Source organism: Equus caballus, chromosome 16 (genome assembly GCF_041296265.1).
Source record: "Equus caballus isolate H_3958 breed thoroughbred chromosome 16, TB-T2T, whole genome shotgun sequence".
Classification (NCBI taxonomy): domain Eukaryota; kingdom Metazoa; phylum Chordata; class Mammalia; order Perissodactyla; family Equidae; genus Equus; species Equus caballus.
This window is the reverse complement of record NC_091699.1, coordinates 24077370-25230802: the sequence shown is the minus strand read 5'-3', so window position 1 is coordinate 25230802 and position 1153433 is coordinate 24077370. Positions and strand designations below refer to the sequence as shown.

The window sequence follows — 1153433 nt, the reverse complement described above, 5'->3', positions numbered from 1 at the left end:
GTGTTGACTGACAAGTTGTTTATTCTTAAAGCAGTTATGTCTCTTAGTCTTGTTCTTAATGGCTTTGCATTGATGCCATCCTTAGAAAGACTTTCCTAGTAACCAATATTATAACAGTGTTCACCTGTATTTCCTTCTATTACTTGTATGAGTTCCTTGTTTAACCCATATAATATCCACTTTGAAATAAAGTGTGGGATACGGATTTAATTTTGTTTCTTTACAAATAATTTGCCAGTTGTCCAACAATGCTGTACTTATCTACTCTTTCTCTGTCTGGTTTAAAATGCCATATTTTATCTGTTTGGTTTTTTATTTACAATCATTTTTTGTCAACTTTCTATGCACTGAGCTGTGTTGCTTATGGTGACATAATTACTGGAATGTTTGGTTATTGCATCATCATAATACATTCTATTATCTGATATGGCAAAATCTCCTTACCTCACCCTTTTAAAAAAAAAAAACCCTGTCTACTCTAAAAATTTTTTTCCGGGTGAACTTTATAGCCATTTTGGCCTAGGGTCAACCATTAGCTTTTCAGATGGAGAATTGCTTGTTTGGTACCCTAGAGTGGATCCATTTTGCATAATTCTGCATCAGCCAAGACTATGATACTGACCAAATGTCATTTTGTTAATTTTGAATAAAAATTTACAGTCATTGAATACCCACCATCCTTTGATCAGCAGATTCTCTTTCTATTGTAATTCAATTATTTTCAATGAGAAATTCTCATCTCAATTACTCAAGCTCCATTAACCTCATCTTCTGCTTTTAAATAGTCCTACATGAGAACGTAAATCACAATTGAAAAATTGCCTAGTGAGCAGAGAATCAAAAGATGATATACGTAAATAAAATGTTTAATTGCATCAGAGTTGCCCTGATGCATCCATTACACAATAGAGATGGTTTGGCAGTAGAATGAGATTACTTGGGGTGTTTGGAACAGTGTTCACTGGGCAGTAGACAGGGCTTGGCTGGGTACTAGTGGTGTGAGTTGCAGTAACTTGTTCTTTTAAATCTATGCTTCTTTGCCTGACAAGTCTTGTTCTGATGGACTTATTCACCAGACAGCCCAGTCTTGCTATCCTCACGACTTTTTTGTCTCTTATTACGGCTTTGCTCGCATAAGACCTAGTCCCTTGCTACTCAAACATGATCCAGCATGCTACTCAAACATGACAAGCAGCATCAGTGTTACTTAGGGGCTTCTTACGAACACAAGCTCCCAGGCCCCATCCTGGTCATACTGAATCCAAATCTACATCCCCTCTAGTGATTCGTGTACACGTTAAAGTTTGAGAAACACTCACTAGTTCAGAATGAATTTATCTTATAACTTGACCTTCAAAACAATAATCACAGAACCCTAGTTACAGCTTCATAGGAGCAACTTACTGTGGCTTCCATGTTATAACAATGCTAAAACCCATATTATGTGGGCTAGTAATGAATTATAAATGAAAGTACCTCTCATTAAAGAGTCAAAATGCAAACCAGCTATCTGTACCCAGCAATGGGTCATAACACTAGTTACACTTACAATTAATGGTATAAAGACACTGTCTTTGTTGAGAAAATGATGATAACACACTCATACTTGTTTTATGTTTGTAAACATCTTTTTTCTATTTCTCTAAAAATAGTTTAAGAAGGATCTTTCATTTTGCATTTCTTGTCAAGCTTCTGAAGTTGTCGTATTCCATCATACAGCTTTCCTAAGCTTGGCGTGACTAATCCAACATGTGTGACAACACTGGCTTCAGTTTAATAAGTTCTTAAGTTCTTAAAAAGGAAAAAAAAAGAATAGCTAAAGAAAGCAAGTCTTCTAGGAGGGAAAAGACATGATTCTTAAACAAGGTCTTGCTACAGTAACCTCTATGTTATTTAGTGGATCTGAGACTCTGAAATTCTACCAAAGAATTCTACATATCTTTAATTCACTTGGTTGGCTTTCAGAAATGCTAACAACTATTGACTAGACTTTCACAGTACGTCAATCTCTTCAAATGAGGAAAATGGAGGGAAAGTGGGCTGAACGTGTTTTTTGCCTAGGGAGGACTGTAGAATGCTTATTGACCATTTATGTCGTTAATCACTTTTTATTTCAAGTGAATAAGTTCTTCCATGGTGTATGAATTAAAAGCCAAGGTTACTTCAGAGCATCCAGGGAGGAGAAAAAAGCAAAAATGCCTAGAGGTGGTCTGCAGCTAAATCTATTTCTATACTTGCAAAGTAAAGCATATTATTTCAAAATGTTCAGGGAATACAGGCACTGTGGATCTTTTTAAAAAACATGGGTCCAGAAATTGGAGACTTTTGCAAACTCTACACTTTGAACTACCAAAGCAGAAATAGCCACACAGAAACATACTTGTCTTTTTGTTATTGCCAGGGAATCCAGCCTTGAAGAGAAAACGGAAGGTAATTCCAAGGGTTTATCTGTGACAACACATCAGGGCTTTGGAGTAGAAAGTAGATAGTGTCCCTGTGGACACAACATCCCTATTTAAGTTCCTTCCTATCAGGAAGCATATCTAACCCATCTTTGTTAAATTCCATTGTACCTAGTGCAGTAAATTGTACATAATAAATTTTTAAGGAATAATACGTTGCAGGAAGGAAAAAAAGGAAAGATAGAAAGGAATGAGGAAGGAAGGCAGTTAAAATGTGTTATTAAACCAATGTGAGTGTTCCAATAAAGTGAGAGTGTCATTTCTGCTTCCCATAGCCACCCCCTGTTACAGACATCATAGACCTTCTCAGTTGTTCACAGTTAATGCAGAGACTATCTACAGAGACCAGACTGGCTTGCAGAATTATAGAAAAACTTACTGATATCATGAAGCTCATTGACCTCATTTTCAAGAACAACAAATGAAATATCTCAGATCTGCTCAAAGGAGGAAAGCTATAAAAAGATTTGCATAGAGATGAAGATCATGCTCTCAGCATGTTGCACAGTCTCTTTCAAGTTCTGCAATATGACCCTCCACTTCGTCCTTCCCCCATCAGTCAGAGCATGATCATTGGATACAGAATGATCCTGGCTACAAATGCGAACTTTGCCCTGAGTTCAGGGATGTTTGTTCTGAAGGTCTCCCTGATAGTCTCATCTTCTTTTGATGTATTCTTGGCATTTTTGTATCTCACCCAACATTGCTATTAAGGCTGTCAAAGTCCCCAGAGGAATTTGAGAACTCTCATTTCTTAGAACTTAGAAGAGTTACATTGTGTTCTCCTCCATACCCAGGATGAATAGTTGAGTAAATTTGAAAACTACATGAGTGAATCCTATGTTTAGAATAACTGGAAAATAAAAGAAAAATATAGCTCTGTGTAACTCTAATCATGAAAGAAGACATTTTAAATGTTGTAAGGCTAAAGGAATTTATCAGCAGCAAGCAAATTAATCAGCAACAGATACTAACCCAAGGTCGATGAAAAGGAAAAGAAAAAAGATACATTAAGTGCAGAGTCTTGACCATTGGATATCTAATACATCCAACATCCTTTTTGTAGAAGTGATCTTAATCAATATATTATATACAACTATTCAGTGGCTCACTGTTTCCTCAAAAATGTACTGATGACCAAAGTCATTACAACTCCATTTCTCCTACTTCATCTCACCAAAATTGGAAAGATTTAAGCTGTGCATGAAGGAATAACGTCTATACTACTGAAGTTGATTAATCATATTTCAACTCTTAGTACCTTTCCTATAGAATGCCCAATACAGTCTAATATAACGTTCTTCACAGAGCAACAGTCAGACACACACACATGCCATGACCTTCATAACCTCCAGGTGTTTTTACACACCTGTGTGTGGTAGACAATACTAGTTCTCACCAATATTTTCAGTTCTACTACATTGAAAGTGCATTCCCCAGCTGTCTTGCAGTGCCTAGTTCTGGAAAATATTCTGGGAATTGCCAATATGTATAAATGCCAATATGTGTCTCTCCAGGATGTCTTCTCCTGCCACAGCAGAATGGGAGAGCCTGATGCAAAATGGACATGCCACAAGCCTGGAATTCTCAGTACCACACGGAAGAGAGCTGCCCTGGAAAGTCACTCAGACCCACAGCAGACACTGAGATTTTGGTTGTGTGAAGCCACCGAGATTTTGGTGTTTATTACCCCAGAGCAACTTGGATTTTCCCAACTAAAACATAGTAGTATTAATCTTTTCCTATCCTACACTATCTTCTCATATCTAACCCCATAATGACAGAATTCTGCAAGTAATTAGCCAGGATTTTGAGAATAGTCTCCCTTGATAGAACATAATTTTCCTCATACGTTTGGCAAACTCTTTAATCCTTGACCTCTTTTCTAGGTTCTCATCAATTGAATTAACCTGCCCAAATTGGAAGATTATTACATTCAGAAGAGGAAAAACATAGCTAAGTCCTAACCTATGGCTTGTGAAAATGCTGGCCATATTAGGATATTTCAATTAACAGACTTTCATGAGGTTTTTTTTTTCCTTTTGTCCAAATAGGATTTTTGAATTCAACATTTCACCGATATTGTTCTAACATAACTTGCACTGCCTACTTGTGCTCTGATGCAAAAATAGGTCACTCCCTAGGAACTCTAAGTTGGACCCTTTTTATAGCTTTTGATGTTAGCAATTGGCTAGTTCCTGCTCCTGTGACAGTATGACAGGTTTATTCAGGGTGATAAATTGATTGAGTTTACTCATATTTCACACACAAATCCCCTAAATGTAAAGGGTAGCAATTCATTTTTTGAATAGACGGTGACTTGGAGAGAATGCATTTGTGTGTTTTTAAGGGTGTCTGGTTTTTAGATTCCCTCAGAGGACTTTCTGAACTGGATATCAGTGTTTACTAGGTGAATTCTTTGGGTGTTTTTTCTTATTATTTTTAATCTTGGCTTAAAAGAAGTGGGATTCAAGTAAATCCTATTAGCAATCTCCAGGGACAACCTTCTTTCTCCTTCTTTCCAAAGCTAAACATATAGTTTTTATATATATGTATATATATTATTTGTGGTATTGGTATGCAGGGGTGAATACTGGAAAAGGTGTTATTTGAAAAAGAATATGACGCTTATTATTGATCTGAACCAGGTAAAATTATCCATAGAATCTTGCTCCCTCTAAACTCTGAAAGGCCGTTTATTCCCAAGAAAGATCAGTTGAAACAGACTTTTATCGCTCCAGGAGAAGCTGGCCTCACAACCTAAAGGGAGAATTGTGCAGGATCTGGAAAGATGAGACCCATGGTGTCTTTGTGCCTCTCTGTCCCAGCTTCTAACATAGCTGGCACCTCACAGGGACGAATAGAAAAGAAGACCTGATCTAGCTCAAGTTAAGGGAAATATTTTCACAATTGTGAGATGAGAAAGATGGACAGAATTGAAAACACATCTCTTTAATGTTTAGAAAATCATCTTACTCTAAGGTTGGCTTTTACAACATTCTCTGTATTTATCATCTAGTCTTGTGCTTGATCTCAGTCTGTATTTACCAGGTTCCAACCTTTATACACTGAGGTAGGCAGAAAATGGCTCCCCAAAGATGTTCACGTCTTTATGCCAAGAAGCTGTGAATATGTTCTGCTACATGGTAAAAAGGACTTTGCAGATATGATTAAATTAAGGACCTTGATGTAAGAAGACTACCCAGGATTATCCACTTGGGCTGAATATAATCACATGGGCCCTTAAAATCCCAGAAACTTTCCCAGCTGTGGTCAGAGGGAGATGTGACTACGAAAAAATGGTCAGAGATGCAAAACATTGCTAGCTCTGAATATGGAGATTGAGGACCATGAGACAAGGAATGTGCAAAAGGCAGATTCTCTTATAGAGCTCCAGAAAGGAACCAACCATGTGACATCTTGATTTTAACCCAATGAGATCTATGTCAGACATCTAACCTACGGAACTATAATATAATAAAATTGTGCTATTTTCAGTCATAACCATGTCTAATTTGTTACATAAGCAATAGAAAACAAATACATACGCCAAAGTATGGCAAGCAAGCTCTAAGAGTTGTGGTCATTCTACCCTGAAGGTGTGGTTCTTTGGGTTATCTTTTCTGGCCAGTTTTCATTTATAGGAGATGAGATTCCAGTTTGTCAGATTCCAAAGCCCATGTTTGTTTATCTTTTTCTGTTTTTGTTTTGTTTTCCCTACTTCTCCATGCTGTGTCCGACATAGTACACAAAATTAAGCATGAGTTGGTTCCAAGAAATTATGCATCATCATTCAGATATTACACATTTGTTTAGATAGTGAAGCAACATAATGCTCGCTCAAAGAGCAGTAATTTTTGAATGTGGCAGACTTCTCTGGAATCCTGGCTCTGCCAGTTACTATGTGTATGTCACTTAGCCAGTCACTCAACTTCTCTAAACTTTATTTCCCTCATCTGTATACTGAAAATAATGTAAGTAGTGCTTCATAAGATTAGTGTGAGAGTTAATGCATTCATAAATGCATTTTAGAATTCTTAGCATAGCACTCAATAATGGGTAACCGTTTTTATGATAACAGTTATTGTCAGATGATTCGAGTTATGGGTGGTCATCTCCCACACATAAGCAGATGAAGGAAAGATCTTTGATTAATCACAGCTTTACAACCTCAACACAGATTCTCTTTCCCAAGAACTTTTATTCTTGTATATTGTCTGACCTCTGTTTCATGAATCTTCAGGTCATCCCACTTACATATTCACATTTTATTTTATGTTCATCAGCCTCCCTTCCCATCACATACTTCCAGATCCTGACTTCTGAAAAATATTCCATGCTTTACCCTAGATATATGATAAATGCTTAGCCAAAAAGTGCTACTCCTTGGTGAATCTCCACCCACACAGGCAAGCCTAGGATCCTCCAATAACACAAAGTTTACGATGTCTTTCTTCTATTATTTTACAATTATCTAGACCAGAACCAATCATCATGGCCCTGGCAACATTACAACGAATGCATTTATCCAGCCAACCTGTGGGCAAAATGCCTGATTTCTCTCAGGGGCAGATAAATCCCAGACTCAGGACAACTCTGCTTACTTTCATCAGGATGGAGGGTTTTTATAATGGAAAAGTCAAATATCATTTCCGTGAAGAGTTAGAGACTCTCTAGACCTAACTTCTGTTTTAAAATTATATTAACAGACTCTTTCGACAGACAGCCTCAGAATGGGATCCACATATTATAAATTTGTATCACTGTGGAGGGCAATTATTAGCAAAGTTCTTCATAGCTAACAGGAGATAAAGATATCAGTCTAATGGCAAATGTAGAGAACTGTGAACTCACTCTCCTCTTTCTTGTAGCAGGGCCAGATGCTGTCTCTTCCTTCCCCTACAATTTAATTATATCTATCTAATACCAGTTTTGCCTCTTAGGCTGCAGAACAACTATACTTTTGTTGGTTAGGCCAAGTTGCATTTTGTGAAAATAAGTACAAAATGTAATAGGGTGATTTACATCTACAATAGAAAACTGAACTTTAGTAAGCACAGCACAAGAAAGACAGAAGAGAACAGGTAGCCTTCTGAGCAAATCTCATTTTTTATAAAAACAGATCTGCTGGTAACTTTCCTTCCAGTTTGACTTCTATGTATGGGAACAGGTTTCTAAGCGAGAGTAGGAATGGTAGAAGAATATATCGGTACATTGAATTTATTTATTAATGCAATAAACCAGAGCTCTTGTAAAAATGAAAATATTTGGCATGCTGGCCTGAAGTTCTTGAGTTTGAATTCTGACACCACTTAGAAACTGTGTGATCTGGAAAACTTAAATAACTTTTATGAACTTCAATAGCATCATCTACAAATAGAGAAAATACTACCTGCTTTACTCAACCACAAGGAGTGATTGGGAGGATAAAATAACACAATGACCATGGAAGAACTTTACTAAACATAAGGAAGTCATTTAATTTGAGGTTTTGTTATTTCATGTAGAAATGGATATCTTACTTCTGGAATGACAAGACACAACTTTAGTTCGTCTAAACTTAACCTTTAATTCTACAATAAGAAATGATGTAAGTCAACCAGGTTTACAGAACAAGTCAGTAGCAGGATGACAGAAGCACATCTACATTTATTGCAAAGAGGCACAATCTCTGCTGCTCACTGAAAGGAGAAGTAACACTTCTCGAACCATTTGATGAGATCACCTCAATAATTACCTCAAAAATACCTCATTACCTCAATAGCAAAAACAGACTTAAAAGATATTACAAGAAAACTATAGGCTAATATCTTTATTGAATATAGACACAAAAATCCTGAGCAGAATATTAGCAAAACAAACCTAGCAATACATAAAAAGGATAATAATACCAAATGGGGTTCATCCAAGTAATGTCAGATTGGCTCAAAATTTATGTCAATCAATATAATTCATCATATTAACAGACTGAAAAACATATGATCATGCCATTACATGTAGTAAAAGAATTCGACAAAACTCAAACCCATTCATGACAAAAACTCTCAAAAAAACTAGAACTAGAAGTTGTGATTATTAACTTTATGTGTGAACTTGGCTGGGCAATGGGGTCCAGATATTTAGTCAAATATTATTCTGGATGTTTCTGTGAGGCTGTTTCTTAGATGAGATTAACATTTAAAGTGGTAGACTTTGAGTAAAGCAAGTTGCTCTCCATAATCTGGGTGAGGCTCATCTAATTAGTTAAAGCCCTCAATAAAACAAAGACTGACATTCCCTGGGTAAGAAGGAATTCTGCCAGCAGAAGACCTTCAGACCTGAACAGCAACATCAGCTCTTCACTGGGTCTCCAGCCTACCAGCCTATCCTGCAGATTTTGGAATTTACAACCTCCATAATCCCATGAGTAAATCTTTAAAATCTCTCTCTCTGTCTCTCTCAATATATAAAAATACATACATGCACACACGTGCTATTTGTCCTGTTTCTCTGGAGAACCCTGACTAATACAGAAAGGAATTTTTTTAACTAATAAAATCTATATATTAAAAACTGACAACTAACATCATACATAATGGAGAAAGAATGAACACTTTTCCAGCAACTTGGGAACAAAGCAACTACGTCCTCACTTGCAAGTCTTATTCAAACTCATAGTAGAAGTCCTAGCTAGTACAATAAGACAAGAAAAATAAACAGAAGTAACACAGATTGGGAAAGAAGAAAGATAACTTTCTATATTTGCAGATGGCATTATTGTCTATGTAGAAAAATTTATATGGAAAGGCAAAGAACCTAGAGTAGTCAAAAATACTAAAGATGGGCAACAAAATTGAAAGTTTCGTTTTACCTGATTTCATAAATTATAAAGCTACAGTAATAATGACAGTTTGATATTGGTGAAAGAATAGACACACAGATAAATAGACCAAAATAGACCGGAAATAGACCCATATAAATATAGTCAACTGATCTTTGACAAAGACACAAAGGCAATTTAATAGAGAAGGGATATTCTTTTCAACAAATGTTGCTGGGATAATTGTATGTCTATACACACACACACAAAAAAAAGAACCTATCCATAAACCACAGATCTTAATCAAAAATTAACTCAAAATGGATCATAGATTTAAATGTAAAATGCAAAATTATAAAAATTCAAGAGCATAGAGGGAAAATCTCCTTGACTTTGGGTTTGGTGGTGAGTTTTAGATACAATACCAAAATCATAATCCATACAAGAAACAATTGATAAACTGTACTTTATTAAAATTTAAAAAATTTGCTCCATGAAAGACACTGTTAAGAAAATGAAAGACAATGTGAGGAAATATTCACAAATCATATATCTGATAAAGACCTTGCATCCAAAATATACAAATAACTCTGAAAACTCAATAGTAAGAAAAGAAATAATCTAATTTAAAAAATAGGTAAAAGATATGATCAAAACACCTCACCAAAAAAAAAAATAAAGATGGCAAATAAACTTATTAACAGATACTTAACACCAAGAATGAACCCTAATGCAAACTACGGACTTTGAGTGCCTCTTAGTCGGCTGGTACTGCTATAACAAAATACCACAGACCACATGACATAAACAACAGAAATTTGTCTCTCATAGTTCTGGCAGCTGGCAAGTCCAAGATCAAGATGTGTTCGGATTCTGTGTGTGGTAAGAGCCCTTTTCCTTATTTGCAGATGGCCATCTTCTTGCTGTGTGCTGGCATTGGGGAAAGAGAGAGAGCTCCAGTCTCTTCTCCTTGTTATAGGGATACTAATCCCATCATGGGGGCTCCACTCTGATGACCTCTTCTTAATCTAATTACCTCCCAAATGCCCCATCTCCTAATACTATCACTTGGCAGGTAGGGTTTCAATATATGAATTTAGGGGGGATGGGGTGACACAACATTCAGTCCATAACGGAGTGATAATGAGATGTCAGTATAGGTTCATCAATTGCAATAAATGTATCAACTCTGGTGCAAGATGTTGATAGTGAGGGAGGCTATGCTTATGTCAGGGCAAGGGGTATACAGGAACTCTGTACTTTCTGCTCAGTTTTACCGTGAACCTAAAACTGCTGTTAACTGCCTGGGGCTCAGGACTTTATATGCAAATTCCCTGTCACAGTGCATGGCACGTCACATCGTAGACGTTAACAATCTTTAGTTCTTTTTCTTCTTCCCCATGTGTAATACAATACATTTCAAAAGATATCTATTTCTCCTTTATTTTAAAGAAAATCTATTTTCTCAACAAGAATATTTAATATTGTGGATTCAAAATTAAAAACAGCTTTTGGAGAATTCTAGAATATCACAATAACAGCAGTGATTGCAGGGATCAAATGCAATCTGTCCCTACCTTAGGAGAACTTTTCTATAACATAATATAGACTGTTCATTGAATAACTCACATTACAACTTATCAAATTAGGCCACCAACATTAAGCCTGTGATCAATTCCCTTATTTGGGGACTGGAGCAGTAAAATTTGGAGACCTATTTGGAGTTGAGTGAAGCTAAGAAAGATAAGTAAGAATTACATAAGGACCAAAAACTTACAGAGAGAAATTCAATCAGAGAAAAACATAAAATATGCAAAGATGCAATTTTAAGCATTACCTGGAAAATTCCAGGCTATACAACCACAGAACATTGTTTCAGCAAAGGGAACAGCAACATAATTGAGTTAAATAATAGAGTATTTTAATTATCTAGAAAGAATTTCAAACTGCCTAAGGTAATATTGCAAGAAGTTCATAATAAGGCAGAAATAATTCAATTTTTAAAAAGTAACCATTAAGTTTGCGTGAGGAAAATCCAAGATTGAAAAAATTGCCTGGTTTTAATGCTATTTTTTTCCTAGCACCTTCTGTAACTAATCCTTTCCAAATGAAGACTGTATATATTTTATAAATGACTATCATGAATGTTGGAAAAGGAAAAATACTTGTAAACTGACATGTAACTTATATTTGAGAGTACTTAGTCTTTAAAATACATCCATACATGTCATCTAAGTTTCTTGTCAACAACCACATTTTGAGTCATATTTGGCCCCGTTCCTATTTTATGGACAAATAAAGCTGAGAACAGTTAGGAGTCACTAAATGTTGTTCCATAAACATTTATTGTGAAACTACTACGTGCCATGCACTGTGCTAGGAGCCAGGTATGCATTGCTAAATAATCCTCATATGGTCCCCTCTACTGTGGAGTTTATGGCCCCCTGAGGTTCAAGATGAAGATTACACAGAAGGTTAGTGGCTTGTCTGAGAAGGAAAACTCAACTCTAGGGGTCTTTAGTTTTATCACTTTTGTAAACCACTCTGGCAGATCATTACCTGCCATGTTAGTGGCAGCTGCACTTCTGATGTGGTTTCCAGCACAGGAATCTACTTCCAAAGTCTTGGACGTGTCAGAGTTTGCCCTTCTAAAGTGTGTCTGGCAAACTGATGACTGTGCCCCAGAAAATGTCATCTCATGCTTTTCCTCCCCCTTAATGTTTCTTCTCTCATCCATGGCATCCCGGCAGTGAGGTCAATGGTTTAGGTTTATTATCTACAAAAGACTAACTTGACCAATGTGTACAGAAGCCTGAGAGTGCAATTGAAAGTGGTGCTATAATCATTCCCTTTAACCCTAAGAGGAGAAAGAATAAATGTATTTATTTATAGAAATACATTTTTTATAATGATGTTTCAAAGCTCACATTTTTTTCATTTTGAAGCATATATTAAAATTGTAGCAATTCATTTGATCTTTAAAATAAACATTTCTGGACAATAGAGTTACACTTGATAAAGAGTTGACCTTTGTAAAACATGTCTATATTCACAAAAGAATCGAAAGATATTGACAGATGGCAGGTATTTTAGACAATCATTTAGCCTGTCCATTATTCCAAATAACGAGTTTGATTTATTTCATTTATATGTGGCTGAGCAATTCAATCAAAATGGTTGAACTATTCCTGTCGTGCAAGCAAGAAATGGTGTCATTGACTTATTCAGGTTCACGAGTGTATGGTAAACAACTGAAAATGGGCTTCATGGCCCTTTCACAAACTAGAGAATTAAGAGTTCACATGGGAGAAGTGGTTTGAAAATCAAAGCACAGCCAAGCAAAAAATGTGTTTTGATTTTTAAGTGCAAAGTCCAAATTTGATTTTAGTTTGTCTCCAAACCTCTTTCAGAGTTTTCCTCTTAAAACCCTACTTCCCCTGTGGGATTATACAGAACAATGTTTTGACATCTTAGTCATTTCCATAACAACAGATTACAGAAACAAGACAAGCAGTCAAACAAGTAAAATGGTTGGAATTTAGAAACCATTCTGGATCACTATAAAGAGTGACATGGAATTGTATCCTGCTTGTGGAGAGAAAAACTATGGATCTTTTTTTCTGTAGATAATCTGTTGAAGGAAAAACCACTACGAGTTTTAAATGTAATCTTGGCATGTTTTTTAAAAATGTTATGTTGTTCCTTATATGTTGATACATTTTAAAATTCCTTTCCCACCCATCCCTTCTTCCTGCCATTCCATCCCCTTGTGGTGCCTGCTAAATTTGTCAGTTGGGATGTGAATGTTAAATTATCAGTATTGACGTGTCAATATTACTAAAAGAAAAAGGTGCCAGTACTTCATCCTAGCAGTCATCACCCCATAAAGAAATAGACTGTATTGAAAACCACTGTTTTATTATTGCAAAAACTCCACTAAGATAAATGGCTATTTGCATTTTTTAAATAAATTCAGTATAGCAAAAGCATTAAGGAAAGTAAACATTTAGTTGAATTTATTGAAGAACAGTCAGTTTCTTCACAATGGTTGACCCCACTTGAGTATCTAAACAGCCTCAACGATTTATTCAACTTGGGAAGAGCCTGGGTTCTAGAGTGTAATAGACTGGGATTCAAACCCCAGCCTGAAATTTACATTCTGACTATACTGACTATAAGCAAGATGTTTCACCTCTTTGAGCCTTAATTATTTCATTGATAAAATAGAAATAATAATATCTACTTCCAAAGGATGCAATGTATGCTGTTAAACCAAAAATTTGAAAATCCCTGATTTGTAGCATTTGTCAATTGCCATGGTGTAATACTCTCACCATGGCCAATTTCAAGTTACCACTGTAACATCAAGGAATGAGGACTTGGGAAGAGATGAGTGGAATCAGCAATCAAGAGCCAGTATGAACCAGTTCCTACACATCAGGTTCTTAGAACTAATAAAACGGGATACTAAATTTTAAACACCTTCCATAATAGTAGGCACTCAATAAATAGCTCTTCTTGTTAATGTATTAGCCAAATGCACAGAATAAGTAGTCTATCTAGGTATCCCTGATCCAAAAACAGAATGAAGAGTCTTGAGAATAACTCAAGTTCTATATCATACCTACATATGAGATAGTACTGACCTTGGGTTACTTTGCCACCCTAAGCCCAAAGTTATATTCCTTCCTCCTTTGAACACAGCAGAGGAGCTAAGTTAGGTGGGTCTCCGATTCTCTCAGCTGATATTGCCAAAGTAATGGTCCTGGATTATCAAGACCTATTGAGTTGAATAATTGTGAGTGATGGAGCCAAAGCCATCAGAATATTGAAGATATGATTCAATGGTTGATAGCTCACTTACTCATATCACTGATAGTGTGGCAGGCTATATATACATATAGAATCATTCTTACATATAGAATCAGCATGGTGTCAAAGTACATTGGCTAACCCAGGTTTATACACAAGTTATCATAAAGCCTAGCTTTATTATGGGAACAAATTAATATCCAAACTGTATATAGCTAAAGTGTTTTTCCTCCCCTTTATAGTGTACTTGATAAATCATTTATTATGCCAGCAAAGATAAAGTAAAATTTATGTATCCCACAAGTGTTGTTTTCTGTAGTAAATAATGCTGATTGAACTATGCATCAAAAAACTCAAGGTTTATAACCTCTTGGAATATATGCAACTTTCTCTGAATGAGAAATGGAAGGTTGTAAATCATAGATAACCACATTGTGCAATAAAACATGAGACCTCCTTTACATTGGATGGAATTCTGTCCTATTTATTTCCTTGATTGTATTTTGGCAACTGTAATCTTTATGGAGTAGCTGGTAAGGCCTTTCATGAGGTACTCAGCTCCAAAAGATATATTAAGGATTTATTTTAGTCACCTCTAAGTCTTTTCTACTTGGGGTGAAGAACTCGTAAATATGGACCTACCATATTTTGAATTGCTTAGTGCTTTAAGCTGAGAAAAGGAAAAGCCAGCTCACATACCATTAAATTCCATAAAGTCTATTAAATTAGAGTAAAGAAGATGACATTAAGAAATGAGTTGAAGGTAGCACTGATTTTTTGCTTTTGATCTCCATTGAGGAGAAAAATATGAATGCAAGGGTTAGTTTTGCTGAAAAAGTCTCCATGTTCATTAAACATGTGGAAGAACACGTTCATTGTAACGAACATATTTTAATCTTTTAATCCTGCTTCTTGATTTTAACAGGCGTGACCAGAGTGCTTAGACAATAGGCACTCATTAGGAGATATTTGTCAGATACTCACATTGTATAAAAAACACATAGACCTCTGTTGAGTATATGCAAGGTAAGACGGTACGTAAGACATAATCCCAGATCTCACAGAGGGTACAATCGGGTAAGGAAATAGGGGAATGTATCTAACACAAGACAGAAGACAAGTTTTACAAAAGAGCTACTGACAGTGCTGTATAAACAGTAGGTACAACTATCAGATGTGCTGTGGAATCTGGTTAGGCTTTTGAAAGAGTTGACTGCTGCTGGGCCATGAAAAATGAGAGAGAATTTTAACAAATGACAATACAGTAGGAGAAGATCATTAATGGTGGAGAAAAGAAAACTCCTAAATGGGGGACATGAAGGGATTTTTTTTTAAGTTGTAAGCGGCAATTTTAATGATTTTTTTCCTTTGGCGCTCTCTTGTTTCAGCACTTTTATCTATGACGCAATTCTCTATAGAGGGAGAGCTTGTCAAATCTGCACATGATATACAGCACGGAAGAATACCAAACTCCTGATTAGTAGATGCAGAATCTGAAAAGATCTATGCAGGTTACAATAATTGGCCTCAATATTTGAAGATAAAATCCAACGGAACAAGCGCAGAATCCTGTGCTTTGATTTAAAAATTCTGTTGCCGGGGCACTGAACAAGGCAGTGTGGTTTGTGAGACCCATGGGTACCTCTCAAGGCTCAGTTCCAGAGTTCCTTTTACTGGATCCTGTGTCCCCAGCTTTCCTTGCAGCTGCTTCCAGACCCGAAGCCTGGTTTGTTTTCCTTTGATAGCTGCCTCTGTCCACTGCATTCCTTGGGCTTGTCACCTATCCTTACCTGGCTTTGGTCATGATCTCCCTAGTTGCTTCCTCATTGACACTGTTCTGAAGATAAGCACTATGGCCCTTCGTGTTTTTGTAAATATAAATGTAATATAAGCAAATTATGAAGGGATTTGTTGCAGAATAAGAAATTACCCAATGAGAGCGAACTCCAGACTAGATCAGATCCAAAGTCTGGTGCAATGTCTTGAAGGACAGGTTAATGAATCAATAAATAATTAACTTAAAGAGTAAGAAACCAGTGAGACAAGGTATGAATGGTACAGCTAAAAAGAAAGCCTCCCTGACAGCCTCCTATCCCTCTTGGGCTTTCACAAGTCTTTCTTGATCCTTGTTGTCTAATAAGTGGGTCAAGCGATTAAGATGCCTTAAAGAATGTAAGCAGGTTCATTGTTCACTTAAGTGAAACTCTGGCATACAGTGTCTGTGGGAAGTAATGAGAACCTACTTCCCCAATTATCATTTTTCTCCCCGTGTGAAAAAGCTTTCTTCCTCCTTGCCCAGAGCCTACACTTCTGATAGAGTTTCCAACAGTGTCAAACAGCAAGGCATAATTCCATTACTCCTGGAACTATTCTTACGTATTTATCCCTGCTGATATTTGTGATCTGGAAAAGGTAGTTTGAATATTGATGAGGCTATATGATATGAGGGTTTTCCTTGTTTTGTGTTGTTTGACCAAATTAATTTCCAACTGAAATAACAAAACTCCATTATAAAGTATCATAGTCAACCACAGATTTGGTCTAGTTATAATGTAATTCAGATTATTTTGCTCATAAGTACATATAAACTGCTAATTATCTCATGCCTTCCTAACACCCTGGCTTGTTAGTAAGATAAGATGCATAGGAATTTTGTTAACTGTAAAATTCCTCATCAATATTAGCCTTGATAGAGCAAGTTTTCCTAGGTTTGCAGATTCAGTGGCGTCTATTTTTTGTGTTAATATGATATAGTCAGTGTGAAAATCCCAGATGAAGAGAAATGTAAAATTTTTATTTTCTGTGTGCATATGATTTCAAGAGTTTGTCCACATAAATAAAAGTACATTTGAACCTTGCCCAGGTTCACACGACTAATTACGTACAGACTTTTCTTTCCAGTAAATAGTTGGGCTTTTCTTCCTACCATAAAAATCTTACCTGATTGAGAGTAGAAAACACTATTCTCCCCGCTTCATCTGCATTCAAGTTCCATTGTGCCAGGTACCAAGACACCATATTAATGAGGTCATCTAGAAAATGGCCATTATTTAAGACTGCAGAATTTCACAACTCATTTCAAATACTGGGTACTGATTTAATCTTGCAATTAATATGTGCCCTTCTGTTTGTAGTTCATAGCATTTCATTTTTCCTCTGAGTATTTATAGGACTTTACGCATCTGTATAAAACTTCCATCTTCGAGAGTGCAGTACTTTTAAGGAAAGATGATATTACTGGATGAAATTCAATTGTGCACATTTCATTTGATGTTACCAAAACGCCAACCTCACACTCAAAGTCATATGAATCTTGTTATTTTTAATATTATTCAGAGGAAAATTCCATTGTTTGTTTTTTTGCAATACTACTTTTAATAATAAAAATAACAAAATTCCCTTTTGGAGTATACCTCAAGTGGTTATTTCCTTAGTTCCACTTGACTACTTGTACTATGCTTGTGTACCACTTCCAACTTTTATCTTTAAGATATAGATGATTAAGATATAAATGAAAGCGAATAAACCAACAGGAAGGATGAACATTTTTCTTTATTAAAATATGAAATCTATATCAAATAATCTGATCAGGTTGGAAAATCATGCATAAACATGAGATAATGATTTTCTAATATAGTGGCATTTCACAATGCTTATGAAAAATATTTGTTGGGATGACTAGAAATATGTAAATAGAAATGAATAGATAATTAGATAAACAGATAAAAAGAGAAAAAAGAGAAAAATCTAAAATCATATTTAATGGAAGAAATATACATGCAAAACAAGAGAAAAATTACCTATGAATCCACAGTTTGCCCATTTTTCTATTGCTTTGTCTATTTCTCAGCAATCTGCAGAAGTCCTTGATATATTCTGAGTATGATTCTTTTGTGTTGGGAGTGTCTCCAGCTCTGTGGTTTCTATTTCACTCTCCTAATGGTATGTTTGATGAACAGTTCTCAGTTTGATGAAGTGTAATTTATCAGTCGTGTTTTGCTCGTGATTTTGGCACCCTGTTTAAGAAATATTTCCTACCCTATCCCATGTATTTGTCTAGAATGGTGTTGTCCACAAGTCACATGTGACTGTTGAGCACTTGAACAAGGCTAGTCCGAATTGAGATGTTGCTACATGTAAAATACACACTGGATTTTGAAGACTTAGTACAAAATAACGATGTTAAATATCTCACATGATTTTTATATTCATTAAGTGTGAAAATAATATTTTGACTATCTTGAGTTAAATTTAATATATTGTTAAAACTAATTTTACCTGTTTCATCTGATTTTTTAATAGCACTGCTAGAAAATTTTAACTTACTTAACGTTGCTTACATTTGTGACTCACAATAGATTTCTATTGCCCAATGCTGTTCTAGAAGTTATTACATTTTAGGTTTTATATTTGGGTCTATCATACATTTAGAATTTATTTTTGTATATGTGTGAGATATGTTTCAACATACATTTGAATTCATACACATATCTAAATACATCAGCACCATTTATTGTAAAATCCATGTTTTCCCTCAGTGAATTGCATGACACCCCTGATATGAATTAAATAATCACAATTGGGTATGATTCTGGACTCTGTTCTGCTCGAATAAACGTTGTTTTGATTATTGTAAATTTATACTTTATCTTAAAATCTGGTAGATTAAGCCTTTCAACTTTGTTCTTCTTATTCAAAATTGTCTTGGCTATGGCAAATCATTACATATTTTATATAAATTATAGAATTGTGTTGTTAATTTCCCTCCAGAAATGCTGCTGGGATTTTGATTGGTTACAGTGAAGCTATAGATCAAGTTTATCGTGTCATTTGGATATTGAACCTTCTGATACTTGTAGTTTGCATATTTTAATTTCACCTAATAATAGGTTGTATTTTCCAACACAGGTGTTTTACACACATTTGTAAAATTTTTCCTTGGTATTTGATGTTTTTAGTTCCTATTGTGGATGATATTTTAAATTTTATTTTTTTTAAATTAAGGTATTTGCAATATATAACATTATATTAGCTTCAGTTGTAATGATTTGATATTTGTATACATTGCAAAATGATCACCACAATAAGTCTAGTTAACATCTGTCACCTTATATAGTTACAAAACAAATATTTTTCTTGTTTTTTTTTTTGAGGAAGATTAGCCCTGAGCTAACTGCTGCCAATCCTCCTCTTTTTGCTGAGGAAGGCTGGCCCTGAGATAACATCCGTGCCCATCTTCCTCTGTTTTATATGTGAGATGCCTACATGGTTTGATGAGCAGTGCCATGTCTGCACCCGGGATCTGAACCAGCAAACCCCGGGCCACTGAAGCGGAACATGCGCATTTAACTGCTGTGCCACTGGGCCAGCCCCCCCAAAATTTTTTATCATGATGAGAATTTTTAAGATCTACTCTCTTAGCAACTTTCAAACATGCAGTATTTGATACTGCATATTACTAATAATGCTGTTATAGTTAATATAGTATTATTAACTATAGTCACCATGCTGTACATTACATCCCCGTGACATTTATTTTATAACTGGAAGTTTGTACCTTTTGACTCCCTTCACCCATTTCTTCCACCACCCACCCCTACCTTTGACAACCATCAATCTGTTCTCTGAGTCGATGAGCTCGTTTTTTTATTTTATATTTTTGTTTTTGTTATTTAGATTTCACATATAAGTGAGATCATACAGTATTTATCTTTCTCTGACTTATTTCACTTAGCATAATGCACTTGGGATTCAACCATGTTGTCACAAATGGCAAAATTTCATTCATTGATAGACACTTAGCTTACTTCCATGTCTTGGCTACTGTAAATAATGCTGCAATGAACGTGAGGGTTCATATATCCTTTCCAGTTAGTGTGTTTTTTTCTTACGATAAATGCCCAGAAGTGGAATTGCTGGATCATGTGGTAGTTCTATTTTTAATTTTTTGAGGAACCTCCATACTATTTTCCATAGTGGCTGCACCAATTTACATTCCCACCAACAGTGCACAAGGGTTCCCTTTTTTCCACATCTTTGCCAATACTTATGTCTTTTTGATAATAACCATTCTAATACGAGTGAGAGGATATCTCATTGCGGTTTTGATTTGCATTTCCTTGATGATTAATGATACTGAGTATCTTTTCATGTACCTGTTAGCCATCTGTCTGTCATCTTTGGAAAAATGTCTATTCAGATCTTCTGCCTATTTTTTTATTGAATTGTTTAGTTTTTTGCTGTTGAGTTGGATGAGTTCTTTATATATTTTGAATAATAACCCCTTATCAGATATATGATTTGAAAATATTTTCCCCCATTCGGTAGGCTGCCTTTTCATTTTGTTGATGGTTTCCTTTGCTGTGCAGAAGCTTTTTAGTTTAATGCAGTCCCATTTTTTTAGTTTTGTTGCTTTTCCTTTTGCTGTCAGATTGAAATTTTCATTTTCCAATTGTGTCTGTTGGTATATCAATTAACAATTGTGTATACAATTATTTCAATTGACATTGTATCCAACAAAATGGCAGAATTCTAACATTAATTTTAATAATTAGTGGAGTGTTTAAAAATTTTTTATTTTCTACACATATAATCACATCATCTCTGAAAAATAACAATCTTGCTTCTGTTCCAATCTCTTGGAACATGTAGGAAATTCAATATGATGCCAAATAGAAGTGGTGAAAGTGGACATCCTTGTCTTGTTCCTGACCTCAGGAGGAAATCATTCACTGTTTCACTGTTATGTGTGATGTTAAATGTAGCATTATTATAGCTACTATTTGTCAGAGGAAGCTGTTCCCGTACTTACCTTTATGTTTTCCTTTATTCTCTTGATGTAGTGAATTATACTGGTGGGTTTTTACATCAGTCTTGCTTTATATAGCTGTATATTCCTAAAATAAACCTCAATATACTTGTTATATAATACTGCATACAATCTGATTGTCTTGTTTATGATTTTTCCATCTATATTCAAGAGAGACTAGCTTATAATTTTCCTCTCTTTAAATTGCTATGTATTATGTTGGCCTCATAATATCAGTTGGGAAGTTTTCCCCATTCCTCATTTTTTAAAGAATATATTTAATATGGGCATTATTTCTTCTCTAATATGCGAAAGAAATAGACCTGAATCTGGCATTTTCTTTATGCTATGATTTTAATTATGGATTAATTTATTTCAATCTAGATGGAATTATACAGTTTTTTCTTTCTTTTTGTGCCAGTTTTGCAAAGTTTGGTTTTCAGAAATTTATCTCCTTCATTTGATTTGTGAAATGTATTGACATAAAGTAATTCATAATATCTTCTTTGCATTTCTGTTTTTATCTGTGGAATTTGTAATGATACTCTCCTTTCATTCTTGATATGGGTAATGTATTTTGCTAAGAGTTTATCATGTTTCTTTTCCACAAGCCAGTTTTTGTCTTTGTTGATTTTCTTTAGTCTATATATACATTCTATTTGATAGATTTCTGCACTTATCATTGATATGTGTTTTCTTCCATTCTCCAAGTGTTTAATATCATGCATTTTCCTAGCTCTTTTTGGAAGCTTAAGTCATTTATTTTCAACCTTTCTTTTCTCTGATATGTTATTTAAAGCTATAAATTTCCGTCTAAATAATGCTTTAGCTGAATCCCTCAATTTTGATATGTCAAATTTTCATCATTTACCTCAAAATATTTTGAAATTTCTATTGTAGTTTATTCTCTGATCCATGAGTTATTTAGAATTATGCTGTTTAAAACTTTGAAATATTGGAGATTTCCCAGTTGTTTTTCTGTTATTAATTTCTAATTTAATTCCACCAAGGTGAAAAAAAATACTCTATGTTATATTAAGCCATGATGGAGGGGAAATATTTATATATATTCAAGTGGGTAATCATATCGATCATGTGTTCCATATTCTTATTGATTTTGACTGCTTGTTCTACTAGTAATGATGGTTAACTGGTAACAAAGTCTCTTAATTTTTATCTTACCTATTGCATCTTCACTGTGATGGATAATTATTTTGAAGGCATACAATTTTTAGTTGGCTCTTTTTTCTTTTTTTTTCAGCATTATAAATATACCATTATGCTGCATTCTGGCTTCTGTAATTTCTCTTGAAAAGTCATCTTTTAGGTTTATTGTTGTGACTTTGAAAATAGTGTCTCTTTTTTCCTCTGGAAACTTTTAGTGTCTCCTCTTCATCTGCTTTAACATAAGATATGGTTATATGTTAGTTTTCTAATATTTTTTCTGTTTCTGGGTGAGTGAGCCTCTTAGATCTATGAGTTGGGTTGATATAGTTCAGCAGATTTGTAAAATTCTAAATGCCGTCTCTTTATGTATTTCTTCTACTCTAGTCTCTTTCCTTTACATCTAGAACTCCAATTCCACATATATTAGACTTTTTTTATCTTCTACATGTCTCTTCTGTTTCATTCCCTTCTTTGTTTTTCCGTGTACTACAATTTGGATAAATTCTACTAACATGCCTCAGTCCACCAATCCATTTTTCTCTTATGTCCAGTATACTATTAAATTCAGTTAATGAGCTCTTACTTTCAGATGTTGCATTTTTCACTTCTAGAATTATTTGTATAGATTACAGTTCTGTGTCTAAATTCCCCGTCCTTTCACTTTGCCCATCTTTTCTGCGCTTTTATTTGCCATATTAATTGTAGTTTTGTAAATTCCATGGCTTCTAACTCCAATATCAGTTGCATTTGTGGGCATATTTCCATAGTTTATGTTATTTATTGATTATCAGTCACCTTTACCTCCCTCTTTTCATGTCGAGTATTTTTAAAATTTTATGTCGCATGTTATGCATAAATGAATCACAGAAGCTTTATAAGTTATCTTCCGCCAGCTAATATTAGCCCTTTCCTCTCTTGAGCAGATAAGAGTGGGGATGGTCCCTTTAATCCATCAAGGACTGAGTTGGGTCGGAGCTGGGTTGCCATTTTACCAAGACGTAGTCCACCACTGTTATGTCTCTGTCCTTCAGGCTAGTGGCCCTTTTGACTGAGAATCTGGCTGTCTCCGTCTCCTCGACTCTAAAAAGACAAGGTTTCTTTAGAGATTGGAGCTTAGCTCTTTATCTCCTACCCAATGCAGCCTCAAAATATGTGAACACTTCATTTGTGGAAAACCTCTGCCCTCTACAGGAACTTTGTCTCTTAAGTACCATGAAACAGCAGTAAATTTTACTCTGCCGTTCTTTCCATAGGCCCAGACTCTGAGGGCTCAGCAACGGTCTTCCAGAGATAACTGGTCTGGGGTTTGGGGCTCTTTTAGTTTCTAATTTATCAAGTCAGTCTCTTGCTTCTTTTTCTTCTCCATAGTAGACCTCCTCTTCGTGGACCAAGACTTGTCCTTAGCCCAAGCTCAGAATCAGCAAATGCCCAAAGGTAAAAGTAACTGATGATTCTCTATATATGAATGCCTTCTCTCGTTGAAACTTGTGATAGGCAGAATATCAGGAAGGCCTCCAAATTTCCCACCCCTGGGATATCTGCTATGCAGAGCTCTGGGCCCCTGAATATGATGGATTTTACTACCAGGACTAGGTTATGTTACATGGCATGGTCAACTTGGAGGAAGGGAAACTATCCAAGTGGGCCTAATCTAATCACAGGAGCCTGTTAAAAGCACAGAATTTTTCCTGGCTGCTTGCAGAAGGGGAAGTCAGAGATAAGCAGTCTGCCTGACTTGAAGAAGACAAACATTCATGTTGTGCAGTTGCCAATGGAGAGGTGGTCTCCTACAGGAGCTGAGAGTGGTCCCCAGGCAAGAGCTATGGGGAAATTGGGATCTCATTTCTACAACCATAAGAAAATAAATTCTTCCAATAACCAGTGAGGTTTGGAAAGTATTCTGAGCCCCAGATGAGAACTATAGCCCCAGCTGTCAACCTGATTTCAGTCTTTTAAGACCCTATGCAAAAAACTTTCCCATGCTAGGCACAGACTTCTGAACTATAGAACTATGAGCTAATAAATGGGTGCTGTTTTAAACCACTAATTTTAAGATAGTAATTTGTTACACAACAATAGTAAACTAATAGAGAAGTTTATTTAGTCTTCCTTATTTATTCACCTCCTTAATACCTTTAAGAATATATATTTTTTTCAATCTAACCTGATTTTTATCTAGTCATTGTAGCAGTAATGTTGGCCTTCTGCTATTTAATACATTTTATCCAATAGCAGAAATATCTCCACTGCTTGTTTTTAAAGCATATAAATAAGAAGTTGAAGATAATTGCTCACTCATACCCAACCCAGCAAATATCCTACCTATAAACAAACTATAAAAAATGGAGAATTATGCAAAATTCTTAGCATATTTCTTAAAGATTTTTTCCATGCTTATATAAATGAAGATTGGTAGATGAATAAATGGTGGAAAAATTGATTGATAGGAAAGTTAATAGAAAGAAAGTGAAAAATTTGGGAACTGACCATATGGATGAATCAGGATGTTTAAATTACAAATTATTATAATAGATACAAACCAAATGATGAATTAATGTCCTAAGTTGACCATGTCAAGGTAAGTGGCTGTGTTATATGGAAATTTCAAATCAGGAATAGAAATCTTGCTCATTCAATGAGTAAGTATAAAACTACTGTATATAACTATTTTTGGAATTGAGGTTTAAAAGAAATAAAATAAGGTTTCTGAGGTTATCTTGAGATGATATAAATAGCAGTGTTATCACAAAATTGAGCCTTCTGAATTCTTACCATTAATACCACATTGATGTAAGATAGACACCAAGTAGTACTAAAAGTCATTGCCGCAATGTATTGCTCTGTCAAGAAAATTTTGACTGCTTGAGTGAAAATGACATAAAATCCTTAACAAATTGATTTTTTAAAGTTGTACTTCAAAGAATAGTTGTTATGATTATATTAAAAATAACTATGCCTGTTATATATTATTCACTGCATGAACTTGGGCAGATTTTGTGTTGTCGTTGGCATGTTAAAAATGACACACCTAACCTGTGTGTCCAAGACTTGAGACAATGAGAGAGGGGGCAGGCATTAGCTTTTTATTAAAGGGAATATTTTGTGTAAACAACTCTTAGACTTGCCTAGCCCAGAAAAGTGGTCCACTGGTCAACAGTATCTGTTGAGTTCTTACTGTGTGGCAAGCTATTACTAGTGCTGGGCTTTACAACTTGAAAGGCGTTCACGCAGTCCTTGGCTTTGAGGAGGTTTCAGGGTGTGATTTGAAGTAGGCAACACATTATTACAAATGGCAATTATAGATAAAAGAAATGTTGTAAAGGAGAAGTCCAGGGTGTAATGAAAACCTATAACAAAGTAACATAACTGAGTCTGAGGGTTCAGGAAAGGGTTTCTTGAAGAAGTAAAGTTTACACTGGAATTTAAAGGATAAAATATTATCAAGGCAAAGAGCGGTGCTACAGCCATACGATCCAGAGGGAGCAACATGCTAAACTCTTGGTGGTCTTGATGTGGAGAGTGATGATGACACCTTCAAAGAACAGTGAGAAGGCCGGCATTGAGAGTAAGCAGGAGCCAAGTCCTACGGAGTCTTGTAATCCTGTTAAGTACCATACTAGGTGATCCCCTAGTCCAGTGCACCTCAAAGTGTGGTCCATAGAATGGTGCTGATCTCTGAAATGTGAATAACCAATCTACAATGAAATAAGTACACTAATGGGGAGGATGGTTTTAGGAACTTGTACAGTAACATGACATATTAATTTTACGTCTGTTGAATTTAATGACGACTAATTGAAATGCACATATTGCAGATCTTTTTCTTTTACATAATTTTCCAGTAATTTTTTGATATTTATAAAATTAGTCCACAATGGATAAATTTCTTTTTTTTTAAAGATTAGCACTTGAGCTAACATCTATTGCCAATCTTCTTTTTATTTTTCTTCTTCTTCTTCTTCTTCTCCCCAAAAATCCCCACTATATAGTTGTATGTTCTAGTTGTGAATGCCTCTGGTTGTGCCATGTGGGATGCCACCTCAGCATGGCTTGATGAGCAGTGCCCTGTCCCGTGCACAGGGTCTGAACCGATAAAACCCTGGGCCGCCAAAGTGGAGCGCACAAACTTAACCATTCAGCCACCAGGCTGGTCCCACAATTTTTTTTTAAATGATCCTTTATCACAAACTATTTGAGAAACATTGCCTAAAGTAATTCTAATTGTACCTAGGTGATGTTGACACTTGAATTAAGCTGGTCAAATGAGTTATAGTGAGTGAGAATTAAAATTCTTATCTATAAGGTACTTTACAATTTACAAGAGACTCTCCAGTTTATAAAATACAAATATATTTTTTTGATGCTCATACAAACCTTGTGAGGTTGGCAGGATATGCATGTGATTAAGTCCACTCAGCTAGTAAATGACAGGCTCAACCATCTCGACTTTCTTGATGACTAACCACAGGGATTTATGTAGGAGATCTGTGTAGTCTGCTCGCAATCACATGGTTCTTCTTCATTTTCTGAATTTTTCTTCATCCATCTAACCTCTTTAAGAGCCGCTAGCAAGCCGAAAAATTAAGTAGCTAGAGGTACATCCTTCTTTCAGAATGCTAAAGATCTCAAATGTGCTATGGGGCTTCACACTAGGAAAGCGAGAGAGAGAACTAAATAATCAGCACCCCGATAACTGAGAATTGACGGTACAGATTTGTCTTCTACTCCCTCTGGAGCAAAAATCTTGCAGTCTTTGATTTATAGACAAAAACCATGTCCTTGATCAGCAACCAAGATATCTAATTGCTAGCTATTTTAATGTGGTGCTCCAATTATATTTATGTCTCCACGGATGTGAAATTGGGGAACTTTCGTTGTTCATCTGTGCAGAAGCCCTGATGTAAATTCTTTACACATTACTTGATTAACAACCACAGAAGTATATTTTGTCTAGGAAATCCCTGCAACACTTGAACTTCATCCCACAATTAGTACTACATCCCCCTGGCATCTTGTTAAAGAGAATGAAAGAAAACAAGCCAATTTAGTAACATAGAAAAATGACAAGCCATGCATGTGAGAAAACAAGTAGAATAGGATACTCCTGAGCTTTCATTCCAATTCACTGCTCTTTAGGGTGCAAACCTAGAGTCCCAATCCAATCATCTCTCCAGTTAGAAGGACCTGCTTTTGAAAAAACTGCACAACACCTAGATGATAGTATAGTTGCTAAGAGGTCACTCTGCAGAGTCTGATAGAGCTAGCTTCGTCTCTGGGATCTCACTGGCTAGACGTGCAACCTTGGAAAATTTGCTATTTTTTTCTAAGCCTTCACTTTACCTTCATAAAATAGGAATAATTGCATCAACCTCATGGTATAAATGAAGTCATACATGGAAGGCACTTATTATAATACCTAGCACACAGTAAAAGTGATAGTAGTATTAGCATTGTTGATGTGGTTGTCATTATCTATTACTTCAATAATTTGTCAATTCTAAGACCTGTTTTTAATATTTCTTGTATCTCTGAAAGCAGGATACATCTCACAGTCAATGGCATGTCATAGTTTAATTGGCAACTTTTTATTTTCTTAGTGCTACATAAAATGACATTATAATCCCTGGTATTACTATTTTTATTCTTAGTTTTTCATTGTTGTTATTATTATTATCATTATTTGGAAACCACATTAATCCTTCGGGGCCTTGAGAGTATTAACTAGAATTTTAAGCAATAAAGTTACTAACTTATTAAATAGTATGTTAGTTGCTTAAAATTTCAAAGCAATGTGTCTTTAAATTTATAGCTCATGTTTTATGCATTAACTTTTACCATGTGTTGAGAAGACTAGGGTCTATTTTCTTACCATGAATTAAGTCAAGTTTGACGAGTATTTGATGAGTCTTATTGCTGGATGCCATGAGGAATACAAAAATAGGACAGGGTTTCTGCCCCTAAGGAACACCTTCAAAAAAGCATATGTCGGGGCTGGCCCCGTGGCCGAGTGGTTAAGTTTGAGCACTCCGCTGCAGGCAGCCCAGTGTTTCACTGGTTCGAGTCCTGGGCGCGGACATGGCACTGCTCATCGGGCCACGCTGAGGCAGCGTCCCACATACCACAACTAGAAGGACCCACAACGAAGAATATACAACTATGTGCTGGGGGGCTTTGGACAGAAAAAGGAAAAAAGTAAAATCTTAAAAAAAAAAAAGGCATTTGTCTACATATGACATGTAGGCTAAAATAGTTTCATAATCACAATAGGCACCAAATCAACATTTTTCAAAAATATCCAAAGGGGCAAAATGAAATTACATACATGGGTAAGCGACTTTGAAAAACTTTGAACAGCGGCTCTGTATGTTATTAGAATCACATAGTTTTAACGCTGGAAGTGATACTAGAAACCAGCTGTTGCATGAAAGTAATTTCAAAGTCATCTGGTCTAGTCACCACGCTTTCAGATGAGGACCCTGAGGCCAAGAGAACTGAGTGAGATTCACAATGCCATCCAATTTGGAATTGATGGACCCAAAGAGCAAACTCCCATCTTCAGACTCTGGATCCAGAATAAACATGTGATCTCCTGAGCAACTGAGCAGAGCACAAAAGACACTGATGTTGTCTGTGGTATGCTGGATGCCGTGCTAGAGGAGGTAGAAGGAAAACCGGTTTCTAGCTGTATAGGCTTGTCTAACTAAAATTAAAGAGAGTTCTATCACTAAAAGGAAGAATAAAAAGAGAATGGATAAAGGGGGAAATGAGGAGTCAGCTACAGGGCCTTTGGGTTTCTGGTTCAAATTGGAGAAAGGAAGTGTCATTAGGTAAACGCACGTGAAATTACCGATTTTTGTATATTAAAAAAATGGCTGAATATGGATGATTTTACATTGTGGATCCTAGAATAAGGTTGGAGACAGAAATGAGTCAAAAAAACAGATTGGATTTATTAGCACCCAGACCCTCATCTGACCTCATTTTGCTTTTGTGTTTGTTTGGGATCTCTATAAACTCAGGCTAGTTAGAGGCAGAACCTGAAGGAGGTTCATGACTCCATGAATGACTATGTGAATCACAGAAGAGAGTAGAGCCCGGAGTGTCAGCCCCAGGTGACAACATGGGCTACAGAACAGGGGAAAGGAGCAGTCTTCCTAATTCTGCATGGGACCAACATTGGGAGGGAGCTCTTAGCTGTGTCTCATGTTGGGCTGAATCACTAGTGGCAGCAGCACCAAATGGCTTTGAACAGAGAATATTTAAAACTGGGAAGCTGAGGGGCCAGCCCGGTGGTGCAGCAGTTAATTTCTCACCTTCCACTTCAGTGGCCTGGGGTTCGCCAGTTCGGATCCCAGGTGCGGCCCTATGTACTGCTTGGCAAGCCATGCTGTGGTAGGCAACCCAAATATAAATTAGAGGAAGACAGGCACGGATGTTAGCTCAGGGCCAGTCTTCCTCAGCAAAAAGAGGAGGATTGACAGCAGATGTTAGCTCAAGGCTAATCTTCCAAAAATAAAAAACAAACTGGGAAGCTGAAACAGTAGAAGAATCAAAGCAAATGCTAGGAGTTCCAAAAACACTTAGTGGGGACTCTGCAACAAATGGAGTGTCCTTCAAGAGCATGAAGGAGCAGAAGTCATTGCATTTGGATTTGGATTATTACTATCGTTGACAACATCCTCATCTACGTATTGGAATATACTCAAATTCTCTTCACACACACACACACACACACACACACACACACAGAGCCCTCTACCTACATAAAACAGGAAGGACATATACCCAAATGTTGCCAAAGGTTATTTTCGAGTGGTGGGATTGCAGGTTTCCATTCTTTTGATTGCCAATATTTTCTATATTTTATATAGTGAATATATGGTACTTTTCATCTTAAACTATACGTATCAAAACTTCAAAAGAGTTGTACCCACCATTACAAGATTTTTTTAACTCTATTTTTAAAAATACAAAAGTCATATAACAAAGACTATCCTAACATCTAAGTTTCTGTTCAGATTTGAATGCACTATATCTTGATAGCATTGAACACAGTTAGAATATTACACCTGCCTAGTGCATTTACAATTTTATTGTTGGTATACATTCTCCATGCTAACCTGCGGGAAACATTACTACCACTGTATTTTATAAATAATGCTGTTATTTGCTGCAATGTTGAACTGAAATGTAAAAACTTGGAAAATACTTAAATTTTTTAATTTTTTAATTTTTATCCTCCTTAAATGCTGCTTTTGGTGCTTTATAAAGATCTCAGTTACATTTTATTTTAGCATTCACTGCACACAAACTTGGAAAAGTTCAAGAAAGCCAATTAGATATTCTCTGTTCTATTTACAGAGTGCTTGAAGCTATAGCGTACATGCTATAGCAACATCTTGGTCAGGAAAATCATGAAGGTTTATGCGTTCATTCAACAAATATATATTGTGAGCACCTACTATGAGCAAGCAATAATCACCTTTATTAGAAAAGAAGATTCATATTTAAATGGAATTCTAGCTGTCTAGAACAATGAGAAGCAGCATAGCATGCTGCTTAAGAGCACAGAACTTGAGTCAGTCTACTTAGTTCCAAATATTAGCTTCGTCATCTAAAGGTTATGTGTGAATTTGTGCATATTATTTAACCTCTATCTGTCTCAGTTTGCTTATCTGTAAAATAAGGATGATAATTTTATCTACAGTGGTTAGGTCGTTGTGGGGAACAAATGAGGTAAATTATGTATCTCACATATAATAAAAGCTGTCTTGTCATAGTTTTGTTTCCTTGATAGACTTAAATTTTGGTTGAATTTCTATAGAGACCTACCTTACTACCCAGAAGAAATATTGGGGATTGGAGAAATGAATTTAAGGAGTCATGATTTTGAAAGCTAGAAGAGAGCATATTGGTTACTTAACCAAACCCCATCAATGTACAAGTGAGGACACAAGAGCACAGAGATACAAAGTCAAATAATTATAAGTTTCTAAGTGTGATTAAACCCGTTTTATGACTTCTTAATCACTGTCTTCCAGTAAATGCCAATTGTATGTCCATTTATTGACTCTACAAAAGTTCATTAAACAATACTTCCTCTATGCCAAGAACTCTGCTAAACACGGGTGACACTAGGACAAGTAAGATAAGTTACCTACCCTCTAAATGCCTACAGTGTAATAGAGTAGAACATGTGAATGCAGTAGAGTATTATGTGTGCTCTGATAAAATATGTATTGGTGCAAGGGGTAGTATAACAGAGACAGTAAACAATTCTACCTAGAAATTGTAGGAAGGCTTTACACAAGATAAGTCTCTGGAATCTGAATGCTAAATAAAGGTCAGAAATCAGGTCTATGTGTCTAAAGCGTTAGGTATGAAGAGGAAAGGATTCAGTGATCAAATGGTAAAAGACCTTGTATTCCATGATGTATAGTTTTGACTTTTTTCTAGAGTAATCAGAAGGGAATAAATTGAATGGAAAAGAAACGACTATTCAAACATAGAAGTAATAACATATAAAGAAGAAAGAACTGGAGTTCAGATTAAAAGGACTCACTGTATGTAAGGCAAAATGAATGAATACAAAGGAAATCAGAAAAAAACCTTCATAAAATTATTTTATTTCAAGGATTTAAAAAGTGCTCTAGGGGCCAGCCCCATAGCATAGTGGTTAAGTCCGGCATGCTCTGCTTCAGTGGCCTGGATTTGCAGGTTCGGATCCTGGGTGTAGACCTACACCACTCCTCAGTCATGCTGTGGCAGTGACTCAGTTATAAAGTGGAGTAAGATTGGCACAGATGTTAGCTCAGGGCTAATCTTCCTCAGGAAAAGAAAAATGTGCTCCAAAGGCATCAGAGCAAAACAAAACAGGTAAGATTACTGAAAAAAGAATGGGTTATCACTTCTGCAACAATAAGGCTACAAAACAAGAAGCAAGGTCTTCAGAGTGTTAGGTGTGAAAGGTTGTGATCAACAAATACTATATTTAAATATATTATTATTAAAATATGAAGGCAAAACAAAGCAAGACAAAGTCTTATATATATACAAATGGAAGAAATAAACTAAGTGGCACTCCTGAAAAAAAATTACCCAGGGGCAAATTTCAAGTAATCCAAAAATTAATCAAAATAAATAACCCACAAATAAAAAAGTAATAGTGAAATAAAGGAGAAAAGGTTGAAGAAGAGAATTAAAGCAAGTTAAATACAAAATTAAGCGCAAATGAGTTCTGTAATTATGGATATGTGATAAATCTTGTCTTAAAGAAATAAGGAAAACATAATATTTGAATAAGTAAGGTAATCAAATAAATATATAATATAAACCCTAAACCATACCCCAAAAAACTGCTGGTTCAACAACACTAGAGTGGAGAGTAGGAGGGAGGAGGGAATTTGTTCTGACACTGACAGAGAATGGTGACCGTCGGTAGAATTAGTAGAAAATGAACTTATGCTATTAAAGGATGACATCACCACCACTGAGTAGCTAAAAATTATTAAAGCTGAATTTATTGCTTATTATAGTAAAAAAGAGTGTTTATGATCACACACAGACTCTCCAAGCAGAGCAGACTGCCAATCATACACGGAATTTTTAGAAAGCATGGAGTTGAGAGATTGGTGGACTTTCAGAGGTGCACATGGCTTGACTTCACTAGTAAAAGCATGATTGCTTGGGTGAGATTGCTTTTCATTGCTTGGCACTCAGCAGCATGTATATTGGAGTGATTCTGTTTATGATTGGCTGACTTTTGGTAGCAAGGGACCATCGTTTTTGATAGGTTGGATTGTAATATGTTGTTGAACAATTGAACAGCCTTAAAACTGATTCTGATGCTACTTGTACCATGAAAACAAAACAATCCATCTTTTCCTAAGTTTTTGAGAACTTTTTATTTTGAATATCTACCAAGTTATTAAAGGGAAAAAAATTGGATTGAAAATCTTGAACATATCGACAAAGTGTATAAAACAGACAACATGAAATAAGATAGTTCAAATATTTTTGTTACTTTCATTTTATTTCATTTTATTAAAATAAAACTATTCTGATGACTAGGGGAGCTCCAATTCTGGAAATGGCAGAAAAGGTTGTGTCATATTACTCTTGCGACCATTAACATGTGTAAATTCTGTGCAAAATAAACGACCTAAAGCTACAATGAGCACATAAAAACAGGCAGAAACTGCAGAGGACACAATTCTTGAGGGAAAGCATGGTGTATTTAAACAACTTTTTCCTTAAAAGTATTTTCTAGGTTTCTACCACACAATGAGATTAGAGTTCAAACAGAAAAGGGCTGAAGAGACAAAAGTCAAAGCATGGTGCTATCAGAGTAGCTAGAAATTTGGGGAAACTCCTGGAAAGGAAGAAGCCACAGAGGGGAAACCCCAAACTTTGCATATAACTCCTTCAAATTCTTGGACAACATTAAAAAGTATGTACGCAGAGGTAGGATTCAAGAAGCCTAGAAAAAAGCAGAAGGTGGGAGGCAGAGATTTCAGAAGTTACCTGGTTGTAGGAAGAGTTTCCAAATCAAGTTCCATCAAGTTAGTATAGCCTATTGAACACTCTGGAATTTCCCTTAACACCTGAGTAGGGCCATGTCTTAAAAGTTAGCCCAGGACTATGAACCCTATGCCTTATAAGGAAGAATAAAATCAAAATATACCTATCATAACTAGGCCTAAAACCAAGCTTCTATAGGATCAAAGTTATCTACCAGTAATTTAACTCCTGCAAGTATAAAACTCTGTATGTTTCAGAGGCAGATAAGTCCAGCAGTTTTACAATGTATTTATTGATAATGACAATAATACAATAAAAAATTACTACACATAAGAAGCATGAGAAAAATATGGCAAGCGATCTGGAGGAAAAAAAGCAGTCAATAGAAGAAGATCAACGATGTTCTCGATGTAGAATTTAGTAACTATTATAACCATGTTTAAAAATTTACAAGAGGAGAGGACAGAGTTAATAAAATGATGAGAAACCACATTAAAGCAATGATAGTATCAAAAATCCAAATGAATATACTAGAATTAAAAAAATTTTGAAAAAAAATTATTGGATAGACTTAACAGAAAACTGGTCAAATCAGAAAAAAGAATCAAGGAACTTGTAGAGAGGTGATCAGAAATTAAACACAGAAAATAAAGATTGAAAGAAAATAAACAGAACCTCAGTGACATGTAGGACAACATCAAAAATCTAATTTATCTGTAACTGAAATCACAGAAGGATAGAAAAAATAGGTAGAAAAAATATTTGAAGACATAATGGCTGAACATTTTCCATATTCAATGAAAAATATAAATTTACAGATTTAAAATGTTCAGCAAACCCCAAGTAGTAGAAATACAAATGAAAGCACATCAAAAGTGAAAATGCCAAAAACCAAGATAAAGAGAAAATGTTAAAAGCAGCCAGCATTAAAGAAACATACTTCTTTTGTTCATATTGGAACACGGATAAGAATAATAGTTGACTTTTCATCAGAAACAAAAGAGTCCAGAAGATAGCGCAATAACATCTTTAAAGTGCTGACAGAAATAAAAAAGAAAATTCTGTCAACCTAGAATTTGATATGCAGCAAAAAATAACCATCAGGAAAAGGTGAAATGAATATATTATAAGATAAATGAAAGGTGGGAGAATTTTTGCCAGCATAAAAGAAATGCAGTAAGAGAAATGCTAAATAAAAATTTTTAAGCTGAAAAATTAATGACATCAGATGGAAAATTATACCTATAGGAAGGAATTAATTGTGCCAGAAATAAACAAATACACAAACTTAAATGACTACTTCTTATTTTGAAAAAGATTATAATAATATATTCTGAGATTTTGTAATATGTAGAAATAATATATATGACAACAATAGCATAAAGGATAAAGGAGAAATAAAAGGAATAATCTAATTATATGTGAAGAAATATAATCTTAATTCATGATAGTCTGTAACAAGCTAAGGGTGAGTTAAGCCATATACCCCAAAATAGAAAGGATAGTTAAAAGATCATTTGAATAAATAAAATAAAACCATTAAAAAATACTCAATTCATCCAAAGAAGGCAAGAAATGAAGAAGAAAGAACAAAGGGGACAAAAAGAAAAGCATACTATTCCTTAAAAATTGCATTTAATATAAATGGACAAAACATTCTTGTCAAAAGGCAATGATTGTCGGACTCAATATGAAATATCAGGAACCATCTCAAAGCTATTTACAAGATACACAATTTAAATACATAGACACAAAAAAGCTGGAAGTAAAAGAACAAAAAAGCACATACCATGAAAACATTAAGAAAGTTGATGTACTTTTATTCATAGCAGACAAAATCAACTTCAAGGCAAGAAATATTGTGAGATAAATCGAATTTTTTCATAATGATAAAAAAGGTCAATTCAACAAGAAGGAATAACAATTTTAAAGGTGTGTACAATTCAGAATGGAAATTCTAAATGAATTAAGCAAACTGACAGAACTAGGGGGAGACAGAAATAAACCCACAATTACATATGGAGGCTTTCACCCTTCTCTCTTCATTGTTGTTAAAACAAGTAGACAAAAAAAAAAATTAGAAAGCATAGAGAAGATTTAAACAACATTTTCACCAAATTAACCTAATTAATATTTATATACGTCATAGATAGGACATGACATTTTAAGATCTTGGGTGTGAGACTTACAAGATATATGAGGAAGAAAGGGTACTCAGAAGTATGGGTTTTGGGATTGGAAAGGAAAGAAGCGTGAATGAAACAGCACATTCAAGAAACAGCCTCAAATACACAGTTAACAAAACTGGAGATAAATCTAGAAAAGTAGGTGAAGATCTCTGTAGAATTTGGCACTGGAGTGTCATTGGCAATTTTTAAGGAAGAGTGAGTCATGATCACACTTCTTCTAAGAAAGTATGGAGGAATAATTGAAGGAAGGAGAGCTGGGACCAAAAAGAAAGAAAAAAATATACAATACTCACTCTTTTATTAAAGTGAAAATGAAACATTTACCTAGATAGACTATATCCAGGGCCATAAAATGAGTTTCCACAAATTTCATTTGATGAAATTATATAGAGTATGTTCTCTGATAACAACATGTATAAATTACAAATCAGTAACAACAACAAATATATATATATATTTGGAAATTAAGCAACACACTTTTAATGTCGATTAGGTGAAAGAAAATATTACAAGGAATTAGAAAAAATACATTTTTTTAAAAGACATAGGAATTAACCAATAAGCTACCCAACATCACTTGTCGTCAAGGTAAGGCACATTAAAACCACAATGAGGTACAATTCCCCAGATACTACAATGACAAAATTAAAAAGCTTGACAACAAATGATATCAAGGATGTAGAGCAGTGCTTCTCAAACTTTGTAGTCTCAGAATTACTTTACACTCTTAGAAACTGTTGAAAACCCCAAAGACCTTTCCATAATGTGGATTTGTCTATCACAATTAACCATATTAGAAACTAAAACAAAATTTTAAAAACTAGGGGCCAGCCCACTGGCCTAGGTAAGTTTGTACACTCTGTTTCAGTGGCCCAGTGTTTGCAGGTTCGGATCCTGGGGACAGACCTTCATATCACTCATCAAACCGTGCTGTGGTGGCATCCCACACAGAAAATAGAGGAAGATTGGCACAGATGTTAGCTCAGGGTCAACTTTCCTCACACACACACACACACAAAAAAAATTAAACTATATCTATCTATCAATGCATTTAAAATTACAATAATGAATGCAGTTAAAGTTAAAATAAAACATTTTTTGAAAAATTAGCATATTTTCCAAAATAAAAAATATTTGGTGACAAGCATTACATAGTTTTGCATTTTTGTAAATCTTTTAATATATGGCTTAATAGAAGCTGTCTTCTCATGTTTGTTTCTTCATTAAATCTCTTGTGACAAGTTGTGTTGGCTGATGTAGCTGAAGAAAATTCAACCTCAAACAGAAATGTAGTTGGAAAAGGAAGGAGTATTTTTAAATGCCTTTCAAGCTAAGGTAGATACTCTTTTATACTATACCAAAACTCAAAATGTGGTAATACTTTAAATGTTAGTTACAATATGGACTATAAAACTATATGGTGTGGGCCTAATGATGTCCCCCCAAAAGATATATCCATGTCATAATCCCTGGAACCTATGAACATTACTTTCTATGACAAAAAATGTGATTAAGCTAAGGATCTTGAGAGGAGGAGTTTATCCCTGATTGTCTAGGTGGACCCTAAATGCAATTGCCTGTATCCTTATAAGAAAGGGCAAGAGGGAGATTTGAGAGAGAAGAGAGGAGTTAATGTGGCCGTGGAGGTCGAAGATTGGAGAGATGTGGCCAGAAACTGAAGAACACCTGGGGCCACCAGAAGCTGGAAGAGGCAAGGAACAGATTCTGTCTTAAAGTCTTCAGAGGGAGTATGGCTCTGCCAGCACCCTAGTTTTGGATTTTGGCCTCTAAAAGGTGTGAGAGAATCACTTTCTGTTGTTTCAATGCCACCAAGTTTTTGAAGCCCTAGGAAACTAAAATACATATCAATAAACTTTTCACATTCTGTTGCATGAAAATCCGTTGTCTATCTTGAACTTTGAATACATCTTTCGCTCAAGCATGATTTCGTAACATCATACATTATTTGGAAAATATTGGTTTACTGAGTCATGCAGATCTTCTAAATGTTGGCACATTTCATTACATAATACCAAAAGCCGCATTCATTAATACCACCACCAGTCTTATCAGATACATCTTTAAATATAGAAAGCTGGTGCATATAACTTTTTTAGAATTCAAATTTTTGCTTAAAAGCTCAATTTTTATCACCAGTAATGTATACAGTCAGTTGTTTTCCTTGAAGTGACAGACATGCTTAGTTAATTTTTGAAAACTGTCTAACAAATATCCAGTCTGAATAATCATAGACTGTCAGTCATTCTTTTTAAGAAAATAGGTGTTCTATGAAGAAAGCAGCCAACTTCCTTCACAATTAAAGTACCTTTTGTCAAGATAACCATGGTACCTCACAATGCAACAGTAGCGATTAATGTATACTTATTTTGTCACAAAGAGTATTAAAATTAAGTGCATTCAAGTCACAATTTAGCAAAATTAGCAATTTTTACTGCTTCGTGAAGGACATTCTTATGCAATACTGACAAATGTATTTGTTTTTTTGTTTTGGGGTTTTTTTTTGAACTGTCAGTGCATGGCAGTGAAGAAAACAATGACTATCTGTACAGTTCCGGGCAACTGCTCTGATTACACTAAAATGAACAACAGATTATTTTAATCCCTCTCCCTATTGCTTTTCTTCCAACAATACAAATGTCAACATGGTGGAAAAGACAAATAACATCTTAGTATTATTACGAAAGGGGTTCCAACCTTTCAAGTCCTCCTAAAAGGGTCTCAGGGACCCCACCCCCAGGAGTACACATACCCCCCTTCAATAACTGCTGATGAAAAACAACTGGTTCCATTACAAGTAGGATTAAAAATGGTATAACCACTTTGGGAAATTGTGTGACTGTTTTAAAAGCTTTAAATAGGTACCCTATGACTAAGCAATTCCACTCTGAGTAGTATACCCAAGAGAATGAGTGCATATGTCCACTAAAGACCTGTTCAAGAATATTCTTAGCAGACTCTTATACATGATAAGGGAACACTGGAAATAACCTAAATGTCCATCAAAAGGAGAATAGGTTTAAAAATTATGGTCTACCTATACAATGCAATGCTTCTCAAAAATGGGTAAAATGAATTACTGTAAGAAGCAACAAAATAGATGAATCTTGAAAAAACACAATTTGGAGTGAAAAAAGCTGGACCACAAATGGATATATTAGGTATGGTTACTTTTTTACAAAGGTTGATGACAGGAAAATTGACCTGTGGGTATAAAAATCAGAAGAGTGTTTCTTCTGAGAAGTGAGTTGACCAGAAAGGGACATGAGAGGAAAGTTTCCGTGATAATGAAAATATTTTCTCTCTTGAATGGCGTATTTGTTATGCATCAAGCTCATCAAATTATATATTTAAGAAATGAATGTTTCACTGTATGAAAATTATACTTCCATGAAAGTGCTTAATTTTAAAAATGATTCTTGGATATAGCCTAAAATAAATAAGTATACACACATATATATACACATAAACTATATACTTTCAACAAGATACATGGATAAAACAAAGCAGACTAGAAAGAGTAGAAGAAAAAAATAAGTAAACATTTACTATACAAGTGCAATAAAAATAAAGCAAGGATTCCAATAATAATATGGAAATGGGGTCAAGATAAGCTTTTAAGTAAAGATGCTCTTTGTTAGGAAACATACAATCCACAACAAGTATAAAACTGTGATGACACTTTAAGAAGTGATAACCAGTTATTTAAATACATAAAATAAATACTTAGACATACAAGGAGAAATAGAAACATAGTCACAGGCTTTTTGAATATAACCTGTCAGCCTTTGATAGATGAAATAAACAAAAAAAGAATAGAATTAATATACGAACATAGTAATATTTATAGTTCACATATGCATACTAAAACACAAGCCATAGTATGTAGAAAGTAGAAATAGTAGTAAACCTTTAAGTATTTAACCTAGGATTTAAATACTTAAAACACATTTAGATATATAAAGAGAAATAGCCAGAAACAGAAATTTAAGTGAAAATTTCATACATAGTCTTTGATAGAGCAAGTAAACAAAAAACAGGTCTGAGAAATATATTAACAGGATATATTTTATGTATAACTGCATTTCTAACCCTAAATCCTATATAAGTACTGCTCCTTCTTTTCAAGAGCCAATGGAACATTTAAAATGATTGCTCATATATCAAGCCATAAAGAAAACACCAATAAATCCCTAAAAGTGGAAATAAATCCAGCCACACTCACTGCAATTTACTATTATACAACTACAAACTAATAGAAAAAGTTATATCTTAACTTGATTTATTTTAAGATATACACTTTCAAGTCAATTTTCAAAATAAAGAACATGCTCCTGCTCCTGTATATTGCAGTTACTACACATCAAAAAGTATGAATTTTGAAAATATACTAAGAACTGAAAGGACTCAATTCAAGAAGGGAAAATAGGCATTTATCATTGGTATTAAAATGATATCTCTTATTTTCTCTACGCGGACTCTTTGCTTTGCCCAACAGTTGATTTTACTGCAGTATTAATGCAAACTTATTTTTTGCAGATAAAAATAATGAGAGAACCTAGTTAGAATAAATAGGCTACCTTATTCTGATGAATCCTCTACCAACTTTCAACTAAAGTACTTTAAGATGTTGAAAATAATACTCAATTTTTAAAATTCTAAGACAGGAAGTCAATTTATTGCCAAGACCTGAAAGTTTTGTTTAGATGCAAATTCTAGTTCCAAAAGTTTGATAGGTCTAGGATGGGGGATAAAATTATAATCGTTTATGACCCACTGATTCCATGATAGCCTAGGAGTAATGAAGAAGACCCTTTACCTTTCTTTATTACTTGGGACTCCATAGTTAAAAAAAAAAAAAAGATCGGGGCCAGCCCAGTGCCTTAGTGCTTAAGTTTGTGTGTTCTGCTTTGGCAGCCTGGGGTTCACGGTTTTGGATCCTGGGTGTGGACCTACACACTGCCCACTAAGCCATGCTGTGGTGGGAACCCACATACAAAATAGAGGAAGATGGGCACAGATGTTAGCTCAGGGCCACTCTTCCTCAGGAAAAAGAGGAAGATTGGCAATGGATGTTAGATCATGGCCAATCTTCCTCACCAAAAAAAAAAAAAAAACCTTCTATACCAACAGGCAAACAGGACTAAGTTGTTGTCTCTCTAATGCACAGCCAGTGATCTGGAGCATCTACAAGCATTCAGTGACTAAACACCAAAAGTAAAGAAATACTGTGCAGGAAGAGGGAATCTGTGAAAGCATTTTGAATACTCAGAAGTTCAATCTTATGAGTAGAGTGCTGGGCAGCCTGCAGGGAGAGTTAGAAAGTCCTCCCCATATAAAAAATATGTCAGGGGGGCTGGCCCCATGGCATAGTGGTTAAGTTTGCATGCTCAGCTTCAGCAGCCCTTGCTTTGCAGGTTCAGATTCCTGTGCAGACCTACACACTGCTCTTGGGTGCGGACCTACCCACAACTTACCAAGCCATGCTGTGGCAAGCGTCTCACATATAAATAGAGGAAGATGGGTACAGATGTTAGCTCAGAGCCAGTCTTCCTCAGCAAAAAAAAAAAAAAAGGAGGATTGGCGACAGATGTTAGCTCAGGGCTAATCTTCCTCCAAAAAACAAACATGTCAAGGAGCCAGACTAGGGGGAAGAGGAAGCTCTCATCTCAGTCTAATATAGAAGCATTAGAATGATTAAGAAGACTTAGACAAGACTTCTATTAGCAAATGCAGACTGGCTTGCTCTCCCATACTCTTTGCATGAGTCAGCAGTAAAATAGTCCAGCATGGTGCCTATGAAAATAAAATTCCTCAGTATACAAGAAAAAAAAGTATTATCTGAAAACTTACAGAAGGGAAGACTCCTGATAATGATTTACTGAAGAGCTTTAGATAAAACCGGCATCTTTTGGCTGCAGGTAGAAACAAACTGTAGCACAGAATAGCATCACAATTTTTAGACAATATGTTGAGCTGAAATGTAAAATGATAGGGGAAAGGCTTCTGCTGAAGGATCTATGCAATAGTCGAATTTGAATGGAAGGCTGAACAAAATAAAACTGACTGTGGAAATAAAGTCAGTGATTTGGAGAAGCATCTTGAAAAGAGCCACTAGAATGCAGAGTTAGGACAGAGAAGTTAAAAATAAATATTCATTAAAAATAAAAGAGACAGATACTAAATATGTAGGACAGTGAATGGTATTAAAAATCTAAGAATTATACTTGTTTCCACAGTGGAAAAAAAGAACAAGGACATTTGGAAAAGGACATTAGTAAATGATATCTCTGAAGAAAACCTGCACGTTCTGAGGGAAGGCCCTAAATTAGAGATTAAGGTGAATCCATTTTTAAAGAGAATCTCTCCTAAGTAAACAGCAGAAAAATATTTGAATTAGATTACTTCTGGTTTTTTTTTTTAACTTTTCATTTTGAACAAAATTTTAAACCTTAAAAATCACAAGAATAACACAATTAATACCCACGTATTCTTTGGCAATTGTTACCTTTTACAAATTTGTCATATGCTTCTCTCTCTCTTTCTTTCATTCTCTCTCTTTAAGAACAAGGTCCTTCAATAAGTTATATAACCAAAGCAAAATAAATGATCAAATTCAGGAAATTTAACATTGACAGTTCTAATAATAAAGTCCTTATTCAATTTCACCATTATCCTTATAGGACTTTTTCACTCACTTATGAACTAATCTAGGATGATGCATGGTATTTAGTTGTCATGATTCTTTATCAGTTAATCTGGAATAGTTTCTCATTCTTTTGTATTTCATGACATTGACATTTGAAGAGTACAGGTCAGTCATTTTGTCGAATGGTCCTCAATTTGAGTTTGTGTGATGGAATGCTGTGTAAGTGATGCTGTGTCCTTCTCCGTGAATCACACGAAGAAGGGAATGTTATGTTTGTCCATTACTAGCGATGTTAACTTTGATCTCTTGGTTAAAGGTAGAGTCTGCCAGATGCCTTCACTTTAAGGTGGCCATTATCCCTTTATGATTTGTGAATAACCTGGGCATAGATATTTGAGACCGCATAAATATCCCCTTCTTATTTAAAATTCATCAAATGTTTTAGCACCTATTGACAAGTCTTGCCTGCAACAATTATTCCTATGATGGCTACAAAATGATGATGCGCAATTTTATCATTGCTTCTGCATTTATTGGTCATTCTGCTGTAAAACAGGTTATCACTCCCATTTACTTTACTTATTTACTTATGTGTTTATCAGTAGTTTCATGGATTGTTTTCATTTAAAGGGTTATAACTCATTAATTTTAAGGTACCCATTATCCCATGTTAGGCCAATGGGAGCCCATTCAGGCTACCTCTTTGCTATTTCACTATCTACTTACACTTTATAAGTTTTATGAATGTTCTCAAGCCAAAGTTTTGAGACTTTTTTTAATGAGAACAAGTTTTTAGTTTTGAGGAAATCTAATTTATCAGTTTTTTCTTTTATGGTTTTGATTTTCGTGTTCTAGGAAATTTTGCCTACATCCGAGTCACAAAGATTTTATCCCATATTTTTCTGTAACAGCTTTATAGTTTTTGTGTTTATATTTGTCTATGACACATCTCAAATTAATACTTGTGTTTAACGTGAGGTAGGGGTCTAGGTATTGCATTTCCTAGGGATCTCCAGTTTTTCTAGGAGCATTTATTGACTATTCTTTCTCCCACTGGATTGTTCTCACGTTTGTCAAAAAAAATCAAATAGACATATAAGTATATATCCATTTCTTGGCTCTCTATTTGATTAATTTAATCCATTTTTGATCCTTGTGCTAGTAAAATAATTATTTGATCAAGCAATAGTTAATCTGAAGGTTATGAAACATGTCTTCCAACTTTGTTCACCCTTCCCAAGTTTGCTTGATATTCCAGATCCCTAACGTTTCCATAGGAATTTTAGAATCAGTTCTGCTGGGGTTTCAATAGAGAGTACGTGGAACATACAGGTCAATTCGAGGTAAAATTGGTATCCTAATATTCTGTCTTCTAAACCGTTATCATGAGTATATTTCTCCATTTCTTTAGGTCTTTTTAATTCCTTTTAGTAGATGACTAAACTGAGCACTATGTCTTTTGTTGAATCTGTTTCCCTATTGGTGGCATCTAAAATAATTCATTTCCTTCATCCTTAGCTGAGCTGCTGGCAGTGTACTCTGTACATGCACACTTCAGGGTCCAGCCTGGGACGTCAGTGCAGTTAATATATAGACTTGGGCGCTCTCCTTTCTGAGTATCTCCTTTGCAGAATTACCTTCTGCCATTTGAGGGGAAGTGGTTACCCCAAACTCTAACCTGAAAGACAGTGGGTTTTCTTTTGCAGTTTTAACTCCCTGTATGATACTAGGACTTACCCTCAGACTGAAAACTGTAACCTCCAGAAACTCACTTTGTGCTCTTTCCTTTTGCCAAGTGTCAGTTCCTCTCTAGAATGTCATTGCTTTTGCTCACTCCTCAGTGTGTATGTGTAGTTGTTTATATTTTGTGTAGACATGAGCCTACTTGGCCCTTCCACTTGGATTTTGTTTTTGAATTATGACCCTGTAAACTCATAGCAGGGAAATGTAAGAGGTTACCTAACTACAAATGAAAACCAAGCCCAGTGTCTTCAGGCTTCTCTTCTACAAAAAAGAAATGCCAGAAAATAATGGATTTCCCAGAGAATTTTCGGAGAATAACGCATAAACATAAAATTGCATATCTGGTCATGATGTCTTCCCTGGATGTCAGCAATTAAGTGCTCTTAGATACACATGGATTTTGAAATGTATCTACCACTGACACATTTAGGAAAAAATTACTGGCATCTTCCTAGCAAAGAGTGGGGTAAGAATCAGCAGCATCAATGGCTTTTGTTAGGATGCAGAATCCCAAGCCCCATCCCAGACCCAGTGAATCAGAATTTCAATTTTAAAAATATCTCCAAATACTTCACACACACTTTAAACTTGATAAGCGCTACCTTACCCATATGATATTTTAAATTCTGGGATGTGAACTTCATTTTTTAAATATTGCCATTAGTTTGCCCAATTTAGAAGTCAACTCAAAATAATCTGAAATATAAAAATTATACATAAAGATATTCCTTGATACAATGTTTGTCATAAAAATTGAGAAGAATGAGTCCAGGATTGGGAGAAATTCTCTCAATTAGGAGAAATTAAAATTTTACTTATGAAAATTATGATGATGTGGTAAAATATTTATTATGTCATATTGAAATGTAAAGCAGGAAACATAAGAGTTCATGCAATAATATCTCAACCCCCAAAACAAATAATAATCACAGAAAAAATACTGGATGAAAATATTGGTTGTCACTGGGTAGTGATATTTCCCTCTAATTTCTTCATATATTTTTGTGCTTTCTAAATATTCATGTATTTTGAAATAAGAGAAAATACATTTGAGTTACTGAGGAAATATTATCAATGGAGAATTGCAGAGGGTAGACAGGGTGAACATATTTCATTAAGCCATTCACTTCATGCAGATTATATCATTCTGCTTTAGATGCTACTTTCTTCCTTTCTAGCCCGAGGACATAGTACACAAGTGATTCAATTTTACACATAATAATCAGTAAGAGCTAGTGACTAAAGCATTCTATGCATTTCTCAATTGCTTTGTGACAAAGAGTGAATTCCACAACCACTCTGTGTGGCGTTTCTCATGTTTGGGTAATAATAAAGTTTGATATGTACAACATAGACACATTACAAAAAGTAATGAGTCTAGGACTCATGAGACCTTTAGAGCCTGAGAGTGGAAAAGAACTGTGTGAACGAATGCAGCAAAATTGTGGCTCAAGTCCCAGTGTTGTAGAAATTTTCCTGTTTAAAATTATTTTTAAAACCTCTCCAAAGTAAGAGTAAGTCTATGCTGTCCCGTAGGGAGCGTCCAATGTCGTATTCCTTATCCCTGGGAGTTTATTATCTTAGACAGATATTAAGGATTATACTTATAAGTTTTGTGGTTTATGCCCAATTTTCTAACCCTATTTTCTAATTAACATATTGTTGCTAATTTTTGTTATGCTCACAAACACAGTTAATCCTTTTCCCTCTGTCTTCTACACCCTTCTCCTTTGGAACCGTGAACATCAATTACAGCCTAGCCCATTGCCGATTCAATTATTGCTTGCTGCTCTTTAAGTACAAAACATCTTTGTTGTTGTTAGTACCATCAAGTCCATTCCGACTCCTAGCAACCCTGTATACACCAAACTGGAACACTGCCCAGTCTTTTTGCGCCATCCCCTTACCTTCTGGTGCTGTATCAGACAATGTTCTACTGCTGTTCATAGGATTTTCATGGCCAGTTTTTTCAGAAGTGAGTGGTCAGGTCCTTCTTCCTAGTTTGTCTAGTCTGGAAGCTCCACTGAAACCTGTCCACCATGAGTGACACTGTTGTGATCTGAAATACTGGTTGTGTAGCTTTCAGCATCACAGCAGCATGCAGCCACCACAGCATGACAGCTGACAGATGGGAGGTGTCCTTCCCTGACCAGGAAATGAACCTGGGCTGTGGAGGTGAGAGCGCTGAATCTTAACCCCTAGACCACTAGGGCTGGTTACAAAAGATCTAATTGTTATCAGCTTGCAGTTCCAATTACCTGGCCGTATCTTTGCTTTAAAACTTCATCTCACTGGCAACTATGAAGTTGGCAGGAAGGGAGGGTTTTACAGGATTTCTCTCAATGTAAATATGAAAGGATGGATGATTGACACTGGATCATACTGTTGCAGTATTCCCAAGTGTTTAATAGTTCAAGTCATTAGCTGTTTTCATGATATAAACAAAACCATACAACTTTTTATCCTAAGAAGCTTTCTAGTGGGTTTTATGGATGTTGGTATAACTACCAAGCTCATTTCTAAGGGAAGCCATATTGCTTAGTGTTTAAAAGAACCAGCTTTGGAATCAGACAAACCTGGGTTGCATTTAGCACTTCCATATACTAGCTGTGTGGCATAAGAAAAAGTAGTTAAACCATCTGTGCCTCAATTTCTTCACTCTTTCTGCTCTCCCACAATGCCAAAGTTCTTTCAGGCCCCAGGGACTTTTAATCACTTGTTCTCTCCAGGACTGTTCCCTCTCATTATTCAGATCTCGAATCAAGTGTTTTCTGCTCAGAGAGATCTTCCTCAAGAATTCCCTCAAATGTAGCTTCTCTTCTCCTCCCACTCCACCCTCATCATGCTCTATTCCATTGTCCTCTTCCTTTTCTTCAGAGAGATCTTACCATCTTTAGTAAGAGTGATGAGACATGTCACTATCTCAAAGGATATTATGAATTTATCCGTTTATTTTCTGTCTTCAGCACTCACTTCTCATATTAGTGCCGTGAGAGCAGAGACCTCGCATATCCTTCCTTTGATATCATCACACATTCTATTGAATGTTGTCAGAGATACAGTACGTGCTCAATAAATATTTGGACTGAACATTATATAATGGAGTGACAACTGTATCTACTTCATAGCGTTGCTGTATTTTATTAGTATTTTAAACTTCTTGTTGGAATACCTGGTACACGTTAAGTACTTGCAAAAATGTCAACATGCCACACACATGTACCTCAAACATTTACGAGAATATTTATGTATTTTTTCTGATTAGTAGAATACACACATGAGGTTTCTAGATACTGAACAATAGAGGACCAGGTTACTGTTCTAGTTCCTCAGATATAACTCTTTTCCTACCAATTTCTGGCTAAACAATATAGATTCTTAACAATGCTTACAGGCTTTTAACCACTTATACACTGTTAAGAAAGAGAGAAACACTGTATTGTCTTTTCTGGTTATGTTATGGATTGGCATATCTATCCTGAGAAGTAAGAAAACTTAGAGACATTTTCCCCAATTGTGTTTGTGTGTGTGTGTTTGTGTAAGCCGCAGACACACTCTTCAAGTGTTAAGCTTAATATTTAAAATAAATTAATTTTGTTCTTGATTTAGAAATGAGAGGTACTAAGCCTGGCCACTGCACACTTTCTCCAGTTCATCCATTCTCAAAAATATCCTCAGAGTCAGCACAGTTCATAAATCATTGATTTAATCTAATCCTTCCACTTTGCAGACAAAGAACCTGAGAAGGTTATGACTTGCCAAAGTCACTCATGATTAGTAAATAGATAAGGATTATACCGAGAATACCTCAGTTTCATACTATGACACTTCCCATTATCTCTAGGAAGAAGAAGCCTTGTATTTGTGGGTCTATATAATTTGTAGTCATTCATTCAACAATTATTTGTTGAATATTCGCTATGCACCATGCACTCTGCTTGGCTAAGGTACAGAGTGGTGAACAGGAAGCTATAATCCTTCCTCTCAAAGTGCTTTCAATCTTTTGGGAAGTGAGTCTTTAAAAATATAATCACACGTAAAATAATTTAATTAAATTTACGAGAAGGAAAGCAGCAGGAGATTCAAGGTCAATCGCAGTCTGAAGTTAACTTCTGAATCCACCTTCCTCTCACAATCATTAAACAACAAAAAATAGCCTGAACTCCTCCTGTTGGGACCTCTAGGCAACTTTAACGCAGGTGACATGTCAAATTCTATTGTTTGAAGTGCCACAGGGAGCACTAGGTAGTTAAAGCCCAAAAAACTTGTTTTTGTTTTGTTGAACGAAAGTCCATACATGTCTCTGTCTCTGCTGATTTATTGACTATTACACATTCAGAAAGTACTTGTGCCCACCACGGGCAAAAAAAGCCTGCAATTCCAGTGCTGTGAAGAGGCTATGGGAAAATTAGTTAAGTTTTCTAAGTCCTTCAACATTTCCATTGGAAAGCACAGGAGAACTCATTCTACTGTTCCCTGTTGATTCTGGAGATGTGGGAAACTTTGTGAGGGGTGCAGGGCTCGTTGTCCTAGAGACATAGCATAGAATCATTTCTGCTCTGTGACACCTTGGGAATGAAAGAAACTTAGAATATTCATGCTACCACAGCATTTGCTTGGGAATTTCTCTGCATACTCCACGTCTATCTGATGTTTCTTTCATCTCTTACCATCACCGACCCCCACCCTCACCAAGAAGAGAGCTAAGAGAAATTGGGGTGCAGAGGCCCTTTTCTCAGGACACACCACTAAACGACCTTCACTTCATATCTAATTCTACTCTCATTCCAGCCCCTGGAATATACATGATGTAATGATGGGAGGAGGATATAGAAGAAAACCGAGGTTCATACTGATGATTTATTGTTTCAGATTTTTTCATTGTGCCTTCTCTTCCCTCTGGGTCTAAGCTAAATCTTTGATTCTGCTGTTTGTAGAATTTGCTTGATCATCCCTTCTCTGAGTCATCCCTTCTCTTGGGCAATGAATGTGGAACACATTAGCTACCTTGATAGTGAAGAACAAATGGGCTAAAAATTCTTAGGGTTATGTACTGAAATTTTTTTCCCACTCATGGTATTTGAAAAACATAGGAAGAAAAAGTGTGATTCTGCCAAGAGTTTGTCCCACTGTAAACAAGTAGATATGTTAAAAAAACAAACTTTTTTTTCCAGTAATTTTATTGAGATCATAGTGGTTTATAACATTGTGTGATTTAAGTATACATTATCATTTATCAACTTCTGTTTACCACCAATAGTCTAATTTTTGTCCATCACCATACGTATGTGCCCCTTTATCCCTTTTCCCACCCCCAATCCCCTTCCCCTCTGGTAACCACTAATCTGTTCACTTTATCCATGTGTTTGTCATCTTCCATATATGAATGAAATCATGTAGTATTTGTCTTTCTCTGTCTGGCTTGTTTCACTTAACATCATACCATCAAGGTCCATCTGTGCTGTTGCAAATGGGACAATTTTGTCTTTTTGATGGTTGAGTAGTATTCCATTATATATATATACCACATCTTCGTTATCCATTCATCTGTAGAAGGGCACTTGGGTTGCTTCTACATCTTGGCTATTGTGAATAATGCTGCAATGAACATAGGGGTGTATAAATTTCTTTGGATCATTGATTTCAAATTCTCCTGATAGATACCCAGTAGAGGGATAGCTGGATTGTATGGTATTTATATTTTTTATTTTTTGAGAAATCTTCATACTGTTTTCCACAGTTGCTGCACCAGCTTACATTCCCACCAATAGTGTATGAGGGTTCCTTTTTCTCCACCTCCTCTCCTACATTTGTTTTTTCTTGTCTTGGTAATTATAGCTATTCTGACTAGTGTAAGGTGATATCGCATTGCAGTTTTGATTTGCATTTCCCTACTAATTAGTGATGTTGAACATTGTTTCATGTGTCTGTTGCCCATCTGTATATCTTCTTTGGAACAATGTCTGTTCATATCCTCTGCCCATTTTTGATCAGATGGTTTGTTTTTTTGTTGTTGAGTTGTATGGGTTCTTTATATATTTTGGAGATCAACTTCTTGTCAGATAAATGATTTGCAAATATTTTCTCCCAGTTGGTGGGTTGTCGTTTTGTTTTGTTCATGGTTTCCTTTGCTTTGCAAAGCTTTTTAGTCTGATAACTTGCATTTTCCCCCCTCAAGTCTGATAGTAGTCCCATAAAAACATTTTTTAATAGGAGAAGCTTGGTATCATGAAATCTAGCTATTAATTCTTAAAATAACATCAAGTAATTAAAAGATTGTGGTGATAGTGAAGAGAAGCAAAAATAGAAAAGAAGGATAGAAAAATAGACCAGATGAATCAAATAGAGAGCCAAGAAGAATGTGCTGAACATATGGGAATTTGGAAGAGGACAAATCTGACATTTAAAAAAACAGTTGTGAAAGAACAAATGATGCTGGGACAATGGCTATTCATATGGAAAAGAGAAAAAACTCTCTCTCTCTGTTACACAATACGCAAATATAAATTCTGGACAGATTAAAGGCCTAAATGTCAAAAAGGAAAGCTTGGAAACTTTCCAAAGAGAATATAAAAAACAATTACAACAGGCAAAAGAAGAGAAAATAATGAAAAAGATGAGAAATCTGACTACATTAAAATTAAAATTAAAGATAACATAAACATAGTAAGTATAGGCTACATACTAGAGGAGATATTTCTAATGTAAATAACCAAGAAATAATTCATATCAAGAATAAACATTAAAAAAAATTTTTAACCAAATGATCCAATAGAAAGATAAGCAGAGAATATTTCATGAAACAATAAAGACAAATCACCTGTCAACATATAAAAAGATACATACTGTCAATAATGTTCTTGGAAGCCAAACTAAAATTATAATGAGATACCATTTCATGCCCAGATAGGCAAAAACTCAAATGTCAGACCACCCCAGTTGTTAGTGACTATGCAGGAAGGAGGGAAACTGTCAAGCTTTGTCAGTGAGAGTATGAACTGATATGGCTAATTTAGAGAATAATTTGATAATACCTAATGAATTTGAAGATGCGTTTATACTGCAACCAGAAAGTGTATGTTTAGGTCTTTACCCTAAAGCAACTCTTGCATGTGAACTTGAGGCAACATGAACAAGGATGTTCATTTTAGCCTCCTTTGTAATGTTAGAGTAATTTACACAACCCAAAAGTCTGTCTGCAAAGGATAAGTGAATAAAATATCACTTAGTCTTCTATTGAAAAGTATGCATCAATTAAAATCAATACCCAAGATTACATGAGTTAAAATACATAGATCTCAAAAACATAATGGGGGGAGAAATGCAAGTTATAAAACTATGTGTTCAATATGATGCCACTTTTGTGAATTTAAAAAATACACAAAACAATAGCATATACTGATAATGGATTTGAACATACATAGGAAAGTTACCAAAACATATGTGAGGATTCCTCACACCAAGCATCAGATTCTAAGATTTCTGCCAATCCTTATTCCCATGAACAGGTCTATCCTGAGATGTTCCAGAGGAAGAGACTTTGCAGGGGAGGTGGGGGAGGGGGGAAGACGAGGGAGGAGGGAAAGTACGGAGAGATGGGGCAGAAGCTATGGGCCTGAAGTTTTAGCGAATTTATAATATTTTATTTCTCTTCAAGCACAAAGCAATCTGATGCATATATAGAAAAATATTAACACATGTCAATTCTGAACAATAAATACTTGCCTTATATTTTTATTTTAACAAAAGTTTAATGGTACTCACTATATGCCAGGCACTGATTTGGGCACTTAACGTATATTAACTCAATTAATCATTATGAAATGTTTCTGTATGTTTGAAATATTCCATATTTTAAAATTTTGTTAATTTTTTAAAATTTAGAAGCATATACTTAACATGATTTCCAAAAATGAGAAGGAATTTGAGGGTGGGAAGAAAAGATTGTTATTTTTGTTTTCTATTCCTCTATACTTTTTGGTTTATTACAATTAGCTTACGTTTCTTTGTACTTTAAAAATAGCAAATATATATATAATGTAATTATAGTTGTGATGAGTTTTATTGAATGTGTGAGCATTAAAATAGGAGTTGGGAGCACATTTTGTAAGAAAACAAAAAAAAAAAGAGGGTGTGGTCAGACCCTATTGTTCAAAGGAAAGTATGGAATTGCAAGACTAATACAGAAAAGCAGAGAGATGATCCAAGGACCCCATAGGGGGATGTGAAATATGGGTATGTCCACATTTCATAAAAGGTTGACTTGTCATTTGAATTGTACTCATGATCAAAAAGAAATGAGTCTTTAAGCAGAATATCTGTTTGACGAGAAATGGAGTTTCTAAGTTTCTAGAGGGCAAGTAGGGTAGAAGTAAGTTAATGGAGCAATCTTTTATATTTTGCCAAACAACTTGAAATAGGTCCAGTGGGACTGCAGCATGGGACTCCCACCACACTAGAAACCTAGATTGTCTTGCCCTCTGGAGTTCCTCCTAAATGACATGTTCATCAAGGAAAAGAATTGACAAAATCTTATTCCCAGCCCTGTCATGATGATGCTTGGACTCCCACTGAGCCAACGTGAAGTGAAAACTCTGAGAAGGAAATCTGTTAGCATCAATTAAGCAGTAAAGAAGTTAAACTTAATAATAATGTGTGTGAGCATGTTTAACACATTCCATCTTAATGAGGCGATCTTAGTTAATGGATTAATTATTCCTTTTAGGTTGTGTGTTGTAATGGTAACAATATCCCCCACAGAAATGCTTCCTCTTGGTCTGTGTAGGACTGATGTTTCTCCGATAAAAGCAAAAACAATCAAAGCCATCTTCTTATACCATCAAGAGATAGACATTATTTAAGTCATTTTAATTCAAGTGATATTTTCCAAGGTCTTTTCACTGATTTGGATTAGTCATCAAAGATGAATTTTAGGCTTAATTGTCAGCCACTGTGGTGAACCCTGTCATTAATCTGTCCAGTATCCATTCTCCTTTCCTCCATGCTAACAAAGCCCACTTTTATTCAGGTATTTTTATCTCTTACCCATGTGGCCCCGGGTGCTTCAGGGCAACTGATACCTGCTAGAGTCCTACCCCCAACCACACCACCCTCCTCAGCTTTATGTGTGGGACTGTTGGTCTAAGGGCATGCTAATTATTTGTCTGTAGGCGCTTGTAGCCCCACAGTCATTCTTTTATAGGCACCAGCAAGGGGAGAGAAGCCTGCAGATGACATTTCTTAGACTATCTTGTTAGGTGAGTGTTGCCAGTGAGAGCCATTGGATGGGAAATAAGAAATGGGAAGAGAAAAGCTATTGTCTTTCTGCTTCTGGTTCTGGCAAAGGAATCAGTGGCAAAAGGAACGTGCAGGTAACTGTGGGTTCTAGCAGGGTGAGTGGGACAGAGATCTCCTGGCTTGTTCTTACCAGTGACAGAGAGACAATTTCATCTGGAACAGCACTGGGGTACGCTACCTTCCCCCTTTTGCTTCTCTAAGTATAGGGGCAATAGTGGCTTCTTGTAGTTACTGATCTCTGACTCCATTGCTCATTCTGTCCTTGTAACAGTTTCATTACCAATAATCTATATTTCTTTTTCCTTCCAGGGCACTGATTGATTCTTGGAGTAATCCTACCCCACTGCCAGTGATATTTTCAAGCATGGGCATCTTGTTCAATTTGTGCCGATAAGAACACAGCACACATTTGTGGTGAAGTCTGGGATAACTTTCCTTCTATTTTCTGGAACAGTTTCTTTCCAGTAGCTTTTTTCTCTTTCATTCTTTCTCTAAACACTGTCATGTGCTCAATTCCTGTAGTCATTTCATCACCCTTCTGAGAATTGAGTCTACACACAGAGGAAAGCAGAGGCCAAAGAATGCTAGAGAAAGGATACACGAGCAAGTAGATTTTGTCATCCCCACTATGCACCTTCCTTCCGGATTCCCAATTATGGGAAGTCATAGATGTCCTTATTTTTTAGGTCAATATTAGATGGAATTTTTGTTGCTTTCTGCTAGCTGATATAGTCATAATCTGCTAGAAGGAATGTCAATGAAGAAATTTCTAAATCTAGGTGGCTCAGAAAATTATGTTAAATTGTTCTACAATTCTTTTAGGAAAGACACAAGAATTGTCTGTGTGCTCCTTCTCATGGTACTTAGAGCCTACAGTGAATTTGGGGGCTTCTTTAGGAGTTCCCTTGAATTCTAAAGATGTTTCTTATATAATAGACCTTGGGAGAACCTAACTGACTATGTTTGAAGGCTAAGGATAGCTGGTGTGAGATAGTTCATCTTTTAGGTAAAGAAGACTCCTCTGGAATATCAGACTCAGTGGCTCAGGAAAAGCCTCAGACATTCAATAGAACACCTAAGAAATTTGAGGACAAACTTTTTTTTTTCTTGTTCTATTCTGGGGGACTTTTAGGAATTTAAAACCCAAGTTTTTCTGCTTCTCACTCTGCAATACTTATCGCGTTAATGGCTAGACTTTCTTCCTAGGTACCCTTCAAATTCCAAGGCCACTCTTCTAGTCTGTTCCTCTCTCTGAAGCATCTCTTGATCCTATCAGTTATTAATACTTTGGATTTCACTTTCTAAATCTCCTTCCTTTCAATCCCTTCATCCCAGCCACCGGCCTTGTGCTGTGAACTTCATCTCACCTTGGAACTAGCCCCCTTCCTAATTGATCTTTGGCTTGATCATTCTCTTTCTACCAACATAGATCAGGTCTTATGTTCATCTCATCCCCCACTGACAGCATCAAAGTCAAGTCCAAACCCCCCTATAATCAGACTCCAACTTGCCTTTCCACTCTTATCTATCCGTTTTCCTGACCTCTCCACCTTGTATAATCCTTACACTCTACATTGAACTGAGGGGAATACTCATTTATCCTTAAGCAACACATTTACATTCATACCTCTGTGCCATGTCTAATGCTGTTCTGTTTTTCTGTAAAGCTGGCTTTATTACATCTAATGAAATCTTGCTCATGTATACATTCAAAATACATTTATTGAACACCTTCGATGTGCTGAACACAGGTCACGGCACTGGGCATCAAAATGTTAACCGTTCGTGTGTAACTCCATTGGGAATATATAAATGTATACAATTAAATAAAATATAGTCCTAAGTGCATATTATACTAGAGTTGTGTTTGACTCTCTATGGAAGCATGGATGAGACGGAAAATTTTCTTTTAAAATTAAATCTAAATATTACCACATCCTTTGAAGTATGTAGTCCAAACCTCAGACAGAATTAATCACTCCCGTTTCTGTCTTCCCTTAGCATTTGCCACACTGAGCTATACTTTTTTAGGAGTAAATACCAAACTCTAAGCATCAGTTTCTTCATCTGAAAATGAAGATTAGAATAGTATATACCTGATAGAGGTGTTGTGAGGATAAAATAAAACAATTTATCAAAAGTGCTTTAAATAGCAGTCAGTATATTACTAAGTATTCAATCCATCTTAGGTGGTATGATATGATCTCTCAGTCTACATCATAAACTCCTCAAGGGTAGGGGGTGTATCATACTCATTCTGTTTCCCCCATCCTTATCCCGGAACCCACAGAAAGTAATTTGAAAAAAGATTAAGTGAATGAATAAGTGAATGAATGAATGACTCACTTTGTAATGGACACGGAGCAAGCTTTTTAAAACTGGTCTGGCTACACTATTCTGTGTCTGAACTATTGACATTTTATTTTCGTATGAGAGATCTTTTCCCATTAATCAACTCTTACAGTAGAAAATGACTCTGACTTCAGAGACTGCTTGCGGGGAAGAATGCTAACAGACCTTTCAGTAGCTGCAGTTTCCTTGTTGCCCACTGATGGATCAAGAGCTAATTCCCAAACTATTTTCAAGCTAACCTGGTAAGTACATAATATTTACTCAAGCGACACTAAGCCTTTTGGCATGATTTCAACAGAAAGAAAAAGGGGCACTTTGAGGAAGAACTTGTGGTATAAATAGAGTTTGTTCTTAATGGTATGGGTAACGCTTCTGTACATCTCCTGATGGAGAGGCCAAGAAATAGTTCTTTAGAACTAGCTCTGTTTAATATTTTGCTTATTCTTTCTGCTATTCTTATTGCAGATCTGAATGACAGCATAATTAGAAAGAACTAAAGTATAATCCCAGCCGCGAAGGGCAGAGGCAACAATGCTCTATAGATAAAGCAAATGAATTCTAGTTCATCCAAGAAAAAAATGTTCCGGCTGCAAGACGATGACCACTTTTTTGTCAAGCAAGTGGAGGGTTTATCAATGACAACTGCTTGCTTAGATTTATTTTCTGAATCCATTTTCCTGTATTCATAAAGGAGAAATATTGACAATGGAGTTCTTATATTCTATTCATAATGGCTGTCAGATTATTCCATCTTCTAAAATCCATCCCTTTGGTTGGTGGAAAACCTTCACCTCCCACGGCACCTGAGCAAGACAGCAGTTTTCTTTTTCATGCTGTGGGAACAGAGAAATGGTTTTAAATTATAGCTTTCTTAATTTCAAAAGGACACTCAGAGAACTTGTTTTAAAAGAGGGTAAAGGCCTTAATTGTATTTGTTTATGGGTTACACTATACTCATTCCTCTAGTACAGCTAACCAGTGAAAGGATGCTTGTCTAAAACTGCCACTGTATAGAAACCCAAAGAATTGGAGTAGGGGCCTTGAAGTGGGAAGTGGCGTGATCTGGCCCCAACTCAAAGAAATGGAGATGGGAACAAAAAGCCTGGGAGCAGGCCATGTAAGGTATGATAAGGCGGATTATGTTGTATGTTTACTCCAATCACATAGTTAGAGCTTATAAACATTTATGACAAGCCAATATAAATGATGGCTAACTTCTTAAGGCTCTCAAATGAGAAGCAGCCTTAGTACAGTAATCATTAAATTATTTGAGAGCTGCCTAATCATGGACACAGTCCTTACTTTCACATTTTATTTTATTTTATTTTATTTTTTGTTCTCATTCTATTTATACATATTTCAGGATGTATCTCTAAAAGACAAGACACTAAAACTTAGCCATATTGGTATTATCAAACTTAAATGAGGTGACAATATTTCATTAATAACTTCAAATAGTTAGTCAGTGTTCATATTTTCCCAATTGTCTAATAATTTTCTACATATGTGCTTGAATCAGGATCCCAATAATGTCCTAGCTATTATGACTGGTTAATGTGTCTTTGTCATGTTTTTTAATCTATGAGTTAAGCCTTCAACTCTTTTTGCTTCTTTGCAAAAGATCCTGACTGTTGCTCCTGAACTGAAGCACATTCCCTGCTCATAGGAAAGATTAGTAAATGTTTGCAGAATGAAGGATAAAGAACTCAGAAAAAAATCTCCTTCACTGCCCTAACTAGCGTTTGGAATATAATTCTTTCCAGAAGGAACACATTTGTGTTTTCCCCTTTCACTTTCCTGTAGCCTCTCATTCAGCTCTTTTATTCTGTTCTCTGTGCCCAAAAGGCAAAGGAGGCCCCTTCGTGCCTGCTTACCGACCTGACAAATGTGAATCCCTTCTCTGTGCTTCTTTCAAGACTCTCAACCTCTCAGAATTCACTGAATATACCACTTTGGGTTTTCCTCCCCAAATGAGGACAGTGTGAGCAACTTGAAGGAAATAACCATTCTTAATTGATCTCCTTATCTCCAGCTCATAAACCACTTTCCATCACTGAGCATGCATTCAATGAATGTTTATTATTGCTGATTAAAATCATAACTAATGGCAATCCTTGTGGACAGATTTAAAGATTAAGGAAAAAAGGCCACAGAAAAAATTGACCAAGGCTAGCAATTTTTCTCACATGTAGATTCTAGTTTTCACCAAATAAGCATTGCCTGTTTGAACCACCATGTGCTTTCAGTTAAAGGCTATGGTTCCTTTTGAACCTATGTGCATGCAGCAGGTTTCTAGTGCTTTTTAATTAATTAAGTCCAATTTTACCCTTTGCACAAAGGATAGTACTACGGAAAGTGGAGCATAATATGTTCCCAGAGTGGGTGTCAGCACCAGTGCCTCAGAGGAGAGAACCAAGCTGTGACTGCAATTCTAAATTGGAGTTTGCTACAGGACTGTGCAAGAGTGAAAATAAATTTGCGATCTGAGAAGAAATACTAGGATTCCATGTCTGATCAATAGTGAAGAGCCCTGCCAAAGCGTGGCTAGGAAGTCGAGTTACTGTTTTTAAACATTCTTTCTCTCCAGTCACTGCTCTTCCTGGGAGGCTGGTGCCAGAGATACAGTGGTGCAAAATAGGGCATATTTTAAAGTGACAGGGCAATCTACCATGGACCTCCCTTACTCCAGCTGTAAGCTCCCATCGCAGTTAAAGTAGGATCAATTGTAAAACTCCAAATAGCACTTTAACTTTCTCCTCTGAGCATCTGAGCTATGCACATCTAGCCCAATTAATATTTAGATTTCACTAAAACTAAAGCTTCAAGGCACAACTTTTCTTTATTGTCAGTTGGCCTAAAATAAAAACAGACATAGATTAATCTTCCAGATGACAAAAAATGGGATAATGATGCAGCTTCTAGCTAGCAAAGAGCAAAACATTTAGGTGCTTGAGCTGCTCAGAGATGGCTGGCGTAAAATGAATTGAGATTCAGCCTAACAAAATAAATACTTATGGACTCGAATAAGAAGGGTCAGGAAAAACCAAGTATTTAGTGCTAAGAGGTTAATGGAAAAGGGGATGACCTAAAAACCACTTTGTATGCTAATTGAGTTATGAACCACTTGTTGATCTTTCTTCTGTTTTTTCTTTCAAATATCTCTTATTTTGTTTCTCATTTCTGATTTTCAGAATTAAATTTTAGCCTATAATGTAGGAATATTCATAGTCATATTGAATATAAGTATTAACTCATCACTTACACAGTTCTTCAAACACCATTTATAAGACAAAATGCAAAAGGAATAGAATTAGACTCTTGCTTATCCAATCTAGTTATAGGATAGATAGCTTGGTTAATAGATGTACCATTTATACTATATTGGGATGAATAAGTTGTCTAGAATTGGAATGGAATAAACAGTAAAACACCTCTGGGAAAAAAATCACGTATCACTGGCCATTTAAAAGCCATTTAAAATCAATTCTTTAGTCTTTAAAACAATGGTTGGAGCAGATGCTCTCAGGTCATCTTTCATCCCCTTTGCCTATGCTGGAGGTCAAGACTAACCTTCACTTCCTACACCCCTGAATGTTTCCTGTATCTCTCTGCCTGAGCTCACTTGGTTCCCTCAAGGCAGGACAAAAATTCCAGGGGACAAATAGCCATAGGAGTGACCATCAACCAGCGATAGATGGGAAGTTGTGGATAATACCCCAGCTTCCTTGCCCTTTGGTGGGACGATTCTGTAGTGTGTTCTACACATCTATCATAGTGTCCCCTGTGTGTTTGAGCTGGAATTGCCCACAACCCTGATGCACACTGATTGGCTTTACCCACTTCCATGTCTCTTCCATACTCTCTCACTGCTCTCTCTGGAATCACCTCCAAATAAACTGCCAGAATCCAAATCCTTGTCTCAGGGTCTGCTTTGGGGAGAATTCAAACTTAAATAATGGTTCTCCACTGTTTTTATTGAGTCTCATCAGAAATGGTAATTTACTAAGGCTAAAATAGTGCTTCTCTGAGTTCATTTGTTCACAAAAAAAATAATTTTCTTACCAGCATTAGCATTTGTACTATGATTGACTCAGTAACTTTCCAGTTCAGTTTAAAATTGATTCACTTTTTATTCAGTGTCTACCATAGTAAAATTATTCATAAAATCACGTAATATGATAGCAATACATTTTTCCTAATATGTATTTAAAATTGTATATTTTTTTAATGTTTGTTCATGTATCATCTAAAATGATGCTGTACACTAAGCTTTGCAAAACGATGGGCTACAGTGTAGATAAGAAATATGCATGCTTTTTCTTTCACTGGCCAATGACATCACAGTTGAGAATTGTTCAGGTAAAATCGGTAGAATTGTTACTAGACGCTTCCCTTGAGGTGCTTGAGAACCCTGCATTTCTTGTTGGGTGATTTTTTGCAGATTGCAAGTGTCCATTAGAGTTATAAGCTCCTACCCAGCAGGGACCTTTTCTAGCATTCTTTCAGATTAGCGCTCAGTACAATACCACCAAAAGGGAGAGAGAAATGGAGTGATAATAGCAGTAATTGGACTCATTTCATGTCCATGGAATTTCCTTAAGAATATATAGTATACAGAAAAGCAGAGAATGCAGATATTTTGGGTTCATAGTCAAAGGACAAACATTTTCTTCTGTTGTTGTCTAGCAAAAGTCTTTTGTTTGTTTTTTTTTTTTTGGAGGGAGCGTTTTATACTTGAAAAGATATTGGTCCTCAGAATACAACTCAGGACCCAAAGCTCATATAACCACTTTTTAAAAGAGAATTAGTATCTCATTTTTTTTCCTAAAGAAGCACTCCAAATTTCTTTTAAGTGGCAAAATTTGTTTCTCAGGGATTTAATTGTCATTACTAATTTGTGAACCACATGTTGCTTATTACCAACAAATCTATTCCATGAAAGACTCTAGGCTCTATTCCTGGAGACTCATGTGTGTGTGTGTGTGTGTGTGTGAGAGAGAGAGAGAGAGAGAAAGAGAGAGAGAGAGAGAGAGAGAGAGATCTAATAGAGTGATCATCCATTGAAGTCACTGTGTGCAGATCTACAGAGATACGTGCAGACAGGATATGAAATTGTATAGATTATGAACATCTCTAGTTGATTAAATGGAATTGAAATACATTTTCTCTTTCATATTGGAAGAGGCTTAACACTAAAAAACTAATCTTTTCTGAGATAAAGTTCATTAACACAATGATTATTCATTTGGCTTTTATAATGATATTGCTGCTTAATCACCAGAACATTGCTTCCTGTGCTCGGTGGGAACAAGCAGGAAACATTTGAAGAGCGAGTCTTGCTGTTAATGCGACGGGAGAGGGAATGTATTCTCACTGCTCTTTATTTCAAAAGTACACCACGTTCCTGCTCAGAAGTCTAAAACCGCTTGTCCGACAGCATGAGCTTTAAACCCTGCATTAAACACAGACTAAAGTTACATAACCCTGAAGGCTAAATCTTTGCCTCAGGTCTGCTGTTTCTCATTGGATTACACATAAAGTTTCTCTAGGGGCATATTTTCATTATACACCAAGATTTGAGGTGTTTTAATCTTGGTAGTTGCGGATACTGTGCTTCTGAATTTGATATCTCATTTGACTGTTTAGCTCAGTAAACAAAGACATGAACAAGATAGAACTGATGTGGATTAAGGCTGCCCCAGCTAGAGAAGCCCAAGGTGACCTGGCCTACATGCCAAACTATATGACCCAGTGGATTTTTTTATGGTATGAATTAGGGCTGCCCCAGGGAGAGAAGCCCAGGGCATCCTCACCTACATGCCGATCTATATGGCCAGATTCGTATCTAAAAGTTATATGACCGCACAATAACCAGGCCCCATCTGCACTGAAATCATTTAATGACTTTTTACATCATCTTTTCTTTTTCCAGTAAAAATAAGTCACATACCCATGCCTTATAAAATTAGCCCTAACCCTCAACTCAGGGCAGCAGCAGGAGCTCTGACTGCCATGGGTCCTGTCCCCATGCGGCAGCAGCAGGAGCTCTGACTGCCCGTGGGTCCTGTCCCCATGCAGCGGCAGCAGCAGGAGCTCTGACTGCCCGTGGGTCCTGTCCCCATGCAGCGGCAGCAGCAGGAGCTCTGACTGCCCGTGGGTCCTGTCCCCATGCAGCGGCAGCAGCAGGAGCTCTGACTGCCCGTGGGTCCTGTCCCCATGCAGCGGCAGCAGCAGGAGCTCTGACTGCCCGTGGGTCCTGTCCCCATGCAGCGGCAGCAGCAGGAGCTCTGACTGCCCATGGGTCCTGTCCCCATGCTACTCCACACTATTCTCTAAATAAAAGAGTGCCACTGCCAGACCTTGAGAGTCCAAGAAATCTTTCTTTTGACTCCTTGGCTCACTGACCCCACATCAGAACCACACCATAAATCTTTACAACTATATCCTTCTGGATGTAAGTTTAACCCACAGTGCACCACTGAATCTAAAGACTGCTATCTTTGCAAGGGAATCAAAATGAAAATAACCATAGGATGTCATAAAGACAACTGTTGTAATTTTTTTTTATTCACTAAAGATTCTCTTTAATGTAGGAATTAATAAACTTCCTGTAGGGAGCTAAATTATCAACAAGGTGTAAAAACGCATAATTATCTAGTAATATGTTTTGCACAGTGTAGTAATAGTAGTTCAGGCTGTAAATTGCAAGCAATAGAAACCAGCTTTGGATGATTTAAGCAGACAATGAATATATTGGAAGGATATTAGCTAATTCACAAAATTGTCCAGTGAATCCATTTCAAAAGCTAGGCAGGAACAAGGAACATTGGTAGTGGGTAGGGCCAGCACCAACATCACACCCTGGAACCATTTAAATGAGGACAGTGTTTTCATTGAAGACTGGACTTTCCAGCTTGCACTGGATGCCCATCTAAAACCACCCTAGAAATCTGACATGACTACCATCAAGGCTGTCACTAGCCACCAAAATGGGTTCTTTACTGCCTCTGCTTCTTCAATGCAAAAGCTGGTAAGTCCAGTTCTAGAATAAGTGCATCTACCTGGGTGGTATGGTATGGTTCCATAGTGGAATACACTCAGGTCCTTGCAGCAGAGACCAAGAGCTCTCTGGCTTTGCCAAGACTCCCAAGAAGGTGAATTTTCCTAAGATATAGAGTTAGTTCTGATCTTGGTCAGCCAAAATGTGACATATCTCTATTACTACCATCAGGTAAGTCTGATAAAACTACATATTAATAACAAGGAGATGCTTAGAGTACATATTTACATGATTGAGGACCTACTACTAAGTCAATTGGATTATTCAAAGCCTGGTTTACAACCTCTCAAGCAGTAGAACTTGCTGGCCCAGAACCCAGCCAGATGCTGAAGAATGTCCCTTAACTAACCACATAACTCTTTTGGCCTCCTCTAATTTGCCCACAACCTTTGAGATAAGCAGTCAGAATTGTAAAAAGAAAGAAAAAAGAGGAGAACAAGCATAGGTAGCATAGGAGATTGTGAAAGGACATTTCCAAGGCCTTAGTTTTGCCTTTACAATCTTAACTCACATTTAAAGAGAAGGGACATTTTAGAAAGAGGGCATTTAGAAAGGAGTAGGGGTCTATGAGTGTGCTGATCCCCATTTGATCATATCCAAGGCACTTCCTAGTCTCAGTCACTGAACCTAAATGATTTTGGAATTCATAAAGAAACCTGACACGAGGGACGTGCACTTTCATTACGGTGTTCCATTTCATTATTTTGCAAAACCCAGGTGAATATATCTGATTCCCACAGAGATCAGATCTGAAAAACTCACACAGAGATGAGAGGATCTAGGCTGAAAATCAGACAGAGGTCACTGGTAGAATGTGAGAAGCTATGTTTTGACATTTGTCAAATGTTAACAAAAACAATCCATGTTAATCTCACATCTATGGATAATAAAAGATAGCAGCAGGAGCAAATGAGGCATGGATAATCTAAAGCATGAGCTAACGTAAAATTAATTTATATTTGATTAGTGGAGACATTATGTAATTTCTGCAACATCTATTTGTTCTTATGTTTTCTTCTGCTTATGTTATAATTGGGTTCAACTCCCTGAGCACACCCTAGTTGAGTGATGTGCAATTAAACATTTTCAGTGAATAATAGTTAAAACCTTTTTCATAAGTAGCAGAAATCTTATCCAGGTACAAATATGTCAGCGTATATACTATTTGAAATCATAGAAAGACTTTTGACTAAGAAAATCTTTTGAGCAGGGACATATTTGAAATAAACAGCCAGCCGTGTTGGAAAAGCATGTATATTAGAAGACTTGGGAACACAGTGTTTGGTGAGAAGGAATCATTAAATTTAAAAGGAATTTTGATGAGAATTTTAGCTGAGAAACAGAATGTCATTTTGTTGGGACACAGCCTCCAAGCTAGTCTGAGGCATACATGGAAGACAGAAATTGCAGCCCTGGCCCTTGGGCCAGACTGAAAGAGGCTGCAGTGCAGAGCGCCTACTTCAGCACCACGTGTACAGTGGACGCTCAATAACTGTGGAAGATGATGAGGTTCCATATTGATTTTTCAGTCATACCCAGATCCCCAGATAATAAGAAATGGAGCGGTCTTGTCGCCTGACTTTAAAGGACAAATTAGAACTGACTATTGCAGGATTTGCATGTTACTTCTGTTTTCCCCTTTACATGGAGTCTCCCTTTGCAAATGGTATCCACAGTAAATTTTCCACCCATGATTTCAGATTGGCTAAAACTTCAACATGACTTAGATGTGCACTTTGTAATAAGGAACATAGCTCCACATTACGCTCCTCTCATGGAATACTTATATGACCCCGGGTCAATCGCTTAATCTTTCATGGCCTCAATTACTTCATTTGCTTAATGAATGTTGGGTGGGAGACAATGTAATCTGAAATCCCCTTCAGCCATATGAACTGGAGCAGAAATACTCTGTCATCTCATACAATATGAATTCCTCATTTAGAATGTGATATTTTGGACTAGAGCTCTCACAAGTTTTAAATCAGACCAAAAGAAGGACACATTTTTAAAAAGCATCTAAAAGCATATAACTAAAGTGAGGCTTTTCAGGCAAATCACAGAATCACCAACTTAAAATATTACATGCATATAATTCTCTATCTTAAAAAGCAGGTAACTAAATGAACCAGATGAACTTCTGAGATCCCAACCAGATCTTGATATCTCAGTGTTGCTTTTCTTTCTAGAAAAGGAGCTGTTTATCTGCTCTGACTTCTGCATTTAAAATTATCTGTGGCTAATATCCTTCCATTGCTATTGTGAACCATTAGAAAAAAATTTTGCTTTTAAATTATACATGTGGAATAGTTCAATGAAAATTATTGACATTGAAGAAAGATTGATAATAGATATGGACAAGCTCACATATTTAATGGATTGACTACTCAATGGATCATCAGAACCATACAAACTCTGCATATCTAAAGCATCATCATGCCCCTCACACCTTTTGTGTCATGGTGGTGAAGCAGGAGAAATGCAATATGGCAAATCTTGTGTCTTAGGAAGGCAGGTGTTTCTGGTAATAACACAAAAGTTGCTTCATTCTCAGCTAACAGATAAACATCTCCTGAAGAACTTAAAGACTATAATTATGTATACTCTCTAAGATCAATTAGGAAAATTCAATTTTCACTTTTTCTACAAACCAAAAAGTGATAACATGTATACACTGTGGGAGACTTGGAAAGTAATTCATAAATATCAGATGCATTAGGCCATGTTGCACAGAAAATTTATCCTATGTTACAGAAGCATTCCATCTGGGAGGTTAAAATCTCAGATCTCAGACATCAGGATTGTTCCTGCTATGTGCAAAATGCTATGCTAGGAAAGACGCTGGTTCGGCATCCAAGACATAGACAGGTGGGAGAAGCTTAGAATCTAGTAGAAAAGAATAATAGAAATTCAAGTCAAGATTTCCTGAGATCTTTTCCATCAGACCCTGATATGATCCTGCCTCCTTTGGATTCCTAACACATGAGGCTGTCACATAGATTTTTGTTGTTTTATTCTTTCTAAATTATCAAGTCATTTGCAGTGGAAGGCCCTTCAGGCCCTTCTCACAGTCATCTGATTAAAGAGGCCTTCTCTGACCACCCTGTGTAAATTAGCAAAACTCATTATTTGCCTAGCCCTGCTTTCTCCCCAAGGCTCTTATCATCATCAGTCAAACTATGAATTTGCTTGTTGATTTTTTTTTTCTTTCCTGTCTCCTCACTCCAGAATATAAATCCTACAGGTCCATGGGCTTTTCTGTTGTATTCATTATCTTCAATGACTAGAATAGTGGCCAATGTCCAGAAATTGCATTACAAGTATTTGTTGAAGAAATGTATGTATGAATGAATGAATGAATGAATGAATACACTTGTGTTTATTGGCATGGATGAAATGTACTAAAATATTCTAAGTAGATTTTGATGTAAGATTCCAAGTTTGTTTTATTTTCTTTTCAACTCTTTTGTACTTTTATAGCAAGCTCACTTCATTTCTACTATCAAAAATTTTTTGTGTTTCTCTTAAAAAAATAATCACCCCTTGTCTTGAAATAAAATGACACAGATACCCACAGAGAGATCCACACATGTCCTATTTCTGATCACTTTCAGAGAAAATTCCAATTTCTCCACCAAAGTAACCTATTCCAGCATTCAATCTTCTTGTTACAAGGAAATCCTCTTTTAGCTCATGTGAATTTTCTGTTTTATTTTCCATATAGTCTGCCCTTTTGGTATTTGATAATAGAGATAATCCCATCACAAGAAAAGTCTCCAACCATTAATTCCAAAAACAAAGTTGACAGAATGTGAAATATGTATACATTAAAACGACTCAACGGTCCATAATATGAAAGGTGTGTTTAATGGGAAAAAAAGAGTTTTAATTTGAATGAAAGTCTCATGCATATGCTAGGCAAAATAATTTTATTTAAATTGTGTGAAATTCAGCAAGAGATTGTTGGATTTTCTCAGAAGTCTAAGAACTGCTCATATTTTAAGAGGTAAAACTTTTCATACAAGTTATTTAACAATAAACACTTGTGCATGTTAATAAAATAAAAAGTATACTGGTTGTATCTTTGCTTCTACCTCAAAAACAATAATAGTGGTTATTCACGGTGCTATTTTATTTCAAGCAGAATGGGAATATTAGCTAATTATACAATTACCATGTTTCCACCACTTACTTTTCTAAAATAGTGACAGCTTAGAGTTTGAATTGTACATATACTCAAATCAAAACAAAGCATTGCTCAAAGAAATTACATCCTTTTTTCCTTCCTTAATAGAAGAATTTCATTTTAACTGGTATATTCCTCATGGAATGCTAAACTGCTAAGGTAGGAAGGATGAATACACATCTGTGAGTGTACGTATGTGGAGAGAGAGAGTAGATTCTTATATCTTGTAAAAAGAAATGGCCTAATGGTTGAGCGCTTTATAGATAGATAGATAGATTTATTGCTGTATAGGGATATCTGCATGGATATATCTATATACCCATATAGATATATAAAATCCATATTAGATTTCTAAGAAGAAAACAAATTTTGAGTAACAGGATTGTAGTAATATTAGCTTCTATATATTAATCAAATAGCAAAAAATATTTCAAGCTCAATCATTAAAATAGATAGTGAATTAATACTAGAAAGAAGACATAGGGAATTATATGATTATATGTAAATGGTTGATATAGCTAAATTCTAAAGCAAATTATTTCACACTGTGCTATGCCTAGCCATCTAAGCACATAAATAACTGAAATTCTACAGCAGATTCAAATGCAAATTATCCATGATGCTTTTTGATTTTGTATTAAAAAGTGAGAACTACATGAGTCCAACTTTCAAATTAGCAAAATTTTTCTCATCAAATATTCAGACATAATAGCCAAAATTATTCAACTATCTTGTAAATTATTTACATACGAAAAAATTATTCTAAAAATCTATTCCTACCAAATGGGTGCTTATCATTTTTTTATCTTTTTTTTTCTGACAGGTTTTACAAACCGGAATTGATTGGATGACAAATAAATATTTCCTGCCAAATTTTTAGAATTAAGATTTGCAAGTGACTCTCAAAAACGTTGACTATGCGTAGTTCTCACTGACCAAAACCACTTATAACACAGTCTTCTTCCCAAATATAGTATTTTCTACTTCTAACACTAAAACTTGCCCCTGTGAATGTAGATTTTCATGTGTAACAACTGAGTACAAAATGTACGTATGAATATTGAATCATTATTCCAACTATTCATTGTATTGTAGTCAGAAATGTTGGGTTTGCGTCCTCACTCACCCCCTATTAATTAGCTGTGTTACCATTGGCAATTTATTCTCTTTCTCTAAAGCTAGATCCGTATCTTATGAATGGGAGACAGCCAATAAGATTAACCTTAAGAGTTGCTGTGAGAATTAAATAAAATAGCATATGTAAATCATCTAGTATAGTGCTTGCAAGTAGCAGTCATTCAAAAATTTTTAATCTTTTTCTCTTTCAAGTCCTCTCCTCTAACCATACTTGTGAGTAGTGTGGATCTTGGCCAAATTACTCAAATATTTTTTGAGTCTCAGTTTATTCATTGGTAAAATGAGGATCATTTTATATGCCTTTCTATGTGATATAATGATCCAACAAGAAAGAATATATACATATACACTTTCATATGTGTGTATGTATGTGTATGTGTGTGTGTGTGTGTGTGTGTGTCTTTGCACAAATGCTCTGAATAGTATAATAACAGACTATGGAACTGTTTGCATTATTGAATGAGATGATTTTTTGAGGTCCTTTAAATTTAAATTCTCTAATTCTATAAAATTTATATTACTATTATAAAGCTTTTCTTGGAAATTTATTTTTAAACAGATTAACTATTTTGTGTAACTTTACATTTACCTGGGGCTATTAGTTTGTGCTTTATAAATGACTCCACCTTAGTATGTCATCTTTGGGACATTTAGGTATCTTGTCAACCGTATTAGAACTTCATGGCCATGAGGCTAACACTGATATCTTGATAGACCATTCCTTCTGTGGTTTCTCCCACACTCTCAGCGAATATGCATTACTCCAGTCAGATGACCTGAAAAGGTATATACCACACGGATTCATCAGCATAAATCTGTTTAACTTCTAGAAATGCAGTGCAATTCTGTAAATACATGGGTGTGTATGTGTTCATATAAATATATGAACATATTGTAAAAATGTGTGTTCGTATGTGTCAATACATTATTTCATTGATTTATTCAGCCCACATTTATTGTGCTGGTGTGTTAAGACCCAGACATTACGGGTTCAAATCCTAGTTCTGTTACCAGTTGTGTAACCTTAGGAAAATGCCTAACCTCTCTGTTCCTCAGTTTTGTTATCTGCAAGTGGGGATAATAATAGTACATGTTTAGTCCTTTCCAGCTGCTATAACAAAATACCATAGGCTGGGTGGCTTATAAACAAAAAACATTTATTTCTGCCGGTACTGGAGGCCAGGAAGTCCAAGTCCAAGATCAACGTGCCAGCAGATTCGATATCTCGTGAGGACCCACTTCCTCAAAGATGGCTGTCTTGTCACTGTAACCTCACATTGCAAAAGAGGAAAGCTAGCTCTCTGGGGTTATTCCCACACAAAATTGGGGTTCTCTTGCTTAATGCACATTAAAAAAGCCAATTATTGTGGCATCAGCTTTTGGGAAAAAAATCAGCTTTATTGCTAGATCAATCTCTAATGAGACAGGGGCATATGCTCTCTGATATGTGTCTCCAGTCCAGGGCGTGGGACACAATTTATGGGATGAAGGCCAGGGTGGTCTGAATTATGGAGAGAGATGATTGGAGGTAAGGAGAAGAGAGGGAGTTGATGATCTGTGTAAACATAGTCAAGCTTCATGGCTCTTCATAGGACTCATGTTCACAAAATGGTGGTATTAGTATCATGTGAGGGTGGAGATCTTAGCTCCTTGACCTCAAAAAGGTCACTTATTGAGCATTTGCAAAGGCCCAGTTGATGGGTTGATGGTATCAGCTTGCCTGAACTGGACAAGGCGGGACACTCAGTTCCCGAACGACAACTCTTAATTATTCTGTTGGTAAGATGGGATCAGTTGAACTGGTCCTGGAGAGCCCAAGGTTGCAGGGTCTCTTTTATAAGGCACCATCCCAATCATGAAGTCTCCACTCTCATGACCTAATCACCTCCCAAAGATCCTACCTCCTAATCCCATCACCTCAAGGGTTTAGATTTCAACATATGAATCTGAGGGGGACACAAACATTCAGTCCATAGCAATACGAAACTCACAGGGTTGTTGCGAGGAATAAATATATTAATACCTACGAGGCACTAAGATCAATGCGTGCCTGGCTTACGGGTCCAGTCAGTATTCGTTGTTATAATTATAAAGCACCTAATTTTTGCCAGGAGCTCTCTTCCACACAAACAAACAGACAAACTCTCTGCTCTTAGGGAGCTTACAGTCCAGTGGCCAGGGCAGAAGGATACATTAAAAACTAAACACTAAACAAATACAATAATTTCAGATGGTAATAAGTGCTGTGAAGGAGAAATAAAAGTCATATAATAATAATGAAGGCCTACTCTAGCTAGCATAGTCAGCAAAGGCTTCTCTGAGGAGATGACACTTGAATTGAATTTTGCATGACAAAAACGAGCCAGTCATGCAACAGTCTGGCAGAGAAGCAATCCAGGGAAAGGAAAAAGCATATTGAAAGGTCCTAGGGGCGAGCCCAGTGTTGTCATGGTTATATTTGCACACTCTGCTTCAGCAGCACCAGGGTTCACAGGTTCTGATCCCAGGTGCAGACCTACACACCACTTATCAGGCCATGCTGTGGTAGAATCCCACATACAAAATAGAGGAAGATTGGCACAGATGATAGCTCAGTGACAATCTTCCTCACCAAAAAAAAAAAAAACAGTCCTAAAGCAAGCATAAGTCCCAGAGTTAATGAATCAGAAAGGAGGCTATTGTAGCTGAATCAGGCAATCAACAGATAAACCAACATAAGAAGACTGGATCATCCTGAGACACAGAAGCCAGGGTTAGATGTTTAAATTATATTCTAAGTGGAATCATTTATGTATTTGCATCTGAATATTTGTAAATACTTTTTCTTGTAATGGGAAAACTTGTATTAAGTAATATCCAACATAGCTCTGTTATATATCTAGAAGTGACAGTGACCCTGTTCCAATGAAATTCCCGTGTAGTATTGTTTTCCCATTGTTTCTAGGCTGTGGCATGTCTTGCAGCGAGTCATCTGGGGAAGCTGACAATGGTTCTTTGCATGTAAAACTGAATCTCTTGCAGCAAATTCTCCCAGCGTCTTAAAACACTATAGTCTGAATGTGATTTAAATCATTTTTTCAAACCTATAGGTCAACGGTCATCATTTTCACCTCCTCAGGGTTCAGCCCATTTGCCAAAATGACAATAGCATTAAACTTATCACTATTATTGGTATTAATAGTTCTAATAATATCTGCCTGATGACTTCAGTGCTGAAATACCTCAGGGCTAGTGAGAAGTAATGAGCTAAAAGGATCATAAAGCCCTTTTCAAATACCTCAGGTAATGGTAAATTATTAAAAATGGAAGAGCAGATGTTGCACATTTCCTGTGCAACACCCGGTGTCAACCAGATAAGAAAAAAGCAACATTAGCTTTGAAAGTGACATTGGAGATCCAGGGACTCAGATCTTCCCTGAAGTTTATTTTCAAAATCAAGTGTTACTAGCTCCACTTTCAAAAATGAAATGGGAACCATTTCTCTGGGGATAAGAGAGTAAGAAGATGTTGCCATTCCAAACCTGAATAACGCCTTATTAGGTTTCTCTGGCTACTCTTACTGTCTTCAGCAATTCTTCTCACCTGACAAACAGTATGGCCGAGGTGTCATCACCAAATGTTTTCAAATAGGTCCATTACTAACAGCTCAGCAGACCCCTAGCTGCTAAAGGTGAAGCATAATAGTGCCTGGTTTAAAGACAGTAACAGAAAGCTCTTTGCCTGCTAGATATGGGGATAAAACAAATAAGCTGCCAGAGATTGGGGCAATGGAAATCCGGAGACTGGATCTCAGCAAAACCAGTTCCTGGCTGTGGGAACGCGCTAAAGCTCTCTAATAAACGGAACTAGTCCCTTCAGTTCTGATGCAAATCAAAAGAGGTAATGTATGTAAAGCCGTGTAAGGAATAACTCACCGTTTCTCTGTACTCTCACACTCACACTACTTCTGACTCCAGATGTGTGGCTTTTCCACATCAAGCAATTCTGACATTAACTGCTTAGAATTAGTGCAGACCCCACAGGTTAGGGGCTCAGTCCCACAAGACTGCCCCTCACTCCAGACACCAATCGTTAAGTAGTGGGTCCCCAGGTTACCCATGATTTTGACCAACTTGGTTACAAATCAGAGGTTCCCATGACCCCTCCTCAAGTTCAATCATTTGCTATAACAGCACAAAGAACTCAGGGAAACATGTATTTACATTTACTCGTTCATTATGTAATAAATAATATGATAAAGGGTACAGATGAACAGCCAGATGAAGAGATATATAAGACAAGGTCTGGAAGGGTCCCAAGTGCAGCAGCTTCTGTCCCTGTGGAGTTGGGGTGCATCATCCTCCAGGTATGTGGATGTGTTCACCCACCTGGAAGCTCTCCAAACCCTGAACGCTAGGGATTTTTATGGAGCCTCCCTCACGCAGGCACGCTCGACTATTAACTCATTTTCCAGCCTCTCTCCCCTCTCTGGAGAATGGGAGGAGAGGTGAGGCTGAAAGTTCCAAGCTTCTAATCATGGTTTGGTCTTTCTGGTGACCAGACTCCATCCAGGAGCCCAGCAAGAGTCGTCTCATTAGAACAAAAGACACTGCTCTCACCCTTGAAATTCCAAGGGATCTGGGAGCTCTGTGTCAGACACTCCTATCACTCACGAAATTACAAAGGTTTTAGGATCTTATGTCAGGAACCAGGACCAAATATTAGCAGGAACTGGGAACAGAGACAGACAGACAGACAGATAGATAGATACATAGATACATAGATAGATATGTATGTACTTATAAGTTTTATTATTTTAAAAAACCTTGCACAATTAGTAAATTGCCAAGTACTTTTCAATGCGAATTGTTTATATGGAATGCAGCATTTGAGAGTATGGTTTCAGGAGTCATGCAGTCCTTGGTTCCAGTGTCAGCTCTCCTTTGGATTAGCTCTGAGACACTGGACAGGTCACACAACTTCTCTCGGTGTCAGTCTTCTCAGCTGTAAAAGAGAAAAAAAAAAAATGGGTACATGGGCCATAGCATTGTAAGAATTCAGTGGAATATATGGCACCTAGTACATATGGATCTGGCCTATAATATGCAATGGAAAAAATGTGACAGCTTGTTGGTGTTGTTTTAATCTGGAGTCTTAAGGCAGAGAAGCACAGCATCATGGTAGCTGCCTTCAGCTATTCACAAAATGCATTATTAATAATATGTATCAACTTTTAGTGCAGGGAAGCTCAAATTTGAGTATGTATTAAAAATGCAAAAACGTTCTCAGAAATCATGATTCATTTGTCTGGAGCAGCCTAAGAATCTTGACTTTTAACACATACTACAGGTGATTCTGGTGTTTAAGAAGGAATGTCTTGTAGTAAATGCCAAACTTCCCTTCCTACATCCTTCCTAAAGCTTTCAAAGCAGTCTCCTTACCATCAGAATGTATTTTAGAGAAAGGGCTTGGCAACTAGTTCTGAGTGTGAATGGCATCCTCACTATTAACTCCAGAAACTTCATCTAGAGCTTGTTTCTGCAATTCGTACACATTTTCAGCTTGTGGCAATCATGACTGAAGTACAAAACCGACCAACTTAAAAGCCCCTTGAATTTCTCTGAAGACAAGGCCTCTGATTCATTAGAAGGTAAAAACTGATGGCTCTTTGACAAAAGGGGACTAGGAGAGAGGCCAAGAGGGACATATATTTGTGTGGAGTTTTGTTTAAAGAAAAATAGAAAGAGACCAAAAATAATGAGTTTCAGCATCATATGTTCTTCACCCCCACAGCTCAGAGCCATGCTTTGTTTACTGGTAACAGGAATGCCTGAGACCAGGAAAGAACTGCACAGAGAAACCTACTTGGCATGAATGCAATAAGGTTTTACCCTGGCACAAAGCAGTCAAGCTTCCAATTTTACTTTGTATAGACAACGACTAGGGGTAGTGGACTCTCAATTTCCTGCAGTCTTTCTCTTTCCCATGCCACAATGGACTGAAATGAACACTGTATGAGTGTTTCCATAAAATTAAAATATGTTAGTGGCATCTAGTGTTCAAATAAAAAGTTTTTCTTCTGTTTTTTGTTTTACCACAGCTAATATTTATTTGTCACTTAATAATCTTCTCCTGATACGTTTATTTTTGGGTTTCCATCAGTCACTTTTATGTGCTCATGAAACTTAACTGAGCATGCTCACTAGCCAGTAGTCAGCCTGTGACTATCCCCTTGTACTAAAGACAAGCACCGAGCCTCGGCCATTCCTAGGCTGTGCCTTGCCCCAGTCCACTGCTGTATCTGCTATGAGGCACTCCCAAGTCCATGGCTCCATCTCCTGAAATTATTAAGGTGGCAAGCTAGCATCAAGCTGCCTTCAGTGTTGGACAGAACCGGGTCAGCTTCCTGAATCTGCCTCTTGCTAGCTATATGACCAAGAGCAAGGCATGAACTTCTCCCAGGCTCAGTTTGCTCACACATAAATTGTAAACAGTACCTAATTCATAGGGTTTTGGTAAGGATTAAATGATATAATAACAAGTACCTTTTCGATATTACTAGTAATGTCTGTTAGTGACTATTAGAAATGCTAACAGTGCTAAGCATCTAGAAGTGCTTATTAAAAGTGCATCTTCCTGAGCCCCATCCAGACAAAAGGATCAGGACCTCTATGAATGATTTCTCTGCACACTGTAGTTTGAGGTCATGATTTCTGTGCTCACCAGAGTTTGAGGTCATGGTATCTACGAACACTATAGTATGAGATCATAATTTATATGCACACTATGGTGTGAGATCATGATTTCTATGCACACCAGAGTTTGAGGTCATGATTTTTATACTCAGTATAGTTTGAGGCCACATGTGTTTTAATATTTTATTCACTTACATATCCCTTGTACCTAGAACAGTGTTTGGCACATAGTAGGCACCCAACAAATAACGGATAAAAATAAACAAGTGGATTAATGACTAAACATTAGCATTAGTATTTCCCTTCCCTTCTTGTTTGTGATTGCCCCATTACAATTTCCTAGACCACAAGAATTCAGATATCCTCTGTGTGTGTGTGTGTGTGTGTGTGTGTGTGTGTGTGATGTATATTACACACATCTTAAAACCAGCAGGGGTGAACTCTTCCGTGTTCTTCCTACTCATTCACTGCGGTCATATTTATCCCCCTTACAACCACTCAGAGTCCTAAGAGGTTGGTGCTCTCATCATCCCATTTCACATATAGACGTAAAGACACCAAGGTTTGGAAGAGAACTTATCTTGTCTAGGCTCACACATCATTGAAATTCAACCAAGATTTTAACCCAGGCAGCCTCTCTTCAGATCTGTGTTCTTAACCACTATGCAAACCACAATGCAATATTACCTCCCTTCAGGAGGGCAACCATAGAATGGAGATTGCTTTTTGCTGCCAAAATGAGAAGAAAACACTCTAAATACAGATTCTACCTACTATCAAATAAATTATTCTTTCAGCATTTCATGAGGAAGTACTATTTATCTCAGCACTCACAGATTTAAGTTGAACAGATATTTATTGGGCCCAGCTAGAAGTTTACAAGATATACAGAGTTTCTGTCTTCACAGACCTTATACTCTAGTAGGCAGCATGGTGGCATTGGTCAGTACTCATTTATTAGTAACCTTTTTGTATATAAAAGACAGTGTCATAATGATAATACTATGCTAACATTTTTTACCTTCATTTTGAAAAAGCAATATCAAATTTTCAGAGAATTTCCAGGAATTGTACAAATAACTCCCCTGTAACCTTCGCTCACAGAATGCATTCACGTTTCATCACCCTGGTGATGCCCTTTATTGTAAGACTCCGATCCCAGATCACAAGTTGCACCCATTTGTCATATCTCTATAGTTTCCTTTAATCTGGAACATTCCTCAGTTTTGACCTGTTTTGAATGTGACATTTGTGAAGATTAAAGGCCAGTCATTTTGGAGAATGTGTCTCAATTTGGGTTAATTCAATGATTCCACATCATCAGATCCAGGTTATGCATTTTGGCTGGAATATCACAGAATTAATGCCAAGTTCTTCTCTTTGATTCTTGAGTGGTACAGAGATATTGATTTGTCCCCTTAGTGATAGCATTAACTTTGATCACTTGATTAAGATGATGTCTGCCAGGCTTCCCCACTTCCCCACAAATTACCCCTTCTCTGTAGAGAATAAGTATTTTTATGGGAAGAAATTTTGAGATTATGTAAAAACCCATTCCTGATACCACTTTTACCCACTGGCTTTAGCATCTATTGACAATTTTTTCCTGAACTAATTTTTATTATGATAGTTGTCACATGGTGATTTCCAATTTTGTCATTTCTTCTAGATTTGTTAATTGGCATTCTACCCAAAGGAAGAACTTTCTCTCAACCTTCTGTATTTACTTTTTTTTATTTATATCATGTAGAGCCATTTATTCAATAGATTTTAATCTGTCACTTTCATGATTTTATTGTTGTGATTTTTCTTGCTCAAATTGTCCAAGATTTGGCTGGTGGTAACACTTTCAATTGGTTTCTGTGTCCTTTGACATGTCCCCATCATCTTTGAACATGTCCCTACTTTCTGGTACAATAAAATTCTACGGGTCATTTTATCCTTTCCATGCTGCAGCCCTGGAATCAGCCATTTTCCAAGGATCTCTAATTCCTTTTAGTGGATAGTAGTTTTTATTTATTTATTTATTTATTTATTTATTTATTTATTTGAGGAAGATTAGCCCTGAGCTAACTACTGCCCGTCTTCCTCTTTTTTGCTGAGGAAGATTGGCCCTGAGCTAACATCCGTGCCCATCTTCCTCTACTTTATATGTGGGATGCCTGCCACAGCATGGCGTACCAAGCAGTGCCGTGTCCGCACCCGGAATCTGAACTGGCGAACCCCGGGCCGCCAAGAAGCGGAACATGCGAACTTAACCGCTGTGCCACTGGGCCAGCCCCTGGATAGTAGTTTTTAAAAACCAAGATATGGGTGCTAGGTAGGCTCATTGCTACTGGAGTGTTGGTGTACCCCGTTCCTCCACGTGGACAAAAACATTTATATCTGTATTTATTTTTCTATCTATATGTATTGAAAACAAGAATTCACAACAATACTTCTCACTCCAATACAATAAAAGAAGGTTCATTCTAATTTTTTCCATTTCCATATTTATATCTTCTTTCTCCCACAGTGAGAAAACTAGCCTCCATTATCTTTCAATATCTGTATTTATGTGCTCAATTCCCTGAATAAAGTCAACCTCCTGACCCCCCTAGGCTGCTGCAAGGTGGGGACACCCTCTTCATGTGGGCCTTGACACCAGCTGGCTGCAGCCCCAACCTGATACCCATCTCACCTGTGCCCAAACCTGATTCCCTGGGAGGAAGGGAAGAAGATGAGTGAGAAGGGAGCAATAGAACAATATTACTGTTTATAAAAACAAATTAATACTATTATTTCCAGTTATGCAGACAAACATAAAACAGAGGGGCAAAACTTCTATGACAGCTCATCTGGCCCAGCACAGACATTTCCTAGTAAAGGATTAGAGGTCAGTAATCCATTTTTTGCCTTGTAGTTTCTGTAAGGAGCTTTCCGTGGGATGACAAATGTGAAAACAGAGCTCATCATTGTCCCAAGAATTCCCCCACTGCTTAAAAGCTCAGATGGTGGAGGAGGGGAAATTGTAACTCAAATTCATTATGATCTGACAAATCATCTGACTTGAATCTACTGATTATGTGAAAGTCAATTTGTTGCAATAATTTTCAATAAAGCCTTTAAACGACAGGGGGAAGAGAATACAAGGGTTTGGCTTTAGAGGTATAATTGAGTGGCTATAATTAACTATACACCACATAAAAGGCCCCTTCATTACATAATTATGTTTGCAATTATTCCTCTTGCTCTTTAATTTTAAAAGTGAGAAAGTACAAGTGTTGGAAAGCAAAGTGGTAAACATGAAAGTTAGGCTTGGAAAATGAGTTTGGGATTTATAACGTTTGGGGAGGAAGTAGTTAGGTAGAGAATATTTTTTTCTAGGCAAAGAACCTGAGACTCCCCTGGTCAACTAATTGGCACAAATTAAAAGAAAACCTGCTTAAGTTGTGTGTCTGCTTACAAACCATCTTGTTTTCCCTGTTTCTTATTTTTTAAATGAAACAACTAGCTCACATTTAAAATGAACCAGACGGCTCCCAGGTGCAATTGCCTCCTGAGAGAAGAGAAACGAAATTCTTCAAGAAAATGAAAATGTTTCATGCCTCCCTTTCATCTTCTGAAAGGTTACTTTTAAAAGTTAACTCCTGAAGAGAAACAGATGTGTCCAGAAATTAAGTATTCAAAGCCAGGCCAGGAGAAAGTCTCTGTGCCTGGTATAGAAACGGAAGAGGTGGCTTTAGTTCCTGCAACAAGCTCTGAGAATTATTCTTAAGAAGGGAGCAGGGAGCCGGGGGAGGGAGGGTTGGGGCTAGGGCAGAGCACTTCAGCGAGGCTTTGTTTTCAGTCACGGTGACTCTGACAGGTTGCTCCATGTGTTAGAACAAAACACCTGCTTCCTCTTGTTGATATTCCTGTCATGACACACTCTGATGAATGTATAGAACAAATGTGGTTTCTTTCTGGGTTGTTTTTTTTTTCACCTTGAGCAAATGAGGTTTATTGCAAATATATTTTCTTTTTATTCCAGAGATATTTAATTTTTTACCCAATGTACCCTGGAAACTAGACAGTAATTTTCACTGGAAAATTGGGTCACTTTCAGATGAGATATTTTGAAAGCTAATTTAAAAGTGTACATGTATGACAAAATAATCAGAAAAATATAGGGATCAAGAAACTTAATGATTATGCATGACGCTTTTCTAACTACATCTTAACAAAAACAGCCAAATGTATTCTACTTCATCATGTATGACATGTCATGTAAGAAGGAAAGCAATAATTCCCCCAACGACATTTTTAAAGATCTTCTTTCGCCTATCTCTTTTCATGTAGGCATTCCCAAAGGTCCAGATTCTCTCTACGTCCTCGAGTCTTTGCTGCATTCTGCCTCTCTTGTTCCACACGTGAACTCACACCTGTTTATCGGCTTTCAACTGCACACTGGTTATTTCCGTATTGTGGTGACCTCTCACCCTAGTCCAAACATACCTAGTGTAAGCCCCTCCAGAAAAACACATCTTCTCCTGTATTCACCAAGAATGTAAACTTCCAGCTCAGGTTGGATTTTCTTTGCATGTCCTGTCAATTTCTATAAAATTTTTCAAAACTTTCTTCAGCTTTTTCAGATTATTCCCACTGATATCATACTAGTTATAACCCTAATCATCTCAAAGATACTTACTATCTTATCTTCTCCATCTTATTGCTACTTATTAACAATGTGATTTAGCGCAAGTTATACAAACTCTCTGTGCCATAATTTTCTTCTCTGTAAAAATGGACTTCATAGTAGCCCTCTATATTATTTAGGAATGCAGCCAGCTATAAGAAAACCATTTGCTTAAACAAGTATAGAGGTTATTGTTCCCACAGCTCATCTCTCAGCTGCTAAATTCTCACATTTGCTGCCAGAGATTTGTTTGTCTTTTCCCTAAAAGGTAAATGTAGTATTTTCCTCAACTACTGAAAGAATTCTAATTTTATACTAAAGTAAGACCATGCTTTTTAACTTTCTTAGAGTATAATCTAGTACATCTTTCCAGACATTTCACAGTTCAGCTTCAACAAACAACTAACACTTGCTGAGCATTAGCTCAGCATCCCTTGTTCAATCTAGAAGGCATTTCATTCCTATTCCTACTCTGTTGACATCTATTTGTGCATAATGTATCCTTCAACCTCCAGCTCAAAAGATAATGCCTCCATAAGAACTTTTTCTACTCCCAAGCATAGTTGAGCACTCACTTTTCTGCATTTTCACAATGCATTGATTATATCTTTATTTAAATCTTCCTAATACCAAAATCAAATAGAATCTAATGTTATATAAAAATAAAACATGCAGTTTTAATATAACATAATATAAGATATGTTATCTTGTAACTTGGTTCTAAGCTTCGTCAGGGAAGAAATCCTGTCTAATTCATCTAGCTGTTATCCACAAGATTTCACACATAAAGGCAGTCAGTAAATATTTGTTGAATCTTCAATGCTTTACATCCTACCAAGGTAATAATATGCATCTTCAAATATGGTATTATAACTGTAACCATCCTGTGTTTCCAAGAGTAAGGGAAATTTGAAATGAAGATATCTTCAAGTTAATTATTTTTTTAAGTGTGCTTTTTTGGTGAGGGAGATTGGCCCTGAGCTAACATCTGTTGTCAATCTTCCTCTTTTTTTTTCCTTTTCTCCCTAAAGCCCCAGTACATAGTTGTATATCCTAGTTGTAGGTCATTCTAGTTCTTCCATGTGAGATGCCACCACAGCATGGCTTGATGAGCAGTGTGTAGGTCAGCACCTAGGAGCCAAACTGGCCAACCCCACGTGGCCGGAGCAGAATGCACAAACTTAACCAGTCAGCCACAGGGCAGGACCCCTAATTAATTTCTTAAACTTACATAAATTGAGTCAATTGACTGATAGCAAATAACCGATATGGGGGAGGGGGGTGTGTACATGCTCATTGGAGGTGGTGGTATTTTTCACCTGAATCTTGGCATTAAATGGACATAACCTTGAGATGTTCCTGTTATAAGTCAATGAAAGATTTTCTTACAAATGAGCTCCAGCAGAAGACTTTGTTTAACCTACAGACAGCTAGGTTGATTTGCTTGAAGACTGCACAGTATTCTCATGATTGTCATTGTTATGTTAGTAACAACAGCTAATATTTATTGAATGCTTTACACATGCCAGGCACTCACTAAGTGCTTTTCATGGATCATATCATTAAAATAAGAACCATAGTTCAACAAGCAAGAAGTAAATAAAAACTGTCTAAATCTTTACCACAATCTCTCCAAAATAAATGCCAAAGGGAAAGCATAATTGCGATAAAAAGCAAAACTTCTGAAAAACCTTGTTTTCACATAGTATCACTCTCAGTATCTCACACAATGCCTAGAGAAGCTCTTCAAACACTTTTCTGCCCCATCGCAAGCTCTAAAATCCATCTCTCCAAGTCAGCCCAGACAAGATCCCTCATCAGTCTTTTCTCCACTTTCTACCTGTGTGATTTTGGGCAAGTTATTTAAACTCACTGTGACACAATTTTCTCATCTGTAGAGTGAGGATGACTACCAGTAGTATTTAGCAATGGACTCAGCTGCGAGAAAAGGTAATCCATTCATTATTCAAACCTGGTTATCTATTTCTCATACAACAAGAAGTCTGGTTGTAACAGGTGTTTGGTTTTGGTTTGAAAACTCAACAATGTCAGAACCTATGCTCTGTAATTTTCTAGGCTGTTCTCTCATTTTCAAAAGATAGCTGCTGCAGCTTCAGCCACCACATCCATATTTAAGGCAAGGTAATGGAAGAAGGAAGGAAGGCGTTGCACTGGTATCTAATGTAAAAACTTCCCCCAAAGTCCGGACTGATGTCCACTTCGTTGTCCAGAACTGCTACCAGGGAAGCTTGTAAGGTGAGTACTTTTCTCTGGAACATTGACTCCAAACAAAACTGAAGTGTTCTTAAGGAGAAAGAATGCGAGACAGGATATTGGGTAGATAAGTAACAGTGTCTCCCATACCATCTTCAGGGCTGTCATGAAAGCAGATGAACTAAGACCTGTATAGTATTTACAAGAATGCCTGGCAATAGTATTGCCTGGCACTCAATAAATGTCAGCTGTTTTTAATAAGATCCTGTCTCTTCCTCCTTTCCCCTACCCTCAGTTTTCTGTCACAGGCACTCTTTTACTCTTCCAAATGTGAATTACACCCCGCATCTGTTTCCCTTGTTCACCCCACATTCTCCACCAGTGTGCACAGTAAAGCCTAGAATGCACAGGATATGGTACCGAGAATCCTACAAGTAATCCTTTACTAGGAAGGGCAAAGGAGTTTTTGAAAACACTTATTTTTTTGGTTCCTGTCACACACTCAAAGAAAAAAATGACCTAGGAACCATTCGTTTAAAATGCTCATTTATTTAATACCTTTAGCTAGCAGATCACACTTCAAATTTGTTCTTCCCCAGTGGCAAGGTGAGGTAAAGATGTGCATAATAAGACATATTAAGGTCACCAGCAGTGCTTCTAAACTTTGAAAATAAAAGCTTTTAGAAGTCTATAATTAATAAGCACTATGTTAATTAGGGCACTTCCATCTTAGAGATTCCCTTTCTTTACTTGAGTGATTCTTTGATGTTGAAGATCAGGGGAATTCTCCTTGACTGCTTTTTATTGTAAATTCCAGTTAAGCAAAACGGTTGTCTGTCACTACACGATCAGCTTATTATTCAAATCTCTCTCTTTTAATAAACTCAGACTACTTGGTGGCGTCAACTAAAAACAAATCTGTAATTTTTCACGGCCGTGCCTGCTTCATCATTCAGAACTGAGGACACTTGATCCTGACCTGTGGAAACAATGCCATGCCAGGCCTTAGGCTCAATCTTGCACTTACATGGAATTTAAGAACCTCCAGCTAAATACATGAATGACCCACAATCAATTGTAACATGCTGATAACACAGCATGTTCATATTCAGAAAATTAGGTTTTGATCTTATTCCTGAAACCAAAGCCCTACCCCATCATAGAGCTCCAAAAACTGGGTCATTTTTGATGTTTCTCCCATTCATGAGTTTTGCTAACCTACTTAGAAATAAACATTTGTGTGTTGTTTTTTTCTGATACAGTGTCCAGTCCTTGTACTTACCAGTTAAGCCAAGGACTAGAGTCCTTTCATTCAACCCCAGCCCTGCTACCTGCTGGTGAGCATCTCAGAGACCAAGATCTAGCTTGTCGACTTTCTGTCTGACTTTGAAAGAGTAGCTGATTCAAACTCATCACCCCATTGTAAGCAAAATTAAAAACTGGAAACATAGATAGAATGACTGTTTGTAGGCATTAGACAGCCAGCAGTGTAAGGTTATAAGTTCTTGTTTAAAAAAAATAACTAGAGGCTGCCCCAGTGGCGTAGTGGTTAAGTTCGCATACTCCACTTCAGCAGCGCAGAGTTCACAGGTTCAGATCCTGGGCACGCACATACACACTGCTCACCAAGCCATGCTGTGGCAGTGTCCCACATACAAAATAGAGAAAGATTGGTGCAGATGTTAGCTCAGGGCCAATCTTCCTTACCAAAAACAAAATTGCAATAAATAAAAATAAAAACAAAAAAATAATGAATTTATCTGACCAGAACTCATATCTCCTTATACCACAATTGTTGTGGCAATGTCATGATAACTTGTTGGGAAACCTGTTTTGATTCTCATTGACTTCCTGGTATTGCAGATGTGCCTGCCTTGATTATCTGTACTCTGTGTGCTGTGCCCTTCATGATTTATTGAACAATTTCCTATTACCTGTACCTGGATTTACCCCCAAGCCCGGGCTACCTTGAGCAGTCCTTCCTAGCTTGCCAGGTGATAAGAATCCTTAAGGGGTACATATTAAATATGTAGCTTACCCCTAGTAATTCATATTCAGTAGGTCTCAGTCACAGACAGTAATTTTTTTTTCTATCAAATGCTCCAGGTGATTCTTATCTTTAGCCAAATTGGAAGCAGTGCCCTAGGTGGTATGATTAATTACTGGTATGATTAATTACCATACCCCAACTTGTCCCACTTCTTCATCTCCCTTTCTGACTAAGTCTACCAGGTATCCTACTTATTTTCAAGGCTGAAGGTTTAAAAAAGAGGTCAGAGAAAACATTCAAGATAATTTCAGTGATATTACAAGTTAAAGGAAATAGTTTTATTAAAGAATTGATGTAGTTTTTCACCTCCAATAGAGTAAGAACCTTGATATGAAGAAGTAGACCTCTTTGATGAGTTTGGTGTTAAGAAAGAAAATTAATACACAGCCACTTTATTGACTGAGAATGTTATCAAGCATTTAATGTGTGCATTTTTTCAGATTTGGAGGCCGCAACATTACCACCGTTGTGCCTACATCTATGTAATGATATTATGTGTTAGTGCAGGTCTGTGATGTTCTCAAGACTTTGCAACTATCTGATTTTTCTTCTCTCTATTTTCATGTAGAAGTGAAGATTGAAAAGGAAAAATGTAGGTAAAAATGAACCATGTTGGTAATATTTTGTTAAGGACATACGTTATTCATTCACTGGACAAATTTATTGAATGCATGTTATGTGCAAGGCACTGTACAGGCAATGGTGTCACAGCATAAGAAACCATAAGATAAAACAGAATTACTTCCTTACTAGAATCCCTACTAGAATTTACATTCTCATATGAAAGACTTTTTTGGCTACTTAAATTTTTTATATCAATATGGTAAGTTATATTAAGAAGTTCAAGATAGAATGATGAGAAATTTAATGGAGAGAAGTGAGGTAGTTTAGGAGTTAAGTTCCTAAGAGATAGCTGGAACATATATTTTACCTCTGATTTTTATTCTTTTTTTCCTCAAATAAATGAGTGGATTCTATTTTGTCAAAAAGGGAATTAAAAAAAAGAGAGAGAGATTTGCAGTGACATATTATAATTTGATTTTCTCAAGGACAGGTCAGTTAACGCACAAGAACAACTTCCAAAACCAAAATACTTTGCGTGTCACTATGATTCTGCTACAACTGTAGCAAAGCCATCTCTTCTCTGCCTTCTGTTTTGAAACAAGTGCCCAACTGCAGTTAGCTTCTATGCAGATAGACAATAGAAATAGATAGGAAAACTTTAAAAATAGAGAATGAGTATATCTAGGTAGGTGTATGTGTGATTTTTTTTCACTTTTATTGGCTCCATTCCAGATACATGACTCTAGAGAACGTCAGAAATAGCATAGTCGATCAGACAGTACCATTTCAGCTTCTACGTGAACCCAGGGAGATAGTTACTTTTTTTACATTTCCAACTAGACACAGTGCTTCTATAAAAGCTTATGTCTATAAATAATATTCAGGAAAACATAAAGGGTTGTTCGTATTTTCCCATGTGTGATGGCCACTAGTTCCATTTTATCAGGCTGTTTTGGACTAAGTCATATATCACAACCAAGATAAATGCATGATTTTGATAACTATTAAGATTGGTCAGGATTTTATTGTTTAACTACCACCTCCATCAAAAGAAACCTATACCCAAACACAGTTCTTTTGGGGAAGCAGAAATGTATACTCTTTTTACTGAATTTAATTTCCAAAGGCCAAACTCTAAGATGACTTAGAATGTGAGCATGAACTTGGAAGCTTGTGATAGCCATCCTGACAAGTTCAAGCTCAAACTTGCACAGCTACTATCTATCAAAGGCAGAGGACAGTGACTTGACAACTCCTTTCCTGTCCTGCAAGAGGATAGAGTAATTCCAAGTGCATACATACCGTGGCTGTTATGTTACTGCAACAATTTAGCTAGTCAATTTAGCCACCAATTGAAGGCTGCTCTGTTTCAGGCACTGTTCTAGGAAATGTGAACACAATTGAGAATAAAACAAATTCAAGTCTGTGCCGTGATAACACATTTTTGTCAGCGAGACGGATACTACTACATTAAACTAAGAAATACATATATTATAAGAATTTGGGTGCACATTATAGAGGAAACAAAGGCAATTCAGTATAGACATGATTGGGAAAGTTTGGAAGGGTCACATAGAAAGGAAGATAAGGGAAGGAAAGGAAAGTTCTTTCATACACAGTGATATTTAAGTAAATATTTGAAAAGAGAGAAGAGAAACCAGCTTTGTGAATAACAGGAGGAAAGTATCACAGCCATTTGTCAATATCATGAGACAGAAGAGAGTGCCATGGGTTTGAGACCCATTAGGAGATCAGAGTGTTTGGACTTGAGGGTAAGAGTGAAAGATAGTAGAAGTTCAAGTTTAAGTTCAAGTAGTGAAGTAGCCCAGAGGCAGATCATTAAATGCCTCTTGACTTTATACAATGCACTGAAAATAAACTGTGTAAAATCTTCTTAGCTGTTAAGGATATGTAGAAAATAAAGTAAGAAAAGATTGTAGAGGTGTGGGCTTATAAATAGCTAAGAAACGTAGTACAAGGTGTTATCTGTTGGGCTTCAATCAAAGAAGTAGCACCACTATGATGCTATGGAAAGAGGGAGTTACTATACAAATCAGACCTTGGGCAATTATGGGAACTGGTTAAGAGAGCTATGCAATGTTGTCACCTTTGTATCTGGCATTGAGCTTGAAGTGAAAGAGAGCAAGGACAAACCGGAGCTTCTCACTCTGGTCCTACACTGACTCCCCATTTGATAATGTGGGTGATCTCCCAGGTGAGTGATCTTCACCACAGAGGTGCATGCATATCTGGCACAGAACTGAGAAAAGTGAAAGGAGAAGCAGCAGCAGGAGCTGGGGAAGCTGCAAGTCTGAGCGCTGCCACACACCAACAAGCTGAGCTAGTAAGGCAGCAACCATATCCATGGGCTGCCCCAGTGGCTAGCATCCTACACTGACCTTCAGATCGTAAAAATGGCAGATGCTCCACTTCCACTTCCTAAGTCTCCCTTAAGTTTTTCTTGTTCCTATCTAGAGCCACACAAGGAAGGGAATTTGGGGAATGTAGCCACAGTTCAGCTAAACCGACAGAGAACAAATTCATGGCACTGAAGGTATCAAAAGCTGATATGGAAATGGCTTACAGGGATAGGGCTAAACTTGTGGTGGTGATGTTGGTGGTGGTGACTGTGCATGAGTGTGTGTGTTTGAGGGAGCTTGTTTTTTGGGTTTTTTTTTTTACATTTTTCCCCCATATGAATGGACAGATGGTGATAAAGGAGAAACCTTTTTATTTATTCATGTTTTTATTTTATTTTTTTGAGGAAGATTAGCTGTAAGTTAACATCTGCCACCAATCCTCCCGTTTTTGCTGAGGAAGATTGGCCCAGAGCTAACATCTGTGCTCATCTTCCTCTACTTTATATGTGGTACGCCTGCCACAGCATATGGCTTGATAAGTGGTTGGTAGGTCCACACCCAAGATCTGAACCAGCGGACTCAGGGCAGGCGAAGCGGAGCACACAAACTTAACCACTACGCCACCAGGCCCATGGGGGAGCTTGTTTTGATAAAAAGAGATGTAATTCTCACCTGGTCTTTGTTCTCTCCTCATATTTTATTAGAAGACAAACTCTCATATCCATATAAACTTTTGTTTTGATAATCCATGGTGCCGTTAATAACCTAAAAACGGACTTTTCTAACAACTTCACTTTGAGCTACATACAGCTCCAAGAAATCGAAGTTAAAATTAAAAATGCAGCTTGCAGAAGACTGTGTGTGTGATCATAATTGCATGATATTCAAGAACACACAGAATTAGATCTCGAAGACTCTCAGAGCTGGAGGAATCTATAGACCCAGTAGTTTTCAAATAATGTTTGTCATCATAGATGAAAGGACTCCTTTATGCATAAAAATAAGGAGAGAGAAAAAGGCTAACAATGGCTTTGATTGAAGCAAAGGTAGGAGATTGAGTGGCGCCTATCTTTTCCCCTCCTGTAGCCCCTCAAAGGGCGCTTAGGGAATAAATCGAATGCAAACATGAGACTTCTCGAGGCTGCCTCTGTCTCATTCTCTCCCCATTTGAAGCAAGACTCAGCACCTCTATTGTAGCCCCAAGAGACTACACAGCACATAAATGGGAAATGGAAGTTTCCACGGAAGATTTGGAGTAGAGACAGGGAAGATCATTAGCCCTACACTCCAAATGGCAACAGTGCATTAAAATACTCTCTAAATAAACATTTTTCCCCCAAAGTTTGTCTCTGCCAAATACCAGTTTCATCCCTCCCAACATATCACTTCTCAAAATTTCTTCTACTGTCCTGAATAACAACTATTATTCTTAACAACTTAGTGAAATATACATTTCTGCTTAGTTTAAGCTATCCTCCTAAATAACAGTAGCAATCATTTACTAAGTGCTTAGTATATTCCAGGCACCGTGCTAATTGCTTTATGTGAATTACCCCTTTGTAGCCTCAAAACAGATCCATTAAGTAGTTACTATTATTATCTCCTGTTTTACAGATAGGGAAACTGAGGCAAAGAAAGATTAAGTGATTTGTTCAAGGTCATTCAGGTAATAAGTGGTAGAGGAAGGATGCAAATCTCAGGCCAACTGCTCCCTAAGAAAGACAATTACCAAGAGATGCATTGTTATCAATCAGAGTTTTTGGAGACCCTATGCCCCACCAACCCAAGATGATGCTTAAAGTATTCGCCACACAAAACCAGTCACCTGCTGTGGGGTGGAGAAGAAGGGAATCATAACGTCTCTTGAAGAAAAACATTCCCTATGATGTTTTGGCTGTTTGAAAACCACTAGCTCTTCTGATCCTCATTTTTAAAAGTCAAAACTTTTATTCAGTAAGTCATCAGTAACCACTTATTAAACTGAAGTGTAGTATGGAAGACTATATTATATATATATATACGGTATGGTAGACTATATATTCCAAAGATGTTCACAACAACATTGCCCATCCCACAAACTCTTACAATGCAACCTTGACATTCCTTCCATCAAGAGATGGGTTCATCTTCCCTCCTCTTGAATCGAGGTGGGTATATGTGACTATGGTAAAAGCAATGCTATGTGTTTTTCAAGGCTAGCTTCCACCTGACTCTTTTGGGACGCTCACTCTTGGAACCCAGCTATTATTCTGTGAAGAAACCCGAACTAGCCCACTCTTTTGCGTGTTCTGAGACCCAATTTTCAAAATGGGGGGTTCCCAAACCAAAAACAATTGTCAGACACCAGCAGGGTGCATAAGAATTCAACTAGGGCGAGCCCTATGGCCAAGTGATTAAGTTTGTATGCTCTGTTTTGGCAGCCCAGGGTTTTGCCAATTCGGATCCTGGACACAGACTTAGCACTGCTCGTCAGGCCATGTTGGGGCAGCATCCCACATGCCACATCTAGAAGGCCGCACAACTAAAATATACAACTATGTACTGGGGGGCTTTGGGGAGAAGAAGGAAAAAATAATCTTTAAAAAAAAAGAAGAATTCAACTCAATTCTGACACTATCTACCAGGAGATAGCATCAGATTTCATAGGTTAAGGTTTCAGTACTACAAGACTGTCCCTTGACCCCCACTTTAGAGGCTAGTCACAAGCCCAGGCTGTTTTTTCACTTCTGACTGACTGGCTACAGACTGCAGGTTCTAACAACCCTTTCCTTGGACTTCAGACTCCAGTCATAAGTCCAGGTTGTTGCCTGTACTTCTGACCAACAGGCTATAAATCAGAGGTTCCCACAACCTCCTCCTGGGGTTTGATTAATTTGCTAGAGTGGCTCACAAAACTCAGGGAAACATTTCACTAACTAGATCACCGGTTCATTATAAAAGGATTTAACTCAGGAATAGCCAGATGGAAGAGATGCACATGGCAAGGTATGGGGAAGGGCCGTGGAGCCTCCTTGCCCTCTCTAGGTGAGCCACTCTCCCAGAACCTCCATGTGTTCAGCAAGAAGTAAGCCCTTCGAACCCCATCCTTTTGGGTTTTTATGGAGGCTTCATTACATAAGCATGATTGATTAAATCATTGGCCATTGGCAAGTGAAGTCAACCTCCAGCCCTTCTCCCCTCCTCAGAGGTCAAGGGGTGGGACTGAAAGTTTCAATCCTCTAATCACATTGTTGACTCCACTGGCAGCCAGTCCCCATCCTTAGATGCTTTCCAAAAGACGCCTCATTAACATAACAGAAGACATGTGTATGGCTCTCATCACAGGGAATTCCAAGGGTTTTGGAAACTGTGAGCCAGGAACTCTGAATGAATATCAAGTATACATGAGAAATATATTTGGGTCATCTGAATAACCAAGTATATATATTTGTTATAGATCACAATATCCTACCCACACAGAGAGACCATGTGGACAGGCCATATATAGGTGTTCTGGCCCACAATCCAGCTGTCAGCCCAATCAACAGCAGGTATCAACAACCAGACACCTGAGTCAAGATGTCACCAGATGATTCCTGTCCTGAGTGTTCAAGTCACCCCCAGCCTTTGAGACCACTCAGCTAAGGCCCCAGACATTGTGGTACAGAGACAAGCAATATGGGCTATGTCCTGTCCAAACTCCTGACCCACATCTGTGAGCAGGATACCATAGGTGTGTGATGCCACCAAGTTTTGGGGTGGCTTGATACACAGCAATAGTAACTGGAACCTACAGTGAGGAAACAGGTTCAAGGAAGAAGTGAGCTCTCATAGGTCCTACAACACATACTCAGTATGATCGCCAAAATGTTCATTGATTTTAACTGCAGCATAGCAACAAAGCCAGTATAACAATCTCAGTAGCATGCTGTCTGCTACACCACAGTACTTTCTCCAATTAAGCTCAAAGTAATGAAAAATAAAGAAGAAAATTTTGCTGTACCGACTATTAAAATCCATGGTAACCAGGACTTTTAAAAATATATAATATATGCCAAAGTTCTTGAAAATAGTTGGTTCTCATGAATAAGTTAAATACTCTTCCAAATATTTAATTTATACACTCACTGTGTTTCTTGACTTTTTGTTCCTACTCTACATGCCTCCTGCACTGATTTCTCACTCTATATTCTACATATTCCCTCTCTCCCAGTCAAGAAGTTCTATCCCGCTTTCCCTTCTGCCTTATGTAAGAAATAGGTATAATAAATATACTTTTTCAAACCTGGCATGCTTCTGGGTAACAGATTCTGCTATAGCTCCCTATCCCCAATGAGAATCACTACTTTATGGCACTGCTTCAGGAATCATTTTTATACTTGTAAAAAGTTAAATACTAAGTTACTCTCTATCCAAATGATGATGATATTCTAATTAGTTGGGTCCAAATTAGCCCTCTCTTATTCTCTCCCAGATTCCCTGCCATACTCTATTATTTCTGAACAAACATCAGTTGTGCCAATGTCTTGAGTAGTGTCGATCTAAATTGAAGTGGTTCCAGCTTCCTTAATATCATCACCAACTGTCTTATTAATTAATTAATGATACTGTGAATAATAAAGTACTAGTGTTGTTAAACCAGGCAAAAAGAGGTAGGCGGGCAGCAGCAGCAATTGCTCAGGCTCACCAGAGTATCTGTCAACTAGCTAGGAGGAGGAGGTGAACATCCTCCACCAGGCATTAGAATAAAGCAAGCGGGAAAATGAAAGAATAATTCATCACAATTTGGGGCAACATCCCTGACTGAATTCTTTGGAGGCAAGATGTTCCTCAGGTTGCTAAAGTGGACTTTCCTCATGTGAAGCCCAAGGCTTCTGCCCCACTGGTGATCCAATGAGGAAAATGCTGGCTCACCTTGTGCTTGTTGAGAGCATCTTTCAGAACTTGGAAACAAATGTAATTCATTGGACAGGCCACACAATGAATAGGTTTCACAGTCTGCTCTGTCAGCTTTATGAGGCTGAAAGTAAAGGTAGAACAAGAAGAGTGAGTATTTGGTAGAAAATAGAGTGAGTAATCAGAGAACAACAAAGCCATCCCTGTTGAAAAGAGTTTTTACACAAGATTATTGAACAGCAGACTTACGTTTTTCACTCCACTGGTCCAGGTGAACACAGTCTGAAAAGACAGTCATTGCTCAAAATGATTGATGTTCTTTCTTAGAGTTTGTCACCCTCACCACAAGTATGATCTGGATTACTTTGTTTGCTCGGCTGTCCCTGGCCCTGCTCCTCTTGCCTCAAACCAAGGAAAATGAGGGGGGCACGGATCACAGGATCCGTCAACTGCCTGACGTAGCCCCACATGCAGGCCTCTCCCTTCCTCCACTCATCAGTCTCCACTGTCCTGGCAAGAAGGTAACATCTGCGACCGTACAGGCCACTCTCCAGCTGCACAACACAGCAGTGCTTTCTGAGGGTGCTAGCTTACTGTGATTAAAGATCTCTTTGTTCATTCAGGGAAAGGGGTGAGGGAGGATTAGGAAGTGTAGCTGGCATTTTTTAGTATCTGCCTGTGAAAGGCACAATGCCAGCTCTTAACATGTATTATTATCCTATTTAAACCTTGCAATAATTCTATGAAGTAGGTACCATTTTTCCATTTCACAGATAAAGAAACTGAGTCTCAGAGATAATAAATAATTTGCCAAAGGCTAACTGGTTCTTAGTAATTGAACTTTAAGCTCCAAGAATATAGGCATCTTGCCAGTCTTTGCTCACCATTCTGCACCCAGTGTCTAGCAGGTACCTGGCACAGGTTAGGCTCTCAATACTCAGGGCTCTGATCCCAAAGCTCAGGATAGATCCATGAGACTGAAAAGCAAAGCAAAAGAAACAACGTAAATTATGTTATTAACATACAAGTGAGGAAAAAAGAGAAACAGAATTCATTATGGATTGACCCCATTTGATGAACTTTTTGAGTTTTATATCTTTTTGATGTGCGGAGTAAGTATGTGACTCACGAGTTGTTTTTTATCTTTTGCGTTGTTATTGTTTTTCTGCATGTGGTGCTATGGCTTGATATTAGACATGTGGGCAGAAGAGTTGAGCTAATGTTGTAAGTAAAACACTTAAATTAAAACTTCAAATATCTCCTCAACTTATAATTAAATGTACCATATGGTTCTATTTTACTGAAAGTCAGGGCCTAATTTAATGTTTTCCTTTTTCAGCAACAAATTTTATTGGCTTGTCCTCAATCATTTTTATGTCAAGAAAACAATTACATCTAAGGCAATATTTTGAGATTATTAGACAGAAACAATTTCTTACCTGGGGATAAAAATATTGTTTTTTGTGTGGATATATCATTATTTAAGCTCATCTGGGAATAAAAAATAGTTGCTTAGCTTAACAATTGTTATGTCATTGTAGGAAAGGTTCACACTTTTCTCCAGTTTTCATCATCTGACTTTCTATTTAATTTGGGTACAATCTGAGACAAAATGCTGAATTTTTGCACATTTTAAGAGATACGGTTGAGCATCATTGGGGTGTCTTAAAAATGTTGAGTAAGCAAATTACAAATACAAGGCCAACTTTTATCATCTGTAAAAGTGCATATCTTCTTGTCAGCTTTCCAAAATGAGGACAGTGGGATGTGGAGAGTGTTAATTAATATTTAAAGAGAATAGTGTTTTAAAGAGGCAATTGCAATTTCTGTCCACCCTTTTCTAGATCTGTGGATATGTTCAATGACTGTAGTCGACTGAACAATTCTAAGCCATTTGCTTAAAAAAATAATAATAAGTCATAGTTTGTAATCTTTCCCCACAAGTATATTTTATGTACAACTGTTCCTCCAGACGTTAGTCAGCAACTGTGTAGGTATATGTCAATATGCTTTATTGTGTAAACTCAGCAGTTATTCATTTTTAAATGTTTGTTAGGCTTGCTCTGTTCCAAGCACTGTTATAGCTTTTCTATCATAGAAGTGAGTAGCACAATCTGTACCCTTCAGAAACCTGTAATCTAAGGCAGACACTTTTAAGGGTCTAATAACCCCTAGAGAGGGAATGTGAATGAGAGGCAAAATGACTGTCTTGTCAGATCCAATAAGTCATTGTGCACAGAGAAGGATTCATTTAAAGGACATGGACTTCTAAATAAAAACTAGGGTTTAGAGTGGTTAAATAATTTGTCTTAAACCCACATCATAGAATCCTATGCATATATGTGAAAAATAAAAATGAGGTGGACCCAAACCAAATCTAGGTGCTGACATGGGGTAATCACCAAGACATATTAAATTGAAAGAGCAAGTTATACCTGCCCAACAAATAGTAAGGAGCGCTATGTACCAAGCACTCTTTTTGACTTCCGGATCTATCAAAGAGCCAACAAAGGCTCTGCTCTCATGGAACTCACATTCTGCTATAACCTGATTTATGTAAAAAGTTAAATTAAATTAAAACATAAAAAGATTTATGTACATGTACGAAATCTATTCCTGTAATGGAGTAAGGGCCCTGGAAGGACACACGGCTTATAGCTAAGTGGTTGCCTCTGGAGAGCAAAGTAGGAGTGAGGATGCGGTAATGGGAACTTTGATGTTGTTTTTCTATTGATGTATTGTTTAAATGTTTTAAAGTAAGAATGTGCTCATGTTTTATTTGTGCTTGTTTTACTTGTAAAACAGTAAAGAGAAAAGTAAGAGGGGGCCCGCCCCGTGGCCGAGTGGTTAAGTTCCTGAGCTCCGCCTCAGCAGCCCAGGGTTTCGCAGGTTCCAATCCTGGGTGCGGACATGGCACCGCTTGTCAGGCCATGCTGAGGCAGCGTCCCACATGCCACAACTAGAAGGGCCCACAGCTAAAACATACAGCTATGTACTGGGGGAACAGGGGAGAAAAAGCAGGAAAAAAAAAACAAGATTGGCGACAGTTGTTAGCTCAGGTGCCAATCTTTAAAAAAAGAAAACAAAAGAAAGATACAGAGAGGAGGCATCTCATACATAGAGAACAATTTGAACAAGAGTTGAAGATGGAAATGAGTGCTAGCAGCTTGTCAAAGTTTACAAGGAATATGTCCAGAGAATTCCTGTAATCCCCAAATTTGCCCACATAGTTAAGTTTCTCCTGAATCAAGGATCCGTAGAGAGTCACATGTGTTATCCACAGTATGTAACAGCATATCCCTAGTCTGCTGCCATTTCAGTTTTCATTGTTTTATATCTCACTTGACGGACCTTAAAAAAAGAGGAAAGAAAGAAAAACTATCATCTTGAGAGGGTGACAACACAGGCAGTGAGAAAGGCAACCAACTTTCCTGAATTGAGACCTGTTATTCGGTTGTTGGCCATTTTCACTCTTGGATAAATGACTGACTTTGGACATTAGCCTTGTAAGGAGTGATAATAATAATTCAGATTTGTACCTCAACAAAATGACAAGTTATTAAACGTCAGAGATCACTCAGGAATAGCTGAAATTATAAATGTTGAATCTGCCAAGTCGTATGTCCACGCTTTAAAAAAAAGGAAGAAAGAAAAAAAAGAAGGCAGATAGTGTCTGAAAGTGCATCACTTCTGATTCTCATGGGCTTCTGAAAGGCTCTTGCAGGGCCTGCAGTAGGGCGGAAGTACGCAGATACAACCCAATAAATAGCCCAGTGCAAAAGCAAGTTAAAATGTGAAAAACCATGTCAGTCATCCAGATAATATGACTAAATCATGCTATGTGTGAAAACACCTGCATGTCACTGTTAGAAAGGAAAATGTGTGGATTTCTGGTTTATGATGTTCTCTTTTGACCTTTCGTTTTGACATTATTGAAGAGAAGCATAGGATAAAAGATTAGATGGCAGTGATAAGCTTCCTACGTACTTGATTAATACAGAATTCTTGCAGCAGGCGGGTGGTCTATATCTGGAACTTGCTGCCACAGTGTGAGGGGTGGAAGAATGTCCATAGTTAGGAAGGTCTGTCTCAGGGCTCATTCCACAGGGCTTTGAATGCCGGAGCATTGACCAGCCCTGGTGGAAAGTTGTCTAGTTAATGAGGCCGACTCAGAACACAGAGCACTATGATCTACTCAGTGAGTGAAGTTTCAGTTCACTGCTACTCTTTGTGTGGGGTGAGCCTTATATAAATACTCAAAATACAACATGTTCCTAGTTGTCTTGTGTCAAAACAAAGGTATTTGAACAGTTTCCTAAAACTCAAAGTTACCATTTAGACACTTTGCAAATTTGCATTTATGGGGGTCAAGGGTTTATGTTTATTTCCTCTCTTAAACTGTTATAAAAGATGCATTTTAAATGTTTCATAATTTTTGAGAGGATGCTTTTGAACTGTGGGATAAGGTTAACTTCCTTTTTTCAATTGATTTTACACTAGTTTCCCAAATACAGTATATCAACAATTAGAAAACTGAAAAGAAAATACTTGAAAGGCTTTTGGAGATGTTGGAAAAATGACAATAAATGGCAGTTTAAATACTCATTCAATGTATTATGAAAACTTTACTTTATGAAAGGCACAGAAATTTTAAAACATTATTTATTTCCTCATTTAGTCTTTTCAGTTGCTCTGTACTATTCTCAGAATATAAAGTAATTCTTTACCTATAATGTGTTATTGAATATGCAACTGTCTCCTAATATTTTTGATTCACGTTATCAGCTCCAGCAATTTGATTCCTCACCAGCCACACATAAGCAGATGAGAAAAGAGAATCGGAAGATCCAGTAGGTGCTTTGTTCGTATGTGAAGAACAGATGTATAGGTCCATGATCAAAATAGACTGGAACACCACAGTAGGACAGCATTGTGAAAACTTCGGATAGCCCATTAAAATACTTTTTGCGTCTCAGTCATCCTATTTGCCGTCTCCTTCCAGATCATATTGCAGATCATTTATATATAAATACCCTTGACACAGCACCCTTTCTTCTGGCCACAGGAAATATTACTTACCTTATACATTTTCTTACAACAATAATTTTTCCACAAAAATCTCCACAGTAATTTTTCAAACAGTTTGAATCATTTTGCTGTTGTCTTGGTCAAGAAAAAGTTGTATAGCATGTGAAAAATAACAAGTTGATGAAATTATTAAAAGGCCTTTAATATTTGATGGTTCAAGATTTCAAGAAAAACATCTCTTCAATATTATAATGTAAACTATCAGGACTATACTAACTGAGAAACTAACATAAATATTGAATGTTTCTTTCTAAGATGTAACAGAATATTAATAGGATATTTCATTTGTTTAAAAAATCAGAATATTAAACAATAGAATTTCCTCTTTAAAATGTTTCAACAGCAATGATGATATTATTGATCTTAATGTAAAGTGGAATTTTGAAACACTTTTATCTTTGTATTTATACAAGATAATATGCCCACTAATGAACAAAGTGACACAGACAACGAAACCCATTACGTTTTCTTGATTTGACTAGGTTACTGAGAGCAATAATAAATATTTGTTACAAATCATAAAATAGATTGTCTTTGTTAAAAACTTCTCATGAACTGGTAGTGAATTAACCTAAGTATCTGCATGTTGAATCAAGCTGAGAGATCAGCTAATTTCCTCAAAACCTAGGGCCCCTGCTAAAATGAGAATATTCGCTTCGGGCATTCACTGATTAAAATTGCCAGACAATCTTTCACAACTGCTATTTCAGTTAGTCCATAAAAACAAATGTAACTATACAAAATAAAATAAAATAAGCATGTCAGGAGCCTTGACAAGTGACCTGTGCTGAGCTATTTTCTTTTTCCATAAGGTCTTCTGGTTTAATTTAATCATTGGAAAATAATTTTGTTTGTCAAGGGAAGTTTGTGCATAATTAAGTTTAAGTATCAGATAGTTTCCCCTTTAGAGACACACAAAGTTTATTTAATAATATATTTCCATACTTAAAATGGATTAGTGTGTCAAAAGGGCAGGCTTGCTATACAAAAATGCCATTTTTTTCAATTAAACAGTCAGGTATTATAAGCACTTATTGTGTGCAGCAAACACACTATGGTAATATGGGAAGAAGGAAGGAACAGCTATAAAGATGAATAAGACCCAGCACTGGTCCCAAAATAAGGACTGTTTTAAAAGTTGGATAGATCTAAGAAGAACCGCAATGGTTGCAAACTCAATTCTTCTCATGAAATAGAATTTCAAAATGTAAATTCAATTTCCTTTAAGCTGTATGTATGCCTAACAATTTGTGAAAAACCCTGCTAGCTCTGTAGCTTGTTAGCTAACTTTCCTGAAATGAAGACTTTGTAGAAGAAACACATCTGTGCTGTCTCTTTAGTCTCTGCATTGCTTCTCGTGATATACGGAGTAAAAGCATCAATACAGAAGCGGTGCTGATTGAGCAGTTCAACACATATTTATTGAGCACCTACTGTGTTCCAGGAATATGATGTGCAGTTTTCAATTAAGTCATCTGCAACCTGGAATCTTTCTACATCTCATTACCTGCTTGAAATTTCAAATAAACCAGCGCACACAAGATTTCCTGTTGTTGCTAGTTTCAGTCTCTTCAAATTAATGAATATTTGAATACAGCTAGTTATCATTCAGATAATAAATTCCAGTTCTTATGCTGTTACAAATTACATAATTTGATAAAGAAATCATCAAGGGGGGATGTGAATTGGATTAAGTTGAGGAATGCATCTGTTTGCAGTAGGAGGATCAAGATTATTTGAATACATTATTGATATCGTTTCCGATCACATAATTGTGATGATTACACTGGGCAGTTGGAATTGTTCCAATGCTGTTATCTAATAAAGTTCACTGTCTCAAAATCTAGTTACTCTCCACTATTTTCTTTAATATACTATAATGTGTCTTTTCGTCTTTTTTCAGCAGCTATGTTTTGTCCCAGTGTGAATATGATCTAAGGATCAATTTTGCTAATCTAGCCCCTTTCCCATTTTAACTGCTTAATTAAATCACCACACAGTGCAGTGTTTTCCTGGGAGAATAAGATCCATTTCCTTAGCCTTTCTCTTCAACATACTAAATCTCTGAAATAGTCACCTTCATAGTATTTCCTAAATTGTATATTTTCAAATCCATTTTCTTTTCCTTAAGGAATTCCATAATGACCAATCCAATACTTCCTCTAGGTGAGGTCAAATTGGTAACAATGCCCTGAATTTGATTTATTATCTATTTTCCAAGAAACACAATCAAGAATCTCTTTCTTTTATTCAGTGGCACCTCATTGCGTTGCATGCTTTGGAAATTTCCCCACAAGTCAGTTTTAGGTTACCTTTTTTTTTGGCATATGCTAACTTTCCAGTTGAATCTCTTGCTCTCAGCCTGTTTACACTGTTAGAAATATGCTTGTTGCTTCCTGGTCCAGTAACCAAGTGATACAAATCTGTGGTTCCCCTGAAGCCACCATTTCTCATTAAGACAAAAGAATAACCTAAACAAAATTAGATGACAGTATAGAAACCAAGGCTTAATTTTATTTCTGAAGGAATGACAGGGTCTTTTTCTTTATTTTAGACTCTTTATTTCTTAGGCTTTCTTTTCATAGCCCTAATCACTGAGTCCATTTAAAAACAAACAAACAACAACAAAACCAAATTAGCCACATCAGGGAGAAAACTGGAACAGACCAATAATTAAATTATGTGTAAATACAGCACAGTCTTTTTGTGTCCTATATCAATTGACTTAACATTTTTCATTTATATGATCTAGAGCAATGCCATCCAACAGAAATTTCTTCAATGTGGTAACTACTGGCCACATGTGGCTATCGAGTGCTTGAAATGTGGCTAGTGTGCATGAAGAACTCAATGTTTTATTTTATTTAGTTTTAATTAATTGAAATTTAAACAGGTACATGTGGTTAGCGGCTACTGTATTGGACAGCATTGGTCTAGACTATGAATGCAATGTGTAATTCCTAAATCATTATTCAAATTATAATTTTGAGGGGAATTTTATTTGTCTTTTAACGAGGAATTCTCTTAATCATTTTTAATATAATCACAATTACCCCTTTATTCTAAGCATTCCTATATTTCTTAAAAAGGATGAATATTTAAATATTTATAATATCGGAGTTTAACTATATCATTAAATTCCTACAACAACCTTCTAAGGTAAGTATTGCTTTAAACCTATTTTAAAGACAATGAGACCAAGGCTTAGGAAAGTATTTTTCCCTAAAGTTACGCAACTTTAACATAGCAGGACTTATTTGGAATCCATATAGTTCTGTTTCCAAGTTGTAAGATCTTAACCACTTTAAGGTGTATTTTTAACTGCCTGCTGTGTTCCAGACTTTGCTGTGTAGACAATCAACAGAATAGAAATAAAATTTTAAAATTTCCACTGACACTAAGGTGAGGTAATATCTAAATGCTAGCTACAGCTCAGTTATGGAAGCCCATCCAAAGGTCTAAAGCTAAACACAGAAACTCAAAGTCTACACACATACACCTATACACAAAGCCCAAAAACATTAAGCATCTTTTAGAATTTAGTTTCTTAAAAACCTTCTTAGTAGAAAACACTTAAACCTGCTCAATATCAAAAGATTGTGAAACATCTTTTAAGTGCATGCGTGAGCTGGCAAGAAAGTAGGGAAAATCTCCCACTGCTCAAATACACAAAACAGCAAATTGCAGAGGCTGGCGAGCATGAAGCGGGGCAGCTGTGCTCGTCATACATGCCAATCCCTAGTGGTCCAGAGCTTTACTACTCGAAGTGTGGTCTACCCAGCAGCAGCATTCACATCAACTGGCAGCTTGTTAGAAATAAACAATCTCAGATGCTACTGGAGACCTACAGCATCAGAACCTGCATTTTCACTAGAGCTCCAAGGGATTTGACAGGCGTTAGGGTTTGGGACATACCCTTGTAGAATGATTGCTTTTAAAATGCCTCAAAGTGGGTACTGGAAATAAAGCGCAGAGTCCCATGCAAGGTGCAATGTCACGCCAAGTATTCAAGCTGGAAACTGGAAACCCCAAAAGGCCAGACCCACTGTGAAAGGGTGAACCAGGAAAAGCCCACGATTGAAAGAGAGATGTTAGGAAAATGTGCTAATGTTAGCCTTGGGTAAGGTCCTAGAGGATGGAGAGTCTTTTCCTAAAATTTCACAACCAAAATAAAGCCCTGATGAGTTTTAGGGCCAGAATTCATACCACCCCTAAGCAGAGAATTCAGACTAAAGTGTCTACAGGTTGTTGGTGCCTAGAAGCAACTGGCATCATGGAGCAAAGCACTTTAAATGCAGGCCTCAAACATCTCTCACATATAAAGTCCCATTGAATATAAACTAATAATTTTTTAAAAATTAAAAACAACAGTCACACCATCAAGAATCAGCAAAAACAATAACAACAGAATAAGACCTACTCACACTACAGGCATTGAATTATTAGACACATAATGTAAGAAACTTATTAAAGATGTCTAAAAAAAGAAAAAAATACTATTAAAATTTCAGTTACAATAGCAACAACAACAAAAAGCTACTCAGCCTACTAAAGTTTTTTAAATTCCCAGAAATTTTAAGGAGAAAATTATGAAAAACTTTCTGTAAAGATGAACTAATAAAAATTGAGACATAACTTCTTCACTGATCATAATATTCAATTTCCTTAAATTAAACTATATATCAAGGCAATATCAATTAAAATCACAATGAATTTTTCATGAAAAAGTTGGTAAAAATATAAAAGAGTAAAGGACCAAAAATAGACAAGTAAATCTTGAAAAAACATACAAGTTGAAGAGACTTGCCAATGAAATCAAGACATCATAAAGCTACAATAGTTAAGACATATGGTATTCATGCAGGGAAAGACAAATTGACCAAATGAGCAAAATAAAGACTCCAGAATGAGACCCATGCATATTTGGAAACTTGACAAAATGACAGGGATGGTATTGCAGATCAATGAGAATGATGATACTAAGTAAAAAAAGAGTGGCTGGGAGGGAGATTGTATTCCTACCCCACTAATACACAAAATCAATTTCAGATAATTTACATGTCTTAGAAATAAAAGACTGACTATGAAATAGGAAGAAAAAAATGGAAAATAATTTATGACTTTGGGCTAGGGAAACAATTCTTGAGTGGTACAAAAAGCACTAAATATTATGGATGAATTTGAAAATATTTTATTTCATTAAAATTAAGAACTTCTATTCATAGAAAAAAATGCCATATATTAAAAAACTTGGAGAAGATATTTGCAACACACCTACGAAACAAAGGGTTGATATCCAGGAAATATAAAGAACTCTTGCAAGTCAGTAAGGAAAATACAACCCAATAGAAAAACAGACAAATGCTACAAGCAGAAGTAGAAAACACAGAGGGGGATAAAAATGATGAGAGAACATATGAAAGCATGCCTAATCTCACTCATAATCATGGAAATGCAAATTTATCCCACAATGAGATATCACTTTATACTCTCTATTGACAGGGATGAAGAAGTTTGCCAATAGAAAGTTTAGGCAAAGATATTAATCAATAGCAATTCTATTGCAGGAGGGAGTGTAAATTAGTACAACCCCACTGTAGAAGAATTTGGCCTTATATTGTGATATTGAACCTTAACATTCCTCTCAGCAACCCTACTCATAGCTATAGACCCAAGAGAAATTTGTGCCCATGTGTACCAGGAGACTGCTCATACCATTCAATATTTCACTGGAGATTATTAGGGGAATTCTGAGAAGAATTTATTGAACCATAGGTGAAAAAAGTATCAAACGTTTTGTCTTGGATGACAATCTCTAAGAAAGCCAAAATTTTTTGGTACATTTAAGTAAACTGATGAGTTTGGGAAAATATTTTAGTCTATTGCACAGATAAGGGGCGTGTTTAGTCACTCTCCACCATAGGACACTATATCCGGCTACTAGATAAACATAAAGCTAAGCTTTCTGGAGTTGTCAACCTAGTATCTTTTCAATTCAACTTTTGCATGTCAACCCAGAAGATGCACATGCCAAGGGGAGGGAGTGGGTTAAGACACTAGGAGAAAAAAAGGAAATTATAAGTTTTGTGATGTTGGCAGTGACTCCAGAGACCCTAGAGCAGCCAATGAACAGGCCAACGAATGCTTAATTTTACTTCTTAGGACAAGAGGATGATTATCACAGGAACAGAGAGGTGAAGAAAGAGGAAAGTAGATGGAGAACAGTGCCTGCTACAAGTATTTCTTGAAATGAGGAGATGTGAGGAAGAGAGTGCAAACACTATGCATCGTTCCCAAACCACCTGAACACAATGGAGCCACATGCCTGTGGTTTTTTCCTGCCTCTCACCCTAACTTTATATAAGAAAACCAAAATACTCTTTTGGTTAAGCAGCTTGAAACCTGTAGTTTCACTATACTAAGAAGAAGTTCTAAGAGATGATGACAGGTCCCTTGTTAATTCAAAACATTGTGATCTAACTAACCTCAGAATATAATTTTACTAACTTGAATGTAAAATTATTTGTAGCTGAAGTGTATACAAGCACGCATAAGAAAAATACCACTTTTAAGTTAGGGTTACCTCTGAGGATTCTGGGAAATGGGGTGGTAGAACTCTAACATTTAGGATACATACATACATGCATACATATATACAAAGGAAAGGAAGAAAGAAGGAAGGGAAGGGAAGGAAGAAGGGAGATGGAGGGAGGCAGGGAGGGAGGAAGGGAGGAAGGTAGAAAGGAAAGAAGGAAGGGAGGGAGGGAGGAGGGGAGAGAGAGGGAAAGAAAGAAAGGAAGGGAGGAAAGAAGGAAGGAAGGAAGAAAGGAAGAGAGAGAAGGGAGGGGGAGGGAGATATCAGAAGAGGAAGAAAACAAAAATGGTAAGATATCTACTGCAAGAAAATAAAAGTTCAAGTGAAGGCTGAAGGATATTTCATAGTGACCCAACTCTAGAAATCATAATCGCTTTCAATTATAGTTATGTTTCTTGGTTTCCTAATAATTAACCCTAATGAAACTTCAGTGAGTTTTTGTAATCAATGTAATATAAAGATTAATGAAAGGCAGTCTCATCTGGAGGACTGAATGGCATAAACATTTATCCATCTCTTCTCTAAAATTCCCCCAATATCTTTCCCTCTTCTCTAAATAATACAACAATATTTGCTTATTTTTCAGCATAAAGAGTTTATTGCCTTTGTCAATCCAGTAATGTGTCCCGCTCTTAAAAACATATTGATATACTCAAATTGGGCAACCTTGAGAAAACTTTCCCACCATCATAGGAACATAGGAGAATTTTTCAATAGTAGGATCCAAAATCATTGAAAATATTTTGCTTGTTTCTAGAAAAAATGCCATGTAGCTTTGTAATTTGAAGTTCTCCCCTGTAAATATAGGTATACTTGTAATGAGTATATCTTTCTCTATATTTTTCAATTTTGAAGATAATCAAATAATTTAAAAGTAGTGATTGGATATTAGTTGACCTTCGCATGTTGATTCATAATATTTACCCACCAGGTTTCTTCCTTCCTCCTTTACCTTCCAGATGCTTCATACAATTCAAGGCCTATTTCAAGCCTCCATATCTCAGACTGAAGTGACCTTTCTGTGATCTGAACTCTTATTAATATGCATTATATCTATCCCCATTTGGTCTTATGCCCGTACTACATAGAGGCATCCTTTCTACTGTCATTTTTATTATGGAATTCTGGTGAGTTTTAATTTTAGTGTTCATGTCATCTCTCTCAATAGACAGGGTTCTAAAATGCACAGTCCTCTTAATGGGCTCTGAACCGAAGCAAAAGATTTGAGTCCTTCCCTGAGTTCTTAAAACAGTATGATGTATAATTCCATTGACTTTCACTCCTGACAGTAGAACTAAGAGGTTCTCACCAGTAACCTACTAAATGTGCTATTAAATGTAACTAAGATGTGACATTCTTAAAGTGAAATCAGCATACTGCTGGAGCTTACTGAAGACTAATTAAGCATTCTGTTAAGAACTTAGGCTGCTACATGGCATTTGGCAACATTTTGAACAAGAAAAGTTGGAATTCTAGCACTTCTGAAGTATGCTTTGCTGTCATTATACTATTAATTTTCCTTTGACTTAGTCAATGTTTTCATTTTCTTCTATTCTTGATTCTCCATTATTTATCAAACTATAAATACATCATTATCAATTTGGTTTTGTATGACTTTTTTTGATTAATCCTACAATTAGTTGTTTAACATATTACCATTAACAGGACTTCTAGTATACTAATAACTATACTTAAGACATGGAATACATTGCAGTTCAAAACAGAAATTACTGGTACACGGTTTCTGGAACAGATGTACATGTAATGTCATCTCACCAAATTTTATTGGGTGGAGATAATTCCTTGTATAACCTGTGAATTTATGCTATTTTAATATCTTCCAATATACCATCAAAGTAAGCACAGTAAAAATACTGGGCTATGTTTAGCTTTATAAGCTTAATTTATATTCAAAATATATATAAGCACACATTCTTCTCTCATTGTAATATAAAAGACGATTCCTATACATGATTAGCAACAAATTTAAAACAATTTATTTTGTTCTTCTCCAGTTCTTGGTCATCCATGAGCCTATATTTCACTGGAAAACTCCCAAGATTGTTTTGCTCTCTCTAAGGGGGAAAGGATCAGAATTCTTTGAGAGCCCTGTATATCAGCTTATCAGAAGGGATTATACTGCAGGACAAGGACTAACCTCAAGCTGCTTTCTTTTTTCTGTTTTTTTAAGATTGGCACCTGGGCTAACAACTGTTGCCAATCTTTTTTTTTTTTTTTCCTACTTTATTTCCCCCAAACCCCCCTGTACACAGTTGTATATCTCAGTTGCAGGTCCTTCTAGTTGTGGGATATGGGACGCCGCCTCAACGTGGCCTGATGAGCGGTGCCATGTCCGCGCCCAGGATCCAAACCCTGGGCTGCCCCACCGGGGCGCGGGAACTTAACCACTCAGCCACGGAGCCGGCCCCACAAGCCGCTTTCTTTACAGTATCTAACACCATACCTTGACATGTTAGGTCCTCCATAAATTAGCGCTGATGATTCAATTTGATCCCAAGCATAGGAACAGTACTTGTCCATATATTATCATTATTACTAAATTAATTCTGTATTTGAAGAACTTAGAATCAAACATATTTTTTAGTTATCAAATACGCTTGTACAATAAAGTCATAGATTTTGATAAATTTCTTTGATTAGGTCGGATGTGGCAAATGAATGTAGTGGCTTATTTTTCTCCACAAAAATGAGAAATAATAATTGAAATCATCCTCATTTACCTTGTATAGATTATTGATATATTATAAACTTGTACCATATGTATATTGCAAGGGATTTAAGATTGAATCTTTTACAAAAAAGAAAAAAGCTTTGTATTCAAAACATGATAAAAATCCCTGGTTTTATGCCTGTCAGAGCCACAGATCTACTTAGGCATTGCAGTAAAAGAGAAGTGATTCACATGCTCATTCAATCACAAAATGGGTGTCAGAAACAATTTATGTATTGCAGGTTAGTCCCAATCTTCAACTGAAAATGAGAGAAAGTAAAGGTGTGGCATTCCAGGGAGAAATGTATTTTTACCCTAACGTGATTTACCAATTAATGCTAATTAGCTTTATTAAACCATTGCAGGGCTCCTCAAACTCTGGCATGCTTAAGAATCACTTGGACAGCTTGTTAATACAGATCCCTGATCCCAACCCCAGAAATTCAGAGCTTCAGAAGGTGTTGGATGGAGCCCCAAATTTACACTTATGAGGTTTTTTGGAGGTTGGGGGTTGTTTGGGTGTTTTTTTTTTTTTTTTGCTGAGGAAGATTAACCCTGAACTAATATTCATGCCCATCTTCCTCTATTTTACATGTGGATGTCTGCCAAAGCATGACTTGATAAGCAGTGCGTATGTCCACTCTGGGGATCTGAACAGGTGAACTCCAGGCCACCAAAGCACTGGAACTTAACCACTATGCCACTAGGCCAGGCCCAAATTTACATTTCTAACAAGTTCCCAGGTGATGCTGATGCTGCCAGTCATAGGACCACCACATGAGTAACATTTAAAGTCCGCTGACAGGCAAGATGTCATAAATTTTACATGTTATGTAAGAAACACTTGGCCATGCAGAACATGAAGATTGGACAATTATTTATTAACAGTGATTGCTGTTATCAAATTTATTATTCTTGTGTAACTCAAAAGCAAGAGATGGCCATTTATGGGTACATAAAATAGTAAGGAACAGAAAGAAAATAGTCCAGTTTTCATTTTAGAATACAGTGTTACCGAAATTAAGTTTTCTATCCACATGCTCTCAACGTATGTTATTAAGTATTTAATAACTGTAATAACTATTTGGAGGTGGAACATGTCAGATATTTTCTCTGATGGTATAAACTAGAGAGAAAGAGACAAGTAATTTTGGTTAGATTTTAGAGACAATATGGTAAATGTGCTGCTTTCTTAAGGGAAAAGAAAAAGGAAAAACTCTGAGCATCTATTTCACATTTTCCTGGAAAAATGGCACCAGTAGCAGCTTCGCCAATATTACATTAGGGCTTTGTTTTAAGATTTGTAGATGGAAGGAAAGAGTGCCACCTACTGAATAAGCTGTATGCTTATTCCAACATAGTGTATACATTTTAGCTGCCCTCACTTAACCTTAACCTTAAGAAAAAAATTGGTGCAAATCCGTCCATAAGACATTAAGAACAAAATGCCCAGAAGTAATAGCCATTTGGATTTAGACCAAAGGAAACTAAAGGACCCTCAGTTGCTAATTTGTTTAAATCATTGTGGAGTAGTTATGCATTATACTTACACAGGGGTAATGGGATACTCCACCAGTTGAATCCAAGGTCAGACGAGAGATGAAAATTTTGACCATATTCTCTTGAATATGCACGAGAAACTTAGGAGAAAGCACCCCAACCAAAATAAATCTTGCTTAATTTTTATTCGAAATTGCAAAATCACCTCATCTCCCCAGCTAGGGGAGAGTTTGTAGTATTCTATTCAAATTTAAACCTATTCAATCTCTCAGGTCCTCCAAACCTACTCTTAGTTCAATTAATTAATGGGATTTAGTGAAAACACGATTCTTTACCTAAAAATCTGAGGCAACAGATATTGAAGGCAGTATAAAATAGCTTTCAAGAGCACAGATTCTGGAAACATTGCATGGATTCAAATCCAAGATCTGTCATTTACCAGCTATGTGGTCTTGCACACTTATTTGTACCTCAGTTTGATAATGTTTGCTCGTGCAGATTGCAATCTCAGAGTTATTATGAGAGAAATCAGATAACAAACTAAGTGCAAGTACCTTGAGTCAGCACTCAATAAATAGAAGTTGCCACTAACGTCTATTGGAAATGTCTTAAAAGCTATATAACCCTGAGGAAATCCACACGGGCTCAGAGCTAAATAGCAGCACAACTAAAAGTGGAATTCAAGGATAATTCGATTTTGAAAATAAAGTAAAATTTTAAATGCTTTTCTCCACATTACATACAAAGTTACTAACACTAAATTCATTAGTCTTTTCATAAAAGCTTTGCAAATACATTGTCAATCAAATTGGAGAAGCCATTAATCATTTAATATATTTACTTTCGAGGGTCAAAAATTAATATTATTTAATAAGAAGCTTCACTGTTTGTCCCCCAAATATTTCTGGCACAGGGGAGCACTTTCCTTTCAAACACTGAAGTCAAACTGGGTGACCTAAATAGTACTTTCTGAGAAAATTTTTATATTTGCTTAGTTTATGGAGGTTTTTATTTCAATTTTAATTAAATTATGCTATATAATATTCTACTTTGTTAAATAGATTAGAGTTCAGCTGAAAATTCATTACATAAATTATAGGAATTACTTTACTATTTTATAAACAATCATATTCAGCAACTGGGGGATAATTTTAAAATGAAAGTTTTAGGCTTTAATATAAATAATTGCTGGCTGCCAACAATCCAGGTGCTTTCCAAAAAGCAAGATGAAGAAATAGCTATGACAGCAATTAAAATATTTATTAAATTTCAGGCTATTTGTCGTAATGGATAATGCTGACATGTGAATCAGCATGCCTTCTGATTGGGTTATTCTTTGTCATCTGTAACTTAGTTTAACATATGTTAGCATAGAGTGTGTGTGTGTGTGTGTGTGTGTGTGTGTGTGTCTGTATGTGTGATTATGTTTTCATCTATACCTAGAGATAATTACCCAAATGACATATACAGTCTCCAGGTGGTGAGCTGACATTGAGAAGTCTCCTGCCAATCAAAAGTCACATACTAAAGGTAGTTACAATAAGTAGTATTTTATGTCCAATTATCATGTAATTAACATCAAGGGTGTTAGTGGTGGCCTTTCACTGGTTACATTGGTAGAGTTCAACAAAGGTGGACTCTCTGGAAATATTGTAGAGATGTTCCCATCCTTGTAGGAACACAGTATAAGAACCTAGAAGGATTAGTGTTCTGAACAATGTCCTAAGCATGATGCATAAATGCTGATTATGAGAGTTTTTGTATCTCTGCTCTGAAGAGATAATCAAATCACCGCTGCCATTAGAAGATTGTAATGAGCATGATGCCATGCAAGGTATAGTTGGAACACCTAAAGGGATAGAGAACTAGGACTTCACTGACCTTACAGGAAAAATGCGTTGGCTATTTTTGTATCTATTTGCTATAATCACTTGAACATGCTCACTCTGAGGCTTCCTTTCTGACCTGGGAGGGAGGTTGAAGGGAAGAGACCCTTATAGCCCTCTACCTATCTCTGATAGTGGGAAAATACAGATTTTTACCCACCAGAACCTAGTATGCATGCATTTCCAAACTTGATTAGGTCAATTAGCAACAGTTTATTACACTCTCCAATGTGCAACTATCCAAGAATTAGGTTCTTGGAGGAATTTCAATAATCTGAATTTTTTCATAATTAAATGCCTACTTATTAAACAGAACTGTCAGTCTGATAGGCAGTTTTAGTACTGAAAGCTGTAAGTCAAATTTGACAGTTTGGAGAGAAGAGAGGTTTGTTTTTATCACATGTTCTTTGAATTGGCTTGACTTAGTTCACTAATAATATCTTTGAGTTTTAATCTATTCTTGATTTTATTTCCAATTTTAAGAGTTTTACTTTCTAAAAGGTTAAATGCTTCAACTTTAGGTTTGCTCCTCAGTAAGAACATCTTTCCAAAGTATCTTAACTGATGGTTCTTTCAGCTATCTTCTACAGTTATTTGGTCATTATTTTCCTTTGACGTAAGAGAGAAAGAGGAAGGAAGGGAAGGAGGGAGAAATAGATTGAGAGAGAGGTTAGATATAGATAAACATGTCTAGGGCAAGGTAATTACGGATCATAGGGATAATTTGGGGGTGGATATTCGTGAGAGAAACAAACTGAAAACAAGAAAGAATAGTTGCTCCCCAACTCCCCCACCACAGGCCTGTATAGATTTGTTAGAAGTTACAGATACTGGTGCCTGTGTTTTTTGGATCTATATAATAATGATCTTCTTATATCTGTCTTATAATTTGAAAAGTACTTTTTTCTGCATGATCCTACTTGGTTTTCATGGTCATACAATAAGGACAGTCAAAAGGTAATTACTGTTTCTAATTTCCGTAAGAGGAAACAAAGTTACTGTGTGACTTGCCTACATGGCAGAACTAGGCTTTTATCGAAGTTTTTTGAATCTGTCCCAGGATTCTAGATCCATCGTGTGTGAACTGGTGTTGAAATATCTTCAGGATCTTTATGCATCTATTGCTGTTGGGCCAGTCATAATTCCAGCTTGATGTATTCATTAAAGAAATAAATTATCATGCCTTATTTCAATTCAGGATTCTATTCTGAGTAGACTTGAAGATTTTCTGGTTTAATAACATTACTTCTGTGTAAAATTTATCTATATTGTAGAGTTTACTACTTTGAAATAGTCACTAAGAATACAATAAGTCAAATCTCTGTACATACAAAATTATATCTATTCTTTTATGTATAGCTTGCATCAGAAACTGTCATTTGATGAGTGCATGGTTTTCAGCTGCAGAAAAATGACGACTACTGATGAAAAAAATCATTCTTTCGATGTCTTTATCAGATTAAACTTTGTTAGGTCTAGAAGTGTTCATTTTTACTTAGGGTTCTCAGTATGTCTGCTGACGTACAGCTTTTTGCTAAGGTCATGAGGAATAATATAACAATGAAATGTCTAAAACACCATGACTTGTGCTAATTCCATTCAGGGCCCATAGAAGTCTTCATTATAATGTATCAAAATGTTGGCTTCCCTGTTTGAAGAAATTGTTATATCTAGTATTTCAATCTCAGAGGTTCTTAACCATTTTCACATGATTATGAAGTCTCTTAGAAGTCTGATTACACAGAATAAGTTCCCCCTGAACTCCGCTGTTCAATTGAAACATTTTTGTTGTTCTTGTTTCAAAATCATGGTAGGAACCTGAGTAAGTTCTCAGCTTATCCTTTTCCTACATTTTCTAACTGCCTTCCAATCAGAAACAGGAAAGTGTTTTATTTAAAAATTTTGAGACAGTTAATATTGTCTTCTAGTTCCTTGAAGCATTCTGCTAAATATAGCAAATTACTTCATCTTTCAGAGCCCAGATTTCCTGATTTCCTCATGGTAGTTGGATCTGAATCTCATTCATCTTCATAATTGGATTCTTTTTCTCTCTTTTTCCTTGGGCAAGCTGTCATGGGGGAAAAAAAAATGGGCGTATAGTTTCTAATCAAGGCCATATGAGGGCAGCCTTCTGTGTCCCTACACAGGCATTTTGTCCCAAATTGAAGATTGCTGACACACAGAAAGCCCAGACTAATGGATGTGGATGGCCTGGATTTAAATTCCTTCTCCACCACTTACCATTTGTGTGACCTTGGGCCAATTATTTTAAATTTTCTCTTCTTCTATTTTCTCATCTATACCAAAGGTATACTAACATTTATTTCATAGAAATGTTTCTAGAATAATTTTTTTTTAACAACTAGTCAGGTAAAGTGCTTAGAATAAATATCTGGCACAAAGTAAGTGTTTAATTAATGTTAGCTAATGTTACTAACATTGTCACTTTTCCACTGCTGAATTCTCTTTATCTACTAGAGTATTTTCTAAACCATCCATGATACAGCCTATTTTGGCACCCTTGGGAGTGCTGCCATCTTCTCAAATAGAAAGCAATTGAGAACAATTCAGAATAAATTAGACCTCTGAAGATATGTCAACACCTTCACTGGAGACTCATTTTCAAAACGTCTGCTACCTCTAGGGCACTGCTGCCACAGAAGGAGGCATTCTTTGAAAATCTATTGTTTTCGTATTTCTTATTTTATCTATTCAATATTAAAAATTTTGTTCAAACACATTAAATCCACCTTTGATTTAATGGATCAAGCCCATTACAAGGTGGAAAGTCCTTCAACTGCTGGAGTAGCATGAATTCCTCCACCTGGTTTTTGACAAGGCAGCATGGCATAATGACTGAGTAGAGAGCAAAAGCTTTGGAATCCTGCTGCCTGGGTTCAAACCTTGGCTTAGCCGCTTTCCAACTGGGCCACCTCAGTTTCCTCATCTCAAAAATGGAGATAATAATAGCAGTTACCTGTCTTCAGGATTATCGTGAAGAGATGAAGCAGGAAAAGCACTTAACAGAGCCGGGAACACAGCAAGATGTCAATGTTTGGTGGCTGCTGTTATGTCAAGGATGATTTATGCTGTACTGCATCTCAGTGAGGACTAATGATTCACAATTAGTTGAATATGCCAATCAGGCCATTATACTTAGACATGAGAAAGCTCGAGACATTCTGTCATAAAATTCGTTTACAGGTTGAAAAGAAAAAAGAAGTCCTAAGAACTGAGATGAGTGGCCCAAGGATTATAGTACCTCTAGTTTAATCACAAGTAAAGTTTTTTCACCTATTCCTCTGCACTGTTATCTGTATGTGTAATACAACCTTATCTGATTTATGTCAGGCTGCCTTAGGCTGCCAGGCAGGGCCTAGGTTACAAGTAAACAATAAATCTTAGACAAAAACCAATCTGAGGACAGAAGGGGAGAGATATCTGAACATCCAACATAGTTGTTTTTCCAATTTTAAAAATCAAGGAACTCTTCCCAAAATTTTCTGTATATTCTTTTATAAGATGATTTTCAAGAAATTTCAAGAATCAAAATATGGTTGTCGTATATGAATGGTTGGTGGGAAGTTCCAAGATATAGTAACTAGATATTAATGACACAAAAATGTGGATTGTCTACACTGCCTTTCATTTTTTAAAAAACAGGTTAAAAGAACTCTTTAGATCTGTGCTACGCACTATGGTAGCCACTAGCCACATGCACTTGCTTATATTTAACTTTAAATCAATTAAATTTTAAAAAATTAAAAATTCAGTTCCTCAGTAGCCCTAGCCACATTCCAAGTGCTCAGTACCTGCATGTGGCTAGTGGCTAACATATTGGACAGTTCAGATGTGGACATATCTACCATCACAGAAGGGTCTATTGGATGGTTCTGCTCTAGAGCATCTGAGAATCACTTATAATTGTAGTTAGTAGAGTAGGTTGAACAATGGTCAGAAGTACCACAGAGAAGTGTTTCCACAAAATGCAAAAATGGGCTTCACAGATGATTAAAAAAAATAAGTCCAAACTCCTTAGAGAATTTAGTCAAATCCAGCATTCGCTATGCAATGAAGAGTCGATAATTTGTGACAGAGATGGATCTCCAAGAAGGAAAAAAGAACTTGCAGACTCTAACAGGGGAAAAAAGGCAAACTTTGGGGCTGGCCTGGTGGTGTAGTGGTTAAGTTCGCATGTTCCACTTCAGGGGCCCGGGGTTTGCAGGTTCGCATCCCGGGCGTGGACCCAGCATCACTCATCAAGCCACGCTGAGGCAGCATTCCACATACAAAATAGAGGAAGATTGGCATGGATGTTAGCTCAGGGACAATCTTCCTCAAGCAAAAAGAGGAAGATTGGCAACAAATGTTAGCTCAGCAACAATCTTCCTAACACACACACACAAAAAAGCAAACATTAAACTAATTCTGATGGAAGCTCAGCTGATTTTCTAATTTATTTGTAAGCATCTTTGAAGTGTTTTCAACTTTCAGAGTCACAACAGGGGCTTTTCCAATCAATATTTATGTTGCTTACATTACATTTGGAAAGCAAGTAACACTTTCAAATACTGATGTATGTGGAAGAAGATCATGCTGGTTCAAGACTGAGTCTATCCATAGAAAATGTCCATGTTGATATAATTCCACATTCACCACAATGAATTTCTAAACAGAAGAAACATTTTTATCTGCTTGGATTTTATTTTGGCAGTAAAATACCTAATGATTATTCAATTTGGTCTGAAGTATAAAATATCACTAGGAGTTCTGCATAAGTGCTTTGAAATTCAGTCTTAACTCTGCCTATTACTCTTTACTGTGGATTGAACTAATTAATAATGGCAGTTTCCAGCCTTGAAGTCAGGAAGGAGGAATTGGCACTTTACCCTCACAATTCTGACCTTTGACAATAGCAATAATCTTTATATTGAAGTTGTGCTTTAGAGTTTGCAAAATGCTTTCAGGCAAAGTGTTTTTACATAAAATAGCTCGCTTTGTCCTGAAATAGTCTCTTGAAACAGATAAGGGAGATTTTAGCATTCGTAACTTAGAAACGGGGAAATTGCTGTGTACAGAATTAAGTCATCCGTCCAAAAGACTCATAGATATGAGCAGAACCTAAGGGTTATTTCTGCTATGCTATGCTGCCTTTCTAAGCATCTCAAAAACTGCATCAGTTGCTACCACCAAATTTTGGCCCAGACTTGGAAGAAGAGCAAAGAGGAATGGCAAAGAGAAGGAAGAGAGGAAATGGGCAAAAGTGAAAGACAAGAGATAACAATTTATGCCCTTATAAATAATTGGCATAAGGAGTCATGGCTACAAAATGCAATGTGACGCCCTGGGTGGGATCCTGAAACAGAGAAAGGGCAGTAGGTGAAAACTAGGAAAATCTGAATAAAGTACGTACTTCAGTTAATAATAACATATTAATATTGGTTCATTAATTGTAACCAACGAAACATAATAACGTAAGATGTTAATAATAGAGAAAACTGGATGTAGGATATATTGGAATTCTCTGTACTACTTTTGCAACATTTATGTCAATCTAAACTTTTCTAAAGCAAAAAGCTTATTAAAAAAAGTAATTGATAGGAGAATATATCTAAGTCCCCTCCAGGTTTCCAGTGCTGTATGGAGGCCGTGTTGCACTTGGCTCACTTTGTTGAATAAGGGAAGTAGATTCCATCCCAATTTATGATGTTTTATTAGATGATGTTATAGAATAGATTTGTCAAACGATGACCTGTGGGCCAAATTCAGCCCATTTCCTCTTTTTGTACCTAAAACTTTATTGTAACACAGCCATGCTCCTAAATTTACTTATTATCCCTACCTGCTTTTGCGCTTCCACTGACAGGGGTGAATAGTTACGAGAGACCACATGGCACACAAAACCTAAAGTATTTCCTATCCAGCCCTTTACAGAAAAAGTTTGCCAAACACTGATATAGAACATCAAATTCTGTTTTTCATCGACAGCTATTTATTGAGGGCCTGCCAAGTGCCAGGCGTTCTTCTATGTAGTAGTGACACAATGGTAATCAAAACGAAGTCTCTACCTTATATGGTACTTACCTTCCAGAATAATGAGATAATAACATAAATAAGTAAATAAACAGCACCAACCACAAGTTATGCAAGATTACTTCCAATAGCTCTAAGTCCTATAAAGATGATAAAATGTACATAGTCGATATAGAGAGCGTTGTTGGGAGTGAAGCAGCTACTTTAGATTGGGTAGTCAAGGAAGTCCTCTGAGATGAAACCTGAATAATGAGAAGGAACCAGCTATGGAAAGAAAAAGGGAGCAGCATTCCAACTAGAGGACTAGAAGTGAAAAAGTCAGAAGTCAGAAGGAGCAAGCTTAAAGTTTAGAGCAAGGAAATTTTAAGACTTTTCTAGACCTCAACCACTTCCAAAATTAAATAGAACAAAATTAAAATAAATCCACATCTCGTTATTTCTTTTTCTTTCTTTTTTGCTGTACATTTTTTAAAGGATTTTTTCAATGGGAAAAACTAAGATTTTTGTATTCCAAGAGGACCTTACTAGTGACATTAATGATTATTTTAAGAACATTTTCCATGAGAAAAGAGCAGCACTAAATTTTACTTATCACAAGATTATTTAGCATGTTACAATTTTCTGTTAATCCTTAAAAAAATTTGTCCTCTTTATTCATGCTAAGGAAAGGAAGCTTCAAAAGTTTAACTACTATAATATCAACTTCAAATATGGATCTGTTCCCTTTCTCTGTTGGACGTGGAGAGGAAGGAGCTGGAATGTTTCACAAAGGATGATTCATGGGACTATAGTTCTGAATGGATGATATTAGGTAAACATCTAATTACCTAATAATATCAAGTATTTTCCTATCCTGGAAAAATTAAGCAATCTTGGTCAAATAAAATTTCTTTACTATAGGACCTTTTAGTGTACTTATTAAACTAACATTTGTTGTGAATCTACAGCTGAAGGTTTAAAGACAGAAAACATCTAATTGTCAAGGACTCTAGAGAATGCTCTTAAAGTTTGTACCCTCTGACCAACATTACACCATTTCTCCCACCTCCCAGCTCCTGCTAATCACCATTCTGCTCTCTGTTTCTATGAGTACAGCTTTTTGAGATTTCTCATATAAGTGATATCATACAATATTTGTCTTTCTGTGTCTGACATTTCAATTTCAATTAGCATAATGCCCTCAAGGTCCATCCATGTTGTTACAAATGGCAAGATTTCCTCCCTCCTCATGGCCGAATAATATTCCATTGTATGTATATACCACATCTTCTTTATCCATTCATCCATTGACAGATACTTACACTGTTTTCATATCTTGACTATTGTGAATAATGCTGCAATGAACATGCAAGCAACACGTCCTGTTCTCATTTCCATTGGGTATGTATCCAGAAGTGGGACTGCTGGATCATATGGTAGTTATATTTTTAATTTTTTGAGGAACCTCCATACTATTTTCCATAGTGGCTGTACCAGTTTGCATTCCTACGAGTAGTGCACAAGAGTTCCATTTTCTCCACATCCTCTCCAACATCTTTTATCTTTTGTCTTTTTGATGATAGCTATTCTAACAGGTCTGAGGTGATATCTCACTGTGGTTTTGATTTGTATTTTCCTGATGATTAGTGATGTTGAGCACTTTTTCATGTACCTGTTGGTCATTTGTATGTCTTCTTTGGAAAAATGTCTATTCAGTTCCTCTGTCTATTTTTCAATCAGATTGTTTGCTTTTTTACCAGGAGAGATTTTTAAAACACTGATTGCTGAACCCTACTCCCAGAGTTTCTGATTCATAGGTGTGAGTGGAGGCTGAGAATCTGTGTTTCTAACAAATTCCCATGCACTTCTGCTGCTGGTCTGGAAATCACACTTCAAGAACCATTGATCTAGATACCATTTCAATTTTTAGGGTCGTAGTAATATACACAATTTAGGGGACCTGGAATCCTTAGGAGTTGTGATGTATCAGCAATTTTAGCATCTCCTTTAGTACAAGTTTTATTTTTACCTTGTAAAAAGTTAATTATCAGAATGCATGTTACTTGTTATAAATCAACCATATAAGAGGTAGTGTGAAAGATATTAAAAAAATTGAGATGGCCTGTGACACTATGAGGTCACCACCCTCACTTTTGGTGTACAGTCTCGCTCATTTTTTCTCTTTATACATCCTCAGTTATGGTGCAATGAGGCCATCAGTGTTACTATGTTGAAGGTGATATCAAATCCCCTTCCGGTACTTTCCTCTCTAGAATATGCATTGCGTTGTTGAAGTGTAGAGTTTGGAGATGCAAATGACCATCCCTCCACCCCAACGACAGCCAACAGTAATATTCTACATTCAGACTCCTATTTTCACTTGTTGTGTTTTCTCTGCTGTGTACCATTTGCTCCTATCCAAATTACTATATGTGCATGTGTGTGTATGTTCCTAATGTTAATGAACAATTCATGCGTATTATTTGAGAATATTTCTAAAATACAGAAAAGTATAAACAAAACAAACTTATAGCAAAAACCCACAAATTAAAATCATCCATAATCCCAAGACCCAGAGAGAACCACAAGTAGTATTTTGGTAAATTCCTTTTAATTGCTTTTTTATGTAAAATATATACTAAATTGAAATGTTTTTATGTTTATTGGCCATTTCTATTCCTTCTAGAAATTCACTGTCATTATCCTTCACCTGTTTTTCTATTAGGGTTTTACTGTATTTATATTAATGTATAGATTTCTACAAGCCAATCAAGGATATTCAACTTTATATTTTCACGTCGTTTAAACTTTCTCCCAATTTAATTATAGGTTGCCGATATTTGGCCATGTTGACCCACAAAAATAGTAATACTATATGGTTCACTAATTTTTAGCTTTTAATTTTGTCATGTTTGTGATGTTCAGAAATCTTAACTTCTCTCATAGTTCAAAGTTTCCCTTTGTGATTTCTTCCCAATGTTTTAATAATTAGTTCTAACCATCCACAGTCAGCTAAATATTCATTTTTATTTTCTTTGGTCTTTTATTACATCATTTTTCTATCTAACCAAATATATCCATCCAGGGAACACCAACTTAATATTTTTATCGAAGATGTATTTTTTCCTTCATACCATTCATTGAATATTCTATATCTTTCCAGTCAGTTTGTTAGATTTCTTTTAGGATATCATATTATGAATTAAAGTTCTTACATGGTATATTAAGGTATTATCATACAAACATTTATTTCAAGGCTATATGTGCTGTCCCATTTCTGTTTTCATATTTTGTGCCTAGCATAATCCTATTTTAATTATGAAAGCTTCATAATACTGTAATTCATCAATTTTAATTTTCACAATTTTTCAGATGTAAACATTTCTGAAATGAGGATAACTCTTACAGGATGACATAGGAAATTATTTTTTCTTTTTAGTAGTACATAAAACAATGGTGTATATTACAATCAATGATCTTTATATTCATTGTAATACAGAATGTTTTAATATATGGTAGGACAAGTTTTCTCTCATTACTCCTTGTCAAATTACATCTGTGTTCATATATATTTTTATTCATTTGCCTTTGGTATAGATTCTCCAGAAGTTTATATTATTATGAAAAGAACTTTTTAGTCTCTTATAAGACTTTTGCTTTCTACTTTACCTGAAATACTTTCCCATTGCCTTATTTTAGTGTGCGTTTGCTGGGTAAATTATTATCATTCCTCTTCAATATTTTAGTGTAATTTTATCTTTATTATTTTCTCTTGTGTGCGACTCATATAGTTATATATTGGATTGTCAGCCAAATCCAATTGTCTTTATTTTCTCATAGAAGAGTTTAATTCTTTCATACTTATTTTCATAAGTGAATCTTGTTTTATGCTTTCTGGAATTTGCCTGTTTTCTATCTTTTTCTATCGAAAAATAGTTTTTTTGCTCATCTTCTTCAGGGATTTGGAAGCAATTCCTCCAGTTTTAAATTCCTTACATGTTTGCGTATGGTTTTCGTGATAACCTCCATTAATCAATCTTTCTCTGTTGTTTCATGAAATTATCCCATTTTATTGTTTTATTACTTGTTCACAAAAGATGAGAAATTTAAGAGGCTTGTACTTCTCTGCCTTTTTAAAATTGACTCCTATTCATTTGAGAAAATTTGGTTTTAGACCCAAATTATTCATATTCAATTATTATATTAAACATCTCATTTCATCAACTATTTTTGACTTCACAACATTTTAAATAATTATTTAAATGTTTTTTAAATTTATTAAACCTCTTAGATTGTAATCTTCCTCATTCTTCAGTTTAAAATTTAATCCTTTCTCAATCAGCTGAAATATGTACTTAAAACTATTTTAAAGAAATATATATGTATATATCCGTGTGTATATATAATATAATTTTAAGTATTTCCATATCTGAGAATGTCCTCTTGTTGCCTTAATATATGGAGGAATATTTGGTTTACATTTTTAGGCCTCAAATTTACCACATCAAAATTCTGAGGTCTTTATGCAATAAATATTGTCTTTATCCAATATTTATGCCTTTATGCAATAACTATTGCAGTGGAGAATTCTGATACCAATTCAAGTTATTCCTCTATGGATAAGCTGCATAACTGTCTGGACTTGAAAACACAAATGCATAAAGATACATGCACCCCTATGTTCATTGCAGCATTATTCACAACAGCCAAGACTTGGAAGCAACATAGGTGCCCATCAAGGAACAAGTGGATAAAGAAGGTGTGGTATATATACACAATGGAGTACTACTCAGCCATAAGAAATGATGAAATCCGGCCATTTGTGACAACATGGATGGATCTTGAGGGTATTATGCTAAGTGAAATAAGTCAGAAGGAGAAAGTTAAATACCATATGGTCTCACTCATGAGCAGAAGATAAAAACAATGACAAACACATAGCAACAGAGATTGGATTGGTGGTTACCATAGGGGAAGGGGAGAGGGGGGAGGGCAAAAGGGGGATTAGGCACTTGTGTGGTGATGGACTATAATTAGTTTTTGGGTGGTGAACATGATGTAATCTACACAGAATTCGAAATATATTACGATGTACATCTGAAAGCTATATAAGGTTATAATCCAATGTTACTGTAATAAAAAAAACAGGACACGTAAAAACATTTTGATACAAAAAAAGAGTATTTATCTTAATTATTCTAATTAGAAGTTTTGTTTTGGGGTGGGTCCTTTTTATTTCCCTTCTTTGGAATATTATGGAGCATTTTTATTAGAAAGTTCATAATCTATCAGCTGTGGAAATTTTCATCATTTCTTTTCCTTTAATGATGGCTTCTATTCCAGTTGTTCTGCTTTCTTCTTTGAGAAAAACCCAAATACTTTTTCTAGATTTCCATTCTCTAACTTACATATGCTCCACATCTTATTTAATGATTTTTTTATCCCTTGGTCTTTCTGCTTTGTTTCCGGGAATGAATCTCAATTACATGCCTCACATGAATGGTTTTATTTGCTGCAATAGTAGTTCTTACCTTACCGTCTCAGATGCAAATTTTAATTATGCTTTTGCAATTTTATTTACTATACTTTATTTTGATCAGCTCCTTAACGTCTCAGCCTTTGGTCTATGTGTCTCATTTTGTTTTATTTCAGCCCATCCCCCTTTTGTTTCATATCTGATTCCATTTACTCTCAGTACTTGCTCCTCGTGTATACATAAACACTGTTTTGTCTTGCAGGTTGGGGTTTACTTCAAGCTGAAATATTTTAGCATTTTCTTCTGGTTTCTTTGATAAATCACTTTTTAACATGTTCCTCAAATAAGCCTTTATAATGATATTTTATATTCCCCTTCTCTGGATGGCAATTAGATTTTAATAGGACACATGTTGTTTTGTTTCCCTTCTTGTATGAATAGAGATCTATCCTATTTACAGTGTTTACCAATTAGCAGGATGCCCTTGGCTCCAGCTACTGTCCATTTGATTATAAATCTAATCATCTTCTCAGATCTATATATGAAAAGTAAATTGATGTGCACAGTTCTTGGCCCAATTCTCAGGGTCTTGTCTATTGAAATTTAGAGGGGTATGTTTCATCCTACACCCTGGAGTTCTTACTTCTAAATTAAAGCCACACACAAAAATCTGCTACATCTATTTTTCCCACAGCTTGTCCACTCTCCACTTCAAACCACACTGCTCTATTTCTAAGAGCCACACTACTTAGGTTGCAAGCACCTCTGTTTAAAAGGTCCCAGACTCCCTCTTCCTACTCTGTTGTGTTCTTGCTACAGGAAAGGAGACACAAACGTTATTCAGATTGCCTGTAAAAGCAATAACTATATAGAAAAAGGAAGAGTGGCTGTCTAAAACCCTAGGACTGAGATACAGGGAGCAGACTGAAAGAAAGAAAGAAAGGAGACTTAAGGAAAACAAAGTATCTTCCTATCTGTTTTAGTAGTGTGAAGCAATTCTCTTTCGTGAAGCCGCCATTTTTTTTTTTTTCAATCCAATTCCATTGGCTTTATAGTTAGTGGAAATTCTTCCCATTTTCTAGTAATAGGTTGTCTGTCAGTCTTAATTTTTTGCGATCTTGTGAGTTTTCCTGTGTCTTAATAGGTATTTTAGAGAGAAGCTGGGAGAAACTGCCTCAGGGACAACTAGCCAGATGCCATTTTAAACGGAAGGCTATGGTTTAGTTATAAACACAGACAAGACAATTGCCCATTCCAGAAGATACCATCATTGTTGATTTTTCCCATTCAGGCTGCTGTTTGTTTTCAGGGTTAAATATTAAACAAAAGTAATTATGCTAACTCCTGATAGAGCCCTGAAAATCAAATTTTGCATTGATTTAAGTTTATTTTGTATGTTAGACAGCCTAGAATACTGTTGGCTCAAATTTGGTATTTTTGTATACTTATTTACGATGGTAGTAAAAGTACATATTACTATTAGATTTTGAATTTTTTCCTTATCCCATTATGATGTCAAAACACTTGATTTCATTCCAATTTTAAATCATCTTCCACATATTTAAAGATTCACCAAGGCTGTGGTTCTAAAACTATATTGTGCATAACTTTACAGGAGGATCCCCTAAAAACATTCAGATTGCCAGGCATTGCCTCCATGGATACAGAGTGAGTAGGATGACAGAGTCTTTATCTGTAATGAGCACACTCAAATGATGTGAATGCTTGGTCCATTCATACTTTGAAGAATGTTGATGAGGATCAAGGAAGGGGTAAAGATGAGATTTGTCTCTTCTTATTTGCCTTGATACACTATAGCTTCAGAAATGAGTAACTATATATTTCCTACATTGAAGACTTTCTGCCCTTAGACTAGATTTTTACGTAAAAAACAATATGATTATCACTCTAAGAATTTGTGAAAGCATAGTTTGGTCTTCTCAAGTTGGCTAAGGGATTTAATTCAATTTGTTCTTACAGGAAAAAAAAAATCTTTTCATAATATTGCTCAGATGAGTATTATTTAACTGCATATAAAAATACTAATTATCTGATAATTAGTGGACACAAGAGTCAGAATAACTAAATTAAGATCCATCTATGTGATCTCAAGCCCATCACCTAAGTCTCAATTTCTTCATCTGTCAAATAAGACTAATCCCACCTGCTTTACTCACTCGACAGGTTTTAGAAGAGTCAAATAATACATGTATGTGAAAATGCAAAATATTTTGTGAACAGTAAACACTGAACACATGAAAAATGCTGTGTCACATGAAAATTACTTTATCAGATCACCTATACAGCATCAACAGAAGTTTCAGCAATTTTGTTATTTCATTGAAAACCAAATAATCAAGATGGATTTACTGAGGATTATACCAGGAATACAAACTAGGTATCTAGCATGTAATAAATAAATGACCTGTTTGCTTTTCTACTTTTCAATTAAATATGCTGGTATTTCATAGGATAGTATATTATGAAAGTATATTATGAGCTTTTCTACAACTATTAAAATTGCACACTGCTCTTTCCTAGATAGGATAAAGTCATTAGTCTAATAGAATACTAGTGATAACAGTGAGCCCTTGGTAATTTTTTCCACTAATATCCATGCTCCATTCTTCACTCTTTCAATACTACTTTAAAGACTTGTAGACTTTTACTCAGGTACTTCCTAACTAAACGTATTTGTAATAGTTGTAGTTTTTATTATCAAATCATTCTTAATTTAGACTTTAGGCTGATGGTTGTTTCTTAATTGCTCAGATTTTTTTTTTATTTAATTAGCTTTAGATGGCAGAACAGATGGTCTCTGAATCCATTGGTGCTATATCTATGTGATAATATATTTTGGTTCTGTCTAATGGGATGACTCTTCTTTTCTAAATTTTCTCATTAAACAGAAATCTTAGTTTCTCATTTTCTTTTTTTTTTTCATTCTGTGTCAAGAGTAAGATGATGTAAATATAAATTTTTCAAATTGTAGTCTTGGCCAAACAGAATCAAATATGACAGCTTTAGATTTAAGTATATTTAAGGTTATGCACACCCAATCATATTAAATCAATATAAGAGAAATCTTCCCTCAACCCATATGATACAATCAAATAATTTCCTAACAAATATTGGTAAGCACTTAATGGGTGCTTGACTCTAGGGATAAATCATGAATCAAAATAAATAATACTCTGCTCCTCTGCTCTGAAAGAGTATACAATCTATGGGGGGGTGGGGGGGGGGTGCGGTGAAAGTTTATTAAACTAATTATCAATTACTGATCATATAATTACAAACTGTAACAAGGGCCTGAAGAAAAGAAATATAATCCTATAAGTGTATGTATTAAAGAATCCTAAGCAATAATAGAGGGTCAGAGAAGACTTCTTCAAGGAAGCGGTATCTAATCTGAGCTCTGGACAATGAGTATCTATAAACTTGGTTATTCAAGAGGGTAAGAAAAAGTGTTCCAGACACAGGAGGTACAGCATATGCAAAAATATAATATGAGAGCACATGGTGCATTTAGAGAAATGAAAGAAGGCCAGAGTGGCTGAAGCAGAGAAAGAAAGGGGAAGAATTTTGTGAAATAAGTTTTGAGAGATTGAAATAGCAAGACGTTTCAGGTTAGAATAAGCATATAGCAAAGTTATTAGAGTGTTTTAAAAGAAGGGTAATATTACCATAATCGCTTCTGAAAAGATAGCTTGGCTAATTTCAACATGCAAATTGAGCTGAGCTGGTATATCTACCACTACATACATATAAAAATGTTGGGTAAGTATACTATAAACTTCTAAAAAGGAAAATTAAAAAAAGGAAATCTCAAAGAGCCAGAAAAGATTTCCTCATAAAATTATAAGAGGAAGAGTAGCCTAGCAAAGAACCGTAGCAAAATATGTACCACAGAACAGAAGATTGTCCTTAAGCCTAGGTGAGCCAAGGGGCTGGAATTTTTATATTTGTAGAAAGCAGGGACATTGGAAGCCCTGCCTTTCATGTAAAAGGGCGTAGAAAAATTCTAACACCTAGCCAAAGAAGCTACACAAAAAATTAACGTAAAACCACTTATCAGAGAAACTTCCACAAGTACCGTGACACACTGGACTTCCATCATAAAAGATACAATCCCAACTTATAAGGAATTTAAATTTTTTTAAAAAAAGGTAAATAATCTCTCATGAGGAACTAATGCAACAAATTGGATGACAAGAACTTAAATAACAGAATTATTTGGAAAAGATAGCAAAATGAGAAGGTTTAAACTTAAAAATTGTAAAAATAAAAAATCATGACAAAATACTATAGAAAATAACACATGTATTTGAAAATTAATGGAATGTAACTTCTAGAAAGGAAAAACTTCTAGAAAATTTAAATATTAAATTTAAAACTTTTTAAAAATCTTTAAACAGCAGATTACATATTGCAGAAGATAGAAATTTGAACTACAAGATAGATCAGAAGATCTATATGGATCAAAGAGAGAGTATGAAGTGGAAAATATGACAAAGACAAAGAGAATAGAGTAAGTAGAGATTCCAAGTAGAAAATAGAGAATGGAGAAGAAAATACTTGAAGAGATGATTGCTGTGGATTCTCTACAATATTCAAAAAACAAAACCTTAATGAAGAACGCCAAAGCCAGATTAAAACAAATGAAAATCAATAATTAACCAGAATATAGAAGTGAACCTGAGGAACAATACAGACAAAAGATGATCCCCTGGGTTTTGGCTTGCTCAATGTGATAGATGGTAGAATCATTCAATGAGACAGAGAAGATTAGGGCTGTAAAGTCAGTCTTAAACTTATTCAGTTTTATATGCCTGAAAGCCAGTCATGTGGTGAAGCCTAGTAGGCAATTGAATACAAGTATGGATCTGAAAAGAGAAATCTGAGATAAAGATATTTAGTTCTTACACGAGCACATGTTAAATGGAGTTATTTGTGTGGGTCCGGCTGCCTAGGAAAAGGACTAAGATAGGGTCCAGGACCTTCTGGAACTACATATAATGATTGATAGAAGTAGACACATCTGCAAAAGAATCATGAAAGGATTGTCAGAATGGAAGAAGAAAAGCCAAGGGGATATATTCCCACAAAAGAGAAAGCAAAATACTGAGAAGATATTCTTCTTTATTCTCCAATATTTGCAGTATCTAAGACCACCTCTATGTATAACAACATCATACTAGTCTGACATTCTTCTCCTAGTATTAAGTGTTAAAAGGAGCACCGCTTTTTAAATATATTACCACATGTAGACATCTGGGATCCTTCAGAAATAATGGGTATTGCATATGTTCACTTTATTTCCCTAGACATTTTAGTAATTATAATCCTCTAAACCAGGCATCTGCAAACTTTTTTAAAGGACCAGACAGTAAATATTTTAGGTGTTGGGCTCCACATATTTCTGTTACAGCTACTCAGCTCTGCCATTGTAGCATGAAAGCAGACGCAGACAATACATAAATATTGAGAATAGCTATATTCCAATAAAACTATTTACAAAGACAGCCTCGATTCAGAGACTTGAAACATATGAGAGTATTAGGATTTGCTGTAGGACAGACCCTGAACTGTTTTAATATTTTAACTATATATAACATTTTCACATACAGCATTTATTTTTGTTTTCTATGTTTTTCTTAGGTCAAAAAAATGCTTTGATTTTACCAGAATACATGAGACAAAATACTACTAGATGCAAACAATGTGGTAGGAAAAGATAAACTTAATTAGAAAATATCTAACTGCAAACTATATAAAGAGTAACAAGAGAATATAAATAGCATTTTTTCAATTGAGTATGCCTTATACATGCCAAAGGGGAAATGACATAAAAAATCAATCTGATAAGAGAGGAGAAACTGTAAAAGAATTCATGATCCATGAAATAAAACTAAAGTGTCAACTTTTTTGGAAGTATCAAGACATTCACAATTCTATGTGAACAATTCTATGGAGGAAGAATAATAATAACAAAAGAGATACACCCCAGAATAAAAATGCATGTGCACACCCACACAAGCACACATACACACACACTACCATAGTTTGGAGCTGTATAGAGACTTAAGAAATCTCTGCAGGACAATACACTTAAAACTAAAAATCAATGATTATATCATTCCTTTTGAAATACATTTTCAAATATATATACATAAGAAACGGCTAAATATATTAATATATCCTGTTTTGTCTCTCTGCTGCAACTAGAGTGATTAGTTTTTTTTCTAAGAAATTGATTTCCAGGAAAAAGAAATAGACATATATGTCTCTATTCCTCCCGCTATGTATAATTAATACCCTGCTAATTATATGTAAAACATGTAACAGGAGACTCTCATGGGTGGAGAGAAGGCAGACTGGTTACGGACCTCAGGACCCAAGGGACAACATGAGGGTGAGTTTTCTGGGTTTTCTTTTTGCTGCATGTAGCCCGGACTTCAGGCCGAGGAAGCCGCCACCTGGAAATGACAAGAAGCGTAGACACAAACAAACCAAAATAAAAGCTCCTCAAAAGTTGAAGGACCAGAAAAGGGGCAGCCTAGCAAGACAGAGAACTTTCAGACAATAACTTCTCTACTCCAGGCAAACACCACAGAAAAAACTGTGGCCCCATGCACACCCACACTGACAAAGGTGGGGTGGGTCTTCCATGTTCACCACACGGTAACACAGCACTCCAACACCCGTCCCCACCCCCACCAGGGTGGTGTCAGAGAAGACTGACAATTTTATTCCCATCAGGTGTTAAGGAGGCCTACTGCTCTCTAACCACTGCAATATCAGTAGAGACCACATGGGGAGGCTAGACTTCCACCCTGACCCAAAAATAATGAGACACCCCTGCCTCATTGGCTTGAGTGGCATCAGAAGAGGCCTGCTGGACAGTCAGTATTAAGATACCATCTCTGTGTGGTTTCAGTGGAGGCTACATGGTGAGCATTAACATGGCACCCCTACCCCTCCCAGCCAGGGAGGTATCAGTGGATGCCAGGGGGGAGCTGGTACCCTCACCCCCACCCAATAGTGAAGATGCTGTCACTCCCTTGGTTATCAACAGAGACCAAGGAGGAACCTACACTTCTACTCCTCTTGGCTGAAATAAGGAAGCGCCATCCCTTTTCCTGCCAGCAGTGTCAGCGGAAACCAGCTAAAATAGAAGGTTTCAATAAGATCCTGTCTTAAAACATAATAAAAATGTGTCAAGGTTTCAGCTGAGTATCACTCAAGACACCAAGAACCAGAAAGATCCCAAACTGAGTGAAGAAAGACAATCAATAGATGTCAATATTTACATGACAGAGTTGTTAGAATTACCTGACAAAAATTTAAAGAAACCATAATAAAAATGTTCCATTGAGCAATTAGGATCTCACTTAAAACAAATGAAAAATAGAAAGTCCCAACAAAGAAATAGAAAGTCTAAGTAAAAAAAATAGTAGATATAAAGAAGATACAATAACTGAAATAAAAACTCAGTAGATAGGTTCAACACCAGGATAGAAAAGACAGAGAAAATAATCAATGAACTGAAAGATAGAACAATGGATATTGGCCCATTTAAAAACAAAGAGAAAATAGACTAGAAAAAAAATGAATGGGGCTGAGGGAAAAAGGCCAAGTCCAAAATGTTACTTACTTTGATTCCATTTATACAACATTCTTAAGATGATAATCTTGCAGAAATGAAGAAAAAATTAGCGATTGCCAGAGGTCAGGGATGAGGCCAGAGGAGGAGAGGAGGTAGAAAGATTTGACATAAAAGGGTGACAGTGGCCTTGTGTATGTCATTTGTAACACTTGTCACGGTTGCAATTTTTAAAATATATTTGTGATCACATAATGAATATTTGTCCTCTTTCACAAGATTACCATGAAGGCAAAAACCAAGCCAGTTTATATTTATCACCGAATCCCAAAACTAGCACCATAGTGACATGTAATTCATAATAAATGTTAGTAGAGTGAATGAATACTGTTTTTATACAATGATCCGCCCCAAGAAATCATGTGCCACACTCAAGAATCCAAAGAAGTCAGATAAGCTATTGTTTGATGCATGAGTAGATAACTTCAAACTGCACATTGATAACAGAGTCAGCATTTAACATCCCATTGAACCACTGTCTAGATCAGTTATAGTTCTGCATTATAGATCTCACTTTGCAATTTCAACAAATACATTCTAAATATAATGTAGACCATACCTTCTATATGGATCTTCCCTTTACTACAATGTACCTGAGCAAAACAGATTTTTTCATATTACATTATGTAAAAATTGTGTAGAAACAGTTTTGATCCTGAATCTAAAATTGGAGTGGGATGATTAATACTATGTTTGATATTAAGTGAGCTAGTGCTATATATGTATATTTTGTATGTCATTCTTATTCTTATAGTATTATCTCTTGATCTTTAAAAAGTGAAAAAATAGGCCTGGCCCGGTTGCATAGTGGTTAAGTTCATGCTCTCCTCTCCATCCGCCAGGGTTCACAGGATTGGATCCCCCGCATGGACCTAGCACCACTCGTCAAGCCGTGCTGTGACAGCATCCCACGTAAAATGAGGAAGACTGGCAACAGATGTTAGCTCAGGGCCAATCTTCCTCACAAAGAAATAATAAAAATAAATCAAAAAATAAAAAATAAATATTGCACTCATTGAAGAAGTGCGTAGTCAAATATTAAGTTTTGGTAATGGCATTCCAAACCCCTAAGTAAAGAACATGATCTCTTGTTCACTACTTAATCTTCAGAACCCAGAACAATGCCTGTAACTTGTGGGCAGTTGGCAAATAAATGCTAAATGAATGAATGGAAAACCAAAATCTCACTCTTATATAATCCTTAATTTTTTTACTTGATAGTGAATATTAAAAGTACATCATTAAAACATTTCAAGATAATTCTTTTCTAGTCACAAAGGCATGAAGCTCTAAGATTCTTTCTTGTTTATCCCAAATGATCTCCAAATTATGGCATCTTCAGGAATCACTTTTCTCAAGTCATTTCAGGGAAAAGTATATTTTCCCCCAAGCTCTTTCATTGGTCTACCGAAAAAACCCTCCAGTATCTGCTCTTTGTTAATAGGAATTCTCAGTAAAACTGTCAAGTAGAGGCAACCTACAGATTACACTTGAGCTTCATGAAAAATACAGAAATCAACCACCAATAATTAGCAGCCTCACATAAGCTTTGTAGCATCCGCTTTGAGTCTCATCTAACTGTATCTAATCCCACATCAGTAGGCTTCCCAAGCCTTTGCCTAATGGAAGATTTTATCGTAAGTCCATCAAAATGGACTATGAGAGAGTTATTTTTTCTTCCTCATCCCTTCAAGGCATTTTAATCCTTTCCTTTTTTAAGAATTGACATTTTGCTTTGTTCTTCTTTGATATTTGTCAAAGTGATGACCGTTAGCCAAACTAGACAATACCAGGAGCTAAGAACGAAACTAAATGCTCAGTAAATATACCAAGTGATATACTTATTTATTGTAGTCTTAGTTATTCTGCACCTAACTACTGCTTTTCTCTTCCACGTTTTCCAGGTTATAGAACCTTTAAAATAGTAATGTCTATGGATGAAATGATTTCATTTAAGTGTGACATAGTGAAAATCTGGTAATGTTCTTATACTTATATTTTAATATTTTTAAAATTTTAATAACTTTACATTTTATATTTTTAATAAATACCTAATGAACTCTAGCATAGGGTAAATGGACATACTCTGGTCTAAAATGCGGGAAAACTCATTTAGGAATATCATGTAATTTAGGAAACTGGTTATAATCCAATTTCCAGATAGTGATCTTTAATCTTATAATTATTTTTCTTTCAATTATTGCTTAAAGATTTGCTACTATTGTGGGATATTGAGACCATAACAGTAATTCAGAAAACAACTTAAGGGTTATAGGGAATTCTTTGTTACTCCATAGTGAATATTAAAAGTACGGAAACAAAACCAAGATACAATAAAACACAAATTGCCATATTACTTACTTTGTTATGCCAATAAATTAGGATATCAAGAACTAAGGTTTCAGAGGTACAATGGTAATATGTCTAAATATCTGAAATTTTAAAATTTTATTATATAACAGATGGATTCCATTTTTTTTTAAATTGCAGATAAATTTGTTTTGTTTCTCCCAGTGGAGATTTTTGAGTATTTAATTAAAGGCCTCATTGCCCCATCATTAAATTCAAAGGAGCATATCTAATGTGAACACTTAAATGTAATGTCACTCATTAGTCTTTAATGAAGAGAAACTTATTCTTTCTCTAAAGAACAGCTATAAAAATAGTATCTGTCACCTACAAAATTATATATTCCCAAGATTATTAATGTGCATTTAATGACTTTGAAATATGTCTTTGTAACAGTTATTATGCATGTTTCTTTCTTTTTGGCTTCATCTATAAAAGAGGTTAATTGAAGTCAGAAAGCCTGGAATTCTCACATGCCCCAGGACACCCGTCTGAAGCAGAAATTGAGTTTTTCCACATACCTGTAACAGATTTGGCATGAGGCTGTTTGACTTTCTATACCACACATTCTCTTATTGGTCTTGTGCCTTGATAGCAGATTTCATAATGCCTCAGTCATAAAATCTGTCATTAGACAGTTAAAATTCATCTGGAGCTCTCTTTCCTAGGATCTAGTCAACAAGAAAATTGATTTTAATGTCCATGCCATTACCTGACTCTGCAAGATGGAACTCAGAATAAAGTAAGGTGGATTGCTGTTGATTGACTAGTGTCATATCACCATCATCACCATTACCATTATCATCACCATCATCGTCACAATCACCACTAACTCTGCCATTCTTGAAAAGCGTATTTAGATCTATTATATACTGAATTCCTACATTCTATGTATTTGACCACTGGGCCATGTTAGCACTCTAAATCTTTCTCTTTTTCTTTTTTCCTTTTAAAGACAAAGCGGTAATTGGTTCTGCTGACACTCAGCAAAACATCTAGACAAATCTTTTTCAAAGTCAATCAATTATCCATGCCTATTCAAGTATCCTTATGTCTGACTTTGGTAAACTAAGCATCTGTATTTTTCATTGAACTTTTTAGAGTTCATCTAGGAGACTTAGTAGCATGTAGGTACTATGTTATGTTGTATTTTTTCAAGTATATTACTACCTTGTTAAAACACAATTCATCATAAAGCAAAATTCAATATTAAGTGCCTCCTCAAAGTGCATCCAACATGCTTTAATTACAGAAGCAACTAAAGTATTTCAAGGCAGACATATTTGCATACGTACTGGTTGCATGGCATAACTCCAAGAATGAAAAAGTAGCTTTATCCTATTTATTTATTCATTCAACAAATATTTATTTAGTCTCTCCTGTGCCACAGTGCTATGTTCTAGAGGTACAATAGTATAGACTCTCATATTTGTGTATATAAATACATATATTTCACAAGTCTAATTTTGTGTTTTTCCCTATATTGGGAAAATATTGTTCTTTATACTCTAAACACTTCATACTTTTTTCTTACAACAGAATATGAACTACAATAATATAAGTAAGTGTGTTACTTCTGGAACTATTACCAACACTCAACAAAAAGAGTTAAACCTTATGTCTTACACGACTTTCATAATCCAACTACTCCACCACATTGCACAAGATTATATGCAGAGGGTATTCAAAAATATTCATTGTTTATTTGTCTGAATAAAGGGAGTAAGACAAAGTGTCTTTATTTTCAAGGTAATTTGGATGTTTAAATTTTCCTTAGAGCCACTTTGACACATCGAGTTTTCAAAAAACAATGTAAAAGTTTTACAGCTACTCTACTTAATTTATCTATGTTATTAAATATTTTTGAAATATGTGCTCTATGTAAGGCTGATCTTCCTGAAAGCCTTTCCTCTGGCACCATTCTCCACCTTCCCCACCTTCTTAGCCCCAAGCCATCCACATCAAAGAACTTAATATCTGGAAAATATACTCATGTTTTAAGGCTCTGCTAAAAATTTACTTTCCCTGTTAAACTTCCCCCTGATACTTCCCCTTGTACAATTGAGCACCCCTTATTTTGTTTCCCCACTGTATCTTGTTTTAGTTTTATGTCACAATAATGCAATCTTTTCATTGTATTATTTGTTTACAAGTATTTGTTGGTAGTGCCATTGAGTCAGTTCTAACTCCTAGCGACCCTGTGGACAGCAGAGAGGAACTCTGCCTGATCTTTTTGCACCATCCTCTCACCTTCCAGTGCTGTGTCAGACAATGCTTCACTGCTCTTCATAGGGTTTTCATGATCAATTTTTTCAGCTGTTTACAAGGATAACCTATATAAAGCCAGGTAGCCTCACTGTGCTGCCTCAAATATAGCTGTATTCAGAATATAATTCTACACTAAAAGATCATTAAAAATAAATTACTTTTATACTCAGTCTCCTGGGGGCAATGTCAAAAGGAAAATTGCATTTCTAAAACATATAGAATTTTTTAAAAATCTGTTGCTCTGATCTTTTGTAATATTCAGTGTCTTATTTACAGGACTGACAATGTCAAAGAACTGTTTTTGTCAAAAGTCAAATAAGTAAGACATTCTAAGTTGCTAGAGATGATGAGAACATAGTTGCAATGACTGATCATGGGGCTGAAAAATAGAAAGGTGGTTGATAGGAAGAATACAATGAGTTTATGTGGTTTGGAAACCTGGATCTGTACTGTCACTTATTCGTCAAGATTCTTTGTTGACATACGACATAAATTTAATTCAGACTGCCTTGGCTGTGTTACTGTTAAGTCTAAGTACAGTCTTCAGCCATGGTTGGATCCAGATGCTCACATAATGTTATCAAGAATTATGTGCTGGGGCCGGCCCCGTGGCTGAGTGGTTAAGTTCATGCACTCTGCTTCCACAGCCCAGGGTTCGCCATTTTGGATCCTGGTGTGGACCTAGCACTGCTCATCAAGCCATGCTGAGGCAGCATCCCACATAGAAGAACTAGAAGGACCTACAACTAGAATACACAATTATGTACTGGGGGGCCTTGGGGAGGAAAAAAAAGAAGTATGTGCTGATTTCATTCTTAGCAGGGCTTTTTTCCTACAGCAGCACCTAGAACTTGAGGTCTACATTCAACCAGCTTAACAACTCTTGTGGAAAGAAATCTCTTTCCCAAAAGTCCCACAAGAGTTACAGCGTTAAACCTTATTCCCAAGCTTGGGACACCTAAATTAGGACTATGACTAGCTAAGAGCGGGTCCCATCAGTATCCCAGGAGGTGGAGATTTGATCAGCCCCATCTGAACTGCAGGACTGAGAGTAAAGGTGGAAACCAACAAGGTGTCAGCAAAAGAAGGGAGAGATGGAGGCTGATCAGGCAAAACAACAAATGTGCACTCACCTCACATCAAACAAAATATGCTGTAGATGGATAGTCTTGTTTTACAAAGGTTTTCATGCTAAAAGACCAAATGGAGCCCGTAAGATAAAAGGACACATCATCAATCATCTTCAGAAACTTTTCACATTTCAAATTTTCAGAAATTCACTTTCCTTTCAATTACATTTTCATATCAACAGTATGAATTATATCTTCTGAAACCTTTGTTGCCCTGCTCTATTGACTAAAAAGAGCAAATAACTCACAAGAAATAGCCTTCCTCTCTCCCCACCTTTCTGTAGTCTATATCTCTACATGCATATAGATCATATATATGGTGCATTTCAATTCTTCTCAGAGTTCCCATTAAGGAGAGTGAGTATATATGGTATCACTTCAAAGAGCTCAGTGAATTTATTGCACTTTTCACTTGGCCTAATTTGCTTTCCATCTCCTGCTTCCTCAGTGCTCTTCCAAGAATGGATGTGTGTGCACAGAGTCTCTGCATGTGTAAACATTTCCCTCTGACACCTCTTATGTGTAGAAATTGCTTTACATTTGAAAGCTTTTTCTCCTTCCCTGCTCTCCTCCCTCATTTATGTCCAATTTCTCTCTCCTGGCACTCCGCTCTACAATCTCAAAGACATTCTTAAGACTTCACCATTTGTAAGTGGACCCCAATTCAGCCCTGCTTCTTCAAACACTCACCATTTTCTTTTTCTTATACTCAATACCATCAAAATTCTTTAGAAACAGTCTGCTCTCAGTTTGTCTGTTACCTCCAACCCCATTCATTTTTAAAATCTATCTCACAGCCTGACTTGTTGGCCCATCCGTTGCACCGAGGCTGCAGTGTTGTTCACACTGATGACCAATAGCTCAGGTGTAAGGCCTTCATGTCCATTTTCTGTTAAGACTCACTTTCCAACCAGCTCCCTGGTTCTACCATTCTAAAGAGGTTATAGTCTCATAAATTATCAGTGACAAAAAATCACCAAGTACAATGCTTATTTTCTGTCCCAATATGCCTGCTTTTTAAATAACAATAGCAATGTAAAATTGTATCTATTAGGGAAGACTAATGATCTTTATTACATGTCTCCTTCCCTTAAGATCATGACACTTGGAGCACAGGGATCATTTATTTGTTCCACACTTTTGTATATCCAGCCCCAAGCACAATGTCTTCCACGTAGTAACCTCTCAATCACAATTCGCTAAAGGAATAAAGTGAACAAACATTTTGTCTAGCACATAATACAGCAGGGTCGGCTGTCCATACAAGGAGTTAGATATCTGTAAAGACTTTCCAGTCTTAGCACTAATTCTAGTTCTTCCACTCACCTTCTACAGAAGCAACATGGCAATTTCTTCATCAGATACACATGTAACTAGTGGGGCAATGTTTGTTCTACATATGAGGCAACTTTTAAAAACAGATAATACAAACCTTGTGGTATCCTTCCACCAGCATTCTGCTAAGATTAAAATGACATTTTGGGAAACCCTAGAAAGAAAATGATACAGAATTAAATAAGAAGGGGACATATTTTCCTTAGCAACTACTGTACTTTAAAAATGACACAGGGGCCGGCCCCATGGCCAAGTGGTTAAGTTCACACGCTCCACTTTGGCGGCCCCGGGTTTTGCCAGTTTGGATCCTGGGCACGGACATGGCACCACTCATCAGGCCATGCTGAGGTGGCGTCCCACATAGTACAACCAGAGGCACTCACAACTCGAACATACAACTATGTACTAGGGGGGCTTTGGGGAGAAGAAGGAAAAAAAAAATATTGGCAACAGATGTTATCGCAGGTGCCAATCTTTAAAAAAAAAAAAAAGAATGATAGTTCACAATCTCTTGAGTAACTAACATCAGTAAGAGTTGGAGTATGCTATAAGACAAAGTAATTTTGTTCATGTCAGAAATGTGACTTATTACTCTAGAAGTACCTGTTGCATCGTTCTCTCTTACTCACTGATTTACTGTACAAGTTCATCCGTTACACTTAGGAGCTTGATCTTTCTTTCTACTTAACACACACAGCAAGTCTTAACACTCAGAGGAAAGAACCCTGCAATTTGAGCTGCCACGCTTTCCATTAAACCAGTTACCTGATCTTGCTTAGATTCATAAGTCAAATGGAAGTCAAGAATGGAAGAGAAAGGAAAGGAATCAGAAACAGTTTCTCATCAAACTAATTCCTAAGATACTCTGTATTTTTTGTGGAGTGTTGAAGTTGCTGTAATACAGTCACATCTCTTTTTGCCAGACCAAGGCCTTATTGAGCTGAACATTCTTGATGGCCACTGGTTCCATTTTTGTGTTACCATATTGATATGCCCCGTTATGCTCCAGATACCTGCATTATTAAAATTCATATTTGCTTCTACTTAAAAAGAAAAAAGCAGTAAGAAAAGGAACTTTGAGTTTTGCTGCAAAACTATGGCTGAATCTCAATTGTGTGCTATCATTCATGATTAAATCATTTGTATGCAGTTTAACTGAAGTGTATCTTTACGCTAAATGTACAAAGTCCATTTGGGGGCCAGCCCTCAATATTGAGGTAAAAACAAGAGAAATCAATTCATGCATGCACTGCTGAATAAACAAACACTTGTTTCTAAATTATTCCTAAACAGCTTCTACTTCCGGTTCTCACTGTCACCTTCTCCAGTAGTAATGTGACCCATTTGCTAAGTGTTGACAGATGTGTAGCCCATGTGATGATGCTTGTAATTCTAATGTATCATCTAGCCTCTGCAATGCCAGGCATGATGCAAGAAATTTATAGTCTCTTGTTAAGGGGTTGCCTAGACACTGTACTTTGTAAATTTCAAACTTAGCAGTTCTTGAAAAGATAACAGTATTCCCTAACTTGCTAAGTTAAATTTTTCTTTGCCATAACTTTGCTGTGATGCTCTGGTGTTCTCAGCTGTAGATGACATGGGACATAGGTGTACAGAGTTGGCACAGTTTTTCTCGATGTGTCACTCAGAACACCAGAATTACACATCTTTCAATCCATCAGCAAAATACTAAGCACACTGCTCTATGATAGGGGAACATACTGCAAAGATCCTCCTTGCCCTCGGATGGAACAGAAATTTTGTATGGAAGATGCACAATACACATACAAAAAACAAACCCAGTAACAGCACTAGGCCATAGATTAAGTGCTAAGAAGTGATAGGGAGAGCAAGTGCTAATGGACTTCATAGGAGAAAGATCCGTTTTTGAACATGTATTGACCAGAAACAGGGCTAAAGTGATGTTTGAAATCAGATGGTGACTAATTAAAAGGAACAGAAAGTCATAGGTACATGAAATAGTGTGAACAAAGAAAAAAAATGGAAGCAGCAATTCTAACAGCTAACTTTTGAGTATTGACTCTGTGCCAGGTGCAGTACTAAATGTTTTCTGTGGAAACTCATAAGAGAGAAATTAAAGATGCACTTTAATAAGCTTTAAATAATCAATAAGGTGACCCAGATTTAATTCCTGGTTCTGCCAGCATGTGATCTTCTACCATGCTAAGATCTTTCCCTCATTTTTTCATTTGGCCAAGGAATGGTCCGCACTAGGCATTCTTGAAGGCTCTTCCTGCTCCAAATTATATGTGAAAAGGTCAACATAGAAAAAATGATTAATATCATAATAAAAATGGACAGAAAATGATTGTTAGACCATTGGGGTTTTAGCACAAAGACACTAGGATCATTTAGTTGTTATATACCATGTTCAAGGCATTTTAACAAGTCACCTCATTTTCTTTACACTTGAATTTTGTAAAAACTAAGGTCCTGACCAACACCTATTTATGACTTTACATAAAGGTAAGCCATTCATATACCTATAAGAAAGAGGTAGGTAATGTAAACGAATAAATAATATTGCATAGTGACTATGGTAATCTGGAGAGCAAGTGCTTTGTCTAAACAGAGAAGTCCTTGCAATCATTAGTTCTGTGGGAATGGTGTTGTGGCCTCTGCTTTGCAGTAATTAAGGGAGGACTCAGAAGGATGAAAACAATCATCGTGATTAAGCTGTTCCTGTTTTCTAGGTTCTCTTCCAAGCCCTTTTCTTACACCATCATATGACTGAATGCTGGAAATATCTCTCTTATTTCTTATTTTAGGTAAGAGGGACTTGAAGCTCCGAGAAGTTATGTAATTCACCCAAATATTTTACTAACATGAAGAAAGGGAGGTGATGTTGAGTTTCAGACTCAGGATAATCTAGCTGTAAAGCCTGTTTTTCTCACTAATATCCAGTGCTGCTTGGTGAGACTAGAAAGCAGTGAAAAGACAATGAAATATAGTAAGATTGGCCATATTTCTCTTCTTGTATTAAATTCTTGAATTAAATCTGGCCGTCTAGGTTCATGTCAAAGAAATGGAAATAATCTAAAAATATATCACATTAAAGCTGAGAAGTAGCAATGGGAATGAATAAAACACAGTTCTGGGGTTCCTTGGGTGGGAAAACTGACATTCATGGGGATTGTGCAGTTCAGTCTATGATCAGAATCTAGCTCATCTACTTCCAATTGCTGTTTCTACTTATGTGCAATCACTTATTTGTTCTTTCCTCCGTGTTATTCAGGGTGGTTCATTCTTTTCTATGTGAAACATCTGCTTGGATCAGAACAGAGTTCGTCTCAAGGTTACCTTTTTGCTGGTGTTTAGTACCGATTTCTCTGCTTTATAATAATTGCATATTCCCTAATCTTTGTGTTATTTATCTGGCTTCCTTCCCATCCAGTCCTTGGTCACTGCAAACCCTCCCACCAAGCCAGGACTCCTGCTCAATTTCATCCATGGCCACTGACATGCCACTTTCTATCTAATTACTATGAAATCGAAAGGGAATCCCACCTCCAGGGGGCTCCCAAGTGTCCATAGCTTATATCAAAGACTTCAATGAGAAAAAGGTTTGTATTTTCAAGACATACTGGAAGCAGTCTCCAAAGGGTGAATGGAGGTAATTCATCATTAAAATAATGAATTCTTTTTTCTCATCCTCAGTATAGTTAAGAGCATTACAGCATCTAAACCCAGCCCACCTGTTACACATCTTCAGCAGTCAGCTCCTGGGAGCTGATTTTTAGGACTGTAACAATTTTATAATTTGAGCAACTTTAATCAAGATTCTTACCTTGGCAGATGCCATCTTTTTGCCTCAATTTCCTACTAGGCCCTTCTGACAGTCTGTTTGTTGAGTTTTTGCCCTTTATTTTATCCCCAAAGATTTCTTGTTTCTTGTGTGCCTCTATATTAATATCTAACAGCTGTTTGTCTGTCATGTGAATCTCTTATATAATTAAGACTTTACCCCTCTGCACCATTTATTTTCAAACCTGGGCTATGTTAACATGTTCTGCAGTTTGGAGAAAGTTTCTTCACTGTCATTTCTTATGCATGCTCTAAAATAAAGATCTACTTAATGGACAATGATATCCCATGGCCCATAAATATTAATATGAGTGCCATTAGTTAGAGTGGAATGCATTCATTTGTGAATGTTTTCAAAGAATATAAACGCTAATTCATTTTTACATTAGAGGACGTATTCTTAGCATTTGAAATCATTTTTGCTTAATTGGTATCAGCTACTCTCACATAAATAAGTGAAAAAATGAATTTCTCTCCCCCAGTGACACAAGAGAAGCTGTCTTCTGGTGCCTTCCTAGAACTTGTCACTGATTACTACACTCACAGCTATCCAATTAATGAGAACTGTTTCAGCCAGCACAACATTGAGGTAGAAGTATAGACAGATTGCATGAAGTTTGCTTGTTCTAGAAATCATCTCATTAGATATAATTAAGGTATACAAAAAGGGGGTTCTCAAATTCTATAGCTTCTTGCCAACCAAATATCTCAACCATTCACAAATAAATCTCAGTGGCTACATCACCACTTTAAAGCAATTGGGATCATATTAGAATTAGCAGCTTCGAGTTGATACGCTTTCTCCCACTGAAAGCTTCTGAGATGAAACTAAAATAAAAACAAATAAGAAGTAATAACTCTAACTTCTTTAGAAAGTAGTGTATCGAAGGATATCTAGTTAATTATTTGACAAAAAATAAATTTAATTGTCATTTCGTGAAGTTTGATGGTTAATGTTAAAACAGAGAAAGTTTAAAGCATTGACAAGTATATATTTTGGCTTAGGATTCTGTTTGGCTCTAGCACAGGAAATTAGTCTGTTTAGATCTTGTGGGCTGCCTCTCAAACACAATAGTAAACATTATCAAAAGTACTACCCAAATGTCATTCATTCATTCAATTATATAACTGAGAAAACTTTATTGCCAGGCATGAGTTAACTGCTTTGAGGATATGAAGAGGTTGTGAGATATAGTCCTTAACTTTGGATGTTCAGGGAATTAATGAGTTTCTTTGTGGAGTCCCCTTTCTGATTCTTCACTTATTTCAGTATTATGTCTCTCACTACAAATGCATAGGGTACAAACTTGTGGATAGTCCACCAACAACAACCATTGCCAACTATATGCCATAACTAGTGAATTGACACCGATCATATCATAAGGAACTCTAAGGAAATAGAATAAATTCGTTTCTTGGCTTTTCTTCTTTAAAATATCCATGCATTATTGAGTATGTACTACGTGCCAAACACTGTGCTATGCACATATCATTCCATTTACTCCTTATGTTAGCTCAGGAAGCTACCCTCTTATTAGCATCATCACTCCCGTTTCACAGGTGTGGAAACTCGGTCTCAGAGAGATTATACCACATGCCCGTGAAGCAGCCAGCAGGTAATAGAGACAGGTTTTGAATCTAAGTAGTTTCTCTCCAGAGCTTAAGATCTTAACACTATTCCATTCAAATTCTGCATATTAGTATAAGTATACAGATTGATTTGAATTAGACTGCTAAGATAAATTAATGGCTGATTGCTTTGCTCAAAGTACGGAAATAAACTCACTAAATTCCATGTATCCTTTCATTTTTTAATATTTCACCAGGAGAAAATAGCTTCCAAGGCTAACCCCAGGTGATATGCAAAACCAGTTTCTTTCCTTTAAAAAATATTTGCATTTTAGCATGAAACCCCAGACTTTTTCAGGGTAGTTTTTGCGGAATATTTAGTTATTCCATGTCCTCCCCAATACTTCCCAGCCTTCCTTGCAATTATGTTGGAACAAGATAGCTAGTTTGGCCAATGGATGATGACAGGAAATGACCTATTTTATTTCTGTACCGAGACAGTTCATCCACTTTTGTCTTTCTCTGCAGTGTCCTTAGAAGCTGTGTATTCAGAAGACAGAGCTACAAAGTGTAGAAGAGCTGCCCAATATGTACCGGAGTTAGAGTTTATGTGAAACTCATTCTATTATGAGACACGTATAATGAGCTTTGGAGGTCATCATAGCCTAACCTAATCTGACTAGTACTAAATTTTAATTGCCTATGGGTGAAAAATGGAGGCACCTACTCATCCATGCATGTCTTTTCTCTCACCTCAGAGAAATCCTTCCTTGGAAGAAAGAATTTGTTTTATGTGTTAGCCCCTAGCAGGATACCCAGTACCAGCCATTATCCAGTGCCAGCTTACAGAATTGACAGCCCTCTAGGTTCTCAGTACATAGAAATTGGAGATGATGATGCATGTCTGATTAGGGAATGCGCTCATTGTTGCCTGTAGCCTTCAGTAGGTGGGTGGGCAGAAGTCTCTGTGCCTACCCATAATGAAAGGGGTGTGTAAATTTTCCATGGTGGTCACCATTGTCCCTGTGTGCTGAGGCAAATCATGAAAAGCTGCACTGTCCTTTGGCAGAAGTCCAGGAAAACCACAGACTCTTTGGCAAGGATGACTTTATGTCAAAATTTTGCCATATAAATATGTCAAATGAAAGGCAAGGTAAGGTGATGCTGCCATCTTTTGTCCCCATTTTTAGGGAAATATGTCTCCTTTTAAATATATGGTATTCTAGATCTTGTCACTTTCAACAATGAAGCTACTATTTAAATAAAACTCTATGCTATCTGATTTCCTGCAACGTACTGCATCAGAATCAAATGTTTAGCTATTTAAGGAGGGAAGTTTAAAATATATCTCCTGGGTTTTCTATGTTATAACCTGGGAATTTATTAGAAGAATTTGGCAAAGCCTCCCCCAATTTTTATAGACACAAAATTATGTCTCACAATTACCAAAAAAACCCACACATTTAAAGATCTCAGTTCAGATGATTTCTGAACATTTCAGATTTTCTCACCACAGATAAATTCTGTCTCCTACAAAGAGTACATAAACGTAAAGGAAATATTAACTGCCAAATAACAATGGCATCAGCCAATCTGAGATCCTCTATTCTGAGAATTTATCATTATGCCCTTCAAATTATCTCCAAATCCCACCTGCTTTCGGATCCTCGGAAGCTGGCTTTCTGTTTTGCTATCATTGCTCAATAGAACATAAACAGATGGGGCTGAAAAAAATCCAGAAATACAAATGGGGTAGAAACTGCCTCAGGCTTTTGAGCAGCATCAAAGTAAGGTGCTTTTTTTTTCCTGTTTGACAAACAAATCTCCTGGAACACAAAGCTCAATATGGTTTCACTCTCAACCACCCTCAAATATGTTTTATTTTGTTTTGTTTCTCCTGAAATCCAAAACTAATTTTAGAGTTTTCTTTTTTTTAATTCTGATGAGTGAATGATCAATGACTGGCATTTGGAAAGTATATTAAACTGGGGATGGGAGGGAGGAGGAAGTCTATGCAAGACATTAGGGTATATGGATTCCTTTATTTCAGCAGTGAAGAACTTCAGGGGCGCTAATCTCATTAATTAAATTGCTTTCAAATAAAGGCCAGGTCCACTGACACCTGACAAAGATAAATTATGTCCAGGATAGATTTCAGTTTTCCTGCATATGCTTGCCCTTTATGTGTTGACTTCCACATATGGGAATCTAAGTTAAACAAATTTTTTTTTTCCAATACCATTTTCTACCTGCTTTTTTGTTTGTACAACTTTATCAAATAACTTCAAGTATAGGATTTTGAAGAGAAAACCGAAGGGCAGAGATATTAAATGCTCCAGCCCTACAGGGGTGCAGGGTACAGTTGCACAGCTTGCATCCTGAACAAGGTACCAGGCCAAGTGCATAAATCAGGACATAAATCCAACCTGAGTTCTGTTCTCCAAGCCCAAAACCTGGTGGTGCTACATCAGTCTGAACTAAGAAGTGTTCAAAGTAGTCCACCCCCGGTGGGATTCAGTTGGATGACCCAGAGGAGGTACCTTTTTCTGACTCACACAAAGGCACCATATGGTCCTTGCAATGGCCTGGTTGCTCTGAATGAAAGGAGTGAAAGCTGCTTTTGTGATTCTCTCCACTTGCAAGATGAGCAGTCATGGTACCGTTTCAGTTAGTTCAGCCACACAAGCAGGAGGGCCTGACCAAGTGGGGTTAAATTAGGTGGTCTGGAAATTCCAGATCCACTGTGAGAGTCTACCAAAAATAGAGGAATGAAGACCAACATGTTGACAAAATGCTACATCTATGGCAAACTTTAGCATGGCCCTAAAAGACAATAAAAAGCAGTAGTTAAAGCTGCAGGATTTGAGTTTGGCCAAGCTATGCTCAAGTCCCAGTTCTTTTCATCTACCAACTGTGTATATGTAACTATTTACCACATACTCTTTATGACCCATTTCTTTACAGGTAGAATTAGCAAAAAAGTGCCCACCTCATAGAGCTATTCTTTGAAGATTTATAATGTCTTAGCACATTTAAGCAACTCGTTAAGAGTGGTCATTATGCCAGCCTCATCGACATCCCAGTCATCACTGCAGGTCTGAGTCTTAAATTTCACATATGTATGTTTTAAAAAGAATGTATATTTTCAAGCCTCATTCTTGATTGACTTACTCAGAATAGATGGACTTGGGATCTGGAAGTCTGCATTTTTAACACAGATCATATAATTCTAATGGAACTTTAAGTATGAGAACTTCACAGACATAGAAGTTCTGCCTCAGAGACAGATCATCTGAATCAACCCCTTGTTTTAATAGATGAAGAAACATACCCATGTTGGTTTAGGGACTTTCCAAAGGTCGCACAGTTAGTTTTCCTACTCCCATTCTAAGTATCTTCCAGCATTTTGATGGGCTTCATCATTTAAAAGATCATAGCAGCTTTTTTTCCACCCATCATAGGAAAATGAATCAGAGACTAGGTTAAGTGTGTTCCAGAGAGATGAAAAAGCTGGTGAATTTTCTTGTTAGAATACAACCATGTTGAAACTTTCTATGCTCCTACTCACTTCTAAACTCTACATTAATGTTGTATCAAATCTAAACTGTAAGCCAGAAAACTATTGTAGGTAGAACAGTGCCTTCCTCAAGGACCTCCTCCTCAATGACACTTAATGTACAATAGGCCATGATGGTAGGTAACTCTGGAAATATACAGGTAAAATTGGTCTGTTGCCTCTAAATCTGGTTGTCTTAATGATTGATGTCAGGCTCTTCCAAATCTAAAGAACAAGATCACTTTCCCATTGATTGACTAACAGCCCAAGAGGCACTATGTTGTGAAATTTTGTCAGGCCACATTCTAAGGAGCTGTCTGGTATAGAACCAGTATTAAACTATTGTAGATATGGCTCTGAAGATTTGAGATTTGTTAGTCAGACTTACAAACACACCAGAATGATAACAAACTGAACATTATTCTACCAATTCTACCAGTTGGAAAAACAAAATCTAAAAACTGGAAGAAGCCCTTAGAAATCATCTGACAAATTCTTTAATTTTATAGGGAGAGAAACAAAGGCCCTGCAAATTCAAATAATATCATATGGAGTCACATGGCAAGACGGTGGCAGATCTGGGATAATAATAATAATAATGCCAACTTTAATTCAGGCACTATTCTAGATACTTTATATTCCATTAACTCATTAAACTTCAGCATTTCATTAGCAATGAGGAAAATGAAGCTCAGAGTGGTTAAGTAACTTGCATAAGATCACATATCTGGTATACAGAGAAGCTAAGATCTGAACCGTCATATCAGACTTCATACTATGACGCTTAGACCCAGTTCTAACTTTTCCTATACGTTGCTGTTCTCATTTCCCGAATTTCCAGTCTACTGGGTTAGTGCCCTTTCTTCAAACAAACTCTTGAAATTGAGTTGATTTTGTATCCCAAATCTGGGTTCATCAAGGCTTCAAGGAACACTTTATTGCCAAGCTGTAAGATGTCAATAAATAAAAATTGTAAGATGGGTTTATAAAGCCAGTTGAAGAGGATTCTGTACTCCCAAATGTCACTGCTGTCATTTAGATGATTAGCTGACACTCAGAGTAACTGGAAGTGTGGAACCAACTTGGAGCATTACTTCTCTAAGGAATAAAAGGGGGAAATGAAATGAGGATGTCTCCTAAATAGCTGTTTTTATAGCAAATATTTTTGATAATAAGATAAATGGAAACAAGTGGAAACACACACATATACACACATGCATACATGTCTAGAGAGAGAGAGAGAGAAGCACTAGCTAAACGGAAGAGAAGGCCAGAAGACCAGTGTAAGAAACCAACAAAGCTGCTGGGAAATGCACACATAAACTCGCAATGGGGAATACAAGGGAAACTCATTTACTTCCTTGTACACCAAAAAGCCAGCTGCAGTGCAATCTGCTGCTTCCGTAGAAGGAATAGCAGTTAAGAGGAGAATAAAATGCATAGAGGACCTGCTGCAAGACGCCTGTTGACAAACAACCATTCTGTGGCTGACATATCTCTGTAGGAAAAATGACACCAGCAATACATTCTAAAGAAAGCTGTTGAGGTCCCAGCCTAGTGAACACAGGTGAAGTTGAACTACGATTCTTCTACTGATTAGAATTATTGTTGCTGTTGTTGTTACTTATTTATTTACTTTATTATTATTATTATTATGTTACGCATTTTAAATGTTAAAAATATTTGGGGCTTCAGGACAAATATAAAATTTGCATAGATTTCATTAATGGAATCTATTACTGTAGATACGCTATGGTTAAACATAAAACTGCGTATGTAAAGACCTTATATTCATGTCAATAGTCATCTGACAGCCATGGGAAGATGATCAGTGAAGAGAGAATTCCCTTAATAAATGGATGAAGTTGCAATAAGTTGAAGGAATAAGATGCAAAAGTCCTGGAGGCAGGAAAATGAAGGGTATGAGTAAGGAGATGAAAGCAATTTGGAGTAGAAGGTGACACACGAAAGGAGTTTCCAAGAGAGAAGACTATAGCTAAGATAAGGTTGTGGCACTCTTGTAGAGGCTTCAGCACAGGGGAGCCTGCAGTCTATTCCCTAAGAGACAGGTGACTTATTGACAGTTTTGATTCAGTGTGTTGGTAGGCAGGAAGCATCAAATTAGCCCCCAACTGCTGATCTAAATATTTGCAAATAAAGAGATAGGAAGTTTTCTAAGAACTAAAATCTGATGCAAAGCAGAAGGGATTTTCCCTATCTTGTGTAGTAATAAGGCCATATAGCATAACAAAAAGTTGGGCAAAGATTTCCAAAGTCCTCTTTCTAGAAATGAGTAACTTTCACCTACTAGAAAGCTAATCATCACTATATACCTTCCTTTTTTCTCTCTTCCTAACTCTCTGAATTAAATACATTTTTAGCAATTAAGGCTACTCTACTACTCCATCTCTCACCTCAATACCTCTTCTTGTATCTGTTCACCTACCAGGAATACCAAATGGTAGAGGGAGTGGAAGACAGGTGTGGTGGTGTTCACTGCATTCTAGAATGAGGAGCTGGTAGCAGGAAGGGAGCGAAATAGGAATGACCAAAGAATACTGAATCTGGGGAAGCTTTAGTTTTTCTTTCATTCTTCTACCAAAAGAAAAACTAAGCAAGTCTTCAAATTCACAAGGAATAAAATTACTTCTAAGTTGTCATATGGTCAGGTGACATCAGACATAGCCTCCTCAAGAAAGCATAATCCTATTAGATACACGATGACTAGAAACCTGCTCAACTAGCATGTAGAGGCCTTTTTTGGACATTGGAAAAAGGTAACAATGCCATGCTAAGGCACAGAATGTCACATATGGGATCTTAGTCCACGATCACCCTTTTGGTCAGATGTTCTTGTACAGGACACAACATGCTCAACTGTATGTGACGGCCTTCTTCTTATAACTCTTTTTCCTTGTTCTCCTTTCCCTTTGTAGAATTCTAACTACACTGCTGATTATATAGTGATATAATTTAATAATCATAATATTTTAAATGATAGAGTTATTTCTGATTCTTAGAGTTAAGCTATATGCAAAGCATTGAGGACTTAATTATAGTTACAAAACAAAACATTTTTTTTAAGATTGGCACTTGAACTAACATCTGTTGCCAATCTTCTTTTCCTTCTTATTCTTCTCCCCGAAGCCCCTCAGCACATAGCTGTATATTCTAGTTGTAGGTCCTTCTGGTTGTGCTACGCTGGATGCCACCGCAGCGTGGCTTGATGAGCGGTGCTAGGTCTGTGCCCAGGATCCAAACAAGCAAAACTCTGGCCACCGAAGCAAAGCGCGCAAACTTAACCACTCAGCCACAGGGCTGGCCACCTAGAACGAAACTTAGAACAAAATTTAAATCACATTAGCCTTGGGGCCAGCCCAGTGGAGCAGTGATTAAGTTAGCAAGTTCCACTTCGGCGGCCTGGGGTTTGCCAGTTGGGATCCTGGGTGCTGACATAGCACCACTTGGCAAGCCATGCTGTGGGAGCCATCCCACATATACAGTAGAGGAAGATGAGCACAGATGTTAGCTCAGGGCCCGTCTTCCTCAGCAAAAAGAAGAGGATTGGCAGCAGATGTTAGCTCAGGGCTAATATTCCTCAAAATAAATAAATAAATAAATAAATCACTTTAGCCTTTAAAACATGAAAAAGAAGACAATAACGAAACTAACAAAAATTAAGAAGTAGGTAGAAGAAGTATACCAACTTATTCACGTTTCATAATAGGAAGTCAATAGACATTGTGCTAAATGTTAGTACATTTAGGAAAAAAGTTACAATATAACTATATTACATGAAGTTATACTGGTAACCACCAGGAAAATAAAAATCTGCAACTAAAAGAACAAACAGCAGTTGCTTCTGGGAAGTAAAACTTGGGTGCGGGGGAGGAGTAGGATTTCTACTTTTCCTTTAGTGCTGTTTTGCACTGTTTATTTTTTAACCATGCATTACCTCTATAATGAAACAAACTAAATGCATATATCCAGTTCTGATATTTATTAAGAAACGGAAAGAAAAGAAAGGAGATTGGATCTTTTGACTTTTAAGCCCTCTTTTATCTTGAGAGTCTGCGATTCTGTGATCAGAGATGCAATTTAAGAAGGTTAATCTTGCAGCAGTGCATAAAATGGATTGGAATGGGGAGAAATGGAAGTGGAGAAGCCAATTACTGGATTATTATAGTACAGAAGGTAGGAAAGTAATGAGGATCTGAACTGTGGTGTAGGCAGCAGGAATAGAAGGAATGTTAAACATGTGAAAGCCTTTGTGGAGGTAAAATGTATGTAATTTTGAAATTGATTGGATGGATGTACAGGGTTAGGGAGAGGGAGGTATTAAACTGACTATAGGATTTCAAGTCAGGGTGATTATAAGACTAGTGGTATCATTAGCTGAAATAAGAGAGTCAGAAGTAGAGGGACTATTCCAACGACTAGGCCAAGCTAAGTGAGGAAAGATTGTAATTGTGAGAAGCACATTAATCATTAGCAGATGGGGAGCTGGGACAGCATGGTGGTAGTCAAAAGGAATTCAGGCACCTAAATCTGTTCAAGAGATTAGCTCCAGCTCTCTAGCTTGGGAGGAGTGGAGATCATTCCTGAGTGGTTGGAATTTATGTGTAGCTTGATCTGAGTCGAGGAAAATAAAAAAACAAAAAAGAACATTCTCTTATTAGAAGAAACAACACTTTTTGTAACTAACGTAAAGCAAAATAATAAGAAGTAAATTATGTACAGTAATATAATAAGTAAATACCTAATTGAGAGAGCTCTTCAGCATTATTCTATAGGTTTGGCCATGTCATGTATAGCTTAAAAAATAAATAATAGGGGCTGGCCTGGTGGCATAGTGGTTAAGTTCATGTGCTCCACTTCAGTGGCCCAGGGTTTGCAAGTCCATATCCCAAGTGTGGACCTACACATTGTTCATCAAGCCATGCTGTGGTGGCGTCCCACATACAAAAAAATAGAGGAAGATTGGCACAGATATTAGCTCAGCAACAATCTTCCTCAAGCAAAAAGAGGAAGATTGGCAACAGATATTAGTTCAGGGCCAATCTTCCTCAACAAAAATAAAATAAAATAAAAATAAATAAATAAATAATAGTATCTCACTTAGAAAAGTCTTTCAGACTCTGCATAAGTTATAAAAGTAACTGTTCCTATAGTATATCTGATAGTATCAGAAATATACTTCTTAGGCAAATAGATGATTATCAAAACATTCAGATATATTTGCAATAGTTACCCTTTCTTGTATTAAGTCAGCAAAATTGCAAGGACTGAATTTTCTAATTTCATGGAAGTAAATTAGACTATCTCCTGGGTTTCATGAATTCACAGCCATCCACTTTATTTGGATGTTTTATTATATTTACACCTGCCTCTTTCCACTGAACACATTTATGGTAGCTTACACCCAAGATTTTTAAAATATACCATTAAAACTTGTAGTTAATTCAAAATAAGGAAATGGAGCAAGATAAAGCCAGCTCCTATTATAAATGAAAACTGAAATCTCAATGGCTTACTAAAATAGAAGTTTGTTTCTCTCTCAGGTAAAAGTCATTTGGAGCAGGAGTGGGGATCTACTCTCAGCAGTTATTCACTGATGTAGGCTGACAGAGCTTTACCTTCTTCAACACATTCCTTGCAAGTTCTCACAAGTTCTCCCAGAGTGTTAACTTCCTATCAGTAGATACGAGAAGAGAGATGGGATTGCACAGGAAGTTTATATGAGCCAGACCTGGAAGTGATGCACATCACTTCTACTAACATTCCTTTGGCACAAACTCAGTCATATGTCATGACTAACTGCAATGGATGCTGGGAAATAAAGTCTAACACTATGCCCCAGAGGAAAAGAAAATGAAATTGGTTTGGTAAATAGCTAGGCAGTTTTTGCCACAGTTCACTCTGCTGATCACAGAATACCTGGTTTACTCTTTGTCCCACACATAGAAAACATCCATCTCCTTCCCAAGTCTCACCCAGTCTCTGCAGGTAGCTCAATTTCTGAAATCTCTGGGTGAAGCACATACACCTCCATAAGGACCTGCTATGGCTCCACATAGATCAGCCACCTATGATTGAAAGGGCAAAGCATCATCTGCACCCACCTCAGCACAGATGCTCACAGACACACACACACACACACACACACACACAGTATTAAATGGAGAAGCAGCAAAAAGATTATCTCAATAAAGTCCTTTAAGAAAAGGGAAGAACAGGGGACACATAGGAGTCACTGGTCTATGTGAATTACAAAGAGAATTACATATGTCTATAACACTAGGCACTTCTGCCCTGGCAGTGGGATCATTTCTTAATTAGATCCTGATTTTGCTTTCTTGGAAGCTAGGAGGGTTACCACTGTTTTTTATATCCTCTAACTCTGCTCCTACTTGGTTTTTCCGTATTTACTGTTGTACTTGGCCATGTCTGAAGTGGGTGATGAGGATACCCTTCTCAGAGGCTACTCAAGTTCCACTATGTGCTTTCTTCCCATCTTAAGCCTAAAAAGACAAGCTTATTTTTTTAGGCTAGGCTTGTGGGTTTTTTGAAAATACAATACCTTCGAGTGACATCAGCATCATGGTGGAGTGAACTTGCCCAGGACTCTCTCCCCTCCAACATACAACAAAAGGGAGCAACCATATTCCAACAGAAAATACCATAACAGCACAAAAATCCTCGGAGAGAGATGCAGCCACACAACAGAGGGTGGACAGGCTGAAGCCCCCCTCAGAGGAGGTAGAACAGGGTAAGAGAGAGTTTTACTCCCTCCCCTAAAGACTGCAATCGCTGCCATGGGAGGCTCCATGAGGGAAGGAGTGGGGAAGGGGTTGCACAACTGTGGGATCACGCAGGACTCCCTAGGGCCCTTGCAGCCTAGAGGGAAGCCCTCTAATGGAGTGAAAGCTCTAGCGTGGGGTGACCTCATCAAGCTAATACGCCAGGAGACCAGATAGTGAGAGCTGATGGGGAAACCAGGGCCTGCACACAGGAGAAAGCACCCCTCCCCCAACCCACGCTGTGCCATCTCCTCTGAAGTCGGAGGGCTCAGAATACGCAACTCTCAACCTCCACCCAGTGCGACAGGCTGTAAGTGCAACCAAATAATATCAGAATGAGAAAGACCCGACCTTCTAACATCAAGCCCTACAACAAATCTCCAGACAAGAGGAAAATGACAAGTACCCAGAAGTCAGTCCTGAGGACACAGAAATATGTAAACTAAATGACAATGAATTCAAAATAGCTATCATCAAAAAACTCAATGAGGTAAAACAGAATATAGGGAAACAATTCAATGACTTCAGGAGCTACTTCACAAAAGAGATTGAAACTATAAAGAAGAATCAGTAAGAAATATTAGAGATGAAAGACAAAATGGGACGGATAAAACAAAATACAGATTCCCCGAATACTCATGTGGACATCATAGAGGAGCAAATCAGCATAATTGAAGATAGATATGTTGAAATGCTCCAGACAGAGGAGGAGAGAGAACTAAGACTAAAAAGAAATGAAGAAAGTCTCCAAGAAATATCTGACTCAATGAGGAAATGCAACGTAAGAATTATGGTCTTACAGAAGGTGAAGAGAAGGAGAATGGAGTGGAATGCATGTTCAAAGAAATAATAGCAGAGAACTCCCCAAATCTAGGGAAAGAGAGGGAAATATGTTTGGAGGAAGCTTCCAGATCTCCTAGATTTGTCAGTTTAAAAAGACCTACTGCAAGGCATATAGTAGTAAAACTGGCAAAAATGAATGACAAAGAAAGAATACTCAGGGCAGCAATGCAGAAGAAAATAACCTACAAAGGAACCCCTATCAGACTTTCAGCAGATTTCTCTGCAGAAACCTTACAAGCTAGGAGAGAATGGAATGACATATTCAAAACTTTAAAAGATAAAAATCTTCAGCAAAGAATACTCTATCCAGCAAAAATATCCTTCAGATATGAGGGAGAAATTAAATGTTTCCCAGACAAACCAAAGCTAGGGGACTTCGTAGCCACGAGACCCCCACTGCAATAAATCCTCAAGAAGGCCCTCATACCTGAAAAAAGTAAAAAAGGGAGAAAGGGGTCACAAAACACAGAGTAAGGAGATAAATAGGTAGACAGACTCAGAATAGGATAGCAAATACTCAACGATAGCATTAGGCTAAAGGGAAGGAAAACACCAAAAACAAAGATAATCTTGTCACTTTAACCACAAACTTTCAACACAAGTTGGAATAAGAGATGAGAAAAATAACAGGAGGGGAGGAGGAAAAGGACTGAATCAGTTTTGACTGAGGAAACAAGAGGCCATCAGAAAATAGACTATGTTATACATGAGATTCTGAATACAAACTTCAGGGTAGCCACTAAACTAAAAAGCAGAACAGAGACACAAAACATAAATAAGGAAAAAACAAAGAAACACATCATAAAAACCTGCATAATTCAATGGGGTGACCAAATCACACAGGATGAGAAACAAAGGAAATGCAGGAAAACCAGAAAATGAGTGTTATAATGACAGAATTAAGCCCTCATACATCAATAATCACTCTCAATGTAAAGGGACTGAATTCTCCAATAAAAAGACACAGATTGGCAAGACGGATTAAAGAACAAGATCCAACAATTTGTTGCCTCCAGGAGACACACCTCAGCTCCAAGATCAAACACAGGCTCAGAGTGAAGGGGTGGAAGACGATACTCCAAGCTAATGGCAAACAAAAGAAAGGAGGTGTTGCAATATTTATATCAGACAAAGTAGACTTCAAGATAAGGCAGGTAAAGAGAGACAAAGAAGGGCAATATATAATGACCAAAGAGACACTCCATCAATAAGAAATAATGCTTATAAATATCTATGCACCCAACGCAGGAGCACCAAAGTTCATAAAGCAACTATTAACAAACCTAAAATAAGATATTAAAAATAACACAATAATAGTAGGGGACCTCAATGCCCCACTCACGTCATTGGACAGATCATCCAGACAGAAAATCAACAAGGAAACAGTGGAATTAAATGAAAAGCTAAACCAGTTGGGCTTAACAGACATATATACAACACTCCATCTAAAAACAGCAGAATACACATTCTTAAGTGTGCACAGAACATTCTCAAGGATAGACAGTATGTTGGGAATCCAGGCAAGCCTCTATAAATTTTAAAAAATTGAAATAATAACAAACATCCTCTCCAATCATAATGCCATAAAGCTAGAAATTAATTACAAGAAAAAAACTGAGAAAGGGACAAATATGTGGAAACTAAACAATACGCTATTGAGCAAACAATGGATCGTTGAAGAAATTAAAGGAGAAATCAAAAAATATCTGGAGACAAATGAAAATGATAATATGCCATACCAACTTATATGGGATATAGCAAAAACTGTATTAAGAGGGAAATTCATCAAAATACAGGCACACCTTTACAAACAAGAAAAATCCCAAATAAGCAATCTCGAATTACACCTAACTGAATTAGCAAAAGAAGAACAAACAAAGCCCAAAGTCAGCAGACGGAGAGAAATAATAAAAATCAGAGCAGAAATAAAGCTATTGAAACAAAAAAGGCAGTAGAAAGTATCAATGAAACAAAGAGCTGGTGCCTTGAGATGATAAATAAAATTGACAAACTAGCCAGACTTACAAAGAAAAAAGAGATAAAGCTCAAATAAACAAAATCAGAAATAAAAGAGGAGAAATAACAAGAGACTCCACAGAAATAAAACAGAATATAAGAGAATACCATGAAAAACTATATGCCAACAAAATGGGTAACCTAGAGGAAATGGGTAAATTCTTAGACTCTTACAACCTCCCAAAGCTGAGTCAAGAAAGAACAGACAATCTGAATAGACCAATCACAAGGAAAGAGCTTGAGACAGCAATCAAAAGCATCCCAAAGAATAAAACCCCAGGACCAGATGGCTTTCCTGGGGAATTCTACCAAACTTTCAGAGAGGATTTAATACCTATCCTTCTCAAGCTATTCCAAAAAATTAGGGAGGATGGAACACTTCCTAACACATTCTACAAGGCCAACATCACTCTGGTACCAAAGCCTGACAAGGACAGCACAAAAAAGGAGAACTGCAGGCCAATAAGGCTGATGAACATAGATACAAAAATTCTCAACAAAATTTTGGGAACCCAAATTCAGCAATACATCAAAAGGATCATATGTAACGATTAAGTGGGATTCATACCAGGGACACAGGGATGGTTCAACATCCACAAATCAATCAATGTGATAGACCACACCAACAAATAGAGGAATAAAAACCACACAATTATTTCAATAGATGCAGAGAAAGCATTTGACAAGATCCAACAGCTATTTATGATAAAAACTCTTAACAAAATGGGAGTAGAAGGAAATTACCTCAACATAGTAAAGGCCATATATGACAAACTCACAGCCAACATCATACTCAATGAGCAAAAACTGAGCGCCATCCCCCTGAGAACAGGAACAAGATAAGGATGCCCACTATCACCTCTCTTATTCAACATAGCACTGGATATTTTGGCCGGAGCAATTAGACAAGAAAAAGGAAGAAAAGGAATCCAATTAGGGAGTGAAAAAGTGAATCTATTCTGTTTGCAGATGACATGATCTTATATATAGAAAACCCCAAAAAATCCATGGGAAAACTAATATAAATAATTAACAACTACAGTAAAGTTGTAGGATAAAGAATCGACTTACAAAAGTCAGTTGCTTTTCTATACTCCAATAACAAACTTACAGAAAGAGAACTCAAGAATATAATTCCATTTGCAATCGCAACTAAAAGAATAAAGTACCTAGGAATACATTTAACCAAGGAGGTGAAGGACTTATACAATGAAAACTATAAGACATTACTGAGAGAAATTAATAGTGACTTAAAGAGATGGAAAGAGATTCCTTGCTCATGGATTGGAAGAATAAATAGTTAAAATGTCCATACTACCCAAAGCAATCTACAGATTCAATGCAATCCCTGTCAGAATCCCAATGACATTCTCCACGGAAATAGAGCAAAGAATACTAAAATTCATATGGGACAATCAAAGACCCCAAATTGCTAAGGCAATCCTGAGAATAAAGAACAACCTGGGGGTATCACAATCCCTGACTTCAAAATGTACTACAAAGCCATAGTGACCAAAATGGCATGGTACTGGTACAAAAACAGGCACACACAGATCAATGGAATAGGACTGAAAGCCCAGAAATAAAACCACACATATTCAGTCAGCTAATCTTTGACAAAGGTCCCAAGAGGATACAACGGAGAAAAGATAGTCTCTTCAATAAATTGTGTTGGGAAAACTGGACAGCCACATGCAAAAGAATGAAGGTAGACCACTGTCTCACACCATACACAAAAATAAACTCAAAATGGATCAAAGACTTGATGATACGTTCTGAAACTATAAAACTCCTGGAAGATAATATTGGTAGTACACTCTTTGACATTGAATTAAAAAAGATCTTTTCAAATGCCATGTCCTCTCAGACATGGGAAACAAAAGAAAAAAGAAACAAGTGGGAATTCATCAGACCAAGGAGCTTCTGCAACTCAAAAGAAACTAGGATCAAAACAAAGAGACAACCCACCAGTTGGGAGAAAATATTTGCAAATCATATACCCGACAAGGGGTTAATCTCCATAATATATAAGGAACTCATACAGCTGAACAATAAGAAAGCAAACACCCCAATCAGAAAGTGGGCAGAGGAGATGAACAGACATTTCTCCAAGGAAGATATACAGATGACCAATAAACACATGAAAAGATGTTCAACATCACTAATCATCAGGGAAATGCAAATCAAAACTACACTAAGATACCACCTGTTAAAATGGCTATAATCACTAAGACTAAAAATAACAAATGTTGGAGAGAGTGTGGAGAGAAGGGAACCCTCATACGCTGCTGGTGGGAATGCAAACTTGCAACCACTATGGAAAACAGTATGGAGATTCCTCAAAAAACTAAAAATAGAACTACCATATGACCCAGCTATCCCACTACTGGGTATACTCAAACAATTTGAAATCAACAATCCAAAGTAACATATGCACCCCTATGTTCATTGCAGCACTATTCACAATACCCAAGACATAGATGCAACCCAAGTGCCCATTGACCGATGACAGGATAAAGAAGATGTGGTATATATACATATATACGATGGAGTACTACTCAGCCAGAAAAAAATACAAATTCATCCCCTTTGCAATAACATGGAAGAACCTAGAGGGAATTATATTTAGCAAAATAAGCCAGTCTGAGAAAGACAAACACCAGATGATTTCACTCATATGTGGAATATAAACAAGTACTTGGACCAGGAAAACAGTTCAGTGGTTACCAGGGGAAGGAGAGGGGCACCGGGGGTGAAGGGGAGCACTTATGTAATGACAGTCAAGAGATAATGTACAACGGAAATCTCACGTTGATGTAAACTATTCTGAACTCAATTTTAAAAAAAGTAAAACTAAGATAAAAAAAGAAAATACAATACCTTCAAAATCTTACTAAGCATCTGATTTATTTGCATCCAGTCAATTCCATGTTCTGATAGCCAAACAAAATTTTTTTCTGAGACATAGTTTTCAAGTGAGATTTTGTTTGTTTCTTCATCTACATGCTTCTCTTGCAAATAAATATTGGCTATATTGAGACCTTCTGATTTGAGTGGGAGGCTCCATATCAATTGGATTTTTGCTGCAAGGTTGAGTCTAAATGAATTTTTGTCATTCAGAGACTTTTTTGATCTTACTTCCTGTTTGGCTTCTACTTTTCCAATCAACTTTTCCAAATCTTGCAGGACCTCAAATTTCTGGATACTTTCTATTCTCTTTTATTTCTCTGTGAAAAACAGCTAATTGTCGTTCAATCTAATCTCCTTCCTCTAATACTATGGTTTGCTCAGCCAGTGGCAAGCAATACTCACCAATGATACATTTTTCAAAACTTTTTCCTATAGCCAAAGGCTTAGTATATATATATTATCTGTCTCCAAGTTATCACAAACAAATGCTTTGCTACTGAATAACTTGCACTTCCCTCTTTCTTGCCTCTGACATCAGTTTTTTCCTGTTACCCACTAATTAACTACTAAACAAAGAACAACCTTGCAAGGGATATTTTGAAGATGGCAGAGCCTCTGTCAACCTGGGATCCTGAATGTCTCCGTGAAGTAGAACTCACTCTGCTATAATTTTTGTTACACAAACACCCAACATCTTACCTCAAAAAAGCTTAAAAAAATGAAAAGAAAAGAAAAAAACACCCAACATCTGTTATCAATTTCTTTAGTAATTAATATGATAGTAGCCACTGTAACTGATATACTCTGAAGCCTTGGTGGTTTCATGCTTTAGAAATTTATTTATTGCCCATGTAAGGTATAACTGTTGACAAGGAGGTGGGAGAGTGGGGTTGAAAGAGGCTCTGCTTTCTTCAGTCCATACCTTCCAAGATGACCATAGGCATTGTGAATCAGCAAGCAGTTAGAGGAAGAGAGAGAAGATCAGCACTGGGTGACCAGGTCTGAATATGACACACGTCACTTTTACCTATATTTCATTGATTCAAATTAGTTATCTACCTGCAAGTGATGCTGGAAAATATGGTCTAGCTGTGTTCTCAGGAAAAAAAGGAAAAATAAGAAAAGCACAAATCGACTAGTACAGATACTAAATGATTGCTTTGATAGAGCATTCAGATTGGGTCTGAGCTTCCCAACTTCCAGGGTAAAAATGAGCATGTTACTAAGACAAGGCATACCGTTCCTTAGGGGAGAAGAAGGATTTCCTGGAAATAAATCCCACAAAAAGACTTTCTTTCTAACGTGGGAATTTGCAGAGGGACTATGAAATGATATAGCAGGCAATACTTTTGACAAGGTACTTAAAAAAAATATAACACTGCTTTTCATATAATTCACATGATGTTAAGTAGCAATTTGAGAATAGCTTTTCCCTCATTAGTGGGAGCCAAGATCCCCTTTTTGAGAAGGATATGCAGTATTTTATGGTGGCTCTGTAGGCATTGGAGAATAGCTTTCCCCTCTAATTGTTCTTCTCTAATCTCTTCTGTAAAGAGAATGAAATGCTCTAATGCTTTTTACTTGAAAGTGAAAAACAAATGAATTTCCTTGAGCCTCATTTGGTCAGATTTATCATAGCCACCATTCTGAAACCAACGATTTCCAACCATGCAATTAATAACTCTGTTAGCATGAAGAGACATTCTTTCCTAAACCTGACTCAAACAATTGGGTGTGAAGACACAATGACACAATTGCTCAAAAGCTGCAGCTGAAGTGGCAAAGTAGGCAGAGGGAGCATCATAGTACCACGAAGGAAAGTTATACTTTAGAATCACACAGCTATGAGCTCAAAACTGAGCTCTGTCCCAAGTGAGTGGTGTGATTTTCGCAGCCTGCTTCACTATTTTAAGCACCAAGTTTCTAGTCTGTAAACTGAGGATATCAATAATACACCCTCCTCATAGGCCATAAAGACCAAATGAGTTCATTTATGTGAACCACTCAGAACAAGTCCTGGTAAAGAGAAGAGAACTCAGTAAAGACTAGATATCACTTTTATTATTAGTTATTAACTGTGTAAAACATGTTAGAGTTTATAAGAGTAATCAGAACATTATACCTACCAAACAAATGTTAACCTTTGATGCTGTTCCTTCCCTCAGCTGGCCGCATGTGACCAAAACTATCTGTTTCCATGATATATCTTTGTACATAAAAAAGTATATCTCCAAATCCTACCAAATGGGTTTTGAATTTAGAATATAAAAAACAAATAGAAGAGTGAATTTTATCTAAAGTGTCAATTTGAAATAATGAATTGAGGTGTCTGAATTCCTGCAAACAGAAACAAACATTGTGGTTCTTGAGTACAGTCCATGGAAGAAGATGGAGGAAGATTGTATTACTACACAAATGAATATTATCAATGGTCACAATAAAAGCACTTTCCAGAATTACTCGATGTATATTTTTTTTTCAGAAATCCATGCTAATTTTGGAGACTACACATTAGTACAATAAAATCAGTATTCTTGGTGTAACATACAATTTTATTTGCCCATGACTGTCTGCAAAGCTAATATAATCATAGTCTATTCTTTTCTTATCAGAGTCTTTGAATTAATCCTACTGTTCTTGTAGTTCTTTGAAAAGCCATAAATAAGAGCACAAATATGACAAATATTTACCATATGCAATACCCGATTATTAAGCCATATGCTGTGTTCTAGTAGTACATTACATATTTCAGTTACGGCTATGGATGATTTACCTATTGTTCCATTTTACAATTTTAATTACATTAGAATATTTATTGCTGATTTATTTTGCTATTTCAGTAACATGAGACTTTCTTACTCACTTTCTGATGCACTTCCCAAAAATACAGTGAAAAAATATTTTAACCAAAACTGGTGGATTTCTAATTTTTCTGATGTCTATATAAAAGTACCAAAGTAAGATTTTCTTTCTTAATTTTTACAATATTTTTAAACACATATCCAAGACCGGCATTTACTCCTTCTACTTCAAACAGTATTTGTATGTTTATCAAAAAGATCCAAAGTTTATTTTGAAACATTTATTTAAATTTTATTTCAAATAATTTCTCTGCGATAAAAGTGTCTGAGTAATTTGAATATTAATTTCCCAAACTTACGGGACAAAACAGTAGAAAGTTTTTTTTCCTGAAGTGAAAGAAAAACCTAAATGAAAGAATTCATTTCTCATCATATGAGAAGGTCATTAAAGTAAGAATTATAAAAATATCCCTTTTGTAAGCCTATTGTGATTCACTAATACATGGTAATAAATCATCAAAATATTAATAAAGATCCTAAATCAAACACACTTGGGATGAATACGGAGTATCCTACTGAACAGCTACATGATCTAATAGTAGTTTACCTAATGTCTCTGAGCTTCAGTTCCCTCAGAGGTAAAAAAGGGAAAATCACTGTCTATGGCAGATATGCTGATTACTCACCTAATATCCATGTGCTGCCCCATAATCTCTGCCCGCTGAAGTTAGGCAGGGTCATGTGATAGTTCTGGCTAGGGGGCTCTCCTGGGTGACTTCTGGGCTAAAGATTTTGAGACCAGATCTCTCTTCTCCAGATTTAGGGACCAAGGAGGCATGTATTGAAGTAGTGGCTTCACAAAATTAAAACAATGTGGATCCTTGAGTCACAGCATCCCAGAAAGCTTCTCTGAAGTTTCACCTGATTCTACGTCACAATTCTTTGTGTAAAGCCACTGGGATTTGCAGGTTTACGTGTTGATTCAGCACAGAAATAAACTACCTTGTGGGTTGGTTTGAGGATTGAATGACATGATATAAAGCAGTGTCACAACTTCTGACACATAGCATGAATTCAATAAACGATGTTACGTAGTAGTAGTAGTCATTGTGTAATTGGCCTCACAACGACCCTTTGAAATAATCAGAAGTAGAGATTATTGCCATCACACTTAATAAGAGATGAATCTGAGGCTTCTAAGGGCCTTATATATAAGCCTGTAGTAGACTGGAGTTCTAAGCCAGTGACTTTGTCTCCTGAGCATTGCTTTCCCCACTACCATAATGATAATAGAGTTCTCTGTATTATTATCACAATGCATCAAAAATTAACTCCCGGCATATCTGGCTTTAACTGTCTTTCAATAAATAACAGCACGTACTCACGTTTACTATCTCAGCTGACCAAAAAGTCTGAGCAAATAAAATACTTTGCATAGGAAACAGCCCTTTTGTGGTGTTTCAGAGAGGCATCTAATTAATAAACTGGTTAACATTGTTAAATCATGCAAGGTATTGTTTCAGCCATATTTGCCATCCAAAGATTTCTTTAAAAAATATTTTGTGTTATATTCCAAAAGTTGTCCTGGGGAATAGACAATCTGTTTACTGTTTTTTCCCCCTCTGGCAATTGACTGAAAGCTCAGGAAACTTTTTCTTGGAGTGCTTCCCCTAGCTAGCATGTCTGGGTCAGAACAATTACAATGGTTAATTGCAAATGAAGAGCCTCTTAGGCATCTGAATGGATTTTGAGAAATAAGTATTCGCTAGGTGGATGGGGTTCCAGTATGCTAAAACTGCAGCTTGCATTGTTCCAGGCTGTTATTTTTGGTCCACTGAATAACAGCTGCTGCATATGGTAGTTGTTGAGTTTTCTGCTAAAGATCCACTTACTGGCACAAATAGTAAATGTTTGCATGTGCTATTTTGATACATCTCCTGTGAGGCTCCATTTCCTCATTCAAATATGGATCACATATGGTGAATTGAAATATCTTTTTGTATGTAAAGCATATGTCCAAGGAGTAAACCCAAGAGACATCATCTATGGCACTGTCATGTTCCATATGCCTTCTATATGAGCTAAAATTTAATGAAAAATAATATAACCAGAACCACATAAGAAAAAGTTCAGTTTCATAGTTATAACACTAGTGATTGGCAACATGGCGAATAGACATATATAATGTATAATAAATACTATTGGTCAAAATTTAATTAATATAAAGTCTTTATAAAATTACAAAACAGAAGTAATAAAGATAAAATATATCATTAAAATACTGCAGTAAATTCCTATATACTTGAATACATAACAGCTAGAAAATTCAGAAACACAACAGCCCCTCTGAATCCACAACTTAATTTTTATGAAAAATAAAATAGTTAATATAAATAAATATAAGTTAATATATATAAGTTAATATAAATATAAATAAAATAAAATAGTCAATAGATGCTTTAGATATCGATTCTGTATTCAGGGAACTTACAATCTGGTAGGATCAATATGCCTTGTAGACAAATCATTATAAGAAGGAAGAAAGAGAAATATGTCCTGAAAGAGAGTCTGATAAAGTACTATGTGAGTTTACTGACCAGGAATCAGGAGACTTGAGGCCAAGCTGAGTTCTGCCAATAACTATGCCTGAGTCTAGGCTAGTAAATTTGTTCCCTCTCTGGGCTAAAGTTTTCCACTTTGTAAAGTTAGTGGGTCCTATAGCCTGAACTGTCTCCCCAAAATTCATAGATTGAAGCTCTAATCCCCAATGTGATGGTATTTGGAGGTGAGACCTTTGAAAGTAATTAAGTTTAGATGAGGTCATGAGGGTGGGACTATTACTGGCACATTGAATTCTTACTGTCCCCGAGGATGGAAATCAAGAGAGACAACAAATGGGAGAAAAAAGTAAAAGTTTATTAGCTTATGCACAGGAGAGGCACAAGGGAGCTCGGGCAGAAAGGAAAGGGGCAGGTGACCGGCTCATTAGTGAACAGGATTGTGGGGCTTTTATTAGGCAAAGGTTAGGGAGGAGTGCCTTGTCATGGCATGTAGAGGTGGGGTTGTGCTTGCACCTGCACTGTCACGTGGCACGCTACTACATGTGATGCATGTATCATTAGCATGCTAGCTCTCCACCCCTGGGTGTGATTTTTACTATGCTAATGGGGCTAGGGTCGCCTTCAATGGACTCCAGGGTGCTAGGGTGCATGCGTAAGCCCGGGAAGTCTAGAGGCTGTGGAATGGGGATCTTGGTGGCCTCTATCTGATTCTCCTGGATTGCCATTTGGTTAGGGGCCTTATGTTGTAAGGCCAGGGGCCTTACAGATGGCTCTGTCTCTTCAGGCTGGTTCCCGTCTCAGGATGCCCTCCCCCCTTAATGAGACTATCGTCCTTATAAGAAGAGGACGAGAGACCAGAGCACTCTCTCTTTCTCTTTTTCTCTCTCTACCCTGTGAAGACACAGTGAGAAGGTAGTCATCTGCAAGCCAGGAAGAGAGCCCTCACTAGGAAACCAAGTTGGCGCCTGCATCTTATATTAGGCTTTCTAGCCTCCAAAACAGTGAGAAATAAATCCATGTTGTTTAAACCTATGGTAGTCTACGGTGTTCTGTTATAGCAGTCCTAGCCAATTAATACAGTAGGTAAATTCAAGGAAGCCTAATGGTGTTCGGTTTATGTGCCATACCTCTCTGGTTGGTTTCTTACAGTTTTTGTCCATGACTCTGAAACACTGCAAGATTCTAAAAATAAATCAAAACTAAGGTATGTTCTAGTCCAATTTTTGTTTTCACTGCATTTCATTTTTTTTCTCAAGTACTTTAAAGTTGAAACCATGTATGGCTTATGTGATAACTCTGAGTAAAATGGAATATTTAATTAAACAGAACCCCTTATTCTCCAAGCATTAGGGGATTTACTTGTAATTCAGTTATATAAAGCTTACTGATATCTCACAGCAATCCTATGAAGTAAGAACATCTTAATATCATTCTTTCTAGAATTCAAAATAATGAAACAATGACTAGCTAAGGTTATATCTTCTTTGCCCACAAAATTTTCAAGCTGAAGTAGATATTTCAAATAGATTGGTACATTTAAAATTAAGACTCTAATGCAGGATATATTTGAATGAAGATTTATTTAAACAGAGCATCCTAATACTACTCAGCCATAAGAAATGATGAAATCTGGCCATTTGTGACAACATGGAGGGAACTTGATGGTATTATGCTAAGTGAAATAAGTCAGAGGGAGAAAGTCAAATACTGTATGATCTCACTCATAAGTAGAAGATAAATACAACGACAAATAAACACATAGAAGCAGATTGGATTGGTGGTTACCAAAGGGAAAGAGGGGAGGATGACAGGGGTGATTTGGCACATGAGTGTGGTGCTGGATAGTAAGTAGTCTTTGAATGGTGAACATGATGTAATCTACACAGAAAACGAAATATATAACAATGTACACCTGAAATTTATATAATTTTATAAACTAATGTTACTGCAATTAAAAAAGAAACTGCAAAATAAATAAATAAATAAAAAATAAATAAACAGAGCATCTTAAACATGGTAAAAAGTTTACATGTGAATTTTCTGTCTATTCCATTATAAAATAGTCAACCATTTACCTTATAGGGAACACCAAGGATAAGTTAAATACTATAAAAACTTGTCTCCAAACTTTCACATTCTCATTATAACCTGCCAAATCATCTTAATTAAATTTTAATAAAGTCCCTCAAAATGCGAATTCCTGAGCATCTATTTTTGACAGTTGAATACTATTCCTTCACATGGATGTACCACAATTCCTTTTCACAAATCCCTGTTCACAGCCATCTGGATTTCTTCCAGCTTTTTACCATAAAATGAAGAGCTACAATTAACATTCTTGTACACAAATCTTTGCTTATTTATGTGAGCATGTATTTCTCTTGGATAAATTCCTCAATGGAGATTTCCCTGGTCAAGTCAACATGCAGTGTTGTTGAAATTTATAAAGAAAATACTGGTCAGAAAAATATGTAATTTTATATTTCAGTTACTGAACTCAGCATAATTCATGAGTTCCCATTTCAATGGATTACTGAAAATAATTACAATTGTTAATTCAAAGTGTATGGGTCATCTGTTATTTAAAACTCAGTCACTCTTGGGTAAGTATTCAGTTAAATATAAAATTCTCCCCCTTCCTCTCCACTCTCTTACTTTGCCATGATAACCTGAGCCCTCAGTGTGGAGCAGGAGAATACCGCATCATCCTGGCTTCTATTCCACGTACTGCCTTTGATCCTTGCTGCCTCTGTAGAGGTGTCTATTCATGCCTAGTCTTCAGGTGCCAGCCCCAGTCTTTCCTGCTTCTCATCAACAAATCCCATGCCCTTTACACCCTGTCTAAACTTGAGGTCTCTTTTTGTCCAGTGGTCCTCTCGCCATTTCTTTCTTTATTTTTTAAAGATTGGCACCTGAGCTAACACCAGTTGCCAGTCTTTTTTTTCTTCTTCTTCTCCTCAAAGCCCCCCAGTACACAGCTGTACATTATAGTTATAGGTCCTCCTGGTTGTGCTACTTGGGGCACCATCTCAGCATGGCTTGATGGGTGGTGCCATGTCCGCACTCAGGATCCAAACAGGAGAAACCCTGGGCCTCCGAAGAGAAGCACGCAAACTTAACGACTCGGCCACACGGCTGGCCCCCACTTCTCATCATTTCTGTACTGATCCTATACTGTAGCTCAGGGACTCGCATGGGCTTTCTCCACACTGACTGAGACTTGAGTCTCTGGTTACTTTGGAAAGTGAGCATTGCCATAACAAAAGACCTTACCATTTTGTATTTACTTAAGAGCTAGTTTATTATTCAATTTATAGATATTATAGATAATTTCAGAGTCTAGTTATGAAAGGGTCATCAATGAAGAAAATCATTGCTAGAGCCTACATGACATTTTTATTCTTGGACTTAGTAGATACGTTTTTCCCATCACTGGAAGAAGAAATAAGGGAGGGCTTTACACTGATATAACCAAGTTGAAGGAAATAAAGAGTTGTAAATTTCTCTGGGTCTAAGTAATTTCATGTAAAATACACTACCAATGTGTAAAAGAATCACATTGTCCTCTCTGGAAATTTCCTATTTATAGAAAATGGGTAATTCCTATTTATTAGTTTTTAAAAGTCCTCATTATCAGGGAATTTATCTGAGCCCAAGCCTTGTAATTACCATGTAAGACTAATACGATCATTACACAATATTCACTAATGAACTGACCATTTGTAAAATTAACCCCCACTCAAACATTCCTCTCAACTTTTTACTGTGTATCTGTGACTATCATCAAAGTCTGTGTAGGTAAGCCTGTTAACATGCAATAAACAATTACGAGTCTTTTACAAGACGCAGGATATCATGAAGTCATTGAAGATAATTATAGAGAACTAATCAATTACAGGAAAATCTATTGATGATATGGCAGAGTTAGACCAGTTGAAAATGAAGAGAAAATCAATGTGGACAGAGACACAACAGACAACTCAAATACGAATACTTTCAGGCAATTCAAATAAGAATCTTTGGGAACCAAAAGGTTAAGAGGAGCTTTTGAGGAAATTTATGAAAATCTTGGGATGCCTCCAAATTATTTTTCAAAACTGACCCTCATTATGATTTTCCTGAGATAGTTAACAGGGAAGTAAAGAATAGAATGCTGTGTTACTAATATTGCTGTTGGAAAATTTATATGAAGAAAAAAGAAACCAACATTTGATACGGATTTTGTCCTCCCTAAAAAATTAACACATAATTAAAATTAGAACCTACATTTTTTTCCCTTTTTTTGTGAGGAAGATTAGCCCTGAGCTAACATCTGCTGCCAATCCTCCTCTTTTTGCTGAGGAAGACTGTCCCTGAGTTAACATCAATGCCCAGCTTCCTCTACGTTATGTGGGATGCCTGCCACAGCATGGCTTGACAAGCAGTGTGTATGTCCACACCTGGGATCTGAATCCAAGCGGAACGTGCAAACTTAACCACTGCACCACAGGGCCAACCTCAAATTAGAAGCTATATTGTATTAAATGAGATAAAATTTCTTTATTTTCATAAATTTTAGGTTTCTTTTTCAAGATAAATTCTCAATCACACTTTTCACCCCTAAAATCCAAGGAAGTATTCATCTGCATTTTAAATAGATTTCTTTCCATGTCTTTTCTGTAATACCAGCTATGGTAGCTTATACTGTGCCAATGAGGCTAAGCTCAAACTATTTTTCCAGAATTCCCTTCCCTTTATGTCTCCAGAATATTACTGGGCACAAGAAACATTTTACACAAGATTTGGAAGGAGAAAGTGAAGTAGCAGCTATATATTTTTTTTTATGTTTCGGTGGTAATTGCTGAGCTCCAGGTACTATGGCTGCTCACACGTGTTGTCATTGATCTCTTAGCTCACCTTGGTGTAGAGCAGCACCCAGATCCATAGCTCCCCTAGCTCCTTTGGTTTCTAACCCGATGCCAATTGTGTCCATAGCTTCCTCACAATGATGCCAGCTTCTCTTGCAAGTCCCCAAAGCCATCAAAGTTGGAGATGATAACAGACATGGATTCCAATGTGTCCTCAGATTCCAGCTGTCCTTCTGGGTTCAAACTCTACCTGTGGGTCCCAGCTTGTTCTTGCTCTCATCCGCACATGGCTTTGCTTCCTGACTGTCAGTCCGGCAGACCTGTATTATGACTTAAGTCTGGGTGGTAGATAAAGAGGCTTCAGCCTACACAGCCTGCCCAACAAATTTCCATGATTACAGTGAATTTAACTATAACATATCCCTTATCACTCCTGGCAGTTCTGCTTCTCTGATAGAAATATGACTGATATACTATGGTATTCTTAAATAGTGAGAATCTTCTATATAAAAGCAAATAGAATGTTCACCATGCCAACGTCTGTTTTTCTTTGACCCTCATTATTAGTCAGTAGTATATAATTAGAAGAAAATGATTGTCTTAAATTTTAGTGTTATAAGAAGTTGTCAATGACAATAAATTCAGACATAGAGTCAGAAGATTTATGTTCAAATCCCCACCCTAACACTTAACCTTGGGTAATACTGCTCTGAATCTTCCAAAACATTAACCCTATTATTCATCTAGCCATTTATTGCACAAATATTCACTCATTCCAGAGCAGAGTAATCGGTAACAGTTTGGGTGGCTTGGAGCCTTGACCCCTACTATCCTCCTTTCTTTGGAGAGGGCAGGTAGTGAGCTGAATGAAGGGCAAAGATGAGGGGGTGGGGGACAAAGGGTAGTTATAATGCCTAGATAAAAGTAAATTGCCGCCAGCTAGGTAAGAGTTGTATGAAAATGTGTCAAGGCCTTCATGTGTGTACTCTACACATCAGTGGAAAGACACACACACACATTCCAAAATGCTTGTAGGACTAAAACTATCTTAGTATATTTTCCATAGAATACTTACTACTTTAAAATTTCATATACCTAGCTGGCGGCAATTTATTTTTATCTAGGCATTATAACTACCCTTTGTCATTCATCCCCTCATCTTTGCCTTTCATTCAGCTCACTACCTGCCCTCTCCAAAGAAAGGAGGATAGTAGGGGTCAAGGCTCCAAGCCACCCAAACTGTTACTGATTACTTTGCTCTGGAATGAGTGAATATTTGTGCAATAAATGGCTAGATGAATAACAGGGTTAATTTTTCCTTAGTCTTTATCTCAATCAACACAAATAATTGAAAATTGACTAATGAAAAAGCAAGGTATAGAGTGAAGCTAGATCCTTAATAGAACCAAGATTTGGCTTTCAGTTGTTAAATTGTGGGGTAATCATGAGTAGAGAATTATAGTCATATGGATCAGATTTCATGTCATGTCATTTTATGGTGTGAAATTAGTTTATCTGTCATTCCTGTTAACTAGAACTCCCATTCATAGAAGACAAATAATTGTGAACCTGCTTGAGAGACAAGGGGGATGAAAACTACTTTGTATATATGAATTTTTTAAAAAACGCAATTTTTATTTTCTCTAACTACAATAGTAGGAGAAAGGAATAGGTACCCACTGTGAAAACTAACCACATTGTCATGAAAGTTCATAAGGTAGGAACCATGTTGTTTTTATCCAATTTCTATTGTTATTAATAAGCATAATAACAGCATCAGAAATCATGTAATGTTCATTTCTTATGCGCCAAACACTATGCTAAGAGATTCATCTGGATTATATAATATAATCCCAACAAAGCATATGCAGTAATAGAATCATCATCTGGTTTTTAGACAGATAAAGAAACAGTAATTAAAGGAGGGTTTCTGGCTTGCCCCATGTTACAAAACTATAGAGTCATCAGATAAAATATAAGACACCCAGTTCAACTGGAATTTCAGATAAATGACAAATAGCTTTTTAGTATAAGTATGCATAAAAGAAAAATTGCACTAGAACAGTTAAACAGGTAAGAAAGACTTTATTCAAGATGATTTCAATGAGGAGAGAGACTATTGCAATGGGGTAGAGAGATTGAACTCAACTCCATTGAAACAAAAGGCAGGAAAGTTTTTTAGTGCAGGGTGAGCTAGTGGAAAAATACCAAAGGACACTGAGGGGAGGGAGGTTGGTCAATATGAATAGGTCATCTGTGTTTGCTTATGGAAGTTAGGCTTCTATCATCCCATAGAGACAGGAAGATAAAGGCCTATCTTTCTTGATGATTATATATCAAAGGGAAGGCTCCCAGGTCCTACTGAAAGACATTCCTGGGTTGTACAAGATTTATACCTCAAAGGGGCAGAGAAATAATTTACAGTTGTAAGTTTTCTACAGTAAGTCTTCTAAGAAAAGGGAGGTCAAGGGTCTAGAGTCAGAAAGAAATTTGTCTAAAGATTACTGAAGCTGAGGAGACCATTAAGGCTATCTTGGTTACATGTCCCAAATATTGTGTGGGACATAACTATACAAAAAAATTATTTGTTGTTATTTGAAATTCAAATTTGGCTGAGAATGCTATATTCTTATCTCCTAAATTGAGCAACCCTATCCAGTTGGCAAGTTGTCACAGCTCCTTCAAGGATTATACAGGGAAGAAATGTCTTTGCTATGTATATTTACACAGCTTTACTGTGCTACCTTAACAACGATTTCAATCTTTTAATTGGTTAAGACTTGTTTTAACAACATGTGATCTATCCTGGAGAATTTTCCATGTGTGCTTGAGAAGAATGTGCATTCTTCTGCTGTTGGGTGGAAAGTTTGTTTGTCTCTAAGGGATTGTTCGAGTCAACTATGTCTTTTTTGATTTTTTATCTAGATGTCCTATCCATTGTTGTAAGTGGCGTATTGAAGTCCCGTACTATTGCCATATTGCTGTCAATTTCTGCATTTAAATTTGTTAATATTTACTTTATATATTTAGGTGCTCTGATGTTGTCGGCATTTATGTTTATAATTGCTATACTTCCTGTTGAATTAACATTTTCATCATTATGTAATGACCTTCTTTGTCTCTAGAAACAGTTTTAGACTTAGGGTATATGTCTGATGTAAGTATAGCCACCTCTACTTTCTTTTGGTTACCATTTGCATGAAATATCTTTTTCCATTCTTTTACTTTCAGGCTATGTATGTCTTTAAATCCAAAGTAAATCTCTTGTAGACAGCATATTCCTTGATCTTGATGTTTTATCCATTCAACCAATCCACACCTTTTGATTGATGAGTTTAATCTATTTACATTTAAAGTAATTATTGATAGGGGACTTACTATTGCCATTTCGTGAATCGTTTTCTCTCCATTATGCAGTTGTTTTGTTCCTCTCCTCCTTTTTTGCTATGTTCCTTTGTTATTTGATGAATCTTTGTAGTGATTTGCTTGAATTATTTTCTTTTTGTCTTTTGTGTCTCTATTTTAGGTTTTTCTTTGTGGTTAGCTAGAGGCTTGTGTAAAATGTCTTATAGTAGTAACTATCTGTTATATATTGATAACAACTTAACTTCAATTGCACACAGAAACCCAAACCTTGACTTGCTCCCTCACATACACACACTTTGTGTCCTTGTAGTCAGAGTTTGCTTCTGTTTCTATTGTATATGCATTAAAATTTTTTATCTTTTAACTTTTATACTAAAGTTAAAAGTAATTTACACACCACCATTACAGTATTACCTTAATCTGTATATTTACCTTCACCAATGAGATTTATGTTTTCTTAAGCTTTCACCTTGCTGTTAGTGTATTTTCATTTCTGTTTAAAGAATTCCCTTAAGCATTTCTTGTAAGGCAGGTCTAGCAATGAAGAACTCCCTCAGTTTTTTTGTCTGGGAAAGTCTTTGTCTCTCTTTCATTTCTAAAGGATAATTTTGCCACTAGGTCTAGTGTTCTAGGTTGGCAGTTTATTCCTTTCAGTACTTTGAATATATCATCCTGCTCTCTCCTGGCCTGCAAGTTTTCTACTGAGAAATTCACTGATAGTCTTATGAGGGTTCCCTTATATGTGATAAGTCATTTTTCCCTGGCTGATTTCAAAATTCTTTTCTTGTCCTTGACTTTTGGCAGTTCAATTATAGTGTGTCTGAATGTAGTCTTATTCAAGTTGATCTTGTTTAGGGACCTTTTAAGTTTATGAATCTGAATGTCCATTTCCCTGGTAAGATTTTAGAAATTTTCAGCCATTATTTCTTTAAATAAGTTTTCTACCTTTGTCTCTCTCTTCTCTTTCTGGGACTCCTATGATGCATACATTGATTCATCTTATGATATTCCATAAATCCCTTAGACTTTTGTCACTATTTTTCATTCTTTTTTTTTTTCCTCCTCTGACTGGATAAGGTATAATGTATATTCAACTTCACAGATTCCTTTTTCTACTTGCTCAAGTTTGAAGCTGAAGCTCTCTATTGCATTTTTCATTTCATTCATTGTATTCTTCAAATCTAGAATTTCTATCTGACTCTTTTTTATAATTTGCATCTCTTTTTGAGCTTATTTTGTTCATGTATCATTTTCCTGATTTTGTTGAATTATCTGTGTTCTTTTTTGGGGGGAAGATAAATGTCTGCTTATTTCCAATGTCTTAAACGTAAAGCTTTCAAAACACAAGGAATATATCATTGAAATAAGTAAACTAATATGTATTTGTGTAATTGCAAATAGAAACTATTGGTTGGATAAATAATATTGTGGAATATCAGTGTTTTCCATTTGGAGGGAAAGGTAAGGTTATTAAAAATTAATCTGTGGAAATACTTCTGGGAAAATTATTTGTGATAATAGTCACAGAACATAATTACTTGTCTTCCAGTTTTAAAGATACTAAGTTATAGTGGGCCTTCTACACATAATCATTTTACTTAACATAAAGGATATGTAATTTTGTAATTTTTAAAATGTTAATCTACAGGATAGTGTATTTTGTTTTTGTTTTAATGTGTGAACAGGTAAACAAAAATAGAACAGTCATTGTTATGTTATTCACAAAGATTTCTAATATCAAGAAAGGGCTACATCTCACAATTTTACATCTTTTACTTCACAGTGTAGTCTGTCACGTATAGTAATTTCATCTCATTGATAATCCTGTATCAAGTGAATATTTACTGGATATTTTTTATAGTACTAATTGGTAAAAAGTTCATTTTTTTACCTTTCTCATAAAATTATAGTAAATGTTTACAAAGGTTCTTGTATTACTTGCATTCCAGTAAAGACTCCCGCCAGATCCTTGCACAGTGAGAATATGACATTCTAATAATGATACAGAATGCTTTGCTTTTATTTTACATCATGGTGGGAGTGGGCCACAGAGGTTCAGCTGACTTCAGGAGCATGCAGTGCTTGGCTTGCCTCTGCCCAAGTACGAGTGATCTTCAGAGTCTCCTAGTGAATCAAGTGTGTTTATGGTTTACTGAGTGTTAAAATAGCACCTTGTATTGATAAGATTATAAAAGACTAAGACTAGGTACATTCACCTGTCCCCTCTATGTCACCATTAACAAAAACAGTGCCTGCACTTGTGTTCAAGATACTCATGGGCTCCATAAAGAAATGGAGCTTATACTCTGCTCAGGAGAATGACAAATATGCCAATGAATCTAAAAAGCTGAAATCCTCAAGTGAGAACTTTATAATAACAATTGTAATATCTTTAGAGTTACATCCATTTCCATGGACCCTTGATAGTCTAATCTTGCTCTTTAATTTTTAAAATATATTTAAACTGAAAACAAAACCAATTTACCCATTTCTCCCACTCCTCACCTCCCACCTCTGGCAACCACCAATCTATTTTCTGTATCTGTGACCTTGGATTTTTTTTAATTAATTTAATTTTTAGATTCCATATGTAAAAGAGATCCAATAGTATTTGGCTTTCTCTGTCTGATTTATTTCACTTAGCAGTATGCCCTTGAGGTCCATTCATGTTGTCTCAAATAGTAAAATTTCCTTCTTTTTATGGCTTAAGAATATTCAATTGTGCGTTTATATAACAAATTCTTTATCCATTCATCCATCGATGAACGCATGGATATGGATATGTTTCCATATCGTGGATATTGTAAACAATGCTGAAATGAACACAAGAGTGCATATATCTTTTCAATTTAATGTTTTCATTTTCTTTGTATAAATACCCAGAAGTAGAATTGCTGGGTCATATGATAGTGCTATTTTTTATTTAACCTCCATAATGTTTTCCATAGTCGTTATGCAAATTTACATTCCCACCAATAGTGCACAATCATTCCATTTTCTCCGCATTATGCCAACACTTGTTATTTCTAGTCTTTTTAATAATATCCATTCTAACAGGTAAGAGGTGATATCTCATGGTGGTTTTGATTTGCATTTCCAAGATGACTAATGATATTGATCATCTTTTCCTGTATCTGTTGGCCATCTGTGTGTCTTCTTTGGAAAAATATCTATTTAAATCTTCTGCCCATTTTTAAATCAGATTGCTTTTATTGTTATTGAGTTGTATGAGTTCTTTATATATTTTGGATATTAGCCCTTTATCAGATATACAATTTACACATATTTCTCCCATTTAGTTGGTTGCCTTTTCATTTTGTTCATGATTTCTTTTGCTGTGCAGAAGTTTTTACTTTGAGGTAGTCACACTTGTTTATTTTTGCTTTTGTTGCTTTTGCTTTGGGTGTTATGTTCAAAAAATTATCACCAAAATCTGTGTCAAGCTTACTGATACGTTTTCTTCTAAGTTTTATGGTTTCAGTCTTTTTGTTCATGTCTTTAATTCATTTTGAATTAATTTTAGTACATGGTGTAAGATAGTGGTCCAGTTTATTCTTTTGCATTTGATTATCCAATTTTCCCAGCACAATTTATTGAACTGATTGTCATTTTCCCATTGTATATTCTTAGCTCCTTTGTCATAAATTAATTGATCATATTTCCATGGGTTTATTTCAGTGCTCTCTATTCTGTTCCGTTGATCTGTATGTCTGTTATAATGCCAATACCATACATATATCTTTGTAATATAGTTGAAATAGGGGAGCATGATGCCTCCAGCTTTGTTCTTCTTTCTCAAGATTGTTTTGACTATTTGCGTTCTTTGATGATTTCATACAAATTTTAGGATTGTTTGTTCTATGTCTGTGAAAAATGCCATTGGAATTTTGATAGTGATTGCATTGAATCTGTATATTGTTTTAGGTGGTATGGACATTTTAACAATATCTATTCTTCCAATCCATGAACACAGAATATATTTTTATTTATTTGTGTCTTCTTCAGTTTCTTTCATTGATATCTTATAGTTTTAAATATACACGTCTTTCACTTCTCTGGTTAAATTTATTCCTAGGAATTTTATTCTTTTTGGTACAATTGGCCATAGGATTGTTTTCTTAATTTCTCTTTCTGAGAGTTCATTATTAGTGTAGAGAAACACAACAGATTTTTGGATATTGGTTTTGTGTCCTTCAATTTTACTGAATTTATTAGTTCTAACAGTTTTTTGATGGAATCTTTAGGATATTTTTATATATAACATCATGTCATCTGCAAATAGTGACAGTTTTACCTCTTCCTTTCCAATTTGTATTTCTTTCTTTTTCCTAATCTCTTTTTCTTTCTTTTTCTTTCCTATTTGTTCTGGCTAGGACTTCCAATACCACGTTAAATAAAAGTGGTGAGAGTGAGCATCCTTGTCTTGTTCCTGATCTTAGAGGAAAAGATTTCAGCTTTTCACCATTGATTATGCTGTTAAGTGTGGGCTTGTCTTATATGGCCTTTATTATATTGAGGTATATTCCCTTTATACCCATTTTGTTGAGAATTTTGATCATAAACAGATGTTGGCTTTTGTCCAATGCTTTTTCTGCGTCTATTGAGATGATTATATGATTTTTATCTTCCATTTTGTTAATGGAGTGTATCACATTGACTGATTTGCAGATGTTGAACCATCCTCGCATCCCTAGAATAAGTCCCTCTTGATCATTGTGTATGATTCTTTTAACATATTGTTGAACTCACTTTGCTAATATTTTCTTGAGGATGTTTACATCTATGTTCATTAGTGATATTGGCCTGTAATTTTCTTTTCTTTGGCATCCTTCTCTGGTTTTGGTATCAGGGTAATACCGGCCTCATAAAATGAGTATGGAAGCATTCACCCTCTCCAAATTTTCATGAGTTTGAGAAAGATTGGTATTAATTCTTTTTTGAGTGTTTAGTAGAATACAGCAGTGAGGCCATCTAGTCCTGGATTTTTACCTATTGGGAGGTTTTTGATTACCAATTCAATCTCCTTACTAATAATTAGTATGTTCAGATTTTCTAGGTCATCATAATTCACTCTTAGTAGGTTGTATGTTTCTAGGAATTTTTTCATTCTTTCTAGGTTGTCCAATTTGCTGGTTCATAGTAGTCTCTTACGATCCTTTGTATTCCCATGGTAGTAGTTGTAACATCTCTTCTTTCACTTCTGATGTTATTTATTTGAGTCCTCTCTTTTTTCCTTGGTGAGTTTAGCTAAAGATAATCAATGTTGTTTATCTTTTTGAAGAACTACCTCTTAGTTTCCTTTACCTTTTCTATTGTCTTTTTTATCCTTATTTAATTTACTTATGCTCTGATCTTTGTTATTTCCTTCCTTCTACTAACTTTAGTCGTTGTTTGTTCTTTTCTTCCTAGTTATTTTTGGTGTAAAGCTAGGTTGTTTGAGATTTTTCTAGTTTCTTGAGGGAGGCACTTATTGCTATGAACTTCCCCTTTAGAACTGAGTTGTCTGTGTTCTCTTGTAGCTTGATGAGCTTTAAAACAATTATTTTAAATTCATTGTTGGGAAATTCATAGATCTCCATTTCTTTGGGGTCAGTTCTGGAAAACTATTCTGTTCCTTTGGATATGTTATACTTCCTTGACTTTTCATGTTCCTTGTATCCTTGTGTTGATGTCTGTGCATTTGAAGAAGCATTCACTTCTTTCAGACCTTATGGACTGGCTTTGGTAGGGGAAAATCTTCACATACAAGGAAGTGTGAAGGTTACCTGGTTGGGGATTAATGTCTCCAGCTTCAGGGGACAATGGATGCAGTGATATAGACTCCAGATAGCTCCATCAGCTAAGGTCAGCATTGGGGAATAAAGTGGGGATCCTTGATGACCAAAGCTACTGGTGTGCATGGCAGCAGGTGCTGGGGTTCTCAGTGGCCAGTGCTAACTTTACCCACAGTAGAAAGTCAGAGGTGAAGGGATACCTTTTGGTGCTGGAATCTGGGGTATGGATGCATGCATGGCAGAAGTGCCAATTTCCAAGATATGGGGTTCTATGGAGTGGTGGTGCCAGGGACCAGGACAAGGGCATGTATGTGGCAGCTCTAGGATCCAGGATATGAGTGTGTGTGTGGCAGCAACAGCATCGAGGATCGAGGCTGCAGACTCAAGTGGAGGAGTGGCAGTGCTGGAATTGGGGTATGGGCATGCTCAGGGCGGTGGTGGTACCAGTGTCTGGGGTATGGTCATGCATAGAACTGTAACAGCACTGAAGTCCATGGTGTGCGCACTGTGGCACCAGGCCTAGGGGCATGGCAGGGGTGGCAGCTCCAGCCTGGGAAGGAAGGCAGTGACAGCTTCTCCTCCAGGGTAGTGCAGCAGTGTGAACTGCAGGCAGCTCTATCAGCTGGGGTGAGTGTTGATGAAGACTGCAGGGCTCCTCATTGGCAAAAGCTGCAGGTGTCCACAGCAATGGCAAGGGTTGCTGGGGCCCTCCTGCTCTCATTTTACACCACCGTGTGGTGGCAGGGGTTGGGGAGTTGTCGTAGCTGGATGGCTCCTTATTGGCACTGAGCTGCACTAGACTGGGGGATGTGAGAACATGGATAAAATGCCCTACACTTTTCCACGTGCCATTCTCCATTTTTGTGCTCCACTGGGATACTGCAGCTTCTTCATTATATTCTGGAGCTCTCCTCAAGCTCTTTTTGTTGGTGGTGAGCTGTTTAATCATTGTTTTTGTGAAAGGATGAACGCTGGGAACTTCTAGTCTGTCATCTTGCTGACTTCACTCCTCTCTCTCCTTTTTCTTGATTAAACTATTTAATAGTTTACTTATTTACTTGTTTTCCTCCTAAAATGTTTTAATTTGCATATTGTATTGTTTTGAAGTTTTCAAAACTTATTAATGAATTTATCTTTATTATAAATTTCCTACTTACACTTTCCTTCACTTTTTGTTATATTTTTCTAACCTTTTTGCATCTATTGCTTAATTTATCTGTCCTCATCTTTTCTTTTTTAAAAAAGTCACTGTAAGTTCCAAGGTTATGAATTTCCCTCTGAATGTTGTGTCCCTTAGATTCTGGTAGGTATCATGTACTTTCACTAATTCTTTAAATACTCTTCATTTCTGTGTTTTCCTCTTTGAACTAAGATTTGTTCAAGACAGTATTTAAATTCCTAAGTGAAAGAATATTTTTTGGACTGATTTTAATATACATTCATTGTCTTCCTGCATCGTGATCAAGAAGTATTGTCTGTATTAATTCTACTTTTATAAACTTACTGAAGTTTGCTTTATGGCCCAATGCTTGGATAATTTTTATGAACGTTTCACTTGCTCTTAAAAAGAAGGATTTTTTTCTCCTCTGTAGCAAACTTAAACTTGTCTATATATTGTCAGTCACATCAACTTTCTTAGCTTTGTATTTTTTTTGTTGAGGTAACATTGGTTTATAATATTATATAAATTTCAATTATACATTATTATGTTTTGATTTCTGTGTAGACTACATCATGTTCACCACCCAAAGACTAATTACCAACCATCACCACAAACATGTGCCCAGTCAGCCCTCTCAACCTCCTCCCTCCGCTCTTCCCTCCTGGTCACCACCAACCTAATCTCTGTATCTGTGTGTTTGCTTGTTGTTGTTGTTTGCTTCTATTTATGAATGAGATCATACAGTATTTGACTTTCTGTGTCAGACTTATTTCACTTAACATGATAATCTCCAAGTCCATCCATGTTGGTTCAAATGGTAAGATTTCATCCTTTTTTTATAACTGAGTAGTATTCCACGGTGTGTATATGCCAAGTCTTCTTTATCCATCCATCCCTTGAGGGCCACTTAGGATGTTTCCAAGTCTTGGCTATTGTGAATAATGCTGCAATGAACATAGGGGAGCATATATCTTTATGCATTCATGTTTTCATGTTCTTTAGGTAAATACCCAGAAGTGGAGTAGCTGGATAATATGGTAGTTCTATTCTTAATTTTTTAATCTCCATACTGCTTTCCATAATGGCTGCACTATTTTGCATTCCCACCAGGAGTATATGAGAGTTCCCTTTTTTCCACATTCTCTCCAACATTCGTTATTTCTTGTCTTGTTAATTATAGCCATTCTGATGGGTGTGAGGTGATATTTCATTGTAGTTTTGATTTGCATTTCCCTAATAATTAGTGATGCTGAACATCTTTTCATGTGCCTGTTGACCATCTCTACATCTTCTGTGGAAAAATGTCTATTCAGATCTTTTGCTCATTTTTAATTGGGTTGTTTGTTTTTTTGTTGTTGAGATGTATGAGTTATTTATATATGTTGGATATTAACCCCTTATCAGATATACGGTTTGTTAATATCTTCTCCCAATTGTTAGGTTGTCTTTTCATCTTGCCAATGGTTTCCTTTCTGGTGCAGAAGTTTTTAGTTTGATGCAGTCCCATTTGTTTATTTTTTCTTTTGTTTCCCTTGTCTGGTCAGACGTGGTATTTGAAAATATGCTACTAAGACTGATATCAAAGAGCATACTGCCTATGTTTTATTCTAGAAGTTTTGTGGTTTCAGGACTTACATTTAAGTCTTTAATCTATTTTGAGTTAATTTTTGTGTACGGTATAAGATAATGGTCTATTTTCATTCTTTTGCATGTGGCTGTCCAATTTTTCAAACACCATTTACTGAAGAGACTTTCCTTTCTCCGTTGTATGTCCTTGGCTCCCTTGTCAAAAATTAGCTGTCTATAGATGTGCGGGTTTATTTCAGGGCTCTCGATTTTGTTCCATTGATCTGTATGTCTGTTTTTGTGCAAGTACCATGATGTTTTGATTACTATACCATTGCAGTATATTTTGAAATCAGGGAGTGTCATACCTCCAACTTTATTCTTTTATCTCAGGATTCCTTTGGCTATTTGGGGTCTTTTCATGTTCCATTCTTTGTTCTATTTCTGTGAAAAATGTTGGAACTTTGATAAGGATTGCATTGAATCTGTAGATTGCTTTAGGAAGCATGGAAATTTTAACTATGTTAATTCTTCCAATCCAAGAGCGTGGAATATGTTTCCATTTCTTTGTGTCTTCTTCAATTTTTTTCAAAAATGTTTTATAGTTTTAACTGTACAGGTCTTTCACTTCTTTGGTTGAATTTATTCCTAGGTATTTTAGCTTTTTGTTGCAACTGTAAATGGGCTTGTATTCTTAATTTCTCTTCTGCTATTTCATTGTCAGTATATAGAAATGCAACTGGTTTTTATAAGTTGATTTATCCTGCAAATTTACTGTATTCATTTATTATTTCTAAATCTTTGTTGGTGGATTCTTTAGGGTTTTCTATATTTAAAATCATGTTATCTACAAATAGTGACAGTTTCACTTCTTCCTTTCCAATTTGGATCCCTTTTATTTCTTTTTCTTTCCTGATTGCTCTGGCTAAGACTTCCAATGTTGACTAACAGCAGTGAAAGTGGGCATCCTTGTCTTATTCCTGTTCTTAAAGAGATAGCTTTCAGTTTTTTCTGTTGAATATGATATTAGCTGTGGAGTTGTCATATATGGCCTTTATTATGTTGAGGTACTTTCCTTCTATACTCATTTTATTCAGAGTTTTTATCATAAAGGGATGCTGTATCTTGTCAAATGTTTTCTCTGCATCTATTGAGATGATCATGTGATTTTTATTTTTCATTTTGTTAATGTGGTGTATCACATTGATTGATTTGCAGGTGTTGAACCATCCTTGCATCCCTGGAATAAATCCTACTTGATCATGGTGCATGATCTTTATAATATATTGTTGTATTCAGTTTGCTAGTATTTTGTAGAGGATTTTTGCATCAACATTCATCAGTGATATTGGCCTGTAATTTTTTTGTGTGTCTTGCCCTTGTCTGGTTTTGGTATCAGGGTAATATTGGCCTCATAGAATGAGTTAGGAAGCTTCCTCTCCTCTTTAATTTATTGGAAGAGTTAGAGAGGGATAGTTATTAAGTCTTTGAATGTTTGGTAGAATTCATTATGGAAGCCGTTGGTCCTGGACTTTTATTTGTGGGGAGGTTTTAGATTAATATTTCAATCTCCTTACTGGTGATTGGTCTATTCAAATTCTCTATTTCTTCTTGATTCAGTTTTGGAAGGTTGTATGATTCTAAGACTTTATTTATTTCCTCCAGATTATCTAATTTGTTGGCATATAGCTTTTCATAACATTCTCTTATAATCTTTTGTATTTCTGAGGTGTCCATTGTAATTGCTCCTGTTTTGTTTTTGATTTTATTTCTTTGAGCCCTCACTCTTTTTTTCTTGGTGAGTATAGCTAAAAGTTTGTCAATTTTGTTTTTCTTTTCAAAGAATCAGCTCTTAGTTTCATTGATTTTTTCTTTTTTTTTTTAGTCTTTTATTTGATTTATTTCTCCTCTGATTTTTATTATTTCCTTCATTCTACTGATTTTGGGTTTTGTTGGTTCTTCTTTTTCTAGTTCCTTTAGATGCACCGTTAGATTATCTGAGATTTTTCTTGTTTGTTGAAGTAGACCTGTATTGCTATAAACTTCCCTTTTAGAACCGCTTTTGCTGTATCCCATAAATTTTGACATGTTGTATTTTCATTTTAATTTGTCTCCAGGAATTTTTTTTATTTCTCCTTTGATTTCTTCATTGACACAATCGCTGTTCAGCATTATTTTGTTTAATCTCAACATATTTGTAGCTTTTCTGATTTTCTTCCTCTAGTTGATTTCTAGTTTCATACTGCTGTGTTCAGAAAAAATGCTTGGTATTATTTCAATCTTCTTAAATTCATTGAGACTTGTTTTGTGGCCTAATGTGTAATCTATCCTAGAGAATGTTCCATATGCATTTGAAAAGAATGTGTATTCTGTGGTTTTTAGATGGAATAGTCTGAATATATCTACTAAGTCCATCTGGTCTAATGTGTCATTTAAGACCAATGTTTCCTTATTGATCTTCTGTTTGTATGTTCTATCCATGGTGTAAGCAGAGTGTTGAAGTCCCCTACTATTATTCTGTTACTGTCTATTTTTCCTTTTATGTCTGTTAATAACTACTTTACATATTTAGGTGCTCCTATGATGGGTGCATAGATATTTGCAAGTGTTATATCGTCGTGTTGGATTGTTCCCTTTATCAATATATAGTGCCCTACTTTGTCTCTTGTTACAGTCTTTGTTTTAAAGTCTATTTTGTCTGATATACGTATTGCTACCCCAGCTTTCTTTTCAATGCCATTTGTATGGAATATCTTTTCCCATCCTTTCTCTTTCAGCTTGTGAGTGTCTTCAGGTGTGAAGTATGTCTCTTGTATGCAGCCTATATATGGGTCTTCATTTTTTTATCCAGTCAGCCATCCTATGTCTTTTGATTGGAGCATTTAGTTCATTGACATTTAAAGTAGCTGTTAATAAGTATGTACTTTTTGCCATTTTGTTACTTTTTTCTGAGTATTTTAGTTGTTCTTCTCTGTTCCTTTGTTCTTCTCTTGTCCTCTTCCCTTATGGTTTGATGGCTTTCTTTAGTATTAAGTTTGGGTTCCTTTCCCTTAATTTTTTGTGTATTAATCATGGGTTTCTGGCTTGTGACTACCATGAGGTTCATATATAATAATCTACATATATAACAATCTATATTAAGTTGACGATCTCTTAAGTTTTACCTCTTGCTAAGAGCTCTACTCTTTTACTCCCCTCCTTCCACATTTTATGTTTTTAATATTATATTTAACCTCTTTTGTGTGTGTGTGTATTCATTACCCTCTTATCATGGATATAGATTATTTTAGTACTTTTGTCATTTGACCTTCATATTAGCTTCATAGTTGGTTGATCTGCTACTTTTACTGTGTATTTGCCTTTACCAGTGATTTTATTTATTTATCTTTTGATAATTGTCTTATTCCTATTTGTGTTCTTTTCCACTTTAAAAAGTCAGTTTAATATTTCTTGTAAGGCTGGTTTATTAGTGACAAACTCCTTTAGTTCTTGTTTGTCTGGAAAACCCTTTATCTCACCTTCCATTCTGATGATAACCCTGCTGGGTAAAGTAGTCTTCACTGCCTTTCAGCACTTTGAATATATGGTGCCAATCCCTTCTATCCTGTAACATTTCTGCTGAGAAGTCAGGTGATAGCCTTATGGGGTTTCATTTTATGTCACTTGTTGCCTTTCTCTTGCAGGTTTTAGGATTCTCTCTTTATCTTTAATTCTTGACATTTTAATTATAATGTTTCTCAGTGTGAGCCTCTTTGGGTTCATCTTATTTGGTGCTCTGTGTACTTCTTGTACCTAGATATCTATTTCCTTCCTTAGGTTAGGAAAGTTTTAGGCTATTATTTCTTCACATATATTCTCTGCCCCCTTGTCTCTCTATTCTCCTTCTGGGACACTGATAATATGGATGGTAGCGCACTTGATGTTGTCCCAGAGATCCCTTAGACTTAATTCTTTTTTCTTTTTTTTATTCAGCTTCAATAATTTCCTCTAGTCTTTCATCCAGCTCACTAATCCATTCTTCTGTATCATCTACTCTGCTATTGATTCCCTCTAGTGAATTTTTCATTTCCAGTATTTTATTCTTCATTTATGGATTGGTTCTTTTTATATTTTCCAATTCTTTGTTGAAGTTCTCACTCTCCTCATGTATTCTTCTCCCAAGATCTGTCAGAATCCGTATGACTATTAGTTCTTACTCTATCGGGTAGATTGTCCCTGTTTCATTTAGTTCCTTTTCTGAGGATTTGTCCTGTTCTCTTATTTGGAACATATTCCTCTGTCTCCTCATTTTGCATATTTCCCTATACTTATATCTAGGTATTAGGTAAATCAGTTACATCTCCTAATCTTGGAGAAGTGGCTTTATGTAAGTGATGCCTTATGGGTCCCAGTAATGTGTTTCCCTCTTGTCACAAATTGCAAATGTTCCGGGAGTGTCCCTTGTGTTGGTTACATTTGTCCTTCTGTTGTGGTGGAGTTTTTCTTGCTGCAAATGCATGGGGAGGCTAGGCTGCCCCCATGGCTGGCTGGTTGTAAGGCTCAGCTGCATGCAGCTGCTACGTTTGGTCCCTTCAGTCTCTTTATTGGGCAGGGGGAGTCCCAACACAGTTGGCTTCAAGGTCTAATAGCACATTCCTATTGCACTTTTTTTCCATTAAGTGAGTAGGCTCCCAGTGTGGCTGGTTGCTAGGTTCAGGGGTTCACAATTGCTGTAAGCCTCTGGCCTACAAGGCTGTTGTCAGCTCTCTCAGTACTGCAGCTAGGTGGGGCCAACCTCAGGCGTGACGGCATACAATTGTTTCAGGTGTTGGAAGATGGGGTAGATCCCCCATGTGGCTGTTTCAGAAGCACAAGTCTGCTGCAGCTGACTAGCCCCACCACCCACAGGACAACACACCTCATCAACACAGTCTTGCCCAATGCCCGTGCCCCACCTCACTGAAGAGGACCCACTCACCCTGCTGCAGAGGCCCCACACACTCCAATGATGCAGGCCCACCCCTCATACAAGCCCTGACCAGCAGAGGTAGACCCACTCACCCCACTGCAGATGTCCCACATATGTCACCTATGGGGGCCCAAACATCACTCAAGGACTTGCTGGTGGGTGGGGCCAGTCCCTAGGGCAGACTGCCTGCCCTTGCTGAGCTGGATTAAATTGGTGCCCTGGGGGGTGGGGGGGGGGAGCGTTGCCAAAGCCCTGTGCTAACAGGCCAAGAAATGAACTCCAAGGGCATCTGCCATGTCTGTGTCAACATGCCTGTACTAGGTCACAATAATTGCTGCCACCAATGTGTCAGTCCCTTGGGAGGTGGTCTCAACAGGGTTTTGCCTCCCTGAAATGCACCCAGAGCCTATAAAGTGAGTCTCTTTTCACCAAAGCATGGTACCTTTCTTTCTGGTGATTTTGTGTCACTTTCCAAAATGGGTGAATTTGTGTGAAAAGTCTTTAAGAGAAGGCTTTTCTTTCTCTTATGTTCAATAGCTTTTGTGGGGGCATCTCCTGTTGTAATTAATAGCTAGCAAAGCCAGATATTATGATGTTTGTCCAAGTTGTGCTGAGTTCAAAGACTGCTTATTGTGGCAGACCTTTTACACTCAGATCCTCCACTCCTCCAGGAAAAGCTTCATACCTTAAGATTGCTCCCAGCAATGAAGTACTGTGGCTAGATTGTGGCTTTCTCTTCTCCAGAAAGGTATTTCTGCCTCAGTAAGTGCTGTCCCTTGTTGTGGGGGTTCTTTTTGTCCAGTTTCCAGTTCTCTTTTGGGGGTAATTCTTCCAAGAATAGTTGTAAATTTTTCATGTCCATGGGAGGAGGTGAGTTCAGGGTCCTCCTATGCTGCCGTCTTCCCAGCAATCTCCATTAGTTATGTTTTTTAGGTTACCAACATGTATAGTTTGTCAACTTGACTTGTCTTCAGTTGGGTAAGTTAGTAATCTATTACTAGTGTGTTTCTATTTCTCTTTGTATTTCTACTAATTTTGTCTAGGGCAACATTGAGTTTATGAACCTATAGCAAATTTACATTCATAAGGTATACGCACAGATGCATCCACATGTTTATGTTATGTGCAACATTTATGATAAGGCGTAAAGTTTACAAATTTAATTTTGTTTTGTTCAAATTGTGGTGTATATATAATAAGATAGAGAAACTGAGTAGAGCAAAACCATGTCATTCCTGGCACTCTACCAATTCTTTGACAGTCAGCAAAACTTATCTGCCCTAGCATATTCAAAAAATCCTACCAGGACCTTTTAAATATTTCTATTCAGCTTGGAGTGATTTCCAAAGGAACTGAACTTTCTTCTAGCATTACTTTTCAGGATCATTGGCTTTTACATGAGTAATTTAGGTACTAAGCCTTGCCATATTTTAATGTTTTCCTAGTGTGCAAAAGTAGGCTAACACTCCTCACGTGATTTCCACAGAGAAGGAAGCAGAGAAACTAATGTCTTTCCTGACAATGAAAAATGAAGTAGCCACTGGACTGTAGATTCAAATTGTTCTGAAGAATTCAATACATCCTCACTATATTTTACCTTGTCCATCTCCAAATGAAAACTGTATAAGCAGAGTTTTCTCAATTCTTATTATTCTCTACCTGCTACTCTTTCCTAAAAATCACACTAACCTGCTTCCTAAATCTGTAATTATCTGTTCCTTCTGCAGAGCCTCCAGCCACTCTCTATTACTTCCCTTTTCCAAGATTTTTTTTCATTTTTTTTCTAAGTGATCCTATCTCAATAAGTCTTTCTTTATGTCTTCAGATTTTACTTTGATAAATCAGGAGAAATATCAACAAGTTTTATATGCTATTCTTTCCCCCCATGACTGTGTTTCCTTCTTATATGATTTTTCCTCATATGTAGACATTGCCTCATAAATGTAATGCTCCTTGAAGGAAAGGAACATGCATTGCTGCATTATAATTAGAACACTTTTTTTATCCCAATAGAAATGGAAAGGAAAAATATGTTGTTTTTATAATTACAATTATGTGTATCAGCTATTATTATTATAATCACAGATTTTTCAAACTAGAAGAGACACATCATTGAGTCCAATCCATTTACTTTAAAGTTGGCAAAACTGATTCCCAGAGTGGAAGTGATTTTCTTAATATCTAAATATTCTGCATCATTGTTTAATAGCTGACTTCACCAAGAAAAGAAAATATTTTTACTTATCATTTATATTATCTTTTCATAAGGATAGCTTCCCAGCTTTGTCCTCATTTCTTTAGTAGTTTGAGCTACAGATCCAGAGAAAAACAGCTGCATTTTTTGAAGACCACCGGGCTTCCCTTGAATGAGGAGTGGCTTGGGTGGCCTGAGAAAGGAGCTGCATTTGTATAAATAATGTGCTCTAATGGTGTACTAAGAAAAGTATGGAGTAAGTAATGGAGCTAAGAAAATGCTCCTGCTTTCAAATTGTGCTGCCTGGAGAGCACAGGTGGGATTTGTGGATTAGCTGTTTAAATATTCATGAAGCTATTTAGACATATTTTATTTATTAGAAAAATGTTTATACTATAATTATTTTCAAAAATTAAGCTTTCACATGCTATCAGTGGCTAAAACTAAAATCTAATTCTTCTCAATCACATCCTTCAAATGCCAGGTCATGTGCAAGTGGAATAAGGTGAGAAAAGTTCTTCAGTGGGTATTTGTTGCCATAAACTTGTCAATCTATCAGTTAATCAATAAACTCATATTTTAAAATCATCCTCTATGTGAAAATAGTTGGATAGATGCCTTGGCTATTCCAATATAGACTTATAATAATAGTAAACATATTTACCCACTTACAAAGGTCCAGAAGCTGGTATACATTAACTCATTTAAGACCCAAAATAACTTTTCAGTTAAGTCCTCTTATCATTCCCATTAGACAGATGAGGAAACTTTCACTAAATTCTATAAGTGTAAGGTGAACTTGAAGGCATAAATTATTCCCATAAGTGTAACCAACAACTTTTGGTAAATGTCAAAGGATTGACAATCAGTTCAAGAGAAATTAATGGGAATTGAAAGAACAGTTACACAGCGGAGTGATTAAAATATAAAGAAATCCAACATCAGTAAAGTAGTGACCTGTGGACCATATTCAGCCCTCAATTATATATTGTGTATCCCACGTTTCTAAAAATTCAATTAACTCCCAACATTATATAATCAATTATGTGAAGTAATCATGATGTAAAGTCTTTCCAGATTCCTGGCTTCTGTTGCAAGAACAAAAACCCAAAAAATGAGAAGTTCTAGAAACCGTTGCTTCCCATTCTCATTGGCCACAACCAGCTGGGTCTATATACCAGCTACCCTCTTGCGATCAGTCTTTGCTCTCTAATTTATCATAATCCCCTCTGCTCTGTAAATGCCCTTAGGGCCACCCTGCCTGCCTCAGATATTTAACCCTCTTGCTTATGTAGTCAAATGTGCTAAATGTGCATTGTTTCCTCATCATTTGTTTGTTATGTCAACATTATTTACTGGATGGGAATAAGTTCAGCCAGATGATTTTTGTTATCAGATGTTTGAAATAGATATCCTATCATTTTCCTTGTCCAGAGAGTTAGAGTTGCATTTGATGAAGAATTAACAGGAAAAGCTCAGAGGAGGCTTCCAGTTATCTTTCTCTTTCATTTTCCTCCAAGTATATTCTAAATTCTTTTCTTTTAATTTTAAGCATTCTATTTGATTACAGTGTTATTTCTTTTTTCTTTTCTTTCTTTTTTTTTTTTTTTTTAGCAGCAGGAGGTGGGACACTATCTAGTCAATTTTAAAGTAAATAAGTTAAAAAAAAATAATAGCTTCAGGGCCAGCCCCATGGCCTAGCAGTTAGGTTTGGCGTGCTCCACTTCCACAGCCCAGGTCTGGTTTCTGGGTGTGGACTTACACCGCTCACTGGAAGCCGCTCTGTGGCAGCAACCCTCATACCAAATAGAGGAAGACTGGCACAGATGTCAGCTCAGGGTGAATCTCCCTCAGCAAAAAATAATAATAATAATAATAGCTTCTACTATATTCATTTTTTAGAAATAAAATACTCTTCCAATTCCCTTCTTTGATAATTTTCTTTTTTTTCTTTTCTTCCAGTCACCAAAGAGAAACACAATTCTGGGCACTGATAATAAGTATAACCAAACCTCAAGCCCAGTAAGATGACATGCTTGTTGCTCTGACATGCATGTAAATCAGAGATCACAGGTAGATACAGTCCTTTCTCCATGTGGACCACTAGACAGAAAGGTTTGGGAATTTTAAATTTCAAGTTTTACAACCTCAGGAAGTTCGTACTGTACATCTCAGTCACATATACCTGCTGAATACCCTTCTGTTCCTCAATCTATTGAGGAAATTCTCTCTGTGCACCAGCCCTCAAAATTTCTCATTTTGTTCTTCTGGTGTGGTGGCTTGCTGACTGCTCATTGAGTTGGATTATAAAGCTAAAGAGAATACAGGAAGGAGCTCTTTATCAGGGATTTCTGTGGTCTTACTTCTAAGCTTTCAGGCCTTGTTTTCTCTTCCTAACTTTTGATTTCTTCCTTGGCATTTATGTTTTGCACCATAAAAGGCAGCAAACATGCCTTTAAAAGATACAATTGCAGGTGAAACTTTTAGGAGGGAAAAGGCACATGAGGAAAGGGTGACATGGCTTATTTTGAAAGTGAGAGTCTCACACTGGAACCATTATACCACCAAACAAACCATGGAAATACACCTTTGGAGGTGAAAATATGATTTTCAGGAATGTGATAATAGTACACAGAAAATATCACTGAAAATTTGCTACTTCTTTTATTTCTCACCACAAACATTAGAAAATGCAAACTAAGACCCTGTCATAGAAAATAAAATTGATACCAACCTTTATGTTTTTTGTCAAATTAAACCTCAGAATTCTCCTGGAAAAGATCACTCTACTACTGTGATCACTTCCTAGTTAAGTATCATAAGTTAAGTGACCTTGCCATGGGAAGGAAGTTGATGGAGCTCTCCACCGATGTGAAGGAACTGGAGCAGTGGTTCTCAGGCTAGGCTGGATAGTGAATTCACATGGGAGCTTAAGAAACACTGATGTCTGGGTCCCAACCACACACATACCCAGTGCAGTTGATTTGGAGGCTAGATTGGGCGTCAGAATATTTTAAAGCTCCCATGATTCAAATTTTAACCAAAGTTGTGAACCACCGAGAAAAAGAAATTATTACAATTATAAAAAGAGAAGAACAAAGGGTAAAGAAATGACAGAAGGGAAGACATCAAAGTTCCTCTTTTCTTCCTACAATTCATCCATACATATAAAAAAGAGGGAAAAAGTAAGATTGTCCTCCGTAGAAGGGATAAACACTAAAAAGCATTTATACTTTGCACTAATTAATTCCTCGATACAGAAGAAAAATGGCAATTTCATATTGTTCAACCTACTCAATAGTTGTCCAACAAATATAGATATATTAAAAAATGGTAAATGTATAGCAGTATAAAGGAGACTGTATTAAATATCAGATTTACTAACATACATAAAATATATAATTGTGTATCTTAAAGGTTTATGGTCCTTTACAGTTTACTAAATGCTTTCATATGTAGTGTCTTATTTAATTATCCCTATAACTCTATGTGGGAGAGTGAAAAGTTGTCCTCATTTTACAGATGAAGATACCAAAGCCAGGGAAGTTAAGTGATGTGTCAAAGGTCATCCATGCTTGAGACTGGGCCCAGAGAGACAGTCCAGTGCCCCTGTGAATAAGCCTCAATTATTTAAACCAGCTATTTCTTATCTTTTAGGGCCGCTGGCCTTTTGGATAAAATTTGCTCCTGGACTTAGGGGCAATATGTGTTCTAGTAACAACTCTCTTGAAAGCTTTCTGAGAACGTGTTGAAGATGTTATGCTGAATATGTAGAAAAGATAGCTGTCCTCTGTGAAACCAAGGTAGTACCACTTACATGACCTTTTGGGAATAGAAAAAAAAATAATAACTTCATCAAAGAAGAAAATACAATGAGAGTCATAATACGATCTCCTTTCTTCCAGATTCTGTGCTTGGTACTTCAAAGCCATTTAATATCTGATTTAATCTCCTGATTAAGCTTATCCCCATTTAACAGAAGGAGAAACTGAGACTCCTATTTGTCTAGCTTGAGATTCCATACTCTTTCTATAATTCTGAAGGCATAGCAAAAAAAGAACTTTGTTGAAAGTAAAGAGTCTTGAGTTCTAATCTTGGCTCTGTCACCAACTTGTTCATGAGCCTTGATAAAGACCTTCTACTTCTCAGAAGGTTCAATCTCTAAGGTCTCGTCTAATTCTAAAATTGTATTAGTATGTGACTTGTAGTTCAAATTACAACTCTAAAGTGCTTAGAATTTGTCTTTTGCTTGTTGAATGCAGTGGGCATTTGCCTCCATCTCTGGCCTTCAGAGTAGACATGTGACTTCAGCCTGGCTAATCATATATTCTACAACAGTAATTATTTCATAGATGGGAAGTAACCTAGTTATGGTCAAAGAGATCAGGGATAAGACTTATTTTTCCAAATTAGTCAAAGAGAATCTTGTTTTCTTCCCTGCTAAACTTGGAAGGAAAATGACATAGGCCTGGAGCTGCTGATGGCCATCTGGCCATGTGGTGGAGACTGAGAATTAAACTAATGGGAATGCAGAGCCAATGGAGGTAAAGTATGACCTGCCAATATTATTTGAATCTCTAAATCAAACTTCTCCTAAGATTTTCAGTGATATGAGTAATAAACTTTCCTTGTTTGTTTAAGTTAATTTGGTTTTATTTTCTGTCAATTGGAAGTAAAAAAGTTCTAACCAACATTTATATCCTAAAGGCATGCTTTATTAGCAAACACAGAGAAAGGTGGGTGATTTACAAGATAGAATACCAGATGATAGAAAAGAAACTCTTGGGAGAATGTTATGGGTTTAGACCATGTATACTTATCTAACAAAGGACTCAATTTAATCTGAGTACCAGCAAAGCAGATGAAACATTAGGAAGCTATTGATTATAAATGAAAGAATATCTCGTTCAAATAAGATTAAACAATAGAGGTAGTTAATGATACAAGTAACTGTGAGAACTAAAAAGTCATCAGGATCAAGCTGGCCAATAACATTACAAACATCTAATTTATTTCTATGTATTTACTTCATCCTTTGATGTGGATGTTTCATTTTAATCCTGTCACAAAATGGCCCCCAGCAGCTGCAGATTTCTCTGTTCTCTTCCTGCAAGTCAAGAGAACATTTTTCCCTATAGCTCTCTTAAAAGTGCAAGGGAGCTTCTTCCTCAGAAGTCCTCGTTAAATGTCTGCTCATAACTAATTGGTCCTCCTTGATTTCCATGCCTTCAAACTTACCTGTGGTGCTGGGAATTGATGTGCTAATCAGCTTTAGTTGGAGGTGGGTTCAGCTTCACCTGAAGCACAAAGGCTGAACCCACCCCTCAATTTAAGCCCATTAGCACATCCAATTCCCAGGGCCACACGTTAAGTTTCAGGTCATGGGAACCAAGCTTTTTCCAGGAATGATTTCTGTGATACTGAGCATTTTGGTTTAACACAAATATATGCAGTTTAGTGTCCACATTAACCACAAGTCATGGGATTCATTTCCAGAAACCATGCAAAATAGTATGAGGTTGCACTATAGTTTAATATTTGCAGTTTTCCTTGTAATTTATGTATCCATTCAGCAAATATTTATTAGTCCTACTGTATGCCAGGAACCATGCTATTCACTATGTAATAGCTGCAGGTCCATGAACCAAACTCTACATTAAATGTCCTATGAAATTATCTCATTTAATTTTTACCAAAGCTCTTTCAGAATACATGTTTGTGTTATTCAGCATTCTCATTACACAACCAGACTCTGGATGAATCAAGCAGAAAAGAATTAATCAAACAGATATTAGGGAGATAACAATTGATAGGATCTAGAGAAACTGGTTTGGAGAAGGAAGCAAGATATCTCCAATGGCATAGGCTGTAAGAATCTCAACAGTTTCCTGGAATCAATGACTACTGAGTACACCATCAGTGCTCCTTGCAACAAATGCTTTACACCATTGCAAATATTTGCATCACTTACTCACATGAGCAAGCATCTGATTGGCCAAGTCAAAGTCATGTGGTGGGGAAGAGAGACGAAAGATCTGGCCCCTTCAAATTCTGTAATAGGATGCACATGATTTTCTATCAAAAACTCATGCAATCAAGTATTCCTCCAAAGTAAGCTAGGGGTACTAGTTGTAAGCAGGTTTGCATACAGGACAGAGTCCAATAAATGTCCCTGCCACAATTATTATCTCCATTTTACAGATGAAGAAACAGAGGTTTAGACAAGATGAGTAATAAATTCCTTTATTCTCATACACTCTAAGAGTTATCAAATCAGCCACTGAATTATGCTGTGAGACTGGTTTATGATGTTTCTGAATTCTTGAGGTACAAGATTTATTTCTGTTTGGTATCCTGCTTATTTTGACTTAGTTTCTAACTTCTGTAATTTGAATTCATATTGTAAAGATTTCATTGGACTCATAAAGAAAATGTCATTGGTAGGTTAACCTTAAATTCATATTTCAATGTAACTTTGCTTTATAAGGTTCTTCTAAAAGCTATGAGTCATTAATCAATAGGATTATCAAATATTTAGCATATTTAAATCTCAGTAGATCAATAGGCATGAATTAAGAATCAATATGGATACCTTCTTGTGAGATATTTAATTTTCAGTCCTGTTCCAAAAATATTTATTTATTCATTCTTTATTTAAGAATTATTTGAGTGTGTGTGGCACTGGACTTGATGCTATAAATACAGTGGATTATTAGTTAGAAAAGTGGTTGCAGGACAAAGTAGCTCAATTCATACTAGCTTAAGCAAAATAAACAAAAACATAATTTTTTGACTCATTCACCCTGCTATATAAGGGGTAGAAACAGAGCCAGCCTTGGGATATCTTAATCCAGGGACTCTAACACCTCAAACCTCTCTCTCTCCCTTTCATTCTCTTGCGTTCTTCTTTATGTTCTATCTTATCCCTTATTATGCATATTGATGTCATTAGCTCAGGTTAGCTGCTGCCAGGAGCATGAATCCAGGGCATTAGACAATTCTTGGATTGCATCCTACCAAACAGGAGGAAAAGTGGTATCTTCCTCACCCCCTTCAGTTGATCAGCTCCACCATGGGTCATATACCATTCCCCAGAGCAATCACATGGGTACGAAGATTCATTTGTTAAGCCTGGGTCACACGGCCAAGGCTAGTATGATTTCCAAAAGAAATGTAGAAGAAATAATCAAAACAGATATGGACCTGTCCTTGTCAAGCTCTCAGTACAGTATGCAAGACAAAATTTTAAAAAAATATAAATTACTAATTGGTTACAATTGAGATGAGTGCTACTCAGAACTACAAGGGTATGAAAAAGCATTCAGTATAAATAGTCAAAAAGGGATTCTTCAAGAGAGTGGTACCTAAAATGACATACAAAAGCATATAGGAATTGACTAGATGAAGGTGTAAGAGATTCCCAGGCAGAGGAGACAAGGTGAAAAATGCAAAATATAATTAAAGCCCAAAAATATACCCTAGAGAGTCAAAATTACAACATTAAGAAATCCAAAGAGATCTTGCATAACCCTCAATAAGATTTTTTTCCAAAACTCTTAGGGTATGTGATACTCATGTTTTATTCCCCTTATTCAGATAATTTCTTAATCTAATTACAGTTGTAGAGCTAACACTAGCCTAGGATCAGAAGACTTACTTCTGACACTTCAAGTACAGGACGACGTTGGGTAAACCATTTCCCCTCTCAGGATCTCTATTTACTCTGGTTATATGAAGGTGGTTGGACTATAGCAAGAAGTGTTCCTCAGTAATCTGTGTCTCTTGCAAATAGTGGAAGGTTTGAGGCCAGTGGGGAGATTAATTTAGGGTAAGGGCAGAATGGGATTAGGGGTTAGCCTTCAGGAGTGCCATTTGATAAAGGACCCTGAAACTTCACCATGGTAATACAAAATTATCAGGAAATAGAATAAGATGGAGAAAAAATTTACCAGAGTCCTTGTGAGGAAAGGTTCATGTGAAAAAAGCACTTTGATGAGACAACAGGGATGGCGAGGTGCTCATAGAAACAAAACCTCCAAGACGTCTTCGAAATAATGTCAATCTGATTAATTGGGGAGTCTTGATTTTCTGATTGGGGTCTGCTGGTTTGTCACCAAAGGTGAATTGTTCAGGAAAATAAAATAGAGGCTGAAAGCTGCTAACAGCCATGGTCTCTCGTCTCCATCGGTTTCCTATCCATATCTCAGACTATCTTCTAAATGAATATTGAAGAAATATTTACTTCATGTTGGTTTGAAGGGTTGCCAAAGGATTAGGCTATCCAGAAAACATCCAGGCTTGGTACAGTTCCTGGTGAGGAAGAATACCTTTTAGATTACTGAGCATCGTGCTCCCGCGCTTTACTTAAGGTAGGAGACCGAGGTGAGGCAAGCCTCGAGGCTCTTCAAATCTTTGCAACGTAGTTTCACATCAGATCTCGACATATGTGCACAAATTTGTGAGTTATCTGGTAAAGTGTGGCATCCTCCCCCAGGGAAGAGAACATTGAGAAAGAACCTGATTCTGACAGTGCAGAAGAGGGAAGGATGTGAGTCGGGCGCTGGTGATCAAAGGCACTGCCTGTGCCCCACGGAATGAAATTTCACAACTCGATGCAGTAATATATAACCAGGAAAGTGAGAGGGCTGAAGGTATGACTACATGTTTCTGGGACACTAGTAGACATGGAAGTGAAATGTCAACGTTAGCCTTTGCTAAAAGTTGTTGTAAATATCATTTGTTCTATTATATGCTTTCTAGAAAGGAACACATACAGACTAATTTGGTTGTTCATTGCAATGAAAGGAGCCATCAGGATGCATTTCTAATCCAAACAAATCTTTTGTGAAATTATTTCCTGGAGGCATAGTCTAATGACCCAAACTAAAACAGATTCTATAGCTAATTTTAGAATCATAGAGAACACTGAGATTTCAGACCTCTTTACTTAGTGCCACTTTCCTATATAACAATCAGAGAAAAGCAAGGTTGTAGTTTGGTGGTTTTTGTTTGCCTGTTTTGTTTTTATCTTTGAAGGAAAGATTGAAATCTATTTCAGATGATGTGTATATTCTCATTGGTCCACAAAAGAACTTTATTTTCAGTTGTTTTCAGAAAATTCTCTCTCAATTATTAAAATATTCCAATCCTTCCCTCCAGAAGAGAATAATCCGCTAGGGAACATTCTAGGCTATTAGCAGAACTAGGTTTGTTCTTTTGATGCTGGTGTTTCCTGGGTAAGCTACTTTTACTTCTCTTAGGCCTAGATTTTCCTTTTGTAGAATGGAGATAGCACCCTTTCTAATTCACTGCAATCATATGGAAAATTGAGATAAGAAATTTTCAAGTCATCTACACATTTACTAGGAAAAAAGCAGAATTTCTCATTGTCTTTAAGATCAGAGGATGGATTTTGCATCTATCAATTCTTTATGCAGTGCTTTGTATTGTGTAAACAATAAATAAATCCTTGATGAAGATAATGATGATGAAGAAGAAGGTGATGGCAATGATCATGATTATCAAAATAAAAATAAGTTAATGTATGGATAATCATTTTCCAAACTGTAAAGCTCTGTAAAAATAAAAGCTGCAATGTTGAAATGGATCTGAATAGTCATTAGTAATCACAGATTACTATATTAGTGATGTTAATATTATTCACATGTGTATGCAACAATCTAACTTTCATCACCTCATTTTGCAAGTATTTCAAGATATATGTGTGCCATCCTGAGTTCTTTAGAACAAAAGAGAGTCAGTAGCAGTTTACTGACCTCAGTGTTATTAAAGTTGTTAAAGCAATCAAATACAAACTTTAAAGCAACTAAATCTGCCATACAGTATTTGCAAGCCTAAAATGTTGCCTTTAAAAACTGCATATATAATGTTGGTTTTATTTCCAAAGGTCAAAAGTGGGACAGATTTTTCCCCTGAATGTCATTATTAACAGTTTGGAGAGTAAAACAGCTAGAATATGTAACATACATAAGCCTCAGTAATTTGAATGTGTATTCTGTATGTTAGCATCATTAACATACTCACACTGTGTGATGTTTGCCAAGGAATTATAAATTGGGCTCTCAAAAAATTAGCCAAGAGTGCTCCACAGAAAAGCAACGCAGAGGTGGAGAGGAGACCTAAAAGGTCAAAATAAAATATTTCTACCAAATGGAGCCAGAGTGTCTCAAAGCACTAGATTTGTAGCCAGATAATCTGAGTTAAATACTTGAAAATGAATGCAGATGGAAGGACTGTGAATGTTGCCAGGGTCAGGAGGTTTCCAACTATAATACTCTCACATTACTGTCATTGATGCTCAAAAAGTTAAAGTGCTGTTGGCACAGATCCATACATACTCCCTTAACATACACGACTCCTCAGTCCCATAGAGAATGTCTGTTGCTAAAATAAGAGTACCACATGCACACATACCCTAATAAGTTTACGTAGATATCTGGGTTAATGGAAGTTGATGAACCTCTTCAGATTTCTAGCTAGGAATTCTGCTAGGAATTCCAGAACGTCTAGAAATCTCAACCACTGGGACACTTTTCTCATCAACAAGTATATGAAAACTCAGTGGAGATCTCATGGTTTGGTAATGGTTGCCATTAAGACAAAAGATTGTTGAGTTTGGGGTCTCAGCTAAGAACTGCAACGTGTGCAATATCTATCTATACTTGTAAGTGTAAGCCTACCATCTATATTGAGAGGCAGTAATAATGAAGACTGCTGACCCCCGGGCAGATTAACAAATAATTAGAATTGGTACTAAATAGATCAAAAATATTGTTAACGAATTTTCTAATACCTCCACACAGCACATTAGGGCCTCTCATTTCAATAATGTTGCTGTTGAGGCTACCGAGTAGTGTTTGTTGTCAGGGTTCTCAAGACTGGTATAATTTTACACCTATTTTTGGTTGGTAACAGACTCTAGTGAAAACAACTATCATCAACAAATGAACCATTGATTTGATCATAGACGTCAAGACAGTTACAGTCACATGCAAACATGAGAAGCATATATATTATCCCTAGATACTCACACAGGTTCATTCAGACTTCTCAGAGGTCAAGAGAGACCCAGAACATTTCCATTTTCTGACAACCCTGGCATATTAAAAATTAGGAAATGCCAAACAGGGTGACAAAAATTATGAAATGTTTCAAATGTTTACGTTTAACAAACAAATGTCTGATGAAAGTCTTTTTTTCAATTCTGTCAATATCTCTGGAACTACATGTAATGCCTTATTTGAAGACGACATAAAAAATCTAAATTTAAGCCACTGCCTGATTGTGATTGCCAGGTTTCCCCTGTGATATGGGATTTGATTTGCAAATATGAGTGTAGGGGGAAGAATAATAGACAAATACTTAATGCAAATATCATTATATAGGGAAGAATAATAGACAAATAGAAAATATTGTTTGAAAGTCAAAAAAAGGCCAATGGTGGAGAAAAGGAATTAATATTTAAAGTATTGAAAGCATAATATTTGAAAGTGACTTCTCATTTTTAATGATTCTCTAACAGAGAATCTTATACTGTAGTCACTGGAATACATGCCCTGCAGCTAGGAGACAAGGACAGTGTGGTAAGCACATCAAACAAGTAAGTATTCAGTTCAAAGGCAAAGCAGACATCACCCATACCAGTGTGATAGCAGTGCCTAGTAGGTTGTCAGTGCACAAACAGATATTCTTATATAAATAAATGAATGCATTAACGAATGCTAGCCTGATTGCAATATTAGGTGACGAGGTCATTTTGGTTATTGTATCTTGTAGCCCACCACACCCTTCCCTTTTCTTGATTAAGTTGGAGAATCCCCAATCCAGGCTGAGTCTCTAATGCTTTATCTCTTAACAGACTTTGTTTCTGCTGAAGAGGTAGTTCTTGGTTTGTTGGCCTGAAGTAAGAGAAGCTTTTCAGTAGTAGTCTGAGACTGCAGTTTTCATGAGGTATGGAATCAATCTTGCATCAAACGTGCGAACTCTTTCTAAAGGCGTGTACTGCTTGAACCCTTTTCTTGAATCTAGTGCTTTGCGAACTCTATGCAGCTTCAAGAAACAGTGAGCCAAGACCACATCTTTGCAGTCCTTCACTGCCTTCAGTGATGACCCAGCTATTATTCAGGGGTGGGTCTAATGGTCCCTAAAGATGTATTCCCCTAATGCTTGACATGTTTAAGATGACTAGCAGTAAATGCATAAAACCCCAGGGAATTCAGTCAAGATGAAAGTCAGTTTCCTTTTCTGCTTCTATGTCACAATGGTCTATGAAAAAATATATTCCAACAGCAACCCTGACATCCAACATCCACATATCTAATCTTTTGACAGATGTGAATAGCTAACACCAAATAACATCTCATTGTTTGATTGAATTAGACCTTTTCTTTTCTTTCCTCTGTACAAAGTAGATACTAATATCTCTGGTCCTTCATACCTTAGGACCAAGACAACTAGATACTTAATTATTTGGGCTTTCATGTTTAACTATATTCATAGTAATAAAATAACCAGAAAAATTGAAGTCTGTTTTATATTTTCTCTATGAAAAGCCCTTACATTTTGAGAGAAATGTAGTCAACTAAACAGTGATCTCTGTCACAATAGGGTCCTCAACACAGAAATGTATGTATATACTTTTTTTAATCACTTTGTGATCTACTGCAAGAACAAAGAGAGACTAATGTTGCAAAATCCTGTACATACCAAGAACTAGTCTTTGAGCAATCTTTCTAAGACTGATTTCAGTGGGCTTGGAGATTTCTCTTAGAACAGCAGTAAATGAAATTAGTCACATAGACCACAGTAGAATATGCTTGTTTAGCATAAAACAGTAAGAAAGGGGGTGGTGATGATTCACCTTGACTACAGGGAATGATTTTGGAAAGAATAGAAATGATAAGTAAAGAAGTTTTATTTGAAAGCATTTAATAGGCAATTATAGACAACGAAGACTAAAAAGAAATAAAGGATAAAGTAGTAAGTACTTGAAAGCTTATGAATAACAAATAAGGCTTATTCAGTTAATAATAGGTTGCAGCAAAGTTGCTGGAGTACAGTATTCTGTCAATATTAAGTAGAAGGACAAATACATTCATGCTTAGCTATTCGAGTAATAAATCCACATCCTCCAAAAGAATAGAAGGGTGCACTTAGTAAGCAAGTTAGGGTTTTACGGTCCTAATCAGGGTCAAATTTTTAACAATAAGTCAAATGCTAACGTGCACAAAAGGACCCTGCACAGCAATAATATTAGTTAAAAATGTGAAATTTTCCTGAGCTGGTACAATTTCCCAACAAGCACATTATGCTTAAATTGTATTCAGAACTTAAATTACCAAGACTGAGCATCAAATGCTTCTTGTTAGGGCTGTTTCATATCTTGGGCTGTAAATTTCTCAGAAAGAAGGTTTCTAATATGCTTGGGGTTTTTTTGCAAAAGAGAGTGTACCCTTTCTCAATGACCCAAAAGAGGGACAACACTATCCTTCAATAATTACCTTAAAACTAGCTAAGGAAATGTGCTGCTCTTCACTTATAGATCTAGAGTAGCCTTCGTATAAGTGATTTTAGGACATTCAATTAAAAACTTGAAAGTATATTTTTTCGCAACTCAGTGTCATAACATATAACCTGTTATGCTATGTTATATGTTGTAGTGTTACTTCCCTAATGTTTCAATTATAAGAACATCTTTTGGCTGAAGAGTTCAGGTTGTATTTGTATGCACTTTGGTTCGCTTTCCGTAAATTTTTGTAAGATACATGATAAGAGTGATCTATGCAGAGGTGGTGAGTCCAGAGTTTCAAATATTTTCTCTAAGCACAGCTTAGTTTTGTTTTCTTTTGCTTTTTAATGTTTAAGATCCTGTTATTGAAGAACAAGTTGAAAATCATTTAGGAATTGTTTTCACTTCCATACTAAACTGTTTCCTAATTTATGTAGCTCTGTTCTATATCACCATTCATAATTCTAACCCTGAGACACAGTCCATGGAAGCTAGTTCTGTCTTACTCATTGTGTAACAACCACACCGTAATTCCTGAAATAGACTAAGCTCATAATAAAAGTTATGAGCCCAAAGAGACTGGAGAGAACACTAATTACTGTGTTTTCACATTGTACCCTCTTGAACTTCTGCAGAAAGGAGCAAGTCAAAGGAGAAGCCCAGAGCTGTGATGTCAAGACCCCCTTCTTCAAAGGTATTATCAAACATTAAAAGTCATCCATATTACACAGTAAATAAAAATTGCAAAATAATTTTATAACTATGCTTTCAAAATTGTGTGGCTGTGATAAACTCATTTAATTTATTGCCTATGATTTCTCAGCAATCATAATGCATATTCAGGAATTCTTGCAAAGTGAGAACAGTCTATTCCACACGATGTTCTCAGAAGTGATGAAATTTTTATGGATAGTGAAGTTAACAAAACATGTTTTGTGGATTTCAATCAAATATTTATTAATTTATATTTTGAAGGTTTCTTTTTTGGTTTTTTTTTGGAAACTGTTCATTTTTTTCAATTCTCAAATCTTCTGAAGGTGCTAACAACTTGTAGGCCCTAGGTCTGTTTTGCCTAAAGGATAAAATGGCTCTACTCTCACTCCTACTTTAACTAGCGCAGATCAAATTTGAACTATCTCACACATTGGACTAAAAAGCAATTTACTATAAAGCAATATTTGAAGTGGGCAAACCACCGATACAGGATTTTTTAGCCTGCCAAATGTGGAAACATAATAACATAAGCCCCCATTTTGAGACAAGAATTCAGGAAATCAGAAATAAGGGACTTTTTAAGGAAAAAGAGCTTATTTTTAGGGAAAATTATAAAGCTATCACCTGTACATTTCATTTATTTATATTTAATGCAGTAAACTGCCTTTGCTTCATAATATGTAAATTATCTATGGGATTTGAATGCTGGCTAGCTAAATTACTTGGGCTATTTTTAAAAAATCCAATTCAGACTTATTCTGCTGCACTATGTTCTTTCTCGTGAGGTTTCAGCTCCCGGAGTCTCCTGCCAGCTACAGTCTGAGAAGGTATGAGTGCTCTAAGATGAGCATGAGGCATATTTTTAGCTCTATGAGAGTATAAATTCTAATGCCATATTTTGTAGATAATAAGTGCTGTGAAATGTATTTTCAATAACTTCAAGAAGTCTTAAAACATATCTTGTGCAGGATGTAGGAGGAGTTTATAAAATGAACCCCTGTTGATAATCATATAAGATCCAAATGAGGTGCCAATGAGCTCTTTCTTTCTTCTTTCTCATGTGGAGTTAAGATCTTTGCCTAACACCCCTTTTAAATTCTGTGTGAAAACCTGAAATATGTCTTTGGAATATCTCAATCCCTGACTGTATTAAACTAATATGCCTGTGCTTTAAATATTCCTAGAAGAAAATTAAATACTTTCTAGAATAAATTAAGATCATCCAGAAACTACAATTTTTCATACACTATGTCCAGTGCTCACAATTACCAGGCATGTTGGGAAAGAAAACCAACTGACCAAATACCAAGAGGAAAAAAAACAAAAACAAACTATAGAAACAGATCTAGCGTGGTTGACATAATTGGGGTTGTTAGATAGGGATTTTATAATACCTATAATTGGGAAGGGAGGAATTCTGCATCCATAAAGGATAGAGGATCTTATATCAGTTTAATTTCCCTTCAGATTACAATTATAGGTCTATGAAAAAAGGGAATCACAGTAGGTGAACTCCATATTTACCTGAACTTTCCCAGAACTCTTCCCAGTTCACTATGACAAACAGGGAGAAAAGTCAAGCATAAAGAGGCAGGGCTGAGGAGACAGATATTAGAGTTCAGGACTGCCAGAGTGGCTGGAAACTGAAGGAAAAATCCCCCGAAGGACTCAACCACAAATGGATAAATCCCAAATATGAGTGCAGATTTACCTCATATCCTCGACTGAGTCCTAAACTATAAATGTGCAGGGTAAAATGTTTTTTAAATCATAACGCAGCATCTGGGTGGCTAAAGAGCTAAACAGAGATTCAGCAGTTGCCCAATGCTAGGGAGATAGAGTTTTGAGTTAAAATGTTGTCAACTTAAAGGTGCTTGATAAACACATTAAGCTTTCCTTTGAAATGCCAAAAGGCTCATTGCTTAAGAAGAAGGAACATGTCCAAGGACAAACAACATTGCCCTAGAACTAATAGCAAACTGAAATAAATCCATCTTTACAAGTCTAAAATTGAACCTTAGTATGATTAAAGTGAACTGTCAATAAATTGACTTCCTTTCAAAATAAAACTCAACACTCTTTAAAGGAAAATACCAAAATAAAAAAAGTGTCCAAAATCCACAAAGTACAGTACAGAATAAAAATTGCTAGACTTGCAAAGAAGTAGAGAACTATGATCCATAATCAATAGAAAAAGGAGCCAATAGAGACATACGCACAGATGATCCAGATGTTAGAATTTGTAGACAAGTCCTTCAAAACAATTATTACAAATAGGTTAAAGAATACAGAGAGATGGATGAGTAAAACGAGGGAAGACATGGAGACTTTCAAGACAAAATGCAAGGTTTAAAGAATATATAGAAATTCTAGATTTGAAAAATACAGTATCAAAAATGCAAATTCCTTGGATGTGTTTAACAGAACATTGGATGCAGAGAGAAAAAAGATCAGTGAACTCAAAGACAGACAATAGAAATTACGCAAATTTAATTACAGAGGAAAAAATTTAATAAAATAGCTTTTCAACAAATGGTACTGGTGGACAAAAGCCAAAAAAAAGAAACTAAACACTGACTTTAAACTTTTCACAAAAATTAACTCAAAATGGATCATAGCACTATATATAAAATGCAAAACTATAAAACTCCCAGACAATATCATGGGAGAAAAATTAGGTGACCTTGAGTTTGTCAACAACACTTTAGATACAAGACCAAAAGCATAATCCATGAAAGAAAAACTTGATAAGTTGGAATTCATTAAAGTTAAAAATGTCTTCTCTGCAAAAGACACTGTTAAGAGAATGAAAAGACAACCAGACTGGGAGAAAAGCTTTGCAAAATACATATCTGATAAAGGAGTGATTTGCAAAATACACAAAGAATTCTTAAAGCTCAATAATAAGAAAACAAACAGTCTAATGGGCTAAACACCTTAACAGACAACTCACCAATGACGATATGCCGATGGCAAATAAGCATATAAAAATACACTCCACATAATATACCATCATGGAAATGGATATTAAAACAATAATGAGATACAACTACACATCTATTAGAATGTCGAAAATCCAGAACACTGACAACACCAGATGCTGGTGAGGATGTGGAGCAACAGGAACTGTAATTTACTGATGCTGGGAATGCAAGATGGTGCAGCCACTTTGGGTACAGTTTGGTGATTTCTTACATAATTACATAAACTCCTACCGTATGGTTCAGCTGTTGTGCTCCTTGGTATTTACCCAAAGGAGTTGAAAACTTCTGTCCACACAAAAACCTGTACACAGATGTTTATGGCAGCTTTATTCATAATTGCCAAAACTTGGAAGCAATCAAGATGAATTGATAAATAAACTGTGGTACATCTAGACAATGGAATTTTATTCAGCACTAAAAAAAATGAGCTATCAAGACATAAAAAGACATGGAGGAACCTTAAATGCCTATTACTGATTGAAAGAAGCCAATCTGAAAAGGCCACCTAGTGTATAATTCCAACTATCGGGCATCTGGAAAAGATAAAATTCTAGAGATAATAAAAAGATCAGTGGTTTCCAGGCATTGCGACTGGGGGAAGGGATAAATAGGTAAAGCACAGGGGATTTTTAGAGCAATGAAAATACTCTGTATGATGCTATTATGATGGATACGTGTCATTATACGTTTTTCCAAGTCTATAGAATGCACAGTACCAAGAGTGAATCCTAAAGTAAGCTATGGACTTTAGTAAGCTATGGGTGATTACGATGTGTCAATGTAGGTTCATTAGTAGTAACAAATGTACCACTCTGGTGGGGGATGTTGATAATGGGGAAGGCTATGCATTTGTGGGGGCAGGAGTATATGCAAAATCTCTGTACCTTCCTTGTAATTTTGCTGTTAGCCCAAAACTGCTCTAAAAAAATAAAATCTTTAAAAGAAATTTTTTTAAATATGCACAGGCAAACTCTAAAAATAATTAAAATTTTAAAAAATTTGAAGCTAAACATTTTTTTAGCTTAAACAGACATTTTTATATTTGCTTTACAGAAAAAAAAGCTTTTTTATTTATTCATCTTACACCACTTGTTTAGGTTAGATTTTTTAAAGCTTTTTATGACCTGCTTATATAATAGAGATACTCCTATTTTTTTCTGTTATGCTTACTGTAGCTATTTACTTTAATCTGTCCTTTAAATATAAATTTTAGTTTGGATATGTTTTTCACACAAGAAAATGTTATTTTTTATTTGGAAGAATTACCAGTTATACTTCTTGAATTCTCCCATTGTTTTTATGTTTATAAAGTTTGTTCACATTTGAAGACTGCAAGTATTTCCACAATTTTTTAAATTAGTTTTTCACTTTCATAGTTAACCATTATATATCTCAAAAGTATTTAGTTCTGGAGGAAAACAATCTTTATGTTTTTTCTAAATAACCAATCAATTGCTTTACCAACTAATTGAACAATAATTTTTATCTGCTAAATTTTACTATTAAATTTATATTATTTCCAAAAACAGCCAGCCAACAAAAAGAAAACCACTTTTTAGAAACAATAAAACTAGAAGACAAAGAATGACTCTTTTTTTTTTTTAAGGAAGATTAGCCCTGAGCTAACATTTGCTGCCAATCCTCTTCTTTTTGCTGAGGAAGACTGGCCCTGAGCAAACATCTGTGCCCGTCTTCCTCTATTTTTATACATGGGATGCCTACCACAGCATGGCTTGCCAAGCTGGTGCCATGCCCACACCGGGGATCCAAACCAGCGAACCCCAGGCCACCAAATTGGACCATGCGAACTTAACCGCTGCGCCACGGGGCAGGCCCCAGGAATGACTCTTAAAGTGTGAAAGAGTCAACCTAGAAGTCATCCTAGATATCTAAATCTAGAAGAAAAAATCATCAATGGAAGCATATAAATAAATATCTAGAGTAACAGATTTGATAGAATTTGTTTCTAAGAGACCCACACCAAAATGAGATTTTTTTTTCAGGCTAAAGTGAAATAATCCAAAATATCTTCAAGAAGACAATATGTGACTAAATATTAGTCTTTAAAAGTAATATTTAGAAGATATCGGTTTAAACAAATATAAAAAATATATTGTGGGATTAAAAACACGTAGAAGTGAAATATATGACAAAAAGAACACAGCTAAGAAGCCAATGGAGGAGATAAAATAAAATATTAAGAAAACATAGTTAATCTAAAATGAAGCAGCAAAAAAGGAACAAACGAATACAGAAACGATGGATCAAACAGAAAACAAACAGCAAGATAGTATATTTAAGTTAACCAGATATATAATTACACAAAATGTAAGTGGAATTAACTTCAGTTTAAAGACAGAAATTGTGCAACTGAATTTTAAAAAAGAAAAAGATTTGACATTTACATGAAATACAATTTAAAAAACAAAGATGAAAGTGTAAAGATAGGAAAAGATGTGTCATTATGGAAGGAGGAGGATCGGGAGGAGGGGGAAGAGGAGACAAAGAGGAGGAAGAGGAGGATAAATGGAGGAGGAGGAAGAAGAAGAAGAAAGCAACAAGCGTTATCAGAGAAGAGGGTATAATTTTATAACAATAAAAGAATCAATTAAGCAGGGGATAGAAATCTCAAATATATATGCATCTCATAATAGAGCTTCAAAATACATTAAAAAATATGACAGGACAGAATAAATTTTTTAAAATTTACAATCACAATGATTAAGGATAGGGAAAATTTGTACAACACTATTAATCATCTTGACCTTATTTATATTTATATCCAACAATGATATATCCAACAATGATAAAACTATAAAATTATTTTCCAGTGCACATGGATCATTCATCAAGATAGATCATACACTGGGATTTACGTTTTTAAGTCTTACAAAACAAATTCAACTAGATTAAAATCTTAGTCTCTTCACAGATCAAAATAGAATTAAATTAGAAATGAAAAATAAAAAATCCAAAAAACTCTAAAAATATGATTATCAAGACACACACTTCTAAACAGCCATGGGTCAAAGAAGAAACCAAAATGAAAACTAAAATTATTTTGAACTAAGTGATAATGAAAATACAACATATCAAAATTTGTAGATGCAACTCAAGATACGTTTTTCAGGGAAATCTACAAACTTAACCACATACGTTAAAAAGAAAAGTTTAAAATGAGCAATCTAAGCATCCAACTCAAGACATTAAGAACACATGAAGTAAAATCAAAGAAAGTAAAAGGCATAAAATTACAAATACTTACAAAAGCAATGAAATAGAAAGTAGACCAGTAATAGAAAGAAATCATTAAAGAAAAAGTTGGAGTTTTGAAACGATTAATAAAATCAGTACACATCTATGAAGACTGATCAAGAACAAAATAGGGAAAACAGAAATAAATCACAAATGTCAGGATTAAAAGAGGGGACATGACAATAGCTCCAACAGACACTAAAAGTGTAGTAAGGAAGAAAGCATTGAGTTACCCCCACCAGAATAATGAAAAAAAGCTGGACAAGTTACCAAATCATAACTTTTTCTGAGCACATTAGAGACCTAAATTGCATGCAACTAACTAAACTGAATTCCTGAAGTGCCAGGTCCTTCCAAGAAGAGACTGGACAGAATGAATAGTTTTGCCTTTGGTGGAGCAAGAGGGGAAGACGTGACTGTCATTAAGGTGGCTTGGAAGGAAACGGCTAAAATTTTAGCCTACAAGACAGGTGTGGGTTATTCCTAAAGGACAGGTTTAAGAAAGTTCAGATTAATTTCGATCCCCAATCTTAATGGTAGCCTGCTCTCTGCAAGCTCTTTTCCTTAGGTCTCTCCTGAGTGCTCATAAGAAAGACTGTGGGCAAAACAGAAGATTAGACAGGGAACTTTTAGTGACACACGGCAAGGAAACCCAACCCACATCCCCAGACGCTTTCCTTTACCAAGTAAAAAAGCTGTAATCAGCTGTGGCAGGAGTATGAAATCCTCCAGCTCCCAGGACCTCAGCAAAGAATGGACTGTTTCAGGGAGAATGGATAGAAGCAAAAGTCAACCCTACAGGGGGAAGAGCAGGAAACCCTCTTACACACAGAATCTTGTAGCGAAGAAAGCAAGGGTATGAAACCACTGTGGGGTGGTAGGAAATTCTTCTCTGCCCAAAGCAACCACAGATATGAGGCTGAGTTTTGTTACCACAGGGATGCTGGGGAGGAACACTGAGAAAGCCCTAAAATAAGCCCTGTGCTCACATGATCTGCCTAATAAATGAATATTCAATGATGATGATATTTCATGTCCTTTAATCAATGGGCAAAAGTTTGTTATAGATTTACCAGAAAATTTAGAGTGCTAATATAGTCTGAGTTTCACGAATCTTCCTGAAACACTGTTTTTTTAAAAGTATGAAACTTTTTTTCTGTTTATGTAAGACATTTTGAACAAGTTTTAATAAGGCATTTAAACATCTCTTCGCTTTGTTGAAATGCATATCTCTTTAATAATTGGAAAGAAACCGTTACTTTTTTTAACCACAATTTCAAGTTCAGAGCTAGATAATGAAGTTAAACAAGTACATTATTCCTTTAAGATTTCTAAGTAAATGACTTCTTAAAATCTAAATTTCGATTGAAATTTCTTTGCATCCTTTCAATGGAAAAGCTTTAGGGGCTTACAATTAAAATGATTGCAACTACATTTGTGGGTTATATTTAAAAATCTACAAAGTACATTTTTCCTTTAATAAGAAATATGCACTAGTCTTCTTTAGAAGCATTTAGAAATCATCACTATGAGATGTTTAAACAAATAGCTTATTTAAATTTTTTACAAAAAACTTGAATATTACATATTTTACATGAGAGATAACATTGGGTGACTTATTATTATCAAATTCTAGTTTCTCTAAATTATTTTCCTAAAATTATCTCTAGTTTGGAATACACCAAAAAGAGGGAAGGAGCATAGTGAAATGGACATTGCTTTATTGGAGGTCGCTTGTTCTGTCTTCCTTTCCTGAGCCGGTCATTAACCAGCTGGGTGACTTTGTCTCAGCTTTTCCTCTGTGCAGTGGTGTTTGAGTTATATTATCTCTCTGATTTCTTTCACATCTGAAACTCCTTATGAGTGCCAGAGTTCTTCTATTTCTGCCTATTCAGGTGCCCTACATTTAACCTCTCTGTGCTGTCTTTAGGGAGTGTCCAGCTCTATAATCAGAGGCACTCACACTTACATTTGCATGAGAATTGCCTGCAGTTATTTATTTTTAAAAAATTCCTGGCTCCACTCCCATAACTAAAATTTAATAAGTATGAGGTAGGGCCAAGGTATATGAATTTTTAACCATCACGCCAGGTGGTTCTGATTCAGTGGTCACATATACAAGAGTCTTAAAGCTGTGAGAGTGGTTTATTTGTTTGTCTTTGATGCTGGCCCTGATATCAGTTCCCCGCCATTAAACCCAGCGTACATGGGGTTAAAACCAAAGCACTCTTTCCCTGCTTACTCTCTGGTTCCCTGGCTCCAGAATACACTACCTGCCATGGAGACAAATAGCCAAGGACAGCCTCCTGGATTCCTTATCATCTCTTCCTCCTTGCCGCAAGCAGTGTCCCAAGGCTGAATGCAGACTGGTGGGAAAGCTCCGACCAGCCAGGCCACTGACTCCCCCCCACCTCTATACAAGCAGTCACATTCCTCACAAACCTCTAAAACCCCTCACCTCCCCTCTTTCAGGGAGATGAGATGAAACAAAACAAGTTTGAGGGCTCACTCTCATCTCCCAGCTGATATCATCTGAAATAAAAACCTTTCCTTGCCATAAGCCTGGTGTTCCAGTTTTTACTTGGCCCCTCTTGTGTGGTGGGTAGGGAACAGATGTTTGCAGGCGGTAACATTTTCAGTAAGCTCTAACTACTATCCAGCCAAGAGAAGTCTAGAGCCAGTATTATGTCAGTGGGCATGGAAAGAATTGAATTGATTTGGGACATATTGATGAAATCTACTGAACCAAACTTTTAATTTCATCAAAATATTGAATTAAGTAATGGAGAAGAGAGAGGAGTCAAGGATAAAGATCACGTTTTTGGTTGAGACAACTCGATAGACAATAAAACCTTTCACTATGAGGACAACAGAAGGAGCATAAATAAATGAGGAGTGAGTTAGGAGAATAGTCAAGAAAATTGGTTAGTTTTGGACATTAAAGCCTATAGAACATCCATATGAATTTGTTTGAAAGGCAAATGGACATATACATCCAGTTCTTAGGATAAAAGTTTAAAGATAGAGATTTGATATTTATCTGAATATGGATGATAACTGAAGTCCTGAGAAAGAGTGAAATGTCCAAGAAGAAATGAACAAGTTATAAGAGTTCTTTGTAAGAGACTTAAGGAATACCTACACATTTAAGGTAGCAGATAGCCATAATTAATATGCATGAAAATCGTCTGGGTGCTTTCCCAAATTTGGAGAGTCACTGAATTATAGGCTCAGGAAGCAGATGTTTTCCATTACACAGATAGATGAATGAATAGATATGTTTGGACATAAGTCTGTTTATTCTATAGAATTGGAATTTGATCCAAAATAATTACTCTTACATGTCGTAGACTAAATAGAAATAATGACTATTTATGTATTATAGTAACTTTTTCTAGTCACTCGATTGAGAACTGAAAGAGGTTCTATTCATGCTGTTTGTGTCTATATCATTGTTCCCTACTGCTGTATTGGGTGCTTAGCACATAATAAATGCTTAATAAATATTAATTGAACGGAATTGTAATAATAAAGTTCTTGGCAGATGTTGCTTTTTTCTTTTTTATGAATATCTATAATAGCAAAGTAATTCAGTATTACTGAATTGGAAAGCCTGGTACTGTAAACATGTTAATTTCCTTCAATCTTTCATTTATTAGATGTGTGAAAATTATTACGTTTCTAATCAGTAAAGCAAGATAATAATAGAAATGACGGGGATGTCCACTTTTGGTAAGGGCAGACTAGGTAATTCAGACCACCATTTCCACTGATAGAAAATTGAATAAATTCTTTTTAAAAAATCTGCTTGCAGGCATCAGAAAACTAACAAGGCAGTAAAGATCTTTAAGAAGGAGGAAAGCAGAGAAGGTAAGCATGAACTTGGGAGCTCTTGTTCCTCAAAGGTCACTCCTGATCTGAAAGAGGGACTGAAATAGAAAATGATCAGCACTTTTAACAGTCTCATGGAATATGGGGAGTCTAGTCTCCCAAAAACTGTACCTTGGTAAATCTTTCATGCTGTGGGTTAGAATCATGTAGGGCTACCCTCTAGGAATAGTGATGACCTAGAATCCCTATGGTAGGATTAAGCTAAACTAGAACTGTGATTGGCTCTAGCCACCTGCCAAAATCAAGCATAAATACTCTCTGGAGAAGCCTATATTATTCTAGGCCTCAAATTGTTTCCACAGCCTTTCATATAAAATGTCTCATACTGATATGGAACCTGAAGTGAGTTCACTCACCCATTGCGCAGCAAGCCAATCTCTGACACCGAGGGTAACGGAAGAAAGTAGGAATTTTATTATTGCACAGCACTGAGCAAGGAGAAAGGGCAGCTAACGCTGAAATCCCAAACTCCCCAAAAAGCTAAAAGGAAGGGTTTTTATTTGGGGTTTTAGGTAGGGGAGAGGGAGCATATGGCCATGCTGGTCGGAGCTTTCCCACCAGCCTGCCTTTGGCCTTGAGACTACTTGCAGAGAGGAGGGAGCCCATGACCTTGCTGGTCAGCAGCTTTCCCACCAGCTTGCATCTCCCTGTGGGGAGGAGATAACGAGTCCAGGTGCTTGTCCTTGTCTGAGTCTGTCTCCATGGGGGATAGTGGATTCTGGAGCCAGGAAGCCAGGGAGTAAGCAGGGAAAGAGTGTTTTGGTTTTGAGCCCATGTATGCAAGGTTCAATGCAGGGAAACTGATATCAGGGCCGGTATCAATACTGAATCAAAAATAACCAGTCACACGAGGAGAAAAGACCATATGAAAGGAAAACAAGACAGCAGGCCATAGAAATAGAAACTGATTCATAAAAGTTCTGGATAATGGAGCTATTAAAAGCAGACTTTAAAATAATTAAGGTTATTACATTCATGGAAGACAAGGTTGGGAACTTTGTTAAAGTACCAACTAGAATTGAAAATGCAACAGAGTTACAAAACTCATTGGACGCATTTGAAAGTAGATTAGATATAACTAGGGAGAGAAACAGTAAATTGAATTGTAAATCAGAAGAAAATATCCAGACTGAATATAAAGAGCCAGCAAAAAAAGAGAAAAAAAGAGGAAGAAGAAAAATGCAGAGGGGAGGGTAGTAAGTATAGGAAATAAAGTAAGAAGGTCTAACATATAAGTAACTGGAGTTCAAAGGGAAGTATCAAAAGACTCTGGCAGAAGCAATATTTGGAGATACGATGCCTGACATTTAAAAGACATTAAGTCACAGATTCGAGAAGATTGGGAAAAAAGAAAAGGCCAGTAATTCTTCCCATCCTTGAATGGAAGTTATTTTGCAGTATGACCCTCTTGCTGCTTCTATTAGGAAGTATATTTGTACTGACCTTATCATTTGTTTTGCCTAGTAAGAACATGGAAGAAATTTTGATGTGGGATTTCTGAGCATAAGCCTCAAGAGTCTTTGGAACTTTGGCTGCCACTCTCTTGCTGCCTACAGACTGCCATGTGAAGAAGCTGGGGCTACCTCCTTTAGGATGAGAGACCATATGAAGAGAGAGACCCAATAGCCAATACCAACTATTTAGACATATGACTATTCATTCCCAGTTGAGCAATCAGGTGATTGCAGCTGCATAAGTCACACCAGGGGGAAGAAGCACCCAGCTAAATCCAGCCCAAATTGCAGACCCACAGAATCATGAGCAAACAAATTGTTGTTTTAAGGCACTTTGGAGATAGTTTATTAAGCAGCAACAGATAACTAATATAGAAATTGATACTAAAAGTAAAGTGGTGCTATAATAAGAAAATAAAACATGTGCCAATAGCTTTTGAACTTGGTATTGAGGGAAGGCTGGAAAATTGAGGAGGCAATTCATTGTGTAACTTGGAAAGGAAATAAGGAAACATCTATAAGAGGCTAAAAAAGGGGTGACCTATGTTATTCAGTGGCAAGTGAAACTGTAACCTGGAGCGATTTGGAAAACATACTTAATGAATCTGTGTCTCTACCTAAGACAATCTGTCACAGAATGTTGAAAGTCAGTTTGCAAGCAGAATATAGAGGAAATATAGAGGACCCAGGACTCTCCAGGTTGGAAAAGAAAATTGTTTCTCATCCCCTATCCTTCAAGCTAGCAAAATATTCTCAAAGTGAGAATTAGCCTCAGAATAAAAATCAAATCGTAACTGTGGCTCCAAGATCCTATAGTAAGATCTCAGACAGTTTTAAGAAGGTGGCTAGTGGACCCTCTCAGCATGACAGAAGAACATTAAGACTTCTGCCTCACAGCTGCCTGACATGACCAAAGTAGAGAGAGGTCTGTCTTGAAAATGCTGTGCATATGGGTTTGGGGATTTGGAATGTCATCCAAAAAGATTTAAAGGAAACAGAAATTTTTTAAGAGAGTTGTATTAAAAAAAAAAACACTCCAAGCTTGAACTAAAATGGACTGAGACTATTCAAGCTATTGGATATAAAAGGTAGCTTCTGAGCCTGTAACTTTCCATGCGGAGAATGATTAGATATAATTTTAGCTGCACAAGGAAGCATTTCATATAGAAAAGGAATGATTATTCAGAGGATGGAGTCAAGAGCCTCAGACAGTAATGAACCAACGAATTACTTATTGGGTCTGGCCCCATGTCCGAGTGGTTAAAGTTTCACATGCTCCACTTTGGCGGCCTGGGTTCACAGGTTTGGATCCCGGGCATGGACCTACTCTATTTGTTGGCCATGCTGTGGAGGCATCCCACATGCAAAGTAGAGGAGGCTTGGCATGAATGTTAGGATTGGCAGCAGATGTTAGCTCAGGGCGAATCTTCCTCACCAAAAAAAATAAAAAAAGAATTATTTACAGGTAGCAGAAATGGGGCAGAATCAAGAAACATTCTCTGCTCCTGGAGGAGGAGAAACAAACAATATGTGTATAGCTATATTTCAATATTTCTACAAAGCAATGGTTGCTATGTGCTCCCATTCTTCCCCTTTTTGACCAGGAGTTTCTATTATAGTTATCTTAACCCTGTATCCTATCCCTGTCTCACCATTGTCAGCTGGGTATATGGCAGCATATAACATGTCTTTTTGTTCTGAAGTCTCTTTTTAGTTCAGTAGAGATGTCACACAAAAGGAGCTATACTCTGGGAGCTTCTTCAGCATCTATACTGGATGCAGATCACTAGATCCAAAACTGTGAGCCTGATGATGTAATTGAATAAGAGCTTTGGGAGGCCTGAGATACATATGAGCACATTTTACATGTGAGACGATTGTGGATAATTTGTGACCAGATGGTATATTGTGGTAAATTACCAAAATTAGCTACCAATTCATCCTGTTCATATATGCACAACGTTGTGCAATGTAACTTCCCATTCCTTTCATCAAGAGATGGTGCTCATTTCTCCACCACTTTGAAAAAGGGCTTGCTTGTTTTGACAGAAAAACGTAGCAGAAGTGATATTTTGGGAGTTCCAAGCAAGGCCTTAGGAAGGCTTGCAGCTTCACTGCACAAGACTGAGTGAGGAAGCCAAGGCTAGGCTCCTTGAGAGTGAGAAAGCACATGAAGAATGCCCAGCCAATGTATCTTGTGTAACACCAGACCTGAGAAGGAAGGCATCTTAAAACAGCCCTCCCCAGTCAAGCTTCCAGATGACTTCAATCACGCAGTAATCTGGGCAGGATCAAGAGAAGAATCAATCCACATTGCTGGCACTCAGAATCCTAGCCAATTAAAAGTGTTGTTTTAACCCTTTAGTTTTGGAATTTTTTTTGTTTATAGAGCAAGAAGTAACTGATACAACCCCGAGTGTGGCCAATATATTTTTTATAAGTAAAGGAAAAACAGAGAAATTTTCAGACAAGCAATATATGAGAGGACTCATTACCAGCAAATCCCCAATATAGGAAATTCTAAATGAATCCAGATAAAAGATAAGAGATACGGGAAAGATAAGAGAGAAAGGATAAATATGTGGGTAAAAATCAATGAGTAATAGCTGCATATAACAGTAGTTATAGTGACTTAGTAAATTAGATAGATATATAGGGAAATACGGAAGTAGTATTTAGGTAGATAGAGTCAGGAGAGAATTAAAAATCACAATACTACTAGTAATAAGTTTGGAGGGGGATAAATGGAGTTCAAACGTTCCAAAGTTCATGAAACTGAAAAAATGGTAAAAGTTCCAAGGAACATTAAACTTAATAAATCAAGGATGCACGTGTAGTCTCTAGGGTAACTTCCAAAAGAAGACAGAAAGAGTGAGTAAATGTCAAACTAACAGAGGAGGAAATTGATTGATAAAAACAATTAACCCAAATGAAGGCAAGACAGGAGAGAAAAAGAACCTACAGCAGGCAGGACAAATAATAATGTGAATTTAAGCACAAATATATCAGTAATTACATTTAATTTAAAAGGAAAAATCATTCCAGATTATCAAATTGAAATTTAAAAAACAAAATAAAACCCAACTAGGTAGTAATTGTAAGAAACACACTTTAAATATGACAATACATAATTATTGTTAGCAGTCAGGAGAGTGGTTATCTTTTGGTAGGAGGGAGGGATAGTAGTTGGAAGGGGGTATTGGGAGCTTTTGGGGTGTTGGCGATATTTTACTTCTTGATATATTTACTGGTTGCACAGATGTCCACTTTGTAAAAATTTATTAATCTCTATGTTTATGTTTATACATTTTTCTGTATGTGTTTATTCACAGTTTAAAAAGTTTAAAAAACCACACTACCTATCTGATAGAGGTCTTACAAGATTATTTGATATAGGACATGTAAAGATTAAGCTTATTTTCTCACAAATCAAATGCAGTTAATAAATGTGTGTAGGTATTATTATCATTTTGTCATAATTTACACAATCCAAATAAAAATATCAGTAATAATTGTTAATCTGAGAAAATCACTTTAACATATATCCAGAAGACTCAACTAACAAAATGGCCAAAACATACAGTGAAAGAAGAATCAAAATGATTACTGTCTTAACAAATATTAAAATATATCATATACAAAAGTTAATAAGAATAATACTTCTAATTAGTGAGAACAATATCTCCCAGAATATAATGAATAAATGACACATATATATATTTGATTAAATATGTCATATTTTACCAAAAGTAAAATAAATTAGCTTTTCAGATTTGTTGAAAAATAGATTTTTCAGAAAAATAGAATATGCATGACTTTGTGTTTTCATTTCAGCAGCAAATGCCTTATTACCTGATTCTCCAACCCCTCTATTGCCCCTGCTATTTCATCATTTTGCTTTCGTGATACTCTCATGAAAGTAATTATGCTCTCAACTTGAGTAGATTCTTCTTTTCCAAGGGTTAGTTACCCTTTTATTTCATACTTATTCTTTCTTAAAGCAATATATTTGAATAAAATGTTTCCAACCAGGTGCAATATCTTGAAGTTCTTTTCTCTTCTTTGTTTTCTTTTTGGTGTGGAAGATTGGCCCTGAGCTAAAATTTGTTGCCAATCTTCTTCTTCTTGCTTGAGGAAGATTGTTGAAGAGCTAACATCTGTGGCAATCTTCCTCTATTTTGTATATGGGATGCCACCACAGCATGGCTTGATGAGTGGTGTGTAGGTCCGTGCCCAGGATCCTAACCCGTGAACCCTGGGCTGCCAAAGCAGAGTGCATGAACTTAACCATTATGTCACCAGACCAGCCCCTTGAAGATATTTTCTTTAGTATCTTAATTGTGTTCTTTTTAATTAGCATTTTTTCCCTCAAAATTCCAAAAACAACCTTATTTCTTTGGCAAAACTAGAATTTATAACATTATAGCTGAAGTGCCATGTACAATATTGGGACAACTGGCTAATTAGTAAACAAAAACAATAGTTTAAAAAATTAAAATGCACCCATAAACTAAAATTAGTGCTAGATGAATTAAAAACAAAATTTTTTTAATAAGAGCATAAATATGATAGGACAAAATGTAGGTGGGTTTTTATGTTCCCTTGAGAATAGAGGCGTTTTTTTCAGTAACAGCTTTATTGAGATACAATTCGGATACCATACACTTGGTTTTTAGTATATTCACATAGTTTTGCAAACATCCCTAAAATCTGTTTTAGAACATTTTCATCAGTCCAAAAAGAAACCCTGCCCTCTTTAAGCATGAGTCCCTTATTCCCCTCTCCCCACCCCCAATCTCAAGCCCTAAGCAATCACTACTTTACTTTCTTTCTCTGTAGATTTCCCTGTTCTGAACATTTCATATGAATGGAATCATATAGTATTTTTGTGTGTGTGACTAGGTTCATTAATTTAGGATGTTTTCAAGGTTCACTCATGTTGTATCATATATCATTACTTCATTTCTTTTTATGGCCAAGTAATATTCAATTATATGGATATAGCACATTTTGTTTACTTCTTCATTATTTGATGAACGTTTGAGTTGTTTCCACTTTTTGGCTGTTATAAATAATACTGCTCTGAACATTCACGTACAGATTTCATTTCGGTTGTTGTATTTTTCAACTCCAGAAATTCCCTTTGATTCTTTTTTATAACTTCTGTCTCTTTATTGATCTTCTCTATTTGGTGTAACATTGTCATCATGACTTCCTTTACTTCTTTAATTGTGCTTTCCTTTAGTTCCTTGAGCATGGTTTAATGGCGACTTGGAAGTCTTTTTCTGTTAAATCTGACATCCGGTCCCTCTTATCATCAGTCTCTGGTGCCTGCTTTTTTTTTTCTGTTGTATAGGTCACATTTTTCTGATTCTTTGTGTGTCTTACAATGTTTTTCTTGAAAACTTGATATTTTAAATATATATTGTAACAACTCTGGAGGGTCCCCTTTTGCCTTAGGTGTTTTTAATTACTGTTTTCTTGTTTATCTGTTTAGTCATTCATTGGACTATTATAATGAAGTCCATTTCTCTCACCGTGTGAGAGAAGACTGTTTTGTTTCTCAGAGGGTACAGGCCTGCCATGCACACTCCTTGAAGGGCTCTCTTCAGATTCTTTTTTTCCCTGATCATATCCAGCTTTCAAGGTCTACTGATTACCAGCTGACTGTTCTATTGGGGGTTTTTTTCTTTTTTTTTTCCCCGAGGAAGATTAGCTCTGAGATAACATCTGCCAATCCCCCTCTTTTTGTTGAGGAAGACTGGCCCTGAGCTAACATCCATGCCCATCTTCCTCTACTTTATATGTGGGACACCTACCACAGCATGGCTTGCCACACGTTGCCACGTCTGCATCAGGGATCTGAACCAGGGAACCCGGGACCGCCAAGTGGAACATGCACACTTAACTGCTGCACCACTGGGACTGCCCGTGTTCTATTGTTTTTAGCAATACACTGGGGCGTAATTGCTCCCTAGATTGAGACTGATCCAATTAAATTTCGGTTCCTGTATAGGGATATATTTTTTGTTTTCCTGAGGAAGATTTGCCCTTAGCTAACATCTCTGCTAATCTTCCTCTATCTCATGTGTGGGTTGCCACCACATCTTGGCCACTGATGAGTGGTGTAGGTCTGCACTGGGGAACTGAACCCAGGCCACCAAAGTGGAGCATGAAAAATTTAACCACTAGGCCATGAGGTCAGCCCTTTATTGTAATTTTTGAGGTCAATTGTTTGAGGTTTGTTCTGACCCAAAGAAGGCTATTCTTAGCTGTCCTTCTCTGGTACACTTACTGGCCTATGATTTATATAATATCCCTCATGAAGCTAACAGCCTCCTCTTAAGTGCTTTCTACCAAAACCTGCATTGTTTTTGAGAGCACTCTTATAATTAAACTTCCTCACTCTTTCAAATAAACTCAATGTTGTTTTTTTTTCCAGAGAGCATAGGAGCTCTCTGTTCTTATGGCTTATTTCTCTCCCTGAGCCATGGGTTTGGAACTGGTTGTGGGGACACTGGTATGATTCTCTCTGAGTGGCCCCCTAGATTTAGGAGGGTTCAGGGTTGGAGCAATAGGCTCTGGTATTCTAGACTTACCTCTCTTGACATGGAACCTCCACCCTACAACTGAGCTGGGATGAGGGCGTTTGGAGCCCCAGTATCCTTAGCCTGTTGTGCCTGAGGAAGAGCCACTGCTCTATGAGTGAGGGCTGCATAGAAGAAGGTAGCCCTGACCCCACTCACACTCGCCTGTTATTTAGCCTCTGTAATAGGTAGTTGTGGGGAAGACAAGAAATGCTAAAAGCCTATGCCTCCCAGAAAGATACCATATGCTTCCACCGGGAGCTGGTGAGGAGAAGGAAGGAGTCCTGTGTTCTTGGCTCCACCTGGAGTGGAGTTTCTGTAGTGCTGAGTTAGGGGTAGGGAGTCATGATTCAAATGCCATAGATCCTTGCTGTTCTTGCTGAGTTTTACTAGATTTTCTTGAATAAATGTTTCTTCATTTAATGCATCCCCTGGAAACCACTTCTAGAGACTTTAAGTGTGTGTGTATGTTTTAAAAATAATATTCATCTCCTTCTATGCCTGTTTTTCTGGATAGTGTAAAAGTGTGACATCAAAGATAGAAATTTAAAGAGTGATATCACCAAGGTGGTGAAGTAAGAGAACTTAGCCTGCGTGGCCCCATAAAGATTAAGAATTAGACAGCAATCCATGAACAAACATAGCTCTGAGAGGTCTTAGGAGTCCACATAAGAAGTTTCAGCAACACAATGGAATAAAAAACCTGAGAATAACTTCACAAAAAGGGTCGGAAGAACAGCTTCATTGCCTACATCATCCTATCCCCTAGGCCAGCACTGCTTGGCACCAAGAAGGAACTCCCAAGCTTGAAAGAGTTCCCCTCACCAGGAATGGGAGAGTGGAGTGAACAAATAGCTTCCCCAACTTTTCAGGGCAACTCATGAAGGAGCTGTTTTGGTTTCATCCTATCCAGACATGTGCAAAGCTGACATGTCTACAAGTAAGGAAGAAGGGCAGGGATATCAATATCATCCATGCAGTAGAAGCAACCATGGTTCCCAGCTATTTGCTCCTTAGAGGACCCCAACAGCTTTTGCCACGGAAGAAACCAACAGCCAGCAAAGCCACCATATACCCCCTGCAGATTTTGCCACTGAGGTTTTCACCCCACATATTCTTGCATTCACCAATTCCAGTCATCTGAGTCCCTCCATGCACCTTCCCCCATTCCCTGCCAAAGCCTGAGATCCACACCCGCAGCAAGCCCCAGCCTCTGCTACTATGCATGCAAGACACCAGCCTAGAGCACCCCCATAACTGACCCCCAACCCTGTGTGTTGGCTCCTAGCTAGCCCCTGCAGCTGTGCACATGCATGCTGCTGACTGAACTCCCATCACGGGCCTCCACTGCTATGCACATGCTGGTGGCGAGACCCTGCAGCCATAGGAATGCATAGTGACAGTCAGGATGCCTGCAGCTGCTAGTGCTTTCATAGTTAACCCCGTCCCCTGCTGCTCTTCCCAGCCCTCTCCACTACCTGTATGTTTGTAGCTGGTCCCTGCCACTCTACAGGCACCTGCAGGTGACCCCCACAGTCAAGCGTGTGTATGTCATTGGCTCCAGTAACCACAGCTGCTTGCCCTGGTCCCTAGGCACTAGACCTGCATGCCACTCAGGACCAAAACAGTCCTTGCAACTGCTGAAGATGCCCATTGCACTTGCCAAGGATTATGCAGTTGTTGATGTCATGGACCTGAAGGCCTGAGCCAATGAGACATTATACTCCCCCGATACCTGCAGTCACCACACACCCCTGCTCTTGGCACCCAGCACCACTAGAACTAGGGTCACTGCATGATCCAATGTGGCCCCACCTATAGGTGAAGGTCTTTCCTTACCAAAGTCAGTCCATAATGTCTGGAAGAAGTGACTGTTCCTTCAAATGTGCAGACACATATGCAAAACTACAGGAATCAGGAAGAATCGGGGAAACATGATATTAGCAAAGGAATGTAAAGTAAACTTCTGGTAACTGACTGCAAAGAAATGGGCGTACACAAATTGCATGATAAAAAAATACAAAATCATTGTTCTAGAGATGCACAGAATGCTACAAGAGAACACAGATAAACAACTTAAATAAATCAGAAGAAAAAAACAAAAACAAAGTGAGAAATTCAATAAATAAATAGAAAACATAATAACAGAACCCAACAGAAATTTTGGAGTTGAAAAATAAAATTATTGATGGAAAGAATTCAATAGAGAGCTTCAAGAGTAGTGACCCACAGGAAGAATCAGTGAGCTCAAAGACGTCATTTGAAATTATTCAGTAAGAGGAACAACAACAACAAAAAAGAAAAGAAATGAAGAAAGCTTATGGGACACCATTTAAAAAAATAATTTATGCATTATTGGAATTATAGAAGGAGAAGAGAATGAGAAAGGGGCAAAAAACTTATTTAAAGAGATAATGGCTGAGAACATCCCCAATCTGGGGGAAGATTTTGACATAGAAGTTCATGAAGCTCCTAGATCCCCAAAGAAATTCAGAGTTATCTTATCCAAAACACATAATAAAACTGTCAAAAATCAAAGAAAACTTACATGAGACCACTAAAAGGCTATCAGCAGATTTCTCAGTAGAAACCTTGCAGGCCAAGAGAGAGTGGGATGATACATTTAAACTGCTTAAAGAAAAAGACTGCCAACCAAGAATACTTTATCTGGCAAAATTGTCCTTCAGAAATGAAGAAGAAATAAAGCCCTTCCCAGATGAACAAAAGCTGAAGGAGTTCATCATCACTAGACCTGCCTTAACAGACATGCTAAAAGGAGCTGCTCAAGCTGAAATGAAAGAATGTTAATTAGTAACATGAAAACATATGAAAATAGTAAACACATTGGCAAAGATAATCATATAGTGAAATTCGGAATACTCCAATGCTGTGATATGGTGCTGTATTAATCCCTTAACCTTAATATAAACATTAAAGGACATAAGTATTAAAAATAGCTATACCTATAATAATCTTTAATAGATACACAATATAAAATGATGTAAATTGTGACAACAAAAACATGAAACGTGGTGATGAGGAGTAAAAGGGTAGGGTTTTTTTATGTGATGGAAATTGTTATCAGCTTAAAATGGACTTTTTATCTATGTTTTATGTAAGAATCAGGACAACCACAAAGCAAAACCCTATGGTATATACACACAAGATAAAGAGAACCAAATCAAAGCTATGAAATATTACCAAATCACAAAGGAAGACAGCAAGAGAGGAACAAAGGAACAAAGAAACTACAAACAGCCAGAAAACAATTAACGAGACAGCAGTAGTGTCTTTATCAATCAATAATTACTTTAAATGTAAATGGAATAAATTCTCTAATGAAAAGGTATAGAGTGGCTGAATGGATTTAAAAAATAAGATCAACTGTATTCTGCCTACAAAAGATTCACTTCAGATTAAGTATACACATAAGCTAAAAGTGTAGAGATGGCAAAAGATATTCTGTGCAAAAGGAAATCAAAAGATAACAATGGTAGCTATACTTACATCAAATAAAATAGACTTTAAGTAAAAAATGGTAACAAGAGAAAAAGTAGTCATTATGTAATGATAAAGGAGTCAATTCATTAAGAAAACATAATAATTATAAATATATATGAACTCAACATCAAGCACCTAAATATATTAAGCAAATACGAACAGATCTGAAGGGAGAAATAGAAAAATATAATAATAGTGGGCAGAGGTCCCGAACAGATATTTTTCCACAGAAGACATGCAAATGGCCAACAGGTACATGAGAAGGTGTTCAATGTCACTAATTATCAGGGAAATGCAAATCAAAACCTCAGTGAGATATCACCTCACACCTCTTAGAATGGCTTTTATCAAAAAGACAAGTGATAACAAATGCTGGTGAGGATGTGGAGAAAAGGGAACGCTTGTCACTATTGATAGGAATGTAAATTGGTACAGCCACTGTGGAAAACAGTGTGGAGCTTCCCCTAAAAATTAAAGATAGAACTACTAGATGATTCAGCAATCACACTTCTGGGTATTTATCCAAAGGAAATGAAGTCAGGATCTTGAAGAGAGAGCTGCACTCCCATGTTCATTGCAGCATTATTGCCAATAATCAAGACATGGAAACAACCTAAATATCCATGGATGGTTGAATGGATAAAAAAAAGTGTATATGTGTGTGTGTGTGTGAGAGAGAGAGAGGGAGAGATAAGATAATGGAATATCATTCAGTCGTAAAAAAGAAGGAAATCTTTCCATTTCTAACAACATGGATGAAACTTGAAGGCATTAAGCTAAGTGAAATGAGTCCAACAGAGAAAGACAAATACCATATAATCTCACTTATATATAGAATATAAAGAAGCCAAACTCATAGAAACAGAAGTAAATTGTTGGTTGCCAGGGGCAGGAGTGGGTGGGGGAAAGAGCAGATGTTGCTCAACGGGTACAAAGTTCTCGTTATAAGAGGAATAAGTTCTGGGGATCTAATACAGAGCATGCTGAGTATAGTTAACAATACTGTATTGTATATTTGAAAGTTCTTAAGGGACTAGATCTTAAATGTTCTCAGCATAACAATAACAAAAAAACCCCCATAATTACATGAAGCGAAGGATGTGTTAACCTTACTGTGGTAAACTTTTCATAATATATGCATCTATCAAGTCATCACATTGTATACTTTAAACTTACACCACGTTATATGTTAATTATATCTTAATAAAACTGGAAAAAAGAAGTGTAAGGAAAAAGTAATAAATTTGATTTTAAAAGAATGTAAAATATATGTATATTTCCAAAGTTAAAAAGCAAACAGAAAGAAATATTTGCAACAGATAAAATTTTATCTTAAATATGCTGAAAACTTTGATGTATCTCCAGGATAAAGATGAGCATTCAAATAAGTAAATGAGCAAAGAACACAAACTGGCATTTTGTAAGATGCATATAATAAGCATATGTAAAAAGTTTAACCTCACTAATAATAAAGAAAAGAAAAATAAGAAGCACTTTATGTCCACAAATTAGAAAAGGTACAAATAAAATTGTATTATTCAGTTACCAAGTACGCAAGGAACTGGGAAAATACTACTGACAACAGAGTAAACTGACACAAACTTTGGCAAAATGAATAAACATCATATTAAAAATGTGCAAAACTTTGCCATATTTTATTCAATTTATTTAAAAAATGTTACCATAGCGTGATGTATGGCTGATGGCTCCGTGTGTGTGTGTGTGTGTGTGTGTGTGTGTGTGTGTGTGTGTGTGTGTCTTGGTTTTAATCTACCCTTTTGCTGCTGTTGTTTAACAATTGCAGTTCCCTAATCAGGCATACATATTCCAAAAGTAAGTAGTTAGCATCTGTAAGCCTCTTATCAGAAACCCATATAAGATTCAATTGACTTTATCTAAGATCAATGATAAAAGCTTTGTTAATTGGCATAATTGAAGGCAGCAATGATTATTCACTGGTGAAATGAGTGGTGCTCAAGTTATGGGTTTGACTGAAAATATTGTAGTTAGTTTTGCTTTTAGAACACAGTATGAGAATCTGGTGAGTTTTATAGCCTATATTCATAGGAATAGTGCCCTGTACTTATGATTGCAATCTTTTCTATGTTGAGGACTTCGCAGAGGATTTTGTTGCCTGACTCCAACAAAACTGTTAACTGAATCTTGCCCTTGAAATACTGTTGCATTTGCCTCTAGTGAATTTTTCATTCAAAGGACTATTGGAGAGCCTGTAGGACAGAGTTGAGACTTTGTTGAGCTTATAGTTTGAATAATTTTTCTTTTTAATTTTTATTCTTTTGGATGTACATCGTATTTCAAATTCTGTATACGTTACATCATGTTCACCACCCGAACACTAATTATAGTGCATCCCCTCACATGTGACCCTAATCACCCCTTTTGCCCTCCCCCTCCCCCCTTCCCCAATGGAAACCACCAGTCCAATCTCCAATGCTATGTGTTTGGGTTTTTTTGTCTTTTTATCTTCTACTTATGAGTGAGATCATATGGTATTTGACTTTCTCCCTCTGACTTATTTCGCTCACCATAATACCCTCAAGGTCCATCCATGTTGTCACTAATGGCTGGATTTCATCATTTCTTATGGCTGAGTAGTAGTCCATCGTGTATGTATACCACATCTTCTTTATCCATTCGTCACTTGATGGGCACCTAGGTTGCTTCTAAGTCTTGGCTATTGTGTATAATGCCCCAATGAACATAGGGGTGCAAGTATCTTTATGCCTTTGTGTTTTCAAGTTCTTTCATGTGCAGAATTTTATTTTCTTTTGTTATAATTTACTTATTTTTTACTTTATTATAACTTACTATGTTATTTTGAGGGTTTTTTTTTTTTTGAGGAATATTAACATCTGCTGCTAATCCTCCTCTTTTTGCTGAGGAAGACTGGCCCTGAGCTAACATCTGTGCCCATCTTCCTCTACTTTACATGTGGGACACCTACCAAAGCATGGGTTGACAAGCGGTGCCATGTCTGCACTCGGGATCTGAACCAGCGAAGCCCGGGCCGCCGAAGCAGAATGTTCAATCCTAACCACTGTGCCACTGGGCTGGCCCATTTTCAGGGTTTTCAGAATAAGACCTAGAGCTCTCATCTGCCTTTAATTGTTGGAGATCATGGATGTCAATTAAGAATGAGAAAAATCACAATAGTTTTCCACCTAGTAGTTCAAATTCTAGGAATTCATTCTAAGAAAATAATTAATAATGTGTGTAAAATTTAACTTCAATGTTTATCAGAGAGTTGTTTATCATGATAGAATATATACAACTTAGGTGTTCAACAACTGATTGTGAATTGATTAATTTGTAGTATATTTTAAAGTGCAATATTAAGCCGCTTTCAAAAATTAAGGCATAGAAAAGTATTTAGTGATATGAAAAAAAATTCAGGACACATTTTCAGTGAAGAAAATGATATTAAAACAATAGGTATGACATGAAAATACTTTAGAAAATATAGAATTATGCTTTTGTGAATATAGTATTGTTACTGGACACAAAGACAGGTTCATTTTACCCACTACACAAGAGAGACCAAAAATAAAAACTAGAATGTCAGGTTTCAAGGAAAGAAGCTTTTATTATTACCAAAAGACAAGGAGATGGGAACTAAAACTCAAATCCACCTCCTTGAAGGGAAAAAGCTAGGGGTTTTTATTTGGGGTTTTAGGTAGGGGACGGGGAGCATGTGGCCTTGCAGGTGAATGCCTTTTTATCAGCCTGCATAGGGCCTTGTGAGGCTGTTTGTGGAGAGAGGAATGGCAAGATACAGGAATCTGCAGGTGGATGTCCTTGCTTGTCTGCCTCTGTGATGGGTGGTGGATTCCAGAGCCAGGAAGCCAAGGAGTTGGGACCTGAGAAGCTTCAGTTTCTTGATATTCTCTGGACATCAGTTTCCCTATAATAAACTTCAAGGATTGGTAATTAGCCAAAACTTTGGTGTGAGGCCATCTGGGCTTTTAACAATTTGTAGCTTCTATTTGCCTTGTGAATCTCAGGGATACAAAGGTTAAAGAAACCTATATTTACATACAAATGTATCTAAAGAAGCAGGGAAAGGGGATGGGTGCTTTTTGTTTTAACCCCATATATGCTGGGTTTAATGTAAGAGAACAGACACCAGGGCCAGTATCAGTATCAATTGTTTAGAAAAAAATGAAAAAAGTATGATTTGATGAACTCTCTAATTTCTTTGTAACTCTTTCATCTCCAAATACCAGGGTTTACAAAAGAGTTGTCTATGAACCACATGCATCAGAATCACTTGGTTTGTTTGTAAAATGCACATATTTAAGCCTCATCCCAAACTTGTCAAATCAGAGCATCTTGGGAGTATGTTAGCTATCTATTGCTATGTAACAAATTACAACAAAACATAAGGGCTTAAACTAACTAACAATAAATATTCAATGTTTTTATTAGTCTGGAATCTAGGTACCTCTTAGTGGGGGTGTTTCTGGCTTAGGGTCTTTCATGAAGTCAAAATCAAGCTATTGACCAGTGATTCACACATTTCAAGACTTTACTGGGACTGGAGAATCTACTTACGAGCTCACTCACATGCTATTGATAAGCCTCAGTAGATCCAATTTAAAATCATTCCTATCAACGCTGGCAGGCCTTGGTTATTTGCCATGTGGATCTTTCCATAGACTAAGTCTCTTCACAACATGGAACCTGACAATCTGAAAGAGAGAGAGTATCCAAGATAGAAGACACAGTCTTTGTGTAACCTAATCTTGAAAGTGACATCCTTCATATCACTGAATCAATAATAGTGAATCAATAAGTCTAGCCAACAGTTAAAAGGAAAAGAAGTAAATAAGAGCATGAATACCAGAAAGGATGAATTATTGGGGGACATCTTATAAAACTTCCTAACAGGGGTTGAGACCTCAAATCTGAATTTTTAACAATATTCTTAAAGGATTCATATATAAACCATTTACTTCCTAAACTCTTTTAATAAAACAAAAGAATTGATAGGTAGAATATGACTGACTCATTTCAACCCATGGACTGGTTTCCTCTGCATGTAGCTTTCTGTATAGATAATTGCCAGTCTTATGACTCATTGGTTACATTGTTCTTGGGCCAAGACCAGAACTCCAGTTTTCTCAATTCCTAAAAAGACACACTTACTTTTTTTTAAGATTGGCACCTGAGCTAACATCTGTTGCCAATGTTCTTTTTTTCTTTTTTTCTTCTTCTTCTCTCCAAAGCCCTCCAGTACATAGTTATATATTCTAGTTGTAGGTCCTTCTGGTTGTGGCATGTGGGACACTGCCTCAGCATGACTTAATGAGCGGTGCCATGTCCCTGCCCAGGATCAGAAACACTGGGCTGCTGAAGTGGAGTGTGTGAACTTCACCACTTTACCCTGGGATGGGTCTCAAGACACACTTTCCATTTCACTAAGCTTCCTCTTTCTCTACTCTTAGCTTTACCTTAATTCTTGAAAGTATCCTACTTTGTGAACTGCATGAACTGTAGTGTTGAACAATAAAAACAAAAATATCAAAATCCACTTCAGAAATAAATGCAAAGAGACAGAAAACTCCTATGTGATTATAAAATATAATTTATTTGAAGAAGCTAGCAAAACACAGCCTTTGATATTACAAAATATACCTTTTTCTTCACACTAACATGTTCCTAAAAGGATTGAGTGTAAACTGAGTATCTGTAAATTGAATCATATACCATATGGACTAATACGGTTAGCCATTTAAAGGGGATGTTTTGCACAGTCATCTTCATTATTCACAGACTCCATATTTGCAAATTTTCCTACTTGCTAAAATTTATTTGTAACCCCAAAGTCAATACTTGTGGCACTTTTGTGGTCATTTGTGAACACAAACAGAGCAGTGAAAATTGAGTCGCCCACTTTCCTACTTGAAGTCCAGAAAGGTGACACTGCCTTCCTGTTTTAGCTCTCATCTAGTAAAGAAGTCTCCTTTTTGCAGTTTATTTGGTACCACGTTTTGAATTTTTGTGCATTTTATTGGTATTCTTGTCATTGAAAAAGGCCCCAAGTGTAGTGCTGGAGTGTTGTTTAGTGTTCCCAAGGGCAAGAAGGCTGTGCACTGTGTCTTACAGAGAAAATACATGTGGGTAGATAGGCTTTGCTCAGGCATGAGTTATAGTGCTGCTGGCTATTAGTTCAATATTAATGAATCAACAATATATATTAAGGTCTCTTTAAGCAGAAACGCACATAAAATGAGGTTTTTGTATTGATTGGTTAATGAAAATCTTCTCAATTGAGGCTCATAGGAACCTAACTCTTTATTTCTCCTAGGAGCAATGGTTTTAGTACTCACTAATTCAGTGTTCACAGAGACTGCACAGAACATAACTACTGCGAACACGAAAATCAACTGTAATTACTTTTGCAAAGTAGAGACCTATGGAAATTATATTTTTGTATTTTGCATAAAGAATCTAATAAAATCTGAAAAAAGTGTGGAGGGGAGCACAGCTGATTGATTCCTAATTCCGCCTCATTATGCTTAAACTCAGTGGGAGTATCACAGCTATGTTTATAAAGCAGTCTTGGCTGGGATGTCAAGCTTCTAGTTTACTTTGACTCTATCTGTCAGTCTGTGTTACAACCTTCATGGCAATTAACTGCGCTTTTGTGTGCTAATGATCACTATCCCACTATGCGGCCATTAGTATTCTGATGTCCTTAGTTTGAAGCTCAAGCATCAATCAGTCACCTAAAACAACTGCATAGGAGGAAGCTTACGAAGGCTGGTCCGAAAGTCCTCACCTGAGCTGCTTTATTATACTCCAACACTGAACACAAAGCTCTTCACCACACATTTCTTTTAAAAATTCTGCTTTATCCACTTGATTAAAGTGAATTTAAAGCTGATTTTTAAAATGGGGATAGGATACAAGTGGTGCATTATACCTGAAGATTTATCCAGGCACCAGATACATCAAAAATAGACGATTACTTATAAAACTAAGGTATATTTTATCTGATTGAGGCACCACTGCCATCGGATGGCCTTATTCAAGTTATTTAGAACAAAGAGGGTGGTGTTTGTGCATTTGTTTAAATCCCACTGGATGCAAAGTATATGGAGAAAATTGAATCAAATCAGATGTGGTCAGACGAGACATTTCTTTTCCTGTGATGCTTTTCCTCTTTTCTTCTCTTGTATTAAAGTCACTCCCACCAAATCCCCAGGATGTGTGGTGAAGGAAGAACAGAGGGGACAGAGAGATGCCCTTTCTGGAGTTTTCAGAACTGTTGCACTCTGAGTCTAACCTGATGATGCATTCTGCTCATGTTTCCAAAAAGTCAAAAGCATTTTCAGCGTTGATTTCCCTTAAGAGTTATCAGACCTTGTTCATATTGGTTTAATGAGCGTAAGAGGTGACCTTGTGTCCACATAGATACTCCTATAATAAAAGACCTGGAAGTACAACTTCACATATGTGCGTAAATAATTATTTTGGGGAATGTAGAGGGGGCTAAATGCAAATCCCTACTTAGATGCTACCTAAGCTAAATGGGAAGGAGAAAATTTCCACTGCTTTATAATGATAATTATTTGCAAATTACATGAGCACCAGTAATTCATTCATGCACTGATACAGAGCAGGGAACTCAATGCAGGGGTATTGAACTTGCTGCTGGCAGTGTTAATTGATTCCTTTGGAACATTTCTCCCCAGAGAATCCCAAAGACAGCTTCCCTGGGCAAGAAACTGACTCCCAGCCAGGGTCCCGGATATGCGGGGATGCACGTGTGAGGATGTTGTCGTCAAAATAAACCATTCTCGTCTTCTGGCAGAGGCTGGATCTCCAAGGAACACTCTCCAATCCTGGGAGCTTCAGTGAGAGGCTTGCTTTCTTGGCAGAGGCGGCAGTTGAGCTTCATATCTTCCCTGTGGGATGGAAAAAAGGGACTGGATTGTTGGTTGCATTTTAAACTAGCTGACTGTTCTGCTTGGGGAAATGTTGAGGAGGTGCTGATTAAGCTTAGCATTTGATCCGTGTGGCTCTGTTGGTGAAAAGGAAGAATGCCTCTCATCATAATGTTTAACTGACATCCGCTCAACACGACCCAAATCTGTCTCTCCTGATACATAATGTCTGTTTTCCCAACTACATATTGAACTGTGGAGCAGATTCTAAGTTTTGGTCATTTTCAGTTTCCCAGCATCTACTAGAATACAATGCCTAGCATATAATAGACGCAGAAGAGTGGTTAAAAGAAAGAATGAAAACAAAATATTAAAATTTGAAATCTTGAAACAATGTTAAGAGACTTTGCCTGAAATCTTCCTAACACTTTGAAAATTGCTTCAGCTTATTGTCTTCTTGGTAGAATGTGACAGCCTACTTTATTCTTTTTTGTTTGAAATTTTGTTTCGAATCTAAAATAACCACTTTTTCCCTGAACATCTTAAGAGTATGCATGTATAAGTAGCAATATTTTCAGGAGAATTTCTGGCCATTTTCGGTTATATTTTTACTGAAAATCATATATATTTTTATCTTTAATTGACTAGGTGCAGAAAAGCACAATCTAAAAAAACACTGCATTGTAAGTCATGGTTATAGCAGGAACACAAAAGTCTCTAAAGTGAGTAGAAACAACTTATCTTAACTAGTTATTGACCATGGAAAATACTTGCATTACCAACATTCCAGTTTTGCAAAAGTGTCTTTATTAGAGAACCACACCACACAAGGAGAGGGAAAACCTTAAATTCTCTCTCCAAGTTTAAGCAATCAAAAAATCTGGGGTAAACAACAACAAAAACTCCCTTCCCTAGCATTAGTCTCAGCAACAAGCAAAGCCATGGCATTTCAAGTGGTGAAAATTTTGACCACAACAATACCCACCACCACGTCTAAATTGGCCCACTTTCCGAATAGGAAAAACAAAAATCACTGTGTGAACTAATAAGGCAGCTGCATACATTTGTAGGAGTTGGGTGTTTGTTTGCTTACTATAGTAGTTTAAAAATAGTTTTCCAGTTAACATCTTTTCCACATAATGGAGATGTCAGGGTAGGTTTACATGATTGTGTAAATGGTCAGAAGCTGTTTATGTAGCTCTGAACTGCTGAGCGATGCGCAGGAAGACGGGTTTCTGCAAAGCCCCTGGGGCTTTTTCCCTGCGAGACGAACCCGGGCTCCTCTTGGGGTTGCTGGAAATGCATTCCAGATGAGCTCGACCCGGCTGGCTTTCCTCTGCCTGTCAGACTCGCTTTGCACAGGATTGGTGAGGAGCTGGGGCATTGCTGCCAATCTCTACGATTACCCTGAGGTTTGGAGTTGGAGTGAAAAGAGCCATTTCTGCAACAAAACAGTAGATTCATAGTATAGAATGACCATGCTAACGTCATTGTCCAAAGCACATGCTTGTGAATAACAAAGCTTTCAATATGCCCACACATGCCGCAAATTGATCCTTATATCTATTTCATCACAACCGTTTCCTCTCCCACAAACACATCCCAGCTTGAAAGCATGTTGTTTGGGTGAGACTCCAGGTCGGTAACGCTGCTTGTCTGGCTGATGTCCTCCGCCTAAGGACAGGCAGGTAAAACCTTCCAAAAGCCCCCTCTTCCGGCTTCTCAAGTTGTGTCGTCCCCTCACCCCATAACCCCCTGGACTCCGCAATTCAAGGCCCCAAAGCACACGAGTTTGTTTCCCTAGCCAGGGCGCCTTAAAAATCGCTGGAATTCCACGTCTCCCAGAGGCCAGAGGTTTGGGGACCGGGCAGGTCGCGCCTCCTTGTGCTCTGATACCTGGGTCGCAAAGGAAGGCAGCATCACCGCGGTCTATTCTCCATCACTAAGCAGCACATCCCCTATATCCTTGCACGGGAACCGGGTTGATCGTCTTTGGGCGCTTGGCGTTCAGACCAGGCACCGTTGTTCAGTTTTGCGCACGGGAACTAGGGGCCTCCTTCCCCGGGCAGGGCCGGGCAGGTGCTGCGCCCGGGCGCGCGCCTCCTCCGGCCGCGCACTGAGCATGCTCAGCCCGGCCGCTCACTGGCACCCGCCCTCCCCGCGCCTCTCCTCTTCTGAGCGCGGGTCCCCCTCCTCGAGGCTGACGAGCCGGCAGACTGAAGTCCGCCGCGCCAGGTTTTTTGAGCTGCCGCGAGCGCGAGGAGGGAGGAGAGCGCGGCAGCAGACAGAGCACCAGGTTCAACACCAGGATTGGTCGCAAGTAGGAAGCTTTTGCCACTAAACTGGGACCCTCGGACTGTGCCGGCGCCTCACCCGAGGCTGTAGCGGGCGCCGCGCTTAGGTGCTGAGGTAAGTGGGGCGCGGGCTGCCGGGGTCTGCTCCGCGGGCTGCCTCGGGCGCCCCGGCTCTTGGATTTGGGGGAAACGCATGGTCCTCGGGGGTGGCCCGGTGGAGCGGGGCTCCCGGGACTCCACTCCTGCAGGGCTGGACAGGGGCTCTGGGCCGCGCTGCCCTCAGCCGGGCAGCCCTGCGGGTCAGGGCAGCAGCTGGCTCTGAGCGCCCTGAACCTGGGAGGAGGCAGGGCCCCGACGACGCCACCGTCACCCCGCGGCGACCCTTCTTCTTTTGAGTCAGAAAATAAGTTTGTTGCGCGACGAGGCAGCCGCCAAACAAGGAGCCCAGAGTCCGAAATGCTTCGGGAACCCTTAAATCGGCTGCTGCAACTGTTTCAGGCTATTGCCACCTCTCCGTGCGCTCTCCCGCCAGCGCACGGTTGGGGCGAGAGTTTCCTTCCACTGTCGGTACCCGCCGCTGCGATTGCCCAGCTGAAGCCCGTAGTGGAGGAAGGCGAACTTGGGCTGGGGTTTGTAGGGACTTGGGACTAAGGGAACAGGAGCCCGTAGATGTGGTGGAAGGAGCCGTGTTGGAACAGATACTGATTTTGGGGGCTCCCACTGTGTGCCAGGCTCAATGCTAAGCGCTGGGGGTACAGCGGCGAGCCACATCGACCAGGTCCCCGCTCTAGCGGCACGGACCTGGTATACCCAGGCTCTGGCGAGGGAGCTTGTAGGGGTGGCATTCACTTCCATGAACTTCAGGTGGATTTGCTCTTTCATTTGAGAGGCAAAGGAACCGCCTGGTCTCCCTCCCGGACCCAGACATCCGCGAGATGTGCGCCAAGCGCCCCGCTGACTTCTACCCGCTCGCTCTCCTTCTGGAACGGAGGGCTCAAAACCTGCTTGCATTTCCTCTCTTTGTGCTTCGTGTGTACGTTTTATTATTGATGAAAGGTGTGGAGGTGAGGGTAGGAGGACGTGGGTTCCTGAGTCTCTGAACCAGTCTGGGAGTCTGATGCATAAAAACATTTTGCAGCACGGCGGAGCCCCTGCAAGGAGGTGGCTTCACGCAACGGGGAGCTAAAGGAGGTTGGTTCTGGCCGGGGTCTCCAGATTTGGAGCGAAAAGGCTTACAGAGCTGGTGTGGGGCGAATCACTGTGACTGATCACCTTGGGTGGGTGGTCAGCGTGGAGGGGGTGGGGGATCTTGGTGTGTGTTGGAGGTGTGTTTGTAAGGAGGAGCTCCTGGGAGGAATGCTTGTGGAACTTTTTCTAGTTTTCCTACTGAAATCAACATAGGGGCGGGGACATATTGTCAGAATAACAGTGTCTTTTAATTGCATGGGAAGCTCCTGCAGTTTATTGTGATGGGAACTGGTTATTTCAAGGAATAACTCCATATAACGGATGTTTTTTGGACACTTAGAATAATAACTTGGAAGGTGCTTTAATTTTTGTATTTAGAGGTTTATGGTTTATGTCCTTTAGGGAGTAGGGTAGGAGCGTAAAGACTGTAGATTTCCATGCAGGCAGGTCCGTGTAGGAGCATTTGCAGTCCGGCTGATTAGCAAGTTTGTTATCTCTGTTTCTACCCAAGTGGGTGAAAAAAGAACATTGTGTCATGGAGGCAGACACTTTGAGGTGATTTTCCTGGCATTCATGAGAAAATTCACATTTCACCCATAACTTTATTCTTGCTATCTTCATCTTGGTTTCATTCAAGACTTGTGAATCTCCACAGTATGTCTTGGGAGTATCAGACTGCTAAGGATCAAAAACACATGCCATGGCAATATTCTTTTTGCCACCTTATAAAATGCTATTGATTTTGTTTGTTTGTTTGTTTAAACTGACTTCAGCTGCCCCGGATTGATGAGGAGGGGTCATGATGATAAACCTCATTGTTTTTCACACTGGACCCTGCCAGGTTGCTGGCAAGCACGGAAAACCTGACCTTTTTAAATTAGAGGCTAAGACGATAAGAGAAGTGACCTGTTGTTTAAGGGTGCAGGTCAAAGCCATGTGGAAATTTCACCAGAGGAAGATTTTATTTGTAGGCTTTGCAAAAACACTTTAAAGTGCCTTTAACTTGGGGGACTTTGTCTCCTTGAGTCAGTTCAGCACCTCTTTCCATAGTCATTTCATATTGCTGGGTCATTAAGAGTGAATAGAGAACATATCTTTCAAATAGTGTTGGACTTTTTATCATTCACTTGTTTTACCTAGTTCTCTCCCTCCTTTATATTCGGAAGTAGCTCTTCTAATTTTTTCCCCTCCAAGCACTAAATCTTTTAGCTAGAATTTTTCTTCTGAAAGGAGCACAGGACATTTGTTACATCAATTTAGGTCTTTAAAAAAGGTAACCTGGATAATTAAGCTTCTCGGAAGAAAATGCCCCTTACAGTTCTGACTTTTCTGCTAAGTTTGTCTGATAATTGTTTTAACTTGTTGGATTCTTCTTTGTTATATTTGAAGACATAAACGTAATATACATAAGTTTCGATCTCTTTTTATCTAAAGATTTTAATCTTTTGTGAAAACATGCTTTTATGTGATTTTAATTGAATTACTCTATTTCATATGGTAAGCAGGGTCATGTCCGTAAACACAGATGTGGAGAGTTTTTTGTTTTCATTTTCTGTAACACAGTGTTTTAAGTCTAGTGAAGGAGACCAGATTTACTACCTAGATGTATTGGTCTTCATATTTTTTCGATTATATACTCTTGGAAGGAAATTTGACCATACATTGCTAAAATTTATTTTATAAATTATACACATATACTTTATGTTGATATACTGCTTACATTTTAAAATATACACAGAAAGAACCTAAAGGATAAATAAGCAAAAATTTTGAAACAGAAGTTCTAATATTGTTTTTTTTTTTTTTTTTTTGTATTTCAGTGGATTGTTTTGCACATCCCCCAAGGTGTAGACCCCACTTTGGAGATCACTGATGGTTTGGGATTTTTTACCTTTCTGTCCTTGTCTCTGGCTCTGCCATTCGTCATTTCTGATGCTGTAGCCAGTTGCAAAATGGCTGGAAATCTGTGTCTCCTGTAACAGATGTGTTAAGAGCGCTTGTTTCCCTGTCATGGACTCATATGTGTTTGGAATGAGGCATAAGAGATGAATGTGATCCAGGGGTCATCTTGATCTCCCAAATTGGATATATGGGTAAAAGGAAATGAAGTTTAAATTTAAAGACTAAAGTTCCAGTGGTCAGAAATTGAGGAAACCAAGGAGTAAATGAGTGAGGAAAGGAATGACACTTTCCGTGTTGCAGTCTTGTGTGGAGGGTAAAGATCATATTACTCTGGAACAGATCAACCTGGACCCAAATGTGGCCCTACCACTTATTTCATTCAAGATATTGGACAAGATAGTTCCACAGCTTCTGTGAGCCTTAGTTTCCTTAGCTATCTGATTGGGATAGAGTCTATTCCAAGGCATCATGTTAGGGATTAAACATAAGAGTACACATATAGAGCTTAGCTGTAATTAGATTGGGTAGGTTAACAGTTTTAACAAATGAATCCAAAAAGTGTACTTCCTCAAATGTGAAATAAATTTATTTCTCATTCATGTAAAGTCCCCAAATGTATGATCCTGGTAGCACTCCTCCAAGGTGTGATTCAAAGACCCAACCTTCATCCGTTCTGTGCCCCTGCTGTGCTCAGAGGCATGCTCAGCAAGGTCAGTATGCTCATCTGCATCAAGCCATTGGGAAGATAATGACTTGCAGGATGTTATTTGCCCAGACTTGGAGGTCACACATATCTCTTCTGCTTTTATTCCATTGGCCAGAACTCAGTTATATGTCGGTGTATCTTACCCTAAGAGAGGCTGGGAAATATCCTCTAGCTGTGTTTCCAGGAAGGTGAAGGAACTCTTCGGGGAACAGCCAACTTTCTCTGACATTCTATTACTATGTGTGAGATTTCCTCCATGTTCAATAAACATTACTTCCCTTTCCTTCCCCCAACCCCTGGTTTTACTAGCAGAAAAACTGAGACAGATATAAGGAAAAAAAAAATAGAAGCAGCTAATACATACATAGTGCTTACTATTTTTGAGATACTTCTCTAAGCACTTTCCCCTCTTAGATAGGTATTATGATTATCTCTGTTGTATACGTGAAGAAAACTAGGTGTAAAGAAATTAAGTCGTTTGTTCAACATAGCCAGTAAGTGGCAGAGGTTGCATTTGAACCAAGTTCTCTGGTTCTAGAATTGATTTTCTTAGCAGCTTCACTATACAGTACTACTTTTTTGTTCTTGCCTCAATAGTTTTCTTATTGTAGCCATTGGACTACCTTTTCTTTTTGTCTATATAAAAAAGTTGGAGGAGAATTAAAAATCCTAAAGAAGAAAAAAGATTTAATTTAATCTAAAATATACTAGAGTAGACTTAGATATGATTTAGTTTTATCTTGAATACCTACCAGGATTAGGAGCAGACATTTAAAGTAAAATCCCCTCTACGATGCTGTTTCACTTCTGATAAACAAATTGTCAGGGTCTGTGCCCTCAGTTATAACCTTTCTCTTAAGCTTTCTTTGTGGGAATACTGGGCTACCATTTTTGTGCTGCAGTATTTGAAGACAAATTCCTGTTCACTTCTCAGCCTAACCAAATATCCTTTCTGGTAAGTTCACAGCTAACATATTCTCTCCTAACCTTCCTTTTGATCAAAGGCATTGCTCTTCATCAACATCCCCAACTCCCCAGAGAGAAAACTCTCCTCTTGTTCTCTTAGCTTTGCAAAACTTTTTCAGTATTTCCTGCATGACTAAAGGGACCTCTGTCTATAATGCTAGCACCCTCTAAAAGAAAATGATCTCTCTTTTTGTTCTCCTTCTGTTGTCTTGTTCTACTTGTATTAGAGAATCTACCTCATCTCATCTTTCCTATGTATTTGTCTTTTACAAAATGCCTATTGCAGTTTTGGTTCCCAGTGGCCTCAGTGGAAATGTGAGGTGGTCAATAGTGAGAGTGTGCTTTTTGCCAAGACAATTTGTGTTACAACATTATAGAGTCATTTTTATTCTTTTTCGGTATGTATTTGTGGCATCTTCACAGTTAATTAATGACACATATCTTCTCACCATGTAGGTAGGCAGATATACTGTATACTTATCAGTCACCTCTTTCTCAAAACCCTGTGTTCATTTCCTCGTCACTTTCTCTGAACCACCTGTACTAAGAAATCTGCTTTATCTTTTTCTAAATTCTCCTCCCTTCCAATTTTCCTCAAATCCGTGTGATTTATGTATGTGTATCCGTGTGTGTGTGTGTTTTAAAGCCCCTTCTTATGATTTAATGGGGTTAGAAGGATAGAGAGGTTTAAACTTGCTTACTTTCATGTTTTCAGACTCCCAGTGGCCTGAGTCCCACAGGGCCTTGTGAAAAGCTAACTCTGGCTGCTGTAACAAATAAACTCTAAATTTTCAGTGATTTAAAATAACTTTATACTTCTTGCTCACATGGAGTAGTTCCATGCTCACAGCATAGTTCCTAGTTGAGTGGCTTTCCATGGGGTCAGTCGAGGAATCAGGTTTCTTATCCTCTTGTGGCTTTGTCCTCTCCTAAATCTCCAGAATTCTCCTTGTTCAGGCAAGTTATATGGAGTGTGAGGAGAGAAATGTCCTGACAGGTTTCAAGGAGGTTGTTATAGGTCCAGTCTGGGAGGTTGTCATGGCTTCCACCCATGTTCCATTGGGCAGAACTCGCTCACTTGGTCATTTCTCTCTGCAAGGGAAGCTGAGAAATGGAGTCACGCTGAGTTTCCATGAGGAAAGGAAAACAGATTTGATGAATAACTAGCCAGTCTCTGTCACAGATTTCCAATGAATAAATCTGAGATTACCAACTAGTTCGTCCATTTCCCTCTCTCTAGGTATGCAAAAAGGAGAGTATATATATATTGGTTATTTGCCTGATAAACATAGGTATGCTTTCTTTCTTTTACCATTGGCCTCTGTTACTATCCCTTTCATTTTTGTTCGTTTTAAGACTTTATTTTTTTACAACAGTTTTAGGTTTAAAACAAAATTGAGAGGGAGGTACAGAGATTTCCCGTATACAGCCAGCCCTGACACGTATAGCCTCCCCCATTATCAACATCAGTCACCAGAGTGGTACATTTTTTACCAAGGATGAACCTTCATTGACGCATCATAGTCACCCAAAGTCCATAGTTTACCTTAGGGATCACTCTTGGGTTGTCCGTTCTATGAGTTTGGACAAATGTATAATGACATATATCTATCACTATAATATCATACAGACTATTTTCACTGCTCTAAAAATCCTCTGTGCTCTGCCTATTGATGTCTCCCTCCCTTCTTCCACCCCTGGAAAACACTGATCTTTTCATTGTGTCCATAGTTTTGCCTTTTTGAGAATGTCATACGGTTGGAATCATATGGTATGTAGCCTTTTCAGATAGGCCTCTTTCACTTAGTAGTATACATTTAACATCCTCCAAGTCTTTTCATGGCTTGATAGCTCATTTATTATTTTTTTAATTGGGGTAACATTGGTTTATAATATTATATAAATTTCAAGTGTACATCATTATATTTTGACTTCTGTATAGACTACATTGTATTTACCACCAAAAGTCTGGTTTACGTCCGTCACTATACAAATGTTCCTCTTTACCCCTTTCCCCACCATCTCCCCCCTTCTCCTCTAGGAACCACCAATCTGTTCTCTGTATGTGTGTGTGGTTTTTTTTTTGTTTTGTTTTTCTATCTTCCACATATGAATGATATCATATGGTATTTGTCTTTCTCTGCCTGACTTATTTCACTTAGCATAATCCTCTCAAGGTCTATTCGTGTTGTTGCAAATGGCAAGATTTCACCTTTTTTATGACTGAGTAGTATTCCATTGTATGCATATACCACATTTTCTTTATCCATTCATTTGTTGGTGGGCACTTAGGTTGTTTCTATGTTTGGGTATTTGGGTATTGTAAATAATGGTGCAATGAATAGAGGGGCACATATATCTTTTCAAATTAGTGTTTTCGTATTCTTTGAATAAATACCCAGAAGTGGAATAGTTAGATCATATGGTAGTTCTGTTTTTAATATTTTGAAAAATCTCCATACTGTTTTCCATAGTGGCTGCACCAATTTACATTCCCACCAGTAGTATTTGAGGGTTCCATTTTCTCCACATCCTCTCTAACACTTGTTATTTCTTGTCTTTTTAATGATAGGGTGTGAGGGGATATCTCATTGTGGTTTTGATTTGTATTTCCGTAATAATTAGTGATATTGAACATTTTTCACATGCCTATTGGCCATCTGTATGTCTTTTTTGGAAAAATGTCTGTTCAGATCCTCTGTCCATTTTTTAATTGGGTTGTTGATCTTTTTGTTGTTGAGTTGTATGAGTTCTTTATATATTTTGGATATTAACCCCTTATGGGATATATGATTTGCAAATATCTTCTCCCAGTCGGTAGGTTATCTTTTCATTTTGTTGATGGTTTCCTTTCTTAAGCAGAAAGTTTTTAGTTTGATGTAGTCCAATTTATTTATTTTTTCTTTTGTCTTTCTTACCTGAGGAGACATATCCAAAACAATATCACTAAGACTAATGTCAAATAGCATACTGCCTTTGTTTTCTTCAAGAGGTTTATGGTTTTAGGTCTTACATTCAAGTCTTTAACTCATCTTGAGCTAATTTTTCTGTGTAGTGTAAGCCAGTGGTCTGCTTTCATTCTTTTGCATGTGGCTGTCCAGTTTTCCCAGAACCATTTAGTGAAGAGACTTTCCTTTTTCCCTTGTATGTTCTTGACTCTTTTGTCAAAAATTAGCTGTCCATAAATGTGTGAGTTTATTTCTGGGCTCTCAATTCTGTTCCATTGATCTGTGTATTGTTTTGCGCCAGTACTATGCTATTGTGATTACTATAGTTTGTAGAATGCTTTGAAATTGGAGGGTGTGATTCCTCGCGTTTTTTTTTCCCCTCAGAATTGCTTTGTCTGTTCAAGGTCTTTTGTTGTTACATATAAGTTTTAGGATTCTTTATTTCCGTGTAAAACTTCATTGGGATTTTGACAGGGATTCCATTGAATCTGTAGATTGTTTTAGGTAAGATGGACATTTTAACTATGTTAATTCTTCCAATCCATGAGCATGGAATATCTTTCCATTTCTTCGTGTATTCTTTGATTTCTTTCAACAATGTCTTATAGTTTTCAATGTACAGGTCTTTCACCTCCTTGGTTAAATTTATTCCTTGATATTTTATTCTTTTTGGTGCAGTTGTAAATAGTATTGTTTTCTTAATTTCTCTTTCTGATGGTTTGTTGTTAGGATATAGAAACACAACTTATTTTTGTATGTTGATTTTGTACCCTGCAACTTTACTATATTGTTTATTATTTCTAATAGTTTTTTTGTGGATTCCTGAGGGTTTTCTATATATAAAATCATGTAATCCATGAATAGTGACACTTTTATTTCTTCCTTTCCAATTTGGATCCCTTTTATTTCCTTTTCTTGCCTAATTGCTCTAGCAAGGACTTCCAATGCTGTGTTGACTAAGAATGGTGAGAGTGGACATTCTTGTCTTGTTCCTGTTCTTAGAAGGTTAGCTTTCAGTTTTTCACCATTGAATATGATGTTAGCTGTGGGTTTGTCATATATGGCCTTTATTTTGTTGAGGTACTTTCCTTCTATACCCATTTTATTGAAGGTTTTTATCATAAATGGATGCTGAATCTTGTCAAATGCTGTCTCTGCATCTATTGAGATGATAATATGATTTTTATTCTTCATTTTGTCAATGTAGTATATCATGTTGATTAATTTGTGGATGTTGAACCATCCCTGCATCCCTAGAATAAATCCCATTTGATCATGGTGGATGATCTTTTTAATGTATTGTTGTTTTTGGTTTGCTAATATTTTGTTGAGGATTTTTTGTATATGTTCATCAGTGATATTTGCCTATAATCTTTTTTTGTATTGTCCTTGTCTGGTTTTGATATCGGGATGATATTGGCCTCTTAAAATAAGTTAGGAAGCTTTCCCTCCTCTTCAGTTTTTGGAAGAGTTTGAGAAGGATAGGGATTAAATCTTCTTTGAATGTTTGGAAGAATTTGCCAGAGAAGCCATCTGGTCCTGGAGTTTTGCTTTTTGGGAGGTTTTTGATTATTATTTCTATCTCCTTACTGGTGATTGGTCTATTCAAATTCTCTATTTCTTCTTGATTCAGTTTTGGGAGCTTGTATAATTCTAAGAACTTATCCATTTCTTCTAGGTTATCCAATTTGTTGGCTTATAGCTTTTTATAGTATTCTCTTATAATCTTTTGTATTTCTATTGTATCTGTTGTAATTTCTTCTCTTTCACTCTGGTTTTACTTATTTTAGCCTTCTCTTTCTCTTAGTGAGTCTAGCTAAGATTTGTGCATTTTGTTTATCTTTTCAAAGAAGCAGCTCTTAGTTTCATTGATCTTTTCTGTTGTTTTTTTAGTCTCTATTTCATTTATTTCTGCTCTGATTTTATTATTTCCCTACTTCTACTGACTTTGGGCTTTGTTTGTTGTTTTTTTCTAGTTCTTTATGTGTAAGGTTAGATTATTTAAGATTTTTCTTGTTTCTTGACATAGGCCTGTATGGCTATTAACTTCCTCCTTAGTACCACTTTTGCTGCATCCTATGGATTCTGGTATGTGTGTTTTCATTTTCACTTGTTTCCAGGTGTTTTTTGATTTCTCTTTTGATTTCTTCATTGATCCCATAGTTGTTCAGTATCATGTTGTTTCATTTCCGCATATTTGTGACTTTTACAGCATTCTTCTTGTAGTTGATTTTTAGTTTCATACTGTTGTGATTAGAAAAGATGCTTGATATGATTTCAGTCTTCTTAAATTTATTGAGACTTGTTTTGTTTCCCAACATATGGTCTACCCTTTAGTATGTTCCATGTGTACTTGATAAGAATGTGTATTCTGCTGCTTTTGGGTAGAACGTTCTATATATATTTATTAAGTCCATCTGGTTTAATGTTTCATTTAAGGCCAATCTTTCCATGTTGATTTTCTGCCTGGATGATTTATCCATTGATGTTAGTGGGGTATTGAAGTCCACTACTATTATTGTGTTGCTGTCAATATCTTCCTTTAAGACTGCTAATAGTTGCTTTTTATTTTTTTCTTATTTTAGTGCATATAAATTAATAAATGCTATGTTTTCTTGATGGATTTTCACCTATATCGTTATATAATGTACATTTTTGTCTCCTGTTCTTTTTTGGCTTGAAGTCTATTTTGTCTGATGTAAGTATGGCTATACCTATTTTCTTTTGGTTGCCATTTACTTGGAGTATCATTTTCCATCCCTTCTCTCTGAGCCGATGTTTGTCTTTAGAACTGAGATGGGTCTCCTGGAGGCAGCATATTGTTGGGTCTTTTTTTTTTTAAAGCTATCTAGCCACTCTGTGTCTTTTGATTGGTGAATTCAATCCGTTTACATTTAGAGTGATTATTGATATATGAGGGCTTAATACTGCCATTTTATCTTTTGGTTTCTGGTTGCTCTATATTTCCATTGTTTCTTTTTATGTGTGTGTTTCTGTGTGCCATTTTAGTTTGGTGGTTTTCTGTGATATTTTTCTCAGTCTCCTCTTTTTTTTTTTTTTTTTGAGGAAGATTAGCCCTGAGCTAACATCTGCTGCCAATCCTCCTCTTTTTGGGTGAGGAAGACCGGCCCTGATCTAACATCCATGTCCATTTTCCTCTACTTTATATGTGGGACGCCTGCCACAGCATGGCTTGACAAGTGGTGCCATGTCTGCACCTGGGATTCAAACTGGCGAACCCCAGGCCGCCAAAGCAGAATGTGCAAACTTAACTGCTGCACCACCAGGCTGGCCCCAAGTCTCCTCTTTTTTTATGTTTTGTGTTTCCTCTGCATTTTTGTTTTTTGGTTACCATGAGGTTTGTATAAAATGTCTCATAGATAAGGTAGTCCTTTTTCTGCTGATAGCATCTTATCTTCATTTGCTTATGCAGGTTCTGTCTTTATTCTCTTCTCCTTCTATATTCTTGTTATCACAAATTATCCTTTTTGCTATTGTGAGTTTGTTACCAAATTGAAGTAGTTATAGTTATTTTTGATGCTTCCTTTTTCTTTAACCTTTGTGTTATGAGAAATCTGCTGATTAACCAATGGGGTTTCCCTTGCAGGTTATTTCCACCCTCCTCCCCTACCAGCTACCTTTAACGTTCTTCTTTGTCATTGCTTTTGACAGTTTTATTATCACGTGACTTTGAGAAGGTTTTTTTGCATTGAGATAATTACGTGTTGTCTTATCCTTAAGGATTTGTGTATCCAATTCCTTCTCCAGGTTTGGGAAGTTCTCAGCTATTATTTCTTTAAATAAGTTCTCTTCTCTCTTCTCTCCCTTCTCCTTCTGGGATCCCCATTATCCTTATGTTGCCCTTTCTGATCGAATCAGATAATTCTCGTAGAATTTTTACATTTAAAAAAAAATCTTAGTTCTCTCTTCTCTTCTACCTTTGTCATTTCTAGGTTTCTAACTTCAAGCTCACTGATTCTCTCTTCTATCTGGTTTCCTCTATTTCCAGTGCTTTATAATGCTTTTTTCATCTCATTTATTGAGTTCTTCAGCTCTATAACTCACTTGGTTCTTTTTTAGAGTGTCAATCTCTTTGGTAATGTATTCCTTCTATTCAGTGATTTTACTCCTGAGCTTATTGAACTGCTTTTATAAGTTTTCTTGTAGCTTGTTGAGTTTCTTCATGTCAGCTATTTTGAATTCTTAGACAATTAAATCACAGACAATTAAATCATAACTTGACATTTGGTATCTGAGAATTGTTATTTTCTTTTTGTGATTCATATTACTGTGGGTTTTCGTGGAGCTTGCTGAGTTATTCCTCTGCTGGCACATTTGTGTTGGTGAACACTTTTCTTATTTAGGTATTGCTTTGTTTGTTTTGATTCAAACTTTTCAACTGATAGTAGATTAGAGGCCTTTCTTTTGTTTCTCTGTAGGTAGTGCTATAGCACTAGTTTTTGGTTTCTCTTACCTGAGCTGCCTCTGACTATATTTGAAAATCAGTTCTTTCCACCCTCCACTGCCTCTACTAGGGGTGTCATCAGTACTCTTGTCATCACTTCTTGCATCCCTGGTGGTTACTGATGTTTTGTTGTTGCCAATGTCACTGTGGTTGCTGGCTTTGCCTCTGGGGTTACAGGGATGGCTGATGCCTCTGCTGTGTCCAGGATTACCTGGTAGAAGCTCTGCTGCTCTGGTGGGTGGTGGGGGAGGGTATAGAGGGAGCTGGGGTCATGGGGCTCCATCTCCACTACTGCTTTGCTCCCTGTGGCCACAGGTGTCATTACAGCTGGGAAGCTGGAGTCACCTGCACACCTCTGCTGCTGCCCAGCAGTTTCTCTGGGGATGGGATAGCTGGCTCGGCCACTGCTGCCAGTGGAGAGGGGCCAGGAGCCTGGATACCACCTCTGTTCTCCCACTAGTTGGGCTCCTCTATGTGCTTCAATCCACCAACCTTCATATGTACTGATCTGTGGATCTCTGTGGTGTCCTGATCTGTTGGGCAATGTAGCTTTTGTTGGGTTATGGATGTTTTATTTGATGTAGATTGAAGGGGAGAGACAAAGGGATCCTCTCATGCTGCCATGATGATGACGTCTTGTAGCTCATTTCTTTTTAGTGCTGAATAATATTTCATTGTCTGGTACTATCCCATTTTTAGTGCACATGATCTGGTGGAGCTTCATTTCCATTTTAAGGATTGGAACATTCTCTTCTACTTAAGGAAGAGCAGTGGTTTTCCCTGTCCATAGTAATTGCTTCCAGAATAGGCATGGGGCCCAATGAGAACCATTGCAAAGGAGTGAGGTGTTTTGCTACTTCTCCGTGGCTCCAGGCGGGCTCCATGCATGCCTGTGAACCAATTCCTGTGAACAAGGAGACAAGAACCAGGAGGATGTCGGTCTACCACTGCTCCAGCTGTCTTGCCACCAGAGAAGAGAGCCTGGATCTACTGGGGGTCACCACAGGTTGCTTGAGAATGAAAGCCAGAGGTGAGATGGAGAAAAACCTGGTTCTCTGACATTGCTGGAGCCCATTCATCCAGCTATGCCTAAAGTGAGTTTACCTCTAGATAGTTCAGCTCTTTGAATTTGTAAATTACCCTTTGACTTAAGCTGATTTGGGTTGAATCTCTATCACTTGCAGTCAATACGGATTTATTCCATCAAGGAGACAAGGGGCAAAAAATTCAGGACAAGGATGGTGGAGACATCTAGTTTGTGTTGATTTTTTCTTGAACTCATCTGATGTATAACTTTGATTGTATGCCTAACAACAATTCCACTCCCTTGTAATAAGTCAGACTTCCAGTAAAGAATCATTTAGCATCCCCCTACCCAGGCACGTATATTTGTCACTAAATCATAAAGCCAAAGCTCTCATTTCTTCAAAGCCTCTCTCTCTTTGTAGAGCTGTGAAGGGAAGTGCAAGTAAAACCACATCCTCATGCTTAATTCCCTCTTATGAGATTTACTCTGATCCCTCCTAGATGATGTTTTCCTTTCCAATCACACTTCCCCATTGCTTTTCCCTTTTCAGGCTTGGAGCTCCGGCTGTGTCAGTCTAGTCACCTGTCCTGGAACTGATCATGTGATATTTTTTCCACGCTTTTATTTATATTTCCTCTCTTGTCTACTCTTTCCATCTTTTCCAACCATGTTTATTACAGTTTGCACAATGCTGAACTCAAATGTCTCTCTGGTAAGTCTCTTTCAATGCTATTGAGGCATAAAGAATGGCTCCCTTCTCTGTACGTAACTCCATTGTATTCATTTTCCATGCCACATGCTGCTGATATAACTAACACCTATCCTGAGGGTGATCAACCCTCCTAGTTTTCCTAAGACTGAGGGGTTCCCAGGATGCTGGGCATTCAGTGTTAAAACTGGGAAAGTCCTGGGCAAATTGGGGCAATTTCGTTCCCCTGTCTTTGTAGTAATTATTTCACATGTTGCTCAGTACCATGTGAGTTATTTGAGACAGTGCATGTTAAGAGCTTGAAATTTGGAGTCAGACAGATTTCTTACCAGTCCTAAATCTATTTTGTACTAGCTGTGTGAGTGTGTGTGATAATAATTTACCTACCTTTTCTAGGTTTCAGTTTCATCAGCTGTATAATGGGGTAATATGCATTTTGTAGGGTTGTTCAGATAACTAAAAGACATAATAAATCACTTAGTTTATTGATGTGCACATCTATAAAATTGGGTAGCACCTAAAGGCACAAGAATTTTGTGAAGATTATGTAGAACACTGCATGCAGAGTTCTTAGTACAGTGCCTAAATCCTAGTAAGTTTCCAATAAACAGTTTATTTTTTGACTGCTGTTATTCATGTTTGAGTGTCCATTGCCTAAAACATGGTAGGCACCAAAAATACAATGAAACTCAGAAAATACATGTTCATGAAGCATTAATGATATTACTGGGAGTTTGTGATAAGTGGAGCAAATATGTCAGAGTGATTAGGAAATATTTGAGATAGATTTTTAGCATTTGAAACTTGAAAAAGCAGGATTTGGCTGCAAGATTTGTACCTTTTTAGACAAGGTTTTATTTTTCCTGCTTATTTAAAGCCAGAGTCACTGATTTTCACGATCTGGAAAGAAAATATTTTCCACATTTGAGCAGGGTCAATTTAAGCTCTCAACCCTTCAGATACATATTTTTCACTATTAATTAAATAAAGGTGGTGCATTTCTGGGAAGGGAGTTTGGTTCATGAGAAAGTGAGGGTTAGGATAGCAGAAGCACTGCTGATTCCATAATGACCTTGAGGTTTGACAAAATGTGTACAAGTCTCCTTTGTTCTTACCAAAGTAATATATCCTCTCTACTCTTGGGCTAAACTTTTGTGGATGACAATATTTTTGTACCCTGCAAAATTGTACTGATATAAACCTTGATAATTCATGATGCCTATGCCTTTTAGGTTCTCCACGGAAATTTCCAGTGAGGACAGGTGGTATAAGTGTGTTTATGGTGAGGTGGGTCCAGTTTGGAGAAGAAAATCAAACAAAAAAATGAAATGACTCAAGTTCCCCAATATGTTTTATAAGGCTTGATTCTAGGCACATTACCATCATTTTGAATTGTACAAATTTGTATTGTCATGGATATTATGACTGGTCTTCAACTATCAAATATAAATATGAATATTTTGTCTTTAGCGACTCATTTGATTAGCTACTGACTAGCTATTGATTCTATACTCCTTGCAGATTAGTGAATTAATCAGGAGTCCAAGCATTACTGTAACTGTATCTAATTAGGTGAATGCCATCCTTAAAGAGATAATGTTTACTTATGTCACATTTCTAATTCCTTGTAAAAGTTATGCGACAAATATGCTTATCTAGAATTCTTGGAACTAAGTAATTGTAAATAGAGGTTTGTCTTTAATTTAACAGTAGTTTTTTTAAAAATGGAAATCCTTGTAAAATATATTACTTTCCCCTTTAAACAAGTGGCTTATGATTTACTTCTGATGAGACCGGATCGCCATGATGAACATAGGATAGTGGTTTAGACTAGAACATGGGCCTTTGATTCAGATAAACTTGGATTTCTTCTGCCACTTACCAGTTGTGTGATCTTGAACATTGTTCTTAACACTTTCCATGGCAGTTTTTAAAATCTATAAAGTGAAGTCGATTGTGCCTACCAGGCACAATGATAAGTATTTAAGACTAATACAATGTGCGTGGCATATTCTAAGCATAAAGCAATTTAGCCCTGTACTATAATCTTTGCAATTTATACAGAACATAGTACATATAGATGCTTTATGTATTTGTTGAAACAATTAATATTATACTGGACTGTGTAACAGCATCTCATCAAGTACAGTGGAGAGGTCGGTACCTGAGTGACTGCTGTCTGCATTCTGCTGCCTTTCAGATGGTCATATATGATTCCTTGCTTTGGTAAACTAGCCATTTCTGTTTGTTTCTTACTATTTGTGGACCAGAAAAATAAAATATGCAAGCCAATCAAACTATATTTAATACTTTCAATAGATTCCGAATGAAGTTCTGAAGGGCTTTCCCCACTTTATGTGAGAGAATAATAGAATGGGTGTTTCACATCCATTTTCACCAATCTCAGCTTCGCCTTCCCCTACTTCCTGCCTGAGGTACTGAGAGGTAAGGTGTTATCATAGTATGGTAGAAACAGAAAATAACCTGCTTTGATAAGATTGTCACGTGTAGTTGTGATATGCTTTGCAGCAGAATTACCTTTGTGAAGACTCTTCTGTTACAGATGTGGAATGTTGGCTATTTTACTTGTAGTACAATAATCTTCATTCAAAAGTCTGCACACTGAGTACATGGTCTTTACTGTATAAAGAAGTTCCTTTTTATTTTCTTTAGCACATTTCAAGGTCTCATTCACCAGTTAGTGGATTTTAGCTTAAAATTCCTAGTATTTTCCTGCAATTTTCTATTTTGAAACTAATGGTCAGAATTTGAGACAGTGCAACAATTCTAGATACTGTTAAGGTGGTGATAAGGTGTGGATATGCACTGTGTAACATAGGGTTATTGTGAATTCATAGTTCCATTAACTCTACTCAGTGCTTTTATTAGTAGCAATTTACCAGTATCTTGTAGTTTATATTATGTGTTGTAAGTGAAATGAGTGCTTTTTTAAAACATTACTATTATTCAAAGCAGCAGTCTTCTATTCTTCTGAATTAATGAGCTTTTACAAATTTTAGTAGTTTTCTTATAATGTAGCTACTTAAATCACTATATTAAGGTTAACTCTTAAGATAGTGTACTCTCCAAAATAATTAATTCTATGTTTTAGGTTGGGATTCAGTCTCCACAGATGGAAAACACTATTTTATGTGATGTAAAAGAAAGGCTGTAGGTGGACTTGGTGATTCAGAATGATTTGATGATTCAAATTCTGGCTCTACCACTTATATATTTGTAAGATTTGACCAAGTTATGTAACCTCTCTCAGCTTCATTTTTCTCATCCATATAATGGGAATATTGTTGTAGAGTTGTGAAGACTCAAATGAGATAATTATATATACACATAGCTGAGTGCCGGGCATATAATTAGACCATCCCTAAAAAATGCTGAGTTTATCATTATAATCTTATTCTTTTGATACATTTATTCAATATGATACCTATGTTGTTGATGAACTATGTGAAAGTTATGATTTACAAAGTCGAAATGTTGTTCTTTTAAAATACTCAAGCTGATTTATGTTTGCTCTTTTGTCTTTATCTGTGGGTCGACAGTGTGATCTCCCTCGACTGTATGGAAACAGAGGGAGGCAGCATTTTTCCATAGTGCATTGTTTTATGGTTGACTATTACAGAGAACCACCATATCAGAACTGAGATCCGATTAGCACTATTTGAGATTTCATTTTGGAGAAATGGTTTTGGCTATGGTCAAGAGCTTACCTTATTAAAAAAGAATGAATTACTGAATAAACTCTCATCTGTATTCTTTCTACTTCAGCTATAGCCCATCTTGCCATGCTACAAAAGGAAATACTGGCATGTGACAGAGTAGAAATATAAAAATGTTTCAAGTTGCTTTCAGTCAAATGTGATTGAAATTTTTTAAAAGATTTACGCAATTTTCTTTTTACTTGTGATACTGACAGTACTGGGAAATGAATTTCTGTTTGCTCTGGAGAATAGCAGTCTCTTTATGGATGCTTTGAATTTCAAAACTTAGCAAGCATAATAGTAATGACTGGTGTATTATTAATATGCATGCAATGAAGGAGTTTTACATATTTAAAGAGAAACAAGTTAATGTTATTTTATTTCCGATGTGTTTATATAACCTTTAAGGAATGAAGTATTGTTACTAAGTTTGTCTTTTTCTGTTTCCTTCTTGTATGTAGATTTACTGTGTAGTTTATGGAATTCAAATAATACTTACATCACATTCTGTTTTTTTTTTTACAGTTCATTTAAGCTCGTTACTTACTTACATGTCTTAATTACTGTTGTATGTTTCTACATTTCTAACACATACAATAAGAACTTATTCACTATTTTCCATTGTGATTTACATTTTTTCCCTTCATACCTACTCAGCTAACTCACATCAGAATCTTAATTTGTTGACAGACCTCCATCCATTTCCTTATATCTTTAGAATCTAACTTGTGGTTTTGTTATGGAAATTAGCCTGAACACAGGCTTCTAATCATTAATGTCCTGGTATTCTCTGCCATTAGATTATTCCCAAGATGCACAGTGTGCTACAGTTTCTAAGTGATTCTTCTGAGCACCAGACCATGTATTTGTGAAAATCCTGAAGCATGCACTTTCAATGGAAAGGATGGTAGAAATCTCACCATTTCTGCCTTTTTAGGCTTTTAGATGTTAGAAAGAACTACAGAAACATAATTACACTGATGGATTTTACCACCCCCAATTACCAGAATTACCTGGGTTGAATAACTGAAGGGGGTGAAGGGCTGTTTCCCTTATATCTGAAAGGGAATATAATGAATTATCCATCAATAGGGATTATTTGAGTTTGCTATTGATCCTAGATGTTTTATACCCTAATTCTCATTGACTAAGAACATCCATTCTAGTGGACCCTAGGTATACAGTCTAAGTATACAATTTGAATGATGGGTTGGGAGTGGTATGTGGAGTGCTATCCATAACCTATCTAAGCTTTCTGATATATGCCTGACCTATGATTAGTTCTTATTTCCTGTTCTGGTTCATGTTAATTATGTACAATAACAGTAAATTGGGTACAAAAGTGCATTTGCATTTTATTTGTGTAAAATATTTATACTGGTTAATGTATTTCATATTTAAATCCAACATGCATAGGGATTAATAAGTAATTTGGAGCTTAAATTAGAAAACTAAGAAAAAGAGCAAACAACAAAGGTTCTTATGCATATAATGAATAAAACAGCAAGGTGATTAAGTGCTTTTATATTGTAGTATGAGAAGAATTGTCTCATGGCTTTAGGTTTCCACATGGACAATTTCTTTTTTATTATTATTATTTAAAAACATTTTATTTGAAATGTCAGAAGTTTAAATGGCAAGATATCTAGTGCCCATCAGCTATCACCATATTTTCTGGCTATATTCCATATCTTTCTCCTGTGAATGAGGTGCATTCCTTTGCTAGTAACATTTGCTGTCCTTAGGTATTATTAAAGAGAAACTAATGTTGTTTGACGACATTTCAAGTAGTAGCCATTGATACTGTAGAGGACATCTTTCCTTTTAATTTACAGGAAGAAGTTCGCTTTCCCAACAGCAACTTGAAAGTAGAAGAAGGGGGCATGTTTATGAGACTGAATATAAACTCCCTGGGGTAATTGCTACAAAATATGTTCCTCAGAAAACTCTGGACACTTTAGAAGAAAATAAAGATTCACAGCCCCACTTTAGAGGTACTGAATCAGAGTCTCTGGGGATGAGGTTTAGGAAACTATATTTTGAATACACTCCCCATGTGCTTCTGATGTTCAGCCAGGTTTGGGAACTAAAGCATGTTCTGAAGAACACTAATTCTTCAAGATATAAATAGAAGTCCTTTAAAAAAATTCTTAGCAGTAATGAGCTTAGGGAATTCTAGATCTTAAACAAGTTTTCCTACATTAGGATTTCTCAGAATCTTTATGTACATTGTGAAATACATGTTTCTGAAATTTATTTGACTAATGTCTCTTAGTCCGTTTGGGCCACTATAACAGAATACCATAGACTGAGTGGCTTATAAACAACAGAAATTTATTTCTTATAGTTCTGAAGGCTGGGAAGTCCAAGATCAAAGTGCTGGCAGATTCAGTGTCTGGTGAGAGCCCATTTCCTGGTTCATAGATGGCCATCTTCTCACTGTAACCTCACGTAGGGGAAGGGGTGTGGGATCTCTCTGGGGTCTTTTTTTTTATAAAGACTATAATCCCATTTGTGAGGGCTCCACTTTCATGACCTAATCACTTCCCAGAGGTCCATTTCCATTTACCATTACATTAGGATTAGGTTTCAACGTATGAATTTTGGAGGACACAAACATTCAGTCTTCAGCAACTAAAGAACAATCCCCACTCCCCCCAGTGCAAGGACTGTCTACTAAACATCTAGTACCTGTGGCTCTCAGCCCTGGCAGCTCATTAGAATCATTTGATTTAGTTGGTTTGGGTGAGGGTGGGTTCTGGGTAATGGAATTTTTTAAAAAGCTTCCCAGATGATTTTATTAAGTGCAGCAGGGTTTAAGACCATGGATATAGTGGAATAGTCTTTGAAATGTATTTTGGGAAATTTAGTCCTAGTGTGTATTCACCCAGTTTTTCATTGTTTTAAATCTTTCAGATGGTTTTACTCAATTTCTATGTCTCATGTCATATTTTTCAGTGCAGGTTTTCAAATATATTTCTTTTTTTTTCTGATTAAATAGAAACTTCTTTTTAGAAAGAAATACTCCCAGTCATGGGAGACACTCCATGAGAAAAAAAAATATAGGTTGTCTACGTAAATTTTAACTATCCCGAGTAACATTAATCAAACACTGACAATGTACCAGGCAAGTTGATAAATGCTTTTATCACATTTAAACCTATAATCATCCTATAAGCTTGGTACTATGATGACCCATAGGTCGTAGATGAGAAAACTGAGAATCAGAGAGATTAAATAACTTAACTCAGGTCACGCAGCTAGTAAATGGTGATACTGATGTCATCCCCCATACGTCTGCCTGTGAGCTAAAGCTGTAACCAGTTTGGAGTCCTGGGTAAGGTAGAGATTTTTGTGTTTGTTGATCAGTGTCTGATTAAAAGGCCTCAGCATGTACACATTGCCTTCAGAACTATATTTTATTGCAAGGATGATAACTCTTCATAAATTATAAGAGTTTGGGAAGGCATTCCAAATGTTAAGAACTATTTCAAAATAGCAACATTTTCAAACAAACCTTGATATATGAATGTTAACAGCATTTTTGTAGTTATAGTAGATTTGTAACTTGTGTATGTAAATTATGTAAGTTATAGTTATTATTCTAAATGTATTTGAATACTCAAAATTCACTGTTTAATTATATTTTTCATACAAATAAGCTTCCAAGTATTGCTAAGCTTCTATAAAATATTGAGTTTGATAGGTTTTTGTTACTGTGGCTGCAAATTTAAACAAAGGGAAAAAATGATTTTGACTACCGGCAATAAAACTCAATGAAGGGGATATATGTATGGGTCCAAATGCATGCTTATTAGTCACTCAGAACATGATGCTTCATTTTAAAGTACATGCCTTTGCATCTTGTTATGAGATGTAGAAAAAGTTTTCAGTTGCATGTCTTTCATTTCAACAGAGAAGATAAATTGAGTAATACGTAAATAACAATACAAGCATATCTCGTTTTATTGTACTTCACTTTATTCCATTACACAGATATTGCGTTTTTTACAAGACCCGCCACCAGCAAAAAGATTACAACTCAGAGAAGGCTCAGATGACGGTTAGCATTTTTTAGCAATAAAGTATTTTTAATGAAAGTATGTACGTTGGTATTTTAGACATAATGCTATTACACACTTAATAGATTGCAGTATAGTGTAGACATAACTCTTATATGAACTGGGAAACCAAAAAGTTTGTGTGACTCACTTTCTTGTGGTATTCACTTTATTGTAGTGGTCTGGAACCAAACTCACAATATCTCTGAGGTATGCCTGTACAGGGTCTTTTATTGTGTGTGAGGAAGAGTGTCGCTGAGCTAACATCTGTTGCCAATCTTCCTCCTTTTGCTTGAGGAAGATTGTTGCTGAGCTAACATCTGTGCCAATTTTCCTCTATTTTATGTGGGACGCCACCACAGTGTGGCTTGATGAGCGGTGCTAGATCTGCACCCAGGATCCAAACCTGCGAAGCCCGGGCTGCCAAAGCGGAGCACACAAACTTAATCACTATATCACTGGGCCAGCCCCTACAGCATCTTTTTAACCAAGTAAAATGGTTAATATGTGTCAAGTTGGCTAGACGAAAGTCCAGATATTTGGTTGATCTCATCTGGATGATGCTATGAAGGTATTTTTTAGATGAGATTAACATTTAAATAAGGAGACTTTGAATAAAGCAGATCCATAATGCAGATGGGCCACATCCAATCAGTTGAAAGCCTTAAGGAAAAGACTGACCTCCCCTGAGGAAGAGGGGATTCTACCAGCACACTACCTGCAGACTTAAACTGCAACAACAGCTCTGCCCTGGGTCTCCTCCCAACAGATCTCCTGTCTACTCTGCAGATTTTGTACTTGCCACCCTCCACAATTGCGTGAGCCAATTCCTTAAAATAAATTTATCTCACTCAATATCTCTCTTTCTTTCTCATCTATGTATGTGTGTGTGTACATATATATATGCATATATATATGCATAGTGTGTATGTGTACACACACATATATTCTATTGATCTGTTTTTTGGGAGAAAATTGACTACTACAACAAGATTCCTTATTCTTCCTGTTTAAAGAAGGATCTCTTATTGTTTTCCAAAGAATTTTACTTGGATGTCCTTGTCCACACAGTTGCCATCACACCAGTGATATTTCCCTATGAATTGGGCAATTTCACAAATACCATATAGAGTAAATGGGAGCACAGAAAGTTCAAAATAGAATTTGTTGCTCCTACAATTTGTGGTATTACAGATTTTCAGGTGTGGCTTTCATCTTCTAGTCAAAGTGCAATAATTTTGAAAAATGTGAATGGAGTATCCTTCTAGAATTCACTTTATTCATCTATTTAATTAGTACTACTAAGTACTAGGGCGAAGTTAGGTCCTGTAGTTAGAAAACAAAACAAGTCAGACATGGACTCTGCCCTCATGGAGCTTAGAGTCTGGTAGGGGAGATAAATAAAATATAGGGGCTGGCCCGGTGGCATAGTGGCTAGGTTTGCATGCTCCGCTTTGGCAGCCAGGGGTTTGTGGGTTCGGATCCTGGGTGCGGACCTACGCACCACTCAGCAAGCCATGCTGTGGTGGCATCGCACATACAAAATAGAAGGAGATTGGTGCAGATGTTAGCTCAGGGCCAATCTTCCTCACCAAAAAAAAGTAAAATAAATAAATAAACTGAAATACATGCTCTGAAGGAGAGAAGAAGGGTGCTAAGATGGAGAATAATGTAAGATCTACTTTAGATAGCATAGTGAAGCAATGCTTCTTGGTGAATGTGAATTTTGAGACCCAAAACTTAAGAAGAAGCTAGCTGTGCAAATAACCAGGGAAGAAAGTTCCAGGCAAAAGAAATAGCATCTAAAGGGAGAGTAGGCAAGGAGGAGCTTGATTCATAACTTAAGTTTTTATATGTAAATGATCAAGTTGTCATTGGTCAAGAAAGCCTTAGTCAAAGCTGAGTGAAGGAGGATGTTGGGAGTGAAGGCTATGAATAGAATGATGTAGGGAAATGATAATACTGGGAACATGAAGTTAGTTTAGCTGGATTCAAGTTTGAGAGTGTATTAAAGGGGAAATATTAATTTCACTCTTTACCAGTATTTAAATATGTTTAACTTCCATATTATTTAAACCATACATGAAGCATTTAGGTAATAGTTAAATAATATTTTTTAGTGTGAGTATGGCCATCACGAACCTGGATTACACTCAAAGGCTAACTCACAGATACTTGCTTAGAGATCTTAAATCTTAGGATGTCATATTGTTGGTTTGGAAGGTTCTCCATGAGAGGCTATCTTGATATCTCAAGTCACTTGAAACTCTAGGCTTACTATTCCTTCGCCCCCTTCCCCCACCTCCCCACTCCCTCATCCTCTCTCTCCTTTTGTTTCTTTTTTAATTCTCAAGTCCTTATCAATGGCTGAGAAGTCAGTACAGCACTGGCTATGTTGAATATATCATTTCAACTATAAGAAGTTATATGCCTGGAGATCTGTGTCCTCCAGGCCTGTAGAATTGTAAAATAGGTTACTATAGAACTTGTGCTGTATGAGAAACCTGTCGCTGAAGAATTTAAGCAAATGTCACACTTGTAATTTGGCAGTTTCCATTTCATAGCTTGAAGAATTCCCACGTACAACCTCTAGTTACATTGTTGAAATGAAGAGTTAAGGTAATTATCCGTATTATTTCAAAGAAAAAAATTGTAGTACTGATACTGGGTCTGGGACCTTCATTGATTTGGACTGGCTATTAATGTTGTTTAATTTCCCTGGATAATGTCTGAACTTTCCATTTCAGTTTGCCTTTATAACCCTTTGTATTTTTTAATTATTTTTCTGTAAAGGTTATATGTCTGTGAGTGTGCATTTTAATAGTTTAAAAGGATATCTGGTCAAAACTAAACTTCCTTTTCATCATCTTCTGCCAGCTCTTTCTCCTAGAGGCAGTGTTGCTATTATTTGTTTATCTTACCCGAGATATTTATTGTATATGAGCACATGTATTTTAAGATACTTCTTCAGTTAAAAAAGAAATCTGAACATCTACTATAAAAACAATAACATGGAATATCCTTTCTTCACTTAAAGATGAATCTTAGATATCAGTCCACACATAGCTATCTCTTGCTTGCCAGTGACTACTCAGAATATTTATTCCTTTGTACTAAGGCCATAATACTAGACCCCTGCTCATCATGAGTTATGTTCTTTACAGGCCTTTGCAACTGTAAACATTATTTTTGTAAACATATGTGAGTGTATCTGTAGAATAAATTCCTGAAAGAGGACTTGGAATTTATCAGTCAAAAAGTAGTGCATTCTGCATTTTTAACTTTTGTAGTTATTTCCAGATTGCCCTCCAAAGAAATTATCACAGTTTACGTTCTCCAAACAATGTCTTCATAACTTGAATTGATTTAGTAGTGCCTTAGTGATTAGCAGTTCATTCTATAATCTGTCAACGTTAGCGATTTTCACAAAGCCTTGCAAGTGATCATATATCCAGGCAGAACAGCTTATATTAGGCATTCTTGTGCAAGGTCATGGTTGACTGTTGTTGCTATCCAGCTGTAAGAGCTCATTAAGGGCTCTCAGTTACAAGGTTGCCATGTTATATTATGAGGTATTATGTACTATACGTAAGTCCATGGCATACTGATCTTTGAATTTGTGCTGCAGATAGAAGGAGCCAAAAATATATGTTCTTAGCTTATGGCAGCTTCAGGACTTGGTACCAAAGTAGTAACCTAGGTGATCTTTTGGGAACCTGCAAGCAGGTATAGTAAGTTAACAGTGAGTAATAGCTCAAATTTGTTGAGCATTAACAGTATGTCTTGAACCTTTGCATACATTATTTCTAATCTTTACAATAATCCTCCAAGGTGGGTGTTGTTATCTGTACTTCACAGTTGTGGAAATTTGCATTCAGAGAGGCTAAGTGCCTCTCAAAGTCTAATAATTGGCAGAGCAGGAATTTAAATAAAGAATCTAATAACTAATAATTGGCAGAGCAGGTCTTTCAAATCTAATGTCTCTGTTCTCTCCTCTGCAGAGCACCAATATTTGTGATACAGCTCTATCTGCTTCCAGAGGTCTTTTCCCTTTTGTTTTTTGTCATTGCAGTTGACCATCAGAATCACTTTGCTTTGCTAATCTTTAGGCATTAAAGAGGTCCTTGATTGGGGCCGGCCTGGTGGCGCAGTGGTTAAGTTCCCACGTTCTGCTTCTCCATGGCCTGGGGTTGGCCGGTTTGGATCCCAGGTGCAGACATAGCACCGCTTGGCACGCCATGCTGTGGTAGGCATCCCACATATAAAGTAGAGGAAAATGGGCACGGATGTTAGCTCAGGGCCAGGCTTCCTCAGCAAAAAAGAGGAGGACTGGCAGTAGTTAGCTCAAGGCTAATCTTCCTCAAAGAAAAAAAAGACGTCCTTGCTGATCAATATCCAGGCAATTTTAACAATGCGTTGTCTAAAGTGTCCCTTTCTTGGGTTGGTCCAGCTTTGGTACCAGTGCTGCTTAGAAGGATGCTCAGATATTTCTGCTAGTCCTGAATCCAGCAGTGCCATGTCCCCTCACACCACCCACAACGTAATGTTTCTGAACTGACGTGTCTAGCACAATACTTACTGTAATTAGTCTCTGACATGTGATGATTTATTGTTGGAGATTTCCTTAGAAATTTACTCTGTGTTTTGGGGCTAAGAAATGAGTGTTAGAATGTTACATTTACAGCTCTTGTCCTGCACCACTTAACACATCAAAACTACATTTGGGATCACCAGACAGCTTGACGTCATGCACAGGTTATCCCGACTCTCTATCTCTAAGTGAAACTGAAATATGTGGCAATTAAGAGCACTGAAGAAGGTACATGGCCAAATTAATTCTTCTTGATTAGGCCCTGGTGAATTTTTAAATATATAAACAGATTAAAAGAATTTAAGATGTGGGCTAGTCAAAGCCCAGAATCCAGGAAAACTTTTAACGATTCCACAAAGACAGAGAAGCCAGAAGACAAAAACCTACACTGTCAAAGCATGAAGAGAAAGTAAGAGGAATCTCCCTGTGGCAAGGCCTGCACATAGAATGAAGAATAGGGAAAAAATCACTTACAGTAGGTTGGCAACATATCATGTCTAAGAGTGTGGCAGAAGAAGTCAGGTAAAATTTCCAACCCACTAGCAGATTTTGGAGAGGGGAGGCACTACGGGAGGGGGAAGGGATTATCCAAAAAGTATGAATAGGGTAGTAGTGACAGAGAAGATATCCGAATCAGCTCTCACTTATTTTCTCATCCCCATTAACCAGGCCAGTAAGATCAACTTGTTATGTTGTTAAAATGGGGCAGTTTTAGGTAATGATTACTTTCTTGGTGAAGAGAGGATTCTTTTCTCTTTGAAGTCATGCATTTTTTAAAGCACTGTCTGCATGGATTTCTATTAAATTTTTTATTTGTGTGTATGGGGGTGTTTTAATTTTAAAGATCTCTTCATACTTATGATTTCCCTCCTGATGGGTATGTTTGCCATTGATTGTGACTCTGTTCTATCAGAAGCTCTTTCTACACTGTATCTTATTACAAGCATCCCTTGACTATGGAGTCCTGAATAGAGCTGTTTGAATGTCTGAGTGTTAAGCAGTTGACTGTCTTTATGGAGTATCCACCAATGAACATGTTTTTTCCTAGGAGCTCACTGATCTCTATCTACTTAAAGCCTGCAGGCTCTTATGTGATAGAATGGAAAATGAATAATACATCTCTCCTGTGTGTTATGATGTTTTCTTGTCCATATTTCCCATTAGAATGTGAGATAATTGACTGTGTGTTTTCCTTGTCTGTGTTCCCAATGCATAGCACATTTCAGTGCGTCACACAGTTCCTAGTATTAAAGTGCTCAGTAAATGTATGAATGAATTCTAGTTTTGGTTCCTTTATCTGACACCTTTTCTTATACTTCCTGGGCAATAAAAAATAGAGATCTGGGTTTCTAGTAGATTTATGCCCTATAATTAAGAAATATTGATTTAATAATTTTTTTGTGCTGTGTACTTTATTTAATCATTAACTAATAAAATTTATTGAGCATCTTGCAATTCTGTAGCCCTATAGTTGATAGTTTTAGCTCCTTAGCACATAATTGTTTTGAATGGAATGATAATTTAGATTAATTTGGTATACAAAACTAAGTGCTATGTATGGAAAGGTTGAGAGGAGGAGGGGAGATGGTAACTTTAAACATAGTTGAAAACTCACCAAGTAATAGCTTTCTTTCTGTTAAATGTACTTTGGCAACCTTTGGTGGCAAGCAGTGGAAACTTATTTAGGTTCTGTTAACTAATGGGGATTTATCAGAAGGTGAAATACAGACATAAAGAAGAGAGAAACATCTTTCACATGGAGGGTTCTGATGGGCATTCTGGGAAAGCTATACAAACTGTGGTACACCTGGACCTTGTCAAGACAGAGAAGTTCAGAGCTAAAAGGTTATGTGGGATCATTTTTGATACTTACTTGATTAGGAATGTTAGCAGTTTATGGATCTCTGTAGGGAAGCAGAATTTGCTATCCCAAAATGTGTCTCTTGGGCTTGATTAGTTTTAAGAACAAAAGACTCAGGAAGAAACTTTGACCCCCCTCCCTAACAGCCTTAAAGAATTTACGATGGGAAGCCTGTTCCAGGAAGGAGCTAATTCCGTAGATAACTATATATAATATGAACTAGGTGTGATAGACAGGGAGAAACCTAGCAAGACCCATTTGATCAAAGTCCTCTCCGTGTCGCATTGTCTCTGCAAGGCATGGCAAACATTTGTTTACCAAATATTTTCTTTTCCACCTCCTTGTGAATTGCTTTCCTCTCCTTTGAATTCTAAAACCACTACCCCAACATCCTCCTTTGTCTTTAGCTGAAGATGGTATTTAAGGTGGTGGCTTCAGTCGTTTTTGTGATTTACTCACTTTTCCTGGGTTTCTCTCACGTATACATGTTATTAAACTTTGATTTTCTCCTGTTATTGCATCATGCCACTTTAACTCTTAGACCAGCCAGAAGAACCTAGAAGGTAGAGGAATATTTCTTTCTCCTCTATATCCCTATTTCACTGTTGCACAGTTAATATGATTTGAAGACACTCCCTGTCTTTCTCATCTTTGTGGTCTGTGTGCGTGTATGTTTTTTTCCCCAATGAATTGCTTGCTCTTTTTTCATGAGAAGACTAGATTGGTTAAGTCACAATCTCCCCAGTTTTGGGGGCAGTGCACTGGCTAGGGGCCATGTGGTAGACTGCTGACTGCCTTGTGATCCTCTGCTCTTTACCAGGTGTCCACCACATCCCCAGTATGCATGGCTGAGGGGCTGGCTTCATGTTCTGACATAACAAGTACATCAGAGAACTCTCAGAAGTACCTTTCTTTGAATCATCCTTCAGAACCTAGTGGATGCCTTTTCTTTCTTTCCTTTTCTTTTAATTTAGGAAAGACCTCAATATTTGATTAAAGTAAGCAGTGTGAGGGAGAGAGGTGTAACATGATCCTAATTTGGTGGGAAATTCAGGCTAGTTTAGTTATGTGATGCTCCATATCCTTTGAGAACAAGAACAATGATTGAAACTGGTTTGTTTCCTCTATTCCATTTTATAAATTGATTTCTAGAAATCAAGAACATTCCTAAAATATCAGAGATTACATGAGAGATAATTTGAGCCGCTTCACTTTTTATACTCCTGCCAAGAGTGCTCCACAACCCCACCTAATATGGAAGGATCAGAATCCATATTGGAAATACATGCCTATTCAGCTGCTCAGTGCCAAGAATTCTTCCATCTATAAGATGCTAGAGGTTTGGGCTAGATGGAGCCACATTCATCATTGTTGTAGAACTCTGCCAGTGTTTAAAAGGTGCTACAGGGAACTATAAGTCATGCACTGAATTAAAAGATTGCAAGCTCCACCGGTGTAGCCAAAAGCAAGCTCAAAGTGGAGTGACATCAAACCAGGAGTAGAAAGTAACTTGACACTGAATTTTGTTCTGCCTCTGAATGCCACTCTTTCAAGCAGAGCAGGGAAAAGTTGAAGTCTGTGTTGTTAAAAGATATTTATTTCCACACCCCCATTTCTTGTTCAGATTGAATGTTTTAGCAGTGTGTGTTTCGCTGAAAGCCTTAAAAGAAAGTGACATGTTACTACATGGGAAGACAAAGATAGAGTCTGTTCAGTAATGATTATGCAGTCAGGGCTTTATCTGCTTGCCGATAATTTGTGGCTTATTTTTAATCCTCTGCCAGTTTCTTTCCTCATTGTTCCATTTACTTGCTGATTACAACCTTGAGCCAGTCAGTCACTGTTGAGTACCTGGTGAATTCTACTTTTGTAAATTGGCTAAAAGAAAACACATATTTCCAAAATGGACATACTGATACTAGCTAATATTTATCGAACACTTATTATGTGGCAGATTCAATATGTTAAAATTAATGTTCACAAAAACCTCATGATGGCAAAAACTATTGTTATTACTGTTTTACTAATAAGTAGAGTGGGGCTCAGAAAAGATAGCTTACTTGCAGCATGGCAGAGCCAGGGCTTGGACCCTGGGGAAACTGGGTCAGTATTAATCCTGCACTGACATGATCACACCCTGAGGACTGTGATCTACGCTACTTCATTTATCTCCAAACAAGCATGTGTCATGAGGAGAACAGTTGGGATAATGATGGCATCCCAAACTATGAAGAATTTAGGATGTTTAGCTTGTAGTGGTGGAAATTCAGTGCAAGGGATTGGAGTGGATGTCTTCACATGTGCGAAAGACTTTCAAGTGGAAGATGATCTGTTTTGCATTTGCACAGAAGTAAGAACGAAGACTTATTAAAGGAAACCATAGGGAGGCTACTAAGTAGAATGGTCCAAAAATGAATAGACTGTCTCAACATGTGGTAAATCCCCCATTACCAAACTAATTAAAAAATAGACTAGATTTTGGTTCTATAGGAATCTTAGGTCAATGGATTGATTATGATATATTATGGAGAATCATTATCCAAAGTATACTTTGTGGAACATCAAGGAAGTTCAAACCATAATTTTCTGTGGAAGTATTTGGGAAATGCCTTTTTTGTCAATTCGTAATATATATTAAGATGTTAAAGGCCCAAGAAATTATTTAGGAAAACAAACAAAATTGCTCAAACTGTTTATTTTTATTTTTGCTGAGGAAGATTCACCCTGAGCTAACATCTGTTGCCAATCTTCCTCTTTTTGCTTAAGGAAGAGTTGCCCTGAGCTAACATCTGTGCTAGTCTTTCTCTGTTTTGTATGTGGGTTGCCACCATAGCATAGCTGCCACGGAGTGGTAGGTCTGTGCCTGGGAACTGCAGCTAGGCCGCTAAAGTGGAGTGTGCTGAACTTAACCAGTAGAGTCCATGACCGGCCCCTCAAACTGTTTATTTAACCCTGAATTTTCCAAGATTTTAAATTTATTTTATTATTATTTTAAAATACCACAAAACTTCTTTTCTTATGGCACCAAATAAGTGCTCCTAGAACATTGTTTGCAAATGCTGTTCTAAACCTACAAAAAATAGCATTGTATGCAGCGACCTTCCACGGGCATAGGATGCAGCTATTTCTAATGAGAAACAAAAGAACTTTTGGCTTTCCTTGGTGGACTTGTGAGAAACCAGTAGTTTGCATGGCTCAGGGATGGATAAAGAAGGTTCTTTTAGATATGCTGTTTTGCATTCTCTTCTATTCTCACAAATAATCAAGTGTAGATGGCATTAAATTTCCTTTAGCACACATGTAAAGAAGAAGAGCTTTTTTTCTGGACTTTGATTTTAATTTCTTGTAACAGGCCTTATTTTCCCTGGGTATGTTTCTACTTACTTGAAAACAGATGCTCTCTGAAAAATTCATGAAAACTGAAAATATGCTGGAGACTTTGGAGAGAAGATCTTCACCCTGTTATTAAAGTTAGATTGTTTTTAACGAATGGTCTTTTGCATCATCTGCTTGGCAGTTAACTTCATGACCTTGAACAAACTTCCTGGCTTTTATATAACTCGGTTTCTTCATTTACCTACTTACTTAACCAGATTGTACATAAAATGACATATCACATAGAATGTTTATGTGAACAGATAGATCCTTTCAAACAAATTTATATTGGTTATTTCATGGATGAATCTTTCAGTTTTGACAGATAGACATGTTTTCTAAAATGAAGGTTTTTCAAAACTGGCATTATATGTAAGTTTTATATATTATCATTCGCATGCCCCAAAAAACTATTTACACTGTGAATTAGAATACATCTTAAGGAAGAGTTTTAAAAAGGGATCTTAAGAACAACAGTGGAAAAGTGTTAAGAGTACATCATAACTTTATTCATTATCAGAAGTAATAAGGCTCTCCAAATGTTCTGGTTTGAGTTATAATTTTCATTTTTGTCATATGGTGATTTGTACATGCTTATCTTCAACTTCCCATTTTAATTTAAAAAACAGAGCCTCAGAATCTTTCTTCTGAGGGTAAAATTTAACCCTAGAGAAAAAGATGCTGCGGTGGTTTAGTCTGTTTTTTTTTCTGGAGCTCTGAACCATTGAGAGCCAGATCTGACAGTATAAGCAAAAGCAACGATCCCACGAAGGGATTATAATTCAAACCTCTGATTATATGTAAGGGGATACAATATGAGTGAACAGCAAGCCTGTGAGAAACCTGCAAGTCTGGAACCAATGGTATTTAATTCAGGTAATAAAATATAATTCTTAAACACACACTCAATTAAAAAGCCAGAAGATGCAGTTCTAATTACATGCCTTAACTAGAAGTACGATATTTGTAGAGTAGCTTATCCAATTATATGTAAATTTGTTCCTTTGGCACAATTTGCCTATACAAGCAAGTGTTAGTTCAGTATAAAATGTTTGTTTGTTATTGAAATTGGCTAGTATAATTTCTGGGTTTTGATAAATAGTTCCGTTTTTGTAGGATCCCCCACAGTTCTTGGTAGCCACTATTCTTGGTGTGTGCGGTTTTTATTATAATTTTCTTGAATAATAATAACTTACAGGTCTACAGTCTTATCTGAAACCTTTGGGGTCAAAGGCATTTTAGAATTTTACCTTTTAGAAAGGTAGTAGGCTACCTATGCTATATGTTGTGTGACATACCCACAGGTTCTTGGACAGCACCCAAGCATATTGACATTTCTGCAGTGAAACATAAGAATGGCGACTCGAATAAGATAAAGATCACAAGGAGCTCCATTTTACCTCAGGTCAGGTTTTGCTGACAACGGGTTTGGTTTTCAGAGGTTTTTGGATAGTAGTATTTCAGATAAGGCATTAGGACCTGTAATATTAACCATAACAGCTAACAATTAGTGAGTTTACTATGAACCAGACATTGTGCTTCACTTGTATTACCTCATTTAATCTTTGCAATTCTTTGAAGAAGATATTATTCGTTTTGTTTTACAGATGAGGAACAGCTTCAGAGAAGTTAACTAATTTGCCTAAAGATGCACACACCTAGTAAGGAGGTGGCAGAATCTTATTTAAACTGAGTTGAATTAGACCTCAAAGCTGGTCTGTATAACCACGACAGTATCCTTCCTCTCCAACCACAACATCAGCACAAATGGAATTTGTGGGAAAGCCATCAGGTGGCCAGAGTACCAGGCCTAGGGGATAAGTAGGGGAGGGGATGGGTCTCATAGCAACAACTATTTGACTGTCTCTCCAGGACATTGCCACTAGAATAAATGTGCTTCAAACACGGCAGTCCTTCTGCCACTGTGTTTAAGATTCAGATCCCAGAGAGAGCGAGAGAATACTTGAGCACATGCTGCCCTTAGCTAAGGTAGAGCAGGGTATGATGAGTCCAGTGTGGGTGGAGCAGTGTTGCTAGAGGAAAACTGATGGCTATTAGCAAAAGAAGATGTCATTAACGTGGGACAGCAGACTACCCTGAAATGTCCACTCTGGACAATTACTTAATTGTAGGTGAAATTAACATTTGGGCAAAAACTTCATTTAGCTTTTTAAGTGTAATTCATTTTTTTTTGAGGTTATGATAGTTTACAGCATTGTGAAATTTCAGTTGTACATTATTATTTGTCAGTCACCTTATAGGTGTGCCCCTTCACCCTTTGTGTCCACCTCCCACCCATCTTCCGTCTGGTAACCACTAATCTGATCTCTTTGTCCATGTGTTTGTTTATCTTCCACAAATGAGTGGAATCATAGTGTAATCCATTTTGACATTTCAGCCTGCCTGGTATCGGCTGAACATTGAACTTAGAATCTGAATACTCCCCGTTTGCCTAGCAGGCATTGTGATAGCTAAGATGGCCCAAAGAGCCTCTGGAAGTTCCTAGCTTGTGTGGTCCATCTCCCACACTGAATTTGGGCTGGCCCTGTGCAATTAGTAGATGCAGTGGAGGTGAGGCTGCATGACTTCTGTGACTAAGTCTTATGGCGCCTTGCAGTGTCCTCCTTATTTTCATGGTATGTTCACTCTGGAGGAAGCCACTGCCATGTTAGAACCAATACTGACCAATACTCTATTGGGAAGCCCAAGCTAGCCACATGGAGAAAGAGTGACTCCTGACCAGCCAACTGCTGTTGCAGCTCTCTCAACTGACATGCCAGGCATGAGAATTACCTGGAGAAGGCCCACCCAGCTGAGTCATCAGATAATTTGAATCTTAAGTGCCGCCTGTCTACAGTTCCATGAGAGAGCCCAAGGGACAGCTGCCTAGCTGAGCCTATCCACAGAAATGTGAGAAATAATAATCCATCATAAGAACTCATGACATTTCCTGGTGGTTTGCTATCCAGCAGTAGATAGCCAAAAACAGGTTTGTTGAGAATAAGAAGGGAGATAATGTGTTAAATTCCTCTGATGGAGGTGAGCAGCTGTTTTATTATGATTGTTTTTACGATCCCAAAACCAAGGCCTTTTTCTCTAATATCCTCAGAGATTTCATTATAATTTGCCATTGTGATGAGGATAGTGATCATTCTGTATTCCCTGGACAAGTACACAGAGTGAGTTTTTGTGGTTGGCTGGCAGCCAAGATGGTCATCCTTCTTCCTTACTGCAGGAGTTTAAAAAATTCTGCCCTTTTTTCACTCATATTTATTTTTTCGTAATGAATGGGGTTTTCTACAATAACAGACCTTTATTGTTATGACAGCAACAATATTTAGAACTTCTGATGGATCCTCATTCTGGATGATAGGGCTTGTTTCTCTGTTTTTTATAGACTCTTTGTCTGTCTGGAAACTGTAGGGGAAATAAGATGTGGATTTTGAAAGAGTGTCAGTAAGAGTTGAAAAACAGTTGGCTGAGCAGCTTCTCAACAATTGGGGAAGGCTGCCAGAGTGACTGTCAAAGAGAAATTGGTTCTTTGGTGGTGCTACAAGCAAGCAGATAATGAAACAAAAAAAGAAGAAAGAAGTAGGAGGGGCATAGACCGGAAGAAATGAGAGATTTGATACTGGAACACGAGAGCTATCTGTAGTAGGTTGAATGGGAGTGGTAGGGGAAGAGAAAAAGAAGCAACTAAGGGTTGGTTAGGACATCATCACCTAATGAGTTCACTCCCTTCCATGTGTAATTAACTCTAGCTTTAGTTTTTTCTTTCTAGAGAAAGGAGAAACAGGTGACTTGTATTGTTTGCTTCATATTGTAGTTGTTTGGAATCAAAGGGCATTTTTTGTGAAGGCAGTTTTTCCATGTAATTCTTCAGATTTCTTAAGTGTCATTGTTGCATCAAGTTTAGTCTCCATGCATTTTTTCTTTTTTGAGGAAGATTAGCCCTGAGCTAACATGTGCTGCCAATCCTCCTCTTATTGCTGAGGAAGACGGGCCCTGAACTAACATCCATGCCCATCTTCCTCTACTTTATACGTGGGACGCCTAACACAGCATGGCTTGCCAGGTGGTGCCATGTCTGCACCCAGGATCTGAACTGGCGAACCCCGGGCCACCGAAGCGGACTGTAAGAACTTAACTGCTGCACCACCGGGCTGGCCACAACCATGCATTTTTTGACTTTAATGATTTTATGACTTTTAGTGGAGGGGACTAGAAGAAGATAACGGTATTTTGCAGAGTAATAAAGAGCAAATTACACATTCCAATGTTGATCTATTCTCAAAAGACAGTAACTAGAAAGTTTCTCTGCAGCATTTTAAAAAGTCTCTGATTTCTGTATTTTTCCTAGGTGCACATAGATTTTATTTCGAGGAAAATTTTAGGTAGTTACATTATCCTTAATATTTACTGATTTTCTGTAGAGTTAAAATGGACAAATGAAAGCCATTGAGGATGAGAAATTTATATTCTAATGTAGCAAAGTAAAAATATGTGTCCTGTAGCTTGAATTGTTGTTAGAGAATTTTAGGAAATTACTTGTGTGCCTGAGTTCATGAGTTATTCAATTTAGGGTTCCTTTTTAAATTTACCACTGGCTAGATCCCTTAACAATCTTTTGATTTATTAAAAGTCACTTTCCAGAATTAGATTTAAAGACTTACTGTTTTCATATGATTTTCTTATGAAAATTAAGTATGTGTCTTATAAAGCCTGTATTTCTTTCTTTTTCTTTTTTTTGAGGAAGATTAGCCCTGCGCTAACTGCTCCCAATCCTCCTCTTTTTTCTGAGGAAGGCTGGCCCTGAGCTAACATCCATGCCCATCTTCCTCTATTTTACATGTGGGACGTCTACCACAGCATAGCTTGCCAAGCGGCGCCATGTCCGCACCCAGGATCTGAACTGGCAAACTGTGGACCGCCGAAGTGGAACATGCAAACCCAATCCCTGTGCCGCCGGGCCAGCCCCTAAAGCCTGTATTTCTCTTCTGTGACCTTGCCTATTCCTCTGTTATAAAAGATACTCCTTTTAGAACTGATAGAATTAAAAAATTTGCCCTTATCTGAAAAACTAACCCATAGAAGTAAAAAGACTTTTCATGATCTTTCTTCACTTATTGGGAAGGCAATTGAGTTGAGGGATGACCATTCTGACTTTCATTAGGAGGCAGAATATTTGCTTGTGTCTAAAGGTGTGTGGTCTCCTGGGTGTCATTTGCCTGTCAATCCTTGTTGCAATTTTAGGGAAATTGTGCTTCTACTGGCTGTGTATCAGAATCACCTACAAAACTTTTTATTAATGGAGATTCCCTGGCCCACAACCAGGTTTATTAAATCAAAATCTCCAGGGCATTGGTGTGTTGAGCGAGCCTCACAGGTTGTTTGAATTCATAATGAGTCTGGGTCTGAGAACCAATACTTTACAGACAGGGCAACAGGTTGATGGATGATAGGATCTAGTCTGAACCATAGAAAAGCTGTAAGAAGAGAGCACGGAGGCATCCCTAATTCAGGAAACACTAGGATATTGTGAATGATAGGGAAGTCACTGCTAAAAATTTGTGATATTTCTGAGACATTTTTGTGTCCCCAGGTGTCCTGATGGTATCGTCAGTTAACATCTAGTGCCATGGTTCTCAACTAGGGACAGTTTTTTACCAGAGGATAGTGGCAATGTCTGGGGACATTTTGGTTGTCACAACTAGGGGGACACTACTGACATCTAATGGATAGAGGCCAGGGATGCTGCTAAACAACCTTAAATCCATGGGGGAGCTCCTGTATTAGACAAGGTGATCCAGAGAAACAGAACCAATAGGAGATATATCCTTATCTCTCTCTATATATACAAAGAGATTTATTATAAGGAAATGGCTGAAGTGATCATGGAGGCTGAGAAGTCCCAAAATCTGCGGTAGGCAAGCTGGAAACTCAGGAGAGCTAATGGTATAAGTTCCTGTCGGAGAATTCCCTCTCACTCAGCCTTTTTGTTCCATTCAGACCTTCAGTTGATTGGATACGGGCCACTCACCTTAGGGAGGGCAATCTGCTTTACCCAGTCTTGCAGTTCAAATGTTAATCTCATCCAAAACACCCTGACAGACAAACTGAGAATAATATTTGATCAAATATCTTGAAGTCCTGGGGCCCAGGGAAGTTGACAAAAAATTACTCATCACAGCCCCCCACAACAAAGCATTATCTGTCCCCAAATATCAATAGTGACAAAGTTGAAAAACTGCTCTAATGAAGTGCAATGAAATCCTTCATTCTGAGAAAATATTCTGAAAGTTGTCATTGAAAAGGGTGTGACAGGCCAGGCAGGAGAGCACTGGGGATGGCCTCTGTGGACCTTGAGGAAGCCAGATGAAATTAGGCAGAGAACACATGAACATAGGCTGAAGGCCTGGGACAGGAGGAGTCTGAGTTCTAATGAACATCAGGAGCTTGGAAAGAGGTGTGTTCATTGGAATATTAGTTTTCCTGAAAGTGTAATATAAAATACAAGTACAGTATATCTTCTAGTCTGAAAAAACAGGGCAAACTGAATATCAGCTTTAAGATAGTGAATCTCCTCTATTCTATCAGAACTAGTAGTTCTTGAGCCTTGAAAACTGGAAACACAAGACAATGGTAGTGTAAGTGAGCGAGAGAGAATTTGATGGTAAATTGGTATTTTGGGATTGTTGTCACCAGGAGGAAGCATCAGAGAAAGAGTGGGGTAACTGGCCCACACTCGTTGCCTCTCCAGGGCTAGTAATGGGGCCATAGTATGGGCAGAGCTTTTTGTTTGGGGCTGGTCAATGAAGATGAAGGGGTATTATGGGAACTGTGTGATTTAAAATACATTGTTTATTGTCTTCATAAGTGTATCTCTAATTACCTGATCTGCGTGCAGGTTTGTTGTTCAGAATGAATGTGGTTATCATAAGTATAGAAAATGGTTCCTGGCCTCTTGCAGCTTATATCTAATTGGAGAAAAGAGGCCTAATTTTCTCTCAGGGAGACCCTTTCCTCATGTTTGGTTTGTTTGCTGTGAGAGGTGTTGGCTTTATCCCTGGCCCTAGGATAGAGTTTGTGGCATAGGCATAGTGTCTCAGAAGCAATTGGCCATAAGTCTCATTCAGGTATGGACCCATGACCTCAGGTGACCCATTCAGGTACATTGCTGTTAATTCTAAGACTCTTTTCCTCCTTCACTTCTGAATTTGGAGATGTGAAGATGTAATCTCAAGTTCTTGGTAGTCATCTTACCATCCTGAAGGGAGGCATTGACTAAAAATTGTGTTCAGTTCAAAGGAGAACAAAACTGAGAGCCATGATGTCATTTGTGCTCCTGGATGAAGCTGTATCTGAAGCCAGTGTAGTCCCAGAAATCAGTTATGTAAACCATTAAATTTTCGTTTTGGTTACACCAGTTTGTGTTGCATTTTCTTTCACTGATGACTGAAAAAATTACTAAAAGATACCCTGAATTATTAGGAGAAACTGTACAATTAGAGAGGGAGTGTTGGAGCCAAATAATAACTAATGGATTAGTCTTTCATATTCCATTATTTAGTCTTTGTGAATATATTCATAGTATTCTTCCATTTTTCTGTTTGTGTTTTTGCAAGTTTAACAAAACGCACAGGCTGTCTTTGTTAATGCTTTATTTAAGGCGTTTTTCTTGTTATAGAGAATTGTATTTGAGAAGTTATATGATAATAATTTGTGAGAGTATAATTCTTAGAAAATTAAATCGTAACATTGCTTCCTTGGTAAAAAAAAAAAAAAAAAAATCCTAGAGTGTTGCAGATGTGTAAACAAGGGCAATACACTTTATGGTATTTGTAATTACTCAACACAATTGACTGTTTGCTTTTTTATTAGTCTACTGTAGGAATTAGTTAATTCTAAAGTCTATTTTTATCCAATAACATCAATGAGTAAGATAGAAATATGTGGATTATAGTTTGAAGGACTAGTTGCATGTCATCCTGCTTTATATGAATGCTGAAATGCAAAAAAACATTCTTAAATAGGACATGTGTGACATAACAAATTAGAATCTGGGAGAGGAAAAATATTTCCACAGTGTCTAAAGCTATTGAATCAAAATAATCGTGTAGATCATACTTGAGTTCAGATATAACCTAGATAAATTCTCTAGCTGTGGCACCCATCTGTCAAAAAATAAAACTCTGGCTCTCACTTAAAATGGCTCTTTTAGACTAAGGTCATCTAGCTGTATCTAAAATGGACATGAAATGTCAATTTCATACATTATAGTGGCACATTTCATATTGCTCTACTTAAGGCTGTGTCAGCCTTACCCATAAAAAGCAAGTGATTTAGGTCTTATTCTAAATGAACTAAGCAGAGATATCAGCAATGGGACTGACTTGCCACTCTAGACAAAGGGAATGTGCATAGGGCCAACAGGATTGCTTCTCCAGTGTCCTGACTCTGGAACTGTGCAGTGTTCCAAGTCAGGATGTCTTCTCTGTATTTTTCCACATTCTCATTCCCTGTACATGATAATTTGTGGGGAGGGGCTTGGGAAAGATTCTTGACTCAAAATGAGTTTTGTTGCCTTCGAGCCATTCACTTGCATAAGTTCTATTTGTGTGTTATTTTATGTAACTTTATCATGTTGAGAGGTTTATGAACATTCTGTGGAAAGAAGATTGCATTTGGAGAGCTATGCTCATCATGGCTTTACTCACAAGTGACAGAAAGGTACTGCAGATGATTTAGGCAGGAAGACAAATTTTTTGAAAGATATTAAAGTCCAGCAAGGAGATTGGAGAGTCAGTCTTAGAGGATGATGAAGTCCAAGGAGGCAGGCAAACCCACAGCTACAACCTTCCAGGGAAGTTGTGTTGTCAACACCCACGGTTGCTGCTCAGCTGTGGTGCTGCACTGGGCATTGGACATTACTGCTATTACCATTGCCCCTGCTGCCCTTGAGATTGAACGTTGCTGCCTCTGTTGCCTCTGTGTTCCCACTGCTCCATATTCTTCACTTCCCTGGATCCCATTCGAAGTCCCAGGAGCAGTGCATCTTGTTGGCTGAGCATGTATCAGGATTTGTTCCCAAGCTGCAGGGAGGCTGGGAAAGTGAGTAGCCTGCTATTTTGACTTCTATAATGGGAATCGTATTGCCTGCCAATATGTCTTCTTATGGTGGGGACTTCCCGAAAGAGGAAGAGGCTTCAAATACTTGGCAGCCAAAGAAGAGATAACTGTGTGTGGTTTTATGGGGAGAGGAGAGGACTTTTCTGGAAAATAGGAGAGAGAGAGATTTTTCTAGGAGACTTAGGTACTGCATCTTTTCTTCTCTAACAGATGAAGATGTGGCCTTCTGGGTGCTGGGATTTGTTAATGAAACAGGAGAGCCAATATTTGTAAACATTCCCTTAAATGGAAGAGCATAGATCCAAGGTTCCCAAACATTCTAGGTTTATCGTGCCCTTAGTGTCTCAGTAATGTTTTTCATAGCACCCTTAGCCCTGAAGAAGTGCTAAACAGTTTCCTTTATTAAGTAGTTAGCTTGAAACAAATTAATAAGTATTTCTGTCCTAACATAATTTGGAAAAAATTATAATATTTGAAAAACCACACAAATTGAAAGAAAAATATTTTTATTCCAGTCTTAACCATAATTACTTATGAATAGGTTATGTCTCTGTGTTGGGCACTGAGTGACTTCTCAAACATTGGAATTAGATTGAACACCTCCACGCTATTTTCTGTCCACATTGATCTTCATGCAGCACAGTTTTGTCAGAGCAGTGATATGAACCCAGCTTTGCAAAGATGTGACGTTGTCAAAAGGAACGTAGAATCTGCTGTTGAAACCGTGAACTACCTCGAACTACCCTAAAAGTTTAACACAACTAGGGAACCATGGAAATAAATTGTCGGTGAAGTTCTAAAGGGATGATGATGGAAATTGGAGTTTAAGGGCACTCTTGCAAGACAACTTGGTTAGAGATTGTTACAGTAGCTGGGTGGTTCCAGAACCAAGGGCTGGGGAAAAGCTGTGCCAGGGTGCATAGTAAACCCTCCACTTCAGCGTAGCCACTCTGCTTCTGTTCTGTATTTTCTTTTCTAAATCGGTCAGGCACTTATCACACATGTGTGCAATCTTTTCCTTTCAATCCACAAAAGTCACCTAAAAACTACAGCTTTTTAGCTCTTTATTTATTGACTCATGAGAAAACACATCTTTCTTCTTATATAATTAGCAGAAAAATGAGTGCTTCTCCTGCCCAGATCAGGCCAATAAAGAATTAGGTATGTCTGAAAGCAAGGTTTCCTTTTTTTGATATTGTGTATATTAGCACAAAGCTGGAGTCTGCCTTAGAATTTATATTTTGAGTTTGGAAGAATACTTCCTCTTCTTTTTTTCTAAGCTGCTTGTTCATGCCCAGGTTCCAAGCTACTTGTATATGCCCAGGTCTGTTATATATATGAATTGACTATTTCATTGTGACAAGAGTACCCTTGGATTTTTGTTTTAAAGATTTTTTTTATTTTTCCTTCTTCTCTCCAAAGTCCCCCAGTACATAGTTGTATATTTTAGTTGTGGGTCCTTCTACTTGTGGCATGTGGGCTGCCACCTCAGCATGGCCTGATGAGCTGTGCCATGTCCGTGCCCAGGATCTGAACCAGCAAAACCCTGGGCCACTGAAGCAGAGCACTTGAACTTAACCACCTGGCCATGGGGCCGGCCCCTCTGATTTTCTTAAGAATAGAAGCTCCTTTTCCTTTAAAGTCCCCAAATTTTATAGTCTACCAGCCAGACCAAACTGAGTTTATAGTCTACAAAGTAAGGATTGTGTGGATCCTTCAAATTAGGTATTTCTTATCCCTCTTCTTCAGCTAGAATACTAGTTGTTGGGAGAGTTGGGAGAAATTCCTAAAATGTGGAGCACTTTAGCATTTTAAATGCTTTTCCTCCATGACAACAGGCAGCTTTCTACAAAGTTGCCATCCCCACCAAAAATGTCCACACCCTAATCCCTGGGAAGAGGGAGGCAGGAGAGTTAGAGTTAGAGAAGGAGAGGTGACAAAGGGAACAGAAGTCGGAGTGATGCAATGGCTGGCTCTGAAGATGGATGAGGACCATGAGCCAAGGAATGAGAGCCTCCTCTAGAAACTGAAAAAGGCAAGAAAATGGAATCTCTTCTAGACCTCAGCTGTCAACATTTGATGTTAGCCCAGGAGACCCATTTAGGACTTCTGATTTCCAGAACTGTGAGATAATGAATTCATATTGTTTTAAATCACTGCATTTGTAGTAATTTGGCAAATCAGCAATAGGAAATGAATACAGATATGAAGTTGAAGAAACCCTAGAATGTTCACTGAACCTTTTGAAATTAATCTTTAATTTATACTCTAGAATGATTTGGCTGTCAGACTCTCAAACTGATGAGTACATAGTCACACCTTCACTGTTCTCAGGTTTACCACAAGCAGAATAATACCATGCTTGTGTTCAGGCAGATGTACCCTAACTATGAAATACTTTTCACATGGAGTTCTGGTGATTGCCTCCAAAAAGCTTAAAGCCTGTGGCAGATGCATCCATTTTATGAATCTAGCTTCAATAAAGCAAAGATTGAGAGCTGGGCTGGTGGCAGAGTGGTTAAGTTTGTGTGCTCTGCTTCAGCAGCCCAGGGTACATGGGTTTGGATACCCGGTATGGACCTACACACCACTCATCAAGCCATGCTGTGGCGGTGGGCCACATACAAAATAGAGAAAGATTGGCACAGATGTTACTTCAGGGCCAATGTTTCTCATCAAAAGAAAGAAAGAAAAGATTGAAATGCTGTAAATTACTGTTAGTGGCTTAGTCAGGAACTGAGGGGGGCCTCCAAGTCTAAAGCTGATGGACATGTGACCTTGCTACCATCAGTACATATTTCTTCATCCTGATACATCTCACATTCATTTTATGACACTAATTATTTCTGTTATCTGCACATTAACTGTTTACACATAAAACTGTAGGACACGGTTTTGCTTTTTCATGGGGCTGTTGTGACTGGTCATACAGCCAAAGATGGAAGCAGCGGATGTACAGTGTGGGTGCACACAACTTTTTCCAGTATTTGTGGAAGCATCCATCTCTATGTATGATTACCGTGAATAATATCTTTTCATAAAAATATTTCTTAATTTCTCCAAAATATTCTAGCCTTCTATGCTGTTTTTAGGGCTTGGGCCTTTGCATTCCTCCCTTTTGAATATTCTTTCCTTTCTTGCTCCAGTTTTTTCAATCATCCCTCCTTACCAATTCAGAAACTAGTATGCTTGCCTTTGCAATGGAGGAGGAGGAGGAAGAGAAGGAAGGGGAGGAGGGAGGGGGATGGGGAAGGGTTAGGTAGGGGGAGAGGGAAGGAGAAAGGGAAGAAGCAGCACTTCATAGAAATTAAGATTTGATTTCAGGCATATAATGCAAGATCTTAAGAGAGAATGGGAAAAGGAGTTTGCACATGGCTTTCCAATTTTGTGAATGAGCTGCCTCTATTTTCTGTGATTGTCAGGCAGTGAAATGTACTTCTGATCTCTGAAGAAACAAAATTAGTACTCTGTGGCTTTAACCTCTTTTCTTTCTTAACTACATTCAAATATATGTCCTGCTTTGCCTTCATTACATAAGTGATTTATCTCAAGGTCACTTAAAGCATGGTGCTTACTCCCTACTCCCTCTGGGTTGTTCACTGTACTACAATACAGCCACAGATTTTCTGACCATCTCATGATTTGTGGTACATCTTCATTTCATCATTTAATTAAATTAAATTAATTAAGTAATTAATTTATTTTTTTGGAGGACGATTAACCCTGAGCTGACATCCGCCACCAATCCTCCTCTCTTTTTGCAGCGGAAGGTTGGCCCTGAGCTAACATCTGTACCATCTTCCTCTACTTTATATGTGGTATGTCTGCCACAGCATGGCTTGATGAGTGGTGCATAGGTCTGTGGCCGGGATCTGAACCGGCGAACCCCAGGCTGCCAAAGCAGAGCATGTGAACTTAACCGCTACGCCACTGGGCCAGCCCCTTCCTTTCTTCATTTTAGAGACTAAAGGTTTTTTTTTAAGATTTCCCATTTTCTTTATAACTTGGAATGAACCATGGCCACATTAATTAATAAAATAGGTCTATTTGGATATATGTTTTCTTCTTCATTTGTGGATTGGGTTCACAGTTACCTTCACAGATGTTTTGTTTGCTAATGAGGTTAAACCAAAGAGTGTCAGTTCTGATTTTGCATAAACTGTGTGTCAAAACTATATTAGGTTCAATAGTGTTTGTTTTTTTGTTTAGTCTTCACAACAACTTTTAGGAGGAGGTGAAAATATTCCCACTTTAGAGATGAAGAATCTGAGGCTCAAAGAGTCATCAGCAGAATGAAATTTTGAGCCCAGATCATCACTCTAAATTTTTACTCCTTCTGTGATATCACTCTGCCAATTTTATTAGTAACTAGTATTTGTTAAATGCATGCTATGTGCTAGGAGGGCATTGCACTCACTCTTTTATTTACATTTACCCATCTATTCCATAAACCTGTGAGCTATTATTATCTCTGATTTGTATGAGGGGAAAGTGAGTTTTTGGTTAAGCAATTGCCCAAGGTTCTGTTGTTAGTAAGTACAGATTCAGAAACCAAATGGATTTGCTGTGTCCTCCAGAGTCTGAGCTCTTGCATTGTGATGAGCCGTTAAAGGTAAAGGTACTAATTAAAGACAGCCATGACTAATTTTAATGGGTAATATAATTTGATTTATATCATAATACTTTGGCTACTTTTTAGACCTTCTGATGTATGCATATTTGAACTGTAGCAGCGAATGGCATGAGGGGGAAATAGGGTTTCTGAGCCCCTTTTTTGAATTACGGTGGTGATTGAGACTAGGATAAATTAGAAATGAGAGCAAAGCACAGTCCTTTTCTTCATTTCTTTGGCCACAGCTCACATACTAAACCCTGGGATTCTTCTGGACACAGGAGGTTCTAGCCTCCAGCCTTAGAATTATTCTCCTGCTCCTGGTTTGATAAAACACAAGTTCCTTTTACCTGAGAGTTTTCCTGTAGACCATTCCCATGATAATTCACTCAAACTAGTGGCATCTCAGTTTGTCTGTGTCTACCTTATGGGTTTTCATAGAGGTTCTAAAAGAGAAAGACAAGTACTTGCCTGAAGAATGTTCTCACTGTAGAAAGTTCATCAGCTTTGGATGGGCACATAGATCAAGGAGTCCAGGGCAGGGAGATAGAGGGTGACTGTGAGGAGTTATGTGTGGCACTTGCCTGCCTGTCATAGTTGATTCAGCTTTGCCCACATTTGACATGGACTGTTTAGACTCTGGGTCATATTGTATTCATCTCTCTGGGCCCCAGCTCCTAATATTAATGCTTATTCTTAAACCTAGAATTGGGGACCTGAAGACAAGGCAATTCCTGGCTGGCATGGTATCCTCTTGCTAAGACAGAGAAATCTGCCCAGGATTTCTCTGGAGTCACTCTGTTCACACCAGATTTATTTTACTTACATAAATAGGAATATATATGCAAGGAAGATAAGCTACTACTGTAATGCTTTTGCACCATGATTTACATCCTCCTTCCTCCCCTAGGAAACCACTGCTGATTAAGACAATTTTGGGAGGAGTCTCATGAGAGTAGATGTGTAGGTGGAAGTTGTCTCTGATTCTCTGGGGTTTATTTTTCATAATTTTCTCCAGAAAGAGAGTGGTTTTCAACCTCACATTTCCTTTGCTCATTTGGAAACACGATAACAGAAAGGTGAAGAGTCTGTGACCCACAACTAAGATCTGCGTTCTCTTGTCACTTTGTCAAATTAGTTCTGGTGGCTTTTTGTTTTCCTCCAGAAATAAATCACTGTTAAGTGATTCTTTATAAAGCAGTCCACACATTTATCATACCACAGCGATCTGAACCCATTTAGGGAATTTTAAGGTACACTTGGTCATGTTGCTGGCCTAGCAACTCTGGCCTTGTCACATTACATCTCTCTCCAACCCTGGGCTACTTCAGAATGGAGGCTGGAGCCTTTGCCACTCGAGTGCTTGGAAATAATCACATAAAACACAATAGTGTGACAAGGGGAGATTGAGCTTTTAATTTTTCCAAGTTAACCAAGAGTGAGAAGACTGATATAGGAAAGGGCAGATGACTTAGGGGAAAATCAGGAATAATAATAAAATATCCTGAAAACTTGAGCTTTTAGCTTTAGTGATTTATTTGTCTCATACTCAGTTTGTTTTGAAATTTCCTGAAAGCAACAATTGGCTTTTTGCATAAATTAATCATGCCAACCATTAAATGTGAAATGCAATTTCAGTCATATTTGCTGCGCATTTTCTAAGAACTTGGCATTCTTGCTCTGCACTTTACATGCAGTTTCTTGTTATCTTCCTTACAAATCTATATGGCAAGTAGTATTATCATTCTCCCTTTCAATGCAAGGATATTTGGGCATTAGAAAGCTAAAGTAATTTGACAAAGGTCATATAGCCTAGTATAGTAGGCTGGAACACAAACCCAGGATGCTCTAATTACTATACTAGAATAATTCTTACTTTTAAAAAAGGAAGTCTTGGGAAAGGAAGAGTTTTTTTTCTTGTTGTTTATAATACTTTTATTTGAGAGTTGATAATTAACCATTTTGTTATTGCACAAAATTGGGATTTTCTGCCCAATGCACATAAAAAAAAGCCAATTAATTACAGCCTCAGCCTTTGGGAAAAGAGATCAGCTTTATTCTGTGAGATCGATCTGCAGGGAGAACAGGGGTAATATGCTCTCAGATCTGTCTCCCCATTTCAGGATTTGGGACAACATTTAAGAGGTTAGGAAGAACAAGCTGGCATGTGGAAACGCTGGTAGGACAGGTTTTCATTGGTGGGCTTCAAGCATTTGTGGTGAGGTTTTAAATGTTTATGATGGGGTTCTAAACATTTATGATGAGGTTCTAAACTTTTATGATGGGGTTCTAAACATTTTCGATGAGGTGGGGAAGGAATTTTAACACCAGATCTTCCTGAATGAGAGATCCCTTGCTTCTGCTCAGAGTCCAACTTTCAAGGTACAGTGCTGTCCTTGTCCTTGGGTTCCGTGGGAAGGACGATCTTTGGTTCCATGGTCACTTCATGTCATGATTTCTTCTTTTGCACGTGCCCTGGCTACATGTCTTTGCAGTTTTTTTGGAAGGCAATCCTTAATCACTTTGATAAGAGATGAGATCTGTTTGAACTGGCTTTAAATGGGTCCATGGTTACAATTTTAAGAAAGTGGTTGTATAAATTTAAAAATCATCTGGAAACAGGTAAACTTGCTACATTATTAAATTATGATATTTATTTTATTTTAAAAATAGTAATTTATGTTTTCATCTGGAGGTGTCTTGGAATCCAGGGCTTTACCACATATTAGCATTAATTATTGATTTTTTTACTGTGATTTTGGAGAATAATTTAGTAGACTAAAGTATTATTTCAGGCATCAGATGCAAAACTTAGAATAATTCGGTTAGAATTTTAGATTAGAGTAAAAATTTATTTATTCTCCAAAGTAAGCTGAGTAATATCTATTTGCGTGTGTGTGTGTGTGTGTGTGTGAGAGAGGAAGATTGGCCCTGAGCTAACATTTGTTGCTAATCTTCCTCTTTGCTTGAGGAAGATTGTCGCTGAGCTAACATCTGTGCCAGCCTTCCTCTACTACACGTGGGCTGCCACTACAGTGTGGCCTGACAGGTGGTGCTAGGTCCATGCCCAGGATCTGAACTGGCAACCCCCCCACCCCCAGCCACCGAAGCAGAGCATGCAAACTTGACGACTACGCCACTGGGCTGGCCCCTCTATGTTTTGTTGGAGGATCTTGTAGTGAGTGCAGTAACTTTCAAACTTACTTTGCTATGATACCAAATAAATCCTGTCCCTAAATACACACATACAAATACATATATATGAAAAATATTTCATAAAATATTGCTTACCCTTATTATAGTCAGTGCTCAATGATATTTTATATTTTATTCCATTTCAAAATATATGCTTGTCCTGACCCACAGTATCAATTTCGTAACTCCCTCCAGTTGTAACCTGCAGTTTGTAGTTTGTTCAGGTATAATGTGGTAGATAACAAATGAAATGGTTTTTCAGTCACATAAAACTGGGTTTGGTCCCTACCTGGTATATATTAGTTATATGTCACCTTAACAGAAAAATGGTGATAATCAATACTTCCCCAGTAGAGTGTGAGGCCAGTACTTACTCAGTAGATGTCCATTTCTTTTGTCTTTAGAGTTCACACTTCAGCAGTTAATTATTGCTCCGTAATATGCTAGAAAGTGTCTAGTTCTTTGGGCATTTCAGCACTCTGTTGGATTTTTATACTTTTTTGTGATTTTAACTGTGTCTGTTCATCTCTCAGGCTAAAAAATAAAAAGCAATAAAAACAAACAAACCACAGCAAAAAAAAAAAATCTTGTAGTAATTTTAATAGGCCAACTTTAAGTATTTCAGAAACCAGAACAGAATCTAGGGGCTCGTTAATTTTTATGTATCATGAGTGAAAATGACTACTTGTTTTTGTTAATTATTTTTTATGAACACCTGTTGTAAGACTTCCTAAGACATTTGTTTTCTGACGTCCGCTCTTTAACCTTCCTGGCCCATTTTTTGTAGAGGTGCCAACAAGATCTTTCTCAGTCGAAGCTTTAATCAAGTTATTTCTCACCTCAACAGCCTTCACTGGCTCCCTGTTATCTTCAAATTAGTCACAGGCTCCTCGGCCTGCATCAAAGGCCTTCATGCTACAGTTCTAGCCTACCTTTGGAGCTTTATTTCCTTTTAGTCTCCAATCTCTTCTTTATACTAACTCCTCATCAAACAGGATGACCTGTCTTTAAACAGATCTCCCAATTCCAGTCTCTGTGCCTTTCCTTGCTTTCTACCCAGAGGATCATCTCCTAGTGCAGCTCTACCCATTAAAAACTCTGCCCCTGTTTTCAAGTCCCATATCAGAGCTGCCTGTTTCATTGTGATTCTTGTGATTGATTCCCCCTTCACCCTCACATTACTTGTATTAATGCTTTTTTCTGAAGTTCCCTCCAAGGGCCTTCTTTCTTTTTTTTTTTTTAGTCTTTTAATCTCAACTTTATCTTTAGATGTGTCCATTTTGTTGTTCATAATATCATCTCCACACTATGCAAGCACATTTGAAATAAATGAAATGAAAAAATTCCTAGGGAAATATAATCTACCAGTTATTTTTAATTTTCTTTCCAGCTTTATTGAGATATAGTTAACATATAACATTGTATAAGTTTAAAATGTATAATGTGTTGATTTGTCACACATATATTTCACTGTGGTTGCTATTGTAGCTTTAGCTAACACCTCCATCATGTCACATAATTACCATTTCTTTTTTGTGGTGAGAAAATTTAAAATTTACTCTTAGCGACTTTCAAGTATATAATACAGTCTTGTTAACTGTAATCACAATGCTGTGCATTAGATCCCCAGAACTTATTCATTTTCTAACTGGAGGGTTTTGACAACATCTCTCCATTTCCCCACCCCTGCCCCTGGTAACCACCATTCTAGTCTGTTTCTGTGAGTTTGTCTTTTTTAGATTCCATGTGTGAGTGATATATAGTGTTTGTCTTCCTCTGTCTGACTTATTTCACTTAGCATAATGCCTAGGGTCTTCTTTCTTCCTATCTCAAGGCATGTACAGTTTGTCTCAAGTTGAAAATATTTCATGGCTTTCATACAGCTGATTGGGGGTGGGAATTTATCCCTAAAGAAAATTCAGAAAAACAGTAGTAGGACTAATTGCAATTCTGCAACTTTGGATTTAAATATACACTATTTCTTGGGCTATGGCAGTAAGGTAGAATTATCCGGTTTGTATAAATCTTGTGAGACTTGATAAATGCACTTAATAATTATCAGATGACAATGAAATTAAGTAAGTTGGTGAATGTTAATGTCTCTCCTTCCATATAACTAGATGCCTCGGGACAGTTCCAATATGTGGCATTTATATTGTATTATGATATGTTAATAACGTGGATCAGAGAGAAGCAAAAGTCAAGGACAAATGTAACTTTCTGTGAAATGCATATTTAATACATTGTAAGATTTAACTGATTACCTTTGGATGCCAGTTAAACATTACACCCCCTCCTCCAGTGATTTTTTTTCTCTTATGTGTCTTTTGAATGAATCTATTAATTCTCTTATTGCAGTCTCGAATACTGAAGTATTGTAGATTTTCATTAATTGTATTGAGTTCGGTATAGTTTATTGATTCTGCTCTAATTTGAGAGATTTGTTTCTGTAATTTAGAGCAAATCAGGCAGATTTCACATTATGTTAAGCTTTTGGGTCAACAATTAGATTATTGTATTGTTTCAGAAATTTCCATCTGCCTTATGGTGGCCTTCAAGTTCGATCAAGTGGTGAAGTAGTGCACAGTATTAATATTGTAAAAATTGTAAAAGGACAGTAGATAGTGGTTTTGTTTTGTTTTGAGGAGTGCGTGACTTCCATTTGGTTGTTTTTATGCAGAGCACAGAACTCCTGTGAGGGCAAGTTAAATGGGAACCTCTAGTCTGTAGTGGGATACGTTGAGAAGTGTTACTTGACCATAAATTATCAACTTCAGATTAATGCATACTTCAGAGGACCCCCTGGCTCACAAGCATTACTGTACCCTAATAGCACCTTCGGGTTTATATGCTGGAGAAGACCTTCATAGTTAGAAAATACCATTGTCCTAGACCGTAGGAAACGTTGCTTGAAATTCTGTAACTCTATTTGATGTCTTTAAAACAGCATGCTATACAGATGCTACTCCAGGTCATATGTATTTTTTATCTATACTTGTAAATGCAATTAAGCTTGCAGTTTTTAAGAATAGTAATGCTTACATTTATATAAGTTGTTGCAGTGAATTTTCCCTGTAGTATAAAATTATTCTAGTGTTTAGTAAAATGGCAAGAACCAGCTGCCTTGTAGGTTACATGGTTGACTTACATGTTTTCACTTGATCATACTGATAAAATAACCATGGGCCTGGCCCATGCTAGTTGGTTAACTAAAAAGGATTTCCACAAGGTTGTCTGGCAAACCTTTGAGTTTCAGTGTAAATTTAATAGGAAATGGAGAGAAGATAGCCTTTTGTTTAGTTTTTATATTGTAAAGTAGGTGGACTATGCAGGATTAAAATGAAGAGAATAATGATTAAGTTGATTCATATACACATAAGCTGTTAGCTACAAAATGCTTAGCTGCATACTTGACTCATTATAAGCACTCGATAAACTGACCTTACTCTTTAAGAAGCATTTATCACAGGGGTTTAGAGCATGTGCTCTGGAGCAAAACTCTCGGTTTAAGCTAGGTGACTTCAGGCAAGTTGCTTGAACTATCTGTGCCTCTGTTTTCTCATATTCAAAATAGAGATAAAAGTACTTACTTCATAGGGTGGTTGTGGGGAAAAAAAGGTGTTAAGTGCATAGAAAGCATTTATAACAGTGTTTTTAATTTGCAAGAAAATAATAATAAAAATGTCAGCTAAATGTTAGTTGTTTTTTGTAATCTGAAACTTATTTGTAACATAACTACTTCTTAATATTCTTGGAAAATTACTATCTCTTCATTTTCTTTCCTTCTTTGGGAAATTGAAACTGCAAGTGGCTCTACCCAGATGTAGGACATACATTTTTCCATTATTTTTCCCTTGTTGGAGGAATCTATTTCCAAGGGATGATCTGGCTATTTGTCTGCAGCTCCTCCTCTGGGGATTGTGTAGCAGCTTCTTCAAAGCTATCCCGGCTTGCACTTAATCATATGAAACATCAAATAACTTGCTTGTACATTTCATGCATGTTTTCTTATTGAGGAAATTAGTTAACCTAAAATGGGTACCAGAAGCTGCTTTTTCTTGGTTTTCCTCTTAAAGTTCTCAAGCATGTTTATCTTGGAAGAGTAGGGCACTCTCCTACAGCTTTTAAGGATGACTGAACTTGGGAACATTCTGTTTAACCACAAAACTCATGTTCCCTCTGTTGAATTTCTTAAAGCTTGCCCTCCCATCAATGCAAGTACCATTTTTCTTCACATTAGGTGGACAAGACTTGTTTTTCCTCCTCTTTGAGGGAGGACCTTTATTTATTAAGCAAATATTTTTTGAGTTCTTACTGGCCCACCAGGCACTGTTCTAGGTGAGTTGAGGAGACAGCAATTACTAAGATAAACCAAGTCTCTGTTCTCAGGGAGCTTTCACCTCTGTGCAAGAAGACACAATAAGAAACAAATGAGTAGATGTTTTTGAAAATGTGAAAGTATGGTAAAGAAAATGAAGCAGGAAAATGGGGCAAAGAGGCAAGAAGAAGGAATGTACTTTGAAAGGGTGACTGCAGGAGGTCCCTATGAGGAAGTGATGTGTGGGCAGAGATTTGAATGATGAGAGGGAAACTATCTGGGCAGAGAAGGTTCCAGGCAGAAGGAACAAGTCTTAGGGCCCCGAGGCAAGAAGGAGCTTCATCTGGGTGAAAATGGGAAAAAAAAGACTGAATTCTAGGTTCCTGGTCCTAATCAAGGTGCTTGGGATATACACCAGTGAATAAAATAAACATTTTTTTTCCCTTATGGCACTTACATTGTCCTGCTGGGGAGTTGAATGGTTTTGGGGGGGCAGACAATAAGCATAATAAATAAGTTAATTATGTAAAATATTAGCTGATCAGTGATACAAAAAAATAATGTGGGAGGGTTAGGAGTGTAGGGGTGGGTGAGCTGCAATTTAAAATAGTGAGATCAAGGCAGATGTCATTTAAGTAAAATACTGAAGGAGCTAGGGAAGTTAGCCATGTGGGTATCTAGGGGAAGAAATTGCCAGGCATAGATAAGAGCTAAGGCAAAGCCATAGGTAGCATTAAGCCTGGCTTGTTGGGAAAGTCTCAAGGAAAGCCTCTGTGACCAGAATAGAATGAGACAGAGAGAGAGTGGTGGGAGATGGGTTTGGAGAGATAATAAAAGTTGGTATCAGGTAGGGCCTTTAAATCACTGTTAGGATTTCATTTTGACTCTAAATGAAATGAGATGCCGTCTGTGTGTGTGTGTGTGTGTGTGAGAGAGAGAGAGAGAGAAAGGGTAAGTTAAGGGGCATGGACTGTGCTCAGGGAGGGGGGTTTTGGGGGGGGGTGGCTAGAAGCAGGGAGACCTACTAGCAGAATAATGAAGTAAGCCAGGGGACACATTCTGGTGGCTCATACAAGGAAGTGGTAGAGATGGTGAGACTTTGTCAGATTCTGAACATATTTTGAAGGCTTCTGGAAGTGGAATGAGAGAGAGGAGTCCAGGATGACTCCAAGTGTTTGGTCTTGAACAAATGGAAGATTAAGATGAGAAAAGATTAAGTTGTAGCAGGTTCAGAGGGGGTGAGGTTTGGATATGTAAAATGGGAGACATCTACTACACACAGTGGTTACTGTTCCTTGTGTCCACGGGCACAGTATATCTCCTCTCCTGTTTTAGGCTTGGCAGTGTGACTGGCTTTGGCCAGTGCGTCGTTAGAGGTGGGATGAAATAGAGGCTTGAAATGTGCTCACAGGGTTGGGCTCAGCCTCTTGCTCTTCTTTCTTCATCATGAGAAGAGCTTCCCCTGGATAGCTGTTGACCTCTGACCTGGTCCCCAAGTGAGTACAAGAGAAGCAGAGATATGCCACTTAAGTGCAACTAGACGCTCAGATCGAAGCAGGGCTGAGCCCGCCTTAAATCATCAGACCCTCACTGACTTACAAATCAATGAGAATCAATAGCTGCTGTTGTAAGTCACTGAGTTTTGGGGCAATCTGTTATGCAGGAGTTTTATGGCAGTAACTCACCAATACAGCATCGAAACAGTGAAGTAAAATAGAGGATTGGATGTAAGAGTCTGAAGTTCAGAAGAAGTCTAGGCTGGAGAAAGAAGTTGGTATATGGATTGTATTTAAAACCTCAAGAGGAAATGAGGTCACCATGGAATGAATGTAGTAGAGAAGTTGACTGAGGATTGCATTGCTACCTCGTTTCAATATCCAGAAGAAGAGAAGCACTCAGCAGAGGAAATTGAGAAGGAGCAACTGGTGAAATAAAAGGAAAGTAGATTGCCCTGAAAAGAAAGTGAACGAAAACAATATGGAGGAAGAGGAAGTGATCAACTGGGTCAAAGGTGACTACTCATAATTTGTTACTGGATTTGGTAACCTGGGAGGTCATTGCTGACTTTCATAAATGCAGTTTCAGAGGCATAGCAGAGGTGCAAGCCTAATTACAGTGAGTTTAAACATGAATGTAGGAGGAGAGTAATTGGAGAGAGAGTGAGTGAAGTAACTTTTTGAGGAGTATTATAGGAAGGAGCTAGAAGTGACATGAAACAGTAGCCCCATCACAAAGGGAATGGTAAACCATGGTAAAGGTGTTAGATTATATTCTGAGTGAGGTGGGAGGTAGTTGAAGTGTTTAAATAGAGATCTGTTTGTCTTTTAAATATCGTCTGGCTGCTGAGTAGAGAAGGGTCTGGAGTGAAAGTGGGGAGAACAGTTCAGAGGCTATTTCTGTTTCCTAGGTGAAAGATTATGTTGGCTTCAGCTAGAGTTGTAGCACTGGAGATGTGGAAAGTCATGCATAAATTTTACAAAGTGGTAATGCTATTAGAAAGAAAGTAGTGTGGGATCTTCAGCTTAAAGAATTTAAAAAAGTTTTTGTGATTGAATGAAAGTCACGAATGCACATGAGAATTATTTTTTATAATTTATTTCCAGCTGTACTTTATCTTATGTGAATTGCCTATTGGAAGCAATATATTATATTGGTTAAGTTATTTAAAATTTACATTCTGCCATTTTTCAATATGATAATTTCTGTTGTCTGTGTGAAAATGGATACAGTCATTTTTCTCTTCTTCAAATTCCATTCCACTCAGAACCATTCCAGTGATACTGGCCTATTTTGCTCAAGTGACATTAGAGGCAGTTTCAGATATAATATCCTTGGCCGAGTTTGTGTGCAAAATAACTTTTCTTTGAATGGAAAAAGTTCCATGATGTTTACTTGGGATGAGATTAAGCAACAACAAAACAGACTTTTTGCTTCCTTAGACCTTGGATTTATATGTACTAGAGAATTGCTCCTACAGAAATGGTGAATAAAATATTTTGCCAAGTATGCTTTCAGTAGAGACTCAAATGATTGTGATCTGTTTTGCTCTTATACCACGTCCAGAGGTTCCCATGGGAACCACCCCCAATTCGTGAGAAGAGTCAAATTTAACAAACAATACAGAAAAGCCATTTAATCATCCTTGTGTGATCCATGAAATGGCCAGAAATGCGGAGGAAATGAAATCACTTGACTCTCTATCTATGTGGGACTGTCCAGAGAAAAACATCCTGCTTGTGGTATGATAGATTGCAAAAACCCTAATGTCCTAAATCTAACAATAACGAAATCTCTCCTATCATCTGTCTCTTTCTTGGTTCAAATACCTTTTCATAATTTGTTATGTTTTGATGTCTGAGACTTTGGCATTCTGCCAGTCATTTTCATTTAATTATTTTTCCCCTGAAAGATTTGTTTCCAGAAAAAGCTTGAGATTGTAATACAGTGAGCCTTATACATAATCTTCTCATTATGTTCAGAAAGCTAATTTTAAACCTGAATTCTCCATCTCTCTCTCTCTCTCTCTCTATGCCAATGCTTACCTGCCAGCATTAATTAATTCCTGTACAGCAATGGAGATTTGCCTCAGATATCTGACCCCTCAGCTTCTAAATGCAGAGGCTCTGTGTCTTTTATGAAGTGGGGTACCCTGAACTGCAGGAGATGTGAACACAGATGATCTTTACCTGAGAGCTAACTTTTGTGAGAGCTGAGACATTGGGGTCCCCCAGGATCAGCTACTCAAAAAGACTAGAGATAAGAACACAGGACACCCCCACAATCTCTGTATTACAGGACCCAGTTCTTTCTCTTTTCCCTGACTTGACTGAAAAGTATTTTTAAATGAATTTGTTTCTGCTAGGTTGCCAGTAGTCATTGGGTCCTAAAGTTGGTAATCCAAAAGGGTCATAGAGACCACATAGTCCGAGGCTTCACTTGATTTGGACCTGTCCTTCCTCTCCAGGTTCACCCTATTCTCTCCTTGTTTTCTACCGTGAAACCACATTGGCCTTTTGTTTATTTCCTCAAGCACACCCAGCTCTTGTCTCCCCAGAGTCCTTGCATATATGGTGTATTTTTCCTGAAATACCCCTCAGTAATTCCTATTCATCTTTAAGATATTGGATTATATGTCATTTCCTCAGAAAGCACCTCCTTGACCCTCCAATCTACATTAGGTTTCCCTGTATTGTTTCCTCATTGCACCTTTACTTTTCCCTCAAAACATTTAACGTGCTTCGTAATTACATTTTGTAGGTGAGGTCCTATGTGGGGGGTGTTTGTCTTGGGTCTGCTTTTGCTCTTCTCCAGTGACAAAGGTTCCTGAATCACTCCCCTTAGAAGCATATATGTGAGCTTCCTGCTAAGGGCAGGCCAGTAGCATGGCTACCTCAAAAGGAGTACAGTCAGGCCTAAAAGCAAAAATGCTTGGAATCTTTGAGGGAAAACAGATGGAATTTTGGAGAGATGGTAGATGCCAGAGCCATACTGTCCAGTGCTTCCCATGATTAGCTGGGGACTTGGGAGGTAGCTATTTGTGGAAATTTAAAAATCTGAGCCATGAGAATCTTGGAAGCCCCAGAACTGGCATCTTCGATGTACTTAACATTCAGGAGGTGAAATTGTCCCCCATAGGCCATGTGGAACCTGTAGCAGGATTTATATTAGCAGGAGCCCATTGCAGCAATGGCTCAGCTTCCTCCACAGCATCCTAAACAGTGCCACCGTGTGGCATCACTGAGCAATGACAGTGATCAGGTCTCTACTCCCTGGTATGGATAGCCCAGGAGGACTTCCTGCCCATTATGCATGTGGGACATGAAGAGATAAATTGGAAGAATAAGATGTACAACTGCATGTGAAGCCTGATTTGGAGAAGCATTTGTTTCCATTGGTTTTGTAAGAGTCATTGTAGACCCTCAATAGTTTTATAAATGAGGAGATGGAGGCTGAGAGAAATCAAATAGTTTATCACAGGATCACAACATTAAGTGGTGGTAGAGTTAGGATAAGACTGTGAATCTTCTGACCCCAGTTTTGGTGGTTCTTCGGTTGAATGATATCATGAGGAAGGCTGGACGAATTTCCGTAATGTGTGTTAAGAGGTCACAATCCATTCCCTTCTTATGAGAGTACTAAAAATTATAGATTGCCAGATATCCCTGGTTATTTCGGAATAGGTAAGTCTGTCTACAAGGTGCTTCTTTTATAAGTCTGTCCATCATTTTGGGATCATTAAAATTTCTCATCTGTGTATCTGTACCTCTTCTTGCCACTTTTCCTAATAACCTCTCTCTTTTTCTTTTTACTTACCTCCTTGAGACATTTTTCTTTTGTTACTTTCTAAATAGATTTCTAGAGAAAGAGAAGTTTTGCTTTCTGATCTGAAATTACTGTCTTAACACATGGAAGAAAATGGAAAAATGGAAGAAAATATTTTAAAAGTGAAGTAAGCAAAGTAAGCATATACTAATATAATAAGGTAGATTACATAAGGCCTGGTGGGTAATAAAATGGGAATGGGGTGGGATTGATGTGTGATGGCTTCTTACAGGAAGACAGTTTTAATATATGAATCCAATATAATAATATAAGGAGAAGACATGCATTCCAGGGAGAAGTGAGACAGGTGGAGAAGAACAATGTGATGTGTATATTGGGGTTGGGAGAAGAGACTTGGTAAGCCTCAGCGGGATCACAGAACCGGCGGAGGAAAGGATGGCCTGAGGAAGGAGTTCCTGGAGTCAATGGAACCTTAAGTTGCTGAATGACTGGTGCATGAAGATCGTTAGAGGAGCTCATAAAAATACAGACTCTTAATGGGCTACAACTAATGGGAAAGAAATCTTCATAGGTTTTGCATGTCTAAATTGGGGATTACCTCTGCAAAGTAAAAATAATAAATGAAAAATCTCTGGCATAATTTCCGGTTTCAATTATGACCTTATTGCTTACTACCTGGATAAATTTGGATAAGCTTTTTAAGATCTATTTTCTCCTCTATAAGAATTTCCTCATCTAAAAAAAATCTATAAAAATTCTTCATCTATAAAAATGTGACGATAAAAGGAAATATCCATTGAGATGTCCTAAGACAACGCTGGCTGAGAGGAGGTGTCCAATAAATGTTAGTTTCATATATTAAAATATATTCATTCCAAATTGTGATAACTGACATAGTATTGAATGAATGTGTTCAGTTTACTTTGAATTATTTAGTTTTTGACTTATAAACTTTTCCCTTTGGATTTTCTCAGAAATTAATAGTCTTTCTTAAGTAGGTGCAGAATAAATCATTGTTTTCATTCAAGAAACATGGCTGAGTAAGCACACATTTGCATAAAATCACTCCCAGGAATCTATCAAAATGAATGAAAAGAACCCAAAATTAGGGAGGATGATTTCATTTATAGTGAAATTAGAGGGGAGCCTCAACCTCATACCCTAAATTACAAAGACTAGTGTTTGGATTCAATTTAGTAGAAGTTGCCAGGATTTAATTCACATATTCTTTAATCTTGGACATGCTACACTGCATTTGAAGGGCTTTTTAACAACCCTGGTAAATAGGACAGAGTGGCAAAGTTACACATTAAATTTTATGTCCCAGAAAATGCAGCTTACAACAAAAAGACTGACAAAAGGGGATATTGTTTTCTAATAATATTAATGTAAGAAGTTTAGATATGTTTCCAAAAGTCGACTGTCCTTCATTATTTGTTCATTAATATTTCAGTACATACATACTCAGTGTTTTTCAAAATGCATTTCATAAATAATAGAGAAATAAAAGCTTTTATTTAACAGTTTCTTACCATACAAATGTGGTTGTGGTCTCAACAACTGCTAAAAGAATTATGAAGGACAAGCTAAGCTGTTGCACCAAAGACAACCACCATAAATGCTTGCTTTTTAGATGAAAATGGCTGGGCAGATTATCCTCATCTTCCTTCCTGTTCCACATTTGAAAAGAACCTAGACCCTCAATGGAGAGAATCATCGCTATGCAGGGACATGAAAATGTCCCTGCCAGCAGGGACCACAGAGAGCAGCAGTAACCTAAATATGAGAATCAAACGAGTTATAGAATATATGAGTGGCTGAGTCTGCAGAGAAGGCTGGAGATGCTGTGGAGAAGGAATGTGCTGCTGGTCTTTGTGAACTGAGCCCATTGTTTCCAGATCTTCAATTTTTCAAGAAAAGCAAGTCATTTATTGGTTTTATTTGTCCGTTTTCGCTTTTTGGAGGGGTTAAATTCCCAGATTTATAAATGATGGAAAGCAATCCAACATTCTTTTTAAAGCATAAGTTGCTGTAGGCAGCACTATGTGGGCTAGACAGGACATATGTGTGAGCCAAATTTGGCCTTTGGGCTTTCATTTCCCAACCTCTGAGGACTAATGTCTGATGTGGGACTCCTGAGAGGCAGAGAGAAGGATAGGGGTGAAGTCTCAGATTACAGTAATACTTGTGACATCAAGCCTACAACATTTTCCTGGACTGTTGATTGACTGTCTTAGCCCAAGACAAGATCTGATCAGGGAGATGGATGTGTAAGATTATCACTCCAGAATTGATACTTTTAATCATGATCTTTCCACTAAGACTTTTGCTCCTCGGGTATGAACACACTGCTCCTCATGAGTTTGAACATTTTTTTGAGCATTAAAAGAAAACAGTATTTTTCAACATATCCCCAGAGCTTGCCATATGTATGCCCCTAACTCTTCCTTATTAGCTTTCTTAATATTTTGAAAATTAAAAATCAAAACAGAATACAAAATTGTTAGGCATACTTTATCTTCTCTTGTCCTGACCTATCTCAGGTTCTTTTATTTAAAGAGTTTTTAGTTTTCCTTTTTCTTCCCAAAGCCCCTGGGAATATAGTTGTATATTTTTAGTTGTGGGTCCTTCTGCCTGTGGCATGTGGGATACTACCTCAGCATGGCCTGACGAGTGGTGCCATGTCTGCACCCAGGATCTGAACCAGTGAAGCCCTGGGCCTCTGAAGCCCAGCATGCAAACTTAACCACTTGGCCAAGGGGCCAGCCCCTATCTCAGGTTCTTCATCAAGCTTTTCATATGGTGATACAAGGCAGTTTTTACCTGAGCATTGGGAAAAAATTGCAGGGGCCTCAGAGCACTGGGAAATGATACAAAAGGCTTCAGAACATTTGTTTTGAGACCATTCTCCTGAAAGGTATCCCATTTCCCTGCCCTATGGATTTCATATTAAATGGATTATCTATCTGCCAGGCATTTGGAGCCTTCCTCCTTCACTGACTTTCTCTGGGACTATTGAAAAATTCTGTTGTGTGATGTGAGCCATTTTTTGCAAAAATATGAGATCTGTAAGCAGCCATTAACAATACCCTATTTTATTTTTAAAGCAGTGTTTAAATGGATTGTGTTTGTCCCACTGTGATCTTTTCTTATCTGAACAATAATAAGGTCAGTTTGACACAGCCTGACTTTTTTTAAAGATTTAGTTTAATCCTTTGACAAACCTTGTCCACATTTGTGTTTAACCTTGGACTTTCTGCCTTGGCTGGTTATGTGATTTGCAAATTAGGAAATACCTATTTCCTTTTCCTTGTTATTGAACTCAAAAGATCACTCAGACCCTTCTTTTTCTTTGCTTTACTTTCCCTTCTATCTCTCTAATTTCTTATGCTCATATTAATAAAATTGCTTGAAAAATAATAGACTAGTCAAATGCACAGTTATGAAATTTGTTTACAGAAAAGCTAAAGTAGGATGGGAAGGACATGTTACTAAATTGTAATTTAAAATTTTTTATCATTGAATGTCAGTCTTATGGTTTTCCTTCTATGATTCATAAATATGCATTGTGTTGATTGTTAGAGGTGGAAGACAATTTGGCAGTCACTTGGTCTAAAACCATCATTTTGCTGAAAAGGCCATCATGAAGTGAGTAGCAGAGGCATCTTAGGCAAGGTCAAACAAATGCTGGTGCTGAAATCAAGAGATAGCATTGCACAATGTTTAAGAGCTTAGGATCAGAAGTCAGACAAAAGTGAGTTTGTGACCTGGCTGGCTGATCACTTATTAATCATCTTACTATGAATTCAGGCAAGCCAAATAACTTTTGTGAGCCCCAGTTTTGACAGTTTTACAATGGAGATAATAATGGTATTCACTTCAAGGGATTGTGATGAGGAATAAGTGATGGAATCCATGCTAACTGCATAACACAGTGTCTAGCACATACTAAGTTCTCAGTAAGTTGTTGCTATTATTGTTGTTACTATCATAATCAATATCCTGATTACCAGCCTAGCTTTATTTTATCACACAGCTCTAGCAATATTTCCACACTATCTAAAGGCTTTCTTGAGGTCTTTCAAACTTCCTCAAGAGGGGCTCAGTATATGTTGTCATTTGTTGAGGGTGTCTCATGTGGTTCAGCAGTGTATATGGGTGTGTATTATTAAGTTTTAACCCCATTCCCCTTTATTTCTATTCTCCATATTTGATTCCTAAATTCAGTAAGTGTGTATTGAGCACCTTCCTTCTGTGTACACAGTTCTGTGCTAGACCCTGAGCATACAGTTGTGAACAAGAGGACACAACTTCTCTCCTCATGGAGCTTATGTTCTGGGTTGGGGGAATAGTTGCTAAACAACTAATCATACTTTTGTATATTTTTGGCTGTCGCAAGTGATAAGAATGAAGACCAAGTGCTATGAGTGCGTGAAAGAGGGGGATCAGTGATTGGAGGTCTGTGGAGTGAGTAAGTTTTAGGTAGGCAAATAGGGCAGGAAGTTTTGTGTTTGGAAGAGATGGTATGTGCAGAGGTGCAAGAAGGGAAAAACATTGTAATTCTAGGAATGGATAGAAAGTCATTGTGCCTGAAGCAAGTGGATGCTGGAGGGTGAGACTGGAGAGGAACGCGGGGCCTAGATCATGAATTTTTAGGTTATGTTAAGTTTTCTGGGCTTTATTGTGAGAAACTAGAAGGTTATTGGAAGATTAGAAACAGAAAAAGCCATGGCCAGATCTTTAAAAAAAATCATTTTAGCACTCTATGAAGAATGGGTAGAAGAAAGAAAATCAGAAACAGATGGAGCTGTTCAGGATAAAGGATGGCTTGTCATAGGGCGGGGAGAGTGGAGGTGGAGAGAGATCTTAGAGATACACAGGAAGTACAATGAAGGAGCCTGGTGTGTGATTGGTGTATCAACAGAGGCAGACACGGGTGTCAGGAATAACTCCCTTGTGTCTTGAGCTTCAGATATCATGAATGATGGAGTAAGATTGATAATATGATCAGAAATTTTCCAGATGCAACGAAAGCACAAAGGAGTTCTGGGTTCTGGCAAAAGACTGATTGAAATGATGGGCCACACAAAAGAGAGTGTGTAGGAAAACACACTCCTCCTGTATGTTTCTCCTTTACTTTCACACTCACAATACTTCTGACACCAAATTTATGGGTATTTTTTCCCCATGTGAAGCAATTCTCTGTGACACTAGCTAATTTTCTACAATTCAGGTATTTCTGGCACTAACCAGAGTCAGTGCATACCTTACAGGTTCCGGGCTCAGTCCTACAAGACTGCCCCCTAATATCAGATGCCAATAGCAAGTACCAGGTCCCCAGGTTATCTACAACTTCTGTCTGACTTGACTGTAAATCAGAGCTTCCCATGACCCCCGTCCTTGGATTCGATCATTTGCTAGAACAGGTCACTGAACTCAGCGAAACACTTATATTTTCCAGTTTATTATATAATAAAGGATACAGATGAGCAACCAGATGAAGAGATATGTGGGGCAAGGTCTGGGAGGGTGCTGAGCACAGGAGCTTCTGTTCCCGTGAAGTTGGGGTGTGTCACTCTCCCAGTATGTGGATGTGTTCATTAACAGGGAAGCTCTCCAAACCCTGTACTTTTGAAATTTTTATGGAAGCTTCATCATATAGGCACCATCAATTGTTCACTCAGTCTTCAGCCCCTCTCCCCTTCCCAGAGGATGGGAGTGAGTGGGATTGAATGTTCCATAGTTCTAATCATGGCTTGGACTTTCTGGTGACCAGCCCCCATTCAGAAGCTATTTAAGAGCCCACCAAGAATTGCCTCATTAGAACAAAGACATGTCTATCACCCAGGAAATCCCAAGGGATTTAGGAGCTCTGTGTCAGGAGCCCAGGTCCAAGACCATATCTTAGGACAAAAGATCCTCCTAGTGGTCTTATCACTTAGGGAATTACAAGGGTTTTGGGAGCACTGTACCAGGAACCATGGACTAAGACCAAATATGTATTTCTTATTATAAATCACAATATCACACAGAGGGAAGTGAAAAGAGAACTCTGTGTCATTAGGATGGAAGACATTCATACTTCAGGTATGTTAAGTAATAAGGCAGTCAAATACCAGGAGTCAAGATAGTTATGAATTGTGAGGTTTGTGTATGTTAATCAGAACTGAGGAATTCTTGTTTCTTGTTGTTTTGATGGGCATAGTGTTCTTCAGTGACAGTAATCAGAAAAACTACTTAGGTCATTTAAATTCATCACTTTTTAATAGAAATTTGGGATAGTGTGTCTCAGTTCTTTGGTGTAAGTTGATTGGTTAGAGTATTTGCATCCAAAATTAACTTAAAACTGCTGCCATTTGTACACAAGATATTCATCTTGCATCTTTTCTGTCTTAAATATTATATTCTTTGTTCAGTTTTACTCTTTTTCAATGAGAACCTAAGCTTAAGACTAAATGTTAGGTGTGAATGAGGATAACATAAAATATCACATAATTTAGTGTAGTTTTCTTATGTGCATTTTATTCATTTCAACATATTATGATTTTAGCTTGATTTGCACTTGAATTACTCACTTTTGTTCATTGACATGACGTTCATATCTGATTGAAAATTAAGTATTTTATGTTCAGAGTTCTGTTCATTGTATTGAAAAATATTCCTTTTGAATGTTCCCATATTGTACAAATCGATATATGTTTGGATTGTTTACAAATTTAGAAGAATCTTTTCAGTGTAAATCAATTTTGGGGAAGACCATGATGGCAATTTAAGTATGTTTATTTTATTTGTTTTATTTTGTATCTTTTTTTGTTCCCAACTTCCTACAACATAATGTGAAAGGAAAAAATTATGCCCCACAACTGGAAAATCCGTGAGTGTCCACATCTGTGTACTTGAAATCTTGAGGGATGTCTGAGGCCACTGTTCATGCAAAGACAGATGTCGGTGAATGGTTGTGACCTGTTTATTGACTCAGTAGTGTTTGTCAAACTTACAGAATGGAGAAAGATGCTCTTACTCTCTGCTGGCCTGTCAAAGCTTATAACCACAACTATTTAGAGAAAGTTTAAAGTTGTGTTATTGGAGAGGACTATAATGATAATACTAATTGAAGTTTTCAGTTAGACACAAGGGGATGTTGCATTTATCAAACCAAAGCAACCATGAACAAAAGAGAAAAACTGAAAATTAAAGGAAAAAAGGAGATTGCTGGGGAAAAACACAAAGTATACATTTTAGTAGAGATGATAAATATCAGAAAGGATGCTAGTGGAAACCCAATTAATTAACTGGAAGGCTAGCAAAATGAGTCTAACTACAAGTAAAAAGACAGTTTATAAAGGAGATAGGTCCTGAGGCTTATCTCATAGCTAATAGGAGTTTTAGAAATAGACAACAGATGCGAGGAAGGAAGAAAAATAATAGATTACCATTTCCCCTAAGCTAAACTATTTCTTAAAGTCTTCAGATTAAATGAACTCACTACAGGGTGGTGAAGATTAATGGAAATAAAATATCATGGTGAAAATTTTGAATTCTAAGGATAAAGAAAAAATTCATACAAAAACTGACACACAAAAACAGGTTACTTACAAAGAAATGAGCATTTGACTGTTACCTAATTTCTCATCTACAACACAAAATGCTTGAGGACAGTGCAACATTCTTTTCAGAACTCTTGAGTCAAAACAAAGAATACCCTGGTGTTCTTTAACCAGACACATTTTGCTCATGTATGAAGGGAAAGAGTACATTTTGATACGTGAAAAGACTCAGAGTATTTACAAATGTATTGTTCCTGAAAAGAAGGAGAAGGAGGAGGGGAGGAGGAACGGGGGCGGGGTGGGCGTTGGGGAGAGAATCATAATCAAGCAATGAAGCACTGTAGCCAAACTGAAAATGAATCCAAATAGATCACAAATGGGGAGGACATGATAACAGGGCTCACACAAATGCTCCAAGACTGCGCCTGGGCTGACTGCATTCAGATCACCCAGGGAGACTTTAAATGCTGATTCTTAGAGTCCAAAGTTAGAGATGGAGTATGTACAACTAAGATAGGGCCAGCTGTGTGTGTTTTTAATAAGTTCTCCAAGTGTTCTGACACCCAGCCACATTTGGTAACCTGTGAGTAATGAGTCCAATAAAATATATAATTAAATTATTGTTGATAATGTTGTTGTGAATGTTAATGTAATGGTTTAAAAAGGATCTTCAGCTGGAAGGAACATAATGTACATAATTTTTTTTCCGAAACTAAAATCCTAGCTTTTATCGAAAGAACTTAGGTGATGTCTACATGTTGTAATGAAAAGGCTGTGCAATGTGAGGGGATCAATGAAGACACAGAAGTGTGTAAGTGCCTAGCCTTGTTCTTGAAGGGGGAGTTCTTAGACATGGTTTAATTATTGAGGTAGATGGAAAAATATAATTTACATATACTTATACATTGCAAGATAACTAACAGTACAATGGAAATAAGGTGAAGTTCTCCATAATGGCTAGAGAAGAGAAAATAATAAACAAGGAGAAAAAGCTTCAGTAGTAGAGTAGAAATTTGGGATAAGGAACCAACAAGAAAATAGAAACAAACAAAAAACTAAAATAAAATGATAGAATATATCCAAGTTATAACTAAAGTTGGTAAATTCAATCTTAAGTACCAAACAGTTATTCTTACATTAGATAAAAAGGATAACCCATTTACATACTGTTTAAAAGAAGACACATTTAAAGAAAATGGCACAAAATGACCAGAAGGTTATTTACAGTTCTATCAGCAGCACTTGGCATGGTTGAACATATGGTTCAAAAATGTTTGTCAACTCATGAAATGAATAGATTTGCAAAGATATAACAGACCCTTTCATCACCCTCACCAAAAAAATAAATAAATTCAGGATTAATTATATGAATATTAAAGTACACTTCAAAATAATGAATTATTAGATGACATACAGGACTATTTCGATTGATAAAAATTCAGCATTAAACAAGATATAGTAGCGTTAAACCTTCATGTACTGAAAAACATGCATTAAAGTATGATGAATTAGAAACTTAAAAATCCAAGGGAGCGTTAAACAACTGTTACCAGACTGGGGAATTTTAATATCTCTCTTAGAGTTGGACTAGTCAGAGAACTCCAAAATAAATGACGTAGTAGTGTTTTCTACGATTTTAAGCTCAAACCTCTTTGATAATACTAACCTCTACCATCTTCTTAAATATCACTCCAATTTTAAAATAAAGCCAAATTGGTCATTAAAAATAAACTAAAGCATTAGAATAAAATGCTTCTTTTTTACCCGCCCCATTTTGATATGACCTTTTAGGTTATTGTAGTATGTGCTGTTTCTCTTTGCTAATTTGAGAATCACTGATTTGAATATTTGTTGTTAGTGTCTTCAAGTCGATTCTGACTCCTAGTGACCCTGTGTATAGCAGAGCAGAACCCTGCCCGGTCTTTTTATGCCATCCTCTCACATTCCAACACTGTATCAGACAGTGCTGCTTTGCTATTCCTAGGGTTTTCATGGCCATCATTTTCGGAAGTAGGTGGCCAGGTCCTTCTTCCTACTCTGTCTTAGTCTGGAAGCTCTGCTGAAAGCTGTTCACCATGGGTGACCTTGCTGGTATTTGAAATACCAGCGGCATAGCTTTCAGCATCACAGCAACATACAGACAACAGACAGATGGGTGGTGTGGTTCCCTGACCAGGACATGAACTGGGCCTCGGCAGTGACAGTGCTGCATCTTACCCATTAGATCACCAGAGCTGGCTGATTTGAATATTGCAATTCAATTAAGATTCATTTCAAAGATATAGTTAGAAAGTTATACCCTACAAACGTAGACTATACATTCTTTAAAAAGTGTGGAATATTTATGAAAACTGATCATGTAATAGATTTAAAGGAAGTTTCAAAATTAAAAAAAAAAGTTAGAGGTTACATTCTCTAATTAGAGAGCAATAACACCATAAATTAACCAGTAGCAAAAGTAGTACTACTTGGAAATCAAATGAAGAAAAGACAACTTCTCAATGGCTTTTAGGTCGAAGAGGAAATCCTAACTAAATTTTCTACTACCTTAAAAAAAGTTCCAAAAATACTTATTTAATATTGTGATGTATGGTCAAATGTTTACTCAGAGAGACTTTTTACAAACATTGATGCTTCCTTTTTGAAGTATGAAAGATTGAAATTAAGTAAACTAAACATTTAACTTGAGGCTAGAAAACAAACATTAGAAACCAAAGGAAATTAGTACAGAGTAATTAGTAATTTAAAAAGCAGAAATTAGTGAATTGTTCACATAGAGAATATATAGTATTAAAAATAGCCTATGTTTTGAAAAGACTGGTAAAATCAACACAGTTTTGTCATGTTTGATTCAGAAAAATGAGAAGTCCACAAATATATAATATTAAAGTATAAAGGGGATAGAACCATAGATATGTAATAAATTTTTTAAATGTTAGTGATTTTTTGGATATATACATGCAAATAGCAGTGGTGATTTTGTTGGAAAAAAGAGTACCAGTATTTCTTTCAGGAAAAGAAAAATTCCCAACTAAATGAATTACCAGGGAAAAAAATGAAAAATAAGGTCTTGCATTTACCTTCAGTTCTGCAAAATGCACAGATTCAGATAACTTTATAGTTAAGTGTTAGAAGCAGTTCAATAAACAAATCATTACCAAGTGATTTAAAATGTTTCAGAATTTTCAAACTAAAAGTGATAGGGAACACTTTTATGTTATTTATAGTTCATGTTTTGAGAGGCTAAGATAATGTATTGTCAAATTTGGGGAAAGCTGCACCAAATAACAGTAAGAAAAATTGTAGATCAGTTTTCTTATGATTGCTAATGTAAATATGAGTCCATCAGTCATCATTACATTAAAAGAATGATATGAACTTGTCAAATACATTTATTCTAAAAACAGAAGAGTCTAGCATTCAGAGATATGTTAATATAATTCATTGCGATACGTTAAAAAGATAAAGAAGAAATTCCATATTATTTTGATAGAATTTAGTCTTTTGATAAAATTGAATAGCCATTCCCCAATAAAACTTCTTAGCAAATTAGAAAAAAGTAAAAGAAAATTTCTTAGCATCATTACAATTGAGGATATTTATGAAAAATAGTAGTAAACATAACAATTCATAGAAAACGTTAAAAGCATTCCTATTCAAAATCAGAAAGAGGACAAAAATGCCCCTTATCAATGCCCTTAGCCAAAAATGCTCTGGAGGTTGTAGAAGGTAAAATGGAAACAAAATTAAGAATAAAAAAATGGAGGACACAATATTACTATTTTCAGATTATATTCGAGTTCTTCAATAAAAGTTTTACAATTACTTAAAAACTTTTAGAACTAATGAGTTTAGTAACATAGCTAGATATAAGGTAAAACCAGTAGCTTTACTTATAAGGTGAATAAAATACTGTTATATTCACAGGAGAAACAAATACAAAAAAAATTTGAAGTAAACCTAACAGGAAATGCTTAGGACCTCCTTAAGAAAAATATTACCATGTATTAAATAATATAAAACAAATTCTTGATTGAAAAGTAAAGTACACCCTCCTCCTAAATGGGAAGACCTGTCATTTTAGGGGTGTCAGTTGTCACAAATCAATATATGTCTATTGGAGTTTGAATAAAAATCTTAACAGATTTATTTTTGTGCCTAGAATTGGCAGAACTGAAACAATGAAGCTAAATTTGATCTGGAGAAAGTGTGGCTAGGAAAGTCTAGGGAATTTAGAAACAGAACTTTGTGGAAGAGGGGATGGGGGACATTGTTAGATATAAAAGTGAGTTAAAAAGCCAACATTTAAGAAAATACTGTATGGTAAAAAGTTGTGCAGATATAGATAGCTCAATAGAAACAGAAGAAATTATATCTGGAATTGAAGTGTATATTAAATATGTTATATAAGATGAACAGTAGTATGGATTGATAACAAGAATGCTACAAGAAAGCATACTTATTTTAATAGATCAATACTTGAAATAAAAAATTTACATTAGCATGAAATTTAAATATAATCACACACTACTAGATAAAAATATATATAGACTATTTTTAACTTTCAGAGGAGAACCTTCTTAGCATGACCTAAATCCAGGTAATATAAGAGAAAGATAAGTTGGGTTTCATTAAAAATTTAAATTCTATAGGACAGAAATTCTCAATAAACATAATGGTATATGTAAATGAATGTTCATTGTAATGAATGAATGAATGTTCAATGAATGTATTTTGATGTAATCAAAAATACATGAAAAATAGACACCTAACTGTCCACCAGAAAGTGAATAGTTAAATAACAGTACACTTTTACAAAAGAATGTTTAAACAGCTCTAAATAATGATGAGGTAGGTCTACATGTATTTACTTGGAAAATGTTCATTCCATTTTAAGAGGAAAAACAGTTATAAAACAGGATGTAATCTGTGATCTCATTTTTCTAATCCTATGTCTTTGTGTTTGTCCTTTGTGTATAGAAAAAAACAAGATGCAAAAATAAATACTAGTGTCTAGCCCCAAGGCCAAGTTGTTAAGTTCGCACTCTTTGGTTCGCACTCTTTGCTTTGGTGGCCCACGGTTTTGTTGGTTGGGATCCTGGGCGCAGACATGGCACCACTCATCAAGCCATGCTGAGGCAGTGTCCCACATAGCACAACCAGAAGCACTCACAATTAGAATATACAACTATGTACTGGGGGGCTCTGGGGAGAAGAAGAAGAAGAAAAAAAGAAGATTGGCAACAGATATCAGCTCAGGTGCCAATGTTTAAAAATAAAACAAAACCAACCTGTCAAGAAGCCAGAGGGTGAAATGACAGAGTAGAGATTTTTAACTTTGTTTTTATACATTTCTGAATTATTTGAATGTTTATGGTGAGCATTCACTACTTTAATGATTGGAAAAAGTAGGGCTATTTCCATTTTAGGTAAAAAAGTCAGTGGGAAGTCATAGTCTATAGTCCACTTGTGTATTAAGTAAAATCCTAAGCCACACTCTAATACTTGGAGGTGTTCTAAATGACACATCCCAAAGCACAGTAATCATACTCACTGTTAGTGTCTTTTCACACTTATGAGGGAAACGTGGTCTACAGCCACACCAAAAACCATAAAGGACAGAAGAGATTATTTATATAATGTGTTTACTTGAGTTACTGTATTATATGCAACACATTCTTGATGTGTTTGGTATTACTATTGTCTGAGATACTCTAATCTAGATAAGTAGTTTTCAAACAGTGGTCCCTGGACCAGCAGCACCTAGGCACTTGTTAGAAATGCAGATTCTCAAACTCCACTCCAGACTCCTGGTCAGAAACTGCTGCATCCTACCCCAGAATCTGTTTTAACAAGCACTCCAGGTGATTCTGATGGGTACTAAAGTTAGAGAACCACTGCTCTAGTACATCCAGGGGAAAGCTGTTTTCTAAGTCACTTTATTATAAGTTGATCTTTCCCCTTAGCGAGTATCAGAGAAGTCATTGAGAATGATTGGAAAGTTGATTGCTCATAGGCCAACCCATGAGAGCTCTTGAATACTTGGCAAAGTAAGTTGGAGTTTTTTTGGTAGATGGTAGGAAACTTTAAATGTTTGTGAGTATTAGGAGGACAGGAATAGTGATGTCACTCAGGACTCTTCCAGCAACAGTGTGTAGCACATTGTAGGGAACTGACACTGGAGATATAGAGACAAATTAGGAGGCTATAAAATAGATCAAGCAAGAAATAATAAAAACCTGAATTGAACTGGAGGAAATAAAATTGGAAAAGAAGAGGCAAATGAGAAAGGTTGTGAATGTGAAACCAACACTTGGTTACTGTTTGCATGTAGGGGCCAAAAGGGAGAAAAAAAGGCAAAGATGATTGAAATTTTAAGCTTATGTGACAGATATCACTGGCACTGCAGATCAGAATGACTATCAGTGATCTGTAAATGGGTAGATTGAGCTGATATCGTCATCATGAAAATGGTTTGTTTGAATGTCTAAACTGGGGCTTTCAATTCATCAGAAGGATGGTTAAAATTCTCAATGATTAGCATTAGAACAAAAGAGAACACAAATACAGTTGAGTACTTTACCAGACTCATCAAATATGATTTTGATGGTCTAAGAACTGCTAATGAGGACACACGATCAACTGAGCGACAGACCATTTGGCTTGAACGGAGATGTCAACATAGGCATAATGTACTAACTTGCTGATTAGGGATGGTACTAGCTGGTGGATGGACCCTAGCCAAAATGTGAATGGTGGGAAACCAGTGTACTAGAGCCTCTGGGAATCTGAATGGTCAGTTATTTTTCATCCTGTAACCTAATTTACCTGTATTAGAGTTTATGTACAGAATTAAACGCTTCTTCCTCAGAGTTTCCACAGTACTTTATTGAGGTTTTTATTACAATGATGGTTCATTTATCTTTAGCAGAGCTTTTTGTGGGATATAGAACCGTTAATGATTATTGAAGGGTAGATTGAATATTCTTAGGAGGTGGATCAGTGAGAACAAAGGTTTGAACTTGGGTATACCATGTCAGATAGATGTAGGAATGGAGTAAAAAATCTTTCGAAGTTTGAAGCCCAATTCAGCTACTTACCTCCTGAGAGAATTTAGTATGACTTAAACTCTCTGGTTCTTCATCTGTTAAATAGCAATAATAATAGCAGTTTATATCATAGGGTTATTATAAGAATTAAATGAAAAAAATTAAATGAGATTATACATACGCACATTTAACACAGAGTCTGGAGAAATAATTTCTCAAAAAGGGTAGCTGTTGTTGCTGTTATTGTTATTTTCTTTTTTTGTTAACTAGGCTTTGAGAGTCAACTAGAAGTTTGCAGATCTTGAGGTGAGAGATTTCTGCATCCCTCTGATACATTTCACTAGCTTTGTCAGCTATAAGCTAAGCAAGTGTCACTGAGCCTGAACCTGTTTGGTGAGGAGTGGGTAAGAGACTGATCAAGTCTACATTCATGTGTTTTTACCTTTAAGGTGGAAGGATATAGTGACTTGATTATTCCAGATTATACCATGGCTGTCCTTTCTCTGGAAAGGGAGGCTTCAGTTGTTCATTTAGATTGAACAATGGATGATAAAACTATAATAATCCTTGATGGAAGTGAATAAGAAAACTAGACCATTTTTTCACCTGTAAATATGTATATATCTATATATGTATATGTTTGTTTAATTTATCAAAATAAGATCTATACTGGATGGATCATACAAGGTACCTTCCAGAAGTACTGTCCTGTTTTAAGGAAACTCAGAATGTCCGTCAATCTCCTAAACTCCTGCTGATGCCTTACTTTCTCTGTGGCCTTGAATTTTTTGTGAGATTCCCTGCTTAGGATATCCTAACTTGACATTTCTTTCTTTTTTTTTTAATTTTTATTTTTTTTGGATGTACATCATATTTCAAATTCAGGATACATTACATCATGTTCACCACCCGAACACTAATTATAGTGCATCCCCTCCCCTCACATGTGACCCTAATCACCCCTTTTGCCCTCCCCCCTCCCCCCTTCCCCAATGGTAACCACCAGTCCAATCTCCAATGCTGTGTGTGTTATTTATTTTTTTTGTCATTTTTATCTTCTACTTATGAGTGAGATCATATCGCATTTGAATTTCTCCCTCTGACTTATTTCACTCAGCATAATACCCTCAAGGTCCATCCATGTTGTCATAAATGGCTGGATTTCGTCGTTTCTTATGGCTGAGTAGTAGTCCATCGTGTATAAATACCACATCTTCTTTATCCATTCGTCCCTTGATGGGCACCTAGGTTGCTTCCAAGTCTTGGCTATTGTGTATAATGCCGCAGTGAACATAGGGGTGCAAGTATCTTTATGCCTTTGTGTTTTCAAGTTCTTTGGATAAATACCCAGCAGTAGAATAGCTGGGTCATATGGTAGATCTATCCTTAATTTTCTGAGGATACTCCAAACTGCTTTCCATAGTGGCTGCACCAGTTTGCACTGCCACCAGCAGTGGACAAGGGTTCCCTTCTCTCCACACCCTCTCCAACATTGTTGTTTCCTGTCTTATTAATTACAGCCATTCTGATTGGAGTGAGGTGATACCTCATTGTAGTTTTGATTTGCATTTCCCTGATAGCTAATGATGTTGAGCATCTTTTCATATGCCTGTTGGCCATCTGTATTTCTTCTTTGGAGAAATCTCTGTTCAGATCTTTTGCCCATTTTCTAATTGAATTGTTGGTTTTTTTGTTGTTGAGCTGCATGAGTTCTTTGTATATTTTGGATATTAACCCCTTATCTGGTATGTGGTTTGCAAATATCTTCTCCCAATTGTTAGGTTGTCTTTTCGTTTTGTTGATGGTTTCCTTTGCTGTGCAGAAACTTTTTAGTTTGATGTAGCTTGACATTTCTAAATGTGGAAATCACTAATCCTTCAAGACCCAGCTGACAGTCCTCCTCCTTAGCAAAGTAATTTCCCTTCACTTCAATGAGGAATGAGGTCTGCAAATTCTGTAGCACTTTGGACCACTACTATGACATGCATTTCAGACGGTGTGGTACTATATATGTTCATATATCTTTTTTATCTTAACTTGGTAAACTCCTTAAGAGAAAGGTAGGAAAATCAATGTAAGAATATAGAGAAGAGTTTGAAGCAGAGGCTCCCTAAATGCCATACTGGGGATTCAGCTTGAGTAATAGTGCTTGCTACTAGATGACTTATCCCACTAAGCAGTGTTTAATGAACGAAGATGACTCCCTGCTCCCAAAGGATGGTGATCTCTAATAGGTAGCTTGGCAAGAGCTCTGGCTAACAGGTGTGCTCAATACTTCATGGTAACACTGACCCAATCAGATCATACAGAGGGAATGAGCAGAGAGTGAATGGACTGAAGCTGAAAGGCACAGGGAGAGGGTAGAAATCAGAAGTGATCAGATATCATGGGCAAGCAGATAGCAAGGCATAAAGTCAATGTAAAGAAAGTGGTTGCTAGAGGCAAGAGATTATCGATCCTCTTTACTAACCTCTTTATCTTTACAGTAACTCTCATTAACTGAAGTGACCTGAAAATGTAGCTTATTCCTTGTATCTAAAAAAAAAAAAAAAGCTTAATGGATGCAGGATCATATTGTAATCTCTGTGATAGAAATGACTCTCTTTATATGTTGAGTATAAATATACCTCCCTGTAGCTTCCATGCATAAGAACTTGCCATGCTTCCTGCAATCACATGGAAGATGCACTAACTCTCTGGCCAGCGACAGGCCTCCTGGGATGGACAGATCTTTCAGCAGTAGGGGGCTGTTGTCTTTTATAGGAAACAAGTATCTGTAAGGATTTCACGTGGCACACCTTCTAGAACTGTCCCAGTAAGGAATAATAGACTATAACTAAAGGATCCATTATTTACTCATTTGTAGTGCTCTGCGGAGTAAATATCCATTCCACTTAGTTATACTATGTTTGTTTTTGGTGGCATACTTAAGATTAACTTTTGTTTTAATAGATATGTATCTACTATAGTGTGTATTAGGAAAATATAATTAGCATGGCAAGTCTATGATTTCCTAGATTCTCTTGGTTAGGACAAGTGTAAAATAGGTATTTAAATTTAAAATATGAATGAAAAACTACTAAGTAAACAGTTTTGGTGGTGTGTACATATGGTCAAAATAATGTAGGATATTTGCTAATGATTATAATTAGTATAAGACTTCTTTAAAGAAAAAGTATTACCAGATTAGCATGGTATGCCACAGGCAAGCTGGATGAAGGTTATCACCTTTATTTTTGCTTTCTAAATTAGGTGGGTATATTTTAAGATGTTTTATATATTTTGGGAGATATATCACTTTGAAAGTCAGCTTAAATGTAAAATAAAGAAAATAATCTCTGTACTAGCACTAGTAATGCAAAACATAAACATTACTGCCAGGTCAACATCCTGAAATTGAACCCCTCTCTGAAATTTAAGGATGTATTCGGAAATAACTTTTTGTGTTAAACAGAAGACAATAGAAAATCAACAAAGAGTTACCTTTGTAGCAAGCACCCAGGAATACCTGCAGACACGTATTGAAGCATCTGAAAATATGAAATTAAGAAAATCACTTTCAGGAGTCAGAGGGAAAAAACTTTTGTTCATAAACATTATTGGATGTCCATTTCCATGTTGCATGTCAGGTCAGGTAGTTAAAAAAAAATGCAGATAAAAGCAGAGATATGGTGGTGAGCAATTCTAGGGCTTGTATCCATTAAGGAATCATGAAAAAAGAAGGTTTAAAGCAAGAGTAGCCAAAACTGAATTTCTCAAAAGAGCTCTTAAGTCAAATGGGGAGGTGAGAAGTTATGATTTCATCACCAGATCGTTTTATTACAGGAAGGAATTCAACGTTATCAGTGTGATTTTTCACAGATTTTATTGAGTTGGGAAGGGTAACTTTAAATGTTGATAGTAACCTTCTATTTGGTTTCTCTATATCTAGTATCTTTTCTCTCTTTAATCCATCAGGATTGCTACTGACACATTTGTCTCCCTAAAGCACCTCTTGGCTTGTTTTGCTCCTCTACTCACTCATCTTCAGTGGCTTCTGCATAAATTCGTCCTCACATCTGAATTCTTCCTGCCTTTTCTATCTGTGCCAAATCTCCTTTTCAAGAGTTTCCCTGTATTCTTGTATTTGTTTACTTTTATCTTAGCATGCTGTATCAAAGTTCTCCAGAGAAACTAATAGGATTGTTGTATGTGTGTGTGTGCACATTTATGTGTGTGGTAAGGAATATATACATATTATATATTATATATATATATATATATATATATATATATATATATATCTCAAGGAATTGCATCATACAATTGTGGAGGCTGTCTAGTCTGAAATTTATAGGGCAGACTAGCAGGCTGTAAACTCAGGCAAGAGTCGATGTTGAAATTTGTAGAGCAGGCTGGCAGGCCAAAGACTCAGATAGGATTTGCTATTATAGTCTGGAGTATGAAATCTGTAGGGCAGCATGGCTGACTAGAAACAGGCAGAATTTCTGTTACAGTCTTAAGTCAGAATTCCTTCTTCTCCAGGAAATCTCAGTTTTTGCTGTAAGACCTTCAGCTGATTGGATGAAGCCCATACACATTATGAATGGTAATCTTTACATAAATTCAATTAATTGTAGAGGTTAATCACATCTACAAAATACTTTCACAGCAGTGAAAAGACTAATGTTTGACTAAACAACTGGGCACCAAAGCCTAGCTGAGTTGATGCATAAAATTTAACCATCATGCATGCCTTGCTTTTTTTTTCTATCAAACTGATTTTTTTCTTTTTTTGCATTCTCTGCCTCATAAGTCCCCACTCAACATTCCTAAATTTGAATACCCTTCAAGCCCCGGCTCATTTTCTCCCTCCATTGCAAGGTCATTACTGTTTACGTCAGCCAGGAATGATATAGCTAGGACTTGTGAAATTCTGTAGCAGGATCTACCACTTTCATAGCATGCATTTCATGCTGCCTTGTATTGAATGTATTTGTTTAAGGCTTTTATACTGTATGAGAGCTTTGAACTTCTCAAGGGCCAGGGAGGTAACACATACATTTTTGCATTGAGTTAGTATATAATACATCGCTTTGCACAAAGGTGCTTATAATTTTTTGTTTTCTGAAGTGTAGAGTGCTATTCTAAGTCATTCTTAACCTTAAAGAATTATAGACACATTCTAGCACACAGTGGGAGTATGATATAGCATAGTGTCTCACAAAGTGTGCTAGGCATTCTAACACAGAAAGAAGTATTTATATTAATAGATACGTGTTAATTTTAGTGAAATTTAGAAAAAAATGTAATTGACATCCAACTAATACATTCTCAGGTATTAATGTTTAGGATGAGATTAAAATGGAGACCTATGTTAGGTTTGAATCAATTGTTAAATAAGTAATATAGGGTCAATACGTAAGTATAGCAACATTGTGAAATAGTATATGAAGGAATTAGATTTGTGAAACATTAGTATAATATATTCTTAGACTAGAAATGAGGAAATCTGAAATTATTTAGCTCTCTCATTGTGTGATCCTGACATTTTACCTCTCTCATCATCTGTATCCCTTTTTTGTATAAGTACTCCGTTAATTTATCTTCCAACTCTAAAAGTGTAATTTGTTACTTAGATGCCTTTAATTACACAACACAGACCACAACACAGATGGAATATACGTGAAAAAAATCTCTGCTTGGTAGATTAACCCCAAATAGCATATATATTGAATGAAATAGGACCAAAAAATTTGCTAACAGCAGGCAGAGAGCATCCTTTAGCTTGAAACCAAGACAAGTAGATTTATGATCTAATCTTACTTATTCTATGACATTCCCGTTAAATGAATGTCCCTGATCCTCCTGCCATCCTACTCACATTTCTAATGTGCTCATATACTCCAAGGTAATCATGATCATTTGCAGTTATAAATGTCCTGTTATCAATTAATTTGTAGTTCACCAGTAACCATCTGATTATCTCTAACAAAGTTGCACTGGCATGGTAATTATATTGAGAGTAATTACCATGTAATTGCACATAATTATTTGTACTTTATTAAGTGCTCACATGATTAAAATATTTCTGGTCAAATAAAAATTATCCATAGGACTAAATTTTTTTTGGAAAACTAAGAAAGATTGCTTCCTAGTCTTCTCTTTTGTGGATAAAGTAGAGCTGTCAAGCTGACACTTTCATAATACCCCAGATAGGATAAGTTGGTAAGGAGAGGAGAAATTTAGATTTCATTAATAGAATTCCTTGTACATCCAATGAAGTTGAGATAATAAACTTCAACTTTCAGCATGGATGAATGCTTTCCCTTGTAGTAGCTATAACAAAAAATATTACCCTATTAAGAGTATTCGCTATGAATGTCACCGAGGACAATGTGTTTTTCATGTCCCTCACCACCATTAGCACTTTTACATTGAACTTTTATTTTTCTCACACTGTTCTCTCTTGAAAACTTTTAATGTTCATCTGCTCATGCTTAGCGTATATTTTAATTTTCAAAGGCTTTGTTTAGAGTGCAGCAGGCTACATGTATGAATCTGAAAGCATCTCCCAAATTTGTTTATTCAGATATCCATTAAAGAACAGCTATATATACCAGCACTATCCTTTGGAAATATTGTGTGAGCTACATATCCAATTTAAATTTTTCTGGTAGCTACATAAAAAAATAACAAGAAGGAGGAAAAATTAATTTTAGTGATATATTTTATTTAAAACATTAATTCAAAGCTACTCAATATAAAAATTATTAATGAATTATATTACATTATTTTTGGGCTAAGTCTTTGAAATATGGTGTGCCTTTTACTTATAGCTCATCTCAGTTCAGATTAGCCACATTTTGGAAATGATGGAGTATGCCTTCCATGACTAGGTCATTAAAGGCATTGCAACTTTTGCCCTGTTCTCTCTTGGATCACTTGCTCTGGGGGAAGCCAGTGGCCATGCGGAGCCCTAAGGAGAATCAATCAGCCCTATCAAGATGTCCACATGACAAAAATCTTAAGACATCCTGCCAAAAGCGAGCATCAACATGCTGATCATTTGAGTGAAGCGTCTTGGAAGTGGATCCTCCAGTCTCAGTCAGGCCTTCAGATGCATCCCTGAATGACATCTTGACTGCAACATATAAAGCCACCCAGCTAACCCACACCAAAATTCATAACCCTCCAAAATTGTGTGAAATAATAAATGACTGTTGTTGTTGTAAGCCTCCCCCTAAATTTAGCCATATTTCAAGTGCTCCATAGCCTCATCTAGCTTGTGGCTACTGAATTAATGTTGTAGGTATATTGATTATATTGATCATATCTATGGGATAGAAATATAAGAGTCTTAATGAATGTATAGTTTGCTTTTTAATTTATAGAATTTCTATCAGTTTATATTTAATAATCTGGTAAAAAAAGAACATGTCCAACCTTAAAAAATCCCTGTTTTTTTACATTAACAAGTTTTCTAGAAGGATAGGAGTGGAATTAACATTTATGTACTGCCCTACTAGGTCACATTGGTTGCTAAGTACTTTTACATTTATTATTTAATTTAATCCTCCCATAGCCCAGAAAGATAAGTTGTGTATCCTCACTTTACAAATTAGAAAAGTGAGCCTCAGAAAGTTTCACCTTATCAAAGTTACATAGTAAATAGCGAACTGGGGTCCAGACTTAACTCTCTTTAACGACAAATTTGGTCTCATGCTTTTCAAATACGAAACACTTATTTTGGGTTCACTTGCTCATTGATGGTCCTAGCAAGAGGATCTTGAATGACCCATACTTCCCTAAATTTTCTTTAACAGGTTGGATTGGAAGAAAGTTGCTGGTTGATTTGATTCTTAGAGTTACTTTTGACTTTGCTTATCCATCGAATTAAGTTCCCCAATTCAATTCTTTGAATTGGGTTCTCCTGATAGCTACCTCTGACAAACTTATCTCAAATACAGCATAAATTGTCTTTCAGTGGCATGTTAACTGAAAGTTTGTTGACTATCACACACACTGGTAGAAAGCCTACCTTTGAGAATAACTCAGTGATTGACAGTGATGCCTTAGCAACTATCTGATTGTAGTTACAGAGGAAATTTACCTTGAGTTGAAGAATCACATGCCATTGTGATTGACAGAGTCTGTAAGACAATCAAGGTCAAACCCAGAGTGAATTGAATATGTGGCTATGAGCATTGACAGATAAGTCATGTGTCAAATATTGCCTAGCCATCTGGTTACTGCTCATGATTAGGCTGGACTCATTGTGTTTAACATCTTATTGAGGCCAACTACATGGGAAACTTGTTTGTTTTTAGCTTCTCAGTGAAATGTGCTTTATCTGCTAACACAAAATGATTCTGCTTAAAGTGAACTTGAAACCAGCAGCTATAATAACTCCTATATGACCTTCAAAGAAGCTTTATTTGGGAGATTGTCATAACTATGTTGTAAAATATTTTCTTATTTTAAAGTGATTGATGCATTATTGAAAAAAATATATTAGATGCTGAAAATGGCACTCATGAATTGGTACATATTTCCTTAAACAGTAATGAGAAAACAAACTTAGTTGCTTCCAGGGGTTTAGAAGCCCTCAAATGTTTAAAGACTATTAGCCAATCTGTACACCAGATGTGTAGGTAGTAAGAGATGATGGAGTGTCACTGATAAGCCATGCATAAAGGGACTGGTGACTTGTGTGAAATTCTGAAAATTCATATTGAGCAGAATGTGTCAAATACCAGGAGTCGTCTGAGTGAAACTCCATTGCAAATATTGGGTTTATTTTTGAGGAAAAAATGAAAACATAGGGAGATGAAGTCAATTGTCCTTTGTCATATTTTACTTAGAATAGAGCTCCCAGTCACCTGACTGTTAATCCAGTGTTATTTCCTTCTTATAACTTTGCTGTCTTTGTAAATGATTCAATTTTAAATATAATAACTGGTTGGTTTATCAATTAATGTTAAAAAAAGCCAATGTTTCTTTTTATCACTGATATATTAGTAAGTTTTATTCTGTTTTAAACTACCATATTGTCCTTCTAACTGGACTGTTAAGAAAGATTGTCCTGTTGATCAGAAGTGGGATGAACATGTGGGGGCTGACTAATAAATTCCCAGAGAAAATAGCAATAGCCCCAGCTTTGGAGGTATGATAGTTAAATTTTCATATACAAAATAAACACTACATAAGCAAATAATATGAACCAATTTTAGTTGGTAGTCCGTGTGTTATGGCTGGTTCCCTTTCAAGATTAGGTATTGAATTCCTGTAGGCATTTACAGTAACCATAGAAAATCCATTCCAACAATGATGGATTCTTGAGAAAACAATATAATAGAACCAATAGGTTCAGGTAAAGTGTAATTTTGTCATCAATTACATGATGTTCCACCATGTTAACACTTATGCTTCAGCATGTTTTGGGCAGTACTCCTGAGGTAGGAATTTTTAGCAAGTACACTAGGGGGTGCCTGTTTCAGGATGCAGCCAGTGATAGTCATTTGTAAGTGGAAAATTAGTTATCAACTGTACTTTTTTTTATTTATTGATATTTGTCTATCTATTCATCTATCTGTCATCTACCTACCTGTCTACCTACCTACCATAAATAAATTCACCATACATACCATAGGCATCTACCTATCTACCTACCTACCTACCTACCTATTGTAAATAAATTCACAATAACATTAACTGAATAGAGATGGTATAAAGTTGTTAATTGTCTTTAATAAAGTCTGGAGATGTAATGTTAGTTGTATCTTGTTTATGCCTTTATCACTAAATAGGAGATCCCAAGTTATGTCACTTCATCTTTTTATTAATAAGCAGCCAATATGTCATATCTACCATCTATATGCGTTGTGAACTGTCTGAACTAGTATTTAAAATTATGGGGTGGCCAGCCAAAAAAGCTACTGAATATGCAGCTCATTGTATTTGTTATGAATTATCTGAGTTAGTGTTTAAAATTATGGGTCAATCAGCCTAAAAGCTATTGAATATGTAGCTCATTATAACATTAATAGAACCAAATATATCTTCCTATTATCCAGTTATTGGTAATTTGAGAGTTTTTTCCAAGAAAAATTTCCCCATAAGTTTGATTTTGTCTTGCTTAAGAGCTGGCACTTTTGAGATAAAGCCACTAACCCAGCATGTGTATTTTTTTTTCTTCTGAATGAAAGTGACTGTTCCTAACAGCAGGTGCTCTCTTCTTTGTTTTGAATTATACTGAATATATTTTTGCTATTCATAAATACTGAAAAATCAACTATAAAAATACTGGATAAAAAAGAGCTATATACAACTGGAAGAAAGATAAAATTTTAGGTCTAATTCATATCTTCTCTAAAGAAGGTTTTTCAGTAAGTTCAGTATATATATATATATACATCATATATTCAATCTTTCAGGAAATCCTTGGATCTAGTTTCAAAATGTATCCAGAAAGAAGAAGCAGTTATGACATCTAACTGGTTCACTCATATGAGTAAAACACAATCTTTAACACTTGTCAAATTTATATCTGTATGAAAATCATGATTTTAACCTTTTTTAATTGATTATATTTTACAAGTTTTGAAGATCTTCCACTGAGCTATCCAATGGATTCAATTGACAGAGCCAGGTAAATTTTGTCACAAGTTTGCTTCATGGAATATTTAAGCCTATTTATGTCTTTTCTTGGCTTCCAGAGGAGAATCCAAAGAAACAATAGAATTTTACTTATATTGTTTTTCTCATTTTAATTTTCTTCTCTACTAATTTCGTGTTTTGTTGTTGATTTGGGTTCATTTTTGGCCTGATAAGTTATTCCTAATTAGTAGCAAGAATGATTGAGAATTTATTTTTATGGTCTGGACATTTGGTGATCTCTGTAAGTGCATTAATGGTTATAGAGATTTGTTCTTGGTCGGGCGAGAGACAATAGAGAATCTGTTTTAGTAGTCTTTATCTGTTTGTGTACTTGTCAATTTTGAGCTTGAATCAATTAAGAATTTTGTGCTCACTGGGAAGGAGTACAGTTCTTTGATATCTGGACTGTGTATAATTAGAAATAATGGCTGTGCAACCAAAGCCTTGCATGGAATGTCATATGTGAGAATGGTGCTCACTTAATCAGCCTGAGCTACTGAGAATCTATAAACCTTAACTGAAAATGCACAGAGATAGAAGATGCTGCTCTCTTATTAGAAGAAACAAGTATAATTAGAGAAAAATGTTTTTGGATAGGAGAAAGAGACTGTCCTCCTCAAGAACATTCTACTGAAATATATTTGTCCACATGGAGTGAAAATTTTCATTGAAAGTTATTTCCCTTCTATGAGGGAATGGAGGAAGACTTTAAGGCACACTAGAAATGATTCCCTAAAAGACAGAGCCCAGAGCAGGGGGCAAGGGTGAGCTGTGGTATCTTGCATGCTGGACACCTGCTGGTGGGGCCAGAATGAGGACACAGGCTCCTTGGGAGGCATGGAAAGAGGATGCCTCAGACGCTATTGACTTCCTCAATGTTTCTAGGATATCCACCCCTGTTGCTTTCTTTTTTGGTGAGTAGGATTGGCCCTGAGCTAACATCTGTTACCAAGCCTCCCTTTTTTGCTTGAGGAAGATTGTCCGTGAGCTAACATCCGTGCTGATCTTCCTCTATTTTGTGTGTGGGATGCCTCCACAGCATGGCTGGATGAGCAGTGTGTAGGTCCATGCCTGAGATCTGAACCTGTGAACCCTGGACTGCCAAAGTGGAGCATGCAAACTTAACCACTATGCCGTCGGGCCAGCTCCCAATCCTTGTTTCTGAACTGCCTGCTCCTGGTCAAAAAAATCAGGCCCTCAGAATCTGTTTGAAGACTGCAGGATGTGGCACTTGTCACTTTGATTTGCTTAAGGAAAGAAGAAGGTCTGTAATAGTAGGATTGTTCAGCCATGGGCTCTCCACGAGCCTGGAGTTCTTCTATGTGTTGGCCGTGCTCTTGCCCAAAATTTATGCCTTAGACACAATTACCTCTCTTTGATCAGCCTCATGACTGATGTGTGCTCTTGGCATTCAGTGTCCAAACTAGCCAAAAGCCAACTCTGATTTGAACAGGGCCTGGGCTCTGCTCGGAGGCTGACATTGACTTGGCGTTCTGTAGAGGAAAAGAAATAACTCATTCTTTTTCTGAATTTAGCTTTTAGAGGAGCCTGTCTCCTTTGGGCTAGGAACTGGGATATCTTGCTCAGCAGAGTCTTTGCTGTTCCTCTGTCCTTTACAGGGTGTCTCTCTCCCACTGGTGTAGAAGGTCCACAACCCCATATCCACTTCTGGGTTCTTTACTGATTGGGGGCTGCTTCTAGTTTTCTTCATTTGGGTCTAAATTAGTATCCTAAATCTTTCCTTGTGTTTAAACTTAGGCGATCCATGCTTCTGCCACCCCAGGGCGCTTGCCCACCCCTCTGGGTGGATATATAAAACCTGAGTAGGCGCCATATCCCCACTGTGCATGGTATGGGGATGGGGCTTTGAGCCATTACCAGCCAAACAGTCTGAGTCAGGGGGCACTTCAGTGGCACAGTTATGGGCCTTGCTCTGAGGCTGTACCTTGTTTTGAGCTTTAACCAACTAGAAAGATGGTGTCTAAAGGAAAATTTCCCTAGATTTTGGACTCCCCTCCATCATGGCATGGGGCATGATTTAGTTATAAGAGCTCTTAGATTACTCAGATTGCCAGTTAGTATTTGAGAGCTTTTGAACCCAATGACTTTCAGAATGTATCTTCTTTTTTTTTTAAATTTTTTATTTTGAGGCACTGTGGACTCCACAGCCCCAACTGTACTATCGCCTTGGAACTCATTGGCCCTGGAAGGCACCTCTAACTTCATCTTCCACAGCTCAACTCTCTGAAGCGTGTCTATGCTATGGCTGGAGTCTCCTGGGGCATGATTCCCATTCTTATCGTTGGGTTCATGGTCTACTGTTTCTCAACTTATAGTAGCTCTGGATCACCTTACTGGCCCCAAGTTAAGTCATTCTCTGCCAGGTTTTCTCTTAGTTGCAGGGGGTGAGGGTTGAAATGTATTTGCTCTCTCTGCTAGCTTGATAAGTCAATGCAAGACTATCACAAATATCAAAGCAGGACCACTTCATGCCTCTGGCCTTGCTCACACACCAGGGTAGGTGCTGTATTTTTTTCTAATTACCCCTTTTCCCTAGCTCAGCTATTGAATGAGTTTGCCCCTGAAACATGGGTGTCTGAGTATGGAAAGATGGCATGACAAAAAGGTCAGGATTGAGCCTCTGTCATCTTGTACTATAGTTTTATAAATTCAAGGACCTTCAGAAGTAAGCCCCACTTTTGCCACTCATGAAAGCGGATGGATTGGGCTTGTTCCACCTGTTCAGTGCATGAATCAAGGAAGGAAAGCTCCCAAGAAGTATTCATATTGATTCTTCTGACTCACTGAGGGTTTCTCTGGCCCTTCCATACAGAGGGCTATGAGAGTCCTTGCTGGCACTTCGTCTGAGAGATTCCTGGTAATATACCTTTTGACTGCATTGGTGCTAGAGTCTCTCAGATGCTGTGGGCTGACCCCTCTTTTCTTCTGTGAGACTATTTTGAAGGTAATGTACAAGTTGTTTCCACATTTTCTTGCTCAAATTCTTCAGGAAGGATAGAGACTAACCTATAGGATTGTCCTGTGAAAGCTAGGCTTCCTGAGATCTTTGGACCGTGGAGGGTAAATTAAGACCACAAATTTTATAGTTGCTTCTGCCACAAGGGCCGTTTCAGGTAAGAATTTCAGGTAGGCTGAGAGGCTGCTCCTGTTTCTGGCTTCTAGGGAGGGATACTAATCTGAGTGGGAGAGAGGTTTGAAAGTGCCTGGAGCTTAGTTTGAGCAGATGTAAGGGCTGCAACTGGGGCTGAGTTCTAGGCAGGCACTGGATCTGGGCCTCACAGTAGGGTAGAGGCTGCAGCTAGGGAAGCAGTAGGGATTCTTGAGCCCACATTAGGCTTTGGGTAGCAATAGATTTTACATTGAATAAACAACGGGAGACTCTTCCGGAGAACAGCTACCACAGACGTGGGCTGTAGCCAGAAAAGCCAAGAGACTGTGGAAGGGCTGACTTCATTTATGCTGAAAATCATCCCCAGGTTACTGGGATTTGGGAGATGCTGTTTCTGTGCAGCTGCTCTGGTTTCCCTTCAGGGCTCTAGAAGAGTTGGGGGTACTGTTTATTATTAAGTAATTCTATGAAATTCAGAGAATTCAGCTCATAGCATTGACTGAGTTGCTTTAGAAATGACTCCTCCTTCTTTTTCCCAAATCTGAAAATACATTCTCTCTATTACTCTGTATCTTCAAATGCTCATTGACACCTAGGCTAAGGAGGAAGAAGTTACCAGCCTCCACTTGCAGGGTGCACCCAGAGAAAAGTCTGTAATAGGTGGGGAGAAAGGTGCACTTGGCATAGAACACAGTATGAGGAGGTGGGGCAGAACAAGTCCTTTGCAGATGCCTGCCACCAGGAGAAATCATACATGGGAGGTGTGGTCCATGCCTGGGAATGTTAGAACAGAAGAGGGCAACTAGCTGAGAAACTCTGCAGGTGAGCTCTCTGGGATGATAATCAGTGGAATGCGAAGCACATCAGATTGATTTAAAGTGGTATATGGTGGTCCTGCAGTAGAGACGGTTGGTGTTGTAGGACGGCAGGTAAATGAAGCTGTTGTATCTATGGAGAGGGTGGAGATTTGTGAGAGATTGACATCCTGAGAGTGAGGAGTCAGGTGAGACCATTCTCTTCTTGACTCTACAGTGTCCCTGAAAAGCAGGAAAAGATAGAGGGGCTGAGGCCCTATTGTCACTCTCTTTAGGCTGGCTGAGGATCTTCATTATTCATGAAAAATATGACTTTCTACCTTGAATTGGTAGAGCTATGTGTTGCTTCATTTTTAAAGTGGATAAAAATATTTTCCAATGTTCCTTCTTTGTAAAACTCAAATAATGAACTTTCAGTAAGTGACCCTCAGGTGAGTATCTAGTCAGTCGTCTTCTACTGAGGATGGGTGCAGCATCTTAGACCTATAGTGACCATAGCTAAGTTTTTACCATCTAATCAGAGGCTTTTAGAGGCTCAGCACTGCTCTCTAAACCAGCCCCAACATGAAGACTTGGAGCAGCGTCACCTCCTATGGGAAGGTGATGATGAACAGTGCTCTGGGACTCTACTCTCCTGCAGGTATCCTGTACTTTCTTAATAGTCCAATTCAAGGGCACGGAATCTGTCTGAGATTCTACCCTGTAGTCCTCTGTGAGTTTATGTGTGAGCTTTGACTAGAAGCCCTATACCCTACTCTGACCTTTGCCCTGCTCAGCCTGTTCCACTGGAAGGGTAATGGTCTGATTTTTCTTGAGAAGTCTCATCTCATTGAGTTAGTAAAATGCCAGAATGAACAGAAAAAACAAGAGTTAATCTAAGCTGGTGGGTGGATCTAGGACTCTCTTATTTGATTTTTCTCTCTGTTTCTTTTTTCTTTTCTTAAATAATTGTAAAAATGAATCCAAAAATGGAAGGAGGAGAGTCCCACACTACATGGGAGGAAGAAAATAGATAAAATACCCCACGAAGTTGAGCTGGAGCTCAGACATGGGCATAAAGGCTCTTCAGGAAATAGAGATAATTCTTCATATTCTGGGGCACATGGCTTCCTCAGGAACTGTGTATTGAAGGTGAATATTCTAGCCTACAATTCTGGCCCACATCTCAGAGCTATGGGACAATCACAAAGGGGTCTTTTGGTGGGGAAGGAGACAGAAAAGGAGATGAATCTACAGACCCTCTCCGTCACCATTTTTTCTAGCAGATCCCACCACCCATCTTGACTGTTACATCCCTACAGACTTCTCTGGTCCTCCCTATTTTCCACCTTTAACTTTTCAGCATATTGTATATATCAGTATGCATGTTGGGGTCAGGACTTGGAACACTAAACATACATAGACACACAAACAACACACACATATACACATAATTCATGTACATACATATACATATTTACTAAATACACATACATATTTGTGGTACACATACTCACACCTTAGTAAAATTTTCTATATGTTCCACTTATATCTAGATATTCGCTAGGTTGATCTTTACTCCTTGGAGTTTGTGGTTTTAACTTCACCAATAGCCTTGAAAATATGGAGTTTTCCCAAGAATTTTTACTAATTCCCAGCACTTTCCTCTCTCAGAATCTGCTCTGTCTTCATCTCAGGCTTCCTGGCATAATGTGTTTTTTTCTTGCATTAACACAGACTTAGAACTTAACTCCCACTCCCCCTCTAAGTTTACCCAAAATAATCTATTTTCACACACACACAAATCAGTGAGCAGTGTACTCCTGTATTAAAGATACTGTAAGAGTGATAAAGCTGGAGAAAGGTGTGAGTACATCCCATACAAATAATTTAAAAACATTTCTTAGTCGTAGTTTGTCATTCTTGTCCTTTTGGGCTGCTTTGCTCTGAGGCTTCTCAAATCCCCCCTTTCTACCCACGTCTTGCCTCATTAGGCTGGTCTCTCCCTCTCAAGATACCTCTATCCCTTCAGTGTTTTCAATTTTTTATCATGTAGTTATACCGAGCAATTCAAGGCTTCTAAGTCCTGACCCCAAACTGCATACATAAATGCATCCTGATTTGGGGAGTGGACAAGGCCATCTCTTTAGCAAATTCAACCTCTTAGGAGAGGAGTTGGAGTTATGTAGAGCAATATGTTTGGTTGATTTGAATTACACCTATGGCTACTTTCTCTGTGAGCGATTTATTGATTTTTCTTTTCTACTTTCTATCTTTTCATCAAAACACTATTGGCTTCCCAATATTTAATAAAATAAGTAACGAGGTCAAATATTTGGCGGTGTGTGTGTGTGTGTGTGTGTTTGCGCGCGTGTGTTTTGTCATGTTACCCAGGCATATAACATATTCAACTTATTTATAACTTCATTATTAAGGTTACAAACTGTTGAAGTGAAGCACTGTGTCATGTACTTGTTCCTATGAGTCTTTATTAGAGTTGACTATCCTTTCTTTGTCCATTTTCTTCTGCAACAAATGTTTCTCCAGAGTTCACATCCCACAAAATACTTAGACTTCCAGCTGTACCCCTAATCTGTTCTGCCTTCACTGTAGGGTTTCTCTCTGTGTGGAGAATTCCCTCCACATATCTTAGCATCTCTGGCATTGTCATTTGTAGGCTGATCTGGCCCTGACTGGCCTAAAGCCTTAGGACACCCCTAGATAAAAACAGCCTTTGAAGTTTGAAGAAATGTAAACTCTAGAAAGATAAAATGAAGGTGATAGAAGGGACTATAAAAATGACCCATCAACTTTACTCTTCAGAAATATCAATATCATAAAAGAAAAAGGCTGAGGAATGTATATATTAAAAAATACTAAAAATGTGTGCTGACTAAATAGACTATAGCCTGGATCTGGAGGTGTAAGAAATACAACATTATAAGGCATATTATTAAGTGAATTAGCAAAATTTAAATACAACCGATTAAAGTTCTGTTTAAATATTCAGTTCAATGAAGTTAGTAACTGTACTGTGAGTATAAAAGGGGAAATATCACTTTTTTAGGAAATGCTGAAATATCTAAGTATAAGGTCTATGATACCTGTCTGAAATGTTCAGAAAAAAGAATAATAAGAATATGTATAAAATAAGTAATTAGGGCAAAATGTTATAACTAGTTGTTATGGGTTGTGAATTATGTCTCCCCTAAAAAAGATAATGTTGAAGTCCTAACCCCTTATGCCTCAGAATGTGACGTTTTAGAAAGAGAGTCATTGCAGATGTAATTGGTTAAGATGAGGCCATATTAGAGTAGGATGGGCCCCTAATTCAGTATGACTGGTGTCCTTATAAGAAGAGGGCGATGTGAACACAGAGGCAGAGATTGAAGTGATGCAGCTTCAAACCAAGGAACACCAAAGATTGCCAGCAAACCACCAGAAGCTAGGAGGAGACAAGCCCTGCTGACACCTTCATTTCAGACCTGTAGCCTCCCAAAGTGTGAGACAATAAATTTCTATTGTTGTAAGCCGCCAGTTTGTGGTACTTTGTTACAGCAGCCATAGGAAACTAATGTAATAGGTGAATCTAGGTAAAGGCTGTTCTTTACTGTTCTTGTAACTTTCAGTATGTTTGAAATTACTTCAAGATAAAAAAAGATTTTTAAAATGGAAATACACACACACATACACCCCTACTCAGAAATGGATAGCTTTCTACTACCTTCACTTCCATCACCCTGGTCTGAGTCACCCCACGTCTCTCCTAGACTACTCTACTACATTCTAATAGTTCTCCTTGCATTTACATTTGTCACATGCCCCAATCACTGTAGTCTAGTTTCAGCAACATGTGATCTATTTACATTTTATGTCAAATCGTGACACTTCTCTGCTCACAGTCCTATAGTGGCCCCCTGTTTCACTTTGAGTATAAGCCACAGTCCTTAAAATGACCTACACATTTTTTTACATGATGTGGCCCCATAATTTCTTCTTCTGCTACTCTTTCCCTTACTCATTTTGCCACAGCCACAAAGACCTTGAACATGCTAGGCACAGACCTGTGTTTTAACTTTTGTATTCTCTTAATCCTCTGGCTGACTAACTGACTCCTTTACTGCTTTAAATCCTTCAAGTCTTTGTTCAGATTACATCCCATTGCATCCATGTGGACACCCCCATTTAATATTGCGTCTTCTCCTTCCCCAGGAATCCCTCCAATAGTCCCAATCCCCTTTACCGTGATATGTTACCTTCTATCATACAGTTTATGTTGCTTATTTACTCTCATGTATTATAATCTGACTGCCCCCACATAACATAAGCTCCTCAAGAACAAAGACCTTTTTTTGTTGTGTTTTGTTGTGCCTCCAGTGCCTAGCACACAGTGGGCGCTCAGTAAAAACCTGTTGAATGAATGGCATTTTAAATGCGATTGACTTAAATCCTACTACATATGTTGGTAAGAAATTTTTAAAGTGAATATAAATTTAGGAATCTTTTCCTTTCCTAGTTATCTGTGAAATAATCTGCCATTTTGTTTAAAAATATATAGGTATACTAATGACTGTTTGCAATCATGGATTATTGGCCAGTAGCCTAATTACTTAAAGTAGAATTTTTTAAAATGCAATAAATACGAAATTCTTATTGCATTCTGTAGAAAGCAGTGTGGATCTTCCATAATCCTTCCAATCCTGTGTTACCATAAAATAAAATGTCTTTTAAGAGGAGCTACTTCTTTAGCCCACTCACACGTGTTCCGCTTCCTCTCCCTGACCAGTCATTTCTTTCTCTGACGTTCCATGATATGGTAATATTATGAGGAACCTTTTGACTGCCAGTAAAAGTAATCCCTAACCCACCAGGCTTAAAAGATGAAAGAAGTTCTGGGATAGGCAGGCTCCAAGGTTGGTTAATTTGATAATTCAATGACTTCATCAAGGGACCAAGTTCGTTATTTTCACTCAAATTTCTTCAACGTAGAGTTTTTCTCCCATTAAGAAAGCAAAGAAACAAGCAAAAAATAGACTGCCCAAATTTTCGCTACATATCAACACTGAAAAGAAGAAGAGGGGTTATTTCTTTATATGTTTTTCTCTTGATCAGCAAGGGAATTTTTCCCAGAAGTTCTTCACAGACTTTTCCATGTATCTTATTGGCTAGGACTGTGTTATATGCATTTATTCAAACAAGTCACTGGTAGTGTAATGGGATGATCAGGATTGGTATATACCAGGGAATGGCAAACTTTTTCTGTAAAGGGCAAGATACTGAATACTTTAGGCTTTGTAGGCAATACAGTCTTTGATGCAATTAGTCAGTTTTGCCAATGTAGCACAGAAGCAACCAGAGATAAATGGAAAAGAATGGTATGGCTTTGTTTATTTATAAAACTTTATTTATACAACAGAGGCCACTTTGCTTTGCTCAGTGGATTAGACTAATCTAAGTTTATCCCTTTGTCATGTTCTCAAATTTTAAAAGAGAGTTGAACTACCAGACAAAACCTGTGCTTTTCCTCCAAGTAAGAAAAAGATAATTGGCATTGGATAGGCAACTAACTGTGTGCCCTACACAGAGCCCCTCATATTGAGTTTGAGATTTTCTTGCTATTAAAATAGAGATATGTAAAAAGTATTTTAAAAAGAAGTTAATAGGGCTGGCCCTGTGGCTGAGTGGTTAAAGTTCCTTGTACTTGGTTTCGGTGGTCTGGGTTCGGATCCTGGGTACGGACCTACCCCACTCATCACCCATGCTGTGGAGCCATCCCACATACAAAAGTAGAGGAAGATTGGCACAGATGTTAGCTCAGGGCGAATTTTCCTCACCAAAAAAAAGAAAAAAAGTTAAAAAATCTGTGGTCACCTCTGAGAACTAGGATATGGTAGTTTCCTGTCCTATTTAGTTTAGTTAGTGATGAATACATGCTCAAGGAAGTGGTTATCAAGTTTCACTCCTTTTAATTTTTCTTTCCAGAATATGTGTGTACCTTTATAATCAACTCTAAATTTCTCATTACGTTAAATCAGGAGTCATAAGAGGAAGAGATTCTATTTTAGTAACTCTAGAGCCATTGGTTCTTTTGTTTAATGGATCTGAAGACGTGGTAAAACTAATGAATCCAAATTGCTAAGATGAGACAAATTTAAAGTTTACCACTGAAAACAAGTCACAGAGAACATGAGGAAAGATATATGTGAAGAAATGTTTGGCAGATTCTCTTTGTATTTTCTTGAGTATCATCTTTTTCATTCATGATGCTATGAGAGTAATTGTATGTGCATTGTAATAAAATATCTGATTTTTCAGGAATTTGACTTTCAAAAAATTATTTTATTGTTATGTATTAACATTTGGAAATGTGTTATTCTGGTGCAACATGTAATGTTACAGACTAAAGAAAAAATATGGTAGGAAAATTAGCATGTAGTTTTTAAGTGTTAGGTACTTTAATTCAGGACAGAAAGTAAATGACACCTTTTAGATGTTTAACACAGTTCTGGATCTGTGATATACCATGCCCTCCACTGACAGATGTCACTCTATATCACTCTAGGATGAGTGGCTGTCCCACCTGTGGAGAGAAACAAGGGTGTGTAGTTTCTCAATATTTCAAGATAATAGTTAGAATGACAATCACCTAGCCTGGAGCTTCTTGTGAACTGACTTATTTCTGGAGATAAAATGACGTTCTTGGAGACATATTCTTTAATTGGCAGGAATAAAATAAGTCTGCTTTCTCAGGGATTTGTAGGTAAAGGATTGTGGCATTACTTGATGTGTTACTAAGCTTTTAGTAAGTACTTGTGTGTTTGTTTGATTCTCTTGTTTTTTTTTTGTTTTTTTTTTTTTTTAAAGATTTTATTTTTTTTCCTTTTTCTCCCCAAAGCCCCCCGGTACATAGTTGTATGTTCTTCGTTGTGGGTCCTTCTAGTTGTGGCATGTGGGACGCTGCCTCAGCATGGCTTGATGATCAGTGCCAGGTCCGCGCCCAGGATTCAAACCAACGAAACACTGGGCCACCTGCAGTGGAGCGCGCGCACTTAACCACTCGGCCACGGGGCCAGCCCCTGTTTGATCCTCTTTTGAGTATAAACTTCTGCCAAAAATCTAGAGATGGCATGGGAAGAAGGTAGTTTCTGCAGGCCCTGTAATCAGTGGTATCTGTATCTGATCCAATTTCAGAAGATACTAATTTGTACAGAGGTATGCCATCTGTAAGTTCTACTCTGTAAATAGAACAGACTGGAATTAGCACCTCTTTGCTATTTTTCAGGTACTAGCTGCTATGCCTTACTTGGAAAGAGGTAGTTTGAGGTGTGTGTGTGAGGACTCGGGCTGGAGAGAACAAAAATGGTGCCAGAGTGTTTTGTGACATGCCCAACTTGATATTCTTGCTTTCCTGTGAACCCTAACATGAATTCTGGCTTGTACCGTGGGCTTTGAGTTCTTTCATTGACAGGATATTCGAAGAACATATTTGTTCTTTTATTTGTTGGTTGCTTGGTAGACTCAAAGGAACCTTTAATGATGTTGTTCATTCCTTCAATCATTGTGTCATTTGTTCATCACTTCATTCATTTGTTCAATACAGAAAATCTTTATTGACTATAGTGTTATTCACTTGATCTCTGATTTCTTTTTCACTATTTTTGTTGGTATCATTTGACAAATATTTAGTGCTTACTGTATGTTGGGCATAAAGGGAGGGAAACAAGAATATCCTTCATGTCAGGCTCTTGGCTTAGTTGACGGTCGTGTCTTCTCTGTGAATCACTTCTACCTTCTCTGTACTCTGAGCAGTAAGCCACCCCTGACCTGTGAAAGATGCTTGCATGTGGACCTCTTCCATTAGTAAATTGAAGCACAGGCTTTCCTGAAGTTGTAGCAACTTTTAAGGAATCTTCACAATTTAGCATCACTTCCCTAGTTCTTCCCTCTTCAAACTGGCCTCCAGGCCACTGAGACTCTTTATAGATTTCCATGGATGCTCTACCTGGATTCATCCTGTATAGGTAGTGGAGGGTGATGGTCCATTTTTAAATTTAAAATATTGTCTTTCCCTTTTCAGTCCTTCCTGGTTTAGCCAGCTTGAATTAATTGATTTTTTTTTATGAAAGAAGAATCAGGAAAGAGTACATCTGAATTATTTTACATTTAACGTTTATTTTGTGCATATCATGTGCCAGGATGGTGGTTCTGCATCTTAATATGCTACATTTCCAGTAATCCTCAAAATAATGCTGTGGTGTAGAAGTTACTTTCTTCATTTCACAGATGAGAAGCCTGAGATTTAGAGGTTTTGTCAATGTCTCATGTTAGTATAATCTCATCGATGGTCAAATCTGGATTTGAACTCAAGGATTTCTGCCATAAATTTTGTTCTTTTAATGCTATCCTAAGTAAACAGTATCAGTCTTGTAAAAAGATGAAAGCTGATAGGTACATACTTTTTAAAATAGAGTATTTTTAATAATGTGTGGAATCTCTTGAGGGGACATTGTGACAGACATTTTGGTTTCACCACATGGGGTTCTTGATTAGTGACAAATTCATGCTGAATCATAGATCTGTAATACTGTCATATAAGGAGGAAGATGTATTTCTCTTCCTAGTAATGCTATTTTTAGTTTTGGAAAATTTTAGGTTTTTCCTATTAACTTGATTGCTCTCAATTTTATTACCATTTGAAATATATAGCTTCTCCTATCATAGCAAAAGAATGCCTTTGGAAGATCATTTTGAATGTTTGAACAGAATAACACATAGAATTCAAACTCGTGTCAGTTTTAAAGTTTGTATTATGCTGTTTGTTTATTCGGTACATTCAGAATATGAAAGTATTTGTATCATGATTTTTACTAACTCCACAATAATTTAACTTATGGTTGTGAAATCATACAGGGATATATCATATCAGAATCACAAAGTGCTTGTTAATTAAATCCTAGAAAATTTTCATCTCCAAATATCCAAATTTATAAATAACTTTGTACCTCTGAATTGACATGGAATCAGTCAATAAGAAAAAGAGGACAGTCAAAGAAATCAAATGCTCATCCTTCTCCCCTCAACCCCTGCAGTCATCAGAGACTCACATAGAATGTACTTGAGACTTAATTTGCTTCTTTTGAGTTTCATTTTCAAAGCTATTTCTTTTTCAGGCTTCCCATTACACTTTATTTGAAAACCAGCTCCTATCATTTTAGTCATTATTGTCAGAGATTCCAAGTTCTTAAATTATGCTGATCACAAAAAATACTAGTTTTATGTTCTCAACTCATTCAGTGGCTATTCCAATATCCCAGGTGAGGGCCACACTGGTGACATTCAGCAGAGATGACGGCTTTTGTTCTGAGCAAGCACACAAAGAAATGACTGGGGAAGCTGAATCACCATTTCACTCAGGCAAGAAAGTAGTTTCTCTCTGGGTCATGCAGCCCATGGCCAACAGATGTCAGAATACCTACAGCAAACATGTAAACAGTTTAATTAGCTTGCAGTCTCTAGCTGGTAGTTCCCCCTCACTTGGCATTATTAATCCAGACCTTCTAAGGCCAAAGTGTTGACAGCCTGGAGTTTGCTGAAATACATATTGACCTATGCTTTCTTCAAGATGCAGCTTAAGCTAACCTCTAAATGCAGGCTTCTACGATCCCACCCTCTGTTTCTTTCTTTCCCAGTGTTTCACATCCCTGCTACTGTTTTTGCATTTCTTACATGTGCTTTTAAAAAAAAATTGTGTTTGTGGTGTATCTGTGTGTCTGTGACTGTCCCATAGATTGTGAGTTTTTCCACTGCAGAGACTCCACCTTACTCACCGTCTATCCTCCCATCCCTACCATATTTGTATTATAAACATTTTTATGAATTAATAGCTTTGAAATTATTGTTTTTTAATAATATAATGGGAAGAGTCATCTGGATTCTGACTCCATGATTTATTTGTTGTTAAGTAATACTTTTAATCAGCATCCTTAATTGAGTGCCTACTATGTGCCAGATTGTTCCAGCTGCTGGGAACATAGCAGTGAACAAAACCGTCATGATATAGACAGGATATCTCTGCTATCCTGGAGTTTGCACTCTATGGAGAAAACAGATGATAAATAACATAGCATGTAACTAATCAAGACAAACATCAAATAAATAATATGTGGAGAATTAAAATAGGAAATGTGGAAATTGTTACTTTAGATTGCGTAGCGAATTTAGCTGAAATCTGAAAGAACCAACTGTCAAGGTAAGGGAAAGGGCATTTATGGCAGAGGAAACAGTTTGTGCAGAGACTCCAAGGTAGCAACTAACTTGTCATAATCTAAGCATATGAAGGAGATCATTGTGACCAGTGTGCTGGATGGGAGTGAGGTACCAGAGAGATAAGCAAGATGAGTAGTTTGGATTGTATTTTTAATGCATTGGGACATCACTTGAGATTTCAAACTGCATAGCGTTATTATTTGATGTGTTTTAAAAATATTACTCTTACAATATGCAGAGAATGGATTTGAGAGGGGAAGAGGGATTGTCAGGATCCTAGATAGGAAATTATTGCACTAGCCCAAGCAATAGATGGTTCATTGGTCTAGATAGTAGTAGTAGAGATGGATATGGGTAGATAGATTTTGGGATATGTTTGAGGTACAGTTAAAGATTTGCTGATGGTTTGTGGAGGTTAAGTAAAGAGAGGAATCAAAGTCTTTGTGAACTTAGTTAAGTCGCTTAAATGTTTCTAGTGACAGGTCCCTCATAAAATCAGAATTATAGATATATCAGCGGTTTCCAACTGGGGGTGATTTTGCCATCATCCTCCTCCCCAAAACCAGGGGACATTTGGTAATATCTGGAGAAAGTTTTAATTATGACTATTATGTATGGAGTTGATGCTACTGGCATCTAGTGAGTAGAGACAAGGGATGATGCTAAACATCCTGCATTGTAAACAACAACTGCCTCAACCAAGAATCATCTATCTTCAAATCTTCAAATGTCAATAATGCCAAGGCTGAGAAACCCTGAAATACATTTATCCATCTCACAAGGTGGCTGTGAGGATTTGCTGAAATAATGCATTGTAAAGCAAGATGGAAGTTTTAAATTCTATGCAGAGACAAAATATTATTGAGGCCTCAGTTTTACAATGTCTGCTGGGATAAGGACAATAAATTCCCACAGATGAATAATCAAAAAGATCTTTTCTTTCCTAGTCCTGAATGAATGTGGTGTATTTTGAATGTAATACTTTGGGCAGTAGCCCCATCATGCTTCAGCGGAGTAACAGAGAAGAATTGAAAAATTTTGCTTCAAGATTTCTTTTGACTCTATTACAGCCACAATTTTAAATTGTGTTGCAGAAAGACAGATTATCAAACAAAGTAAATGTTTATTTTTAAGAGAAAGTGACGAGTGGACATGAGACTTTAAAGGTATTGTGCCACCTTTTCCCCCTGAGAAATGCCAAGGGAATTAATTAAAGAAGCTCGAGAGAGAGCCAAGGCATGAACAGAATAGCCAATTCTCCATTCCTTCTGTTTCTACCCACCCCATGTGATGCTCTGAACCAAGCTCTTGTTAGTAACCTCTCACTGGACAGGGCACCGTCCTTCAGGAATTTATGTCTCAAAATGAGGAGAACAAGTAAACCTTACCTGTAATTAGCTTCAAGAATACTCCCTACAATGAAAAAGAGATTAAAAAACCTGCCTCAATGAGTTCTTAATTGGGTACAAGATAATGTTGGTAGAAGTTTAAAATATTTAACCAGCAGTAAATATGCAAGGCAGTCATTTGAAGTAATCAATGGCTAGGTGAGTGCATACATTAGCTGGCAGAGAATCACTTAATCAACAGTTCAGATAAACAAGAGGGAAATTAAAAATGCAGAACTGAAAATACAGAGAATTAGCAAAGTTGCTAATTACATCCAGGTACTTTCTTCCTTCAGTCATTGACTATTTAAACATTTGTCAAAGCATTGCTAAAAATAACTAGTTGTCGAAAGATTCATTTCTTTTCAGAAGACCTGGTTTGTTTAGATTGATGGCCAATCCAGCAGGCAGCGAGAAGTACCCAAGAATGAAGTGCTAGGAGGTGACCTCAGAATGTAAAGCCTGAAAATTCTTCAGCTGGCATATGCTGCTGGCAAGAAAAAGAGAGTTTTTTCATTTTTAGTCTTTATCACTTAAAAGTTTCAGACTTTTCTCTCTGCATCCAGACATTGTATGAGAGAATCTATCAGATAGATAGTGAGCCACATTCATGATAATAAGTGCTGAAACTGACATAATATATGATTTTCTCATGTAAAAAATTCTTAGTTATCTTCCTTTCCCAATCCTTCTCAACCTCCTCTACATCTTCCTATATATAAAATAAAATTATTAAAGTGATTTAAGTCTTATGGGGAAGCGATTTTTAGAATCTCCAACTAGAAAAACAAAGTTCTTAAGCCATGTTGTGGAGTCACTTCTTAGAAGGAGACTTTCCTATAGGCATTTTTCTTTTGTGTTTTGAGGGAAATATGACTTTATTTTTTCCCTTCTAAGAGCAGCTTCTGTTTCTTCATCTAGCTTCAATAGCCATCAAGTGATTATTCATCTTGAAGAATACATACAGTTCCCAAGACATTTTCTGGTTGGAGAAAAACAGTGTGTATTTCCAAAGCACCCTGAATTCAATGCTTCTAGCTGTGTTGAAAGTAGCAGGATAATCAGCTTAATGTATTTTTGCTAATACTTTCCTTGGAAAAATCATGGGGATGGGAGTTAGAAGTATTTGTTCTAATTTCAGTATTATTACGAAGTACCTCTGTTACCTTGGGTAAATCATTTACCTTGAGCTTCAGCTTAAATGCAGGGATGTTAAAGTAGAAAGGGTCAATGTTTTAAGTGAATTTGAAACCTGATGGAATATAAGAACCCTACCCAAGTAGATTTGAAACCTGATGGAGTGTTAGAACTAACTGAGTTTGGGTTTTCCAAAGTCCTAGGTAATGATTGTTTTACAGCCAGTCTCCAAGTGTTTGTGCATCACTGATAAATTCATTGTCTTCATTTTACAGACTATAGAAACTTAAGGTTCAGAGAAGCTAAGTAATTTACTAAAGGTCACATAACTAGCTAATGGTGGAGCTTGGACTTTAAATGTAATCTGCTGACCTGCAAAACTAATCATTTGCCAATTTTTTTAGTTCTTTATTTAATCTCGGAATGGCCATATATTTTTTTGGTAATAATCACAATTTAATATTAAAATATGTATGTATTTTATGATATACGTATGTACTCTCCACAAATTGGGTATGGAGGGAATGTATCTAACAAAATAAAGGCCATATATGACAAGTCCACAGCTGACATCATACTCAGTGGTGAAAGTTGAAAGCTTTTCTTCTAAGATCAGGAACAAGACAAGGATGCTCACTCTCACCAATTTTATTCCACATAGTGTTGGAAGTCCTAGCCAGAGCAATTAGGCAAGAAAAAGAAAAAACTGTCATTCAGTTTGGAACAGAAGAAGTAAAAGTGTTTCTATTTGCAGATGATGTGATATTATGTATAAAAAGCCCTAAAGACTCCACCAAAAAGCTGTTAGAACAAATAAACGAATTCAGTAAAGTTGCAGCATACAAAATCCACCATAAAAAAATCAGTTGTTTATATATACTAATAATGAACTATCAGAAAGATAAATTAAGAAAATAATCCCATTTACAACTGGATCAAAAAGAATTAACTATCTAAGAACAAATTTTATCAAGGAAGTGAAAGACCTATACATTGAGAACAATAAGACATTGATGAAAGAAATTTAAAAACACACAAATAAATGGTGAGGCATTCTGTGCTCATGGATTGGAAGAATTAATATTGTTAAAATGTCCATACTGCTCAAAATAATCTACAGGTTCAATGCAATTGCTATCAAAATTCCTATAGCATTTTTCACAGAAATGGAAAAAACAATTCTAAAATCTGTATGGAACAATGAAAGACCCAAAAAGGCCAAAGCAATCTTAAGAAAGAAGAACAAAGCCGGAAGCATCACACTTCCCAAATTATACAAAGCTGTAGTGATCAAAACAGTAGGATATTGGCATAAAAACAAACACATAGATCAATGGAACAGAATAGGGATCCCAGAAATAAAACCATGCATACATAGTTAATTAATTTATGACAGACGATCCAAGAACATACAATGGGGAAAGGATAGTCTCTTTAATAAATGGTGTTGGGACAACTAGACAGCCACATGCAAAAGAATGAAACTGGACTCCTATCTTACACCATACCCAAAAATCAACTCAAAATGGATTAGACTCAAATGTAAGATCTGAAACCATAAAAATTCTTGAAGAAAACATAGGGGGAAACTCGACATCAGTTTTGGCAGTGATCTTTTGGATTTGACACCAAAAGCAAAGGCAACAAAAGCAAAAATAAACAAGAGGGACTGCATCAAACTAAAAAGCTTCTGCACAGCAAAGGAAGCTATCAACAAAATGAAAAGGCAACCTACAGAATGGGAGAGAATGTTTGAAAATCATGTATCTGATAAGGGGTTAATATCTACAATATATAAAGCACTCATAAATCTCAATAGCAAAAGACTGAACAATTGAATTAAAAGATGGGGTGAGGAACTAAATAGACATTTTTTCAAAGAAGACATACAAATGACCAAGAAGTATATGAAAAGGTGCTCAACATCACTAATCATCGGGGAAACACAAATCAAAACCAGGAGATATCAGCTCGTACTGAAGAATGGCTATCCTCAAAAAGACAAGAGATAAAAAGTATTAGTTGGGGGCTGGCTCCGTGGCTGACTGGTTAAGTTCGCGTGCTCCTCTGTGGTGGCCCAGGGTTCGGATCCTGGGCGCGGACATGGCACCACTCGTCAGGCCACGTTGAGGCGGCGTCCCACATCCCACAACTAGAAGGACCTGCAACTAAGATATACAACTGTGTACAGGGGGGTTTGGGGAGATAAAGCAGAAAAAAAAAAAAAGAAAGATTAGCAACAGTTGTTAGCCCAGGTGCCAATCTTTTAAAAAAAAAAAAAGTATTAGGATGTGGAGAAAAGGGAATCCTTGTGCACTGTTGATGGGAATGTAAATTGATACAGCCACTATGGAAAAAACAGTATGGAGGGGGCGGGCCCCGTGGCCGAGTGGTTAAGTTCGCGCGTTCCGCTGCAGGCAGCCCAGTGTTTCGTCAGTTCGAATCCTGGGCGCGGACATGGCACTGCTCATCAAGCCACGCTGAGGCGGCGTCCCACATGCCACAACTAGAAGGACCCACAATTAAGAATATACAACTATGTACCAGGGGGACTTTGGGGAGAAAAAGGAAAAAATAAAATCTTTAAAAAAAAACAAGAAAAAAAAACAGCATGGAGGTTCCTCAGAAATTTAAAAATAGAACTACTACATGATCCATCAATTTCATTTCTGGGTATATATCCAAGGGAAATGAAAATAAGATTTTGAAGAGATATCTGCATTTCCATGTTCATTGCAGCATTATCCACAATAGCCAAGACACGGAAACAACCTAAGTGCCTAAGTGTCCATCAATGGATGAATGGATAAAGAAGATGTGGTTATATACAGTGGAATATTATTCAGCCATGAGAAAGAAGGACATCCTGCCATTTGAGACAACATGGATGGACCTGGAGGGTATTATGCTAAGTGAAATAAACCACAGAAAGACAAATACTGCATGGTATCATTTATATGTAGAAGCTAAAAAATAAAAAAGTCAAACTCATAGAAACAGAAAGTAGAAAAGTGGTTATTAGGGGCTAAAGTGTGGGGGAAATAGGGAGAGGTTGGTAAAAGGGCACAAACTTTCAGCTATAAGATGAATAAGTTCTGAGAATCTAATGTAAAACACAGTGACTTTAGTTAAATGTGTGTATATATATGTGTATTCTTATATATATACGTTGGCTTTTACATAATTGATTAGGGCAGGTTACCTACTAATTATTCAACCGCAGACAAGGTACTTAATTTATGTCATCTTAGTTCATTTTCCCCCTAACTCAGAAGCCGTTATGAGGATCTCAGGTGTAACTAGGGAGAGTCCCTTAAAATGGTTCATATAAAAATAAAAATTTTCATTATTATATTTTATTGGTATCTTTGTGGGGCCATAATACTTATCATTTTAACCACTAAAATTAATCGTAATGCCTTTATTTTACCTCAGTAACATAAGTGTACCACTGGTTAATGCCTTCCTATCTAGGACTCAGGAGTGTGTTCATTTATTGTGTCCTTGTATTTTACATTTTCCAATGTATGAAATGAAAGGATTAGGGTAAATGATTACAAAAGGACTATTTGGTTCTTGCTTTCTTGAGAGAATATATATTCCTACATACCATTGCACATTGGGTACAAGATATCATGCTAGGTGTTATAGTTAGGCTCTAAGAAATAGCGTGCTGTCATTATGGTGGCAGTGTGGCTATGCGTGTGAATAATATCCATACTCTGTCCAAGATATCTCTCCTTCTCATCATATTTCTGAGAGAAATAGATGCATAAGGAAAGGAAAAGAAAGAAAAATAGAACACCTTATGTTAGCCTGGGACTTGGGGGAATGTAGAACTGAAGTGTAATATTATGCACTATGTGAAAGGATTCATTTTCTCTAAGCTAATTAGTCTATACTTGGCCTTGATTAGCCTACTTAGGTCCATTCCTGAATAGGTGCATCCCTCTGCCTACATAGAGGGATCAGGTACTGAGTCAGCTCATCACCCCAGACAGTCACATTGAGAGAGAGAGACAAGAGAAAAAGTCAGAGCATATCTAGGTATACTGACCTTCTTGGCTCCTTGAAAGCTCTGCCCATAGAGATGTGTCGCAATCAATGCTCTAGAATTGTCTAATTCAAATCAGTATCACTCCTTTTCTTAGCCAATAAATAGGATACTGGGCATAACCTCTATATATACATAGGAAAACTAACAAATAAACTCAAATTACAAGCCCAGAGTTGCTTATCTACTAAGGACAGATTCAGGATGTGGACCTAGATATATACTTCATATATAACACAAGATCTCTCCAAATTTCTTTGCTTTTCTCTAGCAGTTTCTTCATATTTATGTATGTGAGTGGTAAATGTGTATTTTAAATCTATATATTCAAAAGTTTATCATGTAAATGTAACAAACATTTGTAATTTTTTAGTTATTAAATTTCATAGTAAATTGTATTTCATAACTTATATCTGAGGTTTTGTATTCATTCATTGTTATATCCCATGAGGAGCACTTGTGAATACTTGGAAATGCAGAGAAGTGGTTAACTTTCAAGATCTTTGACGTACCCATTTTAATTAAATGCGTTCAGTAAAATTCATATTTCTTGACATATTCATTACTCAGCAAAAAATTGCATACATATTTTTAATTATTCCCAAACTTCCAATGCCTTCAAATTTTTTTTAAAATTGAGATTCATAATAGTTTACATCATTGTGAAATTTCAGTTGTACATTATTTCTTGTTTGTCACCACACAAGTGCTCCCCTTCACCCCCTGAGCCCACCCTCCACCCCTGTTCCCATGGTAACTGCTGAACTGTTTTCTTTGTCTATGTGTTTGTTTGTATTCTGCATGTAAGTGAAATCATATGGTGTTTGTGTTTCTCAGTCTGGCTTATTTCACTTAGCATAATACCCTCCAGGTCCATCCATGTTGTTGCAAATGGGATGATTTTGTCTTTTATTATGGCTGAGTAGTATTCCATTATATATATATATATATATATATATATATATATATATATATATATGACATCTTCTTTATCCAATCATCAGTCGATGGGCACTTGGATTGTCTCCATGTCTTGGCTATTGTGAATAGTGCTGCAGTGAACATAGGGGTACATATGTGACTTTGGATTTTTGATTTCAAGTTGTTTGCATAGGTACCTAGTAGTGGGATAACTGGGTCATATGATATTTCCATTTTTAGTTTTTTGAGGAATCTCCATAATGTTTTCCAGAGTGGCTGCACCAGTTTGCATTCCCACCAGCAGTGCATCCCTTGTCTTCACACCCCCTCTCCAACATTTGTTGTTTTTGGTCTTTGTAGTTACAGCCATTCTGACTGGTGTAAGTTGATATCTCATTGTAGTTTTGATTTGCATTTCTCCAATGATTAGTGATTTGAGCATCTTTTCATGTGCCTGTTGGCCATCTGTATATACTGCTTTGAAAAATATTTGTTCATATCCTCTGCCCATTTTTTGATCGTGGTTTTTTTTTTTTTTTTGAGTTCTTTATATACTTTGGATATCAATCCCTTGTCTGATACATGATTTGCAAATATTTTCTCCCAGTTGGTGAGTTGTCTTTCCATTTTGTTGATGGTTTCTTTTGCTTTGTAGAAGCTTTTTAGTCTGATGTAGTCCCATTTGCTAACTTTTACTTTTGTTTCCCTTACCTGAGTAGACATGGTATTCAAAAAAATGTGGCTAAGACCAATGTCAAAGAGTGTATTGCCTATATTTTCTTCTATAAGATTTTTATGGTTTAAATTCTTACATTAAAATCTTTCATCTATTTGGAGTTAATTTTTGTGTATGGAATGAGGTAATGGTCTACTTTCATTCTTTTGCATGTGGCTGTCCAGTTTTCCCAACACCATTTATTGAAGAGACTTTCCTTTCTCCATTGTATGTTCTTGGCTCCTTTGTCAAAGATTAACTGTTCATAGATGTGTGGTTTTATTTCTGGGCTTTCCATTCTGATCCATTGATCTGTGTGCCTGTTTTTGTGCCAGTACCATGCTGTTTTGATTACTATAGCTTTGTAGTATGTTTTGAAGTCAGGAATTGTGATGCCTCCAGCTTTGTTCTTTTTTCGCAGGATTGCTTTGGTTATTCGGGGTCTTTTGTTGTTCCATATAAACTTTTGGATTCTTTGTTCTATTTCTGTGAAGAATGTTATTGGGATTGCATTGAATCTGTAGAGTGCTTTAGGCAGTATGGACATTTTGACTATGTTTATTCTTCCAACCCGTGAACATGGAATATCTTTCCATTTCTTTATGTCTTCCTCAGTTTCTTTCAATAGACTTACAGTTTTCAGTCTACAGGTCTTTCACCTATTTGGTTCAGTTTATTCCTAGGTATTTTATTATTTTTGTTGCAATTGTAAATGGCATTGTATTCTTGATTTATTTTTCTGCTAGTTCATTGTTAGTGTATAGGAATGCAACTGATTTTTTAAAATTGATTTTGTACCCTGCAACTTTGCTGTAGTTGTTGATTATTTCTAGTAGTTTTCTGGTGGATTCTTTAGGGTTTTCTATATATAGAATCATATCATCTAAAAATAGTGAAAGTTTCACTTCTTCCTTTCCAATTTGGATTCCTTTTACTTCTTTTTCCTGCCTAATTGCTCTGGCCAATACCTCCAGTACTGTGTTGAATAGGAGTGGTGAGAGTGGGCACCCTTGTCTTGTTCCTGTTCTCAGAGGGATGGCTTTCTGTTATTCACCATTAAGTATGTTGTTGGTTGTAGGTTTGTCACACATGGCCTTTATTATGTTGAGGTACTTTCCTTCAATACCCATTTTATTGAGAGTTTTTATCATAAATGGATGTTGGATCTTGTTAAATGCTTTCTCTGGATCTATTGAGATGATCATGTGATTTTTCTTCCTCAGTTTGTTAATGTGGTGTATCACATTGATTGATTTGCAGATGTTGAACCATCCCTGCATCCCTGGAATGAATTCCACTTGATCGTGGTGTACAGTTCTTTTAATGTATTACTGTATTTGGTTTGCCAATATTTTGTTGAGGGTTTTTGCATCCAGGTTTATCAGTGATATTGGTCTGTAGTTTTCCTTTTTCGTGTTGTCCTTGTCTGGTTTTGGTATCAGGGTCATGTTGGCCTCACAGAATGTGTTAGGAAGTGTTCCATCTTCTTCAATTTTTTGGAATATTTTGAGGACAGGTACTAACTCTTCTTTGAATGTTTGGTAGAATTCTCCAGAGAGCCATCTGGTCCTGGCCTTTTGTTTTTTGGGAGGTTTTTGATTACTGTTTCAATCTCTGTACTTGTGATTCCAGTGCCTTCAAATCTTAACAATGAATTAATTCTTTTGATGTTATTATGTTCATTTAATGAAATAATGTGCAACTATACAGAAAAATGATATAAGCCTCTCTTTTGATCTTAAAAATAGGTAATTAAACTGTTTCTTTTGCAATTGTAGAATTTGTTCACAGATTCTTCTTGAAGTTTTGCATTTTTGTGTGTTTCTACTTGCTGTTTTATTGGTTAAGCAAAGTAAGACTTCTGGATGGTTTTTAAAACTGTACACATCCTTTAAAATTAATGAACACAGTGTTTAAATAAATAATGTTACACTAAGAAGAATCAATTACTTGTTTTTGGAGGAAGATTACCCCTGAGCTAACATCTGCTGCCAATCCTTCTCTTTTTGCTGAGGAAGCCTGGCCCGGAGCTAACATCCGTGCCCATCTTCCTCTCCTGTATATGAGGGATGCCTGCCACAGCATGGTTTGCCAAGTGGTGCCATGTCCGCACCTGGAATCCAAACTGAGGAACGCTGGGCTGCTGAAGCAGAACATGCGAATTTAACTGCTCTGCCACCGGGCCAGCCCCGAAAACCATTTACTTTTAAACCTTTTTCTTCCTTTCAGATTTGGGGCACAAAAGGAAAAGGCTCATGTGTTAATTTTTCTTTTAGGATTCTCAGAGGATGCAAGGCACCATGTCAGAAAAAGTCAACCTGGTCAGAGGAACAGCAACCTATCAGCTCTTAAAGAACCACTGGGAGTTTGAAAGAGTAATTTACTAAGTGGATAATTGAGAAAGCTGAGTTAGGACAGGATTTTCGGTCCTAATAACATACGAATGACTTATAATTGTCAATATAAAACCTTGTGAAATCTGTTTACTTTGAAACTCACTGGAGATATTATTTCATTAACATTTAAGTTTTTATTTTTATGAAGTAGGTAGATGCAGGTTGAGATATACTTAGGTTTAGCTTAATAGTCACTGCATTTTCCCCCAAATTGTGAATTCTTTTTTATCTTTTTGGTGAGAAAAGATCATTTAAAAGTGAATTATCTTTAGCAAGATTTTAGTATTGTCTCTTCCTATGAACTGTTGAGTTTGAAACCGCTTTTACCCTTCTCACCTTACTTTTTAATATGCGGATGCTTTTCTGTCATATCTAAGATATTATTTAATAACAAAAAGTTTTTTAAAAATTTCTAAATATCACTATTTTTGTATTTTTTCTGATTGTGAAAGAATACTATGAAAAAGAAGAAAAGTATCATCACTGGTGTAAGTGGGATTCTCCAACCTAATTTTACATTTCCTTGACCATTTTAGGAGCCATGTGTTTTTCTCCAACTGAAACTTCTTTCAAGGACTCCAGGGACTTCTGTATTCTTGGAACCAGTTTGGGCCTCAAAGGCAACCTGGTCAAGTTCTTATTTGATTATAAGCTCCCAAAGGGCAGAGATTGTATCTGTCTTGTTCTCAAGAGGCTGACACAGTGTCAGGCACATAGCAGCCATTCAGTAACAAATGACAAGTATGCTTATGCAAGTTTAAAACACAGTCCCTTAGTTCTTCTACCTGGAAGTCCAAATACTAATATTAGAAATCTAGAATGAAACAGGAATAATATTTGTCCCAGAAAACTGACATGTGTACAGTTCTCAGAAAACTGGCTGTTTCTTCCTTTTCAGAAGGATACGATTATTAAATAAACTTCTGTAACGAGTGGATAGATGGTATATCCTATGCAAATAACCAGAGAAACACTTAATCAGCAATTCTGAGAGATGAAAGTCTCATTTTGAGGAAATGCAAAACAATTCAATACATTTCATTACTTTGCATTTAAAGTGGGGAGGTGCTGAATACTCAGAAGAGTGTTCCAGCTATTCCAGTTCTATTTCTTAATAGGCAGTTATTTTTACTTACAGGTGAGAACATTTCACCTGTATTTGTTTTATATATATAAGCTCTTATGTTGTATTTTTTCTTTCCCTGGGCCCTCTCCCATTCTCCTTCTTCCCATGTAAGTTATTGAAATAGGACAATTTTGAGATAAAATGAGGAAGAAGAGAAGTAATATCTCTCTTCTTTCTCTTACTAAACAATAGGGGAAGATCAAAATTAGGGTCAGAACTAATATCATCAGCTTATAAAAGAGTCTGGTCATCATGCCTAAGTTTCTTTGACAGTATCGACAAAGCCTTCTGTATCTAAGGGTGATTTTATTGTCAATATGCAATCGGGCAGGTCAATGTTCATTTCATTTGTGAAGAAAACCACATCAAGCAAATTTCATTATAAAACCTAAAAATCAATATACATTTGTGCCAGTGTTCTCTAAATAATGAATGTGAGTACTTTTTTACCCTGAAATAACATTTTTAAGGATTGAGTTTTTACTGAAAGAAGTAAGAAGCCATATTTAGTTTTTCCTTGGACAACATTTATATTTGATATTAACACAATGATGTTAAAAAGGACTTTTGGAGTCTATTTTGTTTTAAATGCTTTTGTTGGTCAGTTATGGTGCCTACACAAGTAGATTTTGACTAGAGTTAAAATATATTTGGATGTGTTGAATGGTAAATATCATAATAATGATAATCATAGTTAGTAGTTGTTTAGTATGCAATATTTATGGACACTGATAAAAATTTTCATTTCATTTTTGCATTTAATCTTTATAACTACCCTAGTATAGGAGTAAAATAGTGTGTGTAGGCTAATCCTATAAGCAACAACCTTCACAATAGATGTTTTTATTTCACTTAACAATTTAATACAGTTGTGTCCTCCCAGTTGTGGTGCACCATTTCACAGAGCTTCTGAGTCTTACTGGATTCTCTCTTCCATCTGACACAATAGAAGAGAGAGAAGGTAAGGATAGCAAAGATGGTTTTACATGAGCCAGGTCTGGAAGTGGCATCTTTCATTTTATCCACATTCCATTCACAAGAACTCAGTCACGTGGCTACACTTGCAAGGGATCCTGGGAAATGCAGTCCAACCATGTGTGCAGTGGGGAAAGAAAATAAGTTTGGTAAACAAGTAACCAGTCTCTCCCACAAGGGGGTGTTTTCTCCTTTTATAGATAAGAAACTAAGGCTTAAAGTTCACATAATGTTTGATATCATCTAGGTGGATAATGCTTATAGCAGATGTACCTAAAGGCCCATGTTTATTTTTGTTTGTTTGTTTCTTTTGGCTGAGGAAGATTAGTCCTGAGCTATCATCTTTTGCCAGTCTTCCTCTCTTTTCTTGCTTAAGGAAGATTAGCCCTGAGCTAACATCTGTGCCAGTCTTCCTCCACTTTATATGTGGGTTGCTGCCACAACATGGCTGACAAATGGTGTAGGTCCACACCCGGGATCCACATCCGTGAACCCAGGCTGCCAAAGTGGAGTGTGCTGAACTGAACCACTACGCCATGGGTAATCCCCTCAAAGTTCATATTTTTAAACACTGCCTTCTCCTTCAACATTGGGCTTGGTAGTGTGCCACCTTATTGTGGTTTACCCTGGAAACACATAGTATCTTCCCAATGAAAAGAGTAGCCAAGGAGATGCATGGCTGAGATTTTGACTTTATGCTCTATGCAGGGGCCTCCACTAGACCTTGCTGTAGCTCTATCAATGCTGAAATCCTGAAGCACAATTATTAAGTACACCTTGTGGAGAAAAGTTTTAAGAATCAGCTGGCAGTTCCTGTGCTCGCTCATCCTCCTATCATGACAACAGGCAGTGCTGCCATTGGAGCTGTTTTGTCAGCTTGGGTTCCTATTGAAGTTGATGAGTAGGGCCCCTCTGTGGGCCCATGTTAGATGTGTAGTATGACTGACAAAGGAAATTATGTAAAGCCACTGAGTTTTATTTTTATTTTATTTTGTAGTGTTATTGAAGCATAACCTGACCTTTCCTGACTGATACACACGTAAGCCCAAAATCTCTACTTTCAGTGTCTGTCTTATAGGACTATTTACAAGGTACATAAAGATATCTGTGTACCTGTGTCCATCTATCTATCCAATGATATTCACTGGAGTCTTGGTTTAATAAGTTATGATTGAAAAAATTATGCTGTAACCATATAACAGAATATGTAGAGTTGATAAAAAGGATATAATAAGCCCATATGTACCTACATGAAAAGTTGTCCATGATCTATGATTATGTGGAAAATGCATAAAATTATATATACAGTAGTTCCATGTCATTAAAAACATTATTCACGTTTTTGTAGGGAAATGGACTTCCCAGGAAGAGAGCTGAGGAAGTGATGGCATCTGGCATTATCCCTTATGTAGTCCCAGCCACCACCATCTTTTGCCTAAATCACCAAATTAGCTTTCTTAATGGTCTTCCTACCCCCAGTTTTGGCCCCCTCTAATCCATTTTCCACATAATAGCCAATATGATATTTGTAATAGATCTTTTAAGTAGATTTTTATCCTATTAAAAAATTGAAAATTAACCCCATTGTTACCATGAAAAACTCCATGTCTTACCTTGGGTTGCTAAAAAACAAAGCCTAAGACATTGTATTAAAACTTTGCTAAGATAAGATATGAGGTGCAATCCTATAGCAGTGAGGGTGAGGAAAAAGGGAGATAAGGAGGACAAGGAAAACAGGCAATAGAAGGGTGCTGTGTTAGCAGGGTGGCCACTTCATTATGATCTGCTTAAAATCAAGAGTGCTTGTTTGGCAGGTACAGTGGCTGGACCATGTGAGATGTTTACGATGTGTGTCTACAAGAAAACCACATCTTAAGAAAAACACACCTCATCAGAAGGAGGAAGTGAGAGAGAATTCACCTGCCAGCTCCCTCTGGTTTTTCATTGGTAAACTCTCCCGTGCTTCTGAGTTGCATCATGAGGCGCTATGGAACTGCTTAGGAAGCCAGATTCCACATGAGCTGTGTGATTCATCTGAATATGACATTAACAGGGAGTAGCAGAGATTTTTGGGCATGTAGCATTTGGCCCTCAGGAGGCAAAATCTAGTGGGCTTACATGAAGTTGGACAGCAACCACACAGGCTGAGGTGGGGCAAGATGGGAGAGGGTCCCATAATGGGGGAGGCAAAACTATGTGTATGTTTTCCTACATGGATTACAATCAACACTTGTTTTTAATTCCTACATTAAAGGCATTCCAAAACCTATTTGATAAAAAAAATTCCCATATTTAAAGCATTCTGAAATCTGTTTGCTAACACAGTTTTGTCTGTAACAACTACCACTCATGAGTTTAAAAGAACAGGTTAGCCAGTTCTTCATGTTGAACTTAAATTTTATTTTTTCTTGGTTGTTAGTTAAAAAACATTGAGACACATTTGAGATACTGTTATTTATAAAACAAAAATATATTTTGTCATTCAGATGTCCAAAATATATTTCTCATATATATTTGGTCTTCATCCAGGGTTCCTGACTCACAGCACCCAAAACTCTTGGAATTTCCTGTGTTGAGAGTGAACAAATTGTCTCTTGTTATGTTAATGAGGTGACTTTTGGACCCATCTCAGAAAGGGGGGGGGGGGTTGCCAGGAGAACCAACCATGTGATTAGAGGGTTGGAACTTTCAGTCTCACCCACTGACCTCTGGGAGGAGGGAGAGTCTGGAGGTTGAATCAATCACTAACATCCAATGATTTAATCAATCATAGCTCTGTAATGAAGCCTCCATAAAAACACCAAGAGAACAGGGTTCAGAGAGTTTCCAGGTTGGTGAACACTTGGAGTTGCTGGAAGAGTGGTGTATCTGGAGGGCATGGAAGCTTGGCACCCTTTCCCCACGGCTTGTCCTATGCATCCCTTCCATTGGGCTGTTCCTGAATTATAATCTAGTAAGTAAAATGTTTCCCTGAGTTCTGTGAGCCACGCTAGAAAATTAATTTAACCCAAAGAAGGAGGAGGTGGTGGGAACTTCTAATTTATAGCCAGTCTGTCAGAAGCACAGATAACAGCCTGGGTTTGAGATTGGTCTCTGAAGTGGGGTGGGGGGTGGAGGGTGGGGGCAGTGTTGTAGGATTGACCCTTTAACCTGTGGAACCTGATGTATTTCTGAGTAGGTAAGTGTCAGAATTGAGTTGAACTGTAGGACATCCAGAATTGAGTTGAGCTGTAGGACACCCACTCCAATTAAGTTAAATTGCAGATCCCAAGAATTGCTTGATGGTGTGAGGAACCTTCTCACAAATTAGATTCTCATTTGCAATCTATAATATTCTTCCATATATGTCAATCATGAAATTAGCTTACGTACTCATTCAGTCAGTGGAGTACCCACTTTGAGCAGACTTATGGATAGACTAAGGCCAGCTCGTTGACAAAGTATGCTTAATAATATATTTTTAAAAATTTCCCCACATTAATAATTTCTGTTGCCATTTTTACATCATAGATTTAGCTCATTATAGGTGTTCTAATGCTTTAAAATGTTTCTTTTTCATATTGAAGCTCTTCTTGAATGCCCTTGAAGTGCCCCCCCCCCAATTTTTCATTAATATTAATGTAGTTTAAAACAGTGGAATTGACTGGGGACTTTAAAAATGGCAATGACAGAGCCCCATCCTCAGGGATTCTGATTTAATTGATCTGAGGTGGGAGCCAAGGCATAGGTATTTTTTAAATTCACCCCATGGGATTCCTACATGTAACTTGGGTTGAGGAATTTTGATTGAGAAGAAAGTTTCCCAAAGTGTGATTCACAGATAGTTGGGGATTTTTATGAATGCTTTGAGATCATCAAAGCTCTTATAATATTAATATAGATTTTGTTGTTGATATGAAATAATGAATTTTTAAATTTCAAACCTTCTACGTGTGTGCCAATATTGGCATCAATTTCATAAGTGATATGTTTTTGTTTGGTGTTGGTTAGCAAGTTGAAAACCTGACTTACTGACTGAAATTACTGTCTTAAAGTAGCTGAAAGTCAGGGGGCACTTAGAATGTTGGAGTTGAAAGCTTTAGTTGTCTGTAGTCAAACTCACTCGTTTTATGGATAAGGAAATTGAGGCCCAGAGGGATGAGATGTATTGCACAACTTCATATAGCTGGTCAGGTGAGAAACAGGGACTACGAACTTGGGGCTCCTAGCTCATAGTTTGGTGTTCTTTCTGTTTTGCTCGGCCTCTCAAGAGCCTTGTGAAATATCAGAGGACGTCAGACTTTGCTTGTTCCTACAGAGCCAGATCCTAAAAATTCCACCATTTGTTATTTAAGCCCCAGTGCTAAGTTCTAATTACCATTCAGTAATTAATTTACAGTGAGCAGATGTGTGTTATTTTCTAGGAGAAAAAAAGCTGGCATGTGATCTACACCTGTACCTTCAGCAGTGTTTCTCTACTGAGAAGTAGCAATCAGCATTAACACATAAGCTCCAGTTGCCAAGGTCTCAAATTTAGCTGATGCTCATGCAGAGTGCAGTGTAAGGGTTTCTGTTGCCAACAGATCAAACGTTCTCCAGGCTCCCATAAGCTTTCCCAATGGACAGTCACCAAAAGTTTGCTTTCCCCCAAAAAAGCAGGTTTTGTTTTTGTGCAGTTAAGTGGTACATTGGTGAAATGCGAGAGTGCCGTTCTCATAGGAAATGATTTCCCTGGGAACATAAAGTATCAAAGTGAATCAGTTGAAGATGTGTTTCTGTTATTTTCTTATATTGTACACAGCTAAGATTACAGAAGTTGGGATGAAGTTAGCAACAAACTACATCAATGGACTTTTTTTTTTTCTTCTTGTGGAATGGGCTTAGTGGCATGACATAGCCCTTATCGTGTTCAGAAATGAGGGTAGAAAATGCTAGTAGGCTTATTTCATGCTAGGATTCATTACATCATGTCATGTGGTGGAGTATTATGTTTGTTTCACTCTAATTTCATAGTTATAAATTTTGTACTCTTTCAACCTGGGCTTAACGTAGGTGGTATCCGTGATTGAAAGGTAGGACTGATTTTTTAAATGTATATTTGCTCAAGGTTTGCTCCTAGAGATAAGGTGGGTAACGCAGTTTAAATACATTAGCTTCTGGAGTGTGGAAATCTGGTTCGCTGTAGCTTAAGGGAATATAAGTACAAATATTTCAGTTGAAGTCTGCATATTTCTACATCTCCAAACAGTGCAACACTTCAGATCAGTTGGTGTTTGTTTCTCAATTTGAACAGCTGATGGGTAGATTGTAGCGGTGAGTCTTAAGTGGTGTCTTCATGGTAGTCAACCATTATCAGACAATTGATCAGATTTAAATTTGTTTAATATTGAGCTTTTATAAATGTCTGTCATTTTTTCCTTGAGAGGGATAATGCCAACCCCTCCCCTATCTTGTATTCTCCTTTCAAAAATTAATAATGGTAGTAAAACAGACAGTGTCTCAGATGGAATGAGAGAGAAATTATGCATGACCGGATTTTGACATTACAAGTTGACATTACAGTAGAAGTCTTCCTAAAGTGAAAATTGACAACATAAAATTTTTCACAAAGCCAGGAAAAAAGCATAGAGCCCATGAAAACATTCACGTGAGATCAATCACAACGATCATGTGAAAACCATCAAAACCTTAGGTAGGATAAGGAGCTACGCTGCATTCCAAAAGGTACCTAATAAATAAATCTCAGTGTGTATACTCTTCAATTCTGATAAATGCAATCTGAGATTCTTATTTAATAATAATTTAAAATATTGGTGGTCAGTTGAAAAGAGGTAGTTCTGCAAAAAAATATATTTTAGCATTTTAATTCTTAAAAAATGTTATAAATATTCTGAATATTTAATAATACAGAAGATAATATTAATCCATATCCATGTATTCCTAATTTCCTTGGAAAAAACGTTAATATTTTACTGTGTTTACTTTAGATCCATTTTAATTAAAGATAGAATCGAACCCTGAAATTACAGATACAAATGAAGCCTCCTGTTTTCCTCCTTCCTACCTCTTCAAAGCTATTACATGTCCTCAAGTAACTGGGTTTCCTTTCCTTTAATACACTTTTATACAGATTCGTTTAACCCAAGATATATAGTATTATTTTGTGTTGTTAAAATTTATATACATAACATGATACAAAACATATCCTTTGGCTTTCTGCTTTCTTTCTTCCCTATATTTTATATGATCAATATGGGTACTAGTTCATTTATTTTAAATGCAATGTAATCATGATAGTTGTCTGTTCTCATATGACTGGTTATTTAAGTTTCAAAAGTTTAATTTTAGCAAACTATGGCAATGAATTTCCTGGTACATACATCCTCCTGATGTAAATTTTCTCTAGGGCATATCCCCACAGATGTTGAATCACTCGGTTGTAGGATATGTGTGTCAACGTTACTAGATATTGCTGAATTGTTTTCTGAAGTGATTGTTCCAATTTACATTCACACAAACAGTGTTTAAGAGTTCCCTTATTTTGCGTATAGTTGATATTATGCCTTGCCTGGTTCCGGTCCACATATCCCTCCTCACCCCATAGCTATGAACTTTTGAAATGCCTTGTAGTCTCAGCCTCACCTACTGTTCTTGAACAGATCTTGCCCTTTCACAGCAGGTTTGATGGAGCTATAACCCAGTGCAGATCCCTCTCGACTTACGATGGGGTTACATCCCAATAAACCGTTCCTAAGTTGAAATATAAGTCAAAAATACATTTAAAATACCTAGCTTACTGAACATCATAGCTTAGCCTAGCCTACTTTAAACGTGCTCAGAGCACTTACATTAGCCTCCAGTTGAGCAAAATATCTAACACAAAGCCTATTTTATAGTAAAGTGTTGAATATCTCCTGTGATTTGTTGAGTACTTTATTGAAAGTGAACAACAGAATGGTTATATGGGTACAGAATGGTTGTAAGTGTATTGGTTGTTTCCATCCTTGATTGTGTGGGTGACTGGGAACTGCGATTTGCTGCCCCTGCCCAGCATCAAGAGAGAGGTCGGACCACATATCGCTAGCCCGGGAAAAGGTAATTCAAAATTTGAAGCATGGTTTCTACTGAATGTGTATTGCTTTCACACCATAGTAAAGTTGAAAAATCATTAAGTCAAACCATCGTAAGTTGGGCGCTGTATTCCTTAGCTCATGGATGGATTATGCTTGCTGCTAGTCTGGCTTTTACTTTTCCTTTTACTTTTAGTTCAAATAACTAGACTTTTCTTTTATATTAAAGGCACTTAGACCCACCTGCTGAAATGTGGATCTTTCCCTTTGTCTCAGAGCCTATTCCTTTAGGATCCTACAGTAACTATAGGATTAAACTTCATCTAACTTCATAAAGTTTCTCTTCCAAGGATTGAAGTTTAACTCTTAAAATTTATTCTGCTTCTTGGGACTTCGATTGATGCTACTGGGCTTTTTTTGTGACATGATTCTTCATCCCAATACTTCACCAACCCTCTCTTATCTTCTTTTGGACTTCTTTCCTGTCTATATTATGAGAAAGTTACCCTTTATTTGTTACCATACTTGCAGGCAGTATATTTTCTGACTGGGCTCCTTCTCTTGTCACATTCTTGTCCTTGAGGGCTAGTCAAGTTCCATACAAGTTAATCTTATTCCACTATGGACTCTGCCGTTGATACTGTTTAAGAAAAAAATTGATTACTATCACCTTTGGAAGTGATTCCATGCTGTTTGATCTAATCTTTTGTAAACTCTGTCAATTTTTTAACTCTTCTCTTTCCTCTTTGAGTAAGCTTTGAAGGTCATAATCACTTTCAGAACCTCCAGATATTTCAATATCTTCTTTGCTGATGTGACCATCTCCATAGATAGGACCAATACCTACATTCTGATGACCAAGCAGCAAATTACTACCTTTGTCTCAAATATCTGAAGTATAACCAAAGGCCTAAGCAAAGCATTATAAAGAGAAATAAACCCTTAAAAAAGGGAATTTTTTTTCTTGCTTTCACAATATATGTTCATTTTAGAAAATTTGGAAAATATAGCAACACATAAAGGAAAAAATAGGTTATCATGGAACCACTATTAACTTTTTGTACTGATCCAGATGTAAAGATACACATGAACATGTTAATTGAATAAATATTTAGTGTGTACTAGATATTGAGTACAGAAAGAGAGTGGTAAATAAATCAAATGTAGATCTTCCACTCATGGAGCTGAAAGTCTATACGGGTAGACAGGTAACAGAAAAATAACAAATATGTGGAAACAAATTGAGAAAAATGGTGTGAAGGTAATAAAGAGGTATGGTGAGAGTAATGTTATGATTAAACGGGGAGAAAGAGTGGGTTATAAGGGCTGTAGTTCTGGGTAGAAACTAATTAGTATGATGGGGAAGGCCAGTATTTTTTAGAAGAAAACATTTCAGTTGAGTTTCGCATGATGGGAAAAGCAAATGTGAAAATCAAGGAGGAGGAGATTACAGGGAGATGGAATTGCTTGTGTAGAATGTGTACAGACTTGAAAGAGGTTGGCATGTGGCTAAAGTTAGGAAGAGACTATCAATTTAATCACAGCTTTCTATGGAGGAATCAAGTGGTGATAAGAATACAAGAATTAAAATGTTCAAGCAATTTTATGATATAACCGGTATCAGATAAGTTGAAACTTTATGAAAGTGCATGTTAGAATCAAATAGTATGATATGTTTATATCTTTTAAAGAAACTGGGAACATAACGCTGTTTTATAGCTTTCTTTTAAAACATAAATCTAATACCTGTTTTTCAACACATATTCAAGCCTGGATATGTAGAAATTAACTAATTTGTAAATTGGCTTATATATTTGGTGGCATATAACTGTAAAAATTCCATATCAATAACTCTTTGCCTTATCTATCATTCTGATAACACGTTTGCAGTATTAAACCAGAAGAATCCTTTCCTTTGATATAAACACAGAGAAATGTTTACATACAACAAAGGACTGGTCTCAGTCTACCATTCTCCTCCACAAAATTCTACTATCATGAATGAGGTCCTTCCATTTCTCATCTTGCTAGGAGTGGCTTATCAGATTGTCCTATAGCAATTCCAATTTTGCTTATCTGTTGGGACCAAAATGTGTCATCCTGTTTTCTTTTAGGGATTGTAGGAAGCTGTGCTATGACATGTGAGATTTGAGAAGCATCTGTTAAAGAGAATGCTAGCATTGAAGGTGTTAAATGTTTAAAGAAATGATAAAGCTTTGGGCCCAACTTTCCCCTAGGTTTACACAGGGTTTGCAGATACTAGAGAGCTAATTCGCAGTGCATTTCTATGAGGCAGATTTTGTCTTCCATAAATGCCTAGACGCATAGACATGGGGTGAGTTGGCACAGTGCTAATCTTTATTTGTCTAGCTTGATGTTAACAGTAACTCTGAAGGAGAGAGTTGGTGATTTATATTTTAACCAGTTCCTAATTTGGGACAATCATCTATCTTGGCTACAGCTTAATACCTTCTGTAGAGCTCCAAAAATACATATATATGTCTAAGATAGTTTTGAATTTTCATATCCCAGTGACACAGAAAATTTCTTGAAATGTGCATGAACCAGTCAGATATTCTCTCCGTGAATTGAACTTAGTTCTTTTATTTAAATTTTCTTTCTTCTTGTATGCTTTTATCATCTGTTACTGAAAATTGTTATTTGGCTTGACTTTGCCAGAATCTACTATTCAGGTTCTCTTGGATCTTACATCCCATTGCATTCCTTTTCTCTTCATTATTTAGAGTCCTCCAGTTACTACTGAAGTGTCTATTAAACTACTTTTCCTAGAGCTTTGGAGTTCTCTCTCCCTGTATTTTAAAGCACAATTCTCTCGAAATAGTCTTTAATTAGGGCTCATATTAACAATAAAAGATAATAAAAAGATGGTTTTGTTTTGTTTTAATTATGGCAAAGTAATTTATAACAGCTTTGTTTATTTACTTAGAATTCATAATCATTATTCATATTTCAGACTGATTTAAGCATTATTTTTTATGGTTGTTTTGAGCTGGATCTTAAGCTATCAAATATTCCTTAATAAAAGATGACATTTTTCAGAAATATAGACATTAAAGTTAATGGAATTTGGTTTGCCAAATTCATACCATGCTCCTACTTATTTCCCTATGATAACTTTCTTCTTACAATCCATTTGTTTCAGATTCTCTTTCCACTTCCTTTCCATCTACCAATAGAATATTGTTTTCACCCTGTTGAGGACACAAGTTTAAGTGAATTGATCAATATTTCACTACTTGTTTTTGGACAAATACAAGTACTTATTTCTTTTTCTGCGCTGTCTCTCATAATGTTTCTTCCATCTGTTATGTTATTGTTTTAGCTCAGGCTGCCACAATAAAATGCCGTAGACTGGGTGGCTTCAACAACAGACATTTATTTCTCTCAGTTATGGAGGCTAGGAAGTCTAAGGTTAAGGTGCCAGCAAATTAGGTTCCTGGTGAGGGTCCTCTTCTTGGCTTGCAGATAGCCACCTTTTCCTTGTGTCCTCACGTGTTGAAAATAGAGAGCTCTGGTCCCCCTTTCTCTTCTTATAAGGACACTAATCTTATCATAGGTGCCGTACCCACATGACTTCATCTAAATCTGATTACCTCCCAAAGGCCTCACCTGCAAATACCATGACATTAGGGGTTAGTGCTTCACTATATGAATTTGGGGGGGAGGGAAGAGGGATACAAACATTCAGTCTATAAAAGCTATCTTCCTCTCTTGTCATGTTCCTTTACTCCCACTCAAATCCTCCTCCAAGTAAAGTAGAGCTCAAATCACACCTTCTTGGGTTACCCCAGATCTTCTCATTTGGAATTACTGTAAAAACTCACCACCACCTGCCATGTGTTGTGTGTAGGTGAGGATGTTTTTGTTTTCCTACTATGATAATGACTACTAGAGGGCATATCATTTTTATAACCCACAGAGCATCTACCTTCTCCTTGAATACATATAATTAGGAAGTTTCTTAGCCAAACCATTGATCCCCTTGAATTTACTAGGCCTTCAAATATTTGTATCTGCCAATAACAAGTATTGACAAAGAAGCAGAAAAATTAGAACCTTCATACATTGCTGATAGGATTGTAAACTAATGCAGCCTGTTTAGAAAAAGCTTGGTAGTCCCTCAAAATGTTAAACATAGAGTTACCATCTGACCCAGCAATTCTACTTGTAGGTATATACCCAAGAAAAATGAAATCATACTGCCATACTAAAACCTGTGCATGAAAGTTCATAGCAGCATTATTTATGAGTCAAAAAGAGAGTCAGTCCAACTGTCTGCCAACTGATGAGTAGGTAAACAAATGTGGTATGTCCACACAATGGAACATTATTCAGCGATAAAAAGAAACAAAGTACTGATACATGCTACATCATGGATGAACTTTGAAAACACTATGCTAAGTAAAAGAAACCAATCATAGAAGGGCACATAATGTCTGATTCCATTTATATGAAATTTTAAGAATAGGCAAATTCATAAAGACAGAAAGATTAGTGGTTGCCAGGGGCTAGGAGGAGGGCAAAATGGGCAATGATTCAGAATGGAAATGTGAGAGTAAAATTTGTATAGTTTTTTTGGGAGGAGAGGATGAACATGTTCTGAAATTAGATGGTGGTGATAGTTACACAACACTTGGAAAATGTTAATGTTAAAAACAACTGAACTGTATATTTTAACAGGGTGATTTTGTGTTATATCTCAGTAAAGCTTTTATACACAAATAAAAGACTTATCTATCTATATATATCTTCCCCAGGGTATTGAACAGAAACCTGACTGAGCCAGAGTCAGGCTTTCTGCAAAACTTTATGTATTAACCATTGCTGAGTTTAAACAAATATGCTTCCTGTAAAGAATGCTGAGGTACATGGAATTTTTAAGACAGGTTTTTACTCTATCATTTTCTTCTATACCAAACAAAAAATTGGAATTACCAATGTCATGTTGGTCTACATTGCTTATTTCTTTGCTTAGTCCTGGAAAGCTTTTATGGATTTGTAATCCGTTATAAAGGAATCTGACAGAAGCCCGCCATGATGACTCAGGTATGCTGTGAGGAGTCACACTGTCTGAGATCTACTACAGACGGTATTTACATCTTTATGCCCCATCTTGCATTCTCTGGATGCAAATTTTGGCTCCCACCCTCCCTGCAAAATCAGATTGCATTCTGCCTTAGGGTTCTTGCTTTCTATCCTAACATTTCTTTAATGTCTGGAGTTAATAGCTACTGAGGACTTTGACCAATGGGGGTGGAAAGCCTGTAAATAAATACTCTTCTTTTTAGTATTTTGAGTGGACAACTTTGAAGTTCATTTCACACTGTACCATAGTGGGATTGACCCTCACTAGCCCATGGTGGTAACCAATTTAATAACAGACTCTTGGATTATCTTTCCATCCTTCCTAGCCATCCTTCTGCCCACCCCAACCCCTTCTGGTTCCTAGGATCCCTCCTAAACCTAAGCCACTTGCATGTAAGTGCTTGTCTCAACATCTGTTTTTAGGAGCTGTCAAGATAAGACACATTGTCTAACACTGAGAACTTCTAGGATCCTAGATGAGTTACTTAATGTTTCTGTGCCTCAGTTATTTCTCTACATGAAATAATAATAATAACTGCTTCCTGTGCAGGAAAGAGTTAATGTCGCAGGCCTGAGACTGCTCTCCTAAGAGATGTGCTGTGAGATTGGCCCTTGGCTGGCATCTGAGATCTTGGCTGGTACTGATATAAAATTGCTCATAATTGATGAAAAGAGTTGTTCACTATGCCTAGACTGTTTGTACAAATAATGTGGTATATGCTGAACACCTACTTTCTTCTGGTAATCTGGAATTTTGGTAATTCTAGGCAGAGCTACCTTGTGACCAGCCGTCCTACATACAAACAAACTGACAAACCCTGGGCACTGAGTCCCTAATGGTCCTCTCTGGACAAAAATATTGCACATGTATTGATGCATTTTCATTGCTGGGAGAAGAGTGTACTTTGTATGACTACCTCATGGGAGGTAGGGAGCATAAGGAAGCTTGCATATGGATTCCTCTAGACTCTGCCGGTGTCTTTTTTTTCCTCCTATCCAACTGTGTATCTCTACTGCACTGTTGTAATAAATCTTAACCATAAATACAACTTAGATGCTGAGTCCTGTGAGTCTTTCTAGCAAGTCTTTGAATGCAGGAGTGGTCTTGGGGACCCCTGACACACCTTCTGTGGCTATTTTGAAGATTAAATGAGGTAAAGAATATAAAAGATTTTAGCACAATGCTTCTAACATATAAGTGTGCAATAAATCTTAAGATTTACTAACATGCTTTCTGTCAGTTCAATATAGGGTAGCAGTTGGTTTGGGGATCCCAAGTTAATCAGATTGACTGAGTCCGTTGGTCTTATCAGAGTCTCAAGAGGTATAAAGGGATAGATTGGCATTTGAGGTGCTAGAGTTGAAATTTAGCTTGGTAATGCTCAGTGCAATTGCTTCGAAAGCCCAGGCCTCCTCCCTCATCTTTTGCACAGCCAATAGGAAATGAAGAATACTAGCTAATGACTTTTCTATTCTTTTCAACACAGGCCTCTTTCCAAACACTCCGTTCAAAGCCATTGACCTGAACTTGTTCTTTCCCTTTCTAAGCTGACACCATTTCCCATTTGCAGTGACCTTTTTCTCCCATCATCTTGCTCTCTTCTGACCACTCATCGTGAACTGGCTCACATCCTCTGTCTGGGAAGTTATCACAGAGTACTTGAGTCCTATGGGTCTCTCCTTTCCGGGAAAAGAGTGCTGTAGTTTTAAAATTATGGATGTAAGTATGAAGATCTGGATTCTGTGCTATGGCTTTGCCTCTAACTTTAAGACCTTGAACAAATTATTTAGATTTCCTGAGGCTCTGTTTGGTAATCTGTAATACCAAGATAATAGCTTATTTGCTGAGGATTATTTGCTGGGCTAGGGTGGGATGAAGGCACAAATAGAGTTAATATACTGGTGACAACAATGTATAGACATTAAAGCGCTGCACCCATGTTTGCTTTTTTAGTACTTCCTTGCTGTAGAGTTTTATGTTGCCATTATCTTCTTACATTTTTATGTTGTTGCACTTTGTTTCCCTAAATAGATTGTAAGCTCCTTGAAGGTTTGGGCTGCCTTTTCTCCATCTCTGCATTCCCTCTGGCTGCCTCTTCTCCATCTTGGCATTCCCTCTACCAGTTAGCAAAGTGGTGTGCTGTTATATGGGGCTTGGATAAGAATCTTGTCAAGTTCATTGATGTGGACCTGGGAATTTGGAAACAGCAGATCATAGGGATATTTGGAAGAGAAGAAAGCACTGGATTGAGTTTACATACAGAGCAGGAGCAAATGAAGTGGCAGATTTTCAGGGTCATTATGAGGGAGTCAAATCTTCTACACTGCTGGTTAAAGGCTCCATTATTATCTGCTTTAGAAATAAGTGCTCTATTGCCCTGTAATTTTGTTTCATTAATTATGTCAGATGTTGGTGGTATTTGAGGCAAACAACCCTTAGATTTCCATTTCACCATTTTTGTTGGCAAATATTTATCATGGATAGGGCTATTAAGTACTTTAGATTTTTTTCTCATGCAGATCTAAAAAGAGCTATATGGTAGTGACCTATGAAAATGCAAATATTATAAAGAAACAGAATTATAGACTATTATTCAGTAATAAATAGTTATTTTAGCCGTTGCCTTAACAAATGTTTACATAGTTCTTACTTTGTACCACATTACAAAAATTTCTACATATTAATCTTTCTAACACTTTGTGGTAGCTATGATCATTATTTCTATTTTACAAAGAAACTCAGACATAGAATGATAAGTGAATTATCTAAGATCATGCAGATATCTATAAATGACTGAGCTTACAAAACCAGTCAGTTTGCCTCTGTAGTATGTACTCTTAATCCCTATTCTATGCTGCCTTTCATTATTATCTCTGTACTTAACTATCTGTGGATATATACATCCCTGGTGATGTTGATATCGTTTTAACTGTTTGGGGGCCAATGTGATGTCATGACCCAAACAAATTAAAACCTGTTTTGTGGTTTTGCAAACTTCTATGACTTACTTATCTTTGCATGCTTGTATTTTCACTTTTTGTTGTCATTTGGTTTAAGAAGGTAGATAAGTTGGTGGATGATAAAATATGGATAGATTAGGAGTTCTTGGTAATATCTCCAAATTCTTTAAGTTAATGTCATGAGAACAACTAATGTGAACCTCAACAGCACATCCTTTAGTGCCTTTGTCCATCAGCTTGATAGTCTCAGCATAGCTGACCTGATATTCACTGTCTTTGTTCATTTTACATATAATCCAACATTAAAAGCATAAAATATAAAAGGATGAAAAGATTATGCCCCGCGTTACTTATTCAACTAAATTGTTGTGCTTTGACCTTTTGACCAAATCAAATTCATCTTCTCTTTTCCTGCACTGCTACCCATTTTAATACTGCAGCACAGATTTAATGGATTGGGAATCTGTGAGTAACTAATAAGAACACGGAGAAGAGTGGCCAACGTGATTAAGATTTTATTTGTAGTGTAATTCCATTATAATTAACATTATGTAACTGGAGAAATATGGTGTTCGCACCTCTTCCTGGCAGATGGTTTTAAGTCAGTGGCAGAAAGGAGATTAAATAGTAAATGAAGACCTATTTGTTGAAATTGTTTTTGTATCTTGTATTGTTGGATCCATTTGTTTGTTTCGCAAACTGCAGTTAATTTCGTAAGGAAAATAAGCAATATGTTTAACAAGCACTCTAAATAAATTTGTTTGTAGTGCTTTGAAGTACCAAAGTTGAACTTACATTAGAGATAAAATAATACTAAAAGATCTGCAAAATGGAAGGTGTTTAAATAGTGAGAACAGAATATTTGTTTTTCTCCAGAATGTTCAACAAAATTAAAGTAAATGAAAATTACATGGCTTTGTATATAGAGAAAAGCATTTTGAATTTTTTGCAAGTGATGTTTTTTCAAAAACTGATTGGCCATTAATTATATAATTAATTTGCACAAATTTAGCTCAGACCCTTCTAGGCAAAGTGTTGTCAGTCTGTGTCCTATTGGTCAAATCTGGTTCTCCAGTTCCTTACATGCTGCCCACAAATCGAGTGGTTTTTGTATTTTTAGATGGCTGAAAAAAATCAAAAGAATAATAATATTTCATGACACATGAAAATTATATTACATTCAAATTTCAGTGTCTGCAAATAAAGTTTTATTGGCACACAGCCACACTCCTCTGTTTGTATATTGTCCATGACTGTTTTCATGTTACAACAGCAGAGTTGAGCAGTTCTCATACAGATTTTCTGCCTACAAGGCTGAAAATATTTATCGTCTGGCCCTTTACAAAAGTGTTTGTAGACCCCTGCTCTAGCCAGTAAAGAAAATATAACATCAATAGTAATAATAAGGCTGTGATAGGTGCTTTCCGTACATTATTTCTAATATTTCTAATATGACTGAAATACAGATATAATTATCTCCATTTTACAGGTGAGGATGCTGAGGCTCTGATGATTAAATAATTTACTTAATTAGAGCTGGGTTTTGAAGACAGTCTGTAAACGATAACAACTTGAAATATGTACAAATGACTAGAATTTAGACCTACTTAAAGGCAGCATTATGTCTTTTGAAAATGGGGTTGTGTTTTCTATTATCATCCAATTAATAGTTGTTAACTAGGATTGATTTGATTGATTTGAAAGCAGTCATTCCCGCATATGGATCTTTTGACATACTGACATACTATAATTTATAGCCATCTACAAAAGGGAAGTGGGTATTCCATTTTGGTGTAGATAGCTGAATCTCTTTTCTCTGTCCATATGGATTCTGTTTTCCTCTGCTATATATAAAAATGATTACAAATTGGTACAATTTTTATTTTGAGAACTTGCAGAATTGGCCTCTAGGGCCTTTCTGTGGAAATCCTTGCTGCTCACTCATTTATTGTAGAACAAAATAAATTGGCAAAGATAATGGCTGTTTATGGTAAGAGCTTATTGAGCCAGGTTTGTGGAAGGAAGCAAGAAGTTATTGATTTTTTTTTTTTATCATTTATCTCTCACATTCCTTGCTGAACTAGAGGATCATGGTAAATGATTGTTGCATTAGGATGTGATGATGATGGCTTTTGTGTGTTATTAAAAAATAGTTTAAGGGGGCTGGCCTGGTGGCATAGTGGTTAAGTTCATGTGCTCCACTTTGGCAGCCCTGGGTTTGTGGGTTCAGATCCCAGATGCAGACCTAGACACTACTCCTCAAGCCATGCTGTGGCAGCATCTCATATACAAAATAGAGGAAGATTGGCCCTGAGGTAACAGCTGTGCAAAAAGAGGAAGATTGGCAACAGATGTTAGCTCAGGGCCAATCTTCCTCACTAGAAAAAAAAAAGTTTAAGAGAAAGTCCATTTAACAGAGTACTTAAGCTAACTTTAAGTCTGGTAGAAGAGGGAACTACTGTTTCCTGAAGAGCTTCCTGAAATCCAGTATTAAAAGATTGAATAAATGAAACATGTTAGGTAAACTGCATTTTAATTTGCAAAAATCCTTAGATTTCTAGAATAGACTCCTCTGATGATCAAGACTGTAATTACACAGTGCTAAATATCAGGATAACAGCCTGTGATTTATCCAGTTACTTGGATACTTGAAAATATCTACTTTATTTTTTTTTTTTTTTAAAGATTTTATTTTTTCCTTTTTCTCCCCAAAGCCCCCCGGTACATAGTTGTGTATTCTTCGTTGTGGGTTCCTCTAGTTGTGGCATGTGGGACGCTGCCTCAGCGTGGTCTGACGAGCAGTGCCATGTCCGCGCCCAGGATTCGAACCGACGAAACACTGGGCCGCCTGCAGCGGAGCGCGCGAACTTAACCACTCGGCCACGGGGACAGCCCCGAAAATATCTACTTTTTTAGACTTCCTTAGATATAGCTGATAGATGATAATCTAGATAATGCCTTGAGGGCAGAGCCTGTGTCATAGTATCTTTAGTGTCTAGAACAATAACTAAACAATAGTAAATATTGTAGTTTAGCTAACATTTATTGAATGCCATGTGCCAGGAATTGTGCTAATTTTTATAATTAATGCATCATTTAATTGTCCAAAAACCTTACTGGTGTTAATAATTTATTCCAATATTACAGGGTTCACAGAGCCATATAAAACACTCAAAGTTGCTGAAATTAACACTCAGGTATGTCTAACTCCAAAGCTTGAGATATTTTCCACTCTGCTGTGTTGTAGAGCATGCTCCAAATATTCAATGAGTGAATGCATGAATGTAAGAGACATGCAAGAGACAGTCAGTTGTTATCAGGAAAACATCATCATGCAATTTGAATATTTTTAATTTAAAGTTTCTTTACTCTTAATTCTAGTACTCTGATCATCATTATTATGCTTTTTTCAGAGATCCGTGCTCTATTTACTTGCTTTGAAAAAGAATCATTATGGAACAATCCAAATTATGACTTAGGATTGAACAAATCAGCTGCTGTCCTACACAGCAGTGTGATTGGCAGCACAGGTGTGGTATTTCTGCTCCAATTTAGATGCATTACAAAGGATCAGTTGTTCCAAATGCCATTTGTGAGATAAAACTAAATATTAATACCACCTCAAGTGCCGTAGTGTGTACGAATCGAAGAGTTCTCATATATACCTTAAATGATTGTCACAGCAATGCTGTTTGGTCAGGTAGACAGGCATTTTAGAGTTAAGAAAAGGGGCTAAAAGGCTTAAGTGACTTGTCCAGGTAATGCAGCTGGAAACTCAAACATTCAACACCATGCTGGTAGTACCTTTTTTGAGGGGGAAGATCTGGACCCATATAATGGGAATCAACCAATCTTCCTGTGTCTTGTGAAGATAGGACTGTACAGATATATGGGTTCTTCCCATTTAGAGAGGACTGAGTTACTGGAACCATCAAAATACACACAGGTGCGCACAAAGGAACGTATAAGTCATAGATAATAACGTTCTAGTTCTGCACTGTCCAATGGAAAAACCAAGTGAGCCAATAGTATCATTTCAATTTTCTAGTCCCAGTAAAAAGTACAATGAAACAGGTGAAATTTTATCTAATACAATGTGTTCAAAATATTACAGTAACATGGACCAATGTTAAAACAATTATGAATGAGATATTTTATATGCATTTTTTGGACTACATCTTCAATTCTTACTAGCTACCTTAGAAGTACTCAATAGTCATGTCTGGCTATTCAACGGCACAGCTCTAAACAATAGGATAGTAAGATCCAGGTTTCCTGCTTAGGTATAGAAGCTCTGAGAGGAAGAGGAAGGGAAGAAGTTTTCCTAATTCATTCCTCTGTACCCTCCATATTTTGTCATTCAGATGATCTCCTTTATGTTTAAATTTAAATGTCTTTTCATATTTTTAACCTAACCGGCTAGTCATCTCACTGTTTGATATTCAGTCATCTGATAAAGAGTTTCTATTCTCAAGAGTGCTCTGAGGAAGCAGTGTATCTTTGCAAGGAAATACATAAACATGACTCCAGTGATTGGAACAAAATTAGAAGATTCCTGAGGAAAATTTGCTGCTATAATTTAACAAATGCACCTCTGCAATATCCTAGGCTCATGAGAAGTAAATTGGTTATTTTGGGTTAATGTCAAATGAATGTGCTTTTACTTCACTTTTTTTCCCTCTTTTTGTCATTCAGCTAAAATGAATGGTTGATAATGTTTAGAATGTCATTTAACTGTAGAAAGAGAAGAAAAAGCCAGAAAATATTTAAACTATTCTTTAATTCATTCAATCATGTCCTAATAAAATTATGATAATTTTGATCCAGATTAAAAGGATTTTTGTATTATTTCCTAGTCTTTTAGACATTTATCAATTCAATATAAAACGTTCCTAAGAAATTAACAGATATGATATATATAAATTATACATTTCTATAAAGATATTTCCCCAATTGTCAAGACTTACCAAAGAGCATTTAAATATCATGTTCTAGATATAGATATTTATAGTGCACACCTATGCTTTTTTTTACCTTAATGAATATAAGACTCTACTTGTCCAAAATTTTGTAGTATTTCCTAAAATGACTTGATCACATCATCATCTAACAACAATGATATGAGCAACTACTGAGGTTTATCAGTGCTTAATGTTAATGTCAGTACAATGTAATGTGAGTTTTGTTCTATACACTTCACAGGCATCATTTCATTTAATCCTCAGGACAACCTTATTTAGGTAGCTATTAGAACCAGTACCAGGTGCCCCAATGACTATATATTCCTAGACTATCTATTTCTAGAGGAGCCATTTCCGAGTCAAAAAAAATTGCTTTTTTATTTATTATAGATATTGATAAGTAACCCTCAATAGAATTTGTACTAATGGATCCACCCACCAAAAAGGTATGTGAATATCTGGTATCCCACACAGTTATCACACAATGATAAAACTTTTGATCTCTGCCAGTTTAATAGATGGAAAACATGGAGTGTGAAAATATTTTTGTTTTCATTTGTGTTTTCTATTACAATTGAGATCAAGCCCTTTCGATAGCTCTTATCACCCTCCACATGTCAAAACAGCCCTCCCCGGGGATTAGCAGGTTTTAAATGAGATGACTTTGTGGGTGGAAAGTCATAAGAAAAATTGAGCTGAGGAATAGAGGTAAGAGCTTTTTGACCTTGGCAGATAGCTTCTACTTTTATGAAATGCCCTATTCAAGCCTTTCTTAGGTGGTTTGAGCACTTTTGATGGAAATCTGGTTGCACGCTAAGAACTTGGTTAATGGGGCACCAAGCATGGCTAGCAACCCTGGCCACTATCATTGTATTTTTAAACTAAATGTGTCAGACTGAATTGTTTTGAGATATGATGGTTGTTAAACATATACACACAGATACTCCGAAGGGATGCTGAGAATCGATGGGCTTTTATTTTTACATACCAAATTCTTACCTGATCCAGGACCGAAATCTGCTGTTGACTCTTCACTCAATATAATCATATGAATATTGAGTATTTTATTGTCAGTAGATGGCATTCTTGACTAGAAACATACTTCATAACTTCACCTCGTGGCCTCTACATAACCTCTTAAGTGGTCAATTGAAAAGCTTTTACCTCCTTTTGTTTTTTTTTAGTCTTATGATATATTCTGCATTGTCCCTCAGGGCTATATGCATTGACTATCATATAGACAGCTTTTCCGAACTAGGCGTATACAATTCAGCATGTAGTGCTTGACATTGGAATAATACTACTTAAGGATTATCTCCAGTGATTGAGGAGGTGCATAGATGGTGTGGGAAATGAAATCTGTTGAAAATCTTCAGACTGTTTTCTGGGTGCTTATTTCAGTGCTCTCCCTAATAACCTTTTAGCAGAGCAGCAGCATGATAGAATCATTCTAGAAATCATAGTTATTATCTCTTGCAGATACCTGAAGGTCATCTAGCCCGCCCCTCTGATTTTGTAGATGAAGATGCTCCTTAGAGAAATGACTTTTCCAAGAAAGTTACTGGAAAAGTCAAGACTCCCTGAGTGAGCCCAGTGAGTTCCTTCTCAAATTTGTACATGCCCTGTCCACCCAAGAAGTGAAATACACAGCAAAAGTAGAAGAGAAGCAAACAAAGACAATCACCTGGAAAATCTACCTTAGATAATCAGTATTGGCATTGTTTCCTCACCATTCCAGCTATTCCATACGATTCCTTGCTCTGTTAGGTATCTAATAGGTTTTCCTTCTTTTCAGATGGAAATTTGCCAGGTAGCTTTTAGATTCTGAAATGGCAACCCACCATCTGGCAAGAAAACCGGTAGTAATAGATATGTATTAAAAGGTCTTTATTGCATCTAGCTAAGACTCACACTTCATCAGCTTGTGGAGTTTCTGTACTTAGCACATTTATATACAAAACTACTTACAGATATGCCTTTTTTCCAGACACTGGACCAACAGATCTTTGACCGAGATTTATGCTGATCTATTTGCTATGAAAATTCATTAATTGCCCTTTTATGGAGCTTATAAAACTGGGTACAATACCTAGAGTTAGGAAGAAGTAGAATTATTTTCTTTAGAGGGAGACAGATGCACTGATTGCCTTTGTCATGATGAAATTTTGTTTTAATTTTCATCAGTGGCTCCAAAAGAAGCTTGATCGTTTTATTAGTGTGGTCCTCACAAAGAGCATATTTCCCTTGTCTTTTTTTTTCTCTTCTCTTTTTCTCTTGCTTAGTCAGTAGTGCCCATCTCTCCACCAGAGAAGCATGTGACTGCATTTTCAGTATTACTTCAGTCACAAAAGATTCAAGTTTATGCTAAATGGAGACCAGATACTTGTCTTTCATGTGGCTTGAAGCTTTGACAAAATCTATTCACTTGCTTTGAACGGTATTGCTCTGAGCTTACTTTTGCTTGAGAAAAAAGGCCATAGTTATTTGGAAAAACTGAGTTCTCATTTATCTTGGCTTATCTGTAGTATTGATAAGATCTACTGTCTTAGAATTCACTCGGAACTAACAAAAGAACGAAATGGCTGAGAAGACCCATAAGTCTATACATTCCAGAAACAAAAAGGATTTACTTTTTCCTGTTCTACTTGCCTTTTGAGTAGAGTTTGAATTGAATGATTATTGTGAATAGCATGAGATTTAACGATGCTAACATTATCAATTTGTAACTTATCCAGGTGTGAAGGATTATGCACATGAGGGTAACCTGAAAGCTATTTAGATTAAGCAGCTTATTAATATAGAAGCTAACTTTGATGCAGTCACAAATACAGAACTCCAGATGTTTATCTAGGAGGGAAATATCTCAGCCTGTTTTTCAACATGCTATAGTAAATATTCAATATAAATCTGTCAAAATTTTGAAGAAATTAAAACTATTCTGTATTGTTTTATTTTTCTCACTTTAAAAATTAATTTCTATCTTTGTTTTTATAAGTTTTTTAACGCTTCTATATGTTTAAAATTACATATCTTCCCAACACAAATTGCATAATCTCTTGTCAGTCAGAGGAGCTTTGCTATCCTATATGATAACCACGTGATGCATTAATGGTTACGATGCTGACTAGAGAACTAGAGTTCGGTAAAATGCTCTCACTAGATTTTAAATTTTGATGATTTGGAAGTGACAGGAGCATCTAGGACTGTGCATGTTCTTGGGCTAATTCCTTTAGTTACTATCACATCCATCCATCCACTCAATACCCAGGTGTATCAGTGACCACTGTGACAGAGGCCTTTGCACTAGGTGCTGGAATACAAATAGTGGATTCTGTTTCAAGGCACATATAGTTTAGTTAAAGGAGATGTATCAGTAAATCAGTCTAAAATTTAGTGCAGGAAATATTGTGATAGGAGATGCAGAGGTGAGCCATCTTAATTCAGTGGAGAAGGACTCGGGAAGGTGAGGTTGGTGGAGTTTTGAGGGATGTTAAGTAAATGCATCCTTAGGTATAAGGTAGTATGAATAGCTCACAGTATTGTGAAAATCCTGTGTAGGAGCAACATAATCATCATGAAGTTACAAGATGGTCTCATTAGGAGAAATTGTTAGGTTTACATCATTCGGATCACTGCCAAGGCTCTGTAATTTAGCAGGAAGTACAGAGGAGTTGCAGATAGGAGATCTCATTCTGCTGCTTATTAGCAATGCAACTACAGGCCAAACACTGATCCTTTCTTACCCTACTTCCTTTCTGTCAGCTGGAGATAATACCAGTAGGTACTCAATAAGTGTTAGACTTAATACTCAAAGGAGATTGTGTATCTGGAAGCATATTGCAAATGGTAAAGCTCTATAAAATGACTTCTTTTATTCTCTACATATTTATTCCACATCTCCTATGTTTCATTTATTGAATTACATGTGGGGAGTAAATAATTTCATTTTGTTTTAGTCATCAAAAAGCAGTTAGCATTTTATAAGAGTCATTATTGGACCTTATACCTTTTGTTTGGGGGCTCAGAAATAATTTTAAGTATTTTCCTAAGGAATACAACATGCTTTCATACCATGCATTCATACCAACACGCTTTGGTATGAATGGAATATAAAAAAGATATGCCCCAAACTGTCATTTTCATTCATTTATCCATTTTAATCCCACCTACTAGTATATATTGGATGTCAGGCTCTATGCTAGGCACTGAGGATATACAACATAGATGCTACCTTCCTTTAGTTTACAGCTCAGTGAGGGCTACAGTCATAAATCACATAATCCCATAGATGATCTGTGATAAATGCTTTGAAAAAGCAAAATGCTGTCCTGTGAGAGTATAGTACATTATGAGGACTTGACTTAGGGTGTCAGAGGAGGCTTCTCTTAGAAAGTAAAGTTTAAGTGGGGATCTCCAGAATGAATAGGTGGAAGTGGGAAGTGGGTGGAAGAAGAAATAGTATGTATAAAAGCCCTGAAATGGGAAGGAACGTGGCAAATTTCAAGAACTGAAAACACTTCAGTATATCTAGAGTGCAGAGAACAAGGTGGAGGATGGTGGAAGATGATATGTTGGAAATATTTGGCTAAGGTTAGATGATGCAGGGATTTGTAGGCCAATTAAAGAACTTGGGTCTTTTTTCTATGACTAATGGGAAGACACTGAAGCATCTTGAGATAGTTGGGGTGGGGAGGGGTGATTATACTAGCTAATAGATAGGGAAAGGATAGGTGGGGTCAGGAAGGAATGCAATGAGAATGCTCTTGCTGCTATTGCAGGTGAGAGATATGGTAGGTTGGGGGTGGGGCAGAGTTGATGGCAGAGATGGAGAGATGTGGATGAAGTAAAATGGTCTAGACTAAGTGGTGGATTGGCTACTTATAAGAGGTGAGAGAGAGAGGAAGTTGTGTGTGACTCCTGTCTTTCTTGCTTCTGAAATTGGGTGAATTATGGTGGTGCCGTTTACTGCCAGTGCTGGGAAGTGGACCTTTGGGGTGGGAGGGGGATTGGTGTTTGTATTCAGAGGTGTTTAGTTTGACGTCCCTTTAGATTACCCAAATAGAGATGTCAGATAGCCAATTGGCTGCATGGATATGGACCTCAGAAAAAAGAGTCTGAAGACAAAATATAGAAGTCATAGAAAGGTAAATATATGTTTGCATTAAGTCTAAACTATCATCAGTATCACCTGGAGTTTAAATTTAGAAAACTTTAGTGGAAAATTTTTGAGGGTAAGAAAAGTGGAGGATTTGTAAAACTTGAATAGCCCTCATACCGTTTAAATTTTTTGTAATTGTTACACAATTTATCTAATCTTTAAAAGTTGGATTTCAACTTAATTCTTATCTAAAAATTTGGCAATGATTTTAAATAAATGATAATAAAGGAGGATTTTTCATGTACTTTATAGGGAATGAATATTAATCGTTGCTCTTTATGATCTTATGAAATTTATCCCTTAATTTGAAATGAGACAGTTTTGACTTTCATATGAAATCAGATAGTTAATTTTGCTTATTTGAACATACTACTGTATTCGTATCTCTTTTTCATCTCAGATTTTTAGATATAGATCAGCCTGTAAGCCTTTTTCATAGATTTACTGTGACAATTTTCTTGCTTATCAGGGTAACTTACTACACAGATTAAGGAATTTCATGATAAAGCAGGTCCTCTATATTTCATTGAGAAGAACTTCTTCTAACATGATTTCGCATTGAGACTGTTTTCTCTAAAACCAGTGATACCATTGGAATGCAACTAACTACTTTTAAAAAGTCTAGGTTTATGTTTTGTTCTAAAATCCATTTCTTTATTTGTAGGTGATGTGCAGTTGAATCTGAAATGAGTAACATATTTGGGGGTATGTACCATTTTATGTAACTAAATAAATATGTCTGTGTACTACATAAGTACATATTATATTTAGGAATTGTACAAAATATTAATTGGAACTGCTTTTCCTTATGCGTTATGAAATTAATCTATAGCTCTGTCTTATGTAAATAATATATACAGAAAGCAGTAGCAATGGATTTTATATTAAACTATAAGATCATCGGTGATTTTAAATATAATTTGTGTCCCGCTAAATTCATCTGCAAATAAAATTTTATTGTTAAATCTCATTTTTCCAATGTATTTTAAAATTGTGCATTCTTCAAAGAAGGAAAGTTAACTATCTTATGTTTATTATTTGAATAACTAAATATAATACGTAATGCATTTATTAGTTTTCCCTCAGATATTTATCTGGCTATAAATCTTTGGTATTTTTCATAAAATTTATACTTTTGCTATGTTAAATGCTAATATTACCAAAATGTGCATTTTGGAACCTAACTTCCCCCTGTAAACATTATTTTATATTTCGTCATTTTTAGTGATCAGTTGGCTCTGTTTTCAGTACAAAAATTCTCAATAATCGTTTTTTTGATTATTCAACCTAATGCTTTTATATTTTGTACAAAGTTCTTGGTCTTTACTCGTTCTGGTTTAGTGCATACATCATATGCTGGAGAATTACTAGTTTGCTTGTTTTAACAATTTATACTTTGGTAATTCTGTGATAATAATGTATTTTGTATTTGGTTACCCAATTGCAGATAATCTTGTGGCATTACAGAGTTTAATTTATGGGGAAGATCTTTAGACTTAAAAAGGATTACTGACCATTTAAGAATGATTAATTAATCAGTATAAAATTGAGTCTTAACTGTATTAATGCCTGTCTAAGCTACACACAGATACATGCACAGACACATGTACCACCCAATCCTATAGCAAAAATGATCAAGTTACAACATAGGGGATGGTCCTGCAGTGTTGGCCTAGAACAGTAGTGAGCCAGGGGTTCTGGAGTTGCCTTTTGAGACTGATCTTGCTCTCAGGAGCTGTGGATCTTCAGCAATTCAGTTTCCCTAAAGTTCACTTTCCTCATTTGTATGGTTAGTGGGCTAAATCATATGATTTCTTAGCTTCCTTCTTCCCTAACATATTTTTGTTTCATTTCATACTTCAAAAAGCTAAAGTTTAGAGGTGAATAATTTTGTATTGGTAAAACTGATATTAAGAGGTTACAGGGTAAGGAAAATTCATTTATCGGGGTCAGACATTAGAAGGGTACAAGTAATTCTTTGTTTAGTCAGTAATGTTCTTGTTTTCTTGCTGAATTTTGGGATGAGAGTTGATCTAGGAAGGCAGGCTTCCCCTCTATGCCCTTTTGTCCTACCTGACATGGAGACTCAGGATTGACTCATTTTGAAAGAATCCCTCATAACCTTGTTAGTTCAAGGTTATCTTTTATCTGATTTCTCTCTTCCTGGATAGGTTGCAGGCTGAGGAGCATTAAAATATCTATTTTCTTAGAGGTTTCCTTTTCTAGATTTGAATAATTCACTTGATTCTTCCAAGGTACTTAGGTGAAAGAGAGTTATCTAGGAATGCTAATTTTAGTTCTTTTTGTTTGGAATTAGAGAAATAAATGCATTATATTTTTAGTCTAGGTAGTAAATTCTTCACATTCTTTAATCTGGTCATTTAAAAACTCTAAATGATGTTCTACTACCTTTTATGTTGTTTGGTTAGATATTTGCTTGAGGTATGTGTCTTTTTTCCTTTCGTTAATTTAAAAGAGAAATATTTATCTGAAGTGGGTGAATATGAAGAATGATTCAGATCTGTTTGAGTATTGGGTTTATTCTGCTTTGAGTACTCCTTTTTGTTCCCATTCATGTATTATTTTAAGCTCCTTATTTCCGACATTCCAACAGCAGATATCAAATGACTGCTATTTTATACTATAGGGGATTTTTATGAAAAGGCCAAAGAATCCACTATATGTCTCTGACCGTTTTTCCAACTCTGAGATTCTGTGATTCTGTGATTTTAATCTGTTACCTTAAATCTAAAATATTGTCATTTTTGTAGGTGAAACTGATAAGTTAGTGTCCATTTTATATGGATCAGCCTACACGTGAAAGATTAGTTATTCAGTATTTAGAGAAAAATATATAACTCATCTACAAAAATGGTAATGACAAACAGCAAAGCTTATTAAGATATTAACTGCATTTAAAAAGACTTAGTTATCATGGAGTGCCAGATATTAAAAAGTATATTTTAAACATTTGTAAATCAAATGGGAATAAAATATTCTTTACATATTTTTTATCTTATTATAGGGAATTCTTTTTCTGGGTTTTGTGAGACACATCACAGGCATTACAGTTTGAAATCAGTTTCATTGTTTTCTTTGCAATTGCTACATAGCTGCTGAATATTTGCAGTAAGTTTTAATGACTACTGAGGAACATGCTTGATTATATGCCATTAGTAAAAATATCTTTTTATGGCAAAGGGTCGTTTTCAGGATGTCCTTGACAAAGGCAATAGATAAATGTGTTATTACCCTTCAAAAGAATGCAAATCAGTATAAGCAAATTTTAGGGGAAATATTTAAAAATAAACAATTAAAATAATGGATATTCTTTGTGTGTTGCTTATTGAAATTATATGAATGTATAAAAAGAGCATGTAGGTGTACTTATTTTCAGAGGCCAGTTTAATACTAATTAGAAGAGTTGTAAATATCATAATTATTCTGTATAGTAATTCCATTTTCATTACCCACATTTTATTGCTAAGTATACCAGATACTGGGTAGATAGTTGTAATGCTGGCACTGAGAATATCCCCAAGATGACTTTTCAGTTTTTCTAACCATCATCTCATGTTCCTGATGCTCCTGCTACTTATCATTTGCTATTTCACCCAGTATTTGATCCTACCTCTCTGCCTTCTTTTATTCAGTTTCCTTTGTCAGAGACCTCCCTTTCTTCCTGTCCTTACCTGTCAAAATTTTACTTATCTTTCATGCTACCACAGCATGGCTGACAAGTGTTGTAGGTTCATACCTGGGATCTGAACCTGGGAACCTGGGCTACCAAAGTGGAGTGTGCCAAACTTAACCACTATGTCATGGGGCTTACCCCCAAGAGATTCTTTTTTTTTGGTGAGGAAGAATGACACTGAGCTAACTTCTATGCCAGTCTTCCTCTGTTTTGTATGTGGAACACCACCACAGCATGCCTTGACAAGCAGTGTGTAAGTCCTTGTGCAGGATCTGAACCTGCGAACCCCGGGCTGCCCAAGTAGAGTGCTCAGACTTAACTACTACACCACTGGGCACCCACCCCCCTGAACAGAGATTCTTATTTTTTGTGTATGTGTGAAGAAGATTTTCCCTGAGCTAACATCTGTGCCAATCTTCCTGTATTTTGTATGTGGGATGCCTCCACAGCATGGCTGATGAGTGGGTTACATCCATATCCAGGATCTGAGCCTGCAAACCTGGGCCACCAAAGCAGAACTTTAACCATTTGGCCATGGGGCTGGCTTCAGAGATTCTTTTTAAGCAACTCTCCAATAAGTTTAAGGCAGATTGTAGGTTCAAAATACATATCCATGCACCATCGCATGTATCATTTAAACCTGTAGAGGTAAAAAACCACTGTCCTTGAATACTAGATTAAATCTTCCTGTACTCTATTATGGATACAAGGTATGGGTAAAGAGAGACCTGGTTGTATCACCCATTCTTCTGTAGTAAGCATTGTGAGAGTAAAAACTGTAAGGAGAATAATTATATAGGGCATCATAAATTCACTTGCTGCTTTGTTCAGGCCATCATCATCTCACCAGTAGCAGAGGAGCTTAAAAATGCTAACCACATATGCAGTTCAGTCCAGATCTACTCACATGGACATTTCCATATATGGCAGTAATTTGGAAACAAAAGATGGAAAATTTGAAGGCTCTGATCTGTAGCATTTCCTCTTAAAATATTTCAACCAAATTATTTGGTTTGGTATGCAAGACCCTGTGCAAGGTAGCTGCCATCTACCTTTTGCCTCGTCACCTCAATCCTCTAAATTTCTCTATTTTTTTTACTTCTACACCTCAGCAAATGCTATTCTCTCTCTTTGCGTGTGTTATTCTCCTCTATCCACTGTCCTCCTAAGCTTGGTGAAGTCATTCTTTTAGGACCTACCTCTGTTAGAGCTTACTGCTATGAAGCTTTCTCTCACTATCCAAGACAAAGTTGACCTTACTTTGTAACTATTTGTATCCCTTTCTTATGTCAGCAACCACTACTCTGAATTATTATTGTTATTATATTTTTCTCTCTGGAATGAGGCAAGGGGCTCTGTTGGAGCAGGAATCCTTGTATCCGTCTTATATGACCAGTTTCTAGGTCCATGCATAGAGAATATTGAGGTTTTAATGGTGGTTACTGAATGAATAAATGAACAAAATGGGATGGATGAGACACATAGAGTAGTTCAGTGTGGACAAGTAAAAGATAAAGCTTTTCTCAAAAATAAAGGCAAAATAAATGTTCTGAGATTTCTCAGTGCATTATTCTTAAAACCTTTAGGATTTCACATGTGAGGTCATTGTTCAAACTCTCATTTGATAAAGAATCATTGTCACGTGCATTCCTTAAGATGTATGTTCAAAAAGGCTATGCAATCTGGGGCCAGCCCCATGGTGTAGTGGTTGAGTCTGGCGTGCTCAGCTTTGGCAGCCTAGGTTTGGATCTGGGCACGGACCTATACCACTCAGCAGCTATGTTGTGGCAGCAACCCACATACAAAGTAGAGGAAGATTGGCACAGATGTTAGCTCAGGGCTAATCTTCCTCAGGGGAGAAAAGAAAAGACTACACATTAAAAAGACTAATTAGTTGCCTGCAGGAAAATATTGGAAACAAAGCTGAAAGCATTGTAATTCATGATATTTAATGTTTAAAGTATGAAAAAGTTTGACCAACCCACTACAATATTGTAATTAAAATGTATTCCGAAGTCAAATAAATTGAGAAGTACTATGTATATTTTATCTATCTTTGATAATATACACAATGTATGTTTCCATATTAAATACGCTGAGAAGTCCTGCAGCTAAAAATCTATTACTATTTCAAGTAGCAGTGCTCACATAGTCTGAGATAGAACCCACTTACCCTACTCCTTTGATACCCAGGACATATTTTGGGAGTCACTGACCTAACAGAAGATAAACCCATGATAGTTTATTAAGGAGGAAATTGAGGCTGAGAGATTCCCTTGTTTGTTTGTGGTTTTAAGCTGCCATTTTCAGAAACTGAACCTTGGGCAAAATGGACACATTGATGTAGTATTTAGCACAGCTTAACAAACACTTTGTAGCCGTTACTTTGTGCCAGATCATCTGGCAATATGAAGATGAATAAGATAAACAGGTTGGGGAATATAACAATAGTTAGGTTCCCAGGTGATGGTTCTCAGATTTCCAGAAAAGGAAATTGACAGTGTATACACTGACTCTGAGCGTGATTCCCCTGCTATAATTAATTCCCAAAAGCTCATATTGCATTGAAACTCTTCTAGCTATTCTTTAGAAGTACAGACTTTGAAGTCAGCAAAAGAAAATAGTTATGAACACTGACTTTTAGAAAAGTACCATGTACGTATTTTTAAACTCTTAGCATTTTAGTTTAAAACAATAAAACTGGGTGCACATATTTTTCTCTTAGAGAAATAAATGATTGTGTGGTGAAAAGTTCTAAATTTAACTTAATATTTCCTTTTATTGACTCTCATTGGTCCTGTGTCATGAAAAATGATATACCTCTCAGCTACCTTTAACTAGGTATTCTATCATTAATCTTAAACTGTCTAGCTATGCTAAAATTTTCTTGGTTTTTATGAATCAATACTTATATCCCAGTAGTAAATAGAGTTGCTTTTTGAGAATTATCCTTTGCCTCCCACCCCTACTCCAACTTCACTAGCACCAGGCAGACAGATAGGTACGTGTGTTTGTGTGAGTGTGCATACTCTCACTCACGCTCTCACACTCTTACTGTCACATTCTCTTGGGTGAACACTTTTCTGGATGTTAGTTTTTCAGAATATCAATGATCCTAATTATTTTTCTCAGGTGCAGATAGGATTTTTAACCTCATACTTTCCGTTAGGATTCTGCTGAACAACAGCAATGATCTGTTTTCTTTCAGTTTACTGTAGTTCAACTTGTACTCTGCTTATCTTGGACTTTCTTGTCCTGCAACCGTCTTCCCCCCCAGAATTTTTGGCATTCTTCGTCTGAGATATAGTAAAGTGCACATAATCAAGCAATCATTTACTTATTCATTCAACAAATTGTCATGAAGGCAGTGTGCTAGCAGTTGTGGGAATCATGAGGAAAGGATTTCACAATACTTCTTATGCTGAAAGGAAACTTTTAATGGGGATATTTTTTGCCATTACTTGTGTAAAATTTCTTTTGAATAATAGAACTGATGTTTTTGATGTTTGCTTTAAGTAGCTTCCATAAATAGGTATTTTGATTCTGGCCCTTAGCTATGCTGGGAATGATGGAAGACACATTTTTAACTGAGGATATTGGTTTGAAGATGCAGCATAATTAGTATGTGTAGTATTTGTTAACTCACCACATATCTTTGTAACAGTGTACTATGTGAAGACTATTTTAGTAAATAAAAAGATACACTGCTATTATAATTGCCCACAAATAATTTTATTCATCATAAAATTATGAAATGGGATGATGGATACAATAAATGACTCTAATACAAGGTAGAATACAAGATGAGTTCCTAAAAGAGGTATAGAGAAAGTTAGTGGGCAATTCAGAAGAGGCAAAAATTACGTCTCTCTGGGGTTCCAGGAAGAATTTTATGGAAGGGGTTGGCATTGAATTTTTGCTCAGTGACTATGGTTGGTATATGAATTTATAGAGATAGTGGGGATGGTCACTGTAGGCTGAGTAAGTAGTGTGAGTATAAACGCAGAGATATGAAAAGTCTTGGGGCATGAATGTGACCAGCAAGTGGAGGGGATCAGTTAAGTGCAAGCATAGAATGGGGAAAGGAATGTGCCTGTCATGCAAAACATAAATACATTGTGTTCCTCCATGTGTTTAGGCAAGTGTTTTCTAGGCAAGTGTTATGTAAGTGTTTCTGTGGAAAGTAGATTTGCCTTTCTACCTGGCCATCATACAAAGTCAATTCTGTTGATAAGTTCTTTGCTGATATGACTGCAATAATCTTTGAGTTATGTAGTCTTCACCAGCCCTGATAGAGTGTTGAATGTTCAAAAGAAAAATCCAAAGATCTATTATATCATCAAATGCCATTGCATGTTTATGAAATCAGATGAAAACCAATTCCTACATTAGAGCAAATCTGCTTTTCGGTACTTGGTTGGGGTTGTAAGGAGAGATTACTTTGCTTCCCTAAGAAGGTTAAGCTGTCATCTAGCTAAATATGGACTTAAAATAATGCTGCCAAAAGCAGCTGCTGCTTGTGATTGATGATGATGATGACAGATGATGATAGTTTAAAATCAGTTTTGCAAGGGAAATTGCTATTTTTCTGCTTTGGCTGATGTTGTAGTCTGGATTAGAGATTTCTTGTCATATTAGGTATCTTTTTTGATCAAAAGGGAAATTGCTAAGGACTGTATTCTCTATGATAAAATGGCTCTATAACTGAGCTATGGGGCAAATGATTCTAAGTGGCTCCATATATATTAGTTGAGTGACAGCAGTTATTCTGGGCTTTAAAGTGTCATCTCATGGTGAGTTATGTTTTGGGGAACAAATAATGACCCATGTCTAGTTAGGGAAGTGGCAGAAAGTGTGATACTTAGAATATATGATAATAACAGTGCCTTACTAAAGTCTTCAAAGAATGTTTGCACACATGAATATTCAAAGTTCTCTTCAAGTCTCCCAGGGCATATGCACTTGTTGCCTTCCTTGGGCTGCTCTTCTCCTAGATGCCTGCATGGCATGGTCCCTTCCTGCTTTGGATCTCTGCTCAGATGTCTCATCCGAGAGATCTTCGTTGATTGTCATCTCTAGAAGAGTATCTATACCTCCTCTGCTCTTTCTCATTTCTATATGGGATTTTTCACCACCTGATGTGTTATATGTTTATTTATTTATTGTCTATCACCCTGGTAGGATGTAAGCTACATGAGAGCAGAACCTGATTTGTTTAGTGCTATAGATTAAGAACCTATAAAAGTTCCTGGCCCATAATAGGTATGCAATTAGTAATTGTTGAATGGTTAGCTGAATGAATTAGACTTTATTTTATACACAGAGGACTAAATAATGGACTCAAGATGTTTTTAAAAAGCTAATTAATGTTTGGCTCCAGAGCCAAACTCAAGCTTTTTGGTTTATTAACCCAAACGGATTTTGTTTGCAGATACACAGATAATACAGACAACAGCTCTTGAAAACGAAGTGGAACATTGAGGGCTTACTCTCAGGTGGGCCATTTTTATACCTCATCACATTCTAGAAAAAAGGCATCAATTTTGTTTATACAAAATTACTGATAACTACTATTCCATCCCATTCCATTTTGGAAGCCTGAGCAGATGCTGTTCTGAAAAAGCCATTTTCAGAAAGGGAAAGAAAACAAAGCATAAACTCCCCCAAATATTTTTTAAAGGCCAGTAACATTTGTATCCATTGGGTAAACATGATCAATCAAAGCTTTGCAAGCTTTATATGGGCTGCTTCCTTAACAAATGTGTTTTTTGCTTCGGTCATTCATCATATCTGGAAGTTTGGGTGATAAGCATGAGCACTCTCTTAGGTTAATACTGAAAATAGCCACTTGGTGGGTTTGTAAAGGGAAAAGCCCATTAAAGTGGCAGAACAAACATGTATTCTCCTGGTGACATAAAATAGCATGTTGTATCCTGTTTATATTGGTCTTGTCTTCATGTGCTGAAATTCAGCTGAACTTTAGGAGGAGGATTTTTTTTTTAAAGATTTTTTATGGGGCCGGCCCGGTGGCGCAGCGGTTAAGTTCGCACGTTCTGCTTCTCGGCGGCCCGGGGTTCGCTGGTTCGGATCCCGGGTGCGGACATGGCACTGCTTGGCAGCCATGCTGTGGTAGGCGTCCCACGTATAAACTAGAGGAAGATGGGCACGGATGTTAGCTCAGAGCCAGGCTTCCTCAGCAAAAAGAGGAGGACTGGCAGTAGTTAGCTGAGGGCTAATCTTCCTCCAAAAAAAAAAACAAAAAACAAAAAACAAAACAAACAAACAAAAAAAAATAAAAAATAAAGATTTTTTATTTTTTCCTTTTTCTCCCCAAAGCCCCCCGGTACATAGTTGTATATTCTTTGTTGTGGGTCCTTCTAGTTGTGGCATGTGGGACGCTGCCTTAGCGTGGTTTGATGAGCAGTGCCATGTCCGCGCCCAGGATTCAAACCAACGAAACACTGGGCCGCCTGCAGCGGAGCGCGCGAACTTAACCGCTCGGCCACGGGGCCAGCCCCTAGGAGGAGGATTTTTTATAAAGGGGAAATTAGGTTGTGAATGGAAAGAACGAAGGTACAGATGTTGAAGATATTCTCTTGGATCCTCCAAATGCATAGGGAGTTTTCTAATGGGACTAAAAATATTAGCTACTGAAAGCAGAGTCATCTGCTGTGTTGAATAAAACACCTTAAAAAAATTTTAGAGGGCCTTAAATAACCAAGATATAGGTAGCTGCTCTCACCAGCACTATTTAGAGGAATTGATGAACTGTTTTGTGAGGGAGAGGGGAAGGAGTACACGCATGGACCGAAATGGAACATTGAGGAATCTAATGCAGTCAGCATGATTACAATCATGCCAAGACCTCTGAAATGAGATAAGACACCAATTATATGTCATCTCACCACTACAAAGGTTATTTGTTTCCCAGGCAAGTTAAGTGCTTATGAGAGAGAACAGATGACAGGTGAAGATAGACTCATTTATTTTTTGTTGAAGAACTGGTTGGGCTTGGGCAAAAGGATCTAGCTCACAGGGTCAAGCTTAGACATTTGTTGAGGTTTACAAGAGGCACAAATGAGAAGAGCAGTTGAAACAGCATAGATGGGGCAAAGAATTGAATGGAGGGAGAAGAAGGGGGTCATGGAACATGCCAATGAGATCCAGTGAGCTGGAAAGAAATCAACCAAACAAAACTTTGAGACCCTGACAGTCATATAGTGGAAAAAGTTTGCCCACCACACTGTGGTTATGGTTTCCCCTCACAGACCCAGAGATAGACCTTTGCCATAGACATTTTCTTAAGAAGAACCCAGGAACATACTTATCCACTACATAATGAGCTTTTTTTTTTTTTTTTGGAGGAAGATTAGCCCTGAGCTAACATCTGCTGCCAGTCCTCCTCTTTTTGCTGAGGAAGACTGGCCCTGAGCTAATCATCCGTGCCCATCTTCCTCTACTTTATATGTGGGACCCCTACCACAGCATGGCTTGCCAAGCAGTGCCATGTTCACACCTGGGATCTGAACTGGTGAACCCCGGGCCGCCAAGAAGCGGAACGTGCGCACTTAACCACTGCGCCACTGGGCCAGCCCCCATAATGAGCATTTTTATTGAGTCCTGCTTTTAGATATTTTATTCTTTTCAAGCTCCCTGCAGAGGGATTTTGAATAATTTTCAATTCCTGCTTTAGCTGGGATATGTGCCAGAAACGGATTTTAAAGTAAGCCATCTCTTCGTATCTCCTAGTCCCTTTCCAGGGATTTGTGCACTGCACAAGAATGTTGTTTTCTTTTCTTTTCTTTTTAAAGATTCTATTTTTCCTTTTTCTCCCCAAAGCCCCCCGGTACATAGTTGTATATTTTCAGTTGTGGGTTCTTCTAGTTGTGGCATGTTGGATGCTGCCTCAGCATGGCCTGATGAGCGGTGCCATGTCCGCGCCCAGGATCTGAACCAGTGAAATCCTGGGCCACTGAAGTGGAGCACGCGAACTTAATCACTCGGCCATGGGGCCAGCCCCTAGAATGTTGTTTGCAACATGGGTTTTGGGTCTCATAGAGAGAAGGTGGCTCATTTGACAAAATAAGGCATCTTATCACCGGCCTTTGTAGTTTAACTTTTCTACATAAAACTATATTCCTATGTGGTCAATTAAAAGTAGAAGGATTTAATTTCATGAGAGAACGTTAGATTTGAAAAGACTTAAGAGGATATACTACCCTTCAACTAATAGACAAGGCTAGGGAGGCGGAGGGAGAGTCAGTGTTTTCCTTTAAGTGGCACAGCTAATTTGCAGCAAAGTGAGATTTGAACTCAGATTGTAGAATCATGACTTCAGTATTCTTGCTCTCAGGGAGAACAGAACAGAGTGTTTAAGAGCATAGTCTCTACAGTTAAAATCAGATTAAAATTTCAGCTATCATCCATATTAGTTGTGTGGATTTAAGCAAGTTGTTTACTCTGTGATCTTTTACTTTTTCATCTATCAAATGGGGTTATGGCATTTATCTTAAAATTTGTTTTGAGGATTAAATGGGATAATAATTATAAAACTTAGCACAATGCCTGGCAAAGTCTTACAAAATATTCGATACATGATAGTACATCTGTATTAGATTTTTATTGCTATGTAATAAATTACCACAGATACAGAAGCTTAAAATAACCCGCAGTTATTATCTTTAGTTCCACGGACCAGGAGTCCAGCATGTTTTATCTGGATTACCTGCTCAGGGTTTCCTAATGCTAAGATTGAAGTGTCGGCTGGCTGTGTCCTCATCTGGAGCCTCAATTAGGGAAATATGTGTTTCCAATCTCCCTCAGATTGCTAGCAACATTCATTTCCTTGCAGTTGTGGGACTGAGATCTCGGCCTCTTGCCTTGCTAGCTGTCAGCTAGGACTGTTCTCAGCACCCAGAAGCTGCCCTCAGGTCCTTGCCACGTGGTGCCCTCCAGAAGCACCTTACAATACAGCAGCTTACTTCTTCATAACAGCAGGACAGTTTCTCCATTTCAAATCTCTCCCTTTATAAAGAGAGCCAGTCTCTTTTAAATGCTTACTTGATTAGGTCAAGACCACCCAAGAGAATCTCCCTTTCAAATAACTCAAAGCCAACTGATGTGGGACCTTAATCCCAAATGCCTTAGTCATATAAGGTAGTCTAATCATGGGAATGAAATCCATCATAGTCATTGTCACACCCTCATCAATAGGGAAGGGATTGTACTGGATAGGTACACCAAGGGCAGGAATCTTGGGGTCTATCTCAGAATTCTGCTTCTTCAGAGACTATTATTATTGTTAATTATCATTAATTACTGTTCTTATCATTATATACTTCTGAGGTTATGATGGTTGAGAGCTCTAAAATTAAAGGTGATTCTATGATAATAGTGGGAAATCAAAGTAACCAAACTATTTTGGAAACTTTACTTGTGAAGAAATTTACATTGTGTCACTCTATTTGCATGTTCATTTGGTTTTGGACTGTGTAACCATTTTTAAAACATACTAAATGTTATCCCCCAAAGGGTATAACTGTTGTAACTCTTATAATCTTACCAGGTCCTGAATGGGGACAAAAGTAGACAGTGATCATGGAAACCCAGAACATGATATTCAATCATCAGTATAATGCTTAGTAATTTAGGATGGAACCTTTCGTTGATTTTGTTCTAATTCTGGTTAGTGGAGGAAGAGAAGAGATTATTTTAAAAGCATAATTAGTAAAGGCACTTGAAAACTTTACACGTAAATCTGAGGAAGAGAAATTCTGCTTATAATACTAGTGTTGTGTTGTCACCAGTTTACACAGTGTCATTATCTAAATATTCTCAGAATTCCAAATGGGCATGTCTTTCCTTACCATAGTAAAGAAACTAATGAAACAATGATCCTCCTGACAAGTTATTAAAATCTATTTTATGTCCTCTGAGCTTTGTCATTAATTTCCTGATACACCTTGAATATGCCACAAGCAATTTGTAATAGCATCAGTTAACATTTGGGAAGTTGCGCATGGCCATCTGGGATACTAAATATTTGCTCCAGGAATGCTAATAAAATCCATTCACATTATATCCCTAAAGTAGTTTTTTAAAATAAGAGCAAAGTTAAGGGGTACCAAATATATGAAAGAATATCTATTCAGATCTATTTTCCTCAATTCTTCGAATTTTTGTGTTCTTATTTGATTCTGAACACTATTACTCATGTTTGGAGGTCAAAATTTGGAAACAGGACTCTCAGGGCTACATCACTAATGGTCCCTTAGGAAATATGTCTTTGCGTAATCAAAGTCATTGCGGAGACTTGGGTAATAATGTGAAAAGAAAGAATGAATTTGCCTTTCCCTCCACTTCCTCGTAGGGCTGTTGTCATTTCTGCATTTGGGTATTCTTGGATAGCAAGGAAATGAATTATTTAATTTAGCCCTAGTTATAAAATATTATGTAGGCTCTTCTAGTAGGATGACGTACATTGGCAAAAAAGAAATTGTCCTATTTTTGAAAGTTGAATTAGTACTAGTTATTTTTCTTAATACACAATATATTATGTAGGCAGGTTCCATATATTTCTGTACATTAGACACCATAGATTCCATTGAAAAATAAAGTTGGTGTTGTTTCATTGAAGCAATTCTGTACAGCATAAATATTAAAAAGAAAGGCTGTTTTGCCATTTTAATCAGTTGTCTAGTTAATATATTACTTTTCCATACAATTTATTTTGTATAATAAAAACAACTGTTAGGAGAGTGAGTACATCAAACTCAGTTTCATTGATTTAATTTTATTTGTTTTATTTTGGCCTAACCTAATTCAAATCAGCACTGTATGTATGGCAGTGCAACCTGTGATGATTTCTATTATACTCTACATTCATGTTTATAGGAATTGGAATATTGTTTTGCATATAATAGGTGCTAGATACGTATTGACTTAATGAATGACGGGATTATAGATATTAAAACTGATAATCTCTAATGAAATGACAGAATTTATTTTTCATTCCAACATAGTTGAGTGGTAAAAATACTCTTGATAAAGTTTTTGATTATAACTTAATGTATTAAGTCCCATTGGAAATAAAATGGACTTCATTTACAAATGGATCTTCAGCAAAACATTTAAGTCTTTAAGTCACTTTTATTACATTTTTATATATCTCTTTTGGGACCTTATATTGCTTTATTAAATGATATTACTTGAAATTTCCTAAAATATTTCCAGAATTTCCCAGGAATTATATATCAATAAAAGTAAAAATTACTTTCTTCCTTTCCCTTACTTTTCTTTCATTTTCATTAATTATGTTCCATACATGTGAACAAGAAAAAGGATAAAAAAAATTGGAAGACATCCATTGAAAGTGAGAGGATTTTGCTTGCAATAATGGTGAAATCATGGACCATTACTTTGATTTTACCACTTCTCTCTTCCTCTTTTTCTGGGTTAAACTATAGACTTAAGGTGGTTGATGATTAAAAGCCCATCCACTAGGAAACTTAACTCACACACTTACGTAAAGTGGTATAAATGCTGAATCCTTTTAAGTATGTATAGGCTTGATAACATATTTGATGATCCAGTGCTTTGTTTTTGCAAGTATTATAGAATATTTGGTTCTTTCTGAAGTCATCAATACTGTTATTATCTAAAGACTTCAGAAAAGAAGATTGTCTTGAAAACTATTTATTATTTCTTTGCTTGCCAGGGTGTTTGTTTTGTCTTCTCATTTAGTCTTTAACCTTTTATGCCACTTAAGCTAAATTTCTTTTTTTTTGTCTTTTAGAGACTATTATATTCATGAAAGAATAGCAAGTAATATATGCAAAGCACAAAGAAAAAAAAACGGAGGTTTAGTAGTTGCATGATTGCTTTCAGTAATGTAAATGGCCATTGCAAATAGTAACTTAAGATCCAAAGAGCATTCCTAGAGTCTAGAATTACTAGTTTGTCTTCCTTTTAATTAAAGTTGATCAAGATGACGAGATAATTCTAGATCTCCAGTGTACTTTGTGCTATGTAATTGTTCTAAGCATATTGCAAAATTTGGTCCATTTGTCAGTGTTTTTAAAAGTGTTTAAACTACTTCCATCCCTGCTGCCTTATTTTTCTCTCCATTAGGATGAACAGTAACTTTATTGCAGATAGAAGTAGCTTATTTCCATTTAAAAAAATTATTTTTGATAGGCATTGATGTTATGGTATTTATGAGAAGTGAGATCAGAAATTAAAAAGTGATGATGTAATGTTTTAGTCAACAAAACAAAGCAAAACAATAAATATTCTGCCACATGATATATACCATAATTCTAGAATTTCTTTTATCTATCCTTTGATAAATTCACTGCTAAAGAGCTCTGCTCACTAATTTTTATTTAATTAGATTATTTCCTTGAAACAGAATGCAACTTCCTACTATTAATCTCCTCTTTAATGGAATCAGTTTGATCATAATGTGCCAAGATTTTTTATTAATTTAACATTTCAATTATATCTGCATAGTTGATGTATGTCTTATTAATGTTGGCTATTCTGATTTAAGAAGTTTCATTGAGTTTTACCAAAGATTGTCTTATTTTTTCTGCCTCAAAAAGTATTTAGAACTTTGCTTCCTAATTTGTAAGAAGTAGGCCTAAATAGTTGTTGGATGAAATACTTTATTTTAGGATGAAATATTGCTTAAGAAAACAACTGGAGAGCGTTTCCCTACCTTTTAATCAGCTGCTCCTGCTGGATGCATTTTATTTGCTCATGTTTGTGAACCCACCACCCATACTATAATTGGCTGTAGATTTCCTGAATTCCTTTGAACTTTGAACACAAATCCTGTATTTAATAATTCCATTCACACAGCCTATTTTTCAAATCATTTCTGGAATCTCTAATCTTTTGCTTCACAGATACTTTGAACTACCACCTCATGTCTAAAGCCTGAGTTCCTGACCTTTTAAAATTTTTATTTTCCGTTATTTATGTTATTCATATATTGATTTGCTCATTTCCCCCATTTAAATGTGAGGTTTATGAGGGCAGTCCTCTTCCATCTCATACACCACTATTTCCCAGGCCTTCAGGGCATTGCTTGACATAAGAATTCTCAGAAAAATATATATATTGTGTTATGGATGTTATTAATATCATGGCAGGTATTTATTGTGTACTCTGATGCTGTTCTTTTTCGTTTATTATTTCATTTAGTTTTCACAGCCTTATGAGGCACAGGTATTATTATCCAAATGAGGAAGTGGAGGCAGGTTGAATACACCCAAAGCTCTCTTGCCCTCATAAGCTGATTATTTAGTTTCTCTAAATTTCAGACTTTTAGACTTCAGGCCTACTGCTTTTAACTAGTTTTCTGCATACATCCCCCTTTCCCCACGTCTTTATGGGATCTGGCCATATGTTTGCTTTTTCACATAAGCCGAGTTTTTTTAGGCAGTCTGTGAACACAAGTTAGGAGTTCAGTAACCAAATGATAAGGGAGAAGAAAGAGGTCAGTGAAAGTTTTCTCTAATGTTAATAATATATAACATTTGGACAGTGCCTTATGTTTTATAAAGAGCTGTTCATGTGAATTCTCATTTAGTTGTAATCATATTACAAGTTGGGCAAACTAGGCTCAGAGTTAAAAATGTTAAGTGCTGTGCCCAATGTCTGCAGCTGTTGAGTGAGTGGCAGACCTGGGATTCAAATCTTGGTGTCTTTGATTTTCTTCCCCTTGGTTGCAGTGTGGTACTTGCAGATAATTCCTTTCTTGCCACACTTGATTTTTCTTTTTTGTTTGTCTCAGTGTTTCTGGGCACTTCACTCTTATTATGTTCAAGCTTTTTTGTTTTGGTCACTGAGCTTTTTCCCACATTTTCTGCGTATTGTTTTATGAACCATACACTGAAGGAAGATATGTGGCCGTAGTTACAATTTGTTATATACTTTAGAGAGGGTTTGAGTCTCCGTTTCGTGTCCCAAAATGGAGCAGTTCTTTTCCTTTCATCTGATAATGTAGCTATAGGATTAAATCAAGATTTCTCAACCTCAGCATATAGACATTTTGGGCCAAGGAATTCTTTGTTGTAGGAGGTTGTCCTGTGCTTTGTAGGTTTAGCAGCATCCCTGGCCTCCACCCAGTAGTACTTTCCTAGTTATCACAACCAAAAGTGTCTTTAGACATTGCCAAGTTTTTGTCTCCCAGGGGAAGCAAAATTTAAACCTTTGGATTAAATTAAGATAATGAATGTGAAAATGTTTTGTAAGTTTCAAAACACTCTTTAAATTCAAGGTATTATTAGGATGAGCTTTAAGAACACTAAAAATTCACTGTGGTGTATGAGGCAAGCAGGCAGAAGAAAAAACAGTGCATAGACATTAGGGACTATAGTTGTCCTCCTACTGTTACTGCATTGTGAAAGTTCACTCATCTCGATTCCTGCTATAAATTTCTTGCTTTTGCATTGTTCTAAGCAAATATTTAATATAATGTTGCTTGTTAATAGGACTTTCCATTACAGATTTAAGTTTTCATTTCTTTATGAAATATTCTGCAGCATATTCACTACCATATGATGAATAATTAAAACTAAATTGCACTTGTCAAAATAAATGAACACACCACATTTGGAGATAGAAAAATCCTTAATTTTTTCCTGCATGGTTTATTGCATGTTGTTCTTATTTGTGGTATTTGGTGCTAATAGTGACTCGAAGTTATTATTTAGAGTTAGAGCATTTATACTATATTTCTTTTGTTGAATTGAGATTGTAGAGGGTGCCAATTAAATTTAAAAGCCTACGTGTTGGTTTGTCTGCTACTCACTGAGTAAAAATCTAAAAATCCTCTGAGGCTGTCTTATCTTTATGGTATGAGCATGTTATTGCTCCTGCTGTTATTATCAAGTCTGCTGATATTCATATATGAGATTTTATTAAAATGACATTTACACATTATTTATGTTATGAACTTTGGTGATGGGGCTTTCAGAAAGCTCTCCAGGAGAAGAATATGAGCCTTTTCTCTGTCAAGAATTTTCTACTGTTTTATTTTAATGTAACTTGCAACATTTACCATCTGGGATAGAAGCTTGAGCATCAACACCACCTCTTCTAGGCTCCAGAGATTCAATGTGAAATAGTTCAAAAATTATATGGAATAGAGCAAATAGTGTAAGACTGGCTCGCCTCATTGCTCTTTCCTTTCAGTGGAGTGTTGCTCAGATGTAAAAGTTAGTTGTTTAATTTTCAGACAGTATTGTGTACCTTGAGAATAGCTGGACATCTTTCATTTATACTACTTTTTATTATTGTCAGAACTGATTAAATAAATCTGCCTGAGTGTCTCTGTGTGTGGGATGCATGTTGAAAGTGATTATATTTTTGCCCAATAAGTCCCAAACATGCTGTCGTCTTCATTTTATTTTTCTTCTCCCATCTTAGAGTGCCTTTTGCAACTTTCCTCACAAATCACCTTGTCTCTGCTTATTACTCAGGCCTTTCTCCAGCTGGTAAAATGCAATTTTATTCCTCAGCAAGATTCAGAGTTTTCTCTTTTCTTATTCCCTGTATGTTTTCCTTCACTTTTAATGTGAAAATTGCAAATATATTTCTAACCCCTTCTGTATGACGCTTTCCATTTATTGAAAACTCACGCTATATAAAGTAATGTAGGAGAGATATCTAAAATGCTTCATCTGTTTTCTGCTGTGTATCCCCAACTGGACCAATTTTTCCAGATAATTTTCTCTTTCTTTCCAATTTCATCTGCATCATATAATTCAGGAAACTAAAAGCATTTTTTTTTTTCAGATTATTTTGTGCTACAGACTTTCCTGACTTACAAAACAAATGCCGGAGCCCACGTAGACTTTTTAGCAATTTTATGTAAAGGAATAAACATCCTCATGCTGGAGTAAGGCAAGCAATTTCTTTAGGTACTGAGTGAAAAGAAGGGTAGGTTTTATAAGCTTGGACTTGTCTTATAACCTCTCTGCGCCATGTTCTTTTATGTAAAATGAGAATTTTATCATGTGTCCTTCTCCTTCCCAGAAGATTTTTGAGGTTCTCAAATGTGGGGTGTACAAAGATGTGAAATATTTTTGTAGTTTCGTATTTATTTTATTTTGCAGGTGTATTTTTTTTCAGGACTTTTCCTGACAACTATTCCTTTAGACCCATTGGAACTTTAAATAAATAACCTTTCTTTTTCATACTATATTAGGTAGAGTTAAACTTGGCTGCAAGAGAAAGAAGACTCATAATAGCGAGATTTAAATGAGATAAAAGTTGATTTTTCTCTTTAAAGTAAAAGTCAAGGTAGGCAATGCAAAGTGGCTATGGTGTTAAAGGTGTTAGAGATGCAGGCTTTGTCATACATCATCTTTGCCTTTGTAATTGCAGGTGGAGCTTTGGTGTCATAGGCACATTCCAAGTGACATAATGGAGAAAAGGAACAATTATTTTCTTTTAAGAAAATTTCCCTGTAGTTTCCACACAGCTGCTCTGGTTAATCTCATGGACTAGCACTTAGTCATATGGCCAAATGTGGCTGCAAGGAAGACTAGAAGATACTGTTCTTTTTTTTCTTTTCTTTTCTTTGTGAGGAAGATTGGCCCTGAGCTAACATCTGTTGCCAATCTTCCTCTATTTTGTATGTGGGATGCAGCCACAGCATGGCCTGATGAGCAGTGTGTAGGTCCATGCCAGGGATCCAAATTGGTGAACCCTGGGCCGCCAAAGCAGAGCATGTGAACTTAACCACTACGCCACTGGGCCAGCCCTGATATAGTTCTTATTCTTGTGGCCATGTGCCCAGATAAAATTTCTGTCTTATGGAAGAAAAGAAGACTAGCAGTATTTTCCTCATAAACATTAATTTTAATATATCCTACATTTAAAAATATAATATTGCTGAGTAGATTGTGAACCACATGTGGGCAGGGACTAGTATAATAAAATAATTTTATGTTATCAGTCTTAACTTACTGGCAACACTAAAGCAATAAATAAATATTCGTTGAAAATGTACATGGAGAGAGAGTATTTTTTTTTTTGAGGAACATTAGCCCTGAACTAACATCCACCGCCAATCCTCCTCTTTTTGCTGAGGAAGATTGGCCCTGAGCTAACATCTGTGCCCATCTTTCCTCATTTTATATGTGGGGTGCCTGCCATAGCATGCCTTGACAAGTGTTGCCTAGGGCTGTGCCCAGGATCTGAACCGGTGAACCCTGGGCTGCTGAAGTAGAGTGTGTGAACTTAACTGCTGAACCACTGGGCCAGCCCCAGTATTTTTTTAAATGTGAAATACGACTGAAAATGAGACTGATTTTTTAAAATTTAAAACAATTATACCCAACCATTCCTTTATTCATTCAATAACCATTGAATATCTTGTGTACTAACTATGGTAGTCAGATTAATATAGTTTTTCTTATGTTGGCAACTGTGATAAAACCATTTATCAAGGCATGGTTTGGATTCCTCTTTGGAAATGACTTTCAGACTTAGGTTTCAAAACACATAAGGGAATAATTCTCTTCGCTGCTGATTTTTCTCTTTAAATCTACTTTTTTCATATTTTGCTCTGACAGCTTTCTGACTCTTCCTAAAAAAACCGAATCTATCCTCAAAGGACGGAGATTTGGTCCCCTTGGAGGATTTTCAAATGAGGACTGTTAGTTGTGATTGAGGCTGTCATGCTTCTGAGACAAGGAGACTTAATGTCCTGGGATCAAATTAATTAAATGTTTCATTTAGTGGGCACTGTCACTGAAGAATTTATAATGCCTTCTGTGCAAAATGATTCATTGGTAAAGAACAGCATTGCCAATTTGAATGTTTTAGAGTTGTCACAATATTGGAGGCTTCTTGGAAGGATTGCTGAAGAGCTCTCAGAAGGAGAAGGGCATTGGTGTAGCAACAACTGCCACCACACTCAGGTAGTTTGCTTGGCTTGAGGTTTTTAGATATCAAGAGTATGGGCTCGCTGGTACTAGAACTAAAGATGAAATTGCCAAAGTTATTTTTATGGCTCTTCAAATATAGGCAAGCAGTTGTGTGATCCACTTCATTATAGAATTTTAAAGGGAATCCAATTAAGAATTAAATGCATTTGTTGGCATGAATCTGTCTTGTCTCAAAGAAACAAAGATGGTGCCAGGGGAATTTCCCTTTCAAGAGTGTAAAGAGCTTCTGACAAGTGAACTTTGCCTGTGTCTGAAAGATAGCATTTACCTCCTTTCCTGGCTCCTGTGCCAAACATGACTGTGGGGTGTATATATTTAGCATAACAGCTACTGCAAGAACCATTTCCTGATGTGTTACTGCCTTTTACTTAAGGAATATGTAGGTTTCCTTTGAATTGACCTGTATGTGATTGTAAAAGAAGCATAAATATCTCCTCTTCTCATAGGAAGAGGACTATTTCCAAGAGCCATTTTCTTTCCTTACAAAGAAATTCATACTGGAGACAAATCAGCAATTTCACAGCTGGTTTGTGAAATCCTGAAATGATATATACAAATCACAGCAGGAGAGATTCATGTGGAATGAAAGGAATATTTTAATTACATCCCAATTTCTAATAGGATATTGTTTCACGGTTCTACAATATTATAAACATGCCATGTGTGTTATATGTGACAATTCTATCTCATCTGTGACTCATGAACTTTATGAGAACGTGACAATTTGAAAGCATAGAATTGCAGGATTGGATGGAACTGTATCTTCTAATCCATCTCCTTTCCCTACTTTCCCACTCTTACTTGACCATGCTGACCCTCTTCTAAAACATTCCTTAACAACTATGTGAAAACACCCATTGCTTCCTAAGGTAGCTCTTTACATTGTTGGAGAATATGGGATTGTCTTACGTACATTGAAAAAAATACCACTTTATTGGTTTTGATACTCCCGTGAGGAGCCACATGGGACCAATGCTTTCCATTTCATACCTAACAGTCCTTAATTATTTCTATATTGTAATCGTGTCCTCTGGAACCTATTGACTCTTGGGCTAGAGTCATAGCAATGGAAGTGATCACATTCTGGCTATGTAGCAGCAGTAGTTTGAAGATATAGTCCACAGGAATTGTTCGTGGAATGGATGTGGGCTGTGAGGGAAAGAGGAGTCACTGTTTTTGGCCTGAACACATTTTATTATGTGCTCAATATACTGTTTGGTATTAAAGCGCAGTCAAACAGTTGTTCCATGATACACATAGAGATGTTCTGTAAGTCTAAAAGAATGTTAGCCAGCCCTCTTTTATGGCCAAACAGGCTTCCCTTTCTTTCCACCTTCATGCTATGAATTAACAGAGCAATTCTATATATTCGTTATGGATCAAGACTAGAGATTTAACACTCAGTTTTGTTTTAAGTCTAAAAATTTACTTTTGAATATCCAGTATTTACATGAACGTGATTCCACAGGACTTATAATGAGACAGTCTTTGAGAAAATACCAGGGGGGACGTTTTCAGTCTAGACATATTATACCCACGGCCACTAAATTTTAAGCTACTTGAGAGCAGGAATTTGATTCTTATATATAGTACCTGTTGTATAATAGGAACTCAGTAAATGCAGACAGAACTGCTGTTAAACTACAACCTCAGTCTCTGTAAGTGGATTTGTTGTGTGAATTAGATTCTAGTTAATGTGTAGTCTTTCTAGATCTATATATCTATATCTATATCTGTATCTATCTGGGAGGAAAATAAAGAACTGGTCTTGAAAAATGTCAGTCTTTTATAATATATTTTGTAAGTCCCTTATCATCTTTATCAGTCAAGTGCGTGCAAATAACTTTATGCCCGAAGTTAAAATGTATAGGATATAGGAGACAGGAGTCTGGTATATTTCAACCTTTAACTCTTATCTCTAGGGTAAGGAGCAGTTGCTTCCCTCCTGTTTATACATGCAGAGAGTAAATTAGGTGACTAATTATCTTGTGATAAACAGGTTTCTCCACCTATCCACAAGGTGGTAGGGAAATCTTAGTGCCACCGTGACAGATTAACTAAATAGCACCTCTTTAAATGTCTGATGCATTAGTTGGCCTGCTTATAATAGATCTGGGCTGCCTTAAGAAATATACCCAGACTGAATTCCAAATGTGAATGTGTCCCCCAAACTAGCAAAATGTTCAGAGGTGTGCCCTTCAAACAAGAGCAGAAATAAACTGCACATTAAAGCAATTAGCACTCTGGGGCCTTTGTTTAATCAATGGTTAGTTTGGTGGTGATTGCACAAATTCACTACATTAAATTTAATCAGGGATGTTTCTGACATGTGGGTGGCAAGGCTACTGATTAATTCATTTATATTCTGGAAATAAGATAGATTCTCCTGGATGAATTTACACAGTTTGGCAATTTCACAGTATGCATTTCAGCATTTCTAAGCAGCTGTTTTGTTCACTGTCTCAGAGCCAAAGACATCCTGGATGCTGTGTGCTGATTAGCTCACCAGACTAAGAATGGCAAACAGGAAATGGCACCATTTTAGTTCATCTCTGGGAAGAACACCAAAGGAACAATTTCAGTGGCTGTAAATACTTTGGGTTTTTTTATATCAACCATTTGAATTGCCTTAAGAAACCAGTTAGGAGAGTTAGGGGGATGATGATAAAATGAGGTCCTTAAAAAATTTACATCTTCTCCAGTGGGGTTCTGAAATTAGTAAAGTATAACTGTGTCTACAATGTAATAGCTTATATTAAAACTATAATTTTTGGAGTGAAAAAGAAACTGGATATTTCAAAAATAATGACATGGAGACCCTGACAAGTTAAGTGACAGTTTTTTAGATGTAAAGATAGTTTGTGGTAGGACTTTGAACCCAGGACTTTTAGTTTACTTACTGATCCTCTCTTATAGCCAGTTTAAAGAGTGTGTTTGTGATGGTGGTGTGAGGCTATTTCCTACATGTTTGGAGACAGAGAGAAGTAAACGCTTATGGGATCACCCTGTGTAAACACATCATTTAGCTTTAAGCGTGGAGGACAGGGGTACCCATTTTCAAAGATATTTCACAGATGGCTCTGAGGAGGATTGCTGGTAGGGTCTCTTCATGTGCATTGTGTCTATGCTCAGACACCATGTCAAGGAGGAGAAAGAATATGGTTCTTTGTGGTCATTTTCTAGCATTAACTATGTAATTTGCTTGAGGACAACTGAAGTGTACCATGACAGAAAATGAACCTTAGAACTCCACAGGATAATTACATTCCTTTGGAGGGTCCTAGAAGGGCTCAGTTCCTTCTGTTGTACTCATTTCTCATAGTCTAGCTTCCTCCTGAAGTACAACTGTTTATATGCAAATCAGCATTATTACATATGTCAAGTATTAGGTCTGTAGGCTGAGGTGTCTGTTCTCTTCTAAAGAATTATCTCTAAGGTTGACATCTCTGTTTTTCTTTTTAGAAATCTGAATGCTAATTAGGCCACTTCTTATGAAGGTCTTAATGCATTTGCTTTTGGTGATATATTGTAACAAAAAGAATGTAGATGGTAGAAAAAAATTATGCCATTTCTGTAAACTGTTTTGTTTATGTCTGTATATAATCAACCTGTTTAGACTTAACTTGCAGTCACCGGAAACATGGACAAGTAAGTGTGTCTTTCTTCCCCTTCCCCTTTAATTAAAAGACAAAATAATCTTATTTATCCAGATAATTTTGTTGTTGCTGGGAGAGAGGAGAGTGTGAATGGAAAGAACACCTGTATATACCTGAGTTCTAATCTTAGCCCTCCTAGTAAATAAGAATTTGTTCTTGAATGAGCCTCATATTTTGTGGATGTGCTCGTAATTTTGAAGACGACTGCATGGATTTTGTAGCCAGTGTGCTGAGTTTAATTTCTGTCTCTGCATTTACTCGCTGAGTTATTTTTCTCTAGTTGTGTAACCTCTCTTTGCCTCGACTTCTTCAGTTGTTAAATAGGGATAATAATAGCACCTACATCAAAGATTGATTATGAAGATGAAATGAGTTGATATTTGTAATGCGCTATGTAATTATTCACCATTATTATTTTACTAAGAAAATCATCATTTAGATTATCTTATTAAGGAAAAGAATAGTGTGATTATAGGTAGATAGCCAATTTAGGCTTTTTCTTCCTAGATTATTGTGTTCATATGAGTGCTTCTTAGCATGGGCATCAGATCATCCACAGCAGAATCACTTGGTGAGTTCCCTCCTCCAGCAAGGGCTTATTGGAGTCTAAGTATTATAAAGTGTATCTTTAGCTTGAAAATCTCACCTTATATCACTTTGTGAGCTTTATTCTTCAGTAAACAACTTTTGAAATTCAGAATCGTGTCATGTAATTACTTTCTACATCAAAAACCTAAATAATAGTGGGGCTGGCCCCGTGGCCTAGCGGTTAAGTTTGCGCACTCCGCTGCAGGCGGCACAGTGTTTCGTCGGTTCGAATCCTGGGCGCGGACATGGCACTGCTCGTCAGACCACGCTGAGGCAGCGTCCCACATGCCACAACTAGAAGAACCCACAACGAAGAATACACAACTATGTACCGGGGGGGCTTTGGGGAGAAAAAGGAAAAAATAAAATCTTAAAAAAAAAAAAAACCTAAATAATAGTTAAAAAACTAGTATATTACTCAATGAATACTAAAAAGTTACTAGAAACCATATTTTTGAAGAATATTTGAAAATACGAGAACATTTCCAAAAGATGTTAAGCAGAAAAAACAGGTGAACAGGTTGCAAAACAGTATTTCAGTGTGGTTCTAAGTTTGCTATCATCAAAGAATTTTTTAATCATGAAAAATGTTATTAAAATATTATAATCCTATGATAAATTTTAATGAATACTTTCTTGATTTGGTCTTAACATTTTCCAAAATGAAAATTACTTTACCGGTTTCTTTTTTCTTACTGTAAAAGTAATAAAGCTCACTGTAGATATTTCAAGCAAAACAGAAAAAAGCACAAAGATTGTTAAAATCAACCTCAATCTCACTTCCTCTAAATGACCCTTATTAACCTTTTTAAAAAACTTTCCTCCAGGTGGAAATTCCATATGAATTTCTACATGCACCACTTCTTTCGTTTTCTTCAAATGGAGTTTGTATTATCTACTTATTTCCACTCAACTATGTGTCATGCATACCTTTCCATTAGCAAAATATACTAACCTTCGTTATCATCCTAATGGTCCAGTCCACTAAATAGATGTATGACAATCTCTTACTGATAGACGTATATATATAATTTGTTTGTCTTTTACAATTAGTGCACTTAAACTACATTCTGGTAAACATCCTTGTGCATACCAATTCATACTACCAAAAAAGGTATAGGAAAATAGTTCCAGTCTGGTTTAAAAAAAAAAAAAATCTCATTATTGTTTTAATCTACGCTTCTTTAAATGTTAATGAGGTTGAATATCTTTTCATAGGTGTATTTGAGGCCCTCAACTAGACAAAATTATTCACAGTATAATTATGATCACTCATTTATTGGAAGGAGTATTTTAAAAGTATCAGAATCACTTAGAGCATTTTTTTTTTTTTAACCACACTCCCACCCTGGTGATTCTGGCTCCTTCCCATGAGGATGAGGTGGTGACTGAACTCTCGGTCATTGCTTTTGTAATATCTCATGGTCCAATCAAAGGAAACCACTGAGATTACAGTTCCACCAGTTATGAAGGAGGGAGCTGAGATGCATGTCAGGGGACTGATGGAGCCCTATCAGAGTGCACTGATATGTCCTGTTATGTCTCTTTAAACTGTGGTATATCTGACACCAGATACCTCTCTGCATCCTGAGGCAGAAATGGGAATTATTTTTTTAAAATTCTAGTAGTAGTAGAGGCTATAAAGTCCTCTCTTAGATAGCTAAACTGGAAGGAAAAATAAAAATAAAGTTAACCTAAAAATTTTCGTAGTGGTCCAATTTTTCTGTCATATCCCAATGCTGGAAGTCAGATACCTGATTTTGAGGTGACTTACAAAAGCTGAAAATTTGTTAAGGATCTTTAAAAAAATTTTTAGTAATAACAGTAAACCATGGTCGTCTTGAATTGTCTACAAATTTCTTCAATGACAATTTAAAAAGTAATTATTTTTCCATTGTGCTCATTGTCACTTTATATCTGATTTTAAGTGTAGCCTTCTGAAGACCCTCAGTACCTCCTTCATATATATGAGTATGTTTATATATATATAATGGAAATGGTAAATGATAAATGGATTATATATATATAATGGAAATGGAAATGATAAAAGGCCCAACTCAGCTTGCTTTGCAATGTAAATAACGGACAGATATACAGTAGGATGTGCCCTGTGAGTTGGCTTTCTTTCACTGTTGATGTCTTATATGGAGACATTTAACTTCACCTCTGGGTCTCATTTATGGTCACTACCATGACTGATTAGTGAGTTAAATTTGGGATGATGGTGCATAGATTGGAACAGGGTTTCCTTGGTTGGAAATCAGTTGCCTGAATCTTTGTTTGTTTGCCCTAGAAATTAATTGACTGAGCCTGCCAGATAAAGGAAATCTTTGACACACCAGTGTGAAGGTCAGCTTCCAATTGTACTGTTTTTGTCTTAATACTAATATATATTGAATCAAAAACAAAAACCTGGGCTTATAGTATAGGAATGATTTAAAATTGGGGTTCTGTTATTTATAATCTAGTTCAGTTTTCCCTATGTAAAATAGGGATAATAATATCTCTCAATGTGCTTTTTTCATACTAGATATTCAAGAAATAAGAGCTTCATTCTTCTTTCCTTCATTTAATGGGATTTAGCATTATTTTGCTGTTCTACATACACATAGAAATAAGCATCCCCTAGAGACTCCTGTGAGAGAAAACAATCCGTTTGGGATCTTAGGATAGTAGACATGCTTTTCCATTCCTTCTCCAACCTACAGAGGTCTATGCCATACTCAAATCTTCATCAGAAATCAAGGACTCATCCTTGAAAGTATTTGTTCTTCAAATCTTTAATTGTTTTAGGATCTATATTTGCTTACTTTTCTTCTCACAAAACCTAGAGAAGTACCATGACTTTTTAAAATTAAAAACCTTAATTTTTTTTCTGAATATGGCTGCTTAATTCTGTCTTTCATTACTAAATGCTACCAATCAATGAATCACCTCATTTGTCCTCCAAGGCTGTCTGCAATGATATTCTCAACACATTAGAAGATGAAGAAGGCCTTGGAAAAAGAAAGCTGAAAAGATGTCCTGAAAGAGGGAAGGAGGAAAAATGGTGGAGGTGGCGGGAAGCCATGTGACCTGAGAAGAAGGAATACTGTCCATAAAACTCAAAGTTTACCGTCAAGCTTGCTAGTGAAAATGTTAAATATTAGTAGTATCAATAGCCCATGTCCCTCTGATATGGCTGGTAATTCCTTTGGTTAGAACACAATGTTAGGAATTCCAGAATGGGGATTACACCTTTTCAGAGTCCTAGTGGTTTGTTTTGATAACGTGTCACAGGGTACTGGGGTAAGAGGTGGGAGAGATTAGAGAACTTAGGTGAACCAGTGCAAATCCAAATCCCTAATTAGAAAAACATCTCAAAGAACATATATTTCTTATGTACTCCATAGAGGGATTAGAACTTTCTCTTTAGGGAGACTAAGCTGAGAATTTAAGAGTTAACTAAAAGTTCAGCGTCTACATCATTCATGTTGCCTGTTAATTGGAGTCATTAAATGTTTAGTGTTAGTGGTTAATTATGCATTTACCAACTAAATACATTCTTATCAACTGAGCTGTGCAGTGTTGCAGTGGAGTATTTTCTTCATGTAGAATTTGGATAAACCAATGTTTAAATCGTATTTTATAGATTATATGGACAAAACCAAATATTACATTGAGAGTATGCCATTTATATGCTCATTGAATTATGTTTATTAGATGTTACTTTATCCACCAACTTCTTCTGTCTGCACTACAGAGTCATGCTATTTGCTAAAACTTAGCCACATGAAAGTTTAACAGGATAATGTCCTAAACTTTCCATTCTGACTGTTCTATCCCCTTCTCTCAGGCATCATAATTTCTGAACTCTTTTTGCAAGTATTAGTTATATGCATTGAATTTCACAATTAATTATTATTTTATATGTTTATTTTTATGATCAAAAAATTAAAATTTGATTTGAGAGATTTGAAATATCAAGTGACTATAAAATCAGCAATAATCCTAACAACTGAAATTAATAGTTTTAAAAATATTCTGTCACATATACATAAAGATGATTATGTTTTCAACATAAAAAAATAAATGAGTACATACTACATGTTTGCATAACCTTTTTAACATCTTCTACATTCCTGTTGAGTTTTGAGTTTTTCTTTTTAAAATTTTTTCATAATGGGCTAATTAAATGATAAGTATTTAGAAAGTAGATTTCTTCTATTTCTTTATGATCCTCAAAGCATAATGCACTGCGAATAAAAGTTCTCAATAAATAGTTTTTGTGTGAACTAAATGTTGGTCACTTTCTAAAGTCATTTACTCTTTTAAAATCTTTTTGTTCCATAGTTATGATGATGTAGATTAATGCAATTTCCCTTAAAGAATCGTGTGCCTTAGGATAATCCAAGGTGTAAATCTATAGCTTTATAAAACAAAAGATTATTATACAAATAAATGGCAACAAAGGTAAAAAAATATGGTAGGTTTGTTAAAAAAAACAAACAGACCGAAAAACCAAGGGAGGAGGAAGGAGCTATGTGTTTTAGAACTCACCATTTCAACATGGGAATTTTAAGGGCCACAAGAGTTCATAAAATCACGGTATCCCAAGTCACTTGAGAATACGATATAGATCATTTAATTGTTTCTGTTTTCCTGTTAGAGAATAGTGCTGTAAACATATTCTTGGCAGACTCTCAGCCAGGTTAATAATGAGTAAAATGCCTTTTGGGTTGGTTTTTTAAATATTGAGAGAGTGACTTCTGAAGTTAAAGCTCATGTAAGTTGTTGCTCAGTTCAAAAAAGATTCTTTGGACCTGAAAAAAGTTTTCAGTAAACAATTTATAGAAAGATACAGAAAGGAATGTAGTTTTCAGCATGCTGTCTGCCATAAAATATTTTTATTTCTTATACTTGTTGTTCTTTTTTTTTTTTTTTTTCTGTTCTCCCCTCTTGCCAGTGTTCACATCAGGGTGTTATTATATACCTTTCAGGGACTTTGTGGAATATTCCTATCTAGAACACATATATGCGTAATTATTCATCTTCCCCTCCAGTCTCCATTGTTGTCAGAATTCTCGTTCAAGCTAGCATTATATACTTCTTGCTTTTCTCCTCCTGATTTGTCCTTTTCTTACTTGGGGAGTATTGATTCTCCTCCATTGTAGGTGGGATGCACCTACATGGCTCATTTGTGCTTACTTCCTTCTTGTTTAGAGACTCAGCAAGTTCAGCACATACTATTTATTGAATTTATCTGTCAATTTCTCCTTCCTTGCATGGCTGACTAATTCAATGGAATCAGCACAATACTAGAGTGCACAGGACAATGACTTAAATATTTGTTTTGAACAGAAAATCATAAATCAAGAAGAGACTTTAGATTTGAAGACCAATCACTTCAAAGGGGGCAACTTTTAAAGTTTGTACAGGACTTTCTAGGTGACTTGGCAGCAGACTGTGGTTTTCTGATGGGTTATCTCTCAGTTTTTCAGGGAGTGTCTAAGAAGATATACAGAAAGACACAAATTGGCAGCAAGATTTTAAAACAAAAATGAGAAGAGCCTATAACTCAGGGAGAAACTCTCCTCCAAATATAAACAAACAAAAAAAGATAATCTATAAAGAAATAAAAATCAAAGTGGTCTTACTTTCTGTGTATCACTAAATAGTAAAAATCGGTAGAGAAGAGCAGATTTCACTAATGACTTAGTCTTGCAATTGACTTAGGAAGTGCATTCTTAGTCTACACATCCTAGAGAACACCAACATATCAACTGGCCACTGACAAAGTAGGAAAATAAACTGACCAATAATAAACCGATTTTGTTATGCACTGAAAAAATTTACCAGAAGAATAGGTGACCCTTCCTGAACAAGGTACTACTTATAATTAGAGCAAAAATCCCGCTGGCCTCTCTCCCCAGCAAGGTCAGCTCCTATGTTTCTACATCATCACAGAAACTACAAATCTCAAGAGGCAACCTGTTTCAAATAAATGATATGGAGAGAGGCAGGCATGCTTAGTTGTGGAAAAAGAAGTATTGTGCATGCTGTATACATGTGGCAGTTTCTGTACCCTTCAAAGAAGAACTTTAAAATACACATACAGCATAGCAGTTAAAAGAAAGGATATTAAATAGAGGGGATGACTTTGAATTTCAAGATCACCATGTACTAACTGTCTAACTCTGGAAGTTTCCTCACTTCTTTGTTCCTTGGTTTCCTCATTTGTAAAATGGGGGTAGAATGCTTTATAATATTATTGTGAGGATTAAATGAGAACTAAGTCTGGTGTTTGGTATATATAGTAAGCATTAGATAGATGATTGCCACTGTTATTATTTATCCTTAGTTTAGGCTTAGAAGGAAATGAATCCCTGCTAGCTTTGCAGATTGAGCTAACAGACCATGTCTGTCAAGTTAGAATTCAAGTTTAGACTTGAAAATTGAAGTTGCCAACCTGAAGGGCTTACCTTCTATGTGAGCAACATGCATGGCCTAAGTTGGCCTGTTCAAATATAAACAAACTCAAACAAACAAAACAACTAACTGAAACTCACAAAACATCCAAATGAAATTATTGATTCAGGCAAGGGTGAGCAATTTTTAATAATCTGGTTTATGAGAAAGTTGATAGTTTTGTAATGTCAGGGTATAACTACACACATAACTTGCTTATCAGAGGAGAAAATCAAAATTATACAATGATGGCATCAGACTGTTTTCATTGTAATACAGTAGTAAGTCAGATGTTATATACCTCCTGATATGATGCAAGATGTAAGAGACAACGTCCATGATAGATTCAAGTCAAAAAAGTTTTACTAACATCAGATCATCAGGCAATACAGGGAATTGAAGAACAGGGTAGACATTGTCACACAGATGCAACCACACGAATAACAAATGTGAGACATTCGTCAGGACAGCAGGCCTAGTCTCTTCAACAAGTTAATGTCTGGAAAAGGGATTGCACTGTATTAAAAAGGACCAAAGGATCATAACAAGATGTGATGCTTGGTCCTGAGATAGATACTTATTTTGTCAAACCAGATTAAAGGACATATTTGCAAATAATGCCTGTTTTTGTAAACCAGGTTATGTATTGTAAGGAATAAGCAAGACTTTTGTTAAAATAACCCTAGACACAATTGTGATATATCTTTTTTTATGACCTTCAAATGTTCTCTTTCTTTCATCATGTTTTCTTGATGATTAGGTATAATACTGGACCAATCAATAGTCATTTATGAGCATAGTTATGAATCTAGTGCTCTTGACTAAAGGAATACTTCAGTAATTGTTTATTATAGTTCTTTGAAAATAATTATTATAAAAGCAAGAGTAAGGAAGTGAGTTGTCTTCCCCTTCTCCTTCCCTTCTTGTCTCTACCATTTGGACCCAACTTGCAAAATCTTAATTTACCACTGATGATACAATTGGAGAATGAGGTTCTTTCCCCAGGTCCACAGCTAGTGGCATTTGGAATTGAAATGTAGGCAGTCTAATTCCAGAAGCCAATACACTGTAAGGTCTTCAGCTATTGACCTCCTATAAATATATGGTCAAACCCTAGAAAACATGGTGAAATGCCAAAATAAAAAAGGGAAAAACCAAACTTTACTACTTTTCAAGGGAAAACCCAATTTCTTTTGCCTACTTTTTGTCAGCTTATAAGAACTTCTGTAGGAAGTTTGGTACTTAGAGCCCCATCTTCTGCAAAACTGTTCTAAAAGCCTCAATGCCAGTTAATTTAAGTTCCTGACAGAAGTTGGAAACATTATGAGAATGACACACATGGTTTTTGTTCAGATCACCTGGAGAAGGCACATCACACTGGCATCAACCTCCAGCAGAGTCTTGGAGTGACAGAAGCAGTCTTTCAGAGGTGGCACCTACTTGCACTGTTAGTGAAAAGTTGAGATTTGGATGGCATTTTCCACACTTTTGACAGTTCATGACATGCTGATAGGATGAAACAGAAAGACTGCATACTAAAAGTTTGCTGTGACCTAACAAGCAAAGTTAGAGAAGTCATTTCTGGTCACATAAGTGATTTCATAGCCTAGTTTTAAAAAATTGTCTAATTATTACTAGTTTTTGTGATTATTGGATACACCTCTACCTTATTATAATACGTTCTAGTCCATTAACATGCAAAGAAACATTGAGTGCAGAATCTGAAGTCAGGCAGCAGTGTGATCTTAACCAAATGATTTAACTTCTTTGAGCCTCAGTCGGCTCATCAATGAAGTAGGGATGATGATAGTACATACTATATACTGTAGTTGTGAGGATAAATAAAATACCCAGCACTGTGACTGTCCAATATATACTTACTACAACAATTATGCTTATTATTCCCCATGGCTCATTTATTTCAAGCCTAAAGCATCTTCAGAAGCTAACACTGTAATGCACTAAAAGTGTTTTGTCATCTCTCTTCTGTCCACTGTACCTTGTGGTCTTTTCTCTCCCCTGGCCACTTTCTAGCCATCCCTAAAGGAATACAGCAATTTCTGAGGTCCGGAAGCCCTCATCATATCTGACAGTGTCGTCATATGGCAAGTGATAGGTTTTTATTTTTCGTGTTTCTTGATGAATTTAAATAGTTATATTTCTCATATTTACTTGGAGAAAGCTTTCTGTATTGTCAGCTTTTTTCATTTTTCTCTTTCCTTTTTTGCGTATTTATTTCAGTGTTAACTATGTGAGTTGCTTCAGTTTTTGAGTCATATACTTCTCTGTCTAGCATCATCTTGCTCCATGGAGATGGAGATTGGTTAACTTTGAGCAGTATACTAGTAGTTTGGTATTCTTAACTGACGTGTTTTTGCCTAACAGCTCTACTGACTTTAACACAATTATTTTCATGTGTTTTAAATTTTAATAAGCCGGCTTGTAACTTCCCACATTTTTCCCAGTAGCCATTCATCTTTTCCTTTTTTTTTACATGTATTCATGCTCCATTTTTATAATCATCCTTTGAAATTTTCTTATTTTCCTATACATTACAGTTTATTAATATATTGAAGATGATAATATTTATACTTTATTGTCTGGCAGATCATGGATGTAAACTTTTATTTTACAGTTATTTTCTTGTGAATGCATGTTTCACACAGTTTTCAGGTGATTGGTCTGAATTTTATGAGTCTAGTTATACATAGCAAACATTTTTATAAAATTATTGAAGATGTATCAATGGTGACAAACATTTAATGATTTTTGTTTATTGCTGATTGGTTGTAGTTCTGTTTGTCTCTGAGGTATTTTTCTTAAAATAAAGATATATAAAATGACCCATTACAGTATACAGTATGTATTTTTCATGTTCTCTGGCAGTGAGAGCAAAGACATAATGTGATCACTGTCAGACAATCTGTGCTATAATGTACTCTCCTGAGTTTTATTCTGTAGGATGTTTTGTTTATGAGTCTATGGCTTCTTTCTGCCCTTTTTTTCCTTCTGTTTCAGTGAATGGTTTGAACAAAAATGGCTGACCAAATGTGCGTGTGATGTTAGGAAATAAAGCAAGACTATCACATTGGCTATTAAAATGCAAGTTTTAGAGTACCTTGAGTTGCTGTCAAGAAGATATTTTATCCAAGAAAAAAACTTGTACACAAATGTTCATAGCATTATTTGTAATAACCAAAAAGTGGAAACAGTCAAAATGTCCATCAACTGATGAATGGATAAACAAAATATGGCATATCCATAAATGGAATATTATTTAGTCATAAAAAGGAACAAAATACTAATGTGTGCTACAACATGGATGAACCTTGAAAATATGCTAAGTGGAAGAAGTCAGACACAACAGGCTACATCTTGTATACCTTCATATATGTGAAATGTTCAGAATAGGCAAATCCATAGAAACAGAAAGTAGATTAGTGGTTGCCAGGGGTTAGAAGCAGAGGAGAATGGAGAGTGACTGCTTAATGGATATGAGATTTCTTTTGGAAGTGATGAAAATTTATTGCAGTTAGTGATGAGATTTGCACAAGCTTGTGAGTATATTAAAAAACACTGAATTGTGCATTTCAAAATGGTTAATTGGTGAATGTTACATGAATTTTATCTCAGTAAAATAATTAAAAAAGATGTTTATAGCAAACAGAGGGTATAAAAATAAGCTGACAGAATTAGTGAAAATACTTTGACATTAAGACGAGCATTATAAGTCTAGATTTCAGGAGAATTGACAAACTTGGATGAGCAGTTGCAAAATAATTATGTGCAGGAATGTATTTAGATACGAAACACTTAGCAGAACCCTTTATAAAGCTAACTTAGTGGTGTTCCAATTTCCACAAAGGGACTCCCTTTCTCCAAAAATGAAAAGCAGGCAATTAATCATTGAATGGTGGAATGGAAGAATAGAGTAGTGTATTCACAAATCTGTCAGTGAAACTGGCTCACAGTTAGTAGGTGCCACACTATAAGGAATAGGGTACAGAAGAGAGGGTAATTAATACTGCATAGCTGACTTGGATATAAAGAAGCGTTTCATTGGAGAGGTTCCATTTCAACTTGTTTTGGAAGGATGTATAGAAGTTCTCCATGGCGTAGATAAGAAGGGGTAATATGAGCAGTGAGAGCTTTCATCTTACATTAACTCCTTTTTCTATCCAGAAAGGGTTAGTCAATTCTGCATTGAGCCCAACCATTCATTTCCCACATATATTTGAAACAGCTTACAATCTTTTTTTTTTTAATTTAGTTTGTAAGGTTCAGTTTTTCTACAATTTCCACATTTCTGCTCAAGGAAGGCCATTAGAACCTTTTTTTCTGTTTTTTGGATCTACAAAAGCTAAGAATGCATATTTTCCCTTTGTGAATTTTTCATATGCTCATTTGATGCTTGTGTGCTCTCTGCCCCTTTGCCCGGCCTGAAATCTGCTTTTTACTTATCTAGTTCATCTCTTGCTATTTGCCAATGCAAATGCGAAACTAAAAACAGCTAAAATATTAAGGGCATGTTGGCAAAGTGAAAAAAGGAAAGGAAAGTGAGGCAAATAGAGTAAGTACCCAAAAAGAATCAGAACAGGGGTGATAGATTGCTATATGAGGTTCAGGCAGAAGAGAAGAAAGAAAATGAGGAAACAGTTTGGGAAGAAATTAGAATGGTGCCTGTAGGCTAAAAGCACTGAAGGAAGCCAATGCAGGAATGATGTGAAACTTAAGAACAGGACATAAACTTTTTTTTTTTTTTAATTGTATAGCAAGAATGCAGAACTAGTTAAGTTCTTTCCAAATATATTTTCATTTAGGCCAATCTGTAATATACAAATGGAAACTTAGCTTGCTCTGGTGTTGAGGTTGACTTTATACTTTTTGGTTATCTTATAATAATTATCCTATTAATCCTATAACCTTCTGGAAGATAGTTTTTAAAAAAATGTCTACTACTGTTTTTCATGAATTTTTTTTTAATGTTTAAGAAAAAAATTTTGATTGCATGAATCTTATTTATACCAAACTTCTCATAATTGCTTACAATCAAACAAATGATTATGTAAGGTATAGTTTGAAATAATTTATAATGGAACATCAAGATAGGGGTCTGTTTTATATATATATATATATATATATATATATATATATATATAAATGGCCAAATATGCTGCTCCAAAGTATACTGCTTTGGCATAAAGACTGTTTTCACTTGAAGGCAAGTGAGAAGAAGCAGTTGTGAGAAAAGCTCCCTGCTCTCTCTCTATTTGCCTAAAAACAGGACATAAATTTTCAAAGGTGTCTCTCCTCCCCTTTCTACTAGAAAAGACAAGTTAATCACCTAAAACAACTTTGTACCCTATCAGCCTGGAGATGGCACCAGAGGAATCTACGTAACAAACTTAACTGACTTGCTTTTATCTACCATTAGTCTATCTACCTACAGTTTGCCACCTTTGGAAATCTAAAAGTAACTTGCCTTTGTTTTGTCATTTCTCCACAAATGTATGGTTCTTTGTTGAAGATGCCATATAAGCCAAAGTGCTAAGCCGTCTCTTTGAGTTACTCAGTTTTCTCTGGGTATCTAGCATGTGTACATGAGATATACATGTTAATGAACTTCTGTTTGCTTTTTTCTTGTTAATCTGTCTTTTATTACAGGAGTTTCAGTCAAGAAATCGGAAAGGCAGAAGGAAAATTATTTTTCCTCTCCTATGCTATTGTAGAATAATTTATTTACATCGTTATTGCAATCTAACTCCTATAATAGAGCTATTAAAATGGGCCAACATCATCTTTGATTTGTTCACTTTTAACAGTAATATAAACTATTTCTGATAGTAGTAGAAGAGTTAAACAACTTATAATATCAGTGGACTAAGAGCCATGAAAAGTAATCTTGAAGAAACATTTAACAATATTGAAAATATTCCTGATGTAATAGCATAAATACATGATATAGGAAGTTATTAATATTAAAAGAAATTCAAATTATACCACAGAAAGAAGTCTTAAAATACATTAATGCTTCATCAATTGTTCTTATGAGGTAGTTAATAGAATAGTTTTTATTTTATCTTCTTATATATGCTGTATTTGCCAGTTTATCTAACATGGTACAGTTTTAATAATAATAATAAAATAATAAATAATACAAATAACAAAATGAAAAGGGCTTAGTTTTCAAATTTACAAAATGAAAAATGAAGTTTTCATTTTCTTGCAACGAAGACACAATATAGAATTAGAAAGTTATGTTAACTATTAGCAAGCAAGCGGAGTTTGTAGTTGTCGCATAAGACCTAAATAAAGTACTACAAGATGAGTAACAAATACATACTTAAAAGCTGATAATTAACAAGTTCTTAATCTTCAAAAAATTGAATAGGATTTAATTCAATGAATGGGCTGGTTAACAGAAATAGTTGATTCAATTACTGTTGATAAATCTGTTTAATGACATTGCAATTGCTTATTATTCTGTCACACCATAATTTCATTAATGACACATATTAAAATTATTGAAGTGGAAACATGTAACATTGCATTGGGGCATTAGGGTGCCTCACAGTTTTGTGTTGTTTTTTTTTTTGGCGGAAGATTAGCCCTGAGCTAACATCTGCCGCCAATCCTCCTCTTTTTTGCTGAGGAAGACTGGCCCTGAGCTAACATCCATGCCCATTTTCTTTTACTTTATATATGTGGGATGCCTGCCACAGGATGGCTTGACTGACAAGTGGTGCGTAGGTCCACACCTGAGATCTGAACCGGCGAACCCTGGGCTGCTGAAGCAGAACTCGCCAACTTAACTGCTGCGCCACCAGGCTGGATGTAGCCTCACATCTTTTTTCTTTCTCATTCTTCTTTGGTACTACACTTCTTATTATATTCTTAGTATATAGCTGTGATAAAAAATTAGTAATATAGGAGAGATAACCAAGTGAGGACTTCCTCATATTAAAAAGGATCATTGCCTCTGCTTCCTATTACACAAGCTATGTATGTTCACTTTAGAAAACTAGAAAAATGTACATAGGGAGAACCAAAGTAATTAGTCGTTTAAATTCTAACACCAAGAGATTATAACCAATGCTGTTTTGGTGTTGTCCATTTAGACTTTTTTCCTTTGCTTAAATAATCACAGTTATAAATGAATATGTATTTTTCACATGTTTTATGCCCTGTATTTCACACTTAGTTTTATAATATGAATATCTTCCATGTCAAAAAATCTTATTCTCCATTATTTTAATAGCCAGTTATTATTCCATTTATGGATGTACATAGTTTATTTAACTTATCTTTTATCTCTGGAGGATGAATTCCTGAAGCAAGATTGATGAATCAAAGACTGTTTATATTTTATGTTTCTAATGCATTAATAAATTTCCATTAGGAAAATTTACACGAATTTACATATTTGCACTAAATTAAAGTACCAATTTTGCTACATTCTTTCTGACTTTGGTAGGCATTGTTTCTTTTTCTTTGCCATTGTTATAAACAAAAAAATGTATTACATATTTTTGCTGAGGAAGATTAGCCCTGAGCTAACACTTGTTGCCAATCTTCCTCTTTTTAGTTTTGCTTGAGGAAGATTAGCCCTAAGCTAACGTCTGTGCCAGTCTTCCTCTACTTTACATGTGGGTCACCGCCACAGCATGGTTGCTGAGTGGTGTAGGTCTGTGCCTGGGATCTGAACTCGTGAACCAGGGATGCTGAAGTGGAGTGTACCAAACTTAACCGCTAGGCCACAGGGCTGGTCCCTCTTTTTGAATTCTATTAGTAATTTAAAGAAATTATCTGTATTAGGTTTAATATATCTGTCACTGTGTGTCTGTCTATCTCTCTATCTATCTATCAGGTTCCCACCTCTCTTTCTCTCTCTATCTATACATACATAAACACTTATATATTAAAGCTTTAGAAACATTTTGAACTTGTATTTTAATGTTGCAGTTGGTCATACATCAGTTCTCTTATTGATTAGAAAGATTAGCACTTCCCTTTCTTCAAATTTACAGAAACTAAATAAAAATATTGTAAAACCTAAAAGGAAAATACCACACAATTCCAACCGTAAAGGGTCCAGTTAGCTTAAAAATTACATGGTTATTAAATAAGCCTTCTCAAGCTGTATAAAAAGAACAGGAAACAAATAAAAATTGTAATTTCTAAAAAGGACAACTGTCCTAGAATATGTTAAGTAGTTTCTAGGTTACATGAGTCTTATAGTTAAAATATCTGATTATTGTGTGAATGGGATGCATTACAACTGACTTGGTAATAAATTCATTTATGTTCATGATAGAGCGTTTTGTTCATAGAACATAGTAGAAGTTGTAAATATCTCAGGTGATTCAAGAACATAGTGGGACATATGTTTAGTTTACTCTGGGCACCATATTTTGAAATGGACATAAGTGAAATAGAGAATGCTTAAAGTGTGGGGAAAATATTAATCACAATGTCATGAGAAATGTTTGAAGAAGCCAGAGATGGTTTAGTCTAGATGAGTTAAGATTCAGGAATGGTGTCTTTGTTTACAAACACTAGAGGGGCTATCAATGCAGATTTAATCTTTTGATTATACTCTTAAGATAGAATAAAGATTTGTAGGAAAAGGATGAGGCATGTAATAACTGTCACATAATGATGTTCATAGTGGGATCAAACATTTCTCTGAGAAAATTTATGGCACATTCTGTCACTAGACCTCTTTGTTCAGAGACTGGAAATTCACCTGGAAAGTTATTGTAGAGATGTTTTGTTATTTGATAGTAGTTGAACTAGATTACATTTAAGGCAATTTCCAGCCCTGAGATTAAATATGAGTCCATAAATTTGAGCAGCTGAGGGACTTTGTGCCATTCTATTCGTTGTAGCAGTAAGATGTAATGTGTGAAAAAAGATGCTATTTTACAACAGCACATTTGTAAACTTAAAGTTTGAAATTGGCTGTGTATGGTAATAACTGGGTTGTTTGACTTAAGCTATTTATCTTCATCTCCTGATACTCAGGTTGTACTGTGAGAGTAAAAAATAAAAATTTGCTAAGTAAATTTTAAAATGAGTAAGTTGAGAATTAAGATCTCATTTTGATTATATTAATTTTATAAATAAATGTGAGGAACAGAGAATTTCAGTTAGTGATGGCATTTTGACAGAAACAGACATTTCATAATGCAGTGAGATGATTGACAGCAGAACTAGCAAATAAGTAGATGTTAGTAGAAATAAAGTGGTATGGATTTGAAAGGAAAATAGGAAGGGAAGAAATTGCTATAAAGGAAGATTAAAGAAACTGGGAAAGATTGCAACATGTTGAGATCTTCAAATAGTTTCTATTTGGTATGAAATAGATTAAGCCATACTAAGCATGAAACAGAAAATATATCACAAATGTATATGTTATCAAATAAGTGGAAGGATAGTAAGAGAAACATGAATCTAAAAATCAGAATGAAAGAAAACAACTCATTTTTTGTTATTGTTGGAAAAAAGCTGGTAAATGTTAGATAAGTGTATAAATAAGAAAAAGTATTTTAAGGTATTCTTAAGTTACTTCAGTTCATTCGATAGTTTAGGGAAAGTGGTAGAAGAGCTAGAAATTCCAAGGAATGGAGTTAAATGAAGGCAGTATATACAAGTATTAGAGATAGGTAGTGAGGTTGACTGTACACGTAACCATCTTAGGGCTAGGAAGATCTTAAAAAATATTTACTCAAACTCCCTACCCAATGAATGGACCTTAGTGCCATATTCCTGAGAAGTACTTGCTCAATATAGACTCAAAAGAGAATTCATTATCTTATAGGATAATACATTCTAGTTTTATATAGCTTTTATTTATAAATTTCTGCGATAAAATACTTATATATTTATATATGATATAAATTATAAGCTATTTGTATTATAAAGATGTAAAAAGAAAAAATCAATTAAATTTTGCTGAGTTCTATCCAAGTTCCAACTCCTTTTAGGTAAAATTTCCCCAAACTGATGGAGATTTGGCCAGTGACATCCTTTCTTTTTAACGTGTTGAAATTTGACTTCTAATCCTGAACATAAGTAGGTCGGAGAAGTAAAGCTGGAAAAAGAGCAAAGGCTGGTAATGAAGATGGCAGCGCAAATTCTACCATAAGTGATCTCTCATAACAGGTGGAATCTAGTGCAGGAGTAAGCAGGGGGGGAGAATGAAGGTGATGAGGAAGAAGCTCAGCAATGAGACTAGGGTCTCAGCAGCAGCAGGTGTACATTGGCTTAAAGAGATTCAGTGAGGGTTCTCTTTGTATTCTTGCTAAATGCAGACAGTTTATGTTAAATTGACTCAGATCCTCTTCTGGGAAATGATGGAGGCATAACTGATCTGAAGATGGGTCAATAGGAGACAGGAACAGCGGTGGACAAACTGGTGAATAACTGGGTGACCAGCACAGGTCAGGTGGGATGCTGGGGGGGGCGTTGGAGACCAGATCCCCTAAAACACAAGTTGATTAAATGTCATGCCTTTGCATAGGAAGATGACCATGGGTTAGAACTCTGTTTTCCTTAGCGTAGAAATATCCTAGGCAAGTTACGCAACTTTTCTGTGCTTAGTTTTCTCATCTGTGAAATGGGATGATAATTGCACCAACATGACAGGGTTGATGTAAGGATTAATTGTCTATCATATGTAAAGCACATAGCATGGTGCCTGGCACATTTATGATGTTTATTAAATGCTATTGTTAATAGTGAAAAGCAAGGCATGAAGGCATCTGTTTTGATTAAGTCAACATTTATGAAACACGTATTGTAGTGGAGGGCAGTTGAGTCAAATACAATGATTTCTCTGGCCCTTTCAAATCCACGTGGGATTTTTTACTTTAGGCAGCTCCCTGCCAACCTCCAACCCCAGCCCCTCACCCTGTGGAAATATAAAGGAAAAAAGAAAATGAAGGCCGGACTATGAATCAGTTTAGTGCCCTCTTGCAACTATCATCAGTTTTTGGCCTTTCTCTAATTTTCTTCCACATCCTGCCTTTATAAGAATAGTCATTGATGTATAAGTTGCCACGATAGTGGCTGAATAATTTATTAAAATTATTAAATTATAAAGCTGCTCGATCTGGATGTTTGATGGGTGGAAAATTAAAACTAACCTCGTTTAGAAACTGTGAAGTATAGTTTTCAGTGTTTTAGAACTTTCATTGTTAGTATTTGTTTACATTACAAATGCCTCTCTTAAGATGAGACCTCTGAGCCAGGTACTTTCTAAGACCTTGGAACTTCCTCATCTAACATGATGGAGTAACAGGAACTGGGTTTACGTTTCTGTCTAATATAATAAGAACAAAAATGAAAAAAAAATAACAGTTTTTAGACAGTGACAACAACAGGCAGTATAGAACAATGATCTCAGAAGCAAGGGCAACAAACAAGATGAGCTCTAGCATTATCCTGGCTCACAGCCTAGAGAGAGCTTCCAGGTGGCAGTGCAAGAAGAGGGAAGCCGGGTAGACCCTGAATATATCCTTTGTAATATTAAGAAACTGTTCAATGCATTCTTAATATATATGACTTGAATACTGTCACACTGAATTGTGTTCTTATGGAATTGACTTGTGGCCATTTTTATTTTTTCATTTATACATGTAACATTTCAGTACTTATATGTTCCAGATGAAAATCATTAATGATGATTTTTATGTAAGAAAGTCTAGAACAGGGAGAGAGAGAGACTATATATGAAACATAAGCGAACAAATAAATAGTACCTCTAAGAGAATGAAAAATTTCAGTATGAATAAAATCAGCTGTTGAATCAGAATTGGAAAGAGATGACTGAAGAGGTGGAGATGAGCCTGGCTATACAGGTCTTGAGAGCCATGTTAAATATTTGGGTACTGATGCTAAGGAAACAGGAGTTTAAGCAGGGAATGAGCTCATTGTGCGTGTACAGCCATTGTGTAGGGAAGCTAGCTAGAGAGATAGGTGTTAAAAGTTTTTTGACTTCAAACAGATCAGATTGGAGGAAACAACTCATTTTCTTTTGGATAGAAACTCCATGTCTGAGCTTTCTTGAATTTATTCTTATTGAAATGACAAGATTTTCCAAAGAAAAACTCAAGATACTAATGGAACTTTTTTATGATTTATGATTTATCTATATGAAAGTCTTGCATTGTAAAGTTTAATCACTGTATCATATTGAGCTGCATTTATGAAAAGAATAGAACAATATATGTTGAGAGTGTCCTGTGTGCTTTGATCCTGACTCACACCGTAGCTGTACGTTTAGTTAACTGCATTCTGGGTCCTTGAGATAGCTGGACCCCATCACTGCAAACATGAAGATTTTCATTCTTTACTGGTTCTCTGCTTGGATTTTTGCACACATGTTTTATCCTTCCACTATACCCAACTATGTTAGAATATTCTAGGTAGCAGAGTATATTGGAATATCATGTTAACTTCCCTGAGAATGAGTATAGAACCTAAGCATTGAATAAATTCTTCTTCAATGAATCTTATGGAGAAACTCTAACCCATATTGGAGGTCCCTCCCTGTTTAAGAATTTGTTTACAAAATTTTAGCATAATTTTAAAATGGTGAATAATTTTTGACATGCAATTAGACTAGCAGGGTCACCCTAGCTACCATTGGTGCCTATCCACTCCTCCTTTGGATATTTGAAATAAAAAATGGGTGCTAAAATAACTCGATATGAATTTTTAATTATTGTTGAATGGATGCTAAGATTTTTGTTTTTTTTTGTGTGTGTGCTGTTTAACCTATATTTCATCCTAGGATATCAGCTACTATAAAATCATTCAGGGATTAATTCACTGAAGTCTTTATGATAAAGTGTATGGAGGCTTCTGGAATTCTTCTGGGATTTAAGTTACTTTATTTGCTGCTTTGTTTTGAACTGTAATATTTTAACGACTTTTAAAAAAACTATTTAAAAATATTTTTAAATATTAATCTATCACGTCCTTAACTGTTAAAATGTCTCATAAATTCTTATTCTCTATCTCACTTATAAAAAGTGATATTTTTATTGTCACTTCTATAGCACTTAATATCTGCCCCATGTGTTTTACCAGTATATTATTTCTCTCCTGGATTCTTCTCTAATTCTTATATAAGTTTGTCTCTCTCACAACAGAATGAACTTCATGATGGCATAGACTTTTACCAAATTTCCTTCTGTCACTCAGGATTGCTTTGAGCACAGTGTTAAGCACGTAGTAGGTATCCATAGATATATCTTAACTTGAATAAGTTGAAGATGACCAATTTTGTTCTGTTTTGTCTTGTTTGCTTTTTCAGGTATCATTTGCATACAGTAAATGCTCATACCTAAAGTGTACAATGTGTTGACTTTTTGAAACTCATTTAACAACTACTCAGATAAAAACATAGAATACCTTCATTATTTCAGAAAGTTCTCTTGTGCACCTTTTCAGTAGTAGTCTCCACTCTACCCCAGGTAGCCATTTTTCTGATTTATTAGACTATTTTTACTTGTTCTAGAATTTCTTATGAATGGAAACATACGGTACGTACTTGTCTTTGCCTTCTTTTGCTCACTGTAACATTTTGAAATTCATACATGTTATTTCATGTGTCTGTAGTCTGATCTTTTAAAATTCTTGAGAGTATTCTATGATAGAGATATACCACAATATATTTTTCCTTTCTCTTCTTGATGTACGTTTTGTACCATTTCACCATCACCAACAATGCATGGGAGTTCCATTTGCACTCACATCCTCACTAACAAATGGTATTGTCAGTCTTTTTAATATTAACTATTCTAATGATTATGTACTGGTATTGCATTGTGGTTTCAGTAGGAATTTTCTTTTCTTTCTTTTTTCTTTTTGGTGAGGAAGATTGTCCCTGAGCTAACATCTGTGCCAGTCTTCCTCTCTTTTGTATATGGGATGCTCCACAGTATGGCTTGACAAGTAGTGTGTAGGTCCGCCTCTAGGATCCAAACCCATGAACCCTGGGCTGCCAAAGTGGAGCACTCAAACTTAACCACAACGCCACTGGGCCAGCCTCAGGAATTTTCTTGATGACTATTGATTGTAAAGTACCAAATTTTAATGGTAGTATGCATAAATTGTCCATTATATAATTTTTACAAAAAATTTTCCAGGACAAGAAGAAGCAGTTACTTTATCTCTCTGTTAATGTTTGTTTAAAAATGGGGATATTAGTAATTTCTTAATTTCTTGCTCTGAAGAATAATGAGATAAATTTAGCACAGTGCCAGACACATGGTAATCACTCAATAAATTTTAGCTATTAGTATGAGAGAAACCAGTATATTGTTATTTTATTATTGTTACTATTATTGTTGAGAGGCAGAAGAAAATAGTATTTATTGCTTGGATTCAGATCCTGGCTTTACCACTTATAAGCTGTGTGACTTTGGGTAAGTTAATTAATTTTTCTGTGTCATGGATTCCTTATCTATACGTGGGAATAATATAGCACCTATTTCATAGTGTGGTGTGATATTAAATGAGTCAGTTTTTTTGGCACATAGTAAGTAATATACATGTGTTGGCTGTTATAAGTAGTATTGTTATTCCTTTATGTATTTATTATGAGTATATCTCTTTAACAAGGTGTAGCAATTTATTTAAACATTTTCGTTTTAATATCTTTATAAAATATCAATTTTAATCCAGTAATCTAGTTTAACTAACTATTCATTGACACTACAGACAGTACTCTCAGTCTTGAGTTTGTATCAGTTATCTATTGCTGTATTACAAACCCCAAAACTTAGTGGCCTAAAACAACCGTTTATTTAGCTTACAATTCTGGAGATCAGCAGTTTGGGTTGAACTCACCTGGTGTTTCCTCTGGTCCTGGATGCACTGCTGGTTAGCTCTGTTTCTAGGGGTTAGTGTGAGGAGTTGCAAAGTTACATTGCAAAGGGAGGGGAAGAGAATTGTGACTTTTTCAGTCTACTAGGGTACTGAAAGTTTTCCTTACTGAAAACGTTATTCAACTGCTTGTTAAAAATAGGCTGTCTCCTTTGTTTTGTTTTTTTTACAAACAAACAACACAAAAACAAACTCATAGATACAGAGAACAGATTGGTGGTTACCAGAGGGGAAGGAGGTTGGGGGGTGGGCAAAAGGGGTGAAGGGAATCAATTGTATGGTGATGGATGGTAACTAGACTGTTAGTGATGATCACTTTGTAGTGTATACAGATGTCGAATCATAATGTTGTACACCTGAAACTTATATAATGTTATATACCAATTTTACCTCAATTAAAAAAAAAGAAAAGGCTATCTTGAATTATTTCTGTGGAAGTTATTAAAGAGCATTAAAGTTTGTCAGAAAAAATGCTGATACTACTTTGATTTACCATTACTTAAAAGTGATAAATATTTGAAGACTAAAAGGAGACAAGGCTTAAATGGTTCTGCCTGTGAAGAATGATTTGTCTCAGGGAGCCTAAATATAAACGTTACCTACTTACCAAGACAAAGTTTAGTCAAATAGAAATGGTAACACTAACGTTGAGATTTTATAGGACAAAGGGCAGAAGAAAAGTCAGATGGTCCACAGATGTTGCAACTGAGAGGTAGTGTATGCAGGAGAGTGTTTAGTTTATGTTATGACCTTTTGCCCTGTAGAAACAATAATTCTGATGAACTAGAAAATTAGACTTTAAGGAAAAACTAATCTTTTAGATTTTTTTGTAAGATATTTGTTTTAGTATTCCAAAAGTTCTGTTGAGTTTCTTTTAAGCCACGTTGCTTCTGCTTTTTCCTAAACAGAACTGAGTGGAATTGAAGTTTGGATACAGGAATGTGAAATAAAAAAGTCTTTCCTCATGCCTTTGATTGTAGGCATTATTTTCATTCTGAGTACATTGAGGATTTCAAAGAACTTGTATGATAATTCTCACCACCTAAGGATTCTGTTGACAAAATGTGGATTTAAATTACAATATAAATTCGGTTTAAGAGTGCTTTTAATATCAGCTATAATGTCTTTCAATCAATTCATTAGTGATATTTTTCCAGGTTTGATGTGAGGTATCAAATAACTTATGTGGTTTACAACAATTAGACTACATAGGATGTTTTGTAATTTACATCTAAAAACAATGTAGGACAGACTTTGTTTCCAGTTTTATTTTTAAATTTCCATCGGAAAGAAATCAAATCATCGGAATAAATCATACTGTAGGATATTGTCAAATGATGTTAAATATTTTGATGCTTTAACAATTACTTAAAAAATTACAGAGTATTTTGAAGTTTCTGTTAAGAGTTTATGTTCCCATTTTAAACGGAAATGTAGTAAAAAAAAAGATACAATTCAGATGCCTACCCTGACCCGCTTATATAAAATTGCAGCTTCCTTGCACCTTTGTCCCATTTAACTCTACCCATTTAGTCCCCAAGGCCTTTTGGACTTATAAAATACTGTATACTTTTCTTACTTGTTGTTTTTACTTCAAGGCTATCTACACATGAATTTAAGCTTCATGAGATCAGGGATTTTGAGTGTTATATTGAGGGATGTGTACGTTGCAGCTAGAACAGTGCTTGGCACAATGTGAACACTAAATAGATATTGGATGAATGAGCAATTAAGTGGGTAAATGAGTGCATTTAACTGATCCTTAAAAGAGAATATAATTAGTAATAAATCACTTTTAAATATATATCCCATTTTATACTTAAAAATAGTTGTAAATGTATAATTATAACTTTCTCTGTCAGGGCTGTCTTCATCTTGTCAGTCAAATTAAAATCTAGTCTCACCCTTTTTCTTGGTATTTAACAGGCTTATTTTCAAACCTGGCTTTTGTCTCTCTAGTTATAATTACTCAGTTAGAATTAGTATATTAATTTTTTTAACATGCGGTACCTCATCTATTGCTCAACTCAACTAATTATCTAATTAACCTTGCATTCTGAGAAAGTAGTTTCCTAATTACATTCTGTATTTATCAAAATGCCCTTGAAACAAGTGGGAATTTAAAAATTTGTTATCCTCTTTCCTCTCTCCCTTTCCCTTCTTTTTCCTTTCCCTCTGTCTCTCTGTATCACTGTCTCTCCTTTTCTCTTATAAAACTTAATGGGCTATGAATTTCAAATCCTTTTACATTCATATTTAAAAAGCTAGTAATCCAGCAATCATGCTCTTTGGTATTTACCCAAAGGACTTGAAAACTTATATACACACAAAAACCTGCATGTGGATGTTGATAGCAGCTTTATTCATAGTTGCCATAACTTGGAAGCAACCAAGTTGTCCTTTTGTGGGTGGATCAATAAATAAACTGTGGTACATCCAGGCAGTGAACTATTAAAAAGAATTGAGCTATCAAGCCACGGAAAGACATATGTGAGGAACTTAAATGCATGTTACTAAGTGAAACAAGCCAATCTGAAAAGGCTACATACTGTATGATTTCAACTATATAATATCTGGAAAAGGCAAAACTATGGAGACAGTAAAAGGGTGAGAGCCTGGAACTACAGGGCAGATTTCTTTGTGTAAAGTTCTCAAAATAGATGGCAGAATTGTTTGGGAAGGTTTGCAATTTTTATCTTAAACAATGCTTCTCTCTTAAAGCTGAGGTCCTGGAAAATTGCAGCCACAAGTGGATGTTTATTTTGAGCCCAAATGGTGAAACTAACATTCTCATTTGTAAGTGTTTGCTCTTTCTATTTACCCCAGAGAAAGGATCAGAGTATATTTAGTCAGTGAACCTGCTTTCATTTTTCATAAAATATTTTATCAGAGAAATGTGAAAATAGATGAAGGCTTGCCCATTTGGTGGCTTTCAAGTAGGGGCCAGATTCACCTGCAAGAAGAAATAACTTAGTGGATAATCATTTTCAAAATATTGTTGGTATTATTCCTCAAATCCGGATTTGGGCTAAGCCATCCTTGATATGTCCTTGACCCTTCATTGAATTCATTGCAAATTGAAATTTGTAAATCCACCAAATGTTCTGATCTTGAAGGTTAACTCTGCTGTAGTAATGTTGGGATCTCAAATGTATACAGACATATTTTTAGTACCTATTACTGTAGAATAAAAAACTCTGTAAGCAAACACTAATTACTTTTGTGATGGAGAGGAAAACAAAAATCCATATCAATTTAGATTATTATGGTCTGCATTTTATCTGTTCATGAATAATCTTTTTTAGCCACTTATTAAGTTATAAATACATTTTTATAAATCTAGTTGACATTTAAATATTTTATAAAACACAGTAAATGCCAGAGAAAATAAAATTAAGAAAGCTTGTAATATGCTTTACTACTAGTTAAAAAAAAAGTGGCTATAAATGGGTTCTGCTTTATATCAAGAATAAATCTGATCCAAGACCATAAAATAATTTTTTTTCTTTGTCGTGCCGGAGGCCTTGACCTTTTTGTTGATAGCTCGTTTTTAATAGCTTCACCTTATGTTTTATTCCTTTTGATTTGTAAGAAATTTGATTATCAGCCTTGAGCAGAAATCATAATCACAGCAAAAGGAGGCAAGTCATTTAGGGAATAATAGAGAGTCATCTGAAGAGCAGTGTGAAGTCTGAGTTTGGCTGACTCAGACGTACACTCTAATAGAGCATTCATATCAAACTTCAGACTGGAATACACTTTTGGCTTCTATAAGCCCTTCTATTGGATATGTTCCTTAAGCCAACAAACTAGTGATTCAGACTGGCTTTGCCCAGCTTTAAAAAAAAATCTCTAAGCCATATGATAACTAAATTTTAAAATTCACTTCTCGTTTTCACAGATTAGGAATCTGCTTGACAGAAATCACCAATAACACAAAATCATAGTCTGAAATTGAGAAGAACTTGGAGCCACTAGTTATTAATCATACCAGGGTGTATATGTTTTATTCTATTTAAATTGTAATTGAACTCATGTATATTTTCCTTTGTGAAAGAAATGTTATAGAGTAAGTAGGGTAAAGGAAGGGACTATTAATTTTTACTCTGTAAAGCTTTTAATACTTTGGCTATGTAATTTAAAAATAAATTAATAAATATATGTTATGGGGAAATCTTAGTTTGAGTTAATTGGTGTACCTTAACTAAAGTCATCACAGAACTTATTTTTAGAAGGCAATCCTATTGTCTAAGATTAATTCTCCTGCCTGGAAATTTGAAAACCAGATCATTATAATTAGCTTCTGGTTTCTTCTGGGATTCCTTCATCTCTGTCCATTTTCTCATTGGAAGTGCATGAAAGACAAACAGCCCACCATTTGTGTCTACTGTGGATGCTAAGGAGATATTAGTCACTTTGTCCCAAAAGGAGGAACATCTAATGAAATGTTGAGATATCTCATCCCTGTTGTAGTATGTATCAATATTTCTTTTTTTTTATTGAAAGAAATATTCCATTGTAAGGATATACACTTTATTTAGTCATTTACTAGTTGATGGATATTAATCCATACTCTTTTAGCCACACATCTTTATTACCTTTCTCCTCTCACTTAGTGTTGACTCTCATACTCAGTAGAGGTCTTTTGTACCTGGCAATTTGGACAGCTCAGCTGACCCGTTCAGCACTACCACAAAGAACAGCTCCAAGCTTAAGGTTTCTGAATCCTAGAGGCACCTCTGGTTCAGCCTAGCTGTGATCCTCAGAGAAGTGTAATAAGGCAAGCAAGCCTGGGTTAGCAGCACATGGACTTCCCCTGGATCTGCCCTCTCAGCTCTCTTCAGCTCAGTTCTTAGCTCAAGAGTCACACTACCCAAGATGCAATAACAATAGAGTATCACATTTGGACTTTTCCTTTTTATAAGAAATTAGATTATGGCACCTTTAGGTGAGGGTTATTCTAATTTCCTGTAAATTTAGATTACATATTAGTAGGTGAGGTGCACAATGATATTCAGTCCATATATCTTTTGATGGTATATTTAAGACAGTAATATCAAGACAGGATCATTTGGTGACATGACCTGTTCGTTACAGTGTAATGGAAAGTTGGGAGCCACTATATAAAGTAGAAAATTTCTCTTATAAAATATCTTCTTCAAGAGTTCAGATTTATATGCCTATTAATTTCATCATTCACATCAAATTAAATTCTTTATTTTATGGCTCATCTAATAATTACGTAGCTTAGCTATGATGCTCAATTTTCCCTGTTATTAAAGTGTATTAGTATATTTAAAGAAAGAAATTAATTACATATTATAAATATCTCAATGGAAAATATTATTAGGATTAGTAATCTACACCATTTACATTCAATGAGACATGTTTAGAGCCAGATTCTATTAGTACTTTTTTGAATTTTACATGATCCTTGACATTGATTATGATTAAAGATGGACCAAATAGAGGGAAGAGGTGTTATATCACTTACGAGCAAGACACTTAACATCTTCTCGCTTGAATTCACAACATAATTTAGATGAAACAGTGTTGGTCTTGGTAATTAGGAAAATAATGAAGGCAAGAGTCAGCTTTATCATATCGTGTGATCTGACCCAACAAATACTGTGTCAGATAATGCCCCATATTTGCAGTTTGTTTATTTAACAGAATTGAGTAAACAGAGTGGGCCTTCTCTGTTGTAATCTATGGTATGTGGCTCGAGACCAATTGGTTGAGATTGTATCTTTCAAAAATGTCAAATACGCTATGAAAAAAAGTTGGTTTTTTTGAAGTGGAAATTTATGAAGTTCTTTATTTATTCATCAACAGCTAATAGAGGCATAACTGATGTAAAAAGATTAGGAGATTAATAAGGATTATATGAGAAAGCTATTTTTAGCTCCCTCTGTGCAAGTAGAATTCATTTATAGGACCGTTTTCCCAGTGCTGCTATGGCCTCTACATTCATTTTATACTCAGAGCTGTCAACTGTTTTCAAATTTTGACAGTTGAAAAGTAGCTGTATGAATGGGACAGAATGATCATGAATATCATACAGTTATCAGTGTTAGAAATTTCTGAACCTACTCTGGCCTGGGTAGTTAACAGCCCAGCATGGCAGTACATATTAGGGAATGCACTCTGTTCAAAGAAAGGAGACACATATTTGACAGTTTAGATCAATTGCTCCTATCTTGGAATTAATTGAAAGTTATTTTAGAATATATTTGCTTCAGGCAAGTCTTTAGGAATTATTTTGCTTTTCTTTTCTCTTTTGGTTGGTTGTGACTTTTTCATGTATTTGCATAATATTTTGCATCAACTTCATGTTGAATTTCTAAGTAATGCTCTTTACCAGCTGTCAGATTCAGCTTCTCTGTCCTCCTGTATCAACATCCTAGTCTCCAAATTGTGGATTCCTCTTGCATAGTCCTTCCTCTTTATATAGGCCAATCACAAGTTATACTGATACTTTCATAGTATTTTTGTGAATCTTCTTTTTCTAATTTCAGATATCACTCATATACCATAAACTTGACCTTTTTAACGTGTACAATTCAGTGATTTTAAGAATATTCTCGAGGCTGTGCAGCTATCACCACTACTCAGTTCTAGGATATTTTAAAAATAAAGAGAAACCTCGAGTCCATTAGTAGCCACTCCACATTTTCCTATCCATCAGCCCCTGGAGACCACTAATCTATACTCTGCCTCTATGGATTTGCCTATTCTGGAATTTTACGTAAATAGAATAATATGTAGAGTTTTGCATCTGGTTTTTTAATTAGCATGATGCTTCAAGGTTCATCTATTTTGTGGCAAGTATTAGTATTTCATTTTTATGGATGAATAATATGCCATTACGTGGACATAAACAGTTTGTTTATTCATTTATCATGTGATGAGCATTGGAGTTGTTTCCATATTTTTACTATTATGAATAACGCTGCTATGAACAATTTTGTACAAGCTTTTGTGTGGATATGTGTTTTTATTTCTCTTGGATGTATACATAGGATTGGAATTACTGGGTGATAAGGAAACTCTATGATGAACTTTTTGGGGAATGGGGAATGATCAATGATACTGTTTTCCAGAGTGGCTGCGTCATTTTACATTCCCACCAGCAGTGTATGAGGGTTCTTATCTCTTCACATCCTTGTCAACACTTGTTATTGCCTGTCTTTTTATAGCCATCCTAGTGGATATGAAGTAGTTTTGATTTGCGTTTCCCTAATCATTAGTGATCGGAGCATCTTTTCATGTACTTGTTGGCTGTTTGTATACGTTCTTTGGAGAAATGTCCATTCGAATCCTTTGCCCGGTTTTTTTTTTTTTTTTAAGAGTTGCTTTTTTTTTTTTTTTTTTAAAGATTTTATTTTTTCCTTTTTCTCCCCAAAGCCCCCCCGGTACATAGTTGTATATTTTTTCGTTGTGGGTCCTTCTAGTTGTGGCATGTGGGACGCTGCCTCAGCGTGGTTTGATGAGCAGTGTCATGTCCGCGCCCAGGATTCGAACCAACGAAACACTGGGCCGCCTGCAGCGGAGCCCGCGAACTTAACCACTCGGCCACGGGGCCAGCCCCTGCCCGGTTTTTAAAAAGTGTTTTCTGTTTGTTTTTTATTGTTGAGTTGTAAGAGTTCTTGATATGGTCTGGATATGAAATGTGAATCTTCTGATATTGTTCTTCTTTTTCAAGATCGTTTCAGCTATTTGTAGTCCCTTACATATCGACACAAATTTTAGGACCAGCCTTTTAATTTCTGCAATAAAATCAACTAGAATTTTGATAGGGATTTGCATAGACTCTTTAGAAAAATTTTGGACTATTGCAGTCTTAACAATATTAAATCTTCCAATCCATGAATATGGGATGTGTTACCATTTATTTAGGTCTTAATTTTTTCAGTAGTGTTTTGGAATTTTTGGTGTACAAATCTAGTACTTCTTTTATTAAGTTTATCACTAGGTATTTTATTTTGTTTGAGGTGATTTTGAATGCAATTGTTTCTTTATTTCATTTTCAGATTGATCATTGCTAGTGTATAAAATATAACTGATTTTTATATATAGTGACCTTTTTTATCCTATCACTTTGCTGAATTTGTTTATTTGATCTGATAGTTTTTAAAAATGGATTCCATAGGATTTCCTGTCTAGAACATCATGTCATCTGCAAATTGAGATGGCTTTACTCCTTCCTTTCCAATTTGGATGCATTTTATTTCATATTCTTCCCTAATTGCCCTGGTTAGAACCTCCGCTATAATGTTGAATTTAAGTAGCAAGAGCAGACTTCCTTGTCTTGTTTCTGACCTTATAAGGAAGGCTTTCATTCTTTCACTAATAAGTTTGATGTTACCTGTGGGTTTTTCATAGATGACCTTTATCAGGTTGGGGAAATTCTTTTCTATTCCTTTTTCCTTGAGTGTTTTTTATCATGGAAGTGTGTTGCATTTTGTCAAATACTTTTTGTGAATCTATAAAATGATCATGTAGCTTTTGTCCTTTATTATATTAATATGGTATATTACATTGATTGATTTCCATACATTGAACCAACCTTGTATTTCCTGGATAAATCCGTTAGGTTGTATGTTCTTTTTTACATCTTGCTGGATTTGGTTTGTAAGTATTTTGTTGACGTTTTTTTCTGTTCATATTTATAAAGATTATTAATAGGTAGTTTTCTTGGGATGTCCTTGACTAGTTTTGGTATTAGGGTAATACTGATCTCATAGAATGAGTTGATATGTACTCCCTCCTCTTGCATTTTTTAGAGAATTTTATTAAACATTTTCTAGAATTCACTAGTGTAGCCTTGTGTTCATGGACTTCTCTATGGAAAGTTTCTTTATTACTAATGTAATCACTGTACTTGTTATAGATCTGTTCAGATTTTTTATTTCTTCTTGATGCGGTTTTAGTAGGTTATGTTTCTAAGAATTTGTCATTTTGTTTGTTGTCTAACTTGTTGGCATACGGTAATTCATAGTATTCCTTTATATTCATTTAAAAAAAAAATTCTGTAAGTTTGTTGTAATCTCCCCTCTTTTATTCTTAATCTTAGGGTGTTGAATCTTCTCCATATTTTTCTTGGTCAGTTTAGCTAAAGTTTTGTCAATTTTAATATCAAAGAACCAAGTTTTGCTTTCATTGGTTTTCTCTTCTCATATTTTATTTATTTTCTCTCCAATCTTTATTATTTCTTTTCTTCTGCTAGATTAGGTTTTATTTGCTCTTTTTTGTCCAGTATCTTAGGGTGGAACTTTAGGTTATTGATTTGAAATATTTCTTCTTTTTTAATATAGACAGGTACAGCTATAAATATCCGTCCAAACACTGCTTTAGCTGTGTCCTATATGTTTTGACATATTTTGTCATCATTTTCACTCATCTCAAAGTAATTTCCCTTTTGCTTTCTTCTTTGACCCCTTGGTTATTTAGGGGGAGTTATTTATTTTCCATATATTTGCAAATTTCCCAAATTTGCTTTTGGTCTCAATTTGTTTTTTTAACTTATTTTTTTCTTCTCCCCAAAGCCCCTCAGTACATAGTTGTATAATCTAGTTTGTAGGTCCTTCTAGTTCTGCTGTGTGGGAGGCTGCCTCAGCATGGCTTGATGAGCAGTGCTAGGTCTGCACCCAGGATCCAAACTGGTGAAACCCCAGGCTGCTGAAGTGGAGCACGTGAACTTCACCACCTAGCCGTGAGGTCGGCCCCTAGTCTCAATTTTTAATTCTATTCTATTATGCTCAGACAACATATTTTTTATGATTTCAGCCCTTTTAAATTTTTGAAACTTGTTTTATGACCTTTTATAGTCTATATGTAGTCTATAGTGTATATATAGCCTATACATCTTTTATAGTCTAACTTAGAACATGCTTCCATTTGCACTTTAGGAGAATATGTATTGTGTTGTTTTGGAATAGAGTGTTTTATAGATGTTTGTTGGTCTAGCTTATTTATAGTGTTATTAAGATCTTCTATTTACTTATTGATCTTTGTCTAATTTTCTTTCCACTCTTGAAAGAGGGTATTGAAGTCTCCAAGTATTATTATTGAGTTGTCTATTTCTCCTTTAAAACCTGTCAGTTTTCTTTCATGTATTTTGGGTCTCTATTGTTAAGTGCATATACGTTTATGATTATTATATTTTCCTGGTGGATTGGACATTTTTTCATTATAAAGTGTCCTTCTTTATTTCTAGTAACATTTTAGGATTAAAGTATTAAAGTCTGGTATTAGTTTTGCCAGTCCAGCTCTCTTTTGGTTACCATTTGCATGGTATGGTAACTATGGTTTTCCATTCTTTTATGTTCAACCCGTTGTATCTTTGAATCTAAAATGTTTCCCTTATAGACAGCATATAGTTGGATCGTGTGTTTTTTTAATCCATTCTACAAATGTCAACCTTTTAATGGACTGTTTATACATTCTACATTATTATTGATAAGGTAGGATTTATATCTGGCTTTTTATTATCTGTTTTTATGTGTCTTATGTCTCTTTTGTTAGTGATTTTTCTTATTTCTCCATTTCCATTGACATCCCTACGCTCCAGGCCTTCAACTGGCAGTGACTCAACAGAATACCCTGCTGGCTTTAGGTAATTGCTGCCTTTACGGAATGAAGTCCTAGTGATGCCAGGTCTTCCAATATTTCAAAAGAAATTTGAATTTTGGATTGTTTTGAATTTCCTCAATTTTTAAATTTTGGAGGCTAATTCAGATTTTTAAAAACATTATTGTGGACCTAACAAGCTGTATCTACTGGGAAAATAGAGCTAAAGAGAAACCATTTGCCACCTCTGTTCTCCATATTTGGTGTGTCTCAGGATCAGCTCAAGTCTGACATGCTTGCTTTTATATATTGTCTTACACTTATGTAAATTCTGCCTACCTGTCAAATAGTATGAAAAACAATAATAAAAGCTTACTTGTACTAAGCACTTTATAGTATGCTCAATGCAGTCATGTCACTAACTCTTCTAATCCTAACTTATTTTAGTTGTCAGGTGGAATAGATGACTATTTTATCAGACATAATTAAATACTTCAAGAGCTTCTCAGTGTTAGAGTTCTGGAACCAAATGCATGGATGGGAAAATATATGTTCTCTTAATTGAGACTTTGATAAAAGGGAAGAGTGTTAGACCAACAGTCAAATGACTTGGCTTTAGCTTTTCTTCAACTAATTTTCTGGGTGCTTTTCAAGTTTCCCGTTCTTATAGACTTCAGTTTTTTTTGTTTCATAAAATTGAAAATGTGTGCCTTGATGATCGTAAAACTCCCTTTTTACAGGTTAGTGTTATTTGACTGTGACTGATACTACGGAGCTATGGAATCTATATAAGAATTTTTTTGCAGTTAGTATAGCATGTACAATGGTGAACAATGCAGAACGTCTGTCATTCACTATTCCTAAAAGTAAAGTCCTTGATGATTTACAAAGCTACTGGAGACACATTTATAAGATAAAGGTTTGCATTCCCACTTTTTCACCCAAACATGTTCTGCCTTATCATATATCACTTTTATTTTTAGTTTTATGCCATCAGTAATAGTTAATGTTTGACCTAATACACACTCTACTACTGTCTCCCCTTAAAAATGGCTTCTTTTGGGGGGCTGGCCCCGTGACCCAGTGGTTGAGTTCACGCACTCTGCTGCAGGCGGCCCAGTGTTTCGTTGGTTCGAATCCTGGGCGCGGACATGGCACTGCTCATCAAACTACACTGAGGCAGCGTCCCACATGCTACCTAGAAGGACCCACAACGAAGAATATACAGCTGTGCACTGGGGGGCTTGGGGGAGAAAAAGGAAAAAAAATAAAATCTTTAAAAAAAAATGGCTTCTTTTGCACCCCTATGGCATATTAAGCACTTGTGAGACTTTAAATGTCCCCTGATATTTTAACTAAAATGACCATGATTGTCTGTGGCTATGAAAGCCTTTTAACCCTCCACTACCTAGGACTTACTCTTTCTCTGCTCCCATTTGTTTTCTGTTATCCTATGGAAATAAAAGGATTGCTATTGAAATACTATAAAATGTTCTTACTTCAAGTGCTTGAGTGCACAAATCTGGCTAACTCTCAAATGATAGGTATTCAACCTGTCTTTCAAGGCAGCAGATGTGTTTTGAAATTTTCACGTTTGATTTATAAACAAAAAGTCTCCCTTGACTTTATCCTCCTGTTTTTCACACTTTTATAATTCTTAAAGAATGAAAAGTAACATCTAAGGAATGTAGCCTAGAATTAAAATATCAGAAACAGAGAAGCCGACGGAATAAGAAACATACCTACCATTCACCCTTGAAATAACATTAATGTCATTGGATCTGACAAAATTCAATGAATTTCTAATTGAGGGCTGTTTCTCCATTCCTGGTTCAACCTGTCCTGCCTAGCAATAGTAGCAGGAATGAGTCATAGTCTCTTCAGAAAGCGAGGCACTGTGGATTGAGTCGGTGATGGATTTTTTCACTTGATTTGAAATACTCCTGCCTCTGTCTTTCTGTCAACCCTAGAATAGTATTTTGATTTGTAATTTTATATTGATTTTAATTTGCTTCATTATTTTCTTGGAACCATTGAAGAAATATATCAAACAGAAAAATATTTGACAAGAAGCAGAAAGAGGCCTTTCACTGACACTGGAACTGTTGGGTTTTCTTTCTATTGATGCTTTTAGTGGCTCTTTGCCAATCTACTTTTTATCATCTGAGGTAGAAGTAGCTCATAAAGTGTTACTTGAAACAGTCTTGACGGAGAATACAGCTGTGCACCTGTGAGAACAAATGACTGATGCTCTTCTTGGTCACTCAACAGGAATAGCATTTCAGTGGGTTTTCTTCTGTGCTCTAGCATGCTAAGGGGAGTTGGTATTGTGTATTTAATCTCCTGTCTATAGAGTAAATGTCAAAGTTTGTTATGTCAAAGAAAGGCTGGTATACATTTGTAACACTTTGGAAAACTGTATGATTAGATAATTATTTGGAAAATTGCTCATGTGAAAAGTAGTTGAATAGAAATATGTTCTCTAAGCAATTACATTTCCTTCTTAAAACTCTTTGCCTGTCATTTAAAGATTGCATAACTTCTCAGTTATTCCTTAGATATTGTCCTGAGGTATGGAATTTGGAGGATTCTTAATTGAGGATGCATATCTGATATAGAGTAAGCACTTAATAAATATTAATTGAATGGATGTATGAAAACTAATTTAAAAAATGGGAGGGTTCTCATAACATGAGAAAACACTAGTTTATATTCATTCTATATAAAAATATAGAATGAATTTTGTGCAGTATTCTTGTTCTCATCTCTTTCTGGGTTCCTGGTAGGGTTATACTTCCCCGAAAACTGAGACCAAACAAATTGCTGTGGCCAATGAAATATGAATGAGAGTGGCATGAATCACAATTGGATGGAAGGTTTAAAAACCAGTGCCTAATTCTCCATTTCCCTTCCCACTCTTTTAGAGATTTTGGAAATGTTTGTTCATACTAACTCTCTTTCATCCCCTGGAATAATTATGGTACAAAAATGCTGCCAACCAACGTTAGACATAGAGCATGAATGAAAAATAAATTACTGTAAGGCCTTGATTTTTATGTTGATATTGGACTATAACCTAGTTATTCTGGCTGATACAAACCTGTAAGTCATCAGTTGGTTTGTTATAAAGATCTACAGGAAATTCCGCATTCCAGTGAGCCAGGAGGAAATCGATTGTGGAAAATCCTGAAATCTGTGTTACATTGTATTCAAGATTCTCCATGTAAAAGGGGATGTGACCCAAATGTTTCAGTCCTTTCAAATAACAAAAATTGTGCTTTCTGGAATATTTATATGTTGTGGTACAAATCACATTGTGAGTACAAAGAACACAGTTTTTGAAAACTAAACTAATTTTTTCCCCAAATGTTAGAGAAACCTGTGTTTTCAGATGAGTTGACCTAAGCCAGGTATTTTAGGCTCTTCTGGAATTTTGGTTGGTTGTATTTGTTTGCATGTTTTTATATATGTATGTGAGGGAGATTGTTTTTGTGAGTGTGTTGTGGTCATTGATAGAACTAAAATTAAAAACTAGAGTCACAGGCTGTTAAGAACATAACAAAAATACAAGTGCTACATGTCAAAGCCCATGAGGTAGGACCAAAATTGTACTTTCAGACAAATACATAGCTTTCAATACAGTTTTATCATATAACATATTATAAATAAAGTAAACTAATGTTCAACTTGAAAAGTTAGAAAAGATGATAAAGCTATAAGAGCAAGGAAAATAATGAAAAAATCACTAAATAATGCAAAAACTAAATTAGATAAATCTAAGAGCTGTTACTTGAAAATGACATAGATAAACACTCAAAAGTCTCTTGTAGAAAAAAATAAGGAAAACACATACACTGAATTAGTAATTATAAGAGGGTTATATCAATACAGAAGAGATTAAAAATGCTAGAGAATTCGATGATTTTTTGGGCAATACAAATTATCTAAGTTAACTCAAGTAAAAAAAAAAAAAAATAACCCAGAAAAAAAAATAGTGTAAAACTTGTCATAGATATCCCCATTCAGATGACACTGGGCTGCCATTTATTAGATAGACTACTTCAAATTAATACTAAATATGTACTTTTATGTTATAAAATTGTTTCAGAGCACAGAAATCGAAGGAAAACTGATGTGTCCTTTATCTGAAAGCACCTGATGTAGATTCTCACACGCTGAACAAATGTCAGTGCTGGTGATGATGGTGGTGGTAATTCTGAAACCTCTGTTGGACTAGAAGCATACACAATGTTTGTGTTCCTCCAACATTTATGTCTTGAAACCAACCCCAAAGGTGATGGTATTAGCAGTTGGGGCCTTGATTAGGACATGAGGGTGGAGCCCTCATAAATGGGATTAGTGCCCTTATAAAAGAGGCCCCACAGAGAACCCTCACCCCTTTCACCTTGTGAGGATAGATTGAGAAGACTGCTAAAATATAGAACTAGAGAATGTGTTGGGATATCCTGAACTGGCTTATTTTTAACCAATTAGGAATTTCCTTATGTAGTATGAAATTTCTTGATCTAGAATCTGAAGGCTTGGATTCAAGTTCTGGGATTACCAATGATGATTGGTAAGTCATTTAGCTGTGTGACTCTTGGACTCCCTATCTGCAAACTATGGGTTATATTAATAACTTAATTTTGAAGGTGCAGATTATCTTTTTTATGATGTATCTTCCTTTTTTACATCATAATCTCATGATGTTAATGATGAAACTAATAAATTAAGCAATAAAAATAACAATAGAATGTTTGGTGAAATGTCAATAAGTAGTTTTTAAACACTCTGATGTGTAAAGTCTTTCATTGTATGTGATCTCTGTATTAATTCATCTGTTTGACAGTAAAATTTAGTTTTGAAAAGATTATCTCTTTTCAGGATATATTTGTGGCATATCCCCCTACTTATCTATCTTACTTAAAAAAATCATAGAAGCTCAAATTATACTAAGTGATTGGAGGAAAAAGTCTTGAAATGTAGGTTACTGATGATTTAAATAGTTGTAATAAACACATTAAAACTCAGGTTTACAATAAATGTTTAGACATCCCCTTTCCTAAAGAATACTGTAAAACAGAGGTATAAGCTATGGTCTATTTTGAGGTCGTTTTTATCCATTTCATTCATACATACAGTGTAAAATGTTGCATATCATATCATATCTTCCAGTAATGTGCACAAAGCAGTCGTCTTTTAAAAGATTTAGTTTATCCATGGTTACCTTTTAAATACATATTGCTGCAACCTTTTAAAATAAAGAACTCAAAAAAGAAAAAATACATGCAAATTAAGTTGAGGTTGATCCAATGTATATCTTCCTTTAATGTCTTTTTCAAGATTTCTTTCCTCCTCTGCCTTTCATCCTACAAACAGGCACACTGTCACCTTCCTAAGTACCTCCTCCTGTAGGCGCCACATTTAAACTCTCAGAACTCTAGGCCACTTATCTCTAAAATAGATGTCAGGATATCAGTCCTGCCTATTTCTTGAACGTGATTGTATGGAAAAAATGGCAAATATTTCTCAAACACACTGTACGTTTCTGTATAAATGTGAGGAGCAGTGCTGCCCACTAGATCTAGACCTAACAGACTATCATAAAGAAGACAAGTTTGCATTTCTGAACTCCAATAACAGGACTATCTGTTTGTAAAGCAGCTGGAGTTTCATTTAACTTAACTTCATTAATTTGTGTAAGAACTGGATATATTTAGTGTAGTTTATTTTTTGGAAGAAGCTAGCAACTAGAGGATTCATCGAAATAATAAAAATCAATAGCAACTTTTTCAAACTCCAAATCTTTATCCTTACCCAGAGTGAGTGCTCAGCCCAATTGTAGAGGTTATCATTTCTGGATTGCACCTCTCCCTCTCACACACAAATCCTGAAGAGCATTATCATGCCCACTGGTTGATGGTGCAGTGGATCACTGAGGCATTCCTTTACATGTATTCTTTGGTCTACAATTCCGTTCTAATGGGCGATCATAGTTTCCAGTGACTTGGGAGGCTTTCTTCTAGTTAATCTGTCAATTTTTCTCACACAGTGCAGCTGCTGTGAAAGAAATTGGAGCTGTTACACTCCATGCTTTGATACAGTTTGTAAAATGCAAGGTGGGAGACAGTAAACCAAACACAGCATGCTAGTAATTTCTTTAAAGGATTGATGTGGTAGCACTCAGAATCTGTGGCCCAGGGAGCTGGCATCTCTTTTTTTCTGAAAAGACTAACATTGTTTCAAAGTGTTATCTTCCTTTTGTATCAACAGTATAGATGTCTTTGGTATGACTTCTAGGACTTCATAACACTTAGTCTTTTGACTTCATTTTCCCCATTGTTTTGTATTTCTCTAGATTTAAGTCAAAATTAATTTAGATGTTAATCTTAGATAGAGTGATGTGATATGTTAAAAGTGAGAGCTTGAGTATATTGGTATGTCATCGTGTGACTAGATCCTTCACTATATACTATATAGGAAAAGATGTAATGTGCTGGAAATACACATTATTAGAACCATACTAATCAGAAAGGTAGCTTATACCAGAAGAGCTTGACCCTGCTTCCATCAGGAATGTCAGAAAACCTGGATGCAGCAAAGTGTCTTTTAACATGTCAGGATTCCTTTCCCTTGAAGAGGATAACTCTATATTCTTCCCCATTGAATCATTTCTAAGATTAATCCAGATGTTTATGTATTCATCTCTCCCTAATATGTGAGAGCCCCAGGTACTTTAATTGAGAATGCTTAGGGGTGTGTGGTACCATCTCAATGTGCAGATTTACTTTTGTTTTGTGTCTTTAAGTTGTCTGTTTATGTTATGGAGAGGCTCATTAAGTATTTCTCTATTGTAATAAAATAATTTTGTACATCCCAATTTGTCTCTGCCTGTTAGTACTATTTAAAATTTTACAATTTAATTATACCTATTAAAAAGGAAGATTGAAGATTCAAAAGGAAGAGGAAAGAAAATTAGTATTTCTCAAATGTATACTAGACTTTAGGCATTGCCCCAAGTAGTATTTTATATGTATATATAATTTAATATTCGCAAGTACCATATAAGAGAAATATTATTGTTAGGATTTTAGACATCTGGAATAGCTAGAGATATTCAAGAGTGATAGTAAGTTGGGTGAGCTGAGGCTAGAAACCACATTTTTCTAGTCTGAAAGCCTGTATTCCTTTTGACTTCTTAAGAGAAAAGAGACTGCAAAAGAGATGTCTTAAAAGAGAGTTCAGCTTTTTCAAGACCTTCATTTATATTAGTAATAAAAAATTATAACTTTTTACAATTTTCAAGCAGGATCTCAAGAGCATTTTGTTCGTCCATCACAATAAATCCATACGTTAGGTATTATTACCTCTATTTCACTTGCTTAAAAATTTAGGTCCCGGCCCAGTGGCGTAGTGGTTGAGCTCACATGCTCTACTTCCTCAGCTCGGGGTTCACAGGTTTGGATCTCTTGCATGGACCCAGCACCGCTCGTCTAACCATGCTGTGGGGGCATCCCACGTAAAATAGAGGAAGAATGGCATGTATGTTAGCTCAGTGACAGTCTTCCTCAAGCAAAAAGAGGAAGATTGGCAACAGATGTTAGCTCAGGGCCAATCTTCCTCACCAAAAAAAAAAAAAAAAAAAGACAAGAAAAGAAAAGAAAAAGAAAAAAATAGTCTCCTACATTCTGTCAGAATTAGAGAATGAAAGGAGAAGGTACCTTAGCAAAAACAAAGTAGCTGAAATGAAAATCTAGCAGGTTATAGGGGATATAATTCTTGAGTGAGAGTTAGACTGAGGCTCTATGCTCAATCTGTGCTCCAGCATCTTTAGACACTTGTTTCCTCATGTATATAATGACAAGGTGGAACTTAATTATCTCTCATGACTCTTCAAGCTCTAAAACGTTTTGCTGTCTGACAATGTTCATGGGCTGTGTTAATCTTATATGGAGAAAGAAACTTGGTTGAAGCTACTTGATAAAAACTAATCAATACAAATTATAGGAAACATTGTCAGTGGCATGAGACAGGGAATCCTGAACTGATGTAGCTTATGTGCTCACATTTATGATTTTTATTTCAACCTAGACTTTAATATTTGGCTTTATTTACCTTTCCCTTTTAATATCTACATTTAGTATTAACATAGAGTTAATGTACATTTGCTGTGTATTCCAGGCAGATAAGTGTTTTTGTAGTTGACCTTCATAATGTAACTTTATTGGTATAATTAAGGTTAATGGCACATTAATTTTACACAAGACATCAGTCAGTATTCCATTTTAATTTACCATGTTAATAATAATTGCTGTTCTAAGTTGCTTATGTCACTTTTAGCTGTCATAAATTATCCTGCATCAAATATCAGTGTGAACTCAGAACCATGCATACTGCTGACTTCTAAAATTATTGATGCCAGGATAGAGTAAAAAGAAACACATGAGTCTACATGTGGTTGATAATTTCTTTATAGATTATTATCAGTCTTTTTCTCTAAGCAAATAGCATACGTTCTCCCTGAGTTTACTTGCTCTAAAGGGAACAACAGTAATAATTGAGAATAATTACAATAGCAACAGTGAAACTCTCTGTAGAACATTCTAGATATGCTATTATTCCTAAAATATTTTTGTTTTAGTAAAAACAGCCAACATTAGAATCTCAGGGGAGAGGTCTAAAAGAAATGGTAGATGAATCCATGTGGAGTCATGTTGGGTTGCTAAATTCTCAGAATGGAGAAATACCAGATAATTTGGTACTGTCTAAAGCAGGCTGAGTAGGCTCCATCTTATAGCTCTGAGGGGACCCATTTTAATTCTCAAGGCACATTAAATCTTATCTCCCTCATAAACACATATTTGTTTGAAGCATTGTCCCAGTTGTCAAATGTGGCTTGGAATAATTCTAGATAGCATAGTCATAAAAAGCTGCAACTCAGGAGTCGCATAGATATGGGTTCAAAGTTCACCTCCACCATTTATTAGCCATGTGGTCCCGTGAGAGTTATTTAAAACTCTTAGTTTCCTTAGCTTTAAATGGAAATAATAACAGTTTGTCCCCATAGAACTGCTGTAAGAATTGAATAAAATAATCTTACCAGAGCTACCGAGATTTAGTAAACGTCTAAAAAAATGTGGAATTTCTGCAGTTGTTTAAATGAGAAGTGCTGCTCTATTAAAATAAGCTTTCCAAAATTTTATTCTTTTGCATGCAATTATAATTTTTAATAACCCATGATTTCAATAGCATTATTTTTTCATATCAGCTTTAAGTTTATTCTCTTTTTGTACTTAAACTTGTCACGCTAGATTGTCTCTGAAGTCTTGGTTCTAAACAACCTAATAGCTCAAGATTCCATTTGTGAATTAATACATTGACATGGGTAAAAAGGACATTTTGTGGTCACATAAACTTCAAAATCATTTATGTCTACCTCTGTCCCATCACCTGGCTATTTGAGTTCTAAGAGAGAAAATGTCTTATGATATATAATGACATGATTTGACCTTCATTTTAACTTAACCAAAGACATAGTGAGCTGCTTTGACATAGAGTAGTATTTGTTTATTCAAAATCTATGTTCATGGTCTGTAATAGGAACCAGGTATTTTGGGAGCCACAGAGAGAGAAGAAAGAATATTAGCAACACCTGTACTTATTTGTTTTGTATGCTTTAGAAAATAACCTAAATGTCCTAAGTGGTAGTGTTCTTATTTACAAAAATTATATCTACCTATGCCACAATGTTGTATAGGATCACATGATAAAATATACATTAGATTAGTTTATCTATTTTGTAATACACCTTACAGCTGTCAGGCAGTGTTTTTAAATAAGCAAAAATGAATCAAAGTTTCAATGGAAAGCAGGGACTCAGATACTTGTAACCACTTAGAGAAACATTATCCACAATAGTCAAAAGATGGAAATAACTCAGATGTCGACCAACAGATGATTGGATAAACAAAACGTAGTGTAGATATATAATGAAATATTATTAAGACTTAAAAGAGAGTGTAATTCTGACATATGCTACAACATGGATGGACCTTAAAAATATTATGCTAGAAATAAGCCAGACATAAAAGGACAAATATTGATATAAAATTCCACTTATATGAGGTACGTGGAGTAGTCAAATTCGTAGCAACAGAAAGTAGAATAGAGGTTACCAGAGTCTTGGAAGTTATTGTTTAATGCGTACAGCATTTCTGTTGGATATGATGAAAAAGTTTTGGAGATGGTTGATGGTGATGGTTGCACAACATTCTGAATGTTCTTAGTGTCATTGAATTGTACATTTAAAAATAGTTAAAATGGTAAATTTTACTTTAAATATTTTTTACCACAATTAAAAAATATATTAAATTTTTTAAAAAAGGAACCAAAATTTAAATCCTAAAATACTGAAAATCTAACATTGACATATGTTGCCAGCAATGTCTTTTGCTTTTATTGAGTAACTAGCTGTCTTTATGTAATATTGTTAAGTGGATCAGAGCTTTAATATGGAGACAAATTTGAAGTCTCAGATTAGTGGATTTCAGATTAATGGAATACCACGGGATTACTGAAGTTCACTCTCCCAAGCGCCCTAGTTCATCTCTGACTGCTGTCATATGGGCCTGAAATTGCCATCTCAGTGGCACAGAGCCTCAGCTTGATAAGCAAAGGTATTTTTCGTGCAAGAGCTGTCCTGCCTCCGAGGGACTGATCTGGAGTGACTGTCAATAACAGCAAGCACATACCTGAGGAATCAATCTCTTCCATTTTAATTTCATAGACATGCACCGCTGGAACTATGATGATTACAGGATGAAGTCTCCTAAAGCAGTGCTGGCCGAGGTAACAAAATCAAGCCCCATTAGTCTCTCTGTGGAGCACAGACTGTAAATGGCAAGGGAAGATGAGTCAGAGAAAAGAGGGGAAGTGAATGGAAATTGTAGAATCTGGGGGAATGTCTTTGCATGCCATAGTCTTGTGGAGATTCATGGAATGCAGTAACAAAAACTCAGATCATTCCCTTAAAGTGCCATTCTGCTTCAAGTTCTATTAATTCTATTTGTACAGACTTTTGGATGTCCCTTTTCTTACATTTCTCAGAGCCCCTGGGTTGGAATGATCACCCATTCATTTTGCAGTCAGGGTGTGCCTCAAACCAAATGAACATGTTTTGAAGCTAAACAAATAGTTCACCCATTAAATTAAGTTTCTTTGATGATTCCATTTTTTTTTTTTCCTGGCACACTGTGGTCAGAGAAACTATGGCATTGCAACTCTGATTGGAAAGAGCAAGCACATGCATGCTCGTGTATCTCTGTATGCTCTCATGGGGGCTACTTTAGCGCATTGACTCAAATTAGATTACTTTCAAGTGTGCACAATACAATATTAATACAAATAGCTTTGGGGAATAGTAAAGTTTAGTATTGGGCTATATAATATTACCTGGGTGTTTTTGGAAATCTCAGTAGTGTGTTGCCAATCCAGAGGCTACTAGCCTAGGAAAATGACTCTCAAACCAAGGTTATTTCCTCAAGATGGGCTTCTCAACCTCAGCACTATTAAAATTTTGACCTGGATAATTCTTTGTTGTGGGGACCTGTCCTATTCAATGTAAGATGTTTAGCTGGATCCCTCACCTCTCCCACTAGATGCCAATAACATCCCTCCCCACCCCCAGGTTATGTCAACGAAAAATGTCTCCACTGTCCAATGTGTCCTCTGGTGGGGGAGGGACAAAATCGCCCCCAGTTGAGAAGTGCTGTCTAGAGTAGGGTGTGAAATTCCAAGGCTATGGCATTGGTGTGATTGAGAAAGCTTAGGTTTTTGGAGCAGACTGTGGGGTGATAAGAGAGGACTAATGGAGAAAATAGTTAGACAATATGTCGTGGTATTTTTCTCATGGCGTTGCTTCTTTCAAGACAGGCAGACACATATACATACATATTTTGTTCTGCACAACCTGTATGTATTCTGTGTGGCATGAACTATGCTGTTTTCTTATTATCCAGAAACATAAGAAGAAAACTTAAGAAATGGCTTTCACTGTTTGTTGCCATGAATGTGCTTTCTTCTAGGTATTGTCAGGACTCTTTTGGTTTGGGTTGCCACTGTATAGTTGACAAATCCAGAGATTCAATTTAGGCATAGTGGAGTATACAGAGATTCAGACTATTCTTTCATTAGGCTGTTTCTCTGTGTGTTTCATCTCTGCTCCCCTTGGTCTGTTGCCAGGACAGAGATAGGTGGCTCCTGAGAACCTTGCACCTGCCCCCAAAAGTAGAGGACCTACCTTTTTCCTAAGTCCATAGATCAAAATCAGGAAAAACGTGTTTGCGTCCACTTGTGTCTTACTTGTTCTTCTGACCCAGGCACTGTTCCAGGAGGATGGGCCAACCTGGATCACCTAATCCCTGTTCACTCTTCCCCACCCACTCCTCATCCCTGAAAACAGAACCACAAGGAATGCTTCCCCTGCAAAGCAGAGATTCTCTAGTTACTCTTTTGAAGAGAAAATGAAGCTAAATTTCTTTATGAAAATCTACCTCCCCACCAATTTTGCTCACACGTATTTTCTTATTCTTTCTTTTCATCTCTCTGTTTTGAATGAGATGTTTCTCCCCTCTGCTTCCAAGGCATCCTTTTAGAGTAGTTCTCAAAGTCTGGTCCAGGGAACCATGGGGGGAGGTAACCAGGATTTTCAGGTGGTTTGCCAGATTGAAGATATTTTCCTAGTAATACTAAGATGATATGTGCCTTTGTCACTCTCAGTCTCTCACAAGTGTACAGTGGAGTTTTCCAGAGGCTGCATAACATGTGATGTCATATGAGACTGAACCCAAAGAAAAATAGGAGAATCCAGTTGTTTGCTATTGAGTCAAAAATTAAAATGACTTTCAAAAATGTAAACATGTTACTCTTCTCACTATTTTTTTTGTTTCAGATAATGTACTTATTTTTTCGTAAGACATTATTTATACTAATATGTAATGGATTTATTGTCATTTTTAAATGAGCAAGTACTTTTAGAAGTTTCAATTTTAATTTCTGATATGGTAAATATTGATAGACATAAGCCATAGAAATAAAAGCTCTTTGAGGATCTCAATCATTTTAAGAATGTGACTTTTTGGACTGGCCCCCATACCTAGTGGTTAAATTTGGTGCTCTCCACTTCAGTGGCCCAGGTTTGTGAGTTTGGATCCTGGGTGCAGATCTACACCATTCGTCAGCCATGCTGTGGCAGCAACACACCACATATAAAATAGAGGAAGATTGCACACGTTAGCTCAGGGCTAATCTTCCTCAGCAAAAAAAAAAAGAAAAGAACGTACCCTTTTATGGTCTCAATTCAATACCTGGAGTAGTGTTCATCAAGTTCTTTCCACTCTAACTTTTGGAACGCCAACATCTCCAGCCCTGGGAAAACTGAAATCTGTTTGTATCAAGCCCCTGAATAGCTGTTCTCTGCCACGTGTTGAGAAATCTTGCCCTTGGTGTGTAGATTATAGTGTTCAGCCAAAGACTCAGTGGACCTATCTGAGGATGTCTACAGATTCTTCTCTGTACAGCTCCCTCCTTTTCATTACCTCACCCTATAAATTCAAAACTCCAAATAGCTCCAAATTCCAGTCTCTACTTGGTGAGACCAGTGCTATCAGTTTGGACTTTACTTCCCTTTGCTGTGTTTGGAAGGTCCCCACAGAAAGAAAGGCAGGATGAATGAGCACACCTCATATGTTTCCTTTCTCTCAAGGATCACAGCCTTCTGCTGTCTCTTGTCCAATGCCTGCAATCAGTTTCCTCATAGATTTTTTTCAGTTTTATAGTAGTTTACAAGACTAAAATAAGTGTGATACCCATTACTCTAAAATGGCCCCAAAGTGGAAGTCTTCAATTTTTCCTATGTTTAGGTGTTTCTTTACTCTACAACAAAGGACTTACCAGTGGTTAGCATGCACGCTATATGATAGACAAGGATATCCATTTAAGGATGGGGGAAATATGAGAACTTCTATATGTATGTTTTACATCATTTTTAATAATCTGTTTATATTTTATTATGTATATAATTTAATGACATAATAGTGTATATATATATATACTTTAGAAATAAAATGCATAATTAGAAGTGGGGTTTTTTTTGTGTGTTTTCTTCCTAATAGAAGTGTACTCACCAAAAATGTGGAACTCTTTTTGATCGTATTTGAGCTAATTTTCTGGAAGATAATAACTTGATACAGAGTGAAATGAATAAATATTTATTTTAGGAGATTAATTAAACCGTTGAGGAAATATACTTTACCATGTACCAACTATGCGGAGAAACTGAGCAGTGATTTCTAAACTTCTTCGGTCTGATAAGTCATTGAGTCATGTGACTTGGTCTCTTACAGGAGAGAATGAGAGAATGGGATTTCACTTGAAGCAAATAGGAGTGGCTGCCACTATTTTTGCATTAGTCCTATGTGCTGGGTTCTGGGCAAAAAAGGTATTATGGCCTCCATTTTGCAAATGCAGAAATCAAGGCTGAGAGAGAATACTTTTCCTCTGGTGAGACAGGAGTAAATGAGGTAGGTAGGTTTGAACTAGCATTTCTCTAACTCTAAAGCCTACTCTCTTACCAGTTCACCAAGCTGTCTTGGACCTGGACTATACATAAGGCAATTTCCTACCTACAAAGATGTATGACACCAAGATAATTTTTCAAGGTGTTTCAAATGTAGCATTGCCTACCCTGGAGTTCAGTTAAATCATAACTGATTTATAGTGAACTAGGGAAGTTTTGAGTTGGTATGAATTATACAATCTTGGGAATAAATGTGTTTGTGTATGTGTGTGTGTAAAGTGCTAAGTTTCTTTTCAAGAAGGCCAAAGAAATTTCCCACTGAGTAGGAAATGTTTGCATTCTTCACATACTTGTGGGTGGATTTCCAAATTGATGGCTATTTGCTTCAAAAGTAGACAGGAAATCAATCCTGGAAATTATTGTGTGTATAGCTCAATTCAGTAAGTTGTAAAATATTATTTCTTTCATTCTCTTTATGCTGTTTAGTTGCTGTTTCATTCTTCAGGGTGATAGCAAAATATTTGATGATATTGTAAACACATACTGATCTTTAAAATTTGTTTTAGCTTTCAGCAGCCATTTGTTGAGGTGGTGCTTGGCTGTCGCATGAGCAGTTCTCCTCTTCATCATGGGAGAAAACCAAGTCATGCTGTGTATTTTACGTTCTGTTTTGGGTGCATTTCCCTTCAGCAATATGTCATTGTGTAATCAGTATGCTGTCTTTAAACAAACCCAAAATGTAGATCTCTTTATGGACCATGAGTAGCAATGGATATGGAAAAGGATGCACCTTCTCAAGTGTAGTGGTGGGAACTAGTAATCCTTCTCCAGGGAGCCAGAATAAACAGATGTTCCTGGTGAAAAGTAGGGGCCATGTTTGGAACTCCTCCTTTTCTGGGCTCTTAGATCTGCCTACTCATGTAGAATTTCCCTTTGTTTGTGTGTGTGTGTGTGTGTGTGTGAGAGAGAGAGAGAGAGAGGAAGATTAGCCCTGAGCTAACATTTGCTGCAAATCCTCCTCTTTTTGCTGAGGAAGACTGGCCCTGAGCTAACATCCATGCCCATCTTCCTCCATTTTATATGTGAGACGCTGCCACAGCATGGCCTGATAAGTGGTGTGTAGGTCCTCACCTGGGATCTGAACTTGTGAATCTCAAGCAGCCGAAGTGGAGAGCACGAACTTAACCACTATGCAACCAGGCTGACCCCAGAATTTCCCTTTTTATTTACTGATATTCCCCAAATTCTGGACTTGGGCATATCACAATCATATTTCTTAACATAGCTACAGACAAGCTACTATTGTCTATTTAACATTTTCTTCAAATCTAATGGATTTTTAAACTAATTGTGCATATGAAGAACTTTCATATCAATAATATAAATAGAAGAAAATTTACCATAAATGGAAATAGACATAAAAATGAATATATCAATATTTATACAAGCATAAAATAAATGTGCATAGATTTAAATTAAAATATTCAGACAAGAAGAACAGTAGTGTGTATCCCCAGAGGTCCCATGACCTCATTTTCAAAAACTGTCACCCCTGTAACCCCTGTTTTTCAGGGTTGAAATTTCACTTCAGAGCCCTTACCATAGTTTCTGTTGTATACAAATCGTTTATGGCAGGAACAAATTTTCTGCCTTGAGGGACCAGACTGTGAGCTCCTCAGACTATGTCCCCCTGCCCCCCATTCCATTATGTCGCTCACTGGATACGGTTATGCACCATGTATTTGATAACCACTAAATGAGTTGAGCACTCACACAGCAATCACCAGAAATGAAGTCTAGTGCAGTTTATGAGAACCAGGGCAATGCCGAACAAAAAGCTCAAAGAAGGGAACCAGTGATATCTGGAGAAAGTTGCTTAAAGTCACAGAACTTAGGTTATCTCTTCTGTAAACTGGGATGATACACTCTGCCTTCGTAAACATTAATTTATGTAATCTTCCTGACCGCCCTATGAGGCACATAGGATGAATCCTTCATTTAATACATGAGGAAAGCAAGGCACAGAGAGATTAAGTAATTTGCTGAAGGTCCCTCAGCTAGAAATTATGGATCTGAGTTTTGAAACCTTGATTCTGTACTCTCAACCACTACTCCACTGAATTTCTTCTCAGACTTACATGAAATTACCTGTGTGAAAATATTTGGACTCTATCATTCTGTAGTTACCTTTTGTGATTTGTGTTCTATTTCATATATCTTCCATTTGCTGTGCATAAATGTAGGTATTTTCTTCCCCCTACATTGGTAAAACTCAATAAGGAGCATGCACCTATAGGAAATATCAAATTCTAAGTGTCCAATATATTTTTATATCATGTCACATAATGTGACACATTAGGCTGTTGTGGAATGTCAAGCATTGGCATAATACATGACTTGGCAGTGTAGAGTGACAGGTTGTCATTACAACTGTGTCAGGGTTTTTTTGTGATAATGTTGAACCCTTGAAAATTTCATTTTCTGGTTTTTCAAATTGCCAACACATTGATATTTCCCCTTTGGTTTCCCAATGGGAAAGACAGAATTGAATTTAGCCAAATCTGATAATTTTCCTTAATGGAAATTTAAAGGGCTAAAAAGACCACATTTGGATATGGGCTTCAGTATTTTGAAGAGAATTATTTTCCATCTCTATTTCTAGGATGTAGAGGCAGATGGGGTAGTTTTTCCACAGTACTGAATTGTAGATGTGGGCACCTAGTAATGTAAGTCATTCAAATTACGAGTTAAGTGCTAACAGTAAGTGCCTATTTTAGAACAGGGTCCACTGCATTGTGGGAGGTTTAGCAGCATCTCTATCAGCTACCCACTACATGCCACCTCTGTTCTCCAACTATGATGACCAAAACTGTCTGTAGACTTTGTCAAAAAATTGCCTCTGGTTGATAATCAATGATTTAGAGGCATATAATTTTTGGCTTTTTGTTGTTAGAAACTCCTAAAATTGATACCTCTGTACGCATTTTGAGACTTTATATTCTTTGAGAATATTATCTTATAGGCCACAATGCCAAGTACAGTTCCAGGCATATTACAGTAAAATAATTATTATGTATTCTCTACTAGCATTATCTGTGACAAATATAGAGTTTAATTACAGGGTGCTTTCAAACTAAACATTTTCTTTAACTTTCCCAGTAACTCTGAGGAGGATTTTTATTTACCCATTTTGTTGATTAGGAAATGAAAACTCAAGAAGAGTAACTTTTGTCTATTTTTTTGTGAGTTAGGGACTTCAGAAAATACCACCGTTCTGAGTAATTTTAGATGAGTAGAGTTTTCTTGCTGATCAAAGCCTTCAAGTAAAGCTCAAATCCTGTGCATTTTTCCAGTCCTTGAGAGCAGTGCCAAAGACTCATCCCTGTTTCTTTCTCCTGCTCTCCTAATTCTAAATTCACAAACTGGCATTCCCTATTTTCATGTGACTGGTTGTTTGTCCTGGGACCTCATGTAGACCAGAACATCTGTCTCTAGCTCCTCAAGTGAGCTGCCCTAATTATGTTACATCAGGACAACTTGTGAAGCTCGGAATCTCAAGTTTCTAACCTTACAACTGATAAGCTACATAAGACATTCCCATTGCTATTCTCAGTCCCATCTCTGTCTTAAATAGATTCGCAGATCTCTAGGCTCTTAAGCATCTTCCAGCCCTGTTTATCCTGTAGTCAAGATCCCAGAAATTAATCTTCCAGAAAATGACTCTTCAAGCCAGGCTCTTCAAGGTGATCGTGCCTGTGTAACCTTGATACGGAACTTCCTACACTGTGTAATATTGTCATCTCAGGGAGAGTCACAATTCATTAGCTTAAGCTGGCAGCTTTATGTTTCAGTAAAATAAATACACATTTTCCCTGTGGTAATGACTTTTTTTCTCACTTTGTGAAAACTGCAGGGACCCTTATTATTGAGAGATAATCATATTCTAGCAGTGCCACTGATTGTGCCTGGTGAATATCCCAATGATGTGATTATCTCTTAATAATTCTAAAGCCTGTTATATATCATGTTGTATTGTTACTTACTTTGAATGTGTGATCTTTGTGGTTGATATTATTTATTTTGATAATGATAAAAGAATCAAATGATCATTTGTTTTCTTGTAACTAGACAACACAATTAGAAATGCACCCCACTTCCCATTGAAAAATGCATTTAAATGTAATCTCTTGCTTAGTATTAGTTTAATAACCTGGATGTTAATACTAAATTATGTCAAGCAAAGCTAATGGAATTTCTAGAAATAAACATGGATAATTTAATGCTTACATGACCTTTACCTCCCACAGAAAATTCAGGTTGAGTTTTGACTACCTGTGAAGAAAGTAAACACCCATGAGAAATACCTGCTGGCTCAGTGATGGAAAGTGCCATCAATAAGTAAAATAGGATAGATGTAAGGAAAAGCTTTTTGAATATAATGGCCTTTTAGAATATGGACAGTTATGAATGGCGTCTCTTTTCTCTCACCTCATGCTATCCTTTCATGTTCAAATAATGTAATAATAATAGGTATCATTTATTGAATAGCTGCTATAGATAGGATGTTTTCATACATTCTCTCATTTTATCTTTACAAGAACCTTGCAAGGTAGTTAATATTATTCCTGTTTTACAACTGAGGAAAACTGAGACTGTGAACGATTAAATAACTTGCTTGAGTTCATGTAACAGGTAAGTGGTAAAGCTTAGATTCATGTCTGACTTCAGAGTCCATGTGTTATCCATTGATTGTTTAAAGGCATAATGCACAGGAGGTTTCAGGTTACAATTATAGGAAACTTGTAACCAATGGTGATCATATATATGTTTATTATTAGGTAGCTACATGTCTGACCCCAGTGGAAGTGAAAGAGACCACTAACTGAAGAGAAACTATTTTCTCCCTTCTAATCTTGCATCCTATGTCTGTGAGAACTGAAAGAATTAGAGATAGCTTATCTGGTTTTTTGAACATTTTTGTTAGAATTATTTTCATGCTCTTTCCTGTCACTTGGGAAGGATTGTTTTGTCCTGAATAAATAACCAACACACCTTTTAGTTCTGAGGGACTGGGGAAGGGTCTGGATCAGGACTTTCTGTTATGTAGAGTGAAATCATCCTTTTTGACCCACGCCTTGCAGCTGTTGTCTCTTCCTAGTTGCTTTTAGCCAAGAAGCTGTGCAGTCATTCATGGATTTCTGGTTCTTTTGTATTGTAAGATAGCCAGTGCATTTATGCTGACACCAGCTGATTTGTTCAAAACTCTGGGACCCAATCTTTCTGAGCAGAAGGAGATTCATCCATTTATTCATTAGTTCATGTATTAATTTCCTGTCTATTCTCACATGTGATTTTTTGGCGTTTATGTTAAAAGCCATAACAAAAATTTAACCATAATTTAAAGCTATTACAATAGAATGTAAATGATATGGATGCAACACTGGAAAATTTAATAAATTTTTAATGATTTTTAAAAAAATTATTTTGCACGTGTTATAAGCTTAGCAATATTCTTTACATGGATTATCTCATTCTGCCCTCACAAAAACAGCGTAAGGTAAAAACAAAATTATGCTCATTTTATGCATTAGGAAGCTAAACTTAAAGAAGATGAGTGAAATGAAAGCCTTTCCCTGTGTTCTTGTCCAGGGAGAGGCTATTTCACAATTGACTATAATGGATGGATAGTTTCTTTCCCTATGTAAAGCAGCACCAAAGTGGCCAAGAATAATTTGTGTGTTTTTGTCCTCTTTCAAGGAATGGAATTGAGTGTTTATCTACCTGCTTTATCTCTGTGCATGCTGGCACATCTGAGATGGGAAGTTTTTGCTTGTTTATTTTTTTTCAGTTTTATTGAGGTATAACTGACATACAGCATTGTATATGTGTAAGACTTACATATATCTTGAAATGATTATCACAATAAGTTTAGTTGACATCCATCATCTCCTACAGATACAAAAAAAAAAAAAAGAAAAGAAATGTTTTTTTCCTTGTGATGAGAACTTTTAGGATTTACTCTCTTAGCTGCTTTCAAATGTACCATACAGCAGTGTTAACTATAGTCATCATGTTGTACATTATACCCCTGGTACTTATTTATCTTATAGTTGGAAGTTTCTACCTTTTGACCAATTTCATCCAGTTTCCCCTACCTTTTGCCCCTGCCCCTGGTAACCACAAATCTGATCTCTTTTTCTATGAGTTTGGGTTTTTTTCTTTTTAGATTCTACATATAAGCAAGATCAAACAGTATTTGTCTTTCTCTGTCTGACTTACTTCACTTAGCATAATGCTCTCAAGGTCCATCCATGTTGTTGCAAAAGGCAGGACTTCTTTCTTTTTTTCCTGGCTTTATTGAGAATAATTTACAGGACTTCCTTCTTTTTATGGCTGAATAATATTCCATTGTATATATATATACACCAGACTTCTTTATCCATTCGTATATTGATGGACACTTAGGTTGTATCCATGTTTTCGCTATTGTAAATAATGCTGCAATGAACATGGGGGTGGAGATATCTTTTCAACATACTGTTTTCATTTTCTTTGGATATATATCCAGAGGTAGAATTGCTGGATCATATGGTAGTTCTATTGTTAGTTTGTGGAGAATCTTCCAAGCTGTTTTCCATAGTGGCTGTACCAATTTACAGTCCCACCAGCAGTCCACAAGGGTTCCCTTTTCTCCACAACCTCGCAAATATTTGTTATCTCTTGTTTTTTTTGATGATAGACATCCATACAGGCATAAGGTGATATCTCATTGTGGTTTTGATTTACATTTCTCTAAGGATTAGTGATTAGTGAGCACTTTTCATGTACCTGTTGGCCATTTGTATATTTTCTTTCTAATCAAGTCCTTTGCCCATTTTTAAATTGGATTATCTGTTTTTTTTGCTTGAGTTCTATGAGTTCTTTATATATTTTGGATATTAACTCCTTATCAGACATGTGATTTGCAAATTTTTTTTTAAAGAGATGGGTATATTTGCTCTTTGTTTCAAGCCTTTTGTGTGTGTGTGTTTGAAGAAGATAGGCCCTGAGCTAACATCTGTTGCCAATCTTCCTCTTTTTTTTTTCTCCCCAATGCCCCAGTAAGTCGTTGTATGTCCTAGTTGTAGGTTGTTCTAGTTCTTGCATGTGGGATGCTGCCACAGCATGGCTTGATGAATGGTGTGTAGGTCCACGCCCACGATCTGAACCAGTGAACCCTGAGCCGCTGAAGTGGAGCACATGAACTTAACCACTTGGCCATGGGGCCAGCCCCTGAAAATATTTTTTTTTTCCCATTCCATAGGTTGTCTTTGCATTTTGTTGATAGAGAAGTTTTAACTAAATCACTTTTTCCTCTGATAAGAATATGGCTATTCAACTTTTTTTTCCAATGAGAAATGAATAAACAATTCCTAGTTATAAAATAAAGAACTTCTCAGTATCAACCTAGGTATCATTAGAAATTTCCTTTTAAGAGTAGTCATGAAAATACACTGTGGAGATGGAACTTATTTTTGACACATATTCCTTACGCTAACTTAGATTTTAAGTTGGATCCATTCATTCAGTCAGCACACATTTAAGGAGCACCTGTTTTAGACCAGGTTGTACTAGGCTCCACGGCTTCAAATTGAAGAATAAGGCAAGACAAGATAGATATGTATTTTCCCACAATGAAAGATTTCTATTTGTGTGTATGTGGGCAGGATAAACATATTGTGGTTAGTATCATCCCAGAAACATATGCTAAAGGTAACAGGAGCACAAGATCCTTTATGATCTTCAAATGGCATGGTTTTGTTAGAAGGATTATTTCAAAAATAATAGTCTATTACTCTTTTACATTTATTTTGATGATTTTTGTTTGTTTGGGGGGCAGTGGCAGAGTAGAGTAGTAGTTTTATTTTGAAAACAAACCCTGTGAAGGTAGGGGCCTTGTTCTGTTTTTTTTCCCCAAGTAAATATCTTTTTGACAAATGAATAAATAAAAATATAAAAACCATTGGTCTATAATAGTAAGGAACAGCTGACGATGATTCATATGCAGGAGCCAGGAAAATTTCTGTATGGAGAAATTTTCTTGCAAGTACATAGATAGCATGGGGGGGGGGTGATTTTTTGTTCTTGTTTCTGTTTATTATTCATCTGTATGTCTCCCTCAGTTTCTTAGGCACATAGCTGGGATTTCATATTACCCATAGAAAGCTTGCCTTCAGTGGGCTCACTTCTTAACCAGCAACTGTTTAGCTGTGAGGTACAGAAAGCTATACTAGCTCACATAAAAAGAAGGGCTATTGAAACCATATGCCAGGCAAAAACAGCCATCTATGAACAGAAAGCTAGGTAAAACTTGACCTCATGGGAACTTTATTTGAAAAGTCAGGAGATGTGGCTACCTTTCACCCCCTTTACCTTATTTTCAATCCCTTATTTCTCAAGGGAATCCAGAGTAAGGGTGTATTTCAATTCTGGTTTTCTCAGAATGTCTTTTTCATTGATTGATTCTCTCAACAAACTGGCTTCTTTCATTCTGTGAAGAAGAAATAAAGTGTCTGTGAACTTGTTCTGAGTTCCAAGTTTCTAGTAATACTTGAAAAAGAAGAATGAAACCTTGACCATTTTTTTCTTTTTAGGATTATTATCATTTTAACTGTTGTTATTGATATGTAAGCTGGAGTTGCAAAGGGTGTCAATAGCCATAAATAGAACTTTAGCTGGTTCTTATCAGTGGGTATCCTTAATGTAGGAAAAATAAAGTCAGGCTTTGAGCACATATTGAGCTCTTGTAGCTAACTCATATGCATATAGCTGGTGACCAACCATACTGAAATACAACAAGTGGTGATATATTTATGATTCATTGTTACCCTGAATATAGGATTTTTTTTCTATTTTATGGGAAACCCTTACATGTATCTTAATAAGCACTTTGTTTTTTGGAAATATGTAAGAAAGGACAGAAAAAAGATAAATTACATTTCTGAATATATTAACAACATAAAGAACATAATATAGAATATAAATGTCCTTATTTCTGGACATTATTGATAAACCTTAAAGGAAAGGTGGTTTGGTACTTAATATAGTGATGAATTATTATGCTACCCAGCAGGGAATAGCATAAATTTAAGAAGTGATAATGCATTTATGGCTAATCAAGAAAATATAATATTTCTATCCCAATCAATTGTGCTATATTTAAATGTAAATTAGACTAGACATGTATAATTAAAGGTATTTCCGAATGGTCAATCTATATATATCTATGTAAAATGATATTTTTAATTATAAAAAAATTACAAGACAGTGATTTGACTCAGAGGTAAAGTTATCTACAGTAGAAACTTAGAGGATACACATATACATAAACATGAAGATATGAATATGTACACTTATTCTTAGTAACATTGTGTATATATTTTCCTTAGAGGACAAACTGTTGTTTCAGGGAAAAATACTCTCGGTTACAAAATTATTTTGCAATTAAAATTTGACTTGGTAGCTTTGAGAGAAGGCATAATACCATATTTATGGAAAGAGTTTTTTGTTTTGTTTTTGTTATTGTTACCTTCATTTTACATAGTCATATAACTAACAAAATCCTCAGGATGTCTCCTAATTCATTGCACATTTTTCATTATTTTCAAACTCTTTGTAATGTACTTTCTTAGGAAATTTTATTTTATTTTTTTTGAGAAGGATTAGCCCTGAACTAACTACTGCCAGTCCTCCTCTTTTTGCTGAGGAAGACTGGCCCTGAGCTAAAATCCGTGCCCATCTTCCTCTACTTTATACATGGGACACCTACCACAGCATGGCTTGCCAAGCAGTGCCATGTCCATACCTGGGATCCGAACCGGCGCACCCCGGGCTGCTGAAAAGTGGAACGTGCACACTTAACCATGACGCCACGGGGCTGGCCCCAGGAAATTGTCTCTTTTATTCAATCTGAATACCAGAAAACGTCACAGCTCCTAGAGCCCTTATATAACAAGGAAAGGATAGAGTGTTGAGTTGACGTGTCAAAAGTCACACAGCTGGTGAGAGGCAAAGCAAAGAAAGGAATGTAGCATCCTGGCTCTTAATCTAGGTAATTCTATCAAGCTGGGAATCCACACCAAATGTATTTAATTTTCATCTCCTTCTAATTTGAGTTTACAATGGGAGCAGTTACGCATCAGCTACGTATAAGCCTATTTATACTTGAAAAATGTGTTTATTTGTATATTTTTGTTTTTTATTCTAGGAATCATTGACATATAGTAACGGTATGTGACCCCAAGATCTGCCCTAAAAGGTAAGCTTCCCACAAGGGAAGAATTTCCTTACGTGTATTTCACCTGTGGTTAACATGATTAGTTTCTGTGAAAACACTGGAACCTTTCCTCACAGAGTGATACCAGGAGATTATTTTTGATGTTTTTCTGAAGGTTGAATTTAACAAAGGTAAGGAAGTCATATAAATTAAGACTTGAAAATAGGAAATTGAGACCTTTCCCAATTTTCTCTGGAGAAGATACCTGGGGTGGTTTTTCTGTGGTTCATATTAATTTGGTAACTCAAAAACCTCAAAATTTGGCATCATGGAAAGAGAAGTTGGCATAAAGTGAAGATTGTTGCATTTTTGCCAAATGTTTTTACAGGACAGGATGTTTTATCAGTCAACACTACAGAAGTATTAAGTTAATTAGATGATACAAATATTCAGGTCTTAAAGGTGAAGCCTTTTAGCGATAAAACATCAGCATTGTAACATCCTGTCTACAGTGATGCAGATTTGTTCCTTAATAAAAGATATAATCTAGGGGCAGGCCTGGTGGCACAGCAGTTAAGTGCGCCGGTTCTGCTTCTGCGGCCCGGGGTTCGCCGGTTGGATCCCGGATGCGGACATGGCACCACTTGGCAGGCCATGCTGTGGTAGGCGTCCCACATATAAAGTAGAGGAAGACGGGCATGGATGTTAGCTCAGGGTCAGCCTGCCTCAGCAAAAAAGAGGATTGGCAGCAGATGTGAGCTCAGGGCTAATCTTCCTCAAAAAAATAAATAAAAATAAAAAAATTGAAAAAAAATTATATAATCTAGAAAATAAAAAAGTAAAATTGGTATCTGTTTCAGTTTCCTAAGGCTGCTGAAGCAAAGTACCATGAACTGGGTGGCTTAAAACAACAGAAATTTATTCTGTCGCAGTTCTGTAGGTTAGAAGTCTACAACCAAAGTGTAAGCAGGACTGTGCTCTCTCTGAAGGGTCTAAGGGAGGAGTCCTTCTTTGCTTCTTCTAGCTTTTGGTAGCTGCCAACAATTTTTGATGTTCCTTGGCTTGTAGTTGCATTACTCAAATCTCTCTCTGTCCTCACACGACCTTCTCTCCTGTGTGTCTGTGTCCAGACTTCCCTCTTATAAGGACACCAGTCATTGGATTAGGGCCCTATTGGATTAAGGTGGGCCGTAATCCAGTGTAACGTTATTTTAACTTGATTACATCTGCAAAGACCCTTTTTCCAAGTAAGGTCACATTCACAGGTTGTGGGGCTTAGCATTTCGACATTTTATTTTGAGGAACATAGTCCACTCATGACAGTATCTATCCCTTAAAAGTGATATGAGTGATGTTAAAGTTAACCGTGTTTATCTAGGTATTCATGGGGAAAAATAGTAACATGGAGAAAGGGCTCATTCCATTGGTACACACAAATTAAAATGCTGGGTTAGTTTAAAAGATGTAATAATTATCTCTTGATGGCCAATTTATCTCCCAAGCAAGATAAAAATTAAGTATTTATTCAGTACAGGGATTGATGACACTCGGTAAATGTAAGTGTGTGATTTTGAATCTCAAGGAAGATTATTTTTAACACTCAATTAAAAAGATATTTAGGAAAAAAATTTTATTTCACTTGATTGCTTAGATGTTTTTCATAATCCAAGACTGAATAAGGTATTTTTTTACCAATTAGGTAACTCTGCAACAAACCGCTCTGAAATTCAGAGGCTAAAAACAATAACTTTATCATTTCTCATGAGTCTATTGGGTCAGCTGCTGGGGTCTTCTGATGTGGAGCAAACTCCCCCATTCTTGACTGGGTGTGTTCATGTGTCTGGGGTCAGCTTGAAGGTTAGTTAGGGGATGCCTCTGCTACATGTGGTCTCTAATCCTGCAACAAGAAGCCAGGCTTCTTCTCACTGTGGGGGCATTATTCCAAGATATTCTAAGTGTTCTCAAACTTGCTATTAACTTCTTTTTTTTTTTTTTTTTAAAGATTGGCACCTGAGCTAACATCTGTTGCCAGTCTTTTTTTTTAATTTAGTTTTCTTCTTCTCCCCAAAGCCCTCCAGTACATAGTTGTATATTCTAGTTGTAGGTCCTTCTGGTTGTGCTGTTTGGGATGCCGCCTCAACATGGCTTGATGCGCAGTGCTAGGTCTGCGCCCAGGATCTGAACGGGCGAAACCCTGGACCACCAAACTGGAGCGTGTGAACTTAACTACCTGGCCACAGGGCCGGCCCCACTCATCTTCTTTTTTTACCTCCTCAGATTCGTCTATCTACAATCTATCCCAAACAAGGCAGTAGGAGTGATCTTCTTCAATTATCATTACCGCAACCACGTATAAATCTTTCATTGTTCTCTATTTTCCTTGGATCAATTCCACCTATTTCACATGGCTTTAGAAGCTTCTATATTATTTTGGCCCTTGCTTACCTCTCTGTCCTCATTTCTTTCCTCTGCCCCACACCTTCCAAAATAGGTTCTGTGAGCCTGAATTTCTTTTAATTGTTTAAAATGCCATATTTTTCTCTTGCTTTTGCTCATCTATTCCTCTGTCCACAAATATTTTGTTCTTTTTCCCCTGCTCCCTTCTTTATTTGATCAACTCATTTTACCACTAAATGAAGACTCACTTCCTGCATAAAGTCTTCTCTGGTTTCTCTTGTCTGGGTTAGACTTCCCCATGTTGCCAACATCAATGTAAAGAACATGATAATCACATTGTAGTGTAATTGCTTGCTTGATTATCTTCCTCTCCCATTGTGATTGTATCTTCTTCTACATCATGGTATTTCTAGAACCTTACAGGATATACACAAAGAATGTCCTCAGTAAGTATCCATGGAAAGAATGAAGGATTTAATGACATCTTTCCTGTTCCAATTCCTCTGTCTTTAAAAGTTTAAGTTGTTGGACATTTCCAGAATTAAGACTGAAAGGAGGTCAAGTTCCCTTAAAATTTCCTGTCCTCCTTTGGCCCTACTGAAGGAGCACCCTCAGGTGCCCTGGCCTTTTGTCCTCTACCACAGGTTGTAAAACTGGTAGCCTATGGATAAGAACAGCCCCAAACAGTTATTTTGGTTCACACATTTGTTTTTCTTTTCTTTTAATTTCAAAGAGATAAAGTTTAATTTGTTGCCTATACTTAAATATTCAATTTCACATACAATGATGATTTCCAGATTCCTTAGAAGAAATCAGAGTATCTTTCTACCCTGAATCTGCATTCCTAGGTGGCAAGAGGGCATTAAGCACTTGCCTTCCTCTATATTCTCTGGTTCCTCATGCCACATCATTTGCTACCTAGACGGCCCTAATAGGTCCTTGAGTTCAATATCCTCAGCTATACAAAATCAACTAAATTGATGGAATGTGGAAGCTTAGCTCAGCTTTTAGTCTGTCTCTGCTGAACCAAAGATCATAGGTTCAGTGGCTGAATGGGCCATTTAGTTGTTCCTGTCATATATCCATCAACTAAGTGAAAGTAATTTTGGCTTTGTGTTCAGAGCCCTGGGCTTAAATTTCTGCTCTAATATTTGAACAGATAAACTAAACTCTCTGAACCTCTTATTCCCAGCTGTAAAATGGAGACTGTAATATTATTCATGGGCTTGCATCATATAAAATTGCTTTGTTAATATCATAAAATTTAATCTAACCTACACTCATAGAGAAAATGGAAGAAGATAGTTACATTCCTTTTTTCTGGATTGGTACAAACAATTTTCATCTTGTGTTAGGTGATATTAGTCAATTAAAATAGATTAGGAAAATTAAGTACTGATATATGCTACAATATGGATGAACCTTGAAAATATGATAAGTAAAAGAAGCCAGACTCAAAAGGCCACATATTGTGTAATTCCATTTATATGACTATCCAGAATAAGTAAAACTATAGAGACGGAAAGTATATTAGTGATTTCTAGGAACTAAGAGGAGAGGAGAATGTGGAGTGACTGCTAATGGGCACAGGGTTTTTTTGGGGGGGTGATAAATGTATTCTGAAGTTAGATAGTGGTGATGGTTGCACAACCTTGTGAATATACTAAAAACCATTGAATTGTACAGTGAATGGTGAATTTTCTGATATGTGAATTATATCTCAATCAAGTAATAGATTAGGAAATGCATGTTTTAGGAAGACAAAATTTCTCCTTCAGATGTGGTGACCAGGGGATGTAACAAAATAAGCATACTTTCTGAGCTGTCATTCAATACGCACTGTCTTCCTAAAAGTGGCCTCCAATGCAAAAGACCAAGTCAGATTTCTAACAGTAACAACTCAGGGTTTAATACAAAGATAGTGGGTGATGGGGTCAGACAAAATATGATGGGTTCATAGTTTAAATTTTCCAATTACTACCTCTCTAAACCTCAAATTCCTCAAACTATAAATAAGGGTACTCATAGCCATTTTATTGGATTATTGTAAGAGTTATGAAGAAAAAATGTCAAGTACTTACCATGGTGCCAGTTAGAAAACAAACCTTCTATAATTGATGCTTTTCAATTAGTGTTATTTGGTTGTAAAATTAGGCTATAAGATTAGGTTTTTGGCAGCTCGGTTGTCTCAAGGTTGGCTTTTCTTTTGCTGGCATGTTGGCCAGAAAGAAAAGAATGGCTAGAATTTCTGCTAGTTCTTAATGAATTTAATCGGCCCCTGAGGGACTTTTGATATAGCAGGGGAATATTTAGCAGAGAAACATGATTTTTATTCTTTCTGTGTTTCTTGTAATGGTAGACAGAGCCTTCTCTAGCAGAAGTAACATTACCTGTGCTGAGGGAGGAGCATTAACATACCATGAGGGTGATGTTAGGACTAAGAGAACACATCCCTGTGGCCTTATATTGAAATGTTTCTGTGCCTGTGCTTCTGAATGCAGTTTAAGCTGCTGCGGATAAGAAAATAAGCTGCTGTCTGAAAATGTACAATTCAATTGTCATCATTTTTTTATTTGATTTTTTTACTTTAGAATATCATAGAGATTTTTTCTTTTACCTTTGTCTTTGGAAATTGAAATTAAAATCATAGTGTGGGACTATAGAAGATGCTTGAGTTATTCAGTGAAATATGTTACAAATTGTAACATTGAGCAGAAATTTTTAATCTTAATTATGAATACATGGCTGTATGAATTGCTCCGTTTAATCCAATTGCTGCTTTATGCTTTTCCTTATGGATAATGGAAAGGATTGTGCTATGGTGAATGGCCAGAATAGCTGGAAACTTTAGGTCATTTGTTTACTTAAGTATTTATTGGGATCAAACTATATGCCAGAATCTGTTTTATGACCTGGTGATACAATGGCAAATAAAATGTATATGTACCCTCAAATTTTGAGTTGATATTAATCGGAGTGACAAATAATAAACAAGTCAAAATATAAAAATTGTGTTAGGTGCTATGAAGAAAAGGAAGAGAGTGCAACTCTGAAGAAGCACAGATTATAGTTCTGCATCGCTGCTAACTCATGTGTCCCTGGGTAGGCTACTTATCATGAATAGGCATCAAGTTTCTTCTAACTTGATGAACTCACCCTTTGATCGTTATAGAATGATTCGTTTTTTGTTCTCAATAATGCTTTTTTATAAATTTTTTTTTTTTTTGAGGAAGATTAGCCCTTAGCTAACATCTGCCGCCAATCTTCCTCTTTTTGCTAGGGAAGACTGGCCCTGAGCTAATAACTGTGCCCATCTTCCTCTACTTTGTATGTGGGACGCCTGCCACAGCATGGCTTGGCGAGTGGTGCATAGATCTGCACCTGGGATTCGAACTGGCAAGCCCTGGGCCGCCAAAGTGGAACGTGCAAACTTAACCACTGCACTACCAGGCCGGCCCCTCAATAATACTTTTTGACATAATATTTACTTTATATGATATTACTATTACCATACATGCTTTATTTAAATTAACATTTGCCAGGGATTCCTTTTCTACTTTGTTTTCAACCCTTATGTGTCATTGTAGGTGTGTTTCCTGTTAGTAGCATATAGCAATATTTTTTCGTCTGATTTTTTCTCTCTTTTATCAAGGTAGTTGAGTTGTTGGCACTTATTTAGAATCCTGAAATATTTTAACATTCTTTCTAACATCTTATTTTGTGTCTGCATATTTTATGTCAAGTTTTTTGTGTCTGCATGTTTCTTCTTTCCTGCTTTTTAATGGACTACTGATTTTTCTTATTTCCACTGTTCTTTCCTTTTATTTTGGATATCACTCTATTTTTATTAGTAGGCTGCCTTAAATTTTAAAGTTAGCAATGCTAAATGTAACAATGTTCTCAAATAAAACCTAAGATTCTCTAACTCTAATTGTACCACTCAGTCCCAAGTTATTCTTTTATACATTGTATCTTAGTTCAACGTTATTTTTCTTCCTATTAGTAATTGTTATTGTTATATTAATATAGTACAGGCTTAACTTACATAGATTTTACTCTGTATATTTACCAATTTTTTGTTCCTTATTGCTTCCAGCATTCCACTTCCTTTGAGTTCAATTTCCTTTTACTTAAGATATCCATTAAATATTTCTCTTAGCAGGTTCTCTTAATGGTAAATTGTCTAATTTTTGTTTATCATAAAATATCATTCTTTTACCATTATTATTGAACAGTGTTAAACTAGGTTTGGAATTGCTAGTTGACAATATTTTTTCCCTCAGTACTTTGAAGATCTAATTCCATTGTTTTCTACTCATTATTGCTGCAGCTAATGAAGTCTTCTTAGTCAAATTGGCAATCTTTTGTATGTGATCTTTTGTTCTCAGTTTGCTTTTAAGATTTTCTTTTTTGTTTGGAGATCTGCAGTTTCATTATGATATGTCCAATTGTGCATTTATATTTAGTTTTTCTCTTGTGATACTCTACTTTTCAATCTGAGGACACATTTCTTTTTTTCAGGTTTAGAAAATTCTTGTCGTTTATTTGAATATTGACACATTTTTTTCTGTTGTCCTTTCCTGCATATTTAATTAGACGTAGTCTCCTATCCGTAACTCCTAGCTATCATTTCATATTTTGTATTTCTTCACATCTCCATTTTGAGTTCTGGGAAAGTTCCTCCAATTTTTAACTTCTTCCTTCATCAGTGTCTGCTTTGCTATTTAACTTTTTGTCTGAGTCAAGATAGCTAGTTTATGCTGCATTAGCTAACAACCCCCAAATTCCATGGGCTCAAAGAACAAAAGTTTCATTCTCCCTCGTGTTACATGCCCAATGCAAGTTAACAAGGGACCTCTGCTCATTATATTTACTCAGGGACTCATGTTGATGGAATCACCATCAGGGAATGATTCCGTGAGTGCTGAGGCAAAATAAAGAGAACCTGTAGGATCACAAATTAGGTCTGAAAGCTTCTTCCCAGAATGAACACATGTCATTTTTACTCACATTTCATTGGTTAAAGGAGCCATATGGCCATGGATGACTCCAAAGAGGGCATAGAAATATAATCTTAACATTTTCCTGGAAATAAAGAAGTAGAATATTTGTGAAAAACACTTAATTGCAACCCCAAATGTCCATTGGGTTTTTAAATTTTCAATTATTTTTTATTTAATTTCTGGAAATGCTATCTGGTTTATCTTTCTCAATTTCTTTTATCATAATGTTCTGGGTTTTTTTATTATAGGTTTGAGTCCTTTTTATCTGTAATCATTTTACATGCCTTTTTTTTTTGGTGAGGAATATTGGCCCTGAACTAACATCTGTACCAATCTTCCTCCACTTTATTGTGGGATGCCACCACAGCATGGCTTGATGAGCCATATGTAGGTCCATGCCTGGGATCTGAACCCGTGAACCCTGGGCTGCTGAAGGGGAGTGCGCACACTTAACCACTATGCCACTAGGCCTACCCCTACACACTTTTATTTGCTGTTCATGTTCATAATTTGTTATCATTTCTGGTGCTTACATCACATGTTCTTTTTACTGTGCCAGCTGACTTATTTTTGTGGTATTTTTTTTCTCTCATAAAGTATGTTTTTATACAGTGAGCTCACATTAGATATTTTTTCTTCCTCTGGAAATGCTGTGGCCCTGTGTTTTGAAAGCATACCCTAAGAGTGGTTTTGCTTTTGCTTTTACAAGGTCCTGGGATTTAAAGTGTCCCAGACCAGACCAGTGTTGACTTCCTACACCTCATGAGTAGTTACTTTTAAATCATATATTCAAGCTTGGCAAAGGCTTGAGGTTTCAATTTTTTCCAGGGGACACGTTGAACCCAGGGTGGCCAGCAAAATTTCAAACATTCTTCAGGCCATTTTGCATAGTTTTCTAGTTTTCTTTCATGAATTTAGAGAATTCATATTTTATTCGGGGATTTTAGATCTATCTTCCTGTGGCCCAATATCTAATGCGGCATTAATACCCTGACTCACCACCCCTTAATCCTATAGCAAGGACCAGCACGTCCCTGAACCACTGCCACGTTAGCTGAAACTTATAGCTTGATCTTCAATTCCTCTGCTCCTTTTTGACACCTTCAGAATTCCCTTTTATTTATTTAAGCTTTACAGAATTTAAAACAATATATGTTGTTTTGGTTGTATTTTATTCATTATTTCTTTGTCTTTTTAGGTGGGCATTGGTTTACAATAGCTGAGTCCACCATGTTTTCAAAACTGGAAGTTTCTAATGTCAACTTTCCAATCTGTAAGAAAAGGTTCTCAAATTACATTTTCCGCAATGATCTTGTAACTCTGTGACATATCCCTCTATATGAACTAATGGGAAGAAAAAACAGACTGAATGAATATCAGCTCTCCTGTCCTTTTTCCATTTTGATATTAACCAATTGTGCAATGTTAGAGAAATCATTAAACTTTATTGGACTTTAGTTTTCTCATCTATAAAATAAGAAGTTGGGACTCAGTGCCTTAGATAAATGGATTCTCTTCTCTAAGCTAAGCAAGTTCAGAACTGAGAAGTTTTTAGGAAAGACAATACTTCATTCCCAATATCCTAATATCTAAGTATTCAATTAATGGAATTCTTTTTTTTACCTACATTACTGAAAAAATTATGTCTTTACCCTACGTGGTCTGTGATATTTTATAAGTAACTCTGTGTAAGCAACCTTCATGTCTTATTAAACCTATGGATCGAATGAAATTAGATTTGCTATTATAAGGATCTCAAAAGGTAATATTAACATAAAGTGTTTGTTGATTGCAATAGGGTACTTTTTCAAGAGGCCTTCCAAAGTAAGCCTGCATTATTGCTCTTATCATATGGAAAAATGAAATTAGGGTACACTTTTAACTTGTCATGTTTAAACTAGGACATATGGTAGCTTGTCAAAATTCAAAAACAACATCTTTAGAACTTTTAGTACAGAATCACCCTTCTAATTGCACATGTAATAAAGGAATGTAAACTTTGTAGATCACCCAAAACATAGTGTAATTCCCTTTAGAGTCACCTCCTTAAAAGTGATCCCCAAACCGCAAACTCCCAGGATTTGAGCTTTGCAGTCAAAGATGTACTAAAAGATATTACCCAAAGGTCATTGACTTGCTGTCAGTTCAGTTTTAGCCATGGAAGTTTTAAGGAAAAAATAAATATGATACATCTGTCTAAAGACTGTACAGAAAATTTATTAAAATCCAACCTTGGGGGGATTGATGGATTATCTGCAAAATATTAGTGTGGCTCTGAGATCACAAACACATGGACTTGGATAATATTACGCAGTGAAGATGTTCAAATACAAAGTGGAATAAGATCTCAGATGGAGTGCTGATGGACCAATATAACGAACTGAATACACTGAAGACAAACAACCAGAAAAAGGCTAGAGAAATTTGAGAAGCTTAAACTTTGGGATCAGTGCAGTGAAATTGAAAGGAAACAACAGCCAACTTTATCTGAAAAGGATGAAATATCATACAACAGGAGGATGTTAACATATGTCTGATGAGTCTGCTGCGGGCAAGGCTTGGAAGAGTTAGAGCAATCTACACTCCCCGTTAAGTTCTGTTTTGAAGTAAGACAGGCACTTGCCCCAAAGGTCAAGGACTGAATGTGCCTTAGAGAAGTGGTTGTGGTTATTTTACCTTTTAATCCACCTTTGAAATAAAAGATTAGAGATAAGATGAAAGCTAACTGGAGCCTTGCTGGAAGAATGAAACTTTTAAAGGAGAGCTATAATTACAGCTATCTTCAGAGTAGGTGGATGCCAAGTCTTAGGGAAGTGCAGGATTAGCCATGTTGGTAATGAAAGAACCTAAGGTGTCCCCAGCAGTACTCTTAAGAGCTTGAAAACCAAGGATTTGGAGAGCAGGTGGTTGGACACAGCTGCCGAATAATCCTCTTAACCTCATCTGTACTCCCAAGGGAGAAAAATAGCAGGAAAATAACCTCCACCAAGTGGTTGATGGCAGTGAAATAAAGGGAGCATCAAAAGTATACAAGGACAAATTTGTCCTAATGCTTATAATTTTGAACAAAAGAGACAGGCAGTTTCTGTGGAGAGCTGTGTACAAGTATAAGATAAAGACATCATAACTATGCCTAAATAAAGAATAAAATAGAGTAGAATTCTAGGGGTGCTCCCTCCTTTCTTCAAAGCACTTCCAAAGCTATTATTCACTTAGGGTCTAAATCCCTCATAATGTCTCTTCATTTAGCTTTTGTTCATGAAATAGCTAGAAATGAATAGACCTCAGTCAATATTTAATTGGTGCTTATAAATTGAATTTAATCAGGAGCTATCTAGATGCCTCACTAACCAACAAAAATTGAAGCGAGGCAAATGTAACAAAGAAAAATGGGGAGCAAAGCTGACAAATGGCACCAGACTTTGTGGGAGAGAGATCTAAAACTTTAATATACTAAGCCATTGACATTCCTTGATTTTCGTAGCAGGGCCTAACCAATCCTGCTTAATACAGACCCCCAAAGCATGATACAGCTTGAAATGAAAATGGTCTAAAATACACCTTTATTTCTCTGCAATGTAACGATTCCATGCCTTAGTAATTCTATATCTTTTAAAAGTCCCTATAGTGAGTTTACCTCAAACATATTGACTGTTGAAGCTCAGGTTCTGTTTCTTGAATATTTAGAGAACTATGTAGTGTGACTACTTCCATGAATGTGAGACCATTTAGTGATGAAACTGGAAGGAGTAAAGTCATTACTTATTTGTAAGTAAAAGGAGCCCCGGGTAAAATCCAGTCCAAATCTCTCATTGAACAGTTGAGGAAGCTTAGGCTCAGAAATGTTTAATGACTTGTCCAGAGTCACATAGTCACACACAACAAAAGTCTTGACATTCAGAGTTGTGCTTTTTCTATGACTCTGGGGAGTGTTCTTCATGTTGATGCTGAGAATTTACTTTCCCACAAGTTATTTTTATCCCTCAAGGACAGGAGGAGGATGATCTTGCTTCACTTGAAGAACTGGGTGACGTTTAGTTGTACTCAGCAGAAACAGGAGAACACAGGAGAGTTTAAAGGCTTTAAAACATAAAGCTGTCCTCGCTTAGTGGTGATGATGATGATGATGATGATCATAACAGCTTACATATTTTGAGCACTTATGTACCAGGCACATCCTAATCCTAAACACATTTTCTTCTTTAATACTTATCATCTAATCCAAAGGTAGTTTCTAACATTTTCTTCATTTTTTTTGAAAAGAATCTGAAGTTCAGAGTGGTTAAATAAGTTTTCCAATACCTCAGTAAATCTGAAGCAGAATTTTCATTCACACTCAGTTCCGTCTTGACTCCAGGGCCAGGATTTATAATCACAGTTCACATTCCTATAGATGAACAGGAATTGAATGTTCTTGAAACTTAAGTGCCAATTAAGGGGTATTGCACACAGGGTTCAAGAAATTTACCCACCAGGTGGTGTCAGAGCAGCTAGTTGCACCTCAAACTCTTACCGTCCACAAGGCAGTAAAGTTCTAATAGCGATTTTGTGTGTGAGAATCTGATACTAGCAGGAGACAGTTGTGCTGAGCTGCTTTCGGCTGGCACTGCAGAAAAATCACACTTGGCTGTAAAGAAGCTGTTGATTGCTTACATGGGTTTCTGTGGCATGCCAGCTCTCCTTGCCAGCTTGCTCTTCCTTATCAAAGAACCAGAAGTTCCAAATGAGGTGAGAATCCCACTTGACAAGCAGACATAAGCCATTTGGGGAAAATACAAATTAAAAGGCTCCAAGATAGAAATAGAAGCATTAGCAGCAGGAAATGTCTTGGGGATACATCATGTCAGATTACATAGAGGAGTTGGGAGAATAAGTGAGTCATAGCCTCCCAGTGGATAAACCCTGCTGTGTCAGTAGTTGGGCAGTCTCAGAAGCTGTATTAGCTATTTATAGGTGCCAGCACTTCTCTTAATGCCCTCAAGCTAACATCTGCTTAGTAACATCTTTGAATTATGCACAGTTTGTCTGTTTCTCAAGTAGCTTTAGCATTTGTTCTAACTTCTGACCCGTGAGTCAAGGCATCGTGATAGACTTTATCCACATGTAACAGCAGGAATACAGAAATGTAAAGAATTAGAGGCATTTTGCCTAATATCACCCAGCAATTCAGCTGATGAGCTAAAACTGCAATGTTGATTTCAAGGAGTTTTGGTCTTTAAAAATAGACAGTATAAATATGCAGTCATGAGGCACATTTGATCAGTGGCTTGGCCAAGAAATCTCAGTTGTGAGAAAACAGAAACCTCCTTAAACTATCCCAAGCAACAAGTTAGTTTACTAGAAGAATACGAGGAATCTCACAGAACCTCCAGCTAGGAAGTACAGCGAGGCTAAAATCAGAACTGACAGGTCAGATGCAAAGGTGTCACCCTTTCTGTATTTCTGGGACCAAATAATCACTCAGCTCTCTCTCTTTGCCATGCTGTTTTCTTTTCTCTTTTCAGTCTTCTTTCTGTGTTTACGTGTAGTCAGTTAAAGTTGGTCATCCTGTCTCTGCATTAACATGATCCACTGGCTCCCCTTTTCAGGTCTAATTTAGTCACTGTGTCCTAATCAGAAATTCCACAAAGAGGAAAGTCTCCTGCTCCAATGACTTTGTGGTGCAAGGAAACACCAAGACTTCCTTTCAGCCGGGGCTGTGGGAGTTGGATACTTCTAAGAGAAAGAGCTGTATACTCACTTGGCAGACAACTCAAAGATTTTTTATATTCAGCAAATTGCTTTGAATGTTCAGCTCTGATATAACTCAAATTATGTCAAGGCGGGGGCCGGCTCCGTAGCCAAGTGGTTAAGGTCGCGTGCTCCGCTGCGGCAGCCCAGGGTTCAGATCCTGGGCACGGACACGGCACCGCTCGTCAGGCTGCATTGAGGCGGCGTCCCACATCCCACGACTCGAAGGACCTGCAACTAAGATATCCAACTATGTACAGGGGGGTTTGGGAAGATAAAGCAGAAAAAAAAGAAGAAGATTGGCAACAGTTGTTAGTTCAGGTGCCAATCTTTAAAAAAAAATTATTTCAAGGGCAGTGTTCATCCCTGTTTAATGCATAACATGAACACTTAACACCTGGGGAGCCACTTCTCCCTTGCCTTCTAGAATTCTCCTCAGTAGTTGCCTGGGTTCTTTTACCTTGTTTCACTCATTGCTTCCTGACTGCTAATGCTGTATTGAAGAAAATTCAATACAAGACTCAGAATTTCCATTTCTTATTGTTTACACCATTTCCAGCTACTGGGGAGAGTAGTGGTAGGGTGCTTACCAGCCCTGGTCAGGAATTTACTGCTATAGCCAAAGTGCTTTACAGTTTTAAAAAAGTAGGGGAGGATGTAGATGCTATCCTTTGGCTGTGGTCTTTTTGTGATATATAGCACTTAATTAAGTCAGCATCGTAAATTTTTACAAGGGACATTTGAATATCATTAAAGACTTGCGTTTTTTTACTAGAAATCCCGAGACTGTCAACACAATTAGATTTATGCAGACTAGATGGCTTGGTGCCTGTTTATTATTACAACTTGATATCTGCACCAGTACTTCTCAAACTTAAAGGTGCCTACAGATCACTTAGGAATCTTGTTAAAAATGCAAATTATCTTCAGTAAGCGTGGGTGTGGCTTGAAATTTTAATTTTTAACAAGGTCCTGGGTCGTCCTAATTCTGCTGGTCCAGGGACCATGCTTTAAATAGGAGTGACATTGAAATATTGAAGCATCCAGGATAGCTGGAGTTTTCAGAAAAGAAGAGAATATAATAACTTCTTATTTTAGACCTGAACAAAATGAACTTCACTCTAGTTAGGTAACTTGCTTAAGGACAATGTTGGAATTAAAAGCTAAATTTGGTTGATTCTATCAATTCCAGTGACTCTCATATTTATTATGTTGATTCCATGCTCTTTTGTTCACTTGAGTAAAAATGACTGCAATACATAGCCTTAATTCACTATCACTGGTTTTCAGCTCGAGCAGGTACTGTAAACATAAACATACACAGAAAGACAGATTTATCTATTTAGCAGCCAAACTTTCTCAAAGCAAAGCCCAGGATGCAGAGAGATGGTTGATTGATACTAAAATTTTGACAGCTGGGAGTATATTTTCAGCAAGAAGATGAGTAACTTGGGCTAAAGGGGACTGATGAGAATAAAACTCAGATTTATTAAGGACCTTTCCAGTAACTGGGCTGTGTCCCTTCTCAATGCAAAAATAAATAGTGTCTAATTCCAATTATATGAACCTGCAACATGTAGTTTAGCTTTGATTAACTACTATAAATAGCTCTCATCTTCTTAATCCTGTATGTATTTGGTATCATGCTTTAACATCTGTAACTTTAAAATACTGTGATATTCAATGTATTTCTGAAAGAATACTCTACCGAATATATCATATTTCACTTAGGGGGTTTAAAATAACTCCAGCTACTGTCTTTTATGTAATAAAATGCATGATTTCTACACTTAGCATTTGATTTATAAACCTACTGGGTAACATAATCAGTGGTTTGGGAACATCTGTTTTCCAACCCCTACTCTCCACCCCCATGCAACATTCTTATTTAGTGTGGATGCGGGAAAGTCTGCCATGGCAAAATCATTTCTTTGCTGTCTAACTGTTTCTACTAGCTTTTTCTTTAGAATACTTGGTAAAAGAAAGGATATGATATTTCTGGCTATTCAAGATGGATATCACAATCCACTTAGTCTGAATAGCAACATGTCTTGGTAGTTGTTGGGCATACTTGGTAGTGACGTTGGGCAGGCTTACATTTGAGCCTCACTTTTTGCATTTACAACATGGAGATAGTAACATCTACCTCACAGGGTATCATGGATAAAATGACAGCATATTTAAAAGCACTTAACCAGTGCTTGGCATATTAAGCATTCAACCAATATTCTTTGTTTTCTCATTCTCTAAAACATTTAATATTTCTAACAGCAAGCTGAAGCAAAATGGTGATTGTCTTTATTTACCTCTGGCACCTAGAATGTTCTTGGGTAACTGAAATAAGTTTTAATTGTAATCAAAACTGAAAAATTGATAGTCTAAACTTGCTGTGGGAAAAATAAAGGAAACATGTTTTCCAGACTAGTTAAAAATGATTTTTGAGGGGCTGGCCCCGTGGCCCAGTGGTTAAGTTCACGTGCTCTGCTGCAGGCAGCCCTGTGTTTCGTTTGTTCGAATCCAGGGTGCGGACATGACACCGTTCATTGAGCCACACTGAGGCGGCGTCCCACATGCCACAATTAGAAGGAACCACAATTGAGAATATACAACTATGTACCAGGGAGCTCTGGGCATAAAAAGGAAAAAAATAAAATCTTAAAAAAAAATGATTTTTGATGGTCTACTATTTCAGATTCACCACACCATTGCTTCCTCTATTAGCATGTATAAATGAGAGTTAGTGGTAAATAATGGCAACACAAATCAGAACTAAAGTGTGTAGTCATTTTTCACCATGCAGCTATAATGGTATATTAGGATCAATTTGTTGGTTATATGTAATGAACTACCGTATTAGAGTTTTGTTGGAGTTTTGTAGAAATCATTTTTTTATCTCAATGTAGCTACTTGATCAAGGAGAGTAAGTCCCTTTTATAAAATACAAGAGTATATGATGTGTGAAAACATATGCCTGGTCTAACGTAGGGTGTGTGTGCAAAAGCATGCATTTTCTCTTTTACAATTATATGACCCTCCGAGGAAAGATGCTTCTCTCTGCCTTCCACTTGCAGTTAGGTGTTACTGATGAGTTCATGAATATGTCATATTTGCATCAAATCATTTAATCATTCTGGACCTTTTCACCTCATCCAAGAAAAGTAATCATCTTTTCTGACTAAATTATGGTAAGTATTTATTTGCAAGATTTTAACCAACACATGACAACCCTCTGACATAGTGAAATGATGACTTTATAAGATTTGATGCCACATAAATAACACATCAGTCAAGTTGGCACCATTTTATTAGCTGGAAGTGAGTTTGCAGGTAGAATCGACTTAGTTTTTATAGCTGGGCTCATTGTCTGGTTGTAGAGAACTGAATACAATTGTGTAATTATTATGTATAGTGGACAATATACACCATATGTATAATGTACATTGTAATACATTATAGTGTATAATACCCCCATGTTTACTCAAGAGCCCCTCTCTGGAATTCCTAGTATGTCTATTACTAACAACTTAGGTGCTACAGTCCCTGATGGAAGATGCACAAACATCAAGGGAGTTTTAACAGTGTGATCTATAACAAATCATCATTTTCTACCTTAAGACTGAGACAAAACCAAACTAGCATGTGCTTAACTTGAATCATGTATGTTTGATTGTTCATTCATTCATTCATTCGTTCATTCACTTGTTAAAAAGATATTTTGGAGTTCCTCCCACATTCTTTTATTTATTTATTTTTATTTTTTATTTTTTTTTAAAGATTGGCACCTGAGCTAACAACTGTTGCTAATCTTCTTTATTTTTTTTTAATTCTTCTCTCCAAAGCGCCCCAGTATATAGTTGTAGATTCTAGTTGTGAGTGCCTCTGGTTGTGCTATGTGGGACGCCGCCTCATCGTGGCCTGATGAGCGGTGCCATGTCCGCGCCCAGGATTCGAACCGGTGAAACCCTGGGCCACCGAAGCAGAGCACGTGAACTTAACCACTCGGCCACAGGGCTGGCCCCTCACATTCTAAGTCCTGTGCAAAATACTGTTAAACACATACCTTGCCTTAAGGGGACTAATAGAGCAGAGTGCAGACAAAGTGAATAGATAATAACTATATATTGTGACAGGTCTTGTCCTCTTTGGAGCACAGGTTATATGGAAAACTTCACAGGAGAGGTGACATTGGAACAGGATAGTGAAAAGTGAGTAGGAACTTGCAAGACACAGGACACTTGAAACAGAAGGTTGATTTGAGCAGGAACTAATGATTAGTTTATATTGCCTCATTTTTTAGCAGTAAAAAAATATTTTACTCTTCAATTCAATAATGTTTCTGGAATCTTCAGATTTTCCTTTTTCCTTTCTCCCTCTCCTAAAGAATTCTATTTCATCTTTCATTGAACTGGAAATACTAGGAAAAATATAATTTCCCCAGTATTTCAGTCTTCTATGTTTGCCTGATGCAATGTGAACACAGTCTTGCATAATGCTGAAAATTGACTTTTAAAAAATTTCTAAACACACGACATTTACTTCTCTTGAAAGATTGGTCTGGAGTTCAGTTTTTCTTCTGGTGCAATCAGTCTAAATGCTGATGGTTATGAAGGTTCACTGGGGCTCTCTGGTGGGCGTTGTGTGACGTATGGTTGCTTTTATTAAGCAGCTTATAATATGGATAAAGAATTAACTTTACCACAGCCATGGTTTAATCAGTGTGAAACAATACATGATGAAATGCTAAATCCTTGGAAAAGGAGAGATTGTTTTCTTTAAACTTGATAGCATTCTGTTTATGTCTCTTTCTTTATTGTGTACCTGTATTAACCCCACCCACCTGGGTTTTCAACTTACTGAGAACAAAGACAGTGTTTTAATACAGATACTCTATGTCACTCTATGGTTTTCAATCAGGGATGATTCTGTCACCCGGGAAATATTTGGCAATGTCTGGAGATATTTTTAGTTGTCCCAACTGGAGAGTGAGTGCTATTGGTATCGAATGAGTAGAGGCAAAAGGTAATGCTAAGCATCTTACATTGCACAAGATAGCCTCCACAACAAAGAATTATCTGGCCCAAAATATCAGTAGTGTCAAGGTAGAGAAACCCTGTCTACACCATATCCTAAGGCCATTCTGTGACTATGATACTAGCTCAAATTATTGATGTTATTATATTGATATTGATGTTGTAATAAGATATTATTTAGCCCTTATAGTTTATGCATCATTATAAAATGGAAATTAATTAAGTAGTGTGTTTTGCAACTATATTGGAATAAGAACTGAGTAATTAGGCGGGAATTTACGTTCTCTGCTAGAAAACTAAACCAAATCTTTCCTGTATAAAATAAAAATATTTTCACATACAATAGCTGAAGAAATAGCTTCTCACTTAATAACATTGTGTGACCGTAGCATTAGTGCTTCTTTCATTGAGTAAACATTGAGCACTGACCTTATTGATAGGCACTGGGGATCTATCAGGGAGCAGGGTAGACACAAACATTGCTCTCACTAGGTCTGTAATTTCAGGGTATCTGAAGGAAACATTAAACAAATAATTACATAAATACATTTTAAATTTATAATGTAGAAAAGTGTTTTATGATAGGCAAATCACAGGGTGATCTGAGAACTATAGAAGGACCTGAGTTAGAAAGGTCCAGTAAAAGTTCCCCTTTAAGTAGAAAAAAGGAGGAGCAAGAGTTGACCAGGCTAAGGAAGAATTCTAGGCAGAGGTATAGAGGTATGAAAAAGTGTGGTGCATTCAAAAACTGTAAGGAGTCAAGTATAACTAAGTATGGCAATTAAGAAGAGTGGCTTGAGAATTAGGCAAGGCCCAGATCTACCTAGGGTGCTATAAGCCATGTAAGGATTTTTTATTTTATCCTAAAAATAAGATTAGACTTTTAAGACTTTCAAGCAGGAGAGTGACTATGACAAGATTCACATTAAAAGCCTAGGTAAGACAATTAGAGAATATTACCTTCTAAGTTTCTACAGGAGCATATCTTATAATACTTTAATGATGATAGGGCTATTGGTGTCTGTATCTGAGCCAATCAAGGCCTGGCTGATTCTCTCATATGTAAAATATCCCCATTCTACATCTCTCTCGTAGTGAACCATGTTTTAATCAACCTATGGTAGGACGTCAGTTCTATGTTACTAAAGGATAAAAGCCAGCATTCTTCAAATGTTTCCTACATAACAGTAGAGGGAACTAGCATTTATTGGTTATTTACCAAGTGCCAGAACTAGGCTAAGCATGTCACATCTATCCTTTCTTTAAGGCAAGTGTTGCTTTCCTCATAGAAGTCAGAAAACCAGATCTGAGATATGTTAAAGGATCCTACTAGTTTAAGACCTCACAGCCAATAACTGGTAAAGATGTGAAGAAAACTCATCTTTCTGACTCCCAAACCTATACTTTTCTCCATACAACATTCAGGAGATAGGTAATTTGTATGTCCTGTTTTTAAGCTTTATGATAATCATGTGAGGTTGATATTAATTTGCCCTTATTTTATATATGTGGAAACTCTATCCAGGGTGTCCTGGTTAATAATTCCTGGGAGATGTGATTTAGATCTAGCGCTGTCTGAACCCAAAACCTATTCTCTTTTCACTGCACCCTGATGCTGGCTCCAAAAATTATCCAAGTCTAACATCTTTCCCTTTTTATAGACTTCTGTGGAGATGGAGAATAACTGGTCAGCATCCTCTTCAGAGTGGCTCTCTATGTAATTTAAAGTCATCTTCAAGGTGGTATTGATAGCAAGCTTCATAAAGCATGGAATGCAGTAGTTCTGCCAAAGACTGAAACAGTAAATATTAAGGTAACGCATAATCTATAGCCTTAATGTAGGTGATTTCCTACAAATAGAAAATAAATAATGCTTATTGCATATTTGCAGTTATATGATTGCAACTTAATGATCACTAAATAATGGAATATTTATAACAGACTAGGCAACTTTATGTTCCAGCCATCCAAGAGCCAGAGTTTTCCTTGAATGTGATGCTATAATATTTCAACGTTAACCTTGTGTAGTGTGGGCAATGGTAGAATTCAACTAAATTAAGTTTGGAAATCAGAGTCTTGGGTTTGAACTGTAGTGCTGAGACTGACTGGCATTGTAACTTCAACTTTTCAATCCTCTGAGCTATCCTCTATAAAATGGAAATATTTCTCCCAAGGTGATTGTCAGGATATTTATAAAGTGACTAGTACGGTATCAGATAGGAACCTAATAAATTGAAAATGCCATGATATTATCATAATAGTTACAGCACTTGCTGTTTTTATTCAGTGTTGTTGCTATTCTTTCTATTTCCAAGGACCACTAAGTATTGGCATGTCAGAAGAGGAAAGGGTGTTACCAGAATCTTTGAAAGTGATGACAATAGAATTTCCATTTTCGAAACACTCAAATGTTAACGTGAGTTAGATCATTTCAAAAGAACCTTCTGGCATTTTTCAACAATATAGCCATTCTAGATCTGTTTTAATCTGGTTGAGTCCCTGGAGAACAGTTAAATAGTTATAATGCAGGCCTTGCTTAAGAAGCAAATAAACACTCTGGATAGTGTATTGCATTTTGTTTTGGAAGTTGCAAGTAAAAGGAAAAATTATGCAAAATATGATCCTGTGAATCTTGGTTTCCTGGTTAATTGAAAGCACCTATTAGTGATTCCAACAAAGTTAAAGAAAAAAATTCTATTGTTACTATGTTTAAGAGAGACATGGTGAATCTAGGCCATTGCCATGACAATACCGTGTCTTGCAGATTCTTTCTTTTTTTGCGTGTGTGTGTGTATTTTATTCTGCCTCAAAACTACTATTTTCATAGTCCAAAAAATACTATTAATAATGGTGTAATTTAACTTTGTACTGGAGACATTTTTCAAACCATTTATTTATCCTTTGGGGATAAAGAAGTTACAATACAATATTTCATATATTGTATCTCTTTCACCTGGTGACTTAAGCACATTTCTAAATTTTCAATTTTGAGAGATCCTACTGTAGTTATTTGGTTTAATATTATTATTTTATGGTGGGAGAAAAGACTGCAAGGGGATTTGACACAGTTGTAATAAGTACAGGTAATAATATATCCAGCAGCTCTTTTTTCTTCCTCAGTGCCAAGTTACCTTATTTGGTTCAGTCTGGCATTTTCTTTCATCTGTGCTTCCTCAATTGTTTCTGAAGATTTATCTTCCTGAAACACAGCTCTTCTTAGCCTCTCATGTGGATAAAAATATCCCGTTATCTATGAAATAGAGTCTAATCTTGACGTTCAATGTTCTTTATGATCTCTCCTCAACTTACCTTTCAAATCTCTCTTCTAGTCTTGTTTTCTTCTACTTCTCAGACTCACTCAAATTAATCTTAATGATGTGGAATTACATTAAACACAGATTTATCTTTGCAAATTTTACTCTACCCAGTTAATAATAAAGGAACAAGCAAAGTAGAAAATAGAAGGAGAGAAAAAGTGAAAAAGAGAGAGACTAGAGAGGGCAGTTGTTTCTTCCTTGCATTTCACTAGTGTTCCTGTTGGCCCAAGTGACACTGAGAAGAGATGTGAGTCTGTTCTTCTCATTCCCATGTGCCTCTTTCTTGTGAACATCTTGCTTTGCCCAATGTGATTCTAGAGTTTACATATAAACAATTTTTATACAATATGCCCCTTAAACACAAGTCAAAAGTCAACTAGGTATAGCATTCCATGAAGAAACAGTCATCTGTTCTAATGCTAAGTTAAAAGAAAATAAAATGAAAACACAAAAATCTGTTTGTATTTGTGGGCCTGTTGAAAGAAGGTAAAGTATGTCTATCCCCAACATGGTAACTCTATAGTGACTTAGGGTAATTTTCATTATATGATATTTTCAACTTATTCTTTCAGCCTTAACCCTCAACTCCACTCTATTGCTTTCTCTACTGGAAGTCTGTCTGTGTTTGGACAGTCTCTTCCTTTCTTGGCTATACCCTTGCATAAGAAGTGAATCTACAGATGAAAAACATCTTCATATCATGTCATTAAGGGAGAGCCTAAAAACTAAATTCATCAAGTATATTTGTCAGTTTGCATCCAAATACAGTCTTTTTATACGTTATTCACAAGAGATTAAACATCAGGGCCTAAATTCTGGGATTCTGACTTAAAATCCGTACCTTTTTTCATTCATAACACACTTTCCTGTCATATAATTCCCCACTTTGTTAAAAAAAATAAAAGGAAAGGGGAAAAAATCTACCTTGACACAGTCTGTGTCTCTTAAAACTTGGATTCAAAGTCATATCTTTCTGAGGTTTTGTTGTCAGCATTGTCTGTTGACTGTGTTTGCATAACTTTCTTTAATAGCTAAAGAATGTCATGTTTAATAAGTTGCATACAAAAATTTTAGGTTTAAAATATTCATGCTTAGCTATAGTTTGTGGAAACCCAAAATAATAAGGATAAATGTACACTGAGTGATGTTCATTCACATTTAATATATATGACATCTTGGATCTAGCTATATTTAACTTTCTTTCTCCAGTTATACTTATTAAGCATCCGTGTGTGTGTATATGTGGACACAGGGATGTCCTGATAGAAGAATAAATGGTATATAATGAAGAGTATTTTCTAGCATAAAGAGAAAAAAAAGTAACAAAAAAAATAAAGAAAATATGTAGATCTACAGAAGAAAAATTACTGGATTTCTAAATGTTTTTGTTGTTCTTGAGAAAACCTCTCGGATGGGACTTGCAAAAGATATAAGTTGCTTTTCCAGATTTTCCTTTAAAATATACAGAGGCAAATTACTAAAGCTATATTTAAAAGCTTGAATTATCCCTCATCAGATTTTTAGATTATTTTCAAGGAAATAAAAACACAAACCACCCTGGAAAATATAACAATCTTATGATGTAATCATAAGTGGATCACTGAGGGTAGAATATCTTTCCACTGGTAGAAAAATCTCATTTGGATTTGGGCTGAGTCTCTCTCTCTCTCTTTTTTTTTTTTTTGACATAAGAAGAGAATCCATTCAAACTTTTTTCTCTTCAGCTCCTAAAAAGGCTCAGAATATTTGAGGCTTTAATTCTCTTGGCCCTACTGAGTATCATTAAATTCACATCAGGAACCATAAGTACTATTATTTTTCTATTAAGCTCACCTCCATATTTATTTAAGCAAGAACCTACTCAACGATTCACTGTGGCTTTACAGTTTAGTATTTTAAAAATATGTTAATATAGCTACATCACCTCTCTTTTTCCTACCTCCTGTATGGAGACTTCTGTTTCATCTATATTTTCAGATAGTCTGAATTTATATATGGATGTGTATACACACATACCTAGTCACTTGGACTGAAAACCAGTTCTTTACTTGAACCATCCTTTCTCAACCTACTTTATCTCCAAGTTCTCCTGCCATTTATTTTGACATCCCAGAAATTTATAGGAGCTAATAGACAAGTCATTATTAATTCCAAAGCATTTCTTTTTTAATTATTATTTTTTAAAAATTTTTAAAAACTTTTCCATTTTCTCCCAAATCCCCCTGGTACATAGTTGTGTATTTTCAGTTGTGAGTCCTTGTAGTTGTGGCATGTGGGATGCCACCTCAGCATGGCCTGACGAGTGGTACCATGTCCGCGCCCAGGATTCGAACCAGGGAAACCCTGGGCCACCGAAGCAGAGCGCACGAACTAAACCACTTGGCCATGGGGCCGGCCCCCCAAAGCATTTCTAAACATGTATATTACCAAACCTGTTCTCTAATATCTATGAATTCTACATATTTTGGATGGTTATTTGAGATGTAAAATATGAATCGACTTGGTTCTTCACATTTCCATAGATAAAAGAAAGAATTAATTGAAGTGAAGTGCAAGACTATGAAGTCTCTGACTGTATTAGGAAATCACTATTGCAGTATTGAAGTGTAAGGCTGTGACTACAAAATAAGCAAACAGATTTTCTTGTCTGGTTAACTTATAGTCACACCTCAAGTGTTATAAAGAAGCAAAGAGGAAAATGCTAATGTAAAATTGGATAGTGAATTAAATTTTTGTGGATTGAGCTAAGCCTAAGGCCAAAGTAGGGAACCATATCAATAAAAATAGTGATTTTTATTGATTGTAAACATAGGCATTGTTCTCATTTCTTTTGAGTTTTGGAAAGCTAGTGTTTTAAACTCCTACTCACAAAGCAGGTGAGAATAATTTGACTTGCCCCTCTCAGTATTCTAATCATATTGTTACTCTTGTGCTTGCATTAATTAAAAAGAAAAATCAGAGCCATTATTATTTAGCAAGCTGCATTATTCCCTGTAAGTATCAACTGACAAGATACTGATGTGAAGAGCAAGAAGTTCTCCAAGGAAGCCTCAGCTGTACAGGGACTAGCAGGAGGTTGCAGCAATTAGAAGAGTTATCAGAAATCACAAATGTTCCTAATTTTACGCAGAGTATGATGACCCAATTACACATAATGGTTTTATCCTTGGGATTTGAGCCCAGGCAGCAGAATGTCCAGGGTATATTAGAAACTTAACACCTCCTTCCTCTTGTTTGGAAAGTAGAAATATATTCACATTTTCAAGAAAGCACAAGGTTCTTCTCTGAGGTAGAGCCCTTCCTAGCATTTAATGGTAAAAATTACAATACTTGTCAAAAAGTTAAAAAGAAAAGACTAATTCCATTGATTTGGGAGTAACTTCCTTTCTTATATCCGCCCTAATAGTGGTGGTTTAATCATTTCTCCTAAGTAAAATTATGTTTCCCTCTTGAGAATGTCTGGGTCTACTTATGCTATTGTCATTGTTTTGATAAAGGGTAAATTGTCCATACTGGTTGTCTGTTTTCACATTTAATTCCCCATAGAGGGGAGATCTCGTCAAGATGGCAGTGTAGGCAGACTCTGAACTCACCTCCTCTCACAAACAAAACCAGGTTACAACTATTCTTGGAAAAATTACCGTGGAGAGAAAAGTGAAAACTGGATAAAAAGAACCCCCACAACAAGGGACAGTCTTGACGAGGCGGAAAGAGGCAGAAATTCCTTCTGGAGAGGAAAAAAGCCACCTTCACAAGCCACAGACCTTCACAGCTGTCCGGGGGGAGCCACCCTAAGGTATGCAGCCCTCCCTGGAGAAGTGGGGACCTTAGTGGGAGCCCGTTACTACTGTAAGCATCCTTTAGACTCAGCAAAACTGAGACAAGGGCCCTACTATCTGGCTTCACTGGCTATTAACTGCAGCAGGGAATGCCCCCAGAAAAGCTATTGAGGAAAGCCAGAAAAACCTGGCTCTTAAAGGGCCCAGATTCTCCCATCTCAGAGAGCAACCTAAAATCACCAAAAAGACAGCTGCACAGTCCTTTGGTAAAAAGAGACTCACCTGGTAGGCTCTGGGTGCATCTGTGTGAGGGGTGAAACCTCTCCAGAGGCTAAGACTTTGGTGGTGGCCATTTTCATGACCTACTTACAGGCATGCTGACACAGACCTGGCAGATGCCATTGAAGTTCTTCCCCTGGCCTGGTAGCCCAGGGGTCTGCCACACCCAGTAGAGCATAGATTTAATCCAGTTCATCCAGGGTAGGAAACCTACCCTAGAGACAGGTCCTACCCAACAGCAAGCCCTCAGGCTACTTATCGGCCTGCTTAGACTGGGTGCCTTGATCCTCTACAGGCAGGCAAGTGTGTCCACCTCTGTGGGGCAGGGCCTGTGTGAGGACCAGGTGAACTGTGGGGGGTTTTGGTGGAGAGGAGGGGGCCTCTGCAGTGGGGAAACTGGCTATGCTCCAGGGGGTTGGGAAGTATGCATGGACCAGGGCTGTGTTGACAGTGTGTGTGGACCTGTGGGGAGTGGGGCTTAACAGTGGTAGAAGTCTGGTGCTTCATACTCAGCCACAAAGAGGATTGACTCCACCTTCCAAAGCCTGAAACAATTGGGTGCTCCTGTGCCTAGGGCCAGCCCCACTCAGCTGCGATCCTATGAGAGCTGAAAATGCCTTGCAGGCCTAAGGCCTACAGCAACTGTAAGCCCCTGAGCCTAGCAACCAGCTACACTAGGTACATACTCAATTAACAGGAAAACTGCAAGAGGAGTGTGCTATTAGAGCTTGCAGCCAACAGTACTAGGGCTCCAATTTATAAACAGCCGGCCAGGGAGAGAAAGACTAGACTCCATAGGTACCTGCAGTAAGAGCAACCCTGCCACAGCAGAAGGACACAAGTAGCCCAAACAGGGGTCACTCCTGGATCATTTGGACTGGTGACGAGAGGGAAGCACACTGTTGAGCCTCCAAAGGCATCTCTTACATAAGACCACTTCTCCAAGCTCAGGAGACATAGCTGACTCACCTAATATATAGATATAAGCACAGAGAAAGAGGCATAGTGCGGAGGCAAAGGAATACATTCCAAGCAAGGGAACAGGACAAAACCCCAGAAAAAGAACTAACTGAAACAGAAATAAGCAATTTACCTGCCAAAGAGTTCAAACAAAAACTCATAAGGATGCTCACAGATATTGGGAGAAGACTGGATGAACACAGTGAGAATGTCAACAAAGAAGTGGAAAATATAAAAAAGAATCAATCAGGGGCTGGCCCTGTGGCCGAGTGGTTAAGTTTGTGTGTTCCGCTTTGGCAGCCCAGGGTTTCACCAGTTTGGATACAGGGTGTGGACATGGCACTGCTCATCAGGCCAAGTTGAGGCAGCATCCCACATGCCACAACTAGAAGGACCCACAACTAAAATATATAACTATGTATTGGGGGATTTGGGGAGAAAGAGCAATTAAAAAAAAAGATTGGCAACAGTTGTTAGCTCAGGTGCCAATTTAAAAAAAAAAAACCTTTAAAAAAAAAGAACCAATCAGAAATGAAGAATACAATTATGGAAATGAAAAATTCACTAGAGGGACTCAATAGCAGAATAGATGATACAGAAGAATGGATCAGTGAACTGGAGGAAGGACTAGAGGAAATCACCCCAGCTGCACAGATAAAAGAGAAAAGAATTAGACAGAATGAGAACAGTCTAAGGGAACTCTGGGATAATATCAAGTGCAGTAACATTCGTATTATACATGTCCCACAAGGAGAAGAGAAAGACAAAGGGGCAGAGAATTTATTTGAAGAAATAATAGCTGAAAACTTTTCTAACCTAGGGAAGGAAACAGGCATCCAGTGTAGGAAGCACAGAGAGCACCAAACAAGGTGAATACCAAGAGGCCCACATCAAGACACATTATAATTAAAATGTCCAAAATTAAAGATAAAGAGAGAACCCTAAAGGCAGCAAGAGAAAGGCAACAAGTGACATACAAAGGAAAACCCATAAGGCTATCAGTGAGCTTCTCAGCTGAAACCTTACAGGCTAGAAGACAGTGGCAAGACATATTTAAAGTCCTGAAAGGAAAAAACCTACAGTCAAGAATACTCTATCCATCAAGGTTATCTTTCAGAATGCAAGGAGAGATAAAGAGCTTCCCAGACAAGCAAAAATTAAAGGAGTTTATCACCAAGAAACCAGCTCTACAAGAAATGCTGAAGGAGCTTATTTAAATGGGAAAGAGAAGACCACAAATAAGAATGAGAAAATTATTAAAAAAACAAAACCCCAAAACACCAGACAATAAAATCACTGGTAAAGGTAAAAATACAGTAAAGGTGGCAGATCAACCACCTATGAAAATGATATATAGGTTAAAGACAAAAGTACTAAAATTACCTATTACAATGATAAGAGGGTAATGGATAGACAGACAAAAAAGAGATGAGATATGATTTCAAAAACATAAAATCTGGGAGGAGGGGAGTAAAAGAGTAGAGCTTTTAGAAAGAGGTCAAGCTAAAGAAAATATCAACATAATATAGATTACTACATACATAGGCTATTATATAGGAACCTCAAGGTAATCACAAACCAGAAACCAATGATAAGTAGAAATAAGTAAGAGGAAAGAAATCAAGCATATTACTCAAGAAAGGCATCAAACCACAAGGGAAGAGAGCAAGAGAAGACGAAAGGAACAGAGAAGAACTACTAAAATACCCAGGAAAAAAAGAGTAACAAAATGACAATAAATACATTTTTATCAATAGCTACTTTAAATATCAATGGACTAAATGTTCCAATCAAAAGGCATAGGGTGGTTGGATAAAAAAACAAGGCCCATATATATACTGCATACAAGAGACACACTTCAGAACTAAAGACACTCACAAACTGAAAGTGAAAGGATGGAAGAAGATACTCCATGCAAATGGCAAAGAAAGGAAAGCAGGGATAGCAATACTTACATCAGACAAAATAGACTTTAAAACAAAAACTGTAACAAGAGACAAACAAGGGCACTACATAATGATAAAGGGAACAATCCAACAAGAAGATATAACACTTGTAAATATCTATGCACCCAAATAGGAGCACCTCAATATATAAAGCAATTATTAACAGACATAAAAGGAGAAATAGACAGTAACACAATAACAGTAGGAGACTTTAACACTCCGCTTACACCAATGGATAGAACATCCAAACAGAAGATCAATAAGGAAACATTGGCCTTACCAAAACCAGACAAGGACAGCACAAAAAAAGGAAATTACAGGCCAATATCACTGATCAACATCAATGCAGAAATCCTCGACAAAATACTGTGAAATCGAATACAACAATACATTAAAAAAATAATACGTCATGATCAAGTGGATTTTATTCCTGGGATGGGGGCATGGTTTAACATCCTCAAATCAATCAATGTGAACACACCACATTAACAAAATGAGCAATAAAAATCACATGATCGTCTCAATAGATGCAGAGAAAGCATTTGACAAACTATAGTATCCATTTACGATAAAAACTCTAAATAAAATGGGTACAGAAGGAAAATACTTCAACATAATAAAGGCCATATATGACAAACCGAAAGCAAATATCTTTCTCAATGGAGAAAAACTGAAGCCTATGCATCTAAGAACAAGGATGCCCACTTTCATTGCTCTTATTTAACATAGTATAGGAAGTTCTAGCCAGAGCGATCAGGAAAGAAAAAGAAATGAAAGGGATCCAAATTGGAAAAGAAGAAGTGAAACTGTCACTATTTACAGATGACATGATTTTATATATAGAAAACCCTAAAGAATTCACTGAATAACTTTTAGAAATAATAAATGAATACAGTCAAGTTGCAGGATAGAAAATCAACATGCAAAAATCAGTTGCATTTCTATACACTAACAACAAAGCAGCAGAAAGAGAAATTAAGAATACAATCCTGTTTACAATTGCAACAAAAAGAATAAAATAACTAGGGATAAACTTACCCAAAGAGTGAAAGATCCGTACACCAAAAAGTATAAAACATTGTTGAAAGAAATTGAAGAAGACACAAAGAAATGGAAAGATATTCCGTGCTCTTGGATTGGAAGAATTAACATTGTTAAAATGTCCATACTTCCTAAAGCAATCTATAGATTCAATGCAATACCTATCAAAGCTCCAACAACATTTTTCACAGAAATAGAACAAAGAATCCTAAAATTTATATGGAACTACAACAGACCCTGAATAGCCAAAGGAATCCTGAGGAAAAAGAACAAAGCTGAAGGTATCACATTGCCTGATTTCAAAGTATACCACAAAGCTACAGTAACTGAAACAGCATGGTACTGGCACAAAAATAGACACAGAGATCAATGGAACAGAATCAAGAGCGCAGAAATAAACCCACACATATATGGACAGCTAATTTTTGACACGAGAGACAAGAGCATACAATGGAGGAAGGAGAGTCTCTTCAGTAAATGGTGTTGGGAAAACTGGACACCCACATGTAAAAGAATGAAAGTAGACCATCATTTTACACCATGCACAAAAATCAACTCAAAATGGATTAAAGACTCAAAATGGATTTGTAAGACCCAAAACCATGAAAATTCTAGAAGAAAACATAAGCAGTCTGCTCTTTGACATTGGTCTTAGCAGCATATTTTCAAGTACCGTGTTTGACCGGGTAAGGGAAGCAAAAGAAGAAATAAACAAATGGAACTACATCAAACTGAAAATCTTCTGCACAGCAAAGGAAGCCATCAACAAAATGAAATGATAACCTAACAATTGGGAGAAGATATTTGCAAACCATATATCAGATAAGGGGTTAACATCCAAAATATATAAAGAACTCATATGTCTCAACAACAAAATAAACAACCACCTAATTAAAAAATGGGCAAAAGATCTGGACAGAGATTTCTCCAAAGAAGATACACAGATGGCCAACAGGTACATGAAAACATGTTAAACATCATTAACTATCAGGGAAATCCAAATCAAAACTACAATGAGATATCACCTCACTCCCGTCAGAATAGCTATAATTAACAAGAGAGGAAACAACAAGTGTTGGAGAGGATGTGGGGAGAAGGGAACCCTAGTACGCTGCTGGTGGGAGTGTAAACTGGTGCAGCCACTATGGAAAGCGGCATAGAGTATCCTCAGAAAATTAAGAATAGATCTACCATGTGATCCACTTATTCCACTGCTCGGTATTTATCCAAAAAGTTGAAAACACAAATGCATAAAGAAACATGCTCCCCTATGTTCATTGCAGTATTATTCGCAATAGGCAAGAGTTGGAAGCAACCTAGGTGCCCATCAAGGGACTAATGGATAAAGAAGATGTGGTATGTATACACAATGGAATACTACTCAGCCATAAGAAATGATGAAATCCAGCCATTTGTGACAACATGGATAGAATTTGAAGGTATTACGCTAAGTGAAATAAGTCAGAGGGAGAAATTCATAATGCAATATGATCTCACTCATAAGTAGGAGATAAAAGCAATGGCAAGCAAACACACAGCAACAGAGATTGGATTGATGGTCACCAGAGGGGAAGTGGGGAGGGAAGAGGGCAAAAGGATCAATTAGACACACATGTGTGATGATGGATTGTAATTAGTCTTTGAGTGGTGAATATGATATCTACACAGAATTTGAAATATATTATGCACATCTGAAAGTTATATATTGTTATAATCCAATGTCACTGCTATAAAATCAAAGATAAAAATTAAAAAACAACGCAATTCGAAAAAGAAGTAATAACTCCCCATAGAGACTGTGAACTCATTGAGACTGCTGCCCACAGTGTCAGTACACAGACTTACTGACAAAGTGCCCGGTCCTGGTTAATTGAATAGCAACACCACTTTTAATTCCAGACATGGAATAAGTTTTTGTTTCTGTTGTTTTGTCTTTGCATTCCCTCTGCCCTCTTTAATACACTCAAATGGATTCACAGCCTGAGGCCAGTAGAGAGGTTAGTTACCCACATCTAAAGACCTCATGTCATAAAATGTATTTCTGATATTTAATATCTTTAAAAGTACTTTATACAGGATCAATGTTAGTCATTCTGTGGTATGCTTAAATCTATTAAAAAAAGTTCACTAATATTATGTTTGAGAGAACTGTTTCATAACTGTGTTTCTTTCGTTTGCCTGAAATCATAAAATGGTGATGAAAATGACTTACAAAAAAGCTGGGTTAGAGTGTCAGAGTGAAGTTTAATGAAATCCAAAAGAATGAAATGAGCACAGTATAGGGGAGGGTGAGGTGACAGAGCGATGAAATGCCTCCTACTGCTTCTGTTCCTGTTTGATCTGACAACATTGGAAGGATAACTGCTTAATGATTAGACTGTTTGATTCAAAACCATTTGCATATTTTTCATTAGACAAAGTGGTTCTGTAGTTTATGGAATGATCCTCTTATTCTGAATATGGTGGTGATCTCAAAGGCAGATATCGTTTGACATTTTTTTTTTAAAGATTGGCACCTGAGCTTACAACTGTTGCCAATCTTTTTTTTAAAAAAATTATTTAATTTATTTATTTTTCTGTTTTTTTCTCCCCAAATTCCCCCCAGTATATAGTTGTATATTTTTGTTGTGGATCCTTCCAGTTGTGGCACGCGGGACGCTGCCTCAGCGTGGCCTGATGAGTAGTGCTATGTCCGCGCCCAGGATCCAAACCAGCGAAACCCTGGGCTGCCTCAGCAGAACAGGAGAACTGAACCACTGGTCCACGGGGCCAGCCCCTGACATTTTTTATAAGTGAATGGATTTTCTGATTTATTGCTTACCAGTGTCAGTGTGTTTTTATCATAGATTCACAGGATCATAGAATTCTAGAGGTTTATACCATTGTTTCTCAACCCAGGGTAGGGGGTTGGGAGTGGCTATAGTCCAGGCAAATAATCCATAATCAACCAATAAATCAAAATTGGGGGGAGTTTATCATGACCCAAAGTGAGGATTATAACCGGGGAAGGCCTTAAAAGACATTCCAGAGAAGCATGAGTTTCAGTACAGTCTGATATCTTTTTAGAACAAAGAAGATGCATTAAACACACCCAGGATACATTTTCAAAGAGGTATTCAGTTGCAAATTAGCAGGTCAACATGACTATGAGGCCAGGAAAGGGACTAATCAGGGCATTACCAATAGGGCGTCACCAATAGGGTGTTGATACCAGTAGGGCGTAGGAGAGGAAGTATCCATTCTTTATCTCAAGAGAGGTTCCTTACTTTAATGGATAAGCAAATGTAGAATGTATGTTTGATAGGACATAGATCAGGCTTTCTAGTTCAAGTTGAATCAGTTTTGAACTCGAATAGTTATCCCATATACCTCAATATGTGAAAATCTCTTGTCACCATAGACCAATTTTTAAAATTACGTGCTGGATCCCACAGCTGCCTCTTTTTGTGAAAGATCAGGCAGGCATTTGGGAAGACCCCACCTCCCCAGTGAGAGTGGTAAGCTTCATTCTCTACCTGAGAAGTAGGATTTAAACAACAAACTAAGGCATAGAGCAAGTTATTACATTCCTTGTGATGCGGGGTCGGTGAGCTGAGGAGTCGAAAGAAAGATTTCTTGGACTCTCAAGATCTGGCAGTAGTGCCCTTTTATTTAGAGAATAGTACGGAATAGCATGGGGACAGGGCCCATGGGCAGTCAGAGCTTCTGCTGCCGCTTCTACTGCCCCCGCTGGCATGGGGACAAGACCCACGGGCAGTCAGAGCTCCTGCTGCTGCCCCGAGTTGAGGGTTAGGGCTAATTTTATAAGGCATGGCTAAGTGAGTCATTTCTTTACAAGACAAAGGAAAGAACATGGAAAAAAGTTAAAATGGTATCAGTGCAGGTGGGGTCTGGTTGTTGGGTGATCCCATGACTTTTAGACAAGAATCAAATCGGATTAAGTAAAGGTCAGAAGCCACTACCCTAAATCAGTTACATGAGATTGCCAGACAGCAACCAACTTAAGTTCTTGCCTTCCCCATTAAGAGTTTCTAGGGATAAGGTCATCTCTCTTCTTCTTCCTGGTACAGAGAGGGAGGCACCTTTACAGATAGAGATTTACCTTACAAATGTAAATGTGTCCCAACAAGGGCAAGTTCCATTCCTCAGAGCCTCCTTCCCTGTCCCAGTTTATCGAAAGCAATCAGCCCCAAACAATCCTGATGCCAAAGAGACATATCTTAGGGTGGCCAATTTCAGGTCCCTACAAGGTCATCCCCCCTTCCTTCACAAATGCAAATATCTCTCAAAGAGCAAGCAAATTCTAATCCTCGGAGCTTGCTTCTCATCTGCAGTTTTTAAAAATAACCAGCCTAAAATCCTCATCACTTGGGGTTCATGTTTTCATATTTATATCAAATAAGAATTCATGTCCAACTTCCCTATTTGTGTTTAGATGTAATTGAGAGATGGGAATGGGAGAATGTGTAGAGCTGTTTCTGATCTCTTCCATATCTTGGATACTGCATTTTGTGGAAGAATGGATCGATGCCTTAGCACCTTCCTTTTAGTCCTTTTCCCTCTTTTCTAACTCAGTAAGTAAGCTCACCATTCATCATATTAAGCCAGCCAGGTTAGCTTCCCATTGGACTTGGTATAAGGACCAACATCCTTTGCATGGCTGAGGCATCCTTGCATGTCTTTCAAGCCTCTGTTTTTTTTTTTTGTTTATTTGAGGCACTTACTATCTTTTGAAAGTCTACTCGAATGTCACCTTTCAATAAAACTTACCCTTAACATTCTTTTGAAAATTACAACCCCCAACTCCAATGCTCTGAATCCTCTTTACCATTCTCTACTTTTTCTCTTTCTCCTCCAACACTTACCACTGCATATATCTCTGCATCCTAGTGTCGACGAAAATAATCCATAACCAATTTATAAATGAAAATTTGGGTGAGTTTATTCTGAGCTGAAATCTGAGGACCATGTTCTGGGGCCTTTCTTCCCGAAGGAAGAAGGGGCACCAAAGAAGTGAGGTGTACAGAGTGGTTATATACCCCCAAGGAGGACGTTTCACATATGATTGAAATGTCCCTCCCACAATAGTCACAAGATTGCCCTGTCAGCACAGCGCTTGATGGACACAGCAGGTAGTGGGTCTGCTATCTCAGAGGGCTTAGCAGGAAGCAAGTCTGTTGTCTCGAGCTGGGCGGTCACAGGTGAGCGCAGCAATCAGTTCCTAGCCTAAGGAAAGATGCTTAATCCTTAAGGAGATGCCACCTAGGGGAGGGGGAGGGAAGTTGCACCTTTATCTCAAGGGCCTTTGTTCTTGCCATAGGGAATATCTAAAGCAGATATACAATGCATGCTCAACAGCTATGGTCAGGCCCTTTTGGAAAGACAAGGTCAGGCCGAGTTAGGTTTATACCAAATGGCTTCCTCATATTCTCCAATATATCCTCTTGCTTGCCATTTTTATTTGTTGCTAGAATACGGACACAAAGAGGGCACTGATTTTGTCTAGTCACTGATGTAACCCAAATGTCTAGAATAGTGCCTTTGCACATAGTAGGCTCTCAATAAATATTTGTTGAAGGAACATTGGATGATGAATATTTTGGTGTTTCTTTCATTATTATTTATTTTTTGCTCCCCCACTAGACTAAAATGCATGAGGACAGGGGACATGGTATGTGGTTTGCTTTTTGTGCTCAGGATTGTATTCCCAGTGGGTTGCACATAATAGTCATGTGATACATATTTTTGAATGAATGAATTAACCAAGAAAAGGACTTGGAAGAATTTTAATTTTCACATAGCCCTTAAACTTTTCCCTCTAGTCCTCATAGAAGCTCAAAGCTAATGTGATGCTGATTTTTCATTAAATAATTTCTTTTTGCAGGTGATGATCGGGAAACATGCTAAATAATCAAGTGTATGTAGTTGTAATATTTATAATACAGCAGTTAGCCAAGTCCTATAAGTATACAAATATATTTTCAGTGGAGGAATTAAAACTAGCATCTGATTACTTTGCGCTGTTTGGTTTAGATAAGAACAATTTCATCTCATTTAAATAAACAATCATCATGTTTTTCATATAAATGATGAGACAGGCTCTGATAATAAGGGTTTACGTTCCCACTTAGAGTAGGAAAGTTGAATGAAGGTGATCATTGTCATAATCTTTTGTTAAAATCTCAGAGGGTAAAGACAAGCACTTATAGTAGCCTTATTTATTTATTTTTATTGAGGACGTATGCTTCAAGAGGCTTAAAACTTAAATGACTGAAGCAGTCATATGGAGGAGACGTAAGTGGTTTTTAATAGTAGCTGAATGCAAAGAAGTATGATAATTATGTGAAAACTTTTTAAAATAATGGTTTTATATGATAGATCAACTAAAAGACTGATGAACATTGTGGCTGGAAATGTGTGATAGGATCCAGAATCTAAAGGGCAATAAAATATATGGCTCATTTGTATACTCTTCCTTGTTCATTATAGGGTGTGACACGTGCACTGCTGAAAGGTCCCTAGAGGAAGGGTTCCCATCCTTCAAAAACTGTAATCAGGGATGTAGTTGAAAGTTGACACCAAATTCCAACTCTTAGTGTCTCCTGAAAAGCTGAATTTAAAAAGAAAAGAAATGTTTCCAAAGGCAGTTCCATTGTCTTTCAGGGCTGGCTAACTGGTTTTCAGAGCCTGACCAGAAAAGTTTTCTCTCTTCAGTTCTGGAAAAGAAGAAAACAGGCAGGAGACAGTAGAAAGAGCAATTTAACAGGAGTCAGAAGATCTGGGGTCTAGTGTCCGGTGGGCTCTAATAAATTGTTTGACTTTGGAAAAATCACTTTATTCCTAATCGTCCCCTCCCCAATTTTTTAAGGTAGGGAACAGTGCTGAGGTTAGAGGAATTAATCTCAAAGGTTCATCCAGTGATTACAGATACAGGAAGCAATGTTGTCGTTTAGTGAGTGTCAGAAAAGCTGTGAGGTAGGCCCCACATGGTTGAGGGGAGTTTCACTCCCTGAGGGGTAGTGGCTGGTTAAAGACCTAGAGAGGAATGAAATGATTACCCTGCCTGAAACTTTTTCCTCGTCTCTAAACTACAGTTATGTGCCACGTAAGGACATTTTGGTCAACAAAGGACTGCATATTTGATAGTGATTTCATAAGATTAGTACCGTATTTCCTAGGTATGTAGTAGGGTATACTATATAAATTTGTGTAAGTACATGCTCTGATGTTCACACAACGACAGAATTGCCTAATGATGCATTTCTCAGAACGTGTCCCCACTGTTAGCTGATGTAAGACTGTAGAAGACTGCCCTTCTGTACCTCCCAGGAATGCTGTGATTTTAACTGGAATAAAGTATGTAGAAATGTTTGTAAACACTGAAACCCAAAGTAAGAGCTAGACGAGTATGGATGTCATTATTATATACTACAAACTCTTCAAAATGGATACATTGCTTAGAATTGGCTTGATATTTTGAAGCAAGTTTTGTTTTTTGTCCAACTCGCCCCATATTGTAAGAACACAATTTTTAGCATTAGGTAAATTTTCAACTGAGATAAGCAAATATTAAAATTTTAAATCTTTTGATGAGTTCTAAATAGGATTTTGATATTTGGCAGAATTGACAAAAATATTATTTGGTATCTGAAACAAATAGTAAGTTGTTATTTTAAAGCTTTTGTAATCCTATTTGGATAGATAGATTACATATGAATATAGTATTCGGAAGCATTTTAAAGAATTTCAATTCTAGAAAAGCTCTTTAAAGGTCAACCTAATTAAGGCAATGTTTTTGAACCAATATAAAGTAGATACTATTATTGGAAATTCATTGCAACAGCACAGAATGGCATTTCACTTACAGTTTAAACTTTTTGTGGTTCATTTGGAAAGCAAAAATGATCTTTTTTGGGGTTCCTGATCTCTGACTAAAATGACATTTTAATCAATAATAATGATTTCTTTGCTATGATTAGGAGAACTTTTGTTCTTCAGGATGCGTGGCACGAATCATTAAGCAGCTCTATTTTAGAACCCCTAAGGGAAAAGGTTCTTTTGTAGTGTAAGTACCTATTTAATCAGCAAAGGAAAATGGGCTCCTCAGGAGATGTGATACTCCTAGACATTTATTTATAGTATTCTGGCCATAGGTCATGGAATAAATTGGTTTGTGAGGGAAATTCAGGATTACTCATCCCTGGCTCCCAGACTGAGCTTCAGATAATACAGGTAGGCTGTGCAGGAGGATCACTCAGCTCCCTTAAAATCATTCCATAGTGAAGTTTACTTCCATGCTTCTTGATGTAGTTTAACTCTAATACCTAGAAAGAAGAGTTGCTCTTTTCCTTTAATGTCATGTCAGCTGTTTATATTAAGAGCTTAACTTAAAAATGTTACATCTCTCATAAGATTGCTAGTGAATGACCTGTAACTACTCAGTATTCTTCAGAATAGGTACTTGAGAGTCTGTTGCACTAACTAGAAATCTCCAGAGCTGTCACTCATTTGCTTCATATCTATGTGTAAACTAGGACATCATACATTCCTGATGCATCATTCTAAAGTGGCAAGATTTATTTGAAGAAGTAAGACTGTGCTTCTAATGAGAAATAATTATTAGAAGCAATAAAATATTTATATCTTAGTCATTAAACACAATTGGCCATGAGGAAATTAAAAAGTCTTGAGTGCCAAAACTGTCATAAATACAGAAAATATAAATGAATGTTTAAATTTTTATTTAATGGTGAAGTAAAAGAAAGATCACATTCTTTGTCCTCTGCGATAGTAATCAAGTGTGACTTGTCAAAATATTGATAAAATAAATGAGAAAAAGATTAGTGACCTTTTTGAAATGCTACATCTATATTTAGATATAATTTAGGATTTTATGATATAATCTGTTGTTATTTTAGCAAATTCACAATACATTCATTATTGTTACATTGAGTGACACACTTTAAAAAACAAAAATCCATCTGGCAATATACATATAATGTGATATCTTAAAAAATCATTGTGCAAATCTGCTCCAATCAAAAAAAGTTTAATGAGACTACATATTGTTTGAACTTAATCAACAAGTTGATGACAGTAAACAGTTTCTAAATATATGACATATCTTTTTCACGAAGTAGAAATTGCTACCTACAGATTTTCTGGGGCATGGTTTTGTCTTGTAGAGGATGTCTGCTAGAGAAGTGATTTATAAATAAACTTCAGCTTTGCCAAAATGCCACGCTGTTTCTATTTTTTTGGGTATGTCAAAAGTCACTCTACCTTTTCCCCTTCACTTCTTTTTCTTCTTCCTTTTCTTTTTTTGGCCAATACTGAAGGAGATGGGTCATTTTGAAGATAGAAAGTATGTTAGAGTGGCCTTATTCTCTTCAGGGCCTTTTAATACTCAATAATATGACTGCCTCAGCTTCTCCAGCAAAAAAGGCCACTCAGGTATATCAGTTAAGTCACAGATCCTATTCTGCTTTTTCTAGAGATAGGGGAGGCCAGTGATTGCCTAAGCACAAAGCTCCTACCACCTGCTGAAAGGCACTCAGGCTGGAGCAAAATTCAACTCATCTTCCCAGGGGCCTGCCCTGTTCTGAACATCTCCAAACAAAAATGATTCTTCTTTTCTTTCTTCTTTATCAGTCTTCAATCACTGTTTTTATGTCATGAAGTGTCACCAGGTTTATGTGCCTGTCCACATTTCATAAAGTGAGAGGACACATGATAAAAATCTAAGAATAGCATCATAAATCATCCATGCCTCTGAATTGCTTGGAAATGTTAAATGCCTTGGTTTTGGTCCAGATGCTCAGCTCACCCCTTTTATACCAGCCTGACATAGATCAACTGGAAAAAAAAAAAAAAAACAACTGGTTCTACAAAACCTCTGCTGTTTGCTTTCAACTTAAGATTTGGTGTATTTTCCTTTTTTCCTCTTAGATTTACCATTTACTGAATCATAGAAGGACGCCCTACCTTACAGGAAAGCTGTTTTCTACAACTCATGAAAGATAAGGAAATGTGAGATAAACACCTACTATTCTGTTACTGGGTGACAATAGAGTGCTAATTATTGAATAAAGTAGTCCGAGGACTGAGTTGTGGGACTCCACTATCAATCTGAAGACATCAGTCTATGCATCATATTGAAAATGATTTTCTGTGTTGCACTGTTTTTCCATCTGTTCCTATTGAGCTATTTAATTGAAATAGAATAATTGTTATTATGCATTCTGTAATCCAACTCAGAGCATTTACCTGTTTTATGTTCCTAGTAATTGTCTAGTAAATATTTGTGGTGATGATGATGGTGATGTATTTTATGATAAGAACCAAGAGTTATGGGAGCACACTAAAGGCAGATTATCTTTCCCTTTGGGACAGGGACAACCATAAGCAAGTCGGGAAAGCCTTCAAAGAGGTGGCAATATTTGAAGTGGGCTTTCAACTATAAGTACCTGTGTATCATAAGGCAAATTTTGAGATAAAGATAAGTGTTTTCAATGGATTAAGCACAGTCCATAGTTGCCACTTTTCTTTTAGGTCTTTTCACCTTGAGAATGCCTCTCAATTTTTATGTTTCCTTATGTTCTGTATAGTTTTGCGGAGGGGGCCATTTGTCAGAAAAAATTGTGTGGTTAACATTTAACATGCTGTAGTATTTCTACTTTTGATGTTTGCTGTCTTCTTTCACATTGGTTATGTGCTGACCATACGTTGACTAATTCTTCATCAATCTATAGTTCTGAGACAGTGTTAAGGCACCATCTGTATTAACACAAAAAGAAAATGACTGAGAGCTCTTCTCTTTCTTGTTTCCAGATACTATATCCAGTGATTTTTTTAAAAAAAAGTGAAGATATTATTCATGTTTCTGATAGTTCCAGTCTCTGGTAGGAAGCAAATGGCTTACATAGTAAACTGTCTTTAATATAAATGCCATCTTGAACTTTGCTTCATTACTCAGAGTAATAATAGAATGATTGGTTGTACCTGCAAGGCATAGTCTTTCTCTCTACCTCCTTCACCCACACACAGATTGTTAAGTCACCAACAGATGTGTTGTTCCTGTGCACTAAAAGCTTTCCTCTCTGGAGATGTGATGTCTTCATAGGAAAGGTCAGGCAAGTTTCATTATCTTTGCACACTAACACACTAATTTTAGATCTGAGTTTCTTTACCAAAAAAAAAAAAAAAAAAGGAAAAGAGCTCCCTTACAGCTAAGAACGTGGTAAAACTAAAGCTGCTCAGAATATTTATAATGTATAAGTTTGCATAAAATATTTTTACTAAGCAAACAGAATGCCAACAGAAAGATTTCTTTTTCTGAAAGAATGGGTTAGTAGAAGGATGAGCTCCCACTAGCTGTTGTGGTCATGTCATGCTCTTTTATGTTGTGTGTGAATTGGAGTAGACGCTTGCAGTTTCAGTATTTTGAATGTGTGGTATAAAACCTAGATGCCACCATGTGATTTGGGGCTTGAATTCTATGATTACTCATTGAATTAATTTAGGTAGGATAAATAGATGCAACAAAAGGACCCAAAATGCATTGACTCAATAAAATAGAATTTTATTTCTCAAGTTCTTAAAAGTCCAGAGTGGTTCCATGTTCAGGAGTCGGGGAGGGAGGTGATCCTCTGATCTACACAGTTATTCAGGGATTCAGGCAGATGAGGGTTCTGCCTCTTCAACATGTGCCTTCCAGGAATATACTGGGCATCACCATTCCAGTCAGCAGGATGAGGGAAAGAACCTGGAGCAGCTTGTGAGACGTTTTATAGGACAGGCCTTATTTCCATTCACATTGGTTGGACTTTAGTCGCATGGCCTTCTGTGGCTATGCATGGGAAGCTGGGAAATATCATCTAGCTTAATGCCCTGGAAGGAGGGAAAAAATGAGTCTTGGTGGACAGACAGACAGCAATGTTTGCTATGCTCACTCATTTATTATTTTATTCAATATGTTTTGGGGGCAACCTATTTATTAGACCTTATGCTAGGTACTGTGTTTATCATTTCATTGACCCATTTGCCTTCTCATGGTCCATCAGAGAAACAGCTAATTAATTTGTGTTTGCAATAGAGAAATGATTCCAAAGATCCAGCTAATGCGTATGGGAACATGAGACTTCAGGCTCAGCTCCTCCTTTTTTTTTTTTTTTTTTCTTTTTGAGAAGGAAGCGATTTCAAATAATTCTCAAAGTGGTATTGTTTTTCTTTTCCTGCCCTTCGAATCAGCCGTAGTAAGAGGAGAATTTGTATTGTTGTTATTAGTGTTTTATAAGAGTACATCCCTTTATTACTGGTATTAGAGGAAAGGAAATGTTATACCGTAGTTCCATAAACTTTTCAGTGTAAGGCGCTTTATTCAATCACCATCCGTACATTAACAATTTTGGTTTTCATTGTCATGTGGGTTAAATGAGGGCAGACACATTGCTTGTGCTTCTTATATTTCCCATTCTTGCCTAGCACATTCTCTTATACCATAGAGTTATGATATGTGATTCTTTAAATAGGATCCTGGAATAACCAAAGCAGCAGAAGGGATTGAGGCAATCTTTCTAATAATCAGATCATAGTGCCTAGTTTTTTCTTTCACTTGCCTTTCTTTTCCTGTCTTTCCCTTCTTCTGCCTCCCCCTCCCTTCTTCCCTTCTTCCCTCCATGTCTGTCTGACTGTCTTTCTCTCTCTCTTTCTTTCATCTCTCCAATATGGGTAAAATTCTTCAAGAAACATGCAGCTCTGTCTAGTGTAGAGAGAAAAATCATAAGGTTACAAGTTCTGGGTTCTGTTCCCACTCTTGCCTGCTAACTTCTGATAGTACCTTGGAGAGTTAATTTTGTTAATGTGGTTGACCTCAGTATCCTAAACTAAAAAAGAAAGGTGTTACATCCAGAGTATCACGGGCTTCTTTCAATTTTGTTACCAAATTGCTACGTTAGTGTAAAGTGTTGGTTAAGGACTTGAGATGGATATTTATAAAATAAAACATCGAGGAGATGATAGGGGATATCATTTATTAAAAGCTTTTCTTAGAAATCAGACTGCTGGGATTCGACTCTGTTGTCACCACTTGGTTCAACTACGTGAGCTTGGGAATAATATATAAACTCTCTATGGTACAGTTTCCTCATTAGCCTAAAAAATTATGGGGTATAAGAGTATCAGGTTCATAGGGTTTGGGTTAGAATTTAATTAGATGTTATCTGTCTCATAGCATAAGTGCTCAAAGAAATGTTGATCGTTTGAAATAAAAACATCATTCCCTTTCCTCAGTCCATTGTGTTTTTACAGAAGTTAGGGAAAATAGGATGAGATTTTTCCAAAACAACCCTTCAGCTTTTATGTGAAATTTGGATATTGCCAGTGTATTTCAGCCCTGGTGATGACATTAGGGTTTGCATCCATGTTTGTCAGTTATCGGGATCTGTTTTTCTCTTTTGATTCTTTAAGTCATTTGGATAAAATATTAAAGAGCCAAAAGATCAGATGTTGAATTTTGGAGGCCGGAAATAGTTGACGGAAATGAAATGAGTCTACTTTACATTTATATAGCTCTGTGGAACAGGTGAGATTAGGTGTTAATTTGAATAGTAATGATGCTTACCACTCTTGCAGCACCTTATATTTTCAGAACAGTTCGCAAACTTTAATTCGTTTATCTGAACATCACTTCTGTGGGCTAAGTAAATATTCTCATTTTGCACCTGTGAACATCTAACAAAATGGCCAATTTACCCGAGTCATTTACTACCTTGACTATTAACAAATTAAGTATATCCAGATTTGACTTGCTTGCCATGCATGCTTTGTGTTTTTTTTCTTTTTTCTATTTTTATCCTATTTGACATTAGACTGAATAACTTACACTCACTAGAGATTAGTAGCTTTGTCTACAAAATGGGATGCCTAAAAGAGAAAAGGGCAGAGTAGACATTTCTTTCTAGCTTCAAAGACTGCTAGCAATTTTGTGATTTCTGGATTACTTGATTTATAATTGACCAGCTCCCATATGTATCATATGTGTTTCCTCTTATGAATTCAACACTCTTGTGTTCTGGTGTCTGGTGTCCTTGACTACCAATTATTTCAGAATTTTTAAACTTGTCTTCTTTTTCTTTTCTAGGGAGAGATGGACCCCAATATTTGCTTTATCATAGTTTGTTTCTTGGCTAGACTTGGGAATCAGAAGATCAAGTTGACCTTTTTCATTTAGATCTCTTCCTTATTTCTCACTCACTAGTTGGGTGAAGTTGGGAACATAATGTGAACTCTTTGAGCTGTACGTTTCTCTTCTGTAATGTGGGATTAATTAATCTGAACTGTATGATTAATGTGAGAATTACATGATATAAAATATGTAAAAGTGCCTAGAAGAGTGTTTGATACATAATACATGGTAGTCTCTTCCTTCCTAGTCTGTAGCTTAGGATGGAAATTTGAATATTTTGAGATTTATTTTATACCCGTTAAAATAAATATTTGAAAATGACTTGCAAATCATCTTCATTCTTTAACAAAGGCTATACTATAGTACCATTTTGATTATGTAATTTAAGAAATTATTCACTCTTTATAAAATTTTGCATATTTTGAAAAATGTGTTTAGCTCATTGGAAATAACTCAGAAAACATCACATAGTATAATATCTTTTTGCCAATACTTTGAAATTTTGCTAGCAAGGGAGCAGGTTCTGAGACTAAATTATCTCTTTAGAGCTGTGTAAGATTTAAAAAATGTAATTTCAAACTGTCAGGAAAGTTTATTGTTCTTTCTAAATTTTATGCAAAGACCATGCACAAAGCCAGTTTCACTCAAACATAGAAAATAATTTTGATTTGCTTATGGAGATAGTACACATATGGCTGTGATTTCAGCTAGAGGCATATTAAACACAGACCACTCTACAGCTTTATATTAAAAAAAAATATATACCTTATTGACAGTAGCTTAGCTTTATTTTCTTATACTTTTTGTGTTATTTTGATTTGTTAATCAGAGTTTGGATTTCTCACCACAGGCATTTTTCAGTCTAAACCATAATTAGTAAAACAGAAACATTTTCTCAGAAATGCTACCTAGTCTCTAAAAGGCTCATCTTGCATGTCTATTCTGCTCATTTAAGTGATTATTATTTGAGTTTGAGTTACTGGTGGCTTAGAGACAAAGATTAGAGATGTTTCTCTTTGCCTCCAGATTAGGCACTTTTCATAATATGTTTTAAATGACAAGAATGTTGTGAGTTATACTCAGGTATAAGCTTCAAGAAAGGTAGCATCATCTGACAGAGCTGAGAAATTCTAGGTTAAAAACGAGATAAACAGCTTCATTGACGAGAAACCCTTACAGTAGTTCTGACATTAATTTTGAAAGTATAAGAAGGTAATACATTGTCTATTATTTCCCAGACTTATATGATCACAAATCCTAACTCACAGGATAATGACAATCTTATCTAATTACCTATCTAGCATGTGAATCCTCCTTATAATATCCCTGCTGTGTATTTGTCCAACCTCTGTTTAAATATCTGCAGTGATGAGTAACCACTTACAATTAAGGTGATGATGATGTTGATGAAAATGATAATGACGATAGCTAACTAGTGATTTCTACCTGCTTTCTATGCAGTTTCATATATTAACTGTTTTAATCCTTTCACAACCCTTTGAAGTAGATACTACTTATTTTCCCCGTTTCACATATGAGGAAGCTGAGGCCTAGAGGGTTTAGGTAAATTGTCCCAGGTAACACAGCAGAGATGGAGCCGGATCTAAATTTTGGTCCTACAAAATCTTGTTAAGAGTCTATAAATTTAATCACAACACTGTACCCTGTTTATATGTATATGTATATATTGCTGCCATTTGATACCTCTGAATGACTGTAATACCTTAATAATTAAAAAAGTATTCAAATCCTTAATTCACCACTTGTTACAGTTATCTTTCCTGAGATCTGATTTCATCATCAGTAGGATGAGAATAAGATTAGGGACTGCTTTTTAGGGTTGTTGAGTGGATGAAATAAGATAATGAATTGAGTTCATAGCGTGGAGTTTGGCACATGATAAGGGCTCAATAAACATTAGCCACTATCATTATTGTTAACATCATTATTAATAAAATGTTGAACAAGATGAGCCTAAACATAGGCCTCGGTGTATTGACTGACTTGCAGAAGTTCAATAATTCTGAGCAGCTGGAGAGCAAGGACTATGACCCTGAGTTAAGTTTCCCTAGGCCAGTAGTGTTGGGCTTCCATTCAGGTTCTTGTCTTGCCTCTTCCAAAGTCACACAATTACTCAAGAGCATATAAATCCATCTATTAGATTAAATTGGGAGAAAAAAGCAAGAGGCCTTTTCTTACTGTTTAGATTTAATGTCAGAGAATGCCAAGGAGAGACATATTTATATGTTTATTTTAATGGCTTTTTTTTTTTTAAACACAATAGATTGGGAAATTATGAGTTTGTCAAAAGCAAATCTTAAGTCAGAGTAAACTGCAAATGCTCAGCTGGGTCAAGACTTAAAGGCAGTCCCTTTGTGGAAGTCTCCTTTTCTGCTTTGAGACTCAAATAGGACTCTCACATCTACCATGCTCTTAGTCTAGCATTTCAAGCAGTTCCCTCATACACATTTCTCTCTGGCTCCCATACCACAAACAACTCAACATATTTTTGTGTGTATGTGCCCGTGACATCTCTACGTTATGTCTTTGGTTTCTGACTGGAAAGACTAATTTTCCTTCTCTTTTTATGTATTTCTGAGGGTTTTTCTTTTTTTTTTCCTAACACACTGCCTTAAACAATATTCTTTTTAAAGAAATTAGTTCCATATAGCCCCTTCTACATTGCTCTAAGTTTGAAATCATTTGGCTTGAAGGTCATTGTTGCTCCCACTACCTCCCCTCGGATTCTCATTTTATCTCTTGTTTGGCATATTACTGTAGCTTCCAAACTAGTCTCACTCCTTTGGATGTTGCCTAGAACAAATCCATTATCTCGCTGCTATCAGAGTGACCTGTTGAAAGTATAAGCGTATCATCATTTCCCTAGCTTAAACCATAGCCATACTGTTGTCAACAGGGTCAAACTCATACTCTTTCCCATGACGTTGAAGAGTTTTTATGATCTGGCCCCTGGCTTACTCTCCAGACTCATTATCCTACTTTTTTCTACAGTTATATCAAATCGCTTACAACTCTCTCAACAAACAATACCAGTTCATAATATGGGGTTTTGTTTCAATTACTCTCATTGTCCAGAACAACCTAGTTAGTATCTGGGGCAGTCTTTGTCCTTTTCACCACTATTTCCTAAGCAACTTTCGTGGTGTGTTGTCCAAGTAGATACTTGTATGAGTTTCTTAGGGTTCTGTAACAAAGTACCATACACCAAGTGGCTTAAAACCACAAAAATCTATTCTGTTACAGTCCTGCAGTCTTGAATTCCAAAATCAAGGTGTTGTCAGAGCCATGCTCCCTCTAAAACCTGTAGGGAAGGATCCTTTGCCTCTTCCAGCTTCTGGTGACCTGATACATTCTGTGGCTTGTGGGAACAGAGCTTCCATCTCTGCCTCTGTCTTTACTTGGCCATATTCCCTCTGTATCTGTGGGTATGTCCAGATTTTCCTCTTCTTGTAAGGACACTACTCATATTGGATTATGGCTCACTCTAATGTCCTCATCTTAACTTGATTACATCTGCAAAGACCCTATTTCCAAATAGGTCACATTCACAGGTACTAGGGATTTGGACTTCAATGTCTCTTTTAGAGGGACGCAGTTCAACCTATAACAATGCTCCATCAAGATTTGGTAAATGAATGAATAAATTAATATGAACTCAGGCATCACTTCTGAGAAACCTTCCCCTATGTTCAAAAGATAGGCGATCACCCCATCTCCATATTACAGTAACTACATATTACTATACCTTGCACATACTACTTATTAATTGTAATTAATTTATTAATTGTCCTGTCACCATGTATTTGTTCACATATTTGTGTCATCAGACCATGAATTCCTCAGGGAAGGGCCTATGACTATTCATCCTTATATCTCATTGCCTAGCATGGTCCCTGGAAGGGAAGAATGAATGCTTATTTAACTAAATCTCTGCTTTCTTTCTGAATGTGTTATGTCCCCCCCCCCTCCCCGCCCCCCAAATTGCTTTGCTTTCTGCTCGACCTTTGTCTGGTGGCATCAGAGTGGCCAGGTGATGAGGTTGCAATATTGAGATGTCTAATTCATAGTCTTTTTCTGTGGGCCTAGTTTTTTGTAACCACTTCAGACAATAAAGAATGCTTGTACCATCTGGGGCCAGTTCATCTAACTAGCAATATTCGAGAATGCTATAATAGTCTGGTTTTGTGGAATTATTTTAAATCATTATTTGTAAAATATGTTTACATTACATTTAAAATATTTGTTGGAAAAGATGTTTGCATTTTTAGCAATAAGTTTTGGGGAAGTTTATGTAAGGGGTACAGCAACATTTCACATGCTTGAAGCTGGAAAATTTCTAAGATGTATGAAAATTGCAAAACTATTTCTGTTTGCAGCTTTTAGCTAAAAAATTGATGGCTAAGGACATATTTTCCTCTTTAGAAACAAAGGGGAAACATCTCAACAAGTATTCATTAAATATTATGTACCCGTTCAAAAATTATTTGGGGTGCGTTTTAACTGAAATCCATAAGTAGGATAATTAAAAATAAATTGAGAATTCAAAAATTGCATTGAGCGTAGAAGATAATTACCAAAGAATATGAGATAAGATGTAACTACAACTGAGTATTTGACTTAAAGATTACCTCTTTACTGGTGATTGGTAAAGGAGAAAGATAAAATTTATACAAGTCATTTATGTACCAAATCCATGAATATCTCCCTTTTTCTTTCTGTCCATCTGCTGGCTTTGCATCTTTATTTCAGTTAAGTTTTGACACAGACCGTTCTTTTGTTGTATGTGTCTTAAAAATGTTTGCAGTAATTCAAGGATGGTGGTTCTACTAGTAATAGAAGTAATGTTTTATAAACAGTTTGCAAATCACTTTTTTTAGTTTTATTGAGGTCAAAATAGTTTATAACATTATGAAATTCCAGTTGTACGTTATTATTTGTCAGTCACCATATAAATGTGCCCCGTCACCCCTTGTGCCCACCCCCTGACCTCCTTCCCTGCTGCTAACTACTAAATGGTTCTCTTTGTCCATATGTTAGTTTATCTTCCAAATATGAGTGAAGTCATATGGTGTTTGTCTTTCTCTGTCTGGCTTATTTCACTTAACGTAATACCCTCAAGCTCCATCTGCGTTATTGTGAGTGGGACGATTTTGTCTTTTTTTTATGGCTGAGTAGTATTCCATTGTATATATATACCATATCTTCTTTATCCAATCATCAGTCGATAGGCGCTTGGGTTGCTTCCACTTCTTGCTTATGGTGAATAATGCTGCAGTGAACATAGGGGTACATAAGTCTCTTTGAATTGTTGATTTCACATTCTTGGGATAAATACCCAGTAGTGGGATAGCTGGATCATATGGTATTTCTATTTAATTTTTGGAGAAATCTCCATTTTTTTTCCATAGTGGCTGCACCAGTTTGCATTCCCACCAGCTTTTCCCCACATCCTCTCTAACATTTGTTATTTTTTCTCTTGGTGACTATAGCCATTCTTACAAGTGTAAGGTGATATCTTAGTGTAGTTTTGATTTGCATTTCCCTGGTGATTAGTGATGTTGAACATTTTTTGTGTGCCTATTGGCCATCTGTATATCTTCTTTGGAGAAATGTCTCTTCATATCCTCTGCCCGTTTTTTGATTGGCTTGTTTGTTTTCTTTATTGCTCAGTTGTGTGAGTTCTATATATATTTTGGAGATTAACCCCTTGTCAGATACATGATTTATAAATATTTTGTCACAGTTGGTGGGTTGTCTTTTCATTCTGTTCCTGGTTTCCTTTCCCTTGCAGAAGGTCTAGTCTGATGAAGTCCCATTTGTTTATTTTTTCTTTTGTTTCCCTTGTCTGAGTAGACATGGTATTCAAAAACATCCTTCTAAGACCAATGTCTAAGAGTGTACTGCCTATATTTTCTTCTAGGAGTTTTATGGTTTCATGTCTTACCTTCAAGTCTTTGATCCATTTTGAGTTAATTTTTCTGTATGGTGAAAGATAAATGGTCTACTTTCATTCTTTTGCTTGTGGCTGTCCAGTTTTCCCAACACCGTTTACTGAAGAGACTTGCCTTTTTCCATTGTATGTTCTTGGCACCTTTGTCGAAGATTAGCTGTCTACAGATGTGTGGTTCTATTTCTGGGCTTTCAATTCTGTTCCATTGATCTGTGTGTCTGTTTTTGTACCAGTACCATGCTGTTTTGATTATTATAGCTTTGTAGTATGTTTTGAAGTGAGGGATTGTGATGCCTCTAGCTTTGTTCTTTTTTCTCAGGATTGCTTTGGCTATTTGGGATCTTTTGTTGCCCCATATGAATTTTAGGATTCTTTGTACTGTTTCTGTGAAGAGTGTTGTGGAGGTTCTGATTGGGATTGCATTGAATCTGTAGATTGCTTTAGGTAGTATGGACATTTTAACTATATTTATTCTTTCAAGCCATGTGCATGGAATATCTTTCCATTTCCTTATGTCATCATCAATTTATTTCCATAATTCTTATAGGTTTCATTATATAGATCTTTCACCTCCTTGGTTAAATTTCTCCCTAGATATTTTATTCTTTTTGTTGCGTTTGTAAATGAGATTGTATTCTTGAGTTCTCTTTCTGTTAGTTTGTTCTTAGAATATGGAAATGCAACTGATTTTTGTAAGTTGATTTTGTACCCTGCAACTTTGCTGTAGTTGTTGATTATTTCTCATAGTTTTCTAATGGATTCTTTAGGGTTTTCTATATATATAAATTCATATCATCTGAAAAAAGCAAGAGTTTCACTTCTTCATTGCATATTTGGAACCCTTTTATTTTTTTTTCTTGCCTAATTGTTCTAGCCAAAACCTCCAGTACTATGTTCAATAAGAGTGGTGAGAGTAGGCACCCTTGTCTTATTCCTGTTCTCAGAGGAATGGCTTTCAATTTTTCCCTGTCTAGTATGATATTAGCTGTGGGTCTGTCATATATGGCCTTTATTATGTTGAGGTACTTTCCTTCTATGCCCATATTATTGAGAGTCTTTGTCATAAATGGATATTGGATACTGTCAAATACTTTTTCTGCATCTATTCAGCTGATCATGTGGTTTTTATTTCTCATTTTCTTAATGTGATGTATCACATTGATTGATTTGCAGATGTTGAACCATCCCTATGTCCCTGGTATAAATCCCACTTGATCATGGTATATGATCAATTTAATGTATTGCTGTATTCAGTTTGCCAATATTTTGTTGAGAAGTTTTGCATCTATATTCATCAGTGATATTGGCCTGTAATTTTACTTCTTTGTGGTGTCCTTGTCTGGTTTTGTTATCAGGGAAATGTTGGACTTATAGAATGAGTTAGGAAATGTTCCGTCTTCTTCAGGTTTTTGAAGAAGGATAGGTATTAAATCTTCTTTGAATGTTTGGTAGAATTCCCCAGAGAAGCCGTCTGGTCCTGGACTTTTATTTTGGGGGAGGTTTTTGATTAGTGTTTCAATCTCTTTACTTGTGATTGGTGTATTCAGATTCTCTGTTTCTTCTTGGTTCAGATTTGGGAGATTGTATGAGTCTAAGAATTTATACGTTTTTTTCTAGATTGTCCAATTTGTTGGTATATAGTTTTTCATAGTATTCTCTTATAATCCTTTATATTTCTGTGGTATCTGTTATAATTTCTCCTCTTTCTAATTTTATTTATTTGAGACTTCTTTCTTTTTTGCTTAGTGGGTCTAGCTAAGGCCTTATCAATTTTGCTTATCTTCTCAAAAAACCAGCTTTTTGCTTCATTGATCCTTTCTACTGTGTTTTTGTTTGTTTGTTTGTATTTCATTTATTTCTGCTCTTTTTTTTTATTTCCCTCCTTCTGCTGACTTTGGGCTTTGTTTTTCTTCTCTTTGTAATTCTGTTAGGTGTAGTTGAGATTGCTTATTTGAGATTTTTCTTATTTGTTAAGGTGGGCCTGTATTGTTATGAATTTCCCTCTTAGGACCAATTTTACTGCATCCCATATGAATTAGTATGGTGTATTTTCATTCACATTTGTCTCCACATATTCTTTTATTTGTCCTTTAATTTCTTCAATGATCTGTTGGTTTCTCAGCAACATGTTATTTAGTCTCCACATATTTTTCACTTTCCAAGCTTTTTTCTTATAGGTTATTTCTAGTTTCATAGTATTGTGGTCACAAAAGGTTCTTGATATGATTTCAATCTTCTTAAATTTGTATTTTTGGATGGAGTGTTCTACGTATATCTATTAACTCTATCTTGTCTAGTTTTTCATTTAAATCCACTATTTCCTTGTTTACTTTCTGTATGGATGATCTATCCATTGATGAAAGTGGGGTGTTAAGGTCCCCTACTTCTATTGTGTTGTTGTTAATATCTCCTTTTCGGTTTGTTAATAGTTGCTTTAGTTACTTTGGTGCTCCTGTGTTGGGTGCATATATATTTTTAAGTGTTTTGTCCTCTTGGTGGAATGTCCCTTTTATCATCTTATACTGCCCTTCCTTGTCTCTCTTTACCTGTTTTGTCTTGAAGTCTACTTTATCTAATATCAGTATGGCAACACCTGTTTTGTTTTGTTTGCCATTGGCTTGGAGTATTGTCTTCCATTCCTTCATTCTGAGTCTGTGTTTGTCTTTGGGATTGAGATGTGTTTCCTAGAGGCAGCATATTGTTGTGTCCTGTTTTTTAATCCATCCTGCCACTCTGTGTCTTTTGATTGGAGAATTCAATCCATTTATATTTAGAGTGATTATTGATATATGAGGGCTTGATGCTGCCATTTTATCAATCGTTTTTTGGTTATTCTGTTTTTCCTTTGTTTCTTGTCCTGTGTATTTTGGACTACCAATTCAACTTGGTAGTTCTCTATGATGGTTTTCTTAGTTTTCTTTTTAATTATCATTTGTGTCTCTGTTCTGATTATTTGTTTAGTGGTTACCATGATGTTTCTATAAAAAATGTCATAGATGTGATAGTCCATTTTCTGATATCCTCTTATTTCCTTAGACTAAGCCAATTCCAGCCCCCACCTCTTCCCCTTCTAAGTTATTATTGTCACAACTTATTCCATCTTCTGTTGTGACTGTGTGGTTAAAATGACAAGATTACATTCATTTTTGATGTTTTCCTTCTCTTTATTTTTAATGTTATAATTAAGTATTTGCTAACCTGTTCTGATAGAGAGCTGCAGCTTTCTGATTTTGTCTATGTATTTATCTCCTTGCTCAAGTCTTTGTAATCTCTTTCTTTTTTTTTTTCAGGTATGAGTGCGTTCTTGAGCATTTCTTGTAGGGCGGCATTTTGTGGGGATGAACTCCCTCAGTTTTTATTTATCTGGGAAAGCTTTTTTTCCTTCATCATATCTGAAGGATCTTTTTGCTATATATAGTATTCTTGGATGAAAGTTTTTGTCTTTCATAATTTTGAATATATCATTACACTCTCTCCTCGTCTGTAAGGTTTTTGCTGAGAAATCTCCTGAAAGCCTGTTAGGAGTTCTTTTACAAGTTATTTTCTTCTGCCTTGCTGCCCTTAATGTATTTTCTTTGTCATTTGATTTTGCCACCTTTACTACTATATGATTTGGAGAAGGTCTTTTAACATTGATAAAATTAGGAGCTCTGATAGCTTCTTTCACTTATATTTCTAGCTCCTGCCCCAGGTTTGGGAAGTTCTCAGCTATTATTTCTTTGAACAAGCTTTCTGCTCCATTCTCCTTCTTTTCTCCCTCTGGAATATGTTTAATCCTTATGTTGCATTTCCTAATTGACTCGGATATTTCTAAGAGAATTTCTTCACTTTTCTTTAGTCTTAATTCTCTCTCCTCCTCCATCTGAAGCCTTTCTATATTGCTGTCCTCTGAGCTGCTAATTCTGTCCTTCATAATACCAGCTCTGTTATTCAGAGATTCTAGATTTTTCTTTATCTTATCCATGTGTTTTTCATTTCCAGCATTTCTGATTGGTTTTTATAGTTTCAATCTCTTATATGAAGAAGTCCCTGATTTCAGTCAATTGTCTATCTGTATTATCTTGTAACTCATTGAGCTTTTTATGATAGCTCTTTTGAATTCTCAGTCATTTAGATTATGAATTTCTGTGCCTTCAGGATTGACTTCTAGGTGCTTGTCATTTTCCTTCTGGTGTAGAATACTCAAATATTTTTTCATATTGTTTGGTGTTGTGGATTTGTGCCTTCTCATAGTGACAGTATTTTGTGGCAGCTTCCACCTGCTGCCCATGGGTGGGCATCAAGAGCTGTGTATTCTGAGCCCCCCAGTGTGTGTGGCTCACTTGCTAACAGCTGCTGCTTTGCTGTGGTATGCATGGGTGCTCTGGCCAACTGGCTGAGCCAGAGCACCATGCAAGGGGAGGGGCAGTTTCTTTTGCCTGTGCGATCCTGGGGGCTTCTCGCTCTGCCCTTACTGTCTGCTGTCCTGGGCTGCTGGCTTGATGAAGACAACCTTGCAATAGCTTAGCCACCACTGTGTCAGACTTTCCCTCCAGCTGAGGGAACTTGAAGTGCAAAGGTGTTCCCCTGGAGGGCTGCTTTCCCGCCCTCTCCTCTCAGAGCCACACACATTCCCACGGTCTCTGCCATTCAGGAGGGAGAGCAGATGACCTTCCATTTCCTCCACCTTCAGACATATGGCTGCATGGGTTTCTTTTGTGTTGTGTGAATGTCCTCTGTTGGTATATGAATGTCATTTTTATCGTATTTCAGAGGAGATAGTCTAAGAGAAGCACTCACTCTGCCCTGATGCTGACATCACAGTGTCCTGCAAATCACTTTTGAAATATATTAACCTGATGAGTTATTTCTAATGTTCTCAAGGCATATCTTTGTTAACAATGAAAAGAAGAACATTTAAAAATTAAATCGGCATAGAGTATTGCTGCTAGTAGGAATTTATTTTTTATCAAAGGAGACGTGATTTCTGTTTTGTTTTATTTTGACCAAGATGTCAAAATTATTATTAATAATAATAATGCTACCCTCTTCCATTTTAAGTAGTTGCCTTTTTATTCACAAAGAAATTTGCCTAAATTATTATTTGATTTATAGGTGAAATAAAAATATAATAATGGAAAATATTTGAAAAATTATAAATCTTAATTATAAAGAATTTAATTTATCATAAACTTAAAAGTAGACATCTGGATGAATTTCACTTTTCTTTTTATGTCTGAGTTCCTATCCAAAAAGCCAGTGCTCAAAGGAGGTTTCCTTGCTTTGTTTTGCTGTTTTTTCTGCAAGACTTGCAATACCAGTTTTAAGGAACACACGTCCATTATTCTTCATTATTTTTTATGTTCCACCCATTATACCTGAACTATGTGTATCATCAGAAGACAGAAAATAAAGAACTGGTCTTCCCAAGAACAAAGTGTGAACAAAATTGATTTTAAAATTGCACTGTACCATGCAAGCTGTGAAGTTCTAGAAGAATGCTATCAGCTACTCTGAAAACATGGTTAAAATAATACTCAGTATCTGTCATTTTTGGTTTCCATGTAATGAAATTAATTAAATATAGTATTGTGATTTTGGGGAAGGCTTTTATTCCAAATTTACTCAGTAGACCTAATTTAAAATGTATGAAATTAAACAGTATATGTTTTGGAAAACAATTTCTTTATATCTTCCCTCTGCAAAAGGCACTTAAAATGGAGAGTTAAATGCTAGAAATATTTCTGATGAGTTGTAGATATGTTTGGTTAAACATTTCTAGTTATTGTTAATACCATAATACACTACTTATATATGGTTAATCTGTCTCTTGTAACTGAATGTTCTGAATACAAAAATGCACAAAAAGTAGGTATATCAGAACTGTTTTCTCTTGCAACCCCTGCAGTGGCATTCTCAGTGGATGAAAAGCTGAGATTCAGGACTCAACGTTACAAACATTGTTTCACTCCTTTGGTTGCTCTCAGAATAAAATCCAAACTCCATGCTATGGCCTGTAGAATCTTAACATGATTGGAAACCTGCCTAACCAATCTGATTTTAATTCTTGCTACTCGTTTCTGCCTGTTGAACTTCCCATTCTCAGTCAAGAATACTCTTCCCCCTTGATATATCTTCACATGGCTGGTACGCTCTCACTATTTTGTTTTCAGAGTAAATATTTACCTCCTCAAAGGCTTTGGCCACTGATCTGTCCTTATTTTAAAACCAATAGCCTTATTTTATTTCTCTGCTAGTAGTTACTACTACTGGAATTTATCTATTTATTGTTTGTTCATCCTTAATCTCTCTCCTTCACTACTTTTTTCCTTCCTTTCCCTCTTTTCATTTTCTCCCCTTGCTATGGTCTACGCCCTTTGATAAAATGTATATTCCTTGAGAGAATGGATCTTGTATGTCTCCTTCATTGACAGAGAGCAAAATAACCACAAGAAAGCAATTTTAAATACTGATGCACCCTGAATAAAAACGTTACACTTGCTTCAGAAAACACATGGTATAGCATTAGCATCCTGCTTGTTTATAAACTAAACTGATGTGAAAACCAAAGATTTGTATTTTTCCCATTGAAATCATTGTAAGCCATCTAGAGAGCTAATGGCTTCTACTTTGAGAGTAACATAAAAGTTAAATATTTTCCATGAAGTTAGTGATTGAGGAATAACCTAAATAGGATTTATAGGTTTTGTCACCACCTAACTTCTTCTGATGTAAAATGATGTTTGTAGAAGTAGAATAGTTTTACAGAAAAATAATACTGGACATATAACTGAGCCTTCATCAAGCCACTTTAATTTCTAAATAATGGTGTTTTATTTATTTATTGTACTGGGAAATTTTGCTCAGAGAATTACTAATCCTGAGCTTTCAATTGAATGCCTTTTAAATAGCATGAACTCTGAAAAGACATTTCCTTCTTGTAGAAGATATATTGTTCTGTAAGTACATTTTTTAGGTTATAAAATAAAAGATGCAAAGCAGAATTCATAATGGTTATTATCTGGCTTAAAATTCTAATAACAGGTGTTCCTTACAGATCTGAATAGCTGGACTGTAATATGAGAGCCAGATTTAGTTTGTAATGGGCTCAATATTGACCTTCCCGGCCCCACTACCTGTGGGCGTCATGCTAACATGATAACATGGCTAGCATCTGAGGAGTACCTTTGTTTATGGGGTTGGGTAACTTCCATATCTTCAAATGTATTAACCAGCATCTAACCCAAAATTACTGAAGCGGAAAAGTGAAACAGAATGCATACTAAGAGTGTGTTAGAGTCATTTACTGTGTACTTATTTTAAGCTCATTTGACTCCTTGTTTCCTCGTTAAATCCATGCTAGCCCCTATTCTGACCATTTTTACAATTGCATTATCTCAGCCCTGCATGGTTGAGAGTCATTATCAAATTCAATATATGAAGCCATGACAAACCCTAAGAAAAATTCAAAAGCTGTGGTGTTTCATTAAGACTACAACAAAGTAGCTGTTTAAGGTCATAGAGCTAGAGGAGAGAAAAACCAAGTATACAAATTCAGCTTCCTAATTTCTGTTCTTGTTCTACACCTCAAAACTCTACCAACTTGTCCTGCAAAGAAAATATATATCAGAGGAAATTGAACCTCATTTTGTTGGATAGTATAATGAATAAAGGATGGAGCACAAGGAACGTTTTCATGTGATGCCTTCATAGATTGAGAAAGATAACTGGCTACATGAACATTGTATTGGATATCTTCATGACCCCAACAAGGATTTTGAGTTTCATGATCCCAAAAACTGATTTTTGAGAATCAAAGATCATCTCCAATCATAAAATCATAAAAACTTTAGTAGCTAGCTTTTTGTTTGAGCTTGTGACTCATGAGAGCTTATTGTAAGGATTCTGATGACCCACCAGTTTTAGAAAGTGGAATAAAGCCCCTTAAACTGGTGTTCTCAGTTGGCTTGTTAGGTGGATCAAGTAAGGACAACAGTGTTAAGTAACTGGAGTGAGTTTTTATTCAACTTGTTTCAATGAACGTTCAATGAACGTGTTACAGTCATTGCAGCTGCTTTTGAGGTCAGAATAGAACTGAACCTCCTCCAAATTGCACCCTGCTAGTAATGCCCAGCCAGGAAAAATTTTCCTCCATGACCCCAAATCAGAAAGCTAAATCAAATTCTACCAGACTGTTTCTCAGTCTTCCCAAATCCATTTGGCTGTCTTTTCTAAGGACAACTTAGTATCAAGGAAGCAAAAACAGTTGTCACTTTGTTCCCATGTGAGGATTCCTCTTTAGGAAGTTCATCATCCACTGTCTCCTGGTAGAGATTTTATGATTTCATATGAACTTAGCTTCTTCTCCTTCCCCTTTATGACCCCTAACACCTCCTTTGGAAACTCTGCTCTGCACCCTCATATCCATCAAGTCCTTGTCATTAAATGTCTGTCATTGGTTGGCTACTTATTATGCCTGTTATCATGAGTTTATAAATATATGCACAGTCTTCATGACCAAGGAGACATGGGATTAATTCTCTGTAGCCTCTCTTTCTGGAACACTTGACTTACCCATTGCATGAGTTTTCTAGGGCTTCTGTAACATAGTGCTACAAACTGGGTGGCTTAAAACAGAAAAATGTATTATCTCACAGTTCTGAAGTCTAGAAAGCCTTGGTCAAGGTGTGTCAGCAGTGTTGATTCCTTCTGAGGGCTGTGAGTCAATCTCTTCCGTACCATTCTTCTGCCTTCTTGTGGTTGGCTTGTAGTCTTTGGAATTCTTGGCTTGTAGATCTCTATCTTCATTTTCACATTGACTTTTTCCTGTGTGTCTGTCTCCAAATTTCCCCCTTTTTTTTTTTAAAGATTTTTTTTTTATTTTTCCTTTTTCTCCCCAAAGCCCCCCAGTACATAGTTGTATATTCTTCGTTGTGGGTCCTTCTAGTTGTGGCATGTGGGACGCTGCCTCAGCGTGGTCTGATGAGCAGTGCCATGTCCGCGCCCAGGATTCGAACCAACGAAACACTGGGCCGCCTACAGCGGAGCGCGCGAACTGAACCACTCGGCCACGGGGCTAGCCCCTCCAAATTTCCCCTTTTATAAGGACACTAGTCTATTGGATTAAGGCCCACCCGAATGACATTATCTTAATTTAACTAATTACATCTGCAATAGCTCTGTTTCCAAATAAGGTCACATTATGAGATACTGGGAGTTGGGACTTCTACATATGAAGTTTTGGGGGAACAAAATTCAACACATAACATCACTCATCTTTCCACAAACTCTTGAGGTGATAATATATGACAGATACTAATCAGTCATTCCTTTTGGTACATTTTTGTTTTTTCATAGACATGGGTTGTATTTCTTTTTGTCTATTCTACCATACTTATATAGGTAGAGAAATATAGATATCTTTACTCTGTCTGCAGATATGCACTTAATAAAATAATCAGTACTTGTGTGTATGGGTCTAACTTACTCTATGAGATTATATAAGGTGCAATAATATGGAACATTTTGAATACATTACCTTCTTTTTATATTGTTATCATTATATGAACTTTGGTTTACATAAACTATAAATACTTGTTAAGTATAACTATTATCATTGAAGCTCACAGATGGTAAATGATATACCTGAAGAGATCAAGTGAAAGATAGGAAAGAATTATCATAAATCCAGTATAGCACTCAAAGAAAATAATTATGAGTGTGAAGTGAGATCACCTTTTGGAACCACAATTGCCAACACCTCCTCACCATCACTGCTCTCCATGGGTCCAGATATGTCATATATGAATTGTCTATTTTAATGCTCATAACAACCCTAAGGGAGAGCTATTATTTTCATTTTACAAATAAGGAAAGCAAAGCTCAAGACTCCTGTTTTGGTCAGGGTTACCCATGGATATTCAAACACCAGTCTCTCTAGTCCAAAGCTGATCAATGAAAGCTAAATTCTTAGGCATGCCAATGAACGTGTGTTTGCCAAGAGAATGTCACTGTATATGAAAAGGACGGGGTTTTTTTTGAATATTGAGAATGAAAAAAAAATACCAAAATACATAGCATCTTCAAACTAGAATAAAGGGGGTCACTAAGGGCTGAGTAAGCAGGCCTTAGGGTTTCCATGCTAACAGGAAACACAGGGGCAGGGACTAGACCTAGCTAAATGGGAAGATAGTGTATTACAGATACACTGTTTCAAAGACCCTGAGGCTTAGGCCTGCATGGAAAATCTCTTTTTGATCTACCACTAAGTCAAAGCCCACTTTATTAACAATTAGTGAAGATGGAGCCTTATTCCTATAAGCCCATGAAAAAAGTGCTCAATATGATAAGTTATAAGAGAAATGAAAATTAAAACCATGACATACTGCTTTACCCACTAAATGGCTAAAAGGAAGGAAATTGATACCAACAAATATTGGCATGGATGTGGAACAACGAGAACTCTCATACATTATGGGTGGGAATGTTAAGTGGGGCAATTACTTTGGAAAATACTTTGACAGTTTCATAAAAAGTTAAAATAAATCTATACTATGACCTAGGAATTATGTTTCTATACACGGAAATTTATCCAAGAGGCGTGAAAACATATCTGCGAAAAGCCTTAGATCAGAATGTTCATCGCAGCTTTATTCACAGTCACAAAAAACTTGAAACAGCCGAAGTGTCTATCAACAGAAGAATAGGTAAGAAAACGGTGGCGTATTCATACAATGGAAAACTATTCAGCAATAAAAGGCAACAACATGTATGAATCTTGAAACATGTTGAATAAAAGAATCTAGATACAAAGAAATACATACTTTATGATGATTCCATTTATGTAGAACACTAGAATAGGTAACATAATCTATAATGCAAGAAATCAGTTCCTTTGAGGGCAGGATGTTGACTGGGCAGCAATATAAGGGAACCCAGGAGTGATGAAAACAGTCTGTATCTTGATAGGACTATGGATTGAACTGTACACTTCAGATCTGTACAGGTTACTATATGTAAATTATTTCTCAAAAAATATTCTTTAAAATTATTAAGGCTTACATATTATGGGCTGCCCATGCATTGAAGAAACCGTTATATATGAATTATTGTGTGTAGCCAAATACTCATGTGCGAAAGAGCAAAAAACACACAGGCACACAAAGTGCATGCATGGTGATTGTGTCTCTGACTGATCTGTTTTCGGGTGTGAGGGATAATGAGATGGACAGAAGGTAGATTTGAACCTGAAATGTCCTCTCAGGAATCCTGTTAAAGCCTACTTTTTAGGTGCTGGCCTGGTGGAGCAGCGGTTAAGTGCGCACGTTCTGCTTTGGCGGCCCGGGGTTCGCCGGTTCGGATCCAGGGTGCAGACATGGCACTGCTTGGCAAGCCATGCTGTGGTAGGCGTCCCACATATAAAGTGGAGGAAGATGGGCACAGATGTTAGCTCAGGGCCAGTCTTCCTCAAAAAAATGAAAAAAAGCACCTACTTTTTAGAAGCAGTAGGGTTAAATTCCCTCCTCCCCCTTTTTGGTCCAAAGAGCTCCTCAGATTGAGTTTACTGCCCACTTCCCCAACCTTCTGCATTCCTTACTTTTCCCTGGACATCTTCGCTAGCCAGATTCTCATTTAAAATGGTATCCCTTTGAATTGACTGTGCTCGAAGAGATAGAACTCCCATGATGCCACAACAAACCCAGCTTGTGCAAAGGCAGTACTAATTTTAAAACTCAAGTGTTATGTCTGGAATTTTTCTTTCTTTTTTTTTTTTTTATTATTAACCTCTCATAGAACTCTCTGTGCTGTCATACATAAATCAGAGGATTATGAAAGAACTAGTCAAAGTGGCTGTTTCCTTCTAAGGCTGTAATTTGGCTCCATGAATTATTAATTATTAGACCAGTATGGCATCAGCTCCTCAGAACCCAATATAAATGTAAAAGGCTCACCTTATCAGTTATAATCTAAGGAGCTGCAGTAATGTAATTCTTACCATTTAGTGCTCTCTGGTATGTTAAAGGAATTTGGAATATTCAACCCGCAAAACTTTCTGAAAGAAAATACAAAGCAGAGTTTTTCTGTGAGTAGATTTGAAATTCAGTTTAAGAAGCAGATGTGGATTGCTTCAAGGGTTTTGATTATTGTGAAGGATGGAGTTGTTTCATAGATGCTGAAGCAAATAACAGGACATGTAAAAGACTGTGGTTGAAGAAAACTGTCTGAAAGTAAAGATTTGGAACATCTTGCATCTCTGCTACTGTTAAGGAGGAAATAAATAATGCACCAAGGATTGAAGTTGTGCTAAAGTTCAGTATTTGTTGAAAGCAGACATCCGATATAGTAAGTACGTTATTTTTCGTACATGAATTATAGCTCTTCAAAGAATCAAGAACTAAGAATGTATGATCCTTTTTGTTTTTTGCTGGGATACTTAGCTTTAATACTTGATGAAGCCTCCTAGTCTTCTTTGGATCTCTCTTTAATATGTAATGTCGTTTTATTTTAAAACCTTCTGCAGAAAATATATGAGCTTAAATTCTGTTCTTTTTTGTGAACACAAGATTAGTCTCATTTTATGTGCAGGATTTTTTTTAGCAGTTTCTGAATATTTCAGAAGTGTGCTCTCTACATATGCACACATCTAACTCTATCAAATTCAGACAACAGCATTCCTAACTAATACTATAAATGCCACATTGCTCAACATTACAATTTAAAGTAGGAAATTACATCACAGCTTTAATCTATCCAGTGATTTTTGAATTGGTGGTTTTGTCAATATAAATTCTAATAAGGTAGAAATATATGTTGTGGTTAGCTGCACTGAAATAAATGTATCATCTTTCACTAGCTTAGCCCTTTTAGGAGATCTTTTTAGAAATAATTATTTGCTAAATCTCTGCAAACTTTCATATTATTAATAGAAATTTCAGTAGCTTTATTACTTTGAGTACTCTGCAGTGATCTTAGTTCTAGTTCTATTTGACTTAAAACAGATTACATTAAAAAATAATTCTATGGTGTTGAATTTGTTACAGGAAAATAGTAAATTCATTCTATAAAAATGACTAAATGTGAAAATGACCTGGGAGATAAAAATACCTTGATTATGCTCTGCTGCTTCTGTATAGCCAGTTTTAACAAATTGACAAGTTAAAATTTTGCTTGACTCCTAAATGATGTTAAAGTATTAAAAATAGAGGTAGTTTTCTTTGTTAGGCCAGCGAGGTCAAGGTGTGACACATAGCATTTCAAAGATAAATAACAATGCATCAGAAATTATGAAAACTCCTATTATTTTAAGAATGCTTGAACAATAGCACACATATCTAAAGAATTTCCTGAAAGAAAGAGATTGTGTCATATAATTGTAGGACACATTAAAACAAAAACAAAAAATGTCGTTTCTCCTTTACGGTGAAATAATTCATTTTCTATTTTAAATAAATTGTTTTGTATATGCAAAATTAGGGACAAATATAAATCAGAATGACAATTACATGAAATTGTTTCATTGTTAATATGGTACTGTTTTAGACCCATTTACACTATTGGCCAATAGCTATTATTTAAAAAAAATTAATATTTTCCTGACTTTATTTTCTATATGAGAAGTTGGCCCATTATATTGCCATTAAGGGGGGAAAACTGTGTAGAAGCAGATATAATTTGGGAAGATTTAGTGAGGTTGTGTTGAGTCGACTGTACTTTGGTTCAATATTAAAACAAACCTCTCCTTTATAACTAAAGCATTTCCAACGCATAGTTTCTGGCCCATCGATGTTGGGCAGCATATTACCAAAACTTGAGAGTTCCTTGAAACACTTGGAAATGAAATTTGATCTGAACTTGATCACAAATGATGGCCTCATTCTCCTTTCAGTTTTGCTGACCAAATTTGATCCTGTACATTCTGTTTTACCACAGATTTGGGTTATATATTTGGATTTTCACTGAAACTATAGAATATAGGGGTCAGGCTTTTTCAGAGGTCGATTCGTTAGATGAGTCCTACGTTTTAAATTTGCCCAATGAAAGATAGTAAGTTTAAAATACATAACAACGTAGGAACAGGGCAGCATTTTAGAAAAATGCAATATGCAGAAAGCATCCTTTGGCCTAACACAGGCATTTTACTAAGAAAGAGCTATTGAGCTGAAAAACAAATGTGCCTTTGATTGGAGCCCCCGCTGTTCCCATCCCATATTCTTGTCCTTTCTTCTAGGATCACTTTCTGTTTTGATTTCCCCTTGTGCTGGCTTAGTCTCTGTTTCCTATTGCTGGACATGCTAAACCTTGGTAAGCATTTTAAGCTTGCTCACTTGCTGTACCCTGACTGGTGTCTTCTCCAAGTCTTATTTTACTCATGTAAAGTTTAAGCCATTGTAACTTCTGTGACCACAGTTTCAAGATGGTTCTCATGTAGTAGATGATTTAAAAAATTTTTTTCATGTGGAATATTTTAGGATCCTTTTGTGATTTCAGCCTGGAGTGAAATAGAGCTGATTTTGAAAACACGCTATGCTATTTTCTGGTGGTTACTAGTTACATAAGCTCTCCAAGCTTCTATTTTTCCATGTGTGTAAATGAAGATATTAATACTAGCTATTTCATTGGGTTTTTGAGAAAATCAGATAGAGAGTACATATCAAATACTTAGTATTTTCCTTGCATCTAGTAAATGCTCAATAAATTTATTACTGCCTTGACCTTTTGTATCAGAAGTGCTTATGCTTTTTCAGAAATCACTGCAATTAATTCTAGTTTGGGGTAATAATGGTTTTGGTCTGTTATATAGATTCTAAGTAGAGTAACCATGAATCTTTTTTAAATGTATATTTATTTTTAATGAAGAGTAAAAATCAAATGGTTTCTATCATTACCAGCTTACCACATAATCATACTGTGGTGGAAAGCTACTTGAAAAGAGTAACCTCCCTATTTTTCTTCGAATAGAATCAATAGATATGAGTGATTTTATTAGTTAAGAAATATGTCAAGGAAGAATGTAACTGCGTACATCATGTGATATAATTTAATGTGAGCAGACAAACTGAGACTAATTATGGGGTTAGGATTTCCCAGGAAATATTTATATAACTAATTTCTGCAGGTTGGAAACCAGTCTTGTAAGGATTTCCAGGTTCTCTGCCTTCAGTAAAGCAGCACCTTCTTTCCTTCAAAACCTAACTTCTTTACAGAACTTTCCAGATTAACACTACCATGAAATAATATTTTTCTTACTTTAAACATTTCTACTGTAACAAAACCAGAAACTTGTTTCTGTATTATTTTGAAATTTTCTGCATTTTTTTTCATTATATATATATATTTTTACCTTAAACTTAATTACAAAGTTTTGGAATCACATGCTTACCATTGAAACTTCCCTGCCACCTGATGTGTGTTTGTGTTCCCATAGGTAAGTAGGGAAGTACATAATATAGCTCAGGTTCTAAATGCTAGTTCAATTAAAAAAATAAATAGATATAAAATGTAGATTTAATAATGAGTTGATGTTTTTCCTGAAATATTCATGATATTAATATTTTCTGTGACTGTATCTGAGTGATGATGTAGAAATCATGCCTATTATAATTTTTAAAATGAAATATTTGATGACATTTTGTGCCTGTAAGCAAAGAAACTAACATTGTGATGGCTTTTATTCCAAGTTTTCCAATGACTACTTTGAAATCATTTGAGAAACACTGCCCCATGCTCTTTCAATTTCTAAGTGAATATATATATATACATATATATATATATATATATATATGTATATATATCACTTCCCTTGGTTTAAAATTAGCCCTTTTTGGGGAGCATTATTATAGTTCTTTTATAGATTTCTTATAGGTGTGAGTGAATCAAGAAACTAGCATAGAACATAGCACATGATAAGTAATCATTTAATTTTGACTTTTCCTCCACTTTATACCTTTAAGGGATGTACACCAAATATTGAGATGGAAAGGATATAGCTATTCTGATTTTGATCAGCCTTATTTAGAGTTAGTTATTTCTCCAAATTTGCCAAAATCATAATTAAGAATTACTTCTTAATAGACTTCAGAGAGTATCTCAGTTACATTATTTGGATCTCATAATTTAAAATTAGAAATGGATCTCAGAGATCATGTAGTTCATCACATAAATGGGGAGATAGATTCCAAGAGGCCTCTCAAGGTCATAAAGCCTGTTAGTGGTGGAGCCAGATACAGAAATCAGGTCTTCTGACTTCTTGTATAATGTCATTTTTAGTGCACCATATTTCCTCTGAGATCGATAAACTGTTCCCTGCTGCCATTCAGAAGTCACTTAGATATTTGTGGATAATCTAGCATAGTGGCTATTTTGGAGTATCACCCTAGCAGTTAAGATAACAAAAGATAGTTTTCACTTGAATATGCTTTTGTGCATAAATTATTTCACAACTTTGAGGTTTTTTTCTGCAAAGTAAGTTTCTGATATTTTGGTTTTTCTAGTTTTCTCATGTGGAATGAGGGATGGAGACAGTTCAAGTAATTCAAAGAATTAAACGCAAACAGGAAAAAGAATTATTTCGTTCTTATTCAGAATGAACAAAATACCTGGTTTGATGTTTTCTTCAGGGACTCCAAATCCATTGCTTCTATAGCTAGTAATAGTTTGCTCTTCAGATAGGCTGCAAACTTCGTAGAGGTTAAAACTTTCATCACACAAGTGTGGCTGTTTGTTCACCATAGTGCCTGGCCAGGTAAACTTTAACCAAAACCTCGAGAGATTGAATATTTTAATCCTACAAAAGCAATTTTTTTCACTGGCAAAATAGTACTTGGATTTTGAGTATTTCTCAGAGGAACTAGGCTGGGAATTTAAAATGCGTTAGAGCTCCACTCAGGGCAAAGAACATCTGCTGGACTGTAATCTAATAAAACAGAATTGGACAAAGATGAGGTCTGTGACATATGCTCTGCTGGAGCTGTACTTGAACAGCTCAAGCAGTTTTGCTTTGACAAGCTGATCAAGACAATGGGCTTGTGGAAACAGCCTTGCTAGGACAGATGTATCCTTCCTTCAGGGTTCTGCCCCCAATCCCCCTTGCAGCTGAATTTACTGGAATTTTCTCATGTCCCTAACATACAGTCTAAGGGCTGAGCTCCCTTCCCATTTCTTTTTGATAGATTCTCCCATCTGAGTTTAGTAATAACTATGAGGAATTTAGCCAAATGGAAATTGACTGAATAACGTAAGGAAAGGAGATGTGGATTCAAATTTAAAAGTTTCAGATTCAAGGGGCTGGTCTGCTGGTGTAGTAGTTAAGTTTGTGCACTCCGCTTTGGCAGCCTGAGGATTGCCGGTTCAGATCCAGGGCTCAGACCTACACATCACTCATCAGGCCATGCTGTGGCAGCATCCCACATACAAAATAGAGGAAGATTGGCATAGATATTAGCTCAGGGACTATCTTCTTCAAGCGAAAAAAAGGAAGATTGGCAACAGATGTTAGCGCAGGGTCAATCTAGCAATAACAATTTCCACCTTCTTTATGGCTCAGGGGTTTTTTTAGGAATTAAGTGTACTTCAGGTATTTCCAAGTTCTTTAAGTGGTTCATACTCTATGCGGGATAATAGTAATTGCACTGATTCCTTGTGTATCTTCTCTTGAATGGAGGAATGTGTTAGTTTGCCCAGGCTGCTGTAACAAAGTACCACAAACTTGGTGGCTTAAACAACAGTAATTTATTGTCTCACAGATCTGGAGGCTAGAAGTCCAAGATCAAGGTTTCTGCCGAGTTAATTCCTTCCCAGGGCTGTGAGGGAGAATCTGCTCCAGGCCTTTCTCCTAGCTTCTGTTGGTTTGCTATCTTTGTGTTCCTTGTTGTGTAGAAGCGTCACCCTGATCTCTGCCTTCACATTCACGTGGCATTCTCCCTGTGTGTGTGTGTGTCCAAATTTCCCATTTTTAAAAGTACATCAGTCATATTGGATTATGGGTTCACCCTATTCCAGTATACACTCATCTTAACTAATTACACCTACAATGCCCCTATTTCCAAATGGATCACATCCTGAGGTACTGGGGGTTAGAACTTCAACATATGAATTTGGGGGCAGGGGCACATAATTCAACCCACAACAAGGAGCGTGGGTTTTTTTTTTTTGTATTATTTTCCTTACTTAGTGTCCTTTTTACTGATTGGAACCTTTGAGATTACCATAATGTTATTCTGCGTCTTTCCATTTCTCTGTTCCTACTCTCTTTATAAACTTCAAACCACCTCCTAATATATTCGATTTATAATCTCACAGTAGGAGAATATAGAAAGAGATAAACATTATAATGAGTAATTGCAAATTGATTTTAGTAAATTAACAGTCTAGGCTAATCTGACTACCAGGAATTATTTTAGTCAGTTTCTGAGAATCACCAAATAATTTTCAAGGAAATTTGTTTACATTATCTCATTTAAACCAACATCGCTACTATTTATACCCATTTTAAAGATGTAGGAATTCATGTTTAGAGGTGACGAAATGCCAAATGTCACTTGGGTAATGCCTGAATTAGATACAGCCTGGATTAGATATTACAAGAGATTTCAAATCCAAATCTCGAATTCTTTCTGATCAATCATCATTTTGCCCTTTTGAAAATGGATGCAGGTAAGTTTATGACTCATTTGGGTCTCAAATAGAGACCCATGGAATCATATAGTGGACTCTGTAAGTGCAAATTGTCCATATAATACCTTCTCAATTTTCTCACATCAAATGTTTCTGATTCCTCTTATCTATCAACTAGTGGTCATTATGTATAAGGCTCTATGGTTGACAGAGATTATGAAAAGAATTGTTTCATTTCTCTAAATAATTTTTCTCCTGCATAAGCCTTATTTTTTTTTTATTTCTGCTCTAACAAATTATCACGAATTTAGTGGCTTAAAACAAGAGCCATTCATTAGCTCACAATTTTCTTGGGTCAGAAGTGTGAATACAGCATGGATCTCTGCTGGGGATCTCATACGGCTGAAAGCAAGGAATCAGCAGACTTTTTAATGTTTTTTTTTTTTGCTGCAGCTGTAGAGAAAATCTGTTTTTAGGATCATTCAAGCTGTTGTCAGAGTTCACTTCCATGTGATTGTAGGGTTGAGGTCCCCATTTCTTACTGGTTCTCCTGGAGTCATTCTCAGCTCCTAGGGTCTGCCTACATAGCCTGGCTCATGGCCTTCTTCAAAGCCAGAAGTGGTGTGTCGGTTTCTTCCTACATCTCTCCCTGCCCTCCCTTTTGCCTCATTTCTCTGGCCTCATCTTCTTACCCACATACATCTGATGGAATCTTCTACCTTCCTCTTCTGCTTTTAAGCAATGTGTTGCTTAAATTGTACTGTGATTACATTTGGGCCGACCACTTGTCCAGAATAATCTCCCTATTTTAAAGTCAGCTGATAAATAAGCTTAATTTCATCAGCAAAGTCTCTTCGCAGAAGTACTTATGTTAGTGTTTGACAGAATAACTAGGGAATAGAAACTTGGAGGGACATATTTAGAATTCTGCTTATCACATCCTGGTAATTGTTTTTCATATTAAACATTTTCATATTGGACAGCAATATGCCTGTAAAATCATGTATTTTAGAGTTTACAAAGTGCCTTCACATTTATTATCATGTTATTCTCATGCCTTCTCTAGGGGATGGAGGTAATCATTCCCATTTCATAGGTAGGGAAACAAAGGCACTGAGCCAAGAGTTCTCAGATGCACTAGTCTCATATCTGAAAGTGTTAGAGTTCTTCTCAGTGCACAGAACATCTGCTAGTCTTTAACCTGGTAAAAGAGAACCAGGCCCTTATTTTACTCCTCCTTCTGTTTTAATTCTTTAAAATAGTTGACTTATTATTTTGCACCAAAAAGGTAAGGAAGTGCTCTAAAAGGGTAGGGTCAAGTCAAAGGATACAGGTGCCAACATGAAAGAGGCCCCAATAGCCAAATCTGGAAAATTAGAGCAACCCAATAAATAACTATAATGTTGAATTTTAACCCATGGAATAAAATAAATATCCATGAGCCCATACTGAAATAAGTAGATAGATAGATAGATAGGTAGGTAGGCAGATAGACAGATAGGAGAGAAGACACAGCTCTTCCTTATGGAAGAATTCTAATTAATAAGTGTATAAGGAGTAAAGAATATGGAACATCATCATTAGAAAACCACAGTAATAATTGTTGTAGGCAAGACCCATTGATGGATGCTAAAACTAGCTGATGAAGGTTTGGAGATAAACTAACTTTTCTTACTCTCAAAGCATCTCTCCCCAAGTCTTTAACAAAGAGGAAAATTATGACTTTACAGTGGAAAAACTCAGCAGACACTACTTTAACCAAGTGATCATGTTGCAACCAAGTGATCATGGTTAGCATCACTAATGATGGGACATATGGATGTTATGTACCCCTGACATGATGCACTGAGAAGGGCACATTACTTCTGTGTTATTCTTGAAAAAATACGTAACCACAATATAACCATTAGGAAACATCAGACAAACCCAAAGTGAGGGACACTATGAAATAGTTTACCCATGTTCTTTATTATATCATTGCATCATGGAACAGGAAAAGAATATTAGTGCAAACACTGGTAAAATCTGCATAAAGTTTGTAGTCTGTTTCTTGTTTTGATCGTGGTGTTATGTTTTGTAGGTTAACATTGGGAAAGCTGGATGAAGGGTATATGGGAATTCTCTGTACTATTTTTACCATTTTTTAGTCTAGGATAATTTTTTTTAAAGTCTGGTTCTCTCATTAACTAGGTTTGTAGCACTGGACAACACACATAATCTCATTGAGCTTCATTTTCCTTATCTATAAAGTAGACCTAACAATACAGAGCCTTTTACGGACAAAGCATGTGAAATGTAATTTAGATAGCATAATAATTAAAAGCAATTGATTTGAAATCATACAAATGTGGTATTAGTCCTGGTTCTACCAATTAAGACTGTGTAACCACACAAAACTTAGCTAAGTTTATTCAGCCTCAGTTTTCCTATTTTTAGTGTTTACGGAGTTACTGTGAATTTTAAATATGATACAACAGATAAGCACTATTCGAGGCATTGTCAGAGCATGCACTCAAAAACTTGCTATTGTTATTACATATTTGTGTATAAAATTCTCATTGACTTAGTAGGTTCTAATTATTATGTCTTGACTTTGATGCAACTTTTAAAATAATTGTGGTCAAGTGTATATAACATAAAATTTGCTATTTTAAGCATTTTTAAGTGTGCAATTTAGTGACATTATGTTCACAATGTTGTATAACTGTCCCCAAAACTTTTTCCTCACCTCCAGAGAGAAACTCTATAACCATTAAGCAACAACTTCCTATTTCTCCCCACCCCCAGCTCCTGATACCTCTGATCTGCTTTATGTCTTTTATGAATTAGTCCAGTCTAGATATTTCATATAAATGGAATAATATAACATATGTCCTTCTGTTTCTGTTCAGTGTAGCTTTTTACTTAAATCTAAGTTCAGTATCTGTTGTTCTAAACAGTATTTTCTATACTTGCATGATTTGGATGATCAGGAAAACGTTTTGTTCGTTTGTTGAGAAAGGCAAATGAACAAAAATATGGCAATCTAATTTAATAACCAAAGATTCTTTCAAGAAATTACAGTCATGTGTTGCTTAACCGTGGAGATACATTCTGAGAAATACATTATTAGGTGAGTTCCTCATTGTGTGAACATGATAGAGTATACGTACACAAACTTAGCTGGTATAGCTTACTGCACACCTTGGCTCTATGGTGCTAATCTTAGAGTCCTCCATTGTATATGCGCTCTGTCGTTGACCAAGATGTCGTTATTTGGCTTCTGACTATATATGTGAAAATGTTCATCACAATTATATTAATTATAGCAAAATGATAACTTAAATGCCCGAGAATAGTTGAATGATTAAATTAAAACTGAATTCCAAGAAAATGCTGCCTGATGATTTCTGGATAGTAGAAATTTTATTTTCTGTTTTATTTTTCATATTTGTTATTTTAAACATGTATTATTTTCTTAAGAGAAATCTCTAAAAATAAGAACAAATTTATATTTAGTCAACTGATCAATACTTTTATATTTACTATTTGTATAGCCCATGTCTAAGCTGAAATGTTCAAACTACTACCCAGAGTAGTATTAGTCCATAAGTTACTTGTGAATTGACAAATAAATCTGTAAATGTGTATGCCAGGGGGTGAACCAAGAATGAGAAAATAGAAATTTGGATCCAGTGCTCTGGATTCCAGTATCTCACATTAGATTTTTTTTGTTTTTGCGTAAATGGTAAAAATTAAGCATCTCTCAAATATTTAGTTCACGCGTTTAGTTCATGTGTTATTATTTGAAGCTGAAAGTAATAAATATGTTTGACGAATAAGATTGCAGGTATATTTCCATGGAAAGAAGGGCCATAAAGAGGTAAGTTATTTTTACTTGTAACTTGTTTAGCTTGAGACAAAGAGGAAAAAAAATTGAGATTAATCAGTTGTCAACTAGCTTCTGAGAAACCCAGATATATCTAAAGAATCATGCTGAGGTTTGATATACTTTTAAAGTTTTCTTTTCTCGTTTTTTTTTTTGCAAATCCATTTTATGCACTCCTTGATCTGTAGATCAACCAAGATCTGGTAACTTTTGTAACTGTCGTAAATCTATCTCACTATATGGAAGAATGCTTTAAAACATAGAAAAATCATAAAATAAAACAAGTGTAAAGAACACTGGTCTGGAATTTGGGTGATGTGTTTATTTTAGTCATCTTAGCTTCATACATCATCTGTCCACATTCATTGGACTTACTTCTAATCTATCATATGGGATGATACTTTCCTTTTGGGTCATGAGAAGGTAGAAATAGTGTATTTATGTCAAAACTGATAATCCACATCAGTTAAAATGTCAAATTTGATGTCTGATGGATAACAAACAAATGTTGTCATGAAAATTTGTCCCTATCCCTACATGGAAATATCTTGCTTTAACAAAAGCTAGTATTTCAAAAATTGGTAAATTAAAAGATTAATCACTATATGTGATACATCTTCGCTTCACAAAGTAATCCCTATGTAATTCATCTAAATTGTTGACTACTATACCACTAATAATATATTTGTGTAATTATGCATATAATGGATATATGTATATATCTGTGCTCTTCTACCTTCATGATGAACATTAGTGACACATTTGTTTAAAGTTACTTCATTTATGAGCAGCATGGTAGTTAAAAAGGTTTAGAATGGTCATTATATAAAAAATATTGTTGTAGGAAAGAATATGTGAAATCAAGTAGCACTTATTTTTTGCTTTGTTTTCATTCTGATCATAAGCAACTGTGTCCAGCAAACAATGTATCACCAAATAGGTGTTTTCTGTACAATCTAAGAGGGAATTTGGACTAAGGCATTTCTGTATTGATATCCTCAGCGCTACATATCCCTTGAGACCAATTACAAAGGCTCACAAGGTTGTTTTTATTTTGCTTTCTCTTGATGCCTTTTTAATGAGGCCTCCCAGTAAACAGCAAGCATGATGCTTTCTTGTTGGAGACCTGTCTGCCGCCTTCAACCATTTATTACTAATACATCTGGGAGATGATGTATAAATTAAATATTAGGAAAGTGTACTTTAGGAAAAAAGTAGTAAGAGGTATAATTTATAATTCTCATTTAGAGAAAGTCATGCCAGCAATTTGCTAATGGAAGGACACCGAGAGTCACTCTTGGAAACATGGTTGTGGTTTATGTAATAAATAGAGATAGTAGATGAAGAGAGTCTTCAGTCTGTATATTTGGGCATGTGGTTCAATTTAATACATTACAAAGACAGAAGTTCCCAGTTTTTCCCTCAGAGTGACCCCTTGGAAAAGTGACAAGTAATAAAGAACAAAACTGACCTATCAATGTGTGTTATCTCATAACTTCTCTAAATGACAAAAATATTATGTTTATCAATACTTAGTGAAAATACTTTCATCATAGGATAGAATGTGAGAAGAGTAGATGTCAGTGTCATCTTGGGTTTGATCTAGAAGGGATTTTAGAGGGTATTTCAGAACAGTCTTCTCATTGTACAGATGATGAAACTCAGGCCATGGCTGTTTATGACTTACCCAAGGTCTTGTAACTTTGAAAATATTAAGCTTTGGGGCTGGCCCAGTGGTGCAGTGGTTAAGTTCACACGTGCCACTTCAGTGGCCCAGGGTTCGCCAGTTCAGATCTTGGGTGGGAACCTACACACCACCTGTCAAGCTATGCTGTGGCAGGCGTCCCACATATAAAGTAGAGGAAGATGGGCTTGGATGTTAGCTCTGGGCCAGTATTCCTCAGCAAAAAGAAGAGGATTGGTGGCAGATGTTAGCTCAGGGCTAATCTTCCTCAAAAAACAAAAAATGAAAAAAATAAAACTTTGGAGGTTATTTGCAAGGCTTACTTTGCGATTTGTTTTTACACCTATATGGCAGATTTTGTATGATAGAAATCTGCACTTCAGCTAATCAGTCAGATTAGTCTGCACATTATGAGAATATCTTTCACATCTGTATCATTAAAGCAAGATGAACCGTAGCTGTGTTTATACACCCAGAAGTTAAGGGGAACAAAATTATAGCTTTGGGATCATCTTCTAATATGTTGTGAATTCCAGGGAATTAAAGTGTGCTCATCTTGTAGGTTTTATTTAAAAACATTTGTTCCTTTTTTTAAACTTGCTAAACTTTCCAGGTATTTTTTCAGTACTGCTCTAATGGTTGCACATAATAATTTCAAACACATAAGAAATGAATTCGTAACAATGAAATGATAACTTTGTAGTTAACATTTCTTTTTAGATCCAATTTTACTCTTTTTAATTTTATTTCTGCAAGAATAGCTAAGCTGTATATCAGTATGAATTTGAAAGACATAATCAAGCATCTATCCTTTTTGTTTGAAAGAAAACATGCATACATATTATCTTTATATACATGATACATATGTATTTATTTATAAAATTATACATATGTTTAAATATATATTTTAATATTTATTTTATGTATTTTTATATATTTACAAAAGTATGTATTTTTATTTAATTTAAAAATACATCTAAATACATTCCTATAGGGACATTTTTGGGCGCTATTTTGATCTTGAGCAGAAAACAGTTCACTATTGTGGCTTTGTTGGTATCCAGCTGTCACCACGTCATGAAAAGGTTCCATTAGGTCACTGATAAAAATTTCAGTATTTGGGAAGGTTAAAGTCAGCAATATCATAATTTAATCATTTAGTAGTTTTACTTACCGACATTAATCTAATCCATGTTGATTTATGAGGAGAAACATCAGAAATCAGTGATGTACGTCTAAACATTTCTGTGCATCTAATTTAAGTCTTTTTTTTGGTGAGGAAGATTATTCTCAATCTAACGTCTTTGCCAATCTTCCTCTGTTTTGTATGTGGGATGCTCCCACAGCATGGCTTGATGAGCGGTGTGTAGGTCTGCACCAGGGATCTGAACCTGTGAACTGTGGGCTGCCAAAGCGAAACACATGAACTTAATCATTACACCACTGGGCCGGCCCCTCTAAATCATTATTTTTGATAAAATACTATCTTGACGAGTGTAAGAAGACAAAAGACCCTCAAATGAACTTTGTGGGGCAGACATTGAAAATCTGTGTTGACAGCATGTCTCTAATTCATCCTTTTGACAACATTTACAGTTAGAAGAGAACAGAGTATTCTCTAAGAGTCATAGTTTTTAGATAAAAGATGGTTACAGAAGCATAATAATTCCAAAAGATTTCCATCTTTTAACAATCTCTCAAAATTAATGAATAAAGACAATGGTCTTCTATTCATCTAAATATACCACATCAGGCAGTGGAAATAGAAAATGATTTTAAATTAATCCCTTTTCTTGACAGTTGTAAAATGGTAATCCTCCATTTTTATCCTCTCAGAGGACATTTAAAGATAACTTTTTTATTCTCCTATTTTCGTATTGTGTCTTATAATCTCATACATTATATAGACAAATTTTGTTGTTGGTGGCCAAAATTAAAACTCCTGTAGAAAGCCAGGGCTAGGTTACTAGGGTTCTCAAGAATATACCAACACTGAAAATCAATTTCAGTTATACTTTCAATGTTGTTGTTTTAGAATATGTGTCCTTTACTCAGATATCAAAAATCAAAGACTAGATCAGCTCATTCCTGTGAATAAGCTTAGGGATAAATGACCTCCCTCTACTTTCTTATTTAAAAAAGCAGTAGTACAATCTACCTGACTGTTGCATCTTGGTCAAGCAAGACTAAATGTTGTTTTTACTAATATTAACTAATATCAGTAAATATTAATTAGTGATATTAATAAAGTGCCAGAACTATTCGTTAAACCCTTTATTAGTTTTGCTATGCTTTTGTAATCTTGCTTGTTCAGAATAAGCACCACCCCAACACCAGTACAATGTCTGTATTTCAACTGGACTCTATATTTAAAATGATGGTGTTAATGCAATCAGTCTCCTCTTTGACTATTATTTAGTCAACTTACAAACTGACATGCATGACACATACTTATTTCTTCGTAAGTATTGAGCTATTTATTTAATACAAATTATAAAAGGGTCTGAAGTCCAGTAGAATCCTAATTAAATACATTTGTTGGGGAGAAGGTAGACTATTGATATAAAAAATTTGGAAATTGCAGCCTTAGAAGATTGTTTTATTTAGTGTCTTGGAACGGCTTTTGAAAAGGAAATTTTATTTTTCAAACTAAGAATTCCACAATGCTCTGTTCTTTCATTTATTGAACTAATTGCTTTCTTTTATTTCTTCTTTCTCCTCCCTCCCTCACAACCTTTCTTTCTTCTCTTCTTCTGTTATGGAAAAATAAATCACTGGGATAAAGTAGTGAATCCCTTTACTCTGTATATATTATGTAAGTTTCACTATTTTGTGCCTCTTTTCCTTTGATTCTGTGATTGTTGCATTTTGAAGCATATTTTCCTTTTTCAATTTAGATATAATTTACACACTGTAAAAAAATTAAATCTTAAATATATATGCACTTATGTAACCACCACTCAGATCAAAATAAAGACTATTTTCATTAACCGGAAAAGTTCTCTTTTACCTCTTCTCAGTCAATACCTCCATACCCTGAGGCAATTGCTCACTATAGATTAGTTTTGCCTGTTCTTGAACTTTATATAAGTAGAATCAGAAAGTATGCACTTTTTTGTATCTGCCTTGTTTTGCTTAACGTAATATTTTTTTGAGATTTATCCCTGTCACTACAAGTATCAAGTGTGTGTTCTTTTCATTGCTATATGTTATTCCATTATGTGAATATATCGCAATCTCTGTGCCCACTCTCCTGGTGATGGATGTATCTGAAGCATATTTACACGTATATTTGTCCACAATTCTCTGGTCAGTTGGGTATACCCGTATGGGGTGTGGTTTACTCCTCTTATTCTCACACTGTGGCAATTATTCCAAAAAAACCCCAAAATACTGTGTTGTTTGAAGGCTCTTGAAATCTTAAAAATTATCTAGCAAGCATGGGTTTTAAGGCAAATAATTCAATTATCCTATTTACATCTATATAACATAGTTGTACCACGAGCCATAATTCCCTCCTCTGGTAACCATTCACCTGTGTTCCTTTTTTATATTTCTTTTGTTTGCCTGTTTGTTTCTTTGTTTTGCTTAGGAAGATTCACCCTGAGCTAACATCATGCCAATCTTCCTCTATTTTTTAGTATGTGGGTCACCAGTACAGCATGGCCGCTAACGGGGTCGTGTAGATTTGTGCCCAGGCACCAAACCCGGGCTGCCGAAGTGGAGCATGCTGAACTTAATCACTAGGCCACCAGGGCTGGCCCTTTATAGTTCTTCTTATATCCTACCCTGCTTACTTACAAACTGGGAGTTCTTTGATTGAAAGTTTTTCCCTGATTTCTGAGAATCTTGTATATTTTGCCACCTAATAGGTACTCAATAATGTTTGATGAATTAGTAAGGTTTCACTTAAACATTTTAGGTACTTCTTAGGTAGAGATGTGTTCTCATTAAACATATAGCAAATACTTAGATTATTATTGTTTTCGTGTTATAGTGAAAATGCCTATATAGTAACACCTTTTTAACAGTGTCAAGGGGAAGGAGTTAAATATAGAGAATCTAATTTTTCGGGGGCTGGCCCCGTGGCTGAGTGGTTAAGTTCGCGCGCTCCGCAGCAGGCGGCCCAGTGTTTCGTTGGTTCGAATCCTGGGCGCGGACATGGCACTGCTCATCAAACCACGCTGAGGTGGCGTCCCACATGCCACAACTAGAAGGACCCGCAATGAAGAATATACAACTATGTGCTGGGAGGCTTTGGGAAGGAAAAAGTAAAATAAAATCTTTAAAAAAAGAAAAAAAAAAAAAGTAAATCTTTAAAAAAAAAGAATCTAATTTTTCAAGTGTCAGATTGTTTTAAATTATTTAATCTTATAAAAATCTTTAAAATAAACTACACGTTTTCATATCTTCCCAACTGAGTATATGATTGTCTTTAGGTTTTAATTGGAAACATTGATGATTGCTGGGTATTGTCTTAACTTTCGTAGTTTTTTTGCTGCTTTCCTCTCAGGCTTTTATCATATCTCATTATTTTAACTCAGCTCTCTACTTCCTACTACCACTCAAGCCTCCTGACTTTGTACTTCTGATCTTCTTTGCTTCATCAAGCAAGAAATCGTGTTAGAATCAGCATAAACATTTAACTTTGTAGGCTGTGAAAGAATCAAGTCCACAGGCTTTAGTTCATAGACTAAGATCTGTTTAACGACCATTCTTAGTGAACTGGGGTGGGGGCCATAGTTTTCTAGCATTTAATTTGAACTTTACCTCAGAATATCAACCTGTTCAAGTATGGATTATATCTTGCAGTTTTTCATGTACTCAGTTTTAGAAAGAGGATTAGCATTTACTAAATATTCACTCAGTGCAATTAATCAGAGACAATCATAGACAATCAATGCTTCCATAACATCTATGTTCTTCCTCTAGAAATCTCTTCTCATTTTTACACCCTGATGTTTTCATTAAGACCACACATTTAGTTTCAACTATAGATCTTTTTGTTGTTAGTCTTTTCCTATTACCAAGCAAGGGCTCGCTACCCAATACGCATAAAAAGCCAATACTATGGCACCAGCTTTTGATAAAATAAAAGGCTTTATTGTGAGGTCTATTGGCAAGGAGACAGGAGGCAAGACTCTCAAATCTGTCTCTCTAATCCAGGGTTTAGAGTAAAATTTAAGGTATTAAGGAGGGCAGGCTGGTATGCATAAGCACTGGCAGGGCAGGTTTCCATAGGAGGGACTCCAAACAAGACCATTTGTGGTAAGGTATGGAAAGGGGCTTTAGCATCAGGTCTTCCTGGGCAGTGGACTCATTGCTTCTGAAAAGGGTCCATCTTTTGAGTTCCAGTCATGTCCCAGTCCTTTTTGTTCCATGTGTGGGGAGAATCTTTGGTTCTGGGTGTTATTTCAGGTCAAGATATTCTTCTCTGCACATGTTCCAGCTACATGTAACTTGCAGTTTTGGTTCGCTGCCCCTGCAAGACAGCTTTTCACATCCTTTGTAAGATAAGAGTCAGTTTAAACTGGTCCTGTGGTTACAGTCCTTCCCATTTTATTTAATGCATTTACCCTTATTTTGAACTTTTCATATTATTATTTGCTCCTTATATTTTTAATATCATACATTTTATTACTTCATTTTTAATATACATTACTCATTCTATTTTTTACATAGTTTATGTCAAGAAATCAGACTCCAATATCTGGGTCATAGGCCTTCTGTATTAAAACGAGAACATCACGTTCTCTCATCAGTATACAGCAATATTTGACACAGTCTGAGTTGTTAAATAATTGGTGACACTTTGATAACAGGTTTTTTGCTGTATTTATGCATCATAAGTGTACAATTTTGTAATATAAAACAAGGTAAAATTGCACAGTAGTTAAGATGGAAAGCTCTACAATCAGACTGCCCAAGTTTGAATCATAGATGTTCTACTTGCTTTGTGTACCTTGAAGCAATTTACTTAATTTAATTGATCTTACTTTATTCATTTGTAAAAACAGTGATATTGGAACCTATCTCATAAAGTTGTTATGGTGACTAAGTTGGACCATACCTTCAGAGTAGGTAGTAAGCACTCAATAAATGTTAGCTATTATTACTATTGTTTCAAGTATGCAAGTCATTTCTATTCAAAATATATACAAGATTCCCTGTGATCCTATATATACACGTAGTAAAAATGTAGTATGTGAATTAAATTATTGACTATTTTCTCTAACTGAAAGGGCTTTTGCCAAAGGGCTAAATCTTTTCACTCAGTTTGGCTCTTGTATCTCTACTTTAGCAGAACCAAAGTGAATGATAACAACCGTAGAGAACCAAATTGCTTCTTGACTACAAATAATGAGATACTCCAGTTTAAATTACTTCGACAGTGGTCTTGATGGAATCATTCTAAACTACTTACTTTCCAAATCCAGATGTAACTTCTAAGAATAACTAAGAAAGCTCAAATCTCCCTTTTTGAAACACTAAGCCTTTTGATAGTAGGAGAATGCTTTAGGTATGAAAGAAAGATAAACATTGAATTTGTTCGACTTATTAGTGTATCATCCTAAATTCTTTAGCTTTGCAAAATAAATTTTTCTTTTTTTTTATTAAGATTGGCACCTGAGCTTAACAACTGTTGCCAATCTTCTTCTTCTTTTTTTTTTCCTGCATTTTCTCCCCAAGTTCCCCCAGTACATAGTTGTATATTTTAGTTGTGGGTCCTTCTAGTTATGGCATGTGGGATGCTGCCTCACCATGGCCTAATGAGTGGTGTCATGTCTGCGCCCAGGATCCAAACCGGTTAAACTCTAGGCCACCAAAGCCAAGCGCGCGAACTTAACCACTCTGCCATGGGGCCGGCCCCTAAATTTTTCATAATGTGTTTCTCATTTTATAAAGATTTCTGTTTAAAGCCCTGCATATAAACATATTAATTTAAAGGTTTTTTTGTTTTCCTGAAAGCCACTAATGGTGGCTACAGGTGTGGGTTTACTTACTTAAACCTTTTACATTTTTGGTGCTAACAAGTCAGTGTTTAGCCTAATCCCTACATTGGCATCAGAATCTATATCTGTGCTGTTAACTGGGTACCAAGGATGACACAGACCTAAATCTCCCTCTCAATATGCACACTAGGATGGTGCCTCCAGCATATGAATGATACGTGGCACAGAGATATTGCGGGCAGATGGTAGATAGAAGACTTTATTAACCTGTAGGATTTTAGGTTTTTCTAACAATGTAGAATGGCTCGTAGGTGCCAAAGGCCCATGCCTTTCACATACTAGAGATGTTACTTGTATCATTTATGTTGGTGTTTCATCCCATCTATTAGACTGTAACTTCTTTGGGGGCACATTTTAGGTGTTAATTTGTTTCTTCTTCATCACTTAGCATAGGGCCTTGCACTTGTATCTCACATAAATATTTCTCAATAAATGAAACAAGCACATTAGGTTTAAAAAGGACTGTGAGATAAAAAGATTAAAAGAATATGACAGCAAAAATAGCATATATGCATTAAAGAAATATGTAAAATGATTCTCACTAAAATATTAATGGGTGGTTATCTTTGGCTTGGAATGCAAATCATTAAAACTTTTCTTCTTTGTAATTGTATCATTTTTATAGTGATTATTATTTATTTAATCAGAAAATAAAGGATGTTCATAGTAGATTAAAAATGAAAATCTGAACAAACCATTAACTGTAGAAGAAATAATGTTTCCCAAAACTTCTTTTCAAAAAATGATCACACCTAAACCTTCAAAGAACAGATTTTTCTTGATATTTAATTTTTGCTAGAGTATAGAGAAAGATATCTTAAAAGTTATTTTTATAAAGCTATCATTACATGAATACAAAGATATGCCAAAAACAGCACAAAAAAGAACATTTCCTATCTGTTAGACTTATGAATATAGGTTCAAGAATCATATTTAAAACTAGCAATAATTTATTCATACATTAAAAGAAAAACACATAAAGAAAGGAAAATTATAAATGTTGAGTGACTTTTGTTGGAAGACTCTTCCAGTATTTCAAAATTGGGAAGCAGTTTCCTTTTCATCTAAACATTTATTTCCAATATGTTAAGTATAATTCAAGTATGGTTTTAACCACTTTCTATTTTGGTAGCTCATTTAAAAGCACCCTTAATTTATCCTGTAGATGAGGTATTCTGACTTCTCAGTCAACTTAAAAGAGTGCCACCTAGCCAAACATCATAGTGTTTGTTAAATGTACCTTCTGTCCTGCCTTGCATTCATGCTAAGAGTGCCCACTATCAGTTATGTGGCCCCTATCCTTAGTCTTCTCAGCATGAATGACCATTCTAGGAGCAACCGTATTGTGTAAAGGTATTGATTGTGTTGGCTTGTAAAGGCCCCAGAATGTTTTACCCACATCAAACCTGTGCTCTCTAAATGAGAGAACAGTAATAGCTGGAGCCTCCTGGTGATCTATATGAATTTTATAGAATTGCAGTTTATGGGTCAGCTTTGTAATGGTGCAGAGTTTCATTGAGCTTAACCAGGTGTGGGAAATTGTCTGGTGCTTTTATAAAGTCATAACATTTTCAAGGACAGGGATGTGATGGGTCATTTTATAAGACAGAAGAAAATGGATTAAACACATCACATTATTTTTAGTCCAATGGCAGGTGTAAGAAGGGAGGGAGTTTTCTTGGTATATTTTCTGTGTAACCAGCACTTTGATTTGATAGCCTGCCAGAATAATTTCCTTTGCTTTTTCATTTTTCTATCTTTCTCTTTTATCTTTCTATTAATAACATAATTTCTATGGGTTTCATAAACTTCCTAAGCACTAGGATACTTCATTTATATATTGTTGCTGTTGCTATTTGCCTTGTTTATTATCACTTCATTGAAATTTCGTTTTTACTTCATGTTGGCATTATCTCATTAGAGTTCTGGATTTCACCACATTCTCCTCCTTACAGCACCAACTCTGGAAACTTAATATCCAAAATTATAACCTACATAGGTACTACCCTACTGTAATAGTCTTAACTACTGGGTGGATTTCAATATAAGGTGATTTGGGGGTGAGAAGTATTTAGTGAATCAGTAAGCATTAGGTTACATGCTTTGGGATTTTTAAAAGACATGTAAGACACCAGTGTCCTATCCTTACAGAATGAACCATCTAGTGGAGAGAGAAATTAAAAATATATAAAGCAGATAATGATTTTATATAATAAAAGAGAACTTTTCTATAAGTTAGGAGCTGATTCTCTCACAAGATCTTTCCATATGATGGGCTGCCATTTATCTTCTGATAATAATAGTATCATTACATTAGAGACTTTATAGATTATGTCACTTTATATTCTGACTCTGCCATGTACTGACTTTGTGACCTTGGAGAAATTTACAGAATTTAGCTATGCCTTCAAAGTTTGTCTTTAAAATGGAGATAATAGGAATATCTGCCTTATATGACATATGTGAAATATACTTTGTGCATAAATGTACATAAATGATAGTTGGTGGGTAATTCAACCGTCTTGTGTTGCAGATGAGAATATTGACATACCGAAGTTAAGAGGCTGCCTGCCACTAGACTGGTGTGCTCCCTTGGTGCACATTACATGTGTTGACTCTTTCATGCTTCCTCATTTGAGTTCCCAGTCATGACTGTTGCTTTTGAAAATCTTGTGAAACTTGTGATATAAAAGAATCAAGGAGTTTTCTAGTGTCCTAATTTATTTCTGCATCAAATTTGCTTCTTTTACCAGAAATCTTGATAACTAATCTTCTCAACCGAGGGCTGACAGACAGGTTATAAATAAGGGCTCCAGCTACTTACTATGTGACATGTTGCCCACTTGGTTTGGGTATTTTTCTGTCCTGGACCAGACAGAGGCACCTTTGGTTTTCCTAGAACATACTCTCTGTTTCTCCTCTTTCCTCCTCTTTTCAGTGTTAAAGCAAATGTAAGTTTGTGCATGTAGGAGAATAAGATCATCAGAAGGAGTGTGACGGTGGGTTGTCCTCTCAGAGATGTTTCAGTCTACAGTTACATGCCCATAGTGAAATAGACAGTTGATGGCAGATTCAGGAGTAGAATCCAGTCATTTTAGTTTCATACACTTTCTGCTGTATCATGAGCCAACCAGGAACATTAACAACCACATTTTGAGCTGCTTTCAAAAACAGTAACCTCAGTTCCATGATTTCAATCAAGCTTTGGATTCAGAAATACTGAATTTTCACTGAGCTCTTTCATGCTCCTCTCTAGGGTCTTGAGCAAGGTGGTGAACTTCTGTTCCTTCTAATTCCCTCATATTAATACCTGACAACAGAATCCTTGGGGAGTGATTGTAAAAAAACTAACTAATAAAATGGGATTGGAGCAACCTCTTGAAAATAATATAGAGAGAGTATTTACAAATACTAACTAAGACCTACAGTTCACAACACAAAAACTGCTTATAGCCCAGGTACTAAAATTACTACTAAACCATTAGCTGGGATAGAATTTCCCCCAGTGGCAAATATTTATTTTCTGTCCTATTATATGCTACTTAACATGGTCCAGTGTCAGCATAAAGCTGTAATTTGGCAATTGCATTTGTGTATTTAATAACTGTTGATAAAGCTGAAATAAATCAGTAAAAAGATTCCACTTTTGTAAAGCACATCCAAGGTTTAAGCAAAAGGAAATCATTCAGCATTTCTGATATATAGAAGCCAGAATGTAGTATATTAAGGAGAAATAACACATAAAATGATGTCTGGGACATCACTGAATTGAGGAAAGTAATCAATATCATTTTTAACCAGTGTTGGCTTGCATTGTGAAGGAAAGGAATAATTTAAAGTGCATGATCACAGCATTTAGACAATCCCAGGAGATGAAAGAAGCCTTAGACCCATAGGATGAAAGAAGCCACGAATCTTATTGCCAGACAAGGACACTGAGGCCCAGAGATAAAGGACTTCCTTAAGATCTTATGGTAAAAGTACATTTGTTTAAGTTTGATTCAGGATTCAGGAGTAGGATTAATAGGTAGAAGTTGAATGACACACATGGTTCAAATTTTAAAAAAGATTTTTAGAAACTGGATATTCCCAACAATGGAAAAAATAAGCAGCTTTGAATGATGGTGAATGTTCCATTATTGCAAGTAATCAGTCATATAACAGATAAACTCCTGATGTGAATTATGTACCGAAAATTCCACTGGATGAAACGCTTGAATGGTTGCCCACTGCATTCCACTTTAGTATAGCTTTCTGTACCTTAAAATATTCAACAATTTACAATCAATTATTAATTAACTTATGTAATTGTTACTTAATTAGCAAATTAACATTTTATAATTTTTAGGCATAAATAGAATTAATAAAGAACTTTCAATGTCCTAAAAGGAAATAAAGGTGGGGGCGAGGGGTTTACCTGTCGAGATTCTCATGTGTTCATGATATAGCCCACATTGATTTGTTCCTAGGCAGAGGACAGAATAAACTGATCTTAAGTCCCTTTCAGCTCAATGATTCAAAAAATGCTGGCATTTTAGTGAAATGTAATATGGATGACATAATGTAACATAGCAAATAGAAAAGTCTGCAGCTAAAAGATAAAGCACTTAAATGTCAAATAGCATTGTGTGAATAAATCTAAAATGTAATTTTGAACCAATTTTTAAAACTTGTGCTAACATGCATAACATGGTGTCATGCAGAAGATGATGAGGAGTAAACGATATGTTAAGGAAACCTGCAGATAACCAAATGCTTTCCTGTAATAAATGAATTTGCCAAATCTTTAGGGGAGTAATCGTGTGTATCCAAATGTGAGTGGTTTCCAGGATCTATTCATTTCTCTTTTCCTCACCCATACACACAAACATAAGCATGCACATCAGCTCAAATATTTATTCCCTTATGGTTTCAGAACATTGAATGTTTATAAACACTGCACTTGATGACTGTAATTTTTACTTGCAGATTGAATAGTTCCATGGCGTTGATTCTACTGAAAGTCATGGTCACTGGGCAACATGCTGTCTGGAAGACAGTCTGGCAGGTAGAGTCTTAGGGAATTTCCTGGGATTTGTTCCTGATGCACTGCCATAGTACAAGTAGAAATTATGACCTCCTATAGCTGGTGCTGTCAGTACCCTGCCTATATGCCTCAGACCCTTAATTGTATTCCTGAGGACTTCCAACCATTAGTATCTGCAGCCCTGTTTCTAAGTCTCTTGTCTTGGAACTCTGGGAAATTGCATTGCTCCTGTGTATAGCTGAGCTTTAAATGCTGAGAATTAACATCCCCTGGGAATAGCCCTCCACCGGTGACTCTCAAGCAATGTAAGTATCCCAGCTCCATTATCCTTCAGGCAAGATAACTCTGCAAGGTGTGTTTTACACCACTTCTCAGAGTTTCTCTGCAGGATCGCCCACTGTATAGCTGCTTTAACAAAATATTCATTATTGGATGTTTTCACTCCGCTATATCATTTTCTTCCTTTTTGGCATTGCCTGCACTTCCTAAAGAAACTACTTTTATTCTAATACTTATCTCAGTGAGCTTCTGTAAGAACTCAAACTAACATGCATCCCACACCCAGCTGGCAAGAGCAAACCCTCCTGAAGGGGTTTATAGAAGCCCTTACCAGGGGGTACATTTTTCACATTCTAATCCCAGTTCAGCCATCCCCCATCACTCTAATAATCAGCATCTCGTAATTGTCAGTGTCTTGTTATCAAAAGGTGGCAGAGAGTTAGCTTAAAGTATCCTGAAGTGTGTTTCATATGTTGATCTTAATGTCCTTTTTCTGCTTGCTGTAATGGGCAATACCAAACAATCAGTGCTTGAATCTCCTTTTCACGTCATCACTGAGCATTCTGTTCAATGACACGTGTCCTCAGCAAAGTCTGACATCTATTCATCAAAGACAGGGCAAACACCAAGCTCATGTACAATATAACTACTGAGTATTGAATGTTTCCTTTGTTAGGCAAAATGCTAAGCATTTTACAACTCTTATCTGATATTATAGTCATCGCCATCCTTTGAGGTAGTACTGTTATTCCCATTTTACTGATGAGAAACCTTAGTCACAGAGGATTAAGTAATTTGCTTAACAACACACTAGCACTAGCAAGTAAGAGGCTGATAGAGCATTTGGGCTTTTAAATGTCTTCTATAAAACTTGGCATCTGAATGTTAGTGTACTTGATTGATATTGTGCTCTAGCTGCATTCTAATCCTGTCTTTGTAACTAACTTTTATGGATAACTTTATCTTAATGGGAAAAAAACAAGATAGTCACTAGCTGGCTTTCACCAGACATAAAGTTATTAAGACTGGGGGAGGGTTATTGCATAAGAACACTGTCGAGGGGAACAAAAAGAGAGAGGAATGCAGACCAAATTTTTTTGCCTTCTTTTTAACATTGACTTTGGATTTTAGCATGTAAGGTGATGCCAGGGTTTTTAGTGAAATGAACTTTGAATGAACTCCAATAGTAATGAACTGATAACCAATAAAATAAATAATTGATTTATCTCAGAACAATCCGACTCCTAGAAGTGGTGTTCGTGAGAAGCCCGTGTGCAACTGCCCTCTAGAAAGCCTCACAAGTTTTTGCTTTTTTTCTTTTTTTTTCCAAATGGACGATTTTTGCCAAACAGACTTCTAAGGGCAGTCAAGTGTCAAATACAAAGTTATGGCTGGTGCAGCTGCCTTTGGGATCACACGCTCCATTTATTCATTATAGAAAGCTCAGATGCACAAGCATGTGGTGCCATTTCTTGTACCTGTCAGTTTAGTGCATTTAATGAACATTGATCATGTTCATTCAGACACATTTCTCCATGCTGCAAACAAGAAGTCAGTCGTTTCTGAAAGATGTGGTAGAAACTTTTCTGCAAACTGTCTCTATGGAATACTTTTTGCTGTAAATAAATAAATAAATAAATACACCGAAAATGTACACAATTTTCATACAGAAGAGAAAATATGTTAAGAAGTTATTCTGGTTTTGCTAAATCTAGTATTTGTCTACTTAAAATTGAAATTTTAATGACTTTGATAGTTATTAGATTGCTATAAAGATATTTCAAGTTTTGTAGCTTTTGTCTATTCCAAAAGTCACTTTTTGTTCTTTCGAAAATGTTTGTTCAGTTATAAAACTTCCTACTGCGTATTTTCACCATTAGTAAACTATGTTGAGTATACCGATCAATTGGTGCCAGATTTATTGTTCTACATGACAGTGAGAAAAATACTTATTATTTTCTTAGCATTTGATTTTTGCATCCTGTCAAAAATCTCATAAAAGGATTAGTTTAGGTTCTTATAATTGGAAGACACCATTTTTTATGAATTATGTTCTTGTTTGCTATTCACTTATTAGCTGGAACAAATTTTAAAAAATTGTTCAATTATATTGCCTCAGCTAGAGGTGCATTATATTTAGAAATGATTTACTCATAACTGTTCTGTCAGGAGAATATCTTAATCAGTTTTTGGAAAGGACTAAGTACATTTACATTATTCTACATGTATTGTTATTTCAACATTTATATTTCTTTTGGTTGAGCTTTTTTTCCCATCACCCTGGGACACAAGATAGCTGAAGAACACAGTGTGCTCAAATTAAGGTACAGACTCATCTAAACAACTTGTGGACTTTTCAGGTTGCTGATGGAAATTAGAATTGAATCATGGTGGGAAAAATCTCACATCTTCAACCTTTAGACTTTGATAATCTTATAAAATGAGTTGAACATTCCATCCAGAATGTGGTATACCTTTAGAAAATAGTATTCATCTAGCATGTGTTTTTTATTTGTCTAAAAGTCTATCACTCAAAAACATTAAACATGCGTATGATAAAATATATTCAGGAGTATTCTTTGAAGCTTTTTTTGTCATACAAGAAAATTGTAAATACGCTAAGTATCTGTAAATAGGGGAAGACTTCTGAAAGCTATGGTCTGCATCCTACAGTGGAATATTATAACCCATTAAAAATTGTATGGCAGATCAGTGTGTTCTGAGATGAAGGGTGTACATGTCCACGAGAAAAGCAATATGTAAATATTATGCATATTATGATGCTCTTTATTTAGTAAATAAAAAGAAAAATATATACATTTCTTTGTTTATGTGTGTAGATGCAAAGAAGAAGATTTGTGAGACAATTATTTTCTCTGTTGATAAGAATAGCATGTGGTGCATTGAAAAGGGGATTTTGACGCATCCATCTTTATTTTTCGTTATTCTACAAAAATAATGCATGAAACTGAATTTTGTTTACTTGTTTACAATTGATTTTTTTCTTTTAGAGAAGAAAATCCATGAAACAGGTGAGAAGAGCTATAATTAATCCAATCAACAAATTTTTATGGTGCACATTCTTTGTGTCAGTCACTGTGGTTGCCACTGGGGATACAATGGAGAACAAAGAGACACACTGGCCCTGAGCTCAGGAATATAGAAATTGATAAAAATTTTATCAATGTACACATTTATTATGTAGGAAAAGTACAGGGGGTTAGAAAAGTTTATAATTATCTGGTCAGTGAAAGTTTCCTGAGGAAGGAATTTTTTGCATCAATATCTGAAGCCTTGAATCAGCCTAACTAAGTAAGGAGACTATTTATGAAGTCAAAACAATGGAAACACTAAAGAAACAGTTATGTGAATAAAAATGTAGACTGTAGAATATTTTTTTAAGAATTAGGCCAGATTATCCAGTCTATCCAATTGGCTGCAGTTAATCTGTAATTCTTTGCAAATGGCAAACCATCCAGAAAAATCAGACACTGTAACTCTCACTGCACAAGCAATGAGCCAAGTGTTATTGAAAGTAGTATATCTTCATTTGTTCATTTCTGAAGCACTTATGACACCTAGCCCAATGAGCTTCAACTCACTGTTGTTGGTATTATTTGGGTGACTGAACATTTGTCATTGCCCAGGCCATATCCGAATGTTACCTGAACTAACTCTCCTGTCTTTTTCCCTTTCCTTGCCTCCTTCCATTCATGTGCTCATGCATTCTTGCATTCAATAAAATATGTATGGAACAGCTTGTATATGTCAGATACTGGGGAAAGCAAACATGGTCCTTACCCTATAAACTCATATTCTATTGGAAGAAACAAAGAGTTAATAATACATACAAATAGAGATTACTGTTGTGAATGAAATTATTGGGATAGAGAAGGCTTACTTTAGTTGGTATATTCATGTAAGGTCTTTCTGAGGAGATGGCCCTAAGTTGCAATTTCAGCATTAGAAGAGCCAGATATAGAAAGAGTGAAAGGATAGGCATGTGTAAAAGTCTTGAACTAGGAAAGAATATGGAGTATTTGAGCAACTGAAACAAGGTGAATGAGAACGGAGGAGGACAGCTTCATTAAACAGGGATCCAAGCCCCAGGTTGGTGTAATACCTGGAAGAAAACACTACCCAGGAATACTGAAAGCACAGCCCTTATTGAGACAGTGAAAGATCAGAGTTTGTTTTGTAATTTCTAAGACTGACACTCTTTATCTTGGAATCATTGAATCTTAGGTGTGAAAAAAACTCTAAAGGTGATCTAATCACATCATTTCCCTGTGGAATGCACTTTGTAGTGGAGATCTGAATGGCTGAAGTTTTCCATCACTACACAGATTTTTTCTCGGAGCCAGTTTTGTGATTGACTGAAAGACCTATCACCCTTTTCCTCCACAAAGGTGACCCTGAATCCTTTTGGAGCACCATTCCTGTTTACCCCTGTATGCTTTTAGTTCATAGCTCCAATGTCCTAAAAGGAAGCCCTCTTTTACACCCGAGGAATCTTAGTGGTTGGAAACATTTAAAACAGTCATTATTCTATATGGAGCTTTGTTAAACTCTGAGGCAGGAGAGTAACCCTCTCTTAAACTATCTCAAGGAAGGGGGTTTTCCAACAGTTGGTTTCTCCTGAAATCTCTTCCTAAGGTGGAGAGTTGAGCCCATTATCTAAATAATTCAGATCAAAGAGCTTAATACTGAAGTGAATCTCCTGAATTATCCCCATGGTTGTGGCTGTCTATAGTGCTAAACACCATTAATTCCATCAATTAATTACCAATTCAATGAGGTAAGTTTTTCTTATACATAAATACATACCTACATGCAATCTGTAATAGAGACACTGGCAGCCTGTCTTAACTGGGGTTCTTCATCTGAATGAAGGAACACAGGAGATTATTTGAATGACTATTTTCTCATTTTCCCAAGGAATACTAGTGTTATTCTAGTAATATTCTAGATGCATAGGAGAAAAGATAATCCATTACATACAATGGATGTTCCTCTTTCGAGGAAGCCCACTTAAGAAAGGCTAGTAGGTTATTCAAAAAGACTGATACATAAATATATACCTATGTACAATCTCTACGAAATTCTAGAGAACACATTTTATATCTATTTACTCTTGTTTTCTTTCCACAAAACTTGGAGCATACCATGATTTCCACGCCCTTGTAATTAATTTCTGGTTGTCAACCTAAACTATACCTTTATTGGCAAAGTAAAGCGTTAAGGCAATTGAAAAGATAACGCACGTCAAAAAACCATTTATATCTCTATTTCGGACAAAGGCTAGACCCTTGGTAAATGTCTATTGAGTGGAGTTGAACTGAATTAGTTTCAACTGAATTGAATTGCTTTCAGAGAGCTGTAGCTGGAGCCAATTATTACTTCGTCCTTTGGCCAGTGTTTTCAGTTGAGTATTTCAACATACTATTCATTCAACCAACATTTTATTTTGTTTTATTTTATTTTTATTTCTTTCCTTTTTCTCCCCAAAGCCCCCTGGTACATAGTTGTATGTTCATGGTTGTGGGTCCTTCTAGTTGTGGCATGCAGGACGTCACCTCAGCATGGCTTGAGGAGCGGTGCCATGTCCACGCCCAGGATTCAAACCAGTGAAACCTTGGGCCGCTGCAGTGGAGCGCGCAAACTTAACCACTTGGCCATGGGGCTGGCCCCCTCAACCAATATTTTATTGGATGCATACCTATTATGAGCCAGACAGAAGCTCAGTTCAGGGCTGTGGATTCACAGATTAAATAAACACAGTCCTTAGTTTATAATTGCTCATAGGGAAAAGAGGAAGATAATGTGCACAATGCCATCAGTGATATAAGTAGAGAGCTCTAGGGAGCTCTCACAGGGATAAGTAAATGAGATGAGAAGGGAGGTAGCATCTGGAGGAGATGACACCTAGTTAAAGTCCTAAGGATGACCTTCCTAGTCAGATGAGGCAGTGAATAGCATTTCTGTTTAGGGGGAAAGATGTCATTTTAGAATTTACTCTTAAGTGTTTTCTAAGCTTTTATTATCACTTTCTCTTGACTGCTGGTGTTGTGAATTTGGACACAGGGTCTTGGAAAGGAATCCTTCATGATCTCAGAGCTTGATGGGGATGTTAACTGCAAAATATAGTGCCTTCAACTCTTGTGGCTGATTATATGTATATTCATTTTCACCATAGTTTTTAATCGCTGGTCTGTAGTTTAATGTCTTATATATATTTTATTTTAAGCAACTTCATGTATTTTTCTTGTTTTGTTCATAGATGTGGCCATAAACTGGCAGTTTGTAAATAAAATGTGCATATTAAACTGAGAGTGTTCCTTAGAACTATACTTTCATTCCCTTTGGAATTGGCTAGATCATTTTTGAGATCACTATTTTTAAGTATAAGATGGTGGACTGGGAGTTTCCAGGTCTTGATTTTAAATTCCATTTTCATCAGGTAGTAGAACAAAGTGTTGCTAAGATTAAGTTTTGCCTACTTTAAACTTAAATGGAGGAAGGTGATCTATGTGAACCTTCAGATTGAATTAGGCAAAACGTTCATGTGTAGATGGCTTGAGATATATTATGTTAAATATTTCTTCATCTTTAACTTTCGCTGCTTTCTACCTGTTTTCATACAAATGGAACCTGTTAATTAGCAAAGTGGTCAGACGCATTTAAGAGTTATGCATTCCTCAGTCTCAATTCTAGTGAGAAAAGAGAGGTTCTGATAATTAAATCTGTTTAATTGACAATTTCATAGTTTTTCTCCCTCTTGGAAATCACTTAAGCGTAAGAAGAACTAGATACAAATAGTTACTCCTGTACATTTTAGAAGAAAACTTTCCATAAAGAAACCTACTCCATTAATGTTCCTTAAAATAAAACAGTGTGTAATAAAATAGTGTATTAAGAGACCCAGTTGGGTCACCCTGTGGTATAGTGGTTAAGTTCGCGTGCTCTGTTTAGGCAGCCCAGGTTTGCCGGTTTGGATCCTGGGTGCAGACCTACATACCACTCATTAAGCCATGCTGTGGTGGCATCCCACATAGAAGGACTAGAAGGACTTACAAGTAGGATATACAGCTATGTACTGGGGCTTTGGGGAGAAAAGAAAAAAAAGACCCAATTATTTGAATTCTTTTTTTACGATATTATGAATGATAGTTTTTCACTGCCGTAAATGTGCATTTTGTGTAAAGCCTTTTATATTGTGAAATTTAAAACATATCATTGCTAATGATCAAACCCAAAATTTCTAAATCCATATATTTTGTTTTAGAAGACCATCTTCTTAAAAGCAATAGAAAAAGAAGAAAAACCTAACAGAGAAAGTTCTAAAAAATTTAATGTGTATAACTATCACGTCTTTATTGATTAAAATATAGATATCCACACCCAAACATTCTGATTGTAATACCCTGCCTTGATGTCTGAAATTTTGTTTTTAAATACAAATCCTGAATGATTATGATGTAGATGACTTCTAGTACACACTTTGAGAAACTTTTAAAACATGAAGCTTAATCACCTGTATCTTGAAGATTCATGGAATTTATATTGGCAGTGGAGAGGAGATAGGGCAAATTAGGGTAGAGTTACCTTAAATGTCTGCAGGTAAAGGCATGCTTAATTTACTGGTTGGGGGGCTGTGCATCCTGGAAACAAATCAGTGTTCAATGGAATCTTTACAGTCTTTAGTCTCTAAGTATTAATAGATCCATTCCCAGCTTCAAAATTGGTACTTGCCCTATATATAAAGTCTATGAGATGAGGACATGCTTCTAGCCAGAATTTGTTTTGCCTGCCTTATGTTCCATGTACTAATTCTCCTTTTTTGCAGTCATGCTTTCATTGACCTTCTCAAGGTCAAAGACTTTGTCACCTTTTTTTCACTGCCTGCTTACCTTTACCTTCTATTTCTTTCATCAGTTCTTTCAAGGTGTCCAGGGCTGCAAAATGTTCAAGATATTCTTATTCTTTTATTTTTAAATTGTATTTATTTATTTGTTTGTGGCAGGTCCAAACAATGTCTTTTATCCATACTTCCTTTTTGAAGTTGTTTGCAAAAATAAGAAATAAATGGCAGAAAGTGAGATCTTAGTGCTGTAAATAACATACATTTTAAAAATGCTTAGCTTAGAATATAGTAGTAGACCACTGAGCACTTGCAGTAATGGTGGGCAAATGAATGTAGCAATGGCAATTGCAGTAATGGAGGGCTAAGGAATATGTAATGTTGTCTGCAGCTCTGGGTTTCATTGGGTGGACAGGGTGTTTTAAAAGGGGTATGAATACATTGATGATTTACTGATGTGGTGTACCTCTGCATCAATGTTTTTCAAGGTATGGTTCACAGATACGATAAGCATATACTGAATGTTCAATTATGTGTTTTAGGAAGGAGCCACTAACTAGATGGGACCCTGAGACAGCAAGTGTAAACTAGGACTGTTGAAGGTAGATTGTGACAATGGTCTCTCTATTCCTAAACCACCATCTCTAGAATTACATGAAATCATTTTTTTAAAATTGCAGATCCTTAAGACTACCTAAAAATTTCTGAGAGTAGAGTGGAATCTTTAGTGCATCCTGTTCCTGGGAAGTTTAAACAAGAGAATTACTACATTAGAGCATTAGAACTTTAGAACAGTGGTTCTGAAAGTGTGAGTCCTAGACCGGCAACATCCACATCATCTGATACCTTGTTGGAAATGAAGCTTCACAGATCCCACCTTAGACCTACTGAATCAGAAACTGAGGATGGGGCCAGGCAATCTATTTTAACAGACTTTCCATGTTATTCTGATGCATATTGAAGTTTGAGAACCACTGCTCTATTGAATATGGCAAACCAGTGCCTTTCTGATTTACTGTTTTCTTTACTTAGTATTATAATAATGTGATTTTTTAAAAAAATCTGGGTGCTCCTCTCATATCTCCTGCGTAAGTGATGATACAGTGTTATGCATCATTGAAAGAACTGTAGAAGAGATGTGTACTGCCTTAACCTGAATTATAGTCATCTGACTTCTTCTTTACAAGAAGTATGTGGGTGGGAGTGATATTCTAAAATGTAGGAAGATGACAAGTTTGAATGGGATAGCTAATGAAAAGGAATGGATGGGGGTGTGGAGAAGAGAAGAACAATACAACAGAGACAAGTATTGACATAGTTGTCTTGGAAATCCTGGTTATGATCCTCTATTTCCATTGCCTGAGGCACTCATCTCAGGTCAGCACTGACACTGCAAGTTGACTTGCTCTTTAGCACAACAATCTGACTATTTTAAAAGCAGTTCCTTTTGAAAAAAATCTTTAGAAGTAAATTTTTTGGTTTTAGCCTTTGGCAGTGTCAAAACTAGTGCTAGCAAGAGCCTCTAGCAATAAGTAAATGAGATTCATAAACCAAAGCTAAGAGAAATGCACAGAAGTTTTACAAATGTGAAAAGCAGTTTTCTTTTCTTTCTATAAATATTATATTTGCAGAGATCTATTTGGCGTTCAGTCTTGTTTGTCTGCTGTCCAGCTGACTTTTAAGTTTCGTCTTGGCAAAAGTACTTGCTGAAGGATTAAGTCACACAGACCTCAGATCCGTTAACTGAAGGTACTTGAAAATCACTAATATATTTGTAAATTCCAGTGTATGAGATTTTGTGTAATTATATACGTTAACTAGATATTGTAGGGGATCAGAATTGACCACCTCAAAATATGTCTCTTTGCCTTGATTATTTTCAAGAACAAAAGACTCTAAAAGAAACCTTGACCTCCCGCCTAGCTGCCTAAAAGAAATTTAAGATAAATTTCTTTATCTTGGGGATACCTGGGGACAGGCTTTCACCATAGATAACTCTGCGTGTTTGTAGACTGGGAGGATCTTGCTAAGACCACCATTATCAAAGTTCTCTTTACCAAACATTTGCTTTACCATTTCCATGTGAATTGCCTTCCTCACCTTTGAAGTCTGAAACCACTACCCCCAACACCTTCCTTCGTCTTTAGCTGAAGATGATATTTAATGTGGCAGCTTGGCCATTCTGGTGAGTTACTCAGCTTTCCTGGGTTTCTCCCATGTATAAGTGTTATAAAGCTTTGTTTGATTTTCTCCTGTTATTCTTCCTCATGCCAATTTAATCTGTAGACCAGCCAGAAGGACCTAGAGGGTAGAGGAATTCTCTCATTCCCCTACAATTTTGGTAAAGATTGTGAGCAGATAATTTGTGAATCACCTGTAAGAGCTGCAGTTCCTCAGTTCACTTTTAACGTGTCCAAGTAAGTTGGAACAGGTTATGCAAAAGGAACCAATTGATATTTGTATATGAGTGTATTTGAGAATACAATTGTGTGTTTGTCTTTGAATAATTGGATGTCTGTGTATTACAAAGCCAAATACTCTTTTTTTTTTTTTTTTAATATTCACCCATCCATTCAACAGATATAAAAGGAGGTTAAGTGACTAGTTCAGGGCCCTGTACTTGATTAAAAGTTGATTCAGGATTGGAAGTGGCACCTTATGATACAGTGTATCTGCTATATATTCCAGTCACCATTCACTTGTGTAGTATTCAATTCATTTGTAAAATATTACTATTGAAGTTGAAATGAATTGCTAGATTTTTACATCCAATAATTACTAAGTAAATGAGTGAGATATTTGGATGAATTCAAGGGAGCCCCCAAGAAACCCATTATTGAGATGAGTGTAAGATGATATATATTAATAAACACAGGTATTAATATGTGATTCAAAAAGGAAGGACTTTCAAGGAAGGAAATTTTCTTGTTTAAGCCTCCCAAGTGTGTGTGACCTGATTGAATCAGCATTGCTTACAATAGGGCCCAAGAGAAATACAACTGTATTTTGCAATATTATCTGTCCCCAAAAGAGACTCTTCTTCAAGGGGAAATATTCTAACAAACTGAAGATAAAGTCTAACCTTTGGGGTCCTCTTCTTCCACATATTCTATTCTGGAGAGTGGCAGGTAATAAATAAGGTATTAGGCTAGATTTTCAGTTCAAATTTAATTTTGATTCCTTCAGTGGATTCAGCTGTGGCATTCAAACATAGTTTTTGCAGGTGCAGAGAAAGAGTTATTTAGTCCTGCAGTGTGACTAATTGCTAGTAATTGCTTATGGGAAGGGGGTTAGGAAGGCCTCTCTCTGGATCTTCCCCATCATAATTTGTGCAGGGTCCTTGGCAACACGGGACAGCAGCATGGAGCAGTGTAGAGACTGAGAAGTCATCCGCAGTTGTGCAATATATAAAACAGATTGGTCTCCACTGAAAGAAAAGCCTTGTGTAAATTGAATTTTTATACAAATAGAAAATTTATGAAAACATGATCTTTTAAAAAATATTTTATTTTCGTTTCTGATTAACCTTTGTTTGGAATTGCTCTTACCAATATAGTACTTTTCTGTCTCATCTCTTACTTTTTTCCTTTTTCCAGTAACTAATATTCTATGAACTAGTATTTAATAGACCATTTAAAGAGGTATGGTAATTTGCCTATTATGAAAAGAAAAATATATTTATAATTAAAATATACATTGAAGTAAGTTATATACAACAGAAATTTAGTTTAAGTCAGATCTTTCTGCAACCTTGTTAAAGCATACATTTCCTGTGTCATTTTTTTTTTTTTTTGAAGAAGATTAGCCCTGAGCTAACATCTGCTGCCAATCCTCCTCTTTTTGCTGATGAAGACTGGCCCTAAGCTAACATCTGTGCCCATCTTCCTCTGTTTTATGTGGGACACCTGCCACAGCATGGCTTGACAAGTGGTGCGTAGGTCCACACCCAGGACCTGAACCAGCAAACCCCAGGCCACCGAAGCCAAACGTGTGAACTTAACCACTGTGCCACCAGGCAGCAGCCCCCTAGTTCCTATGTAACTTTTGATGATTATTTATTTACTTATTTTTTTTCCTTCTCTCTCCATTATATCTCTGTTAAATCTGACTCAAGATCCCGGATGGAATTCATCAAGTGGTTGAGTTTTTACAATTCTCTGGAACTATAAAAACCTAAGAAAAAAAAAATGCACAGCAGCTTGTGGACCATAAAGATTTAAGTAGATACAACCCAAGAAATAAAATAGATTGTTTCTAAGTATGAGATGAAGAAAATCCAGGTCTTAACTACTATTGAGAATTATCTTGCTATCTACAAAGCATCCTGCTGAATTTCAAGAAGTATTTTTTAATTTAGTATCTTGAGTATTTTTTGTTTGTCTTATTTATTTTATTTTATTTTTTTATTGAGGTTATGATAGTTTACAACCTTGTGAAATTTCAGTTGTACATTATTATTTGTCAGTAATATTGTAGGTGTACCACTTCATCCTTTTTGCCCGCTCCTCACCCCCTCTTTCCCTAGTAACCACTAATCTGTTCATTTTGTCCACGTGTTTAACTTCCATATATGAGTGGAGTCATACGGAGATTGTCAAGACATATTTTGAATGGAAGTAGAATTGTAAGACTTTTTTGCTTATTTTCTCTAATTATTTATTTTTTTCTCATATTCCTTAAGTATTGAGTTCTCAAAAACTTGTCATTTACCTTCCCCCTACATACACACATATAGATAAAGTTTATCTCAGGAGTTTTGTGAATTAGTCCAAAAAATTAATCACTATAGTTTAAGACCTCAGTAATATTCAACTGGTTTCATTTTATTCTATTACATGGAACTTAAATTACTTGGGAAGTTTAAATAGTGTCATCTAAATAGTGATATATCCACTACTACTATTTCGGTGATAGGTAAAATTCAGAACGCTTACTTCCAAGCGTGTGTATTAGTCAGGGTTCTCCAGAGAAACAGAACCAGTAGGACATGTGTACACACACACACACAGATTGATTTATTATAAAGAATTGGCCTACATGATTATAGAGGCTGAGAAGTCCCTCAATTTGCCATCTGCAAACTGGAGACCAAGGAAAGCCAATGCTATAATTCAGTCAGAATCTAAAGGCCTGAGAACTGGGGGAGCCAAAATTTAAATCACAATCCAAGGGCTAGAGAAGATGAGATGAAATGTCCTCACTCAAACAAGCAGGCAGGAAGCAAAGAGGGGCAAATTCCTCCTTCCTTCCCCTTTCTGCTCTATTGGGGCCCTCAATGGATTGTGTGAGGCCCACCTGCACTGATAAAGATCTGCTTTACTCAGTCTGCTGATTCAAAGGCTAATCTCTTCCAGAAACTCCCTCACAGACAAACTCAGAAGTAATGTTTTACCAGCTCTCTGGGCATCCTTTAGATCAGCCAAATTGGCCCATAAAATTAACTATCAACATGTGACTGATGTGAATCCTAAATTACCACAGATTTTTGAAATGGTTAAGGAGAGTGCACCTGTTTCTTTTTTCCAACTTTAAGTCCAACTGGATATCTGCACTTTGAAGAAATGTATTCTAGAGGGGGGAGAACACTTTTGACTCTTTTTAATAATTAAGAGAAATTTCAGTTACACAAAGTAAAAAAATATAAAATTTTTAAAAATTTATAATTTATATAATTATAATAACTTGTGGAAAGTTAAGAGAATTCTATAAGAGAAGGGATGATTTTAAAAAAAGACGTTTCAGGAAAGAGTTTCTTTTGACAAACCTATCTGCTCATTATAATTGATGAATTGGTTCCATTCTGGTTCCTAGTGACCCATCTAGCACCGAGTAGGAAATGATGCAGGAAATGAATGTTGTGGTCTCATTTGTCAGGCAGGGCCACTAGTGTCTTGCAGGACATGTGAGTTTCCTTCCATTCTTTCCTCACATTTACCTGCCCATCCTTTTCCCTTTCAGTGCTTTTCTCTCCCATTAAACGACTTGGGTGACTGCCCTTTTAGTAGCATCTTAGCATTAGTTCTTTAGGGTCCACAGCCTCTTTTTTAAAGTTGATATTTGGCTTCTAGAGCATTTTTGATGACAACTCATCAAAAATCACAGTAGTTTAATAAGAATGAATATTTCTATCATTTTGAGATCATTCCAAAGTAATTTCAGCCATATATCCCTGAGCTCAATTTTAAATATGTATTTAAGTGCTTACCTAAATCAACTCACTGATTCTGGATGTCTGGCGAGCTGGAGGATGTGCGCTCTGCCTACAGACCAGCCGCCTACACCAATGCGTTTGTAAGAGGGTCACAAAGCAGTGACCATTCAGCCTGGGGTGTGGTTCCATGTTGACTTTTTTGCTCTTCCTTTCGTTAAGCAGTCAGCTTTAATTCCACTAACCAGTTTAATTTATGTATAGGTTGATTCCTTTGTAGTTTATCCTGTTTCCTTCTAGGCTTTAAGCAATGAAGGACCAAATTGATTTACATAGTTTATCTGATAAACAAACGTAGGTGATTAAGTTTGATTTATTTCCTTAGGAAACTCTTTTTAGCCTCTTCTGGGATAACTCCGATCACCTTATTTTATTCTCTTATACGACCATCTATCTTTTTTTTGTGACATTTTATAATACATTTTATATACATTTGTATTCTCTTTTTTTATCAAGTATTTTTCAAATGATTACTTTATACCAGATAGTGCTCAGTGAATAAAATGGATAAAAACCACTGCCTCATGAAGCATATATTCCAGTAAGAAGGGCAAAAAATTAACAACTTGTGTTATAATGTCAGGTAATGAAAAGTGCTTCAAAGGTAGAGTAAAGCAAGGTAAAAATGGAGAATGCCTAGGAGGAGAGGCTCTGACAAAATTAAATACGCTGGTTAGAAAGGAGGAGGAGGTGATGTAGAATGAAGAACTGAATAACAAGAAGTTGCCCATGCTGTAAAGATCAGTGGGAAGAGATCTTCATGCACCAGAGGGGACTGTTATCATATTGGAGGAAAAGAAAGAAGGCCATTGATGCTGGATGTGGTGAATGAGGGAAAGTGGTAGAAATGGAGATTGTAGATGCTGTCAGGGTACAGATCACATAGGGCCTTGTTGGGTGACATAAGTTTGTATGTTTTTTATGTTCAGTGGAAAATCATGGTAGAATTTTAACTCATATCTCATCTGTTAGACCTTGCCTGCCATATGAGAACAGGGTCTGCAGTTGCCATTGTAGCCCCAAAGCCTAACACTTAATAAATATTGGATGAATGCATGGATGGTCAGACAAATGAATTAATGGCCTTACAACCTTGTTCCTCTTTTACTTAAGCGATTCTGTTAAAAACAAAGTTTTGCTAGTTTGTTTTGCTTTGCTTTTCTAATATCAGAATTGCATATATTGCTAGCTTGTGTTGCATTTGTATCTCTTGACAAAATTAAGTTTAAAATTTATTACATCTAGGTAATTAGAATTCCTTAAATCCTATACCTTGAATGCGGTGTCCTTTTTCTTCCTCTTGCTAGATAAAAAAATCTAATTAGCTTGACAGCTTGAACATGATTGACTGTCCACTTAAGCTTCCTTGTATTTCCATGTGGTAATTAATCCTAAAGGATAATGTTAAGTCAGATTCCCCAGCTCACAGATCAGAGAATCAGACATCAACTCTTATAAAACAATGGGATGGGATAGACAGAATGATCATAACCTGGTTAATCCCTTGAGGAGAACCCTGGCACCAGTATATGTATTTGTGGGCTTGGTAAAACCCTCCTTACTGGGCATAGGAGACCTGAGCATCCTTGGACTTCCTGTCTAACAAGGGGTCCCATCAAATCCAGGTGCTACGACCTGAATGTATAAAGGTGACAGCCATTTGCCATTATTGATCAACCTTGAAAATAGAAGTGAAATCAAGGACGTTATGAGAACAATATTTTTAAAATCTTTGCCATGATTGTCTACACATGGGAAACTGAGATAAAAAAGTGAAAATTGCAACTTTTTTCCAACATCTAAGAAATGTTTAACTGCTATCATTGAAGTATCTTGGAAATCCATGTGATTTAAAGATACTATATTTAGTTTTAAAAAATATGAGTTGTGGCCAACTTCCATAACAAGTCATATAATAAGATCAAATGTAAAATAATATGTTGTGGAACGTAACGCAAATGTTATCTAAATAGCCCTCTTTTAAAAATAATATTTAAATCTATAGGTTTTTTCTGTCAGGAAAAATCACTATTTTGGTGCCTGAAACTTTTTCTTATGTACAACTAAGTAGGAGATGTTTTCTTTAGGTTTTCTAATACTCCTTTCTTTTCTTGAATTATCTATAAAAAGTAATCATAGAGTTTTCAAATATAAGCTCAAAGAAACACATGGAGATTGTTGCTAGATTATTCATGAATAATAATGATAAGAATAATAATTGGATAACTCTTGTTTGCGTTTATTTTTGCATGATTGTAACATTTAACCTGTGTTCTTTGATACTATTCATCCTAAAGTTGGCACTCTTTTCCTGCTGTGTATTTGCCTGGGAGCATATTTGGCTAGAGCTTCCAAAACTCATCACTTTTCACCACTTCCTGCTCTATTCATGCTCAGAGATGCTCCAGTCGTCAATTTACACCTTTGCACAGAAATCGGGGTAACCCACACTGTTTGCATGTCTCTACCTTATCTGGCTTGTACGATTCTTGAGGGCAGTGACTATATCCTCCTCTTTTTGCTATCTCCCATAGCACCCAACAGAGACCCTACTATGAAGGAGATACGCAGCTAGCTGTTCAATGACTGGATAGATAGATGAATGAATGAAAATCTTATTCCTATTTTCATTTTGTTTGGGTTCTTAAATCCATAATATCCTAATTTGCCGGCTCTGCTCAGAGAACTGAATCTCAAAATGCCCTCTGACCTTGGAGAGACCATAGGGAAGGGCAGCATTAGCCAGGAAAGAAGGAGATGTTTTTTACAGTACAAAGTCTTTTTTTCCTATGCCTTTTCACCTGTTAGAGAGAGAATAGGCTTTTTTATTTCTGCTGTGACGCATTCCTGTTTTTTTATTGTTTTTGTTATTGTTTTTTTTTTTTTTAAAGATTGGCACCTGAGCTAACATCTGTTGCCAATCTTTTTCTTTTTTCTTCTTCTTCTCTCTAAAGCACCCCAGTACATAGCTATATATCCTAGTTGCGAGTGCCTCTGGCTGTGCTTTGTGGGATGCCGCCTCAGCGTGGCCTGATGAGTGGTGCAATGTCTGCGTCCGGGATCCAAACCTCCAAAACCTGGGCCTCTGAAGCGGAGTGCGCAAACTTAACCACTTGGCCATGGGGCCGCCCCCACATTCCTGTTTTTATTAGTGTACCAAACTAGACTGCTGTATATATGTAACAATGAGCCATGCCCCACTGGTGCAAAGATAAACAAATGTGATGTTAATGTGACTTGAATGCAGAATCTGTCTTTCTCTTCCATAGCCTCAAGAGCTTTAGAGAATTTTGTTGCTGTCCCACTTAACTGGCATCTTTCTTAAAGGGCTCGTTTTATTCATACCAATTATTTTCTCATTCTCTCCCTGATTCCTTTCACTCAAATTCAGTAAACTCTCATCTTCCAGTACATTATCCTGCAGCTCATTCATACCTTCACCCCTGCTCCTTGAATTGAATTTAGAATCTGGTTTGTAGTTTTTCTCTCTGAGTGTAAACCACCTCCTGCTATAAATAAACACGCTGAGTTTACTTAGGTTTGATACTTAGATGAATCGCATCAGCATATGTTTTGCTTCATGCTATCAGCATCTTGTGGGTTGAGCTTTCATCATGTTTTACTCTGAAAATGACAGTGCTAAATATGTCTTGAGGGGCTAAGGCAGGTTGAGGAAGCTCTCCTCTGCAACTGTTCAAGAAAGCCAAGTTCAATCTAGCCTAGTGGCCTAATGAAAGAAATGTAATATTTCTTTCCTTTTCTTCTAATTCCCTTTATTTTTAAAGATCACAAATTAGCAAATGGAGTATAGTAGATAAGCAAGGAATAACTATGGGAAGAACAACACTACCAACAAAGCGGTTTCATCCTGTTTTATAGATGAATACCTGAGCTTCAGAGAAGCAGTGGCTTGTCCTAGTCACAAAGGAAACAAGTGTTAGAATTGGGATTTGAATTCAGGCTTTCAGACCCTGACTCTAGAGCTTAAGCCCTCCGTGAGCCTCCAGCATTTGGCTTAAGGTGGATAAGCTCCCCATTTACCCGTGGTTTAGGCATGGGTAGAACTGTGAGCACATAGTGAACTGATAGCTCTCCATGCAGAAATCCACAGAAAAGCCATTCTTAGCAATTTTGCTGATAGTGGCAGAACCTTTTTGGGGAATCCTCATTTGAAAGTCCTTCAAGGATGATCTAGCACCTAGATAGAATGTAGAGATTGCTTTCTGTTGTTTTTAATTTGGGGACTCCTGTCAAAATTCCAGGTTATGAAGAGTCGTGTTTTAATATCAGTCACACCAAGACATATTTAAATGCTCACTATGTGCTGATTACAACTTTGTTTTTATCTCTATTAGCTCATTCAAGCATCATCACAACTCATAAGATGGAGTTAGTAGCAGCACCATTTTACAAACGAGGAGTCAGTGAAAGCTTCAGGAATGTGTCCAAGTCACATAGCTAATAAGTAAAAGATCCACTGGCAGTCTGGCTTCAGAGCCTCTCCCATAAAGTACCATACTACTGCAATGCTGAGGTTCAGAGGACTTAAGTGGCTAGCCCAAGGCCATACATCTTGTAAGAGGTAGTCTTGAGATTTAGATCAGTTCTCCATGATTCCTGAACCCATTCTTTTTAACACCACTGAATACATGAGGCTGAATAAGTCCCCCTTCGCTGTATCTTATGTCGCTATTTATTACTATATTGTTGTTCTTTATTGGAGGAATTTGTCCTCATGTCTTTTCACTTCTGAACTGTGTGTCTCCGGAAGGCAGAGACTTTGCCATTTCAAAGGTTGTATTTCTAGCCCTTACTTCTCCAATGGTTGTCACTGCTATGTCACCAAGCCTTTGTCAAGTCACCTGGAGAAAAATCCTCAGTAAAAGGGACCACCAAACCTAGAATCTTGATATGTTTCTTGCTTATGAAAAATAACTGGTTATCATATAATCTTTGACTTGCCCAAGAAAATATAGCAAACTGTAATAATGGTAGTAGTAGTAATAATAATAATAGCAAAGAAAATAGTAACAGAATTATTTAGTGCTTAAAATGTAAAAATGTAACAGGGACTGTTATAAGAGATTTATATATATTGACACTTTATATATCTATAATATATATATTATTATTTATGTACAATATATAATGATCATATGTATATTAGACATACTTGTTATTTTCTTTGAAAAAAGGGAAAATTTAGCAATTTCAGTAATTTGCCTAAGGTTACTTGGCTCAGTAGGAGATGGAACCAGGATTCAAATTCAGGTTGTCTGGCTCCAGAGTCTGCTTTTAACCACTAAACCGTGTAGAACCTAGTGTGTTTTTTACTACATGGGCATTTATACGTAATTACAATATGAGCAAGTCACTGCTAGTGTTTAATTTATAAAGAGATGCATAAGACCCTAAAACACTGACAGATGCAATTAAATGGTGGCATGTGTTAATCATGGCCAGCTTCTACTATATCAGCAATGTTATTTTACTTGGAAGGGCCAGTAACACTAAAAGAGCACATTCTAGGGGCTGGCCCCGTGGCCGAGTGGTTAAGTTCGCGCGCTCTGCTGCAGGCGGCCCAGTGTTTCGTTGGTTCGAATCCTGGGCGCCGACATGGCACTGCTCATCGGACCACGCTGAGGCAGCGTCCCACATGCCACAACTAGAAGAACCCACAACGCAGAATACACAACTATGTACCGGGGGGCTTTGGGGAGAAAAAGGAAAAAATAAAATCTTTAAAAAAAAAAAAAAATAGAGCACATTCTAGCTGTATTAAAATACATGTGAGAATCTGGCACTCCATAAAGAGTCAAGCCACTGAAGGAATACTACTCTCTCTCTCTCTGTGCATACTATGTTAATCAATAAACAGGAGAAAATAACTACTGCTGTGAAAGCCATATATCCTTCTATGACAGGGCAATAATATTTGCAAATCAGTGGTGATTACAACCTTGCTCGTTATTCAGTATGTAGGAATATTTGTGTGTCTGTTTTACCTGTGTATGTTTAAATGCATGTGTGTGGGGTTATCCACATATATGTAAGGATGTTATGTACTTATGCCTCTCAAAATAATTGTTTTATGCTGTTCTGTATTTCAAATTATTACAGTAATGGTGCATTTTTTAAAAGTAAAAGCACTTATGGTTTTCACTTTACCAACAAGTAGAAAACCTTTTAATCTTAGGAAAAAGTTTGCAAAAATACTGTCCCTTCAATTTATTTTTCTGTACCACTACTGCCACTGTCTAAGTTTCAGAGCCTATAATTTACCACCTAGATTATTTCAGTCACCTCCTAATTATGTTCTCTGCCTTCAGTCTCTTGCTTCTAAATTTTATTTCCCACATTAAGACCTTTCTGTAACACAGGCTGAGTTTTGTCAATGGTTCTTCATTGGCACAGAATGAAGCCCAAGTTTTGTACTTTTGCTTATGCAGCATAAGACATGTCATAATTCATCTTTCAGTTCAAGAAAGTATTGTTGAGGTTTCATATGCTTGACACTATTGTCTTTTCTCCACTAATTGGCTTCTATAATAGTGACTCTTCCGTTGTTTTCCTAGTCAACACATTGCAAGTGCCTCTAGTTAACATTTATTTCCAAATTAGTTGTTCTAGGTGTAACTTAACACCCCAACTTCCCCATCCAAGGAACCTAAGCATAATGCCCCGAATATACTAGATTCTGTGTACATGCCTGGGAGGTCGAAATGTTGCTCACTAATGATAAATTTTGGTGTATTCTAATTATCTAGTGTCTTTAAGAGTTAGTATTGTAATAAAGATGTAGTCATTATTTTTCTATCAATCATTAAGTCCGTATCAGTGTAACAGAAGTAGTAACGCCTCAAATAGCCTGAAAATTCAGTATTTATGATTAACTTCTCATATTTAAAATATATGGCATTTATATATTTATATATTTATATTATGCATTCTTTTGTGTGCTTATTTGTTGTCTGCCTCTACTATTGTAATGTCCACAACATTACATTTTTGTTTTGTTCATCTGTATCTCAAGACCTAGGAGAATATAGGAGAGATACTTTCATGATTATATATATAATTATAAGATATATAGTAACTTATATAATCATATGTCTATGATTATCATATATATAATCTCTATACTCAATAAATACATTTGAATGAATTTATTGAGTCTTTATTATTAGGTTTTGTCATATGTAATTCAAATGAATTATTCTTTTCAATCTCTCAAGATCCAAATTAAGTCTAGATACTATTGTTATCCTAATTTTAAGAATGAGGAATATAGGCTTGGTACAGGTAAGCGGCTTGCTGCAGGATACTCGGCTCATAAAAGATGGAATCAAGACTTAGATCCAGGCCTGTTTGAAAGAAAAGCAAATGCCTTTAACCACTGTGACATACTTCCCCTAAAATAATTGCCCGAAAGGAAATTCTGCATGAAAATGCAGGAAGAATTATGCCTGGTGGGATCATGGGCATTAACAGAGTAACATCATCAAGTGGTCCCCCAGGATGAGGTAAGCATAGCCAAGCTCAGAGCAGGCAGTGGAGCCTCGTGGTGAGATATAAGCTCAGGGATGAATGTAAGAAGAGTTAGGCACAGGCATAGGACAGATTATTTACTGGTCAGTAGGAACTGTAATTAATAAGAACCTGAGCAACCAGAGAAACATGAATCAGAGTGTTGAGTTAAAGTGGGTAAGAATATTCATCTCTCAGGAAGGGGAAAACAAATGAATAGACAGGTGGAAGGGAGCATAACCCACATCATTGGGACGCTGTTCTGTACTGTTGGATTGATAAGACGTGTGTGGTGATATAACTTCTCAGTTGCAAGTTGCAGAAACACAACTTAAATGAATTTGATAATTACTTTCTCTCAAGCATCTAAATTAAACATCATAAAATATCTCTGACGTTTTGGCCAGGTTATGGAGTACTGACTACACTGGGTCATGTATCAGGGCTTCTAAATTGACAGCTCCTCCTCCCCCAGAGTCATGCAGAGATAGGAGAGATGGTAGTCTGAATGGATATTGGGCAAACAACATGCACAATTCTCTATTTACTATAGTTGTGGCAACTGTGTCACAATTATCTATTTGACAAATATTACTGAGCACCAACTCTGACAAGATAGAGAATATATTACTTCCTCTGATAAGTCTGCTGTGGTTGTCCAGTGGCACAGATGTCCTCATCTGTTAACTGAGAATCATCAAATCTAATTTGTGTTTGGTATGCAGATTAAATGAGAATGTATATGAGAGCATTATGTGAATGATGAAGTAACATATAAATATGAGGTACTATTTTATCATCAGTACCAAGCCATGCAAGGCTGCTTTCCTATCTCCAGATGCTATGCCTTTAAATTTACAATCTAGCCCATGTTACTATTTTTTTCCCAATTATCACTTTAACTTTCACATCTAAACAAAAGATCACAGTTTTGAGAGAGCAAATATTACCTATTTAACTCTCTTGTCAAAGGGCGATGCTGGGAACTAAGGAAAACCTGGAGCCTTAACACATTTTCCAGAGCTAGGTGATGTTGGAGACATGTCAGATTTCAAAAAGGGAAAAAAATAATAGAGAAAGGCATTGTTATTTTCAGGATCTTTATCTGAAAGAGTTTCAGTGACCAGAAATAGGTAGATCTGTCTATAAGGAGCAGTGAGTAAGGAATGAACCTGCAGGGATTGGTTTGGAGATCTCATCAACAAGCCCAGAGATCAAGCAGATGGAGAAAAACTGGGAGCTAAGATCTGAGATAAATGGTAGAATGTAAGACCATGATATGTAGTAGAACATAGGAGAACAACAAAGAAAACACCTCAAGTCTTAAACAATGAGTTAGAAAAAACTGATTTGTTTCCAGGCATTTCCTCTATAAGTCACTTTAAATAATGTATATTTTCTTCATATGTCAAGATATCAGTCAGATATGTATAGGAGGGGTGAAGAGAGAAGAGGAGATGTGTTTGCTTTTATAAAAGTTGTGGGGACTGTATTAGTTCTTTATATTACATGTTAGAATGGTAGTTTGCTGACAAATTTAATATTGTAATTTAACAGTGGGGTTCCTTGGAGATATGAAGGTCTTATCAGTCACACTCTGCTTCTGCCCAGATTCTTACCAGTTGAAAAGGGAACTATCAGCCAAATACCACTGGAGGTTTCATTAATGGAGACTGAATAACTCCAAAAGTGCAGCCTCCCTGCTAAAATGGAATTAGTGAATTTGAGTTGGATCAAAATCTCCTCCACCCCCAACTTTGAATTAAAGGCAGCCTGTCCCAGGAAGAGTCTACCTTCACTCAAGCAAGCCAGTTACCTGCATAGATGATGGAATAAAGAGAGAAAAGACCAAACTGGGCTTGTATATGGTACACTCTGTTCCTCTGTTTAGCACGTTAAGGCTGGAGCCAAGCTGAGCCCAGGACACAAGTTGTTAAAGAAAAAGAGAGCAAGACAGATTACAAAGACCTTCCTTTCTTGCAAGGAAAAGTCAGGAAAGGTGGAGAGCTGCCAAGGTGTTAACTCTCCCCCACAAAGTGGGAAGATTGTTCAGTTCATCTTACATGGCCTAAAAGAAGAACGTGGAGATATAAGAGAAAGAATTTGATTTTCCCCTTAGTGATTAATCAACTTTATTTATGAGAATAGAGAAGAAATGTCCTTAAGTAAGGAAATAAGAATGACCTTGAAACCAAGTATATTATTATTCAGATATGGATATAGTCTGAATTTAATTTTTATTAATGTAGATAATAGCTTACATGGGCCTTATGGCAACATTACTAGCACTCTAAAATTTAATTAGATTTTTAGCGCTTCTGTTAATGTCTTTTGGAGGATTATACAATCTGGGGCATCACCAGCAAGCTTCATACATTTTATTTTCATTATGATTTGAAATAAGCAGGAATGAGGTATTTTGCATATTAAAACAGTTTTCGTTTTAGGGTCTTTATTTAAAATTAACCCCAGAGGGTTGATATCAGTATTCTTTTAGTACCAAACTATTTATATGTATTTATGTATCTATCTTAAATATATTTGTTATATACTAACACTACTATTTATTATATACTAATATCAATGAATTAATTTTTCTACTTTTACCAATGTTGATTTTTTCATAATTATTAGTTGACTGTAACCGTATATATGTATGTATTTTCCCAGTGGTTTTAGAATAACCATTTTGATGCAACATATTTTCTTTAGTGTTTATATTTTCCTGAGTTTTTTATTATGATGAAGTGTCCTATTTTTTGTCCTTTAATTACTCTACCCTGATTATATAATATATCTTCCCAGCTCTAATAAATTCTTTAAATTAGTAGAAAAATCTGTTCAACATTTTTTAGAGTTACCACAGCAATGTGCTAGACGCTTTTGTAAATTTTAACAAAATTTGGGCAAGAATTAAATCTCTATTTTACATAAGACATGCTTATAAAGGGAGAGAGAGACAGTTGATTCTTAGCAGAGTTCTCTTAGTTATTATTAGTTAGATTCTTAATTTTAGTTAGCCCTCAATCAGGTACATTAGTAGGTGACATTCACAGACTGAGAAAGAAAAACCTACCCAGCATTGATATGAAGAGGCAGTATTGTGTAGAGAGCAAACAAAGTGGGAACAGGAACCAGAAACTTAGATATGGACTCTGCTATTTATTAGCTGTTGGAGCTGGAAAAGTCATTTTACTTGCCCTGGCCTGAGTGTTCTTCCCTGTAAAATGAGGTGGTTGCACAGAATGTTCCCAGGACCCCATTGAGCTCTAGCACTATACAGACTTAATAATTGCAGGAGCACCAAGTGTTACTTGCTTTGTGCATGCATCGTGTGAATTCACCAGGCTTTCTGTAGCCATCTTCTGCTGTAATAGTGCTGTCCTTATATGCCTTCTGGTGGCTTTAGAGAGAGATTCTGTTTGGGAAGGGACTTAGTCGGGCATGATTACAGCCTAGAAATTACAAAGTACCAATTGGTCCTCATCTATAATTACAGTATGAGCTTGGTATTCATTTTCCCCTAGCCCATAACATTTTTTTTAGGGGAGGAGGGGCATGGGCAGAGGTTTCTAAAACTTAAATGCATCTGTATTTTAGTCTTATATTTTTCACTGAATGGGTATTTGTGATTGTCAGGCTTCTAACCCTTCAGAATCAATCATGTCTGTTTATGTACTTGATGGAGTTGGGAGGGGAAAGGGAGTAGAGCATAGAGGAGTATGTAAGAAACAATCTCTAATCTAACAGCTATTTCTTCTTCCCATGAAGTCCGAGTTTATGAAAGAGGCATGACCCCAAATAAGCCTATTCCCCTGATCTCTATGAGCTCTAAAACATTACTGTTTTTTTTTCTTATCCTGGCCTTGATCATTGCAGATATTCATGGTTGTACATTACAGTGAATTTTTAATTTTTTTCCTGATTAGGTCTTTGCAATTATTCATAATGTTCATTTGAGGGAAATAAAATGTTATACACTGAAGCGAGTGTTAACAGATGGTAAGATTTGATATGTTTTGAAAAGAAATGGTAATGATAAATGACAGTGTCCTAATTTGTGGAACAATCTTCTTGCATAAAATAATCTACTAGTTTGTAATTATGTGATTAACTCACTAAGAAAAAAGTCAATCAAGTTGGAATCATCAAGTTATAGAATCAAAAATGTCTGGAACTTTTCAAATTAATCTGTTACCTCCAGTGAACTTTCGGTCACTTCTAAACATAAATACTATTTAAAAATACTTTTAGGAGAAAGGTATCCATTTGTTTGCTACTAAAATTCAAAAGAGTAGTCAAGAAAAAAATAGCAAAAATCTTGAAAAAAGTAGTGATGGCTACTTTTTGTTACTTGTTAATCTTTATAAATCACTTCCATATACATAAAACCATATTTTAAAAGAAATGGGATAGTGAGGCAAAGTTTCATCAAGTTCAGTTTTAAAGATGAGGAAACTGAGGCTCAGTGGGATTAAATACCATCTTCATGACCACGTAGCTTTTCGGAGGCAGAACTAAGAAATTTATTGCACACTTCATGTCCTTTTTACTATACTGTTAAGAAAACAAAAATTGGGCCCAGCCTGGTGATGCAGCCGTTAATTTTGCACGTTTCGCTTCAGCAGCCCAGGGATCGCCAGTTTCGATCCCAGGTGCCGACACGGCACCACTTGGCAAGTCATGCTGTGGCAGGCATCACACATATAAAGTAAAGGAAGATGAGTACGGATGTTAGCTCAGGGCCAGTCTTCCTCAGCAAAAAGAGGAGGATTGGCAGCAGTTAGCTCAGGGCTAATCTTCCTAAAAAAAAAAAAAGAAAGAAAACAAAAATGAAAAACCTAAAGGATGTGGATCCTAAAGGTTTTTAGTACATTTACTTATGAATTGGATCATAAAGAATTAAATTCAGACTTTACTCATAACACATGAAAAAAATAAAAAGTATATATAACTTGAAGTTTGGCATTATGAAATAGCCAAAATTGCAGTAAATAAACAGGGTGAATTATAGTTTGCTCAGTATGCAAAATCATTAGGGCAATTTGGCTTAAAATCTGCAAATTATATGAAAATATATTTATAAACTCTTAAAATCTAGAAGTTATTTGGAGAAGAAAATCACACTTTTATAGAGTAAATATGTAAAATATTTAAATGATTTATGTAAATACATTTTTATACACTATAACATTGTGAGAAGGCAGATAGAATCAGCCCCATATTATAAGCAAGCCAGCCTTGCTGGTCTAGTGGGTTAAGATATGGCACTCCTACAGCTGTAGCCCCAGGTTTCCTGGTCACGGAACCATATCACCCATCTGTCAGTTGTCATATTGTAGTGGTTGTGTGTTGCTTTGATGCTGAAAGCTATGCCACCAGTATTTCAAATACCAATAGGGTTACCTATAGTGGGCAGGTTTCAGTGGAGCTTCCAGACTTAGACAGACTAGAAAGAAGGAACTGGCCACCTACTTCCAAAAAAAATTGATGCAAAAGAACTGGGCAGCATTCAGCTCTGCTGTACCCAGGGTCACCAGGAGTTGGAATCAACTTGACACCACTAACAAAAAAATAGTGTAAGCAAGGAACCTGAGGCTCAAAGAAGTTCTCTGTTCTCACATGGCAAGAAAATGGCAGAGACAGAATTCTAATTTAGGTCTTTCTTTTTTTTCTCCCCAAAGCCCCCCAGTACTTAATTGTATATTCTAGTTGTAGGTCCTCTGGTTGTGCTATGTGGGACGCTGCCTCAGCATGGCCTGATGAGTGGTGCCATGTCCGTGCCCAGGATCTGAACTGGGAAAACCCCAGGCCATCAAAGCAGAGTGTGCGAACTCAACCACTCAGGCATGGGGCCGACCCCTAGTTTAGGTCTTTTCTAATTCCAAAATTTATGTACTTGTTTTCTACTCCATTAATGATCTTACCTCTACTCCATGTTAATTTTCCTATCAATTTGATAACTCCATAAATATTTCATGACTGAATGATTGAATGTGTGAACATTTTAAAAAACTGTTTGGATCGCATTTATCCTAGAGTCAGATTAAAGTATAGATCATACACTCAGAAGTCCAAATTGTGGGCCAGTAATTAGGAGATGCTGTAAGCCTTTTGGAAATAGAGAACAAAAGAGAGTCCTGAGTGTATTTTGTGGTAAATAACTAAAAGCAGTGGCTAACTCACTGAATATCTAGCACATCTCATCTTAGAGAGAAACATAAAACCAGTAAATATGATGTGGAAGCAACTGATCATCACTGGATTACCCAAAAGAGGATATGCATGAGACTCACATAAAGGTAGGGGTGGACCCATGAATTCTTCCAGGAAAGGTTTGCAGCTGAATGCAGCAAGGGCAGTGGCAGACAAATATGCAAGAAGCAATAGGCAAATTTAACATCAGTAAGGAAGGATCATCAACCTGTGTTTGGCTTTATAATAACCATTACTTTTCATTTGGGGTTATTGATTGTTCTAAAGGCTAGGACACCAAGTGTAATAAACTGTTATAGCCACTCTAGGTGAATGCGGGCCTTCCAAGATGATCATTATCCAGAGAGGGTAATAGCCGAAGTGTTGAAAGTACAGTACAAAGAAGAGAGGCAGAACAGGGAGAGAGTAGGTTCTTGCCTCCTTCCTTGGTCTCTTTTTTAAGGGGAGACACCCACCCTTACTTCTATACTTTACTTTTCATAACTGGAAATCTCTACAGAAATCTATTGTAACTTCTCTGGTAGGGAGTGAGGAGGAGAATATTTTACCATTAGAGTTTTACTGCTTTGTCAGTGATGGAGGGAGGGCGCCTCAAAAAAGTATGGAAAACTAATTCAGGGTTTTAGTAAATTGCATGCTTAGCCAGATATGTGTATATTTCTTGCCCACAAGAGTTATTGCTGAAGGATGTTCTTTTGAGCGGGGATTACATTACTGTGTAGCCCCAGAGGGAGAACTTGAATCAAGTTTTGGGGGAGGACCAATGGTACACAGGTCAGCAGAGTAAATGACTGAGTTAACAGTTAGTTAACAGTTAATTAACAACAAAACCTAGTCACTAGAACTTTCAGAACTTAACTCCTCTGCTCCTCTCCTACAATCTCCCCAAAATCAGTATCAGCACTTAGATCTATTATGTTCAGATTGTACTTGTTCCTGGCAAGCGACTACTACATGCTGACATTGTGCTAGACATAGGGTAGGTTATTTTATTTAATCCACACTATAAATCATAGACATCTGGATCTCTATTTTACATATCAGTAATTGAGGTGAAGAGAAACTCCATAACTTACCAATTCTGCACAACTAATAGCTGATAGAACTGAGAAATGGGCGTAAGTCGATTAAACTCATTGATTTTTTGCTGCTTCCAAAGCCCATGATCTTTCACTATATAAATCTACTTGAATATGGACTGAGTTGCCTTATGAGGGAGTGAGTTCCCCATCCATGGAGGAGGAAGAAAGGAAGGAGAAGGAGGAGTACTAGAAGTAGTAGTAATGTAGCGACAGCTTACCTTTTTTATTATTATTATGAATATTGCTTAAATCTCTATGTATTAATTTATTTATTAAGATGAAAGTCACATAACATAGAATTAACCATTAAATGAACAATCCATTGAAATTGAGTGCATTTGCTGTATTATGCAAAGACTACCACTATCTAGTTCCAAAATATTTCATTACCTGAAAATAAAACCGAGTATCCATTAAGCAGTCACTCATCATTCCTCCTCTTCAACCCACCTCCAGCCCCTAGCAGTCACCAGTCTGCTTTCTGTCTCTTTGGATGTACTGATTCTAGATATTTCATATAAATGGAATCATACAGTAGAGGACCTTTTGTGTCTGGCTTCTTTCACTTAACATGATGTTTTTGAGATTCATCCACGTTGTAGCATGTATTAGCACTTCCTTCCTTTTTATGATTCAATAGTATTCTGTATACCATATTTTGTTTATCCATTCATCTGTTGATGGACATTTGAGTTGTTTCCACATTTTGGCTATGGTGAATAGTGCTGCTATGAACATTCATGTACAAGTGTTTGTTTAACTCTTTTCGATTCTTTCAGAGCTCCATCTTTTGGAGAGTTTACTTTGTGCTAGATGCTGGACTAAGTGCTTTACATATAGCAACTCTTAGTTCTCAGAACGCTGTGAGGTGAATACTGTAATCATCCCTGTTTTACAGATGAGGAACCAAAATCACACTGAGGTTAACATAACTTGTATTGGGTCACACAGTGGTGCTGGGACTCAAACTCAAGCAGCCAGGTTCCTTCAGTCTGTTCCTTAATAACTTCAGACTTAACACCTACAACTGCTTCAGTTGTCCCGTTACCTGACATCATCCTTTCCTGCCTCCGCTGGACATATTCTGATTTGTCAAGTTTCCTCTTAAATTGTAGAACCCAGTGTTGAATATTATATTCCAGGAGTATTTTTTTTAAAGATTTTATTTTTTTCCTTTTTCTCCCCAAAGCCCCCTGGTACATAGCTGTATATTCTTCGTTGTGGGTCCTTCTAGTTGTGGCATGTGGCACGCTGCCTCAGCGTGGTCTGATGAGCAGTGCCATGTCCGCTCCCAGGATTCGAACCAACAAAACACTGGGCCGCCTGCAGCAGAGCGTGCGAACTTAACCGCTCGGCCACGGGGCCAGCCCCAGGAGTACTTTTTTTACTATTATTACCATTAGTATCATTATTGATATTTTGGTTATATTTGAAAGGTTACTTAGGTGTTAGTATCTTAAAATAATACTTATTAGTTTGCTCCTTAATAATACAATTTATGTAATAAAGAACAAATGCGAAAAAAAGCCTCAAGCTTCACAGCCCGGAGTATCTCTGTTGGCATTAAAAAAAATAACATCCTATTACATATGCAGGTTTAGAAATCCAACAGCAAAGAAATATATAAAATTTTATTATGACTTTTTTCTGGAAAAAGATATGTATATTTACAAAGAACATGTTCCAGGTGTGTTCTGACAGTGGTAATGTTCAGAGTCTCATTTAGTTCTCAAGGCTGTGTTTTAGGTCATTTAGAAGTATGTATCAAACTAGAGGCTACTACTGAGTTTGTGGTGGACTAGGACTCCCAGGTTCTTTTCTTATGATCTGTTGCCAAGCCATAGCTCCATTCTGCCATACTGGCTTATGCAGTTGGTTTTCTCAACCTAAATGCAGAACTTGCCATGTCCCTGTGTAATTTGTAGAACATGTTTTGGCCCAGTGCCATTCTCTCAAGATAAATTTATATCCCAAGTCTGATATCCAATTTGTAAATGATCACTCTGAGTTGGGAAAATGCAAAGAACTGTATATTTGACCATCCTGGAATTTTTAATTTATTTTAATGGGTGTATTTAACACTACAGCTTGGAGGAGATTCTGACCACCTTCAGGTACACTTAGAAACACATTGGATTTGCAGTTATTTCTGAAAGATTCCTGCTCAGACCAAAAATCTCCTACCAACCATGGAATTATTCTGAGTAGCAGAGTTTAGGTTCCTGTTGTAGAATCAGAACTTCATTTGCAAGGATGTGATATGGGGGAATGGAGGGACATTCATCAAATTTAACTATAGCATTTGAAACCAGAGGTTCTGTACAATTCTCAGTTTGAGTATTGAATTGCAGTCTCCTGCTCAGTATAATTTATCATCTGAGAGATGTGCCTACATTAATACCATTTGACCACATTTAATCTCACTAAGCTGCTATAAATTAAACCAAATGGTAAAGTAATAATATATAACTCCATTTTTATACCAATATAAGTTAATATTAACCAATAAAATGAAATGTGTTTTGCCTAACCCTGAGATACATGTTTTTCCTGGGTATAACAGATCTATAATGTAAGTCAACCTGAGCTTTTCTTTTATCTTTTTCAATAGATGATTTGTAGTAGAATAGAAATCCCTAATTATCAGGTGTATATACTTGAGTTTTGATGTCTTCATGAAGTCTGAAGTTATTAATTAGGCGTTATTTATTTATTCCCTCTTCTAAGATGTTGATAGTGATCTTTGGGGGTAGACATGTTTTTGAAAACTATGCATTTTACTAATGAGCTTTCAAGAATGGATTTTTTCCACAAGTCAGTGCTCATAAATGTCTGTGATTTCTTTACATAGGGATAAAGGCAAGCCAAATATTCTTCTTGTTTTTATTAAGATTATTTTATATATGCAGAGATTCTTCTTGGCTTCCTTTTTAAATGGATTTTGTGATAGGAAGAAAATGCAAATGAAGTAACAGCAGTGCTCATAAATTTCTGGCCTGGTGACTATAATGCAGGGTATTGGCTTTGCTACCAAACCTCCCCTAGCATATTTTCTTTGTGTTAGTGACTTATGTAATATCAAATCTTTCATCTGTACATTAGACTGTATAATTCTTCCTTTCCACCTAGTCTGCCTTGCATACTACCTTTTACACATATGTGTGTGTATGTGTGTGTGTGTATATATATATATACATGCATATATATGTCTATGTATGAATGCAGCATATTCTTTCTTAGCTGAAGCTAAGTGTCAGCATCAGATTTTACCTATTCATTTCAAATCTGATAAGTGGATGCCCTGCGGCTATGAAAATTACGTACACTTAATACCTAAGGCAAGTGGCTTGCAGTCTCAGCAAGTGCGTAAATGATGATTTGCCCCATTGTTGATTAAAAAAAAGGGATGTTAACACTTTGCTAGGAACAACCATAGATGAGGATTGTTCCTTTGTAGATTTGAATGCATGGCTATACTTTTTCAACCTTTCTTTTTCCCTTAACTAATTTTATGAGTCATATCCATCTTTAAAAGAAAACATTCATTTAAGATTACCCAGATATAGACACGTGCCATGAAGCCTCTGAAGACAGTCAAAAGAACTTGAAAATTGGAAAAATGCACAGGTGATATGGGAATCACTCAAAGATGCCCCTTCCCTTCACATTGCATTTGCAGTCCTATCATTATTCCATCTGCAGTGCCTCTCCGAAGCAAAATATATTTCAAACAAGTTATCTGTGGTATTTCAAATTAAACAGTACAATTTGCTAGATGCAGAGCTACTCTCATGGTATGGCAAATAAGGCTTTTCATCTTGGTCTTGCTCTTCAAGATTACTTTGTGATGCTGGTGGCAGGGTGGCAAGCAGAGAGAAAAGGAAATGCCTTCCAGAGATAAACAGACTAAAAACAGCTCGAAGCTCTAAAAGTGTAAGTGTTTTATTAGACCGCTCTGGCTGCTACAAAAGGCTAGCTGGTTTTCTGTCCTTGTTGACTGAATAACCCCAACCATTGGGTCCACAGGGTAACAAATGACTGTAAGGAGATGATCTGATTTTTGTGAATTTACTTCAGTTTCTGAATCGAACATGGGAAATATGCAGTTTAATTGTTATCACTCCTCTTTCCCTGTATTTATGGCAGTCATCACTAATGTGCTATGGTATTCTTTCCTGCTAAACCCAGATATGGCTTCATAATATTTCTCAACGTTGCCCTCAAGAGAGCCACGTTGCTGGATCAGAGATGTCACATGAGGTGCAACTGGTCTGGCCGTCTAGCTCTGCATTGATTTATAGTCACATTTCTCTCTAACAAATCTCTAATATGAGTGTAGAGTTAGAGATCTCTCACTTTTTTCCTGACAACAGAAGTACCCGGGATTTCTTATCCTGTGTATAGTTTATCACCACAGTCACTCAGTATGATCTTTTCTGGTATTCTTAGCTCAACACTAACTTGATCATTTTTTCTCAAATTTATAACCACCTGCTAAGTGATACTATTCCAAAAATTATTCCCTGAGCCATTCTGACGGTTTCCACTTTGAAAATCTCCTTCCAGGTGACTGGCAATGAATAGATGCATTCTGGCACTCCTAGACATTGATATTATGGTTCCACGAATGCTTGGTGCCACCATCAGTAGAGTGAAGTCTGAAACTTTGCTATGAATGAGAACCCTTTATGGCTCAGATATTAAGGAGGAAGGAGCAGATCTGTGTAGCACATAACCACTGAGTCATCTCCATTTTCTTGAAGTTTCTTGGAGTTGCCACTGATGAAGATGATGGTTTTGTCTATCATCTGTGAAAAATCATGGTAGCTCTGGCCTCTGAGGATTACAGTTAAGAGTGGTCCTCCAGAAGATGACTTATAGACTTAGACTGCTACACGTGCTTGGCATCTACACCAGATTTTCTAGTGGAGATTGGAACACTGGTTCTGGAATCATCAGTCAATAAATTGTGGAGTATCTATTGTGTATCTGGCACCATGTTCAGTCACTGGAAATACAGCAGTAGATGAGAGGGAGAGAATTCCTTGTGTAGCTTCCAGTTGTGGAGAAATACAGGCATTAAGCTGAGAACTCTGCTTTCTGATGGCTCTGACCAGGGCATATCCTTAACTGATAACCTAATGAGCCCATGCTTTTCTGGGCAATGAAGGGAATTCATCTCAACAGTCTTGTGATTGTCAATCCTAAAAGGATAGTATCCCACCTTAGTTGCATTCCAGGACCCTCAAAGCCCACATTCACATGGTCATTTTCCTTTGCCTTTTGGAGTATCCAGGTCAATAGACTACTGTATTAACTCTTGGCCACTCTAGACCTAATAGGAACCAAAGATATGTAAATACAAATGAATTGGTTTCATGTCCCCTTTCTACATACTCCACTGAGGCTACTCTTTTAAAATTTCTCATTTCCACTCACTATTATAGTTACATATACTTTAAAAGCTAGAAAGACTAATAGTAATAACAATAGCTACCATATATTGAGCATTTACAGTATTATTGAATACTCTGCTAAGATTTTGTCTACATCATCTCAATTAATTCTCTCAAAAACCCTATGGATTTGGGGTTTTATTATTTAGGTTTTTACAAAATTAGCACATGAGCTTTAGGCATATTCACTGAGTAAGTTGTGGATCCAGGACTCTCATCCAGGCAATCTGATTCTAGAACCTGAATTCTTAGCGACTATACTGCACTGCATCTCCAGCAAACATTTGGTCTACCCTCTAGTTTATTCATGAGAAAACTGAAACCCAGGTTGTTAAGTGACTTGCCAAGTGGACATACCATTTAGCTTCAAACTTAAGACTAAATCATATGTCTTCATTTTAATATAATGATAATAACAGCTAAATCTTTTATAATGCTTCCTACATGGTAAGCACTCTTCTAATGCTTTATAAAGGTTCATTTATTTAATCTCCACAACTTCCTTGAGGAAAGTAGTATTATTATTCCCATTTTACTCTTCAGGAAACATCTGCCTTCTGTGACTAACTCAATTGCTTAAGGTCACACAGCTGCAAAGTTAAGGAGCTGAGATTCTAACCCAACCAGTCTGGTGCCAGACTTTGTGTTCTAACCCAGTGGTTCTCAGTGAGGACAGGGTTTCCCTACCCCCTCCAAAGACATTTGCAGTGCCTGGAGACATTTTGGTTTGTCACAACTTGGAGAGAGTACTACTGGAATCTAGTGAGTAAGAGGCCAGGGATGCTGCTGAACATCCTACAATGCACAAGATAGCCCCCTCACAACAAAGAACTGTTCTCTCCAAAATATCAATAGTGTTGTAACCACTGTTCTGGCCACTGTGCTATACTATCTCTCTATACCACCAACATGATCTGGGAAGTGGCCTACAGTTAATATAGCCTCCCATATCAGGAAAGCAGAGAGTAGCATCTACTGCATGTGCTTAGTTTAGTGTGTCTTTTTTCATGACTGCTATTCTGGGTTGGAATATTGCAGTTTATCAGGTACCTTATAAGGATATCTTACCTTATAAGGATAAAACCTAGCATTATCCTCAGCAAGAAATATGGGGACTCATCAATTATTACAATGGAAGCACAAATTGGTGTGTTTAGGTTTTGGCTGACAGAATGGCAATCCAGTTGGAGAAGATGATAGAAGTAGCACTCTGATGCCTAGTGGTGATTTACTTCAGTAAGGAAAAGTAGCTACATTTTTATTCGGAAAATATGTTATTTTAAAAAAAGGAAGAAAGCTGATGTTTCAGGCATTTTCTTTTCATTAAAACAAACCTATTTTGCCTATTTAGTATGCTTTTATCAGTAGTACTCCTCAGTTACAGTTCAGGCAGCACGTTTGGACAAAATTAAAAAGAGGAATAAAAATATTTTTATACCCACATTGTATATTACTTGCAAGAGTTTCCAAGTGTAATTACCCATGAATTTCATCCAAAAATCTTCAACTGTGTGCATCCTACGTTTGGGTACTGGTTAATCAGGATTGGGCATAAGTCCAGTGTATAAGTTATTTAAAGAGGTGAGGACATACATTCCAAGCAAAAGGAAATGTCCTTATTACTCCTACCAAGGTTTGATGTTTATTATCTTCCACGTGATCAAATGTAGATCTGCCTGCCTCCCTGGCCTTTCTCCTTCCCTGTGTTTTTACCTAATAACTATTTTGGTCTGTTTACTATGTGCTAGCTTTTGTGGAGACCACAAAAGAAATGAGATACAGTCTCTGCCTTCATGAAACTGATAATCAAATATAATTACCACACCTGACACAAATAAAATTCTGTGACCCTTTCAGCTAGTGGTGCTGATTAAAGAAATTTCAGAGAGTAGCATGCTCATGTGAACTGGAGCTGCATCTTGAAAGATAAGCTGAATATGAGTAGGCAAATGGGTATAAGGAATTGGATGGTAGGTGGAAAGAAGAGTATCATAAAACACAGAGGCATTCTATGACGATAAACCAGAAATAGGCTTTATTGCCTGAGATTGTCTTTTATGAGCAAAAGCCCAGGTTCTGGAGTCAGGCAGAACTGCATTTGAATCCTGGTTCTACCACATACAGCTGTGTTACTTTGGGACTATTATTTCACTCCTAAGCTTTATCATTTGTAAAATAAGCATAATAAAATTGTTCTGATTATTAAATCAGAAAATTCATGTGCAGCATTTAGCACACTTATATATCAGCTATTATTACTGCTGTTGTCTCCTCACACTCTAAGGTCTGTGCAATATACTTCCAAATTTACTCACATGAACCTACATAGTCACCTGTACACAGCCATACCCCATGTTCTCTCACACATCTTCCTCACTATCTAGCAGAACTGTCCAATAGGAATATAATGCCAGACATATCCAATTTTAAATTTTTTTTAGTAGCCATATTAGAAAAAAGAAAAATAAGCAAGTGAAATTAATTTTAATATCTACTTTATTTAACCCACATATCCAAACTCATATCATTTCAACAGAGAATCATTGTGAATATTATTAATGAGATATTTCACATTTATTTTCCATATTTAGTCTTTGAAATCTAGTATGCATTTTGCACTCAAAGCACACCTTGGCTTGTACTAGCAACATCACTGTTTCTGAGACTCAGCTATTTTGGGAGACTATTTCCTTACTTGATGCTCTTAAGGAATGAAATGGTTAGCCTGCATGATTTTGTCATAGCTGTTGACAAATCAAGTGTCTTGTCCGAATACAAATGTCAAAAGGCAGAAGATAAAGATATAACTGTAGAAATAGAAGGCTATATCTATTAAATGGACTGTCAGTTTTTTTAAACAGTTGGCTTTAAGGCTACTGATAAAACTTTAAAGTGAGAGTATGCTTGTGAAATAAAAACACATCATACAAAATAAACCCAAAATTCAGCTCCTCTTTGCCTCAGTTGAAATAAAAGCTTGTGTGAGGATCTAACCAATTTATATTATCCAAGTTAAATTTATCAAAGTTAAATGAATACAAGGGTACAGGATAAACTTTCAGCAGATGGAACAGCTTACTGTTTGATTTATGTGCAAGATAGTTTTTAAAAAGGAATGAATTGCGTTTTGTTTAACCCTGCTTCTGTGTGTCTGATGGTGCAGTGTGAGATGCCATGCACCTTGGTAGAAGAGCGCGCTGCCTTTATGGGGAAGTCTGATTTTTATGACCCAAAACAGCAGAACACATATTTTAGATTTTGTTTTCCATGCATAATAATGAAATGCCTTGAACTGTCCACTTTCTTCTCCAATCTTCTTTGAAACTATGTTTGCACCCCTAACTGTAGGCAGCAATTTTTACTTCTCAGACCACTAAACCAAGTTTGATTTCTACATGAAGTTAACTGCCTTTAACTTATACTGAACCACTTATGACAACAACTTCATTAGTGCTCTACCCTAACATAGGTAGTTGACTAACCCCCTGGGTGTGTCAGTTTAATTTTATCTTTTAGTTTGTAAGTTGATCATTGTAATGAACTGCCCCACTGTATTGCTGTTTTTAAAATAAATGTCCTGTTATATTATTAGAACTCCAAATTTAAATTCAGGAATCAAGCCCCGGCTTGTACCCTCAATGTAAATTTCCACATGGTAAACTAGATTTAGCTCTTGGATAGCCTATGTTCTGTAACTGGAAAAGACACATATACCCCATGTTCGGTAACTGGAAAAGACACATGTACTCTTGGCATTTAATAAATACTGGGTGCAATTTAATAGTCATAAATGAAATAGATGTCATCATTTTTTTTCCTTGCCTACCCAAAAGGTTAAACATCCAGGAAATAATACATTCAAGTTATAACCTTCCACAGATGACCACATAAACTATTTTGCTGCTCCTGCAAGGGGAGTTCTTAATTATTCCTGAAATAGCTTCTATAATTAAGCAACTTGTCTAATGTGAGAAAGAAAATGAAAGATCTACAGTGAAGGTCAAAACTAAAGATTCATTGTGCTATATGTTTTGTTTAGTTTTATAAACTTCAAACATTTTTTACTACATAAAGGCATTTTATAATGGGAGCTTTTATCTGATATAAATATAAAAGAGTTAATTTGCACAACATTTTTATCCATTCTTCTTCTTCCTCCAAAAGGCAATAGGATACCACTAGCATTCTTTTAAGAATATCCTTCAACTTTAAATGGAGTCAACTTAGGAATAAAGCTATCAAAAATAAAGTGTATATCTGCTTTTATTAAAAACAAAAATAAGACAATCAAGTCAGCACTATATATTTGGGGAGATGAGCACGTTTAGAATCAAGTGTGGCTGCTAGCAGTAATGATTTGGTACCTGTGTTTTTATCTTAGTTTTTGCCTCATTTTCTCCTGTGACTGGCCTGGTTAAAGTGAGGTTCAAGTTATGGGCTTGAATACCAGTTGAGACAAAATGTCTTCTTGTCCCAGATACTATTATTTCTCTTCTTCCATCATCAAGTGTGTTTTTGCCCAAGAATTATGAAGGATACATAGCATATGGCCTTCTAATAGCTCATAGTCAAATCAGGGAGATATAGCATAAATGTTAGTGTCATCTTACAAAATATGCGATGGATCACAGAGAAGGGAGGTTGTGGTCATGCATATAAAATATCTGTGGTATGTTTTAGTATCCTGGACACATATTTTCTAAAAAATACCCTGAAGTTTTCTACCCACAGGTCATTGGAAAAATATAGCATAGTCATGAAGTTCTGTACTTTGATAATTTCAAAGTTTACTTTGTGAGATATTCAGGAAGTCAAAAATTTTCTTTGTGTACCTAAGCAGTTCATTATGTGTGAATTAGGCCAAATATAACTCACCACTGGAGAAAACTATTTAATATACATGCCCTAGTCTTTTTTGGTCAGGATTGTCAACGTGGCAAGCAAGAGTATTCATAGTTACCTCATTATCTGATCAATTATTTCTAAATGTTATTGAGGGAAATGTTGCCTTGGGAACTAGTCTTTTGGGTTTGCATTGAGACTAAGCTTTTATGACTCCCTTTGCTTGAACTATTGCCTCTCTCATCAGACAGGGTGGCTTAAAGGGATGTTTAGGAATGAAGGGAAGGCATAAAGAGGTATTGTGCATGGGTGGAGGTAATGGGGTGATGTGTGGGAGGTACTGGGGGAGGGGCAGGAGTGACTAGAGAAAAAGCTATAGGCAGTCAAGCAGTGTTTATCAAACTTTGATATGGATCTCAGTCACCTAGGGACCAAGTTAAATGACACTCGAGGGAATCTACACACCTCCCAAAGAGGCTTTACTAGGACTCAAGTTGGAACTGGGAAACTACGTTTTACCAAGGATCCCAATACTGTGGACTACACTTGAGGAACTGTGCTAGAGGAAGAGGGAGGAGCCTATATTCCATTTTCTGGTTCTTTTTCAAGGCAGCAGAGAATCCCAGGACTGAGGGCTATTTTGTGGCAACTGTGATTATTGAGTCTCCTTCCCCGGCATGTAAACCAGCTGGAAATGACTTCCCTGTGAGGCCTTAATAACCTTGTAAGCTTCATCATTTAGATTCTGGAGCAGATCAGGATGAGAAGAAAAATTTTTTCTTACTTGTGTTTCTTAAAAAAATATAAACTATATAATGAATACAGAGTTTCTGTTTGGGATGATGAAAAAGTTCCAGAAGTAGATGGTGGTGATGGTTGCACAACAATGTGAATGTAGTTAATGCAGCTGAATTTTACACTTGAAAATGGTTAAAAGGTAAATTTTACGTTATGTATATTTTACCACTATGTATACATTACAACAATAAGAAAAGCTTTGTTTGCTCACTAACTGCCACTTTTGAGATTATTTTAGTAATCTGTGGGTATGATTTTCGATGAGAACTTGAATGAGGCAGGCATCCACAAAGATTAACTGTTCATCAGTTTAGAAAAAATAACTTTTTTGTAGTTTATTTTCTTTCATTTCAGTTTTAGCAAAGATCTGAAAAATGTGAACGATGTTTTCTTTGGTTTCTCGTAAAATAAAAATTACTAGGATAGCAATGTAGATATTAAACTTGAAACCTCTCTGTTACTTCTTGAAACTTGAAAACTCTTGCTTTCTGAGATGGAACAGATAGTATCTCAGTTCTTTTCTGATGTGAAGTTGTATAGGTCTATAGTTTACTTATATAATTTATTTAAGATTTTGAAGTGGAATATTTCACCTAAAATGGAGTATGCAATTCATAATTGGGATGTTTGGGGAGGAGAATTCCACTGTGGTTATTTGAAAGTGGCTTGATGCATCCATTCTGACTGTGTCGTGGGTAAGGTCAATGCATCAAGTGTGTGAGTACTTTGTAAATGGCTATCTGTCAGGTATACCTGGGAATTCAATCTATTACTTGCACTTTGATGCGATAAACCAACACTACACGAAGCCACCAGTGCATAGGATGAGCTGACTAATCTCAGTGCAGTAATTACTGCAGGTGTATCCTGATCATTTAAAGTGGGCATTCATATTAGGATGCATTATTCTGTTGAAATATTAAGGTCATTAGAAAGAATTATAAGAGAATCTCACTTTAAGTACTTAATACAAAGGATGAAATACTTGTCAAACAAACATATATATTAAAAATCCTGAACACCTAAGACTGTTTTCTTGGAACACAAATATGTATATGTGGAACAAAAGCTAAGGTTCGGTGCTGCTCTCAACTTGTATTTGTATCTTTTACCAAGATCTGCAGAAGTTATTAAGAGTAAAGATCCTTCAAGGCATTAAATCAGAAAATTGAGAATTCAAAATGAATGAAGAAAGTTTCATGGGAGGAAGGGGATGGCACTAATTTTTTAAAGTAAACTTTTTAAAGATCTGTAATGATTCTTCTTTCAACTTGTGATTGTGAGTTTGCTGCTGTAGCAGAAAGACTTGTTGCTATGGTATCTGAACATTGCTTTTGGCATTGCTTGTCACAGCTGTAACTGGTCGTTTAAAAGGATATTATACACGCATTTTGACTGTTGTCTCCATGTGAAAGCTGGATTATTTTGACATATGTTCTATTTCAAAATTAAATTATTTACTTAATGCAAGACTCTACCAAAAATGAACATGTTAAATGAACAAAATAGCACTTATATGTTGTTTTAATAACAAAAAGGGTTAACTATTTTCCTTCCAGGTGTCATGTTCGTCGTGGGAGGAAGTGGAGGTCCCCTTGTTCTTTTAACAAAGCCCTAAATCTTCATTTCTTGCTTTAAAAAAAAAAAAGTTTTGGGTTTTATTTTCCCATTTCCAGCTGCCAAAGCTTTCAGTCACTGATCTAATTTTAGTATTCACATATGGAGTAGATGCCAGTCTTGCCTCATTAAAAATGTCTTACAGTATCACTAATACATATTTTTTCCATCGGATGGTGGGCTAAAGTTATGCTATTTTGTGAGAAAAAAAATCCTGGTCAGACCCTGACTACCAAAAATACCAAGGGTATGAATATTGATAAGATTCCTAAATTGGCACAGTTTGACTAACACGTATCCTTTCTGAATCCTAAATTTAGTTTCCAGCTAGCCACCTCCATTGGCCCTTTCTGTCATTTGGCCTCTGGATGTAAGACCTGGGAAACTGTGAATCCTCGTTATAGTTTCTATTGGACAGTTACAACTCCACTTCTTAGCCATCTCCAACATACTTTTTAGCTAGGTCATAGTAAAATTGAATTCTATGTGTGAGATGCATTTTAACATAAAAACAATAGAATAGTTTCCATTGTAGAATAGACTTGTGTCCATATCCCAGCCCTTCTGCTTATGTTTGTGTGACTCTTTGTAAGTTACTTCATTGTCTCTGAGCCACTGTTTCCTCAAATGTCGATAAAGATATCTGACTTGTGATGATAAAATAATATATGTGAAGATCCAGGTAGAATTCCTGGTAATTACTAGCTATGGAGTAATTAAAAACTGCTGTTATTATTATCAGTAATTAATAAATAAATAAAGCTTTTAGATAGACATGGAGATTAAAACAGAAGAGAATCATCTTTTTTGATGAAGACCAGATATGACAGAGACAAATCTGAACTTGACCTTGCAGTGTCCTAGTTCCTCCCGCATGTAGAGACTATGCCTGCTAATAGAAACTCTATCTTTAATGTGTCATTCAGACAGCACCCACATGACATCCTGCTATACTTTTTAAAAGAGTTTGATTAAATGGGTATTATTATCCATATTTTTGTTTATTATTATCCATATTTTACATATGAAGGAACGGAAGCCAAAAATGACCCTGGTCACTCTGCAAATGGGGAGAGAATCATGCCCAGATCCAATCTCTCCTGAGTACTAATCAAGAGATGTTTCCCTCACTTTGCTTCTCCTTATCAATTGCATCCCTTCCTTCCCAAGTAACTGGAGCACAGAGTTCTGCAAATAAGACTGAAGTTGGCCTTTTATTTTTCTTATAAAATCAAATTACCTAAAAAGAATATTCGGAATAAAGAAATAACAAACCATTTGAACTAGGATTCTTGTATTTGGATCCTCTCTGAAGACCATACCCAGAATTCATGGATGCTCTTCAGGAAGCTCCCCAAGGCCCTTGAAATTGTGTGTTTGCTATCAATATATTGTGCGTGTTATCAATATATTTCCAGGGCAGATGGCATGTCAGATTTTGGATCTGGGACTACTTTTCTATACATATAAAAGAAAAGGATATCACTAAGCATATGAAATAAGCAGATCATTAGAGCAGGCCACTAGGGGGTCACCTAAGGGATGGGATATATTACATTTAAGAAATGCAGACATTTATGGTGGGCTCTTGTGACTGGGTTCTGCAGAGAGGATTATATCATTTCTCTGCACGTGTTAGGTCACAGAATAGATACCTTAAACAATACATTATTTTTACTTAATTGGAAAACTGTAGGTTAGCTCAGAGGCTCAGTGATGTCAGCAATGACCTAGGCTGGTTCTTTCTTTCCTCTCTGCTCGTTAGTATCTTGGCCTTTAGGTTTCATACATCTCAATGTATAGTCTCAAGATGGCTGTTGTTACTCAAGGAATCATATCAGTGTTGAAAGTAGGAAAAAATGGGGAAGGGGATGTACGATTAGGGACTCTCTTATCGCGGTCATTTTTATAAAAATAGGAATGTTTTTCCAGAAACATCTCTCCCATATAAAATTTTTCTTATAGCTATTTGATTGAACTCAGCTTACTTTGCTATTTCTGGCTTCAAGGAGTCCAGGTATATAAATATCTGGCAAAGAGAAATAAGATTGCTATAATTGGCCTAGCCCAATCATAGTTCATCACTGTGGCTGAGTTCGTTGCTGCTCTGAAGACAAATGGAATTCTATTGTCATAGAAAAGGGTGGGCTGGGAGTTAGCTAACCAGCCACCTATGTTTGTCTTTACTGTGATAATTTTCCACAAATCCTAACAAGTTAATGAAGTTTTACTTTTTTTAATTAAATTGAGAAATACCTCACCATTCCTAAAATATTGCAATATGTTAAGTAATAACCATTTACTTAGGTCTTTTCCTCTTAAATATGACAGTTATTTCTGATATTCTACTTTTTTTTTACTTTTAAATTGGGACCTATTCAGACCAAGAAAATAGTGAATGATTTTTTTTTAAGTGACAAAGTCAGGTAAAGCCTGCACACTTGCCAGTTGATTACCTGGCAGGTATTAATTCTGTCCCATGTCAGTTCTTAGGAATAAATTTAACCAAAGAGGTAAAAGATCTGTGCACCAAAAACTATAAAACATTGTTGAAAGAAAGTGAAGAAGATACAAAGAAATGGAAAGATATTGCAAGCTCTTGGATTGGAAGAATTAACGTAGTTAAAATGTCCATACTTCCTAAAGCAATCTACAGATTCAATGCCATCCCCATCAAAATTCCAACTACGTTTTTCACAGAAATAGAACAAAGAATCCTAAAATTTATATGGAACAAGGAAAGACCCAGAATAGCCAAAAGAATCCTGAGAAAAAAATATAAAGCTGGAGGTATCACACTCTCTGGTTTCAAAACATACTACAAACCTGTAATGACCAAAACAGCATGGTACTGGCACAAAAACAGACACACAGATCAATGGAACAGAATCAAGAGCCCAGAAATAAACCCACACATCTATGGAAAGCTAATTTTTGACAAGGGAGCCAAGAACATGCAATGGAGAAAGGGAAGTCTCTTCAATAAATGGTGTTGGGAAAACTGGACAGCCACATGCAAAAGAATGAAAGTAGACCACTATCTTAGAGCATATAGAAAAAGTTAACTGAAAATGGATTAAAGACTTGAATGTAAGATCTGGAACCATATTAAACTTCTAGAAGAAAACATAGGCAGTACACTCTTTGACATGAGTCTTAGCAGCATATTTTCAAGTACCATGCCTGACTACACAACGGAAACAAAAGAAAAAATGAACAAATGTGACTACATCAAACTAAAAAGCTTCTGCACAGCAAAGGAAACCATCAACAAAATGAAAAGACAACCTAACAACTGGGAGAAGATATTTGCAGATCATATATCTGATAAGGGGTTAATATTCAAAATATATAAAGAACTCATACATCTCAACAACAAAAAAACTAACATTGCAGTTAAAAAATGGGCAAAAGATCTGAGCAGACATTTCTCCAAAGAAGATATACAGATGGCCAACAGGTTCATGAAATGATGTCGTTCAACATTATTAACTGTCAGGGAAATGCAAATCAAAATGACAATGAGATATCACCTCACTCCTTCAGAATGGCTATAATTAACAAGACAAGAAACAGTAGGTGTTGGAGAGGATGTGGAGAGAAGGGAACTCTCATACACTGCTGGTGGGTGTGTACACCGGTGCAGCCACTATGGAAAACAGTATGGAGATTCCTCAAAAACTTAAAAATAGGTCTACCATATGATCCAGCTATTCACTGCTGGGTGTTTATCCAAAGAACATGAAAACATGAATGCGTAAAGATACATGCACCCCTATCTTCACAGCAGCCTTATTCACAATAGCCAAGACTTGGAAGCCACCTAGGTGCCCATCAAGGGACGAATGGATAAAGAAGTCATAGTATATATACACAATGGAATATTACTTAGCCATAAGAAATGATGAAATCTGGCCATTTGTGACAACATGGGCGGACCTTGAGGGTATCATGCTAAGTGAAATAAGTCAGAGAGAGAAGTTGAATACCGTATGATCTCACTCATAAGTAGAAGATAAAAACAATGACAAACAAACACAAAACTAGAGACTGGATTGGTGGTTACTAGAGGGGAAAAGGGGAGGGAGGAGGGCGAAAGAGGTGATTAGGCACATGTATGTGGTGATGGATTGTAATTAGTCTCTGGGTGGTGAACATAGTGTAATCTACACAAACGTTGAAATATATAACGATGTACACCTGAAATTTATATAATGTTATAAACCAGTGTTATGGTGAATTAAAAAAATAAATAGTAATAATAGAAAACAATGGTCATAGCTAAACATGATGCCTTATTTGTTACTTAGTTTACTCCCAGTTGTATGAACTTTGCATCCTTTACACTAGTCAAGTTTTAGTAAAACTTTTAACAGGAAATATGCACAAATAATTCTCAACAATCCTTTGCTTTTCTCATGTAAGTCTGTCATACTGTTAGAGGAATAGTCTAACACTGGGGCAGGTTAGATCCTCATTTCGGGACTTATCAGAATACGCAATCTGCTGTTGGGAGGCAATGCCCTTTTTTCAACCAGTTTTTCTTTAGTTTATAGAAGCTAGATGTACATTCTGAGTGAAGACAAAGACTAGGCCTTCTCTTGATCCATAGTTTCATATCTGTTGGCTGATGGACCCAGTAGAACAATCAAATGTTTGAAGTCCTGACTCATATGAGAATCTACTTCCTAATGTCTTAGTGAAAAAATTAAATTTTCACTCTCATAGTTACTCATCTAAAGTCTGTTTATCCACCTATTGAGGGAAGAACAGGGATGTATTAGTGTTATAAGTGAGATGAAATTGTTGACTGAAAATCTTTGAAAGAATGTTTGTATACAGCTATTCACTAGTATAAATGTATAGCATGGGAGTTGCATTGCTTTTCAAAGTACTATAACAGTTCTTTTATGATTGGGTGTATGTTGCTTATTGTGTAGTTCTTTCCTCTTTGACAATGTATTTTCTCTCTTGGTAAAATTATACAGCTTATTCCTTTTTTGCTTCCTTATTTCATCTCCAAACTTCTGCTCATTCTGGAGCTGGGTTGTAAATGTTCCTCGTCACTTCACATCTGCTCTCATTTTTGATCCTGTTTAAAATTGTGACTTTTTTCTAGTATTCTTGTTCTGCTACCATGAGAGGCCAACACTTTTACCCCCATAAATTCTTTCTCCTTGTTACGTTCTTCTGAAGGACTCTAACAGTTTTACCATAAGAAAAAATGTTACTTATGGCCTACTTAAGCTTGTGATAAAAGCAACCTGGTCCGGCTCTCTTTAGGAATATAGCACATTTAGAGTCATGCCTGTTTGTACAGCTTCTCTAGTAGAACTGACGGAACTCTAATAAGTCTATCGGCAAATCTGTGGACAGGTATTTAGGTGGAACCTGATATGTGTAAGTTTTGGGGCTAGCTGCTTTGAGAAATGCAAAGAGAATAAAATAATCTTTACCTTCAAGGCGCTGCCACTTTTGTAGAGGAAAGGATGACATTGTATATGAAAAGTTAATCTGTCATGTTAAGAGTCTCTATACATTATTGGTTGGATTAGTTTTTGTTGAAAGAATGTGACACCAGTAACAAGAGCTATAGGAATTTGAGGAACAGACCACTGTGAACCAAAGACTAAAAAGTCACAGAACGTTTGACCTCAGTGAAGTTATCTACTTTCCTCATTTTATAGATAAGTAAACAAAGTCTCAAACTAAGTCCCAGAGACTGATTGTGATTTTCAAAGAGCTATCCATTTGTTATTGATGGATCCAGGATTTGTTCCTAGAGACTGACTGACTAGAATTATTCAGAAAGGAATATAAAAAAATCCTAAGGGGAAGAATTGGAGGGTAGGGGTGAGAAACATGAGTATGTTAATTTGCCAGATATATTTGGAGAAAAATGAACATAAATCTATCTATTATGAAGAGAGAGAAAAGATGGTAAAGGGCTAGCTTTCTGCTTCACTCCCTTTCACTTTATGTTCCTTAAAACGATGTCATGATCTAGAAGTAGATGAGTAACTTTTTTTCTTAGAAGTGAGTGACATTTGTGTTTTCTTAATGATGAAAAATTAACATTTCCCTTCTGATATAGTTAATTCTAGAAGTAATGCTTGTTTAGTCTTGTGATTGCCCTCCTTTAATGTTAAACTTGTAAATCACCTGGCTTTGTTGAATTGGAGGCCATCTGTCCCTCCAGAGGTGTATTGGATCACAATAGTCCAAATTGAGGTGATCATGTGCCAGCAAGGCAAATTAGGAAATGTCTCATCTAAGTGTTCTGAACATTAGCAGGTCATGGTGTCAAAATCGTTTGATAATGAACTTTTCATTAACCTTACCTGCATCTTGTATTAGAGTCTTGGATTTTACCTTCTGAGGACATTTATAAATGCCTCATTCCAGGCAAAGCTGGATGCAATACACATTTGAGAATCTAGCTAAAGACCTCAGATGTGGCATAAAATGTGTTTTGAGTAATTTTGATACCAAGAATATTACAGATGTGAAGTATTTCTTTAGCTACTTGAAATCTGAATAAGATAAAGAGTCCTGAATTTAAAAATTCTCCTCAGCTTTCCAGCAGATAAATTAAGGGCAAGTTTTACTTACGTGGTAAATGAAGTCATTCTGGAAATGGTAGAGTGCAATGAAGATGGTTATGAGATTAAAACTAGGTTACCATTTGAGAAAAAGTTGAAAAAGGAAGGATGGCAGAGACAACATATGGCTATGACAATGAAAGCAGTAAATAAAATAGAAATGAAAAGTTAAATAGGATCTATTGCAGAAGAAATACAAGATTTCTCCTAGAAACACATTTGACATTAGAATCCCCTAATTCTAATATAAGGAAAATGATATAGAAAGAACTATATTTTTTTTAGGTGAAGTAAAAGTATAACATTGTGTATTTTAATCCTTTCATTTCCTTCCATTTTCCTTATGATATAGTTGTGTGCTGTACTTGTTAATAGTGCTTACATTCTTCATACCAGCTAAGACATTTGTGCATGAGGGTGGGGGTGAGGGGAGGGAAGCACACAGCAGACCCTCAGAAGGTGATTAAATTAAATTGAATTGAAAGAATTGCATAGTCAGATTCTTGAGGAAGAAATTCTTATAACACCATGACAAATAATAGATAACTTTTATTTAACATTTGTTAAGTGCTATTTAGTTAATTCATTCAAGAAATCTTTACGGAGCACATTTTTAGGCACTGGAAATATATCAGCAAACAAGACAAACGAATATTACCGACTTCGAGGAAATATCCAAGATGAGCCAGCTCATTTGTCATGCCAGAAAACAAGGAAGCTACCAAACATGAATAGGATCATGACAAAAGGACACAGAGTCAACTTGCAGGGCTCCTCACAGACCTAAAATGGGATAATTTGAGCATTAATAAGATTAATTAATTCTTGGCCACAATTGATTGAAATATATTAAATATGTTACCAAATCTATTAGTTCGTAAATAATACGACAGATAATTTTCATAAGAAGGTGATAAGATAGACTCTGCTTGTTATTCCCATTTAAAGATGACGAGGAGGAGACTTTAAAAGGCTAGGCAATTGCCCCAAGACTAACCCTTAATGAGTGATAGAGCTAGAAATTCAAACCCAGAGTGCTTGCATTGACAGTCAGCACTATTGACTATATGCTATATCTTCGTGCTTAATTAGTCATCTGGTTTGATGTCTTTCTTGTGGTAGGAAAACAGCATGAATTCCTTTACTGTTACCTTGTCTGTTTCTGGACGGCTCATTTAGAACATCTCCAGTGAAGAATTTTGGGGCTTGTGAGGTCAAGCTAGAAAGCTTCAAAGTAAAAAAGCAGCAATCACCCAAACAGTAATTCCTATCTATCTGGCTTTAAGGGCAGATCCAAACATCCTCCTGTGTGTGCATGTGTGTGTGTTTCCCACTTCTGCATTTCCATTCCTAAAACTTATTCTCTCAAGATAAGTGATGAAGGCTATGGCTCAGATTGAATCTAAAAGTAGAAATCTTCTGAATATCTGGGGCTAACAATTATCTGTGTGAAAATTGATTTGGGACAATTCAGTTTGGTTTGAAATATGTTTTGTCAAAGTAGATACTATTATCACTACTTAAGGAAAAATAAGGAAGAAAAAATGCAGAATTTGTACACAAACAAGACCACCAAGGAGGACTTTGGCAATATGATGTGCTTTGTAATTTTTTGTTTCTAATGCGTCTATGATTTATTATAGATCATAATGTTATGTATTGCCACACATAAGAATGTACTCCAGGACTTGTGTGTATGGATGTAGCTTAGCTATATAATTTAACATAACAAATTACAACAAGTGGAACCATAGAGTCCCATCTACAGTGAAAATAGACATGGCAAATAATTTTTTTTTCCAATGATAAATACTTTTGAAAAACAAGTTATCTTTGATACAAATGTTGGGTAATAAAAATAAACATCTTTGGAAATGTACTCCTAAAATCACGTGGAACAAATCTCACCAATCATCTCCTTCAATCTTCTTGATTGATAGATGAGAGATGGGGCCCTCATAAGTTAAGTGACTTGAGTAGAGTTACCCACCCAGTAAGTACCAGAGTCAAGATCCGGTGATGGTAGAATTTCTCTTCTCTTAATCTAGTGCATTTCCTAAATTACCTATCTCCACTAATGGTACCACCATCCACTCTGGCTAAGCTAGAACAAGAGTATCACCTTTGAGCAGCGCCTCTACCTCTTTGCCCACATGCAATCCCCAAGTCCTGTCCATTACATCTCCTAGCCAATTCTTGATGCAGCTGTTTGGTTCATCACTCATATATCACTATCTTGTTAAAATCTCCAGTGTTTCTCTTCTAATTTATGATGATAGCATCCTAATTGGTCTCCTTGCCTCTAGTCTGGCTTCCTAAATTCCATTTTCAACAGAAATGTTTCTAAAAATGCAGACTTGATCATGAAATCACTGCATTATTCTTGGTTATAGGTTGCCATTCCATAACTTGACACACACATCCCTGCACAGTCTGGACTCTACCTGCCTTGCCTCTTGCCGCTTTCCTCCCTCCCTACTGTTTAAATTTAAATTAATTAGAAAACTGAAATTAAAATTTTAATTTCTATGTCATACTACCCATATTGCAGATGCTCACTGGTCACTTGTGGCTGGTGACTACCACATCAGACAGCACAGATTTTATAACATTTCCATCATCACAGAAAGTTCTGTTGGGCAGGAATGCTACAAAGATTAGTGCCCTCTCTTGCCTTTGGTTCTTCTCACAAGCCAGAAAGTTATTGGGATAACTGAGTACTCTCACTTTACCAATCCCCCTTTACTTGCCTAATTCCTCCTTCCTGTTGTGGTTTCTTAAGCTAGGGTTCCTTTCTCTGGGCCTATATGCTGGGATATCTTCTCCTCTCCCTTCCCTTGGTTAGGTTCCCTTTCTATGCTATTCTTTGTACACAGGACTTCCCTTAGCATAGCATTTCATCACATACATTACAAATGTATGTTTATTTGTCTCTATCCCCCACCATACTCTAAATCCGAGTTTCTTGCTCAGTCTCATGTTTGGGGTTTGCAGCTTAGTGCCTGGAACTTTGCAGCACTCAATAAACTTCTGATTAATTAATGAATAAATTAAAATGTTTATTTTATTTGAAATGGACTGTCACACCTAATAGAATAAATGTATTTATAATTTTCCATGAATTGAAGCATTTTTTTAAATTGACTTCCATAATAAAACTAGAAATCAATTTCCTCAAACATTGACCTTAAGAAAATTACTCTTTAAGAATCTAACTAGGGCCAGCCCTGTGACCGAGTGGTTAAGTTCGCATGCTCTGCCTCGGCGGCCGAGGATTTCGCAGGTTCGAATCCTGGGCGCGGACACTGCACCACTTGTCAGGCTATCCTGAGGCAGCGTCCCACATGCCACAACTAGAAGGACCCACAACTAAAATATGCAACTATGTACTTACTGGGGGGATTTGAGAAGAAAAAGCAGAAAAAAAAAAAAAAAAGATTGGCAACAGTTGTTAGCTGAGGTGCCAATCTTTAAAAAAAAATAAATAAATAAAATAAATTACAAAAAAATAAAAAAAGAATCTACTAGTTATGTTAAGAATATTTAACCCTGAATCATACAATGATGGTGATGATGACGATGATCACCATCATTATCATCATCATCATCATCATCCTTGTTATGGCAGGAAATCTAAGGAAATATTACCATGAGTCTCACACCCAATTAAGGAGAAGGAAACTATATTTAGCACAAGTCTACTTTATGCCAAGCCATGTGAGTAGCCCATTATTTAATATAAGTAGAATAAATCAACTGTTTTCATTGCTTTATATTGTCTTCTAATCCTTGACTACATGAATACATAATTTTACAGTTGCCTCCATAGCTCAGATAGTTTCTTATTTTAGTTTTAACATTCATATTTCATTATAGATATCCAACATGGACAGAATAATTATTTTTAATGGCTGCACTATGTTCTATCCAGTAACAACAGTGTAATGTACTTATCAATTCCCCTATTACTCTTTTGGACAGTTGGACTATTTTCAGTGTTTCCTATTTTAAATAGCAATGCATTGAATATTTTCATGTAAGCCATTTTTTTTAATTGAGAGAGAGAGAGATTTTACCTTAGGCTAAATTGCTTCAGTATAAAAACCTGTAGAATTTATGGTGTTTGAAACATTTTGCCAAATATTTCCCCTTGAGGTTGCAGGTATTGTCATCATTTTAAATTCTTTTGTTAATTTAACAGATACAAAATGGACAGAAAGGATTTTAAAGTTGAGGACATGGTGGGAAACATTATTTTTTCTCAAAACACTATAGTGTTCTTTTAAATAACTACTATCACATTGAGAAAAAAGTGAGTCCAAAGAAGAAAGAGGTGCTATTTATTTTCTTCAGTACTTTAAACTAAATCACTAACCTCTCATACACCAAAGTTAATATCCCCTTTATAAACTCGAGTTCTTAGGTGTCCCTACTCAAGAGGGTAAAGGTATGACATTAATCTCACATCACTGTATGTGGAATAGGATCTGGTGAGCTCAAGAACCCAAATGAAACATGTGTTTCCAGCTTAGCTATGAGGGAAGCAACAGACTTTTTTTTTCTTTTTTTGCTCTAGGGACATTTTACATTATGTTTTATTTCAAAACATGACAAATGACAGTGCACAGATGCTTAAATCCTCTTGCCTGCATTCCTTCCACCAGTCTCTCATTTATTGACACTTATTTTTATTTGCTGGACTGCCATGATAAACCTATTGTGATTCTCCGCCTCATAATAACAATAATAATACCTAACATTCTTGAGTATTTATTATGTGCTGAGTACCATTGTAAGTGCTTTGCAGATGTTAACTCATTTACTCCTCACAACAACCCTCTGATATAGGTACTATTTTTATCTCTATTTCAAAGATGAGAAAACTGAGTCACTTAGAGGTCAAATAACTTGTCCAAAATGCCCTACTATTTAAATCTAGGCAGTCTGGTTATCTCAGTTTCCTATCCTTTAACTTGTGTGCCATGCAAAACAAATCAAGTCTTTTTTTTTTTTTCTTTCGAGTCATTACCTGCTAAATTCTGAAATATTGACTACACAATGTATTAAAGGTGTTCTTGAAACCTAATTTGTTATGGTACTTTTAGAGTACTTGCCAAATCCCCACAAAATCTGAGTTTTGAAAGCACAGGTATTAAATGGCCTGGCAACCAGTCTGGATTTACTCTAAATAAGTCACACAAAATTAATTTCCCTTTATGTTCATGAGTGGTACACTGGAGGACTGCTTTAGGACGGGACAGCTGTCATTCAGCAAGATATGGGGCAGCAATTTTAATGACATCTTTGTGGAAAATGTGGATAATAATGAGTAGTTCAGCTGATATTGTGGGCATGTGCTTTCTTAAATGCTTGATAATTCTCCTGAAACTGGAGGCAGGATAGGTTAAGAATCGTAGAGTCGGGTCAGCCTGTCTAGGTTCAGGTTTTGGCTTTTCCACTGCAAACTGATCTTTTGTGTAAATTTCTTAGTTTCTCCAAGCCTCAGATCCTTCCTCTCTACTGTAGGAATGCTTATGTGAGACATCCACCTCCTACAATTGCTATAAGTGTCAAAATGGGGTGATATATGTACAATGTTTGCAGAGTATATCCCTACAATGGTATACTATTCAGCAATTAAAAGTAACAAACTGCTAATACATCCTAGAACATGGATGAATCTCAAAAACAGGCTAAGTGAAAGGACTTAGATGTATATGATTCCATTTATATGATATATGCAGAATGAGCCAATATAGAGAGACAGAAAGCAGATTAGTGGTTGCCTAGGACTGAAGATGGACAGGGGATTGGCTGCAAATGGGCACAAAGGATCTCTTTGGGGTGATGGAAATGTTCTACTTAGATTGTGATGATTCTGCAATCTGTAAATATACTAAAAATATTGAATTGTAAACTTAAAATAGGTGAATTTTGTGTTGTGTGAATTATATCCCAATAAATTGTTAAAAAAAAAAAAAAAGGAAGCCCTTGGCCAGCTCCATGGCCAAGTGGTTAAGTTCGTGCACTTCACTTCTACAGTCCAGGGTTTCACCGGTTCAGATCCTGGACTTGGACATGGCACCGCTCATCAAGCCATGCTGAGGCGGAGTCCCACATGCCACAACCAGAAGGACCTGCAACTAGAATATACAACTGTGTACTGGGGGACTTTGGGGAGAAGGAGAAGAAGAAGAAAAAGATTGGCAACAGATGTTAGCTCAGGTGCCAATTGTAAAAAAGAGAAAACCTAAAAATGATGTTTAATATAGTTAATGGTTGTTAATATCTTTTAATTTTTAAATTATTTTTATTGGTCATTATTATCTGTCTTATTGGGTCTTTGTTATCCATATTACATAAAGTGAGACATTCTAGGGATATGTCATAGGACCCTGTACTTGGCTGGATTTCATCAACATCGTATCAACTTTTTGGATGACGGCATGTTTTCAAATTTGTAAATGACACAGCTGGAGGGATAGCTAATAGAATAGAACCCAGAACCAAGATTTGGAATTGTTTTGACAGCCTGAAAAGCTCGGCTGGTACCAATAAGATGAAATTTAACAAAAATAAATGTAAAGTCTGGCACAGCCTCGCTTCCTCAGCCAGGCAAAAGAGGTATAAGCCGCCGGCTTCTAAAGTAGTTATTTTCTTTATTAAAAAAAATGTGCTTGCCTGTTAGAAATGGAGTCCCAGGAAATCTTGGAGGAGATTCAGCCAAAAATGGAGGCTTCCAATATAAATGGTACATTAGGATTTTGAGAGATGCTGGAGGAATGCCATCTGGATATTCCATGCTTTATGTTATGTTTGTAATTATATTTATAATGGTATTATAGATATAATGATAAAATTCATGCTTATAATGTCATAGGTTCTGTGACAAGTGCTTTGTATACATCCCATTTAATACTTATAACAACCCTACAGTAGAACAGAGAATATTTTTATCCTATTTACACATGCAGACCTGAGTATTAGTGAGCCTTAGTCAAATAGCTGGTGAATGGCAGACCCAGTTATGAAGCAGTCAGAATTCAGGGCCTGTATTTTCCACACTTAAGCTCTATGATCTACCTTTAGAATTCCATATAGCGGCTGGCCTGGTGGCACAGTGATTACGTTCACATGTTCCGCTTTGGCAGCCTGGGGTTCCCCAGATCAGATCCCAGGTGTGGACATGGCAACGCTTGTCAAGCCATGCTGTGATAGGCGTCCCACAAGTAAAGTAGAGGAAGATGGGCATGAATGTTAGCACAGGGCCAGTCTTCCTCAGCAAAAATAGGAGGATTGACAGCAGATGTTAGCTCAGGGCTAATCTTCCTCAAAAAAGGAAAGAAGAATTCCTTATAAACAGAATATAGTTCTTGAAATCTAGTAAAGTAAAAATACAAAAGCAAAGAGATACACAGCCTATGCATTTTTGGAGGAGGAATCATTGATGGTTTGACTAATAACCAGGATTGGTTTATTTTAGCTCTAATCCTTTGGGAAGCCCTAATTTCCATCATTGTGTTCTAAACTGTGCTACATTTAATGAGCTGTGTGAAAATGCTGAGGTATAACGGTCTACAGCCATTCAAGCAAGAAGGCAGTAAACTCAGTAGCAACAGCTGCTTAATAAAAGTCTGTTAGTAAGACAGAAAACAAACAGGAGATTTTGCTGAAACATATAATCTATTTTTAAATTGCTTTGAAATAATCACTTAGGCATTGATATGGAAAAGGTTTATCAACAGTCAAATGTTTTATAGAAAATACCTTGAAGTATACATCTGGATATTGTTTCCTATTTTATGTTCAATAATCTGAAGAGGGGGAAAGGAAAGTCACCAAGTGTTTATGAAAAATATAATAGATGATGCCTTGATTTGAAGCCTTTTCATTTTAAAGAAAAAGGAAAATGCATTGCACGAAGTAAGAAAAGTATATAATTGATGTTTTCTTATTAAGATCTGTTATTAGATCTATCTTGTTACATCTAAGATAGCCTGAGGGGCAGGGCAGAGCTAAAGATCAAGGGGTCAGAAGTCCACCTCCTAGCTCTTTATAAGGTGTATGCATGCCGTAAAAATGGCTCTTAAATTAATTTTTAAACATAATGAATGAAAAATGTACGTAATCCGATATGTCTTTTCTTCTCTCTTAGTCTATTTAATCCTTCATTTTTACTGCATAAAATCCTGATCACAGCTTTAGCAAGAGACTTTATTATTATTTTTTTACTTGTGTACCAATAAGAGATGCTATATTAACTGTATGTTCTCCCCTTTAGGCTTTCCCCCTTCCTAGTAGGACTTAAGTCCTTGCTCATTCTTTCCATCTTCCTATTACTTTGGCAACAGTCTATGACTAGAAACCCCAACTATTTCAGTAACGTTTGTTTTTTCTCTCCTTTTAAATATCCAATTTCTTTTTCCTCTTAGGAAAGAAGAAAACTAATATTCAAATTAGTTTACCAACCGTTGTCATTTCCTTTGCCTCTTAGCGTTTTGACCCAGGAACCAAGTTACTTTTAAACCTTTGTGATTTAATTCAACAAATTAACATGTTTGAAAATTTCAGTTTGGCTATTTTCTGTTACCAGTTGCTAACACTAGGTAAAACCCAATTTGTGCTTGCACACAAGATTTTAATTTGCATCGTGTGTTTGTAGACATCCATTAGTTAGTGCAGGAACAGTGTTCTCTTTTTGACTAACAAGCAGCTAGTAAGTTATCCTGAATAATTTGTATCATAACGATTTTGGGTGATTTGGGTTTGGATCAAAGTTTTCTTGATGTCTAACGAATGTTAATAGAACGGGGAAATGGAATTTCTAAAAATCTGCCATCAGTTGCATAGCGTTTGGTGATGATAGTTCTCAATCCTCAGGTAATTGCCTCTAAATTCTTAACCTATAGAAGAAGAGCATATTTGAAGTGACTGCTATTGAGATACGTATCTCAGGGCCGGCCCTGTGGCCAAGTGGTGAAGTTCTCATACTCTGCTGCAGCGGCCCAGGGTTTCACTAGTTCGGATCCTGGGTGCGGATGTGGCACCACTCGTCAGACCACACTGAGGCAGCATCCCCTATGCCACAGCTAGAAGGACCCACAACTAATATACAACTACGTACTGGGGGGATTTGGGGAAAAAAAGCAGAAAGAGAAAAACAAAGATATCCATCTCAGGGTAAAAGTTTAACAAAATCATTTTCCCTTTGACATCCAAATTTCACCTTCCCTTACTTTAGCTCTTTTAACCTGCGAACCCCATAAGGCAGTAAGTACAATACTATTGCCGGACGGATTGTTTTTGGTAAAAATAACTTGTAATTCGTAAATTGTATCTGCATTAAGAGGAACTGTAAATGGCCTGCAAATCCTAGATTGAGATGTAATGCTTTGGGCTTCCTTGGAATGCAGTGACTTGTAACTGCATATCCCTTGTGAGGACCCTGGAAGCTATTCCTATGGAATTATTAAAAGAGATGATGGCTCCTGTGGGACACGAGGCTTTTAGACCAGGATGATTCCAGCACTTGTCTGATGTGACTCTTGTCTCTTTATACCAGAGCTGTCACCTGGGGAGGAGATGACTCCTGGAAGCTTCTGTATGACTGCTGCTGCCCTGCTGGCAGGGTGTGCTCCCTAACTATATTCTTCTGTGTAGCTTGATGTCAGATGTGGCCTGTGATAGTCTTATGAGTCTAAATGTTTACTTGAATCTAAGAGGAACCTCTGATGGGTATTAAATGTCTGATTAGAACATTATGTTCTAACTAGGGAAACGTGGATTTTGGAGTGATTTGATATGATAAAAAGCAGTTGTGTACATCACTAATCATAATCACTGATATAATGAGCACAGAATCTAAGTCTTGTGGACAAATATAATATTTATTTATGTCTACAATTTACCCAAAATCAATGTTGGATACATGCTTTAATTTATAAAGCACCAAAAACTCAACTTAAAAAATGAAAATTTATATCTGATAATTATTTGTTTTGTGTAAGTACCCATTTGGCTGTCTGTTTTGTTGCTGTTTCCATAAATTGTTTTGTTTTTTCCAAATAACACTTTCATTTTGGTGTAGTTGTAAAGGAATCGATCAGCCTTGATGTTTAACGACTGGAGAGCCTTTGACAGTTTAATCATCATACAAAATGGGCAAAAATTGAACATTTCGAGGTTTGCTGAATCTAAAGTTAGGGCCCTTGTTTTCTCCAAACTGCTCTTCCAGGAAATTCTAAGATCATGTAAAAGAACATTTTTAGATTGTTTTGTTTGTTCATTTTCTTTTTTAAAATTAAGTTGTGAGATGCTTTCTTCACATAAATCAGATAAAAATTTGTAGCCCACTTGAAATGGTGAGCTACCAAATGCCGGCTACCTTTTCCCACTTTCTTCTCATCTAGCAGCTTTAGAGGCATCACCAGGGATCCAAGGAAAGTTTGTAAAAACACTGCTATATACAATTATTGGGGTTCTACCTGGTATGTTTTGCTAGTGGTAGCCAATTTGTTGGTAGAATTCCTAATATAAAAATAATTTTAGTTTACTTAAGCATCTCATTTCTGAATCTGATTCCTTTCTTGGCCTATTTGTAAATATGCTTCTGTACTCCAATGCATTGACTTTTACAAGTATTGCCCCTTCTTGGGGGGAGGCAGTTATTGTATAAACTTAATCTGTGAGAGTGTGACCAAACAAAGGCTCACCACCCAATCACATAAAGAGCCAATTATTATGGCATCAGCCTGTAGGAAAAGAAAAATAGCTTTATTTGCCAGATTGATCTGCAAGGAGACAGGAGGCATCAGCTCTAACATCTGTCTCTCTGATCCAGGGCTTGGGGCAACATTTATGGGATGAAAGGTGGGACAGTCTAAAGTGTGGAGATAGAGGATTGGAAGTAAGGAGAAATGAGGTAATTGATGATCTGTGCAAGTGTGAGCAAGCTTCCTGGCTCTTCCTAGGACGTTTGTTCACAAAATGGTAGTGTTGGCATGATCTGAGGTTGGAGTTTTCAGCCGTTTGACGTCTAAGCGGTCACTTATTGGGCATTTACAGAGTCCCAGTTGATGGGTGGTCTCAACTGGCCTTAACTGGGCAAGGGGTCTCAGTTCCTGAAAAACTACTCTTAATTACTCTGTTGATAAGATGGGATCAATTGAACTGGTCGTAGGGGGCTCATGGTTACAAGAGAAACAAGAAGGAAAGATACATCTTTGTAAAGCAACCAACCTTCTTCCCTCACTTCCCGCCATACAACCAACCTATCAACCAACCAACCATCCATCCATCCATCCATCTACCTACAACAATTGTTTATTGCCAAGGGATTTAGAGATGACAATGCATAATCCTTGTCCTCAAGAATCTCAGTGTATCATATTGCTGTAGGATAGTATCAGCACTTTCAGATACTCTTTACTATAATTTCCTTTGGACTAAATTAAATGTGTATGTGTATCTGTATATATTTATAATGCAAATACATATAAACACAAAATTTTTGCTAGCATTTGGTGAAAACTTTTTCTTTTTTCATACAATAGATTTTGTGACTTCAAGAAATTTTAAAAGCCTTTGGCTAGGTGTTGCGTTGATATTGATTTCTGTCTTTCCATGTCTTTTTAACTTCAGGAATATATGAGAAGCTATCTTTTATACTCTCCCTTCAGTTTATAAAATACTATGGGATTTCCCACATACAGAGAGTTGGAAAGAAACAATATCAAAATTTGGCAGCAAATTAATTTTTGCAAAAACAAATGACAGGTACCAGTAGGTTTTGTTTGTTCATGAAAATAAATTTATAGAGTTAAATTATGACTCAGTGAATTTTAAGACTGCACATAGAGAGCAGGCTTTGCAAACCTGTGGGGTCAGCACAGATCCAAAGACACTTCTAGTTTCTCCCCTCTTCCCTCTTTGTATGTACCTTGCCAGTTAACATCCCTGAAACAATTAAACTGTTTATAGTTATCCTTGATACTGATTTACTTTCTTGAGCATTAACCAAACTGCACATTTTACAATCACTTAGCCTTCAGGTTCAACTATTGGTAATTATCTAAGATGTTTAGATACAGAGACTTAGCAATTAACATTCTAAGTTCATGTTTGCTTGGAAAATGTACCAAATGAGTCTGAGCTTTCAAAACTTGTATATAGTAGCATTCAATGGTGTTTCATAGTCTTCTCTATGCATTAGTGCATTACCATTTCCTTCAATTGAAATGAATGCTTACAAGTGAGAAAAGCAATAACATAATGTTGTTTAAATGAATGTAGGCTCCATTTTTAATAATAGATAGTCTGGAATCATAGATAAAAAGGAATGATAAATAATACAATAGATCCAAATCACTCATCTTTGCATTGCTATACAGAGACATGCTGATTTCCATCAAATATTTTCCTGGCATGAAGCCTTGCTTTGTTTTTGCAAGTTTTTTTTTTTTCTGTGAGTTTTTATGTTGAAATATTTTCCACATTAGTATGTATTGGCTCATTTTATTTTTGGTGAAATATTGAAATAGCTCAGTTTAATGGATCATTTGGGAGCTTTTGCCAATCATGAGAGGATAAGAAACTTGTTGAAAATTATTTTTACCCTCTCAACAAAAGAGATTAGATGTTTAAGCATTCTAGAATTATCATGTTGAATCTAATAGAAGTCACTATAGTGCTTAAGGCTGCTCACAAACCCCACCAAGATTTGAGTAACAAATGAAACAGTGGAGTTGCATTACTCACCCAGTTTTCTTTTCTTGAAAGAAATTGTTGGGGGAAACTAAAGGAAGGAAGCCCATACTTGCGCACGCCCTATTTGTTTTCCCATCCCCTTATGCTAGACCTTGTCTTCCTTCCTGGATAAAATCTTCCATTTCCTACTGCTGAAATGAAGAGAAATATAGAGGTTATTTCTTAGTTTCCAAAGCACCATGTTCTGAGGACTTGAAGGAGATTGAAGAGTAACTTCATATGTCCATCATGGGGAGGATTCTGTACTAATTTTAGAACATCTCATCCAAAATAGTGCTATTTATACCAGCCACTCTGCAGAATATCTTTTCTACATGTTGCTAAGTTTTAAAGGTATTTATATAGGGTGCAAAGTTTGTGCCTAGAATAAGCCACATATTCACCTGTTTAGGAAAATGATGACATTTAATCTTAGTTTTTTTCTTTCCTCCTCCTCTCTTCTTTCCTCCCTTCCAGACTTCCACTTTTGTTTTCTTCATTTTTTTGGTAAGGAACACTGGGGAACATTCTCTAAGGAACAAGGAGTACTCCAAGAAATATTGGTTCCACTCATCTTGCCTATTTGACCTTTATTGTAGCATGAACGTATATGTGTGTGTCTGTATCTGTGAGTGTAAAATATACAGTCTATTCTACTATGTTACATGTGTCTATAAGCACCAAGACCCTCATAGGCAAATGGTAAATAAGGGAACATGAAAGTCGTGATTGATCATATGGTGTTTTCCTAGATAGTTTGCTAAAATAGCAGAATTAGAATTATCTTCACCAGGAAAGGAAAAAGTCCTCAGTTAGTAGATGCATAGACAAGAGCATTCGCAACTGTATTTGCAGAAAAGAAAAAACAAAACAAAACAAAAAACCTAAGTATCCTCACCAGAGACTTTTCCCTAGAAAAGCACACACTCCCATTTGAACAAGACTTTCTGCTTGTGGTAGGCTGCATTTCCTTCTGGGCCCACCTTAGCAGCCCTAAAGCCTACTTCCTTCTTCATTGTTTCAGTGCAAGAAACTCTCATGCCTACTCTCATGTTTTTGTGGGGTTTTTTTTGCTGAGGAAGATTTGTCCTGAGCTACGATTTGTGCCAATCTTCTTCTGTTTTGTATGTAGGTTGCTGCCATAGCATGGCCATTGATGAGTGGTGTAGGTCCACGTCTGGGAGCAGAACCCAGGCTTCCAAAGCATAGCATGCCAAACTTAACCACCACGGTGGGCCACGGTGCCAGCCTCCATGTTTTTGTGTATTTTTAAGTACCACCTAGGCAGTCTCCAACCATGCTCAGCTGACTGCCTAGGTTATCCAAGATAATTTCTGAGGGAGACACCAATAATTATCTTTGTTAATGTTCTGGTTATAAAGTTGCATGAGTTTTCAGTGGTCTACCCTAAATTTATTTTTCCCGTATTTTCAGTGCATAATTTTACAAAGAGTGAGGTCTTTCAAGAACATATATATCCTAGTATGGCAGAAATGCTTGCTTTATCTTCCTTTAATACAGAACTTCTTTACATTTTATATTTGTGTACCTAGCAACATTGCCTATGGACACACATGGAAACTAGCTTGAACTCTGGAATATATGTTGCAGTTCCAAGTCATGTTATCTACTTTGTGTGTATTAATAAATGAAAATCAGTATTAGTAGGACAAATCTCACGCTAAAACATGAACATGCATTAAGGACAAAATCAACTTTCACCTCACTGATCTAGACACCAAGATATTACCTTCCTTAGTATATATGAACTTCCTATTAAAGAAAAAAATAGAGGAAAAAATTCCAGACTTCTAGGATGGTAGGCTATTCTACATGAAAGCAAGAAATATACTTCTTCAGAGCCTAAATCAATCTGGAGAATCAGTAAAAGAAGCCATTTATGTGTAGAGATTTTGTCTAATATATCTTTTTTACCCTACACACCACCTAATACGTAGTAGGTGCTCAGAAAAGGTTGGCAGAAAGCAACTTACTTTGGTATCAACAAATCTACCCCACATGCCTCCATTTATCATTCTCAACAAAAGTAAAGTTAGCTCTAAACATTGAAGAACTAGTTAGAGGAGAGTAATAGATTCAAAAATCTTTCTACTAGCAGGTCCTCCTAACCAGATGCCTTACTCATCAATGGGCCAACAAATAATATGAAAAGAAAAAGAACATGTATCCACACATGTATGATAAATGTGAATTGTTGTTGAATCTAGATAGTGAGTATATTGGTAATTATTTTCCTATTTTTTAAGAAATTTTGTGAATGTGTAAGCACTTTTAAAATAAAATAGAGAAAGCAGATGCTTTTGCCTATGTCTAATAAAAGAGATATTATTATTTAATATTTTATAGACTCTCCTCATAGGCTATAGACGTCATTTTTAAACTTTGTATTATTTATTTTGAGCTATCTCATCCAAGTTTTCACGTGTCTTTAAAATCTCTCTAACTGTAGTTTTAGTATTTATGGCCTCTCATGTTCAGTATGGTAGAAATGCCTCAAAAGACATCTGTGTTCCCATAATCCAAATCCTTTTGATGAGACTGGAAATTCACTGTGTCTTGAGAAATGAGGAGGCGCATCTTCCATCATGCAACAGACTGCTTGTCACGGTTTGATTGCACTCTGGTGCTTTACACCTGTATCCTCCCTGTGATTATTTCTGAATCATTTCAAAGGTTTTGTTCTGTCTCACAAATCTATACTGTAAACTTCTCAGATGAGGACTGTTTTAAGTCTTTGATATCTTATTATCTACCTGCGAATCAAAAAATATGGGAGTTTAGGCTGTATCATGTTGTTTTTTTAAAAAAATCTCTAGGCACCCTTCTAAGTTTATTCAATAATAACTGGATTGAAATCTCCCTGAAGGCAGGAAATTTTGCCTCTGGGTTTCTAGCACAGTGCCTTGCATACAATAGGTGCTTATTAAATACTGTTTGAATTTGATGCAAGAGGTGGCTCATATGGTTTACAGAGATTTTACACAGTCTTTTATTATTAGCACCTTTTTGGTAGCATTTGTGAGTCCTTCCTTCTAAATACATCCCAAATTTCAGAGAGACAGTAGATTAGGATAGTGGGTCAGGTTGCTGGGCTTGGTCCTAGAGGCTTCTCTCAGATCTGCAGAAGCCTCTGAAGACACTGGACCTGAGATGTCATGGTCAGTTGAAAACAGGGGATACTGTTCGGTGCTCCAAGTTGGCGGAGTGAGAAAGCAGATTCTGTTTCCAGATATGTTGTTTTAGAGATCCAGAGCTAGGATCAGCCGTTCCTTTCCCTTCTGCTTTCCCATATTTCATAGATACATAGGTGATCATGTTGTCCTTAATGATATTTTTTCCTATTTGGTGAAGTAATTAAAAAGAAAAGTCTTAGTCATTTGGCTCATTATTAAATTTTCTACTTAATTTTCTATTTAATTTCTTTTTAAGACACTCTAGGTCCTTCCATTTAAGAAACTACAATAAATGAAGGAGAGGAATGAAGGAGATAAACTGGGATTAGCTGTCTTCCTTGATAATGCTTAGAAGGAGCCAGATGCCAGTACCCTAATTAACAAATCTGGTTTATAGTTCAAACGGTATTGTCTATAATTTTTTCAATCTATCAGGTTTTATAGGAAGATGGTACAAAGACTTGATGTTTATATAGTTACATAGATTTAATTCTGTGAACATAAAAATATTGATTACCCTGGAGGCATTAAGAACTGTTTTTACTGATTGAATATTTTACTTTCATAAATGGTAGTTCTTATAAACAGCTGCACATTTTACTGTTAGTATCTTAAAGTTCTTCAATTTTAGGCATAAATGTTTTATTTTAATTGTGAATTTCAATCTCCCATCCCAAATATCAAAAAGATAAGATACAGAGTATCTTACTTTCTGTTGGTACCAAGGTGGTAAAGTTGCCATCCATACTCAACTCCCAAGAGAACTTTCTTGTTCTCTTTTCTTTCTTTCTTTTTGTAAATAATTATCTGCTCTAAAATAATTGAATCAATGAGCCCACTCTAATATCCTTGCAGAATCTAAACTAGACTATTCCCAGAAGTGGGGATAGTTTATATATCAGAAAATACCATTCCTCAGGAGATATGGCGATGAGGTAAAATTTTAGCTCTCCTAAAACCTCAAAGCTGGAGGACACTTGAGAGGCATTTCAATCTCTAGCCTCCCTCGTTTTCCAAATCTAGCCTTTAGCCTTCCTCATTTACCCAAACCAAACACTGATCTGGTCAATGTCTTTTTATCAACTAGAAATCCCATCTTCAGAATCCTCATTCAGTGATTTCTGCCACTACAGTTTTGTTTGTTGGTTTGAGTATTTAGTGTTGGGTGATGATTATGGAAGGAGCAGCTAGTTGCCAACCAGTATTCGGTTTTCCTTTGTTCTTTAATAGCAGAACACCAATATTATTTAGGGCATCAGTGTGCCCCGATAAAATACCATAATTGCTATCACATTCACAACTGATATGGCCATGTAACTAAGTTCTGTCTGATAAGATATAAGCAGAAATATTTCTGGGAGACTTCTGAAAAGTCTATTCAAAGGGAGATGATTCTGCTGGGAATTGTCCATTCTTGTCCACTCCACTTCCTTCTTTCTGCTTCCTGGAATGCAGACTTGATGACTGGAGCTCTAATTGCTATGCTGGACCAAATGGTCATCTTGAAGATGAATGTAATAGGCTAGAATAGTGTAGGAAAATGATAGAAGAAGCCTAGGTCCTTAATTGATGACTATGGAACTGCTATACCAGCCCTGGAATACTTATTAGGATTTGTTTTCCCCCTGTGAGTGAGAAATGAACTTCTTTCATTTGAGATATTTATTATTTTGATTTTCCTTTCACATGTGGTTGAACCAATTTGGATAGAGTGAAGTTTCAAAGGAGCGATGCTAAGAGAAGTAGAATTCCAGCAGATTAGCGAGGCATTGTAATAAACACTGACATAATCCCAGTAATTCCCAAAGAAATTCGTAATGTTGGAAGAGTTGTTTGATGTCTCTGTATCTCATTTTTCTATTTGAAAAAGGGAGGCAATGATAATAGCCCTTACTACTTCTTCATATTGAGATAATGTAAAAGTTCTTGGAAAAGTGTAGAATACTACTTATATATAATATGTTTTCTACTAATAACATTGCCTTGATCTAAAGCAAAGTTTCTGAACTGAAAGTCTGTGAATTCCTTGATATTTTATGAAAAATTGTAATTGCGGGTACAACTTTTTTTTTCTGGGGAGAAGGTCTTTTAAATCCTCAGCAGAATCTAGATATCAGAGATAGTGTCCAAAATAGGCAGATGATGTTTTTCTAGAGAAGGGCCTCTTGTGTTGCAGAGCAGATAAAGTAAAAGATTATTTGAAATCCCCCTTCAACATCGTAGTCAACATTTAATAGCCATCTCTAAATATCTAAAATTGACAGGTCTTTCAAGTTCTCATTTCAAACACCACTTCCTCCCCGAAACATTTTTTAAAATGCCAAGTAGGAAATAATCTTTCCCTTTTCTAAATTCCCATAGGGCTTTAATAAATACTCTCTTAAAATACATATCTATATGTTTTATACTTCTCTACTGGACTTCAAATTCCTGGAAAGCAAAGTATCAAGTTTAGACCTATATTAAATCCCTAGTCACTTACACATATGACTTAGTTAATACGTCTTATGCTTGTTAATTAGGTCATATTCAGTTAATATGACTTATGCTTGGTGGATGAATAAATTCCTTGAAATGCTTGCTTATTTTAGTGGTGTATACAGTACATTTTTTATATAGCTCTGGTCTAAAAAGTAGCAAACTTCAGCCTCAAAAGTAATTTAATAGGAAAGGCTTCAAGTTGCATCCAGGGTTCAGCCACTGGAACATGGTACAGAGAGGGAGCAGATGGTGATCCACAGAACATGCTGAAATGCAGAGCTCGTAACTTATCTTCTGTCCCTAACCATCCAGATGACCATAGGAGTTAGATTTGTACATGGGCTTGTTGAGAAAAGTTAGACTTAGGAAGATGTAAACAATTTTCTACCTGGGAAATATCAGTTGTTACCATACTATACTTTCTGTGTATAAGTTATAAAACAAAGGAAAGTTGACCAAATGTGTTACCTTCAGATACAAACTCAACTTTTCATGTCATCCAAAAATACATTGGCACTGCAAAATTCTACCAGTAAGAGAGCCATTTATTCTTGATGACATCTGATGTGCTTATAGGCAATTTTAATTTAATTATACTTTGTTGCTTTTCATCAGCTCATTTTGTTTTTACTGATGTATTGAACATTATTAGATATTCCAGGAAAATCCTGTTTGAGGATTTTATGAGGCTTAAGATCAATGCCCTTCTTTCGCTACAAAGTTCAGAATCAACTGAGAAACACTCTTAGCAGTCAGACTAATAGAAGTAAAAATTTAACACTTATTACTGATAAATTGAAAGATATGGCATAGATTTGTTGACAGGCAGGTTTCTAGTAATTCACCCCTGAATTAAACAGATTTACTCATGCAGTTACTTAGGTACCTGGACAACTTTAGTCACCTGGACCCTTTCCCAAAGGAGCAGGGTCAGTGCTTCCTGGTCAGAGAGCAGAACAGAAGGCACCATTTCCCAAGGTAGGGGTTTCCAAAGACAGAATAGAAGGAGCTGAGATGCTTATGTTCTATTCCTTCTTCCCAACTCACAGGGGAAGTCCAGGAGCATTGCTTTACCATTATCCCTCCAAATAAGAGCAGGTGGCGTGGGTGATAAGTGTTCCCCCTTCCTACTAATGCTGTTGATGTCATCATCTTCTTCTCACCAATAATCTAAAAATTTTATAGGACAATCATTCCTATTGAATAACATATAAAATCGTTAACTTGAAACCCAGGATCCCTGTGATCTGGCCCCAGAGTATCTAAAATCTATACCCCATAGTTTGCATGCCATAGCATTTTTTTCCTTCAAATAACTTACTCATTAGCTTGTCTTTGGAAAAACCAGAATTTGGTACATTTTCATATCTACTGTTAGTGATTCTTCTATTGTCATATGCAGTGAACAATTTAATGCTGTTTGTTCACAAGCATACACATATAGAAACCTAAGCCATTTCAGTAAGAAGGGTTTTGAGAGGTGGAGTGGGTTTATTCTTGCAAGACCCAAGTGAAGTAATGCCAGCACTATGGCATATGAAAATTTCACTTATTGTTTTCTATTAATGTTGCTTATTAGTGATTACTTCTTTAATATTTTTCTCATGTTGTCTACCCTGTTGAATACTGAAGAGCCAAAATTTGTTATTCCCTATTTTGTGACTCTTTTTTATTTCTTATAGAGTACTTAAAAGAGTCTATAATTATTGAATTTACTTATTGATTACTTACCTGTTGTCTTTCTCCCTCCCCAGGATATAAACTCCATAATTGTTGCTATCCATTTGTCTGGCTCACCAGCAACCAGCACGTTGATTTCCATCCAATAGATAATAAATATGAATTGAACAAATGCTTTCATTTATTCACTTGCTCGCTTGTTCTTGCTCCCTCTCTCCACCTCTCTACCCCACCAATAATCAGTTGTTCTTTGAGATAGAAATAGATGAAATAATTTCAAATGCCCCATTGGAATATAATAAGTCAATATCAGTGAAAAGTTATTTATATCATGGGGTACTAATATATAGCCAATTCATTGAATATTTCTATATTATTTCTATTTTTATGTTAGTTATCACAAATGTATATAAATACTTACTATATGGAATTTGATACGTGCTTAGTAAATACTTATTGCATTTGTGAAAGTATTTTAATTAATAACTGAAGTTTAACAGGAGCACAATTTCTGGGTTACATGGTAATTGCAGTGTAATTATTTTAGAAAGTACCAAAATGTTTTCCAGGAAGGCTGTACCATTTTACTTTCCCGCCAGCAATGTATGAGTGATCTAGTTTCTCCACATTTTCCCCACATTTAGTGTTTTCACTATTTTTTATTGTAGCCTTTCTGATATGTGTGTTTCATTATGGATTTCATTTGCATTTCCCTAATAGCAAATGATAGTGGACATCTATTCACGTTATCTGTCTATCCTCCTCAGTGAAATGTCTGTTTGTGTGTGTTTGCCCATTTTCTAACTGCGTTATTTTTTAAGAAACTTTTAAGGCTTAGAATTCTTTATATGTTTATAGACAATAGTCCTTTTATGAGGATGTAGTTTGTCTTTTCATCTTCTTAACAAGGCATTTCTCAGAGAAAAAATTTTAATTTGATAAGATCCAATTTACCAGTTTTCCGTTTTGTTAACCATGCTTTTGGTGTTAAGTCTAAGAACTCTTTTTTTTTTTTTTCTTTAAAGATTGGCACTTGAGCTAACGTCTGTTGCCAATCTTCCTTTTTCTCTTTTTCTTCTTCTCCCTGAACCCCCCCCCCCCCCAGTACATAGTTGTATATTCTAGTTGTAGGTTTGTCTGACTCTGCTGTGTGGGACGGCACCTCAGCATGGCCTGACCAGCAGTGCTAGGTCCTTGCCTAGGATCCGAACCCGGGAAACCCCGGGCCGCTGAAGTGGAGCACGCAAAGTTAACCACGTGGCTACGGGGCCGGCCTCTAAGAACTCTTTGACTAGCCCTAAATGCCAAAGGTTTTCTTTTACACTTTTCCTAAAACATTTACAGTTTTATATTTCATGAGTCTATGATCATTTTGAGTTAATGTTTGTATAAGGTGTGAGGTTTATGTTGATATTCATTCATCTATGGCTCTCCAGTTGCTCCAGCACCATTTTTTGAAAACGCTATCCTTTCTCCGTGAATATACTAAAATATATACTAAAAAACACTGAATTGTGCACTTTAAAAAAGTGGAATTTATAGTTTCTGGATTACATATCAATAAAACTATTTTTATAAACCTAGTTGGGCTTATTTGTGTGGGTCTATTTCTGAGTTCTTCATTTGTATCCATTTCTGCCTTTTGACTACAGCTTTCTTCTTGATGACCTACATTCTTGATATTATTTTTCATTGATTTTGAGTTAAATACTCTTTCTGAAAATGTCTTTACTTCATCACTCTTTCACAAAAGTTTAGCCAAATAAAAGTTGAATAAAACTGTAAAGTCATATCTTGGCAGTTATTTTACCTTAACATTTTGAAAATAGTATTATTCCATTGTGTTCTTGCCACTTCCTTGTGATGAGAAGTCTGCTTTCAGTCTAACTGTTCTTCCTTTGTAGGTGATCTGCCTCGTGGGGATCCTCTGCTTCACTAAAATGTGACTGCTTCATCGAGGCTTTGTTTTAATTGAACCTTCCCAACATTCAGTATGTTTCTTTTTTTCTGAAGACATCTTTTGATCTAATTTGAAAAATTCTCATCCATTTTTATTTGAATATTGTGTCTCCTGCATTCACTATTCTCAAATTCCCTACTCATTCTCTTCTACATGTGTCATGAGATCTTCTTCTTATTTTTCATTACTTTAGCTTAGTCTTTTGTATTCTGTGTGAGTTTCTCAGCTTTCACTTTTAACTCATGCATTTATTCTTAAAACTTGATTTGATCTTTAATCTTCCATTAAGATTTATTCCTTTATTCATTTGTATTGAAGTGTAATTTACATACACTGAAATACATAGACATTAAGGGTGCAGTTGATGCTTCTTTGCAAATATATATATATATATAAAAGTGTCAGCATCGTACCTATCGAGGTATAGAACGTTTTCATTCCTGTAGAAAGTTCCCTCATGTCCCACTTTTTCAAATCCACTTTTCTCCCCTCGAAATGTATAGATTTTTTAATTTGTAAATTTCTAATTTATCGTTTGTATAACTTTAAATACCTATTTTCTCATCTCTTTCAAATTTTTCTATTATTTTTAGTTCTTTGCATGCCAGTTCTCAATTGCAACTTCTGTTTATTCCTCCAGTTGGTTTTTCTCGCGTGGTGTAGTCTTCACAGGTTTTGTGTTAACTATGGGAGATCTCTGTCCTCAGGATGGTAGACGTATACCTAAATAGAAAGTTTAAATTCATTTCTCCTAGGTTCCAAGTGGGTTCATAGGGTTTTGCCTAGTTTTTGTGTTAACATTTCACCTTGTGATTACTCAATCACCACTAGGCAATATAAGTGTAGACTATATCTGTGCAGACTAAAGTAAAATTTCTTACCTTTGTATTGTTAACTTTGTATTCATTTTCGATTGCTGCTGTAACAGATTATCACAAATTTAGTGACTTACAAGAACATAAATTTATTCTCTTACTGTTCTGAAGGTCAGAAGGCTAAAATGAGTCTGAGGGCTGATTTCCTTCTGAGACTCTAGGGGAAAATTCTTTCCTTACCTTTTCCAACTTCTAAAGGCTACCTGTGTTCCTCCTTCCTCCATAATAAAAGCTAGCAACATAGCATCTTTAAAACTCTTTCTCTGTTTCTGTTGTCGTGTTGCCTTTTGTGCTTTCGATTTTAAGCCTCCTATCTCCCTCTTAGATAGACCCTTGTGATTACATTGGGCCCACCCTATAATCCAGAATTACGTCCCTGTGTTAGGATCTTTAAATTCATCACATCTGCAAAGTACCTTGCACCAAGTACGGTGACATATTCACAGTTTCTAGGGATTAGGACTTGGACATTTGGGGAAGGGGTATTATTTAGCCTACCTTGTCCCCCTCCCTGAAATTTTGAGCTAACACACTTCTTTAACACTTGCGTGTGCTGTCAGGTGAAGTTTTACTACTTTCTATCTGCCACATGTTGCAGACCTTCCAGCATCCATGTTTTAAGCAGAGATTTTAAAGTTTCAGCTTCATGCCTCATCTGTCCCTGTGGGGTATTAAAACTCATTCTCTAGCCCCCAGAGATGCTATTTTGCACAATTCCAGGAAGTGCATTCACATGATATGGTGTGTGAATGACACCTAGGGATGTGCAGCATGACATCCCAGCCAGCTCTTAGGGCTTGTATTACTGGACTCTCGACGATTGGCTTAACCTTACTACTCTGACTTGGCATGTTTTTTTCTTCTAAACTCAGCTATACACACGTGCAAACATATAATTTTGGTATTTTTCTTTCTTTATTTTAACCAGAATTTCTGTGACTCTTTAAAGCAGGAGGCTTGACCTATAATGTTGCTGGAACTTCACCTTTGTTTCATAGATGAACAAAGGACTACCCAGAAAAGTAAACTGGCTTACCTGAGGATACTTGATTAATAAATGACCAAATCAGGATAGAACCTTGGTGTCCTCACTGACATGTCAGTCTTACATGTCATCTTAAATCTTTAACAACTGTGCTTTTATTATTATCACCCCGTCATTATTAATACTCATTACTGAATTGTCAAATTATACAAGAACCTGATGAAAACCATATTATTACATGGTTTTGTAACTGCAGCACTTGTACAAATATCATTCATTTTCTTTAAACATTTATTGAGCTATACCACTGAGCTAGATGCTAGGTAAACAAAATTGAGTAGGACGTGATATCTACCTTGAGGAGGTCATAGTCTAGTAGAAGAAATGGCTGCATAAACAGATGATTACTCTGCAGTGTGCCTCAATATCTTGTGAACCCAAAAAAGACATAGTAAAGCTATCCTGGAGGGTGGGAGTGATAGGTAGGAGAGGAGAAAGAAGGGTTCAGAAATGCTTTATCTTAAAATAGTCATTATTGGATTGATGGGTGGCTAGGATAGAGGAATAAATAGATGGATAGTTATGTGGCAGAGATAGTTACTAGCAACATCACCATTTTATAGAAAGCAGACACAGAGAGGTTAAGTAATTTGTTCAACACAGTTAGTAAGTCGACAGTCTAGGGTACCAGACTGTCTGACTCCAGAATGTTCACTCATAAACTTTGATAGTTAGAACTACATCTATAAGATTGGAAGTATTTCCTGATGAGGGTATTTGGGGTGGGGAGGCATTATAGGCAAACATATATGCATAGATGGAAAACAACATGATGGAGTTTTCAAGGAAGGAAGAGGAAACAATCCTGCTTGATGCGTTGAATATAAAGCACAAATCAGTCAACAAAGGAGGACGTTACAGGGGACTTGGTGTGAATTGGTAGTGTTTGGGTTTTACCAGGTAGTTGGGAGGGGTCCACTGAAGGATTTTAACAGGAACATACTGAGTTTAGATTTCTGTTTTGGAAAGGGCACTCTGACACCAGTGTGGAGAATGGATTTCAACCAGGGCTTTTCATTTTTTCTTCATTTGCAGGTGAAAAATGCTACAACAAAATAGAACAGTTTAAAAATCAATAAATGGCACAATTTAAAATGTCTGAAAGGAACTCTGGCTCCTTAATATAGCATTCTGCAGAGGTTGAAAGTGACCCTAATCTCATAAATATAGTATTTTTAGCATTTGTAGGTACGGAAAGAGATGGCTCATTATTCAACTTAAGACATTACTAAGAAGAGTGATATCCAGGTTTATCCTGAAAATTTCCCTCTTCTCCTCAAAAAGAAGTGATTAATTTCATATTTTTCCTCTCATCTTTATGTTTTCTGGAACTGATAATAAATTTTAGTAAATAGTTTGATGAGTTGTCATTGGCTTCTGTTTCTGAGAAAACTGCAGAAACTTAATATTTCCTGAATGGCATCCATTACCCCCACTTTGAGTTTTGTTGAGAGTGTTGAGTAGGTTGGGATCCTTTAAGAAATGAAACTGGCAGATTATTGAGGTTTAAGAATCCAGGTTTTGGGGGACTTTTGTTGTGAGGAAGGTTAGCCCTGAGCTAACATCTGCTGCCAATCCTCCTCTTTTTGCTGAGGAAGATTGACCGTGAGCTAACATCTGTGCCCATCTTCCTCTACTTTATATGTGGGACTCCTGCCACAGCATGGCTTGATAAATGGTGCTTAGGTCTGCTCCTGGGCTCTGAACTGGTGAACCCTGGGCCACTGAAGCAGAATGTTCGACCTTAACTGCTACACTCCCAGGCTGGCCCCCAAGGATCCAGGTTTTTTGTAACCATCATTATAAAAATTGATTCAGTCGTGGTTCATCAATGTATGCTAAAATGACCAGGTGAAGGCTATTAGAGAAAATGATATTTATATGGTCTCAAAGTATTCCCCAAATATTACTTACTAGTTACAAAAGCAATGTGATACCTTTACATTTATAACAGAGAAATCTGGTGATCAAACTGAATACCACCAATAGCAGGAAAAACTGACAATACCTCCTCCTAATGCAATGAACTAAGGATACGATGTCACCCATACATAGATTATATAGTAAATGCTGTTTTTGTATCAGTGTTAAATTTGTTGGATTGGTTAATTGCATTGTGGTTATATGGGTGGAAGTTACTGTTCTTTGGAAAAACATTTGGTGAAACATCATGTTGTACACTCTAAATATTTTACAGTTTTATTTGTCAATTATACCTCAATAAAGATGAAAAAACATTATTTGGTGAATTCTTAGGAGAATTATTTAAGGATAAAGTGTCATGATGTCTGCTACTTACTCTTGAATGATTCAGAAAAAAGAGAATACAACAGAGAGAGAGAGTGAAGGAAGAAAGGAAGGAGAGAGAAGAGAGAATAAAAACAAAAAGCAAACATCAAAATGTTTATGTTAGTTCTAGGTAAAAAACATATGAGCTTGTACCACTCTTTCAAGTTTTTTGTAAGTTTTTCCAAAAAAATTGGAGGTATAAGGGATTCCAGGTGTTCAGGCTGAAACTGAGGCTCTTGAGTATTGTCCAAAGTTATTCATTTCATATGTTATTTTGGATCAACCCTTCCCAACAGTTTCAAGGTTTAATACATTTACTTTATTTTATACCAGCCTGTTTTAAATATTCAAACTTAGAACCACTGGTTTATGGTAGGCAAAACACTTAGGACTATTTTCAGTTATATGGTGATTGGAAAGGAAAAAATTGTCAACAAAGAAAATGTTCTTCATAATAAAGTTTAAAAAACCCATATCTGCCATTTTTTAGCTATGAGCCCTTGGACAACTCATTCAAATCTCGGCCTCTCGATGTCTTCATCATGAAATAGGAATAGTAAAGATACTACCTCATAGGGTTGTGGGGAAGATTAAGTTAGATAATCCATGTAAAGTGCATAGCAGATTCTGAAACATAGTAAACAACCCAAATTAAGACAGCCCATGGCAGAAAAAAATGTATCTCTGGACAAAAGTCATCCTTCTGCTTTCTTCACTGTTCAGAATAAATCTGTAATACCCATCCCCTAAAAAATAAATAAATAAATTACAAATTGTTTTAAAATTGCAAAGACCCAAATAAATATATCATATAGCATAAGGATGAATATATACTTTAAAATTACATATGATTATGTGGTTATATCGTGTAGATTGCAAAAACTTTAGATTCCTAGAATTAAAGGTTAATTTCTCTGTATTTGTCATTTGCTTGCAGTGTTTCTACATCATATAAACAAAGAAGGTAGAAGGATATGAATCTAGATGGAGGTTTCCCTGAAAAGAGCTTTTACAATTTCTAAAGAGAATTTTGAACTCTGCCTTAATCTCTGATTCACGTGTGTTCTAAAATTAAGCCTATTCCTCTGGACCTGGAAATCCATTTGGGAAAAAAACATTAACCCATTTGCTTTAAGCATGTAGGAAGGAAAGCAGGCATCTTATTCCTCTATTTCACTCCATAAAATGTAGGGATAGTCTTTGCCCGTTCTAATCAGACACTCACTTTTTTCCTAATTTAACCCTGCGGTAAACTTAAATACTGAACTTTTGGGGTTTAGCTCTGCTTCTGCCAGTGTTCATCCTTTGGGCATCTCCTTATCTTGTTCCATCTGCAGCAGATCTAAGGGGAGATAGTTTCCCTTTAAGAAACAAAGGTGAGCTGTGACTCGCCTCAGGTAAAAGCCTGAACAAGGCTTTTTGCAGTTGATAGAAGGGATGCCAAAGAATAAAATGAAAAGCCTCTGCCATCCACCTAGTGCCTACACTCCCTGGAGCTGACAAAAGAACTCAGCACAGAGCTGAAGAGTCCACAGGACACTACATTAGTGATAAAGCTGATTATAAATAATAATGACCTTAGTGGATGATGAGAAATGCAGTAAACTTTTTCTGAGCCAGACGGGATGATGTAGGGGATACAATATAAATGCATAAAGTCTGTAAGGAAAGCAGATGCTGAGAGATTTTATTTCTCTCCCCAATAATTTAAACGGACAATGAATTTAGTAGGTGCTCAATAAATTTTTGTTGCACAAGTAAATAAAAGAGGTCTAACAACTGAGTTCCTAATGAAAGCCCATGAATTGAAGCATATTTGCATTTAATCTCAACTCTTTTAAAACTATAGATTTCAGGAGAAGATCAGATTCCTGATATGGGAGCATACTAAAGGATACCCATTTGTTTAGGGACAATCACTGAGATAGAAAGAAAATACGTATATGGAATTACTTGCAGCTCAACTTGTCAAAAAGTCATCTTGATTGGTTCCCATGGTGGGGAGGCGGGATGGAGAGGATAACAGAGATTGGATTGAGATTAATTCTTCTTGGTTATATTTGGTTTTGTGAGAAGCAGGAGAGAGAGCAGAGGGCCATGTTGGGTACTTGTTCTAACTTTTTTTTTTTTTTTTTTTGGTGAGCAAGATTGGCCCTGAGTTAACATCTCTTGACAGTCTCCCTCTTTTTGTTTGAGAAAGATTATCCCTGAGCTAAAATCTGTGCCAGTCTTCCTCTATTTTGTATATGGGACGCTGCCACAGCATGGCTTGATGAGGGATGTGTAGGTCCATGCCCAGGATCTGAACCTGTGAACCCCAGGCCACTGGAGCCGAGCGCACAAACTTAACCACTACACGACTGGGCTAGCCCCCCTGACTTGAATTTTCTACTTAGTGATTATGCCACTAGCCATTTATTCTAAGGTCCATGTTTGTTTGTACTGATAGACTTGGAATTACAGAACTTTCTGGGCTTTTGAACTAGCTTGTTGTAGTGAATGTGGTAATTTTGTGAAAGCATACTTAAAAGTCTAAAGTAACTTCCAAAGCAAAACAGTCAGTTTAGTATTGCTACTGTAGCTATATTTAGAGCAACACCATTTCAACTTGGTCAGTTTTTAATCTCAGCTCTGAATTCTTAAGAATTTTATGAGGACCCCTTCGTGCTTCCTGTGAATCAGGGTTTCTCATATGTGATATGTTGGGACAGATAATTTTTGGGGAGGGGCTGTCCTGTGCATTGTAGGATATTTAGCACTATCACTGGCCTATACCCACTAGATACCAAAGCACCCCCATCCCTAATGGAATCAAAAACCAGTCTTTCAAAACTCTCTGTTTTTGTTGAAATAAAATCAGAATCTTCTGAGAAAAAGGATTTTTGTTCTCTTTTCAGATAATAAGAAAATTGCTATGTGTTCTTTAGCCAATATAATAAGGATAAATATCAGTTCTACCCCAAAAAAGGAAATGAGAAATACCACTTAGAAAACAGTTTGTCTACAGTTTCTCCTTCTCCCTCCCTCTCTCTTTCTTTCTCAAAACATGTGTACACACGCCTTAAATTAAAAGCTATTTTCTGCTAATGGTGACTCCAAATTTCTGAGCAGTTAGTGGTAGATAAATATTGAGGCCTATTGTATTTTTTTCTAGCTTATCGGTCAACTTGATGTCATTGTGATATAATTTTCAAAATGGGCTATTTTCTCTACAGACAGTTATAATTTTGTGACCATGGTCTCAATGCATCATTGCTGCAGTAATCAGATTACTTCCTGAAAAATGAATATGGCCACACACTTTCTCATGTGGATCCATACTTTTGGCTTGCTTCTTGATTATTTTCTTACTGGCTACATTGCTTTTGGTTGGAAAAGGAAGTCCAGGCAAACTGCTTAGATTATCATTCCAGTGGGTGCCCTGGGCAGCGATTCCTGAACCATCCATTCCTTTGAAATTTTGTTCTCAACTGGAGAAATGTCACAGTTCTCTCAGCTTTTAACTCTTTTAGTGAGAGAGGAAAGGGATAGGAAATATGAACACTTTCTAGAAGAAGCAATGAGCAATTGTATGCACATCAGTGACTTACTGCTGAAGATTCCAAAGTATTAAAAAATATTGATTAAGTCTCAACCTCTTGGGGAAATTGTTGACATAACTTTCATTTTGCCCTTAGATTTTCTGAAGCTGAGGGCTGTATTTAACTTGCTGAATCTTGTATTATGGCCAGAAAGAGATCTCAGGTCTCCATTCCCCAGGTTCTTATTAGACTTGACAACAGTGTTGCTAAAATTGCAGACTCTTCAGAGTCCCAAAGAGATGCAGTTTCTTGCAATTTCCATGTGAAGTCTAAAACAATCTCTGTATAGATTTTGACTTCCGAAATATATTCTGGGGTAATATATCAGGTTCTACTGTCTTTGTGAAGACAATTTCTTTTGTTAGCATTTACTAATTATTTTGGTCTTTTTCTCCCTCTCTTTGCTATATTTCTTTTGACATTGTTGGCTTTGACCTTAAAAGAAAAAGAAATCAGACATTTTCCAGATTTAAGCTTTTCTTATAAACCACCTCATGTTTTAAATGTTATGTCTTGGGGGAGAAACCTATGAGGAATTGATGGAAGTTAAAAATTTTTAGTTAATAATTATCACCTACCATTAGAAACAAGTGCAAATCACATGATGTCAAAGTGAATCTATCACGTACCATAATCAGAGATAAATCAAAGCAATTACCAGGCAAACAGGGATTGAATAGAACTTAAAAACCAATTAAACTATTTATTTCGACTGTACCACTGAATAAACAGTTTAGTATTTTAATTTGCTCCTCTTTCTATTTGCTTTAGCAATGTGTTTGCTAATATAACTGAGATGCACAATTGCTATTTAATTAACCTATTTTTGTCAGCACCTCACAAGTTTCATGAAGTAGATGTGCCAAAGTCTCAAATATAATGAGCCAAATAAAAATAACAAACCTGAAATTTGTGCCATTTTACAAATGATGCCAAATTGCAACAATACCCAAAGAAGCAAAGAAACGGTTTACCTTATAGAAATTGGATTTAAAATACTTGAAAAAACATGTTGAACTAAAACTTGGGTAACCAAAATTACCCAGAAGTTTAGTAACATTTTTAAAAAGTTTAATTACACTGTTTTATTATCCCCTACTTTGTGTATTTTTGCTCTTAAGTATTGGTAATAAATCTACTTGAGGCCTTGTATCTGGTTTGGAATAACTGAGTTGGTAATAGACACAAGAAGGTCTGGTAGCATGCATCTTTTACAAAATCCTGTGTCTTTGGGTGAACTACTTTTCGAGTTACTGAGTTGGGCACCATGAAAGTGTCAATCCATTTTCCTTTTATTCCCTAAGACCAGTATCAAAACCCTAAGATACTTTGGATTGTCTTGACCTTGATGACACACATTTTTCCACAAAAAATGACATAACCCAGAATGTGAAAAGAAGCCTCACGTTTCTCTACCTTTGGATGGTAGGAGTATATGAAAGTAAGATGGGAAAAAAAATGTTTTCAATTAAAAAATAGAAATTAAGATGGAATAATTCAGTTTAAATATAAAAAGACCCTTACCCCACACATCACTGTACCCTGGTGATTGGCACCATGAAGACAACCACTCTGACTGGACTTCTGGCTCTTCATCCAGATGTTTTGCTCTCAGACATAGTTAGTGTGGAATTAGATAAAACCATTTTCTTCCTAACCTGTCTTTTTTTCACTATCACACATATATAATTTACTCACACTTACTGATCACAATACCTCCAGTTCTCTAAAACAGCTGCTTATTAGCCCATTTATGATGGGACACTCACATGTAACTGTCCCTCTAAATTTGGGACAGTTAAAAAAAATGCATAGCTTTATTTCATTCCCATTCCTCTGGCTGCTGTTATGAAGTGTAAGCACCCTTCTAATGGAGGGCCACTTTCTAGCTCTTAGAACAAATAGTAGAATGCCATGTCTGCGAGAGTCCTCAGAAATCTGGACCAAGGTCCTGTTATACAGATAAGAAATCCGGTCACTTGATTTTTACAGCAAGGTGAAGGTTAGGACTCAGACTTTCTGGCTCCCTAAATTTCCTCCCATCTTTATCACACAGGCTTATTGACTACGGCTGCCATGTGTGAAGGAACTTTAAATCATCACAAGGGTACCTTAATCGCAGCCTTTTCATGAGTGACGCAAGAGATGACTCTCCTTTCTCTGAAAAGGAATGTGTTACATCCTTAACCCAGACTTGCTTAACTGAGGTCAAATTTACATAAACAAATGTCTTCCTGGGCTAGCAGTGAGCGTGTATGGGCAGAGGCTGGAGTGACACCATTTTGGTAAAGTGCGGAATACACGCTCTGTTTAAAAGTGTTCACATTCAAATTCTAAAATCTCTCTCTCAAACCAAACATGTCCACAGGCTACTAGTTTGCAACTCCTACTGCAGCACCATGCAGGCAGAGAAAATAAGAGAGTGCTTTCACTAATGCCAGCAGAATCAACATCACAGTTCCTTTTAGAATACTTGGTGTCCCGAGTATCCGGCCAAACCCTCTGCTTTGAATGCCCTGGACTTCCAGTACTCAAGAAGAAGCATGTCTCTGGGGATGTAAATCGCCCCCATAGAGACCAGCTTTAGTCCTACCAGTCTCCACCCCAAAGACTAGACCTGCAAAGAATATACATATGCACATCTCATAAAATCCATAGGAGAAATGATGCTACAGCCTGTAACCTTCCTTCAGAAAAAACCCTAACAGACAAACCAAATCACAGGGCAAACCCACCATACGTACCGAACAAGCAGTGTAATTATATTCTATAGTTGAGGAATTACATAAATTGCCCATTGGGAAGGAAGCCTTAATCTCTACTCCTCCCTTGAAATCTATAAACAGCTGTGCGAGTCTCCGTGCATTTTTGAAAGGGTGAACACATTTGATCGGGGAACCAACTTGATTTCCTAATCAGGTTCGATATGAGCAGAGCCAGTTAGAGATGTGTGTGATTCTCTCAGTGTACGTCTTTGATTCATGCGCTAATTATGTCGATCCTTTGGGGAACACAACCACAAAGCTGGGTCCTCCTTGATTAATGCTGGCTGAGAGCCATGCAGTGCGCAGCGGAGAGCAGTTCTGCATCTCTAGTCCCAGCTGAGAATATGGTCCCATTATCTCCCAGCTGCCTAAGCAATCCATAAGGGCCTGTTCTGCGTGGATGAACAGTGTAGTGGAAGCAGGGACTTGCTGAGAGCTGAAATCTCTGTTTGATTTGCTGTAACATGTAAAGCGAAACTGGGACATTTTACTTTACAGTCTGTAAGTACCAGGTTTTCTTCCCCCTCTTTCTCCCTCCAGCTCCATGTGAATGTGACTTTGCAAGCTGCATTTGATTTTCTGTTCCTTCGCTCTTTGTTGAACCAAGCTGGTGAGATAGTGTAATCTGTTTAGAGCTTGCTGCTTCTGTCAGATCTCTTTCATAATTGATTCATACAAGGAAATAAGAGACCTTTCAGAATGCTTTTATAGAAGTTAAAAATGATTGGCTTTGTTTTTAATTTGGAAGCCTGGGTGCATTGTTTGTGGTGCTCAGGATGCTTAGAGCATGTATTTATCTTCGTCTGTATCTCTGGCTATTGCAAGAAAAATGTAAGTAAAAGTAATGTGTATGTAAAGAGATCATTTTACTTGCAGTCCCATATAAAAGAAGCATGTGTCAGTATTCCGAGAATTTATTTAAGATAGTTTATTTTGTAGCTCTCTACTGCCACTAAGAAATGCAGAAACAGGAAAGTTTCTCTTGTTTTTTTAGGGGCATGCTGTTTAGAAACTTTACTGGGGGTCAGGGGGTGGGCAACTATTAGGAATATTTGAAAATATAAACCGTATATCTCCTTTTTCATTCCAAGGGACAGTTTAAAAATAAGAGTCTATGTTTAGCTTATTTTTGCTTTTAATGTACCACTTTTATGAAGTGATGTAAATTTAAGGAAGCAAAAAATATCACTTCAAATCTGAGTTCATTTATCTTTCATGTGTCTCCAAATGCAATCTACCAAGTAAATGTTTGTTATCCATGCAAGATGAATTGATCATAAAAATAATATCAGGAATTAATATTGTTAATAATGTTTGCCTGGTGACTTTCAAATGATCAATGGCTTAGTGAAATTAAAGATTGTTATCACTGTGGAAAGGGATATGTGGATTTTTTTGTCCGAGTTTCCTTAGCCTACATATAAATCACAATTTTATTCCTGGACTGAAAGTAGAACAACTGAGCTGTTATAAGAATATAACTTGGATATAAGAGGCTTGAACCACTTGAACCAGTGGCCAGAGCTGATGTGGACCAAGGGGAACTTGAAATCATTCATACCTGAAAAGGGGAATTGGAGTGCCCTCACTGAGCTCGAGACCATGGAGCCGGAGGATCCTGTAATTCCCAGAGTGGAAATACCATTTTTCTGAATAGGTAGTAAGTCTCAAAGCAGAGAAAAAACACAGACTGTAAAGTATGAAAGTGTCTCACTGGTGAGGGTTCTCATTAGATTTGGTTGAAGGGAACGATGCAGAGAGAGAAGACTCAAAATCAATGATTGTCTACATGACCATAGGCATTTTCAGAGCTTGAGGTTTGGGGGGGAAAAGGTAACGAACCAATAAAGAACGCTTAACATCTGGTGAAATGAAGCACAAGGAGAATGGTTGTGGTACCTCTGGGTAATGGATATGCCCACAGCTGTTTTTGAGGAGAAGACTGTTCTCTGGAAAAAAGTGTGTTTAAAGGTTTGAAATACTGAAATCTGAAATAAAGACAAGTGGTTTTGATGGTTACATTTCCCTAAACAAAAGAATGGCCTCATGCCTTCTTCCAAAACTGAGCTGACTTTTGTGAGTGATAGTTACTGAGGAAGCCTCAGCTATATTTTAAATAATTGTTGGTGTTTTTCTAACCAGTGCAAGTATATCATCTTGCAAAGATGCAATCATTTTGAAAATGGTGACAAGAGCAGAAATAGAGGTAGTTAAGGTCCAATGCTTGTTTCTTACAGATGTTTGTTTTGTGTCTACCTAATTTGATAGATGCTATTTTCTTTTGAATTCTAATATTTTTGTCTGACTCTTGAATTGCCTTTATTTTTAATATGTAGCAGGAACTTTTGCCTTGTAGAGAAGTATCTTCCTGAAGTAAAGTATGATTTTTATTTTCCATTCAAACATTTAGAAATTGCAACTCCTATAATGTTAAAACATTTTTGTGGCTAGTCACCAGAAAGCTCCAAGAGGTATTTGCAAGATTTATAGTGTGCTCCTATTACTTTAGAAATGATTTGATTATTTTCTAAAAATTGGGACACTATCTCCCTAGTTGTGTTTAATCTGTAGAAAAGGGGATTGAATGCTTTAGGGTTAGTTTGGGGTCTGGTCATTTGACAGATGGGGAAGCCAGATGGATGTTACATTTACCTTGTAAGAGCTGCTTTGAAAGCCATGTTGATTTAATTGGTCTTCAAAATAAATTTAAAATGCTATAAAAGATAATAAAGGAAAAGTCTTGCATTTTGTATATAACAATAGTATGTCTCTGTATGTGTTTGCATGCATGCAAATCCACCTAACAACCTTGTATACAATTTCTGTACAACTCCAAGGACAGCACTCCCTCAGCATTGAGAAGGTGCTGGGGTTACGCAAAGTGGAAAGAGTTTGTGATAAGGAACAGATCAGCACAGTAAAGCCCCTTGGCAGTCTTGCTTTGGGCCCTTGGCAGGCTGTTCTGTCTGTCCCCAGAGCTGCTGGGCTAAGCATAAAACGAACTTCACAGCATCCTCAGCTGCCTTTCTAAGTAGCTTCTCTTTGCACACGCGTTGCACCCTAGCCCTCCTTGACAAGTTGGACCAGCAAATGTGAGGTGAGGAATGAAGCTCTGTAAACTGTCTCCTCAATAAGTTCAAAAGTGAATGTAGTTGAATGAAAAAAAAGGAAGTTAATAACCCTAAAAATTTTGGATGATTTGAATGTTAGCAAGCTTTGAAGAAGCATTGTCGAAGTGTCCGCTCTGTAGGTTATCTTCAGTAACGTAGAAGCTCAAGTTAACCTCTTTTAAGTTGCTGTGCAAGCTCTAGCAAGCCACTTCACCTCTCTGTGCCTTGGTATCTCCCTATAAAATGAGGTATGACTTCTAAGATACTTTCTAGGTTAGGAAAGTCTATGATCTCATGACAGTTCATTCTAACTTCTCACTCCTGGAAAACCCTTTAAATTGCCTAGATACTGAATGAAACGTGATATAATTGTAATCAGAAGCAAAATGTTACTAAGATTCTTTCTTTCTTCCCCTCTTTCTTCCCCTCCCTTCCTCATTCCATCCCTTCTCCCTCCTTCTCCCCCCCCCCCGTTCCTTCCTTTTTCTTTCTCTCTACCCTATCCCCTCCCTCTCTACCCTGTGCCCTGTTATCCTCTTCTCCTTACTCCCTATCTCTGTTTTTCATTAGAGAGTTCTTCTAAAGTCAAATAGAAACAAGGTTGGAATTGTCTGGTTCTTTTGCATTATTTATTTGTTTGCCACCTTCTCTTAAGAGAGGTCATTGAGGTATGTTATATACTGCTCTGTTGTGTAATACATTTACTTAGTCCTAGGCACATGTGTGCAGATGGGACTCTGAAAGCTATGGATGTGTATGTATGTGTGTATAGATTGCCCATGTTAATTTTTAAAGTAAGGTAATAGTTTATCTTATATTCTAAATTAAAGGTGATTAAGGAGGATTCATCCAAATGTATTAAACTTACAACATTTAACTTAAAAATAACACAAACAAATTCACAAATGAGAGTCTGTTTCAATGTTGTAGAGCTTGATTTTAAGAAAGGGAAAAAAAAGTATGCCAAAGGATTTCATTTTTCCCCAAGAAATGATAGTCTTGTTAAACAGTATGGAAAATAAAAGCCATAAATGATTTCATTAAGAAATATATACCTGGCAACATAATCAAGTGAGCAACTTTGTGTAATCCAAGTGAGTTACAAAAATAACTTTATCAAAATCTTTGCTTACAATGCATTTTTTGTGATCTCAGAACTGTTGATTGCTAGGTAAGTCAGTTAAAAACAACAACTGATGAGGTTACTAAACCCACCACTAATGATTCTGGAGCTTCTTGATGTGTTTATACCAGATTGTGACTAAATTTTGTTTGAACATCTTCACTACATGTAGTGGAAGAAGCTGAATTAGTTTCAGAATTGCTATTTGTAGTATAAGGATAGCAGTACTTTTTATTTCACTATTAAAATAAAAATACACATTAGCTGGATAGCTGGAAGGGTACAAAATAATTACAGGCTAATATTCTACTAAATAGTTGATAATATTTATATTATTTTTAACTAGTAATGAACCCTAAGATGGATGATAAGTGGCCATTTGATGGCAGTAATAGCTTGGTTGGTCTCTCTTTTTTATTCTAGAGCAGAGTAGTGTTATGACAGCTTTTAAATGTAAATTGGAATATTAATTTTTCTCTCATATTTTACCACAAGAAAATCTCTGTGTATGTGTCTAACTATTCTGGAGTTTGAATATTAATGTTATTCCTTATTGAATTTGTAGACTGTATTTGATATGATTAATACAAAGTATAAAATTAATTTTCCAAATCTCATAAAATTGGGTAGATATCCTGGCTTTTTAGGCAGCAGGTCCTGTTGTAAGTAGAATCAGTAATGTGAAATAATTCCTCTGTTTTATACTCGTGCATCCTTCCATGACCAAAATGATTTTGTACTTGGGACTATTTCTATGCAAAAAATATAATAGTGACAGATATGTTTGATAATTTGTGGCTGTCAAATCCTTGATTATAAAGTTACTAGGCAGCTTTAGGGGCACTGCTTTTGGTTTTAAACCAGTGCGTCTAATGACTTGAGATGTTCAATTCAAAATCACTTAGTTAATAGCTCCAGTGGTTTATCAGACTGTTTTATTGTGTAGTTAAAAAGGTAAAGTTGTAAATTAGACTTAGATACAGCTTTAGGTTCTGTATGTGGTTTCACATGCCTTCACCTATACTCCAAAGTTGGAATGAGAGTCTTTCTGCATATTAGCATGAAATTTCTGTGTTGTTTCAAGGAAGGAACAGGATGATTTAAGATTGAAAGGGGCACATCAGAAGGAGCTGCAAAGGAATAAAGTATTTCTATGGTTAGATATAAAATGCAGAGTTACAGATTCTGAGGATGTGACAGAATTTAGAGAAGCTGACTGAGCCAGGCAGTTGGCAAAGGGGACTAAAGGAGACAGATTTAAGGCTTGCCAGAAGCAAACCCTATATCAAGGGATAGAAATTTGAGTGCCCTGCAAAAAAAAAAAAAAAAAAAAGTAAATAAGGAAGTAGAGGAATGAGGGTATTGTGGTTGAAAGGGATGTGGCTTCATGCTACAAAGAAAAACTCTATGAGGGAGTGAAATACATCAAGTGTAAGGGGACTGGAACTAATTCCAAAGTAGTAGGCATGCATATTGCTAAGTTACTGGGCTAATGATTAAGAAATTTAAATCAATGAAGAGATACATGGAAAAAGGAATGATTTGGTTCTTGACTGTGCCCCACTAAGCTTTGAAATATAATTATCTTAAATGAAGTGGGCATTATGGCACCAGAAGTACATTTTCTTATTTTAATGATGATTTCTGCAATAGTGTATATGGATAATATGTTTAGTATGGTAGATGTTGGTAAACAAGTATATACGGAAATCATGTAGCTGTTTATACAGGTTGCTAGTGAATGGTCTTGATCCTTCTCCCAATTTTCGTGTTTCTGATCTGCTCCCACAAATACACACCCACACACCATTTATCTGTATTATCCCAAATAGTCCCAGGAGATGGGTGGCATGACTGAGTCCCAGGAGGCTGATTTTATTAAATCACTTCAACTGCCCAGGAAGTAAATTTAAAGTTATTGCTGGGTATAATACACCACGATACTGAATGACTTCTTGAAGTCATTTCTCTTCACTTTTCCTCCACCAAGCATCATATGCAGAGTAATATGTTTCAGTCTCCCAAACGTTCAGATAAATGCCCTTGTCTCCTGGACATGAGCCTCTTATACACGGTCATTTGCAAGAAATTGCTGCCAAGCTGTTTAGAATGCAATGCATTTGTGCGCCTTTCAGATTGCTGGAACTGCTCATACACAGGCATAATGCTTGACACCAGGGTGGGAAACAACCACCATCTCCCAGAAGAGAACAAATCATGTGTTCAAACATGGTCTCTGGCATCTTTATGGCGTATGTGTTGCGTGTGAATCTGGTAATTTAAGGTATGTTACTCTTCCTCCCATCCAGCTGTCTGGCTGTGTGCTTTGAGAGAAGAATAGTAGCAGATTTAGACTGACACAGTCCTTCCCTGGAGTCCCCTCTCTACCTCTCCCCACAGGAATCCGCAAGGGTATTCAGCTGATTACTGTTGTTAACCTCTCTTGTAGTATTGTATTTCTTGTTGAAAGTACCTTATGTGGCATGTGAGTACATTTAAGAGATGTGAAAGCTTTAAAAATGACTTTACTTTTAAACTTTTTTACCTAAATTATTAGGAGAAGAACAGTTTCTTAGGCTAACTGGTGTGTGTGTGTGTGTGCATGCATGCATTTCTCTGTATGTGTGTGTGTGTGTGTACACATCTGAGCTAAAATCTTTGCAAATCTTTAATGTTCACCAAGACTGTAACTGCATGATACGTTGGTTACTTTGGTATTTTTTTCAAATCATTTTCATAACATGCAAATAGTATTCAAGATGTTCATGTACAGTGGTAGACTGAAATATTTCACTTGAGAAACATTCTTGAATTTGTATATGATGGCTTTCAACCTCAAAATAATCTGATAGGTAGAGTTAGAAACCTGTTTGAAAGTCTGGATAAGACTCCGATAAGTCTTCTAAAGCATCTGTTTTAGTAAACTTTGGACTTCACATGGGAGTTTTTCCCAAAGTGTGAAGCAAATACCTCTGGTGGAATGTTTGATAACTTTAGGAAGTATATAGATAGATAATTTTAGTGGACGTGTTAAAGGAAAAAATATGTAACTAGTAAACATAATGCATTATTTTATAGATATAATTGCTTAGGACAAAGCTAAATTGATAAACCATTTTTAAAAGAAAATTGGATAAGCAATTTTAGAAGTGATTCTCGAATGTAGCACAATTTCTGATGGTGGCAGGCAAGTGGCCCTGTCATAGGTTATTTCCTATGTGTCCAAGGATGACTAGCCTAGCAAATGGGCAAATAGTGACAGGAAGTCATGAAATTTTAAGTCTGGAAGTGATCTACAGATTATCTTTGACTCTCTTCTAATAGGGCTGGAGGCTACCAAAAATAGAATGGCCTTCTCGTAGTATGAGTAGGAATAGAGCCTAGAATTTCCAGAGCCCCATATGCTCCTCTTTCCCTGGCAAGAGAGTCACTCTTGAATTTCTTTTAAGATTTTATGTGCATTTCATGATGCTAGAACTCTACTGAGAGGCAGAGAACCCAAAAGCAAAGTCCTGCAGAAACCAGACTGAAAACATTCGTGAATGAGGTAGACCAAGTGTCAGAAAATAGGGAGTCCACAGGGTCAGTTCAGAATAGCACATTAGGGTCGCTCCTAAATATTGTTGTCATGTAGGGTTGTGGGCTCAGTGTTGCCACATGTCACAATTTTTAAGTATTGCTATTTATTTTTTAAATGATTGAAGGCTGAAGATGTCTATCAAATTCACACTCACATAGTTTGCATCCTCTGTTGTAAAGTACTTGAGAGACCTTTCACTGATGGGGGAGAAAACATGCAACTTAACAACATGAGGTGGCGTGTACTCTGCCTAAAAGGTGGAAAGTACACGAACGATCCATTCTGTGTACTTTTAGAGAGGAAGCTCAGGGGAGAATAGGGCAAAGCACATCAGGATTCCACAAAGCTTGTTTTAGACCCTAATATGTCTCATGAATTGTCAATTTGTAGGGGTCTAATTTAAGAACTTATATTTTAAAGATAGAAGTATGAAGTTAATCATACAGAATTTAATAAATAAATATAATTTGCTGTACCTGAGAAATTCAGTTTAGTAGACTACAAATATAGTTGCTGGTTTTACTAACATGTAAAATTTTTATTTAAATGTGACACTAAAGTTGCTAAACATAATTTATACTACTATTGAAACGGATAAGTTGATGATTGTTTCCTTTTTAAAAAAAAATTTTAACCTTCTATAGATAGTCACTGAGTGTGTGTCTAATCAGGCATTTAGGGGAAATATACACATACTTTCATCACATTAATGGGGCAGAAAAGATGGTTTCATTTCCACTTATTTTTGACCTCAAGACTCAGCCTAAATTCTATTTAATTTTACACCAGACATTTTAGAAGTTGTATCTGATAAAGGAACAAGGAGCATAATGCTTTGATGTTTAGGCATAGACATTTTTCTTGTGTACCTGTGCAGCTGATAGAATCAGCACGTGGGCCCATCTTCAGGGCCGCTGGCCTACATTCATTCATTCGTCTAAAAATTATTTATTAAATGTCTACTATTTACCTCCCCCTATTCTAGGGTATAGGGATACAGCGATGAACAAAACAAACCAAAAAGCGCTGCCCTTATCAAAGTATGTGCGTTCTGATTGGGTCTATGTCTGTGAAAAAGTGGGAAAGACACATTCTATAGGCCACCCCAGGGACCTGTGCTGGCTTTTCTACATTTGAATCGCCACTGCTTCCTTTTGCTCTGTTGGCTTTTTTCTCCAGCTGAAAGTACTTCTGTGGTATTTAAGTTGATTCCCATATAGGCCATATGAAGTGGAGCAACAAAACAATTTTCCAGATATTTTTGTGAACCCAAAATTATATTGGCCTAAAATAGCTGAGTAATTGAGGCAAACTTTTTGTTTGTTTGTTTGGGAGTAGGTTTTTGTAATTAAGCCATCAAGCTATGAAGGCAGACCTACCCCTCTTTTTGCTTCTATGAACAAAGCTGGATCCCTACCTACCTCACAAGTCAGTCATTTATTAGGTGTTCTCCTTTCCACCTACCTTAAATGATTTTAGTTGATCAAATGGACTAATTCAAAACCTATTTATAACCCTATTTATTCCCTAGATATGGTTACAGCCATCCCTCCCTAGGATATGGTATTAAGTAGAGTTGAATTAATATATGGGAAACATTTTGAGCTTTTTGGAACAAGATGTTTTATAACTGCAAAGTGCTATTAGTATTAAAGATAATTTGGAAATAAACATTATTGCAACTAAGAGCACAGGGGCTCTTAGGGACTATTTTATTTCAATGTGTAAAAAGAAAATTGGTACTAAAATATATAGTGTCTGTCTGCCTTGTAATTTCTTTTCCCAAGGCTATTGACTTTTCTCTCCCTTCTAACTTCCCTTTGGTAACACAGGAGCTTACCTAAGTTTTGAAGTAGCCACTTAAAGGGATTTACTGAGGAGATGACAGCTTTGTCTTTTTTCTGATATCTGAGGGCTGAACACTCTGTAGTGATTAATTGTGTGGTTGTCTGATATCATTTTTTCAGAGGCACGAAACTGGTAGTGCCTCTCACCACAGAGAGTTGGCTCTGAGCTTTGGTAGAGTGGTCCTGACTCCTTGTGATCCTAGGAAATGATGAGAGGGATGATTGCTAATGTTCAAAGCCTACAGGCTCTATAGCTTTCCAACTCTGCTCCCTTAATTAAACACAGAGCACTCAAGAGTTTATTTCAGCAATATCAGGCAGACAAATCCTCTACTGACATCATTGGATTTGGTATGCATGTGGCCTGCCTAAGCAGCTATTATATATACATGAAGTACCTCACTGGCCAATTCAAAGTATACTACCTTACCTACCAGCACAATGAAAGCTCCTTGCCTTTCATAGTCGAGAAACACCACCTTCTTATGCAAAGTCATAGCAGACTTCAACATCAAATTGATGTAGTATTTTAAAGTTAAGAATCTATACTCAGTATTAATGAAGTTGTTGCATTTTCCACAGAGATGCTGACAAATGATGTAGTCTTAAAGATCGATTGATTTAGAGTATCTCTTAATCTGACATCAATAGTAAGGCTTTAGCATAGTTCTCACGTGAGAAATCTGATGTTTTGAATTTTTAATTAATTTAGAAATACAGTATGTATTGTGTTGTATCACATTTCTTTTCTCATGTTAATATTGCTTAATAGCTGTTAATAATAAGAAATGTATTATTTCAATGGCCCAAGAGTCCAAACAATGGATAGTGACACTAGTGGAAAAATGGTATGGACAGTGCTTCTCAAATATTAATGTATGAAAATGCAGATTCTGATTCAGTAAGACTGGAATGAGGCTTGAGATTCTGAATTTGTAATTAGCTCCCAGATGATGTCAGTGTTGAGGGTCTGCATCCCATTTGAGTAATAAGAGTAAGGATCAACTTGAATTTCTTCTTCAGACCACAGTGAATTTTATAATGAAGGAGTTCTTTCTTGGGCATCTGTTTTCACTTTTTTCATACTGTATTGTTATTTCAGATCAGAAAATAAAATGTACTACATCAACAATTCTATCAGCCTGTCAAGTCAAAAGTTAAAAGTGTCTCATTTTATATTACACTGCTTTATGCCCTAAATCTTTGCCTTCTGTCCTAAAAGGATCTGATGCATCTTTGCCTGACACCTGAGTCTTGTGGTTAGTTATTTAAAGACAGGTGAAGTAAAAGATTTTGAATGTTTTAGCCAGGATAGATTCTTTCTCCAGAATCATAGGAATTGAGATGTATACTGGAGACAGGACAGATATACTCCATATGGAAAATTCTGGCATATTATGAATGATGCTATTGTTTGTTTGTTTCTCTTTTATTCTGTGATTTATGAAAATGAAATGTGAATTTTTCTAATTTGTGCATTCTCTAGTTTCCTACACAGTGTTTATTTCCCCTTGGTAACATTGTGTATTATGTTGCTGCTAGTGGTGACAACTGTCAGGAAACTGAGAGGCCTTTCTTTCTTTAAACTTTTCTCCATTTGTGATGTGATGACAGCTGTCATGGGAATAGGGAAAGATAGAGCAATTTTTCAGAGTCCGTCAAATGAAGGGACATTCATTGCTGCAACTTAATGAAAGTTGCTTCATTGTGACATGTGTCAGAGTCTTTGTGATGTAAGTGTGGAAGGATCTTTTCTGAAAGATTTATGCCTCAAGACTGGATTTGAGCTGAAAGGACATGACCTTGGCTTTGAACTTACAAAAGCTTACCCCTGTAATAAAATCCAGAGTCAGTATTAAGAGGTTTTCGGATCAGGAAGGCAACAGAGAGCAAACAATAGCACGAAGATTCTCTCCAATAGGTGCAACTATCATTCCCAGTGTAGGTCTGCTTAGCTTTATTTTACCCAGAATCCTCAGAAAATCAGCGGATATTTTAGGTAGTCTTCTGGGTACTTAAAAATCAAGATGAAAGACGGCCTTTTTCAATTTTCATCAAACAATTTTTGTTTTATGAATTTAAAAATCATCATTTTTCTATTTTAAAAGGAGATTTCTATCACAAAGTCCATTGTGAATGTGTGGCTTTGTTGAAAAGATTGTGAAAATGAAGAAAAGAAAAGTTTTGACTAAGTATTGAAGAGCTTTATTGATTTATTCATTCATAATCCATGTAATTAACACATTTAAAAAGTACAATTCAATATTTTCAGTATATTCACAGAGTTGTGCAACTATCACCACAATCAATTTTAGAATATATTCATCATCCCAAAAAGAATCTTTTAACAGTACCTATTAGCAGTCACTCATTTCTCCTAAACCCTCCCCTAGCCCTGTGAAAACTTTCTTTTATGGATTTGCCTATCTTGGATATTTGATATAAATGGAATTATACACTATACGATCATTTGTGGCTGGCTTCTTTCACTTGGCTTCATGATTTCAAGTTTATCCATGTTGTAGCACATATCTGTACTTCATTCTTTTTTATTGCCAAAAAATAGTCCACTGTATAGATATACCACATTTTATTTATCCATTCTTCAGTTAATGGACATTTGGGTTGTTTTCATCTTTTGGCTGTTATAGCCAATGCCCCTGTGAACATTCATGTACAGTTTTTGTGTGCACATATACTTAGGAGGGGCATTGTTGGATGTGAACTGAAGATTTTTAACCAATATGTTTAAATTTCACCAACCCTGAAATACAGTGAATTTTCTTAAAGGGAATATGTTAAAAGCCATAAAAGAAAATGCTTCTTATTGAATAGCTTTACTCATTAAACAAATAAACTGTCTCTCCAATTTTTTGGTCTCTAGAAAATAAATATTCCTAAATAGCTTAGTCCTTTTCCTCCACAGTGAATAGTGGCACACCATCCAAGGATGAAGGATTTGAATACAAGACAGGAAATTAGGATTGTCTGTGAAAAGTGAAACAAAGAATGTGTTCTTTCTACTTATTAAATGCAAGATACATGCAATTTGGATATGGGATATTTACAAACTAGTTTAGTTAGCACTTGAAAAAAAAATCTAATTGAATCCAAGCTAAGCTTTTTGGAGCCTTAAAATATTTGCATGGCAAGAAAGGAAACTGTGGGTGAGCTTGTCAACCAGTCTGTAAAATCCAAAGCTGCAGATGTAAAAGTATCAAGCTTATATTTTCTCATCCTTGAAACTGCCAATTGAGATCATAAAACATAGAGCATGCCCATATTGGAATTAGATCTTTACTGTGTATCATTGAATATGAAGAGCTGGATCAGAACACCTATTAGAGAGGAGGCTGACTGAATGCACTGGGGATAGTGATATTCATGCAGTGTGCACCCTGGAAGGCTGTTTGGATTGCATTTGATTACCACTCCGGTGTATTTGATGTTTTGCAAGTATTCTATTGGGACTGCCTTTTCTTTTTCCAATTGAAAATAGGTTAGAGGAAGGATATAAACATGTTAGTGCTCTGAAAGGAAAAAATAAAGATAAGACAATTCCACAAAAATTATCCTCCTTGACCTGAATGATGAAAGACAGTGCAAAAAAAGCAATGGACTGAATATTATATAGTAAATTGAATACTGTCAGCAGATTCTTAGTCAAAGACATTTTAAATTTTGTATATGTCTGTAAAAGACATGGATGTAAGCTTCATTTAATGTGCTCCAAAATCAATCATGCAAGTATTTTATTTAAAATACACATTATTATGGGGATGTAATGTACAATATGGGAAATATAGTCAACAATATTGTAATAACTTTGTATGATGACAGATAGTAACTAGTTTTATCAGGGTGATCATTTTGTAATGTAATAAATGTCAAATTACTATGTTGTTTACCTGAAACTAATATAAGATTGTATGTCAACTATACTTCAGTCAATCAATAAAATACAAGTTATTGGCGTGTCTTTATTGTACATTATGTCATTGTAACGTTGTTGAACATCAAGCACAAATATGCACTAGTTTACATTTTGCAGAAACTTGTCACTAATATTTTATTTACTTTTCATTTTGGAGTGGCCAAGGTTTTCCATTTAATAAGTATTATTGCTAACAACTACATGATCTGGAACACAATCAGTATCAAGTGCCATCTCTCTAAAAGGAGTGAAAATATATATTCAGAGATGAATATGGCAGGTAAACTGAGGAATGAAAGAAATAGCTGCGCAATATCATTTGTTTTTATTTTTAGCAGTGATGAAATATATATACATTGTCATGTGGAAATAGAAATTAACATTATACCGCCCACCCCTGTTGCTACTCCAAATAATGGTCTTAGGACAGCTCTCTTATAGCATGTCTTGCAAGGCAAGTATGTCAGCTAAGAATCAATGCCAGCACAAGACAAAACTGTACAGTATATATGGTTTGTTTTTAGTGAGTTTTTCATTTATGCTCTCACCTAACACCTTTGGAAAATTTTACTCATGCTTGGAGTTATGGTTTTCTTCTTTACCCAGCTCCCATGCCCTTCTCCCCTCTCCTCTCTCTCCTTTCCCACCACTTTCTTAGTTCTCTATCAAAACTTATTCTTAGAGAGACTGAGAAAACTCTGTTCCAGTAGTTCTTATAATTATTAGAGTTAGGAGAAGTAAAAGAAGCTGGTATTTCTGCAGTATATCAGATAGTTTCTCTAGATCTTGACAAGTTTAAAAGACAAATCCTTTATATGGTGAAAATTTTCATGCTTGGAAATACCAAGTAGGAGCCATTTCTAGCATCTGTATTTTTAAAAATCAAAGTCATCAAAGTAGAAGTTGACTAATGGAGAAAAAGTTTTATAAAAACGATTAATTTTAAAACTTATTCCTTTATACATTGGTAACTAGGAGAAAAGAAATCCAAGCATAATTATGTTCTATTCTTTAACAAACTTGATTTAGCAAAATACAAGTAGAAATCAGAGTAATTATTCATTGCAAAACAATACTTTTTCACTTTCTTAAAAGATTAACTACAACAGTCTTTATATTCTTTGTCTATTATATTTATCAGCTGTGCTTTTGTATTTTGATAGAGAAAATATTCATCCCCTTGAAGTTTGTTTTCTTTAATATTTGCATAAATATGAATATATCCATAATGGAAGGGGGAGGTAGGGACGATGGGAAAGGAGATCATATTGTTCTGAAAAAAGGGTGGAACTTAGGGTCTTACAAGTATACTGAACATACTAACAGGACAGAATATGAAAAAACAATATCATCCTTGATAGTTGGTTTGTATGATCACTGTCAGACCTCTACGTTTTTTTTTTTTTTTTTTCCCGAGGAAGATTAGCCCTGAGCTAACTACTGCTAGTCCTCCTCTTTTTTGCTGAGGAAGCCTGGCCCTGAGCTAACATCCGTGCCCATCTTCCTCTAGTTTATATGTGGGATGCCTGCCACAGCATGGTGTGCCAAGTGGTGCCACATCTGCACCCAGGATCCAAACCAGTGAACCCCAGGCTGCTGAGAAGCGGAGCATGTGCACTTAACCACTGCGCCACCAGGCCCAGCCCCGCAGACCTCTAGGTTTTGAAACCAGTTTCAACTGTGGACTTTCTTTGTGACCTTGGCCATATGACATTAACTGTCCTAGACTTTGGTTTCTTTCTCAGAAAATAGAGGAGTTAGGCTTGCTTAATCTTAAAATTTGTTCCAGTTCTGGCATTCCTTTAGAACGAGGCTGCTTCGAGTTACAGTATGGGTGTAGTAGGGTTTGGTGCTTTTTCTAGGAAACTTTTGAGCAGACATCCTAGGCATGCATTGTTGATGTGAACTCTGGATTCCTTCTGGTCAGTACAAGTCCCTTGGCACTGTTTTGCAACTGAGAACCATGACCCCTGAGCCTTGGCCTTTTTTCAACTTTTCGTCTAAGTGTCTTCTGAAGTTTTAAATGGTTACACTGACCTCGTTTTTCTCCCTTAGATGTGTTTGTTAAAAGCTTCCATTTTACTCTTTAGGACTAAATGAGGACAAACTTTCTTTTTTTTTTTTTTGCTCATCTTCTTATAGAAGCATATTTAGAATTTGATGGAGGTAAGATTAAGTCATTGTGTGGACATGTGTTTAAACAAAGATTTAGGTATCTTAAATGGAAAACAGTGTTGAGGAGATGAGGATCTTCATACCTCAGTTTATTCTATCTGCAAATAATGTAAACTCTCCAAGCCTTGCCTCATCTGTAAAATACCTTGTCTGTATAATCAAGAGTTGGATCCTTTTTATGTCCTTTCTGGCTCTCTTTTTGAGAATTATTTGAAATCAGAATAGCTGTCAAATTTATAAAGATGAGTTTTATTAGTGTGTCTTCCTAAGGGCTAGTTGCCCAAAAGATTCTTTTCCATCTTGAACTTCAACAAAAAGAGCAACTTTATTAGTATTCCTGATGGCATATCTTCCCTCACAGTTGGATAGTTTGTCCTCCCCTTTTAATTCTACCTTCAGTTCTTTCTAAAGCTATCTCTTTCTGATGCAAGAAATCCTGCTCTTCTTCTTTTGCCAAATATGTCTTTTCCTGGTATCTACCTCACTTCTAGGTTTCAGCTTTGAATTCTCTTTTATTTGAACATGAACTTTTTCTGTGCTCTTCCTAAAACAATCAGTATACTTTCAAGTGTTCACTTTTTGTTCTCAACTGTTGCCTATCAGGCTTGCTCACAAAGACTGGGATATCACCCATGTTATGCTACATGGATGGCCACTTGTTCCATCGACCTATAAAATGAACCTAATATACGTTAGAGATCAAATCACTCCCATTAAAACTAACAAACACCAAACAGCACTTATATTAATAGAACCATGCTATGACAGGAGTATAATTCAAACTGAGTGAAACCAAAACTGATTTGTCTGAGATTGTAGTACCTTATTGACCAATTTCAAACATAATTTTCCCAAAACATTTCTATGAGCAAGATAGCATGGTAAATTAATGAAAGACCTAGGTGGTGGTGAAGTCTCTGCCATAAAGCACCTGGGTAAATATTGTCACTTCTCTGGTAGAATCTGAACCAAGATTTCTTTCAATATTAACCTTTAAAAAAAACTCTAAGAGTCTACACTTAATCTATAATTTGGTAATTTGTTCCCATCTTGAGTATCATAAGCTGTTTATTGATTTGGATATTTACATAGAGTAGAAAATATATAATATAGATGTATTTTGTAATTATTGTACATATATTGCCTACATATATATAGTCAACAAATACAATAAAATGACATAACCTATCTGTCAGGAAATCAACATGAGAGGAGATATTTTAAAACATTGGGTGGTTTGGCTAAAACATAATTAGGACAGGATACATTAAGTTTTCTAGTTTTTCAAACATTTGAATTGCAATAAAATTTTTTTGTTGTGCTACTTCAGTTTTCAGTGGCAAATAAATGTGTGTGTAGAAGCTCTTATTAAAATTGAGACATATTTGAGTACCTTTAAAAAAACAGACTTCCCAGGGTATGCAATGATGAAACATCACAGGCATATAAAATACGTATGAAAACAAGAAAAAGTCCCAGAAGCTGCACTCATGGACCCCCTGTGGCAAGGGGGCTTCACACTGCTTAGTTGAGGCCATTGTTTTCTCAGACATTCACCTCTTCTGGTCTATAAAATGTCCTAAAGGACCTGCCTTCTTGCACAGATATGTTGATCATTGCAGGAGCTAATTTGGTCATATCTTGTTAGCTAGATCAGTTGTATTGACTCTTGTTTGGGTGACTTGGTGATGATAACCACCACATGAAGATCATGATGTTGATCACGATGATGGCATCATTGGCAATCTGCAATACTAGAATATCTTCATATCCTAGTCCTTTAACAGCAGCTGATTTGATTCCAGTTAGGGTGCTTCTTCATTGGCCCCAATGCAGTAGAAGACCTATTTACAGTTGATATGTTTTCATCAGTCAACAGTGAAAAGTGGAGATGCTGTGCTTTAAATTTTCCTCAGGTGCTTGTCTGGGCTGTATCATCATGCTTCTACCCTGGCAGTGGAATCATTACCTTATGCTGTCACCAGTGTAGATTCTCAGAAAGCTTGTATTAAATCCAACAGTGTGAGAGCAGCAGGGGCTTCTCTTTCCAAGTTTGTTGCTGCCTCACCAGCATTTTCATCATGATAGGCATTGGCTTAGAATTCATCCAAAATAAGTAAATAAAATCCTGCTCCATCACTGCCTGCCAAATGTAATACCTTGTCAATGTACTTTTAATTTCATGGACATATTCTGTTTATTTCTTCAAACCACCCTGATTGGGACTTGACTTCAAATTTTCCCGTGGTTTAGTTTTTACATATTAGGATTATCCTGTAAGTGTTATTTGCATTTTCCTTTTGTAATTTAGAGATAATTGTTTAGACAGGTTTTTTTTTCCTTGAGAAAATATTCTTTAAAGAGTGTATTGTGTGTTCCAAGAAATAGGAGTTACTCCAAGCTTCACCTCCTGAAATAATCTGGGAATAATCTTCTTTAAAATTTGGGAATAAAAGGAAATAATTCATAGTGATGTTTTTAGTTGTTTCTACCATGTGTTAAAAATTCCCTGGTCTTTTAATTTGTTTTTAAGCTATGCTAATATGGCAATTAACATTGTGCCTTCTTCATGGATGACTCAAACACAAATGGATTATCTTTACTAACAGAAGTGATTAGAGATATGCAAAATGGCTACCAAGTCTAGGAAAATGAATCTCTTAAGGAGTAAAAATATGGTTGATGCCTTTAAGCTGAACCCTGTCACCTATTAGTATTGTTATTTGTCATTTGGAAACAGTAGCAGGTCTTGAGATTCTACCTCTTCTTATGTAGACCAGTAAAGGAGAGGAGTTCTTGCCTTCAGGGTGTTTTCCCTTCACCTTGGCCCATCTGGAGCAGAGAAAGAAAGCAAGAGGAAGAGCTCAGGTGGGTAAGGCTGAGTAGGGAGAGGCATGTTTTGCTCAGTTTTGTTTGGGAATAATCAGGAATCCTGAAGTAGCAGTCTAGAGGGAACAAATAGAGTATATTCTCCATTTCCTTTGTCCCTCCATCACTCCAACCTGGGAGGCAGTATAGGGATCTAAGCTGTTACCCATAGCTTGTTTTCAGTTAAGTACTACACTACTTAAATAATGTTCTACCCTTTCACATTTGTACCTTGCCCCGAATTTGAGGATACTATAATGACTCACTGTTGACTATCCTTTTACTTTCCAGACGTTAGCTCTCTCATTCAATTAAAAAGAAAATGTTGACATTCTCCTGACTCTTCTAGTGAGATTTCTGACTTTTTTTTGATCCTTTTTGTATTCTCTCTAGATGTGAAGATTCAATCTCATGAGTGGAATTATCTCGCCCATATTAATGGTCATGAATGCCCTAGAGAGGCTAATACATGCAATTTTACAAATTCAGACTCAAGTAAAAATCCGTCTTGATATTCATAATGAGAATTCATGTGATGTCCCTGACATCCACCAGAAATAACCTGTGGCACTGTTTGCTCTAACACTTGATCTTCTAAGAGACATATCAGCTTTCTGTGAATTGAAGAATTAAAACTGAGCCAGAGATACAAAACTGGAGAATGAGAACGTTTTGCATTGTTCTCTTACTAAATGTACCAAAAGCCAAATTTTGAGAGTTATTGACTTGTTAACTCACGTGGACTTTTTTACATCTTTAGTTTCAATGACCGGTATTCTTATGACCAATTTAGTTACACATATTTGTAAATCCTCTGTTGGAAGATAATATATTGAGAGTTAAGAGAAATAAAAGAGGCTGTTTTTTCTCCATTTTGTCAGTTGGTTGCTCCTACGTTTTGTGACAAGTTAAACAGATAAGTTCTTCATTTGGCCAAAATGTTCATACTAGAGAGAAAATATCAAAGTAGTAGCCATTTCTAGCATCTATATTTTTATTGTTATTTTTTAAGAATCTTTATTTTTAAAAATAACTTTTGTCAAAACAGAAGTTGACTAATGGGGAAAGTATAGTTTTATAAAAGCAACTAATTTTAAAACTTCTTACTTTGTACATTGGTAACCAGGAGAAAAAGAATCCAAGCCTAAATATATTCCATTTACAAATTACTTGATTTACCAAAACATAAGTGGAAATCAGAGTAAGTATTCATTGCAAAACAATAGATGTTTACTTTCTTAAAAGAGTAACTATAGCAGTCTTGATACTCTTTCTCTGTTACTTTCATAAGCGACTCCTTTCTATTTTGATAGAGAAAATACTTCTGAAGTTTGTTTCCTTTACTTTTTGCATAAATATGCATACCCATAATGAGAAGAGCTGTGGGAAATGAGATCATATTGTTCTGAAAACAAGGAGGGCTCCTGGTCTTACAAGTGTACTGAACGTGCTAATAGGGCAGAATATAAGAAACCAGCATCATCTTTGATAATTGGTTTGTATAATCACTGTACAAACTTCTAAGTTTTGAGACCTGTTTCCACTGTTGACTTTCTTTGTGGCCTTGGCCATGTGACATTAACTGTCTTAGACTTTGATTTCTGTGTCAGAAAATGGAGAAGTTAGCGTTTCTTAATCTTAAGATTTGTTTTATTTCTGGCATTCCTTTAGAATGAGGCTGCTTCTGGCTGCAGTGTGGGTGTACTAGGTAGGGACTGCTACTTTTTCTAAGAAACTGTTGACCAGACATCTTAACCATGCTTTGTTGATGTGAACTCTGGATTCCTTCTGGTCATTACCAGTCCCTTGGCGCTGTTCTGCCACTGAAAGCCATGACCTCAGAGCCTTGTTTCAACTTTTTGTCTAAATGGCCTCTGAAGTTTTAATTGGTTACACTGTCCTCCTTTTTTGCTCTCTGTCTTGTCATCTTAGAAATATTTGTTAAAAGCTGCCATTTTACTCTTTAGGACTGATACTAAGTGAGGAAATACTTTCTTTTCTTTTCCTTTTTTTTTTTTTTTTGGTCATCTCCTTCTAGAAACATATTTAGAATTTTATGGGGGTAGGATTAGGTCATTGTGTGGACATGTATATAAATAAAGATTTAGATATCTTAAAGGGAAAACAGTATTGGGGGCATGGATGGGGATCTTCATACTTCAGCTTATTCTATTTTTTTAAGCAAGTTAAACTTTCCCAGCCTTACCTAACCTGTAAAATACCTTATCTATGTAATAATATGAGTTGGATCTGGGTATTTCTTATGTCTCTTCTTGAAGATTGCATTAAATAGGAATACCTGCCCATTATTTAAAGATAATTTTGTCAGTGTGTCTTTCTGAGAACTAGTTTCCCAAAAATGCTTTTCTTTTTTCTTTTTTTTTTTTTTTTTAAAGATTTTATTTTTTCCTTTTTCTCCCCAAAGCCCCCCGGTACATAGTTGTATATTCTTCGTTGTGGGTCCTTCTAGTTGTGGCATGTGGGACGCTGCCTCAGCGTGGTCTGACGAGCAGTGCCATGTCCGCGCCCAGGATTCGAACCGACGAAACACTGGGCCGCCTGCAGGGGAGCGCGCGAACTTAACCACTCGGCCACGGGGCCAGCCCCCCAAAAATGCTTTTCTATTTTGAACTTCAACAAAAAAGGGCAACTTTATTAGTATTCCTGATGGCACATCTTTTCTCACAGTTGATACTTTTGTCTTTCATTTTTAATTCTGCCCTCTGTTCTTTTTAAAGCTATTGGTTTCTGATTCAGAAACTTCTGCTTTTACCGTTTCTCAATATATGTCTCTTCCCTATATCTCCCCTCACTTCTAGATTCCAGTTTTGAATGATCTGTTATTTGATCATAGGCTTTTTCTATGTTCTTTCTAAAACAATCAACGTACTTTCATGTTTTCGTTTTTCTTTCTCACCCATTGCTAGGATGCTATTCAGACTATCATGTGAAGCCACAGACATCCCCTTGTCTCTCCAGACAGTTATTTGCTACTCGTTGGCAGTACTTAGTAATTATGTCTCATTCCAATTCATACTTTGATTGGACTGCCCCCCTTTACTGCAGAGACTCCTATGTTCAAATCTTCTACTCAATGTTGTTATTAAGAGGAGTCCCGCTCCCCTATGTTAGAATTCAAAAAGGAAATCTCTAAGATTTGGTTGTTTTATGTTTAGATATCATTCCTTCTTTTAAGTTTTCGAACATTTGAATGAGAGGTGAAAGCCTTTATATTGTATGTCCATATATATTCAGGAGACTCTCTCAAAATCGGTTGAATTAAAAATATGTCTTTTATTAACATACTTTCAGAATTTTTGAAAGTGATCTAAGAAAGGGCTAAACTGGAATTATTTGATATCCTGGTAGAATGAAGAAATCCTCCACTTTCCTAAGGCCATGTTTTTGAAGACTGATTCAAAGAGAAAGCCCACTATTTTGCTAACAGTGCCAAACAAGAACAATGAGTAGATTTTCTATGTCACAAAGAAAAGCAATAGATGAAAGACTGAATGCCAGCAGCTGGCACTTGAAACTTCATTCTCTTTGGAGAAATTTCCAGAGGACTCTCACATAGGCAGAGATTTAAGGACAAAGCAGTTCACACCTACATCTACCACCATATAACTCAAAGACAACATTTATTTATCAGGGAATCTTTTAAACACCATCTAGATCTATGGGTAAATTTCAGATCTACAAAATTCAATGGAGTGGAAAGTTTACTCAAATACATTCCTTCATTCCTATTTTTAAGCTTAATCCTACTGCTTTTAGGCTGATACAGATTCATAGAGCTAAAATCATTATTGTACTTCCTCAATGGCTGGTAGTGATATTTGATTTCATAAGCTGAGACCAATGTTTATTTAGTTTACTATTTTTAAAGAACTTGACCTGAAAATCAATGTCATATGCTAAAAATATTAAATTAGTGTTCTCAAATACATCTCATAAAAAGAGTTGACCCCACTGAGGTGAGGTCAAATCAAAGTAGTACACTGAGTTTCAGCCCAGAATAATCTTAAATGAATATATTTTTAATATATCAAAGCCTAGCAATTTTTCTAGGTCAGTGAAAATAGCTCTGTTCTTTCTCTGTCTCAGAAGTGAACCATTTGATATCATGTAAGTAGATATTGTGGAACATAATTTTGAAGAGTCTGAGCTCTAGAATCCTACTACAATAGTTCAGATATTTGCTCTAGTGTCTGGCCAATGTGACCTTGAGTAAGTTACTTAACCTCTGTACTTCAGTTTTCTAATGTGTAAAAAGAAGTGCCATATGTGGTTACTGTGCAGAGTAAGTGAGTAGAACAGAATTAAATCCTATCAACCAACAGGAGAGTGTATTGTGTGGTACTATAGTGTATGGAAAGATGTGATGGATTTCTAAATTTGGGGGGAGAATTGTGTTTTACACACATACATTCTGTAGGGGGAATACAAAAGCTGTTCACTGCACATTCCTATGTTCTATATTGGTACTGGTATCAAGGTCATGCAGACATCTGGAATACTGTCTTAAAGACATATAATTGCTTGAGTCACAGAGGTCCTTTTGAATCCGTTAGGACAGTAGGTGTAGACAACTAAAGTTGGTAGATCTAAGATAGTACCTAGGAAATCTGAAGGATAATATCAGGATACAGATCCCATGATTTAAGGATACAGAGTACTCAGGGTCCTTGCACTTATGAGAGATCTATATCTGTCATTTCCCCATTGGTCACCAGGATGGTTTTTGGCTCCTTTTTAAATGGTAGCTATTCAGATCTGCTTGTTCATCTCCTTCTTACCTCAAGTTTCTCTCTGGATGTAAGGATCTAGCTTATATCTGATGAAAGTGTTTACTGTCCAAATTATTTGCCAAGGGCGGCTGCTTGAAACAGACTAAGACATTTCTAGGGGAATCTGATACCTCATGACCTAGGATATCAGATTCATCCTTACCACCAGCTACCCCTGAAATTTGGGAAGTGCTGTGGTTTCAGGACTGAGAAAATGAGAATGTTTAAAAGGATGAGTTATAATTACCATCCATCCATCCATTTACCCATCAATCGACACGTCCACCCATTGTAAATATTGCTCATATAAATCGTTTATAAAACTGTGTGCTACAAAGTAAGTACCAAATAGATGCTAGTTATAATTATTACCTGTTATATATATATAGTGTACATATATGTGTGGAGGGGGAAGCTGCTTCTAGCTTTCTAACTTAAAATTATACGAGATGTATTATAAATAGTACAAATAAACAAAAATAAATAATCACAAGTATTGCCATCACCCAGATTAAATATAGTTAATTTTCTGGCATATACTTTACCACTTGGGACTTGTTTGTGTATTTTTTTCTTTCATTCATTTATTCATTCACTGATTCATTCATGGCATATTTTTGCCTCAGAGAAAAGAACCCAAGGGACCTGAGAACAGACCAATTGAAAGAAAGAGTCAGAAAGGGCATACTTAGTGTTCTTGTCCTGAGCTCACTATTCACCTAAGGTTCTTCTCCTCCTATAGAAGTGAGAGAGCTAAGCAGAAAGGAATTGAGAATGCGTCTCCAACAGCATTCCTCCAGGTAGTAAAATAAAAATCCCTTACTTCTCTTCATACTCTCTCCATAAGTAAATGTTGTGAACTGAATTATGTCCCCTCAAAATTCGTAATTTGAAGTCCTAACCCCCGAAACATCAGAATGTGACTTTATTTGGAAGTAGGGTTGTTGTGGTTATAATGAGGTAAGATGATGTCATAGTGGAATAGAGTGGGCCCCTAATCCAATATGACTGGTGCCCTTATAAAAAGAAGAAATTCGGACACAAGTAGACACACAGGGAGGATGCCATGTGAAGATTGGAGGTACGCTGCCGCAAGCCAAGGAACTACCAGAAGCCAGGGGAGAGGCGTGGAACAGATCCCTCCCTGGTGCCTTCAGAGAACGTGTGGCCCTGCCGACACCTTGATCTCAGACTTGAGCATCCTGAATCATGAGACAATAACTTTCTCTTGTTTAAACAACTGGTTTGTGGTACTTTGTTACGGTAACTCTAGTAAACTAATACTGTAAACTATGGGGTTAATCTCTCTCCCCAGTATTGTATAAACTATGCTTGATGTACTTATCAATACATTTTGGATATTTTCCTGTGTCAATAAGTTTGTTTCTATGTTATTTCTAATAGTTTTAGTATATAGTTATTCCCCAAATTAAAAACTGTTAATCTGTTCACAAAAATATAGTGTAATAACTTCTCTATAAATTATATTAAAGCTTAAAATTCTACAGACTGATCTTATAAACTGGTTTAGATTTGAAGCTATTGCCCTTGTTAATTTTCATAACTGCTGTTTTATATACTTACATTTTATGTTATAGTTAAATTCTTAAATTGGCTAATTTTGAAAAACAGGATTTAATAATTTAGCAAAGAAACTGAGTATAATCCCTAATGGCAGTTATTTTCATTTTTGTATAGTCACACCTAGTTTTTGCTCATACACATATATACTTTATGTATTTCTAATTCTGAGATATATACAATGTTCTGTAATTTATTATTTAATATATTAAAGCATAGTCTGTTTTCATATTACCTTTATAAAATATTTTGGATTACCATACACTGTTCTATAAAATTCATATACCTTAAATATTATTGATGTAACTATTCCCTGTTATTGAACATTTGCTTTACTTATGGTTCTAAGCTTTTGAATTTATGCTGCAGGACCTATGACTATTCTAAATAAAGAATGTTTATCTATTTGAAGAACAGATCAAAGATTATGACATTTTGTTGATTTCCATTAATTATTTCCATAAAGATTATACCTAAGCAAAATAACAGTGAAATTGGTTAATTTAGGATGACAATTTATTCTTAAAATTAGCATAAACCAATCAGATTGAAAACAGTAATATAAGGATAAGATTCAATTGTAATGTGGATTTTAGTCAATAGAGTTTTAATTTTCTGAATACATTTTGTACCTTAGCAGGTGAATGCTTTAGCTCTTCATATGAACCTTGGTTTGCCCCATATCTGCAATATAAGACTTTGTCTTTAGAATACTTGTCGATTAGCACTAACTTCTTTTCAGATATGTGTCCTGGAAACAAAGTAGATTTTTCTTAGTTCAACAAGTTCATTATTTTCCTCTTAATCTCCACCTAAGGTAATAATCTTGAGAACAAAAGTATTTGGAAATGCCCTAGGTATAAATCCCAAAGAGATTCAATATAGGAAGTACATGTTATTTACACTTACAAAACAAACTTTGACTTTTTGTCCTTCACCACATAGGCCTGATACAAAAATCAATGTGGTGTTCTAGTTTCACGAACATGATCTCTTTTTATCTTCTTCACAATAAAGGAAAACATGAAATTATGTTATAAGTAGGCGGATTACCAAGCTTTGCTCTCTGTTGCTGAACATCTACACACTTCAAAGCTTATGTAAAATCTTTGAGATAGAATAGTGTGGATTTTTCCTTCTAATAGCTGATATGAATGAATGGGAAGAAATGCTATTTTGCATACTATCAATTGCCACAACTTACAACACTTGCAGCTGAGAGCTAGGAGGAAACTTAGAGTTATTCTAATTTTTTTTCTTTGCAGATCCAATAACTATATTGAGAGAATGTCTTTAAACAAATACAGATCATCTTTTAAAAATGAAAGTGGCAGAGGAAGAGACAATATGCCATAATCTGCATCATCAGTGTGTGTATCAGTGAATATGTTTTGAGCTAAGAGATGATTAGAAAAATTGAGAGCTGTAAGAGCCATCCAAAGAAGCCAACATAAATTACCAATGATACAACTTGTTTGCTTCCCTTTAGGAAGTTTATTTCCTTTTATGATTAGTAATGAGCTTGAGGGTAGATGTGGTTGCATTTTAAAATGCACCAAATCATAGTTTGATTACATAGACTTGCATCGTATTACTTGGTACCACTAATTTGGTTACCAAACAGTTTGGAATCATGTGTCTCATGGGCACTGAGTATTAATTTCTCTTATAACAACAGAGAGCAGTCAACTGAGAGAGCAGAGGTGTGTCATTGTAAAGTAGAGAGGAGAAAAAAGGGTGAAGGATAAAATTGTGTTTATTCTGCTTCCACTCCAGGTACTGAATGTCCTAAGACACTGCTACTGCTGAGGATGGTTTCACTGGTCTTCTAGAAATAGAAGATGTTTCAGTATGATGTGTCCACTGTCTTTAAAAATTCTAAATATGGATAATTTTCAGACATAATATAGTAGTATAGTTAATAAATAAAATAGCTAATTCTGTAAACCTTACAGTTTAATAACTAATAGCAGGTCAAAATATATTCAGAGCTAATTACAAGGAAAAGTAAATTTTTTTGTAGTAACATTTTATCTATTTCACTCTTCTTGATCCAAGCTTTATTAAGTAATTGATACTCTGAGCTTACGTAACTTTCTGATTATTTGCCCATTAACAGAATGGAGATAGATAAAAGAATAAAGTGAGAAGAACGGAAATAGTCAATATTGTCAGTTAGTGGTTGCACCCATATGATTTATTTGAGGGTGCAGAAATTGTAACGATAAATTAAGATTACAGAATACCTGTTTTGCAGATGAGGAAACTGAAACTTGTGAGATTTCTTGAGTCATTACATAGCTGGAAGTTGAACCCATGTCTCTGTTTCATGGTCTAATATCCTAGCTTCCTATAAGAACTTGGACCAGATTCAAGGTGTTTGGGGAATTATTTGTTTGTACACTTAAACTCAATTGAATTTTGAAAAATCTCAAATGGAGTACCTTTACACTAGTTGTTGTACGGGGCAACTCTGGTGAATGGCTATTGCAGATATGGAGTTGAAGTGTTCTATGGCACTTTTCTTATTTTTTTTTCCAGAGTGAAGTAAGGATATAGTAAATAAATAGTGTTAAGCTATACAGTCATTTATGTGTTGATCACTTTCCTACGCCAACAAAACTTCTCAATGTGCTATTATTAGCCTTATTTTGCAAATAAGTCAAGAGAAAAATACTTTTTTCAATATGAGGAAATTGGACAGGATAAATATGGTTGACATAGAATTCCCGAAGCACTTAGCATCACTTCTTTCTTCCTGAAACAAGTACAATAGAAAGTAAACTTAGGAATTTTAAGACTATTCACTGTTCATGACACTATTTATCCTACATTTGTCACATATAATTTTCTCAGGATACCTGATATAACCTTTCCCAGACATTTGGTTTAAAATTAATTGGCAGTCAATGGCAGAGGGTAGAGTCATTTAAATTTGCTGAAGCTAGCACAGTGGCATCTACCAGAGTACATGTCAGATTGTTCTCAGAATGCCAAGGGCAAAAATATGTGCTGAGGGAGGCTGTGCGAGTACCACTATGTTAGAGGCCTCCTTCAACTCTTAATTAGCTCGCAGTGAGTGGAGACACCATCTTGACTGGCTGTCTGGGATACCATTAGGCAGGGCCACTGACCTTGGCAACTCTAATATTTGTCTCTGTAGAATTGAGTTGTGAAACTAAAGAGCACTGCATAGGTGTTTCCAAGTATTTTAAAATAGCAATATGGAGACTGCGCGTAGATCATTAAAACTAACTATCAGTGTATAGAGTGACCGGGGCAGAACACACTCCCTGCACGTATCAACGTACCTTTGGGTCAGTAGCACCGTGCCCCTTGCCATCTAATACCACTTTGGCAACATCATTTTTTATTTTCAACCTGAACATAATGGCAGGTAAAATCGTTGTGGGGAATAGTTCATCTTGATAAGATCAGCAAGAATGCTACAAGTAAGACTAGGTGTGAAATAGTGGCAGCCAACTGGCCTCTCAGCCACAGCCTTATCTCCTGGATAAGTAAGAAGCCTGCAATTACATTTGAGAATCTTTAATAGTCAGATAAGCAAAACAGGTCTTCCTAGACCCAGGTTAAAAGTTTGATTGTGACATATGATTTAAGGCTAAAGGAAGAGAAGTAGCAAATAGTCGAGGAAGGGAGACAGAATGCTTGTAATGAACCGCACTAGGAAATCTTCTGCAAAGAAAGAACATAAACAAGAAATAATCTCCCCAACGCAGGACTTAAGCTTCTGCATTGTCTTTTTATTCCTAACGGCATGCCTAGTAACAGCTGATATAGTACAAATTTCACTGAATGTCAGATTGAGAGCTCCAGAAGGTTTATTTCTACAGGAGATTAAGGTACAAATATTTCCAGATTAGTTTCAGGGTGGCAAGATCAACTCACAGCATGAGGCTTCTGCCGTCACAGAGATGCTTCGTAGCACTTTTTCTTCTCTCATAAATGAAGTGGCAAAATTGCCTCTTGAGTCAAGTGGAAGAAGTCAAAATGTTGTCTTGTTAGGTGTCCTGGAGAGTGAGTGGCATATTTCTGGGGCTGGATAGCAGGTCAGGATTCAGGAAAGGGACTCAATGTTCTCTGTGAAACTGGAAGATCAAAAAACACCTGACCACAACTGTGTTGTACCAGTGATGGCTTTGAAAAGAGACATTTCCACTCATTGTTAGCGCTGCGGTGAATGTGCAGTAAGGAGCTGGAATAGAAATCATCAGCATAAACGCAGGTTAATTTTATGAAAGGTCACAGCCAGATTGTATACATGGACATGCCATAGGATGTACCAAGATAAATCCTTACAATTTATTTTAGTCTTCAGTCCTCTGGGAAACCTGTTTTTTGTCAGTTACAGAAAATATACGGCTCACTGGCTTCCATTAGTTTGAAAAATGAGGAAGGATGTATTTTGACCTGAAAGGAGTGGAGCTCCAATCCTATTGCAGCTTTAATAAAGAGCTAAGCTCCTAACCTGCTGTTTGAAAAAGTCATCGGGTGAGCACAGAGCTGTTCACTTAAAGCACTCAGATTCAGAAGCAACCTTTTAAAATAAAACCCAGTGGAAAACCATTTAATAAACAAATAATAAGGCATGCTAGAGAGGCAGTCCATGTGTAATCAAGTTTTTCTGTCGTAGTGTTGGATTGCATTCAGTGGGAGCCCTGGGTCACCTGAGATTTGGTTCCTGAGAGGGGATAACCATGAATAAGGTCTTGGCTCTATACTTTATTATGTACAGACACTGTGGACCAGTGGGCTCATTAACTTCACAACTTCATCAATTTGGCTACAGAAAGGATAATAAGGAGCCCAAATAAGACAATTCCATTGCTTGAATCACTACCACTCCATTTCTTCTTTCCTCCATATGAGTTTAGGTATGCAGAGAGTTCATGAGACAGACAGAACCAGAAATCCTTTGCTGTGTTCACAAATGGTCCAAGACAACTTCAGGAATCAAAATGGTATTTCTTGAAAGAGCTGGTTTATGCGGAAGAAAGCACAAGTTGTTTATGAGATGATTTTTAATAAATTGGATGGGTTGATATTAAGTAGGCAGTTAGAAATTTGGGACCTGGAATTCCAGGGAGATGCGCAATTAGAGAAACAGAGTTAAGAGTCATATTCCTAGTTTTGAGTTAGCTGAAGTCACCAGAGGGTATGTGAAAGTCAAGTTTTGTGGACTCTCCTTGGAGATAATTTTCATCTAAAGGACAGTGAAACAAAGTGGGCTTTCATTCTTCTCAGGTGCAAAGATAAGTTATTAACAACCATGATTGTAATGATACTGTCCAAAGGTCCACAAATACACAAGAAACAGTTCCTTCTTTTCATCAGAACATGCATATTAAGGCAAACTAGAGAAGGCAAAAAAAAAAAAAAAAAAAAGTGACTGAAAAGAGAATGCTAGGTGTAGACTAAGCAGATCTGAGAGCTCCCTTTTTATTCCAGGGGTTGATGGAGCAAGCTGTAAGGTTTGGTGTTGATTCCTTAAGAAGCAAGGAAAGGTATCACTTAATAGAGATCTTTATAAATCAAGAAATGGTGGGGGCTTTTTGACATCTGATGCAATATTTCAAGTAGAGAAGGATTTCGGCTGGAAAATCCAAAGTGTCTATGGATGGCAGGAAAAGGAAAATGTTTGACTATTTGTGTGTATACATATGTGTATGTATAAGCGCATGTGTGCTTGAATGTGTGTAGGTCCACACACACACACACACACACACACACACACACACGCACAATCTTCTTCCTCGTTATTACTCCAAGGTAGCAATGGATCAGGACGATTTGTCATGGACAAAAATATACAAGCTTAAACTGATACCTAAATTTATTTTAGGACAAAAATAGAAGAAATTACTTACATCACCAATATCACTTTGCAATGATCACAGAAACATTTTTGAAAAAAAAAGGAAGAAGAACTAACCATTTTCTTTAGTAGTAATATCAGGAAGCATATGGTGAAACATTGATTAGTTAGACATGTGAGAGTTTTGAGTAATTCAGGAAAGGAAATAAACATCTTCCCTAATGGGGATATACAGATACATGTTGATCATCAACTCTTTTAAAAACCTTTTCTCTCATCTCAGTTTCTGTTAGAGGATTATGCACAAGTATTATGAATAACCAACTTTAACTGAAATTACTGGCTTGCTACAGCTTTTTTAAGGATTTTTTTCTTTAGTAATTATTAGAAACCCTCATTTTCAGACTAAATATTGTCTTTGTATTATTTAGAGAAACAATAAAGCATCAGAGAGAAAATGAAAATGGGCTAAAATGGATACTCAAAATTTCTTGCTACCTGATTCAGTACTTAAAACAAGAAACCCTTCCTTTCTGTCCAAGAAGACAAAACTATCTGTCTTCACTGTTGACTCACTCAAGGAGAAGGATTTCCTAGATATATAAAGTGAGGGGGAAAACATAAATAAGGTGAACTGAATCCTGAGATAAGTGAGGCCAGAGTAAAGAACACCAAGCCCCGCTTAAATGAATCCGTGTATCTAGGCCCCGGTGAATTAAAACTGATGGTACTTTTACAGACATAGCAAAACAAAAAGCAAGAACATTCAGGTGTTTTTGTAGAAACCACTTAGAATGGTATTTTAGGAATGCAAGCCATCAGGGAGAATTCCAGAGGGCTGACAGAACAACAATTCCAGTTGTTCTGACTTTTAAAGATTGTTTAAAGAACAAGTTCTGGAAAATACAGATATTGTTTTTTTGCTAGTGACAAGACACAGTTATCTGCCCTTGTAAGTTAGTGAACATAGGTTCGGTACCTATGGTATGCAAGACATGGTTCTGAGCATGTTATGAGGGATGCAAAATCTTTAAAAAATTTATGGAGTCTAGCTAACCTCAATGAGCTTACGTCCTACCTAATAGAGGAGTTAATATACAATTATAATACAGGTTGGGATTTAATAAGTAGCACAGGAAAGATACAGAAAAGGTGCCTTATTCAGAGCAGAAGTGGTAACTTGGGCCTGTGAGCATCTGGAAAACGTATCTGTTTGGAAGGTGACTGTTGAGCTGTTTGAAAGGTGACAGTTGAGGGGATTTTATTTTAAAAGGTGGAGGAATGGAAAAAAACAGTCAAAACAATGCTGTGTAGCCACTATAGTATGCAGCAAGTGCATGCACAGAAAATCCAACTTGACTGAAGCACAGTTGTATGCCAGGGAGACTGGGAGAGTGGCTGGAAAAGTCCGTTGGAATTTGACTGGAGGTCTCATAAGGAAGAGGAAGTGCTGTAGTATAGTAGAGGAGCGATGCGTGAGAGTCTGGAGACTGGAATTACAATCTTTTCTCTTCCACTCACTCAACACATGTACTTTAGAATCATTTGACCTCCCAGGGATGCACACTTCAGCATGGAAAATGATGATACCCAATTGGAAACCAATGTGTCATCTGGCAGTGATTCTATACACAGCGTTTTTCTTCTAGATTTGAGGTAGATGACCAAGTTACTGGTTGAACACCAGATGAAGTAGTCTATTTATGTTTAGGAACCATACTTCATAAAACTTTTGTATCTTTCAACAGACGAATCATATTCACCCTGAGGAAATGCTCACATTCTGAGAGAGAATTGAGAACTGAAATATCCCATAGGAATAGTGAATTGGATTTGTTTATCCCAACTAACACTCATTCTGGGGCATATGCTGTTTAAAATATTCTCTCTCTATCTGTATGTTTTGTTGGCTTATTTTTCTTCTTTTTCAGAGCACATTTAGTTGAATTCTCTTAAGTTATGTATGATCAGTTTGGCCATTCATCCCAAGAAGAACAAGAACATAGAAACTGAAGTTATTTTGAAACTCTAGTCAAAGGGTGCCTTGAAATAACTATCAAAACCCCTATATTTTTGGGCCAGTCCTGTGGCCCAGTGGTTAAGTTCAGCATGCTCCACTTCAGTGGCCCAGGTTCGGTTCCCAGGTGTGGACCTCCACCACTCCTCAGCCTCCATGCCATGGCGGTGACCCACATACAAGGTAGAGGAAGATTGTCAAGGGTGTGCTACAGGTGAATCTTCCTCAAGCAAAAAGAGGAAGATTGGCAACAGATGTTAGCTCAGGGCAAATCTTCCTCAGGAAAGAAAAAATTATGTTAAGTGTTCTTACTTCAAGAAAAAAACAAACAAACATATCAACTTTGGTTTCTAAAATGAGCCTAAAGGCATTTAATAGTTTCTCCCAGGAGATCAGATGTCAAATGTGATGGTTATTAGCACACAGAGGGAAAGAGACCAGAGCCAAAAACCAGTAGCAATATCTGTCAAATGTTTTTAGGAGATGAAAGCTAGAAATAATGAGGGGAGAGAAGCATGTGAGAAAGAGAATTTTAGGCTAATTCTGCTGAATTATAGAAATAGAGAAAACTCTTATTTCTGCAAATATGTATCACCAGAAGTTACCATTAGCTGAATTATTTCTTTCCATTTCTCTATTTTCTATTAAACTAATGACCAAACAGGTTGATTCTAGCAGTTTACGAAATAATGTTGAATGTGTCCTGAACCACGCCGATATCTGACTTAGCTTAATTGTATGGATTAACAATTTAAGAAACAAAAAATCTTATTGCTACTAGGAATTAAAGCTATGTATTTTCTTTAACTACAAAACTTGAATAAAGAATCAAATCACCTGTACTGTATGTGAATTGACATTTTATTTAGATTAAGTCTATATCACAAACTTTGTTCAGCTCTGGTCCTGTGTGATGAAAATTGATCTTTATAATGAAGTACTTTAGGTACTTTAGTATACCAGTATGATTTTTTCAAATTATCAAATGAGTTCAATTGTCTTCATAAAATTTCTAGTATGTTAGTTTCAATAAATTATCTATCCATAACATATTTTAAGGTATTAGTTTCAGGCATCTTTGTGGTAAATGTGTCTATATTAGTAAGCTTTTATTTGCTAGTTTAAAAATATGTGTTAAATAATTTCTAATTAGAATTTAAAGCAGAAAAATGCAAACACATATTGCTTAATTCACATTACTATTTAGAAAATACTGGTGGTCAGCTCAGTGTAGAGATAATGTGATTTTTTCTTCAGTTTCATGGATCATTTCATCCTGCGTTTGTACAACAATTTTGTATAAGATATCAGCAGTGGGTTCAGCTGATTTTGGTAGGCCTTAATCATACCCAGAAAAGACTTTAATATTGAAGTTTAAGAAAAGAACATAACAGGGCTCGCCCTGTGGCATAGTGGTTAAGGTGGTGCACTCTGCTTCTGTGGCCCGGGGTTCGCAGTTTGGATCCCAGGTGTGGACCTATGCACTGCTCATCAAGCCATGCTGTGGCAGTGTCCTACATACAAAATAGAGGGAGATTGGCACAAATGTTAGCTCAAAGACAGTCTTCCTCACCAAGAAAAAAAAAACAAAATACTACTGTAAATTGGATATCAGCAAACTTTTTCCTGTAAATGGCTAGACAATAAATATGCTTGACTTTCCAGGCCATATGATCTTTTTTGCAACTATTTACCTCTGCCATTGTTATGACAAAGGTAGTCATAGACAGTATCATAATGAGCTGACGTGACTGTCTTCCAATAAACGTTTATTTACAAAAACAGGTGGCAGTCTGGATGTAGCCCTTAGGCCATGGATTGCCGATCCTTGCTGTAGATGACAGACATGTCCCAAAGTGAGTTCTGAGGGACTTTTGTCCCGTGAGATGTTCATGGATGAAAAGGAACTTCTGGTCAAGTAAATCTGGGAAATACCACACAGAATAATTCTTCTCTTAGACAAATTCCATGTCGTCTTATTGAAGGCTATGAGAAGTCTTACAATAAAGTGATCTGTCTACTTGGTTAACCCAGTTCCGCCAAATAGATGTGACCTAGAAATTCTTTTTATCTTATTGACTCTTAAACATATTTGAGAATCTGTGATTTAGAAGCAAGTGTCCAAACTGATAACTTGACTATCTATATAGATTTCATATGCATATCTTTATTGAAACCTTTTTAAATCCCCAAGCCAATTCATAAACTCTTGTCCACAAAGGTAGTCAAACAAAGTCCTAACCTTCTTAGCTAGTTATGAGTAATTTTCTGATCATTCTTTTTTAGGTTCTTATCACATTACTTTCTGCTGACAAGTTGCACTGTTGGACTTACTCTGCTTTTCCCTCAGTAGTTGGGTTCATTATAGTTTAAATTGGTTCAATGTATATTTATTGTGTGCATATTTTCTAGGCACATTGATGAATGAGATAGACTTTGCTTCTTCCTTCAGGGTGTTTTTAATAACAAAGGAGAATAAAGATGAAGGTTACAATACTATGTGATGCCTACTCTAGTTAGAGAAATTCTGAATGCTATCAAAACACATATGAAAAGCACCAAACCATTGTTAGGAGGTCAGAGAAAGTTTCGAGAGGAAGTTCATGTAAGTGCAAATTTCAATCTAGACGCAGAGGGGAAGGAAAGGGAAAGAATCAGGTGCAAAGATAAGAGGGCAAGATTGCCAGATGTGTCAAGCTAACACAAAATATGACTCTAATGTAGATTCATGTTGCAGAGATGGGTGGGAGTTGAATTAAGCAAGTCTTTCCTGGCTCTGTAAAGGTATTGAAGACAGGTGGAAAACTGTAGGGAGCGGCTTGATCATATTTGCACTCTGGTAATACAGCTGTGGCTAGAATGTGGAGAATGGACTAGAGGGAGCCCAGCTGCTCAGATATGGGACTCTTCTTAAGCTGTTATGTAGTTTTGCCAGGGAATCTGCCATTGGTGACTCATTACTCCAGATTCTTCCTTCAGACAGGTAGTATGCTGCCAAGCCTCTTATGTTATGTTAAGAAACAAAGAGCCAGATAATATTTTTCCCCTGGAACCATCTGCTTGCTATTGGAAACATTAAACTGTTTTTTAATTTGGGAGTATTGGAAAAATTGTAAAGAATGAATAATACAACGTGTTTTTAGAAAATTCAAAGGAGACTTTATTACATATTTGTAGTTAGACAACAGTTGGCACCAAGAGGCAAACCTGATTGTTACACCTGAAGGAAATGATTAACAGTGAAGGCAAACCTGGGCCTTTTCCTGAGCAACAGCAGTTAACCTAGGAGAGCCTTGTCTTAGGTCTGTTTTAAGACAAGAGAATTGTGGGCATATAAATATGTACACATATAATTACACACCCTGCCTGTCCTTGTGCACCTGCACTGTTTATTTACACGTTTGAGGTATTTCTGGAAGTTATCCTTAATTAGAATGTAACATGATGTGTTCACTAAATAACATTATATGAAATATGTCCACTTTGTCCAGTTTAGCACAGAGAAGCACTTAAAAAGATGTGAAGTTTTTTTTTTTAATCCTTTTCTCCTATAGAACAAATCATTCTGTATTGACAACTGGGCCCTGGTATATTTTATATATTTTTTCACATTTTTGTATATATGTAGTATATATTATATATATGATTAATATAACGTTTATATATTTTATTCTAGCTGTTTAAAATTGCTTAGAAATGCAACTTCTAATGTCCAAACTGAAGGATATGTGGGTATGTGGAGTTTTTAATTGGTAGCTGTTGTGGTTGTGCTGGAGGAGCAGGTGTTAAAGAGGAATGGGAGAATGCCATAACTAAAGTTTGGGGATTTGGATCAGAGAAGGGTTTCTTTAGAGTCCAGATTAATATTAATAAAAAAGAAACGATACATTTTTTCTCTAATTCTTTTCCTTGTTTCTCTGACAATGCTCATCATGGCTACCAGACTCATTCTTGATTTGTGTGAATTCAGGAGAAAGTAGAATCTCTTGGGAGGAATTGATGCCAGAGCTTAGAAGTGACATAAGTCTATCATTACAGTCGGATTACATACCATTGCCACCGGCCCCACTTGAGGGCTTACTATGAGCTAAGAGCACAGTTAAGATACAAACAGAACTATTTACTTCTGGTTAGTAAAACTTTGTCTTCCTTTCACTCAGCTCGACAATTGGAAGTTATTTCATTGTATTTATGTCGCTTATTCTTTTCCATCCATCAAGATTACTGTTTCCTGCAGAGTTTCTTTGTTTTCCTCTAGCAGAATTTTCATAAGGCAACCCAAGATACAGTCTGAGCCTGAAATGTGGTGCTCAGAAAAGTTAGAGAAGAGATTACATTTATTTACAGTTATGTAAACGTAGGCACAGGAGGACATATTTTATCAGGGTTTTTTCTACACTTGACAATACTGTCCAGAAACTTGCAGCTGAGATGTAGTAAGTGATTGGCTGGAAGGCAATAAAATAAAAACTTGAACTGTGTGTAGGCGTGTACTTGAACAGAAATCATGGAATTGAATTTTCCTGAAGTAACTTCAGCTATTTAGATCTTTCTTTTCCTCCTTGCCACGTCTCTGAAATAGCCTCAGTCTCAAAATTTAAGTTATCATCAATTAGATTTTTATTCTCAAAAATATTTTTGTAGGTAACTATTTTTTAGTTTTCATAGGTAACTAGAATTAGTATATTTTCTTTTACCAACAGCATACCCAGAATGCTAATTTAAGGAGGAAGTTTTATGTCATGAAAAAAAATCTGTATAGTATTACAGCTATTCCCATTTTCATATTTTTCTCCTGTCTTTACATAGATCTTATGTTTTATTGCAAAGAGTTCACAGTGATAGTAAATGAGAAATATAGGAAAAACCTGCATGCTGTATTTTTAGCATACAAGAAGTACAGAATTTTGGCCCTATTTTTTTCTTCATTAAGAAAAGCATGGTAAGCTTGGTTCATTTCATACCTTAATTTGACTATTCAGCAGTCTAATTTTAAATAAATTGCAACAAAGTAACAACATTAACAGTATGGATTGCAGCCCAGCCATCCAGACTTTTTTTTTAACATCTTTTTTCCTCCAACCATCTTGTCTTCTATGAGTAAACTTTCATGATCTTTGAAATTCTTCTGGAAATGATGCAGCAAACCATAAATATAAATCTACACTGGTATGATATGATGTATGTGTATTTCTTTCAAGGAGGATAGCTCCAGTGTTGTAAAAACGAAGATTAAAAAAAGTCTGATTCTCAGCCTAAGAAATGACTGATGCGGCATTCGCTTTATTTTAAAATAATTATAGACTCATAGAAAAGTTGCAAAAAGCTGTACAGAGTTCCTGTATGCCCTTCACTCTGTTTCTCCTAATGTTAACATCTTGCATAACCACGGGAAATTGACATTGGTACCATACAGTTAGCTAAACAGCAGACCTTATTCGAAGTTTACCAGTTTTTCTTCTAATGTCCTGTTTCTATTCCATGATTTAATCCAGAATCTCACATTTTTTACAGTATTCATTTCTCCTTACTGTCCTTCAATCCGTGGCAATTCCATAGTCTTTCCTTGCCTTTGCTGATCTTGACACTTTTGAAGACTACTGGTTTGCTATGTTATAGCATCTTACTCAGCTGTCTAATGTTTTCTCATGATCACACTGAGATTAGGCATTGTTGGCAAGAAGACCATAGAAGAATGTTGTGTCCCACTCAGTGCACCATACCAGGGGGCTCATGAGGCCAATATGACTTATCACTGGTGATGTTAGCTGTGATCTCTTGATTAATAGGCAGCCAGCTAAGTCCCTCTACTGTAAAATTACTATTTTCCCCCAGCATTAGCTTTAGACAAGGACACATATATTTCTTCTTAATTTACTAAATATTGTATACTCACTATACTCTTTTATGCCTCAGTCTCTTTGCCTAAAAAATATTATACTGGAACCTAATTCTCATCTCAACAAGTATAGTAAGAATTAATACACTGTCCTTTGGAAATTATTGGGTAAAAGCCACTTTATAACTGGAAATAATCACTCTACTGCATTTTAAATAAGAACATAAATAGAATGGTTAAAAGTAGATTGGCAGCTTGTGCTCATTTCACACCCAGAACTGCAGCGACATCTGTTATATGTGTGATAGTCCAGGCCTGAAATCTGGTTCTCTTAGAACCAGCTAGCATTTGCCCAGTTTGGCCTAAGTCAGCCTAATTAAATAAAGAACACATTTATCACTTTCTACCTATTTGGGCTAACTAACTAGATTGGTACCCACACATTGATGAGGGCAATAAAAAACTTTTTTAAACTGTCATATTCAGAATTTCTCCTGTTCATATAAGGGTGAAAAAAGTCCCTTGGCATGCTAACGAATCTGGATCAATATGCTATAATTCAGTCTCATTAGTTTGTATCTGATGATGAAGTATTCCCACCAACACAGATAAGGGCAGCCTTTGCAAAGAGGATTACCAACTTTCTACTTTGTTTTTCTTTATGAATGTCAGTGCTAGCTGTCCTGACACAATATGCTGAAAGGAAATTGGCCACTTACAGGTCTAGAAGGAAGCAGGGCAAGGAATACTGAAGAAATAGGTGGCTCACATACCTCTGCAAGCTTCACTTTTGTCGTTGACAAATGGGAAAAACCATTACCTACCTCCTCAAGTTATTGTAAGGATTAGATAATCTAAGTGAAGTCTTTGGGTAGTAACTGACGCATAGTAAAAACTCAAAAACAAAATGTTTGTTATTTTATCACTTTGCCATCTTTTATGCCTGAAATACAGATTTGGATGCAAATGACAGGAAAATGGAAGTGAGCACATGTTTAAATAGTTCTGTTTAATATGCAGGGAACTTCTAGAAAACTATTCTATACCAAATAAGAATTCAAAAGAGTTTGTCAAATGATATGGGAACATCCTATCATCTGCATGCAGTCCTAGAATAAAGGACAATTGTAAGAGGTGTGCTTCTCAGGAAATTAGCCTGTTCTTCAAGAAAATGGGTTCATGGGCAAACAAACTGGAAAATGCACTAGAATACAAGCTGTATAAAGACAGGACCTTATTGAGGTTACCATGACGCACAATGCCTGACATAACCACAGGTGTTCAACAAGTATTTTTTAGATGATTGTTCCAGTATAGTAATTCATATCTATAAATAATAGCACAGGATCAGGAATGCACAATTTGTTTACCATCATATGAGATGGCAGGCTATGAATGCAGATCCTATATTATCATTTCACTAAAGAAGAGGATAGTTTCATATCACAGACTCCACTTATTATAAGAGAGACTTCTAAGTTTCCCCTACGTAAGACTAAGCTCATATTAAGATTGTTTTATGATGCTAAAGCTCAAATACTTCTCTATAAACTTCTGCAGTAGGTGGCAGTGTCTCCATTTTATAGATTAAAAATTGAAGGGTCATTGGGGGATGGCCTGGTGGTGCAGTGGTTAAGTTTGCGTGCTCTTCTTTGGCAACCCAGGGCTCACCAGTTTGGACCCTGGGCACAGACCTACACACTGCTTATCAAGCCATGCTATGACAGGCGTCCCACATATAAAACAGAGGAAGGTGGGCACGGATGTTAGCTCAGTGCCAATCTTCCCAAGCAAAAAGAGGAGGATTGGTGGTGGATGTTTGTTAGCTCAGGGCTAATCTTCCACACACAAAAAATGAAGGGTCATAAATAACTTTTCCAAAACAATTCAGGTATTGGATTTTAAAAAAACCAGAATTTGAACTTAGGTCTGTTTCCAAAGACCATATATACTCTTGGTTCATACTGGTGCACTTTCCTGCTTGTCTACTGTTCCAGCCTCCATAGAGTCCTATGTTATTTACTCCCTCAGTAGAACACAATAAGCTCCATGAGGACAGACTGTGTCTGTCTTGTTTATTGCTGTATTACATAGTATGTCGGTGCTAGAAATTCAGTTAATAATTTGTGAGTGAAGGACAGAGTGTAAAAGATTTCAGCCCCTGTATTTTTATAGCCTATCATAATTTGTGCATTTATGTTTGCAGTCTTATTTCTGCTTCTGATTCAGTAGATACAGACTCTCTTGTCGGCTACCATATATCTGATTTGGTTGTCCAAGCAATCGGCAAGCTGTGCATAATGATGAATATACTAGTAAGCTTTACTTCCCCACTAAGTGCACCCAGGTAAAAGCTCTGAAAGTCGTATGGTTCTTGCCACTTTAAATCTGACACCTAATATATTAGGTATTAGAGTGTTTTGTGCTTACCTTTAGCTCTTCTTTAGTTTAAGTGATTAAAAAATGCCTGTTGCTGTCTGTATGTGCAACATGCTTCATTAACGGTGATTTATTTGGGAATTTAGCAGAATTGGCACTCTGCAGCACACCAGTGGGCAGAAGGGAAACAAACGTGAGATGATTGCTAAGAAACCCTTCCTTCTTGCTCTGGTGGTAGGAGCCTTGAGGAAGTTTGCAGAATTTACTTCCAATACCCAGAAAGCAAGACTAAGACTGGAGTCTCTGGGCAGTGTCGTTTCCCCAAATTGCCTCCATCGTGCTCCTCTGACGCTCAGGAGGGCGTCCAATGGGTCATGGGTTTTTCCCCTTTGGCACAATGTGCTTCCTGCATCCTTGTGTCTCCTAAAGCCTGATGCTTCCATTGCCTGCCCATCTTTTCCCAAAAAGTTTACCTACTCAAAGCCATGCTCAACTTGTTCTAGCAGAATCCAATTAAAGATTTTCTCTTATTCTCCTTTCGACAACCCTGTATCATCACTGTCACTTCACCAAAGAGAAAAGTGAAGCTAACAGAGGTTAAGTGACTTGCCCAAGGTCAACAGCTAAATAGTAGAGCTGGGATTTGAACCTGGCTTGTGTAATTCTAAAGACAGTTTGTTCAACTACCATAGGGAAGGCAATGAGATTTTTATTTTACTTGCAAACCATATTGATTTTGTCATGTCTACTTGAAATGCTATGTTGAGAAGATTCTGGAACTGCCCTTAGGCTAAGCAGGAAAGAGTGCCATCCTCAATTAGCATTGTTTTCTCTAGGATTGGCAAGGAAGGTGGAGGTGCCATGTATTTTCCTGTCTTCAGCTACGACCTACTTTTGTTCTTGTTTTTATTGTAGTGAGAGTGTACTAATAAGGGAATGACATTCTAAAGGAAGGATGAAGTATCTGAGAAGCAGTCTAAATAAGAGGAAAACAGCGTGTATTTTGTACATAATACAATTGCTTGTTATTCTAATAATCCTGCATTTGTAACTATTTGAGAGAATTTCAAGAGTAGTTAAATATGTATACTCTGAAGTCAAACTCTCAGGTTCATTTCAGGGATGATGGAAATATTCTACATCTTGATGGTGGTGGTGGTTATATGACTGCATAAATTTTTAAAGTCTCATCAAACTTTACACTGAAAAGAATGCATATCAGTGTATGTAAAATATACTTCAATAAACTTGGGGGGGAAACATTCATAGTTCATGTTCTGTTTCCATTACTTATCAGCTCTAAGAACAATGTACTTAACCCTTATAATGAAAATAATATTGTTGTCCAGCTTAAAGTATTGTTTTAAAGGTTATATGGGTTAGTACTTAATCAGAGACTGCTGTATAGTAAATACTCTGTAAATGATCTCTATTATTTGTCATTTCCTCAGGTACCTTGTATTATATTCTACCATTACATTGCCTCCAACATTGTTTAGGATTTTAATCACATATCCTTGTATGTTCCTTATTAACTACATATGTTGTACTGGAAGCTCTCACAAACATGTAAGCTTCATATATTTATGAATAATTATATAATGTGCATAATATGTATAATTTAGCTCTGAATGCATTGCTTTTCTGTTTTAAACTAAAAGATACTAGAAGACAAACCACATTCATTTGTTTTTCAGTCTAACTCTAAAGCTGTTCAGTATCTACATGTCCTAAATGAATATTTATTAAAACTGATGAACTACAAGTGTGTTGGAACATATTGAAAGCATTAGATATGGTAGAATGTGTGGGGTGAATTTGTGATATATACTTAGAAACCTAAGCAAATAAAGAGGAAATTATTATCTCTTAAAAAACCCCAGTACTACAAAAAGGAAATATAAGCAGTATATTCTGGGGTTCATTTGAAAAATTATTAACAAATTAAGTGATATAACTAAATTTGGACAACAGTGGAACCAGATATACATGTGTGTTTGTCTACGTGTGTCTATCATTGGAAGTGATTATATTAGAGAGCTGAATTATCATCATCCATAAAAGAAACTAATAAATGTAAGACCCAAAAGTCAAGAAATAGTAGTATAAGCATTTTCTTTTGTTTGAGGAAGACTAGCCCTGAGCTAACATCCGTGCCCATCTTCTCCTTTCTACATGGGACACCTGATACAGCATGGCTTGCTAAGGTGCATAGATCCGCACCCAGGATCTGAACCAGGGAACCTCTGGCCACTGAAGTGGAACGTGCAAACTTAACCCCTGCGTCACCAGGCCGGCCCCAGAGAATTTTTTTTTTATGAATATTGAGATACATATCAGAAAAACAACTGTTTTCCCTGGGAAGCAGTTCCCTCAGGGGAGTAGGAATAAGTATTTAAGCTATGTTTATATATTACTTTAATAAAATTAAAAATTAAATAAAACTTTAAAAAGTAGTACAGTATGTGATTACTTACTGGAGACTATGAATAGTGAATATGTATTTGTAGCTTGGTATTAAAATTTCCAGTAACAGCACCATACATAGAATTTAAAAGCAATGCATCTCAAATAACTTTGATGGATGGGAAAATGATGTCATCTGAGACACTGTGAGATGCCTCAGATGGCTCTGGTGATGACAAAGGCATGGTGACTGCCATCCATTTGACTTATTAAATATCTTCTGAATATACCACTTTTCTCTGATATAATGATGCAATTCAGGCATTCAAGGATTCTTAGAAACAATCTGGTCCAGCCCCTCCTTTTATTGGTGAAGAAAATTGCCCAGCAAGTAAATAACAGCACTGAGCCAGGAACCCAGTTATTCTGAATCTTGATCCCGTGATCTTTTGAAATACCACACTGTGATTATTTAGATTACTTCAATTTTTTTAAAGATGATCTCCTCATTAGCAAAGTGTAAAAGTCCAACATCAAAGTAGAATAAGAATTTACAAGGAGGAAGTGTGTTGAGAAATTGATAGTGGGTATATACTTTAAGAAACTTTAGTAAGAGGTTTATCCAAAATTAGTGTGTAGAACTCTATTGGCTATCAGAATGTATAAAAGATATCCTTCAGTAACTAAAATGATGAGATATTGGTAGCTGGCTTTTATGCCAGAGGATATCCGCCTACTGTAATCATTATATTTCTGGTTAGAACTACCACAAGTGGCAAACACTATTTTGCCTAGAAAGCCTTTAAAAATGGGGGAAATTGTCTACCTTAGCTGACCCTCTATAATTCCTCAAAGTCCTCTCTAATGTGATCTTGTGAAGGAAAGAGAGTCCAAATCAGCCACTAGGTAGGTGAATACCATCTAAATAAGGGATTCCAACTTTTATATGTCTACCTCTTGGTTAATAGGTACGGTTTTCCAAGTGTGTTATCTAGGACCTTTGTATTTTCTCTTCTTTGCACGCTTCCCTTCATACTTTCAAATGCTGGGACAAGCAATACAATGAGATGAACCAAGCAACACACATTTCTCACCATTCCTAGCAGACTACTTATTGTAGTCTCTACTGAAGGAGGGATGACATCAGGGAAATAGAAATGGACGTGTGTCTCTTCTAATAGATAGTGTAAAAAGCTGATGTAAGGAGAAAATCTAGTAAGCTAATTTGACTGAGGTGATGTGAATTTTCGTCATCTAAGAGGAATCTGTAGGCCAGCTACCATAACCATAGGAAGTATAGATTATTTGTATTACTCACTTGACGTATAAACTAACTTGTATAGTCAGTAATCTTTTCTCCCCAGCTGAGTTGTAGTGCCGTTGTGGGCAGAGATCTTGAACCATAACTCTTTGCATTCTGCATATTATCATTTGAATGATGGGCACTCGATAAATATCTGTTGACTGATTGAACATTAAGATTTGACCGTATGCCATTTTCCCTTGAAATGATTGGCAGATTGCTTTCTAAGGAAGCTGAATTTCTCTCTTGCTTTCAGTTCCTTTCACTGCTTCTCTGCGATTGTGATTGACTGCACCCCTCATTAGTTAATTGTAGAGTTAGAAAACGCTCGTCTATACAACTGGGAACCATGGATGATGTTTTTTAAAATTCTTGCCTTAAGAATGGCTGCATTCTAAATAATAATTAGCATGAAAACAAACATTCATGTTGTTCTTACACTTAGAGGGATAGGAACATGTTCACAGTTGTACTGTCTCAGGAAGACGTCTGAATTAACACTAGTGAAATGTAGCCTTCTGACAAAGTCTCAGCTCTGAAACTTGTGTTATACTTTGTGTTATGAATATTACATGGATTCTGCACTTTTACTTACTGGCATCTGGCTTCATTTTTGCAGAAGGACATCATGAAAAGCAGAATCAGAGAGAGAAGAGTCACTATCAGGACTTTATGACATGCTTTAAAAGACACATTGCTGGGGGCTGGCCCTATGGCTGAGTGGTTAAAGTTCTGTGCGCTCCGCTTTGGTGGCCTGGGTTCATGGGTTCTGATCCCGAGTGCAGACCTATTCCACTCATCAGCCATGCTGTGGAGGCGTCCCACATACAAAGTAGAGGAAGATTCACACAGATGTTAGCTCAGGGCTAATCTTCCTCAAAAAAAAGAGGAAGATTGACAATGGATGTTAGCTCAGGGTGAATCTTCCTCACCAAAAAAAAATCAAAACAGATACATTGCTTTATTTATATTTCTGTCCTGTGGTAGAAAAGAAATAGTCCTTGAAGTATGAAGACATAGATTTGAATACTCTCTCTCTTGATTTCTGGATGTTGGACCTTGGACACCTTCCATAGTCTCTCATAGTCTAATTTCCAAGGCTATAATTTTATAGAGGATAGTGATGCCTCCAGGGTTGTTATGAGGTTAAATAAGAAGGGAATGTAAAAGCACATAGTAGATCCACAGAAGATGTTAGTTAAATTTATTCTTTCATTTCCATACCAACTAGTTGTTGACTGCCTATGATGTTATTTACTATTCCATGTGACTCTTACATATCAATGAATAAAGCAATGATGCCCTACCTTCACAAAGTTTAAAATCTATTTGGGAAGGGGGATTTGAATCTGAGTCTAAACAATAATAATAATTGATATTTGCTTTTAAAACATATGTCAATTAACCTTTACAGCACACTTGTGAGGAAGATGGGGCTTATGGCATGATCCCCAAAATATAGACAATCACATATGTTTACAAAGCTTTAGAGGCTTTCCAAAAGTCAGATAATTTGTGGCAAAACCAGGAAGACAGAACTCAATGTGCTGATTTCAAAGTCTAACATTTTCCTGCTCTGTCTTGCTGCCATGAGGCCTTGAAAAATGTGTTACATATTGGAAGTATACTTAGTAATTATAGATGTAGTTAACTTGTTGACCAGAGGAGAAAAGCAAAGTGAGAAAAGAGATATTCTGTTCTTCTGGGGATTGCATTTAAAGCAGAATCCCATACAGGGAAATCAGATTTGTTCGGGTCCTCCCCTGTTTAAAGTCATTCCCACCCTCCTCCTAGCCTTCAGATTCAAGTTCAAACTCTTTAATATACATTCAAAGCTGTTTAGGGATCAGGGATTAGACTAAGACTGTACTGTGCTATCTTTAACAAGAATAGCTACTCAGTGTCAAGGACCTGTGCTCAGTGCCTTCCATATGTTCTCACTAATCCTTAGAATAAGCCTGGAAGATAGGTATCATTGCCATTATTTTATAGATGAGCCACAGAGCTGGAGAGTGGTAGGTCCAAGAATGAGAGCACAGGTGTGATTCAATTGATTTTGTACCTTTCAGTATCTTGCATTGCGGTAACTTCAACACTCTCTAAATTCTGAGTTTTATACCTGCTTCTTGTCCTTGTCACTTAACTTAGAATTTCCTTCTTCCATCTTTTCTATCCTTTAAGTCTCAGTTCAAACTATTAGCCCTTTTATAGAGCTTTCTTGAAGCCCCTGCCCCACCCCACCTCCTGGCTCAGATAGATGATGTTCTTTTGTGTCCTTAGCACCTTGTACATAATAGAATTCAGACATGCATTGTGCTGAATTATGACTGGTTTAGTCATCTCTCTCATCAAGTAAACAATGAGCTCCTTGAGGACAGGGCTCCTACCTCTGTCACCTTTGCACACCCAACACCTTGCACTGCCCCTGCTCCACAATTAGCATGCCTGCTTATTTGTTGAGCAGGATTAGGACTATTTGGATACCAGCATATTTTTAATTTAGCAGAGTGTTAAAACAGATAATTATGTGATCAGACCCGCCTGCAGATTCTTGAAAACCAGGACTCTTAAGGGAGAACTGAATCATGCTTTTGTCTTAAGCACTTTATACCGAGGTCTTCAGTATGACTAGTAATATCAGAATTGTTTGACGGGTTGGAGTCTAGAAGAATTTTGCTCCGTGGGGCAGCGTGTGAAAATATCTTGTAGAATTCTCAGTTACTCATCTCCTTTCAGCTCAGCTAGATAAAGCAACCAAGTCCTGTTTCATGGTGTGGCTTCCTCCCCAGGATTTACGAGTCTAATTCTTGGGTAAGGTCTCAAAGTTAGTGCTGAGTACCTTTTGCTATTGCCACCTTAGGATAAACCAGAGAGAGCTCTGAGCTGCAGAGGATATCTATTACCACCATAACTCTTGGCTCATCCTGCAGCTTTCTTTCTGGCCCTGGCAGAAAAACTGAGATTATGAAACATGGTATCCTGCACCACAGTCCCACATGAGATTCATGAATTTTTAGCTCCCTTCAGACAACCTGGTGCTCTGGTTACTACTATCCGCTACACAAATTACTGTTGATGACCCCGTTATTTCTGATTAGTGAAGGTGAACCTTACCTACCTGAATGTAAATAAATACCAATAGAGTTCTTGAATTCCTTTATCTTTAAAAATTTATAGCTCTTAATAGAACACGCACTGTAAATAGCATCATATCATGAATTAAATCTTTATCATGTAATTGGATACATTTCCTAAGCTAATTTTAATTGCTTCAAGAAACTGCTTAACATTGTAGAGCAATCCCCAGGTCCAAGATGACATTTTCTTTGCAAAATTAATTATTAATACCCTGATCATTTGCTTAAGACATTAATAGTTTTCATTGATCAGCACATCCTGTTTATCCAAAATGTCCTAATCACCATGCATGTCATAAGAGTATCTGAACATATCCAATTAGAGATGTTGCCTGCTTCCAGCCACATCAGCAGATCAGAAGTTAAGGGTCCCTTTTGTCTTCACAACATAACTAATCTAGCTTTATCAGAAACTGAGCTATTTAAGGGCACAAAAGAAAGGTGAGTTCTCTAATGATGGTTCTTCACTTTCTATGAGCTTCCTGGTAAACATAAAGGCTTCTCATTGACCACGCAGTATAAATTAACGCTAAGAGCCCTTGATTAGCCAGCTTGTGTTTGGTCCTTGTTTTCATGCGTGGCTGCATTTGCTCACAGTGTTTTCCTTATAAACGAGAGTAAGATGAGAAGCCCCAGGTTATTATCAGCTTAAAAATACTGGGGCTACAATAATGATAATATCTGGCATTTGTATGGTGTGTAGTTTTCAAAGACGTCTCATTTACTTAACCAGGAGGTTTCCCTTGTAACAACCTTAAGAGGGAGGTAGGGTGGCATGGATACCCAGGACCACACAACTAGTTATAGCCAGAGTTGTAAACAGGATGCGAGTCTCCCAGTTCCCTAGATTTCTCGCTTACGTGATAAACTGGTGAATAGGAAACATCCCCCTCGTCTTTCAAACCCCAGTGGGAGCTCATCTCTTTTATGAAGTTTCCCAGGCCAGAAAGTTTCCTCCTTCCTTCATAATGGCTTACTGTATTGAAGTTTTATGAAATTGCAGGTAAATGTCCCCACTAGAGTAGGAGATCCTTGAGGCTAGAGCTGGTATCTTCATTTTAGTGGGTCCAGGCCCTCACCTACTGTCTGGTAGGCAAAAGGTGCTCCATATATGCATAAATACATGGCTGGCTGGCAGGATGGAAGGGAGAAGGGACGGGTGGATGAGAGCAAGCACAATTTTCCTAAGGTCATGCTGAAAACCTTTGGCACATGAGGGAAATTTGGCTTTGTTTGGTTTACACAGTGTTTAAAAATATATACATTTTGAATTGGTTTCCAACATTTAAAACTTGGGAGATTTTCAACATATGATAATATTTTCAATTTTTCTTTGAAAAGTTGTAGGTGCTCCTGCAACCCTAGGTCTGTGCCTCACATGTGAGCCATCAGCTTGAGCTGAGGAGCAGCTGCCCCTTCAGACAGGGCATGTCTGTGGCCTCCAGAGTGCCTGTGTCTGCCTGCCTGCTTCACTCATTCCTTTATCTACTTTGTAGCTGTACACATCCCTTCTCCCATCCATTCTGCCATCCTGCCATGTATTTATGCATATATGGAGCACCTTTTGCTTGCCAGACACTAGCATAATTTTTGTAGTTTTTGGTACACAGAACAAGCAGCCTCTGTTTACCACAGAGTTCTCCTGTTTTAAGATTCCTGGCTAACGGAAGAATTACTGTTCTTAATCATGCTCTGGATTTGTCCAAGAGAATGTAATAGACAGCTACTCATAGTTGGTAGAATTTCTCTCAGTAGGCACTAGAGCTGCACATTTCTATTACGTTTAAGTAATGAAGCATAGAGCATAGGAAAAAATGTTTGAATTGATGGGGTAGTTATAATTTTCTCATATATAACTTCATTCTAAAACTTGAGAATTTCTACTTAAGGTCCATCAATGTTAACTCTATCTTTTTCAGTGGCAGTTCTTTTATATTCGCTTTTTTGGGGTATATTATTAATTGGAAAATTAATAAGAACAGAGACTGGAGACTAAGGGACTGAGAAGGACCATGTGAAAAATAGTCCATTCCTCTACCTTCAGGGTGATTCATGCCAAATCAGCTGTTTTTGTCTTCATTCAGTAGCCACAGGGACACGCCAGCTCCAGTCTCTGCCCAAGTATTATTTGGAAGAAAAGGAAAGAAGGCTTATTTGCTTCATATTCATAATTTAACGTGTTTCTGTTTTCTTCAATAGTACTTTTCCACAAGTGAATTTTATTTGTATTAAAGTAAGGATAAATTTACAGAGACTACAAGGAGAAGTATTCCCAAATCTCATTGTAATGTCTCTTCTTTCCCACAGATTAAAGGTTGAACAAAACTTAAAAGAAGCAGCGAATCTATTCACTTGTTATTGGACTTGAAACTCCTTTGACCTCAGAAACTGAAGATGAAGTTGCCATGGGAACTGCTGGTACTGCAATCATTCATGTTGTGCCTTGCAGGTAGAGTGTCATTTTCAAACTTTTTGATTTAAAAATGCTCGTGTATTTCACACTAATTCAAAAGTGGGCTTTCACTTTAGATGGCAATGATAAAATTGTCAGAGTGCACACTACTATGACTAACATTTGCTGACACTGCTGAATACACTTTCCTGATGATCTTTTAGTAGCTCTTTTCATGATGTTGTATCCAAAGCTAGACATTGATGTTTTACCTGTCTATCTGGTCCTTTTAGAATCGCTTGAGCCTTTATTTAGTTTGAAAGTTGTTATTTTTGCTCATCCCAGTGCTCCATTGCACAGAGATGCTGGGCAATAAAACTGATAATACAGTCTGGAGTATTGCCTACTTTGATGTCAGTGGATGGAAGTTTATCTGGGTAGCTCTTTCAATGTCTTTGTTGATATCACAGCGTCTTTTGATACTGACTTGCTTTCTTTTTCATTTCAATATACCTATGACTTAGCAGGAGCCAGAAAGCAAAATGATAGGAGATTTTTACCATATACTCATGATCAACCACTGGACAAGAGCTTTAAAAAGTTCAAACAGGCTATTTATTGTTTTCTTGGTTTTCTGGAAGATGTGAGCCTACCGGTTGACAGATATCATTCAAGTGTTGAGGCAACATAAGTCCAGCATGCACTGAGAGTTTTTTCCAGGTTGGGATGGTGGGCATCTTTCCAAGTCTTTTTGAAATGAGTCTAGTTGACCTACTTGATTATTCAGAGTGTGCTGTCTAAGAGGGACATCTGGAATATATTTGCATTTTTACAACATGAAACAAAAATGACTTTTGGATCACCATTACTTTGATTCATGTGTTCATTCAAATAATGTTACTGAGTACCTTGCAAGGAGCCAACTCTATGCTAGTATCTAGGAATACAATTCTTAGTAAGACAGATAGTTACTGCCCTCTTAGAACTCTGTTAGCTGAGTTCTATAGCTGTGTAGACTGACAGCATGTTATGGTAGATTATTTGCAATTGTTATACAATTAAAGTTAGTGATGGTAGTACTAACATGTATGAATCACTTACTCCATGACAGGTGCTATGCTAAGCAGTTGGGGTACTTTATCTCATTTCATTCTCTCATGACCATTAGGAAGTATTTACTATTTCCTTTATTCTTATCACTATTATTATTAATATTATTACTGAAACAACAAGAAGTTAAGAGTCTCATCCAAGATCACCATGCCAGTAAGTGGTAGAGCTAATAAGATTCAAACTCAAGTAGACTAACTCCAGAATCCATACTTTTGACCACCATACTATACAGTCTTTTAGCTATCTTGCTGATTTGGTCAATTCATGGTTGCAAATTTATTCTTGAAATTTTGATTTTCATTCTATGTTTTTCTACATATAAACTCTCTTTCACTTGCAAATCTTCTAATTCTTGCCTTAGTTGAGTTTACAACATCCTCATCATTCCCTAATCATGGACTTTTTGGCATCCGTCCAGCCATCTCTTTTAGAGATATTACTTCTCTCACTCATCTGGTCAGAACCTAAAGCTTCCTCCCCAGCAGTATGTCTCAGGCTCTGTAGAATATAAGTTTCGTTTCTTTTCTTTTCTTTTTTTTTTTTTTTTTGCTAAGGAAGATTCTCCCTGAGCTAACATCCATTGCCAATCCTCCTCTTTTTAATTTTTTTTTTGCTTGAGGAAGATTAGCCTTGAGCTAACATCTGTGCCAGTCTTCCTCTATTTTGTATGTGGGTTGCCACCACAGCATGGCTGATGAGTGGTGTAGATATCTGCACCCAGGATTCAAACCCATGGGCTGCAGAAAGTGCTGAACTTAACCACTAAGCCACAGGGCTGGCCCCTCAGTTTCTTGTCTGCAGTCTGTTCATGCACCTTGACCCTCCTAAAAGACCTCAACTGAGACAATCTGGCCCTAACTTCTCATGACTCTGGGATAGACATATGCTTTAGAGCATAAGGCAGTGAATCAATTTCTCAGTATCTGGCTACAGCAATGTGTTTATTTAACCCATGGTGGTGAGTACATATCAAGAAGTTAAAGGGTTGAAAATCCAGGAAGCCATCAGTCTCCTCAACTGTGTTTTAAAAAGCTCGGAATTCTCATCTATGTACCTGTATCTTTTTTATTCACTTAGCTTTTTGTAGAGAATCAGTATGTTGATTGTTTCTGTGAGGTTTTGTGTATATGTATGTGAACTGTTTTACATGGCATTAATATTCTTTACTATATGCCTCCTTCAGTGTAGGTAAAGTCAAGCTTTAATTAATGTTTTTGTTTTCTTGCTATTTGTCTTGATTTCATTAATTTACATAGCACTAGTCATTCTGAATTTTGAACAGATTTCTTTAACTGCTTTAACTGTTCATTCTTTTCCTTTTCTTTACTTCCTTAGCTGTTGATTTTTTTGGTGAGTTTTTGGCAAGGAAGATATTTATGTCTATTATGTTTACCATAATTAGTGAATCTCAAATATGCCTCTTCCTGATCTTTTTTCCTTAAATAAGATAGAGATCAAAATGAATAAGCAGGCTACTCCTGTAAGAGATGCACCTTGAAAGGTCTGCTAATTATTTGAGGGCATTGATTAGTAATTTATAGTACAATGGAAATGTTCTCTTTTCCCAAATGCTAGATTCAGTCTCTGACAATAATTTTCGAAATAAGACTACTGATGTTAGTAGTCTGAAATTCAGTCTTTACAAAATTGGCTTTATTATTCTCCCTTTTAATTAATTTAAACCAGGAATCACAAAACCCTATGGCCTAAAAGATCCAGGAAGCTAACAAATGAGTAAAATATTCTTAAAGAAATAGTGACTCCTACAAACAATAGTGAAAGCTGATGAGTGTGGAAAACTGGAGAAAACATGTTCCACTAAAGTAACAACCAGTGCCCAGCTCTATTCTTACATGCCAGGCCTCCCAGTTTTTTGAGATTTTTATGTATAAGTCTCCTAATTCTTTATCATTGCCAACTAATTCAAATTAATTTAAAAACAAAAGAACTGTATAAAAGAAACCAAAATGCTCTTCAGGCTAAATGCAATTCCTAGAGCACCAGTTTGCAAAGTTTCTTTCAACCATTTGGTTTTTCTTTGATATTAGACACAATGCCGAGTACGTTAGATCTTAGGGTCTTTGTACTAACTCTTCCTTTTGTGGAGAATGCTCTTGCCCTAGATATTCCCATCACTTGCCCTCTAACCTTCTTTGTATCTGTGCTCAAATGCTACTAGTTGACGCTTGTCCTGACCACAGTAAATAAATTAAAATAGCAATATTCTCTTTCACCAACATTTTTCTCCAGAGCTCTTATCAATATGAGTAACTTTATTTTTTATTTGTCATTGTACTAAATGTCTTTTCCCACTAGATTGAAGCTTGATTAAAGCAGATACTTCTGTTTTTAGTTCACTGCTCTATCCCCAGCATCTGGAAAGTGCCTAGTGTATATAGTGCCATTTGATAAGTAAATATATGTCAAATGAATAAATGCTGCATCCTGGCCAGACATGAGTTACAGAGAGCAGGTTTCCAGTTTCAAGCTGTGCTATGGACCCAAGGCATGCTGTAGTCACCTTTATGTTAAAGCAGTGAACTAGCCACCTCTGAGGCTAATCCATACAAAAGTTTTTAAAATTAGATTTAAATACGTAAAGTATTAAAATTGGTTTGTGTGCCTTGAACTCTATATCAGATGCTCTTTGTACAACACTCCCTCACCCATTTCTGACTTGAGCTACAGCTAGGTGGACTGTCTTGCTCTGTATTTTTCTGCCTCAGATCTTTTTCTAAATTCACAAGCAAGGGGAGCTATGAGGAGTTAACTTCCTCCTTGGGTGCAGTCCTCAACCGATAGGGCATGAGACTCAGTAGATATATGCCTCAGCCTCTTGTCATTTGGAAGGACAATTCTTAGGCACATTCTACACAGTTCCCTAGAGGTTCCCAGCAAGACCAAATACCAGTTGCCTGCAGTTGTTCTGCCTTTTCCTTCTTCAACCCTCTTTCCTGGGATCATCTCCCAAATAAACTAACTTTCCAAGTTCTTCTCTCAGGCTGTGCTTTTGGGGGAATCCAAACCAAGAACATACACACACCTATTAATAGCAGACAGGCAGCCCAGTATTGATGATGTCAGTAATTAGGAAGAAATCAGACAGGAAACATAGCTTTGACAGAGATTATGGAAGTGTTTGCCTTGATGTGGATTAATATACGCATATGTATGCAAGTATTTAAATGAGTATATGTACATATGCCTCCATATAGCTATGTGAGTATTATCTGGTCCTTTAACCAGATAGTTTTACTATTAAACAACTTTTTTACTCTTTGTACTATTTACTAGTTTTATTGTTAGTCAGCTGTTGGACAAGTCAGCTTGCCTCTCGGGGATTCTGTTTATACCTCTGTACAATGAAAGAGTAGAACAGATGGCCCTAAAGTCCTTTTCAACTCTAAAAATATGTAATTCTAGCTATACACATGGTTTGAGAGGCAGATATATATGCTGAAAGGGTTAGAGCTAAGCCTGAAATTTTATTCAACTAGTATGAAATTTTACATAGGTCCTATGCTTTACCATGTGTTACTGATTCTATTCACATTGGCAGAATTTGAAAGAAAGAATAAAATGGCTAGTCCATATGTTCATCTGCAGCAAGAGGCATAAAGACATTTAAAAACCCTCCCTGAATGAGTAAAAAAATGTTTGTTTGACGTATTCTCAGTTGATCTTGGTTTTAGGGAGGCTAAATTTATTCCTATCTCTATGGCACAGTTTACCAACTTCAGCAATTCTCTTTTTTCAGAAAGTGCATCCTCTTCAAATGCAAGCATTTTGTTGATTTGTTCACAGTGCCGCTGTTACAGCTGTGTATGGGGGTAGACAGTGGAGAAAAGGTCCTGTGTAATTCAAGAGAGACATATTCTGGGACTGGTGAGAGTTCACAAAAAGTAGAGCAAGGAGGAGACCTGGGGTGAAGAGTTAATCACAGGGATGTAGCTTGAATCTCTGACAGCAAAAAATGCAAAGCAAAGGCCAGTACCTGTGATTAGAGCACATGGAGAGACTGCTCAGTGGTCTTCAGAAGGCCTTATAGGCTCAAGAGCTCTCATCACTAAGACTGAAAAGCTGTCTATGGTTTTGGCTTATTCTAGGGTCAAAGGACACAAATACACAATAGGAGCTCCCAGTATTTGTTGATGTTGATAATAGAGCTCAATGAGCACAATCTTGCCACTTAGTCAAAACATTCTAGCAAAGCTCAGGACCAGCCCTAAAATATCCTCCCTAATTAAAAATGTCGTAAGGCCCCATCAAGATGGATAGTGCACAGAAGTTAGTTTCAAAGCTTGGCCTCTCAGAGCAGCAAGGCACAATATTTCATTTCTCAAGACTCTCATATTTTTTCCCCAGAATAAACAGAAGAACAGCCAACATTGAAATAATTCACAGTTCTAGACAGAAATTAAACCTAGTACTGCCTCTTTTCTTGCAAAAGTAACAAGTATTCAATTAAGATCAAAAGAGAGTTGAGTAAATGTCAGTTTTCATATAGTTACTGAGTCCTGTAGTGACCTCTTATTTTATTGTTTCTTTCTAAGAAACTGTCTTGCCAATGCATTTACAATCATGCTGACTGATAGCAAAGAATGGATTTCCTATTTCCTCTATGCTCTCTCATAACCATGGCCATGAAATGAACCCAAAGTGGTAGAAAGATTTAGCAAGAAGAGAGCTAACAGCTAGATTAAAAAGCAGTGACTCCAGTGATGAAAATTTGGCAAAAGAATAGGGAGAAGTGTGTCCAGAAAATAATAAACAGTAAATGGAAAACTCCTTCTGAATATCAATTTAAGTATTTAAATACATTTTACAGTGGCAAAATATTAATCATTAATGAAGATGTTGAGGTAAACAGAGAAACTGGCAGCAATTTTATATCCCCCTGGGCATGGACATGCAGTAGCAGTCAAATAAGCCAAAAGTTATTAGAAATATTCAATTTAAGACCTCTCATGAAGCAAAATCATTAATGGCTTCATTAAATATGCTCAGCCAAGCTGGAAGTCTTAACTATAAATAAAAGTCCCTTACTGATAGAGTCTAGGACATGTAGTATCTACAAAAAAGTAAATAAAATAAAAGATTGAACTCTGTTGAATGAAACAAATTAGGAAGAGAGAAAAAAACAGAAAAGCGAAAATCTGAACAATACATGCATTTACTATCAGTTTGCATGATAATTCCCTGTTGAAATGTGGGATCGATGATACTGCCTCAGAGCTTGAGGATGGCAGGTGAAGGAATAGCCTGTGGCATCTCTTACCATGCCAGAAATGCCACATGGAGACAAAGCAGAGCTGGTAGTTAAGAGCATGAGCTTTGACATGAGATAGATAGGTCTGCCACTTATCAGCTGTGTGATCAAGCTATTTTATCTAAGTCTTGGGTTGCTTTTGGTTCTCAGCTGTAAAATGGACAAAATAAGTATATTTACTTCATGTCAGTATTTATTAGGATTAAATCATATGTATGTTCTTTGTACTTAGTACAGTGTCTGACACTTAGCAAGCATCAGTTAGTGTTAGCTATTGTTCATGGAGTAATCAACACATATTTGAGGACCTGCTAGTGCTAGACATTGTACTGCTCTCTAAGAATGTAGGTTAGGTCTAAGTGAAACAGTTCTTGCCCTCTTGGCACTCATGATGATAATGATGACGCCAATATCAGCTTCTTAGCACACTAGGGTCTGGCCCTTCTTCAGTAGTTGAAGGTTGTATAGTGGAGTTTTTAGCACTTATGTTGCCCTTTCTCTGCCTTTTTGTAATGAGACTTCATCTATAAAATAATGATATAATATTAATGATAAATATCTATGAAAAATAATTACCTAAATTGATTAAACTTATTTATATGTGTAGAGCGCTCAGGAAGGTATGTGGCTTAGTAACACTGAGTGTTCGTTGCTGTTAATATCATCATTATCAATATCACCAACAGCAACAAATCAGTGGGCATCCATTTACACGTATAGCAGACACAACATTTGGGGTCTGCCTTCTGGCAGCAAAGCACCTAGGACAGGTGCCAGTTGAAGCCATCTGTCTGGGGATCTGGCACTGGGAAAGAGCTGAGGAGGTTTCTATGATGGGGCTCCTAGAAATTTATCAAGTTCCAAAGAGATAGGTGTTCTAAAAAGAGAAGGATCTGGTGGTTCAAAATGATGAAAGATTCTTAAAATGCATTTTACGAAAAACAAAATAACTAAGATAGAGAAGCACATAGAAGCCCCTAATGCACTGTGATGGAATATGCTAGAGCTCAGACTTCCTTATGGGCCCTATCCTTCCATTCTTCTCTACTCCTAAGCTTTCCTTGATGATGCTAACCAAAGATTTCACCTATATGAAGAACAGAGTTCGATGAGGATGTGTCCCCACACTATTCTAATTATGCCCTTAATTTGTTTAGCACTTGATAGTCTATAAAATACTTGCTGAACAATCTGTTTAACAAGCCCTATGAGGTACTAGAGACAACTACAAAAATAATATTAAGAGTAAAAATTTGTTCAGCATTTCTGTGCCAGATACAGCACCACATTCTTGAGTGCAGTATATCATTTAACCTCATGGCAACCCATTTCCTAGATCAGGGGTTACATGACCTGCCTAAGAAATCAGAGCTGGTACAAGTCCAAGACAGTATTTGAATTTGGGTCTATTCAGCTCCAGAGCCTGGGCTTTTAACTGTTATGCTATGGTATCTATTGACACATAGTACCTGTCCTCATGGAGCTTACCATCTTGTAAAATGCTATGAACTGGTGATTCTCAAATGTAGTCCATGGATCAACAGCATCAGCATCACCTGGTAACTTATCAGAAATGCAGATTCTTGGGCCCTAGCCCAAACCTATGGAATCTGAATTTTGGGAGATGTGCCCCCAGTCTGTGTTTTAACAGCCCTTCAGGGGATCGTGATGCCTTAGAAAGCTTGAGAACCACACTAAATGCTCTTGAGAGGCAAGTAAGGCAGAAATTGTCATTTTCTCAATTTTATATGTGCGAATCTGAGTGATAAGTGACCTGCTCAAGGTTATACAGCTGGCATCAATGGCCAAAGCAGGAATCTAGGCTTTCTGATTCATAATCCAGTGGTTTACTTTTCCCCTGGGTCTATATGCTGCCTTTTTACTCAAATAAGTCTAGCTGTCAGAGCACCTTATTGAATACCTGGTGATGTAAAGGAAGAGCTTTTTTATATTGAAGAGGTGTCCTGAGTATTGAAATAATTTAATTTTTCTGCTAAGCCTTGTTTCACTGCCTGTAAACCACTAACAGGTATGATATTGGCATGGGCTCTTTCTCTGTTTTGTGATGTGATGAACACAGAAAAGATGTTCTATGTTCTTCCTTAATTTAATTTTATTTATTTTTAAAATTTTTTTATTGCGGTAACATTGTATTATAACCATATAAAGCTTTCAGATGTACATCGTAATATATTTTGAATTCTGTGTAGATTACATCATGTTCACCAGCCAAAAACTAATTATAGTCCATCCCCTCATATGTGAGCCTAATCACCCCTTTTGCCCTCCCGCCGCTTCCCCTCTGGTAACCACCAATCCAATCTCCATTGCTATATGTTTGTTTGTCGTTGTTTTTATCTTCTACTTATGAGTGAGATCATATGGTATTTGACTTTCTCCCTCTGACTTATTTCACGCAGCATAATACCCTCAAGGACCATCCATGTTGTCACAAGTGGCCAGATTTCATCATTTCTTATGGCTGAATAGTGTTCCATTTTGTATATATACCACATCTTCTTTATCTATTTGTCCCTTATGGGCACCTAGGTTGCTTCCGAGTCTTGGCTATTGTGTGTAATGCTGCAATGAACATAGGGGCGTATGTATCTTTATGCCTTTGTGTTTTCAAGTTCTTTGGATAAATACCCGGCAGTGGGATAGCTGGGTCATATGGTAGATCTATCCTTAATTTTCTGAGGATACTCCAAACTGCTTTCCATAGTGGCTGCACCAGTTTGCACTGCCACCAGCAGTGTACGAGGGTTCCCTTCTCTCCACATCCTCTCCAACACTTGTCGTTTCCTATCTTGTTAATTATAGTCATTCTGACTGGAGAGAGGTGTTACCTCATTGTAGTTTTGACTTGCTTTTCCCTGATAGCTAATGATCTTGTGCATCTTTTAATATGCCTGTTGGCCATCTATATTCCTTAATTTTAAAGGGAAATAGAACTATGTTGCAGAATCTTTGGAAAGTAGAAAATAAAAGAAAAATGTCTCTGAGCCTCCAAATAGAGTACAGTTACCTATCATTTTGGTAAACAATAATGTAAATGTTATTAGGTGTGAGTTCTGTGCTTAGAGAGATAAAATAAGGAAAGTTTTCATATTTTGCCAAACCCCTTGTGGATGGCTGAGTTGTAGTGTCTTCTCAGAGCAATCAAGAACCCTTTCCTTTAAGGAGGATAACAGATTATTTTGTTTTGGAAAGAAAAGACTCCCAGGAAGAGATTTCACCCCTTCAGATCTGAATTAAGACTTATTTCCAAGGTTCTCATTTCTGCAGCAAGATTTGGGAAATGGTCATAGAAGAGCCCTCTAAAGACTTTAAAATTGTGCTGAAACTAGCCACATATAGCTATTGAGCACTTGAAATGTGGCTAGTCCAAACTGAGTTACCAAAATCTGTAGGATTTTGCTAGGGGTCTGGAACAAATTACCACAAACTGAGTGGCTTAAAACAACAGAAATTTATTCTTTCACAATTCTTGAGGCTAGAAGTCTGAAATCAAGATGTTGGCATGACCATATTCCCTCTAAAGGCTCTAGGGAAGAATCCTTCATTGCCACTTCCTTCTGATTTTGGCATTCCTTGGCCTGTAGATGCATCACTTCTATCTCTACTTCCATCATCACAGCACCTTCTTTTCTGTGTCCACGGCACTGCTCTGGGATGTTGGAAACTTAGTACAAAGTAATTTTTAAATCAATTATATGTTGAAATGAATATATTGGATTAAATAAAACATATTAATTTTGCCAATTTGTTTTTACTTTCTTTTATTTATGTACTATAAAATTTAAAATACATATGTGCCTCACATTGTCTTTCTATTAGATAGCAGTGCCGTAGAAGATAAAGGAACTAACCTAATCATCCTTAACTTATAACTATAGCTGAGAATAATTTCCTCCTTTTCTTGTCTTTGTAGAAGTGAAAACCCAGGCTGGTAGCCCTGAGCCTAAAGGGAAGTTGATTAGGGGACAGGTGTAGAGGAGAGGGCTACAAAATATAAATTTGCTAAGCTGTTGACTCAAAGAATGGGGTAAATGTTTCCCTTATCACAGCCCCTCTAAGAAGCCTTCATAGAGGAAAGAATGTCAAAATCTTGTATCCAGCAAAAACAGTGAAACAGTGAAGACCAGAGGATTTTTTAAAAAGCTTTTTTCAGAGAACCTGTAAATCACATTGACCAAACCAGAAGTAATCTGTACACAAATGTTCATAGCATTGTTATTCATAATAGCCAAAACGTGAGAACAACTCAAATGTCCATCAATTGATGAATGGTTAAACAAAATGTAGTGTACTCATGCAAAGGAATATTGTTCAGCCATAAAAAGGATGGAATACTGGTACTACATCATGGATGAACCTTGAATGTATTACACTAAGTTTACGAAGCCAGACATACAAGGCCATATATTGTATGAATCCATTTGTATGGAATGTCCAGGGTAAGCAAGTCCATAGAGACAGTAAGTAGATTAGTGGTTGCCCACAGCAGGGCATAGGAGGGGATAGGAAGTGACTGATATTAACTATGTGATTTCTTTTAGGGTGATGAAAATATTCTGTAATTATATAGTGATATGGTTGCACAAACTTATGAATATACTAAAAAACACTTGTCTTAATCTGCTCAGGATGCTATAACAAAAATACCACAGACTGAGTGGCTTTTAAACAACAGAAATTTATTGGTCACAGTTCTGGAGTCTGGAAGTTCAAGATCAAGGTGCCAGTTTGCTCAGATTCTGGTGAAGAAGGCCTTCTTCTGGATTGCAGATTGCCAACTTCTTTCTGTATCCTCATGTGGTGGATGGGGCAAGAGCTCTCTTGGAATCTTTTTTATAAAGGCACTAATCCCATTCATGAGGGCTCTGCCCTCCAGACCTAATCACCCCCCAAAGGCCCCACCTCCTAATATCATCACCTTAGGGCTAGGAATTCAACCTAGGAATTTTGTGAGGACACAAACATTCAGATCATAGCACCAACTAATTGTACATTTTAAAAGGGTGAATTGTATGGTGTGTGAATTATATCTCAATAAAAAAATAAATAAATCTGATTAAAAAAACAAAAAGAAGTTTTACTATCTCTTTGGAGAGCCTGTTTTGCTGTCAGGAAGTCAGAATTGCTCAGGATTCACTGCCAACCAGCCTCAACACATGATTAGTGGATTACAGGACTGCAGAAATTATTTTACAGACAAGTTAACTGGTTTGCCCAAGGACACACAGATAATTATTGCATAATCAGAATCCAAGTTTCCTAAAATATGATCTGAGTCTTTCTTCCACAACTCTGCTATGGAATCTCCCAGTGTGTGTTTTGTGAACACAGAGGGTTTCATTTGTCTCTACCCTACACCCAAAGTGCAGCTTCTTGTAATAAGGGAAAACAAAGCATAAACTTCCTTGGGAGAGTGAACTCTCTGACTTTAATTCACCTGAGGTGTGATATTAGATTCTCCCTTAAAGCAAAAGAGGGGAGACTTAATGTTGGGGAAAGGAGACCCTCTGTGTTGTGAGGGTGATCTTGAGGCAGGATGATCATTGACTTCGCTTATTTTCAGTTTTGTCTCATATTGGTATCCGTAGGAAGCAGAACATCTTTTCATTTCCTTCCTGTCTCTACAAAACTCTGGAGGCCAAAATTAAAAATCCATATTGAGTCTGTGATTAAACTTCCCCCTCCCTGAGGGTTATATCTCAGGCCAAAGCTTTGAAAATAGTTTTGAGACAAAAAAGGAAGGCAGTTTCATGGACAAAGAGTATCTGAAGAAAGCATGATGTCAAATAGATTACTTAAAAGGTATGAATACAGCAATGAATACGTTGCTTGAACTACGTCAATAGAAAGAAAGAAAAATCAATGTTAATTCCCTGTTTTCAACTTTATTGCTTCCACTTATGTGACATCTATACCAGAAAGGAATTAACACAGCTAGAAATGCATTCCACTTGTTGATGTGGAGACAAATGTCGAAACAAACAACTCAAGATCAACTTAAGATAAGAAGAAAACATTACTCTTTTCTAAGGAATTTTGAAGATTAGGCCAGTGGTTAACATAAAAATCCGTTGCAGCAAATATGTTACCTCAACTATCAGAGATTCACAGGTTGTCGAAGTTGTTCTCTCATCCAGTCCGGCTCTCCTTTGGGCAGTTGAGAAAACCAGAAACCAAAAGATTAATTCATTTGCCTAAATTCACATGGCTAACTGCTTTTAGAGCAAGGATCAAATACTGAGAACGTTTGATTTGCTTTTATCAAACTAGTAATAATTTTTTCTTTATTGGATTTGTTGTTTTCTTCTTACATCACATTTTGTCTAAACTCCATTTATGTAAATAGACATGAATTTTATTACTAAGGGTGTTTTCATCAAAAGTTGTTTTTGTGGAGAAGGTTCACCCTGAGCTAACATCTGTTGCCAATCTTCCTCTCTTTTTTTTTTGCTTGAGGAAGATTCGCCCTGAGCTAAGATCTGTGCAGTCTTTCTCTACTTTGTATATGGGTTGCTGCCATAGCATGGCCACCAATGAGTGGTGTAGGTCCATGCCTGGGAACTGGACCTGGGCCACTGAAGGAGGGTGTGCCAAACTTAACCATTAGGCTATGGGCCCGGCGCCCATGTCAAAAGTGTTTGATTGCCTTCTTCAACTATTTTCCCACTTGAGATGGTGGTGTTAGGTAACACGGCTAATAATGCCCTATAGTCTTTTTACACAGTGGCAAATAAACTTGGAGAAGAGGTTAGTTTCTTCAAACTAGAACTTTTGGTTCCTTTGAATATATTTACATATTCTTTATTGATTTATTCATTTATTTGATAATTTACTAAGCATCTACTACATTCTATATACTGATAGATGTTGGGCATACTAAGATATTTGTGATTCACTCTAATAGACTTAAGGAATTTCTAATCTTGTGGGCTGAAACAGTTTCTTTCAAACTCATGTGTCCTGCCAGATTTAAGTGGGAAATTCAGGCAAAATACAGTTCTTCTCAATGAATCGTAATGTTGCAATATCAGAAACTACTCCCTTGGTACTGCTTCTAATGGATAAGAACCATGGTCCTGGGGGCTGAGATAAATCTAGGTTCAAAACCTGCCTCTAAGTTTAGTTACTAAGTGTATGAACTTGAGGAAATTGCTTAATTCTCTGAGAAAGTAGATGCAAAACATGTAGCACAGAGACTGGCTATAATCAGGGTGTAATAATAATGTCATTGCAATCAATTATTAAAAAGGCATGATCTTCTTTTCCCTTCACCACTGAGCCCCAATGCAAGCAGAGCACTTCTATCTACTTACTTTCAGTGGGTCCTCAATTACATAGTATGAATAAAGAAGAACAATAGTGGGAGTAGAGGCAAAGAGAACACTGAAATCAGGCATGCCTTCTCACCTATCATGGATAACACTGGGTATGAAAGGTCAAAAGTGATGTTTAGTTTTGTGGTATAGTTGACTAAGAAGGGGGGTAGGTCACAACCTCCTTCACAGGTAGGAAGGAGGAAGAAAACAGGATTGGTGGCTATTTCTCTTATGTGATTCTATTATTCGAATGATAAATCTTGTTCTCTCTATAGCCGTACAGATACAAATGTATATAAGCATTTTATTACTATATCTTTATCCAGTCTATTGGGCAATCTGCTAATATTTGAATTAGAGAATTTTAGAAATGGAGGAGAATACTATATCACCCATCTAATGTTTTATCTTTAACTATTAATAAGTATTATTTTACCTGATTTTTCATATTTCTTAGAACAAAACATGACTTAGAGTCCTAGGCAACTTTTTCATTACTGATGATGATGATAATAGTAATAACAACAGCAATAAATACTGACCTCCTTCCTCTCGTCTAAATGCTTTAAATACGTTATATTATATATTGGGCTCAAAGGAGCCCTAATATAGCTAATGTCATCACCTCTGCACTATAGAAGGGGCAACTAAATCAGATTAAATAAGTGGCTGAAGGTCATGCAGTTATGTTCACCAATACCAGATATCTTCCCCCCACTGTGTCTTGTCCATATCAGCCTCAGACCTTATCAGGTTCCCTCTTGAGCAACACTCTTGTTTTTGGGTGTTTTTGTGTGAGGAAGATTAACCCTGAGTTAACATCTGTTGCCAATCTTCCTCTTTTTGCTAGAGGACGATTGTCCCTGAGCTAACATCCATGCCAGTCTTCCTCTATTTTGTATGTGGGATGCCACCAGAGCATGGCTTGATGAGCAGAGTGTGTGAACTTAACCGCTACGCCACCAGGCTGGCCTCCTGTAACACTCTTGTTTTTGTAGTTAGTCTCCTGTACGTAAACTCAACCTTTCTGTCCTTCCCCCAGTGCCTGTGCAGCTTAGCTCTTCATCAGCTTCCCCCCTAGTTATTGATTGGCAACATTACTATGGAGAAAACCAGATTAAACTGTGTAGATGTTACCTCCCAAAGTTGCTTTATTTCTTGTTTGCAGCCACAGTACAGTGATCTCTGCTTTCTCTCCATGGAGATATCTTTCCCCCAAATCCCAATATTTTACTTCCCTTTGAATTGTCACCTTGTTTTCTCTTCACCCCCTGTGGTAATATTCATTCTCTCTCCCTCTGACCTACTCTGAGCACGTGGCCCTCCCTCCTACTTTCCTTTGCTATCTCAGTCTAATTATATCTTAACTTAGAATACAGATGTAAAGCTAATGAAATTGTCTTTAAACACTCCTTCAAACTCCAACTGTTCACCTCCCTCTGAGTTGAAATGAGTAAAGTTTTAATTTATTTGTTTAAAACTCACTAGGCTAATGTATTCCTATATTCAGATATGGCGTGAACTTTGTATGTGCTACCTTTTGTGCTTCTTTTATAGGACAGAGTGAAATTCTCTAACTTCAAATTCAAATTCTTGTTCATAGAATAAAATACTGCCCCTTCCCTATGGGAATTATGATAATTCAAAGAACTGAACAAACCCAAAATAAATTCACATCTCTGAACAAAAGAGAAAATAAAAAATGCAGCAGTATTAGTCTGGGTCAACAGTTTTTGCCAGAACTTGATGTGATATTCTCTATAGAATTTGACTGAGAAGTTATAAACTACTGATAAAACCAGCAAACATGAGCTGCACACAAGTGGTCTTTGCAAAATGAAAATTGTCAAGTGAAAATGAATTCTTCCCTCTCCTCTTTTTTTTCTTCAGCTGAGTTCTTGGACACTCTTTTTGGGAAGGCTTTTCTCCCCAGTGTTGTGATATTTGCACAAAATCTTGGTTTTAATATAATATTTATTTAACTGGAAATATAGCCAAATTTGAAGTTGATGCTCTAGCTTGCTTGTATTTCCCTTACAATTTCATTTACTTGCTCTATTCAGTTGCATTAAAGATGAGAGAAGGGAAAACAAGATTGTTGATCAGTTGCATTTCATAATTGTTTATGGATTTCATATTATCTAAACTGATCCCCAATGTAGTGAATAAATTAAAACGTAAATAAAGAGATATATGTTTTGTTTAGTGATTAGAAATCACTTTTGAAAAAGAATTATAACTATGTGCGATGATATATGTTAACTAATTACCGCTAATTATTATGATAATCATTTTGCAACATGAAAATATATAAAATAATTGTTGTACACCTTAAAGTAATACAATATTATGTGTCAATTATATCTCAATAAAACTGTGAAAAAAGCAAACGCTATTAGAAACATAAAAAATAAACACACAAAAAGAAATCATTTTTGAAATTTAGTCTTGCCTTTTTTTGATGTTAATGTAATAGAAAGCTGAGGAATCTAGAACCCTATTTGCCACCTTCTAGTTTTATAATTTTAAGTAAATTACTCTACCACTTAAGACCTCAGATACTACATAAGTACAATAGTGGAATGGAGCCCAAATGAGCTTTCTAGACCAGTGTTTCCTAAAATTTGATCATCATCTATTTTTGTCCAATCTGTGTACTTCATGTATTATTATTTACTTCAATTGTTTATTAATTTAATTTTTTACTTAAAGGAACATTATCGCAGCAGTATCACTTGTTATAATTTAAAAATAACCACAAAAATAAATATCACAGTAACAAACACATTCAAGCACGGCTTGTCCTCAGAAGACTTTTATTCTGAACCCTGATATTTCTCTATAAAAATAAGACTATCAGATATTAAACAAGTTTTAAAGACATACTGGCATCGACTGAGATTTTCTTTAATCAGGAGAACTCATAGAGAATTAATTGAAAACTGAATGAATTTATTTTTAAGTGAGTCACTATTGTTTAATTTATTTGTCTCTGTATAATCTAAAATTTATCTCACATACCAATGGGAAAAGTATTTTGGGACAAGCTAATGTAGAAGGATGACATGTTCCAGCTCCCCAAAATGGATACTGTTATGCCCCAGCATAATGTATCAGATGCACCCTGGCAATATTGATTCAGATGAATCATATTTTTATGTGTGATCATTTTTCTTCATGTATTATTTTTCATATATGGAAGCATTTATTGTATTTTTCACCGTGTGTGCTATGCAAAAGTTAATATAAATCAGTTGTGGGCTAAGAGATGTAACAATACTGTTGCCTTCATGATTCAATTTAATGATGTTTAAAGGCTTTGAAAGTGGAAAGAAAATAGCCCATCTTCTTACTTCACCCTATCCAGAATATCACACAGTGAGTGACATAAAAGGGCCAGACTAACTCCTGAATGGAGCCCTGGAATAGGAACAGCCTGGCATATAATGTTATTATGACTAGAGGCCTGTTAAGCACATAGTCTTTTGACAGAGTGCTGAGTAGTTGTGGCATTAGTAATGTGAGATTTAACACAGAAACCATTCTTAAAGTCTTAGGGAACCCAGATGGCTCTTAGAAACATGGCTTGTGAGTTTCCTTGGTTTCAGTGCCTTATTTTTAACATTCTTTGAAGTGCCTTTTTGTTCACTGATCTGTTAAAGTGCAATCTTGTTTCTCTTTTTAGCCATCCATTGCTATTACCATAATAAGCCCAGTGTTTCAAATATGTGTGTCTTGGAATGTAATTCCTCCTCAGGCAGGACTATCTAAGCTATTCTTTCCCCCTATGAAGATAATATCTGGATTGTGGCTCCATTTGAAGAATGGTAGGGTGCTTCTCAATGTTTTTTGGGGGTTTTTTTCCCGTCCATAAAACAGTAATAAATATTATTATCTCATTCCTTTTGTGGGGGTCAGGAATTTGGGAGCAGCTTAGCTGGGTACTTCTGATTCGGGGTCCCTCAAGAAGCTGCAGTTAGATATCACCTGGGGCTGCAGTACCTGAAGGCTTGACTGGGGCTGGGGGATCCATTTTCAAATTGAGTCAGTTGCATACATGGCTGGCAAATTCATGCTGGCTATTGGTGAGAGACCTCTGTTCCTCACCACATGGAGCTCCCGTGTGGCTGCTTGTGTGTCCTCACAACATGGCCCCTGGCTTCCTCCAAGAGCAAATGATCCAGAGAGAAAGCAAAAGGATGCCACAATGCCTTGTTGCAGGACATTGTGGTAGAATGTCATTTCTTCCATATTCTATTTGTTATAGGGAGTCACAATGTTCTGCCCACACTTGAGGGAAAGCAATTAAGCTCCATCTTTTGGAAGGAGGAGTGTAGAGAATCTGTGGACATAATTTAAAACCAACACAATCCGCTTCTCTTCGTCTCCTATGCTTCCATACTGTGCCAAACTATCATAATTTCTTACCCAGACTATGTGGAACAGTTGTAACTGGGCTTCTTGTTCTCACTCTTATTCCACTTTTCTCCATTTCTAATCCATTCTCCATGTAGCAGTTAAAGAGATCATTTAAAAATATACACCTATCATATCACTCTTCTTAACTTTGAATGGATTGCTCTTGCCTATGGAATAAAGTTTGGATGCCTTTTCACAGCCTATCATGTCCTAAATATAATGTCCCAGCTTTCTTTTCTAACTTCATCTCATGCAACTCTCTCCCTAACTTGTTAGAAGTTCTAATCTTTCCACTACTAAAACATGTCAATCTCTTCCTGACTCAGGACCTTCACACCTGATATTCCACTCTGATTTCAATGGTCTTTCTCCGTTGTCTTTTATGACTGGGTTTATCCTTTGGATTTCCACTTAAATACATCTCCATCAGAGAAACTTTCCCTGATGAAACTAAAATAGGGCCCTTCCATCATATTCTATTTTCTTAAAAAGAAAAAAAAGCTTTATCGAACTTTATTGAAGTATAATTGACGTATAGTAAACTTCACATTTTAAAAATGTACAATTTGACACATTTTAGTGTATGAGTACAACTGAGAAACCATCATCACAATCAAGATAATAAGGATATCAACCCAAAAGTTTTCTTATGGACCTTCATAAAGAGCGTCCTGAATTATTTTCTAAATTACAAACTTGCAACAAATATTCAATAAGCCAGTAGAGATCTAATACACAGTATAATGAATATAGACAATATTGTACTATAATAATGTAATGTGATAAATATTGCTACAACAGCAATCATATTACAATATATAAACGTGTCAAAACAACACATTGTACTCCTTATATTTACACAATGTTATGAGTCAAATATGTTCAATAAAAAAATAAATTGCAATGCTGCTTAGTCCATTATAACGTTTATTACAATTTATAATTGCTAATTTCTCTTGTTTTGGTTTACAATAACTTACTTGTGTGTCTCCTAACTAAACGGTTATCTCCATGTAAAGAGAAAATATGTCTGTAGATTTCAGGGCTATCTCTCCATGTTCACATTGCCTGGAACTTGATAGATGTTTGATAATTTTTTTAAAATAAGTGAATAATTAAGCATATTATCAGCTGACAAGGGCCCTTAAAGAGATACAGGTCAAGTACTCTGGCACTAGAGAAGCAGTTAGAAGTGTCAAGAGATTAGAATTCACTTAGGAGCATGTGGGGTTGGTGTCATTGTAGTTGCCCTTTGAACACGAGTAGGTTTGTGACTTTTAACAAAGCAGGTGAAAGCTTCCTGAGACTGAGCAAGGAGAATGAGGTACGTATTTCTAAGGAATAAACAAAGAAAAACAAGATCCCAGTTGGGCCATTATGTAGGGTAGATCAAGAAAAGTAAGCGTTGACTGCTGGGTGTAGTAGTCTGGTCTATTTCAGTATAGAAAGAGAAGCAATCATTGAAGGTTTTTAGCCTGGCCTTGACTTTTCATCATCCTGGCTTTAACTCATAACGATTAATATGTCACCAGTAGAAGAGAAAACATTTACGATTATCTTCAAAATGTTTGTTTTACCTATCTTTACATGATTTCTAGCGTTCCTAATAAAGGCGAAAAGTTAGGAAAATACAAATGTTATTCAAAATATGTGTTTGAACTTCTCTAAAAGTAAAGAGAGGATTGGTTTAACTATTCTCTGGAGTGGTCCATTCATGGATTTGTAGCAAATAAATTGTTTATTTTTAAGATTTTCATAACCTTATAAATGCTCACACAGATGTTAGGAAATAAATTTGGTACACAACAAAAATGTTTTGCCCAACTTTATTTTGATATTTATTGTATTGTACTAAGTGATTGTAATTGGGTAACTGTGTATTGAGGAGAGAAGCAGTGTCAGAATGGTGAATTTGAATTTGGATATCTTTCCTTTACGAGTCCTAATTTGAGTATATGTGGTACTCATTCAGTATTCTCTGAACTCACATGTTGGATATGCCTGCACAATTGTAATATACATAGATAATAAGAATAACAGATATTTGATCTATACACTTTCTAAATGTATGGGAGCATCTATTTATGTACCAAACACAATAGAATTCCCAAGTCTGATTTAATTTTGTTTTTTGGTGTTTTTTTGATTAATCACATGGAGAAGGATAGCTAATAAGTAAATGGCATGACAGTGAAATGCTGCATGCATTCAGATATTCCTTGACAACGAAATTCTCAGTAATCTCTACCATTTGTTCATTCAGCACATACTATATGACAAGACCTCTCCTTAATGAATCTACCCCATTAATCTTCACAAGTATCTTGGTAGGTAGGTACATTGAGATCATCTCTATTTAACAGATGAAAAACTGAGGCTAAGGTAGAATTTGCCCATAGTATCATCACTTATATGTAGCAGAATTGAACTGAAACTTGAGTTTGTGGCCCCTGAAGTGATCAGGCAATGGTTATTGATTTTTAAATCCATATGATGACAAAGTTTTATTAGATCTAAGAGTCTGGATTGGTGTATTTTTTATGGAAAGGAATAGGTCCTATTTCAGTTGGGAAAATAAAGGTCCTATAAGTATGTTGTGCCCTAGCCCAGACCCAGATGTGCTGAAAATATTTTAGGGAAGAGGATACGTGGATTGATGGAATTCTTTCATCTGCTTCTGGATTGAATGATTAAAGCCAGTTTTGCCTCATGGCTAAAAGTATCTGTTGAAAATTAAACCATTTGGTATAAGGAAAAGAAGTAGAGACTATGTCATCATTATCACCATCATCTGAACTAGTCACATATATCGATTTCCTGTTATGTCCCAGTCAGTTCCAAACAGTTATACTTGTATTTAAATGAAGTCATATATTTCAATAAATATTGCAGCCTGGCAAGAATTGCATTATTTTTACATAAATAGATGTTTTCAGACAGTCTCATTATTTCTGTATTTCAAGAATATAGTACCTTGAAGACCTTGAGACTGATTTGGAAACGGCATGATAATTGGGCTGCCTGAAAATCTATTGGCACATATTCAAGATAAATTTTCACAAGCAGGAGATTATTTGGGGAGCATATGCATCATGTGGCTTATGTAGTTAATGGCTCTTAGTCTGGCATTATTGGAGAGCTACTTTTTATTGGAGTAATGTTGAACAGAGTTCCTAAGAAACTGTTTTCTTTTGAGTATTTGAAACATTTTGATCAAGATCGTTTAGCCAATTCTATGCAAAAGGTATATACTTATCCATCAAATCCATGAAAACATGCAAATTCTTTGCTTTTCATAAGTAATCTGGTAGAGAGTATTGGCCCTAAGATGGTTCACTAAGATGTAATAGGGTGGATCTTGGAGAGTTCTCTATTATTAGATTGGAAGGATGGAGAGAGAGACAGAGAGAGAGAGACTGTGTACACATGGGCACGTGTGTACCTGTGCTTCTGTGTAATTGTGTATGTGTATACTTATATGTTTAGAGTAGTTTTTTCGTATTTATTTTCAAAAATAAATGTGATAAATTTTGCATATTTCTTGCCTCTGATCTCAGTCTGTTAGTGGAAACAATTGAGATCTGGCCATAATTGGAAAAAACGTAGATTTTTTTAAGGAATATTTATCACATTAGTCACAATTTCGCTTCACATTGAGTAAGAGACCAGCCTTTAACCAGGTGAAATACAGAGTCCCAGACGTGATCTGAGTTACACTTTAGTGGGAATAGTACGTCCCTTGATAGCAACACTATACTCTCATTGCATGTCTTATGATTTTATTGGCATATTTTTATTAGCTCCTTCAAAACATTGGCCAATATTACACAATTTACTAAGTATTTCTGATGCATTCTTTTTGTTAATATCAAATACCAATAAGTTTTACAGTAAAATGATTTGTTTTGGCATTTTAATGATGGTATTGTCCATAGTTGCTATGATGGGTCCCTTCTGAGTCTACATTTATCCCATAGATTTCAGGACAAATGCCAGAGTGTCACATCTCAAAGACTAGGGAGCAGGTTTTATTGGGAAACTTACATAGGTCAAGAGTTAGCAAGAAGAAGAGAAGCCAAAGGCTCCCTAATCCTCCACATCCCACTGAAAGATATCTCAGAGCCTGGCTACCTTGAGCCTGCAATGTGGGTCTGTGTTCCTATCAAGGGTACTTCCTCTGCAATAGTCTATTTTGTCAATAAAGGATAAGCAGACTGCTGGGCCTCAGGAAGGCTATTTGTAGGAGTCCTAGAGTACCAGTTTGTAGTACCTAGAGACCTTCAGGCCCTGTGAGATGTTATGGTATCCCTTGCATGGAGCATGAAGCCCCTGGTTACGTGATAAGCTGAGCTTGAGAAAGTAGGGTAGCCCCCATTCTAGTTGACATGTTGTCAGTAGATTTACATGATCCTCAAGCAGGCAGGTATAATATTTTGTCAAGGCTGGTCCCCTCTAAGACAGTCTCATCATGTAGTGGAAGGCTCACTGTAATAACCATGAGAATTATTTATCATCATCTGTCCTAAGTGGATAGTGTTCTACTAATACTGGATAGAACAAATGAAGTGTCATGGATTTTACCTTATAGGAGTTTGAGATATCAAACTTTGAGATATCCTGTGAGATATCATTCTTAGAATGTAAACTTTTTGAATAAAAGATAGCACTAGAGTGTATGATTTTGCATGAAGGTATAATTAAAAGCAATAAATGAATACATACGCAGATTCATTAAACTTATTGATAATATTTTAAGGATCATGCAGTTTATAGATATAAGATTAAATGTTTAAAATAGACCGTATAACCATCCTGATTTACATATTTCCTTGGAGAGAAGCATATTGAATTATACATAATTTCTATGTTGATTTGCATACAAATTAATTTACTAAACAAGTTATAGTTTATACATTGAGCTTATTTATCTAATTTTAACAGACTAGTAAAATGGTCATCTGTTGTCCTCCAAATTCTCTCTCTGTTTTCATTTAGATAAAAATGATAATGTTGACAATAATAATAATCGTAATCTTAATAATAGCAACAGCAATCATTTGTGAAGTATTTAGTCTGGTAGTAGTAAATAGCTAAGCCATATATACTTTTTTACACATACACATGTGTGTATATATTTATTTAATCTGCACGCCAACCCTAGGAGGTAGATTCTTCTATTATACCTGCTTTTCATATAAGGAAACTTAGAATTGGGGAAGTTCAGTAGTTTGCTCTTCATCCCTCTGCTCGTGGAAGCAGGATTTCAATCTTGGCAATTTGACTCTAAAGCACCATGCGTTTTATCACTCTTCAATACTGCCTCCTCTCCATAAGATTTAAGACCATCTCACAGATATAATTTTAATACACGAATGCTATGTACTGAGTTTTTTAAAAGATTGGATTTTAAATCTACACTGAATTGGCTACATATCTGATTACCAATCATTTCTTTTTAGGTACTGCATACAGAACATGGTTAAATATTAAGTGAAAACATCCCTGATAGTATTTTCTTATTTGAAGTTATTTGGTTCCCACACATAGGAAATATGAGCTCAGAAATTGTTTGTTTAGGGAGCTCACCGAACGAAATATCTTGAGCTTTGTAGAGGGAAAGGGATGAGAGACCAGGTCACCCCGCCAGCTTAGTTGTAAATGCTTTGGCAGCTGCTCTTGGCAGCTACTGTCATTTCCAAGGCATTTACAAGGCAACCTATGTTCTTTTGTAGCTACTGTTGCTCCGCTTAATCCTCTTCCTTACCAGTTGCATAGCCAAGATCTCAGAGACTGTCATGAAAATTACAGCGAGGTCAGAGCTTTGTTATAAATTTAATAAGGACCACAACATTGGGTTGCGAAGGAAGGGTCAGTGCCTATTCTGAATTTATAATGTGCCTTCTAGGTTCAGCATTAACACTCTGAATGAAGTTTTAGGAGCTTTAAAGAGTCTGACAGGAGAACCTTATACTTGAATGAGAAAGCCTTAATGAAAGTTTGTGAAAATACCAGGGCATTTCTGTTCTGACGTAGGGCTCATGAGTCATAATTTTGATAAACTTCAGCATAGAGGTCTAGCAACATGGTGCATCTGGTGACTGCACCCCAGCTGTTCTCCTGGAAAGGTGCAAAAGAAAGAATCAGCAATGTGAAGGCATGAAAGACAGCATCTGAGAAGTGGTGCTGTGCACCTGCAAAAGTGCCGGCACAGAGGAGTACAGACTTAATCTGAACCATTCCCCATGTAAAGATGCACATGTATCAAGGGGCCATGAATGAGAAAATCTAACTTTATCAAGTCTGAGATGTCAGAGAATGATTTGACAGAGTGCACCAGTCCCTGAAAACAGCCAGTATTTGCCCTCATCTAATACTGTGACTTAAAAGTACTATTGAAAGTAAACACACGTGAACAGCCTATGTAGGAGGAGGGAAGCATTACAATTTGTCGGTTTTTCTCCTCCCTTCCCCCTGTCTAATGAACTTTTTTTGCATCCATCAGTTCTAACCAAGCAGCTGCTGAATTTTTATTCATGCTTTGGTTGCGTTAAGAATTGATTTTTGTACTTCTCTTTTACAGCCTTCCCTTAGCAGGCTATTCTGAGGTTGTGACATACTCTGAATTCAGCAGGTGCTTCAAGCCTGGCAGCATCTTATTGCCTCTCTTCCGGCTCCCTTTAGTGACTCCCAGTATCAAACATGATTGCTCCTCCGATTTTAATTTTTACTTGCTGTGTCACCAAACAACCTCGTTAGTCCTATCACTGAGCCCAGTTGGCACTGTTAGGAGGTCTGAGTAGTTCCACACTCTGTAAACGGCAGTGGTATTAGCAAGTACAATTGCACACTCTGAATGATCTTACCCTTATTATAGAGGAGATCTTCTAGCTTACTTTAAGGGAGAAAATGCTGTAGAGAGAAAAGAGAAAAAATATCAGAGCAAACTCTGTTTTGCCTCTCAACATTTTAATCACCAAGGATTGGAATTTTCAGGAACCAATTTCAATTTGATGTTTCTGGTTAAAACTGAATTGTGTGTGTGTGTGTGTGTATACACATTCACATATATTTTTTTAAATATGGTTTTTGAACTGCAGTGTAGCCAGCAATCCTTCCTTGATTTCATGTGTGTATCACTTTTATTCCGTAATTTAGAAATATCAGGAAATCTATGTGGCTTTAATAGACATTAAAGCCAAATAAATATAAATATAAATAGCTCCAAGCAGCTAAGGGCCTACAAATCAGTTCAATTAGTTGATGTATTTATTTGTGCATGTAGAACCATGACAATTGCACAAATGTTGTCCCAACATATATGCATGAATGGGGAGATAAAGATCCACTTTCTTGGTTTTGTAGCTTAACAAATTTCGTCAAGCTGTTATTAATGGTAACAACTTTTCCTATTTAAAGGATGTTTTCAAGTGAGACAAGAAGGCTATTTTTTCTTTCCTGGCTTTAAAAGTAATTTCTAATCTAAGGAAAATACACTTACATATATACAACAGAATATATTGTTAATAGTAACAACTAGCATTTATGAAGTATATACTATGTATGGGGTATTGTGCTAAGTGTTTTGTGTGCAGTATCCCATTTTAATTTTCACAATGGGTTAGTCAGTGGCAGTTCCAGATATTCTATGCAGTAAGGAATCAGTGATGGCAATCTGGTTTAAAGTAGACTAAGGAGCTTGCCTTGAGGCTGAATATCCATTTTAAGCATGTTATTTTTGCTTGGTTTAGATGTTATAGATCAATATAAATTGCAGCATTTACTAAAAATACCTTCAGTCACACTGTCCCTAAGACTGGTAAAATATCTATTGTCCATTTCAGAGATTAGGGGATGTCCACCTGTAGGGACCATGCAACATATGGTTGGAGGTTTGGCTAATGCCCTCCTATGCCAGCATTTGACACTGTTACTAATTGTAGGTTCCATTTTATCCCAGTTTTACAGATGATGACACTAAGGCTTATAGAGTTTAAATGACTTCTCAAGGTCATACAGCTAGTAAATGGTGGAGAAAGAATTCAAAACTAGTCTATCTGGACCCAGAATCTGTTAATCATCATGCAGCATTACCATCTCCAATCCTTTGGAGATCTATTTTCCATAGGGCCCAAATTTATGGACTCTTTATTCTGATGCCATTTTCTTCATCCTTTTCGTTAGTTTAAACTATACCCTCTTTGGAATTACAAAGATGATGGTGAGTAACTAGCCCAATCTATTATATTATTGTATATGGTCGGAAGGTATCGAGAAAGCCCTACAAACAACTCACAACTTTGCTTACAGCAGTTTCTATATTATGGCTCTTTTGTAGAAGGGTTTGTAGCATTCCTCGAACTTCTTTTGGTTAAAAGTTTGTAATGCCAGAGAATCCTCGGCTAGTCAGTCAAAGAAAATCATTCCTTAGAGGATATTACATCAGCGTTATTCATTATTGCATTAGAGAGTGTATTTTTGTCAATTCTCCAGCAGAGATCAAATTCCTGAGGGAATTAAATGGAGAAAGAATCATTGGGTATGAATTGGGTGAGGTTCTACGTTGCCTGAGGCCTGAGTTAGTTATTAGCAAGAGTCTAAAATATCTTCTTTATTGAGATTTGGGAGCTCTTTGTTCCTCGAGTGATAGAAATTCAGAACCTTGATTTTGGGATTCTACCCCATCTCTATTCTAGTTTATGGGAGTCTTATTAATAGGCAGCATAGATCACCCACAGATTATAAGTGTTATATGGTAATAATATAAGAGAAGCAGCAGAGATGACAAAAGTACTACTTACCTTCTTTATGAAGCACAACATTTGCCTGCTGAATATGCCATCCTACATTTTGGCTTTGGGAAAAAGGAAGGCTTGAGTAAATGGAGCTTCAGTGAGCACATGTAGGAATATGTCCTAGCATATTAAGGCAACTTTGTGAACTGTTTGAAAATTTAAATCACAGGGTGGCTTAATGAATATGAATGTGGGATGAAATTTTTTCTTCACTTACTTGAATATTATTTGTTGTTAGGATGTATTCTGGATTTCTTGAGTCCCTTCCCATTTTACCGTGCCTCTCAATTCTCTGCGAAATTGTAGTTATTAGAGAATTTTGGTTTTTCATTTAGGATGGAACAAACTTTTTGTTACATTATGTGATTAGGGAATGATATTTTGGGTTAATTAAATAGTAACTGAGATTTCCCTATATGTCAAACACAGAGACTAATGAAATTTGAAATACAATATATTTCTTAATATTGAAAATACATAACATAAAATTTTATCTTTGATTCAGAAGGTACTTTAGAATCTCCTAGTGTGGAAAAATCATTAGAAGTTATCAGTTTCTTGTAACATTATGCAAGTGCCAGTTTATAGAGACTTTTCTGTGGTGAGAGAAGCAGATAATCAAATCTTTACTCTACAGAAACAAAATCCTACGGAAAATAATTCTGGCGCTCTGCTGATTTAAGTGTCTAAATAAAATGGATTAGGCAAATAGGAAGAATGAACATGTAAGTAGTAGAGACAGTAGTTTCTAAATATCAAATTCAGAAAGTTTTGATTAATGACTTACATTTCATGTCATATGGCTTAAATATTTTTTTGTCTATTTCCTATCCATGAAAATGAAATGAGGTGCATATGAAAGCTCCAATTGAATAAAAACAGCCTATTATGGGCTCATATATTCCTTCTTTAACAAAGCTCTGTCAACTGTCACAGGGCAGCTTAGAATGATAGAAAGGAGACATAGATTTGTGTCCCAGCTCTTCCACTTAATAGCTACGTGTATTGGTTGGGATACACAACACAATCTAGCTTGTGCTACAGTTAAAAAAATGCTCCAGGATTTCAGTGTGACAACACTGCAAATGCATACATCTCACTCACAGTACATTTTCAATGTAATTCAGCAAGGGGCTTCTTCTCCGGGGTTGTTCAGGGACCTGCCCTGGTGGAGGCTTCCTTTTAACACCTGCTTCATACACCATCTATAGTGGGAAGGAAAATATGGCAAATCATAGAGACTCTACGTTTCTACCTGGAAGTGACACATAACTTCTGTCACAGTCCATCTGCCAGAGCAAATCACATAGTCAAAGGGAAAGAAAGAATCCTACCATGTGCCCAGTAAGACATTACTAATGACTACCATGCTTCGTGATTTTGTGTAAATCTCTTGGTATATCTGAGCTTCATTAATCTAATCTGTTAAAAAAAAATAAAGATTTCCCTGACTTGATCCCTCTTTCCATGACCTTCCTTTCACCTTGTGTACGTTGGACATGAGAGTAAAGCCTTTTTTTCATTCATTCAACAAATAATTTTTGAGCTCCTATGTGTCAGAGACTGACTAAGCTTTAGAGACCCTGCAGAAAAGAAAAACAGGCAAAATCCTTAATCTTATATTTCTTACGTTCTAACAGAACGACAGTAAACAAACAGACAAATAACTACGTAATATTTCAAGTGGTGAAAAGTTCTAAGGAGAAGAATAAAGCAGGGTAGATTTTTCAAGGAAGGCTTTTCTAATAAGAATAAATGTGCGTATACCTGAAAGAAAGGGGAGAGCAAAATATGTAATTATCAGTAGAAGAAGCCTTCTGAAAAATGAAAGAGCAAATGCAGAGCCCTAAGGCAGAATGCTTCTAGGCACATTTGAGGAACAGAGGGAGCCCGGAGTGCCTGGAATGCAGTGAGTGAGAAAGACAGTGGTAGGAGGTGGGAGACATGATCGGAGACATAGCTGGATTTCAGATCATGAAGGGCCCAATAGGCATGGTAGGGAATTTGAGTTTTATTCTGAGTGAGGTGGGAGGATTACAGGGCTTTGAGCAGAGGGGTATTATGATGTGATTTGAATTTCCTCTGGCTTCTCTGTGGGGAATAATCTGTAGGGCAGCAATAATGGAAGCCAGGAGCACAGTTGGGCAGCTGTTGCAGTAATCCATGTAAGATAATGTTGGCTTGGAGCAGAGTGGTGGTGGTAGAGGTTGGAGGAAGGAGTGGGTTCTGGATGCATTTTGAACATGGAACCATCAGATTTGTTAATGGATTGGGTAGGAGAAGTGAGTTTAGCATGATAATTATTCCATGCGTACATGGAATATTCCATGGTTACAGGGGTTGAATTTTCATGGGATTTAATTCTAATCAAAGGAGGCAAGCAGTAAATAATTTGCAAAAATTGTTAATAAGAAAGTAGACAGTGGTTAGTGCTAGAAAGAAAATTTAACGATGGGGATGTAAGTGACTTAAGTGGCTATGTTGGGGAAAGGTAATCAGGCAAGGTCTGGAGAGCTGAGGCCTAAGGGAAGAGGGGTCAGACATGAAGAGACTGATGGGTTGGAAATGGAGCATTCAAGATGACATACAGATAGTGCAAGGATCCTTAGGCTTAGCCAGTGGTGGAAAGATTATAGTCACTGTAGTTTAAACATAGCATGAGGGAAGAAAGTGGTTCAGCCCTGATAGGGAATTTGCCATGGGCCAGGTCACACTGGGCTTTGTAGGCCAGAGTAAGAATTTTAGATTTTCATGAGTCATGGCAATAAGAAGTCATTGTAATGTTTCAGAGAAAGAAGGACATGACTTGATTTACCTTTCCAAAAAAGCTCACTCTGACTATTGGAGAATGGATTTTATTGGGACTTTGACAGTGAAACCATTTTGGAGGCTATTGTTTTATGGCTAATTCCTCATTCTTTTCATATCTCTAAACAACCAATTCCTGTCAGTTTTGCTTTTAAAGTGAAACAAATATTTTCCACTCTATGCTCCCACCACTCAACATTCTTAGAGAATGAAACGATCCACCGAAGACTTCCCAAATAGCTATGATTTGCCCTTTTAAGCTCTGTGTCTTTAAAAAAAATGTGTTCCATTTAAAGGAAAGTTTTTTTGAATATTTAACATTCACTCACCCTTTAAATGGAGGATAGCAAATATGCCCAAACCTTTCCTTTGCCTCATCCCTGTTATTAGCATTGATTAAAAGTAATGACCTCAGAGAGTCTTCAAATCTCCAGACCTGTGAGTTTTATAGATGCTGGCTCTATGCTTTTTCCCTCGACTCCTGGCTGTGACTTCTTTTGTTTCATTTCTATCAGCCCTACCACAAACTTCCATGACAAGCTCTTCTAAACAATTCTAAGCTCCTCTCCTATTGCACTGCTGCCTCTCTTTGTTAAGCAAACTATATGGACTTTGTGACTGTCAGCTCTTCCAAGGCCTTTTTCTTTTGGCATCTGGCATAAACTATCTCTGTTTTTGCTGGAAACTGTCATATGAGTGAGGAATAGAGTATAAATTGTTACAGTCATTGTAGAGCAATAGGAACGTTCCACTGAAGTTCAATATCTGCATACCTACAATCCAGCAATGATAGGAATTCTAGATATATACCCTAGAGAAACATGTGCATGTACGTAAGAACACATGTGCCCAAATGTTCAAAAAAGCTCTGTTTGTAATAGCAAAGAGATGAAGCGACCTAACTGTCCATTAGAAGGGGAATGAGTAGGGCTGGCCCCGCGGCCGCGTGGTGAACTTCACGCGCTCCACTTTGGTGGCCCAGGGTTTCACTGGTTCAAATCCTGGATGTGGACATGGCACCGCTCATCAGGCCATGCTGAGGTGGCGTCCCACTTACCACAACTAGAAGGACCCACAACTACAATATATACAGCTATGTACTGGAGGGCTTTGGGGAGAAAAAGGAAAAATAAAATCTTAAAAAAAAAAAAGAAGGGGAATGAATAAATAGTCTGTTTATTAATATAATGGAATGCTTCCTAATAAAGCAGCTAAATTTAAGCTACATGTGTCCATGAAAGTTCCTGCAAAAAATGTAATATCGAGTGAAAATAGAAAATTTTAAAATAGTATAGAAATATAATAGTCTTTATGTACATTTTAGAAATACAAAAAAAATTTGCATACACACATATCAATACATGGCTAATAAAAGTATAAAAATACACATGGTAATGACACATACAAGTTTCAGAAAACCTCTGGGAATAAAAACGGGTTGGAGAGAGAAAGAAAGCCTTAGCTGAATCTGCCATTTTTAAATGCTGTGTTAAAAAAGAAATGTATCTTAAGCTATGTTATCATCTGTTAATTCTGACTTTTGAGAACATGAATGCCATAATAATTTATGAACTTTTCTGTGTGGTAGAAGTATTTAATAATTTAAAATATTAAATAATAAAAAATCTTAAGTCATTCTGCAGTTATTTTTGTCAAAAGCCATATCTTGATCACTTCTGTAGATTTTTTCTGTGCTTCATACCATCCAAGCGCATAATAGAATATATTTTCCTAGGGAGTGACTGAATCATTTTTAGATGCGATGCTCTACTTTTAATGTTTAAGTTGACTCTCCAATAAAATCACAGGGTTTTATTGTATGATCTAACCCAGGGATGAAAATAACTTGAAATTTGAGGTGTTTCAGTCATCTTAATGACCACATGAGATAGCAATGCAGTTTTGAAGTCAACATCAGATGAATGTTTGTGCTGTGAGAGAGCTGGAGGAATTCATGCCAGAGAAGAACAGTTAAACCAATTGCCCTAGCCCACTCACATAAACCGTTTGATTTGAGCATGCTTAATACTAGACTCTAAAAAACACCCATTTATTTGAGTACAATGGATAGAAAAGGAAGTTGTGGTATGAACTGTCTGATTTTCCTACTGTTCCACCTTTGGGAGATTTCATGGGGCAGATAATCTCTCTAAAGATGGGAATGCTTGCTGATGCTGACAGTCAATAAACAATGTGGTCTTGTTTTCCTTTCTTCATCTCCTGAGGTAAAATAATCAACAGCAGAAGTTTAAGAAACCCTCTAGAAGTTTATGTTGTGTCATATTGAGCCATTCTGTGGAAACAGTGGTTTTTCTACTAGGCTTTTTTAGAAAATAAATATCTATGCTTCGTGTGCTGACAGATATAATACAGAATTTCAAATAATGAAACAGCTATTGCTATTCATAAAATATAGGTAGTTCTCAAAAGCAATATATCCAGTAGGATAGCTCTCTAACTTATCTCTAAATAACTTAATTAAAAATTAAGGATTACAAATGTGTTCAGTTTCTTCTCTTTGTACTTTTCTAAAGAAAATATCTCTTTGAGACTTGAAAACTTGTGTTAAATATATATCTAATATTATATACATATGTATTTCTATATTATATATATTTCTATTAAAGTCATGTATTTCCCTTTTAAAAATCTTCTATTTCCCAGTCTTCAAATAAATTCTCTCCCTTGCTATCTATAAAGTTGTATTTTTAGATTTACATAGCGTTCCATGTGACATCATTTTGTTTCGTTAAACTAATATCATCACTGATTTCATACTCACAAAACTTTATTTTCTTCACCTTAATTTTGAATATGTTCACCCAAACAAAAATATCTGTTTATCTTTGCCCTTTGGAGGTTAGAAGCAATGTCTTATTGATCTATCCCTAGACTTAGCACAATGGCTGGTAGGTACTTAAGTGTCTGTTGACTGGTTGAAGAAGAATCTGAATTACAAGTAATTAGAGAATATCAGGGTTTACAAACTACACTCCTCATGTAGTCTGCCACTCCCATCCTACTTGGTTTTTCTCCATTAGTACTTACTAGTATGTTTTTTTGTCTGTCTCCCTCCACAGAATGTACACTCCAAGAAGACAGGGATTTTATTGTCTCCACTGCTTTACCCATCTAGAACATTGCCTGTTACATAATATGCATATTGTGATTTTTGAATCAAGGAACAAATATTGGTTTGCAGTAACTCCAAAGCATATTGTTAAAGGAAAGGCAAGAAATAAGAATCCTTCTTTAATTTTCTTCTGCTAGTATTTTAATATGGAATGAAGCATTTTGAGTATTTCCTATAAGAATATTCTGGATTCACACTCCCTCTGTTCCTGTCAAGGGTGCTGTTTCCAAATAAAGAGGTGATCATTTTGATTCCATTGGACCTTGAGGAAATCGACTGCCTTTTGAATAGTGATCTATGCTCTAGGGAGGTTTTCTCACTTCCACTCTTGTGATTGTAATCTTCTCCTACTAAAGAAAAAGACTGAGGGGCTGGCCTGGTTGCTCAGCGGTGAAGTGCGCACGTTCCACTTTGGCAGCCCAGGGTTCTCTGGTTCGGATCTTGGGTACGGACATGGCAGCGCTTGGCAAGCCATGCTGTGGTAGGCATTCCACATATAAAGTAGAGGAAGATGGGCATGGATGTTAGCTCAGGGCCAGTCTTCCTTATCAAAAAAGAGGAGGATTGGCAGCAAATGTTAGCTCAGGGCTAATCTTCCTCAAAAAAAAAAAAAGAAAGAAAAGAAAAGAAAGAAAAAAACCCAAAATGTTAAAGAGCATCTCTGATAGGTTCATCCTTATGTGCATAATGAGATAATTTTATTTCTTGGATTGCCATCCTGAAGGTAGTTTTTCTAAGTTTGTGGAAACCTGTGACTATTTTTAAATTGCTGTTGCTATGCATGATAAAGTTTAGGTCTGTGGCTTTCCAAGATGATTCAGTTAATCAGTTCTAACATCTCTTTTTAGCAGTACTACTTTTTATTTTTGTATTTGCTGTCCTCACCTTTTTTGCAACTATCTCCAATGAGTCATGTTTCGGCGCTTGAGGAAACTCATGACAACTTGTCATCTAGGAAAACCTGACACTTTGTGCATTTTGCCATTATGAAGGTGTATTGATGTGGTATAAGTGTACAAATCCTTGATGTGACGTTAAATCTTAGGTGGAGAGGAAAACATGAAAAATGTTTTTTTTTTATTAGTTTGCTTTTCTGAGAAACTTAATAATTATCTCATAAGACTGATATTGGAATGTTTAAAAATAATAAACATGCAGCCGAGTGGGAGAACAACCATTATAAACATTTGTAGTGTTTTATCTGAGAATATAGTGGTATTTTCCACTGCCAAAAAGAAATTGACATTGTGCTCCACTAAGAACTTGAGAAAAATACATTTTCAAGTATATAAAGTTCTTTGACCTGGAATGCATGCTTAAATTTGTGTTGATTGTGTAAAGATAACTGAATAAATAATTTTTAATGTTTTCTCTCAAAGTAATTTTCATCTAAATCTTATATATGTTATGTTTATATGTTTATCTCATTTAATCCACATGATAATCCTTTTAGATAGCTATTGTTGTTATCCACATTTACCAATGTCGAAAGCCAAGCTTGGAAGTGTGTAGACAGGTCATATTGATGGAAAGTGACAGAGCTTACATGCTTAACCTCTATTATGGTGCAACACTCATTAAATAATCATATGGTACCTGTTATGTGTGCAGCATTTCAAATCATGCAGAAGAGAAGGTTTAGAAGCAAAAGTCCTCACAGCACCTGGGAGAAAGAGTCAGGCCTGCTAAAAATTTCTCTGGCCTAGATAAGACACTTTCAAGAATGGTGATAGCCGTGGACAGAGGTAAGGACATGTTAAAGAGATCTGGCAGTGAGAGTGGCAGCAACTCCCGCAGCTTCAGCTCCAGGAGTGTAGGGAAGAGCCAAGCAGCCTCTGTGCCTTGGTTGTTGGCCTTTGCAGGAAACTGGTACTACTCTGAGAGGCAAGGGTGGACCTGACCCTGCCCAGGTCCAGTAGTGAGAAGATCCTACAACCAGGACAGCAGACTGAAATTTGGAGAGAACCAAGTTACATTCTATTATTCTCTGTGCCCCAAAAGGCTGTCACAATGTTTGGTTCATAACAGATTCTCAGTATCTATTGATTTGAATGTAATAAATGAATACAAACATAACTATGAATGTAACTAGTGGTGTGGCCTTGAGAAAACCACTTTGCTTCTCTTAGGCTGGATTTCTCCATCTCTAGAATGGATGATAGTACCTACTTAGGATAGCTGTTGCATGAATTCACTTTGTGAAGTCTGAATAACAATGTGACTTCAATACTTTCCCACCCTTTCTTTCTGTCCCTTTTCCCCTGGGCTACCTAGAGCCTGCCTGGCTTGGACTTTGTTTGAATACCCAATTAATAGGTGGAATACAGAATGAGAAGAAATCTGGAAAGGCTAAATTGATTTATATTTTAAAAAGGCAGGAAAGTACTCAGGAAAGAAGGAATCTAGAGGCAGAAGAGAAGGGTGAATGGGGGCAGAGGCAGAGAACAGAGAAGGAGAAGAAATTTTTAAGAAGCTGTCTTAAACACTTAAGAAATACATTAAGGTTGGTGAGGAGATTGACTAAGATGTTTTGGCTCTCTGTCTGTCCCTATGGCATCTCTTATACAGATGGCTGTAAAAATTTTAATTACTTAGATGAATAATTTTAAATACTCAGATGAGTATTTGTTTTGAGTGCAACAAACTTATGATGAGATGAATTGCTAGGTGGCCAAGTTTTATTCAGGCTGCATAGGGGATGGACTGATAAAGCTGCATCCATGAAGATTCTTATTAAATATGCCCAGATGGTAACATTATAATGTCTGAAAGTACTACAGTGCTTTTTCATTGGAAATCTACTATTCAACTTAATATAACCAAAAATATATATATATTTTAGAATTGGAGCACATACAGTTGCTTCTGCAGCAGTTTTGAAGTAGAGATATAACATATATTAATACTAGGTTCACAGAGTAGGGAACATTATTATTGCTAAGGGAATTCAGTGAGGAAGATATTGCCTTCAGCCGGGTAGAGAAATGTAGATAAAAGATATTTTCTGGATTATTTGAATTAGAGATTTCATGTGATAAACTCATTTCTTATTTCTTACTTTTTAAAGAAATCAGCATGTGCTTTATGATGTCTTTATTACAGATGAAAATAGAGTAGTAAGCTAACATATAGGCATTTAATTTGGCCAAATTCAACTATGCAAACCTAAAAATGAAAGGAAAGGATAGGGGAAATAAAAATTTAAATAGCATGAGCAATTTCTCACACTATTTCACCCAGAGAGTGGTAACCTGAGTTACTTTGAGATAAGAGAAGTGAATCAGCTGGTCACTCAGTAGATCTCATTTCACTTCATGCATGACTAGAGGAAGCATCATAGGGTTCTGTGCATGAGCAATATGTTTAAAGATACAATATTGTACAAGTATATTTTCCATAGTATAATGGAAGTCTTTGGCTGTGATCAGTGGTGCGATGGCATCATCAATGACTTAATTTTTTAATAATTTCCCATTAATTTGCCCTGTATTCTGAAAGTGGCAACTCAGTTTCCCTTAAGATAGCCAACATAGTTCTAAGCTCACATGCAGACTCTAGATCAAATGGAAAAGGTTGTGTTTCTTCTCATATCTTTTAAGAGTGATGATACCTTTCCTCAGAAGCTCCCTTACCCTGTTTCTTCTCACTTCTTGTTCGCATATCTAAACCAGTCCCTGGCAAGGAAAATGGTACCATGATGATTTGCTTAGATCTGCCATGATTCAACCATTAGTTGGGAATAGTCTCATATCCTCTGATGCACAGTGCTAAGCACAGGAAAATAGCGGATTCAGTTAGAAAAGAGAAAAGGGAATAAATAGTGGTCAAGTAGGCAAATAGGTTCTGTAACATTTATTCATTAATATATTGCAAATCACTATTTCTATTTCACATTTATACATTCATATTACTTTGTAAGGTGGCATACAAAAGACCATGTGCATTGTACTTCATGGGCGATATAAAGGCTTATTGTGGGGCAAAATTTTGACTCAAATTTTTGCTTTATGGTTAGTGTTAGAATATAATCCACGCATATGATAAGACTCAACTGTAGTATCAATATTTGCCTTAGTTTACCATTTATCCCTATTGGGCGTGTCATAAGCATTGTCCTTAAGGGCAAATAGAGAATCTGGTTTGCTGTTATAAATGTTTGATCAACATCTAAGATGTTTATTTGTTTTTTTGAAAAGGAGACCAATGTAGAGTAACTTCACATTGAATAAACATCACCAGATCTATCCAGACATCCTGATATTCAACCAAAAAAATACTGAGTACCTTTTCTGTGCTTGCCACTGTTCTAACCATTGTGGATAGAGCAAAGAATGAGACAGATAAGGTACCTGTTCTCAGAGCTTACATTCTATTGTGGACAGAGAAAATAACCAGATATGTCAACCAGAAAAAAAACATAAAAAGTGAGATAGTGAAAAGCACTGATAGCAAACAATTGGGTGGCTATTTAAAGGAGTCAGAGAAGTCTTCTCTGAGGAAGTGGCATTTAAGCTGAAATCTAAATGATAAGAAAATGAAAACAAGGAGCCAGCATGTGAAATTCCAGGGAAGTGCCTTCTAAGCACTGGGAATTCTCAGGGCAGAAAGAGCTTAAAATGTAATGAGCAGAGGGGAGAGAGGAAGATGAGGTCAGAGCGGTCTACAGGGACCAGATCATGTGGGATTATGTAATCAAATGTAAAAGGATTGGTATTTATTCCAAACACAGTGTGAAGCCATTGGAAAGCTCCATATTGAGAAGTGACAAGGCAACACACTGGATGAGGTGTGGGGACAGTATTGTCAGGAAGCAATTGAAGTATAGTTAGAAGGCTATTGCCCAGGTGACAGATGTTGTTGGAACCAAGGAAGTAGTAGTGAAATGTACAAAAAATGTACAGAGTAGGATGTTTTGGAAATAGGATATGGAAAGTGGGGAAATGAGAGAAAGAAAATAACTTCTAGATTTATGGTTTAAGCTACCGAGTAGTTGGAGGAATTGTTTTCTGAGATGGGTAGGATGCAGGTTTGTTGGGGGAAAGTGGCAGGCAGAATCAAGAGTTCTGTCTTGGCCCTAGTAAGTTAGAGATGCCTGTTGGACATCCTCATAGAGGTGTCAGATAAGCAGTTGGATACATCAGCCTGGAGTTCCAGGAAGAAACTGGATCTGGAGATACAGATTTGGGAGTCATCTGCATATGAAAAACGAGAAGTGCCCAGACAATTATTTTAATTAATTCCACAGAGCATTCTAAAGTATAATTTGGATAAGTGAAAATTGATAGGTACTTATTTATTGAAACATTTGTCTTGAAAATTTGTTGACAACACTATTGCTGAGAAATTAATTGATTGCTCATGACAAGTAGTGATGGTTCATTTCATCAAAGTTTCCCTAAAAGACAAGGAAAGTTTTATATTATCAGCTTTGGCTTGCTTTGAAAATGTTTATGTACATCACTGTTTTGAGTTAGCAAAAAAATTCTCTGCTTTTGCTTCATAAATCAAACAAGGACACAATAGTTAAATAGTCTATATCATATTAATTAAGCTCTGAAACAAGGCAAGCATTATAGCCATTTATAACAGGGTATTGCATAAGTTGCTAATCAATGAGAAAAGCAACTAATTAACCAGCCACCAGTCAGCATTTTAAGCAGAAGTTGGTGACTTTCAGCTTAATTAAACCTTGCAGGTGTCAGTGATGATATGAAAGAATCTTTAATCTGTTTGTGTCTAAATTCCCCCAGATCATTTCCACATCTGTATGTGTTTAAAGTGCCTATCTATTTTGAGGTAGGTAAAGGGATTTCATGTCTTAAAACACTTTGTATTTTTAAAAGCCCTTTTCTTAACTAAATTGTTGAGATTTCTCTTGGATTAAGACAATGGAATTAAGTTTGTGAACTATTTCACCCCAAAAATAACAAACTTAGAGTGCTGAGTAATTCCCATCTATAAAAAAAAAATTTTAAACCTGCTGAAGGAATAAGTCAATGTATAAAAGCACCTTTCTTGAAGTACATTTTACATACCATAAAATTCACTTATTTTGAGTGTAAAATTTCGTGATTTTTAGTGAATGCATAGAGTTATACAATCATCATCAATGTGATACAATTAGAATAAAAGAAATTTTAAAGTTTGGACAAATTTATCCATAATGGTGTCAAAATTAGCTTGTGGGGGATGCTGGGATGTTGCCTGTCCTTTAAGAATAACCTATAAAAGGATTAGTATGCCTTTTCTTCTAGTCCTAAAATATTTCCATGAGTCAACTAAGGTTAACATCAAAACCAGAGTTCTAGACAGGATGAATCAAGGATTAGGATTAGTTTATTCCTGAAATAATATTTAAATACCACAAATTCTTCTGTAACTACATTATTTGGCAAAAATTAAGAATCCTATTCTTTGGGCTGCCCTTATTGCTTTTTAGGGATAGTTCTCTGATGCTTAATCCAAAGAATGAAAATATTCTTTCATAATGATGATGTTCTTATTTCTTCTCAGTTAGAATCTCTTTGCTGAAATGTCACTTTTGAAGAGTTGCTTAGGAAATGGGCAAAGATTTGTATTTGTTTGTTACTGAAAGTTCTGTCTCTGAACTTGGTGCCAATCCAAATAATGAGAACAGTTTGGGGTGAAAAGGAAAATGAGCTATATTTCCTTTGCCAGGCAAAGGGAGCATGCAGCCGGCTAGCACCTTAGGAACTGCTCGCTCCCCGTTAAGAAGTGGATAAGGGGTTTTAAAGGTTGCAGGTATGTGGCTGCTTGTAGAGGAGGGAGCGTGTGTCCTTGCTGGTTGCACTTTCCCACCAGTCTGTGTTTGGCCTTGTGAGGCTGTTTGCAGAGAGGGGGATGGTGAGATAAGGGAATCTGCAGGCAGGGATCCTTGTTTGTCTGCCTCTGTGGTGGATAGCGGATTCTGGTGCCAGGAAGTTTGTCTGCTAATGCAGAGGTTTCTATTCAGGGACCTGCAGGGCAAGATAACTAGACCCCTTTGTTGCAAGATGTCATCCAGACTCCCCAGAATCGGGGTTATTCTTAAGTCCTAGGGAAGAGGGAGCATAAGCAGAGGAACATGAGAAATGAAAGATTATATACAGTTTGAATTACCAGCTTCAGTTGCTGGGAAAGTTTTACTTCAGATAAGGAAGACATTTTTAGACAGCTTGTTATTTAACCTGTATGCTTCTAATTTCAGATGGAAACAGCCTGTAACAAGATTGAGTAAGTGTGCATATCAAAAATATTTGTCACATTGAGCATATTACATGAAGTTATTTGAGATTTTCAAGAGATAGGTAGTGGTTTGCTGACTAGATGTTCCTTGGCTGACCTGGTACCTTTCTTTTATGTCTTCGTAATGACACGATGGTAGCCCTTATCACCTTTCCTAGGAGTTTCTGTTCACTTGAATCTCTCTCCATAGACTGTAAGCCCCTTAACAATAGGGGCCACATCTTTTTGTATTTGTATCTTCAGTTTCATTTAGGATACTCTCTGTCACCTCAGAAGTACGTATTAAATATGTGCAGAAGTAAAGTATGAAGGAAGAAATATTATAGTTCCCCTGAGGAGTTGTGATCAAGATCAAGTAAGCCAATATACGTGGCATTCTATTCTTGGGCTGTTGCTACCAGCTGCAGGTGAGAAGAAACACCAATATGGGGCTTCCCTGAGTGGCAATATCTATTGGTTCATAGCCTTAGATGCAACATAGAAACCACATTGGGAGTAAATATTTTCAAACAAATAGCTTGAGGAGTAGATTCAGAACATTCTACTCTTCACCTATAGGGAAAATATTTACATCATCTGTGTATACTTTCATTTTCTGTTTCTTTTATTTCTTAAAGTCTTTCAAAATTGTTTATCAGAGACAAAGTGTGGTCATGAGGTCACAATTGTAAATTGGTTGACATCAGAAGAACTATTTGGTTAAGTAATGAAAGAAGGGGCATGTCCTGGTGAATCTACTTCTAGAGTGTCACACAGCACGTTTCAGGACTTTTTCTTTATATCTTTACAGGGAAGTCTTTTTATTTGCCTGATGAGGAGAATGAAAGAACACACACTTTTTCCTTGAAATGCTTTTTGTATTGATCAGACAGACTAATAACTCAGTATAAGCTGTCTACCAGGGATGCAGCTGCTTGCACCTTCTCTGTCTACAGACACTGCAGTGCCTTCATTCTGTCTTCAGTTTTTCAGCAGTATGCAGGTCTCATGGCTTTAACCCTTTCAATTTTGGTGTCTCTTTTTCCTAAGATACAGACTATGCTCTTGTTTTTATACCTAGCAGGTTTTTTTTTTTTTTTTCCAGCATGAATAAGAGTATCTCTCCAAATGTGTACTCAAGTAGCAACATGTCTGTCCTAGTCCCTGGAGAGCTTTGAATATTGGACATAAGCAATTCATCCGCCACCAATCCTAATCCTCCTGTTTTTGCTGAGGAAGATTGGCCCTGAGCTAAATCTGTGCCCATCTTCCTCTACTTTATATGAGGGATGCCTTCTACAGCGTGGCTTGATAAGTGGTATGTAGGTTTGTGCCCAGGATCCAAACCAGCGAACTCCAGACTGCAGAAACAGAGCCTGTGAACTTAACCACTATGCCACCTGGCCAGCCCCAAATTAGCCTTAATTTTTAACACAGGTATTCTGGAGTTTGCATGCCTTGTTTCAAAGGGGGGACAATGATGTGGGGCTATTATAGAGGCTAGTCATATGCATATTTCTCTGTCAGTGAGGGCCTCAGATTTCCAAAAATACAATTTATCCGAATGCACAAGGACATTCTTGTGTAAACAGCTTTTTCACTTAGATCCAAGCAATTATAAAGGATTAAATTCAACCTGTAGCAATATTTACTTTATATAGCTGAATCTTTGCCAGAAAAATAAAGTTATAGGGTTATTATTTATTCCACATGTTCTATAACTTAGACTTCTGTAGATCCTTAATAAATGAATAACTATCTTAAATTTGAAACCACTTTCTGCAGCATCAGAGTAGCTCAGTTAAAGTTACATTTCATGAGAAGTAAAATATGATTTCCTATAATGTGGCATTGCCCTGCTTTCAATTATTCAGTCATAATATAGCCAAATTAATTGCTTACGTCCAATTTTAGCTCAGGGCTAAGCTTCCTCAAAAAGTAAAAAAAAATAAGGTTAGTTAGGCATGATTTTATCTTTTTGGGCCCCTTTCCTGAATGTTTAACAAAAGGAAACTACATGTTTTAAGAGAAGCAATCCTAAACAGGAAATATTAAAGACTTGAAATCTGGCTCTATCTAGAAAGTACATATTTGAACTTGGGTCAGTACTGGACCTCACTGAATCATAATTTCAACTTTTATAAAATGAAGTAATAAAAATGATATCTGCCTTATGAAGTTGTTTGGAAGATCAAATGAGAAAATGCCTGCAAATATCTTGGCATGTTGTTGACAGATAGAACATTCTCAATAGTAAACGTCACCAACCTCTCATTCTCTACTCTTCCTCCTCACCACCAGTGTATATAAAAGTATGTCATGAGGGATGGGAACTGCATAGAATCTGCCTAAGAACATTCTGTTCTGCCTATCCTCCTCACCAGAATTTTGATTGCAATTCTCAGATGTGTTTCATCCTATTTCAGGAACTATCTGTGAAGACACCTGGAGAATTCTTAACTTGTATTTCATTAAAAACATAAAAGTCATAAGTAGAGAATGATTTAAAGACACTCATGAAGTGAGAACCAAATACAAGTTATATGCATTTGACTTGTATAGCTATAAACAATGTTTTCCATTGGGCTATGATAAATCCTCTTTTCACAAAAGAATTTGTGAAAACCCTAAGCAGGCATGGCCAAGAGAATTATTCCTATTCAGATTCAGTTCAAACTTAACTTCTCAGAGGGTCAGTGTCCTCTCTGACACCATTTATGTGCCCAGCAAAAGACTTGCTCCAGACCATTATGTGATGTCGGGTTGCTTCTGGATGTCCAGACTGCAAAATTGCAGCCTCTTTATGTGTATAAGTGTATGAAGTTCACATGAAGGCATCCCCTGTCAGAGAGAGAGGAGAGGCACTTTCAGTTTCATCTATGACCTGATTGTTAGAAAATACCCAATTTCTCTAAGTCCACTCTTGCTCTGCATGTCTGCCATTTGCTTTGCTGTTTGCTTTTTTACTGCTTGTTCTGTACTCACTGTGGCAGTAAGAAGGGATTTTATATTTATTCCTTTTGATAGAGAAGAGTAACTTCCAGATGGGCATCTGAGCTGAAACTGTAGCCTCATTGGACAGAAGATAAGGACTTCACTCTGCTGGGGTGGCACTGTGAGACACTGAGCTGCAGTAAACATGATGTTACTCTTTTAACAATACCAGAAAAGTTAACAAGACTGACAGTGAATTAAGCAGCTGCACAATAAAAATTCATTGAGATTAGTTTCCCATAACTATGAGTCTTTATGCAGACATTGAATAACCTGTCATGAGAATTCTAGAGGGGTGATAATCTCAAAATTTTATTTTTCCTTTGAAGGACATTCAGTGGGTATAATTTATATATTGGGAAAGTCACATTAGTTTTGATTTTGAGGTACAGAAGTAGTATAGATTTAGGACAAGTATATTTTGAGTAGCGAACGTGGCTGAAAACCCTGGAATGTGTGAGCAATTATAGAGTAATAATAATTAATATAATTATTACCGTTTATTGAATGTTTTCATGTGTTCCAGACCCAATGAGAAATGCCTTACATACATTATCGTAGCCCAATCTAAAGCAACCATAAAAGAGGGAGTATTGATATATTCACTTACACATGAAGTAACTGAAGCTCAGAGAGGTCACTATCTCCCCTAAGAACACAGCTGGAATGGAAAAGCTGGGCTTTAGCCCAGTGTACTCTGACTCCAAACCAGCGTTCTTAAGCATTGGATTTCCTAGGTCAAAAGTGGGTGAGGTGAGGATGATAGAGTCATGTATCTGGTTTTTTCTTACCCAATAGCAATTCTGCATTTATACGTAAAGTCATTTTTCTATAGCTTCAAAGAGTTACCTGCAAAGAAATGGGGAAATTAAAGGTCCATGCTGTGTTTTGGAGGGCGAATTTTCTTTCGCCTTGAAAAATGGTGCAAAGCATTTTAGAAAGCTACTTCTCTGTTCACTCAAAGACGACAAAATCCCTTCATTTTCACCTTATTCAAGGTTTCTATTCTAGTGGGCCTGTAAATACTGAACATTAGCTATCTGAAAGACCCTTTTTTGAGATTAATTCTCTTTTATTTCCATATTTATTCATGTGTTTTCTTTCCTGATTTTCTAACCCCTTGTTTTGCCCATTCATGGTCCATAAATTTTCGTCATTTCACTCCTCTTCCGGAAGCTCCGCAATCATTTCTGAGTTTCTGGATCACTGCACAGATATTCTGGTGGGGTGCGATTAATCCTTCTTCTACCAGACGGCAGTTGCACCAAGGCTTTAGGATGATATTTAGCTGTTACTGTGGGGCTTCCTACTGGAATCCAGGCAGCGGGGGGCGGGGGAGGTCAGGGGATAGGTAAACATAAATCAGGGGTGAGCAAACAAGCATGATGAATGCTAGTTCCCAAAGTGCTCTGCCTTTTGTCAAACTTATATATTAGGAGAGAGGGCTACGTGGCATGAATGATGAATCATAAAACTGCTCCCTGGTGAAAGAGCAAGCGTAGAAACCACTGCAGTAACACAGTAGCTTGGATGCATCACAGGGCTTGGGAGTACAGGGTGAAAAACAATGGTATCTGTATCAGCCTGGGATGGAACTGTGCAGACAGGACAGCAGTGTCCCTGACTGGGACAACCAGATCAGTCAACGGGAGCGGGCTTAGAGAAGCAGACTCAGATACAGTCCATCAGGGGTTCTTAACCAGGACCCATGGATAGAAACAAACAAACAAAAAACCAATTCTGTGTTTATTAACCTTTAACTGAAATGAACACTTCCTTCGATTATGAATGTAGAAAAATAATCACAGAATTATGATCAATTATTGTGGCTTTACCACCAATAGAAATCACTGGTTTATTCATATCGTATTAACAGTTACTCCAAATACGTCAAAATATTGTTTATAGGGACTGGCCCCGTGGCCGAGTGGTTAAGTTCAGGCACTCCGCTCCAGCGGCCCAGGGTTTTGCCCGTTCCAATCCTGGGCACGGACATGGCACCGCTCATCAGGCCATGCTGAGGTGGCATCCCACATGCCACAACTAGAAGGACCCACACTGAAAAAATACACAACTATGTACTGGGGGGCTTTGGGAGAAAAAGGAAAAATAAAATGTTTAAAAAATATATATATAGTGTTTATAATCATCACTACTTTGAAATTCCAGGAGTTATTACACTCACCACTAGACATACATATATTATTTTATCACAAAATTTTAAAATACATTATAATTATAGTTTAATATAAATGATTTCCTCTGTAATTATATGTATGTTATTTTATGCACTGAAAAATATTATTGTGAGAAAGCATCTATAGGTTTCACCACAGTATCAAAAGTGTCCATGGCAGGAAAAAAGACTATGAACTCTTGCAGTAGATGTTGTTTTTAATGTTAGGTGAGGTCTGGCATTTTAGGGATTTCTTTTTTTTTTTTTTAGTTTTATTGAGATATAATTGACATATAGTACTGTATAAGTTTAAGGTGTGCAGCATAATGGCTTGACTTACATATATTGTGAAATGATTACCACAATAAGTTTAGTTAACGTCCATCATCTCATATAGATATAAAAAAATTTCCTTTTCCTTGTGATGAGAACTTTTAGGATCTACTCTCCTAGCAACTTAACGATTTAATTTTTAAAAATTATTTGGGATGTAATAATGTAAGTAAAAACTGATCAGTGGTATTAAGAATTCAAAAAAAAATTTGTTTGAGGAAGCAAAAGTTCTACTTTGATATATCCAGTAAGGTACATGTTGCCATATGTCAATGTCTACTGTAAATAAAAATTAATTTGGGGAGTAATGCCTTATCTTCAGTTTGTCAAACCTTGCAACCTCGATGCTAACCCAGGAACATGGCATGATTTTCAGAGTAATCAGTGATAATCCATCCACCTTTTCCCCTTTGCAGTCATGTGCCACATAATGACGTTTTGGTCAACAACAGACAGACCATATGTTGTGATGGTGGTCCCATAAGATGAGTGCCATATAGCCTAGGTGTGTAGTAGGTTATACCATCTAGGTTTGTGTAAGTACACTCTATGATGTTCGCACAAACATCATAGAAATGAATGAAATCACCTAACGACGCCTTTCTCAGAACATATCCCTGTCATTAAGCAGTGCATGACTGTGCTTTTATTACATAGTCACAGTTTGCATTGTGGTTGAGTCCTGGCTCTGGAATTGGAATTCCTGGATCTTAATTTTAGCTATACTACTTAATTAGATGTGTGGTTATATTATTTTGCCTATATAAGCCTCAATTTCCTCATTTATAAAAATGGGAATAATAATAGTACTTATCTTATAGGGTTGTGATGAGAGCTAAATGAAATAAGCTCTTAGAGCACTTCAAAAGTTATAAATATATAGTAAGTGCTTAATACACAATTGCCAGTATCGTTTTCAATACTATAATTATGTGCATAATAAGAATTGTGGCCCACCTCCATCTTCATCCTCTAAAAACTTAGTCAATCCCTAAAACCCATGCACCTCCTCTAGGATGCCATGAAAGCAGACTTTCATGATCCAGAGCGTCCTGGTACCTAACTCATATGATGGCTTATCAGATAATCGGCCTATATTTTATTTTAAAATTAGTTTCAGTAAATATTTTGTCAATATACAGGAGTGCTTATAAAGTATGTATTAGGTGTAAAAAATAACAATATAACATTCTAGTGACAGTTTAAGGAAAACATCATTACCATTAACTTTGGTTCCCAGAATCCTCCTCTGTGACCCCAGTCTCCTTCCTCTCCTCAGTTATAACCACTCTTCTGAATTTTATTGGTCTACTGCTTGCTTTTATAGTATTATCATGTGTATCTCCAAATAAATATAAACTTTTGTGAATGGAGTCATATTAAAATTTGTAACTTGCCTTTTTCACTCAGTTTAATTTCCTGAGATTCATCCTTTACAACTACCTATAATTGATTTTATTTTATTTTTGCTTCTCTGTCATTTTTCTCTGAATGGATACACCACATACTCATTTACTATTAATAACCTTTTCTTTTGCTATGAGTGATTGCTGCCATGAATATTGTCATACATGTCCCCTGCTGTACTTGACACTAAGAAGAATCAGTGAATCTTGAGTATCCTCAGTTTCACTAGGTAATTCAAAATTGTTTTTAAAGTGTTATTCTAATTTACATTCCTACTAGCAGTGTCTAATTGTATCAGTTCCTTTACGTTCTTGTCAACACTTGATTATGTCAGACTTTTGCATGTTTGACAGTCTGTTGATTTTGAAATGGTATCTCAGTATGATTTTAGTTTGCAATATTTATTTTTATTTCCTTATTGATCATTTAAGTCTCTTCTATGAATTGCCTATTCAAGTCATTTGACATTTTTCTTCAAGATTGTTTGTATTCTTCATAATTTGAAGTAGTTCTGGACACTATCCTTTGGCATATATAGATATATCTCAATCACATGTCTTCTCCCTATTTTTGCTGGCCTTTTTATACTTACTTAGAGTCTTTTGAACAGCCAAAGTACTTTTTTTTTTGTTGAGGAAGATTGGCCCTGAGCTAACATCTGTTGCCAGTCTTCCTCTTTTTGCTTGAGGAAGATTGTGGTTTGACTAACATCCATGCCAATCTTCCTCTACTTTATGTAGGACGCTGCCACAGTGTAGCCTGACGAGGGGTGCTAGGTCCGTGCCTGAGATCCGAACCTGCGAATCCCGGGCCGCTGAAGTGGAGCACGTGAACTTAACCACTTAACCAGTACGCCACTGGGCCGGTCCCCGGAAATACTTAATTTTAACATAGTTGAACCTGTTAAGCTTTTTCCTTATGATTCTGTTGTATAAAAGATTCCACAGTCTACTTTCTCTACAGCAAAATGGATCACATAAAACCCCTTTTCATCATTTAAGAGGGAAAATAATGACCCAAGGGAGGAGGAAAGAGTTGTCTTGACTTGACTTGGAAGTGGTTCCTTTTACATTTTTAATCTATGACTACGCTGTGAGTAAAAGCCATAAAATTGTTTGTGATTACCCAGATTATTTGCACAGAATCTTTAGTTAATAAAACTTTAATATTCTTGTGGTATTCACCTCTAATTTAACTTAAAGACTTCAGGTCACCCCTTTTGTACTTAAATGTCCTAGACGATAGAGATACAAAAATTGTTACAAGGGAGAAGCAATGTGTCTGATCTTCTACATCTGGATAGCACATCTCATATTTACCATGTCACTGGGATGTGATTCAGGGGTGATACATAGAAATGGATCTGTGTTTCATTTTATTGTTTTAGTATTTGATATGCCCAGTCTCAGTTTATACTTGGTCTTCACTCCTCCCTTTGCTTCTCCACTTATATAACTTGGTTTGTGCCTCTTCTTCCCACTAGTTTGAACACACTGTTGAGGTAGGATCCAGCCATCCTGATTTGGCTGAGGTTGGGGAATTTCCTGTGATGCAGGACTTGCAGTAGTAAAACCAAGCCTCAGGCAGCTGGAACAAGGTGGTTACCCTACTTTGAGGACAAAAACCGTGTATATATATTGCATCTTTGTATGTCGTGCAGCTCATTTTATAGTGTTTGCACATAGTTAGTGGTTAAAAAATGTGTTTTGCATTAAGTTGGGAGGTACTCAGTTCTGACTTGGATCCTACTGAGTCTTTCTTATAAGTTATGTTTATTTCCTAGCAAACAACTTCATTAAACTGTCATTTTTCTTAAATATATTTAATTTTTTTTCTTTCATCTGCTGACCTTAGGGTAGCAATAGCCTTTGTTTACCAGCAAGTTCTGTCATCCATAGAGTGATGTTACCATTAGCCCTCATGTACTTTTTTCATTTTCACAAATACCTCACATTTTACTAATTAAAATGAATTTATTATGAATCATAAGATTAACAGTTTATCATCTTGCAGATTTTAATAGAAGATATTGGTTTAGTTTTTGTTCTGTCATCAATTATCTCTCTTTAGAATCATAAAAGTTATAGTTGTCAAGTTTTCTGTCATTGTTGAATTATCCTGGAGGTGACATTTTTGTGTGTAATTGTATTAGGGATTTGCTTCATAGTGTAATTTGAGAGGTGGCTGAAATGGCTTCTGTAGCTGGAAGTATCACTTCCTTTGGCCTAGTGCATGCCTTAAACTCCATCAATTTTCACCCATTCAGTTGGTTAACCCTTGTCCCCCTCAGCACCCTCTGCTAAATGCCAGTGCTTTGAGGAAGCTCAGCATATTAAGACAGTTAGGATCAGTACCCCTTTAGCAGAAATTAGTTTATCCTCTGCTTTCCAAAGGAATAGCTTAGATGAGGTGAATTTGGATAACAGGAAAGGAATGTGAGGCAGCAGGTAGGAAGCAGTCATCAGGAACACAGAGTGGCAGTGTCGAAGGCTGCAGCTGCAGCTTTGAGAGGTGGAGTAGGGCACCTTAGGAGAAATGGCTCCAGAGACCAGCTTTGCCATTCTACAGTGTTCTGATCTTGGGCCAAAAAAAATCTTTAAAAGGTTTGATTCATGAGAATATTTTCCACTCCAGATAGAATGCAATGGATATCTGATGTGGTTTTGTGCCAATCTAAGTGACTATTGAGAGAAGATTTCCAAATTTCTCTGATTGCCATCAGTAGGCAACGATGAAGTGGGATTTTTTTTCCCCTAGTTGCCTTTATCAGTGTCAGTGAAATGAGAACAAGGCTCTTTATTCTCCCAAACTGGAAAGAAATCACATCTGAATCTTGAAAAATCAGTTGAACATCCTTCATCCTATAGTTCCATGTCTGATTTGTAGAGAATGGTAACTGCCTTATTAAAAGGAAACTGATCTTGTGATAATTCAGAACTGGACATACCAAAATATTTTATTTAAAAAAAATCATAAAATAATTTTTCCAAGTTGTGATTATTTGGAACTGGACAAAAACAAAAAGTTTTTTTTAAAAACTCACAATATAATTTTTCCAAGAAAAATCTTCCTTAATTTTGCGGCAGATACTTAGGGTAAGAATCCAACTACTGCTGCTGTACACCTTCAGAATCATTTAATTTGGTCAATCATCAATGGCTATAGTGAAATTGTGTCTTAAGAAAATGTAACCAAAATAGGCATCTGTTATAGACTGAATGTGTCTCGCTCCCCCGCAAATTGAAGCCCTGATCCTGAATATGACTATATTTGGAGATAATGTCTTTAGAGAGGTGATTAAGGTTAAATGAGGTCATACAGGTGGAGCCCTAACCTATTAGGACTTGTGTTCTTATAAGAAGAGGAAGAGGAGAATGCATGCACACAGGAATGACCGTGTGAGGACATAGAGGAAAGGCGGCCATTGACAAGCCAAGGAGAAAGCCCTCACCAGAAATCAACCCTGCCCACACCTTGATCTTGGATTTCCAGCCTCCTGAATTGTGAGAAAATAAATTCTGTTGTTTAAGCCATGCAGTCTGTGGTATTCTGTTATGGCAGCCCTGGCAGACTAATAGAGCACCTGATTTAAAAATAAACATTTTTAAAATATCCCATTTTCCCAGGGAAGATTATCATTGCTTGACTTCTGGATTAAATTCTCTATCTTCTAATAAAGACTTTTGACCCTAGTTCTTCCCATCCCAGGTTCACAGACTGAACTCACTGGTCCTCACTGTGGGTGCTCCTGCTTTGAGGGCTGGTGACAAGACTCTGTTAGTTTAGTAAGAAAGCAGAAGGCCCGGGTTATAACATTGCGCTCCTTGGTCATCTGATACAGTCTGTATTTCCTCCTTGAGGCCTCTGAGATTCCTGACACATGCCTTTAGGTTTTTGTCATCCCCTAAATCAGTTGAGTCTGTAATACTTGATGCCAGCTTGAGGTGATGCTGTTTTTTCTTTTGTTTTGTTTTTGTTTGTTTTGTTTTCCTAAACTGGGAACTTGTAGATTGTTACAGAGGCCTATGATACTCTCAGAATCAAATTATGCTACAAACTCATATTTATTCATGGTCCCGTGAATAATGGGGCTCCACCCCAAAACTCAATTTGAAGTCTTTCTCTATGTTTCTCTTTAAAATAACTTTTATCCTCTGCTAAGTTATCTTTTTTCTTCTTATTTATCTTTTTGGTGGTTTTCTTTTTGTTTGTTTTTTGGTGAGGAAGATTGGCCCTGAGCTAACATCTGTTGCCAATCTTCCTCTTTTTACTTGAGGAAGTTTGCTGAGTCAACATCTGTACCAATCTTCCTCTATTTTGCATGTGGGATGCTGCCACAGCATGGCTTGACAAGCAGTGTGTAGGTCTGCACCCAGATTTCGAACTGGTGAACCCTGGGCCACCAAAGCAGAGCGTGCAAACCCAACCACTATGCCACCAGGTGGCCCCTAAGTTATCTTTGTTTCTTTACCTGGGGTGAGCAAACTAGAGCTTTGGGCCAAATATGGCCCTCCACCTGATTTTGTCAATAGTTTTTTGGGAACACAACCAGACTCATTCGTTTATAAGTTATCTATGCCTGCTATCATGCTGCAATGGCTAAATTGAGACATTGCAAAAGAGCAAAAGAGACCATGTGAGCCTAAAATATTTACTACCTATACATCTGTATGTCACTAAAACATTAATTATGTTTAAAAAAAAATTTTACTTTAAGAAAAAGTTTGCTAACCCCTGCTGTATACTGACCTCTTTGCTTGATAGCCCTGATATACTCCTATCCCTTATTAGTTTGTAAATCATAAATAATGCTGAGAAAGTATAACTTAATATTGTTAAATCTTTTTTTCTCAAATTATAGAAAAACTTGAGAGAAGTTAATATATCTAGGAGTGTGTTTATAAATGTGTGTGTGTGTGTGTGTATATATATATATATGCTATGTGTTTAAATCTTAGGAACACTAGGATTTATTGAATACCTTCTCTTTTTAAAGCAATGTGTAAAATTTAAAATCAAGTATTATTTTTTTTCTTTTTGCTGAGGAAGATTTGCCCTGAGCTAACATCCACTGCCAATCTCCCTCTTTTTTTACTTGAGGAAGATTAGCCCTGAGCTCACATCTATGCCAGTCTTCCTCTGTTATGTATGTGTATCGCTGCCACAGCATCACTGAAGAGTGGTGTAAGTCAGCGTCCAGGATCCAAACCTGTGAACCCGGGCTGCTGAAGTGGAGCACGCCAAACTTAACCAGTATGCCACATGGCTGGCCCCCAAGTAAATATTTTTAATATAGGAGTCTTATTAGCACAGTCAAAGATTTACCTGGGTGAAGACACAGTCATTCTCTGCACTTCATCAAGTGAGTTTTCGAGTTCATTAGAATATAGTATATTTTGCTTCCGTCTTATCAACCTTCTACTCATTTATTACCAGTTGACCAAGTTACAAAAGGTTTTCTTTGCATTCCCATCAGATCTCATCCATATTTGCTGATGTAAGAGGAGTATTATTATCAGGCAAAGTTTCTCATCCCTCTCAGAAATTAATTAAGCCTTGACAATGTTTTCTAAGAGTAAGGGCTCTCCTGCAGTGTTTGATGCTTTATTTCTACATTTGTTATTACCGACTGCTAGGAAGCCAAGGTTACTAGGTCAGGAAATTAGCTTAGGGGAAATTCAAAAAAGCAAGCAGTCACTCTAAGCTTAAAATCCATACAGTGTGTTGGGTTACTGTGATGAATGCGTAGTTTTGAAATACTTCATTTATTATGTAATAGCAAATGCAGTTAGCAGAATGCTTCTGTCAGTGAACCTTACAAAGGTTTTACTAACTCCCAGAGATTAGCTGGATGGTCATTTATGCCATGAGAAGGAAGCAAATTTGACACCAAGAACAACACATAATCAACTGAAAACAAAGTACTCTTCAGAGTTACCATGTGCACAGAAGACCCGTCAGTCATCCAGAGCCTGAGTTGGGTCACTCATCTCCACCATCCGGCTCTCCGGTGGTTTTTGTGTCTTAATCATGGTTTTGACAGTGTACCAGGCACTATGCTAAAGGATTCACACATAAATAAGTTAATCTTTTTTTATCTGAGGAGACTGATGCCAGGTTAACCAAGGTGCATTAGGTAAAATATGATTCAAACCAAGTTTACAAGAATCCAGAGTTTGTGCTGTATTTAAAAATCATTTCATTCTTGTTCAGCTGCATTATGTTTACCTTCTTTCCTAATCTGTAATCCCATAAAAGACAGAAACTGTGTTTTATTAATTGCTTGATTCCCCTAGTGCTTATCAGGTGCATTTCCCACTCAATGCAGTCATATCTTATTCAGAGCTTCATTTCTAAAAACAACACTGAGACAAAATTACTTTTCAGAACCTTTCAGGAAGGGGCCGTGTTGGAGACTGATATATTGCCTCTCAGTAAAATCCAACACTTCTGAATTCTCCTGTAATGTTGGAACAAATTGCTGTTAAGCTTTAGATGAAGTACTTTTCTTATCCTCAGGGGCAATGTTGTATGTAAAATATGCCCCTTCACACTCCAGAATCACACTTAACATGGCGTTGAGAGGCGTGTCAAGATCAAGGTTTACTCAGAGCCTCAGGTTTATGCCCCTCTTCTCATGCTCACTGTAGGGCACAATCATTGAGACCATTCTGAACAGAACCACACTGAGAGCTCTTTAAGTGTGAGTTAATTCATGTAAATTAAATTTACTTGTGATGCCAAACCATAGTACAGGTGGTGATAATAGTATCTCAGGTTTCTTTAGCACTTACTATGAACCAACCACATTGCATGCACTTTGCAAGTAATAATTCTATGACACTGAACAATGTATATATTATCATCATCTTTGTTTTCAGGGTGATGATGCTGAGGGGCAGAAAGTTGAGTAAATTGCTGGAGGTCACTCTGCCAATGAGTGCCAGAACCAGGATTTAAACACCGCAAATGCTCTTAAAAACCAAGCTGCACTATCTTAAGTACTCAATTAGTATGTGTTGGTGTTGACTGAAAAACTACAGGTAATAAGTATATTTAACTCAATACTGTCCAGTATCTAGCTTTTGCTTCAGGTTGCTGACGCTATTTTTAATTCTTCCGTACATTTTATTCTTTCCATAGTCCAAAGACTGATTTAAGGTAGTGAAATTGACAGCCATTTGTACATAAGAATCTGGTCATGTAAATCTTAGCTGTAGCCCTCCTGCCATATTGAACAGATCCTGGAGCGCGATTCACATAGAACACCATGTGAATGGTGCCCCCACTGCAGAGTCCTGCAGAGCAATCAGTGCCCTGGCCTGCTCACTAAGTGTACTCATCAAAAAAGTTTGTTTTTATAACACAAAAAGTTATGTCTTACTTCTTCCCTAGTTACATTCAGTCCTATGCCTCCAAATTCTGCTCCTGTACATATTTCATTTCCAGAGATGTCAACAAATTATCCAACTTTAAGTGCGAAGATTTCAGCTTGGTGGACTTTCTGCCCGTACACCCATTGGTTTCTTACGTTAATACGGAAATCCAAGCTTGATTTTAGGCTTAAATCCATTGCGAAAATTCAGTGTATCTTTTAATTAGGTGGGAATTTTTCTGAAGACTTCTTTTCTCTCTCTTTTATTAGTGATGATAATGTAATCATAAAGACAGCTAGATACAAAGTATCATTCAAGCAGTCACAGGAGTCCGCAGCCTATAAAAGTCTCAGCGACAGCAGAAGCACTGTGTTTATAACCTTGCTGGCATGAGGTTAATTCAGAAAGCCACTTGGTCTTTAGCTCTTGACCTCAAAATCTACCTCCCTGTTAAGAAGGAGAAGAAGAGGGAGAAAAGCATCTGCTCTGTCGCTTGGCAGGAAGTGAAAGGAAGAAATGGCATACTCAGAGTAAAGTAATATAGTGAAAACACAAGTTTCCTACCTTAAGTGCCATTACCTTTACACATTGTTGATATCATAGATAAAGAAATGCTTTCCTACTCTCTACAAATGATATCCTACCCCTTGCAATCATTGCTTTTCATGAGCAGGTGAACATAGTGGTTGGAAAACGATTTCAATTGTTTCCAAGTCCTTTGGAGGATCTCATGTAAATTCATTAGTAACTCTGGAACCATCTACTAGGCATTTAAGTAATGAAAAATGTATTAGTTTCACTACACAAATGTATTAGCTTCCACTCTGTAGTTAAATGAAAAATGTATTAGCCTCTGTGTATAAATATATTAACATTCACTCCGTGGCATTTTCTCTTGGACGTTACTTCACTCAAACTAGTCTGTAATACAAACACTGCTTAAAGTCTCAATGCCAGAGAACTACACTTTTTAAAAAACTCCTTTGAAGTAGCAAAAAATATTTGCGTCTCCAGTGATATTTGTTTATTTTAGCAAATAAGCATTCCTTCCTAAGAAAATGCTATTTCAGAGCATATTCACTGCTAGTTTTGTGTAGGATGCTAGAGAACGATATTATTATTTTTAAAAATCTATAAATGATTCTATACATTAACCATTTGACATCTAAAAATAAAAAATATCCAGAATCTAGAGGAGTTGAAGATATTCTTTTGAGTGGAGACATGGTCTGAGCCACCCAGTTATTGAAGGGTTTCACTTTGTGTGGTAACTAAATATATATCAGCAAGACATATCGCTCTGCACCACCCAGGGGGATTTTTAAGTTTTCATGGAACTTTTTTTTCTGGTGAACAGTGTTGTACTAAGTTAAAACCGAAACCCATTCATTCCATCCCTAGTCAATGCCACCACTCTGGATAACTGTTAAAATTCCTTCCCCTCTACGTCTCCTTGAAAAATAGCCTCCTACATTTGATGACTCCATCTGACAATCTCCAAAGAAAGATAAAAGTAAAGTCAGGAAAAAAAGAAAGTGTGAGCTATCAAAATGTAATTTGAAATCAAAGTATTTTCTCTTTAAGTTTTCTAGTTCCCACACACTTTATTTCTCTATTAATAATTTTAGTCATGCTTTATCTCCCATTAAAGTACAGTTTGGAAAATAAAGAATTTAAGAGCAAAAAAAGAGTGTGTTGCCTCTGTATATCTATATACACATTCATACCTCCGTATATAATCTTCATCCCATATCTCTACTGGCTCCTTCAGCGTGAAATAACTGGATCCCAGCTCTCTACCCCCTGTTCTCCTGTTGTTTTTGGAAGTTCCCACAGGGGTGCCTTGAAAATGCCCACAGAAAGATTTGTTAGCTGGAGGCCCGCCCTGCATCTGCTCTGCTCTTTTCGTACCCCAGCTTCTTCTTGGCCCTGTTCAGAGCTTGCAAGTTTCTTTAATCTTGATGGGAACTGTCACCACTCATCAGGAGAACCAGGACAAGAGAGCTAATCCCTGATGCTCTCAGTTCTTCCTATCATCAGGCATCAGGATGTACTCCATCCTCTCTCCTCTCTGTCCCCTCTGTTCCTACTAAACAACATTGAATATGTCTGTCTAAATTAGACATAAAAGGGCCAGCCTGGTGGCACAGCAGTTAAGTTCCCACATTCCACTTCAGCATCTCGGGGTTCACCGCTTTGGATCCCAGGTGCAGAGCTACACACCGCTTGTTGAACCATGCTGTGGTAGGTGTCCCTCATATAAAGTAGAGGAAGATGGGCACAGATGTTAGCTCAGGGCCAGTCTTCCTCAGCAAAAAAAAAAAAAAAAAAAAGAGGAGGACTGGTGGCAGATGTTAGCTGAGGGCTAATCTTCCTCAAAAATAAATAAATAAATAAATAAATAAATAAATTTGACATAAAAGATAGAATGTTGGTAGCCTTTAGGGATTGTGCAATCATTTTCCAGAAATCTGAGACCTACAACCTGATAGAGATCTGCTCATCTGAAAGAGAAGAAAAACCAGGAATTGTTTATCTCTACTCCTTAAATTATCTGAGTTAACCTTGAAATGAAGTGGCTTACAAAATAAATAAAAGTCTTTCTTATTGCATTTTGTTATTGAGCAATTTCCAAGTTCTTCAATCTAAGCTCAGACCTGTTTATTATTTTAGAGCTGCCCCTGCTCCTCATATCAACAATGAAATCCAAACAAGCTTATAAAATCCCAACAGAATCACAAACACATGGTTTTTTAAAAGCATCAAATTTTATGAAGGCTATTTTCCATTTCATTCAAATGCATTTGCTGCTGTAGGACAAAACAATATTAACTATCTCAAAGGCAGTTGCTTTAGATTAACAAAACAGCGCCATACACATTTCTATATCAGTTTTTAATTATTTGTAAATGCAGTGCATAATTTCTATTTTCTTTACATATGGGGATGTTTTGTTTTTTTTAAAATTAATAAGCTAATATCCTTATTTGTCCTATTTCTAAGACAAGCAGAATATACACATTCTGGTGGTTATTATTCTTCAGCTTGTACAATGTAAGGGCCCTAGTGTTTCATCCCAGGATTGATCCCTGTTTCAACAGGAAATATCACTGAGCTTTGAAGGTGCCTCAGCTGTCAAGGTCTCTTGGGATTTGTATTCATCCTTCTGCCTATTGCCACCCTGCTCATTCAACTGCTATAAATCCCTGGTTCTTGGCCATTTTCTTGGATTATGGATTACAGTTGTCCTCAGGCATGTGACACAGGGCTTTCTGCCTGGCCTCTGGTATCCTTCCAGATCTGTCATTTAATATGCATGCTTACCCTTGCTTAGATACATTTCCTAAATTTCTAGTCCCCAATTACAGAGGCTTTGCTTAGTGATTCTTTATACAACACCTGATCTGAATTTGTTCACTCACCTGCATGTTGGAATAAAAAAGCCAGAATTCCGAAGTCATACCTGGAATCAAAACCAATTGTACTTTTCAACTATATGACCTTGGGCAAATTACTAATCCACCCATCTATAAATTCTACTTCTATAATAGAGGTAGATGAATGATGAGTGTTTAATGAGTTGTATGTGTGAACCGTCAAGCACAGTGCAACACATATCATAGGAACTTAACAAATGGTAACCTCGGTTTTCCTCTTGCTTGAATTTAACTGCTAGCTCATTGGGTAAATTTCTCCAATCGCTTCTACCATGGTGCCCACTCTCATTTGGTTTCAGGTTCATGACTCCATGTAGATTCTTGAAACCTTTCAGTGCTCTTTGAGTTCCTTGATCACAGTGTCATACTGCAATTAAATATGTATTTGGTCTTCATCCACATTTCTGGCTGCAGAGCTCCTGGCACAGTTTCTAGCTCAGAGCTCCTAAACCCTTTGGAATTTCCTAAGTGATAAGAGTCATAAGGGTATCTTAGTATTCATAACAAACCCCTTTCCACCACACCTGAGTTTACGTTAATGAGATGACTATTGGAAAGCACCTAACAATGGGGGCTGGTTGCCAGGGGAACCAACCATGTGATTGGAGGACTGGAAGCTTAGTACCACCCCCTTGACCTCCAGGGAGGAGAGAGAGGCTGGAGGTTGAATTGATTGGCAATGGCCAATGATTTAATCAATCGTGCCTATGTAATGAAGCCTTCATAAAATCCCAAAAGGACAGGGTTCGGAGAGCTTCATGGTTGGTGGACATGAGGTGCTTCCAGGAGAGTAGTGTGCTCTGTGCCCTTTCCCCATACCTTGCCGTCTTTATCTCTTTCATCTGGCTGTTCCTGAGTTATATCTTTTTATAATAAACCAGTAATCTAGAAAATGAAATGTTTCTTTGAATTCTTTGAGCCACTGTAGCAAATTAGTCGAACCTGAGGAGGGGGTGGTTGGAACCCCTGGTCTATAGCTGGTCAGTCAGAAGCACAAGTGACAACCTGGAATTGCTATTGGCATCTGAAGGGAGACGGTCTTGTAAGACTGAGATTTAACCTGTGGAAATGGACACTATCTCCAGGTAGATAGTGTCAGGATTGAGCTGAATTGCAGGTCACCCAGTCATTGTCCCCAGACAACTGAGTTAATTGCTTTATGGTATAGGAAGAACCCCATATGAGTTGGAACTGGGTGCAAATCAATAACAGCTTTTCTCTCTATTCCTAACCTCACCTTCAGACTTTTAGTTTCACATGATTTAGTCTTGTGCCCCCTCTCCCCCAACAAAACTGTACCAATAAAAGCTTTTTATTTCAGTAAGATCTGGATATGGCTTATACATTTTTAAGCCCTTAAAATTTATAATGGAATTCTATTTGTATCAAAGGAGGGTGAGGTTTACAAATTGAAGATTTCTGGAGGGAATAAATATTTGTTTCTCTTTTTTCACTTTCGGACGTGTTCATATATGTCATAATATGAAAAAAACTGCAATAATCAATAAACTTTTATACTTATTCTTATTTTAACTGTATATACAACTCTAAAACCATATCAGAGTGGGTTTCTATATTTGAAAACAAATATAGTTGATGAAGCCATTTAGGTAGACATGTAGAGTTCGGTGTTTGATAAGTATCTCAAACTCAAATATTGACCTGGCCTCATTTTCTCCCCCAAACCTGTTTCACCTGTACCCTTCCCCGTTTCACATGATGGCACCTTTATCCTTTCCACGACGCAGACCAAAAACTTTAGATTCCTCTTGGATTTCTTGCTTTCTCTCATATCCTTCAGCCAATTTGTGGCTTTACTTTTAAAATATATTCAAAATCCAACTCCTCCCCACCTTCCGTGCTACCATCCTGGTCTGAGGCACCAGCAAACATCTCTCTCCTGGAGTACTAAAATATCTTCCTAACTGGTCTCCCTTTTGCTTTCTACAATATAGTCTCCCTGCTTCTACCCTTTACTCTCTACAGTTGATTCTCAGTACAGCTATCAGAGTAATTATTTTAAAAAGTAAACTGGAACAGGTTAGTCCCTTATTGAAAAACTTGCATTACCTCTCCGTTTCACTCAGACCAAAGCCAGAGTCCTTCTCATAGCCAGCACTGTGTGACCTGTACCGCCTCCCCGCCTCTAACTATATAATTCCTCTCTCCCTAGTTCTATTCTACTCTGTTCTCTTCCTGTCTCATTCTATCCCAGGCTCACCAGTGGCCTTGCCTACCTATAAACATCCCAGCCTTGTCCTAGCCTTCAGGCCTTGGATCTGTCTGTGTCTGCCATGATCTACTCTTCCCTTAGATAAATACTTGGCTAACTCCGTCTCTTCCTTCAAGCTTTGCTCAGATCTCACCTTCTCTATGAGGCCCCTATGAACACTATATGTCCTGCTGCACCCTGCTCACCTCCCTCCATGCTCTTGGATCCCCTTTATCCTGTTCAACGTTTTCTTTTTTCTATAACATTTGTAAACTTCTAACATATGATATATTTTATGTATCATATTTGTTTCTTGTATTTCTCCCTTCTGCTAGAATGTAAATTCTTCAAAGGCAGCCTTCTTTGTTTTATTCACTGATGTATCCCAAGCATTGAGAATAGTGCCTAGTCCAAAGCAGGCACTCAATAAATCCTTACCAGATGGATATGTGAATGAATGAATGAGACTTTATATGAAGTAAATTCATTTGGAAAAGTTTAATACATTAGTGTTTTGTTGGGTAGGAGGTTGGTTTTACTGCTGTGCAAGATTGAAATACAGAAGGGAGAAGAAAATCTCACCAGTTATCTGCCTTTGTGTAGATAAAGCCAAATGATTGAACGCTTGACTGAATTGACTGGTTGTTTGGACTTTTCTTTTTATAATAGCTTACGGAAAAACTAAGCTATTTGACTTACACCTCCTCTCCCCCTTTCTAGAGCTAGAATTTTCAAAAAGGCAAATAATACACACTTGTTTTTTAAAGAATTTAGTTAATTGAATTCAATGAACCAAAATACTCACAGTGAAAATCATCAACATTTATATGTAAAACAAAATCTGTTTTTGTCTGACTTAAAGGGGATGTAGCTGGGGGCTAAAGTATTACAAATGAGTAAGAGCATAATCTGACATCGCTTTCCTTTTCATGCAAGTTTTCCACAGTCTGAAATGACAATATTTGGAAATTCATTACACGATGGTAAAGTGTAACAAGTTGAAGAGTTTAAATTGGGTAACAGAAGCAAACACAAACATATCATGTGTAAGAACTACTGTAGAAGATGTCCTCTGCAGCAATGCTCTGATCTTTAGGAAACAGCATTCTCTATTTTCAGAAATTTTGTAATGCCGTTTATGGGTTAGCATGGAAGGAATAAGGTCTTCCACCCAAAGGAAATACACAGTTTTTGTACAGAAATATGTCTAGCAGGGATTATATAATCAGGAAATGGTGAGTATATAGAAGGATGAGGATATGAAAGCGGAAAAACAAATTGTAATAAAGATCAGTGGTTACCTGATTCAGTTCTTTAGGCAAAGGAAGATTGGGTGATTATAAATTTTACCTGGGAACGCTTACAAAGCTAAACAATGACTGCCATATAAATAGCTAGACTCAAGAACAACTCTCTAATGTCCAAGGACTGCTTATATGTGAGTGAGTGAATATGTGTATTTATAAAACACATATGCACACATATACTTACAATACACACGCACACGCACACGCACACACACACTGTATACGTGTATATGAGAAATACTAGGAAGATCCTTGATCAGAAATACTAACATCACCATTCAGCCCTTGATATCAAAGTTTTCATTACTGATGGATAATTCCTTGATTACTGAATGACTTTGGAGGCAAAGAGGCCCTTCTAATAATGGAGCTATTCCTGGGATTGTATGTCCTTATCAAGACCTCTTTTTTTTTTTTTTTTTTTTTTGAGGAAGATTAGCCCTGAGCTGACATCTGCTACCAATCCTCCTCTTTTTGCTGAGGAAGACTGGCCCTGAGGTAACATCCATGCCCATCTCCCTCTACTTTATACATGGGATGCCTGCCACAGCATGGCTTGCCAAGTGGTGCCATGTCCGCACCCGGGATTTGAACCTGCAAACCCCGGGCCACTGAAGCGGAACATGCAAACTTAACCGCTGTGCTACCGGGCTGGCCCCAAGACCTCTTTTTAAATGTGTCACATTTGTTGGGTCACTTTCCTCAGTAGAGGTCCCTTGCCTTTACTAGAGGCAGCATTAGAGTGCTGGGCAGCGGGTAAGAAGGGAAGAGAATAAGGGTGATAACTCAGAAGAAAGAATAATTGGAGGGGGCTCATGCAGCTTCTCTTGATTTCTCAATTCTGCCTTGTCACAAGTCTAAGAAGAATTCTGCCAGATTGTTCATTACAACTTCATGTACTTATTAATACCCAAAATAAATGTGATAGACAACTCCAAGTATGTGTTTTTTTAAAAAATGCAACAAATGCATCAAATTTTAATGATGGATGGAATTAAATGCTGTTATTTACTTGACCATTGCCAAACTATTCCATTAATTATGATAGATAGTCCCATTGTCGCATGTGAGTATTAAAATCCATTTTTAATTTATCCATAAATAGATTTGAAATGATTTGTGTGTATTCTATTGATATTTCCCAGGGAGTACATATTATTTGCATATTTCACAGAGACGTGAAAGAAGGAAACACTTAAATTGTCCAAAATCAGCCTTTGCGTTACAAAATCTAGGTTATTTTATTCCTCATGACTTCAGGAAATATCTGATTAAAGCAATATTTACATAAGTCAAATAAATACAAATAAAGTCTCTCGTGAAGAATGTTAAATTCATCAACTTTAATCTTACCACTCCCCTCCCCAGCATTTTCAGTCTTACTATTAAAACTGGTCCCCATTTTCTTCTCAATTGATATTTTACACTTCATTTTCAGGATGCCCCTAGTCTACATTCTTGGTTATATATTGTTACTCTAAACAGCTCCCCAGATTGTGGCAAAGTTTGTAGCACAGTGAATTACAATGCAATTTGGTATCCTGGAGGTGAATTTTTAGAATTTTGTTTTTTGCCGGTTTGCCAGAGTTTATTTGATGCCAGCAAGAAAAATTGCTTAGAAGCTAGGATTATATCATAGCCTGTATTGACAGATGGAACTTTAAAAGCCAGTCAGATTGCAAGCCATGTTTATGTTATGTTGAATAATATATTTAATTATATCAGTACTTCTTTCACACCTTAACTTTGGTGGATCCCAAAATATTTCATGAAAACTTGGAGAAAGAAGACACTCTTATTCCTCAAATAAACCACATAAATTACATAAAGTGTATTGTTTCTCTTCAGTGCCAATGTCTTCCACCCTGACCATATTTTGTATAGAGGTGTATACATAGAAACAGGCATGTGTATTCCTTTTCTCTGTATATTTATATTATAGCCAGATCTGATATGTTTAGCTTTCCTGTCTCTTACTAATCCTCTCCCACATTTCTCTCCTCCTGCTCAATGAGCACATATGTATTTATTTCTGCAGTTAGAAGATAAAAACTTTGTATCTTTCTGTCCTTTTGTCTTTGTTCCTGTTCTTCCTTCCTCCTGCATTGCCATTTGTTAAAAACTCTGCCTGTACTTCAAGACCCAAGAGGCATAGTATGTTCTGATTGCTTGGATTTCAATTCAGAATCCAGCAACAGACAGGCTCTGTGATTTGAGGCAAGTGACCTAATCTGTGTCCTCTTCTGGACAAGAGTGATGGTAATAGTACATACCTCCTAGGGCGGATGTGAGGTTGTACTGAAATAATCCCCTTAAAGCATTGTGCACAATACCTGTCACATAGGAAGTGCTTAAACAATGCAAGCTGAGCTGTATCATCTCCATGGAGCCCTTTTTATCCCCATGCATTAGTCTCTTCCCCTCAAGTGACCTCATAGTGCTTTGCTGTTAGAAAGCTCTTATCGAACTGTGTTCTCTAGTCCAGTGACTTGCGTGCATGCCTGTCTTCTGTGTTACACAGAATTCATAGAGCTCCTGCAATGCAAACACTGTGTTAGATGCTGAGGATGGGGTAGTAAAAATGCAGATAGGGTATCCCTGTTTACCTTCCACCCAGAGAAGACAGATAATGAAGAAGTTAATAGATTAATGGCATAATTTGAGATAGTGATAAGAACTAGGAAGGAAATAAAAGAGATGATGTGATAGTAACTTTCGATTTGTATGTTTGGAGCTACCTGACAAAGAGTAGAGTGAAACGGCACCAGTGCTTGAGGTCTCTTTCAAAGGCTCCTGACTGCCCCTGTCTGAGGTCATATGCACCATATAAAAAACAGCTGCAGCTCCACCTTCTAGCTTAGGGAACTTCTCTGGGAGCTGCTTCCTCCCTCTCATTCAAACTCATTTGCTCTTATCAGATTTAAACCCATTTTCTCCTTGTATCTGATCATTCCATTGTGTCTTCCATTCTGCTCAGACTAAGCTAGAGACTGCCTGGCATTGATTTCAGGCTCATCCCAAGACACTATCACTAACTTAGATCCCTCTTTATGATTCCATTTACTATAGCCGGAGAGCAGGTGCACAGAGCCAGGACATCTGTTCCTGTGCCCTGTCCCCACTTGGTGTTCCTCTTGCCAGGCAGGGAAGAGCAGATAAGCAGTCCCCTAAGGGTAAGTTCTAATTATCTCCCCAAAGAAAAGAACTTGGGCAGAGAAACTCTTAACAACAGTACCAGCTGTCATTGCTGATTCTTATTTTAGAGATTGAAAAGAGGTTCAGCAACACTTGTCCATGTAATAAAGTAGAAGAAAAGTCTCCTTTAGATAAATTGCTCCACAGCCTTCTTTACCACAGCTATATAGATTTAGGTTTCTAATATGTTTACCATCTTATGACCTCTTTTTAGAACCTCTTTTCAGTCTCAGAGCCAAGAATGAATGCTGATAATAAAGGGAGATCATGCTTGTCTGTCTATCTGTCCATCTGTCTATTGTCCAGCAATTCGCACATCTGTAAATCTGCTTGTCTATCTGTCACTCAATTCAGCTACATGCTTTATCCATCCACTGTTCTGCAAAATACTTGTGTCTAATCCTGAGAAGATAAGACTAAGTGGAATTGGATTTTGGGGATGAATCCATGGATTTGACTCACCATGGCCTCTATGATCTGTCTGTAGGAGAGTCACAGAAATTAGGACATTTAGGCTCTCTGACCTAGAGTCACTGAAAATGGACCCAGTCTTAGTGTGACTAACCCTGAGAACACTGGCCTGTAATTTCTGTTTGGGCCGTATATCAGTGCTACGTAAAGAGGCAGGCAGTGACTCTTCCTAATCCCTCATCTTGTATTTTGCAAACATCTAGTATTACTCTGCTTGTTCCCAAGACCCAGGCTTCATGAATTAATGCCTTCTTTTCCAGTTAAATGTTCAAAACTCATTTGCCTAAACTAAGTGGCAAAATAATTTTAAAGATGGGTGGTGGAGGAGGTTGCTCGATTGTATTGAAAGCATTTCATTAAATAGATTTGAGAGCCATAGTTAAATTAACAAAAACTGGCACACTTTACCCATTTTTCCTTCTTATTTTTCAGACATGAAAATTGCTCTGACTTAAGTCTAGTCTATGTGAAAGCATTAAGTATTTCAGAAATCAACATGTCTTATCAATCTGTTGTGCTCTGGGGAAACAAAGCCAACTTGTGACATTATTTCCGTATGTTCTAGAAACCTGATAATACCTTATTGTATATCAGGAGTTATAAGCAGATTTCATTGTAAAGAGGTTCTTGTGACAAGATCTCTGAAGAACATTATGTTATTAACTTAGACATCTGCACTTACAATATAGTTTTTCCAAGACAATTTTTGTTGGGCTACAGGTGGTTATTTAAGACAATCAATTTACATAGAACAATTTATTCTTTTTTCATGCTGTTAAAGCAAATTGGTATGTAATTAGATTTATATACTGAATAATCTCATTTGCATATCCAATTAATTCTTCCTGTTTTAATTTGCTAGGGTTGAATTAACATTAGTGGTAAAAATAACACTTAAATTATCAAGGACTCAAATTTTCCTTTGCTATAATTTGTTCAAGATGTTCCATTTAAAAATCAGTCCCCAGCATTCTTTTCAAAATCTATTGGGAATATATGAAAGAGTTCACTTAAAAATGCTGTTAGCCAAAAATCACAGAGTTGAGGTTTGCCCTCATTCATGTTGCGATGAGCAGGGAAATGCTTGGTATAAAGCCACTTCCTGCCTCATTACACGATATTATTCAAAACAAGGAGAAATCAGCTTCTAGGTTTGCATCGTCTGACCTCTTTTCACATTTTAGAGTATGTTTAAACACAGAAACACACATATACAAATATTACATCTCTTCCTAAATGATTTATACTTATTCTTCAATTATATCACTTCAACTCTTGTGGTTTATCACTGTACAATAGAAAATGTATGACGTTGGGATTCAAACATACCAGGGTTTAGTATTCGTGTTCTACTCTTGCTGACTCTCATGTTGGGCAACTGACTTTATCTGAGAGTCAGTGTCCTCATGTGTAAAAATGAGAGAGAATAATATGTAATGTACCTTCTAGAATTACTATGATTTCATATGGCATAGCATATGAAAGTATCTGCAAGTATGGAGCTGGCAATAGAAGATACTTAGTAAGCAATTGTATCTGATCTGTACTAACAGTACATAAACACTTTCTCAAGAATGTTCGATGTTTAGGACTCGATGTTTTTATTAAGCTCAGTGAACATTTATTAATGATCATTTTCATTGCCAGACACTGGATTCAAATATTGGCTGAACATCATTTGCAAGTTCCTTAATCACTCTATGCCTCAGTTTTTTCATTTGTAAATTGGGAATAATAAAGAATAGTAACCTCAGAGAATTGTGGTCAGAATTAAAAGGGTTAGTTGGAGTTTTTCCTAGCACATAGCATTATGCTCAATAAACATTGACCGTTGCTGTCACTGTTCATTGATAGCTGTCATTACTACCATTGTATCTTCTTGAAAGAATATGCACCCATATCAGAGTTTCTTTATTATCATCAATTACCAAGTGTATTAATTTGCTGGGGTTGCCATAACAAAGTACCACACGCTGAGTGGCCTAAGCAACAGAAATTTATTTTCTCAGAACTCTGGAAGGTGAAAATCCAAGATCAGTGTGTTTGCAGGTTTGCTTTCTCCTGAGGTCTCTTTCCTTGACTTGCAAAGGGCTGCCTTCTCACTGTGCCTTTATATGGCCTTTTCTCTGTGTGTGTCCAAATTTCCTCTCCTTATAAGAAAATCAGTCAGATTAGATTAGGACCCACCCTAAAAGCCTCATTTTAATTTCATTACTTCTTCAAAGGCTCTGTCTCCAAATCAGTCATGTTCTGAGGGTACAGGGTTTAGGACTTCAACCTATGGATTTTGGGGAAACACAATTCAGCCCATAACACCAAGGCTGAACTTTCCTTATTATGGCAGATATCCTGAAGCTTTGCCTTCAGAACTGATCCCAGAATGTAAGCATACCTATTTTCGTAAAATATTGTAGAAAGCATATGTAATCTATGCCTTATCCCAAAATCTCTGTCCATTTTGTGTGGCTACAGTCACCCTTTCAAAGCCACATTTTTATTTTGATAAAATAAAATATTTATTGATATTTAGCCTGTGTGTCAGACTCATGTAGTAGAAAGATCATAACATTTAAGGTAAACTAAGACAGGATAGGGAAAAGAACTTTATAACTTCTAAATTGCTATACAGGCACCAGCTGTCTGCTTACTGAAAGGGCAATATTAATTCCATTTCAGCTTTACAATTGTTGTTAGTTTACAGTTAGTAATATTAAATGGCCTTAATGGTCACTTTAGGGAAGACATTTACTTCATTGAGAAAGCAGTAAGTTTAAATTAGATGCAAGTTTCTTTCTAGGTTTTAGGAAAACTGTAATTTGCAGCTGACACTTAAGCAAATTGCCATGTTCTGCTGTATACTCATTTTAAAATACAAATCGTTCCCAGACATCATTGAGGATATGTAACAGTGGCAAGGCAAATGCTCTAAAGATTTATTTATTTTTTTCTTTGTCAGAATACCACTTTGCATTGGAACTTCCATCTACTAATTATTTTAATGTCAATTACTTTATTTGGAATGCTTGTATCCTACAAGTAACTTTCAAACAGCCTACAGATATTTAGAAAATTTTATCAGCTTCCTCAATTCAATCTGGAAGATGAGCAACTTTTTATAGGTTAGACTATAAAGGCGTGGAGTGATCTTCAAGAACATCTGATTCCTTTGTAATCCTGTTACCAGACCTTTTACTTTGGAAAGGAAGGATACCAGAGTCTTTCGTTAACAGATTTGATTGACCAAGTACACAAAGTCAAGAAGGCTGTTCCAGTCTTTTCCTTTGTCATGTCTTCCGATCTACCAGGGTAAGGATTCAAGCATGACCACTGTAGTCTATTTAACTGCTCCATCCTTTCAGCCCCTCTCCTTTTCATCCCATCTTTTAGAGCCTCCTCTCTTGCAGTAAGCTATAGGCAGGGGAGAAAAAAATCTTCTCTTAGGACTCTCTCTGATTCCTTTGTCCTCCCTGTGATTCCTTTGTATCATTAATGCATGGGTCTCTTTAATGCCTTTACTCCCTCCTTCTCTGTAAAATATGACTTCTTCTCCAAGGCCACCTGCGTAGTTTGTCAGTCATTCAGTTCTATCAGATTCATGTAGAACCACCCTTTTCACTTTTCCAAGAATGACCTCCTCTTAGGACATACTTTGGGTGTTATGGTGAATAAAAGATCTCTCTCTTCCTCTGAGTGAGTAGTGTTAGAACCACCTAGAAAGTCAAGAGCAGAAGAGAGAAAAAATTCATCCCATCACAAATTAATTCACAAAACAAATATTTAGTAAGTGCCTATACTAGTTACAGGGAATGTGGTCTAAAAAGGCACGCTTCTTTCCCTTGTGGATCTGCTAATCTAAACAGACCTTCCCCGTGAAATGCAGTAAGCTTTGGAGAGAAAATGAGCACTGACTGCAATGCAGCTACAGTGAGGCATAGCATCCAACACAAATCCAACCCAGCCTGGGGTATAGTGGGATTTGAGGAGGAGTGAAGGCGGAGAAGACTTCCCAGAGCTACTCTTTTTAGACTCAGGGGACTTAAGAAAGAAACCTGAGCAGGGGCCCAACGGGTAGAGGGACATGTCCAACAATGTGAAACAAAGAAATAGTAGTATACGTCCCAGTGGAACCCATACCACAGTGTGGTAAGTAACTGTTTACAGTGCAGAATGGATTTCTCTTGTGTGAATGGATTCTCTATTATAGAAGTATGCTTACCAATCCTCACACTTCTTATCACACTTCAGCTATTGTTTAAAACATTTATCATGGATCTTCTTTTTGGGGATTTTCTTTATGGCTTGTGTTTTATTCCTCTGAATATTTAAACTGCTGGTAAATCCTTGTCCTTTGAAGTTGGATTTAATTTTTGGCAATAGCTAGCTTTTTATTTTTAGAAACTTATTCAGAGCCAAGTCACAGTAAATGTCGGTGATCATGCTGGGTAACACCGTTTTGGGTCGCAAAATGAATTGTGACTATAAATTAATAAAGCTAATTTTCTTATGTGGCTTGTAAATCAGCTCTCTATACAGTTTCAAAGGGGAGCTTTAAAACTCACATGAGATAATACACGTGAAGGCTTTTTTTAAAAATTGTAAATCACTCTACAAAGTAAGGCCTTATTTTTTAATTTGTGTTACTAAATTATATTTCAACACACTACTTTAAAATCCAATAAATACATTTTAAATTACCTTTTAAACTGCTAAATTCATTTCTTTGAAAATTATTCCTTTGATGATGTCTACCAGTTAATCTGTAGATTGAGCTCTTTTTCATATTCATGTCTTGAATTCATAGTAAGTATCTTAAGAGAATTCTCAAATGGAAACTAACATCAGAAAAGAGAATAACTTATGTAAGGTCACGGGGTGGTAAGTGATGGACCAGAGAATAGAATTCAAATTTCCTGATGCTAAGTCCACTAAACTTTGCTCTTTCCATTCATTTAAGGCTAGTGATTTTAGCCTGAAATATTCTTCCTTCTCCTATTTTCTCTCTAGAACCTCTGCCTTCGGTCTCCATTAGTCTATACCAAACTCATGCCCCTTTCTCCTTGTATTCCTTCCATCTGATTTACTATTTGATTAACAAGAATGGAGTATTCCTACCTGACTATTTCCTTTATTTCCCTTTAGTGACTGGTTAGAAATGATGCATGTACTGGGCACTAGATGAATGTACTCATAATTGTTTTGCAGTTTCATCTTCCTTAAGGACCAAGTGACCAGTTCGTGCCAAATCCAGGATATGTTTTTGAGTGAGTTATGAGTGGTTACATAGGGCCAACCAGCAGTTGTAAAACAATAAGTTTAGGAATATAGATACTCATAGAGAAGTGGAGTTTTGTTGTTGTTTATTTTGGTTTTGTGGTGTTGGTGTGTTTTATTTGGTTTGGTTTGGTTTGGTTGTGTTGTCCTTGGTAAATAAAACTAACCTAATAATCACACTTATGTTTCCTAATTTCCCCAAGGCCTTGCTTTGCTTCCTGAAGCAATTAATTGCTGGGTTTCTGTTTAGGATATGAGCTTTACCTACTCCCTCCACCCCAAAGCTGAGCTACAAGAATTCAAGAGGGATCTGGAAAGACCATTGACAAAAGAGTTCTTCACCACCTTTACAGTCAGTTTTGTTGCCATTGCCAACTTATTTGTTGTTTGTTAAGGATATTGTCTAAGAAAACCCCCTCAAAGTTGGAAGCTTCTTAAAAATATACAGATTGGGGGCCAGCCCAGTGGCGCAGCAGTTAAGTGCTTATATTCCACTTTGACAGCCCGGGGTTCACCGCTTCGGATCCCGGGTGTAGACATGGCACCACTTGGCAAGCCATGCTGTGGCAGGCGTCCCAGATATAAAGTAGAGGAAGATGGGCATGGATGTTAGCTCAGGGCCAGTCTTCCTCAGCAAAAAAAAAAAAGAGATGATTGGCAACAGATGTTAGCTCACGGCTAATCTTCATCAAAAAAAAAAGCATACAGATTTCAAGGCTCTAAAAGGCAATTTTATCATTTTAATTATTGTGCTACTTTCCAAATTATATTGTTTGTAATCATGATGTTGAAATAACCTAAGTTTTGGGGTTTAAGTGTGTGCTTTACATCTTACAAGAAGTAAGAGATTCTGTTTGTTGAAAGAGAACGAGGGCAGAGTGTGTTTTACTTGGCAGTTCTTTTGCTACCATTTTGTTTGTGTTTAGTGTTGGAGGCCAGCAAATTGGCAGGTGTAAATAAGGCTCAAGATGGTTTCATACTGTATTTACAATCAGTTACCATGGGTTAAAGCGTCTGTGGTGCATAGGGAATTAGGCACATGACTTCTGTTTAGAAAAAATGGAAGCTTAATGTCCAATTTCAAACATAGATTGAATACACTTCTTCAGCCTAATCTTGCAATAATTTCCACCAACTTTTACAAAGTATACAAATGAATCTTAGGGATCATTCCATTTGTGGCTTATTTTCTGCTTTCAGAAAGTTTGCAGTTTTGAATGTTTAAAAAAAGTATAGGCTTTAGAATCACAAGATATATTCCTTTTTTCCTCCATGCTTTTTTATAATTTGTATCTCCTTTTTCTGAAAGACTTAATGAGACCAGCCCATGGGTATTAATTCTGAGAATGAAATCTTTCCCAGAACTTAGTCAGTTATAAGCATTCAGCCCTTCCTTGCAGTAGGTATTTTAAAAATGGATCTTTGTTTAGGAAAGAAAAGGAATGTTTGGGAAGAGCGTGGGGATTTTATTATATGCTGCGTCATTTGTCCTTTTGTTTTCCCCTAGTCCTTTCTAACCTCAGTAAATGTAGGTAGGAGACCTGGATTTATCTTTGTAAGAACAAATAGGAATCTTCAGTCCTTTCTGGAAGGTCTGGGTCATAATTTCTTTGCTTCTCGCTATTATCTACTGCATGAAGCTGAATGCTATGCCCCAGATAACACTGAGGAGAAGTTTGAACCATTGATATCTTACAAGCAGCCTACTTTCCAGAATGTATAGAATTTTGTGAGTCAAGGTAGCATCCCACCATAAAAATCAGATGGCTTTTTAAAGAAATATTTTCCTAAATAATTATTTTTGATGAAATTCATAGTCTCCCCAAGGTGCAAAGTCATGTATGCTCACTTTCTCTTTAAAAAGTCACTACCTATAAATGATGTAAATTCTGATATTTCAAGGAATTTAGAAATCTTTCTGTTTTATTCCTTCTCCCTCCAGTGCAATATAGAATCTTAATGAGAAGCTTATATTGCCTTTTGAATCATTAACGCTGAAGAGAGTTCATGGATGTTAGACTTCGGAGATTCTGAGCTGTAACTGCAAGGAGAAATCTTGTCTCTTAAAGAGTGTGTGCACACTATTGCATCACCTAGTGTGTGTGCCAGGCTCTCCATTTTTAATGACAAGCTGTCTCTTTGGTTCTGTATGCCCTTCACCTTTCTCAGAATGAGATTGATAGTGAAAATTTCTCTACTGTTCTCATAAAAGTTGAATTAAGGGTCTTGATTTTGGTTTAATACACTGCAGCATTATCTCATATTCATGTAGTGGCCTCCCCTGTGTTTCTGTTTTCTGCTCCCCCTGTCTTCCAACATGCAGGGCAGTTCGCCTTGAAAAGTACACCACCATATTGAGATACCTGACTTCTCTACGCTACCGATAGGAAAAGGAGTCCACAGAACTGAAACCAAAGGATTGCACACTGCTGGAGCCATTTGAAATGATGGAACATGAATATTTTGACATAAAGTAGCCTAGTACCTCTTTGCCAGAGGATGCCAATGAAACGAATATGCATATCACCATAGTTTCTTTTGACTCTTCTTTCAGGGTAATCCCATTTGGGTTGTTAACTTTCAAATATTTGAAAGACCATCACGTGGAGGAGGAAGCTGGCTTGTTTGCAGTAGCCCCAGAACTTAGATAAACGGTGAAGGCACATTCTACATTAGACTTAGGATTTGCTTTCTCATAATTTGCAATATCTAAAAAATAAAATGGACATTCTGGAATGGAGAAACGCAGAGTGTTTTGTTGTCATGGAAATGTTAGGATTGTGGCAAGAATTATCTGAATTACCTGGCAAGAATGTTCAAGAGTGAGACCAAGCATCCTATGGAATTTTAAAAGCAATTAAAGGGGCCAGCCTTGTGGCGTAGTGGTTAAGGTGGCACGCTCCCCTTCGGCGGTCTGAGGTTCGCCGGTTTGGATCCTGGGTGTGGACCTATGCACCATTTATCAAGCCACACTGTGGCAGGCATACCTCATATAAAGTAGATGAAGATGGTCACAGATGTTAGCTCAGGGCCAATCTTCCTCAGCAAAAAGAGGAGGATTGGTGGCAGATGTTAGCTCAGGGCTAATCTTCCTCAAAAAATAAAAGAAAAGAAAAGCAATTAAAATAGAATAATTATAATTTAAGTTATAAGGAAGGGCAGATATAGTCTCATTTCACTCAATGGTAGTAGATGAGGATACACATAATATCTCAAGACAGAAAAATGTATTCAAAGTCCAAGAAATTGAAGATAAATTCAAATGGATGAAAAGGATAACTTAAGGATAATGCTACTTTTGCTCATGCAAAAAGGATTTTGATTTAATCTCTGATTAAATTGCCCAGAAGCATCATTGATTCCTTGCGTGGTTCTGTCTTAGAGTATATTTCACCAGTTGTAATCAAGGGTTTGTTATTATGACTGATTAATATCTAGTTTCTCCTGTGCACTATAAATTCCATGAAGACAGCAGCTATGTCTGTTTGTTCTCCCCTTTGAATCAGAAACTCTAGTATAGTGCCTGGAAGGTAATATGGACTAAATTAATATTTTTTGGAGGAATGAATGAATGCATACATTTTGTCAGTGTTAATGTGACAATTATTTAGAGAACAAATCTCAAAAGGAAGGTCTAACTAGTTAATATTTTGGATTTGTATGCAATAATAGCTTAATTTACAAGAAATTTCCTTTAGATGTGGATAGATGAGCAGCAACCAGCACTCAGTAGGGATAAATAGAAACAAATATGGGTAAGAATTCAAGTGTTTTACTCATACCTTACCAGCTATTTTCCTTTCCCTGGGGTAGAGGGACTCCCAGTTTCAAGTAAGTGGTTTGTCTCATAGTTCAGGAGAATGACTCATTGGAAGTTCTGGTCAGATCCTTTCAAATTCAAATGGGCAAGTTCTCTGAAAAATCTATACATAATACAAAATAATTTAAGATTACATTGGTGGTCTAATGTGATCTGTAACAGTTTACCTACCCCTACTTGGCAATAAAAATAAATTATATAATGTGAGAGCCAACTGTTACAGCTTGGAAAGCTGTTCAAGACTGAAAATGAATGTATAGGTTAATGCTATGAAACACTTGACCAGACAAGCATATTTTTCCAATTCTGGGGGAAGAAAGTGTCAGTAAACATTCTTGCATGTCAGAAAGCAAAGTGAAAATGACCTCTTACTCTAAGACACTTATTGAAAACCTATTTTAAATTAAATACACAAGCCAAGATAATACAGGCTGTTTGATAAAAACATTAGAGAAATCTATAACATGAGCTTTTTATTATAGGTTTATTGCATCAATCTCTCCAGTGGGTAATGGAACTTGTAAATATACTCTTATGTAGGAGTCTCCTTGCGGGCTTTTTATTCATGCTGAAGTAAGCACAGCAAACTTATTTGCTGTCAGGGTACATTGAATTTAAGATTAGTATTTATTTTGGTTCTAAGGAGGTTTTGCTTTTGTGAATTGAAAGTTGGATCAGCTGCATGAAAACAAGATGGGACTACAGGGCGCACAGGAAGTAAATTAGTTTTTTCTAAATATGCATTCTGTAAACCCACATATTTAGTTAGGATGGGGCGCATATGTGCAGTTTCTCAGATGGGTGAGTCATCCATCGGATGTGTATGTTTATGGTTCTGTGGTTTGGATAAAGAGAGACATTCAAAATGGTATGTTGTACTCACTGTTTTCCAATGCAGAGAGTTCTAGGGCAAAGAAAAAAGGTATTCTTAGAAGGAAATTTCTTAACCTCTATTAATTTCAGGGGGGCATGTGGATAAATAAAACCCTTAAAGGTCATCCAGATACACTTTGGGTTCCATAAAACTGACTAATAACATTAACAAATTATTCCAGTTTGTCCTGCTGAAGCCATGAGAATGACTTTCCCGTAGAAATGATCATAGTAGTAAATCGCTAGGACTCAATCATACTAGGGGCCAGATACTGTGGGAAGTGATCTACATTATCTCATTTAATCAGCTGATTATGAAGGCAAGTACTGTTGATCCTCCCGTTTTACAGAGGAGGAAAAGTGAAGCTCAGAAAAGTAAGTGACTACAGAAGTTCATGTAAATAATTTAAAGTCTGTTCCATCTATTTGTGTTGTTTTGTTATTTTATGATCTCACCTCATATTTGAAAAGTATCATCATTCCCATTTTCTTAAATCCCCAGAACCATGAGCATTTGCACCATCCCTTGTTTCTTATAGACATTTCCAGTAAAGTATTTATTTCATTTAATCTTAACTCATAATCTGAGAAGTGAGTGGTATTATACTTATTTTATCTGAGAGAACTGAGACTAAGAAGGGTGGAGTGACTTGCCCAAAGTAGGTAACTTGTTCTTAATTTCAAGTCTTTTTTATAACAAAGCCTACACTTTCTCCAATAGAACATGTTTAAGTTTCTAGGATTTGAACCCAAAAGAGGATCAGCTGCAACGCATGAATCTATAATTTCAAATAGCTGCTTGATAATTTTCTTTTTGTGCATGTGTGTATGGACATACACACACAGAACAAGTATTTCAGGTCTCATGAATGGTATTTGGTTTTAAAATACGCTTATATCAGAGAGAATGTCTCTAATAGAAAATCACGTACTTTGTGTCATTTGAGACAAAGGTGGTACTTTTAATTGCAGAATAAAATTCAATAAGAATCTTCTTAGAAATAGGAACAGAAAGTAAATCTATAATATCTTGCAGGTATCACCCTAGTCTGCCATGAGATTTCTGTCTTATCTCTCATAATGATTAGTAAATTGTAACATCTTTTACATTAATGTTCAAGCTGTTCCTTAATTATTATTTACCTTTTCACTTATATGACTTGGTTTCCTAAATATAAGGTGGTCAGCCTGAGACCAAGAGCACATCTTATTCTTTCTTTTTTATCCTTTAAGACTTCTCGTAGTATCTGACATGCACAAGTATTTATTTGATTGTTTTCCTTTGATATGGTAATGTTTTGAAGTTATCCTCCATGTACATAATCTTTTTGAGTGACATTGTATTAAACATGGCAACATAAGAATTTCTCAAAATGTTCCTTTTGTTCCCATATGTAGAACTGGGAACCTCAAGGATTGTTTGAACAGCTTCATTTTCTCAGCTCTACCTTGTACGTGAAATCCTATTTCTGTTTGTCTTTTATTGACTTTTAAACTAGCATGACAATTTGATGCAAAGTCACTGGGCCTTAGCAAATCTCTATTTCCTCATGGCCAGAGAAATTTACATTTCTTCCCAAGCTACTCTGACTCTGAGCAATCTATCTGAGGAGTGACCTCAGTTCATTTGAAAGCATCTGACATCCTGAAAACTGTAAAGCCACGGCACTTACTGATTTTCCAAGGTCTAAGAGATGGTTTATAAATGATAACAAAACTACGGGAGTATGCTCGAAACGTTTTTTAAACAAAATAAAGTTATATAAGTCTACAAGGGCTTATTTAAGAAAGATGTACTAATGTTGGGGGCATTGGATTCAGCCCCACTGTTACATCAAACAAGTTTTTCATGTATGAGGACATAAAGCAGCAAACTATATAAAATAAACAGCATGTGTTCACCTGAGATAGCTATGACATTTTACTTTGAATAAATTTGCTTCTTGCAAACTAGCACACTGCTTTTAAGAATCCAAGCCTATACTGTCTGTTGGACAAGTTCTGTACTTGGTCTGCTTCAGGCCTGTCTTAACCCTGTCATCAATTAGTGTATGCCTACACAATTAAAACTATATTTTTAGGAAATTACCAAGGTGAATTTAAAACCCCAAAGTCATTGGAAATTCCAAGGTCAAATTGAAATGACACTGAATTATCTTCTTTTGGGGATTATTGCTATCTCTTTTTGTCTCCACTAGTGATGATAATCTAGATTTGATTGCCTTCTCTTAGCACCTCCAAAAGCGGAAAACACAGGGACATGATTTGCTCAAGGCCAGAATGACAGATATGAGACTGAAGTTAAACAATGCTGAAGCCAAGCAAGTCAAAACAGGACTAGGAGTCAGAGGCAATTTAATTCCACCCCTTGCCTTTTGAAAGACAGAGAACTGAAGCCCAACATGGTCAGGTGACTTGCCTAAAGTCATGGCAAGGAGGCTCCCCTCCAGTACTCTTTCAGTTAATAATTATAGTAAGGAACATTTATTGAACACTTACCTACACTGTTCCAAACCAAGCACTGTTTCAAACTCTTTGCATGTTTTGATATTTATAATGGAGGGCTCTGAGGTATGGGGCCAGTTAAATAAGTTTCCCTATATCACACTGACTACCAAACTATTTCTCTTTAGTTGAGCCAATATCTGCAATCTTTCCAGCTCATTCTTAGCCTGACTAAGACAATAAAGGAAATACACTAAGCATGATTTAACTTTTCTTCACCTCCCTGGTTCTTGTTCTGAATGTGTGCTTAGTGCAGAGAAATATCCTAAAGCTAGGTGACCCTAAATGAGGAGAGTCTCCAGGGTGAATACTCCAGAAATTCATCAGCCCCTGAATATTTAAGTTGAGTGTGTCATTTATGCATCTAGGACTGAAATAAAACATTTCAGAGTTTCTATGCAAGATTTTGCAATATTTATATTACTCAAGGTCAGCTTTTTCCAAAATATTCTCTGTGATCACTTGTTCTCAAGATGTTCTATGAGAAAAAAAAGCCTGTTATCCAATAAGTTTTGGAAAAAACTATTATCTTGATGATGCTTATTAGTATATGGAAGTTTTGAAAATGACTGTAATAAAGAAACATGTTTTCATTTAACCTGGCATTCCCCAAACTTAGGTAAACACAGAAATACCCACACATAATTTTTATTAAAAAAATCCTGTTAACATTCCTTCAGAACAGACATGGGGAAAAAATGTGTGAAGGGAACTTTAATTCATTGAACAAATACATATCAAGTACATATAATACCGGATATTATGGCTGATTCTGGATTATAAAGATCAAAGGCCCAGTCCATGACTTTGTGGAGTGCACAAGCGAGGGAAGGAGATAAGCTTGTAAATAGCAGTTACAGTACAGTTTAGTAAGTAGTGTGATGCACAAAAGGAAGGATGTGGAGCTAGAAATTAAGACCTTTCTAGGCACCTGGTTGTTGAAGAGTCATGCTGACTGCTCTATTGGATTATCCCTAAAATCTGAGGTTTAGTATACTAGAAATTTAGTTCTCACTCATGTAAGATTCAATGGAGGAGAGTGGAAGGAAGAGCTGTGGCCCTGTGTAGTCATTCGGGGACCCAAGCTAAACTTTAACATGGAACTTTCAAGGTGTCTTTGGATATTGACGTCTAACCGCTTGCTAAGAAAAGAGAAAAGAGAAAGGAACATTGTACAGGAGGCTTTTGTGATCTACACCTGGAAGGATGATACTTCACCTCCACCTATGGGCCAGAGGCTGGGATTCATTCACATGGCTACACCCAACTGCAAGAGAGACGTGGTCTAGCTCAGGTTCCAGGAAGATAAAGAAAAGAGTTTGGTGAGCAGCTAACTAGTCTGTGCCTCAAAGAACAATATGAAATTAGACAATAAAAGAAGAGGAAAGGACATTCCAGGCAGAGGGAATAAACTATCCGATGACGTAAAGGGAGGGCAATAGTGGCACTGTTGACAAACACAAGAAGTCTGATATGACGGGAGTGAAAGCCACCTCTCTAAGAGCAGTGTGAGATAAATTAGAGAAATACACAGATGCAAGACCATGAAGGCTTTTCGTACTTTGCTAAGGAGTTGGAATTTATTTCTTCAGTGATGATGAGTTATTAAAGAATATAAAAAGTATTCTGCCAGGATCAAGAAAATGAGTTAAGAGGTTAGGACTGTATGATAGGGGTAAATGATGAGCTAACAAGTAAATGATGGCATGGAATAGGGTTGGTTTCAAGAAATATCAGTAAGTAAAATATACACGACTTGGGGACCCACTAAATGTGAAAAGTGAGGAAGATAGGAAGAGTCAAAAATACCTCCTGGGTGATGTCTGGCTAAATCAATTAGATATTGGGAAAGATAATAAGTAGGGAGGGACCTATATGGGTCTGAAGTACAGGAAGGAGGTCTCTGGAGCTTGAGATTTGAGGTTTGTCAGCATGAAGCTTTCTTGGAAGCACAAAGAATGAATGCAGTCACAAAGAGAAAGAAAATACAGGCACACAGAGGGCATACAAGGCTGCAGGCCAGAATTTAAAGGACTAGAAGAAGAGTTTATCCATGAAGAGCCTAAAATGATAACAAAGAGAACCAAGAGAAGAAAGAATTTTGGAAAGGAAGATAGGAAACCACCTAAATGTCCATCAGCTAATGAAGGCATGAATAAAATGTGGTATATATCTATACAATAATATCATTCAATAAAAAGGAATAAAGTACCAATACATGGTACAACATGGACGAACCTTGAAAACATTACTAAGTAAAAGAATCCTGTCATCAAAGACCACTCATTGTATATTGTATAATTCCATTTGTGTGGAATATCAGAATAGGAAACTCTATAGTAATAGAAAGTAGATGAGGTGTTCTCTAGGGCAGGAGGTGGGTACGGAGGTTGGGTAGTGGAAGGAAAAGATGAGCGACTGCTAATTGGATTTTTGGAGGAATGATGAAAATATTCTAAAATTGATTGTGGTGATAGTTGCACAACTCCGTGAATATACTAAAAAGCTTTGAATTTTAGACTTAAAGTAGGTGAATTGTATGGAATGTGAATTATATCTCAGTAAAGCTGTCATTTTTTTAAAAAAAGGGGGGAGGACCAGCAAATTCTTGGGTACAATAAATATTGTATGTCATCTAAGCAAACTTCTGAAGATAAAATTCTATGATTTCTTTCTTTCTTTTTTTTTCTTTTTTCTCCCCAATTCCCCCCAGTACATAGTTGTATATTTTAGTTGCGCGTCCTTCTAGTTGTGGCATGTATTTCTTTCTTTTTTTTTAATAATTTTTATTTTATTTATTTTTTTGTTGAGCTTATATCTGTTGCCAATCTTCCTCTTTTTGCTTGAGGAAGATTTGCCCTGAGCTAACATCTGTGCCAGTCTTCCTCTATTCTGTATGTGGCTCACTGCCACAGCATGGCTGACAAGTGGTGTAGCTCTGCGCCTGGGATCCGAATCCAAAAACCTGGGCCACTGAAGTAGAGTGCGCCAAACTTTACTATGCCACAGGGCCAGCCTCTAAAATTCTATGACTTCTAAACCAATCATGCATTGTTGGTTTTGGGGGGGTTTTTTTTGGTCCAGAAAGATATTTAAATTTCTGTGTGGCAAAAACATCTATTTTATTTGTAATTGGGCAAATTCTTAAGGCTCTGAGCTCACCACCTGTGCCTTTTCCTTCTTAAATAAGTCTAGATCTTCTATAAGTTAGCATTGAGATTTATGATAAGTAGATTGAGGACGTTTTGTTTATAATAAAAGACTTTTAATATCAAAATTATGTTGGAAAATATTGCAGTTAGCTATAAACCTGTAGCCTTCCATTATCCAGGGTTAGATAGTCAGAACCACACCCTCAGCAATGCCTGGGACCCAAAGTGAACCCAGCCAAACTTATCAGAGGAAAACATTTGTCATTTTACATGTAAATTCTCATCTAAGATATTCTCCAGGTTTTCCTGGAATGGCACAAATATCACAGTTATACATTACTTAGTAACCAGGTTGCTTTGCAAAGGTCAGGTCCATGTTATCCAAAAGTGATGCTTAGTATGCAATAACACAAACAGATTTGTTGTTTTAAAGTAATAGAACGTGGAAGAAAGATGTCTCCTTTCCTCAGCATTTGATTTGTAAGTGGGTTTGGCTTCGTTAATATTTAATTGTCTTTTTAATCTGTATGTCAGTTTTTATCACAGCCTGCTTCTAGGGAGGTTTTTCCTTTGAAATACAATAACACCCATTCTTTAACATCAAAACAAGGGCTCTCTCAGGGGGACTACTAGTTGTTTTTCATCTCTTGGGATATAATTATTTCATGTTTATCCACAGTTTCTCAAGGGGCTGATGATGTAGGACAAACTTCTTGTGGGCCTTTATATTTCAAAAGAGGAATCTGATTTGTTAATGTTGCAAATATTAATTCAGATGGGCTTGCATCATTCTTGCGAATTGCCTTGTCTTAACCAAGCTATGTACAAGTTCTACTTTTTTTTTTTTTTTTTGAGGAAGATTAGGCATGAGCTAACATCTGCTGCCAGTCCTCCTCCTTTTGCTGAGGAAGACTGGCCCTGAGCTAACATCTGTGCCCATCTTCCTCTACTTTATATGTAGGATGCCTGCCACAGCATGGCTTGCCAAGTGGTGTGTAGATCTGCACCCGGCATCCAAACAGGTGAACCCCAGGCCACCGCAGCGGAACATGCAAACTTAACCATTGCACCACCAGGCCAGCCTCCAAGTTCTACTTTTTTATTAACGTGGTACTCAGGTCTTCGAAGCTGTGTTAATTTTTTTGACATGTTTTTCGAGAGCTTTAGTAGTTTAGAGAACAAAGTGTCTTTTCTGTTCATGTGTTTTAAACATTTAAATTCATTTCAAACTCAGAATAAATCAGAATAGGGAAGTGAGTTATACACAACCCTCTTTGAATTTTCAACATGATCATATATAGCAATAAAGCTATAAATAGAAACTCAGAATCAATATCTCTGGAGACTGATGTTGAGAAATCGAGCTTGGCAACTCTGCAGCAAACTTCAACCTCTTTCATGCAAGTTGGTAATTTTTGTTTCCTGCTCACTTGGGGGAACCTGGGTGAAAAAAATTGAAAGTCTCAATTTTTGTTTCTGATAGATGAAATCCTGATCATATGAGCCTCAGTCTGATTTGGTGACCACTCTTGGCTCTCTCAGGACAGAATGCGAGGGTAGATATGGTGGTAGAGACTTAAGCTACCCTCTCAGTTAGTCCCAGCAGGGCAAAGTGGGATAATTTCCCACATTCTTCTCCAGCTGGATACTTAAAAAGAAGATGCAGTATGGAGGACACGTTTCTGTGTACATCCTAAAATTGTAATGCTGTCCTATACTTAGCACAGATGACATGAGGCATCAGTAAAATGGATGCTTTCATCTGCCTTTTCATGAAGGCCACTTGTGGCATTGCTTTGATTCTTCAAAGATTGTATCTCCCTTGTAAAGGATATTATTCATTTAGATAGACAAACTTTGAAGTTAAGATATAGCTTGTAATTATGAATGGGCAAAGATAACTGACCCTCATAAAGTTCAGACCCCTTAAGGTGTCTATACAGCATGCATTCTAACCTGCACTGGTAACACACCACAGCTAACAGCAGAACAAATTCACAGGACTTTATTTATGACTTCCTAGAAGAGGAATAATGATGATTCATCTTGTTATCCAGGCCAATTAATACTTTTCCTCTTTAGACTTTTCAATTCCGTTTACTAGCTATTTTTGGCATTAGAATAACTGGTTTCGTGTCCTCTGGGTTTTAATTTACGTTCGGAGTCTTGTTTTTGTAGAATAGCTTAAGTCTTCAGAGCCGTTGTTTATAATTCTACAAATAGGTCATTATAAGTAAGACCTGATTTTTCAACTGATATTAAGAAAACATACATTTTTAAAAAACCGTGTTTCAGGTAGCAACCATTTTTCTTTCTATAAGTGGCTCTTTTATGATCATTATTGATTTTTTCCAAAATGAGTCATTGCTGATTTATTTTATCTATGTTACTGTTGTCTTCTTTAAAAATATTCCTTGAGGCAAGTTTTTTCACAAGGAATAAAATTTTTAAAATATGTAACTTTCCACTGCTCAAGGCAGAAAATACCCTTAATTAGCTTTATAACATTTAAATTCATTAACTGATTTGATAATAGTTATAAGAAGTCTACTATGAACCTGCCAGCCACTGTTTTCAGCCCTAGGATTAGACAACTGATTAAGACCTGGTTCTTGCCCTATAGAAGCTTTCATTCTAGTAGCCTAGAGAAACACATAAATAGGTAACTTCAATGCAGTTTGATAACTGCAATAATAGATATACAAAGTTCAATGGGAATATAGACTTACTCATTTCCAAATGGTGAATATCACACTATCTTTCAAAGGTTTGTTTGTTTTGTCTCTTCTCAGTACATTATAGTGGGAAATGGTAGAATATTTTAATTAAAATTGCATAATCCATGGTCAGACTACCTGGGTTTAAATGCCTGCCTTGAGTAACTAGGAGACATTGAGAAGTCATTTAACCTTACAAGCTTGATTCCAGAGACAATAAAAGTGGCATAAAATAGAGCTGTCTCAGGTAGTTCTATTTTTGCTGCCACATCACACCCAGGGCTAAGCCACCATTATCCCTTACCTTGCCCAACTAGACCACTCTTGCTGAGAGAGATTGCAAAATATGACCATGAATTCCTCCTATCCAGATGTACAAACTCCTTTACAATCGGACTTTTCTCATCCCATCAAGAAGTGGATTATATTTCCCTATTTTGTTAATCTGAGCTAAACTCGTGACCTGCTTTGACCAGTAGAGTGCAGTAGAAGTGACACTTCTGAGGTTAAGCTTTAAGAGGCCATGCAGCTCCACTTTTGCCCTCTTGAAATGTTGCCTTGTGACCACCATGAAAGGAAGCCAGTCTAGCCTGCTGGAGGGTGAGAGGCCATGTGGAAGCAAACTGAAGTGACCTGGCCAACTGCCAGCACCAACGCCAGATGTTTGAGTGAAGTCATCTCAGACCTTCCTTCTCAGCTGAGACTCCAGCTGAACGTAGCCACATAAGTGAGCCCAGGTGAAAGAATTGTGAGATATAATAAATCATTATTGTCTTAACCACTCAGTTTTGGCGTGGTTTCTTCCATACAATATATAATTGAAGTACTTATCCCGTATATTGCATATACCTCATAATAGAAAAAGTGGCTTTTTAAATAAAAACTGATGTTGCAAATCCAAATTCCTCATCCCATGCTTTAAAAAGGGTCCCAAGCAGGGGGCTGGCCCTGTAGCATAGTGGTTAAGCTTGGCGCTCTCAGCTTCAGAAGCCTGGGTTCAGATCTCAGCCGCAGACCTACACCACTCATCCAGCCATGCGGTGGCAGTGACCCACATATAAAGTGGGGGAAGATTGGCACAGACGTTGGCTCAGGGCAAATCTTCCTCAAGCGAAAAATGAGGAGATTGACAACAGATGTTAGCTCAGGCCTGTCTTCCTCAGCGGTAAAAAAAAAAAAAAAAAAGTCTCACCTGATCTGACCCTGCCCACCTGTCTTTACCTCTAACTCAATCTTCTCTCTATCTTGTTCTTCAAGCCACGTTCCCAGAACCTGCCAAGCCTTTTCAGTCTTTAGAACCTCTGTTCTTGCTCTTTTCTCTTCCTTGAGTTCTTTTTCTGGGACTTTCACATGCCTAAGTCCTTCTCACAAATCAGTTCTCACCTAAATGTCACTTTCTCAGAAAGACCTTCTCTGACTTCCTAAAATAGCCACATCCCCACAGCCCGCCAAAAATTACCCAGTTCCTCTTTCCATCATAGCACTCGGCACTATCTACAATTATCTTGTTTATTTATGTGTACGTTATTGTCTGTTTTTCCCACCTTTCCAAGAAGGAAATCTCCATGAGGTCAGGGGAAAAGACTATAAACCACTAGGTGTCCTGCTCCTTGAACAACATCTGACACATAGTACGTGCTTAGTAAATACACATTGACTGAATGGATACAGTAGTCATTCTGAGGAATTATTCAGAATAACAAATATGAAAGCACCTAGCAGAGGACCTGGGTCATGAGAGCAGTACTGCTAAATAAATACTTCCTACTTGTGATCATGTCTTGAATGCTTTCTTTGTACCAGGCACTCTGCTAAGCATATTATATCCATTATCTCATTCTGTTATTATTCTCTTTTTACCAGTAAGAAAACTGAGTCTTAGGTTAAACAAGTTGGCTGCATGTTACTCAGATAAAGTACCCAAGATTTGAGCTCACAAGTTTAACTCTAGAGTTCCATTCTTAAATAATACACTGGACTATAATTGCCCCAATAAATTGTTATATTATTTTCCCATTTTTATTCCTCTGTCCAAAGTGATGACGGTATCTTACTTATGTTTGGACCCTGAGCAACAAACACCCAGTGAATAGAATTGAAGATGTGACTCATACAATTTTGGAGTATGGTGGATGGCTTCCTAGAGAAATCTCATTTGAGATGGACCTTGAGGAATGGAAGACCAACATTGGCCAGGCAGAAAATGAGAATTCTAAGGAAAGGAAACTATGTGTACAAAGGGGTTGTGATAATGTGGTCTTCAAAGTTTACAGTATTTGGAAGAAAATACTTTAGTGAGGAAACTTTCCCGATGATCTTTACACTATTTCCAACCTCCTTGGAAATGTGAAAAACGTGTAAAAACGACACATAAAAAAGAGTGGAGAGAAAATAGCTGATCTTTCAGAGAAGACCCTAACTGGACAACATTCTTAAATAGTATATGATGTTTGTTGTTAATTGAAAGATGTTTGTGTGGACCAGGGGGATCTAAATAGACTTTTCAGTCACTGGCAGATAAACTCTTCAGTCTGCAGCATTCTGAGTTTTTAGGCTAAACCTCTGTCTGAGGAATACCCTACACGTCAAATAAGTTAAATCCAGTAACAGGTGATGACTGTTAAGGGATTAACACACCAGATTCAATTGAGAGGTTTCAATACCTTCTTGGTTCAGCAGAAATTGTGTGAGAAAAGCAAGTCATAATATCCCACACATTTCATATCAGTTGGTGATATTAATTTTATATATATATGCACATACACACACACATATATATAACTTATGACTGGTTTGTCAACAAGAGCTTTAGGATGTTTGAGGAGTAATACGGTCTTTGTGTATTGTTAAGTCTAACAGCATGGTTCATCATTTTTCTTTTAAGCATTTTAAACAGTTAACTTCAAATTCCCAGCAGATGGTGGTGGCAGCAGGCAGGCACTCTAGTCAATGCGAAATCAAAGTGAACTTTTAAAATAGCTGATTTGTAAACTTGGAACAAAAAGGAGTGAATGTTAGGAAAAAAATAACAGGTTTCCTATGATGCATCTTATTATGTGCAAATCAAAAAAGTGAGAAACTGTAGAATTTGCAATAAACACAAGAATGTGTATTTTACATTATGGAAGTGTAACGCATTTAATCAGTCTGTTAGCAGAGAACTTGAGTATTAGCTGTCACCACATCTCTTTAGTATATAATAACCTAAGAAATGCAGGCCAATGTGTTTTTCTCCAAGAAAGCTTACCAGAGTTGTTTTCTAAAAGATTGTGGTTCCTCTATTAATGATTTAAAGTGGAAAAAAATAAGGATACATTTTCCCTTAGTAGCCCCTTCCACAGTATGATGATGATGATCTTACTATACATACTCTTACTATAGCAACTATTATTTTAATGCAATTTTGGGAAAAGAAATGATTCTTTATAATTAATCGTTTACTTACTTTCTATAGGTTTTTTAGTTTTTCAGTGTCTAGAATTCCATGATTTTGTGGAGACAATCTATACCCTGGTTTAAAAAAATCTTATTTATCCTTAGTCATGTTTATGCTTACCTTGTCCTTAAAAATAATGGTTATAACTTCTCTTTTCAATGGAAATTTTACATATTGTTCAACTTTATCTTACTAGACAACTGCTTAACAAAAACCCAACCAAGATTATTTATGTCCCTTTTTTTCCTTTTAGTTATTTTTTTAATTTGTCTGTTTGATCCCTGCTCTATGGTGGTAGAAGCGGTGGTTGTAGCAGGGGGTAGAGGTTGAGGGTTATATTTGAAGTAAGTGACCAGAACCACAAGAAATATTCCTAGCAAAGAGAGATCATTTGGTAGATAACCTTTCTGTTTTATTTGCTATGCTGTATCTTCTGTTGTCCAAGATTCCCTAGGCCATTTTTGCACAGTTCGTTTATCAGCATGAAATGGAATAGCTCAAGATACAACTCAGCCCCTCCAAATGTCAGACACATGAGATAGCTAAGAAACTTCGTCAAATGCCAATAATAGGAAAAGAACTGCATGTTTTATGAAGCAGGCTAACATTAAGTCTTAAAGACTATATGGCTTTTCTCATGTCTTAGAAAGTCAACAGATGTGGTAACTCCCCAACCAACTCGTTCCTTTTCTTAGTTGGGTGATCAAGGGGGTAAAAATGCAGCTGTCATTTTGGCTACAAAAGTACAATTTTATGTTAAACTGAAAAAGTGTGCGTGTGTTTTATTGAAGTATCTTCTATATCTGTTTTGAATGTCAGTTCATTGAATGCTCTGAAAATTAAATAAACACACAACAGGGCTTGCTAATGGCTTCAATGAGATGCTTAATTCCCCATCTTAATCAGCCATTTTCCATCCCTTTCCTCCTTTCTGCCTATCTGTCAAATGTTCCTTAATTAAGAATTATTCTTAATTACAAAGTTTATGTGTCATTTTATTTTAGAGGTAATTAATTAAATTTAACACTAATCATTGGGGATATTGCCTTTTCTGCACACATATTGTTGCTTAATTATTGGAATACCTTGAATCCCTTGACTGAGAGGAGTAGAGCGTATTGATTTGTTTTGTGTCTGGTATGTGGTAGCTCATACTGAATAGGACAGAGTCAGCCTGTCGACAAGATGAAGAAGTAGGAAGCATTTTTTCCTCAGTTGATAAAGGACAGTGAATTCTAGTCATTCGGTGCATTATGTGTAATCTTTGAGAGACAAAGAAGTGTGATGATTATCGATAAAATTTGATCCTAAAAAGAATAGCCAGAGTGAAGCTATTCCCCAAGAATCTTTGGATACTAATTAGAATGGATTTGACAATTTTTGTGTGTGTGGGATTATGCTGAGGTCACCCTGAGCAAGTCACCTGGTTGGAGGAATGGCGACATCCAGTGAGCAGATTAGGAAAGGGATGCCTTACATCTTGGTTCCTTCTCTCCATCCTTTCTCCTCCTATACTTTCAATTTATTTCCAGTATCAAGTCCTCAGAGAAATCTTCCACAACTAAATTTCAATTATTTTGTTAATTATTTGATTGTCTGCCTCACTCAATAAATGAAATCTCTTCAGGGGTAGAAATAATTTCCAATTTTGCTTATCATTTATTTCTCATTTGTTTAACTAGTAATTGACCCAGAGTAGACAATAAATAATATTTTTAATGAGTGAATGAATTATTAAATATTTTTTCTAGAAGCTGCAAGTTATTTGACGTCTTTTAAAGTATGAAGCATCCATTATTGTGGGTGCCACTGTATTGTTAGGTTCTGGGAGCAAGGGATGAATGAGTAAGAGCTAATCTCTGCCTCCCAATATTTATAATGCAGTAGAGGAGAAACTCATACAATTATATATCATATAGGCCAGGCTACAATACATTCTGTGAAAGACATATAAAAACATCTCTATGAGAACATTTAGAAAACAAATCTGCCAAGATGGGCAAGGCTTTAAAAATGCAGACATTGTTTAAAATCTACCTTGAAGGTAGTTTTAGATAAGTGGAGAACGAGGAAAAGGACATGCTGGGAAGAGGTAACCAGATGAGCAGAGGTCAGATGCATAAATGGATATCATGTTATCAAATCCTCAAAGATTGGAAAACATCATGGTACTCAGTCCTGGCAAGGATCCAATGAGATGGGCATGCTCTGTACTGATGGCAGGACTGCAGATGTGTAGAAACTTTCTGGAAAGCAATTTGACAATACACATCAGAAGCCTCAATATTTCCTCTTCTAGGAATCTATTTATAGATCAGACATATGTGCAATTCTTTATGTTCAGAATGTTTTATCACAGCGTAATTAACAGCCTAAATAAATAACTGTAGTTCGATGATTAAATGAATTATGAAATTTTTAAAGAATGAAGAGCTATACACCCATTAAAAAATCATGTTTTTAAAGAATATTTAATGACTTGGAAAGGTGCTTGGAATGCAATATGTATCTAATACAATGAAAATCTGAATATAAGGTAAATATATGTAAAAGTAAAAATATACCGAGGGGAGAAAGTAAGTAACAGCAATATGCTAATTTGCTAATATTAATTACTTTTTGGTGGTGGGTTTACAAAGGCTTTCCATTTTCTTCTGTATATATTTTATTATCCACAGTTTCTGCAGTGGCTATATTGCTTTTATAATAAGGGAAACAGATAGATTTGAAATTGTATATGTTATGAAGGAAATAGGATATGATATCTTATGGCTAAAGTATAAAATGTACTAAGAATAGTTTTAGAAAATGAAACTAGAATTTTAAATGTTATTTAGACCCTAATGTGGGTAGAGCCTTGTATTAAGTATTCAAGGTAGTAGGAAAAAGCACATGATATGGCCCTCCACTGAAAGATTATTTATAATCTAGCTGGGGAGGCAAGACAAATGAATAATTTAGTAATTGTCAGATAACAGTTCTAGCTATACCGTGGGGCTAGATGCTATAAATTACCAGAAGAGTGGTATATTTATGGCCTAGAAGTTCAGATCAAAGATTAGCCTATTGAATACTTACGTAGAGTTTCTAAGCTCTTTTTGTCATCTCCCAGCCATGTCTCCTTGGGGTACATGTGGTCTCACCCGCTATGCAAGGGCACATGGGCTCTGCAGTCACCTGCCTGGCAACAGAGTTGAGGGTGATAGGAAAATATGTGTAGGCTGACTGAGAAGGTAAGGAGAAGGAGGGTAGAGAGATTCCAGACCTTATCTGGCTAGGGATCCAAAAACAAGTAGATACTGTTCATTGGCCTTTCTTCCTCAATTATGTATCTTTCCAAAGGGCCTCACCTTACATATCTAAATATGTAGGTTGTACCTTCTCCCATATGTGATGAACATTAATTACACACACACATGTATGTGTATACATATGTGTGTATATTCTGAATGTTGTGTGTATATACACAAACACACCCCCCATATATATATGCATAGTATGTATAATTTTTTTTTTCTAGAATCACTCAGTTTCTATGGCAGGTGATTTTATAAACACACTTAAATGGATTTACCATTTTCATTCTTTGTTGCCACCTATTTGCTTCAGCCTAAATTGTTGTTGAATTACTAGAAGGGTCAAAAATATGCACATTGTTATAATTGAAAAATGCCTTATTTTTTTGGAAAAGAACAAGAAGAATATTTTTTCCAGATACCTAAAAGAACAAATAAATTCTTTTTTGAAGTATTATATAGCAAACTCAAAATGTTAGGTGAGTAAGATATTTTTTAGATGTCTACTTAAAGTTTTTGTGTTTGTTCTTTCAGTATGAATTTTCATCTATTCACTAATATTTATAAATCCTCTACTAGGGGTAAAGCCACTGATAAGTGTTGCAGGAAAATTAAGTACAAGTTAAGACACATGAGTTCCCCCTATGGTCTACAGATATTGAGAATTCTAGAATAAATAAAATGTAGTCTTTGACCATGAAACATTTATGATCTTTTGGAGTAATCAGATGAGTAAAGGTGTTGATTTTGCCCTCAAGGCAATTCTAGCTGTTGACCTTGACCTATGGGCTGGAAAGATCAAGGATGGTCTTATGGAAAAGGTAGCCCATGATCGTAGGCTCCAGATTATAGTAGTTCCTAACATTTTTTTTGTGAGGAGGTCAGAGATCCCTTTTATCATTGGATGAAAATGATTGTTTCTCACCTCCGAAATTCACAAGCACTTTGTAATTTGATTTAATAAGTGTATGGATTGTCTCCAGGCCAGTCGGTGTGCATTTAACTTACAAACCCCTAGTTTAATGAGTAGTTAGAATTTGGACATGCACTAGGCTAGAAGCAGGCAAAGGGAATTTTAGGTGAGTTAAGAACACCAAGGTGAAATGCTTGAACTGTGTATAGAAAGTGGAGAGTAGAATTTGAATTTCTGAAATTTGTTAATGGGAAGATTTAGATCGAAAGGTAGGGGGGATCAGATCCCTAATTACTGAAAATTGCACCCAGTATCATATACTATTGTGGGCCCATTTCCAAGGACCTACCTTTTAGCCATTGTTAATGTTCACTTAATTCAACAAAACTACCAGTTCTTCTCAGTTTCATTTCAGAGTTAGGCCTGTAGCAACAACAAATTTTGCTCTTATCCTTCACAAGGTGGGTTTCCTTCTGCTGCCAGCATCCAGATGTGCATTTGGCATCCTATGAAACCAAAGGAAAGACTGGAACAGACTGTACCAATCACTGGGCCCATCATTCAGAACGATTGAGGTCTGTCTTGTCACTTTCCTGTGTGGGGACATTTTCTCTCCTTAGATTCACTATAAGTCAAAACAATCCACCACCATTATTGTTATGGCATGTCCATCGCCCAGGATGTCACAAACTCTTTTCAACAAGAAATGGAATAGAAAGACGATGCTTTGCAGACTTAGGTGTAGTGATTTTCAAACAGAAAGGGGAAATGACAAGAAGAGATTGAGTGGAGCAAAAGTACAGATAAAGCTGCTGACTTGAAAAAACAGTCAAGACAAGATTGATAGACCCTGCACAAAGGCAGATATCTCTCTCACATACACACATGCACACGAACATGCACGCACACACACACCATCTCAGTCATGAATTTTATGGAGTTTTGTTGATGATGTGATGTTCCTGATATTAATTTTTAATGATAGGAATATAATTACATGCTTATTCTTGAATATGATTCAGTTAGTCCCTCTGAAGGTGTATCCACATGTTCAAGATTAAATGAGTTAATACTTGTAAACACTTAGGCCAGAGGCTGGCACATGTGAACACACTTCAGGTGTTTTTCCATTATTATTGATGTTGATGACATTGTCAGTGATGATGATGATGGCTAACAATGGTATAATATTAACTTGTTTATTCTTTACAAGAACCCAGTGAGGTAATGATTCTTTTTAACCCTTTGATATCTGAGCCAAAGGAACACTGAGAATTGCCACTAAGTGGCAGCTCTAGGTATTGCATTCTGATCCTTGACTGAGAATGGTCCCATAGCCTCTCAGGTGGCAGGTCTCTTAGTGCCCTTTCTCAGAATAACTTGTGTTTGTTCAAACACAGAGTCCTGGATTCTTAACTTAAACATACTAAAACAGAGTCTCTGGGGATATGTCCCCAAGGCTGCCTTTTTAAGAAACTGTCCAACGTGATTCTTAGGCACACTCACATTTTAGAATCATTACTCTATCCAATCTTTGAAATAACTCACGTTTATGTAACATTTATAGGATCTACCTTAAAGGAAGGCTTTAATTTGATGAGGACTAGCAGAGGAGAATACTGACTCTAAAATGTCTTTCACCACTTTTCCTGCAATTCACACTATTAAATATTTATTCTTTCAGTTTCCAGCGTACCTATAGGAGTTTCCATTTAATATTTAAATACTTAGGGAAGCCATTAACATCCATTAGCACTCTGTGTGATTTAGGGATTTGAAAGTCAATCATTTAGCAAAACTTCAAGGGGAGAGGAAGATGAATGAACCCCATTGAGGACAAAGGAGAGAGAAGGCAGGGGGCAGAATAGATCAGCAGAACTGAAGCATTGCAGCTGAGAATCCTGGGCAGCTAGGAGGGTATGAAAACAATGGATTTTATAGCTGCCTACTGGGAGAAATTGCAGTAAGTTGTGTAAGTAGGTTTAAGATACGTTGGTGGTAGGGGTGGACCCCAAGGACCAGTTTTTCCTGTTTCCTTCTCAGGATGACCTATGGTGGAATCTGATGTTGAACCCATGTATTTGAAAGTCTATGCTGAGTGCAGACATCTCAGCATAAATTATGGGACTAAGCATGGGCCCTGAACAAGTTGGACAAAATTAAACCTAGATTTAACCAAACAATAATAATTAGCTAATTTTGTTTTGGTAATAAAAATTTTCTCTTCAATTATGAATACCATTTTCTCTAAATTGTTTTTAAAATTACTTATAAAATTTTCAACATCTTTTTTCTTTTCAATGATCATAAATAAAATAATTTAACAAAAATTCATGTTCATGTGTTGTTCTTGTTATCTGTATGAACATATCATTGTACAGATTAAAATGATAAAGGAAGGATCAGGAATGCAGAGACAAGATGAGTTGGGAGGGGCAGAGAAAAGAATACATTTAGAAGTGTAATTAGCCAGGCCATTGCCTTGTTCAGGGATCAGTATGATAATTTGTACTTGTCTGAACTTGTGGAAAAGAAACATTAGCCATACATTCTTGTGAAATAGAAAATACACTTCATTTAGTGATTAGCTCTTTCTTTACATAGCAATTACCTTTGATTATTGAAATATATCTAAACATCAATGAGGTTAACCTGCCATCCTTTCCTTGTATATACATTGCCTACCATCTGGTCTCTAACCTAAAAATGCCCACTCCATGGATTGTCTTTGTCTGGTCAAGTGGTGGTGGTAAAAACGCATAATGACTCTTATTGCAGGACTGAAGAGAGATATTTGAAAAGACGTAACTTCAGCATTACAATTAGAAAAGTAATGAGGGGATGAATACTTGAGGTGTCCTAATCCCCTTTCCATTCCCTTTAATTTTTAACAAAATGTTACAAAATTATCTTAAAATACAAGAATGCATATAGATCCCTGAAGAAGCCAATGGAAACGGTGTAATTCTTCTCTCACTGCGTTTTTGCATCCAGTTTTATTTCAGTTCAGGAGGTAGCACTATCCCATGTAATTCACTAGCATTTGGTCTTGTACCAAGAAAAGACTTACAAAAATGGAAGTGGTCCTTTCAAAAAGTATGGCTGTTTTAACAATTGTGCAAACAGTTTTATGGTTCTGAACTCAAGAGGTAAGCTTCCTAGGTCATGATAGTGTTTTAAAGGTGAAAACCTAACTACTTTTTGTGGGTTCGTTTATTTGGTTAAAGCATGAAACTTACCTGCTTTTCCCTTGCTACATTAAAACTTTGTTTTCCCTCTGTTTAAGCCCTTGTTATTTAAATTGTATTGTAAAGGAATTAAAAAGTCTTAAAGTCGATGGTGGTGGTTTTAGTTTACATTAATGGACACTTCACAATTGCGTTTCTATTCCAATTTTCAACCTTAGTTATCAATATTATACTCTGTGATTTTGGGCAGGAGAAAACCCAAACCACAAACTCACTTGATTTTTATCTGGAGAAAATGTACTAGCCAATTCCTGATTTTAATCCCAAACTGTATTTTAATCCCAAAGTATATGGAATTAAAATAATTGCAAGTGGGAGTACACACAAACAGAACTACATCCTACACAGAAAACTAGCTCCCCAATTGTTGGTAGGAGGACAAGGATATGTGCTCTGATGTGGTGTGTGATTCCTGTTATGGAACAAGGCTCTTAACTTGAGAATGTGTTGATTAAAACAGCAGATGAGTGTTGTAGGCCTTCTACAGACAGGGCATATGCTCTTTGGTTCCCAAAATTTCTCACCACTTGTTCCTGGTTGGCCTTACCCATTCACATGCAAACCTGTCACCTGTATACACTTGATTTTACAATTTCTCATAGACCATAGTAAACACATAACTCTGCCTTTGATTTCATTCTCTTATTAGTTGGATGGTCAATTTTTTTTACAATTGAATGGGAGTTAAAAGTGTGGCTTTTCAATAGGGTTGTTTGCATTAAGTCATTAGAGAGATACAACCACCAAATGTTAGAGTAGGAAGAAATCTCAGCAATTATTTAGTCAGCCATTCATTCTGCAGATGGAGAATGTAAGACCCAAAGAGGCAGGGGCGGTGATTTGCTCAGAGCTGGCAATAAGTTCACATCATGGCAAAGATAGAACTCAGGTCACATGGTTGTTCCTAAACCTTGGAATCTTTAGTTATTAACACATACTGACATGTTTGCTGTTAATTGAGCAGAAGAGTTTGGTACCTGTATCTAGGTGGGAATAAAGAGACACCAGAAATGAAGTTAAAACCTGTAACTAATTTGATAGTTTATTAAAATATGAAAATACAGTGTACGCATTTTGAAGGGATTATGAATTTACTTATTGTAGTTGTGCTTTTGAACAGTGCCTTTTTAAAAATAATCTGCTTATTTCTACCTATTGAGAGAGAAATAGCTATTTCCTCACTATTTTCCATTGGACCACGTTGGGTTTTATTCCAACAGTTTGCAATGCAGCCAAATTAAAGGGCCCACAGTCACCACCCTCCACCGAAGAATCAAAGGAATCATTTGATGTGAAAGGTATGAGTCATGCCAGGCTCAGCACCAGACAATTACTCATTACCCAAGCTGTATTTTATCATCTTGAATATGTGGAATTAAAATAATTGCAAATGTATCTATATACACAAAGATAAATATATCATATGCATACAGCTCCCTGTTGTTGGTGGAAGGACAGGGATATTTGCTGTGGAGTGGTATGTGATTCCTGTTATTGAGCAAGGTCCTTAATTTAAGCCTAAATTTATTAAAATAGCAGACGCGTGCACCCAGCTTGATAATGAGGAACCATCTAACAAGGTTAACCCTTCAGCAAGGTTAGAGGCATGAATAGTCCCATCCGGTTACCAGCTGAAAGATTTTCAGAACACACACATTCCTCTAGTGAAGTGTTTATCAGTCTTTCTTCCCTCTGTAGGTCTTTGTAACCCCCACTGGGAATACCAGGAGCCATTATCTGAGCCCAGGGCAGTAAGCTAAGAATTTCTGTGGCCCAGCCACTGGTCAGGGTTAAGCATCAAGAACATTGTAAAAGTCAGCAGTCTGGGAACCATTAAACTAAGGAGCAGGGCAAGATAAGGAGATATAGTCATTGAGTTCCAGCGTAGTACCTGAGGACTGCATACTAAATCATCCACAGCTGAGACTGGAAGCTTAACACAATGGAGAGTTCTGGAGCTTGCAGACACAAGCAAGTAGCAGTAGTGTGTAAAACTTCATTTCTTTATTTCCTTTAAAGCAACTTACTTCTGACTCCCCAGCTCCATCCAGTCTTTGCCAGGTTGGTGAGAAATTTTCATTTCCATTCTTACTGGAGCCAACCCAGTTGTTGTACACAGGAAGCGGGGAAGGATGTCTAAATTCTGATCTGTTAAAGTTGTCACTGACATTCTTACTGTCAAAACCCAAGTGTTTCCTTGAAATATGGCAGCTCTTAGCTCTTTTGCTTCTAGTAAAGTAATCTATACTAATAACATTAGTACCTTGGATAGCACCCCCTTAGGCACATCATAGAGTAACCTGATGGTAGAGGGAGTGCTGGCTTGGCACAGATGCCCCCCTCCCACAGAATTGCATCCCCTCCCCAGTCCAGAGGGATCTCACCATTCTTGTTTATGACTCTTGCTCCCGTGCATTTGTCTGCCTCTTGCTAGAGACCATCTGCTTTTCACAAGCCCTTTATTCCTCTTTCAGGAGAGAGAGATGGAGACAGAGACAAGTGTCACACACACACCCCACCCCACCCCCTTCAGGAGACATTTGGCAATGTCTGCTGCTAAACATCCTAGAACAGGGCAGTACTATAAGACAAAAGAATTATCCAACCTCAAATGTCAATAGTGCCAAGGTTGAGAAGCCCTGCTCTACGCCTTATTTAATGGGATCAGGTTAAAGATATTTGGAACCATTTCTGAGAGGAAAAAATGAGAGGGAGGGGTAGTGAGAGAGTGATACTAGAGAGGAATAAATCTGTGGGAAGGTAGTGATGCAGAAGGTCAGGATGGAGTAAACTCTGAAATTCACTCTGGGATTAACAATGAGGAGACTAATGTAAGAAGTCTGGTTTTTTTTTTTTTTTTTCCTTTCTTGGCACCTGAGCTAACAACTGTTGCCAATCTTCTTTTTTTTAAATTTTATTCTTCTCCCCAAAGCCCCCAAGTACATAGTTGTATATTCTAGTTGTGAGTGCCTCTGGTTGTGCTATGTGGGACGCCACCTCAGCATGGCCTGATGAGTGGTGCCATGTCTGTGCTCAGGATCCGAACCAATGAAACCCTGGGCCACTGAAGCAGAGCATGCACACTTATCCACTTGGCCACAGGTCTGGCCTCAGAAGTCTGCATTTTTAATGCAATGCTCTGGCCCCAATTCCAGCTACCTCCTCTCTTGTATATACCACCATGAGAATTCATTGGTTTCTGCAGAGACTCTGGGCATTCCATACCTCCTTCTCTACCTCCAGCACATAAAAAGTTATCAGTTCACTATTTCATGTGTATTCTTTATGAAATGCCAGGCATGCCCTGTGAGATGTGTGTGTGTGTGTGTGTGTGGTTATGGGGGTGTGTGTGGGTGTGTTGCCCTTATGCCCAAGAACTAAGATCACTACTTTCTATTTCTGCTGCTCAGGGAAAAACTGAACACCTGAACTTAGAAAAGCAGTCATACCAGCCTATCATGTTCATACAAGCTAATAATTTCCTCTTTATTTCTTTATAATCTCCTATTCCTTTGGTGAGCTATTAGAGCAATAGGTTTTCCAAAATAAGTTCCTACTCTACTAACAGGTGATGTGTGTCCTACAGCTTGTGAATATTTTGCTATAACTACTGTTTCAGTTAAATTACATTCTCTGGGACAGGTAATGAGAAACAAAATTGCCCTACTTTGGGTTACATGCATCCTTCTCCAATGAATATGCTCACCAAGAGACAAAGTAGTCTGGGAGAAAGTCCCAAGTATGTTCATATTAACCATTTCTTGGAGAAGCCACTTAGCATAGTAGACTAAGCGTGATCTTTGGAATAATCCAGATATGTACCCCCATGCTAGCTATGTGGTCTTGGGTAGATTTTTAACTCTCCAAGCCTTATTTTCTGATCCACAAGTGAGATAGTACTGCCAACATCACAATTTAGGCAAATAATCAGTATTCAATCCATGAGAAATGTTGTTGCTTTTACCATCCTTAACAATATCTTCCTCATTTGCAGAGAAAGGGTATTACCCATCATTAAATAATAAATCCCTGCTGCTACTCACCCTAGAGCTGGGGTTAGCAGACAGTGGCCTGTGGGGCAAATCCTGACCGTTGCCTGTTTTTGTACAGCCCACTGGCTAAGAATTGTTTTTCAATTTTTTTAATGATTGAAAAAATAAACAAATGAAAAATGACATTAATATTTCATAACACATGAGAATTATAGGAAATTCAAATTTCAGTGTTCCTCGATGAAACTTTATTAGAACACAGCCATGCTCATTTGTTTTTTACATATTGCCTACAACTGCTTTCACACGATAGCTGCAGAATTACAGTAACAATGACTCTTGCTCATAAAACTTAACATATTTGCTCTCTGGGTCCTTTACAGAAAATGTTTGTCAACCTCTGTCCTAGAGAACACTACACAGTCATGTGTTGCTTAGCCACAAGGATACATTCTGAGAAATGTGTCAGGCAATTTCATCATTGTGCGAACATGATAGAGTATACTGAAGTGGAACAAAATTTGCCACCTCAAAATGTGTCTCTTTAACACAAGGATCATTTTAGTCTGATTATTTTTTTAAACACCTGTCTCAGGAAGTGAGCTATCACCTTAGCATAACATAAACTAGGAGGTAGACAGGGAGAAACCTAGAAAAGCCTGTTTGTTGGGCTCCCTCTGGGTTCTTCTATTTCTGTGTGACCAAATACTTATTTTCCAAATATTTGATCCTTTTCACCTACCTGTAAACTGCCTTTCTCCTCTTTGAAGTTCTTGACTCTCCCCACTCCAACATCTGCTTTTGTCTGTAGCTGAGGATGGTATTTAAAGTGAGGGCTTTGGCCATTTTGGTGAGTTACTCGATTTTCCTGGGTTTCTCCTAGGTGTACATGTTATTAAATTTTGTTTATTTTCTCCTGTTAATCAGTCTCATGTCAACTTAATTCTTAAACCAGCTGGAAGAACCTAGAAGCATAGAGGAAAATTTCTCCCTTCCCTACAGTATTTACACAAACCTAGATGGTATAACCTACTACACACCTAGGCTGTCTGGTCCTAATCTTATGGGGCCACCATTGTATATGTAGTTTGTCATTAACCAAAACATCATTATGTGGCACGTGGCTGTATAGGACAGACCATGTGAGAAACAGCTCCATCACAAATATTCACCTTTACCCTTGTTATCTTTAACATGGGCCTTACATTTGAAATCAGTATTTTTTATGAGTGCCACGTCTTTATATGTCTGGCTTGTCTTTCTCCATTGTCAGTTACCCTGACCTATCGTAATATCTCAGTTTCAGCTCTTTGGAAGAATGTGTGATGATTTCTTTTACGCATTCCTCGAGAACATCTCAAAGTTTATTCCTTATATGCCTCATTGATTATATTTTAAATCACATTACACATAGTATGCCCTCAAAATTTGTTGAAAAATATACCCAACACATTTTACATTGGTATAGTAACAGAGGCAGAAACATAATTTTATTTATAATATGTAATAGTTGTGGTGGTGGTTATGGTGGAGGAAGAGGAGCCATAGAAGGAGGAAGAGGAGCAGAAGAAAAAGAAGATGATTCAGATGATTCAGTTTTCCTCCCAATGTGGGATGACAGCACAAGGATTGTTAGGTCAACAGCTAGCTTGAGGATCACGTGATCTCAGTTCAAAGCTGGGTGGAATCAAAGTAGGAGATCTCTTCACTGGGGTACTGAGAATGAGAAACTCATTACAAAGTAATAGAAGCTATTACTTGCAAGGTCTTGTTCTTCCAGGATAATATTTCATCATGCTGTTTACCTGAAGCCATTGCCTCTGGGGAATATGTTAATTAACATAGCTATCAACAACAATAGCACACATGCATAAGTTAAAACATATGTATTTTGACTAACAAATTATCTCACTAACAAAAGAGGGTTAGACTCTCTTTCTTGATGCTGTGAAAATGTGCAAGTTAAAATAAACAATTACTAGAACTTTTTTTTTCCTGCCTTTTCTAGGTGAGCTGAGCTAACACCCGTGCTGTTTTCCATCACAGACATATTTATGACCTTTGTTAGCACACCAGTATGTCAACATATTAGACAAGTGGATACCTACCTGCTAGAGATGATAATCTTTGTTCTTACTGCTTTGCAGAGTATCCTGGCATGATAAGTGTGAACATCTTGCACCCCTGTTATTTTTAGGCAGCAGAATGCAATCCAGTTGATTTTCGTTTAGTGTATGCATAAACTATATCTCAGATTCTTAAATTAAAGTTAAGTGGCACACTTGGACCCAAGAGAAGTATTAAATTTCCCTCTAGGCAACTGGCAATTCTGTCTGCTTATTCACAAATATTTGAAGATGCAATCCCTTGACTAAGTATTTCTGCAAATAGCAGAAGGAAAAGTTGGAAAGAAGCAGCTTTGCTTCTAAGAGAGTTTGATGTTCCCCGTTCAGAAAAGCAATGAAAACCTACAGTGCCCAATGCTTTCTCTCCACTGCATCTGCCCTCCCTGCAGACAGTTCCAATCACTTCCCTTTTCTTGCCAGCCTACTTTCTCCTTGAGGTAGTTCAGTGAATAGTTAAGCCTTGAGGATTGGAGAAGGAGGGAGCAAACGTTAGTTCCATCAGCTGTTTTGGAACACTTGGATATTTTCTATTTTTCCTTTTGCCTCTTTCTTAATATGACAGAAAATTTAAGATTAACTTTATCTCTCTGAGGGCTGTTGCTGTTTATTTCTTTGATTAAAACATCCTGCTATGTCCTGAGAAGCTTGCTTTCTTAATACTCTTTAGCAAATATTTTTTGTCATACACACACTGACACATACAAACACGATTTTATTTAGTCTTGTGATGAGTCTGTCAAGAAAGGGAAATATCTATATAGAAAAATTCTGAATTAAAAGATGTGTAAACTATGAGTGAAAAGAGATTCCATTTGGGGCCGGCCCTGTGGCCGAGTTGTTAAGTTTGCGAGCTCCACTTTGGCAGCACAGGGTTTCGCCGGTTCGGATCCTGGGGGCAAACATGGCACCGCTCATCAAGCCATGCTGAGGCAGTGTCCCACGTGCCACAACTAGAAAGACCCACAACTGAAAATACACAGGGGGCTTTGGGGAGAAAAAGGAAAAATAAAATCTTTAAAAAAGAGAGAGAGAGATTCCATTTTTACCTCCTTGCATTTCTGTACCATAGGTTAGAGTACTTTTAAAAATTATTGTAGTCTGAAAAGACTAATGCGATAGTTTTATGAATGTCTATTCTTGATTTTATTTTATTTCTTACTAAAAATCTTTCCACCGTCTTCTTATGAAAATTGTCAAACGTACATTAAATTAGAAATAATGTCATAGTGAACACAACTATACCCACCAGCTAGATTCTACCTTTAACATTTTACCATATTCATCTATCTATCCATCCACCTGTTCATCCATTACTTCATCTTTTTTTCTATGCATTTCAAAGTAAACTACAGACATCCATATACTTCTTCCTAAATACTTAGCCTGCATATCAATAATTAATAAATAAATAAATTTTTGTTTACAGAGGTTTTTTTTCCTTTGAGCTAAAATTCATAAACAATGAAACATACAGATATTAAATGACTACTTCTTGAGATTTGTATTCATTTTTGCAATTTTGCATTTTGCAAATGCATACATCTGTCTAAACCAAACCTCTATCAAGATATAGAACATTATACCAGAAAGCTCCGTCCTGTCCCTTAAAAGTCTGAGCTGAGTTTCAAATCAAATATCAAAAGATTGATTTTATAAGATTTTTTTAAAACTCTTTAGAGCCAAAACAAAACATCAGTTACACTCACAGATTAATTCAGGGCAGATTTGCCTACAGCATGAGTTTATGAATGTCTGCCTTGCTTTTCTCTTTTGAATATTTTAGTGACGTTACTCAGAGCCGGCTTAAATGTGATGGGAATTATTATCTTTGTCCTTAGGATCATGCCAAAGGGTTATTATCTTTGTTGTCATGGCCATCAAATGGCTATGTCCTAGTCAAGTTATATTTTCGCCATTTCCTGACTCTTATCTGGAAGTCTTTTGATGCTAACTGATCCTTAAACCTAAGTAGTGGGTGATCTGCTGTTAATAATATGTGTCTGCCACTGTGATTACTCTGTGGAAGAGATCACTGATCTGATCCTCTGAATTTCTATATGAAGAACCAAAAGTCCCAAACAGGCATCTGACTTTCCCAAGATTTCGCATCTCTGCTGTATCACAGCTGAACTTTTTGCCAGACCTGTGTTGGATTCAGGCCAGATAGAAAAGGTGAATAAGACATGATCCCTACCCTCTAAAAACACATATATGGTGATGAAAAACACCAAAATAGGAAATTCAATTTTCAATGTGTTTGAAATGATAAATATGATGGGTGCTATGGGAGCTCCTAGGAATGTCTGTTAATCCTTCTGGGCTCCTAAGGAAAGGATTTTGGAGAAGTCAGCTGAAGTCTGCAAAAATGAATAAATGCTAGCTAGGAGAAAAGAATGGTAAGAGAAATTGCTCCAAGAAGTGGAAGATGTGTTTTGAAACAATATCTGCCATTCTAGTGTTAGGGAGAATCTGCGAATCAGAGTACCCAGAGGAACGTGCATCATCCTCTCAGGAACTCTAGGAAACAAATCATGGGGAATTTTTGGAGAAGCTCAGAGTCCACTCTCTGTGCCCTCAGGGTATTTCCACTCCTCTCCACATGAATTCCTGGGCCCCAGTTTATCAAAAAGACACTTGTCAAACCTTCCTTCAGTGGCTCCCTATTGCTTCTGATAATAAGTACATTCTTCTCAGTCTACTGTTTCTGGGTACCTTTCATCAAGGACCTTCATAACACAGTCTTGGGCTAACTTTCCAGTACGCACTTACCTCTTTATCTACATTTTATAATCAAATAGCACCCAACTCTGTACTTCTCCCATTCTCACGTTTTCCTGTCATTATGCCTTTGCCCAAGACTTTCTCTGTCCCTGGACTTCTTTCTCCCTGACATCTACATTTCAAAACTCCGTCTGTCTGTCAAGTCTCTCCCTTCTCCTGTAAGGGAATCCATCTCTTCTAAAAACTCCCACAGCTCTTTGATCTTCCATACCCCCTATTAAAGTCAAACGCAGATATTTTTTTCTGCTACAGCTAACAAAGTCTAGCACAGCGCTTGGCACAAAGTAGGAAATTAGTAAGTATTTGCTGAATAAGATAATGAATTCTACCTTAATGTCAGTGTGTACTTCTAGATCTAGAGTTTCTCTAAGAGAAAGTCGGTGTTGTGTACATTTTCATATTCCTAGAAGTCATAAAGGGCAGTCAAAAACTGAACAAACATCTACATGAACCTACCATGGTATTCCACTATCAGAGCTGTGGTGTTGCAATTGTTCTACTTATACTTAATATAAATCCAGGAAAGGTGCTGTTTTAGCAGTGGATCTCATGAAAATGTTCAATTTTATATTAGTATATATCAACTTCTCCCTTATTAGCCATCATAGATTGTAAGCAGACCATTTGTTTTTAAATTAAAAAAGAGAATCCTACAAATGATGTAAAGAAAGGAAATCAAGGAATGCCTTGACATGATAAATCTTTAGTTTTGGACAGAAAATCTATGTCATTTATGTATTCGATATGTCTATTGAGTATCTACTATGTGCTAGGCACTAGGCAACAGCAGTCCTGTCCCAGTGTAGCACTTTTTCCAATAGGGGAATGTCTTATAGGAGACCTCAGAGAAAGAGTCAGTCATTGTCTGTTTTAACCCTTTAAATGGTGTGTGAAAAACTTATTATTTAGTGAATCAAGACCTTCTGTCTGCAGACAGCCCCAATTATTGGAGAGTTCTTCCCTTTACTAAAATTCATACTGCCTGCCTCCAACTTCTTCCAGTCAGCCCTATTTCTGCCTTTGGAGCCTCCAGAATCAAGTAAACTACGCTTATGCACAGCACCTCTTTCAGTATTAAAAACTGGTGCCATGCGCCCTACCCACTAAGTCTTATTTTATTCAGGCCAAGTATAAAGAAATCAATTTTTTTCCCCCCAAAGGAATTGGTTTCCATATTGCTATTTGCTTTTTCTTAAAAATTTGTTGTCAGTTGAACAAACATTCTTCCTCAGTTTGTTCTATACAGAACTTGTGATAGGCACCTGCCAGGGGATAATGCAGGTGGGCAAATGGGGAGCGGTGTTGTAGAGAAGATGAGCAGGGCATAACCTCTGCTGTCAAAAAGTATATGCATGGCAAAGGGAAGACAATCATCTTGTCAGGTTATTTCAATATGATATTGCAAATCTTGTCAGAGATAAGCAAGACACACTGTGGAGGCACTCAGGAGGGTAGTTTAGTCCAATCTGGGTTTTAGGGAAGGATTTTTAGAGGAAATATCACCAGAGTTGAGTCTGAAATGATGATCAAATGTTAGCCAGGAGAAGAAAGATAGGAAAATGAGACATCAGGAGTTAAGCCACTGAGATAAGAAATCAGTATAGCAGGTGGGGGTTTTGGAGACATTATAGTTATTTTTGAAGAATGAAGTGTGGCAGAAAATAGGGCTCATGAGGTACGTATGTATATATGTGTGTGTGTGTGTGTGTGTGTATGTATCTGTATCTGTGTATGTGGATATATTCTGATTTTTTAATTCTCAAATTTTGCCACATTTCTCTTGGAAAATAGTCTTTCTCTATGGCCAAAGACTTTAGAATCAGCACTGATGATGATGTACTGTAATAAATAATTTCTGCAAAGCAGAGTTTTAGGTAGCACATGTTGTAAAAGGTGTGGTTATAAATCAATAGCAAGTTGCTTCAAGTGCCTTAGTATAGAGGTTGCCCTTTTGGGTACTTCATTACTTATCTTACCTGACTATGTAGCAGATTTGATTCTTACTATACTATTGATATTAAAGGGGGAAATTTTAATCTATTTCAGAAGAGTTGTGTCCCATGGATTATTTCCATTGTAGAAACCAAACTTTATTTGGTGCTTTTCAATTTATGATAGCCATTTAGGTTTATAATTGCTATGAGTGGAATGGGCAGTATTATATAATCTATGTGAATATTTTGGAAGGGAGATTTGTTAATTAAAAAAAAATCCCTCTACTATTCCCTCAATTTTATATATCATTTACTTCAGAGCTCACTGTATACAATCTGTGAATGATTTTTGAGTTTATGCATCTGGAATTGTGTTAAGAAGAGAGCTGGAATATTTAGAACTCACAGTACTAGTTAACGCAGGAAATATAACAAGCTATAATATTTGTAATAGCATTTTAATTTTCCTTTGAAGATCTGCACCTCTCCTATTTCTGGTCCATTGGGCTACCTCTAAGCATCCCCTTCCATTCCAAACACTTAAAAAGACCCAGCTTTGACTGCTCCAAGTCCATCCTCAAACTCTTGCTGAATCTATGTGAAAGGAGCAGTGCCTACTCATTACAATGTTTGAAGCGGTAAAATGTAAGCCCGGGTTGCCATTGACCAGCTTTGTGACCACAAAGGAGAGCCCACGTAGAAATACAAACAACAAAAGACAATAGGGCTTAGTCTTTGTAGCTAATGTCAGACAACAGATTTATTTTTTTCTTAAACCAATTTGAATTTGAGTTCTCTGTCGCTTGTTGTGTTAGTCAGGATTCTCCAGAGAAACACAACCAATAGGATGCATCTATATACAGAAAGAAAGATATTTGTTTTAAGGAGCTGGCTTATGCAATTACTGGAACAGGCAAGTCTGAATTCTGCAGAGCAGGTTAGTAGGCTGGAGACCCAGGGAAGAGTTGATGTTGCAATCTTGAGTCCAAAGGCAGTCTGCAGGGAGAATTCCTTCCTTCTTTGGGGATCTCAGTCTTTTTCCTCTTAAAGTCTTAAAATGATTGGATGAGACCTACCCACATTATGAAAGGTCATCTGCTTTACTCAGAGACTACTGATTTAAATGTTAATCACATCTAAAAAAATGACTTACAGCATCATTTATCTAGATTGATGTTTGACCACACATGGGTACCATAGCCTAGCCAAGTTGACACACAAAATTAACCATCATACTTATAAATGAAAAAGCTTTGGCAAATCCAGTCAGAAATCATCGTAGGTTGGAGACAGTCAGGAGAGGATGTCAAGGGCATGTACTACTTCATGGTAAGTTAGAAAATTCATAGGTTACTATTCTGTATTTGTCAAGTGGGAATATCTTTCATGGCTTTGAGAGAAGTGAATAAGCAAAAATATAAGGCCAGCACATAGGAGGCACCTAAATGTTCAATCTTCTCTCCCTTTTCCCTTCCCCTTTCTATATTTGGGACTTTGAGTAAGCCTGTTGCTATGCCTGAATATGGAATTTTGCAAAGTACTTTATTTTGAGGGTTTCTGTTTTAGAGATTAACTGGTTTCTTATTGCCCAGGCAGCATTCCAAGAGGTCAGAGCTAGAAGTGACCACAGAGAGACCATTTAGCCCTCTACTCATTTTATAGATAGGAAGCTGCTCTCTAGGTTTGACTCCTGTGTGCTTTGCCAGTCAGATGTCTACGTACATTTCCAAGTCAGTACAGCTAGAATGTATGTTTCAAATAATATTAACAGGGTTGAAGTTACTTACCCATGATCTCACATCTATTGATCATGGCATTTGAGCATTCTCTTAAGATATAAAAAGCAAAAGTATGTAAAGATAGCCATTCCTACATAGTTTTAGGAGCCTGGAATTGTTATTATACTAGAGCAATCTGTCTAACTTACAACTGGGAGAATGGCTTAAAGCTTGGGAGAATCTGATGGTAATCTTTTTAAATCTCCCCAAATCTAATCACTCAACCTTAAAATACACCCTGTGGGTTATAACTTCAGGTTACTAAAATCTAAGACTTCCTGTCTTTGGAGTGGAGATTTCTATCCTTGTTAATCTGCAGGGCAACATCTCTGGTGTGTTTTTGCAATGCTTTTACACCTTGAGCTGTCTCCGATGCACTTGACTGTTCTTCACTCAGCTCCTCTCTGAATGTTGCACCTGGATTGTCAAATACCACTTCAGACTAGATCTGTGCCCCCAAAAGTCATGTGAAACTTCATAAAAGAATTCTCCCTGACATTTTCAAGTGCGACTCACTTGAACTCGTAAAAGTCAGGTGTAAATTGAGAATAGATTTACACCTAAGCCTTTTTGGTTGATTTCAGTATTTATTTGGAACTGACATTTGGAGAATAACTCAATTGCTCTTAGAATCAATGCCCTGCTTGCTCAAAAGTGGGAAGTGGAGGGCAAGTGTCCAAATGGTTAGAGCAGTATGCTTCAGGTGAATTTCAGGCACTTTATTCACTGGGTTTCAGCCAGTTTGGAATGGAAGTCAACAATCTGTGACTTCAGTAGTTTCACGAATGTAGCTTCTTGGGTCAGAGTTGGACTCTTATTCACATTTTTTGCCTAAAGTTGTTAATGATTATATGCCTTGGCCTCATGGGCTTGATTCTTCTGCAGTAATATATTGATTATTGGCGTTTTAGACATTGTTAGGGTTATACAGCTGACTTTCTGCACATATTCAGAGCATCCACACAGGCTTCTGCAACTGGGTGAGTTGATGAAGCAGATGATGCCTCCTCTCAGAATGCTGCAACAAACAGATGGAATGGCAAGTTGCCTATGCCTCTTGAGTATCTGCGTATGAACCTGTCCTTCTGCCTACCCCTGCCATTCCTCCTTCATGAAGTGTGCTACTAAGCCACAGAGAGATTACACAGTGAAAAGTAGACACGGTACCTTAAGCGAGAGCAATTCTTGAACTGGACATTTAGTGTTCTTGTGAAATCCATCACAATTACAAAGCTCTTATATGAGATTATTTTCAAAGATAAAATTAGAGATAAAATAACTCTAAAGAATCATCATACACAATTCTCTTGTCCTATAGATAATAAAATGGATCCAGAAGAATTAAGCCCCTTACCTAAGGATAGACAGGTAATTCATGGCAGAGATGGGGCAAGAATTCCAGGTTCATTTGAGTCACCGTGTTATCCTTATAATAGAGAGTGACCAATAAATGCGTCATTTGGCTTGCAAGCAAATGTGAGATCCAGAGGTTTTCATCATTTCCAACAATGTTAAAATGTTGACTGTTAGAGGCTTTTTGACCTCTCCCTGGATTTATTCTACTTCTCTTTTTATATTCCTAGAAGGAGGGACTCTTGATAGATTTTTGCCTTGCAGAAATATTCATTTGTAAGTTGGATTGAAATTAGCCTGTCATCTGATTCACTGAGATAGAGTTAAATAAATTCCCTTGGCAAAAAAAAAAAAAGAAAGAAAAAACAGGGAGAAAGGATTTTACCATCTGTATGGATCAATTCCAAGAGTTCACCTCAGTTTAGTTATTAGTTTTCCCTACAGTATGAAATATTCAATTAAACCTTCCCTCAAATTGGCTATAAATTTCAATGAAAATGAAAGAAGTTCCATTTAGCAAACAATTTCTGTCAAAGAATCTAATAATGGGATGCAATAAGAATGATTTTCACCTATGTACCTGAATGAAAATGTTTGATCTGGAATTTGTTTTGTTTGTTTCTTTAGTTCTGTTTTTAGTTTTTGCCCACATTCGATGTAGCATGTCCAAAGTAGCTGGAATGTGGGATCATGTGAATTATTTACAAACACAAGAGGATTTTATAGCAGTATTTTCACCACTAATTTGGTAGGTCTTTGATAAAATCTCTTAATATGCAGTACCCACGTCATTCTCTGTTAAATAAAACTAATGGGAAACAAGTCATGTTTGATACTCATTCTCTCATTCTCACTACAGCATATACAAAACTTCTCATAACCTTTTCTTGGGGCTTTCCTTGCAGCTACATACTCACTTAGCATTCATGGACTGGATATAGGTAGGAGTAACCCACTCTAAAAAATCCAACGTGGTATTTATTGAGTAGGGACTGATTAGTGGAACTGATCTAGATCCTGGAAATGAGAGATAAATCAGATACAAATGGTACCTCAACGTAGCTTATGGTCTAATGCAGGAGATAAGGCAGAAATGAGGGAAGCCATAAGTAAGGAAACATGGCGCAAAATTGTGAACCTTGCTAATGAAAATGCAGTTATGTTCACCCCTAACCTGGAATATCATGGATGAAAGGGCATTTGAGCTGCAATTCAAATGTTCTGGAGACCCATTTTGTTCAACTTTCCTCCTGCTTTTTCTGTGAATTGTTTGCCCCTTGAGCTATATGGGCAAGTGGGAGTCGTGGAGAGAGCATCCATAGCATTCTGGCAAATGCTTCATGGGGCTAGTGGTCCTCAGTCCCACCCTACTTTTTATGGATGAGAAAACTGGCACTTAGCGAGGTTGACAACTTACCCAATAAGTTATAAACACTCTGGAATTTCACCCCTAATCTTCTGAGTGCTCTTTCACAGTTTTTTTCCTTACTGAAATAAAACTTCATTTTTCACAATTCTGTGATTAGGTAGGATTCTTAAGATACAAGCAACAGGAGCTGACACTAAACAATTTAAGTAGAAAACGAATTTATTTGAAAGTTTGCTGGAGTTTCCAGAAACAATAGACAACTAGAAGCCAGATTCAGAGAAAGACAGAAACCAGAGTAGAGTGAAAGTTGTAGTAACAGCACAATCAACAGTTTTTTCATGGAAAATATGGGCAATGGAATGAATGGGCTCCAAACTTGTTACCATTTTTCTGTCTCTCTATTATCGCTCAGGATCCAAAATCTTAGCAAGAACAAGGTCTGATTGACTTAGTTTGAATGACATGCCAGTGCCCACCCCTTAGCTAGAGGAGGGCTGGACATTTTAACTTATATACCACTCTATATATCTCAGCACTCATAAGTAAAGCAGGTGGATGATGAGGAAAAAGCATATATCCACCACAGGTATGAAGGCAGTACATGTAAGTAAAAGAACAAACCAACAATGCAAGTAGATATTTATATTATTAAGGCAACAAATGACTTTGGTAGACCTGAATTAACAAATGCTTTCTCCATAATGTTTAGAATATGACACATGTCCTAAACACTCAGCCAAATTTGATGAGGTTTAACTACATTTCTTCCACAGGCTATGGCTGCTTGTTTCTCCTTGTGCCCTCTAGCATGCAGATAATTGCACAAAATTTGAAACAGCTTGAATGTAGTAGATGCTCTCAATTAAGGTGTGAAAGTTATGATAGGATTTACCCCCAGGCTTAAAGTGTTCTAGGACTTCCATTAGGTGTGCTCTCTCCAGAAAGAAAAAGTGTTCTTGAGAAAGGACAGTATAATTAATCTTTGTTGTTGGTGCCATTGAGCGGATTCCAACTCCTAGCAACCCTGTGTACAGCCAAGCAGAACCCTGCCCAGTCTTTTTGTGTCACCCTCTCACCTTCCTGCCCTATGTCAGACAATGCTCCGCTGTTATTCATAGAGTTTTCATGGCCAATTTTTTCAGAAGTGGGTGGCCACATCCTTCTTCCTAGTCTGTCTTAGACTGGAAGCTCCACTGAAACCTGTCCACTATTGATGACCCTGCTGGTATTTGAAATACCAGTGGCATAGCTTTCAGCATCACAACAACATGCAGCCACCACAGAATGACAACTGCCACAGTATGACAACCAATGGACAGGTGGTATGGTTTGCAGACCCGGGAATGAACCCAGGCCACAGTGAGAGCCTCAAATCTTAACCACTAGACTGCCAGAGCTGGCTATACTCAATTTTACCCCAGGGCTAATGGACATGGGATGTGCATGTGCATGTGTGCATGTATGTGTACATATTCATAGACTTCATGTGCATATGCATTATTTGGAAGGATAGTTAAGGGTGAAAAGGAGTTTTCCAGCACAAATTGACCACGTTAGGATATCAAATGCACTTTGTAAAGATGCCAGGGATTTTTTTGTATCTGCTTTATATACAACACCTCCTGCATGCCTTTCTAAAGGAAGTGTGTTACTAAAGTAGATTTCAACTGCAAACTCCAACTATGTTGGCCCTCTCAGTACTGCCAGGAATGTTCTACTGGTAATTTTTGTAAGTTTTCAAATGGAATGGGAGAGTTACTATTCCAAGGGTTTCACATGTAATATCTCATCCAATTATCACAGCCCTATGGAGTAGTTATTCTTCTTATCCTAATTCTAGAGATGAAGAAACTAAGTCAGAGAGAAGATTTAATAAATTGCTTAACATCATCCAGTATATATATATATAGATAGATAGATAGATAGATAGGTAGATATAGATATATAGATAGATGGATAGATAGATACATAGTTAGATAGATAAATAGCCTTTTATAACACTTCCCATACTCTTCACGTGACTATTTTCTTCACTAAACTAAAAGCTTCTTGAAGGCAGGGGTAGTTTCTTATTCATATTTACATCATCTATGCCTAATATAGTACCTTGTACATGGCTAAGATTGAACAAATGATTGAATAAATTAATTAAAATTAAAATATCCTTAAAATTATATGGTACAATATAAGGATATATATTGCAATACTTATACATCTCTGAATATAATAGCTTTCATGAAATAGAAAAAACACCTACATGGTAATGGGTGTTATTATTGTTATTTTTTAACTGGAAATAAAATTTCAAAGAAGATGTAACTTGCCCATATCAACAAAATTGGAGCAACTAGTTCTTAATTATAAATAGTATACTATGCAACAAAGAAATCTTCAGTAAATTCTAGTATCTAGAAATTGTGCAAATCACATTATATTAGCAGAATCATAAAACTAGAAATTGCAAATAAAAAATTAAACAATGAAGTTATTATTAAACTTCAACATTGAATCAAAGAAGAAAGCAAAATTGGAATCACAGTTACTTCTAAACCAGTGATAATGACAACGCAATGTATCTACATTAACAGAACATGCAAAAGCCTTTCTAAGAAGACAAGATCATAGGTTTACATGTGTTTATTAAACCAAAGAAATTAAAAATAAAATAGCTAGGTATTTCACTACAAATTTACAAAAAGATGGTAACATAAATATAAAGAAAGCAAGAAGAGAGAAACTTGAGTTTGAAGATCTCCATGTAATTATCGAGGAAGAGGAGAAGAGATAGGAAAGAGTGAACTAGCCATTCTTTCCAGGTTAAGTCGATCTATAACACACTGCCTCTTATATGTACTATTACTTCAAGACCCCTTTAAAATAAATGACAATAAAAAAGATAACAGAGATAGAAAATGGATAACACTCTACAAGTAAAGTCAGTTTTTAAAGTGCAACAAAGGTGATCTCTAATGGCTTTTAAAAGACAGTAAAATGGGAGTATGGCAGAAGTGGATAAAATTGGTTGACCAATGCAGTGGCAAGACTGGCATCCTTTGCTGGAAGAACTTCACCTGGTGCAGGTTAGAATAGTGATCCTCTTTAGCAGGCATCAGAATCACCTGGAGGAATTGTTTAAAACATGAATTACTATCCCAATTCCCACAGCTTTTGATCAGTACATGTTGGGGGGGGGCCTGAAAATGTGCATTTCTGGATTCCCAGGTGATGCTGCTGCTGCTCTGAAAATCATAGTCAGAACTACAGTACTAAAATTGAGAGCCCTCTCTTAGGAGCTTCCCTATTAGCCATCCGTGGACAGAGACCTAGATCTCTCACTTTGGGGTTTATTCTTTATTCTAGAGATGTGCATTATATGCACCTAGGAAAAGCATGAATAGCTAGCCTCCTGTTTGGACCTTATATTGTATATGTGTGTGTGCCCAAATTACTAAAATATGGATTTAGATATGGACCATCATATTGACTTTAAAAATGCATTAATGGGTTCACATTTTTATAAGGCAGGGACATTTAGAGAAAATGAAATGAGAGATGTTGAATAAAAAATTTTAATGTGTAATGTATTTTGTTGAAGTTGGCTATAGATAATGATAGTTGTAGTTTAAATCTTAAGAAGACTATGTTCCTAGAGGAACATTAATGTACATTTTCCTTAACCATCTCAAGTTGCATCCTGAAGACTACCTGAGTGATGATAGGATCAGAGATCACTGGAGCACTGTATTAGGCATATATTAAATCTGAGTTCTAAAGAAAGTGTTCCAATTTCGGATATATATAGGCTTTATAAAGCATTAAATATAAAGTTCCCATCTACTTTGGTGGAGGTCACACATCTATTAAGCTAGTAGAGTGTTAAAACAGCCACATGCCTATACAAGTCTATTTAAATATATGCTTTCTAGAGAAGGGAAAACCCAGTGACATAATGCATAATGCATGGGGATCCCTTTTGTGCTAATACATTCTCTGATTTGTACCTTCCACTATGACCAGTAAAATCTGCTTGATATCTGTCCACTCAGACAAATCCATTATCATTTTTGAGAAAATAGGGTGATTTCATAAAGAGAAATGATGCCTGTCGATGTTTCATTAATTATAAATAAGGTGCTGTAAAATATGAATCAGCATGGTGGAAGTGGTTGTGTTGATTTTTAGTATCATTATTGTTTGACTTTGAGGTCGAAAGCTCTGAGGCCATTCACTTTTCACAGCTGATGAGCAGGCCTCCTGGGCCTTCAGACCCTGGGCCTCACTCACTTCACGTTGTATCGGAGAAGCAGGGTGGAGGATTTCTTTGCGCGTGAAAATGAAGCAGTTACTCAGGTGATCTACCTGTGGTTACTTCATTTCACCTACCATAGCAAAATAGTACTTGTATAGTCCAAGTGAATAAGTTGATGGATGTTCACATACAATTTTTTTCAACTTTAAAAAATGCATGTTTAAAATTTTTGCAAAATGTTGGGAGAGGAAATAAAAGATTGTATAGTCTCTAGAGTCAAACTACCTAGATTCAAATCCCAGCTCTCCTGGTATGACCTTGGACAAGTCCCTTAACCTCTCGGTGCCTCAGTTTCCTCAACTATAAAACATAGTTTAGGGGCCGGCTGGTGGCCCAGCGGTTAAGTTCGCACGTTCCGCTTCTTGGCGACCCGGGGTTCGGTGGTTCGGATCCCGAGTGCAACATGGCACTGCTTGGCAAAAAGCCATGCTGTGGTAGCCATCCCACATATAAAAAAGTAGAGGAAGATGGGCATGGATGTTAGCTCAGGGCCGGTCTTCCTCAGCAAAAAAAGGAGGATTGGGGGTGGTTAGCTCAGGGCTGATCTTCCTCAAAAAAAAAAAAAAAAATAGTTTATTAGTTTGTAATACAATTTAAGTCAGTCAGTATTTCCAAAGTGCCCAGAAGAGTAATTGAAATAGGGAAGCACTAGATTGTGTGTGCGTGTGTGTTTATTTATAAAATAAAATAAAACTTCGCCTACCATTTGGTAAAAGTTATTTACTTTTGTTTTTGTTTAAAATCATAGAAAATTAAACTCAAAAAATCTGTAGAGATAATTTAATTCAACCGTCTTAATTTCAAAAGGATAACATAGGTGAGTATATAAGAATGCTCAGCTAGTTAATAGCCAGGTCTATAAATCAGATTTTCCAATTTAAAGTCTCCTATTATTGCTAAAACACCAGAATTTCTCTTTTGGCAGTGGCAAGGAAGAAAAATTATCAATTTTTGTTATTATATCCTTTTTTGTTTAACTTAATATTGTTTGATGCTTTTAAGTATTAAGTTAAAATATGTTTGAATTTTCACAAATCTGACTGGATTTCATGTACTCAAATCTTTGTACCTCAGCTACAATTTAAGTTAACAAGTATGGAAATAATCCAATAAATTATAATATTTTGATTTTACTTGCTATTTGCTTATATTGAGATATGGCAGGAAAATCAGAAAGAAAAAAAATATTGCTTGTTTTGTATAATACCAGTTCATTCTCCTCCTTAGTTCATTTGGGTGCTAAGAAAACAAAATGAGAATTTAACACACTGGCTTCAGGCTAGGAAGCTTATCAAATATTATCCTTAAGATTGTCCCATATTATTTTATATTTCAAAGTTGAAATGGGTTAATCTCATAGCTATCATTTACTTAAAAATGAAAAATAGTGGCATGACGTTGAAATAATAATTCTGGTCTTCATTACCTTAAAAACAACAATAATGATGACAAAATATCTTCATTTGCTAATCATAAAACAGCATTTTTAAGAATGAAAAAGAGAGTCCATCAAAAGTTAATCATTCATATCCAAATACTACATAAAAAGTAACCCATATTATTTACAGGAAATAATTATAATTATTGGGAAGAGTGATAATAAAGGATTCCTTAGGAGATTCTGCCCATTCTTGGAGGAGATACACTGTCCAGATTTTGGGGAATTAGGTTATCTTCAGCTGCTCTGGGAGCTCTGGGAGATGAGCAATCACTTTCAATGACAAAAGTGTGAAGTTTTAATAAAGGAGCCTACTGGTGTGGGCCTGAGCCTCTCTAGCAATGTGGCTTTATGTCCCACCCCATGAATATTCAAAACCTGAAATCTGGAGACCTTCATGTACCTCCTAGATAGGCAGTCCATTCCCTCATTCCCAGTCAGTGCTTTCATGCGTGCACACACACACACACACACACACACACTCCAGAAGAAAATGATAGGATTTTTTTCCTAGTGTGAAAACATTACTATTTTGTAATAAGTAAGGAAATGTTGTAAACAAATGATACCTCAATAAAAAAAAAATCAAATGAAGTCTTTTTGTTGGAAATATATGTATATAGAGAAACTCTCCATTCCTCATGTAAAATGTTCTAATAGGAGAACTTTTAAGTGTAAATCCAATTATATATGGATGACTTCATGCTTGATATTGCATTGCAGAAATGTACGTACACACTTTAATGGCTGTTACTACTTGCATCTTCGGAATAAAAGGTGAGATATCTCTTTCAGATGTCCCACACACCCCATCCCCCCACCCAGTGAATGTAAGTTTACATAGTTAGCCTAAGACCAAAGACTTACACTAGACTTCCAGACCAGCCTTCTTTCCAATTCTGTGAGATGAATAACTTCACATATTAAAAAATGTTTTCAATAATTAATGTAATTATTGAAATTCCACAATGCATGTGTCCCCAATTTTTACTTATTGCTAAATGCTCCTTTGTTAACATATTTAACTGTCATTCTCTAGATATTGTTACTTTTCCTCTGGAAAAGTCATTGATAAAATTTAAATTACAATCACTAGCTGTAATATTTGGCCCATGTTATATAATTAGAACTACAATTAGTAAATACGCTATCTAGTAAAAATTTCTCATGAGTGTTTCAGTACATCAGTAAAAATTTCTCATGAGTGTTTCAGTACATCAGAATCACATATTTTACCCAGAGAGATTTGAGTTTCTAGTTTGTGTGAAAGTGTGTGAAAGTGACTTTGGTTTGGGGACTTTCATTACTTGTCCAGACCTCAGAAAACTCAGAATAAGACAGTGCTTAATGGCATCCATCTTGTATGAGGTGAATGTAAAGCAGTTTACAGATTGCTTCTCTTGGCCAGAACACAAGCCGTAATTGGAGAGGAAAAAGAAAAACCAGTCAGAAATAATTTTAATTGTATATTGTTGTGGCAATTTTATTCTGGCTTTTGTTGTATTTTAATAGTGACAGCTGCACCCAGAGTTTCTTGTTTCTGTAACTAGTGCAATTTCCTTTTCCTGAAAACTCTGAGTACTGGTAACCTGGTCTTTTGTTTTCCTGCTTTGACTAAGGAAATTAATTTTTTTGTTACTAGATGGATAAAAGACAAGTGTTAAAAGGTGTCAATTGCATTCATTTTTTAATATGGAGAAAGTGTCCAATCTTGTGGTCTGTCTTCAACTAGTTTTAGATATGATTTTATTTTTCTGGCCACCCATGGGTTTGCCACAAATTAATTAAATGCTTCATTTCTTTTATCTAATTGAGGCAATTTCTACCTCCAATGAATAATTTCACAAAGTTTGTTACAAAGGAAAATGCTTTGTGAGTGACTATTTATGCAAAGTAAACACGCAGAACAGCTCTATTTTACACTCTGCTTGTGGCAAAGGCCTTCCAGACACTCTACCAGGAGGGTTCCCTCTCAAAGGAAGCCAGTCTCTTCCTTTTTTACTTACAGTATGAAAATGTACTTGACCTCAAGCTTCAAAGCAGACAAATCGGCTTTACCTAGCAGGTACAATGCACATTAAATCAATAAAATGACAGAGTATGAAACCAGTGGAATTGGGAATTTGATTCAAGTGAGGGTCAATCAGCCCAAAGAAGAGCACTGATATTTTCTGAATGAACTGTTTGAAGCACTGGCCTTCGGAGTCATTGCTGGTTTTTGATGATTTCCTCATCCAAAGAAGTATTCCACATAACATGGGGTCTCAAATGCAGATGCCTACAGAGGCAAGGTAAGGAAAGAAATAAGTCAAGCTGACCAGGTAGACGATAATAAGTGGTGACAGAGGCTGTGGTCCAGACTTTGGAGAATGCATGGCTCATCCAAAACAGTCAGCATTTACTGAGTTCCAGCCAGTTTCTGCCTAGTGGGAATGCTGGCCCATCATTACAAGAGCTCCCATTTTTTTAAGAGGTGCTATAAATCTGGATTTTTATTTTAAATGTTGGAAACTAATTTAAAAGGTATTAAAACACCACAGCAGCAGCACAACAGGTATCTTTGGCCCAGTTTTAGCAAGGGACTTTAAGCTTCATATATTCAACATCCCCCAACTTTCCTGTAAGAAGGAGGAAGCACATCTAGAACTGGAAGAAGCTTAGGGTGATGGCAAGGTCCCTGAAGATGCAGGAAGGGGGATCCTATCAGCACCACTCTCTAGATCAGAAATATTAACCACAGAGAGGATAGCATGACAGAAACAAAACGACTTATTTAGTCTCACCTCTTTATGTGCTAGAGAACTGGTCCAATCCCCCAATTGCTGAGTGTCAGAACCGAGACCAGGTGATGATCACAATAAAATTATAAAATGGGCAGGAACATTTGAGAGAATATAAATTCCACCTCATTCTATAATATGGATCCAAAGACTACCAAGGATAATAAAGAACTTGCCCAAATCCTATCACTAGTTAGCGACAGTTAGAGCCTATCTCCTAGTTGCATGTGGTACAAATATTTTCAAGCATTTGAGTACTCAGCAGTCTTTTTCAACTCTCCCTTCATTGTATTAAGAATTTTTTAAAATGTTATTCTTGGCACAGTTCACCAGAGGGCTTCATGGTTAATCTACTCTGGCTGTTAATGACAGATGAATCATTACTCATCATTTACTGAAATACACAACCATTAAAAATGCAGTTTATAGAGGCTCTGTAGAAGTATGGAAAGTGCTTATCATCAGTGCAAGTGCTTGATATAAAATTGTATATACTTTGTGATTACGACTATTATTATAGTAGAAGCACGAAAAAAAAAATGGAAGGAAATATACCAAAAGTAGCTGTTAAGGAGATGGAATTACATGTCATTTGCAAAATTCTTTTTTTCGGAATTGTTGTCATATGTCTATATACTTTTAATAAAAAAATAAATGTATAGCAACCAGAATAAATTATTATTTGAACATCTACTCAAAGTCCAGCAATGTGCTAGTGTGCCATAGGGAGATAAAATTCTGTTAGATAGTCTCATTCGTAAAATAGGAATACTGAGAAGTAATGAAATAAATATAGAAAGAGTAGGCTTTGGATTCGGCCAGACCTGGATTTTATTCTCCACTCTGTCATTTAGGCATAATGTCTTGGGAAAGGAACTTAACCTTTCTCAAAATCTCAGGTTTATCATCTGTAAAACTCAAACGATGATAATGCCTTTCTCATGGTTGAAATGATACAGTGCATGTAAAACACCTAGTGAGGAGCCTGTCATGGAGACTTGTTCTATAAATGTGACCTATTACCACTACTCTTATGGATCTTACCCATCCTTACAGAGCTAGTCTTAGTAATAGCACCAGCAATCTAGTCATCCTACTGGTGATCACTCATTGTTTAAATGAGTGCCCACTATATACTAGGCAGAGTGCTAGGACTTTTACTTGATTGTTTTCTAAATTTCACAACAATCCTTTAAAAAAATAAGTATTATTGGTAATACTATTACAAAGAAATAATATGAGAGTAGTATAATATTATTATATATTATCGTATATAATTATACATTATTATATAATGTAGTATTGTAATAAATAATACTATTATAAAGAAAAGCCTCCTAGAGTTTAAGTAATTGTTCCAACAACTCAAAGCTAGAAATAGAGGAGCTGAAATTTAAACCCAGACATTTATGATTCCCAAACTGAGTTCTTCTCGCTGTTCTATAGACTAGTCTATGCGTAGCCCTAGGAAATGGCATGGTTCTACAAAGTGAACAGCTAAATGGGGAAGTGTTGAGGCTAAAGACCTTTCTTCACTAGTTGGACTACAGGGAGTTGGATGCTATGCCAAAAAGGAACCTGAGAATTTGAGAGGAAAATCACATCTTTTCACCTGCAGGGGTAAGGCAGGTCGCCAAAGCCAGAGGACCTTTAGTCCAAAGACAAAGCCTTCTTAGGAATCAATAGTCAGTGATAGAGCAGGCCAGAGTATTTACAGTGAACGCTTACCAAGCCTTATGTTTTGTCCCAGTGTTGAGGTTGGGGTGGTGTTGAGAAGAGGTTAAATAGTTTAAAGGCGTGGAAAGAAAGTAGACAATAATCAGATTACTTGGGAAAACCATGGCCTTTTATGAAATACACTTCTTAAATTAAAATATTAGAATATTTCATTAAGGTTTAGGAGACCTTTGACATATGGAAATCCCTAAACTCACAAACACCTGTACCATGACTTTAATTGGGGTGACATTTTTTTTTCCCAAAGAAATAAAGTTTAGTTTCAACACCATATTTATTCTGAGCATGATGAAGAGTAGGTACTACAAAAGCCACGTGGCAATGCTGAGTGAATGTTGGGTCTACTCACTGACCTCTTGACCCCAGCCTCTCAAGGGTCATGGTTTAAAATGGTGCCTCAGCAAAATCACAAGATATGAGGTGGACTTTGGGGATCACTTACAAAAATCAAAATCTCAAATGTTCATCCTTCAACACAAAGATTCTGTTATAATTAAAAACACTCATAAACTTTACAGAGAAATCTTCATAGATTTTTATAAAGCCTTCTAGTACCTAGAGACAAAGATAATACGTTCAAATCAACAAAATTATCTTTAGAATATGACCCCAGATCAAAATATCCACCCGAACTTCATCATGCTATACGCATTATTTTCTCCATTCCTCTGTAAAGCTGCACCTCCTCCTTGCATCAACATCCCAATGATAGAGTTAGCTTTTTGTTTGTATGTAGAAGAAAGCAGAGATCTAATTGCAGAAATAACCTTGCGAATCCACCTGTTAATTTTCTATTCTTTGACAATGATAAATTGTTTAGTCATGAAGAAAACTGCTATAGTTCTGAGCAATTTCGATCTGTTCAATTTGTGACTGGTCAATTAGACAAAATTAGTACCACACAATAAGACAACATAAACAAAATAATTATAAGGCCCTGTACAGAGAAAATGTGCCTCTTAAATTACACCACTGTGACCTTAGAAGGAAAGGAATGGTTACAATAAAAATCAAATTCGGCTAAACATGTCTTCAGCCTCTCCCAAGCATCAGATTTAATGGAGGTTTGGCTTGGAGAACCAGGGTTTTGCTTATACGAAATTCAGTTTGAGATAATCAGTGTTCGAGACCCCTGTTTCTTACTAATTGTTGACGTTAGTCTGCCCTATATTCTGGATTTTATGGAGTACTTTATACATGTCTTGTGTAAAACCTGAGCATTCCAAATACAATTTCAAGTGAGGAAGGTCAATCAAAGTTCCCTTTACCCATAGGCATATATACTAAATTTATTTTTAAATTAGTTCAAAGGTAACCTTGAAATTAAAGCAACTAGACTACATATTTTTCTCATCTGTAAATTTATTTTATTTAGCTGGAATTTAATAGAATATCAAAAGTGAAGTTGGTGTGGAGAAAGAGAGACAGAAACAGATTGAGACAGAGAGAGAGTTAGACCTGTTTTTGTTGGATTATGATATAAATGTTTCTTGGGATTTAGAAGAATAATTTGGAAGCTTTTCTTCATTTTCTTAGCTTGAGAACTGTTAAATAGTGTTAGATTTTTTTTTTAATGTTTGTAGAATTTGTGAATCCATCTGTGTCTGAGTCCTTGGTAGTTCTTGGACAACTTTCTACTTTGCTAACTGACCTAATTAGATTTTCTGTTTCCTCTTGGGTTAATTTTGAACATTAATATTTTCCTTCTGATTATCCATTTGCATAGAATTGAGACAGATAATCTCTTTGGATTCTTTTAATTTCCTCTGTGTTTGTGGCTATTCATTTCTTATTTTGTGTATTTGGGCTTTTATTCCTTTTCGTATATGATTGCTTAACCATTTAACTCTTTTATAGTTTCTTTAAATTAGATGTATTAAACTGTTCTGTTTTCTAATTGATTTTTTCTTTTATTTTTATTTCCTCCCCTTCATTTTTAGTTGCTATTATTCTTTTACTTTGTTCTTTAGTTACATACTTAATATATTTGATTCACTGTAGTAAAGAACACAGATGTTCCTGTAAGCATTGCTTTTGTTGGGCCATATACAGTGATGTGATGTTTTTGCTATGTCATTCTGAATATATTCTGTAGTTTTCATTTTAATTTTCTCCTTGATCTTTGATTTTTTTTAATTTTCAAGGGTTTTTTTTCTAGTTCGTAATTATTCTATTCTTTTATTTGGAAATTTATTTAGTATGTGTAACTAATATGGTCAATTGTGACTGTGTCATGGGCATGTGAAAAGAAGTCATTTCTCTGTCAATTGGTCATAGTGTTATATATAGCTATAGTCTATCTCAAATAGATACAGCTTAGAATTATATTATTTAGGAATCCTATCTATTTAATTTTTTTCACCATTTAAACTGTCACAGAGTGAAAGAGACTGATCAGTGGTTCCTAATATTAATGTGTTTCAGCATATTTCTCCTTGTAAGTGTTGCTGCTATGTTATTTTACATATTAATAAAGTATCTTCTTTGTGGATTGGACCCTTCATTGTAAAGATTTATCCTTTATTTCATTTGCTTTTGCCTTGTCTAATACTAAAATGGTGGCCCATGATTTCTTTATATTTGCATTTGTTGAGTATACATTTGCCCATCCCTTTATTTTTAACAAGCTGTGAAACTTTTATATAGGAATTAATTATACTTTGCTTTGTGATTCTAACTGTGAGTACCTTTCTTTTAATAGTTCTTTCACATTTCATTAATATAAAATAATTGTTTAGTTTTATTGTTATATTTTGATGTGGTGCCCATTTTTATTGTTTTTAAAAATATTTCCGAGGCCAGCCCAGTGGCACAGCAGTTGGGTTCGCACATTCTGCTTTGGCGGCCCAGGATGTGCTGGTTGGATCCAGGATGCGGACATAGGCACCGCTTATCAAGCCATTCTGTAGCAGGCATCCCACATATAAAACAGAGGAAGGTGGGTGTGGATGTTAGCTCAGGGCCAATCTTCCTCAGCAAAAAGAGGAGGATTGGCAGCAGATGTTAGCTCAGGGCTAATCTTCCTCAAAAACAAAATTTCCATGGGTAGTTTGACATTATTTTTTTGGTTGGTGTATTTCTTTTGATCATTTAGAAACCTTTGCTTTTGGTTCTCGTAATATCTTTAAGATGACAGTGGTATGTAAAGTAATTCATCATGCATCTCTTGATGTAGCATTTTTTATTCCAAACAAATTATTATTGATTGGTCAACTTGCTGTGGAGAGCTGTACTCTATTGCTTTCTCTGAGGTCATCAGGTTCTTTCAGGATCTTTAGGAACTCCTATTTGACTTCAACAGCACATGGCAGTTTTCTGTATATATTGTGTTCCATTCCATAGATTTCCATAGATACCTCCTGTTTTTGTCTGTGATAGAGCTTCCACTTCCTTTTTCCATTCTACTTGTTGCTTTGTGATGGTTCACAACAAGAGAAGAGCAAAGCACCATCTTTATGTACCCAACTTAAAACTGGATGTTTCTGAAGATCTTCCAAAGGAAGCAGTTGCTGAAAAGCAACATAATAAAGGAAAAGGAATTGTGAAAATACATGCCTTAAGGGGTAAATTATAAAAACAAAGGAAATTTTAAAATGAGACTTTTATATAGTCTTATAATTTGGGAATTTCTTCACAGTATCGTTATAATTTGAGGCAGTATGGTTGCACATGGATTTTTAATGTCAGACAATGTCAGGACTTTGTTTAAGTCCTACTATCTTACTTTAGCAAATTAATTTTTGTTAAGTCTTTGTGTAGAAAGGAAATATCAATAGAATTTATCTGGGATTGGCCCCGTGGCTGAGTGGTTAAGTTCACACGCTCTGCTTCAGTGGCCCAGGGCTTTGCCGGTTCGGATCCTGGGCGCGGACCTCGTACCACTCATCAAGCCATGCAACAACTATGTACTGGGGGGCTTTAGGGAGAAGAAGAAAAAAGAAGATTGGCGACAGATGTTAGCTCATGTTCCAATCTTTGAAAAAGAGAAGTAGAATTTATCTCGAAAGATTGTTTTAAGGATTAAGTGAGATACTTTATATAAAGCACATTGCATATTCCCTGTTTTAGTCAGCTAGAGCTGCTATAACAAAATACCATAAAGTAAGTAGTTTTAACAACACAAATTTATTTTCTCACAATTCTGGACGCTGAAATTTCCAAGATCAAGGTGGTGGATGATTCACTTTTTGGTGAAGGCTCTCTTCCTAGCTTGTAGGTGGCTGCCTTCTTGCTGTGTCCTTGAATGGCAGAGACAGCATAAGCTCTCTGGTGTCTCCTCTTATAAGGGCACTAATCCTATCAGATCAGAGCTCTATCCTTATGACCTCGTTAGTTATTCCTTACTCCAAATACGGCCACACTAACAGTTAAGGCTTCAATGTATGAATTGTGGGAGTCATTCCATAGCAGTCCCCGTTACATTTTTAACACACCGATTAAATTTAATACACCAAATATGTACTTGTTTAAATTTAACTCAAACGTATATCTTCTCTTAACATCTCTAAGGTTTTTTTTTTTTTTGAGATAAAATTCACTATTTTAATGACTTTAAAGTATACACTTCACTGGTTTTTAGCATATTCACAAGGTTGCACAACTATCACTACAATTTTCTTGGATATTGCGCACAAAAGAGGTAATTTAGCAGGCCTGACAGCTCTGTTGGAAAGGACTGCTTAAAAGGTTAGCTGTTGACTAGCATCTGAAAACTGATTTCTGTAGATTTCCCACTACCCTAACTGATAAGAATGGCTTGCTGCTCCTAAACTGAATATGTAGACAATATGGTTTATGCTAAATACCAACTTTCCTGCTGGGAATCTGAAAATTTGGTGTGTGCCAAGCAGAGCCTGCCTATATGACTAGCGCCCAATAAAAATCCTGGGTGCTGAATCTCTAATGAATTTCCCTGATAGACAGCATTTCACAGGCGTTTACAAAATGCGTTGCTTTTGCGTGAGTTCACTGGGAGAGGAATTTGGAAGCTTGCCCCTGTTTTCCTCTTGTCTTCATTCCATGTGCCTTTTCTCTTGGTTGATTTTGCTCTGTATCCTTTCATATTATGATGTAATAAATTGGGTCTGTGAGTACTAGTATAAGCTGAGTCCTGTGAGTCCTCTTAGCTGATCATTGAACCTGAGGTGGCTTTGGAGACCCCTGACATAGGGATATACCTAGGATTGGAATTTGGGGGTCACAGTTTTTGAGCAACTGCGGACTGTTTTCCACATCAGCGACACCATTTTATATTCCCACCAGCAATATTTGAATGTCCGAAATTCTCCAGCTTCTTGCCGACAGTTGTTATTTTCTGGGTTTGTTATATATATATAGCCTATCTAGTGGGTATGAAGTGGTATCTCATTTGATTTGTATTTCTCTAATATCTAATGATATTGAACATCTTTTCACGTGCTTATTTACCATTTTTATATCTTTTTTGGGGAAGTGTGTATTCAAGTCCTTTGCCTATTTTTGAAATTGGATTTCTTGTTATTGTTGAGTTGTAAGAGTTCTTTACATATTCTGATACCAAACCCTTATCAGATATGTGCTTTACAAATATTTTCTCCTGTTCTGCGTCCCATGAAATTTTAAGTGCTTCATAAAGGTTGGCTATAATTATTATGTTTTAATCATCATATCTTCAAATCATCACTAGACTTTTTTCACTTCACCAAAAGAGCCTCATTTATGTTATCTCCGTATGCATATATTTTCATGGTTATTTTTTCTGAACCTATAACTTTTGCTGTGCTGATAGCATACTGAATTCCCTGTGTTGGCTAAGTATTTTACACATTTCAGTAATTATCTGTGGAAAGGTTATAAATATTGTTACATGCTGGAAATTTTCCCTAGAGTAGAATCATATCAACTGTCAACTGCAAACTCCTGAATTCCCTTTGAGAAAATGTTAACAATTGCTCAAGTCCTACTTCAGGATGCCTTTTGGGTCAAGATCACAAAAGTTTAGTAATGAATGGTTCTTTCTCATTTGAGGGCAGCTGTTACCCAGGTAAGAAATAGTTGTTATCACTTAATTTTTTATAGAGATTGGCTTCTAACACTGTAATCAATAGTTTTCTGTTGATTTCCTGAGGGTACGGAAGACTTAAGTATAGTTGTGCTGTTTGAAACATATTTTCTTATTACTTTGCTACTAAAAGAGAACAAAATTCTCCCTAATTATTAATTTTTTTCCATTGTCACTTTATCCATTTTACTTTCACTTTTGCAGCTTCTTAAGCCCCTGAATTACCCCAGAAACTTAATCTTTTGCTGTGAAGTTTCTAATATATGCCAGACATTTTTAGTTTGTGTTTTTAAGGTAAATGGAGACACACTCTCTCTCTCTCTCTCTCTCTCTCTCTCTCTCTCTCTCTCTCACACACACACACACACACACACACACGTAAAGTGATAGGCTCAAATTGGATCAGGATTTTTTTTCTTAAAGATTGGCACCTGCGCTAACATCTGTTGCCAATCTTTCTTTTTTTCTTCTCCCCAAAGCACCCCGGTACACAGTTGTATATTCTAGTTGTGGGTCCTTCTGATTGTGCTGTGTGGGATGCTGCCTCAATATGGTCTGATGAGCGGTGCCATGTCCACACTCAGGATCCAAACCAGGGAAACCCTGGGCCGCCAAAGTGGAGTGTGCGAACTTGACCACAGGGCTGGCCCCTGGATCAGGAATTTTTAACCTAACTCCGAGGATTGTCTTCAGGGAGGTCTGTGAAACCCCTGAAATTTTACGTAAAATTTTGTGTCTATATGAACGCCTCTCCACCATCTTATCAATGTGTTCTCTGACTCAAAAAATGATAAGAACTACTGAACTAGATGATGTCCTAGGCCTGTCTAGCTCAGGGTTGTTTTTTATTTTTTAATTCAATTACTGAGCATCAGCTTGTCTGTGAATAGATACTCAATGAAAGAAGGAGGAAGCTCTCTGTCTTTGTTCACTATTGTGTCTTCAGCATGTGGAACACAGTTCTCAGAAAACATTCTTTGAATGAATGAATGAAAAAGAATTTCTCTATAGAATGACATAACGTTAGAAACAGGGTTCATAAAGACAAGACTCCATTTTAAAATAGAATGAAAAGTTAATTTTCATAGAAAATTCAAACATTGACTTTCTTGATGGAGTAATGCTCAGCTAGTCCTCTCAAAAATCTTCCAGAAGCACCAAGTTCTACTGTAGATAGTACTTGACAAGCAATCAGGATAGTTAATTTTCTACCCTGGTTCTGCTACATACTCATCGTCAACTTATACCCATTGGCAAGCTCTTTTATTCATTCATCAAGTCTTTCATTAAGGATGGATCAGATATCAATGGTGTGGCAAAAAGAATGGTAAAGACTGGTGAACAAAGACCACATTAATTCAGGTTCCTATCTTCAATGAACCTATAAGGAAGAGGCAAGTAAACAGAGTATTCTCATAGTTTAGGCAGGTAAGTGTAATATTACACAGGATGTTTTGGGAGCAGAAAGAAAGGCCTTTTCATTAGAGGGGATGTTTTATTGCCTACCAAAAGTAGAGCTATTGCCTGTTTTTGTGTTACATCACACTTTGCTTTTTTTGATGTCATTGAGATAGAAATGCTGTGACATCAAAAGAGAGAAACTGATCCAAAGGATTTAGCTTCCCTTTATTCCCTCTTAAATACAGACATTACCCACATTCTTTTCAGCGTTGTCTGAAGGTGGCATTCTTTGACTGTCTAGAGTATTCTGAGTCTAAATGTTGGCTTCACATTCAGAGACCTGGAGGAATATTAAAGATGGGTTGTGTGCAACTTACAGTTAAGTTTATAGACTCAACCAGGCTACTCATTTGGGGGACAGAAGGGTGAAGGAAGAAAATAAGCCACTTTGTTACTTTCCTTGAGGCAAAAATTTTGTTTATGGTGATTTAACAAGGGTTTGTTTTCCTCCCTATCCTCAATTACCCCACCCTCCCAATCAGAGACTTTAAAGAGGGAATTTGTAGACATTTTGTGTTTTCATCCTTGTGTAGGACTCATTAGGTGCCAGGCACTGTTCTTAGCACTTTAAAAATATTAAGGCATTTAACACTCACAGAAAACCCTATAAGATAGGTGCTACAGGAGGCCGGCCAGGTGGTACAGCAGTTAAGTGCACCCGTTCCGCTTCGGTGGCCCAGGGTTCACCAGTTGGGATCCCAGGTGCAGACATGGCATTGCTTGGCATGCCATACTGTGGTAAACGTCCCACATATAAAATAGAGGAAGATGGGCATGGATGTTACCTCAAGGCCAGTCTTCCTCAGTGAAAAGAGGAGGATTGGCAGCAGTTAGCTCAGGGCTAATCTTCCTCAAAAAAAAAAAAAAAAAAAAAGATAGGTGCTACTATAGGCCTCCATTTCACAAATGAGGAAGCTTAGGCACAGAATCTAAGCAATTCGCTCAAGGTCATCTAGAGGGAGAGTTGAGATTTGAACCCAGGCACAATCTTTTGGAGTCCATGCTTTTAATTCCTATGCTATAACCAACGTACAGATCTTGGCATATTCCACATAAGAAAACTGGTCAAGAATTACAGTTTCCTAATTCCATCTGCATCCCTTGAGAGAGAAAAGAAAAAAACATCATGGTGGTGCCACAGTATTCCAGCCTCCATGAGGTGGATTTTTGTTGTGCCTCACTTTGTTTATCTGTAAAATTAGGATACAGCAATAATACCTGTTTTTAGCTTATACACTATGGGTTGGGGAACTCAGCCATGAATATGGCGGTAGGTGAGCACTGATAGGCGGTATAGCTCTTCCCCCTCCTACTTGTCTCCTGTGAATGCTCCCCCTGCTCACTGGGCTCCAGGCACATTGGCCGCTATGGGGTGTGTGTGTGTGTGTGTGTGTGTGTGTGTGTGTGTGTGTGTACGAGATAGAGAGAAAGAGAGAGGGAAAGTGTTTGTTTTAAATACCCTAAGCACACTCCCACTGCCCCAGGGCTTTTGTAATCACTGCTGCCTTGGCCTGCAGTGTTTATCTCCCAGATAGCCTCATTGTTTCTTCCCTCACCTCCTTTAAGTCTTAGATCAAATATCACCTTCTCATAAAGGACTTCACTGGCAACCCTATTTAAAATTGCAGGACTCTCTATGCCCTTTCTTTTTACTTCACAGCACTAATCACCTTGCAACAGGCTAGGTAAATTGCTTAGATTCTGCTTCCCCCAAACCTAGAACATGAGCTCTCTTAAGGCAGTGTGTTAATATATTGACTTCTCTGTCTATCCTCTGCGCCACTGTGTTGAATATGGTCTAGCACATAGTGGGGACTCAGTAAATACTTGTTGAATGAATGAAAGAGATTAATTCAGTATCCGCTGTCAGTTACGTCCTGCTTCCTTGGTGTGTTGCTCAAGCAAACAGATACTTTTGTTATAAAGGTGGAGAAGGTCATGGTTGTCCACTTCCTCTCTCGTCACAGGTCTATGGAAAGGCATGTGGACATCATTTGTGAGTGAAATGAAGAGGACAGATGGATGACTTATTCAAAGGGCCCAACAACATAATGGACCTGCTTTTTACCTTGTCTTAGGAAAGTTGAGAAAACGCTTCTCCCCCTCTGTTGATAAGCCTGTGAATTCAAGTCAATGGCATTTTCTGCTGGCATTTATTCCTTCACAGAAAGAGTTTTTGCTTTGTGTTTGCCCAAATCAGGGTGCATGCCACTTTACCTTATGACAGAATGACATAGAAAAGGCAAAATGCCCGATAATTAGATGCAAATTTTATGCTTGTCGTTTTGAAAGGTTATGAATCCTCTTTTATAAAGTTTTCTATAGCACATACTTTAGGACAAAATATCCTTTTTGTACATCAATATGCTGGCAATTCCAAAAAAGAACAACTTTGTAATTTGGAAGAATTAGTAACAAGTACAGCACATGATGAATACATTTGTCCCTTCTGCTCTCTATAGAAAGGAAATAGCCTTTCACATATTTTCTCCTGAATCAAAGTTTACAAGACATAAATATTGACAAAATAAATTATCTCCCTTCCTAAGGGATGACTTCATCATTCTTCTCCACTATATTTCTAGGTAAAAGTGGACTAATTCTGGGGCTGGCCCTGTGGCCGAGTGGTTAAGTTCGCGCACTCTGCAGCAGGCGGCCCAGTGTTTCGTTAGTTCGAATCCTGGGCGCGGACATGGCACTGCTCATCAGACCACGCTGAGGCAGCGTCCCACATGCCACAACTAGAAGAACCCACACCGAAAAATACACAACTATGTACCGGGGGGCTTTGGGGAGAAAAAGGAAAAAATAAAATCTTAAAAAAAAAAAAAAAAAGTGGACTAATTCTACTGTTACCCAAACAATAAACTGGAAGGAACCAGTGGTACTATGACAAACGTTCAATTGGTAATCAGAAAATCAGGATTCTGGTTAGAGCTTCATCACTGAATATCTGTATGACTTTGGGTAAACTACTTCACCTCTGAAAACCTTTGTTTCCTCACCTCAAAAAAGGGGTTATTAAAAATCTGAAGTCACTAACACTTAATGAAACCATTTTTACTCAACTTATCCGAATCTCATTTGCTAGTTGTTGGTGGTAATTCACAGAGAGCAATTACCACTCTATATAATAGTGCCACTGAGTACTTGGCTCTGATCCTAAGAAACCAGGTTCAAGTCCCTATTCTGCAACCTGTTATAAGGATGAATTGTCTCCAGGCCTCTCCTTCTCCATCACCAAGGGAGAAGGAGCATAGGACCAGTCAGTAGGGTTGTTGTGGGTAAGTGACACAGGGCTTAGGAAGTATTTTTACTTTGCACAGAGTCTGGCCTTATTATGCACTCAATAATGGAAAGTTATTACTATCATTATTCTACGTGTCTCTAAATAGGAGACACAGGGGTTATCTTTTGAGGAAGGGAAGGTAAAAGTTGACTTGTGGTTTCCTAAGCATCTTTTTTCCAAAGCTGAGCACATCTCTACCTAAGTTGAGTGATTGTGATTGTGTTTTTCCTTCTCTAGCAGAACTGCTTGGTTTCAGTCAATGAGTGATGTCAAATGCAAGTCTGGTTTGGGTTTTCGTACTAACTTTCAATTGAAATACCAGTGTCCCAGGCTAGCCCGGGTGCCCCAGTGGTTAAGTTCGGCACACTCCACATCAGTGGCCCAGGTTTGGTTCCCGGGTGCAGAACTACACCACTTGTCTGTCAGTGGCAATGTCTTGGTGGCGGCTCACATACAAAAAGAGGAAGATTGACAGCAAATGTTAGCTCAGGGAAAATCTTCTTCAGCAAAAAGAATTTAAAAGTTAATAAAATACCAGTGTCCCACCATGGAGACTCTTACCTGGAGCCCACAGGCTGCCATGAACTTCATCTCAATTTTTTTCTCCTCCCCACCTTCACCAGGGACATCGTGACAGCCTTGTATCCTAAGCAACAATATGCAAAATACCTAAAGTACTTACACACCAGAAAGAGAAGCATACTAAATTCAAATTTAGTGGGTCTTTCCTGTTAGAAATATGTTATCAGAGTTTTTCTTGAACAGCTGCCAGATGACTCCCTTTCACACATCCTAGTATGTATATTGATGCATTCACTATGTGCCAAATTAAAAGCCTGAAACATTTAAGGAAAGACAGGTGTGGGATACTTCAGCTGCCAAAGAGACAGGTGCAAAGGTTCATGAATATTATTTGAGGAGCCACAGTGCATGTAACATGAAAGTACTGCCTGCAGGCGTTCTCCGTTCAGGCAATTTAATGTCAGGGAAGGCAGTGGGGAACATAGGGTGTCATTGAGGAGACAACACCACCAGCAGTTCACCCCAGAAGGGCGTAAAACAGATGGTCTCCAAGAAAGTGTGAAATTATGACTGAATGCAGAAAAGCCAACCTCAACCCTTTGGTATTACTTTTATGTAGTTGAGGAGGATACTTTGGCTCTGGGAGGCTTAGAGAGAGAGCTGAGGGAAGAGTTAATTGTTTCTCCCAGTCACACAGAAGCTTGGACAACTCTGGATTATAGTATTCCGAATACATGATAAGTAAGGCATCAGGAGCCAAAGCAGGTCTGTTGGCATCATTTACACCTCCTATTTCACAGAAGTATTTATCCCTATGAGCATGTATGATGAGAAACATTCTGCTCACTCAGGGCATTAAAGAGAGACATTTCTAGCATTTGATTTGAGAGCTACGTTAGTGCTCTCTTTCCTTGGTTAACAGTTCTAGCAGCCACCTGGTGCTTGAAACAGCCTACTGTGGTTGCTGACATTCCCTCAATTTTTCTTTTTTAAATGGTGACTCATGATTGTGGATCACTTGCATCTGAATAACCTGAGAAGCATGATTCAAATGTATATGCCTGTGACCCACCTCCAAATCTAATCAGAATTTGGGGGAAGGGGATGCAGTTCTATATTCATTTTTAACTGTCTTCCTAGGAGAGTCTTTTTGCATACAAAGAATACACAAAAGCTCATTAAAAGCATTACCACTATTTTAGGTTAATAATCTTTTCAAAAGGCCACCATTACAGTGTATGAATTCCAGCAGGAAGCTAAGAGTTTTTGGAATGGATTAACATACAGTTATATACATTTTTTTGAACAGGAATTAGTGTCTGGTGATGGGGAAGGGCATGGGACATGTTTTGATGGGGCTTGTCATGTGTATCCAGAAACCAGAAGAAGAGGCACAGTTCAAAAGAGCTTCTGGGGAGCAGTTGATCGTGGGAGTGACCAGGTTGAGGTAGAGGCATAAAAATGAACAATAGGTCCACAGAGAGAAGATCTTTGCCTGCCATACTGCTGAGGGCCTATTTGTGTGCATTTATACACAAAGGTCCATTTGGAGAATTGTCAAAAGGAAATAGGAAAAAGAGAAGGAAGACCAATGACGTGAATTAACCCATTGAATGAATAGATGTGTCCTTTTCTATGAATACAGTTTCAATTAGGAGTCACTTAGCTGCAGCTGATAAAACAACTCAAATTTGCTTTAAATAAAGGCAATCTAGCTCACATATGTGGGAATTGTAGGGATAAACCTTGTTTGGGACAGAACTGGTTCCAGAGCTCAAATGATGTCATCAAAACTCAGTCAGCCTCCATCCTTCAGTTTCGTTTTAGTTTCGTTGTCTTTTGTTAGCCTCTCTATGTGGGGGCCTTTGGAATTTCCAGACTTCCTGCCACCAAGCAATCCTAGATTATAAAAGGGATTTTCATCCTAGTAGTCAACCCTGGTGGTCTAGTGGTTAAGATTGGGCACTCTCACCAATGCAGCCTGGATTTGTTTCCAGCCAGGGAACCACACCACCGGTCTATCAGTTGTCATACTGTGATGGCTGCATGTTTCTGTGATGCTGAAAGTTATTGGCACCAGTATTTCAAATACCAGCAGGGTCACCTGTGGTGGACAGGTTTCAGCAGATCTTCCAGACTAAGATAGACTAGGAAGAAGGATCTGGCCACCCACTTCCTAAAAAATTGGCCATGAAAACCCTATGAGTAGCAGTGGAGCACTGTCTGATATAGCACTGGAAAATCAATTTATCAAGGGAAATGGAATACCAGTTGGCCAGGTCTGAGTTACCTGCTCTTTCTGGCTTGGACAGAAGATTTTAGTCTATCCAAACCACTTAGGTTGAAAGAGTGGTGGGTGAGGGGGAGGCGTTCAACAAAGAAAGAGTAGAATGCGCTCACTTTAAAGAGGAATGATGGATTCTGAGCAGGCAGAAACCATAGATGTCCACTATGTCCTTATATCACTAGGGAAGCTATACTGAGTGAATTAGTGACCCAGATATCTCATTTAGACTTCTTTAGTCAAAACCAATCAATTATAAATATGTGTGTGTTTCTATACTCTTATTTGTTCCATGAGTAAATAGTAATGTATTTGAATATAAATTAAAAAGTTAGCTATGGTAGAGCACAGGGGATTTTTAGGGAAGTAAACTATTCTATTTGAGTGTAATAGTGGATACATGTTATAATACGTTTGCCAAAACCCATAGAATTATACAACACAAAGAGTGAGTCCTAATGTAAACTATGAACTTTAGTTAATAATGCTGAATCAATTGGCTCTTCAGTTATAACAAATGTACCACACTAATACAAGATGTTAATAATATGGGAAATTGTGAGTAAGAGAAAAAGGGCATATGGGAACTCTCTGTACTTTCTGCTCAATTTTCCCATTAAACTAAAATTGCTCTAAAAATAAAATCTTTTAATTAAAACTATAAAGTTAGCTATACTTATCTGATGATTGTGTAGAGGAGGAAGAACTATTCCTCTACCCTCTAGGTTCTTCCAGTTGGTCTAAGAAGTGAATTGACGTGAGACAGAATAACCGGAGAAAATCAAAGAAAGTGTAATAACAGGTATATATGGGAGAAACTCAAGAAAACTGAGTAACTTGCCAAAATGGCAGAAACTACTACCTTAAATAAATCTGCAGCTAAGGACAAAGGAGGATGTCGGAGGTAGTGGTTTGGGACTTCAAAGGGGAGGAAGGCAATTTACATGGAGATGGAAAAGCAAATGTTTGATAAACAAATGTTGACCATACCTAGCAAAGACAATGCAAGATGGAGAGCACTTTGATTAAAAACTCTTGTGAGGTTCCTCCCTATCTATCACACCTAGTTTATATTATACTATAATTATCTTGTGGTATTAGCTCCTTCCTGGAACAGGCCTTCTATCTTGAATTCTTTTAGGCAGTTAGGGGGAAAGGTCAAAGTTTCTTTCAGGATTTTTTGTTCTTAAAAATAGTCAAGCCAGAGACACATTTTGGGATGGCAAATTCTGATCCCCCACATTGTCTTTCAGTTCCTTTAGAATAAACACTCCATGAGGTGTTTATTCAGATGATGTCTGCTTTGCACACTCTTATGTCCTCCACATGTAACATTGGAATTGGCATATAGTATAGGCCCACAAATTCTGATCAGAAACCCTTTGGTTCAGATATGTTTAAGAATTAAAAGTTTTTCTGATTTTAGAAAAGAAATACGGTCCACAAAACATGCCCAGTATTACATAACATCCCTAGCTGACTCTGGGTCAGCACTCCATAATCAAACACATTTATAATTCTGTAGCAAAAAAATATGAATATTCACACTAAGGTTATATATAGCCTCACATCAGTTCAGGTCAGTTTCTGCCTTCAAATGAGTTACAAAATATTTGCATTTGTTGAAAATTCACCTTTCTTTTCATAATGGGGGCTTGACGTCAAAATCACCCAATTACTTATTTTTAAAGGAATAATTAATCCATTGTTCCTGAAATGTTTCAAGGTCTTGAGGTCAGGGTCAGAGTAGGATGTGTTAACACAGTTCTTCTTGCTGTTTCTTTCCACTCCTACAAACCCCTTCTTCAGCAAAGCAGAATTTTTCTCTAAGCTGAGACCACTTTTATCTCCTAACACTTCCCAAGCTCACCACCATTTCTAAGATCTGGCGTTACGTACAATTAGGTCCTCATTAGATGTGACACGATGTATGATGGCAGCAGCATTATTTTCCTAACCTGAGAACAAAGAAAGAGTAGAAGAAGAGTTCACTTCTCATTTGGATTCTCTTTCACATGCTGTCTTCAAACATATGCCAGCTCTTGGTAGACTTCCCTGTGTCTTCCTGTTTAAAGAGCTCTTTTGAGGAGGTTAAAAGAAGGAAGGTGGAAGCAAAGACAAATGAAAGAAACGTCTCATGCTTTAAGCAGTGTGTCTGTCTCCTCTAATATTTGTTTTGCCTCTGCTCTCTTCAACTGATCAACCAAAAAGAACCAAATGGAATACTTATTCAATAAAAACGCTGTTTGTTGGCTAGTTTCACACAGAGGCACTAATGTGGGGCCTTTGAACATCCCTTGCTATTTATTTTATAAAGACTAACAACACTGAATTGTATTTGTAATGATAGTTTGACAGCTGTCCAGTCATCATTTCTACAATCAGTGATTCAATTTTAAATGAATTCTCACACTCGGGAAAATCACTGTTACAGTATTTCATTTGTTTCTGAATTTCCGTAGATTATTGCCCATACATTTTGTGAGTAATTTGGATCCACAGAGATGCTGCTGACCTTACAGTTTTTTAGCCAGAATGAACTTCCATGATCATTAGAAAGACTGGAGGAGTAGGCTCCCAGCCTGCAGGATACAGTGGGCCCTGTATGTGCCCTTCTTGGAACATTTTGATGGAAGAATGAGTAACGGTTCCCCCCACTGGGCTTCTTCTTTGATGTGATTGGTGAGAGGGAGAAAGTGAAATGTGAGTATGACTCTGGGAGCACACCCAACAAACCAGCTTCACTGAAGAACTACTCCTTCCTTGTCCCAAGTGGCGTGGCTTTGCTCTGCAATCCAATAAGGCAACATGTTCCCACTGATTACACACACACAGAGCATTTACTCTCTTGATTGGTCAAGGGCCTTGCAGGATGCAGAGTAGAAGATACAACTTGACAAAGCCACTTTGGTTTGTGTCAGGATGCTTCTGTGCATGCATAATACAACAGTCTACCTACCCTCCAGATGTGACCCAGATATCTTACATCTAAACCCACAGGCTCATGTTCTGAGCTTACAATCAAGCCCTTTTGTTCCTCATTAGGTCTCTCAGAGTTTACTTTCCAAATTAAGATTGTTGCCATTTAAGTATTTCTGCCCAAGATCAGGTTTTTAATCAAACAGCCTATTTGATGTTGTAGCAAGATTGGCTATACATCACAGTCCCAGATTCTTGGCTGTTATGGCAGTACTTCATACCTGTCATTAGGATTAAGGGCCTAAACAACCCTCAGGTGCAACACCTGGGAACTCCACAGCAATTACAGGTAGAATTGAATCTGGTATTTTTAGTTTTCTAAGATGAAATCATAGTATTGCATTTTTGTCCTTTCCCAGCAGAGTTGAGTCACTGAGTTTGCAACAGATGAGAAATACTTCCAGCAGAAGAGAAATGCATTGACCTAAGGGCTATGCTGGTAAAATGTGGCCTTTTACCCCACCCCACATGGTAGCTACAGAGTGATCTAGCACGTAGAACAAAACTCTGCAGGGTAGTTTTTCTTCATTAGTGTCCTTAATTGGTTTAGGGCTGAATGTCACCTGTGTTAGATTCATAACGTAAGGTACTAGTTTTCAAACTGTAGAATGCACAACAATAAACAGAGGTGCTGAGCTTTGGTAATAAAAACCCAGTAAGTCTGGCAGGGGCTCAAGAATCTGCCTTTATCAAGCATCCCCAGGAAAGGTGATATTGATGCAGTAGCTTTCTAGACCACACTTTGAGGAATAATTATTTTAGGCATAGCCTGACTTTTTTACTAAGTTGCCTCCTATGAAATATTTATCTTGAGATCATACTTGCTGTCTGATATGGCTCAGCCCCTTAATGCTTTTCCTCCCTGTCTCTGCTAGCTTTTAGGATTGTTCACAGATGCCCTATAAAAAAGAACTATATTCAGCATCAGTGAATTTTTCCAAGCCCTAGCTATCCACTAGCTTGCTTTTTTATGCATGTTATCTTTTGCTGACCTTTCACTTGGAATGGAGACTTTGCTCTACTCTTGCTCCCGTGGACTTGATACTTGGGCCATTGCCTTGCTTCTTGAGTCTGCCATCACCTGAGATTCAATCTGATTTTTCTCTGCTCAGTCTCAGAAAACCTCAGGTCAGTCCCATCTATTCCAATTCCCTTGCCCAGTCTGGCTTCTGGTAGCCTGAGCAGCATCCTGCTTGCCTGGGACAGAAGTTTGGGGACATGCAGAAGTGAGCCAAATTACTTCAAAGGAAAAAGTAATGGAGAGTGAGACCATTGAGGTCCCAAAGCTGCAGGTAAAATAAGTGACACCTGGTTGTGGAGAAGTGTTTTATTACTTTTTTTCTTAGAGGATTATTTTATTTTTAGGTGAAAGTCATTTTTGTTTCCATTGCATATATGGTACATTTTTAGTCTGTGACCTGGGAAAATACATTTAGGATTAAATGATCTCTTCTAATCTAAAGTTCTATAGTTGTCTGCATCTCTTTCAGTAATCTAAAATTCTAAGAGTAGCCCTGACATTACATTTTATTTCTGGGACACTTGGAGGAGGATGCAGGAAGAAGTTGACTAACAAACATTGATTTTTGTCTCCCCCCAAAAATAGCTTTTAAAAAGAAAAGGATAAAATAGGATAAGGAGTTTGAGACTCCCTGGTTTAGAGCAGTTTTCCAATAATTTTTAATATTTGATGAACAAAAGGGGAGATGGGTTAAGGGTAGCCTGATCTTTAACCTAAATAAGTTTCTGGTCATGAAATCTCTACTCTTTCCTGAAAACCCAAAGGTTACCCACTCTGTGTTGAAGCATGAAAGGAGCCTTTCCTTAGCATAGGTCTTCTCTCTTCTCTTTACAAATATGCAGTTTACTCAGAAATTAGTGTAGGAGAATTTCTGTGGTACCAAATTTTAGGAAATTCGAGTGGTGTGGTAGAAGTAGCCTAGTGGCCAATTAGCAGGTAGTCTCCAAGGAGGCGAGAACCCAGGAAATCATGAGGTACCAGTATCCACATCTGCACTGAATCCCCCAAGCTGGGGCTGAGATCAATGGGCTCGAATTTATAGGGCTCTATCTGGGCTGTCGGGAACTGACTGCTTCCTCCTTCATCTTAACCATGATTTTCAAGATTCCCAGAAGGATGAAAAATCATTGCCTGCTGCTCCCCTGGGAAATCCCTAATAACAACGTGAGCCCGTTCCCCTAACTTCTTCAAGGCAGGTGAGACACTGGGGTGAGTTTTCACCCTTTTGGGAATCCAAAAGTAAAAATACCAGTCCAAACATGCTGTTGCTCAAGAGGTTCATGATTTATAAATAAAAGGTAGTGGTTGCAGCAGGAATGTCACATGTATCAAGTGACGATAAGATATTACTACAGGTCAATGGACTATTGCATCTCCCTGAGGATGCCTCTTCTTTGTAAATTCAGTGCAGTCCTTGGGAGTTCTCACAAGTAGCTGCTGGAATTCAACTATGAGTATTCTAAGGAGAGGTTGGTTTATAGAACTCCATTTTCTTTGTGTAGGTTGTTTTATAATTTTCTGTACCTGGCTGCTTTCCTGTCAACTATTAATCCAAATGTGCTAAAATTCCTTCTCTAAATGTTATCGAGTGAGGATATGCTGGTTAGACTTTGCCCAAAAGAGAAAGTCTAGGAGTGCGTCTAAAGTCAATGTTGGTTGATTTTCTGCTCTTAGGAAGTGGAGAGCTAGGGACAGAAGGGTCTGTGTTAGTAGTTTTCAAATTTTAGTGTGCAAAAGAATTACCCAGAGAACTAGGTTAAAAGGCAAATTCATGGACCCCAGATTTTTCTTTTGCAGTCAGTCTGGACTAGGGTTTAAAAAAACAAGCATGACATGATTACAATGCTGGTGGTCCACAGTCTAACTTTGAGACATATTGGCTTATTCAGTTTTGTCCTCTGTCGTTTTTTGAGATGCTCCCCTTTACTTCTCTTGGCTGAAAATCGTGGCCACACCTATGGTTACATAGAACAAGTTACTGTGATAAAGGAAAGGGTGAACATTATTTTCTAGGCTTTGAAAATGGCAAATGCGATATCTTTTGTGTGTGCCTTCAAGACACTTGAAAGTCACTTTGTGGCTACTATGCAAAGGTAGAATAAACTTAGTGATACCCCTCTCTGTGTTTCTTCTAAGAATGTCCCTCTCAAGACTCTGTTTTACCCAGGCACCTCAAGATTTGGCGGCAATAAAGCAACTCTGTAACTCTTTTTTTCTCAAAAATGCTGGTAACCCTGGTCTAAAGGTTTTAAAGTTAGGATACCTATTTTCTACACTTGAATAGCTTAACTTTCTAAAATCTCTCCCTCTATCTTTGTGAAACCAAATAGCTCGTCGTTGAAAGACTGGGTTTCGTGAGATGAAATACCGTTCCCTTTATGCTAATATTAATTTCCAGGCAGTGAGCTTGGTTAACCAAGGGAAAATAAAAACTTTTGAAATGTCTTATTTATAGCAAATGCAAAGCATCATTATTATCAATTCTTGTTACAAAATACACAGGAAAAAATATCCTTTTTGTTATTTAAATATGACATGGATACATTGAGAAATAGTACAGATGTTAATCTGCAGCCTCTCAGCTGCATCCTGGGTAATCATTATTATGTTTTATTCTTATTTGGAATTACTGGTAATAGACTGTGTATTTCTGTATGAAATTCAAATCAGGGAACATCAATGAATTGAGATGATTGATATTATATATATATACACACATAATTCTGGAATTGGGACAACAATAGAAATATTTCTCTCTTAGAGTAAAATCTACCAAACTTGCTGCTGTGTTAGTGATCTTGATGAGTAATATTTGCTACTTAACTAAAGATGCCAAAATTCACACAATCCTTAGAGTTGAGTTGAGTTAACCCTTGACCGGCATCTAAATTTGTTTTGAAAATATCTGTGTAGTTGTTGAAAATCTGAAATGTAAATATCTGGATTTTGAAATATCTGCCTTCAAACCATGAGTGTTAAAAAAAAAGTATGTTTACATACTTTTATTTCATGCATTTATTTTGTATTCTTTGATATGTCTTGTTTTCTTTGTTTAAGTCTCTCATTAACATGAAATTTTATACATGGAGTAAGAAGAAAGGATGGTGGTGGTAATATAATTCGTGATGGTTTTGAATGCAGATTTCAAATGCATGTACATATCTGTTTATGGGAGAATAGTCATGGCTTCTTTCCCATTTTAACTGATGTAGAATCCCTGACCTAGTCAAATCCTATTATTTTAGAGATGAGAAAATTGAAGCATAGAGAGGAGGTGATTCTCTATAGATCATGTAGTTAGTACTTGACCCAAGGCATTAAATCTCAGTTCATGGTCTTTTTGAATCTACATCCTGCTTATTCTCACAACAAGGTTATTGGCTGTCCCCACTCCTCTAGAATAAATCAGAATTCTGTTTGGTTATCTTGTGTCCTTAATTTATTTTATATTCCAACCTCAAACTTGTGGATTTTTTTTTTAAAGCCTGGATTAAAAGCCTTAAAAGAAATTACATTACCATTCTTCACCTAGATCCCCAAATCAGCTTTCTTCTTTTTCCTCCGTCCTGATTCACCTGAATGAATTCAGTCTCATCCTATCACCTATCAACAAAAGGCTGGTTATGAAGGTTTTCCAGGATAGCAGATGCAATTCACACCCTTCAAAATAATCACATTTAAGAGGAAAATGGATTGTCAACTACAGAGTGGTATTCATTATCATGTATTATTTACATGATAGCCACTGGCCCTTCTATCTCAAAAGTCATTAGGCAATGCCCAAATCAGCTTCTTGAATACATTAAAATGTGAAAAAAATTACTGTCAAATAGAACAAATCCTTGTTGACCATCTTCTCTGTATAAGCCACTGTACTTGTTACCACAGAACATACAAAAATGAGTAAGATACAGTCATGCTCTCAAGGAGCTTATAGTCCAAAGAAAGGGAAAGAAAGGTACAAAGATACTTGATAGAAAAAGGTGTCTTTTTCAGGGAGATGTAATTTAAGAATCATGTGGTTAAAGGAGGAAGTGTCTAGAAAAGCCTTCTAGGAAAAAAAAAGAACTTGAACCAGATTTTGAAAAATGAAAATCACTTTCATGGGTATAGGTGGTAAGGTGCATTATGATCATTATTTATTATGTATGTATTCTAGAAACATATGTACTCTACACTGCTACTTAAAGTGTCGTTTGTAGATTATTCCAGTCTTTGAATTCTGTTGCTATTCCATGACAAAATAAGTTTCATGCACCCTAGTTTCTCTTATTGAGAGAAAGCATTTAGAAACTCATAGCTATTTGATATTGCTGCCCATCCAAGCTCATGATCAGTGGACTCAACCCATTGAACTTGCTATAGACCAGTTTGGGTTTTACTCAATTTGTGTGCTGAGTTACATATGATTCCAGCTGTGTGATACTTCATAAGCTAGACGATGTATGGGTCCATAACAGGTTGGAAAAAACAAAGAAACTGGTCCTTCATGACTCGAGGTGGTTATTTACCTACATAGCCAATTTAAGAAAGTATTATGCATATTTTAGCAGTACAGACATGTTTCTTATTATTAATGTATTTGCGAAACCATCACTGCTTGCTTCCAATCATATTATCCCATTACAGAGCAGAGAAATTTTAACTTTGTGACATTAGACAGTCTTCCAGGATGACAGCAGCACAAAAGGGATGTAGGAGTCACAAAATGTGAACAAAGTAAAAGGGTGGGCTAAAGACAGATGGAATAATAAGAAGTGGAGGAGAGAAAAGGGAATGCCAAACATTTCTGTGTCTGGAAGTTGTCAATGAAAATAAATTATCGGTATGAATGAAATAGGAAAATCCATATCTCCACTTCATGATAATCCACATATTAGTCTTCAATGGGAAATTTCATTCAGAGGTTGAACTAAGTCTGTTGTATATTACTATTTTTTTGTTAATCTCTTTTATTTTAATTTTGTTGTTTCCTGTTGTTGTTGTTCCTATTCAGAAGATATTCTTCATTTTGGACATTTTCTCTTTCCTTTCAGATGACTATACACTGCATGGTCCAATTTTTATTCAAGAACCAAGTCATGTCATGTTCCCTTTGGATTCTGAGGAGAAAAAAGTGAAGCTTAATTGTGAAGTTAAAGGGAATCCAAAACCTCATATCAGGTTTGTTGGTTTAAAAGCATGTGTTTCCATGTATATAGTTTCTATTATTAAAATCAACCAATACTTATGGAGCACTGCTTATGTAAAGAGCTTTTAGACAGTCATCATAGGATATCCTGAGACACTAAAGAGACAATTGTGCTCATGAAAAGTCAAGTACCCAATATCCTGATTGACACTCTCACTGAAAGCCTTAATATTTCTTAACAACGTGTTTTAAAAACACGTTTTTAAAATGCCTCAGTAAATAGGCAGGAAAGCAAGAAATACTCAGAAGTCAAAAAGTAGGTGTGTTTTGAACCCAGAGAAGAAAATTGAACACTAAAAGCAGTTTTCACTTTGATGAACTATGTGAACTGGAGCTCTGGATTTTGCAGCTTCCCAAAATAGACCTGGGACCCAAGGGCTACATCCTTAGAGCATATGTAATGAGAAACAGGCTTGCCTTCACAAGGCACTGCAAGGCAGAAGTAATTGCCTATTTCAAACCTTGGTGCTAAGTGATTTTAACAATAGATGAGACACAGCTGAAAGGAGAGTTAGTGAACTATAAGATATATCTGAAGAAATCATCCAGAGGCAGCAGAAAGGGATAAAGAGAAGCAAAATATTAGAGAGAAAGAGAGAAAGGGAGAGAGAAAGAGAAAAAATATTAAGAGAAAATGTTTACATGTGTCTAATCAGAGTTCCATAAGGAAAGGCAAGAAAGAATTAAGCAGAGACAATACTTAAAGAGAAGGCTAAGGATTTTCCAAAGCTAATTAAAAATACCAACTTATAGATTTAGGAAGCCCAATGAATTTCCAGTAGTACAGGTAAAAATAAAGCCTCATTTAGAATTATCATGGTGAAACAGAACACCATGTTGAAGACATCATCATAAAAATAGCCAAAGTTGTAATACAGATAAACTTCAAAGAGATGACAATTAAACCAGAAGCTGACTTCCCAATAGCAACAAAAAAGTAAGATAGAAGACAGCATCTTCAATATGCTGAGAGATATTAACTGTCAAATTTCTGTATAGCAGAAATACTTTCTAAAAAGGAGAAAAAAATAAATATGTTTTCAGGCAGACAGAAACTGAAGCTTGACCCCGGCAAACCCTCACTAAAGGAAATTCTAATAGATACGCTTTAAGTAGAATAAAAATAATTCCAGGTAGAATATCTGAGATACAAGAACAAATGATAAGTAAAGCAAGTGGTCAAGGTTAATATTTCCACGTGAGATCAATTTTAAACAGTAAGAATACTGTTTTATGAAGGTAAAAAAAGAAAAATTAAAACTCATGATAATAGTAGAAATAAACTGAAAAAGAGATGTACTGCACAATGGATTATCCATATGGTTAACAAAATGAAATAAAATTAGACCCCTACCTCACAGCATGAATACAAAGACGAGTTCCAGGTGAATAGAAGACCTACATGGGACATTTACAGAACTTTTAAAAGATGATAGGCATGCATATTTATGACTTTGGAGGGAAGAAAAGATTTCTCAAATATGACAGAAAAAGCACAAATCATGAAAGAAAATATTTAACTTCATTAATGTTAAAAACGTCTGTTCAACAGAATATACTGAGATGAATAAAATTAGAAGCTTCCAACTGGGAGAAGATATTTTTAATATAGGCCATTAGCAAAGGATTAATATCCAAGTATTTAAAGAATTCCCACAAATTAAAAGTAAAAAACAAGTAACTCAATAGAAACATTAGCAAAAGACTTGAGTAGATACTTCTAAGAAAAGGAATATCAAATATCTAATAAACATATAAAAAGTTTGTCAATACCATTAGTGAGCAGAAATATACAAACTAAAAGTAAATGATACTCTTTCAAACCTACCAGATTAACAGAAATTTAGAAGGCTAAATTTAACATAATATAAATAAATATAACCTGGTACGTTCATACAAGGTAACCCCATGCAGTAGTGAAAATGAGTGAATTACAACTGCATCAACATAATGGATCACAAGAACATAATTTTGAGTAAACAAAGCAAGTTGTGGAAGAATATATAGAGTATAATTCCATATTTATAAAGTTCAAAAACAAGTGAGGTAGAGCAGTTGTTTAAGGATACAAACATACATGATAAAATCATAAAGAAAATCAAGGGCATGGAAAAGTCAAAATTAAAGATTATAATTAACCATTGCGAGGAGAGTGATTGGAATCAGGATAGAAATAAGAGACTTCAAAAATAATAACATTCCTTTTCTTAGTCACATCTTTAGTCATGATTCTTTATAACTGACATATATCTTATAAATATTGTTTAACCTCTATTCAAATTTAATGATAAAAACTTTAAACTAATAACCAATATATAACAGTATGTAAAAACCAAAATAATATATAACGTGCCACAGTTTAGGGGAGAGAGAGATTAGAGTCATTAAGAAGGATTCACAGAAGAAGAGGCATCTGAACTGAGATAGGTAGTTTTCAAATTGGCAGAGGGGAAAGGGCATCCCTACTACTTAAGGGATGATACTATTAGCATAGTGGAAATTATTTTAGAATTTAATTTGTGTGCCCTTTCATTCATTCATTCATCGAACCACCCCAGTGTTTTTCAAACTGAATTCCAGGGTCCATGGAGTTGGCTCTGGAATCACCTGAGGTGAGGAACTGCAGAGTTTCCACCCAAGATTCCACCACAGCAGCTCTGCCTTGAACTGGGTATACATTAGGATTCTGAAAAATCTGTCTTCTAAGAAAGGTGTTTAAAGCACTGTAGGAAGCAGCTGCAGTGTACCAGTCATCTTTGAGCTATTCAAAGATCAATGAACAACATGTGCAAGTAGTGTACATTTTTGCGCATGGCCTAGAAGCAGCAGTGGCTACAGTGACATGTTGGGAGCTGTCTAGATGTGGAATAGTTCTAATGCTATGCTGTAGTGTGAGTAAAGGATGTCCAAGTTCTAGGGCTTCCTGGAAGAAAGAAAGTCTACTTCAGGATGGAGGGAACGTAGTGAAAGTTTCACAGAAAAGCAGACATTTAACTGCATCTGGAGAGTGAATGATCTTTTGCCATATGGTTAGGAGAAGCAAGCACATTCCGGAAAGAAAAAACCCAAAAAACAACTCTCTAATGGACCATATAATTAGGGTGAACATGTAATTTATCATCCAAACCAGGACACTTTTGAGAGTGAAAGGTGACTGTAAATAATTATTCTAGGACAGCAAGTGCAAACCCAGCACTGTCCTGGGCAACCAGGAACGTGTAGTTATTTTCCCTATAATATGTTGAATTCAGTGTTAAATCAAACATTTTAAAATGCTTTATGTAGAAAAAAATAAATGCAAGAGGCAAAGGTTCCTACATACATAAATGATGAGTTAAATGGCCCCAGTTTTTAGTACATAGTCAAGTGTAAGTTCAGATGTTAGCCTTAAATGAAAAATTTTGTAGCAGATTTTGGCAAGTTGCTGTTTTGCTTTTTCCCAAACTGTGACTTTTAACCAACATTGCTCTTGTAACACTGTGCTTCTAGATATAGGGGCTTGCTTTGTTATTTAAAATAAGCCGTGAAACAGAAGCCTATTATGTTTTTAAAGATTACCAGCAAAAGCTGAGAAGAAAACTTTTAATCAAATGAACTAGCAGTTGGTTGCAGTGTACTTTGCTTTCCTTTACACACTTGGCAGTTTCTCTGTAATAGCTGATTGGTACCCGGAGAGCTACAAACTCCCTCTTGTTGAGGGAAAGAGCAAGAGGAAGAATGGAGAGATCAGGTATTTTCAAACATCTTTCTGGCTGAACTTTTTCAGTCTTCAGGCTGACTTTAAGGGGGAAGAAAAAGTAGGAGAAATTCAAGGTGAGATTTTCAGTATCAGGTTTTTCCCTCAGACACCCCAACTGCCCTCTCTTCCTTGTGTTTATTCCCTCAACCGAGCCTTCTCTTTTCATTGTTTCCTGCCTCTCAACTTTGAAAGGATTGACCCAGACCCAGAAAAATGTAAGAAGTTTTGTCTTGTGTCAACTTCCCTTGAATTAAAGTTCCCTAAGGACACATGACATTACTTATTGCACACAGCTTCCCTTTCTAGACAGAAGGAACGTTCAAGTACTTGGTTGCAGTACTTTTGCTCTGAGGTTTGTGTTCAACTAAGTTTGCAGACAGCAAATTCCAAGTCAGAAAGGTCCTGCCCCTTCTTATGTGCCAAGTTGAAACAGTGAACAAAGAAAGAGGGTTTTACTACAACAAATCCCATAGATAGCTTCCCAGCAAGGTCTGAAAAATCGTACCCTCCAGAGTGTCACAGTGTCAGTGTGGTTGTGCACAACCCCACTCTCTGGAGAGAGTTGGGTCATGAGTCGCCAAGTGATTCAGAAATCAGCTAATGAGACTCACCAATTTGCCCTGGCTCTTGGGAAAATCTCTCTTTGTTCCAAATGGGCATTGTCTCTTTATTACCAGTACTTCAGACATCTCTCAAACATTGAAAATAAATTATAAATTTTTCAGGAGTGTTCCAGTATGGAATAAGATAAGGAATTCAGTGCAACCCACATTCAGTTGGAATGAACAGTGACTGCATTGCAATAAAACTTTGTATAGTGCTTTGTGATACAGACTTAACTGCATTTCACAGCAAGCACTTTATTTTCTAAATAATCCCTTTTCCTTTGCTATTTTTATGTAAAAGCAGGTGATAAAGTAGATTAACGGAGTTTCTACAAAGTGTTTTAGGTAGAGATGACTAGTGTAGACAAACCTACAGAGGTTTTCTCATTATCCCCACAATCACTTTTCTAAAAAGACTCACATGGTCCCATTCCTAAATTCCACACTCTGCTTGCAGCTCACATTATATTGCAATTTCCTCTTGGAGTTCTTAGATTTGTCATATTAAATTGCTCCACTATCATTTGAAGTGAGAGTTATGGCCAAGACATGATAGCTGACTCAAAAAAATGTCTAGAGCAGGCAGTCAGCTCTAGAGATTTATGTGCATATAAGACCTGCTAGAATACAACCCAGCTGTTCTCTTTTTATTGCTTGTTACTTTCTTGTTACTGTCGAGCCTAAAAACAGTGTCAGTTTCTAATACCCACCTTCTTATAAACATCGAGAGCTATGTCCCATTCATGATTCTAGCCCACTTTTCCTACCCCTCATGTTTTTAAATTTTTACTTTTCAAAGACATAGATGTGAACATACATTGCTGTGTGTGGTGGGCTAGAATGCTTCACAAACTGTGTATACTCAAAGCTAAAATATCCAGCAAAGAAGTAAAATATTTAGTCAAATTCCACAAGCATTCATTGAGCACAATGAGAGTGTCAAGTTCAAGGCTGCTAAAGGGAGAATACAAAGTGATGTAGGCAAATTACCTACACTGAAGGCAGAATTCCTACATAAAGGAGCAGAGACAATTCTGTAAGAGATTGTGGGAAGCTTTGATTGATTTTGATTAGGAATGTTGAAGAAGACTTCAATTGGAAGAGGTGTCCTCTAAGGTTTACCTTGAAGTTTGAGAGAGATCTTGGCAGGAAGAAAGGGATCATTCTTTAAACATCTACTTTTGTTGATACCAAATATCCAAAATCTTGAAACTAACTGGCCTGTATTTATTCATTTAAATTCTTTTACATTACGCACACCAGTCATACTACTCCAGAATGTTATAACAGCATGCACAATGAGTGTGTATTCACACACACATTTCAATAGTAATATTTTTGGTTTTTTGTCTGTTACTGTTTGAAGGAAATAAAAGGAGTGTCTCATTCTTTACTCCTGTTATTGCTTCTGATCAGTTTCTTTTGTGCTTCAGTGTTTTCTTATTTTTTGGTCTCCCAATGTGAATGCTACTAGGAGACTGTTGATATTTCAGAAGCTCCAACTATGCTGTTTTCATTACCTGATGTTCTGTATGGGATTTGGAAGGGAGGGGGAGAAGAAAATAAGATAGTCATTGAATTGTATTAGTTCAGAAGTTCATAGGTATTCAAAGACTTCTTGAAAGGCAATTTGGTTAAGATAAGCTCCCTTTGGAATGTTATTGGCTGTAAAAAAAAAAAAAAAGTATATCTTGTTACTAAAGCTTCACTGTTTAAATGTGTGAGTCCCACTAAAACTAATTTATTGGGCCAAACACTATAGTCAGACACACAGATGATCCAAGTAAACAAACAGAAGAACAACAAAACTCTTTGCCTCTGTTACCTGATGTCATGATCTGCGGTTTACTGGGAGTGTTGATTGATGTTTGAGTGCCAATGGCTAAGGAGATCTTCAAAGTGATCCATGGTTCAGGCTAGTTTGGTCCTGAAGACAGCTCTAGATCAATACAGTTTCTCTGCTTTGCAGTCACCCATTTCAGTCATATTAAGAACCAAATCAAAGCACCTCTGCTGCAATTTCATCGAATACTCAGCAATCTACCTGAAAGTGGTGTATTCTGTCATCTGTACAGACCCATTTAAAGGATAACTACAAACTAGAAAAATGACTTTTACTGAGGAACCCTATTTGAAGAAAGTTTTACAAGATACTATGGGAAATTTCAAAAAAAAGAAAGTAAAGTGTCTATGCATCATAAGTAGTCACAAAAACAGGTGCTAAAATTTTAATATCATTGTTTATTGTAAAGGACTTGCTCTTTGCATAAGCAATTAAGTTGTCACCAATCCTGGGTACAGCATTTCTAATTTTTTTTACCATGGTTAAAAAAAACAGATATTTTATATGTTTATGGTTTTTATATATTTTAGACAATTCAGAAATATTGATTAATATTACAAGGCTTTATCTACTGGCATTTTTACACTATAGGTGGAAGTTAAATGGAACAGATGTTGACATTGGTATGGATTTCCGCTACAGTGTTGTTGAAGGCAGCTTGTTGATCAATAACCCCAATAAAACCCAAGATGCTGGAACATACCAGTGCATAGCAACAAACTCATTTGGAACAATTGTTAGCAGAGAAGCAAAGCTTCAGTTTGCTTGTAAGTAGCAATTATATCGTGCTGCAAATGTTACCTTGAGTTTTTGTTTTATTGTACCAATAAGGCTTTAAAACAGTTCTCTTTTTAAAAACCAGATTTTAATTTGTTCTATGATCTTATTTACCCTTTTTTCATATTTGGGAAATGTCTTCTTTGTAGGATAAATTGTAAATCTGAGTGGGAAGATGTATTCTGCTTTTATAAGGATTGAGATAGTTTGATTATGTGATAGTTTGGTTATATGATGCTCTATACACACATCAATTCACACACACTCAAATTTACACACATGTAAGTTTACATACACAACAGATTATACACAAACTTTATAAAGAGAGTGTGTATAAGCAAGCAGTTGAACTGCCAGTAACTGAATATGAGAAGTACCTTAACCATAAAACTCAAGTTGAAAAAAAATCTTGGTGGTCTATTATTCCTATAATTCTCCATTTTTTCCTTATTTCATAGAATAGGAAAATTTTAAAAACTACAATAATAAGAAAAACTAAACACAAACAAAGTATTACCTTTTATGTCTTTTATATTTCCAGTTTAGAACAATTAAAATACAAATTGCCGTATCTTAAGACCACCATCTAATAAAAGTTCATGAACATATCAAAGAAAGTGGAATTTAGAAATAACAAGTTAAAAATAAAATTCATAGGCAAGAGCAGTGAGTACACATTTGAGTAGAGACACCTTTGAGAATTAATGTTCAGCTACATTTTTAAGGGTTTATGTATTTGCATATGATTATGTATTTCCTTGTGTAAAATCCCAATTCATATAAAGGTGCATTAATGTCAAATGTTTCATAATTACAAAGTCTGTTGGCAGTAACACTGTAGTCTAGTCTTATTAACAAAATCTTCTCTGGGAATTCAACATCAAATATACCTAATAATCCAGTGCTTAATCTATTATTGCCATTTGGTGGAATTTTTATTAGTTGAGAAATGAATTTTCTAAGTATTAGGTATATATGGGAAATAGGATTATTTTGTTTGTGAATGTCTCCTGAGATAGTCTTCCAAATATTCTTAGGTGTGCAGAATAATAGGAGGATAATACGTCTGATTGAGTGCTACAGAACCAAAGTGTTTATTTCTCTTGGTTTAATACAAGTGTTTAATACAAGTTTAATATTTGTACTTATTTTTTAGTAATGACAAATGAATTTTGTTGGATTCATTTTGGAAAATAATCATAAAATCGACTTTCAGAGTAGAGAAAATCTCTGTATTCAGCCACTCTTGTACTTTGTTTTTTGCATTTTATAGTGTAGGAAAAATTTTTCAAAGACAAAAAATAGAGATTGACATAGCATTACCAACATTTTGTTTTTTTAACTTTGACATTTAAAAGCATATTACCAACTCTTAAGATTGTCCTTTTGTGAATGTCCAGGCATTTCAAGTACAAAAGTATCTGAAAGACAGAATCTCATATTCAAGGACAGTTATTTAAATAGAATAGTTTAGCCTAAGGAAAAGCTCTACCACCCATTTTGTGGTTGAGTTGACCTCAGGACCAGTGTTTGCAATCCACCTTGCTTATCCCACTTCATGTATGATATAAACATCTTGCCCCCCTCAGAATTCTTGGCTGATAATCACTCAACTTGAAAAATTTTAAAAATAGAGAGCTCACCTATTCATCACAAAGCATCCTGGCCCTCAGTAGACTGCCCTAGTTGTTCAAAAATACAAAAACAAACCCAACATCTCTTCCTTAAAATTGAGCTAGATATCTAAATTTCCATCACTTTCGCTCCCAGTGCTTACTTATGTTTCTTGTTGGGTTCAAATATGTGAAAATATGATCATGTCCCTTGTCCTATAATTCTTTTCTTCTCCAGGTACTTAATCCACAACCATCTTCTTCACAATGCACTCAATTATGTTAAATCATCTATTAAATTGTGACCGTATAGAATTGTTCCCAATTCCATGCATGTACATTGACGTTTGCACAGGACAGTGGGAACAGTAGTATCCCATGATGTGAACTTATGAATGCAGCTGACAATGATACTCATTTTTTTAAAGCCTAGGTCTCATATTGTGACTTTGTTTTGAACATACAGTCATGTAAAATCTGAGGATTGATTTTTCATGAATGTCTTTTAATCCAGAGCTACCCAACCATATTATTTTATTAACCTAAATTCGGAATATTATATTTACCCCTATTAAATTCACCTTCTGAGTAGTGACCCTTTGGTCTATCACAGTTGAAATTTATTTTTAATCTTTTTTTATCTGACATATTGATTATCCTCCTACTGTAGTATCAGCAGAAAATTTGATAAGCATCTGTCCATTCAAATAGTTGATAAAACATGTTGACCAGGATGGGCAGCATGCCAGCAGAGAACTTCCACTAAGATGAGATTGAACTTTAAATCAATATTCTTTGCATACTCTTGTTCAGTTAGCTACAAATTTACTCAAACGTGCTATAATTGAACCCCAGTTCCTCCTACTTGTTCTTAAAGTCATGCGAATCTTTGCCAATGTCTTGTTAAAATCAAGATGTGCTGCTGTCTCTACAGCTTCTGTTCCTACCTGGTCTCTGCATCTTCTCTTAGACCGTCTTTAACTATTTATCATAAAACAGCCCGAATAATCTTTTAAACATGTAAATGAGATCATTGCATTTTGCTGCCTTATGCCTTCTACTGCACTTAGAATAAATCTCAAATTCATTACCATGATCTCATTTTAATTTCTTGAAAATGACAAACTATCTTTTACAATAGACCTTGATACTTTCGTTCCCTCTGACTGATATGCTTTTCTCCTCATACTTCACATGCTCACTTCTTATAATCCTTAGTTCTCAAATTAGGTATGACCTTCTAAGAGAAAGTTTCCATATCACCCTGTCTAATGTAGGAAGTAATTCCTATCATTTCTTCTCCTCTCCTCTGCCCACCTTCTTCTAACCCTCTACTTCTACATAATAGCATCCTCTATTTCATTTATTAGAACTTAATATAACCTGGAATGATTTTGTATATTTATTTTTTTCTCATTATTTAACTCCTATGATTGATAGAATCTAAGTTCTGAGAGAGCTGAGACTATCTTGTCCATCCTTATATCTCCGGAGTCTAGAACGCTTTATATGTATGAATAAAGGAATTCTGTTATTAATTGCATATTCAGTGACACAACAAAGAAAATATATATATAAAATTATTTGGGGGGATGATGTATTTTTATAGACCCATGCCCTTTCTATTTTAGTCATTTTCTGGAGTCCAGCCTCTAGATCATCAATCTATAGTTTCTAGATTTTTTTTCCTATCTTTTTTTAATTAAAAGAAAATCAAAGGATGTTGCCTTTTTTCAAAAATCATGTTTAATTGATTCAAATGAAATACCTTTCTTCAGTGATGTAAGGTGAAGCATGACAGTGCTTTTGAATATTGCTGTGTAATTTCTTTCACCCCAAGCGTTTTCATAACCACTGAGAAAAAAAATGTCTTTTGACCATAGTTACTGCACTATAATATGCAAGTGAAAATATTTTGTTATTTTTAATCATATGATTTTATAGCTGAAATGGACCTTAAAGTTTTCCTGTCCTGTATCTTTTTAAAAATGAAATTGAAGATTTGAATAACTGAATTACTCATTGTAATTTGCACAGTTAATAAGTGACAGCCTAGGAACACCAGCCTCTACTCCTGGTTCAGTGCACCCTGGCCCATCTCTATCTTAGCTCCAGTTTACTTTATAAGAAAAACATCTCTTCATCTTTATACGACATGTTACAACTTTAAGCTTCATTTATATACTTTAAATAATTTTATCCATAGGACAATCTTATAAAGTAGACATTATTACGGATTATTTTTAAAATATTTTCATGGAGCTTTTATAGCCAGAATTTGATAATCTCTTGCATTTAGCATTTTCAAAAATAAATTAATTCACATAACCAAAAATTCTAGTTAATGGATATGCCTCTGAGAACCTGTCCCTCCCCAACTTTTTTCATTCGATACCTATAGGCTGGAAATCCTTGATCAAACAGGCATAGCATAATTTAAGTTACTCTTGATGAAGTATGGACATTTTCATGAGCATACATTATTATAATGTAATTTGAATCACATTTTGTTTTTCGCTCCCCCTGCAATATTAAGCCATCAGCAATCACTTCTCTTGTTGTCACTTAGCCTGTTTCGTTTTTTTTTTTTAAAGATTTTATTTTTTTCCTTTTTCTCCCCAAAGCCCCCCGGTACATAGTTGTATATTCTTAGTTGTGGGTCCTTCTAGCTGTGGCATGTGGGATGCCGCCTCAGCATGGCTTGATGAGTGGTGCCATGTCCACCCCCAGGATTCGAACTGATGAAACACTGGGCCGCCTACAGCGGAGTGCGCGAACTTAACCACTTGGCCATGGGGCCAGCCCCATAGCCTCTTTCTAATAGCAGGCTACCAATACCCCTTCTATTGTTTACTCCTTCTATTTCACCTGGGGTAGAAAACTTGGTTGATTGATTTGCCAGGGTCTACCCAGTGCCTAGCGCTTAGTAAGCTCACAATAGTAGTTGTTGAATAAGTTGTAAGAATTGGATGTTAGAGTCATCAGGCCATGTTTGGGGCCTGAGTTGAACTCCTGAGTTCAAGGACTTTGTGATAGTCTTTGTATCCCGAAAACTCAAGCCTGAAAGTATGCGTAGCTTCAATGAAGCATTTAGGAATAGCTTTCCTTTTACTGTAGGCATGCCTCTTCAACCTCCATCTGCTGCACCTCCCCCTCCACCCAGGGGGAAAAACAAGTTGGACATCCTTTGATTCTAATGTAGGCAACTCAATCAGAAGATAAGGCCAGGAGTAGAGGGAATTTCAGTTCATTATTTCCACAGCTTAGTGGTGAGGATTTTTCCAAAGCTGTGTCTATATTGACTGCTATAGCCCCATCACTCTAGCTGCCTACTTCCCCAGCTGAACATCCCAATCTAAATGTGCTTGAGAATCACTGTACACAGTTATGCTGCAAAACAATTTTTTTTCTCTGACATATAGACATGGATATTTTTTAAAGTAAATTGCAATACACACTCATACACTCACAAAATATCTAAGTCACTATTTTTTTAAAAAATTGGGAATGTGGACTTGAGAAGGCGAGATACTCTATTGCCTAAGTTTTGATGGACTGGAATGGTGTTCATTGCTCCACTTCGCTTTGTGTGTCCCACGATGTCTCTAAAACTCAGACTTCAAATCAGCACTGGGGATAACCATACTTCCCCCTTAGGGTTGTTATGAAGATTAAGTTATAAAGCATATGCAAAATCCCAGAATAGTTCCTAGCATGAGAACGTTAGTCAATAACTCCTTCTCTACTTTCCCGTCTCTCTTCTCTTCCTTTCCCCCTCTTTCCCTCCCTTTCCTGTCTTGAAAATAAGAATAATAATTAACATTTATTAAGAGCTTAGGTAGGGTGGGAAGAGTACAAGCCCTGGATTAGATTCCTTGGGTTGAACTTCAGCTCTTCCCGTAACCCTGTGACCTTGGACAAAGTACTTCTCTCTGCCTCAGTTTCTTTATCCATAAAACGTGGTTAATAACTGTACTCCCTTTGTTGTGAGGATCAAATAAATTAATGCTGATAAAACTTCTAGATCATTGTCTAGCATACATTGAGTTTAATAAATGTTAGCTATTGTTATAATTTTTATTAGAATTTTATCAATCTATGTCAGATATTATGATGAGTACTTTGGAAGCATTATCCTATAAGTTCTCAGCATAACCACAGGAAGTATAGGTGTTTTTTTCATTTTATAGGTGAAGAATCTGAGGACTAGTGAAATGAGATAACTTTCACCAAGGGTACAGTAGAAGGAGGAGGAGCCAGCATAGGAACCTGAGCACCTAACTCCTGAGCAGATGTCCATTACATGGCATTTGACACGCACAGTTCCCCCATGACACTTAAAACTACACTTTTCAAATGGAATTTATATTCAAACCATAGATTTGGGTGGTTGATAAAATGTTTCCTTTGTAGACGGAAACTTGGATTTTTAAAAAATGTTTGCAACCTTTAATGTAGCACATCCATCATTATGTTTTTTGTTTTTAATTTTTTACTTATGGGCTTCTTTGATGCCATCATACTGTTGATTTACTGTTAGCATCTAAAAGCATAATGTTATATACTGCAATTATGCATACATTTGCAACTCTAATTTTAATATAATTGGTTTCAGGTTCCATAATGAGAAAAATTAATAACAATATTTCTGCTCTAAAAGTTACTATGCAAATTTCCAGTTTATTGCAAGTAGGTTGTAAAACATTCTGGATATTGATATTTTATGGAAATAACTGTGGGTTATTATGACTGTGGGTAAACAGTATATCTCCAAGCAGTAAAAGATATATTATTATAAGTTCTCTTAGTCCCATATCATTCCTCCCCCACATGTGAAAAAGATGCACTTTAAATATAGATTATTATGAGGAGCTTCCAAGAGAATAATCCAATAACTGCAGATTTTAGCCTGTCAAACTGATTGCTTCATAAACATTGTTTGGGGCCTCTTCCTGGAAGTTCAACTGTCTTGTAACAGTTCAGATCTTCAAAACAGAAGAATTAAGCTATTCATCATCTCAAGTTGTAAGATGACTATCATTCATACCTAAGTACCTCCAAATTGCTCATGGTTAAATTAAATTATTTGACAAAATCAAGTTGCCTGCCTGCTGTAGGGAAACTGGCATAGTCTTGGCCATGGCAAGTTGGTGTTCTTTTGAAGGAAGCAACAGAGTGCTATCTATGCTTCTCTCTTTTGGTACCTCGCCTGAGGTGAGAAAAGAAACTAAACTGGTACACTACTCATGCCCTGCCTATCTACCTCCTGAACTTGCATTAAAGGGAAGGGGATAGAAAAGGGAAATTATGAAAAAAAAGAGAAAGGATGGAATTGGTAAGTGAAGGGTCTTAGGTGCAAAAGCCACTCAGTTTTGCCCTTCCTGTGCCCTCAAGAAGTGTATTTATCAGGATAAAGTAACTCAATAAACCAGTCCATTCTGAGGTAAGTTTCAGTTAGCTTTATCAGTTATTTGGCAGCCAACATTTTTTGTGATAAAAAAATCACATTGATGAACAGCAGCTGGTTAGACAGCTTCATTGAAAAAGATCTTTCTTGTGCCTACTACAGTAAACCTTGTCTGAGTTCTCCTTAATTTGGGGCACCCTCTGACAATTGTGGTTATGATGGTAATAATGATTAGAAAAATGTATTAAATTTTGAAGGTTGTACTGTATTCTAACTGGGGCTCTTGACAACCTGGTTTTTGAGCCTTGATCATTGCTTCTATTCATAGTAAATCTCAAGTGTTCATTGCTTTTAATATTCAGTAATTAGTTTATCCTTCATAGCCAAAGAATGAAATATGCAGTCAATTGGAACAATAGCTGGGGGTTTGATAGATGGCCAAACCCATGACTGGCTTGACTGATTTTTAATTCGGAAGGCTGCTTAAATAGGCAAACTTTTGTTTCTGAGCGATAAAATATTGACGGATGACTGTTTGGATAAATAATTTGTGAATATTTAGATCAATTAAAACTTAACCCACTAAGGAACATTTGAATGACAAACCGAAAACATTTATCATTTGAAAGCTTTGATCCTCGATAAAAGAATAGATTTTTCTCATTTGAGTACTTAGAAGAATTCAAACCAAACTTGCTGAGTTTCTGAAATGGTCCTTTTTGTAGATACTCTCTGCCATTTACTATAGTAGTAGAAGGACATTTCTGGTGACAATTCATGTCTATTGAGAATTCTGTAAGGTGAACCTTAACAACTAGTCGATTTATGGCCATGCTATTGGTTCTTAGTGATGGTGACCGTTGTGAGTTGTGGTATAATGAATAATTGAAATTCACATGTATACATTATTCTCACTTGTATTTTTTTCTGTCCCTCCCACAAAACCTGTTAATGTATAGACACTAGTTAATTGCAGCTGTTAGTTTGTTGGGTGTATCTCCTTCCAGTCATCCCACAGTCCCACTTGGGGTCTATATGACTGACAAAGAGTAGTTTGTGACTAAATCAATGAAGTATAGAGATTTTTTTAAAATTCAGGAGCATTCTGAATATACAGTACACATGAAAATTCACAACCAAGACCAGATGAGAATCCAAACAAGCTTGATCAGACAGGGCTTTAAAAAAAAATCACTGAAGTTAAAAACAACTAACACTGTATTTTAATTTAAAAAAAATCAAGTTACTAAAATATCATGCCTTTTTGTTTCATTGTTGTGAATAATTCAGTTCATAAATATTAAAATAATTTTGATTGTTTTTCAAGTTTAATTTTTTTTTTTTGGAGGAAGATTAGCCCTTAGCTAACATCTGCCACCAATCTTCCTCTTTTTGCTGAGGAAGACTGGCCTTGAGCTAACATCCGTGCCCATCTTCCTCTATTTTAGGTAGGATGTGTGCCACAGCACAGCTTGACAAGCGGTGTATAGGTCTACACCTGGGATCTGAACTAGCGAACCCTGGGCCGCTGAAGCTGCAAGGTGTGCATTTAACCACTGCACCACTGGGCCGGCCCCTCAAGTTTAATTTTTAATCACTGATGATCAAGTCTTACCATCACTCTGCTTCAAGTTTGGGTAAAGTTTTAGTCAACAATCAGTTAAGTGTTGCCATTTAGTTGAAAGAGAGGAGCAACTTCTGGATGAGAGAAAATGTCACATACAGAGTATCACTCTAACCATATCACTATCCATTCTTTTTCAAGAGTTTTTATTTGAGAGGTTATGATGTTGTAGACCATATACAAATATTCAATTGATTCAAAATTCAAAATCTAGTTGACCACCTAGTGAGTTGTGAGTAGAATAGTAACTTAGTAATAGTAAATAGTAAATAGTAGTGGATTGAATAGTAACCTACCAAAGATATATCCACCTAGAACCTGTCAAAGTGACCTTATTTAGAAAAAGGGTCTTTTCAGGTATAATTAAGGATCTCAAGATGAGATCATCCAGAATTGTGCAGTTGCGACCTTAAATCCAATGGCAAGGTCCTTATAAAAGACAGAGGAGAAGAAGAAACAAAGAGGAGCAGGCAATATGACCATGGAGGCAGGGATTGGAGTGATGCAGCCAAGGACTGCCGAAGATCGCCAACAGTCTTCAGAGGCTGGAAGAGGCAAGGAAGAATTCTCCCCTTGAGCCTTCACAGTGAGCGCAGCCCTGATGACACCTTAATTTCAGACTTCCAGCCTTCAGGATGTGAGAGAGTAAATTTATGTAGTTTTAAGCCACCAAATTTGTGCTAACTTGTTTACAGCTGCCCTAGGAAACTAATAGACCAACATATTCACAGTTTCTTTCCTTTTCTTTCCAGAACACTGTCATCAAGGAAAAATAAAACCTCCTAGGGAATGAGACTGAAATCAGGTGCTTTTGTAACTTAACTGTGTTACGGAGCATTGTATTGAGAGGAATGGCCTTGATTAAATGTGGGATAATCCGTGCAAGTTTTTTGTCACCCTATGCATTTTCCCCTGGAGAGCATAACTAGGTTTTGAACCTTATATAGCATGATTTGATGAAATAATGAAAAAAGGTAGCTGCAGAAATTCAAAAAGTAACCTCTTCTTTTGTCCAGCACTTTTCTGCCTCTCTCTAGGCCTTCTCTAAAATAGGCAGGATTGGTCCTTTCTCCATAGGACAATGATTTGATGTGATTCAGAGTAGTTGGTTGGCCCTGAGGCCCTCTCTCTGGATTTCTTTTCTTCTAGGTCATTTTCCCTGAATTTGACCCCTTTGTCTGCTACTCCAAAACCGTAGAAACTAGCTATTATCACATTTAGAGTGTCTGACCTACCTGTGGCTGTAACAGTTCGACTGTGGTCTCTCATGCATTGTTATGGTTCCTATTATGACATTTCAAGCTGCAGAAAGCCCCTGGGCTATCGAGGGCCAGATTCTGTTGTCTTCCCAATCAGCACCTTTAACTGAGTAAACTCATCTGAACGAGCCATTTACCTCCTAGCTGACATGTGCTTTATGCACCACTCCTCTGCTCTCACATGTGATCTCTGTAGAGAGTAAAGTCTGCTTTAGGATTTAGAGGTTAAATCTCAAATTCAGGGGCATCATGAAAAGGTAGGTGTGTGTATGTGTGCATGTGTGTATTTTCTAAGAACTAAATTATTCTGTTAGATATTTTACCAGAGATTAAATTCTGTACTACCCACTATACTCTCAACGGATTGCACTGCCGGCCAGTAATTTCTCCCTGATATATGCATTTAAGATACACACTAATTATGATCAGTGTATTAATTCGCTGCCAAATACTTGCATTCTTGTATATCATTAGCATTTCAGATTTGTTCATTTTTTCATAGCGTTTACTTCCCCATCCTCCAAAATTCAATACAGTCTTGTGCTTGAGCAATCTGTTATCACAGCCTCATAAAATTTAGATTAATTATACCTTATAGATCATCTTTTAAGTAGCCCACATTTATTTTAAAAAGGTAGGTGGAGGGTAAGGAAATCAACAAATGGACTTTCTTATTTGTAACCTCAGTGATGACTTTCCTCTACTTTTTTCAAATTTTATCACCAATAAGGCAGGTATTTATGAATAAGTGCTGAATAAATATTTGCATGATAAATGAAGCTGAATGAATATATGAATCAACCAATGAAAAAATATAAGAGAAACAGAAATGCCTTGCCCTGTACCAGCCTGTAATATAATATTTCCTCTTTAATACTCTATTTTCTTGAACTGAGAAGTACATTTTTTAGTGTTTGTCTTTTTTTTCTTCTTTTAAATCATTAAGGAACTATTGCCTCTTACTTTCAACACCATGTCTTTTTTTTGGTAACAGCTTGTTATGTTATATACCATATTATTCCACAATTTAAGATACACAATTTAGTTAACTTTTAGTATATTCACAAAGTTTTGCAATTGTCACCACTATCTAATTTCAGAGCAGTTTCATTAGCTTGAAAAAGAAACCCTATACTCATTAATAGGCAATCCTCATTCCTTTCAGCTCCTGACAACTACCAATCTACTTTCTGTCTCTATGAATTTGCCCATTCTGGACATTTCATAAGTGTAATCCTACAGTAGGTGGCCTTTTGTGACTTGTTTATTTCAATTAGCATAATATTATCGAGGTTCATCTATGTTGTAGCATACATCAGTACTTCATTTCTTTTTATGGCCAAATAGTATGCTGTTATATGGAAATAACACCATTTTGTTTGTCCATTCATCAGTTGTTGGACATTTGGGTTGTTTCCACTTTTTGGCTATTCTGAATAAAGCTGCTATGAACATTCATTTATAAGTTTTTTAATTTCTTTTGGGTATATTCCTAGGAGTGGAATTGCTAAGTCAAATAGTGACTATGATTAACATTTTGAGCAACTGTCAAATTCTTTTCCAAATTGATGTGACATTGTATAATCCATTAACAGTGTATTATATTGGGTTGATGCTCCATTTTGAGTTAATTTTTGTGTATGTTGATGTTGGGGTTCAACTTCATTCTATATAAATTTTTCTGAGATTCATTCTCTTGCATATGTATATCCAGTTGTCCCAGCATCATTTGTTGAAAAGATGGTTATTTTCCCATTGAATGGTCTTGCACGCTTGTCGAAAGATCAATTGACCATAAATGTAAGAGTTTATTTCAGTGCTCTCAATTCTTTTCTTTTTTTTAAAGTATACTTTTTTTTGGTGAGGAAGCTTTCTTTGGTGGCCCTGAGCTAACATCTGTTGCCAATCTTCCTCTTTTTTTTTCCTCTCCCCAAAGCCCCAGTACATAGTTGTATATCCTAGTTGTCAGTCATTCTAGTTCTTCTATGTGGGATGCAGCCACAGCATGGTGTGGTTGGTCTGTGCCCAGGATGATGAGTGGTGTGTAGGTCCATGCCCAGGTTCTGAACCAGTGAACCGGGGTCTGGTGAAGGGGAGCCCTTGAGCTTAACCACTCAGCCACAGGGCCGGCCCCAGGGCTCTTAATTCTATTCCACTGATCTATGTCTGTCCTTACACAAGTACCACAAGGTATTGATTACTGTAGCTTTATAGTAAGTTTTGAAATCAAGAAGTATCCATTAATAGCATCATAAGATCAAAGAAATATGATGCACATATCACATAAACTATAAACTCCATCCTACCTTCCGTATATGCAAAGCATATGGCCTTTGGGCATGTAATATAAAATTCAATATTGATAAATTCTGGGCTGTCTAATCTTAAAAAACATCACATTTGGAGCCTTGACAATCTAATCCACTGTTTCCTCAAATTTGACAAAGAATTCATTTTTCCTTACTTCTCAGAGTCTCAGTTCTGTTTTCCTCTAACAAGAATGCTTGTGATTTTGTAAGAGCAATTACTATTTTATAGGTCAAGCATACTCTAAATCTATAGAGAAATATTTTTCTCTAAGGCATTGAAGTCCTAGGAGAACCATTAAATAAGCTGCCAGACCATTTAACATTGGCCAGCACATCTCCATTGCTAACTCTTCCAGGAAGTGTGGAGAGGTAATTGCTGTATTTGCATACCTAAAGGGCCCTTGGTGGGTTTTCTCAGAACAAAGAATACTCTTGACCCAGGGTTTATTTTAAAATGTCAGTTTTCCTGGGGCCAGCCCAGTGGCACCACCAGTTAAGTTCCCACGTTCTTCTTCGGAGGCCCGGGGTTCACCGGTTCAGATCCTGGGTGTGGACATGGCAGAGTTTGGGACATGGCAGAGTTTGGCAAGCCATGCCGTGGCAGGCATCCCACGTATAAAGTAGAGGAAGATGGGCATGGATGTTAGCTCAGGGCCAGTCTTCCTCAACAAAAAGAGGAGAATTGGCAGCAGATGTGAGCTCAGGGATAATCTTCCTGAGTCGGGGAGGGGGGGGTGAATGTCACTTTTCCTCTCTCCACCAGAGTACTTTATAATAAATCACTTCTTCTAAATTTGCATAGACCTTTCAGTCCTCTTTTTTTTTCCCCCTGGGGAAGATTAGCCCTGAGCTAACTTCCGTGCCCATCTTCCTCCACTTTCTATGTGGGACGCCTACCACAGCATGGCTTGCCACGCCATGCCATGTCCACACCCAGGATCCAAACCAGCGAACCCCGGGCCACCAAAGCAGAACGTGCACACTTAACCGCTGCGCCACCAGGCTGGCCCTTTCAGTCCTCTTATTGGCTTTGTACGTGCTGTTCTCTGTATCTACCACCAAAAGGCTGTGTGACCCTGAGAAAGTTTCCACATTCCTCTCAACTCTAGTGTCCTCATCCATGGGAGGGCCATAATGGTAGTATTTTAGAGTTAGAGAATTAAATGCCTGGGAAATGTAATTTGTATGTTCATGAACATTCCTCCACCTGTTGATCTATAGAATGCTCACTAACATGTGAATGCTATGCTTTCTCATTTCTTTTGTCTCTGAGTACTCCAGTATTTATTATGAAGTACTAGAATTACACCATATGGTTTTGTCTGGCCCTCTCAGTAGTCTGTATACACTCAGAGAATTGGACATTTACTCAACATTAAACGTTGTTCCTTGTACCCTGTAGATGTTCCAAGTTTTCACACACAATTAGCAATTGCTCTATTTAGGATATTAAGCTTCATTTTACTCTAACAAACCATTTATCCTACATATAATTCAACATCAGTAATGACAACCTGAGATTTCTACTACGTAATTATCTATATTGTCAAGAAATTGTTAATTCTCCTTCAAAATTGAAAAACAGTACCTTTGGAAAATATCACCACATCATCCAAGTAAACATGAGTGAAAAATTGAGTTATCTATACTCAGTTTGGAGATTTCTTTTGTGTGTTCGTTTTTCTTTCTTCCAATATTTAATGAATATCAGCTAGGTAGTCAGCACTGTGTTAGATGAGGAGTGATACATCAGTGAACTGGACAAATATGAAGTTTACGTCCAGCAAGGAAGACAGACATTGAACAAGTCACCTCAAGTATGGTGAGTGTTAGGAAGGTAGAAAGTCTTGATTTCTAAAGAACCAAGGACAGAATAAGCAGCAGCAGAAGAGAAATGGCCTGAAAGTAGTGTTTGTTTATAAGGTAGCTGGTTAGACAGATGTTCAAGGAGGGGTAAAAAGTGGAGAAGTACAGAGAAAAGAACAAGGCATTTCAAGAGAGGAGAAAACATAGACTGTAGACAGCATTTGCTCATTCAGATTTTTTCTGTCTGTGTGGCTGAAGTTCCCAGAGCAGGGGGCGAATGCAGCAGAGTAGAAGATGGTGGTAAGGTGTGAGAAAAGGGAAGATTATTTATTTATTCTGCATTTTTACCTCAAGATTTCCTGGAGTCACTATACTTAAGCAAGTCAGTTTACTGGCTGAAGATTAGGAAAATTCTCCTGTATTCCCATAAAACATGGTCAGTGTTTTAAAATCTGCATGGCATTCAGTGCAGTGGAAGTTTTCTATAAGTCCTGTCATCAACTCACACGTCTCCAACCAACCACCAGTAATAACAACAGGAGCTAACAATTCTTACTTGCTTTGCACGTGCCAGACATTAAAGGATGAATTCTCTTTTAATCCTTACCTCAAACTCCAACCGGTAAGTGGCAGTGCTGAGTACAGTTCAGAGATACAGACAATAGAATTTGAATATCACTAATCTTGTCATCACTAAGTTTCTGCACAAGATGAGAGGATAAGATTGAAGATGCCAAGAAGTCAGGAAGAACCCACTTACCTGACAGTGCTTGAGAATGGAGCTCACATGATGCTGCTGATGCTCTTTCTGTCCCAGTTAAGGATCCATTTCTTCTGGTCCTTCTGCCCAAAGTACTTGCCTTACATGGTTGTGGTAAGAATTTCAAAATATCTGCAAAATATCTGGTATGTAGTAGAAAAGATAACTTTGTTTTCATATATTGGACAGCTAATCAGTTTCTGCTCTAATAGCCTCATTTGTGTTTTTGGTTTTTTAAATAATTTTTTGGTATTAATCATCAATTAAGTATGATTAGATAAAGTGAAATAGTGTTTTATTACGTAGAGTTTTTATACCTGTAAATAGCTCCATAGACGTTCCTCTGTCTTTCTGTCTGTCTTTGTCTCGAGTTTTCTCGGAGAGCATCCCATAGATTTATAAGGCAATTCCTTCTTCAGGAAATCTCTTTCATTTGCCAAGTACATAAGCATTTGTTAAATTTAAAACTGATCACAACAAATATTTAGTGGGTATTTCTTCAGTGATGACACTCTACCCATACATATAGAAACTGACATTATTGAGTGCCAGAAAGGATAAACCACCGGCTTTAAAAAGAGAGAACATTTCACGAGCTTAGTAATTTGGCAACGGGAGAGTAAGAACCTTTCAGAATTTTATCACCCGTCTGTAACTTTTACAAATGAATCCTACTCTTCACCCCCAGGAAAGCATGTCTTATCATCACTTCTTCCAAATCAGAATTAAAGTCCAAAGTCACAATAAGGCTAAATTTTGGGAGGATGGGTGTGCAAAGTTCTAGTATCACCTACCTCTGCCACCCTGGCTAACGTGTCCTTCCTGAGTCCTGTTTTTCTCAGTGCCTGTTGGTTTTCTTTATATATCCCCAAATAATAGTCTTTAATTTTATCTGTCAGTCTATCTATTGCGTGTCAGCCCCACTAGAAACTCCACCATTGCCTTACTTTATTCACTAAATTTTTGTTGGATAAGCAGGATAGTAAGTCACTCTATGTGGAAGCCAGGGTCCCAAAGAGACGCTAGTGGGAATGGCATCCTTGAAAATTTTAACATTTTAGAGCTAAATGTGCAAAATAAATTCAGAGACAAAGATGAATGTGCTTTCCTTTTGGAAGATATATCCACCTGGGGGAGGAAGGGAAACTAGATCTCCCAAAGAATATTTCCTTTGTTATCAAGTGATTGGCATGCATGTAACTTTTTGATCAGAGACATGTTGTGACACTGGAGTGACAACTCTCCCTCTACTCTTATTGAGCTGCTGTCTTGTGATTGATTTTCAAAATAGACCCATTGTTTGCCTCAGCTAATCGGAGCCTAGCTAGTGTATCCTGAAAAAGGAAGTTTATTAAAGTACTCTTTATCGCCTTAAAATTTTCATTTAGTGGTCTCATTGACAGATAACAGAGACATAATTAGTCCATGGACTACGCCAAGGTGGAAAATGCAAGGTCCGTTGGAGAAATGCTCCTGCTTGAGAGTACCCAACTGGGAATCCCAGGCAGTGGGTTCTGATCCCCTTTCTCTCTCCGATTTGCTCTCTGATGCACATCTTAATAATGATGAGAAACAATGTCTTGAATGTGGGTTCAGTGGTGGCAGCAAGTGTAGCTTACTTATCCTGATAGCCTGGCACATAGTTCAGTGCTCTGAAGGTTGCAGATAAAAGCTCTTAAATTAGATTGTCTTCATAGTATTTTTGTATTTTTTTCTTTAATTGTTTAGAGGGAAGAAGAATTTAAAATATTGTCACATAGCAGTGGGTGTGTGATGTCATTTGCTGTTTGTCAACCAAGTGATGAAGCTAGAAAACATTTGTATATAAACGTTACATTGAATTGAAGGTTTTTAAATTACTGAAATGTAGGTAAAATAGTCAAAGGCTGGCACTTAGAGATGAACGAATATATTACATCTGTGGAGCCTTGATGTTCATTACTTTGAGTGTCATTGCCATTTCCTGCTGGAAATTAAGCATCACAAATGTATCCTTCATTTGACCAGGTGGCCTTGTTGCCTCTAAAATGAATGGTGAATCTGGGAATATAAATTATAATCACATCATAAACATCTTCCTCTTAACCTTGGCAATGATGTAAAATAGTGCATTTTAAGCTTTTTTTGAAGGATAAGCAGGAAATCTTGTCTTGGATAATTAATATTTCAACAAAAATCAATGTTGCTACAGTTAGCAGGTAGATGATCTGGCTAATTGGCTCGATATGAAATTTGTTAACCACGAATTGTCTTTTAGCTGAAATTGTGTTTGTAGAAAAATGGAAATCAGTGAGGTATTTACTGGATTTGTAGTACAGTCTTGTTCAGTCAGCTGTAGAGAGTTCACAATATAAATATGGAGGACCATAGGAGCTTATCCTCCAATTGCCTCCAAAAGAATCCTGATGACTTTCCCTAATTGCTTTGTCATGGCACTGAGGACTGTAAAGCTGAGGAAATTGTCACCCTGTCCACAGAATATTTGTTGGTCCTTTCTGTCTACTGCTTCTCTTTCTCTTTGATAATCCAAGCCACCACTGTTATGCCATGGAAAAGTAACTAAATTGCCTATACCTACTGTTTACAAAGCACTTTCAAATCTGTTGTTTCTTTTGGTCATTACAAAAGCCCCATGAGGTATGCTTTATCATCATCATCATCCCTATTTTTATAGATGTGGAATATGCAGCTCAAAGACGAAAAGTGACTTCCTCAAGTCCATGATACTAATAAGTGTCAGATCTAGGAATCAAAACTCAGGCTTCTGACTTCAAGTACTGATGTCTATTCACTGTACCGCATTGCTATTTTCATTTGAATGGGCCCCTTTCTTAAGTCAAATAAATGGACTGTCATTATTTTGTGGAGAAGATATTTTGGGATATACTTTCAAATGCTGGTTCCCAAAACGAATCTATGATGAAATTGTACTATATTTTTTTAATAAGGCAGAGTTTAGACAATTTAAAGAACAATTTTTCTCCTGCCATTGTACCCTTCCTATAATATTTAATGTTGGAAAGTTCTTTCTTTTATGAATTGATGATGGTAGAAGATGGTGGTGGTAGTGATGGTAGCTTTTATTGTCAATACTTAGGAACATCTATGTTGTTTTCACACATCTCCCCTTTTTTTTCCTACGATTATTCTATTGCTCCATTAAATCCAAAAGTGTGCAAACTAGCGTTTTTAAGAAGAACATGCAGCTGATAGAATGAATGGCAGGTAAAAGTCCTTCTGTCCTGCAGCATACATCCTTAGAGATCATCGGCAGAGTCAGGGGTCTACAATAAGCAGACCAAAAGTACCAGCAAGACAAGTAAACTTTCTCTGGGAGTCAATGGTTGCCTCTTATGGTGTTCCCTGGAGGCTATCTCTTGGACCTCAGCACTTGTATTATATCTTATTTTCAAGGTTAGATTAATTATATCCTGTTGCTTAAGAAGAAAAGAGTGGCTTCTCTTTCATCTCTTTCCATTTAGTTTTAGAGGTAGCTATTGGAGTTTTACAACTATTTAGAATAAGGCAGTATTGCCTTTTGCACTCACATATCTCCCCATCTTTGAAGCAGGGCAGTCATCTCCCTTCTTCCCTATAGAGGAAGCGTGTTGTAGAATAATCCCTCACCAGTCTGGCTCCATCAAAGACCAGGAATCCTGAAAGCTTCAGATTTTTGCAGAACATTATCTTCATTTTTCCAGGACTTTCTTGCACAGCTACTACACACGCATCACTGCACTGACCTGTAAGGATTAAGGAAAATAAACTAACAGAAACTCTCCAGAGTTAGAGAGAATCAGTGGACTGGACTCAGCAAAGGAATGTAAAATCCAAGTGTCTTGTGGCTAAGAACTACTATTTGGAAAGCTGATGCACTAGGAATAGCAAGTGTTTAAAAGCAACACTCAGTGGATGATAAAATGTTTCAGAGGGATTCTGTTACCATCTGAGGTGCATTCTGAGTGACTCTACTACCAAATATGGCAGATTATTCACCAAAACATGGGCAATGCATCCCCAGCTGGTATAGAAACTGTGTTTTATTGTCTTTTCCTTATTTTTGGTTTGTTTTTCTATTAAAACTTCAGAGTGGGAAGCAAATGTGCTTGAAAAATACTGTTTCTCCTTCACCAGTAGTGTCTAGATGCACTAAATGTTCTGGAATAGAAAGAACACGGTAGAGCCTCACACATCTTCACAGAGATTTGTTTCCAAAGTCAGCACTTAAAGCAAAATGCATATAGTTAAAATTACCCTCAAAATTCCCTTAAGTTGTGGGTATACATGCCCACATTGGAGACAGGCATGCCATTTTTCTTTTCACCAGGATCAGAATATACAAGTAACTGTTTCTTTGATTCAGCATCAAATGAAGAACGTTAGCTTGAGTTTAGAACTGTGTTGTCTGAAAAATACATATCTTTACATATTGGAAAACAAAGATACTCTCTCTGTGTGAAGCTGTGAAAATTGAAACTAGTAATAAAATAGATATGGGTCCCCATCTTTAATGCAATATGGAAAATTGACCAAGCAAGTGGCATGGTGAGAAGAATTGCCTACACTATTTATATGGCTGTCTCTTCTGTCTCACATATGCCACCTCACTGTGCAGCCTCTGGTAAGTTGTTTTACCTCTCTAAGTCTCATTTTCATTCTCTGTATAGGGGGGATAGTATCAATATCAATGGCTATGTTAAGGACCCACAGAGACAAAGTATATGGGAATATTTTCTTCCAATTATAAAAGTAAGACGTGCCCTGTTGGAAAAAGACAACAGAAAAAGATCTAAAGAAGAAATGTCTGAAAGGAGTAAAAATGACTAAGAGGGATCTTGCACTCTAATGAGACAGAAAGGCATAAAGTATTAATAAAGTATTAATTCCAGGATATTATGTGATAAATGAAAAGACAGCAGCATAAACAGTATGTTATGGAAGCATGGAGGAGCAACATATAGCCCATAATGGGGTACCCAGTAGGCTCCCCAAGAGAGACAATGACTGACCCCAGTCTTGACAGATGGCTAACAGAGAAAGAGGCCAAGAGAGTTGACAGGGTGTTTCATGCAACAAGAGCTGCAAAGGTGAGGAAGCCTGAATCTTCATGGATATGCAGGGAACATGGAAACACTACATATATCGAGGTCATCAAATATGAAGTGGGAAGTGGGAAGTGGGAGGTCATGAGGCTGGAGAAAGAGATAAAGGTCAGGTCATGGAGGGCCTTGTTTGAGATGCTAGTCAGCTTGAGTCTTTTAGTGGGTACAGTTTTAAGCAGCGAACAGTTTTAAGTAGCAGAGTGATATAATCAGGTTTCCATTTCAGAAACTGATTACTGTGGCTTCGTTTTGGAGTGTGCATTTAAGGAACTGGAATACCAGAGCCCAGGAAACACTTATGATGACCTTTTAATATTCCAGGCAGAAAATGATGAGAGTCTGTCCTAAGACAAAGACAGTAGAATTAGAAGAGAAATATTTGGAAAATATTTATGAGCTGAAATTATCAGGGCTTGGTGGATGGTTTGAGTGAGAGTGAGAAGAAGGAGTGAAGAGTATAGAATGATTTCCAAGTTTCTGTCTTGGATGGCGGAGTATCATTGACTGAGTTTGAACGCTGATTAGGGTTGAAAATCAAGAGATGGCAAATTTACTTTAAGACATACCAAGTTTTATGATTTGTCATCCAAGCTTGGATACTTATGAATGTGAAAAAGGCCATTATTAATAATTTTGCCAGGAAAATAAATGTAAACCACAACTATCTCAAGAAAACTAGGATGTAAAGTCACCTTATCCAAAGGACATTCAAATATATATGTCTATGCTAATCAGGCTGTTGAATATATGAGGATAATACATCAGTAGGATTGAAGATTTACAGTAAGTAGACACGAGCATAAAGGTTAGAATTAAAATCATGAGAGTGTATCAGATCACCCAAAAAAGACGGAAGAGCAGCAGGCCAAGGGCACCCTGGAGAACACTAGTGTTTAAAGGATAGGCGAGGTTGGAAGAACCCCCAAAGGAAACTAGGAGGGAAGAAGCAGAGAAGTTAGTAATTATGAGAGGGCAGAGAGACGACATTTTCAGGGAGTGGTTGAAAATATCCAGTGTAGCAGAGAAATGAGAAATTAGATAAGAAAAGAACTAAAAAATGCCTACTGGATCCGGCAACATAAAGGTGAATTTTGCCAGCTGATTTCAGGTAGAGCTAAGGACAGTATCCAGATACAGTGGGGTGGAGAGTGAATGAGAAGTAAACAAGTAGAGATACCAAGGGCACACCAAAAGGAAAGAGAAAGAGAGAGACATAGCTAAAAGGAATGCAGCATCAAAGGAGGTTTTGGTTGAATTTCTTTTCAAGTTGACAGAAATTTCCATATTTTAATAGGCTGAAAGAGCAAGTTTAAAGATACAGTTTTTATTCAAGAGTAGTACTGATTTATTTAAGTTTTATTCAAGTTTAACATTTGTACTATTTTCATTCATTGACAGTAGTAGCTCATTTAAGTTTTGTTTTGCGCTTTGCTATCATAAGTAGGTAGGGAAGGGAGTCCAACATTCTTATTGGGTGCTTTCCACAACACACTGCTGGAGAACTATTTGAAAACAACTGGAAACTGGGAGAAAACCTCGTAAAAGTGTTGCATGTAGGATTCTGGATGCAGATGGGACTGAGAAGTCTGGTTGCGTGCTTGCTGCTATCTTGCTGCACTAGGTCTACACCACGGATTTCCTTATCTGTGGATAGAAAGTGTGTCCTTTTTTCTGAACAACCTGTAGGCATTGAGGACTTAGGAGGTTACCGAAACTCTGGGTATTGGGTAATAATGAAGCCTTCACCTCAACTCAGTAGCTTTTGTCCAAGACAGGTGTTAAACCAGAGAAGATATGTCAGCTCCACTCCCAGGCTTCATTTGATCTGCCAAGCTTCTTGCTTTCTATCAACCTACTTTCTATCAATTCCCACAGCAATCTTCCTTCTCTCTTTGGCATCACTCTTATGTTACTGTGTCTCCCGTCTCCTCTTCCTTCAAAGTAACCACTCACTCATTTTCTCCCTGTGCACATCAAAGTGAAGGAGGGACTCCTTTTCTTTACAAATTGACTAAAAAATTATAGTTACCATTCATTCTATTAGCTCTTGTGAACATTTAGACAGCAACTGATATTTTATATATTTTAAGTTTTAGAAAGCCTTCAAGAAGCAGTGAACTCGTCCTTGTGTACTGGACATATAAGTGAAGGAGGTAATGCAGCGAAACAGAACATATGGCTTTCCTTCAGACTAGCAAGTATTTCTTTGCTTTCATTTGGAAAGGCTGCAAGAGGGATGACTGTTAGAGGAGTTTTGGAACCAATGTGTAACCATAGACTATGAGACAGCATCATTTGGCTTCAAGATATTTATTTAATACTGTTTTCATTAACCATCTATAACACAAGACAGATACTTTTAGGGGCAATTTACAAAGCAGCCTGTTGTTCTTGCAAGATTCCCAGGATTCTTATGTCAATTCCCATTCAACCATAGATTGAACAGTTCTGTTCTTTGGATGTAGGGATGGATGGCTATTTCAGTTTTGTGAAAGACTGGTTATGCTTGTAAAGTTCAGCCAGCAGCCTGCCGGTACTCTTTATTCATTGTATGCTCTGTGGGACAGTAATGGCTTTCCAGCAGGCATAAGTGATGCTTTGCTTTTGCATCTTAAAAGCATTAATCTTGTGTGATATGATCCATATGTTTTGTACAGTGACTGTAACAATTAAACATTCACATGGACTCCTTTAGGGCACTGCTTTGGCTTATTTCAAAATTCAAATATTGCTTAGTGTTTTTATTTCCAGCCCGTCCATGCTTAGGAATCTGTTTTCAAGCCTCATTTCTTCTGCTCCTAGTTTGCTCCCACCCTCACCCTCTTCTCCATACAAAACTCTTCTATATGTAGCATTTCTGTGGAAGCACACCATCTCCGACCACCCTCTAGAAAGACATTTCCCTCCATTTAATTTCTAAAGCATTTAAGCATTTTCCAACAGAACAATTATTATCATACTGTATGATCATCTCACTTTTTTTCTTATTTACTAAATTATTGTCTGTCTCCCTCACTAGAATACAAGCTCCATGAGGGCAGGAACCTTTTCTTTCATGTTCACTGCTGTAATACCAACACCTAGCATGGAACCTGATGCATACAGGCAGTGAGCAGATATTTGTTGATTGAAATATTGCTCCTCAGGTAGAACTAACTGTTTCTTTTTGCATTTGCCTTGCATTTTGTGCATACTTACATCATAGCCTATGTATTGCACAAATTTATGCGACATACCCTCTCCCCTCAGTAGAATTCTTTAAGGGAAGAGACTGTGTCTTCCTCATCTTTGATTCCCTAGCACCCAGCATAAAGCCTGCTGTAGAGTCAGAGCTCAATAAATATTTGATGAATTACCTATAGGCATCCACTGCATTACATTTTATTTAATAAGTTTTTGCTGAGCCCGTAGGGTACCAAGACCTAGGTTATAAATGTTTGCTAACTGGAAATAGACATAGCCCCTTCATTTGATCTTTTAGACAAACAAAAAATGTATATGATATATTGGAAATCCCTAATTTCTATTCCAATAGAGACATGGTAAATCTGTGAGTTTAAACATCTCTTATCTTTTGGGCAAAATAACATTTTTATATGATATTTAAGTAGAAATTAAGTTTCGTTCGTGATTAGTACTTCTGATATGAGGGAAAAAATAAGACTACTCAGCACTGTATATCTGTCTCAGGTTAGGTGTGCTTTTTTCCCCTAAATTTAGTGAAGAGGGACTGAAGATAGTGAGAGTCATGGTTACCACTGGAAACATCTTCAACTGCTATATCTAACAGTGTGTTTGACGACTCTACCAGAGAATATAGCTGCTCATATGTCCTTGACTGAATAAAGGTTTGCTTTAGCTAGCGTGCCTTGCATCGATTACCCATCTGAGACGACGCTGGGAGTGCCTGACCTCTCTGGCAGCAGCAAAGAGCAGGAAGACTAATTGATGCCTCCATTCAGGTTACTCAGGTTACTCTCAGCTTTCTCAGTTACTATAAACCAAGTCACCTCACAAGTCAGGAGAGTAGGGCTGTGCTGTTCTTCAGTACAGGATTTCTGACATGTGGCGTGTCAACAGGACAAACAGGAGCCGTGAGCTCTTGGTTTATTTGGGAGATATCTTGCCCAAGACATCCTCAAGCAGGCAGTTCTAATGTACATCCTTTTACACAAGATAAATTCTTTCTAATATGATCAACGTATTTCCAAACACACCTAACCATATAATTTTATTTTTTTGCTATGAAAGCTCTTAAAATATTTATTTCTCCTTCATTACTTAACCTGTTATTGTGTTTTTGTATTTTAATGCAATAATTTTTTCCTGATAGATAGTACCTATATTCCAGTTTCAAGAAAAAACTATCTCAGAAAACCATGATACTACTGTTTTAAAGATTTTCAACTTGATGAATGTAATATTATTCCTCTAGGCCAAACAAATTAAATTCTGTTCCCAAAATGTGACCCACCAATGTGATCATTTAAGAGCAAATTTGTGCCTGAAAAACTCCTAAGCTCTTGGATATAAGACCACTCAAATTTCACTACTATTTTTCCCTTTTTACAGCATATAGAACCCTTTAAAATCCCTATTGCTCTCACTCGTATCCATTATAAAATTTTTAATTTACTCTAACCATGACTACATTTAATAAGTGCTGTTTCAGATAGGAAATGGAACTATTATAGTGATGAACTCCTTTCCCCTAGTTATTGAATGAATCTGTTTTTATCTTGCTGATTCTTTTCAGCTTATTATAATGCATGGAATAACCAATGCAGTTGGGTTCTGTATAATGGGGGACAGAGGGGAAGAAAACAGCACACAATAATAGCTGACTTTTAATGAGAATTCTTTAGGGCTTTGACCAAGCAGATCCAAAATAATTTATCTATGATAGTGGCAAAAGCAAATTACTCACAGCATTATACTGTTAAGGACTGTCGCAATATTCCCAAGGCTATAATGCTGCCTCTTATAGATGTGCTAAAAATCAACTTTATAACTTTTACTATTAGTTGCCAAGAAACAAATTATAATTGCAGCTCAGATTCTTTACTGTGTTAGCCTCTTAATGCCCCATAGTGGCATTTATTTCCTTCAGATGATTAAATGATCAACAAAGTAATTGTTTTAAATATAATTGACAGCGAAAGCATTTTCAGAAAGCAAGCCATGTTTGTATGATTTTTATTTGAGGGGGCAGGGAGTTCGAGTAATGATTTTATTATCATCAACATGTTGAAATGACTTGAGACTTTGGGAAACATTTAATAGCTTTCTTTTCTGGCAGCTAGTTATTAATTAGAAATCAATTTTACTATTTTTTAAAATAATTATGTTCGGAGGAAAGGGACACTTAAGAGTAGAAACTTTGGCATGAGACAATCAGAGTTCATATGGTAGCTCTTTCACTTAGTAGCTGTGACTAATTTTGAGTAAGGCGTTTAATTTCCTCAAAACCTCAGTGTTCCCTTTGGAAGAATATGTATAATAATGCACACTTTCCAGTGAGGAATAGACAAGATTATGAATTTGAAGCACCCGGCAGCCACACGATAAATTATGGTAGTTATTTGTGCTATTTATTGTTAACCCCTAAAATTAGAGGGGAAATTCTTAGGATATTTGTAAAAGCTGTCATAAGGATAAATGGCGAATAGGGTAGATTAGCAATATATTACTTCAAAGCAGTCCAATATTAACTCTCAATAGGCCATACCAAAATTAAATAGTGACATGAGAGTCTCATTAATTTATTCATTTATTTGAAGAGCTAGTTGATCATTATAACTTTAAGATTAAACACTGTCTGAAAGAAGTGTAAAAGAAATGAGGGGGGTGGTCTTAAACCCACCAACTGTAATGGGCAACATATGACTGAAGAGAAAATGTCAGTGGATATATCTGACTCGTATTCTGAGTATTTTATGTAAGAGTATTGTATATGAGAATAAGACGAAACCAATTGCCTTGTAAATCTACATTGTGAGAGCCAAATGTAGATACAAAATGATTCTAAACATTTTCAATTCAAGCTATAGTAAGCACCATGTTCCCACTATTAATGTCTTTCTTGTATTAGACATTTAATGCCTGATGACATGGACCTTTTCAGTGTAAGGGATCTTTTACGCCTGTTAGCCTCTGTGAAAGTGAATCCTCACCCCCACCCTATTCCCCCAATAAACACGTTTATAGTTTTCAAAGGGCTCTGGACCCTCCAACGCTCAATGTGTTCAATATGAGCATGCCTCTTTTATATGTTTTATATTTGCAGTTCTGCCTAAGAATAAAGGACTCTATTTTTTAAAAAAAAAGTAGTTTCTCCAGAAGCTAATTTGAATTCCAAGCTTCTCTTAAAGACGTAGAATTTCTAGCAACCATGGCTGCCATTGAGCTCCTCTAGATGGGGCATGTTTTCCCCCGACTTGATCTTATATATAATATGCCGTTAAGCCAGCCTACTTTGCTTATTTAATGTTTGTTTTTTACTCCTATAGGCAAGTGAATTTGTAGTCCTTGTTATAGCCCCACACACATTCAAGCTCTTAAGATTCCATACCCTCGTTGGTGAAAAAGTATCACTTTCATGTTTATAATAATACATTTTCATTTCCTGAGAGGGAATGTTGTGATGCTGCTTATCTTACAGAATTAAATAATCTTCTTTAGAGTTCCTGTGTTATAAATTTTAGTTAGTGTGAATTCTTTGCTGATTTTAATTATCTCTCGCAATTCCAAGCCCAGGTTAAGTCAAATATTTTGATGTACATTTAAATACCAACTGAGCACATGACAATATACTAAAAACTGGAAAGCAGGGGACAAATTGGATATGATCCTCCCCAAATCACAAATGAGCAGGAAAGGGAGAAATTGAAAGAAATATACATGGAGTGCTTAGCTTCAAATGAAAAGGAGAGAAACGAATATGCCATAAGATCAGTCGAAATAGAGTATCTTCCAGAAACCTAAACAAGGAATAAGGGTGCTTTTAATCTTAATTTCGCCAAGTTCAAACTTGCTGAATTCAGTAAATACCATTTCTATTCTTTATTCCTCTGTGTTCTTCATTCCTCCTTTTTAAAAAGTGTGGGGAAAATACTCTGCCGTCTTCTAGGTTTATCATCATTAGCAAATCGAATATAAAACACATTACAGATTTTAAAAAATGGAAAAAAAGAGCAAGCAATAGCAGTATATTACAAATCAGATCTAAGCTATATCCTAAAGAGATGTGTGAGGTGAGCAAAATACCTAGGAACACTGCATTAACCCTTTTAGTCTGCCTTCCACGGAGCAGCTTTTTACTAAATGGTTTCCTAGTGGCAGTAAAGAGTCAAAAATGCATACCCGTACCTGATTCCTACCTCCTTATGGGTTTTTAAATGTTTTATGGGGAAGAATAGACAGTTCATGAAAGGTCCTGCCTTCCTCACTAACAAAGAATTAGCTTAAGTCTCAGAAAATTCTGACTGTTTCTCTAAGAAATTATGATTCCCACTGAGTGAATGGGAGACTAAGTGTCAAGATTCAGTTCAGGGACCAAAAGCCAATAACACTTCACTTTGAAAACCTTTTTAGTGCTCATTCCCTGTGGCTTCCAGGATAAGCTAGTACTATTCTTTATCTCTCTGCTCTTTAATGTATAATAAAGAAAAAGAAAGGAAGGCATGTATCCTAGAGCCCTGTGGTGAGGAAAAGCAACTCGATGTTTATGAAGTGCTTTCAAGGGAGATCATAATCTTAGGGCTAAAGAGTGACCTGGAGTCAGTGTTGTGTTTCTGTTGTGTGTCTGGCAAGATGCATGTCTTTACTTAGCTATGTAAGGGAACCCTAAGACCTCTGATCCAGTTTCCTAATTCTAAAGGCAATGATGATTGAGGAAACGCATCTTGAAGGTCATAGCTGTTAGCTGAAGTCCTGATGTTATTATTACGGCTTCTTGTTCTCCCCTCCTCCCATCGTACTTGTGGTTTTCACATTGTGTCCCCCTCTCTATCTCCAGAGGTACATCACTGAGGTTTTCATGGGAATCTAAGGATCAGAAGGAGTAAGAAGAAGTAAGAACCAAGGGGAGTGGTTAGAAGGTAATAGTGATTTTTCTCAGCAGAATTCAGGCTTTTAAACTTTTTTAACTTTTTCTTTAGAATACTTGAAAATATCAATGTTTTAGTACTGAAATATTTCCAATGCTTAGAAAAAAACTCAAATCAATTTCATGTATCCCTTATTATAAAACAGCATTTGAACTCAAGACTAGAAAAGAGTTGTCACTTAAAAAAAAAATCTATTCTTGGCATTTTGAAATATTATTTGATCACTGTAGGCTAATTACTGCTGTTCCTAATCCACTAGGTTGACATTTAATGAATGTTCATGATGAATCTGTTCTCTAGCTGGTTGAACCCCACAATTTTCTTGCTTCTTTTTCATTTTACAATATTTGTAATAAAGGTGCTGTGCATAATTCCCCTGGAAAGGTCAATATACTCTTTTGTTAACCATAACCCTTTCTAGTTTCTGGGTGTATGTTTGTCGGAGAATAGGCTATTGTACCATGATTTCAAATTTTAGATTATACAGATTGGATACATTCATCTCATTGCCTGCTGAAATATTTATTTGTAAACATCTAGAAAATTGGGATAGTAACAGCCAACACTATTTATTGTTCTCTCAGGTGTTAGAAACCCAAACCCATGTAGAGACCAGGCAGGTAACATGAATGGGTGATGCAGGGGGATGGATACAAACCCAACGAAGAGAGTGAAAATTGTGCCAGACCAGAGTGTGCATGCCTGATAGCATTCAGTGTTTTGAAAGCAATTGACTCATTATGCTCAGCAGACCCAACACATCTTGGGCTGATTCTCCCATTCCTGCTACAGTTTACTGAACAACTTTCACATACATTTCATCTTCGAAACACCATAGGGAAAATATAATTAGCGCCATTTTTCAGAGGAGAAAACTGAGTTTTGGAGAGGTTAAGGTCTTTGCCTAAAGTCATAGAGCTAATAAGTGGTAACAGTGCTATGTAAACTCAACCCAAACCATACTCTGATGCCTGAAAAACCAAAACTGTGACCTAAGGGAAGAAAGATAATGTGATGAAGGCAGTCTGTTAGCGGTAAATGAACATCAAGCTACAAACTAAGCGATTTGCATTTCAGGCCCAGCTTTGCCCTTAATGAAGTGACTTTAAACTGATGTTAAACATTTTGGTTCTCATTTTGGTGTGTTTTTGATTTTGTGCTCACTATGGAATTTCTCATGCTAGATTCTAGGAGCCATTTTACAGATATCATTTAACAAGTATACACTGGTAAATTCACCCAGTCAGCAAAGATGGATTACAATTTAAGCAGTCTGTGTAACCCCTCAGGAAGGGAAGAAGCTCAAGTCCTGCTCTCTTCTGTGGTCTTTATGCATAAATAAGAATGTGACCTTGGGCAGGGCATTTAACCTCTCTGGACTTCATTCTCCTTATCTGCAAAATCGGAGTGGTCAAATAGCTACATCATTTCTAAGATCCCTTCTAGATGTGCAATACCATTAATATGTGTGACCTGATTAAAATACCTCACTTCAGGCTAAATTATACTGCTAAATGTATCAGAATTGAAATAATGCTATAGGAAATACAACCTGAACCCAGAGGAAACACAGCAGTATTATCACTGAAAGAATAGTTCTTAGTCAGGCAGAGGGAAGTAGCTTGGGATCACTATGATGACTTAGAAGGAGCAGGGTTTCGGTGGCAGACATCTCTAGATTAAAATTCCAGCTCTGCTTGTGACTTAACAGCTGTCTCACTTTGAGCCTTATTTAATCTCTCTGAGCTTGATTTCCCCCTGTATAAAAGGGTTTACGTGGCTCACCTTGTTACTGCCTACAAATGTAGGTTCTTTACCCGCCACACAAGAGGGGCCAAATAAAAACTGGAACTCCAGGCTTATGGCAAGGAAAGGGTTTTTATTTTGGGTGATATCAGCCAGGAGACAAGAGAGAGTTCTCAAATTTGTCTTGTTTCATTTCATCTCCCCAAAAGAGGGGAGATGAGGGGTTTTAAAGGTTTGTGAGGAATGTGGCTGCTTGTAGAGAGGCTGAGGGAGTCAGTGGCATGACTGGTCAGCAATTTCCGATCAGCCTGTATTCGGCCTTGGGAGGCTGTCTGCAGGGAGGAAGAGGAGATGGTGAAGAATCAGGTGGCTGGCCTTGGCCATTTGTGTCCAGGGCAGATAGTGGATTCTGGAGCCAGGGAGTAAGCAGGGAAAGAGTGCTTTGGTTTTAACCCTGTATATGCTGGGTTTAATGTAGGGGAACCAATATTAGGGCTGGCATCAACCTCACCAGGTGCTTTTATGAATTAAACACCTTGGCTCATCGAGGGCATTCAATAAGCACTAGTTTCCTTTCTTGCACGGACTTGACATGAGTGCTGGTATGAGTCTAGGGAAGATTTTTACAAGGAGTCCCTTCTTTCTGAGTACTTGGGTAATTAAACTTGAGTAGCTTCTACTTGGGTCAGCCCTCATGACTTAGCTTACTTGGCCCTGAACCCCCAAACTCCTAGATTTTTTAATTGTTCCTTTATTTAGTCATACAGAGGGACACATCCATCCATCTACAACCATTTTTGAGATCTGCTGTGTTCTCATAATTATACAGTGATGAATAAGGCAAACAAGTTCTCTACTTTCATGGTGCTTATATCTGAGGGGGAAGCCAAATGGAATATAAGAGAACACATAAATAAGACTATTTAAGACAGTGATCATACTATGGTGAAAATACAATTGGTTTTGTGATAGATGGGAAGTGGAAGGAAATTTGGGAATTAATGAGCAGGAAGGCCTTTCCCATGGCAGCATTGTTCTGCATAATGTGTGCTTCCCCAAGTGGTGGTGCTGCTAATAAGGTGGATATTTGAGTTTAGACCTGAAAGACAAGAAGTGATTCCCACCCCTCACCAGCACCTCCTTCTTGACTGAAATAATGTATTGGTAATTGCCAAAACTCATCTCATCTCATTTTTGAGAGTCATAACCATGTTCAGGAAAAAAAAAAAAATAGGTCCTACTGGAGCTAAGAGTGTCTTTACCTCAAGAAAAAGTACTCTTTTGGCTATAATTTTCTATATTTAAAAATTATTAGATATACTTCCATAAAGTGCAATTGAATTGGAGGGTGAAGACCATCACAGATCAGCAAGGGCAGCCTTCCAGAAGAGTAAAATCTGGTGTCAGTCTTGAATCCAAAAATAAAATATTAACCTTAAATACAGTGATTGACCTCAGTAATTCATTCAAATGATTTTATTTTTTATTTGCACTCTTTTCTGGCACTCATGCATGCAAAAGCTGTGTCAGAAATTGGTATAACAGTAGACATATGCTATAATATGAATGTACAGTTTGACCTTGACAGTTAAGAGGAATAAGAAAAACTTGGAGGCATTTCAAGAAAATCAAATATTTGATTTTTTTATGTAAATAAGAATTATGGGAAAAGTTATTTAAAAAGGCACATGACCAGAATTGTTATGCCACTTGAGGAGTAAATTGAGGAGACAGACAGAAGTTATTATATGCAAGAATTACTGATATGAAAGCCATGGTGTTTATTTGACCAATGTCTGCATTCTTCATGAGATACCATAAAAAAGGTAGAATCCTGTAATGATTGAGTTGCAGTTTCTGGAATCAAATTCCCTGAGTTCAAATCCAGTCTCTGTCGCTTATCAGCTATTTAAGCACAGGCAAGTTATTTAACTCTCTAAGTCTGTTTTTCTCATCTGTAAAGTGGGGATGCTAGAGCACATACCAGCTAGGGTCATTAGGTTAGCTAATGCACTGAATGTACTTATCACAGTCCTGCCATACTATAAACATCATAATAATACCATCACATCATCATCATTATAGAAATAGCTAATATGTATTGAGCACTTAATATAGGCCAGGCATTATTCTAGGCACTTTATATGTGTTAACTCCCTTAATCCTCACATAAACTTATAAGATATCTTACTATCCTCCTGTGATAAATGAGGAAAATTAAACACAGAGAAGTTACATATTTTCCCCTGTGTCACACAGCTAGTAATTGGTAGAACCAGGATTTGCACTCTGCTAGCATGGCTCTAGAATCTATGCTTTAAACTATTCGTTTTGTTTTTCTTCTCTGCTTTTTCTCCCCAAATCCCCCCAGTACATAGTTGTGTATTTTAGTTGTGGGTCCTTCTAATTGTGGCATGTGGGATGCCGCCTCAGCATGGCCGGTTGAGCAGTACCATGTCCGAGCCCAGGATCCGAACCAGTGAAACCCTGGGCCTCTGAAGCGGAGTGCTGAACTTAACCACTCGGCCACAGGGCCAGCCCCTAGAATCTATTCTTTAAACCTAACAGTCTGCCATTTTCAGATTAACATTAGCTGCAAATAATAATAATAATGTTTCCAATTATTAATTAAGATGAATAAGAATCATCATCTTTGTTAATGCTTATTTATTATTACAATAATTTTTTATTGTTGTTATAAAAGGAACTTCAACTTTAGCATTTAAAATTTAAATTAGAGCCAATATGGAATTTCCTAACTGTGTAGTTGTTAAATACTTGTTAGTATATCTAGGTGTGCACAAAAAATTCATCTTAATGAATATTTTGTTTAAAAGATTTTCTCCTGGGGCCGGCCTGGTGGCGCAGCAGTTAAGTTCACACGCTCCACTTCTCAGCGGCCCGGGGTTCGCCGGTTCGGATCCCGGGGGTGGACATGGCATCACTTGGCACACCATGCTGTGGTAGGCATCCCACATATAAAGTAGAGAAGATGGGCATGGATGTTAGCTCAGGGCCAGGCTTCCTCAGCAAAAAGAGGAGGACTGGCAGTAGTTAGCTCAGGGCTAATCTTCCTCAAAAAAAATAAAATAAAAAAATAAAAGATTTTCTCCAACGATGACATAAGGAAAATCCCGCCAGGACACAGGGTTATTTATTCCTGTATTCAGTAACACTTACCAGGGTCTTCCTATGCGTGGCATTGGACTAGGTGGCTTTCAGATTGTTCTAGACCTGAAGAATGAGCTCTGATAGCCCCTCGTGGGAGTCCATTTCTTTCTACTATGGCTATAACTAGTGTGCCTTTCTGCCCAGACACCAGAATGAGGAAAAAAAAATCTAGGTTCTCAGTAAGGTTCAGATGATTTTTCCCTCAACTGTTGAAGCAGCACTCACTACAAAAGTCAAGCATGATTCCTCCTATCCTTCCTCTGTACTTCTGACTCCAGAGGTTTGCGTCCCCACCCTCCTTCCTAGCATCTATGTGTCTATTGATAGTAGACTCTCCTTTATCCCTTTTTTTTTTATTAATTCTAAACAGTCTTGGCATCTATAATGTCTCCTACTCAAGGAAGATTAAACTGAGATTCTTCTTTCCTCAGGACACTGCCAGCGTCCCTAATGAATTTCATATTGCTGGCAGGGAAAATAATTGGTTACAGAGTAGCTCGTATTTCTTTCTTTTTATGGCATGAGGCGCAATGGACCAAACTGCGAAAGTTCAAGGGGATGTTTGGGAATAAAGAAGTAACTGAGGTACTAAAGGGAAACGAGTTTTTGAGATACTAATTGTCTTCCGTGTCCTGTTGGATTCCCATATTGCAGGCACCTATTCATTTCGCTACATGATATAATTTGAGATTATTTAACCCAATGGAATACAAACTGATGGGATATTCATTACCTCATAATATAAGGATAAAATGGAATTTGGAGATATAGTTGATCTCTCAAATAACAGATATTAACATTTTTATTGAGTTAAGATGTTCAAAATCAATCAGACTTTTATATATATATATAATTTCATAGTATTTCATATATATTTCATGTTCTTTCATATATATATATATATATATATATATGAAAAAAGAATCTGTGATAGGATGATTTTTAAACAGCATTATTTGGCTAATTATCCTCCACAATCTCTTGGAGAATGCACTATATCTTCTTAAATTCTTTTCCAATTAAATTGTAATCCTATACAAAACTTCTATTCAAAAGGTCAAATAAGAAAGCATTCATCCTCAAAGGCTCTAAGAAATAGTCATTAGAATGCCAACTTTAAATGGAAAAACCGTTAAGCTTAATATCCAAAGGGCTTTTGTTAGACTCACCCACCCCTCCAGCCAGCTAAGCAGCCTTGTCAGCATCCCCAGGGCCAGCAGGGGAACATAACCTCTGTATTTGCTTAAGAAGTGACAATAAACTTTTCCTTCTTTAAAGGTACAACACATAGAGACATTGGTCTCTACAATGTTCAGCATGTCAGTTTTCCAAGATAGATGAAGAGAAAGGGGGAAAAAATGTTCTGATTCTGTCTGTCTTCCACATATTTTTTTTTTTTCTCTTTATGCCTTTAAGAATTTCCCCAGTATATAATCAGGTACATCTTCACTGTGTGTGATGTTGTATCCATTTGGATCCTGCATCTAGGATCCCTGCATCTAGGAATTTGCTTGCCCATTTGATGGAAATCTCTAGAACCAGACTGTGTAGGATCAAATATTGGCTCCTCTTAATAGCTTTATGCCTCTGGGCAGGTCCTTTACACTGAATCTGTTTCCTCATCTGTGAAATAATAATAATAATAATAATACCTAAGCCATGGGGGCAGTTGCAAGGATTGAAGATAGAACACCTGTAAGGCATGAATAGTGTTTAGTTATTATTACTGTACCATCATCATTATTAAATTGCCATACCTGGCAGGTCTTAGCCCTGACCTGATTGTCCAAGTGGCTACAACTCAGAAATTTCCTTCTGATAGAAAACAGAGGGATCCCAGAGAATACTGCAGAGCAATAAAGGAAAAGAGAAGCTAAACTAGAAGAGATTTGGAAGGGTATATATTTGGTTGCAAGATAAGGAGTGAATTTTTCATCTTGAGCTTGACCTATGATTCTGGCTACATCAGACTAGGGAAATGCATATGGTTTCCAACCCTTTGGTTGGCTTTATAAGTGAGGTAACTCTTTCTTTGAGAAGATGGAATTAATAACAATGATTACAATAATAGCAGCGGTCACCGTTTAGTGCTTAGCATTTACCAGATGCCAAGTTACATAATTTACAAGCATAGTCTCACTTTATATTTAAGGCCAGAAAATAATTATCTCTTTTAAAAATGGAAAGCTAAGGTTAAGCCAAATGAAGTAATTTATCTGGAGTCGTACAGCCAAAGTGGCAAAGTTAGAATTCCAACCTAAGTTTATCAGATTCTCATCTTCTAAATGCTACTGCCTTGCCTGGGCCAGGTTCCCACTTCAGTATTTGGGGCCATGTAGAGGGATTAGTTGTGGCTAAATGAAATAAAAAGAGAGAGGCATCAAGCCATAATAGATCTCAAGAGATCAGCTGGGCCAGCTTGCTGCCTTCCATCAGGTGACTGACCCAGCCATCTAAGACAGATGCTTCCTATTTTTTCCAAAAGATCTTCAGAAATAGTGACTACACAACCTCTTCAGAAGGCAGAGTAAAGAACCAGTCAAGCATGGCAAAGTAAAGGCCTAAGTGGGCAGATGTGCTCCATGTGATTCGGGCCCCCAGCTGACAAGCTTACTGTGAGATGTTCTGCTTGAGAACTTCCTGTTTAACATGCCAGGCAAACCAGCCTCCAAGTCTTAAGTCCAGAAAAATCACTTTACTTCTGTGACTATTATACGGATTTATCCAATGGCTTTGTTTGTTGTAGCAGAGTGAGTTTGATATTTATCATGGACCTATCTGCCTTCCAGAGAAGCAGTTCAGAGGATAACCGATGAGTTGCCTTTTCCTGGCATCCATAACTTCTACATTTTCTTGACTTCCTTCTGTTACAAGGAAAATTATCTTATCTTTCATGCAAATTCTGTTCATGAAATAGATAAGTACTCAATGATGATCAGTATCTACCATCACCAATTTGCGGAAGTAACAGGTGTTATTACTTTTGTTCAATTATACATTCAAATGAGATTGGATTTCGTTGCTTATTTAAGATTTGTCTTCCCTGCTAGACAGCAAACTCCACATCACCAGAGCAGTCATGGTGTCCTGAACATATTATGTATTGAATAACAAAGGGCAAAAAGGAAGATCAATGCCCTACAAATGCCCTGTTTCAACAAACACAAGTCATTCAACTTCTCTGAGATTATTATTAAAATGAATTTTATAGCACAACTGGCAGAATTATTGTAAGTAGTTGTACAAGTGGTGGTGGTGGTGTTACTGTTATTTTTTATTATTATTTTCATTATTTAGTTCAGAAACCACTTTTTAAAAGATAAGGAAACTAAGACCTATACAAATTTAGCGATTCTTCCTGCAAATTCGCATAGCAAAAGACTGCAAACCTGGTGTATTAGTTTTCTGAAGCTGCCATAACAAATTATCCCAAATTTGGTGGTTTAAAACAGCAGAAATTTGTTCTTTCACATTCTGGAGCCTAGAAGTCCAAAATTTGGTAGGAATGCACTCTGTCTGGTTGCTCTTGGGGAGAAATTGCTCCTTGCTTCTCTGGCTCTTAGTGGCTGCCCTGCCATTCCTGTGCTTGTGGCCATGTCATTCCAGTCTCTCCCTCCGTCTTCACATCGCCTTCTCCTCTGTGTGTCTCTCTAAGCTCCCTCTGCCTCTCTCTTATTAAAGACACTCATCATTAGATTTAGGTCCAATCCAGATAATCCAGGATGATCCTCTCATCTGGAAATTCTTAATTACATCTGTGAAGACCTTTGTCCAAATAGAGTCATACTCACAGGTTTTGGGGCTTAGAACATGGACATTTCTTTTTGGGGAGCCACCATTCAGCCCACTTTCCTGGTCTCCACATATGTAGATGATCCCTATGCTCTCCCCTTATAGATCCAGTTAGGATATTTTTGCAATGAGAAGTTTTGGGCTGCTTGAATCAAACAAGAGAGATTTCTACTACACAACAACTTTGTTGATGATAGCTGCATACAATCTTTATTTCAGAGATGAGTCATTTAAGGATCCACAATCCTCCCAGCTTTAAAGAAATAACATGAATTTGTTTGAATATTAATATTGCTCTTAGTTTTGAATGAGATGTTTTTAAAGTATCTAAAACTAATTGATACATGCATCTTTTAGGTTGCAGCTGAATATGTATTAATTCTGGCTGTGAGCTTCCTAAGCAAAAATGCTAGAAAGCAAATTGAATTAAAAATGCACTTGGATTTTGATAGCATTTTTCAGCTAAATGTGGAAGTCCTTCCTGAAGAATCAGCCACAGAAACCGTCTTGCTATGAGACACCTGTCACAACCAATTCCATTCACTTAGTACTCACTTCTAATATTAAAGGGTGTTTTGTTTTAACTCAGTACCTTCTCTCCCCTGAGAGATAGAGAGAGAAAGAGAGACCTTTAGTTTAGATTCTTATTTTTAAATGACTGTAATAACAATAAGCCCCACAAAATTAATACAGGGATGTATGTATACTATGCTTTTTTAATACCTAGATTCTGAAATGCCCATATTCATGGGAACATTCCCCTAGTGAATAAAGATTTGCAAAGCAGAGCTTAGCTTTCATAAAAGATAGGGACATCTCTGTCACACCACCAATGACCTGAGACATGTAACCTCCTTGGGGAAGTATTATTGTTTTTGTTATGGTTGCCGAGGAGCAGCAAGTTCAGTTGCTGAATTATTTCCACATTATGGGCAATGAAATGAAGAAAGCTAACCTCGTATAAAATGCTGTAAACAGGATGCCAGAGTTCAAATGAAAAAAAACTTCACAATTAGTTTCATCCTAAATGGAAATAGATTTACTTGCTAGAAACAGAGGCCATACATTTCACTCTCAGTTCCTATCACACTTCTACTTGTTTCTTATAGCTATAAGAAGGCTAGTTAATCATCTTATCTGTTCAACAAGCCTATGGATCTCTCTTATTAACCTACAAAATCTAGCCAGATGAAGTCCAAAAGCAACTTTTATGGCCCTGCTAGAACTATTAGTGATGTGGCAATGTTTCTCCACCTCTAGGTTTTATCCATAACCATCTGGCTTATTTTCATCTGTAATGGAAAAGGGGTTTTTTGGTTTTACTTTGGTATAATTGACCCTTAATTATTGGTGATTATTTTCATGAAATACGGCATGGTGCTGGTTTAATCAAAGATAGTTGCACCTATCGAGAATTTAAATAATTTTTCTTTTCAGTTCTTGACCAGTCCTATTTGAGGGACTTTTTAAAGCATTATTTCATATTTACAATTCCCAAGAATGATTTATTTGTTTCAACTGCCAAATTTCCAGACATTTTTGATAACCTCATTTGTGGCTACCAGTGTGGCATTACCTCATTCCATGCTACATAGGAAAAATAACAGGGAAAAAAGGTAACTACTTCTTGTCTTGATCCCAGTTCCTGAATATACAAAAAGGAGAGCACAGTAAAGTCACATGGAGCTTCAGGTTCTGGGAAGTTGAAAGGACTCACATAGCATTCAGGTAACCCATTCCTGTGTATGAGTCTTAGAGAATGAATGACTCAAATTCATATCTGAGAAAAATGACCAACTGCTGCCTACCACTTTTCTGGTAGCTTATGATCAGTTGGAAATCCCAAATAAAAACAGGCAGTGTCACACATCTTTTTGTTTTGTTGTTCACTTAACAGCATAAAGTTTACAGCATATGGAAAGTTAGCATGTTTCAAGTCCACCATATTTTTCAAGTATGTTTTCCTGTCTATTCACTTCTTTTAAAAGTTTGGAATAAATAACGAAAAATGTGTGCTGTGTTTTACAGATTCTGATCCTCAAAGTTGATTACATCATCAAAGAAATATTTCTATCTCTGCAAACAATGTCTGGTACCCTATCTATTAGTAGAAAAACACTAGCATGATGATCCACTGCAGCAGTTCTCACTGTGTGCTTAGGAGGACACTGATTCGAGGAGGGAGCAACAATGAACAGTTCACAGCTTTGCTTTATGCAGGACTTCTGGGAGGCTTTGGTGCTGTACTGTGCATTATATATCCTTAAGAAGCCGATACAGTAAATGGTAACTCCCCAATTCATTTAGTGATAAATCCCCTACTAGTTAGTAAAAAAGCAGGGCTCTGAGAACAAACTTTGAAATAACTATTAGCGTAGTACAATGTAGTGGACTGGGAGAGCAGTGAAAATGTCATCTTGGGTTCTAATCCTGGCTCTGCCACAAACGGGGCACTTTAAGCAAATCACTCGACAGCTCAAGATTTCAACTTCCTTTGGGAGTGGAAATAAACAATCTCTTGAGTCTTTTGAAAACTTGAAATGCTGTAATTCTCTGCCCATGGCTAAGAAGGTTCCTGTGTAATATCTACATTTCCATCCCGTCAGTTTGATTATGTTCTGCAAAGTTTCAGTAAGAAACATCAAAACTGGAATATTTAAATAATTAAATAACCTGAAAAGAGTTAATATTTTGCAAGTATCATAGTCATGTAGTCACATAACCCAAATTAGGCTGGTTAAATATCAAAATTGGAACTTCAGATTTTGATCTTATACCTAAATAAAAAGCTAAAATAGATTTTGGCACACCACAGGGTTTTTGGGAAAGCGAGTGGTTCACGTGGTGAAGGGCTCAGACCTTTTCCTGATGGCATTAGTTCAAACATCCGTTCCCCTCTCTGCAGGGTCTCTTGCAAAGTGGTATCATTCATGTCCTTTGTTTTCCCATTCTCATCCGTCATTCTCTTTCCTTCTCTCCAAAGAGCGTGAAGAGGAACTTGTGTAATTGGCATTTGGCAGGATCCCAACCCTTTTTTCCCACAACTCAGGTGACACTCCCACAGAGGGGGATGTGAGATAGGTAATGTTCTGTTAGATAGGGAAGAAGCATCTCATTTCACTCACAGCAGTCATATCTAAGAAGAACAGAATTTGATTCAAATTTGTCTTATACCCAAAAAAAGTGTGTATGATCAATGCAAAAGCTAGTCAGACTTATGTAAAATTTTATTGTGGCTAAAGTAATCTTTCTATTACACCTAATTTTTATGTTTTCATTCCTGTAGAAAATTTAAACAGTTCTTTTTCTGACTTTTGAAAATTGCTTTTCTTCTCCTTTCATTAATCTCAGAAACAGCTGGAGAAAAGAACAGCGTGTTTTGTTCTCATTAGAGAATTGTTGGTTAGTGCTTTCTTGACACTTAAAACATAGATAGTTAAGTTTGTGTTTGTTTTCTTCTTTTAAATTAAATCCAAGTGCATCTTAATTAGGTTGTTTACCTGGTTTTGGACAAAAATAATAGAGACTTAAACAACTGACTCTAAAACTTGAACAAACTGAACTTGGTAGGTTTCACCTCCCTTCTTCATTGCAGTTCCTACTAAAATGTAGTTATTGAGAGATGTCTCTTATATGATTATATCTGAAGGTTGTAGAAACCAAATGTGGAAAGTTGAAAAACTCATCAGTATGGCTGAAATGAGCTTGAGGTTTCTCAAAGCCAATCAAGCAGAATCTTTTGGCATCCCCTAATCTAAAAATACCGCTTGATTAAATTCACTTTTCAAGATCCCTTTTAATTCCATAGTATGGTTTTTAATGTGCCCTGTTTCTCTGAGAAAAAAAATGGAAATGAAAAGCTGGAATCTAAAAATAAAATCCATACTTAATACACAAGCTAAATATACCCCCAAGTTTTCTCATTGCTACATTAATTCAATGAAATCTAATTTAGGCTGGTACCACTGTTCTGAATAAAGATGAATAAGTATTACCAGCTCACATTGTGTTTCAGCTTCTTTCTTTAAGAGTTATCAGAAGAAATGTTAATTGCTTAAGTCCTTACATAAGATTGTGTGTTCTTTAAAATTTTCTGGAAGAGAGATTAAATGAAGATGGCAAATAACTTTGCATTTATTTTTAGCTTTGTCCTATTCTCTTGCTATACCCCTAAAGTATTCGTCCTGAATTCATACCATTCTTTGAGTTAAGAGTTAACTTTCCAAAATCACCACATCACCCACGCTCCATACTCAGATTCCTGGTTATTGCCCCTGTTGCATCCTGGTTCTACAGAATTTTAATAAAGGCAACTTCAAAGTGTACAAAGCTCAAATAAGTTTAAGAAAATGAGGGATTAAATAAAGTGAAACAAGTCCTTTTACTGTGGATTTTTTCTGCCCTATGAACTGTGACTCTCTAAGAAATCAATATAGTTTTTTTACCTTTTGCAACTTAACCACAAAACATTTTTAAAGCATCTCTATTTAATAAGATTACTCTGTGGAAAACAAAATATAATTCCAGGGTATCAACAATGTCTGCACTGTCACCCTTACCCACCTTTCTAGCTTCATGTCTCTTATTTTTGTGCAGACACCTTGCTGCCTTTTGGGGATCACACTGCATTTTTTTTCTACGTATGTGGAGAGGATTGGCCCTGAGCTAACATCTGTAGCCAGTCTTCCTGTTTTTGCTTCAGGAAGACTGTCCTTGATCTAACATCTGTGCTAATCTTCCTCCATTTTGTAAGTGGGATGCCACCACAGCATGGCTTGATGAGCAGTGTGTAGGTCTGCCCCCCAGGATCTGAACCCACGAACCCGGGACTGCTGAAGCAGAGTGCAGGAATTTAACTACTATGCTACTAGGCCAGCCCCCACACCGCATATTTTTAATGCCTTTTGATCTTTGTGCATGCTTACCGTTACCCCAGCATTCTCTGTCTGTCTTTTTTCTCCTCTTGAAATTTTTTTTTCCAGGTAAGACTGAATGTTATGTACTTTATTATTACTTTTTTTCCTGCGAGAAAAATAACTTGCTTTCTCCTTTGTAATCCCATAGCACTTTGTTTATACATCCACTAAAGCCCTTGCCGTTGTCTGTTTTGAATCAGACAATTGTCCACATCTTCCAACAAGATGAGAGACTTCAGGGGCCCTGGCTTTATCTTAATTTATGTTTATGTCTTTTGTTTCTTAGGACTTCACCAGGCATGAAACAGACATTCATTCTGATTGAACAGAATTGAGTTGAATAATCATAAAACCATAAGTCAAATCACATCACTCTTCTGCCCAGAAGCCTGCTGTGCCGTCCATTTTCACACAGAATAAGAGCCAAAGCTCCTACAGGGGTCCACAGGGCTCTACAGGGTCGCCTACCCTCCTTGCCCCACCACTTTCCAGACTCCATCTCTTAACTTCTCTCTCCCTCATTCACTCAAATCCAGCCAAACTGGCCTCCTGGTGTTCCTCGAACATGCCCAAGATCGGGTCTTTGAGAGCCTTTCTTCTACCTAATACAATTTCCCCTACATACCCACCTGGGTTAAGTTCCTCTCCTCCTTCAAGTCTCTGCTTTAATGTCATCTCCTTGTTCGCACTTACGCTGAGCTTATTATTTAAAATTGCAGCTCTCCTCCGTCCTCCTAGCTCTCCCAACCCCTCTTACAGTGTTCTGTTTTGTTTTTTTTCTTTTTTCCCACAGCTTCGCTACCTTCTAACATACTAGGTAACTTAAAATTTATCGCATTTATCGTTTTCCTGTCTCACCTGGCCAGATGTGAATTCCACCAGGGCAGGGATAGTTGTCTCATTCTTCATTGCTATGTCCCAAGCCCGTAGAGCAGGGTTTGGCCTATATTAGGCACTTCATAAAACATATGTTAAAAGAATTGAATAAATAAACATAGTTTTCATCCCATTTTCTAGTACAGAAAATTTGTGGGGTTTGTCACAATATGTTCATATAGATCTTAGTAAGATCATGGTAGTTTTTGTTAGTTTTCGTTATTGAAAAATTGTTCTCTGCACTTCTGCTCACTCAAGCTGTGAAGGCAGTAAAACACTGCATCAATTAAAATATTCCAATTAACACTAATCAGGAAGAGCAATATTAATAACACAGCTGAACCGAGTTGTTGAATCTTCGTAGTTTCACATATCACTCCAGACACAGTATGCCAGTTTCATAAGATAATTTTTGTTCTCTCTCATGAATTTTGGTAAAATAATGAAGATTTTCTTCAGGGGAAAAAAATAAAGCATTAAAAAGACATGGGTCCCTATTGTAAAATACCATGGTTCTGCTTTTCAATCCACATAACATGGCTTTCATCATTATCATGGTTAAGACCAACGTTTCATGGCAAGTCCACTCTATCAGAACATTGGGATAGGTTTGTTGTCTCAGCTTTATTGAAATATAATTGACACATACCATCATGTAACTTTAAAGTGTCCAACATGTTGATTGGGTACACTTATATATTGCAAAATGATTACCACCATAGTGTTAGCTGACATTGCCATCACATCAGATAATTACCATTTCTTTTTTGTGGTGAGAACATTTAAGATCTATTCTATTAGCAACTTTCAAGAATGTAATACAGTATTATTAACTATAATCCACCATGCTGTACATTAGATCCCTAGGACTTATCTTAAACTGGAAGTTTATACCCATTGACCAACATCTCCCCATTTCCCCCACCTCCCAGCCCATGATAACCACCACTCTACTCTCTGTTTCTATGAGGCTGGCTTTTTAAAATTCCACATATAAGTGATATCACACAGTACTTGTCTTTCTCTGTCTGACTTATTTCACTTAGCATAATACTCCAAGGTCTGTCTATGTTGTCACAAATGTCAAGATTTTCTCTTTTTTTCACAACTGAATAATATTCCATTGTACGTATACACCACATCTGCTTTATCCATTCATCCGTTGAGGAACACTTAGGAAAAGGAAATAGAATCTCAAAGAGATATATGCACTCCCGTGTTCTCTGTAGCATTATCTCCAAAGCCAAGATATGTAAAAAGCATATCATCTGCTTATTAGAGGTTTAACTTTGAATAAATCTCTTAACTTTTCTGAATTTCAAATGCCTTCTTCTATACAGTGTAGTTAATACTTAATGCTGTCCCTGTCTACTTCCCAGAGATGTTTTGACAATCAGATGAGTTAGTATGAGTAAAAATGTTGGGGTTCTTTTGACTTGCTAAAAATAAGTACTATACAAATTCATGGAGATAGAAAGTAGAATGGCAGTTGCCAGAGGCTAGAAGAAGGAGAGAAAGGGGAGTTATTGTTTAATGGTATAGAGTTTCAGTCTTACAAGATGAAAAGAGTTATGGAGATAGGTGGTGGTTGTACAACATTATGAATGCATTTAACACCACTGAGCTGTATACTTAAAAATGTTTAAGAACGGAAATTTTATGTTATGTGTATTTTACCACAAAGTAAAAATAATTGGGGGAATAATATGCGTACTCCAAGGAGTTAATGTTGAAGGACTGTACTTATTTGGATATATGAGTTCAGGTGCCTTTGATAATTAAGATGGCCCCAAATTCAAGAAATCTCAACAAAAATAAAGCCATTTTATTTTTTTTAAGTACTATGAAAATATAAGGAAACATATCATCATTGGTCTAGTTGTTCCTATTGTTATTATTACTACATCTAATAATTTTATTGTTGTCATTGCTAAATTGTTACTATTATTATTATCATCATCCTCTTCTTCATAATCATCATTTTACCTGAAGTGTAACCTAAAGAGAATATAATTTCTGGTATCACCCATGTCTAAACTCTGTGTAAGGTACTAAATATTTACCTATGACATTTATCGAGTGCCTATAAAGTGCCCAGCCCAGAGCTTGATGCCGGATACGCATTGATGATCTCTGAAATTTATCTGTAACCCCAAGATCAATACTTTCAGCTCCTTCATGGTCATTCATGGATGTCTGCAGAGCAGCAAAATGTTTTAGTTACCCTACAAACACTTTCCCTGCTGAGCTTGAACAAGGAGACGTTCTGCCTTCTTGTTTCAGCTCTCATACTACAAACAAGTGTCCTTTTTGCAATCTATTTAGTGCAACATCGTTTGCATTTTTGTGCTCTTTGTTGATAATTTTGCTATTTAAAATAGCCCAAGTGTAGTACTAAAGTGCTATCTAGTGTTCCTAAGTGCAGGATGGCTGTGATGTGCCTTACGGAGAAAATACATGTGTTAAATAAGCTTCATTCAGGCCAGAGTTATAGTGCTGTTGGCCATGAGTTAATGTTAGTGAATCAGCATTATATATTAAATAAAGTGTATTTAAACAGAAACACACATAAAACAAGGTTATGTATGAATTTGTTGATGAAAATGTGACAAGAGTGTCGCAAAACCTAATTCTGTTTTTCCCTTAGGAACAACGTTTCGGTATTTGCTAATTTCAGTATTTGCAGCAACTTTATAGAACATAACTACTGCCAATGACGAGAATTAACTGTAGATACCCAGTACTGTGGTGCTGTGGTTGAGAGCAAGACCTGGACTTAAATGAGAATAACAAACTTTAATACTTTTAGAAAAAAATATCAGAGAATATCCTTATGACTTTGGGATAAGGAACATTTTCTTAAATAAGAAACTAAGAATGTTAGCTTTAAAGAAAAGATTGATACATTCAGAGAACTTCCATTCATCAAAAATTACAAGAAAGAGAAGGGGAAAAAATTCATGTACCAGGAGAAGATATTTGTAAAAATGTAACTGAGAAACAGAGGATCCCAAATACATGATGAACTCCAGGGAGTAAGTAAGAAAAAGACGAAACTCCAGTAGATGAATGGGTGAATGACATAAACTGGTATTTTAAGAATGATGAAATGTGAGTGACCCATAAATATATGAAAAAAACAACTGTATTAGTAACCAAAGAAATGCAAATTAGAAGCGATAGATTGCTGTTTCATACACCAGATTGACAAAAATTAAAATACTAAGGTTAGCGAGGAACGACAGGAATACTCATTTAGGCTGACAAGATTAAAACATGTACCTGGTGACATAGCAGTTAAAGTTCACCTGCTCTGCTTGGTGGCCCGGGGTTCACCAGTGGAGATCCCAAGCACAGACCTACACCCCACTTATAAAGCCATGCTGTGGCAGACGTCCCACATGTAAAATAGAGGAAGATTGGCATGAACATTAGCTCAGGGCCAATCTTCCTTAGCAAAAAGAGGAGGATTGACGGCCAATGTTAGCTCAAGGCTAATCTTCCTCAAAAAATAATAAACAAACCAAAAAACTTGTCCCAACCACTTTAGAAATCAGATTGTGTAAGTCTCTTGTGAACTAGTAAATCTAAACTTTTTTTTACACTCCTAGATATATATACTCTAGACCAGAGAAACTCTTGAAAATGTTCACAGTAAACAAGCCTTCATAGCAATTTAGTTTGTAATAGCAAATAAGTAGAAAAAAAGAACCATCTATAGACAGTGGAAAGGATATATAAACTGTGGCAAATTTCTACAAAGAAATATTAAACCACAGTGAAAATCAATAAACCACAACTACACTCATCAAGGTTGACTCTCAAAGGAATAATGTTAAACAAAAATAGCAAATCATAGAGGAATACATAGTACAATTCCATTTTCATAAAGTACACATTACTTTCAAAACTTAGCAGTATGTTGTTTAGGAATACATATATATATGATAAAACTATAAGAAAAGAGCACAAAATGGTAAAGAAAATAATCGGTAGTGGAGGGTACAATCAGGGAGGAATACATGGGGCCTTCAAAGTTACTGGCAATGTTCCATCTATTAATCTGGGTGTTGTGTTCACAGGTGTGCATTTTATTATTCTTTAAACTCTACATAATCATTATACATTACTTTTATGTGCTTAATATGTCACACGATGAAAAATTAAAGAAAACCAGATTATCTAGAACCAGACAGATTGAGTTAGAATTCTGGTAGGACTATTTACTACCAGTGTGAACTTGAGCAAATTATTTCACTTTTCTGGACCTCAGTTTCCTCATGTATTAAAGGGAAATGTACTAGTACATACCTCATGGTATTATTAAGAGGATTAAATGAGTTAACAACTGAAAAGTGCCTAGATTAGTGCCTGGCACATAGTAAGCACTCAGTAACTCTTAGCTGTAAATGCTATTATAATTGCTGCAACCCAGAGCCGCTGCTGAATTAGTACCAGACTTCCAACCAGGCAAGAAAGAGGTGAGCATTGTACTCATCACTTGAGGCCCAGGATGTCTCAGCAAAGATCCATAATATCTTGACTAGATCAGTCAACTTCATACATACATTTTAGGATTTAGGAACATTTAAGAATGTCTATCTCACTTGTCGTGCTTTGTAGCATTCTGATCACTATGGCTTCATCTAGAATATTTAAAGAAGTCTGTGGAAATTTGAGTGCCACAATGAGGCTGCAGCTGTAGAGTTTCTTGCTACAAAGAGCAATGAGGGTTGCGCTAGAATCTTGTGAAAACTCCAGCAGGAAATTTGTGAGGCAGAGACGTACCCAGAAACATTGGAATGGAAAATGACCTCAGGAGTGACATTGTGAAGATGGAAAGGTGACAGGCCAGTACTCTGAAATGCAAGATCAAGCTGTAGCTGGATGTGAGCTTGTCTCATATGAAAACTAGAGTACTAGTAGCCTCAAAAGTTGACAGCGTCTGGGTTTGAGTAACCCACCAGAATGCACTTGATGCTAAAGTTCTCATAAGAATCCAGTCACACCTTGCAGTAGAGTGAGGTGGTGCCCTGTGCTGTCTGTGTGCATTGACCTGCAGTAAAGAAGGTGGGGAAAATAAGCAGGGCTAAGACAGGGATGGAGAGGAACCAGGTCATGGATGCTGACATATATTAACATGAAGATCCAAGTCTCTTGATCCCAATACATCTGGGTCCATCATCTGTCCAAATGGAAAGCTGATTGGATGATTCACCTCTAGCAAAAAGTACTTCCTTTCAACTCCCATAGCACTTTCTCTCTACCACTCTAGAGCATTGATTACTTCCTTTATACCTTGCAATAGAGTTATTTTTGTGCCTACCTAGATTGTAAACTTCTTGAGGTCAAGAACTATGTTTGATTTACCTTCATATTCTCCACAGCATCTACCACATATGACACCATAAATAATATTGATGGGGAGAAGGAAAGAAGGGAGGCTGAGGGACAGAGTTCGGACTGAAGAAAGGATAGAGTTATGACTGGGTGTTTGTCCTCCAAAATTTGTATGTTGAAATCCTAACCCCCCAACGTGATGGTTTTAGGAGGAGGAGCCTTTTTGAGGTAATTAGGTCATGAGGATGGAGCCCTTTTAAGAAGAGACATGGAGAGCTTCCTCTCTCTCTCTCTGCTCTACACCAAGTGAGGATGCAATGAGAAGATGGCCATTTGCAAACCAGGAAGCATTCCCTCACCAGACACCAGATCTGCCAGCACCTTAATCTTGGACTTCTCTGTCTCCAGAACTGTGAGGAATAAATGTTTGTTGTTTAAGCCACCCAGTCTGTGGTATATTTTTTATAGCAGCCCAAACAGTAAGATCTTTTCAGCTCGGAAATTCTCTGGCTCTCCAGGATTTCTGAAGCAGAAAACAGTAACTCTATCTAAAGGAGCACACAAATTATCACAGTACTTGTATGGTTATTGTCTTCCTTAAGGAAATCAGTATATATTTAGTATGCCTGCTCAGATGTTTCTCCCATTTCTTCAGTTATTTGGAAGTATGTATTTGTTTTTGCTGGGGAACTATTTTAAACTTTTAGATGTAAGTTGAAAATACTTATTTATTAGTTTCCTCAGGTGTTACCTGCACTAAGGTGACTTCATCATCAGTTATAAATAAGAAAGTACAAAACTAAATCAAGACTGCTGGGTCACTTGGCACTACTTTGCACCTTCTTGGCAGTCTCAGTGGGGGCCAGGAGCTGAGCTGGCAGAGGGAGAGTGATTTATTCCTCCATATTTGGAAGTGGGAGGGGAAGTAAAAAGATTCTACTTTTATATTTTCTTCCTCTTTTAAAGTTTTCATACCAACATTCCCTATCCTGTTTCCCTAACTTATTTTTCTATAGCACTTATCACCATCAAAGACACTATGTGTGATTTGTTTATTTTGTTTATGGTTGTTTTACCTACTTACACGTCTTTGAGAAGAGAGATTTGTTTTGTTTTGCTTTTCAGTGATGTATCCCCAGTGCCTAAAACAGTAGCTGGCTTGTAATAGGTGCTCATAGTAGGCATAATGTAGGTACTGAATGAACCTGTATTGGTTCTCCTCTACCTTAGGGTACATTTAAAAGCAAGGGGCTTGAGTGATGACATTTCCAAAAATTGGCAGGTTTTCCACACTGCAGCCTTCTCTCTGATTTCTCTCTGTGGAAATGAGAATGGTGAGACAACACCCATAACCAAGTCTAAATAGATGATGAATAAACACATAGCTTGCATGTATATTTGATGATGGTTTTATTTGCAAAACTGTAATTAAATGAGATAAAAATATATGGTTGAAGTTGCCGAAGCAACTTAAATTCAACATAAATAACAGCTGCTCTTCATCTGGGAGTTTCATTTATATGCAGAACTTTTTTTATGCCTTTAAATGTTTAACCAGTATACAGCTAATTCAGCATCCAGTATCCCAAGAAATGTTTTCTACTCAAAGAGAGGGAAAGAAAAGAGAAGAGAAATAGCCCTCTTTGAGCTAGTGATTAAACAAACCTTTTACTTCCGGCAGCTTTGATTTCCCCCAAATAGCTATTTGGCAAAGCATGTCCAATTTCATAGGAGCAATGAATATAAGCATGACTGCATCTTTCTTTCTGAGTCACCAATCCTTATTTTATTTGTTCAAAAATCCAACACTGAGTACATAGTAAGGAGTCCTCTATCTGATTTTAAAGCAAAACTTTTCTGCAGAGCACAAGTGTCAGCAAATAATGATAAGGTCTGCCTTTCCTTTTAAAGTTAACAATCAGTGTAATTTCTTCCCAAGCTTCTTGGGGAAATGCCTATTTTTTGGGATAGAATTAAGAGAAAGCTTAACTATAGGAGCATCTACCTAGTTTCATTTATGACCAGGAGGTGAGAAACTGCCCCTCTTCCTTTAGAGATTGCATCTACCGCCATTAAGTCCCAGGCAAATTCGATAGTGAGCTGATTGCTCTGGCTCTTGTTCCTGAAAGATTAACAAAAGAAAAGAAATGGAATGAAAAAGTTTGAAATGAAGCGATTTCTTTCACATTAAAGCAGGGTTTTCCTGACCGGTAGCATGGCTGGTAGATTTGTGGTCGCTCAGGTTTGATCATAATCTGTGGCCCAGATATCTACATTTGGTAATCTGTTCCCAAGGGTTTTCTGACAGACTACTGACTTTACAATAGCCCCTTGATATGTGCCTTTTCAGCATTTCTTCGAAGAATATTTATTTATTCTGGCGTTACTTGAATCTATCTGATTTGCCCTCTAGTATTATCTGCTCATTAAGAAGACTGGTACAATCAATTACAATGTGCTAATTTTAATTTTCAGTTGGGAGAAGAAAAGGCTATGAAGTAAAAGTTCAAAGTGAAGAATCGTGTTTCTTTCTGTCGAAACCTTAATGATCATAAGTCTATCAAGTTATAGAATTCTCACACTAGGTGAAGAACAGATGATTGTATGATATATCACTGACTAGCTGATAACAGCCCTGATCACAAATAACAGGCCCATGCAATTTGCATGATGTTGTTTCACATTTTCATCACCTCAAGCATTCCCTGGGGCAGGGGTCAGATGGGAGGGTATTTCTTTTGCCAAGCAGTGAAATTGTTTCATGTACTGATTACATTCCAATCTTAGTGTATCTCTGAGCTTTCACTTTAAGGTCTGGTGGGAGGCTCCAGGCCCTTGATCAAAGACTTTTTCTTAAAGTTGTCTTCCAGAGTACCTCTGGTCATTGAGCACACAAAAGTCTTTTGTAGCCAAGATGTTGGGAAACAGTGTGTCATGTGGACAAATATGAGAAAGTTCACCCTAGTCCAACAAGTCTTGCTGACCACCACCTCAGTGTGTGAACCAGGGGGCAGAGCAGCACTCAACAAGTCCTAATAAAGTACCTAATATGTATGAGACACTGACTTGGGCACTGTGCTATAGTCTGATAAAGACTAAAATATCCCTGCTCCTATTAAACCTTCATTTGTGGAGGGGGGAGGAAGGACAAGAAACCAAATAGCATATAAACGAACAAAGCAATTGCAGATGCTGGTAATGATTGCTACGAAAGATGTAATAAAAAGGAGATGTGAGAGAAAGTAACTGGAGCCAGGCAGTGGTCTACTTTAGATAAATATTCAAAGAAGTCTACTCCAAGGAGGTGACATTTGAGTCCTGGAGAATGAGCATGATAAGCCAAAAGATGAGTAAAGAGCATTCCAAGCAATGGGAACAGCAAGTTTAAAGGTTCTGAGACGGAGTTAGCCTTAAGGTGTTTGGAGAACAGAAAGCAAAACATGGTTATTACAGTATAACTAAGAAATGGGGAGAGTAGCAGAGAATGAGACTGGGGATACGGGCAGGGATTAAATCCCAAATGGTGTTCGTAGAACACATTGAAGAGTGCATATTTTATTACAAAACTTACTAGGTCAGTGCTTTTCTGAAACCTTTATTTCTCTTTGTGTTGTGTAAGTATGAAACCAAAGATAGAGAATGCAGCTGCCTAATCATTAACACTCCTGAGCCAGGATGATATGCGAAAAGAGATGAGCTCCTACAGAGAAAAATGCTGGTAATAATAGCTTGTGTTTTAGGGCACCTGTATCCAGAGGAGAGCAGCATTATTTATGAAGCCATATCACACTAATCGCAGTAACCTCAGGAGTTAGGTAGGTGCACAATTTTATGGAACACACAGCGAAACTCAAACATTTTAAATTGAGTTGTGCTTTGGCTTCTTAAATAGCACAAAGGTCTAGATAAAATAGAGTATGTCAAAGAAATGAGGAAAGAGAAAAGAACTAAAATGAGAAATAAAAATAGCTATCAGGAAAGTCATATGCTTACAGAGAAAAGGGCAGCAAAGCAACTTTTATTTTCTTGTAAAGTCAAGAAAATAATAGTAGATGAAAAAGTGTGAGAGTCTCAAATAGTCGATTAGACAATCAACTACAGGTTTCACTCCTCTTATTTAATTCAGTATAGAGTACAGGCTAAATATATGGGCTTATAGGTCAGAAAGACCCGGATTCCAATCCACATTCTTCCTTATACTAAGTCTGTTACCTTGGATGTTAAATTTGTTTTCTATAAAATGGAATTAGTGATAATACTTGCCTTATGGAGTTGTGAGGATTAAATGAATGAATTAATGGAAGGTGAGAAACTGTTGTTTATGGAAGCTATTCGAAACTGACTTTACATTTTCCCCAAAGAGTTAATATTTACGAAAATGATTACATTTCCAAAGCAGCCCAAAGAAGCTTCCTTAAAGCATAACATTGATTATTCTATTTTAAATTCTTGTTTAGGTTTTGTTGCTGACAACAAAAACTGATATAGTAATGTGGTGCAAGAAGAGAAAAAGGAGGTAACTTCTTCTTTTGCTAAATGCAGGATTGCTGACCCCAGGCAAATTTGGCTTTGGCAATCTCTATTCATCTTTCTTCATCATATTTTTTTAAGTCATTAATCTTTCTTGAGCTTTCTCAGCCCTACTTTACCTTCCTCATTACTTCATAGATTACATTTTCCTTTGTTTTTTTTGTTTGGAAGGAGGGTTGTTAATCAAAACTCACGTTCAGGGAATCTATACTGCTCTCATTTACTTGTTAAGAGGAAGCAAGCTGATTGAATTAATTCACTCTTATAGCAAGGTAATGCATTTGCAGACATTTATGGTTTTAAAATGGCATTTCTGTAATTCCAAAGTAGTACCTAAATTGTAGAGTTTCATCCAGTATGACTAAACAGGATGAGAAAAAAAATCAGGTATTTGGAGGGAGAACACTGTGATGTCAGAATCAGCACCTGGGAGAGCTCCCACAAATTCTTCCTTTTTACTTTGATGTAAGTGCTCTAAGGATTGTCATAGTGATGCCCATAGCAGCAGCCTTAGGGATTATGACAGACAAGGTCATAAGCCATTTCTATGAATGAGTCATATGTAAACTGAGTGTACATTAACTTAGTAATATTAATAAGACCCTTTGTTATCTATATAAGGAAAGAGATTTGCTTTCCTTTTTGATATCAAACCACCACCTATAATCAAATTTTAGACTCTTACTTTGGACTGCCAACAATTGGGGTAATTAATTAATGTCAGATCTTTAGCATAACCGTAAGTTTTTGTTTTGTGTTGTTTTCCTTAGTTGCTGGAGAGAAAAAAAATGGCTGGCACCAATACTTGGAACAAAAGAGAAACTCAAAAAATATTTGCTGAAAATTAGATAAACAAATGGAAAAATTAATGACATAAGGAAAGCAAGATTCTGACAAGCATATCTATCACTATTTTATATATTTCAATTCCCCTTTATAGGCATCCTATTTCCATCTGGTATACAGTGTGAACTCCTAAAACTTTAAGCTCAATGAATAATTTTATATAATTGGTAAATAATCTAATGATTTATCTTTTATTTCTGTTTTAAAATAGCATATTTTTGCATCCTTTGCAAAAGATAAACATCGGTTTTTACTGTTTTATGAAAATATTTTCCCCTTTTACATTAAAAAGTAACACAAGATGTCTCAGACCATATCATCGTAGGAAGTTTTTAAGGAGAATTATCTGGATTCAGTATACGTGAGCATATCTTAATTCTAAGTCATATAAAGAATACAGTCCATGCACTGCAAAGAATAAGGTATCTGGTTCACTTCACTACCTGTCTAGACTTGAAAACACAATTAGGTCTAGCAAAAAAGGATGCGCTTTAAGTCTTATCAGGATTTTTTGCCGCAGTAGGATTGACTTGACCTCTCTAATGTTACTTTATCTGGTGGAAGTTTGGACTCACTAGCTTTCCCCCAGTGAATCACTTTCTGTAGACTTTCCTTTGATGCTCAGAAATGCTAATGATAGTGCTAACATTTATAGACTACAGACTTTGAACCAGGCAGTATGTTAACTGCTTTACATTGAAGATCTTAATCTTCAAAGAGCCCTATGAGATAGGAATTATTGTCCTGATGTTGGAGATGAAGAAACTGAAGTTCAAGGAGATTAAGTAACTCACCCACAGCATACAGTTAGAGACTAAGAGTGCCGAGTTTGTGGTCAGGTCCTTCTGACTCCAAAGCCAGTGTGTTAAACCATTATGCAATTCTTCCTCTTGCTGTATACTTTCTCATAGGGAAATGCAGTCAACCACACCAGTCTTACTAATGGTTTCTTCTTCCTGAGTGGAAGGAATATAAAAAATGTGAGTTTGCAACTCCTAAGGTTTTGTAAATTTAGGCTTATTTTCAGTATGAGTCTCTAAAATTCAAGAAACCATATGCATGTACATCCACTCATGCACACACTCAGGGAGCAAATGGCAGAAAGTCAAGACATAAGTACACTGCATGATAATTGGTTTTTAAAATTATGCTCCAAAAATACCTCTTTTTTAAAAATAATTGTGCAGTCATCATTATGGAAATCATATTCATAGCAAATGTATCAGTTGACCATTTTTCCAAGCTGATATTGATTTCCTTATTGATTACTGCTTTCAGAATTGGAGGAAGCAATAACAAAGGGAACTGGTGCTGGCAGTTTCTTGTTCTGAGGCCACCTTGTGAGAATTAATACAATCCAGGTGTACCCAAGTCAGGAAAAAAGTGAATTGGTATTTTTTTCACTCTTAGTAAATAATACATGCATTAAAATACATGCATTGTTTGCATGGTTTACTGTATCATTTTTCCTCTTTCCTTTTCTCCTGCCTCTCTGTGGATTCTTAATAAACCAAGATGTGTGTTATCATCTCATTAACCTTTCTTGACCATTTCAAAGCTAAACTTCTTATACTCTTCTCTGGATAGTCCTGCCTTCTGAATGGCTTCAGCTCTCCCTGTTCATGTGTGATAGGTAGTCCCTGAATGATGGCCTAAATAAGTTACGCTTTCTTATTTACAGTTATTACTTCTCAAAAAATGTCTTGGATCCTCTTGATTTTATTTTCTCTAGACTACATCCAAGTATTTATTGTAAGCTACCTTTTCCCCAGCTCTAAACATTTAATAACTTTCCAGGCAGGAAATATGTGATTTTTTCCCCTTTGCTCTCTGATTTACTCTGCAATCTGAATTCAAAATGTTTTTATATATTAAGGCTTTTTATTATTTATCACATATTGCAGCTTTAAGACCTATATACACTTTTACTCCCTCAGGAATTTCACTGCTAAATCACTTCATTTATACTCTCAATAAGGTATATGTTCCAAGTACTATAGCATATTTTCTAATCTCATTTAAAAATAAAATGCTGATATTACATTCCATAGGAGAATAAAGGACAGTTGTTTTCATAGAAAAATATGCTGTGAAAACACATCTGCCACAAAATTGTGCATTCCTTAGTGCATGATTTCTGGAAAAATTTATGTAAAATGCTGATAAATGAAATCAACACCAAAAAGTAGTGCCATTTTTTAAAAAAGTCTATGATAACATGTCAATGAACCATATACAAAGCAAGAAAACCAATCTGTTTTGAGAAACCATGGTACATGGATATTAATTCATTGTCGTACATATATATCGTTTATTCAACCATATCTTTAGTAACCCACTACAGGGAGCTAAAGGGCATAAAATCCAAATGTAATTGTTCAGCTCCCTTCCTAACAATTTAACCATTCTGCTCCTTAATAGAGTTGTTTCTGATTGTTCTCCCCTTGTTCAACTTCATCCTTTGCACCTAATGTTTAAAATCCCCATATCAAGTGCTCACCCACAAGGATAAGCAAAGGAATAGAAGATTTCAAATTAAATGTACTGACTCATTTCATTGTGCATTGAAATGTGTATTTTCTTACATATTCACTGAAGAATATAAAATTCATTCAAATTATTATAATTTTTTTTTTGTCTCAAGGAAGTTGAGTAACTAGTTTGAATGTTCTCTTTTTCTGGCTTCACTAAATCAGTGAGGAAGCCATAGATCTGGTACTTCAGAAGAGTGGCTTTGGGAAGAGACAGATATGAGTTTGTATTATTCTTCTGTTCACTTCCTAGGTATGTGAAGAAGGTACGGAACCTCTCTGAGCTTCAGTTATATCACCTGCAAATTGGAAATTTAAACTATAATGGAATTAAATGTGATCTATACAAAAGGTCATGGTATGACCTCAATACATTTTGCAAGTAGATACTATTATTGCTAACAATGCAATGGTCATGGCAATAAAGTTTATCCATAATGTATTCTAACTATCTCATAATGCCTACTTCACTGATCACTGATCACGTGGTACCAAAGCTTTGGAGATAAAATGACTTTAACTAAAACAATATATATGGGAATAATGATGAGAAGGGCCTGGCCATGAGAGAACAAGTTACCAAAAAAACCGTTTTCCACACATTGTTCTTTCATTTGGAAAATTATCATGCTGCTACCGATTAGGATCAGGATGAATAGTTATATCTGAAAAGGCCAGTTTGGGACATGCAGACTTTCCTTAAACACATGCATAAATATGCTGCCCTTTGGTTAGCAACCGCAGCTCTACAGAGTGCATTTGCTGTTTGGAACCCTTTTCTAAATGGAATGCTTGGGGTATGATTTGCCACCGGATTACAGCATTCCTCAATGGACAGAACAAACATATGCTGAGCACCAAACTGGTAGTATGAAAGGCCTTGTGCTTTTCAAATATTATCCCGTTTAATCTTTGCCTATAATTCTTATTTTAAAACAAAGCACATTTATTCTCATTTTATTTATGAGAAAATCAAGACTTGCCCAAGGTCAACAACACAGCTCATAAATGGCTTAAAGGATTTTCAAACTCAAGTCTGTCTAAATGCAGTCTTTCCAATCACCGTGTAAGTAGATTCTACCACCTGGAATCTATTTCAATTAACTATTAAGAAGGATTTCTAATTATTTTCTCAAATACCAGATTAATGTGATATATTCTGACTGCCCGAATCTTGTAGAAGTGCATGTATTCATAAACTAAAAAGGAAGGAACAGGAATCCAGTTTATAAAGCTCAATTAGGACAGTTAAAAATCATTGCATATATTTCTCATTATCTTTCCCCTTTCCTGATGCACTTCTTCTAGTCAGAACCGTGGTGGATTTTACCCAGACAAGACTTGATCTCTATTATCTATCAGCTCTTAATGTTTCATGAAATTCTGGAGATTGGATGGGATGTCTGTGCAAAAACTTAGATGACTTATTCCAAGAACCTGAATGCAGAAGTGACAATTCAGACTTATTCAGTGTCACTTTTATGGATAATGGTTTACAATATTAATGCCATAATGAAGTTTTTTAAATCTCAGGTTTAATCTCCTTTGAAGGCTTCTCAAACCATTTCCTTAAAGAGAAGAAAAAATCATATCCGAGCCTCACATGGTTCTCATTGAACAAAAAGAAGTTCATTACATCAGAAATGTAATTCAAATTATAGTAATGTTTCATTTTGTTCTATGTGCATGTCCTCCAGGGGCCCCTTTTCATATCTCAACTCTGGCAGTCTTTGAGTTCTTGCTATTAGGTGTTACCTGTCAGTCTTGCCCACTGAACTCTTGAATCCCTACAGGGCAGAAGCTATGTTCTCACGATGTGTGTATCCTGAGCTGGCAACCAGATGATGTTTAATGAAAATTTTATAAATACTTGATTGATGGAAACAGTAACATTTGAGCTTAAAATTTGTCCAATTCCAGAAGAAGCTGGTAATCAACATAAGTGTGTATAAGTTTTTTAATATCCTGAACTCTCCCTAAAACCAAGCCTGAGTGTGGAAGCATTCCATTTTGTAACTGCAGGGAGGCTGTCCAGGTTCACCTCCCAGCTCCATCACTCACTAATGTGGTAGCCTTCAACAAATTCCATAGTGCTACTCATTTCTCGTCTGTAAAATGGGGACATTAATGGTACTTAACTCACATAATTGTTGTTAAGATCACCAGAAATAATCATCATAAAATACTTAGCAAAATGGCCACCATGGAGGAAATAGTCAATAAGTGTTACTGTACTCTAGTGTGCACAGCTAGATGACATGCAACCCTGCAGAACATACTTGGCTTGGAATAACCCTGAAGTCTGATAAAAAGGTTATTAAATCAAATGTTTCAGACAACAAAAAATGAAATGGCACTTAAAACGCTCCTTGTTAAGAGGATTTACATTTGGGAGGATGGAATAAAAAACACTTTTTGGAGCAATAATATGTCACTTTATTAGACGTATTTCTTACATTAGCTCATTTTTATTGGCAACTGCCTATTTATTTACTTGAACTGTGATCTTTAGGTTTGTAGTGTCTTCTCTCTCTAACCAGACTTGATCTCCTTGAGAGGGGAACTTTTTCCAAACAGAAACTTGGACAGTATCTGATAAATATTTAAAATACACAAGAACTTTAAAACAATTATGTATATGTGTATATGTCTATACATTGCATATAAGGTCTGTGTATAGAGAGAGTCGTATTCTAGATACATATAGAGCAACAAGTATAATTGCAGGTAATAGAATGGTTTGTGAAGTGAACAGAATTGAGTGTCAGGAAACATGAATTTTCATCCTCATAATGATTTTAATTATGGAGAGATCTTGGGGTGGTCATTGACATGGTTAAACTTCGGTTTCTTCATCCAGACCTGTACTGTCCAATAGAGTTCTCTGCAGTGATGTAAGTGCTTATCTTTCTGCTGTCCAATGTGTTCACCAGGAGCTACATGTGACTATTGAGCACTTGAAATGTGGCTAGTGTGACTGAGGAACTGAATTAAACATTTTACTTAATTTTAATTGTTTTAAATCTAAGTAGGCACATGTGACAAGTGGCTATGTTAGAGGACAGCATAGATATAGAATCAAGAAAAACAGAACAATTTCATCTGAAAAGAGTCTACATTGAATTCCCCTGGTATTGGTTCTACAAAGGCTGTTTTTCAGCAGAAGATTATCCTCTTTTGAAATATAGTAATACTCTCCTGTCACATCTTAGGACTTTAAATTTTAAACACTTTTCCCTTTATTTCTCCCAATAGATCTTGAAAACTTTAAAACAAGAACAAGAAGCACTGTGTCTGTCCGCCAAGGTCAGGGGATGGTACTACTGTGTGGCCCACCAGCCCATTCTGGAGGTAACTATAAATGCACTGAAATGTGTGCACTTTACTGGGTGCTATTTTTCTTGCTGATTGTTCTCCTTCTTGTCACCAGCTGAGGGGACAGTGTCATTTGTAGAGATTCCCAAAGTCCCTCCATGTCGAGGAAGAATCATTGTCACTGCCTTCCATAATTAGGATAGGAAAATATCAGATTTTGCAAATGTTCCACCTCACTGCTGTCTACCTGGCACAAGGGGAAAGACACTTGAGTCGATGGAAATCAGAACCCTTTACTTTTTCCAACTTGATTGGGTTAAAAGATGGTCTTGTTTCATTTCATCTCGTTGTTGGGCTGGGTAGGGATCAGCCCCAGATCCAAAGTCCTTTAACCACAGGATCCAAGATCACTTTGTGAAGACTCATAGTGACTAGATCAGTTGGGAAGGCATTTGGCTGCAAGTAACTGAAAACTCTGCTAGCATTGGCTTCAACAGACTGGAGTGTGTGTTGTTCTCACATCTATTTACGAAGGCATGTAGTCTAAAGCTGGCATCACTTCTTGAGCATGTCAGCAGGGCTCAAACCCTTTCTCTGATCTTTCTCTAAAGTGTTCAACGTGTTCCATGGCTAAGGCACCAACTGAGCAATCTCGATAGGAAGAAATGAGAATGACAAAAAGGAAGGTGCCTTTTTTTTTTCAGGATGCTTTAGTGCACCGTTCTCATTTTACCCAGCATACTACACTGTCCTTTTTTGTGGGGGAGGGAAGCTTGGGGAGTGCGTAAAGTGGACTTCAGGCTTTCCATTGTATGAGAAAGATATGACCCTGCAAGCAAAACTGTGTAAGCTGCCTTTTTTTTTTTTTAAGAACTGGACATTTTCAGATAGAAGCTTTGTAAAACATTACACATTTTTTTATTATTAAATGAGAAAATCTCATTTGTTACTGCATCGCATTGCTCGTCAGAGAAATGCTGCAGTGATGAAGAAAGTCACTGTTAGGTCAACCAAAGTTCTCATTTCTAGTGCATTCACTTACAAAGAAATAATGTTCAACAGAGCCTAACATAGCATTCTCGGTTTTCTCATACTGAAATCCCCCCCGCCTAAATAATCTTCTAATAAACTTTCCTACGTAAATTATAGTTCTTTATTTTTATAATTCACCCCAAACTGTATGAGAGATATATCACACTAAAATTTCTAAAGCTGTTAGGAAATTGTTCACACATTGTCATCCTCTGATATGTCACTGCTTCTTGTCTCTGTGTCATCATTCCCAATAGTGGGTTTGAAAGGCAAGAATAAAGTCAAAATTCTCCATTTCAGTTTGCCTTTGTATTATGGAAGGTTTACTTTGCTGAAGGACTACATTTCATTTATTAACTCCAGTGGCAAAGGAGACTGAAAAATCAAGTGTTTTATATAGACACATGATGGCCCTGGGGAAAAAAATCATAATTTTGTTAATAAGGGAAAATATGGAGAGATGCTATGTAGGCAACTTGCAGTGTCTGCTAAAAGGCGTAATGATGACCGTAAGGCAAATCTGACTGCATATAAAGGATTCAGTAGTGTGGAGATTTAATAGGTAGTGGTATTTATTAGGATTCCACTGAAGTTTGTGATGACCAGATTGACGCACTCTATTCTTGGAAATGCTGGCTAAAGTTTAATTTGATGTCATCTATCCTTGTTGTTACCTTAATTTTCTGTTTGACTTTACACATGATTAAAAGAGAAAATATTTTAGGGGCTGTCCCGGTGGCGCAGTGGTTAAGTTTGCACGTTCTGCTTTGGCAGCCCTGGGTTCACCAGTTTGGATCCTGAGTGCAGACCTACATACCACTTGTCAAGCCATGCTGTGGCAGGCATCCCACATATAAAGTGGAGGAAGATGGGCATGGATGTTAGCTCAGGGCCAGTCTTCCTCAGCAAAAAGAAGAGGATCGGTAGCAGATGTTAGCTCAGGGCTAATCTTCCTCAAACAAAAAAAAAAAAAAGAAATATTTTAAACTGAGAACTTGAAAATTCTTTTATTTATATCCTGTAACCAAAAGTTATAACTTTTCCTTTCTCATCTAATGGCCCAGCTAACATTTCTAGGAGGAAGTGACAAAGAGCAAAATAGCTAAAACACTTCAAACACAATGACTATAAAAACAGGTGGAAGAGGCAAGTGCCCTTCCAAGTCTAGATCAATGACATGGAATTACTAGGGTTTTGGTTTTTGAAGACTGGCAGAGAATCCAGATTAGATTTCAGGAGTTTGTGTTCTGAAAAATGAGTTTATTCTTTAGGACTCCATCTTCCATTCAAGTTAGGACCAGAAGCATTAAATTTGGAGTCCAAGACATGAGTTCCAGCCCTGACTCTGTTTCAAGTAATCATTTGATATTGGACAAATATCTTCAAATTCTCTCTGCTACTCTCTACATATCTGTGAAGTGAAGAGATTAAAGGAAATCTCTCAGATCCCTTTCAGTTCTATCGTTATGTAATAACAACTCAGTAAAGACTAAACTTATTTATCAAGTATGTTTGCATTATTGAAATCCTGTCATTTATGTGAGGAAACCAATTAACTGGACATATATTTAGGTTAAAGTGAAGTTCACTCAGGCTAGCACTTCTCGTTATGAAATCCGATCAAAATAAGAATTGAAGATTTTGCTAATGTCTGCTGCAATCTACCTTCACAGCATTAAGTTTTCATAACATGGCAGCAACTCTAAAAAATTAATCTTGTAGATATATTAAGAAAAAAATACTCCACTACTCCCTGGTATAATGATATCTTTGGGAAAGGCAAAACACGTGGCATGCTGCTGTGCTGCTACACAATGAGGTACCTGAATACTTTCCCCTACCCACAGAGAAATATATTAAAAATTTTCATAGACATCCAATGAAATGTGCTTGTCTCTGCTGGCAGCAGTCAGCAGCTCTGAAATCCAGTTCCTTGAGCTGTGCTGACATTCCTGACAGTCTTGATGGTGAAAGACAAGGAAATAAATATTCTCATTATGGGTTCTATTAGAAACCATGTGCTCAGTAACACTATGGGCAAGGCAGGCACGACACAGGAATTTGTGAGAAAACAACAGGAGGATCTTGAAGGTTGTAAGAGAGCATCTCAGACATCCATCAGTTTGGGGCAGTAGAGTCAATGATTATCTGATGAAATCCCCCCAATTACTGAAAACTTTCCGGTGCAAACTGTCCAGTAGTGATTCTCTCATTGTTCTCCAGGCTGTATATCACCTTAAAGCTGGCAGAATCACCATGAGCCACTGGAGGTACTGAGCGTTTTAGACCTAGCATATGGTATCCCAGTTTCAATTGTAACAGATCATGCAGAGGAAAGGAAATGAGTCAGCCTTTTATTATATCAGTGGGATACTGAGTAATGACATGAAATCCATTTTAAGGGATGCTGCATGTCCTATTTCAAAAGCTATGCAGTGTCAGACCTTCTTAGGGTAACATAGAAATGAACAGCAATTAATCTATTTTAAAAAACATTTCAGTCAGCAGGTATTTCCAGTAATCTACCAATTACTGTGTGTAGCATATTTGTCATCTCTTGGTTAATAGATAGAAATTCAAAAGTGATGTCATTACATAGATTTTGCTGTTAAATCTTAACACAAACACCAAAGAGTAGAAATCACTGTGATGGGCTCTGGTGGTCTGTAATGTTCCTCATATTAGAAACAGAGTTTATTGAGGTCCAGAATTTTCACTTTGCTTTCCATCAACTCCAAGCCCACTTAGTACCAGGAATTCAGGATCTTTAACCAAGCTCTCATTAAATAGAAATAGAACTGTGATACTTTGAGATTCTTCTTCCAGTGTACTAAAATTGTCAGGTTATTCAACAGTGAAATCCTCATGAACTGTTCACCAAAGGAGGTTTTTGTTCCCACCTTTCTCTTACATTCACCAAGATCCTTGCTACTCAAAATATGATCCATGGACCAGCAGAATCTGCTTCATCTGGCAGTTTGTTAAAAAGACAGCATCCCAGGCCCCACTCAGGGCCTACTGAATTAGGATTCAACTTTTAACAATAAGATCTCCAAGTGATTCATATGCACATGAAAGTTTGAGAAGCCCTGAGCTATATCTGTGGTTCCCATACACACACCCCACCTCTGGCCTGTGGTGGACAGGAAGCTGAACCATGTTAAAGCCATAGGTGCCCAACCTTTACCCAAGGATATTCTGATTCCATAAAGCTGGGGCAGGGTCCCCAAAACTATTGCTTTAGTAGACTCTGAGGCAGCACTGGATTTAAGATCCACCTTATACAAAACCAGCCCAGATCCACCTTTCTAAAATAGAGTGCTTTGATTTCCACATCACCCAAGCAGAAGGGTTGAACATTTCTTACGTCAAATTCTTAGGCAAAAGAATTTAAAATAAAATATGATCACCTCAGGCTTTACCTTTGACTTCATATATTTTTGTGGTTGTTGATAAGGGAGATGACTAAGAAAGACTGGCTTTTTCTCAGATATTCATATTTGAAAGTAACATTTTCCATTTAGCCAACTCTTACTACATTATTGTGAGTGAATGTGTGGCCTCCTACAGTATAAGAGAGAAAACCACATGATTCTGATTTTGGGATTATTTTCGTTTTTCTGGGTTTTATAGAAACTAGCTATAATTTTCAACATTCAATGCTTTTACACAGAGCCTATCTCCATTAAAGTTGGATCCCATTCACACGGCATCAGACACAGGGACCTTGTAATAGAGCATCCATAGAGTTCTTTATGGTGTTTATAATGTTTTAGTTTACCTTATATTATCTTCTGATCCTCAAAATAATCCTATGAGAAGTGAGGACACATGTTTCGTAGATAAGGAAATCGAAGCAGAGATTATGTAAGGTCACATACTAATCAATGGCAGGGCCAAGAATTATCTAAAACATGCCCCTTTTTTTCTAGTCAGGAGACAACAGTGGAAATCTGTACTGGACTCTCTATGCCAGTGGTTCTTTGGGCCTCATCCTAGATCAATTAAATGTGAATTTCTTGATAAGGGCCCTTGGGCATCATTTATAGTTTAAAAGCAGTCCAGGTGATTCTAATATGCAGCCAGGGTAGAAGACTTGTGTTTCTGCATTACACAATCAAGTCAGTCTTGTCCTGGAAGAAACTCTCTGTTTGCAAATATCTCCAGGATCCCAGAAATTTGATTTGATCTGGACATATCATGAATATTATAATCTTCAAAGAATCAATCATGCCTTCCCACAGCATAGTTATTTCAGCTGGATCATTTTGTATTTACTGTAGAGCAGAGATAAAATGATGAAAGTAAGACACCCACATTCTAGTCCTAGCTCTGCTATTAACCCAGCGTGTGGTCTTAGGCCAATTATATAACTTCTCTGAGCCCTGTTGAGCCCTGTTCTGTTTCTATCTTCCCACATGTACTCAGCTTCCAGCATCAAGATGTCATCTGCAGGATCAGGCTCACTCAGTTTCTTTCTTTTTTTCTTTGAGGAAGAATAGCCCTGAGCTAACATCTGCTGCCAATCCTCCTCTTTTCACTGAGGAAGACTGGCCCTGAGCTAACGTCCGTACCCATCTTCCTCTACTTTATATGTGGGACGCCTACCACAGTATGGCTTGCCAAGTGGTGCCATGTCTGAACCCGGGATCTGAATCAGTGAACCCCCGGCCACTGAAGCAGAATGTGTGCACTTAACTGCTGTGCCACCAGGCCGACCCCCATGTGACAACTTTTAAGTAGACAAATATTTTTCAGATATATCTCCCAAGAGATTCATATGGAATTTGTATCTATTATTATCATAAACTAATCATGCTCTGACATTGCAGCATTATTAAAATGCTGGTTTAGCCATTCTTTTGTTTCTTTTTTTTTTCTTTTTTTTTGAGGAAGATCAGCCCTGAGCTAACATCTGCTGCCAATCCTCCTCTTTTTGCTGAGGAAGACTGGCCCTGAGCTAACATCTGTGCCCATCTTCCCCTACTTTATATGTGGGACGCCTGCCACAGCATGGCTTGATGAGCAGTGCCATGTCCACACCCGGGATCTGAACCTGCAGGAACGTGTGAAAATAACGCTGAGCTACCAGGCCAGCCCCTAGCCATTCTTGTAACATTTGAAAATTGCCCTTACGGACTAAAAATGGCAGTTGAGTTAAACTCTTCCAATAGTCTTATCTTAGGACAAACCCTGTGTAATTCCCTATGTTTATGTTTTCTCTTTAGTGTGTATACTGTGTTCCTGGGCTCTATATCATTTCCTTAGAAGAAACAAGATATTAAGTTAGACCTAAGAGTGACCAAGATTTTTAAAATATTACTGAGATTTTTTTTTGAATAGAGAAAAAATTGTAGTCTTCAACTTGTATGGCAATTTTAAAAAAGACAATTTGAAATTTTAAAATAGCTATGAAATTAAAAATCACTTCATTATCATGAAAAATTATAGGAAGAATACCCCTCTAATTGTTGAGTTACAATCTCCTTTTCTGGTTATAGTGGGACTTGGTTGAACATGTTTACGGGAACTAAGAAGGGCCCAGCATTCCACTTTAGTTATCTCAGTCTGGGGTGTGTGTGTGGAGTGAGGGAAGGTGCTCAAAAATAGACCCAATTCCAAAACCGCTTAAATAACAAATGATGAATTCTGGTCTTAAGATCTTGAGTCCTTGTTATTTGGTCATCACTGAGGTAGCTGCCCTTTGAAGCTCATTCCATGTCACCTGAGAAGTGACTGAATCTCAGAGATGGCTTGTCTCCTGCAAATAGCTTTTAAAACCACAGGTGTCCTCTAGGTTAAGACTGACCTCGTTAGGATACCAATGATTCATAAGGGACTCTGTCACTAGGCAAAAAGTGGGTTCTTGAAACCCTAGGAAATAATGTGTAAAATGCTGGCTGGGGGCAGCATTGAAATAATACTACTACCATTCTTCGAGAATATTAGGGATCAAATTTGGGCAAACCACATTTTATGATATTATTTCTATGGAAAATGCATTCTGAGTTTCATTTCTCAGCCAAGAAACTATATATTCACTTAAATAGATATCTATTGCAATTCAATGAGGAAAGGCTAACATTTAGTTAGTGATAGGTTAATCAATACCATAGACTACTAGGTATCTTGTTTTTTTTTGGTATTAAACATTCTTAGGGCAATCTTGTTTGGTGCTCCTTGACTCTGGTTCCTTTGAAAGACATGAACCTGGACTCTTTCATCCAAAATGTCATGAGCCAATTTCTCCCTTTTTTCTTTTCCCACTTTGCCAGTCAGAGCAGGTTTTAGCACATTAGTTATTTAATCAGCACAGAGTAATGTGAAACAATTTGGAAGATGATGCTTTTCTCCATTCAATAAGCCTCCCTTTTTTCACCCATTGAGCAGAAAACAGAGCCACATTGATCAGGGACTACTTGTTATAAACTGTCCCACCCAAATGGCTTGGTGAAGTGTCTCATGTTTGGGAGGATAGGCCAGTAGGATTATTGTCCTTACTACCAAATACATGTACCAAATACATGCTCCATTTCTCTCAGCCGTGAGATCCTTTATCTCAAAGAGAGCATCAGCAAAGGAAACCAAAGGGGAGAATTAGGTCTCGCATGTCTAGAAGAATGACCGGCTTCTCCCACACTGGATGTGACAAGAAGAATTGAGGTGAATATTTCTGATGTCGGTTATCTCCAAAATTGCTTAAGCATATGCTGTGATGCTACAGACATACTTTTTGCCTTTGAATTTTCTTGTCAACTCTTTAAAACAACTTGAATGTTTCATGACTATACTTTTGGCTGCCTTGATGTCAACAACTACACACTTATGAGTAGAAAAAAATGAATGTGTTTAAGCTGCAAACGTTCCCTGGTCCTAGAATAGTTCTAGACCTCAATTTCTTAAATTAACCTATATAAAGAATTGCTGGTCTGGTTTCTAAGAAGAGTTCCCCAGGAATAGTAGGTGTATACTTTCTACCTTAGTTCTCCTTTTAGCTCTAGTGAGAGAGAAGTGTAGGGGAGAAAGACATTTCCTCTTCCCAAATGAGGGTTCGTCTGGCCGGAGAACGAATTAAATTCACATGAGACAGAATAGCAAGAGAAAATTAAACAAAGCTTTATGAGGAATCATGGCCCGGGGCCTTTCTTTCCGAAGGAAGAAAGGGCACTGAAGAAGTGGGGTGCACAGAGTGGTTATATACCCCCAAACAGGGTGTTTCACATGTGATTGAAATGTCCCTCCCACAATAGTCACAAGATTGCCCTGTCAGCACAGTGCTTGATGGACACAGCGGGTAATGGTCTGCTATCTCGGTGGGCGTAGCCGGAGGCAAGTCTATTGTCTTGAGCTGGGTGGTCACAGGTGAGCTCAGCAATCACTTCCTAGCCTAAGGAAAGATGCTTAATCCTTACAGAAATGTCAAAGTTGGGAGGGGGAGGGAAGTCAGCTACAGGAGGTTACCAGAAACAGGCACAATAAAATGCAGATTTTAAGTCCTTGCCTTTGGTATTGATTAAGAGTTTCTAGAGAGAAGGTCATCTCCTTTCTTCTTCCTGGTACAGAGAGGGAGGCAACTTTTACAGATAGAGATTTACCTTACAAATGTAAATGTGTCCTAACAAAGGGCAAGTTCCATTCCTCAGAGCCTCCTTCCCTGTCCCAGTTTATCAAAAGCAATCAGCCTCAAATAATCCTGATGCCAAAGAGATGTATCTTGGGGTGGCCAATTTCAGGTCCCTACAGAAGTTTAAGCTGTTTTTCCAGCTGTAGCAAGTCCCAAACCACAGCACTTAGAAATAAACTCAGCTACTTAATAAATTAATATTAAATTTCTTTGTGTTCAGTGATGCGGGGTCGGTGAGCCGAGGAGTCGAAAGAAAGATTTCTTAGACTCTTAAGATCTGGCAGTAGTGCTCTTTTATTTAGAGAATAGTATAGAATAGCATGGGGACAGGACCCATGGGCAGTCAGAGCTTCTGCTGCCGCTTCTGCTGCCCCCGCTGGCATGGGGACAAGACCCACGGGCAGTCAGAGCTCCTGCTGCTGCCCCGAGTTGAGGGTTAGGGCTAAATTTTATAAGGCATGGGTATGTGAGTCATTTCTTTACAAGACAAAGGAAAGAACATGAAAAAAAGTTAAAATGGTATCAGTGTAGGTAGGGTCTGGTCATTGGGTGATCCCATGACTTTTAGACAAGAATCAAATCGGATTAAGTAAAGGTCAGAAGCCACCACCCTAAATCAGTTACATGAGATTGCCAGACAGCAACCAACTTAAGTTCTTGCCTTCCCCATTAAGAGTTTCTAGGGATAAGGTCATCTCTCTTCTTCTTCCTGGTACAGAGAGGGAGGCACCTTTTACAGACAGAGATTTACCTTACAAATGTAAATGTGTCCCAACAAGGGCAAGTTCCCTTCCCCAGAGCCTGATGCCAAAGAGACATATCCTGGGGTGGCCAATTTCAGGTCCCTACAAGGTCATCCCCCTTCCTTCACAAATGCAAATGTCTCTCAAAAGGGCAAGCAAAATTCCAGTCCTTGGAGCCTGCTTCTCATGTGCAGTTTTAAAAGTAACCAGCCTAAAATCCTCCTCATTCAGTAGCCTAGAGAATATAATTTAGTTTTTAAAAAATAGCAAAAATAAATTTTAAGAATTTCTTTTTCTATATCTTCTTTTCCTCCTTTTCTCTTGTGCAAGTGTTTCCATGTTCCTTATTTGGCAGAAACCAAGGATTTTAGTTAATTAATGATGGGCTTAATTACTCAGCTTCTCTCCTGACAGTTGTTCTGTACTTAATTTAATGATAAGTACTACATAAGAGTATTTGTGGATAGATTTGAATTCAAGTTGAGAATGTCTCTGTTTTCTTTTTAAACTTCAAAAAACAAGAAAAAAATCAGAGAGATTATCTCCAGGTTTGATCCTTGGAACTGAAGGCCCATTGATCAGTCAGAATAAGGGCCAAACACATTAGCACTAAAAGGACATGGCATTTGGAAAGAGAGACTTGATCCATAAAGCTGAGTGATCTACAAACTGTGATCATTCAACAAAGCTCAGCTGCATGCAGAGCTTTCCCTCTTGGGGTTGTCCTGTCCCAGAAAGCAATGAAAGATGGTATTATATTAGAACACAGGTGCTATTTGGGATGTGAAGAGTCTGGTGATGTGAAAAACACATTACATATCCAGAAGAGTGCTACTAAGGATGTACCAACCAGAACAGAACAAATGATCAACACTGATCTTTCAACAACATGAACATAGCTGAGCATTTCATAAATAATTTAGCGGACAATCACTACAGGATATATGAGACCTATCCTTGTTTTAATGCCCACTGGAAATATACCCTATGAACTTCGTCTTTTCAGCTGAAAAAGAAATGAGGCCCTCTTTGGATACATTTTCAACGACGAATCGGTGTTGTGTCAGGGAAGTGGGAGAATTCCCCCCACCGCTTTTCCTTAAGGTTCTTATGGCTGGTTAAATAATCAAAGAGGCAGGTTAGCAAGAGAAAAATCAAACAAAATGTAATAGCTTGTATACATGGGAGAAACCGAGAAGAAACTGAGTAACTCAGCCATCTGGCTGAGTCCGCCTGTTTAAATATCCTCAGCTACAGACAAGGAGGACACTGGGGTTAGTGATCTGGGACTTCAAAGGGGAGGAAGACAATCTACATAGAGATGGAATGCAAATGTTTGTTAAACAGGTTTTGCTGGGCCCAAAAAATGGGTTTGTTGGTGTCCATTTATCACACCTATTTTACATCATACTGTAGCTGTCACATGATATGAGCTTCTTCCTGGAACAGGCTTTCTATGTTAAAGTCCTTTATGCAGTTTGGGGGGCGGGGAAGTCGGCTGCTCTTCCTGAGTCTTTTGAGCCTTTATTGTCCTCAAGCTGGAAATAGTCTGTATACCAGAGTGGCACATCTTGGGGCGACCTGCCCTGAACCCCATCAGTATCATGACATCACATTGAATTAAGCAGGATAATGGTGCAATACATAGAATGAGGAAATGCTGGCTGAGTCCCAGATATTTGGAAATAGGCTCTAGCTGGGAAATCAGAAATTGAAAGCTCAGAAATGGAGTATTCACCACTTTCAAGGATCTTGATCCTGTTGGTGTTACGGCACAAAAAAGAAGTTGGCATTTTTCTGATATAGTTTTTTAACTCATTCTGTTTCATTTGCACACATTTAGGAAGATAACTAGAGTAGGCCAAATCAAAAACCAGAGAAAATGATGCACTTGGGCAAGTGAAGTTCATTTTCACAACCAAAAGAATAGATTATGGCATTATGTCTGAAGGTAGGATTATAGCTTCTGATGCTGTGTAATACCAGAATACTGATTTAAAAGGAAATGTTTAAATTAAATGTCTGTATATTCATCAAAGGCAAACAACATGGATGAAAAACTTTATTTAACCAATCATACTTATTTGAGTTAACCATATTCACTAATGATTTTGACATTTGGAACATAGAGAATAAATACAAAACTCCAAGTGAAACAGTAATAGTTTTACAGAGAGACCAACTCTGCCTACATTATGAACTAAAAGAAATGTCAAATCTTTAATTCAGAGGCTAATTGGGAGAGTGTTCATGATCTCTTAGGTAGGTACTGGCTGCTCACAAACAACGGGCAGTCATTTTGTACCGAGCCAAGAAAGCTCTTCCCACCTCTAACTGTGACACACCCTATTTTTCTCACATCAGCTAGTTGCAGGTTAACACATTATCACAATCTTCACTGACAAAATTAACCCCTGGAAAGGAGTTGTGTTATAATAACACTCCACAGGAATTCATAAATCCATATGGCAGGCATAGCTGGAAGCATGGTTGTAGTCGATAATGTAGCATTTCAGAAATATCCAAAGAATCTCTACTTTGTAAAATCATTTGAAATTTATACGCTTTCATGTTCCCTCAAACCAACACATACACGAAGGAACACCCAGGAAATGCCAAAATACTTCAGTTGTAGGTGTTTGAGGCCAACTTCTTATCATTTCATGCAAACTCAGGTTTGCCTTTTGAAAAGATACATGAGATTTTAAAAATAAAAAGTAACTGATTTATGTATCCTATTTTTTCCATTTGTGGTTCACACTTACTACAAAATGAGGTAGGTATGACACACCTCTGAAGTCAACACCAAAATTTAAGAAAGACATTCCTACATCTTCTTCTCTGTTAATCTTGCTACCTTTCAATTTTTTTCACTATCTCTGCAAGCCAACATTCCTTATCAATGTACAGTTCCAGTTTACTTCAATGGAAATGGTTGTGATGAATGAGATTTATGATTGTATCCTGATGGAGTAGGTAAATTAGGATTTCAAGGTTAAAGAGAATAGATTGCTTTTAGAAAGCAAAAATATCGAAATTCAGCAGATGCCAGGCATTGTCATAGACATGGCAGATATAGGAGAGAGCAAAAACAATGGTCCCTCCTCCTATGGGACCTATGGTCTGCTGCAGAGTAAGAGGGTAATCAGCTAACCATGCTGGGATGTGTGCTTTTGGTTATGAGGTGGAAAAGGAAAGGGCTCAATGATCTGATCATGTAGCATAGAAGGACATGATGTAGACTGGAGAAAGCTTCCCTGAAGAAGTAGCTCTGGAGCTTAGATTTCTGAAGGATGAAAGAGTTGAAAGGAAGAAGGAATGGTATTGCAACAACAGTACATAATTCCAGAGTGGGGAGGTAGTCTGGCAGTAAGAAAAAGTCAGTGTGGTGGGACCCCAAGAGTAGCAAGGAGAATAAGACAGGTCTAAGTCTGGGATGTAGGCAAAAACTAGGCTCTGAGATAGTGTTAAAGATTTGGGTGTTTTTCTGAAAAAAGGTTAGAGATTGCTAAAGATTTTTTTAAATAGTGTTGTAAGATAGGGGATGAGTTAGGGTAGAAGGCAGTGTTAAAATGGGTTCTTGGCAGCCAAAGCTGATTTATTATTACCCAGCTTTCTATGAAAAACACAAAAGCAGTGTTGTAATTGGACTAGAAACAGAGGGTAGCCATCAAAAATTTGCCTGAAGAATTACCTATAATAATAGCACAGATAGGCCAAATTGAGAAATGACCATAGGAGACCGTCTTAGTCCACTCAGGCTGCAAGAACAAAATACCACAGACTGGGTAGCTTATAAACAACAGAAATTTATTTCTCATAGTTCTAGAGGCTGGAAGTCTGAGATCAGGGTGAAATGTTCTTCCTGGTTTATAGCTTTTTGCTGTGTCCTCTTGTGGTAGAAGGGATTAGGGGTTCTATGGTATCTCTTTCATAAGAGTATGACTTCCATTCATGAGGGCTCCACCTTCATGACCTAATCACCTCCCAAAGACCTCACCTACTAATACCATCACCTTAAGGGGTTAGGATTTCACAATATGATTTTTGGTGGTGGGGTAGGGGAATACACGAACACTTGGGCTGGAGCAGAGTCTCATGGCTAAAGAACTAAGTTGACAAGGAAGATGGACAGGATATCTTTAAAGGTTTCCAGCAATAGTCACTTTGTATCTATATATCAAATCTGAATATCTAATTTTAAAGTCTGATGTCCATTCCCTTATTATAAGAAGACATTTTTTCTAAAGAATCCAAAAGTGTCCTACCATACTTACCACCACACACACACACATACCATACACCATCTTTTCCCCCCTAAAAATCACTAGGAAATCAACAATTCTAACTAATGCTCTATAGAGAAAGAGGCTATCATGGCATATTACATGTGGAGACAGGAAAAGGGTGATACCAGTTCACTCTGAAGGTGATAACTGAACCAGTAGAAAGTTTCTTCTTGGTTCCTAAGTCTTACTAAATCAACGATAGCCAGACACCAGTAAGTTGGAAAGGGAAAATGACTACCAAATTGGCTTAAGCTTAAGATTTGAGATAGGGATTCTGGGAGCCCTCTGTGGTCAATTTGAGGGAATAGAGGGATACACTCATTTTGGGTTGATGAACCTAAGACCTGGGTAGAATTAAACCAATGTTAATAAACAGAGGTAAATAACAGATCTGCACCATCATGGTGACCTAAGAAAATACTCAGTGATGGGGGTTGGGGGGCACGGCAATTGGGAAGAGGGAAGTGTCAGTTATTGCCTGAGGATGCAAAACAAAACAAAAATGCGTGTGAAAGAGATGCCTTAAGAAAATTAAAAGAAGTATCTCTATTGTGCTTTCAGTCAAGTGTAAGAAAACATGGATTTTATGAAACAAAGAAGCCAATGTGAAAAGGGAGCTGACTGATGCAGAAGAGGGTTTAAAAGGAGCTGACAAAGATTAGAAATGAAAGAATTAAAATCTGCAATGCAGACTCAATAAAAAGCCAAATGAACATTGTAGAAAATTGAATTGGTGATAAGCATGACTAACTAGATAAGTTTTTTTAAAGAATGCAAAAGGAAAGTATAATGATCAGAAAGCGCAATAAATATGGAAATTAAGGAGTAAAGATCCAATCTCTACATAATCAATGTAATTGATAAAGATACTTGATCAGCATATGCATACTATTTTATTTAATATCATGGCATACTTAACATTTCATGTCATTACATCATCCTTTTAATAGTAAAAGCATATTCCTCCTCTTTGAGAGGAAGCCAAAAGTTATTATGGTATTCTTTATTTTAATACTTTGAGGAAATATAGATCTAGATAGATATAAAAAACAGAATGCGTACCTTCCGAGTTGCTGGAGACACTTAAATCAAAGAAATTGTAATCTATTCAATCAAATGCCAAAAGATGAGCAAAACAGCATAAATAAAAAATACAGAAAAAAGATGATGTATATAAAAGTTTATAGCTTATGACAGACAATATAAAGAGAGATAATTTCTATGTTAAACATGAGAACATAATATTGAGTTAAAAATCTGTGTGATCTAACCAGAATATAATGGCATTTATTTTAAAATAAAATATCTATTCACCTAACAAAATAGACTTTTTTGGAAAGTAGAATTATTAGTTTGCAGCCAAGTGTTATTTACATGCAAAACCGTTAAATTGCGAAAGATACTTTTTATTGTTAAAATACCTAAACCCCAATCAAGACACTCTAATTATGTTACTTTAAACACCATAAAACATAGGGTCAAAATTCATAATGGTAAAAATTTGGAAATACACAGAACAATTACTAAAGCACACTTGTTATTTAACAGGCTAGGCAAATAGAATTAAGGATACAAAAAATTTGAATAATGTAATAATAAAACATATATATTTATGTACTTTCTTTTCAAGTGCCTATATAATGCTTTTTTAAATTGGTTATATGTTAAACCAAGAAAAGAAAATTTAAACAAGTTGAAATTGTACAGGTCAGGCCCTATTTTCTGCCATAATGTAGTTAAACTAGAAATTAGCTGTAGATCATTTTATACAATAACAATAACCAAAATTTTTTTTAAAAAATCAATCCATTAAAATTTCAAGTCAGTTTTCTAATATCTACTGGGTTTATTAACACAAAAATAAAAATCATTAATTTATAAGTGTTTAAAAAGTGAAAGAAATGAGAACAGTCCTTATGAAATTTATGCAAAGTATACTCTGAAGCAAATTAATAACCTTAAATTCATTCTTAAGCATGAATTTCTGGAAATCAAAATCAATAAACTAAGTATTCACCTCATGAAATTAAGAAAGAACACAAAACAAAGCTGAAGGAAATAGAAGGGAAGAAAATTAAGGTAGAAATTGGTGAATTTGAAAATAGGAACTGTATGCATGAGATCTTCAGAGGAGCTTTGAGAGGGAGAGAAAAAAAAATCAAGCATATTCCTTTCCAAATCTAATCAAGAACAAACAAGAGAACTACAAGTACACAAAATTAGAAATTAAAAAGAGCATACGATTTTGCATATAAGATTTAAAATCATAGGAGAATACTACACACAACTCTATGAACATTTGAATATCTGCATGAAATGAACAATCTACTGAGAATACATAAATAAAATTGAACCAGAAAAATATAGAAAATCTGATTAGGCCAATTACCATAGAAGGAATGGAAAGTTTTCAGGAATTATTTTCTCCAAGTCTTCTAGGCTATAAATTTAATAAAGAAATTCTTTCAAATTTTTAAGGTAATTCCCTTGCCAAATAATTTGTGTCAGAGCAAAGACAAGATGAAAAGCTACCTGTTCATTTTATGAAATGAGTATAATCCTGGCACCAGAACCTGACAAAGACAGCAAAATGGGAGGCAGTCTCACTTACGGATGTCAGTAATTATATAGTGGATAACATATGTCAAGCACTATTTTAAAGGCTTTACATATATTAATGAATTTTATTCTTATAGCAACCTTATGATATAGGTGCTATATATCCCCACTTGACAGATGACAAAACCCCTGAAACATGGCATAAATATGACATTCCTCAACAATTTGTAAACAACCGTTTTAGGATATGTATATAAAATTGGGTAAAAGTTCTAGAAGTATAGATAATTCATAGAACCAAATAGAGTATTTGCTTACATCTTTACCATATACCAGATTAAAAATACAAAACCGAAAACAAACTTAGGAAATAAAAACATAATGGAAAGTGGAAAGATACTTCTATAATTTGCTAGATGACAAACAACAGAGAGGGTAGGGACAAATGAGAATGAAACAATCTTGATAATTATTGAAGCTGGATAATGACACAATGAAGGTTCATTATACCATTATCTCTACTTTGTAGTTGGTATACGTGTGAAAATTTTCATAACAAAACATTTAAAACATTTAAAAATACAAGTACATGGTTGGATTTAGTGATCTCCAAGGTTGTTTCTAGCTCAGATTTTTACATGGTTCTCTATGGTTAGTTACCTCTTTCTCCAAAAAAGCATTTTTTGTACCAGCCTTTGGGGGAAAAAATGTTTGCATTGTATGCCAGAGTCTCTACCATGCCTGGATACATAGGTGTCCTGCAAACCATATAGCTATTTTATTACTTATTTTCCATTTGAAAATCATTCTGGATATTCAAGTTAAAATAGCTGACCTTGCTACCCTGCCTTGAGAGATGGTTATCACTAAAAATGCCTGGATTGGCAGTAATCCGCTTTTCTCCTGCCTGGAGCTATTCTGAATCTCCAGTGGCAGGCCCTCGCTGTGTTACTGGGGTAAGTGTGCAGTGATGTGCATTAAATCTGCACTCAGCAATGCTCAAATGACTTGACTTTCTGCAGGGAATGAAAAAAATATACATATAAACACCCTCATTCCCAAATGGCACTGTAGCCTAGTTAAGAGAATTGCTTGCGGGGGAGTGCATTATGCTAAGAGGACTAGTTCATTTTCAGGTTAGGAAACTTTAAATTCAAGTTGACATAGTTTCTATTTTCATTTCCATACTTATCTCGGCTAGGGAAATGTAGTGTTTGTCGCTAAAAATCAACCAGTGAAATACAAGGAGGGGATGGGAAAGTCAGTGGTCCAAAGCCTGAAAGTGGCTGTGATCTGAAATATGTCATGTTTTATTTTGTGGCAGATACCATACCAAATTTGCTTTCCACTGGTAGCCCTTCTTTTATTTTCAACAAAATCCCATCTACCCAACAGCAATCTTTAACAGCAAAAATGCAATTAACATAAGTTATCTCGTGTGTACTTGCATTCCAGACAGCTTATAAACAATTAAGAATAAAGTCTAAATTAAGTCCAGTGGTTCAAAGCTAAATATGTCAGAGTAAAGTAGAGAATGCTGTTCTGTCAGCTTTTTGACCACGAGCAGCTTCATGCAAAAAACCACATATAAGATGCTCCCCTGCTAAGTACTATGTGTGATGTCTCCTGTTCTAATGTCAAGGTAGAGCCACAAGGGGCCAGCTCCATGGCATAATGGTTAAGTTCACGTGTTCTACTTTGGCGGCCCAGGGTTTGTGGGTTCAGATCCCAGGCGCAGACCTACACACCACAAATCAAGCCATGCTGTGGCAGCATCCCATATACAAAATAGAGGAAGATTGGCACAGATGTTAGCACAGGGCCAATCTTGCTACCAAAAAAAACCCCAAAATACATCCGTAAAACCTAAAGTACAGAAGCTTTTATGTGGCTATACTGAAATTTTCACAATGCAGATTAATGGGCTCACTAAAAGATAGAACTAGGTAAGACCAAAATTAATCCTCCATAATCCTAGCTTTAAAAACTCTCATCTTTGCTATGTGCAAATATCTTTAAAATGAGTTACAAGTATGTGAAGGGGCTCTTCTGGGCAGCCTTTCACATACAGTCCTACCATATTCCTATTCTAGTGGAAGCTGGGAAACAATCCACGATTAATTAATTGAAGGGTGGGTTTGCTTTTATAGATAGTGAATATGAGAAATACTAAAATTGTGAGTTTCTGTTGACAGACTGGCAGAATATATTTGGTGTTCAGACGCTATGCTTTGTAAAAAAAAATTAAGAAGAATTTGGGGTGTTGACCCTGGAGTGTGTAATTTATGCATGACTTTTGTAAGCTGTTACCTCTTAATCACTCAGGAGCCCCAGCTCTTGAAGCAGACTAATGATCCCCTGCTGACTATCAGCTCTGCTTGCAGTTCTGCCTTCAACACATCTGTCAGCACCACTTCCCAAGGGGACTCTATGAAAGTTGGAAAGTCTGACATCCGTACATTAACTACCCTGTGACTTTCTCCATTAATAATGGACTGTCCCACTGTAAGCTGTGAGTTTCCTCCCCAACACTGACTGCTTTCCTTTTATGTGCCACTAGGCCTGTCATCAGAAAGACAGCCAGAGAAAAGACATCTGGCATCTGTAACTCATAGGGGGTTCATAAAAACTAAAGCAGGTAGATTGTTCTCTCAAATGAAGTTCCTGGAAATACTGAATGATGAATGTCGTACTAATGGTCTCCTTCCTCTAACTTGGTGACAGCCTACAACCAGTTAAAAAAAAAATACACACAATGAAGCACACTTCCTAAATCTTTATTTAAAAGATATCTTTCTAATTGTTATGTTGAATCCTTGGATATAGAGTCCAATTATTTTGAAAACATTATTTCTTTCTGTATCTGCAAAGGAATTGTCCTAAGATGTGACAGCTAAATAGGTTGTCAAGACCTATTTTCCAATTAATTGTTAAAAAAGAATTCTCTGAAGTCAGTCAAAATTGTCTTTAAGATTTGGGCTGGATTGTTTGTTAATTTACCTTAGATACAGATAGAAACTGGAGGCTGGGAAGAGAAAATTGGAAGCCCACTGGGCTAGGACAAGAGGTTTTGCTTTTGTCCAAAAAATGAAAAAAAGAAAAAAGAGGTCATCAAAACAGAAATATATTAGACCGTTGTAGGTAAATGATTTTTATTTCTCTAAAGCTCGTAAATATTGAGAGGTTCAACACTTCCCTTGACAGGTTATGTGTCAAGTTACTGCAGGAATAAATTACCTACCCAGACTCTAGAACAGGGATCTAAAATTTTTAGAGACCACACTGAAACTAATCTGAGTGAGCCAGATGTCAGATAATAGGGAATGGTGAGGACTCTGGTGAACTAGAGAGCATACATCTCATCAAAAAGAGGCAACCAGTTGTTGCTACAATGCACCTGAGGGGTTCTTAGGCTCAACTAGACAATAAAACTAACAAGATCACCATGGGTCACATTTGGCATCCAGCTTAAGGACTAGACACAGTGCATGCCAACGGGGCAGTGCCAGGCCCTCTTCAATGAGAGTCATGGAGTAATCCAAACAGCAATCTAGGGACTTTTATTTTTTTCATTTTCTGTTTTCCCAAGTGATATTTTAAGAGGAAAGAATTGAGACTCTTGTAGCAAAGTGTCAAGCCTCCTGACTTAGAAGTTCTGTGTCTTAAACAGTTGCCAAGATCTCATAACATTTCTATAGGGATAGCTTCCAAAGTCCTGATGAAGAGCAAGCCCAGTGTCAAGAGTCACCATCCTAAAAAAGCCAACATGATGACTTTCCACCAGCTATGTATAGTTCATTTGCAGTCCTCCCAGCCAGGTGCAGCGTGCCAGTACTGGGTCGTTTTTGCTGTAACAATGTTTTCTGCTCACACAGCTGACGTTTCACCTAAAACAGGTTTCCAGGGTAGCAAGGCCAGAAAGTTAACCCTAGATAAATTTGTCCATGGAGAAGAAGAAAGGGTTTAACACTTTACCCATTATTGCTATATGGAAGTATGAGCTCCGATCTTTCTTTTTCTTTTCCTTTTCTCCTCTTCCTCCCCTAATTCTCCTCTTTCTCCTTCTTTCTTTCTTTCTTTTTTTTTTTTTTTGAGGAAGATTAGCCCTGAGCTAACTACAGCCAATCCTCCTCTTTTTCCTGAGGAAGACTGACCCTGAGCTAACATCCATGCCCATCTTCCTCTACTTTATACGTAGGACGCCTACCACAGCATGGCTTTTGCCAAGCAGTGCCATGTCTGCACCCAGGATCTGAACTGGAGAATCCCAGGCTGCCGAGAAGCGGAACGTTCGAACTTAACCGCTGCGCCACCGGGCTGGCCCCTCGCCTTTTCTTTCTTTTTCTTCTTCTTTTAGAAAAGCTAGAAGTCCAGACTTTTTAAACATTAAATCTCCCAATTTTTAAGTGAGAATACTAGAGATAGAATCAGTATTCTAGAAAACAAAAGACCTAGGTTCTAGGATTCTAGCAATTAGCGGTGTGATCTACATCCGTAAAGTAAAAGCCTTACATAAGGTCAAGAGACAAGCTATTTCTATGATTCTGTTACTCTTTTCTGTTTGATAAAGAGTTGATACTTCCTGTTCATGTGCTCAACGCCAGGGGGCCTGTTTCTCTTCACTCAGCTTTTCTACACTGCTTTATTATGTGAATCCAAAGAGTAAGAGAAAAACAGTCAAAGGTCTTTCAAAACCGTAAATGATTGATACTAGTCTCATAGTTGGACAAGATTTCCCCAGAAAGATAATAAGAGGAGTGATGCTATTTGTTGTAGAATGTATACCAATATATCTGCTTTTGTTTGTATTGCCCAGATAAATTGGGTCAAAAAAGTTACATCTGGGTGAATTTTGACTTTCAGTCCAGTTTTTCAGAGCATTGATATGTTAATATACAGTGCAGCAACTACCAACATAGTTAGAATTGCTACAACCCTAGTTGAAGTTGCTTCATATTGTAACATTGTTATATCCTAACATCACTCAATTATTTTGCCAACCCTACCATCATCACCAAGAAAATGTAGTGTGGTATAGAAATCATTGACCAATGAAAGAGAATTAGGATTATTTTCATTTTTATATTCCTGCTACAATTTCATCCACGATCTTATGGAGACCAAGTCAAAGATTCCATTCTATAGCCAGCAATGAAGAAAGGAATTCATCAACTCCTAACCTGGCTCCAACATCAAATCTACATTTGGCCAATAGCCTACGGGGTTGGTTATTTGCTCAGTCCCTTTTGAAGAAATCTTTTCATTTTTTTTGTGGGTCAGAGGCTCTTTGTTATATAGGAAAAGTACATTCAAGAGGAACAGGAGGGAATAGGTTTAAAGTGGCTCTGCCTCACAGTTATTAGAAGTGCTTCTTGTTCGTGATAACACTGGCATTCGTAGGAACTTCTCTTTTCTCCACTGACCACAATATTAAACGTTTCACCAAGGATATGTTCCACGGGAGACTTAGTCTTAGGAATGAGATCCAATCTTTCATATCACAGTAAGAAGCTGACCAAAGGTGTTGAAAGCTGGCTATTAAAGGATTAACTGGGTCACATTGAAATATATGATGTAAAAACAGAGGGACCTGTTTTATTCATTTGAAACATACAAAAAATACAGAAATTTTTTTCCTCCCATTTTTTTTCCAGAACACTTTAGTTAAGAGAAAATGTTGAACCTTCATTCAACATTTAAGATATTCTTACTGAGCATTGTTAAGACCATCTTCAAGATTTCCTTCTTTAACATGAGGACAATGGAAAGCCATTAGGTTTTAGGTAATTATGTTTATAGTTTGAAAATATAACTGTTTTGAGAGTGTGGGAAATGGCTTGCAGCAGAACAAGAGTTTGAGAAGAGAAGTCAAGAAAGTGGTAGTTGCAATAATCCAACTAAGAGACATTGCCGTCTTTGTTTTAGGTGGTGGTTGTAGCGATGGATATTTTCTGCTCTCTTTCCTAACACAAACACAAAATCTCTCTGGGCCCCTGTCTAAGGTCAACCTCACCCACCTGTGCTCTGGATTCCATCCCCTCTCACCCACTCAAGGACTTTGCTCTAGCCTTTGTTTTTCTCATCTTCCCTGCATTAGATAAATTCTCATTCCTTGCTACATCACTCCCATCTGCATTCAAACACGTGGCAACATAGCCCGTCATAAATAAATTGGAAGTTCCCTTGACCACACTACCCAATTTTTGTGCTCTGTTTTACAGCAAAACTGCACCAAAGAGTTGTCTCTACATCTGTTCTTTTTCATTGACCTAATCCACCTAATCCATCAGGACTTTTCCCTAGAATTGCACAAAAATAGTCTCATTAACGATCTCCAGTTAATGTACTAATAGTTGGTCAGTCTAAACTTCTTGAAATACTTTCTTCCCTTGGCTTTTAAGAGAGCTACAGCTCTCTTGGTACCCCATTTACTTCACTGTCTTTCCATTTCAGTCTCCTTTGCTGGCTTCTCATTTTCCTGTCATCTTCTCAGCTTCTTAAAGTAAACTATAAGTGCCCTCAGGCTCAGGAGCTAGACCTTTCATCTCTATATATACATTCTCCCTAGTGATGTCATCCAGTTCCATGGCTTCAAATGCCATCTTTATACTGATATTTCCCAAATGCCTATCTTCAATACACCTCCCTCCTGAATCCTAGACTTATATGTCCATTGTCTGCTCATCATCTTGCTTTGTTGCCTAATAGCCATCTCAAAGATAATATGACCAAACCTGAACATTGATCTTCTTCCTAAATCTGAAACTTCTGGAGCTTTCCCAATCACAGGAAAGGGCAACTCTGTTCATCCAGTGGCTCACTACTGTAATTTAGGGCATAGTCCTTAATTTCTTTCTTTTCCTTATATCTCATCTAATCTGTTAACAAAACCTGTCCGCTGTACCTTCAAAATATACCCTGCATCTAGCCACTTCTCCCCAGCTCCACAGCTGTCACCCTTGTCCCCCAAAATATCTACCTTAACATCGTGTCTACCATAACAGCCTCCTAACTTGTTTCCCTGCTTCTATTCCTGCCCCTCTCCAGCTGTTTCTTATTATAGGAGACAGGGTGATTCTTTTGAGATTTAAGTCAGTTCATGTTTCTCTCTTTCTTGAAACCCTCCAAAGGCTTTTACATCTCACTCAGAAAAAAATCCCAAACACTTATTGTGGCCAATAGCCTCCATAAACTGGTCCCTGGCTACCTCTCAGTCATCATTCCCCCTCTCATTCTACTCCAGCCATACACTGTTTCTCAAAGACACTAACCATGTCCCTACCCGCTTTGGGGCTTTTGTGACTACTGTTCTCTTGCTTTGAATTCTTGTCCCACAGATACCTACATGGTTTGCACCCTTCTTTCATTTCAGGTCCTCACTCACTTTCACTCCTTCCTTGATCTTTCTAAAATACTACTGACCATCATTGTCCATCTCTTTCATTGCTTCTTTTCTTCTTAAGAGTGTCTAGTACCACATGACATAGTACTGCTTTCTGAGAACTGTATTTATTAATGTATTTGAAGAATTTCATAGTTGTATTTTTAAATATTTTATATTAAAACCACCATAGATATATTATCCTGTGGAATCCAGAAGTAAAGTAAATATGTAATATAAACCCCGGGCTTGAAGTGGGCTGCTTCAGGATTTGCCTCCTGGCCCTGTATAAGTGTGTATTCGTCCTATTCTTCAGCTAAGGATACATCAGTGGAAAAGTTTAGAATGCACTGTTTTATATGGACCAGGTAATCATCCATATTATGTAAAAATACCTAAAAACCTACCTTCTTCCCCATATTCATCTTTCATTGATCTGCCATTGTACCTGTAAAGTCCCACATTAGTCTCCCCTAATGGAACCAACCACAGTTAGAAGTCAATTAACAATGCATCAATAGGAGGCCTATGCACAGACTTTTAGATAAAATAAAGTGGTCTAATGAGCAAGAGTCTGTTTATGCAGCAATAAAGCAGAATATGGCTTCTCCTAAAGCACTATAGAGGCTCTCTCACCCCACCTCTCATTAACTAACTTCTTGGACAAACAGATTCTCTCCTCTTCTCTAATATACAGTGACTGTTGCCTGTAGCAAGCAGAAGGTTCCTGGATATGCTGCTTCCTACCTGTTGAGTTGTATCCTTGCCAAGAATCAGTTGTTTTTATTCCCCAATCTGTTTATGTGAGTTGTACTTAAAATTATATATGTTAAATATTACATAAACTAATGAAATATAATGAAGAGGAAAGAATTGTCATTTCCACGAAAACTATGTGAAATCCTTTGAGGAAGACTCGATAAAGGTAAATCAATAAAAAAATAAAAAGGCTGTGGACAAGACAATTATAAAAGTTTAGGGGAGATCATTAAACTCTGGTATCAATAGTGTCACAAGGTTTTTTTTAAGGAAACCAAGACTTGAAATGAGAGTAGATGATATATAGAGAGTGGAGGTTATATGAAAATGATAACAAGAACCCCAGTCAGCAGTCAACTTAAAAAGATAAAAAAATAAAAGGCAAGGGGCATATTGGTCCCATATCAAAAGATTGACAATAATAAATTTAATTTCCTAAATAATAAATGATTTTATTAATGAATAATAAATAAATTATGTAAATATTAAACTATATATAAATAATATGTAATAATAAGTAAATTTAATTGTATAAAATATTTAAGATGTAAATATGGCTTTTTTTAATGGTTTCCTGCTTCTGCAACTTTTTCAATTAACTAACCAACTTTAGGTTCCAAAAGTATATGATAAGAGAATTTTTATATTATTTGAAAACAGCTTTCAAAAGTAGGGATTAAAGTCCCATTACAGACATGTCGAGAATAGCAAAGAAGGTGAAATACTCAGAACAATCAGGCGAGAAAAGTATAATTATTATTTTCATTTTACACATGAGGTTTAAGGAGAGTAAATTACTTAGAGCTGACCTGTGTTAAGAACTAGGATCTACCTTACTCAATGTTTATACTCTTAGATCTTATACTTTAATGCTTCTTCAAACCTCTTCTCCTATGCCTCTCATTTAGATCTTTTATAACTTGGCTTTGTCAAAGTAAATGTCACCTAAGGACTGCTGATCTAATCATGTATTTTAATTAATGGCTTCTGAATCACTGTGACATTGTGATAATAGAAATGCCATTTTTACATCTCTGGTAACCACACCCTTAAGAAGGTGTGAGGTAGTTCACTGATTTGGGAAATGCTACATATCGAATTCTCTTGGAGATTTTACAGTGCTAAGATTTTGAGAAATCCTGTAGTAAAGAAATGTACCCAATTTTTTTCAACTCAGTATCCCCCAAACATACTTGTCCACATGATTTTATCATGTAATGCCTCTTTAAATTCAATTGAACCAATATTCCATGCACACATCTTTAAAATATTGCTTTATAGAATGTGTGCTTATGCTTTTATATATGTCCAGTCCTATTCTTACATACTCTCAGCTTAACGACCATAGTTCTCTGGTCTGAATCTTTTTATTACACCCTTACTCAGTTTTTTGTCATATTCAGGAGAGAAAAGACAAATATTTCAAGAGATGGACTTGGCAGTTTCTTCTGATAGCTCAACTGTGACCTTGGCACCCATCCCCTTAGAGGTCAATAAGGGCTACGTGAAATTATTCACAAGCAGAGGGTAAAGACTGAGATCACTCCTTGCTCACCAAGTCTTGGTTAAGAAGCTTACAAAGAGCAAAAAAAGTTCAAACTCCTGCCACAAGCTGAACAAGTGCATCTAGGGTCAGGCATCATCAAAGAGGCTCAGCTAATCAATGTTCACCGAGCAATTTGTGATCTGAAGGGTGGCAGGAATGCTAGAATTATATGTATCTTGTTGTCCATTATAGCTAAAGTTGACACGTCAGGAGGTGATTGCTCTGTGTTCACAAAGCTGGCTGAAAATAGTTCTGTGCAGACCTTAGCCCTGGCCCTGCTGCAGCCACACACCCTCCTTTGCAGGATAAGCAGGCCATTTGTGGTTTACTGTCACTTGTTCCTGTGCTGTGCAAGTTCAGTATGCTAGCACCTGACCGCCTAGTAAATATCAGTGAACACTGAATGCTTGTGCTCAGAGCTTTCATTGAAAAGAGCCTTCCTTCGTTCCACTCTGAGACCCTCTCCTAAATTTTCACCACCATCTACCAGAAGAGATCAGTAACCAAGATACCTGTAGGGAATACTAATATGCCTGACTTCCCCATCCCCACACTCTTACAGGCGCATTTGACTACCAGAACAACTCAGAGAGTTGAATTGCCTTGTCCAAGATCATATGGCTAACAATTGGCAGATGTGACATTGTATCTAAAATCTTAGCATAGGCATTTAGATGACATGTTTTTCAACTAGAATGAGCCAAGTAGACATCTGAGAAAGAAGAATTAAAGTGGAGAAGCCAAGCTTGTGTTATGGCAGGAGTAGGACTAGTGAGGGGCAAGGGAATGATTTTGTTTTAAGTAAAATTAAGAAGATAGAGTTTGAGAACAGATTTCCGGGAGTCACCACATAATTGGCCACTGGATGCTTGTTAAGATTACATAACTGTGTCTATTATCTAATTGTTCTCTTAATCAGGATTCTTTTGGTTACAAGTGCCAAAATTCAATTCAAATAAACTTAAACAAAAATGAGAAATTATTGACATAAAGTTTTCATTAGATGCAGCTAGATTTTAGTTCTCAAATGGGTGTTAGGAATCTGTTATCCATCTCTTGTCTCTACTTTCCTCAAGCTGGCTCTCACTGCGTGGTAAGCCCAGCAGAAAGAGAATACCTCATTCCCAAAAATTTTAGCAAAAGCTTCACTAGTGACTTTCATATGCCAACTTGAGTTATATGCCCATCCATAAACCAATTATATAACTGAAGGTATAGGATGGTATGTATAGAAAAATTTGATTGGGCAGACATAGAACATGTGCCCATTCCTGGAGCCAGATTGGCAATCAACTTCACTCGTATAATAACATCTACTGAGAGTAGGGGAGAAATGGTTCCTGATGAAAAATTGGGATGAGGTTACCAGGTTGGGAGAAGCTAAGCACCTAAAACAAATGATATCCAGTTGTCATCCAGGATCCTATACCCAAAGAGTTATTTCAGGATAGAAGAGGTGTATACCTGAACCAGAAGATCCACATCCTGGAAACAGGATCAGGATTTGGGAAAACTGATTCCCCTAGAACTATATCCCTGCTGCACGTATTCCACTATATCCACCGTAGCTAGGAGAATGCCTATCACATGGTTTACACACAGTAAATATTTGTTGAATGAATGCTTTAAAACTAAGCATAATGGACACAGAGTTTTAGTTTGGGACGATGAAAACATTCTGGAGATGGATAATGGTGATGGTTGTATAGCAATTTGAATGTACTTAATGCCACTGAATGTACACATAAGAAGGGTTAAAATGATAAAGTTTATGCATATTTTACCATAATAAGTTTTTTTTAACAAATGAAAAAAACTTAGACATTAAAAGAGAATATTTTGATGGCTTCTTCTGGCCTCTTGCTTTCCATTGAAGTTTGCCCTAGTCAGTCACTGGACCTGAGGAATTATGCAGTCACTAATGAGAGCAGAAGAAATTATACCGTGCTGGTCCACCAAAGTCGGGCACAGATATTAACTGCCCCCTGCTTCACACAGGAAGACCAAGACATGCAAAATGGTTGGGACTGATGGAAGTCAGGAAGATTTTCTTTATGAATGAATATAATGTATGGAAGAGGTTCAGTCAGATTTCAAAGACTTTGTTGTCTCCAAGGGCCAGGTAGGTAAGAATGTAAATGATAAAATAGTGTAGGTCAGTTGGAGATTCATATGCCCCCTTCAAACAAGCCAGCCATTGCTCATCTCAGGCCAATTAACACCTTGAAGAAATATGGACTCGATATTGCCAGATCTTATGATTTTTTCATGAGAGGCCATACGTGTGGTATTCTATGTGAAATCTTTCAATTTTTGGATGTTGGCAATTAATTTTAAAAATGTTATATGATAAACATGGGAAATAGAACACAACCTATACAGATCTTACCCATGGTCTACCAGCTTGAAATAAATATTGTAAATGCTATTTATTTATCCATTTATTTAATTTTATTGAGGTAACATTGGTTTATAATATTATATACATTTCAGGTGTAAATATTATATACATTTCAACTTCTGTGTAGACTACGTCGTGTTCACTGACAAAAGTCTAGTTGCTATCCGTCTTCATAGATATGTGCCCCTTTACTCCTTTTGCCCTCCCCCTTCCCTTCTGGTAACCACTAATCGTTCTCCGAATCTATGTGTTTGTTGTTTATCTTCCACATATAAGTGAAAGCATGGAGTAATTATCTTTCTCCATGTGACTTATTTCGCTTAGCATAATACCCTCCAGGTCCAGATTTCATCTTTCTTTTGTGGCTGAGTAGTATGCAGTTGTACATATATGGATCCATCTTCTTTATCCATTCATCTGTTGATGGACACTTGGGTCACTTTCAACTCTTGGCTATTGTGAGTAATGCTGCAGTGAACATAGAGATGAAAATATCTTTTCGAATTAGTGTTTTCATATTCTTTGGATAAATACCCAGAATTGGAATAGTTGGATCATATGGTAATTCTATTTTTAATTTTTTGAGGAATCTTCATACTGTTTTCCATAGTGCCTGGACTATGTTGTTTAGTCTTCACATATTTGTTACTTTTTCAGCTTTCTTGTAGCTGATTTCTAGTTTCATAACATTATGGTCAGAAAAGATGCTTGATATGAATTTAATCTTCTCAAATTTATTGAGATTTGTTTTGTTTCCCAACGTATGGTCTGTCTTTGAGAATGTTTCATGTGCGCTCGAGAAGAATGTGTATTCTACTGCTTTGGGATGGAATATTTTATATATATCTTTTAAGTCCATCTGACCTAGCGTTTCATTTAAGGCCAGTGTTTCCTTGTTGACTCTCCATCTGGATGATGTATCCATCAGTGTAAATGGGGTATTAACATAAAATGCTGTCAATTTTTTCCTTTACGTCTGCTAATACTTGCTTCATACACTTTGGTTCTCTTATGTTAGGTCCATATATATTAATAAATGTTATATCTTCTTGGTGGATTGTCCCTTTTATCATCATATAATGTCTACCTTTCTCTCTTGTTATCTTTTTTGGCTTGAAGTCTAATTTTTCTGAGATAAGTAGAGTTCTAACACTTTCTTTCGGTTGCTAATTTCTTGGAGTAACATCCTCCATTCCTTCACTTTGAGCCTATGTTTGTCTTAAGAGCTGAGATGGGTCTCCTGGAAGCAGCATATTGTTGAGTCTGGTGTTTTAATCCATCTAGCCACTCTGTGTCTTTTGATTGGTTAATTCAATTTATTTATACTTAGAGTGATTATTGATATCTGAGGACCAAATACTGCCATTTTATCTCTTGTTTTCTAGTTGCTCTATATTTCCATTGTTTCTTTTTCCTTATGTTTCTATGTGCCATTTCAGTCTGGTGGTTTTCTGTGATGTGTTTCTCAATTTCCTCTTTTTTTATGTTTCATGACTCTGAATTTTTGTTTTTTGGTTACCGGGAGATTTGTATAAAAGATTGCATAGATGATATAGTCCTTTTTCTGCTGATAGCACCTTATCTCTATTTGCCTATTCAGGTTTTTTCCTTTACCTCTTCTCCTTGTATGTTTTTGTTGTCACAAATTATCTATTTGTATTGTAAATTTGTTACCAAATTGAAATGGTTATAGTTATTTTTACTGCTTTCTTTCACTTTACCCTTTGTGTTATAACCTATTCTGATATAAATATCAGAATATTTAATATTGCAACTTTCTGCATCTATCTATTTATCACCTTGCTTAAAATTTTGTATACCTTTGCCTTTTAATTTCAGATAGGAGAGCTCTTTTCAAGATTTCTTGCAAGGCAAGTCTTGTGGCAATTAACTCCCTCAGCTTTTGTTTGTCTGGGAAAGCCTTTATTTCTCCTTCATATTTGACAGGTAACTTTGCTGGATAGAGTATTCTTGGCTGACAGCTTTTATCTTTTTATATTTTGAATATATCTTTCTACTCCCTCCTGGCCTGTAGAGTTTCTCCTGAGAAATCCACTGAGAGCCTAATGGGGGTTCCTTTGTAGATTATTGTTTTTGTCTCTGTGGCCACCCTTAATATTCTTTCTTTCTTATTGACTTTTGACAGCTTTAACATAATATGCCTTGGAGAAGTCTTTTTGCATTGAGGTAATTAGGTATTCTATTAGCTTCATCTATTTGTATATCCAGTTTCTTTCCCAGGTTTGGGAAGTTCTCAGCTATTATTTCTTTAAATAAGCTCTCTGCTGCCTTCTCCCTCTCTTCTCCTTCTGGGACACTCATTATCCTTATGTTGCTTTTCCTAATTGAGTCGCATATTTCTTGTAGAATTTCTCCATTTAAAAAAAATCTTAGTTCTTTCTCCTCTCCCACCTGACTCATTTCTAGATTTCTATCTTAGAGCTCACTAATTGTCTCTTGCATATGGTCTGCTTTATTTCCACTGTTTTCTCCTTTATTTATCATCTCATTTATTGAGTTCTTCAGCTCTGGAATTTATGTTTGGTTCTTTTTTAGGGTTTATATCTCATTGGTGAAGTACTCCTTCTGTTCATTAATTTTATTCCTGAGCTCATTGGACTATTTTTCTGAGTTTTCTTGTAGCTCCTTGAGTTTCTTCATGACAGTTATTTTGAATTCCCTGTCAGTTAGATCACAACCTTCATGATTTCAAGTTTGGTTTCTGGAGAATTATCATTTTCTTTTTGTGATATTGTGTTGCTGTAGTTTTTCACGTGGCTTAATGTGTTTTCCTTTGCCAGTGCATTTGTGGTAGCAAATACCTTTCTTATTTGGGTAAAACTTTGTTAACTTTGATTCTGAGCTGTTTCTGATTGTGTTTGAGAGCCTGCACTTTCCACCCCCCACTGCCTCTGCCAGAGGTGTCATCAGTGCCCTTATTGTGCTGCTTGTGCCTCAAAGGTTGCTGGTGCCTAGCTGCTTATGCTGTCGCTGTAGTTATGAGTATTTCCAATGGGGTCACCAAACTGGCAAGCACTTCTACTGCTTCCAGGGTCATCTGGCCACATGTTCTTCCACTGCAGTGGAGCAAGGGAGGGAGTAAGATGGGAGCCATGGTCATGGGCACCTCTGCCACATCCAGATCTGTTGAGTCAGCCAGCCCTGCTGCCATGGGTGGAGTGGCCAAAGTTGCAGGCACTGCTGCAGCTGGGGGGACCAGGGTCATGGGCTCTGCTGTTGCTGCTACTGGGCTCTCCACGGGCTCTCTGTAGCCTCGGAAACTACTGCCACATGCGCTGCCTGTGCTGCTGCTCCCAGGTTTTCTGGGAGTGCTGGCACCACTACTGCTGGTGGTGCTGAGTTTGCAGGTGTACTCCTGCTAGGCCAGGGTTGTGGATGACACTGCCACCACCATAGGGAGAGGGGTACCTAGGTTGTGGGTACCACTGGGGTTCTTGGATCCTCTGGTCTCAGGCACCAGCACAGTTCCTGGAATGTCCGGTCACAGGCACCACCACCACTGCTGGAGGCCTGGGGTCTTGGATGCAGGCCCTGATGCTGGAAAAGCAAATATCTGAAGCACCTCCCCTGAGGGAGGTGGAGGGGGCTTGGTCACGGGTACCACTGTGGTTCCTGAAGCACCTGGTCTTGGGCACCACAGCAGTTCCTGGAGCCTTAGGTCACAGGTGCCACCCACCACTGCTGGAAGATAGGTAGAGGCTGAGTTGCAAGTGCAGATGCAGTTCCTGGAGGCTCTGGTCTTGGACACCCATGTGATTCCTGAAACCTTAAGTCACGAGCACTGCTGTCACCGCCAGGAATGCTGGAGTCTCAGAAGCAGTCCCACTGCTGGGAGGGCTGGAGTCAGTGGCACTGCTGCTGGGGGAGGGGAAGTTGCCTCATTCACAGGTACCATTGTGACTCCTGGAGCCTCTAGTCATGGGCACTGCAGTGGTTCCTGGTGCCTCCAGGAGCATGGGCTGCCTGTGTTTTGGGGGCCTCTTGTCTTGGGAGCTGCCATGACTGCTCCTCTGGTTCTACCACTTCCAAGAGGTCCAGTCCACCCACCTTCAGATGTACAGATGTATGGATCTCTTAGTGTTCTGCTGTGCAGAGAATTCTTTGTTGGTCTGTGGATGTCCCACCGGTTGTAACTTAGAGGAGAGAGACAAAGGGAACAACTCACTTTGCCATGATGCTAATGTCAACCTCTGCCTTTCTGTTTGTTTTCACCATCTTCCACAGGATAGACTATTGTTCACTTTCTCACAAATGACAGTAATAATCTCATGTATTTTGTGCTTTTTACAGTTTAGGGGGACATGCAAGGTTAGGACAGATATTATCATCATCCCAATTTTACTCTTGAAACCACTGAGGCTTTAAGTGGAGGGACCTAAACTTGCACCCAGATTGTTGTGAAACATTGCTATCACATGACCTCAGGTGTTTGCTTTCAAAACCTCCCCTCAGGTTCTCCTATTTATCATTTATCTAGATTAAATCTTTCTCCCTGACACTGGAGGAAACTGAGTTTCTCAATTCCCCACAACTCCTTTTGTTAGTCAGATGGGAGGAAAAAAATCCTTATGTATGTGAAAGTATAGAAATAGATTTGTGTATTTAGCTTTAATAAATGCAATAACTAGGGAATTTAAATCATATATTTTCCATCTTGCCAGAGATGGATAGATTTTTTTTTCCTGAGGGAACTTTTAACTTAAGAATGTGTTTAAATCCCCTTGTCAGGTTAGAATAATCATTAATGTTTACAGTTGCTATAGCAACTAGAAATGCTGGCAATTGAGTAGGAAAGGAGCCTGAGAGAGGAAGATAAGCTGTGTCAATTATTGAACATCTGTCAAACATTTAGCCAATTTAAAGTGACAGGCAAAAAGCTAGAAAGCAAAGGTGGGTAAAATGTATTTTTACTAACATTCACTTAAGAACATCAGTTTGGTATTATTTTGCCGCTATTATAGGGGAGTAATTAACTTTTATTTTCTTCCACATAAAGGAGGCATTTTCTATGGATAAGATATGGTTGCATGTGTAATTTTTTGTGCTATAATAATATTAATCCGTCTCTACTGGATGTTGCTTTGCAGTTTCTTGAGCTCTTTTGCATACATTATTTAATTTAGTCTTCATGACTACACACTGATTTTGGTAACATAATAACCATTTTGCAGAATTTTACATTCTATGGAACAAAGAGGTGAAAAACTGCCTTAGAACATAGGCCTCTTCCTTCAGGGCTCTCCTCTCCCAATCCTAGCCGCTACTCATTTATGCAGATACAGCAGCCTAAATGCTTGTCACATGTGTCTCCAGTACCCACTCTTGTACCCACAGCAGTCATCCTAGATCAATTATGATTCCTTTTTCCTCTGAGTCCCAGTGCAGCCTCAGAACCCTAGCACAGCATTCCAAATAGCCAATAACAATTAGGCAGAGCTCCAGTCAGGTTGAAATCTATTTACAATCCCTGTCTGATAATGATTTCTCACCTTTGCTTGGCACTTTTTTGTTTACAAATCATTTTCACATATATGGTCTTATTTGGTCATCAAGCCTCTAAGTTGAAGGTTATCCTTTCTTTACATGAGAGAAAATTGAGGCTTAGAGAGATTAAATGATTTGGTCAAGATCACAAAGTTAGATGGAGGACACCTCCTCCTCTACTGCCTTTTCAACTACGCTATATGAGAAAAGAGCAGGAGGTACAAAAACTGGGGTCATGGATTCCAAGTCCCACCCTAACCACTTACTAACTACAAAATAACAAAGCAAAAAACCAAGGAAGGTATTTAATGCCTTTCTAGGTACCTCCTCTTGGTTTTGATGAAGAGTGTTGGACATATTTTCTCTAGGGTGCTTCCCAGCTATACTCTGTAATACATGAGCTCTAAGTATAAGTTTACTGCTAAGTTTCCTGAATACAGTATTTGATTATTACCCACCACACTTCTGTTTACCATTGCCCTCCCAGCTTCTCTGAGATCTCCTCATTTTCTAGAAAGTGAGAGAACATATTAATTTTCAGTTATGAGTTTACTGCTTCCATTTATAAGCATAAGTGTACTAGCACTGTACAAATAGAAGATTTAATTTTCTGGACCAGCTTTGTTTAATGCTAAGTTTTAATAAGTCTTTTTTCTCTCTTTTCCTTACTTTATTTTCCTGGAAAGCAGATATTACCTCCTAGAGATGACTCAAATGAATAACATAAGTGAAAATAATTTCAGAAAAATAGGATGCCATACTAAGATAAAATGTCAGTGTAGCTTTATTAATCACAAATCCTGATCTGGTCTGTTAATATAAGTGGATGATTTAGAATGGATCTTCAGAATGAATTTGAATGAATATATAGTTATTCATACAGTTCTATTCACCATCTTTGTCTTATCAATAACACCAACAAACATTAACTACCATTCATCACATACTTGTATGTGCTGGACACTGTGCTAAGTATAATCAAGCACTTTGCTGCAGCATTGCCCTTGATCCTCTCAACAACCTATAAAGTGTAAGTATTATTAGCCTCACTTTTCAGTTGGGAAAATTGAGTCTTAGATAAGTAAACTTCCATGGTCTCGCAGAAATGGCAAAACAAAGTTTGAGGACCAGATATGTCTAACTCCAAATACTAAGATAGATACTTGACTGGTTATAGAAAATACTCTTAAAACACCTGAGGTGAGAATATTTAAAAACATGGACTTGCTTAGACGTGAGATAAAGAGCTGTGATCATCAGATGTTATTTTTCTCCTGAAAATTTTTCTTGAAGCTGCCTTTTTTCTTGCAAGTCTTTGTTGTATTACGCTAAAAGAGATACAAAAGTCATTGGTAAGAATCCACCATTTCTAAGAGCCAATAATTTAAAGACAATTTTCAGTGGTAGTGGATGGATAGGTGATTATATACAAGTATTTTTCAAAGGACATTCTGAGGGGACTTATGCATCATGATGGTTAAAGGAGGCCATTACTAAATGGGGGAGGGGAGATATGATAAGTCTCTAAGTAGAAGAAGAAATGACAGAGTTTATATTAGTCAAGACACTTTTGATTGCAGGGGACAGCAACTCAGTATCCACTAGGGAAATTATTTTTTTGAGGTAATATTGGTTTATGACATTATATCAATTTCAGATGTACATCACTGTGTTTTGATTTCTTTGAATACTGCATTGTGTTCACCACCCGAAGTCTAACTGCCATCTGTCACCGTACACATGTGCCCTTTTGCTCTCCCTCTTACCCCCTTACTCTCTGATAACCACCAAACTATTCTCTATATCTATGTATTTGTTTGTATTTGTTTTTATCTCCCATATATGAGGATGCCCTCAAGGTCCATCTATATTGTTGCCAGAAATAGCAAGATTTTTTTCATCTTTTTTTTATGGCTGAGTAGTATCCCATTGTTTATACATATGTATACTGCATCTTCTTTATCCAAAGAACACAAAAACGCTAATTCAAAAAGATATATGAACCCCTATGTTTATTGCAGCATTATGCACAATAGCCAAGACTTGGAAACAGGCTAAGTGCCTATCAATGGATGAATGGGAAATTTTTTAATGAACGGATTTATTGATTTTATAAAAAAAGAAAATTACATGAAGGGCAAGAATGTTTCCTCAGAGTTGATTTTCTCAAGGAACTGAAATACTACCTGCCCTCACTTGCTCTGCCTGTCAGCTCTGAGTCTTAGCTTCCTCCTCTCAGATCACCTTGTCTGTAGCACATTAGACATGGGCATGGGGCACTCTGCTCACAGCCTCCAAGTCTTGAAATCTGAGAAAAATGGTACTTTTGCGTAGCTTGAATTTTAGAAAATTCTGATTGGCTGGTTTCTGTCATATGACCCTTGCTGGACCAATCACTGTGCCTTTGGAGATGAGGTAATATGATTGGTCTACCTCGTGACTATCCTCATTCCTATAGTCAGCCTTTGAGGAATGATGATTGGATCCCATGAGAACCAACTGAAGAATTATTGCTAAGAAGAAAAGTGCCTTTCATGGCAAACCGGATAAGGAAGTCAAACTCAGGATGATTAATCTTTCATCTGATCCTGTCTGCCACACCTCAAGGCAGAACTTCATCATTGCAGTCAGTGGATATCTCTTTTGTTTTTAAAGGCCCAAATAAAAAGAGAAAATAATTCCCTTTGGAGAAGGATAGATCCGTTTTTAATAGACCACCAGGCCAAATGCTTTTGTTATTGGTTTCACTTCAGCATTGCCAAGATGCAAGGGAGAGTTGGGAAAAAGCATCTGTGATTACAATGAAGACTACTATTTTCTTGGCAAATTTGATTAAGGCTTAATTTATGCTCAGAATTTAAACGTCAGTTGTTTGAATTTTAGATCACGTCTTTAATTGAGGAGGGTATAGAATTGTTTAATAATCTGGTGAAAGGGCTGGGTATTGGTGACTTGTGTGGGAGTTAATGATATTGCTTTGAAGCTTGTTAGGTTAGTCATATTATCGCTTGAATCCTTCAAAAATGTAAATAGTTGTAGTTTAATTGACATTTTCTATCATTTACTCAAAATTTTTCATTACTCCTATGAATGCAGTTCAGTTTCCACATTGAGTATTTCTTTTTTTCCTCTTCTTCCCCAGAAATTGCTTAGCTTAAAGTAATAAGACAGATTTTGATTATGCTGTGAAAAAAAGCACAAATTCTATTAAGGATTATTTGTGCAGCCTTTTCTTAGAAAATATCTTTAAATGCTGATGATACAAGTGGCATGTACCTCCTTATATTTCAGGATTTAGCCAGTCACCTACTTCCCTGAAATTCTGAGCATCTCCTGAAAGCCAGATACAGGATTAAGTACTGTGGCATACAGAAGCAAACAAGATTGTCATGATCCCTACTACAATCCCTGCTGCGTTTATTTCAGCAGAGTGCCTGGCACGTCAGTCATGATAACCTCTCTACCACCACATTACTGGCTCAGTTAAGCTGGAGGTTGCCATTGCAGTGGTTTCTAGCATAGGAAAATAAATCTTTGCCACGGTCAAAGGAAATGTCCGTTTTAATTCCACATCTAATTCCACTGGTTCTCTCTGTGGCCTTGGAATAGATCATTTGACTTTCCTATGTCTCACTTTCCCTGTCTCTCCAATAGAACTAATCTTAATCTACTTATTTCCAAAAATTATCAGACATAAATGAGATAATATTTACTAAAGTGTTTTGGAAATATAAGAAATTAAACAAGTTGTGGTTCTGCTAATGTTTGAAAGACATAGCTTTACTTGAAGGTTGATGGGAAAATCTGGCTCACTGGACCCAATTTTACCTTCCATGTGCGTAGAAATATCTTAGTCCAGGGATTGCGGCCACCTTTGTGTAACTGAAATCTGGCCAGGTCACACAGGTGTCATCTGGTAACTCAAGTAGTTTCATCAACATGTGTCATTTAGCCTGTTACGTTATAAGGACTGACTCCACGCCCGCATGCTTACCTCTTTGCTTTTACTGAGTCTTCCTCACTCTTGGATATTTGGAAGACTATGAATCAGTCATCTTTTCCTTCTGCCATTTTGTAAATTCAGTAGAACTGCACCAGAGTCAGAAATAAATAAATAAATAAATAAAGGGAAAGATTTTTTTTAGGGAAAGGACTTAGCTATTCTGATTTAAAACATATGGCTTCTGATAATACAGATTTTTTGCCCTCCTCTGATTTGAGTGATTTTGATTTGCCATCAACGGTCCGATGAAAGTACAGTACCTCTTTATTTACAGTTAACTTCTTTCTTAGTAACACTCTTGGCCTGAAGTTTACTAATGAAATTGTTGCTGTACAAAACTTCTGACATTCAGAATTCCACCTCAATTCAACTGATGTTTCTTGAGTTGATTACAGAATGTGAGGGACGAAAGTTCATATTTCTCCTGCCATGTGTATTCTTGTCCACAAGTAGTACAGTGGTCCCCCCTTATCCACAGGGGATATGTTCCAAGACCCCCAGTGGATGCCTGAAACTGTGGATAGTACTGAACCCTATATATACTATTTTTTCCCGTACATACATATTTGATGTGCTGCAGCAAAACCAGCAGGAATTTCTTCTCCCTTCTTCACAATTTCGTGCATAGAAGACTTATTCTTACTGTAGATCTTAGCAACCTCAGCATATAATTTTTTTTTTTTTTTTTTGAGGAAGATTAGCCCTGAGCTAACATCTGCTGCCAATCCTCCTGTTTTTTGCTGAGGAAGACTGGCCCTGAGCTAACATCCGTGCCCATCTTCCTCTACTTTATACATGGGATGCCTACCACAGCATGGCTTTCCAAATGGTGCCATGTCCACCCCCAGGATGCAAACCAGTGAACCCCGGGCTGCCGAAGCGGAACATGCAAACTTAACCGCTGCACCACTGGGCCAGCCCCTGATTTTTTTTCCAGTCCTTGTTAAGTCAAGAACTTTTACCTTTCACTTGAAGGAAGCATTTTATGGACTCTCTTTGGCAAATCTGAATTGCTGGAATCACTACTCTTATGCTTTGGACAATTATTAAGTGAAATAAGGGTTACTTGATCAGAAGCACTGCGATATGGAGACAGTTGATCTGATAACTGAGACAGCTACTAAGTGACTACTGGGCAGGTAGTGTATACAGCATGGATACACTGGACAGAGGGAAAACTCATGTCCCAAGTGGGAAGGAGCAGGATGGTGCAAGATTTCATCATGCTATTCGGAACAGCATGCAATTTAAAACCTCTGAATTGTTTATTTCTGGAATTTTCCATTTAATATTTTTGGACTGCAATTGACCGTGAGTAACTGAAACTGTGGAAAGCAAAACTGCAAATAAGGGGGAACTACTGTACTCAAGTCTGTTAGACATAGAAGAGACAAGCAATTGAGCCATTATTAGGAAAAACAAAATTTTAGTATGTGAAACAATGTGTAATTGCTATAAAGAATAAAAGAAGCACATCTTATTTGGTTGTTGAAGAGAGACCGTATATATTTCTCAGGAAGGAAATCACTCTCTGCAAAAGACAGTAGTTGAGATAAGCAGAAGTTGGAAAAGAATCCTGAGAAGAGAGTGCACAAGCCTAGGCAGAGAGACTGAAAAGCATAGAGCACATCAAGGGATCTGTAATTATTTTTTCATGTTACCTTAAGCAGCCCTACTTAGCAGTATGAACTTTTCTTAAAATACAGTTTTGCTGAGAAGTGCAAATCACAAAAAATTTAAAAACAGAACTCTCTACTTAAAGCTAAGACAGGGTGGGCAGAGCCTTCCCGCAATGCCTTATCTTTGCATCTAAAGGTGATCCCTGGGGAAATAAGTATGTATTGTATAAATAAATTAATCCATGCTGCCTCTCCTTCACCTCTCTGGAGTTTCTCAGAGCCTGGGTTGAGGAATACTCCCCCAGAATATAAACTTCCATGGAAAGAAGCGTGGAAAGCTAAGGCTAGGTAATTCGGAGTCCTGCTTTGGAAGGATTCAAATACTAGCTTGATGCGTTTCACTTAATCCGGGAGGTAGTGGGGCTCACGGAGGACTGGTGTGGGAAGGAGGACATGATTCAGAGCTGCTCTTTACAAGGATTAATCTGGCAGTGGTGTGCGGGTTGGCCTGGAGTGGCAGTGAGCCTAAATTTGGCAAAATGGCAGGATGTCCTTAGGCCAGTGACAGGTAGTGGTGAGACAGGCATGGAAGCAAAAGAACTTGTGGAACTCAAATCAACAGGACTGGGATATTGATTGTATACAACCTTTCCCCGTCAGTAGGAACTTCACTCCTCTGAGGGAATCTGAGATCTGGCAGGGGACATTTTTGAAGAGGGTAGAAATATGAAGCTGAAAGAGTTTTGTTGTCTGATTTTCTTCTGTTCTCCCACCACCCAAGGAAAAGTGATACTCTTTCTAGAACTGGGCACTGAATTTTGCTAGGTATCTCTTTAACTATTATGCAATTTTCGTATTGTCGGAAGTATTTTCTACTTGGCTATCAAACGGTAGCTACGCTTCACAGGATTAATACTTCTCAAATGAACTTTGTCTGTTGTGTTTGAGCTCTTCATAAAATACGGTGATACTTTTGACGTCTTTAAATGCCAAATATTTAACAAATAACTGAAAGAAATATCTTTTAATCCCCAGTGAACAGTATTTTCATCTGCTCATCATAGTCCACTCAAGCTGTATCTCTGTGGCGTCGCCTTACTGGTTTGACCACACTGAGCAGGCTGGACCACTCTTTGTCACAATCATACAAAGCTGTAACATTGATTCTGTATGGTTTCAGCCCCACCTCCACCTTCATCCCATCAAAGTATTCAGACGAGCTTGTGTTTGTAGTCTCCAGTACCTTTCTCATGCTAACAAAAGTCTGCAACTAAGGGTCAATTCCATTTTTTAATTTGTCTTTACTCCTATATACCAAAACAGATGTCGCAAGCTAAATTGCCTACTGAGTAATATGGGCCTGGTATATCAGTAGGGATTGGTAGACACTGTGGCCATCTGGAGACTGCCTGCCTGTTCCCGAAGTGGGAAGCTGCTACTCAGCTCTGCCAATTGTGATGAAATGAGAGCCTAACGTGTTCAAATCTTTTAAAGCAGTGTTTCTCCAAGTGTGGTCTCCAGACCAGCCAGCAGCATCAACATCTCCTGGGAACTTGTTCACAATGCAAATTCTTGGTGCCTACTCCCGACCTCCTGAATTAGAAACTCTAGGGGTAGGACCCAGCATTCTGTGTGGTGTCAAGTCCTTCTGATTATGCAGCTCACTCAAGCTAGAGAACCACCAGTGTCTTCGATCTGTGCTGCGGCACCCTGATTCCCCTTGAGGACTGATATTTAAGAACTGTGTTTGAGTTTCAAGACAATCCCGGTATCTAGATGTCTATTTGATTTTCAATGTTTTTAAAGCACATAAAACCTTAAGAGACACACACACTTGTGCAAGTTAAATCCATTCTGTGTGCTGTCACTTTCCAGCCACTACTTGAGAGTTTGAACATGCTAACAAAAAGGATGCTCTGTTTAAAAAATATGTCACTTCTCCCTTTACGGTTTGGAAGTTTGCTGACTTTAGGCCTAGGCAATATTTCTCAAACTTTTATACTGATACAATTCTGAAAACAAAGGAGAGTCAGCATCTACCCCTGGGAATCTGGGAGCATTTCATGAAGCAATCAGCTCCGAGTACAGGATTTTGTTGAAGTCTTTCCATTTACCTTTAAGATTTGTATGAGTTTTATATCTATTCCATCATATGCTCATATTTGGCTTATTATCAAATAATGTGTTAAGTTGCCTTCAAGTTAAATTCCTTAATTTTCACCTAAAAATTTTTAAAGAAAATCTACACCCCAGAAAAATGCCCAATTTACCCAATAAAATGGATGTAAGAAAACAAGAAGTAACCAATAAAAGGTGGGAGATTGTAAGCCATACATAAGAGCAATATTCAAGGGCTGTATATATGACTAGAAAATGTTTTTCCATATTACTTCCCACACTTCTACTGCCACATCTGAGTGAATAAAGAGCATGTACTTAAAAAGTCATCGAATACAGTGAGTAGTCAGGAGACTTAGTCAGGAGGCTTATTTTTAGAAATGCTTGCCACAAGTTTGAGTAAGATTTAGCAGTAGGTTTTGTCTTAAGTCCTTGCCTCACAGGCACCATTTTATTTCTCCTAAATCACTTTTGTAAAGATGGTAAAAGGGTTTGAACTTCATGTGCCGACACAAATTGATTGGCGGTTACTGCCCGAATCATTGTATTGAGAATGATTGTGAATCTGTGTCTGGCATAGTTAATTATCAGTGTCTCCCATGGGCGTCAGAGTGGTGACTGGTGGTCTAGGTGATGGATGTATGTCATCCCCTGCTCTGCTCAGCACCAATAAGTAATGAAAAACAATGTTTGAACCATGACAGTTCCTGTTTGATGCTGGGGACCTGTCTAAACTAAGTTTTCTGGGCCACAGATCACCCATAGTAGGAATCTGTTCAGCCACAGCTATGATTTCAGCAACCTAAGTTGTGAAGGGCCGTGGCCATCAATATAGGTGTTAACTACCCATTTGTCAGTCTTCTAATTAATAGAGCTACAATATCTGTGCTATTCCAGCCCTTCAGATTTCAGCTCCTCTCAGACACCTCCCCTCCTCTCCTGTCTCCCAAAGTGCTGTTCACTGGATAACAGTTCAAATATGACTTTATTTTGATCATTTAGTGTCTCAATGTAATTAGAAGTGTCATCCAGGGACTTCCTCTCTCAGAAGCCAGAAGTCTATCAGTCACTCCTTCTTTGAATGTCTCACAAATCTTTCATACAACACACTCTTCTCTTAGACGCTCCTGCTTTCTGTTTATGGTGCATAATCACTAGCATTGTTTAGTGCTTAAGGTTCCTGGTAGAGTTCTACATTTTTGGAATTATTTAGATTACTCACAATTTAAATCATGTCCCTTTCCCTAAGTTCAGAGAAAGACAAAAGACTTATCAATCAAAAAACTCCCAGCAGAATCTTAAAAAGTTGACATTGACGTGTTTAATGTTCAGTGCAACTCTTGGTTTAGGCAAGACAGGTATTCTTTTTATTATCCCTATTTTCAGATGAGAAAACTAAGGAGTAAAAATTACTTTCTATCTGTTAAGTGATGAAGCCAAGACTCAATCCCTGTATCTTGACAGCAAATCCAGGGATCTTTCCATTGGGTTGATGCTTTCTCTCCCCTTGCTCAGGCAAACTACCAACTAATTCTAATCCCCATATTCCTAACTGCTCTACATTCCAGTGCTGAGCTCAGAGCTTTTGTAAATGGTTGACACTTGGTAAATATTTGGCTATTGAATAAACCAATGCATGCATTTACATAACCCATTTCATTTGTTGAATCACTTAAAATACATTTTTTTCATATCTACTTGCTTAGAATCTTATCTCAGTTTAAATTCAACCTCACAACACTATGCAAAAAGTAGGATAGCTGGTGATAAAACTAAAGATAAGGAGACTCATGCTGTTAAAATAATTTATCAAAGCCAAAATTAGTTACAATGCAAGGACTAGAATCTAGGACTCTTGATTATTAATTCTATTATCTTTTTTTCTACACAACACGGCTTAACTTAAATAAGTGTATTGCATGTATGTGTGTGTGTGTGTGTGTGTGTATACAAAAGTTCTAGTTCTTGACCTTGCCAATAACTACTTATGTTATTCTTAGCAAGATTGAGTCTCTTTGGATCCCACTTTCCTTGTTTGTCAGAATAGGATATTGGAGCTGATGGCATACATAAAGAATCATGGAATTTTAATGCTGGGAGAGACTTAGAGATCATCTAGTTCTACTCCCTCTATTAGAACAAATGGCTTTCTAACAGAACCAGCTCTTCTGAATACTGAGACGACCCCATAATCCCATCTCTGCCACTTACCAAATGTGTGGCTGTGATTCAGGCATGTAATTTCTCTAGACTTCAGTTTCCTTATCTGTAAAATTGAAGGAATTGGACTGAAGTTCCTTTCAGATTTAAAACTTTGAGGATTAAGAAAGGCATCTTTGAAAACTGAAATCTTTGCTACCCCTGGGATAGGACTCAGAATGTAATGAAGCATAATATAATTCTAGAAAGAAATTAAACAACATCAGGAACAATATGAGAGCATGCATCCAGAGGACAGGGATCAGAGGGTGAATTTGCTCAATGAGCACCTGAATTTGAAAATTGCTTTATTGATGGCTTCCTTTAAAAATACTAACCAGGAGTCATGTTAGCATCATAGCGGAGTGAGTTTTCTCTTTGCCTCTCCCATCCAAGTTACAACTAAATAGACATTCATTAACCAACAGAGGATTCCCTACACAGCACAATAGGATGCTTGAGAGATCCACACAGTCATACATCTGAAAATGGGCACAGACTGAATCTCCAGGAAGCAGTGGAACTAGGTGAGTGCACCCCTCCCCCATCCCAGCAGCAGCAATGTAGTTCTCAGATCCTCACATAGCAACCCAGTATGACTATAAGTGGAGGCGGAGGTAGCCTGGCCTGCACACAAGCACTTTCAGAGTGGTAGCCTGGCCACTAGGAGCTTCCACCGTACCATGGTGGCCCTACCCAAGGGAACACTGCCCACTGAGTGGCAGCAGCTCAGCCCTCATATAGGGCTCCTCCCACCTAGTGCATCAGCTCAGTCAAACCTCCTGTGAGTGTGAGCACAGCGCTGGCCTGTGCAAAAGAAAGTACCCCTCTGTGAGAGCAACCCAAGCACCAAGTACAGAGGCCCCACCTGCAGTGCGCAACCCACCCACTGAGCACAGAGGCCTCGCCCACATGAGCACAACCTACTGAGTGGGCTGTAGCCAGCCCATGCAAGCACAGAGTGGCCCTGCTGGTGCAACTACAGCAGATGGGGTAGGATCAGAAAATATGGCTTCTACCATTCCCTTCACCCCCATCCAGCAGTAGCAGGTGGAATCTGTGACCTGATACTACCACAGATACACCAGCAAAGGATCAACTCATCAAACACCATGAAGAACTACAATAACACTTGAGAGGAGAAGGAAAATGACAATTCTCCAGAATCCAGTCCTAAAGTTGCAGAAGTTTACAATCTAAATTCAAAGAATTCAAAATAGTTGTCATAAAGAAACTCAACAAGTTACAAGAAAACTCAGAAAGACAGTTCAGTGACCTCAGGAATAAAATTAATGGGCAGAAGGAATACTTCACCAAAAAGATTGAAGCTCTAAAAAAAAGCCAAACAGAAATTCTAGATATGAAGAAAACAATTAATGAGATAAAAACTAATCTAGAAACCATAAAAAATAGAGCTGATATTATGGAAGATAAAATTAGTGAATTAGAAGATAAAAATATAAAAATGCTTCAGGTGGAGGAGGAGAGAGAACTAAGATTTTTTAAAAATGAGGAAATTCTTCAAGAATATCAGACTCACTTAGGAAAAGCAATATAAAGACTATAGGTATTCAAGAGGGAGAAGAGTGGGAGAAAGGAGCAGAGAGCTTGTTCACAGAAATAATAGCTAAGAACTTCTCAAACTTGGGGAAGGAACTGGACTTACAAGTACATTAAGCCAATAGAACCCTTAATTACATCAAGGCAAAAAGACCTTCTACAAGGCATATAATATTAAAAGTGCCAAAGTTCAATGACAAAGGGAAAATGTCAAGGTCAGCAAGGCAGAAGAAAATAACCTACAAATGAACCCTTATCAGGCTTTCAGCAGATTTCTCAGCAGAAACCTTGCAAGGTAGGAGAGAATGGAATAATATATTCAAAATACTGAAAGAAAGAAACTTTCAGCCAAGAATACTCTATCCACTAAAACTATCCTTCGGATACAATGGGGAAATAAAATCTTTCCCAGATAAACAAAAGCTGAGGGAGTTCATCACCACTATAACTATTCCTCCCTTACAAGAAATAATGAAGAAGGCCCTCCTACCTGAAACAAAAAGGCAAATGCTTACAAAGCTTTGAGCAAGGAGATAAATATATAGACAAAATCATAAAATTGCAGCTCTCTATCAGAACAGGTTAGCAAACACTTAATTGTAAGATAAAAGATAAAGGTAAGGAAAGCATCAGAAAAAACTATAAACACTTCAATTTAGTCACAAACTCACAACACAAAAAAGAATACTTTGTGACAACCATAACTCAGAAGGGGAAGAGGAAACAGGTGGAAACTGCTTAGGCTAATGTACATAAGACGCTATCAGAAAATGGACTATCTCATCTATGAGATCTTTTATACTAACCTCATGGTAACCACTAAACAAAAAATCAGAGCTGAGCCACAAATCATAAATAAAGGGGAAATGGAAAAAAGCCATCACAGAAAACCACAAAACTGAAATGGCAGTCAGAAATACAAGAGAAAAGAAACAGTGGAAATATAGAACACCTGGAAAACAAGAGATAAAATAGTATTGAGAACTCATATGTCAATAATCACTCTAAATGTAAATGGGTTGACTTCTCCAGTCAAAAGACAGAGAATGGCTGGATGGATTAAAAAACAAGACCAACAATGTGCTTCCTCCAGGAGACACATCTGAGCTCTAAAGACAAACATAGGTTCAGAGTGAAGGGATGAAAGATGATCCTTCAAGCAAATGGCAAACCAAAGAAAACAGGTGTTACCATACTCATATCAGACAAAGCAGACTTCAAGATAAAAAAGACAATGAGAGACAAGGAGGGGCAGTATATAATGATAAAAGGGACATTCCACCAAGAGGACATAACATTTATGAATATATATGCACCTAACACAGGAGCACCAAAGTACATAAAGCAACTACTGACAGACCTAAAGAGAGAAATTGATAGCAGCACAATAATAGTGGGTGACCTCAACACCCCACTTACATCAATGGATAGATCATTCAGACAGAAAGTTAACAAGGACACAGTGGCCTTAAATGAAACACTAGACCAGGTGGACTTAACAGATATACAGAGAATATTCCATCCAAAAATAGAAGAATACACATTCTCCTCAAGAGCACATGTAATATTCTCAAAGATAGACCATATGTTGGGAAACAAGGCAAGCCTCAATGAATTTAAGAAGATTGAAATCATAGCAAGCATCTTTTCCAATCACAATACTGTGAAAACTAGAACTCAATTACAAGAAAAATGCTGGGAAAGGCACAAATCTGTGGGGATTAAACACTCTGCTACCAAAAAACTATTGGATCAATGAAGAAATTGAAGGAGAAATGCAAAAATACCTGGAGATAAATGAAAATGAAAACATAACATACTAACTCTTAATGGATGCAGCAAAAGAGGTACTAAGAGGGTTTTTTAAAGCAATGCAGACCTACCTCAACAAACAAGAAAAATCTCAAATAAGTTATCATAAACTACACCTAACAGACTAGAAAAAGAAGAACAAAGTCCAAAGTCAGAAGAAGGATGGAAATAATAAAAATTAGAGCAGAAATAAATGAAATAGAGACTAAAAAAAAAAAACAGTAGAAACTATCAATGAAACTAACCAAGAGTTGGTTCTTTGAGAAGATAAACAAAATTGACAAACTTCTTAGCCAGATTCACTAAGGAAAAGACAGAGAAGGCGCAAATAAATAAAATTAAAAATTAAAGAGGAGAAATTACAACAGATACAACAGAAATGCAAACTATTATAAGAGAATACTATGAAAAACTATTTGCCAACAAATTGGGTAACCTAGCAGAAGTGGATAAATTCTTAGACTCATACAACCTCCCAAAACTGAATCAAGAAGAAATAAGAGAATGTGAGTAGACAAATCCCAAGTAAAGGGATAGAAACAGCAAACAAAAACCTCCCAAAAAAGAAAAGTCCAGGACTAAATGGCTTCTCTGCAGAATTCTACCAAACGTTGAAAGGAGGGTTAATACCTATCCTTCTCAAACCATTCTGAAAAATTAAAGAAGACAGAATGCTCCCTAACTCATTCTGTGAGGCCAACATTACCCTGATACCAAAAGCAAACAAGGACAACATAAGGAAGGAAAATTATACAATTGTTGTAATTGTAAATGGGATTGTATTCTTGACTTCTCTTATTCAAAAAGAATAAAGTATCTAGGAATAAATTTAACTAAGGAGGTGAAAGACCCATACACTGAAAGCCATAAGACATTATTAAAATAAATTGAAGAAGACATAAAGAAAGGGACAAAGATTCCTTGCTCATGGATTGGAAGAATAAACATAGTTAAAATGTCCATATTACCTAAAGCAATCTACATATTCAATGCTATCTCAATGAGAATCCCAAGGACATTCCTCACAGAAATGGAACAAACAATCCTAAAATGTATATGGAAAAACAAAAGACCCTGAATAGCAAAGCAATCCTGAGAAAAAAGAACAAAGCTGGAGGCATCATAATCCTTGACTTCAAAATATTCTACAAAGCTATTGCAATCAAAACAGCATGGTACTGGCACAGAAACAGACACATAGATCAATGGAACAGATTTGAAAGCCCAGAAGTAAACCCACACATCTGTGGACAGCAAATCTTCCACAAAGGAGCCAAGAATATACAGTGGAGAAAGGAAAGTGTCTTCAATAAACTGTGTTGGGAAAAGTGGACAACCAAATGTAGAAGAATGAAAGTAGACCATTATATTACACCATACACAAAAATTAACTCAGAAAGGCACCAGCCCTGTGGCATAGTGGTTAAGTTTGTCATGCTCCACTTCAACAGCCTGCGTTCACGAGTTCAGATCCCAGGCATGGACCTACACCACTCGTCAGCCATGCTGTGGTGGCATCCCACATATAAAGTAGAGGAGGATTGGCACAGATGTTAGCTCAGGGTTAATCTTCCTCAAGCAAAAAAAGAGGAAGATTGGCAGCAGATGTTAGCTTGGGCTAATCTTCAGGAAAAAAAAAAAATTCAAAACAGATTAAAGATTTGAATGTAAGACCTGAAACCCTAAAACTCTTAGAAGAAAATATAGGTAGTACATTCTTTGCCATTGGTTTTAGCAGCACCTTTTTGAATACCATGTCTAATCAGGCAAGGGAAACAAAAGAAAAAGTAAACAAGTTGGACTACATCAGAGTGAAAAGCTTCTGCCAGGAAAAGGAAACCATGGAACAAAATAAAAAGACAGTCCAGCAAATGGGAGAAAATATTTGCAAATCATATATCCGACAAGGAGTTCATTTCCAATATATATAAAAAACTCATGCAACTCAACAAGAAAATAAACAATCGATCAAAAAATGAGCAGAGGATATGAACAGACATTTTTCTAAAGAAGATATAAAGATGTTCAACATCACTAATTATTAGGGAAATGCACATCAAAACTACAATATCAACTTACACCCGTCAGAATGGCTACAATTAACAAGAAAAAAAATCACAAATGTTAGAGAGGATGTGGAGAAAAGAGACCCCTCATACACTGCTGATGGGAATGCACTGGTGCAGCCACTATGGAAAACAGTATGGAGATTTCTCAAACGATTAAAAATAGAAATAACATATGATCCAGCTATCCCACTACTGGGTATTTATCCAAAGAACTTGAAATCAACAATACAAAGAGACTTATGCACCCCTATGTTCATTGCAGCATTATTCACAATAGCCAAGATGTGGAAGTACCCCAAGTGCCCAGCAACTGATGGATGGATAAAGAAGATATGATGTATATATATACTATGGAATATTACTCAGCCATAAAAAAAGACAGAATCATCCCATTTGCAACAACATAGATGGACCTTGAGGATATTATGTTAAGCAAAATAAGCCAGGCAGAGAAAGGCAAAAACCATATGATTTCACTCATATTTGGAAGATAAACACATGGGTAAGGAGAACAGATTAGTGGTTACCAGAGGGGAAGGGGTTGGAGGTTGGGAGAAAGGAGTAAAGGGGCAAATCTGCAGGGTGACAGAAAAAAACTAGACTATTGGTGGTGAGCATCATTCAGTCTATACAGAAATTGATATATAATATTGTACACTTGAAATTACACAATGTTATAAACTAATGTGACCTCAGTAAAATAGTTAAAAAGTAACTAAATCAAATTAAATTAAATAAATAAAAATAGTAACCAAGCATCCTTTGCTGTGGCCCAAAGATATAGAAAAAGAACCAATTAAGAGAGTGACATTTTATAGTTACTTTCCTATAGATTTAGATGCTACAAGTCAGAAAACCATCACTAGGTCCTTCTGCGTTAATGGGTATCACATTATAACTAGTCTCAGTACTTTTCAATTGAGCTTCAGAATTTCGCAATCTATTAAATAATGCATTCCAAGTATCTGTTTACTCAGTTGTTACAAATTGCCAATGGGACAGGAACTGTCTGTCAATTCCAGAGCAATTAGTGTGTGAAAACTTATCAAAAGAAATCTGTCAAGTTTGAATAAGTATAAATATTGCATGTAAGTCCCTAAGGAAATCAAACTGAGTGGGATACATTTTTCTACTTGCAGCACATGAGAATTTATTTTGTTTTATTTACTTGGCTTTATTTTTTGGAATGTTGATAGCATTTCATGTAACCCAATGGATTAATGTTTTGCTCTGATAAAAATAGACTTTGGTTCTTAGGTTATCATCTGTTGAGTGATATAATAATACTAGCTCTTTATTTTCAAATGTCAAGAGCTCTTATTGCTTCCTGGAGGGAGTGCTGGAATGGAAGTGTAGCTAGAAAGACTAGGATATAGCCTGCTTTGCTACTTTTTGACTCTCTGACCTTACCCTTTCTAGGCCTCAAAATTTTCGTCTTTTTTTGTTTCATTTTTTTAAGTATCATTTAAGCTATAGTTAAAATCATGAAAAGCCTATAGGCATATAGGCTAGAATTGAAGGTTATACCAAACAATGGATATCATTCTATTGAGGTAATGGAATTGCTAGGGAATTTTGTTTTGATGGGTTTCTTAAAAAATTTTTTACCTTTTGACCCCCTTCATCCATTTCTTCCACCCCACACCCTGTCTCTGGCAATCACCAATCTGTTCTCTGTATCTTTGAGTTTGGTTTATTTATTTATTTATTTTTAGATTCCACATATAAGAGAGATCATAAGTATTTGTCTTTCTGTATCTCACTTATTTCACTTAGCATAATGCCCTTGAAGTCCATCCATGCTGTTGCAAATGGCAAGATTTGGTTCTTTTTTTAATCAATGAATAGTATTCCAAAGTGTGTGTGTGTGTGTGTGTGTGTGTATATACACACACACACACACACACATATATATATGATACCACAATTTCTTTTTTTTTTTTGAGGAAGATTAGCCCTGAGCTAACATCTGCTGCCAATCCTCCTCTTTTCCTGAGGAAGACTGTCCCTGAGCTAACATCCCTGCCCATCTTCCTCTACTTTATATGTGGGACGCCTGCCACAGCATGGCTTGCCAAGCAGTGCCATGTCCACACCCGGGATCTGAACCAGCAAACCCCAGGCCACCAAAGTGGAACATGCAAACTTAACCGCCACGCCACTGGGCCAGCCCCATCTACCACAATTTCTTTATCCATTCATCCACTAATGGACACTTAGGTTGTTTCCATATCTTGGCTATTGTCAATAATGCTACAATGAACATGGAAGAGCATATATCTTTTTGAGTTAGTGTTTTTGTTTTCTTTAGATAAATATCCAGAAGTGGAAGTGCTAGATCATATGTAGTTCTATTTTTAACTTTTTGAGGAACTCCATTATTGTTTTCCATAGTGGCTTCACCAATTTACATTCCCGTTAATAGTGCACAAGGGTTCCCTTTTCTCCACATCCTCACTAACACTTATTTCTTGTCTTTTTGATAATAGCCATTCCAACAGGTGTGAGGTAACATCTCATTGTGGTTTATTTGCATTTCTCTGATGATTAGTGATCTTTAGCACCTTTGCATGTACATATTGGTCTTCTGTTGTCTTCCTTTGAAAAATGTCCATTCAGATCTTCTGACCACTTTTTAATCTTTTTTTTCTATTGAGTTGTATGAGTTCTATATATATTTTGGATATTAACTCCTTATCAGATATATGATTTGCAAATATTTTCTCCCATTAAGTAGATTGCCTTTTTAATCTGTTGATAATTTCCTTTGCTGTGCAGAAGCTTTTTAGTTTGATATAGTCTCACTTGTTTATTTTTGTTTTTGTTACTTTTGCTTTTGGTATAAGATTTAAAAAATCATCGCCAATACCTAAGACAAGGACCTTACTACCTATGTTTTCTTCTAAGAGTTTTATGTTTTGGGTCTTCTGTTCAAGTTTTTAATCCAGTTTGAGTTAATTTTTGTATATAGGGTAAGACAATGGTCCAGTTTCATTCTTTTGCATGTGGCTGTTCCGTTTTCCCAACACCATTTATTGAAGAGACTCTGCTTTCCCCATTGTATATTCTTGACTCCTTTGTTTTAAATTACTTGACCGTATATGTGTGGGTTTATTTCTGGGCTCTCTATTCTGTTCCATTGATCTATGTGTCTGTTTTTATGCCAATAATATACTGTTTTAATTACTTTAGCTTTGTGATATAGTTTTAAATCAGGGAGTATATTGCCTCCAGCTTTGTTCTTCTTTCATATCTTTAAAATGAAGAAATAGGACAATTACTTGTTGGATAATTTTTAGGTTTACTACACATTTTGCCTGCTTTGATGTCTGCATTATCATGAGATTATATCCTCATGCTCCTTCCTCATTGTCCTGGACAAATAAAAATACAATATTCCAGGTAATTATATCTGCTGTAAAGAAAAATAAAGATTTTTTTTTAGAGATTTTTCCCCTTCAGTGGACTTAGCATTTAGCCCAACATAATCTCACCAGTGCACCAGCCAAGACTTTTTGTCTGACCTTTGCACTTTAGGACTCAACAGTATTTACAAAGGTCATGTGTTTAAGTGATGTTAGTTATGATCTTAGCACAATCCATTTGAGACTCTTCTTGGCAACTTTTGTTTGTTCCTGTATCTACAGCTTGGAAAATGTTTACAGTGTTATATTATTGTTACTGTTTGGGAAACTTACAATTCAACATTTTGTTGTTTTCTTGTTTTATGTTACTTAATGATTCTCCCAAAAACCAAAGTAATGCAGTTAATAATCTTTATACTTTACTTACTGTTTCTTAACTTGAAGTCATTGCGTTAGTTCAAGGTTCCCCGACCTGGGTTTTGTGACCTATTAATAGATGTTTTAGAAAAACTGTGTGTGTATAAAGGGAATGGGGGGGATTCTATAATAAGATAAATTTGCTTGCTTACACACGCTCTAAGGAATTTCAGGAATGTTGGCATGTTAAAAATCTCTTGTGAGTCCTGAAAGGAGAAATTTAAAAATCTTTTAAACTTTGTTTAATCCACCGCTTCTCAAAGTCACTTGATCATGTAACCCTTTGAAATTTGGCGTAGGTGGGAGGTAGAGAACTTCTATTAACAGGGAATGAATATTCCAAAGACCACAGTGTAGGAAATGCTGTAGTTTATGCTTAAAGTTGTTTGCATCTCTCACTAAAGCGCTAAGTCACTTACGACACAAAAGCAGTGAAACCAAAATAATTAACTTATTTTTAAATAGATCAAACAGCATGTTAATTGAGTACATTTTTAGTTTTACTTTTAAAAGGATTAATTTTTAATGATTCAGATATGCTTATGATTCAGAATGCTTTCACATAAATTGGTCCTTACTGTGTATTTGCGTCACATTTATTATTATCCCCATCTCATGGATTAAGAAGTTGAAAGTGAGAGAGGTTAAATAGTTTCCCTTATATAACACAGGTTTGAATTTTGGTCTTCTGGTCTTTTTTTTTTAACTCTGATTAGAAAAATAACTAAGGAGATGCCTTTTTTCTGATATCCATGGTCCATACAACTTTCTAGTTACCAAGCCAGCCTTCTCCCACAAATTCAGAAAGCCTTCCAGCCAATAGCCACTAGCAACAGTTTTGAAAAATGTCTTCAGGGAAAAAAATATGTAGTCTCACATATTTGATTACAACTCTCCTTGGAGAGGTGTGGGTTGATTAATATTGTACTGGTAAATTACTTTCTAACTTCTACTTTGTGACATTGGAGATGCTAATTTATACTTAAAACTCTCTTATAAACAATTAGGGGATAGGCAGTATTCTCCTAATTGTTCATCAGAGAGAATTGAGATGCTCAGAAATTACTTGGTTTGTGTGAAACTCACATACCAAATTGAGTGAAGAGTACACTGAGTCATGCTGTTTGTGAAATCTCCTGTTTTTATGAGAAAACTGCCATACCCAGATTGTACTTCTTCATGACCTATTATAAAGGTCTTTCCTTTCCCAGATTTTAGTTTCTTGAGGACGTAACTAGCTTGCCAGGAAGCGCTTGCTTATTTACATTGAGTATCCTCTTGACATCAGCATGGGGTTACTTATAATTACATGCACATGTATAAATAAAATGATTAGCTATTCTCATATAAACATAATTATATCTCTCTAAAATACTGCACGCAGAAATGTTATAAGCCAGTGATAAAGGGAAAGCAATCTGCATGACCCCTCTTTTATATGTAAACAGTGGATTATTAAGGCTGTTGCACAGTCAGTTAATGAGGTCAATTACAGTTGGGACTCATTGAAATATTAAACAACAAAAATGCCTTTTTCAGTAATGTTCTCTATACAAAGCTGAAGTGACCTTTCTGCCATTTTCCAAGGACACTCCATACGTTTAGACTTTAGCTCAGGATCATATTAACTCAGCAACTAGTTCTGAAAACAGAGGCTCTTTTTGCATCTAGTTGTTTTGAACAAATCTGGAGATCACACTTTAAAGAAAGGAATTGTGGAATGGCTGGAGCTGAAGAAGTTTGATTTCCTTGGAGCACAATAGTTAATGCAGCAAATCATTTCAGTTCATTGTCATTTAAGGTTCTTCTCTGAAATTGAAAGCACGAGCTCACATGTTCATTCACAAAATATTTGCCTAATTCTTAAGAAAAATTAGACTTTCAAAGAAAAATTTTCAGGTGTAACTGCCTATTACACCCATCCCACTGGCATTCTGGGATTAATAAATATTTGTGGAAAGGTTGCTGTTTGCTATTTCATATTCACTCTTTTATGGATATAATAATTTTTTCACTAATTTTTTAAAATGCAGCTTTACACTTATGGGACCAGCCAAGCAGTCAGTCAATGTATGTTTATCAAGTATTTGCTACAATATTAAACCACCATCTTACTAAAATAATGGAAAAAGAATTCAACCTCACAAGTAAGAAAAGAGTAAGAATTTGTGTGGATAGTAGGAGGCATTAGGAGGTAGCTGAATTGAGACTCAGGCATTATTCTGTCTCTAACTAGGGTTAAAAGTTTGGATTAGTTACTTTGTTCCTCTGTGCCAAAGTTTCTCAGTTAATGGAAAACTATAAAAATATATTGGAAATCACAAAGTGCTATTAGTATGTGGCACTACGATGCACTTTAATGATTATTATCTATAAAGTGAAGCAAGTGATCTATATAGTTTCCAGGGTGACTTCCAGCCTTACTATATCAAAGTCATAGACTCTCTGGGTCTGTAATTGGAATGTTAGCACAGTAAGTGTTGCCTGGTGCTTGGCACATGCTTAGCAAACTATAAATGCATATTCTTTTGACTTAAAGAGGTTGGACTTCTCTTAATCAACTATCAGTGTACCTTCTAGTCCTCTAGAAATAAAATCTTCTTGACTGACAATAGGAAGACTGGTAAAATGCTTTAGGGGACTGTGATTACTTTCTGTATATATTTAGCAGGCTGAAAAAGGAGTATTGGGCAACAATATGAACTTCTAACTTGACCATTTCTTTCATGAATGCAGTAGAATTCCATTGCTAAAAGACAGATTTGTAATGATAATTCCTTTTGCTTTCAGAGCTGAGCTATGCCTGGATCTTCAATGAATACCCTTCCTATCAGGATAATCGTCGCTTCGTTTCTCAAGAGACTGGGAATCTGTATATTGCCAAAGTAGAAAAATCAGATGTTGGGAATTATACCTGTGTGGTTACGAATACAGTGACAAACCACAAGGTCCTGGGTCCACCCACCCCGCTAATATTGAGAAATGATGGTGAGTTTTCTAAGGGATTTCATTAATTTTGTTCTTTGTGATCACAGGTTGAGTATGGAAAGTTGTTATATTATTGGCATGCGAAGCTTGATTATCTAAATTAAATTTAAGAAAAGTTTAATGCTTTCTACATTTAGTACTTGTATTTTCTCCGCTTGTGTAAAGAATAAACCCATGTATCCATTTTGGAAAACTAATTAGAAATCTAATTGCTAATCTCAACAGGAATGGAATGTAGATTTAGGTGAATATAAATAACAAAGGAATCTGTTTCTTGTTTCCTTCCACCTAAATTGTGTACACAGGCAGAATGAAGTGAAGGTTGAACAATTAGCTCATTAATCAGTTCTATGTAATTTAGTATTCTGTGTCCAGAAAGAAGTTTTAAATTATCCAAATAACTTCTGAATTTATGTTACTGAAGACAGTTCCCACCATAGTGAAATGCAGGAATATCAAGGCTTATTTGAGACAGAAGTTTTAATTTCCTACACTTTTGTGAGAATATTTCAAGAAAATGTGGAACCTCCCCTGAATTACTTAGATGGATGACAGGACAGTGTATGATAATTCACCATGTGATTTTTAAAGACAGTCTTACGAAATGATATGCCAAACTCTGGTAGCACCATGCCTTTTCCCCACCATGGTCTTCATATACCCACCATGAGTATTTATATGTATTCTGTTTCCTCTTCTTGAAATGCTCTTCCTTCTTCTAGTCACTTGATTAACTTATGCTGGTCCTTCCAGTTTCTTCCAATATATAACTTTCTCCAGGAAGTCATCTCTGTCTCCCCTCACAGTCTAAGCTTCATCAGATGCCTTCTCTATGAACTCCAATAAAGCCCATTACTACCCCCAAGAATTCTTTATTCTGCATCACAATTGTCAGTTCACTGTCTCTCTAACTATAAACTTACCTTTTTAAAAGCATATGCAGTATCTGGATCACTAATACATTTCCAGCACCTAGTACAGTACTTGGTACCCAGAAGATCCTCAATAAATATTTGTTGAGTGAATGAAAACAAAGGCATAATTAAGTTCTTCAATAATGGCTGATATAATGATTTGAGCAGTCACAGTTTACGTGTTTAAGTTTCTATTCTTTATAAATCCCTTTCCCAAATACGTATTTAAACCTTCCATTATGAACAAGAATTACTAGACCCATCATACAGGTGAGGAAACTGTCAGCCAAGAACATTAATGACAAGCATTTATTAGGCACTTACTATTTTCTCAGGACTCAGAATTTCACCTCGATTGTCCCATTCAAATCTCAAGCAATTATATGAGGAATATCTTTTTTATATTTCACAGATGAATGAACTGGGGCTCAGACGTGTTAAATAACAAATCCCAAAGCCACACAGCTAGCTAAAAAATACTGACTCCAAGATTCACACCCAGCATCCACAGCTTATTGACTCCAGAGCCACATATCAACTCCTCACTATGTTCTTTTTTATTGCACTACACCATCTCTTACCTGAATTTATACAAAAAAAAAAAAACTTGGCAAATTAAAGCCTGGAACTCAGATTTTTCTCCAAATTTGTTTCCCTTTCTCTTTGTACTGAAGGAACTTTGTACCCAAGTGAGGCTATGAACCTGAACCTCCCAAAACAGGGTATTTGCAGACAAACCTCTGCAGACAGGGTCTGAACATCCTTACAGCATAGACCGTACTGTGGAGTTTTTGAGCAAACAATGTAGATTTCAATCATTCATTCGTTTAACATATATTTATTGGGGCTGGCCCCATGGCCGAGTGGTTAAGTTCGTGTGCTCCGCTGCAGGTGGCCCAGTGTTTTGTTGGTTCGAATCCTGGGCTTGGACGTTCTACTGCTCATCCGGCCATGCTGGGGCAGCGTCCCACATGCCGCAACTAGAAGAACCCACAGTGAAGAATATACAACTATGTACTGGGGAGCTTTGGGGAGAAAAAGGAAAAAAATAAAATCTTTTAAAAAAAAGAAACATATATTTATTTAGCACTTGCTACGTGACAGCCACTTCCCTGGGTGCCAGTGAACAAGAACAGGAAGGCCCCTATCTCATGGCACTCCATTCTCCTGGAGCACACAAGTGAAAACAAACAAACAAATGTAAACAAAAACAAAAATCCAATTATTTTAGATAGTAATAAATAGATAAAATAGAAGCTCTGTGGGGTGGAATGTGTACTTTAGACAGGCTTGTAATGGAAAGTCTTTCTGGGGAGGTAATATATGAGCTGAGAACCAAATGATAAGAAGTCAATCCTTTGAAGATTGGAAGGAGGAGCATTCCGGGCTGAGTTATCACGTACAAAGGCCCTGAGCCCTGAAAAATCATTTGGCATGTTCAGGGAATATGAATGTGAGCATGGTTGGAGCACACAGTGGAGGGTGGTTTGAGTTGAGGTTGGAAAGGAATGAGGGGAAGATCATGGAAACCATGGAGAGTTGACTGGATTTTATTTCAAGTGCAGTGTGAAGCTGTTAGAGGATTTAATGCAAGAGAGTGATGCATGTTTTTAAAAAGATTGCTTTGCTACTGTGTGGAAATGAACTGTAAAAAAATGAGAGTGGAAACTGGAAGTCCAATTAGAAGACTTTCGCACTAACTCAGTGGGGAAATGATAACAGCTTGAGCTAGAGAGTAGCAGTGGAGAGGAGAGAAGTGGATGGATTTAGGATATAGTTTTCAGCTAAAGCTGCCAGGACTTTCTGATGCACTGGATGTGGGAGGTGGTGGAAGAGAAAATCGAGAATGACACATAGGTTTCTGGCATAGCAGTTGGGTTTATGAGAATGCCATTTACTGAAATGGTTTTACTAAACAAGTTTTTAAGGGAAAAGTCAAGAATATTATTTTAGTCATTATTTGTAAAACCAAAAGCATGACTTCTCCCTTGGCAATAGAAAGAATTATTTGTTGTGTGCTTCTTGTTCCATCTTTCTATCATAATATTCATCTGATATGTTCATATTTTCTTCTCAGCTTGGCTTCCCCCACCTCAAGGATACTGTGATCAAGCACAGATCATAGTTTTTATCCATCTTTGTACTAGGGCCCAGCACAGTGCTTGCCTCATGACAAGTGCTAAATTAATATGTTGGAATAAGCTGAATTATATTAAATAAACCTGAAAAATCTTATCAGTTTAAAAAGATAAGTAGGTAAATGACGAGTTCTGTCAAAAGCTATCAGTGCTATCTCTTCAGACCTAAGAATGAAGAAACTTTTTCGAAAGATGTGCTCCAGTGGCATTTTGTACAGAATTACTTAAAAATACAGCCCCTCTGGCCTCTGTGCATAATACACTAATGCCAAAATGTCTGTTCAGTGGTGTTATCTGTTTGAGTGTAAGTCACAAATGTAGCGAAATACTGACTTTGATGCAGTAAGACACAGCCCAGGAGAGACATCAAACTGAGTTGCTGATTCAGAAAGAAGCAAAAATTCACAAACACAGGAACTCCAGAATCATCATGTGCACCTCAAGTTGGCAACAACTTTGCCTTTTGCTTGGCTTTTAGATTTATCTTGACTTGTCTAGTATATCTTCATTGAGATGACAAATGTTTTTTATTATAATATTTTATCACAAATTAGCAGACTAAAGATCTCATTCTTCAGCGATTAATGCCCATTCATTCTTAATTTCCATGAGAGTTTCATGGTGAAAATTCATAATATGTCTTTCCCATTTAGGCTGAAGTACATAAAATGGCTACTTGAACTATATTACTAAGCACAAAATAGGTTATTTAATTAGCTCTTGTCTGGAGGTAAGAGAAAAGGGGATATATAAATCAAGAAGAGATTGCAAAATAAAGATGACATTCTTGTTAAAGTCTACTCTGTAAGAGCAAAATCAATGAAATTATCGTTCCACATGATCTGGTGTTTAGTGACTATGTATTAAACTGGTAAGTGCAAGGTGAGTATAGAGTTTGTACAATCATTTTGATAATTGAAGCTCACTCAAAATTTCACATCTTCCTTCTGCCTCTGAAACGTAAATAAGCAAGGCAATGGAGTTTATTGTCTGAACAGAACTAATTGCCATAGCTGGTCATTTTCCTTACTAAGTGCAGGTGTATCTTAAAGAACTAGATGTCCTCAATATTCAGGTTATTTCTCTGGAGGTCCAGCTAAGCAGATCTGGACTGTGATTCATTGTTTCTAGCCTAAAAGGTCACAGTGAGTCATAAAAAGTGAACAGTGAACAGTTGGCTCAGGTCTTGATAAGAAGCAAGTGTGATGTGTCACATGTCAATCCCCTGACCCTATTTAGCTCTTGTTCCCAAGAGACTACAGTTCTCCAAGACCTTGATACTTGCTGTTTCCATGTCCCTGATTTTTCACATGGCTCACCCCTTCCTATATCTCAGATTGTTACTGAAATATGGAGCAGGGTGATTCAAGGGTACGCTGTGAGGACTCTGGCTCTCTGCGTGGAATCCAGTTCCACCACTTATTAATTATGGGACTTTGGACGTCAATTTAACCTCGTTGTGTTCCGTATTCTCATCAGTCAAATGAGGATAACAGTACCTACCTCTGAGGCTTACTTTGTGTGTTAAATTACATATAAAGTGCTTTGAACAGTGACAAGATAGAAGAGCAACATCAATAACTTACTTGCGTAAGATATGCTCAACAAATTATATGTTTAAAACATAGATTAGGTAGTGTATAGATAGTAGTATCCTTGTTTTGTAAAACACATGTAGATAATGACAGAGAAAGCTGGAATATCACTCTCCAAAATGGTAACAATGTTAAACTTTAAAGCGTTTAACTTTTAGTGGTAAAATGTTCAATTCTTAGTTTTTTTCTTTTTGCTTCTCTGCACTTTCTCAGTTTTCTACAGTAATTAGAGATTTTTTTAATTTTTTAGAAAAAAATACTTGGTAAAGGGCTGTCCACAGATTATTGGACCTAGAAGGCACTTACAGATCACCCAATTTTATATCTTTATTCTTCAAGAAAGAAGGGAACTGAGGACCAGATAAGTAAGTCAAGACAGGATCGGGGGCAAACTCTTGGTCCTCAGTCACCATGCTGTTTAACTGAGGTTCAGAAAAGCTGTTTGGGGCTCTAGATCTAAATATTTACTTTGTTTATTTTCCATTATTATTTTTGAAAATTTTATATTGGAAATTCTCCTAAATAATTGTATATTATTTGTAACATTCATCTCTAGGAACTAGAAAATTGAGAGTTGTTAAACAAGTGTGAGAGAATTTTATATGAGTTTGTATTTATCTAGATATTTTTTAATCTGCTTTGAAAAAAATAATATAACTTGTTATGTGGAAATGTGCACCTGCTGCTTAGGTACCATGAAAGAAGAGGATTTCATTGAGAAAAATATATCATAATTATTTTTACCACAAGTACTGAAGTAACACATGGATCAATATTAGCCCAATTGCTGGTTATTAATGATGATGAGCTTGCTCTATTATGTGCTTCCTACACAGATCTCAAAATAGTGTACTTAAATTTCCATAAATGAAGGCAATAGACCACTCATACAGCATAACTGTGAGAGAAATCATTTATTTAGATGATAGTCATAATGGCTATTTTTTCTGTCTTTAGTCACTACCCCTGACTTGCTCTAAAATGGCTAAAGCAAAAAGAATGAGCAGAGATTAGGACAGTCTTGGGAAAATGAGATCATGTCTGTGAGGATGTTTATGTACGTTACATACACAGGTACATAACAGCGCATGAAAAGTTATTGTAAGACCTTTGCCTTTTTGCTATGTTTTCCTCGAGACTGGCTAGGGATTGGTTTGGCAGTTCTTTGTTTTGCTTTTTATAACCAAGACAAATGTGGAGCAGTTTATAGACAGTGTCTGTCTGTTGGGTCTATGCTTTGCACGTTAGTTGTTAAATATTTTTGAATATTATCCCTAATTAGCAGTGTAAATATAAGAGGTACTAGGGAAAAGGGAACAAAGGATTTATCCTATCTTAGAGTTTCAAATTCTCTCTTTCTGTCTCTCTGTCTCTTGTCTATTTCTCTGTCTCTCTGCCTCTCTCCCTCACTTTCTCACCTCTATCCTCATATTTATATACATTGATAAGCATATATATATATGTAAGATGTGTGTATAAATGTACATATGTTTATATACGCTAGATAAATTGTCTTTGGAAGTTAAAATGTAAACTTCACATTTATGAATGTTTATTATACTTCAATATAAAGTTAAATTATTTAAAATTTATGTTCTCAAACATAAACAAAATAACTGACTGTATTTTTCTAAGTCCTCATTCATTTTTCTCAGCCTAATTTTATATAGCCATGAAAACATTGAACAAGGTCAGCATAGAAGCATTTAATCTTCTCACCTTAAATCAAGCTTTAACCTAGTGGAAAAGAGACCAGCAGATAACCTCAGCATCCTGTGGTTTCAGAGCAGCCCAAAGTGGGACAGAAATAGATGTGCTGAACATAGAGTTGAGAATGTCCCAGACTGGTGCCCACCAGCTTTGTCTTATTTGCTGTGGCCTAACCTAGGATGCAGTACAAAGGGGACAGGACTAAAAGTCAAGATGAAAAAAGTTATAGAAATCTGAAGTGTAGTCCCAGATCTACCGTAACTCACATGAGACAAATCAAGCCATTTCTTTGTTCCTCCTTTTTCTTAGCTATAAAAATGAGTGATTTATCATGTTACATCAAAGATTCCTCCTAGTCGTCATCTAGAATTCCAGTCACAACTCTCTACCTTAATTTACTCCAATCTTAACATTTGCGCAGGCCAGATAATATCAAACACTACTCAACAGACAGATGCTGTTCATTGAGTCATATTTCTTCCCCATGCTAATAACCAATCCTAGCACAAAAGTAAGTGCAGTCACTCTTTCAGGACACAATGGGCCTTCATCTCTGTGACCGTTAGACCTCCTAGTGTCTCCGAAGACTACATTCTCCTCAAAGTTCCAAATTTAAGACCAAAGCCCAAAGACTAAAATATGGAAAGGAAAAACCTAGACTATCTAGAATATTCTGTAATATTGATACATTGTAGTGTATCCTCCTTTATGATACTACCATCTGTTCACAGTCAACTTTCCTAATATTTCCCCAAACTGGATAAGATCCTCAAGGGAGCATTAACAACCACTATGTGTCTTCATGAACAGATCAGCTTTGTTTGTAGGCCACTTAATTAACCTAGTGGTCAGATCAAAAACCCATTCATTACAAGGGTCTCTTTCTGATTGTAAACTTGATCTACAACCTTTTGTTGATGACCTAGCATTTAGACTGGCAAGGATGAAACCTCTGCCTGGCCACAGGTAGAGATATGCCCTTCACTTAGACTATATCACTTAATATCTAGAGTTTATACCAAAACATTTTCCTTTATTTTACTCTCACTTCTAATTGCAACTTTTGTGTGGCTTTGTCACAGCAATCATATCTTGTTTTTAATTCTCTAACAACATCATAGTTGAGGATCTGTGGGTGTAAAGCATGTTTTAAGAGAAGAACATCTAAATGACTAAAGGATGTGAGGTATTTTGCTAAGCTGCCATCGCTAATCTGATTTAATAGTGTCTTAATGACTCTGGACATTTTGAAGACTTGACAAGCTTAGGAACTTGGCAGTCAGCTATAGACCTCCAGCACAGTCATTTCCATTCTCAGGTCCATGGGGACCAAAGGTCTTGGATGGTCATTTAGCTAGTCAGTTAAGAAGCATCTGTTAAGTACTCATTATGTGTTGTACACTATGAAATAAAAAGATGTGATCTCAGCCCCTGGGAACCTACAGTGTTAGAGAATTCCAAATTAGTGAAGGGTCTTAAGTTTCATTCTTTATCAGAATTATTGAATTCAGTTCCAAAAACATATTTACTGATAGAGGGATTTGAAGTCAAAGAGCGAAGCAGAGGTGTCCAGCCTGGAATAGAGAAGATTTGGGGCATTCATTGGATCATACATTTAACTAAGAAATATTCGTTCAGTATCTATTTTATATTTATCCCTAGGGATGAAAAAGTCTTTCTGTGTCCTCATAGCTTATAGTCTGGGGAGCCTAATTGCAATCTGAGGCAGGAGTGGGGCCCTGTTGGGGAGAATAGAGAATTAAAGCAGGTTCATTTAAATTTCGCTTGTGCTAAAACCAAAGACCGGTGAGATTATGCATACAGCCACTGCCTGGGGGTGAGGAAACCTGGCCTGGTTTGAGGAATCAGCCCAAGCTTCTATGAAGAGTTGGACAATCTAAGAGGGAAGAAAAGAATTCCCAGGCAGTGGGTACAGTGTTTGTTTAAACCAGGTGTCAGACTCTCTCCTGTAGGCCAATACTGCCCAAGGCCTGTTTTTGTAAATAAAATAAAGTTTTTCTCCATAGAAATGTTGGGTATTTTTGATTAATTCCTAGATTCTCTATAATTTTTGCTGCTATTGTAAATGGTAGCTTATTTTTAATCACATTCTCCAATTAGTTATTGCTGATGTATGGATATGCTATTATTCTTGTAGTGATTCAACATCTGGCAAGCTTGCTGAAATCTCTTGTTAGTTCTAATAGTTTGTCTGTTGATTCTATCAATTCTCTCAAACTTTGCTATCTTCCCCATTTCCTTTAAGCCAGAGGTCAGCCAACTAGGGCTCGCGGGCCAAATACAGCTCACCACCATTTTTGTAAATAAAGTGTTATTGTAACATAGCCACATCCGTTTGTTTACATATTGTCTAGGGCTACTTTCCAGATACAATGGCAGAGCTGAGTCCTAACAGAAACTGTATGGCTCACAAAACCTACATAATGTCGTTGCTATCTGTCCCTTTACAGAAAAACTTTGCCAATCTCTGACAACATGATAATATCTTTAAATATCTGAAAACTGTCCATCAAGAGACAATTCTTTGTGGTTCCAAAGATTTGAACTAGGACCAACATGAACAAATTAGAGGGAGAGAGTGAGCGTTTAGTTCAACACAATATGAAGAACATTTATTAGGATGAATATGAAAGTGCTTCCTCAAAGGAAGACAAAGTTGGCTTTCTTTCATCAAAAAGATGACTTTATAATTAGATGCCCAAACTATAAACTGCTAGCAAAATACATCAGAACTTCACATAAACCAGGACTAGCCCAGGCAAGCAGAAATACACAATCACTCTACCTTTATAGGAGACAGCCTTCTGGAATAACCCAGGTTATCTCTGCTCTATAATTAGTGAGAAAGAAGGAACAAAGTGCAGGCTTGATTCAGGTCAAACCATGGGGTTTATTTTCATATCCCACAGGTTTCTGAGGTCAGATTAAAACCCAAAGTATAAGAGGGGATATAGAACCTTCAGGTTCCTTACTCCTCATCTCCAGCACTGGAGAGGTTCACGACTGGACAGTTGTTGCTTCAAGCTCAGTGGGAATTCACCTTCTAGTAGGTCCCACAGTATCTCCTTCAACCCAGGGCAAAACAAACCTTTTTTAAAAGGGAAAAATGATAAATTCAGCCAAGGAGGAATTTGTGTGACTCATCAGAAATTTCCAAACATGTTTAGATTAATGGAATATATATCATATGACTTATTCCTCAAGAAAGTCAATGTGGGAACTTTTCATAAGACAATTTTGAAATTTTTTTTCAGTAGAAAAATCCCAGTCTGGAAATTGGTAAAAGTCCCTTCTGTGATTTAATTTAGCAAGCACATATTCCAGCTAAGGCAGGTGTTGGCAAAATCTTATGGCACACAGCTCTGCAAACTGGCCTCCTCTGCCAGCACAGCACTCTGCAAACTATAGTTAAACAAGCATGGTGTGTGGCTGATTTCTCTTTCATATTCTGTTATTTGCCAGTTATTTTGTTAAATTCTATGTTCTTACAGGCAGCAGCAGCAGCCTTAATAACTTTCCAGGTTTTGAAAGGGAAACAATCATTGCCACAAGTTCATCTCTTACAGAGTCCAGGCTCTTGATGGGCATTGTCTCTGGTGAAACTCCATTACTACTACTCTCCCAATGACTAGCCTATAGGAGATGTCTATTAATGCTAGGCAGAACTTCATGCTTTAGCTTAACATCTTATGGTTACTATAGAAGTTCTTAAAGTGTATTCCCCTTGATCAGCAGCATTATCATCATCTGGGAGCTTGTTAGAAATGCAAATTCCTGGGCTCCATCTCAATTTACTGAAACTCAAGCCCTCCAGGTGATATCAAGTTTGAGAACCGCTGGTTTAGAAAAACCACGTAGGAATTTCTAGCTGTGTCTTCCTCTGGAAATTAATGCTTTCAGTTATTCAAAAAACAATCATTGCCTGCATATCCCATGTTACTATGCAATGAATTGAAAAAGAGTAGCGTACAAATGTCATGAAGATAATGATCAGGACTGTGTTATCCACACTGTGCTCCCGTTGCTAGGCACAGTGCATAGCTTATGATTGGTGTTAAATGAATACTTATTGAATTAATTCATTGAATGTAAATATAGCTAAGCCCCTGACTTCTGAGGACTTTGATGTATGGAATTTAAAGTGCTGTAGCTTTCACTATTGTTATGGGGTCTCTTCTACTCCAAAAGATGGAAAATAATGACAATGCATTTTAAGAATTAAGACTTTTTTTACTTTCTGTTTAAAATGATAGGTATAGGTGTCTCTATTTAGAATTGAAATCAATAGTTGTCTCTATAGGCCTATCATATGTATCATACAGGAGAAAGGGAACCTTGCTGAGATTATATATCCTAGTTGATCTTGACTATATTATCTGTAGTCTTTACTTTGTTACCTTGGTTGTGTAGATACAGCTAGGCCTTTATATCTTCCCACTTTTTTGAATAGTTTGAAGATGGAGGAAGCAATTCCATTAATAGTCTCAATCTTTTCGCCTAACCATTCTGTAAATCATCAGAACAGCTGTAGAGCAATTAAGTTCGAAAGTGTACAGGTGGTCAGAGGAATGACTTGAAAATTGCACTCTTGTTTTAAGGGGCCTTTGTTTCTTAAAAAATAAAAAAAGAAACAGCTTTTAAAATTTAATGTAGAAAGTAAAGGCCAAAATAGTTAAAATGAGAGAAATAGTCGAATAAAAGTATAGCCTATGCCAGATGTAACCAAATTAAATGGAACAGTTCACAGGTGTTCCAAAAAATGTTCATAATATAATTGAAGAAAATTGCTTCCTTCGTTTTTATGACCTTAATACTAAGACAATCTTTATATATAATAAAAATTCTTTAAACAGCAGTGAAAACCATACTATGCCATCTCTGATCCATATCTTTATATCCAATAACTACTCCTGTAAATACAGATCAATCTGTATTATTACTGATAACTCTGTTGCTTGCTTTCCTATAGCCACAAATGCAGATCACTGTATATCAACCCATAAATCCCTCCCTATGACCCCATAAACAATCTACACAGCTCATTTTGGAAAAATATGATCTTAAGTGAGTGAACTCATATAAGAAGCCATGATGATACTTAAAAAATGACTTTCATGCCTGGAAAGAAATACATATTTAACCTAATGGCTATTATGTGTCACAGTATAAAGGCCCACATTCCTACATCTTTTCCTCCCTTCTACAGATTTTGTGCTCATCACAATTTTTTTCCTTGTGCCTGGTACTGAGCTAAGATTTGTGAGGGATACAGAAAAAAATCAGAAGTATTTCCATTCCTCAAGGAAGTGAAAGTACAGCAGAAGAAACTACATGTATATAAATAGCTGTAAAGATGATAGAAAAAAGTAATGCTTATTCCGGAGGTGCCCAGAAGTTTATATGTAAAATGTTTTATGGCAGTAGTTTTTTACTGAGCATCTATTAAGTGAAGAGACAGCATTAGAAACTAGAGATACATATGAAAAAGAAACATTACTTGATGTCATGCATATTGCAATCTAGATGGAAGACAGATTAAACACAGGAACAAACAAGAGAATTATAAATTGTGGTAGTTAACATAAAAGAAATAAGATGTTGACAGAGAAAAACAATAGAGACCTATTTTAGATAAGGTGAATAGAAAACACTTCTCCAAGGGGGCATCACTTGAACTGAGACATGAAGCAAGAGGAAAGTCATCCATGTAAAAGTCATGGGGAACACAAGAGAAATGAAAACGTGTCCACGCAAACACATGTATGTGAATGTTCATAGAAATATTATTCATTATAGCCAAAAGTGGAAGCAACTTAAATGCTCATCAACTGATACTATGGGTGAATTGTCTCCAAGAAAGGTATGTTGAATATGACCCTATTTGGAAATAGGGTGTCCACAGATGTAATTAGTTCAGGTGAGGTCATATTGGAGTAGAGTGGATCTTTAATCCAATATGACTGATGTCTTTGTAAGACAACAACGGGAAGGCACACAGAGAGAATGTCATTTGACAACAGAGGTAGAGATTGGAGTGACACAACTACAAACCAAGAAACCCCAAATATTGATGGCCACCACCAAAAACTAGGAAGAGGCAAGGAACACTTCTACCCAGGGTCTCAGAGGGAGCATGGCCCTGTCAACTCCTTCATTTATGACTTCTAGCCCGCAGAACTGTGAGAGAATAAATTTATTCTGCTTTAAACCATACAATTTGTATCACTTTGTTACGGCATTGCTAGGGAACTAACACAGCCAGTGAATAGTAAGTAAAATGTGGTACATCCATACAGTCGAACACTATTCAGCCATAAAAAGTAACCAACTACTGATACATGCTACAACATGGATGAACCTTGATAACATGATGCCACATGAAAGAAGCCAAGCTCAAAAGACAACATATTGTATGATTCCACTTACATGAAATGTCTGGAAGAGACAAATCTAGAGAGACAGAAAGCCGATTACTGGTTACCTGGGCCTGGGCCTATTTCTGGGGATTAACTATGAACAGGCTTGAGGGATCTTTTCCAGATGATAGAAATCTTCCAAAACTGAATTATGATGACTGCACAACTCAGTAAATTTACTAAAAGTCATTGAATTGTACTCTTAAAATTGGTTAATTTTTTGGTATATAAATTCTACCTGAATAAATGTGTGGGGTTTTTTTTAAGAAGTCATGGGGAACAGTGAGAACTGTTGCAAAAGAGGTTTTGCCTCTTTCTGGTCATTTAAAGATCACTGTGGACTAGAGAGTAGGGTGTACAGAGGAGGGGGTAAAGGACCCTGGAAGAGTGGACCTTGAGTCTGGGCTTTAGTAGGTAGGATATTAGGATGAGGAGATACCAGTTCAGGGGATTTGGGATGCTGAGTCTGCACTGCAGTGACATTTCAGTTACTCAGGACACAGTTGTGTGTCCTGATATATTTGCTCCTTGGTGTATCTTTCATAGCTGGCTTAAAGAAACCCAATTTACATGTAATGTTTATAGAAAGAGGAGGCAGATCACTGCTAAGACAGCCTTGTCCCTTGTATTTTAACCTTGTCATCGTGTCTCCCACACACGATACACTGCAATGCAGATGGTCTTGATTTCCTGGGAGGACAAAAGACCTCTCTCTGAAGGCAATTCTCTTTTTAATTAACACAGCTCCCATAGGACACAGCCACACATGCAGCTGTAAAGGTGTTAACTTGTTCCTGCATTCAGTGTCATCCTCCTGATATTTATGGGATGATGAGTTAACAGCATGGGCAGTGTGTGGATGCCGTCGTTAGCAAGCGTCACTTCTTTACTGGTCCAACTTTGTGGCAAATGCTCAAAGGAAGGCAAACCCAAACTTAAGTGCAAGAGAACGCAGAGACCGGCCAAAAAAGGAGGGATGGTTTTGTATCTGAATGTGTCAAGCATGGATTTAGTGTATATGAATCTAGTTTTGTAGTGTTATTCATTGCAGTGGTGAGAGGCCATAGTAAAAGACTGAGATGAGGAATTGAGAACCAGAGTTGCAACCTTGAACACTAACTAGTTGGTTGTGAGACTAAAGACAAACTGTTTAACCCTTTGGAGATTACAGCCTTGTTTTAAAAGGAAGGGAGAGATTAGAACTCTGATTTCAATTTGGGAGGAGTTAAGGTCCATTTGAGAATAGGTTGCTAGCTATGGTCCCTCTTAGTAGAAAAGTGTGCATCCACAAATGCCAAGATTAGGAATGCTGAGCTAAATTACCTCAAAGATGCCTTCCAAACACAATCTCCCCTGTCATTTATGAAAGGAAATAAACAAACAACTATATTCAGCTTTGCACTTCTGCACTTCATACCTCATGGTAAACCTAGCTAGACTATGTCATCTGACACTTAGTGTTGGTTTTTTTTTTTTTACACACTGACAAAATTCCCTTGATCCTTCCCAACTCTGAAGCTGCAGGTGAAAAGGATCACCTCTGCAGAGTGAGTGCAATCTTTTCTCTTTGTCATTGTAGCTGTCCCCATCCATTCCTGGCTTTCAACCTTTCTTCTGAATCCTTCCATTTATTTTTCCTCTAACTAAGGGAAGCCTAAAGGAGAAAGAAAAAGGAAGATCCTATCATTTTTTAGTATACTACGTAATTCCAAACTTTGTATTGACACAGTTGAATCAGAGACCACAGAAAATGACTAGAAATTGAATATAAATAAATAAATATATTAAAACAATTAGAGCAGTGGTATATGTGGTCAAGAATGAATTGATAAGAAATAATTGATCAGTATTTAGTTTAAAGCATGGACTTCATTTGTTAGGTTGTGTTACCTGGGCCATAATTGTACAGTCATTTCCAGGGTGGGGGAAAGTGGGAGAAGATGACCTTTGAGTGGGAGAAGATGACCTTCCTATTATTCTTTTTACATTCGTTCTGAATATAGTGTAAATACTGCATTTGATATTACCTTGCATGTTCTAATTTATGGTTAATTCAGATTGGCCTTGGAAATGAAAGATAAAGTAATTTGTGGTCACAAATTGATTACTCAGAATTTTTTTTCTTCTATAGATGTAATAAGGCATGCACGTATGTTTTTAAAGTATTTTGAATTTTTTGGCAGTATATTTCCAAAAAGATAATTTATTTGATTTTCCTGGTGACAAGGACTTTATCTTCCTTCCTTGTTTTTTTCCATGACTACCTAAAAAAAAAGTATTTCTGAGAAGCGAGGTTGTATGCATGGAGAATTTAATCCTAGGCAGATGGTGTGGTGCTGTGATACAAATTTCCCTCTAGCAGTAGCTGGGAGAGGAGCCACAATTCACGACTGTTAGACATAGGACCTGCTTTAAATGAAAGAATTAATCATGCACATAATGATGTATGGGAGCATCCCACGTTAACCGATAAACACTTATGTATGTTTTCAAAGAACCTCCAAGACTTAGCTCCTTCGTTTATTCACAGGGGTGATGGGCGAATATGAGCCAAAAATAGAAGTGCAGTTCCCAGAAACGGTCCCGACTGCAAAAGGAACAACAGTGAAGCTGGAATGCTTTGCCTTAGGAAAGTAAGTTCTGGTTTCTCTCCCTCCTTCTCCTCTCTTCAGCTTGGGCAGGTATAGAATTTTCCTTGCACTGTTTGCAGTGATAGTTTCTGAGGTGACTGAAAAGCAAGTCAAGCCTTTCTCTTTGTAATTCTGTGTCTGCGTCTTCGATTCTGCCCTCTCACCACGGAGAGGGAAGGTGTAATGGTGTGAGGAGGCTTAGGCTGCTGCAGTTAACGTGCCACAAAGAGAGGAGAATGGGCAATTCTGAAAAAAGTATTTTGTTCTATTATTATGACCTGTAGTGTGCACACTGTCTGACCCAGGATGACAGGAAAACAATGCCTTCATTTGAGGTAGAGTCAAGCTGACTATTTGGAAAAATATGAACTTTCATTCTGGCCCTAGTTTATAGAGGATGCATCAAACTTTTCTTGAATTTTTTTTCTAATTGCTGGTTTCTTTTGTCTATTCTGGATGTCCTTCTACTCTGCCTAGAGATAGGTAAGACCTGATATTCCCCACGAGAGTCTCTATTTTACAGAATTGTCTGAAAATTATTCACAACTTTATTATTCAGTCTGTGGATTATTGTTAGATAAGCCTACTTGGGAACCAGTTAACTTTTCCATATAGTACCTATCAGAGGGTATAAAGAAAATGAAAAAACAGATTGGTGAAGATTTTGCCAGTAACCCTGAAGAAAAGGTTTGGCATAAACCATAAAAACTATCATCTGAAATGAGAATTTTACATCTTCTCTGGATTTTGAGGATGCACGTGAATCTTTACACTCAACTCCATCTATTGGACTAACCCTTTGCTAACTCCTCATCCTTTTCCTGTGCCCAAATCTTGGCTAAGGCAACAACGCTAACTTTTGCCCAACCCCTGCATCAGCATTGAATCTATTTTTTTATGACTTTTGTGTTTGACAGCAACCATAGAAGAAAGCGTTACTTCTTTTCTTTTTACTTTCAGCTTTAATAAAGAAGGATTCTTTTGGTTTCCATGTTTCCAAGTCGTGGCCATATAAGCTACAATAGTGTCTTTATTTTGGTACAATACAGTGGTCATTTTTTATGTCCTTAAAACTTACCACTTTAAATAAATTATGACATAGCTGTAGCATGGAACATTGTACAGACCTTAAAAATCAAGTTGTAGGGTTTGGCCCGGTGGCACAGCGGTTACGTTCACACGTTCTGCTTCTCGGCGGCCTGGGGTTCGCTGGTGCGGATCCCGGGTGCGGACATGGCACTGCTTGGCACGCCATGCTGTGGTAGGCATCCCACATATAAAGTAGAGGAAGATGGGCACAGATGTTAGCTCAGGGCCAGGCTTCCTCAGCAAAAAGAGGAGGACTGGCAGCAGTTAGCTCAGGACTAATCTTCCTCAAAAAAAAAAAAAAAATCAACTTGTAAAACAATGTGTAAGACATAGAAAATGCCCATGATTTATTGCTAAGAGACTAAAAGCAGATTGCCAAACAGTGTAATATGGTCCCTTTTATTAACATATATGTTAATATATATATATATATATATTAGGAAACTCAATCCAAGGGAAAAGTGAAAGCAGGTAACTAGATAGGCTAGGAATATATTTGTTGAACTCTCCAAGGTGACACCTTGAAAAATCATCTGTAGAGAAAGAGCAAAATTCATGTTGTTCACACTTCAAAGGGGGTATGAATTAAACTCTATTCATGCTGCTTGAATGGCACTAGAATAAAAACAAAAGACCCAAATTGGGCTCCTCCAGTCTACGCAGAAATGTTTGAGTATGCACATCCAGCTGCTGAAACACATCATCAGCGCCCACTGAAGAGCAAAAAGACTATGTCTAAGTACAGTTATTTGTAAAGGCATGCGTTAAGTGTCTCTCTCATCAAATGTAAAGACCCATAATGTACTTCTGATAGAGCCCTTTCTGCATTTTGAGTTAGTGTCTGTCTAGTGAACCTAAATTCTTCTAAAACAAGTATAGTAGAGTTGATGGCTTTAATTTTTTAAATACCATCTCAGGTTTTCCAGAGAAGATTAGCAAGTCTTTAGTCTAATTACTTCTCTGCGTGTGTTTTTGTGAAAAATAAATAAGTAAATAATTGTATCTCCTGCTAGGAAGCCACAATCTTAAAAGCTGTGGTTAGCTCACTAAACCATTGATTTGCAGACTCCACAATGTCCTCCTTGCAATTTAAGATGTGTTCTAACAGTTAGGGCTGTAGGATGATAGATGCCTTGAGAGTGTATAAAGACCCCATAGATTGCTTATTTCCTTATCTCACTATTTTACGTAAGCTTTCCTCAAACCACCCTCCTAATGGACTGCTATAACTTGGTAAGGTTCCATAGAGAGTACTCCAAGAGACAGAAAGTAGAAGCTGCCAGTTTCTTATCGCCTGAGTCTTGAAACTGACACAACATCACCTCTGCCTTATTTCAGTATTCAAAGTTGCCCAAGAGCTCACCAGGTTCAAGGAGGAAGGTGCCTGGACCTCATCTTGATGAAAGGAATGTGAAAGAATTTGAAGCCATCTTTAATCTGCCACATGTGTGCATGGACATTTTTATTTTCATATTTATGATTTAGAAAAACCAAATATATTAGAAAAAATATAATAAGCTTATAAAAATCTGTTTTGTTTGAGTGATAATATTTTGTAGGAGATAGATTATTTAAGGTTAAGGAAGGTTATTTGATTTTAAGAAAAACAGTAAGTATATAATAATACTAGAGATGTGGATATGGATAAAATCATTATAGTGATGTGCAAATGAATGAAGTTTGGAAAACACTGTCTAATGCAAGCTTATGTTTAGAACTAAGAAGAAAAATGTTGAGAGCATAGGTTCAGATAAAAGAAACAATTTTCTTTAATTTGATTAATTCCTTTTTATTATCACTATCAGTCCAGTACCAACTATTATCTGGAGAAGAGCTGATGGAAAGCCAATAGCAAGAAAAGCCAGGAGACACAAGTCAAATGGAATCCTTGAAATCCCCAATTTCCAGCAGGAGGATGCTGGTTTATATGAATGTGTGGCTGAAAATTCAAGAGGGAAAAACGTAGCAAGGGGACAGTTGACTTTTTATGGTAAGTTTGTGATTCCAATTTATCATTTGTAGTGCTACAGAATTTCTTGATATTAAAATAATAAGCTGAGAAGTTTGCATTCAGGCTTTTGGGGAAGGACTATGCAAAATAAGACTGTAAAACCCTTGGTTTTTTACTTAATTAGCATTCCCTTGGTGATTCTGGGAGTGTAGGTAGAGTGAGGGTGGAGGGCAAGGATGTTGTCAGAGCAGAAAGGAAGAAATTAGGCTGATGTGTTTGGGGGATGGATATTAGTGTGAACACACTTGCAAAGGAACTGTTTCTCCTCCTGCCATCAAGCTGTAAACCTGACACAGGAAACGTTTTGTTATTCCTGCTCCTGATTTGTCTTTTTAAAGCTCTATGCTTTTCTGCATTGGAATTTTGATCTGGGGCTCATGTTAATCCTTTGTAATTGTTCCTCTTTGATAGCAGTAAATGTGGTGCCATGAACATCTCAAAATGCACAGTCCAAATTTAGTTCTTATCAGAGTGGAGAGAGACAAATCTCTCTCACCCCAAAGACTATATGTGCAGCTGCTCCTATTCCAATCAAATCGTCGGCATTGATCCAGACAATATAAATGTAAAACCTCTAGCACGTGGTCATCAATTGAGCCTATCTTGGAAACTCTGTTATCGTATTGATTTGATATCCAAAAAGGGATTTCATTGGATAGGCATTTTGAAAGCATATTGAGTTCTGCCAAATTGGAACATGCCTGAATCCCATCTGTCTGGGGTATTGAAAATAAATATTATAGATTTATAATTATTCAAGAATGCTTCACATAAACAACAATGTTTATTAAAGCGATGAGAGTAGTTCTGTAGGTGCAATTTGTAGCAAAAACTTTAAATATTCTTATTTCTTGCAATAACTGATACCATGAAAGTCTATTTATTTCACCAATTCTTCTTCCAAAGCATTTTAGTTTTAAGATATGGCCAAATAATTTTGCTCAATAGTCATATGAGGTTTTTTAGAAGTGTGATTAGAAACGACTTGGAGATTTCCAATATCAACTAGCCTTCAGTGACCCTCCCCCTGTGACTCTTAGCATTTTGGACCCACATCCCTCTGATGTAGCCCAGGTGGTGGGAGAGCACACATGGTTGTGGAAAGTACTTCATATGATGATCTGGGCAGCAGTTGTTTGAATAAATCTGCACTCCTCTTTAATCACTCATCTGTCTTCAACAATAATAAAGCACTAACTCTACTCATGCCAAATGACAGACTTGATATTCGATCTTTGCTCTTTCTTAAACTGAGGCAGTTGATACCCTATTTGGTTGGTTGAAAAGCAAAAGATACCACAGTTAATTGACTGGAAAAACATAAGACTGAAGGTTACAGAGTTGTTCAGTGAGATGCAATTGCTGCGGGGTTTTTTTTTAAGCGTTTAGGATACATTTTTCTCACCAGTGTAATAATTATTTCTTATATGTCAGGTAGGGACAACCTGAAAATATTCAGGTAAATGGCCAATGTTTTCCCTTTTTTCTTAGTTGAATAGACTTTTCAATTCAGTGGTGATTATTCCTAAATGTTATTTGAGTTGTTCAACTAATTGAGTAAGGTCATTTTCACTTTCATGATTTTCTTTTAAGTGAAATATCTCTTTTCAGTTTGTTAAAAAGGTATGAAATTTTCTGTAACCAGGGGTTGGCATAGTGCCTTCTAGTGGGTCAAACGTCTCCTGCACTAGAGAAGAATACTCCAGAGTTACTGTTCTGGAGAATCAACCTCGTCACTGGCTCCCAGCTTTGTGCAGTGAGACGTTTTCCAGGGATCCTGTGCTGGAGATGAAAATGAGGTCCTAACAGTCTTTCTCTTTTAAATCAAGTTATCTGCATCGATGCATGGGAAAAAAAGCAGAATGAAATTTGCCTGCTTTCTGAAGATAACTCGGCTTTTTCCTCGGTTGTCAACCACCCTTGGTGTTAGAAGCTTGTCAGACCAGTTGACTTTCGTAGCACTTGGCTGTTGCATCTATGTTTTTTCTTTTGTTTTTCCTCAACTAGCATATCAGCGACACAGACATTATCGAATTGTTTTCATTGTCACAGGAGAGCTTAATTATACAAAAGAGTTTGGCTGTCGTTTTTTTCCTCTCATTTTTTTTGGTCTTATTGGGTTTTCCCAATGCTGTGTTTTTAATATCCAGCTGCCTAGATCTCCAATTTAAATGAGTTATTATAATTAAAATCACCATGCAGATCACAAAAGGGGATAGAGTAGCCCCAGTCACTTATCCATGAACACTCTGTCTTTGTTGACAGGAGAATTTCTTACAATATTAAGATGTACTGTGCTCTGGGATTACAAACCATGAGTTTGAGCTTAGAAACGGGCTTCTCCTTTTCAGTTCCAAGTTGTTGCATTCCATTCATCAGCTCTTCACTTCAACAACCACAGATGTGCTAACTTCTGTTCTGGCTTGACAAAATGGCAGTTTTTCCCTTCTGGCACTAAAACCATTTAACCTTCCTCCGCAGACCTGCTGGGCATGATTCCATTGTTCCCATCTTCCCTGTGTCAGAATGATGGAAGCCCCCGTTCCTGGTTGATGTGTTCCCACTGTGGCTTTAGGTTAGCATGTGCTACTCATGTTTGAGATGTGTGAAGAACTGAAACCTGTTCAGACATAAACATTTTTACCATACCCCATCTTCCCAATTTATTTTTGCCATGATCTATACTTGACCAGTGTGGTCTAATTTTAATCTGCTCTTTCAGATATTTTTCAGAGTAAAAAACTTCCTAAAAGTAGATTTGTATATTTTCAGGGGTAAAATACTATAAATCTTTGTGGCTAAAGGTAGAAATTTTCCAAAATGATTTTAAGATATTAATAATTTGTTCAACAAATATTTTTTTGTTGGCTACCATAAGGCGGGCAATGTTAAGTACAGGGCTGAAAGGCAAATCCTTGCTCTCAAGGGGCTTGTATTTCACTAGAAGTTGACAGGCAATATGCTATTAAGGAAATAAATGACCTAGAAAATGTCGTTTTGTAATAAGAGTTATAAAGAAAATAATTAGGATGGTATGATAGAAAATAACTAGAAGTAAGGGAAAGGCTTCATAAGATAAGGTAGTCAGCGAAGATTTGTCTGAGAATTGACCTCTGAGCTGAAACCTAAAGGATGAAAAAGAGCCAGCCTTTCAAGGGGAAAGACATTCCAGGCAGAAGGTAAGGAAGTGCAAAGGCCCTGAGGCAGGAAACTTCTTGACATATTTGAGATGCATCAAGGAAGCCAGTGTAACCAAATCATAGTAAGAAATGGTGAAAGTCTTGAAACATAAGAGGGTAACAGATTATACTGTACCTTGTAAACCAGGCACAGAGTTTGGGTTTTATTCTGAATATAATGAGAAACCATTGGAGGATTTTAAGCAGGGGAATGACTCAATCTGATTCATGCTTTTAAAAGACCACTCTGGTTGCTTTGTGATAAACAGATTAGCAGGACAACCAGTCAAGAAGCCATCTAGGTGAGAGATGTTGGTGGCTAGGACTCAAGGAAGGAAAACAAATGGAGAGACTCAAGATATATTTTGGAATTAGAGCCAAAAAGACACTCTCACGTGTCTTTTTTGAATGATTCCTACAATTATTCAGTTTATATTTAAGTTTACATAGTAAGAAGAAGAGCTAGATTCCAAACGTTATGCTTGTTCCTTCATACTGGAAGTTCTCAAACTTCTGCACATATTAGAATAATTGGAAATTTTATTAAAATACAGAACACCGGGCCCTAACCTCAGAGGTTCTGCTTCTGTTGATCTGGGGTGGGAGCTGAGAACTTACATTTCTGTTAAGTTCCCTGGTAATGCTGATACAGTTTGTCTGGAGTCCACATTGTGAGAACCATTTCCCTGTGCTAAGCTTTCCAAGTGGTAGAGTGAAGCTGAAGATTAAATTGCATGCAAGCAAAGGTGTTCCTGCTTCTCTAGAAAGTTAACAGGTTGCTGTCACATCCGGCATTGTAGCCAGTCTACATAGACAAAGTAGAGTGAGAGCTTCTTCAAAAATAATTATGTTTGAAGAACGGAAAGGGAAGTATAAAATGGATTTAATTCACTGATATTACTCATCTTTCCACCTCATGTGTCTTCAGCCACTTCCTTTTTGCACAAATAGACCAATAGAATTATAATCACCATTTAGAAGAATGAGGTGTGAACTACAAGAACCTGATATTTAAAGCCTTTTGTACAATTTCTCCTATATGTAACAGGTGTTAAGAGTAAAATCATCTTCACCAATGGGAAACAGGAAATATAATATTTGATCAGTAAACAAAGCTATATTTCATAGACTCCTGTAACGTTTGAGCTGGAAGGAACTGTTGGGGCCAACACTTTGATTTTTATAAGTAAAGAAAATAAGGTCCAGAGACATAAAATACATAACTTAGCGAAGATGACACAATGAGCAAGAATCAGATCTACGTCTAGAACTGCTCTTTCTGTTATACTACACATATTACTTTTCCTGACAAGACAACATTTAATACAGTAGGTAAGGGGAAAACTCCATCAATCATCCAGATACTTTTTCTGCATATTTTGCACAACCAGTGTCATAAATGAAAACATCCAGATGAACAATTGACTTTTTTGCTTCCTGTTTTCTAAGATGATCGCCTGAATATTGAGTCCAAAGGAGCTCTTTTTATTTTCCTCTTCAAATTACATTTAAGGCTGTATGTCTAGACCTTGTATGCTATGGTCCTTTAACTCTAAAGGCAAAACTGTAGGCTTGATGACACTGCAAATGTTGTTTGAGTATATCTAAGGTCATCAATAAGTGAATACAGAAGCATCACGCAGCCCAGCATACTAATTTCCCCACGGATGTGATAGGTATATGTGATCACTAGATAGTATTCAGCCCTCCGAAGTGGCTTAAAGGACAGAATGACCAAAAAATGAACACAGAAGATAAGGTAATTTTGCAGTAGAGCAATAGTCTACTTAATTGTCCTAGACAGAACTGATAATGAGACCCGCAATTTCCCTGAGTGTCACTTAAAGTCAACAATTTTTGTTTCCTCCCCTTCATCTGGTCATTCCAATAAAGAGACTTGCTGCAATTTTTCAAGGGGTGCGCATAGGAAACATGTTGTGAATAATGTTCGGTGGGAAGAAATACAGGAGTGGGGACACAAGTCCTTACCCCATGAGAAACTTCAGACTAGAGAAGGGAAAGCCAGATCAAGGACAATGTATTGAAATGCAATTCAACTCCCTCACTCTATATTGCCACAGAAAGCAGATGTAACTGTTCCAATTTTTATCCATCAAGGAATATTGTTTAAATTTACTTGTAGCAAGTATTGCATAAGTGGATTCATTTATCTGAAAGATTCTATGCTTGTCTAAAGCAGGAGTTCTCAAAGTTTTGGTTTCAGCACCCCTTTTCACCCTTAGAAATTATCAATTACTCCAGAAATCTTTTGCTTATGTGGGTTATATCTATCAATATATACCATATTAGAAATTAAAACTTAGAATTTAATTTTGTACTTTATTTTAAAATGACAATAATACAATCGATACATGTTAAAATAATGAACATATTTTAAGAAAACTGACTATAATTTTCCAAAAAGAAATTTTAATGAGAAGAGGGACATTGTTTATGTTTTTGAAAATCCTTCCAATGTCTGTCTTAAAAGAAGAAAACTGGATTCTTATATGTGCTTCTGTATTCAATCTGTCATGATGCATTGTTTTGGTAGAAGTATATGAAGAAAATTTGGTCTCACACAGATATGTAGTTGCAAAAAAAGGATCTCATGGACTCCCTAAATGAGACTTGGGGAACCCCAGTGGTCCTTCGACCACACTTTGAGAACCATAGGTCCAAAAGAATCCTTCCATCACCATTGGTGATAGGGTTAGATATATTTTGACAGCCTGTAGATAGAACATGGATTGGAGCCTAGCAGTCCTGTGTGCAGTCACAAGTGAACCACTTTCTGAATCTAAACATTAATGTCTCTGGGCCTCATCTATAAAATGGGGATAATTCCACTTAACTTACAGGTTATTATGAGGTTGAGAAAGAACACATATAAAGTGATATTGATGAGATATTCTGTAAGTACATAGTGTTCGTGATCGGTACTGTTTTGTTCAGAAGGGGGATAGAGGAAGGAAAAAGGGATGAATTCAACCCAATAATAGGCGATTCAAAGGAACATTCAATAGTGACTGAGTTGAGGGTTAAAAAGAAATGTAAAGAAGTTAATCCATGTTAGGCTAGAATAATGGCTTGGTTTATTTGAGTAGAAGTGGGCTTAGTGAACCAGCCTTAAGTTCTGTTTTTAGGAACCTATTGCCAATTTCCAATTCTTTTTATTCCATCACTCATTTCTAAAGTTCTGAATTGACTACAGCACATCTGGGAAGAAAAGAGAAAATGTGTGCTCTTATAGAAACTGGTTAACAACAAAGGAGTTAAACAAAAACAATACAAGTGAAGGCACAAAATAGGTATGCTGTTTGTGCCAAAGGAACCGCACATATTCAGGAGGATTGCTAGTGGCAGATCAGGGAAGGCTTCATGGAGGAGGTGTTTCTGCAGAGTAAAAACTGGTTAGAGGATGAAAGGGAGGAGAACATTCCAAAAAGACATGAGGTTATGAACAAAGGTATGAGGCAGGAACTGGCCTATTGGATTTGAGGAGAAAGAAGGCCCTTATTTGACAGGAGCTGTGGGTTCATTTTGCATACTTAGAAAGTAAGAGAACAATGTGGAACCAGATGACAGAGTACTTTAAATATTAGCCTAAAAATATGAAATGATGGAAATATTCTCTCAATTCATATGACATTTACAGCATGGAAAGCACATTCACAAATCCTATCCATTATCTCACATACAGATTACTTCCTACAGTTGTATCTGTTTTATTTATTAATAAATACCTATTAATAGAAATATGCCTGCTTTTGGTTGCCCTCTACTGTGCCTTTCCATAAGTTGGTTTTTATATTTTGTTTTCTACAAGAGGGTTGGCAGGCTGGCATCTCCTCTGCCGTTGCCAGAAGCAAAAGTGCAGTGTAACTTATATAGAGATGAAGAGACCATAAATAGGAGTGTTAAGTGAAGCACAAATTAACAGAGAACCCAGGAGATTCAAGAATTCGGTTAATTCAAGAGGCAATCTAAAGGCTTAGCATATTAAAGTCAGAAGGGACTTAGACACCATCAAGTCCAACCTCCTCTCAATTCTAATGAGAAAACTTAAGCTTTCAATCTCCAGCCTCCAAATCCAAAGCTCTTCTTACAAAACGACAAGATTTAGATGCCTCAGCAAAGAATTTTTCAAAATGCTTGTGTTGTTTCATCATTGAGTTACTCTTTTTTTTTTTTTTACATGAAATTCTCCATACCTAAAACAAAGCAAGACTGCTCTAGGTGAAGGTGGTACCTCCCGAGAATCCTCAGAGCTTCATAGAATTGAATTTGAAAACCCTCGTTAGGATGATGAGTGCTGTGGTGTAGGGAGTGGATAAGAGCCTGAAGTCAGAGGAGGGGAGATTCTCAGGGCTGAACAAAGATCAAATCTGGACCCTACCCCAGAACACAGTATGAATATTTCCTGTAAAGATGGTCTCTCCCTTCAGTGACTTCTACAATTGGGAAGTCAGATGTTTAAGAGAAGATTGTAACAATAAATTAGAAGACTCTCTGCAATAAGGTTGGAAAATGAGTAGTTCAAGTGCGAGTACTGGGAATGTTTCATTCAAGGTCAAGATAGCTGAGAATATCTCAATGATTCTGTCAACAGTACAAGAAATTGAGATAAAGAGAGAAAGATTTGGGAAGCAACTATATAGTATATAGGTTGTAAACTGAAGCCAAGTAATTATCTTCAGTCTCATAAAGTCCCACTACCAATAAACTTATGAAGCAATGTTAGCCAAACCACTGCCTTCCCTGGAAATGATTCATCTTCTCCAAGACTGTGTAAGCAACCAGAAATAATTTTGAATGACTACAGGTAATCTTTGTAATAGAAATTTATTTTTTCCCCATTATATCCTTTCTTTAAAAATTTTTAAGTTCTAAGGTTCATGATGGCATTTCTTTCTATGAGAAATTTCTGTTTTTGAAGAGTCAGAGAGACAAATACCTCTGAGAATTGTTTGACCACTAAATTCAAATTTTATCTGTCTGCAATATAAACTATTATTGGATAAGATGCTTACACAATTCCAGTGGTTGGAATACGCAGACATTGATTTAGGTCATTTCTGGCAGTTATTGAACAAAATATTGAAATGAAGAGATTGTTCATTTATCCAAGAGACTAACAATGTCACAGGGTCAAATTCTAACACAACCGTTTAACCTTCTATTTGAATTTATAGCTTGAGAACAAGACTTAAGTTGTCTTGGGGGAGGGATTCCTGTGTTTCAAACCTTGAAAGAACATGATGGCCCAAATGGATGGGTCTGTTTTAATATGTGGATGTGGTTAATGCCACATATGTTTAATATGTGGGATCTACGTATATCTACATATATTACAAAAAAAGAAATTTAGATATAACCTTCTTTCTGAAATAATAGTGCTGAACCAACCTGTTTAGGCCTTCCTCAGAGCTATTATTTAGACTTGGAGTTATAATATGTAGTTGAACCTAGATATTAAGTGATAAAGACCATGGACTCACATGCATTATCCAAAAAAAAAAAAAAAACCAATGTTTTCTATAATGCACTAAAATGGACTATCTGTTATCCAAGGACTTTGAGCTGTATGACCCAAAGAGATATGGAGAGATAGGAACAAGTCCCATTAGGCACAGGACTTTATTTTGGTACAAAAAACTCACCCACTTAGGTATGATTCATCTAATCTAAGTGAGTGGCAGCAGAAACCTTCACTGTGTGGGCTTTTGCCCTGTAGATTTGCAATTGGCATATTAAAAGGAAGATTGTCTCATTCTTTGCCATTTATATAATAGGACATTCCATTTCTGATCTCCCTGGGCCCATCTCCAGATATTCACTTCAAAAGGAATATGTTCACATCATTTCAGATTGGGCTTCTGTGAACTTATTTTACTTTAAAAACAAAGTAAGTACCTGATGATGTCTTGCAAAGGATGAATTAGTTATTGATTTCACCTTGGCCAGCACAAATAACTACCATTGAACATTCTTGTCTGGCACCTTAACCTCCATAACCTGTTGGAAGAGACAGAATGAGCCCTCAGAAGTGTTTAATTAGTTAGAACTTTGCAAGGTCTTTTCAAAATCCTCTCAAGGCCCTCCCTTCCCTGCCTCACCTCCTTTTTTGAGATTGCAAGGTTTTGCTTCCAGCTTTGTCTATTTTTGAAAGAAAGCAATGAATAAGCCCAAGTGTTACAGGAAATCTATGACATTGAAATCTCTGTCTCTGTACATGGTTTTGATGTTTCCTTTTTGAACTTCAACTCGACATTGCTTCATAAGTTACATTTGCCCTTCCATTTTTTTTTCCTCACTCTCTTTGAAAAGTTTGGCTTAGTTGTTAATATTCCACAGATTTCTGCAGCTTTTCTTGTTTGCTTTGTTTTCATGGACGCTATGGGGGGTAAATATTCAGCAGGTTGAATGTGAAATAAGGCACACAACTGCCATTACCCCTATCAGGGTTGCACATCAAAGTCTCCAAACAGAGAACTGAAAAGGTATCTACCTTTTGAGCTCCCTTTGCGTTAATAGCAGGAAGATACAAAACAACTGCAGACTTGCAGCGCTTTCAAGGATGAAGGTTATAACCTTTCCTTCAACTTAATGCTTGTTGATTTTATAACTTTTTTTGAAAGTTGACCCTTTCGGCCTCCCTGCATATGCAGCAATGCGTCATCCCCATCAGCAGAGGATTTGTAAAATTGTGTTTTGCTCTTTCAAAAACATGACATTGCTTATAGACGGCGAAAGGAAGAAGCAGTATTTACTCAGGAACCTAGAGACCTCTGCTGGTAAAGTGACTTGATGAGTGTTTTTCTAGTTTTGTTTATTATTAAGAAGGTAAGATAGCTTGGCCGCAGTTCTACTAATTTCCTTTTGAATTAAATTATGAATGGTTTGGATCCTCACTGAATGAGGATACTGAGGTCAAGTCAGCTAAGAGACAGGCTAAGAATATCGAGTAGCATCTTCTAATTAAGTACTGATATCAACTCTACTAGGTTTATATTGGTAGGCATTACACTATAGAAATGCCCTGTGAGAAGATAACATTCCAGAATGATACTATGATTCTTTTCTGCTGAAGGTCTTCTGCCTAAATACACTTGTTGTTACATTTAACAATAGTGTGAATTGTGCTTTAGGCAAGGCTTGATATTTATGAAAACTTTTTATGGAATGTGAAATTAACATTGTCTTTATCGCCACTAAGAAGGAGGAAAGAAAACATGACTTCAACTGAAGCATGAGAAATGTGGCGTAATTTTGGTGGTGGGAGTGGTTTAGGGCAGCGGGCAATGTGGGAATTATGTGCTGCCATGGATTCCTATGTCAAACTGTGGGCAGGACTAGATTTCCTAAGAAGGTTTTGGTAAAAATCAGGACTTATTCAGAGATTTGGGCTTCTGGGGCCATACTCTTGTGGGTAACATTCTATCAATATGGAATAAGTCAATAATAAAAAATGATAATAGTCTTGACAGAGAAAGAAGTCACAAAAATTATATAAGGGTGAGAATGAAGTAGATTTATTAGGGACAGACTAAGCTACTGTAACAGGGAGACCTCAAAATACAGTGGCTTAAATAAGAACGTTATTTCTCCCTCACATATCTCTCTAAAAATAGGCAGGTGGGAGGGCCAGCCCAGTGGCATAGTGGTTAAGTTTGCACACTCTGCTTTGGTAGCCCGGGGTTCACAGGTTCGGATCCTGGGCACTGAGCTATACACTGCTCATCAGGGCATGCTGTGGTGGCATACCATTATTACAAAATAGAGGAAGATTGGCACAGATGTTAGCTCAGGGCCAATCTTCCTCACTAAAAAAAAATTAATTAATTAAAATAATAGGCAGGAGGGTCTGAGGCTGCAAGGTCCAAGGCTGGCAGGTCATCATTTCCATCTTACTTAGCTTCCATCTCTGAGTCCAAGGCTGTTTCAGTTGTTACTTTTTTCCAATCAGTGGGAAGGGGTAATGAGAATCAAGGGCAAGTATCTTTAAGTAAATAACCTGGAAATTCCTCTCACTGCTTTCATTCACGGACCATTGGCATGAACTTATTTACATGGTTAACTCTAGCTGCAAAAGAATCTGGGAAATTTAGTGTGTAGCTAGGAAAACATGAGCCTAGCCAAAAATGTTGGGGCAGTGTGGGAGATTTTTCCTACTAAAAGGAAGAATAGATACTTGGGAGACAGGGATAGTTAATTTTGCTATGTAGTAGTTATAGTCATTCTGCCTTTAGTGATTAAAAGAGTAGCCACATGGGCCACAAAAATAGGGCATTCAGAGTTGGACAAAGGATGGGATGTCTTCTTAAAGCACCCCTGAACTTATACTCAGCCTTGTAATTTGCATAACGTCTGGAAAAGGAATTTTCTTATAAACCTACTTTTGTCCCTTGATTGCGTATGGTAAAAAGTGACTGAACATACACTGAATGTACATCTTCTCTTTGCTTTTTGAACTGCTATAGCTCAACCTAATTGGATTCAAAAAATAAATGATATCCATGTGGCCATTGAAGAAAATGTCTTTTGGGAATGTAAAGCCAATGGCAGACCCAAACCTACATACAGGTGGCTAAAAAATGGTGAAGCACTGTTAACTCAGGTAAGCAATTGATGATAATTGTGTCTTAGTATTGACTGTAATGGTTACTGTGTCCTCATTGCTCAGGAAATAGGAAAATGGTGAGTTGTTTCCAAAATAATTTGCAACTAAATGCCATTGATAGTGGAAAAAGTGAAAGTGAATGCAGTTGGTAAATAGAAACTGTACATAAATCAAATTCTTCAGCCTTGTTCTTCTTCAGCCTTCTTAAGCTCCTATGCTAGGTCCTTGGTCTTCACAGATTAACACCTCTGGCTTTACAATTGGAAAGTTGTGCAGAAGGTCTGGTACATGTAGTAGTGCTAAGATACAAATCTGTATGTGCACTAAACAAGAGCGAGTGAAGGAGTAAGACCTCTCAGCATTCCAATTCCCTTCTCAGTGTGGTGTGTCATTTCTTCATCTGGGGCGACTTCTGGACAACATGGTGCAATAAGATCATCATCAAAATATCAATTCTGCCTCAAACGTGTAGCAATGACATATTCAAATGCAAGATTAACTTCTCTAATACAACAGAAATAGAACAAAAACTAAAAGTGATGACTGGAGCTGGAGGCACCAGCCTGTAGGCCTGGGAGCAGGCAGTGGTAGCTGGGAGCTTAGGTTAAAAAAAAATCTTCTCTAGAGACAGGATACAAAATTTTTGGAGTGAAGGCTTTGGAGATAAATCCCCCCACCTACTGCTGCCCAGTGAAAGAAGCAGCCAAACTGCCCCTGCCTGGCTTACTGGGATGCTGTGGTGGAAGAGAGGTGGAAGGCACTGGGCCGTGCTTCCCACTGGCCCTGGGATGCGAGCTGCAGTCATCCCAGTGTCCTCACCTCAGGACCTGGGAGAAGCTAGGAGCACGTCTGTTTCTGGACTGGCGGCCCAGGCGATGAGGTGGAGCAGCCGCAAAACTGCTAAACAGTGGGAAAAAGACAAACAAAAATAACTCCTTTTCAGAAATAAGCTTGCAAAACCAATATTCCAAAATGTAAGCAAAAATTTATTTTTTAGAAAGATAACCAACCTATAGAACAGTCTAACAAAGAGATAGGAATGTCTGTTTAGGAGGCTCAAAGAGGTAAATGAAAGAACCATGTCCATAAAAATAAACAAGATATTTTGAAAAGATAAGCAGATAGATTTTTTTTAAAGAACAAAATGGAAATTTTAGAACTATATAACCATTGAAATAAAAATTCTGCTCAAACTATTCATTTTGTAAGGGGAAATGATAGGTTGTAATACTATTCACAAAGGATTTGGAAGGCATACTTCTCAAACACTTTTAACAAATGCTAACCTATCTTACCACTTCAAACACATTGTCTCATCTGATATTCACAAGGAACCTTATGAGATAAGTGCTATTTTTACACCCATTTTGCAGACAAGGAAACCAACTTGTCTGTAAAATGGGCATAACAGAGCAATTTGCCTAAGATCACATCCATCATTAGTAAGTAATGGAGCCTGGATCCAAATATTCAATGTCTGCTGGATGCATAACTGCCTCAGGTTGCCTGAATAAGGTTTTTAGAATTGGTTATATGGAAAATTTCTTCAGGAAAAGGGATGAGGAGGAAGAGATATGGCTCAAAGGGAAGAAAAGCTTAAATGCTCTTTGAAAGTATTTCAAACATCACTCTCTGTCTTTGGATTTTCTAAAAACAGACTCTGAGGCAGAGATTGCATGCAGGAGATATATTGGGAATGCTCCCGGGAGCCTCACCTATGAAGGAGTCAGGGAAGTCATATTGGGCAAAGGGAGATTAAACAGTGATGCACTTGCAACAGAGGTCTTCAGGGGTTGCTCTGGAGCCCAAGGTCCTTCAGAATTTCTCAAATTGAGGCAAGGGGGCCCTGCTGTTGCACTCCTGCTCTCAATGACCAGGTATTGGATTTGGGAAGTTTTTTTCAGCCAAGGGCAGTTCCCAGACAGAGACTTGGATATGAGCAGTCATCACTCTTAGCAGCTGGAAGAATAAGTACCTTGGTTCTGGAACGAGTACCTGGAAGGTACATCTAAGAATCCAGAAGGGATGGATCCTATACAGCATACTATACTACTCCATCTAATGCAGCAGACCCTGACAAAGAACTTGGAACAAGGCAGGGGGAGGGTAGGGAAGGACCTTAGAGTGAGAAATAAGTGTATCCAATTTAACTCTCCTTATTGTATTTTCTCAAATGTTCACTCAAATGTTCACTGAAGTTTGACATTTTCCTCAGGGCCCAAGTTGAGAGCCAGTTCTTTGTGCTCAGATTTCTTCCTGTTAGGCCACACAGGAAGGAGTCCTGGTCTGAGCAATGGCTTAGCTGTCAATGTGCACAACAGCAGAAAGGGGGCTGATGTGCCCAACCTCTGCCCTGTCGCATACACTTCCTCCTGTCACTGGAAAGGGCTCCTGCTCAGCCCATGATTCTCCCAAATTATAAAAGCCAAACTCAAACAAATCGCTAGAGTGTAGGTACCCAGTGAACCAGCATTTTCCTCCCTTTATTTAATATGAGGGAACATGGATGCCTAGATTCGATCAAAGCCTAATAAGGTGTCAGCCCAGCTAAACTGCAGACCTAAGGCAAATGGAAAACCAATGCATCTTTATATTTTATATTTTTATTTTTATTTTTATTTATTTTTTTTTTTTTTAAAGATTTTATTTTTTCCTTTTTCTCCCCAAAGCCCCCCGGTACATAGTTGTGTATTCTTCGTTGTGGGTTCCTCTAGTTGTGGCATGTGGGACGCTGCCTCAGCGTGGTCTGACGAGCAGTGCCATGTCCGCGCCCAGGATTCGAACCGACGAAACACTGGGCCGCCTGCAGCGGAGCGCGCAAACTTAACCACTCGGCCACGGGGCCAGCCCCTATATTTTATATTTTTAAATGGCAGGTCTCCTGGGAAGAAGGAGATCCTTCTTGGTACTTATGAAAATTGATAAGGCAAGTTAGGTATCCTCAGGCTGACAAATGAAAATGGTCTGTTGTTCCATATAATAATTTTGCTTTCTTCAGATTTGCTACCAGCGGATGGTTCTAAGCTTAGCTCATGCCACTGACAACAATAGAGAAAGGGAACATTAAACTATTAATATCTACTTTTTTTTTGGTAAGCCTCAACCAATATTAAATATTTGCTTCTGCTTTATCCAAGATTACAATTCTATTAACCTTCAAAGTGTTGTCTGCTCATAATCCGAGTGTTTTAAATACTTTAAACAGTAAATTTGGTTTTATTTCTCACTCCCCAACCCCTAGTTAGCACAAAGCCCTAAAAGCATTTTAAATTTCAGATTCATGTATTTAGAGGGAATATCAATCTGAATGGTTTCACTATTAAATCAATGAGAACTCAAGAGAGTCCTGCAATTTAAGTTCCATTTACCAACTGATGTACGAGTTGTTCCATTTAGCATCTGACCCGCCACAAATTTAGTTGACAGATAAATAGATCATGTTATATAAATTGCTTATATGATGGCTAGTTTATTCTCATTAAGCCCCTTTGATATAACTTGTAGCAAAAGTGCCGTAAGGTCTCAATTGTAGGTCAATGCTTTGTGTTCCTTTTTCTTTCACAGGAAAGAATTCAAATCGAACAAGGAACACTCAACATAACAATAGTGAACCTCTCGGATGCTGGCATGTATCAGTGTGTGGCAGAGAATAAACATGGAGTTATTTTTTCCAGCGCAGAGCTTAGTGTTATAGGTGAGTCTTTATGCTGGACAGAAAAAAAATAGAAACTCTTTAAGTCACTAAACTAACATGAGCTTTGCCTCACATCAGTGTTCAATCTAAGGAAAAGGGTAAAGAAATCTTTAAACCAAAGATATTACTTGAGAAACAAGTAATGCATTCTACAAGCAATAAGAAGAGACCACTTTCTAAATCAGCCTCTTCTGATGCTTACAATGGGTAATATAGTTCCCCTGGCACTCGTATTTATTCCTGTATTGACCACCCTTCTAAATTGACAAAATTTCTGAAATGCTTTGGAGTCTGTTGCTATCATTCTGATTTGATGCAAACTTAGCTTGGAAGGAGGAAGAGCTGATCTGGTTTGGAAAGTTTTATTTGAACAGCTGGCAGAGTGAATCTTGTTCTTCAACATCTGAATTTTCCAGGCTATGTCCTACTGGTCTGCCCCTCCAGCTACCTCTTTCATCATGTGACCCCCCCCCCTGCCCCCCCGCCCCCCCGCCATGCTCTTCAGCTCTACTGACCTTTCTGTTCTGCATATTCACCATCCTCCCTTCCTCCACAGGGCCACTGGCACATACTGTTCCTTCTACATGGAATGCTTTTCCTTTTCCTCTTCATTTCATTAACTCCTTCCCATTCACCATCTCCCAACTCCATTATTGCTTCCTCAGAAGGTCATACCTGGCCCTCTGCCTAGGTCAACTCCTCTCTTACAAGTTTTAGTACTGCCTTTTAACTTTCCTTTATAACAGTTGCCACAGTTACATTTTACATTTGTGTGATTTTTCTGTCTTTTTCTCCCATTGCACTTTAACTTCCCCAAGATGTCATGCACAGTATTTGGTTTAACTCATTATTTGGTCCTCAGGACTTAATACAGTATTGAAGCACATAGTATGCACTCAATAAATATTGAATGAGTGTAAGAATGAATGAATGTGGTAAGCAGTGAAGGAGTTGAGAGACTTTTTTTTTTAAAGATTGGCACCTAAGCTAACATCTCTTGCCAATCTTATTTTTTTTTCTTCTTCTCCCCAAAGCCCCCCAGTGCATAGTTGTATATTCTAGTCGTAGGTCCTTCTGGCTCTGCTATGTGGGGCACCGCCTCAGCATGGCTTGATGAGTGGTTCTAGGTCGCACCCAGGGTCTAAACCGGCAAAACCCTGGGCTACCAAAGCAGAGCACACAAACTTAACCACTCGGCCATGGGGCTGGCCCCAAGACTGTTTTAAAAAATGAATTAATGAGTTAAGTAAATAAATCATTGAAAGCATTAAGTTAAGTGACTTGATGAACCTATGGGTATTAAAAAAAAAACAAAGTCCAGTCCATCAACTTACATGTTTCCCATAGGAAAATCTTGATTCCAACTTCAGAGTTTAAATAAAGTATCTAAGCAATAGTTCTTCCTAGGGAAAACATAATAGAAAGTTTACAAATAAGAGAAAAGCAGCATACAAAGGGAGCTGATTCCATAAATCCTGATTATTTGCCCAGTTTCGGAGTCCTGATTTTCCCTTCTGCAACATACTTCTTGGTGCCTAGCATGTAGATCTTACATATGTAAGTATATGCTCCCTAATTGAATGTATTTCTACCCTGTGCAAGGTAAAAAAAAAAAAAAAAGAAGAAGAAACAGCTTCCTCAATTGTTCTTCTCCTCATTTCTTTACTTGGACCAACATCCCATCAAAGACAAGAATTTGTGAGAGTTCATGGGGCTGTGGCCTTTTTCAAAGAGGCCTAGGAGCATTCTGTGCTCCGGGAATAGACATCGGCTTGGCTTGGCCTACTGTATGTGTGACCTTTTTGGAAGCCTAAACACACATACCTGCCACCCTATAAATGTTGGGAACAATAATTCCAACTTCTTCCAAGACAAGGATGCTGGTCCTACCCTGCCTGGGTCAGTAGTTGGAACTGACTCTTTTGGAACACAGTTCTCCATGGTAGGTTGCTTAGGATGTTCTGCAGAAAGAAGCGTCTTCTCTACTATTACGTCAGCTAGTTAGAAGAACAGCTAAAAGTGAGGGTCTGTGGCCTAATGAAGGAATCATACTGTCCTAAAACCCTCTAGGTGAGTGCTTGCCAATTTATGAGTCTGAGGACTCCATTATAATTCTAAAAGATTTTGTAACTCCCTTTTTTAAAGTAACAAAATTTGGTAGCAACAAATGACTGCAAATCATGGGATATAATCGTGGGGTAAAGATAGAGGATGACTAAAGTCCCAAAAGCAGAGCCTGAAGTGAGAAAGGCTATTAATGATTTTTTTCTAGAGCACCTACCCACCACTGAACATAACAGAGTATATGTGAGATGTATGCATTTATATATAGACTGTATGAGAATATGTACATATTTGTATGTATACGTGAGATATAACAACTCTCTGCAGAGCCCTCCCCAGTCCCTTCCTCCTTGCCTTCCCCCCACCCAGGATTCAAAGCCGGTGAGGTGGGAATCACTGCTCCAACTTTTACAATCAGAGGGTTATTTCAAATCATATCCATTTGAAACTAATTCTGAATGAATTCTTGATCTGAGTCCTTTCTTAAGTCCCTTGCAGTCAGCAAACTAGAGCAGTAAAGATAAGATGAAGATTTCCTGAGAAGTTCTTTAACCACCGCAATCTGAACCACATTGACTATGAGAACAATAAAGCACATTAGTAAATGATACAAGCCAAACAGTTGGGAAAAATAGTAAGCTTTCTAGAAATTCAGGAAAGAGAGTTTGGACTGGGCTAGTCAGCTGAGCCTCGAAAAATAATTTATATTTGGACAGACAGAAAAGAAAACCGGGAATATTCCAGATCAGAGTGAAATAGCTCAAAGTTATAAAACATCTGGATAGTGTCTTACACGTAGAGAATCCAGAATATTTTTCAAAAATTTTTATTCAGATACATAAAGCATGTAGGCAAAGTTTAAACTTGAAAGAGAAAGATGGAAAAACTAATTAAGGACCAATTTTAGAGGATCTTAAACGAGCTTAGAAGTTTCCTCCTTAATATCCCACTTTTCCTGCCCCCTCCAAAAAATCACAATATATTCCAAGTGAATAAAGAGCAGTTAAATGTTGAAAGGGTGAGTCCCTAGAGTCCTCTTAAGTAAATGAAGGAGAAGACATTTGACTATTTAAAAATACACATAAATTATTTTTGGTTAACTTGGGTAAGCTATAATATGACTGTATTCCACAGGTCACTTTGTTTCTTGTAGAATAGTAATAGTTCGCCTCTTTGGGGTCAAATAACTGATTAGGTATTACCTGTATTAGAATCTTAGGGAGGTTGAATTGAACAAAGAAATAAAATGAAAACAAGATACTTCAGTATAAGAAAGAAAAAAAAATAGGATGGTTCCAGCTAGTGATCAAATATCAAGATCCTCCAGTGCTGGAGAGGAGATTCCCTTTCATGCTAGGTAATAGCCCTAGAGTCATGAATAATAGATGGGTAGGAAGCATATATTTAATAGGCTTTTCTCTTGGTCTTGTTTTATGTCTTCTGTCTAGGTATTTAATGTGTGTGTAACATATCTATATTTAATGGGTTGAAACTGCTAAATAATTAACCTAGGTGCTGGGTGATTTACTCACTGGATGGGTGAATGCCATAGAGAGACTTTTACCTTGAGGTCAGTATATTAGAGTAGGCCTGGTGATGAGTACATCAAATAGAAATGTCCTTGTTTGAGACTGACCTATTACAATTGAGAGTTTATTCTTCTTCAGGGACTGTGCCCAGACTTCTTCTCCTGTATTAACCTATGTCATGGATGAGGTTCACCTGTGTGACACGCTCCTATGGGTATCCCTGGGATGCTGCACAATCCCCTGGGTGATACCATCATTCCATCCTCTGTCGCATTCATGAAGGAATGTTGGAGTGAATAGTGTCTTATGGTAATAAGACTTATGATAATGGGGAACCTTGAATCTTCTATAAAAATGCAATTAAAAAACTAACGTATTTTATTGGTTAAAAAAATAACTTTTTTAATGTAATATTTCTATTTGTGTTTAGTATTTGTATCCACTTAGATAGATGATCATATGGGTGACAATGACTTCTGATTGAATTGCCAAAATTGAAATTTTCTGTGATTCTCCATACAGAATGCTTATGCCATGTATATATCATGAGGTAAAGATAGAGGATAACTAAGATCCAAAAAGCAGAGGCATAGATTCAGGTACCTGTGAGCGCTTGAAGGAATGTTCTCTAAAAAAAATTCTAAGAGAAAGCAAGGTAGAAAAGAGGGGAGCAGAGCAGAGCAAGGACATGGTCTCAAGTAAGGTCTAGCCTATAGCTCATTCTGGAGAGGAGTATCTGGAACATAAACTGCATCTCAGAGTTATTCCCACCTGAGGCAAGGAGGCTGGCCTTTTTAAAAAATCCCTGTCTCAGTCAGTCATTGGTCTGCCCCTTGGTGGTGGTGGTAGTGGCAGTAGGGGTTGGGGAGTTTTGGAGCAAAACCTTCTATTCAGTTCTGCAGAGAAGAGGGCAGCTGGAGGTGGTAAGCAGCCAATACTCACAGCAGCAGGGGCCAGAAAAAAGAATCTATGTGAGGATACCAATGGCATTCTCTGCAGAGGACAAGTAATTGTGCTAAACCAAGATGCTTGGTTACTTTGTCCAATTTACCTGGATCATAATGGGTAGTGTAACTAGGGTGTCTTTGATTTTGAAGTGGTATGAACTACTTCTAAAAGCAAGTAGATGTCTGCCTAGTGATCTTTTGAATATGACCTGACTTTGCCAGGACTGTATAGTGGAACAGAAGTAGCTTCTGTCCTGAGGAACTTCTGTCCGATGGGTCAGTATCCTGGGGATTCTGTGTGGTGGAAGACATCTGACCCTGGCAGGACACTCCAATACCATTACGGAACTGATGGTCCAATTAAAGTGAGGTGTAGGCTTGAGCAATTATCTGCTTAATTTGGCATTTATCCAGATGGTTGGCTTGCAAATTAGAAAAACATTAAGGCTAAACTAAAAGTTATTTAACAGGGACTTTCACAAGTGCTCATCTGCATCTCGTTCCTATTTCTCAACTGCCTCATTGAGCCAGATTACAAAATAATCAAACGTGCTGTGTGATCAGCATCCAATGAGAGGACAAATGCCTTTCTTACCCAAATAGAGTCATCTAAGCAGAAGCTTTACTTAAATTGTCATGAACAGGGAAAGCTATGCAACTTGGATCTCAAATTCAAATTTAATATCTTTAATAAGTTACTAAGCCTCCATTTATCAGTAAAACGAGGATGTTGTTACCTTACTGTCAAAACTAAAAGAGATCACATGTGAAAGCTTTTTGCAAGCCTGTAGTAGCAATATAAGAAATTTCTTGCCTTTAACTCATATCCATACCGAAAGCTTGTAATGTAGACAGCCGCAAAATCACTAGTAAGCCCCATTTTTGTGGTTCGCAAATTTTCCTGCAGATTATAATCTCTGGGGAGCATTTTAATACCTCGATGCCATACCATCTCCATACCAACTGATTCAGCCTCTGGGCCTGGGACCCAGGCATTATTCCTTAAAACTGCCCAAGTGTGATTCCAATGAAAAGCACAATTTGGGACCTAGCGCTCAAATTGATCAGATCAGAAGGCCATTGATTTTCAAACTTCACCATGCATCAAAATCACCTGGAGGACTTGTTAAAACACAGATTATTGAGCCCTACCCCCAGAATTTCTCATATAGTAGTTCTGAAGCGGGCCCTGAGGATTTTCATTTCTAACAAATTCCCAGTTGATGCTGATGCTGCTGCTCAAAGACTGTACCTTGAGAACTACTATCCTAAAATAGGAAATCTAGCCTACACAGAGGGTTTCTGTTTGTTTGTTTAACTTGAATGTAGTCTACCTAGCAAAATTTGATTTGGATCAGAACTCGGGATCCAAAGTCCTCCTGTAGAAGAAAATACCAGGCATCAGAGATTCCAACCCTGGCTGAAGGAGCCATTTCACCAAGAGAGTGAGTAGGAATAGGCACACAGAGTGATTTCACAGACTGCCACGTGAGGACTGAACTAAGATGTTGATGGCCTGGCTTTGGTGTCTTAAAGCCCACTGAAGGGAGACACTGAAATCTGAGGGATGAATGTTGTGACAATTCCACACAGACAATTCCATAGTAAATGCCTTCAGTGAGTTAGAGTTTAAACCGTAACTCAGAGTATTGATACCGTACACTGTCCTACAGCCAAAATCTCCGAGGCTTCTGTAAAATTGATGGGAAGGCATTATCCATTCTGAGGTCCATAGTCCTTTACATAAAGAGATTTCCAATAAATTCTTCTTAAAATGTAGAGCCAGGGGGAAAGCTTGAACATTCTAGCAAAATTGTGTTTTCTTTTAGCAGCCAGTGAGAAATATGCTTTTCTTTTTCTCTCCGCCCACTATGTTGACCTATCTGCTTTGGCTTCCAGAAATTCACTCTATTGTACTAAATATAGTAAGATTGTTTCCTACGGTTCGTATGTTTGCCTTTAGCCAAAGTATTTATGACTTTGTATCTTTTACCATTATCCACCACAAGTCTGTTTGAATTAGTGAATAGATAAATTAATTTAATGAAGTAACTATTCCCCCCCCCCCCCCCCCCCCCCCCCCCCCCCCCGTCCACCACATTCTGGAACAAATTGTTTCAAACTTCAACACATGTGTAAATTACTTAAGGATCTTGTTAAATTCATATTCTAATTTCAGGTCTAGGGTGGAGCCTGAGATTCTGCATTTCTAACAAGCCCCCAGGTGATCACCAATGCTTCTGCTCTGGGGATCACGTTTTCAGTGGCAAAAATTGTAAAATTATAAATTCTCAGGTCCTTCTCATGGCGGGTAGAGTTCAGGAGTATATAGAGTTAACAAGCTTCTCCACGTGATTCTTCTGATCAGTTAAATTTGTGTGCCACAGATCTAGAATCTGCTTTCTAGATCCCGTTGTTACCCAATCTCAAGCCATCACAGCGGAGTAGGTTTCTAATTTGTAAAAGCAAGTAGGGGTTGGAGGGAAGAGTAATGACTATTGGTATACCCTCTCTACATCCAGTTAATCCGTGTTTCCATTATTGAACCTAATATTGACAAAAGCTCTATCAATCATGTGAGACAATTTCTCCCAGAAATAAAGCATTTGCACCAACAACCTTCCAGCTTCCCCATCCCACCTCCCCCCAACATGAGCAGACACTGGCTCTTCTAGGCTTCTGAAGAAATTAATTTGTACTGAGTGTAATACAGGTTGCTTTTAATAAAGCCTTTTGAATGTGGTTGAAAATAAGCAGAGCACAAAGGCAAAATACGTGTTCTCTTTGCATGTTAAACTACTTCACTAAGTACCTTATTGAAAGAACACGATATGCAAGAGATCAGTCACTGCTGGATTACATAAACATCGCTCATCCACATTGAGCCTGTGTGTCTAGGGCAGGGCATGTGTAACTGAAGCCCTTAAAACTACTGTGATACCTTGACTGAAAGCCTCAGGGAACAGATTCTTTGAACAAGTTGAACCAATCTTAGGAATTGGAAGGGAGTTGAAGTTCCCATGGTCTCAGCACAGGGTTGGTTGGTTGGGAGTACCTAGAGAGAAGAGGGGAGATGGTGGTTCTGCCTCTGAGAAAGCTCCAAATCTGAGGAAAGCTGAACTCCCGGGCCCACTGTCCTATAATCTTCCCATAAATGTGTGTTTTTGGAAATAAGAAAAGGAAGTTAGGCACTGGAGCTAGCTTATACTGGCAGGAGGTGATTCTATGTATCCTTCTCAATTCAGCATTCAGTGACTTCTTGGTAGCTTAAAATTGGCCATAATGGAAGTGTTAATACCAAAGAAGTTGGCAAGCACTGAAAACTAAGTTCTTTGGTGTTTTGTTTTGTTTGGAGAGCCAGTTGTTAAACATCTACCATCATACCAGGTGCTTTCAGAGTATAAACAGCTCAGATTGTATTTTTTGGGTAATTCTGCTTCATTAGACTGAGGTCCAAATCCAGAGAGGATGGATTGTCCTGTACACATGCCTGGAAGTTCAAGAAACAATTGACAGCTACACTTGGAGGGAAGAAAGGGGTGTGGTATCCAGGCAAAGCATTATAAGAAGGGAATTTCCTATTTTGAACTGAATTCCTGAGTTCTCTCCTACAACATACATTAATTCAACAAATATTGATTAAACGTCTGCTTGTGCCCAGCACTATGCTACGTCCAAGGGATATACAGATTCATAATATATACTCCATGTCTTCCAGGAACTGATGGACTAAGAGTAGCTAACAAGAAGAGCTACCATTTCTTAACTACTGGTATTATAGGACTCTCACTATCACAGTCTAATGACTCTTCTGTTCAACAAATATTTCTATCTCATAATAAAGTTATTCATAATCAAGAGCACAATACTGTACACTGCTTGTCTAACCAAAGACACAAATGTGTATGAGCATTTAGGACATAGTGGCAAATATAATGAAATATCACTAATTTGGACTGATATAATAAAGTGAAAGTGATTACAGATATTTCAAAATGCATGTTGTTTTATTATATTTTATAGATAGGGTAGCTCAAGGGAGGTTTAGCAGATGTGGATCTACTTAAAGCATTTGAGAGTGATTTTCAATCAATGTGTTAATTATTGTATAAGAAATGATGTTCTAAAATGGCTTTCAAGTGTTTTTCTTGGAATAAGAAAAAAGTTTCCATCCATGTCTACACAATTAAGTTTTGGCTTTTCAAACCTTTTATAGAAAGAAAAAAGGCTAAGCTTCATCCTACTTTTTGGCAAAGAAAGTGTTGAGAGATCTTGAAATGGTTCCTGTGCTCAATTTGTCAGTTATCATAGTGCCTGAAATGCCAACATGAAAGATGTATTTCTCATCCACACCAAGATGGAAGAGATACTACTACTCAGCAGTAAAGAGGAACTAACTGTTGATACACACAACAACTTGGATGGATCTCAAGAGCGTTATGCTGAGTGAAAAAGAAAAATCCCAAAAGGTCCCATAATATATGATTCCATATTCCTAACATTCTCAAAATGAGAAAACTATAGAGACAGAGAACAGATTAGTGGTTTCTAGGTAGGAGGGGTCTGGATGTGGCTATAAAGAGGTAGCATGAGAGAAATCTTTGTAGTGATGGAGTAGTTCTATATCTTGATTTCAGTGGAAATGACTCAAGTCTACGTATGTGATAAAATACAGAACTATACACACATGTTGTACCAATTATCAGTGTCCTGGTTTTGATATTATACAGTGCTCACATATCGTGTAACCATTGGGAGAAACTGAGTGAAAGATACATAGGACCTCTCTGTATTATCTTTGCAACTTTCTGTAAGTCTATAAGTATTTCAGAACAAAAATGTTTTTGTTTTTCTCAAACCAAGATGTATTTCTTTGGCTCTAAGAAGTTTTTCAGCATAAAGTCTCCTAATAATGGTGGTGGTGGTAGTGGCAGCAGTGGAAATAGCAGAGGGGGGGGAGTAGGTATGAAGTTCTTACTCTGGGCAAATATTGTGCTCAGTACTTAATGTGCAATACATGTGTTATTTAATCTTCAAAACAACCTTGTGACTGTAAATATTATTATTTCTGCTCCAAAGGAACAGAAGCCCATAAATATGAATTACCATGGTAGGACGAGCCCTAGAGAAAAAGGGCATTCAGTGGAAACCAGCAAGTAGGGCCTGGTGTTAGGGACGTAGAAGGGACACATCACGCTGATCTTAGGACTGGAAAATCTTACTTTAGAGTCTTGTTGAGAGTCTCCTTGCAAATATTATCCTTGATCAGAGAGGGCTGATTTTGAATCCACCATCCTGAAATGATGGACCTAGAAAGAAGAAAATTCCCACTGTAGCCAGGAGAAGTTGAGGGTTTTAACATGTAACACCAGCGTTGTCTCTTCAGTGGTGGAAATATTTGAATGAATGCATTCCCTCTAGGTTTATTTTTATGGAATGATGAGGTAATAGTTAAAGATAATAGATAAAGGTTAAAATAATATGAAATTCTGAACTTCTAAAGGGCCCAGCCTTAATAGTCCCCATCAACTGGCAATGTTCCCAGTGATGTTTCTACAGACTGTGAAAGAACTGGCATGCATGATTATCTTTTGCTCTTAAATAGTAGAGTAAAACATCACACCCATATATTTCCCAAGTGGGACAGCCAGTGCACATCCTGTTAAGGCATTATCATTCTTACCATCTCTCTTGGGAAATGGTACTAAGGTACAAAACTTTTGTTTTCAAGGGTTCTATTGGCCACTTAAAATACCCTTAACATGTGACCAAGAGTAATTTAATTAAGTAAAAACAAACAGATGAGAATTGCATAGAGGGCTCTCTCAGCTGTATGCTTCTCGTAGATAATGTGACGTTAATGTATTAAAGATCATTGATAAAAAACAAACAGGTTGCATTTCCCACCTGGAAGAGGTCCTGTAGCATGACTCATTCCAACACTGAGAGAGCAGTGCCCACAGTAGTCCATGAAAGAAATATTATCCTCTAAGTGATTTAGCAAATGAGGATGTTCCCAGTATCTGAGCTACTCTCAGACTCAAGTGCATAATTTGACCATTGGTTTCATCTTTTCTGAACTATTAGAAATCTAGCGAAGTTTCACCTTCAGCTTGCATTAATTTTTTCAGTGCTAGCCAAGGTTGGATTCTCATAGCACCCTACTGGGGACTTACCAATAACTTTTAAACCCTCGTTCTCTGTGAATGTCAAATTGAACAGGCTTCTTTCACTTTTCTTTAATGCTTCTCCTGGGCCAATGTTTGGAAATCAGAGTAAATATAGGGTACAAACAGGAAAAAAGCATCATTCCACAAGCTTAAAGGCATCTCGAATGCAAAAGATGTTCACAAAATGGCAGAATGTTAAGAAACCCATTAATGGCTCAAGTATTCAAAAACTGCTGGGCTGGCCTGGTGGCGCAGTGATTAAGTTCGCACGTTCCGCTTCTCAGCGGCCTGGGGTTTGCTGGTTTGGATCCCGGGTGTGGACGTGGCACCGCTTGGCACACCATGCTGTGGTAGGCGTCCCACATATAAAGAAGAGGAAGATGGGCACGCTGTTAGCTCAGGGCCAGGCTTCCTCAGAAAAAAGAGGAGGACTGGCAGTAGTTAGCTCAGGGCTAATCTTCCTAAAAAAAAAAAAAACAAAACTGCTGCAAGTCTGACAATTTTGCCCTAGAAAGCACTACCACTTATAGTCGCAACTGATAGATTTGCAGGGTTGATAACACTAGAAGTAAATTAAGGAAATTGAGTAAAGAAAGGGAAAAATATTTGAATTTATAATTCCATTTTTATTAGTGAAAGATTTTCAAAACCAGTCTTATCTCTAGGATATCCAAAAGATAATATGCACATAAACAGTACAGTACAAATGTTTTTGAAACTGGAATGTGTGTTTTCTTCCTTCTGTGTGGCTGATATCACACTATTTCAAATCCCATAAAAGCAATATATAGTTTTTTGACAAATCCACCCATGTGTTGTGCACAGTTTGATTTACGTAAACTCATTTCAAATGCAACTGCAGAATTCCTCCTGAACAGAAGAAAAATATTTGCCTAAAGTGATAAAAATATATCTGTTTAGAAAGATATAGTTTTAAGAAGGGATTTTTATATGATACAGATTTGTAACTCTATTTCACAAAATATCCTTTTTAAAAAACTTCCAGGGACTTCATTTTTTTTTTACATTACTGTGTCAGTTTAGGTGTTTACCTAAGATGAGTTTGTTCTGCGGTGAGAACCTTTCTATGTTGCATATGAGCCTGTGTGGGATTGGTAAATGGGGAACAATGCAGTACAACGTAGGTGCTAGCTTTGTCCATGTGTGTCACTGGGTGCAGCAGCCAACCACAGAGCCCACTAGCACAGATCAGCACAACCAGCCGAGGCAAAAAGCGTACTGACCATGATTCCCCTTCACCCCACATTCTTCGTCTTGGCTCAGTCCAGCCACTTACTCTAACCTGGCAGTGCTTAGAGCATGGTTCTCCTCAGTTTTTCTGCAGTTTGCCTTGTTTCATAGTTTAGCAAACTCAGCTCTTCCTTCGTCCCTCTGCCATCAAGCTCTCTTCATACACACATACACACACGCACTGAAATCTTGTATTTTTTGTAGTGTTTATCTATTAGGAATTCAAGCTGTCTTTTTAATCATGCTTAAATATTTACTAGGATGATTATTGTTTTTGTTAGTGTTTTTGTTACATAAATATTGACTAGGTCTGTCCTGACCTTATCTTTTTCATAACCCTATAATTTTTTTTGTTGTTTTTTGGGTTTTTTTTTTGAGGAAGACCAGCCCTGAGCTAACTGCTGCCAATCCTCCTCTTTTGTTTGAGGAAGACTGGCCCTGAGCTAACATCCATGCCCATCTTCCTCCACTTTACATGTGGGACGCCTACCACAGCATGGCGTGCCAAGCAGTGTCATGTCCACACCTAGGATCCGAACCGGCAAACCCTGGGCCACGGAAGAGGAATGCTCACGCTTAACCACTGCACCACTGGGCTGGCCCAAACCCTATAATTTTTATTATGTGATTTTCTAGATCATACTAGGAATGCACTTATCTCATTATAGCAGAAACATCTGTACTTGCTCTCTACATATTAATTGCACTTATCATTATAGAAGTACTCTCTGAATTATAGACTCTCCTCATGAATCCAAGGTAGACTGATTGAGATAGCAATTGCCTACTAGATCCATTTATTTAATTTTACCTTCACATAGTAAAACCAGCCCTATGTGTACTTTGCATCACCCCATTAAAAAGTAACCTTCCTAGGCCAGCCCTGGTGGCCTAGTGGTTAAGTTCAGTGTGCTCTGTTTTGGAGGCCTGGGTTCAGTTCCTAGGCGTGAACCTACACCACTCATCTATCAGTGGCCATGCTGTGACAGTGGCTCACATACAAAGTAGAGGAAGATTGGCAATAGATGTTAGCTCAGGGTGAATCTTCCTCAGCCAAAAAAAAAAAAAAAATTGTAAACTTCCCATCTCTCTTTCCTTCTAGACAATTACTGAAAATATTTCCACAACAAAAGCACTTAGTAAAGATTTAACTTGCTTCTGTTGAAGCTTGTTTTTGTTTTTTTAAAATCATGAACTTATGGTTTGGGTACATTTAAGAAATCGACCCGTTCTCCTCACCCACATACACACACACTTACTCCCTGTTCTTCTTTAAGTAATTTCTGGTTAGTATTTAAATTTCATCCTCAACATGGCCTGAAATCTTAAATTCCATCAGGTCAAACTTCAGGACATGAGGGATTTTAAATATGGTAAAAATTGAAGAGAGAAATCTCTTCTCACAACAGGCTCTAGAATGTGTTAATTTAATTAACTCAGAAGAAAATGGAGATTTTTCAGAAAGGTGTCTTTTATATTCCTTCTGAGAGGATATAAATGTGTATCTATTGTTTTAGGAAAGAAATAATTCTTTCCTAAATAATTAATGGAATATTAATCAATTATTAATTATGTAAGATTATATAGTAACTATATATTTGGTGTCAACATGAGTGAATTTTTTAGAATACTAGTAGTGAGCATGGAATAGAGTTTTCTAAGAGCAAGTCGCAATTTCTCCGCGTGAGCTGAGCATTGCGTTAGGCAGTAGTAGTGGGAAGCGGAAGGAAGCCCTTGTTTTTAAGAAGAAGCTCACGGAGGGTGATGATATAGACATTTCAGCATGTTGTCTGGTGGAGACATGTACAGAATGCTATGGGACAGAGCAGAGGCAGTAACTGTATCTAAGAGGGAATGCTTCAGCCTACACAATCAGAAAAATGCTTCATCGATTTTCTTGTCTTTCCCTTTTGCTTTCCTGAAATTTTTAAATTTTTGTTCATTAGAACATGGACTAATTTTTTTTAAAGAATCCCTTGATAAAGTGATGGAGTGTTCTTTATCTTGATCGTCATAGTATAGTATACCAGATTCATCAAGCTGAACACTTATAACTGGTGCATTTTGCAATGTGTAAATTATACCTCAAATTTTAATAAATCCATCAAAACCTACAGTACTTACTCCCTTTGCTTTAGGAAAAAACTTCCTCCCTTTGTTGCCCGATGCAACAATAAGTGCATTACAGGAAGAAAAAGTCTAAAGATCTATTGGGGTTTGTTCCTTCCATAATAATTACTTATTTTATTTTCTATATTCTCTTCCAGCCTTGGGTCCGGACTTTTCGAGAACCCTCTTAAAAAGGGTAACTCTTGTCAAAGTGGGAGGTGAAGTTGTCATCGAGTGTAAGCCCAAAGCTTCTCCGAAACCTGTCTACACCTGGAAGAAAGGAAGGGACATACTAAGAGAAAATGAAAGGTACTATCTTGAAATATTTTTAACATTTGATTGACCTGTAGTAATTTATTGGTCTGTTATTAATAGTTCTAGAGGGAAGAATTTACTATCTGCTATTCATGGACTAAATGTTAATCAAAGAACTGAAGCTTTGGAAGAGGGTGGTAAGTTAGTTGGTTTTCATAATCCTTTTTTTTTTTTTTTTTTTTGTGCTGAGGAAGATTAGCCCTGAGCTAACATCTGTGCCAATCTTCCTCCACTTTATATGTGGGTTGCTGCCACAGCATGGCCGCCAACCATTGGTGTACATCTGCACCCAGAATCCAAACCTTCAAACCCAGGCCACTGAAGTAGAGTGTGCCAGACTTAACCACTGTGCCATGGGTCTGGCCCATTCCTGATAGAAAGAGTTTATCTGCCTGTAGGGATAGATCACATGATCCCTGTTGAAGACTGCAATAGCTGCCCAAAGATGAGCAGCCAGAAATACCTTTCTTAATTTAGCCTAAAATTTATTTGTAGACTTGCCCACTTTTCTCCATCCTACCTCCTTTTTGCGTGAACACATAAATCCAATTCTTCTTTGCTGTGACAACCCCACAAATATTTGGCAATGGCTATTATGTCTCTTGTTAGTCTTTCCTTTTTTGAATTTCTAATTCCAATAATATCTAATTCCAATAAATATCTCTAATTCCAAAACTCATTCTGCAAATAACATGGCTTTAATTATTTTAATCGTCTTTTTGAAAAAACAGTTTTTTTCTTTCTGATATCTAAATTCTTCACCTATGTATTTCCTATTATACATGAATTACATTTAGAATGCATGTTGTTTATACAATGTAAATATATATGGGTTGTTTGTAGTTTTAGGTCATATTGCAACAAATGGCAGGTATCTCTAAGACCTTTTCTTGACTGTCACCCCTATAAAACATCCCCCACCCCTTTCTGTAATCTACTCAGTCTGTTGGAAAATGGTAATTATGCATGAATCTATGTCACCCATAAGATAACATTTACCAGCTGTATACATAATGATTTTAATTGATGCTAAAGGTCAAGTACTCAAGGATGCAATGGGGAAGCCTGTAAAAATGTGTATGTATCTACCCTTTACACCTGCACACCTTTGGATTTGCATATGCAGATTAGGCCATTGCACTGATAATGCTGTCCTTATTAATGATTTTTGCAAGCAAACCTGATATGGTTTATAGATGGTGTATTCACACACATATTAAATTCATAATACATGTCTCTTTCTGATTTCTGTTATATCAAAAAGCAGTATAGTTCTCTGAATATTGGCATGGCATTCAAACTTGGAGCCAAACCTGGGATTTGAGACCACAATTTCTTATTTTGTAGCCTTAAACATCAGATTCCTTTCCTATTTTACCTCAGTGTTTCCCAAAATGTGGTATGTAAGATTACTTGTAATAATTATGTATTTAGTTTGATGTGTATTAAACTGTAATTGAAATATATATAGTATATACCACATGTATTGCTTAAAATAAGGCTACATTTTAGAAGTTTTAATTTAACAATGATATAAAGAAAAACATTTAAAAAATAATATGGATAATAGACACACATGTCAAAAACCATGAATGAATGAAGTTAAAGTACATGGTAGATCAGTGCTGGAGAGGCTAAGCTATGCTGATGTAACAAGCAAACTACAGTGGCTTAAAACAACAAAAGGCAACTTCTCATTCACACTGCATGCCCATCATGAGTCTGCTGGTGGCCCTTTAAAACCAGGGCTGGTGGAGAAGCATTCTCTGGAACATTGGAATTACAGAAGAAAAAGAGGGTGGCCAAACAGGCATGGGCCCTTAAAACTTCTGTTTAGAAGTGAAACACTTTACTTTCACTCACGTTTCATTGGCCAGAACAAGTCACATAGCTCTGCTGAAGTTCAACCCAGCAGAGAAATACAATGTTACTGTATGCCTAGAAGAAAAGAGACAACCTGACCTTTTGAACCATATTATTGACTGCTTTCCACTGCTGTAACTTAACCATTGTTACAAAATGATTGAATTACCTTTAGGAAAATGGTATATCAATATCAAGAATTCTATTTGATAAGTGAATATAATTGTTTCTACCACTTGTCTTACCACAAATCTGTCCCTCTCCAGTTTTCGTTCTTTCTACTCCTGACTTGATTAATAGGGTTCAAATATTGCTTCAACATTTATATGACACTAAAGATATATTTAAACCAAGGAAACTCCCCATCACTACCCAAGTCTTCCTATTTATCACCTCCAGCTCCAGTGTTACCAGGCATGACCCAAACTATCAATATTAGCCTTCATTCTCCACATGGGTGTTGTGTTGTCACAGCTCTGCTCCTCCCTTCTACCTCACTCAAAATGTGTTAAGCAGATAGACTGATTTTGGTAATGTAAATGAATCCAAACCTGGCCAGGTGTAATATAACGAGAATGGTGGGGAGTTCAGTGTGTGCCCTATCAAAGGGAGACACCTGTCACTCAATTGTAGCATATTGCCACCATATGGATGCAGATCAGGTGCCTCCCTGTCTTCTCACTTTTCAAGAGAAACTATAAATCTTGACTTTTATTTGAACTATCTTAATTTTTAAATGTCAGCAACTAATGTTTTTATTTTAATGTTAGTATAATATGGGCCACACATCCATGGACCAAGTTTACTCCATGGGGCCCTGGTTTTTAAATTCTGAGAAAACATAAGCTCAATTGAGCATCTTATAATTTCCCAAAAGGATGAAAAAGAGGAAAGATCTTACTATTATTTCCTCATTGGCAGAGAAGAAATTCTGCCGTTTTTCTTTTCTTTTCTTTTTTTTCTGGTAAAGTAGAAACAAAATCAAGTGAGTAAGTGAGCAAAAGCAATCCTACATAGAATTCATGTGTAAAAAATTTTAGAATTCCTATTTTATGAAAAGATTGACATTGTTAAACTAACACGAAAGGCAAAATTCTTTGATTATGCCCATCTTTGAGTATAGTTTCTAATGCACTGATTTCTTAGCCCTAATTCTCTTTTGAGATGTGGAATCTTAAGAATCAAAAGGCAAATCTTTAAACTTTGAGTTAAAATTATTAATCTCTTAAGTATAAAATACTGGTATAAACAAAGTTTGATGAAACAAAACTTTATGATCAAGCACTCCTTTTTATCAATATTCTCCCTAGATTCTATATTTTGAAACACTTTCCAAACACTACTTATTTTAATTTCAATTTTAACTAACCTACTGCCTACAAATGAGTTTACGATAAAAGTATAAACAACATTCTTTAAGTTTTTATCTTATTCAATCATATGGTTGTACTGTAGTTTCTCAGTGGATATAAATTCAGAGACACTGGTTTAATGTTAACATATGAACTATTTAAAAAATATATTTTTATATACTTATTTTGTTTTTTCATGCCTTTAGAAATTTAAAGCATATTCACGCTGGCCTTATGTATATTAAACCAAGCATCTAAAAGAAAGATTTAATTTTCAATTTTTATAGTTTTGTTATTGTGTAGGCAGCATATCCATATACCTAAAACATTTCTTGTACACTTATCGAGCAATCAGAATGTAGGCAACATCAGATATTTAAAGCAGGGAGGACCTTTCACAAAGCCCAAGTACGTTAGTCCTTAGGAGAGCCTCTAGTCACCATCAAAGTCATAAAATTATTTGGATTAATTGAGCAATTAAGGCTACTAACTGAATAAGATTCATAATTTTGCTTACTTTTAGTTTCTAGACAGAAGGCACTTGAGACAGATGAGATTGAAGTTGATCTAGTAGAAACAAAAAACATCAAAACACAGAAACAGCAGAGTCATTAATAGAAACCTAGGATCCTAGAATTATAAGGAGCCATAAAACCATGTATCAACCAGGATGAACTCTTTTGGTTGCAAGTGACAGAAACCTAACTCAAAATTGGCTTCACTACAAAAGAGAATTCATTGGCTCAGACATTTGAGAAGGCCAGAGATGGATTGTGACTTGAGAGGTGAGACAGGGCTCAGGTGCTCATACAGTGGCATCAGGGCTGTCTTGCTCTCTTCCTCTCTCAGCAGAGCCTTCCTCTGTGTTGACTCTGTTTTCTCATGGGCTCTCCTCTCCTGGTGATAGGATGGCTGCCAGCAGCCCATGCTTGCCCTTTTTCCCCAGCATCTCACAGCAATTCTAGAACAGATTCTCACAGAATTGAATAAACCTGCCTTGGTCAGTGTTCTGCCCTGAGCCAGCTGCACTCAAGGGAAATGTATTGCTTTGATTAGGAGGACATGAGTCGTGTGCTTATCCTAAGAGGCACATGGGGAAGGAAGCTCCACCTCAAACCACATGGACTGAGAATGGGACAGGGATTTCCTCACAGAAATTCAGGGTCCTGCTACCACAAGAAGAGTAAATGGATGCTGGGCAGACAACAATACCAAATGCCTACTGTGGTCACGAAGCCCAGCTTCCATTCCAGGACAGGGATCCCCACAATGGCTAGAGCTTCCTAGTTACTTCTAATGATGGAGACCAAACTAATTGTTAAAAGGTTATTTCTTCATAATTATATCTTTGTAACTTCCTCTCTTTGTTTTTTGTTTTGCTTTGACAAATCTAATTCTTCTCCACCATTCCTTTTCCCCTTATATACTGGCCAGCTACTCTCATGTCCTCTTTCAGTTCTTTTCCAAGCCCAACTGTCCCTGGTATTCTTCATATGATGTCATTTGGCATCCCCTCACTATCCTGATCGCTTCCTTCAATATCTTTCTGGAAAGTATGCTACCCCAAATTAAAGACAGTATTAATAAGGTAATAAGTACTTTTATTTATCTCTGTAGCAAAAGATGATAATTATTGTTATGTAATGTCTCAGAAGAGGAAAAATCATCTTTAGTGAGCTTAGATTAGTAAAGCAAGCTACTGTACAGCACATAGAAAGACCACTCTCCCCTGAATGGTTATATTTAAAAAATAATTTAGTGCTTACGGGGTAAATTTAGTTGTCTGGAAAATTCACTTAGACAAAATGTTTTACTTCTCACTGAAGTTGAAGAATGAATGAAATGTTTAGTTAACATTGTGTAAATAGAGACTTCTTACCCTTACCTATGCTTGAGAATTTCTGTCCTCTCTTTTAGACATTAGGCTAATACATTATGTCAAGCTAATGAATAATAAACAGATCTAGATAAGCCACTGAGTGTTTCTGAAAAGAATCTCAAACCCACAGCCTGCATGTCGCAGGCATGGTTTCAGAACAGCAGCATGACTATTCTGTCAAACTAGCCAACTCCAACTTCATTCAATGAACAAAGCATTCATTTGTGTGCTTGCCATATGCTAGGTCCTCTGCTTGGCACTAGAGATAGAAAGACGAGATGTAAAACTAGCCCTCAAGATGCTCATAGGCTAGGGCAGGGGCCCAACAGCAAAATAATCTAACTTTTCCAATAATCCTAGGACGTGTGTTATAAAGGTGATATATTGAGAAGGAACATTGAAAAATGGAAGCCAACAATAGATTGTAGAGGCCTTGAATTTTATGTCTGTAGAGTTTAGACTTGAACTAGAAGACACTGGAGAAAAGTGAAGAATTTTATGCAAGGGAGTGCACAGGCATATGTGTGCTGCAGTAGGATTGCTCTGCTTACAACATGGAGAAAGAATCAGAGTGGAGCCAGATAGGAGAAACAGAGAGACCCATTTCAGACAGTATTCTAGGATGGAAATCAAATGAACTTGAATGATGTCAGTCTCCTGAGAGTAAAGGAGGAAGACAGGTATACAGGCTATTAAAGGCAGAATTTAAAAGACTTAATGATATATTAAGTAGAAAGATTTTTAAAAGGAGGGAAAAAAGGAAAATGACTCCCAGAGGGTCCAACTTGAGCAGCTGGTGGACTGCAGTGCCGTTTACCACAATAGTGAATATAGAAAGGGCACAGTCGAAAGGGGAAAATAAAGAGATGAATATTAACATGTGGAATTTAAGGTGCCTGCAAGTGGAGATGTCACATTCAAGTGGGAATTCTCATTCAAGTGTCATCTTCTGAGTGAAAAGCCTTTTCCCAATAACCTACTTAAAATTGTAAAACTCCCCATCTCTCTTTTCCTGCTTTATATTTTCTGTAGTTCTTATCGCCATCTAACATACTACGTATTCCCTGTTTTATTTCATTATCCATCTTCCCCATCCTTCACCCAATCAGAATGTAAATTCCAAGAGAACAGAAATTTGTGCATGTGCACATGCATGTGTGTATATTTAGCTTAAACAATGCAAATGTAATATCTTACAGTCCTGGACATCGAAAGTCTGAAATGAGTCTCACTGGCTAAAATCTTGCGTTCCTTCTGGAGGCTCATGGGGAGAATCTGTTTGCAGCTTTCCAGAGGTCACCAGCATTCCTTGATTCATGGCCCCTTCCTCCATCTTCAGAGCTAGCAAAGGCAAGTCAGGTCGAGCTCTTCTCACATCACATCACTCTGACTTCCTTTTCTGCCTCCTTCTTCTACTTTGAAGGACCCTTAGTTACATGGGGTCCTTTGTGTGTGTTTTGTTCCATGCTGTAACACTAGCATCTAGGACAATATGGTATACAGTGAGTGCTCAGTGAGTGAATGTCCGACAGGAAATTGAAATATGGGCCTGAGTTAGGAGAGTAAAGGCAGAGACCTTATCTCGTCAGTAGATAAGAAGCCAAGGAGTGGAGAAGTTCATCCAGAGAGAGTTTTGTAGAATGAGAACATCTGTGCATCAAAGGAAGGAACCCTGAGGAACAGCCACATGGCAAGAAGGGGTAGAAGCAGAGCCTGCTGGGAGGACTAAAGAGGGGGCTCAAAAAAGTGGAAGAACAACTGGCAGAATGTAACAAACCAACCAAGGGAGCAGAAAGGTTCAAGAAGGAGCAAATGTTGGTGCTTCCAAGAGGTCCAACCAAATAAAGGCTTAAAGACGACTGCTAGATTTAGGAACCTTGACATCACCTTGGGCAGAGCACTTCTAGGCCACCGTGGACCAGTTTTGAAGATACAATAAAATTGTATAAGCACCCATTTTCTTAGACATTTCTTCACAGACTGAAATATATGTTTAGGTTTGCCTGACCCCTGTAGTATAATCAGATCAAGTCTAACATTCGATGAGAATATTCAACTCAAATAGGAAAAAAAAAAATTCATGTTCTTGTGTCTTGCCCTCTGAGATGAAATTAGATCATGACCCTAATATGCCTGTCTTCCCAAAGGCCTTTGAAAGAGTTGAAATTCATGTAATACATGGAGGGAAATCCCAGCTCAGGGCTGCAGAGCTCCATGTTGTATATAAGGTGTGAAACCCTGGTCTGAAGACGATGGCAGTCTGGGAGGCAGAGCAAATGTGATGGCAGGTATTTGCCCAGAAGGCTGATAGAATCTTAGCATGGAAAGGAAAGTTTATTGCTTCAGGCATTCTGTTTCTCTTCTGGAGGCAGAGTGTCTATATATGTGCTTTTAATGAGAAACCTGCCCTCAGGATATCTCTTACAGTTGCTGGGGAGCTATACAGCTCTGTTATTAGGAATTCTGCCCTGGGGAACAATTATGTTATTGCAATAATTAGAGACAGTTCATCTCCATAATAATGCAAATCCTGCCTTGGAGGCAAAACAACATCAAAGCCAGGCAGCATCCTTGCTCTAGATAGAATCTGTTGCCCTGCTTATTGGTCGTACTATATCATTTTAATTTTGCATGTGCAGTTATGGAAAGCGAGCTCCTTCTCCTCTCCAAATTCAGACCTGGAACTTGTCCCCATTACCTCAGTTTGTGTCTCCTAGAGCCATGGATAAAATAGTTATGGCTTTAAGCTGCCCTAAAGAGCAGTTGCAAAAGAGTTTAGAGAGATTTGTTTTTAGACGTTTGTAATGAGACACAGACCCAGTCCTGTGGGAGACTCCATGAACTCATGCTCAGCCGTAATCCTTTTCTGCCTCCCTCTAGTACATCATGTTTTATTATGGTCAGGGATTAAAGTGATGCCCAAATTCAGGCAGGGTCTACCTACCACCTGTTCTGTTCATGTGGTCATGGTACTGGTTATGCCTCAGGACATGCTGAGAAGAGAACTGAATTTTTATATGGAAGTACTTAAAATAAGGTCACCAATCTAAAGGCAACACCTGATTAAAAAAAAAAATCTTTCCAGGTGTCTCCCACATGAATCCTCTCTTTGTTAGTCAGTCCTCTGCCCCTGTCCTAGTTTCTAGCCTTATTATCACTTGCATGGACTTTGCAACTATTAAACTAACCTCTTAACTGCTTTATTTGGAACCAGCCCCCACTCAAGTCTTCCACAAAATGAAACTTCCCATATCACATCTCTGATAAATTCAATAAACATTTGTCACATACTTCTTCTGCACAAGATGTATTTGAGATTATGAATGTAACCTAATTTAAATCAGGGTTCTACAGGTGTCATATGAAAGGAGACAAAATTTATATAGTAGTTTAAAGGACAGAGACTTTTCATATTAATAAAGTTATAAATTTTATTTTTTAACTGTACATAAAATATCATTCTGTAGTCTTCAACACACTTATATATATAGATATTTTGATATACATGCAAAGAAAAAAGCCTGGAAGGAACTCCACCAAAATGTTAACAGCGGTTTCCCTGGGAACTGAGACTATGGATTTTTTTTCCTTCTTTCTTTCACAGTTATAAATTTTATATTTATGGATATGATTATGAAATATGTTAATTTCCCAAAACAGGCTGAAAGGGCCATGAGGAAAGGTGCCCAGTGTGTTTGAGCACATTAGTCCCCCCAGCTCCTGATACTGTGTAACACTGTAGATACTCAATATTTTTGTATGAAATGGGTGAAGCAGCCAACCAAAATCATCTGCTTCTGGAGGAGATTGGTGGAGAAAGGTGGTGGTGGGATATTTAAGTGGAAGGAGCAGCAAGAACAAAATATAGTCAAGAGGAAAGTACAGAGCACTGTTTGAGCAGAGAGAGAAAGGATGGAAGATTTCCCAGAATCAGGCTGAGAAGGGCATTGCATGGCAGCCTGTGGAGCTTGCACTTCACTGGAAACAGACACAGTTAGGGAATGATTTTGGCATGAGTCTCCACACTTCCTTCAAAATTGTTTCCCGTCCCTGATCAATTGTGTTCAAAGTGTGTGCTCAGGTGGTATCTGTTGTGACTTACCATGCACCCATCTGGGAAACCTGACCTTTTGGGGGCAGTGTTTCTCTATCCCCAAAGCAGAGACCCAGAAGTAGTTACCAAATTCAGGTCTGCAGACTAATGCCGAGGTGGATATAGCAGAACCAACAGAGGTACAAAAAATGCAGAATCCCACTCTCTATCCCCAAAGATTCTTTCTGAGAAATTCTGAGGTGAGACCTAGGAATTTGAATTTGTTTTTAAGTTTCCCAGGTGATTCTAATGCACAGCCAGGTGTGACAAGATTTGGTGGTTTCTCATTGGCCTTAGAACAGATGGCCAATCCCATGACCAAGAGCACCCTACACTGGTCAGGCTCCTGACTTGCTGTCCTACCTGCTCTCCCACTTACTCAACCTCAACCATACTTCTTCAGCCGTGTGGACCTCCTGTCAGTTCTTCAAATGCCCTTATTCCTCTCGCCACAGAGCCTTTGAACATGCTGTTCTCTCTGCCTGAAGCACTCTTATCTAGGGCTTGACAAACTATAGCCCACAGGTCAAATCCAATCCACCACCTGTGCTTGCACAGCCTGCAAGCTGAGAATGGTTTTACATTTTTAAATGATAGGAAATAAATCAAAAGAAAAATAGCATTTTGTAACACATGAAAATTAGATGAAATTCAAATTTTAGTGTCCGTAAACAAAGTTTTGTTGGACACACAGCCATACTTGCTCATTTACAAATTGTGTAGGCTGCTTTCACACTACAAGGGCAAGGTTGAGGAATTTTGACAGAGACCACCTGGGCTGCAAAGCCTAAAATATTTACCATCTGGCCCTTTGCAGAAAAAGTCTGCCGACCTCCCAGTCCAACTCATGGCACGTTTCTGGAAATACATCTTTGAAACATTTTCCTAGTAACATGACCTCCCCTTTGCTTGGCTTTCTTTTTTATTTTGGTAGTGTTTTGGTTTTCTGTGCCTTTTACTTGTCCTTTGTGACTTACCTTTTGGTTAAATTGTCACTTCCACTGGGTCCTTCTAATGCAAAGTGAAAGGAGGTAAATTTGGTTAGAGGCCTGAATGCTCTCCCTTCTGTCTCTAGAGCAGTGGTTCCCAACTTTTGCTAGGGGGAACTTCTTTTCATGCCCCCAAAGCCTTGAACTCCCTGGAGAAGTGAAAGCAGGGGGAACTTTAAAGGTGAAAACACAGAAGGTGAGAGGTGTTGGGGATGGAGAGGAAAGCACATCCCTGATCGTCTTCCCCAAATTTCTGGAAAACCAGTAAAAGAATGAAGTGTTGGGAAATTTTCATGCCTGGTTGAGAAGTCAGTGGTTTATAGTGACTGTTTTATGCAGGAGTTTTCATTTTAATTTTATGCTTATGAAAATTATAAATGGTCTAGTTTGGTTGAAGGAGAAAAGAGAAGATGGAAATTCCAAGACTTGTTTCCTAGAGTTTTATAAAATTCAGCTATTGTGACAATATATGCACACATGATATAATTTGGAAACCACCAGTGAAGTACAAATTAGCATAACATAGTCCAAACAGAAGTACGTGGCAGTGCTTAAGAAACACACAGGGAAGAGGCTCTCAGAGTCAGGCAGGGTCTGCCAAAATTGACTTCCAAGAGGAAGTGAGTTTAAGCTGTTGTTAACTAAAGTGATCCACATAGAGAGGCAAAGAGGGAACGGGGTGCTCTCCACGTTGGAGCTCATATACGTGCAAGATTAAAGGCTAGACATGAGCAAGTCTCATACAGTAAATGAGGGGAAGAGAGGGATCCAGCCAGGTGGAAGACTTGGTGTCTGTAGGGTGTAGATGGAAGAAATGGAAGAATAATCAATAGGGAGATGCTTCAGGTTTCTTAAAAGGAAATGATTAACATTATGAAATAACATTGACAGATATAAAATAATAGTGACAGAAACACTGTGAGTCAGCTTGGCTATGAAGAGCTCGGAAATCTCTAGTTATTAAGTTGAAATGAGACTTTGATCTCCCTTTCTGTCACTCGCACTTTCATGAGTAAAGCTTGTGCTTTGGGAATTTCAGGGGATTCAGGATACTTATTACTTTGGCTTTTTTCATGTATTTCTTGGTTATCTTGTAGCCATCATTTTTATCCATTTGTTAATAATAATAATAATACCTAGCTTTTTGTCAGTCTTCACTGTGCCCTCTGCTAAACCCTTTATATGCATTTTCTTTAGTCCTCAGAAAAACATTATGAGATCAGTCCTGTTATTAACCCCATCTTTAAGATAAGGAAACCTTGACTCAGAGAGGCTATTTACCTTACCTAAGGTTGCAAAGCTTGATAGCATTAGGGCTGGGATTCAAATCCAGGTCTCACTTATTCCAGAGGCCATGTCTTCAGCTTTCCTTGAAGAAAGAACAAGCATTAGTTGCTTCACTCTACTGCAAAGAGAACATGGAATCTGATGATGTCAATAAATTATTAGTAAAATAAAGCACTGCTTTCATTACCTCCCTTTTAAAACTGCAGAATATTGCTGGTGCCTTTAATATGGGCAAGATGACTGGCCAGAAGCAGCTTTCACTGTTGTTTCATATCTTCACTAATAGATTGGCAGCCTTCAGATCCATGGCTGGGGGGGAAGGAGACATGGTCTGATTTCAGGGCTGGGTTAGAACCATCTAAGCCTCTTGGAAAAGAGGTAAATTAAGTCCTTGAACTACCTCAGCAATGCCTTTGTTCAGAGAAAATAGCTCTGTGTCATCAAATGGATTTAAGTGATCATGAAAATATTCAAACCAAAGTGGCATGTAATTAAGAGCAATTAGAACTGAAGTGATGTGACTGGATATTAAAACCAGACAGGCAGTGTTTGTGCCTTCTCAGTAGAGACAAGGCAGATAATTTGGGTTCCTCCTAACTTTGTCATCTCTAGAAATAGAATCTGCTAGACTGTTTAGATCTATAGATGCTATGTGAATATTGCAGGTCTAGGATCATACACTATGTTTGACCCTGTATTTCTCTTGGATCGTTTTGTCCTCATATTTCAGTCACAGATATGCCAGTGTTAATTAGATCTCTACTAGTAAATATCCATCATGGTGTTTCTAAATCCCTTTTGCCAAATGATCTAATTAGAGCAACACTTGGCTCTCTATATAATTACAACATATGGCACCTAGAGGGTACATATAGTAGAATTATAGGTTGCCTAATGAGAATCCAGGTGGTGGGTAAAAGACCCATTAAACAAAATTGTAGTGTGTGTGTGTGTGTGTCTGTGCCTGTGTCTATGTTTTAATGTATATAGTTCCTCCTACTCTCCCCAGGATAAGAAATATTTTGTAATTCAACTGTCCTTCGCACATGAAACAACATAATTATATCATTGAATTGGAGTTTTAAAATTTAAAAGAAAACAAATAATTGATAATATTAGCATAAATTATTTAGCCTTCCATGCCTCTAAAAATTATCATGTGCAGTAAGTCAGCAACGCTGAAAGCTGCTCTATGTAAGATGACCTATTCAATGGGACATATCCTTCGCTCCAAGCAAGACCATTTATCCACATGGCTGCTAAATATGTAACAAAAATAGGGCTGAATCCTTTGACCAGTTAAGAAAGAAGGATTTCTTAATGCCTATTTATAATCTGTGGAAGTGGATTAACCAGTTTGGGTAGATGATGAGTTCAGTTTTGTATGTTGAATTTGAAAGGCTTATCATGAAGTGGTATCCTGGAGCCCACTTGCCTGGGCTTAAAAGAGGTGATGGTGTGCATCTCTTCCCAGGTCCCGTGACGTCACATTGATAGCTTGCCATATTTTCCATGGAAATATGGTAAATATAATCTAATTTCTATCCATGAAATGTATACAATCATGGAAATTGTCACCCATCAGGACATTTTTTTTTTCCACAGAGAACCAGTTGTTACACGTTTATTGGCACATTGCTACTCGTGGAACATAGGCAGCTCAGAGTTGGCAATGTCAGTTTGGAGTTCATGAGAGAGATTGAGACTAGAAACACAGCTTTCCAACTCATCTTCTTTGAAGCAATGAGGGTAAATAAGCTTCACTGACAGAAAATGAAAAAACAAAAGAGTTCTGAATAGACTCTTCTGACTGTGTCAAGTGCAGGAGAGAGAAAAATAAACCAGAAAATTCATCAGAAAGCTAAGAGGAGAACCAGGAAATTGCAGTGTTGTGAAGTTCTAGGTAAGAGAGTACCATAAATAGGCAGTGGTTGACATTGCAGGTGTCACGGATAGGTCATAAAGAATGAAGACCACAAACTATACATATTTGGTGATAATGAAGTCAAAAGTAACCTTGAAATAAGCGCATTCAATAAGAGCAAAAGCTCTACTGGCTGGATAATAAGCACTAACTACTTTTTGCAGATGTTAAATAATGAAAAGAGGAAGATATATGCTGGAGGGGAGTGACATTTTGTGGCAAGGATCTTATTAGGGTGGAGGACATTGGGGACATTGGGGCATATTTATAACCTGAGAGAAATCACACTGTGGTCAAGAAGAAGTTAAAGATGTAAGGGAGGGGAGATGATTCTCAAGGAGACAGGATAGTATTGGACCCCAAATCAATTGTGGGAAAGAAGGATGAACCTGTCCTCTTCTCTGACTTTGGGGAGGAAGAGAGGGTGGGTAAGGGCACAGAAATAAGTGTGGTAGAGAGAGTTGAGGAATTTCATGTAGTATGGACTTGACTAGGATCTTGATAAAATGAGAGTCAAGGTCATCTTTTGAAATTGTGTCCATGGAGTGGTGATTGTGTGCTTGAGAGAAAGGGACATCAGTCAGGACTGTCTTCTATGGTCATTGTGATAGAAATTAGATGAGATTTGGATTTCACTTTTTATATTTTCAGTTGCTTCCACACACGTTGACTTTGCCACATATTGATTTGCTCTAAAGGGTTTTATTCCAAAAGAGGAGGTTTGTTCCAAAGGATGCATAAAGTTGTTATAGAAAAAATGAGGCTGACTGCTCTTAATACAAAGAAAAATGTTTTTCAGATGAATTCAGTATGTTCTGACTCAGAAAAAAACAATGCTCTTTAAAATTACTATTACCCTTTTTCATTTTCTCAAGGACTCTCACTCCTTCAGTCATCCCTGCTCTTTCCTACATTATCAGACTCTCCCTCCTCTTTCACTTTCTGTTGGAACATTCTGGCCAGGGTATCTTCATCTTCCTCATCCACTTTGCCTCCTTTGCTTTCCTCTACTTCCATTCTGTCCCTAGATGATCCCATGCCCTCCTATGACTTTAAATACCACCTATACTAACAAATTCTAAATGTACATCTTCAGTCCAGAATTCTCCCCTGAGCAATTCGAGCTTAACATGCCCCAAACAGAACTTACTTCAGCCACCAACCTCTACCCCAAAACCTATTCTTCTTGCAATCACACCACCTCCCTCTGGTTACCCAAGCCAGAAATCTAGAAATCATCTTGATTCCTCTCTTTCAACATCCCACATATCCAGTGCATTAGTAAATTTTATAAATTCTACTTCCAAAGAATATATAGAATTTATCTCCTTCCTTTCCTCTGCACTGCCAGTGCCCTGGCCCAACCACCATCATCTCTTGTCCGGCTATTGCAGTAGCTCCCCACCTTATCCGTTTGGGCTGCTATAACAAAAATATCATAGACTGAATGGCATAAACAATGGAACATTCATTTGTCACAGTTCTGGAGGCTGGGGAGTCCAAGATCAAGGTGCATGGAGATTCAGTATCTAATGAGAGCGTGCTTCCTGGTTCATAGACATCCATCTTCTTGCCATAACCTCACATAGCAGAAAGAGTGAGGGAGTTCTTTGGGGTCTCTTATTAGGGCACTAATCCTATTCATGAGGGCTCCACTTCATGACCTAATCATGTCCCAAAGCACCACCTCTTGATAGCATCACTTTGCGGGGTTAGGATTTCAACATGTGAATTTTGAGGGGACAGAAACATTCAGTTCATAATCCCTCCTAACTGGTTACCCTGCTTCTACACTTGCCTCCTTCCAACCTGTTCTCTGTCCCACAGCCAGAATGGTCTTCTTAACACATCTCTCAATCTTATTGCTAACACTTAAGACAGAAACTAAGCTGCTGACCAGGACCTTCAAGGCACTGCGTCATCTGGTTCCTTATTATATTATTTTTGGTTTTTATTTCATTTGTTGTCTCGGTCACTAATCCTAACTGCCAAGATGTCTGAGGCCATGTGTATCTTGTTTCCCATTAAATCACCAGAGCCTACTTTTCTCTTAAATTCCTTCTGTGCATTTTTCTGAATTTGTAATTGCATGTTTATGTTTTATTATGTTTTACTTAACTATTAGCTATTTTCCCAAACTGGTCTATAAGCTAAGTGAGAACAAGACCTGGTTTCATTCACCACTGTTTATCCAGCACCAGCACAGGACTACTACTGAGGAGTTTAATCAATAGTTGTTGAATAAATGAAGAAAGAAATCAGAGAACTCACAGTTTGCCTCATTTCACAAAGGATTTGAAGCTGCTTACCAAAAAAATTGCAAGCAATAAAAAAGATAAAAGTACATAATTTAGGGAGTGGGAATAATGGGAAATTATCGGTAGAAAAACAAAAATGTCAAATGAAATTAATACATGAAAATATAGTCTGTATAATTCACTAATTTGGATGTACTTGTCTTACTACCTAAGCAAAGAGAGAAATATAATTAGTTAAAAGAGCTATGATGTTTGTAAGATTAAAAACAATTGTTTTGCCTGATAGGGAAATCTTAGAAAAATCTTCCCTGTGAAACACAATTACTGTGGTAGATACAACATGAATTCATAGGTGTGTCTTAAAATTCTCATACATTTGGCAAATTATATAGTGATAAAGGGCAAGTTAATAAATTCAGTTCTGTGAGGTGGGGCCAAGAATATAGTTTGCTTGTTTGTTTTTGTTTTTTTAATGGAGAGGCTTGACCTAAGGGTAAAGTTTTCGGTATCTTCAGCAGTATTTTCCAACTCTTGTTCTTGGGATGGTAGTGGGAGGTGATACATTTTGTATAATGCAATATTGTGTGGTCAAATAAGTATAAGGCCTGTATTTCAGATCTTCTCAGAGCCTTTACTTCGGTATTTGCATCAAGAATCTCACAGAATTATGTTTCCCAAATTTGTTTGGAAATGAATCTTATACCTCAAGGGGTTAGGGTTTAGGAGGGAAAAAATACTTTGGAAAACTTTGATCTAAAAATGTATGAGTTCACTTACTTTAGGAATTCAGTCATTAATTCTCATGGTCAGAATTGTATTGGGTTGGTTAGAAGAAATTTCAAGATTATAATTACTGGCAAGGATACGAGATGTAATTATTCTGTATTGCCAATTTTGTATTACCAATTTAGACCAGGTCTATACTATAAAATAGGCCAAAAGAATCAGTAAGACAAATGGCAGAATGCTCCCTTAAAGGTGGTACAAAGATGCAAGTTCCCTGTGAGAATCAGTGAACAGGGATCCTAGCATTTAGTCCATAACTAATTCCTGTCCACAACGTCAAGACAAGAAAAGCTTGGTAAAAGCTACAAATAGTCTCAAGCTTTTCTTGACATACTTTTCCACAAGTGTGTTAGGCATTATAAGTGAATAGCTGAATCAAAAGCAGACCACCTCTTTATATATGGTGAATGACTCCAGCCTACAATTAGCTTAGGAAGAAAAGGGGCTTTACGCCCGGTTCTCTCAGGTGTGAAGAGGCTAAAGTTTCAAACACTGTTAAGAAGGAACACTCAGCAATTTCTTAGGGGTTTCATCATCTTCCTTGTTAATGTGGCATCAATCAGTTAATGTTTGTTAGCGAATGCTTGCTTATGCGAACATAGATGTTATTCAGACTGTTACATTATATATTTTTAGAATCCTGGATAATGTTTATAATGGTCATAAACAATTCTCTACCAATTGGCTTGTAAGTGTGTGCTTTGCCTGGAAGGAATGCCCATAATATATACTTTGCCTACCATGTGTGCATTTGTATGTGATTATGTAATAAGGGGATTGTGGTCCTATTGTAAAAAGAAAATCCATTGGTGAGTTATTCCTCAGGAGTTCCTGGAATTTCATTCCTAATCGCCTTTACCTTTATCATTCAAACAAGCGTAGTCACAAACTAAGAACAGCACCTAAAGAAAAGTGAATTTCCTTGTGTTTTGCTTTACTTTGTTTTGTTTTGCCCAATACCCTCAAACACCAACAGAAGCATCACATCTGCTTTATTAAATTTTATATTAACAGCAACATTTTGAGGTTACTGGAGTAGAAATTGTACTTTCCCATTTTATTATTTGGGTGCACTGTAGCACAGAATGAAAAAAAATTGAATCCAAGTGGTAGAATTTTAGAGCTAAGAGTAGTATCCAGTCTAGAACTCCTTAAACTAGTTCCTCCTTTAGAATAGCACATTCATTTGCTTTCTAATAATTATTCAAAGCCAAAACCCATTATGTTGGCGATGAAGCTTTCACCATTTCTGCTTCTCCATAAAGCCATTTAGTATTTAGTTCTGAATTTATAATGTATTTTGTTTTCTTTGAATGCTGAACTCTGTTAAACACCTACCAATAACAAAGCAAAGCAAAGCATAAGTAAACTATAAATAACAGAATAGTTTCAAATTCAAATGATCTTCATCCTTATTTCACAAATATTTGACACAAGTGAATTGAAGTAAAAATTTAATATGAATACACCTCGAAGCCGGCTGGAAGCTTGTTTAAGGCTACTGTCTTAGACTAGGTATTCTGGAAACAGACTTTGAGATGGAGAGTTGCATGTAGAAGATTTCCTGGAGACTGCTCTGTGGACACCTGCAGGGCAGCCAGGAAGGCAGAACCGGGCAGAGGGAGAAGCTGCCCTGCAGTGCGGTTGCAGCTGAGGCTTCAGCCAATCCCACTGGGAGCTCTGGAACTGGGATTGCCCTTCAGAGTTGTCCTGTCTTGAAGCAAGAGGGATTGGACTTTGAAACCCTGGACCACCCAGCCAATATCCTCAAGCCACTGCCTGGAAGGGAGAGGGGTAAACTTGGTATAGGTGGTTCCCCACTGCAGAGGGCAATTCAGTGAGGGACACATCTGTAAGCTGTCAACAACCAAGACTCTTGGGCAGAGTTAGGGAGGCACATACATTGGTCCTGAGGAAGGCATCTGGGTAGAGCACTTTTCATATAATTATAAGAACTGCCTGTGTGGCACTTATGTGAAGAATGTTTAGAACTATTCATCATCAACAAAATGTCTTATGTTAGCCAATCAGCCTTACATAGGATGCCCAGAGGAATCTACTGTGCATTTCACGTCGTGGTCAAAGCATAAGTTGAAACTGAGAGAGAGTCTTTCTTGGATGGGAAACAATGTGTGATGTCTCTGCCTGATTTCGTTTTTCCAACCTTTCCTCAGACGGCGGACTCAGAGAGTCACCTTCCCGGTACCTCTTTTTTCATACCCACAGGGAGTCTTTCTCCTCTGAATTCTCTCTTTCCTTCTTTCCCAGGGACTCTTCTGTCTCTTAAAGCCCTCTGTGCACCTCCACCTGCCAAGCTCTACCTCTCTTCCTTGACTTTTGTCTGCGATGTCAGTCATTTCATTTCATTCTTCCTCCTGGAAGAAGCTATAGAAGATTTCTGATCCATACAGCAAGAAGAAAAAAGGAAGGAAGGAGGAAGAGAAGGAGAAGGGAGGGAAGGAAAGCAAACCTTGAAACATTCAAACTTTTACATACCAATGAGACTACCTCTTAGCCTAGTGCCTATGATTTTTTACGCAAATAGTATCTTTTCTCTGTTTCAGTTGCATGAAAAAAGGCCCTTTTAGTTACCCTAACTTGGTACATGCAGCATTCCCTGAGGGTGGATATGTGTCAAGCCTAAAAAAAAGAATCTATTATACAAACATGACTACATATATTCATTCATATTCATTTGGGAATTTTCAAAAGTGAGGTAGAACATTTGAATGCTAGACATGTTCTGTACAACTTATATATGCAAGTAATAATAAGTACATTATGTGTAGGGTCCACAGATTCCCCTGTCTTCTTTGAAGGATATATATCTGTTCATGTAACTAATGTCATCTCTGGTTATGAGAATTTTAGGGTTGAATGAAGCTTTTAGGAATCAATAGGCCAGTGGTTTTAACTTATTTCTACCTCGGCATACCTAAGGACTGCAACATATTCCCATTACTCGAAATGGGTCATCACACACTGATTGTAGGGAGAAGAGGGGATGGCAAAGCAGTGGAGAGAGGGAGCCTAGGAGAATATGGTATATAAGAATCTCAGGCAAAGTGATTTGAAAAACCCCTCCAGAACAGTCTATCATGCGTGGCTTTCCAACCTATAGGAATCATTGGTTCCCCCAGGACTTCTGTTCTACATTTATGAGAAAAATAGGTCTAGATGACTCATAGCAGGTCTCACACTAACTATTGGCATGCATATGCTCATGTAGCAGCATGTCCAAACTGAAGAGACCCCTTCACACTCTTGCTTTGGCAGTAAAGCTTTACAGCAAGGGTAATATTTAGAATCCCAGAAAGGTACTGTCAGAAGGTCCCAAAAGTCATCTAGCCAAGGGTTCGCTGAATCTAGTTTGCAGAAAGGTTTTCTTTGGCCAGCACAGTATATTAGCCAGCGTCATGTTTAATTTGTTTAAATTAGATTCTAACCATTAAAATTTGGAATATGTCATGTAATCCATATTTCTTATTTCTTTTAAAAAACTGGCTGATCTACAACTCTCAGCCTGCATTTCTATAGGGAGTAACTGACTGGAGCTGAGAAATAGTTATCATTTTACCAAGAGCATGAAATTTCCAGTTAGCTACACAACCCTTTTACCCCATATTAAGATGTAGTGTCAGTCGCCAGTTATCATTGTTCTTGAATTATTGTTTTTCTTACAGTAGTGTTAAAATAAAAGTAACATATTTCTGGTATCTTTTTCCTCTATCAAAAATGAAAATTAGAAAGCCTGACCAAAAGGGCTACACATTTCAAAAAAAAAAAAAATGTAGAAAAAAGTATGTTTTCTTATGCTCATAATTAATATTCTTATTTTCAAATAGAAGCAAAGTGTGTTATGAAAACTTATTCTCACCCACTTCCTTTATTTACGGTACCTGCCTAGCTCCTGCGGGCAATGGCATTTGTATATCTAGACCTTGTTCTCCCCTATTGTGTCACCAGCCAGAATTTGGAAGAACAGAAAGCTTTGGAATCTGTCAGACCAGCTGTGGAAGTCTGGACAAGAACCTATTTCCTGATATCTAACACAGTGTTCTTTGTATTTTCCCATGAATGGTTAAATAGCAGAATCTCTATATTTTGTCTTCCCTGGGGATTCTGCTAATCCACTGGTGGGTTTTTTTCCCCTCTGTCTTTGTTTCCTCTGTCATACTGACATGCATGACAGGCTGTCAATTATCCCTCTTTCCAGATTATATTAAAATCTGAATGTGAAAGCTACAGCCAGATCCTCTTGCATTATAAATACCAGGCATCTAACAATATCCAAGTGAGGGGTTTTCTCAGCTGTTTTTCCTGAGCAGCTGATTGTCAGCCTAACTTACTGCCTGATAGATAAAACAGAGAATTAAACCTGCCTTTTAAACTAGGAAATTATTCTATTCTAACATTATTGTTCATATTAAACTCCTGTGCCATTAAAGCTGTCTCTTTTAAATGAATGTACACTGAATGCATTGTTTATTCAATTTAATTGTAGGGAAAAAAAACTCTCATACAAGGGAAATGGTTGTTTGAACTGGTTTTTGCCAGTCACAAGCCGTGTGAATGAGTGTCCAATTAAATAGTGGCTCACTAGGACTCGTGTAATAGTAACATCTGTTATCTTAATTAAACAAGTTACTATATAAAGGAGCCTTCATGGCCCACTTTGTTAGAGTAGGTTCTGACCTAGAAACTCTAGGAAGGTTTGTTCTCTTTGTGGGATTTGGTTGTCAGTGGTGTTCCCAGTTGGTCCCATTATGTTTAGACCTGACAAGCTCTGCGATCTGCAAACCTACACATACGTTCAAGCCCACAGAGCCCGGGGATAGGAAGGAACTGAAGTTCATGATGCAAAGTGGAACAAATAAAATAGGAAAACCCCTGGGTGGGAGTGCTTCGTATTCACTCTGGCCTACTGGGTATTATGGCTGGGAGGGAAGGAGAGAGGGTGGGTAGTGGAGAAGGGAAGTGAGCAAACATTTTCACTCTCCGTTACATGCTAGGCAGCAAAGAAGACCCTTACCTACAGGCACAGGCCTGCAATCCTGTATCTGTATCCTTGAAATCCAAAAAGCTCTGGAAAAAAAAAAAAAAGGTTATTCTTTTTTCTTCTTCTTTGCAATTTTTTTGTTCATTTTTAACAAATAAATTTTTTTGTAGCAAACTCATTTGGTGGCAAAACCAAACTGAGGCTGTAGACTTAGTGTTTTTCTTACCCCATGTTGAGTTACAAAAATAATAATGTATTGGATTGTGAGGTACCACATCAGACATTTTGGAGATGTTATGCAAAATAAAATATGAACCCTAGTATGTTTCTTAATATTAGAAATCCCAAATTCTAAAACACAACTTTCCCTGGGGGTTTTTGTTAAGGGGTTATATATTACACCATTTTAAAGAAGATGAACTAAACTGAGGCTACTACTCATGTTGAGTATCTTGCTCAAGGATAGACAGCTAATAAGCCTCTCTGGTGCCTTTCCATTCACATCGAATACAATTTCTTCTTGCCACATCCTGCAATGTCCTACATAGCCAGGTCTCTGCTTATCTCCCTGAAAATATCTGCCGTTTGCCAGCTCTTTCACTTACCTGCAATCACACTGGATTTGTAGTTAACCAAAGACATCAAGCTCTTTTGTGCCTCAGGGCCTTTGCACCTGCTTTTCCCTGGGACTGACACACTCTCCTCCCTGATCTTCAATGGCTAGCTCCCTCTTGTCCTACATCTCAGCCAAAATGCCACTTCTGTGGCGAGACCTCTAGCACATACAAAATGACCTTGCTCCTATCATGCAAACCAAAAATCTGTGATGGTGAGTTAGGTAGGTTTCTCCTGGGTTCATAGACGAGATGATATCAGAAAGAATTTGGATGTTATGAGTTTTGTTTTATCTGCACAACATCTAGTCGCTCTTTTTCTGATAAAGGCACCTCAGTCAAGCTTTCAGGAAGTGCCTTTTCCCATTACATGTAACCTTCCTAGTTTTGTCGATCTAAGTGCTCTGCCATTCTCTGTCCAGTGGATGATGGCATGGGCGGACACAAGTTGAGCTCATCAGATTCTCCCCTCTTCAGGGATCAGAACTTCCCTATGGGCAGAATGTGGTTCACAAAGAGAGTCATTTTGATGGCAGGTCCCTGGGGATACTGCCCCTTAGCCTCTACTCCCTAGATCCCCAGAGCCACTGTTGGTTGCTGGCCTTTCCAAGCCCAGTTTGTTCAGCTTCTTCTCCAGTTTGTGAGCTACCCATATCCTTTCACTAAGTTGCATAAGTTAACAAACATCTATTTCAGCTACTTATAATCCAAAAACCCTAACTGATAAAGGCAAACAAATGGATCATCTGTAACAAGACATTTTTTTAAATTTAAATCTGCCTTAGAAAAACAAGAGGCAACCCTTTAATGGAATTTATTTATCTTAGTTCTTAAAAATGATTCCATTGTATCCCATTGGAACTAGACAACTTACTAGGTTCACTATCTAAAACCTTTTGAGGGCAGTTTGAAACATTTTGCTTCACAAAAGTGCCTGCATTCAACTTAACTAGTTACCCACCTGATTAAGTACCTCATCCAGGACTAATGGTGTTGTTGAGCCTGTGGACTTGCACGATTCCCTGGAATTAAAACAAACGCATCCCCTCTAGAAAGCTCTTTTCTCTAGGAGAGCACGCACTGGAATGTGATGCTGACCACTCCAGTGGGCATGTGCTTAGCGTTCTGCTTCTGACACTGGAGTTTGTGAAGTTCTTTGGGTGAAACTTTTTGGCTGCCTTTGTGCAGAGTCAGGTTGTCTAGCATCTGTATCTTTCCAGAATGAGTCATTGTGCTTCTCTGCTCCATTGATTCTCAATGAAGGAGATTTGGACAATGAACCTGACAAATGAGTTTGGGAAGGCCCTAACACCTCAGTAGCTTATTATATAAACATCTTGTGCTCAGCAGTTAGGCCTGCCACTGTCTGTGATGAGCAGGTTCCCATCCAAGTGACATCCAGATGGGGTCCTTTGCCCACCTGTGTGCCTGACATTTGAGCCCAGCGATGCTGAAATAGACCCTCTTTCAGCAAAATGAGGGCCTATTGCCCTGACAGCATTTTAATGGCACTGAGGCAGAATATCAAAGGCGACATGTGACCCTTCACCAAGGCTCTCATTTGAACTCCCCTGACTCAAAGTGCCTTGGGGGTGTGGAGGAGGAAAAGATGCCCCAGTATTCTTGGACTTCAACTCTACATGGAGGCCTTCCTGAATCCCAGGGTGGTCTAATTTCTATTCTCGTAGCTCACGTGCTTTTCTTTCATAGCATTTGAAGTTGGAATAATTGGTTTAGAGTCTGTCTCTCACACAAGACTATAAGCTCCATGAGGACAAGCTTGCCTGTCTTAGTCATTGTGGTATCTCAAGCACTTAACACAGTATTTGGCACATAACAGATACTAAGTAAATATATACCTTCCCACAAGAAAAGTTTGATTTCTTCATATGTATATATCAGAACAACAAATGTGGCTCATCTCTTTACGACAGTTCTGTTTATTTACTTTCCTTGCAAATCCTTTTTTTGCAAATGTCAAAATTGTAATATGTGTGAATGTAGGCCTCTAGTGACTTTACCTTCAAAACGCTATTTTAAAAAGGAGTTTTGTTTTGGAATGCCAAGATTTTAACCCCCAAACTAGCTACATGTGTTACAGATCCCTGTGCTGGGGCCTCTTAAATGAATGGGTGAACTCAAGGAAACTTTGCAGACTTAGTTCAGCTATGGCAAGACCTAGGGTATTCCTAACCCAATACCAGGTGCTGCGCAAGTTCTGGAAGTCACCCAACTGCTACCTCCGGCCTGAAGTCCGAGATTGTAGAGAGGCAGGCTGCTGCCCCTGTAATAGGGAGCTTCTTAAAGCAGAGGCAAAAGTCCTCACAAACAGAAAATGAAACAGAAAGAGCATAAGAACTACTTTTTCCCAAAACAGCATTATCTAAAGTCTTAGTCGGATGATTTTGTGGATATAGGTGGAGCCTGTCTGGACTCACAGCTTCCTATGTCCTTTGGACTCTTAGTCTCAGACTCCCGTGGAACCTGAGGCAACTGCCGTGAAAAGGACTGGATTTGGGGAAAGGAATCAGAGGCCCAGTTTTGCCATCTATGTGGCCTTGAGCAAGACACTTAATTTCTTGTCTTTAAAACAGATTTAATAATAAATACCTGTGGTGTTTTGGTGAGACTTCATTAGAAGGGAAAGTGCTTTATAAATGGTAAAGTACCATACAGGTTTTTAAATCTATACACATTTTTAATCTCTGCACATTTAAATCACAGTTAAATCTATACACATTTTTACAAAAATGGGATTATGTCATACCTGTTTTATAACTTGCCTTTTTGATTTAAAATATATGGTAGATATCATTCCATAATGTAAATATGGAATATATTTTCATTTTTAATGGCTTGATCACATGACATTATATGATTTTGTCATTTCACTACAAATATTTATTAATTTTGAACAACTCAATGTCTTCTTGAGAAATGCTGTTTAACCTACTGCAGTTTTCATAAACCACATCAAATCTCTAGGATTCTAATGAGAATTACAATAATAACTCTGGGAATTTCCAAGCAGCCATATTTTGGGCATCTCCACTAACATGATTATAGTGACAGCTAGAATTTATCAAGTACCCTATACCTGCTGAGTGTTTTACATAATACTGTATCTAAATATCTCCAAAACATTCTAGCTCATTACTGTTATGCTCGTTTTACACTTGAAGGAACTGAAGCTCATCAGCATTAACTAATTTTACTCTTAGCCTTACAGATGAGTAAGTGGCAAAACCAGAGTTCATCTGTAGATTTATTTGACTTCAAAACAACATAAACCTCATCATATCAGTATCCCATGTCATCTCTAATTCAACATATCCAGATCTGATCTCACCATCTCAGCCTTCCCTCAAATGTGTCCCCATCATGCACCCCATTTCTATGGAGCGTACTACCATTTACCAGGCTGCCCTAACCAGAAGCTTCCTCTTTCACTGCCCTGAAACCACTCTTGTTAAGGTTAATGACCTGTGGATTTTCAAATTGGATGACCAGTATTCATTCCTCAACTTGGCCTCTCAGCAGCATTTGGAGCAGGTAGTGGATCACTCCTCCCATTGTGAAGCTCTTGCTTTACTTGATATCCAGGACTCTGGTTTTCCTTCTACACCTGGGCCACTCCTCAGTTATATCTACTGTATATTCTCATCTCTACAACATCTACTGACCCGGGGCTCAGTGTGTGGGCTTCTTCTCTACCTGTCTCCTCTTCTTAGGAGCCTTGTCTTCATCTAGTCTATAGCCTTATATACTATCTAGATGCTAGAGAAGTAAAAATTTATACAGACTTCTTCCAAAATCTCCATAGTAGTGTATTTCATAGTCTAGTCAATATTTACGTAGGTCTTTGCTATCCATCCTAGCCATAAAAAGTTCTGACTCCAATACATAAGCTGTCTTTCCCCCCAGCAAAAGGAGGGGGAAGCTGTCAAGCTTTGTTGGGCCTATTGATTTGGATAACACATGTTCTCGGAACCCCCGGAGGAATTCATTGATTAATGGAGTCATTAATTCATCAATTCATTCTTTCAAATATTATTTAGCGAGTACATCATGTGCCAAGTACTATGCTAAGACTCTAGATAAAAATTTTAGAGCCATTTATCTAAGCAATAAATAATTCCAAATTAAATTGATAACTTTAGAATCAGCTTTCCGTTTTCATAATACACAGCGAATGGAGGATTTCTGAATCACTCATCCCCAAATTCACTTTTCTAAAATATGCAGAATCCTTTCCAAAATGGAGATTTATTTGGATGTCATACAAGATAATTGCAGCTTTGTAAACCTGACCTAAGGGAGATTTAGTTTTCATTCGGAAAACTTATGTTGATTGCCTACACATCACCCAGCATCCTCTGGTCACTCTGCTTGATGTCATTATGTCAGCTTGTCTTCTAGAGAGAAGAGGAAACTTCACCAAAATGAACAAGGTCTTTCACTGTCTTCCTTTGGGTTACATGAAGAAGCTGTTTATGAGAGTTGTCCCCCTGTGCCCATTGGGAATTTGCAGAAGATCAATTACTACAGATGGACAGTATATCTGGTCTTTCTCCCCCTTTCCACATATTAAATTGTCACTGTGTCAAATGTCTTGTCATCAAATATGGTGCTGCAAGGAAATTGCGATTATATTTATCAGTTTTTTTCTCTGACCTTTGGATTTCATTCAGTCTACAGAGAATCCCTCTAGGTGGTTCAGAGAACATGTGTCATCCAAATCAATAGGGCCAACAACACCTGACTCTTTCCTCCTCTTTTCACTGAGGGGGAGGGCTGTTCATTTACTGGAGTCAGAACTTTTTATGCCTAGGATGAATAGCAAAGACCTACAGCTTCAGTGCATTTAATCTTGCAATGTAATAACTTTATAGTCATGCAGTCTAGGCCTAGTGAGTAATTACAACAATACCATATGGAGTTTTCTAGTGTTTTCATCCTCTGTGCCTGGTACTAATTTTGAGCTTCTGTCTCTGGACAATTTTGTTTAGCTTTGAAAATCTTGGCTTTTGTTCTCCAATCATTTTCTCTCACCATAAGAATTCCTACTGTCAGAATTAAGTAGGTTCTAAAACTAATGTTTAACCATAGTCTCTCTCCCTCCCCCTCACCTGGAATATTTTGAGGGGACGAGTGGCAGGTAACAGCAGGTAGATTCTTTAGCAGTGCAACTTCATTTTAATATTGGCTAAAGCAGAACTAATCAAGAAGGTAAATCTGCCATGAAAAGTCTTATAAAACATTCCAAAGTTAAATGGACCATTAAAAAATAGTAGGCAGAGGAGACAGCCAGGTGCTCACCAAAATCTAGGAGCTGAACTTTAAAAGTCACACATAATGAGTAAGATTAGATGCAAAATCAGGCTTAAAGATAAAATATTCCCCAGGACTCAACTCCAAAATGCATATAAATCTTGTTTATTAGCATGACTCAACTGTCAGCGAAGTAACTGGTATTTGTATGTTTCAATCAGGTGGAGTATGTTAATCTTCTTCTCAATGCAGGTGACAAAATAAACACAAGCTCAGCTCTTCTTTCCACCATGTTGACTTTTTTCCCCTCATGGCCAAAAAATGGCTGCAGCAGCTCCAGACCTTAAATCTTCAGATATTTAATTCCAGAAGGAAAGAGTAAGAATCATTTTCCAGAAAGTTCCAGAAAAAGTCTCATTGCAGATCATTGACTCAGATTGGGTCATGTGATTATCCCTAACCAATCATTGTTCCAGAAGAAATTAAATTCTGTGATCAGCATAAGCCTGGGTTTCATGTTTCACTCCAAAGTTTAGTAATGAAGCCTAACAAAAACCATATGGTTGAGACTGGAAAATGAGTGAGTTTTCAAATGGCTATTATTAGATATAGGGCTAGTGGATACTAGGCACAACAGTCTATACAAAAAGGAATGGCCAAAAATGGAAGGTAGTATGGAGAAATAAGAACCCTCCTGCACTGCTGGTAGGAATGTAAAGTGATACAGACACAATGGAAAATTGTATGGATGTTTCTCAAAAAATTAAAAATAGAATTATCATATGATCCAGCAATTCCACTTTTAGGTATATTCTCAATGGAATTGAAAGTTGAGATTCAAACAGGTTAACTAAGAAAAAACAGAGGGGACACAAATTACTAATATCAGAAATGAAAGAGTGGATTTCACTGTAGATTTCATGGATATTAAAAGGATGATCAAAGAATACTATGAAGAACACTGTGCCCACAAATTTGATAAACAAAATGAAATGAGCCCATTCCTTGAAGACGTAATCTACCAAAATTCATACAAGAAGAAAAAGACTATCTGAATAGGCCTATATTTATGAAGGAAATTGAATCAATAATTAATAACCTTTCAAACAGAAAGCACATTGCCCAGATGCTTTCACTGGTGGATTCTACCAAATATTTCAAGAATAAATTATACTGATTCTCTGCAACCTCCTACAGAAGATAGAAAGAGAAGGAATAGTTCCTAACTCATGCTATGAGGCCAGCATTAACCTAATACTGAAACCACACAATGCCATTATAAGAAAGGAAACTACAGACCAATATCTCTCATTAACACAGACACAAAAATCCTCAACAAAATATTAGCAAATCAAATACAAAAAGTATAAAAAGGATTATACACTACAACCAAGTGGGATTTAGCCCAGGTATGCAAGGCTAGTTCAACATTTGAAAATCAATTAATGTAATCCATCATATCAAAAGGTAAAGAAGAAAAATCATATGATCATATCAATAGATGCAGAAAAAGCATTTGAAAAAATCCAACACTCATTCATGATTAAAAACAAACAAAAAACCTCTGTAAACTAGGAATGGAGAGGAACCTCCCCAACTTAATGAAGAATGAAGAATATCTAACCAAAAACCTGTAACTAGCATCATACTCAATGGTAAGAAACTGGAAGCTTTCCAACTAAGATCAGGTACAAGGCAAGAATCTCTCCTCTCACAACTTCTTTTCAATATTGTACTGGAGATTCTAGCTAATGCAATAAGACAAGAAAAGGAAATAAAAGGTGAACAGATTGAGAAGGAAGAAATGAAACTGTCTATGTTTGTAGATGACATGGTCATCTATGTGAAAAATCCAAAAGAAGTGACCAAAAAAAACCTCCTGGCACTAATAAGTGATTATAGGAAGGTTGCAGGATAAAGGTTAATATACAAAAGTCAATTGCTTTCCCTTATACCAACAATGAACAAATGGGATTTGACATTAAAAACACAATATCATTTACAATAGCACCTCCAAAAATGAAATACTTAATATGTATAAGATCTATGTAAAGAAAACTAGAAAAGTCTGATGACATAAATCAAAAAAGAACTAAAAAGATAAATTTTCCATGTTCATGTATAGGAAGACTCAATATTGTCAAGATGTCAGTTCTTCCCAACTTGATCTATAGCTTCAATGCAACTCCACTCGTAATCCCAGCAAGTCATTTTGTGGGGAAAGTTATTCTAAAGTTTATATGGAGCAACAAAAGACCCAGAATAGTCAACACAATCCAGAAGGAGAACAAAGTTGGGAGACTGACAATACCTGACTTCAAGACTTAAAATAAAGCTATAGTAATCAAGACAATGTGATATTGGCAAAGAAGACACCAATAGATCAGTGGACCAGAATATAGAGCCCAGAAATAGACCCACAGAAATATAGCCAATTTATCTTTGGTGAAGGAACAAAGGCAATACAATGAAGCAAAGACAGTCTTTTCACAAATGTTTCTGCAATAACTGGGCATCTTCATGGAAAAAAAAATAAATCTAGACACAGACCTGACACTCATCACAAAAATTAACTCAAAATGGATCACAGATCTAAACGTAAAATGAAAAACTGTAACTATAAAACTCTTAGGAAATAACATAGAAGAATATCCAGATGACTTTGGGTTTGGAGATGACTTTTTAGATATAATACAAAGGCACAATTCATGACAGAAATAACTGATGAGCTAGACTTCATTAAAACTAAAAATTCCTGCTCTGCAAAAGACACTGTGAAGAGAATAAGACTAGCCGATTACTGGGAGAAAATATTTGCAAAAGACATATCTGATAAAACCTATTATCCAAAATATACAAAGAACTTTTAAAACTCAACAATAAGAAAGCAAACAACCCTATTTTAAAAAGCGGCCAAATCCTCTACATACAACTCACTAAAGAAGATACACAAATGGCAAATAATCATATGAAAAGATGCTCCAAATCATATGTCATCAAAGAAATATAAATTAAAATAACAATAAGGTAGTACTACACCAGAATGTCCAAAATCCAGAACACTGACAACACCAAATGCTGGTGACGATTTTGAGCAACAGTAACTCTCATTCATTGCTGATGGAAATGCAAAATAGTGCAGCCACTTTTGAAGATAGTTAGTGGTTTCTTATAATACTAAATATATTCTTACTGTATGATCAAGCAATTGCACTCCTTGATATTTACCCAAAGGAGCTGAAAACTTCTGTCCACATAAAAACCCGCACAAAAATGTTTATAGCAGCTTTCATCATAATTGCCAAAACTTGAAAGCAACCAGGATGTTGTTCGGTAGGAATGGATAAATAAGTGATGGTACATCCAGACAGTGGGATATTATTTATTGCTAAAAAGAAATGAGCTATCAAGCCATGAAAAGACATAGGGGAACATTAAATGCATATTACTAAGTGAAAGAAGCCCATCTGAAAAAGCTACATATATAATTCCAACTATATTACATTCTGGAAAAGGCAAAACTACGGAGACAGTAAAAGGATCAGTGGTGCCAGGGTACTGGACCATGAAAATTCACCAGCATGTCTCAAACTGTTGAATTATCATAGCAGCCAACCTAGCACCTTCTCTCCTACTTTTGCAATGTGCTCCTTTTAAACTTTAGTATAAAGAATCTGCATTTTTCCAGTTATCCCTGGCATGACTCCCCTGAGTGCAACTACGAGTGATAACAAGAAGACAGTTATTACGTCTACCTCAAGAAGCATGTAAAAGGTAAGCATTATAATACAATATAGAAAGCAAGAACTCCCTTATTAAGAAGTGAAATCAAGGGCTGCAAGAATGCAGGGGAGGCAGAAGGAAATTCAAGCTGCGAGATTCCGAGAAGCCTTCACAGAGGAGACAACACCTAAGAGGCGCTTACATGATAAGGAAGCAGTACATTTGTGGAGAGGGTATGGAGAGGCATTCCATGCGTTCCATGAGTAAAGCGGGGAAAACAAAGCTAGACCTAGGGAATCTAGATTTTGTGAACGTCTAGATTCCTACATAACTCTAGAACAACTGGCATAAAGGTGAAAAAACCATTTCATTGACTAGTTATTTTGCACAAATTTTGACAAAAATTGTGACCCTGTTTCCTAGAAACAGAAGGATCAGCAGTTATTTGGGTATCCACATACCTACAGACAAAGACACGCATATAATGACAGCGACTGAGGCATTAATTGAAATCAAAGCTCTCAGTGTCTATGCCAGAGCCTTTTCCTGGGTCATACTGACTAAAACATAGAAGCATTTAAGGTTAGCTATAAACTATTTCTTTGTGCACAGGAATAAATATCATTACAGGAAACTACAGCAATATCTTGACATCAAGAAAAGAACATAATCCTTTGAAGTCCTTTTAGGTCAAGGAAATTAGCTTCTAGGGGAAAATATATTAAAAACAAGGAGTGAGGTAATATTTTCAGAGCAAGTTTTCAGAAGACAGTATGTTTTCTGTTACGTTCATGATACCTATACAGTGTCTGTGCATAGCTTTTTAAAATTATAAATACCTAATCATATTTCAGTATGATGGGACCAGAAAGTCCTCAAGTCTACACAAGGTGTTTGTGAATTCTTTAGATTGGTTGTAAATTTGATAGCCCTCTTCACATTTATGCCTCTCGACCCATTGTGTGAAAATCTTTAAGGAGCTATCCCTTGGTTTTAGAATTGGTGTATACAATCTAATCATTATTTTAATATAAATCATTTCCTTAACATTAGATTGAATACCTAGCCCATATCACGTTTAATTGGGAGAACTGATTCTTTATTTTCGGACCCATATTAATTTGTGAGTGACTGATTTATCAAAAAGAAATCTTCAAATCACCAGAAATAATTTGAGATCTATAAAAATCCTCTGGTTTCTTCCAGAGGTAAATTCCCCAAAGCCTTTAGACACCTATTAATTCTTTGTCTCACTAACTTTGAGAGTCTGCTGTCATTTGAGAGGAAATATATAAGAAAATGTTAAATCCAGCTTAAATAACTTCCTAGTTCTATTTAACTGGTACAACTTCAATGAAAATATTTCAAGTCAGCATTTCAAATTCAACTGCCAAGGCTTGGGTAATATTTCCTGGACTCAATCATATGGGCATGAAACACTGCAGCTGTATCTTCAAAGTCCTTTGAAAATCTGTCTCATGGTATCTTTAGAAGAAAATATTCCAAAATGAAACGAAGAACTTCATTTTCAGCTGAATTTTCCTTACATCTGTCACCTTCTTAGGTGTGGGTTCTGAATTTTAAAATATTTCTTTTTTTGAACCTGTGACAATTGTAAAAGGCTGCATTCCTAGTGAAAATTGGTGTGAGATAATTCCCTGAAAAACTTTTGTTGAGGCGTACAGTTGTCACTTTGGTTCACAGTAAGAACCAGGAGAAGGTAATATGTAATAATGACTAATGCCCCTTTAAAAGGCAGAGTTTCTCTATCTTTTTTTGTTCACAGATATTTCAAATGTCTATATGTACTTCATGGACAATTGCCATACCTTAAATAAATATAAATATTCATTTTTTATTAATATACTAACTCTCTCAAAAACAAACAAAAAAATACGTGAGACAGCTTACAATGCGTGTTATGTACAATAAGACCGTTAAAATAGAACATTTAGACCAGGCAGAAGAAGGGAAAATCATACATTAATAATGATTTAGCTAAATCCTTATTAATATTTTGAGCTTTCTGGTATCCTAGACCAAAAGGGAAATCAGTGAGCTATCAAAAAGCATTATCTGAAAAGTTTTCTTGAAAAAAGACAACTTTCTCCTGATATTAAATTATAAATTAAATTTATTACTTGAATCCAGTAGCAGATTGATGTCCCAGTTTTTTTATCTACTTCTATGCCCTTTGGCAGTGCGTTCCCACTTTGACTCTGGGGTTGGCAGCATGACTTGCTTTGGCCAGTCGAATTTTAATAAAATTGATGCAAGTAAGTGCTTTAAAAGTGCTTGCACATTGGAGCTTTCCCCTAGCTCCTTTTTGAAATCTGTCATTACCATGGAAACAAGATAAGGGAAGCCTGCTGGATGAGGAAGAGACACATGGCCCAGTCACTCCTGTCACTGCAGCCAACACTTAGCTAACCCACACACTCACGAGCAATAAAAATGCTTGTTTTAAGCAACTGAGCTTGGGTGTTATTTGTTATTCAGTAACAGCTAACTCATACAGATCCTCATACGAGGGATATATAATAATACAATGGACAATGTCTTGCACAGTAGTTTTTCAGCAACTATAGGAATATCTTCAATATAATAAATGACAACCCTTGAGATCATACCTTACATAAAAATAAAAATACTTTTTATTTGCCTCAGTGCTTACTATATGAAATGTTATCAAATTCCTGCTGGAGATAACATACCCATCTCCGACCCAAACCACCTTGTCATGAGAAAACAGCCATCTTTTCAGTTGTGCATAGCAACCCCGTTTAATGGCTGGGGAAACAAAGGCTATTACTCTCTCAAATGCTTTAAAAGAGGCCTGGAGAGAATGAAATTACCAGACTGCAGTTTAGCCACGGTGTCATGCTTTGAGGGTGAAAACAAAGCCATCTGCACAGAATAACCTTTGAGAAACATTTTATTAAGGGAAATTGGTCTAGAATGCATGTCCCAACTTTTTCAATCCATTTGGTACTTGAAATTTTTATATTCTTGCTTTTAGTGGCACTTCCTATAAAAATCCATTGCCCTTTTCTTCTTCGTTAAAATCTGTTTACACTTGGGGAAAATGTACTGGCAAAAACATGCCAAAGACAATTACATTTGAAAACTTAAGTTATATGAAAGATGTCATTTGAACCCCAAGAATTATTGAATCTCTGGACCTTAAAAATCATTTAGGCCATTCCCCTCTGATTCTTGAATTCCCTCCAAGAAAAGCCTAACTTATCTAGCTCCGTTCTGCTAAAAATACTTCCAGAAATAGAAACTCATGGCCTTTGTGAAGAATTGTACCCCTTAGGGGATTTTTATTTATTCAAATGTTTATTCATAAATAGAGTTTTTATTGTTGAATTTTAAGCCAGCTCCCTGGGGTGGTGCAGGAGAAATCCAAGCTTGCTTTTCTGTAACAGTCCTCCAAATATTTGAAGATGGCAGCTCTCCCATTCCCAGTTTCACCCAAGTCTTTTGTTCAGCAGGCTAAATGGGTCAGTGTTCTTTGCTTGCAATTAGAAATAACTCTAGCTAACTCAAGCAAACAGGAATTTTATGGGAAGGATATGAGGGACTTAGAAAATCCATGGAAGAAGCAAGTTTGAAACTAAATGGGCCCAAGGTGGCTCTCTGGGGCTAGGAAACAGGAGATGCAGAGGCTGTTTCTTTATAGGAATGGTTTGATCAGGTGCCACTACTGAGTTAAATAAACTCCAGCCACATTCAGGCTCTTTGTCCTGCTATTCTAGGGGAAATTGGTTGTATATGATTGTTGTAGCCTTGGTCCCAGGCCACAGAGGAAGAGAAAGCCCTTGACTACAGCCCCACCAAATCAAATCCAATCGCAAAAGATGTTCTCAAAAGAAAATGTGTGTGCTGTTAAAGGGGAGAATGGATGCTAGGTACTCAGAAAACAACAACAATGCAAACAAATGTTGAACATCATTCTTTCATTTTCATGTGAAGAGGCTGAGTCCCATCCCTTTTCTCCCCATGCATTATCTAATGTCCTGGGCTGCCCTCCTCTTAGACAGTGTTTAGTTTTTCAAAGGATGTTGAATAGTGGTGCCTTAGCTCCAGCTGCATTCTTTTTTTTTTCTTTTTAAGATTGGCACCTGTGCTAACATCTGCTGCCAATCTTTCTTTTTCCTTCTTCTTCTTCTTCTCCCCAAAACCCCCCATTACATAGTTGTATATTCTAGTTGTGAGTGCCTCTGGGTGTGCTATATGGGACGCCGCCTCATGATGACCTGATGAGTGATGCCATGTCTGCACCCAGGGTCCGACCCAGCGAAACCCTGGGCTGCCAAAGTGGAGCGCGCAAACTTAACCACTTAGCCACAGGGCCAGCCCCTCCAGCTGCATTCTCATCAGCACAGCCTCCCTCATTCTTGATGCCGCCTATCTATTAATGCAGCCTACAATTATGTTCAAATTTTTGGCAATCTCATCTCATTTGATTGAATTAGATTGAGTTTAAGTCACCTGAAATTTAGTAATTAATTTCCTTATTTTTGGTCTAGTCTATGCCATGTCTTCCCCCATCATGATCATATCTCTTCTTCTAACTGGAATATACTCTCCTGCTTTCTGGGGGTTTTTTTGTTTTTTTTTGAGGAAGATTAGCCCTGAGCTAACTACTGCCAATCCTCCTGTTTTTGCTGAGGAAGACTGAGCCTGAGCTAACATCCATGCCCATCTTCCTCTACTTTATACGTGGGACACCTACCACAGCATGGCTTGCCAAGCGGTGCCATGTCCACACCCAGGATTTGAACCCGCGAACCCCGGACCGCTGAAGTGGAACGTGGGAACTTAACTGCTGTGCCACCGGGCCAGGCCCCATCCAGCTTTCTGTTTTTGCATAGTTAATTTTTGCTTCAATCTCAGTGACATCATCACTTACTTGGACTCAATTCCCCTTATTATAAACTCCTATAATACCATGTACTTCCCTTTATAGCAACTATTATGACATGATTTTATATTTATGCATATGAATGCCCAAGCCCAAGCCTTAGGAACCAAACTCATCTCTTACCACTCCCACTTCCCTCCCACTAGTCTTCTTACTGTTTCTGGAGCACATAAATCTATCATATTAGTGTCCATATTTTATTCTTAGCACATATTACTCAACTAAATTATCATATTCATGTATTTACTTTATTGTTTATTGTCTCTCTCCTTCTACTGAAATGTAAGCTCCTGGGAAGCACTGACATTATTTGTCTTATTTACTGCTATATACTCAATACCCAGAAGAGTGCAGAGCCCCTAGTGGATGCTCAAGAAATATTTGTTGAATTAGTGAATGTCAGAATAGTCATCCATAGGATAAATGGTCTTCCCCCAAAGAGTTTAAGTTCCACGAAGGCAGAGACTTCATCGGCTTGGCTCACCACTGCATTTCCAGTACATTGCTTGACACACAGTAGGTTCTTATTACATACCTGTTTATTGAATGAAAGAATATCATATTTGTGCTATTAATGTTTTTGAAGCTTACAGAGACATTTATATTTACCCATGTTAAGTATCATTCATTATTATATTCAGGCCAACATTACAGATGATGAAGATCATTTAGGAATTTAATTCTGTCATGCAAAATGTGGTTTCTGCCTCCTGATTGGACCCTGACTGACACAGAGTATGTGAACTCTCTCTTTCAACTTCGTATCATCTGGAAAAGCAGTTAGCATGTTATCCCTGCCTTCATCCAAGTAATCAGCCATCTCCTTGGAGAAATTTGGTCACCACCAAGACTTAATCTACACACGAAGATTAGACTGGATCTAGCAATTTTCGAGGGCCATCAACTTGTTATGAGCATCCAATGTGAATAAATCAGACTTCAAATTACATTTATTTCCCACCAAATTGGCTTAGTAATTGTGTTGACTGTTCCATTCATTGTCCCCTAAGAATTAGGAGGCTTGAGTTGAAATTCCACTAATAAGTAGCTCAGTGTTTTTCTGACTTTAAGAAGCATACAAATATCTAGGAATCTTATTAAATAAGGATTCTGATTCAGAAGTTCTAGGCCAGAGCCTTAGATTCTGCATTTCTTACAAGCACTCAGATATAACAGTGCTGCTGATCTATGGACCAAACTTTGAGTAAGGAGCTGGATAACCCTGGCTAATAATAAGCACCACTCTTACTCAAGCGCAGCACTTTGTAGTTTTCAAAGCACCTGTTCATAATTTTTTAAAAATCCATACAATGACCCAATCCTTCATTTGTAGATGAGCAAACCAAGGTTTAGAAAACTTGTTATTTATCTATAATTCAACATCTAGTTCGTGGCACAACCAGAAATTTAACTGTTTCTCACTCAAAAAACAGTGATTGTTCCACCTTATCCACTGCTTCACGACACCTCTCTGGGCTTCATTCATTCATTCATTCACAATGAATTTATTTATGCTTCCCTACACATCAGGCACTATTACAGGGGCTAAGGATACATCAATGAATGAGACAAAGTCGTACTGTGTTTTCTGATCTGTGAATTGAATGATTGGCCCCTAACTCCAATGTTCTGTGATTCTATTAAAATGTACCATATTTACAAAATGTAATTATAGAATTCAGGCATTATCTTAGGCATCATCTTCTACCTACGTAGCCTCAGATTAATAAACTTAAATTCAGTTGATCATCGCCACCATATAAAACTTCTTCCAACATTCTTTGTCTGCTTGGAATCAAGCATGTCTGAATCTTCATTCACTCCCCCTTCACATCCATCTAATCAGTATGTAATTCTCCTCCTAAATTTTCCTCTTGTGCTATTTTGTGGTCATCCTAGCCACAGTTGCCCTAGTTCAGGTTCTCTTCATCTCTTGTCTAGTCTAGCAACATCTAATAGCATTTTCTGTGATGATGGAAATATTCTATATCTGCGCTGTTCGCTGTGGTAGCCACTTGCCACATGTGACTAATGAGCACTTGAAAAGTACCTAATGCAGCTGAGGAACTGAAATGTAAACTTTATTTTATTTTAATTAATTTAAATTTAAGTAGTCACATGTGCTTAGTACCTATCTCTTGGACAGCATACATCTAGACTCTCGTAGGAGTTTTCTACTTGTTTCACTGGCTTTCATCTTGTAGTCTAATTCATTTTTATCATTCATTCAGCAGCACGATCTTTCTAAAATGCAAATCTGATGGTATCTCTTTCATGCCTTAAGTCCTTATCCCTAGGATAAAGTCTTTACTTCAAATATGACTTAGAGGGCTCTTTGTGACCTGGATCCTTGGTGAATCCTCCAGTCCCATTTCTGGCTCAGAGTTAATGCCTGACAATGAAGTGCTACCTTTCCACATACTGTCTTTGACACTTATATATCTAACTCCTACATATCCTTTAAGAATCAGTTCACGTCCATGAAAACCTTTCTTGATTCATCCCCACCAAGGATCTCTGCAGGATACCCTACAAATACATAGATCCCTTCAGTTAACCACATTATTTGATCTGTTATTTATTGATCATAATGTGATGCAACTTTCATTTTTAACCAGACTGTGTGTTTGTTGAAGACCAGAGACTATTTGCTGTTCATTCTTAGCGCCTGAGAACCTACCATGATTGGTAAGCACTCATCAGCATTGAATGAATGTGAGATGGGAAGAAGCAGAAAGGAAAGCAAGGAAGGAGGAATTAAATCTGTTCATAGAAACAATTTTTTGAAAATCTTGGCTATTTGTTGTTTGAGAATTTCAATTTCCCAGTTAACTTTATTTTCTTACCATTGACAGCTAGTGTAAATCCAAATTGGACATCCTTTTGGATGGCTTTCCTATAAACAACTGATCTTTTGAATTTAGTTTCAATCATACAAAATAAAAGGCATTATGTCTTCTCTACTTAGCCAGATTGTTTCAATCAGCCAAATTGGTTTTCCTTTTGCTACAATGCCTGAATTTTTGACTATATTGACTGGTGACACAATCATGGACTTTTAAAGCCAGAAAACACTAAGTCCAGCTCCATCATTTTTCAACAGAAGAAACTATTCAACTTGCCCACGATAAGTCAGTAAGTGAGGGGTGAACTCAGTCAAACCTTGTCTGTGCATGGACATATTCTAAAAGTCCAAGTCTGGAAGGAAAGGCATTTTGTTTTCCAAATACTGCAGAGGACTTTATAAAAAACCGTGATAATGATTTTGATGAGATTTAACTTAAAACAAAAGTTACAAAGTTGTGCTACCTTTTGTACTTCATGTTGTGTCAGTTAAAAGTGGGGTGGGTCATCTGTCTTTGAACCATGACCATTTTCAGCTGGAAGTTAGAGAAGTCTGCCTTATCTCAAAAACCCATGCCTTTGGGCTTCTCTTCAGATGGTATCAGCTGGAACAAATAAGCTGAGATTGCATTTGCAGTTTTTCTGCACTAATCTCAAGAACAGTTCCAAAAATGGTTTGTCAGCAGCTGAACTGAGTACAGAATCTGTGGGCATGTACATATTTCTCTTCACAAGAAAATCACTTTTTAAGCTTCTTGGAAGTTGATTACAATATGCTTTTTTTCCCTTGCCCCTCACAAGTGAGATAAGTATCAGAATCTATCATTTTGTACTTTGGAATATATTCCTAAACAGATAAAGAAGTGCACTAGCACTAAGAAAACATGTGGAGGGGTCAGCCTAAAGTTAGAGGGGATCTAGTCCCTCCAAAGAACTCTGTCACCATGTAGATAGACTGAGGTGAGGAATTAGCAGTTACCCAGGGAATTTGCCCAGTTTGGTTGATGAACTTAACAGTTCAAACTTCCTTTTCCCAAATAATTTTTGCCTGACTTTTTTTCTGAAAAACAGAAATAGCACTAACAACCAAGTTTGAACTCCAAATAATTTGGTTATAACGCAGAAAGAAGTTTTTGTGATCAGTGACTAAAAGGGAAGCCAAACACTTACTCTTGTGTCTCATACAGTCAAGGTCATTTTGAACTATCTTACCACAAGCCACTTCTCAGAACAGCTCCCAGCTCCACCACCGCCACCAGAGCAGAACAAAGACGTTTTACAGACTCTCTGAGTCATTACTGCACCAGAGTTTGAACACCAAGAGGAAGGGGACTATATTTAATGAGCTTGTAGTCTAGTGAGAAGGTAGATAAGGAGGAGGGCAGTAATAATTAGCATAAGCACCCATATTGACCCCTTCCTTTTGGTGTTTCACCCATTTGATGCATCACTATTGACATACAGGTATTGTTGTCTCTCTGTGCACCCTCTCACCAGTAAGACTGTATATTTGTCACAACTCTTTAGGTTGCCAGTGACAGAAACCCAATTTAGACTGGCTTACAGGGGGTTTTTAAGTAATTTTATTGAGGTACGTACCACAAAATTCACCTTTTTAAATGTACAACTCAATGATTTTTAGTAAACTTACTGTTTCTCAACTGTTACCATAATCCATTTTTAGAACATTGTCATCACCCTGCAAAGAGAATTTATTGGTTCATGTATCTGAAAATTCCAGTTTGGTCTGTGAGCTACAGGAATATCATCAAGACTTGATTTCTCTTGGTTTCTTTCTCAGGCAAGCTATTCCCTGTTATGAATGAAGGTGACCCTTGGCAGATCACCTACCATTTTAGTCACTCCAGTGGAAAATATTTACCTCTTTTCCACTTGTTTTAGCAAATGTCTTAGGATGATACTCATTTACCCTGATTGGCCTAGGATGGGTCACATGCCCATCCCTGAGCCAATCACTTTAACCAAGAGTGTGTGCTATTCTAATTAGCCACATCTGAGCCACATGAACACCCTGGTATTCAGGGGATGGTGTTCTCACCACCCAAACTATGTGGTCTCAGAGTAGGGAGACATGCCTTCCCAAAGGAAAATCGGAATTATTCTTATTACCAGACAAAGAGGAATGGATGCTGAGCAGGCATACGAAAGATGCCCACACCACAGGAAAGCTCAGTGATCAGAGCAATGCTGCATCTTTCCTTTTGAATCTCCTATAGTGGTTATCACAATGCCTTTTATATACCAAGTGCTAAGGAAATATCTGGGGCCTAATTATGTTTAGCCTAAAACAGGGTAGACCAAGAATAAAGGACTTTATGTTCCCTTATTTTGTTGTTTTGGAAGGCTACAAAACTAGGAAGATGACTAATATGCTTAGAAGCTAATAATTTGGGGATTATTCTGAGAGGCCAGTTGGGTACAAGATGGTCAGGGAATGGCTGGATGGGTGTAGGAACTCAAAAGCAGGTTGCAACCAGACTCTTCCCCTATGAAGGACCTTTTATGTATCTATATGAATTTGACCTTTTTTAATGCCCTTTCTTCAGAAGAGTGACCATAGTGAATGACCTGGAATTGATTCAGTGGAATAACATAAGCTCACAAGGAACCTAGCACATTGTAATTGATATTCACCATTTTTTTTCCAAACTATACAAATCTCTACCTGTAACACAAAACAATTTGGAATTCCAGAATGTTTGGAATAAATAATTTAGTAGCAATGTATACCTTGGAATATATTGTCTGTAGAAAGAAATGGAGTTGAAATTTGCAAAGGCACAACTTATATTTTAAAGGTAATTTTGTACTTAATTTCAGAAAAGGAAAATGGTCTATAGCAAATGTTAGCATCCTTAGAAACTTTATTTTCCAGTGACTTTTAAAGTTTTTTTTCTTGACAGGCACTTCAAGAGTGGCAAGATATTTCTTTCTTAACTGCAATGTGACTATTAAGATGCTGTAAAACTTGCAAATTAGGTTGTAAATAGCTGTGCTGAAAGCATTAACTCTCTTAGCCACATTTCCTAAAGTGCACTTTACATTATGCTAGAGATAGATATTAAAAAATAAAACTGAATGCTTATATAAAAAGTCCAGTTTCCTATTTTCCAAGCATAGTGGTGTAACTGTAGCTCTAATTTATGGCATACTTTGTAAGATTGCTGATTAATTATACAGACCTCCTGATGTTTTATATTCTTTTCAACTTTGTTTCCCTCTGTGATTTGACCACTACAAAGTGAATAGCCCTAAATCACTTATTATTCAGGTTACCTCATTCGAAAAAATGAATTCGCTATTAACACCAGTTTTCTCATCTATCACTGTAACTCATAAATGTTAATAATCATTCTATTCCTTATTTTTGGACCTAACTCACACACACACACACACACACACACCCCTAGGCACACATACTCAAAAGAAAACTTCTAATAAGTTCCTTATCTGCCTCTTTTCATGTACCCAAGGCTAACATGTGTAACAATTCTGCATCACTTGACCTGAGATATTAGACACATCAGCAAAGCAACAAAGCATGCTTTGTTGGGGATAATATTATCCAATCTAATTTTTTTAATGATTAGAGATATCCAATTTGAATAATTCACTACTCTGAATTCTTTGAAAATAATTATAGCACATTTGGTTTGTTGCTTGAGATTATCAGTATTTTCAGGATTACTATATTCCTTTCGTTATTCTTTTGTTTAAAATTTACATAAAAGCCTCATTTACTAGATTTTCCAAGAAATGTGGTATGCTGATTATTAGAGGAGGATTTGCCAGAAAATTCTTTTATACACATACAGTACAAATATGTTCAGATATTATCCTGTCCTTTTCTTTGCTTTAAGTAGGTCAGAGTCACAATGATCTATTCTCTTCAACCCCCCCATATTCTTATCAAACTCCCCTTATCACTGACCTATCTAAATTACTATCTTCTGCCCCTCAACCAAGACACCTTTAATTAGAAGATCTTCCTGCTCCTTTCTTAAGCTCTTCACTTTTTCTGTCATCAACTTCCCCTTGGAATTAGGAAAAGGTCCTTGCAGATTTTGGCTATTAAATAGGAGAGTGCCCATATATCAATTCCTTAAATGTTCTGTCATCATGAGAATTATTTATTGGAATCCATTACCTGTGTGACTTTACAGTTCTTTTTAGACGGTTTGTCTGAAAAGAATAAAGACTCTTCTTTGAAAAGAAATAGCTTTCTTTTCCATCAAGGGGAAAAAAAAATACAACAACCAAGTCCCTGTCTACATTTTTCACATGACGTTTGGTTGAGTGTTTATTGAGAGAAGAGAAGATTGCTGCAAGGTCTCAGGTTGATCATGGAAATTTATCCTATGCGAAATAGCCTGAAAGGAACAGAGCATGTAGCATAATTCCCCTGGGAAGAAAATACCCAAGTATTAACTTTAACACATAGAGTCCTCTAACTGAGCTTGATAGAAAACAGTAAATATAGCTTATACACCTTCCTGAGTAAAAATTTTGGTGACATTTCTGTTTACCCCAGGACAATTTCTCTTTACAATTTTGTGACACAGAGGGGCTTTAAGAGGCCTGTAAGCTTTCAAAAACAAAGCACACACTTGCATTTCTGGGGGAGAATGTTATAATTTGCTTTGGATTCTTAAAGACATCTCTGACTTCCACCTACGTATCAAAAAATGTTATCAGGATCCTTATTCCAAGAGGTATCGCCAATGTCTCTAAGATTCGCAAGACTAAATGAATTTTAATCCAGTAATCAACATATTTACTGGGTGCCTGTTTGTATATAAAGGACTGTGTAAAATGATAAGGGGACAGAAAGAAGTAGAAGAACTGGGCCATAATTTCTGGGAATTCTTTGGATAGATGGGGTGATGGGATGTTGAGGCAGTATATGATAAATCCCATGTGAGCAGCTTGGGCAGCCTTGAAATGTCATGAGTTTGCAGTAATGGGGCCCTCTCAACACAGGTTGATGGCCCACTTGGTCATAATGTTGTAAAAGGAACTTGATCCTGGGAGCATGGTTGAAATAGATGTGTGTTTCACGAAGTAGTAAGATTTGCACCTCTCCGAGCGCTCAGATAATCTTAGACGGTATACAATATGCAGATGTTGAATGATGTTGAACCACACAGTTCTCTTTTACTCCTTCTGAGTACATTAAGGGGCAAGTCAGTTTGGTCCTAGTATGTCTGAACACTTTTGAAACCCTGGATAATACCCCTTTTACCAAAGAAAAAGGAAGCCATAAGCTCAGTATCCTGGCAGATAACCATACCCAGCTAGAGTGTAATACCTTAGGTATGTTTTTATCATATTTATTTTTATCATATTTATTTTTATGGTTAGTATCTATTTATGGCAAATGATATTGGTTTCTATCTATAGTAGCGATATAAAGTTTCCTTTATTCAATTACTTTAATTTTAAACTTTGAGCCATTTAAAGAAAATATTGTGACTATTAATTTTGATAATGATGAGGAAAATGATAATAAAAGTGATCATTGCAGCTAACATTTATTAGGTGCTTACTGTGTGACACTACAGTTATGAATACTTCACAGGTATTTTCATATTTAGAATTCTTAAAAACCCTATGAAATAGAGGTGCTATTATTATGACCTCCATTTTAGAGATGGCCAACTGGAGCCCTAAAGAAGTTAAGAGACTTTCCCATGTCACGTGTCTAACAAATATTGGGGCAAGGATTTGAGCCATCTGGTAGTATGTGAATATGGCAGAAATTATGAGCATGCCAGGGAGTTTGGGAAAGCTTGGACTGGATGACCATGAAGGTGATCCTGAGTTTCTGTTCTGCACAAGGCTAAGATGGTAAGTGCAGCTGGTGTTCAGGGCAGGGAGGGACTTTGGAAATTTTAGCTGGACCCTGACAGTGGTGTTCTGTCATGATATATGCAGGAACTAGGAGATTTCACTTTGATTTCCTCTCTTAGAAATGTTATAAAGTTCTGGGATGAGGAGTTGAAGCAAACAAATCATGATCCTGAAGTTGCCAAAGGGTTGAGAGTAGGGTACATAACAAAATTCAAACACTTTTGGGGCTGGCCCCATGGCCGAGTGGTTAAGTTCGTGCGTTCCACTGCAGGTGGCCCGGTGTTTCATCGGTTCGGGTCCTGGGCGTGGACATGGCACTGCTCATCAAACCACACTGAGGCGGCATCCCACATGCCGCAACAGGAGAGACCCACAACTAAGAATATACAACTGTGTACTGGGGGACTTTGGGGAGAAAAAGGAAAAAAATAAAATCTTTAAAAAAAAAATTCAAACACTTTTTTCTAGCATGGCCAATATTGCTATCTGTGTTGTAGAAACTTCCCATGCTTGCTAAATTACACATTCCTTATAGTGGGCCAACTTTTCTAACTAATAATAACTAATATTGTCTTCCAGTCATTTTAGTTCCTTAGGGGTAAAGGAAACTTCTATGATTACAACTTCAAGTTTTGTTTTTAGAATTCTTTACTTTTGCGTCTGCTTTTGGACATTAGTGTTAACACGAATTTATCAATGTTAGAAAAAACTATTTTGACAAGTTAAATTAGAAAGCAAAAAGAAAAAGTATTTAGTGGAACCAAAGATCTAATGGCAAATTTAAGGAAAACCTCTTAATTGTGGTTATGTTTTTTTTCTCCTTGTCTTATTTCTCTCTTACACCCTCCAACACTGCAGGATGGCATCATGGGAAGAGTGCAGGCTCTTCCTAGTGAGATCTGATTTTGAAACTCCACTCCATCCCTTATTAACTACATTGACCTTGGACATTTTAATTTACTTCACTGGTTTTCATTTTTCTCAACTGAAAAATTGGGATAATAATGCTTCTCAAGACTGTTGTGCAGATTAAATGTGAGAATAAGTGCAAGCATCCAACAGCACCCAGTACTGTACTGCAGGTGCTTAATATACGTCCTTAGCAGCTCACCATGCCCAACACTCAACTTAGTGTATTTACAGCCATTCCTCTGGGCCTTTCGATCCATTTCTGTCCATGTCTTCTTTATTTCCAATTACTTGTAAAGACAACTGCACTTGGTTATTAAACAATTCTTTTACCAGCTATTCTAGTGTCCTAAGAGGTTGTTATATAAAACTTCTTCAGTACCTTATAGTTTAATAATAAGTTTTTTCTCATTATAAAAGTAATATTACTTATTAGGATGCTTTCATAAAATACACAGAGGTAGAGAAAGTAGACTATACTATTACCTTCCTGTCCCTACCTCATTCGTCTTTACGATGCCTTGTAGATTTATGTTGAATTATCTCAGGTTATAAGTTCCTGGAAGAAAGGAATTCTAAATCTTGTATTAATGGAGACACAGAGAGATCCTGTTTAAATTAAAGGTAGCAATTTAAGAAACAAGTCTTAGACAAAAATATGTCCTTTATTTTATTTCTTTCTTCCCAAAACATGGTGTTTTCAGTGTTATTTTCTTACCATGTAAATAAATAAAATTACAAAGTTTTACCTGCCTGAGTAAAGTATTTCCCACATCCATCCATGCACCAAGTCAAAAAGAATAATTAAAATTAACTCTACAATATATAATACTCATCTAGCCCTGGGGAAATAGTTCCTTCCAGGTTATTTTTATGGAGCTTTTAAAACTGTTGTTCAGAGGAAGTTAGACCCGGATCAAGTCAGATTAAACAAACATGAGCTTATTCTGTCTTTCTGGCAGTGCTGCAGGCGAGGGCAATAGGCTCTGAACTGCTGCTTGTTCTTCAGGCAGACTGAAATATGCAGGTCGTTCAGTGGTTTATTAAACTCGAATCTTACGACAGAAAGCAAATTATCTCTAAGGGAACTTGGTCACCAAAGTGTCTGTTCAATAGCAATATCTATTGCTGCCACAGAAACTACATGGAAAGATCAATGACAGATTGGCCTGAAATTGCCCTTGAAGTAACTCTTCCCACTGACCATTTAAATTCTTAATCCGAAACATCCATTTTTCTTAAGCTGGGGAGCAAAGCCATCTCTAGGGCTTTCTATGAAATCTTTATAAACTGTACATTACCACAAAACAATCTTTCTTTCATATATCAGGATAATTCACTCTCCCCAATCAGGCTGAGGATTTCCACGTATCATTTGAAGTTAAATATGTAAGCTCAGGCAAATTCCAGTTAAAAATTGTATTAGGGTTCTCCAGAGAAATAGAACAAATAAGGCATGTAAAAGAAGATTTATTATAGGAATTGGCCCACACAATTATGGAGGCCAAGAAGTCCCATGATCTGCCGTCTGCAAGCTGAAGAACGAGGAAAGCTGGTGGTGTAATTCAGAGAGATTCCCAAGGCCTGGGAGCTAGGGGAGCCAATGGTATAAGTGTGAGTCTGGAGGTCCAAGAACCAAGGGAGCCCATGTATGAGAGCAAGACAAGATGGGTGTCTCAGCTCAAGCAGAGAGAACAAATTCATCCTTCCTTAGCTTTTTTGTTTTGTTCAGGCCCTCGAAGGATTGGATGGTGCCTACCTGTATTGGTGAGAGAGACTACCTTTACTTAGTCCACTGATTCAAATGCTAATCTCTTCCCGAAACATCCTCACAGACACACTCAGAAATCATGTTTTACCAGCTATTTGAGCATCTCATAACCCAGTCAAGCTGACGCATAAAATTAACCATCGCAAAAATCAAAATACTTTTTGGATTTTATTAAAATAGGTAGCCAAATTCAAACCAAAACAAGTCCTTCTTTTCCCTTCAGAGCAAAGTTTTGGTGTTATTTGCTAACAGCAGAGGCCAGTGTCTACAGCACATCAGAGCTGGTTAATCAGCCACACTTTTCTTATTCCTCAACTGGCACAAAGCCAGGATAGCTCTCCTAAGTCCATATGTCTTCAGCTCTGTTGGTCACAGGCTAATTCTCCAGTTGATAGGTTGACTATATGAATCTTTTTTCTGTGTCTCTTCATTGCTATTTATCCAGTCCTTCAAAGTTTTAACTATTTCATGGGCGTTGCATTCTGAAACTGCGTTGTACCGCTATTGCCTCAAGGACAAGGAAAGACACTGCCTCTCCACAAGCAGTTCAGCTTCCATGCAGACCTGCTTAGAAAACCGTAGGTCACCATTTTGGTATAGACCTCCTCTATCTAATTATGGCTATAATTTTAATGTCAAAATAAATATTAATTAATTGGCCAGAGTAACAATAACAACAACAAAAGGATAGAATCTAGTTTAATCTAAACTGGGTTAATTAAATAAGAAATTGAAATTGCAGGTAGGCCTTAATATTTTTTTTCCTGTTGGATTTTTATGCTTTTGCACATTATCCATTACCACACCAAAACTTTATATTCCACATTTGATCATTAATATATCACCTAAAGAACAATAATTTCAAGTCTCTGCCAGCTGCTATTGGGAAAAACAGCCAGGAGTGGGAGGGGATTGACTGGTGAGTATGTGCAGTGGTGCTAGGCCCATGGACGCAAACACACTCCCCTATATCACTTCCTCTTCCCATCCTCTAAGGTCTGCAAGGTAGGCTGTGAGGCTGCCTGCTCAACCCAGACCAACAACCCTGGTAAGTTTCCTCTCTTGACATCTGTTGTAGGTTAAATAGTGTCTCTGAAAGTTCATGTCTACCAGGAACCTCAAAATATGACCTTATTTGGGGCCAGCCCAGTGGTGTAGTGGTTACACTCACGTGCTCTGCTTCAGCGGCCTACGGTTCACTGGTTTAGATCCTGGGCTCAGACCTATGTACTGCTCATCAAGCCATGCTGTGGCAGGTGTTCCACATATAAAATAGAGGAAGATGGGCATGGATGTTAGCTCAGGGCCAATCTTCCTCAGCAAAAAAAAAGCAGGGGGGAGAGGATTTGCAGCAGATGCAGATGTTAGCTCAGAGCTAATTGTCCTAAAAAAAAAAAATGCCTTTATTTGGAAATAAGGTCTTGCAGATATAATCAAGTTAAGATAAAGTCATACTGGATTAAAGTGGGCCCTAATCCAATGACTAGTGTCCTTGTAAGAAGAGAGAAGTTTGGATACAGGCACATGCACAGACGGAAGATGACGTCAAGAGACACACAGGAAGAACATGTGACAATGGAGGCAGAGATTGGAGTGATGCGTCTCTAAGCCAAGGAATACCAAGGATTGCTGAATGTCACCAGAAGCTAAGAGAGAAGCAAGGAAAGCTCTCCTTCAGAGCCTCCAAAAGGAACCTACTCTGGTAGCACCTTGATTTCAGACTTCTGGTCTCCAGAACTGTGAGACAATAAATTCCTCTTTTAAACCACTCAGTTTGTGGTTCTTTGCTATGGCAGCCCTAGGAAACAAATACAACACCCAATTTCCCCTCCTACTCCATCGTTCTGGTCTCTCTGTGTGGTATATCTGGGGTCGGAAGCCTCTAAGAGGGAAGAGAGTGTAGCTTTCAGCCTAAAGGATGCCCAAAACCCTGTTCCACTTACTCAGCACACAGTGACAGCTTAAAGTAACCTCAGAAGCCCACAGGAGCAAGGTAGGAACATTGAGGAGCAGTTCAAGCCAGGGACGGATGGAAGCTAGAGAGCCTACCAAAAGCTTTAAGGAGCTGCTGCCCTTTCTCTCCGGCCCATGGTGCCTGGAGACAACGTGCTTCAGTATTGCCTTATTTCCCATTTGTCACAATTAGCCACGAATGGGTTTTTATATGAAATCTCCCAATTATTTGGATTAAAAGAAAATTCTATGCATAACGAAGCAAGCACATCTGTGGTTAGGCAGTCCTTTCTCTGGTCCTCTAGTCTTATTATGAGGGGCTGGCTGACGTATGCCCAACACTGTACTGTCTCAAAACGTTAATGACCCCTGGTTTGGGTAACTGCCCTCATTCTAGAGCATCGCTGGTAACCCCTGGGTTCAGGTGTGCACTCCTACCTGGGACCAGGCCTCCTGTGATAGCTCCACCATCCTGCCAGTTTGCTTGAGGTGAGACGTAGCAGTGCTCATATTAACCATGTTTGAAGTTTTATAATGTATTTTAGCCCTGTATTTTAGTGTGTAAATCTGTTCTTTCACATTCAGGCTTTCAACCTTCAAACAAGTTTTTTTGGAACTTATCATGTATAAAAGAAAGGAGAAGCCTGTTATGACCCTTTGAGATTTTTTAAATTACACATAATTTTACGTGAGTTATGTTACCACTGATGTAACAATATTAAAGGCGATTTAAAGTTTAACAGTTTGACACTTCCATTGTTTGTTTGTTGAAATTATTAATCCATAATTCCTGCCTTTGCAGAAGGGGAGAAGTAATTTTCTGAGTTGTATTTTAAAGGGATTTACTTATAAGGGAAGTGTTTCCTCAGGACTCAGAGGCAGGTAAGGATATGCTGCCTCTCTCACCAGCAGTTGGACTTCAATGCAGAACTGCTCAGAAAATCACAGGTCGCCATTTTGGGGTAACCCTCCTCTGTAGGGTGATACAATATTGTGGAGTTGGCAGCTTTTGTCGTCTGTTACTAAAGCCCTCAAAAAGAAAAGATCAGCATTTTTAAAGGTCCACTGTCCCCAGACTGGTTTTGATTTATAGGACTGACAAGGTCAGCTCTTCAATGGCTGTAACCCAGAGCCTTGTATTAAGAAAGAGAGATTCAATTTATCTCATAATTTCAGATACGCTCCTATCCTCTATGGATCTGAAATCTCCAAATGACAGTGGGGGAACAACTGCTTCTCTATGCAATAGGTAATTTACTATGTTGTGAATTAGATGACCTCTTTTCATGCAGGGAAAATTAAATCCTGTGTCACACCTTTATTTTTACAGCCTGCTGCTTTATCATCTTTGACTTTTTTCTGATACTATCAATGATTTAAAAAAGAGCCTACAGGTAGGTCAGGGCTAACCTGTTCTAAGCCAGGAATGGATTTACATTTTCAATTCTTTTTATCTAACTCTATTACTGTTAATGAGTATTAGGAGGAGCTCCAAGTTCAACGTCAAGCTAATAGCTACAGGTCAGTCAATAGTCTGAAGTGGGGGAACTAAAGTGAAATAGAAACTTTTAAATCTCGTCAAGAAACAAACATGAAAATAAAACTACCTTTGGATTGGATTCAGGGGAAACAACGAATATTGAAATATTAAAAATTCTTTTTCTAAGTTGGTGTAAGAACCAAACTGAAAGGAAGCAAGTATCTAAATATTAGTGTTGGGGGCCGGCCCGGTGGTGCAGTGGTTAAGTTCGCATGTGCCACTTCGGCGGTCCCAGGTTCGCAGTTCGGATTCTGGGTGCGGACATGGCACCGCTTGGCACACCATGCTGTGGTAGGCGTCCCACATATAAAGTAGAGGAAGATGGGCATGGATGTTAGCTCAGGGCCAGTCTTCCTCAGCAAAAAGAGGAGGATGGGTAGCAGTTAGCTAATTTTCCCAAAAAAAAATAAAATAAAAATCAATCAATCAATCAATCAATATTAGTGTTGAGTTGCATTTCAAAAGTTCTTTGAGTAAGTCCAAATTAGCACCCCAAGGCCAAATGCTAGCTTTATAGCTAATTCCTCACTCATAAAAATCCTGTGTAACAAATTAAAAGCAACAGGTCATTGTGTGCTTAGCCTTTATCTGCAGAAATATATAGACAAAAGTATATGATACAGCTGTATATGAAGAGAGATAAGGTCAGTTTTTTCATATTCAGAAATCCATGGTTATTCCTCCGTAATAGAGTTAATCAGTCTTCTAGCAACAAGTTCTGTGGAGCTAGCCATCGCAGAGTCATCTCCAGAATCTATTCCCTCCTCTCCACTTTCACTGCCAGTATCTCCTGAACAAGTTCAGTAATTTCTTTAAGCGATTGGACTCATCCAGTTGTAAGAGCTTAAAACCCAATATCCAATATCTTAAATTATTGGCTCATATAACTGGAACATCTAAGGGAAGTTGTTAGCTTCAGGCATGGACAGAAACAGGGACTCAAGGATGCCATAAGGTCTCTGCCTCTCTCTCTCTGTCTCTCGGGCTCTGTTTCTCTTTGCTTGGCTTCTTTAACGCATGCTTTCTATGGCAGGCAAGATGACTGTGAACAGTTCTAGATTTCCAAATTTAACAGTTCAGCGAAAAGAGATTGTTTCCTCAAACAGCTCCTGGTTTTGGTGTCATGCCTATCCATAAGCCAATCACTGCAGACAGGAGAATAGGGTCTCCTGATTGGCCAGGCCTCGGTCCCTGCCCATCTTTATACTACAGATGGTTCCTCGTTGGAAAAAGTAATGCCCATTCTACTATGCATTTATAGAAATGTGTGCATTATGGTATATAAGACATTCACATTATTTCTAGATATATAATCATCTAAAGTCCTCCTGATTTATACAGGCCTGATATATAGGAGGTGTTTAATAGATATCTATGAATGAATGAGTCCAATTTTTCATCCTCCATCTATAACAACTTGATGTCACCCATATGCTTCATTATTCATAATCATGTGTTGTCGGACTTCAGAGGGGCAGAGCTACTTGGTAGTAATCTTAGTCTTAACAGAGTCCGTTATAAATGTTTGAATCAGTGGATCTAGGAGGGTACAGAGCTTTAGTTAATACAACTTGTTTTTTTTTTTTTGAGGAAGATTAGCCCTGAGCTAACATCTGCCGCCAATCCTCCTCTTTTTGCTGAGGAAGACTGGCCCTGAGCTAACCTCCATGCCCATCTTCCTCTCCTTTAAACGTAGGATGCCTACCACAGCATGGCTTGCCAAGTGGTGCCATGTCTGCACCCGGGATCCAAACCAGTGAACCCTGGGTGGCTGAAGCAGAACGTGCGAACGTAACCACTGTGCCGCCCTGCCAGGTCCTAATAGAACTTACATGGTGCACATTACATGCCAGGCACTGCTGTGAACACTGCATAGCTTTACAACACCCTATGAGATATAGTTACTTTTATTATTCCATTATCTCAAACAAATTTAGGTACAGAGACATTAACTTACCCAGAGTCACGTAGCTTATAAGTGGCACAAGACTGATTTGAGCCTAAACAGTTTAGTTCTAGAGTTTATGTTTTTAATCACTACGCTATATTCCTTGGATAAAAAAGTGGTTGAATTTCACAAACAGTTCCCCCAACTTCATATTACACCCATATTTGTATTATACCTAGGAAGAATAAGTAGTCACAGCAATAGGATATGATTTAATGACTGCTACTAAAAAGTGTCCCCTGTACAAATTATCTCCCTTACTGACCTTCTCCATTACCTGAAATTCTAGCATTGGAGGCTTAGCTCTTTTACTTACCTCTTTGTGAATAACCATAGGAGGATTAGAACACTAAACCAATGTCAGGCACTGAAATCTTAGAAATGAATAATACAGTAGTTGACAAAATGAACTTGTCATTTCACAAGGCCCATAGGAAATTGGACAGGGAAGCTTTGAAGATAAAGGGCAAAGAGACTTTTGTGAGAGATGGTGAAAAGCTAGCTGGGACCCACAGCTGGAGTAGCAACAACATGTTTGGTGCCTTTTGTGCAATGGAAATACCAAAATTAGGGATGCAGGGATGGAAATGATGCTGGGAAAGACATTTGTACAGCACTTTACAGTTAATAGAACTTTTCACGTATGTTATCTCATTATAGAAGATAATCGTCATAATATCCCCCAAGATTAAAAAAATAAAAACTGACATAGACCAGTAGCTCTCAACTGCAGGTGATTTTTGCCCCCAGGGAACATTTGACAATATTTGGAGACATTTTTGATTGTTAGAACTTGGGAGGAGGGACAGAGTTACTGGAGTTCGGTGGGTAGGGGACAGGATGCTGCTAAATATCCTCCCAAGGACAAAGAATTATCTGGTCCAAAGTCAATAGTACCAAGATTGAGAAACCCTGTCTTAGAGCATAAGTAATTTGACCAAGTCAGATACTTAGTAAGTATCAGGGTCAAGGCTAGGACCCAAGTCATCTGATGACAAATTCTTTGTTTCTTTATTCATATCCTTTGGCATAATACAGTGAGATACAGGTGATGGCTTTACGTCTGGGGAATTACAATACCACTTTAAATGGTATAAATTATTAATAGGCCTTTGTGCTATGAAAGAGTCAGCTTACCTCTCAGAGTGTTTAAAATGCCCCAGGCCTATGTTACCTCATGGAAGATGACTCCATATTCAAAACACAAATGTCACCTTCCTTATTGAGTTCACATATGCCAACAATTCACAATTTCAAGTGCATTGTTTTATAAATAGGAATATGATTAACTTCTTTAAAGCTATTTTTGTGATTATTGAGGTAATTAGGATTTGATCACCACTCTATTTTTGTCAGTACATCTGCTCTTTGGCTAATGGGGTGTCATATGGTATTTACTCAGCAGTTGTTATGTGTCTATCTGTGGTGTGAATGAACAAAGGGCCTCCTTGCCTGTACCTTATACACTGATTTGGGATGATAAGTTAGTTTGTGTATTGGCTTCAGGTTATTAGAAATTTGGAGTGCAAAAAGCAGGCTGATTTAATTGCTATATTAAGAGAAATTATGTTAAGCGAACACTGTCCAATTTTCCCCATATGTACAAATGATTAAATAAGAGGACATAGTTTTAAAGTTGAGAGAGAATCACTACCTAATAAATACCAGGAAATGTACCAGAAATCTCACTGAACCTATCTCACCTAGTTCTTACTATCAACCTGTCAGATTGGTATTGTTAGCTCCATTTTATAGATGAGGAAGCTAAAACATAGAAAGTTAAGCAAGTTGCCTCCTGTCACATTGCTAGAGCTCACTGAACTGGAATTTGAACTCCCATCCTTCTGACTGCAAAATCATTTGTAGCGTTCTTACATCTTCATATCTTCTCATCAGCCTAAATCATAGAACCTAGGATAGGGTCATCAGGAAGTCTACAGCTTCTCCATCCCTAGAGCCTTCACAAAAAGTATATACAGCATTTGCAACCCATTGTATTTAAGATTTGACCTGTAGTTTTAAAATGCTTAGCCAAAAGTTCTATTAAGTGAATCTGTGCTCATTCTACACTCCTTATTTAAAATATTTGTAAAGGACTCTGTTGAGACAAATGCTAGTGCCTAGTGGCTCAGTCACTCTGAATTCCTATAACACATTATTGATTTTTCTCTTAGAATATTTATTTATTTATTTACTTATTCACTCAGTCACTTAACAGATACTTACAGGACATCTACTACATGTCATCCTATGTACTAGATCCCAGAGATTGAGTCCTAGTACAAACACAGTCCCTGCCCTCAATGAAGCTAATATTCCATGTGATAAGACAGTTAACAGCAAACAAAACTTCTAGATTGTGTTTAATGAGAAGAAATAAAGTGGCTGCAAGAAAAGAGAATGACAGGGAAGTCCACTTTAGAAATGTGAGTCAGGAAAGGTCTATAAGTAAAAGCAACCTCTAAGTTGAAGTCCTGAGAGAGTGAGAAGGTGTCAGCTATGTCCTGATGTCAAGGCAGGCAGAACAGCAAATAGGAAGCTCCTGAGATGGGAAAGGGTTTCAGATATTCTAGGAACTTGCAGAAGACCAGTGTGACTACAGTTCATTGAAGGATAGAAAGATTAGAATGAAATAAAGTAGGCCAGAGAGAGGCGAAGGCCAGAGCCATTAGACCTTTAGGTTCTAGAAAGGAATTTATTCTGAGTGCAATGGGAAGCCAACATAGGATTTTCAAGCCTGGCAAGTGATGTAATCTGATTTATATTTTAAAATATCATCTGGCCACTCACTGAAGAATGCATTGAGGGACAAGAGTAGGAATAGGCAGATCATTTAGGAGGCAGATCATTTGATAGGCTGGGTGAGAACAAGACAGCAGAAGAAATGCAAAGAAGTGGGTATATTTGAAACAGATAGTAGAGGCTGAACAGACATTTACCTGAATGAACTATCTGTGTACAATTTTTATGGCTGTATATCTTATTCATCTTTGCGTCTTCCTCCTCTGCTGTAGTCGTGTTGACAACAGGGTTCTCTAGAATCATTCCTGGTCCAGCTTTTGTGTCTGTCAGGGAAAGTGTTACCTTCCCACTAGCTAATAGATATTTGTCCCTAATTTTGGGGCCTGAGATGTGCCATCTGCATTTGCTATTCTGCCAAAGTCATACCATGTAGTGGAATATTTTAATTTTTTAAGTTCAAATCTTGCATCTCATTAAAAATGTATTGTGTGACATATTTAAGAAATAAATATGCCTAATAATACTTCATTTAAGTTAAGCCTCTCATCTGGAAGAAAATACTTTCAATGAAAATGCATAAAGGGGCCAATCAAGGGAGTATTTTTCTATTCTTTATTAGCAGTTTTAAGACTAATGGTTATCTACAATAAGCCTTCTCTTTGCATAAGGTGCTTAGAGCTGCCGAAGAGACAGAATGGTTACAACATATCTAATATTTCTAATAGCTGTTCCAACAGAATGTTGAGACCATTTTAGCAAGAAAGGTATTAAAAGTACTAAATAAGTCACACGTCCTAATTGTATTTATGTGTATGTAGACAAATATGCTAAATAAAGACGAGGCTGTCAAATTTTGTAGCCATGATTTATAGTTTGAACGATGACAGAATGACAGAAATCATTTCCAATTAGTCGTATGAGACAAACTTACCATTTTTGGTTTATTTGCTTTGATTTCAGAATTAGCATTTCTGAAGATGGAAGTCTCAGAATCGTCAATGTGACAAAATCAGATGCTGGGAGTTATACCTGTATAGCCACTAACCATTTTGGAACTGCTAGCAGTACTGGAAACTTGGTAGTAAAAGGTAATGACTAACCCAGAGAACACATGCATTAATATTTGTGTCCTCATTTCTAATAATGTAATCTATAGATGTGGCATCATTCATATTAATATGTACAGATATCACTGTTACTAAATTAATTCATCATAGCAAACATGATATGATTAATAATTCTTAGAGAACTGCTGGTAATGAATGTGATTGAAAGGCTATCTTATTTCAGAATCATCCAATACAATTTTGAGAATTACAGCCATTGTATCTATTATAGTATGTAACTAATGTTATCTTCCATCCTTTAATTAAATTTCTTTCAAGTCTCTATAGATTTGAAATTCATGTCTAGGAACACTGTGCTAGCAAATTAAAAACCCATGACTCAAATACTATTTTTAGCAAACATTGTTTAAACAATGACATTGGCGATTTTTAAAAGAGCTGCCCTGGTTATTCAGAGATATGGATACGGATTATTATACTAATAAAGGGCTTTGATCTCCTCTGTGCTTTGCTTTAGTCACCCAGCCAACCCTGTCGGTTTTAAGGAAATAAAATTTTCCACATACCTTAGACTGGGTGCTTTATAGTTTATGACAGAAAGTCCTTGATGCTCTTAGCACAGCACATGATGTGAGTCTATTTCAACACCAGGTTGGTGGGATAGTGTGAAAGTAATTGTGAAGGATGAGATTTTAATTTACATTCATTTGCATTTCTATCACTTTATATCTTGCTGAGTCATAGATTTTTTAAGTTGAAAGGATCTTGGCAATGATCTGACTGAAGAGATAAGACTCAGGTGGTGACTTTCTCAAGGTCACTAGTAGCAGAAGAAGGATGTGAACCCAGAGATCCTGATTCTGCATTCTGCTGGGTTCTTTCTACTCATCAGGAAATCTTTTTACTCATTTTTCCTGTTTCTCCATAATGAATATGGATGGGTTATATCATATTATTTCCTTCTTGCCCATTTGTAGCTCCCTCTGTGAAGTAAGATAATCCAAGACAAATAAAAATATCCAAAAAGAATATTTGCCTCAACTTTATTTTAAAGAAGGCTAAAAAGAACCTAATTACATATTTGGGGGCCACTGAAAATTGGAAAAAGACTACCGTTTAGGGAAGCCTTTTTATCATAAACATACTTGTCTATGCAGATAGAAAATTCCAAGTCCAAGAGTCGTAAGTAAATCTGTATTTAGATTGACTTCAGCTATTTCAGTCTATTAATTATTCACTCAGAGCAATAGCACAGGCGTATGACTGACTATGTGTTCACCTTGTTTCTCAGGGCAAAGGAAAAAGAGGTTGGATAATATTTATAAAACAAAATTCCAGCTAGAGGTCTTGCTAACGTATGGCTATCTCAGCTATGAAAGGAAACTTAGTGATCAACTAGGACCAGGAGGGATCCCAAGGTTTCAGAGCTGGTTAGTTGCAGAGCTGGGACCTGTTAGAGATTATTTGCTGGTTATGGACATACAAGAGAATAGTAGGCAGCTGTCTTAAGTAGTGATTAAAGGGCAGGGGTTAGAGTCGGGAAGATCTGGCTTTGCATTTCATTTCTCCCTCTTACCAGCTCTGTGACCTTGGGCAAGGTAATTAACCTGTGTGGGTATAATAGCAGTGTGACTTCATAAGGTTGTTTTGTGGCTACGATAATCTGTTAAGTGCTTAACATGGTGCTGGGTACTTAAGAAGTATTAGTAGTTGTTTTGTTGCTGTTGTTTGTATTTTAATAAAACGGCTATATGTACATTCAAAATCTTATTGAAATAAACACTTATGAAGTTTCCACCCCCAACCTATTAGAATAATTAGCAAAGAGAAGTGAGCCTGCCACAAAGAAATGACTGAGAGTGTGAAAGATTATAAACATTTAAACATAGAAACCATATGTGTGCTCTTCTATATTGTTGAAAGTGGGGTATTTTCACATAGGAACAAGTTACGTCCTGTATTTGATTATCATCCTTCTCATAAGCCTTGACTTCCTTGGTTCTCAAGACAGTTGGCAGAAAGGAAAGTCCTCTGATTCTCATCAGAGTTCATATCTCAGCAGGACATCCAGCCCCAGGACAAAGCCATTCCCAACTATCCATGCAGCTCCCTGGACTCACCTTGTACCGAATCATGGTGCAAAGCTTACAGATATACCACTGATGAAATATGCCATGGTCACCTCATTTTTAGGGTGGATATAAATGTTGTTGAAATAGTAACCTCTACCTTTTTTAAGAACTAAATACTTTTATTTCTTGCCTTCTAGTAAAATGTAAACTGTGATTTCCCAAGTATGGTATAATAGTTTTAGGCAGTTCATAGTTAATCTGGTTTTTTTATTTTAATAATTATTAGTTACTTTCAATGTGTATCAGAACAGTAGTTTTCCATTAATGGTAAAGATAAAAAATCTCCTTTCAAAATATATTTAAGTAAAGAAGTGAGTCAGTATAAAGTATTAAATAGACATTGTTATGAGAGAATATGTAAAAAATCGTGAAGATGGTATGTGAAGATTGGGAAACACGATTTAATGGCAATTTTTAGGAAAGTTTTGGAAAGGACTTGGAGGGGCATGTGACAGCATCAGTGTATGGTGCCTGTGCTGGCCATGTGTTTCGCTAAGGCATAGGGAACACTTTAAAACCTGCAATTTCCTAATAGATGGGAGAAGGAGAAGGACTGGGGCAGGAAGAGCCTGGCGGCCTGTGAAAGGAGGAAGGCAGAGATGTGCAGGGGTGAGGGTCCCCGCCCGATTGCCAGGTACTCGACTGCAGTCAGTTTCTCCACAGAAGTCCTCTGAGTCTCATATCATTCTTCGAGACGAGGTGGGTGAAAAAAGAGAGAGATGAGCTTTATCTGGTCAATATGTTCACAGAAGTTAACAATCCTATTACTTTGGGTAAGGTCAGAAGATATTTGAGTGAACATTCATCTCCCAGTGCTTGGTTCTGACTCCCATTAGCATTAATGGGAAGGACGTGTCTGTGCAGAGGGGCCTTCACACTGCCAGGTCTCTGAGAGGGATATTAACATAAACTGAGAAATACAATTTAAAAATCTGCACCATAAAGCACGGCGAAGGCAGAGAAAACCATTCTGAACTCCACGTGAACTGTGCCAAGTACTGAATCGCACATCAAAATGCTTGAGCCGTGCACCTTTAATGCAAATGTAACAGTTTAGCCCGAAATATGAGTAAGTGCTGTATTTTAATTCAATTTTGAGATCTACAAAGGGGCTAATTTATCAAAGAAGGTGTTCTCTAACCTTAAAATGTGCTTGTGTTCGTTTTGATCTCGTCATATGTCTGGGATTAAAACGCCGTGAAGGTCAGACATCAAAACACATCTTCTCTAAGCTTTTTACAGTAATTCTATCATTAACAACACTTTTAAAATCCAATTCTCTTCCTCCCCCTGCCCCCCAGTCTTGGAGACAAGTGGAACACAGTGTCAAACAGGGTCAATAAGTAGAGGAGGAGAAGGAGGAAAGAAATCCACTACCCCAGGTACAGGAGGTTTCGCTGGCAAGCAACCATAAAATGGCGAAATATTCAGATTATGCATGAGCAGGCTTCCCAAACTGCAGAATTCTGACAGGTGCCCAGGGGGGTTCTTGATTATCATCCCATCATCTGAATTTCTAAATTTTACTTTTTTAATTTTTTAAGCTAGTTATAGTATATTTGGGATTTGCGATTTAATTTTAAGCAAGAAGAGTTCTGAAGTCAGACTCCTGAATCCTACAGAAAGCATAATATTTGACCTTTAGACAAAGACGTGCTTTAGTGACATCATTTTGTCAACATCTTTAACAAGTATATGGAAGGCAGGCTATATTTACATGCAATGTTGTACTTACAAATTTATTTTTTAATAGCAGAGTTAAAAGCCTGCAGTTTTGCATGACACAGTGTCTGTCTGCACAGGTTTCATATGACAGATATTTTTAAGTAGAAGTCCTAGAGAAGAGTAACTTAGAGTATTTGCCTTGGATGCAGTTCAGCAAGATAACTATAGTAATAGCAACCCCAGCTCCCATTGATCACCTCCAGGGCTCAAAATGAAATGCAGGGCTTTAAGCTATGGATGCTATTACCATACTTCTCTTGCTGAACTACATCCAAAGTGACCTTGAGGAACTCTGTGGCTGGCGGTTCCAGTCCATACTTTGAGAAACCCTGTCCTACATCAAAGAACTTTGTACATGCCACCTAGCAAGTGAAAGTTTAGTAGCATACTTAATAGAAATGCTGATTCCTGGTGCCTCACCCCTAACTTAATAAATCTAAATCTCTAGGGAGGAGGACTAAAAAAACTATATTTTTAATTAACACCCTACTTGATCCTCATACACATCAAAGTTTGAGAACATTGCATTTTTAGGAGACGGCAAATTATGGCCCGTGAGTGAAATCCAGCCAGTTGCCTATTTTTGTATAGCTCAGGAGCTAAGAATGATTTTCACATATTTAATTGGTTGAAAAAAATCAAAATAATAATAATATTTTCAGGTGTGAAAATTTTATGAAATTAATATTTCAATGTCCATAAATGAAGTTTTAATGCAAACAGATGTCACTTGTTTACATATTGACTATGGTTGTTTTTGTGTGACAACGGAAGAGTTAAGTAGTCACTTCAGAGACCATATAAAATATAAGTACCTACATACTATTCTTAATTTTGCTTCTTCGCTAGCAAAGCCTAAAATATTTATTATTCAAATTTTTACAGAAAAGGCCTTACTGATCCCTTCTTCTGATAACTATTTTCCTTCCCAAGACAGATCCTCACAATTTGGTCCAAGATATAGCCTAGCCAGGTTATACACAACTTTTACTGCACCTCATGCTGATCTTGCATGCTGGAAATGTTCACATCCCCTTGATGTCAGACTCCCTCAGTGTGATTACAAGCTGGTCTTGGTAGGAGAATTTCTTTCCCAGGACCTTAGCCTCACCCCAGCATCGAAAGGGTTGACCCCACTACTTGGATATAAGTGGAAAATCCAGAGGGGAGGCGATCAGCTCATTGATTGAGAGAGAAGAGAAAAATAACTCGGCAGACACTGGAACAGAGTATTCAGTTTGATTCTTCAGGATTTGAAGAGGCCTCACACTGCTGGAACCAGACTGTCAGGCCAGGGAAAATCCTAAAGCACAAAATACATCAACTGAGGTTTTTCAAGACACTAATCAAGTCCTGAACTTCCCACTGTCACTAGCCTAAATCAGTTGCACTGTTCCACATTAAGCTTACACACCTCTCAGGCTGCTGGCTGTTCTTCTCCTAATATATATATATTTTTTCTTTTGAAGTTGCCCTATATACAAATTTTACCCTCATTTCATCTGGATTTGAAAAGATTTCTTTTTGTTCTTCTGTTTGTTTAAAATTTTTTATTCAGTGCACAGAATTACTTTTATAATAATAAAAAATAATTTGTACTTTAACTATGTTTGATAGAAAAAAGACTCTCAGTACAATTTAACTAACACCACGTATACTCCTAACATGAAATTACTTTGTGTTCTTGTTCTCCGTCCCTGTAAAGTGAAGATTCTCCTTGTGGCTTACTGAACATTTAATTGATTCCTTTATTGCCAGAATTAGGGCTCATTGTCCATCTCATCAAGAGTTTGTTTATGTTTAGAAGAAAAGATGCTATCAACACATATATATAACAGACAGAAAGGAAATTTTCTTACCAACACCAAAGAGTGTCTACAGCATTACTACAGTGCACTATAGAAAATTCTTCTTCTCTTTTAACTGTAGGATAGTGAGAAACATCAACTTTTCCATGCTGAGCATGACCAACACAATAATGTCATGTCTTTTCAATTGGAACCTTTTTTGGAAATGAATTTGAAGCAGCCCACATCTTCTATGTAAAATTATTCAAGGCTTTATCCATATTTGACTAGGGATCAATCAGAAATCAGTAACCAGCAGTGACGTCTGGCTGCTAACCCACAACAAAAGCTTTTAACATTGGGCCCTTATAACAGAATGCACTTCAACCTAATTAGATGTCTTCCACTGGAACCAATTATTTCTAGGCGATAATTAAGGGTATTTCTAATAGGATTAACACAAACTCTGACCAAGGCATCTAGAGTAGGAAGGAAAAGTTAGTTGTTAGAAATACTAAATGCTGACTATGATAGGTCTCTTGGTAGAAGGACAGTGACCAGAACATTTCGATACTAGATCCCGTTAGATCTGAGAAGACCTGCCACACTGGAGTTTGCAACAGCTAAGATAGGAGAATCCTGAGGGAAGGATAGGTAATTCCTATATTCACAGACCATGACATAACCTGGAAATCTCTTTGTACCGAGACATGAAGCCAAGATCTTGAAACAGCGTAATTATTACCCCAGACATTCTTGTGAGGCCTAATGAGGACCACATAGATTTAGCAAATAGTGTGCCTTTAGCGATATCAATCATGGATAGAATGATTCCCCTTTTGTCCAATTCTCTTTGTAAAAGAGGTTCTCACCATTTGTAATGTTGAAATTTAAGTTTATTGAGATTGCATACCCTAACAGTCTACCCTGACTCTATTCTGCCCATCATTTCTCCATCTTTGGTCTAGAGGGAAGACGTAATTCCTTAACTATTGTATTTCTCTATTCCAATTCTGCCCCTTCATAGGAAGGCCTCCATGACGAAGGCAGGCTTCACATTCTTGCTTTTGGTATAAAAGACACACTGTGGCCCAACAAGCTTTTGAAAAATTATTAGCTTCACTAGTAATCAAGGAAATGCAAATTTAAGCACCAATGTGATACGATTTTTGAACATATAAGATTGACAAAAGATAAACATCTAGGGGCTGGCCTGGTGGCATAGTAGTTGAGTTCACATGCTCTGCTTTGGCAACCCAGGGTTCACAGGTTTGGATCCTGGGCGCAGACCTACACACCACTCATCAAGCCATGCTGTGGTGGCATCCCACATAGAAAGTAAAGGAGGATTGGCACAGATGTTAGCTCAGGGCCAATATTCCTCACCAAAAAAAAGGAAAAGAAAAAAAATAAACATCTGGGGCCAGCCTGGTGGCGAGCAGTTAAGTTTGCACATTCTGCTTCAGTGGCCTGGGGTTCGCCAGTTTGGATCCCGGGTGCAGACATGGCACTGCTTAGCAAGCCGTGCTGTGGTAGGCGTCCCATATATAAAGTAAAGGAAGATGGGCATGGATGTTAGCTCAGGGCCAGGCTTCCTCAGCAAAAAGAGGAGGATTGGCAGCAAATGTCAGCTCAGGGCTAATCTTCCTCAAAAATATAAATAAATAAAAATAAAAATAAAATAAACATCCAACAAAACCTTTTGTTGGTGACAATCTGAGGAAAATGGTACTCGCTACACTATGAGTAAGAGTGCCAATTGGAATAGACACTGTCAAGAGTAAGTAAATTGAAAAAGCGCAATCTCCATGTCCCAACAATTCCATTTCTGAGTATTTAGGGGAAATTATACTTGTTCTGAGGTAGAGTTGACAGATTTTCATCATGTTGTTGGTAGTGACAAAAAAATACACAAATTAAAGAATAATACATAGGTTATTATATCGTATAATGCATGTAATATCATTTAATATAAAATTAGTAATAGAAAATAATACCATGTAATTTTTAAATGTAAAAATACATGTTCAACATAAGGACTAACTCATGATAGTATTTTTGAGGGAGGGGTCTGGAGCAAGATTAAGTGAAAAAACTTTAGCTGTACTGGTAATATTTTAATTGGGTAAATTTTTAATTTATCTTCAGTGGGGAAAAAGCTGGAGGTCTATGAAAAAAATGTTAAAGACTGTTAATTCTAGAAGTAGGAATATGAGTGTTGGTAAAAACAATTTTGTATTTTTGTATGTATAATAATCTCAAATTAAAAAGAAAACCTCAGGTCAGAATTTTTCTACATGGTTAGACATTGCAGTCAAAATCATAGAAACACTAGATTTGATTTTCTACTTCTCTCCCAGATATTGTAGCATAGATAAAACCTTATTACTAGTGATATTTAACCCATTTAATCCAAATACTTTCTTTTAAGGAAAAAACTCTACTGTAGAATGAATGAAATAATTTATTTCCTAATGAATACTTACCAATCAAGATAAACAAAACAAACAAAAAAGGCAGACAGAATATGACTCTTTGGCTTCATTAAATGTGAAGCACATAATTAATTTCTTTTCCGGCAATTCAAAGAGACTTGTGTTGTACTGATTCAGTTTAATTGAACTTATTACCACAAGCAGATAATAAGAAGTATATTGAAGATATCCATCTGGCTTGCACTGAAAACCTCAAATGTTTCATTCTTCATGGCTGTCATAGGCCATACTAATTGCCTCATTTCAGCTATTTTACGATCAGTATGATTTAGCTATTAATGTGATAAAATCCTTACTCCAGAGGAAGTTGATATTAAAAAGCATAGATCTCTGACCTACCTCTGCTACCAGTTCTGAACACATCCCCAGCATTATTAAAGTTGTATATTTCTCAAATACATAAGTAAAAATCCATCTCTTTGTCATGCACATCTATTTAGGTTACATCTGTCATCTTATATCTTACTGTAGAGCTCTTACCCTCCTGAAGAAAAAAAATGGTTTATCTTGAGTTTTTCGGTCGATGAAATGTTTAAAGATCAATGTGGTTTGTTTTCAACTGTGCTGTGTTTTCTTTTTTCTAATTTCCAAAGCTGAAATGGATTTTAAATGGCTAATTGTGTAATAAATAAAGTGGAAAGTAAAATTAAGCACTTTTATCTTCTGTTCCTAAATGTCAAACTTCCTGTGGTTTGAGAATGATGCTTTGTCATGCAGACTGTTTTTATGTGGACATGATCTCTCAGAAATAGGGATGTGTGTGCGTGTGTGTGTGTGTGTGTGTTTTAAATCGTTGGTCTCCTTGTATTTTAAAAGTGGTCGCGTGCAGGAAGGCAACACTTGGTCCCAACTCTGAAAAGGAAAGTTTGGTCTATTACAAACCCTGAACTAGAAAAGAGATGTGTCAGAATAATTCATGAGTGACTCTCACCTTCCTTCCTTAGCATTTGTTTTCTGTGCCAGAGGTAGGAGGGGTATTGCACTCTCAAAGGAGTAACCCCTCCAAACTGTGATTGAATTTCTCTGGCTGTCATAGGCAATCAAATCTAAGAAAACCGCCCAAAAGACCGTAGGCCTTCAGGTTAAATACGGAATCTGACCAAGATGAAAGCGAGTTAATTAACATTTCCATCATCTCTCTCTGATTTACTCCAGCAAGATCCATTTCTAAAAGGTTAAAATGGTTGTCTCTTTTATGCAGCCATTTGAAGAGCCAAAAGTAGGTTACTGGTTATGGGAGAGGAAATGTAAGCAGAATATTTAGAGCAAGAGTGGCTATTACGTGGCCTTCTAGCAGTTCTGTAATCGGTGTGCAAACATGCAATACATGTTATTAAGTGAAGATTAGCAACATCTGCTTTGTAAATTTCCCAAACTGGAAAGCATGTCATCTATTACCACATTAACTTTTTCCTCCTTTCCCTCTCTTCGGAAGTAGAACTCCTTGTAAGTGTAAGTAAAGCTTGAATTCTACCTAAAAGAGTGGAATCCAAAGAGTCTAATCAGAAATGCCTTCTCTTCCATATATACTTTCATCTGATCTCTTCTGATGTAACATATATGTTTGTCAATTGGCTTTGCCCACAGCATAAATAAAACATCTGGTCACCATGCTATTTGCATGAACACTTCTTGATGGATAAGACAAAGGAAGTTAAATTATAAAGACCAGTATAAGTGATGAGGGGACTCTCTGATGCAGTCCAAATATGAATGAATGTCAAAAGATACAGAAGACCTAGCCGTTTTCTTCCATCTGGACACTGTGGGCCATGGATCTCAAGGGTCAGAATTGCCTACAGGCTTTTAAATAACATTCCTGGACCCTCCCCTTGACCTGCTGAACAAAGAAATAGAGCTGAGTTCCAAGTATAGAAGGAACACATAGGAAAGATTACCTAACTAAGAGGGTAAAGGTGATAATTAAACTGAGAATTAAGAGATGAGTGAGTTCACTAAGTTAAAAAATGTGCAGGTAATCCCAGGCCGAAGAAATTTATCTAATGGCCCATAGGTGTGGAAGCCCCCAGCACATTCAGGGAAAATACAGTGGAAAGGTGAAATGAGAAACCTCCAGAGAGGAGGCCACTGAAACACTGTGGGTCGTATTTCAGGAACTGTGGACAACAGGGAGGCAAATATTTTTATTTTCTTTTTAATGGAAAGAAAGGGGATTCCATCAACTGTACCTTAATGATCTTGACACCAACTTCAGCAGAAATTTTACATCTTCTAAGAGAATTTAGAGTCAAAAGTAGTTATCACCAACATGGGATTTTTTCAATTATTTTTTAAGTATGTGATAATCCATGTTATTAGTAGAAATATTAGACAAAAGATAATCTCATCATTTAGAGAAATACACGTAAATAGTTTAAAATATTTTCTTTCAGAATAATATCTAGGCATGCATATATATGTATGTATATATGTGTGTATGTGTCTGTGTGTGTATATTTAAATCTATATCTGCCTTCAAATCTGTAAATAAGTATCCTTATCACAAAACAGTCTGTATAGTATGATCTATAACAAAAACATCATACTATACACACTGTTTTGTAACTTCTTTTTTCATTAATATCTTTCCACCAGTCTAGATTTTTGAACAATAAAAAAAAACTAGGCTTATTTTCTTAGAAATATGTTTCTTTCTCTTGCTAGTCAAAATAGCATCAGCAAGACTCCTCTGAAAAAAAAAAAATCTCTTGTGATACCTGTGTGTGCAAGATAGGGAGAGGATGCTGGAGGGCAGTTTGGAAGATTGGTTAAAATGTCTCACTCCAACAGTGTTGATTAGCTCATCAACCTGGCAGGGAGATCCCTACCATCCCTCTGCCCTCTTTCCTTAACCTTTTCCTATTGAAATTTCTTATTAGTGACACATGATATTACTAATAGTTTGCTGAGTAGGTTTCCTGATCACATGAATCATTAAGGAATAGACAAAATGACAGAATCAGTACTCAAAATTATCTGAAAAAGATATTCATATGAACCAAATGTAACAATATTAATTTAATAGTGGCAAATGTAAAGCTTTGCACTTGGCCCCCAAAATCAGCAGGAGATTGTCAAATTTTAGGGTCAGGCTATGTATTAAAGGTCTTAGTTGACTGTAAGATCATGGATGAGTCAACAATATTCTATGCTTTAAAAAAAAAAGCAAATTAAATCAGTAACAATAGAGATCCAAGACAAGAGATGGAAAAATCTAAAACTCTACTGTAGCAGTGATGAAAATACAACTGGAGGAAGATTGTTTTGATTTTCAGATAGACATTCAAATTTAAAATCAACCTAGAGGAAGACAACTGGAATGATGAGAGGAGGCACAGCTGAAGAAACCGAGGCTGGTTAAACCTAAGAAGAGGACATATGGAGGGGGAAGGAAAGTGATGGTCAATGTTTTCGAATATTTAAAGAGCTATCAAACTCTATGTGATATCAAAGGGCGGTTCTAGAATAGATGGGTGGTAAGTATTGGAACAGAGGGTATTATTTGTATTCGATAAAAGGAAAAAGCTTCAAATAATTAGACCATACAAAAGATGAAACTAGTGACTTTTTTCTGTTATTAATGATGTTTAGTTCTAGACTGGACATCTACTCTGAGGAAACATTGCAGAAAGAATCCTAGCATCACATGGGAGTGTGTGATCTGAGGGCCTATAAAGGGCATTTTCTAGTCATTTTAGCATTCTCAGGGCCTACTCAGGTGACTGTAAATGTTCACCCACATGACCCTCCCAACTCTGAAATGTTATCATTCTATGGTTTTATGGTTTGTTTTGTTTTTTAAAGATTGGTGCCTGAGCTAACACCTGTTGTCAATCCTTTTTTTTCTTCTTCTCCTCCCCAAAGCTCCCTGGTACATAGTTGTATATTCTAGCTGTAGGTCCTCTGGTTGTGCTCTGTGGGACATCACCTCAGCATGGCCTGACGAGCGGTGCCATGTCCCCACCCAGGATCTGAACTGGCAAAACCCCGGGCCACCGAAGTGGAGCGCACGAACTTAACCACTTGGCCATGGGGCCACCCCGATTTTGTGGTTTTAAAAACTTATTTCTCCCCTTTTATTTTTCTACCCCTGAGCAAAAGTATGCCCCTAGGTTAATTCTGTCACATTGTCTTTGTTTTCTCATTGCAGTCTTTCCATTTTTTTCTCCTGGCATGAATTTATCCGTAATCAGCAATGCAGTGTGGGTTGAAAAGGTTACTCTGCTAATTATGAGTAATATATTCTTAAAATAGAGTCCAATAAAAGAGTCTCTTTTCTATTTAATCAAATGTTGGAATTTAAAGGAGTTCAATACGCAATACCCTTGTTCATTGCCTGAATTTTAAACTCTTTGAGAGGTAAGTCAAGGCAATCAAATGTCAGCTTTGTTACTGGTACAGCTGATAGATGAGAGTGTGGCTAGGTACATAGCAATAGTTGGCTTCCTAAGACTGGGCCCCAAATTGGATAGACTTGTACCTCTGTGCAACCTCAGGTCTCTCGCATTACAAAACTTATAGAATGGAGGATCAACCCAATATATGTGCTTCCTTCACACTTCAAGGAGGAAGAATGGCAAAGAGCTAAGAATTCTTCTTTGTTTTCACCAAGACTCACCCCTGGATAAGGAGGAGTGAATGAGAGGAGGAGAGAGAAGAGGACTGTTAGGAAATATCAGGAGTGTTTAAATGTCAGCTATAGACCAGAGGTGGCTCTCATGGCTAATTTGACTTGAACCTACAGACTTGTTTTATTTGGCTGTGAGAGTGTTTAAAACTTATGAATCACAATGCCTTTAGACAGGGGGCGTGTATTCTCTAAATTGACCCCAGACCTCATTATTCCGTATGTCTTATATCTCTAAATCACACATTGATGATACTACCAGGCCCTCTGTAAGCATTTGACATGTAGTATTAAGTGGGTGTCATCACTCTGTAGAAAAGGCTGGCCTTTTGATTATTTCCAATTATTAAATTATTAAGTAGATGTAAATTGACCATGATGGGGATATGAGAAGAAGAAAGCTGGAAAAGGGAATGCTTTAAATCTTTCTATTTATAATTCTGTTCATGATTCTATTCTGAATCTGCATTTCACTCCCATATCTATACCAGGAGGTTATCAGTGGGAATAGGAACTCAGTTATCTGAATGGACATGGTCTTCTCAGGAGCAGCCAGTGGTTAATTGGGACAAGAAAACACAAGTCATTATCTTTGAGAAATCTGAAGCAAATTGAGGCAGGTTGTCACCTCTCACCAGGAAACAAATTAGTCCTGCCTTTAAAAAGACTCTCTGCTTTCTCCAGCTGCTGACTGGGGATTCCTGTCAACTGCCAAAGAAATAGGGAGAGTGTGGATTAATGGTACTAAAATAGTGGTCATGAGATACTACCTGTAAACTCATTTTCTCATTTTCATGAATATTTCTAATTCATCTGACTAGTGTATTTGAATGACGAAATCATGCTAGGCTTCAGCTCCAGAAAATCAGGGTGCCATCTTCCAGCCAAAATCATTAGTGTACCAGTCTATTTGGGAAAGCTTTGTGTATAAAGGAAAAGCCATAAATTGTATAATAGCTCTTCCTTTTTGCTAACTTATCTTCTTAGACTCCCTGCCATCCTGGGGAGAATTATAGTTTTAGCACAAGAAAGAAAGAGAGAAAGAAACAAAACAGAAGACAATGTGCTGAGTTATAAAGGTTGCAAATAATAAAAAACTTGAGGATATGACCTACTTTTTCTAAATTTTGTGAATATGGGAATGATTGTAGTCTAGTGGAAAGAACAGTGAACTGAAGTCCTACCCACCTGGGTTCTCGTCCCAGCTCTGTTACCACCCAATTGTGTGACCCTAAGTATATCACGTTGCTCCAGACTCTAGTTTTCTCACCTGTAAGATGAAGAGCCATGAATAGAGTTAATGCCTCTTCCAGTTCTAAATTTCTGTATTTGATAAAGAAGTACTTAGTTGGAATAAAGCATGGAAGCCCTCTAATTTCTTATTTATTTTTCACTCAACAACAACAACAAAATCTATCCAGAGGTCCTCTACCTCAGGCTCCCAAAGAAAATGAGATGGCATGCTTCATGTATGAGAGATTTGCATTGTGTGACCATTTATTTTACATGAATTCAGGTTATGATCCCTGAAGGAAAGAGAGAAGTTACAATTTAAGCGGTGTGGGCAGTTTTACCAATCGTTCCCTTCGCGAGTGGTCATGAGATAAGGATCTGAAAGGACACGGGGCTCAGTTGCCTCAGTCTACATGTACCTCTTAAAATGTGATCATCTCACCACACTGAATGGGATTCCAGTGTTTGATGACATGTTGATCTTATACCATATGGCCACCAAACACAAGCCAGCCACTTCGACAGGCTCATAGCCAAAGAAAACTGGAGAGAAATCTGGCTCATTTGGATAGCATATTGATTTCAAGGTGGTGGCTTCCCATGAGATTTTTAAGGGCAATTTTCAGTATAAAAAACTTTTGTTTTACATACTGACTTTAAAAATGAGCCCTATGATGGGGCCCACCCAGTGGCAGAGTGGTTAAGTTTGCATACTCTTCTTCGAAAGCCCGGGGTTCGCGGGTTTGGGTCCCAGGTGTGCACCTACACACTGCTCATCAAGCCATGCTAAGGCAAAGTCCCACATACAAAATAAGGGAAAGACTGGCACAGATGTTAGCTCAAGACCAATCTTCCTCACCAAAAAAAAAAACCTGAGCCCTATGTAGATGTATCAGAAAGCAATGAATACTTGTACCTGAATGTTCATAGAAGCAGTAATCATAATAGCCCAAAGTGGAAAAAAACCCAAATGTCCATCAGCTGGTGAATGGATAAACCAAATGTGATCTATCCATACAATGGACTATTATTCACCCATAAAGAGAAAGGAAATACTGATACATGCTACTGATACATGAATGAATCTTGAAAACATGATGCTAAGTGAAAGAAGCCAGACACGAAAGGCCGCATATTGTATGACTCTATTTATGTGAAATGTCTAGAACAGGCAAATGCATGGAAATGGAAAATAGCTTAGCTGTTGCCAGGGGATGGGGAGAGGGGAGAATTGGGATTGACTCTTAATAGGTACAGGGTTTGTTTTAGAGGTCTCGGAACATTATGGAAGTAGATGGTGGTGATGGTTGCACAAAGAGTAAATATACCAAAAAAAAACCTCACTGAATTATAAACTTTAAAAGGGTGAATTTTATGTTGTGTGAATTATGTCTCAATTAAAAAAGGAAAAAATAAGTAATGATCTATTTTGCACAGAAAGAAAAAGAAGTAATGAAGTCAATTTACCAGCTGTGCTATCCAGGAATCATCTAATTCCTAGAGCTTGATATGTTCTTAGGCATCACCAGCTTTATGACTCTCAGTTACTTAGGAGCTTCTCCTAATCCTTTTGCTGTGATCGCGGGCTTCCACTCTACTCCTGGAAGACATCCTTGGAGAATACTCCCACCACCAGTCTTCCATTCGCTATAGCTCTGTAGACTCTTAGCACCCTTCCTCTCTATTCCTGTGACACCATGCCAGATATTAAGAGCATAGTAACTGGAGAGAGAAGTTCTCTAGTACATCCAATATAGTCCATCTGTTCCCTTCTCTACTAATACATTGTAGGGGGAAGAATACAGGTTTTGAGATAGACAAATTTGGTTCAAATCTCAACGTTATCTCTTACAAACTGTTCAAAGTGAACTTGTAAAATGAGTATAGCAGAATCTCTTGCATAGGATTGGGAAGACTAAATTGGATAATATATTTACATTAATTAGCATATATCAGCACTCAAATATTTATTACCTTCTCTTTCTCTGACTACTGTTCACAGCCCACCAATTGAGAGCTCCAGCACCTGGCCAGATGGTCATATTCTAGAAACATCTTGTCTATGCCGTTGCATACTTGGTTTCACAAATAAAGCATGTCCCCCATGTTGACTGTGTCTTTTCCGCTCAGTTCCCTCTACCACTTCCGTCCGCACTCTCTCTTTCATTTGGTCACATCATCATCCATTTAATCCTCCCATGATAAGAATCCCAGGAGACATCCTGATTACTACCTTGACGCTACTCCTATATTGCTCTATGTACATCTCTTTCAATGCACCTGTCACATTTTTACAATCTATTTATGACTCTCACTTGATTGTTGTTCATTTTTGAATCTCTACTGCCAAGCATGAAGTTCATTGATAAATCAATGAGAAATCAGACATAGTTCATTTTTCTGATGAAGAGATAACTTCCAGCTAATTGACAGCCAATAAGGATAGGCTTTTATTTTCCCTCAAATGTCTATTACTCTTTTTTGAATTTTTTGTATTATTTTAGTAAAGTAATAAATATCTGTAGGTCCGTGATCAACTTAAGAAGACTATTACCAGAAACTTACATCTTCTTATGTGCTCCTAATCCATCTGTCTGCCCACCCCCCACCATTGTCCTTCTTTAGCCCTTTGATGAACTTTTAATATCTCTCAGATCCATGCCCAAGTTTTGTAGACAAACTGTACTGATAGGTTTGCTCAAACGTTATAGCTTGCATTGTTTTCTGTGTCATCTACCATTACTGTTTTATTCAAGTAAAGGAAGAGATGATCCAATATCCACAGGAAAATAATATTAGACACTTTACATGGCACAGAACACACACCACCTTGACTGAGTGAGACGAAACAGAAAGGTATTGTTTTCCCCATTTGTAGATGAGGAAACTGAGGCTCAGAAAGGTAATGCAGGGGCTGGTTGGGTAGCGCAGTGGTTAAGTGCGCACGTTCTGCTCTGGTGGCCCAGGGTTTGCCTGTTCCAGTCCTGGGTGTAGACATGGCACTGCTTGGCACGCCATGCTGTTGTAGGCGTCCCACATATAAAGTAGAGGAAGATGGGCACGGATGTTAGCTCAGGGCCAGTCTTCCCTAGCAAAAAGAGGAGGATTGGCAGATGTTAGCTCAGGGCTAATCTTCCACAAAGAAAAAAAAAGAAAGAAAGGTAAAGCAGCGTATTTCAGGTACTGAGCTAGCAATCCTCAGGTCAGAATCCAATCTTGAAACTAAATGTCTGTTGTTGTTTCCCTTACACTCTACACTTTGAGTCAGAAAAGCATATGACAAAAATAAAAATGGTGCGTACTTCATCAAGATGCTGAGAAAATTAAAAGAGAGAATGCTTTAAAGTGCTCAATACACTACCCGTCCATGTGGTAAACATATAATAAATATTAGGTATGGTTATTATCATTTTTGTACAGATTGGCAGGTCAAAGTTTGAAACTTCTAGAAAATTCTGTGACATCCCCTAAGCCACTCTGGAGCAGTAACTAGTCACTGGGATCAGTGATTACCTTGAGGCCATCTTAGTGAGACACAGGAGTATAACTGGTGTATTCAGCTCTGGAAAATATAAATCTCATAGTTACATTGACCAAAGCAAGCCTTACTGCTGTGATACGTGGTAGAGTCTGCTCCAACTGCGCTTAAATAACCGTAACTTTAGCCTATTTGGTTTCTCACTCTGGGTAATCTTGATAAAAATTCAGGATCTCTCCGAGCCTCGATATCCTCATCTAGAAAATGAGGTTCATGCGTTTCATTTACTTATGTATTTGTATGTTTTTTTATTGTTTTTGTTTTTTGGCCGGTGGGCTTTGATAATGTAGATACCTCCAGAAGTAAGGTTTATTTGTGTGTGTGTGCACACACACCTGTGCATGTTGGTCTTTGTATTTCATATTGTTATGTTCATACTATTATTTTAATACTGTGAGATATTTGGATAATTTTTCTTTATATTATAAAACTCTCCTCCTACCACCCCACTCCCTAACTCCATTTTTTGGCTGACTCCAGCTCATCCTTCAGATCCCAGATCTCCTTCAGAAATCTTCTCTGGCCATCTTATCAAAAGAAATTTCTTCCTATGATTTTCTATCATAGTACCCTATTCATTTCTTTCATAACACACTTTATAATCTAAACATACTTTTTGGTTTTGCTTATTTGTGCATCCATCCTCTGTCCCCCTAACTAGAACGTAAGCTTCCTGAGGATCAGAACTGCTGACCTGTACCCACAGTCTTTAGCATGTGCCTTGCACATATTAGGTGCTCTGTAACTATCTTGAATGAATGGATGAGTGAATGAATGAATAAATGGATAGGTCACATAATCAGTTCTCCTTTTGCAGCATGTTAGAACCACCCTGTTCTCACAGTCGATTCATAAATTGGCCCAACTGGAATGACCTTTGAGATCCTTGGAAGAGATGAGATCATCTCTTCCTGCCCATTCTTCTTGTAGAGGAAACTAGAAAGGGGAAATTTCATAACCAAGCTAGGTCCCAATAGCTTGCGCCCCCTTCTACTATAGCATATTGGCCTCCCAAAGAAGCTCAGCAAATTCTTGTTATTAAACTAACAGCTGAGCAAATTAATAAGTAGCAGACAGGGAAAAATAGAGGGCCTCAGTGAGGCACCATGAAAGGCATATGGGCTTTGGTGTTTGACAGCCTAGTTTCATAAACCAACTCCAACCCTTCTGAGCAGCCCTGTGACCTGAAATTAATCGTTAGGAGTTTCAGTTTCTTCCTCCATAAGATAGGAAATCCTACTTGTTGAAAAAATTAGAATTCTCTCTGTAAAGCACTAATAGCCCCTGGTGTTTAGTAGGTACCTTTAAATGATAATATCATTGTGCTGCCAGTCCTTTCTCTACCTGCCTCCCATCGACTCCACTACCCTTTATCCAACAGCAGTGTCTCAGTGTGCTTAACTTGGTATCTTGCTGTGGTGCCCTAAAAATGTACCAAAATGCCAGCGATGTTTTTGTAGCTGCACCGAGGACTGAGAGATTAGTCACTCTCTTCTCAGAAAAAGTAAATCATTACTTTATATCTACTTCTTATATTTATGCTGTTTACCATTGTGCATGTATTATAAAACCCACAAAGCAGTGCTCTCAGCAGGCAAAACTGTTCAAACCTGCAGAATGTCTTGTTTTGTAGTAGGTCTTTGACAAACCGGGATCTGCCTGCCCTGAACTCTGTTTTCTGAGGGACGGTGCTGTGGGCAGCTGGCGTCTGTGAATGATCTCTGAGTGACTTGTACTTTATCAAAGAGCAGGTATGATTTCCCATGTATCTGATTAACCTTCTCTGTAAGATTGCCATCATTTCTGTAATGCCAGCGGATTATTCTGTGCTTGGAAAGATGGATATCAGCTCCTTTTAATCAATAGCCTACAAAAGGTGTCACCTGGATCTGCCTGTGGTTATCTATAACGTCTGACTGAAAGGGTGCTGTCATTTGTCAAATAACTTGATTTAATTTAAAGCACCTAGGAAGTGAAGTTGCCTTTATTTTAAAAACAGTATGCAGAACAATACGTCAGGTTAGTAAAATGCAAGCTTGTTTTCAGCTAGAAAGAGAGACTACCAAGGGGGTGAGACACCCCCTTATCCATCTCCATTCCACGGGACCGGCTTAGTAACACATATGTTGGTGTGGAGTGAGAGAGGAGTGGAGCATGCAGTAGATTCTGTGGCAGCATACCAAACTAGGAGCAACAATGAAGTGTTGCTAGGCTATCATGTAATTTTTCATGCAAATTGACATGAGCAGGGTACTACTGATAGACTGGGACAACAGAGATAAACTAGGACTGTCGCGGGCAAACAAGGCCGTATGGCCACTCTAAGTCATACCATTGTAACGTTGAGTAATTGGGACCTTTGGGGTTGCCGTTTCTGTGGTGTGCTCCTCCTTTAGATCCTCTGAGGAAAGTCCCTTGGGATATAAATTAACCATCGCTTATTATTCAGCCAGGTAGGGAATGAATATTTCCATTATTTGAGATGATGGCTCCAACTAGGAGAGGAGAGCTGTTAATTCTTGGGAAGTTCTTACTTCAAGTTCAGACAGTTTTCCACCTGCGCTAAGATCCTTTTTCTTTGTCAGTTTGGAGGAAATGCTAACGCCTCATACAAAATTTCCATTTGGAGATGTAGTGAGTCAAGCAGAAAACTGCCGCTCTCCTAAATGAACTAGGTGACAAAACGAGGTATCTGTCAGGCAACATTTTACCTGTCCAGACCCTCCAGGGAAAACAAACAAGTCAGAGTTGAGTTTTTCGAGACTCAGTAACAGCTGGCCAAAGAAGCAGGGCTTATATTGAGAAAACTTTAGGAATCTAGTATAAAGGCTGACAATATCCCCAACGCACTCAATATAGATGAGGAGGATTAAAATAGGTAGCACTCTGGACTCCTTAGCGTGAGCTTTGAAAGCTCCCTTCAAATCCTGATTCTCCCACTTCCTCTCTAAGCTTCTGCTTCTGCCTTTGTAAAATGAGAATAACACCCATGTCTCTGAGTTGTGAGTCTTAAGTGAGGTGGCATTATGCAGAGCACTTAGCATATGATCTGACACACAGAGATGCTCTGCAAGATGGTGGGTCTTTTCCCTTCTAGAGGCAACTAGCTATACTGTCACACTTAAGAAGCCACAGATCCCGGTTAAAATTTCCTCTCTACTAGTCACTCATTGTGTGAAATTTCTAAGCCTCAGTTTCCTCGTCTTTGAAATAGGGATAACAACATCCACCTGAAAATACTTTGTTTTCTCGGTTTTAATTTCCCCCCACCGTTTATTCGGACGAAGAATAAATAATGAAATAGTTCTAAAGGACTTAGTATGAGAAACATAAGCTCTTCTGCTCCCTTTTTTCTCTTTCCTAGAGGCAAACATTTTCAACTCTTTGGGCTTTTTTTTTCGATTTGGTTTTGTATTGATTTTCATATCTTTAAATAACATGTTTATATTATTATCTCTTGATTCTTCCATTTTGGGGATTATCTATTGACTTCTTCTTATAGAAAATGAGTTTTTAGCTCTCTTTCACATGCCCCTACCCATATGATACCCTTCTTATTTCCCATCCTCCTAATGTAAATAAATTATAATTCTGGTTAGATTATTAATCCACAATTACATAATTATGACTATACAGTGCTATTTCCAGGCGAGCAATGGAACAAATCATAATTACTTTTCTTTTCTGGCAAATCTTTTTTATTTCCCTGCTATCTTTTTGTTTGTTTACTTAAGTTCTAGGTACATATCACTAATTGAAACCCCAAACTTTTGGCCAGTTTTCCAAATTTTTTGAAATATGATTAGACCCAGACTATAAAATATTCTTCTAGGATATTTCTTTACCATCCTCCCGGGAATTCCTATCATCTCTTTTCTATTTTGGATACCCTGTTTCCTGGATCTCGTGTATTCCTTAATTTGTTAAAGCATATCCAGCAGCAGTTTCCTGAAAAGCACCTTGCTTTTCTCCAAGTTTCTTTCTGTTACTCTCGTACATGATGATAGTTTGGGAATAGAATTCTAGGCTAGAAATAATTTTTCTTCTGAATTTTGAAGGTATTGATCCATTATCTTCCAAATTTCAACACTGCTGTTGAGAAGTCTGAAACCATTCTAATTTCTGTTCCTTTGCATGTGACCTATTTTTGGTTTTGGTTTTCTCTCTCTCTCTCAAGATTTATAGGCTATTCTCGTCATGTCCGTTGTTTTGAATTGTCACAATATTGTGATTTAGTGTGGAATTAATTTTCTCTTTTCTGATTGATACATAATGGGCCTATTTAATTTAGAAACTTATTTCCTCCTGTTCTAGGAAATTGGGGGTGCTATTTTGTTAAGAATTTATTTCTCTGCTGTCTTTTATCTGTTCTCTTTATTGAGAGTGGTCCTGTAATTTTCTCTTTTATCTTTCCTCTGTTTCATCTCTTTGTGCGTTTGTTCTATCCTCCAGGAACTTCCCTCAGATTTCTCTTCCAACTATTTTTCATCTCTGCCATTGCCAGTCAAACAAAGGCAAATGGCCAGGCTTCCCACACATCAGAGCTGCTGAAGCAGCATTTCTAGGAAGAAATTCATGGAGACATAAGCAGCATTAGGAATACAAATCCCCCATTGTCCATGGCACTCTAGGGTAACTCACAGAAATCTAGTAAGCTGAGCATCAGATGACAAAAGGGGGTGCTGAAACTTGGGCTCTAGGATTTCCAACTGTGTGATTACGGAAGCATAGCTTCTTTCCTAGCATGCCCCGCAGACTAGAGGCCAAGCCTGTGGCTGCCAGTGTGTGAGCAAGTGGCAGGAACACCACCTCAGTGCTCATGATTGGGGAAGAACTACCCCTGTCCTGGCATGATCTGGGGCTACAGGCAAGTGTTAGAGTTGACTAGAATTGATGGCCTTAAGCATGGGGCCATGGCTAGCTTCAGTGGAGCAGTGCAGAAAGCCGCCTCCTTTTCTGGACGCCAGCCCACAGAGATTAGTCTTAGACCTGTTAACATTTACCTCTCAGTTATCGTGGCTTAAATTTCTAGGAACTTTCTTTTTGTCTCTGAATGTTTCTTATTTGTAACATTCTTTTCTTGTTTTAGTCTCTGAATGTTCCTTATTTGTAGTACTGTTTTCTTGTCTATGCATGAATTCAATATGTCTTATTCCTCTGAAAATATTAATGATAGATTTTCTTTACTTCAGACTCGATCTTTTATGTTAGAAGCTGTCCTCATATCGAGTGATTCTTAGTTGTTGGCTCATATTGAAGAGTGAGGCCCTGAAAAGCTAACTTGAAGCCATGAACCTGTGGGTAAAGTGTATTGACTATGGGTGCAATATGACTGAACCGTTTCACTTGGGACCTTCCTCCCATGTCACTATTTTTAGGTTTTTCCTTTGGGGTTGATCACAGTCCCTAGAGAAAGAGTCTTCAATCTCCTTCTCGGAGGACAGACATCTCACTGCCAGTGTGCTGGAAGCCATGTGGAGGAAGGCAGCTGGGAGTCCCAGCATTCATGATATAAATATTTGCAAAATCCCTACTACCCTCAATTGAACCTGGTGTCCTCTTGCCCAGAGACCTTCCTCTGTTATCCGCTTAGAGAGTAAACTCCCAGCATCCTTCTCGGGTAAGGAGGGTTAGTCATCTGGCTGCACGGAATAAAGGAGAGTGTCTAGGGACCTAACTGATTCTAAACATTCGTCCAGTGCTCCATTACCTGCACTTTCAGCAGTACCTGGTGCCACCAATTCCTGAATCTTTGGGGGTATTCCAAAGACTAAGTCAGTCTGCTTCTTGTTTTTCCCCATTACCACCTTAGGATTCAGGGCTTCTTACCTGTTAACCATCCAGCTGCTTCTAAAACACCAGTTTTGTTTTGTTTTGTTTTTTTAAAGATTTTATTTTTCGTTTTTCTCCCCAAAGCCCACCAGTACATAGTGTGTATTTTTTTTAAAGATTTTATTTTTTTCCTTTTTCTCCCCAAAGCCCCCCAGTACATAGTTGTATATTCTTCGTTGTGGGTCCTTCTAGTTGTGGTATGTGGGATGCCGCCTCAGCGTGGTATGATGAGCAGTGCCATGTCCGCGCCCAGGATTCGAACCAACGAAACACTGGGCCACCTGCAGTGGAGCACGCGAACTTAACCACTCGGCCACGGGGACAGCCCCCATAGTGTGTATTTTTAGTTGTAGGTCCTTCTAGTTGTGGCATGTCAGATGCCACCTCAGCATGGCTTGATGAGTGGTGCCATGTCCGTGACCAGGATTCGAACTGGTGAAACCCTGGGCCGCCGAAGCGGATTGCACAAACTTAACCACTTAGTCATGGGGCCGGCCCCTAAACACCACCAGTTTTAATGGTTATGCCTCCCAATCATTCTCTCCATCTGTATAGGCTTATGCCTTTTTTTAAAAAAAAAGTCCCTGTGCTACTGTTTCAGGAGGTTTTAGAGAGTTCCCAGAACCCTAACAGAGTTACTATAAATAGGAAATGAGATACTTTATAGAAAGAAGCTAGCACAGTGTCTGACACATAATCATAGTGATTATTTTTGTTGCTTTTTTGTTATTCTATTCTTGTAAAATCATCCCAGTATGTAAATTATTTTTGGCCAGCTCTATATAGCCAAATAGCATCAAAAGGGAATGCCCTGTGAAATCATGACCTGTGTAATTTATCTGATTTATCCCGGTCCCACTTGCCACTGTTTTTAGGTTGTCTATATAACTATGATAATTTAGACTGAGGTTGTAAAAGAAACAGGGATTGGGTGTGCATGACACCCAGCCACTAACAAGGAGGATTCTAAATCTATGCTTAGCATCATGTAAGTACACCCTCTGTATTGGAATCCAGATCTCTTAATTACTGGAAAATTCTACTGACTCCTATTGAAGAACAGGTTGCCCGTCAGTAGTTCGGTACCCCACCTCCCCACATCTATCTCTTGTACAAAGTGAAGCAGTGTGTCTTGGGGTGACTCTGTGAGGTGAGCAATCTTACAGCATCTGTGGGAATTTGTGCTGATGCTCCCAAAAGTAACTCTTAGTCCTTGTGTGATTTCTGGCTTCTAGAGAATTGTAGAATAGAAGGCAAGAGGGGAAAACAAAGATTTAAAAAGATTCTATGTTTAAAAGGCAAAGACCGCTCAGCTAAGCTTTGTTTAGACCTTTCATGTCCCTCAGTGAGGTATATTTTTGGCCATGCCCCATAAACTACTCAAATAATCCATTAAGATAGCTGTAGAAATCAGCATAGCAAACTATCAGTGAGCTAGTTTAGTTATTCACCGGTTATTAATCTTCTCAGCTCAGGGTCATATTGTCCTGTCTTCAGCATTTTTCACAGTGTCTGATGATGTCCAGAGACTTAATGGAGGTCCTGGGATGTGGATACACTGAGCATGATAATCTCTCGACTTGATGTCATTCTGGGGATCGTCTTCAAACTTGGTGTATTGCCCTGGCAAATGAGCAAGAAAGCTCCTGTGCTATTTTTCTGGGTGTTTGTACACTGTTCTGGCAAAGAAATATCTATGTAAAATGATAATTTCCTTTTGATACTTTCACTAGGAGCAAATTGTTTTGAGAATCTGTTATCATTTTTAGTAGCTGTCAATTTCATTTTTTCTTTGGCTTCCTTATAAAGTTGAAGCAGATTTTGTCATTACTTAGAGACCCACGATATTTCTTTGGAGATATTTATATGAACATTTTTCTCTAAATAAATTTTTCACTCTCTTCCTCAATCTCTACATGTTTGGGGAAGCTGTTTTTCTTTTAAAGTTCCTGCATTTACAACACATGGACCCAGGCAAAAGTGAACTCAGTGATGACAATGGTGATGATGATGACAATGATGATACCTAACTTGTATCAAACACTTTAAATGTTCTAGTCATATTATAAGCAGCCATAGGACTCTTGCAAGTTAAGAAACAAATGAACTGACTTACAAGTCAAGTGACCTACCCATAATCAACTAGTGAGTGGTAGAGCTAAAATTTGCATCCAGATACTTCTGACTCCACAGTCCACTTTCTTAATCCGCTTCTAGTCTGTAAGAGCAGCTTTCAACTGAAAATCTGCACCCTCTTGCTATTGGAGTCTAGATAGCAGTTTTCAGTTTGCATACGCAGGGTACAGATATCTACCTTCAGGATATCTAGCTAACAGATAGTTATATCTAAAAATCTTCAGACAGATTCAGGTTTAAAAGAACCTGAAAGAGGTTGTTTTACTTAGGATTTCTATCTTCCACAAAAATATCAGTTAAGATCAGGTAGGGCGGTGTTGGCCCTTGTAAGGATTTGGGCATTTACTCTGAAATGTGGACGCATCTTTGTTTCTGCTAGATTCTTAGTCACAGCTAACATTTATTATGTGGCAAGCTCTATTTTCAAAACTTTATATTAATTTACTCATTTAATCCTCAAAGTATCCAAGGTATTTGTTATTATTCCCATTAAATCTTGGGAAACTGAGACACTGAGAAATGGGATAGCTTCCCTAGGATCAACGCAGTCAGTAAGTAGTTGAATAAGAATTAAAACTTGAGAAGTCTGGTTCCCCTGTCCACCTTTTTAATTCCTGAACAAAACTGTCTGTCGTTCAAGGGGTCCAATTTTCCAATATATAATACTTTGAAATGAATTTTTTTAAAACTTGGAAATGTTTTAAACTGACATATTTTCACCTCCCCTTGAGCTGAGCCTCCATTTATGGAGCTAGATTCCATAGATGACTGAGACCTTTGCGAGCATCTGACAATAAAGTCTGATGATTCCTTTTTGGCTTTCCCAGAGCCGCTTCTTTTGAATCCTGTTCTCACCTCATCCTGCTGGGCTTCGCTGGATTCCCATTTTTTCCTCCTCCTTCTTATGTCTTGACTCCTGCAAGTACCTCTGGTTCCAACACATCATGTCACATTCTATCAGAATAAAAATAGAATTAGGCAAAGCTCATTTAGACCTAAACATTGGCAGCCACCCAAACGCCTCTTTGACAATGAATTAAAGTGAGCAGTGAGCTGCAGTCACATTGGAATGGAAATCAGTAACTTATAGGGCTTTCCAGTCAACCAGACCTGGGGTTGAAGACCTGTTTTCTCCCTCTGATTAGGTCTGTGGCCTTGGGGAATATATTTAGCCTCCCTAAGGGAGCCTCAGGTTCGCTGTCTATTAAATGGTGATAATAATCATACCTGTATCATGGAGTAGGAAGTTTAACTGCTAGCAGTTCATTCATTCTACAGATATTTATTGAGCACCTATTGTGTCAATAGCTACGCTATGTGTAAGATGTGTATGCTGAATATGAAAGACATGTTCTCTGCCCTCATGATGCTTATATTTTAGTGCGATCATAAATGTAGGTATTTTGCTCAGATCCTGCCACATGGTAAACATAGACTATACGTAAGCTGCCATGATGATAATGATGATGGTGTTCAATGACGGTGATGGTGGCCACCATGGTACCATCCCCATTTCACAAGAACCTGAAATGATAATTCCAGTCCACAGGAACTCGGCATCAGTAAGAAGTCTACTTCTTCTCTTTTTCCTCCTGATATAAATGATCTACCAGGTTACCACAAAACAATATGGAAAATGTTTAATAAACAGGTTACTTGACCACCTTGATAAATATACTGCAACCTTAACTCTGGGTTAGAATCATAAAGGTAAATATTTTAACAGTTTCTTTTAAATCACCCACAATAAATCTTCTGTTGACAGATTTGCAAAAGTCATAAATAAATATAACCTCTAGCAGCCTCAAGGGGAATGTCGTCTTCATCATTAGCAAATAGCAGTATTATCTTTTTATCACCTAACCCTATAGATGCTGCATTTTCTCTGTTCATGTTTTATCTCCTTTTCTAACCAGTGGTTTAGCAATTCTTTTTGAATTTGCCACCTTTCTCATCAGTTTCACAGTTACTTCTCCTCCTGGGTAATTTTCCAGTGACGTCCTTTCCTTTTGGAATGTGTGTTTATGCAGTCTTCTGACTTGAGAGGGCAGGATATTGTTGGTGCATGAAGTGTCTTTGGTGTCTTTGGATTTAGCTGCTAGCTTGAAGCATCTGGCAATCGAACATAAACTCCCATACTTGAGCATTCATGCTTGAACCAGAAATTACTTTGTCATCTTCACTGGCTTTTATTAAGCAGCCAACAGCTGTCTTGGAACCGTGACTTACTGCAGTGAGCTCTTTCCCTTAGAATGTCACCCTCTTCTTATCCTCAAAATAAATCTCTCCTTTTCCTTTTTTTCCCAAGGAAATCTTCAGCATCATTAGTAACAGTAATAGTATCTCACACTTGGGGAGCACTTTATGGTTTATGAAGCATGTTAAAATCCATTAACCCGGTTTGAATTTCTTAGTCATCCTGGGATGCCAAATACCATCACTTCCAAATTACAGATGAGAAAACTACAGCTCAGAGATGTCAAATGTCTTCTTGGTGGTTACACGCCTAATCAATGCTATATAGATAAACCTGGAAACTAGGTTTTAAAGACACTAAATAGAGTGTTTTATACATTTCATCATGCTGATATTTTTAGCAAAACCTATGTTCACATCAAAGCATAGCTAAAAGAAAGTCTTTTACTCTGTGAAAAATAACTCCCAGTTACCATTTCTGAGAGGAGCTCTGGGCCTGTGCTTATTTCCAGTGAACTGAGTATCCAGCTTCTTTCGGGTCCTCCAGCATTGTTTGGGAGCCTCCACCCGTGGGAAAAAATGGCAAGATGTTCTATTGGCCGACATGTTGCACAAGTGAACATTGTTCGCTATGTGAATGGTGCTTTCTGGAGTTGAGGAAAGTAGCAGGTCCTGGTATAGTGGCCAAATGCAAGACAATCTCTCTGTGCCTATTTGCTTCTCTACCTGAGGCAGAAACAATTCCCAGTGGGACCTATCTTAAGGTACTGGAGAGTTGTGGAAATGGATGAGAAACTGTTTATAAACTGTGGGGTAATCAACAAATGCAAAGGGCCATGAGACTTGTATATCTTGCCCACTTGAACAAATGAATGAACTGATTTTTCTTTCATATCTTTCTGTGAGTTTTGGTCTATTAGATGCAGCAGCAATTTGCAAAACTCTGTTGCACCGCAGGCCAGAGAGATACCCTAGGGATTTAGCATAAGCTACACAAATAATGTGTACATACGTATTTGTTATAACATAGGCTAGCGTCTTGCCTCGCTATTTTCACTACCAATAGTGAGCTGTTAGATTCTAATGGAAAATCTAGGAAGTGAGTACATTTCCTGTAAAGTTTAAAAAGATTTATTGAGGAATAGACATTTGGATACACACACATACAAGCACATACACCCCTAGAAGTTTTTGCTTGTTTCTTTTAATTCAAGTAACTGACATGTTTCTGAAATGAGGAAGTAGTTAATTTTTTTTTCAATTAAGCAAGATCTGCCTGGCCGGAAAGCTATTTCTCTTTTTGCCCTTAATAAATCTCTTTGTGAAGTGTCTGACCAATTTTTAATGCTGACCATTTCTCCATATATTCAGACAACATTAGCACTGCAGTGTTTCACATAATAATCATGCCATCAGTTAATTTTCACATAATCATCATCATCAGTTATCATTGTAGAAGACATTGTAGAAGTCAATGAAGAGTGGAAAATGTGGGACTTTGACTCAAACCAGAACTCTGACTTAAATTCCATCTTTAGGTGGAAGTAGCAAGATGCAGTTTACCTGTCAATGATTGTATTTATAAAGATGCAGCTTGTCCAACAAAGATTTCCATTTCAATATCCTAAAAACCACAAAATGGAATGTTACTCTGCAGAAGACTGCCTTTTCACTTTCTAAAGATTCTTTTGTGGCGCTGTGCCTTCCTCTTGGTGTGAGTGTCCTTTATTCAGTGTGGAATCTCTTCTGTGTTTGTGGAACAGGGACTCTGCTGCCCTCTGCCTCTGCTTTTCTTGCTCTGTCTCTGTGTTTTCACCTGCTTTTCTCCCTCTCCCTGCTCTCCCACGCTCCCTCATCTCCACTATCCTCTACATAGATTAGATCTAAGTGTTAAATTGTGTGACATATCTTGAGATTTTTATGTCCCCTGTACCTAAGTTAAAAGGCGTGAAGAATTGTAAACACCTCTCTGAAAATAAACTAAATTAAGTTGATTTATACTTCTCTGACCCTCAGATGATTTTTTTCTTTTTGGGTCAGCAACTCTCAATCGAAAGAAAAGTCTCCCTATCTCTGGTGTGGAAGACTGGACTGAATGTGCAGTGATGCAAAATCTACCCCAGAAAGTAGTTTTTCCCTGCAAGAGTGTACTTGCCAACTATTTGCCTCTTTCTCCTCAAAATGAAGAAGAGTAGCAAAATGTTAATTGAAGGCTCTCCTAATTTTCATTCTCTTTCCTTTAAGTTTCATTGTGTATTAGATCACACTCTGAAGCATGTAACGCAACAGGAAGAAGAATCTCTTTTAGTTAGCTAAACTCATGATGTCTCACCTGTCACACACACCAAAGGAGCATTGCAACAATTGCGGGGCATTAGGAACTGTTACTAGTTGTCCATCCTGAAGGGTTTCAGGGAAAATTTCACTTGCAATTATACACAAGCCCCCAGACGAGCTAGTTAATAGTGGACCAGGCTGCTGGAGTAGGTGGGTTGTTTGATCTTGTTTTGCAGAAAGCTTTATAAATCAATCCTTCCTGCATCAAATAAAGGGAGGGTAGCTAAGAATGTCCACAAAGATAGTAAGACCCTCTGTTTTAAGCTTCATATGCTCCTCAATGACCTTCTCTCAAATCTGTAAGCAAACAAAGAAATACTGCTTTAGATTATGAGAATTTTTGCCTCTTTCCCAAGATGTAGAATCCTTAAATTGAGGAATTTGAAAACATGTAGAAAATTGCTGATAAGCAGGATAAGCAGAAAGGAGGGATGCTTTCTCCTTCTGCTGAGGTTTCAGCACCACCTACTGACCAGATATTAATCCTTCCCCATGTAGCAAGCTGTGTGGCTAGGCACCTGGTTGTTACTTTGTATGTTAATGACAATAGAGGCATTGTCTGTGGAATTTATGGACCTTGCCTCAAGGTGTACATTTCATTTCTTTTGTAGTTTAGGTAAATATTCTCTTACCTGATAGTAGATGCAGCCAGATGCCCATCAGCTGTAATAATATATTCCTTTAATCAGCAAAGACTTCATTATGCCATTTGTCTGTAATGGGATTTACTTTGTTTCACTGACACTAATGGTATTTCTTTGGGACTCTTTTGCCCAGTGACTCATAAGGAAGAGTTACTCATGTGTAGTAGCTAAAAGACACAGGCCTGTAATCCCTTCTTCTCAAACAGAAAGAGTTCTAAGTGTTATTTGATGAAAATGTTTCTCCATGGTTAAAAGATATCTGTGGTTCCCATTCATTCTTTTTGTCTTCCAACACAGTTACGAAAATGCCATAGAGTAGTAATTTTAATTATCCTTGACTTGATACAATTTATTTAATTTGTCAATGAGAATAGTCTTTTCTGAGAGTCTGTTGAGATCATTTCTTTCAAATCATAAAGAAAGCATCACAAAGAAATTGTGAGAAGGTAAATTTAACATACCCCCTGCCCACCTCCCCCACCCCCGTTATTGCTTGCTACTTTGCTTGAGGAGTATTCTTATTCATAATGGAAGCTTAGGCACCTGAAGAAAATTCTTTCCATTTGGAAAGACATCCCAGCTGAGAAACCCTGCTACTGAAACTTGGCACAAATCCAAAACCGAGGTTTGCTTTCCCTGGTAGCAGGTGAAAATAAGAGCAGATGAGTTGACCATGAATGATTTTAAGACAAATTATAACCTGCTATTGAGAATCAAAACAAGACAAAACAAAAGCTCCTTATTAATAGTTGTAACTAACTATCGAAGACCTAAAAGGCAACCAAGAGCATTTGGGTGTCATTAGAGTCATCTTCTTAATTAAATAGGTGCTTTCTGCTACACATTTTGACCAGGCAAAACTAATAACTTTGATTATTATTTGGCTGCTTGTTTCCCAAGTACCTATACTTGGCCGCCCTCAATTGGCTTGTGCATAGCAGTTTCCATTTGTGGCAGTCAAGCTTATTAAACAGCTCTGCTTTGTGTTTTTTCCCTAGTCCTTGAAAATAGATTGGTAAGCATTCTGCTCAGGGGTGATTTGTAAATTGCTTTACAGAAGGCTCCTGTTGGTGCTCAATCCAACTGGGGTCAGAATTTGCCTTGTGTTTTCTTCCGATGTCATTTGTCAAGTTGCACAAGTTGTTCAAAGAACCAGGTCACAGTACTACTACGTGGCAGTGCTTTTTGGCATGAATCGATTAAAACCCTTGACACGTGAAAGTGCCCTACACCATGGCTGTGTTTTCCCACTACCTAAAAAGGGCAGATTTCCTTGTCTTTAGCCAAGATAAAATCATTGGGTTTTTTCAGCCGGTTCCTCTTCCTTTCTTCAAACGACAAAGTCGTATTTTAATTGTGTTAATAAAAAGAGAGAGAAGATAAAGAGAAAAATAGCCTATGTTTGTTTTAAAATCTTTTTAAGTTCTCAATTCACAGGCATTGCTGCTCAATAGAATGCGAATCTTAGTGAAAAGTGAATGTCTAAAAGAAATCAAATGTCTAAAGAATTTCCAAAACAGCAATAACTATAACTAAAATAAAGACTTGGAAACAAATGCCAAATACATACATGCCTGATATTATCTAGAGCATGATACATTGAATATATCTTATTTCATCAGGATAGTTATATAATAAGTAAATTAATTAATTAAGGAAAGCACTTCCTAAAGTAGACTGTCAACTAGTGTATGTAGAAGGAATGATGGAAATAGGGAATCACCATTTGGTAGCCATCATAGAGGTGGTTGATTCAGGCAGAAGTCTTCAGTGGATCCTAAGGCTGGTGGGTGGAGGTTTGGTGAGCATCAGAATATTGGCGTGATTTTGGAATACCTCCCCACAAAATACTAATCAGTTGTAAGGGGGTAAAAATGGTAAATATAAGGTGAAAAGGCCAGGCAGACACCAGTGTGACCAGGTGATCAGGGTTAACATGATCTGTGTTGAGACAAGTTCACGTCACATCACATAGCTCCTGATTCCAAGCACTTAGAAGATACTACCCAGCCTTTCAGTGGTGTTCCTGCTGAGAATGCACAATCGAAATCAGGTCATGAGGAAACATCAGATAAATCCAGGTTGAGAGTCATCCTATAGAATGTAAGGCTGATCTTCTTTAAAACTGTCAAGGTTTTAAAAGAGAAGGAAAAACTGAAGAAATGTTCTAACATGAAGGAGTCAGAAGAAGCATAACAATTAAATTCAACATGCATTCCTAGTTAAGGACCTGGACCAAAAGATAAAGAGATATTACTGAGAAAGTTAGCAAATTTTGAATGGGATCTGAGTTGCATAGTAGTAATGTAAGAGGGTTGATTTAGTTGTTTCGAGGCTTGTATGCTGCTTCTTGGAAAAGCATCCTTATTTGGGGAAATACACACTGGAATGTTTAAAGGTAATGAGACATGTCTGTAGTTGTTCTCAAAAGGTTCAGAAAGAGAATAATGATAATGGGTAAATAATTATATATTATAGGTCATATTATGTATAAATATATAATAGATAATATATATTATGTATGTAAAAGACTGATAATGGGTAAATATATTATAGATCATGTTATATATCTATTATCTATTATATATAAAGATATATATCTATTATGTAGAGATATATATAATATGTAAGAGAGAAAGAGAAGGAAATAAGCAAATGCAGCAAAATATTAATAATGGAGGGGTCTGTGTGAAGGTGAAAGAGTATTTTGTACTTTTCTGGCAACGTTTTTTAAGTTTGAAATAATTTCAAAATAAATTATTTTTAAATTAAATTTCTTTTTTTTTTTTTTTAGATTTTTTAAATTTTTTTCCTTTTTCTCCCCAAAGCCCCCCGGTACATAGTTGTGTATTCTTCGTTGTGGGTCCTTCTAGTTGTGGCATGTGGGACGCTGCCTCAGCGTGGTTTGATGAGCAGTGCCATGTCCGCGCCCAGGATTCGAACTAACGAAACACTGGGCCGCCTGCAGCGGAGTGCGCAAACTTAACCACTCGGCCACAGGGCCAGCCCCATTAAATTTCTTTTTTAAAGCAAGAAAAGAATAAGTCCTAAATGTGGCCTTAGAGGCAAAAGTCAATAATGAGCACAGCAGAAGGGCCAGAGTTTGCACAGGGAGTGCTGAGTGAACTCTTAGGTGACTCTTTTTTATGTTCTATAGTCAATGTAAGTCAGGCTAAATAATAAGAAGCATATAGCACAACAGCTTCAGCATTTCAAGGATTGGGGACTTATTTTTATCAGTCACCAACACTACCATTCACAGATGGTCAACAACTTATCTTTAACCTACTCTCATAAGTAGGGACAGAGCTAGGCACCAGGGATTTATAAAAGTATAAGATGTGGTCCCTGACCCCCAGGAATCTGATTACAGGGGAGAAACTGGATATATATAAGTGATATTCCAAAACAATGCTCAAGCTTAATATTGAAGAAATAGAACAGACAGTTAATGCTGACGAGCTTCACAAAAGGAAAGGATCACTAGCCAGTCGAGCGCCCAGGAAAGCATTGGGGAGGTGGCTTGGAGGCGTACACTATTCCAAAGAGAAAATAGATGTCATCTGGTCTGATTGGCCTTCAGTGTAACCTGACGTCCCCTCTCTGATGGTGTCCATGTCCACTTGAATACTTCTAGAAATGGTGATTCATGTTCTCCTAAGCATTCCATTTCCCTGTTGGAAAGATGAAATTGTTAGAAAGTTCTCCCTTATGTGGAGCCAAAATATGCCTGATGTTAGTTACTCTTTGATTTCTCCTTTGGGGCAACACAAAATAAGCTTAATTCATCTTCTGCCTATAAACCCTTCACATATTTAAAGACCGTTATCATTTCTCCTCTAATTTTTCTTTCTTGTGCCAAATATTTTCAGTTATTTTAGCTATTATATGTTTATTAGATCCTTCAGTAACCTAGGTACAGTGATCTGTCAATGAATCCAAAGGATGTTCCTAGTGAGCTGTGGTCTCATTAATGCAACATACGAGATTATTCCCTCTCTAGAATGGAATACTACATGCTATTAATGCAACCTAAGATTCTATTAGCTTTCTTTGGCAGCTATAAGGACCCTGTTGACACAGAAATACTCAAATCTTTTCCACGTGAACTGCCAATCCAGTCTTCCCACAGCCTGTACCTATACAGCTGATTTTTTTAAGTATAGCTTTTTCCCTTTATGCCTATTAAATTTCATCCTAAATGAAAGAATTGGTCTAGCTTGAAATTACTGTGAATCTTGATTCTCATCTAATGTTTAGATCTAATGTTCCTTTTAGATGTGTATTTTATGCAGAATTGATAAATATAGTTCATCTGACACTGGTTTTATTTTTATTGAAAAATGGGACCAACTAGGGAGTGCTGAAATTCATCTCTAGAGATGCTACCTCCAGGTTTATTGTGATCATTAATAAAAGGTCCTTATTGTGGCATTTAATTATTGAAAATAGTTCTCTGTCCGGTCCCTCTTGTGTCATTTGAGGTGACCTGAATGTCAGCTCTTTGACTAGCTCCAGGTCTTTGAAGAATCCCATTTTTAAAATTCTCTCTATAAAAATTAATATAAAAAAGAAGACACAACCTGACTGAAAGGCATCATGAAGACCATTACAGTAAGAAATTTGCGAACAAAAGAGGACATGTCCCTTCCTTGAATGAAGATGATTAAAACACACATTAAGTACTTTCCTGATAGGCACTATGTGAATATCTCGGCACTGTGAGTGAAAAGTAAAGAAATTATAAACTGAAATGGAAGGGTTGATATGGTATAGGGAAAGCAACATTAAAATGGAATTCTTATCCTACGAACCCACAGGCACTTGTTTTTGCAGATAATAAAAGTTCTAAATGAAGCCTTTCCACCAACACTGAAAGTCAGAATATAATATGACTTGGATGATGTGGTATAATTTATGCATCTAATTGTTGGCCTAATCATTAACAGAGTGGTTAATAATTAATGCTCTCTCTCATCGTTGGCATGATATTTAGAACAAAGCACTTAGTGTACCTTCTGTCCTTTATATATTATAGAAAACACTATAGAACCTAAAAGAATATTTGTTTTTACTCTAGATGGGTTAAGCACTTGGTAAATATATATGTTTTAAGCATCAGTTCTCTGTAGTTCTGAATTTATCATTCTCCACAGGATGAACCAACCACAAGCAGGAAAGTTAGGGGTGTTGTTGGCCCTATTTATTGTTGCTATTTAATTACATCCAAATCCAGACATCAATTCTACAACTTGAGTTCTAATTGCCTTTGAGAGTTGTATGCACAGAACAATAGCTGGAGTGACTCTTCAGAACAGAAGTCGTAAATATAGGTTCTTCCTGATCTTGATGAATTAAGACCAAAGGAGGGGAGACAGTTTTGTTTTGAAGAAGCCATCTGTTTATTTGCATACAGAGTTTGTATTCAAATTTAAGGAAATTAATCAAGAAAAAAGCATGAGAATTCACAACACAGAAAGGAGTACTGAAGAAGCATACAATTTGAGAAAACCAACTAGCTAATGAGGTTTTGAACCTCTTTAGTTTAATCTTCTCTAGTCCCAAGGAGACTTCTCTGGTGTGTGTACAGTGCATGACTTGCTTTGCATTGATTCTTGCTACCTCTGGGCTCAGAACATGAATCGGTGACAAGTGCTAAATTAATGAATTAGCAGCTGTCAGCACAGCAACCATACCAGCATAATCCTTGATTTAGAGAATTTCTCTGGTCCTTGGTTAACAGGCAGCTGAGTTCACCAATAATAAAATCTGTCCCAGATCCCTACATGTGCATAAAGAGATGAACATTTCTTTATGAAACAAATGTCAGTTAAAAATGTGAGCTGGAATGGCAAATGACTGTAGGCTTTGGGGTATGTGCCAAGTCCTTGTTGCTCACCCAGAAGCTGTCAGGAGATAGGGAGCCAAGACATGTTTAAGGACTTGAGACTGGACATTTGACTCTACACTCATAAGTCTGATGTGTGAGCTTAGAGCTAGAGCCAGCATTTTAGGCATAAAATCATCGCTGCCTTTTACTAGTCTAAGGCAGTAACTTCATTACTCTTGCGGTGAAGGCCTCTGAAACTAGCTTCACCCCATGGCCGCCTTTGAATTCCTTCTGCATTTAAATATCTTCAGTTGATTACAGATAATCAAGAGTGCAAATTGCTGTATTATGCCCTTAGACTTGTTCTTTGGATGATTTGTGAATGGATATTATGTTATCGGCTAAATGAAGGGAGGAGCTATAGTATAGTACAATAGATGGTTCCTTAACCACTCGTAGGCATCAGTTTCCCTCATCTGTTAAGCAGGGACAATAATAGCACTTATTTGTTAAGAATAAATGAAGTAATCCACGTACAGAGCTTAACACGGTGTCTAGAACCTAAGGGGCTCAGTTAGTTATTACAAATGTTATTATCCTTCAGTCTCCTTTGTATCTCTCTTGGTACCAGGACAATGTTATCCACGAAACACACAATGCATGCTTGGTGCATAAATCGACAAATGAATGAAGGTGCATTAAAATGAAAATATAAATTGCAAAATAAGTGGACAGCTGTTTAAAGTAGAATTAAGCGACATCTTGCCAATGAAAGCCATACACACATATAATTTTAGCCAGGAATTATACTTTCCAGTCTTCATTTTATAGATGAGGAAAATTTAAAATCAAAAATGATAAATGACACACTAAGTCAAAATGGAGCTATTCCTAGATTTTTGCTTAGAGTTATTCTAAGGTAATTTGCTCTCAACTCCTTCCCTCATTTAAAAAAATCTTAATCTGTATCTATTCCTGCAGGTCAGTGAATCAATAGAGCAGGTTTTTGATTATGTGATTTGCAAAAACCTCAGGTTTTAAACTGAAAGCTTTCCCCTCTCATAACTTCTTAGCTGGCAGTACCTGTTTTCCACTCCTCATTTCGTGGGCATCACTCATTCAACAGAGACTGAAAGCATATCAGTCCACTGATCATCTTATCCTATTTTCAGAAAACAGCAAAAGCACATCCCACCACTGGACTGGAATCTATTTATGGACACAGACTTTTCTTTTCTAATGACCTGAGATATTCGCTTTCCATTGTTGGATAAAAGCGTAGAAAAACTGTTTTAAATACTCTCTTCAAAGAGGAAATTTTAGTGTGGTTTATTGGAAAGTAAGACCCATCAAAAGACTCCTATAAGATATAGTTTCAAAGTTCCCAGGTGAGATTTTAGTCTAAGAGGTTCACTCAATAAATATTTATATACCCCACAGCCTGAAACAGAATCCTGTGAATATGGAAGGGAATTAATCTATGTTCTTTTATTGTTTTGTTTGCTTTTGATTAGTCTTCTTTGTTATGGTTTGGTTTAGTATAGAGAAATTTCTGGAATATGGCTGAATTCAGAATTTCATTCTTTAGGCACTTATGTGACCTTTATTTTTAGCTCAAATTGCTTTTCACCATTGAACTCTATAACACCATTTAGGAAATCATGTTGCAGTGAAAAATAAGAGACTCCTTGTGTGTGAAAGTAGTTTTGGAGTTTATAAGCTGTCTCAGCTAAACAAGCCCATTCCATTTCCAATTAAAACTATAATGTAAAGGGTGAATTTAAAAATGAATTGGGAGGCCAGCCCAGTGGCGCAGCAGTTAAGTTCACACATTCTGTTCTGCTTTGGTGGCCCAGGGTTCTCCAGTTCGGATGCTGGGTGCAGACCTATGCACCGCTTGTCAAGCCATGCTGTGGCAGGCGTCCCACATAAAACAGAGGAAGATAGGCATGGATATTAGCTCAGGACCAGTCTTCCTCAGCAAAAAGAGGAGGATTGGCAGCAGATGTTAGCTCAGGGCCAATCTTCCTTAAATAAATAAATTAATTAATTAATTAAAATGAATTAGTCCTTATTTTAAAGTAATGTATGTATATCATTTTGTCAATGATGTTCATTAAGTATTACTAATAATTATATTTACAATAAATTTTGCTAAATTGTCTGCCAGTTTCAAAATTGTTAAAACTGCAAACAATAGCACATTATGCAGATTATAAAAATATGTGGATAAAGATATAAACATACCCAATATTATATTAAGTAGAGAAAAAAAGACAGAAAAATCATATGTGTAGCATGTTTACAATGATGCAAAACAAAACAACTGAAAAACTACGAAACAAAAAGACTAGGGGAGATTATACCAAAATGAAAATAAAGACTTTTGCTGGACAGTAAGAGAGTAAGTAAGATTTCGTTTTGGGGGTTTTTTTTGGTACCTTCTTTTAACTTTACTGAAATTTCTAAATTTCCCATACTAAACATTTTTCACTTTTATAATAGGAAAAAGAAAGCCCAACAAACTTCAAATTAACATGAATTTTCCTGTTTGCACTCAGCTGAAATATTGCTTTCTAGTGAAACTGGGGAGATAGGAAAACCTCTTTAAAGAGGCAATTTCTGAGCAGGCTGCCAGAAGGAAGCCTTCCGTGAGTGTCTTCAGAGATCTGACCTCAGTGCTCCCCAGCTGAGTTCTGTTGCTCTGTGGAAGTTTCACATAATGAGTGTTTTCATCTTTTCATATTAAAAATGACCTCCTAGCCTGAATCGGAGCTTCCCAGATGACTGAGGTTTGCTGGTCACAGCCTAAGAAAAAAAGAAAGCAAAACTACTCAGTATTTCCTGCTCTTCGATTCTACATTTTATTTCTGCACAAGCTCACTGTCTTTGTTGTTTATTTTGTTTCATTCTCCAGATCCGACAAGGGTAATGGTGCCCCCTTCCAGCATGGATGTCACTGTTGGAGAAAGTATTGTTCTGCCATGCCAGGTAACACATGATCACTCGCTAGACATTGTGTTCACTTGGTCATTTAATGGACACCTGATAGACTTCGACAAAGATGGGGACCACTTTGAAAGAGTTGGAGGGGTAAGTATTAATATCAAACTATCCACAGGAAACGCAGTGTGCAGCTGAACTTCTCAAAACAGATTCAACTTATTTAGACTAACTTGAAAAGAAATATAAAGTTATTCTTTGATGATTTTCTTCAAGAACCTTATTTCAAGAAACTCTTGGTGCATTCCTTCTCCTTTTTGCGTATAAATGCCGCACCCTGTGTGAGCAACCCTATATGGCAGGTCTTCTCTTAATCCTCACAGCAATCCTCCAGGCTAGTCATACATTACTGTGTATGGATGAGGAAACCGAGGCTCCGGAGAGTTGTATGGCTTGCCTTGGCCTCATAGCGACTAAAATTGCAGAACTCAGCTTTAAACTTCAAATCCCAAACTCTATGCCCTGTAAGCCAGACAGAGAAAGACAAACACTGCATGATTTCACTCATATGTGGAAGATAAACAAACACATGGATAAAGAGAACGGATTAGTGGTTACCAGAGGGTGAAGGGGTGAAGGGGTGAAGGGGTGGGCAAAAGGGGTAAAGAGGCACATATGTATGGTGACGGATAAAAACTAGACTATTGGTGGTGAGCACAGTGCAGTCTTTACAGAAACTGATCTATAATAAGGTACACCTGAAATTACACAATGTTATAAACCAATATGACCACAACAACAAAAATAATAAAAAGAAAGAAAGAAAATAGCTGAAGGATAGTTTACTCTTGTGTTTCTAGGCTACTGACTAAACTCTCTTTGGCTCTTCTAGAAGACTTACCATTGTAATGATAGTGTTCTCTTTCTTGAATCTGAAAGTCTGATCAGATAATTTATTATCTCCAGGTAATTTGAATTCTAATGGTTGAATTGTCAAAATGCCTTACTTTCCATAAAAATACGTATTATCATTGAATTCACACCAAGAACAGGTCAAATCTGGAAACAATTTGGGTCTATCACAATCATTCTCCAAAAATTTTTTCTGCCCTAACACAGCCTGCCATTCCCATTAGTAATAAAGATTCCTTCTGGCTGCCATTCTCATGGATGGGTCCAACCAAAAGACAGCACGATATAAAAATGGGCTGTGACTTGAAAAGCCCTCCCCATCCCCATTGCTGCTATAGGAATCTCATTACCCTCCTCATCTTACCTCCACCCCTATGTTGAGAATAAATGGACTAAAGCTTAAAAAGCTATCCACATGATATATTGAGGGCCTATTTTCCACTCAAATATAGTACTAGTCCTGTTACTTACATTCTTGCTTCCTTTCTCAGTGTTTCTCAATTGAATCACAGAACACCAAAAATGATGTGAGTAACCATTTTCTCCCAAGGATTATATATGACTGGTACCATTTTAGATACATAGGAGAGAAGTTAATTCATTACGTCAATGGATGCCTCAAGTCATTAGTAATTCTCTCTTAGAACCTTAGTTGAGAAAGGCTCAATTAAATTGCCAATACTGACCATTCTGGACCTCTTGAATATGGTTCAGCCTGATAACCTTGACCAAGTGAAAGAGATATTAACTACTTCACAAGGACACTGAGGATATTAAATACCTTCAGGTGTAAAAAAGTGCATAGCCCAATGCCTACCAGAAAAGAAATACTCAATAAACTTTAATGGTTGTATTAATGGAAGGATGGGTAACATTGATTCTAATAACAGGAAAGCATAAATTGAGAAAACCTTCATAAATTAAGCAGAATATTTGTTTTCATACTAAAACCAACGTCTCAGGCAGGAGAGATATAAAAAATATTATCTCCCAGAATGACGTGGGCACCAACCAATCAGAACAGGTGCCTGACTGATCAAAATGGATGCTCTGCCCGTCAGACAGGTGTGACCTTTATGCTGGACTGGCTGCATATCAGCCAGGGCTGAGGCCCAGGTGGAGACACTCTTAATGAAGTAAAGCACTAACGACCACCCTTTGTAGAGACCTCTATCTGTAGAATCACCCTTGTTAGTCTTTCACATGGGAACTGTTTTTCTCTGTGAAACTAGTGCTAACCCTAATCAACTACTGCTAAGAAATAAGTGCAAAATTCAGGACAGCACTACAAATTGTGAGAGCGATGTGTATCGGCTACTAGGATCATTAATGTCTGTACATTTGGACCAGACAATAGAAGAGATAAGGAAGCAATTCTGAAGTCAAACCCATTTTGCAGTTTCTACTTCCTGGGCCAGCATGGTGGAAATGATGCTGGCAGAGCCAGCCAATTGTAGTTTTTTGAAAAGTTATTATTTCACTGTCCTCTGATAGCATCCGCATGCTCTGTCAGGAACAGAACAGACCACAGTGGGGGAAAAGAAGGTATTTCTGCTTTGTTCTCTTTGACAGGAACATAAACCTAAGTCTCAGTTAATAGTTTGGTCTGGACAACTCCATAGAGAAAGAGAAAGTCATGTGGTCTCCTTCCGTGAGACTCTTACCTTAATTCTGACTTTATTTTTTCTTTCAGTTTTACTGTAAAAACACTAATTTGGTCAAAATTTGTAAATAAAGAGAGCACACTCTAAATCACACAGTCAAAAAATTCTCTTAATAGGTTGCTGTGTTCTGAAATCTACAGGCTACCAGAAGTTTCTCCGACATTCAAGCCCTTGGGTGAATAAAATGAATTGTTGGGAAACTGTAGGCATTTCCTTAAAACCAGTATGGCTTCCCACCTTCCCTGCACACGCCCCCTTGTGAGGCATATTTAAACCTTTACTCAAAGTCCTAACAGGTGCAATGTCTTAGGTAAGGAAGTATTAATAATAATAATGATAATGACGATGATGATTCCTTATATTTGCAACGTGCCTAATCATTTATCAAGCACTTTCGTATATATCAGCTCATTAATCCTCACAGAAACCCTGTGAAATAGGTTAGCAATTATTATCCAATTTTACTGAGCAATTATAAGGCTTGATTAGTAAATTGTAGAATCTAGATGAGAACCCAAGTGTTATAAGTAAAAGAACTTTCAGTTAAAAAAAATCACAGCTCATCTTAAATTAGATTTAACATCTTTGACGTAATTGCTTCACGAAGAAAATTGATCCAGGTCATCAATCATACCAGTTTAAATTTACTCTTTGCTTCACAGTTTTCAGAAGGACTTCACGTACGCATACAATCTCATTTGATTCTCACAACCTAGCACAGTAGGCAATGTATCTTTCTTTCACAGGCCAATAAACTAAGGCTCAGAGAGATTAAGAGACTTACATGAAGTCACACAGCAGGGATCAACCCAAGACAACTAAGTCCTGAACCTTCAGTTCTCCCGTCACTATATGCTTTTGCCTCTCTTCTCATCCTTTTACAACCATTGGTAGTTCCATGTCTTCCATTGTACTGTGATGTGTTGTACTGAAACAAAAGAAGGAAACCAAGTACACGTGAATTTAGAATGAGAATAAAGTCTTTCCGGTTGGTAGTGCAGCATTATAGTAAAGAATAGGGACTGGAGCCTGACCATGTAGCTTCACATCCTGGCTCTGCCTCTCACTAAGTGACTTTAGGTAAGTCATATAAGCTCTTTGTGCTTGAGTTTCCTCATCTGTAAAGTAAGGATAAAAGGACTAAATACTCATAGGACATGTGAGTATTTATTACGTTAATATAAGTACTAGGAAGTGCTTTAATATACGCCTGCCATATAGTAAATACCATTAAGCATTATCCAATATTATGGTCATTTGGAAGAATAGCAACAAGGCCAAAATAACCTATGTTATCTTGTCATCCACTGAGGGTTTAGAAATAAGCAGAGCTTCCTGAATCTGACCCCTAGGGTTTTCTCTTGCTTAAGCAGCTATTCTTCCAGCTTTTGATTAACAGAGCTATGACACCAAACTCCAAGGTGTAGCATGTTCTTCAGTTAAAATGCCACCTTTGTGATAGCCTGCGGAGGCATTTCCTTATATTTATTAAAAGTACTGTGCTGGTCAACATTGTAGAAATATTTCTAGGGCACGTAGACATTCATACCAGGATGTAATTAGTTCTATTCATCTGTTAATCAAACATGCATCTGGCATTTGGAAAGCTAGCACCATTCTACATTAGGTGATGCAAGATTTTCTTGAAGAGTCTGGTCCTCATAATCCTTTAATTCAAACCTGGGAACAATCAAAATGCTGGCTCTAAGACAGGGTTGTGCAGTAAAATGCAGATTCTGCCAATTGTGGGCTTTCCTCCCCTTTCCAAATGTAAAGTTCCAAAGCCGTGGAACTTCAGTGAAGGCTATAAGCTGAGGGCATGTCTCAAGAAACCCACAGGACTAGATCAAGAGCCACCTTACATAATTTTAAGTGCTTTCAAGGGGCGAACTCCTCCAGAAACCCAGAGCAGCCAGACATCTGAGGTCTTGTCCAAGGTGTGTTCTGAAAATGTTGGTGCTGTTATCTCAGGCAGGTTCACATATTTTTAATAGGCCATGGCTTGCATCATTAATGTTTTCATCAGCCAGTGTAAAATAAATCCATTAGTCACAGTGTCCTTCATGCGATAATGATATTTAGAGCTCATTAAAAAGTAATTGTAGCCACTTTCCCCTACTTTATCAGCAGGATTCAGCTGGTGATTTGATGATCCGAAACATCCAGCTGAAGCATGCTGGGAAATACGTCTGCATGGTCCAAACAACTGTAGACAAGCTGTCTGCTGCCGCAGACCTGATTGTAAGAGGTATGGGAATTTTGGCTTTTGTTCTTAAAATACTTTTGTGATATCTACTCCTGCACAGAGCTCCAAAACCCTGGTTTAGAATTATGTAAAAAAGTCAGAAGCTGAACATTGTAAACAGTGGTTAACAGTCTATAGAAGTTTTGTATGCATCTATCTCCCACAGACGCTTGTCAGAAAGTGCAGAGCAAGTCCAGTTACTCTAAACTGAAAACAACTCCTATGAGTGCCCAGAGTGCCTGATTTATGTCTATTGGAGTTGATGTGACCTTCTGGAATAACTTTAGTTTAACAAAAGCAAATGGCTTAAACAGGGATCAAATTGTGCCTTTTTATGTTTCATCTGGGCTAAACCAAATTAGTGTTTTAGTGGCTTAATAAAATCATCACCAGTTTTTCTGTTTCCTTTTTTCCGTAAAGTTAATAGCTCTGTCTGATTCCTAAAATATGGCTTTAGAGGGAAACACCTCCTGACTGCTTGGATGTAGTAACTAAGCTGGGAGCTGACATAAAACCTGATGTTTGTGAGATTCTCTTGAATATTAGCAACAGGGCCTCAGTTCAGCTTAATGGCTGCAGACACCCTGGCTGAGCCCCACCAAACCAACTTGTAAAGGAGCAGTTAGGACTTTTAAGAAATATTTTTAAATTAAAATTAAAATCTTTGTGAATCGGTGTACAGACCAGAATCAAACTGATGTATGCCCAGGGGTTTTCTGAAGTATTAAAAGCAAAGCCAAATCAGAACATCAAAATAATCCCTTGGCTAGTGTCTCCTTCATCTAAACCACTACTGTTGGTGTTTAGGCATCTTTAACCAGCAGAAATTTGAGTTTCAGAAAATAAAAATCCAGAGAATATCAGATTTGGAGGCAGGGTGAATCTGAGTGCACAGAGAACAAGGTATTATTGGAAGCAACAAAAAGTGTTGCTATATCCTCTAGGCATAACATGAGGGGGAAACGTGTGGGAGTTAGCAAGTAAAACTCACTGTCAAGAGAGATTAGAGAAAAATAGCTTTTACAATGTGTCTGCTTCCCCTTTAAATTGCCTAAAAAAACCTTTCCGTAAGGGTACAGATCAGGGGCAGATAAGAGGAAAAACTTTCAACCTGGGTAGAGCGGCCGTAGAAGAACTTATGGAAACGTGTTTATTTCCATTTTAAAATATATCAGAGCTGGTCTGCTCTCCCCTTGGGAACAAAAGAATTCTGTTGCTGAAAATTTATCCTCTATTTAATTAGGATAATGTTCAGACCAGCAGTTTAAACACCAATAAATTAGACTAATAAATATTTAAATTAGTAATACTTGAAGTTCTTAAATGATATTGTATACTTCATTTCACAGAAAATAACATTAAATACCAAGAGGAATTTGCAAATGCAGTCTAAAAGAAAATCTAGCCTAATTAGTTAATAAGGCCAATACATTAATATGCCATTTTAAACCATAATCTTTTGTTTTATCTCCTCTGGCTCTGCCCTTGCAACTTTTCTGCATATTACAGAGGGGAGGCAGAAATGCATTTCACTGCCCTGTCAGAGATTTTTATATTTGAAACTAGTAAAGCTTTGGGTCTTGGCTCCGGCTTCCCTCCTTCTCTGATATCTACTTATTTCATCCATAGCAATCTATTGGTGGCCAGAAAGGCCACCCTTCCCTGAGACAGAAGCAGAGACACTGGAATCATACCAATCTTCCCTCTGCTCTTGCTTGTGACAGAAAGTTCTATGAGCCCCTGACCACGTGGACATTTTGTTCAGAGGATGAACATTTGTTCATTTTGTTATTTTGAAAGAGGGACCCAACTTCCCCAAAACAAAGTTGGTAAACATTCTGTGAGCTCACATCTACACACTTGTGGGGCGGGTGGCAGGAACGTGACAGAGAGCAAAGAAAGCTGTGAAAGTACCATCTTGTCTCCATTGGTCAAATTCATACCTGCTCTTTATTTCCTTCTTTCCAACAATGGGCTCAGATGCTTCCTATCAATTTAATTCATTGAGGAGTTTGGAGGGGAAACGCTTTTCTGTTTGTGGTACTTTGATTTTCAAGGCCGTCAAAGGAACCTCCATTAAAACAGGGGATGGGAATGCTGGATGAGAAAGCTAGTGAGAAAAAAAGAAGACTATATTGTCTTCGGGACTCTATCTGGTTAATAAGGGTCCCAAAGACTAAAGGTTACCTCAGCTCTATCTAGGTGGCATTAGACTGACATGCTGAAATGTCACCATGGAAAATTAATCAGTTCCAGCATACAGATTTCCAGACCTCTTGTTCAGGAGTAGGAGGAAAAAGATAAATTTAGTCTCACCTGTGGGTCTATAAAAATGATTTTTAAAAAAGGAAAGAAGAATTTAGGGCATCACATAACACGTGCAGAAGTGAATCCCAGAACAAAGTCATCCTTCACCAAGTTGCCGTTGACTTTTCACCGCTCTGTGAGCAGTCTCTTTCTTCCCTGCTCCTGTGACATGGCCCAACAGTATTCGGGCAGTCTATTTGATTGCTGCACTGGGCCTTAGCACTGCCTCCTAGGAGTATCTCCTATCCAGTGGGTATGAGGTTTGTCGTTACGTCCCCCTCACAATCACTTTCTCTCTTGAGGTGGTCAATTGTGCCTTCTTAGAAGTGCCTTTAACTGCCTAGTAAGAGCTTTTCATGTTTGAATCTAGGCTAGCTTGAGGTCTTTGCTCTGGCTCTGTTGATATTTGTGTTTGCCTGCCAACCACTTTCCATCCCTCTGTTTCTTTATGATTTCCAAGCTGTTATTTAAATCTGATTTCCTCCTGTTTGATGGTTTAAGTACGCGGACAAAAACAATGAGCATCGGGAGCATAAGTAGAAAAATCCAGGTATGACTTGCAGAAACTGCAAATGAGGGTCATTAGACTCCAGCCCAATTTTGAAACTCCTCTCAAGAAGCCACAGTCTTGTGACTCTTGAGCACTGATCATTTTCACAGAGTTCCCTTGTACACAAGTGTGTGCTCATTTGATGTGGGGCAGGGAGGGGTCAGTAACTATAATGCACAGAGCAACACTGTGACCCCCAAAGTTGTAAAGCCATTTCTGCTCAAATCCACATCAGTGGTAAAAATGACTATTTTCAGAAGACTCTAATCTTCATTTATCAGTAATGTGTCCCCGGAAAACAGTGCCTGACCTATAAATATTGGATGGATGAATTAATGAATTTTGCAGTTGTGGTACCCCAATATGCTCTCTTAAAATCAAGACCAAATATTCTTTTTTTTTCTTTTTAAAGATTGGCACCTGAGCTAACAACTGTCGCCAATCTTTTTTTTGTTTTTTTTCCTTATTCTTCCTCCCAAAGCCCCCCACTACATAGTTGTATATTCTAGTTGTGAGTGCCTCTGGTTGTGCTATGTGGGACGCTGTCTCAGCTTGGCCTGATGAGTGTTGCCATGTCCACACCCAGGATCCGAACCAGCAAAACCCTGGGCCGCTGAAGCAGAGCGCACGAACTTAACTACTTCTCCACGGGGCTGGCCCTTAGACCAAATATTCTCTTGTGATTCTTTGTTTATCTATTAGCTTTTCCTGTTCTATTATGAGCCCCTAGAAGAAAGAGGCCATGTTTCATTCATCTCTGTAGTTTCAGAGACTGGAAGAATGCTGGGCACCTAGTAGGTATCCAAAAAGGAATTGACAAGTGAGGAATCTGTGAGTGAGTCAATAAATAGTTGAATAGGTCAGCATCCTATTGGGTCATTACTTACTCAGACATTTGAACACACTGCTCCAATTCTGAGGCTCTTGCTCTTTCACAGGTCCCCCAGGACCCCCAGAGGCTGTCACCATAGATGAAATTACAGACACCACCGCTCAGCTCTCCTGGAGACCCGGGCCTGACAACCATAGCCCCATCACCATGTATGTCATTCAAGCCAGAACTCCATTCTCCGTGGGCTGGCAAGCAGTCAATACAGGTACCATATTGGATACCTGGTGCTGGTATCTTTAAGGGGCTTCTGAAAGTCAACATAGTGGACAAAGCACTGTGGCAGAAGCCAAGGAGCATCTAGGTTCTTGTTCAGACACAGCTGCAAACAATACAGTGGAAGTATTTCCTACACTTCAGCCAACTGTACTATCATTTATTTAATAGTTTTCTTTATATCAGCTCATGTTTGTTCCTTTGTTTTTAACTCATCCTAAGCAAGAACATCTGTGAAATGATAGGTCTGTTATGCTCATTATATTTTTTTCTTAATACCCATTTAAAAATACGTTAGTTAGAAATAAAATGCATCTATCTGTGTGTTACCTAATATTGTCTGCGTATCACTAGCACGCTTTGGGAAGCAGTGGATTGTGCTAGTCTTCAATCACAGTCAATGTGAAGTTTATACGCAGCTCTCAAGAAGCCGATAACTAAGGGTTACATGGAGTCTCTTGACTTGAAGCTTGGAGCCCATTTCTTAGGTAGTTAAATTTGGGCGTGGAAAAGCATGAGATTTTTTTAAATTAAAATTACGTGAGTTAGCCATAGTATCCCATCTCTGTCAATACCTCCAAACTGACTCATTTTGTTATTTTATTTGGCTTTCATTTGAGGAAAAATTGAACAAACAAGTAGTTGTTGTAAGCAAGATACACACTCCTCTAGTGGTCAAGGGTTGGCTGTGTTGCCTTGATGTTTTGAAATAGAAATAAATGGACTGATAAGCCCAGTTTTATGCAATTCATATGAATAGTAATGATTTCAACAACTTTTTTTTTCATTTTAGCTTATCCAACATTAGAAATGGGTTTCTGTGTTTCCAGCTGAATCACTGACTTTCTTCTGGGTCACAAGAGTGTTTTAGAAAGGAAAGATAGGAAAAATCTGGACATGAGGAAATATGAAGTCTACTCCTGACTCTGCTAATCAGCAGATCTCTATTCATCTTCGTTTTCCTCTTCTGTTAAATGGGCATAATAAGAATTATTTATGACCCAAAAGAGAAATGATTGTGAAACTTTTTAAAAAATAGAAAGTGCTGCATAAATATAATGCAGGAAAGGAGGAGGATGAAGATGCTGCTGCTAATAATAATGATGGTTAAAAAAAAAACCTGAAATTTGTTGAACTCTTACTAAGTCTCATATGCTCTGCTAAATGCTTCTCTTGGATTTTTGCAACCACACTGTGAATAGATATTGTCATTAGCCTTATTTTATGGTGAAGAAACCAAAGCATGGAAAGGTTAAGCAACTTGCCCAAGGTCATTTGGCTGCTAAGTGTGGACTCAGGATTAGAGTCCAGGTGGTCTGACTTCAGAGCCCACGCTTTTTATCTTTGGAGGGTAGGACGGTGTAGGTGTGGCCCGAGGAGGCTAGCAGCCACTGCAGCCTAGTCACCAGGATGGTGACCTCAGCTTGGTCACAGGGGACCTCCTGTTGAGTCTTCTGGCCCCAGTGGGAAATCTCTGGCAATCAGTCTAAAATTCAAAGAGTTGTTCTGTGAGCACGGAAGCAATATCCAGAGCTTCATGGCTGTGGCATCAAGCAGGCCATGTCCTCCTGTGCCGGAGCCCTTCTCCAAATACTGCTAGGTGAACACTGTCAAATTCTGCCTCTCTGACTCTCATTTTTTGTTTTCTTCATGGGCCAGCCCTTTTCTGTTTACAGATTCTATAGATATGCTAATACAGTTCATTGACAGTAGTAGTATAGTTTTATAATATTGTAACTCCATTGTTATGATAAGTTATAGAGCTTGGACCACAGACAGACAAAGGTAGAAATCCAGTGTGACCTTGGGTGAGTCACTTAACCTTCGTGAAGCACATTTTCCTCATCTATAAAAAATGAAGACAATAACTTTACCTTACTCATAGGATAGTTGTAAGAATTAAACAATGTGCCTGGCACTACACCATAAATGCTGAAAAACATGTTAAGTGATAACAGTAATGATTACAGTCCAGTAGCTTTGGGCCTTGAAGACTGTGTCTTTTGTGATGGTGTCTGATTTGAGCTTATTAGTTTAGCATAGAAAGTTCTGGGATTACCTTCCTGTAACAGCTGTTGGTGCAGCTACTCTCAGACTGCCTACAGTGCCCTAAACACAGTAATGGTGATGATGATGGATGGAAATTCCTGTCTTCCTAACGTGGAGTCCTGTGAAACATCCTCACCTTTTGATGTCTTTCAGTCCCGGAACTCATTGATGGGAAGACATTCACAGCAACAGTGGTGGGTTTGAACCCTTGGGTCGAATATGAATTCCGCACAGTTGCAGCCAACGTGATTGGGATTGGGGAGCCCAGCCGGCCCTCAGAGAAGCGGAGGACAGAAGAGGCCCGTGAGTACCACCCAGGATACAGATAGTCTGTTCCAGAGGCTACTGTTCCTTAGGGAAAGGCTTTGAATTCTTCCTGCTCTTCAGCCCTCTTGAGGCTCTGTATTAGCACACCCTTCCCTGGGATGATTATGATGATCAGAAATCACGCCAGTAGATGCTCAGCTTAACCAGTAGTGAGTTTCAATCAAGAGTTAAGTTCTCACTCTTCCCTGGGACCCCTTGTACAGGGATAGATACTCTGTGTTTAGTTCTCTCCAATGTCAACTCTTCATTGGTTTGTTTGGTCACCAAGATTCTCCTACCAGGATTATTATTTTTTTAAATACATACCCCACATTTCAAATGAAATCAACTCACAGAAATCACTGTAGCAAAGAATAAGTTCTTCAGAAATGTTCAGTAAGATTTTCTTAGGGTATAAACCGTTCCCAGAAGCTAAGATTCAGAACATCTTGCTATTTCACACAAACCCATGCAGAAATTTAGTGTGACCCTCATGTACACAGCTTGAATTCCCAAAGGGAGAGAATGACATCAATTCATCTGCGTTAGTTGTATTTTTACTTCTCTCATTAAGTATGGGTCTGTGTAGACTTCCCAGCTGTGACAATACCAAATATTTGTTGAAGGAATAACAAGGTCCCTAAGCAAATGAGAACTCTGACCCTACTCCTGGACAAAAACCCATCTACATCTATTTCATAGGCCTTAACCAAGGGGACATACCCAGTTACCAACTACATACCCCAGCTAGACAATTTTAAACTCTGTCTGGGGTCTTTCATTTACATGCTGATAATATAGCTAAACCCCATGCTTTCTTTTCCCCCTCCAAAACTGTAATTTAATTAATTCTTCTCAACAATCATGAGGAGGAAGCTAGCATAATTTCCCCTCTTTTACAGAGAAAACTGGGGATCAAAGAGTTTAAGCACAGTGAGCCAAGGGTCAACCTATGTTCACCGCTTCCTTCAACACCCAGCTTAAAACTCACCTTCCCCTGAGAAGCCATTAGCCCTACCCTACTCTGAGCAGCCTGCTACTTCAGAACACCACTGCACTTCTCCATTCTGTCTGTACCGTACTGTTGCTTATTGTTGACATTGCTCTATAATTGTCCTGTATGTGCTCTCTGCCTCAACTAGATTGTAAGCTCTGCAGGGGCAGAGTGTCTATTGTCTCTCCTTTGTGTACAACCGCATGGTTAATAAATGCCTACCCAAGCTTTAGAACCAGAACCTCAGTCCTTTCCTCATCTCAGTGAACCTCAGCCTTTAGGGATGGAGCTGAACCATTGGTCAGACATGTCAGATAACATGTGTATCTTGTTGAAAGGGAAACAGGTAACCAGTATCAACTTCCTCGGTATGTTTCACTTCCTTAAGCTGATGCTTTGGGCCCCTTTCTGATCCCAAAAGACAAAGGTGTGTGCATCAGAGTATTCATTTAAAGTGAGTCACCTCAGCCAGGCAAACTTCCTGGCCCTCATTTGCCCTTGCCATCTGACATGACTTGTTTTTTGTCTCCTGCACAGTCCCAGAAGTCACCCCAGCTAATGTCAGTGGTGGTGGAGGCAGCAAATCTGAACTGGTTATAACCTGGGAGGTAAATGAATCATAGAACCAAAGGAACATACATTAGTCTAGGCGATTTTATTATTTTCCTCTATGTTAAACATATCTGGGAAGTTTCCTCCTCTGTTTTTAACAGCTAAAATCCATTTGCATGCAAACACTCCCCCTCACATAGCTAATGACTAGCAGAACAAGATGGTGCTTGCCCATTAATTGTTAAGTTTTAATTCAATTCATCACAGGAAAAACAATCATGAAAGGGAAGACAACAGAAGTAAAAACCAAATATATATATATGTATATATATATATATATATATATAAGAAGGCTGGTTCAGAGAAAACCAGTTTTTCTTTTCTTCCTCAATTGCTGCATGACTAATTGATTTAAAACATTTGCCAGCAATAGATTCAGTGTACCAGCATGATTTCCTGGCAGTTGGCTTTGCTGCTGGAGCTCTCTTCTATGAGGTATTTTTTAAACAACCTGGAGGAAGGTTAGTCACCAATTTATCAGAAATTGATTTTGAGAGAGGAGGTGGGAGTTTTAGAATGGGTTCCTAAATGTTTTTGAAGAATTTTAAATGACAGCCCCAGAAGTTAAAATCTTTCATTCAACCAAAGCCCCAGCAGTGAAAGAAATCACTCCCTCTGGCTCAGCTCTTCAGTCTGATCCTGGCTGAGCAAAGATGCTGTTTACTTCTTCAATGAGATCTTTTGTCTATTTGGCACTGGAGGAAGATTCATATTAGATGGTATATGTTGAAATTGTTGGGTTCTAGATCAACTGTCCAGTCATTTCCAACAATTTCAGAGCTGAGTCTCCCCATGAAGAAGTCAGGCTCTCTATTGCAGATTTTCATCAAGTTTTTTAACCTTCTGCAATACCTCATGAATATTTAAGGTAGATCAATGGCAAGCCCCAAATTTAAGACTCGACAAAGCCCAACATAAGATTGGTGGGGAAGAATATGGACAAGAATGTTGGGGAGGGAGAATAAAACAATTTTAACATTTGAATCAAACTACTGTGATTTCTGAAAACCACCTCCCTTCCTTCCCAGACAGTCCCCGAGGAATTACAGAATGGTAGAGGTTTTGGTTACGTGGTGGCTTTCCGGCCCTATGGCAAAATAATCTGGATGCTGACAGTGCTGGCCTCAGCTGATGCCTCCAGATACGTATTCAGGAATGAGAGCGTGCGCCCCTTCTTTCCCTTCGAGGTTAAAGTGGGTGTCTTCAACAATAAAGGAGAAGGCCCTTTCAGTCCCACCACAGTGGTATATTCTGCAGAAGAAGGTATGGTTTATGCTGCCTAGATATTTGATATTTCTTCAATTCTGAGAAATTGATTTTAGGATGTACAATCGCTTTAGCACTGTACCCATAAATTTAAGGTATATCCTTATTTGAGAAGAGTATAATGTAAAAATTTGGTTAATTATTTACCACTGGTATCTTAGAAAGATAGCAATACTACTGTATATAAAGACTAATGACTACCCATTATTAATTCCATTGCTAAGGACCAAAATCACAAGCACCACAAAGGTCTTCATATCTACATATATGTTATCATTACTTTTAAAAGAATTCTATTTTTAGAATTAACCCTTCACGATCTAGCCCCTGACTCTATCTTCTGGTTCAACTCCTGCTGCTACCCTGCATACTCCATGCTCCAACCATATCCAAAGGATGTGCAATTATCCAAACAAGCTTGAGCCCCTTGTATATGCTTCAGCTTCTCTTAATGTTCCCTGTCTTGACCACCTTGTGATTTCATGGTCATTCTTCAAGACTCCACTTGAACAACAAAGGTTCTCTCATTTCCCCTGGCCAACTGTGTTAAGTGCTTCTCTTTACCTTAATATCTTAACATTCCTGTTATACTCTCATCTCAATGTATTATAAACTTTGAATTTTAATTTGCCATCCTCACTAAGGTATGTTTCTTGAGGGCCGGCTATTTATTTTTCATGTTTGTGTCACCAGTGTCTAAATGTGCCTGACACATAGACCCTTAATAAGTACTGAATTAATTAACAGAAATAGAAGCTTACATTGTTATGGATAGACAAAACCTTAGAGGTCTCCTTGTCCAACTTTTTCTGTAACATGATGTGTATTCCAGAGGGAGTCCACAAGTTGATTGTAAATGGTACCAGAGGAACTATTAAAAATATTTAATAGTTATATATTGATTTGAATTGCATTCGAAAAAAATACAGCTATCAAATGAAAACCAGGATTTTATGAATGTTAGTATGCATGACATGGCTAGGTTTTTCTTTAAGAAAGACCACGGAAAGGAAAATATTAATATATAATAATGGTATATATCTCTGGCGAAAGTAACTGAAATTGGGGAAGCAGTCTTGGTCCAGGCTCTCCTTTGCATTTGAGGATGCTGAGGCCCATGAAGCATAAATGACCTGTCCAAGATCAAACAGTTTGCTATGTAGAACTGAACAGTCACCTGGCTCTCCTGAATCTTAGTCAAGTCAGGTGACTCTCCTTTTGCCTTTCTCTTTCATTTTCATAATCCAGTGACTAAGACTCAGGTTCATCTATGACAAATGCTAATTAAGAAGGATGTGTGTTAAAGGAATCACTGGCTATGAAAACGTGGTGCTTAAACTTAAGTAGTCTTAGGTTAGTTCCCTTTCACCTACCCCCAAATTTAGACGCCAAAGACTTTGGACAAGTCTCTTCACCACCGTGTTCATCACCACCCCCCCACCCCCAGCCGTTAATCATGGCTTCTCTATAAAAAGAGGATTTGGATCATAATCACTAAGAGCTATAATATAACCATGGATGCTTTGCACCTTGTAATGCCAGTATCTAGAAGTTTGTCCTGATGCAGCTGATAGAGTGATAACTTTTTCCATACTCATCCTCAGAACCCACCAAACCACCAGCCAGCATCTTTGCCAGAAGTCTTTCTGCAACAGACATTGAAGTTTTCTGGGCATCCCCGATAGAGAAGAATAGAGGACGGATACAAGGTTATGAGGTAAGCAAGAGATATGAGCCTTGAGTCTGGGAAAGAGTCCCTAGGTCTCAGTGAGACCTTCAAAACACACTCTGATGCGAAAAAGACCTGGATTCCCATTTAGAAGCATTTGTTTTAGGGAACAATTGCTTCTAGGGGAGCATTAATGGAAGCACAGAACATTCCACTGTGAGATTACCCTTTTCTGTGGTATGCTCCAGAGATGTTTTTTAAAATAGATGGAGGTATAAGCATTTATGAGATAGTTGGCAAAATGAGCTTTAACTTCTGAAATGCCTGGGATTCCTTGGGCTCAAAACAAAGGTGGGAAAAAAGGGAGAAGTAGCCAGCAGTGGTTGCGCCAATTTACATCTCACAATGAAGCTAAGAACAAAAAGGGGCCCTTCTTACTGTGGATAATTTCTCAGAGCATACAAAGCTCTTGGTTCTGAAAGCTCTGCTTGTGAATTAGAATAGAAAATGAACTCAATCATAAGAATCTGTATTTAAAAAAATTCCCTGATGACATTGGAAATATCCCCAATAGTTATGATTTTCGAGGTCTTCCTTTTTATTTTCTCAGGTTAAATACTGGAGACATGATGACAAGGAAGAAAACGCCAGAAAAATACGAACAATCGGAAATCAGACATCAACAAAAATCACCAACTTAAAAGGCAGTGCACTATATCATTTAGCTGTCAAGGCATATAATACTGCTGGGACAGGCCCCTCCAGTGCAACGGTCAACGTGACGACCAGAAAGCCACGTAAGAACAACCTTGCTCAAAAATATTTTAGGGATTCATTAAACATATCCCAAGTTCATTCCGCATCCCCACCTCCCAATGATCATTTGCATACTAATTGGTATCATTATGTGGATTCAAATTTACCTTAGCATTTTAACTGAAGCTTTCTGAATACCATGCAAAATTCATTGCTCCAGAGGACAGAAAGATAAATGTTTTTCTCCTTACTGGGAAGGGCTACTTCTTTTAGCTATACATGTTAGGCGACCAACTGAATCTTTTTCCATTTGCAGTGCTGTATCTCGTCATATTTTAGTGACCTTGAAGACACATATTAGTGCAATAGTCCATTAAATTGCCTCCACTCTCGAATTGTAGTAAGGAGATATTCCTCAGAATCCATTGAGACTTAATAATCTGTGACTTCGTATATCTTAATTTTTTTATAGCACCAAGTCAACCCCCCGGAAACATCATATGGAATTCATCGGACTCCAAAATTATCCTGAATTGGGATCAAGTGAAGGCCCTGGATAATGAGTCGGAAGTAAAAGGATACAAAGTGGGTAATTTCTTTTTTGCAAATGCTGTTAATGGGGACAGTCTCTTCCAATGAATCATATGAACCGTGTTCTCCTTTTCTCTGATGATACTCTCACAGCCTCTTTAGGAATCTCTGTCCTCAAAGTGGTCTGAGTTTTATAAATGGTCCCTGGCAATGGGCCAGGATTTAGAGAATTGCCTAAACTTTGGGTTCAGACAGAGTCAGTCTGATATGGTTAGACCCTGTGGTGGGGACTCTGAAAAATCCTGAAGAACCACATTTTTAACATGTCTACTGTCGGTTTTGTTTTGTTCTTGTCTTGGTTGTATTCTTTTAATCAACAATAACTTCTCAGTATTACTAACGGTTAATCATTTTTGTTCATATTCCTATTGTTAGGGAGATGCGTATATAGAAAAAGAAGCAGAGATTTTTTAGAAAATTCCTTTGCCTGATTCTATAAATGTTAGCCAGACTTTAAAGAGCTAGAAATGAAAATGTACGTAGCCTTGGTGCCCCAGTTAAAATGGGTTATAAATATCTTGGGGTTTTTTACTTTTAAACGACGTTTGAGGCAATCAGTGCAGGTCAAATGAAAGTGGTCTGCAGGCTGACTTAAGCCCATGGGCTGTGACGTTTTTGCACAGCGATGTTGAGAGTAGCAGATAGGCAGTGCTGTCAAGCACTAGTTAAAGAACATGGACCGTTGGGAAGTAGTTGGTAAAGCCAGAGCTGGAATTGGGAGTTGACATAGTCATTAGTAAAGCCTTGGGCGATGTGATTAGAGAAGGATTCGGAAAACCTTCCTTTTCATGGACTGTTTTTCCTTCACCTGAATGGCATAGTGACTTGTATTCTGCCAGCAGAGAAACATTCCCTAAAAACTAATTTGCAGACCTTTCACTGAGTCCTTTTTTAAAGGCAACCTCTTCTGGAAGGGTCTTAAAGTATACAGTCATGCATTGCTTAGTGATGGGGGATACATTCTGAGAAATGCGTCGTCAGGTGATATCGTCATTGTATAAACACTATAGAGTATACTTACACAAACCTAGAGTGTCTAGCCTACTGCACATCTAGGCTATATGGCAACAGTCTGATGGAACCACCCTCGTATAAGCAGTCCATTGTTGAGTTAAATGTCATTATGTGGCGAATGACTGGATAACATAAAGAAACGGGAGACCTATGTTTTGGTCCTCTATTGGCTATGTGACTTTAGGTAGATCACTTAATATCTCTGGGACTGCATTTTTCTTTTATTAAAGGAGAAATTTTATTTTCTAGTATCTTCATTTTCCTCTGAGCCTTTGCATCTCTGTTCCATCTCCTTGGGACTGTACCCCTTACTTCCACATTCTTAACCAGCCACTCATCTTTCAGTTCTGAGCTTAGAAGCCTTCCCTGATGGCCAGAGCTCTCTCTGTTGGCCATATTTTTTAAATGGCCTTTAAACCTTCCATCCTCTTGGGTAATTGTAATTGGCTGATGCCTTATTGTGAATCCCCATACTGTGGACCTCAAGAGAACAGTGGCTGAATTTCACCCTGATTTCTCCAGCCAAGCATACATTCAGTCTGGTTGTCCTAGAAAGGAGGTCTCATTTCCTGAACTCCTAAATCGTTAGCCTCTTAGTGTGAAATAATGTCAGTTTATCTGATCAGTTTTATACAGGACAAGAGAGACTGGAAGATGAAAGAGGGAGGAGTCCACTAAAATGAGGAAAAGAAAGAAGGCAAGAGCAAAGACAGACATTTGCAACTTTGCAGTTCTATCCCAGGCTAACATGACAGGACCTTAATCACCACCGGAAAGAAATGCAGATGTGATGTGGCCCAAATTGACTTAACCAAACCAAGAGAGACAGTGAAAAAACCCTCCCAGCTTGCAGTTTCACCCACTAGAACAGATTAAAAATTGTCCCTCCCAGCTTGCAGTTTCACCCACTAGAACAGATTAAAAAAGCACAATAAAAGTGCAGAAAGCTTTAAGAGTCCCTGAGAAGGGGCACGAGTTTCGTGAGAGAAGCTTTAACTAGATTTTAAGCTCATGTTCAAGCTGGTGCTGAAATAAAATCGAAGGGCAGGGAGCTACCTAAACTGTTTCAGGCAGCCAGGCAAAATGTTAGCTCAGCAAGAGATCCTAGAGATCATCTAGGCAAAGCCCTTCATTTTACGGATGCGAAAACGGAAGCCTGTTGAGTTGAGTGACTTGGAGTGCCCACAGCTTTCACAGAGGCAGAGATCTGTATGCAAGCTGAAGTTTGCTTCAGTGAACTGGGTTCAAAAGATTATAGGCATTTTTTAGGAAAAAAATTGAGGAACAAGTATTATTTAGTTGCCATTTCTTTGTACTCCTGTCCCCATTCAGAAACTCTCATATGAGCTTGTCTTGGTCGCACCTTTCCAAGAAGGCCCTTCTTATATTTTTTACCACAACAGACACTTTGGCAGACCTCTCGGAGATTTACTTGAGCAGCATAGAATCAGGCAGGGTGTGGTGGAATAAAGCAGGGCAAGACAAACTTGAGGCATTCACCTCCCAGAAAAGACCTGCTGGGCCTGGCATAGGATGGGGGGAAATTTTTATTTCCATAGAACAGGAATAAAACATTGGAACAAATGATAAGTGGAGAGCTTGGAATCTTTCCATATCAGAGCAGCAGATCAGATGATATAATCTATTTAAGCTATGGATTTAGACATTTTTCCAAATATGGTTTTTCATGTTGGTTCACTGTATCCTGTAGATCTAGATTATTATGAAAAATATAGTGGCAGCTCCAAGTTGGGAATTTTGTATCTAAGGAAGCATCAGTGATGGATGGGTGTCAAGTGTGTGAAATGCTGCAGAAACTGCATGTGTGACGGTAGAGAAAAGAGAAGGAGGAACAAGGTTAGACCAGATGGTAGGAAAGGGCTCTTTCTGAATTCTTCTTGATTTCCGACTCAAGAACCCTTCTCTTTAGGGCTGGGATTGGAGGAGCCAGAGTCCCCACAGCCCCAGTTAGATCCCGAGGAATCTCACTGTAACTGGCTCTAGATACTGAATTGCTACGTATACCATGTAAATGTTTGGAGATGTATAATTTTTTTAATTACGCATATGATTTGTGTGTGTGCATTTATTTTTGCATTTTTACCTAAATTGTCTAAGTTCATGGGATTTCTGCTTAGGTAAACAGTCTCAATAAGAAGTTGACTTTAGGAAGTTTGAGACCCAGAATATTCTGTCAGCACAAATCCTTAAGCTACTTTGTGACACTCAAGCTAACAAGAGAACATACAGTTTTAGTATCACAAGCCAAACTGCCTACCAAGCCAGGCAGGTTACATAAATGGGTTAAGTTGACTCGGTCCTTTCAACAAATACTGTAAATATATGTGCCAAGCACTGTTGTAATTTATTTTAACTTTGTAATAGCCCATGAAGTAGGTACAGTTATTAGCCCCAATTTTATAGATGAAGAACTCATGGCACAGAGTTTAGTAACTTGCCTACCTCACATAACTAGTCTATTTTGTCCCAGCTTTATGAGATATAATTGACATATAAGATTGTATATAAATTTAAGGTGCACGATTCGTTGATTTGATACATTTACATATTACAAAATGATTACCACCATGGCCTTAGCTAACACCTCCATCCCATCACATAATCACCATTTCTTTTTTATGGTGAGAATATTTAAGATCTATTCTCTTAGGAACATTCAAGCATATGATATAGTATTATCAACGTAACTAGTGTATTGAAGACCTGGGATCTGAATCAGGCAGTATGGATCCAGAGTCCCACCTTTTAGCCACTCAGCTATTCTGCCTACCAGCAATAAACGAATATATCAAGTAGTAATAAAGTACTACCAAGAAAAATAACTCATAGTGAGGGGAATAGACAGTGCTGTGGAAGAGACAGGAGAGACATTATTTTATACAAAGACCAGGGAAAGCCTCTTACAAGAGGTGACATTTCAGTTGGGCTTTGACAGAAAGGAGGAAGTGAGATAGGCAGTTCTCTGGGAAAGAGTGTTCCAAGCACAGCAAACAGGATGTGCAAATGTCCTGAGGTGGGCACATGGACACAATAGAAAGTGTTGGAGACTGTGACAGACTGCAGAATTTGTGATTGTCCAGAATAGGCAGTGGCTTCTCCAGCCAATTGCTGCCAGAAAGGAATGTAGACCAGCATGGCCACATCTTCCAGTTTTTCAGTAGAACTCAAACTTTTTCACCTATAATTCCTTCATTTTTAATTGGTGACATGTAACTCAAAAAAAAGTAAACACCATAAGGACCAAGCAGTTAACATATGCAGGCCAAATATGACCCATGGGCCATCAGTTTTCTCCTGTCTAACCCCCTTATTTTGCATTTATGAAGACATAGATGAGAGAGGGGAAGCAACTTGCCCACAAGCACACAGGTATGGCCATCCAATATTAGTCAAGAATACGGCCTGTGGACCCAGACTGCCTAGGTTTGAATGCTCGGTCCACAACTTGCTGGCCCCTGGGCAAATTGCTTAACTTCTACAGTCTCAGATTCCTCATCTTTGCAATCAAAATAACAACAGTGCCTACCTCAAGAGGTAATCCCTGTTAGCATTTAGAAAATACAGTGTTTAAACACCTAGTAAGGGTTCAACAGTGTTTGATGCCATTATCGTCATGCCCATGAGCCCATTCTTTCTCCTTGTCTTCTACCCTGGGTTGTATGAAATGCAAGCTCAGCCTTCAAGTCAGTCAGCTGAACGAGTGTTTGGTGTAAATAAAGGTTTTACAGGCCTTTATTTAGGTTCCACTGCAGTCAGTAATATTACAAGACTGATAAGCAGTGCTGATAAAAGGGCTGCTTTTTTTGTGGAAGTGTTTCTTTTGGATTTATATTTGAAACTAGTTGAATTCTCTGCACTCTGGCGAGGACCAGAGGTAAATCAAAGAAGCAATTTATTCCTCAAAGCCAGATGTGCCCTTGCATCCCATCAGCCAGCCCATGTTCCTGAAGGGCTGTGATGAGATGCTTTGACACTCACTGCTGAATGTGCCTGAGGATTTATTTGAGCCTGATCGTTGGTGAGGGGATGCTGAGTTTGATACAACTGATGCTCCAAAAAAGGAAGGGGGAAGGCTTATGAATCTTTCCACCTTAAGGAAATTGTGTTTTCCACCTTGTATTAGAGAGACATAAATTAAGGTGATGAAATGCCAGGGAACAAATGGGATCTAAACCATTTTAAGGGAATTTTATGAATTTCACTTGTGTTTGGTTTTTCTTGCAATAGAAGAGTGACCTTCTGTCTCTAACCTCAGCAGATCAGATTTATAGTGGGCCTTAGGGAAGGAGGAACTAATCTTGTAGTTCTCCAAGTGTAGTCCCTGGACCAGCTGCAATGGCATTATCTGGGAACCTGTTAGAAATGCAGATTTTCAAGTCCCAGCCCAGACATACCAAATCAGAAACTCTGGGTGGGGGCCAGCAAGCTGTTTTAACAAGCCCTCCAGGGGCTTCTGATGCATGCTCAGCTTTGAGAATGCCTGATCTAACCCATGATCCCCAGCCCACATTAACATCACCTGAAGATCTGGTTTTAAACAGTTGCATAGCCTGGACCCTGCCTCTACAGAGTCTGACGCAGGGGGGCTGCAGACCGGTTTCTCAGCCTCCTCACTGCTGCCTCTTCAAGCTGGATAATTCTCTGTTGTGGGGCCTGTCCTCTGCATTGTGACATCCTTGGCTCTAGCTACTATGCCAGTAGCTCCTGTTGTAATAACCAAAAGTGTCTGTGGACATTACTAAATGCTCCCTGGGGGGCAAAATTGCTCCTCTACCCCTCCCAGCCTTGTTGAGAACCACTGGACTACAGCAGTAGTATTTTCACAAGCTCCTAAGTCCTTCTAACACACAGCCAGGACTGAGAACCACTGATGACACCCAACCCTATCTTTCCTATTGTCAGGGGAAACTGGAGCTGGTGGGTTATAGAGGTTTAAGAGTACAGGTTTAGGAATCCTCATCCTGCCGCTTACCGGCTCTGTGACATCTCTGAGCCTTAGTTTCCTCATCTGTAGAAAGGATTAATACCTGTCTTCTCGGATTGCTGTGATGATTAAACATGGTGATGTCGATAAAATGCCTAGCTCATAGCAAACATCAGAGAGTATTTGTGGGATAGTTATCATCACAATTATTGTTGTATCCAGAAAGGTGGATGCACTTTTCCAGGCTTTTATATTTTGTTCCTCATTGGAGTTGATGATGATCAGCATAGGCACTACCAGGCAGGTGAATGTGTTTTCACGAGACCTAGTTGGCCACCTCATCAAATGAGCCTCTAACCCAGACTCAGAGCCAGTGGCGGCCAAGAAGGGAAACAAAAGTGCGTGAGGGGACTGCTAAAGCTGCAGACGCTTCTAGAGTGACTGCGATTTCCGCATAACATCCCCTATTTTGTATGTAGCTCAAAAGGGATTCCCAGTGGTAGGAAAAAGGGAGTTATTGCCCTTGCCTTTCAGAGATCCTCTCCCCATGCTGGAATGCCCTCTCTCCAAAGGATCCATGATAATAGTAGCTTATCCTGCCCTGTGCTTCTAACTTTTGCCAAGTATGCTTCCATCTCTTGTTCCCTTTGAGCTCTCGTAGATACTATTTCTTACATGTTTCCTTTAGAGCCAGGCCTTTCCCTATATTCAGTCCTGTGCAATCTTGAGAAAACCCCAGAAAGGTGGGTATTATTATCCCCATTTACAGATGAGAGAAATGAGGCTCAGAGAGGTGAGGTAAGTGGACCATGGTCACACAGTGGCCAAGTCTATTCTGATGCCAAAGCCCCTCATGTGTAACTGAGCTCTATACATCCTCAAAGAGGTATTAATTTTTTCAGGTGTGCTAGCTGAGCCTTCCAGAGGTTACGTGAGGCCACACAGCGTGTTGGTAGACTCATGCTACCCCCCAGCCCCATGCTGCAGTATCCTTTAAACTCTTTCCTCATGATGAAATGGCAGCTGCAGACATGGCCCTTGCTATAAATGAGCCTCCCAAATGCATGTGGGCAGCCTGACAACCTTGGTGGCCCTGCATTTCACTCGTGCCCAGAGGTGGAAACAAAGGAAGGCTCCATCTCTGGGGCCTTTGTGAGGACAGCAGGTGACACCTGTTCTTTCTGTGTTGGCAGGTCTTGTACAGATGGAACAGACAAAGCAGCACATCTGTCATTGAAACAAATAAAACATCGGTGGAGCTTTCTTTGCCTTTTGATGAAGATTATATAATAGAAATTAAGCCATTTAGTGATGGAGGAGACGGCAGCAGCAGTGAACAAATTCGAATTCCAAAGATATCAAGTAAGAATGCCTTTTTTTCCCTCTCCCTTCTCCCTCCCTAACTTATCTTATAAGCCTTCGCAATGAGTCAGGGCTTCAATGAAATTAAGCCCACAAAGAAAGACTTCTAATAAAAATGGACCATACCACCCCCTTCCTCAGACAACTGGTGTTTGCTGATCACAGGCATTTCATGCAAAAGACAGTTGGCCAGTTTAATCTGTTCCAATCAAAAATTAGATTAAAGCAGCCCCAAATCGGTCACACAGGTTTTTCCATGTGGCCCCATGTGGTTGGCGTCTACAATAACCCCCAAATTACAGCTTAGCAAGTTAAAAGCATGCCTCAGTCAGGAGGAACAAGCAAAAGAGTACTTTAAAATGCTTTGGCAATTTGTCTCTAGTGAAACGATGTAATTCAATGTCTTTGGCTGAAAGTATTTTGAACTTGACACTATTTATTTTGAATATGTGTGTGTAACATATGTACATAAATGCATATGTCTATATATAGTCAAGATTATTTGTTTTTAAAGTTTGTTGAATAGTTTTGAGAGTATTCTTTTTTGAGCAAATATATTCATTCCTATTTTTCAAATCCTATGTTTGCAAATATCTCAGCACATTTTTTTTTTTTTGTCATTGTTATGTGACTTCATTTATTTGAAGGAAAAAAAAACAGAATAGCCAAATCCATAAACAGAAATCAGATTAGTGACTGGCTGGTGGTGCGAATTGTGGTTTGATGGGTACTGACTTTCCATTTAGGGTGATGAAAAAGTTCTGGAACTAGATGGTACTGGTTGTACAAAATTGGAGCCACTGAATTGCACACTTTAATTTAAATGGTAACCTTTATGTTATGTATATTTTACCACGATAAAAAAAAATTGTAGTTAGATATCTAAGTGTCAATTTTCATTGGCCTTTGGATTTAACAGTCTGGAGATAAGCGATTCAGTGAAGACTGGAGATATAAATTTTCAAGCCCTCAGTGGAGAGATGATATTACAAATCATGGGCAAAAGCCTTACTGCAGAGTCCTGAGTTTCAGCCCCTCTGCCAAGTGTCCATTGCATTATTTTTCAGATGAGGAAAGAGGTTAGTGTGTCTTGCTGATGTCAAGTTAGAATAAAGCATCCACCAAGCAATTTTAGTTGCATCTATAACATTCGGATGCCTCAAATCAGAAGAGAAAATGTTCATTGGTCCTTTCACCCTTCTTCTGAATAAGCATTTGTTAATCTTAACGAACAGAACAGGACTTCAGATGGGAAAACCAAGGCTGCAGCAAGCTATGCTCTGAACTCAGGAGTAGTTTGCCAGTTTCCAGATGAAGTTTCTATTTATTACACCTTTTTTGCATACAAAGACTAACAGCATATTTGTCTTATAAGAAACTGGGGAGAATTGAATTCTACACCTCGTTAAACCAAGGGCTCTAACTTCTGTTGAAAGGGAACCAGATTTATGGTGAGATATGGAACTAATCTCAAGGCCACAAAAACAAAACAAGATTGGGGTTTGTTTTGAGGTTAGTTTATCTCACTTTGTTAAAATCTCACTTCACACTTTCTTATCATTGCAAGGATTATATATATTTTTTTAGGGTGACTGAGATTCTTGGTTTAATTGCTTAGAAAAACAAAGTTTAAGCAATTATCTTGGTATCATTATCAGATAACAAGGATGTAACTTTGAGCAAAACATGATCTTTTCCTCAAGAGATTTTTCCATTTTTTTTGGTCAAAGATCTGACAATCTTGAAGAAACCTCAAATGACAGTTGCTAACCTCTTAGTATGAAAAATGTAGGACCTATAAGAGAAAGTTTTTAAAGGATTGAGATTATTTTGGGGGGTCTGGGGGGGTGTACATAAACAGACATGGGATCGAATCCCAATTCAGCTGTTTACTAGCTAGGCGAACGTGGACAAGTTCTCTAACTTCCCTAGGCCTCAATTTCCTCATCTGGGAAATGGTATAGCAACAATACCAGATATTCTTAGGGTTGTAGTGAGAATTGTGTCATACTGCTCGGTGCCCAGCACAAAGGTAGAGTTCAAAAGGGAGTAGCAATTTTTATTTGGGTGCATCATTGATACATCATATTTTAATAACATTACCAGTAATATTGAAGATGCTTCCTGTGTTAGATGTGGACATCCTCATTTTACAAATGCTTAAATGGAGGTCCAGAGATGTCCCATAGCCTACTCCCACATTCATAGCTAGGAAGTCATGAAACTGACATTAAAAAGTCGTTAGGAAGGGGCTGGCCCCGTGGCTGAGTGGTTGGGTTTGTGCGCTCCGCTGCAGGCGGCCCAGTGTTTCGTTGGTTCGAATCCTGGGCGCGGACATGGCACTGCTCATCAAACCACACTGAGGCAGCATCCCACATGCCACAACTAGAAGGACCCACAACGAAGAATGTACAACTATATACCGGGGGGCTTTGGGGAGAAAAAGGAAAAAAATAAAATCTTTAAAAAAAAAAAAAGTGGTTAGGAAATGGTCATTTTCAGTAGAATCCAGCCAGTTCTGCTGTTTCCAAAAGCCCTGTGGCCTTGCTTTCCAGGGTGAGGCGATATTGAGTGAATTTATTTTCTCTTTGCAGATGCCTATGCAAGAGGAGCCGGGCCTTCCACTTCAAATGCATGCACGCTGTCAGCCATCAGCACCATCATGATCTCCCTCACAGCTAGGTCCAGTTTATGACGAAAGTCACCTAAAGGACTTACTGTTTATAATATAAGCAACATTTAGCTAGTTGTTTTGGAGACACCCAGTACTAAGTAATATTGTTGTTCAAGTACATCTTATTACTGGAAAAAAAAATGTTTTTTGCTTCTTTAGGAATGGCATTATACAGTACTTCCTCAAAGCAAATCTAGCTTTGTCTGAAGTTTCTTTGGAAACTCTGCAATGCACTGAAGACATCTGTAATATGATGTTACCAAAGCAGTTTACATATGTCCTTATATGCATATTTTTTATTATATATTTAGTGTTTTATAGAATTTTTTAAAGTTAACATGAAATGTAGATATTAATTTTTTTCCTCTGCTGTAAAATGCTATGGGCAACACGATCATACAATTATTATTTGAAAATATTTCCTTTAGAGACAGAATTTGAAACTCATCTTGGTAAATAAATTGCAAATGACTTGTACAGTTTTACAAGGATCTAGTGCAGAGCAGCTGAAGGCTTGGTCTATAACTCAAGGCTGCTGTCTGTAAATGACTCTTCAGATGGTTAACGCATTGCATCAAGTCCTTTTGACACGTACACTTTGTTTCCCAACCTGTTGTCAATTTTGTTTGACCCAACTTGAGATGGTTTCAGGAATGGCTGCAATCTCAAAACCTAAACTCACTGCCCAAGAGGTACCTTGTGCAATACTCCCATCCCTGAATTTAGCGGTGTACGGTAAGACTTTCTTTTCACACCACTAAGTTAGCATCGTCTTTGTAGTAGCATTATCTTAGACATTAAATTTGAAGTTAAATATCCTGTAGTAACATAGAGCAAAAGTTACTATACTCAACCCAGTCTTTCAAAGGATAAAAGATAATTTTACTATCTTTAAATGTATCTGTTTTGAATGTACATTTTTAAAAAAGGTAATTCTCTGTTGATGGATTCATAATTTCTTTATATATAATATGTGTATCTCTTTAATAATAGAGCCCTTCTTTTGAATCAAAATCATGTACGGAGTTTGGCAGATTTCTCCTATTTCAGCAAATAGTTGCTGCAAAGAATTTTTTCATGATTCTATAAAAGATCTTTAGTAAAATTGTATGGTATCTTGATGATTCTCCTGTTTTGCAATAGTAGCCTAGTTGCTTTATAAGCTTTACCTTCTAAGTCTTAAAACCACACATTGGAAAATGACAATATCAACAAAACCGTATTCTTATGAAAAGAACTATTTGTTATAATGGGGGAGGTTTTGTAAGTTGACACTAGTGGAACAGTGCATATAAAAGGCAATGAAATTTTCTATAACAATTTTCACATGTAAACACGCTACCACCTTTTCTTCTTTCTGAGAGAGCTCAAATTTGCCTGTAATTTGTCGTTTTCGCTTACAAATAATATAAGTTAAATTTCAACCTTCTAGCTATATTTATCCAATAAAGTCATAATCAGGATTCCACGTGTGTAAAAACTAGAGTGGTAACCAGAAAAAACATTGTCAGTATTTCAAGCTGTGTTCCTTTCTTAGTTTGATATGGTTACATCTATGTTAAAACAAAATTTAAAATCACACGCAAAAAAATCAACAAAATAATAAAATGAATGAAAAAAAAATGACACCCCAGGGAGTTCCCAACCCCAGTGTAAATGATATTTACCAGTGATCCAGCATATGTAATCTTTTTTTAAAGGTATTGTTAATAAATATTCTGTCATTTGTAAAGATACTTGTCTTTTGGGAGCATTTTTCCTGCCTGCCTGTCAGGGAATTTGTTAGCTCACCCTTGTGCTAGTTGTAATTTGAGATCATAGAGGGACTCAAAAGTCTCTGGCCAGGATCCAAAGCTAGATGCCCCTGAGCTATTCCTTTGGAACTGATAGCCCTGAATACACCATTTCAAATCCTCTTTGCAAGTAGAGAGGGTTGAAATCCACAAATAAATGTCCTGAAGATCAAACGTGAATATTTTCTCTTGATTAGCTAAATCTTTTGTACACTTAACCTAAGGATATCTTTTGTTTGAAGGTTTCCCCACCCGTGCCGCTAAAAGGATAAAATGTAAACCTGAGCATTTAAGGCCCTTCTTAATCTAATAACTCAACTTTGTACCCAGCCATACTGAGCCCTCACTGGCCCCTGAACACTGCTTGCTTTTGGTCTCACCTCTGTGCCTTTTGGTCACATGGCTGCCCCTCCCTGAAATACCCTCCCCACTCTTCTTTCTCACCCAAATCCTAACTGTCCTAGGGTGGCTCCAGCCCCAGCTCGTCTGTGAAGCCTTCCCACACCCAGTCCTTTGTGATGTTCTGCCTCTGAATTAGCTGCAAGCCCTGTCGGTACCACTCATTTAGTAATTAATCAGGTACGACTTTTGGAAATCTCTTGTACTGTTATCTTGCATTTTAACTTAACTCCTGTATTGTTACTGAATTTTCCTTGTATGTATGCCTTGTCTTCCCAACTAGATTGTAAGCTCCTTGAGGGCAGGGACTTCGGTCTTATCTTCCATGTACTCTTCATAGTGCCTAGCACAGTGCCTTGCAATAAATAATCATTGATTAATTGATTGAAGGGGTCTTTGAAGTAGCATTTTGCATCAGTTGCCTGCCTGTGTGCCATAGTGAACCAACCAGGGAAGACTGTGTCACTGCTTCTGTGAGGTCATGGAAAACGTTAGAAGGCCTGGCTTCTAATTTTATGCCTTGGAAAAGTCCTTTAGTCTCTCAGCTTCATGATCTGGTAAATGAGACCCTAGCTGAGTCTGACTGAGCTGAAAGTATTTTAGAAAGTGCCTCAGAGGCACCTTCACCCAAAAGTGTCTGATTTGTTGACTTCCATGGTTGTTGCAGGTTGCGTTCACTGGTTGCGAGCAACAGAAACAACTCTGCTAACTTGAGCAGACAAAAAGGAAGGACACAGATTAGACCACATGAGCCAAGGAAACACTAAATGGCCAAGCCTTGGTGAGAATCAGAACCAGGCCACTCTGAGGATCCACACTGTGGGAACTTTGGAAAGTCTTTTCAGGGTGCTGTTGAGGGGATGAATCAGCTCTGTTTCCAATTTTAATGCCACTCTGTTCAATATCTAAATTCCTAGAAGAATCCGATCAGTATAATTTGTGTCACACAGCCAGAGCACCTTGATCACGCCAAGCCTGCACTCATGGGAGAGGGACAGTTTCTTAAAAGAAAATTGAGATGATGTTTCCAGAAGGTGGGATAATAGATAACGGGGACGGTCTAAGCAACACACTTTCTATGCTTAGCCATCCAAGGGGACTTCCCCAGGCCCTAGTCCCAGTTAATACACTCAGATGGAATTTAGTACTGCTTCAGATTTTTGCATAGTGACTCTGAAGGAAGGGCACTGGAAAAGGGCTTATTTGCCTTACTTATTTAACCTTTTCAAGTGCTCACTCTTATCCTCTTTTTCTGTGTGTAATCTATCTGTGATTTAACTGTATAAAAGGAAATTCTATTTTTCCAGATAATTGGATTCTCTCAGTGTACCTGAGTTTTTATAGAGCTCACACACCCTATGTTCAAAACAACATCTTTCCATGGAGGCAGAAGACATGGGTGATAAGTCTAATTTCTCAGGTGAGCTCATAATTCTTCCAGCCTATAAGGTGGGAGCTTCCATAAGCTTTTATCTTAAGATAGAATGATTGAGTTATTCTACCATCAAATTTTTGGTTATTTACATCCGGAAGGCAGCATTCAATGCTGATTAACCTTTTCCCAGGCTCTCCCACACGCTTACCTTACTGCAAATATGCTGAAAGAAGGTTGAATTATAAACGGTACATAAATAGTACATAATTAGCTACTAAAATGTCATGTAATTTTTAAAGTAATTTAATGTAATGTAATCAAGCACCAGGTGGTTTTTGTAAACTGTATTGAATTATCAATGCCACTGTTCTCCTCTGTTAACACAGATAATCAAGAATTGACTGTCTTTTCCTCTTACTATGATTAGAACAATTCTCTGGCCAACCATAGTAATTTGAGGAGCAAGCCTTTTAAAATCAAAGATTTATCGTCAGTCTGTGGACATACCCCATATGATTCCATCACAAAATGACGGACCTTGGGACCTTACACAGGCAGCCTGAGACAGCAGCTAAGAACATGGATTCTGGAGCTGACTGCCTGGGATGCATTGTGATAATTGCCACTTATTAAACAGGATAAAGTTTGTAAAGTTCTAAATGCATAGCTTTCCAAATGTTAGCAATTATTTTATGTCAGTTATTGCTCTTTTTCTCCAGGGCCTTGAGACAGTCACACAACCAGATGTAGAATGTGGATGCTTCCCATGACCAAAATGAGTCAAACTCAACTGACACATCTATTATCACCTTTTATTTATTTTCATTTCTTAATATAAACATTAACATTTAATAATGTTAATAAACAAATAAAGATATTTAATAATATTAATTTAATAAAAGAAGTTAAGTAGGGTTCTCACTTAGATGCCGGGTTTTCTACAAAGCCTCGCTCAGGTTCTCCATCTGGTATTGGCCTCTTGTTTCTCCGACCTCCAGGGCGCGTCATCAGCACCCGCGCACATCTGTCATCCCATTACCTGGAATTGAGATCACTGGCCTCCATGTCTTCTCCCTCCCCATAGACAGTCTCCCAAGGTTAGAGCCTGGCTGTCATTCTCGACTGCGGTCCCCAGCACCGGGGCTGTACCCACCCATCTCTGACCCTAAAAAGCTAAAAGGAGGAGAATCTCTGGCACCCTTTCCAGTGATTTCCCCAGCCCCTGCCCTCCTCCCAGGGCATGATTACCATATGCCAATCAGGCTGCCCAGTTCTGAAAGGAGGCCCCTTTCCCCTTGTGCTAAATGGGCCATGCAGATTAGTTGTTCCAATCTCATAGCTCAAGTGTAAACTACGAGACTCCACAGAGCTCACAATTTAAACAAAATCGGCCTCTGTCCTTGATCACCAACAGGTGTGGTCAGCTGTAGCTCAGCAGAGCTTTAATAACATAGACCACACTGAGAGAAAGTTTTCTTTTTTTTTTTTTTTGAGGAAGATTAGACCTGAGCTAACTGCTGCCAATCCTCCTCTTTTTGCTGGGGAAGATTGGCCCTGAGCTAACATCTGTGCCCTTCTTCCTCTACTTTATATGTGGGACGCCTACCGCAGCATGGCTTGCCAAGCGGTGCCATGTCCACACCCGGGATCCGAACCGGCAAACCCCGGGCCGCCGAAGCGGAACGTGCGAACTTAACTGCTGCACCACCGGGCTGGCCCCCAAGAGAAAATATATTTTTCAAAAAGGTCAAGCATATGATCTGAATGTCTGGAAACTGCAAGGCTGAAGTGACTTAAATGGGATCTTCTCAATTACTGTCAGTTGGTCTTTTGCTGCATATTCTTACCAATTGTTAAGAGTAGCACAAACTAGACCGGGAATATGTGTGTCTTAGGACATTAACTAACAAAGAGTAATATGTTGTTTGGTTTTTATAGTTTTCAAAGTGCCTTTCACACTAAGGAGCAGGAGATGCAGGTTTTATTCCTTTTTCATTTATGAGATGAGAGCAGAGAGGTGATACAACAAGCCCAAACTAGCGCGGACAATTATAAAGTCAGGACTAGAATATGAAGCTCCTAATTCAGGGCATTTCAGAGAAAGGACAAGAGAGTCTCTTAAGTTCAGCTTGAGAGCAGTCAGGACACTGAGTCGGCAGGAGGAACAGGGTGAGGTGGGAAGGTGGGATGTCTGAGGTTGGGATGGGGGAGGTGGAGAAGTTCTGAATGATGACCAGGCCCAGGCACAGCCGGGAGGAGCGGCTCCCTGAAGTGGGTTTGGTTGGCCACTCAGCAAGAGACTATTGGCCATCCTCTGTGTACCAGGCACTGTTCTAGGCACAGGGGAGTGGTGTGGCAGTCAGAAAGAGAGACCCCACGAGGGCCAAGGGATGAAGGAGATGAAGACACTCTGAGGCCAGTGTGAAATCACCTGGTTTGGAGTCAGACTGTAGGGGGAAGCCAAGGGACCAGTAGTGGTATTTTGTGACAATAAAAAGAAATGCAACAATAATAGCAGCTAACGATTATGCTTCTAGTACATGCCAGTCTCTGTAAATCAACCTGGTGGTTTAGTTACCATTTATTCTCCATATTTGATACATGGTGACCCAGGCTGATGGGTTCAGAGGTTTTTGCCCAGGTCACACAGCTGACTAGGGAGGCCAGGAATTCAGGCAGTGGTGGCTTGCGACTCCAGGCCCCATTGCAAAACATTGGATATCTATATCAATAGGCAGGTAGATAGATAAATAGATGATTGATTGATAGATAAATAGAGATAGATTATAGAGATAATAGGTAGAGAGATAGATGGATGGGTGGATAGATAGATAGATAGATAGATAGATACTGGTTCCCAACAAGAAGGGAAGAAGGTTGTGTACTTCCCAAGAAGTTGTACACAGGTTGTTGAAAAGCAGGCAGGGGCTTGGGCCCCTTTCCCAGCTGTAGGATTCCCCCAGAGGCAGCCCCCGCAGCTCAGGGGTGGTGATTTCTCTGCTCCAGAGTGGTCCATTGGCTGCTTCTCTCTTTGATAGTAAATGGTGTTTTTTGCTTCTTGGTTGTACTTGGCTTCAGGGGTCTCAGCTGTTTTGCAAACTCGAGCTATCCTGCAAGATCGGGGTTGCCAGGAAAATACAGGAGGCCCAGTTAAACTTGGGTTTCAGATAAAAAATTAATACCTTTTTTTAATATAAGTATGTACCATGCAATATTTATCTGAAATCCAAATTTAGCTGGGCCTCATCTGTATTTATTTTCAAAGTCTGGCAACCTTATGCAGATAGGAAGATGCATCCTCATTGAGGTAATTAATTTCTAGTGCAATATTCCAGGGTCTTGCTGATGTGTTATCAGATCCCTGAAGGTTGATGGCTCTGAGGGTGCAGCATGAGGTTTGGTGTTTTGAGTTCTGTTTGGTTTGCCAAACTCACCTTCCCCCTTTCCTTGGATGGTGTGTGTGTCCAGGGAGCTAGGGCTGGTGGGTGAGGTTCCTCTTAGAGCTGGCAGGAAAGAGCATTAACACAAAGGGCTCTTTTCAGAGCAAAGCCTAGATTATGTGGCAAGGAGATGAAAAAGGGGTGGGGAGGGGGATTCCAGAAGTATTTTACAGGGTTATAAAAATGGGCTTTTTACCTAGAACATAACCTATAGCACAACTAGTTGGAAAACAAATTGGGTGGTTGATGCACCATTTTTCAGTCTTTACCAAATATCTGAGACTAAATAACTGGGAATTTGAATTGTCCCAATTGTTCCTCCTTTATTTAATTGTCAACAGATAAGGTGTTGAGTGCTAATTATGTGTCAAGCACTGTACTGGGCACTAGAAAACCAAGATTAATAGGATTAAGGCTTCCTTCCTCATGCTTCACTGGAGGTGACAGAAACTCACACTTATTTGAAAGATGGTGTGAAAAGTGTGAACAGTAGGAATATGGACAGAATTCTGGACCTAAGTTTCTTGCAAAACCAGCTTATAACAAGGTTAAGTTCAGTCAAACACAACAAGATTTTTCACCACTACCTCTCCCCGCCCCTCAGAATGATTTTCATTTGATTAAACATAATTGTTATTTCCTCAAATTGGTTGCTTGGCTTTTCTAAAATAGAAAAGAAACACACTCAAACGTCACATATTTTGGATCCATTAAGTTATGTACAGATAAATTTTGGCCCACAGTCCAAACCTGGCTCATCACTATTCTTTGTAAATAAAGATTTATTGGAATACAGCCACTCTCATTTACGTACTGTCTATGGCTGCTTCTGTGCTATCATGGTGGCAGCAGAGGCCCTATGGCTCTCACAGCTGAAAATATTTTCCATCTAGCCCTTTAAGAAGCAGCTTGCTGACCTTTGAACTATGACACCAGTACTTTATTGTTGATTTCTTTCCTGCAATTTTCCCCCAAGTTTATGACTTCTTTCATTTTATCACCTGGCAGGGACAAATCTTTGCCTTTAATGTGAATAGATAAAACAAACTTAATAACACACTTTCACGGTGAAGAGTCCACTAGAACTTTAAAATCACACATGGAATACATGGGCTATTTTTGTTGCACCTGACGCCCTTATGTCGAGAGCCAAATGGTGGAACCAGCTCCAGGAAGTTCGACAGGAGCTCCGTGGAGCCCAGGTGACGGCTGGCTGCTGAGTAGAGGGAGGTGTTTCTGAAGCAAGAGCCACACCAACTGGGAGTTCTTATTACTTCATTATTAAACTCTACTGATGATTGGATTTCTGCTGTCACATGACAGCTTTAATAAACGTCTACCTATCAGAGCTTAGTTCTTTAGATCTAGTTGAATATAGTTTTCTATTCTGGTATAAATTTAAGAAACTTGCTTTTTTTCCATTATCTGGCTAAGTCCAACCAGTTCCTACTCAGTTCTTAAGTACACAAAAATAAACAGGAGACTGTTCTTGACCTCAAAATGTTTCCACTTGGAGACAGAAAATTTTTAAATAATATAGTAAGTGATAAAATAGAATCAAACAGCAGTTACCGGAGGAACTGTATGTTCCTAGTGACTTCCTGGTAGCAAAGAGCCGAGGCTTAGGAGGTAAAGTGTCAACGAAATGCAAAAAAAGACTGAAAAGGCCTTTTCCCCCGCAGAGAAGCTTAAGCAGAGGTATGGAGGGGTGAGAGAACATGGTGCTCGTCATAGCACCCAAGCACGTACTCCTTGGGGATGCGGCTGGAGAGCGACTGAGGAGCCAAGTCAGGGGACTTTGCTTTAAAAGGAGCTTTAACTTGAAGGTGATGGGAGTTATTTAAGGGCTTTGGACGCGGAGTGACATAGGCAGATGTGTCTTTTACATAGATCCTTCAGAGGAAAGAAATACTGAGGGCAGGAGTTGAGAGACTACTGGTATAGTCCTTGCTGAGAGATGATGAAGACCATAGAGGGGACAAACAAGGAGACTATTTGGGGGGAAAATGAGAAATGCACTCCTGTTCAACTTGCAGCCTTGGACAATTCATTGTCATTCACGTTTAACATTTCCAATTCTGAACCTCATTTACATGGACAGCTATTACCTAAAACAGGAGGATTCTGGGGGGAAAAACAAGATTGTCTTTTAGTTCAATATAATGTTCTAAAAAAAGGAATGATTTTCAAAAGGTTTGTACCCTGGAAATAGATTTGGGCTGTGGAGGCAGGAATAGCTACACGGTCATTGCCACAAAGATACTTGGGCCAACACCAAGTCCTGTTCTAATTAGGTTTTTCACCTTTACTTGTGCCATCAGAGATTGTTTTCAGTTCTCTGTTCTCGCTTCCAGATATCTACTTTTCCTTTAACAAATTAGCACCTAAGGTTTATTAATTCCATCAACAGATGGTCCTGACACCTACAAGTCTCACCATGAAAACGTTTGGATTTTTAATCAGGATGTTCTTGGCCCATGTGGAATTCTTCCCCAGCCTGCATAAATAGCTTGAGGCCTTCAGGCATTTCAATGAGCCTCAGCTGGTTGAGCTGTTGGCAAACTGAACTTCACCCTCCAGTCTCCCCAGCGCTTCCCCTGTGCTGCACTCAGAGAATTCCAAATGCCAAAGAAAGAGACTGGGCTAAAATCCTTCCTGAAAAGGATGTCTTGGAGAACCACTGTTTGCTCTGAGCCTGTGACTCTGGAGGCTTTTAGGAGGAAGGTGGCTCTCCACCCCGTCCTGGTGGAAGATGGAAAGACGTGGGTGCCAATGTCCAATCAACCTGCTGACAAGGGTGTTTCCTGTAAAGTGAATGTTCACACTCCCATTTGCCATGACAAGCCTAGTGAAAATGTATAGACTACTCGAAATGGCCACTTCCGAAGCCCATCTCCTTTTATACAGCAATTTATATGCCACAACTTAGACACATCATCAACAAAAAGAGATCCAGGCTACGCTAGCCAGATGGTCAGGCACATGAGTCCTGGTTATTTCCAATCATGTTCTCACTACACACCCATCTTCCTCTCCATGATATTACTGTAGGCCATGATAATCTCTGTCAAATGTGGTTCAGTTCCAACTATATGCAAGGAGATATGCCAGAATTGAAAGAGGGTTTAAGAGAGCCCAATAAGCATTTATGCTTTCTAAGGGCCAGGTACTGTCCTAGACACTGCAGATAAAAAGATGAATTTCACATGAGCCCCATCCTCCTGGAGTGCACAGTCTAGTGGGGAGACATCCAAGCTGGGAATGGCATATACAATGCAAAACTCCAAGACAGAGATGAGGCCCAGAATGAGACCCCAGGTGCAGGATCAACCAAACTCTCCTTTTAAAGGCTTCAAGGAGAAGAAGATGTGGGATATGGATTCCCAAAGAATGAGTTCCATAGGCCGAGCAATGAGGAAGAAGAAGTATTTGTGTTGCTCCTGACACACATACACCGAGAGACAGATGGTGGTAGCGGCTCAGTACCCAGCTGATGACTGGCTGCTGAGGCGGAGGGAGGCGTCTCTGAAGCGAGCACCACATCAAACAATGAAGAACTGGCCACATTCGGGGCAGCTCCCTTCTCTTCCAGCCTCCTAGGCAGTTCCACAATCCTAGTTTTCCAGGCTCCAGTTTGAAAGTGATCAGACAGGGAGCAATAAGCCAAAAAGGGGGCAGTTGTTTTGGAAGGACTTTTCCATCACTTATTCCTTCAACAGTTAGTTTTCAAATTTTGATATTCATCAGAATCACCCAGGGCAGCCGTCCTTAAAGTGTAGTCCCTGGACCAGCAGCAGCAGCCTCACCTGGGAACTTGTTGAAATGCAGATTCTCAGGCCCCACCCCAGAACTGCTCAGTCAGAAACTCGGAGGGTGAGCCTAACAATGTGTGTTTTAATGACCCCTCCAGGTGATTCTGATGCACTCTCAAATCCACATTACTGGGGTCACTTGGACCTGGTATTCAGCTCCTCGCTTGCTATGCCATTTCCTATCTAACAACCTCTCCAGGCCTCAGTGGTTGCATCTGTAAAATGGGAGCAGTGATACTGACCACGTGGGCTTGTCAGGATTAGAGATGATGCGTCTGAAGTACCTGATGAAGTTCCTGACACTTGGTGTCTTAGCTCAGGCTGCTGTAATGAAGTACCACAGACTGGGTGGCTTATAAACAACAGAAATTGATTCCTCACTGTTCTGGAGCCTGGAAGTCTGAGATTAGGGTGCCAGCATGGTCAGGTTCTGTGAGAGTCCTTTTCCTGGGTGCAGACTGCCAATTTATATCTTCACATGGGGAAAGAAAGCTCTCTGTAGTCCTTTTATAAGAGCACCAATCCATTCATGAGAACACCACACTCATGACCTAATTACCTCCCCAAAGCCTCACCTCCTAATATGATCATATGGGGGGGTGGAGTTGCAACATATGAATTTAGGGACATACAAACATTGAGTCCATAATAATTGGAAACAAGTAATAACCGACAGCTGCCATAACTGCCGTGACTGTTGTCCTGGGCCCAACTCCCTGCTCGTTGCAGTGGATGGTTACCAGAAAAACACCCCCTGGAAGTAGGTGGTAGTCATTCTTGAATCAAAACTGACTAAACCAACTCAGGAAAGCATATAAAGAGTATGCTGCTGTGGAGGGGTTCTGAGCACGGTGACCTCCTTTCCCTGTCCTAAGCTTCCTGCTTCTGGGCCATGTTCAGTCAGCACTGTTTGGGTCCTTGAAGTACTAACTGTTCCTCTTGTCCCCTTTCTGCCCAGGGCACACCTGTGCCTGGTTCTACCTGTAGCCCACTGCCTGTCACAAAGGCCTGTCATCTAGATGCAGACTCATACAGAAGGATATGGAGAGGAGGAATTCCCGTCTGGATTGGGCTGTTTGATGAGATGGTCTATAGGACCCTTCGAAACCTAAGGGGCTAGGATCCCCCTAGCGCTACTTGACCAGATGCCCAACAAGTTGCTCTGAAGTCTTTGCCAGCAAACATCTCTCCAGAAAGTTTACTCTTGATCCAGTGACCCCCTTCACAACCCACTTCTCCCAAGACCTTTCTCAGTATATTCCTGGAATGTCAAGGCTGACTTCAAGAATATAATCTTGAAACAAAATCCTGTCCTCTCTTGATACAGAGTGACGTAGTAGCTCATTTTTTTTAAATTAGTTTGCCTTAAATGATGCTACCTAGATCACGCCTATGCAACTTAATCTCTGTTTCTCTCTCTCTCGCTCTCACTTATACACACACACACACACAATCAAAAGAAAAAGTATTCTAGAACTCAGAAGAAAAACACCGTGGCTCCCATTTGTCATAGGAAAGACCGTCTTGAATCCAAGTTCATGATTCCCTGCAGGCTCATGCAAAATGCTTTCTTCCTGAGATTTTAGCTGAGCATTGGCAGCTTAAACAGTCAAACTAGCACCTCCAGCAGTAAATAGCGTTGACTACAGCCTTAAAAACTGTCTCTTGCACAAGAAAGGTTGAGGTAAGTAATGCAAATCACAAAGACTGGCAGGTGCTACCCTGTACAGAGTAGGGAGAGAAGACACGACAGAAGGGTCAGGAGAATGCATCGCCCCGAGTGAGCGAGGAGGTTTAGGTGAGGCATCCACATGTTTAAGAGATTTGTCTGGGCGTGTTGTCTTGCAGCTGAATTGAATGCTCAGTGAATTAGGAGTTCCTGTCCACCAAGAAACAGCCACTCCCGTTCTGTTCTTCTAGCTGAGGCTTGTGAGTGTGAGTTCATTTTGAGAGTGTGTGACAGTGACAATCAAAACACAGAATCTTCCAGGACCTCAAATCCAGGCTCTTCCACATAACTTATGACTTCAATTTCTGTTTCATTGGAACCGGTTTTCTGCAAAACAAAACATCCTTCCTTAGATGTCTTTTAGAGAACTTTTCATTTCTTAATTTCTTTACAATTGGTTTTAAGTCTGTTTTGCTTATAAAAATAGTAAATGTTCACTGAAGAAAATGTGGAAAATCAAGTAGAAAGAAGACAAAAAAATACCCATATGCTTACCTCACAAAGATAGCCCACTGTTTCTCTTAAGCCCTTTTTTCTAGGTGTGAAGTTATTTTACAGTTATATGAAGGCGAATGGATAAACGGCTTTATAAATTGGTTTCTTTCTGTGTAACATCATAGAATATTTTAAATTATATTGTTATATATTCTCTGGCTGCATCGTTTGAGTAACTCCATGATATTCCATCCGTCAAGGAAGTAGGAGGGACCGTTAATGTTCTCCTAAATTTGGATATTTGTTATGTCCAATTTGGGCTATTATAAATAATGCAGATATTAATTAGAAAATTTGTGACAAAAAATACCACCTATACAAGATCTTATTCCTCTACCTTATTTACTCATTCGACACATTTAATGTCTGCTCTACACCGGACGCTGTGCTATGCATTGAGTATGCAGCGAGGAGCACAGCAGACGTGGTCTCTGCCTTATGTACTTAACTAGTCTAGCGTCTACACTTTTGGAAGGAACCCTCTCTGGTTACCATTGTAGAAACAAAGAACAGCTTTAAACTACCCTCTAACAAATTGAAAGCTCTCAATAAGATTTTTGAAATAAGCCTTCTTTTTTTATTGCTAAAGGTCAACTTATCCCCCTCCTTCATCCCTCCCAGTATCTATCTCTTGAATATTACAAAACAATTTCTAACTAAGATCTGGACAAGGAAAAACTGGCTTAACAAGACCTCTGCGATGGCAGCTGCCCTCCAAATCCCAGGACTGCAGGTACGCATGCCAAGCTCAGAGGCGTGAGTCATAATTAAACGCCGAGGGTTTCCTTTCCCACTAGCTGAACGCTTCCCAGTGGTTTGGCAAACTGTCACTGCCGATAGCACCAATTGGCCCCCTTGTCATCCTTGTCACAGAGACCCCAAGAGTGGGTTGGATAGGTTCTGCCTTTGAAGGTAGAGGCTAGGGAACCGCCATGTGGCCCAGCTGTGGTCAGCTCTGCACTTGCTCACATATTCTTTACGTTCCCAATTCTCCCTGCTCTGTCTCTCTCTCACTGGTCTGTTTTTATGTGAAACTACAATGTGAGAAGAGAGTACGTTGTCCTGAGGAGCTTGGCAGTGCTGAGCTGTGACATTAATCCTTTTCTTTTTCAGAACCCAGCTTGGCTACCCCAAGTTGTTATTTTGCACACATGACTTGATCTTAATTAACGACAAACCACAAGCTTATACAATAAGCTCGTAAGCCAGTTTCTTTTACCGACCTCAGAATATTAAAGGAAGTCTTTGGGGGCTCCGTAGGGAAATTAGATACCAGCAGGAAGATGTTCCATTAAGAGGCTGGGACAAATGACTTCAGTCTGCTGCTTGAATCAAATGTAGTTTCTCAGGGATGAGTATGTTAGAGCAAGGAGGGATTGACAACACAGATTCAGGTGAACTGAAACAAGGTTTCACGCGGGGACCAGCTCTCCTTCCAGAAAAGCTGTGGGTTAATAAGAGCAAACTAGCTGTTCCCCTGATAAAGAACAACACAAGGATTGAACTAAGGGGTTCTTTCACCAGGCCCAATTCTCTGCTTCACTAGGTTAGTAACTATCATTGTCTACAATCATTTCAAACACCCAAACTGCAAACTCTAAAGAAAGGTCACAGCTTGTTGAAATGATCCATTTTGGTGCGTGTCTGATCAACCCTTTCCTGCCCCTGCAACCAGTCACCGGTTGGTTCATCTGAACATGAGTCACTTTGTTACAGAAAAGACTAAATTTGTTAAGAAAATTGCTTGATCTACATCAGGGGCCAGCAAACTAGAACCTGTGGGCCAAATCTGGCTTGTTGCTTGTTTTTATAAATAAACTTTTATTGGCAAAGAGCCAAGCTCTTTCATTTGCATATTGTCTGTGTCTGCTTTCACACTCTGATGGCAGTGTTGAATAATTGAGATAAATCATTTGGCCCTCAAATGTTTACTGTCTGTCTCTTTATAGAAAAAGTTTGCTAACCCCCTGATCCTAAATAACCATTCAATTCAAGGACAGATTTGACAAGCAACGTGCAATAACTATACACTGAAAATCACAAAACATTGCTGAGAGAAATTAAAACCTAAATGAATAGAGTGATATGTCATATTTATAAACTGAAAACTCATTTTTGAGGTGTCACTTCTCCCCACATTAACGTTTAATACTACACAATCCTGATCAAGATCCCAGCAGCCTGTTTTGTAGAAATTAATAAACTGGCTTTAAAATTTATATGAAAATGCAAAACACCTAGAGTAACCAAAACAACTTTGGGGAAAGAAAAGTCACATTTGGAAGGCTCCCCTACCTGGTCTCCAGGTTTACAATAAAGCTACAGAAATCAAGATAGTATTGTATTGCATAAAGACAGACAAATAGATCAATGAAACCAAACAGATAGTCCGGAAATACACCCACACATATATGGACAATTTATTTTCAACAAAGCTATCAAGACAGTTCATTGGGGGAAAGGAAGGTTTTTTTCACCAAATGATGCTAGAACAATTGTATAGCCAAAGGTAAGTGAGCATTCATTCACTTAAGCCTTAGTTCTCTGAATGGTGAATAGGGCCAAAGAAAATGCATATTTGGGGAAATCATTTGCCTTCTCTATTGTGGTTTATACTAAGGAACTGGGCAAAATTCCTCTTAAAACTTTGTTGATGAGGGTACCCATGTGCAGAAACATGGATTCTCAAAATGTCAGACCTAAACAGGACATCGGACTATCTCATCTGTGCCCCTTACTATACAAAAAATGAAGTTAGGGCTCATGGAGTTGAAGGAATCTCCCAAGGTCAGTTAAGAGACGGCTGACAGAAAATTAAAATTCAAGTCTGACTGGTGGGACACTCAGTTGAGTAGGACCCTTCCAACATTCAAAGACAGTGACGAACATCTTTAACAAAACAATCGTCCAAAGAGCAGAATGACTAAAGCAACATAAAGCATCTGGCCTCCTGGGTAAACACCCTGCCTTGTAGTATGGGAAACCCACAACCCGGTGACAGATCCCTGGGGACCCAACCCTGGGCGGATATGACATAAGAACCTTCAACATTACCTCATAGTGGGTGGTTACAAAGAAATCTTTAACATTACTTTTTGGTGCTGGAACTGGTGGAAACAACTTGGTCCATAAGTGACATCTGGAAACACAGTAAAGGAGGGAATTAGGTGAGCAAGAGCATCCTTTCTTGTCCTTAAATATCTACTCTAAAAATTGACCTAGTTAATCCCAGGACCTGCTGTTTCATAAATTCAAAATCTTTATTGACCAAGACTTCCAAATATCTACATTGTGATAATAGTTGAAGACCTTGAGGATACTGCAAGGCTCTGAGATGGCCTCTGAATCATCCAAGACAGACAGAATGGTAATTGCTTCATGTTGCTACCTGTTACCAGGCCTGATTTCTGAAAATGGGCGTCTGTGTCAAGTGTGTGGTGCCCTGTCTTTACCTTCAATGCTGGTTAGCAGCCCCTCCCCAACTGTGCTGGCTCACAGAGTTTACTTTCTTTTTCCTCTCCTTTGAACTCACCCCCAACCCATAGATGCCATCTGAATATAACATTTATAATACTGAAGTTGTTTAAAATAAAAGTCATTTTCAAAATTCTGAAAGGGCCAAGAGAACACATTCTTAAGCCTCCTAAATGGCACTTTGTCTTACTGAATGCTAAAATGTCTGAGGAATTCTTATGGGGAAATTTGCAAGTTCTAGGTTTGGTCCCCAGATCTGCATGGCATTTCTAGAATCTGTGTTTGACCTAAGAACAATCAGCCACTTGGGCCCAATGACTTAAGGGCCAGGGTGGGAGCTGGTACCTCATCACTGGGGATCATAATGAGGGAAGCACTGTGGCAATTTCAGCCTCCAGTGGGCTGTCTTCCTTTACGAAAAACTAAAAGGTGTGTGCTGGTGGCTCAACAAAGGCAACCAAGTCCTGAGTGGAAGGTGGTAAAGGAATCAAAAGAACATGAATGTAAAAGCCTTCACAGAAATACATAGACTGTTGACAAATTCAAGAAGGGGCTCGTAATGGCTGAGGGCTATGTAGTGCTCTGTCCAGTTTCTGTAAATCAGCTACTGGTGTTTTACACTTTTTGATTTGGTCCACACTCATCTTGGAAAGTCTGTCCAGAAGACACAAAAGTGCTGTAAATTCCATCTGATCACAAGAACACCAATGGATGCACAGCAAGAATGTAAAACCTCAATACTCAGACCCCATTGGAAGCACCCAAACATAAAGAATACCTACATTCTACAGATGAGGGAGAAAATTAACAAGAGGAAGCAGATGGTTGCCATAAGCACAATAAGAAACCATTCTGTCAAGGGCTTCTGTTCGTCGTTTCCTGATGAAAAAAGAAAGAAAGAAATCAGAGCTGGAATCAGTGGCAGGTAAGAGAAATGACTAGACTCTGGCATCAGAAAGCTTGGGTTTGAGTTGCCGGTGCTGGGTGACGCTGGGCAAGTAGTTTAGCATTCCCTGAGCCTTAGATTTCTCATCTGTAAAACGGGGGAATAATATCCATCTCCTAAAGTTGATATGAAGGTGACACAATTAATGGCAGTGAGGCCACTTTGAATCTTAAAACATTATTTACTCAATCAGTAGATATTTATGGAATATATTCTGTGTACTATGCCACTTGGATCTTGGAGCTTATCAGCTTTTGGTGAGTAGTAAGGTTTTTAGATGAAAAAGCTGCAAAAATGTAAGCCTATTTAGTAACCTAACCGCATTACAATCAAATATTTTACAAAGTTGGAAATTAAACTTTTACAGGAAGTATAGTATGGAATAATACTCATTGTTAACAATAAAGGCATCAGACCCTGAGGTCTTTACAATCTTAATTATCCTCAAAACACCTCTTACCATGACTCCCATTTCACAGACAAGAAAGTAGAAGAAAATTGGCACTAAGTCAGTATGGTATAAATATGTTGCGTGCCACCTTCCTTCCTAGTTAAATTTGCTTGTAATTTGTACTCAGGGACAGATTCTTCTATGGGCTTTGATGGGAGCTTTGGGGGTGTGTAATTTTTTTTTTAAGGTACTGGAAATGCATTCAAGAAAAACTCAAGGTCAAAAAAAAATGAATGCAAAAACCCGAGGTCATTTACCAAAGGGTGTTTGGTGTTTAAAGAGGTAACGTGCTTGTTAAAATGCATGATTCACTTCCAGAGAATAACGCCAAGCCTGAGTTATCTCGCTGAATACAAGCTTCCTTTCTGTGGTAGAGGCCACTCATTCATTCCTTTAGTCACTCATTTAAAAAATACTTATTAGGCTCCTGTTGTATGTTTGGCACTGGACAAGTTGCTGGGAGATGGGTTAAAGAACTCACGTGGGCCCTCCCCTCGTGCAGTTTAGAGTCTGTCACCGAAAAAGAGCACTAAGCAAAGAATGACACAGGTAACAATTTGATGACAGCTGCACTAAGTACTGAGGTGATGTTCAAACCACAGAGCACCAAGAGAAACAGGTCCCAATCTTCAGTTCCCCATTAATTGTTTCTTCTACAAAATGAGAAGTGGTGAATGTAAGTGGAACTTTCAAGTCCTTGTAAATATCCTGGAAGCTCCAAAATACTTCAAATCTAAAACGTTCAAGGTATCAAAAGGGAGAGATGTCTTGAGGATTTAATGCTAGTGAGTACAACTTTGCCTTGATCTCTTGCTTTTTTGCCTCCTGAGAACTCTTACTTGGGGTTTGTCTTCTACGTTCCAAAAGCTTTAATCTCTCCTCCTTCATCTCTTCCCGCCACTTTCAAATATTCATAGAGTCCTTTATCTTGAATAAGCCCTTACTTTTCTCTGCCATCACTCCCAACCATCATCACATACCTTCTTACTCTATTTCTCAGCCTAATTTCTTGACTAGGGGATTCAGGCTCTTCATTTCCCCATCACAGAAACCACTTTTTAAATCACTTGTAGTTTCCACCTAGTTGAATCCAAAGGACTCTTGGTTTCTTTTCCCAACTTTATTTTTCCTGGCCTCCCTCCTGAATTTCAGGCTTGACGATTGCGCCCACATTGAAACCAAGCCATTGGCTCTTTTACCTAAATATTCCTCTTCAACGACATTTCTCTCTCCCCTTTCTAATTTCAATTGACTCTCGCAGCTCAGCCTCGTCGAAAATGTCAACTCTTTGATATTTTCCACCACGGTCTCTTCTTTGAACTTCGAAAAGTTTGTTTAGCACAGCTTCATCTTATAAATCCATGCAATCTTCTCCCAGTTCTTTATTCCTGGCCCAGCCCTGGCACACAGCTACAATTCTAGGTCTTAAATTGCCCACATGTGAAACCCACTGGGATGTTTCTCAAAGTAGATGACATTCAAAACCAAATTCATGTCCTTCTTCACATCAAAACTACCCCTGCTAACATCCCCATCTTGGTCTCTACTCTCCCAAGTTCCCAAACTGGAATCCTTGGAAGTCACTTTGATTCTTGCTCTTCTGTATAGCCCCTGCCTCCTCTCCTCATTCTCTCAGTTTACATCATTAATTCATACCCAATCATAAATGCAAGAGAGGCATGCTTTTGTCTCATGCATCCATACCTAGTCTGGAAACCCAGTTCTATTCCCAGCTTTCTGTGAACGTGGCCATTCTAGGCCTCAGTTCCCTCATCTGTTAAAATGCAGGAGTGGAAATATATGACCCTTAAGATCCCTCCCAGTCCAGCACGTTTCTAGTCCCACTCACTCAGTCCAGGGCATTGTTATGTCCTGTACACTTACCTTTAACAAAATTAACTTTTGAAAAGTATATTTCCATTGCTGAAAGATTCAAAGTTATAGCAAAGTATAAAAGACTAAAATAAAAGTCATGAGCAACTGGAAGTAACTGATAGCTTATTTTCTATACATATCTTTATATTCGCTTTTTCTGACTGCTCATAGGTACTAGATGCTATGCAAAGTGTTTAACATACATTCTCAGTTTAATTCTCACAGCAATGCTTCGAGGTGGGCACTACTATCCTCATTTTACAGATGGAGAAACTGGAGCAGAGAAGGGCAGAATAAGTCGGCTGAGGGCAGGCAGCTGGAAGGCAGGGGAGCTGGGACTCAAACCTAGGACTGGCCTAGCAGTGATGCTCTAAACCATGATGTCGGGATCCCATTCCACTTCCACGTCCCCAAACTGAGCACACACTGCGTAGGTAGATGCCTCACTGAAAACATCCTAAGCATTTCTCTGTCACTGAACACTCTCCTGAGCATCATCTTCCCAGCTGGATACCACTTCCCTGCAGGGCAGCACTATCTTGCTATTGTGTCTCCACTGTCAGACATTGCTAGGTTTGCAGGCTGCATCCCAATAGAAGGGGGCTGCTTTGCAAACTACCATTCCTCTTGACTTTCCCTAGGCTCTAATTGGGACTGAATCACTTTATTAAAAACCTATGACCACAGGATTAAAAAAGTTTTATGTACTTATATCTATTATTCCACAAGCAGGCATTAGCTATACTTTGCAAAATGATGGAAAACAGACCCTCAGAGAGGCAAACCTTTTATTTTCTCAAATCGTGCAGCTCCTCAATGGTTCCAGGATTAATATTCAGTTGTCTGGATTGTAACCGAGTGCCCTGTTAAACCTTTTTTACTGCACTTGCTTATAGCTAATATAAAGAGCAACTGGGGTGAACGAATACTGTCAAATCAAATACTGTCTTGCCTTATTTCCCAGTCTGATTTCCTGAATAAGGGCTTCTGCCTGCTTCATTTCCCCATCTCTGAAGCTCACCATTCCATTATACAAGTACCCTAACAAGTACATCTGGAAAATCTAGCTTCATATACGTGGAATACGAATTTAGCAAGGGGTATGTCAGCAGAAAAAAAGCTATCTTTTTTATAACTAGGTTAAACAGACAGGTAAAGTTTGGGTCCTGCAGAAAGAATGAGCAGTGTTGCAAATATTATCGGGGTCACACACTCAGTCCCATTTGTGTCTCAAATTGTGCAATACCCCATAGCCTGACATGTCAAGTCCTGATAGTAGTACCGTTTACTTCTGACCATGATTACAAAAATCTTTTCAGTTAAACCACTCTCTAGTTATTCACTTCAGCTCTCACATTGATAAGCGAAGATTCTCACTGAATTAGCAAAAATATAGAGGCAACTCATTTTATTTCATTCAATCAAAAAAAGTTATTGACTCATGCAAGGTACTATGTGGGAAGAAGAGTCATGCTCACTGCCTGGAAGGAGTTGGCAAATTAGTCATTTCTCCTGGCCTGACTTCTGCAGTGTCCCAAAGCGCGTTAGAACTTCTCTCCTACCGCCAACTGAGAACAAGACTAACCCCCAGAGAACAGAGCCAAGGTCAGCTTTACCCTGAAGGAAACATAAACTGGCAGGTAAATTTAGTACAAGAAAAAGCTTTCACATACTTTCCCAAAATGGAAATTATTGTTGATGATTTACTGTTCAGTTATTTATTAATAAAAAAAATTTTGAGAACCAGTTATATAAATAAGTGAATTAAAATTAGCATTGACTCTGATTTCACCGAAGGGAGCAAAGGGGAACAGATCCCAGTGACAGCATATAACATTCAGGGCAAAATGATTAAGAATTTCAATACTGTAAAAGTTGGGAGGCCCCTGAATATATTACTCATTTGAATGCTGAGGTCTCTGGCCCTGGAGATTTTCTTAAGAACAAGCATTTCCAGGTAATGTGAACCTTTTCTCTAACTCAAGGAGAATGCCTTTCCTGCCATTAAAATGGAAGCCACAGATGTTTCTTTTCAAAAAATTGATGGGCACTACTATTTGGTTATGCAGAGATGAGTTTTAGAAAGCCAAAGTCCCAAAGCCTGTCCTTCTAAGGAAGAGAAGTCCTCATTCCTGGATGCTCTTCGTACACTGCCAACTTAGAGCATTTGGGGAGCTCAGCTGTCTGGTTACTGGTGAACTTGGCTTCTGTCGTTTTTGACACCTCAACCATTTGCCCTTAGACAATAAGCCAACTAATGAAAATTCTGCTACTGTTCTATCACCTGGGAGCGTAAATAGGGGGAAGAGGGAGGGGGATGGGATGGTGGCAGCCGAGAGGGCAGGAAGACGGAGGCACTGGGCCTGAATTAGTCCCAGCTCCGCCTCTGGCTGCCTTGGGAGCTTTGTCAAATCACTTCCCTCCTGGTGCTGCAGCCCCTTTTGTTCTAGAATTCTATGATCTATGTAGTTCAGACTAATAACTCCTAGGAGATCAATTTGATTTGGAGGCCTGCTCCACTTTAAATTGTCCATACAAGTATGACTTTCAGTGCTTCCATATTGATTTTGAATCTGATTTCAGACTCAACAATAGGTTTTGAGGAAAAAGAGCTAATTAGTAATTGATGGAACTCTTCTTATAAAGAAGCCCTGCTCTGTGTTCATAAAAACAGCAGATGCTGGCTGAAGTTCAAATGACACCAGCAGGGCTAGGTATTAGAGAGGACACCAATGCGTTAGTCTGTGAAGCTGCCTGTGGCTTGCCTCTTGTTGCATGGAGAGGCTGTGTGTCATTCATGAAGGAGCATCCCAAACCAGGTCACAGGCTCACAATGCAAGCAAAAGTCAGAAGCAAACGTTTTGGGTGGACGAGCTTTCCGAGTCAGCTGTGGGCTGTGGGCTCTACCTGGTTTAGAGACAGAAAAAGAGAGGGGGCAGTAAATGCAGCCTCAATGGACAAAGCATAGAGTACTCCAGGGCCCAGAGCAAAACGCAGGAAATTTGCACTATGTTCATCTGGGGAAACTAGGCTCGAGTGAGCGGAAATATGGAGAGGAAACGGAGACCCTGTGCAAGTGTGTATGTGCACATGCACATTCAGGAGTCGCTGGATGGATCACTGCCCTACTATTGGGGTGCATCTCCCCAGTAGGGCTAGACTTTATGAAGGTGAATAGAGAATTCCCTTTTGTCATTTTCTTCTTCTTTGCAGGCTTTCCCACACAGCACCAAGCGCTGTGTGCCTTCTGGGGCCCCCAGGCAACCCAAAACTTTCTTCCCTATAAGGGGCTGCTGGGCCTGTTCTCCCAACCTGCTAATGCAGCTGAAAGCTGGCTGCAGTCATCACACAGCAGTAAGAAGCAAGAGGTTTAATCTTGGTTCTGACATTTGCTACCAAGGTGACCTTGAACAGGGTGTCCTCTCCAGCTTCCATTGCCTGCTTCATAAAATGTGAATAAAGACTGAATGAGTTGATACCTGTAAAGTGTTTAGTGCAGTGCTAGTACAGAGTAGGTGCCCAGTAAATATTAGTTATTATAATTATGATTGTGATTAAACACATTGTGTCAGAACTAAGGCATCAAGATAATTTCCCTAAATCATCAGAGTAGGACTAAAATTCAAGTGCTGTCAGAATCCTCAAAACACAGAGTGATAAGCTCAGCCCTGGAGGGGAAAAAAAACCACAGCAAATAATCCAGACACTAGGGAATAGAGAGGGGCATAAGGCATGTATGATCGTAACTCTCAAGGAGCTATAGTAAAATGAACCCTATGGACAACTTGGTCATGAGCTGGCAGAGCATCCCCTTTCACAAACCCCAGCCCCTACTGCCCATCTTCCTGCCTTAGTCTCCCTGGCTGGCACCATGACCTATGGGGTGACAAAGCATCACAGAAAGAACAAGGCATGGAGCCAATCCTGTGGTTTGGTTGCAGGCCCAGGTCCACCACTTCCTAACTCTGGCACTTTGGGCATTTCCTTAACCTCTCTGTATCTATTTTCTCAAAATCTGTAAACCTGTGTAGTTGTGAAAATCTTGTGTCTGTGAAGATACACAAGATAATGTAGGTGAACGTGCCTAGCACAGTGCCTGGCCCAGTAGTAGAGTCCCTCCTTCCTCCAAGCTGTCGTCCTGTCTGATGGACCCAACGTGAGGTAGAATTCGTACGTGGAAAAGCAGGACAGGCACCACTAGAGGTGGCCATGGCTGAAAGCACAGTGGGAGTTCCTCCTCCTGACATTTGGGGACAGAATCTGAAAGCTCCCTGCTAGCCCTCCTTCAGGCCAGTGGAACCACTTCCCTGCTGCTGGGAACAAGTGATGGAGCTGCTAGGTGTAGTCTAACCAGCCTTGAAACCAAAGGAGCCTGGATAAAAGGAAGCAGTTGACTAAAGCAACTGCCATGTTACCAACCTGAAATCCCCCACTTGCGAAGAAAACCCAGAATCCCCACAGGTCATATCAGTCTCCGGTAAGCCCAAGTGGGTTTTTCAGGTTATTGGGTCAACTGCTTTTATTTTTCTACCAATTTCTGTCACCATTGACCTAGAGGAAACCATCTCTTACTTCACGAAGGCTTTAGAATTTGCAAAATTCTTTTGGAAGACTTGGGAAATTTAATTTGGGACCTCTACAATGTTTCCTCTTCAATCTTTCCCTTTCCTTGTTTTCTCTCTGTTTTACCACAGTGTGGTAAAAGGATTTAAAAAGAAAGAGTCAGGTGAAAAAAAAGAAAAGAAAGAAAGAAAAAGAGAGCATGAGGGCACAGCCACTGAAATCAGTCAGAGGGCTGAGGATGAGAGCTACAGGACTGGGGTCACGACTCCACCGGCAAAGAGTAAAATGAAGGAGAGGCATTCTATGGTCCCAAGTTGTCTCCAACCCCTCCAGCTTTTGATTCCGGTGCCCCGGGCCAATGTACTGGGCCCCCTCACACATTCACAGCCCCTGAACGTCAGGTCAGAGGACAAAGGCACAAGAGTTTCTCTGTGGGAACGTTACTTCGATCTTAGCCCAAATTCTTACAGGCCCCCTGATTTTCTGCCTTAATTTATTACGTCCTCTCAAGCTCTAGGATGTGTCACACAGCCCTGAGAACCAACGCCCACCCCCACCCCTCCACCCCCACCCCTCCACCCCCAACTGTGACAGGAAAGCCAAGCCCAGGATTTCCTATGAGTAACCGTTCTTGTTGTGGAAGGAGGTGCCCCAGAAGGCAGAAGGCACCCCTGTTAGCCTTGACTGCATGGCTGAGCCATCTGAGAACTGTGGTCAACCTTGTTCTGCTCCCCTGGGTGCAAGTGCTACACATCTCAAGGCTAAAGAAATTTCTTTTGAAAATTGGTAAATTGGCAGCTAGTACCATCAAGGCATAGATCCTGGCCTTCAGATATGACCTTCAGTGAGGTCAGGACAAAGCTCAATTGTTTGTTTGAGCGGCAATTCCTGTGAATGTGGGTAAGACCCATCACTGATACACGAGCCTGACCAAAGACACAGCCGGAAATAAATGCAGGGTGGACTCACATAACACTCTTTTCTACACGGAAGGATGTAACTGTAGGAAATTTATTTTCCTAATTGATTGTTTCATGCATGGAATTTGAGCTTCACGGAGGGCAGAGAAGAAGAGAAGATTATGGACTTCAGAAAGCAAAAACCTTCACTAAGACCAAGGTCAGGAGAAAAATGTTTTGGTAAACAGGAGATAGCAGAGATAATAAAGGAACAGAAGAATCCGGAAGTTAAGAAAGTTTAAAAGGAGAAAGACTTGTTGAAAAGTGGGAAGTTAGTTCTTAAGATAAGACAGAGAAGCCAGTTGAGGAAGGGCAGTTGATAACGATAACTGATAAAATGAACCTGCTACTTCCATTTGAAAAAGAAAACAAAACATGTACCATATTATGGAAATTCTTGCACAGGAGGGCTGATCTATGGCAGCTTCAGGCCAGGCAAGGAGCACGCACTTGCTGGCTGTCCCCCCTAACTGCCATCCCCTGTGCCTCTTGACCGTTCAGGGACCTGCCAACCCGAGCTGGACAGCAGTCCTGTCTCCTCCAGCCTCCCTTTTCATCAATTGAAACTTACTCATCCTGCGTCTCATGCTCTATTCAATAACCTTGGGCCGTAATGGGTTAATTAGTTAATTGAATCTACTCCAATTGGTAACTGACTCATAAGTCACCTATTTGAGAAAATTACCAATTAATAGCCACCACTTGGCTTTTTGATAACTACTGAATTATTTACTATCTCTGGGCCTCCATCTCCTTACCTGAAAATGCAGGAGGTAGGCTTAATAATATCTAAGAAAGAGGTGATATCTGAGCTGGGCCTTGGAGTGAAATGGAAGGGGAGGGCTCCAGAGTGCCTTTTATATGACAAGGTTGGAGAGGAGGAAGATTGTCTAAAGGAAATGAATGTAGCAGCAAAATTGCCTGATAGACTGCAAGCTGAGCATAATTATTGCTGCATCCTCAAGGGGTAAGGAAGAGCCATGCAAAGTGTCCCAGAGGGGCCCGGACTTCCTATTATGTTTATTAATCATCCTGATGAAAATGGAAAGTCTGCATTGATTAAATTCACTAATGATCCTAAACTGAGCAGGGGAGTAAATTCCAGAAACGATGGATTTATAAGGTGAGTAGTAATATTAATCAGCTCATCTTCATGAAAAGGGTGGCAGTAAATGAAATAGGATTTGCCATAGATAATGGCAGTGAGGTACACCTGGGGGGAAACGATAATGCGCCCAGTTCCAAATGAGGAAGCCGTTATTTAGGAAATAATAATGGGAAAAGAGCTCTAAGTGGGGAGTGAATAATAAATTAAAAACAAACTTAAAATAAACCCTCCTTATGGGTCACAGTCTCACTCTCAGCACTTCTGCGGTGGGCTGATGGAGTATAGAAGAACGTGAAGAGTGGAACTGGAAAGAAGCGTGGGGTGCAGCACACATTTTACAGACGAGCAGACTGAGGCCTAGAGAGATTAGGCATGACTAACTGGTCAGAGGTGGCAAAACCCTGGCATGCTTGTCACCACTCTGTGCCCTGTCGTGGTGACAGGAGATCGCCACTCCTTCTGATGCCCTAAATGTAGCCTGAGAATCCTTCTCGACACAGACACAGCACTCTAAGCAGTCTCTGATTACTTGGCTCATGAAATATTATCTTTTGCCATCTCTAACTTGTCTCATAGAGCTGGACATTGGCAGAGCCATGGCTAAAACCTAGATATCCTGATTTGTCTCTTGTTTCTTCCTCACTGTATAAGTTCTAAGTTCTCTGCAGTCAACACTGACTAGAACTTCAAAACTCACTCAGAAAGCAGAACTGGCTCCTTAGGGTTCCTACCTTGGTCTTTGCCATGTTGGTTTGAGGTCCTTGGACAGCATTAAAAAATTCTCTGAAACTGTATATGTAGAGATGTTGGGAAGACACTAAGAAATATCAATAATTTGGGGCCAATGAGTTTTCAACGAGTTTTGTGTCCTTGGGGAATAATATAAAGCATTTTAAAAAACAAATCCACCAAATGTGAGTAATGGAAATTAATCTACCATAGACATTTGATAAAATTAATAACTAACTTTGTTAAAAATTCCCTGGGACTGACTACTGTTTCTCTTGTTTGTGTCCCTTTCCGTAGCGGAGTGAATTTTATTTGTGCAGATGAAGCAGTGTGGAGGGAGGTCCTGTGTGTGCTGGTCTGTTTAGTCCAGTTTGGGCGTCCAATCTAAGGAGGAGCAAGGGGAGGGAAGATTGGCCTTGGCAGAATGATGAAGCAAGTGCAGTTGGCCTATTCTCCGTTTCTTTTATCCTCCTTCTGTTTCCTCTCCCCAGGACGGCTCATGCTGCTCTTCTGATTCCCAGCAGGGTAATGTTGGGGCCACCCCATAAGGCTGTGCTGGTTGTGTGTTGCACAACTCTAGGAGGTACCACTCCCCTTTGGAAACTCAGTAACTCAGCATGACCAGTACCCTTGCAAATTCAGAACAGGTCTTCATTTCTCAGGCCTTTTCACATCTTTCCCAGTCTTCCATGGAAATCTACCTGACATGTGTCTGATCTGACTCACATCCACATAGGCTTATGGGTCACTGCCCAGGAATTTCCTGAAGACCCACCCAGTAACCTAAGTGAATAAATTAAATAATAGAACATTTTAGCACGTGCCTGAAAGAAATCTCTCCTTAAGTATACTCTTCAAATGATCATTGAATACCCCATAGGGTGAGAGAGAGGTGACATTCACATGCTTGACCAGCAATAACCACAAGTTAGCCACCAGGAGCTCTTAAATAAGTCTCAATTGGTTTAGCACTGTGCAGCTTGCAAAATCCTGGCACAGCATGTCGGGGTGCTAAGAGCGCTGGTGCTGGAGTCAGTCAACCTGGATTTGAATCGCATCTCTGCCCCTTGCTGGCCACGCCGAGTTAAGCAAAATAGGTTTGTTGATAGGACTAACAAAGGTAATACATGTGAAGAATTTAGCACAATGACTAGCAAATAACCATCAATAAATGTTATCTGCTGTCGTTGTTATTGTTTTTATTTCAAAATACCCTGTGAGGCGGGCAAAGTGGATATTATCTGTCTTGTCCTGGGAACCCAAGCAAGGGCAGAGGGAAGTGATTTGTTCAAGGGTATGCAATCAATTTTTGCCAAGGCTGGGCATGAAACCTGTGCTTTCTATGTAAGATCCTAGTGTTCGTTCCACCGTTCCAAGTTCTTGTAGATCTTATGCAGCACTTAACCATGTATGTCTGCGCACCCAGGCTGCATGATTGCAGCCTACAAGTGAGATACACTAGTTGTTTTTTAACCATCTCCTTCTCTCATAAAATGCCTTTGGGTACCCAAGACACCCAGATAACCCAGATACCAGTAAACACAGGGTATGAATTTTCTATCTTCAAGATGCAAAGCCATGTCTCCAGGATATGAGATTGCCAGATGAAGCAGAGTGAGAAAGGAAATGTGCCCTTTCATCCAAAGCCTCCATTGGGTACTTCATTACCCTTCACAGATCCCACTGACAGATGCAACGATCATTTTATTTGCTACATAAACTGGGCAATTTGGTCAAATAAAAACAGCTGCAGAACCAACGCAGGTGCCCTGGTGATCCCCAATCCTTTTGATCCTCTGTGTCTGTTATGCTGAAGACCCAGGGATGGATCCAGATTTTGTGGGCCCCGAAGCTTATTCAACTTTGGAATCTTCTTTAAGAAAATAAACAAAAGTATGAATTCAAAATCCCGTATGGAAAATTATAGAAATGGAGAATGGATTAGTAGTTGTGATGGGTTTGGAATGGAGGAGAGGGAGAGAGGGATGACTGTGTTTATAAAAGGGTAACAGGAGGGATCCTCATGTGATGGGTACATGAACCTACACGTGATAAAATTGCATAGAAGTAAACACACACAAATGAGTACATACCGAATTGATGAAATCTGAATAAGATCAGTGGATTATATCAATGGTAATTTTCTGGTTGCAATATTATACGATAGTTTTGCAAGACGCTACCCTTGGGGGAAACTGGGAGAAAGCCACACAGGCTCTCTCTGTATTATGTCTTACAACTGCATGTGAGTCTACATTACCTCAAAATAAAAAATTTAATTATTAAAGATTGAATAGAAGTAGAATCAGATAATCTGAAAAAAAAAAAAAAGAGGTACAGGGCCTTGGAAAAGGCTCAAGCTAGCTTGCCTTATCTTCATTGGCTTCTCAGTAAATCCATCTCTGGTCAAAAAGGCAGTAGACTGACATGAAGAGGCTTAGCAGAGATGTGAAAGCATTTCAAGACCCACAAATGAATGTGTATACTTTCCAGGATTATCTGTTTTAAAATTGCTTCGTTTAGCTGGTTTGTTTTAAAATAATCACAAGACACTTACCCACATAAATAGGCTGACTCCACTCGCTCCAGAGCCCCATCGCTCTGCACACGGAACGAACTGCTGCTCTCACTTGAATGGAATACTTAGAAATATCATCAATTATTGAGGTGAATGCATTGGTCGTCATTTTTTCTGTCTAAATGGGAAAAAATTAGCATTATAAGAATCTCGGGAGACATAATTTAAGTAACGCCAATTATTGGAATGGGAGGTCATGTATAAATAATGTGCCTCACTGTTCAGTGACTCATTTAAAATCAATAGGAAACACATTGATTATTCTGCTTTGGTGTGGGAGTGTTGGCAGTCACCCTTTAGGGCAAAGCTATCATGTAAACAAAATTTTAAAAATGGGCAATCATAAGATCTAGATGATCCATCCGGGTCCAATTAATGTTTCCAGATTGAAAGACTGGAGTGGCTAAGAGCAGAATGCATAATCCTCCGCATCTTGTCCCTCCCTATTCTGTAGTCAAGTTACTAGACAATATCACTTGGTTTCATAGTATTCAGCAGACATCAGCAGACTACAGTCTGCGGAGCAGTCTGGCCTGCTGCAGGTTTATGTAGGGCCTGCAAGCGAAGAATGGTTTACATATTTTTAAATGATTGAAAAATATCAAAACAATAATATTTCATAACACACGAAAGTTACATGAAATTGAAATTTCGGTATCCACAAATAAAGTTTTCCTGGAACACGCTCACACCTGTTTGCTTATGTGTCATCTCTGGCTGCTTTTGTTCCATGATGGCAGAGCCAAGTAATTGTGACAGAAATGGTATGGCCTGCAAAGCCTACAATATCTGAGTCTTTACAAAAAAGGTTGCTGATCCTTGATGCACAGATATGTCTCAAATAACTGGAGCTGGGGGATGCGGGGTGAGGGGGTACATAGGGAAGTAGAAGGAGCAGAGACCTTGAATCTAGAAAGGGCGGGGTTTGAATCCTAGCTCTTCCTCCAGCTAACTGCAGGGCAAATTCCCTGACCTCTCTGAGCCTCAGTTTTCTCATCTGTAAAATAGGAATAACAATACTAACTCACGGATTATCCAGTTAAATGGAATTATCTTTGTAAAGCCCAAGCTTGAGGATACATTAGGTTGAATCATGAAAACTGCTAATATTCAGCCCATCTTTGATCTGCAAAAATAGCAGTTTTGGATGGACCAATCCAATAATATGTGCTCAGTAAATACTAGTTTGCCACAGGCAACTTAGGCTAACATTGTCTAGTGTTGAAATGTGGCCATTTTCTCACAAACAAGACCTTCTCATATATTCCTTCTACTGGTTAGTGTCACCACTATCCAGCTAGTCCTCTGTGCTCCAAACAAGAGATATGTCCTGACACCTGCATCTTACATAGTCTTGGATGTGTTTCTCCCTTCCTTACCCCTGCCCCATGACCTCTCCCCATTTTAGATCTCATCATCTTTTGGTTGGACAATTGCAGTAGCCATTAACTGATATCCCTATTTCCAGATGACCTCTCCCCACCCACATCCAGCTTTCATGCTGCTACCAAAATTATTCTTCAATTCTGCAGACGTGGTGATATTTCCATATTGAGTAAAACCTGACAGTTGCTTCCACTGCCCATGGCATGGTTTTAAAAAGAGGAGGCATTTCTTCTTTTTTTTTTAACAAAATCTTGCATTTTGGAGTCATTGTGGGAGAAGTCCCAGTATCGGATCTAGAGTTATGATCCCAATGTTGGCCTTCCGTCCAGGCTGACTAAATCACTGCCGCTTGGCTGAAGGAACCATGCTCTCTCAAGTCTTTGAGTTATTCCTTCTGCCTAGACCCCCCACGATTCAAGTGTGGTTGGCAGACTGGTGTGGGTCAGAAGCCGTTTATTACTGACCCGAGATGAGGTAAATACAGACTATAATTCAGGAGGTTTCAAAGGAATTTGACATTGCCATGACCTCCAAGTCTGCGATCATTGGGCTTGTCTGTAGGTATATTTGATTTTTCTAACAAATCATTTGCATTTTATTTTACAAAAGTACCAATCTCTAGTGGATTAGAAATTTAAAAAGGAAAGCCAGTCTTTCGCAATAGGTATTTTGGGAAGCACTGGCTAAAAAAGTCCTCCTCTTCTTTCACCAAGCAAATTCCTATTCATCTTTCAAAGTTTCATTCAATTCATTTCTCTGGAGGCCCTGACAGGTTGCCATGCCCACTCCTTCCTTTGTACCTCTGTGGGCCTTTACTGTGGGCAACTCTGAGGCTAGGTAAGTGTGTCCGATAGACGAGGTCCCCTGATAGCCACAGTGTCTTATTTATCTTTCTATCCTCCACAAAGAAGCCAAGTTGTAAATATTTGTTGAGTCAAATTGAATCAAACTGAATTTGCTAGACCTACTATCAGTAAGACATGAGTTTGAATGCTGACTTCCCTATATTTTTCCAGCTTTGTGACTTTGGGCAAATCATTTAGTCTCTCTGTGCCTCATTCTCCTGTAAAATAAGAATAATTACATAATAGGGTCACTATGACGATAGAATAAACTAGCATAATAAAGCTTGACACACAGTTTGATGCTCAATAAATGTTGGCTTTCTTCACAGTTCCTTTCCCCTTGTTGTCCATTAGTGCTAATGAGTTTCTTAAAGTTGTGGTGAAATACCCATAACATGAACTTTACCATCTCAACTATTTTTAAGTGTACAATTTGGTAGTGGCAAGTACATTCACATTGTTGTGTAACTAATCTCCAGCACTCTTTTCATCTTGTAAAACTGAAACTGCACCATTAAAGAACAACTCCCCATCCCCCTCTTCTCCCTGGCAACCACCATTCTACATTCCTGTCTCTATGAATATGACTACTCTTCATATCTCATATAAGTGGAATCATGCAGTATTTATCTTTTTGCTTATTTCACTTAGTTTATTGCCCTCAAGGTTCATCTATGTTGTTGTATGTGTCAGAATTCTCTTCCTTTTTAAGGCTGAATAATATTGTATCGTATGCGTATACCACATTTTGTTTACCCATTCATCTGTCGATGGGCACTTGGGTTGTTTCCTCTTTTTGGATATTGTGCATAATGCTGCTATGAACATGGATGTATAAATTTCTCTCTTTGAGACCCTGCTTTCAATTCTTTGGGAGATATACCAAGAAGTAGAATTGTTGGATCATATGACAACTCTATTTTTAATTTTTTGAGACACTGCCATACTGTTTTCCATAGTGGCTGCACCATTTTACAATTTTTATCTGATCCTTTGTATTATTTTCAAGCCAAAGTATGCCCTTTCAAGACACAAGGCCAGTAAAGTTTGGTTTATTTTCATAAAACCTGGGTAGATGTAAGTTAACTTTGACCTTGTTAGATCCAAGCTGCAACCAGAGCAGTCACTGAAGGTAATTTAAAAATGTTTCTATTCCACTTCTGGGTATGTATCCAAAGAACATGAAAACACTAATTCAAAAAGATGTAAGCACCCCTATGTTCACTGTAGTGTTATTCAAGATAGCCAAGATTTGGAAACAACCTAAGTGCCCACCAACAGATAAATGGATAAAGAAGATGTGATCAATATACAATGGAATACTACTCAGATAAAAAAAAAAAAAGATGAAATCTTGCCATTTGCAACAACACAGACAGAACTTGAGAGTATTAAACTAAGTAGAAATAAGTCAGACAGAGAAAGACAAACACCGTATGATTTCACACATATGTGGAAAATAAACAAATAAACATGTAGATACAGAGAACAGATTCATGGCTACCAGAAGGGAAGAGGGATGGGTGGAGGGCAAAAGGGGTAAAGGGGTTTATGAGTACAGTGACGGATGGCAACTAGACTTTTGGTGGTGAACACAATGTAGTCACTACAGAAGTAGAAATATAATGATGCACACCTGAAATGTGTATGTTATAAACCAATGTTGCCTCAATAAAAACAAAAACTGAAAAAAAAGAAGTAAACTGAGGCAAACTCAAAAAAATGATGAGTTCATTCAGGAATAGCAGAGGAATTGAAATTTGGGACAAGCAAACTATGGCGAGCCATAGGCAAATGCAAAGAGACAAAGAGAAGGTTAGCTTTTACTAGATTTTAGGAGGAAATTGGGGAGGGTCATTTTTAATAAAATTCATTGGAGAAGAACAAGAAAAAGAAATATTTCTAAAAGAATGCTGTCATCGAATATTGGAATGATCTGAAGAATTACCTGAACATAACCCTTCCTTGTGTTGTAAATTTTCACTTCATAGTCAAAGCAATGGATTGGAAAGGCAGAAACTGGTTTCTCCCATTGGATAGAGAGAGAGGTTCCTTCAATCTGTGCTGTGATGTTCACCGGAGGATTTACTCGATCTAGGTTAGAGAATGAGAGGTCGGCTATGGGAGCTGATAAATCCAATCCACTCACATTCAAGGCATTTCTAAGATATGGTCTTCTCAAGTATTTACCCTCAGGATTTAATTAACTGATCTCCAAGCCACAGGACTCCAGTGCCTCACATATGACTCCCGTCTTGTAGCACTGAAGAAGCGATCCCTGCGGTAACATTCAAAGATTCCTACTCCAAATGGCGTTGAATGGTTGAATCCCTTCCCCTGTCAACTCATTGCAAGACCCACCCCACCATCCCTTTTTACTTCTCAAGTGGATCTAAGCCTAGAATAAACCTGATCTTGGAGAGAAATTGCCCTGCAGCTCCTACCCAGCCCTGCTTCTACTGAGCAGGTGTGTGGCCCTGGGTAATCGTTTCCCCTTTCTGGGCTCCAGTTTTTGTTTCATTTTGTTTTGTGTGTCTTATTTTGGTTTGTTTAGGGGATGGAGTAGAAAGCTTTAGTTTTGTCTTGCATAAAAAGAATGGATTGGGCTAAATTTGTCTTTGCTTATAACTCTACAGTTCTTTCCTCTTAGAGCTTCTCGCTTGATTGTCTTATGGCCATGTGATACGGGTGGAAACTATTTTTAGGGGAGTGTTCTTGTCTTAGGTCATATGACTTAGATCTCACAGTTAATGAATCATAGGAATAAGCTCAGAATGGGACCCAGTGGCTCCAGAGACTGCCGTTCCCTAAGCAGAAAATATTTAACCAAGAAAAGTATTTCTTTTAGTAATCTGAGGAATTAGTCTCGACAAAATGGAAATCACAAAAGAAAATGAATTCCTGTGGTCTGTACAAGTTTGTGTCCACTTTTATATTAATATCATTGTTTTCCAGGATCACCTCAGCATTTTTTATTACCTATTTTCATGAAAGTGACATTTTTAGGTCATTTAAGAAATATACTATTGAAGAGAACTGAATAACCTCTTTAGTAAGCACTGGGTAGCTCTTTAAACAAAGTTATACTCCATTTGATATAGATCTAGATGTGCCACAAGCCAAATCATGTCCTTTAAATAATAGTATTTTGCACATTTATTGGGTACTTATACCCAGCACTGTTCTAAGAACTTTATAATTACTAACATAGTTAATTGTCAAAAAAACTTTATAGGAAGTATTAGTTTCTCCCCATTTTTCACATAAGACTGAGGAACTGAGGAATGACCAGCTTATCTAAAGTCACCAAGTCAGTGGAGGAGCCAGGATCCAAGTCCAGGCAGCCTGGCTCCACAGCTCAGCCTGATAACCATGCCACCACTGAAATCTTGAGTGTTAATAACCAAGAATGCTATGTGAAAGGCACTGAAGAGTTTCATTAATATAAGTATCTAGGATGAAGGAAAATATCTTATATTTTGAGAACTGAGAAAATGAAACCTTCAATAATATATTTAGATCTGAAAATCACATGCTGAGAGAGACATTTTAACTCAAAAACATCCAGAGGAGACAGACCCAAATGGCAAAGGAAGATAAGAATGCATGAGGACTTGAGGGCCAGTAGCTTGGGGAAGAGAAATCTCAGGATGGGAAACCTGGCTTCCTTTGGATGGCTGAGAGACCATCTTGTGGGGAAAGGGGTCAGAATTGTTTGGAGGTGCTACCAATCCATCACAGGATCCATGGGCAGAAATTTCATGAAAGCAGTCAGAGCTGCTGAGAGATGAAATGGGCTCCCTTCAGCAGTGAGCTCACTTTCCTTGGGGCAGTGATTTTCAACTGGGGGAGATTTTATCCCTCAAGGGACATTTGGAAATGTCTGGAGACATTTTTGTTGTCACAACTGGTGGGAGGGTGCTACTGGCATCTTGTAGGTAGAGGCCAGGGATGTTGATCAGCATCCTACAAGGCACGGGACAGCCTCCACAACACAGTGCTCTCTGGCCAAAAATATCAGTAGTGCTGAGGTTGCAAACCTTGCCCCTGTGTTTTTTAAGCAGAGGTTGGACGATCACTTAGCAGCAGAACTGTAGTCAAACTAGGTGATCTTTACAATTCCTTCCAATGCCGAGATTTTGCAATTTGGTTATTTCAGCTTTAAGTCTATCTTACCAATTGCGTGAAGAGCAAACAGCTGATCAAATGGCTTGATGACAGCATGCTTGCTTGAGCCGTTAACATACACTGCAAGCGAGTCACGCCCTTTGCTATTGATAAAAGTCCTTGGAAACCAGCATGCAATATTTCTCTTCAGTGTGTCTTTGCTGTATTCTTGACATTCTTCGGTCTGAGAGCCATACCTAAATTGGAACATTCATAGGTTTTTAAGGTTGGAGGAAACAACCCATTTGCATAAGTAAAAATAGGTACTAACCTATAGTAGAGGAAATACTGTGTATCCTCAGGAGCCTCCTTGCCAACAAGCCAGGTGCAGTGAAGAGAAACTTGGTATGGCCTTAAATGTGTATAATTATTTGCTGCAGTGTTTGTGGTGCAAGTTAAATTCACAACTGAGGTTCCAGGAGACCCTAGATGATCAAAAATAAAAAGAACAAAACATTGCCATGATAACTTCTGAATTTTCTACTTCCTTTGAAACTGTAGTGATTGGCAGCATCTTGTCTCAACAAAAATTAATCATCATCACATATTTGTAGAAACCTACTATTTGCAAAGGGCCAACTTACTGGGGGATGAAGGTAGGATGACAAAATTGTAGTTTCTGACATCAAAGGGCTTTCCAGCTACTTTTGCGGGGGGGATAGTTGTGTGTGACAAACATGAATCAAAGTTCAAGAGCAGTACAATATGTTGTCACTCAGAGCTTGGTGTCCAGCAGCCGTGGTGTTCTGGTGCCACATTTGTCAATAACTAGCTGTGACACCTTGCACCCTACTGCTCTGGGCCTCAGTTTTCCCAGCTGTAAACGACAGAGTGGGTGGAGGAAGGTGTCCAATGCCACTTTCCATCCTAGAACTGTATGATTCATTAGGTTGTACCCAAATGAGTCATGAAAAACACAGATTGCTGCTCAGAAGGAAATGAATCTTGGCAATACTGTAAAATAATACTTCTTCTTTGGAGACTGAACACACACTAGCACATTAAAGTCCTCTTTAGTATGCAAGGACATTAAGGAAATCTTGAGATTTTCAACGGAACCTGTTCCGTTCATTTCACCCAGGATTTCCCAAGGTTAATTGACTGGAAAGCCTTGTTTTTATTTCAACCCCCTTGTCACCATGCTAATGAGTGCTCTTCAGAACACATTGTGGGAACACTGGCCCTGTGGTTGCTCAGAGGGGGAAAAAGCACTTTGGGCCGAGGGTCAGAGAGGACCTCACCAAAGTGGGAGCCTTTAGACTCAACCTTGAATGATAGAAGGGAGTCATTTTAGCTTAGTTTAAGTCAGTTATAAGATCATATTTATCACTGTCAGCCAGTGTCATTCAAGGGGGAGAGGAAGAGACCCCTTTGTTGTCTGTAGAGAAGTTAAAGACAAAAGAAAGACTGGGTCCTTTGTATTATCACCATGCACTCCTGGATATGTTTGTTTATATATATATCCACATATATAAATATATAAACCCATATCTATATATATGCCTGTACTGAATGCACTGTCCGTGTACTAAATGACCGGATGGTCCATGTCCAAGTATAGTTTAGAGTTTCCTGAAGTCAGCTTGTCTCCCAGGTCCCTTCCATGGAATTATTTGGTATGAATTCAGTTTGATTCAAGGCAGAAATAATTAATTTTTCATTAGTGTCAATCTGTATTGGCACGCTCAGAGAATAATTAGGATTGCAGAAATGTAATTCCGAAAGGTACGTTACAGGTACACTCCCATAATTCATTACAGAGAGGTGGAAAAGTGGTTTAATGTAAGGCCCTCAATGACCTGTATTTGCGATCTTGTGGCCACCTTGGATTGTCTGTGCACTTGGGATCAAGCCCATCATAAATTGGCTGCTATAGGATCTAGATAATGTGTTAGAATGAGTAAATAGGATGATCTTTGATCTTTACAATACTGTTCTTAGTCACCAACACAATTCGAGAGCCGTGGCCTTTCCATCCAGTGGTGTGACAAGAGAATGGCTTGACAGTTACTCAGGGGCCAGACTGGCCAAGGCAATTGTCATTAGGTGCACTCACACATCCCAGGACTTGGAGATCTGCTCCTCCTCTTTTCTTTCCCTATTGTATGTATGTCTAAGTGTTTAATCAGAAGCGTCACTAGTTCTAAGCATTAGAATCCCCAAATTTCCCCTGAAGGACAGTATAGAGACCGTGAATGTTGTCTTCTTTCCCCATGGCTGTTAGGTTGTTCACTGTGGTGGCTTCTGTGAACTGTCAGCAAAGTTTTCTTCAATTTAGTATGAGAAACTATAGAACTGGAAACAAATCCACAAACTCAACATGAGGGAATACTATGCCTAACGCATGTACAGCTTGTTATGCTCGGTGCAACAGAGCATGAGACATTGTCCCTTCCCCTAAAGAACTTAGAGTTGGGAAGGGCGGCGTAAAAATCTATTTATTTGTGAAAGATAAATAATATAATGTTGTATGTGCCAAATGAGTAGCACAGCCCATGAATGAGTTCTGAGGAGGAAGAGCACCCTTCAGAGTATAGGACGAGAAAAAAAAGGGCTTTACAGAGGGTGTACGACTTGATCTGGGCTTTGACGTATGGGAAGGATTCAGAAAAGCAGGCAGAGGAGATGAGCCCAGGAAAGCAAGGTCTCCGAGGCAGGAGCGTGCTGGTGTGTGGGGATCATGGTTAGATCCATCTGAGACAGCAGAGGACTCAAGTAGGGTGTAGTTGGAAAGATGGCTTAGAACCCAATTATGAGGGACCTGATGGGCCCAGACTTTGTTTATGACCCTGTGGCTTCTGAGCAGGAGAGTGAGAAGCGTGCGTGATGTTTGCAGAGACGTGCCAGATGGAATTGGATGGGTTATGACAACAGGGAGTGAGAAAAGCCTTGGTGAGGATGTTCATGAGGTGGAAGGATATGGGGCAGGAGCTGGTGACCGACTAGAGAAAAGAAAAGCGAGTTGTTAGTTTTTTGACTTTCCCATATCTGCAAAGTCTGAAATATAAAACTGGACTTTTAGAGGCGCGCCTTACCTGCTGGGGCTTCAAGATCAGCAGAAACCCAGCTGCTTGCTGGGAGGGAGGGGTCAGTCCACAGGATGGTCTGCACACTTGCTGAAAAGCCTTTGTGAAGGATGGTTACACGTTTGCTTTCAGTGCTCCTGGTTTCATACTAAAAATAAAACCCACGAGTCATGATACGTAAAAGGGAAATAGCCTTAAGAGACCTACTTTAATCAAATATGTATTTTCTTCCACTTTTTAAATGGCGCATAAAATGCAATGAAATTGTTTTGCTAGGAAATAGTTAACCTCACAGTTTCACAGATATATATATATATATACTCCTAAACTCATTGAGTTGTATACATTAAACATGTACAACCTTGTACACATCAGTCATACCTCAATAAAGTGGTTTTAAAAAATAAATAAATTACCCAATTTTAGTATTTGGACGTTTTTAAAAAACCAATAAATAATAACAAAATACTTAATTCTTCAGTGATACATGAGCACATTCTTAGAAAAACAAAGAAAATATTATAATTAAGGCTCAAATTCCCTTTGACCACCATCTCTAGCTCCAGTCTCCTCCCCAGAGGTAACTTTTTGACAGAAAATTCTCTAGAGTTCCATCTTGACCAAAAAATCGTTGATACTAATCGCTTCTCCCTTTGTTTAATTTTCTTGCCCACCTACAAGGAATCAGGCACTTTAACACATCCCCCGGTGAGCCTGGGGCGTGAGGGGTTAAGTGATGGGTCCAAGATTACAAATGGAAGAAGTGGCTGAACTGGATTCGAACTTGGTCACTCTGACTTGGCATCTGCCCTCCTCCCATTTTACTCAGCTCTTCTCTTCTCTTCTTTTGGCTATTTCAGAGGAAACATTGAAATGAATACCTAATCCATTGTACCTCAGAAGTCACTAAAGTTTGTTTTTTAAGCAAAAGAATTGTCCCAAATTTAAAATGTTCTATACTGTTGTTTCATGCTAAGCGACGTGCATAGCACTATTCACAGCCATTTCAACCAGAGACGCTACTTTACTGGGGACCTATGAAAAAGCCCTTTAGCTGTTTCCTTTTTTTGAGCTAAAACTTCCCTTGATAAGTAAAATGCAGTCAAAATTAAAATTTACTCTAAATAAGGATTGCCATCAGAATAAACACTTACGTCTTCTTCTTGTGGAGCACTTATTTTCACATGATATCCCAACTTAACGTTCCTTCCTTCTTGATCAGGATTTGGTTCCCAGCGTAAAAGAGCTTGAGATAAACCAGCAACTTCAATGGTGAAATTGACAGGTGGGAGAAGCACAACTGTCAATCAAAAGAAGCAATACAATGTTCAATTGTGCACAGGCAGCACTTTTTAAATTTTTTAAATATTTAATTGTGCAGTATAGCATTTTATTCGGTATGGTAGTATAGTATTTATTTGCTATTAGAACATATCATACTGAAACAATTTTGGAAGAAGTTTCTTTAAAACTGCTTTTAACTCCTTATCTTGTTTTACCTTGCCCAGGTGCTTGCCTATAACATCTACAGGATTTTTGTTGAAATATGAATATTTTACTATATCTTTATTCGTTATAACCATAGTTTTCAAACTGAGGGTCATTATCCATAAATGGCTGTGATAATTTATTGGGTGGTGACTAGCAATTTTTTGTTTTAATGACAGGGAAGAAAATAGAATAGAAAATACCAGCATGCATGGAATATAACAAGTATTGTTTCATAAACCTTGTTTCCATTATATATTTCTATGTGTACTGGTTCATGATACAAAATGGATTTATGTGTTATTACAATTCAAAGTCAAAAAATTTCTGAGTAAAACTACTTATAAAGGCATTTACAGAAAGAAAAGGGTGTTTTCCCCCTAATTAACCACTCTCTAACTTTGCCTTCAAAATAAAAGCTTTTATTTAAATTACAAAATCAATGCCTATTCATTTTAGAAATGTTGGAAAGCATAGATGAGCAAAAAAAGAAAAGAAATCTACCCACAATCCTACCACTGAGAATGGCATTAATACGTGATATATTCATCATCTTTTTTTCCTGGACATATGTTTACACAACTTTTTACGTTTTTTTCTAATATAAGGACAATATTGTACACACAATTATGAAACCTCCTTTGACTCACTTAGTATGTGGTCAGGATGTTTCCGCTGATGTTTAATATTTGACAGCCTTCCCAGCCTTCCACAACTCCACATCCACACCTGCACATGCAGACTTCTAGAGCTCTGTCTGTACTGCACTGTCCACTATGGTAGCCATTGGCCACATATGGCTATTTAAATTTAAATTAATTTAAATAAAATCAAATGTTCACCACCTTAGTTGCATGAGCCACATTTCGAGTGCTCAGTAGTCACTGATGGCTAGTGACCACTGCATTTGACAGTGCAGATATAGAACATTGCCATTATCATAGACAGTTCTCTTAGGCAAAGTTAGATGGGGACCATGTGACAGTTTTCTTTTCTTAGACTCTGTCATCACACCAAACACATAGATGATCAAGTTTCTGAACCAAACATAGTGGAAATTTTTTATTCTTTAGTCGTGAGGCCTTCTACGTATTTCCTTGCATGGCAATATACTCCAATTGTGGCCACCAGCTCCAGTGTCATTCCATAGCGCTCATACAACCACACTTGGCATATGACTTCCCATTGTAGCATAAAATTTGCATTTCGGCCAACTTACCTTTCTTAAAATATAGCGTGTTTAAAGAGTTTGTATTCTGATGATAGCCTATCCCTTTATAAAAATCCATGTGTAACTGCCAAATGAGGGATCATTTAGGAGAAAATAATACTATCATTTTTGTAATGTGTTTTTTTCCCCCAAGAAACATTATTAAATTTAATAGATGGCACTTACGTTTTTTATCAGGAAGTAAATCTACTTGCAGTATCCCTGTGGCCCACAAAAGAATCAGTAATGTGGGCGCCATGGTGATCACATCCTATGGAAAACAGAAAGATGAAGATCAAAATCCCCACCTGCTGCCATTTTTAAGAAAAACTGACAGCTGCTTTCTAAAGTAAGATGTGGTCATTTGGCCATTTAACAGACATTTCTGAACGGTCTGTTACATGCTAGAAATACAAATATGAACAAATCTTGGATTCTGTCTTTCAAATGTCGATCCACAGTCTGAGGGGCAGAATGAAAAGTAAATCAATCATTGTAGTCCAGTCTAAAAACTGTTGCAATAAAAGAGTGTGTAGGGCACAGGAGGATCAAAGAGACTTCTGAATTGACTCCTAAAGGAGGAACTAGAGTTCTTGACACACATGCAAGTGAGGAAAGGCATTCCTGGTGGCATGCACAGCATGTGCAAAGCCAGGCAAGAGGAAAGTAAGAAGCAGAGAATTGGTGTTCAGCCGGAGACCAGAGCCGATTTTTGAACAGTAAAACTTCTAGCCACAGTTAATCAAATTGAGAATAAACATCATTACCATTTCCATAACTGAGTATTTAAATAGGAGCCAATATGATGCAGGGGAGCAGAATTTGCTACTCCAAATTGGGTCTCTTATGCCTGATTATTTTTAAGAACAAAAGACTCAGGAAGATATGTTTTATTTTCCCCCTGACTGCTTAAAAGAATTTAAGATAGAAGGCCTGTTCCAGGAAGGTCTATCACCATAGAGAACTATAATACGAACTGGTGTGGTAGACGGAGGAACCCAGCAAGGCCCTTCGATCTAAGTCCTCTCCATGTCCCATTGTCTCTGCAAGGCACCGCAAACATCCATTTACTAAGCATTTGCTTTCCATTTCCATGTGAATTGGCTTCCCCCCCTTTGAAGTCCCGAACCACTAGTCCTCCTTTGTCTTTAGCTGGTGATGGTATCTAAGGTGGTGGCTTCAGCCACTTCGGCGAGTTAGTTGAGTTTTCCTGGGTTTCCCCCATGTATACACGTTATTAAAGTAGTTAGATTTTCTCCTGTCACTCTGTCTCCTGTCAGTTTAATTCTTGGACCGGTCAGAAGAACCTAGGGAGGTGGAGGAATATTTCTGCCTCCCCTACGATGACAAGAAACATAAATTTAAAACAATTTCAAGGTGGGAAAGAGAAACTTTGTATCACAAAGCCAGAATAAATTTGTGGTACTTTGAACTTTGGAGAGGCTGAATTTTTTGGTGAACCCAAATGCGAGCAGACTATAAAAGGAATAGAAAACATAGTTATGAGCCTGGAGAAAATAAAAATAATATGTCTACCTACTTAAATAATCAGACAATAAAAATGAGTCTTGAATAGAAATGTTCTAATTCTGTGAGGCCAGTGTGAAAAAGTGGATAAATCATGGCAGCATCTTGTTTCACACATCAAAGAAGAGAGTTGAGGATCTCTTTCTGGGAATTGTAGATTAGAAATCTTGAGTGTTTCCTCTGAAAATTTTGAAAGGCATTTCTCATGTGAACTTAATTTTAACGAACAAATAATAGGCATAGCTTCCTCCTATTGTGTGCTGCCCTCACTTTTACAAACCAGTTCTTCCTATTGTCTCTCATGTGCTCTCCCCCAGTGATTTGCTGTGTGGCACACATGGTTATTATCCAATTTACAGTGACGAAAAGGAGGCGGAAAGGTTACATAATTTGCCAAAGATTAAGCAGCTAGTAAATGATGGAACCTGGACCAATCTCAGATCTTCCAACAGCAGAATCTATGTTCTGTACTAATTTAAATGACACAATTTCCAGTTTAAAAATTTATTTAAATGGCTTGGTATTTTCCAAATATAATTTTGATAGAACCACAGAGGACAGACATCGGCTAAATGGGTACCTTTAGGAAATAGCAAAAAACACTCAACTTCATTATTAATTCTTAGCTAACTACTTGACTAACTTACTACTTAAGTTACTACTATCACTGCTTAACTCACTAATGAAATTGGATAATGCTACAACATAGAAGACAGAAACAGCATATAAATCAATTCCTTTTTCAAATCCACTTAGATATTGCTAATCAGAATTATACCACTTTTCATAAGAATAATTGTGTTTCTTTCTCTCTGATGATTCTACACCATGTAGAAAAAGAATTTTTTAAAATGACAATGACAATAAAAGCAGGTACTCTAGTATTTTAAAATTTTCAACACGTGAGAATTTTAAGGAATTAAAGGGAGGCATTAGTTATGTACTGAGCCTGAGAAGCAGATAAAAAAATCTTTAACAAACAACAACAATGATGCCTTCCTCTTCAAGTTAAGAAGGTCATGTCTTTGATATCATTTCCCAAAATAATACTATATATGTTCTTTTTTTTTTTTTTTGAGGAAGATTAGCCCTGAGCTAACTGCTGCCAATCCTCCTCTTTTTCGCTGAGGAAGATTGGCCCTGAGCTAACATCCGTGCCCGTCTTCCTCCACTTTATATGTAGGATGCCTACCATAGCATGGCTTGCCAAGTGGTGCCATGTCCCCACCGGGGATCCGAACTGGCAAACCCCGGGCTGCTGAAGCAGAATGCGTGAACTTAACCGCTGCGCCACCGGGGCGGCCCATATATATGTTCTAACTTGGCATTAATTGTCATTAATAGAAGGAATTCTAGGTCAGAAAAAAAAATCCTAGGTCATAAAAAATTGCAAAATTGATATTTCCTAGTGACTTTTACTGACGAGTAGAGTAAGTAATACGTTATAACCATACCTTTGCAATTAAACTGTTGACATAATGAAATTGTTGAATATTTTGGTGGGAAGATAATTGAATATTTTACAAGTACTCTCCCTTAGAATTTATTATGTATTTTGATTTTATAGGTGCTGGAAACAGAGCTATTTTTCAGATTCAATCATTCAAAAATTTTTAGTGATTAAATTTTTTTGTCAAAAAACTACCATGATTCTTTTCACATCTCATTGTGATATATTCTGTCAAAAATGATGATGCCTTTGAAAGAAAATTCGTTGTCCTTTAGAATACACAATATACTCAAATAAGAGTCTAAATATTAACAAGAATGACAATTTTTGTGAGTCAGGAAAATCCACACAAGGCTGGGTATTAGTGAAGCTTCAGCAATTGACCCCATATTTTCTATAATTCTGTTCTCTCTCTGCTCTGTTCCCTGAAACTTCCTCCAGGCTTTCACCTGGCACCTTAACATTTCTGGTCCCAGGCATAGCAATTTCGCCTGCTGGAAAAACAGCTCACATCTCTTTGGGCCATCTCTCTCTCTTTTTTTTGAGGAAGATTAGCCCTGAGCTAACTACTGCCAGTCCTCCTCTTTTTTGCTGAGGAAGCCTGGCCCTGATCTAACATCCGTGCTCATCTTCCTCTACTTTGTACGTGGGATGCCTACCACAGTATGGCATGCCAAGCGGTGCCATGTCCGCACCCGGGATCAGAACCAGCGAAGCCCGGGCCTCCGAGAAGCAGAACATGCGACCTTAACCACTGCGCCACCAGGCCGGCCCCTGGGCCATTTCTTTAATCCAAAGATATACTGTTAAATAGATGTCAACTGGGCAATATTTATCATTTCATTGTATAAGAATAGGGCTACTTCACTAGCTTAAAACATATATCAAAATGACAATATGTTCAACTCATTCTTCATCTCATGGCTGCCAATTAAAATCCAGCAGAAAACCATTAAATTGTTAAAATAAGATTCAAATTAAGCGGAACAAAGCAAAGACCGGCAAAAGCATTGCCTACGTACAATGGTCAGAAATAATCCCTTAGAGATATATCATAGGCTACCTGCTCATGTGACATTTCATTGAGTCAACTCAAAATTCCTCGAGTGTCTTCTGAGAATCTGGCTTCTGGTAGATGTCATATTCTTTGAAATTTGGGAGACAATAGGAGCACTAGCTCTTTCTGTACAGATGTTTCTAGAAAGTTGGGTAAAATTTTGACAATTGGCAATGGATTTCCCCAGTGTTCCTGAGAATTGGTTAAATTCTACTGAAGTTCAGACTTATAAATATTTTCCCCTCTTTTTTTCGTTTCAACTTATTTTTCTGCCTGGGGCATTTGTTTTATAACCAAAGTTGTATTTGCAGGCCTATTTTTAGAGCCTTTTGAGTCAGCTGTGGTGACACCCAACTCCAGACTCAACTTCAGTGCATAGAAATTGAAAAGCAACTGAGAGGATTCATGCTCTATTAGGCCCTTAAAAGTAAAGAGTTTACTTTTTACTTCCTCTTTTTTTCCCTGTACAGTGTAATCAGCAATAAAACCTAGCTCTTGAGGGATGAAGAATAAATAAATAAACCAAGGTGTAAAATGCAAATGATATGTTTAGCTAGGTACATTGCATTACCCCCAAATGAAAAACTCTGCACGTTCCTAAAAATATAAATGAGTAATAAGGAACATGTATAATGCATGCAATTTTTTAAAATACTGCTGGATTTCTGATTAATTTTCTAAAATAGTCATAAAATATAACTCATGGATTCAAATTGTTGCCACAGACATAAACAATCTTTAGGCAAGGTAGAAATGGTGCTGCCACCCTGAGCATTTGGACAATGGAGGAAGAAGTTTGCTGCAACTCTCCCAATGGTTAAATATCTTCCAGCTAATCATGCCTGATGGGATTTGTCATCCCACATCCATGCTCCCCGATTCCTGGGCATACCTGGCTCTGGCGATCCTCTAGTTTCCGATGACCGTACTCAGTAGCAGAGCGCCAGCACTCTGTCCATCGTGTCTGTGCCTGTGGTTGCAGCTCCAGCACCTAGCACAGTATCAGGCACAGGGCAGATGCTAAATGTGCCTGGGCCTGTATAGAGTAGAGGCAAATTAATATACACCCCTACCAAGTCAAGCTATGTGGGGAAAAACCTAGCACAGGGACAAGCTAGATCAGTGCACGGCAGGCTGGGAGCAGGTAACAAGCCCGGTCCGTTTGGCGCAAGGTGAGATACATTTGGTAGCTTGCCTAAAAATTTCCCCAAGCAGCACTTCAAGTAATGAAAACAAATGAGGTGATTTGATTTCCAAAGCTTTATTATGTTTTAAAATGCAAACTTTTAACATACGTTAATACATTTTTTGATAACTATGAAGGAGGGCATAACCTTTCACATGAAATAGAAATTGTACCAGGTAATGAAGTCTTTGGCATGATAATTCATTAAATCGGGTATCAAATGTATTAATAATATGGCTATAAAAGTGGTCACTTTTCATGTGTTTATGAGTTTTAGGCTCATGAAGTATTAAGAGATTCTGATTTTTCTTTCTCTTTCTTCTTCCATTTTTTTTGTTTGTTTGTTTCATCCCATCCATTTCCTCTGTATACATGGAAATATATTTATTTTGCTTTGGGTACATAATTAAATTAGTGAACATAAAACTCAACGAGATATTTCAGCAAATTCTTGTACATTTTATATAAAACTAAACAATTTTTAAAATCCCAGAACCCCTAGGAGAAACAAAAAGCAGTCTGCCTTCAGTTAGATGCAATGCAATCGCCTCTTTTTTTGCTGCTGTTACTTAAGTTGTAGTTTTCTTAATAAACCCTGAAACTTCCTCACCAAGATATTTTATTATATCCTATACCCTATTTCCTAAACTCACATACTTTCTAAGAAATCTTGGCAGAATATATGTTTTCATTTTAATCCCTAAAGTATCCACAGCTGTGAGAAACCAGTCTCGATATAACAGCATCAACAAAACTATAGGTATTATTTTAATATGACTCACCTTGCCATGGCTCTGTACACCTCTGTTATGCAGCCAATACACAAGAATAGAATGCTACACACAGAATTGATGTGACCTGTCCGGTACATGTTTTACACCACCATTATTAGTTCTGTCCCAGCTAATAATAGAGTTATGGGGGGGGGGGTTGTTTCCCCTTTCCCTTTATTTAAAAGTTTGCCATACATTTATAAATCAGTATTTCTCGCTATTCCTAATCTCTCCCTCCCCCATGTAATGAAATTATTAGGAGGTGGAGCGCAAGGTATTATCACAGAAAAAAGGCATTTGCTCACTCTGAGATGAATCAGCCTTGTATCCCCACTTACTGAGAAGTGCAGTGGCCATGCCATCAGAAGCAGCCGCAGGGCATTGAAAATGAAGCTTATCTCTGGGTGCACTTTTTGACTTAGAGGCAGTTCTTCTTCACCGTTTCATCATCGCAGCTGTAATGGTTGAAAACTCACAGGCAGTTTCCTTTACAATGGGGCGGCAACAGGGCTTCTCTAAGAACACCCCCAGGAACATTGGTAAGAGAGCAGTTATGGACGAGCCTTAACTGAAACTCCCCAGGACTAAACGGACAAATAAAAGGCTCTCTCTTGTCCAGATAGTCACTATCTGATAACTGTCTCATCTGCATTTTCACTCTCTTTCAAGTTGTTTTGCTCCACGCGGGAGTAGAAATGAACGTTTGCCTCTGGAGGACAAGGTCATCAGGTTTTCTGTGGGCACTCTACAGCATCGCATTTCTATTTTCTTTATTATGCTTCATTCAGCTGGAGTATTTCTTGTGCCTCTATCACCTACATAGCACCAGGCACATGATTTGACAAAAAAATGGGGCATGAGGAACACGCCTCTCTCTGCCTGCTGACCATTAGCAGCAATTCTCAGTCCTTAGGGAATGCTTTGGCCCTTCTCTGCTTTGTTCGCACATCCTGCATCCTCAAGTAAATAAGTGTGTGCTGGGGGGTGGGAGAGTTTCTGGGTGTGAGAAATTGCTGGCATCTGTAGCCTGGACTCATCCAAACAAATTGTGACAGTGGCTGTGTTGATCTGCAGCACACCACAGGACCTTCTCCCTCTTGTCATCTCCCAGTTCCCAATGGAGCCTCACTATGCATCAATTTAAGCAATCCTAGTAGTGTTTTCCTGTCCTTTGTTCCGATTCTGTCTGGGGAATTTCAAGGTGACTGACTAGCAAAGCTGACTTTTAAAAAAATATGGCATAGGGTATGAATTGATAAGAATGGCGCATAATATATGAAGTTTCTGAGCCAGGTAGTAGTCCTTGCCTTTGAGAGGGGACCTCCAGGCTTAACCCAAGGAGCTGAGTGATGATGGCCCCTGAGAAGCCAGTGAAGAAGCAGGAGCAGAGGGGCCAAGGTCTTCTACAGCAGACGCAGAGAGGCGGTTGCCAGGTGAGATCGGGGGCTCCAGTTGCAAGATGACAGACCATGGGCACCCTAAATGAGGCTTCTCAGAAGGCTCAGTTTATGTACTGTGCCAGGACAGCCAGTGCACATATTGGGGTTCCCAAGGTAACCATTTTACTGGTTGCTAAAATAAAACCAGATCAATCGTTATTGGATGACCTGAAAAATATGATTTTTCTTGGGGAAAGAGAAAGCAGAAGAGGGAAGAAAGAGATCCATTTATTTGCTAATAA

General features: G+C 37.1%; 2 protein-coding genes and 2 long non-coding RNA genes across 14 annotated transcripts; 1 reads left to right on the top strand and 3 right to left on the bottom strand.

Moving 5' to 3' along the window:
- Positions 1-72962: 72962 nt before the first annotated feature.
- Positions 72963-92145, bottom strand: LOC111768480 (uncharacterized). The gene is made up of 3 exons (XR_011427106.1): positions 91843-92145; positions 91612-91717; positions 72963-73182 (listed from the first exon to the last, which is right to left on the bottom strand). It is a non-coding gene; the product is annotated as an uncharacterized lncRNA (long non-coding RNA).
- A 138830-nt stretch (positions 92146-230975) lies between these two features.
- Positions 230976-232281, bottom strand: LOC138918201 (uncharacterized). Its single transcript, XR_011427229.1, has 2 exons — positions 232088-232281; positions 230976-231632 (listed from the first exon to the last, which is right to left on the bottom strand). It is a non-coding gene; the product is annotated as an uncharacterized lncRNA (long non-coding RNA).
- A 51-nt stretch (positions 232282-232332) lies between these two features.
- On the top strand, positions 232333-1106487 carry CNTN4 (contactin 4). 10 transcript variants are annotated; one of them, XM_023620061.2, is made up of 25 exons: positions 232362-232600; positions 368576-368616; positions 450548-450598; positions 667711-667852; positions 810259-810385; positions 817192-817367; positions 876369-876464; positions 932220-932417; positions 947742-947844; positions 950736-950920; positions 962604-962740; positions 966308-966437; positions 980666-980816; positions 1037329-1037456; positions 1076865-1077040; positions 1081594-1081714; positions 1085507-1085665; positions 1087876-1088025; positions 1089560-1089630; positions 1090663-1090897; positions 1092505-1092617; positions 1093180-1093366; positions 1093798-1093910; positions 1101069-1101237; positions 1103832-1106487. In XM_023620061.2, exons 4-25 carry the CDS (start codon positions 667798-667800, stop codon positions 1103930-1103932), a joined length of 3081 nt encoding a protein of 1026 aa, XP_023475829.1. In that variant the 5' UTR covers positions 232362-232600; positions 368576-368616; positions 450548-450598; positions 667711-667797; the 3' UTR covers positions 1103933-1106487. The 10 variants fall into 10 exon arrangements, with proteins under 10 accessions (XP_023475830.1, XP_023475829.1, XP_070094675.1 ...); XM_023620062.2 differs by lacking the exon at positions 368576-368616 and having other exon boundaries at positions 232333-232600; XM_070238574.1 differs by lacking the exon at positions 368576-368616 and having other exon boundaries at positions 232368-232600; positions 1081597-1081714.
- A 7325-nt stretch (positions 1106488-1113812) lies between these two features.
- On the bottom strand, positions 1113813-1152325 carry IL5RA (interleukin 5 receptor subunit alpha). Of its 2 annotated transcripts, XM_070238568.1 has the most exons (12): positions 1152091-1152325; positions 1150686-1150829; positions 1145946-1146030; positions 1144216-1144361; positions 1143071-1143209; positions 1140307-1140460; positions 1140045-1140232; positions 1137817-1137962; positions 1133617-1133755; positions 1121211-1121307; positions 1120009-1120093; positions 1113813-1116786 (listed from the first exon to the last, which is right to left on the bottom strand). In XM_070238568.1, the coding sequence occupies exons 3-12, from the start codon at positions 1146016-1146018 to the stop codon at positions 1116700-1116702; spliced, it is 1254 nt and encodes a 417-aa protein (XP_070094669.1). In that variant the 5' UTR covers positions 1146019-1146030; positions 1150686-1150829; positions 1152091-1152325; the 3' UTR covers positions 1113813-1116699. The 2 variants fall into 2 exon arrangements, with proteins under 2 accessions (XP_070094669.1, XP_070094670.1); XM_070238569.1 differs by lacking the exons at positions 1113813-1116786; positions 1120009-1120093; positions 1121211-1121307 and adding an exon at positions 1132745-1132932 and having other exon boundaries at positions 1152091-1152217.
- Between the last annotated feature and the right edge of the window lie 1108 nt (positions 1152326-1153433).

Bases quoted from the DNA above. Each gene is read 5' to 3' on its own strand.
- CNTN4 (XM_023620062.2), top strand. From the start codon at position 667,798: ATGAAGTTGCCATGGGAACTGCTGGTACTGCAATCATTCATGTTGTGC. The intron at 810,386-817,191 runs GTTTGTTGGTTT...TTTACACTATAG, and splicing joins AATCCAAAACCTCATATCAG to GTGGAAGTTAAATGGAACAG. The intron at 980,817-1,037,328 runs GTACTATCTTGA...CTTTGATTTCAG, and splicing joins ATACTAAGAGAAAATGAAAG to AATTAGCATTTCTGAAGATG.
- IL5RA (XM_070238568.1), bottom strand. From the start codon at position 1,146,018: ATGGCGCCCACATTACTGATTCTTTTGTGGGCCACAGGGATACTGCAA. The intron at 1,144,362-1,145,945 runs GTAAGTGCCATC...TTTGATTGACAG, and splicing joins TTTACTTCCTGATAAAAAAC to TTGTGCTTCTCCCACCTGTC. The intron at 1,140,233-1,140,306 runs GTTAGTACCTAT...GTTCCAATTTAG, and splicing joins CAGTATTTCCTCTACTATAG to GTATGGCTCTCAGACCGAAG.